General features: G+C 35.4%; 2 protein-coding genes and 1 non-coding gene across 7 annotated transcripts; all 3 read right to left on the reverse strand.

The window, feature by feature from the left end:
* Nucleotides 1-14,323: 14,323 nt before the first annotated feature.
* On the reverse strand, nt 14,324-872,995 carry RALYL (RALY RNA binding protein like). 5 transcript variants are annotated; one of them, XM_036829779.1, is made up of 10 exons: nt 872,805-872,891; nt 871,958-872,055; nt 546,601-546,879; nt 217,290-217,365; nt 186,599-186,631; nt 146,460-146,507; nt 135,631-135,794; nt 97,104-97,217; nt 83,521-83,693; nt 14,324-15,438 (listed from the first exon to the last, which is right to left on the reverse strand). In XM_036829779.1, exons 3-10 carry the CDS (start codon nt 546,854-546,856, stop codon nt 15,421-15,423), a joined length of 882 nt encoding a protein of 293 aa, XP_036685674.1. In that variant the 5' UTR covers nt 546,857-546,879; nt 871,958-872,055; nt 872,805-872,891; the 3' UTR covers nt 14,324-15,420. The 5 variants fall into 5 exon arrangements, with proteins under 5 accessions (XP_036685674.1, XP_036685675.1, XP_036685677.1 ...); XM_036829780.1 differs by lacking the exon at nt 83,521-83,693; XM_036829783.1 differs by lacking the exon at nt 871,958-872,055 and having other exon boundaries at nt 14,471-15,438; nt 872,805-872,995.
* Nucleotides 692,311-692,565, reverse strand: LOC118883222 (40S ribosomal protein S27-like). Its single transcript, XM_036829784.1, has one exon. The coding sequence runs from the start codon at nt 692,563-692,565 to the stop codon at nt 692,311-692,313; it is 255 nt and encodes an 84-aa protein (XP_036685679.1).
* Nucleotides 872,996-1,032,492: 159,497 nt separating the features above from the next.
* Nucleotides 1,032,493-1,032,599, reverse strand: LOC118883882. The gene has a single exon (XR_005017117.1). It is a non-coding gene; the product is annotated as a U6 spliceosomal RNA (small nuclear RNA).
* Between the last annotated feature and the right edge of the window lie 120,834 nt (nt 1,032,600-1,153,433).

A 1,153,433-nucleotide genomic window follows, 5' to 3' on the forward strand; every position in this document is an offset into this window, starting at 1 on the left:
ACCTTAAATGTAAATGGATTAAATGCTCCCACCAAAAGACACAGGCTGGCTGAATGGATACAAAAACAAGACCCATATATATGCTGTCTACAAGAGACCCACTTCAGACCTAGAGACACATACAGACTGAAAGTGAGGGGATGGAAAAAGATATTCCATGCAAATGGAAATCAAAAGAAAGCTGGAGTAGCAATTCTCATATCAGACAAAATAGACTTTAAAATAAAGACTATTACAAGAGACAAAGAAGGACACTATATAATGATCAAGGGATCGATCCAAGAGGAAGGTATAACAATTGTAAATATTTATGCACCCAACATAGGAGCACCTCAATACATAAGGCAAGTACTAAGAGCCATAAAAGGGGAAATCGACAGCAACACAATCATAGTAGCGGACTTTAACACCCCACTTTCACCAATGGACAGATCATCCAAAATGAAAATAAATAAGGAAACACAAGCTTTAAATGATACATTAAACAAGATGGACTTAATTGATATTTATAGGACATTCCACCCAAAAACAACAGAATACACATTTTTCTCAAGTGCTCATGGAACATTCTCCAAGATAGATCATATCTTGGGTCACAAATCAAGCCTTGGTAAATTTAAGAAAATTGAAATCGTATCAAGTATCTTTTCCGACCACAACGCTATGAGACTAGATATCAATTACAGGAAAAGATCTGTAAAAAATACAAACACATGGAGGCTACACAATACATTACTTAATAATGAAGTGATTACTGAAGAAATCAAAGGGGAAATCAAAAAATACCTAGAAATAAATGACAATGGAGATACGACGACCCAAAACCTATGGGACGCAGCAAAAGCAGTGCTAAGAGGGAAGTTTATAGCAATACAAGCCTACCTCAAGAAACAGGAAACATCTCGAATAAACAACCTAACCTTGCACCTAAAGCAATTAGAGAAAGAAGAACAAAAAAACCCCAAAGCCAGCAGAAGGAAAGAAATTATAAAGATCAGGTCAGAAATAAATGAAAAAGAAATGAAGGAAACAATAGCAAAAATCAATGAAACTAAAAGCTGGTTCTTTGAGAAGATAAACAAAATTGATAAACCATTAGCCAGACTCATCAAGAGAAAAAGGGAGAAGACTCAGATCAATAGAATTAGAAATGAAAAAGGAGAAATAACCACTGACACTGCAGAAATACAAAAGATCATGAGAGATTACTACAAGCAACTCTATGCCAATAAAATGGACAACCTGGAAGAAATGGACAGATTCTTAGAAATGCACAACCTTCCAAGACTGAACCAGGAAGAAATAGAAAATATGAACAGACCAATCACAAGCACTGAAATTGAAACTGTGATTAAAAACCTTCCAACAAACAAAAGCCCAGGACCAGATGGCTTCACAGGTGAATTCTATCAAACATTTAGAGAAGAGCTAACACCTATCCTTCTCAAACTCTTCCAAAATATTGCAGAGGGAGGAACACTCCCAAACTCATTCTACGAGGCCACCATCACCCTGATACCAAAACCAGACAAAGATGTCACAAAGAAAGAAAACTACAGGCCAATATCACTGATGAATATATAGATGCAAAAATCCTCAACAAAATACTCGCAAACAGAATCCAACAGCACATTAAAAGGATCATACACCATGATCAAGTGGGGTTTATTCCAGGAATGCAAGGATTCTTCAATATACGCAAATCAATCAATGTGATACACCATATTAACAAATTGAAGGAGAAAAACCATATGATCATCTCAATAGATGCAGAGAAAGCTTTCGACAAAATTCAACACCCATTTATGATAAAAGCCCTGCAGAAAGTAGGCATAGAGGGAACTTTCCTCAACATAATAAAGGCCATATATGACAAACCCACAGCCAACATTGTCCTCAATGGTGAAAAACTGAAACCATTTCCACTAAGATCAGGAACAAGACAAGGTTGCCCACTCTCACCACTATTATTCAACATAGTTTTGGAAGTGTTAGCCACAGCAATCAGAGAAGACAAAGAAATAAAAGGAATCCAAATCGGAAAAGAAGAAGTAAAGCTGTCACTATTTGCAGATGACATGATACTATACATAGAGAATCCTAAAGATGCTACCAGAAAACTCCTAGAGCTAATCAATGAATTTGGTAAAGTAGCAGGATACAAAATGAATGCACAGAAATCGCTTGCATTTCTATACACTAATGACGAAAAATCTGAAAGTGAAATTAAGAAAACACTCCCATTTACCATTGCAACAAAAAGAATAAGATATCTAGGAATAAACCTACCTAAGGAGACAAAAGAACTGTATGCAGAAAATTATAAGACACTGATGAAAGAAATTAAAGATGATACAAATAGATGGAGAGATATACCATGTTCCTGGATTGGAAGAATCAACATTGTGAAAATGACTCTACTACCCAAAGCAATCTACAGATTCAATGCCATCCCTATCAAACTACCACTGGCATTTTTCACAGAACTAGAACAAAAAATTTCACAATTTGTATGGAAACACAAAAGACCCCGAATAGCCAAAGCAATCTTGAGAACGAAAAATGGAGCTGGGGGAATCAGGCTCCCTGACTTCAGACTATACTACAAAGCTTCAGTAATCAAGACAGTTTGGTACTGGCACAAAAACAGAAATATAGATCAATGGAACAGGATAGAAAGCCCAGAGATAAACCCACACACATATGGTCACCTTATCTTTGATAAAGGAGGCAAGCATATACAGTGGAGAAAAGACAGCCTCTTCCATAAGTGGTGCTGGGAAAATTGGACAGGTACATGTAAAAGTATGAAATTAGAACACTCCCTGACACCATGCACAAAAATAAACTCCAAATGGATTAAAGACCTAAGTGTAAGGCCAGACACTATCAAACTCTTAGAGGAAAACATAGGCAGAACACTCTATGACATACATCACAGCAAGATTCTTTTTGACCCAGCTCCCAGAGAAATGGAAATAAGAACACAAATAAACAAATGGGACCTAATGAAACTTAAAAGCTTTTGCACAGCAAAGGAAACCATAAACAAGACCAAAAGACAACCATCAGAATGGGAGAAAATATTTGCTAATGAAGCAACTGACAAAGGATTAATCTCCAAGATTTACAAGCAGCTCATGCAGCTCAATAACAAAAAAACGAACAACCCAATCCAAAAATGGGCAGAAGACCTAAATAGACATTTCTCCAAAGAAGATATACAGATGGCCTACAGACACATGAAAGAATGCTCAACATCATTAATCATTAGAGAAATGCAAATCAAAACTACAATGAGATATCATCTCACACCGGTCAGAATGGCCATCATCAAAAAATCTAGAAACAATAAATGCTGGAGAGGGTGTGGAGGAAAGGGAACACTCTTGCACTGTTGGTGGGAATGTAAATTGATACAGCCACTATGGAGAACAGTATGGAGGTTCCTTAAAAAACTACAAATAGAACTACCATACGACCCAGCAATCCCACTACTGGGCATATACCCTGAGAAAACCATAGGTCAAAAAGTGTCATGTACCACAATGTTCATTGCAGCTCTATTTACAATAGCCAGGACCTGGAAGCAACCTAAATGTCCATCGACAGATGAATGGATAAAGAAGGTGTGGCACATATATACAATGGAATATTACTCAGCCATAAAAAGAAATTAAATGGAGGTATTTGTAATGAGGTGGATGGAGTTAGAGTCTGTCATACAGAGTGAAGTAAGTCAGAAAGAGAAAAACAAATACAGTATGCTAACACATATATACGGAATCTAAGGAAAAAAAAAAAAAAAGGCCATGAAGAACCTAGTGGCAAGACGGGAATAAAGACACAGACCTACTAGAGAATGGACTTGAGGATATGGGGAGGGGGTGGGGTGAGATGTGACAGGGTAAGAGAGTGTCATGGACATATATACACTACCAAATGTAAAATAGATAGCTAGTGGGAAGCAGCCGCATAGCACAGGGAGATCAGCTCGGTGCTTTGTGACCACCTAGAGGGGTGGGATGGGGAGGGTGGGAGGGAGGGAGATACAAGAGGGAAGAGAAATGGGAACATATTGTATATGTATAACTGATTCACTTTGTTATAAAGCAGAAGCTAACACACTATTGTAAGGCAATTATACTTCAATAAAGATGTTTAAAAAAAAAATACTCCCACTAGCATTTTATGGGAGTGCTTAAATATAAGAATTTAAGAGTTTGACCCCCACTGTCTCCTAACCACACTGAATATTATACTATGCTGTAATATTTGCCATTTTTATAGTTGTTAAACAGAATCTCAATGTTACTCTAATTTGTAATCTTATATTTATTGCTATTTAGTCATTGAAGAATTTCAATTGTGTATGGATTAGTCAGAAGAAATGGCACAAACATATTACTATAAAGTCCCAGTCTGGAAAAAGTTGCAGAATTTATGAGAAAAGGGATGGCTACACAGAGCAGAGGCAGATGTAATGTATATCCATACAATTTTTCTTATTATCCTCATCCCTGTGGGGCTGATGACTTTTCCAAAGGTGAGAAAGAAACAGAATTATCACTTCACCAGTTTCTGTTATACTCAATATTATATCACCACTGCTAAAGAATAATCCTAACAAGTCTCCTATAAGGTTATGTAGAAAAATAAGTGATCCCAGTTCCTGTGCCAAACACATCACTAGCAAGACCATATCCACTTCCAGAAGGAGTCAGCGCTCAGATGATATCCCTGTCACCGGCTAGCTGGTGTTCAAGGAAAGACTGATTGTCAGGTTTTCCAAATTGTCTGTTTGTACCATTTGCCCAGATATCTAGTGATGTGGTTGAAGTTTCTTATAATTTTGATATTTTCCTAAAATAGATATTAATCTTAAATGTTCAAAACTTCTTGTAGTTCATTTGTTTGATAATGTTGACTTACAAACATTCCATCTTTTTGGTAACAAAATCTTTTCCTTGCTGAGTTCCTACTGTTTTTAGGCATAGAAAGTTCTTCTGTATCCAGAGAAGGGACAGTGTTTTTGAAATTTTAAAGTGTTTTTAAAAATATTAACTCTAAATGTAAATCTTTAATTTATTGTGATAAGTAATGTAAGGATTGGTATTAAATTTTATATATTTTAAGTGCTTAAATAATTGCCCCAGATATATTTATTAATTATTGTACCATTTTTATTGATATAAGAAATACTTTTATTAAATATTAAGTTCTTACATATAAGGGGGTCTTTCCAGGGAGATCTAGTTTACACCCATAATTTCATTAAATGTATTATTGACTCTCTAATCTCGCTATTCTCCTTCTGAAGGAAAGCAATAAAGGAAGGAGAACTTGGCAACACATTACAATAACAATTAAACTAGACTGTTAAGAAATCAAAGAAAAAAAAATAGGAAAAGAAAGACCTGCTGCCATTTTTTTCTTTCTTTTCCTTCTCCTTCCTTTATTGCTTTCCTTCAGAATTCTTTTATTATTAATTTTTTTTGTTATTTATTGGTCCAGAGGGAATTAAAAATAAACAAGATTTCCATTAAAATACAAATTTCATTGATATTATCATTGGTTTTCTGCTATTGCAAGGCACTGATCTAGATACTGGATGTTAGATAAAACAGACAAAAAGCCATTCTTCTCAAGATCGATAATTTAGTCAGGAAGACAGGCAGTAAAAATATAAACAAGTATGTAATTTACAAATGAGTAAATACCACAGAACAATCAAGGTGTTTTGATAAAGAATAATGGATTTAGGGCAAAGGATGGGACTACCATCCTGAAGGATCTACCCATCCTTCAGACTACCTCAGAATGGTATAAACCCTTAGCTGGTAACTGGTGAACAAGTGCATGCTGGCTTTACAAGGAGATGGAAGGCAAGCATTCTATACATGGAACTAGCAAAGGCAAAGGCCTGAAGTGTAAAAGATCCCAGTTTGTTGAAGAAACAGAAGAGGTAAGAAAGTCCAGGAGGGGTTGGCCCTTTGGAGCCTCATGGGGAATGCCAAGGGCTTTGGATTTACATTAATGACTTTGAGACACTATTTAAGCTTTGAAATAAAGGTGTAACAATTTACATAGACATTTTTAAAAGGTAACTTTTAGATTGGAGCTATAGGTAGTGTAGAAACAAGGAGATAATTTGGGGGTGATTTCTGGAATATTATACAGAATTGAGAAAAGTAAAGGGATCCCGGGTATATTTGGGGGTAGAAGCAACAAAATGCAGTGGTAGATTGGAGACAGGAGGTGAGAGAGAACAAGGCTAAGATGACTCCAAGGTTTCTGGTTTAGTAATGAATAGATAAAAGTGCCATTTATAGAGATGGGTTCTCTAGAAATAGGATCCATTTTAGGTGGAAAATCAAGAGTTAAGTTTGAGATGTTTGTGAAACATCTAAGTGAAACTGTCCAATGAGAAGTTGGTTATAGAAAATGAGAGGTCAGGATGATAAGTATAATTCTGAGACTCATCAGCATATCAAATGGCATGAAAAGCCAAAGGAGTGGACAAGATCTTTGAGGCTTAGGGAAAATTTTATATTGAATTAACGTACCAAGGATTGGTTTATTTATAAGTTTAAACCTACCATCTAGGAGCATCTTATATCTATTCATATAGTCATATCTTCTATTCTATGAATAAAATTTTGTGGTATGTACTATGTAGTTTTGTGCATTTCTTATTGGGTTTATTCCTAAGTATTTTAACTAGGTATTATAACATTATAAAAAGGAATATTATTCACTACACTTTCTACAGTTATTATTTGTATAATACAAAGTTATATAAGTTTTTACTTTTATTAAATATTAAAAATTTTAACTCATAATTAAGCCTAATAGTGTTTCTTCTTATTTTCTTGGCCCTTGACGTTGATAATCACATCCTAACCCAATCAAAAAATGTTCTCTTCTTTCTAATTGTCAAATTATAAATTTCTGTTTCTTGCCTTACTGCACTAGCTTCCTCATCTAGAATAAGTTAGAAATATTCATTTAAGTAGAGGGTATTCTTGCTTTAATGTACATTCAACTGTGACATCTGTTATAGTATGAAGTGTAATGCTGTTTTAAGATGCATGTAGGTGTGTGTGCGTGTTTTCATGGGTACACATGCACAAGCATGTACCTGTGTGTGAAGAGTGTATGTGAATTTTTGTCAAGAAATCCTAGTTGGTCATAGGGGATCTTTTATATTTTGTTGAATTTTTGCTTGTATTTTGATTTATTTCAGGTTTTTACTTCTATATTAGTGAGTTATCTATATTTGACTTTTGGGTGTTACTTTTTTGTCAAGTTTTTATGTGAGGGTCATAGTACTTTCATAAAATGAATTGGGTAGACTAGGTCTTTTTACACATCTTGAAATGGATTTCATGGCAAGGAAATGAACTATCCTTTGAATATTTAACAGGTAACATTTGTAAAACCTCTGAACTTGAAGCCTTTTTGAAGATTTATTTCTTCATTTTTAACTTTTTAGTATTATTTTTCTTATGACTCTTCTAAGCAGCACATCACAGATACTACTAACCCAATATTGGTTGTTTTTGCCACTCAATGGGGTGATTAACATATTTCATTTATTATTTTAAATGGTATATTCTCATTCTATATTTAGGCATCAAAAATAATACTTTGCTTCACACTCAGTTGCTTGCCCGACTGCCTGATGCCTGATTTCCTTTTTTTCCTCAACCCTCCCTCCCTCCCTCTTTCCCTCTCTCCCCTCTTCCTTCCTTCCTTCTTTCTTTCTTCTTTCTTTCTTTCTTTCCCTCCCTCCCTCTCTCCCTCCCTCCCTTCCTTCCTTCCCTTCCTTCTTTCTTTCCCTCTTTCCTTCTTTCTTTCTTTCTTTCCTTCCTTCTTTCTTCTTCTTTCTCTTTTGGGGGTACAGACCATGTCATGCTTGATTTTGTCATCTTTGAGAATTTGTAAGGTATGTACTCTGTTTCTAATTCTGTTAGTGGTTACCTTTATATAAAATATAGATTTGACACACTCAATTTTAAACTTTGCCAAGGTGAGGGGTTCATCCTTTTTGTTGACTGATGTATCCTAAGAACCTAGAAGAGAGTCTGATACTCTCAGTGCTCAATCATTTGTTAAATGAATGAAGCTATATAAGATGAGGCATTAACATATGGCCTTCTCTTGTCCTCTCCTAATCAACTGTTTTAACTCAATCTGGAATTATAAAAGCAGGCTGTTGTTTAGCAGCAATTATATTTACATATAAATCATGTTTTTAAGAATGTTTTTGTTTGCTGTTTTTATATTCCATTTTATAAATATCATCATAACAATTATGTATATGCAGTTCTATATGATTTATTGAATTGAGTGATTACCATTAGGTATTTGTATGATAAATGTGTCTTGCATTTTTGTCTTTAGTTTTTTGAAGTCATATGGTATAATGCTTGCCAGTAAATTTTTCAGTCATTTTTTTAGGAATTCAATGTGAATAGTATATGTTCTGAGTTTATAGATATGAAATATTTCACTGGTGCCTTAACATATTAAATGTAGGTTTGTAGGTGTAGCACTTTGAACATAAAAGTTTTCTTTTCAGAACTTCAGTTTTCCCTATTTTGGAAAGACCGATTGAGAACTTTCTAGGTTTTGTTATTTGCTTATTTTTAGATTTTATGTTTTTCTGTAAGTAATGGTGGATTTTCTTTTAAAATTGATATTCTGATAATATGATAAGCCTTTTTTGAACGTTGTAAATTTTCTTCAATTGTGTCTGATTATCACAACATTTTGATTCGTTCTCTTTTCTTCTGAGCATCACCTGTGATGCTTACGTTGGATCTTCTTTCTCTGCCCTCTATGCTTAATGTCATCTTTTTTACATGTTCACTTCTTTACTTTTACTCTATGTTCTGTTGAAGTCTCTTAAATTTGCCCTCCAAAACAATTATTTGGTTTTTTGAAACAAAAAGTTTGCTTTTGGTTATTTTGTTTTGGGGATTCTTGTTTTATTTTCTTTTTTTCATTAAAAAATTACTGTATATCAGCTCTTTAAAAAATGTCTCTGCGGTCAAATTTTATTATGTTTTCATTATATTATACCTTTCCTTTTAAAACACAGAGCAACTATTTAAAAAATATTCTCCTTTTTTTATGAAAAAGATATATATTTTAGAGATCTGATCATTTTCTTAATTTTGGCTGAAATATTCCTTCTTCCTTATAATGCAGTTTGTTTTTGATATATTCCATGTTGATTTCTCCCTTTGCTCATACACTTATCTATAAACACAGAGAGTTATGTCTCCTATTTGCAGTCAGAAAGGGAGGTGGGATATCTTGATTGGCTCTCACTGTTTGCATGCTGGTTGCTTCCTCATCCAAGATTCAGGCTTCTATGGAAGTTAATTGCCACAGTTTCTTGTACAATTTGCAGTATGCAGAAAGACGTTTTCTAGTTTGGTTGTGCTGGGATTAATGGATGTATTTCTCCTGCTTTAACTGTTTTGCTCTTTGCCAGAAAACAGCATTTGAAAAAGAGTCTGAAGCTCTTTGTTGATGAATATTATTTTTTAAAAAAACCAAAAAACTATCTCCTCCAACGCATATTACTTCTAATTAGCTTCTTTTTTTTTTAGGTAATTACAAAAATTATTTGGGATATTTTTTCAGCCGTGTTTAACAGGAAATACAATTCTAAGTTATTTGAAATAAGAAGCATATTTATTAACTCACATAATAAGAAGTCTAGTGGCAGAGTGGCTCCAGAGCTTATTCATTTTGTGGCTTAAAGACATTATAAGCTCCCGGGTATTTTCCAACTTTTTTCTCTGTTGTCTTCAATTTGTTGGCTACATTCCTCATCACTGGAAGATGGCTGTAGGAATTCCAGCCCTCACATCATCACACAGCTTAGTCCACAGACAGGAAAGAACCTAAATCTCAATTCTGTCTCCTGAGGAGCAGGCATAACTTCTGAGGGGAGCCCCAGCAGGTATCCTCTCATATCTTGCTGGAAAGAATTGCATTACATGCTCCTTCCTAAATAACCACTTGTAAGAGGAATAAATTCTATAATTGGCTTAGGTCAGTGGCTCTCAACCCTGACTGCACATAAATCACCTGGGCAACTTAGAAAAATCAATAAACCAATTAAATCCAAGTATCTGAAGGTGGCATATGATTATCTATATTTTTTAAAGCCCCCAGTTATTGTGTAGACAGATGTAGAGAATCATTTGGCTTAGAGTACCAAAATTCAAAACTGAGGCCCTGAGGCTAAGAGGGGGGACACAGCCATCTCAGGCTGATACCTGAACAAAACCAGGATCTTGGTCAAGAGCAGGGCTGGCTGATGGGTCATCATTTTTGTTCTGTCCAACTGTCTGCCACTTTGTGTGCTGAGTATTGAAGTGTCTCTTTGGCTGTAGAAAGGAAGGAGCTGATGAGTATGCAGATGTGTGTCACTACTGTGACTGACTTGGAAGAGAATTCCCTTGTACTTGGGGAATAGCTTTTTTTCCTTCAATGTCTGTGGGATCAGGGTAAAGAGTTGTGGTGAATCCAAGCTTTGCCCTTTATACTTTGAGGCACCTATGCTTCTCTGTTTCATCTGGTTGAACAAAGGTAATTTAAAAAATGCTTCTCAATCTACTTCCATCAGAGCTGTAAGGAACACGATTTTGCCATAAGTGTTCTTTTTGATTTGCAATATTGTTTTTGAACATTTTTATTCTACCTTTATTCAGCTATTTTTCAATATTATTCACTAGACTAGGTACCTTGAGCAAAGGGACTGTGTCTGTTTTACCACTGCATGCCCACTGTCAAGTACATATATGGAATAGAGTAAGGGCTCAACACAGATTTGATGAATAAATGAACAGGCTTCTCTGCTCTGATCAGACCAGTCTAGCTACAGGCCAAACTCACAGAGCTGTTTATCAACCTAGAATGCAGGGATTTCTGGATTCGTTTCTTCTCTGTATTCTATTCCGGACTTAGGAGCCCAAATGATTCTTTTAACCTTTAAGTTAGATCATATAATTCCTGTGCTCAAAACCTTTCTCTGTTTTCCCATCTAATCTAGCATTAAACCAATGAACTCAATCACTTCTTAGCTCTGTGATGTGAAATCTTGGCTTTTCTTTGGCCTCATCTACTTTTACTTTTCTTTCCCTCATTTATTCCAAACCAGCTACACTGCCTTCCTCACCTTTCCTGAACACACCAAGTACATTCCTGCTTCAGGGGATTTACTTCCTGTCCCTCCTGCTTAGGACGTTTTTCCCATAAATCGCCTCAAGTCTCACCCCTTCACCTACTCCACATTTTTGCCCAAATGCCACCTTACCAAGGAGACTTCCTGATCAGCCTATTTAAACACCCCTGTAAAACCTCACCAGTTCTTCTTTCCTTCCTGGATTTGTTTTCTACTCGATGTTTATCATCATTATCATCTGCAATGCTATACATTTACTTGTTAATTGGCCTATTGCGTGTCATTCCCCCCCTCCCCCCCCCGAACTGTATAAGCTTTTCAAGGACAGGACTTTCAGTTTTCATTATTTACAGCTGGACTCCTATTGCCAGGAATAGTGCTTAGCATAGATTTCGTATTCAGTAAAGAACTGACTAAATAAATGATCTGCCTTCTTTACTTGTAAACTGGAGCTAACTATACCTATCCTGCAGCTTTCCTGTGTGCATTAGTGATAGTGCGTATAAAGTTATTAGTACAGTGCTGAGAACATAGTAGCAGCTTAACAAATTATACCTCAAAACATTTTTTTTAATTTTAAGGTGAAAACCCAGAACACAGCGTGTTTCGTTTAATTCCCCAAATATTTATGGAGAAATAACCTGTATGTACAAGGTACCATTTGTACAGGATATAAAGATAGAGAAGGCATAGTCCTTATATTACAGATGCAACACATAAACATGAGGGTTATTTTGCATGCTCAGGCACCCCAAATTCTTGCATGAACCATATTTAAATTCCTAAAATGGTTCTATGTATCTCAAGGGCTGATAGAAAGACTTTTCATTAACAAATAGGAAATACACTTGTAAATCCCTCCTCTGCAAAAATAGCTTAGAACATTAGAATAAGGCATCTCTCTTTCTCTAAGTTATATTCTTTTCTAGGAATCTGAACATCTCTAGAAAAGGTAGATCACAAACTTACAGACTTCTGACAGATTCAAAGATCCAAATTTCTACATCTTTATATGCTATTTATACCACCCACATCTCTGTATCTTCAATATGCACATCTCTATCTACCTATGCACAAACATTGTGAAATAAATCACATACTTTTATCATTCTGAAGTATTTTTAGCCTACAAAAAACGTAGAGAAGATAAAATAAACACCAGTGTAACCTATACTTAGTTGGAGATGTATTTGATTTAAAACATTTGATTCAAATATTTTCCTAATAAATTAAATATTACAGCTGCTATTGAATACTCTTATTCTATTCTCCCTTCTTTGCTCACCAGAGATAACACTGAATTTGTTGTTTCTCATTATTTTCAGCTTTTTCTTTAAGTTTTACAACTATTAAATCCTGGATATAAATCACAGATATGGTTTCATTCATCTTCATATTCATATTAAAACAAAACAAAATAGGATATCTCATTTAAAACTCTGGATGCCTACCTTCTCTTGAAAAATCAGGAAACCTTGCCAATCCAGGTCTGCATTTCTTAATTAGGCAGCCAGCTGTATCTCCTCATCAGCATAGTTGCATTGAATGTCTGCTAACTTACTTCAGGCCTGATTAGTGCATTTATATATCTTATCAGGCCTCTGCAGGCATTTGCATTTGTAATTCCTGTTCTCTGAACTTTAATCTATTTAAAGTAGTTTCCACTTATCTTGTTTCATTTCTATCATTTGTGTGTGTGTGTTATTTCTGCTTTGAAAACTATTCTTTTATTGAAGAAGATGGATGCAAAATTGGTATTTTCCCCTTCCCACTATCACCAGCGCCCGGTTTACTTAACTTCCCAAGCAGTGGGCCTATTGTCCCATATTTTTTTTGAATCGAATGCAGCAACAAATGCTCCTTTTCTTTCCTTTATGAGACTGATGCTATTTGGAGTTAGAAGAAGTATACACTCCCCTCTTCATCTCTTAAAAATCTTCCTTTTCATTTATTAAACTAAACCTTCAGGGATTATAATCCCCAATAATCTATATTTTGTTGATCTGGTGTATATTTTATTCCATCCTTGTCATCAAAAGAAATTCTTAAGCCAGGAATGGGTAATGAATAAAGAGAAAGACCCATGGTTTCATATTTCAAGGCCTGTGTGGAGAAAATCAAACTCCAATAACAAAGAATTATTTTGGACATCTGAATTATTCATTTTATTTTGAGAATAGTTAATGAATACCTGAGAAAGTATAATTCTCTTAATTTATAATAGTGCCAGGTTATAAATGCTACACTGTTTATTGACTACTATGAGGACAAATGGCAAGTTTGGAAAAATATCCACATGCATATTTTCTTAATACACAGTACCTGCAACACTTCCTTTCTGGAGTATCAGTTTATCCCAGGCCTCTATTGACAGCAAACCAAGGAATCACTCTGTTGATTTTATTCCCTTGTAGAACCACATACAGGTTCTTTGCAGCTTCAGAATTCAATCACAGCAGTTACAAATTCTCCAATACCCATTATGGCCAAAACCAGTGTACTACATTGTGTTTTTCACATTCCCTTAAAAAGGAAGCACATTCCTGATCTAGACCCCTAGGTTCTAGTGGGAAAATTGTTAAAGACTTTAAATAGGCAAATGCGATATATTTCTTTTCTTTAATAACAGAGTTCTAGTTCTTTTTTTTCTTCAGAATTTTTTTTTGATATTCCTTGTTATATGAAATTGTATAAGATTTCATTAGCTTATATTTGAAAGTCATAGAGAAAGAAGATAAATCACCTTAAAGGAATTAAACTAGAAAAATAAGAGAAAACATACAAAGCTGATTCTAGACCCTTGATTTCTTTGAAAAAAGGTGGCTTTAAATCCACAAAGTGCTCTTGGTGATGCTAAATGTTTTCTCTCTGTTCTTTAATGAGGAGCTGGCAGTCATTTAGTGCAGAGTTTTAGCTGCACAGAGCATAAATACCTATGTTCAGGTAGTTTTGCTTTCTATCTTGAAATATTTTCTTAAAATTCTATATTTGGAGTAAAAAAATATGCCTTCTAGAAATATAAACCATAGTGTGCCTTCTTTCATGGATTGAGGGCCATCTGACTTCCAATTACATGACAAATTAATATGTTCCAGAATACAAGTCATTCCATGAAAAGTGAAGGCATAAATAACATATAATATGCATATTAATAAAGTTATGCTACTTTCATTGTTGCATTGATTTTGTGGCATTACAAGTTACTTAAAAATTCAAACCAAGTATTAAAACTAAGTGCACCCCAAAAGAAAGATACACACCAACTTTGTTTTAAAAGAAACAGTATTTATTAAGAAATTATACGCTGAATTCTCCTACAGTCTGTGAAGATGGTTTCTTCCATTTCCACAGCACAAGACAATGGCTAAGGGCATCTGGAAAACACTTGCAATACCAGGGAATGGAGAGTTCCTAGTAATAGGAGATGAACTGAAGTGATGTATGTACTAATTTGAACTTTTGGATCCAAAGACAAGGCAATCATCCCTGCGAGTCTAGTTCTCACCTGTATTGGCATTAAAACCTGTCCATGGGATCTCCTACCCAGACTGAAATATTGGGTAATAATTGGGTCATTTCAGTTCAGTCGAGCAGAGAATGCTCAATTTAATCACAGGTCAAACCAACAGTCCTTTAGCTATTGAATTACATCTGAAATATTTGCAGTATTTATTAACAAAAATGGTGCTTATTGAGGGTAGAAATAAAACTTTTCAAGTATTTTATCCTTATGATCTGAAGTACTTTAAACTATAACTTAAAAATAAATTATAAAAACTAGCATACAATGCATCTTTTCTTACATGACATTGTTGGAAATAAGTTTTAAGTGTATAATTGCAATATCACCTGACTTTTATATATGATCAACAGTAAAACATGCTAATCATAAAAATAGCTTTTACAAATATACATTTGTATACAGTGTCTCCCTTACCATTCATAAATGTCCTCCACATTTTAAGACTTAAAAAAAAAAAATAATTAGCAAAGGGAAAAAACACATTTACAATCTAAACCATAAAACCTGACAATTATACAGCTTAGAACATAGAAGAAATGGAATTTCTAAAATTGAACAATACTGTCCATTTTATTTGGGTTTTTATAAATTGAACCAAAGATACTGTTATGCAGTAAGAAGCCTCCTTTCACATTTCTGGGTGTTGTCACAGTTTCTTTTCTGCTTTCATGGCATCATTCATTACTTCAAATCACTTTATCTGTAGAAACTGAGAAAAGAAAAAAGTATTTTAAAATATAGAGATTTATGTTTCATTGCTGACAGCATGCATAAATAAATAAGTTGGAAATTAAGGCTTAATTAGGAGAAGAATAAAACAAGTCTTAAGTCTTTAGGGCAAATACTTTTGAGAAGCTTAAGTTCTCAGATCCTTTGTTGTACACAACACTAAAATTATTTATATTTATAGCATGATAGATTTTTTAAAATCCAGCTAATTTACTGACTGAGATCAACAATTATTTTTCAACCTGAGTTCTTGTCCAGGTCAGAAGAGAACCACTTGAAGTTCTAGGCTAGGGAAAGAGATTTGGGCTGCTCATGAATCTTTGCTGCCCCTAAAGAGTGAACATAGGATATGGATATTAGGAAAAATAGGATGTTTTTCCCCTGGAAAAGGCTTTGAACAGTGCACTCCTAAGCCTTACGTACCCGGGATAAGAGAAAAAGCCAGTACAGGGCTCTGATCTGAGTTACACAACCTTGGTTGCAAAAGAAGAAAGCTAGAAGCAGGAAGGACAGTGGAAGACTCATGGTGCAACCATGAGCCAGAAAACACCATATAAGAGTCAAAATTCAATTGGTTGAAGAACTGAATTGAGAAATTGAATATGAATATGAAGATAAAATAATGCAAGTTTATTTAGATTAGTGGAAAAAGGCATTTATTTATCCTAGAATCCTATTAAGTTCAAGGTCTTTCTATTTAGGTAAAAAATATAATTACACCTATTATCCATCAACTTCAAAGGTTTTTTGCAGTTAGATGGGAAACCTATGTGTATGTCTTATGAACCAAAGACAAGCAAATCAATTTGGATGGGAGTTGCTGCTGAGAAGAACATAGTGCATCAGTTATCAATATTGGGGGAGCAGAATACCTTGCAGTGCTCCTGGTTATCAATCCCAGGGGAGAACTACAAACATTTTTGTCTTTGTATTTTGGTATCAAAGTTGTCAAGGAAAACCTAACACAGTCAAGCGCTGGATGGAACGACACTTTACAGCTCTAATAGCGTGTGCTGGTCCCTATAGATATCGAGTCTCCCTGGCAGCAGATGGAGGACAATTGGTCTATGACTACCCCTGTTGCTACTGTAGAAGGACCTGGAACCCACTCTCATGGAGTTTGAAATACTAAAAGATGGAGGTGTGTCTGAGGACCACTGACGTACACATTTAAGCAAGACAAAGGAACACTTATTTAGCTTAAAACAGGGAAAGTATTTCCATACAAGGCTGTAAGACTGACTGCGTGGGCTCTTTATTTCTCAGTAAGAAAGTATTCCAGATCCAAGGCCCATTCTTATGTGGCTGAGTGAGGGCTGACAGATCATAGGTACAGGCTACCCTTTCCAATAGTTGCTGACTCCTATGAGTAGCCAGAGAATTAGGTAACTTGACGCTTTATTAAAGTTTTGAGGCCTGTGATATAGAGCTTATGAAAAAGACTGGTATGGCAGTTGAGGTGGTGAGAGTTGCTCTGGATGTCTGCAGCTTCACGTCACATGTCCTACCAAGATCACAGTTGAAAGGAACTCAGTGAACCTGGATGGTATTTTCTCTTCCTTCATGGGTGTGCAAGTTTCACACTCAAGAATAGTTGTGCACCTCAATAATTTTAGTTAACTGGATGTCATCTTCCTTAGTGAGTACATATCTTTTAATTCTAGGAAGATTTAGAGTTGAACATAAAATGTTTACAAGAACAGAAATCATAGTACTAATATTTTTGTGTTAAGAAATCTGTGAACATTTGGTACTGTAAACACATGTTATTTCAGATAATTTAATCTATTAATGTGACAATCTTATGATTTCAGCTTAGAATATGCAACTAAAAATTGAGAAATAAGATTGCAGTTTTGTGATCTGAAATCTTACATCCACATCTTATGTTCATGTGTGATATTAGAAAGTGTAAGAAAACTTTAGGCCATCATATTGATACATTTAACTTACTAGATTTTAAGAATTATCTCCTTCTCAGAAAAATTTTATTTGTTAAACCAGACAAATGAAGTACTTAAAAACATGATATATAATATGTAAAAATTTACAAATGTCATTTACAACATTTAATTAACTAATCAGGGACAATCATTTTTCAAAGGACTCTTAGAAGTACTTTTGTAAAACTTGTTCTACTTATAAATATAATCCTACTAATAAATGCCTAACAATTTTGATTAAAAGCTTTCATAAGTCAAACAACTAAAAATAACAAAATATATACCCTTAATAGTCTTTTCTCCAGTCAAATCATTAAAAAACTTATATCCCCAGGAAAGAAAATTTCATGGGTGAGACCTAAGTACATTTTGATATTTTGATATTCTTTCTTTCTTTCACTTTTTGCTTCTCTCCCTCAGTCCCTCTTTCTTTTTCTTCTTCCTCTCTTCTTCCTCATGCAATCTATATTATATCCTTACTGATCAAACATATATGTATTTTTTAAAATGAAAACGTTATTATTTGTGTTCTTTATGTAGTTCCAGGCTGTGTGCATGTACGTGGGAAGAGTAAATTAATCTTTAAAGCACAAAGTCTTGAACTTAATGGTTCAAAGTCAGTGTGCTACTTTTTGCATGGCGTAAAGGAGATTTTGTACATTTCCTGTATGCGCATACCAAAAATCATCCCTTATCAATGCGAAATGAATACCTTAATAAAGAGAATTAAACTTAGCCTATAGAATGATACTGACATGCAGACACAAGGAATTGTGGTTTGGGGGTTTTGATGGATAACACCTGTGTGCAGGAAGGAACTGAGGCTCTTTATATGCTCGCATTGCACTCTTTCCTCCAAGGCCTCCATTGATCACTTTCTTATTACATATGGAAGATGCTTAAAATGCTGCAGCAGTTGTGTATGTAAAGTTTACTAATCATTGTGTTTCTTCAGGTTAAGTGATGGCAGATGACATTAATTTAGTATATTCTTACACCATCCTGCTGGTCTCAAAAAACGTAATGAATGGTTGTTTAGCAACAATCCATTTTGTTAAGCCTTCTGCAGCCTGCAGATTTTTTGTGCATATTCCATTACCCCAGCATGATTTCTCCTCAACCCTTCCTTTATTCCTTGATGGTAAATGATTACATAAAAATAATTATCCTGGAAAGAAGAAAGGTAGGTTTGGAAATAATTTATTGAAGTCTTACTTCCTTGTCATAAAACTTCAAAGCATTTGCCTGTCACTAGTACAAGACAAAAGCTTCATTAACTTTGCACTGTAAAATATGGATACAAGTCATGAATATAATTCTCCTTATCTAAAAACAACAAAATATATTCACCCTGGGACTTCCCTGGTGGCACAGTGGTTAAGAATCCACCTGCCAATGCAGGGGATACAGGTTCAATTCCTGGTCTGGGAAGATCCAACATGCAGCGGAGCACTAAGCCCGTGTGCCACAACTACTGAGCCCACGTGCCACAGCTACTGAAGCCCACGTGCCTAGAGCCCGTGCTCCGGAACAAGAGAAGCCACCTCAATGAGAAGTACGTGCACCACAAAGAAAAGTAGCCCCCGCTTGTTGCAACTAGAGAAAGCCCACGCACAGCAACGAAGACCCACGCAGCCAAAAATAAATAAATAAATAAATTTATTTAAAAAAAAAATATATATATATTCACCCTGCTTTCCATAGAATTTGTAGTCTGAGAAAAGACTAGCTGTTTGCTTCTAAAGGCATGGGAGGAAGGAACAACTATGACATTCTTGCTGCTTTTTCTCAAAAAAGACAGCTGCTTAAGGAGCTGATTGGTTTAGTATAATGTGAAATTAATTGTGCTTTCCTTCTCTTGACTAGTGGGTAATTTATCTGCTGGCTGTATAGGAGCTTGGATGTTTTTAAAATAAATTCTCCTGATGATGAATTATTTTTCAACTCTCAATCTCTCCTATTTCTGCAAAACAACAAAGAAGAGCCATTCAAATGGGCTTAGTTTATATTGAACCAAGCAATTTACTTCTACTTGACAAAGATGAAAAGGATAGTATTAATCTACAGGGAAAGCACATTTAATTTTAAACCTCATGCAGTAATATATTTGAAATAAAATAAGTACAGAAATATATTGAATAAATACACCTTATTTAGAGTTTTACCAAAAAAAAAAAGGATAATACTTTTAAAGAAATATTATTTCTTTCATGTCAGAAATGCTTCTGGTTATCTTTTTTCTATTTGAGATTTATAACTAATAAATAGATATAGTAATCTATATTTCTAAATAGCATCTACAGAGCAAAAAAAGTAAATGAAAATATGTGGGTAATACAAGCTATATAACATTTTATGGAAAAGCAAGTCTCATGAATGAGAATAATCTATATTTGTTGTCACCACTAATTATGTTTATTGAGTAATTATTCAGCCATTTACTTTTTATAGACAATGTGAATATATTTGGTTTTTACAAATCCCTTATTACAAATGAGATCCAATTCAATTCAATTCAAATTTCTAAATAACATAAATAGATTCCCAGGAGTGACTGTTCATTATAAATTAAAACTTACCTTCTATTAATAAGCTCTTGGGGCCAAAATTGCATTATACTGTAAGGCGAAATAATCACATCAGAAAATCCATAATGGAATGAAAACCAAGAGGGAAGTAACTCTCTGGAATGGTACAAATGAAGGCAGCTGCTCTACTATGTGATTCTTGGAGGCTGATAGTCTCCAATTCTGGTGATAGGGGTAGAGTAGGATAACTAAATAGTCAGTTTAGAAACCCCACTAGGGAATTCAAGATAGAAAGGGAATTTTAAGGGAGTTTGGGAGACTGTTATAAGCTAATGCCCACTCAAGGAAAGAATCCAGTAACCTAGCAACAATCTACACTACCTTGAAGGAAGACCAGGTCCATCCAAGCACCGGACACACTCAAGCCACAAACCCTGATAGTTAAAACACAAGACAATAGATATGGAGTCTTAATCTTGTTACATGAAGTCAGACAGTTAATAGTTCTTGAAGAGTAGCACTTCTGCATGTAGTCAAGACAGAAATATAGGTGAAAGGGGACATTATACCAAAACCTGAGATGAATTACCATATTTTATTAATAGTATATGTTACCATCCTTTTGCTAATAATATACATATGATTTAAATAGTGCCACGATAGTCCCAGTTAAACCACATAGGGTCAAAGGAGGAACTAATGATGTAAGCATAGACGCCTGCCTAAGAATGTGGAAGAAGGTGATCTTCTCCCCCTCCCCACTTTTGTTTATGAAAATAAAGTCCTCTCAGTCCTTGAGGCAGAGCCTCTACCACCTGCCCACTTGTATTTCTCACAAGCATCCTATGTTAATAAGTTCACTCTTTGCCTGCAACTTTGCTTCTCACTGAATTCTTTCTGCACCGACACAAAATAACCTGAGCTTCAGTAAATCCTGACACCAGATGAGCAGTTTCAATGAAAAGACAGTGGGTTTGAGTCCCCTCCTAAGTCAGGGATCGTGGGTTCAAGTCCCAGTCTGAGTTTTGGCTGGTTCGAGTCCCACCTGAGAAGAACTGCAGCTTTACTAGGGTGATGACCATTTAGGGAAGCAGGGTGCGGAAAACAGAGGAGAAAACAAAAGTGTAGTAACCAGCCAGAAATTTGGAAATAAGATGATCAAATTGTCTTCTGAGACTATAACTTGAAGATCAAAACTGAAGTGATCAGGGCAGAGAATATGCAATGTCACTTAAGACAGGCTGAAGATTTTAGGGTCTTTGAGACTTGATTAGAACATAACTGAAGATTATTAAATCAGCCAAAGGAAAAAAATGTGTTGATCTGAGAGAGACTTGTTTGGCACTGCAAGCACAGAAAAACAGGAAAATCTCAGAGGACAGTTTGGCTGTGCCATTCAGGGGCTGTCCACAGGAGAAGGTGGCCAGACCCTGGAAATGTACTTGGCCCGTAATGACAGGTATATTCCTATTACAGACACGGACACATCAGACAGACTAAGAACATTCGATCAACAATCTGTTCTAAATCCATGTTTTCCAAGTAGAACTTCTGATTACAATTCTGAGCAGCTTGCTTTACTGGAAGAGAATGCTCAGGCCAGAGAACATTGGGCTAGCCTCTCTTTCACTTAGTCTCCCTATAAATGCATAAACGGATCTTCTGGGTTGATTGGCCAGCCTATTCCAGATTGGTTAACATTTGTCTGAGGTACTGTTCCTGTCCCAGCCTGCTGACAAAGAAGTTCTGGGAGCCTGGGAGGCTAGCCCCAGGCTATGGACTGTGGAGGATGGTAATGAGACCTTGGGGAGCTGCTTTGCCAGCTGATCTCTCCTGGTTTTACCAATGCTTGCCATGTGCATTTCAAGGTCAGGCAATATTGATAAAGCTACATGACAAGGAATAGAGGACTTCAACAAATATGAGCAATAAGGAATAATTCAAAAAGACACATGCACCCCAATGTTCATTGCAGCACTATTTACAATAACCAGGTCATGGAAGCAACCTAAGTTCCCACTGACAGACGAATGGATAAAGAAGATGTGGTACATATATACAATGGAATGTTAGCCATAAAACAGAAAGGAATCGGGTCATTTGTAGAGATGTGGATGGACCTAGAGACTGTCATACAGAGTGAAGTAAGTCACAAAGAGAAAAACAAATGTCGTATATTAACGCATATATGTGGAATCTAGAAAAATGGTACAGATGAACTGGTTTACAAGGCAGAAATAGAGACACAGATGTAGAGAACAAACATATGGACACCAAGGGGGAAAGGGGGTGTGGGATGAATTGGGAGATTGGGATTGACATATATACACTAATATGTATAAAATAGATAACTAATAAGAACCTGCTTTATAGCACAGGGAACTCCACTGTACAGTAGGAACTAATACAACATTGTAAAACAACTATACCTCAGTTAAAAAAAAAAAATTATCTCTTCCTGCTATAGGTGAAGATACTAAGGCACAGACAAGCTGAGTAACATGTTCAGGTAGTTGGTCGAAGCCTTGACTAGTTCTGGGATCCTGACTGCTATCAAGAATTCTTTTCATTACACTGTTGGTTCTCAAACTTTAGTGGGTCTCAGAATTACTGAGTGTATTTGTTAAACTCAGATTGCTGAATTTCTGTTTTTCTAGTCTTGCGGGCTGAATGTTGTGTCTTCTCCAAATTTGTATGTTGAAATTCTAATGCCCAGTGTGATCATATTAGGAGGTAGGGCTTTGGGGAAATTATTTGATCGTGAGATAGAATCCTCAAAAATTGGATTAGTGTCCTTAGAAAAGAGGAAGCTTTTCCTCCCAGAGCTTCATCACCCCTTCTGCAATGTGAGGACACAGTGAAAAGACATCAGTCTATGAACTAAGAAGTGGGCTCTCACCAGACACCAAACCTGTCGATGCTGTGATCTTGGACTTCCCAGCCTCCAGAACTGTGAGAAATAAATGTTTGTTGTTGATAAGCCACCCAGTCTGTGGTCTATTGTTATAGTAGCCTGAATGGTCTAAGACAACTAGGTCTGAAATGAGGCCCAAGAAATTGCATTTCTTTTAAGGCTGTGAGTGATGCTAATCTGGGCATCCTGCTCTTTGAGAACCACTTTGTTTCACTGTTGAGAGGCATTCCTTGTGGGCCGCTCACATTCCTACATGTCTTGCTGAGTGTGCTAACATCACAAAACTGACTATTCTTTCTCAAAGCCCACTTCTCAGGATTATTTATTTGGCTGGCAATCCTGAGAACTGAGGACTGTACTCAGGAATGTATCACATAGTTCTGCAATAAATCTTGTTTCCCTCTGGACAAAGAACAGGTTTGATTACTACTTGTTAGGAAATTGGATCTCCTAAACTCAAGGTCTCTCTCCTGCGGTGCATGCAAACTCTACCTGGCCTTCCATCTCTGACGTGGGTCTTGGGTCAAAGAAATCAGTGCAGCTATCCTGATACTTGTACTCTCTTGAGGTGAGTAGCTGAGTCTTTTTTTTCAGGAGTCTCCTGTCTTTTATCAGCATCCGTGGAACTAGGGATGTTTAATTTACTAGCTTATATAGTTATTTTGGTGGGAGTTCTCTGGCTTCAGTTGTCCTAAATACCATCAAACTTATTTAAGTTGGGTGCAACTTATGACCCAATCTGTAGTGCACATTAACTATAGTGATTTTTGGCAAGTTATGACTCCACTGGCCAACTGTCTTCTGGACGTGCTACCTGGTCACTCTTACTGCTTCTTTCCTATCTCCATCCCATTTTCTCTCTCCTTACTTATTTTTCTCTCTGATTCCTAACAGTTCAGTTTTATAATCCACACCCATTATTCTGCCCATTATTCCCATGTCTTTATCTTATTTTCCATCTGTGTCTCATGACCAAGAGACAAAACCCTAGCTATTTATACTATATTGGATCACAAATATCCAAATCATTAGGCTTTTTTATTCCATAACCAAATGGAAAGATGTAAAGACTGGGAAAATCAGTCATTTTCTATAGCATCATTGGATTTACTACATAAATAATGTTCAGATGTTTGATGTCCTCTCATAAAATGAAGGAAAATACAAAACAATATTATAAAACCATCATAAAAGTAAAAGGAAAAAGAAAACAAAATTAATGTTAATTTAACTTTATTTACCAAATTCAAATAAATTGTGTTCCTACAAATATTATAAAGTGACTGCTAAACTTTTGACATTCACGTTTTAGTTTATGACATTGATGATACCAGATACAAAATAAAGAGTTTTCGATATTGAACTGAAAATAGCGTGGTAATGTAAAATTACAATTAGAAATGCCATATTCTTTATGGATATTTGGTTTGGGACATGGCTTACTATATGTGATTAAAAAAATTATTTTCAGAGTTAATTACACCATTTTTGTATCTAATTACTAATATCTCTAACAAATACATTAGTGCAGTAATAGTCTTTACATCTAAACACACAGATCATTTGTGTTTCTGGAGTACATTTCATTTAACTGAAATCACAAATAATATTCAAATAAGAGGGGAATAGTATCTTCTCTTTTGGATTCATCATAGGAACAATTTGTTTAGTGTGGCAAAGAACAACAATGTCAGAAGGCATACATTGTCCTCTCTATTGTCATTCCAGAAGCATTAGCAAATCAGAGCAACAGAGGAGTTAAGCAGGTTACCTAGGATTATAGAATGATCTTGTCTAAGCTCCCAACCAAAGCAGCAGGGCTTTCCATTGCTGGTGGGTACATAGCTTTGTCCTGACTAGCTTAGGGGGATACAGAACTCTTTACCTCAAAAGGAATCTTGCTCCATTTGTAGATAATAGTGGTTAGAAGAGAATTTGCTTCGTTGAGTCTAAATCTGCTAATTGGCTGAACAATATATTGAGACAAAACCTAGAGTGTGGTAACAAATCAGACAGTCAGACAGAATTTGAGAGGTATAGAAGTACCAGGAGATTCCCGTCTATGGGACATGGATTCAGGTCATTTCTCCAAAGACAGTAAGAGAGAGGAAGGCAGAGACCAACTCCAGGGGGAGGTGAACTGGTATTAGACAGAACATTAGAGCAGGAATCTGAAGAATAAGATTTTCTTGTTTTGATTCACTTATTCATTTATATTTTGGGACCCCATTTGTTCCCAGGAATAAGGAAGGATACAGTTGTTAGAATAAACCTAGAGAAACTAATAAGTTTACAGTAAGAGAGACAACAAGAATGTCTTACAGTCTGAAGCATCTTAATTACTTAGCTAAGACTCCCTTAATTTGCCCCAAGTAGAGACTGGGTTTGGACTATTCTTAGAATCTGGGACTGGGTTAACACTGTGGGTATGGGCCACAAGCATCAATAATAACTTTTATTTGTATACTGTGTGAAAGTTTATAAAATACTTTATATATATATTCCCATTTGATTTTTATGAGAAACCATTGAGGTAGGTTCTTGGGCAAGAATCATCCTCATATCACTCACAAATCCTTGGATAAGACAGTGATTGTCTTGACTAAATCAAACCCAGGCTGCTTTATTTAAGACCAGTGTTTTCTCTAATATTCTGTTCTGCCCAGTTGTAAGAAGGACAGTAAGCAGGCAGACTGGGCACATCATTAATTTTAGCATAGGTGATCTCAACTGGGATGTGAAAATACACTGGTGCGCCTATGATGAGTGGGACAAAAGAGATGGAATTACTGGGAAAGTACTAGGATTTGCATATAACCTCCCACCTGCCTTTCTCTGGATTTATTTTTTAAAGTTCTGTCTTGAATTAATTCAAAATCATTTAAATTAAAAACTTGCTTTAGGTACCTGTCTAAAGGAGAGCACCGAATCCTAACCACTAGACCACCAGGGAACTTAGGCCTCTGTCTAAAGGAGACATTTTATGTTGTAAAAATACATTTGATTAAGAAAAAAGAACATTTAACTTCAGAGTAAAATTATCTAATGTGGGTTACAAGTTTTAGTATTTAAAAAGTCTGTGTAAAAATTTAATTAATTTACTACTGAAAAATAATTGCTAAATTATATGATTTACCAGAGCTTGAATGTTCTGTTATACAAAGTATTAAAACCTTTCTTTTAATTTTTCCCAGACTGTTCCCTGATACTTTCTGAAGTTAATTATAATTGTGTTTTGAGTGTTTTGGGCTCACTGACAATCATATTTGAGTAGCTGAATTGATAAATTACAGTAATTTTATTTGGCACATAACTTGTATTTGATCATACATCGATTTCTGATTTCTCATGCTAATTATACAGTGTCTAACAACCATTAGCTACTCCCAGGGCTGGTAAAGATAATGATAATTTCAAGATAATACTCCAAATTGTTTAAGTTAATTCCAGTGCTAGAAGCCAAATGCTGATTAATGCCGAGATTATTATGAACTTTGAAATTTTACACATTTTACTGCTTTCTACAGTTCTTTGGGTAATTAGTTTTGGCACCACAAGAAGAAATATTTTAAATTACTTTATATATAATTGAAAATGTGATTTAGAATTGATTGGTTTAGAGGCTGAATTTTAAAAGCCACTAGAAATTGTATAGTTAATTCATGACTATTCAGAATAGCTGGCGGAAGGTTTTCATGGTTATTTAACAATTCTCATTTAATTTAATTAAATTTACTGTATACACCTGTCAAAGAATTAGAAAATAAAATAGCTTCAATTTCAAAATTGAGCAAAATTAATCTGAGAGAGCAAGTGAAATAGTGAAGTGAAAGAAATAATTATGCTATTATTGTATTAATAAAACCTTGTTTTTATCAGTATATTTGAGAAATACAGTTAATTTAAAAATCTTAAGCTTTGGAATATTATCAAAATACTCTTAGCACTCAAATTATGCTGGATGTAATAAAATCCTGAATGACTCAGAGAGATTTCAGAGTCATAGTGCCTTGGATTATTATGACTGTAAAAAAAAATCCCAGAATTGTAACATGTAGAAGGAATTGGAAATTGGACTTTGTCATATCCACTGCTAGTTACTTTTTGAAATAGGCTTAGGATACCAGCTCACTTACCTCTGTTTTCCTTTTTATATTATAAGAAAATGTAGAATTTAGAAATAGTATCAGTTATATGATCGTTCTGATATGGATAAAGATAAATAAGAGCTGGGAGCATTTTAATTCAATAAATTAATGAAATAATTTAACATAAGCTGAGTTCTCTCCTAGAAAATTTCTGTGAACAAATCTTTCCCCAAATCAGAAAACAAACTTTTATTTGAAAAGATTTTTCCTTTATAATTAGATTCCTCTAGGAAGTAACATTTTATGGACCTGAACAGAATGCTGTATCATCACCTGTTCATCGGATTTGACTTTGCAAATCCACAGAAGGCTCATGATTGATCACTAAACTGTGTCGTGTGCTAAAGAGAAAGGGCACTGTGTCTGCCTGGCTTTTTGCTGTTATCACCTACCCCTGGAGTTTTTTGCTGCATAAGCACTATGTGGTATTACTTGGACCATAAATATAATATCTCCTACGTTTGCAATGTACATCTGAAATGATAAATGAGTTCTGAAGTATTTTACAAACACTCATCTTAATGAAGAGAAGTCTGAGGCACAAGGAAAGATAGTCACCTGCCCAGGGTCTAATTGGAAGTGGTAAAAAAAATCCAGTCCAGAATCGCATTAAGTTGCCCTTACTTGAAGGCCAAATTAAAATAAATACTTGATTTGAAATAACCATCACAGAATAGATGCCCCATGTCTGAATGTAGGCAATGACATGCTCTCCACAAAAACCTTCCTCTAAAAAATGTGCGTCCTTGGTGGGAGGTGCTGGGGAAATAACGGTGCAGGTGAAGTTTTAGACAGAATGTCCCCAAGGATTTTGTTGGTTTGTTCGGGCCTCAGGAGCTACATTTTGTCTAATGGAGTTTTGGTAGATGAGTGCTGGGAAGCTGATAGGGAAGGCACTTATGACACGATTTTGCAGATTCTCTATTTTGCTGCTAAAAATATAGGCAAATAAAAGAGCACAGGAGACTGGCTTCTGAGTCACAAAGAATAATTACAAATATTTACTTGCTTATCTGCACATAGCCTTACTATACTTTAAATAAATTTTATTTTAGGGGGTGATGGACAATGTTATTTTGTAACTGGACTTCTATCTCATTTTTTTCTTCTTATAACACTGTCAATGCTTACATACCTATAAAGCAATAATAATAGCTAACAGTTATTGAATATTTTAGTGTAATCATCTCATTGGCTGAACCATTTGAACTACAAAAAGGAATAAACAATTTTACCAGAAGAAAATATACCATAAGAAAATACCATACCTCACATAGGGAAAAAATCAATTATATGGGTGAATTTTTTCAACCTAATTTACTTCCAGATATAGTTACTCGATTTATGTTTACAGAGATAGTTCAAAGAAAAATGTCCTTTGCTTGTAGCATCAGTATTTATGGAGATCAAATGTGGCCCCAAAGATTAGAAAATGAAATGTATCTTAAATTTTAAAACCATTTAAAATTCTGGGTAAAATTTGAGAATAACTGGTTTCACAGTTATTACTTTTCATATACATACTATGATATTTCAAACTCTTTCGATACATATGAACGTTTTTCTTGTAGTAAAGGTTAAGAAAACTTTTTTTAAAGAGATGATATTGAATATTTTTTACAGGAACAAAAATCGTTTATTTTTAGCACACAGATAAAATCCAGAAGAATGAGGTGCACTCAAGTTATTTTAATGGAGAAGCTATGCACATGATTAAAAAGACATATCAAATTGTATAAAATTTGACATACTTTTCTAATGTGAGCTAACAATTCATTTGCATACAAAATTTCTGCCAATTTCAAGTAGAAAACTGTGCAAGGCAGATGACTGCAGGAGGGTGATGGCCAATCAGAATGTCATTCAGTCATCATCGCATCAAGTGTGAAGTGCAGGGCAGCACAACTGAGCTCCACGTTTGCAGAGTGGTAAACAAACTGCTGAAGGTGCCCAAGACATTGTTAGGTGGGAAGATGCATGAAAAACATTGAATCATCAATTGTCCCTCTCAGTGTTCTTCCAGTTCTGATTGCATTAAAGAGAAAATTTCTGCTCATGCTTGTCCTGACATTTCTCTATTATAGTCTATGATATTTTTTAATGAGAGAGAGAGAGAGAAGAAGGAACACAAGATTTTTCAACATATGAAAAAAACCAAGCTAAATTAAAAAAAAAAGTTTTGTCTTTTCATTACATTTATTTAAAATATATTTCTTACTTATGAAAAAGGATAACATGGTTTTTCATTTACTGGAATGGACTAAAGTTTAGTTTTAAAGATACATTTATTTTAAATTAAAAAAGATAAGACAATTTAATTTAAAAAATTAAGTTAAAATACTACCAATGGTTTATAGATATGGCAAAAATCATAAGAGTACAGCACAGATTAAAATCAATAAAATCTGTGAACAGTAATCCGTGAAATATCTAAGGTCACTGGAATCTTACAGACCGTGGTTGAATCTTGATTCTGCCTTTATTATCATGATGACCTTTGGGAGGTTACTTAACGTCTTTAAAACTAGTTACTTATAAAATACCTACTCCCCAAAGTTGTTTTAGGCAATAGATGAAATGATGTATATAAAAAACTCATTATTATTCCTGGAAGAAAGTGAAAATGGAAGAAGTATTGTTTCCTTTTCCTCCTTTTATTTTTTGACTTGGAATGAAATAAAAATCTGTGTGTGTGTGTGTGTGTATGTGTGTGTGTATGTGTATGATATATTATATCACACTTTTTCAGCTTTCTGCCTTTTTAAAGATAAGCTATTTTTCCACGTTTTTGAGACAACTAAGCCCCAAAGATTTCACACCTTGTCCAATTCACACAGTTTGAAATGACAGCTATAGATGTTACTTCCAGTAGACCACAGGCTAGCAAAGTTTGCTTTTAGGAAATGTTACTGAACATTATTAAAATGTATTCCTAAAAATGTGGCAAGATAGAAAATATCAAAAATGCATGAGGTATCCAGAATACTTATCAGGTTCCAGTTGATTAGAATTCTTTTCAGACTTCAAAGGCCTGAACGTTCATTTTATGCCAGGCTACCCTGGAGCTTGTGATTTTTCTATATTCAGAGCCATCCTAGAGACAGTGAAGGTTTGTGAGGGAAGATTCTGAGGTAGAATAGGACTGATAGTGTGGGCTGGTTTGCATCTGTGAGAGTTTTATGCAGGGGGAACAGCCAGACATAGCCCCCTACTGCTTTGGTGATGAAGACACACGGTGTGGAAGTGGGTGGTGGGGTGGGGGAGGGGGGATGGGGGGTGGGAGGGTGTGAACTGAAGATGCCCCTTTGCAATTCAAATGCTGCCTGGATAAAAAATTCATACCATTGCAGGAAAATAGATTCAGGGATTAAGTTCCAGAATACGGGGCAACGATTATAAAAGGTTGGCACTATTTAGACAATTAATTTCTTTTCCATTGGGATCCTATCTGTTGAACTATGAATAAAATTGAAACAAGCCATGTTTTTCCTTTCTTTCAACTTCTGATGTAATGAAAAGCTTTCATAACTTTTCCCATTTCTTCTGTCACAGATTATTAGATTCAGTGTAGCTTGAACAGGTATAACATTGGTTCCATCAGAAATACTGCTGTAATGACTTTCTTAGCTTGCTCAAGTACAAGTTTCTTGCATTGATATTTATTAAATGATCACAGTCATTTAACTACTTTTAAAATATTTATTCTGAGGTTTTGAAGTACATCACACTCAATGTTTTAAAAACTAGCAGTACAAAATCAGTAAAGTCCTATGCATTTAACACTTGGTAATGGATCAATTATATTTGGAACATTAAAAAAATTCAAGAGAGGAGATTCAAGACGGTGGAAGAGTAAGATGTGGAGATCACCTTCCTCCCCACAAATACATCAGAAATACATGTACATGTGGAACAACTCTTACAGAACACCTACTGAATGCTGGAAGAAGACCTCAGACTTCCCAAAAGTCAAGAAACTCCCCACATACCTGGGTAGGGCAAAAGAAAAAAGAAAAAACAGAGACAAAAGAATAGGGATGGAACCTACACCACTGGGAGGGACCTGTGAAGGAGGAAAGGTTTCCACACACTAGGAAGCCCCTTCGCGGGTGGAGACGGCGGGTGGCGGACGGGGGGAGCTTCAGAGCCATGGAGGAGAACACAGCAACAGGGGTGCGGAGGGCAAAGCGGAGAGATTCCCACACAGAGAAATTCACCAGCCCAAGAGGCTTGTCTGCTGGGGGCTGGGAGCTGGGGCTCAGGCTTCGGAGGTCAAATCCCAGGAAGAGGACTGGGGTTGGCTGCGTGAACACAGCCTGAAGAGGGCTAGTGCACCACAGCTAGCCAGGAGGGAGTCCGGGAAAAAGTCTGGAGCTGCTGAAGAGACAAGAGACTTTTTCTTGCCTCTTTGTTTCCTGGTGTGCGAGGAAAGGGGATTAAGAGCGCCGCTTAAAGGAGCTCCAGAGATGGGCGGGCCACGGCTATCAGCGTGGACCCCAGAGACGGGCATGAGACGCTAAGGCTGCTGCTACAGCCACCAAGAAGCCTGTGTGCAAGCACAGGTCACTCTCCACACCTCACCTCCCAGGAGCCTGTGCAGCCCGCCACTGCCAGGGTCCAGTGATACAGGGAAAACTTCCCCAGGAGAACACATGATACATCTCAGGCTGGTGCAACGTCACTCTGGCCTCTGCCGCTGCAGGCTTGCCCTGCATTCCGTATCCCTCCCTCCCCCCAGCCTGAGTGAGCCAGAGCCCCCAAAGCAGCTGCTCCTTTAACCCCGTCCTGTCTGAAAGAAGAACAGAGGCCCTCAGGTGACCTAAACACAGAGGCAGAGCCAAATCCAAAGCTGAACCGTAGGAGCTGTGTGAACAAAGAAGAGAAAGGGAAATTTCTCCCAGCAGCCTCAATAGCAGCAGATTAAATCTCCACAGTCAACTTGATGTACCCTGCATCTGTGGAATACCTGAATAGACAAAGAATCATACCAAATTGAGGAGGTGGATTTTGGGAGCAACGATATATATATTTTTTTCTTTTTCACTTTTTGTGAGTGTGTATGTGTATGCTTCTCTGTGTGATTTTGTCTGTATAGCTTTGCTTTTACCATTTGTCCTATGGTTCTGTCCGTCTGTATTTTTCTGTTTTTCTTTGTTTTTAGTATAGTTTTCAGTGCTTGCTATAATTGGTGGATTTGTTTTTTGGTTTGGTTGCTCTCTTCTTTCTTTCTTTTTTTTTATTACTTTAAAAAATTTTTTAATAACTATTTTTTACTTTAATAATATTTTATTTTATTTTATTTTATCTTCTTCTTTCTTTCTTTTTTCTTCTCCCTTTATTCTGAGTGGTGTGGATGACAGGCTCTTGGTGCTCCAGCCAGGCCTCAGGGCTGCATCTCTGAGGTGGGAGAGCCAAGTTCAGGACATTGGTCCACAAGAGACCTCCCAGCTCCACATAATATCAAATAGCAAAAATATCCCAGAGATCTCCACCTCAATGTCAAGACCCAGCCCCACTCAACAACCAGCAAGCTACAGTGCTGGACACCGTTTGCCAAACAACTAGCAAGACAGGAACACAACCACACCCATGAGCAGAAAGGCTGCCTAAATCATAATGAGACCACAGACACCCCAAAACACACCACCAGATGTGGTCCTGCTCACCAGAAAGACAAGATCCAGCCTCAACCACCAGAACACAGGCAGTAGTCCCCTGCACCAGGAAGCCTAAACAACCCACTGAAACAATCTTAACCACCGGGGGCAGACAGTAAAAACAATGGGAACTACAAATCTGCAGCCTGCGAAAAGCAGACTCCAAACACAGTAAGTTAAGCAAAATGAGAAGACAGAGAAACACACAGCAGATGAACGAGCAAGGTAAAAACCCACCAGACCTAACAATTGAAGAGGAAATAGGCAGTCTACCTGAAAAAGAATTCAGAATAATGATAGTAAAGATATCCAAAATCTTGGAAATACAATGGAGAAAATACAAGAATCATTTAACAAGGACCTAGAAGAACTAAAGACCAAACAAACAGTGATGAACAACACAATAAATGAAATTAAAAATTCTCTAGAAGGGATTAATAGCAGAATAGCTGAGACAGAAAACGGATAACTGACCTAGAAGATAAAATACTGGAAATAACCACTGCAAAGCAAAATTTAAAAAAAAAAGAATGGAAAGAATTGAGGACATTCTCAGAGACCTCTGGGAAAACATTAAACACACCAATATTCAAATAATAGGGGTCCCAGAAGAAGAAGAGAAAAAGAAAGGGACTGAGAAAATATTTGAAGAGATTATAGTTGAAAACTTCCCTAATATGGGAAAGGAAATAGTTAATCAAGTCCAGGAAACACAGAGTCCCATACAGGATAAATCCAAGGAGAAACAGGCTAAGACACATATTAATCAAACTATCAAAAATTAAATACAAAGAAAAAATATTAAAGTAGCAAGGGAAAAACAACAAGTAACACACAAGGGAATCCCCATAAGGTTAACAACTTAGCTTTCAGCAGAAACTCTGCAAGCCAGAAGAGAGTGGCAGGACATATATAAAGTGATGAAGGGAAAAATCTACAACAAAGATTACTGTACCCAGCAAAGATCTCATTCAGATTTGATGGAGAAATTCAAAACTTTACAGACAAGCAAAAGCTAAGAGAATTCAGCACCACAAAACCAGCTTTACAACAAGTGCTAAAGGAACTTCTCTAGGCAGGAAACACAAGAGAAGGAAAAGACCTACAATAACAAACTGAGAAAAAGTAAGAAAATGGTAATAGGAACATACATATTGATAATTACCTTAAATGTAAATGGATTAAATGCTCCAACCAAAAGACATAGACTGGCTGAATGGATACAAAAGCAAGACCTGTATATATGCTGTCTACAAGCGACCCATTTCAGACATAGGGACACTTAGAGACTGAAAGTGAGGGGATGGAAGAAGTTATTCCAGGGCTTCCCTGATGGCGCAGTGGTTGAGAATCTGCCTGCTAATGCAGGGGACACAGGTTCAAGCCCTGGTTTGGGAAGATCCCACATGCCGCAGAGCAACTGGGCCCGTGAGCCACAAAACTATTGAGCCTGCACGTCTGGAGCCTGTGGTCTGCAACAAGAGAGGCCGCAACAGTGAGAGGCCCGCGCATCGTGATGAAGAGTGGCCCCCACTTGCCGCAACTGGAGAAAGCCCTTGCGCAGAAACGAAGACCCAACACAGCCAAAAATTAATTAATTAATTAATTAATTTTTAAAAAATGCATTAAAACAGAATCCAGAGCTTTCCAGTTACTAAAAAAATAAAATAAAATAAAATAAACATTGCTACTTCAACTTCAAAAAAAAAAAAAGTTTTTCCATGCAAATGGAAATCAAAAGAAAGCTGGAGTAGCAAGTCTCATGTCAGACAAAATAGACTTTAAAACAAGAGTATTACAAGAGACAAAGAAGGACAATACATAATGATCAAGGGATCAATCCAAGAAGAAGATATAAGAATTGTAAATATTTAGGCACCCAACATAGGAGTACCTCAATACATAAGGCAAGCACTAACATCCATAAGGGGAAATCGACAGTAACACAGTCATAGTAGGGGACTTTAACACCCTACTTTTATCAATGGATAGATCACCCAAAATGAAAATAAATAAGGAAACACAAGTTTTAAATGATAAATTAAACAAGATGGACTTAATTGATATTTATAGGACATTTCATCCTAAAACAACAGAATAAACTTTCTTCTCAAGTTCTCATGGAACATTCTCCAGGATACATCATATCTTGGGTCACAAATCAACCCTTGGTAAATGTAAGAAAATTGAAATCGTATCAAGTATCTTTTCTGACCACAACACTATGAGAGTAGATATCAATTACAGGAAAAAATCTGTAAAAAATACAGACACATGGAGGCTAACAATATACTACTAATAACAAAGGGATCACTGAAGAAATCAAACAGGAAATCAAAAATACCTAGAAGCAAATAACAATGAAAACGCGACGACCCAAAACCTATGGGAGGCAGCAAAAGCAGTTCTCAGAGGGAAGTTTATAGCAATACAATACTACCTTAAGAAACAAGAAACATTTCAAATAAAAAACCTAACCTTACACCTAAAACAATTAGAGAAAGGAGAACACACACAAAAAACCGCAAAGTTAGCTGACGGAAAGAAATCATAAAGGTTAGATCAAAAATAAATGAAAAAGAAATGAAGGAAACAATAGCAAAGATCAATAAAACTGTAAGCTGACTGACTCTTTAATAAGATAAACAAAATTGATAAACCATTAGCCAGACTCATCAACAAAAACAGGGAGAAGTCTCAAATCAACAGAATTAGAAATGAAAAAGGAGAAGTAACAACTGACACTCCAGAAACACTAAGGATAATGAGAGATTACTACAAGCAACTTTACGTCAATAAAGTGGACAACCTGGAAGAAATGGACAAATTCTTAGAAATGCACAACCTTCTGAGACTGAACCAAGAAGAAATAGCAAATATGAACAGACCAATCAAAAGCACTGAAATTGAAACTGTGATTAAAAATCTTCCAACAAACAAAAGCCCAGGGCCAGATGGCTTCACAGGCGAATTCAATCAAACATTTAGAGACGAGTTAACACATATCCTTCTCAAACTCTTCCAAAATACAGCAGAGAGAGGAACACTCCCAAACTCATTCTACGAGGCCACCACCACCCTGATACCAAAACCAGACAAAGATGTCACAAAGAAAGGAAACTACAGGCCAATATCACTGATGAACATAGACGCAAAAATCCTCAACAAAATACTATCAAACAGAGTCCAACAGCACATTAAAAGGATAATTCACCGTGATCAAGTGGGGTTTATCCCAGGAAGGCAAGGATTCTACAATATACGCAAATCAATCAATATGATACACATTATTAACAAATTGAAGGAGAAAAACCATATGATCATCTCAATAGATGCAGAGAAAGCTTTCAACAAAATTCAACACCCATTTATGATAAAAACCACCCAGAAAGTAGGCATAGAGCGAACTTACCTCAACATAATAAAGGCCATATATGACAAACCCACAGCCAACATCATCCTCAGTTGTGAAAAACTGAAACCATTTCCACTACGATCAGGAACAAGACAAGGTTGCCCACTGTTACCACTATTATTCAACATAGTTTTGGAAGTTTTAGCCACAGCAATCAGAGAAGAAAAAGAAATGAAAGGAATCCAAATTGGAAAAGAAGAAGTAAAGCTGTCACTGTTTGCAGATGATATGATACTATACATAGAGAATCCTAAAGATACTACCAGAAAACTACTAGAGCTAATCAATGAATTTGGTAAAGTAGCAGGATACAAAATTAGTGCACAGAAATCTCTTGCATTCCTTTACACTAATGATGAAAAATCTGAAAGTGAAATTAATAAAACTTTCCCATTTACCATTGCAACAAAAAGAACAAAATATCTAGGAATACACCTACCTAAGTAGACAAAAGAACTGTTTGCAGAAATCTATAAGATACTGATGTAAGAAATTAAAGATGATACAAAAACAGATGGAGAGATGTACCATGTTCTTGGATTGGAAGAATCAACATTGTGAAAATGACTCTACTACCCAAAGCAATCTACAGATTCAATGCAATCCCTATGAAACTACCAATGGCATTTTTCACAGAACTAGAACAAAACATTTCACAATTTGTATGGAAACACAAAAGACCCCGAATAGCCAAAGCAATCTTGAGAAAGAGAAACAAAGCTGGAAGAATCAGGCTCCCTGATTTCAGACTATACTACAAATCTACAGTAATCAAAACAGTATGGTAGTGGCACAAAAACAGAAATATAGATCAATGGAAGAGGATAGAAAGCCCAGAGATAAACCCACCCACTTATGGTAACCTTATCTTTGGTAAAGGAAGCAAGAATATACAGTGGAGAAAAGTCAGCCTCTTCAATAAGTGGTGCTGGGAAAACTGGACAACTACATGTAAAGGAATGATATTAGAACACTCCCTAACACCATACACAAAAATAAACTCAAAATGGATTGAAGACCAAAATGTAAGGCCAGACACTATAAAACCCTTAGAGGAAAACAAGCAGAACACTCTATGACATAAATCACAGCAAGATACTTTTTGACCAAGCTCCTAGAGAAATGGAAATAAAAACAAAAATAAACAAATGGGAACTAATGAATCTTAAAATCTTTTGAACAGCAAAGGAAACCAGAAAGATAAAAAGACAACACTCAAAATGGGAGAAAATATTTGCAAATGAAGTTACTGACAAATGATTAATTTCCAAAATTTACAAGCAGCTTATGCAGCTCAATAACAAAAAAACAAACAACCCAATCCAAAAATGGGCAGAAGACCTAAACAGACATTTCTCCAAAGAAGATATACAGATTCCCAACAAACACATGAAAGAATGCTCAACATCATTAATCATTAGAGAATTGCAAATCAAAACTACAATGAGATATCATCTCTCACCGGTCAGAATGGCCATCATCCAAAAATCTACAAACAATAAATTCTGGAGAGGGTGTGGAGAAAAGGGGACTGTCTTGCACTGTTGGTGGGAATGTAAATTGATAAAGCCACTATGGAGAAAAGTATGGAATTTCCTTAAAAAACTAAAAAAAGAACTACCATACGACCCAGCAATCCCACTATTGGGCATATACACAGAGAAAACCGTAAATCAAAAAGAGTCATGTACCTAAATGTTCATTTCAGCTCTATTTACAATAGCCAGGACATGGACGCAACCTAAGTGTTCATCAATACATGAACGGATAAAGAAGATGTGGCACATATATACAATGGAATATTACTCAGCCATAAAAGGAAACGAATTTGAGTTATTTGTAGTGAGGTGGATGGGACTAGAGTCTGTTATACAGAGTGAAGTAAGTCAGAAAGAGAAAAACAAATACCTTATGTTAACACATATATATGGAATCTTAAAAAAAAAAAAATGGTTCTGAAGAACCTAGGGGCAAGACGGGAATAAAGACACAGACCTGCTAGAAAATTGACTTGAGGATACAGGGAGGGGGAAGGTAAGCTGCAACAAATTGAGAGAGTGGCATGGACATATATACACTACCAAATGTAAAATAGATAGCTAGTGGGAAGCAGCCACATAGCACAGGGAGATCAGCTTCGTGCTTTGTGACCACGTAGAGGGGTGGGATAGGGAGGGTGGGAGGGAGGGAGATGCAAAAGGGAAGAGATATGGGGATATATGTATATGTATAATTGATTCACTTTGTTATAAAGCAGAAACTAACACACCATTGTAAAACAATTATACTCCAACAAAGATGTTAAAAAAAAATTCAAAGCTTGAAAAGAATGCTAGTCATTTGGTGGATAAAATTCTTAGGCCAATAATTTCAATCACCTCTGGATAAGACAAAGGGAGTTCAGTATGTATAATTAACTAACTCTTTCTGGAAATGTTTATTAATCTATCCAATAAATAAATGTTTGAAAATTGTCATGTGTAATTTGAATATACTTTAACACTTCAGATGAATGAATTGTGAGATATTTTTAAGAAATAGTTTAGATATTTCCAGATAGAATATTACTTGTGAATAACATTTTAGATTTAGAATAAAGAAATGATAACTAAAGTTTCCAGTATTTTATAGATTTGATATTATAGAACAGGGGTCCCCAACAATCTTTGACGAGAAAACACTGGAATTCACCAAAAAAGATACCTCACATTCAAAGACAAAGGAGAAGCCACAATGAAATGGTAGGAGGGGAGTAATCACAGTAAAATCAAATCCCATGACTGCTGGGTGGGTGACTCACAAACTGGAGAAAACTTATACCACAGAAGTCCACCCACTGGAGTGAAGGTTCTGAGCCCCTACATAAGGATTTCCAACCTGTAGGTCCTGCAATGGGAGGAGGAATTCCTAGAGAATGAGACTTTGAAGGCTAGTGGGATTTGATTAGAGGACTTGGACAGGACAGGGGGAAACAGAGACTCCACTCTTTGAGGGCACACACAAAGTAGTGTGCACATCAGGACCCAGGGGAAGGAGCAGTGAGCCCTTAGGAGACTGAACCAGACCTACCTGCTAGTGTTGCAGGGTCTCCTGCAGAGGCAGAGAGTGGCTGTGTCTCACCGTGAGAACAAGGACACAGGCAACAGAAGTTCTAGGAAGTACTCCTTGGCGTGAACCATCCCAGAATCCGGCATTAGCCCCACCAAAGAGCCCTGGTAGGCTCCAGTGTTGGATCACCTCAGGCCAAACAACCAACAGGGAGAGAACCCAGCTCCACGCATCAGCAGACAAGCAGATTAACCTTTTAATGAGCTCTGCCCACCACCAGTCCCTCTCATCAGGAAACCTGTACAAGCCTCTTAGATAGCCTCATCCACCATAGGGCAGACAGCAGAAACAAGAAGAACTACAATCCTGCAGCCTGTGAAACAAAAAACACATTCACAGAAAGATAGACAAGATGAAAAGGCAGAGGGCTATGTACCAGATGAAGAAACAAGATAAAACCCCAGAAAAACAACTAAATGAAGTGGAGACAGGCAAACTTCCAGAAAAAGAATTCAGAAAAATGATAGTGAAGATGATCCAGGACCTTGGGAAAAAAATGGAGGCAAAGATCAAGGAGATGCAAGTAATATTTAACAAACACCTAGAAGAATTAAAGAACAAACAAACAGAGATGAACAATACAATAACTAAAATGAAAAATACACTAGAAGGAATCAATAGCAGAATAACTGAGGCAGAAGAACGGATAAGTGACCTGAAGACAAAATGGTGGAATTCACTGCTGTGGAACAGAATAAAGAAAAAGTAATGAAAAGAAATGAAGACAGTCTAAGAGACCTCCGGGACAACATTAAATGCAAAAAGATTCACATTATAGGGGTCCCAGAAGGAGAAGAGATAGAGAAAGGACCCAAGAAAATATTTGAAGAGATTATAGTCGAAAACTTCTGTAACATGGGAAAAGAAATAGCCACCCAAGTCCAGGAAGTGCAGCAAGTCCCATACAGCAAAAAACCAAGGAGAGAGATGCCGAGACACATAGTAATCAAATTGGCAAAAATTAAAGACAAAGAAAAATTACAGAAAGCAGCAAGGGAAAAACAATAACATACAAAGGAACTCCCATAAGGTTATCAGCTGATTTCTCAGCAGAAACTCTACAAGCCAGAAGGGAGTCACATGACATATTTAATGTGACAAAAGAGAAGAACCTACAACCAAGATTATTCTACCAGGCAAGGATCTCATTCAGATTCAATGGAGAAATAAAAACCTTTACAGAAAAGCAAAAGCTAAGAGAATTCAGCACCAACAAATCAGCTCTACAACAAATGCTAAAGGAACTTCTCTAAGTGGTAAACACAAGAGCAGAAAAGGAAAAACCCAAAACAATTAAGAAACTGGTAATAGGAACATACATATCGATAATTATCTGAAACGTGAATGGATTAAATGCTCCAACCCAAAGACACAGGCTTGCTGAATGGATACAAAAACAAGACCTATATATATGCTGTCTACAAGAGACCCACTTCAGACCTAGGGACACATACAGACTGAAAGTGAGGGGATGGAAAAAGAAGGAAATCAATAGAAAGCTGGAGTAGTAATACTCATATCAAGTAAAATAGACTTTAAAATAAAGATTGTTACAAGAGACAAGGAAGGACACTACATAATGATCAAGGGATCAATCCAAGAAGAAGATATAACAATTATAAATATATATGCACCCAACATAGGAGCACCTCAATACATAAGGCAACTGCTAACAGCTACAAAAGGGGAAATTGACAGGAACACAATACTAGTGGGGGACTTTAACACCTCACTTACACTGATGGAGAGATCATCGAAACAGAAAATTAATAAGGAAACACAAGCTTTAAATGACACAATAGACCAGATAGATTTAATTGATATTTATAGGACATTCCACCCAAAAACAGCAGATTACACTTTCTTCTCAAGTGCACATGGATCATTATCCAAGATAGATCACATCCTGGGTCACAAATCAAGCCTCAGTAAATTTAACAAAACTGAAATCATATCAAGCATTTTTTCTGACCACAACACTAAGAGATTAGAAATCAATTACAGGGAAAAAAACTTAAAAAACACAAACACATGGAGCTAAACAATACGTTACTAAATAACCAAGAGATCACTGAAGAAATCTCATAGGAAATCAAAAAATACCTAGAGACAAATGACAATGAAAATGCAATGATCCAAAACCTATGGGATGCACCAAAAGCACTTCTAAGTGGGAAGTTTGTAGCAATACAATCCTACCTCAAGAAACAACAAACATCTCAAAGAAACTAACCTTACACCTAAAAGAACTAGAGGAAGAAGAACAAACAAAACCCAAAGTTAGTAGAAGGAAAGAAATAAAGATCAGAGCAGAAATAAATGAAATAGAAACAAAGAAAACAATAGCAAAGATCAATAAAACTAAAAGCTGGTTCTTTGAGAACATGAACAAAATTGATAAACCATTAGCCAGACTCATCAAGAAAAAGAGGGAGAGGACTCAAATCAATAAAATTAGAAATGAAAAAGGAGAAGTTACAACAGACACTGCAGAAAAACAAAGCATCCTAAGAGACTACTACAAGCAACTCTACACCTATGAAATGGACAACCTGGAAGAAATAGACAAATTCTTAATAAGGTATAACCTTCCAAGACTGAACCAGGAAGAAAGAGAAAATATGAACAGACCAATCACAAGTAATGAAATGAAACTGTGATTAAAAATCTTCCAACAAACAAAAGTCCAGGACCAGATGGCTTCACAGGTGAATTCTATCAAACATTCAGAGAAGAATTAACACCCATCCTTCCCAAACTCTTCAAAAAATTGCAGAGGAAGGAACACTCCCAAACTCTTTCTATGAGGCCACCATCACCCTGATACCAAAACCAAACAAAGATACTACAAAAAAAGAAAATTACATACCAAAATCACTGATGAATATAGATGGAAAAATCCTCAACAAAATATTAGTGAACAGAGTCCAACAACACATTAAAAGGATCATACAACATGAAAAAGTTGGGTTTATATCAGGAATGCAAGGATTCTTCAATATACACAAATCAATCAATGTGATACACCATATTAACAAACTGAAGAAAAAAAATATGATCATCTCAATAGATTTAGAAAAATATTTTGACTAAATTCAACACCCATTTATGACAAAAACTCTTCAGAAAGTGGGCATAGAGGGAACCTACCTCAACATAATAAAGGCCATATAAGACAAGCCCACATCATTCTCAATGGTGAAAAACCAAAAGAATTTCCAGTAAGATCAGGAAAAAGACAAGGATGTCCACTCTCACCACTATTATTCACCAAGGTTTTGGAAGTCCTAGCCATGGCAATCAGAGCAGAAAAATAAATAAAAATAATCCAAATTGGAAAAGAAGAATTAAAGCTGTCACTCTTTGCAGATGACATGATACTATACATAGAGAATCCTAAAGATGCCTCCAGAAAACTACTACAGCTAATCAATGAGTTTGGTAAGGTTGCAGGATACAAAATTAATGCACAGAAATCTCTTGCATTCCTGTACGCTAATGATGAAAAACCTGAAAGAGAAATTAGGACGCACTGCCATTGACCATTGCAACAAAAAGAATAAAATACCTTGGAATAAACCTACCTTGGGAGACAAAAGACCTGTATGCAGAAAACTATATGACACTGATGAAAGAAATTAAAAATGATACAAACAGATGGAGAGATTTACCATGTCCTTGGACTGGAAGAATCAACCTTGTGAAAATGACTGTACTACCCAAAGCAATCTACAGATTCAATGAAATCCCTAACAAATTACCAATGGCAATTTTTACAGAACCTGAACAAAAAATGTTAAAATTTGTGTGGAGACACAAAAGACCCCAAATAGCCAAAGCGGTCGTGAGGGAAAAAAACGGAGCTGGAGGAATCAGGCTCCCAGACTTCAGGCTATACTACAAAGCTAAAGTAATTGAAACTATAGGGTACTGACCCAAAGACTGAAATATAGATCAATGGAACAGGATAGAAAGCCCAGAGATAAACCCACGCACGTATGGTCAACTAATCTATGACAAAGGTGTCAAAGATATACAATGGAGAAAGGACAGTCTCTTCAATAAGTGGTGCTGGGAAAACTGGACAGCTACATGTAAAAGAATGAAATTAGAACACTCCCTAACACCATACAGAAAAATAAACTCAAAATGGATTACAGACCTAAATGTAAGCCCAGAAACTATAAAACTCCTAGAGGAAAATATAGGAAGAATACTCTTTGACATAAATCACAGCAAGATCTTTTTTGATCCACCTCCTAGAGTAATGGAAATAAAAACAAAAATAAACAAATGGGACCTTATGAACCTTAAAAGTTTTTCCACAGCAAAGGAAACTACAAACAAGATGAAAAGACAACCCTCAGAATGGGAGAAAATATTAGCAAATGATTCAGCAGACAAAGGATTAATCTCCAAAATATATAAACAGCTCATGCAGCTCAATATCAAGAAAACAAACAACCCAATCCAAAAATGGGCAGAAGACCTAAATAGACATTTCTCCAAAGAAGATATACACATTGCCAACAGACACATGAAAGAATGCTCAACATCATTAATCATTAGAGAAATGCAAATCAAAACTACAATGAGATATCATCTCACACCGGTCAGAATGGCCATCATTAAAAAATCTAGAAACAATAAATGCTGGAGAGGGTGTGGAGGAAAGGGAACACTCTTGCACTGTTGGTGGGAATGTAAATTGATACAGCCACTATGGAGAACAGTATGGAGGTTCCTTTAAAAACTACAAATAGAACTACCATACGACCCAGCAATCCCACTACTAGGCATATACCCTGAGAAAACCATAGTTCAAAAAGAGTCATGTACCACAATGTTCATTGCAGCTCTATTTACAATAGCCAGGACATGGAAGCAACCTAAGTGTCCATCGACAGATGAATGGATAAAGAAGATGTGGCACATATATACAATGGAATATTACTCAGCCATAAAAAGAAATGAAATGGAGGTATTTGTAATGAGGTGGATGGAGTTAGAGTCTGTCATACAGAGTGAAGTAAGTCAGAAAGAGAAAAACAAATACAGTATGCTAACACATATATATGGAATCTAAGGAAAAAAAAAAAAAGGCCATGAAGAACCTAGTGGCAAGACGGGAATAAAGACACAGACCTACTAGAGAATGGACTTGAGGATATGGGGAGGGGGAGGGGTGAGATGTGACAGGGTGAGAGAGTGTCATGGACATATATACACTACCAAATGTAAAATAGATAGCTAGTGGGAAGAAGCCACATAGCACAGGGAGATCAGCTCAGTGCTTTGTGACCACCTAGAGGGGTGGGATGGGGAGGGTGGGAGGGAGGGAGATGCAAGAGGGAAGAGATATGGGAACATATGTATATGTATAACTGATTCACTTTGTTATAAAGCAGAAACTAACACACCATTGTAAAGCAATTATACTTCAATAAAGATGTTTAAAAAAAACAGATGAATGGATAAAGAAGATGTGGTACATATATACAATGGAATATTACTCAGCCATAAAAAGGAATGAAATTGGGTCATTTGTAGAGACGTGGATGGATCTAGAGACTGTCATACAGAGTGAAGTAAGTCAGAAAGAGAAAAACAAATATTGTATATTAACGCATATCTGTGGAATGCAGAAAAATGGTACAGATGTACCAGGTTTACAGTGCAGAAAATGAGACACAGAGGCAGAGAACAAATGTATGGACACCAAGGGGGGAAAGTGGCAGGGGGGCAGTGGCAATGTGATGAACTGGGAGATTGGGATTAACATATATACACTGATGTGTATAAAATGGGTGACTAATAAAAACCTGCTGTATAAAAAAATAAATAAAATATAATTCAAAAAAAAAGGAATTAACGCCCTTAAAAAAAAAAGAATGATATGTCATATGCCTTTGATTTTCATTTTGCATTATATTTACATGGTTTTTTTTTAAGTAATAAAAATCTGATAATTAAGAAAAATAAAGAACTTGTTTCCCCAATCCCTGGGCCATGGACTGGTACCATTCTGTGGTGTGTTAAGAACCGAGCCACACAGCAGGAGGTGAGCAGCGAGTGAGACAGCAAATCTTCATCTGTATTTACAGCCACTCCTCATTGCTCACAGTACCGCCTGAGTTCTGCCTCCTGTCAGATCAGCGGTGGCATTAGATTCTCACAGGAATGCGAATCCTGCTCTGAACTGCGTGTATGAGGGATCTAGGTTGCACATTCCTTATGAGAATCTAATGCCTGATGATCTGAGGTGGAGCTGAGGCAGTGATGCTAGCACTGGGGAGTGGCTGCAAATACAGATTATCCTTAGCAGTGAGATTTGACTACACAGAGACCATAATAAATCAATTGTTTGCAGACTCATATCAAAACCCTATCAGTGAGTGGCAAGTGAAAACAAGCTCAGGGCTCCCACTGTTTCTGCATTATGGTGAGTTGTATAATTAATTCATTATATATTATAATGTAATAATAATAGAAATAAAGTGCACAATAAATGTAATGCACTTGAATCATCCCTAAACCAACCACCCCGCCCTGGTCTGTGGACAAACTATCTTCCACGAAACTGGTCCCTAGTGCCAGAAAGATTGGGGACCACTTTTATAGAATATAGGAAGTATTACTAACATACAGATTTGGAAGCATAAAGTGATGATTTTTTTAAAATTTTAATATTCATTTAATATTAGTGCCAGAAAATTCAAGGAATGTATTAGTATTGTGTCAGGGATCCAACATTCATTATTTAATAGGATGAAATGAATTACTTCTATGTTCATTCTTTGTATATAAAGATAGGTAGGTAAAGCTTAAGACACTTATTTTCACCTGGTTGTTAAACAAATGCAGTGAACACGCTCACATGAACTTCAGTGTCTGGAATCTTCACTGGCACACAATTGTCCACTTAAAAACAGTAAACAGTGAAAAAGCACCAGAGATTTAATGGAATACATGCAGATATGCCATGGTGCACATAGGCAGTCTTAGAAACCAGGAAGTGAATATAGACAAAGTCTGGTTAAAATGTTATGACTCTAAATGATATATCCATGGTTACAGTGTCTTTTAAAAAAATTCCCCTTTACAAAAATGCAATTTATAGTCTTTATGTTTCCCCTAAACTGGAGGTAATTCTAGTTAAAATGATCCTTTAAAAGTCAAATGAAGCAAATCTACACCTACTAGGCAATCAGTGAATTATTTATTTCTCATGAGTGGCTGACAGAAAAATGGAAACATTTTAACAAATATATAATAAGTTTTACTGAGCATATTCATAAGCACATGTGTTTACATATTTTGGAATTATTTTCTTATAGAGATGAAATTGTTTCTTTTGGTTCTCTTATGCTTTATGTCATTTCCTCAAATTATTTTTATTTCTTAAATATACTGTGTAATTTTTTTCATCAGTGTCTTATAGTTTTTAGAGTAAAGGTCTTTTGCCTCCTTAGGTAGGTTTAAAATATTGATGAAAGAAATTGAAGACAACAAAAACAGATGGAAAGATATATCAGGTTCTTGGATTGGAAGAATTAATATTGTTAAAATGACCATAATCCTCAAGGCAATCTACAGATTAAATGCAATTCTCATCAAAATACCAATGGAATTTTTCACAGAACTAGAACAAATAATTTTAAAATTTATGTGAATATACAAAGGACTCCAAATAGCCAAAATAATCTTGAGAAAGAACAGAGCTGAAGGAATCACGTTCCTTGATTTCAGACTATACTATAAAGCTACAGTAATAAAAACAGTATGGCACTGGCACAAAAACAGACACCTAGATCAATGGAACAGAATAGAGAGCCTGGAAATAAACCCATGCACTTACAGTCAATTTATCTATGACAAGGGAGGCAATATACAATGGAGAAAAGACAGTCCCTTCAATAAGTGGTGCTGAGAAAACTGGACAGTTACATGTAACAGAATGAAATTAGAACATTCTCTGACACCATATACAAAAATAAACTCAAAATGAATTAAAGACCTAAATGTAAGACTGGATACTATAAAACTCCTAGAGGAAAACATAGGCACAATTCTCTTTGACATAAATTGCAGCAATATGTTTTTTGATCTGTCTCCTAAAATAAAGGAAATAAAAGCAAAAATAAACAAATGAAACCTAATTAAACATAAAATCTTTTGTAAAGCAAAGAAAACCATTGACAGAACAAAAAGACAACCTACTGAATGGGAGAAAATATTTGCAAATGATATGACCAATAGGGATTAATATTCAACATATATAAACAGCTCATACAACTCAACATCAAAAACCAAATAACCCAATTAAAAAATGGTCAGAAGAACTGAACATTTTTCTAAAGAGGAAATGCAGATGGCCAACAGGCACACAAAAAGATGTTCAACATCACTAATCATCAGGGAAATGCAAATCAAAACCACAATGAGATATCACTTCACACCTGTCAGAATGGCTATCATCAAAAAGAACTTAAATAATAAATTTTGGTGAGGATGTGGAGAAAAGGAAACCCTTGTACAGTGTTGGTGGAAATGTAAATTGGTGCAGTCACTATAGAAAACAGTATGGAGGTTTCTCAAAAAAACTAAAAATAGAACTACCATATGACCCAGCTATTCCCTCCTGGTTGTATATCTGAAAAAAAAAAACCAAAAAACAAAAAACACTAATTCAAAAAGATACATGCACCCCAATGTCCATAGAAGCATTATTTACAATTGCCATGATATGGAAGCAATCGAAGTGCCCATCAACAGAGGAATGGATAAAGAAGATGTGATATATATATATATATATATATATATATGTATGTATATATACACACACACACACACATATATAGGAATACTACTCAGCCATAATAAAGAACAAAATTTTGCCATCTGAGGCAACATGGATGGATTTGGATGGTGTCATGCTAAGTGAATTAAGTTAGACAGAGAAAGAAAAATACTGTATGTACCAGTTGGGGGGAGGGCCATAAAGGGATGGAAGGGAGACACAAACAATTGGGTATAAGATAGTCTCAAAGATGTATTGTACAACATGAGAAATATAGCCAATATTTTATAATAACTGTAAATGGAAAGTAACTTAAAACAATTGTATATAAATTTAAAAACTTTTTTAATTTGCAAATTTTAGTAGTTTTAAATATCACTTATAGCACTCACCAGCCCGAGAGTCTTGTCTGCTCACCCACTGGGGCAGGCGGGGACTGGGAGCTGAGGCTCGGACTTAGCTGTGGTGCACTAACCACTTCAGGCTGTGTTCACGCCGCCAACCTCAGTCCTCTCCCTGCGGTTGGATCGCAGGGAGAGGACTGAGGTTGGCGGCGTGAACACAGCCTGAAGTGGTTAGTGCACCACAGCTAGCCGGGAGGGAGTCCGGGAAAATGTCTGGAGCTGCCGAACAGGCAAGAGACTTTTTCTTGCCTCTTTGTTTCCTGGTGCTCAAGGAGAGGGGATTCAGAGCGCCGCCTAAACGAGCTCCAGAGACCGGCGCGAGCCGTGGCTATCAGCGCGGACCCCAGAGATGGGCATGAGACGCTAAGGCTGCTGCTGCCACCACCAAGAAGCCTGTGTGCAAGCACAGGTCACTATCCACACCGCCTGTCCCAGGAGAATGTGCAGCCCGCCACTGCCAGGACCCATGATCCAGGGACAACATCCCCGGGAGAATGCACGGTGTGCCTCAGGCTGGTGCAACTTCACGCCAGCCTCTGCTGCTGCAGGCTCACCCCGCATCCGTAGCCCCCCCCTCCCCGGCCTGAGTGAGCCAGAGCCCCCAAGGCAGCTGCTCCTTTAACCCCGTCCTGTGTGAGCGAAGAACAGATGCCCTCAGGTGACCTACACGCAGAGGCGGGTCCAAATCCAAAGCTGAACCCCGGAAGCTGTGCAAACAAAGAAGAGAAACGGAAATTTCTCCCAACAGCTTCAGAAGCAGCGGATTAAAGCTCCACAATCAACTTGATGTACCCTGCATCTGTGGAATACCTGAATAGACAACGAATCATCCCAAATTGAGGAGGTGGACTTTGGGAGCAAGATATATTATTTTTTCCCCCTTTCCTCTTTTTTGTGAGTGTGTATCTGTATGCTTGTGTGTGAGATTTTGTCTGTATAGCTTGGCTTTCACCATTTGTCCTAAGGTTCTGTCTGTCTGTTTTTGTTGTTGTTGTTTTTTTTTTTTGTACTTAAAAAATTTTTTTCCTTAATAATTATTTTTTATTTTAATAACTTTATTTTATCTTTATTTTATTTTATCCTCTTTCTTTCTTTCTTTCTATTTTTTCTCACTTTTATTCTGAGCTGTGTGGATGAAAGAATCTTGGTGCTCCAGCCAGGCATCAGGGCTGTGCCTCTGAGGTGGGAGAGCCAACTTCAGGACACTGGTCCACAAGAGTCCTCCCAGCTCCACATAATACCAAATGGCAAAAATCACCCAGAGATCTCCATCTCAACACCAAGACCCAGCTTCACTCAACAACCAGCAAGTTACAGTGCTGGACACCCTATGCCAAACAACTAGCAAGACAGGAACACAGCATGATCCATTAGCAGAGAGGCTGCCTAAAATCATAGTAAGGCCACAGACACCCCAAAACACAGCAACAGACGTGGACTTGCCCACCAGAAAGACAAGATCCAGCCTCATCCACCAGAACACAGGCACTAGTCCCCTCCACCAGGAAGCCTACACAACCCACTGAACCAACCTTAGCCACTGGAGACAGACACCAAAAACAACGGGAACTACAAACATGCAGCCTGCGAAAAGGAGACCCCAAACACAATAATATAAGCAAAATGAGAAGACAGAAAAACACACAGCAGATGAAGGAGCAAGGTAAAACCCCACCAGACCTAACAAATGAAGAGGAAATAGGCAGTCTACCTGAAAAAGAATTCAGAATAATGATAGTAAAGATGATCCAAAATCTTGGAAATAGAATAGACAAAATGCAAGAAACATTTAACAAGGACGTAGAAGAACTAAAGAGGAACCAAGCAATGATGAACAACACAATAAATGAAATTAAAAATACTCTAGAAGGGATCAATAGCAGAATAGCTGAGGCAGAAGAATGGATAAGTGACCTGGAAGATAAAATAGTGGAAATAACTACTGCAGAGCAGAATAAAGAAAAAAGAATGAAAAGAACTGAGGACAATCTCAGAGACCTCTGGGACAATATTAAATGCACAAACATTCGAATTATAGGGGTCCCAGAAGAAGAAGAGAAAAAGAAAGGGAGTGAGAAAATATTTGAAGAGATTATAGTTGAAAACTTCCCTAATATGGGAAAGGAAATAGTTAATCAAGTCCTGGAAGCACAGAGAGTCCCATACAGGAAAAATCCAAGGAGAAATATGCCAAGACACATATTAATCAAACTATCAAAAATTAAATATAAAGAAAACATATAAAAAGCAGCAAGGGAAAAACAACAAATAACACACAAGGGAATCCCCATAAAGTTAACAGCTGATCTTTCAGCAGAAACTCTGCAAGCCAGAAGGGAGGAGCAGGATATACTTAAAGTCATGAAGGAGAAAAACGTACAACCAAGATTACTCTACCCAGCAAGGATCTCATTCAGATTTGATGGAGAACTTAAAACCTTTACAGACAAGCAAAAGCTGAGAGAATTCAGCACCATGAAACCAGCTTTACAACAAATGCTAAAGGAACTTCTCTAGGCAAGAAACACAAGAGAAGGAAAACACCTACAATAACAAACCCAAAACATTTAAGAAAATGGGAATAGGAACATACATATCAATAATTACCTTAAATGTAAATGGATTACATGCTCCCACCAAAAGACACAGACTGGCTGAATGGATACAAAAACAAGACCCATATATATGCTGTCTACAAGAGACCCACTTCAGACCTAGAGACACATACAGACTGCAAGTGAGGGGATGGAAAAAGATATTCCATGCAAATGAAAATCAAAAGAAAGCTGGAGTAGCAATTCTCATATCAGACAAAATAGACTTTAAATTAAAGACTATTACAAGAGACAAAGAAGGACACTATATAATGATCAAGGGATCTATCCAAGAAGAAGATATAATAATGTAAATATTTATGCACCCAGCATAGAAGCACCTCAATACATAAGGCAAATAATAACAGCGATAAAAGGGGAAATCAACAGTAACACAATCATAGTAGGGGACTTTAACACTCCACTTTGACCATTGGACAGATCATCCAAAATGAAAATCAATAAGGAAACACAAGCTTTAAATGATACATTAAACAAGATGGACTTAATTGATATTTATAGATCATTCCACACAAAAACAACAGAATACACATTTTTCTCAAGTGCTCATGGAACATTCTCCAGGATAGATCATATATTGGATCACAAGTCAAGCCTTGGTAAATTTAAGAAAACTGAAATCGTATCAAGTATCTTTTCCAACCACAACACTATGAGACTAGATATCAGTTACAGGAAAAGATTTGTAAAAAATACAGACACAAGGAGGCTAAATGATACACTACTTAATAACGAAGTGATCACTGAAGAAATCAAAGGGGAAATCAAAAAATACCTAGAAACAAATGGCAATGGAGACACGATGACCCAAAACGTAGGGGATGCAGCAAAAGCAGTTCTAAGAGGGAAGTTTATAGCAATACAATCCTACATTAAGAAACAGGAAAGATCTCAAATAAAAAAACCTAACTTTGCACCTAAAGCAATTAGAGAAAGAAGAACAAAAAAACACCAAAGTTAGCAGAAGGAAAGAATTCATAAAGATCAGAGCAGAAATAAATGAAAAAGAAATGAAGGAAATGATAGCAAAGATCAATAAAACTAAAACCTTGTTCTTTGAGAAGATAAACAAAATTGATAAACCATTAGCCAGACACATCACAAAAAAAAGGGAGAAGACACAAATCAATAGAATCAGAAATGAAAAAGGAGAAGTAACAACTGACATTACAGAAATACAAACAATCATGAGAGATTACTACAAGCAACTCTATGCCAATAAATTGGACAACCTGGAAGAAATGGACAAATTCTTAGAAATGCACAACCTGCGAAGACTGAACTAGGAAGAAATAGAAAATATGAACAGACCAATCACAAGCACTGAAGTTGAAACTGTGATTAGAAATCTTCCAACAAACAAAAGCCCAGGACCAGATGGCTTCACAGGCGAATTCTATCAGACATTTAGAGAAGAGCTCACACCTGTCCTTCTCAAACTCTTCCAAAATATTGCAGAGGGAGGAACACTCCCCAACTCATTCTACGAGGCCACCATCACCCTGATACCAAATCCAGACAAAGATGTCACAAAGAAAGAAAACTACAGGCCAATATCACTGATGAACATAGATGCAAAAATCCTCAACAAAATACTAGCAAACAGAATATAACAGCACATTAAAAGGATCATACACCATGATCAAGTGGAGTTTATTCCAGGAATGCAAGGATTCTTCAATATACACAAATCAATCAACATGATACACCATATTAACAAATTGAAGGAGAAAAACCATATGATCATCTCAAAAGATGAAGAGAAAGCTTTTGACAAAATTCAACACCCATTTAGGATAAAAGCCCTGCAGAAAGTAGGCATAGAGGGAACTTTCCTCAACATAATAAAGGCCATATATGACAAACCCACAGCCAACATCATTCTCAATGGTGAAAAACTGAAACCATTTCCACTAAGATCAGGAACAAGACAAGGTTGCCCACTCTCACCACTACTATTCAACATAGTTTTGGAAGTTTTAGCCACGGCAATCAGAGAAGAAAAAGAAATAAAAGTAATCCAAATCAGAAAGGAAGAAGTAAAGCTGTCACTATTTGCAGATGACATGATACATAGAGAATCCTAAAGATGCTACCAGAAAACTCCTAGAGCTAATCAATGAATTTGGTAAAGTAGCAGGATACAAAATTAATGCACAGAAATCTCTTGCATTCCTATACACTAACGATGAAAAATCTGAAAGTGAATTTAAGAAAACACTCCCATTTACCATTGCAACAAAAAGAATAAAATATCTAGGAATAAACCTACCTAAGGAGACAAAAGAACTGTATGCAGAAAATTATAAGACACTGATGAAAGAAATTAAAGATGATACAAATAGATGGAGAGATATACCATGTTCTTGGATTGGAAGAATCAACATTGTGAAAATGAGTCTACTACCCAAAGCAATCTACAGATTCAATGCAATCTCTATCAAACTACCACTGGCATTTTTCACAGAACTAGAACAAAAAATTTCACAATTTGTATGGAAACACAAAAGACCCCGAATAGCCAAAGCAATCTTGAGAACAAAAAATGGAGCTGGAGGAAACAGACTCCCTGATTTCAGACTATGCTACAAAGCTACAATAATCAAGACAGTATGGTACTGGCACAAAAACAGAAATATAGATCAATGGAACAGGATAGAAAGCCAAGAGATAAAGCTATGCACATATGGTCACCTTATCTTTGATAAAGGAGGCAAGCATATACAGTGGAGAAAAGACAGCCTCTTCAATAAGTGGTGCTGGGAAAACTGGACAGGTACATGTAAAAGTATGAAATTATAACACTCCCTAACACCATACTCAAAAATAAACTCAAAATGGATTAAAGACCTAAATATAAGGCCAGACACTATCAAACTCTTAGAGGAAAACTTAAGCAAAACACTCTATGACATAAATCACAGCAAGATCTTTTTGACCCAGCTCCTAGAGAAATGGAAATAAAAAAAAAAATAAACAAATGGGTCCTAATGCAACTTAAGAGCTTTTGCACAGCAAAGGAAACCATAAACAAGACCAAAGGACAATGCTCAGAATGGGGGAAAATATTTGCAAATGAAGCAACTGACAAAGGATTAATCTCCAAAATTTACAAGCAGCTCCTGCAGCTCAATAACAAAAAACAAACAGCTCAATCCAAAATTGGGCAGAAAACCTAAATAGACATTTCTCCAAAAAAGATATACACATTGCAAACAAACACATGAAATAATGCTCAACATCATTAATCATTAGAGAAATGCAAATCAAAGCTACAATGAGATATCATCTCACACCGGTCAGAATGGCCATCATCAAAAAATCTAGAAACAATAAATACTGGAGAGGGTGTGAAGGAAAGGGAACACTCTTGCACTGTTGGTGGGAATGTAAATTGATACAGCCACTATGCAGAACAGTATGGAGGTTCCTTAAAAAACTACAAATAGAACTACCATACGACCCAGCAATCCCACTACTGGGCATATACCCTGAGAAAACCATAGTTCAAAAAGAGTCATGTACCAAAATGTTCATTGCAGCTCTATTTACAATAGCCAGGACATGGAAGCAACCTAAATGTCCATCGACATATGAATGGATAAAGAAGATGTGGCACATATATACAATGGAATATTACTCAGCCATAAAAAGAAATGAAATGGAGGTATTTGTAATGAGGTGGATGGAGTTAGAGTCTGTCATGTGGAGTGAAGTAAGTCAGAAAGAGAAAAACAAATTCCGTATGCTAACACAGATATATGGAATCTAAGGAAAAAAAAAACAAAAAGGTCATGAAGAACCTAGTGGCAAGACGGGAATAAAGACACAGACCTACTAGAGAATGGACTTGAGGATATGGGGAGGGGAAAGGGTAAGCTGGGACAAAGTGAGAGAGTGGCATGGACATATATACACTACCAAATGGAAAATAGATAGCTAGTGGGAAGCAACCGCATAACACAGGGAGATCAGCTCTGCGCTTTGTGACCACCTAGAAAGTTGGGATTGGGAGGGTGGGAGGGAAGGAGATGCAAGAGCAAAGAGATATGGGAACATATGTATATGTATAACTGATTCACTTTGTTATAAAGCAGAAACTAACACACCATTGTAAAGCAATTATACTCCAATAAAGATGTTAAAAAATATATATCACTTATTTTTCAATACTATTTTCCTTATAGGTAGAAATTAGATAGCACTGGTCAATTACTGGTGGTTAACAAAATTCATCTTGTATTTATATTCCTATCCACCCTTAACAGACCCTCTATTTAAAGTATCTATCATATTTATTTTCTTCAGTGAATTCCAAATAGATCTTTTAATTTGAAAGTCAAATTTAAATAATGATGAAGTAGTGCTTAACAATGAACAATCAAGTAACCATGAATTTAATACTCTAGTACTTATATGATTTTATGGAATAGATTTAGATTGAAGAATATGTTTTAGAATGTAAGTCTTTAAGTAGAATGTAAGCTTCCACTGAAGAATGAAGCACCCTCTACCCCACTAAGGAGGCTTTTTCTTTCGTAGTAACTGTCTTTTACCAGTGCCTAAAATGGTGCCTGTGCATAATAATAATCTAATAGGTATTTGCTGGCTGCTTGAATTAAAATGGCATGAATGGAAAAACACATATCTAGGCTAAACTGTTTCTGTTGCATAAAATTCAGTGTCACTTTGGATTCTCTTTCCAACAGGTTTTGCCCTTGGGGATTTGGGAATAATTTACAGCAAGGGAAAGACTTTTTTTTGCCTCTTTGAATCTTAGAAGAATTTATTGACTTAATGTTTGGCTAGAAAATGTGAGAACTATAGTATGGGTTTGTATGGTAGTAGTATATGGTTTGTAGTATATGGTTTGTCCCATAAAAATAGGCATTCGGACCAAACCACATGTGTGGGCTCTTTTAAGAACCCTATGTTACAAACATGGTATTTAAAATCTTACTCATTCTTAATGGAACAATAGCTACCTCCTAGGCAGCCAGAATATGACACTTCTATTCCATATATAGAAATCCTCGTGTGAGTGTGTGTGTGTGTGTGTGTGTGTGTGTGTGTGTGTTCTTCATCATTTGGATGGGAGTCTCTGCATTCAGATCAGTGTGAGGAGACCAAGGTTCCAATGGTGAGGATTAGGTGGTAGGTGGTGGGGATGGAGTCAGATCCAATGACTAAAACATAAAAATCTAGAATTTGTCAAGTGTGATTATGTATGGCTACATACATGATAGACAAATCCTTCTTCCTAAATAGGATAATTATGTACCTTCTTATTTCTTGACCACTTTTTAGTATCTATCCTCATAGAAATGAAAATAACTTTCTCCAAATTTGAAATCACTGAAACTTTTTTCAGAGATTTCAAGTGGTTCTATGTTAGTTTACAAACCACTATTCCTGAGTTCAACAGAGATGATCTCAAAAGAATGTCTTGATATATGACATAAGATTTTAATAAAATATGCTGAAATTTTAAGATAAAGTTACAAGGGAACATGTACAAACACTGTAATCAAATCATTTACATTTTTTCAAGTTATTAAAATTTCCTACAACTGGAAATTTTGGTACTTGAGGGGGGAGATTGTTTGCATACATATATACTCATAGCAGGAAGTTTTATAAACATGATCTTATTTATTCCTCTCAATAACTTGCAAAAACTTCCTTTAAAATATGTGAGAATGAGCCACAGAGAGTCAATGACTTGCCTAAGGTCCTACAGCTATTAAAAGCTTGTTCAACTAAATCTAAACCCCCAATAACCCTTCTTTGAACTGAATTGCTTAACTTATATCTGCACTTTGTCAGGGTAAATGAAAATGTTTTTCTCTATTTAAAAAGGACAAAGAGACCAAATTCCCCTTACCTCTTTTCTTAGAGTGTTTGTTTGGAGGTCTAGTGAATCTGGGTCCTTCTTCTAACTTCTGACATAGAAATAAGTCTCATCAGGGATTAATCCCACCCTTTAATGTTTACAGTGTAGAGATATCTCCAAAATCAAGGGCCAAACAACCTCTAGATACATGATAATGTTGAATTTTACTTGAGCCCTGTGATCCTAAAAAACAGTGAAAGTTAAGACCCCCCCACCCCCTATCCCACCCTTTGTGTTTTGGGAAAGGCTTACTGCAAAGAAACATCCTTCCACTATGACTCAGATAAGATCACTGATGCCTCCTTGTTTACCTATGACACAGACCAGCCAAATTCCTCTTCTTGGACCCATAAATGATTAGCTAAACTGTTGTATCCCTGTTGATCAATGAGAATAAAATTCTTGTTAACCAAACTTTGGATAAACTTCTCTCCTTCCAAGACTCTGAACTTTGGCCCACAGTCAGACTGAGCCAATATAAAGCACCTCTAGAAAGATCCCTCCTGGAAAATAGGTTGCCCCCAGGATAAAACATTACCCAGTCTACTATTCATCCCGTTTCCCAACATCCAGTTTGTTCTAGTCTTGTTTACTACTCTCTATAAAAAGAAAAACCCTTTTAGCCTAACTCTTGAGATGCTTGCAGATTTTATGGTCAAGGTTCTCTACTGCAATAGTTCCATCTTCCCTTGCAATAATTCTTTCAAATAAAGCATCTCCTAACCTTAACCCTAACCCTAACTTAGTAAAGTCCATATTTGTTTTTAATTTGACATATGTAAAGGGGTAGCTCTGGAATTAGCTCTGAGATCTCTTAGAAGCTGTACAGGAGACTGTCATGAGGTTCAACTTTTTGTCTCTTGGGGAGATAATTGTTGTATGAAATGTGTGAGATTTTGTCCTGATGAGCAAGACAGCCTTAAGTTCCCCTCAGTTTGACTAAACTTTAGACAGGTTTCTTCCTGACTACAGGTTCATGACCTCCATTTTCTTAGAGCATTTACTTTAGAGAACTTGTATTTGTAAATTCTTTCTCTGCCCCTTTGAGGTGTAAATCTTCTCCTAGCCTCTTTCCAGTTTCACAATTTAGGTATTTCTTTCTCAAGGACCTGGAAGCCGTCCCTTTGAAATGTAATCATCAGGGAAGATAAGGGCCCCCTATCTCCCAGTGACAATTAGCAAACACAGGTGGCTTAATCACCTTGACCAATCTCCTCTCTAATGTCTTCTAGTACTTTTCCACCAGCTCATCCCAATACTTAAAAACTTTGCTCCCTTTTGTTTCAATAGAGTTGAGTTCAAGCTTTTTCCTCCATTGTAATAGTCTTGACCCCTACTGCCACATCCTTGAAAAAAGTCTTCCTTTACTGTTTAAATCCATGCAGTACAATTTTTCTTTGACATTAACATAGCGGTCACTTTGGTGCTAGCTTACATGCATGTAAATGTGTGAATGTTTCCTCAAAAAATTGTACTTTCTGTTCTATGTTGGTAGCCTAGGGTCTTTTTGTTGCAGGACTGTTTTGTTTCTCCAACAACTTTCATAACTAGCCTTTTGAAATCTGACAGCATTAATACTTCAGATTGCTCTATTTTCCTAGCACATTATAGCATTACTAGAAAAGCAGTTTTTTCCCTCTCTTTTTATATACTTAAGACATTTTTGGACTGCCTCTCATTTCTAAATGACTTCAGAACCCTTCTATCCTCTTCCTCTTTTGTTTCTCTCTGTATAGAAACTCTGGGATTGTGAAAATATTTTATTTTGTTTGAGTCTATACGCCAGATTTATTATTCTACTTCTTAACATTAGTAGAGGCAGTTTGCAAATTGCTTGTCCACCACAATACTCTTTTTTTTTTATTAATTTTTATTTATTTATTTTTGGCTGTGTTGGATCTTCGTTTCTGTGTGAGGGCTTTCTCTAGTTGCAGCAAGGGGTGGCCACTCTTCATCGCGGTGCGTGGGCCTCTCACTATCGTGGCCTCTCTTGTTGCGGAGCACAGGCTCCAGACGCGCAGGCTCAGTAGTTGTGGCTCACGGGCCTAGTTTCTCCGCAGCATGTGGGATCTTCCCAGACCAGGGCTCGAACCCATGTCCCCTGCATTAGCAGGCAGATTCTCAACCACTGCGCCACCAGGGAAGCCCACCACCATGATACTTTTAACATCTAAAAATCCCGTAGCCCTAAAGCCCATTTTCTAAAGACCATATTGACCTCATGTTGTAGTTGGAATCATAACATCTAGTGTACTTATTGAGGCATACTTTAGTTTTGAATTCTCTGAGGTTTATTTTCTTATGAACTTGTGATTTTCACCTTTTTTGTACTTTTGTATGTGTATGCTTCTGTGTGTGATTTTTTTTGGGCTTAAAAATTGCAGATGGGGAGGCTTATTTTCTGGTTTGTTTCATAGCTCAGTGTTCTAGCTTTGCTAACTAAATTCAGGTTACTTAAAATTTGCATTTTTATCCCTCATCGGAGGTAATAATACAAAATCACCGAAAACCAACACAGCAGAGTCAATACTGCTGTGTTGACTTTGATGTGCTGGTTTTAAGCCTCCTTCTGCTGTTCCTCCTCAGTGACTTTAAGATGCAGGCTGCTGCCTGAATGACCCAGTGAATAACTTATAATGAAAACTGTTTGCTCCTCTGCTTTATATGATAATGCTCTAAATCACAGAGGGCATGCATACACAAGTAATATTTAGAACAGAATCTGATTGCAATACACAATAAAGTGTACTTAAAATGATAAAAGTGCTCCTAGTTTGAGGTAATATGAGGATATTTTTCTCTCTTTCTTTAACCAATATGCATTAGCATTAACATGTGCTAAGCCCCACACTAAGGAAAAATACCAAATAAAATGAGCCCTGAGAAAGTCACAAATCAGTGAGCCAGAAAGAAGGGAAATCACTAATTACAATATACCAAGTTAAGTATAATGAGACTCGTACAGTGTGGTCTGAGAAAGGAACAAATCCAATTGTGTCCAGGACAGGTTGGGGGCCTTGTTCAGGGATTATTCATGACATGTGACATTGGTCTTGAAGAAATGGCATGTGTTGACCAGTCAGATGAAATAAAGAGTGGGGAAGGATATTCAAAGGAGGAACAGAATGTACAGAGACATGATATAATGTGTCAAATATTGTCAAGTAATCCAGCATCCCTTATTCCACCTATCTAACCCATCCCCATATGGCCTACTGGAGGCTGAAGACTGGGCTATGCATGAGGAATCCAAAACCAAAAGAGACCATACAGCCTGCAAGGGGTTTTTAGGCTAGTGCAGATAGACCTTTAAAAAAAGTTGTAGCAGCAATGAAGTGAGCGTCCTAATAGAGGTCTGTGTAGGTTATAGAGGACACACTTAACTCTAGGAATATCAGGAATGTTTCTATAGGGTGTGGTATTAGATAGAGCTGAATATTGAAATAAAAATGGATGTTCACAAAGACAAGGAAGAGAATGACATTCCAGGAAAATCACTCCCTGCCCCTAACTCTGACCGTTCAGGAAACTTCTGTTTATTTAAATGCAATCACACAATATTGTACTCTTTTTTACAAGGCCTCTTTCATTCAGCATAATGTTTCTAAAATTTGTCCACATTGTTGCATGTATCAATAGTTTGTTTCCTTTTATTACTGACTAGTATCCGTTTTATGAATAAACCCCACTTTATATATCCATTTTCCAATTGATGGATTGTTTCTAGTTTTGGGATACTATAAGTAGAACTGCTAAAACTTTCTTATACAAGTACTTCCTGGACACATATTTTCATTTCTCTTGAATGCTTAGGAATTGAATTGCTGATTCTTTATGTCTAGTTATATAAGAAATTGCCAGACATTCTCAATGGTTGTTGCAATTTATTTGCCTACCAACCACGTTTGAGAGTTTCAGCACTCCACATCTTTGCCAACATTTGACCCTATCAGTCAATTTTGGCTATTCTGGGGGTGGGTGGGGGCAGTGTTCAGTGTAATTTTATTGTTGTTTTAATTTTTGTTTTCCTGAATACTAATGGTTTCAAGTGAATTTTTATGTGTGTATTTCTTCTTTGATGAAGTACTTATTCGCCCTTCCTCTTTCATGTACGATGTGCTCTATCTCAAGTGTTCTCAAGCCTGACCACACACTAAGACATCTTTGGACTTTTGCTTGGGCCCCACCCCCAAGTTTGATCTGATTTAATTGTTAAAGCTTGAGGTCCCTGTCCTTGAGATTTATAAAAGAGCACCCTTGGTGATTCTATGCACACCCAGATTTGAAAACCCTGTTGCTATAGTCCAGTGATTTTCAAACTGTAGGTATCAGAATCACTTGGAGGGCTTGTTAATACACAGATTGCTGAGATTCACTCCCAGAGTTTCTGATTCAGTGAGTCTGAGTTAGACCCTGAGAAATTGCTTTACTGAAAATTTGCCTTTCTAACAAGTTTCCACATCCTATAATGCTGCGGGTCCTGGGGCCACCCACTGAGAACCAATGTTTTAGCCAAACGAATCAACCAACTTCTCAATAGACACCAGTCTTTCAAGCCTTTCCTCTTGGTATTTTCCATTTTCTGTTGGTAATGCGATCTAAGCCTTTGTTTTCCTTACACAGGCTTTTTCATTAAGAACCAAACCCCGATGTCACAACCTTTGTGAAGTCTGTTCAGATTCATTTGCTCTGTCATTTCACTTCCCATATGTCGTGATGAATGTGATACTTGCACTTATCACACTGTTTTGTTAATATCTGTTTCTTTGTTCTGGCTGCAGCACGTCCCTCTCCTACCCAGTGAGAGCTCCAGAGAATTAGAAGCCACTGCCTTGTTCTTTGAATCTTTAGCAACTAAAATTACATAACACATTACTGAGTTTCCATGATTTTATTTAAAAAATTCTTGGTTCTTTTAATGAATAGCTGGGTGACCATAGAAAATGTGATATATTAAGTCTTGTCACATTCTCAGATTCTTCAAAACCACAATTGACCATCTGTGATTAAACTGGTAGCCAGGAGGGAGAACTTCAAGATGGCAGAGTGAGATGTGGAGATCGCCTTCCTCCTCACAAATACATCAGAAATACATGTACATGTGGAACAACTCTTACAGAACACCTACTGAATGCTGGAAGAAGACCTCAGACTTCCCAAAAGGCAAGAAACTCCCCACATACCTGGGTAGGGCAAAAGAAAAAAGGAAAAACAGAGACAAAAGAATAAGGATGGGACCCACCACTGTGAGGGAGCTGTGAAGGAGGAAAAGTTTCCACACAATAGGAACCCCTTCCCTGGAGGAGATGGGGGGGGTGTGGGGGCTGGCGGGGGGAAGCTTCAGAGCCATGGAGAAGAGTGCAGCAACAAGGGTGCAGAGGGCAAGGTGGAGAGATTCCTGCACAGAGGATCAGTGCCGACCAGCACTCACCAGCCCAAGAGACTTGTCTGCTCACCCGCTGGGGTGGGAGGGGGCTGGGAGCTGACCTCCAGCTTCAGAGGTCAGTGAAGGAAGAAGACTGGAGTTGGTTGCATGAGCACAGCCTGAAGGGGGCTAGTGTGCCACAGCTAGCCGGGAGGGAGGCCAGGAAAAAGTCTGGACCTGCCTAAGAGGCAAGAGACCATTGTTTTGGGGTGTGTGAGGAGAGGGGATTCAGAGCACCACCTAAACGAGCTCCAGAGACAGGTGAGAGCTGTGGCTATCAGCGTGGACACCAGAGACGGGCAGGAAACATTAAGGCTGCTGCTGCCGCCACCAAGAAGCCTGTGTGCAAGCCCAGGTAACTATCCACACCTCCCGTCCTGGGAGCCTGTGCAGCCCGCCACTGCCAGGGTCCTGTGATCCAGGGACAACTTGCTCAGGAGAACACACAGTGCTCCGCAGGCTGTTGCAACGTCATGCTGGCGTCTGCCGCCGCAGGCTAGCCCCTCATTCCATACCCCTCCCTTCCCCAGGCCTGAGTGAGCCAGAGCCCCCTAATCAGGTTCTACTTTAACCCCGTCCTGCCTGAGGGAAGAACAGACAGCCTCAAGGGACCTGTACACAGAGACGGGGCCAAATACAAAGCTGAACCCCAGGATCTGTGTGAACAAAGAAGAGAAAGGGAAATCTCTCCCAGCAGCCTCAGGAGCAGTGGATTAAATCCCCACAATTAACTTGATGTATGCTGCATCTGTGGAATACGTGAATAGACAACAAATCATCCCAAAATTGAGGTGGTGGACTTTGGGAGCAACGATATATATATTTTTTTCTTTTTCTCTTTTTGCGAGTGTGTATGTGTATGCTTCTGTGTGTGATTTTGTCGGTATACATTTGCTTTTACCATGTGTCCTACGGTTCTCTCTGTTTGTTTGTTTTCTTGTTTTGTTTTTTTTTTAAATATAGTTTATAGCGCTTGTTATCATTGGTGGATTTGTTTTTCTGTTTTTTTATGTTAATTAATTAATTTATTTATTTTTGGCAGTGTTGGGTCTTCATTTCTGTGCGAGGGCTTTCTCCAGCTGTGGTGAGCGGGGGCCACTGTTCATTGCGGTGTGCGGGCCTCTCACTGTCATGGCCTCTCCCGCTGTGGAGCACAGGCTCCAGACGCGCAGGCTCAGTAGTTGTGGCTCACGGGTTTAGTTGCTCCGCAGCATGTGGGATCTTCCCCGACCAGGGCTCGAACCCATGTCCCCTGCATTGGCAGGCAGATTCTTAACCACTGCACCACCAGGGAAGCCCTGGATTTGTTTTTTAGTTTGGTTTCTCTCCTCTCTCTTTTTTTTTTTCTTTTTCTCATTACTTAAATTTTTTTTAATTTTTAATAATTATTTTTTATTTTAATAACTTTCTTTTCTTTTTCTTTCTTTCTTTCTTTCTTTCTTTCTTTCTTTCTTTCTTTCTTTCTCTCTCTCTTTCTTTCTTTCTTTCTCTCTCTCTCTCTCTCTCTCTCTCTCTCTCTCTCTCTCTCTTTCTTTCTTTCTTTCTTTCTTTCTCCCTTTTCTTCTGAGCCATGTGGCTGACAGGGACCTTGTGCTCCAGCTGGGTGTCAGGCCTTTGCCTCTGAGGTGGGTGACCCGAATTCAGGACATTGGCACACCAGAGACCTTCCGGCCTCACGTAATATCAAACGGCAAAAGCTCTCTCAGAGATCTCCATCTAACTGCTAACACTCAGCTCCACTCAACCATGAGCAACCTACAATGCTGGACACCCTATGCCAAACAACTAGCAAGACAGGAACACAACCCTTCTCATTAGCAGAGAGGCTGCCTAAAATAATAATAAAGCCACAGACACCCCAAAACACACCACCAGACGTGGTCCTGCCAACCAGAAAGACAAGATCCAGTCTCATCCTCCAGAACACAGGCACTAGTCCCCTCCACCAGGAAGCATACACAACCTACTGAACCAACCTTAGCCACTGGGGCAGACACCAAAAACAACAGGAACTATGAACCTGCAGCCTGTGAAACGGAGACTCCAAACACAGTAAGTTAAGCAAAATGAGAAGACATAAACACACAGCAGATGAAGGAGCAAGGTAAAAACCCACCAGACCAAACAAATGAAGAGGAAACAGGCAGTCTACCTGAAAAATAATTCAGAGTAATAATAGTAAAGATGATCAAAAATCTTGGAAATAAATTGTAGAAAAAAAGAAATGTTTAAAAGGATCTAGAAGAACTAAAGAGCAAACAAACAATGATGAACAGAACAATAAATGAAATTGAAAAATCTCTAGAAGGAATCAATAGCAGAATAACTGAGGCAGAAGAACAGATAAGTGACCAGGAAGATAAAATAGTGGAAGTAACTACTGCACAGTAGAATAAAGAAAAAAGAATGAAACGAATTGAGGACAGTCTCAGAGACTTCTGGGACAACATTAAATGCACCAACATTGGCATTATAGGGGTCCCAGAAGAAGAAGAGAAAAAGAAAGGGACTGAGAAAATAGTGGAAGAGATTATAGTTGAAAACTTCCCTAATATGGGGAAGGAAATAGTTAGTCAGGTCCAGGAAGCACAGAGAGTCCCATAGAGGATAAATCCAAGGAGAAACAGGCTATGACACATATTAATCAAACTATCAAAAATTAAATACAAAGAAAAAATATTAAAGCAGCAAGGGAAAAACAACAAATAACACACAAGGTAACTCCCATAAGGTTAATATCTGATCTTTCAGCAGAAACTCTTCAAGCCAGAAAGGAGTGGCAGGACATATTTAAAGTGATGAAGGGCAAAAACCTAAACCAAGATTACTCTACCCAGCTAGGATCTCATTCAAATTTGACAGAGAAATTAAAACTTTACAGACAAGCAAATGTTAAGAGAATTCAGCACCACCAAACCAGCTTTACAACAAATGCTAAAGGAAATTCTCTAGGCAGGGAACACAAAAGAAGGAAAAGACCTATAATAACAAACACAAAACAATTAAGAAAATGGTAATAAGAACATACATATCTATAATTACCTTAAATGTAAATAGATTAAATGTTCCAACCAAAAGACATAGACCGGCTGAATGGATACAAAAAGAAGACCCATATATATGTTGTCTACAATAGACCCGCTTCAGACCTAAGGACACATACAGACTGAAAGTAGGTGATGGAAAAAGATATTCCATGCAAATGGAAATCAAAAGAAAGCTGGAGTAGCAATTCTCATATCAGATAAAATAGACTTTAAAATAAAGATTATTACAAGAGACAAAGAAGGACACTACATAATGATCAAGGGATCAATCCAAGAGGAAGATATAACAATTGTAAATATTTATGTACCCAACATAGGAGCACCTCAATACATAAGGCAAATACTAACAGCCATGAACGAGGAAATAGACAGTAACACAATCATAGTAGGGGAATTTAACACCCAGCTTTCACCAATGGGCTGATCATCCAAAATGAAAATAAATTAGGAAACACAAACTTTAAATGACACATTAAACAAGATGGACTTAATTGATATTTATAGGACATTCCATCCAAAAACAACAGAACACACTTTCTTCTCTAGTGCTCATGGAACATTCTCCAGGATAGAGCATATCTTGCATCAAACTGAAGCCTTGGTAAATATAAAAAAATTGAAATCATATCAAGTATCTTTTCCGACCACAACACTATGAGACTACATGTCAACTACAGGAAAAAATCTGTAAAATATACAAATACACAGAGGCTAAACAATCCACTATTAATAACCCAGAGATCACTGAAGAAGTCCAAGAGGAAATCAAAAAATTCCTAGAAAGAAATGAAAACATGACGACTCAAAACCCATGGATGCAGCAAAAGCAGTTCTAAGAGGGAAGTTTATAGCAATACAGTCCTACTTCAAGAAACAAGAAAAATCTGAAACAAACAACCTAACTTTACACCTAAAGCAATTAGAGAAAGAAGAATAGAAAACCCCCAAAGTTAGCAGAGGGGAAGAAATCATAAAGATCAGATCAGAAATAAATGAAAAAGAAATGAAAGAAACAATAGCAAAGATCAATAAAACTAAAAGCTGGTTCTTTGAGAAGATAAACAAAAATGATAAACCATTAGCCAGCCTAATAAAGAAAATAAGGGAGAAGACTCAAATCAATAGAATTAGAAATGAAAAAGGAAAAAAAAAAAACCAACTGACACTACAGAAATACAGAGAATCATGAGAGATTACTACAAGCAACTAGATGCAAATAAAATGGACAATCTGGATAAATGGACACATTCTTAGAAAAGCACAACTTTCCTAGACTGAACCAGGAAGAAATAGAATATATAAAAAAATAATCACAAGCACTGAAATTGAGACTGTGATTAAAAATCATCCAACAAACAAAAGCCCAGGACCAGATGGCTTCACAGGCGAATTCTATCAAACATTTAGAGAAGAGTTAACACCTATCCTTCTCATACACTTCCAAAATATAGCAGAGGGAGGAATACTCCCAAACTCACTCTACGAGGCCACCATCACCCTGATATCAAAACCAGACAAAGATGTCACAAAGAAAGGAAACTACAGACCAATATTACTGATGAACATAGATGCAAAAATCCTCAAAAAATAACAAACAGAATCCAACAGCACATTAAAAGGATCATACACCATGATCAAGTGGGGTTTATCTCTGGAATGCAAGGATTCTTCAATATACGCAAATCAATCAGCGTGCTACACCATATTAACAAATTGAAGGAGAAAAACCATGTGATCATCTCAATAGATTCAGAAAAAACTTTTGACAAAATTCAACTCCGAGTTATGATAAAAACCCTCCAGAAAGTAGGCATAGAAGGAACTTACCTTAATATAATAAAGGCCATATATGACAAACCCACAGCCAACATCATTCTCAATGGTGAAAAACTGAAACCATTTCCACTAATATCAAGAAGAAGACAAGCTTGCCCACTCTCACCATTACTTTCAACATAGTTTTGGAAGTTTTAGCCAGAGCAATCAGAAAAGAAAAAGAAATAAAAGGGATCCAAATTGGAAAAGAAGAAGTAAAGCTGTCACTGTTTACAGATGACACGATACTTGACATAGAGAATCCTAAAGATGCTACCAGAAAACTACTACAGCTAATCAATGAATTTGGTAAAGTAGCAGGATAAAAAATTAATGCACAGAAATCTCTTGCATTTCTGTACACTAATGATGAAAAATCTGAAAGAGAATTTAAGGAAACACTCCCATTTACCATTGCAACAAAAGGAATAAAATACCTAGGAATAAACCTACCTAAGGAGACAAAAAACCTGTATGCAGAAAACTATAAGACACTGACTGATGAAAGAAACTAAAAATGACACAAACAGATGGAGAGATATACCATGTTCTTGGATTGGAAGAATCAACATTGTGAAAATGACTCTACTACCCAAAGCAATCTACAGATTCAATGCAATCCCTATGAAACTACCAATGGCATTTTTCACAGAACTAGAACAAAACATTTCACAATTTGTATGGAAACACAAAAGACCCCGAATAGCCAAAGCAATCTTGAGAAAGAGAAACAAAGCTGGAGGAATCAGGCTCCCTGACTTCAGACTATACTACAAAGCTACAGTAATCAAAACAGTACGGTACTGGTGCAAAAACAGAAATATACATCAATGGAACAGGATAGAAAGCCCAGAGATAAAGCCAAGCACATAAGCTCACCTTATTTTTGATAAAGAAGGCAAGAATATAAAATGGAGAAAAGACAGCCTCTTCAATAAGTGGTGCTGGGATAACTGGACAGCTACATGTAAAAGAATGAAATTAGAATACTCCCTAACACCATACACAGAAATAAACTCAGAATGGATTAAAGACCTAAATGTAAGGCCAGACACCATCAAACTCTTAGAGGAAAACATAGGCAGAACACTCTATGACATAAGTCACAGCAAGATCTTTTTTGACCCACCTCCTAGAGAAATGGAAATAAGAACAAAAATAAACAAATGGAACCTAATGAAACTTAAAAGCTTTTGAACAGCAAAGGAAACTATAAACAAGATCAAAAGACAACCCTCAGAATGGGAGAAAATATTTGCAAATGAAGCAACTGACAAATGATTAATCTGCAAAATGTACAAGCAGCTCATGCAGCTCAATATCAAAAAAACGAACAACCCAATCCAAAATTGGGCAGAAGAACTAAAGAGCCATTTCTCCAAAGAAGATATACATATAGCCAACAAACACATGAAAGAAAGCTCAACATCACTAATCATTAGAGAAATGCAAATCAAAACTATAATGAGGTATTACTTCACACCAGTCAGGATGGCCATCATCAAAAAATCTAGAAACAATAAATGCTGGAGAGGGTGTGGAGAAAAGGGAACCCTCCTGCATTGTTGGTGGGAATGTATATTGGTACAGCCACTATGAAGAACAGTATGGAGGTTTCTTAAAAGACTAAAAATAGAACTACCATATGACCCAGCAATCCCACTTCTGGTCATATACCCTGAGAAAACCATAAATCAAAGAGTCATGTACCAAAATGTTCATTTTAACTCTATTTACAATAGCCAGGAAATGGAAGCAACCTAAGTGTCCATCGACAGTTGAACGGATAAAGAAGATGTGGCATATATATACAATGGAATATTACTCAGCCATAAAAGGAAATGAAATTGAGTTATTTGTAGTGAGTTGGATGGACCTAGTGTCTGTCATACAGAGTGAAGTAAGTCAGAAAGAGAAAAACAAATACTGTATGCTAACACATATATATGGAATCTAAAAAAAAAAAAAAAAAGATTATGAAGAACCTAGGGGCAGGACAGGAATAAAGAAGGAGATGTAGAGATTGGACTTGAGGACATGGGGAGGGTGAAAGGTAAGCTGGGACGAAGTGAGAGAGTGGCAGGGACTAATATACACTACCAAGTGTAAAATAGAAAGCTAGTGGGAAGCAGCCGCATAGCACAGGGAGATCAGCTCGGTGCTTTGTGACCACCTAGAGAGGTGGGTTAGGGAGGGTGGGAGGGAGATGCAAGTGGGAGGAGATATGGGGATATATGTATAGGTATAGCTGATTCAGTTTGCTATAATGCAGAAACTAACACACCATTGTAAAGCAGTTATACTCTAATAAAGATGTTAAAAAAAACCAAAACAGAACACTGGGAGCCAGATCACTTGTGCTGCAGAGGAAATCTATAGCAAAAACTAAAATAAAAGCCATATATCACCGCAGGCTACTGTTAGCATTATCTTTTTTTAAAAAGTCATAAAAGGACTTGAAAAGGAATCCTTTTGAATTGAATAAGCCAGCAAGTATAAAATCAAAGAAAAATTTAACAAGATGAAAGTAAAGTATGATTCTTCTCAGAATATTACATTTGTTTCCTGAAGGCTTTCTTGTCAAGTAAGAAGTGCTTTTAAACAAATGTGGCTCTCTAGAGACTTTAAAGACAAAGTTCCATATGAAAGATTATGCTGCTAGAAATTTTGAAATGTTTTATTGAAAGCTTCACTTGCAAAATGAGATGGTAATGATAATATCAATAATGATAACAATAGTTGCAATTTGCTTCTTAAATTGTGTTAGAGTCTTTGTTAAGGGCAGTTCATGAATTATCTCATTTAATTCTTACTAGAGCCCTGTGAGGGGGTGTTATTATTCCAGTTTCATGGATAACAATACAGAGGCTGAAAGAAGTTAAATAATGTGTTGAAGGCCAGTAGTCAAAACTATTTCTATGGAGTGTTGCCAGGTAAATGACAGGATGTTCAGCTAATTTGAATTTCAGATAAATGATAAATATATATATTTTTTGTTACTAGTATGTCCCATGGAATATTGGGGAGATGATTATATTAGAAATTTATTCATTTTTTATCTGAAAATCAAATTTAACTGGTGTCTTGTGTTTTTATTTGCCAGATCTGGAAACTCTACTTCTATCTCACTCCAGAAAAATTTGCATCAGACCACTAGGTTACACTGTATCCTAATCCTCTGTTATGTACAGGCAATTCCTGATTTACTTACTTGAAATTTATGGGATAAATTTCAAACATCTAGTACAGCATGAAGACCCTTTATGATTTGGACTCCACTTTCCTGATCTCCACATTCCGGGCTGCATCAAATGACAAGATTCTGAGGCAGGAGCTGAATGGTGTGTGTCTGAAGGCCAGTGTAGCTGTCGTGGGCTGAGTGGGAGAGAACTCAGAGCCACATCAGAGAGGGGACAGGGACCAGATAACACAGGCCTTTGGAGATCACTGTAAGGACATATGTTTCTACTTTGAGTGAGGTGGGCAGCTATTGGTGAATTTAAAACGGAATGACCTGGCTTAAGTTTTAACAGGACCAAATTGGCTGCCGCTTGGAGAGCAATGTGAGAGGGACAAGGGTGGAAGCAGGGAGGGACTGCAAATATCAGGCAACAGCTCAAGAGCCTGCTTTTCTTGAGCTGTTGGGCTTCAAGGATTTTGTGGGTTCAGGCTGCAAGCTCTGGGTGAAAACTTCTAACTTAGAGCTAGAGAGAGGGGAATCATTCTTCCAGTTTTAGTGTGGAACCTGGTGTGGCTTCACATTGAGACATGAAAGGAACCTGTTCCAGGTGAACCTTGTGGATGTTGCATCTTTAGGTGCAGAAGAGGCAGCCCTACTGGCGGAGAGCAATGTTCTGTCACAAAAGGCAGCAGCAAAGGCTGTGGCAAAACTGTATCCTCAAGGGGAGAGCAGGTGGTGGGCAGGCAGCTGGAGCACATAATCAGACATGATCATGCACACAGCTGAGACACTTCCTGGACCCCTCAGAAACAACTGGGAAAGACAGGGAGTGGCCAGGTACTGCAACTATGCAAGAGTTCATATGACACTGTTAGACTTTAATTTTTAATTTAACTATGACCTAATTTATACCTGCATAGGCATGGAAGCATTAGGGTTAGCAAAGTTAAACGAATGAATTTAAAGAACAAACCACAAACACTTAGCAATTTTAACTGAATGTCTACTTTGTGCTAGGCATGTGCTTTTTAGATATTACCTCATTTACTTTTCACAACAATCCCAGATCAGGCATATATTATTATCAATCCCTTTTTACTGATGAAAGACATAGATAACTAGCTTGCACAAAGTCATGGAGATTTGAACTGTTTCCATCAGAAATTCAAATTTAACTGGCTGCAGACAGAGTTCATGTTTTTAACAACTAAGCCATTTAGCCTCCTGAGGAAAATAAAGTTCACCCTAATGAGCTAAGCAGAGTTCTTTAGCAAAAATAAAAATGATTGAAATCAAGGGAGATGCCAAAAGAAATAGTCTGAAATTCACTCTGACAAACATTTGTTATAGAAGGATCAGAGCTCCCAAAGAGGCTGGATTCCAAGGTGGGAAGCCAGAGCAGCTATGTCAGCCTATCACACCCTTGGCCTCAGATCAAAGTCTTAGCCATATCCTATTTCTGTTGAGAAGAGCTGGCCACTTAGCTGTCATGGCCTTGGCCATTTTTGCCTCAAAAGCATGTCACCCAGGTCAGGTCACTTGCAGGACACATGCACCATGATTGTTCATCCTATCCCTAACTCCATTTAAATTATGAATGGAGGCTTTCTTTATGTCCTTAATATCTGTTGTCAGTAGGATAGGGAAGATAGCTTATGATGGATTGACAGAGTTCAAGATGAAGGTTTTGAATACAGACCCAAATCAAACAGGTTAAGTAAACACTTTCTTGCTCCCTTGTGATATATACCTCTAACCAATTCAGTTGGCACTACCATTGGGAATGTGTCTCCCAAGTTCTTTTTTGTCCTCTAGCTAGTTTAGTCCATATGGTGATATTAAAAGGAGATCAAAGCACAGTTGATATGGGGGAGCATCCAGGTGAAGGATTTCATTAGGAAAGAAACAAAAAGCTTCAAAAAGAAGGAAACATTTTCAGTCTAGTTCATGAAGGCCAAGAATATTGATCAGAATGCTTTACACATTCCAGATTTTCAGTGGTGTATCAGAAAGCCTGCTTTGAGTTCTCTTCAACTATAGCATTGGATTTGTGGTTCAGACCTTCCCCAATGTGCATAGCAATTCAAGAGTTTGTTAAGCCCAGGTGACTCACTGCTTAGTTGAATGTTTTGTTAAACACTGAAAGATGTATTACAATGTAGTACTCAGCTTGCATGCCTAAGTATTACACAATACAGCTAGGTAATTCCACTGTGGATTCGTACTAGATTTGCCTGATTTGATTGCATGTAGTCAGCAAAAGTAATTACAAGTAGAATTCAAAACAGCTCAAATTCTCTAATGAATTTAAATGCTTGGTCTGTCTATAGTTTCCTTTGGGAATTGATGTAGCTCTATAGTTTCAAACCTCAGCCTGGTAAAACTATAAATTCCTGAACTCTTCCCCAGATAATCAATATCAGCATTTTTAGCAAGCACCTTAGGTCTTTGGATGTGAGTGGACCAAAAACTTTGCTTTGGAAACCACTGACTAGCCTCTCAAAGGCTCCTGAATGTAGCTGACAGCTCATGATGTCCTCAGGTGTACAGAGTCACCTTTCTCATTCATCTTTCCCCATACACCTGGGGAGAGTTCATTCACCCTTTTGAATTAGCAGAGCACTAAACAATCACTTTTCTATAGAATTTCCATTTTGGCACAGACTACTTCTTTGTAGATTACATTATTTTATATAAAAGCGGATTACAATTTTGGTGGATATGGAAAAAGTAAAAGAGCTTGAAATGTAAATGTCTTGTGAAGTTTTTAGTAGTTTTATCAAAAAATCTATTTACCTATCTGCCTATCTGTCTATTGATCCATCGACCCACCCACCCACCACCTACCTAATAAGAAATATCTAATGTATTTTGGATATTAAATATACTTTATGTGATTCCCCACTTGTAATCTACATCTTTTATATTGGTCTTATCATAATACAGGGCTTTGTATGTTTTGTCTGTAGCTTTTATCCTCAGGTAATTGATAGCCTTCTTTTTTTATTTTATTTTATTTTTTTTGCTCTTTTTCCTTTTTATTTACTTTTTAAAATAATTAATTATTTAATTATTTTTATACAGCAGGTTCTTATTAATCATCCATTTTATACACATTAGTGTATACATGTCAATCCCAAACTCCCAATTCATCCCACCACCACCAACCCCTGCCACTTTCTCCCCGTGGTGTCCATAAGTTTGTTCTCTACATGTGTGTCTCAATTTGTGCCCTGCAAACTGGTTCATCTGTAACATTTTTCTAGGTTCCACATATATGCGTTAATATACGATATTTGTTTTTCTCTTTCTGACTTATTTCATTCTGTATGACAATGTCTAGATCCATCCACGTCTCTAAAAATGACCCAATTTCGTTCCTTTTTATGGCTGTGTAATATTCCAGTGTATATATGTACCACTTCTTCTTTATCCATTCGTCCGTCGATGGGCATTTAGGTTGCATCCATGACCTGGTTATTGTAAATAGTGCTGCAATGAACATTGGGGTGCATGTGTCTTTTTGAATTATGGTTTTCTCTGGGTTTATGCCCAGTAGTGGGATTGTTGGGTCATATGGTAATTTTATTTTTAGTTTTTTAAGGAACCTCTATACTGTTCTCCATAGTGGCTGTATCAGTTTACATTCCCACCAACAGTGGAAGAGGGTTCCCTTTTCTCCACACCCTCATCAGCATTTGTTGTTTTTAGATATTCTGATGATGCCCATTCTAACTGGTGTGAGGTGACACCTCATTGTACTTTTGATTTGCATTTCTCTAATAATTAGTGATGTTGAGCAGCTTTTCATGTGCTTCTTGGCCATCTGTATGTCTTCTTTGGAGAAATGTCTATTTAAGTCTGCTGCCCATTTTTGGATTGGGTTGTTTGTTTTTTTAATATTGAGCTGCATGAGCTATTTATATATTTTGGAGCTTAATCCTTTGTCTCTTGAATCATTTGCAAATATTTTCTCTCATTCTGAGGGTTGTCTTTCATCTTGTTTGTAGTTTCCTTTGCTTTGCAAAAGCTTTTTAAGTTTCATTAGGTCCCATTTGTTTATTTTTGTTTTTATTTCCATTACCTTAGGAGGTAAAAAAATCTCTTGCTGTGATTTATGTCAAAGAGTGTTTGTCCTATGTTTTCCTCTAAGAGTTTTATAGTGTCTGGTCTTACATTTAAGTCTCTAATCCATTTTGAGTTTATTTTTGTGTATGGTGTTATGGAGTGCTCTAATTTCATTCTTTTACATGTAGTTGTCCATTTTTCCCAGTACCACTTATTGAAGAGACTGCCTTTTCTCCATTGTATATCCTTGCCTCTTATGTCATAGATTAGTTGACCATAGGTGCATGGGTTTATCTCTGGGCTTTTTATCTTGTTCCACTGATCTATATTTCTGTTTTTTTGCCAGTACCATATTGTCCTGATTAGTGTAGCTTTGTAGTATAGTCTGAAGTCAGGGAGTCTGATTCCTCCAGCTCCACTTTTTTTTCCCTCAAGATTGCTTTGGCTATTCAGGGTCTTTTTTGTCTCCATACAAACTTTAAGATTTTTTGTTCTAGTTCTGTAAAAAGTGCCATTGATAATTTGAAAGGCATTGCACTGAATCTGTAGATTGCTTTGGGTAGTACAGTCATTTTCACAATATTGATTTTTCCAATCCAAGGACATGGTATATCTCTCCATCTGTTGGTATCATCTTTAATTTCTTTCATCAGTGTCTTATAGTTTTCTGCATAGAGTTCTTTTGTCTCCCTAGGTAGGTTTATTCTGAGGTATTTTATTCTTTTGGTTGCAATGGTAAATGGCAGTGTTTCCTTAATTTCTCTTTCAGATTTTTCATCATTAGTGTATATGAATGCACGAGATTTCTGTGCATTAATTTTGTATCCTGCTACTTTACCAAATTCATTGATTAGCTCTAGTAGTTTTCTGGTGGCATCTTTAGGATTCTGTATGTATAGTATCATGTCATCTGCAAACAGTGACAGTTTTACTTCTTCTTTTCCAATTTGTATTCTTTTTATTTCTTTTCCTTCTCTGATTACTGCAGCTGGAATTCCAAAACTATGTTGAATAATAGCTGTGAGAGTGGACATCCTTGTTTCCTGATCTTCGAGGAAATGTTTTCAGTTTTTCACCATTGAGAATGATGTTTGCTGTGGGTTTGTCATATATGGCCTTTATTATGTTGAGGTAGGTTCCCTCTATGCCCACTTTCTGGAGAATATTTATCATAAATGGGTGTTGAATTGTGTCAAAAGTTTTTCTGCATCTACTGAGGTTATCATATGGTTTTTATCCTTCAATTTGTTAATATGGTGTATCACATTGATTGATTTGCATATATTGAAGAATCCTTGCATCCCTGGGATAAATCACATTTGATCATAATGTATGATCCTTTTAATGTGTTGTTGGTTTCTGATTGCTAGTATTTTGTTGAGGATTTTTGCATCTATATTCATCAGTGATATTGGTCTGTAATTTTCTTTTTTTGTAGATCTTTGTCTGGTTTTGGTATCAGGGTGATGGTGACCTCATAGAATGAGTTTGTGAGTGTTCCTTCCTTTGAAATTTTTTGGAAGAATTTGAGAAGGATGGGTGTTAGCTGTTCTCTAAATGTTTGATAGAATTCACCTGTGAAGCCATCTCATCCTAGGCTTTTGTTTGTTGGAAGATTTTTAATCATAGTTTCAATTTCATTACTTGTGAGTGGTCTGTTCATATTTTCTAATTCTTCCTGGTTCAGTCTTGGAAGTATATACCTTTCTAAGAATTTGTCCATTTCTTCGAAGTTGTCCATTTTATTGGCATAGAGTTGCTTGTAATAGTCTCTTAGGATGCTTTGTATTTCTGTGGTGTCTGTTGTAACTTCTCCTTTCTCATTTCTAATTTTATTGATTTGAGTCCTCTCCCTCTTTTTCTTGATAAGTCTGGCTAATGGTTTATCAGTTTTGTTTATCTTCTCAAGGAACCAGCTTTTAGTTCTATTGATCTTTGCTCTTGTTTTCTTTGTTTCTATTTCATTTAACTCTGCTCTGATCTTTATGATTTCTTTCCTTCTGCTAACTTTGGGTTTTGTTTGTTCTTCTTTCTCTAGTTCCTATAGGTGTAAGCTTAGATTGTTTATTTGAGATTTTTCTTGTTTCTTGAGGTAGGATTGTATAGCTATAAACTTCCCTCTTAAAACTGCTTTTGCTGCATCCTATAGGTTTTTGATTGTTGTGTTTTTTTGTCATTTGTCTCTAGGTATTTTTTATTTCCTCTTTGATTTCTTCAGTGATGTCTTGGTTATTTAGTAACGTATTGTTTAACTTCCATTTGTTTGTGTTTTTTACGTTTTTTTCCCTGTAATTGATTTCTTATCTCATAGCGTTGTGGTCAGAAAAGATGCTTGATATGATTTTAATTTTCTTAAATTTACTGATGCTTGATTTGTGACCCAAGATGTGATCTATCTTGGAGAATGATCCATGCACACTTGAGAAGAAAGTGTAATCTGCTGTTTTTGGATGGAATGGCCTATAAATATCAATTAAATCTATTTGGTCTATTGTGTCATTTAAAGCTTGTGTTTTCTTATTAATTTTCTTTTTGGATGATGTATCCATCAGTGTAAGTGAGGTGTTAAAGTTCCCCACTATTATTGTGTTACAGTCGATTTCCTCTTTTATAGCCGTTAGCAGTTGCCTTATATATTGAGGTGCTCCTATGTTGGGTGCATATATATTTATAATTGTTTTATGTTCTTCTTGGATTGATCCGTTGATCATTATGTAGTGTCCTTCCTTGTCTCATGTAACATTCTTTATTTTATAGTCTATTTTATCTGATATGAGTATTGCTACTCCAGCTTTCTATTGATTTCCATCTTTTTCCATCCCCTCACTTTCAGTCTGTATGTGTCCCTAGGTCTGAAGCGGGTCTATTGCAGACAGCATATATATGGGTCTTGTTTTCGTATCCATTCAGCAAGCCTGTGTCTTTTGGTTTGGGCATATAATCCATTCACTTTTAAGGTAATTATCGATATGTATGTTCCTATGACCATTTTCTTAATTGTTCTGTGTTTCTTTTTGTAGGTCCTTTTCTCCTCTTGTGTTTCCCACTTAGAGAAGTCCCTTTAGCATTTGTTGTAAAGCTGGTTTGGTGGTGCTGAATTCTCTTAGCTTTTGCTTGTCTGTAAATTTTTTGATTACTCCATCGAATCTGAATGAGATCCTTGCTGGGTAGAGTAATCTTGGTTATAAGTTCCTCCCTTTCATCACTTTAAGTATATCATGCCACTCCCTTCTGCCTTGTAGAGTTTCTGCTGAGAAATCAGCTGTTAATCTTATGGGAGTTCCCTTGTTTTTTATTTGTCATTTTTCCCATGTTGGTTTCAATAATTTTTCTTTGTCTTTAATTTTTGGCCAGTTTGATTACTATGTGTCTCAGCGTGCTTCTCCTTGGGTTTTTCCTGTATGAGACTCTGTGCTTCCTGGACTTGGTTGGCTATTTCTTTTCCCATGTTAAGGAAGTTTTCGACTGTAATCTCTTCAAATATTTTCTCTGGTCCTTTCTCTCTCTCTTCTTTTTCTGGGACCCCTATAATGTGAATGTTGTTGTGTTTAATGTTGTTCCAGAGGTCTCTTAGGCTGTCTTTATTTCTTTTCATTCTTTTTTCTTTATTCTGTTCCACAGCAGTGAATTCCACCATTTTGTCTTCCAGGTCACTTATCCATTCTTCTGCCTCAGTTATTCTGCTATTGATTCCTTTTAGTGTATTTTTCATTTCAGTTATTGTATTGTTCATCTCTGTTTGTTTGTTCTTTAATTTTTCTAGATCTTTGTTAAACATTTCTTGCATCTTCTCAATCTTTTCTTCCATTCTTTTTCCGAGGTCATGGATCATCTTCATTACCATTATTCTGAATTCTTTTTCTGGAAGTTTCCCTATCTCACTTCATTTAGTTGTTTTTCTGAGGTTTTATCTTGTTCTTTCATCTGGTACATAGCCCTCTGCCTTTTCATCTTGTCTATCTTTCTGCGAATGTGGTTTTTGTTTCACAGGCTGCAGGATTGTAGTTCATCTTGCTTCTGCTGTTTGCCCTCTGGTGGATGAAGCTAAGAGCTTGTGCAAGTTTCCTGATGGGAGGGATTGGTGGTGGGTACAGCTGGCTGTTGCTCTGTTTGGCAAAGCTCAGTAAAAGTTTAATCCTCTTGTCTGCTGATGGGTGGGGCTGGGTTTCCTCCCTCTTGGTTGTTTGGCCCGAGGCAGTCCAACACCAGAGCCTACCCGGGCTCTTTGATGCGGCTAATGGTGGGCTCTGGGCAGGCTCACCCCAAAGGTACTTCCCAGAACTTCTGCTGCCAGTGTCCTTGTCCTCACGGTGAGACAGAGTCACCCCCCAGCTCTGCAGGAGACCCACCAAACCTAGCAAGTAGGTCTGCTTCAGTTTCCTATGGGGTCACTGCTCTTTCCCCTGGGTCCCAATCACATACTACTTTGTGTGTGCCCTCCACGAGTGGAGTCTCTGTTTCCCTCAGTCCTGTTGAAGTCCTGTAATCAAATCCCATTAACCTTCAAAGTCTGATTCTCTAGGAATTCCTCCTCCTGTTGCCAGACACCCATGTTCAGAAACCTGACGTGGGGCTCAGAACCTTCACTCCAGTGGGTGGACTTCTGTGGTACAAGTGTTCTCCAGTTTGTGAGTCACCCACCCAGCAGTTATGGGATTGGATTTTATTGTGATTGCGCCCCTGCTACCATCTCATTGTGGCTTGTCCTTTGCCTTTGGATGTGGGGTATCTTTTTTGTTGAGTTGCAGTGTCTTCCTGTCAATGATTCTTCAGCAGTTAGTTGTGATTCTGGTGTTCTCACAAGAGGGAGTGAGAGCACGTCCTTCTACTCTGCCATCTTGAACCAATTCGAGTTCTTGATAGCCTTCTTGATGGAAAAAATATGATTTCCTTCTTTATTCCCATAGCAAAAATCTGATTAGTGGTCAATCAATAAATATTTGCTAATGGATTTATTCGGAAATGAGTATGGTAACAGTTTGATAGTGTATGTATAATGTGTCAATATAGAGTTCAATTTTAAATATATTCAAGTCTTAATTTATAGGCACTAATGAAATACATAGGCATAGATTATTATAGAATCACAGATTTTTAGCCCTGGCTCACTTCTTATAAATTATGAAGTACAAGTATATTATTTTTTACATGAGGAAATCAGTCTTCTCTAAGGCAATAAGCTACTTGAGAAAAAGAACCATTTACTTAAACATTTCATTTTGCACATAAAGCAATAGTTTTAGTTATCTGTACAATTTCTGTAGCACCTGATTCACACACAGTAGACACCTGAACATCAGTTGAATAGATTGCTTAATGGAAATCGATTTCACTAACTGGATATTTAGATCTAGGCAATGTATGGAGCAGCTTCCCACATACTCCACAAGGGGTGCCACCACTTATGGCTGTCCCACTATCACATTTTGCTGGATCTCCTTTGCTTCAGATACAAGTCTTGTTTCCCATTCATTTCAGATTTTCTTTGAGCAGCTGACTGAGCACGTGGATGCCAGTTCTTCTTTTTGGTTCCTACTGTATGTGCTAAAGACCTAATTATACTGTATCCTTGCTGAATCTGTAATCATACCCACTCTTCAAAAAGAAAAGATTTGTGTTTTTACTTTCCTTTTCAGGAACCAAGTATGATTTGGTTCATGTGGTCTGGAAAAGAGAAAATAGTAGACACCAGAACAGGGAATTTTCTCTTGGCCAATCACTGGGGGGGACTCCCCAGTCTCCATTTAGACTGCAGGGACTGAGGGCTACACTCACCCTCACTCATTGTTTTCCAAGTTTTAGAAATGAAATGAGATACTAGAGATAGTATCCTTACCTCTCATTAGCTAAACCCCCAATTATAATGCAGGAGTTGAGGGAGAAAACCTGAGAACCTCCAGGCAGCAATAGTTCTAATCAGTTACTTTCTGTGTGTTTAGAACATAAACCAAACACCATGGTTTGGCTTTGTTCCCCTGGCTGCATGCTCAACCCTTGCTCTTTCAGACATGGTGTTCCTGGAACACAGACTCACTCAGAGGAAAGATCAAACAAAATGGATTTTAGAAATTTCTGACCTAACCTTACTATTTTGCAGATAAGAAAGTTGAGACTCAGAGGTTATGTTTAAGGTGAATCGATTGGATTGGATAGTGACAGATCTGGGACTAAAATGGGCCTTGCTATCTCTTTCATGACAACTGACTTTTCATAGCTGTCTTACTCTTGTACTTCTATCTGATATTTGGAGTGATTTCATGCACATGTAGATGAGCCATCTTGCATCTGAGCCTCTCAGTTCATTGAATTCTTCATATGCAGTGACTTTTCTTCTGATCCCACTTCCATCACCCCCTCCCATGGATTTTCTCATCACCTAATTGTCACTCCTCTGAAATATCTCAGTCTCTGAGTACAACCATTGCTTTTATCTTATTCATTTCCTTTCCTTTCCTCTGGTCCTTAACGGTATAGGGACTTCTATTCCCTTTGTGCCTCTGTTTTCTCCTTCTCAGCCCCCTCCTATGTTCCCCTCCTTCCCTGCTCAACAGTGGTTCTCAAAGAGAACCCCAGACTGGCAGCATCAACATGACTTGGGAACCCATTAGAAATGTGAATTCCCAGACACACTCAGCATACTGAATCAGAAACTCTTGGAATGGGACACAGCAATATGTGTTTTAGCCATCTGGAATGGGAATTAACATACTCCAGGTTATTCTGATACACCTTAAAGCTTGCAAACTACTACTCTTTAATTCTTGGTCTCTAGCCTCAACTGGCTATGGACACTAACCATCAATCTTTATATGTTTTCCAAATTAGTGATCTTCTATGTTTTCCATACTCGCTTCTTCAAATCTTCTCCTTTCTCTTTAAATCTGTGACAATGCCCATCTCTCCTCACTCTCCAGAGATTATCACCCTCTGACTTACAGTTCGTGCTTGAATTCCCTCAACACCTGCCACCAAATCCTCAGACTTACTACAGTTTGTTGCAATGAAAGAGTCCCTCTTCATGTCAAAGGCAAGCCTATACATACGCCTGTGTCCTAAATTCCTTTCCTGTCAGCACTGGGGACTTTCTTTCTCCTCAGCAAGTTCTCTCTCTCTCTCCTGGCATCTTCCATCCAATTTTAATTTAAATTCACGCACTTAGGGATTTTGATTCTAAGTGTGATAAAAGCACTGTAGGGTTTTAAGCAAGGGAGTAGCATTACCTGGTATACAGTTTAAAAAGATTTTTATCCTCCTTGTGTGGAGAATGGATTGCATGGGCTGAAGCAAAAAAGTCAGTTTAGCTGTAGTGGAGATGTAACTAGCTTTGGGCTATGATTTGGAGGTAGAATGAATTGGGGAAGGTGGAGCGAATCAAAAGTAATCGTCGTCTTTTTGGTTTTTAACAACTGTGTGGATAATGATGTTGTTTACCAGAAAGAGGAAGGCTGGAAAGTAATAAGATGGCTGGAAAAAATCAAGAATGTTTCTGGCATGTTAAGTTTCAATTTTTTATTGAACATCTTTGAGGAGAGAGGCATCTACTTGAGTCTAGAGTTCCAGGAAGAGATGAAAAGTAGAAATATAGATTTAGGAATCTTTGACCTATAAATAATACTCAAAGCTCTGGTGTCTGATGAAGTTACCTTGTGAAAGTGTGTAGAAAGAGAAGGTGGCCCATAACAAAGCCCTGGGCTATTCCATTATTTAGTGGGAATATGGAGGGACTGTTTCTAGCACGGGTGAATGAGAATGAACAACTAGTATTCTGAGAAATCCTCCTAACCAGTTTCAGCCAAATTCTGCTGATAGGTTAATTAAAATAAGAACGGAGAGGCAACTATAGGTAATGGCAACATGGACGCTTTCAGAGACCTCAACAAAAGCAGTCACAATGAGATGGTGACAACAAAAATCTGATTAGAATGGCTTGAGGAACTTATGCTGTTGGATTAAAGTCCTGCCTAAGGAGAAGTTGAGAAACTTGTTAGTCTTTCATTCTAGTCCCTGATCAACAGACTCTAGAAAGCAAAACAGTTCTAAAAATAGGTACTCAAGTCCTTCAAACTGAGGCAGACTTTTGTAAAAATAAGGGTGGTTGTTAAAGGCTCATATCTGAAAAGTTTAAATAAAGGTACCATCAATTTAAACAGAACTGGAATGTTAAAAATCAATATAGAATTCCATAAATGAAACTAGGGATAGGGTAGTTACCATGCCAAAACAACAACCACGACAAAATCAGTTAAATAACAGTAGGTATTAAAACAAATTGGAATCTGATATTACCTAGGATAAGTCAAGTTTAATGCAATCAGTCCATAGATACTTGAGAGCTGGCAACACACACACACACTACACACACATTTGCCTTATTCTTATTAGTCAGTCCCTTTAAGATAGTATATTTAATTTCATGACTGATAAAATATGAGGAGTAGCATTCTCATCAGCATATATTTACCAAGGCCCTGGTGTGTTTATACAGGAAAGAACATCTGGAAATGAGCAGTATAATGATTACAACATTGGGAAAACAAAACATGTAAAGAATCAAGTCTCAGTCAAATCCGCAACTCATAAAAGCTGGTTATCAAGCAGCACAGGCACTGAAGATGATAAACTGGTTATACACCGAAGGATCATCTTAGCAGATTGTACAAAGGGCTGTTGGCCATATAACTAATATAATTATCATCAGTGAGTGACACTACTAAATAAGAGGGGAGCCATGTATCATCCAATAAATGGTTGTTTTATTACCAGGATATTATACCCATGTACAGTTCATGTGTAGCTGCACAAACACAAGATTCCTTTCATGATGAAGCATTTGAGAAAAAGAATCTTTCATATGAGGCTGTAAATATACCTAATCTCATATATAATATTCCTGTTCATTCATTTATTCCCTCATATTTTAAATTAGCAAAAATATATTGAGCACTTATTATGTGCAAAGCACTGTCTGAGGTTGCCTTAAATATACATATGTAAGAAAGAAATAAGCCCCCAATAATTAATCTATATTTTAGAATGAATGAGTCACTGACATGCTGGTACTATTACCAAAGGTGTGTGGACACCAAATGTTTAGTTCCTACCAGCTCATGACCCCCATCTTCATCGAAGTCCTCCTCTATCCCATCAGTCATCTCTTCTCCATCGGCATCTGGCCCTCCTTCAGCAGGCTCCTCTGTAGAGTGGTCTGCATTCTCTGACACACATTCATCTTGGATCAGCTCTATACTCTCTTCCAATTGCTTCTTCTGAGCTTCTGGTGGGGGGGGAAAAAGCAAATGACTACTACTTTGGGTTGCTCATGAGCCATTTGGATAAACCATGAAAAAACAGCCTATGAATGGGTAAACTCTGTACTATTAAGTGTGTGAGGAAGATAAAGTAATATTACATTGAGGTTGAATTTATTCAGTCATGTAAATTATGTTCATATATCTGTGTATTTACATGTAAGCATATTATTTTTTAACAGAATTAGCAAAAAATTGGGGAATGCAGATGGTACTTGTATATAAAGGAACAAAGATTTACATAAACAGATTGATCTTTCTGGTTATATATAGTCCTTTCTGATAAGGATGTTCTCTCTAAGGAGAAAATACAGCAAAAAAAAAAAAAAAAAAAAAAGAAAAGAAAATCAGCTAAAACATAGAATTTGTTCACTCAAGGAAGGAAGATGAAGAAATCTCTCACTGACAAGTTCAAACCTAAGTGAAGAAGACAAAAACTCACTGAGGAAAAAAGTACAAAAGCAGATATGTTGGCTGTCAACAACATGTCCATGTGAACAATCCTTTGATATTTTACTCTAAATTCTGTTGGTAGATGTGGTTAACCACAAAGGTTAAAAATAAAATTCTGGTGTAAGAGAGCCTGCGTTCAATGTCGAGCTTCATCATTTACAAGCTTTGCGATGCTGAAATGATAAACCCTCCTTGTGCCTCAGTTTTCTCATCCACACAATTAGGATAGATAGATTTTAACTTTCAGGGCCTAGAGTAGTAAATCAAAGTGTTTAGTTTAGTGATTTGCAAATAGTAAGTGCTCAACAAATGAAGCTACATTCTACATTAACAGAATTCCCTCTAATGCCAGGGTGTGTGCATTTCGTTCACAGAAATTTGCCCAAATGGGAATTATGCTGACAACATAATAATTATTTCCCCTAGTGGTTGGTTTTCTTCTCTTGTGAAAATACCAAGAAGCACTGGGTATTGAATAAATGAGATTATCTTATGTACCTCCTTCTCTTATTCCCATGTGTACATGACTATGTCAAAAGCTATGTGCTTTTCACACTCATTTTGATTATTATTATTTTATCAGATGATTATCCCATTATTCGAGTTTTAAAAGATGTTGCACTTCGAGTTTATTTATTTATATTTTACAGCAATAAGGATAGTTTATAGAGCCAAAATATTTTGGGGTATTCATTCTTGGTCTTTTTCGTAATGTGAGTTAAAAGGAAAATAAGCATTGTTATATACATTTTGACTCAGCACAAATCTTTTCAAACATAACTAATATGTAAATCAATAAATGGATAAACATTATGTATAAGTAAACAGATATTCTCTCCTATAAATTGTTTAAAATTGTAATAATAGTTACTTATATAAATACAGGCATAACTCCAAGGAGATATTGCGGGTTCAGGGTTCAGTTCGAGACCACTTTTTTTCTGTTCTTTGCTGTACACCTGAAACTAACACAATATTGTAAATCAACTATATTTTAATTTAAAAAAAAGCTGTGATGGGCAGACTAGTGAGAGCACTGAAAAGTTTGGAATCCTTTGATATTAATCATGGCTTATGCTCCACCCTGTTGCCTCTGTATCACTGATCCTGGAAGACACATGGATTTGGCTACTCTAGTTTGATCTTCCACTCTTTCTCCTAAAAGAGGTTTTTGTACTTATCACCGGACCCCCTCACTTCTAGCCACTCTGGGTCACTACGTTGGTGATTCAAATGCTCCCAAGTCCTGGTGTTGGTATTTTAAGAAAGAAAAAGGAATGAAGGTCTGGGATTGGATAATTATTATTCTATTAAAAAAGTCCCTAATATTACAACTTCTCCTAAAGTCAAACTTTCTCAATTTTAAGTCATTGTGTTTATTCTTTTGTTATAACACACAAATGGGCTTCTGGTTAAAATTCACATTGTATTGGAAATTCATTTGGTCTGGCATATCTATTTCTTCTCTAATGACTTCAGAAATATATGTTCTCTAAGAACCGTCACTTTTTGATGTTGAAAGTTATATTGTTTCTTTTTTTTTTTTTCTCTAGAAAATCTCTGGTCCTAAAAGTGTAATGGATTTTCAGAGAATGTATGTAGGACCAGATCTCGGAGTTGTGTAGTCCTCATTTGGCTTTGTGTAACAATTTGCTTCAGTTATCTTTGGAATCAAAGTTGACTTTCCTGATCTTCTTAGTTGAATACAACCCCTCCTCCTTTGATCAACCAAAACGTGGATCAGATAGTTCTGTTGTTGTCTTCTCCTTTTCTCATTAGTGTTTAAGCTTTCTTGAAACTTGAGCTATTGCCTCAAAAGGTCATTATCACACTCTAAGGGGATAATGAAGATATCAATCTTTGATAAAGTGAAAAGTGCAATACTAGTCAGTTATCAAGAAATATTTTGATGTTCTCTGTACCCCTCATTGAATGCCTTATACAGAGAAGAGATAAGGTATTAGAGAGAATATAGGATTTGAGATCCACACTTTTGTTAATTACTAGTTCTATTAACCGTAATTTTCTTTTCTAAAAAATGAGCATAAAGATGACATCTTTCAGAAGGCTACAGTATGCTCAAATGAGGAAAAAGAGGTGAATGCGTTTTTTAAACTATAAAGGGCACACAAACATGTTCTCTTAAGAGGTTCAAAATAGTTCTTGAGTTGAATCTATATTGATTACTTGATTGCTACAGATAAGTTGTCCATATCAAAATAATTCATCACTACTGATCATTAAGAATCATATATTACAAAGACAATTTTGGCTTTGACCTGGTCCCTTAATTTCTGTTTAGACAGACATAGTGTTTTAAGTTACTCTGTTTTGTGTATTAATATACAACATACCTGTAATTCCTCTGATGACCTATTTCAAAGGCAGTTGTGTATTAATATAGTTCATTGCAAAAACATCCTATAACATCCTCATTCATCCATTCATTAATTTGAAAGCTAGATGCATGGAAGACATTATCTGGGTTGAGAAAAAAAGCTTAATTATAATGGCAATTGATTCATAGGAGTTTAACAGAAATACAATCAGTCTGTGCTTTAGTAATGTGGCCACCATAGATTTTTGTCATTATCTCAATGGGAAATGTTATAATCAATAAGCAGTTATAGGGTTCATGAAAAAAATCACACATGAAAGCATATCTTGTTTATAAAACTGTTGGTTCACAGTTTACCAAGCAGTTTTGATCCAGTTATTATCTTGTTGAAATAGAAAGAAACAAAGCAACTTGTTCTATTTTTATGAATAATTATCTAATTCTACTTCTATTAGAAATGAGTAGTTTATTAGTAGTTGTTAGTTTTTTAGTTTATTCTTAACTTCATAACAGTCTCCTTATCTGCATAATTCTTTTTCTACTTCTCACTTTTACTTTTTATTGTGAGTGTGTGTGTGCATGTGTGCGCACACACGCGTGCATGCATTTATGTCTCTACTACTGAAGCTTTTTTGGGGCAGAAACCTTTTTATACGTTTTTGTATCCCTGGTGGCTCAGAGGATTACATGTAAATTAAATATTTGTTGAATATATTCATGAATTTTTGTGGAACTAAAAAGTGAAAATAAATGTCTGGGTATCAAATCTTTATATAGAGTCACAGTGATTTTTGAATTTGGCACCATGGTAGCAAAAATACAAATTCAAAGAACCTAAAAGAAACCTCCTTGAAACATTCTACACAAGAGCCCCACACCACTAAGGCAAAATCAATCGTGGGGTATGAGAATTTCTGAGAGGAAAATTGCTCATGTTTATAACTGACAAGTCTCCAGGAGAAAAGTAAACTATGAAGTCTTCAAGTGCTTGCGGGAGGAGGGCTGCCTTTGAACACTGGCATTTTTTTGAGTCTTTGTTGACTTTTTAAGTCAGAGTGAAGGACAACCACAACATTTCTTTGTGAGAAAAGTGAGTTAGTTTTAGATTTTTAAAAGAATATATCAGGAACCAAAAAGTTAGCAGTTTGTGCCTAAAAGATATCTCTAATATTATATAAATTATGAATTTCAACAGAAAAAAGTTTATTTTGGCTGCAAATTAGTAAGTGTTTACAAAGTGCTGACTATGGGACATTCATTACCTTTAGGCCTTGAAATATCCTGAAGGGCAGGCTTATTTATCATTTTTCCAGAAGGAAAAATTGAGGCATACATATATTCAGTAAGGTGCCCACAGTTACTATATACAAGAGTTGAAATTACCACCTAAGGTTATCTAACTCCATAGCCTGGGCTGCTTTCTAATATATCTCTAGAAAAAAAAGCCTAATTTCACATACCAAGGGAGTGTTTTGAATCTCTTCAGGAGCCAGATAATTTTTTTTTTTTTTGAGGTTTTAATTTTTTTAAATTAAAAATTATTTTTACTGAAGTATAGTTGGTTTACAATGTTGTGCTAATTACTTCTGTGCAGCAAAAATATTCAATTATATATACATTCTATTTGTAACTATTCTTTTCCGTTATGGTTTATCATAGGTTATTGAGCATAGTTCTCTGTGTTATACAGTAGGACCTTGTGGTTTATCCATCCTATATATAAAAACCTACATCTGGTAACTCCAGCCTCCCACTCCATCCCTCCCCCAAACCCCGCTCCCTTGGCAACCACCAGGCTGTTCTCTATGTCCATGATTCTGTTTCCATTTCCTAGACAGGTTCATTTGTGTCATATTTTAGATTCCATGTATAAATGATATCATATGGTATTTATCTTTCTCTTTGACTTACTTCACTTAGTATGAGAATCTCTAGTTGCACCCATGTTGCTGCAAATGGCATTATTTCATTCCTTTTAATGGCTGAGTAGTATTCCATTGTATATATGTACCACATCTTCTTTATCCATTCATCTGTTGATGGACATTTATGTTGTTTCCATGTCTTGGCTATTGCAAATAGTGCTGCTATGAACATAGGGGTGCATATATATTTTTGAATTATAGTTTTGTCTGATGTATGCAAAGGAGTGGGATTGCTGGATAATATGCTAATTCTATTTTTAGTTTTCTGAAGAACTTCCATACTGTTTTACACAGTGGCTGCACCAACTTACATTCCCATCAACATGTAGGAGGGAAGAACCAGACAATTTTAAATTCAAGAATGAAGAAATCTTCTTAGTTAGAAGCACATGTTCAAACTAAACAATGACTATCAAAGGAAACGAAGTGCAAGTGACAGGTGAATACTTCTGTTTAAGGGAAAATGCCTCAGGCTTTAAAAAGCCCTGAAAGGAAAGAATTTGATATAAAATTTTAATCCTCATATTCAAATTTTTTTTCCCTGTACTTCTCATTTCTATTTCAACATGTATATATGATTTAGAAGGCAAGTTAGAATTGTTGGGATTTATGTTCAAAGCATTTTTATTAAATTCAGTTTGCTGTAGAGCTATTATCATTAATATAACTTTGAAAATTGGTTGAGTTGGCAATTAAGTTTTTTGACATGCTGGCTTAATTGCTAGCTAATTGCTAGCTGTATTGTACTTAGCAGATGGTTGGAAAGAATGTTGATATAAAAACAGTCACATTATTCATCAGAGCCAGCTAGTAGCCTCAAACTATTGTTTTCACATTGCAGTACAAACTGTATTTTTAAAAAAATTCTACAATACCTGTGTATAATATGAATTTAACTCAATGATTCCAGTAAATGCCATTTAGAAAGATGCACTTATTATGGCTGGTGTCACTAACAATGACATAAATGAGCATTAGGAAAGGTATGCAGGAGGAATGCTTTTAGATTAAAATACCAGTTACATAAGTACATTCCTGGTGAAAATGACCTCAAAGTTGTTCACAAGAAGTATTCTCGATAGTTGAGGTGACCATAGATTCAATATAAATCACTTAAAAAAATTACTGAGATATTGTGTTTATTTAAATCTTACAATAATTTTAAGGAATAGATATTATTTTACCCATTTTATAAATTTTATAATGACCTTTCCAAATTTTATGCAGGTAGTAAGTTCTGGGACTAGGTCTCTAGTAGGATGTGAACCTAGTTCTGTTTGATTCCCAAGTCTGGGGCCTTGGATATTTTAGTAGTGTAAATCTATTTGCACCAAGGAAGATGAATTAGGGAGGAACTAGAAGTGTAGATAACAGCTAAAAGTTCTTAAAAAAAAAAAAAAGGTGACTGCAAGAGAGCAAGTGAGCGGGCTTGGGTATCAGCAGTACCATTGAGAAAATAGAAGGGATGGAGTAAAAAGATGCCAAAAGCCAGATTTTGCAATACTGGCTATAATAGTAATAGAAGATGATATCGAGGTTGGCAATGTGATTGACAGGATTTATGTAATGGTGATGTGACAGAGGCAGGGTGCAGAGAGAAGAGTATATTTAGAGGAGAAAGAGTTTAATTTTTAAAGACTATGATTGAGTTGTTATTAAGAAAGCTTTAACATTCCCCTCAGCTTGATTGCACTTTTGACAGACTCCATTCTGATTATGGGCCCTGACCTCCTTTTTCTTACATCATTTACTTTAGAAATCTTGCACTTGTAAATTCTTTCTATGCCCCTTTGAGTTGTACATCTTTTATAACCCAGGCATGTCTTTTCAAGACCTGGAGGCTCTCCCTTTGAAATGTAATCATCAGAGAAAGATAGGACTCCTGGCTCCCAGTCTCTGTGGGCCAGTAGGAGCCTAACTTCCATGGAGTCAATCAGCAAACATGGATGGCCTCATCATATTGATCAACCTCCCTACTAACATCCTCTAATACTTTTCAGTCAGCTCACTCTTGCATTTAAAAACCCTCCTACCTTTTGTTTTGGTAGAGCTGAGTTCAATTTCCATCCCCTATTGCAATAGTTTTGACCCCTATTACAATAGTCTTGAATGAAGTCTTCCTTGCCATTTTTAACAAGTGTCCAGTGACACTTACCTGAGGGATGGCCACTGGAGCTCTCTAGGAAGCAGCTGGAAAAGTTTTGATCCATTTGCTAGAGGCAACTCAATCTCTTTTTTTCCCCCGTAAATTGAGCTTCTTTAAAACATTTAATTTTTGTAGTTAAATATTTCTACAAGACTTGTTAATGAAAACAGTAGTCTTCTCTTCCCATTTGCTTACCATTTCCAGCTCTTTAAGAGCTTTATACTCACTTAGCTGATTCTTTTAAATATGTGTCCTCATATTTCTAAATAGCATGTTTATATTGCTACTTCTTGATTAGTTTTATATGCTATCTATTAACATCACCCTTGGAAAGCTGAGGATTCAGCTTACTTCCCATCCCCACTTACTTCCCATCTCCCTCAAGAGTTATATTGTAAATTGTATTAGATCAGTTTTCAGTTTTTACATAAATTAAAAAATGTAAATGCATTGGGCAGCTAAGTTGTTTGTATATAATGAATAATTTGTTCTTTTCCAAACAATATTTGACTTTCTTTGGAATTAAAAATTGTCTTAGGTTGTTTGTTTTAAACTTGGTACTTGTACTAAGTACATGTACTCCTTTCTATATGCTTAAACAAACTTACCTGTCCCTCAACCAGATGTGTAAATCTCATCTCAACCAATTCACTTCCCCAACTATTAGCCACTGAATACATTTCATCTTCTTGAAAAAGTCTCTCCCAGAACCTTTGAACAGGTCTGATCTGTACTCATTACTTTCCAGGTCTCTTTCACAGCTCATATGCTAGAATCTTCATTATCATTATCCTGAGGATTCCCTTTGCCCTTGGATTCCCTGCTTTGGGAAAGTCATGTTATTCTGTTTCTTGGTTTAACTCCTTGTTTTGGTGAAGTATATCTTCAGTAATTGTCAGAGAAACGGTGAATTGGAGGTAAGTTTTTTAAGCCTTGTACATCTGAAAATATCTTCAATCTACCCTCACTTTTTAATAGTTTGGGAATTAGGTATAGAATTGTAGGTTGCAAGAGGATGTTTTCATTGCTTTCTAGCTTTTAGTGTGGCTGTTGAAAGGCCCATTGGCATTCTCATTTGTTTCCTTATATAAAAACTGTTCTCTCTCTTTTCCTCTCTTTCTCTCTGGAAGCTTGTAGGATCTTCTCTTTGCCCCCATGCTATGAAATATCACAGTTTTATGCTTTGAAGCACATCTGTTTTCATGCCCTGTTTCAGGTACTCCGTGGATCCTTTCAATCTGGTTAACTATGTTCTTCAGTTTTGGTTATTTCTTCCCCCCCAAAAATTGTTTTTGGATGCTCCTTCTCTTTCTTTCTGAAACCCTGTTTTTCAGATAGTCATCCAGTAACTTTCATATCCTTCCCTTCCGATTTTCCACCTGAATTTTCTTCTGTATTGTCTGGGAGAGTTTCCCCAATTTTGTCTTTCAATCCTGTTTATTTGTGCTATCGTATGTTAATTTCTAAAAGCTCTTTTATCTGCCCTTTAAATACTGAGTTTTAGTCTTGTGTTCTTATTTCATGAATGAAATACCTTCTCTTTCTCTCTGAGGGTATTAATCAGTGATTTTTTTTTTTTTTTGAAGTTTTATTCTTCCTGCACAATCTGTTTCCTCCAATTTTTAATTATTTTTCTCTTCTTTTTTTGGTATTTGCTTTTTACATTAAATGTTTTCTGCCATCTGGTGAACCTTGTCTCTTTGTATTAAGAGTGGGGTATTAAAATATGGATGGGAAGCTTTGTAAGCATAAGGGGGATATCGTTTCTGCAGGGTGATCTTGCTGACTATTTCTTTGGGTGGCATCCATGCCAACATCTTTAAATCCTTTCTCTTCAGCTGCTCATATTCCCAACTGAAACCTCTCCTAGTGTCCTGCCAGTAGTCTGGCAGCTGAAGGGGAGGAGAATGCTTGGAATTTCTGTAGTAATTGTGTAAACTTCTGCTTTTCTCCCTGTTTTTAACTGCTCTCAAATTTGTTTGTTTTCTATTAGCCCTGAGATATGCTGTTTTAGCTTTTTTAGAGGAAACTTCTCAAGACTTCTAGTGGGCCAGTGACAGTTGGGAATGGTAACACAGGAATCTGTTTCTTTAACAGACTTTCAGCCATTTATACCCTCTTTTCCAGAGGACTATAATGGCTTTGATTCTGAGCCTTTTGGGAGTTCTGTGGTTAAAACTGGACTTATTTCTAGAATGCGATAAGTCAGGTACACTTCTCCATCTGCTGTTTAGCTTCTAAAATTTTGTTCCCATTTTCTTTATGCCTAGGGATTTTCATTTTTTAAACCTGTCATTATTTTAATGCAGATTCAGGAGGGAGTAGAGCTCAATTCACGTGTTCAGTCCAACATCTGTAACCAGACACATCACCAATCTAATCCAAAGTGTAAGATAGCAGTTAGGTATTCAGGACAGAACTAGTAGCCACGTTATAGGTGGCAGCAGTCAGATCATATCTGGAGCAACGTCTTCCATTCTGAGTACCACACTCTGTAGTTGACAAACTATACAGTGACTAGAGAAGAGAGATGACAATGGTTCAAGATGCAAAACTAAATGACATGAGAAGCAGCTGAAGAAATTACTGATATTTATCTAGAGAAAAGAAGGCGTCAAAGATGCTTTGACCAAGATTTGAATGAAGCTAAGTTGAGCATCTATGGGCCAATTATATTGACTCTATTCAAAAGCTTTGGAAGGGTGAGAATACTACAGCTCTTTTATATATTTAATTGGCTGTTACATCCACAAGGGATTAGATATTAAGCTTCATTTCAGGGGACATAAAAAGAGTAACTGAACCAAGTGAAAGCAAAGTCCATTTTGGCTCCGTATAAGGAGAACTTACTTACCATAGGAGTCTTAGACACAAATATGATCAAGGACCAAGCAAGTAACATAAATGTGTAAATTGGCTGGATAAAGGTATTAGCAAACTGAAAAGTGCATGCCATGTATAATATGGCAGCAGTATTGAAAGATTCCAACTTTTCAAAAGAAGTTATATATCTTGACATTTATCTGTAATATTCTAATTCTTGAACATTAATTTATTAAAAAAATTCTGTATCTTTTACCAAACATATGGGCAGGATGAATTTATCCTGATGGGACTGATGTGTGACCTCTCTAGTGGTTAGGTCTAATGGATAGGGTAGGTTGGCTATTCTCATTGGAATTGTCCAAGTGAGTTTGGCTGGTCATATAGGAAGCACATCACTGAGAATAAAGTTGAATTAAAGAATGCCTAATTGCCTTTTCATATCAGAGAGTCTTTGCCTGAAATTTGATTTTTTAAAAGATGTCATTGCTCATTGTATGATACTCAGTCTTTAGTTTTTCTTCTCACTCCTTTCACCCTTTATGTTCATTTTACATCACTGTGTAAACCACATATAAATTGTGGTCTTCATATATGGCAATTTATGATTCTCTTTTAAAAGAATTATCTAAGAATGAGGCAAAATTGTAGGCTAAATTGATATGTGTTATTTGTTGTTTTCAATAATCTATAGTCACCATATCCCAAAGTAATGCTATTTGAATTATCCAAATAGGAAAAAGTAACATATGCAGGGTGGATTCATACTAATCATAATTTAGAAGCTGGAATATATGTTTGAGGCCATAGTCGCTTCATACTAATCATAATTTAGAAGCTGGAATATATGTTTGAGACCATAGTCCCTTCATACTAATCATAATTTAAAAGCTGGAATATATGCTTGAGGCCATAGTCCCTTCCTCTAGTTTACATTTGAGGGGCTTGAGACGTAGAAAAGTTAAATGACCTGCTAAATCGTGTCCAGTGCATAGTACATAGTGTTGGAAAAGTCAGAAAAGTTAGAGAAAAACATGACCTTGTTCTGAGGAAGTTTACAACATCAAAGGAAGAGATAGGATACCATGCAAACATCTATTAGCAGTAATTTAAGGTACAGAGAATCCAAAATGATGTCATTATACCTCGTTACAATTATTCCTGATAGCTTAGGAATTCACTTCAAACGAAAAAGAAAAAAAGTGATCCTATGAAACTTGAACTCAGGACAATCTCCATGCTGTGTGGCTTTATCCTGTTTGTAACCCTCCATCTCCTTCCTGCCACTATTCTATGCTGGAAACTTTCATCATCAAATGACTAAGAGTAAACTAAGAATGAGAGATGTATAAAAGAGCAATAGTGAAGAATAAATATTAACTACCATATAATTGGCTTGCAACCAAATAAAAATTAAAATGGGTGTCTCCTTAAAGTTAATAAGGAAATATTGAGCACTTAAAAAGAATTTTAATGTATTTCTCTCAACTTTCCATAATGTAGTATTGACTCCATACAGCCTTGCTTTCTTTTAATAAAGAAAATATAGAAAATGATCATCTTATCTCCATAAATATGAATACTGTTCAGGAGACAATTACTACGAAACTGAAATTACAAATTAAATAATTCCATTTTCTTCCTGACATGTTCAAGTAAGAAAGACATAAATATCAAAGACCTAAGCCTATCATTTTAAAAATAACTGTCTCATGACTGAGAAAGTTTAAACACGTACAAAAATAAGGTGACAGCCTTTCATGAAAAGAAAATGCAAGCTTTGAATTTTAGTGTCACGTTTATAGATGATCTTCTAAGAAGATATGTGGAAGGTATTATTCATTGCAGGAAACTGGAAATTATAATATGATAGAATAAGGATCACATTTTTCTCGTTGAGGTGATTTATATTTAAATGAGTTCTCCATAATCCTTTAAACTGAAGTGCAAATTGGTTATCAAAGTCCTTTGCTGTAAGGGTTGTTTTACATAATAATGAATTTCACAGAAGTTCCTCAAAGGGAAATATTGATTTAAGCAACATCACAGGGTATTTCAATTCCAGCAACACTTTAGATTAGTGCCATAGACAGCATATAAAAAACTTTCTAAAATCTAAATTTCTCTATTAAGAAGTGTAGGCAGCATATTTTTTCTCAATAGAAAATATAACAGAAATTTTTAATAAAAATGAGCCTATTTTATCTGTTATTTATCTACCACTTCTAATCCACATTAACTTACCAAAAGTTAGTGAGAATCTACCATGTGTTAGGTATATGGCTTATTGTTTTAGAAATAGGCTGCATGATAGTAGTAGGAAGTATTTGTTTGCCTATATATGTTTATGTTACTAACAAGACCAAATAGCACCAATTATTGAGCCTTTACTCTGTGTTAGTTACTGTACTATACAACTTACATGCTCTACTTTACTCATTTCTCACGTTGCCAGGTAGCCATTACTGTCCTCATTTTATAAATGAGAAAACTGAGGCTAAGAAGTTGTGAGGATTTGAACCACAGTATATTTCTTTCACCCATTATGCTGTAACACTACCTCACTGCTGGCTTCTTTTCAGTCTTGAACCCTGCATGCCTCATTACCAGAAGGTAAGCTCTAGTCGTCTCCCCAGTGATCCAGTCAACAAAGAGGCAGGTTCCTCTTTGTTGTAACTCAGTGGCCCTAGATCCCAAGTGGTTCTCATCAGTTAGTTGTTACCCAGGTAGCCTCACTTCAGGGAAATCCTGGGACCAGCCCCTGGGTGGAACCTGAGATTGTTCCAATGTTCCTATAACATTGGAATGGGCAGTGCTTTAACTCACAAGACCTGGGTTTGAGACCTAGGTCTATCACAAACTATTTATGTGGCTATGGAAAAATCAGTTTACCTCCTTGAACCTTCGTTTTCTCATCTGCAAAATGCAGAGGCTGGATTTGATCAATGGTTTTCAAAACTGTATTGTTTATTTTTGAAAAAGTGAAGCCCTTTTAGCAAATGAAGTCTTATGTTGAATCTCAACATATAAAACAGATACAGGTAGAGCTACATTGTTTGCAGCCAAGGCTGGGTCATATAAAAGGGTATTAGAATTTTATTAGCATGGAACGAGGGTCAGGGCAGATAATTCAAAGGAGAGAGGACATTCAGTTAAAGAATTAAGTCAGGTGATGTGGCCTTGGGTGGCCAGGCATACCATTGATACTGAGATGCTGAAAACGGGTTCTGAAGTTTTGCAGAGTTGCAGCAATGCAAGAGTGGGACTTTATAATCATGGTTTTTGAAATCTGTTAAATTTTGCTGCAGTTAATTTAATGAAATATCAATATAATTTTAGCCCAATAGAACATTTCATTAATTGATTTAATTTTCTTAAAGGTTACTTGATATTGAGATGTAAACGTTTAATTATGATCCAACTGTTACTTATTATTAGCATCAAAACACTTTTCCTTTCTTCTCTTCTTTTTAAAAATATGAATTTTAGGCAAATTGGCTCACCTTCTCTAAAAAGTTAAAAATCAGATTCCATCATTGCAAGTCTAAGCTTAAAGACTGTATTCATGTAACTGTACTAAACTCTATTAAACTTAGCCAATATCCCCCTGGGCCTGCGCTGTCTCCGTGATTGACACTGTTTCAATGGTTTAATTCTGACATGTCTGTGGCCACAGATCTTTTTCACTTACCTGTCTCCGCCTTCTGCTGCTTCTCAATCTTCTCCAGGCGCCCTAGCAAGGAGTCAATTTTAGTTTTGATCTGGGTTAATTCTTTCTTGATTGTCTGTAATTCATCTGATTTCACTGGAAAGGGGAAAAGGGATAGAATGCAACAGAACGTCAATTGCACCACGACCCACTTAGAGCACAACTCACAGACACCCCATGTTTTCTCAGGACTGTGTCACATCACATAGGATACTTTTCAATCTTATCTGTTTCTTATTGCTTCCAGTGATGTTGCAATACTGGATGACTTTGCCAATTACAAGCAGTGATTCTCAGCGATGTGAACATTTGATACTAAATCTTTTCACTGAAAGTTATGCAATGGGATAGAGGAATCTAGAAATGTTTTATACACTAACTAAAGATACTAAATTCAGTGCAAATGGTAGAGTAAATCTGTACTGTAAGATGGATTCAGATTGAGGAATGATTAAATCATGACAGGTATGCTTTGAGAACTATGATACTGCTTTGAGGACTATGTTGTAATGTATATTTTAGTGATATTTTTAATCCAGGTCCTTAGTGATTGATTGAAACCAAGACATAACATTTGTCCTCTAAAGAAGTGTCTTAAATGCTAGAGAACTCTCTCCAACTTGCTGTACTTTTGCTACTTTCTTTATTAAAAAATGCAGCAATGGGTTGTGTGTGCCTCTTTTTAAGCCCTGGGACTGGAAGGAAAGGAAATTGACTGAAGTCTCCACTGATATTTTCTACAGTTGTGGTTCCTTTTCCAGATTTTGAGTGTTTAATGGGACTATCTAAAAATGGGACTAACACAAGATTGACTACTTTTAATTTGGCAAATAAGGATGTTAAACACAACAAACATCCTACTATCAATGATAAGAAAAGGTCAGTTTCCTATTTTAAGGACAATCCTTTCAATGAAGTATGTTTATGTTTATGAAAATTGCACTGCACTGTTCTTATTTTCCCATTTCTTTGAGAATTACTGGAAACTTTGTCATGAACCCTCAATAATGAGATCAAAGATTTTTAAAGCTATAAATCTAGAAGAGCTAAACCTGTCTATGAGCTTTCATTAGGTGAGTTTTTGGGTATCCATGCCTCAGCAGAGAGCTATGCTTCAATATCTGGGGTAAAGATCTTGATTTCAGTCTATTATTCTTTTCTGTCACTTTTCCTTTCAAGTTTATAATAAACTTGGCTTGGATATTCCTGAAGAAATTGAGTGTTTAGTTTGATTGATTCTTTAGTCTTGAGAAATTTTTTATAAGTAGTTAAAAACTAAAGGCAATATATGTTTGCTTGAAATAGAGCTTGTTGTCAACTAAGACATATGATATAATCTATATGATAAATTATGTATCAATATACACTAATTGCTCAAAGGAAGAATAGATTTTTTTCCAATATAAACATGAAAAAACATTTTCTATTATAAAATCAGAAATTTTTCATAACAAGCAGCTTTTATTTATGATACAAAATAGTTTGCAAAATAAAAACTACAAGAATAAGCGATCCCGTAGAGAGTTCCTATTATGAAGAACCAGACTGAAAGTGGAACACAGTTTAAAATAGAAAATTGCTCCTATGGCAATTATTTCTAAGACATCAAAGTGTCATTGTTGAATCACAGCTAAATTTGAAACATCATCTGTCACAATTGCAAATTGATTCAGCTTTGAAGAATGATTTTCATTTCCTTTGATGGAAGCATGTCATGTAGTTTTACTTAAACCTATCAAATTTAATAGAAAATATTTTATCTTAAAACATTAGATTTCAGTGCAGGAGAAATGGGACTGCGGGTGGAAACAAATAGGATATATTTTTTAGTAAATGAAGTCACTCCTCAGCCCAGAAATGAGGTTGACTAATTATCTCCTTAAAAAACGTAACTAAACAAATCACTAATACCCTATTTAGTAGAAACTATATTAAGACTCATGTCTAACACTGTAGAAATGTCTTTTAAGATCAGAGCGATATCATTATAAAATTTGGGGCTACTTAGTTAATGCGATTCAAGCTTAGATACAGCTAAGGATGTAATCCAGACATCCTATCTGCTCTTTCCTGGTCCCTCCTAGGGAATGTTGAATCAATCTCCAGCCCTGTGCAAACTGCCCAGCTCCAATCTTGGAATGGCTAGCAGCAAATACTCATCATGGTCCTGCAAAACAAGGCTTAGAAATAGTCTTGCTTTTTGAGCAATTGTGAAAGTTGTTTCTTTACTGCATTCAGTGCTCTCCTTGGAAGAAGGGTGCCCGCTCACCTGGCCTAGTTGGTTATAGCCCTGTTGCTCCCTCCTTCAGTTGTATTCATTATCTATAGATGGAATATGGTTTTGTGCTGTTGTGTCTGGTTTCCAGATGATATTGCTGGGATGAGCCACCTCTGTGTCTGATATACTTCTCTTTCCAATCTTTTCTGACTTTTTCTACTTTTGGGGGGCTCCTGTTAACAATTTTTCCACTGCACCATGGATTAAGCTCCTATCTGTTTTTACTTACTCTATCAAAATAGATGTATATTTTACAACTATAGATCTCCAAACCTAGAATTTTAAAAATCTTTGCAACTTGGATTCCTGATATTTTTTTGAAAATTAAAGTCAGTTCAGAGTTAAGGAGAGTCTTAGGTGTAAAACATCCCTGTCCATTTTCTTTTCTTTTCTTTTTACATCTTTCTTTTCCTATCCATTTCCACTGCACTCTGAATCGGGCTTCTGCTTTTAGTTCACCCGGCCTCTTACATAGTGAACTCAGAGTAATATATATAAAAGTCGTAAATCCTCCCTACTGAAAACTTCCAGAATGTCCCCATTTCTATAGGAAAAAGACCAAAAGCACACATGCACCAACTCTTTAAACTGGTATTTAGGGTCTGCTCCAAAGTATATTTCCAGGTGTATATTCTATTTCTTATTAAAGCAAACTCTTCACTTGAACAGAACAGCTTAATGCTTAATCTAATAGTATATGGAACAAGATAGACTGTAGTTTTCATCTATGTCCATTGGAGAGTCACTTGTAATCACTAAGATTCAGGTTCCTTACCTTTAACTTCCATCCTTTACCCTAAAGGTTTGTTATAAGAATTTAATGAGATAATGAACATAAAGCACTTTAGCACCATGATCAGAATATCACCAGGCAAAATACACGGTAGAAGCAGAAGCTATTATTATTATTATTTACATGCCTATTCCAGCAAAGACTCTTTCTCTCCCCAAATATGTCTACCTGCCTTTTGGAGCTTAGTTTTAGTCTTGCCTCACCTATTAATCCTTCTTCGTTTAACCCACTGGAGGGTGTATCTCTTATCTGTAATCTATTTAACAGCATCTCACATTTACTGCTAGACACATATTGCTAGTTGATTTTTCCTTTATATATCTACTTTTCATATTAACTTGCAAACTTCTTGAGAGTGAAGACCTAATTAGGCATTGAAGAATTTTAGGAGTCACGCTTTTCTGTGTTTTAATAAGCTCCTTCTCCTCTTGTTGATTGATGAGGCTCCTGATGCTTACCATGAAGTCCTAGGCTGTGAAGTCTGTCCTCCTTAATTAAAAAAATGATATTAACAGGTTTAAGAAGAGATCCTATATCAAATTGGTACCTAATGAAAACTTTTTGTCTTCTCATCATATACCAGATTCACGAAAAATTATTCAGATTCCTGGGTAAATTATTCAGATTTCTGATGATACAACTTTTTAAAAAGAAGGAATATTGGATGGTTGTCTAAAGCAAGACCTATTAATGGATTTATCCCATCATAGGCTCTCTACAACCAAATTTTTTGAATGAAGAGAGGGCATCCAATTACTTCTTTCCACTTTCTCTCCCTCCCTCCCTCTTTCCCTCCCTCTCCTTCCTTCCTTCCTTAATAGAACTTGCATTCTTAACAGAACTTAGTTCAGTGTATTAAACACAGTAAGAATTACCAAATACCAGAAAATTTGTAGGTATGTGTATGTAGATATGGTTACACTGCACACCAACTTCAAACAGACCAACAAATTTTATTAAAAGCTTTGTGTATGTGCTGGGCACTACTTTTGAGTTGCCTGTCTAATGGGGAGATAGATAAGCAAAGAGGAAGTGCAAAAAGAAAATTAGCATGGAAATATGCCTTTTCTCCAGAAGCACTATGAGAAAAGAATACGAAAGTAACCCATGCCTGTGGTAACAACCCTTTTCCCAATTCCACCTAGTACTCTAAATCCATAATCTTCATTTTTTAAGACACATTGGCAGAGGATATAATACCATTATTTGTATTTATGTAGAGTATTAGTGCGAGTCAGGAGTATTTCTTTTTCTAAGAATAATAACGAATACTTTAAATCAACTTGTTGTTATGCAATTTTCCCCTAATATAGACAAGCTAGAAGCTTGGGAAAATGAAATCTAATTACTGAAGATTATGAATCCTGCAATTTAAAAGTTATGAATTTTAGAATTTGAGAAAATTGCTTTATTTCCTAGCCAGCTCCCACTTACCATCTCTTGCCTCATCTTCTTCTTGCTTTTCTAATTATCTTAGTCTCTACCTAGTCACACCTGTTCAGTGTCTCTTGAATATGTCTTGTGTTTTCAGACATCCATACCTTTGTTTCTGTTGTTTTTATTGACCTGTCTTACACTCTCATCTTCCTCACCTAGTAAGTGCCATTTAATACTTAAATATTCAGCTCAAATGCTACCTACATTGTAAAGTCATCCTCAACTTTCGATCATCTTCTTCAACAATCTCATCCTCTTCCCAGCCATACTTCTTTCATATGATTCTTTGCATGATCATTTCTTTAAATGTCTCTCTCCATGACAAGAGCAGGAACTACTCTCATTTTTTTTTTTTAAACTGCTCTCATTTTTTAACTCAAATGTCTAACATATTCACTCAACAATATTTATGGAGACCCAGTATTTTCAGGCTCCTTGCCAGGAGCTGGGGATGTATTAGTTAGCAAGAGGGATAAAAGTCCCTGAAATTGTGGAACTCCCGCCTAGGTGTGGAAGAAGATGATAAACAATCATCTATATATCTATATCTATATCTATATCTATATCTATATCTATATCTATATCTGGGAGAGAGAGAAAGAGGCTTGCAGCAATTTTCTTTACAAGTATACATTTAACATAATGAAAAAAACACAGATATAGCTAAGTCTAGTTAATAGTAGTGTAACAATATGTATCATTTGATAATTATATTATCTTAAACTACAAACTACACTGTTTCAAACTACAGTGAAATATACACCTCCAGATGGGGAAAAAAAATAATGAAGAAAAGAAGTTAGGGAATGCTTGGCTAGGGAATGGGTTTTGTTATTTTATACAGGGCGGTCAGGGAAAGCTCCACTAATAAGGTGACATTGGGGGAAAAGTTTCAGTAAGGGGAGAAAGCAAGTCATTGGAATGTCTAGGGATGTTGGGATGGGGGAAATATGAGGCAGAGGAACGATAAACGCAAAGGCCAGAGACAAGTGTGTACTTGAGGTGTGTAAGGGACAGCAAAGTGGCCAACGTGGCTGGAGTGGAAAGAGCAAGTGGGAGAAGAGTATGAACAGTCAGGAGGTAAGGCGGGGACTTGAGAAGGGGAAAAACACATGGAGAATATTGTACAGAGTCTTTTTGGCCAGAGTAACACTGTGGCTTTTACTCTGAGTCATGTAGGTGTCACTGATTTACCTGACGAGCATCATTCTGACTTCGTGTTGTGAAAAGACTGCAGAAGGGCAAGGGTGGAATCAGTGAGATCACTAAGAAGCCTGTGGATTATAGTTCAAGGGAGAGATGGCAGGATATTGCATCAGACCAAGGTATTAGCAGTCAGGTTGTGAGAAGTAAATGAATTCTGCATATATTCTAAAGGTGGAGGGGAAATAATCTGCGGATGGTTAGAAGTAAAGTATAGGTGAAAGAGGGGAGTCAAAGAGAACTCCATAATTTGGGGTCTGAGTAACTGGAAGGGTAGACTTGCCATTTGCTGGGATAAGGAAGACTTGTAGAAATTCAGGTTGAGGGGGAAGATCAGAGGGCCAGTTTAGACTTGATTGTGAGATGCCTATTTGAGTCCAAAGACAAGTGATAAGTAAGCAGTTGGGTATATAAGCCTGGAGTTTATGGGAGTAATCAAAGGTACAAAAATAAATTTGGCAGTAACCAGTTAGAGAGATGGTATTTCAAGTTAATATAGAGGAAGAGTTTGCCCTCGTAGTTGAGTATACACACATATTGGTGTTTTAGAAGACATTAGTAATATTACCTTCAAAAGAAAATGTCTTTTACTCTTTCCTCTAGATAAGTTCAACAAAAGAAAAATTGCAAAAAATTATAGACAAAATAAACCATACTGTCATAAAAATCTTTAGTTGTCCGGTTGAGTACAATAGTTTATTTTTGTATGGATGATTACCAGACTTGAATTTAGAATTATTCTTCAAGATCAGCAAAATGATAAATTGAAAAACAACTAACAAAGTTCCTAGGATAGATTCCTTTAGCTTGTTTTTAGACTCTAGAGAAACTAGGAGCCAGGTTATATCATACAGATAATCAAATATTTTTCTTAAACTATCACTGTAGTTTTTAGTTAGAAAAAAAAAAAAGCCACCTTAAATCATTTCAGACCTGCTCTGTCTAAATAATTCATTGATTTGGTGATAAATGTTACTGTGTTTTGATAACAGTCAACAAAATGATGTCTGTGCCTTTTGCTGTCACATGAGATACAATCCAAAAAGGAAATTAGGCACACAGAATGACACCATTTGCCTATATCAAAAAATGTGTGCTTCTCTGATTTATGTGGTGAAAAATATTTCAATTTATTTTAATCACCTGTGGGGTAAGTCTATCGAGGGACAAATGAAGACTCTTAAGCTAACTGTCTAGATCAGTGGTTCTTAACAAAGGGTAATATTGCCCTGCAGGGGACATTTTACAATGTCTGGATACATTTTTGATTGCCACGACTTGGAGAGGGTGGTGTTACTGGCAACTAGTGGGCATCTGGTCTGCTAAATTGTCCTACAGTGTACAGGTTAGCCCCCAACACCACACCAAAGAATTATATGATCAAACAAATACAAAGCCTTGGAAGCCCTGGTCTAAATAATTATATACCCTCCCTCACCAACACTGTGTTTCCTATGAAGTATTAAGAAAACTTTAAAATGTTTGTAATCATGTGACCTTTAACAATAATTCACGTTAATTTATGTTACTCTTTTAATTTCCCCCCAGCCTTTGATAAATTATATAAATATCAAAAAATATAATTTGCATAGAACTTAAATTTATTAATCACTTTTATATACACTATTTCATCAATAAGAAACCTGAGAATCTGACAATTTACATGACATTCTCAAAGCCCTATAATTTATGATTTTGTGTAATGTAGTAATCAGAACAGGTGGAGTTCAGGTTCAAGCTTAGGTCTTCCGACTATAAACTAATATGCAGAAGAAGCTAATTTGCCAGCCTAGTAAATATTTTTCAGAAGTCAGACTTTGGAGGGGGGGTGGGAGGAACTGGGAGATTGGGATTGACATATACACACTATTGATACTATGTATAAAATAGACAACTAATGAGAACATATTGTATAGCACAGGGAACTCTACTTAATGCACTATGGTGACCTAAATAGAAAGGAAATCCAAAAAAGAGGGGATATATGTATATATGATTCATTTTGCTGTACAGTAGAAACTAACACAACATTGTAAAGCAACTATACTCCAATATCAATTAATTAAAAAAACAAAAGTCAGACTTTAAAGAATTTTGCTAAAAAAGTGAAGCAATTGAAGTAATTCTCAATTTATATATGTAAATATAATTCGGCAGTTACCACCCCTATGGATGGAATTTTCTAGAAAAAGCAATTACATATATGTGCATGTGTATGCATTCATAGTACCTATGCCTATGTACATTTTTACAATTATTTATGTACATTTTTTGAAAGTGAAAATGAAATGGGGAATGAATGTATTATTTTATTCAATAACTATTCATTAAACATCTACTGTATTCATCCATGCATCTAACATTTCACTAGCAGCTGCACATATACCATATCATTTAACCCTTAAGATAAACATACAAAGTATATAATATTAAATTTGTTCTATGGATTAGAAGAGTGAATGTTAGAGAAGTTAAGTAATGTGTTTAAGGTAGCCTAGCAAAGACGCAACAGAATCAAGTTTAGAGTGGGCTGCTTGATTCCAAAGCTGTGGTTTATGCTTGTTTGTTTGATTGATTTTTTTTGCCCCAAGCCTGCCTCCTTGTTCTCATGGAGTTTACAATTAGTGGAGCCAAAAAAAATAGGTAAACAACTTATTATAATACATAAGAACATAAAATATGTAAAATCATGGAGGAATAAGTTAAATGTGTCTATTGCTTGATGTTGAAGTTACTTTTTGGTCTTCCCTACCAGACTGTAAGATCTTGAAAATGAAAGATCCTGTCTATTTTGTCTACAGAATATTTGTTTCTTAGGGGTCACATCTATTTCATCTATGGAACATCAGTTTGGCAGTAATTAAAATTATGTTACCTATGTGAGTAAAAACAGAAGCAAAATTAATTTCCATATGGTATTTCCAAAGTATTCATGAAAAAATGGGGACTTGAACTAAGACTGGAAGGATACTTTGGATTTCAGCAAGGAAACAAGATCTTCTAAGTAAAGGAAGGAGCAAATCTTAAAGAGCTTGGAAATGTGCATCAACATCCTGGCTTCTTTTAGACCCTGGAGTGTAGGTCAGAATTTGTCCCCTTGTTTCACTAACTCAAGATATTCTATAACTAAGTAGCATTTCTAAAGAAGTAGTTCATAGTCAACTGTGAAATGTATAAAAAACAAAAAAGAAAATGCAAAAAGCCAAAATAATATTGGTGACACACATTCCATAAATAAATAAGAATATACTTTGTGCAATGCAAAAGTGACTTGATGGATACATTTGTAATCTAAAATGGAGAGATTAGATGTCCATAAAAATAGCTATAAAATTAAGCAGAAGGGCTTAAGTCTCCTAATAAGAAGATGAACAATTGGTTTGGCTTTAGAGGACAGACAATACCTTTGTAGCACAGAAGGGTTCAAACTTGTTTCATAAGAATGACATTAAAATCATTAATAACGCTTATTTGTATGTAAGAAGATAATGCGTTGATAACACATTTCTTGAGATAAAGGAAAGGGCTTTCAGATGGATGTACATGAACATGAGTTTCGAAACATTTAAATAAGTGTTCCATTAAGCTAGGAGAAGAGTAAGGGGAAAACTGGGAATGGAAGTACCAGATCAGATATACCTGGATGACTACACTGAAGATTTTGGATTCTTACTTAGTAAATGGTAGTAATTTTGAATCCTGAGTGAGGAATTGACAAAGCATTTGGTTTAGAATAATCCTGCAGTTGGGCATGTAATTAACAAGATTAAGGGAGAGCACAGAGTCAAGAAAACTAGTTTTAAGAGACTATTAGAGTAGTCAAGGACTACTTATTAGGACCAGACCTAGGAAAAGAGCAGAAGAGGAAGAAGCAGAAGTAAGAAATGTTAAGGTTTATTGATTGGGCCTAATGCTCACAAACTTTTATAATCTCACAGTGGAATGATCAGCACTTTTCTGGAACTGTTAGTGGAGTACAAAGAAAAGCATAAGCTCTACAGTAAAACTGAGAAAACCATCTCAAATGTTCAAAAGCTATGTTGATATAAAGATTCTGTTGAAGCTTTTATTTGCCTTCTTTTCTGTCTGTATTTTTAAATCTGGTTATGTTAACGAGCCGCATTAAACCCTAGTGAACAAGCCAAGCACAGATGCTCACAAATGTATTTATTTATTATAAACACATTGTAATTGTTTTGGTTGGGCTGCTGTGTATCTAAATATTAGGTTGTGATTTTAGCAGGGACTTATTACTCTTTTTATACAAAGTGCTCATCAACATCCAGACACTGAAGCCATGTGTTTCTGAGAAATTCAGTGTGTTTACCAGGATGAGCTAAATGGGCCTGAATCTCATTCTCAGCTAATTACTTAACTAAAAAATATCCAAGAACTTGGTTATTAAAATGAAAAGAGCTGAAGGATATGCCAAGATCTCCACATTTTGTTTAGGCTTTATATGCACATAATTTTTTGTTGTGGGCTGAATTCTGTACCTCCCTCAAATTTTATATATGAAGGTTCTAGCCCCACTAGCTTCCAAACTGTCACTGTATTTAGACATAGGGCAGTTAAAGAGGTAATCAAGTTAAAAGGAGGTCAGTAGATCCAGTAAGCCCTAATCCAATATGACTAGTGTCCTTATAAGAAGAGGAAATTTGGAAACATAAACACAGAGGGCAGATGATGTGAAGACTCAGGGAGAAGATGACCATCTACAAGCCAAGGAGAGGGGGCTGACACAGACCCTTCCCTCAAGGCCCTCTGAAGGAACCAATATGACCCACACCTTGATCTCCAACTTCTAACTTCTAGAACCGTGAGGAAATAGATTTCTGTTCTTTAAGCCATCCAGATTGTGGTACTTTGTTATGGCAGACTTAGCACATGAATACAACCACCATTTAAATTTCTTAAACTATCATTTTGATCAGGTAGCACTTTGCTGAGAGTCTTTTCCCTCAGCCCTGGATGAAATTCCAACCCTTTAATATTCTCCACAGCTTTTCACTGTCCTGTTATCCATCTTTATCTTTCATTTTGCTTAATCATAATATTCTCAGTTTCTTAACTGACATTATTAGTGATAAATCTTTGCTTCAGATAAAAATAATAACTGTTATTATTATTATTATATCTTATTATTAAGACTTTCATAACTTTCATAACACTGTTCTAAGAGCTTTACATGTATTAACTCATTTAATCCCTACAAAAACTTTATGGAGAAGATGGTAAGATTATCATTCCCATTTTATAGATGAGGAAACTAAGTCACAACAAACAATGTATGTTGTCCCAAAATACACAGCTAATAAATGGCCGAGACACTACTGGATTCCAGTTATAGCAGTTTCATATCCCATACTCTTAACTGCTATTCTCTGCTGTACCACTCCTACAACTAATAGTAATAATAAACTTCACTGACATTGACTATTTGACAAAACTTGCCTAAGCTATGCATAAGTAATTTAATTCCCATGAAAAACTATTTGATATACAGTACTATTATTTCCATTTTACAGATAGAAAATAGAGGCATATAGGGATTGCAGGATTTCCTCAAGACCACAGTGCTAGTATGTTGTGGAACACGAATTCCATACCAGGCAATCTGAAAGCAAAGCCTCTGCTCTTCTCCACCCAGAAAAGTAGGAGACTCTCTTATTCTCTTTTCAAATCCACATATCCTTCTACACTCAATTCAGTATTCTCTATTGAGCCTTCTCTAACCCCTCTGGCCAAAAACCTAAAAGCAGAATATGTAATTAGGCCAAAATAACAGATGAAATGGGATGTTTAATGATATTTGGCTGGATATTAACATTGTTTCTCTGATTGATGCTTCATCTCTATATTAAAATCATGAGGAGGGGTGCTTCAAGATGGTGGAGTAGTAAGACATGGAGATCAACTTTCTCCCCACAAATACATCAGAAATACATCTACATGTGGAACAACTCCTCCAGAACAACTACTGAACGCTGGCAGAAGACCTCAGACTTCCCAAGAGGCAAGTAACGCCCCACGTACCTGGGTAAGACAAAAGAAAAAAAAAAAAAAAAAACAGAGACAAAAGAATAGGGATGGGACCTGCTCTTCTGGGAGGGAGCTGTGAGGGAGGAAAAGTTTCCACACACTAGGAAGCCCCTTCACTGGCAGAGACTGGAGGTGGCGGTGGGGAAGCTTCAGAGCCACGGAGGAGAGCACAGCAATAGGGGTGCAGAGAGCAAAGCAGAGAGATTCCCATACAGAGGATCTGTGCCGACCAGCACACACCAGCCTGAGAGGCTTGTCTGCTCGGACTTCGGAGGTCGGATCCCAAGGAGAGGACTAGGGTTGGCGCGTGAAAACAGCCTGAAGGGGTTAGCACCACAGCGAAACGGAAGGGAGTCCGGGAAAGAGTCTGGAACTGCTTAAGAGGCAAGAGACCATTGTTTTGGGGTGAGAAAGGAGAGGAGGTTCAGATCACCGCCTAAACGAGCTCAAGAGACAGGCACAAGCCACGGCTGTCACCACGGACACCAGAGACGGGTATGAAACGCTAACGTAGCTGCTGCAGCCACCAAGAATCCTGTGTGCAAGCACAGGTCACTATCCACACCTCCCCCCAACCGGCGGCCTGTGTAGCACGCCACTTCCAGGGTCCCGTGATCCAGGGACAACTTCCCCAGGAGAACATAAAGCGTGCCTCAGGCTGTTGCAACATCATGCTGGCCTCTGCCGCTGCAGGCTCTTCCCGCATTCTGTACCCCTCCCTCCTCCCAGCCTGAGTGAGCTAGAGCCCCCGAATCAGCCCCTATTTTAACCCCCTCCTGTCTGGGTGGGGAACAGACGCCCTCAGGTGACCTACATGCAGAGGTGGGGCCAAAACCAAAGCTGAACACCAGGAGCTGTGTGAACAAAGAAGAAAAAGGGAAATTTCTCTGAGCAGCCTCAGGAACAGTTGGTTAAATCCCCACAATAAACTTGATGTACCCGGCATCTGTGGAATACTTGAATAGACAATGAATCATCTCAAAATTGAGGTGGTGGACTTTGGGAGGAAGTGTAGACTTGGGGTTTGTTGTATGCGACTGATGTTTCAGATTTTTATGTTTATCTTAGAATAGTTTTAGTGCTTGATATCACTGGTGGATTTGTTTATTGGTTTGGTTGCTCTCTTTTATTTTTTTATTACATTATAAATTTTTTTTTACTTTAATAATATTTTTATTTTAATTATTTTATTTTATTTTTAAAATTTATTTATGTTTTCTTTCTTTTTTTCTCCCTCTTCTTCTGAGCCAGGTGGCTGACAGGGTCTTTGTGCTCTGGCCTGGTGTCAGGGCTGAGCCTCTGAGGTGGGATAGCCGAATTCAGGACATTGGACCATGAGAGACCTCACAGCCCCATGTAATATCAACTGGCAAGAGTTCTCCCAGACATGTCCGTCTCAATGCTAAAACCCAGCTCCACTCAATGGCCAGAAACCTCCAGTGCTGGACAGCCCATGCCAAACAACTAGCAAGACAGGAACACAACCCCACCCATTAGCAGAGAGGCTGCCTAAAATCATACTAAGTTCACACACACCCCAAAACACACCACCAGACATGGCCTTGCCCACCAGAAAGACAAGATCCAGCCCCATTCACCAGAACACAGGCACCAGTCCCCTCTACCAGGAAGCCTACACAAGCCCCTGAATCAACATTACCCACTGGGGGAAGACACCAAAAACAACAGGAACTATGAACCTATAGCCTGCAAAAAGGAGACCCCAAACACTAAGTTAAGCAAAATGAGAAGAAAGAGAAATATGCAGCAGATGAAGGAGCAAGGTAAAAACCCAGCAGACCAAACATATGAAGAGGAAATAGGCAGTCTACCTGAAAAAGAACTCAAGGTAATGATAGTAAAGATGATCAAAAATCTTGGAAAAAGAATGGAGAAAATAAAAGAAACGTTTAACAAGGACCTAGAAGAACTAAAGAGCAAACAAACAATGATGAACAACTCAATAAATGAAATTAAAAATTCTCTAGAAGGAATCAATAGCAGAATAAATGAGGCAGAAGAATGGTTAAGTGACCTGGAAGATAAAATAGGGGAAATAACTACTGCAGAGCATAATAAAAAAAAAAAGAATGAAAAGAATTGAGGACAGTCTCAGACCTCTGGGACAATATTAAACATGCTAACATTCAAATTATAAGTGTTCCAGAAGAAGAAGAGAAAAAGAAAGGGTTTAAGAAAATATTTGAAGAGTTTATACTTGAAAACTTCCTTAATATGGGAAAGGAAAGAGTCAATCAAGCCCAGGAAGTGCAGAGAGTCCCATACAGGATGAATCCAAGGAGAAAAATGTCAAGACATATATTAACAAAATTATCAAAAATTAAATACAAAGAAAAAATATTAAAAGCAGCAAGGGAAACACAATGAATAACATACAAGGGAAACCCCATAAAGTTAACAGCTGATCTTTCAGCAGAAACTCTACAAGCCACAACAGAGTGGCAGGACATATTTAAAGTGATGAAAGAGAAAAACCTACAACCAAGATTACTCTATCCAGCCAGCATCTCATTCAGATTTGACAGAGAAATTAAAACCTTTACACACAAGCAAAAGCTAAGAGAATTCAGCATCACAAAACCAGCATTACAACAAATGCTAAAGGAACTTCTCTAGGCAGGAAACACAAGAGAAGGAAAAGACCTACAGAAACTAGCCCAAAACAATTAAGAAAATGGTAATAGGAACATACATATTGATAATTACTTTAAATGTAAATGGATTAAATGCTCCAACCAAAAGACATAGACTGACGGAATGGATACAAACATAAGACTCATATATATGTAGTCTACAGGAGACCCACTGCAGGCTTAGGGACACATACAGATTGAAAGTGAGGGGATGGAAAAAAATATTCCATGCAAATGGAAATCAAAAGAAACCTGGAGTAGCAATTCTCATATCAGACAAAATAGACTTTAAAATAAAGACTATTACAAGACACAAAGAAGGACACTACATAATAATGAAGGGACCAATCCAAGAAGAAGATATAACAATTGTAAATATTTATGCACCCAACATAGGAGCCCCTCAATACATAAGGCAAATGCTAACAGCCATAAAAGGGAAAATCGACAGTAACACATCATAGTAGGGGATTTTAACACCCCACTTCACCAATGGACAGATCATCCAAAATGGAAATAAATAAGGAAACACAAGCTTTAAATGACACATTAAAAAAGATGGACTTAATTGATATTTATAGGACATTCCATCCAAAAAAAACAGAAAACACTTTATTCTCAACAGCTCATGGAACATTCTCCAGGATAGAGCATATCTTGGGTCACAAATCAAGCCTTGGTAATTTTAAGATTATTGAAATCATATCAAGTATCTTTTCCAACCACAATGGTATGAGACTAGATATCAAATACAGGAAAAAAACTGTAAGCAATACAAACACATGGAGGCTAAACAATACACTACTAATTAACTAAGACATCACAGAAGAAATCAAAGAGGAAATAAAAAAATACCTAGAAGCAAATGACAATGAAACATGACGACTGAAAACCTCTGGGATGCAGCAAAGGCAGTTCTAAGAGGGAAGTTTATAGCAATACAACCCTACCTCAATTAACAAGAAAAATCTCAAATAAACAACCTAACCTTACACCTCATGAAATTAGAGAAAGAAAAACAAAAAACCCTGAAGATAGCAGAAGTAAAGAAGTCACAAAGATCAGATCAGAAATAAATGAAAAAGAAATGAAGGAAACGATAGCAAAGATCAATAAAATTAAAAGCTGGTTCTTTGAGAGGATAAAAAATATTGATAAACCATTACAGACTCATCAAGAAAAAAAGGGAGAAGACTCAAATCAATAGAATTAGAAATGAAAAAGAAGAAGTCACAACTGACACTACAGAAATACAAAGGATCATGAGAGATTACTACAAGCAACTATATGCCAATAAAATGGACAACCTGGAAGAAATGGACAAATTTTTAAAAAAGCACAACCTTCTTACACTGAACCAGAAAGAAATAGAAAATATAAACAGACCATTCACAAGCACTGAAATTGAAACTGTGATTAAAAATCTTCCAACAAATAATAGCCCAGGACCAGATGGCTTCACAGGCGAATTCTATCAAACATTTAGAGAAGAGCTAACATCTATCCTTCTCAAACTCTTCCAAATTATAGCAGAGGGAGGAACACTCCCAAGCTCATTCTATGAGGCCACGATCACCCTGATAGCAAAACCAGACAAATACGTAACAAGAAAAGAAAACTACAGGCCAATATCACTGATGAACATAGATGCAAAAATCCTCAACAAAATACTAGCAAACGGAATCCAACAGCACATTAAAGGGATCATACACCATGATCAAGTGTGGTTTATCCCAGGAATGCATACACAAATCAATCACTGTGATACACCACATTAACAATCAAGTATGCACAAATCAATCAATGTGATACACCACATTAGCAAATTGAAGGATAAAAATCATATGATCATCTCAATAGATGCAGAAAAAGCTTTTGACAAAATTCAACACCCATTTATGATAAAAGCCCTCCAGAAAGTAGGCATAGAGGGAACTTTCCTCAACATAATAAAGGCCATATATGACAAACCCACAGCCAACATCATTCTCAATGGTGAAACACTGAAACCATTTCCACTAAGATCAGGAACAAGACAAGGTTGCCCACTCTCAGCACTATTATTCAACATAGTTTTGGAAGTTTTAGCCACAGCAATCAGAGAAGAAAAAAATATAAAAGGAATTAAAATTGGAAAAGAAGAAGTAAAACTGTCACTGTTTGCAGATGACATGATACTATATGTAGAGAATCCTATAGATGCTACCACAAAATTACTGGAGCTAATCAATGAATTTGGCAAAGTAGCTGAATATGAAATTAATGCACAGAAATCTCTTGCATTCCTATACAATAATGATGAAAAATCTGAAAGAGAATTTAAAGAAACACTCCCATTTACCATTGCAACAAAAAGAATAAAATACCTAGGAAAAAACCTACCTAAGGAGACAAAAGACCTGTATGCAGAGAACTGTAAGACACTGATGAAAGAAATTAAAGATGATACAAACAGATGGAGAGATTTACCATGTTCTTGGATTGGAAGATTCAACATTGTGAAAATGACTATACTACCCAAAGCAATCTACAGATTCAATGCAATCCCTATCAAACTACCAATGGCATTTTTCACAGAAGTAGAACAAAAAAAATTCACAATTTGTATGGAAGCACAAAGGACTCCGTATAGCCAAAACTATCTTTTGAAAGAAAAACAGAGCTGGAGGAACCAGGCTTCGTGACTTCAGACTATAGTACAAAGCTACAGTAATAAAGACAGTATAGTACTGGCACAAAAACAGAAATATAGATCAATGAAACAGGATAGAAAGCCCAGAGATAAACCCATGCACATACGGTCACCATACCTTTGATATAGGAGGCAAGAATATACAGTGGAGAAAAGATAACCTCTTCAATAAGTGGTGCTGGGAAAACTGGACAGCTACATGTAAAAGAATTAAATTAAAATACTCCCTAACACCATACACAAAAAAAAGCTCAAAATGGATTAAAGACCTAAATGTAAGGCCAGACACTCTAAAACTCATAGAGGAAAGCATGGGCAGAACACCCTATGACATAATTCACAGCAAGATCCTTTTTGACCCACCTCCTAGAGAAATGGAAATAAAAACAATGATAAACAAATGGGACTGAATGAAACTTAAAAGGTTTTGCACAGCAAAGGAAACCATAAACAAGACAAAAAGACACCCTTCTGAATGGGAGAACATATTTGCAAACAAAGCAACTGACAAAAGATTAATCTCCGAAATATACAAGCAGCTCTTTCAGCTCAGTATCAAAAAAACAAACAACCCATATCAGAAATGGGCAGAAGACCTAAATAGACACTTCTCCAAAGAAGATATAAAGATTGCATACAGACACATGAAAGGATGCTCAACATCACTAATCGTCAGAGAAATGCAGATGTAAACTACAATGAGGTATCACCTCACACTGGTAAGAATGGTCATCATCAAAAAATCTACAAACAATAAATGCTCGAGAGGTTGTGGAGAAAAGGGAACACTCTTGCACTGTTGGTGGGAATGTAAATTGATACAGCCACTATGGAGAACAGTACGGAGTTTCCTTAAAAATCTAAGAATAGAACTACCATATGACCCAGCCATCCCACGACTGGGCATATAACCTGAGAAAACCAGCATTCAAAAAGAGACATGTAGCACAATGTTTATTGCAGCACTATTTACAGTAGCCAGGTCATAGTAGCAACCTAAGTGTCCATAGACAGATGAATGGATAAAGAAGATGTAGCACATATATATAATGGAATATTATTCAACCATAAAAGGAAATGAAATTGAGTTATTAGTAGTGAGGTGGATGGACCTAGAGACTGTCATACAGACTGAAGTAAGTCAGAAAGTGGAAAACCAATACTGTGCATACATTATATATGCACACATATATATATGGAATTAAAAACAATGGTTTTGCAGAAGCTAGGGGCAGGACAGGAATAAATATGCAGACGGAGAGAATAGACTTCAGGAGACAGGGAGGGGGAAGGGTAAGCTTGGACGAAGTGAGACAGCGGCATGGAGATATATATACTCCCAAATGTAACATAGATAGCTAGTGGGAAGCAGCCGCACGGCACTGGGAGATTAGCTCAGTGCTTTGTGTACGCCTAGAGGTGTAGGATAGGGAGGGTGGGAGGGAGACAAAATAGGGAGGAGAAATGTCAATATATGTATATGTATAGCTGACTCATTTTGTTATACAGTAGAAACTAACACACCATTGTAAAGCAATTATACTCCAATAAAGATGTTAAAAAAAAGTATATTACTGGCACAAAAACAGAAATATAGACCAATGGAAGAGGATAGAAAGCCCAGAGATAAACTCACGTATATAGGGTCACCATATCTTTGATAAAGGGGGCAAGAATATACAATGGAGAAAAGACAGCCTCTTCAATAAGTGGTACTGGGAAAATTGGACAGCCACATGTGAAAGAATGAAATTAGAACACTTCTTAACACCATACACAAAAATAAGCTCAAAATGGATTGAAGACCTAAATGTTGGCCAGACATTATAAAACTCTTAGAGGAATACATAGGCAGAATACTCTATAACATAATTCACAGCAAGGTTCTTTTTAACCCACCTCCTAGAGAAATGGAAATAAAAACAAACATAAACAAATGGGACCTAATGAAACTTAAAAACTTTTGCACAGCAAAGGAAACCATAAACAAGACAAAAAGACAACCCTCAAATAGGAGAAAATATTTGCAAATGAAGCAACTGGCAAAGGATTAATCTCCAAAATATACAAGCATCTCATGCAGCTCAGTATCAAAAACACAGACAACCCAATCCAAAAATGGGCAGATCACCTAAATAGACATTTCTCCAAAGAAGGTATACAGATTGCCAACAAACACTTGAAAGGATGCTCAACATCACTAATCGTCAGAGAAATGCCAATTGAAACTACAATGAGGTATCACCTCACACCAGTCAGAATGTCCATCATCAAAAAATTGACAAACAGTAAATGCTGGAGAGGGTGTGGAGAAAAGGGAACCCTCTTGCACTGTTGGTGGGAATGTAAATTGATACAGCCACTATGGAGAACAGTATGGAGGTTCCTTAGAAAACTAATAATAGAACTACCATATGACCCAGCATTCCCACTACTGGCCTATACCCTGAGAAAACCATAATTCAAAAAGAGACATGTAGCACAATATTTATGGCAGCACTATTTACAATAGCCAGGACATGGAAGCAACCTAAGTGTCCATCAACAGATGAATGGCTAAGGAAGATGTTGCACATATATACAATGGAATATTACTCTGCCATAAAAGGAAATGAAATTGAGTTATTTGTAAGTGAGGTGGATGGACCTAGAGTCTGTCATACAGAGTGAAGTAAGTCAGAAAGAGAAAAACAAATACTGTATGCTAACACATATATATGGAATCTAAAAAAAAAAAAAGAAAAAGAAAGTTTCTGAAGAACTTAGGGGCAGGACAGGAATAAAGATATAGACGTATAAAATGGACTTAAGGACACGGGGAGGGGGAAGGTTAATCTGGGACAAAGTGAGAGAGTGTCATGTACATATATACACTACCATATATAACATAGATAGCTAGTGGGAAGCAGCCACATGGCACAGGGAGATCAGCTCAGTGCTTTGTGTCCACCTAGAGGGGTGGGATAAGGAGGGTGGGATGGTGATGCAAGAGGGAGGGTATATGGGAATATATGTATACGTATAGCTGATTCACTTTGTTATACAGCAGAAAGTAACACAACCTTGTAAAGCAAATGTGCATTTGGGGTGAAAAAACCAACACAACACTTCCTTAGTGTTAAGATATGTTCTCAACTACTACTTCTTTTTTTTTTTTTGAAATCTTTATTGAATTTGATACAATATTTCTTCTATTTTTTTTTTTTTTTTTTTTTTTTGCCACGAGGCATGTGGGATCTTTTTTTTTTTTAAACATTTTTAAAATTTATTTATTTATTTATTTATTTATTTATTTATTTATTTATTTATTTATTTATTTATTTATGGCTGTGTTGGGTCTTCGTTTCTCTGCGAGGGCTTTCTCTAGTTGTGGCAAATGGGAGCCACTCTTCATCGCGGTGCACGGGCCTCTCACTATCGCGACCTCTCTTATTGTGGCACACAGGCTCCAGACGCACAGGTTCAGTAGTTGTGGCTCACGGGCCCAGTTGCTCCGTGGCATGTGGGATCTTCCCAGACCAGGGCTCGAACCCGTGTCGCCTGCATTGGCAGGCAGATTCTCAACCACTGCGCCACCAGGGAAGCCCGGCATGTGGGATCTTAGCTCCCTGAGCAGGGATCAAACCTGCACTCCCTGCATTGGAAGGCAAAGTCTAAACCCCTGAATCGCCAGGGAAGTCCCACAACTACTACTTCTTAAGTTTAATTGAACTGCCTTTATTTGTCTGTTAGGCGCTTCAGGGATTTTACATTCGTCTGTCACCTGTCCTGTCACTGAAAGTGCATTGACAGGACCCCAAAGGGATCAGAACTTACTAGAATTTCTCTTGATAGACATTAGAATTTAAATTAATTATTTAAAGAAAGTGATTTAATATTGTATTTTTTTCAGAAGACACTGGTTTTTCAACTAAAAACTCAGCTAAAGGTCATAGGTGTTCGTGTCTTCTTTTTTGTAGAGTGTTTATTAGCAATATCACATCTTTATCTTATGATTCCATGATGTGGGACAGGACAAGTTGATTATAGTATTAGTTCAAGTTGATTTGAAAAGGGACAGAAATACCTAGTGGTAATCTAATTTTATTTTAAAAGAGCAATCCATTTTAAACACTTATCGGTATTCAACTTTGGCAAATTATAGCATTAATATATTTTTTCTTTATATGGTTTTTCTCCTCAGTTGAATTTAGTACTATTAAAAACTCTGAAATAAGAAAGACAAACTGTCCAAGCTATAACATTAATTTCTTCCCCTAAACTTGCCAAGTCATTAAGTACTGGGAAACAACTATTAATAAAAGACCAAACTATATACCTCAGTAAATATTCATTCACTTAAGCCAATATTAACACAGTATATTTCACACTTCACTCAAATTTTTTATGTGTGATTTGAATTTGAAAATTATTGTTATTCTTACATACCAGGTTAATTACAGAAGTACTATCAAATAATGAATACTTATATACACACAAATATACACACATACTTATATGTGTGTGTGTATAAATAATAATGTCTGCCAATATGCTTTTAGAGAGAAGGTGCAATTGTGATTCTAGTTATGCTTGCCAGTGAATTATATACAAATCTTGTTTAGATTTATATTTCACTAAAATAACACTAAAGTTAATTTTTGTGAATTGAGCCTTTAAATATATAGAATTATATGAAGCATACACAGAATTGATCAGTCTGTTGCCTTTCTGTGCTAATAATTTTATTTAAATTAACATAATTTGAGAATTAATACATCCATAATGTATTTCAAATAATTATTTTATTAGATGGTCCTTACAAAAGGGTAGTTTTCATTATGTCTGCAAGTAGCTGACTTTGGCAATTTGGTTTTTATAAACATCCTTTCATTACTGATTTATTCCAATGTAAGAAAAAATGTTATTAGATTTTTCAGTATTTGGGGGATTTCTGAGGGATAGAAACATGAATACAGTCTATGTTTTGGTGCCTCAACACCCAAAACAATATTAACTTAAATTATAAAGTAAGATAAATTATGGCTGACATGGAAACTGGAAGAGCATCCATATATACCTAAGACCCATGTCCTCTGAAAGAAGGTGGAGGCATGGAATTGGAGTATTTGAACATACAGTGGCAAGGAAAGAAGCTAAGTATACAGAGGTTCAAAAAAGGGCTGTTTGCCTCTCCCAGAAGGCTGGAATGTTATTGTTCCCTGGGTAGGTGGGGGAAGAGGAGAGAGATTCTGTAGAGTGATGAAAGGGACTATACCTAGCACCTTGCAATGTATAGTCCTTGGACAGTCTGAGAGTCCCGTTGACACCAGAGGCATTCCCTGAGGGGAGATGCATTGTTGAGTGGACATCTATCTCAGTTTATACCTGAGAACAAGGAAGTTCTCACATGTCAAAAGAGAGGTCCAAGATAGCTACTAGTCAATTTGGTAAGAAATCACATTGGCTTTTAGTCCCTCACTTACGGAGAGAAAAAAATAGCTCGAGGTGCACAGATGTTGAGGAATTCTCCAAGAAAGAAAGTGATTTACAGAGTAGCTTTTTGTAGGAGGGAGACGAGGCAAATAACTGGACTAGGTGGATACTGAGGATGTAAAACCAATGTTATAAAATGTTAATAAAAATGTCATGGCCTTAACACTTAAACAGAAGCAATTTCAAACAAGGATTTCTAGAAATAAAAACTTGATTTCTGAATAAAAAAGTGTTAGTAGTAAAATTGCTAAAAAGCAAATTTGGGAGAGCAAAAGTTGAAAGAAACTATCTCACAATAAAGAGGAAAAATAGAAAAAAAAAGAAAAAAGAATGGTAAGAAACAAAGAGGACAGAATTTGGAGTCCAAATATGTCAAAAGGAAAAGAGACATGGAAAAATTTTCCATTGATTACACATAAGAAAGACTAATTGTTTGTAGAATAACAAATAGAACAAGCAATCTTAACATTTGTATGGAACCACAAATTGGCCCTGAATAAATCAATTTTAAGAAAGAAGAACAAGGCTGAAGATATCATGCTCCCTGATTTCAAACTATATTCCAAACCTAAAATAATCAAAACAAAATAGTATTGGCATGACAACAGACATGTAGATCAATGAATAGAATAGACAGCCCAGAAATAAACCAATGCATATATGGTCAATTAATTTATGACAAAAGAGCAAAGAATGTACAATGGGAAAAGAACAGTCTCTTCAAAAAATTGTGTTGGGAAAATTGGACAACCACATGCAAAAGAATGAAACTGGACCACAATCTTATACCACACACAAAAATTAACTCTAAATGGATTAAAGACTTGAATGTAATGTAATGTAATCAAGACTTAAAACCATAAAGATTAAAGATTAATGTAATGTAATCAAGACTTAAAACCATAAAGCTCCTAGAAGAAAATGTAGGCAGTAACCTCCTTGACATAGGTCTTGGCAATGATTTTTTGAATATGACACCAAAAGCAAAAGCAACAACAACAAAAATAAACAAATGGGACTACATCAAATTTAAAAGCTTCTGTACAGCAAAGGAAACCACCAACAAAATGAAAAGGCTAAATGGGAGAAAACAATTGTAAATTGTATCTGATAAGGGGCCGATATGCAAAATATACAAAGAACTCATACAACTCAATAGCAAAAAAATAATCTGATTAAAAAGTAGGCAGAGGATCTGAACAGACATTTTTCCAAAAAAGACATACAGATGGCCAACAGGTAGATGAAAAGATGCTCAACATCATTAATCATCAGGGAAATGCAAATCAAAACCACAGTGAAATATCACTTTATATCTGTTAGGATGGTTATTCGAAAAGACAAGAGATAAATGTTGAGGAGCATGTGGAGAAAAGGCAGCCGTCGTGCGCTGCTAGTGGGAATTAAATTGGTGCAGCCACTATGGAAAATAGTATAGAGGCTCCTGAAAAAAAAATCAAAGTGCAAAAAAATTGTACCTTAGCCCAAAGACATTCAATTTATAGTGATTAATGAAGTCACAGAAGATATAGCAGTATCCTTATCTCTGATGATCCCAGCTCTCTTAGTCAGTCAGACTCACTTATAGTGAGCTCTCCCAGACCTGCTCTAATGCCTTCTGTCTCAAGTCTTGGTACCTGTCCCTATCATTTTTTATCTACTAGTTCTATAGCAGATTTCATATTTTCTCTTTTCTGTAGTAGGTCTGAAATTACTTTACTTCTATGGATTTACTAACATTTTATCCATAAACTCAGATATGAGCTGAGTATCCTCATATCCATTTGGAAGATGAGAAAATGTAGTTTTACAGAGTGTAAATTCCAGCCATCATTCCACAGTACTACTTGACTAAAACGCTAGTTTGTCCAAGTTCCAGACCACAATCTTATTGGAAATAGTTTGCTACTGAGTAATTCTGATTACTCTGTTTTTGAAGCTGAATGAATCATTTTGGGAAAGCTTTCTGTCTTTCATTTAATTTTATGGATTGATCTTATTATATTTCACTGAGTATCGGGCAGGCAATCTCTCCCTGAGTCTGTGAGGAATCGATACTGATGTTAAGTTTATGTTTATATCTTACGCTTGCCCCTCACGACAAAGATCTCTTTTAAAAAAGGCCAGAGGAGCTTCAAGATGGTGGAAGAGTAAGACAGGAGATCACGTTCCTCCCCACAAATACATAACAAATACATCTACATGTGGAACAACTCCTACAGAACACCTACTGAACGCTGGAAGACCTCAGACTCCCCAAAAGGCAATAAACTCTCCACATACCTGGGTAGGGCAAAAGAAAAAAGAAAAAACAGAGACAAAGAATAGGGACGGGACCTGCACCAATGGGAGGGAGCTGTGAAGGAGGAAAGGTTTCCACACACTAGGAAGCCCCTTCGCGGGTGGAGACGGCAGGTGGCGGAGGGGGGGAGCTTCAGAGCCATGGAGGAGAACACAGCAACAGGGGTGCGGAGGGCAAAGCGGAGTGATTCCTGCACAGAGGATCAGTGCCGACCAGCACTCACCAGCCCTAGATGCTTGTCTGCTCACCCGCCGGGGCGGGTGGGGGTTGGGAGCTGAGGCTCCGGCTTCGGTCAGATCGCAGGGAGAGGACTGGGGTTGGCTGCATGAACACAGCCTGAAGGGGTTAGCTCACCACAGCTAGCTGGGAGGGAGTCCAGGAAAAAGTCTGCAGCTGCGGAAGAGGCAAGGAACTTTTTCTTGCCTCTTTCTTTCCTGGTGTGTGAGGAGAGGGGATTAAGAGCGTCACTTAAAGGAGTTCCAGAGACGGGAGTGACATTCAGCTATCAGCACAGACCACAGAGACAGGCATGAGACGCTAAAGCTGCTGCTGCAGCCACTGAGAAGCCTGTGTGCAAGCACAGGTCACCTCCCCTCCCAGGAGCCTGTGCAGCCCGCCACTGTCAGGGTCCCGCGATCCAGGGACAACTTCCCCGGGAGAACGCACGGCGTGCCTCAGGCTGCTGCAATGTCACGCTGGCCTCTGCCGCTGCAGGCTCACTCGGCATCCATACCCCTCCCTTCCCCCGGCCTGAGTGAGCTAGAGCCCCCGAATCAGCTGCTCCTTTAACCCTGTCCTGTCTGAGCAAAGAACAGACATCCTCAGGCGACCTACACGCAGAGGCAGGTCCAAATCCAAAGCTGAACCCCGGGAGCTGTGTGAACAAAGAAGAGAAAGGGAAATTTCTCCCAGCAGCCTCAGGAGCAGCAGATTAAATCTCCACAGTCAACTTAATGTACCCTGCATCTGTGGAATACCTGAATAGACAACGAATCATCCCAAATTGAGAAGGTGGACTTTGGGAGCAATGATATATATACTATTTCCCCTTTTTCTCTTTTTGTGAGTGTGTATGTGTATGCTTTTGTGTGTGATATTGTCTGTATAGCTTTGCTTTTACCATTTGTCCTAGGGTTCTCTCTGTCCATTTTTTTTTAATTACTGAAAATTTTTTTTCTTAATAATTATTTTATATTCTTTATTTTAATAACTTTATTTTATTTTATCTTCTTCTTTCTTTCTTTTTTTTCTCCCTTTTATTCTGAGCCATGTGGAGGACAGGCTCTTGGAGCTCCAGCCAGGCGTCAGGGCTGTGCCACTGAGGTGGGTGAGCCAAGTTCAGGACACTGGTCCACAAGACACCTCAGAGTTCCACATAATATCAAATGGCAAATATCTCCCAGAGATCTCCACCTCAATGCCAAGACCCAGCTCCACTCAACAAACAGCAAGCCACAGTGTAGGACACCCTATGACAAACAACAAGCAAGACAGGAACACAACCTCATCCATTAGCACAGAGGCTGCCTAAAATCATAATAAGGCCACAGACACCCCAAAATACACCACCAGACATGGACCTGCCCACTAGAAAGACAAGATCCAGCCTCATCCACCAGAACACAGGCACTAGTCCCCTGCACCAGGAAGCCTACACAACCCACTGAACCAACCTTAGCCACTGGGGACAGACACCAAAAACAACAGAAACTATGAATGAGCAGCCTGTGAAAAGGAGACCCCAAACACAATAAGTTAAGCAAAATGAGAAGACAGAGAAACACACAACAGATGACAGAGCAAGGTAAAAATACACCAGACCTAATAATTGAAGAGGAAATAGTCAGTCTACCTAAAAAATAATTCAGAATAATGATAGTAAAGATATCCAAAACCTTGGAAATAGAATGGAGAAAATACAAGGGGCGTTTAACAAGGACCTAGAAGAAATAAAGAGCAAACAAACAGTGATGAAGAACAAAATAAATGAAATTAAAAATTATCTAAAATGGATCAATAGCAGAATAACTGAGGCAGAAGAATGGATAAGTGACCTGGAAGATAAAATAGTGGAAATAACTACAGCAAAGCAGAATAAATAAAAAAGAATTAAAAGAATGGAGGACAGTTTCAGAGACCTCTGGGAAGACATTAAATGTGCCAACATTCGAATCATAGGGGTCCCAGAAGAAGAAGAGAAAAAGAAAGGGACTGAGAAAATATTTGAAGAGATTTTAGTTGAAAACTTCCCTAATATGGGAAAGGAAATAGTTAATCAAGTCTAGGAAGCAGAGAGAGTCCCATACAGGACAAATCCAAGGAGAAACACGCCAAGACACATATTAATCAAACTATCAAAAATTAAACACAAAGAACAAATATTAAAAGGAGTAAGGGGAAAACAGCAAGTAACACATAAGGGTATACCTGTAAGGTTAACAGCTGATCTTTCAGCAGAAACTCTGCAAGCCAGAAGGGAGTGGCAGGACGTATTTAAAGTGATGAAACAGAAAAACCTACAACCAAGATTACTCTACCCAGCAAGGATCTCATTCAGATTTGACAGAGAAATTGAAAGCTTTACAGACAAGCAAAAGCTAAGAGAATTCAGCACCACGAAACTAGCTTTACAACAGATGCTAAAGGAACTTCTCTAGGCAGGAAACACAAGAGAAGGAAAATACCTACAATAATAAACAAAAAACAATTAAGAAAATGGTAATAGGAATGCACATATCGATAATTACCTTAAATGTAAATGGATTAAATGCTCCAATCAAAGGACATAGACTGGCTGAATGGATACAAAAACAAGACCTATATATATGCTGTCTACAAGAGACCCACTTCAGACCTAGGGACACATACAGACTGAAAGCAAGGGGATGGAAAAAGATATTCTGTGCAAATGGAAATCAGAAGAAAGCTGGAGTAGCAATGCTCATACCAGATAAAATAGGCTTTAAAACAAAGACTATTACATGAGACAAAGAAGGACACTACATAATGATCAGGGATCAATCCACAAGAAGATATAACAATTGTACATATTTATGCATGCAACATAGGAGCACCTTAATACATAAGGCAAATTCTAACAGCCATAAAAGGGGAAATCGACAGTAGCACAATCATAGTAGGGGACTTTAACACCCCGCTTTCACCAATGGACAGATCATCCAAAATGAAAATAAAGAAGGAAACACAAGCTTTAAATGATAAATTAAACAAGATGAACTTAATTGATATTTATAGGACATTCCATCCAAAAACAACAGAATACACTTTCTTCTCAAGTGATCATGGAATATTCTCCAGGATAGATCATATCTTGGGTCACAAATCAAGCCTTGGTAAATTTAAGAAAATTGAAATCGTATCAAATATCTTTTCTGACCACAATGCTATGAGAGTAAATATCAATTACACAAAAAAATCAGTAAGAAATACAAACACACGGAGGCTAAACAAGACACTACTTAATAACTAAGAGATCACTGAAGAAATCAAAGGGGAAATCAAAAAATACCTAGAAACAAATGACAATGAAAACACAACGACCCAAAAGCTATGGGATGCAGCAAAAGCAGTTCTAAGAGTGAAGTTTATAGCTATACAAGCCTACCTTACGAAACAAGAAACATCTCAAATAAACAACCTAACCTTACACCTAAAGCAATTAGAGAACGAAGAACAAAAAAAACCCAAAGTTAGCAGAAGGAAAGAAATGATAAAGATCAGATCTGAAATAAATGAAAACAAAATGAAGGAAACAACAACAAAGATCAATAAAACTAAAAGCTGCTTCTTTGAGAAGATAAACAAAATTGATAAACCATTAGCCAGATTTATCAAGAAAAAAAGGGAGAAGACTTAAATCAATAGAACTATAAATGAAAAAGAAGAAGTAACAACTGACACTGCAGAAATACAAAGGATCATGAGAGATTACTACAAGCAACTGTGTGCCAATAAAATGGACAACCTGGAAAAAATGGACAAATTCTTAGAAATGCACAACCTTCCGAGACTGAACCAGGAAGAAATAGAAAATGTGAACAGACGAATCACAAGCACTGAAATTGAAACTGTGATTAAAAATCTTCTAACAAACAAAAGCCCAGGACCAGATGGCTTCACAGGCGAATTCTATCAAACATTTAGAGAAGAGCTAACACCTATCCTTCTCAAACTCTTTCAAAATATAGCAGAGAGAGGAAAACTCCCAAACTCATTCTACAAGGCCACCATCACCCTGATACCAAAACCAGACAAAGATGTCACAAAGAAAGGAAACTACAGGCCAAAATCACTGATGAATATAGATGTAAAAATCCTCAACAAAATACTAGCAAACAGACGCTAACAGAACATTAAAAGGATCATACACCATGATCAAGTGGGGTTTATCCCAGGAATTCAAGTCTTCTTCAATATACGCAAATCAATCAATGTGATACACCATATTAACAAATTGAAGGAGAAAATTCATATGATCATCTCAATAGATGCAGAGAAAGATGTAGACAAAATTCAACAGCCATTTATGATAAAAACCCTCCAGAAAGTAGGCATAGAGTGAACGTACCTCAACATAATAAAGGCCATATATGACAAACCCACAGCCAACACCATCCTCAGTCGTGAAAAACTGAAACCATTTCCACTACGATCAGGAACAAGACAAGGTTGCCCACTCTCACCACTGCTATTCAACATAGTTTTGGAAGTTTTAGCCACAGCAATCAGAGAAGAAAAAGAAATACAAGGAATCCAAATTTGGAAAAGAAGAAATAAAGCAGTCACTGTTTGCAGATGACATGATGCTATACATAGAGAATCCTAAAGATGCTACCAGAAAACTACTAGAGCTAATCAATGAATTTGGTAAAGTAGAAGGATACAAAATTAATGCACAGAAATCTCTTGCATTCCTATACACTAAAGAAGAAAAATCTGAAAGTGAAATTAAGAAAACACTCCCGGGCTTCCCTGGTGGCGCAGTGGTTGAGAATCTGCCTGCCAATGCAGGCGACACGGGTTCGAGCCCTGGTCTGGGAAGATCCCACGTGCCGCGGAGCAACTGGGTCCGTGAGCCACAACTACTGAGCCTGCACGTCTGGAGCCTGTGCTCCGCAACAAGAGAGGCCGCGATGGTGAGAGGCCCGTGCACCGCGATGAAGAGTGGTCCCCACTTGCCACAATTAGAGAAAGCCCTCGCAGAGAAACGAAGACCCAACACAGTCATAAACAAATAAATAAATAAATAAAAAGAACGTGAATTTCTTTAAAAAAAAAAAAAGAAAAGAAACCCTGCGAGAGGGTTTCTAAAAGCCCTTTATAAAAATAAAAAAAAAAAAAAAACACTCCCGTTTACCATTGCAACAAAAAGAATAAAATATCTAGGAATAAACCTACCTAAGGAGACAAAAGACCTGTATGCAGAAAATTATAAGACACTGATGAAAGAAATTAAAGATGATACAAATAGATGGAGAGATATACCATGTTCTTGGATTGGAAGAATCAACATTGTGAAAATGATGCTACTACCCAAAGCAATCTACCGATTCAATGCAATCTCTATCAAACTGCCACTGGCATTTTTCACAGAACTAGAACAAAAAATTTCACAATTTGTATGGAAACACAAAAGACCCCGAATAGCCAAAGCAATCTTGAGAATGAAAAATGGAGCTGGAGGAATCAGGCTGCCTGACTTCAGACTATACTACAAAGCTACAGTAATCAAGACAGTTTGGTACTGGCACAAAAACAGAAGCATAGATCAATGGAACAGGATAGAAACCCCAGAGCTAAACCCATGCACATATGGTCAACTTATCTTTGATAAAGGAAGGAAGCATATACAGTGGAGAAAAGACAGCCTCTTCAATAAGTGGTGCTGGGAAAACTAGACAGTTACATGTAAAAGTATGAAATTAGAACACTCCCTAACACCATGCACAAAAATAAACTCAAAATGGATTGAAGACCTAAGTGTAAAGACAGACACTATCAAACTCTTAGAGGAAAACATAGGCAGAACACTCTATGACATAAATCACAGCAAGATCCTTTTTGACCCACCTCCTCGAGAAATGGAAATAAAAACAAAAATAAACAAATGTAACCTAATGAAACTTAAAAGCTTTTGCACAGCAGAGGAAACCATAATCAAGGCGAAAAGACAACCCTCAGAATGGGAGAAAATATTTGCAAATGAAGCAACTGACAAAGGATTAATCTCCAAGATTTACAAGCATCTCATGCAGCTCAATATCAAAAAAACAAACAACCCAATCCAAAAATGGGCAGAAGACCTAAATAAACATTTCTCCAAAGAAGATATACAGATCGCCAACAAACACATGAAAGAATGCTCAACATCATTAATCATTAGAGAAATGCAAATCAAAACTACAATGAGATATCATCTCACACCAGTCAGAATGACCATCATAAAAAAATCTACAAACAGTTAATGCTGGAGAGGGTGTGGAGAAAAGGGAACCCTCTTGCACTGTTGGTGGAAATGTAAATTGATACAGCACTATGGAGAACAGTATGGAGGTTCCTTAAAAAACTAAAAATAAAACTACCATACGTCCCAGCAATCCCACTACTGGGCATATACCCTGAGAAAACCATAATTCAAAAAAAGTCATGTACCAAAAGGTTCATTGCAGCTCTATTTACAATAGCCAGAACATGGAAGCAACCTAAGTTTCCATCAAGATTTGAATGGATAAAGAAGATGTGGCACATATATACAATGGAATATTACTCAGCCATAAAAAGAAACTAAATGGAGGTATTTGTACTGAGGTGGATGGACCTAGAGACTGTCATACAGAGTGAAGTAAGTCAGGAAGAGAAAAACAAATACCATATGCTAACACATATATATGGAATCTAAAAAAAAAAAAAGAAAGACAATGTTCAGAAGAGCCTAGGTTCAAGATGGGAATAAAGATGCAGACCTACTAGAGAGTGGACTGGAGCATACAGGGAGGGGGAAGGGTAAGCTGGGACAAAGTGAGAGAGTGCCATGTACATATATACACTACCAAACGTAAAATAGATAGCTAGTGGGAAGCAGCCGCATAGCACAGGGGGATCACCTCAGTGCTTTGTGATCACCTAGAGGGGTGGGATAGGGAGGGTGCGAGGGAGGGAGATGCAAGAGGGAAGAGATATGGGGACATATGTATATGTATAACTGATTCACTTTGTGATAAGGCAGAAACTGACACACCATTGTAAATCAATTATAGTCTAAAAATGATGTTAACAAAAAAGAAAAAGAAATGATAATTATGTGACATGATAGAGGTGTTAGCTAGAACTCTGATGGTAGTCATATTGCAATGTATAAATGTATCAGATCAACGCATTGTACACCTTAAACTTACACAATGTTATATGTCAATCGTGTCTCAATATAAATAGATAAATAAATAAATAAGAAAAGCTAATTAAAAAAAAAAAGGCCTGCTAGTTAAACCTAATACTCAATCCTGTTTTTCTTTGTTCTCCATTTCTAAATTTTTTTCACATTTCTGCTCTCCATTCAATAAGTTAAATATACTTCATCTCCATTAAATTCACACATTATATATATGTGCTTTGGTTGGTTTCACTTAATATAAGAACCACACGTATGTTTGTTTTAACCAATTATTTCTTTATACTCTAATTGTGAAATATAACATTAATATGGGGAATTGTTTAATATATATTTAGAATTTAACAAATATTACTAAAAGCAATGCCTCTGACTCTCCACTGAGGGAAATACAAAGAATGCTGGCAGTGCCCTGCCATTTTGAGTGCTCTGTCCCAGATACCACACATTATGCCGCCTCCAAGTAGATCCCTCTCCCCTCCAAAAAAGATTAGAACCTTCATTTTCAAAAGGTTCATGAAGTCCAAAGGAAAATTGATAAAAGATATACTTCTAGATACTTCTTGCTGAGATTTATGAGCTGAGAGAAAGAAAATACTAACAAAGGATAGAGAATGATACAAACAACAGTATTTAAGTGGAATACTAGAAGTGGTTAAGATGTTGGGATATTGTACATGGGATATTAAGAGAAAAAGAAATATAATTAAATAATTTAGACCAAGTCAAAATATGCATATGTGGGGGAAAATAAAGACTTCTCTAGGCATGCATAGATTCAGAAATTATGTTATCAGTTTACCCGAAGAAATTATTTTAGAAGTAACCTAAAACCTAAGAATTAAAGAAGAATGGATATAACTAAAAAAATTTTAAATTAAGTCCTAATGGGTAGTAATGATAACAGATACTTGGAGTGGTCAAAGAAGCACTAAGTACAGAGTATATGAGAAAGAAAAGATATAAAATACATAAATATTTAACAGAAGCTGGAAGCTAAAAGTCTAATGTTTATGTATAAAACTTGAGCTTCTATGGCAGAGAAGGGTGGTGGAGGAGAAGGTAAGGTGGTTTGGGAGTGATGAAATAGAAGCTTTCTAAAGTTCATGTCCTGGCAAAGGAGACCAGAATATACAATGGAGCAAAGACAGCCTCTTAAATAAGTGATGCCTGGAAAACTGGACAGCTACATGTAAAAGAATGAAATGAAATTAGAACACTCCCTAACACCATACACAAAAATAAACTTAAAATAGATTAAAGACCTAACTGTAAGGCCAGACTCTATAAAACTCTTAGAGGAAAACATGGGCAGAACAGTCTTTGACATAAATCACAGGAAGATCTTTTTGACCCACCACCTAGAGTAATGGGAATAAAAACAAAAATAAACAAATGGGACCTAATTAAACTTAAAAGCCTTTGCACAGCAAAGGAAACCATAAACAAGACGAAAAGACAACCCTCAGAATGGGAGAAAATATTTGCAAATAAAGCAACTAACAAAGTATTAATCTCCAAAATATACAAGCAACTCATGCAGCTCAATATCAAAAAAACAAAAAACCCAATCAAAAAATGGGCCAAAGACCTACATAGACATTTCTCCAAAGAAGACGTACAGATGGCCAACAAACACATGAAAAGATGCTCAACGTCACTAATTATTAGAGAAATGCAAATCAAAACTACAATGAGATATCACCTCACACTGGTCAGAATGGCCCTGATCACAAAATCTACCTTCAATGAATGCTGGAGAGGATGTAGAGAAAAGGGAACCCTCTTGCACTGTTGGTGGGAATGTAAATTGATGTAGCCACTATGGAGAACAGTATGGAGGTTCCTTAAAAAACTAAAATTAGAACTACCATGTGACCCAGCAATCCCACTACCTGGCATATACCCTGAGAAAACCATAATTCAAAAAGACGCATGCACCCCAATGTTCATAGCAGCACTATTTACAATAGCCAGGACATGGAAGCAACCTAAATGTCCATCAACAGAGGAATGGATAAAGTAATGGTACATATATACAATGGAATATTACTCAGCCATAAAAAGGAAGGAAATTAGGTCATTTGTAGAGATGTGGATGGACCTAGAGACTGTCATACAGAGTGAAGTGAGTCAGAAAGAGAAAAACAAATGTTGTATATTAATGCATATATATGGAATATGAAAAAATTGGTATAGACGATCTTATTTACAAAGCAGATACAGAGACACACGTAGAGAACAAACGTACAGATACCAAGGGGGAATGGGGAGATGAATTGGGAGATTCGGATTGACATATATACACTATTGATACTATGTATAAAATAGGTAACTAATGAGACCTACTGTATAGCACAGGGAACTCTACTCAGTGCTCTCTGGTGACCTAAATCAGAAGGAAATCCAAAAAAGAAGGGATATATATACACGTATAGCTGATTCACCTTGCTGTACAGTAGAAACTAACACAACATTTTAAAGCAACTATACTCCAATAAAAATTTTTTTAAACAGGTAAAAAAAGTAAAGTTCATGTTGGATGGGAGTTAGCATAGCTATTGTTTGATTTTAAGAGAGAAATAGGTTTTATCTATAAATGTTTAATATATTATAGCCACTAATGAAATAGAGAGGCCTAGTAGAATATACAAATTAGGGCAGTTGAGAGGGAATAGATAGGAAATAAAAGAAAATTCATTAAGCAAGCATAAGGAAAGGAAGAAAAGAGGAAACAATAAGTTAAATACTTGGAATTAGTATGGAAGAAATATAATCCAATAGATTAGTTAATAAAATAAATGTAAAAGTATTAAATTTCCCTGCAAAAAACAAAGACTTTCATGTTGCTTTCAAAAACAAGATCCAGATATATGTTGTTTTAGGAAATATGCAAAAATAAAGTGATAGTGTTATGTGTTAAAATATTCTACCAAAAGATATGTTGAAGTCCTCATCTCCAGTGCCTGTAAATGTGACCTTAGTTGGAAATACATCTTTGCAGATGTAATCACAATGAGGTCATTAAGGTGAGTCTTAATCTAGTATAACTAGTGTCTTCATAAGAGAAGGAAAAGAGACACAGACACAAAGACATGGGAGAAGACCATGTGATCATGGAAGCAGAGATTGGAGTGGTGTGTCAGTAAACCAAGCAGTGCCAAAGATTGCCAGCATACCAGAAGCTGAGAGAAAGGCACAGAACAAACTGTCCGCTAGAACTTCCAGAGACAGAGCACAGCTCTGCTGACACCTTGATTTCAGACATTCAGCCTCCAAGCATCTGTTGTTAAATGATTCAGTTGGTAATAACTTATTACACCTGCCCCAGGAAACTAACAACAAAGAAAGGTGGAGAATAAATGGATATATTAGGGAAACGCAAACCAAAAGAGAGCCTTATCAGTAAAGGATCAAGCAAAGTATCGAACAGAGTAAAATTCTAGGCTAAAGATCGTAAATGAGATATTATATAAATGTAAAAGTTACGATTCTCTAGAAAGTTATAGAGAGGCAGTATTGAAAAGGGCACAGACTAAAGAGCCTATACTCTAGACACAGATGCTCTAGAAACAGGCTGTAGTTCCTGGCTCTGTTATTAAATAGGTCTGTGACTTTAGGGATATTCCTTAACTTTTCTATGCCTCATTTTCTACACCTATAAAATGGGAATAATAATAATACTTCACTTATAGGCAGTTATGAGAAACAAATGAATTAATATATGTAAAATTAATATATTTAAATGAATTTATATGTACTAATATATAAAAATATATGTTTAAAACAATAGTTATCATAGAACAAACACCAACAAAAGTTAGCTATTATTTTTCTCCTCTTATTATTATAAAACATCATATAAAAACCATCCAAGCAATGTGGGATATAAAATAAAACCTGAAGAAAAGCAGAACTTTATAAAGTCACTGTCTGGTAGAGGATTTTTAAACAATCACTTTCAGAATTTGACATATCAATTTGCCACAAAAGAACAAATTCTACAGAGGATTGGATGATACAATCAACAAGGTAAAACAAACACATAGTATTATACTAAAAGCAGAAAATATATCCTATTTTCCACTTACAAAATCTCATTATTATGAAACCAAGAGAAATTCTTAATAAGATCCTTAAAAAAGATTTTATAATTCCCATTCTCTCTCCATGACCCAAGAAAACTAGAAATCAAAAATAAAATGGCCAAATGCAGCTTAAGCATTTGAATATTAAGATATTTACATCAAAATAACCATTGTAAAATACCACTCTTCTCTGCATCACTGTGTTTTATGGCAATCAAGTGGCTGAGTTATACGAAATTGCTCTTGCCCAAGAATGGCCACCATCCATTGGTTCTAAACCAGGGTGATACCATCTCCTTAAGGAAGATTTAGAAATGTATAAGGGTACGCATGGTTGTTACAAAGACTGAGGAGTGCTGTTGGCCTTTCAGGTTTGGAGATCAGGGATGCTAAATGTTCTGCAAAGCTCGGAATACTCTTACACAATGTAGAATTGCCATGGCCAAAATATCAATAATGTTCCCATTGGTAAACATTGTTTTAAAAGTGACTACAGGGCAAAGAATCCACAGATGCTTAAGATATTTCTATTTGAAATTAAGTTAACACTACTAGGGTAAAAAAGTCTTCTATAAACCTAGCAGGCAATTCAATGTTCAATTTTCCGCAGCAAGAACCAAATTCGAGAAACTTCTTTGCTTTTGACAATACTCAGAGAGCATATAAGATTGTTTAGAGATTGTTGCAGAAACTCATTTTCTTTTATTACTAAGACTCAAAAAGGGAATTCACATTTTTATTGATAGAGTAATTAGATAAATGGATAAGTCAGTACATAGGGAACTGTAAATCTATGTAATTTGTTATTTAGGTTATATTAGCTAAGTCAAATTCTGAGTGCACAAAACTTAGTTACCGGAAACATTAGTGCTTCCGATAACTACTTCTTGCACATTCTCATGTAAAAACAAAGTATTTCAAGAGCGTTCTCTCTTAGTATTTCTGATGGCACTAAGACAAAAGGCAATGTTCTAGAGTAGATAGTATATAGGGATGAAAATGAAAAAACATGGGTTCTAGTGTTGGCCCTACCATTTACTAACTATGTGAACTTCTCTGTGCTTACTCATCAGTGACATTGGAATAACGGTATTTCCCTTATTTGTCTTGAAAGATTGAGATGCAGAGTAACTATAAAATCCCTACAATGGCCTGACAAGCTTCCCTGGAACTCGCCCTCCCTCTACCTTATTTCCTGCATAATTTCCTCTTTCTCCCTCTGCTGCACTGGTTTCTTGTTCCAATGTAAGATCTCTGCACTGACCATTCACTCTACCCAGACACTCTACCCTTGATAGCTTCAAGCCCACCCTCTCACTCCCGTACTTCCATGAGGTCTCTGCTGAAATGCCACCTCATCAGAGAGGCAGTCATATACCATCCCATGAAATACAGTGCTCCCAACTTTATTCTACTTTATTCTTTGACATAGTGATGATCTACTGTGTAACACCTCAGATTTTACTTTGCTTGCTCTTGTCTGTCTCTTCTCTGTAGAATGTAATCTCAAGAAATGCAAGAAATTTTGCTATCCTTTCCTTAGGAATAATATTCTACTAATAAATTAGAGTTTTCTGAATCTGTCCATATAAAAATTTAGCAATGTGTTTAGTTGGGAAGTTTGTATCTCTACTTTTTACTAATTAATGTGAAATTATATAAATATTATTTTTTATGACATTACATGTTTTCAGACACATAATTCTCATGATTTAGAATAGTACGGAAAGTTACCCTTTTAACCTATCTACTATGCCTATCTTAATTATCCCAGTGCTCAAATTTTCGAAACATGCATTGAATTTGCATGCTGTTTCCCTGAAAAGATACTATATGCACTCTATTTTGAAATGAATTTTTTTCTTCATTAAAAGCAACATGTTATATTTCAAGACTTCAATATGTCACAAGCTAGGTGGGCCAAGAGCATGTTATTTGCTCTAATAAAACAGTTTTCTACTGCAGTGTAGTGTAGTGGAAAGCAGAGACCATTTCTTATCCATTTTACATTCCTCTCATACATTGTACACAGCAAATGCTCCATAATCATTGATTAATTTATTGAGTATAGACATTCATGCAGTGATAAGTATCCCCACCCTTCTATAAAGAGAAATAAAATAAAGAAGATACTTACATTTAGAGCCTGATGAAGAAGATCCACTGACAGTAGATCTTGATCCCCCTTTCATGGAAAAGACTCCTTTCCCCCTGCGAGTTGTTGTTACAGCCACTCTGGGACGCTTCAGTGGAATTACTGCGCGGGGAGGTGGAGGCACACGCCCATGGTAATCAAATAACCTTCACAAAATACAAACGTGGCTGAGAATTGGTTTATGCCTAAGTGTTCTATCAAATGTGTGAGAGGATTAAGAGAATGGCCTTGTAAAAAATGTCAGTAAATGCTTTTGTTATCATTGTTGTCCTCAAGAAGATTCATTTTTCACTAAAGAAATAGGATGCTAATATAGTCTATGCTTTCTGGGCATTAGAATCTGACCCTTAATATGAACTCATTTTTAAGGTATGAGAGAACAAGGAGCTTTTCAATATGTTGAAATTATGTCGACCTTCATTCCCAAGTATATTTCTTTGCTTGATTTAACAGATTTATCCATTTTAGGAACAGAAATCTTCCTTTAACACATCAGATACTTATTAGCACATAAGTGTGAATGGAGGAATAGACCATGCAGAATCAGGGACAAAGAAAAGAAAATTACTGTATGATCAGAAAACAGCTCAGAAGGAAAAAAAAAATAGGAGTATATCTAGTTTAAAGAGGGCAGCTATAAGAGACAAATCAATATTGTTCCTTACCTCTCTGTAAGGACTTCCTTAAGTAATGAAAGGCTCAGCTGACTACAGAAAAAAAGGAGGCTGAGTTTGAATGAATGCTGGTAGCATGAGGACAAACCTTTGTTGACTAAAGAACTGGTGGGAAATATTTATCAGGATAACTTTTTACTATTCTGACCATTTGATAGACATGCAAATTGAGACTAGAGATATTTGTAGTTAGCTATTAAAAATTCTCTAAAAAAAAGAATACCAGTAAAATTCTTTGAAGCTTCTGCTAAAAAGTGAGAAATTGTATTCACTACAACCAAGGCATTTCCATTAAACAATGAAAGGAATCAAAAGTATAAGAATATTTACTCATTTATATAAATATATAATTAATAGATTCAAAGTTTCATATTATTTATACTGCATACACATAACAAATTTTTGTGTGACTTAGCACATTTGAGCAGAATAAAAGGGTCAGAGAAAAAATATATATATATTCTATTTGCCAGTGAACCAGAGGTATTATTACTTTGTCCACTATAAAGAAAATCGTGTTATTGACTTAGAATGATGATTATTATGTAGTTTACTGTGACACCATTATATGGATTACATTCTCATAACTGCTTTAAAACAGTCAATAAAAATAATGGGAAAGACATAAATGAGAAAACTAGAACAGTTTTAAATTTTAAAATACCTAAAACCTTTTATAATAGGTTATTTCATAAAATTACATCTCATTTACACATACAGATGGAAATGTGATCACCTCTTTTTGGAAAATAGTATATGAAATATAATAACAAGATAGGCTGCTTTCCAAATATTCATTCATAAACATTGAAAACTATGACACTATGGAGAAGAAAAGTTGTATATAAAACACCTTTAAAGCAGAACTTAGTACTAGGAATGTCTTCTACATTAGAGAGCTAAACTGTCCAAAAATGATTTGGAAACATGCTAGGGAAATACTAAGAGATGTCTGGAAAGGAAAATAAATGAAATGAGACAGAATTCAAGAGAGGTGTCATCCTCTGCGCATAAGCAAAGTCCATTAAAGCCAAAGAACTGCCAGCAAAGAGCAGGTCATTGATGTCAACACATTATAGTTTACTTCAAAAGATACAGACAGGATGAGGCTGAAAAGGGTTGTAAATCTCATTCATACCACTAAGGGCTGGAAAATCAAAAGGGTCAACTAAGCCTGCCCCTCATTTCAATCACAAAACAAAGTCTACATTACTTATTTATAAGTTGAAATCACAGAGCAGCTTAAGTCAGTGAACCAAGATACTAAGGCACTTTTCATGAGCTACAACACCCAAAGCTATTGAGCGAAAAGAAATATGACAATTGACTGATCTCTCCCAGGGTAGAAGTTGCTGCTTGAGATGAACGGCAAGCGCTTTTGGAGGAACAATTTCCCCAGGACTTGAAAATGCAATTTAGCAGGTTCATTAAATAAACTAATCTATACACTGGGTTAAGAAAATTTCTAAAGCACAACTAAAATATATAATGATGTAAGAATACTATACTGGAAATGCAGGCCAAGTAAAGTCACCATATTCACTGCTACTTCAATTACAATAAAATTCAATAATATTTTAACTGCAATGTTTATCAATATTTCTATTGCTTCCCCCCAAACAGGGATTACAAAGCTTCCAGTGTTGGCCAGGCCTGCTCTCCTGTGGAGAAAAGAGAGATGCATTTGTTCACTGTACTTGTGACATACTTTTAGTATAGGATGTACATTTTAGTAAAATGCTCAGTGTGTGTTGTGTTCTTTGTTGTAAATTCCTATAGCCCTTGTTCTCTGAATATTTTGATGTGTTGCTTCAAAGAAACATGACTCCTTTATCACCGTGGAATCAGGTTTTACCAATTCATTCTGTCACTGTGTTGGGAAGATATGCGGCATCAGAACTTAATTTTTAAAAAGTGATATTGTAATATACAAACAAAGCTAAATGGGCATTTCATGTGAGAACATAATTTTAGATTTTAATGGAGTTGGGGTGTTTGTTAATTTTCACTGGGCAAAGTTGAGTTTACCAGAAATAAAAAGAAGGAAGACTGGGTATTGTCCTAAAGGATAAAAACATAACAAGATAAGGATGGGAAGGGGTCAGGTTTCTGGCATTGCAAGATGAGATGTAGGGGTTCTTCTAAATACAGAAGGAAGTAGGTGAAAGGCAGCCTGTGAAGGAGACACAAGCATTGGCTTTCTCATCAGAATCCTGTCTATAGCAAATCAAAGAAAATAGTCCAACAAAAATTGCCATACAATAGAATTAAATGGAATCCAAATCTCCAAGGTCAGTTAAAAGCTTAAAATTTCTTCCTTCCTCTTGGTTTTTTGTTCTTCCACTCCCAGAATTATGTTCCCTTTCCTTTTCTGTAATGGTCCTTCATTTCCCCTAATATTGTTAGAATACTGTTTTTCCCATAATGTTTACAGATCAAATAGATAATGATTTATAATGAAGTCAAACACATAATTCTCCCTTCCCTAAGGTCTATTTTAAAATAAAAACTTTAAAAGACTTACTTTCAATCAGTAAATAACATAAATGTAGTCAGATTTTAATAAAAACAACCAATTGAGGAAGTTTGAGGGTCTATTTTATTGAATAAACATTTCTACTTTTCATGTCCCCATTTCTTGTTTGGAATTTTTTTTCTTTAATAATATCATTATCATTATTTCATGTATAATTTCATTATCAAGCAAAAGCTAAAAACTGGTAAACAATTTTAATATTGATTTACTTGATAAAAATAGACATACCTTGTCTCTAGAAAGAATAAGGATATTAGTTATTTTAATAAGTTGCTTTTTGGACAAAGACAATTTAATGGCATATTGACATATAAAATGAATATAATTTTGAATTCTTGTTTTTACTAAAAGTTTATTATTATTAAACTTCAACAATAATAAAGCAACATTTACATGTATTTTCAGAAAAAAATACATGGGAAAAAAACAACTTCCAATCTCTCACCCTAAAACAACTACTGTCATTCTCTAATATTTTTTTCCACAAGCATCCATATTTTTCACATAATTGAAAACATAATATATATACAGTCATGTATCCTGGCTAATTCTCTTTGGTTTATATTAAAAACGTTTCTCAAGTTTGCTAAATGGTCTTCCTAATGTTTATTTTAATTGCTGTGGTGCATTTTCTCCAGTAGATACACCACAGTCTAATAAATCATTATTTGATTGATGGACTTTTGACTTGATGCTTATTTTTCACTGTCAACCAATGTGATTTTAAAATTCGTGGAAAAAATTTGAAAATGTAATATTTGCATATTACACTGAACACTAAAATTTCATTTAGATAAATAGTAATTTAAGAAGCAATAATTACCTGTTTTCTTCTAAATGCCCCTCATAAAAAAGAGTTTTTCATTTTCCTTATTTATGAACCCAAACTTACAGTCCCTATGTGGTTAAATGCTAACCAAACAATGTAGTCTGGACTTAGGGTTAAATAACAGGCCTGCCCAGAGCCAAAATCTGACAACAAATTCAGGGCCGTGTTCTCACTGGGGTCTTTTAGCAGATAAATGAAGATCATTAACTCTAGAACCAAAGAAGATTTCCACCTCTGTCTTGATTCAACCTTGCACCCTTCTGTCTTCAGCATGCTTAAATTCTGATAAACATAGTCTATAAAACCAAATTAAGGTGCCTATTCATTTTTAAGAAAGGATATATTTGAAATCCACATGAATGATTCTAGCCTATTAGGATATCTGTTTTCTACACTGTTTGAACTACTCAGAATTCTGTTTATAATTTCTACCTTGACTTCAAATAAGCTTTTGGTTACAACTGAATCCAAAAATACTTTTTAAAGGCACACTTCACTTGAGACCAGTCAATGAGTAATTCTCATTTCTTTTTTTTCTCACTAAACTTTTCCAAGATTTTCAGTGAAGCCACCCCTGCCAACAACCCACCCCACATCGGGCTCCATCCCCAATCTTGTCCAAATGCTCCTTGAACATGATTTTAACGGGCTTACTGACATTGTCAATGATCTTTTTTTGGCAATATTTTGATCTTAACTTAATCTTTATATTTTGTACAATTTTGCTGTCTTCTATATCTTGTATACAGCTTTGGGTAGTTAAAAAGTGTATGCAATTAAATAGCAATGGTGAGGTTATAAATCAATAAAATTATTCTCCTATTTAATTCTTACAATTCTGTAATGTGTGTATTGCTAAGTCATTTTGCCCATGAAGGAAACCTGTGAAAAAGGGATGAGATGACTCCCCCCAAGTTTAACCAGTCAACACACGCACACTGAGGACTGAAACTTGCTTCTAACTCCAAATCACACCCTTTGTCAACTGGGCCATGCTATTGTTTCCAAATGTTTTAGGTGGAATCCCATTCTACCAGATGGTAATTTAAATTTGCACAATGAAACAGAAGTTGCTTCTTGCTAATATGTTTTTCCAGTATTCATGAATATATACTGTGCTCTATAATCAATGATCTGAGACAAGTGCAACTTGACAGAGTTTTTTTCATTAACTTCAACTCTGGTAGCTTCTCTTATGTTAATTTACACAAGGTCAAAATGGATCCAGGTCTGAACAATACAGATTTTGAATCACTGATATATATATATATATATATATATATATATTTTTTTTATATGGTAAATCAGCTCTGGCATTTCTTTTTCTCTGTCAATACATGTTTACTCATTACTGGAGGTTATAAATGACTCAGTGCCTTTCCTGATACTATTGAAAAAAGGTTGGATTAAAACTGCTAATATCTCAGAAATTGAAAACATTCCTTGGGGGTGTTCAACATAATTTTAGGTATACTTCTCCTTAAACTTTACTTGGAAGAGTATATATATTTATGTTTCATTTTAATAACATGTGATGTTCTTCATGTAGAGTCACACTTGACCTTTTAAAAGACAATGCCACTGAATACTGTAAATTATTGGGTAATTCTTTGTGCAATATAAAAAATGAAAGTTTAGAATAACCACTCAATTCTATTATTTAGTGATACTCTTCATGATCCCTGAAACCATGGATAGACACTAAATTAGTTTTTGGAAAAGTTACTGCTGGATAAATGTACCAAAACAATCACATTAAGATGGAACTTTGTGTAGAGAAGTTTTCTAAGCTGAAAGAGTTTAAGGGTTGAAAATCCCCAATTACATTAGAATTCCCAAACCTGGCAGAAGTAGTCTAACAATAGGATGTAAATCAATGTTATTTATTAAGATATTGTCTCTCAGCTTATGTGAGACATTTAGTCACATCTCGGGTTGGGAGTCTGCAAACCACATTTCTGTGGGAGCCAGCTGGCTCCTTGCTAGGCTCAGCCAATTAAGGACCTGAGAAGGAGACTGGAAGAGGAAGAGAGGACTCGACCCTTCCTGTTTAGCTTCCTGTTTTTGTTTTGGGTCCCTGTTCTTGTCAGCGTTACTCTAGACTTGTTTCTTTACCCTGGCAGCAAAAATTCATTCCAGTAGTAGCAACTGAACCCAGTTTGAGTAATTTTGCAACATTTGCAGAACAGTCTTCACACTTCCTCAGAGACCCTGGCACCAGTTGGTACTGCCTCCTTAGAGGTCTGGGTTCCAGCCCCACGGGTTCCCCCTCTGCACTCAGATACAGCAGAAGCAGCTAAGCAGAACCTCCTACTCACATTGTGAGTTGTGCAAATCCCCTTTTCTACAGTGATATTTGATAATCCCATCTTTTCCTCTGTTTCCCCAACCCTAGAGGTGGTAGCTGCTTCCTGTAGTTTGCTAACTCCATCATACCATTGTGGATTTTATTGTTGTTGTTTATTTGTTTTTGCCTTTTCAGTTCCTTAATACATAGTTAGAAAGTTTTTACAAACAATTCTCCTTGTTCAACATAACTATATGATTTCCGTTTTCCTGACAGAAAACCAAGCAGCATGGAGTTAATGGAAATAACTGAATGGTCTCTCTCTGCAGATAAGAGTGTTCAGCTCCAACTAGAATGTTCTGGGGGGTAAGAGGAGGGAAAACAATGCAAACAGAACGATCCAGAGGTGTCACAATGGACAATTATGGAAGGACAACTGAGCAACCAGTGTATTGCTCAGTTATAGGGACACTGCTACATGAATAACAGTATAAGAAACATATTCTCCATCACTGTTAATGGTTACTGTTAACAGTTACTAGTAGCTAACATGGATTAAGCACAAAAAACATACCAGGCATAATGCAGGTCATAAAAATATGCTACTTCATTTAATCCTCAGAACAATCTTATGGGGTAGGCATTAATTTCATGCTCACTTCATAGATGAGACAATAGTTTTTGTGGTATTAAATAAGTTGCCCAAGTTTGCACCACTAGTAAAAAGAGAAAAAAAAATTAACCATAACTACAAGCAGAGAGTAACTAAGGCTGAATTAGTGTGGATAAAACTATTAGCACTGACTTGGTAAGTTATTTCTCTTCTCCAGCCTCTCCACTCTGTTTTCCTTTCCTGGGGAATCTATGTTCACAGGGAACTCCTGACTACCTCTACTAGTGACAGATGCTTCTGTCTTTCTTAGCCAAGTGAAAAAATGAAAAATAAACTAATGAGGGCACAGACTGCTCAGAGAGTCTGTCAGCAATACACCCATACTGATCTTTGCACAATTATAAACCAAACAGATTTTATATAAGACAAATAAATGATTTTGGAAATTGTTCAGAGTTAGCTTTTTTGTGTAGTGGAGTGTCATCTGAAAGCTTCAGGCTCTGTAATTATTTGCTGATTAAGGCTCTTGCTCTTTTGCACGTAAAATCTGCCTATGTATCTGCCTATCTATCTATCTATTTATCTATCATCTATCTATCTATCTATCTATCTATCTATCTATCTATCTATCTATCTATCATCTGTCTATATCTATCTAATGCGTTTTATTGATAAAATGCAAATACAAATTTTGGCTTCATTTTAAAAATGAGAAAACTGAAAACCTGCCTAGTTGCCCAAAGTTACAGGTTAATTACCAGAACTTGGGTCTCCTACCATCTACTCCATTATAGGTAGAAATTCTTTCAATGTGGAAGGAAATCACATGAGAGAAAATACTTTAGAGACTACAATGCAAAAACATTTTCATATTAACAGATGAAAAGACAATGTATATTAATTGAAAACTTTATTCATAACACTGAAGACAGTGTTCTGCATCCTGAAACATAAAAGCATATCAGAAAATGTTTTTACAATTGTCAAAAACTAAAATTTTTAAATAAAGAATATCTAAATGTCATCTTTCTTTCATAGTAACTGGGATTATTTTAATGCTGCCAGATCTTCACATCGTTAGGACAAGTTATTATGAGCTATTTAATATTTAAAATAAAATATTATATTTGATAGAAATTATAAAAATTATTTGAGAAAACCATCCTTAAAAAGTCATGTTTGGTCATAAAGGGTTGACTAGAGAAATCATTTGCTTAACTCAGTAGTTTGAACATAGCGGTGATAAAGGTATGGTTGTGGATCTAACTTCCGTGCAGATAAGGCTATTTCGTGTTATGTAAAACCATAGACTGATATTGCTCCTCTTCTGTTTTGCGTATCTACACAGTTGGTTGTTGAGTATAAATGGAGACCTAGTTTATGATTGTAGTTCTGCCACTAATTAACTATGTGACCTTGGAGAAAACAAAATGTCTCTAAACCTAAGGAGATGAATTAATCACAAAAATTGAGTATCCACTATGTGTGAGACTTGATGATAGCGCCTGAGGATACAATAAGCAAAACTGAGCATCTTCCCTGCCCTTTTGGAAGAAGGAAGGACATAAACGAAATACTGTTGTTGCAGAGAGAAATATAGCAATAAAAACCAGGAACAGTGCTGTGAAGGAATAGTAATGGGTGCTGAGAGGGGAACAGAGGAACCTCATTTAGTCTGAGAGAGGTGTTCATGCTGAGATCTGAAGGATGAAGTCAAGTTAACTAGATGGTGGAGTGAGGTATGAGGAGAAGGAGCAATCAGAAGAAGGTCCCCAGGCAGGAAGGAACACCATGTTCTTGTGGAACTTAAAAAGGACCCTCATGGCTGGAGCAGAGAGAACAAGACCCTTACAAGGGATTATGAAGTTTCTTCCCTATTTAAAATGTCTATTCTGTTTTTCTAAGTTTGCATTTTTATGCCTTGGGATTTTTGTTTGTTTGTTTGAATGAATTTATTTACAATTAAAGGCTTAAACAATATTTACCTCATTTTGTGTGTGTGTGTGTGTGTGTGTGTGTGTGTGTGTGTGGTCCAATGATCTATCTACACACAGTCAGTCCTTGTTTTGCATATCTCTAATATCTCAATTACCAATGCTTATTTAAATAACACCAGTCCCCCAACAGCACAAAACAAATTTCAGTTACCACATATATTAACTGTGAGTAATTTCGTAAAATCCAAGCTTTGCTGCTAGCTTTTCAGTCCACAAATCACTAAGTAAATGACAGATGTGCATGATGATCAGTGGCCAATCACATCACCTCTTTCAAAGTCTGTCAGTGATTTGTCCCTGTGCATCTGTTTGTTCACACATGGATAGCAAATGTGTAGTTGTATTGTTTCCTTGTCTGCTGGTGATAAATCCATGTGGCATTTTATAAAAGTGGATAATCAAAAGAAGGGATTGGTGCAACAAAGAATTGAAAAGTAACACTGGAAATAAAATTAAAATTAAATGTAAATGGAATTAGAGGAGAAATAGCTGACTATATGGATGTGGACACTTCTATTCAAGATACTCTAGAGATGGAGGCAGAGGAACTTAGTAAAATAAAACATATATTTTTTATCCCAAATATATATATTACATCCTATATGTTTATATGAATTTTAAGTAGTATGCTCCCCAGAAAACACTAAGGATTGCTTTGCATAGCCTAAAAATGGCCCTGAATGCCAAAAAAGTTCCTTCAAAATCCACAAAGCTATTTGATATACAGTTCACCTGAAAAAAAAATTCCCACAAGGTATCATAAATTGACTTCCTTAAGCACAATGCCCACAGATGAAGCAAAATAGTGGTTTAAGCCAGAGATAAATGCATTCCTTTACATAAAATTACATCTAAAAGGAAAATATTGGAAATTAAAGATGTTATATTAAAATATGCAATTGTAAGTTGAAATTAAAACATACTGACATAAATGAGGAAAGTGGTGGTGATGTGCTGGAAAGGGACGAAGATGTCCCAGAGGAAGTGACACTTGGCAAAAGAACCACACACTGAGGGAAGTCTCAGAGGTAGTTCACAACATTAATAAAATGTCAAAACTGATCCAGTGTTAGGAGTATGACAATTCACCAAGGGATAAAAGAGGTGCTTTCTCCATATCATAATAAAAGAAGAAGGCAAGTGCTGTTCAAATTACTTTCAATAAGTCTTTTTTTACAAAGAAATGAAGCACACTAATTCTCAGTATTTTTACATTACAGTGTTAAAATTTTAAATTAGTGTACTAAATAGCTATTAGTTTCACTGTATTTTCCTATACGTATGAATAGGGAATTTACATATATGTATACATGTGTAAATATGTATATTTATAACATAAGAGAGTTTTTAATGTTCTGACAAAAAATTGTTAAATGTCATGGAAAAATCCTATTTCCCCCCATTGATTATTAACATCACTCTGCATGGTTTTCTTTTATGGTCACACACTGCTATGCAAAGCAAGAATTGTCCTCAATTTTTACAGAATCTATGTGTTGTATGAAAGCAGATGTATTTTAGAAGGTTGTACTCATTTTCTGAATTTATAAATCTCTCAGTCTTGAAGAATTCCAAGTCAACTACAGATCTGGAAAATAATATGGGTTAATTAAATCTTTAGAATATCATCCAAACATTAGAAACCAAATATTAGGCTTAAGCACCTCTGAATTCTGAAAGTCCAAGATCTACTATATTTCAGTAAGTACAATCAAAATAGAAAAATCTGACTATCTTATATTTTATTGGGACTTTTTTTTTTTACTATAAAATATTATTTAAGTGTGTTAATCAATAATACCTGTAAATGAAATGTACGGAACACTTAAAATATAATTTAAATCAAAGGGAAAGAAGGATGAGAAATTTACATACCTATTGTAGAAATCATCTCTGTAGTAATCATAGTCAAAGACATAACCACTAAGGAGGGAAACAAAAAATTATTTGTTGACAACAGCAATTTTGGTATTAATTTATAATGTAATAGCAATACATTTGTTACTTTTAAATATTTATTTTTCAATGTAATTATGTATCCAAAGGGTTTTACAAGATAATGTCTAATTGGATATAATGCTGTATCAAACTCATTATATGTTTGACAATGTAAAGACTGATAATGGATTGAGTGGTTTGGAATGGAAGATGAGAGCAGAAAGCAAAGTTAATTTTTTAATACTTGTACTCCTTGTAGGACCATTTTTTTCCCCCAGACAAGATATAATATAGCTATCCTTTTTTCCTAAGGTATGTATACTGAGGCTAAATGAACAATAAACAAATGGTATAGAAATAATATAAATGGAAAGGTTTAATGACCCATTCATTGTTAGAAAAGTAAATAGAAATGTAGTTTCCTCAGAAATCCATCATTTCCTTTTTATTCTGAAAACTTATGAATCAATAATTTATATAGAGAAAAATTTAAAAAAAAACCACTTTGAGTCTTATCAACAATAACAATAATTTAGGGCATTTAAATAGGAATTAATAGGTACATTTTAGTGATAAGATTATTACCAAGCTCCTTAAAGGAATGTAAAATAAAAATTTCCCCCATCCACTTGTACAATTGTTGTTTACAAAGCACTTTATATGAATTATTTCCTTTTAATTTTAAGTCCTCACAACAACTCTGTTGGATACTGTAACTGGAAAAAACTAATGTGCAAGGGACCTAAGGGGCTAGCTCAAATTTTAATCACTAGTAAGAGACAGAGCTGAAGCTTCAGAGAAAGACTTCTGAATCCATGTCTGGAGCTATTTTTTATGACACCATGCAACCCTCCCCAGCTTGGAAGAAATTTAATCTCGTGATGAATGGAGTATCTCTACTGCAGGGGAGTAATCATTTTAAATGTTTATTCATTTATTTTATTGTTGTAATATATATATATATATATATATATATATATATATATATATATATATATATATATATATAGCATAAAATTTACCTTTCTAAGCTTTCTGTAGTCAATTTTTAATGCCAAAATTCAGTGGCATTAAGTACATTCACAATGTTGTGCAAACATCACCATTAACCATTTCCAAAAATTTTTATCATACCAAACTGAAACTCTGTACCCATTAAACAATACTTCTCCATTCCCTCCTTCCCCTGCCCCCACCCACCAAGCCCCAGTGACTGCTTTTCTACTTCCTGTTGCTACGAATTTCCCTATTCTAGGTACCTCATATACATGGAATCATACAATATTTGTCCTTTTTTGTTTGGCTTATCTTACTTAGCGTAATGTTTTCAAGGTTTATCTATGTTGTAACATATCAGAATTCCATTTTTTTTATGACTAAGTAATACTTTATTGCATTTATATACTACTTTTTGTTTACCTATTCATCCATTGATAGACAGCTGGGTTGTTTCCACCTCTTGGCTGTTGTGAATAGTGCTACTATGAATTTTGGTGCGCAAGCATTTGTTAGAGTTCCTGCTTTGATCCCCTTTGGGTATATGCCTAAAAGGAGTATTGCTGGGTCATATGGTAATTCTATGTTTAACCATTGTACAACAGGCAAGTCATTTTATATTCCCCAGATGGTCAACTTAATGGTCCTTTACTTTATAACTATTCTTATGTTAGGAAAATTGAAAGAACATATTGAGGAGGGCTTGTTATTCCTGGTTTTCCGGATAAAAGTATGTATTTGTCCTGACACTCGTTACATATGGCAAGGTGGAGAAAACCTGCTATAGCATACATAGCCCATCAGAGAGGGTTTGTTTTGCCTCCAACCAGTCTAATGGAACACAATGAGTTTGAACTCAAGTTCTGAAATGCAAAGTGGAGACCTAGTCCATGTGAGTGTCTAATGGAAGACCGAGCATTGTCTAGCCAGAGCAGTGCTGCTGTATATCTACCCCTGCAAACAAAGGAAGACAGTGAGACCACTGCTGAAACAGTAAGAGCAAAAGTAACCATTTTTGCCCCACAGTCACAGATTGTTTAAGTCATAATGTTTAATGCTTTAGTTGATATTGCTGGTGTTAGACTCAACTATGATGTTAAGTTGAGGGATTTTAAAGAAAACCTACTGGCTAGCACCAAATCCAAGTTATAAATTTCACCTCAAAACTTTCCTGAAATAGCAGTACATATAATTTTCATTGTGATTTGGTTTCTTCTGCAGATAAGGGATATGATGACACCTTATCCAAACTTTTGTTTGGAAGTCTCAAGTTAAAAGTTATGCTACTTTCATACACATTTGTCATGAGTCATCATTGTTGTACCTTATGGCTGATTATTTTTAAGAACATGTTGGTAGATCTCCACAGCTTATTTATCTTACAACTGAAAGTTCGTACGCTTTGACCAGCCCCATTTCTTTCAACTCCAGCCCCAGCCAACTACCATTTTACTGTTTCTATGGGTTTGGCTTTTTCAGATTCCACATATAAGTGATACCATGCAGGATTTGTCTTTCTCTGACTTACTTCACTTAGCATAATGCCCTCAAGGTCTATCATGTTTTCACAAATGGCAAGATTTCCTTCTTTCTCATGGCTGAATAATATTTCATTGAATATACATACCACATCTTCTTTATCCATTCATTTGATGATGGACATGTTAACTAACTCTATGGTGGTAATCATTTTGCAATATATAAGTGTGTCAAATTAACATCTTTTATACCTTAAGCTTGCACAATATGTCAATTATACCTCAATAAAGCTGGGGGGGAAAAGAATATGTTTGTTGAATACAAATGTATGTATAATAATATTCATGTTTGGATAACACAAATGAAGTTCCCAACAGCCAAGGCAAAGAAAAAAAAGATAATCAAAACAATATATCATTTTAAGAATTTTGTTGAGACTTTGTTTATGAAACATGATGCCTGGGGAAGGAAACATTCTAGTTATTGAAACACTATTCTTGGTGCTTTTCCATGCATAATCTGATTTAACCTTAACAATAGTCTATAAGATGTAGAGTGTTATCCCAATTTTACAGGACACTGAGGTCTAGATATATTAAATATCCTAAATAACACAGATAAGTATTCTAGTACAGCATAGTCATTCATATGCTCATTTGCCAAAACTTGAGTTAGGACCTATGTGTCAGGAACTGTAAGAGGCACTTGCATTTAGAAGCGAAATAGTTTTGGTTTTGCTCAGGAATCTCACAGTCTAGTGGTGATCAAGATGGCCTTAATATCCTGCCCAGCTTGCTTAAACTATAGAGAGATTTCTTCCTGAATATAGTCCTCTGACCTCTCTTTTCTTAGAGCATTTATTCAGAAAACTTGTAATTGTATTGATAAATTCTCTGTCACTTTGACATGTAAATATTCTCCCAGCCTCTTGCCTTGTCTTTCTTAAGGACCTGGGAACTATCTTTGAAATTAAATAATAACAGTCAAAATAATGACAATAATTAAATAATGTTGAGAAGTTACTGATTCTAATACATTAATTTGATATTAACCTAAGCATCAGACATAGTGATAGACATTTTAGATGCATTAAATAGCTATTGCTTGATAGGACAGTAATTTCCACACAGTGCTAATTCTCAGTATTTTCCGATGTGACCAAATAGAGAGAGAATAGTGGCTAAAGTGTTTTACCTTTTTTTCTGAAACTCTTTTAAAATACATTATAACTTCAGACAGTGGAGTTTAATAGCAAGAAGAAAATATGAACTATTATTAATGTGGATGAGAGTGATGATTCTACTCATGTCTTATACCTTTAAGAAATACTTCAATAATTTACCAGCCTTCTGGAAATTGAAAAGTGCATGAGAAAAAAATTGTATTTTTATTTTTCTCAGTCTATGCTTAACTTATCTTGTCCAATCTGCTTATTTTTTGTTCAATCCTGACTGCTAAGGCATATTTACAAGAACAAGTTATAGCTAAGCATCCTAAATTGTTTGATCTCCAAGTCTCACTTTCTGCCATCATAAACTCAATTTTACTTGTCAAGTTAAAAATGAAATAAAATGCACAAACAAAATCTGTATGATCTTGGCAAGGCTGCTTTTGTCTTAATGGTTTGGATTTTAGCAGAAATGCCATGGCTGTAGTTGGCTCAGGTCATAAGCTGTAAAATCAAGCTGGATTTCCAAGGAAGAGGAAGAGATTCAAGGAGATGAATCACCACGGGGCAAGTCTGATTCATGCCTGCTGTGCTTTCCTCAGTATCCCTCCCGCCCTCAATTCTTTTTTTTTTTTTTTTTTTGTCTTTTTTTTTTCTTCCTGCAGATTCTCTCTCTCTCATAAAAATCCCTTCTTTTTTCTTTCTGTGTCAATCTCTATTTGAAATTAGATGTCAAAAATGGCATTTCCAGGAGTCATATTCAGCATTACAAGGTATTTTATGTATCCTAGAATTGTATTCGTAGGAAAAACTTGTCTTTCACATTGAAAAAGATCCCCATTCCCCGCTATAAGCCAAGAGTGGTGCTGTTATGCTCATGAGTTAATATATTTTCGCTGTTAAAGGAGGAACCTTTGCAACTTTCACTCTGGTACTTTTCTGTGACAATCTGGTTCTTAGGCCACTGAAATAAAAATGATAATAAATTAGATGTTTAAGGCAATGTCCAGGAGGAAGCTAATTCCTGTAAATGTCGTTTTTGTCATTTGGGGGCATGGTCAGTGGCAAAGGGCAAATAATCGACTTTTTTTTTTTTAAAGTTCTTATTTTTTTCACAATTTATTTATTTATTATTTTATGGCTGTGTTGGGTCTTCGTTTCTGTGCGAGGGCTTTCTCTAATTGCGGCAAGTGGGGGCCACTCTTCATCGCGGTGCGCGGGCCTCTCACTATCGCGGCCTCTCTTGTTGCGGAGCACAGGCTCCAGACGCGCAGGCTCAGTAATTGTGGCTCACGGGCCTAATTGCTCTGTGGCATGTGGGATCTTCCCAGACCAGGGCTTGAACCCGTGTCCCCTGCATTGGCAGGCAGACTCTCAACCACTGCGCCACCAGGGAAGCCCAGTAATTGACTTTTTAGAAAACTGAAACAGCAGTTTTGAATATTTAACACAAAGAGTTTATATTTGAAATTTTAAATCTTGAACACATTTACAACTTTTATTCTACTTTACAATGTATCTATATTCTATTTCCTCAGATTCCCTCAAACGTTAATGGGAAATAGGAAGTGGTAAAGTGATTGTTTAGAGCTGCACACTCACACTCTTTTTTTTTTTTTAACATCTTTATTGGAGTATAATTGCTTTACATTGTTGTGTTAGTTTCTGCTGTATAACAAAGTGAATCAGCTATACATATCCATATATCCCCATATCCCCTCCCTCTTGCGTCTCCCTCCACCCCCCCCCACCCATCCCACCGAGCTGGTGTCCCTGTGCTATGCAGCTGCTTCCCACTAGCTATCTATTTTACATTTGGTAATGTATATATGTCCATGCCACCCTCTCACTTTGTCCCAGCTTACCCTTCCCCCTCTCTCTGTCCTCAAGTCCATTCTCTACATCTGTGTCTTTACTCCTGTCTTGCCCCTAGGTTCTTCGGAACCATTTTTTTTTTTTTTTTGGTAGATTCCATACATATGTGTTAGCATACGGTATTTGTTTTTCTCTTTCTGACTTACTTTACTCTGTATGACAGACTCTAGGTCCATCCACCTCACTACAAATAACTCAATTTCATTTCTTTTTATGGGTGAGTAACATTTCATTGTATATATGTGCCACATCTTATTTATCCATACATCTGTTGATGGACACATAAGTTGCTTCTATGTCCTGGCTATTGTGAATAGTGCTGCAAAGAACATTGTGGTACATGACTCTTTTTGAATTATGGTTTTCTCAGGGTATATGCCCAGTAGTGGGATTGCTGGGTCACATGGTAGTTCTATTTTTAGTTTTTAAGGAACATCCATACTGTTGTCCACAGTGGCTTTATCAATTTACATTCCCACTAACATTGCAAGTGGGTTCCCTTTTCTCCACACCTTCTCCAGCATTTATTGCTTGTAGATTTTTCGATGATGGCCACTCTTACTGGTGTGAGGTGATACCTCATTTTAGTGTTCATTTGCATTTCTCTAACAATTAGTGATGCTAAACATCCTTTCATGTGTTTGTAGGCAATATGTATATCTTCTTTGGAGAAATGTCTCTTTAGGTCTTCTGCCCATTTTTGGATTGGGTTTTTTGTTTTTTGATATTGAGCTGCATAAGCTGTTTGTATATTTTGGAGTCTAATCCATTGTCAGTTGCTTCGTTGGCAAATATATTCTCCCAGTCTGAGAGTTGTCTTTTCATCTTGTTTATGGTTTCCTTTGCTGTGCAAAAGCTTTTAAGTTTCATTAGGTTACATTTGTTAATTTTTGTTTTTATTTCCATTTCTCTAGGAGGTGGGTCAAAAAGGATCTTGCTGTGATATATGTCATAGAGTGTTCTGCCTATGTTTTCCTCTAAGAGTTTTATAGTGTCTGGCCTTACATTTAGGTGTTTAATCCATTTTGAGCTTATTTTTGTGTATGGTGTTAGGGAGTGTTCTAATTTCATTCTTTTCCTTGTAGCTGTCCAGTTTTCCCAGAACCACTTATTGAAGAGGCTGTCTTTTCTCCATTGTATACTCTTGCCTCCTTTGACAAAAATAAGGTGGCCATATGTGCATGGGTTTATCTCTGGGTTTTCTATCTGGGTCAATTGATCTATATTTCTGTTTTTGTGCCAGTCCCATACTGTCTTGATTACTGTAGCTTTGTAGTGTAGTCTGAAGTCAGGGAGTCTGATTCCTCCAGCTCCATTTTTCTTTCTCAAGATTGCTTTGGCTATTCAGAGTCTTTTGTGTTTCCACTAATTGTGAAATTTTTTGTTCTAGTTCTTTGAAAAATGCCATTGGTAGTTTGATAAGGATTGCATTGAATCTGTTGATTGCTTTGGGTAGTTTACTCATTTTCACAATGTTGATTCTTCCAATCCAAGAACATGGTATATCTCTCCATCTGTTGGTATCATCTTTAATTTCCTTCATCAGTGTCTTAGAGTTTTCTGCCTACAGGTCTTTTATCTCCCTAGGTAGGTCTTTTATCTCCCTAGGTAGGTTTATTCCTAGGTATTTTATTATTTTTGTTGCAGTGGTAAATGGGAGTGTTTCCTTAATTTCTTTTTCAGATTTTTCATCATTAGTGTATAGGAATGCAAGAGATTTCTGTGCATTAATTTTGTATCCTGCTACTTTAACAAATTCATTGATTAGCTCTAGTAGTTTTCTGGTAGCACTTTAGGATTCTCTATGTATAGTATCTTGTCATCTGCGAACAGTGACAGTTTTACTTCTTCTTTTCCAGTTTGGATTCCTTTTATTTCTTTTTCTTTTCTGATTGCTGTGGCTAAAACTTTGAAAACTATGTTGAATAATAGTGGTGAGAGTGGGCAACCTTGTCTTGTTCCTGACCTTAGTGGAAATGGTTTCAGTTTTTCAACATTGAGAACGATGTTGGCTGTGGTTTGTCATATATGGCCTTTGTTATGTTGAGGTAAGTTCCTTCTCTGCCTTCTTTCTGGATGGTTTTTATCATAAATGGGTGTTGAATTTTGTCGAAAGCTTTCTCTGCATCTATTGAGATGATCATATGGTTTTTCTCCTTCAATTTGTTAATATGGTGTATCACATTGAATGATTTGCGTGTATTGAAGAAGCCTTGCATTCCTGGGATAAACCCCACTTGATCATGTTGTATGATCCTTTTAATGTGCTGTTGGATTCTGTTTGCTAGCATTTTGTTGAGTATTTTTGCATCTATGTTCATCAGTGATATTGTCCTGTAGTTTTCTTTTTTGTGTGACATCTTTGTCTGGTTTTGGTATCAGGGTGATGATGGCCTCATAGTATGAGTTTGGGAGTGTTCCAAAATATGGGGGTGCTATATTTTGGAAGAGTTTGAGAAGGATAGGTGTTACCTTTTTTCTAAATGTTTGATGGAATACACCTGTGAATCCATCTGCTCCTGGACTTTGAGTTCTTGGAAGCTTTTTAATCACAGTTTCCATTTCAGTGCTTGTGACTGGTCTGTTTATATTTTCTATTTCTTCCTGGTTCAGTCTCAGAAGGTTGTGCTTTTCTAAGAATTTGTCCATTTCTTCCAGGTTGTCCATTTTATTGGCACATAGTTGCTTGTAGTAATCTCTGATGATCCTTAGTATTTCTGCAGTGTCAGTTGTTACTTGTCCTTTTTCATTTCTAAGTCTGTTGATTTGAGTCTTCTTCCTTTTTTTTTTTTTGAGGAGTCTGGCTAATGCTTTATCAATTTTTTTTATCTTCTCAAAGAGCAGCTTTTACTTTTATTGATCTTTGCTATCGCTTCCTTCACTTCCTTTTCATCTATTTCTGATCTGATCTTTATGATTTCTTTCTTTCTACTGACTTTGGGGTTTGTTTTACTTTCTCTAATTTTTTTAGGTGTAAGATTAGGTTGTTTATTTGAGATTTTTCCTGTTAATTGAGGTAGGATTGTATTGCTATAAACTTCTCTCTTAGAACTGCTTTTGCTGCGTCCCATAGTTTTGGGTTGTTGTGTTTTCATTGTCATTTGTTTCTAGGTATTTTTTACTTCCTCTGATTTCTTCAGTGACCTCTTGGTTTTTTAGTAGTGTGTTGTTTAGCCTCCATGTGTTTCTATGTTTTTTACAGTTTTTTTTTCCTGTAATTGATATGTATTCTTATAGCATTGTTGTCAGAAAAGATACTTGATATGATTTCAACTTTCTTATATTTACCAAGGCTTCATTTTGACCCAAGATATGATCTATCCTGGAGAATGTTCCATGAGCACTTGAGAAGAAAGTGTATTCTGTTGTTTTTGGATGGAATGTCCCATAAATATCAATTAAGTACATTTTTTTTAATGCATCATTTAAAGCTTGTGTTTCCTTATTTATTTTCATTTCAGATAATATATCCATTGGTGAAAATGGGGTTTTAACGTCTCCTACTATTATTGTGTTACTGTTGATTTCTCCTCTTATGGCTGTTAGCATTTTCCTAATGTATTGAGGTGCTCCTATGTTGGGTGCAAAAATATTTACAATTGTTATATCTTCTTCATGGATTGATGCCTTGATCATTATGCAGTGTCCTTCTTTTCTCTTGTTTTTATTTTAAAGTCTATTTTGTCTGTATGATAATTGCTACTCCAGCTTTCTTTTGATTTCCATTTGCATGGAATATCTTTTTCTATCCCCTCACTTTCAGTCTGTATGTTTCCCTATGTCTGAAGTGGGTCTCCTGTAGACAGCATATATATGGGTCTTGTTTTTGTATCCACAGCCTGTCTATGTCTTTTGGTTAGAGCATTTAATCCATTTATGTTTAAGTTAATTATCAATATGTATGTTCCTGTTATCACTTTCTTGTTTTGTGTTTGCTATTGTAGTTCTTTTCTGTCTCTTGTGTTTCCTGCCTAGAGAAGTTCCCTAGCATTTGTTGTAAAGCTGGTTTGGTGGTGCTGAATTCTCTTAGCTTTTGCTTGTCTGTAAAGGTTTTGATTTCTCCATCAAATCTGAATGAGATCCTTGCTGGGTAGAGAAATCTTGGTTGTAGGATTTTCTCCTTCATCACTTTAAGTATATCCTGCCACTCCCTTCTGGCTTGGAGTTTCTACAGAAAGATCAGCTGTTAACCTTATGGGGATTCCCTTGTGTGTTATTTGTTGTTTTTCCCTTGCTGCTTTTAATATGTTTTCTTTATATTTAATTTTTGATAGTTTGATTAATATGTGTCTTGGCGTGTTTCTCCTTGGATGTATCCTGTATGGGACTCTCTGTGCTTCCTGGACTTGACTGACTATTTCATTTCCCATGTTAGGGAAGTTTTCAATTGTAATCTCTTCAAATATTTTCTCAGTCCCTTTTATTTTCTCTTCTTCTTCTGGGACCCCGATAATTTGAATGTTTGTGTGTTTAATGTTGTCCCAGAGGTCTCTGAGACTCTCCTCAATTCTTTTCATTCTTTTTTCTTTATTCTTCTCTGCAATAATTATTTCCCCTATTTTATCTTCCAAGTCACTTATCCATTCTTCTACCTCAGTTATTCTGCTATTGATTCCTTGTAGAAAACTTTTAATTTCATTTATTTTGTTGTTCATAATTGTTTGTTTGCTCTTTAGGTCTTCTAGGTCCTTGTTAAACATTTCTTGTATTTTCTCCATTCTATTTCCAAGAGTTTGGATCATCTTTGCTATCATTACTCTGAATTCTTTTTCAGGAAGACTGCTTATTTCCTCTTCATGTGTTTGGTCTGGTGGGTTTTTACCTTGCTCCTCCATCTGCTGTGTGTTTCTGTTTTCTCATTTTGTTTAACTTATTGTGTTTGGGGTCTCCTTTTCACAGGCTTCAGTTTCATAATTCCCATTGTTTTTGGTGTCTGCCCCCAGTGGGTAAGGTTGTTTCAGTGGGTTGTGTTGGCTTCCTTGTGGAGGGGACTGGTTTCTCTGTTCTGATGAATGAGTCTGGATCTTGTCTTTCTGGTGGGTAGGACACCATCAGCTGGTGTGTTTTAGGGTGTCTGTGAACTTACTATGACTTTAGGCAGCCTCTCTGCTAATGTGTGAGGTTGTGTTCCTGTCTTGTTATTTGTTTGGCATGGGGTGCCCAGCACTGGAATTTGTTGATTGTTGAGTGGAGCTGGGTCGTAGCCTTGAGATGGAGATCTCTGGGAGAGCTCTCGTCAATTGATATTATGTGGGGCCAGGAGGTCTATGGTGGTCTAATGTCCTGAACTCGGCTCTTCCACTTCAGAGGCTCAAGCCTGACACCTGGCCAGAGCACCAAGATGCTGTCAGCCACATGGCTCAGAAGAAAAGGGAGAAAAAAAAGAAAGAAAGAAAGAAAGAACGAAAGAATGAAAGAAAGAAAGAAAGAAAGAAAGAAAGAAAGAAGGCAAAGAAAGTAAAGTTATCAAAATAAAAAAAATTAATATTATTAATATAAGAAAATTTAAAAAGTAATTAAAAGAAAGAGAAGAGAGCAACAAAACCTATAAAGAAATTCACCAATGATAACAAGTGCTAAATACTAAACTAAGGTAAAAATAAAAATCAGAAACTAGTCAGTCGCATACAGCAAACCCCCGGTCTATAGTTGCTCCCAAAGTCTACTGCCTCAATTTTGGGATGATTCATTGTCTATTCATGTATTCCACAGGTGCAGGGTACATCAAGTTGATTGTGGAGATTTAATCCACTGCTCCTGAGGCTGCTGGGAGAAATTTCCCTTTCTCTTCTTTGTTTGCACAGCTCCCGGGTTTCAGCTTTGGATTTGGCTCCACCTCTACATGTAGGTCGCCCTCTGGAGTCTGTTCTTAACCCAGACAGGAGGGGGTTAAAGGAGCAGCTAATTAGGGGGCTCTGGCTCATTCAGGCTGGGGGAGGGAGGGGTACAGAATGCAGGGCGAGCCTGTGGCAGAAGAGGCCAGCATGACATTGCAACATCCTGGGACGTGCTATGTGTTCTCCCCAGGAAGTTGTCCCTGGATCACGGGACACTGGCAGTGGTGTGCTGCACAGGCTCCTGTTGTGGGGGAGGTGTGGATTGTGACCTGTGCTTGCACATGGGATTCTTTGTGGCTGCAGCAGCAGAGTTAGCATTTCATGCCTGCCTCTGGTGTCCGCAGTGGTAGCCACAGCTCGTGCCCATCTCTGAAGCTCATTTAGGCGGTGCTCTGAATCTCCTCTCCTCGTGCACCCTGATACAATGGTCTCTTGCCTCTTAGGAAGTTCCAGAATTTTTCCTGGACTCCCTCCTGGTTAGCTGTTGTGCACTAGCCCCCTTCAGGCTGTGTTCACATAGCCAACCCAGTCCTCTCCCTGGAATCTGATCTCCAAATCCGGAGCCTCAGCTCCCAGCCCCCACCTGCTCTGGCAGTTGAGCAGACAAGCCTCTCAGGCTGGTGAGTGCTGGTCGGCACCAATCCTCTGTGCTGGAATCTCTCTGCTTTGCCCTCTGCACCCCTGTTGCTGCACTCTACTCTGTGGCTCTGAAGCTTCCCCTGCCTTGCCCACCCTCCCGTTTCCACCAGTGAAGGGGCTTCCTAGTGTGTGGAAACTTTTCCTCCTTCACAGCTCCCTCCCTGTGGTGTCGGTCCCATCCCTATTCTTTTGTCTCTGTTTTTTCTTTTTTGTTTTGCCCTACCCAGCTACATCACACTGTTTTTCATTACTGGAGATTAAATGAGACCTAGTAACTTTCCTGGGATTTCATTTAAACTTTTTAAATAAGAAGAAGAAATCACAACTCATTGGGTTTTGCAGTATATATGGTCCATTTTATATAATCCCTTTTGAATTCATAAAACCAGCTTTATTTGAGTAAACTAATACACAGAAGTATTTCTTTTAATTTTTTATCACAGAACATCATTAAAATATAATCTGAAGAATATTAATAAATTTCCTAGCACAAGGAGGGAGCATTTTAATGGTTTCTTAACAGACATCCTACCAATAATGATTGGAGCGTTCTCAATTACTATATCTTGATCCCTAAATTAAATTGAATAATCAATTATTGAATACTTATTGTAAGGAAAATACTGGGAGTTGTGAATAATAATATCATATGAGTAGAATGTGGCTTCTAACCTCAAGCTTTAAGGGATTAAGCAAGTACAATCTAGTTTAAGGGACTAGACAAATACACATATGAACATAATTCAAAGCCAATTTGATAAATGCCAAAATACAAATATAAACTACTATGAGAGCTTATAGGCAGAAGAAATAGGATGTTGTTGGGACAAGGAATCAAACAAGGTTTCTTGAAAGAGATGACATTTTTGTCTTTGAAACAGGTTGTAGGGATTTGATAAGTGAACGTTCAAAAGTAGTCCTTCTAGATGGTCAAGATTTAGTGGTAGAAAAGTGTGGGACACATATGGAGAACAGTGCTTTATGAAGTTTATTCTCTCTCTTTAGCACAGCTATTCTTCAGAATACCTATGGAAGTTGTGAATGCAGAAATTATAATGTAAGATAACTGAATTTCCAGAGCATACTTCTCTACAGTTGAGGTTCCCAGTGAATCAAATTTTCCTCAGAGATACCTACAGGATTCTACTTCTAACTTGTCATAAAATTTGATGTGTGTTTCCAAGAGTATATACAGAGTATATACAGTTGAACAGATTTATGAACTTTACTAACTTTGCTAAGCTGTATATGGACAAAAAAATTGTCCATTTTCATTTTGGGGAATACAAATAAATCTGTATATTTACTTTGGATAGTGTGTGTGTGTGTGTGTGTGTGTGTGTAGTGGATACACATACACACATGGATTCAAAATGTAAAAACAATGGAATAAGCTATTAAGTCTTAATAGCATTGACAAAATACTCAATTGACTACCAAGGATTTTGGAATGGAGGAGGAACCCAAGGATTATGGCACATTTATAAAATTCCTGGCTAACTGTGAACCAGGACCTAACAGCTTAGAAAGATGGAGTGACTAAGAAGTTCAAAGATTAAAACAATCCACCCAGTACATTTAAGAGTTCTGGTCTGTTAGTTGTTGTGAGTCAAGCTTACTGTCTCACACATTTAAAGGATGATTTATTTAATTGAAGCATGTATGAAGACTGAATTCTGGGGACAAGAAAGAGGAGGGAAAAAAAAGAGAAATATTTTTCTCTCTTCTGGCTAACACAGGGATTCTGATTTTGGAAGTGTCACCTTGAATGGGGTATGCTTGTTACTCTTCTCTGTGCTGTGTTCCCTAGGAAGGATAGTCACACATATAATTCCAAAATTGTGTTTACACAATTCTTTTTACAGAATATAAAAAATAAACAAATAAGAACAACAACAAAACCTCCAATGACTCCCCATGTTCTCCGAGGTAATGTTCAGACTCTTCGACATTCAGCACTCTCCACATGCTGCTCCTTCTTCTGACATTCTTTAACAATTCCTTCAATTACTCTTTTAATCACTCAGACTTTCCCAGCACCTATTCTCTGAGGTGGCACAGAATAGCTCCTTTCTCTCAGACACAAATATTTTTGTATCTCTACACAATCTTCTGCATTAACCCAACTGGCTGCTCAACAGAAATTTCCGGTTGTGGGGCTTAGCTCAAGCTCTCCATCTGTCAACACATGTATCTTCTTTCTGTTGAATATGAATCCATTCTTAGGGCATAACTCAAGCCCTACATCTTCCCCAATTAAAAGTTTGTGTAGTTAGACTAAATTCCACTTACTGTGCTATTCCTTGATTATAGTTTTTTGTATTTACATCTGACTCATGCTTGTCAGCTCTCTGCTTTTCCTGTCACATAGCTAATCTATATAGATTTATTTCTGTTAGCCTTTCCTTTCACAAACCAATCTCTCTGTTCCATTCATCATTCCTGTCTTCCTTCTTTGAACTTACTCTAATTTGTCTGAATTTTTTGACCCTGAAGTTTTCAGAATATTCTAGGAAGACTCATGTCAATATCCTGTAGCATATTACACATCTTTTTGTTTTAGCTGAATTTATTCACAAATGTGCAGGTTTCATTCTTAGAGCTTCTTATTCATACTTCCATCTGAACATATTTATATTGTTATTGACAATTCATGAGTCTATCTGATTAGACTGTGAGCTCTGAAAAAACAGGGAGTTTGTAGTCACCCAGTAGATATTTTTTGAATTGAATATCAGACTTCTGTGGAACTTTTCACTACAGTATTTATCGTTATTACTTTTTGTAAGGAAACAAAATGTCTATATTAGAATTTTTCAACACCTGAAGATTAATATTAGAACGTGTAAACAATTATAATCAGGTTAGATCATGTTGGGTTAGAGCTTTCTACCAATAAATATCAATTTATAGCCTCTTACTCTAAATCCACCTTCTTTTTACTCTTGCTTTGTGAGCTGGATCTTGTAAACATTGTTCCTTTGGCAGCTGGCACCATGTTAGGGTTTGTCAGTAGAGAGTGCTTGAAGGAAAACTGAAAGTCAATGAAGAGAAAAGGGCTTCTTTTTCCTGGTTTCCATGTGTTTTTCTCCTTGCTTCTCTGGCACAGCTGTCAGCACCATACAGGACACCCACTGAAGCTCACTGGCACTCCAGCAGGAGGATGCCTACTCATTATCCCCGGTCCACCAACACCCCAACAAACTCCTGTGACATCCAGTGGGCTGCAGCCAGCCTCTCTCCAAATGAGATGTGAATCTCAGCCAAGGAGAAAGAGGCTTTTCTAGTTTGTTCCTTCTTTGGATACTCTCCTTCAGCCATAGTGATAGTAGTTGTTCCCTACATTTTCTATTCTCATATCCTTTTGCAGTCGCTTTTACCTTTTTTAAGTAGGCAACCATATTTTCCTAGTTCATAATTATTCATATTACATTTTCCCTGTTAAAATTACTGGTGTGGTTTCTGTCTCTTGTCTCCTGGTTGGACCTTAACCAAGACAATCCAGTTTAGGCATTCTTAGATTCTACATGTTTAAGAATGACCAAATGTAATTGATAAACTTTTAGCCAGACTTATCAAGAAAAAAAGGGAGAGGTCTCAAATCAATACAATTAAAAATGAAAAAGGAGAAGTTACAACTGACACTGCAGAAATACAAAAGATCATAAGGGACTACTACAAACAACTATGTGCCAATAAAATAGACAACCTAGAAGAAATGGACAAATTCTTAGAATGGTACAACCTTGCAAGTCTGAACCAGGAAAAATAGAAAATATGAACAGACCAATCACAAGTATTGAAATTGAAACAGTGATTAAAAAACTTCCAACAAAGTCCAGGACCAGACATTTTCACAGGTGAATTCTGTCAAACATTTAGAGAAGAGTTAACACCTATCCTTCTGAAACTCTTTCAAAAAATTGCAGAGGAAGGAACTATCCTAAGCTCATTCTATGAGGTCACCACCACCCTGATAACAAAACCAGACAAAGATACCACAAAAAAAGAATATTACAGGGCAATATCACTGATGAACAGAGATGCAGAAATCCTCAACAAAATACTAGCAAACTGAATCCAACAACACATTAAAAGGATCATGTGGGATGATCAAGTGAGATTTATCCTCAGGGTGCAAGGATTCTTCAATATATGCAAATCAATCAATGTGATACACCACATTAACAAACTGAAGAATAAAAACCATATGATCATCTCAATAGATGCAGAAAAAGCTTTTGAAAAAAATCAACATCCATTTATGATAAAAACTCTTCAAAAAGTGGGCATAGAGGTAATCAACCTCTAGATAATAGGGGCCATATATGACAAACCCACAGCAAACATCATTCTCAATGGTGAAAAACTGAAGGCCTCCTCTAAGATCAGGAACAAGACAAGGATGTCCACCCTCACCACTGTTACTCAACATAGTTTTGGAAGTACTAGCCATGCTATCAGAGAAGACAAAGAAATAAAAAGAATCCAAATTGTAAAAGAAGAAATTACATTGTCACTGTTTGCAGATGACATGATACTCTACATAGACAATCCTAAAGATGTTACCAGAAAACTGCTAGAGCTCACCAATGAATTTGGTAAAGTTGCAGGATAAAAAATTAATACACAGAAATTGCTTGCATTCCTATACACTAACAATGAAAAATCAGAAAACAGAATTAAGGAAACAATCCTATTCACCACTGCATCAAAAAATAATAAAATACCTAGAAATAAACCTACCTAGGGAGGCAAAAAACCTTTATTCAGAAAACTATAAGACACTGATGAAAGAAATTGAAGATGACACAAACAGATGGAAAGATATACCATGTTCTTGGATTTGAAGTATCAATAATGTCAAAATGACTATACTACCTAAGGCAATCTACAGAGTCTATGTAATCCCTATCAAATTACCGATGGCATTTTCCACAAAACTAGAAAAAAAAAATTAAAATTTGTATGAAAACACGAAAGACCCTGAATAGCCAAAGCAATCCTGAGAAAGAAAAATGGAACTGGAAGAATCAGCCTCCCTGACTTCAGACTGTACTACAAAGCTACAGTCATCAAAACAGTATGGTACTGGCACAAAAACAGCAATATAGATCAATGGAACAGGATAGAAAGTCCAGAGATAAACCCATGCACCCATGGTCATCTAAGACAAATGAGGCAAGAATATACAATGGAAAAAAGACACTCTTTTCATAAGTAGTGCTGGGAAAAATGGACATCTACACATAAAAGAATGAAATTGGAACATTCTCTAACACCATACACAAAAATAAACTCAAAATGGATCAAAGACCCAAATGTAAGGCTAGACACTATAAAACTCCTAAAGGAAAACATAGGCAGAACACTCCTTGACATAAATTGCAGCAAGATCTTTTTTGATCCACCTCCTAGAGCAATGAAAATAAAAACAAAACAAAAAAACTGGGACCTAATTAAACTGAAAAGTTTTTCACAGCAAAGGAAACCATAAACAAAATGAAAAGACAGCCCTCAGAATGGGAGAAAATATTTGCAAATGGAGCAACTGACAAGGGATTAAGTTCCAAAATGTACAAACAGCTCATGCAGCTCTGTATCAAAATAACAAACAACCCAATCAAAAAAACAAACAACCCAATCAAAAAATGGGAAGAAGATCTAAATAGACATTTCTCCAAAGAAGACATACAGATGGCCAAAAAGCACATGAAAAGATGCTCAACATCACTATCAGAGAAATTCAAATCAAAACTACAATGAGGTATCACCTCACACTGGTCAGAATGGCCATCATCAAAAAGTCTACAAACAATAAATGCTGGAGAGGGTGTGGGGAAAATGGAACCCTCCTACTTTGTTGGTAGGAATGTAAATTGGTACGACCACTATAGAGAATATTATGGAGGTTTCTTTAAAAATAAAAATAGAACTACCATGTGATCCAGCAATCCCACTCCTGGGCATATATCCAGAGAGAACCATAATTTGAAAAGATACATGTACCCCAATGTTCATTGCAACACTACTTATAATATCCGGGGCATGGAAGCAACCTAAATGTCCATTGACAGAGGAATGGATAAAGAAGATGTGGTAAATATATATAATGGAATATTATTCAGCCATAAAAAAGAATGAAATAATGCCGTTTGCAGCAACATGGATGGACCTAGAGATTATCATACTAAGTGAAGTAAGTCAGACAGAGAAAGACAAATGCCATATGATAGCACTTATATGTGGAATCCTATTAAAAAATGATACAAATGAACTTATTTACAAAACAGAAACAGACTCACAGATTTTGAAAACAAACCTATGATTACCAAAGAGGAAACGTGGTGGGGGAGGGATAAATTAGGAGTTTGGGATTAACATACACACACTACTGTATATAAAATAAATAACTAACAAGGACCTACTGTAAGCACAGGGAACTCTAAACAATATTCTGTAATAACCTATATGGGTAAAAAATCTGAAAAAATAAGAATATATGTGTATGTATAATTGAATCACTTTGCTGTACACCTGAAACTAACACAGCATTGTGAATCAACTAATCTCCAATAAAATTAAAAAAAAAAAGAATGCCCACATGTGATACATAGTGAAAGGTTAGAGGTTGTCTATTTGTAAGTGAATCTTTTTTCATAACTTGTACAGTTGATATTTTTATTATTACTATTATTTAACTTATTGGATTATAATGTTTTTTCTAAACCGTTTTACTTCAAGGGTAAATATATCAACTGCATATGTTCCCCATTGTAGAAACTAACTTATAAAAATATTTGAGAGTAATGTCAACTGGGATAAGAGTAATAATAATATCACCAATGATAACGTTAACATTTACTGAAAGTTTAGCATTCATTGGTCACTGTTCTAAGTGCTTTATATATATGAAATCATTTAATTGTCTTAAAAATACTTAGAGTTAGTATTAATATTATCCTGGTTTCATAAATGACAGAAGCAAGGTATCAATACAACCAATTAAAGTCCAGAGCATAAATCACCTTGTCTATGGCTTACCAGATATTGTTGTAAGAAATATTTAGATACTTTCTTCAACTGCAAGTTCAGTATAAGCCAGGAGAACGATACCACTACCATAAAGCTAATGGAATATTAGAAAGCATTAAATGAACTGTAGTTTCTATTAAAAAAGGAGGTAACAATTCCATTGCACTTTCACTTTTGAGACATCCCTCCCTGTAAATATTTAGTTCAGTGTATTTCAGTGAAGTTTCAGAAGGATTTCAACCAACTGGAACACATGCAGATGAAAGAAATTAGGATGGCAGTAAGTTTCAAAACAATGCCCCTGTATAAAAATGGTTGAATTAAATAAGACTGTTTGGTCTAGAGAAAAAAGCCTTTGGGAAGGAAGGAAGCTAATTATTCAAACATTTGAAAGGCTGTCTAGTGGAAGAGGTACTGAATTTATTCACTGTGGCTCCAGAAGAGAGGACAATTATTGAAGAGTAGTAATTACAAGGAAGAATGTTACTGCTAAGTATAACAAAGAAATAGAATAATGAGTTCCAAATATCTTGAGCTTCTAGTAGTTTGGGAAAGAAAACAGAATCATTAAAAGGAAAATACTGTGGGGAAACATTATATGATCTAGCATAACACAGTGTAACAAACACATATGTCTCAAAAAGAGCCCAAAAAACCATTTGTTAGGGATTTTATAGAGAAGAGAATTAATGCATTATGTATTTCTGGGATATCTTCCAAGCTGAAATTTCATGATTTTATTAAAATTAAATTACATTGTTAAAATGTAACATTTAGCTATTCACATACAGGTTTTAGGAAGGTGATGACCTGAATCTGACTCCCTTTCCTTTAGGCACCAGTTCTAGATTCCCTGACTCTCTTCAATCAAATTGGTTTAGAATTAAAGAAGAAATAAAAATTGAACTTTTATATTATCTAGAAAGAAATAAAAAGAATGCTTCTTCCAAAACCTATGGGTCACAGTAAGAACCTGACCAAAAAAAAAAAAAAAAAAAAAATTACAGTTTTAGAGGTTTCATTGTTAAAGACAAAATATGAAAAAGAAAGGAATTCAGCCTTAATCTCATTAGATAAAAGAGCAACATGGTAAGTCAATGTAAACTAGTTTGAAGCCTGGAAATCTATAAACAATCTGGCACAAAAAGAAATTAAAGGAGGAAAAATATGATTTTCATTAGTAGATGATAGACAGGCATTAGGTAAAATTTATGAGACATTCCTTATAATATATCATAAGTAAAATAGTAAGAAGAAAACTACTTAAATACAATAGATATGTATCTGAAACAAGAAGGAATTAATGTAAAATAGTAAAACTATTTAAATTAGAATTGGGATGTCAGCTTTTATCACTATTTTTTTCAAAAATATCCTGAAAGTTTTAGCAAATCTTTATACACTAAACTTTTTCTTCCATTATGCACATTTACTTGGTTTTTTAAATTGCCCATTTTCACAAAATACCTAACTATTAAGAGATAACCTCTATGTTCTTTTTATTACAAACTCATATTGCACTAAACACCTATTACTTAAGATGAGTGTTTCCTATAAATTTTATAGAAGAAAAAGGAGCATATTGAATCATTCGTCCCCTCCTCATTGACTTGGTTTGCACTCTTTGTCAATTATCACTTTCTTGTATAAACATGGCTTATTGTGGTTTTTATTTTATCCCCACTGATAATAAGGCAATTCTTATCCCTAAATTTCATGTTTGTAGAAGAGATAGTCTCCCTCATAATTACCACCCTTCAAAATTTTCTTTTATATTCTCATCTCTAGATGAACTTTAGAAATGTCAAATTTTTCCCACAATCATTCTCAAGCAATCATTTAGCCTGCTTCATGAATTTCCCAGTTAAAGAACATGACTAAATAATTGTTATAATTAAGTTGATCTTTATGATGTTGGTGTCCAGGTGAAACAGGCTGGGACCTGGGACCCTTTGCTGCAGTGCTACAATGTTTGCACCTGGACAAATGTCTCAAGCAATAAAATACAAAGAAACTATAAAGGACTGCAAATAACTGCGTGCATGTGCAGTTGGGGCAAATTATGGACGACAAGATACAAAAAGACCAAAAACCCAACTGCTACTTCTGAAGAGCCAGGAGCAAAAGCAGGGGGTCAGGAGTAAATGCAGGTACTGGGCATGTCCCCTGCACACAACACCACCAAAGGGATGGGCAAACCCCCTAAGCCACCCCTCCAGCCCAACCCCTGGACACACCCCTACCCTCACTCCATATAAGGAACCAGCTCACCCTCCCACCCAGGGAGCAAGCAAGGGAACATGTTACTTGCTCTCACTCCCCGCTACTGCAGCAGCGGCCCCATTAAAGCCTTGCCTGAATTTCTTGTCTGGCCTCTTATCAATTTCTGTTGCTTAAGGAAGACAAGAACCCAGTCGGTAACACAGGGTGGACAAAATCAGACAAGCAGCTACATTTATAGAATTCTGTCTGCGTTTGGTACACGGTATAACATATTTTCTGTTGACATCTTTCTATTACCTTCATAAATGAAAAATGACATAGCTGAACACAGAATTGTTGTGTTACAATCCTTTCTCTCAAAACTACGTCCATCATTCTCTTCACATCACCAAGAAAACTGAGTCCAACATTATTTTTTCTCTTAAAGTTTTAATTTTTCTCTTAGATTTCTCTTTTGGTATGGATACCTATATGTTTCTTTACATTTCAAATATTAAAAATCTCATTAAAATCAATGAATTATATTTTACCTTTCATTACTGACTCTTTCACGTTCTCTTTGGGAACACATATTATTACAGATAAAACCCAATGGTCTTTCATCCATTTTTTTCTTTGTTCTCATTTTTCCACTTCCCTTTCCTCTATTTTACTCAGGGAATATTTATCAAATTTTTCTCTGGGTATATACCACTTACTGGATTTTTCCCCCTGTAGTATCAAATCTGCCATTTATTGCTTCAAATGAAGCATTGCACTTAATCAGGAGTTTTGTTGATACTGAAATTTTCTAGATTAATATCTTATCATAACCTACTAACGTTTCTCAAAGATACTTTCATTCTGAGCATTACTGAGCTAAATTAACAGACATTTTCTATAATATTCTTGTTTCTAGAAATAAATCTTTTTTTAAAAATTGAGCAAAATTGACATAACATTGTATTAGTTTCAAATGTACACATAATGATTTGATATATGTATATATTGTAAAATGATTACCAGAATAATTTGAGTTAACATCCATCACCACACATAATTACATTTTTTCTCATGATAAGAACTTTTAAGATCTCCTCTTTTAGCAACTTTCAAAACATATAATATAGTATTAACTATAACCACCATACTGTAATTACATCCCTAGTACTTATTTACCTTATAAATGGAAGTTTGTACCTTTTGACCACCTATTCATTCTGAATAGAATTAAATTTTATTCAAATAAATGAGTTCTTTTTGAGCCTCAGAATACTGCTCTGTTTGCTTGTACTGAAGAATTTTTTCCAATGTTTTTTCGAAGCTTCCATGGTTTCTTTCTCATTAATTCTCTTCTGCTTTGATTAAGTCAATTTTCAGTGTTTTCACTGTTATGACCAAGTAAATATTGTTTACAGTTGGGTAATATACTGTGCAATAATTACATTTCCTTCTTAAAAACTGTTGTTGACTTGGTATTTATACTGGCCTTATTTTTTCATTCTTCCTGGAGTTCTCCATTCCCCAGACTGGTCCTCTCTAGGTCTGCTACAGAGTTACCATCCTGGGACTCCTCTTCACCAGCCACCAGGAGACTTGGTTCTCTTTTGTGTTAGACCCTCTTTTTTTTTTTTTTTTTTTTTTAATTCAATGATTTTGGTGAAACAAGGTTCAGGAGATTTCTTAGAAAAGGTTTGTTAATCCTTAGATTTCTAAAAAATACAGTTGATTCTCATTATTCATGGATTCTGTATTTGTGAATTTGCAAAGTTTACTTGTAACTCCCAATTCAGTATTGCAATGCTTTCATGGTCATTCAGAGACATGCACAGAGCAGCAGAATATTTCAGTCGCTGAGGCAGCATTCCAGTTGAGATTGAATAAGACGATACCCTGCCTTCTTGTTTTACCTCTCACACTGTAAACAAGTGTTATTTTTCGTGGTCTGTTTAGTGCTACTTTTTTTGTACTTTTGTGTTTTGTTGGTGATTTTGCTATTTGAAATGGCCCTCAAACAAAGTGCTGAAGTGCTGTCTAGTGTTCCTAAGCACAAGAAGTCTGTGGTGTGCCTTCGGAAGAAAATGCCTGTGTTAGATAAGTTTCCTTCAAGCAAGAAGTATGGTGCTGTTGGCTATGAGTTCAATGCTAATGAACCAGCAGCATACAGGAAATAAGCTGTCTTTAAAGAGAAACACACATAAAGCAAGGTTATGTATTGACTGGTTAGCAAAAATGTGATCAGAGGCTCACAGGAACTTAATCCTACACTTCCCCTGGGAGCAATGACTGCGTGTTTGCTAATGCAGTGGTTGAAGTGAATTTATGGAAGATAACTACCACAGATAACAAGAGTCCACTGTATCTTTTCCAGTCTTCATGCTTGATTGATGGTGTGTGTGGTGGGATTGACAGTCTGGATCTTCAGGTTGAATATATTTTTCTCTCAGAATTTAAAAAGCATTATTCCATTGTCTGTAAGTTTTCCTAATATTGAGAAATTTGATGTCGTTCTGATTCAGAATCTTTGTGTCTCTTATTCCTCTGTTTGAAGGTTTAAGGTCTTCTTATCTATAGTAATTAATCTGCCATAGTTTGAGTCATCTTTCATTCATTGTGCTGAGTGTCTTTCTATTTGAAAACACATATCTTTCAGTTTTAGGACATTTATTGCATTACTTATTTGATAATGTCCTCTGTTTTCTCTTTGTGAAATAACTTTTACTAGATATTGAACTCCTGGAGTAACTCTCTAATTATTTTAGAGCCTTTACTGTTTTTCATCGCTTTGTCTTTTTGGTCTTTTAAGTTCATATTCCAAACTTTTATTGAATTCTTCATTTCTCTTATAATGTTTTTAGTTTAATTCCTTTTTTAAAAATTTTATTTATTTTTGGCTGTGTTGTGTCTTTGTTACTGTGCCAGCTTTCTCTAGTTGCGGCTAGCAGGGGCTACTCTTCATTGCAGTGCATGGGCTTCTCATTGCGGTGGCTTCTCTTGCTGTGGAGCACAGGCTCTAGGCGCATAGGCTTTAGTAGTTGCAGCACACGGGATCAATAGTTGTGGCATGTGGACTCAGTAGCTGTGGTGCGCATGCTCAGGAGTTGTGGCACATAGGCTTAGTTGCTCCACTGCATGTGGGATCTTCTCATACCAGGGCATGAACCTGTGTCCCCTGCATTGGCAGGTAGATTCTTAACAACTGCACCACCAGGGAAGTCCCTTAATTTAATTTCTAAGAAAATTTTCTTGTTCTCCATATATTCCTTTTTAACTATTCCTTTGCACATAAACATGACATATTTTCCTATATCTAGGGATAGTAGTTATACATTTTTAGAGTTTTTTGTTGGTTTGTTTAGTTTACTTTTACACTCTCTCTATTTCCTCTATTTCTGTAGAGTTCTGATTTTCTCTGGGGTGTCTTTCTTTCATGTTAGAGTAGTTTTTCAAATATCTGGTGGTCCTTTGCTGGTTGGCCATAATTCAGAGCAAGGCACCAAAAACCTGACAAGTAGCTCTGTGTGTGTGTGTGTGTGTGTGTGTGTGTGTGTACATGTGCACGTCTTGCTGACTGTTGGTCTCATTGGAGTGTGATTGGGCAGGGTCTTAGGAGTTTATTGAGATTGTAAAATGTCAGCATATCCAGGTCTTCTGGGATAGTCAGTTTCCTCAGAGAGGATAAACTGCTAAGTCTTAAATAAAAAGAAGTCTTATCCTAGTCTAATGTTGAAAAATTATGGTATTTTGGGTTTACCTTAATTTTTTCATAGGCCATTAAGATAGTGGCAGAATTTTTTTCTCAATTGTGAAACTAGAGCATCGGTTGGAGTGTTAGCAGTTAATGTCATTTCTGGCACCCAGCAAACATTTCACGTATACCATCGTTCCTTCTAATGGTGAAATCTATTGCAAAGCAAAGGGGATAGTTGAGGACTAGACAAGAAGACATAAGCTCCTTTTGGGGGCATATATTTTTAAAAATGAGGAATATGAAAGAATAAGCAGAAAGGAAAAGGGAGAGGGAGATAAAGCAAAGGGGTAGGAGTAGAAAACATGGGGGAATGGGAGGAGAGAGAGGAAGAATGAAGGCAAAGAAGAGAAGAGAGAGGAGGCACGAGAGGGAAGGGAGGGAGGAGTTGATGAAAGATTGAAACACAGTCAGGGATTTACAGTCTTTCTGATGTGGTCATTGTTTAATTTTTCAGTTAAAAATTCAGTGTCTCTTCTAAGATACCCTTTGGTGTAGCCAAATGATACTACTAGCTATCTCCAAAACAGAAACCAAACCTGCCTGACTGGGTCCCATATCAACAGTCTGACGACTTTTTGTTTATAACCACCTGTCTTTCAAGGATAATCAAGTAATGGCTTACATTACAGATATTTGCCTATTTTTATTTTATCTTCTTTAGGTTAGAGTTACCAAGCAATGTCTTGTATTATAGATACCAACTCATTTGTTTTTATCCTCATCATTAGATGATAATGTCCTTGAAACAAAGACTTAGTTTTAACCAAGGCTTCTCAGCTTATTGTAGTGAGGGACCAGGTTTTTAATTTTAAAATTACCAATCCATCACAGACTAATAATTTCATAAAATACAATATCATACACTTAGATGTCACAGCAGTATCAAAATGCAATAAAGGTTTCTAAATGCTTATTTGTCTTTTTTGTACTTTAATTAGTCATAAACTGGTAAAAAACAATTCATGGATTGGCAATGTTTTACTGAGTCCCTGAGAAACACTGGTCTAATCCACCTTTATAATTTGCTTTGCACCTAGCAAGATTACTTGAACAGAATTTTGCACTGTGTAAATTTCACCTAAATATAACTGAATTGATATTCAGAACTAAGGATAAAGATCCTGGAAATGAAGTCTTGATTAGAATGAAATGGCATCATAACATTCACTTCTTGTTTTTAACTTGTACTTTGAAAGTTTAAATATTAAGCCATTAACAGTGTTCTCAAAAATATTGTGAATTGCAGAATAGTTTCAACATATTAGTTATTTAAGTCTAAATAATTTAGCATCACCCTCCATCTGTCATTGTCAAAAATAAATGTCTAAATATTTTACTAAATTCTCCAGCAATGATAATTTGGTGTGTGATCTTTGTAATATGGAAGGAAAGCTCAGTATTCAATCATGCAATAGGAAACTATTCTTGTGTAGTTGGTTAGTTTAGAACAGCAGCTGATGTTGTTCTCACATAATATTTTGCACACACACACAGTGCCCTTCAAATAATGAATTGATGCACTTATTGGAATTGAACAGCTGTTCATTGTGCAAAAGGCAGAGATGCTATCAAATTTTTTCTCAAGAGCTTCAGATGAAAACCTGATGACTGAAGAAAATTAGGACTGAGTGCTTTGATTTATCAGGCAGTGCCTTAATCTGTGACTTGGTTGTTTTATAAGGGAACTTGGAGTATTTAGCCTGCCATGGGCCTACTGAGATTAATGTGGATAATCAAGGGCCCATGATTAAGGAACACATTTTAAAAATAAATTCTTTAGAAAGCCTCACTTTTTAAAACAGTTTTCAAGATTTTTAGTATCCAGTTGGGCTATAAAATATACTTCATTGAAATACCTCCTGCATGATATGATAATTTAGCCAATATCTGAGAGAAATGTCTCATCAGGTGCTCCATCTTTCATATGCTTTTCATTGAAGCTAAGGGGAAGCTATAGTCAAGGGTAGCTTACCATTGAGTCAAACCACAGGCACCATTATATCATTTTGAAGTTGAACATGGCCTGCAGGTTCTAAATGTTGAGTTTTGAGTGTGATCTAACAAAAAGTTCACAGAAGAAATAGTAAGGTTTCTAAAAACATAAAACATTTGGGGGTTGGCTTTTCATTTTAATATAAACCTTAGTTACCATGCAGAAATATAGCAGCTCAATGTATTTTTTTCGCTGATAAGCTCTTAAAGCACAAGCGATGCCTTCCGTTTGCTAATATTTGGCCACTATTGATTATGCTGTGATAACTGATTTGTTCTGCAGCATTAAGTAGGAAATCTTTTGAATCAAAAAATATTCTGTATTTTGAAAATGTCATTAAAAGTGTTGAAAAGGTCACATTTTGAGGTTGATGAAATATAGATTAGTCATTCTTGGCTGGATGAACAGAATTTAATTGAAAAGTGAGGCTTCAAAAGTTTTGCCAGCACTTTTATAATGCAAATCTGGCATTCACAATGACTCTAAAAGCAATAAATAACTTTTTATGTACATAATTATTTTCATGAATAATTAAAGCTATTATTTAGGCATTCATGATGATTCAAATGAATATGAAACTCAGAAGAGAGCATAAAATGTTAGTATGCATGAAATTGGCAGCTGTTTAAGCAAAAGGCCTAGGCTGGACTCCATTCCAAAATGGTTACTAATGTGCTATGTGTCTTTATGGAGATTACATCACCTCTCTATGTCTCAGTTTTCCAGTTTTAAAAGAGTTATAATATCTATTTTATCTATGTGAGAATCAGTAATGATTCAGTGAGCAACAAAAAATAAAGGCTAGTTAATAACTTGAACCCTCTAAGAAGAGTGCTTGCTTCCAGGAAATTATTTAGATAATCAGGTATGATTCAATTGGAAAGCCAGCTTTAGGTATATTTTATGGAGTTAAAATAGGAGCAAGAATTTATTCTCTTCAAATAAGCTTAACTAATTTTCTTTCCTTTGAGTTGGGTTGATTTCAGATTAATGAAAGCAAAGCACTTTATTTATTTTTCATACTTATTTCCAGTGAGCGATTGTTTTCAGAACAGATTTTAAAAGTACAGGAGACTAAGATTTCATTTCAAATTGAATCAATAGCACTCTCTTCATGCAGTATTTCTACACATGGCATCTAAATTATCTGAGCCACCATTTCTATTTTATTCATATATACATTCAATAAATATATCTTTCATCAATCAGATTATATGCATACCCTTTCCAATATGGCTTGACACTTTAGAAACTTGTTCATCAACAACAGTGCTGGTGGCAATAAGGAAACAGTGGTATTTGTTTAAGTTATCATACCTGTCAAAGCCTTTATTGCTTTAGATTTGATTCCATAATATCACTCAAGATTAGTTCTTCACATGGTGGGATTTTATGTATGCCAAGTTTAGTTATTTATTTTCTTATGTATAGGTATTTGATGTCTATAAATTACTTTGGCTAAGTTAGAATTGTGTAATAATGAAGTGATTTGAAATCCTCCACATATTTTAAATCTCATTAGACTTGCCTTTTAAAAATAATTAAATGGTGAAAATTTTAATGGCTAAGAGTTTAAATGGTACAGTTAGATTATTTAGTCAATATTATTTAAGCTACAATTTTAACAACATTTTGTCTTATACAGACATATAACCTGTATGAGATCAAATTTGTTATTGGGTTGAATGGATTTAATGACTGAACAGGTGCTTTTTATTTCTACATATATTTATATCAAATGATAGATTAATTTTAAATGCTTTAATTTATTATGATCAAAGATCTCATCCAAACTTGGCGGGGGAGGCTGCCTATGATATATAATGTTACCAATTCTCAAAGGAAAATTGATATGAACTGTGACATTTGGCTTAATGTGACATTTTATTATACGAATGAATTAGATAGTAGTGAAAGTGCTGATAACACTCTTTTGAAATATCATCAGCTATAAAGTCCTGCACCACTGCTTTCTTTATAAGCAGAACTTAAATAAATATACTTGATCATCCTATGTATTTTCTTCCCTCCAGGTAACACTATATTCCTCCCTGCTATAATCTGAAATTACTTCCTTTTACCTGAGGAGAACATTTCACTGAAGAAACAAAAGATGTTTCAGTCACAATCAGCCCCTCTGTTTCCTAAGACATTTTTAAATTGTAAGAATTGAGGAAGACTCTTTGATGACTTTACTGTATTTTATTATTGAAGTGTAATGAATTCTTGCTTCTTAAAACTATGTCCTGGAACCCATGCATTCAAGACACCAGTGTCAAAATATATATAAACACGATTGATTACCCAATTTATTTGTGATATTGTATATGCTATCGTAGCGCAGTTTAAATGATTTTGACAAGTACAGAAGACTGTCATTGACAAGTGCAGAAATAAACGATGGGTTTAAGTGTTCCAATGTTTTTACAGCATTTTACTGAGTGGCAGGATGATAAATTAAAATTACAGTTGTATTATCAGGCCTGAAAGCACAACTGCTTTAGATTACAAAAATAGCACTGTGGAAATTTTGTGTACTCTCCAGAGAAGTAGCCTGGAGGACCTTGGAAAAAAATGAAACGTGCAGTTGCTAAAGGAATCATTAATTTTGTGGTAGCCTGAGTCTAAAAAAATTTTAAAAATAGATTTTTAGAAGAAGAAAATTGGCTTTATCCCTTTATCCCTTTTTCCCTGGAGACCTAGAGAAAATTGGAACCACACTATCAAAAGATAGGCATTGAATTGGCCATTAGTGATTCCATGATGTCTGATGGACATATTTAAAGCTTATGGACAGTTTCTTGCTAACTTTCCCTTAGTTTCAACACTACACCTGGATTTTTGCTTGTCATTCTGTCACCACGATCCACCAAATTCAGTTGAGAATCCTTGAAGACATCATTCAATCACACTGATTCTGATACAATTAAAGAAAATAACATTTCATCAGGCATTTCTTTTCCATTCTTTTTTAGATATGTTTTTGACAAATGAAAATTGTATACATTTAAGGTACACAACGTGATGTTTTGATATACATATACATTATGCAATGGATTATCACAGTCAAGCTAATTAACATATCCATCACGTCGCATAGTTACTTTTTTTGTGGTGAGAACACTTAAGATCTACCTTTTTAGCAAATTTCAGGTACACAATACAGTATTATTAACTATAGTTACCATGCTGTAACTATAAGTTCCCCAGAACTTAATCATCCTGCACAACTGAAAATTTGTCTCCCCATTTCCCCCACCTCCCTGGCAACTACCATTCTAGTCTCTGTTTCTGAGTTTGGTTATTTCAGCTTCCACATATAAGTGAGATCATGCAGTATTGTCTTTCTGTGTCTGGCTTATTTCACTGAGCATAATGTCCTCCAGGTTCATCCATGATGTCACAAATGGCAGGATTTCCTTCTTTTTAAAGGTTGAATAATATTCCAGTGTGTGTGTGTGTGTATACATACATATATTACATTATCACATTTTCTATATCCATTCATCTGTCAGTGGACATTTAGGTTGTTTCCATATCTTAGCTATTGTGAATAATGCTGCAGTGACCATGGGAGTGCAGGTACCTCTTCCAGATACTGATTTAAAAATATTTCCTTTGTATATATACCCAGAAGTGGGCTTGCTGGATCATATAAGTAGTTTTATTTTTAATTTTTTGAGGAACTTCTATACCATTATCCATATTAGCTGCACCAGTTTACATTCCCACCAACAGTGTACAAGGGTTCCCTTTTTTCCACATCCACACCAACACTTGTTATCTTTTGCCTTTTGGATGACAGCCATTCTAACATGTGGGAGGTGATTTCATTCTGCTCAAGTTCTGAGTCTTTTCAAGTCATGCCTAAATTATTGCAACAGCTTTCTAAGTGACTCTACTATGACCTCACTTTGGAGAACATTCTTCAGTTAAAAGCAAAACAGACAAACAAATACACATACAACCATCCAATGACTCTATTGAATTCTTAGAATGTAAAGGAAGTTCCTTGCATTATTATAATTTCTCAGGATATAGCCACTACTTTAATTTACCAATTTTAATCTCTCTCCTGTCTTTTCACGAACCTTCAAGTTTGTTAGACTGGGATGTCTGACATGCTTGGTGCAGTCTCTTCTTCCTGCTGCCAATTTTTTCTTCCAATTCTTTCTTCCAGATATGCTACTCTTAAAACCTCTCTGTTGAATTCTTACTTCACCTTGAAGATAAACTCAAGTCCTACTTTTTGTCTTGAAAATTTTCCTAACAATCTGGCCAATTTCTTCAACTTCTCAAATCCTAGATTGAGACCATCTTTTAATTCCTAAATGATAGGTAAAAACCAATCATTTTACAGCAGTCGTATAACTCTCTTTTTACTTTTTGATGCTCTTTTGCAACTATCCCTAAATTGGCATTGCTTTCCTATCTTCATGCTCCTATTATTAAAATTTTAAATATTGTACTTGTTATTTTATATAAATCTGAGCACATTCCAAAACTCTCTTCCTGTCTTTGTGCTTTTATTTCTTTCTTGTCTATCTTCCTCAAAGATCTCCCAAGTAAAGTATTTCTTCACTACTGTGCTTGATTTCACTCTTCTGAACTTCTTTTCCAAGAATTTAATCCATTACCACTCTTCTAGAATATTCAGACCTTTGGATTTAATTAGTTGGAATTTCTGTAATTCAGAGGAACTCACTCCTTTAGGAAAGATTTATAATATAACTTAGATGTTGCACAGAATGTTGATAACAATTGATATCTATCCCTGTTTACTATGTGTAAGATACTGTTCTAAGCACTTTGCAATATTATCTTATTCAGAACAGCCCTAAGAGTTAGCTATTACCTCAGGGGACAATAAGAAGGCAGAGAGGAGTTAAAGAAATTGCCCAAGGCACCTAGCTAGGAAAAGACAGAATGGGATTCAAACCAAGAAAACCAAATTACAGAACTTAGTTTCCTAAAATAGGTAGCTAATGGTATAATAATGTACAGCATCTGTCAGTAAATACAAAGTCTCAAACAAAACCTGGATAAAAGTAAACTAGTACAAATCTTTGACCTAATAAGAATGTCGAGGTTTAATAATGTCTTTATAACAATAGCAGAAGTACACTGAAGCTCCGAATTCAGTTCCAAGACTGGAAAGAAAAGGGGGAAATCTTCTCCAAGGAAAATTATTTAACAAAATAAAGCTGTTAGCATGGGACTTCCCTGGTGGTCCAGTGGTTAAGGCTCCATTCTTCCACTGCAGGGGGCATGGGTTCGATCCCTGGTTGGGGAAGTTTCACATGCCATGCAGTGTGGTGCATATATATATATATATATATATATATATATATATATATATATATGTTAGCAATTACTTAAGAATACTTTTAGTTGTAGGGTGAGCTTTGCTGCCCTGGCAGTGTTAGCCCCCTCTTGGTTGGACTTAGTAGAATAGGTCAGGTACCTCTCAGGGGATGCAGGAACTCCATTGGCTGGGCCATGATTAGCTCACTCATACAGCCAATGTTTTAACTGAGATAAATATAATAATTTTGATATTTTTATCCTTGATGTGTTTTTTAATGTCTCTTAGCCAAGCCTGAGAAACAATATATTCTGAACTATTCCAATAAAAATTTCAAATTCTTCTGAGTTATTTAAATTATTCTAATACAATGAAAAAATCTGAAAAAATATTTACCCATGCAGTAAATAATCATCCTCATAATAAAGCTAATCATACAAAAATTCAACTGTAAAATCATTGGTATGATTCAAAGGTTCAATTTCAAAATACAACTCACTCATAGTAAAAGTCTTTGAAAAAGTTAACTTCATGCTAAAGAGGTAAGAGGAAATAATTCACATGGAAAATTTTATTAGTGCCTTGAATATACTTTTAAGTGGCTCAGTGTCTGCAAAGTGTTGACAGCCACTTGCTCTTGAAGGGAATTCATGCATTTTCTTGACATGTTCTTTTACACTATGAATCTGAATGTCAAATGAACAGGAGCTTCCTTTCCCCTCATCTCTTTTTTTCGTTAAAAAGCTGTAAAAAGATTTTTCATGGCAAGACTGGTTTCAAACTAAGTTTTATAACTTAGACTCTTAATTGAGACCATCGCTTGGTTCTTACTCACTTTTCTGAATGCAAATTGATGTCTGTTCTCTTCCAGCTTATTTCCAAAATCAGAATCTGTCTGATGCCTCATACATGAAAACATTTGCCAGAAGAGTTTTCTAAATTGCTCTAAAATGTAATGTTTTGAGGATGAGTAGAATATCAAACATCTAGTACTCATTTAGCACTCAAGTCTAAGCTCCTCTCTAAAAAACTGAGTCGATTGATTTTTTTTTTTTTACTTTTAGGTGAGTTAAATAGGAAAGAACTTGAATTTTTAAATCTATTATTTAAATTTATTATATTTATAATAAAATGTATTTTATGATATATTTTAATGAATTTACATATGTAATACATATGTTACATAAAATTTATTTATATTAAATATATTTATAATAATTTTAATATAAAACATTTTATTTTCATGTAATAGAATATTTATTAAATATTAAGCTATAGTATTTAAAAATTTAATCCCAACCTTAGGTCTAGGAAAACATTAGAATGAACACAGGCAGTGTGTTCCCTAGGCACCATGGTGACCTCCATGGCACACCTTTTCATCTGTTTACATCTATCCTGGTCTCTGATGGATGAACTCCAAGACAGTTCTCGATCAATGTGTCCACTTCCGCCATATATATCCAAAACAGAGAGAGACCATGGGAAGTTGTATTTCAAAGATTTTCGGAAGAGATTCCAGAGACCATAAATGTCTGCAAGAACAATCTGTGTATGCTTGTAAGGAAAGGATGAGGGAAGCTGCATACATAATGTAGACAGTGATTCCAGCCCTGGTTGGTATCAGAATTGCCTAGATAGCCTTGGAAAACACTGCATCTATTGACCTACCTGAATTAACAGAATCAGACTCTGGGATGAGCCTTAATGCCTCACTCCAGGATAAAGGTTAGTTTTTAATTTTTCTTAATTACATTATTTTACTAATAATTTACTGGTGCATAGGAAAGAAAGTTCCTCTTATATCACCACATAGTTGAAGGTCTAAGATCTGAAATTTCACTTAATTTCGTTTCACAATCCCCTAACCTTTTCCAATAAGCAAATACTTCCTTGTGTTATAACTTTCTCTGACAAATTTTTCTGCTGGCATATTTAATTTGAATTTATGTTTGTGACACTTAAATATTTTATTTCATAATTACTGTAACACATTTATCAAAGGAAGAATTTTGCTCCCTAATTTACATTAAGAAGAGATGCACATTAAAATTTTATCAATATTTCTTCCCATTAAAATTTTATTTTATTTTATTTTTTTTAACATCTTTATTAGAGTAGAATTGCTTTACAATGGTTTGTTAGTTTCTGCTTTATAACAAAGTGAATCAGTTGTACATATACATATGTCCCCATATCTCTTCCCTCTTACATGTCCCTCCCTCCCATCCTCCCTATCCCACCCCTCTAGGTGGTCACAAAGCACCGAGCTGATCTCCCTGTGTTATGCAGCTGCTTCCCACTAGCTATCTATTTTCCGTTTGGAAGTGTATATATGTCCATGTCACTCTCTCACTTTGTCCCAGCTTACTTTTCCCCCTCCCCGTATACTCAAGTCCATTCTCTAGTAGGTCTGCATCTTTATTCCAGTCTTGCCCCTAGGTTCTTCTGATCATTTATTTTCTTTTTTTAGTTTCCATATATATGTGTTTGCATACAGTATTTGTTTTTCTCTTTCTGACTTACTTCACTCCATATGACAGTCTCTAGGTCCAGCCACCTCACTACAACTAACTCAGTTTCATTCTTTTTAATGGCTGAGTAATATTCCATTGTATATATGTGCCACATCTTCTTTATCCATTCATCTGTTGATGGACACTTAGGTTGCTTCCATGTCCTGGCTATTGTAAATAGAGCTGCAATGAACATTTTGGTACATGACTCTTTTTGAATTGTAGTTTTCTCAGGGTATATGCCCAGTAGTGGGATTGCTGGGTCGTATGATAGTTCTATTTTTAGTATTTAAGGAATGTCCATACTGCTCTCCATAGTGTCTGTATCAATTTACATTCCCACCAACAGTGCAAGAGGGTTGTCTTTTCTGCACACCCTCTGCAGTATTGGTTGTTTGTAGAGATTTTCATGATGGCCATTCTGACTGGTGTGAGATGATATCTCACTGTAGTTTTGATTTGCATTTCTCTAATGATTAATGATGTTGAGCATTCTTTCATGTGTTTGTTGGGAATCTGTATATCTTTTTTGGAGAAATGTCTATTTAGGTCTTCTGCCCATTTTTGGATTGGGTTGTTTGTTTTTTTGATAGTGAGCTGCATGAGTTGCTTGTATGTTTTGGAGATTAATTCTTTGTCAGTTGCTTCATTTGCAAATATTTTCTCCCATTTGAGGGTTGTCTTTTTGTCCTGTTTATGGTTTCCTTTGCTGTGCAAAAGCTTTTAAATTTCATTAGATCCCATTTGATTATTTTTGTTTTTATTTCCATTTCTCTAGGAGGTGGGTCAAAAAGGATCTTGCTGTGATTTATGTCATAGAGTGTTCTGCCTATGTTTTCCTCTAAGAGTTTTATAGTGTCTGGCCTTACATTTAGGTCTTTAATCCATTTTGAGTTTATTTTTGTGTATGGTGTTAGGGAGTGTTCTAATTTCATTCTTTCACATGTAGCTGTCCAGTTTTCCCAGCACCACTTATTGAAGAAGCTGTCTTTTCTCCACTGTATATTCTTGCCTCCTTTATCAAAGATAAAGTGACCATAGGTGTGTGGGTTTATCTCTGGGCTTTCTATCCTGTTCCATTGATCTATATTTCTGTTTTTGTGCCAGTCCAATACTGTCTTGATTACTGTAGCTTTGTAGGATAGTCTGAAGTCAGGGAACCTGATTCCTCCACCTCCGGTTTTCATTCTCAAGATTGCTTTTGGTATTCGGGGTTTTCTGTGTTTCCATACAAACTGTGAAATATTTTCTTCTAGTTCTGTGAAAAATGCCACTGGTAGTTTGATAGGGATTGCACTGAATCTGTAGATTGCTTGGTGTAGTAGAGTCATTTTCACAATGTTGATTCTTCCAATCCAAGAACATGGTATATCTCTCCATCTATTTGTATCATCTTTAATTTCTTTCACCAGTGTCATAATTTTCTTCATACAGGTCTTCTGTCCCCTTAGGTAGGTTTATTCCTAGATATTTTATTCTTTTTGTTGCAATGGTAAATGGGAGTGTTTTTTTAATTTCACTTTCAGATTTTTCATCATTAGTGTATAGGAATGCAAGAGATTTCTGTGCATTAATTTTGTATCTTGCTACTTGACCAAATTCATTGATTAGCTCTAGTACTTTTCTGGTAGCATCTTTAGGATTCTCTATGTATAGCATCATGTCATCTGCAAACAGTGACAGTTTTACTTCCTCTTTTCCAATTTGGATTCCTTTTATTTATTTTTCTTCTGTGATTGCTGTTGCTGAAACTTCCAAAACTATGTTGAATAATAGTGGTGAGAGTGAGCAACCTTGTCTTATTCCTGATCGTAGTGGAAATCGTTTCAGTTTTTCACCATTGAGGATGATGTTGGCTGTGGGTTTGTCATATATGGTCTTTATTATGTTGAGGAAAGCTCCCTCTATGCCTACTTTCTGGTGGGTTTTTATCATAAATGGGTGTTGAATTTTGTTGAAAGCTTTCTCTGCATCTATTGAGATGATCATATGGTTTTTCTCCTTCAATTTGTTAATATGGTGTATCACGTTGATTGATTTGTATATATTGAAGAATCCTTTCATTCCTGGGATAAACCCCACTTGATCATAGTGTATGATCCTTTTAATGTGCTGTTGGATTCTGTTTACTAGTATTTTGCTGAGGATTTTTGCTTCTATGTTCATCAGTGATATTGGCCTGTAGTTTTCTTTCTTTGTGACACCTTTGTCTGGTTTTGGTATCAGGGTGATGGTGGCCTCGTAGAATGAGTTTGGGAGTGTTCCTCCCTCTACTATATTTTGGAAGAGTTTGAGAAGGATAGGTGTTAGCTCTTCTCTAAATGTTTGATAGACTTCGTCTGTGAAGCCATCTGGCCCTGGGCTTTTGTTTGTTGGAAGATTTTTAATCAATCACAGTTTCAATTTCAGTGCTTGTGATTGGTCTGTTCATATTTTCTATTTCTTCCTGGTTCAGTCTGGGAAGGTTGTGCATTTCTAAGAATTTGTTCATTTATTCCAGGTTGTCCATTTTATTGGCATATAGTTGCTTGTAGTAATCTCTCATGATCATTTGTATTTCTGCAGTGTCAGTTGTTACTTCTCCTTTTTCATTTCTAATTATATTGATTTGAGTTTTCTCCGTTTATTTCTTGATAAGTCTGGCTAATGGTTTGTCAATTTTGTTTATCTTCTCAAAGAACCAGCTTTTCGTTTTATAGATCTTTGCTATCGTTTCCTTCATTTCTTTTTCATTTATTTCTGATCTGATCTTTTGATTTCTTTCCTTCTGCTAACTTTAGGGTTTTTTTGTTCTTCTTTCTCTAATTGCTTTAGGTGTAAGGTTAGGTTGTTTTTTTGAGATGTTTCTTGTTTCTTCAGGTCCAATTAAAATTTTAAATAACAATTTTTAGTATTCATCATTAAAATATGAAGCCGAATATTGGTACTCATGTTTATTCCATTCACAATTTTCATTTTTTTCTTCCCATTATAAAAACTTCTTTTATTTTCCCCATGCAACTCAAAACACAGCCTACAGAAGTGGAGTTTTATTCTCTAAACTATTTCAGACCTCTGTGATTGAGTTTTTAGAACATTATATATGAATATACCCTCCATAACTGTAATAATAGCTGACATTTATGAACAATTACTATGTGCCAAGAACGGTGCTAAATCCTTGATTTAAATTTTATTTTTTGATCTCCATTTCACAGATTAGGGACCTGAGGTTTGGGAGTTTAAGTAACTGACCAAATTAATAAAACTAGCTTGTAAGTGTCAGAGTCTCTGATGGGGAAACAACTTCTAGAAGTACATATATATTAATAAGTGATTTCAGACACTGTCAGGCAATGGACTGAAGTATGCAATATTTAGTACTGATTTATTCATTAACATAATTTTATTGAACATAGAATTAAAATTAATGTAAGAAGATATGCAGGGCTCTAGAAAAACTCAACCTTAAATACTTACATGTCAACTGATACCATAGATAGTATATCATGCATATTTATTCCCTTTGGCAAGTGACGAAATTAAAGACACAAATTTGAATCATGGTTCTTATAGTAGATTACCTGTTGCCTAGTAGGCTCATATGTGTCCATTATGTTCATTATCACCCTTTCCTCTTACTGAACAGGGTCAGGATAGAGATTCATACATACTTTTGGACAATCTTATTCAAAATCATTTTCTTACAGGAGAATGGAGACATTTAGCTATAAATTAAAGTATCCAGTCAGCAGAACTATTTGGGTTGCTTGTTTCCCCCACTTATTTTAAGACAAATCTAAGGAAATCAATATCTTCTTACTGCCATGCCAGTTTTCCCATTTTGAGTAGTATTTGTTAAGTGATAGATCATTCTTTTGAAGAAACTTTTTCTCAGTGCTCTAATACTGAGTTCTAAACTCCTGATAAGTTTAAAACAAAGACTACTGAGCATCTGCCCTCATAAAACAGAGGTTTGCAATAAAAACTGGATTCCACCTCAAAGTAGTCGACAGAACAGGAAATGCTGCAGAACAACTGCACTGAGGCATAACGAGAAGCTATTCCAGCCTCCGGACTTGAGGACAGGACACATATGCATTCAAAACAAAAGATTACTTCAGGCTTAAAAGTTTCTAAAAATAGGATCTGATGATCAATGAAAGAAGCATGTGCCAATGATTTTTTTGAGCCAGATCAACTTGACCTTTCATTTTTCATGAAGTCATCCAATAAATGCATTTACTGTTTTTCTCTCCCAGAACCCCTAACAATTATTTTGATTCCTGTGATTCAAATGGTCTTCTGAAAAGCTTTTATGAGGAGTAGAAGGGCAGAGGGAACCATGTTGTTCAATGAGTGACAGAAATATTCATCAGCTGCAAGCAAAGTAATAAAAGAAAACTGATGTCATCATTTAAAAATCTAACCCCATCCTATGTTTCTGGTCATGACTGCCTATGTGTGTGTGTGGTTTTTTTTCTTATCAAATACAGCATGATTTCTTCTAAACTAGATGTCACATCTTCCAATGTTTTTTGATACTTTATAACATCAACCATAATGAGGCAGAAGTCCCTTAATAAAACATTTTAATATGTTAGTCAAAGGATTATGTAATAGATCAGTAAAAACATCTTTGCTGAGTCTTAATTAGCTAAATGGCTAAAAATAGTACATGCATATTCTTGTCAGCAGTATATTATTATTAGAACATGTACTGCGACTCCGAACGATACTATCAGAGAGGGCAAGCATTAGTCTTACTTAATCTGCTTCAGGGTTTTTCAGCTTTGTGTTCAGAGAAGCAGTAAGTGTGAGCAGCGGAGAAATAAAAGGGAAATGAAAGAAAGGGGAAAAAGAAAAAAGATTTTGGATACAGATTTTGAGTAAAAGGGGGAAGAGATACTGAATAGAGTAAATTTAAAGGAAACAGTACAAAAATTAATAGACAGACTAGGAATACTGAAGCTGTGGTTTAGAGGAACTTTTAAAACCAATCAGAGCACACTTTTATGTGATGAGATAATCACTGTGTACCTTTTTAGATTTACATAGGATACAGGATTTCATATACATTCATTAGTTAAATTTCTGAGATCAGAAAACAGCCCAGAGAGCATTTTAGTTGTCTTTTAAAGGTAGATAGCCTTATTGCTAAGGAAATGATGAATCAATGGTAGATTATGACTTTGAATATGGGCTTAAAAGGACTGAAAGTACTGTCTCGGAAGACCTTGTTAATTTGAATTAAAAATCAATTAGAGAATTGAGATTTTAAAAATTTAAACATATACTCACCCAACAGACAGGAAAGGCTCCTTTGACTCAAGTCTATGAAAAAAGATATGAAAAATTTATTTTAATATAACAATTTGCTGTACACTTAAAATTGCTTTTATATGAATCTGACAGAATTATTATACCTGTTTGGATGAAAATGCACAATTTGGCTCTAGTAAAAAGCTACAAATAATATATTAAGACCTAATCTGGACTAATTCAATTTCTGCCTGGATTAATGCAGAGGCTAAATAAAATGAGAGAGACATGGAATGGAAACATAGTATTTAATTAAGATAATAATATTGCTAGTCTAATTCTGATTTGAACTCTCTATATTTACTTATTTTCTTTTTTACAACAATTTGTAGAATTTTTAATACATCTATTTATAGTTGTAGTAGTGAAACAATTTATAATATATTTGGTTAAATATTGACTAAATAATTTGTTTACAGTAAATATTTTGTAATGAAGAAAGAAGCAGCATACCATTCATGGTCATTTATTGGCAGCAACACAACTTAGGCCAGGGGAAGCTAGGTCACCGATTAGGGTTCTCCTGCCTCCTTTGTGTCTCCAAAGAACCAGGTATTCTTTGTACCTCCTAATATATTAAAGGAAAATTGTAATCCTGAAGACTCTGGCTAGTTGTGACATCTTGAGAAAACCATTAAAAACTTTCTGGGTCTTACTTTCTCCACTAAAAAATAGGCTAGGATTGCTTCCAGCTAATTTTCTGATTTCATAAATTAACTATATCTTTGCAAAAGGTAAATAAATCAGGAAATTATCTACTTCTAAACATTTCCTAATTAATAATTAAGGAGATCAGTTGGTAGGTGTAAGTTTTTAAACTTATGATTAAGGGTTAAATGTAGGCAAATGCTGAGGACATTTTAATCTAAACCTTGGTGTTTAAACTTTTTAAGAAGCATTCATGTTTTAAACTATTTTATTAATATATAAGTAGTTGTAGGAAAATGGCAAGAAATTTAATTTGGCAGAAAACATTTACTGAGCACCAGCTGATTATGCTTTGACATGGAAAACTAATGAGACTACCTTAGAATTAAGTCAAAAGACTTTACTTTTATATGAATCTAAACAATGGATACAATAACCCCTTTTTTGTCTTATTTCATTCAGTGTATATAAAAAATGGCTTAGGATAGCCTCATCTACAAGAGGGCAGACAGCAGAAACAAGAAGAACTACAATACTGCAGCCTGTGGAACAAAAAACACATTCACAGAAAGAGAGACAAGATGAAAAAGCAGAGGGCTATGTAGCAGATGAAGGAACAAGATAAAACCCCAGAAAAACAAATAAATGAAGTGGAGAGAGGCAACCGTCCAGAAAAAAATTCAGAATAATGACAGTGAAGATGATACAGGACCTCAGAAAAAGAATGGAGGCAAAGAATGAGAATATGCAAGAAATGTTTAACAAAGATCTAGAAGAATTAAAGAACAAACAAACAGATATTAACAACACAATAACTAAAATGAAAATTACACTAGAAGGAATCAATAGCAGAATAACTGAGGCAGAAGAACGGATAAGTGACCTGGAAGACAGAATGGTAGAATTCACTGCTTTGGAACACAACAAAGAAAAAGAATGAAAAGAAATGAAGACAGCCTAAGAGACCTCTGGGACAACATTAAACACACCAACATTCGCGTTATAGGGGTCCCAGAAGGAGAAGAGAGAGAGAAAGCACCCGAGAAAATATTTGAAGAGATTATAGTTGAAAACTTCCCTAACATGGGAAAGGAAATAGCCACTGAAGTCCAGGAAGCGCAGAGAGTCCCATACAGAATAAACCCAAGGAGAAACATGCTGAGACACAAAGTAATCAAATTGGCAAAACCAAAGATGAAGAAAAATTATTGAAAGCAGCTAGGGAAAAATAAAAAAATAACATACAAGGGAACTCCCATAAGGATAACAGCTGATTACTCAGCAAAAACACTATAAGCCAGAAGGGAGTGGCATGGTATACTTAAAGTGATGAAAGGGAAGAACCTACAACCAAGATGAATCAACCCAGCAAGGATCTCATTCAGATTCAATGGAGAAATCAAAAGCTTTACAGACAAGCAAAAGCTAAGAGAATTCAGCACCACCAAACCAGCTCTACAACAAATGCTAAAGGAACTTCTCTAAGTGGGAAACACAAGAGAAGAAAAGAGCCTACAAAAACAAACCCATAACAACTAAGAAAATGGTAATAGGAACATACATATAGATAATTACCTTAAATGTGAATGGATTAAGTGCTTCAACCAAAACACACAAGCTTGCTGAATGGATACAAAAACAAGACCCATATATATGCTGTCTACAAGAGATCCACTTCAAACCTAGGGACACATTCAGACTGAAAGTGAGGGATGGAAAAAGAAATTCCATGCAAATGGAAATCAAAGGAAAGCTGGAGTAACAATACTCATATCAGATAAAATAGATTTTAAAAGAAAGAATGTTACAAGAGACAAGGAAGGACACTACATAATGATCAAGGGATCAATCCAAGAAGAAGATATAACAATTATAAATATATATGCACTCAACATAGAAGCACATCAATACATAAGGCAACTGCTAACAGCTATAAAAGAGGAAATAGACAGTAACACAATAAGAGTGGGAGACTTTAACACCTAACTTAAAACAATGGGCAGATCAGCCAAACAGAAAATTAATAAGGAAACACAAGCTTTAAATGACACAATAGACCAGATAGATTTAATTGATATTTATAGGACATTCCGTCCAAAAACAGCAGATTACAGTTTCTTCTCAAGTGCGCATGGATCATTCTCCAGGATAGATCACATCTTGGGTCACAAATCAAGCCTCAGTAAATTTAAGAAAATTGAAATCATATCAAGCATCTTTTCTTACCACAACTCTATGGGACTAGAAATCAATTACAGGGAAAAAAAATGTAAAAAACACAAACACATGGAGGCTAAACAATAGGTTACTAAATAACCAAGAGATCACTGAAGAAATCAAAGAGGAAATAAAAAAATACCTAGAGACAAATGACAATGAAAATACAATGATCAAAAACCTATGAGATGCAGCAAAAGCAGTTCTAAGAGGGAAGTTTATAACAATACAATCCTACCTCAAGAAACAAGAAAAATCTCAAATAAACAAACTAACCTTACACCTAAAGGAACTAGAGAAAGAAGAAACAAAACCCACAGTTAGCAGAATGAAAGAAATCATAAAGATCAGAGCAGAAATAAATGAAATAGAAACAAAGAAAACAATAGCAACGATCAATAAAACTAAAAGCTGGTTCTTTGAGAACATGAACAAAATTGATAAACCATTAACCAGACTCATCAAGGAAAAGATGGAGAGGACTCAAATCAATAAAGTTAGAAATGAGAAAGGAGAATTTACAACAGACACCACAGAAATACAAAGCATCCTAAGAGACTACTACAAGAAACCCTTTGCCAATAAAATAGACAACTTGGAAGAAATGCATAAATTCTTAGAAAGGTATAACCTTCCTAGACTGAACCAGGAAGAAATAGAAAATATGAACAGACCAATCGCAAGCACTAAAATTGAGACTGTGATTAAAAATCATCCAACAAACAAAAGTCCAGGACCAGGTGGTTTCACGGGTGAATTCTATCAAACATTTAGAGAAGAGCTAACACCCATCCTTCTCAAACTCTTCCAAAAAATTGCAGAGGAAGGAACACTCCCAAACTCATTCTATGAGGCCACCATCACCCTGATACCAAAACCAGACAAAGATACTACAAAAAAAGAAAAGTACAGACAAATATCACTGATGAATATAGATGCAAAAATCCTCAACAAAATACTAACAAACTGAATCCAACAATATGTTAAAAAGATCATACACCATGATCAAGTGGAATTTATCCCAAGAATGCAAGGATTCTTCAATATACGCAAATTAATCAATGGGATACATCATATTAACAAATTGAAGGATAAAAACCATATGATAACCTCAATAGATGCAGAAAAAGATTTAGACAAATTTCAACACACATTTATGATAAAAACTCTCCAGAAAGTGGGCATAGAGGGAACCTACCTCAACATAATAAAGGCCATACATGACAAACCCACGGCAAACATCATTCTCAATGGTGAAAAACTGAAAGCATTTCCACTATGATCAGGAAGAAGACAAGGATGTCCACTCTCACGAATATGATTTAACATAGTTTTGGAAGTCCTAGCCACGGCAATCAGAGAAGAAAAAGAAATAAAAGGAATCCAAATTGGAAAAGAAGAAGTAAAACTGTCACTGTTTGCAGATGACATGATACTATACATAGAGAATCCTAAAGATGCCACCAGAAAACTACTAGAGCTAATCAATGAATTTGGTAAAGTTGCAGGATACAAAATTAATGCACTGAAATCTCTTGTATTCCTATACACTAATGATGAAAAATCTGAAAGAGAAATTAAGGAAACACTCCCATTTACCATTGCAACAAAAAGAATAAAATACATAGGAATAAACCTACATAGAGAGACAAAAGGTCTATAGACAGGAAAGTATATGACACTGTTGAAAGAAATTAAATATGATACCAAAAGATGGAGAGATACAACATGTTCTTGGATTGGAAGAATCAATATTGTGAAAATGACTATACTACCCAATGCAATCTACAGATTCAATGCAATCCCTATCAAATTACCAATGGCATTTTTTACAAAACTAGAACAAAAAATCTTAAAAGTTGTATGGAGACACAAAAGACCTCGAATAGCCAAAACAGGCTTGAGTGAAAAAGACGGAGTTGGAGGAATGAGACTCCCTGACTTCAGACTATACTACAAAGCTACAGTAATCAAGTCAATATGGTACTGGCACAAAAACAGAAATATAGTTCAACGGAACAGGATAGAAAGCCCAGAGATAAACCCACACACCTATGGTCAACTAATGTATGACAAAGGAGGCAAGGATATACCATGGAGAAAAGACAGTCTCTTCAATAAGTGGTGCTGGGCAAACTGGACAGCTACATGTAAAAGTATGAAATTAGAACACTCCCTAACACCATGCACAAAAGTAAACTCAAAATGGATTAAAGGCCTAAATGTAAGACCAGACACAATAAAACTCATAGAGGAAAACATGGGCAGAATACTCTATGACATAATTCACAGCAAGATCCTTTTTGACCACCTCCTAGAGAGATGGATATAAAAACAAAAATAAACAAATGGGACCTAATGAAACTTAAAAGCTTTTGCAAACAAAGGAAACTACAAACAAGACAAAAAGACAGCCCTCAAAATGGGAGAAAATATTTGCAAACGAATCAATAAAGTATTAATCTCCAAAATATATAAACAGCTCATGCAGCTCAATATTAAAAAAACAAACAACCCAATCCAAAAATGGGCAGAAGACCTAAATAGACATTTCTCCAAAGAAGACATACAGATGGCCAAGAAGCACATGAAAAACTGCTCAATATCACTAATTATTAGAGAAATGCAAAACAAAACTACAGTGAGGTATCACCTCATACCAGTTAGAATGGGCATATCAGAATATCTACAAACAACAAATTCTGGAGAGGGTATGGAAAAAAGGGAACTCTCTTGCACTGTTGGTGTGAATGTAAATTGATACAGCCACTATGGAAAACAGTATGGATGTTCCTTAAAAAACTAAAAATAGAATTACCATATGACCCAGCAATCCAACTTCTGGGCATTTACCCAGAGAAAACCATAATTCAAAAAGACACATGCACCCCAATATTCATTGCAGCACTGTTTACAATAGCCAGGTCATGGAACCAACCTATATGCCCATCGACAGACAAATGGATAAAGAAGAAGTGGTACATATATACAATGGAATATTACTCATCCATAAAAAGGAATGAAACTAAGTTATTTGTAGTGAGGTGGATGGACATAGAGACTATCATACAGAGTGAAGTAAGTCAGAAAGAGAAAAACAAATACCGTATGCTAATACATATATATGTAATCTAAAAAAAAAGAAAAAAGAAAAAAAAGATGATCAGAAGAACCTAGGGGCAATACAGGAATAAAGACACAGACCTACTAGAGAATGGACTTGAGGATACGGGGAGGGGGAAGGGTAAGCTGGGACAAAGTGAGAGAGTGGCATGGACATATATACACTACCAAACGGAAAATAGATAGCTAGTGGGAAGCAGCCACATAGCACAGGGAGATCAGCTCCATGTTTTGTGACCACCTAGAGGGGTGGAATAAGGAGAGTGGGAGGGAGGGAGATGCAAGAGGGAAGAGATATGCGGACATATTTATATGTATAACTGATTCACTTTGTTATAAAGCAGAAACTGACACACCATTTTAAACCAATTATACTCCAATAAAGATGTTAAAAAAAAAAAAAAAGAAGAGGTGATACATATATACAATGGAATATTACTCAGCCATAAAAAAGGAACAAAATTCGGTCATTTGTGGAAACATGGATGAATCTAGAGACTGTCATACAGAGTGAAGTAAGTCAGAAAGAGAAAAACAAATATCACATATTAACACATATATGTGGAACCTAGAAAAATGGTATAGATGAAGTGGTTTGCAGGGCAGAAATTTAGACACAGATGTAGAGAACAAACATAAGGACACCAAGGGTGGAAAGCCACGGGGGGTGGGGTGGTGGTGTGTTGAATTGGGAGATTGGGATTGACATGTATACACTGATGTGTATAAAATGGCTGACTGATAACCTGCTGTTTAAAAAACTGAATAAATTAAAATTCAAAAATGGCTTATTAGAAATATCCCTTGGTCCACTTACAGGCTGAGCCGATATGGTTCTCTGCCCAATGTCCTGCTGCTTTGGGTGAACAATTATAGCAGGGAGAGACTCTTTTAGGGAGCAGCCGCCCTAGCAAACCCTCTAAACAGCAGCATATAAGGAAGAAGCAGAGAAAACCAATAGTTGGTGTTAAGAGTTGGAGGCATATATTTATGTAACCTTTTCCTCTCCTGAATTCCAATATTATTCCCGCCTCCATGTAAATTATTGGCCATATTGTGTGCTTGTTTTTCCCATACATTTATGATATGGATAGGTAAACAGATCTAAGAGAAAAATACTGAAGATAAATAGTGAAAAATGTTTGGATATGCTTGTTTTATAAGACACGATTAGTGCTAAATGGTGAAAAGAAATTACCTTGAAGAAATGAGGGGGATTCTATATAACGTGATGCAGAAGATGGTTAACTTATTTGGAACATCAACATGATGATGATATCACTTCTCCCTTATTTTTCCATCTAATAACACTTGAGAAATAGCTAACATGAGGGCATGAATAGAATACCCTCTCCCCGTGTTTGCCAATAATTCAGCCTAACATCAGTCAGACTTTAGTGCACATGTGTGATTTGCTTGTGTAAGGTGCTAGCTTCCAGTCGCCTAGTTCTCCATTTCCCATGGCCTACACTGGCCCCCTTGCCTCTCACTGCTGCATGCTTCTTAGTGGCATTGAATAATATACTAAACAAATTTTAAAACATTTAATGTATGACTCCCCTTTCATTCTGCACGTCTTAATTACCAATGTCCGGTCAATTTTTCCTTTATGTTCCTCTTATCTCTCTCTTCACTCGGTTTCCAGGCTAGTTCTCATCACCTATCCCAGACTAGCTGGTCTCTCCAAATGTCAATTCTTTGTTCAGAGTTGCTCCAACTTGATACACTGGACTCACACTAAGCTTCCTTCCATGCTGCCACCCACACTACTTGTTTAGAAACTGCATTTGTGCTGCTCTCCTTATGGGCATCATAATCAACATGAATAGAGGCAAGACCCACCACTTGCCTTTCCCTGTGCAATTACTAGAATGCTGAGTTCAGAATGTGTTTGAAGTAATATTTATTGATTGATTTTCCCTTTTCTTCTGAAGTAAGTAGCTGTTGGATTGGAGCATATAGGTACATATGTTGCCCCACTGACCCCAGTGATTTATGTGGTTAGTCTTACTATCTACTTAGTTGTCTCCTTCAACTTTTTTTTTTCTCTTAAAAAGTGGGTATCTTTATTTTAAGAACATAACTATAATGCAATTATCACACACAAAAATACCCTCTCTTGAATATTTCCTTAATATCCTCAAATATCCAGACAGTTTTTATGAACTGAGATCCAAAAAAGAATTGGTTGTTATATCTCTTAAGTTTCTCTCTATTAAAAAAAACAAACAAACAAAAAACCTTTGTGTTACGGAAATTTCCAAACATATACAAAGTAAGCAGTATAATATACATACTCAACACCCAGCTTCAACAATGATCAACAGCCTGTCATTCTTGTATCATCTATACATCCACCTACTCTCCAATTTCCATTCAATTATTTTTTTACAGTCTTTTGAGGTAAAATGTGCATGTATTTAAATATACAAATCCTAGTTGTACAATTTTGACAAATGGATATATGAATGTAACCCAAACCTCTGTCATCACACAGGACATTTCCCTCTCCCTAGATGGTTCCCCTGCGCCTCTTACCTCCTCACTGGCAACCACAATTTTGATTGTTTTAAGCCTTAGATTAGTGCCTGTTCTAGAACTTTATACTATTTTATGTTCAGCTTCTTCTCTGTATAATGCCTGTGAAATTCATCCTTGTTGTTGGATCAATCTGTTTCTTATAATTGCTATCACTATTACATATGTTTATCTTTTCTCCTGTTGATGACATTTGGTTAATGCAAGGTTTTGGCTAATGAGAATAAAGCTGCTATCTCCTTCAACTTTTACCACTTGACTCACCATTTCAACCATCTCCTTTCAAGTGCTCAATATAAGATCTCAGAAGAGAATCCAAAGTTTTCAAAATGATGTTGAATAGAGTTCTGACTGATGTTCTATAAACCAGGGGTTTGCAAACTCCAGTCTATAGACCAAATCCTGCTCACCACCCGATTTTACACAACCTGTAAGCTAAGAGTGTTTTTTACATTTTTTAATGTTTGGAAAATATCAAAAGAAGAATAATATTTTGTGAGTTATGAAAATTATATGCAATTCAAATTTCAGTGTCCATAAATAAAGTTCACTGGGACACAGTCATGCTCATTCATTTATATATTGTTTAAGACTGTTTTTGTGCTACAGTAGTAAGTTGAGTCATTGTAACAGGGACTGAACGTCCACAATCTTAAAATATTTACTATATGATCTTTACAGAAAAAAAGTGTGCCATCACTTGAAATATGATTATATTGTGGGAAGGAATTGGAAACGATTTCTCAAAAGTGGCACTCTTTATTTTGCTACCTATCAAGATATTCTCCCAGACTTCAAAGTTCAGAATAATTTGAATTCCTTCTCTACACCACCAATTCAGTCTCTGACCCTACTGACAGATTAATTCCCCTAAGTGCTGTTTTCATGTCACCACCTTTCTTGATGATTTCAAAAACTACAGAATGATGCCCAAACTTTTCCACTTGTCATTTGAAAGCTCTTCACAAACATGCCTCACACCAACTTTCTATGTTATTCTTTATCACTTCTATTACTAACTACTTTATTCCAGGAAATTTGTCTATATATAGCCCAAACAAATCTGGTTTAGCTTTGCTTTGGTGTCTTTAAATTTTGTTTCTATACTGGAATATTGTTTTATTCCTTCTTTTCGCTCTCAAACTCTATTTATCTTTTGAGTTTATCTAACTTAAAAAGCCATTCCTGACACCTTCATCTTATAGGGACAATCTTGTCTCTAAACTTCTATTACTTATTATCTCCATCACTATGCTATAGTCTCAAGACAATAGTCCTTGTTAAAAAGCTAACTTAGAGTTTATTAAGATTGGTAAGAATGTTAAACTTGCCTCTCTGCTTGGATAAGAAGCTCCTGACAGTTCTTTGTTAAGCTTTCCAATGGGCCCAGGAGGGAGATGTCTGCTGATGCTCTATGAGCCGAGCAGAAAGGCAAGGTTATTGTGCATTAGTCACTGTAAGTCATAAAGACAAGAATTTTCAGTGGTGACATGGAGCAGGAAATCTTGGTCCCCACAGAGGGGACCTTGATGGTCATGACTATGCCAAAGATAGGTAGTTAACTCTAAGGGCTGAAACTGCTTGAATCTACAAAAAGCTCATTTTTGTAATTTTCATTCTGAAAAGTGAAAAAAATGTAAAAGAAGAAAACTACTAGAAGGAACATCCTTTTGGAGAAAATTGTTTATCAATTTGATCCTTAGAAACAAGTGATTACATTGTGATATGCCCAGATAGAACTTTTCTGAGATTTTTAATAAGGTAATTGCCCTGCGAAGAAAAGGATTGATTTTATCTTTCCTGGGATTTTCTTTTAACATGAAATAGGTAGTGAATTTAATAATTCTTCATTCAGGACCCGCTAGAATTAAGAGTAGAATAAGGTCAACTAATCACAACCTTTAGAAAAATAAGACACAGTAGAGAAATAAAATAAAATAAGAAATGAAGATCAATATTTGTGGCTAAAGGATTTATTATATTTTGTATTTAACAAGAAGAAAAAACTAACCAAAATTTACTAAGGGCCAGACATTACTCAAAATGCTTTACAAACATTGACTTATTTAAACATCATGATACCTCTGAGGTAGATCTCATTTTGCAGAGGAGGAAACTGATACCCAAAGATACTATCTTGCACAAGGTCACACAGCTGAAGAGTGGTTAAAGTAGGATCTGAATTTAGGCAATCTGGCTCCAAAGTTCTTGCAGTCATGTCTTGCATGGTGTGCTGCCTCACATCTGTTTATTTCTTTTGTTTGTTTTATTTTGTTTGCATGTGACTTATGGCATTTCCTCTTGTTATACATTCTGTGTTCTACTGAGAAATTGTATTTGATTTCAAATGTCTTCAAATGATGGATATTCACAAACTTAAGTCTGCAGCATCACACAATTTGTTTATGCATGGCTATATCCACTCACCATACAACTCTAATTGTAGGTGCCTTTAACTTAACATGCCCCAAATGAAATTAATCATCTTCTTCTCTCATTCTGCTCCTCTTTATCCTTAACTGAATGGCATAATCAGCCATCCAGATAATCAAACTAGAACGATGAGAATCTTTCTCATTAACTCCTTTCTAGTAACACTCACTTTCAGTAGATTCTCCTAGTTCTGTTTTTTCTATTGCCAAAAGTCCTTTTCATTCTGTTCTTCCCTCTCTATTATTATGACAGTTCAAGTGGTCAACTTTTATGTGGGCTATTAGAATAATCTCCTCTGTGACCTTCCTTCTTCAGTATTCCTTTGGAATAGCCATATCTACTAGCAGAACTATCTTTCTACAATACAAATGTGATCATGTAATTCCCTTCATTACAAATATCTGAGTGCTTCTAGGAAACATTCCCTGATAAGGCACCATAGGTTGGTTAGGAGTGCTTCATAACTGTTCCCATAATAGGCCTCTGTAACACTCAATCATGATGTATTAAAAATTGCAAGCATATTTTCCAGGCTCCCCATTAAGACTGTATACTCCTTGAAGGTAAGAACTCACTGCATTTCAAATACTTAGAATCATGTCTACTTCATAAGAGGCTCTTGGTAATGACTTTGTCAGATTAACTTTCCCTGCCTTGCTCCCCCACCCCTACTTCCATTATTTGCCTACAGAATAAACCCTTTAATATAACTAAAAGCTCGTTCAAAATCTGGTTCTAGGGTACCTTATCAGCCTTTTGTTTGCTACCACTTCGGCTTACAGATTCTATGCTCCAACCAAGCTGAGCCAACTGCTCACCGTCAAGCGACATCTTGCTTCCTCACATCCCTGTGCCTTGGCATATACTGGGTTTTTGCAGAAATGACTTCAAGTACCTTGTTTTTGCAAAACTAGTGTTTTTTATGAATCCAAAGTGACTTATAACTATGATCCCCTACTATATTTATAGGATTTTGTAGTTAAAATTATGGAGCAACAATACTACCATCTGATCTATTCTCTTTAACAATGGTAGCCCACACGTGACCTACATTTAAGATGGGTGTACCAAAGGGCTAAGAATGCAGCTTTCAGAATCAAACTGCCAGGTTCTGGTCCTGACACTACCACCTTCTGGCTGCACAGCCTTGGAAAAGTAAGCCACTTTTCTTTGTGCCTCAATGACCTCTCTACAAAATGGAGGTAATAATAGACCTAACTCTTAGGGGTGTGGAGAGAATTAGATAAATAACTAAATACATCAGATACAGGGAGTCCAGGTTGGGGAATAAGTTGTTGTAGCAGTTATATATTAATGAGTCATGTTGGGATATGTTGGGGAAGATATGCTGGAGGCAGAGGTGGAAATGTAGGCCTGGAACTCAGGGGGGACATCTGGGGAAATACAGGTTTAGGAGTCATGTCATCAACCCATAGTTAGTATGTGACATCATAGGAGAGAATGAGGGCCCCAGAAAGAGTGTGTAGAACGGGAAGAAAATGGTTTTAGAGAGAATATCTGGGGTCACTAACAGGCTTCCAGGCATAGATTCAAAGTTCAGAAAGCGGCAGGAGAACTGTTTAGCCATTGGTACTAATCTGTAACTGGCATGGCACCCAGCACATAGCTGATGTCCACCAGTATGGGCTGAGTGAGCAAATCTGTGCCTGGATCTGTCACCAGCCTTTAATCCGTTCTGTGGGATAGGAGTAAATAAAAAAAGAAAAGATTTCTCTCTGGAAGTAGCTCATGTGTGCTTAACCTAAGCTAGAAAGGAGGAGAAATGGAGGAGGATTACATTCTTAGATATACATCAGAGTCTAGTTTGAAATCTAGTGATGTTTGAAATATAGTTTGTCAACCCATGAATGAATGAATTAACCCATTAAAGGGATGGAAAATCTTTTATCATTACGTACATTTTTTTTCTCAAAAATAATTGATCTTCATCTGCATTTCAAGTAATATTTTAAATACAAACATGATTGCAGGCATTTTATGTAAAGAACAGTATGGCTGACTCCTATCTGTCCCATCACTCTCTCCAGGAACCCTGGGAGACTAATGATGATCACCATAGCCAGAGCTTACTATGTGCTAGAAACTATGCCAGGCCCTGTATACATGTAATTTTGACAATAGCAGATGAGAAAATAAGTTCAGAAAGACGAAGTAATTTGCTCAAAGTCATACAGCAAAATTATGGAGTCTGAATTCAATCACAGACCTGACTCCAAAGTCTATACTCTTAACCTCTGCTCTATCCTCTAAGAAATGGGAAAGAACAATAAATGCTACACACTGGCTGGGCCTCTGGTCTATCTGGCCCCACACAGGGCAGGGTGTGGTCCAGGTCATTGTGAGTTAACACTTGCTAACCAATTGCTCTTTATTTATGGAGTAACTTGATATGCTATTTTACAAATAGTTTAATAACCTTCTTAAGGATTATAGGAATGTTATTTTGATATTTAAAATTTAGCCTAAATTTCATCATTAGCCATTTGTAATCTAAACACATCCACATGACATTTTCATCATTCCAAGGTCCTCTAATTTAAACTGGCTTTTTTTCAAAGTAAGTGGTTAAATATGAGCAAAAAATTATGATTTTGATCAAAGATAAGTACTTGTAAGGTGATTCTTAGATGCTGTCCTTTACTGAACATTAAAAAATAAAACAATTCTCTCAGTATTCTTAAAAATTCATTTATCACCAAAAGGTAAAAAAAAATGAAACAAAACAAAACAAAACAAACACATAAGAGTTTTCTTTATGTAACAGGAACCGGATATTCATAGGTGAGTTCTTTGACATTCAGTGAACGTCGGAATCTGTCTATGGTACTTATTCTTTTGGCTCTTCTCTCCTCACCTAACCAGAAAAAAATAAAAGCAAAGGCAGCCCAGTCTTCTGTGCCGACTTACCAGGGCCCGGATGCCTAGGAGCCCTTGCTGTGGGGAGCAATACAAGAGGCTTGTTAAGAAGGACAACCTCCTTGGTGCCCAGCTTCGGAAGGAGCACTGGGCTGCACAGGCACCAACCTCCCCATCTCCATCTGCCCAAAGTCTGAGTTCACATCATCAGTCAGTGTCTTTGGTGGAACAAGAGTTCAAGACGCTGTTGTCTACTGATCATAAGCAGCACTCAGAACGTTCTCGTGCCAACCATGGTGTTTTTCCAGGGGTGGCTACCTACAATGGTGTAATGTTAGAATAGAGGCTCAAGGATTATCCCATGTGTAGCCTTTTGCTGTGTCCTGTCAACCACACTGAGAAATTTGTGGCAAAGCAGAGCTCCGGGATGAGACTGCAATGGGATACTCTGGGGTGGCTAAGAATGGGAACTATCATTTCCTTAAAAGCTTGTATGCCCTAAATCTGAGAGGTCAAATAAGCTTTAATTTTCATGTCAATGTGGACTAATTGATGGTGGCTGCTGGGAACAACATGTTGACAAGAATTCTAAAACATATTTAGGTCTCAGGGTGTAAGAGTGCTGTAATTAACCTATGTCTGTGATAGAAATAGGAAGAGAAAGGAGAAGAATGGTGTCCAAATATGTATTTACCAACTTTGCACTAATAGAAGGCACAGAAATTTGCTCAAACTTACAAAAGGAATAAAGAGGTATAAAGTCTGCAGTGAAACCTAGATTTCTAGACATATACCAATGTATACAAATAATAATGTATACCTAATGTCACATATGTAATAATAGCCAATATTCTGAATCTGACACACTATTTCAGCATTTTAATACATTTAATCCTCATAACCTCCCTGTGAAGTTGGTACCATTATCATATATTTTATACATAGGAAACAGAGTCGGAGAGGGATCGAGTAATTTCCCCAAGATCTATTAACCTAGAAAGTCATAGAGCAGGATGATAAATCAGGCAGTCTGATTAAGACTTTCAGTTCTTCATATGATAGTGTATCTTTACCATTTTCCTATATGTTATTTTTTGGTCATTAGAGGACATAAAATTCACCTCAAAGCTGTAGAGAGCCAGCTCCTGTGGTGGAATTTGCTACAATGGATTCCATTACTCTGGAGTAAAAAAAAAAAAAGCTTTTCCCTTTATTTCCTGTGATACCTTTTTCAAGGGCTTTCATGCTCAATTGAAATCTCTGCTTAGGGCTCTCATCAGGCCCCTTGGTACATTCTATTTGCGGTTACCACCATCTGCGCTGCTGACTCCAGGAACAAGTTAATGGATGGCTGTGGTATCAACGAAGAATCTCAGTGGCAGTTTTGACACTCACAGTTATGACTTTTGCCCCCTTGGAAATTGAGGCTGCAGGGCTCATCTCCCTTGGACAGTCGTAATGTTCTTTCATAACTTTACCGGGAGGCTTGATCCATGGCAAGAGGAATGAAGGTGAAGAATAAAGAGGAATCTCCTGGTAAGAAAGATTATTAACCATTGGCAGATTCCCCTGGGAGCCTTGAAACTCTTTCTCCAACTGGGAGTGGAGCTAGGGGTAGGGATGGTAGCTTTTTGGCCAAGGCAGAGTAGAGTGTCTCAGCCCTGCTCTGTTATGATTCCACAGTCAACCTCATCATACCTCACATTGCAGGGGAATGCACACAACTCTGGATGTTTCTATTAAAATAAGAAAAATGATTTTCTGAAAAGAGATACTTTCAAACACAATTATTTTCACGTTGGAAGATTTGCTCATCTCAGTTCCAACCCTATGTAGTGAAGGACCGTAAATTTAAGAAAAACTAGCAAGTGGCTGCTCAGCTGTCTCTTTCAATTGTCTTCTTTAGTTACTTGCTAATAGCTGTTAAATCTTACAGAGAAACTGTGCATCTGCCAAGAGCACAGTCGAGGGAGGCCGGTAATCAGTCACAGAGTTATCCAGCTTCCCATCTCAATCCTCAGCCCTGCTCTCTGCAGAATTCTAATGTCATTTATCTTTTTTCCTCCATTTTAAATGAAACTATCAGAGCCAATACATTTCTGGGCGGTCTTTTGATTGCCAGTCACAATAAGTTGTTCAGAGTGTGAATGGTGCTAAATGACATAACACATATATTTGTGGGGCTGCCCCAGTAGCTTGAGATGAGCAGTCGACTTTTGTCCTCACCTGCCTCCCCTGCCCACCACCCGGCCTCCCTCCAGTCCACACTGCTCACCTGTGCCCCACATTCTCACACCCGCTTTGGTCCCAGGTGCAACCTCACCTCTCTCCTCTGCCCTGTCTTAGTCAAACACTTGAAGTTCATTTAGCTTAAGTTGTAGCTAATGTCTGATACCGGCTTGGAAACAATAACTCATGTTTGCATGTGTTGCTTAACTGTGTTTCTTCTCTTCCCAGTGACAAACTTGTCTGGCAGATAATCTCCTGCCTGAGTTCCTGTCTTTGTAACCTCGGGCCCTCTCAGACACAGCTCTCCATCCTTCTGGTTTAGAAAAAATTCTGGCTCTTAATGTCAGAATTTAATGACGCCCACGGCCACATGCTGACAAAATTGTGTGATGCAAATTGTCTGCCTGGGCTACTCAACATTATGTCCTCCTGGATTGTGTTGAAAGTTCCACCTGACTGGCTAGGCTGTGTTTTAGGGCAGGGATTCATGATAGTGTCCCTCTAACTCTACAGCTATGGCTGTCTTACAAGAGCATGGTTTTATAATTCCAGGTCCCAGACTCTCCTGGGCAGCTCCCTGAGTTAACTGTGCAGGATCTAGCCATGACCCCAAACCTGATGGATACAGTTTTGTTAAAGAGTGCAATGGTTTCCACAATGCTGAGTCCACTGGTGAATTATTAGTTTAACATGGCCTTTGAATGGCTGACCCAGTTGATTTTTTCTTCCCGAAAATATTTTCTCCTCTGGGTTTCATATCACTTAGTGTAACAATCTCATTAGTTGTTTCTTTTGAGTCTCCTTTGCTAGTTCCTGACTTCAAATTTTAGTGTGTTCCAGAGCCCACTTCTTGGAATTCTTGTCTTTTCGATCTTTAGTTATTCCTTTGGTGTTTGCTCTCATCCAGTCTCTTGGCTCTGAGTACCATCTACATACTGATGACTCACAGATGTGGACACCCAGTCCAGACCTCCCACTGAACTCCCGATTGGGTATTCATCTGTCTACTTTACATCTTCACTTGGATGCCTAATAGATATATCAACTTTAGTATGTCCAAAAGCTACACTTCTAATCTCTACCACCTACCTTGGCTTACTGTAACCTCTGCTGTGAGTATTCCTTGGCTCACTTCATTGCAACTTCATATGTCCAGATGCTCAGTCCAAAATCCTTGGAAACATCTATGGTAGACAATCTGGCCATCATCAGTTCCTTCTCTCCACCCATCAAGAGGTGAAGTCTATGCTCCTCATCTTACATATGGACTGGCCTTGTGACTTGCTTTGATGAATAGAATATGTGACAGATGTGACATTGTACAATTTCCAACCCAGATTTTACAAAGATAGGCAACATCTTCTTCCTTCTTGAACTAAGTCATTATGTGAAATTCTGACTAATCTGAGCCCACTGTGCTGTGATAAAGTCTAAGCTTACTGCAGGGCAAAACCATGTGTAGAAAGATGCTCAGCCACCACAGCTGTTCTAGCTAGCCCCAGCTGAGGTACCAGATATGTAAGTGTAGAAGCCATCTTGGACCCCACATAGAACAGAACCACTAAACTGAACTCAGCTCAGATTGCTGGATATGACAAATAATACATTTTTTAAGCCAGTAAATTTTACGTAGCAGTGGAAAATAATATCCTTGACTCTGTACTTTCTCTTACAGTCCACATTCAATCTGTCAGTAAGTCTGTTGGCTCTCTTTCAAAATATATCCATAACATAACCATTGTTTTCATCTCAGATGCTACCACTTCATCTGAGTCACCAAAATCTCCTGCTTGTTTTCCCATGTTCCTCCCTCATTCTTTTATAACCTGTTCTCAACATAAAGCTAAAGTGACCCTTTAAAATTTAGGTCCTGTCATGGTACTCCTTTGCTTAAAACCTTCCAAAGACCCTCCTTTTCACTCAGAGTAAAAGCCAAAGAACTGCAATGGTCTATAAGGCTTTACATGACTTGATGCCCCCCATTAAATCTCTACCATTTGCTTGGGGAAAATTGGCCTCCTTGCTTTTTCTTAACCACATGGGTATGTTTTTGCTTTAGGGCCTTCGTGCTGCTAGTTGCTCTGCACAGGACAGTTTTCTCCCAGGTAAAACCTTACCTGCTTATCACCTCCTTCAAATCTTTGCTCAAATGTTACCTTCTCAGCTAGGTCTTCATGGACCACCCTATTGCAAATTGCAACACTTATCCCCTTCCCACTCCTTTATACCTCTTTCCTTGCTTTACATTTTCTTTAACACCTACCTTCTAACTTATGGTTAATTTCATTATTTATTTTTGTTTATTATCACCTACCCCACACTTTAAGACCAGGTCAGGGATTCTTACACATTTGGTTAGCTGATATATTCTCAGTTCCCAGAACAAACTCCAGTAGGTGTTTTGTTAATTACTTGATGAATGATTGTATCAGTGAATCTGTGTTTTCTTCTCCTCCATTAAACCCACTAAGTGTCTCCAATATAGGCTGAATTTGGTCAATCCCTGAACCAGCTCTGTTTATAGAGGCTTAGAGATAAGTCATTCTTCGAGGCTTGAGATTTTGTGGTCCATTCAAAATTGCTGGGATCAGAAATTCTTCTCCAAGTCTCCATCATTCTACCATATACTCTTAGGGCTGACCCCATGTGAAATTCTTATTTTGTCTTTCATCTCTCTCTGACTCTCTCTCTCTCTCTGTCTCTGTCTCTATCATTTTGAGTTGTGGCTAACATTTGCTTTCTCTCTTGGCTCCTAATAAATTCTAGTGGTGCTATCTCAAGATCCATCATGGAGACCAGCTGACTGGGTTGTGCAGTTGCCTTCCCAGACTTTTTCAGTCAATATTCCAGGACTGGAGCTTTGTTCTGGATCTGGGTCTATGCCCAATACTCATAACTTGGCCACTGGATGACAACTCTCTCTGGCCAGACTGAGTATACAATATCTCTCTGATAACTGTCTTCCCACATTATTCTCATCTATACACAGAGCTATTTTTTCTTGCTTTTTATTTCTTCAGCATTATATTACAAAAATCTATGTTTGATTTTTCAGTTAAAATGGATGCCTGGTATTACTTATTTCTTTCACAGTATCTTTATGGGTTTTTTTCATGCCACATATTTCAACATTTTTACACTCAATTTAGTTTGTATTTTCAAATACTAATCATATAATATTTCTTTTCTCAACCTTCTAAACATGGGATGTGCTATATTGAGTGTACACAATAAAGAGTAAAAAAAATGAGAAAAACAAAGTCTTCAGCAAATCAAGCAATTAGAAGTTACAGTTCTACTTAAGTTCTTCTAGAATTGTCACAATATCATAATAATGCCTTCACCCTGATGTTGTGGATAATGTTAGTAAGAATAGCACTTAAGGTGCCTGTAACAGTTGCTAGGCAATCCAACTCAAAATGCTATTTCACAAATGATTATCTGTATTTTGTGGGTCATCCTCTGCTTCCTTTTCAAACTTAGCTATTGGTTGGTGTATCATTTTCTTAAAAGTACATCCTGATACATTTACTGTACCCAGACTCATTATGACTAGCTGTCCTGCAATGATAGATTCTCTCTGTTAAGAGTCAGGAACACAAAACCTCTGCCTTCTCTTTCTGTCATATACTACACACTGCACACTGAGGCTATAACCTGCGCTTTATTCAAAACTATTCTGTTACTATTTGTAGCTCACTACACTATGCCCTTTTAAAGCAGCAGCAGCAAAGTGGCTGAAGTATAGCTTTAAGTACAAGGGGACAGTTATTGTCAGGCAAGCACCATTGTCTTACTACTGGCTCACTAATCTGTAGTCAGAAGAACTGCCATTCCCATGCATTCATGATTAGTTATTTTATTGCACCACTTTAAGGGCTCATAAAGTTTGACTTTTTTGTTTTTGAAGATCAGATGACTTCAGCTGCTCTCCTCCCTGCACCCTGCTTCTTCCACTCCTCTCTGCACTGTGCACTCCTAATCCTGCAGTTAGCCCTGGCAGGGACCACTTCTCCATGTAGGGCTGTTGGCCTGAGTTGAACTGTAAGACAAATGTTAATGAAGTTGCCCTTTTAGAAAATTAACATTTTAATAACCATGATGACTAAGAGTCTAGTTCTAAAGATGAAGGGCTGTATCTGTTTAACTGGTTTTACACAACACTGAACACAAAATTCCTCATTCTTGCCTGCGTGAGTGCTTTTGTGTTTATCATCTACCACTGGTAAAATCTGCTTTTAAAATCTGTTTCTCTCTCTTTTTGGTTAGAAAATTCTCATTAAAGAAAATTTGCATTAGGTACTAAAGTTGCAATAAAAATATTATCCATATCCTCACTGTCCAAAGACAATTACAGCTAATATATTGACCTCTATTTTTTTCTCTGCATATATTTGTTTCATTTGTACGTAGTTTTGTTTTTCTGTTTCTATAATACATACTGTTTATGTAATTAGATGCTATTATATATGCTGTGTATATAATTTTGCTTTATTTTTCTACTCATATCTTAAATCTTTTCTTTTGTAACTTGAGTATCTTGTGAACATTCCATCTACTGGATGTGTCATATCCATTACTGCATAATATTTTGGTCGAATCAGATTACTCAGTATTATAAATAAAACTGCAAAGAACATCTGGGAATAATTTCTTTTTTTTTTACATTTTTAAATATTTGGGATTATTTACTTAGACATACTTCCAGAAATCGAATTACTTAGTCAAAAGATATGAATATTTTAAGATACTGGATAGCGTTTGAAGGAATAAAGACATAAACTTTATAATGAAGCGCCTATGCCTTACTTTACTCTCTGGATTAGAAAGTAAATAGCAAGATCCGAGAATGTTAGAAATGGGAATAAAGTAAGAAATGATTTAACGATTCCTTCATGTTATTATGAGAAAACTGGGCTTAAAAGAGGTTAGATTGCTTATAATTACATAGGTGGCATGGGCAGGTAGTAGCAGACACAGGACGTGGTTGCAAGTTTCCAAACTTCCAATTCAGTGCACCTTCTCATGACCACTAATATCTTTTCAGACTGAGTAATTGTGAAACATAAGTGGAGATTTTGCTGGAGAGAAGATATTTCAAACAAATACTAAAGTGCAAACTATACAGCAACTCAGTTTCATTTGCAATGTAATGTTCTTAACTCAGAACAAGCTCCTTGTCCTTTGATTCCAGCACAGAATAAACATACATGAAATACATTTCGATACTTCAATTTGGAAGGATATCCCCCAGTGCTCTATTCTGATATTTAACAATACCAATAGGATGAATTATCAGTCATGTCATCATTACACTAGAAAGGAATTTTGAAAGTTTAATAGAGTCAATTAATTTCCAAAAAGATGAATTTTTGTTCAAAGAATTTATCATACACAGTTGACTTATAATCTGGTGAGACTATGTTGCATTTTTTGCCCTCATCTGTCTAGATATCAAAAAAGGAAGCATTTGTTTTTTAGTACTTAACTCAGTCAGGAGAATTATTCTTGCAAAGGCATCAAAAGTTTTATGTAATTTTTACAAGAAAATTGTGGACTATTTTCTAATTAATATATTTAAAGCCAACCAAAGTTTATAACAAACTTATAAACTTCACTTTTTTATTGTGCAGAACCTGCTTATAATTAAAACTTCAGAATAAATCTTTCTATAAATCAACATTTTCTATTACCTTACAATTTGTGATATTTTCAAACTTTAATTGACCAGGGGAAAATACTTTTTTATAAAGTATTTTTTTATAAGATACTTTTTTATAAAGATGGTAAAATTAGTTAATTTTATAAAATAGCCATATGTGGTTTAAAAAAACAATGACATTGCAAAGGTGAGACAATATGATAGAGGAAAAAGAGCTATTTAATTTCTCACTAATCCAATCACATCCATCTATATTATACATATTCATTTTATCCTCTCCTCTCCTCATTTTGTATGGGCTCAGACATTCCTCTACATCATGGCACTTTTCTTCTTACTTTTTTTCCAGTTGTTAGAAAATAAGCAGTCAGACTGGTCATAAAGCATCCTCCTATGTGTGATGGGAATGTTACAGAAGCCCTGGTGCTTCAGAGGAACAGTCAGTGGGGCAGTACAAAGGTTAACCTCTGGGGCAGGAGTGTAATAAAAGGAGCTTTCCATCAGTCTAACACAAGCCAGTCCTTAACTATCACTCAATTGTACTTTAAAAAATTGAGACAAAAACCTAAGAACTTAAAACTTAATACTTCCTCTTGAAAATAAGGGAAAAGATTTCCCTCCCCTCCTTTTGAGCATTTACTTTAGAAAACTTGTCATTGTAAGGACTTTCTTCTTTCTTTGAAATGTATATAAATTATTTTGAAGATTAGATAGGGCTTTATGACCTAGACGTGTCTATTCTCTAGGACCCAGGAGCCATCTCTTTGAAATTTAAGTATCAAGGGAGATAGCATGCCTATCTCCCCATTTCTGTGGGAAGGTAGGAGCCTAATTTAGGTGTTCCAAGGTGTGAAACTACTACCTGTCACAAAGATATGAGAAGGTTAATTTTCCTCCGGATAAGTCCAACTACCAATCGGTTAACACAGATGGTCACCCTAATTACCTGGTGGAATTACAATGAACTATGCATGATGAATGGTGCTATCAGGCCTCTTACTTGAGAAATAGTTATGGTATATCCTGAGAACATGTATGAAATGGGTTATAGCTGTTTCAGGATATAAAAGAGTGAGATTTCTTTCTGTTTTTGTAATCTCTTAGTGGATTACCTGTGATGTGTATGGCATTCTGGATTAATGCTTATTCAATAATAAGTGCTTTCTTTCTCTACTAATTTTGTGCAGAGGATTTCTGGGTTTGGAGAAGATTTTGTTTTTAATTATATTAAAAGCAGTGTAAAGAGAGGGTACCACTCCCACAGTAAAAATTTTTTAGGCTTTAATTTGATTTGTTTAAAAAATAGGACTTTAGACACATTTCAATTTTTTTTCATGCTCCCTTCCATGTAATCTTGTGGAATGGGCAACATATCCTGGAATTTTTAATTTATGTATAGATTGAGAAGATGGAAATGATATGAGCCCTTTTGGGCAAAAGAGGAATAAACTAACTCTTCAAAAATAAACACAAACAACTTAGATTAGAAGCTCAGGACCTTAAATTCTCTACCAAGGGCTATCCTAAAATAACAGGTTACTGTAATGATCAAAAAAATAAAAGAATGAAAACATATGAAATCAGCACTGATAGTGAAGACACTCCATCTTGTGACCAAGCAAGATGTCTTTTGGAAGGTAAAATCCAGAAAGCACCTTCCTCCCAGGCAGGGAGCACTTCCCCAGTGACCCAGCCATGAGAGATTCTCACCATCCTCCTATGCTCTGGTGGGGACCAGCAGTGTTACTGTCAGTGCTCTAACACCCCATCATGAAAGCATGAAAAACACAGAATGAGACACAGGGAATATATAACACAAAGACAATAACACCTGAGTCCTCTTGATGAGGAGGCTTTGATTCAACAGAAAACCCCATTTTCACAAATGAAAGAAAGCAACTATTTCATGACAGGCAGGAGCTTCTAAAGTACAGTAAAACTACCAGCTAGCAGAAAAGAGCTGTGTGTTTTAATCTACACCTGCCAACTGTGAGGATTAGGTGAAATTTCAGCGCTTTCTCTCCCATGCTAGGTTTATCATTCCTTTTCCATTTCTCCCAATTACAGAGGAAGACTATTAAGTAACAGGTCAAGAGACCCCTGTGTGAAAGGTCATAAACATCTAAGCATGGTCTTTTTTCTTCCAGTCTCTGGGGCTGGGTAGACAAGAAAACCAAGGGCTCAGCCCTCTCCTCCCAGCATGCAGCTATGTGGGTGATTTGAGCCGAGGCTGCTCTACAGATCTAGCCATCTTGGAACATCATTCTTTCTGAGTTTCATGCAGTTTGTCCCAGGATGGTAAATTGCTTTGGGAGAAGCAGAAAGAAAGACTGTGTGGCTTGTTCTACTGCAGTTTATCCTTGGCTTTTGCTGAGAGACTTCATAATAAAACTCCCATTAGTTTAAAAATATTGTGTGTGTGTGTGTGTGTGTGTGTGTGCATGTGTGTGTATTGTATAACTGCTACTGAGGGTGGTATCTACTATGCTGTTTAGATGATTACATATGCGATTAATAATTCTCTCAGAAGAGAAAATTAGGGAAAAAATAGTTTCTCATCACAGATGGGAGTACTCTCTTTTAATAGATGATTACGTAAATTATCATGTACCCTCTTTTTGCACTGACTGCTAGGAATCTCATGGATAAGTTTGATGCCCAATTTTAATACCTTATTATTACATATATTTTCTAAGTATAATTTGCCTGATCCTACCCGCCTACCCCACTCCTAACTCATATCTTGTTCTTGGCTCTTACCTCTTCTTAAAATTTGTTGTATTGTTTTGCTTCCTTTGATTTTATCGTAAATTGCCTCAAATCAAACAAATAGAACTGTAATGTTTCAAAAAGCCTTAAAGATGAATTCTCTGCATCAAGGACTGTACCATCCAGTCTCCTTATACCAGTACCATATTCTTTCTATATGCAAGAAAATATTCATGGATATTTATGCATTAAAAACATAACAGAAGACTGCAAATAGGTCATCCTTTAACCTAGCAGAGAATTGCCTGCAGCAGAACTATTTTAATGGGTATTGTGTCAGCATTTCTTTTACACATTTCACATTAAAAGGTTTATAAATTACATTCACTTAGTATTGAAATACGAGGTATATACTATAAGTAAGTGTAATCTTTTTTTTTTTTTTTAAGTCTCCTCTTTAGGCAGTTATAAGAAACATTAACCTGTTTAGTTAACTGTGCAAATTTTAGCAACATTATCATAGCTCACAGCTCATTTTAAGTAACTTCTTAGAATACTTTATTATAGACCTTTTCTTTGAATCATCATAATAATGAGAATAACTAAAACATGGAAAACATCTGTAACAGTTCCAGGCTCCTTAAACACATATCATCTTTCAGGAAATTTTTCTTCTTCCTTTATGCAGCTGGAAAAGCTAAGGAATAAGAGATCCAATTCGAACCACTGGTGAAGCTTTGCCAGTTTTAGGATCCAGGCCACTTAACCCTCTCTTCATCAAGCATATGCACAATATTGAAGCATCCACAAAGTGAATGTTTGGAACCTTTTCTGCTTCAGCAGCATTTTATGTTTGCTTGGGAAGTGTGAATTAAAGAGAAGACATCCTTAGTTACCCAGATATATGGATGTTCAGCTTTGAGTTTTAGAAGTAAACACTGTTTTGTGTGTATTTTCTCTTGTGGATATTGGCAACTACACTTTTCATGACAGTAAGTTCGTTGCCCAGGAAAGATTGGATAAGGAGCAAAAAAGAGATCGCAGTTGCTACGCAGATCCAGCAACAACTGAATTTTAAGTTGAACCTTGTAGGCATGTCAGTGCTGGGCTTGTATACATTTCAGGACAGGATGCATTAATGCAGGGGGTAGGAGTACATTTCCCTGTCCTCCTCACAGTCCATTTAAAAACCACAGAGACCATTCCTAGATGGCTTCCTGCATGAGCTCGCCTGACTAGGCAGATGAAATGGATGCCTTTACCGGTGCAAAGGGAGGCACTGACACTGGAAGGATTAAACTTCTGAAAGTGAAGGTGTATTATCCTTGACATTATAAAAGAAGATGTAAATAAAATAATAATAATCAATAGCTAATTGGTAAACTTTCTCAGCAAACAGAGCAAGTTAATGCAGTGGAGATGTCCCGGACAATTTTCCTCCATAATGATATTTGGTATTTAGCATTAGCTGAAATTAGCTTCTATTGCTTTCATTTCTATTGTCAAGGTTCTATGAGACACTGTGGGTCACCTGAGGGTCCCCCTTTCCCATGATGTGCCAGAGTTACCATGAAGGATGAAAATAGAACTCATGTAGGTCAAGTGGTAAACAAATTACCAGAGATATTTTGCTGTAGAGTCACCTTACTCGGCTCACACTCTGCAAGTTTTTTGGTCATTGACATTCCTATAATGTAGCCCGCATTCATGGCTATCACCTCTAATTGTGGTGATCTTAAAATGGTAATACTATAGGTTACCTTGTGACAATCTTAAGGAGTCTTAAAGATACTTGCATTGGCAATCCTGATTCCCATGGTCATCTCTGTGAGGTGAGAAGGTTGCTATGAAAAACAACTGTATACAGCAATAAAACCATGTTTGGGAATAACATCTAGTAATATCCATGAAATGAGTGGGATGAAACTTGATGTTTTATGTGTCTTACTGAGCTGTGCTCCCTGTGACCCAGAGGGCTTCCTCTTGGTGTTAAAACCTGTGCTGTTCAGCTCTGATAAATAATATCTGTGTGCTCTGGTTGTCAGCTTTATTCACATCAGAGAGGAAAGGTCTGTCTCCTTTGCAAGCAGAAGCAAAACCATCATACAGTTATTCTGATTTAACAATTGTTTAGCATTAATTGGAACTTGGCATGCTGGGAAACTCACTTTATTTCACAGCACCATAGACACTGTGTAATGTACATAGCACATTTGAAGCAGCAATTTATGAAAAGTTACAATATTCTTTCTAGAGAATGGATTTGCTATTCACCATTAGGACTAGGTCCAATATTTATGGAATGTTCACAAATGATTAATTATGTGTCATTTACAAATAGCCTCTAATAGGAGACATTTTTATTATAAGTGCTATTTTAATGAATTGTCTGTCTCTATGGATTCATGTGCAAGACTGCAATAATTTCTTTTTACTTCCTTCCGCCAACCCCAAGCCTGACCCTGCTGCTGCTCATCATGCCTTTCCTATTTATTTGGCAGAATCATGTGAGCATTCCCCTAGAAACCTTGGACATATCTGTGACTCTCACTTATACCCCATTTCCAGTCACTCGTCATATCCAAATGGATTCTTGTTGCCTGCAGAATAAAAGCCAAATGTCCTTAGTCTGATAAGCAGCCAGATAAGGATGCTGACAGCCTGAGCCACCATAACATGGTAGTCCAAGTGCTCTATCCTAGCTCTCACCATGAGATGCTCATCTTCATCTCTGTGTCTGTGTCCCTGCAAATGTTCTCTGGATGGCATGCCCTTCTTCCCCTTTGTCTGCAGAGTGAATGCCTGCTTGTTCAGAAGTTGGCTCTAGAGGCATCCAGACTTTTCACTCCCTGTCCACCAGGCAGAATCTATAACTCTCTCATTTATTTCCTTATAGAAATGTATGCATACTTCATTTATGTTCCTTATTTATATGTATATCTAACTTATGTATAAGATATTAATATATTGAAGCTTTACTCAGTTTTTAAAAAATTGTGTCTATGTGTATGTATGTTTGGGATGTTATTCCCAAACATGGTTTTATTGCTGTGTAAAAAAATCTTCTATGTGTACCATGTTAACTTAGCACATGACAAAATCTTAGGGAAGGTTGTTTGGCTAAACTGAAAATCCTGTTAAAAGAAGTAACAAATCAAAGCAATGCCTCAGTGAATATTCTATGTAAATACTACTTTGTGATTGATGATGCAGGTAAAATAGACATAAATGAAGAAGAAAGTCTGATAGCAGATCACTGATATCCCTAATAGAGTAAATAGATATAGAGACATAGTAGTTTAGGGCACAAGGTAGATCAGAGGTTACCTATAACCATAAAAATAGTTTACTTTTATTTTATTATGCTCTCTCCTTGCCCTTCAGCCTTGGCATTTTCTGTGCCATTTATCTAGAAGAACAGCCACCTTAGTGTTTAGACCACAGTAGACTCACAATGAATATGTCTTGTATGAAAGAATGAATGAATGAACAAATGAAATTGTTCCAGCTCTTTCATTTTACAGATAAGGAAACAGACCCAAAGATGTAAAAAATAGGAAAGCAGAAACCACCTTTTCAAGCTGCTACTATATTCCCCACAATGAGCTAAGTGCTTTCATCTCAATTATTCCATTTTACAGTATCAAGAAAAAGTATACAACTATTATGTTAGATAAAGAACTTGAAGCTCAAAACCTGTGCCCTATGATCACACAGATTGGTGGTAACTCTTGTTCTTATACTATGTACAGTGTGCAGGCTTTCTTTTGCCACCGGCTGGCATGATAATCCTGGACAGAAACATAATTGATTATTGGTTTTGGTGGGCAGGATCTCTGCTTTTTAGAATCTGCATTGTTTAGATGGTAGCAGTAAATATGGGGAGTTGTGATCAAGTGGCAAGATCTTTAGAGTTGAAAGCTGAAAACCAGTGTTCAGTTCCTAAGCTTGTTACCTTTCTTTGGGCAAATCCTTTATTGTCTTGGAAACTTAGTTTTCTCATCTATAAAGCAAGGCACATAATACCAACCTTGTGGAGTTCTGTGGTGAACAGATGAATAATGACTATGAAAACACATTTTGTCTACATAAAAATAAAGTATTATTATTATTAAGCTTATGTAAGAATGAGAGCATGTGTATGAAAGGGCTTTCTAGGCTGCACGTTCACACTCTTTTGTTCCCTCTGTTATCGTTTTGCAATTTCATAACATCCCAGCCTTCTTTTGTGTAAACAGATGAAAATAGGATAAATAAATATTTCCCCACTAATGTGATTTGTATACAATAGATCAGATTTAAATAAACTTCTGCTTCTAATTCTTCTGAATTCACAATTCAGCAAAACTTAGTAATAGAGAAATAACAGTTAAAAAGACATTTGTTTCTTGTCATAAGCTTCTATTCTTGTAAGTAAATCAAAACACTCCAAGAACAGGGAAAATACAAAAATTAACATCATCACACAGACAGTGGTAGCTCTTTGATGAGAATAAAAGCCACTGACAGCTTCTTCTGGTAATCATTGAAATTATGACTTTTCAAACATTCTGCATTAGCTGCAGCTCTATGCATACATTTTAAAATCAATCTGATCAAAAATTATCTTCATTTCTCAGCTTTTTAAACATTGTCTTTTTTACCTCCAACAAGTTACAGAAAGCATCATTTGCCTTTTGTTGATGACTTCATCTCTGACCTTTAACATCAATACTGCCTTATGACCAATTATCAACAATTGTTATGTTCTGTAGCTTTCCCTTTTTATATAAAAATTTTTATTAAAATTAAATAAATGTACACAGCCAAAGTGAAAACAGCAATTAAGATATATTTCCAATGTATTTTTTAAGATCGCTGATGGTCATACATTAGAGAATCCTGGGACATTAGGCTTGAAAAGGACCTTAGAACTCATCTAGTTCTGACCCTTTTATTTTATAGACCGAGAAATGAAGCTGTGAGTGGCTGAAAAGGAGATTTTCTAATTTTCTGAGAACAAAGACAAGGAAACAGATCCAAACTATCTTTTGAGCACTCTTCTTGCTATACTATATCAGAATATAATCAATTTTGATATGTATAACTCAATTCTCCTTTATCCAAGTGACATCAGGAAAAAGGGGGCCTTGCTCAGCACTTACATTAGCTTTTTGGATGTGGACGCTGACAGAATGAAGATTACGTATCTGGGACAGGACCAAATAAATTGGATGATAGGAGATCTCAATAGCCTGGAACAATTGGCTAAGTCTAACAAAAGGGAATTTAACAGAGAGAGATGCAAATTCAGCACTTAGATTACAAAAACCAATGGCAAAACTACATGAAGTGGGACATATGGCTTAGCGGCAGAGCACTGTTTTTTTTTTAAGTGGCCATTTTTAAAGGAACCAAAATTTCTATGAGTTTAATATTAACGTTTTCTCCAAATCAACTGAATTTTCCGTAACCTAATAGAAGTATATACAGAACAATAAACATGCTAAGTATAGTCTACTCCGTCTACCTGGAATTGAGATTATAGGCATACACACTGATAAACTGGGGCATGTAGAGGAGAAAGACCAGAGTGTTAAGTTGACTCATATTCAAATATATGAGGAAAGTTTAAAGGAATTGTTAATGTCTCTCTAGAAAAGAGAAGGATTGTATTTGTTTTTTGGTGAAATGGAGGTGAAATGAACATGTCCTTTGTAACAAAGAGGCTGAATGATCTGTTGGAAAGAATTCAGGGCATGGCATCAGAAAGCATGAGTTTGAGTATTGGCACAATCATTTACCAGTGGTGTGACCTAGGAAAGATCTCTAAGAAACTGCATATCAGCTTCTTGATCTATAAGATGAGAGTAACAATATCTACATTGCAGGATTGCTGTGAAAATTAAATTAAATTAAATAACATATGTAAAATATATGTAGTACATGGCATGCAGAAGTTAACAAATATTAATCTTTGCACCACTTGTTAGGTAGAGTCATGAGAGATTTTTATTAGATTTTATTAGAGGAATATCTTGTAGAAGGGTTGTTTAAGCAAAGATGAAAAGGTTAGGCAAGATCGCTGCCAATGCTGCTTGATATATTTATATGTTGGCCACCAGCATTTTGTTGTACTTTATGCCAGTTAGAAGTGCTCTTCAAAATATTTGATTCCTTATAGGTTATATTGCCTTTTAAAGTTGCAAGAATTTTTCACTACTACATATCATAAAATAGTGTTTGCTTACTTACCTATAAAGTGCAGAAAGGGGCCTCTTATTTCCAGGTTTTGGTCTGTATGGTTTGGGTTCTCCTGCCATGTTGATATCTGAAAGCATAAAATAAAATAGCACTGATTAAGAAAATATTAAAACTTTTGAGAAAAGTAAATCATGAAGTTGTATTTTTATTTTTGTCATTTGTCTATGCAAATGTTATATGCCATTCATTCATTCACAAGTATTTATTGAGCAGCTCCTCTAGGTCAGGCACTGTTTGAGATACATCATGCACCAAACAGGTTAGATCCATGCCCTCGTGGGACTTATCTTCTATGGGGAGGGGGCTTGAGAGATAGTTATTAAAACACAATCATAACAAATAAGAAAGCTATATAACATATCTGAAGGTGAAAAGTACTACAGAAAAAAATGTTGAACAATGTAGGGGGTCAGGAATTCTTACTAAAAATAGAAAGAGTGAGAGACAGAGAGAGAGAATGAGATATCCTACTGATTTGGAGTTTTGCCAGGAACATCTCAGTTTGTATAGACATTTTTGTGGAATAAAGCTTTGTTCCTAAGAGGAATTGTTATATTTTCTTTGATGATATCTTCTCCGAGTGTTAGAAGAGTGGAACTGTAAAGCATACCAGGTTTACTGAGGAAAAAACAAAATGCTCTCAGCAACTGGAATGTGTAGTTACAGAGTTCTGGGGTGATCAGAAGGAATAAAGAGCACATCTCTTGTCTTCATGAACTAAAACTATAATAAAGCCTCTAAGATGAGACAAGAAGATGCTTAAGTACATGACAAAAGAGTAGTTGCAAATAATTGACCAATCTTAATCTTAAAAAAAAAATGTGTAAAACTGTTATGAGGTTGGGCGGTAAAGGTTTGGGAAATGACATAAACAATTTGATTTAATAAGGTTAAAATTTTAAGAGGATGATAAAAATGAAAATCTAAAGGAGATGAACTTCTAGAAAACTTTGAAAGAAGTGAGAGACATTATTCTGACAGAAAAGAAAGGCAAAGTTCTATTTCTTGTACAGGGGACTAAATATGCTGTTTGGGGATGGATGAGCCACCCATCAGTAAAAACAACCAAAATGTCTAGATGAAATACAATGTCATCTCTTTTTAATTTAATTTTTATTGGTGTATAGTTGATTAACAATGTTATGTTAGTTTCTGCTGTACAGTAAAGTGAATCAATTATACATATATACATATCCACTCTTTTTGGATTCTATTCCCATATAGGTCATTATAGAGTATTGAGTAGAGTTCCCTGTGCTATACAGTAGGTTCTTGTTAGTCATCTTTTATAAATAATAGTGTGTATATGTCAATCCCAATCTGCCAATTTATCTCTCCCCCCCTTCCCCCTTGGTAACCATAAGTTTGTTTTCTATGTCTGTGACTCTATTTATGTTTTGTAAATAGGTTCATTTGTACCATATTTTTTAGATTCTGCATATAAGCAATATCATATATTTGTCTTTGTCTGACTTACTTTACTCAGTATGACAGTCTCTAAGTCCAGCCATGTTGCTGCAAATGGCATAATACATCTCTTTTAAAAAACACATTGGGCTAACAGGAAAGTAAGGCATTCACGGAAGCCTACATCTGAGTGGACATAGCAAGTCAGATGGAAATGGAACACTGAACCTGGCTTGGTCTTTGAAGACATTTGTAGAAGCCAGAACTTGAGCTTTAGTTTTCATTTCCTTGTGGATCAGAGGGGACAAGAGACAGTGCCCACACTAAAGGATAGGAAACACATGCTCATCTAATTCAACATCCATATGTGGGAAAATCCTTAACTAAGAAGAGAAGGAAACTTCTTTCACCTCCCAAAGAGTATCTATATAAAATCCATAGTAAATAGCATACTTAATAGTGAGACACGGGGTACATTTCCTTTAAGATCAAGGGATTTAAAAGCCACATAGCACAGGGAGATCAGCCAGGTGCTTTATGTCCACCTAGAGGGGTGGGATAGTGAGGGTGGGAGGGAGACACAAGAGGGAGGAGATATGGGGATATATGTACACGTATAGCTGATTCACTTTGTTATACAGCAGAAACTAACACACCATTGTAAAGCAATTATACTCCAATAAAGATGTTAAAAAAAAAAAGGCATTCACTATCACCAACTCTATATAACATTGTACTGGATATTGTAGTCAGTGAAGTAAGACAGGAAAACAACATCAGAAATGGGAAAGAAGAAATGAAACTGTCATAATTGCTGATAATATGTGGGTCCACATAAAAACTCCAAAGCATCCACAAATTACTACAGTTAATAAGAGAGTTTAGTAAGTTTGTTGGAGTTAAAGCCAATATACAAAATTTAATTGCATATCTCTACATAGCAATATGTATTTAAGTATATAATTTAAAAAGATGCCATTTATATAGCATAAAAGTAAAGTACCTAGGGATAAATACATTATAAAATTTGAAAGATGTTTATGGAGAAAATTATAAAACTGTTTATGGAGATTTTACAGTTACCTTACATACAAAGAGAAATTGGAATACTTGATATAATAAATATTTCATTTCTCCTCAAGTTGATTTATTGATTCTGTGTACTTTCAATAAAATCCCCAAATACTCTTTTTGTGTCTGTGTGGAGTTTAACAAGTTGATTCTAAAATTTACATTATAGAGCAAAACATCAAAATAGCCATGATATACATGAGGAAAAAAAAATTGGCAAACTTGCCTTATCAAGATTTATTTTTAGCTGTAGTAATTAAGACTACAGTTTTGGTACAAAGAAAATGAACCAATGGAACTGAGTACAGAACCCCCCAACTGATATACACATATATGGATACTTGAATTATGATAAAGCTGGCAGAGCAGATCAATGGGTAAAAGCTAGATTGCAATGACACATATGAAATTGGACCTCTAACTTACATCACACAGAAAAATAAATTACTTATTAGATTAAAAACCTAAATGTGAGAGGCAAAAATATAAAACTTTTAGGAGGAAATATAGTAGAATATATTTATGAGATCAGAGTATGGAAGGATAATCTTACACAAGACATAAAAAGCACTAGCCTTAGAATATAAGAATGATAAATTCTATTACATTAAAATTAAGAATTTCTGCCCATCCAAAGTCACATAAAAAAAATGAAAAGAAAAGGCACAAATTGGATGAAGGAATCCTTGACAAAGGATTTTTTTTTTTTGGAATATATATTCATTCATCTAATAGGAAACAGAGACAAACAACCAAATAGGAAATTGGGCAAAAACTAGTAAAGGCACTTTACAGAAGGCGAAATATGAATGCTGAATAAACACATGAAAAGATTCTCAATCTCAGTAGTAATGGTAAGTGCAAATGAAAACACTATGATGTACAACTGATACCCATTGGATTTACAACAATTTACAAAGTCTGACAATATCATGAGTTGGTGAGGTTTTGGTGAGCAACTCTTAACATTGAACTTTTTGGTCAGCTACAGAGAGACCTCCTGAGACTTTCTTCCCTGATTGTCCTGGCACTGTGCAAGTCACCCACAGGCAAGACAAGAGGAAGAATGACCAAGGTTGAATTTTCTGTCACTCTCACAAGATAGGGACTTTGGAGTAAAATGTTGAGATACAAAAAGTAAAGTGTTATTTCCTAAATTCCTGAGTTTGCATACAGATTCATACTAAATACTAATATTTAGAAATCTTATACTATCCTCAAGAAAGGATGTAAGTTTAATCATTCTTAGCAAATTCTTTTGAGATGGGCCAAAAAAATCCTAGTTAAATTCCTACTTGTTATGCAGAAATACCTATAGATGTACCTATATACCAAGCTGGTGGACTCTATTATTTGAGTATTAGAATCATATTCTCATAGAGGGGGTTGGTAAAACTAGATGAGCACCATTAGAAAGAAGTCTCTTGAAGAGTTTCTGTTTGGGTTTGAGACAGGCTGGGAGCTGGGACACTTTGCTGCAGTGCTGCAATATTTGCACCTGGACAAACGTCTCCTCAAGCAACAAAATACAAAGAAACTATAAGAGACTAAAAATAACTGCACGCAAGTGCAATTAGGGCAAACTCTGGACAACAAGACACAAAGAGACCTAAAAGACCAAAAAGACCAACTGCCACTTCTGGAGAGCCGGAAGCAAAAGCAGGGCATCAGGAGCAAAAACAGGGTACTGCACGTGCCCTTGAACACGACATAAAGAAAGGAGTGGGCAAACCCCCTAAGCCACCCCTGTGGCCTGAACCCTGGACACACCCCTACCTTCACCCCATATAAGTAACCAGCTCACCCCACCCCACTCCCTCCCCAACCCACCCCTACCCCAGGCAAGCGAGCAAGCAAGGGAACCTGTTTGTTCTTTCTCCTCCCCTGCTGCAGCAGGAGGCCCAATAAAGCTTTGCCTGAATTTCTTGTCTGGCCTCTGATCAAATTCTATTGATTAAAGAGGTCAAGAACCCTGTTTGGTAACAGGTTCACTAGACATCACCCCTGTGTAGAGGAACTCCCCCAACTCTGTCCAGGCATAGGAATACAGCAGAAGGGACCTAAAGCTTTACCCATGACTAGGAGATGACTGGAGACAGCAGACCTCCACATGGAGGGAGATGAGGTATTCGCATTTTCTCATATGACATTATGAGCTTCTGTAAGAACCAACCATGAGACTTATAGGACAGACCCTGTATCTATTTTGAAGTTTCAATATTTCAAGTGAGCATGAAAAAGTATGAGGGAAAAATGAAAATGTACTCAAATTTTCCTTCTAATATTAAATTTCAGATTCAAATAATTGAAAAATATCCTGTTGGGCTACTATCTTTTCACAGTAAATTACTTAAAGTATATTAAATGCACTAACCTTTAATCAATTTTCTTTTCTTCTTTATTTTTAAACTAAATAAGTGAAGTCAATACCATGATAGAAATAACTATAAAGTCACAGAACTGAAAAAAAGTCAATGAGCTGAACCTATTCTGATTTGAGGTAAATGAGATGAGGCAAGTGGAGACAGGTACTGTTCCAAAGCATCACCCTTGCAAAGGATACCCAACACATGCAAATATATTTATCTGACCAATTCTTGTTAGGGTACTACTAAAGATGATAGTAAAAGCATTCAATTATTTTGTGCTTTTGACTCTTGGGAAGATACCGCCAATTCTACACCTAAACAGACATGACTCTCCCTCTTTGCACTCGCATTTTACTTCACTACATCATTCCCACAGCAATGACTACTGAGTGTTGTTCCCTTTGACTCTGGACTTCTAAAAGGCAGTCATAACTTCACGCAACGTCTTATGCCTTTTAGTTCGCATCCTGCACAGGGCTGTTTATACAGTGGGTGCTCAAGGGATCCATCGGTTAACTAAATTCATACAACCCAGAAGGTGTGTCCTTGCATGGGTTGTAGTGTGTCCAGCCAAACACACTTTGTCAGAACATTTCCTAAAGTGGTATTTATCTAAACAATGTTTTAGAAGGTGTTAATAAGAATGTTGCCAAATAAATAAGTCACGGTAAAATAAATTTGGTAAAAATGCAATAATGTACCCCTTTCTCAGGTATTTGTAATGCATATTAAAAGAAAAGATTCTGGAAGCAGAAACATTCAGTTATGTTTAACTCAAATGCTTATATATATATATATATATATATGAAAGAGAGAGAAAGTGAGTATTTTTTGGATAGCACACCTGTTAACATCCAGCAAAACAGAGTGCCCCCAGAACACTGGTTTATGAGATAACCTGAAATGTTTAGAAAAATATTTCACATTTATTTCTTTGCCATGTATTCAATTTGGAATATCCTCTTTTGAAAAGTTAATTTAATGTTTTAAATTACACATCATTTATACTGCTACAATAAACAAATACTTGCTACTTAGCTTTACCACTAATGATCCCTGCTGGCATCTGTTATTTCTAGAGAAATTTAGCCTTGATATTGAAGTGACGTCTAACTTACAGTATAATAAGGTGTCCACATTACCAGTGTTATTTTTTAGATGGAGAAAAAAAAGGAAAAGAAATATTTTTCTAAAGAAATTAATTAAAAATAATATCTTTATTCTTGGGATTTTTTTGTTTTGTTTCCTTCCCCAGGTTTAAATAAAAGTTTAAATAATTCAACTATGGCATATAGACTGCCAGGAAAAGTTATTCATTCTTTTATCCTTCACATTTGGACGATTTAGGGATTCATTACTGTTCCATTGAATAAAAATTCAGGAAATAAAGAAAATAGTCTGTTATGCTTGACAAGTGAATGCATAAAACCACACATTATCCTAGTATAAGCACCATACCACTAAAAAGTGCTTTTGCAGTTATTATTAGTTTAGATCCTCAGAACAATCCTGTGAAATAAGTAGAACAGGGATCATTATTCCCATGTCACGTATATAGATGTTTGTGATACTGAGAAATTAAATGGCTTTCATAATAATATCATCAGCTCATTTCACTACAGCGGTCTTTATTACTGAGCACAGCCCATGTGCCAGGCACTGAACTAGTAGGATAGGAGATACCCTGCCCCTGCCCTGCAAGAGATGATTGAGAGTTGGACTGGAGCTGTACCAGACTCATGTTCTAGAACTTTCCCTACTATCTCATTGCTTTTAACCAGACTTTGGATGCCACATTTTTTATGACACTTAAATCTGGTTTGGCTGTGGAAAGCAGCCTGTAAAGTAATATATTCTGAGTCCCCAGCAGTTTTGGCATCATGGGGGAAGATGTATGATTAAAGAAATGCTGTAGGGAGATTTGTCTGGCAGCAGTGGGGGAAACACATTTGACTTTCAACTGAGCTCCTTGAGATTTCTTGGCCATGTAGGTTCACAACCCTGTGGTTTGATAGAGCTGCCCAGAAGTGCTTTTACTCTAAGAGAAAAATGCACTTGGAGAGGCAAGTATATGTTCTAAAATATGACCATTTGAAGCATTTTAAGCCTAAATCTGAGAGTGGAACCAATTTTGCACAAAAGTAAATAGCTTTCTAATCTTGTTGTTTTTCCCTTCACAGAATCAAAGCTAGTTTTAACACTTGAAATATGTCCTTGATAGTATGTTAAAATATTCTCTGTTATGGGAATGAAACTGTAGTCTAATTTCACTGGGCAGTCACTGAATTGTGACCATTTTAATGAGCCTTTGGATGTAGTTTCATAAATTAGTTCTGACACAGCACTATGGCAGACTGGCCTCTGGTTATTAGAATGCTAATGCAAATATCACTTGTTGGCCAGATTCCCATTTGTTACCAGAAAATACTGTAATGCTCCCAGGCTTGGTCTGCAAGGACGAATAAAAATGGAAACTTGAACTTATTACTAATTAAATGGTAAGTCTGATCATTGTATGTGACTTATTTAGATCCAAACTGATTTTTTTCCCAATAGAAACTGAAGTAAAAAAATTGGACATGTATACTTGAATGCCCATTTTTATTTATGTCTATTACATAATGGTTATATTACGAAGAAAATAGAGATGATACAAATCATTCACTTTCATTGATCAAATAATTACTGAACATACAGAATGTGCCAGGTACTGTGCTAAGTATTGGGTAAATAGACATAAATGCTGTTTCTGTTCCCAGGATATCGCAGAGAAAGGTAAACCTGCAGCTAACCATAGTAAATGTGGTGAATGCCACAATAAAGATGTAGACTTTGTACTTCGTGAATGTGCTGCCCTGTCTTCTATTGCTGAGAATGCCCTTAAATGTCCATTGTTGGTAAATGAAGTGGTTTTCTACCAAAACACCAGTTATAATGTTAGCAGTTTCATAAACCCACATCTATCAGCAAACTCTGCAATAAACCTCAGCTTGTTTCTGTTCTTTTTTTTTGTTTGTTTAACTGTGTTGTTCCCATTGAAACTTCCATTAGCTAATTGTCAAAATACTTTTGATTTGCCTTGAAGCATAAGTAGCCATGAAACTAGATGAAACTTTGTGGCTTTGGTGCGTGTTTAATAAATGTAGTTTAAAGTAATTTAGCAGAGAACACAAACATATTTTCAAACAGGTGTAAAGCAAAAACCAAATGGTAACAATCATCAAACTGGAATTTACTTAATTCTTAAAACTTTCAACTTGGATGATTTTTTTCTATTATTTTATCTCATATAATCTTGGATAAATTTTTTGAAGAATGCATTTTTATATTCCATGACCATCTCTACAAATCTCCACAAAGGTAAAAATGAACAACAACATGTTTTATTAAGAGATAAAACCTCTAGAAACCAAATGAATAAAATACAAAATTTGGATAAATGTTCCAGCAGCATCATGAATATATTTAGAACCTCGATTAATAATTTTATAAATACATCTAATGATCTATTGACATCAATAGTGGAGACAACTGTTATGATAATTAATATAAAAATACCTAGTGAAAAATAATCTTAGCCATATGTTCATTATAAATGCATAGACTTAACAATATTAATTTCTTTGCATCCCAAGAGTTTATTTAGTTTCATACTTGGGGAAAACTATTCTGTAAGGAAACTAAAATTCAATGAACAGAGAGTCTAGATTATCAATTTCTTTAGGAGCTCAGATCTCAATCAGTGAAGTAAAGTAGACCCCAAGATTTGAGTATTGCTTCTTTTTGTTTTCTTCCTTTTCTAATGTCTCTCTTTCCATATGTGTATATATGAACTTATTTTCTCAGGTCTTTTTTGTGGTGGCTTTGTATTCAGTGTTTAAAACACCAACGCTACAATGGTATGCATTTTATAATTCATAAATATGAGGAAATGCCAAAGTTAATGTTAGGTAGTTAAAAGCATTTTATGTGGAGAGTAGTATACAACTCTGATACTCAAAGTTTGGTTGGCAGACAAGCAGCATCTGTATCATGTAGGAAGCTGTTAGAATGCAGAATCCAGGTTTCATCCCAGATCTGATGAATCAGAATCTGCATTTTAACAAGACACCCGGGTGATTGCTATGCACATTGAAGTTTGAGACACATGGCTATATAATACATTTAGCTTAAATCCCTTCCTTCAATTATCTTTTAAGAACTTTATTTTTTAGCTGTTTTGAAAAGAGCGTAATAAGAATTCTGAGCATAAAAACAGTGCCTTTAAGGAAGAAACTTGAAAAATGCTTGTCTAAAGGCTTAAAATGTAATAATGCTACTCTAACCTCATCTTTTTTTTTTTTTTTTTTTTTTTTTTTTTTTTTAAATTTTATTTTATTTATTTATTTATGGCTGTGTTGGGTCTTCGTTTCTGTGCGAGGGCTTTCTCCAGTTGTGGCAAGTGGGGGCCACTCTTCATCGCGGTGCGCGGGCCTCTCACTATCGCGGCCTCTCTTGTTGCGAAGCACAGGCTCCAGACGCACAGGCTCAGTAGTTGTGGCTCACGGGCCCAGCTGCTCCGCGGCATGTGGGATCTTCCCAGACCAGGGCTCGAACCCATGTCCCCTGCATTGGCAGGCAGATTCCCAACCACTGCGCCACCAGGGAAGCCCTAACCTCATCTTTGATGATGATAGTAGTTGCTAGTATTTGTATATCATTTAACAGTTGATCACATTTTCACACACATTAAAAAATAATCATCACAATAATCTTGGGCCATGGGTCCTATTGTCAATTCCCACTTATACAAATTGAAGTTGAGAAAGTATGAGATTTTGCACAAAGTAACTTAGCTAATAAGTAGTGGTGCCAAGACTCTGAGCTCAGGAGTTCTCACTCCAAACATCTTGTTATATGGATAAAGTTTGACTTTTCAATTAAAAATAAATCTACTGCTTCTGACAAGACATATAATTTATTGGCAAACCACAAAAATATTTCATAATTTCATTTTTTAAAATAAAAAGATGAATCGTTCATAAAGTCTCCATGAGCATGTATAAAGTAGAAATCCATTAAATTAAATCCTACTGTTAAAATTCCATGAGAAAACAAAATTTCAAAGAACTCTTTGATTGAGAATGCAAATATGAAAGACAGAGCAAGAAATCAAGGTAATACAAAGAATCTAAGATCCTTCATCAAAAATGAGAAAGATATGGTTTATCTGATATTGAATAATAAAGCCAAGCTAAGATAAAGAAAAGAACACATGAGATTTAATCAGATAAAAAAAATCTTGATATTATTAAGAAAAAATATTTAGAGGATAAAATTATTCCACCTGGAATGAAATCAGTATCATCCCAAGGAGATTCTTGGAAAATACATACCCTTTTGCAGACCTGAAATTCCTCATATCAGATGCCCTTTACTAAATGCTTTGTGATGTGTTGCCCTCATCAGACAATGAAACTGCAAAAATAATTTTATGGATCATATTATAGTATAAACATCAGTGTTCTGCATTATTTATTTCTTCAAATGTTCTACCACCAGCAGGAAGGTTTTGTAAAAAGATACTTGGTGACATTATGGCATCCTTACCAACTCTGTATGCTTCTGATTCAGATTGTTGCCTATACATCACTGACCTCAAGTGTGAGAACAGATAGTGAATACAATTCTAAATGAAAGGAAATTTTGGAAAGGATTAAAAGACTTTTAAGGGTCATATAGTAGCAGAAGTGAAGTTGGAATTCAGAGCTTCTGATCAGAAGCTGAGCAAATTTTCATAATACTAAAATGACTGTGTCACTCCTCACGAGAGTAAACAACCAAAACAAAACAGCCACACCAGCACAATAAATTATAGTTTTTTTTAAAAAGAGGTAAGCATGTCCTTTTATTATAAAAAAGTTTAGGCATGAAGGATAGAGTGGTTTACCCAGACCATACGACCATTTGATAGCACAGCTTGGAAAGGACTCTCTTTTCTAACTCTAAGTCTAGTTCTCAATCATTATTTCTGTCACTGGCTTAAAAGTCATTGATAAAATATTTACTTTCCTTCAGTCATTTTATATATCCTCAGTTCACAGGTATTTAAACATACAACCTGCCTTCAAATTTTTTCCCCCACCAAGAATATTTCCATTTTCGTTACTGGAAGTTGAGTACATTTACTGAGCCATTATACGATGGTTTTCTTCTATGTATATTGATATCATTTTCTTCAGTTTTCAGAAAGTTCACATTGAAGCATAAATCTTTTTTGCTGTATGTATCAAAAATATATTTTTAATTTGTTGTATTGTCATGATTTATTTTTGAAGGCAATTTAGATTAAAATATCCTCTGATGCCTGTACTTCCATCAGTTTCTCTAAAACTTGTTATAGCTTAGTCAAGTTTGAGCATTTTTTAAATCATGTAATTCTAGGAGTAACTCATAAACAATACTTTTCTAGACACCAAAAATGGGAGCTCACTCATTTATAGGGTAAATCACTATGGTAAGCCTAGTTTACATAGATGCTGACAAGAGAAAAAAGTACCCTCTTCATGGTGTTTATACTTTTGCAAAGAAGACAATAAAAAGAAAACAAATAAAAAGTGATTTTTCAAAAAAAGAATATTCTACCTGTATCTTACTCTCTCTCTATCCAGCCTCATTCCCTCTCTTGCCCTCCACACCTCATATTTCACTACACTCCCCAGGATTCTCTTCTCCAACTATACTGGTCTCCTTGTTGTTTTTCAAGCAGGTCAGATACATCCCTGCCCTTTGCTTTAGCTGATTCCTCTATCCCAGCTTCCTCTCCCCGTAGATAATCCCATGGTGAACTCCCCCAATGCCTTCAAATCTTTGCTTAAATGTCACCTTTCTCACCTGTTTAATGTGGTGACATTTCATTTCCCTACACTTCTCACATTCAGAATCCCCATTACCCTGCTTTCATTTTTGTTTTCCAAAGTATTTATCAACTGCAAATATGTGATACAATTTATTTACTTATTATATCTATTGTTTGTTGCTAGATGAACCACCCCCCACCTCCATGCTAAAATGTTAGCTCCATGAGTCAGGGATCTTTGTCTGTTTTGTTCACAAATATATTCAAAGAACTTAGAATATTTGGCTAATAGATGGGGCTTAATAAGTGTTTGTCGAATGCATGAATGACAACGCAATGAATTAGTGAATGTATTATCTGAAATTCCAGGACTCAAAATGGCTGTTGAAGGTAAAAAGTAGTCATGAAAGTTTATAGTTAGAGTGACCATACAATTTAGTATCTAAATTGGTCATTTTTTGAGTGTGAATAGGGAAATAAAATTATTAAAATTGTAAGATTTTGAAAATTTAATTGATCAACAAGTTGGCTTATTATATCACTGGTTTAAAAAAAGACTAGCAATCAAAAATGATTTTAAAAAATTCTCTTAATAAATATGTTTAGAATAAAGCAAAACTAACACAAATTTAGGTTTATTATCTGAAATAAAAATAACATAACTGAGTAATTTCCCATGTTGCTTTGATCATTTTATTTGGATTAACCTCTCTTATATTTTGTCACTTACATTTTTCTGTAAAATTTATTTTTCAATTATTCTATTTTAAAATTTTCATAGAATTTCTCAGATCTTCAAAATTGCATTTTACCTTTAATAGTTTTGAAATTAATGACACTTTCAAATGATTCTGCTTTGCAAATATAATATTTTAATTGAGAATATATTTTTATAGGTGCTGAGGAAAATAAGATCAGATAATTATAAGTGGAAAATATTCTCAATTCTATATTTACATTGATATGTGTAAATATATTAGCCCAAATATTTTCATAGGTACTGTCTTTTTACTTCTATTCAACAGAGTACTTTTCCTGACATATTTTTATAAGGTAAAACTTGTCCAAAATGTCTTAACATCCTTTTGACTGTCTCAGTAAATGTAGATGCCATACAACCACAGGGATCCTCAATTTCACTTCATTCTGGTACAAAATACAACTATTTAATTATAAATAGAAGCTCCATCAGACGGCTTTTCCCTACAGTTGAGTTATTTCAAAGCATTATCATAGAAAAATCAAAATTAAATCTTATATACCTTTATAACTTACATTGTTTAATTTATTTATTCTAGTCCTTGCTTCTGTAAGAATTTTTCTTTTCATTTGTGAGATTTGCTTTTAATAATTGAAAATCTTTAAAAACTTCAAAATTTGAACTTTGTTGAACACTTTTATTAGAGATTTCCAGCTAATTTTGAATAAAATGTAAGCAAAATTTAGAGGATTTGCAAAGTAGTTCTTCAAAAGCTCAAACATTTCTAAAATTCAATTGATGATAGGTAGCAAAGAGAGATTATGTGATAACATACTTATGTTGTCTTTTTAGTTCAAAATAAAATTCATCACCAAAATTTTTTAGTGTTGTTTTCTGACTGTGTAAACCTAAAAATATTTATAAAATGTGATACTTACAGCTCAGTTTGTATAAATTAGTAGAATATCACAGCTTGATTGATGCAATTATGAATTATGTATATAATATAACCAACTCCAGGTACATTTCTGCTCCATATGTATCCTAATTTACTAAGAACATTATTTTTACCACCATGCTGTGTTCCACCCAAAGTTGTATTCATATTATTATGACAAAACTCACATAATTTTATTTTCAATGTTGAATTTTTATACTAAATTTAAAATACCATTCACATATAATGTCATCAGTTTAACAGTTATCATTTAGTAGTCAAAAATAAGGGTTTTAATTTTAAAATAAACATCTAAATGCACATAAGCAAATTAGCTTATGGCCTATTAAAAGTTATGAGTAAAATAATTATTATTATTAAAAAGCCTTCAGAATAATTATTATGGCTAGAAATTGCCCATAAAATGGGAAGCCAGGAAAACATGTGATTCCTCAAAAGAAATTGTTTTTCCCACCAGACCTGGTGGACAGGCTTGCCCCAGACTGGTTCCCATTCACAGTAGCCCCTGCCTCACCAGACCTAGGGGGTGGGCTCACCCAGGCCCAGAACTGTTTTGCTGCAGCCCCTATGCCACCAGATCCAGAAGGTGTGCACACCCCACACAAAGGATGCCCTTGAATTCCTGGCATTTCTGAGCCTCAAGAGACTGAAACAATCACAGAGACAGGTCTTGGCAGGTGCCCATCACCAAGGCACTGCACAGACAGACCAAAACACACCCCCAGTCTTCCAGTGACTGTTCCTTCAAGACTGGGAGAGACAGCAGTTTCATCTTATACACAGAAACAAACACAGAGAATCAGGCAAAATGAGGAGACAGAGGAATATATTTTGAACAAAAGAACAAGACAAAATTTCAGAAAGAGATATTAATAAAATGGAGATAAGCAATTGACCTGATTAAAGACTTTAAAGTAATGGTCATAAAGATGTTCACAGAATTAAAATAAAGAATGAAAAGCATGGTGAGATTTTCAACAAAGATATAGAAAATTTAAGAAAGTTCCAAACAGAAGTTACAGAACTGAAGCATATGATAGCTAAACTTAAAAGTACACTAGAGGGATTCAACAGCAGACTCAATGAAGCAGAAGATTGTGTCATTGTGCTTGAAGACAAAGCAATGGAAATCACTCAGACAGAGAAACAAAAAGAGAAAAATAATTTTAAAAAGTTAAAATTCTTGAAGGGATTTTGGGATAACATCAAGTGGAATAACATTCTCAGTATAAGGGTCCCAGAAAGAGAAGAGGGAGAGAAAGGGCCAGCAATCTTATTTGAAGAAACAATGACTGAAAATTTCCCTAATCTGAGGAAGGATACAGATACTCAGGTGCAGGAAGCTCAAAAATTTCCAAATAGAATGAACCCAAAGAGATCCACACCAAGATGCATTACACTTAAAATGGGAAAAATTAAATATAAAGAGAAGATCTTGAAAGCAGCAAGAGAAAAACAACTTCTTACATACAAGGTAAGGCTATTAGATTTTTCAACAGAAACTTTGCAGGCCAGAAGAGAGTGGCATGACATATTCCATATCATGAAAGGAAAAAACTTCCAAGAATTCTCTACCTGGCAAGGTTATCATTCAGAATCGAAGAAAAGATCAAGAGTGTTCCCCAGATCATAAAAAACTGAAGAAGTATTGGCTTGGCCAAAGAGTTCATTTGGATTTTTCCACAACACCTTATGGAAAAACCCAAAATAACTTTTTGGTCAACCAATACATCCCCACTAAATTGGCCCTACAAGAAATGTTAAAGGGACTTCTTTGGGCTGAAAAGAAATGACATAATTAATAACAAGAAAACATACAAGAGGAAAAAATCTCACTGGAGATTATAGTGAAGATGGTGTATCAATCAATGATAAAGTAGGTATGAAGGTTAAAAGACAAAAATAGTAAAATTAACTAAAACTACAATAATTAGCTAACAGTGCATAAAATAAAAAGACATAAAATGAGACACCAAAAATATAAAACATGAGGGGGGAGTGAAAATGTAAACTTTTGGAATATGCTTAAATTTAAATTGCTATCAATTTAAAACAGACTATTATATACATAGGATGTTATATGTATACAAAGCAAAGCTCAGAGTAAATACACAAAAGAAAATGAGAAAGGAATCTAAACAGAACAATGAAGAAAGCCATCAAACCACAAGAGAAGAGAGAGAGAAGAAAGAAACAGGAGGAGCTATAAAAACAGACAGCAAACATAAACAAAATGTCAGTAATTATTTTAAATGTAAATGGACTAAACTCTCCAGTAAAAAAGATATAGAATGTCTGATAAAAAAGAAAAAGAAAAAGACAAAAGCAAGAACCATCTATATGCTGCTGACAAGAGACTCACTTCAGAAGTAAGGACATACAGACTGAACATGCAGGGATGCAGAAAGCTATTCCACTTAAATGGAAACAAAAAGAAGGCTGTTGTAGCTATACTCATATTAGACAAATAGACTTTAAAACAAACACAGTAATAAAGGACAAGAAAAGTATTACATTAATGATGATGGAGTAATCCAGCAAATAAAATATAACATTTATAAATATATAAATATATATGCACTCACCACAGGGGCACTCAAATATACAAAGCAAATATTGATGGACCTAAAGGGAGAAATTAACAGCAATACAATAATAGCAGGGGTCTTTAACATCCCACTTACAACAATGGATAAATCAACCAGACAGAAAATAATAAGGAAACACAGACCTTGGATGACACCTTAAAACATATTGACTTAATAGGTATAATCAGAACATTCTATCCCAAAGCAGCAGAGTATACATTCTCCTCAAGTGCACATGGAACATTCTCCAGGATACATCACATGTTAGGCCACAAAAAAAGTCTCAATAAATTTAAGAAGATTCAAATTCTATCAAGCATCTTCTCCAACTACAATAGTATGTAAAACTACAAATCAACTATAAAAAGAAAACTGGAAAAGGTGCAAATATGTGGAGATTAAACAACTTGCTACTGAACAATCAATGGGTTATCAAAGAAATCAAAGAAGAAATTTTAAAAAATACATAGAGACAAATGAAAACATACAATATCCAAAATCTATGACATTCAGAATAAGTCGTTCTAAGAAGGAAGCTCATTGCAATTAATGCCTACCTCAAGAAACAAGAAAAATCTGAAATAAACAATCTAACTTTATACCTAAACAAACTAGGGAAAAAAAGAACAAAGCCTAAAGTCTGTAGAGAGAAGGAAATAATAAAGATTAGAGTGAACAAGATGGTTTCATTGATGAATTCTACCAAAAATTGAAAAAAATTAATACCTATTCTTTTCAAACTCTTCCAAAGGACTGAAGAGAGGGGAATACTTCCAAACTCATTTTATGAAGCCAGCATTACCCTGATGCCAAAACTGGACAAGGGCACCACAATAAAAATGTCTTTAATGAACATAGATGCAGAAATCTTCAACAAAATATTAGCAAACTGAATTCAATAACACATTAAAAGGCTCATAAACCATAATCAAGTGGGATTTATTCCAGGGATACAAAGATAGTTCAACATCCCCAAATCAGTCAATGTGATACACCATATTAACAAGACAAAAGATAAAACTCTTATGATCATCTTAATAGATGCAGGAAAAGTATTCAACAAAATTCAATACCCATTCATGATAAAAAAGTCTCAACAAAGTGGGTATAAAGGGAATGTATCCCCATATAATGGAGATTATATATAATAAACCCACAGCTAACATACTCAATGGTGAAAAGCTGAAAACTTCTCCTCTAGGATCAGGAACAAGACAGGGATGCCCACACTTGCTACATTTATTCAACATTTTATTGGAAGTCCTAGCCACAGCATTTATGCAAGAAAAATAAATGAAAGGCATCCAAATCAAAAAGAAGGAAAACTATCACTACCTGCAGATAACATGATGCTTTATATAGAAAACCCTAAAGACTCCATCAAAAAACTGCTAGAACCCTAAAGACTCCACCAAAAAAAAAAAAAAAAAAACCTGTTAGAACGAATAAATGAATTCAGTAAAGTTGTAGAATACAAAATCAATCTACAAAAATCAGTGGCATTTCTATACACTAATAACAAACTATCAGAAAGTGAAATTGAGAAAACAGTACCATTTACAATTGCATCAGAAAGAATAAAATAGCTAGGAATTAAATTAACCAAGAAGGTGAAAGACCTATGCTCTGAAAACTATAAGTCACTGATGAAGAAAACTGAAGAAGGCACAAATAAATGGAAAGATATTCTGTGCTCATGGATAGGAAGAATTAATATTGTTAAAATGTCCATACAACTCAAAGCAATCTACATATTCAGTGCAATCCTTTTCAAAATTCCAATGGCATTTTTCACAGAACTAGAACAAATGATCCTAAAACATGTATAGAACCACAAAAGATCCTGAATAGCCAAAACAATCTTGAGAAAGAAGAAAAAATCTGGAGGTATCATGCTCCCTGATTTCAAACTACACTACAAATCTATAGTAATCAAAACAGTAAGGTATTGTCATAAAAACAGACACATAGGTCAATAGATCAGAATTGAGATCCAAGAAACAAACTCACAAGATACAGACAATCAACTTAGGACAAAGGATCAAGAACATGCATACAATGGAGAAAGGACAGACTCTTCAAAAAAATGGTGTTGGGAAAACTAGACAGCCACATGCAAAAGAATAAAACTGGGCCACTATCTTACACCACACAAAAATATCAACTGTAAATGAATTAAAGACTTGAATGTAAGACCTGAAACCATAAAAGTCCTAGAAGAAAACATATGGGGTAACCCCATGACATCAATGTTAGCAATGTTTTTGTGGATCAGATTCCAAAGGCAAGGGTAAGAAAAGCAAAAATAAACAAATGGGTCTACATCACATGAAAAGCTTCTGAACAGTAAGGGAAATCATCAACAAAATGAAAAGGCAACCTACTGAATGGGAGAAGATATTTGCTAATCACATATCTGACAAGAGGTTAATATCCAAAATATATAAAGAACTCATACAACTTAACAGATTTAAAAATGGGCAGAGGGTCTGAATAGATGTTTTTCAAAAGAACTTATATAGATGGTCAACAGACACATGAAAAGATGTCCAGCATTACTAATTACTAGGGAAATACAAATCAAAACCACAAGGAGATACCACCTCACACCTGTTAGAATGGCTATCTTCAAAAGCCAGGAAATAACAAGTGTTGGAGAGGATGTGGAGAAAGGTGAACTGTAGGACAATGTTGGTGGAAATGTAAATCAGTGCAGCCACTATGGAAAACTGTATGGAGATTCCTCCAGAAGTTAAGAATAGAACCACCATATGGTCCAGCTATTCCACTTCTGGGTATTTATCTGAAGAATACAAAAACTCTAATTTGAAAAGATATATGCACCCCAATATTCATAGCAGCTTTATTTATAATAGCCAAGATATGAAAACAGCCTAAGTGTCCATTGATGTATGAACGGATAAAGAATATGTGGTGTATATACACAATGGAATACTTCTTAGCCATAAGAAAGAATAAAATGTTGCCATTTCTGACAACATGGGTGGACATTGATGGTATCACATTAAGTGAAATAAATAAGGTGAAAGACTAAAACCATATGATTTCACTCATATATGGAGTCTGAAAAAAATTGAATAAAAAAAATACAAAAAACAAACTCATAGACACAGAGGACAGATAAGTGGTTACTGGAGGGAGAAGTGGACCAGGGGGTAAGCAGAATGGTTGAAAGGAGTCCAGTGTATGAAGATGGTTGGTAACTAGACTTTGGGTGATGATCACTCTATAATGAACACACATGTCTAATCACAATGTTGTATACCTGAAATTTATATAGTGTTATATACCAATTTTACCTTAAAAATAGAATGAATTAAAATTATTTTTAATTGATATATAACTCACATATAACAATATATTAGTTTCAAGTGTACAGTATAATGATTTGATATATGCATATATTGCAACAGGATCATCACGATAAGTTTAATTAATGTCTATCACCACAAATACTTACAAATTGCTTTTTCTTATGATGAAAACTTTTAAGATCTTCTCTCTTAGCAACTTTCAAGTATACAATACAGTATTATTAACTATAGCCACCATGCTGTGCATTACATCCCCATGAATTATTTATTTTATAATTGGAAGTTTGTACCTTTTGACCACCATCGTCTACTTCACATACCCTTCACTCCCCTCACCTCTGACAACCAGCAATCTGTTATCTGTATCTATGAGCTTGGTTTTGTTTTTGTTTGTTTTTCATTTATTTGCTTTTTTAGTTTCCACATATCATATGCTACTTATCTTTCTCTGTCTGACATATTTCACTGAGCATAATGCCCTCAAAATCCATCTGTGTTGTCACAAATGGCAGAATTTCCTTCTTTTTATGGTTGAATAATCTTCCATTGTATGTATATATATATATATATATATATATATATATCCCATTTTCTTTATCCATTCATCCACTGATGGACACTAAGGTTGTTTCACATCTTGGCAACTATAAAAATGCTGCAATGAAATAGGGGTACAGATATCTTTCCGAGTTAGCATTTTTATTTCTTTTGGATAACTACCCAGAAGTGGAATTGCTGGATTGTATGATAGTTCCTAATTTCAATTTTTTCCTCAAAAGGAATTCTTGATGTGTGAGTTAGGTATTGTACCTGTCTCAGGGGCTCAGAATTACAAATAATTGGTGGAAAGTCTAGAATATGGCTTTAAAGAAATATTATTTATTAGTGACTTATGGGCACTAGAAAAATTTAATATCACAGATACGTAGTGGGGTTAATAGTAGCCATTTTATTAAAATATACTAGATTTTGGACAATGGAGAAGACTAAATAACTAATAAATTTCTGAATTATAAGCTAACCTGCACAATATCTATGCAATATTCAATATTGTTTTCACCATTTTATAAGTAGTTAAACCTTAGGCAAGAGAGACAAATAACTTGCATAAGGCTACACAGCTAGTATTCTGGCAGAACCCACATTTAAACTAGATTCTTTCTGAATCCAGAGGTACATTCCTGAAACTATACCCAATTACCTGTTCCTGCTTTAAGTGTAGAAATTTTATCCTATTGCTCTTGGCAACAACAAACACTTGAGAAAAAGAAAAGTAAGGAAGTTTATCTCCATTGGATATTGAATGACTAGTGCAGGCAGCTTGCTACATGGGTTAGTGCTTATTAGCTTCTGATGAATATTTTTAAGGGAGAGGATACTTAGTGCATGTATTTGGGGAGGAGACAGATTCTAGGGACATTATCTGATAGTGATTGATTACTGTAGTAGCTTAAAAAACATGTCCACAAATTCTTTCAAACATGTAGTAAGCTGAATAGTCCCCTGAAGGCATGCCTGTCCTAAGTCCCAGAAACTGTGAGTGTGTTACATTACATAGCAAAGGAGAATTAAGATGACTTTAAAATAGAAAGATTATCCTATATTATCTGGGCATGCCCAGTGTAATCACAATGATCCTTAAATATGGAAGAAGTAGGAAGAAAGGAAGGTCAGAGTGATACAGGGTGAGAAGGACTCAACCCACTATTGTTGGCTTTGGAGATGGAAGAATGGGACCATGAGAAAAGGGATGTGGGAAGCCTTAAGAAGCTAGAAAAGACAAGGAGACAGATTCTCTCCACAAGTCTCCAGAAAGGAATACCACCCAGCTGACACCTTTACTTTTGTCCAGTGAAACCTGTGCTGGATTTCTGACCTACAGAACTCCAAGATAATAAATTTGTATTGTTTTAATTCTCTAAGTTTATTGTACAGGCATGCTTTGGAGATAATGTGGGTTCAGTTCCAGACTACCACAATAAAGCAGATTATCACAATAAAGTGAGTCACATGAATTTTTGGGTTTCCAAGTGTATATAAAATTTAGGTTTACACTATACTATAGTTTATTAAGTGTGTAATAGCATTATGGCTAAAAAATGTACATTCCTTAATTAAAAATACTTTATTGGTAAAAAATGTTAGCCATCATTTGAGCCTTCAGTGAGTAGTAATCTTTTTACTTGGCTTGATATTGATGGCTGCTGACTGACCAGGGTGGTGGTTGCTGAAGTGTGGGGTGGCTGTGGGAATTTCTGAAAATAAGATGACAGTGAAGTTTGCTGCATTGATTGACTCTTCCTGTAACATGTAATGCTGTTTGCTAGCATTTTACCCATTGTAGAACTGCTTTCAAAATTGGAGTCAGTCCTCTCAAAACTAGTTGCTGCTTCATCAAGTTTAAGTAATATTCTAAATTGTTTATTGTCATTTCAACAGTCTTCACAACATCTTTACCAGGAACAGATTCCATTTCAAGAAACCACTTTCTTTGCTCATCCATAAGAAGCAATACTTCATCCATTAAAGCTTTATCATGAGATTACAGCAATTCAGATACATCTTCAGGATCTACTTCTAATTCTAGCTCTCTTGCTATTTCTACCACATCTACAGTTACTTCCTCCAATTAAGTCTTGAAGCCCTCCAAATCATACTTGAAATTTGGAATCAACTCCTGTTAGTGTTGATATTTTTACCTCTTCCCATGAATCAGCAATGTTCTTAATGGCATCCAGAATCTTTTCCAGAAGGTTTTCAATTTATTTTGCCCAGATCCACCAGAGGAAGCACTATCTATGGCAGCTATAACCTTACAAAATATATTTCTTAAATAATAAGACTTGAAAGTTGAAATTACTCCTTGATCCATGGGCTACAGAATGGATGTTGTGTTAGCAGACATGAAAACATTAATCCCACTGTACACCTCCATCAGACATCAGAACTCTTGGGTGACTGGGTACATTGTCAATGAGCAGTAATATTTTCAAAAGAATCTTTTTTTTTTTTTTTTTTTTTCCTGAGCAGTAAGTCTCAATAGTGGGCTTAAAATATTCAGTAAATCATGTTGTAAACATATGTGATGTCATCCAGGCTTTGTTGTTTCATTTACAGAGCACAGGAAGAGTACATTTAGCATAATTCTTAAGGGCCCCAGATTTTTGGAATAGTACACGAGCATCAGCTTCAACTTAAAGTCACCAGCTACACTAGCCCCTAGTAAGAGATTCAGCCTATACTTTGAAGCTTTGAAGCCAGACCCTGACGTCTCTTCTCCTACTATAAAAGTCCTAAAAGGCATCTTCTTCCAATAGAAGGCTGTTTTATCTATATTGAAAATCTGTTGTTTTGTGTAGCCACCTTCATTAAGTATCTTAGCTGGATCTTCTGGATAACTTGCTGCAACCTCTACATCAGCACTTGCTGCTTCACCTTGTACTTTTATGTTATGGAGATGGCTTCTTTCCTTAAACTTCATGAACCAATCTCTGCTAGCTTCAAACTTTTTTTTTTTCTGCAGCTTCCTCACCTCTCTCAACCTTCATAAAATTGAAGAAAGTTAGGGCCTAGCTCTAGACTCTGCTTTGACCTAAGGAAATAGTGTGGCTGATTGATCTTCTATCCAGACAACTACGACTTTCTCCATATCAGCAATAATGCTATTTTGCTTTCTTATCATTTGTGTGTTCACTGGAGTAGCACTTTTAATTTCCTTCAAGAACTTTCCCTTTGCATTCACAATTTGGCTAACTGTTTAGTGTAAGGGGCCTAAATTTCAGCCTATCTCAGCTTTCAACATGCCTTGCTCACTAAGCTTAATAATTTCTAGCTTTTGATTTAAAGTGAAAGACGTGTGACTCTCCCTTTCACTTGAACACTTAGAGGCCATTGTAGGGTTATTCACTGGCCTAATTTCAATATTGTTATGTCTCAGGCAATAGGGAGGCCTGAGAAGGAGAGAGATGGGTAAAGAGCTCTTGGGTAAAGCAGTTACAACACACACAACATTTACTGATTAAATTTGTCATCTTATATGGGCACAGTTCCTGGGCCCCAAAACAATTACAATACTGACATCAAAGATCACTTATCACAGATAACCATAACAAATATAATAATGATGAAAAGGTTTGAAATATTGTGAGAATCCCAAAATGTGACACAGAGACACAAAGTGAGCAAATGCTGTTGGAAAAGTGGCACTGATAGATTTGCTCAATGTAGGGTTGCCACAAACCTTCAATTTGTAAAAAATGCAGTATCTGTAAAGTGCAATAAAGTGCAATAAAAAGAGGTATGCCTATAATTTGTTATAACAGCAATAGAAAAGTAATATAATACTCTTTCCTTCAAGAAGGAGAAGGTAATTCACCTCTGTGTGAGTGTGGGCTGAACTTACATCTAATGAATAGAATGTGTGACTCAATTCTAATGAATAGAATATAGCAAAAAATTGGATATCACTTCTTAGATTAGGTTATACAAAGACTGTGTCTCCCATCTTGGGTACACTCTCACTCTCTCTTGGATTTCTTCTTCATTCTGAAATAGATGGCTGCCATGTCTTCAGTCTCCTTGTGGAGAGGCCACATGGTGCAGAACCAAGCCCTAGCAGCAACCATTTGGATGAACTTGAAAGACTGTCTTCCCCCAGTCAAACCTTTAGATGGCTGTAGCCCTAGTTGACACCTTGATGGTAGCCTTGTGAGAAACTTTAAACCAGAACCACCCAGGTGAGCTGCTCTCATATTCCCAATGCACAGAAATGGTGAAATAGTCAATGTTTGTTATTTTAGGTTATGAGGCTTTGAGATATCTTGTTATGTAGTGATAGATAACTGATACAATTACTCTAATGTTCTTATTTACCTACCAAAAGAGAAAACAGGTAGAGAAGAAAAAAAAATGTTACTTAGGTGGGTATTCCTCCTTTTCTACAAATAAACTGATGTGAATGTGCATATTTCATTGGAAAGTTATGACAAGAACATGCAGTAGTTTTCTTTGTATTTTTGTTTTTTTTATACGCAGATGTTCACAGTAGCTTTATTTTGTATTAGTCAAATACTTGAAACAAACAGAAGTCCACCAACAGTGGAAAGGACTAACAAACTGTGGTATATTCATACAATAAAATATGACCAAGAATAAAAGTTAATGATCTACTTATACTTATAACAAGATGAATAAATATCAAAATTATCATTCAGTACAAAAAGCCAGACCTTCACCTCCTCCCAAAATAGTATCTCCTCATTCCCTGATTTCATTTGTTTAAAAGTTTAGAAAATTCAAACTAATCTCTAGTGATAGAAACCAGATCAGTAGTAGCCTGAGGATGGAATAACATGATGGAGAAGTAGAAAAGAGGAATTACAAGGAAGAACAAGGAAATTGTTGGAATTGATGGATATGTTCATTTTATATATATATATATTTTTTTTTTTTTTTTTCCTGCTTCTCCTGGATTCCACAGATCACCCATTGCCTGTGTATTTACATACGTCCTAAGAATAAAAGTTATTTAAGACAAAATATAGAAGCTTAATGCTATCAGGATTTGGGGAAAGTGTTCTGAAAAGATTTTAGTTATTTCTCACTAGTATATCAATATTATTTTAATAAATTGGAGTTTTGGGCAGAGGCCTGGTTAGAAAGTTAAGCCCATTTTTATGACTTTGAGATTGTGGTGCTTGTGTAGCACCAGAAGGTCATTTTTAAAAAATTTTATTGAAGTATAGTTGATTTACAATGTTGTGTTTAATTTCTACTGTACAGCAATGTGACTGAGTTATACACATATATATTCTTTATCATATTCTTTTCCATTATGGCTTATCATAAGATATTGAATATAGTTCCCTGTGATATACAGTTGGACCTTGATTTTTTTTTTTTTTTGAAGTTTTGAATTTTATTTTACTTATTTTTTATACAGCAGGTTCTTATTAGTCATCCATTTTATACACATCAGTGTATACATGTCAATCCCAATCGCCCAATTCATCACACCACCACCCCCACTGCCCTCCGCTTTCCCCCCTTGGTGTCCATACGTTTGTTCTCTACATCTGTGTCTAATTTCTGTCCTGCAAACCGCTTCACCTGTACCATTTTTCTAGATCCCACATATATGTGTTACTATGTGATATTTGTTTTTTTCTTTCTGACTTACTTCACTCTGTATGACAGTCTCTAGATTCATCCACGTCTCTACAAATAACCCAATGTCGTTCTTTTCTATGGCTGAGTAATATTCCATTGTATATATGTACCACTTCTTCTTTATCCATTCCTCTGTCGATGGGCATTTAGGTTGCTTCCATGACCTGGCTATTGTAAATAGTGCTGCTATGAACATTGGGGTGCATGTGTCTTTTTGAATTATGGTTTTCTCTGGGTAAATGTCCAGGAGTGGGATTGATGAGTCATACAGTAATTTTATTTTTAGTTTTTTAAGGAACCTCCATACTGTCCTCCATAGTGGCTGTATCAATTTACATTCCCAGCAACAGTGCAAGAGGGTTCCCTTTTCTCCAAACCCTCTCCAGCATTTGTTGTTTGTAGCTTTTCTGATGATGCCCATTCTAACTGGTGTGAGGTGATACCTCATTGAAGTTTTGATTTGCATTTCTCTATTGAATAGTGATGTTGAGCAGCTTTTCATGTGCTTCTTGGCCATCTGTATGTCTTCTTTGGAGAAATGTCTATTTAGGTCGTCTGCCCATTTTTGGATTGGTTTGTTTGTCTTTTTAATATTGAGCTGCATGAGCTGTTTATATATTTTGGAGATTAATCCTTTGTCTGTTGATTCATTTGCAAATATTTTCTCCCATTTTGAGAGCTGTATTTTCGTCTTCTTTATGGTTTCCTTTGCTGTGCAAAAGATTTTAAGTTTCATTAGGTCCTGTTAGTTTATTTTTGTTTTTATTTCCATTACTCTAGGATGTGGATCAAAAAAGATCTTGTTGTGATTTATGTCAAAGTGTGTTCTTCCTATGTTTTCCTCTATGAGTTTTATAGTGTCTGGGCTTGCATTTAGGTCTCTAATCCATTTGGAGTTTATTTTTGTGTATGGTGTTAAGGAGTGTTCTAATTTCATTCTTTTACATGTAGCTGTCCAGTTTTCCCAGCACCACTTATTGAAGAGACTGTCTTTTCTCCATTGTATGTCCTTGCCTCCTTTGTCATAAATTAGTTGAGCATAGGTGTGTGGGTTTATCTCTGGGCTTTCTATCCTGTTCCATTTATATATATTTCTGTTTTTGTGGCAATACCATATTGTCTTAATTACTGTAGCTTTGTAGTGTAGTCTGATGTCAGAGAGTCTGATTCCTCCAGCTCCGTTTTTTTTTTTTTTTTTCCTTCAAGACTGCTTTGGCTATTCAGGGTCTTTTGCGTCTCCATACAAATTTTAAGATTTTTTGTTCTACTTCCGTAAAAAATGCCATTGGTAATTTGATAGGGATTGCATTAAATCTGAGGAATGCATTGGGTAGTATAGTCATTTTCACAATGTTGATTCTTCCAATCCAAGAACACGGTATATCTCTCCATCTGTTGGTATCATCTTTAATTTCTTTCATCAGTGTCTTATAGTTTTTTTCATACAGGTCTTTTGTCTCCCTAGGTAGGTTTATCCCTAGGTATTTTATTCTTTTTGTTGCAATGGTAAATGGGAGTGCTTCCTTAATTTCTCTTTCAGATTTTCATCATTAGTGTATAGGAATGCAAGCGATTTCTGTGCATTGATTTTCTATCCTTCTACTTTACCAAATTCATTGATTACATCTAGTAGTTTTCTGGTGGAATCTTTAGGATTACTTATATACAGTATCATGTCATCTGAAAACAGAGACAGTTTTACTGCTTCTTTACCAATTTGTATTCCTTTTATTTCTTTTTCGTCTCTGATTGTCGTGGCTAGGACTTCCAAAACTATGTTGAATAATAGTTGTGATAGTGGACATCCTTGTCTTTTTCCCTATCTTAGAGGAAATGTTTTCAGTTTTTCACCATCGAGAATAGTGTTTGCTGTGGGTTTGTCATATATGGCCATTATTATGTTGAGGTAAGTTCCCTCTATGCCCACTTGCTGGAGAGTTTTTATCATAAAAGGCTGTTGAATTTTGTCAAAAGCTTTTTCTGAATCTATTGACATGATCATATGGTTTTTCTTCTTCAATTTGTCATATGGTGTATCACATTGATTGATTTGCATATATTGAAGAATCCTTGCATCCCTGAGATAAATCCCATGTGATCATGGCATATGATCCTTTTAATGTGTTGTTGGATTTTGTCTGCTAGTATTTTGTTGAGAATTTTTGCATCTATATTCATCAGTGATATTGGTCTGTAATTTTCTTTTTTTGTAGTATCTTTGTCTGGTTTTGGTATCAGGGTGATGGTGGCCACAAAGAATGAGTTTTGGAGCGCACCTTCCTCTGCAATTTTTTGGAAGAGTTTGAGAAGGATGGGTGTTGGCTCTTCTCTATATGTTTGATAGAATTCACCCATGAAACCATCTGGTCCTGGACTTTTGTTTGTTGGAAGATTTTTAATCACAGTTTCAATTTCATTACTTGTGATTGGTCTGTTCATATTTTTCATTTCTTCTTGATTCAGTCTTAGAAGTTTATACCTTTCTAAGAATTTGTCCATTTCTTCCTGGTTGTCCATTTTATTGGCATAGAGTTGTTTCTAATAGTGTCTTCAGATGCTTTGTATTTCTGCGGTGTCTGTTGTAACTTCTCCTTTTTCACTTCTAATTTTATTGATTTGAGTCCTCTCCCTCTTTTTCTTGATGAGTCTGGTTAATGGTTTATCAATTTTTTTTATCTTCTCTTCTTCACCTTTTAGTTTTATTGATCTTTGCTGTTGTTTTCTTTGTTTCTATTTCATTTATTTCTGCTCTGATCTTTATGATTTCTTTCCTTTTGCTAACTTTGGGTTTTGTTTGTTCTTCTTTCTCTAGTTCCTTTATTTGTAAAGGAACTGTTTAGATTGTTTATTTGAGATTTTTCTTGTTTCTTAAGGTAGGCTTTTATAGCTATAAACTTCCCTCTTAGAACTGATTTTGCTGTATCCCATAGGTATTGGATCATCGTGTTTTCACTGACATTTGTGTCTAGGTATTTTTTTATTTCCTCTGATTTCTTCAGTGATCTCTTGGTTATTTAGTAATGTATTGTTTAGCCTCCATGTGTTTGTGTTTTTTACTTTTTTTCCCTGTAATTGATTTCTACTCTCATAGTGTTGTGGTCAGAAAAGATGGTTGATGTGATTTCAGTTTTCTTACATTTACTGAGGATTGATTTGTGACCCAAGATGTGATTTATCCTGGAGAATGTTCCATGCACACTTGAGAAGAAAGTGTAATCTGCTCTTTCTGGATGGAATGTCCTATAAATATCAATTAAATCTATCTGGTCTATTGTGTCATTTAAAGTTTGTGTTTCCTTATTAATTTTCTGTTTGGATGATCTGTCCATTGCTGTAAGTGTGGTGTTACAGTCTCCCACTATTATTGTGCTACTGTCAATTTCCTCTTTTATAGCTGTTAGCAGTTGCCTTATGTATTGAGGTGCTCCTATGTTGGGTGCATATATATTTGTAATTGTTATATCTTCTTCTTGGTTAGATCCCTTGATCATTATGTAGTGTCCTTCCTTGTCTCTTGTAACATTCTTTATTTTAAAGTCTATTTTATCTTATATTATTATTGCTACTCCAGCCTTCTTTTGATTTCCATTTGCATGGAATATCTTTTTTCATCCCCTCACTTTCAGTCTGTATGTGTCCCTGGGTCTGAAGTGGGTCTCTTGTAGACAGCCTATATATGGGTCTTGTTTTTGTATCCATTCTGCAAGCTTGTGTCTTTTGGTTGGAGCATTTAATCCCTTCACGTTTAATGTAATTACTGATATGTATGTTCCTATGACCATTTTCTTAATTGGTTTGAGTTTGTTTTTGTAGGTCCTTTTCTTCTCTTGTGTTTCCCACTTAGAGAAGTCGCTTTAGCATTTGTTGTAGAGCTGGTTTGGTGGTGCTGAATTCTTTCAGCTTTTGCTTGTCTGTAAATATTTTGATTTCTCCATCGAATCTGAATGAGATCCTTGCTGGGTAGAATAATCTTGGTTGTAGGTTTCTCCCTTTCATGACTTTAAGTATATATGTCACTCCCTTCTGGCTTGTAGAGTTTCTGCTGAGAAATCAGCTGATAACTTTATGGGAGTTCCGTTGTAAATTATTTGTCATTTTTCCATTGCTGCTTTCAATAAGTTTTGTTTTTAATTTTTGCCAGTTTTGATTACTATGTGTCTCAGCATGTTTCTCCTTGGGTTTATTCTGAATGGGACTCTCTGCGCTTCCTGGACTTGTGTAGCTATTTCCTTTCCCATGTTAAGAAAGTTTTCAACTATAATCTCTTCAAATATTTTCTTGAGTCCTTTCTGTCTCTCTTCTCTTTCTGGGACCCCTATAATGCAAATGTTGTTGCCTTTACAGTTGTCCCAGAAGTCTCTTAGGCTGTCTTCATTTCTTTTAATTCTTATTTCTTTATTCTGTTCCACAGCAGTGAATTCCACCATTCTGTCTTCCAGGTCACTTATCCTTTCTTCTGCCTCAGTTATTCTGCTATTGATTCCTTCTAGTGTAGTTTTCATTTCAGTTATTGTATTGTTCATCTCTGCTTGTTTGTTCTTTAATTTTTCTAGGTCTTTGTTAAACATTTCTTGCATCTTCTCGATCTTTGCCTCCATTCTTTTTCTGAGGTCCTGGATCATCTTCACTATCATTATTCTGAATTATTTTTCTCAAAGGTTGCCTATTTCCACTTCATTTAGTTGTTTTTCTGGGGTTTTATCTTGTTCCTTCATCTGGTACATAGCCCTCTGCCTTTTCTTCTTGTATACCTTTCTGTGAATGTGGTTTTTGTTCCACAGGCTGCAGGATTGTAGTTCTTCTTGCTTCTGCTGTCTGCCCTCTGGTGGATGAGACTATCTAAGAGGCTTGTGCAAGTTTCCTGATGGGAAACCCTGATGGGGTTTCATGAGGGACTGGTGGTGTGTAGACCTGGCTATTGCTCTGGTGGGCAGTTCAGTAAAACTTTAATCCACTTGTCTGCTGATGGGTTGGGCTGGTTCCTCTCCCTGTTGTTTGTTTGGCCTGAGGCGACCCAACACTGGAGCTTACCTGGGCTCTTTGGTGGTGCTAATGGCGGACTCTTGGAGGCCTCACGTCAAGGAGTAGTTCTCAGTACGTCTGCTGCCAGTGTCCTTGTATCATGGTGAGAAAGAGCACTCCCCTCAACTCTGCAGGAGACCCTCCAACACTAGCAGGTAGTTCTGGTTCAGTCTCCCCTGGGGTCACTGCTCCTTTCTCTGGGTCCCAATGCACACAGTACTTTGTGTGTGCCCTCCAAGAGTGGAGTCTCTGTTACCCTCAGTCCCGTCAAAGTCCTGCAATCAAATCCCACTAGCCTTCAAGGTCTGATTCTCTAGGAATTCCTCCTCTCGTTGCCGGAACCCCAGGTTTGGAAGCCTGACGTGGGGCTCAGAACCTTCACTCCAATGGGTGGACTTCTGTAGTATAAGTGTTCTCCAGTTTGTGAGTCACCCACCCAGCAGTTATGGGATTTGATTTTATTGTGATTGCACCCTCCTACTGTCTCATTGTGGCTTCTCCTTTGTATTTGGATGTGGGGTATCTTTTTTGGTGACTTCCAGTATCTTGCTGTTGATGACTGTTCAGCAGTTGTGATTCTGCTGTTCTCACAAGAGGGAGTGAGAGCACGTCCTTCTATTCCGCCAACTTGAACCAATCTGATCCATGCAGTATTTGTATTTCAACAATGTACACATACACAAATTTACATTTCTATAAATATAATTTAATCAACTTTATTCAAATTATAAATGGAATTAAAACCTCAATACATAGAATAAAATTTCTCAACACATCATTTTTTGAGAATACAATAATCCATTTTTGCACATATTTTAATGAATCAGAGTTGTCAAAACTACTGTGAGATCAACTAAGGCAATTAACCTCTAATTTTTTCCTCTGTTCTTTCTTCCCTTGAATTTTGCTTTTCCATTGAAGTCTATACATAATGGAACAAAGCATGTCATAAATTGAAATTAATTAGTGGGTTTTCTACTTTGCTGTCTAGAAATATTCTCCAACCTGTAATTTATGAAGGATAACAATTTCCAACCTAAAAATATATACCTATATATGTATATGTATATCCATTAACTAAAGAAAATAGTCATTAGCTTCATGATACTCAAGTTGATTTTCCAATTGAATGTTTATTGAAATAGAGCATCTTTTTTTCCAATTATGAGTGTAATTTGTCTCATGTAAGGAAATATATGTACTAGCCACATTATAATTACCATGTGAAAAGTAGCCAAGTTCTCTCCCCATCCTGTTTTTTAATTTTACTAACATACAGACCACAAATTCAGTATTCATAATTTTTTTTTAACATCTTTATTGGAGTATAATTGCTTTATAATGGTGTGTTAGTTTCTGCTGTATAACAAAGTGAATCAGCTATACATATACATATATCCCCATATCCCTTCCCTCTTGCGTCTCCCACCCACCCTCCCTATCCCACCCCTCTAGGTGGTCACAAAGCACGAAGCTGATCTCCCTGTGCTATGCGGCTGCTTCCCACTAGCTATCTATTTTACGTTTGGTAGTGTATATATGTCCATGTCACTCTTTCACTTTGTCCCAGCTTACCCTTCCTCCTTCCCATGTCCTCAAGTCCACTCTCTACATCTGTGTCTTTATTCCTTTCCTGCCCTTAGGTTCTTTTTTTTTTTTTTTTTTTTAAGATTCCATATATAGTTTTAGCATACGATATTTGTTTTTCTCTTTCTGACTTGCTTCACTCTGTATGACAGACTCTAGGTCCATCCAGCTCACTACAAATAACTCAATTTCGTTTCTTTTTATGACAGAGTAATATTCCATTGTATATATATGTCACATCTTCTTTATCCATTCACCTGTCGATAGATACTTAGGTTGCTTCCAAGTCCTTGTTATTGTAAATAGTGCTGCAATGAACATTGTGATACATAACACTTTTTGAATTATGGTTTTCTCAGGGTATATGCCCAGTAGTGGGATTGCTGGGTCATATGGTAGTTCAATGTTTAGATTTTTAAGGAACCTCCATACTGTTCTCCATAGTGGCTTTATCAATTTACATTCCCACCAACAGTGAAAGAGGGTTCCCTTTTCTCCACACCTTCTCCAGCATTTATTGTTTGTAGAATTTTTGATGATGGCCATTCTGACTGGTGTGAGGTGATATCTCATTGTAGTTTTGATTTGCATTTCTCTAGTGATTAGTGATGTTGAGCATCCTTTCATGTGTTTGTTGGCAATCTGTATATCTTCTTTGGAGAAATGTCTATTTAGGTCTTCTGCCCATTTTTGGATTGGGTTGTTTGGTTTTGTTTTGATATTGAGCTCCATGTGCTGCTTGTAAATTTTGGAGATTAATCCTTTGCCAGTTGCTTCGTTTGCAAATATTTTCTCCCATTCTAAGCGTTGTGTTTTCATCTTGTATATGGTTTCCTTTGCTGTGCAAGACGTTTTAAGTTTCATTAGGTCTCATTTGTTTATTTTTGTTTTTATTTCCCTATCTCTAGGAGGTGGGTCAAAAAGGATCTTGCTGTGATTTATGTCCTAGAGTGTTCTGCCTATGTTTTCTTCTAAGAGTTTTATAGGGTCTGGCCTTACACTTCTCACCTTTATTATTCAACATAATTTTGGAAGTTTTAGCCACAGCAATCAGAGAAGAAAAAGAAATAAAAGGCATCCAAATCGGAAAAGAAGAAGTAAAACTGTCACTATTTGCAGATGCAATGATACTATACATAGAAAATCCTAAAGATGCTACCAGAAAACTACTAGAGCTAATCAATGAACTTGGTAAAGTAGTCAGATACAAAATTAATGCACAGAAATCTCTTGCATTCCTATACACTAATGATGAAAAACCTGGAAGAGATATTAAGGAAACTCTCCCATTTACCATTGCAACAGAAAGAATAAAATACCTAGGAATAAACCTACCTAAGAGACATAAGACCTGTATGCAGAAAACTATAAGACTCTGATGAAAGAAATTAAAGATGAAACAAACAGATGGAGAGATATACCATGTCCTTCAATTGGAAGAATCAACATTGTGAAAATGACTATACTACCCAAAGCAGTCTACAGATTCAACGCAATCCCTATCAAACTACCAATGGCATTTTTCACAGAACTAGAACAAAACATTTCACAATTTGTATGGAAACACAAAAGGCCCCAAATAGCCAAAGCAAACTTGGAAAGAAAAACGGAGCTGGAGGAATCAGGCTCCCTGACCTCAGACTATACTACAAATTTACAGTAATCAAAACAGTATGGTGCTGGCACAGAAACAGAAATACAGATCAATGGAACAGGATAGAAAGCCCAGATATAAACCCTCACACCTATGGTCACCTAATCTATGAGAAAGGAGGCAAGAATATACAATGGAGAAAAAACAGTCTCTTCAATAACTGGTGCTGGGAAAACTGGACAGCTAAATGTAAAAGAATGAAATTAGAACACTCCCTAACACCATACGCAAAAATAAACCCCAAATGGATTACAGACCTAAATGTAAGGCCAGACATCATAACTTCTTTTAAATGGAAGTGTTATTTAATCCATTCCATTGCCCTGCATTGTTAAAATATAATTCTCCAAGTCCAGTTTAAATATTGACTCATATATTAATCATCTCTATGTACAACTCTAAAGGAGATACACAAACTGCACACTGGGGATTTTGTTTCCATGAGGTTGAAAGAATTTCCATAATTAAATGTTGCAGTAGGGACAATTGTCCTTCTGTATAAATCAGTATCCATTATTATTTTCTCTGTGAAATCAGTACTAGTTTTACCTTTTGAAACTAACTCCTAAGGAAATTTCTAGTGGATAGAGATTATATACTTTTAATTTGTAATGTCGTCTACTGCTACAGTAATATTTGACATTACTTCTGATCTGAGTTTAATTTATAGCATATAGTCAAATATTCATATTATCAAAAATATTTCTAAATTCTACTCATATTCAGCAACAACAAATTAACTCCATATCTCTACATAGAAGATATGGAATTCTATTTCTCAGAAGCACTTTCCCTCCTTAATTTAAACTTTTCTTGTTAGTGAATCAACATATATGTCATCACTGTTAAATTTAAGAGGGGAACAAGATACAGTACCACAGGAAATTTCAAATAAGAATGGTTGAGTTCACATTTTTTTCCCTAAATTAAGTAAGAAATTGCTAGGGAAGAATAATAATTTTTGTATATTTTTAAAAGGGAGGAGTAATCGTGATTTTATTCACAGTGTAATCAAAATATGCTCCCATTGAGTAAAGGAAAATATGCTCATCTACAAATCAATTAGTTCTGCTAATGAAAAAAAGAACAGCTTTTTAAAATGTATCTTTTATTATGTCTTTGCCCTGCATATAAAGCTTAGATAATAAATCATGACAAGAAAATGTCATCAGCAATATGAATATTAAAATATGAATATAATTAATTATGCACAACTACATTCCTCCTCAGATTGGGGCTCCAGTATCAGCAGATGATGCTGTATAAATTATTATGTTAATAGTGGAATTGTTGGGAAGAGAGTCATGTGTTACCTGTGGGTTCCTAAAATATGTACATAAATAAAATGACATTAAGCCATCAATATTTTTCTTAGAAATGTGACAACTCAATGCTGGCAAAGCAAGCATTTTTCAATTGTCGGTGTGGTTTGTGACTAGGATGTAACTGTCATTAGAATGTATTAGCATGTTTGAACTGTTATTTGTAGGAAAGAATAGGAAACCGTCACTGAGAGGCTGTTATGTACTATCCATGATCTTAGGGAAGTTATTCAGGTAGTTTTGTGTGCTGATCACGTAATCTTTTTCTTTCCTTCTAAGGGCTGCCTATAAATAAATTTGTATTGCTCTATTTCTTATTTACCTCTCTTATTTGCTTTACTTTGTTTCTTTTCTTGTTTACTTAGAATTTAGGCATCTGAGAACATGTCTGAAACATTTTATCACCTCATATTTCAGTATTCCTACTGTTTTTTTGGGGGGTTTGTGGGTGCCATATGTAATAAAATCCATGGAATATTGGTGTAGGTAATGTATGTCCCTTATACTTTATGGGCATATTACTAATATCAAATATTCAAAAAATGTGGGTTGCCTTTATTTGTTCATGGCAATAAATTATAACAACTTTCTGTAAACCTTTTTGGAAATGCTCAGCTTAATCACAGCTCACATGGTTTAAAACTCTGATTTCAATACTTTTAGCTTAATGGCATTCTCAAGTGTCAAGGCCACTCAGTAAGAGGTTGATTTCTTTTTTACAATATGCCGTGTTTTACCTTTTTTATAACAGCTGTCAAGTCACAAAACATTTGCAGTAAAGAATGATTAAATTAAGTGGATTAAAAATTTAGTCACAATATTATATAACTAGAATCTTCTTGGATTTCTACTGGGGCCATATAATTTTATTATTACATTTTTATTAATATGTAAAATATGTGCAGTTCAATAATATAAAACAACGTAAGATAGATAATTTATTGTTTCTTAAAGAGGCAGTTTTATACAAACACAACACTCATACACGCAAATTCAACCATGTTGAAAAATCTAATTCAGTAAAAACAACAATTTGCTGGTTCTATCTAGAAAACATTTAAACATTTCAATTTGACATTGCAAGACTGAAATGAAGTCCAGTTTATTCATGGTTACAGCATTTGTTAGACATGTGGACACACTGATACAGTAAATATAAAAGAAGGGGACTATTGAGATTTAAAGTACCTGCTGTACCTCAGTGTCCTTGATGCCTTAAGAAGGTGCTTCTGTTGACAGCATGTTATTCATGTGTGCAGCTGTGACAGAAAAGACTGATAGGGTGTCAAAATTGATTTTTAATGTCACTGCAAAAAGACCGTTACTTGGTTTGGGGGACATAGCACCTGTCTGTAGGAGATAGGACTGCTTCTTTGGCCACACCAGCATTTTATTCTGATCCACCACTTTCTGCTAGCTTTATAGCATACATATGCCATTTTGCCATGTTTCAACAGCTCCTTCAAATTTTACATCTTCACTCTCCCTGTTATCTCAACAGTTGAGCCTCAATATCCCATGGTGCTTAAGCATCAATATATTCATAGCTGGTCATAGCACCAGGCTCAGGAGAAAGACTGCCTGGGATAAAATTCTAGCTCCAATACTCACTAGACTGGAAATGGGAAAATTACCTAACCTGATCCATCAAAAAATATTGTACTACCTCATAGTGTTTTGGGGAGTAATTAAGTGAATGAGTATACGCAAAACTCTTAGAGAGAGCTTGGCGTATAATGCACTCAATGGTTAGCTGTTGTGGTGGTTATTATTATTTTAATTCTTCTTCTTCTTATTATTATTATCATCCACCTCCCCATGACTATTGGGTGGTGCCATCTATCACTCCTCTTTCCTCCTTATCTCTCTGTCCTTCATTCAATAAAAGAGGAGGTGTTGGGATGGGGAGAGTTGTCTTGTGGGAGTGTGCAGCACTTATGAACTATTGTCTCCTTTCCTCTTCACATTGAGAAAAGATAGAGTGGTATCCAACTTTAGTACATCTCTGAAGCCAAGAGCAGAGATTTCAAGAAAATCACTCAGAAAATGTAATGATTTTAACATGAAAAGACTACTGATAGCTTTGTCACTGGATGTCTACTTAATCACTCAGCCTGTCTGATCTTCATTGTGCTACCTGCAAAGGAGAAAGGGAACTTGGGAGAAAGTAAGGTAGGACGGTCAATTAGAGGGGGGCAAGAATCACCTCTTTGATTTCATAATTCAAATCCAGATTCTGTTTGGGCCACAGACAACAAGTATGAGTTATCCATAGAGGGTAGTTGGGATTTGCAGCCATAGGCTTGCCTGAAATTACATCAACATGGGGATAAAAAGGTACACACGTCAGAACACTTTGGAATGATCCCACCAACTGGGTATCAGACCGAAGACCTGATCTCACCAGAGACCAAACTCCTTGTCAAAGGAGCCTGTTCAGGCCATCACTCATATTTATCATGATCACATAAAATGCGCTAAAAGCAAAATGACGTGGCCACAAAAGGACTAACACGTTTCTAAGGTCAGGTAAGTAAGAAGATGATGTCTAGGGTCTCTTGTCTCCTCTTGTCCACATATGAGCAAAGTGAGTGCAGGGAAGAAAGATGGGGCATGAAAGCAAGTGGAGCAGCTGGCTGGAACTGTTGGTTGACCATCTTCAACCAAGAGCAGAAGGGCAACACTGCAGGAATAAAATCATAACAAGATAGCATGTGCCCATGTCCCATCACAAGCTACCATATCAGTCACAGAGAGCTTGTGTTCAGACTTCAATGTGTGAAAGTGATTTCTATCTTGTTAAAGGCACTGCATTTTGTTATAGTTGCCTAATATCTGTCTAGTTAATATAGTATTAATATATCATTTCTTAAATGATTCTTTTAACTATTTTACCAACAACTAGACTTGATTATGTTGGATAAAAAGGTTTTATGTACTATATTGTAGATGCCCAAAGATGCTATGTCCTTTCTCTTACCAACCTATGCCCTGTGAATTTTTGCCTAACTGGTTTAAAATTCAGTTTAGCTATCACTTCTTGAGGGCAATTTTTCCTGACTCCTTAGTAAAGTTCCTTTTTCTGTGCTGTCCAGGTTTACCTCTTTCATAGTGTACAGAATATGATATTTATTGATGACTCCCCCTAAGAGACAGTGCATAACAGTTTCTCAGCACATTGTAAGTGCTCAAAAATGGTTTTTAAAATAAATGAATACAAGGCTCAAAAGAAGGATAATTCGAAATTGTGCTTAAGGCAGAGTGATATGACCACAAGTCTGTAGGAAAGTGTTAGAAGCAAATGCATCAGACAGTGAGATCAGTTAAGACACTATTAAAATGATGTGGATGAAAATGAAAAGGCTATAAACAATGGGGTAAGAAACAATGCAAAAAGGTAATAATAATATTTATTTTTTTACAACTCCCATTATCTGTTACAGAAGGATTCTTATATCTAGATTTTAATCTACATTTCTTTGAACATTTGACATATAATTTTCTTTTAACTTCATGGCCTCACTTAACTAGTTATTAGACAATGGGGAGGTTAACTTACTGAGCTGTTCAATTCTCAGAGCAATGCTGCTGCCATTACAGAGAATTCTCTTTAAAGAAAGTATCAAAAACAAAAATGATCAAGTTAATTGCAGAGAGCAGATGTTAGGGTGACTGAAGATTACCAAGGAAAGGAGAAAGGAGACAAAGGACATAAAGGATGTAAGAAAAAATGGGGGAAAATGCCTGCACATTGATACTTTGTACTGGATCAAAACTTACATCAAAATATAATCAATAGGTTGAATAGTAATGTCTTAATAATAGTATTTGGGAATTTTTGATTATGGTTACATATTTCTATATTATTAAACAAATATTAAACATTTGCATTCAACCAGCCAGCAGATTCCAGATTCTGATCAAAGAACTAAATATTGTATAGATTGAAGTCAGGATGCAAAGTCAATGTATCAATATTTGAAGTGATCCATTCATGTAGAATGTTAACACGAGAAAGAGATGCTTTACTGTAAGCTATATTTTTTGCTATAGTAGCTACTGGTTTCAAAAACTTTCCAGACAATATACCACTTCCTTTGTTTGGTAAGTAACTCAGAGAATTTCAGATATAGGAACATGGGGCAGGATTATAATAGATCATCTTTTCCTTAGAGATTTTCCAAAGATTAAATATGAGAGCCAGGTTAGAACTAGATCTTCTCATTTTTCATCTGAGCTGCTTCTCTCCTATCTTACTCATCTTCCATCCGTATTATCCACATACTCTTCAAGCTCATACTATGATGACTGAAAGCTGCACATTTTATTTGACGATTAGGTAAACTATGCATAGCATTCAACTCCAGACCTACAATTTCTACCTGCAAAGACATGCTTGTGCTAATAAACTCTCTGTTGAATTACAGCCAAGAGTTAGAGGAAAAAAATATGAACAAAATGCAGAATCCTCTCAGGTAGTGAGAAGATTAGATGAATTCATTCAAGTAGTGTTGGAAGTTACCTGCAACCTTAGTAGGGTTACAGAATTATACTTCCCCACCCAATGAGCTAAAAACAGTTTAAACAGATCATGATAAAATGGAAAAGGAGAACAAGTGATTCACTAAGTTGCAAAACAAATTCTCAGCTGTAATATGTGGACTTGTCTTTTATTTTTGAACAAGCATATGGAAATTAACGCTAAGAAAATTTTTAAGGTGTTTACCTGTACCTTGGTTAGAACCTGAGAGAACAGAGGGTCCAATGTTTTCCTTTGGGCTCAAATATGTGACTAAGCGATAAATATGTATATCATGACCCTGGATTTTGTCTGACTACAATGGAAACTCTAGTCTCCTTACCTAAGTATCTTTAAACCCTGAAAAGATGAAAAAATAAGTAGAGAAATGACAAATTATATCAAGTCATTATTATTATTTTTCTGTTCACTTTTAAAATATTTAATGTAATCTTAAACTTTGTTATGTAAGGTATTTGAAATGATAGTTATAGCTTAATAATATTTATAGGATCTACTTAGAAAAAATGTGCATGCTATATTTATGTCTTCCATTGTAGGCATGTAAAATATTGAGAGGACCAGATGTACTAAAGTTATCTATTTAATGTCATAAATGTTTAAGACATTATAATTATTTGTAAAAAGGATTAACTTTACAGAGAAATTCAATTTCTTAAAAAAGAATTAATTTGAACATTAATCAAAGAATGCATTAAGAACAAGCCATTATTATTATTTTAATACAATTACCAAATGTATAAATTGGATTTAAAAGTATGTAAGATGAATGAACATAAATCTTAAGAAAAGTAAGACTTAAATGTGTAAAGATAAATTGAAAGTTAATTTAAATAAAAATTAACTTACTTAAATATCTATATACAAAACTAACATTAGACATTAAGTACCTTAAATTTGGTTTTTAAGTCAATCTTACTAATTATTTTGAAGAACCGTATTGTTGTTGAGTGTGAGATTAGGTGTATTGGCAGATTTCTCTATATTCCTTCGATTTTATACATGGAGCTAGTTTCTTATTGAGCTATCTTGGGGAGCACTAGGCCATTTAAATGCAATTTCTTATCAGGGAATAAATAGAATTTATTTTTCTACTTACTTTTCTCTTTCTAAAGTATGAGAAAGAATGCCTTCCAAGAGTTTGTGTTTGGTGGTATAGCTCAATAAAATTAAAAGGTCACAGGACTCCTTTTTATGGCCATGACTAATCCCTTGATTTTCTTTTCATCATATACTGTGCTTGAGAATGAAGAAACTGCTGTGCCCTTTCTGGAGTAGGAAGTTACTCTTAGCCAAATTGTCTGATTTGAATCTGAGAATTTTAAAAAGTAAGATTTTCCTCAATGTACTCAATGCATCACTAAAGTTTCAGAGTTTTATATGTTTTAAACATTTGTGTTTTTTTCTTTCTGACATAAAATACTATGCCTATGTCAACCAAACAGAATAATATATATTTGTGATATATTATATATTTGTGATAGAACTAGTATTTGTTTAAAAAATTTATTAGTAGTATTATTGTTATTTCACATTTTCTTTTGGTTGATTTCCCCCTCCTATGGGAGGTGTCTACTGACTTGGATTCAAATTGTTATCAGAGAATGCAAAGAGAAAAAAAAATTAAATGTTGATGTCCAGAGTGGGATTTTTTGATTCTGAAGCTAGAAAACAAACTTGAAAGCCAGGCTTTGTTGAGAGATAAAAGAAACTCCTCCATTCCTTTACTCTTTCTTAGCAAATATCAAGAAACACCCTGTAGACCCAATCTTAGGTTATTCCATAGCCTGGAGAAGCTACTGCTTCAACTAATCTGTCTGAACCATGAGGCTACTTGCCTCTGGAAGAGGCATAATATGTAAGAGAAGTCCAAGCCAAAAACTATAGAAATGGAAATCATGCACTTTTAACCCCAAGGGGTATAGGAAGAAGGAGCCAGGAGTAGAAGTAGGAGGTAGGCAATGAGATATACAAGTCAAAAATCCAATGACTGGGTTGAATGAAAAGACAAAATTACAGGGGTTTTGGCTAGTTTCTCTGTGGGATTCTGGAAGGAGAGATTCCAGACTGGCATTCCTTGCATAAATAAGAGATACCTCATGAGAGTAAAAATTCTATATGCTACCTAGCAAGTGGGAGCCTCATGAAGAAACTTGGATAGTTGCAGAAAAATAAAGAAGACATATTTTCTTTGCATTACTGAACAGTGGAAAGTAAACCTTGCAACCCCAACTTACCCAAGAGAGTCACTTCTATTATAACTTGTGTACCTAAAAACACTATACTACATCAAATTGCACAATAAAAACCACAGAGTTTATGGGAAAATTGTGGGTTGTTGCACAGCACTCAAACACTTCATCAGTGATACATTAAAAAAAGGAGGGGCTTCCCTGGTGGCACAGTGGTTAAGAATCTGCCTGCCAATGCAGGGGACGCGGGTTTGAGTCCTGGTCCAGGAAGATCCCACATGCTGCGGAGCAACTAAACCTGTGAGCCACAACTACTGAGCCTGCGCTCTAGAGCACACGAGCCACAACTACTGAAGCCCGTGCACCTAGAGTCTGTGCTCTGCAACAAGAGAAGCCACTGCAATGAGAAGGCTGCACACCGCAATGAAGAGTAGCCCCCGCTCACCACAACTAGAGAAGCCCACGTGCAGCAATGAAGACTCAATGCAGTCAGAAATAAATAAATAAAATAAATAAATTTATATTAAAAAAAAGGATCCTAATAAAAACAGTAGCATAGTTTTACACATGCTAAACCATTAAGAAACACATAAACATTGCAATAAATATGGCACTTTATCTTGAGAAAAGACGATTGTGGAAGAGTTGTAGTTTGTGAGTCAATGCGAAGTGGTGGAAGGGAGTAATCTGAAATTGTGGGGAAGGTTGTAGCACCAGGTATGGATGGACTAAGGTGATTGGTGCATTTAGCTGGTAGATGTTTAAGGGGTGTGTGTGTGTGTGTGTGTATGTGTGTGTTTGGGGTGGGGGTTATGCGTTCCTCTTTGGCTAGGTTCAACTGGGTGAATGTCTTATGTTCACCTACTGTTTCTCCTAGATGAACTTATACATACACAAAAAGATAATTCCTGTTATGCTGAAATATGCTTTAGTATATTAATTACTTTGGAACAGATTCACAGTTTCAAACAACCGCCTGCAATTCGAGGTTTAATATCATCAGTGTTTATCATCCCTAGTGCAGATGAAAAGGTCTAAATCCGAAGCACCATTCAGGTACCAATCCCAGATCTCTGCTTCTCTAAATAAAATGATTCGCTCCAATTTCAGTACCAGCAAAACAGAAGGCAATTCTGGGACTTCTATTAGTGATCCTCCTTTAAGAAACCTTGAATGACCTTGACTTTTTGCGAGTAATTTAGATTGGCGATTTTCAAAGTGTGGTTCACAAATAATACTTGACTGACAAACATGCTGAAGTGTGTTTTGTTTTATTTATTTTATTTTTTCACTTTTTAAATTCATTTGTTGGTTGCACTGCGTGGCATGTGGGATTTTAGTTCCCCGACCAGGTATCGAAACTGCGCCCCCTGCAGTGGAAGTGTGTTCTAACCACAGGACTGCCAGGGAAGTCCCCTGAGGTGTGTTTTAAATGGGACTGCACAATTCAATGGAATCTAGTTTCTTCCCCACAAAGGTCAAGCAGTTGGTGCTCTGAACTTGCTGGGGTAGGTTCACATTTCTTTGTCTCTTTAAAGAGTGTGGCTTCCTGCTGTGCTTAGTTGGGACCTAAAGAGAGAGAGGCAATGGCAAGAGAATGTCTGGCTCAGTCCAGCAGAATTTTTAGGCAAACTGAGCAACACCAGATTTGTGTCTGGGCCTCACACAGTGGGGCTCCGACGGCCACCCTGCACCTCTCCGGCCGGAGTGGGGCAGGATCTGTGGGGTCAGGGGTGTTTCAGGGAGCTATGAGCTTCGAATTATGGATCATGCAGAGGGAGCAGTAACTAATGAAATGTCTGCTCTTATTCCATCCCTCTCATAATTCCCCAATATCTCTCTCTTCCTTATTTCCTTTTATTTTTTAAGTTGTGATAAAATATATATAATAAAATTGACCATTTTAACCATTTTTAGGTGCACAGTTCAGTGGCATTCAGTACATTCACACTGATATGCAATGATCACCACAGTCCATCTCTAGAACTTTTTCATCTTTCCTAAATGAGACTCCATCACCATTAAAAAATAACTCCCCGCTCCCCCGCAGCCCCAACCCCTGACAGCCACCATTCTGTTTTCTCTTACTATGAGATTGACAACTCTAGCTACCTTATATAAGTAGAATTGTACAATATTTGTCTGGTTTGTTTCACTTAGCGTAATGTCTTCAAGTTTCATCTGTGTAGTAGCATGTGTCAAAATTTATTTCCTTTTAAGACTGAATAAACTTCCTCTCTCAATTTTCTTTTGATGTTGAGCAAAAAAGTACTATTTACTTCTAGACAGTCTATGTCTTGGCCTTTTTTGTTGCAACACTTAGGATAAAGTGTGGCCAGATGTTCTTAGTTGATATAAGCTTGAAAATATTCAGTTACTCCTCAGGCTTTTCTTTAGACTAAATAGTTTCAGTTTTAAAAACACTTAGTTTTAAAAGTAACTCTCCAGCTATGAATAAAATTGGTGACTGAAATGTTGAAACCATTTTCTTAGACCAATATGTCTTCAAATATTGAGCACAAATTGACAGTGTTTCCACAAGAGGTACTTTTAGCTTGGTGAAGGGAAGACAATCAACCAGAATGCTAGGTGACATTTCCTGTGGCAGTATCTTTTATTTTCTGATACTCACTGTGGCCAAACTGTTTCAAATGAAGGAGTGAGGAGTAGATTCAAATGCAAAGTGACCTCTGAAGCAGAGGAAAGAACACAGAGTAGAAAACTTCTCCATTTAGCTTTATCCCATGTCAGGGAATCACTATCTTATTTTCGAATGCTGTCATTTTAAAGCTTTGAAATGCTTTCTATAGAAATGATTACATTAATCCTGCAGTCAATTTGTGTGAAGTTAGCAAGTGTTACAGTTATCAAAAGTGCTACAAAAATAATTGAATAGATTTTTAAAACTAGTAGATAATGTGACTGTAATTTATTTTCTTGGGATTGCCAGGAAAGAGCAGAAGAGAAATAACTCTATCAGGCACCAGAAAAGAGATAAATTGAATAATGTCAAGCTTAATGTTATTCAGTGATCTCACTTGGTCAATAAGTACCATTAACTTCTGTTTTCAATTATTCTTCCCCTTAGGAGCATACAGAATTTAGGACAACTCTTTCTTGGTTTAAACTATATGTGTAGAAGTCAGCCTGATGGATAACCTAATCTGACTGCTGAAGGACAGCCTGATTCTCTGTCACACTTCACCAGGACCAATGTGTAACGTACTACCCTAGGAAACACATTATTTTCCCTTTGGGGATGTTCCATTATACCTACCTTTCCTTGCTTTAAATGCTTGGTGCACATCAAAATCATTGACCTGTAGGAGTTGAGGTCTACCTCTCCCAATTTTCTCTAGATCTTTCTTACTTCCTGGAGTCACTGTTATGACACGTAAGGCAGAGAGCTGATAAAACTTGAAACAGGAGGTAACAGTTATGTGGATGTATCCCTCTTTCTTCTTTTGAATATAGTTAACTTCTTAGGATTAATCATTTTTAACAAATATTTTTGTTCCAATTAACTTCCTGGACTCGACTAATATTTATAATTTTGTTTTCATTTATTGATCATTTATTCCATGCTTGTAATTGTATACTGTTTGCTGAGGAAATTTCTTCAGAAAAAATAAAATTGCATGATAGTTTGAAATATCTCAAATCTTTTTTAAAGTACTGTATTATCTGAACACAGACTCCTTTTGTTGGCAGAAACTTTTCCTGTTATATATAAAAATGCTCACCAATTGTCCAGGAAGGTATTTGATGTTATACTGGATATTTATCCATTAAATTCACAAGGCTATAGCTCAATGCCTGTCTAGAGTCTTGCCAGTGTTTTTCTATCTAAACTTGTAATAGACAAGGTTATCAAGGACATTTGAGCTCTTTACAAAATTAATCCTTACGTGACTATCAACTTCTCATTTATATCTTTTCATCTCTTCTTTGTCTTTTCTCACCTTCAGCTCTCCACCCCATACCCCACCCCACCTCAGGCTCAAGGGAGAACCTAAATTTAAAAAAAAAAAAATGGCCTTGGAAATAAATGGCCAGTGTAATTTCCAAACCTTGGATAATATTGGTCCACATTTTTAGTCAGCTAGCAACTTAAAGAATATGCAGTACAGAAGACTGTGAAAATTAAATCTCTTTAAACTAAGTATTTCCTTCTGACAGCGAGGTTCTCAAGGGAAGGGTTGTATGCAGTGTATGTAGGTATGTAGGTATGTATGCCATGGCACAAATTCTTTCCTTCAAGGTGGCATTTTCTTCTGTAAATTACAAAGACATTCTGGATAACATCACTGTTCAGGAGCAGACAGTGGGCATGGAGTAATGGATAGTGAACCTGGAGGAGACTACAACAAGCAGCGCTCCTAGGGCTAACAGTGCTGTCATCGTCATCTTTTCCACCTTCCGTGTGAGACTTGGTGTCTTTTCTTTCCCAGGTTTTTTCTGAGTCTCATCTAGGGTATGATACTGAAGCGGTACATACATAGGCGGGGAGTCAGATCCCTTTAGAATAACCATTCCTCCAAGTCCATTTGGGGGACTACGGCTTGATAAACCATAACTCCTTTTCTGGTGGCCTCCTAATTAAAAAAAAAGCACCCTCCTTCCTTCCTTTCTTCCCTCTCATCTTCCTTTATTTTTCTTGCAAGACTCTCAGGCCTCAGAAGACATAACATATTAATGTACCATTATAATATTAACCCAAATAGGTGTCATCTGGCACCTTGGTTATGTTAGGAACATAATCCTCTTATTATCTTTGCATTTCCAGGTGCTTGTCATCACTGAACCCCCCAGCTAAGACTGCTAGGATAACTTTCAATTACTAAAAGCTTTCTCCAGAATAATACAGAAAATTCTCAGCCATTTGTGCAGAGCCATCAACCTTATGCCCTATACAATTCAATTTTTGTGATTCATTTTTTAAACTCCTGGAGTTTTAATGCAAGTTCCAAAATGTATTAATGTGTTTTGAGCATCTCAATGAAACCTTTAAAAGTTTCCTTTGAACTACAGACTTTCTTTTTAGAAGAAATTATACTCTGTTGTATAACTTCTTCTCTCTCACTGGTTGCTTTTACTCTGCAACCAGTGAGAGAGAGAGAACTCTGTTCCTCCTTTCTTCTCCTGACTTTTAACAATGACCCTCAGGACTTAGTCTTTTGTCCTTTTTTCTCAGCACTTCATCCTACAGAGAGAAACTAACTCTCCATGTTTCAAAACTATCTTCCCAGGAATGACTCTAGATCTTTCAAAATCTTTCACTTCATTTTTGAAGTCTTCTGTTTCCAGAGGGACGTGATACATACCTAACGTATAACAAAAAACCTAAAAGCTGGCTATCTTCCTTTCCTAAAGAAACCTTTTCCAACTGCTCTTTTCTAAGCACAAACACTACTGTCTTCCTCCAATTTTTTCACACCACTAGACCACGATACTTAGACTTATTCTTTAGCTCTGTTTATTCTCCACATTTACCATGGAACTAAGTCCTCATGATATGATTCTTTTCTATTGCTCTAGCCACCCCTCTCAAACAAACCCATCAAAACACACATGCTTAGGTTAATACTTGGATTTCTTGTTCTGTTCATCTTACATATGTTTATTTCAATTCTTTTTTATATCATTTCACTCTTTTTATTAAGGCATCCAGTTACTTTTGACTCGTTTATATTGAGGTTTAACTTTAAAGATTCCCATTAAATCATACTCAACTAATAGTTCTCAGCTGCATTTTTCCAAAGTGATCTTTCACTGTTATTAAAAATGGTTCATCTGCTTCCTTCAAGTGAACCACTTTAATCCGTCCTCTAGATGTATTGCTAATTGTTTCCTTCATGATTTTGCTCAATTGATTTCTTCTACCTGAAAAATATCTTCACTCTTTCCTGCTCAATAATTTCCATTATTTTTTTCAAGACATAGAACATAATACTTCTTTTTGAAAAATTCTCTCTAACTCATATTTCTTTGTGTCTATACTCTTCATTTACTTGGCTTTTATCTAGTTGTTAATGGTAGGGGAGATCATCAAGAAGATGTTACTGCCAGTTTGACCAGTGAGCTGGACCCTGATAATTGGAGGCTTCCTTTCCCCTACCCAGTCCTTGGAATGTACATCCCCCTTGCCTTCCCCATTCCCAAAAGCTGTCCCAAGGACACAGCCTTTAGATGATGTGATAATGAGGCAATCTGGACAAGTACAGGTGACTGAACCTGAGGCAGGAGACAGATGGGCCCTCAGGGCAAACAGTTTGAGTTCATTCCCTGTGGACCGATACTCCAAGACAGGAATAACAGGACAATTGAGAGAGGAGGCTGGGCCCTGCCTGTATAGAAGATAAGAGACCACATATTTCTCACTCTTGAAGTCGGGAGACCTCCCTGACTACACATGTGCAGAAAGGCTCCTTGGAGGTCAAAAGGAAAGTGAGGCCAGCTAATGCTCACTACCCATAGGCCTCTTCGGTAGAATCCATCTTGGCTAAGAGATGCACACACACACGGGAAAATCCTGAGCTATACCAAATACAGACTTTGAACCAGGCAAAGCAAAATGATTGGCCAAAGGAAACCCAGAAGAAATGCCCCATAAAAGTGATTTAAACTGCCATGAGGGCACGACTCTCTCTCTGAGCCTGCCTGTGTGTCTATCCACACGTACTTACTCTTTTTTTCCTCCTAATAAATACTTTACTTGTTCCACTACTTTCCATATTTGTGGGAATTCTTTTTCTGCAAAGCCATAGGGCCAGGGCCTTGTCACTGACCACTGGTCTAGTGGCTAGGATTCGATGCTCTCACCACCGCGACCCAACATCAATCACTGGCTGGGAACTGAAACCCTGCTTCAAGCCACTGCAGGCCGAGGCCACCTGGAATCAAACCCAGTTAAGGCTTCTATATAAACTTTTAAGATTCTGGTTAGCAGGTGCAGAAATCTACTTGTCTTGTGGCCACCCAAGACATGTCTCTTAAGTAAGTTCCCGTGCTTATTAAAGCTGCCACCTGCCAATCCCACTCCTGGGCATATAACCAGAGAAAACCATAATTCAAAAAGATACATGCACCCCAATGTTCATTGCAGCACTATTTATAATAGCCAAGACATGGAAGCAACCTAAATGTCCATCAACAGATGAATGGATAAAGAAGATGTGGGATGTGTGTGTGTGTGTGTGTGTGTGTGTGTGTGTGTGTATAAAATGGAATATTACTCAGCCATAAAAAGAATGAAATAATGCCATTTGCAGCAACATGGATGGACCTAGATTATCATACTAAGTGAAGTAAGCCAGACAGAGAAAGACAATCATATGATATCTCTTATATGTGGAATCTAAAAAAAAAAATTTACAAATGAACTTATATATAAAACAGAAACAGACCCACAGACATAGAAAACAAACTTATCGTTCCCAAAGGGGAAAGGGGAGGAGGGATAAATTAGGAGTTTGGAATTAACATATACACATTAACATATACATACAACAGGAGTTGGAATTAACATATCGTTCCCAAAGGGGAAAGGGGAGGAGGGATAAATTAGGAGTTTGGAATTAACATATACACACTACCGTATGTAAAATAGATAACCAACAAGGACCTACTGTATAGCACAGGGAACTATACCGAATATTCTGTAATAACCTATAAGGGAAAAAAATCTGGAAAAGATATATTTGTATATATAACTGAATCACTTTTCTGTACACTTGAAACTAACACAACATTGTAAATCAACTGTATTTCAATTAAAAAAAAAAAAAGCACAACAAAAAACCTGCCACCTGCCACACTGGAGCAGTCTGCCTTTTTCTCTGCTCTCCTTGCCCTCCTTGTATGGAGAGGGGTGGGGAGTTGGTTTAAGATTATACCAGGAGGGTCCTGAGGTTGTGAACTGATAGTTAATTTACATTATTTTATTTTACATGTTTCTATCTGATCTTAATTTTTCTTAGTTTCTTTTGTACTAAACTGTAAGCTCTTTAATTCAACTGGTTAATATCTGAGACAGTACTCTTTCCAGTGATAATACAATATGAAGCATTTGTTTATGAACCAATAAAAGCATTTGAGAATTGTTTATGACCTTACAAAAGAAAACCACAGCATTAGACCTGAATATTTTTAGCCAAATTTAATCATCCCAATGAGGTTAATTCTCAGTGAGAACTATGGAAGAAGCAACATACAAATTTAAACATTCAGAGTAAAAACTGTATCTTAAAAATGGACACATTAATTAATTTTAAAATTTCCATTATTTAATTTTATGTTTTTGCTGGCAATTCAAATGTCATCTTTAAAAAGAGATATGTATTCATGTATTAACAAAATGGTTCCTATTTAATAAGCCATTTACCTCTTAATCAGCTTCACACTGAATGGTTAGTTTAGTAATAAATGTTTAATTTTACAATTAAGCTCCATCAGTTAAGAAAATAATTAATTTTAAGTCTCTCAAAAATTGCAAAGTTTAAAAACTTATTAATAGGTTTGGGCAGTTTGTGTTAGACCACTCCATTAAACTTCACTACATTTATTATAGCATTACAGTCATTTCGAAAACCTTATGCGTACAAATGTCAAGACATTCAGAGTTGTGGTTCATAGTATACTAAAGTATTTTCAGTTACTACAGAGTAATATTTTATTGTCTTATGATGCTCACATTAATAACAATATATATCTGTACTGTGTACAAGATGTAGCTGCAAAGGTGATATTTGTTCATATTTTCCCAAATGATTTTGCCATTTAGGGAGAAGTTTAAAAAATACAAAATAACAAAGGGTATGAAAAATATCTGTAAGAGTTTTGCTGACAATGATGCAAATCCAAGTTTTAAGAGTGTCTATAAGATCCAAGTTTTACGAGTGTCTATAAGATCTAACCCCATTTGCTGCTAACAGTCCTGCAATGACTTCTCATAGATTACAGGAGAGCACTTAAATCTTTAGTTTGGCATGTGAATGAATCATAGCCTGACTCTAGCCTTGTCTTAATCACATCTCTTAAGAACTTTGTACTTCTTGATGCTCTTCCTTTGTTTTCTACATCAGGAATGTTCACCTCTTCTTTTGAATTCCTACTCTTCAAAACTCAACTCAAGTAGCACCTTCTCCAGCCTTCCCTAATTACACCATCTGATTTGAATGGTGCTCCTCTGGCTCCCATGGCAATCTGTGCTTCCCTTTATCACAGCATTTAGTACAATCATTGATTTATTTATCTGAATATTTGGCTGCAAGTTCATCAAGGGAAGGAATCATACCTAATTTGATCACATGTCAACACCTAGCACAATGTCTGACATAGAGTAAGTAACCAATGTATTTTTTAATGAAAACATGGATTGATTTGCATAAACTTCACCTGAAAATTAGTCTAATTATCCTGGAATTATACATACACATTTCATACGGTCATCTTCTTTACTAGATATGTGTGCCTTCCAGTGACACTAGTCTATGTACATTAAAGTCTGAAATAATCTTTAGTTCTATAGGGAAATCTGCTAGATGTAGATTATTCAGATGGAAAGAGGAAAAAGGTCATAAAATATCTCCCTTAAAAGTTGGACTGTTAATGGTACATAGGCTAAAATTGAGCAATGTTGTATAAAGGTCAATATAATGTCAATATAATACTTATATCTGTTAACATACTTTATGAATTAAAATGAAATTAAGCATTTTTTACCTTTAAGTTTATTGGAACAAAAAGTTAAATATAACTGCTAATAATAGCAACTAATAGTTTTTCAGTAATTCTGTGTTTTAAAAGTATTTTTGCCTAAAAATGTGGTGATTTAACCATGGTGTTTGGAACCAGACAGAAATTTCATGGCTTGGTTTTCTCACTATTACCTCCTTGAGATACTTAACCTCTTTATGCCATAGTTTTCTCATCTGTAAAATATGAATTGCCTAGTACAGAACCTGGCAAGAAAGAACTCCATTAATGTAGCATTATTTTGGTACTAATATTAGGATCTCTTTTGTCTTTCAAAATTTGTATAAGAGCTAAATAGAATTTAAGGGAAAAAAAAAACATGAACTATTTCTTTTAAAAATGTTTTCATATTAGGGGTTGGTGGAGGGATAATTGTACTAAATATTAGGTAAAAGAGCTTTAGCTAGAGCATAGCAAGCAACTCTGGTTACTCAAAACAGGATAAGAAATGGTTGAATATTTTCTTAGAGAACACACAATTCAGAATCAACAATCAAATTCAACTGTGTATCACCTGAGAATGGACCTCTAATCATGTTGTTTGGAAATGGAAGTGTTTACCTAATAACATCATAGGGTAGACAATATGAATATGCTGGGACTTCACATATCTGATATTTCCAGTGCCTAAGCTATTCTTACATACTCTGCATGTGTAGTTCATATTTCATCTGTTTCATGAAACTTTTTCAATCCCTCAATTTCTATAACACAGAAATATTACTAAAGTTTCAATGACATGTATCCTAAACTGTTCTTTACTTGTTTTCAGTGATTCCCCAAATTATTTTTGGAAGAGAAGATGAGATTTTATGTTATCTTTTTATCATAAAAGATACAGTAGTTTGACTGATGTCTCAAACACCTAGCTCAGGACTGTTTATAGAGATGCTTAATACAAGCTTTTTGTGCTGATATAGAATTCAGGTATCTTTGGAAACATTAACTTTTCCCAGTATATGAGTATATTTATTGCACTGAGAAAAAACATTAAATTAAAATAGTTTGCTCAATATTGTAATTATTTGTTCCCTATGAAATATAATTAACTATGCTCGAATCTGCCTCCTATGTCTCTCACATTGCTAGGAAAGTCTGGCTATAGTTAGTGTTTGAGTTTTGCATTTTGGGAAGAACATTTTAGGAAAAAAATGTGTCATTATTGCATGTGTTTGACTTTGTAGCATTTGGGGACTGACTGAAAGGCTAGCTTCCAAAGAACATGGTCAGAAATAAAGACTGCAGTGTTTGAGAAGATATCCTGAATGATGTCTCTGAACCTGTATTTTCTTTCTAAGTGTTTGGATCTTAAGGAAAGGAGCATGCTTTTTACTCATAGTTTGATGGTAGCATCCTCCTTTTAGGAAGGTTGATTCATGTTCAACCAGAAGCTAATCCATGGCTGAAGAGAACCTCATGTTTGATGGTCCCAATAAAAAGTGTAGATTATCAGTGTTCCAGTCAAGTGGAATGGGTTTCAAGCTAGCATACCAGCCTAAAAAAGAAAATGGAACATTCACGTACAACTAGGTTAGAGATTCAGTCATTTACACTGAGTCCACGCAGGTGGGAAGAGGCTCAGTTGGCAGTTGGCACATGGGAAACTCTACTGCTGGACTAAAAGGTGACTGATACATAGTTAAACTTGGTTCTCTTCAGTTTCAGGAGCCATGCATGATAGAGTTTGCAGAATACACTGAGAGGAAAATTTTTAAATTCTTTGTCTATAAATTGCATTGTTTTATTACTTTTTAAAATTGAAGTATAGTTATTTTACAATGTTGTGTCAGTCTCTGCTGTACAAGAAAGTGACTCAGTTTACACATATATACACTCAATAATCTTTTCCATTATGGTTTATTCCAGGAGATTGGATATAGTTCCCTGTGCTATACAGTAGAACCTTGTTGTTTATATGTTCTAAATGTAATAGCTTGCATCTACCAACCCCATATTCCCAATCCATCCCTCTACCTCTTCCCCTCCCCCTTGGCAACCACAAGTCTGATCTCTATGTCTGTGAGTCTGTTTCTGTTTTGTAGATAGGTTCATTTGTCTCATATTTCACATTCCACATATAAGTGATATCATATGATATTTTTCTTTTTCTTTCTGACTTACTTCACTTAGTATGATAATCTTTAGTTGCATCCATGTTGCTTCAAATGACATTATTTCATTCTTTTTTATGGCTGAGTAGTATTCCATTAATACACCAAAAATGCATCTATTGTTTCTGGTATTCTGTTCTTGTCACTCACTAAAGACGTGGATTACTCTTATAAGAATGGTCTGATCTAAGGGGAGGGGAGGGATGGATTGGGAGTTTGGGGCTAGAAGATGTAAACAACAAGGTCCTATTGTATAGCAGAGTGAATGATATTCAATTATTCATTGTTGTAGTGATAAACCATAATGTAAAAGAATATAAAAAAGAATGTATATACATGTATAATTTAATCACTTTGCTGTACAGCAGAAATTAACACACTGTAAATCAGCTATACTTCAATAAAATAAATTTTTAAAAAGAAAAAAAATATATATATATATAAACTCCTTTGCTTTTACAGCTTGATCTTTCCATCCACAATACCCAAAATAAAACTTTGTTATATTATGCAATTTTAACAATAAAGAAATAGCAAATGAAAGATTTTTACAAGGTTATACCTTAAAAATGAAAGAAAAATTTACCTTTGGCATATTCTCTTAAGGTAAAAATAATAAACACAGATGTTATAGCAAAATTCATTGTTTTAGCCAATTATAATATTTTTAAAAGATGAGTAAAGACTTTTATTTGTTTTGCTCTAAAAATGATTTCAATTAGTAAATTAGTTTGTCAGAGATTTAAATTAAGTTGTGATATGCACAACAGGAATAGAAAATGGAATTAACAACAAAAGATATTCAAACATAAGCAGAGATAAATCTGACTGCCAACTTGTTGATTCAAATAGACTGTGCAGAATTTGTATATTGCTATCTGTGTGCATAAATCATGCAGTTCATATACAAAGAGCAAGACTTATTTGCAGCAGTATCCCCAAATAAAACGATTGTGTATATTTTCAAACAAAAAGACTACTTTGTATGTAGGTCAGAACTCACATTTATTTTGCAGCAATAGCAAGCATTGTTCTGCCTTTCTAATATTTTTGTTAGCCTCCTTTGAACATTTAATCCAGAGGTAGGTGACACATTTTGTGCAGCAAATCTTCCCATCTCTGGACTTGACTGATTGTGACAGGTCAGATGTTTCAGTGCTGACTACCATTCATCAAGTGCTCGTTGTGGTCCGTGCACAGGGCTAAGGGTTTTGAAGATAATTTCCTATTTAATAAAACATCCATATGATGTAAATCCTGCTATCATTCCTGATATTTAGGTGAGCAAACAGGCTGGTGGGGCTTGGAAGTGTTCTAACTTTGGCCCACTTGATTCCAAGATGAGCGCTTTATTTATTCATTCATTCATTCATTCATTCATTGAAGTATAGTTGATTTACAATGTTGTGCTAGTTTCAGGTGTACAGCACAGTGATTCGGTTACGTGTGTGTGTGTGTGTTTGTATGTATTCTTTTCAGATTTGTTTCCCTTATAGGTTATTATAAATTATTCAGTATAGTTCTCTGTACTATACAGTAGGTCCTTGTTGGTTACCTATTTTATATATAGAAGAGTGTATATGTTAATCCCATCCTCCTAATTTATCCCTCCCCTCCTTCTCTTTGGTAACCATAAGTTTGTTTTCTATAAAGCTTAGACTAAAATTGAGTTTTTCTCTTATAAATGCCACTGTATTATTTTCCTGCTTTCTCCATCTTTAGGACTAGCTTCATCATTCTGTTTCCAGTACTAACGCTAACATTATATATTTTTTTCATTATGTGTCCTCACATAAAGCATTGTATTAATAAACCCACAATGATAGGTAGATCAGGAATAAAACCATGGAGTGAATGAAAAGGAATCTTACAGTTTTAGGTTAGTTTAATTTTTTAATTTGGTAATATGAGGAAATTTTTATATAGTATAAGTGAATGAGACAGTATACCCTAGGGGTCTGAAACAAATGACATATGAATGACAGATGACAGACTGATTATAACACTAGGTTTATTACCCTATACCTGCTTCCTAAAGTGTAAGCTAGTTACTCATTTAAACATTCTTCATAATCTCCATTTACCTTATGGCAGTAAGTATTAGCATACCAAAAAGATAATAGTATGGTGGGTCACCGTTTCTATTTTTATTGGTCATTCTGACTTTCCCCAAAACTAATAACTGACTCTGGGACCCAAAAGGATTAGGATAAAAGCATAATAATTTTCAAAATAAGCATTTAAAATCATGATTATATAAATAGTCTTGTCAAAGAGACTCACAGACATAGAGAACAGACTTGTGGTTACCAAGGGGGAGAAGGGTGGGGGAGGGATTCACTGGGAGTCTAGGATTAGCAGAGGCAAACATACATAGGACAGATAAAAAACAAGGTCCTACTGTGTAGCACAGGGAACTATATTTAATATCCTGTAACAAACCATAGTAGAAAAGAACTTGAAAAGGAATATATATGCATATATATATGTATACATATATATATATAACTGAGTCACTATGTTATACAGAAGAAATTAACACAACATTGTATATCAACTATACTTCAATAAATTAAAAAACTTTTTTTTAATAGTTTTTTCAAGTAAGTTATAAGTACATCCTTTTTAGGCACTGCCAAAAAATTAAAAAGTATTTTATTTTCATTGAATTTCTACAAAAAGACATTTCCCCTTCTATAAATGTTAGTTTTGTTCTTTGGGATCTCTGATGTCTGATATTTTGATAGTATAATAATAGGGTTTTTTTTAGTACTTTATATATGTTAAGAGTTTTGTGTGAATAATCTTACTCATTGGATTGTGACTATCCCTTTTCCTCTGATGGGGAAAGAAAAGCTTGTGGAGTTTGAGAAAATTACCCAAGGCCATGCATTTAGTAAATGGAGAGGCTAGTGTATAAACACAGACAAGGTTATTAATCATTCATGGTTCAATTTAACAAAGATTTACTTAACACCTACTCTATCTTGGTGCAGGTTCTAGGTATAAAACAACGAGCACAATATGTGATTTTTTTCTCCTGGTGCTTCTAGACAAATGCAAGGAGCAGATATTAAACAAAGAACACATTTGTGAATATATATTTACCAACAGAGGTGAGGGTTACATACAAAAACTTAGAAAGCTTGAGAGCCTGTAGAAAAGGGAAACCTCTATGGGGGATAAAGGAAGATTCCTGAGGAACTTACATTTGACCTGAGGTCTCAAGGACAAGGAATGTGTGTTAAACAAAGAAAGTGTGGGGAATGGGAGTGAGGATTTAAGAGTGTTTTATGAAAGAGAACACCATGAATGGAATCCTAGCTTGTTGAAGGATGGAAAATGATGACAGTGTGGCTGAGGTGGGAGAGCTACGTGGAATATAGGCTGAAGGTACAGAGGTGGTTCAAGGACTTTGGTCTTTTTCTAAGGGCAATAGAAAACCATTAAAGGTGTTTTGTATCACTATTTTATTTTTATTTTGGGGAGCTAAATGTGAAAACTAGATTTGGGTTTTTACGACATCACTCTGGCTAGAGTATAAAAAACAAACTGCTGCATGGAAATAACAGATGGAGGAGACACCATTTAGAAGGTTATTGCAGTAGCCCAGATACAAGATATTTAATGCTTGCAATAGCTAGGTAGGTGTGAAGGTGGAGTGAAGTGGATGGATTACAGGACAGTTTAAGAGATACAATCAGTGATGTTTGGTGATGGATTAAAGATGGAGGATGAAGGAGAAAGAGGCTTCAAAGATGATTACCAGATAAATTGCTTGCATAATCATTATGTATGCTGCTTCTCTGTACTCCAAAATAGAGGGAGATTTTTAAAGCAGAAAATCTTACTCCATGCTCTCAGGTAAAATCCTTATCTGAGCTTTATCCTTGAAAGAGGGTTAACAATCCCACACTGCTCACCACACAGAGTTACTGGAAGGTCAAGTGATCACCTCCCACCTGTGAGTGCAGATCTCAGCTTCATAACTTACAGGCTGTATGGCCCCAGGCAAATGAGGTTTTCCAAGTCTTCATTTCCCCTTGTAAAATTAGAGATAATAATATCTGACATATAGGGTCGTCATAAAAAGTAAATATTCCATGTAGCCTATTTGCTTAGTTTACTTTTTGTCAAATGGGATTTTTCAGCAAATAAATGCTCCTGTTCCTCCTTTTCATTTTTTCTTCTTCTCTATCCCTATTTCTTCTGTACCTTCTCCTCCTATACCATTTCCATTTTCTTCTCTTCCTCCTCCACCCACCCACCATCATCAGCATCCTTCTCTTTCTCCTCTTCCCACTTCTTTTTACTCATTAACATACTCATTCATTAATCTCAAAATAATTTTTTCATTCCCTCTTTGTATTAGCCCTTTTATTTTGATTCCCATACCACCACCAACTATTGGACTTTATTATTTTATTCCTCTACTAAGATGAACTGTGTCATTGCTTCTGGTCTTGCCATCTCCAAATCATATGACACACCCCTGTCAGATTAGTGTTCCTAAGCTACTATTTGTATCATGTCTCATTGTCCTGCTCAGAACTTTTTGTAGCTTCTCATTGATGGTATGTAAAATGGAAATACAGTGAGGATTTATTTAGATCTTTGGAGTCAGAAAGGGTTGTTTTGTTTTGTCTGTTTTTTGGCTCATGTATTCACCAATTTAGGGGGAACTATTGCATGTCTCTAAGGCTTGGCATCCTCTTCTGTAAAATGGAGACAATAACTACGTATAAGCTTGTTATGAAGATCGCTGAGATAATGTATTCAGATGCTTAGAATCATGCCTCATACATCTCAGGAGTCATTCAATAGTTGATGTTATTATCATCATAGAATGAATGTCATACTTCTAAAGTAAACCACTGAAGATCTTCCAATCTGATGTCTATTCATATTTACATAACCCCGTTTCCAGCAGAACTATTCAAGAGGAGTTCTAACTTGGGAATAAACTTAACCCTTCTTTATTCTCTAAACCACCTGGTCTCTTCCAAGTCTCCATTTCTCTTTCATTATATACCTTCCTCCCTACTTCTAATCACCAATAGTCTACGTGTCCTTCAAATTTTAAATGCCATGGCAGGAATAATCTCATTTTTCTCAAGATGACAAGGGAATTTTGTGCACAGCTTGTGTTGTATTTGTGTAAAACTCTTTAGGATGTAGACCACTGTATGTATATTTACAGCCCCTAGTATAGTTTATTTATCATTAAATGTTTGCTAAATGTATAAATGAATTTAATGCTTTTATCACTTAAAATATCCATACATATTTTACAGATATTTTATATGATATATAATATTTTGTTTCCAACATTAATTTAAGGCAATTTATGTTTTATAAATATTGTTGTTAAAGATGGCATAGTGCTGTTTTCTCTCCTTTAAAAGTCTAAATAGAGTTTAAGTCATATTAGGTTAATGATTGTCCTTTAGTTATAGTGCACATAAACCAAGTAAACTGCTAGGTGGTAACTAAAACATTTCTTTTGGACTTTCCCTAATTTTTCAACCATTATCTGTAAGAAAGACATTACCTAGGACTACACCCCCAGAAAGAAAGTTATATAAATGTAATCTGGATGAATTATGCTACCACTGAACAGGTTTGTCTATTATGCAGTTATTCAAAATGATAGTTATTTAAGGATTTCTTGATTTTATATATTCAAGTTGCTTTAAGTCCATTTAAAATATCTGAATTTACTTTTATAGTAAAGAAATGCTTTTGTTCTCTTAAAGTTTTGTGAAGTGGTAATAGTTTATTGTTTTATAGCCAATGAAAATACAAACATACTTGCTTGTAAAGAGTAATTATTTTCATAATCTTCATTTCAAATTTAAAGGAAACTGATGATTTCAAACTAGATTGCTCAATGTTTAAATGTGTTTGCTACTCCAGTATGCATCCAGGAAAAAAAAAAAAACATAAAATGTATTTATGCAGGTTGTTCACAACTAGATTAAGATTTTCATCATTTCTAATGTTTATGAGCAGGGTATACAGAAATCTGTATCATTCATTATGAGATTCACTTATCTGGGTTCTGGCAGTTCTATTATCTCTCATGGTAACTCATATTTCTAAATTGAAGAACTCACAGACATATATTACATAATGTTCACACTCAACTAGAACATGGTGAGTGTAAAAAGTATTGTTATTAAAGGAACTGAAAATTAAGTCTTTTAATGAAACATCATTTTTTTTATTAATTAATTTATTTATTTTTGGCTGCGACAACAGATGTATTTTCTACTAAAGGACACAACACTTTTTGATTAAAGCATGCATCAAACTAATTAATCTATTTTAGTAGTCCATTCTAATGTTACCAAAGTTCTTCTTTATTACTATCCTTTTTCCTTGGTAAACTGACTAGATTGATCAGATTCATTGTTTAAAATAATTAACTACCATTATCACAAGTCAAATTTCTACAGTAATGGGGAAAGAAACCAGTGTGACCTATATCCATTCTTGGTTTTTTTTTGTCATGACAATGTATCTTCATATATTACTTAATGACCTTGGCAATTATGTTATATCTAGAAAGAAAAAAAAACAAAAAACAAACTATGCTTAAGCCACTTCCCAAAAGATGAAAATAACGTTTTTCATACAATGTATTTGAATAACATTAGTGCTCAGATGATTAAAAAATAATACTGGTTTAGGCGAATCTTAAGCAGTGGGAAATTTATAGAATATTCATTAAATACATACAATTGAAGTATATACAACAACCTTACCTGCCATTAAATTCAGACCGTGATAAACAGCGGGTTGATTGCACATCAAGGAAAAGAATGAATGAAGCTATGCTTCAAAATTAATAGGTGATTGCAAAAATAGAATATTCCTAGAGCTCATAATACTATTCCCATTATGAAAATAACATTGATGTGTTCCATTGGGGAAGATTAATTAGGTATTGTGAAATATACAGAGTACTTCTGCTGAGAGTTTAATTATGGACTATTGATATGATAGTTATCTGGTGAACTTCCAAGCACAAATTTCAGGGAAATGAGGGGTTTGCCTATAAAATCTTAAATAGTGTAATGTGCATAGTGTGGGGGGAAATGATGAAATAAGATCCAGAGGAATAACTGAGCATTTTGGTAATTACATTGATAAAAATATAGAGGATTTTTAAAAATTGGTTTTATAATGATTTGGCAAGTAACAGTGTAGAGGCCAAAACAAGTTGCTTTAGAAGTCCTCGATCAAAGCCTGTGTCTCTGGGCCAGAAGAGATAGAAAAGATGGATTCTAAATGAATGTCAAAGATGGTACTTTTTAAGTTTGCCAGGAATTGGAGCAGTAGGTCAAGAACCTTGAACATTGTTTTTATAACAAAGATAAATTGACGGCTAACTGAATATCTTTAACAAAGGTACCTAGCACTCTAAAGGAGTGAAAAAATGATGAAAGATCTCTAATTCAGATATGAAACCTGTCTTTTATATTTTTACTAAAAGATAGACAATGTAAAGTTTTCAAATTATGAATTTGGAATATTTATTATATTGCCAACCATGAAGAGGAGTTGAGGTTTAAACCTTTGTAGCCATGCACATTTTAAAAAACTGCCAAGAATATTATGGCTCCCTCAGGGACAATTTCATTAGAAGGTAAATATATGTGTTAATTTACCTATGTTACTGAATGTAAGCAGTGTAAGTTAAAAATATAATAAAAATAGAATATAAAAACTAAAGCCAAAGTCTCAACCATATTAGTGAATTCATTCATTTATTCATTCATCAAATAATCATTGAGCTCCTACCATGAGCAGGGTACAGAGCCAGGTAAGGTACAAGATACAAAGATTAAAAATAAATCTAGTCTTATCGTAGTTTACTAGAGAGAGCTATGAGAAGAAATAAATAGAATTTGCAGCATGGTAAGCATTTCAACAGAGATAATAAAGAATGATGGGAAAGCATATAGGAAACAGTTATGTAGCAAATGGTGAGTTTAGTAAAGGTGGCTATAAATAAGAAGATAGAATATTGTAATAATAAAAAGAACTACTTGAAAATTGATGTTAATTATTTAAATATAAGAAAATATTATCATAAGTATTTCTATTACACATTAACTTTACTGCCTAACAATATTATTTTTTAATGAAATAACTAGTGCTGAATAAATCCCTAATCTCCCAAGGAAGGAAGGTGGGCAAGCACATTTATTGGTCACCATTGCTGATGGGTAATAAAACAAATCCTTTCCTCCTCTATGAAATGCAGGCATTAGCCAAGATAACTCTGCAGTCTTTTTTGCTTGCTTCTTTGTCATTGTAACATTTATAAATAACGGAGCACAGAATCAAATGAAAGTCCTGACAATTCTGTCCAACCATATCCAAGTCTATGGGACACTGTGATTGAGTATGATGAACATGATAACTTTAGGTTCAGACTGGAAGTAAATCAGTAGTTTGTGGTTTGCACTGTTAATGGAGGTATAAAATATGTGGTTATTAAAAAGATACCATGCTATACTGTCATTCTAACTAGATAAAGTTGGAAATTTTCCTACTAATTTTACTCAAAGCAGGACCTGAACCCATCTTAAGTCTTCCTCAATGAACAAATCTTATATTCTTAGATCCTTTCATGGTAAGCAAAGTAAAGTTCCTTAGAGAAATTTAGTCACACTCATTCTGATGCCTTGAAGGAAAAGATAATAGCATACTTTATTAGTGTAGTGTCCTTTAAATTGCCTAAAATTTAACCTTTGCCGGCTAAAATGAAAAAGCTATAATGAAAAATATTAATTGAAACTAACTTCACATCCCTCTGTGAAGAAAGCCTTTTCTGAAATTGTAGATATTTATATTCTGTGAAATTCCACATGTACAAACTTGACACTTGATCAAAGGAAAGTTAAGGTGATTGAATTTTACTGCCTTCATAAGGTAAAATTAAAACAAATAATTGTTTATTCAAACATAGGTGTACTGCATTTTGTATATGAAGGTGTCACAAGAAATATGGCACAAATATTATATATGTAAAAGTAGCTATATATATAGTTAGAGACATTGTAGTTCTGATGGCTGTGTATTGGCCCTAGTCTGGTCTGTCTTCCCTCTTTCATCAATGTTATCTTGGAAGTAGGTCCTTCTTTGAAGGATGGCTGGGCAGGGTGACCACATTGGCCCCTGATCCAGAAAGAGGGTTAAACTATCCAGGCCACAGAAAACTCAAATCTATGACCTTGGACCTTTTAGCTCAGTGCTCTAACTCAGGTAAGATGCTTGAAATAAATTTAGCAAGCACATAATATTTTGCTTTCAATTCTTTATTGAATTCCTTATTGCTCCTCTAAACAATTTTATCTTTTTTTTTTTTCAGTTACCAAGTCCAGAAGGTAAAATGACTTGTCGGTAAAAATTTTTGGAAATCTCAATTATACTTAAAAAAGAAAAAATGTGTAGCATGGAGATCCTTTCAGAGTCTCTTCATTATTCTAATAGCTTCTTTTCAACTGTTCCATTCTAAGCTTTTATGTCAGAAATTTGCCAATGCTGAGAAAAACGTTTGTGCTCTAACTAACTATTCAGGTCCATTTAATGTGAAGTATTCATTATTGACACAGATTGTACACATATTTGAAACATTGAAAGCCCTTGAGAGAGCTTTTACCTGCAATAACTTTAAATGCTTTGGAAATGAGGTCACTTTTAGTTACAATTCAAGAATTTCTAGTTGGTATCACTACTGAGTAGTGAGAATAATGGAAAGGACATTGAAAGAAAAGAATAAGAAAGTAGGCAATGAAATTACTTTATATGACCATTCTAAATATATCCCAAAGTTAAAAGTTACATCACAACTTAGTAACACAGATGTATTATGTATGACATGAAGTCTTATCTTTCACAGACTCAGCCAGTAGGTCTTGGACTTGATTCAAGATACTCCTTCTAATCTATGTCTCTGTGACTTTGAGGTCTGAAAAAAATCAACCACTGAGTTACTGCTGAGATTAATAGCTACAAATCTGTGGAGAAACAAACAATTTGTTCCTCTAACTGATGCAAAATTGATTTAACAAATAATGAAACCTAGAAAGAGAGCCAACCCTGGCTAGGGGGAAAATAATTGAGAATGTAGAGAAACAAGTTTTAATGCTGAATGTGTTACCAGCTTAAGTCTTCAGTTCTTAAAACATAATGATACAAAAATCTGGAAACTTTAAATTAACTAGAAACTAGCTCAATGATTAGTGCAACAGAAGTCCTTGGGATAAAGCCATTTTTCCATGTCACTTCCAAAGTATGCCTTAAATTTGGGGTAAACATGATTAAATTACCCAAGACATAATGTAAGTGGTTTTAGATTCCTTTTAATACCTCTTATGAAATAAGTATATTAGAGTTGTTAATAGAAAAAAATAACTCTAAAATCTAAGACCAGAAATGGTTAGCACATTGAACATCATCCATGGATATTTTTGAATATAAAAAGGAAAAGATATTTCATCAATAGACTGAATCATAGTGATTTGGGCGGGAGGCGGGGGGGATAACTGCAGTTTCTAATTGCTGAAAGAGGTGCATAAGTAAAGAAATATATTCCTTTAATCCTTCAACAACTATTGATTGAGGGCTTTCTAATGCCAGACCATGCAGGGGATGTAGCAGTGAAGAAAGATATCTAGTCTCTGTCCTCAGGGGGTATAGCCAAATGACTAGATACATTATAATTTACACACGAAGCACACATAGGGTACAAAGGAATACATATAAAGATCAACTCTGCTAACCATACAGAGCTTAGAGAAATTAATCTGTAGGAGGTGATTGCCTAAACTGGCTCCTGATGGATGAGTAGGAATTAACTAAGATAGGGGAGTAGGGTGTTCTAAACAGAAGACGCTACATAAGGAGTTAATGATGGAAAGAATTCCTCAGAGGACAGAAAGAAAATTCAGCATCATACGCTAAACCGAAATATTCAAAATGGGATGGCAAGAAATGAATCCATACACGAAGGATTATCTTACTTAATAGTAAGATAATCAAGAAATGCCTTGTAAGTTTTTTAAAGTCATAAAATTAGACAATGCTTTCTTAACATATATTTTAATGCAATGATTGAAAAATTGGTTCACTGTAACACCTGAGCAACAAAGTTTAGATGGATAAATAATATGAAGGCTTTCAGTTAATACTGATATAAACACTGACCCAGGATAACTGAAAGGAGAAACCAGAGTTATCAACTAGTGTTAGTTGATAACACAGAGTGATGATGCTTGCTTGTCAACGGAAATAACCTCTAGACTTACTTGGGTTTTCAGTAAATTTGGCAGTTAAAATTTATTTTAATTAGAACAATTAATGTAGATATATATTGCTGTCCAATAAATACAACAAAATCTTAACAATTTCATAATAACCTACTTGGAGATCTCTGCTATTTTACTTTTCTAGATGGAAGATAATAAAATATCTAAGACATACATGTTATTCTATAGCAAAATAATTCTGTAACTGTTAGTCATGATGAATAAACATAGGGGAGAAGTTTATAATTTTTCTTAAGTCATTTCACTTTATAATAATCATAAAAACAATAATGACCAAAAGTCATAATTTCATAGAGTATCCTAACCAGCTTTATTGCCACATAAATATGGCAATGCTAAGTATGTGCTATGAAGTTATATTGTTATTAAACACACAAAAACGTATAGCAAAATGTAAAAAATGTCCACTATATCAGAAAGTCTCCAAGGACAAAGAATTATTTGACAGTCATATTTTTAAGTATCAGTCTATACCAGTGATTGGAATCTTAGTCAAAAAAATGGTACAAATGAACATATTTACACAACAGAAATAGAGTCACAGATGTAAAAAAAAAAAAATTTATGGTTACCAGGGGGGAAGTTTGGGGAGGGATAACCTGGGAGATTGGGACTGACATATACACACTACTATATATAAAGTAGATAACTAATAAGGACCTACTGTATAGCCCAGGGAACTCTACTCAAAACTCTGTAATGATCCTGTATGGGAAAAGAATCTGAAAAAGAGCATATATATGTGTATGTATAACTGATTCAATTTGCTGTACAGCAGAAACTAACACAACATTGTAAATCAACTATACTCCAATAAAAATTAAAAAAAAAAATACAAAGATTAGTGTGATATAATCATCATTGCAGCATACCTTATACATTTCCTTATACATTTAATGACTCTGGTCCCAAAATAAAGTTATATTGCTACAACTGATGTGATTGCATTGGATAACAATATTTAGAACATGCTTTTAGGGAAAAAGTATTACAACAGATATTTCTTAAACCTTACAACCTATTCTTAAGTTAACATTGATAAAATTTAATAACGTGGGCAACTTAGAATTTTGGGCTAGTTGATCCTTTAACATACAAATAGACAACACAAGATTTACTTAACTGGGCTTGAAAATGCAATGATTGAAAAATCTGTTCACTGTAACACCTAAATAAAAAAGTTTAGGTGGATAAATAATATGAAGGCTTTCAGTTAATACTGATGTGAAATGGAAAATTACTACAACTGTTGATTTAATTACTGCCAGTATTAATCTAGGAGAAATAGTATTACTAAAGATTAGTAGCTTCCTCAACTAAGTACATTAGATAACTGTTTCCATAGGACAAAAACAACTTGTAAGCATCTTTAACCTGATAGATTACTGTATTATTATAAGAGAACTGGTTTACTTAGCATGGTTCCAACTTCCAAAGCCACATTTCCATAGGTTCAAAAGAGAATTTCAGCAACAAACATATCTATCATGTTCATGACATAATTTCTTATATCTTGTTCCTGTGCTTGCTTATCAACTGCTCCCTTAAATATTCAAGTAACAAAGAAGGATTTTAAAGAATTTTAAATTATTTGTTTTTCTTTCAATTTCAAATAAATTTTCATGTCCATTCAAACAGCATCCTCTCTCAAAATCTAGCTTGGGTTCTGGAGAACTGACATGATGAACAATCTGAAAATTTTTTCTGTCTAAATTGTGAATAAACAAGTAAATTCTAGATACGTTCATGGAGTATCCATGCTACAGTCTCTTTGGGAGACTCTGTACCCATTAATCACTTGAGTGTATCATCTTTGTTAGAAATGATCATTAGAAAAAGGCTACTTTCATATAAATAGTTCTGGGAGGACAAATTCAGAAAAATTTTATGACCACTTTTAAAATTCAAGTGACCATTTTCCCCGTGCTATCTCAGCAAAGCTGAAGTAAAAGAGTAAATGAATTTTTCCTCTCACTCCAATTAAAAATAACTGTTTTCTGAATTTGTGTAAGTGTATTTTTATTTAATTGTGAACCAACCTTTCATTAATTACTGACACTATAAATTAGATAGAATTAAATAGTCCAGGGAGTCTGTATACATTTACAGGTATAGTATATTTTTGATATTGTATTTTATGTTACATTTGATTATCATATAAAATACCAAAAAAAATTAAAATCTGAAAGTACAGGTAAAAGTTAAGTTATGACTATATGCTGTACATTTAAAAACAAACTTGAGTTGAAAGACACTGTTCAATTATGGAAGGAAAAAGGTATAAAGCAGTCAGACATCTACATGAACCCAGCAGAGGTGACTTCAAAGTCAAAATTCCCATTGCCTGTGGAGCCTATTAAGAAGACAGATACTAGCAATTTGAAGAACAATGTGTGTTTATTTAAGGAAATACATCCAGCTGTTCCTCTAAGGCATTTTCAAGTTCACTGAGTATCAAAAGGATCATGTAATATAAAATATACTTATAATACTTTCCAATGATAAGCAGCCTAAGGCATGAAACATTACAAAAATATACGCCACAGTCTCTATAAGGAGCTTAAGGAAATAAATGTGGATTTTATCTTTATTTTAGAATAAAAATGAAGCTCTAGAGATAATATATGTGAATGATAGGAGACCATTAAGACCTTGAGTCAACATTAACACATATATAATGTTGCCCTGTATAACTAAAGGTGTCAGAAATTCCACAATCAGAATTAGAGTGCAATTCAGTAAATAATGCCAAGAAAACCAATAATTACAAAAAAGGAAAATGAATCAAAAGGTTATGCCAAACAATTTAGGTGTTCTAGAACAAGAAGAATGTAATGACTCACAATGAATTTCTAAATCACTGCAAAGCATTTTGCTTTTCTAAGTTCTGGAAACTTTTAATCCTTTTGCAGAAAAAATAGCACACAAAGTAAATATATTCATATGTGAACATTTCACTGCATGTTTATATATGTAAAACTTTTCCTCAGGATATTTTTTTCTGTTTTTATATGATTCAAAGGATAGGGGTATTGATCAAACAATATCTTTTGCCTTTTAAAGTTAATTTATTAGTTTCCTCATGGGATATATAAGCTTATTCTTTCACTCTAGTCAATATGTGTTTGATTGGTGCAAGATGGCGGAGTAGAAGGACATGTGCTCACTCCCTCTTGCAAGAGCAGCAGAATCACAACTAACTGCTGAAAAATCATTGAGAGGAAGACACTGGAACTCACCAAAAAAGATACCCCACATCCAAAGACAAAGGAGAAGCCACAGTGAGATGGTAGGAGGGGTGCAATCACAATAAAATCACATCCCATAACCACTGGGTGGATGACTCACAAACTGGAGAACACTTATACCACAGAAGTCCACCCACTGGAGTGAAGGCTCAGAGCACCACATCAGGCTTCCTAACCTGGGGATCTGGCAACAGGAGGAGGAATTCCCACCAAATCAGACTTTGAAGGCTAGCGGGATTTGATGGCAGGACTCCGACAGGACTGGGGAAAACGGAGACTTAACTCTTTGAGGGCATACACAAAGTAGTGTGCACATCAGGACCCAGGGGGAAGGAACAGTAACCCCATAGGAGACTGAACCAGACCTATCTGCTAGTGTTGGAGGGTCTCTTGCAGAGGTGGGGGGGGGTGGTTGTGGCTCACCATGGGGACAAGGACACTGGCAGCAGAAGTTCTGGGAAGTATTCATTGGTGTGAGCCCTCCTGGAATCTGCCATTAGCCCCATCGAAGAGCCTGTAAGCTCCAGTGTTGGGTTGCCTCAGGCCAAACAAGCAACAGGGAGGGAACTCAGCCTCACCCATCAGCAGACAAGCGGATTAAAGTTTTACTGAGCTCTGTCCACCAGAGCAACACTCAGCTCTAACGACCACCAGTGCCTCCCATCAGGAAGCTTGCGCAAGCCTCTTAGATAGCCTCATCCACCTGATGGCAGACAGCAGAAGCAAGAAGAACCATAATCCTGCAGCATGTGGAACATAAACCACATTCACAGAAAGATAGACAAAATGAAAAAGCAGAGGACCATGTACCAGATGAAGGAACAAGATAAAACCCCAGAAAAACAACTAAATGAAGAAGAGATAGGCAACCTTCCAGAAAAAAGAATTCAGAATAATGATAGTGAAGATGATCATTCAGGACCTCAGAAAAAGAATGGAGGCAAAGATCAAGAAGATGCAAGAAATGTTTCAAAAAGATCTAGAAGAATTAAAGAACAAACACCAAGAAGAATTAAAAAACAAACAAACACAGGTGAACAATACAATAACTGAAATGAAAAATACACTAGAAGGAATCAATAGCAGAATAACTGAGGCAGAAGAACAGACAAGTGACCTGGAAGACAGAATGGTGGAATTTACTGCCATGGAAGAGAATAAAGAAAAAAAGAATGAAAAGAAATGAAGACAGCCTAAGAGACTTCTGGGACGACATTAAACACACCAACATTCACATTATAGGGGTCCAAGAAGGAGAAGAAAGAGAGAAAGGACACGAGAAAATATTTGAAGAGATTGTAGTCGAAAACTTCCCTAACATGTGAAAGGAAATAGCCACCCAAGTCCAGGAAGTGCAGAGAGTCCCAGGCAAGATAAACACAACGAGAAACACACCAAGACACATAGTAATCAAATTGGCAAGAATTAAAGACAAAGAAAAATTATTAAAAGCAACAGGGAAAAACAACAAATAACATACAAGGGAACTCCCATAAGGTTAACAGCTGATTTATCAGCTGAAACTCTACAAGCCAGAAGAGAGTGGCACGATATATTTAAAGTGATGAAAAGGAAGAACCTACAACCAAGATTACTCGACCTGGCAAGAATCTCATTCAGATTCAATGGAGAAATCAAAAGCTTTACAGACAAGCAAAAGCTAAGAGAATTCAGCACCAAGAAACCAGCCTTATAACAAATGATAAAGGAACTTCTCTAAGTGGGAAACACAAGAGAAGAAAAGGACTTACAAAAACAAACCCATAATTAAGAAAATGGTAATAGGAACATACATATCGATAATTACCTTAAATGTAAATGGATTAAATGCTTCAACCAAAAGACACAAGCTTGCAGAATGGATACAAAAACAAGACCCATATATATGCTGTCTACAAGAGACCCACTTCAGACCTAGGCACACATACACACTGAAAGTGGGGGATGGAAAAAGATATTCCATGCAAATGGAAATCAAAAGAAAGCTGGAGTAGCAATACTCATATCAGATAAAATAGATTTTAAAATAAAGAATGTTACAAGAAACAAGGAAGGACACTACAAAATGATCAAGGGATCAATCCAGGAAGAAGATATAACAATTATAATATATATGCACCCAACATAGGAGCACCTCAATACATAAGTCAAATGCTAACAGCTATAAAAGAGGAAATCGACAGTAACACAATAATAGTGGGGGACATTAACACCTCACTTACACCAATGGACAGATCATCCAGACAGAAAATTAATAAGGAAACACAAGCTTTAAATGACACAATAGACCAGATAAGTTTAATTGATATTTATAGAACATCCCATCCAAAAACAGCAGATTACACTTTCTTCTCAAGTACACATGGAACTCTCTCCAGGATAGATCACATCTTGGGTCACAAATCAAGTCTCAGTAAATTTAAGAAAACTGAAATCATATCAAGCATCTTTTCCAACAACTGAGATTAGAAATAAATTACAGAGAAAAAATTGTAAAAAGCACAAACAATGGAGGCTAAACAATACGTTACTAATTAACAAAGAGATCACTGAAGAAATCAAAGAGGAAATCAAAAAATACCTAGGGACAAATTACAATGAAAAAATGATGATCCAAAACCTATGAGATATAGCAAAAGCACTTCTAAGAGGGAAGTTTATAGCAGTACAATCCTACCTCAAGAAACAAGAAAAATCACAAATAAATGATCTAACCTTACACCTAAAGGAACTAGAGAAAGAAGAACAAACAAAACCCAAGGTTAGTAGAAGGAAAGAAATCATAAATCTCAGAGCAGAAATAAATGCAATAGAAAGAAAGAAAACAATAGCAAAAATCAATAAAACTAAAAGCTGGTTCTTTGAGAAGGTAAACAAGATTGATAAACCTTTAGCCAGAGTTATCAAGAATAAGAGGGAGAGGATACAAATCAATAAAATTAGAAATGAAAAAGGAGAACTTACAACAGACACCGCAGAAATACAAAGCATCATAAGAGTACTACAAGCAACTCTATGTTAATAAAATGGACAACCTGGAAGAAATGGACAAATTCCTAGAAAGGTATAACCTTCCAAGACTGACCCAGGAAGAAACAGAAAACATGAACAGAACAATCACAAGTAATGAAATTGAAATTGTGATTAAAAATCTTCCAACAAACAAAAGTCTAGGACCAGATGGCTTCACAGGTGAATTCTATCAAACATTTAGGGAAGAGCTAACACCCATGATTCTCAAACTCTTCCAAAAATTGCAGAGGAAGGAACACTCCCAAATTCATTCTAGGAGGCCACCATCACCCTGATACAAAAACCAGGCAAAGATACTACAAAAAAAGAAAATTACAGACCAATATCACTGACGAATATAGATGCAAAAATCCTCAACAAAATACTAACAAACAGAATCCGACAACACATCATAAGGATCATACACCATGAAGAAGTGGGATTTATCCCAGGGATGCAAAGACTCTTCAATATACACAAATCAATCACTGTGATATACCATATAAACTAATTGAAGAATAAAAATGATATGATCATCACAATAGATGCAGAAAAAGCTTTGGACAAATTTCAACACCCATTTATGGTAAAAATTCTCCAGAAAGTTGGCACAGAAGCAACCTACCTCAACATAATAAAGGCCATATATGACAAACCCTCAGCAAACATCATTCTCAATGGTGAAAAACTGAAAGCATTTCCTCTAATTTCAGGAACAAGAAAATGATGTCCACTCTCATCACTATTATTCAACATAATTTTGGAATTCCTAGTCATGGCAATCAGAGAAGAAAAAGAAATAAAATGAATACAATTGGAAAAGAAGAAGCTAAATTGTCACTGTTTTCAGATGATATGATACTATATATAGATAATCCTAAAGATGCCACCAGAAAACTACTAGAGCTAATCAATAATTTGCTATAGTTGCAAGATACAAAATTAATGCACAGAAATCTCTTGCATTCCTATACACTAACAACGAAAAATCAGAGAGAGAAATTAAGGAAACAACCTCATTCACCATTGCAACAAAAAGAATAAAATACTTTGGTATAAACCTACTTAAGGAGGTAAAAGACCTGTATTCAGAAAACTATAAGACACTGATGAAAGAAATCAAGGATGGCACAAACAGATGGAGAGTTATACCATGTTCTTGGATTGGAAGAATCAATATTGTGAAAAAGACTATACTACACAAAGCAATCTACAGATTCAGTGCAAACCCTATCAAATTACTAATGGCATTTTTTACCGAACTACAACAAAAAATCTTAAAATTTCTATAGAGACACAAAAGACTCTGAATTGTTCAAAGCAATATTGAGGGAAAAAAACAGAGCTGGAGGATTCACAGTCGCCGACTTCAGACTATATTACAAAGCTACAATAATCATGACAATATGGTATTGACACAAAAACAGAAATATAGATCAATGGAACAAGATAGAAAGCCCAGAGATAAACCCACACACCTATGGTCAACTAATCTATGACAAAGGAGGCAAGGATATACAATGGAGAAAAGACAGTTTCTTCAATAAGTGGTGCTGGGAAAACTGACAGCTACATGTAAAAGAATGAAATTAGAACACTCCCTAACACCATACACAAAAATAACCTCAAAATGGATTAAACACCTAAATGTAAGACTGGACACTATAAAACTCTTAGAGGAAAACATAGGAAGGACACGCTTTGACATAAATCACAGCAAGATCTTTTTTGACCCACTTCCTAGCATAATGGATATAAAAACAAAAATAAACAAATGGGACTTAATGAAACCTAAACTTTTGTACAGCAAAAGAAACTGTAAACAAGACAAAAAGACAGCCCTCAGAATGGGAGAAAATATTTGCAAATGAATCAGCTGACAAAGGATTAAACTGCAAAATATATAAACAACTCATGCAGCACAATATTAAAAAAACAATCAAGCCTACCAAAAAATGGGCAGAAAACCTAAATAGACATTTATCCAAAGAAGACATGAAGATGGCCAAGAGGCACATGAAAAGCTGCTCAACATCACTAATTATTAGAGAAATGCAAATCAAAACTACAGTGAAGTACCAAATCACACCAGTTAGAATGGGCATCATCAGAAAATCTACAAACAATAAATTCTGGAGAGGGTGTGGAGAAAAGGGAACCCTCTTGCACTGTTGGTGGGAATGTAAATTGTTACAGCCATTATAGAGAACAGTATGAAGGTTCCTTAAAAAACTAAAAATAGAACTACCATATGACCCAGCAATCCCACTACTGGGCATATACCCTGAGAAAACCATAATTCAAAAAGACACATGCACCCCAATGTTCATAGCAGCACTATTTACAGAAGCCAGGTCATAGAAGCAACCTAAGTGCCCTTCGACAGACGAATGGATAAAGAAGATGTGGTACATATATACAATGGAATATTACTCAGCCATAAGAAGGAACGTAATTGGGTCATTTGTAGAGATGTGGATGGACCTAGAGACTGTCATATAGAGTGAAGTAAGTCAGAAATAGAAAAACAAGTATCGTATGTTAACGCATATACGCTGAATCTGGAAAAATGGTACAGATGAACCTGTTTGCAGGGCAGAAATAGACACAGATGTAGAGAACAAATATATGGACACCAAGGTGGCGAGAGGGTGGTGGGAAGGGATGGTGGTGGTGGTGGGATGAATTGGGAGATAGGGATTGACATATATACACTAATATGTATAAAATGGAAAACTAATAAGAACCTGCTTTATAAAATAAATAAATAAATAAATAAAATTAAAAATAAATAAACAACATGGACTAATTATAGCACAGGGAATTTTACATTCAATACCTCATAATAACCTATAGTGGAAAAGAATATGAAAAAAATATATATATATGTTTGTGTGTGTATATATATGCATAACTCAACTACTTTGCTCATACCTGAAACATTGAAAGTCAACTATACTTCAAAACATATTTTTTTTAAAATAGTGTGGTCTGTCAAGAGGTCATTCCTGTCCACCCAAGTTCTGAAGATGATATTAAAAGGTAGATTTGGCAGGAATATTAATTAAGAAATCCATGTGAAGTTCACACATTGTTAGGCCAGCTGGCTCCTGGTCACCAAATTAAAGGCTTATGAAAGGTCAGTAAAAGTTGGGAAAAAGTTTTAAAAAAATGTATTTTAATTTAACTTCGTGTGTTCAGTTTCCTAAAGATTAGATATCAAAATTATTAATAACATTTTGAAAGTGCAATGGAAATCAGAAGTGCTATGGATTACTATATTTTTGCTTTTACATGTTAGATTATTGCTCTATTACATAAATTACATTAGTCAGAGATAACAAAATGTGTAAAACAGTACTTGGAATATGGTAAGGATTCAATAAATGTCAAATGTTATTTTTATCATTTCTGGTATTATTATTAATTCATTTACAGCCGTCCCATTTTCCATTTGGATGAAAGCAAAGGTCTAATGATAAAATCATGTAAAATTAGACAGCAAATTTTTATAAGAAACATTTTAAATCTGGTGGAAGATAGGCAATTTCTAAAGTTTCAATAATCTTCGAAGCCCAGTTGGATGTGTCACTTGCCAAGAAAATGCCATCTTAATTAATCTGTGTTGACAAGGCTGAATACACTTTCTTTCTTTTTGGAAAGTTTAACCTTACATATTATAAGGAACAACAATGAATACATTATTTTACTTAAGTCTATTCTTTTAGTATATCAAATACTCATCGTTAGCTTAGCTATAAATGTCCTTGATTTAATGTCAACTTGTGCTTGTGTGATGACTTTTTAGCTACCTGCCCCCCACCTTTTTTTGACCAACTTCTGTCATAGCTGGTATTTACATTTAATGATGTGAAACTGCCATTTTTGACTTACAAAAATGACAATTTAATATGGCTCAACCAAATACATAGACTGTCCAAAAGACATAATTACACTAGATTATGTTTTTTAAGAAGTTGTTTCTAAGTAGATCAAAGACTACTTCCTATACTTTCCCACTATCCATAAATGCTTTTGAATGGTCATGTTTTCTTACAGTCATGTAAAAATCCCTGCATTCATGACAATATCTTAAAAGGATGTATTGACATCTACTTTAATACCAACCTTCTTTTGCTAAGAGCCTAGTTGCCACACGTGTTATCTTTTATGCTCAGTAAATACAAATCCACAGCATAATTTCCAACTGTAACATTCTTTGAGAGTTAAATGCCATTTTGTAGAGAACATTTACCTGAACAACTGGCAGAGTAAATGTCATGGTTTTTATGCAGGTCTAGATACAAATACAGCACAGATTCTTAGACAAGAGAAACTAAGAGAGCAGGTGATGTACGATAGCCACATTGTTTTCTGAATGTAGACAGGTTGAAGGAAAATGTACAAATGCTCACAAAAGTGATATTTGCCTTTTTGGAGCATTGTTATGTAGAAAAACACACTGAGGAGAGAGAGAGAGAGAGAGATAAATGAATAAGTATTCCCGCAGGCAGAACCAGTTGCAGGCTGGAGTCTGTAAAAGCAAAGTAAATGATTAAGGATGCTGGGCTGACCAATATGTATTTCCATATAAGGTCAATTTGTATCAATGGTGTTATTGGTCAGCCTGTACACCTCTGATCCCAAACTGACAACTATGGTCCCATTAAGCATGCTCAATCAGACCATCCTGATTCTATCCATGAAGACATGATTCCATGGAGGAATGTATAAAGTAACAAATTATCAATCCATACCTGTTATAGAATTCATATAAAGAACTTGAGAGAAAAAATGACTGGAGAAATTTCAGATGTCAGAGCAGAATTCCCAATAAGCATCAATAACAGAGAAATCAAGGATTGAATTTAAGAGGGTACTCCAGGGAGGACAGCAGTCTGTGTCTTTCTGTCCATGCCTTAAGAAGTCTTATAACAATTCTATCAAACTATAAATTTATTTTTTTCTCATCGCAAGAGTTTTAAAGAAAGAGAGAGTTTTAACATATCAAGAATACAAGGATATTTATAAGATGATAAATCAGAAAATATTCTTATTCAAATAATATATTTCTGACCTCTGGGTGACCGCTGTTTGATTGTCTTGCAGTTAATGATTGAATGCCTTGCCTACTATAAAGTGTAATGAATTTTATACATTCTTACAATTGTCATTTTAATAAAAATATTACATGAGTCACTTAAAAGTGTGGATAGTGCTTCTTAAAAGTTAATAAATACATTTTATATCTCAATTTATTTATACATAAAATATACCATTCCACTTAATTCTATTGGATTGGCCAAAAAGTTCGTTCGGGTTTTTCCATAACATTTTATGGAAAAACCTGAAAGAACTTTTTGGCCAACCCAATACGTTTTACTCTACCCATCCAATGCTCCTGATGCTTTTTCTTTCCAATTCTTTTTTTTTTTAATTAAAGTATAGTTGATTTACAATGGTATGTTAGTTTCAGGTATACAGCAAAGTGATTCAGTTATACATATATACACATCTATTCTTTTTCAGATTATTTTCCATTATAGGTTATTAAAAGATATTGAATATAGTTCCCTGTGCTATACAGTAGGGCCTTGTTGTTTATCTATTTTATATATAGTATTGTGTATCTGTTAATACCAATCTCACATCTTTTCATTAATTCAACATTGCCTCCTTTGTGGTCCTCCATATCCCAAGTACCCCAGGGACTCTGCACATGCTGTTTCTGCCTGAACTATCCAGGAAGCAGAGCTTGCTCCTTCATTCCCTTTGGGTGTCTGATCAACTGTCACCTTAATCACCTTGGCTTTTCCTGACTGACTACCCTATAGAAAATAACAATTTTCTACCTCACCTTCCAAAAGTCCCTTTCCCTTTTTTGCTCTATTTTGTTCCATAGTACTTAGCATCACATGGAGTAATATATATTTACTTGTGTGTCATCTTCCCTTCTCCAATAGAATTTTGTTTTGTTCATTGCTACAGCCATAGCACTAGAGCAGTGTCTGAAGGTAATATAACAGGTGATCAATAAATATTTATTTAATGATTAAACATTATTAGACAGTGATGGATTGTTATGGGTGAAGCATTTTTTCATGCTCTGAGAATGCTTCAAGAAAGAATAAAAGGTACCTCACATAAAAAAAAAATTCTTAGATTAGAGGAATAAACAAATAATTTTCAATGTATATGACAGAATATAGAAAATGTAAATAAAATTACAATTTACCATCTGAAAAAAGAAGAACAAAAAGATAAGTTTGACTTGGAAACTGGGGGAACCTTTAAGAAGGAGATGACATTTGAGTGACACCTCTACCAGAGATGATTTCTATACATGAAGATGCAAGTGAAGGCCACCCATCAACAGGAAGATGTATGGGCAAAGACATGGAGATGAGAGAGTATGAACGTTGGGGTAATGAAGTAGCCCAATAAAGCCTTGAACATAGTATCAAGAAGGAAGTATGCAGTGAGTGACAATGATATAAATGTCTGTGTTATAAGGTCATGGTTGTATTTCATTTTCTAGTTCAGCAATTCCCAATATTTGAGAATATGAGAACACGTCTTTTAAACATTGAAACACAATGAGATCCCTGTGTGATATAGTTGTTAAAAATAAAATATAAAACATATGGCATTAAAAGCTATTAAAATTTACTATGACCTTTTAAATATATTAGTTTTCATTAGAACCAAAAAATAGTATATGGGTATATAGGTATGTGTACATGATATACATATGGGGGGATATACATATTTTTTCATCATTGTACAGGCAGTGATTAATATTCATATGGATTCTAGGACCTCTTACAGTAAATCCATGGTCACTTGGATCTGAAGCACATGAGCCCAGAGCCACAGTCTAGGCAATGAGAACTTGTCACACGTCTTCGAGTAGGAATCTTACTTGATGAGGCCTATGTTGTGAAAGCACTGAGGGTTAGAGATGGAAGACACCTTAGAAAACATCTTCTCTGCACCGTCTGCTGAAGTTATAGAAGAAGAAATTGCAGCCCACAGAGATAACAGACCTTGGCTGAGATTACAAGCAGAGAACTGTGACTAGTATTCAGATTTCTGAAGTGATCTCATCACATATTTCCATAATAAGATGGATAACATCACCCAAACATATCATTAGCAATCAAAAATGAATATCTGTTCCTAGTTAGTAATAAGATAAAATGTTACACACCTAAAATTAGATATACTCAGTTTTCTCTGCTGTGGTACAAGGATTGTAGTATTTTTCAAATTCTCTCTCTAATATCACATGGATCCTACTCTAGTTTTTCTCTTAAGCCTGTATTTCAAAACATATTCATCTTTAAGAATTTATCTCCACCTCTCTTTTAAAAACCAAAAATTGTTTTCTCAAGGTCATCTGGAATTTCAGCAAAGGAGATTACAGGTGTACCTTGTTTTATACATAATAAGGATTTTTGAAAATTAAACATAAGCTGCACACTTCAATAAATAGATTGATTCAATATGTATAAAAATTCAGTATTTAAATGCTAACAGAAAAATTTATACTGGTGATGATTTCCACCCCAAACTAATTTGTAAAAATAGGCTTACATATATTAGAGTTCCTTAAAGTGGTTTCTACCTGCTTGGCTCTGGTGAAATCAACATCTGACACATGGAAACATTTTTTATTACCACTCGACCAATTCTGTATCTAACTGAAAGTCCTTACGCAGTTAGGCATAGGTAAGATCTGCTATATGAATGAACACTGAAGCGGTTTCCTTTTCGATAACAATTGCTCCATCAAAAGCAAGGAAAAGGGGACTCTTCCCTTTCTCTCCTCCTCCTCTGCAGGGAATTATACATAACTAATCTAAACATGAGTGAGGAATGGATTTCAAAGTCTCCCAGGAATTTCCAAAGTCTTAGTGCCATTTACACTTTAAAAAAAGACAGATACCTGTCTTTTACAGGTATCTTTGCTCTCCTGCTTCTTTTCAAACCCCTGGCATAATCATATGCACCTTTCCTATTCCTCCTTTTGGAGCCTCTAAAAGAAAGTTGCATTATTTTTACTAAAGGACATTATATTAAATTGTTAGGGAATGAGAACATTCGAAAGTTTATTTACGTATTTTTCCAGTTTAAAAAAAAATCATAAGAATATTTTCCTTCTTTCCCACTTTGAAATTTGTTAAGTGTGCAATTATTGCTTTAATTGGATTACAATTGCCTCTACATTAGTTTATGCTTTTTACATGATCAAAAACACATAAAAGATATGACTGAAAATGGAAATGCACTGTATTTTGGTGATGGATAATTCAGATATTTTTATATACCCATTAGATAGCAAACAATTGTTTACATTCTGCTTTTGCAAATATTGTTAGTATAAGAAGGAAATTCATTTAAGGATTCTATTTGCTTTTATTGCTAAGTTTTCTATATACCTTAACTTATTATATTCTTGCTGTCCAATATTTTATATGATTGGAATATACAAAGAGTTAATGCAATGTATTACAGCTAACTGATACAATTAAACATAAGTAACACATTAGTTTTTTTAAACTAAGTCATTCAGTACACCCTACTGTGTTCATCCTGTATAATTATACATCTTCTGACTTGTCTCATGTAATTCACAATTTCTTCCTGCTGCTTAATCGCAGACTTCAGCAAGCACATTTTAGGGGAAGAGACTCGGTAAAATTTTTATGAGAATCTTTTATTTGTCATATGCATTAAGGCAATGATAACTCCCATGGAAAAAAATGAGGGGGTGTACAAAAGATACAGGAGTAAAAGTGCAAGATGGTTTTCAAGTACATGCATAATTTAGATTCATTCTTGTGGGAGGAAATCATAAGGGAATTAATCAGCAATATATTTGTAGATTTTGCACCAATCATTTTTATAAGAAAAAAGTAGCAATTATTATATGTTGTTTCTCAATCACAAGAAAGAAATAGCATCAAAAGGCAATCAGGCAAAGAAAATCAAACTGGCAGTCCTGTCCCTCAGAGCTTTCTGTGATGCACAAAACTTCTTTGAACAAGAGAAATGTTAGTGTTCAGGTCTTCAGTGAAAAATGGACCAAAATGAGATCATTCTCAAAAAAAAAATCACGTCTATCATATTTTGGCCTTTTGATGGAGTAATTGTTGCTGATAGTCTTGCTATGTTTTAAAATATTTGATAATATCTAAAGACATCATAGGAATAATGAAAAAGTGCAGACTTTGACTATAGAACAAGTTGTAGTTACCTGTCTAAGATGGCAAATAGAGTCAGTGACAGGACACACTGGGCTAAATATGGTAATAATTACTTTAGGCAATGGAAAAGATAAAGTGATAAAGAGTTGGGCTTACTGGAGAAAGATGTGATTGGAAAGCTTTCCATGACAGGCGTATTGCTTTACCATAAAACACAGTTTTATTATAAGCCTCTTTGATTTTTAGCTAAATCCTAATGGCTTTCAGTTCCATAATCATCTTTGTTCTAGACTTTAGGCCAGGGTGATTGTGCTGCTCCTTTTCAGTCAGAATCAGTCCCTTTAGGTTAGATTACAGATGACTCCTTTTAACCCTTTGAAATGATGCCTGTAGTGAATTATGTTACAAATATGCTCTGCTCCAAGAAGTTTGGCAATGAATATCTTGTTAAATATTCAGCTTGTCATTCACAATTAACTCTCTCCCTGCCATTCAGAACTGTTTTATTTCCCCTGAGAGTTATGATTGAAATTGGATGAATAAATAGAAGTTTAAAAAAAAAAAAGAGAGAGAGAGGGAGAGAGAGAGAACTATCCAGTTATCATGCCTGTATGAAGGATGCTGAGCTAGACTGAAATTGCATTTGATCTGTTTCTCTGTTGATTTTGTAAACCTTTCCAAAGGTTTCCATAGTAACAAGTGAATTAGCCCCTTTCCCTCCAACATCTTTCAAGCATGTAACAGGGATAAAGGTTAGGGTGAAAAAAGCTACAATATCTTTTCTACTCCCAGGATATATCTGAAGTCATGATTAGTCTTTTAAGAAATCAAGTATGTTTCTCCCACCACAGTCATATGAAAAAGTTGGGTCAGAATTTACTTACATCTCTGATGTCTGCGTTTGCTCCTGTACATGGTCATTCTGAAAAAATCCGACTTTCTAAGAAGTAATTGCTTTGACCACGGAGACAAAGAGAGGGTTGTGCTCCTGCTTTGCAGTAAGGCTGTTGCTCACTGACAGAAGGTAACCAGCAATCACACAGTGAAAGCCAGGGTAATACCATTCTCATAAAATTACAGGGGAGATGTTACAGCCTGTAACTACTCTAATGCAAATCTTCTAGAGCAAATTGTATTTCCTTCACCCGCCCCCAACTGATATCAGTTAAGTTTTCTAATAAAATCTCTACTATTAAAGTGCTGTGCTCAAAATAATGTTGAATTAAGAATAGATTCATATATTTAGCAAGAATAGTAAAACTGAAAATCTAAATATGAAATATAAGAACCCCTGTTATTTATTTACATAAATTAAAAACTATCCTTTGGATTCTCATGTCTTTTAGCCACTCTAGAATGTTTAGATTTGTATTTTATTTTGAAACTACTGAATTCTTTCCTTCTTTGAGCTCCCAATGCACTTCGTAGTTTCAATTATTAAAGCAATTATCACTTTTAGGTTTGTCTAATTCTCTAAACAGACTGCTTCTCAGGAAAAGCAGGAACTGCATGTTTTCACATTATATCCCCAGACCTAGTACAGAGGAACACACAACAGGGTCTCAGGTTTAGTGAGTACCTACTCTGTGCTACACATTCTTCCCCCTCCCTCCAGAAGGAAGACTTTCATGAAGCTTTCTCCCACCTTCACCCTGCCACCTCATCTCGTTTTAGTCCTCAGACCTCTATTTTCACAGTATTTTGGGCGTATCCTTATCTGAACATTGTCATCTCAACTGGACACAGAAAAAGCTTTGTCTTTGTATGTCTTGTACTCTCTGCTCTGAAAGCAATGCCTGGCACGCAGCAGAAACTCAGGAATACTACCTCTCTCAAACCCTCCACAAGAGTACGTGCTTTCAAACCTCCTTTATGTGCTCATTAGGGTGTCTGAAATGCAGTTTTTATTTAAAATACAGAAGGATTTATACACTAGTGAAGAATTTCTATGTGATATGACTTGATTATGCATAAACCTTCATCTTCCAGCCAAAACCAGAAAACGTCTTCAACTGTCAAAATTATCTTTTAGTGTTAGCAAACTCAGGCTACTTACTAATAGGAGGAGATATTTCCACAGCTCTTCTTAATAGAAGGATTATTTCAGTGTCATGAATACTTTTACACTTAAGTAATTACTACAGTTCATGATCACAGATGCCAAGAACAGCATTTTAACGAGTTTTTGGCAGTATTCCTCTCTAGTTTCCTTGACTTTGGACTAACAAACTGCACTGTTCAATAAGATGATCCATCAAAGACCACTATGGGTATTTCTTACTGTAAGTCATAGTTAGTATCTGTATTTATCTACATACAATATGAAACACTGGGAGGATTTTCCTTGTGTTTTCTACAATAGTGAGATGAAAATATTTCAAAAAGAAATTAGGCCTTTTCTGAATGACATATAATACACCTTATGTTCCACAACCTTACTTGCTTAATTTTTCTCCATAGCACATTATGATCACCTAACATAATCTGTATTCACTTGTTTGTTTTCCTCCTGTCTGTCTCTGCCTATTAGAACATAAGCCTCCAGAGGACAGGGCTTCATTTTCCTCAGAGATGTATGTCCAGAGAGTAGATCAGTTCCAGGTACAAAGTAGGGTCTCAGGAAATATTTGCTGAATAAATTACTTTTATGAACAAATTTAAATGATAAAAACAATATGATCACAGATTATTTTTCAATGAATTAGTACAATAACAAAATTCATGCTTATTGACTAAAATTACTTTCTTACTTAATGCAAATACTTATCATTTCACACCTCTCTTTTGGCCCCAAGATGAGTCTGAATGAGTTCACTGATTTAGATGAAATTGCTTATATTCAGAGATGTGAAGATATATTTTAAAATTTGCTGGAACAAAAAGTCACAACGAACAAGCAAGTCCTCTTTTATAAAAATTACTCATTCCATAAGACCAACAAACATAAAACCTATTACAATCAAACAAATTAAAACAAAGTTTGTCTGACATATGTGTTATATATAATTTTGATATGAATAACCATGTAATTAATGATTATTAGGTAGAAATAGCCTAATTACATAATGACACAAATGCTATTAATTTTAACAATATTACATGGTACAATCAAATTTGTAGTTTTTCTCTTTTACACTGTTAGTTCTTCATTATCTATAATTAACATCAATCTGAACATTCTTTGCAAAGACCATGTAACAATTTAATTTCATCCACATATGCAACAACCTCTCACCCAGCCTCATTCATCATCACACATACACAGATGCATGTTAAAACAAATATCCTGACTCATAGTCATCAATGTTTGGCACACCTTGTACCAAAGCCGACTTTCTTAGGCTCTATATAGGGGTTTTTATCTCATCAACTCCTTCCTACGTTACTTTTCTCACCTCAGGGTATAGAGAGCATCCACTCTTGAATCTTATATCTTGGGTCAAGTGGCTTAAATCCTGTTTTAAACCATCAAAATTGGGGACCCCAAATAGACCTAATGAATTAAGGCCAAATTCATGAATACCATGTTGCAGTACAGGTAGGAAGGTGAGAGAGAGGCAGGGGCAGTGGCTGAGGGAGAGGAGAGGCTTTAGTAAAAGCAGAACCTGGGCAACTTTCAGCCAGCCCAAGAATGAGGAGGAAGAATGTAGACATAATAAGGGACAAAATGTCAGTGAAAAGAAGACAGGTGCCAGCATATCATTCTTTTCATCCAACTGTCTTAAAAAATACAGACTGAATAGAGGTGTTTTGTCTTCAAAATCAGATTTATGCCTGTAATGTCAGAGATCAAAAGAAGCATCACTTGCTTTATAAAATATCTCCATATCTACTCCCGCACAATACGATTTCCTTTAATGGAAGGAAGGAAGGAAGGAAGGAAGGAAGGAAGAGGGAAAGAGAGAAAGGAAAAGAGGAAGAAGCAAGCCTCTGTGTGTGTGTGTGTGTGTGTGTGCGCATGTGTGTGAATGAGAGAGAGACAGAGAGAACTACTCTGTGCTATGTGTCAAGCACTGGGCTAGTTATATACTGTATCACTAATCTTCATAATCTTCACAACAATCCTGTTACTTAGCTATCTTTACCTCCAATTTAGAAATGAGTAAACTTTAGCCAAATGAGGACAAGTACAGGTAACATTCAGGGACACTGCATGACTTACATAGCTGTGTTGACAACATTTAATTGGGAACTAGACCAAAATGATTTTAGAAACAAATTAGGTGGCAATGCACTTGGCAGCTGCTGGAGAAGACTTAAATAAAAGGGTCACTATAATGTCACTAGTAATGTACTGAAATCAACAAAATGACATTTGCCCAAACTCGTCACAGGGAGTGAACACTGTGTGGTTTAATAAGAGCTAACATTCATTTAGGGAGTTCGCATTAGGTGCCAGACTCTCTTCTAAGAATTTTATATGCATTACTCATTGGATACTGAAAACAGTTCTATGATGGATTTATTATTATTATTATTATCATTTTTGTTATTATTATTATTATTACTATCATCATCATCATCCTCATTTTATGTTTCAGTAAAGTGAGGCTGAGAACAAAGTGTTCTGACTAAAGTCTCACAGAGTGCAAGAGGTTGTGCCCTGCTTTGAACTGGCTGGCCTTTCTCCAGAGCCTGTGCACTATAACATGCCATGTAAGGTCGAAGGGATACTTTCAGCAGCTATTTAGGCAGCAGGGGATGAGGACCCACAAGGGACATGTTTCCATAACAACGAGTGGTGTTAAACTAACTTCTAAGCGGGGTGGATGCAATTAACTGCAGAGTTTTGGCTGCTGGCAGGGACAGTCAAGTTCAGAAGCACAGCAGACTGCTTGGGACAAGAGAGGTCTGCTCACGTCTGCAACAGTGGTGACTTCCCTTTCCCAGACATGTCACCTCCCCTGCCTCTCCTCCCCATGCCCAGCCCTCATCTTTTCCTCCAAATAAAACACCAAAAGAACATTTAGAGAATACCAAAAGTATCAAATTATTAGCCCATCCAGAGTTCTAACATCCTTATCTGGTTTAAAAATTACAATATGTGTTGATTTGGATAAAACTTCTAAGAATTTCATCAAGGCATAGTATGTAGACCATATAGAAGTATTTAACTTGAACTGTATGATATCTATATTTCAGAAAATTACTAGACTAATAAAATGTTAAAACTTTTCAGGGTAATAAAATTATTTTTTCTGTGTAACAAAATTATGCTGCCAAAATTCCTCATTTACAGATGTCTACTCCACAACAGACAGCTCTTACAAGTTTGTTGGATGGAAAACTGAAGGGAACTGCGGGGCATGACCTCAAGGGCCTTGACCCCCATACTTCCAGCAGGAGCCTGAGTCCAGATTCCCTAGGAGTTAGCTCACAGCTTTTTCCTCTGAACACACTAGCTCTGAAATTATAACCTTAAGTGATTTAAGTGATATCTCTACACTCCTTCGGTCAATTTTTCTCCAGTTTGGACAGAAAGTTAACCTTTCTCTTATGTCATTCTTCTCACTCAACAGCACGAGGTACAGATGTGGACCTTCTTTATCCTTCCTTCGCTACCATGGCAGCTGTCCCCATGGAAACGCTGCCCCTTCTCCTCTCAGATATGAACTCTGCTTTCTTTTTTTTTTTTAATTTACTTTATTGGAGTATAGTTGGTTTACAATGATTGGTTAGTTTCTGGTGTACAGCAAAATGATTCAACTATACATATGAACACATATATATGTATTCTTTTTCATATTCTTTTATATTATGGTTTATTACAGGATATTGAAGATAGTTCCCAGTGCTGTACAGTAGGACCTTGCTGTTTATTCATTTTATACATAATAGTTTGCATCTGCTAATCCCAAACTCCCAATCCATCCCTCCCCCACCACCCCTTTGGCAACCAGAAGTCTGTTCTCTATGTCTGTGTTTCTGTTTCATGGATAAGTTCATTTATGTACTATTTTAGATTCCATGAACTCTGCTCTTTTTATTGAAACATCTCCTTGCTAGTGTAGTCCCTATAAACTCTTGACAGAAGTTCTTTCCTCAGGATCTTTCAGGGATAACATCCAAATAATTTTCAGCCCCAGCAGAATCACCGATCCATCTTTTCAACAATTTAAGCAAGTATATCTATATCTTCTGTACATGTCTATATTAAGTGGTTTGCTCTCTTGCCTAATGTCTCTGAAACTGAACCCTTGCCTATTTGTCCAAAGTCAAGTGCTCTCCTGTTAGTGGATAATCTAAAAATAGTTATTAATTAAAATATTGAGTGGCTATCATATAAAAATCTTATCATTTTACCTAGTACCTCATATTAATAATATATTCACCATTGTTCTTTTTAAATCAAAGGAAACAAAACTTCTTAATGTTCAGTTCAAGTTTTCATTCAAAATATTGGTTCAAATGAGGAAAAAAAAATCCTGAATGATGCTTCTTTATACTTGACTGCTGTTGAAAGTGAAGCAATAAACAAACAAGTCAATTCTGTGTTCTTCGGTTTGGTTCATTAAATTTTTTTATGTATCTGGAAAAGACTTTTCTAAGATTTTTTGTAAACTATAATTGGATTTTATTACTGTCTTCATTCATTTCTTTGGACTTTCTCCAATTCCTTATGCTCTAATATCAAATAAATCTTTGAAATCATTAATTTTTTGAAATATGTAATGCCAAGTATTAAATACAGTTAACATATTTCTCCTTTATAACTCACTCTAATGTGACTTTATTTTCACCAAATCTCCTTAGTAGTAATTGTTTTTGAGCATTCTCACTTTTGCTTGCTACTCTTTTTTGTATGGTTCCCATTCCATTTTATCTCAGTTTCATCTTTCCTTTAGCCTAAATTTGATTATTCAGACTTAGTTTTATCTTCTTAATCGTCTTACTTGCCCATTTATATTTGGATAAATTTGCATTGTCTCAAGTTGAATAGATTGAATACTATCTTTTTTAATCATATCCTTTGGATAGGTCCAAATACCTAATGGTTACTAAAAAAAAGTTTTTTAAAAGAAGACTAAAACATATACAATTAAATCAACCTTGAATTTCCTAGAATATGAAGTGAGTTATTTATACCTGTGTAAATAGTTTACCTCACTTCAACATATTTTAATAAATGTTGTTAACAAATTATACACGAAAGATGTAGTAATCCTAGACCTAAAGAAACACAGTCTCTTTGAGATCATAGCCACATAAAAGGTACTAAAACTATAACGAAATACCTTGCAGACATAGGAACACAATAATATAGTTTATTGGATGTGAACATGATGTAGGGGAATTGCTGTACCATGTTCCCTGGAGGTGTTTTATTTATGAAAAACATGTGTTCAGTAGTTCACAACTCTGTCTCAGAAACACCATCTCCACTGCGTCCTGAGATGGAGAGACACTATGAGTTTACAAGGCATAATGATGAGAAAGTAAAACATCCTTAAAGTCATAAGAGTTTCCATAATTATGAAAAGTATGTATAGAATTTCACTATAACAAAATTTACAAAATAGGAAATGCACTCTTATCTATCTATCATCTATCTATCTATCTATCTATCTATCTATCTATCTATCTATCTATCTATCATCTATTTATCTATCTATCTATGTATCTATCCATCTATCTATTCTTTCTATCTCTCTATCCACATACCCACCTACCTATCTTAAAAACCAGAGAGTTGTGAGTTGTAAAGCTACCTAGCAAAATAGTGTCTGGGGGTGCTTAGAGGATGTCATACTCTAGAGGCCAGAATGTAGCTGAAGAAGATGCTTAAAAAAGCAGAGAAAATGCAGTCAATGGTGGTGCCAACCAAGTGGCACCTGAAGCAGAGGAAGGCAAAATGTAGCAATGCTCCATGGAGAAATATAGTGTTAAAAGTCCTGTTGCACCACCTGTGGATTTCTTAGGACGCTGCCTTTCTCTTTTTTCTGGCTGATTCTATCTCAGTCAGCTCCTTCCAGCAAACTTGTCCAACTCTCTTCTCTTTAGTTTCTGAATTCAAGCATCTGGTCTTGTCTTTCTAGTCTATTGTTTTTCCTTCTTGCTGTCTTTTGTCTATATAAAACTATACTTTATTGTATACATGTATAGTGGAGTATAAGTAAGGGGTTAGTTACCTCAAATTCTTATTGGTATTAGGCAAGGAATAAAAACATGATGCCAAAAAAGCCTGAACCAGGGGATTTATCACTTTATGATGCCTTGCATTTTCTGCTTTAATGAGTATACATTATTAAGGTTAGGTCCAAATATTACAATTTCAATCACTACCCATAGAGTCCACCAATATTAGTTTCATAATGTAAGCGAAGTAAGTACATGAGATACTTCAATTAAAAACTGTTCACTAATTATAAAAATTGAATGGAATCATATAAACGATTATTAAGTGCTTACTTTGTGCCAAAACACTATTTAGGATTTTACTTCAGTTTGAATTGCTGGGCTTATTGTTCTTCTTTTAAAAAATATACTTCTGTTACTTTATTTAATCTTAAAACAGCTATGTGAGGAAGGAGTTGTTATCTCATTTTACAGATAAGGGAACTGAAGTTCAGGTGTCAAGTTCATAAAGCTGGCAAGAAGTAGAGCCAGAATTTGAATCCAAGTTTGAACTGTAAAAAGCCATGTCCAATCCATGATACCACTATTTATATATTGAACAAATAAATGTCAGACAATAAAAGCAAATTCAGAAAACAGTAGAGAACAGAAAACACTACCTAGGATTTTACTTCAGTTTGAATTGCTGGGGTTACTGCCACTATTTTGGAAAATATACCTGATTTTAATGTGTAAGACAATGGGAGAATAAAGTTGATATACAGAATTTCAATATAGAATGCATGCTGATAGTCACCCATCTTAGTACTCCAAATAAAGGATTCTAGAGATGCATATACAAGGATTCTAAAGATATTTATGTAATGGTAGAATAGGAGCCTAATCAATGCATATGATATATTTGTATTAACCTAAGGTCTAATGTGGACTTGGAGTATGTTCTTCATGGAAGTGAATCAGGTAATTTAGAATGGCCCAGGGAAAGTTTTCAATTAAAAATAGATAAAATTAGGTCAAAAAGTTAACTACACATACACACACACACAAAATTTTTAAAATATTGGGCTAGATGTTACAATGTTTTTTTCATTGTTTAAACTATAATATTTTAAATGGGCAAAGACCAATACTAGATGTGTGAATCTTTATGGAGTTTTAAAACACACTAGCTAAAAATAAATTTCTATTTATGGATCATATTCAGCATATTTTGGTTTCTAATGACACTATCAAAATTGTTACTCCAAAATGTCTAATCATTTCCAATGTAAAATGTGCATAAAGTATCTTAAGTATATATTAATAGAATTCATTTCAGCCTGTCTACAAAGTAGTATACACAGCAGTCCTGATATCTTAATTCCTTTCCTGTTCATATTTAGTTACAATTATCACATTGATGAGCGACTTCAGCCTGCTGAGTTGAATAGATTGAATTTTCAGGTATAATTTAGCATTACATAGCCGAACGGTAATTCAGGAATCCAGCTCCAATCCTCATTTTGTGTGGATTTGTGTCTGCTAAGGGGCTCGGAACCACCTGGATAGTCTTTGACCTCACATATGTGTTCAAAGACAACTATTTGAATAAAGTCTGCATCTGCCATTACCAGCACAGCAGTATGAGAACAGTAAATATGTAAATGAAATTCACAGTTCTCTTACTGTCATAAAAACTATTTTTAGATGTTTTCTTAAATGGCTTTAGATATAGAAACAGGAGCTATAGGTGGGGAAAAAAAGAGTCTCAACTTTTATTTTCCAAACTGTCTCCTTCAGTTTGGCGAACACTAAATCTCATGTTATCTTTAAATTATGCCTTGGAAAGCTTTAGAAATCCTGCCAGGATTGCGTAAAACTTAAATAATTCATTAAGGGATGGGTCACAAAACATGAACACAAATACAGCATATGAAAATGTGATTATTCGATTTTAAAAACCTTTGGTTCCTAACTTCTAAGACTACCTAGAGAAATGATTGTAAGAAAAGAGTATAACAGAGAAAGAAGGGGGATTTCAGCTTGTAACTATCTGATCTTGATTCAGTGAGAAAAAAATCTGTGTTTTGCTTTTTCTATTTTCTGGGGGAGTTGATGGTACAAGTTTCCAATAGCATAACTACCCATGTTCCCACCCGGATCAGATTAACCTGATTCTTTATTATTATAAAATTTAGGACTCCAGCTATTATCCTTCATTGAAATTAAATTAATTTAACCTTTTTTCTTTCATACACCTAATACATATACTTTGTGCACTCAAACTGTGCCCTTCGGAGCTCTGAGCAAAAACAGATTGATTGTTCATGCAGCTTTTATTTTAGTGGGGAATACAGACATTAATTGAATGATAATATGAAAGAATATATTCTATAGGTTCAAAAATAGGTGCTCTGAAAGTAGATGTGTGGTCTGTCCTCTGAAAGTAGATGTGTGGTCTGTCCTATGAGAATGTATAAAAAACCAGTCCTTGACAGTAATTAGGTCCACTCTTCTCTGAGGCCATATGGATGAGTGCCATGGTAGGAGTGAAAGAACAGTCACAGGTGATCATAAAGTATTAGTGAGAAAATTACTGAGATGAGTAGAAAGCTTATAAGAAGTACATATGCTGATATATGAAGTGAATGATAGTATACAATTGTTATTCAACAAATAATGTTGATAAAAGTTATTATGTTAAGTTTGTTTCCAATTTGCAATCATATTTCAAACAATTGTTCATTACTCAAATTAAGACAATAGTAGTTAATAGAATTCTATGCCTCATCACTCCCTCCTACAAAAACTGGTTAAGTGTATACTAGATATAGAGGGTAGAGGAAGATAAATAGCCATGATCTTAATCTTGAAATTGTATTTACTAATAGATATTATGTGAATATAAAGGTTTTTAAAATGAATGTTTTAATGAAAATACCAGTGAAAATACGTGTCTATATCAAAGAGGATAAATGTATCCAGAACCCTGACACTCTAAATGCTGCTTTTCGTTTTGCAAAAGTGGCAGTGAGTGGTGATGGAAAGTTGTGTAATAAGTCGAGAAGTATCTGACAAGAGTTCATTCAATGCAGGTCATTGGACAAGATATCTTGGGAAATTTCAGTGGAAGCAGAAGAAATAATATCTGTCCTAGAGGACATCATAGAAACATAAACCAAGATATATGTATGTGAGTTGGTGACCATGACATGAATGGTTTAGTGACAGCTGCCCAAATACACTAAAACAGATGAAACAAATAAACTGCTGAAAATTATGTGCAAAGACCTGACACATTACTGAGAAACAGTGATGAATAAACATGACTTCAGAAAACGGTAATAAGAAAATATTTATAAAATGAATACCAAATCAAGGCATTTCTGGTTAATCCTCATTCTACTTGATATTAATCAATATCTGACAATGTTAATTATTAGCTTATTTCTTGGTTTATATGCCATTGTTGTTTCTTGTTTTCCTTACTAGTATGAAATTTATATTTATTGATCCAACTATGCAAAACTAGAGATTCAAATTCTATATCTGCTAAACATGTTTTAAAACTCAAGATTCTGAGCCAGACTGGCTTGGTTTATTTGAATACCAGTTCTGCCACTCACCAGCTTTGTGATCTTGGGCAAGTTGCTTTGTATATACATACCACAGTTTCCTCATCTGTAAAAGTTTCCTCATCTATAGCATCCTTACATTATTATTTATAATTAATATAATTATTATAAGAATTAAATGAGTTGATATATAAAAAATGTTCAGAACAGTGACCAGAATAATAGGTATTATTACTAAACATATTCATGTAGATTTTCAAAAGTCATATCAAATTCAACATGGTGCAAAAAAACATGCTTCTCTTCCGTTGTTTTAGGCCAGATTACAACATACCATAAAACCACAAAACTGTAATCTACTATGTCTGCTCATTTGCTACTATGTCCCTAGCAGCCCACCCAATGTCTGAGATATACAACTTGCTCAACTAATATTTATTTATAAAATTAATTAGTATATTGATTTTCTATTTTTTTTGTAAAAATTACCACAAATTTAGTGACTTTAAAATAGCACAATTTTTTTTCTCATAATTTGGGAAGTCAGAAGTTGAAAATAAGGTATTAGCTGGGTTACGTTCTTTCTGAAGAATTCAGAGGAGAATCTGTTTGCTTTTTCCAACTTCTAAAGGTTGATTGTCTTCCTTGGCTCATGGTCCCTTCTTCCACCTTAAAAGTGCATCATTCCAACCACTGGTTCCATCACCGTATCTCCTTCTTCTTACTTTGACCCTCCTCCCTTTCTCTTATAAGGATTCTTGTGTTTACATTGGCCCACCCAGATAAGCCCAATCAATATTTTAAGATCCTTAATTTAATCATATCTGCCAAATCCTTTTTTATCACATAAAGTAACATAAACACAAGTTCTGGGGACTGGGATGATGTGGACATATTAGGAAAGTTGTTATTCTTTCCTCTACAGTCTGCCTCTAGCTCCCAAAGGGTTATGTCTATCCCACTCCATTATGTTTCAGGCCTGGGAATAATCCTATGTGGTTCTTGGTTCCTACCTCCAGGGCCATAGCTTTGTCCTCTGGGCCCTTGGTTCTATCCTCTGGAGCTGAAGCTCCACCCTCAGAGACATCCTTATTTTTTCTTGAGGGTAGTACATGTTTGTAGTAGTGAAGTTTTATCATACTGTTTTCTTTCTGTAGAATTTTGGGAGTCAAGTAGGCTTTGTTTATTTTGTCCTTTCTTTGTCCCTTCAGTTCAAGCATTTCCACTTGTATAACTTCCTCAAGAACCTTGTGGATCTCCCATGTATGGCATGGGACATGACTCCATTGGACAAGAAGATCATCCACAATTCTCTTGTGGATAATCGGATTTCTATTTCTAGATTCTGCTGAGATAACTGAGAGGATCCATGAGACACATGCTTATTATCTCTTCAAAGAGCTCTCTGTGTGACTGAACACACAGTCTATCCTTATACTTTCAAAGCATTAGCAAAAGGTTGTCCAGCCACACACTTTGCAATATCTCCAGAGAATGCTTTCCTGACTGTGAATTTTATTATTATTTATTTTAGCATCTTTTGCAGTCTGGATAGTCTGGGAATTTCCCTTTTGGCTTAACAATTCTTTCCTGAACTTATCTCTTTCTTCTTGCATTTTACTATAAACAGCAAGAGGAAATCAGGTCATACCTTCAACCTATTGCTTGGAAATTTCCTCAGCTAAATATCTAAGTTCATCACTTAACCATATGATTATATTATATGTACACATAACAGTTCATCTGCTTTCCACAAAACTGTAGAACACAATTCAGCTAAGCTTTATACCATTATATAACAAGGATCCACTTTCCTCTAGTTTTCAATAACATACTCCTCATTTTGTTTTGAATCCTCACCAGCATTCCTCAACTCAGATTTAATGTCCTTATTTCTACGAACATTCTGCTTATTATGAGTTAAGTGTTTTCTGAGACAATATAGATTTTCTCTATCATGCTACTCGCTTCCTTTTGAGTCCTGCCTAGCAGCAACTTTAACATCCATATCTCTACCAACAATTTGTTAAAAGCAATCTAGGATTTTTATCATGCTCAAAATTCCTCCAGCCTGTAGCCATTATATTACCTAATTTTAAAGCCACTTCCAGGTTTTTAGATATTTGTTACAGCTACATCCCACTTCTAGGTACCAAAATCTTTATTAGTTTCACTTTGCTGCTGTAGCATATTATCATAATAATAGTGGCTTAAAAAACAAAAATTTGTTCTCTTAAGTCTGGAGATCAAAAAACTAAAATTAAATTGTAGGCAGTGTTGCAGTCCATCTAGATGCTTCAGAGTAGAATCTGGAGGATTCATTTCCTTGCCATTTCCAGTTTCTAGAGGCTGTTGGCATTTCTTGATTTATGGTCTCTTCCTCTATCTTCAAAGTGAATTACTTCAATAGCTGGTCCATTGTCATATCTCATTTTTCTCACTTTGATCCTGCTGTGGGTCTTATGAGGGCCCTTGTGATTACATGGCCAATCGAGATAATCCAGGATAATCTCTTCCCATCTCAAGATCTTTAATTTAACAGCATCTGCCAAGTCTTATTTGCCATGTAAGTTAATATATTCACAGGTTCTGGGGATTAGGACATGGACATCTTAAGAAGAATATTATTCTGTCTACCACATTGAGTGAGTGATACATCATACTCAAGCTTTTTTTGACTAGTCATATTCTAGGGCTCCTTCTCTCATAACTAATCCTGTTATTACTAATTTACCAACATATCCCTCTTATGTAGGTTTCTTTTCTCCATTCCTACTATCACCACCTTTTTCTGCTCAAATCTCTCCACTAGTAATGTAGAGGTCTCTTAGCTCCAATATTTCGACTGGCCAATCCAGTTTTCATATTGCTATCAGAATGTTCTTTCTAATCCTCTCAGATTTTGATACCTCGTTTAAGTAGCTTTCAAATAACTAGAGAAAAACATCTAATATTCTTGGCATGACATTTATGATCTTCCATAATCAGGCCTTAACTTTTCCTCTTTCATATTCTTAGCTTCACCCACCTTTCATAATATGGGCAAAGCACTTAGATTCAGGTTGTTCCATAAACCTAACTGTCCATTGATAATATTTTCACTATGCTTATTTTTTGAAAAGCCTTCCCTTCTACCTTAGTTAATTCAAAGAAAACATCTGTTTTGAAACTTTCTCCAAATACCATCATTTGGGTTTTTGCTTTTCCTTCTTTTATGCCAACATAATTATTTATTTACAATATTGACCACTATAACAGACTATAGTGGGATTTTTTTATAATTAAGTGTAAATATTTCTGTCTGCTTCTCCCAAATGCCCATACTAATACTTCTGTATGTAATATTCATGTGAATAAAATTTATATTGAAAAATAACCTACACACAGAGAAGTGAAAAGAGAATGCATGTGGAGTTTAGTACATTTTACAAAGGGAAAACACTGTGTAATCAGCATCCAGATCAAGAAATTGTCCCTGTTCTGTCTCTTCCCAGTGACCTCTTCCCAAAGTTAACCACCATACCAACTAATAACACCATAGTTATTTGTATGTGTTTTTAAGCTTTATATAAATAAAATCATGCCCTGTAGAGACTTGTATTTGGCTTCTTGTGCCCAAAATTATGTTTGGGATATTTAAACATGTTGGTGGGTGCCATGTAATCTGTTCATTTTCATCTTTATTGTAGTATTTTATTGTATCAATATGCTACATTTTTTTTGTCCATTCTACTGTTGATGAACTTTTGGGTGGTTTCAGTTTGGGGCTTTTAGAATTAACACTATTATGAATATATTTGAACAAGTCTTTTGGTAAACATATATATTTGATTTTAACATATATATTTGATATTTATATTTCAGAGTAGAATTACTAGTTCACAAGGTAACGTATGATCAGATGTAATAGATATGCCCAGGACCTTGCTTTAATTATTGTAGATTTATAATGTTTTCCAAAGTGCTTATATCAATTTACATTCCCATCAGCAATGCATGGCAGTTCTAGATGTTCCACATCCTTGGCAACATTTATCAGTATATTTATTTGAATCAGTTTGGTAGCTGTGCACTGGGAGATCACAGTTTTAATTTGCATTTTTCTGGCGATTAATGAGTTGAAAACCATTGTGTTTTGTTCATTTGTATATCCTCTTTTCTAAAGTGTAATTTCAACTTTATCTCCATTTCTCTGTTGAATTTTCAGTGTTTTTTTCCTTTAAATTCATTTGTAGGAATTCTTTACAAATTCTGGATAGGAGGCCTTTGTCATGTATATATACGGAGAGAGAGAGAGGGAGATAGAACATGCAAAAGAAGCGATGCTCAAATCAATGAAGTGGGAAAATATAGTCTGAGTTTTCTCATGTTCATGGATGCAAAAATCTAAATCAGAGCAAAGTATTAGCAAATTATATGTGGTGATCCACAGAAAGGATAACATATCATGATCATATTGGGTTTATTCTAGAAATGAAGGTCGGATATAATATTTAATAAATGAGAAAAAGTCATATGCATCAGTAGTAAAAATATATATCTCTCAAATACCTTCTTCTACACTGTGGCTTTCTTTTCACTCTCCAGATGATGTAGTTAATAAACATGAGTTCTTACTTTTAATAAAATCCAAATTTTCAAATTTTCCTGCTGTAGTTATTATTTTCTGTTACCTTTAAGAAAGCTTTGTGCTCTCCAAGATAATGAAAATATGCTCTTATGATTACTTCTAGAAGTTTGATTATTTTCACCTTTTGATCTCCAATATAATTGAAATTTATTTCTGTATGGTGTGAGGTAAGGGGTCAAGATTAGAGCTCTTTTTTTTTTTTTTTTTTAATGGAGATCCAATTTATGGCACATAATTTAAACAGACTATTATTTTCCTACTGAACTGTAGTGTCACTTTTGTTATGAACCAATTGACCACATATATATAAATCAATTTCTGGATTCCATATTCTGTTCCTTCAGTCTGTTGATTTATCCTTGCACCACACACATTGTCTTAATTATTGTAACTTTATAATGAGCCTTGATATCTAGTGGTGTACACCTACCAATTTTTTGTTTGTTTCAAGAGTGTTTGTATATTCTTAGTCCTTCTTATTTCCATATTGAATTTTAAAATAAGATTGTCAGTTTTTATTTAAAAAAATATTGGGGTTTTGATTAGGATTGCATTTAATCTATAGATTAATTTGGACAGAAATTGTATCTTAATAGTAGGTATTCAAATTCATGAACAGGTTTTGTAGGTTTTAGTGTAGAGATTTTCCACATCTTCAATTAGATTTATTCTGAAATATTGGAAGTTTTAAAAACAATTTTAAATAATGTGCCTTTAAAATTTCACTTTCTATATGTTTGTTGCCTTTGATGGTATAGAGAAAAAAATTTGACTTTGTATATTTGACTTTCTGGAATTGCTAAACTAATTCTAATTGATTAAAACAGTATACAGTTATATTGTTTTATATTTTCTATAGCTCAATCAAGTTATCTCTAAATAAGGACAGTTTTTATTCCTTCCTGTAATGGCTATGATGTCCAGTGTAATGCTAAATATGAGTAGTTAGAGTGGGCATTCTTTTGTCACTCCTGATTTCAGGGCAAAGAGTTTCAATAATTTACCACCAAGTACGATTTTGCTTTTTTGCATATTTTATTTTCAGAAACTGTTTATCCCATTAAAGACATTCCCTTTTATTTCCAAGAGTTTTTTAAAATCACTATTAGATGTTGAATTTGGTCAAATCTTTTTCTGCATCTACTGATGCATATGATTTTTTCTCATTTATTTTGAAATATTTTGATTGATTTGAAAATGTTATACCAGACTTGTATTTCTAGAATAAAGCCAAAGTGATCATGATATGTTATCTTTTCTATGGATTACTGCATTCGATTTACTAATATTTTGCTCTTGTTTAGATTTTTGCATCTATGCATATGAGAAAATTCAGACTATATTTTCCCACTCTACTGAGTCTAGCATCACTTCTTTTGCGTGTACTTTGTTTCTGTGAGGATATGCCATCTCTGCCATTCTCCCAGGAGAGATAGAGCCACTGTTTTCTGTGGTTCACATAGCACCTGGAGCATCCTTCTGTTATAGGCCTCACCATTGCCACACTAGACTATGCGGGGGAAATAGAATGCCAGTACTTGTAGCTTAGGAGGTGTACCATTAATCTTTCTTAAATGCAATGGTGATTAATTCCTTAGAGATACAATCGGATAATAACTTGGAGGTTTTACTCTTCATTTTCGTATCTTATTGTACCTCTTCTCAATTCACTCTCACTTCAACAACTTAGTGATGAAAATAAACTGTTCTTATAAAATGCACAATTTAATTTGTCTCCAGCAAAGAGATTCAGAAAGCTAAAACATAATCTATACTTTCAACTAGCCACAGATGGCTAGAATGTCCCAGATTCTATCTCAAGAGAGATGTGTAGAGAAAGATAACCCTCCTTGTAATCCGGAATGCCATAGTTTATATATGACAGAAACCAAAGTTCCTTTGACTTTCCTTCAGTAGCAGTTCATCACAAGCACATTTATCATTTCTAGATATTTTACAAAATTATACTGACAAACAGACAAACAATACAAAATGTTGGTACTGCAATAAAACTGAAGAAATTAATTTTAACTTTTAGGTTTAATAAATACCAGCTACATGGTAATTCTTCAAACAGTGCTTTAACTTGCCTGTAAAAATGTTATAACTGTAAAATGCTTACAGAGTCTAGATTTCTTTTCCTTTTAACCTCAGAAATCACTTTTACAAGGAAAAAAATTTGGCAATCACACTATTCTAAAGTGGTTATGTCATTTTTTTCCTGTAGATTCACATTTGTCTGACTTAATTTCACAGATAAATTTATAGAAATATATGAAATAACAGATGCTATGTCCAAAAACTGGGTGATCACAATCCAGCTCTTTAGACTTCATCATCCATTTCCCTTCACTTTCCTGTTTTAATTATTTAATATTTGACTGTAGAAGTGAAAGACTGATTCTCTCTTTTATATTATTTGTATATGATAATGAAAGATAATTTTTTAAGCTGTAAGTATCCTTAATCTTTTACATTAGTAATTTCTTTTTTTATTTGAATTTTATTTTATTTATTTTTTTATGCAGTACATTCTTATTAGTAATCTATTTTATACATATTAGTGTATATATGTCAATCACAATCTCCCAGCTCATCCCACTATCATCTTCCCCCGCTTCCCCTCCCACCTTTGGGGTCCATACATTTGTTGTCTACATCTGTGTCTCTATTCTGCCTTGCAAACCGGTTCACCTGTACCATTTTCTAGATTCCACATATATGCGCTAATATACAATATTTGTTTTTCTCTTTCTGACTTACTTCACTCTGTAAGACAGATTCTAGGCCCATCCACGTCTCTACAAATGATCAAATTTTGTTCCTTTTTATGGCTGAGTAATATTCCATTGTATGTATGTGCCACATCTTCTTTATCCATTCATCTGTCGATGGGCATTTAGGTTGCTTCCATGTCCTGGTTATTGTAAATAGTGTTGCTATGAACATTGGGGTGCATGTGTCTTTTCGAATTATGGTTTTCTCTGGGTATATGCCCAGTAGTGGGATTGCTGGGTCATATGATAGTTCTACTTTTAGTTTCATAAGGAAACTCAACACTATTCTCCATAGTGGCTGCATCAGTTTATATTCCCACCAACAGTGCAAAAGGGTTCCCTTTTCTCCACACCCTCTCCAGCATTTGTTGTTTGTAGATTTTCTGGTGTAGTTTTGATTTCCATTTCTCTAATAATTAGTGATGTTGAACATATTTTCATGTGCTTCTTGGTCATCTGTATGTCTTCTTTGGAGAAATGTCTATTTAGGCCTTCTGCCCATTTTTTGATTGGGTTGTTTGTTTTTTTTAATATTGAGCTGCATGAGTTGTTTACATATTTTGGAGTTTAATCCTTTGTCCATTGATTTGTTTGCAAATATTTTCTCCCATTCTGAGAGTTGTCTTTTTGTATTGTTTATAGTTTCCTTTGCTGTACAAAAGCTTTTAAGTTTCATTAGGTCCCATTTGTTTATTTTTGTTTTTATTTCCATTACTCTAGGAGGTGGGTTAAAAAAGATCTTGCTGTGATTTATGTCAAAGAGTGTTCTTCCTATGTTTTCCTCTAAGAGTTTTATAGTGTCCAGTCTTACATTTAGATCTTTAATACATTTTGAGGTTATTTTTGTGTATGGTATTAGGGAGTGTTCTAATTTCATTCTTTTACATGTAGCTGTCCAGCTTTCCCAGCACCACTTATTGAAGGGACTGCCTTCTTTCCATTGTATATCCTTGCTTCCTTTGTCATAGATTAGTTGACCATAGGTGTGTGGGTTTATCTCTGGGCTTTCTATCGTGTTCCAATGATCTATATTTCTGTTTTTGTTCAGTACGATATTGTCTTGATTACTGTAGCTTTGTAGTATAGTCTGAAGTCAGGGAGTCTGATTACTCCAGATCCACTTTTTTTCCCTCAAGATTGCTTTGGCTATTCAGGGTCTTTTGTGTCTCCATACAAATTTTAAGATTTTTTGTTGTAGTTCTGTAAAAAATGCCATTGGTAATTTGATAGGGATTGCATTGAATCTGTAGATTGCTTTGGGTAGTATAGTCTTTTTCACATATTGATTCTTCCAATCCAAGAACATGGTATATCTCTCCATCTATTTGTGTCATCTTTGATTTCTTTCATCAGTCTCTTATAGTTTTCTGAATACAGGTCTTTTACCTCCTTAGGTTGGTTTATTCCTAGGTATTTTGTTCTTTTTGCAATGGTGAATGGGATTGTAGCCTTAATTTCTCTTTCTGATGTTTTATTGTTAGTGTATAGAAATGCAAGAGATTTCTGTGCATTAATTTTGTATACTGCAACTTTACCAAATTATTGATTAGCTCTAGTAGTTTTCTAGTGGCATCTGTAGGATTCTCTATGTATAGTATCATGTCATCTGCAAACAGTGACAGTTTTACTTCTTCTCTTCCAATTTGTATTCCATTTATTTCTTTTTCTTCTCTGATTGCCATGGCTAAAACTTCCAAAACTATGTTGAATAATAGCGGTGAGAGTGGACATCCTTGTCTTGTTCTTGATCTTAGAGGAAATTCTTTCAGGTTTTCACCTTTGAGAAAGATGTTTGCTGAGGGTTTGTTGTATATTGCCTTTATTATGTTGAATTAGGTTGCTTCTGTGCCAACTTCCCTGAGAATTTTTATCATAAATGGGTGTTGAATTTTGTCCAAAAATTTTTCTGTATCTATTGAGATGATCATATGGTTTTTATTCTTCAATTTGTTAATATGGTGTATCACATTGATTCATTTGTATATATTGAAGAATCTATGCATCCCTGGGATAAATCCCACTTGACCATGGTCTATTATCTTTTTACTGTGTTGTTGGATTCTGTTTGCTAGTATTTTGTTGAGGATTTTTGCATCTATATTGATCAGTGATATTGGTCTGTAATTTCCTTTTTTTGTAGTATCTTTTTCTGGTTTTGGTATCAGGGCGATGTTGGTCTCGTAGAAAAATTTTGGGAGTAATACTCCTTCTTCAATTTTTTGGAATTGTTCGAGAAGGATGGTTGTTAGCTCTTCTGTAAATATTTGATAGAATTCCTCTGTGAAGCCATCTGGTCCTGGACTTTCATTTGTTGGAAGATTTTTAATCACAGTTTCAATTTCATTATTTGTGATTGCTGTATTCATATTTTCTATTTCTTCCTGGTTCAGTCTTGGAAGGTTATACCTTCTGAGAATTGATCCATTTCTTCCAGGTGGTCCATTTTATTGGCTTAGAGTTGATTGTAGTTGTCTCTTAGGATGCTTTGTATTTCTGTGGTGTCCGTTGTAACTTATCCTTTTTCATTTCTAATTTTATTGATTTGAGTCCTCTCCCTCTTTTTCTTGATGAGTATGGCTAAAGGTTTATCAGTCTTGTTTATCCTCTTAAAGAACCAGCTTTAGTTTTATTGATCTTTGCTATTGTTTTCTTTGTTTCTTTTTCATTTATTGCTGCTCTGATCTTTATGATTTCTTTCCGTCGGCTAACTTTGGGTTTGTTTGTTCTTCTTTTCCTAGTTGCTTTAGGTAAGGTTAGATTGTTTATTTGAGATTTTTCTTGTTTCTTGAAGTAGGATTTTATTGCTATAAACTTCCCTCTTAGAACTGCTTTTGCTGCATCCCATTGGCTTTGGATCGTCGTGTTTTCATTGACATTTGTCTTTAGGTATTTTTTGATTTCTTCAGTGATCTCTTGGTTATTTAGTAATGTATTGTTTAGCCTCCATGTGTTTGTGTTTTTTACGTTTTTTTCCCTGTAATTGATTTCTAATCTCATAGTGTTGTGGTCAGAAAAGATGGTTGATGTGACTTCAATTTTCTTAAATTTACTGAGGCTTGATTTGTGACCCAAGGTGTGATCTATCCTGGAGAATGTTCCGTGTGCACTTGAGAAGAAAGTGTAATCTGCCATTTTTAGATGGAATGTCCTATAAATATCAACTAAATCTATCTGGTCTATTGTGTCATTTAAAGCTTGTGTTTCCTTATTAATTTTCTGTTTGGATGATCTGTCCATTGGTGTAAGTGGGGTGTTAAAGTCTCCCTCTGATATTGTGTTACTGTTGTGTTACTGTTCCTCTTTTATAGCTGTTAGCATTTGACTTATGTATTGAGGTGCTCCTATTTTGTGTGCATATAGATTTATAATTGTTATATCTTCTTCTTGGATTGATCCCTTGATCATTATGTAGTGTCCTTCCTTGTCTCTTGTAACATTCTTTATTTTAAAATCTATTGTATCTGATATGAGTATTGCTACTCCAGCTTTCTTTTGATTTCCATATGCATGGAATATCTTTTTCCATCCCCCCACTTTCAGTCTGTGTGTCCCTAGGTCTGTAGTGAGTCTCTGTAGACAGCATATATACGGGTCTTCTTTTTGTATCCCTTCAGCCAGTCTATGTCTTTTGGTTGGAGCATTTCATCCATTCACATTTAAGGTAATTATTGATATGTATGTTCCTATTACCATTTGCTTAATTTTTTGGGTTTGTTTTTGTAGGTCCTTTTCTTCTCTTGTGTTTCACACTTAGAGAAGTTCCTTTCGCATTTGTTGTAGGTCTGGTTTCATGGTGCTGAATTCTCTTAAGTTTTGCTTGTCTGTAAAGCTTTTGATTTCTCTGTCAAATCTGAATGAGATCCTTGCCGGGTCGACTAATCTTTATTGTAGGTTCTTTCCTTTCATCACAGTAATATATCATGCCACTCCCTTCTGGCTTGTAGAGTTTCTGCTGAGAAATCATCCGTTGACCTTATGGGAGTTCCCTTGTATGTTATTGTTGTTTTTCCCTTTTTGCTTTTAATAATTTTTCTTTGTCTTTAATTTTTGTCCATTCGATTACTATGTGTGTCGGCGTATTTCTCCTTGGTTTTATCCTGCCTGGGACTCTCTGCACTTCCTGGACTTGGGTGACTATTTCCTCTCCCATGTTAGGGAAGTATTTGAGTATAATCTATTCAAATATTTTCTTGGGTCCTTTCTCTCTCTCTCCTCCTTCTGGGACCTGATAATGCAAATGTTGGTGTGTTTAATGTTGTCCCAGAGGTCTCTTAGGCTGTCTTCATTTCTTTTCATTTTTTTTTTCTTTATTCTGTTCCACAGCAGTGATTTCCACCATTCTTTCTTCCAGGTCACTTATCATTTTTCTGTCTCAGTTATTCTGCTATCAATTCCTTCTAGTGTATTTTTCATTTCAGTTATTGTATTGTTAATATTTGTTTGTTTGTTCTTTAAATCTTATAGGAGTTTGTTCTTTCATTCTCCTAGGTCTTCGTTAAACATTTTTACATCTTCTCAACCTCTGTCTCCATTGTTTATCTGAGGTCCTGGATCACTATCATTATTCTGAATTCTTTTTCTGGAAGGTTGCCTTTTTCCACTTCATTTAGTTGTTTTTCTGGCGTTTTATCTTGTTCCTTCATCTGGTACATAGTCTTCTGTCTTCTGATTTTGCCTATCTTTCTGTGAATGTGGTTTTTGCTCCACAGGCTGCATGATTGTAGCTCTTCTTCCTTCTCACAAATTCCTTTTGAAGGCAAATTTCTCTGGCACTAAATTCTTGAAAAGTCATCACAGACAGTTGAGATGTAGGTTGGCCTCCTCAGTTCTTTGTGGCTGGCCAATTAGCTGTGCCTTCCCTGTTCTCAGTTTGTCAAGTCAGAGAGTCCAGGTATGATGGTAAATGTACAAAATATGAAGCACTGCTAAACCCACAGGAAATGCTGGGCAGACCTCTACATTAGTAATTTCTAATTTACTATATTTGCATATTATCATTGGACACATCTTTGACTGTATTTGTACATTGTCATTTTGTCACCTACCATTCTTAGATGATAGGATTCCAAGTTTTCAACCAAATAAATTTTACACAGATGAACATAGCATGTTATTTATATCATAAAGTGATGTTTTATCTAGACTTGTTTTATATTACAAATATTCATTCCAAAGTTAAAGAAAAAGAGAGAAAAAAACCAATGAAGAATAGAGAAGTAGCCCAGTTAATCAATGGCATTTGGAGAGAAAAGCTGAATAAATCAAATACTTAAAGTTCTTGTTAATCCATTTTAATTCTTTTTCTTTGATTTATCACAATAATGAGTGGTAGAATTAACTGACATAAATTTATTATCTTTCCCATACTTTTCCTAACCATAAAGTACCAAAATAAGCAAAGTGAGCAACGTGAAATGAGCAAAAGTTCAGGAGGGGGAATAGGAATAGAAAAGAATCAAAGGATCTACATAACAGTCCTTAGATAATAAGAGTCACTACAGTAACTATCTCAGAGATTTCAGTAAAATAATTGTCTTCAAAATGTGGTGGGAGAGTTAATGAATACTTAGAGCACAAAAGTACTAAAGAATTTTTGTGGAAAATAAAAGAAGTTTTTAGAACTTTTCTGTAGAACAATGCATAGCACCCTGAAGGAGACAACATACTACACAGTTTGAATAGGTTCAATGATTTTGCTGTATGATACTCTGTTTCTCAAGTGACTGTTCCAACTAATAAAGGTATTTTCCAATATGAAGTAGTAAGCTATGGAGAAACTTAGATTGCAGTGTCCTCAAATGATTAGGCTCTAAAATAAATTTGATCCTCCATGTGGAAAAACAAGGCCCATGTCTATCAGGAAATCAATTAACACAATCATTTGAGTGAATTAAATAGTATTGTTGTTTTTCACTGTAGTATTTCTTCCCATTCAGTGTACTTCCTTCAGAAGTGTGAAAACATATCCATGATACTCAGCACAGGAGGGAGCACTGGAAGTTATGATGTATGAATTGAAATGAAATTGAATCATAGACGAAAAACCATATTACACAAAACGCATCTTCTGTTTTATTAACTCGTAATAGACTAATTTAAATTAAACCCCTAGAAGCAATATTCTCTGGCTGAAGTAAAAATACTAAATAACTTTAATTTTAGCCTTCGAGTTTGTAATATTTCAGAGTGCAGATAAAATGAAAACATGATTATCCCTGGATTAGAACTCATAAAGTTGCAATTTTAGTCATTTCAAGTATGAAAATGATGTTTCCTTAATTTGGGATCTAGAAGGACTATTTGTAATATTTAACATCAAGGCAAATCCAATTCAGCTGTTAAAATGAAGGCAATTGAAATGCATATGATGTTTGTCATGTTATCTGGTGAATTACACAAAAATAAAAACACATATAAAATGAAGATTTTAGATATCAAATGAAGGCAAATCACCTTCCCCAAAATTATAAGCAATAATAAATCAAGTGTTGGAAAAGGAGGCAAATTAGAACAGTTACTATGAGGAAAATAATTTTCAAAAAAGAAAAAATATATGTATAATGGATTAATATAGGAAAATCACACATTGGGAAATTTGCCAAAGATGACGATCTTTTTCACACCAGGCGCCCTGTATGCATGCTGTTCTTTTTGCCTAGTTCCCTTCCCTCTTTTCTGATGGTACACACTTCTTCATGTTTCAAGACTCAGTTCTCCTGTCACCGCCTTTAGGGTGATTTTCCCATCTGCTCCAGGCACAATTACACTCAGTTCTGCTATAATGCTTGTTTTGAATTTCTTCCAGAACAATTGATAAAAGGGAATAGTTTGAGGTTGCTTATGTGTGATTTCCCCAATGAAAAACAGGAAATGAATGCAAAAAATGGCATCAGTTGAACTTAAGCTTAGTAGAAATACACAAAATTCACCCATACACACCTCAGCCATGCTACCTCAGTTCACTGCACGTGTTATGAGCCACATATGCTACAACCTTCCCTCTGATTTCAGCTCTCCGTCCCTTCTGTACCTCACAATAATGCACAACTGCAACTTTTCCAATGGCAAACACAAACTTCAGATTTTAAGGTAAAAATACCCTATATATTGTATTATTTATGTACTTGTTAACTATTAATATATATAAAAAGTGCTACATTTGTATTAGGCTCTTAAGAATTTAAAAAAATATGTCACTAATGAAATGTTTTAGTGTTGTACTCCAAATCCCAACTTTCTCATTAGTCCTATTTTTTTTGTTTTTAGTTTCACAGTTTTGAATAGTGTGGTGATTTTTAGAAAAGCGTATATTGTGTTATAGCAGAATTGGCTGTACCTCCATTAGTGGCTTCCTCTTCTGTGATCCAGTAGTACTTAGCATACTGAGTTGCATTTATTTGTATACTTATCTATTTCTTCCACCAGAATGTGCAAATCCCCTGAAGTGGGAAAGAATCAGGGACTTGAATGAAGCTGCTCAGAGTCACTGTGGCTGAAGGGTGCCTAGGAGGGTGGTGGGGTGAGGGGCTGCAGTGTAGAAAATGGGTGGGAGTTGGGCGATGTGCAGGGAAAAAACCAGGGTAAAGCCTAGTGCAGTAGCCTCACCTGGTGGCTTGGGGTTGATGGGTGACAGTGGAGATAGAAAAAATTGGATTGCTTTTTGTCCCACAGCTCCAATCAATCAATCACCAAAACCCATTGATTTCACCTCATAACTGCTCTGATTCCTTCTTTCCAGCTTATTGCCTCTACTTCAAGGCTCATTATTCTGCCCCTTTATTATTACAACAGCCTTTTTCTCTCCTGTTATAAACTGAATGTTTGTGTCCTCCCTAAATTCCTCTGTTGAAATCTTAACCCCCAATGTGATATTATTTGTAGATGGGGCCTTTAGGAGGTAATTACAGTTAGATGAGGTCATGAAGTAGCTTCCTCATGATGGGATTAGTGTCCTTATAAGAGATACCATAAAGCTTGCTCTCTCTCTCTCTTTCTCTCTCTTTCTCTCTCTCTCTCTCTCTCTCTCTCTCTCTCTCTTTCTCTATCTCACCATGTTCAAGCACAAAGAAGAGGTCCTGTGAGCACACAGCGACATAGTGGCTACATAAAAGCCAAGGGCAGAGGCCTCAGAATGGAACTTACCTTACCAGCAACTTGATCTTGGACTTAACCAGCTTCCAAAAATGTGAAAAAATAAATTTCTATTGTTTAAGCCACCCAGTCTATGGTAATTTTTTTCTGCAGCCCTAGGTAACACATCCGCATAAATATAAACTCTACTTTGGCACGTATGTAACATATGTATATAAGCTATGCAGAATTTTTGAAACTCTTGATTGGCTTCTCAAAGCTATAGGATAAAGTTTAAATATCTTAACATATCTCACAAGTTATTTCATGATTTTAAGTCTACATAACTTCCCCCAAGCCTTAACGTTTGCCAGTCCCAACCTCCTCAATGTCAAAATCTCAATAGCTCCCTAAACACATATAGTTTTCCCATCAGTACTTTTGTTCACACAACTTCTCTGTTTAGACTGTCATTTGGCTTGACCTTTATGTGAAAGTCTTCTAATTATCCTTTAATATTTTTCTCAATCTTCAACTCCTCCAGAAAACAAAAACTTTACCAAAGGCTAATCTGTTTTTTCATAATTCCCATAACATATCTTTATCATTGCTTTAAACACATCTCTTTCAATATATTTTTTTTAAGTTCCTTGAAGGCAGTGGTCACTTTCCTTTTTCTAATCCCTTCTGTACTACCAGTTATATACTGGGTACTCCATAAATATTTACAGACTGAACAAACAGATGTGTCTAGCACATAGACTCGGCAGAGTATCATGTATTCAACAAATGGCAGCTGTTACCATTATTTATTTTATGCACTAATGCTAAATCAGCATTAGCTTTCTTCAGGAAATGTGAAAATAAGAAAGAGACTCAAGAAATAACTTCATGTTGAAGTAGAGTCAAATAATTTTTCTGACCTTTTGCAGCCTCCTTTTAAATTCTTTATCACACACCTGTTGTTGGTTGTATTAAAAAATGTTACACATCTTGCTGGGCAGAGGAGGTTCTTTGTATAGCAGGTAATCCATAAAGCTGACAATTCAGCCCTAGTGATCAGTTGTTGTCCATTCTCATATAGACAATGACAAAAAAAGTGAGAAAAGCAAGGTGCTCTTGTATAACTTACAATATAGGTGGAATTCGAAATTTTGAACTAATGATTTTTGTTTTCAGTTGGCTGGTAATTTGAGAGAAAAGTATACCACTTGACCTCACTCTGAAACAAACATTCTGAAAAATCTATAGATCCAGCAATCCAAAGAAGTTCATCCTCCTATAAATAGCAAAATAGAAAGTGGTATTATTTTCCACTTGTGCTATATGTGTTTATTTCTTTAAAGAAAATGCTATCTGAAGTGGGTAAAAGAAAAGTAGTTCAGGCTAATAATTTAGACTAGGAGTACATGCACTGAAGGTACATTGAAAATGTCATAAAAAAGTCATCTCATGTGGGAGCCAGTTTAGCCATTCCTCTAAGAAGTTTTCCTTAAAAACTGCTTTAACTGAGAAAGTAGCTGAAGTAATTGCATCTTTTATTTTCTTTTATTGCACAAAATATCAATAAATACTTCTGGTTTTAATCATTTTCCATTCAGAAGCAATCTTTATTCTTTTTTATTTCCAGGTTTATCACCAGTTTAAATTGTTAGATAGAATATGTTGTAGGTACACTTTTCTGATTCAGAAAGTCTCTGAAAAACACGTTTTGTTATGATTATTAAGAAATAGACAAATTAATTATTCTTGATATAATAACATACCATTTTTAATAGGTAATCTATTCTTATTCCCATTTACCATACTTTCCTTTAATTCTTTTTAAGGTTATAAGAATAACCTTGACCATGTTTTAACTGTTTATATCATCTCTAATCTGTACCTAGTACTGTCTGAAAATAGCTGAACCATGTTATTTATAATGCATTTTACTAATGCAACAATTTTAACTATTTATTATCTTATTTAACAAGGGCAAACCAAGATCAAATTTTATTTCATCCAGGACATTGACAGCTGGAAAAAAACAAGTTAAGCCTTTAAGGTTTAACTCAAATGGCCCCACCTTGATGAAACTTTTTTGCTTCTTCTTTCCTTTAATTCCTCATTTATTCCTCCAAAGTGCAATAGTACATCAAACTTATCCACGTGTATGTAATCAACTTCAAGCAACTGAAAACATTTTGAGAGGATTACAATATCTTCATTCTTTCTTCTGTTTCCCATAAATGTTGAGCACAGAAGGTCCTCAATAATCATTTGGTTGGGCATAACTATGGCATAATTAGCTGAGTGGAATCCATAACGCTGTTCTAGGATTGGGTGGGGATCTTAAGTGGTCATCTGCTCTTAAGCATAACACACTGAATCCATGGAGACAGATTCAGATATCTCATGTGCTCACTGTAAGATCTGTTTGCTGACCTGACTAAATGCTATTAGGCACACGGGATTTGGAGGCACACTGTGAACATTAGGACATGGTTTTGATTGCAATATCTTCCTAAAAAATCCATAAGTAAAAGTGTTATGTCTGTGATCAAGCTTTGTGCATTTACATGCAAACCACAAACTAAGACCTATTTCTGCCAAAATTGCACAGATTTTTTGAAGAAAGGAATAAACTGCACTTTTAATATAATCATTGTACAAGAAATCCAAATTTAACATCCATATTTCTAAATCAGTGATTCCTTTACTTTGGGATTTCATGAGTCAGAAAATCTCCAAGGGGGAAAATATTCTTTCAAGTAAGGACGTTAAAAAACACTATCTCCCATCACTACCATTTCATAAAGAAAAGATCATCCAGTGTCTATAAATTATGATGAAAAGACATACAGTGTAGTATCTATGGAAAATGGAGGGCTAGAAAAGACAGACTTTTTATAAGTGTGCACAGTCATGAAATATTAAGGGATTTGACAAAGAAGTCAAAGATGGCCTTTTAGAAGAAAAGATGTGTTTGAATTTGAGAATATTTGTATTTGAGGCATGAATACCATCAAATGGTTTTTCCCTCAATTAAATATCAACTTCTAAAATTTTAATTAGTAATTTAGTTTTGAAAATATTCCCTAGGTTTTGGGTGGTAATTTTTGTACTTTTAAAGTCAATTTTAAAATATTATTTGAGGAATCAGGCAATTACCTTTAGTTCCCCTATATCCGGTATTTAAGGGGTATTTTGTAACACTTTATTTAAGATAAATTAGTTTAAAACATTGGTGGAAAAACAATTGAACTGGTAAATTGATTATATTTAAATACATTTTTTAAGAAAGAAATTCCTCAAACTGATCTCTGAAACCACTTAAATTATCCAAAGGTATATTATAATTAAAAATTAAAAACATTTAATAAGCATATCTAAGAAGGTTCATGGAAAAATGCAGGTTAATTTTCAATTGCTATATTTATTTGTTAAACTTTCAGAATAACATAGTTCTCAAACAGTTTGGAACTGGCAGTACAAATATCTTGTTGTTTATGGGTTTTATGCTTTAAAATCCTTCATTTTAATTATTTAACTAAGCATGTTTATGTTTTAAGAACTCTGTTATTTAAAAGTTGGTGACACTGAGTTTTGTCTTCCTTTTCTTTTTTTCACTAACAACATTGGCATATGCCCTCTTATAGTCAAATTTTAGGTAAAAATAAGTAAGACTAAATCTAAGGACCCATTTAAGTCAAACTGTGTTTCCTTTGAAGAAATTATTCTAAAATATTCTGTAAGATTGGATTCCTTGCATTACTTAGTAAGCAAGAACAGGCCAACTAACAGGCAGGCAGGAGTTTTTTTATTTAATGAATTTTTATTGAGGGCACAGTACATGCGAAAAAAAAAAAAATGCTAGGGATAAGAGATAAATTGTCCTGCCCACCAGGATTATTCAGTCTTGAAAAGATAAGAACTACCTTTTTAGTACTTATAAAGTCCTGTGTAATCATCCTGACTATACAATTGGGCTTGAAGAAATAGGAAGAGGCCAGAGAGAACCTGGAGAGGAAGTGACATTTGGACTGATAATGAAGAATGTAATGAATAGAGAGAGCAGCAAGCAGGGAGCAGGAAGTCCAGGCCTAACCCAGCCCTCCTGAAGCCTGCAGAATCTAGCAGTGCCCACATTTCTGTGGGCCTCAGTGCAATCACCTGAAAAATGAGAGGTTGGAGCTGTCAAACCTCTACCATCTCTTCAAATTCTAAAAATTCATTAACTCTTTTTTTTTTAAACCACAGTCAAGTTGGTAAAGCAAAGTCCTTGCAAATTTGTCCAACACAATTAGATGAGCACATTTCTAGAAACCAGAACTTCTTGGTGAGAATACTTTATTAAAATTCTCACATTTTTGTGCAATCATCTCTTTAAGAAAGATGAGATACCTGATGTTTCCTTCCTGAAGCCCCTTCTAAAGGGACAGTACAGTGAGAAACTGTTAATTGGTTTATAAGCATTGTGTTCAAAATGAGTTGAATGCCTGGCAGAAAGAGTTATGAATAATTCCTTATATAGGAAAAGTATAAAAGCAAAACAGAAGATCTTTGAAGTCCTTTAGGTGTCTTCTCAGGGGAAAAAAGTTAGAACTGATCCTGAGCAGAAAGTTTATAAATAGGATCCCAACAGCAGTCGGAAATCAGTGCAAAAGACGAAAGAAGATGGGTTTCTCTTTTTTGTCAGTGGGAAATAGAGAAGATATCTTAAAGTAAAAAAATTAAACCCTGTTGTGGAGGAACAAGCTCTCAAGAATTTTGATGTCAAATAAGCAAGAGTCAGCTTCAACCATCTGGGGGCATTTTGAGACTAAATTAAGGGAGATGAATACAAAAAAAAAGAGTGAAAGGACTAAGAATCCGTTTCAATGCAGACTTAATTTGTGAATTGCTCTATTTACAGAGATGCATTAAGAAGTAAAATATTTAAAGTTAGTGTTTGATGGAAATGAACGAATTTATGCTTATTTAATAAACACTTAATTTTTAAAGAATTTGTCATTTACTAATCTAATACATAGAACCAGGGTAAAAGTTAGATACATCTACTCCACTAGTGATAGAAGCACGCCTTTTACTTAAGGCCTGACCTGTAAGAGGTGAACAGTCATACTGTACTGAAGAGGGATTTTGAATCCTTAACATTTGCTTTGGACAGAGTTGATCATAAATATGCTCAGAATCATAAACACTCTCACATGAGTGTTCTGAAGTGATAACTCCCAAGCACAGAGACTATTAACGATCAATTATAATGTCAACATGTAGCAAAAGTGGGCAAATACCATGTTATCTTTGGTATAAAATATGGAGTCAAAGAGTGAGAGGTGTTGTGACAAAACCAACACTAGATTGGGAGTTCTGGCTTCTTATCCCAGCTTTCTATCACCTGCTAACTGTAATTTACCACTATATTGTAACAGCTCCAAGGGCAGGACCAAGCTTTATTTTTCTGTTTCTTGCACATGGCAAGGTACCATGAACATTACAGTGATTTCAAAATTGAAAGTGTAGTTGATCTGTGTGTTTGCAGTATGAAGTACCTGGGTGGATGTTTGAATACAATGCTGAGAAGATGATCCTGGGCAGAAAGAATGTGATAATTCATTCATATAAATGAATAAATGAATAGATGAATGAGGTGTTGAGTAAGTCAATTAACCTCAATTCTGCTAAACAACTCATTATTAGTGAAGCTTTTTGATGCTTGTCTACTTGATTTCCTTATGGTGCTTGATTTTGTAAGTTCTTTCATATTTTTATCCTACTGGGTCATTTTTGAGTTTTAACTACCCTGGAATGGTCTAAGTCCATTATCAACCAAGTAATATCAGTCATCATAAGCAAAATTATTTTGTCATCTGTAAATCTTTAAATCCTCCCTCACATTCACTCACCAAGATGGCTGCTTTATCTCTACAGTGTCTCAGCAAACTGTTTCTCCATTTATTTCTTACTGTAATTACCTAAGTTTAGATAATATCTTTGTAAGTGGTCTCCCTGCCTTAACAAACTGACCCACGTGTCTTCTCAGCATCATATTCAGACTTCCAGTGAGGCACTTTATACAGCAACCACATGGATCAGCCACCCTTTTGAAATTCCTAGGTCTTACTACTGCTGTTCTAGTTGTTTTAAATAATATCTTACATCCTCTTCTCCATCCCCAGCCCCTCCACGCCAAAGTTTTACTCCTGTCCAGACCTTTACTCAAAAACTTCTTCCTCCTCCGCGAATGCTCTCTCTTTCACTTGGCAGAATGTTTCACTTCTTTCTATGAGCTCCCACAGTAGCATTTAGCACTATTTAAATGAGCTGAAGGACAAGGTGAAGTAAAGTCTTAGTCACGTTTGAATCCCCTATACCTAACACAGTGACTATTCAATAAACATTTTCTGATCATCATTATATCAATACCTTGACAGATACAGCATTCCATGACAGGTAGTGGTAGTACTTTATAAAATAATTGCCTGCTAGTATCACATGGCTTTTCTTCACCATCCAAGGAGATACACCATGGGAGAAAGGTGACATAGTCTACAGATATTTGCCTAAAAGTTTTAATGAGAAAGCTTAGGGGAAAATCCTTTTCTCTAAGGCACCATTTCCTCACAGAGCACCATATACTCCATAGCTATGTGGAAGCGCCCATTCCTCTCATTCATTCCCAGAAAAGCACAGCCATCTTCTCCATTTTATATGAATACAGGCAAAAGACTGCACAACAGGTCCCCATACACCATTTCCTACTGACATAATTAAAAAGACTGGCTCATTCCGGGTGTGGGTCAGGAACAGTACAAGATAAGTTGGATACATTTTATCATACCAGAAACAAAGAAGCTATCAGAGATGACTCTGGTCATGTCTTCAATTTCTTTGGAGGCAACCTGAAGTGGTTCTCACTGACTAAAGTTGGAAAGATTTGAGGAAAAAAAAAAAAAAAAAAGAGAGAATAGCTGTAATGGATTGAAAACATGAAGTATTTAAAACCATGAGTTCATAATGATAGTAAGATAAATGCTTCATCCGTCACCTTTAAATGATATTAACCAATTCATTATTTTGAAAACTGATAAATAAAGAATCAAGCATTTATCTTGATTTTCCTACATGCACTGTACTGCAGCATGACTAAAAGAGCTGATCAGAAGAAACGTCTTTTCACAGAAATATTACAGCAAATAAATTAAGAAAGAATAATAGAAAATCACCATTTTGGAGTCCTTGATGGAATACCAGATTTAGACAATGATCATAAATGGGCACTAAAATCCAAAAAGAGGGACAAACAGATAGCTTTGGTCTCTTGATGGAAGTACTCAAAACTATCTATGAAGTATTCCTGCCAAAACTTGAACCAGAAGCTGATCAAGTCTTTAGATGTAACTTGAAGCTTACAGGAAGTACAGGGGCAGTGGAAATAAATAGTTTAAAATTATAAGATTAAAATAAAAATATCATAGGACAAATTACCCATTTTTCTTCCACAAATGAGTTTAACGGAAAGAGAGAAAAGAGAAAGGGAGAATTCTTTCCTCTGTTTGAATAAAGCCACTCTACTTCCTCACTTTTACCTGGCTATCTAAAATTAATCTTCACAACTCAGCACTTAGTGTTAGGGGTCGTGATCAGATTATTTACCTGTCTCTCCCAATAGACAGAGCAGGAACAATGTATTATTAATTTTGTATTACTCAGCAACTACCAGAATGCCCAGCACATGGCACATAACATGTGCTCAATAAATGTTTGCAGAATAAATAAGTGAATAAATTCCAAGCACCATCAAACTGCCATTTCTCTTATCTTTGCAACTCCTTTTTTCATCTTACCAGCTTTGGGAGTAGAGGAAGCAATGGAAGGCAAGGTGACAAAGAAAAGCTTTTCATCTGACCACAGGAGAAGGCTTGCAAAACTTGCCATTTATCAGTGTCCTGAATACTTGCTACATGTTAGTATCACCTGGGGAAATTTTAAAAATACTTATAGTTGGTCCCATCTCCAGAAATTCTGATTCATTTGATTTTGGGTGGAACCCAGGTACATAATTTTTTTAAGCTTCTTGAGGAGATACAAATGTGGGGCCAGGATGAAGAACTGTTCTGTACTTGTTTTTAATGTCTCTCTATTCCACCCAGCCTCCCAAACTCTAACATCCTGTAAGTACAGGGTTCATTGTTATATCCTCAGAATCTAGTCCAAAGCCTAGTTTATAGTGTTAACTATATATCTGTGTGTGTATGTGTGTACATATGCACAGTCATTTCATATGCATACTTTGTTCATGTGAATGAATATGAAAGCGTTTTGTCAAGAGAACATCTTCACTTTGGTGCTCCTCAGAAGTAAATGGCACAGGCCATGAAGTCAACAGAAAGAAAAATGAGTTTTTCATAACAATGCAAAGTATGTTATGGTGGTTCGATATATGTGATAAAGCTAGTTCCTAATGCAAGAGCAGAGTCAACCATGGTTGGCAGAATAAAAGTTCTGTTATCTTTGTTTTACTAAGAAAACACATACAGATCCAGAAGTCTATCAATGCACGTGCCATCAAAGTGGTTGCCGGTTCTCAGTGTGCCAAAACCAAACACGTCTGTATTCCAGAAAATACAAGAGTAAGCAAAAACTGGCCCAGTATTGCTTTCATTCCTTGTTGCCAGATAGATAGTTCCTATTTGATAGTAAAAAAAGATCTGAAAAATACCTTAAATCAGATGGATTAGTCAAGACCTATGATTTTCTTTATTTCTTATTATGGAAAGTTTCAAACATATACGGAAGTCAAGAGATTAGTGTAATGAATACCATGCACACATCAACCAACTTAAGCAATCATCAGCTCAAAACAAATTTGTTTTATCTATTGTCCCATTCCAGATTATTCTGAACCAAATCCAGACATATCATCTTTTCCATTAAGTATCTCAGCATAACTAAAGGATAGGATTTCTTTATTTAAACAAAACCATAATACTATCATCACATCTACAAACCTTAAGAATAATTTCTTAATATCATCAAAAATCCAGTTAGTAGTCATATTTTTCAAAAATATATTTCTTTATATACTGTTCAAATATAGATCCAAATAAGATTCATGAGTTAATCATGGAGCTAAAATGTATATTAGTGTGACTGTAGCATAGAATACAAGAAGTTTTCAGAGGCAAGGTAAGAAATGAAAGCACATTCCTATCAGGAAAGGCATGATAAGCTGTGTGAAGGAGTTTGGGCATTATCCTGAAAGCAATGAGAAGCCTTTGAAATATTTTAAGGATTGAGAGGCATGAGTATATTTAAGAGGAGAAGAAAGTGAGCGATGTTAAGGGAGCTGGAGAAGAAGTCACATGTTGAATCATGGGTTTCTGAGTTTGCAAACTTCTGGGTTTTTAAAATTTTCTTTGAGAACTGGACTTGGAGGTCTTGTAAGGTCATGAGGAAAGCAACTTTCAAATTTGGATAACTATCATTAGTGTGGGTCCATGAGGAGAGAACAAAACAGAAACTTTAATATTACTAAATAGACCTGCTTCAGCTCAAAGGAAAGAGAAAAAAGCATTTTGCACAACTCGCCTTCTATGCTGGCAGGGTGAGTTTATCTGGGAAGAAAAGGAGCAAAATCAAGGAGTAAATGAGCATATAATTAGGTGAAGTTCCCTTTTTTGTTTTCTCAAAACATATACGTAATAAAAGATAAATATGTCAAAAAAATTATTGCTATAAAAGAAAGCCATGCATATAACAAAATAACTCGGAGAGTCTAGAAATTAAATCTGGTACATTTAAACAAGAAGAATAGGGAGATTTTTATAATAGTAAAAGTCATGTTTGATTCGAAGGCCAAATCAGTAAACAAGACAAGACTACATATATAATTCACAATAAAGATTTGTCACCCAACAAATAAATCAAAAATAGAAGAGAAACACTTGAAGAATAAAGTAGACTTATCAGAAAAGTGGGTGACTTTTATTTACATTTTTTAATCTACGGCTCATCAAGTAAGCCCAAAATGGTAAGAATTTATAGGTTCGGTTACATGTATAAAATATAATTCATATGGTAAGGCATTTTAGATATATACGAATGTACTAAACTCTACACCCTGAAAATAGCATATATACTATCTTTTCAAATTCTTCTGGATATAGATTCAAAATTTGCTCTATAGTAAGCTCCAATTATAACTTTAGTGAATTCCTCAATTTACAATTAATATATACCTTGTTTTCTGATGACAACATCAAATAAAAAATAAGATCTCCCTCAAAAACGTCTTCAAATAAAAACCTGGAATCTAAGGAAAAGCAAAAACAAAAATGTAGAATGTCTAAAATATAATGATTAAAAAACAATAAAAAAACAAAATCTATGATGTAGGTCAAAGTTGTCACTACAGGAAAATTTATAGTCTTAAGTACACATCAAAATAAGAAAATATAAATTAAATGAATTGTGAACTAAAAAAACTAAAAATAAAATAAGTGAAATAAATCTAATTAAACAGATGGGAAAAACTAATAAAGACAGAAATTAATGACATTTAGAAGGTACAAATACAGTCTAATTAATATATAAATCCAGCATATGGCTCTTTAAAAGAAATGTTAAAATAGATAAACTACTTAATAAACTAGTTAAGAAGCAAAAGGAGAAATCATAAAGTTAGAAATATTAATAGGAGAAATAAAGAGAAAATTAAAATAATTCTCAATTTTCAACTCTATGTTCATAAATTTGAAAATTTAGGACAATTTTCTTTAAAAGGAACATTAAACACAAACAGCTCAACTGTAGTAGAGGGAATTGAGAAAGTTGTAAAATGTCATGCTTATATGATTTCAAAGGTACTACCAACCAAACTTCTGTGGAATAAATGTTTCTACTATTATTTAAACTGATCCAGAACTTATGAAGATTAGACAAAACTTTAAAACTCCAAGCTTTTTAAAAATATTCAACATATCGTTGAAATGAAATCTGATAAAGATATAACCGCAAAACAAACAAATAAAACCTAGGGGCCAATCCTGCTTATGACTATTGATGCAAAAATTCTATACTATAACCCCAAATGAATAAAAGGCCCCAATACTTTATTCTTGGATAGGCAAAGTCAACATTGCAAAATGGCAATTCTCCCATATTCATTTCTAAGTCCAACATAAGACTCTTCCCCTCCAAAAGCAAACAAACAATAAAACTTCAAACATTATTTTCAGACACTTGAAAGGTGATCTAGAGAAAGAATAAACATGTAAGAACAGATAGGATTTGAGGTGAATGTGTATAGGGGGATAGAAATACGAATATTAAATGGGAAAACCCCATCAGATGTTAAAACATATAAACACATTATAAAGCTGTGATATAAAAACTAGTTGGTGCTGGTGTTTATATGGAGATTATATATATATATAATATACATATCACATATATATAAATAAGAAAATAGCTAATAACTCAAACATATATCAAGGACATATGAATATACATGCATATCACAGGAAAAACTTATGAATATATGAATATGAGCTAATTTCATTCATAAAGAAACGCACATAAATCACTAAGAATATTTATTTTATCACTATATTAATAAAGGTAAAAATTTTTATAATACACATTTTTAACACAGGGCAGAAGATGAAACAGGCACTTTTATCAACCATTTGTGGGAATGGATATGGATTCAACAGCTTAAGGTGCAGAACAACAAGACTGATTGTATGTATTTCAAAAGTATACTTTTATGGCCATAGAAAATTTCTAGAAACATATAACAAGAAGCTTTTAAAATTTAAAAATATTTTGCATATATAAATGTTTAGGAATACAAATAGTGTGAAAGCTTGTAAGTAAAAGTAGTCATTCTCTGCCTCACTCCTTGCTTTTGGTATTGATCCTTAAGGTCAACTACTTCTTAACAGCTTTAAAAAAAAGTCCTCCATGTAGCTTCCTTACATTTCTTTAAATAATATGATTCTATGGTTTCTCTTGATTTATCTAGTTTTTACCATATCATTTGATTTCCTGCTCTCATATTATAAGGTAGGTCATTTATACCATCATTACTTTTCATTCACTCTTCCTTTCAATATAGTCATGTCGCTATTTTCATTTCTCTTTGGTAACCATGTAAAATTGAATAATTTACTTAAACCTCCATTTCTTGTGCCATTAATAGAGATGGTATTTGCTTTCCCACTTTATCTTATAACCTTACTCTGTCTCCACTTTCTCCTCCCAAACATCAGTTATCTATAATTTTATGTTTTGATTATTAATGTGAAGAACAAATGCATTTTGTTTTATAACCATTCATCTTCTGAATTTCAGCAGTTGCATATAAAAGGCAAAAAGAATAAATAATGTTGATATTATTATACCTATATAAAGCCAAATGGTTATTATATTTCCTTCCTGACAAAATTTACCTTGACCATCCACCTCCTCTTAGCCCACTGTCATAGATTTTATAGGCCTTCTTTTTTTTTTTTTTCTTCTTTCCATTGCTGCCTCTGTCATTGTCAAGCTCTTCTGATGTCTCAAGCATACTGTGACACCACTTAGATCTCCTTTAAGGGATCACCTGCCTCAGCAGCTGGAAAAGTTTTCAGCAAGCTGCCTTTCCTCAGGTCACAGCCCTTGTCAGATTGCCTCATATGCAGAGAGCTGCATTGACCAAGGAAGCACGCTTCAGGGGTGACTCTCATTAGATAACTTATCCAAGCAGTGGGATAAACGCTCCCCCCTTTTGGGTCCAATGGATCCAATGGAGAGACATTTTGGGTCCAATGGAGAACAACTCAGACAGACAGTATCAACTTCAGAGCTTCCCTGGGAAGGGCTGAGGCTACTGAATCTGTATCACAGCTCCACTTCTCCATCCTCCCAATCCTGTTTCCTCTCACCTTTTCATAAAGATGTTGATCCATATTGTAGTCCCTCATACTAATTTCAATCTGCAGAGTCTGCTTCCTGGAGAACCCAACTTGCAACAATGCTGTTCTAGTCTGACTAGTACCTTGGCCAGTAACCTGGAGATAAGCCAATAAACAGAATGCTGATAGAGCCTAAAACCACTAATACTGAAGAAAAATTCACCAGGTGTCTTTTCTCTGTCCTTCCATTTGTAGTAAACTTCCTCCCTGGGAGTAAGTCAGAGTCCATCTAGCAAGACCTCTTTTCACTCTTTTTCTACTGGAGCGCCTTTATCTCTTGAGGGAACCCATATCCAGCTGCTAACTGAGACATAAGGCCAGAAGGAGAATCTGGCTTAATACAAAGCCAAGATGCAGTCTTCTCTATCTCTCTTTTTTTCCTCCAACTCTTCTCCCAATGTCTCCCCTTTTCACTACTCTGTCTGAAGAAGCCTAGACACAGAATTTCCATCATCTTCAGTTTTCTATTTGTCTTAGTGAGTTTGAGCTGCCATGTATATATATATATAAATACCATACACTGGGTGCCTTATAAACAACAGAAATTTATCAATATTTCTTACAGATCTGGAGGCTGGAAGTCTGAGATCAGCTTGCCAACATGGTTGTATTCTGGTGAGAACCCTCTTCTCGTTTGCAGATTTCTGACTTCTTATTGTATCCTCACATGGTGGAAAGAGGGTGAAAGAGGTCCCAGGGGTCCCTTTTTTAAGAGCATGAATCTCATTCATCAGTATGGAGCCCTCATGATCTAATTATTTCCCAAAGGCCCCACTTTCTAATACCCATTGTGGTTAGGATTCAGCATATAAATTTTGAGGAGAAACAAACCTCCAGTTCATAACACTACTTCATTTTTCCTTATTTGTGTCTTTTAATAGCTATTAAGGTCAAACAGAAAAGCTTCATCTCCCAGCAGACAGGACATCAGCTCTGGGTGGTTAGTTCTCCTCCTGGGCTGTTGCCTAATTCCTCATCTTGTAACAAACTGTCGGAACCTCTTCCTATGTGATCATTAGCACTGATGACTCTGTCTTTGGCATACTTCCTGCTGTTTCTGAAACCATACAGCTTATCCACAATTTCCTGTGTATACATTTTCATAATAACCAAGTGTGAGAAGGGGAAAGAGTGAAAGAGAAATATGTGCTTTCACAGAGAAATGCTATGCATACTTTAAAAATAGGTATATACTTAATAAAGAAAACAGCACTCTATGTTAAATGAAGGACTCCCTTTCTTTCTGAGATATTCTCTTAGAATCCTCCTCCTCCAGTTTTTCCTCCACTTGGTGGGGCCAAGTTCAACCAAGACTGACCACTCTTTAGTCCTGTTGCACAGCTTTGTTTGGAATTGGATCCACAGTTTCCTGAATTTCCTTTCTTCTTTATTGGCTTGTTCCCCCATTTTTTGGAAAGGCATCCTCTTTCTCTGTTCTATTTCCTCATTCAATTTTCTTCCATTCAAATTTGTCTCCTTGAAATTGTTGAAGGTGTTCATTTGCAGATGAAAACCCTTCTGGTCTTTTAAAACTTGGTAATGTACACTCTTTTAAACCATTTTATTAATGTAGTATCGTGAAGGAAAACATATCTGCATGAAAGCTCTCTGCCAACTTGATATCTTCCAGGAAACTTGGATGAGTTTCATCTGGCAATAGGACTGGGATTCTAGGAAAGGAGGGAGGCTCCTTTTTGACTGCAGTTCTTTTGAGCTGTTGGAAATTTTTACTGTGAAAGCATATTCTTTTGTTTTTCAATAAAATAAAATTTTTTTGACAAATGGACAAACATTTAATAAGCAACAGCTATGTACCAGACACTGCTCTAGACAGTTTTTGAGGGTACAAGAGATTGAGGAAAATCAAACATCAATTATACAATTCAAAAAAGAAATTACCATTGAAACAGCACATCAATTTCTGGATTTGTCATTATAATCTAGGTCTGTTGAAGCATACAGATTTTCAGTATGCTTTATAAAAATACAGTGAAAGCAATCTTTACAGTGTCAGGAGCTGATATTCCTTTCACTCTCATAATGTGGTCTCTGAAACAATTTTTAGCATTACGTAAAATCTGAATCAGCAGCTTAAAGTGAGCTCTTTTTTGCCATGTAAAAGATTTTTCCATTGTCTTATGTGTTTGAGAATGACTTCAGCTATAAAATTATAATCAGAGTCAAGCAAAATGAAAGAGAAAACCTTCCAAGCTACTTTAGATATGGAATGGAAGAATACTCAATTGATCTATCACATATGGCTCCTTAAACCTAATGCATTTTAAGACATAAAGAGTTTTACTCATTTTATATGCATTTAAATGACATTTAAAAATACATAGATAATGCTTTTATAAATTTTTGCAATTTCTCTAATTTATAGGAAATCCATACTCAATTTTGGATAAGTTTATATATTTACATTCATTTTTCAAATACAAGGGAGCTCTAGGGTGGTGAGGGAAATAAAGGCACTAACACTTTTTGAACGCTTACTTGTTACCAAGCGTTGTGAAGCTAGTATTTATAACTCTGGTTTTCTAACTACAGTATCAGAATATTAATATTTCATCTTGACCTCTGGGATAATATTAAATGCAACATTTGTATTATAGGGGTTCCGGAGGAGAAGAGAAAGGAAAGGGCTTGAGAAAATATTTGAGGAATTAAAGCCAAAATCTTCCCTAACATGAGAAAGGAAATACTCACTCAAGTACAGGAAGTGCAGAGAATTCCATGCAGGATGAACCCAAGGAGGAACACCCTGAGACACATATTAATCAAACTGACAAAAATTAAAGACAAAGAAAAAAACTATTAAAAGCAACAAGGGAAAAGCAACAGATAACATACAAGGGAATCTCCATAAGGTTATCAACTGATTTTTCAGCAGACACTCTGCAGGACAGAAGGGAGTCACATGATATATCAATATTTCAAGTGATGAAAGGGAAAAACCTACAACAAAGAATAGTGTACCCAGCAAGGCTCTCATTCAGATTTGATGGAGAAATCAAAAGCTTTACAGACAAACAAAAGCTAAGGGAATTCAGCGCCACCAAACCAGCTTTACAACAAATGCTAAAGGAACTTATCTAGGCAGGAAAGAGAACAGCAACTTAAAACAACCTTGTACATATATAAACTGCTAAACCAAAACTTCATGAGAACAGCAAACCCAAAAACTACAATAGATACACATATAAAAAAGAAAAAGCAACCCAAACAAAACATTAACAATGGTCATCAAACCATAAGAGAAGAGAACAAAAGACTAGGGGAAGAAAAAAAACCCTACAAAAACAAACCCAAAACAATTAAGAAAATGGCAATAAGAACATACATACTGATAAATACCTTAAATGTAAATGGATTAAATGCTACAACCAAAAGACACAGATTGGCTGAATGCATACAAAAATAAGACCCGTATATATGCTGTCTACAAGAGACCAACTTCAGACCTAGAGTCACATACAGACTGAAAGTGAAGGGCATGGAAAAATATATTCCATGAAAATGGAAATCAAAAGAAAGCTGGAGTAGCAATACTCATATCAGACAAAATAGACTTTAAAATAAAGACTGTTACAAGAGACAAGAAAGGACACTACATAATGATCAAGGGATCAATCCAGGAAGAAGATATAAAAATTATAAATATATATGCACCCAACACAGGAGCACCTTAATATATAAGGCAAATGCTAACAACCATAAAAGGGTAAATTGACAGCAACACTATAATAGTGGGGGATTTTAACACCTCACTTACACCAATGGACAGATCATCCAGACAGAAAATTAATAAGGAAACACAAGCCTTGAATGAAACATTAGACCAGATAGATTTAATTGATATTTATAGGACATTCCATCTGAAAGCATCAGAATACACTTTCTTTTCAAGTGCAAATGGAATATTCTCCAGGATAGATCACATCTTGGGCCACAAATCGAGCCTTGGTAAATTTAAGAACATTGAAATCATATCAAGCATCTTTCCCAAACACAATGCTATGAGATTAGAAATCAATTACAGGAAAAAAAACTGCAAAAAACACAAACACATGGATAGTAAACAATATGTTAATGCACAACCAATGGATCACTGAAGAAATCAAAGAGGAAATCAAAAATACCCAGAAACAAATGACAATCAAAACACGACAATCCAAAACCTATAGGACACAGCAAAAGCAGTTCTGAAAGGGAAGTTTATAGCAATACAATCTTACCTCAGGAAAAAAGAAAAAATCTCAAATGAACAACTTAGCCTTACACCTAAAGCAACTAGAGAAAGAAGAACAAACAAAAGCTAAAGTTAGTAGAAGGAAAGAAATCATAAAGATCAGTACAGAAATAAATAAAATAGAGATGAAGAAAACAATAGCAAAGACAAATGAAATTAAAAGCTGGTTCTTTAAGAAGATTAACAAAATTGATAAACCTTCAGCCAGACTCATCAAGAAAAGAAGGGAGAGGACTCAAATCAATAAAATTAGAAGTGAAAAAGAAGTTACAACTGACACCACAGAAATACAAAGGATCATAAGAGACTACTAAAAGCAACTATATGCCGAAAAAATGAACAACCTAGAAGAAGTGGACAAATTCTTAGAAAGGTACAACTTTCTAAGACTGAACAGGAAGATACAGAAAATATGAACAGATCAATCAGAAATACTGGAATTGAAACTGTGATTTAAAAACTTCCAACAAACAAAAGTCCAGGACCAGAAGGCTTCACAGGTGAATTCTATCAAACATTTAGAGAAGAGTTAACACCTATCCTTCTGAAACTATTCCAAAAAATTGCAGAGAAAGGAACACTCCCAAGCTCATCCTAAGAGGCCACCACCACTGATACCAAAATCAGACAAAGATATCACAAAAAAAGAAAATTACTGGCCAACATCACTGATAAACATAGATGCAAAAATCTGCAACAAAATACTAGCAAACCAAATCCAACAGCACATTAAAAGGATCATACACCATGATCAAGTGAGATTTATCCCAGGGATGCAAGGATTCCTCAACATACATAAATCAATCAATGTGATACACCACATCAACAAAGTGAAGAATAAAAACCATATGATCATCTCAATAGATGGAGAAAAAGTTTTGGACAAAATTCAACACCAATTTATGATAAAACACTCTCCAGAAAATGGGCATAGAGGAAAATTACCTCAACATAATAATGACCATATATGACAAAACCACAGAAAACATCATTCTCAATGGTTAAAAACTGAAAGCATTTCCTCTAAGATCAGAAACAAGACAAGGATGTCCACTCTTACCACTATTATTCAACATAGTTTTGGAGTCCTAAACACAGCAATCAGAGAAGAAAAAAAAAAAATAAAGGAATCCAAATTGAAAAAGAAGTAAAGCTGTCACTGTTTGCAGATGACATAATACACTACATAGGAAATCCTACAGATGCTACCAGAAAACTATTAGATCTCATCAATGAATTTGGTAAAGTTGCAGGATACAAAATTAATACACAAAAGTCTCTTGCATTCCTATACACCAACAACAAAATATCTGAAAGAGAAATTAAGGAAACAGTCCCATTTACCATCACATCAAAAAAATAAAATACCTAGGAATAGACCTACTTACGGAGGCAAAAGACCTGTACTCAGAAAACTATAAGATGCTGATGAAAGAAATCAAAGATGATGTAAATTGATGGAGAGATATACCATGTTCTTGGATTGGAAGAATCAATATTGTCAAAGTGACTATACTACACAAAGTAATTTACAGATTCAATGCAATTCCTATCAAATTACTAATAACATTTTTCATGGAATTAGAACCAAAATTTTTATAATTTGTATGGAGACACAAAGACCCTGAAGAGCCAAGGCAATTCTGAGAAAAGAAAAGAAAAGAAACGTAGCTTGAGGAATCAGGCTACCTAACTTCAGAATATACTACAGAGCTACAGTCATCAAAAGAGTATGGTACTGGCACAAAAACTGAAATTTAGATCAATAGAACAGGGTAGAAGGCCCAGAGATAAACCCACGCACATATGATCATCTAATCTATGACAAAGGAGGCAAGAATATACAATGGAGAAAAGACACTCTCTTCAATAAGTGGTGCTGTGGAAACTGGGCAGCTATATGTAAAAGAAGAAAATTAGAACATTTTCTAACACCAAACACAAAAATGGATTATAGACATAAATGTAAGACTGAATACTATAAAATTCTTAGAGGAAATCATAAGCAGAACACTCTCTGACATAAATTGCAGCAAGATCTTTTATGATCCACCTCTGAGAGTGATGAAAATGAAAACAAAAAATAAACAAATGGGACCTAATGAAACTTAAAAGCTTTTGCACAGCAGAGGAAGCCATAAACAAAATGAAAAGACCCCCCACAGAATGGGAGAAAATATGTGCAAATGAAGGAAACGGCAAGGTATTAATCTCCAAAATAGGGGAGGAGCTTCAAGATGGAGGATGAGTAAGACACGGAGATCACCTTCCTCCCCACAAATACATCAGAAATACATCTACACGTGGAACAGCTCCTATAGAACACCTACTGAATGTTGGCAGAAGACCTCAGACCTCCCAAAAGGCAAGAAACTCCCCACGTACCAGGGTAGGGCAAAAGAAAAAAGAAAAAAACAGACAAAAGAATAGGGACGAGACCTGCACCACTGGGAGGGAGCTGTGAAGGAGGAAAGGTTTCCACACACTAGGAAGCCCCATGGCGGGTGGAGACTGTGGATGGTTGAGGGGGGGGGGAGCTTCAGAGCCACGGAGGAGAGCACAGCAACAGGGGTGTGGAGGGCAAAGCAGAGAGATTCCCACACAGAGGAATGGTGCAAACCAGCACTCACCAACTTGAGAGGCTTGTCTGCTCACCCGCCAGGACGGGTGGGAGCTGGGAGCTGAGGCTTGGGTTTTGGTCGAATCCCAGGTAGAAGACTGGGGTTGGCTGTGTGAACACAGCCTGAAGGGTCTAGTGCAACACAGCTAGCGGGGAGGGAGTCCGGGAAAAAGTCTGGACCTGCAGAAGAGTCAGGAGACTTTTTCTTGCCTCTTTGTTTCACGGTGTGCAAGGAGAGGGGATAAAGAACACCGCTTAAAGGAGCTCCAGAGATGGGCGCGAGCCATGGCTATCAGCGTGTACCCCAGAAAAGGGCATGGGATGCTAAGGCTGCTGCTGCCACCATCAAGAAGTCTCTGTGTGAGCACAGGTCACTCTCCACACTTCCCCTCCTGGGAGCCTGTGCAGCCTGCCACTGCCAGGGTCCCATGATCCAGGGACAACTTCCCCGGGAGAACACAAGGCGCACCTCAGGCTGGTGCAAAGTCACCCCAACCTCTGCTGCCGCAGGCTCGCCCCGCATACGTACCCCTCCCTCCCCCTGGCCTGAGTGAGCCAGAGCCCCCGAATCAGCTGGTCCTTTAACCACGTCCTGTCTGAGTGAAGAACAAACGCCCTCAGGAAACCTACACGCATAGGCGGGTCCAAATCCAAAGCTGAACCCCGGGAGCTGTGCGAACAAACAAGAGAAAGGGAAATTTCTCCCAGCAGCCTGAGGGGCAGTGGATTAAATCTCCACAATCAACTCAATGTACCCTGCATCTGTGGAATACCTGAATAGACAATGAATCATCCCAAATTAAGGAGGTGGACGTTGGGAGAAAAGATATATATATATATTTTTTTCCTTTTTCTCTTTTTGTGAGTGTGTATGTGTATGCTTCTGTGTGTGATTTTGAATGTATAGCTTTCCTTTTACCATTTGTCCTAGGGTTCTGTGTGTCCGTTTTATTTTATTTTTTTTACTTTTTAAAATATTTTTCTTAATAATTATTTTTTTATTTTTATTTTAATAACTATTTTATTTTATTTTATTTTATTTTATCTTATCTTCTTTCTTTCTTTCTTCCTTTCTATTTTTTCTCACTTTTATTCTGAGCTGTGTGGAGGAAAGGCTCTTGGTGCTCTAGTCAGGCATCATGGCTGTGCCTCTGAGGTGAGAGAGCCAACTTCAGGACACTGGTCCACAAGACACCTCACAGCTCCACATAATATCAAACAGGGAAAATCTCTCAGAGATCTCCATCTCAAAGCCAAGACCCAGCTTCACTCAACGACCAGCAAGCTACAGTGCTGAACACCCTACGCCAAACAACTAGCAAGCCAGGAACATAATGCCATCTATCTGCAGAAAGGCTGCCTAAAATCATAAAAAGGCCACAGACACCCCAAAACACACCACCAGAGGTGCACCTGCCCACCAGAAGACAAGATCCAGCCTCATCCACCAGAGCACAGGCACTAGTCCCTTCCACCAGGAAGCCTACACAATGCACTGAACCAACCTTAGCCACTGGGGACAGACATCAAAAACATCAGGAACTACGAACCTGCAGCCTGCAAAAAGGAGACCCCAAACACAGTAAATTAAGCAAAATGAGAATACAGAAAAACAAACAGCAGATGAAGGAGTAAGGTAAAAACCCACTAGACCTAACAAATGAAGAGGAAATAGGCAGTCTACCTGAAAAAGAACTCAGAATAATGATAGTAAAGATGATCCAAAACTTGGAAATAGAATAGAGAATATACAACAAACGTTTAACAAGGACCTAGAAGAACTAAAGAGCAAAATAACAATGATGAACAACACAATAAATGAAATTAAAAATACTCTAGAAGGGATCAATAGCAGAATAACTGAGGTAGAAGAATGGATAAGTGACCTGGAAGATAAAATAGTGGAAATAACTACTGCAGAGCAGAATAAAGAAAAAAGAATGAAAAGAAATGAGGACAGTCTCAGAGAACTCTGGGACAACATTAAACACACCAACATTTGAACTATAGGGTTCCCAGAAGAAGAAGAGAAAAAGAAAGGGATGAAAAAATATTTGAAGAGATTATAGTTGAAAACTTCCCTAATATGGGAAAGGAAATAGTTAATAAAGTCCTGGAAGCACAGGGAGTCCCATACACGATAAATCCAAGGAGAAACACGCCAAGACACATATTAATCAAACTATCAAAAATTAAATGCAAAGAAAAAATATTAAAAGCAGCAAGGGAAAAACAAAAAATAACACAAAAGGGAATCCCCATAAGGTTAACAGCTGATCTCTTAGCAGAAACTCTGTAAGCCAGAAGGGAGTGGCAGGACAGATTTAAAGTGATGAAGGAGAAAAACCTATAAACAAGATTAACCTACCCAGCAAAGATCTCATTCAGATTTGATGGAGAAATTAAAGCCTTTACAGACAAGCAAAAGCTAAGAGAATTCAACATCACCAAACCTGCTTTACAACAAATGTTACAGGAACTTCTCTAGGCAGGAAACACAAGAGAAGGAAAAGACCTACAATAACAAACCCAAAACAATTAAGAAAATGGGAATAGGAACATACATATCAATAATTACCTTAAATGTAAATAGATTAAATGCTCCAACCAAAAGATATAGACTGGCTGAATGGATACAAAAACAAGACCCATATATATGCTATCTACAAGAGACTCACCTCAGACCTAGGGACACATATAGACTGAAAGTGAGGGGATTGAGAAAGATATTCCATGCAAATGAAAATCAAAAGAAAGATGGAGCAGCAATTCTCATATCAGACAAAATAGACTTTAAAACAAAGACTATTACAAGAGACAAAGAAGGACACTACATAATGATCAAGGGATTGATCCAAGAAGAAGATATAACAATTGTAAATATTTATGCAGCCAACATAGGAACACCTCAATACGTAAGGCAAATACTAACAGCCATAAAAGGGGAAATCGATAGTAACACAGTCATAGTAGGGGACTTTTAACACCCCACTCTCACCAATGGACAGATCATCCAAAATGAAAATAAATAAGGAAACATAAGCTTTAAATGATACATTAAAAAAGATGGACTTAATTGAGATTTATAGGACATTCCATCCAAAAACAACAGAATACACATTCCTCTCAAGTGCTCATGGAACATTCTCCAGGATAGATCATATCTTGAGTCATAAATCAAGCCTTGGTAAATTTAAAAAATTAAAATCATATCAAGTATCTTATCCGACCACAATGTTATGAGACTAGATGTCAATTACAGGAAAAAATCTGTAAAAAATACAAGCACAGGGAGGCTAAACAAGACACTACTTAATAACCAAGAGATCACTGAAGAAATCAAAGAGGAAATCAAAAACTACCTAGAAACAAATGACAATGAAAACACTATGACCCAAAGCCTATGGGATGTAGCAAAAGCAGTTCTAAGACATAAGTTTATAGCAATAGAATCTTACCTTAAGAAACAAGAAACATCTCAAATAAACAACCTATCCTTACACCTAAAGCAATTACAGAAACAATAACAAAATGCCCCAAAGTTAGCAGAAGGAAAGAAATCATAAAGATCAGATCAGAGATAAATGAAAAAGAAATGAAGGAAACAAAAGCAAAGATCAATAAAACTAAAAGCTGGTTCTTTGAGAAGATAAACAAAATTGATAAACCATTAGCCAGACTCATCAAGAAAAAAAGGGAGAAGACTCAAATCAATAGAATTAGAAATGAAAAAGGAGAAGTAACCACTGACACTGCAGAAATACAAAGGATCATGAGAGATTACTACAAGAAACTCTATGCCAATAAAATGAACAACCTGGAAGAAATGGACAAATTCTTAGAAATGCACAACCATCCGAGACTGAAGCAGGAAGAAATAGAAAATATGAACAGACCAATCACAGGCACTGAAATAGAAAATGTGATTAAAAATCTTCCAACAAACAAAAGCCCAGGACCAGATGGCTTCACAGGAGAATTCTATCAAACATTTAGAGAAAAGCTAACACCTATCCTTCTCAAACTCTTCCAAAATATAGCAGAGGGAGGAACACTTCCAAATGCATTCTATGAGGCCACCATCACCCTGATACCAAAACCAGAAAAAGATATCACAAAGAAAGAAAACTACAGGCCAATATCAGTGATGAACATAGATGCAAAAATCCTTAACAAAATACTAGCAAACAGAATCCAACAGCACATTAAAAGGATCATACACTATGATCAAGTGGGGTTTATTCCAGGAATGTAAGGCTTCTTCAATATACGCAAATCAATCAACTTGATACACCATATTAATAAATTGAAGGAGAAAAACCATATGATCATCTCAATAGAGGCAGAGAAAGCTTTTGACAAAATTCAACACCCATTTACGATAAAAAAACCCTCCAGAAAGTAGGCATAGAGGGAACTTTCCTCAGCATAATAAAGGCCATATATGACAAACCCACAGCCAACATCATCCTCAATGGTGAAAAACTGAAACCGTTTCCACTAAGATCAGGAAAAAGAAAAGGTTGCCCACTCCCACCACTATTATTCAACATAATGTTGGAAGTTTTAGCCACAGCAATCAGAGAAGAAAAAGAAATAAAAGGAATCCAAATACGAAAAGAAGAAGTAAAGCTGTCACTGTTTGCAGATGACATGATACTATACATAGAGAATCCTAAAGATGCTACCAGAAAACTACTAGAGCTAATCAATGAATTTGGTAAAGTAGCAGGACACAAAATGAATGCACAGAACTCTCTAGCATTCCTATACACTAATGAAGAAAAATCTGAAAGTGAAATTAATGAAACATTCCCATTTACCATTGCAACAAAAAGAATAAAATATCTAAGAATAAACCTACCTAAGTAGACAAAAGACCTGTATGCAGAAAATTATAAGACACTGATGAAAGAAATTAAAGATGATACAAATAGATGGAGTGATATACCATTTTCTTGGATTGGAAGAATCAACATTGTGAAAATGACTCTACTACCCAAAGCAAGCTACAGATTCAATGCAATCCCTATCCAACTACCACTGGCATTTTTCACAGAACTAGAACAAAACATTTCAGAATTTGTATGGAAACACAAAAGACCCTGTATAGCAAAAGCAATCTTGAGAAAGAAAAACGGAGCTGGAGGAATCAGGCTCCCTGACTTCAGATGATACTACAAAGCTACAGTTATCAAGACAGTATGGTACTGGCACAAAACAGAAATATAGATCAATGGAACAGGATAGAAAGCCCAAAGGTAAACCCACACACATATGGTCACCTTATCTTTGATAAAGGAGGCAAGCATATACAGTGGAAAAAAGAAGCGTCTTCAATTAGTGGTGCTGGGAATACTGGACAGCTACAAGGAAAAGAATGAAATTAGAACACTCCCTAACATCATACACAAAAATAAACTCAAAATGGATTAAAGACCTAAATGTAAGCCCAGACACTATCAAACTCTTAGAGGAAAGCGTAGGCAGAACACTCTATGACATAAATCACAGCAAGATCCTTTTTGACCCAACTCCTAGAGAAATGGAAATGAAAACAAAAATAAACAAGCGACCTAAGGAAACTTAAAAGCTTTTGCACAACAAAGGAAACCATAAAGAAGACCAAAAGACAACCCTCAGAATGGGAGAAAATATTTGCAAATGAAGCAACTGAGAAAGGATTAATCTCCAAAATTTACAAGTAGCTCATGCAGCTCAATATCAAAAAAACAAAGGAACCAATCCAAAAATGGGCAGAAGACCTAAATAGACATTTCTCCAAAGAAGATATACAGATTGCCAACAAACACATGAAAGAATGCTCAACATTATTAATCATTAGAAAAATGCTAATCAAAACTACAATGAGATATCAACTCACACCAGTCAGAATGGCCATCATCAAAAAATCTACAAACAATAAATTCTGGAGAGGGTGTGGAGAAAAGGGAACCCTCTTGCACTGTTGGTGGGAATGTAAATTGATACAGCTAATATGGAGAAGAGTATGGAGGTTCCTTAAAAAACTAAAAATAGAACTATCATACGACCCAGCAACCCCACTACTGGGTATATACCCTGAGAAAACCATAGTTCAAAAAGAGTCATGTACCAAAATGTTCATTGCAGCTCTATTTACAATAGCTAGGACATGGAAGCAACTGAAGTGTCCATCAACAGATGAATGGATTAAGAAGATGTGGCACATATATACAATGGAATATTACTCAGACTTACAAAGAAACAAAACTGAGTTATTTGTAGTTAGGTGGATGGACCTAGTGTTTGTCATACAGAGTGAAGTAAGTCAGAAAGAGTAAAAGAAATACCGTATGTTAACACATATATATGGAATATAGGAAAAAAAAAAAAAAAGGTCATGAAGAACCTGAAGAACCTAGGGGCAAGATGGGAATAAAGACACAGACCTACTAGAGAATGGACTTGAGGATATGGGGAGGGGGAAGGGTAAGCTCTGACAAAGTGAGAGAGTGTCTTGTACATATATACACTAACAAACATAAAATAGATAGCTAGTGAGAAGCAGTCGCATAGCACAGGGAGATCAGCTTGGTGCTTTGTGACCACCTAGAGGGGTGGGATAGGGAGGGTGGGAGGGAGGGAGACACAAGAGGGTAGAGATATAGGAACATATGTATATGTATAACTGATTCACTTTGTTATAAAGCAGAAACTAACACACCATTGTAAAGCAATTATACTCCAATAAAGGTGTTTTAAAAAAAAAAATCTCCAAAATATGCAAACAACTCATGCAGCTCAATAGCAAAAGAACAAACAACCCAATCAAAAAGTGGGTGGAAGATCTAAATAGACATTTCTCCAAAAAAGACATACAGATGGCCAACAAACACATGAAAAAATGTTCAACATCACTAATTATTAAAGAAATGCAAATCAAAACTGTAATTGCGCATCACCCCATACTGGTTTGAATGGCCCTCATCAAAAAATCTACAAACAATAAATGCTGGAGAGCATTTACACTTTGATGGGAATGTAAATTTGTATAGCCACTATGGAGAACAGTATGGGATTCCTTAATAAACTAAAAATAGAACTACCATATGATCCAGGAATCCCAGTCCTGGGTGTATACCAGGAGAAAACCATAATTTGAAAGGATACATGCATCCCAATGTTCATTGCAGCACTATTTACAATAGCCAGCACACGGTAGCAACCTAAATGTCCACTGATGGAGGAATGGATAAAAGAAGATGTGGTACAATGGAATATTACTCAGTCATAAAAAAGAACAAAATAATGCCATTTGCAGTGACATGGATGAACATACAGACTGTCATGCTGAGTGAACTAAGTCATACAGAGAAAGACAAATATATGATATCACTTACATTTGGAATCTAAAAAAAAATGGTACAAATGAACCTATTTACAGAACAGAAATAGAGTCATAAACGTAGAAAACAAACTTATGGTTACCAAGGGGGAAGGAGGGTGGGGAGCTAAATTGGGAGATTGGGATTGACATATATACACTACTATATATAAAATAAATAACTAATAAAAACCTACTGTATAACACAGGAAACTCTACTCAATACTCTGTAATGACCTATATGGGAATAGAGCCTATAAAAGAGTGGATATATGTATATGTATAACTCACTCACTTTGCTGTACAGCAGAAACTAACAACATTGTAAATCAACTATACTCCAATAAAAACTTAGTTAAAAAGTATGTTTCATCTTGTTCGTTTCGAACGATGACTGGGTATGCCTAGCACATTGTCAGTAATCAGTCAGTGATAACATTTTCACTTATTGTCCCATTTTCATGGGTTAATCTAAATGAGACTGGTCATGTTACTATGAACAGAAAAAGCTATTTCAAGGGAACAACTGTTTTTCAAGTCTGCCCATAGAATCACTGATTAATATTTGCCTATCAAATGAGAACCTCAATAATATCAGAAAGAAAGCTGTCTTGGGCCCCTGGGAAGCAGATCTTCAAACAAACATGGTGTATATAAAAGGAAATGAGGCTGGATCCACAATCCAGGAGTGAACATCAGTCTTACACTTTGTGCTCAGTCATATTGCAAATATGTCCCATTGCAACAGGACAAACAAAACAAACAAACACACAACAACTGACTGGTCATAAACTGAACCCTCTATCCTTTGATAACTATAGGAAAGAGTCATATTATTTAATTTCATATCCATCTTGTAGCATTATTGTGAGCTTTTGTACTATGTATGCACATAAGGTGCTAACCATTGCTGGTTCTCAGAGATGGCTAATATCTAAGAGTAATCAAAAAAGGCTGCTGTTCCAGTGGGTCATCATGCTAATCTCTGAAACATACTTCCAACAAGAGTGTCAAAGCATCATCTCAAAGCTGAAATTCAGCATATTCAGAATCTATTTCTTCATTCTTTTTGTCAACAAATATTTATTGAAGACCTACAATATGCCAGACATTGTGTTATACATCACAAGAATACCAGTGAAAGAAATAAACCTAAAAAACAAAACAAAGCAAAATAAAAACCCTACTCTCAATGGGCTTACATTTTAGAAGGGCAGATAAAGAATAAGAAAAATGTAAACTACACAGTATGTTAGAAAGCACAAGTTCTGTTGAGAAGAGTAAAGCAGGGAAAAAAATAAGGTGTGTGGAGAATGGGGGACTACTGCTTTAATTCAACTAAAACGGGCTCCATTTGAAGATGACATTTGAGCAAAGACCTGAAGGAGTGGAAGCAAGTGATGGGGATCTCAGAAAGAACAGTATTCCAAAGTACAGGGAACAGCAATTGCAAAGCCTCCATAGGCCATTTAAGGACTTTGGCCTCATGCTCAGCTGGTCTATATTTATGTATAGATAATTATTTTGATGATAATATTCTTAGAACTTCCTTGGCTGAAAAAATAACCTATTTTGTTGTATGTCAGTTAAAAAAAAATAGTGGCAGGGAATTAAAAGCACTTGAAGAGTATCCTTTATTAATATTTTACTCAGGGACAAATTCCTTCTAAAGTAATCATGTTTGCAGCATGCAAAAATTTCTAATATTTATCTCTGATAGCCACCTCCAAGTTTCATACCATGTTTGTTTTTAGTGTTAGACTAACTGTTGTACACAATGATATTTATGCAAATGTCTGGTAGACACTAACTTGACTAGATGTTCAGATTCTCTTTTTAATTTTTTTTAAAGCTCTTAAGTAGAAACCACATTTCTAGCTTTCCAGTGAATTGATGCAGTATCTGAATCCTGATTAAATAATCCTTGTTTCTTAGTGTGATCTAGAGTGACCATATAATTTATCATCTAAAGTAGGGCACTTTGGTGGAGGACAAATGTTAAACTAGAAGGGCATAAATCAGAACTGTCCCAGACACCAGACCGTATGGGCCCCAGAGATAGACTGAACAAGAATTTTGGGGTTAAGCAGGTTTAGAATTGAAAAACAGCCTTATCTGTTAAGGAAGCTTATCCAGGCTGTTTTAGACCCATAATATGGAGTTGTGAAACCTAACATCGTTGCTTAGGAGAATTTATTCAGATGAAAACACATACATGTCCAGGAGAGAGCAATTTTAAGGAGTTAAATCTCAGCAAAAAATGGGAAAGTATTAAAGACTTATGTTCAATTATTGTAGAAGTTATTGAAAGGGGATTATTATAAAGCTTTCCTGGGCTAAGTTACTCTAAGGCCATTGTAGGGTAGAACTATAGTTACTCAGTGAGTAACAAAGTAAGCAGTAGTGGTTATGAGTATACTCTGGCATGAATAATAGTGCAATCCTATTTCTGTAACTAAAATCATAATAAAATGGAAGTAATGGAATCATGAAATATAGTATCCATAATCTTGTTATTAGAACAATGAACCTCATAATAAATAATTTTTAAGTTTTTAGGTATCATATTGATTTATTCAAAATTGTAAATTTTGCTAACAAAAGTTTCTTTGGTAGAAGAGATTTAAAATTTTCACCTCCTCTTAAAATTATAGTCCAATGTCATATCTACTTGTAGAAACACATTTGACACCAAATTGCCTTATATTGGAATCCTTATGGGACAATCTAGTCTCTTGAGATTTAATAACATGATCAATTGTCATGTCAAATACAAATCTGAGTACACTAGCAAAAGATTCTAAGATGCTTTCTATAAAAAGACATTGAAATATTATCATTTTCTGAAATTCAAGATATTCAGACCTTTCTCTACTCTTTTAAATTACCTTAATCCAATTAACCGACTTTTCTTTCCCAGGCTTTATGCACAGAATTTGACGTTCTGCTCCATCTCAACTACAGTTGGCATAATACATTATCTACTTTGCTCCCCAAATCTACTTCAGTAATTGTCTTTATTTCCTCACCTCTACTAAAATGTCTATTTCTATTTTAAACAATTTTTCATATAATATGTAAAGTTTTATGAAATTGTTATAATTTTCAATAGTTAACTTTTGTCAATTTACATAGTCTGTAGTATATTTTAAATGACAAAATTACAGATTCTGCTGCTTATTTTTGACACCTCAAACGTTTTCAGATGAAATAACTTCAAACACTATATTTATTACACAGAAAACATTTGCTTCTATATGTAAACTTAACTCTGCCAAAACCTGGAGTTTGAAGTACATCTCTGTGATTCATTAAATTTTCCTATTTGTCTTAATGTAATACATATTTTTATCATTCTTTGTGCTTTGAAATAAGCAATCTAATATTGTGGTTCTATGCATATTATTTAATAGTACTACAACCATGAACTATATCAATGATACTATATTAATAATATTAATAACATTTATATTATGTTCTCCATGTTGCCTGGCACTATTCTAAGTGAATTTAATGGTTTTAAAAATTCATATACTCCTGGGGCTTCCCTGGTGGCACACTGGTTAAGAATCCACCTGCCAATGCAGGGGACACGGGTTCGAGCCCTGGTCTGGGAAGATCCCACATGCTGCGGAGCAACTAAGCCCGTGTCCACAACTACTGAAGCCCGTGTTCCTAGAGCCTGTGCTCCACAACAGGAGAAGCCACTGCAATGAGAAGCCCACACACCGCAACAAAGAGCAGCCCCCACTCGTCGCAACTAGAGAAAGCCCACGCACAGCAACGAAGACCCAAAGCAGCCAAAATAAATAAATAAAATAAATTTACTAAAAAATTCATATACTCTATGTTGTAACAAAGTTTTGGATAAAACATGGGTAATCAGTATGCATATAAAAGATTGAATATTATTAATTACTAAACTGTTTTATTAAAATAATACAAAAGGTGGGAGGTCTTGAAAACGATATCACTGTGTGATATTTTAATTCAAACAATATTTCCTGAATGAATGAAACTATGAAATGTCATTTTGATCAAAAGGCTGATGGGTGAAGAGACATGGTGCCTTCCATCCTGAAGAAGACACTCCAATGAGGAATGATTTGCTGGGAAAACCTCCTCAAATAGGTAGATAGCACCACCATGTATTCCCTGCATAATTTGTGTTAAGCTGTTCCAATATTATTAAAATGTGTGTATGGGACTTCCCTGGTGGCACAATGGTTAAGAATCTGCCTGCGAATGCAGGGGACACGGGTTCGAACCCTGGTCTGGGAAGATCCCACATGCCGTGGAGCAACTAAGCCCATGCGCCTTAACTATTGAACCTGCGTGCCACAACTACTGAAGCCCACGCACCTAGAGCCCGTGTTCCACAACAAGAGAAGCCATCGCAATGAGAAGCCCGCGCACCACAATGAAGAGTAGCCCCCGCTCGCCGCAACTAGAGAAAGCCCGCGCACTGCAATGAAGACCCAACGCAGCCAAAAATAAATAAATTAATTAATTAATTAAAAAAAAAATGTGTGTGTATACACACACACATATGTATTCATAATTCAATTCAGTACATTGGATACATGTTCAAATAATGTATGCAATATTTTTACTAAATTGTTGAAGATGTCTAATTGTGATGTACAATAATGTGAATAACATAAAGTTTTAGATTTTTCTTATGTTAACAATTCATCAAATATGAGAATGTTTAACATGGTCTGAGAAAATGTCAGAATCCTTGCACACACTAATTTTGACCTTGCAATGAGAACCAACTCTCTGGCACCATCTATTGATTGCATCGCTTTACTTCTGCATCAAGATACATGCAAATTAGTACTGAATGAATAAAACATAATCTCTTCTTTCTCATTTTTCGTTGATGATCAGTAGCTGGAGCCATCAACACTGACAGTAGTTAATGCCGTCAGATATATCCATAAATTTAAGCTGCACCCTTGAAATCCAATGTAGCCTTCTAATCATGAATGAAAACTTGCCTTAATTTGTCTGCTGGGGTCTACCTCCACAGGTGATATTCATGCTGAAATGTATAATCAGAGGCCAAAATAATATTTATCATGATTAACTGGCTCTGTTGTAATGTCTTTTTTCCTTTAAAACATTTCAACTCTGCTGGAGAACCTCTGACAATCCTCTGTGGTGCTGACTTTGAACCTGGGTGTCAAAAGGACAACTATGTAAAAAGCATCAATTAGGTGCCATTACTTAGCTAGTTACTTTGACATAGACCATTCAATTTAATCCTTCCCCAGATTACAGATGAGGAAACTAAGTGCAGAGAGATTAAACATCTTGCACTAAGCCCTTCATATCTTTCAGGTATTTAATTCAAATAGCACTTTTTTTCCAGTAAGTACTTCACTAGCTATTGTGCCTGAAATTTTGAACACCACACCCCTCACATTTCTTGTTCCCTTTTATCACTATACCACATATTTCACTTATGTATCTTGCTTCTTGTCTGTATCCCTCCATGGGATGTAAGCTGCATGATACTAGGAATTTTACCTCTTTTTGTTCATGACTGCCATCTCAACACCAAAACAGTGCCTGGCACAGATTAGATGCTCAGTAAACATTTGTTAACAAATGAATGGGGAAATTAATGAATGTCTAGTCAATGGCAAAGCTAGGATTTGAATCCATGATTCTTCACATGCTCTTTCTACTGTCACAGGCTATGATACTTTCATCCTGTGCACAACAAAAATGTCTCCAATGTTTCATGTTAACTTAAGTCATTCAAGAGATTTACTTTTCAAGTCTCCTGAATTAACCAGAAAAAGGATGCATCTAAAGTGACCACTCATTTTTCCAGTATATAATACATTTCTGCTGAGTGTGTTGTATGTACTAGGCACACATACAGGAAATGCTCTTTCTCTCATTTGTGCCTGCAGTATATATGTGTATGAGTCACTGTGTAAATACTTGTATGTTTGACAGTTCCCTACAAAGCCTTCTTGCAGGATGTATGTTTGACAGTTCTCTGCAAAGTCTTCTTGCAGGATGCAAGGAAAAGGATCCACAGATCAACATTCCACTAATAGAATATGGGGAGAGGGAGGATTAGGACACACTGGTTTATCTTGTTTGACTTAAAGAACGTTGGTCTCCTCTGTGCTCTTCTCTGTCTATTTACAGTACACATTGTCCTATGCTTTAATGATCAGCTTATAATTTTACTTATCCTTGTAACCTAATGCATTCATTCATTTATTTGAGTTTGCTTCCTGGCCCTTAGAAGTGACTCAGTTACTTGAATATATAATGTTTAATGGTGAGAGCTTAAATGGAGTAGACTTATTTAAAAGGTTCCTTCACTCCTATTTTTCAGATGCTCCCAGGTGCTCCTGATGAGAAAGTATGTATCAAATGAATTGCAAGACAACACAAAAGAGAGATCAAACTTGTCTATCTTTTTCAATAAACTCAGTGACTAACTAGACACAAAGGTATTAGAAAGAAATTTAAAACACAGAAGAGAGGTCTTATAATCGCCACTAGGTTATTTATTTATTTTTTAATGTTCACTCCCTTTTTTTTTTTTTTTTTGCCATGCTGCACGGCCTGTGGGATTTTAGTTCCCCAACCAGGATCCAACCCATGACCTCTGCATTGGAAACATGGAGTCTTAACCACTGGACCACGAGGGAAGTCCCATCCACTAGGTTATTTTAAAGAAATACACACACTTACCCCCAGTGTGTTTACAGTAAGAATGCTATGGAATTTATTTCTTTGTGGATAAAAGGGAAGAACACATCAATTTGCTAAGGAAGTGGAGTCATATGAGAAAGTAGATCCCAACCTAGTGTCAATTATCAGGGAATGCAAGCAAGAGGGAAATAATCAGATGTGAAAAGGCAGCTAGAAGAAAGAACTTAATCTCCCTCTAACAGTCCAATAGGTTTTTGTGGAGATAATATATCTAAACTTGTGCAGAGCGATGATTCTATAAACAAGATCAGCTAAATTTCGTGGGCAGCCTCAGGGAAGATGTTTAACTGTGCCTCAATTTCTTCACCTTTAAAATAGAATTGAGAGGATACTTAGTTCTTAGGGTTGTTGAGGAATTAATGATTTAACATATAGAAAGCAATTATAATGGTTCCTAGCACATAATAAGCACTACATAATGTCAGTATTATAAGTTTTATTATTAGGAGTTGTAGTTTTTTCACTGTTTCACTTTTGTTTCTAATAAATCTTTGGTTTATTGTTTCAGTAGTTATATTTACTATATATATTTTTTAGAGATTTAAAGGGTATAAAGTAAAGGATTGTCTATTTGTTTTGAATTGCATGTTAAAATGGTTCAGTTCTTCCCTAGAAATGTGTACTGGGGTGTCAGTGGAAATGTATAACAGGCTCAAGGGAAGGGCGAACACCAGAGATAAATTGGGTCCATATTTCCACACTGCAAGATTATTTTACTAATCCAAAATTGGAGATTCTGGGTTATAGTTTTAATTAAGATGAATTTCATAAAACTTTTTATGAACGTTAACATTATATTGTGCAAAGAACACAGCTGGAGACAAATTTAGATCTGAATATCACCTCCACCAACTGTAATCCTCAGACAAGTTAACTCAGCCTTTACAATGCTCCCCATCCCCTCACTTCTCTGACCTCTCACACTGCTCTTTTCCTCACACCACCTACATCCACATCCATAGGCTACGCCAGCCCCCTCATTTATTTCCTCAAACATGTCAGACATGTTTACACCTTAGACCTTCTCTGTTTCCTCTGCCTGAATATTTCTGTCCCCAAATCCCTATGGCTAACTTCGTAATCTCCTACAGGTCTTTGTTTGATGTAACTATCTCATTAAAATCTCCTCTGTTGGGCTTCCTTGGTGGCGCAGTGGTTGAGAATCTGCCTGCTAATGCAGGGGACATGGATTCTAGCCCTGGTCTGGGAAGATCCCACATGCCACGGAGCAACTAGGCCCGTGAGCCACAACTACTGAGCCTGCACATCTGGAGCCTGTGCTCCGCAACAAGAGAGGCCGCGATAGTGAGAGGCCTGCACACTGCGATGAAGAGTGGCCCCTGCTTGCTGCAACTAGAGAAAGCCCTCGCACAGAAGTGAAGACCCAACACAGCCAAAAATAAATAAATAAATAATTTAAAAAAAATCTCCTCTGTTGACCTTATTTCAGATCTTGAAGATCGATGAGATTAGAAGCCAATGGTGGCTGCCTGAGTTTAATTCTCCTTACTCACCCTCCCCTCAAAACCTACAAAACCAGCAATAAGAGATGATCCACAGGTAAAACCACAGCTGATCCACACCTTTAGCAACAGTAGGAAACAGAAAATGTAGTAATCTTCAGATCACCTGTAAATAGTAGGAAAAAATTCCAATAGCAGTTCCAATGCCTGCCCTGTAAGCCTGTGGGTGTCAAGAGGGAGAGCGAGAGGAGGCTTAGGAGGCTCAGTTGAAAAGAATAGATGAATGAAGATGCCTTAGATAAAACACAAATGAAATCATAACTAAAGAGAGAAAGTTCAATACTAAATGCCAAAATACTGAGCACAGGTCAGGACTTGGTGGTTCATAGCACTGTGTTAGGGGATAGTGAGTGGCATTGGAAGTGGCAACTGCTAGGAGTCTTTGCTTCCAGGGAGAGGGGAGGAGTCAGATGAAGATGAGGAGGTACAACTCGGACATATGGCCATGAAGGACAAGGATGAAACAAGAGGGGAAGGCTAAAGAAACCAAAGACACAAAAAGGAAAATCATACCAATCTCTCCACTCGCCACACTGCTCTCAAAACGCCATTTATAAAAGAAGTTGCACAGATTAGGGCAGAACTAAAACAAGTGGACACTCTCGAACTATGAAGCATAGAGGAACAGAAAAGAGCAGACTACATCCATAAAAAACTATCATGAAAAAATCAAGAAAAGTTAATTAAAGAATTTCAGCTTATGAAAATTTTCTCAACAAACTAACCAAAAAGCTGATGAAAACTATAACACAATATGCCAAACCGAATTCAATATCCTCAAACAAGCATTAAGAAATACTTTTAAAATACTTTGAATTGGAAATTAAACATTCAGTGCATAAATAGATAAAAGAGAAAGAAATAAAATGAGAATTAATTGAACCCAGGAAAGAAACAGAAGAAACAATTAAATATTGCAAATGAAGACTAAGGTACAAGACAATCAAGTGAGAACAGATTCGAATGAAAAGGGCCTTGATGAAAGAAAAAAGCCACCAGAAGAATGACAATGACATAAAAAAGGAAAACAGAATGGGTCAGATTGAAAGTGATGGACATGGAAGGTGAGCAAAGGATGTCCAGCATTTGTATATCTGGACTCCTTGACTAAGCAAATTAAAACCATGGAACAGAACTAATATTTCCAACTATAATCCAAGAAAACTCTCCATAAAATAAGACTTGAATCTGCACATTGAAGGGGCCAAATGGATATCAGAAAAAATTGAACTAGAACAAGCAACTCCAAAATATATCTAAGTAAAACTTTTAGACTTTAGAGAAAATTAAAACATCCTCAGGGCCTCCAAAGATGATGAAGACCAAAGTCATGAGAAGTAGACAGGCAACCAGACTTCTCAAAAATGAAATATAAAACAAGGCAACGTGAACCAGCATTTTCAAGAAATAAAAGAAATCCTGACACCAGCTGAGTTCTTCAAGTGTCAAAGTAATAGAAAATCAGGTTTTTTTTTTTTCTTTTTACAAATTTATTTATTTTTTATTGGAATATACTTGATTTACAATATTGTGTTAATTTCTGCTGTACAGCAAAGTGATTCAGTTGTACATTATATATACATTCTTTTTTATATTGTCTTCCATTATGGTTTAGTACAGGATATTGAATATATTCCCCTGTGCTATACAGTAGGACCTTGTTATTTATCCATTCTGAATATACTAGTTTGCATCTGTTAACCCCAACTCCCAATCCACCCCTCCCCCCCACTCCATGGCAAACACATGTCTGTTCTCTATACCTGTGGGTCTGTTTCTGTTTCGCAGATAAGTTCATTTGTGTCATATTTTAGATTCCACTTATAAATAACGTCATATGGTAGAAACTCAGTTTTGAATGTGCAAAAATTCAAAGAACACATGTGCGTTTCTAAAGGAATCTATTAGAGGATGAACCTCTAGTTGAAAGCTGACTGGAGAAACTCTGGCAAAAGGATTGATGGTGAGTATTTCACATTTTTAATTATAGAATTAAGAAGTATAGAAGAAGAGTATGTAAATACGATATGTTCTGACAAATAAAACAATGAAACTTAAAGAAAAAATGAGGAGAGAAGAAGTAAGATTAGTTCATTGACTACCGCATCTGTATTAAGTAGGAGTCTAATTAAAAACTGACAGAAGAGATATAAACATTTAAAAGAGAGACTAAAAGAAAAGAATTAAGATCATGGTGAAAGTATTAAAACAAAGGTAACTACCAGAACAAAAAGAGAAACCTTTATAAGTACCAAAATATAGTAGAAAAATGAAAAGAAACAGACAATATGAAAAACAAAGAGGACATACAAAAAACAGAGGAAAAACACTGTAAAAATAAGATAACATAATACACATGGTAATTACAACATGATACTATGACAGAACTGAGACCCAACATATTAGTCATTTAATAAATGTCATTAGGGTATACTCATTTAATGAAAAAATAGATTTTCAATTTGGCTTATAAAACAAAATCAAACGCTATGCTATATACAAGAGATAAACCTGAAATACAGTGATTCAAAGGCTAAAAACCAAAGAAATAGGCAAAGTTTACTAGACAAGATGAAACCTAAGAATGCAGAGATTATAATCCTGATGTCAAATAAAGTAGAATTTAAGCCAAAAACTTTAACTGAGGAAAGAATGACACTTTATAATCCAGAACTCCCCTGCTATCACTCCAGCAATCCAGATCTTCCTTACATTGCTCTACTCTTTCTTTTTTCTAAAGAATGTATCCACTTCTAATATATATTTTACTTCATTTATTATGTCTAATAGTAAGTGAGTGAATTTATTATTAGAATGTCAGCCAATGACAGGAAATATTTCAGCTGTTTTTTTAATTGGTGTATACCAAATTTCTAGAATTTCAGGGTGGGTTGTTTTTAGAGATTACTCCCCGGTTTTCCCCTCCTGTCTCCTGACCTTTTCTGGCCCTTGGCTGTTGGTGGTTCACAGTGGGCGGGAAGGGGGAGGCCGGGGATGCCCTGTAGGGGCCCGGAGCCCACAGCTGTTTCCCTTCCTGCTGCCCCCACCACCCCCACCCCGTTGTCCAGGAGGGACCCTCCGGGCTGGCTGAGCTCAAGGCCGAGGTGGCTGGGAGGGAGGGTATGCGCAGAGGCATGGCCATCGCCAGAAGGAGACATCACTAGCTCACCTTCCCTGTTTGGAGGTAATAAAAAGAATTCCCTGGGGTCAGAAAAAAAGCTCGATAAATAATTGGTTAAGTGAATGAATAAATAAATTTAATCTGTTTTTCTTACCTGTGATAAGAAAACAGGAGAAAAATGCATAAAAATCTTTTTCAAAGACCCACCTGACCCCTGGATGCATTTAGTAATAACAATAACAATAGTAATATTTTCAAATCTAACTCCTTGTGTCCTTAGATATCTGGCAATATTGTTTTGACAGACCCAAACTATCCTAGAGGAGACAAAAACTGGATTGATGGAATCTTATCTAATTGTTGCTATTTAGATGAAATGTCTGCAAGTGGTGCTCCAGCTTTCTCTATCCCATTCCTTCTTCACTGACAGAAACATTGTTCAACTGAGTAGTAGTAAAATTTAAGGAAGGAATAAACACATTTTTACTCAATAGAATTTTAATTACCATGGTACACATCATACTTCAATACCTGCCTTCAATTTCCACCCACCATAAATTCACTGAATGAATTAACATGCAAGAAAACACAAGTGGTAAGCAACCATAAAATATATGAGTGGCCAATATTAAGACATATGGTTCTCTTTTAGCCTCTATTTTCTTCCATTTCCCCATTTTCATTGTGTTTAAGTCTACGGAAAAATAAATATTGAAAAACATTTCAGGGTGTTTAGGTGTACATTTAGAACTCTTTGCAATGTGAACTAGCCATAACTATAATAATATCAAATGAAATAATAATTTGTGAGTCTCACAAGCATTTAGAATCATAAACTCACAGAATTTTGGAACATGAAGTATAGAAAACTTTAATACCATAATTAAATAGAGCTCTATGTATACATAGCTCTATGTATATTTTCTGAAAAGTAAAGTAGTTTGACTATATTCTTTTTAATTTTCAGATATGACAACAAACTCAAGCTTCACATAGATAAAGACAAGCAACAGCACAGTAGTTAGAAAGTCAGATAAAGAGCCCTTCCGTTTGGGTGAAATGGAGAGAAATAAGCTGTGAAGGTGTTTTTTTCTGCAAGGAACACAAGACATTACCTTAACTTTGAATAGATTTGAAGATGTACTTTAATACTGTTATATATTTTTTCTTCTCCTCACATTCTAAAACAATGCATGTCACTGTGTGTGATAGATTTTTTATGGCCATGGAAGGATTTTCTTTGTGAAAAAGAAAATAGTCTAAAAAATAAGTGTGGAATAGCCCTGTTTGTCAACAAGAATAACACTAGTAAAAGAATCAGTGGGTGGAAAAAAGGAGAGAAACATTTGGGTGTCAATGAAAGGGAAAAAAGTGAAGTGTTATTCTTGTGGGAATGTATTCCACATAGGCTGGCCAGCTAGACACAGGATATGGTGATCTGTCTGTCCTGCAGGTCATCCAACTGACAGAATCAAGATGTCACAAGGGGAGACATCTTTGAGGTTTCTTCTGGATACCTTTACTCTTATAAATGAAATGTGTATATCTCTTAACTTGTCCTACTTACAAGTGTCACAAGAAGGGTTCTTCCCTGATAATAAAGGAAGTTGCTTCAGCTTAACAAACTACAGAGAGAAACATTTGTTTCCAATTTTGAATTTGTATCATCTAGAAAGGAATCACTGATAAGGATCATAATTCCAAATTTTAGGAGAGTAAATTGTAGAAATTTTAGAGCAAATATAAGAAGAATAACTTTAAAGAGTGATGTTAAAAAGGAAGGTGGCTTTTTCTGAATGTGTGTAAAATTAAATTCTGGTAATACAATTAGATAATCCTAATAAGTATGAAAAAATCAGAGGCTCTAAAGAAGGTGTGTAGTGTTACTAGACTCTCAAATGGATTTTGTTGGAAAAGTACACTTTACATTATAGAAAGAGATCAAATAAACAGAGTGAATTGGGGTGGAAGGACTGAAAAAATGGTGTCTCAGCATCTTAAGCCAGGAATAGGCAGAGGTTCATAAGCCAAAGGTAGTCTTTATTATGCTCAGAGTGAGAATACCAAAGATGCCGTAAATCCAGAGATTGGGTTATAGGGCATAAAGTTAATTGTTGAGAGTGAGAAAGCTGAATTATTCAATTTCCTCATCTCTAGAACAGAAAACGGATAGTAACAGGTGCTAAAATTTATTGAATATGCGTATTCCAGGTATCATATTAAGAGCCTTATGTGGAATAATGTTCCTCCCAGATCTGTATTTTCAGTGCCATTTTATGTCTTAGATCTAAAGAAACAATGACCCCCAAATTATTTGTATCCAAGGACAAGGTGACATAATTTCACTTTATATGAAAAGAAAGACAGGTTTTTATGACTTTTGTTTAAATCCCTCAACACTGTATATAATCGCTGAAAAGCTGACTGTAAAGTAATGTCAGGAGATTTGGAGTTTCCACAATAAAAGAGGTGATTATTACACTGTGTTTGAAAGACTATATCCAAAAATGCTTTAGAAGAGGTCATTGTGCACATTTAGAATATCCTGATAAATGTATCCAGGAAAACAAAAGGCCTAAAAATTTTGTCATAAAAGGAATAGCTCTTCTGCAAAAGATAGTACTTAGAGAGAACGACAGTTGTTATAAAAATTGGAAGGGATGTAAACTAGAAGATAATTGGACTTATTTTATCTTCTCCCAACATAGCATAGCAATTAAAAATTCTTTCATTTTTTGGGGGCTTCCCTGCTGGCGCAGTGGTTGACAATCCACCTGCCAATGCAGGGGACATGGGTTCAAGCCCTGGTCCAGGAAGATCCCACATGACACAGAGCAACTGAGCCTGTGCACCACAATTGCTGAGCCTGTGCTCTGGAGCCCGTAAGCCACAACTACTGAGCCCGCATGCAACAACTGCTGAAGCCCACGTGCCTGGAGCCCGTGCTCCACAACAGGAGAGGCCACCGCAATGAGAAGCCCACTCACTGCAACGAAGAGTAGACCCCGCTCACCGCAACTAGAGAAAAGCCTGTGCGCAGCAACAAAGACCCAACACAGCCAAAAATAAGGTAAATAAATTAAAAAAAAATTCTTTTACTTTTTGATTTTGTCTTCATTAAGTATGGATTATAATCTAACATACCTCCTTGTAGAATTGTTGTGAGAATCAAATAAGAAGACAACTAGAGAGTACTTAACATATTAATTAACCTAATGTAAATGTTCAACAAACACCATCCTTAGTAAATAGGATGTACACTTCATAATGGCAGCAATCAGGAATCATGACTATCTTTGTATTATCCTTATACCACCATAATCTGGCAAACAGAAGGTTATCCCTAACCACATGATGAATATATAGATGTGGACTTTCCAGAGTCACAAACAAAATTGGGAGTGTGACTTACAGGGTGAAAGGCTTCAACTCAATAAATGCAGTGGAACCAACCTAGAGGAGCATAGTGGTTTACCACTTTTCCACCATTTGCACATCAATAAAATGAGTTCATGAAAATTGGAGTGGTTGTCAACTTAACATGTTGACCTCCCCCAACTTCTAGGTGTTCTCTCTCTGTGACACACTGCACAGTGGTTTCCCTCCTACCTCTTTGACCATTCCTTCTGTTTTTTATTGAACTTTCCCTATTGTTTAAACTTTAATCCTAGAAGATTCCCTGCCTTCACACTCTATTCACTCTACCTGGTGATGTTTGTATCTAATTCTATGGTTTCAACTATAATTTATATGCTGATGACTCCAAAAACCGAATCACAAGTTTATTCCTAGATGGTGAGCTCAACTGTCGATTCAGCTGTCAATTAAATAGATCTACTGCAATTTTAGTTTGACCACTGTTAATCTAAAGCTAATATCCTCTAAATACTGTTAAACACTTCCAGGAATCCAGACATATGATAATCCTCTTCCATTTTATGTCATAATACCAACTCCAAGTTCAACAAGGAATACAATCTCAAATTAGACAAGATATTTTGGAATAATTATGCCTTAGAATTGCTATTTTCATGTTGTTCATGTTGAATGCATAGCTGAGTTAATCTATTATTAATTCAATTGATGTTTCAATCAAAATGGGTCTTGACTAGCTGGATTTCTTCAATATATGGAATATGTCTTTTAATTATCTATAAAATAATATTCAGTAAAGTTTTATCCACTAACGGAAAAATCCTAAGTAGTTACAGAATTCTTATTTTGGTAAAGATAGCTTACAAACATTTTAGAGTGTTTCCAACTTGGATGCACTGCTATGATCACCAGTTCCTTTGTAAGACCTGTGGTTCACTGTTAAAGTTTGTGGCCTCTTTTGGTTTCTACAGCTGTTTGTTATGATGAGTGCATTCAGCTTAGCTGATGCTGAATTATTTAATAGCTACAAAGGACTGTTTCTTGAAGGCATGCTTATCCTTGGTGATGTTTACTTTATTTCTACTCAACTGGAACCCATCAGAGTCTATTGACATGGGTGGAGTTGGTTGCTCTCCCACTAAAAAGCCCGACTTGCCATTCTTTCTTTTTTTTTTTTTAACATCTTTATTGGAGTATTATTGCTTTACAATGTTGTATTAGTTTCTGCTGTATAACAAAGTGAATCAACTATATATATACATATATCCCCATATCCCCTCCCTCTTGCATCTCCCTCCCACCCTCCATATCCCACCCCTCTAGGTGGTCACAAAGCACTGAGCTGATCTCCCTGTGCTATGCAACTGCTTCCCAATAGCTAGCTATATTACATTTGGTAGTGTATATATGTCAATGCTACTCTCTCACTTTGTCCCAGCTTAACCTTCCCTCTCCCCATGCCCTCAAGTCCATTCTCTATGTCTGCATCTTTATTCCTTCACTCTGTATGACAGACTCTAGGTCCATCCACATCTCTACAAATGACCAAATTTCATTCTTTTTTATGGCTGAGTAATATTCCATTGTATATATGTGCCACATCTTTTTCCATTCATCTGTCGATGTGCATTTAGGTTGCTTCCATGTCCTGGCTATTGTAAATAATGCTGCTATGAACATTGGGGTGCATATGTCTTTTTGAATTATGGTTTTCTCAGGGTATATGCCCAGTAGTGGGATTGCTGGGTCATATGGTAGTTCTATTTTTAGTTTTTTAAGGAACCTCCATACTGTTCTCCATAGTGGCTGTATCAATTTACATTCCCACCAACAGTGCAAGAGGGTTCCCTTTTCTCCTCACCCTCTCCAGCATTTGTTTTTTTAGACTTTTTAATGATGGCCATTCTGACCAGTATGAGGTGGTATCTCATTGTAGTTTTGATCTTCATTTCTCTAATAATTAGTGATGTTGAGAATCTTTTCATGTGCCTCTTGGCCATCTGTATATCTTCTTTGGAAAAATGTCTATTTAGGTCTTCCATCCATTTTTGGATTGGGTTGTTTGTTTTTTTGATATTGAGCTGTATGAGCTGCTTGTGTATTTTGGAGATTAATCCCTTGTCAGTTGCTTCATTTGTAAATATTTTCTCCCATGCTGAGTGTTGTCTTTTCACCTTATTTATGGTTTTCTTTGCTGTGCAAAAGCTTTCAAGTTTAATTAGGTCCCATTTGTTTATTTTTGTTTTTTCTTTTCATTACCCTAGGAGTGGGTCAAAAAAGATCTTGCTGTGATTTATGTCAAAGTGTGTTCTTCCTATTTTTTCCTCTAAGAGTTTTATAGTGTTGGGTCTTATATTTAGGTCATTAACCCATTTTGAATTTGTTTTTGTGTATGTTGTTAGGGAGCATTCTAATTTCATTCTTTTACATATAGCTGCCTGTCCAGTTTTCCCAGCTCCAAATTTTGAAGAGACTGTTTTTTCTCCATTGTATATTTTTACCTCCTTTGTCATAGATTAAGTGACAATAGATGTGTGGGTCTATTTCTTGGTTTTCTATCCTGTTCCATTGATCTATATTTCTGTTTTTGTACCAGTACCACACTGTCTTGATTACTGTAGCTTTGTAGTATAGTCTAAAGTCAGGGAGCCTGATTCCTCCAGCTCCGTTTTTCTTTCCCAAGATTGCTTTGCCTATTCAGGATCCTTTGTGTTTCCATACAAATTTTAAAATTTTTTTTCTAATTATGTGACAAAGGCCATTGGTAATTTGATAGAGATTGCATTGAATCTGTAGATTGCTTTGGCTAGTACAGTAATTTTGACAATATTGATTCTTTCAATCCAAGAACATGTTATATCTCTCCATCTGTTTGTGCCATTTTTGATTTCTTTCATCAGTGTCTTATAATTGTCTGAGTACAGGTCTCTTTCCTCCTTAGGTAGGTTTATTCCTAGGTATTTTATTCTTTTTGTTGCAACGGTAAATGGGAGTGCTTCATAATTTTTCTTTCTGATATTTTGTTGTTAGTGTATAGGAATTCAAGAAATTTTTGTGCATTAATTTTGTATCCTGCCATTTTACCAAATTCATTGATTAACTCTAGTAGTGTTCTGGTGGCATCTTTAGGATTCTCTCTGTATAGTATCATGTCATCTGCAAACAGTGACAATTTTACTTCTTCTTTTCCAATTTGGACTCCGTTTTTTCCTTTTTCTCCTCTGATTGCCATGGCTAGGATTTCCAAAACTATGTGGAATAATAGTGGAGAGAGTGGACATCCTGTCTTATTACTTAGAGGAAATGCTTTCAGTTTTTCACCATTGAGAATGATGTTTGCTGTGGGTTTGTCCTATATGGCCTATATTATGTTGAGGTATGTTCCCTCTATGCCAATTTTCTGGAGAGTATTTATCATAAATCAGTGTTGAATTTTGTCCAAAACTTTTTCTGCCTCTATTGAGATGATCATATGGTTTTTATTCTTTAATTTGTTAATATGCTGTATCACATCAATTGATTTGCATATATTGAAGAATCTTTGCATCCCTGGGATAAATCTCACTTGATCATGGTGTATGATACTTTTAATGTGTTGTAGGATTGTGTTTGCTAGTATTTTGTTGAGGAGTTTTGCATCTATGTTCATCAGTGATGTTGGTCTGTAATATTATTTTGTTGTGATATCTTTGTCTGGTTTTGGTATCAAGATGATGGTGGCTTCATAGAACGAACTTAGGAGTGTTCCTTTCTCTGCAATTTTTGAATTAATGTTTTAGTTTCCTTCAGACTAATATCCAAGAGTTAAATTGCTGGATTAAATTGTGGTTTTATTTTTAATTTTTTGAGGAACCTCCATACTGTTTTCCATAGTGGCTGCACCAGTTTACATTCCCACCATCAGTGTACAAGTGTTCCCTTTTCTGCACTTCCTCGCCAACACTTGTTATTTCTTGTCATTTTGACAGTATCTGTTCTGACAGGTATTTTTCCAAAGAAAGCTTACAGATGGCCAACAGGCACAAGAAAAGATGCTCAACATCACTAATTATCAGGGAAGTGTAAACCAAAACTACAATGAGTTATCACCTCACACCTTTAGGAATGGCTGTTATAAAAATTTTGAAAGCTCATTGGCCTCCCTGGCAATATACATATATCTGACCTGTGTCACAAACCTCCTTTCACATAAGTCCAGTCCCATTTATAATAAGAATTCATTGCATAAGTTTGATCTCTAAGTCTGTGAGTCTGTTTCTGTTTTGTAATTAAGTTCATTTGTATCACCTTTTTAGATTTTGCATGTGATATCATTTGTCTTTCTCTGTCTGACTTCCTTCAATTAGTATGATAATCTCCAGAATTTATGGTTACCAGAGGGGAAGGGTGGGGGAAGGGAGAGATTGGGAGTTTGGGACTGACATACACATGTTGCTATATTTAAAATAGATAGCCAACAAGACATACTGTATAACACATGGAACTCTGCTCAATATTTTGTAATAACTGAAATGGAAAAGAACCTGAAAAAGAAGAGATACATGTATATGTATAACTGAATCACTTTGCTGTACCCCTGAAACTAACACAACATTGTTAATCAACTATACTCCAATATAAAATAAATTTAAAAAAAGGGATTCATTGCAGAGCACACTGGGTAGCCAAGCTGTGTTTAGGATGACTCCCATGTTCCTAACCGGTAGAAACTTTGTGATGTCAGATTTTCAGTTTCCAGAGTCTTCTACCCATTCTGAATTATTTTCAATTTAGATCCTCCCTCCCTCCCTTCCTTCTTTTCTTCCTTCCTTCCTTCCTTTCTTTCTTTTTTGTAATTTTCTGTGCTAATCTTAGCTGGAACAAATTCTAAACGGCGTTGTCTGATTCTCCTAAATTTTCCTTCACTTAAATCATATTCTCTTTTGGTGATTAGAATTATGCTTGGAGTCCTTATTTCTTCTTCCATGTTCTCAGAGATAATGCTCTTACAAAGGAAAGCTAAGATGCTGTATGACTTTTAACAGGACATTTAACCTTCCTGGACTTCAGCATAATCATTTATAAAATTTCTGGGTTAAAGGTTCTTTTTAAAAAGTATACAACCTATTATTTTATTGACTCCCAAATTCATATCCATTGTAGAACAATTAGAAAAGACATACAAGGAGGAAATTATCACATATAATTCCACTTGATAAAAACTTTCAAAATTGTAGATAACCCTTCAAGCTTTAGTCCATGAAGTTCTGTGTGCATACACACACACATGCACAAACACACAGATATATGCTCACATTATGTACTATAATATTGTATAATATTATATGTATTATACACACTACTCTGTCATTTGAGCTTAGTTTTCTCTGAGAAATACATGCAAAATATTTTTATAAACTAATGACATCATTTTTATTGTTTGCTTAGGTTTGCATTCATGGATGATCCAGAATTTATTTAATGAATCTGCTATTATTATGGAGTATTAGGTCTCATTGATTATTATTATTATAAAAAAGTTGCAATGCACATCTTTGTATAAATATATTTGCATACTCACTTATTTTCCTAGGATGGATGCCCATAAGTAGTTTCTAAGCCTAAGAATATGCACATTTTGAGGTAATTTTCCCAAATCTCTCAATTATTTTCCCTTAAATATTTTCCAACATGGAAGGTAAAATAATGTAGTTCACTTTTATTTCTATCCATTGAATAAAAGTTTATTGAGCACTTACCTACTATCTAGGTGCAGGAGATATAGAGGTAAACAAAACAGACAAAAATTCCTGCCTTCAAAGTGCATACACACTAATCAAGCAAGACAGACAATAGTTAAAAAAACAATTAATTCCATAGTATATTAGAAGGTGACATGTGCTACAGAGAAATCCAGGGAAGGGGTTGAGAGGATTCAATTTCAATAACAGGCTAGATTCTTTCTGTGGTCACCTTCAGTGTATTGTAATTCTGAGTCAAGGTCGTAGACATGATCAAATGCTCTGCTTTTTGCTCATCCATTCAGGAATCCAGATAACTGAAATGTCTATAATTTTAATTATAGTATATACAAATGCCAGTTATGTGGTCTGTTTGGGAAAATTACCTTTCCTATTTCTCTTACCTATTGGAACATTGAGATGGGATCGTTCAGCATTAATATTTTTGTTTTTCTCCCTATTTTTACCAAAATATTAATGCTGAAAGTTCTCATGTCATTTCCCTTCATTGATATTTCAATCTGAGACTGTGAATTCTCTTGTAAAATGCTTCTATCTTTTCTGTTAGGTCTCCCTATCTACCCCTATTTTCACTTGTGTTTTTTTTTTGAAACACTCTACCTCAATGATCCTCCCCATAAGCATTCTATCCCAACACATTCATCAATAAAGTTTCATGATCCTGCTTGTCACTTTTCATGGTGATTTCTTCAGAATTTAACTGCCATGTGGGCTGATATAAAAATAGATTCATTAACTCTTTTAGTGAATATTAACAAACCACCTACTATTTAGGATTTACTTTTTTATTTTTAAAAATTTTGTTTTTGTAGTGAGCAAAAACAAGTTGGTCTATCTTCAAAGGTGCTTATATTATAACAAAGGATGAAGATAAACAAATGTATAGAAATAAGGAAGTACCATAAAGAAAATAGACAGTGTCTAGTGGAGATCATAATGGGACAGGGTAGTCTGGAAGGTTTTCTCAAGAGGCATTACTAATTTGTAGCCTGAAAGATAAGAAAACACACGAGAAATGCATCCTAATGCATCTTGTGCCTCAAGGAAATACCCAATGAGCTTAGAAGCTGCATAAAGGCTGGTGGCTGTAGAATAATGAGAAGAGGGGAAAGTGACTCTAGGTACAGGAGTAGAGGCAAGTACCAGTCCAACCATATCAAGTAGGTTAACAGTAAGAATTATATTCTATATTCAATAATAAATTGAAAGGTTTTACACAGTGAGTAACATCATGTTTATTTATATTCTTATAAGATTACTTTGATTAAGGTTCCAGAAAATGGATTGAAAGAGGGGCAAGAGAGAAAGATATCACACCAATTAGAAGGCTAATACAGTAGACTGAGTGGGAAATCATGGCCTGGATCAGCTGATGGCAATAGAGATAGAAAGAATTTAATTTGGGAGGGGGTACATAATTTGAAAAAACTTTTGTAAAGACTGTATTGGAATTGGGGGTTTTAAAGGAGAAAGGGGAATCAGGGATGGGCATCAGGTTTCTGGCTTAAACAAGTGAGAGAATGGATGATTGTACCATTTGTTACAATGGGAAGGTGGAAAACATCAAGAATTCAATGTTAGCTACAAGGTATGAACTTAGAGAAGAGGTCTGAGCTAGAGAAATAAATCTGGAATTTATCAGAATATAGATTCATAAGTGAAGAAAATAGGGAAAAAGAAACTGAGAAAGACTGGATAGAAATGTAGCATGAAACCTAGAAGAATGCTGTTGCAGGAAGAAAGATATGTTGTGTGTATCAGTGAGAGACCCTAAGAGATAAATATCAATACTAGAAATTATCCATTGACTTATAAACCTAGCTACTGTCGGTGAGCTCTGTAAGACTCTTTCTCTGGAGAGCAGTGGGAAGGATTTTAGGTGAAAATTAGGTTAAGAATGAATGTATTGGGCTTCCCTGATGGTGCAGTGGCTAAGAATCTGCCTTCTAATGCAGAAGACACAGGTTCGAGCGCATGTCCGGGAAAATCCCACATGCCATGGAGCAACTAAGCCAGTGTGCCACAACTACTGAGCCTGCGCTCTAGAGCCCACGAGCCACAACTACTGAGCCCGTGTGCTACAACTACTGAAGCCCGCGCACCTAGAGCCCCTGCTCCGCAACAAGAGAAGCCACTGCAATGAGAAGCCCACGCACCACAGGAAGAGTAACCCCCGTTCACTGCAACTAGAGAAAAGCCTGGGCGCAGCAACAAAGACCTAACACAGTCAAAAAAATAAAAAAATAAAAAAAAATAAAAAAGAATGAATGTACTACCACTTAGGCTTCCTCCAAACAATGCTTTAACACAAAGATGTCACCCTTGGACAGGAATTTCAGGGACCCAGATGCTGAACAGAGAAATGGAAAAGTATCACGGTTTAAAAGGGAATCATTCCAAAAGAATTGTGCCACCTAATAAGAAAAATGGGATTCTGAACTGGGGAGAGGAATGCTAAGTTTTAATATTTTACAACATTTTTTAGCTCGTTCAATCCAGCCCAGAAATGACAAGAACCATGTCCTTCTATGGCTGCAATTTAATTTAAAAACACTGCAACTACTTAGGATATCTAATTAAAGATACATTCAAGAACAAGGCTATGTCAAGGGTAGAATAAATATGTAAAATGGAGGGAGGTAATGGTATCAATTTTACTTTGTCCAAATCTGTCAGGCCTTTAAATTTTCTCTGGAATAGGGATTAGATTGGTCCTTCAGCATCACATGAAATAAAGCCTGTGAACACACAGCAAACTGTAAGGTTCTCCAACCTTTTTATTACTTATTATTAATAATAAACCTTATTATTACTCATTATTACTCTATTCTAAAACGTTATTATTCAAAGGTCAAAGACCGATAACCTTTGGTAATATGTATTAAATTTGACAGAAATATGCATACAATGGAATGTAATTTGATAATATGTTGTGTACAATCACTTAACTATTTTTAATAAATTTAAAACTTGATTCAGACTGACAGTTTGTATTAAATCAATCACTATGAAACAGCATTCTTTTCTCAAGCAGTTATATATTTATGTTTTTTCAGTGTCTCTTCTAAGAATCATTAAAATCGATGTTCCTTAATTAACTAATATTTTTCAGCAATCTCAAGTTACATCTGAAATAATCTCTGGCTTGTTGTAAATACTCATTGAATTAATTTTCCTTTCAAATGGAGCCTCAATTTTTTCAGAGGAATATTCTGGTAGTTTAAATGTCTTTTATTACATCTAGTATTTACCTGGATGGATTTTCTTAAAAGAAAAATCAGTATGAGGAAAAGTGAAGAAAGATCTCCATCGTGTGGTCAAAAACTAATAATACAACAACTGTAGAGAATGGGAGTCGATTTTCTATGTTCTTTATTTAGATATTCAGAATTTTACTGACAAATCATTTAGAGGGTAAAGCCAGGCAGAATTAACACAGTGCAGGCACATGAAGGCAACTGCCTGCTGGCACAGCCTGGAATCCCCACCTGCAGCTCGATGTCAATATGCTCATATTACCTTATTTTCTGCCCTCAAGTACCCTCTAACTTAGTGAACGACAAAAAGCCTCTCAAAGCACTGTTTGTAATCCTCGATTCCGTGTTCCCACAGTGCACTTTCTCCTAAATGTACCCAATTGAAAATTTCCTCCCCATACTTCTCCAAGAGAACTTTTATCAAGGTCAGTGATAATCTCAATATTAAGAGAATATAAATTGAATTCTGTTGCTGTTGGTGACTTACCACTGGAAAAAGTAAGACTTAAGGGGTAAAGTGTTTTTCAAGATACTAATTAGGAGATTTATTAATTTCACAAACACATCTATCCTAACCACTGTATTTCCTATTCATAACAAGGAATGCTTTTTTAAAACAGAATATGGGTAATAATAATTATTTCATGTGGTGAACTAGATCAAAATAACGTTTCATGCTTTTAGACTAATATTGTAACTTGACTCACTAATTCTTTACCTAATAGAAAACCTGTTCCTATTGAAGGTTTAAGTAATAAAATAAAAGAACAAATCCAACAGCATGTCATAACCAAGGAATGGAACTGACCTAATATTTAAAAGTGAAATAAAACTAAGAGCTAGTTCTTCATTTAGGGTGACATTTAAGTTTCTATTAGGCTTATCATCATTATTATCATTTGTTTTGTGAGAACTGTACATATTATAATCATATTTAACTTTTAGTTAGCCATACATATCTTGAATTTTTGAGCATGTGATGTGTACAATGCCTTCAAGAGATATCCACTTAAAATTTTATCTAATAAAGGTATAGGGTCTATCTAATTCTTACTTTTTACAAGACTACAGATCTTTCACTAATAAATCAATCTTGTAATAGTTTTTTTTTTTTTTTTCTTTCCATACAGGTACCACCTTGGGATATGTACTCCAAATCTTATACGTTGAAACACGGATATGTCTATTTTTCAAACTAAAAAGTATTTTTGTTCCTTTATTTCCCATTATATACTATGTGAGCTTTCCATGATCCACAGGACTTTATGTTGGCAGGGTTTATACACCACATAGGTGCTTGAATCCTTCTCATTAGACAGTAAGGAAATTAGACAGGAATTTGTTTTATGACCTTTAAAGGGACTTCTCTAAAAAAGTTATACTAATGCCCATGAGTCTCTGTTGATCACATGACCTGACCCCTTGGCCACACTAGCCCTGAGGGAATTCTTCTACATTTATGGTTGCCATTTTTCTAGGAAATTTCAGGCAACTCTGTAAAAACCTGCTCAGAGTTTAATGACCCCAATTAGATTCTAAAAATTTTCCATGCCTGCAACATAGTCTGGCCCAATAAAAAATGAATGTTCATGTCTGAGACTGAATTCTGAGCTGGAAGAAAATCGCTCTTGGGATTTATTTGACATTATCAATAAAGTATACCCTTCTATATTCTTCCTAGAGTAAACTTTGAACAAGCCCTTCATGCTGAAATACAACTTGGGACAAGCTTTTCCCTTGTTTCTCTCTAGGTTACTACCATCCACTGCTCTCCCTGCTTTGGGGCATAAAACACATCTTCCTTCCCATTTTTATAGCAGCATAGCTCCAATTTTCACTCACTACTACTTTTGCCTTGAATTGTTCCCTCCACAGTTCTATTATAATATAACTATTATATTATCCTATTATGTGCAAAAGCCCAAACTAAGCACTAAGACACTGTCTGGTTTACCCTTTTTCTTTTTCATAATTTTTAACATGATAGCAGAAAAAGGAGGGGTAGCTGTTTAAAGCTGATACAGTTGGGAATCAAGATCTAATAGGAGAGAAAGATTCCATAACAGTTCTCTGTTAGTTAAATTAGGCAAACTAAACTCAGTTTAATAAAAAAGAGTACAGCAAAAAAGTGGTAATCCATTTTAGAAAAATTTCCATAAAATATTACAAAGTATCTAAAAGTGGAACTTTATGAGATGGATCTAATTAAAAGGCAATGTGCTTATGATTGCTTATTAAGTATTTTCGAAATACCTATTAGCCATTAGGCATTGTAAAAATGACGGAAAATATGATAGCACACAAGGAAATACAATAAGTGGCTTCTGCCTATATAGCCTGATTTTACAGTTAGTTATGCTATCATTCCTCAAGGACAGGTACCAGGGTGATGTTTTCCTGAGGTCAGGAAATGCCATGTGCAACATATACACTAATCCTCCTTATCATCCAAAATATGTACATGTTTTCAAAAGAAGAAAGTGAAAAAAAGAAAGAAGGGAAGAAAAATTTGACTGTGGTCCCAGCTCTTTTATTAGCAAGCACACTGTTTGTACGGCCCTCTGCAGAAACAAGGAGTTGAATTCAATGACATCCAAGGTCCCTTCCAGCCTTAAACATCTAAGAATCTGTAAGCTATTCCACAGGTAAGTTAAGCAACCTATTCTTGAGCAAGTTCGAAGAGCTAGGGCCAGAGTCTACTTGGAGAGATGGGGAAGATGTAAACTGATCATATTCTTATAATTTCAGCACAGAATCTCAGAGTAGAGAGAATAATTTTTCTTCTGTTCTTGTAAGATCAGTTCTGACACCAACATTGAAACCTACACTGAGCATAATACTAATACTAATATTAATAACAACAGCAACAATGAAGACTTACTTAGTCTTTACTGTGCGCCAGGCACAGCAATAGTGCTTTATATTTATTGATATTTGAAAATTAATCTTAACAAACAATAATGTTTATATCAATTCTATGTGGTAGGTACTATTAATGGGTTTCATTTTACAGATGAGGACACCAAGGCTTAATAGCTTAATTAGCTTGCTAGAGCTTATAAATTGAAGAGCTGTAACTTGAAAGGGAAGATGCCTTGCCTCAAAATACTATACTATGTAGCCCAAGGAAAGAAGGTGGCTTGTAGGCCTCAAATTCTGTAGCCATTGAAGTGGAATGGCAAAGTTTCTATACGGAATTTCTCAAGCATTATGAAGCAAATTATTCTGAGTAAAAGCTGCAGAGAGAATTCTGACTTTAAGGAATAATTCAGTGTAAATTAGGAAAATATTTGAGAGACTGCAAAACCTAATAATATTATCCTTTAATTGTGTAAGGCTATGTAATTTTTCAAAAGCCTCTCTTTCCTGAACATTATTGTACAGAATCCATAGAATTCTGTAAGTGGTTAAGAATGAATGGTATGAATATGTTAAAATGAAGAAAATGGTGCTCAGAAAAGTTAGAAAACTTCTGAAGCTCTCAAAAGAAAGAAGAATCTAAATTAGATCAATCGACTTCTATGTGCCATGCACAGTAGGTGCATCAACTTGAGAAATTCTCACGTGAGGAGAAGCATGGAAATCAGTTCTTTATAATGTACACTTAAACAAGGAAAATTTATTATCAGAGATATTTACTAATATCCCACTACCTCCCAGCACTTACAAAAAGCACTAGTTCTATGTGGACAAGACAGACTTTAGTGCATGGTGATTTCCACAGTCTTCATGGTATTCAGGGATGGTTCCATGGGCCTGCGACCTGGACAGCAGCACAGGGCCCTGCTAAGAAGCACCTGAACTTGACTTAATGCTCTGCAGGTCAGAAATGATTAACCAGGGGACCCACATTTTCGTTTTGCATTGAACCCTACCAATTATGTAGTCAGCTCTGACCAGAAGCATTGGCATCACCCGAGAGGTTTTTAGAAATGTGACCTCTTAGGCTCTACTCAGAACTTTTGAATCAGAAACTGCACTGTAACAAGATTCCGAGGTGGCAGATATGCACACTAGCTTTGACAAGCACTAATGTGGATTATGAGCTCAGAGGCAGACTGGAACTGGCTCTGCATCTTTGTTTTGCCCACTACTTTGGGGGTTTGGGGAGATCACATAACTTCTCTAAGTCTCAGAATCTTCACTTGCAAGATGGAGAAAATAACAGTTGCTAAATTAAATAGTACAACATAACACTTAGCACAGTGACATGCACATGGGAAGAGTTGGTCAATGTTAGCTTATTATTACCATTATTATTACATTATGGCCTCACGACTTCTGCTTTGCTGCTTCTGCAATTCCTGGCAAAGTTATTCATGGCTTAAAGCCTTGCCTAATTTGCTCTCAAATGCATGGCCACTTTATTTTAATGGATATTGTTTACCTAATACCAGTCTTATCTACACATGAGTTTCTTCTTGCCATTTTTAGTAAGATAGATCCATCTTTCATTTGGAGAGATAGCGTAAGCACTTTCCCTGTGTTTCTCAACCAGACACTCGTTCTCTCTGCTAGCAGGCACCTGGAAGCCACACGTGCCCAGTCCAGCCTGCAACAAACCCATGTGAGAGTGCAGACAACTGTCCCCAGCTCAGGCCAACTCACCCAGAATCTCAAGGGGTGCAGCACTGGAAACCTAATTTTAATAGTATTTTCACATCCAGCAATTCTTTTATATAATGTAGTTAAGGAACAATTTCTCTAGGAAGCATCTCTAGTCATTAAATTGCAAGTTTCAATGATTTAGAAATAACAATAACTGACAAGCTAGGAAGACACTTTTATAACTTTATTTTTTAATTAATTTTTCTTCCTTAAAGTTTTGTTTAATTTTGAATTTATTTTATTATCTATATATGCACAGGATTTAAGTGCTCAGTCCAATGAAATTTGACAAAAGTATATTTTATAACTTTCTTTAAATTGCCCCAGTCAATGGCTTGGTTATATTTCTTTCTTTTTTATTCTTTTCCCAGCCTTTTAAAAATATAGCTGCAGTTTAGTTTATTGGGACAAATTACCAATAATCTATATTGAACTGCTTTCTACTCACTCCAATTACTGTGTGACCTCAGACATCTAAACTTCCTGTGTCTAAATTTCTTCATATGGGGGGAACTTCAAGATGTCAGAGGAGTAAGACATGGAGATCACTTCCCTCCCCACAAATACATCAAAAATACATCTACATATGGAACAACTCCTACAGAACACCTACTGAATGCTGGCAAAAGAGCCCAGACTTCCCAAAAGGCGAGAAACTCCCCACGTACTTGGGTAGGGCAAAAGAAAAAAGAAAAAACAGAGACAAAAGAATAGGGACAGGACCTGCAACTCTGGGAGGGAGCTGTGAAGGAGGAAAAGTTTCCGCACACTAAGAAGCCCCTTCACTGGCAGAGACAGGGGGTGGGCAGGTGGGAAGCTTCGGAGCCACAGAGGAGAGCACAGCAACAGGGGTGCAGAGGGCAAAGCAGAGAGATTCCCACACAGAAGACTGGTGTCAATCAGCAACCACCAACCTGAGACGCTTATCTGCTCACCTGCCGGGGTGGGTGGGGGCTGGAAGCTGTGGCTTGGGCTTCAGAGGTCAGATCCTAGGGAGAGGACTGGGGTTGGCTGTGTGAACACAGCCTGAAAGGGGCTAGTCCGCTAGCTGGGAGGGAGTCTGGGAAAATGTCTGGACCTGCCTAAGAGGCAAGAGACCATTGTTTCGGGGTGCACGAAGAGAGGGGATACCTTCCCTGTCTGACCACAGAGGGCAGAGCACTGCCTGAAGGAGCTCCAGAGTTGGGTGCGAGCCGCAGCTATCAGCTCAGACTGCAGAGACAGACATGAAATGCTAACATTGTTGCTGCAGCCACCACGAATCCTGTGTGCAAGCACAGGGCACTATCCACACCATCCTGGAAGCCTGTGCTGCATGCCATTGACAGGGTCCCATGATCCATGGACAAGTTCCCTGGGAGAACACACAGTGTGCCTCAGGCTGTTGCAACATCACACCAGACTCTGCCACTGCAGGCTCGCCCCACATTCCAGTTATAACTACTGTACCCCTCCCTCTCCCTGGGGTGAGTGAGCAAGAGCCCCCTAATCAGTCACTGCTTTAACCCCAAAATGTCTGGACAGAGAACAGATGCCTGAGGGTGACCTACACACAGAGGTGGAGAAAAAACCAAAGCTGAACCCCAGGAGCTGTGCAAACAAAGAAGAGGAAGTGAAATTTTTCTGTGCAGCCTCAGGAGCAGTGGATTAAATCCCCACAATCAACTTGATGTACCCTACACCTGTGGAATACCTGAATAGACAACTAATCATTCCAAAATTGAGGTGGTGACCTTTGGGAGCAATTGTAGACTTGGGGTTTGCTGTCTGCGACTGACTTGTTTCTGATGTTTATATTTATCTTAGTATAGTTTTTAGTGCTTGTTATCATTGGTGGATTTGTTTATTGGTTTGGTTGCTCTCTTCTTTTATTTCTTTTATTTTTATTACTTTAAAATTTTTTATATTTTAATAATTTTTTATTTTAATAATTTTATTTTATTCTTTATTTTTTAATTCATTATATTTTTTCATTCTTTTTTTCTCCCTTTTCTTCTGAGCCATTTGCCTGACAGGGTCTTTGTGCTCCAGCCTGAGCCTCTGAGGTAGGAGAGCTGAGTTCAGGACATTGGACCACCAGAGACATCCCAGCCCCACATAATATTAATTGGCGAGAGCTCTCCCAGAGATCTCCGTCTCAACACTAAGAGCCAGCTCCACTCAACGATCAGCAAGCTCCAGTGTTGGACACCCCATGCCAAACAACTGACAAGACAGGAACACAACCCGACCCATTAGCAGAGAGGCTGACAAAGTCATATTAAGTTCACAGACACCCCAAAACACACCACTGGATGCGGCCCTCCCCATGAGAAAGACAAAATACAGCCCCACCCACCAGAAAAGAGGCACCAGTCCCCTCCACCAGGAAGCCTACACAAAACACTGAACCAACCCTGCCAACAGGGGGCAGACACCAAAAACAACAGGAATTATGAACCTGCAGCCTGAGAAAAGGAGACCCCAAACACAGTAAGTTAAGCCAAATGAGAAGACAGAGAAATATGCATCAGATGAGGGAGCAAGGTGAAAACCCACCAGAACAAACAAATGGAGAGGAAATAGGCAGTTTACCAGAAAAATAATTCAGAATAATGATAGTAAAGATGATCCCAAGTCTTGGAAATAGAAGGGAGAAAACACAAGAAATGCTTAATGAGAACCTAGAAGAACTAAAGGGCAAACAAACAATGAAGAACAACAAAATAAATGAAATTAAAAATTCTCTAGAGGGAACCAATAGCAGAATAACTGAGGCACAAGAACAGACCTGGAAGATAAAAATAGTGGAAATAACTACCACAGAGCAGAAAAAAGAAAAAGAATGAAAAGAATTGAGGACAGTCTCAGAGACCTCTGGGGCAACTTTAAATACACCAACATTTGAATTACAGGGTTCCCAGAAGAAGAAGAGAAAGAGAAAGGGTCTGAGAAAATATTTGAAGAGATTACAGTAGAAAACTTCCCTAACATGGGAGAGGGAATAGTCAGTCAAGTCCAGGAAGAGCAGAGAGTCCCATACAGGATAAATCCAAAGAGAAACACACCAAGACACATATTAAGCAAACTATCAAAAACTAAATACAAAGAAAATATATTAAAAGCAGCAAGGGGAAAGCAACAAATAACATTCAAGGGAATCCCCATACGGTTAACCGCTGATCATTCAGCAGAAACTCTGCAAGCCAGAAGGGAGTGGAAGGACATATTTAAAGTGATGAAAGGGAAAATCCAACAACCAAGATTACTCTACCCAGCAAGGACCTCATTCAGATTAAACGGAGAAGTTAAAACCTTTACAGAGAAGCAAAAGTTAAGAGAATTCAGCACCACCAAACCAGCTTTACAACAAATGCTAAAGGGACTTCTCTAGGCAGGAAACACAAGAGAAGAAAAAGACCTGCAAAAACAAACCCAAAACAATTAAGAAAATGGTAACAGGAACATACATATTGATAATTACCTTAAACGTAAATGGATTAAATGCTCCAACCAAAAGACATAGACTGGCTGAATGGATACAAAAACAAGACCTGTATCAAGAGACCCACTGTCTACAAGAGACCCACTTCAGACACAGGGACACATACAGACTGAAAGTGAGGGGATGGAAAAAGATATTCCATGCAAATGGAAATCAAAAGAAAGCTGGAGTAGCAATTCTCATATCAGATAAAATAGACTCTAAAATAGAGACTATTACAAGAGACAAATAAGGATACTATATAATGATCAAGGAATCAATCCAAGAAGAAGATATAAAAATTGTAAATATTTATGTGCCCAACATAGGAGCACCTCAATCCATTAGGCAAATGCTAACAGCCATAAAAGAGGAAATCGACAGTAATACAAAAATAGTGGGGGATTTTAACACCCCACTTTCACCAATGGATAGATTATCCAAAATGAAAATTAGTAATGAAACACAAGCTTTAAATGATACATTAAACAAGATGGACTTAACTGATATTTATAGGACATTCTATACAAAAACAACAGAATACACTTTCTTCTCAAGTGCTCATGGAACATTCTCCAGGATAGATCATATCTTGGGTCACAATCAAGCCTTGGAATATTTAAGAAAATTGAAATCCTATCAAGTGTCTTTTCCTATGAGACTAGATATCAATTACAGGAAAAAATCTGTAAAAAATAAAAACACATGGAGGTTAAAGAATACACTACTAAATAAACAAGAGATTAGTGAATAAATCAAAGGGGAAATAACAGAATACCCAGAAACAAATGACAATGAAAACACGAAGATCCAAAACCTATGGGATGTAGCTGAAGCAGTTCTAAAAGGGAAGTTTATAGCAATCCAATCCTACCTCAAGAAACAAGAAACATCTCAAATAAACAACCTAACCTTACACCTAAAGCAGTTAGAGAAACAAGAAGAAAACAACACCAAAGCTAGCAGAAGGGAAGAAATCATAAAGATAATATCAGAAATAAATTAAAAAGAAAGGAAGGAAACAAGAGCAAGCATCAATAAAACTAAAAGCTGGTTCTTTGAGAAGATCAACAAAATTGATAAACCACTAGCCAGACTCATCAAGAAAAAAAGGGACAAGACTCAAATCAACAGAATTAGAAATGAAAATGGAGAACAACTGACATTGCAGAAATACAAATGATCATGAGAGATTACTACAAGCAACTCTATGCTAATAAAAAGGACAACCTGGAAGAAATGGACAAATATTTACAAAAGCACAACCTTCTGAGACTGAACCAGGAAGAAACAGAAAGTACAAAAGACCAATCACAAGCACTGAAATTGAAACTGTGATTAGAAATCTTCCAACAAACAAAAGCCCAAGACCAGATGGCTTCACAGGCAAATTCTGTCAAACATTTAGATAAGAGCTAACACTTATCCTTCTCTTCCAATATATAGCAGAGGGAGGAATACTCTCAAACTCATTCAATGAAGTCACCATCACCCTGATACCAAAACCAGACAAAGGTGTTATAAAAAAGACAACTACAAGCCAATATCACTGATGAACATAGATGCAAAGATACTCAATAAAATAGTAGCAAACAGAATCCAACAGCAAATTAAAAGGGTTATACACCATGATCATTGGGGTATATTGCAGGAATGCAAGGATTCTTCAATGTATGCTAATCAATCAATATATACACCATATTAACAAACTGAAGGATAAAAACCATATGATAATCTCAATAGATGCAGAAAAAAACTTTTGAGAAAATTCATCACCCATTTATAATAAAAATTCTCCAGAAAGTAGGCATAGAGTGAACGTACCTCAACATAATAAAGGCCATATATGACAAACCCACAGCCAACATCGTTCTGAATGGTGAAAAACTGAAACCATTTTCCTTTAAGAATAGGAACAAGACACGGTTGCCCACTCTCACCACTATTGTTCAACATAATGTTGGAAGTTTTAGCCACAGCAATCAGAGAAGAAAAAGAAATAAAAGGAATCCAAATCAGAAAAGAAGAAGTAAAACTGTCACTGTTTGCAAATGACATGATACTATATATAGAGAATCCTAAAGATGCTACTAGAAAACTACTAGAGCTAATCAACGAATTTGGTAAAGTAGCAGGATAAAAAATTAATGCACAGAAATCTCTTGCATTCCTATACACTAATGATGAAAAATCAGAAAGAGAAATTAAAGAAACACTCCCATTTACCACTGCAACAAAAAGAATAATATACCTAGGAATAAACCTACCTAAGGTGGTAAAAGACTTGCACTCAGAAAACTGTAAGACACTGATGAAAGAAATTAAAGACGATACCAACAGATGGAGAGATATACCATGTTCTTGGATTGGAAGAATCAACATTGTGAAAATGTAGTATTAGCAAAGCAATGCACAGATTCAATACAATCCCTATCAAACTACCAATGGCAATTTTTACAGAACTAGAACAAAAAATTTCACTATTTGTATAGAAACACAAAACACCCTGAATAGCCAAAGCAATCCTGAGAAAGAAAAACGGAGCTGGAGGAATCAGTCTCCCTGACTTCAGATATTACTACAAAGCTACAGTAATCAAAACAGTATGGTACTGGCACAAAAACAGAAATATAGATCAATGGAACAAGATAGAAAGCCCAGAGATAAACCAATGCACGCCACATATGGTCACATTATCCTTGATAAAGGAGGCAAGAATATACAATGGAGAAAAGACAGCCTCTTCAATAAGTGGTGCTGGGAAAACTGGACAGCTATATGTAAAAGCATGAAAATAGAACAATTCCTAACACCATACACAAAAATAAACTCAAAATGGATTAAAGACCTAAATGTAAGGCCAGACACTATAAAACTCTCAGAGGAAAACATAGGCACAACACTCTATGACATAAATCACAGCAAGATCATTTTCGACCCACCTCCTAGAGAAATGGAAATAAAAACAAAAATAAACAAATGGGACCTATGAAACTTAAAAGCTTCAGCACAGCAAAGGAAACCATAAAGAAGATGAAAAGACAACCCTCAGAATGGGAGAAAATATTTACAAATGAAGCAACTGACAAAGGATTAATCTCCAAAATATACAAGCAGCTCATGCAGCTCAATATCAAAAAAACAGAGACACAGTCAACAATGGGCAGAAGACCTAAACAGTCATTTCTCCAAAGAAGTTATAAAGATTGCCAATAAACACATGAAAGGATGCTCAACGTCACTAATTAATATAGAAATGCAAGTCAAATCTACACTGAGGTACCACCTCACACCAGTAAGAATGGCCATCATCAAAAAATCTACAAACAGTAAATGCTGGAGAGGATGTGGAGAAAAGGGAACCCTCTTACACTGTTGGTGGGAAAGTAAATTGATACAGCCACTATGGAGAACAGTTTGGAGGTTCCTTAAAAACCTAAAAATAGAACTACCATATGACCCAGCAATCCCACTGCTGGGCATATACCCTGAGAAAACTATAACCCAAAAAGAGTCATGTACCACAATTTTCATTGCACCACTATTTACAATATCCAGGACAGGGAAGCAACCTAAGTGTCCATAGACAGATGAATGGATAAAGAAACTGTGGCAGGGCTTCCCTGGTGGCGCAGTGGTTGAGAATCTGCCTGCCAATGCAGGGGACACGGGTTCGAGCCCTGGTCTGGGAGGATCCCACATGCCGCAGAGCGACTGGGCCCGTGAGCCACAACTCCTGAGCCTGCGCGTCTGGAGCCTGTGCTCCGTAACAAGAGAGGCCGCGATACTGAGAGGCCCGCGCACTGCGATGAAGAGTGGCCCCCGCTTGCTGCAACTACAGAAGGCCCTAGCACAGGAACGAAGACCCAACATAGCAACCAATCAATCAATTAAATAAATAAATCTTTAAAAAAAAAATAAAATAAAGAAGCTGTGGCACATATATACAATAGAATATTACTCAGCTATAAAAAGAAACAAAATTGAGTTGCTGTAGTGAGGTGGATGGACCTAGAGTCTGTTATACAGAGTGATTTAATCAGAAAGAGAAAAACAAATGCTGTATGCTAACACATACATATGGAATCTAAAAAAAAAAAAAATGGTTCTGAAGAAGCTAGGGGCAGGACAGGAATAAAGGTGCAGACGTAGAAAATGGACTTGGACACAGGGAGGCAGAAGGGTAAGCTGGGACGAAGTGAGAGAGTAGCATTGACATATATACACTACCATATGTAAAATAGATAGCTAGTGGGAAGCAGCCACATAGCATAGGGAGATCAGCTCGGTGCTTTGTGTCCATCTAGAGGGGTGGGATAGGGAGGGCAGGAGGGAGACACAAGAGGGAGAGAAAATGGGGATATTTGTATACATATAGCTGATTCACTTTGTTATACAGCAGAAACTAACACAACATTGTAAAGTAATTATACTCCAATAAAGGTTTAAAAAAAAAAAAGACAAACCAATAAATAAATAAATAAATAGATAGATAAATAAATTTCCTCATCTAAAATAGGGTTAATAATAGAATCTCCATCATACAACTGCTATGAGGGTTCAATTAGTTACTATATATAAGATACTTAAGAGTCAGTGTCTTGCAATTGGCAAGTATTCAGTAGATTCTAATTATTGTTATCACGATTAGTATAATATTAAAAGACAGGAAAATATCACATGAGCTTTCTGCCAAAATTTTGTAATTATATTTAGAAACAATTATTTCTTGAAAGGATCAATACACAGCAAAAAATTTCAGAGATGTATGTTTAAGGATGTAAACATACCTTTTATGTTTCTACTGTTTCCATCTAAGAGTTTACTGTGCTAAAATTTATTGTGCTTAAAGGATTAATTTTTAGGTGTTATGAAAACAAAGGCTTTAGGGTTTCTGACAGTAATTCTATAAGACAAGCATAACTCTTTCCATTTTAAATCGTTTATATTGAAATTCTGTTTACTTATATATTTTATATTTCCCACCATTTAAGTTCTTTACCCACAGTAATTCATAAGACCCTAATCTTTTCTTTTCTTTCTTTTTTTTTTTTTTTTGCCCCTAATCTTCTCAAGAGCTTCTGCACTCCCTGAACTTGGATCACAAGTAAACACACTTTGCAACCACCTCCAAAAGAAAGATTGAACATAATCCATTCTGCACTGTATATTTTACTACCATAACTAAATTGTATTTACTGGAAAATACAAGCAATTTACATGCAGTGACAATCTTTTTCTTTGTCACTGTGTCACTATGGATTCATAAGAGTGTATTTTAAACTTACATTAGCTATGCTGTTCCAAGTATATTGAACGAAAGTTGTCTTACTCTTTTTATCCCTTGTTTATTCAGAGTACATTTAAATGATTTTTGCAGTTTTCCCTTTTACACCAAACCACACAAAGCAGTACCCCCAAGTAATACAGAGATGTACATCTTCCGAAAGTTTTTTACACTGTTCTAATAAAAATAAAAGAAAATGTGATGCCTCAAATAAAAGAATCAAATTCTCTCAAAAAAGGAATATTGAAGCTTATTAATTTTTATTTTATCTTTTCCCCTCTGGAGTACAGTAATAGGCTGGATCTATTTTCTTTCTCATAGTTACTTCCCAAAGCAGGTAGTGGCTGCTTATTGGCTTTATAAAATGCATTAGTGGTCTTGTTCTGGCTCAGAGATAAGCAGCTTATGGACTGCTAACAAAGCCTACAAATACAAGATTTTGTCACAGGGACTATGTTTTTCTGCTGTGCTTTTGCGACATCTGCCATGCTGGTAACTGATATGGCCAGGTACTTACGATTTGGGTTGCACACAGACAGCCATATGAGCCACTTTTGATGCTGTTTTTGTAATAAATAACATTTTTTTTAGGTCACAATGACACAAGAGTCAGAAATCATAAGAAATAATAAATATATTTGACCACTAGAGACAAACAAAAATTCCCCAAATTGAAATCTTCTACATGGCAAGCAGACAAACCACAATCTGAGAGAAAAAGTTCAGTCTATATTAGAAAACAGGCTAGTAGCATTACTATGAAAGAACTCTTATTAGTAAGACAAATATACAAATAAAAGTTTACAAAAAAGGAATAATGAATTCATAAAAAACAGCAAAGAGAGACAAATTATCAAAAACATAGGGAAAAAAATCAAGCTCACAGAAAGAAACCCTATATTTTATCCATCAGGAAGATAATGTTTTGTCTTCTTGGGGATGTACACCCACTACAGATGTGGCTGTAACAGTAAAATTTCTAAACTATTCTTAACATCACAACATACCTACAGTATAGAGAAAATATGGATGAATGAACTATGATAAAGAGAAAGTAGATGGAAAATATTTCTAAAAACAGAAATGTAATATGCAAATATTTAACAAGAGGTTTGGCCACATAATTATTGCATTAATCAAACATGTTATGGATTCATATAATGAATCATTCATTTAACTTACAAATATTTATTGAGTGCCTACTGTGAGCCAGGCAGTAAGCAAGGGAATATGTGATAAAAATATTCAGATAAAATCCCAAATTTCATATGTGTTTCTGTGTGTGTCACATACACACATATAAATACACATACCTATGTATCTCTGCCTGAGTCTCTCTATGCCTAACACCTAATTGCAATGGCTATAAGAGCTCTGGTTAGGGTGGACATCTAGCCAATGCTTGCTAGGACTTTCCCAGTTTTAAAAATCAAAGTACCGCATTCTGGGAACTCCCTCAGTCCCAGGAAAACTGGGATGTTGTCACCCTTGGAAGAAAAAATGTTGGCAAATGGAAAATATGTGTATATCACTGTTAATTTTTAAAAAATAGATTAATCTCGAAAATATACAAACAGCTCATGCAGCTCAATATCAAAAAACAAACACCCTAATCAAAAAATGACCAGAAGACCTAAATAGACATTTCTCCAAAGAAGATATACAGATGGCCAAGAGGCACATGAAAAGATGCTTAACATCACTCATTATTAGAGAAATGCAAATCAAAACTACCATGAGGTATCACCTCACACCGGTTAGAATGGGCATCATCAGAAAATCTACAAACAATAAACGCTGGAGAGGGTGTGGAGAAAAGGGAACCCTCTTGCACTGTTGGTGGGAATGTAAATTGATACAACCACTATGGAGAACAGTATGGAAGTTCCTTAAAAAACTAAAAATAGAATTACCATATGACCCAGCAATCCCACTACTTGGCATATACCCTGAGAAAACCATAATTCAAAAAGACGCACGCACCCCAATGTTCATTGCAGCACTATTTACAATAGCCAGGTCATGGAAGCAACCTAAATGTCCATTGACAGATGACTGGCTAAAGATGTGGTACATATATACAATGGAATATTACTCAGCCATAAAAAGGAACGAAATTGGGTCTTTTATAGAGACGTAGATGGACCTAGAGACTGTCATAGAGACTGAAGTAAGTCAGAAAGAGAAAAACAAATATCGTATATTAACACATATATGCAGAATCTAGAAAAATGGTACAGATGAATTGGTTTGCAAGGAAGAAATAGAGACACAGATGTAGAGAACAAACATATGGACACCAAGGGGGGAAGGGGGGTGGTGGGATGAATTGGAAGATTGGGATTGACATATATACACTAATATGTATAAAATAGATAACTAATGAGAACCTGCTGTATAGCACAGGGAACTCTACTTCACTTTGCTGTACAGTAGAAACTAACACAATATTGTAAAACAACTATACCCCAATTTAAAAAAAAATTACCTTACCTCTCTCATGTATATAATAACTTATAGGAAGTTAATGACACTTTCTACACATCAAACCACGTGTCACTTACTTGAAAACCCTATGTGAGTGAACTATTTACAAAAGGCACTCAATAGCTTCTTCATAGAATACTACTTTCAGATTTTTGCAAGATAGGATAAACCATGATAAAATAACACCATGAATGTGGTCATTAAGATCTAAATGCCTCAAAGAAATGGCACACCAGGAGCAACAAGATACCTAGTGTCGTGATCTTAGTTTCTAATGTCATTCTCCACTGAATAAAAAACATGAGTTCCCTGGAGAAATGGCTGATTCTGGGAGTGGGACAGGAAATAGACAATACGTGCCTGGAACATCTTGAAGCATCAGAGAGTAAGGAAGTGCTACAACACACACACACACACACACACACACACACACACACACACACTGATGGGGCTATATCAAAGAGCACAGGGCCGAACTGAAAGAGCTCCTGATGGCCAAAGCTGGAACAATGTAAGCAACAAAGAAAATGAAGCCGTATTGGATTATAACTCCAAATATATATATGTGTGTGTATGTATACATATATCCATGGCTCCATACTGATATAAATAGTTGAGTAAATTTATAAATACATGAGAAGAATTCCAAATAGATATGTAATACTCCATCCTAAGGGAGGGGAGGCATAATTCTCCACTCCTTAAGTGTGGGTTGAACGAAATGACTTCTTTCCAAAGAGCACCGTACAGAAAGGGGAGCAAGGGAAGGAAACTGACAGTGGAGAAACCTAACAAACATTACTACAGCCAGGTGATCAAGGTCAGTGTCAGCTGTTGTAAATATGTTGAGAGTATGTACCCGTAATATGATGTGATGAAAATGACACTATACCTCTGTGGTTTTCCTTCCAAAAATCTATAATCCCTGTCTAATCATGACAAAAGCATTGCACAAAATCCAACTGAAGGGCATTTTACAATATACCCGACCAGTATTTCTCAAAACTATCAAGGTCATTAGAAACAAGGAAAGTCTAAGAAAATGTCATAGCCAAGAGAATCCTAAGGAGACTTGACAATTAAATGGAACCTGGTATCTTGGATGAGATCCTGGAACAGAGAAAAAGACATTAGGTGAAAACTAAGGAAATATGAAAAAGCTATGACCTTTGGTTAATAATTATGTGTCAATATTGGTTCATTAATTGGAGCAAACATATCGGATGTTAGTAATAGGGGAAACTGTGTGTGTGTGTGGGGGGCTGGGATTTATATGTCCTCTTCAGTATCTGTTCAGTTTTTTTCTATGAATCTAAATCTATTCCCTCAAAATAGTATATTGATAAAAAATCCGGTATTGAACTAGGCACAGTTATAATGAATTTGCACCTTCTACTTAGTATTTTTAACATGTACAATTACATCTAATAGGCCCCAGTGTTTGGATTTCAAAAAAATGTACTAGAAAGGGAAAGGAATTCTCATTTACTGAGTTCATAATATAACACAGCACTGGGGATAGGTACTTACATGTATATCATTATCTTTAATTTTCATAGGAACCCTATGAAGTAGACAAGATTCCCATTCATGGATAGGAACTGAGGTTCAGGGTTGAAGTTGATCAAGGAGAAACTGTAAATTAAGATGCTCAGTTTAGATCTGAGTTATCTGACTTCCAGCCCCTGACTCCTTCCACTATTCCATGCCTCCTACAAATTGGAAGGGACTTAACAGACCTAGTAGAAACTCCTGCTTACACAAATCATCTGGATGTATACAGTATGCAGCAAAGACTGACATAATTCAGAAATTTCTGCTAGCTTGGTTCTCAGACATGTGAGGAAGAATGATAAGCAGAAAGGTCACTGGACTCTGAGCCAAAGGCCTGCTGTGAGGCTCCTCCATTGGCCCATGCAATGGCTGGGAGATTTTGGGTAACTGCCTAAGCTCTGGACTTCTGATTCTATGTCTGCTTAAAAAAGGCCAATGAGACTGTGCACTCCTTGAGTGGTTGGGCTTGGGTTTCTGCAGCCTGATTCTCCCAGCACCCAGTGCAGTGCCTGACCCCTAGCAGGTGTGCACCACATTTCTGCTGAATTAAATTGAACCACGGAATCCTGGCAGAGGTGGGGCCAGGACCAGCGTCCTCAATAGAATTTTCAGAGGCAGCTTGGCAAAGAGGTATTGTTAAAGCAGCCAGAATTCAAAAATCAGTGACATTCCTAAAAGAATATATCTTGGGAATCTATGAATTTAGCATATGCACATTTTATTTCCCTTTAAGAACCTGCTAATTGTTTATAAGTTCATTCACAAAAGAAAAAGGAACAAGAATAACCCCAGATGGGAATATAAAACAACTGCATGGAAAATGAAGGTCAGCAGAAGGGCCACACAGGAGTCAGGCAGGAACTGCAGGATTGGACCAGAAGTTCCAAGGAGATTGGGCTCAAGGGACAGAAGGGCTGGGCAGCAGTAAGACCCTCAGAGGCACAGAAGCACTGACAAAACAGCAATGCTACCCCAGTCCAAATCCAACATTTTCAGGAAGGAGGGCAAAAGAGTAAAGGAAGGCACTGCTGAGGGCCTGGGCCCCTCTCTTCTCATCCCAGACCTGGTCCTGCATCGGGGGCTCATGTCCTCACTTGAGGACACCTAGGCCCACGCGCTCAAGCTCCAGCCACAATCCTACAACCTCCGCCAAGCCAACAGTTGTCCCTGGGCCACGCTCAGGCCTAGGGGTTCCTTACCACCTTTGGGAGAAAAAACCTGGAAGAGAGGCTCCAGGCCCTTGGAGGTGGTATGGAGCCTTTGGATAGGGAATTTGGGGGTCTTTAGTATTGAGACTGCAGTTTAGAACAATGCTACTCAATGTGTGTTCACAGACAGCCTGCTGTCTATAAACTCTTAGTTCCAGTAACAAATTGTATGAGATATTCAACACTTTGTTATAAAATAGGCTTTGTGTTAGATGGCTAATGTAAGTGTTCTGAGCATATTTCAAGTAGGCTAGACTAAGCTATGATGTTTGGTAGGTTAGGTGTATTAAATGCATTTCCGATTTATGATATTTTCAATGAATGATGGTTTTGTCAGGATGGTGCCCCACTGTAAGTCGTGGAAGATCTGTACAACGTTGTGTCTCTTAAAAAGTTCTGCTAGATCATTTCAGAACAATTTGGAGTTTCTTATTCTGGCTATTTTTGGCTTTCAAATTTTGGAGTCTTAATGCCATATTTAACTGTCTGCCAATTTAATATTCTTCAATTTTGATTTGGAAATTATGTAATAAATACTTTTTTTCATCCTTATATTTATGTCTATGTGTATACATGCATATAAAATTATATTTCCTTAAAACTGGTCTATCACCAATGTTTCAATCTTGCAGCATAAATTTCTTTTATGGTTTTTACGAGGTGATTACTTAGTCAAATAGTCATTAACTAGGTATGTACTTAAACTAAATCAGGAGTTAAACAGTCTTAGGAGGGCTGTTTCTCTTTGATGTAAAATAGGTTTTGTTAAAAAAAACAAAACAAACCTGAAAACAGGCATATTTTCATAATCTCTGGTAAATGAAATTTTAGGAGCAGGGACTGCTGGAGCCAAGGATAAATTTATCTGTGTTAATTATAAAATAGCATCACATGAAGGTCTCAAAGTTACATGTGTTAGGGAAAAAAGAAAGAAAATAATTATATATATTGAGAAAATGATTATAATATATTGAGAAAAAAACATATTCTAAATTGTACCCTTCTCCACACTTCCGTAAATAATCATATTGTTACAGCACTTCATAGTTTCTAAAGATCTGTGTTTGTCTCATTTTATTCTCACAAAACCTGTATCAGATAGGCAGAGCAAAAAGCTGATATCCCTGTTTTATGTATTTCAGAAACATGAGAGAAATGGTCAGGCAGCTACCTGCCCAGCCAGTGACTTACCCAGCACCACGCCCAGGCCTGCTGATCTGGCCCGTGTCCTTTCTCCACTACTAGATCATCATTTGCTAAATTAATATTTTGTTAATTTTCTCTAACCTGGAATATGAGATGTACTTCTGAAATTTAAAATAAGTTTGAGGGCTTGAATTCATATTTAATTACTCTCCAACCAAAATTACTTTTACAAATGTTCCTGAATTTAGTATTGAATTACTACAAATTCTATCTATACTCTGGCCAGAGAGAGTCAAAGGAAATTAAGCAGTTGACTTGTAAAAATCTAATACATATTGCTTCTTTTTCACATTCTACTGCTTTTTTAGGAAAAAGGAGAGGTAAGAAAAGAGAAGCAAGGGAGAAGAAGAAAGAAGAAAAATTGGGAGAGACAGGAAGGAGAAAAAAGAGAGAGAGAGAAATGCTGTTTTAGTTTTACTGAGTTGAGTGAAAACATTTTTAAAAAGATCAGGCAAAAACTAGAATATAGCAGTCACATGTGGAACAATTTAGATCTATCATTTTTAATCACACCGTACTCACACACACATACACACACACAAACACACCACTTCCAGTAGAAGAGCATTATTTTCTCAATTTACATAAAACGTTTGCACTGAAATGAAATGCTGATAAGTCATTAATACAGGAGCACAATTAGGACCCAATGCTGTGACTATACCACACTGAGATGTTTTCCCCCATATACTCACCTTAAACATACATATTTATAGTATATCACTCTTCACTCTTTAATGACTAGACTTTTTAAAATTCTTCTTGTAAGAAAAATATCTATTATCACAAGACAACATCTATTAACTGTGCAAGACCTCAGGGCCGTGTATAAGGGTCCCTAGAACATCAACATCAGGTTGGATAAACATTTGGAAGCTTACACCAGCCATATTTGAATTATGTGCATGCAGTAGAAAGACCCTCCACTTCTTTATAGAAACACTTAAAATATACTGATACCTTCAAGGGAGAATTAAAGTAAATAATATTCAAGGAAATTATTCAGGACTTCATGTTATTTTCTGTATACACAGAATGATATCAGGTTCTAAGGCTATATTCTTGTGTTTTTAATTAAAACAACATAAAAAATGTCCTCAGTCTTTCTCGATCCCAAGATTTCAGATGCAAATGTAACCTAAACTTAGGGGTTATTCTCAAGATCAAGGTCACTAGTGCTTAATGACATGTTCCTGCTCAAATAATTGAAGGACAAATAGTTTGCTGACAATGATATATTCTATTTGATGATTGAAGAAACTGGCAAACTCTCCCCCTCAGGTCAATTTACTAGAGGAAACTTCTTGAAAGATGAAGGATGTCAGCAGTGTTTTTAAAGAAGGGAAGATGTTTGATGTGTGTATGAGGGTGAAGGAGCGTCATGGGAATAGGGAAGCACACAGGGAAGTGGGGATATCAGGCAGCAGAGAGCAACGCAGACGAGCTCGGCCGTTTTGGGTGGAAAACGTACTGTGATCTTAATAACATGCTGAGGAGCAGCTGGGCGGGGATCAGGGGCTAGTGGAACAAACTCCACTGTGAGGCTGGCTTGTACAGGCTTGTACCTGCAGACAAACGAACTCCGCTTGGCTCCGGTAGGTTTGACCTGCTAGCGGGGGCATTTCAATAGAAAGACTGCTATCAATTGGCCACAGGCATCATAGTTCAATCACTTAAAGAAGGTCAGAATGCAGGGTTGTGCTCTTCCCCAGTGAGGAAGTGGTGCGCTAGGTTATTGTGGCAGGAGTTCACACTGGTTGGGCCAACAGCGTAGGGAGAAAGAATGACTGCCAGTGGACCTGAGTATCTACAGGGCTTGTCCCCAGCACAGTACAGTCTAGGACTAGTAATGGATCCAGTGCAGAGCCTGTAGACTGGGAACACTCGAAAGTGAGAGACTCTGCAGAAGTTAGAGGCTGATAGCAATGAGCAGTAGGTTTACCATGGCCATGAGCAGCGAAGAAGGGGCTCTGCTATGGAAGCCGGTGCAGGAATGGAAACTGCAGATGATGATGATGATGGTTGTGGTGACGGTAATTACTGCAAAACGTTGTCAAGAAGATTAAATGTTAGTTTTTGTGGATTGCTTACAATAGTGTCTGGGTCCTAGTAAGCCATATTAACGTTGGAAATAAAAAGAGTCAGAGGGATGATGCGCTTTTGATTAGAACACAAATATACACCTGCCTGAGGTTGTGTACTAGATGGAAACCCAAATGAGAGATATTGTTCAAAGATAATGTTCTTTTTTTTGGAATTCCTTAAATGAAGTTTGTAAGTTAAGACTTTCCCCTATTTCACATTTAAAGAAAAAAATAGAAAGAAAGCACTTTGGCTGAAAAGTTAAATGTTCTCCAAATCAATTTCAGCCAGTTCGTTGATTTACTTTTTTAATAAAAAATCACCTTTTCAAGGATAATGGGGCAGCTGGATTTTAGGAAGATACTGTGTATGCAAGTAGACTGAGAACCCAATGTCCCAAAATAGTTTCAAAAATACCAAATATTTACCACAAGGTGGCACCAAAGGGCTTTTCAAAGATCTACCTTCCTGCCTTTATATATTTGTTGCGTTCGCTATTTTCCTTCATCTATCACATATAATAAGTAAAAACTACAGAGCGTGCTTCATCCTCTAAAAGGGAAAAGGAAACCTGACAGTTAAGTTTCTCTTGGTAGCAAATCCTGAATGTGACACATCGATGGATTGCAAACTGATGAGGTTAAGGTTAAGGAATAAGAATAGATGAAAAACAACCCTATTACAATGTGCTACAATTTCAGAAACAATAACCTCTTAAAGAGTGTGTGTCAGATCTCTGTATTTTCAACATATTTGTAGAACTATTCTAAACCGTTTGCAGAAATTTGAATTAGGAGTATGTAGGAATTCCTGCAAGAAACATGGTACACCCTGCAGGCACAAGCAAGAAAACAGGACTATATTTTTGGCACTCGGAGTACAGACAGCCTTCATTGTATTTCTCATCAATCTCACATTTGCGTGGAGGGCACTCAGATCCACCTTATTGCATGTGTTAACATCTGCCCTTTATGTAGGCAGCAAAGGTTTAAGAAAAAAGTGGTTGAGATCAACAAAAAGGCAACCAAAATGGAGATCCTGTACTGACAGACAATAAGCCCCATGTTATTTAGAATATTTTCCCAACTTTCACAGCTTACAAGCAACTCAAAATAAAATATTTTGAGTGAGTAGGGCATGGAAATTCATTATTTATCATTAAAGGTTCAAATAGATTAGTCTAAAGACATGCTGTTAGGTGAAGGGCACTGATTTTATAAGAGGAAAAAAATATCCGTCTTATATTTCTCATTGCTCAGGGAAAACTTTGTGAAGAAGGAAAAACTATGTATTAGCTTTCTCACTCAAGTCATTGGCTCCATAAAGGTTCTCCTCTCATAAAACGTAGGCAAATGAATAGAAAATGCCAGGTAGGGACAAGTGTTATTTAAAAAATAAGAAAGAAAGAAAAAAACTGAGAAGGAAGGTCTAGAACAAGGATGGTGAGATTTTTCTTAACATCGACTCTGGGAAAGCATATTTCAAGAAGTGATATTATAGCAGAGACTTGAATGAAGTGACTGACAGTGAGCTATACAGATATTAGGTTTAATCAAATCATAACCACAAGGACATGTCTGTAGCCTATAGTGCAAATGTCCACGTATGTCAGAGAAAGTGTTACTTATTATTTAAGCCTAGTTTTCAAAGTAAGGGCAGCGCTTACTTTTCAGCCGCCAAGTTAGGGGTCTCATCCTAGCTCTTTCACTTACTCAGGTGCCAATTTGGGTGAGTTACTTGAACTCTCTCACCGTTGTTTTCTTTTGCCCTAGAGTGAATAGAATGATAGCCCTCTCCTCGCCTTGAACTGTGAAGTCTGGTGAAATTACATACCTACGTCAGAGTCCTTTCTTCCCCTCCCCTTTTCTCCCTGATTGTTTTCATATTTTCTCAGCTATCACACAGTAGCAGTAGTACAATGGCACAATTCTTTACTCATGCATCCATTTATCCGATAAGCATTTATCAGGTTCTAATTACATATCAATACTATGTTCTCTGCTAGATACTGTTGATTTAAACATGAATAAATCCCAGCATAAGCCTATAAAGAATTTAGTCTAAAGGGAGAAACAAGCATGTAATTACACTGGAATGTGATCATTACTATCAGAGTTATTCACAGTATTGGATGAGAAGTTAGGAAGGGGTACCTAAGTCCTGTTCCCCAAAGGAATTTGAAAAAAAGACCAGTTATAATTATAATAATAGTAATAATAATAATAATAATTATTATTATTATTATTATTATAAGCACACATAAAGAAGAGGCAATAGAGAGTGTGTCACTTTTTGGGGAGAATTACAAGTACTTCATGTTAACATCTCTCCCACTACTTAGTCTCCCTCACAGGCCTTCTGACAATTTCTAGAACGTTCCAGACTCTACCTCTTTGAGACATTTATAATTTCTGATCCTTATGCTTAGGATATCCTTACCCTCAACACTTCATGTGGTTGAGTCCTTCTCATCCTTTAAGTCTCAACTTCAAGACTATCTTTTCAGTGAGACCTTGTCGGATCATACAATACAAACTACTCTCCCCCATCATTGTTCTCGATGAAAGAAATCTATTTTATTTTACTCATCACAAGTTGATCTCATTTTGATGACTTTTTAAATTGTCTGTCTCCCTTACTCCATTTTAAGCACAATGAAGGTCAGGAAACGTCTGTAACCCCAGCAGTTAGCCTGGTTCTCACACATATCATGTGCTCAGTATCTGTTTCTTTAGTGGATAAATGAACATGAGCACAAGGGGTAGGACAGCTAGAGAATGGATTAGAAAACTACACAGAGGTCAGGAAATGCCATGCTGTAAGTTTGCACTAAATCCTAAAAGTGCTGGAAAATCCTGGAAGGATCTCAGTGGACAAACGGAACCAATGCATTTTTAGTATAGAAAATCACTCTGGTGAAAATGTAGGGGAATCACTTGGAATCAGGGCAGGCTTGAATTAGGGAGATCCATCAAGGCCCTGCTGCAGTAATTCAGATGAGAAAATGCTGCAAAAGGGTAGGCTAAGTGAGCGGCTCTAAGGATGGAATAAACAGATTCATGCGTTATCACAAATGGACAGATTTTGGTGTATGACTAGAAATAAAGGGAGAATGCAGAGCAGTCTAAAAGGACTTCTTAGATTTCTGACTTGGGTGACTGAGTAGATAAGAAAACAAAATTTGTATGTAAAGCTGAGAAGCAGGTATTGAGTGTTCTGAACTTAAAGTGATTGTTGGGTATATTTTGGTCTGGAGCTCAGGGGAAAGGTCTAGGATGCAGACTGGGGAGTCAAATGACTATGATGTCACGATTAAGGTACTTTTATGGCAACAATATATGGCTATTTGACAGCAAAGTGTGGATGAGCTCACTTAGGGCGAGTGCATGCAGTGAGAAAATTAGAAGAGAAGAATGGAAATGGCAGGGACATCAGCATCCTGACTGAGTCAAACATCTCTTGTTTTGGTCCCCACCTCAACAACGACATTTTGGCATCCATCCACATTCAAAAGTGCCCATGTGGGAGCTGTGAGATACAGCAACAAATGCCAGCAGACACAGGATGAGTCTTGCCAACCCATGTCTCAGGCACTAGCCTTATAACCCTCAGTGTTGGCTGTGGACCCTGCAGTGGCCTATGAACAGGTTCCAGCCACTCCTGGCTGCAGTCTGGGAGGCTCAATGTCTTAGACAATCACTCATGGCCAAGAGAGGCTTTGTGGAAGCCCCAATTCCCAGAGAAATTCCAGCACACCACTGGACCCACAGCAAGGAGTTTAGATGCATTGAATAGGGTGAGGAGAACAGCTTGACTTTATCCACATCACACCACCCCCTACCCCTGACCCTGCTCAGGTGGCACAGCTTAAGGCCAAGAGAGATAATCTCAGGTTTGATTTCTCCCAAGGTGGAAAGTGAGAGCATGTGAGCAAGCACCCAGCTTCCTCAGCTGTGTGAGATGCTGCCAAAGAGGCTCATTTCTCTCCCACCTCATCCAGAATACTAAATCATGAGCTGCATGACTGGGGGCAGGGAGAGGCTGGGAGAGTGGCAGATAGGACTCTCAGAGGGCATTAAAGGGATGTGGAGCCAACTAACTGTGTCACAGACTCCGTCAAGAAGCCCGCCCATGTGCCACTGGGAATACCTAGACTGCAGATCCCCACAGCCGTCCCATGGGCACCCCCAGTGCTCCTTGCATCTCACCCACACAACCCCCAACCCTGTGGCTAGCTCGCGGTGCACACTTCCCACAGTGGTGGCAAGAGAGAGCTTTGGCAGGTGGCTAGTGAGCACACACAAAAAGCCGGCTCAAATCTGTGAACCAGAGAGAGAACACAAACTTGAGCTTTAGTGCCACCTTTCAGAAAAACAAAAGGAAGGCTGTCATCACCCAGCCTGGTGCATTGAAGGATGGAGAAAAGACACACAAGCTTAAGAATTCTGCCACAAGAGGGAGCAAGAGGCCTAGAGCAGGTGTATCCATAGATGGTCAAAAAAGCCTCAGAAGCCCTAGTCAGAGGGCTATGAGAAGGCATTTTTCTACAACAGGCTGGTGGTAAAGACCTCATATGCAAAGACAGCAGCGAAAAATTTCAAAGAACAAGAAAAAATCGAGAAAACATGACACCAGCAAAAAATCACTATAATCTTTCAGTAACCCATCCTGAATACATGGAGATCCCTGGGGCAAATTCCAAGCCATGCAAAGCAGCTGTTGAGGGTGCTGTCTTCCCCATGTGGGGAGAATCTAAGTAAAGAGGTGGAAGGGGGGAACCCCACCACAAGGAGATGTGGACATGAGATTCTACCAGTCTTATATATTCTTTTCTGGTTATTACAGTGTGTTGAGTCAAGTTCTATGTGCCATACAGTAAGTTCTTGCCGATTACCTATTTTGTCTATTGAAGGACCAGCCTGGAAGAACCTAGAAGGGTAGAGGGCAAATCTTCTTACCAAACAGCTGGGATGAGAATGGGATGCAACTTTAATGCCTGGACACTGCTTGTCACAAAGTTGTTGCAGTAAGAGATGTTGAGACACCTGACAGAAGCCAGCAGAAGATGAGAATTCCTACCACATCAGTCAGTCTCCTGGATCTCTGCTTGCAGGGTCTGTTGGAAACAAGAGTGCTGTATGGCTGACAGGGTCTTGGTGCTCCAGCTAGCTGTCAGGCCTAAGCCTCCAAGGTGGGAGAACAAAGTTCAGGACACTGGACCACCAGAGACCTCCCAGCCCCAGGTAATATCAATTGGCGATAGCTCTCCCAGAGATCTCCGTCTCAACACTAAGACCCAGCTCCACCCAATGACCAGCAATTCCAGTGCTGAATGCCCTATGCCAAACAACTAGCAAGACAGGAACACAACCCCATCCATTAGCAGAGAGGATGCATAAAATCATAGTAAGTTCACAGACACCCCAAAACACACCACCAGATGTGGCCCTGCCCACCAGAAACAAAAGATCCAGCCTCACTCACCGGAACCCAGGCACCAGTCCCCACCACCAGGAAGCCTACAGAAGCCACTGAACCAACCTCACCCACTGCGGGCAGACACCAAAAACAATGGGAACTACAAACCTGCAGCCTGTGAAAAGGAGACCCCAAACACAGTAAGTTAAACAAAATGAGAAGACAGATAAATATGCAGCAGATGAAGGAGCAAGGTAAAAACCCACCAGACCAAACAAATGAAGAGGAAATAGGTAGTCTACCTGAAAAAGAATTCAGAATAATGATAGTAAAGAAGATCCAAAATCTTGGAAATAGAATGGAGAAAATACAAGAAATGTTTAACAAGGACCAAGAAGAATTAAAAAGCAAACAAACAATGAAGAACAACACAATAAATGAAATTAAAAATTCTCTAGAAGGAATCAATAGCAGAATAACTAAGGGAGAAGAACAGAGATGTAACCTGGAAGAGAAAATAGTGGAAATAAATACCACAGAGCAGAATAAAGAAAAAAGAATGAAGAGAATTGAGGACGGTCACAGACACCTCTGAGACAACATTAAACACACCAACATTCGAATTACAGGTGTCCCAGAAGAAGAGGAGAAATAGAAAGGGACAGAGAAAATACTTGAAGAGATTATAGTTGAAAACTTCCCTAACATGGGAAAGGAAATAGTCAGTGAGGTGCAGGAAGTACAGAGAATCCCATACAGGATAAATCCAAGGAGAAACATGCCAAGACACATATTAATCAAACTATCAAAAGTTAAATACAAAGAAAAGAATATTAAAAGCAGCAAGGGAAAAGCCACAAATAACATACAACATATAAGGTTAAAAGATGATCTTTCAGCAGAAACTCTGCAAGCCAGAGGGAGTGGCAGGAAATATTTAAAGTGATGAAATGGAAAAACCTACAAGCAAGATTACTCTAATCAGCAAGGATCTCACTCAGATTCGATGGAGAAACTAAAACCTTTAAAGACAAGCAGAGATTAAGAAATTCAGCACCACCTAACCAGTTTTAAAACAAATGCTAAAGGAACTTCTCTAGGCAGGACACAAGAGAAAGAAAAGACCTACAAAAACAAAACAAACCCAAAACAGTTAAGAAAATGGTAATAGGGGCATACATATTGAATTACCTTAAATGTAAATGGATTAAATGCTCCAACAAAAAGACACAGACTGGTTGAATGGATACAAAAACAAGACCCATATATATGCTGTCTACAAGAGACCCACTTCAGACCTAGGGACACATAAAGACTGAAAGTGAGGGGATGGAAAAAGATATTCCATGCAAATGAGATCAAAAGAAAGCTGCAGTAGCAATTCTCATATCAGACAAAATAGACTTAAAGTCTATTACAAGAGACAAAGACGGACACTACATAATGATCAAGGGATCAATACAAGAAGATATAACAATTCTAAATGTTTATGCACCCAACATAGGAGCACCTCAATACCTAAGGCAAATGCTAACAACCATAAAAGGGGAAATCAACAGTAACACAATCATAGTAGGGGACTTTAACACCCCACTTTCACCAATGGACAGATCATCCAAAATGAAAATAAATAAGGAAACACAAGCTTTAAATGATACATTAAACAAGATGGACTTAACTGATATTTATAGGACATTCCATCCATAAACAACAGAATATACTTTCTTCTCAAGCACTCATGGAACATTCTCCAGGAGAGATCATATCTTGGGTCACAAATCAAGCCTTGGTAAATTTAAGAAAATTGAAATCATATCAAGAAAATTGAAATCGTATCTTTTCCAACCACAAAGCTATCAGACTAGTTATCAATTACAGGAAAAAAAAAACTGTAAAAAATACAAACACATGGAGGCTAAACAATACTTTACTAAATACCCAAGAGATCACTGAAGAAATCAAAGGGGAAATCAAAAAATACCTAGAAACAAATGACAATGAAAACACGACTACCCAAAACCTATGGGATGCAGTAAAAGCAGTTATAAGAGGGAAGTTTATAGCAGTACAGTCCTACCTCAGGAAACAAGAAACATCTCAAATAAACACTCTAAACTTACACCTAAAGCAATTAGAGAAAGAATAACAAAAAAAAAAACCCAAAGTTAGCAGAAGGATAGAAATCATAATGATCAGATCAGAAATAAATGAAAAAGAAATGAAGGAAACAATAGCAAAGATCAATAAAACTAAAAGCTGGGTTTTTGAGAAAATAAACAAAATTGATAAACCACTTGCCAGACTCATCAAGAAAAAAAGGGAGAAGAATCAAATCAACAGAATTAGAAATGAAAAAGGAGAAGTAACAACTGACATTGCAGAAATACAAAGGATCATGAGAGATTACTACAAGCAACTATATGCCAATGAAATGGACAACCTGGAAGAAATGGACAAGTTCTTAGAAAAGCACAACCTTCTGAGACTGAACCAGGAAGAAACAGAAACTATAAACAGACCTAACACAAGCACTGAAATTGAGACTGTGATTAAAAATCTTCCAACAAACAAAAGCCCTGGACGAGATGGCTTCAGAGGTGAATTCTATCAAACATTTAGAGAAGAGCTAACACCTATCCTTCTCAAACTTCCAAAATATAGCAGAGGGAGGAACACTCTCAAACTCATTCTAAGAGGCCACCATCACCCTGATACCAAAACCATACAAACATGTCACAAAAAAAGAAAACTAAAAGCCAATATCACTGATGAACATAGATGCAAAAATCCTCAACAAAATACTAGCAAATAGAATCCAACAGTACATTAAAAGGATCATACACCATGATCAAGTGGGATTTATTTCAGGGATGCAAGGATTCTTCTACGTATGTGAATCAATCAATGTGATACACTATATTAACAAATCAAAGGCTAAAAACCATATGAACATCTCAATAGATGCAGAAAAAGCTTTTCACAAAATTCAACACACATCTATGATAAACTCTCCAGAAAGTGGGCATAGAGGGAACCTACTTCAACATAATAAAGGCCATATATGACAAACCCACAGCTAACATCGTTCTCAGTGGTGAAAACTGAAACCATTTCCTCTAATATCAGGGACAAGACAAGGTTGCCCACTCTCACCACTATTATTCAACCTAGTTTTGGAAGTTTTAGCTATGGCAATCAGAGAAGAAAAAGAAATAAAAGGAATCTAAATTGGAAAAGAAGAATAAAACTGTCACTCTTTGCACATGACATGCTACTATACATAGAGAATCCTAAAGATGCTACCAGAAAATGACTAGAGCTAATCAATGAATTTGGTAAAGTAGCAGGATACAAAATTAATGCACAGACATCTCTTGCATTCCTATACACTAAAACGAAGATCTGAAAGAGAAATTATGGAAACACTCCCATGTACCACTGCAACACAAAGAATAAAATACCCAGAAATAAACCTACCTAAGGTGGTAAAATACTTGTACACAGAAAACAATAAGACACTGATGAAAGAAATTAAAGATGATACAAACAGATGGAGAGATATACCATGTTCTTGGATTGGAAGAATCAACATTGTGAAAATGAATATACTACCAAAGCAATGTACAGATTCAATGAAATCCCTATCAAACTACCAATGGCATTTTTTACAGAACTAGAACAAAACATTTCACAATTTGTATGGAAACACAAAAGACCCTGAATAGCCAAAGCAATCTTGAGAAGGAAAAACGGAGCTGGAGGAATCAGGCTCCTGTACTTCAGACTATACTAGAAAGCTGCAATAATCAAGACAGTATGGTGCTGGCACAAAAACAGAAATATAGATCAATGGAACAGGATAGAAACCCCAGAGATAAACCCATGCACATATGGTCACCTTATCTTTGATAAAGGAGGTAAAAATATACAACGGACAAAGAGAGCCTCTCCAATAAGTAGTACTGGGAAAATTGGACAGCTACATGTAAAAGAATGAAATTAGAACACTCCCTAACACCACACAAAAAAGATAAACTCAAAATGGATTAAAGACCTAAATATAAGGCCAGACACTATAAAACTCTTAGAGGAAAACATAGGAAGAACACTCTGACATAAACCACAGCAAGATCTTTTATGAACCATCACTAGAGTAACAGAAATAAAAGCAAAAATAAACAAATGGGACTTAAACTTAAAAGCTTTTGCACAGCAAAAGAAACCATAAACAAGACAAAAAGACAACCCTCAGAATGAGATAAAATATTTGCAAATGAAACAACAGACAAAGGATTAATCTCCAAAATATATAAACAGCTCATGCAGCTCAATATCAAAAAAAAAAAAACAACTCAATCCAAGAATGGCCAGAAGACCTCAATAGACATTTCTCCAAAGAAAGTATACAGATTACCAACAAACACTCAACATCTCTAATCATTAGAGAAGTGCAAATCAAAACCATAATGAGGTATCTCCTCACACTGGTCAGAATGGCCATCATCAAAAAAATCTACAAACAATAAATGCTGGAGAGGGTGTGGAGAAAAGGGAACCCTCTTGCACTGTTGGTAAGAATGTGAATTAATACAGCCACTATGGAGAACCGTATGGAGGTTCCTTAAAAAACTGAAAAAAACCTACCATATGACCCAGCAATACCACTACTGGGTCTATACCCTGAGAAAACCATAATTTAAAAAGAAATGTGTACTATAATATTCATTGCAGCACTATTTATAATAGCCAGGACATGGAAGCAACCTAAGTGTCCATCGACAAATGAATGGATAAAGAAGATGTGGCAGATATTTACAATGGAATATTACTCAGCCTTAAAAAGGAATGAAACTGAGTTATTTGTAGTGAGGTGGATGGACCTAGAGTCTGTCATACAGAGTTAAGTAAGTCAGAAAGAGAAAAACAAATACTGTATGCTAACACATATACATGGAATTTAAAAAAAAAAAAGAAAGGTTCTGAAGAAGCTAGAGGCAGGACAGGAATAAAGACACAGATGTAGAGGATGGACTTGAGGACACAGGGAGGGGGAAGTGTAAGAGGGGACGAAGTGAGAGAGTATCATATGACATATATACACTACCAAATGTAAAATAGCTAGCCATTGGGAAGCAGCTGCATAGCACAGGGAGGTCAGCTCAGTGCTTTGTGACTACCTAGAGGGGTGGGATATGGAGGGTTGGAGGGAGGCTTAAGTGGGAGTGCATATGGGGAGGTACGTATACATATAGCTGATTCACTTTGTTATACAGCAGAAACTAACACAACATTGTTTAGCAATTATACTCCAGTAAATTTGTTAAAGAAAAAAGACATGGAGACTTATGATGCACTTCATAAAGAATTCAAAATATTTGTTTTAAGGAAACACATTGAGCTACAAGACAACACTAAAAGGCAATTTAATGAAATTAGAAAAACAATACGTGAACAAAATGAGAATATTAACAAAGAGATAGGAACTATAAAAAGGAATCAAACAGAAATTGTGGAGCTGAAGAATACAATGAATGAAATAAAAAAAGAAATAGAGAGCATCAACATATGAAAAGGTCAATCAGAAGAAAAAAATCTGTGAATTAGAAGACATGGCCCTTTTAAATTATAGAGAGGAGAAAAAAGAAAAGAATGAAAAAGTTTAAAGAAAGCTTATGTGATCTATGGTATGCCTTCTAAAGAACCAGTTTGCAAATTATTGGAGTTTCCAGAAGGAGAACAGTAGTAGATGTAGGCAGAAAGTTTATTTAGAGAAATAATGGCTTAATATTTCCCAAACATGTGGGAAAATTTGGAAATCCCTTTAATAAATGGTGTTCAGAACACTGGATAATCATATGCAGAAGAATAAATTTGGACCCCTTTCTTACACCACTCACAAAATTAACTCAAAATGTATTAAAGTCTTAAACATTAGACTTGAAACTATAAAACTCTTAGAAGAAAACATAGGGAAAAAACACCTTAACATTGGTCTTGGGAATGATTTTTTTGGTTATGACATCAAAAGCACAAGAACAAAACAACCAAAGCAAAATTTCATAAGTGGGACTGCGTCAAACTAAAACGCTTCTGCACAACAACAAAAAAATCAACAAAATGAAAAAGCAACCTACAGAATGGGAGAAGATATCTGCAAATCATATACCTGATAAGGAATTTATATCCAAAATATATAAAGAACTCACATAACTCAATAGCAAAAACACAATCAACCCAATTAATACTAGGCAGAGGAACTAAATAGACATTTTTTTTCCAAAGAAGACATAGAAAAGGCCAACAAGTACATGAAAAGATGCTCATCATTTAATCATCAGAGAAATGCAAATGAAAACCACAATGAGATATCACCTCACACCTGTCAGAATGCTTATTATCAAAAAGACAAGAGACAGCAAGTGTTGGTGAGAATGTGGAGAAAGGAACCTTTGTGTACTGTTGGTGGGAATGTAAGCTGGTACAACCATTATGGAAAAAGCATGGAGGTTCCCCTGAATATTAAAAAATAGAAGTAACATACGATCCAGCAATCCCACTTCTGGTTATATATCCAGAAGAAATGAAATCACTACCTTGAAGAGATATTTGCTATTCCATGTTTATTGCAGCATCAGACACAATAGTCAAGATATGGAAAACAACCTCAGTGTCCACCAATGGTTAAACGGATAAAGGAAATGTGGCATACACACACACACACACACACACACACACACACACACACAGTGGAATATTATTCATCCATGAAAAATAAGGGACTCCTCAATTTGTAATGGCAGGGATGGATCTCAAGGACGTTATGCTACATGAAATAAGTCAGACAGAGAAAGACAAATACTGTATGATATAACTTATATATAGGCTCTTAAAAAGCAAAACTCATAGAAACAGAGAGTAGACTGGTTGTTGTTGCCAGTGACTGAGGGAAATGGGGCCATGTTGGTCAAAGGGTACAAACTTTCACTTACGAGATGAATAAGTTCTTGAGATCTAATGGATAGTGTGATGAATATAGTTAACAATACTGTATTATATACTTTCAAGTTGCTAAGACAGTCAATCTTAAATGTTCTCACCACAAAAAAGAAATGATAATTATGTGAGGTCATGTAATCATTTTGCAATATATAAATGTATAAAATTTTACACCTTAAACTTAAACAATGTTATATGCCATTTATATCTTAATAAGCTGGAAAAAAGAAAAAGAATGTGACCTTGGGGAATAAGGGGAATAACATTGAGACAGGAAGTGAAAGAGTCTACAGAAGAAATGTAGTATGGCTAACCAGACAGTTGTCCCAAAACCAAGAATAAATAGAGCCATGAAAATCAATGAAAGCAAAAATGTCCAAAAGGAGGAAGATGCTACTATCATCACAGCATGACTAGCTTAGGTTAAAGGTGGATTTTGTTATTTAAGTTACTGTTCAGCTTCAAATATCAGAAAACCTGCTTTACACTGACTTAAACCAGCAGAGCATTATTTTTCTCAATATACAGTAAGTGTAGAGGAGGACAGCTGCTAGGGATGGTCATAAACTCCTCTGAGCCAGGTCTGTAGAATTCTCTTGCATTTTTTCTTATGTTACAAGATGGTGGCAACAGCTTTGGCCACTGCATCTGTGTTTAAGGCAGGAAGATAGGGTAGGGTGAAGCCAAGCAGAGTCAGCCTCATCTGACTTACTTAAAATCTCATCAGTAGACTTTTGGGCAGAATCTGTCCCAATGTCATTATTTCAGGAAGGCTGGTAAAAATGAGTATTTCATTTTTATATCATCTCCAATAGAGGTATTCATCTACCACAGCATTGAACACATTTTTGGTTTCCTCTTCTCTGTCTTTGCTTTCTCTAGGCATTGTTACTTAGTGGTAAATATCATAGGTTAAGAAATAAGACAGACACGCTCCACTCCTGACTTCCTATGGGACATGAGACCACAACTTCTCTGTGGCCCCAGTTTCCGCCCCTGTAAAATGGGGATTACTTGTTATAAGATTAAATTATTAAATTAAATAATTTATAACATACTTTAGTGAAGTAATAATATATAATATTAAGATATGTGTTATCAATAGTAATAGTATCCTATTTGTATATATCAAATGTATTTATAGCATTCTCTGACTACATCTTAGCTTTGCCATTTTGGAACCTTCTTGAAGGAAGGAACAATATCTTAGATACCTTCACACATCTAAGATTTTCTATAACCTTGTTTTATGCATTATAGAAGCTCACTAAATATTTCCTAAACCTCTTGTTGAATCTAATTAATTCCTGATGGTAACTAACAGCACAATGATGCAAACTGTTATGTAGAAATACATGAAACATTAAATCTGATGCCTTTCCCAATATAAATGGACATTTCAGCAAGCTCCCTTTGATGTTTATTTCTAATATCGTGTAGTCAGTTTGTTCAGGGTGGCAGAATCATGTTCATTCCAACAATGGGGCTTTGCATTAAAAGAAAAACAAATCTTCATAAAAGTAATTTTTTTTTCAAATTCCCTCCTCATTCCCCTCAGTCATATCAAAATCATCTTAGCATAGAGCTGCTTCACCAGATGGGCTGTGCATGGAGCCCCAAGGCCTGCAAATTCAGACTGGGAGATCTGCAAAGAAAGCAAATGTCAGTGATGAACATCCTCCTAGGAATACATTTTGCCTCAAATACCAACCTCTCTTTATCTATTTTCTTAAAGAGCAGACCTTTCTAGGCAGTGTGTAAAAGTGAGAGTGTGCACTCAGCAGGCAAATAACAGAGTGGATGGTCACAAGGTTAAATAAATCAAGCTGAGAGAAGGAGTCTAACGTAAACCAACAATGTAGGGAAATAGCTCACAATCAGTCCATGATTTGTCGGTACAAAAAAGAACCAAATGCCTCAGCTCATCCCCTGGATTGGTGTTATTATTTTACATGGTTAAAAAAAAGGATTAGGTAGGGAGTTTGGGATTGACATGTACACACTGCTATATTTAAAATGGATAACCAACAAAGACCTACTGTATAGAACAGGGAACTCTGCTCAACATTATGTAACAACCTAAATTGGAAAAAATTTGAAAAAGAATAGATACATGTATATGCATAACTGAATCACTTTGTTGTACACCTGAAACTAACATAACATTGTTAATCAACTATACTCCAATACAAAATAAAAAGTTAAAAAAAAATGAATTACATTTGGTGAAATAAGGATGAGTCCCACTTAGGGGACAGAGTGTAATTAAAGATTACACCAGCTATTTTGCTTTCAGGGAAAAAAAGCAAATAATAAAACCAATATTAAGGCAAAAAGTAACAGCAGGTTTTTAAATTAAAAGTTTCAGGAATGAATAAGTCAAATAGTGATTGAAAAACCACCATTATATGTGCTTAGGATATTACCCATCAATTTGGCAAAGAGTGGCAATGTAAAAATTATATTCAAAACAGAAAATGATCCTATTGTCAAATTAGATCAGGCCAAGAGAATGAATAGGTTGATCACAAAAGAAAGAATATATGTATATACCCTCTTAAACCCTGGACCGATTTCTCACATCACTCTATAACAAAAAAAGCAGAGTCTCGTTTTTAGGAACAATTAGTTTGAAGCAAAGTACCTTTTTTTTTTTTCATATAGGAAGCAAAGCTTCCCTTGTTTGAAACACACACACATACATTTAAGGGATGGCCAAAAAGTTCGTTTGGGTTTTTCCATACGATGTTATGGAAAGACCCGAAAGAACTTTTTGGCCAACCCAATACATACAATTGAATCATTCCACATGCTTTTTTGGAGAGAATTGATAAAAGAAATGAATGGTAAAACACTTAAAACACTAGATTTTCTTCCTTAGAGATATCAAAGGAAGTAATTCATTTTTATATCTCAATAATCAAGAGTAAATTTTAATCATAGTAAGTTCAATAGATATAGACTATCTTAAATTTTTAAAAATAACATTTCACTAATATTTAAATAATGATATATTTAATGTGGTTATTTTATTAGCTCCTATGGGAGGAAGCAGCTTATTTTGTTATATAGTTTGTTGACTCACAAAATATATACAAAGTATCATCTAGAAATTTAATGTCACCATACTAAATCTTTTCTTCTAGCCTAGAGAATGCATATAAAATATTTCAGCTACATGAGGTTTTAATTTTCTCCATTTATAATCATAATACATTTATGAAATTTTTACTGGTCAGTGATACATGTTAATAAGGGATAATGGCAAGCTTAGTTGTTTAAGTATTTATTAAATGTGTTATCCAGCCCTATGATAGTAATTTATTTTTCCATGTAAAAAACTAACTTAAGTTTATACACTTATTTCTGCAATATTCCCAAACTGAAAATCACATATTTTTTTCTAATGATTTATAAAAATTAAATGCTTGGAAATAATTTTATGTTACATTTTTGTTATAGAATGATATTTTTTTTTTTTTTTAAGAAAGCTGCGTTTTATAGCTACTTTATTTATTTATTTATTTATTGTTGGCTGTGTTGGGTCTTCGGTTCGTGCGAGGGCTTTCTCCAGTTGCGGCAAGTGGGGGCCCCTCTTCATCGCGGTGCAGGGACCGCTCTTCATCGCGGTGCGCGGGCCTTTCACTATCGCGGCCCCTCCCGTTGCGGGGCACAGGCTCCAGACGCGCAGGCTCAGTAGTTGTGGCTCACGGGCCCAGCCACTCCGTGGCATGTGGGATCTTCCCAGACCAGGGCTCGAACCCGTGTCCCCTGCATTAGCAGGCAGATTCTCAACCACTGCGCCACCAGGGAAGCCCCTAGAATGATATTTTTTATAATTATATACAAAGTCCTCTTTTAAACCTAAGCTATTTCTTTTTTTTTTTTTTTTTTTGGCTGTGTTGAGTCTTCATTTTTGTGCGAGGGCTTTCTCTAGTTGTGGCAAGTGGGGGCCACTCTTCATCACGGTGCGCGGGCCTCTCACTATCGCGGCCTCTCTTGTTGCGGAGCACAGGCTCCAGACGCGCAGGCTCAGTAGTTGTGGCTCACGGGCCTAGTTGCTCCGCAGCATGTGGGATCTTCCCAGACCAGGGCTCGAACCCATGTCCCCTGAATTAGTAGGCAGATTCTCAACCACTGTGCTACCAGGGAAGCCCCTAAGCTATTTTTAATTAACTCATATGTCAGGTTTTTTAAATTATTCAACAAACACTACTTGAGGCAATATTAAGTGAAAGACACTGTGATATTCACCGGGGGTAGAAAAGTAAACAAGACTCTTTTCCAGCTAATAGGCTTAAAATCCAGAGCTTGATATTTATACACATGCATACATCAATGTCCATAAAATATGTCATAAGTGGGACAAGAGAAGTCAGGAAGGACACATCATTGCGGGGGGAGGTCTAGGGAAATCCCTGGAGGAGATGGCCTCCATACTCCTAAAGGGAGGAGAAACATTTAGCTTGACAAAACGGAGGAAGGAGGCATTCTAGGGAGAAACACATAGGAACCCAGGCAAGGTACTACCACATAGCAGAAGGTAATACAAAGAGCCTGAGGCTGAACAGACATAGGGCCCAGATAACAGAGGTCTGTATGTCATGCTCAGGAGACTGGTTTATCTTGTAGGTGATGAAGCATCAGCAAAAGACTTTGAGCAGACAAATGATAGGGTCATCTTTATGTTTTAGAGCAGGGCTGGGCAAACGTCATCTACAAAGGGCCAGATAGTAAATATTTCAGATTTCATGGAGCCTATGGTCCCTATTGCAACTACTCAAGTCTACTGTTAAAGTGCAAAAACACCCAGAGACAATAAGTTAAAGAAGTGTGGCCGTGTTCCAATAAAACTTTATTTATGGATACTGAAATTTGAACTTCATATAATTTTCGTGTGTCACAAAATATTACTTTTCTTTGTTTTTTTCAAAGCCATTTAAACCATAAAAATCATTTTTTGTTTGCGGTTTGTACAAAAGTAGACAGCAGGTCAGATTTGGCTCACAAGCTGTAGTTTGCTCATCCTTGTTTAGATGTATGACTATGGCCAAATCTATGGTGCATGGGCTGGAATGAGACAAGACTGGAGTCATAGGGACCTATTAAGAGGCTATTTCATTCACTCAGTATAAGAATTATGTGAGCCTGAACAAGGATATTGGAGTATAAGAATTATGTGAGCCTGAACAAGGATATTGGTAGTAGAGATTGAAAGGAAGGAGAAAAATCTGGAATATTTGGGCAATAAATCAGCAGAATTAGGTAATTAAGAGATTAACCTAAGGGAGAAATCACAAAATACGTACAGGTTTCTGGAGTGAATAACTAGGTGGATGGCGGTATCACCAAATATGATAGAGAAGTTAAGGGAACAGGGTGCAGTTTAGGGCAAACAATGATAGATTCAGAGAATTCTGAGAAATTAAATTCCACAGTGACCAAGGGCTTATTCCACCGGACTAACTAAAGCTATGTTTCATTACTTTAGAAAGACTTTTGCCTGTTCTTTCTGCTTTTATATTTATGAACATACTTCACTGCCCTGGACACCTTGCATTATTTGAAATTTTCTTATTTCAGAGAAGCTAGTTTTTAAAATGGTTCATTTTCCTATTGAAGCTTATACTCAGTTTATTGAACCTCCTGTTTTTTTTTTTTCTGTTATTTATTTTATAGTACCTTAAGCTTGCACCCTGCTTCTTTAAGTAGCAGGGAGACCCTACCAATCTCTCCCTTTCTGCTCCATTAATTGGTATGAGTTCCTCTAGTTGCTAGACACAAATCACTGGATTTTCAGTAGAATCACTGAGGCTGCCTTAGCAGAAACTTTAAGCAAGTTCTTGGCCCATAGAGAAGGTTAGTGTTAGAAAACATACTTGTCCTGTCATGAAACAAAATTACACCTGTGATGGAATAGTTTGGTAATTGGAAAATAGATTTATAAAAAAAACTGTGATCAGGAAACTTGCACAAGCCTCTTAGATAGCTTCATGCACCAGAGGGCAGACAGCAGAAGCAAGAAGAACTACAATCCTGCAGCCTGTGGAACAAAAACCACATTCACAGAAAGATAGACAAGATGAAAAGGCAGAGGACTATGTACCAGATGAAGGAACAAGATAAAACCCCAGAAAGCCACCTAAATGAAGTGGAGATCGGCAACATTCCAGAAAAATAATTCAGAATAATGATAGTGAAGATGATCCAGGACCTCATAAAAAGAATAGAGGCAAAGATCAAGAAGATGCAAGAAATGTTTAACAAAGACTAGAAGAATTAAAGAACAAACAAATAGACATGAACAATATAATAACTGAAATGAAAACTCACTAGAAGGAATAAATAGCAGAATAACTGAGACAGAAGAATGGATGAGTAACCTGGAAGACAGAATGGTGGATTTCACTACTGTGGAACAGAATAAAGAAAAAATAATGAAAAGAAATGAAGACAGCCTAAGAGACCTCTGGGACAACATTAAATGCAACAACATTTGCATTATAGGGGTCCCAGAAGGAGAAGAGAGAGAGAAAGGACCCAAGAAAATATTTGAAGAGATTAGAGTCAAAAACTTCCCTAACATGGGAAAAGAAATAGCCACCCAAGTCCAGGAAGCACAGAGTGTCCCATACAGGATAAACACAAGGAGAAACACACCGAGACACACAGTAATCAAATTGGCAAAAGTTAAAGACAAGAAAAATTATTGAAAGAAACAAGGGAAAAACAACAAATAACATAAAAGGGAACTCCCATAAGGTTAACAGCTGATTTCTCAGCAGAAATTCTACAAGACAAAAGGGAGTGGCATGATATACTTAAAGTGATGAAAGGTAAGAACCTACAACCAAGATTAGTCTAACCAGCAAGGATCTCATTCAGATTCGATGGAGAAATCAAAAGCTTTACAGACAAGCAAAAGCTAAGAGAATTCAGCACCACCAAGCCAGCTCTACAACCAATGCTAAAGGAACTTCTCTAAGTGGGAAACACAAGAGAAGAAAAGGACCTACAAAAACAAACCCAAACCAATTAAGAAAATGGTCATAGGAACACACATATCAATAATTACATTAAACGTGAAGGGATTAAATGCTCCAACTAAAAGACACAGGCTTACTGAATGGATACAAAAACAAGACCCATATATATGCTGTCTAAAAGAGACCCACTTCAGACCAAGGGACAGATACAGACTTAAAGTGAGGGGATGAAAAAAGATATTCCATGCAAATGGAAATCAAAAGAAGGCTGGAGTAGCAATAATCATATAAGATAAAATAGACTTTAAAATAAAGAATGTGACAAGAGACAAGGAAGGACACTACATAATGATCAAGAGATCAATCCAAGAAGAAGATATAACAGTTATAAATATATATGCACCCAACATAGGAGCACCTCAATACATAAGGCAACTGCTAACAGCTATAAAAGAGGAAATTGACAGTAGCACAGTAATAGTGGGGGAATTTAACACCTCACTAACACCAATGGACAGATCATCCAAACAGAACATTAATAAGGAAACACAAGCTTTAAATGACACAATAGACCAGATAGATTTAATTGATATTTATAGGACATTCCAACCAAAAAGAGCAGATTACAGTTTCTTCTCAAGTGCACATGGAACATTCTCCAGGATAAGTCACATCTTGGGTCACAAATCAATCCTCAGTAAATTTAAGAAAACTGAAATCACATCAACCATCTTTTCTGAACACAACATTATGAGAGTAGAAATCAATTACAGGGAAAAAAACGTAAAAAAATACAAACACATGGAGGCTAAACAATATCTTACTAAAAAACCAAGAGATCACTGAAGAAATCAAAGTGGAAATCAAAAAATACCTAGAGACAAATGTGAATGAAAACACGATGATCCAAAACCGATGGGATGCAGCAAAAACAGTTCTAAGAGAGAAGTTTATAGCAATACAAGCCTACCTCAAGAAACAAGAAAATTCTCAAATAAATAATCTAACCTTACAAATAAAGGAACTAGAGAAAGAAGAACAAACAAAACCCAAAGTTAGCAAAAGGAAAGAAATCATAAAGATCAGAGCAGAAATAAATGAAATAGAAACAAAGAAAACAATAGCAAAGATCAATAAAACTAAAAGCTGGTTCTTTGAAGAGATAAACAAAATTCAAAAACCATTAGCCAGACTCATCAAGAAAAAGAAGGAGAGGACTCAAATCAAGAAAATTAGAAATGAAAATGGAGACGTTACAACAGACAGCACAGAAATACAAAGCATCCTAAGAGACTACTACAAGCAACTCTATGCCAATAAAATGGACAATATGGAAGAAATGTACAAATTCCTAGAAAGGTATAACCTTCCAAGACTGAACCAGGAAGAAATAGAAAATATGAACAGACCAATCACAAGTAATGAAATTGAAACTGTGATTAAAAATCTTCCAACAGGGCTTCCCTGGTGGCACAGTGGGTGAGAATCTGCCTGCCAATGCAGGGGACATGGGTTCGAGCCCTGGTCTGGGAAGATCCCACATGCCGTGGGGCAACTGGGCCCGTGAGCCACAATTACTAAGCTTGTGTGTCTGGAGCCTGTGCTCCACAAGAGAGGCCGTGATAGTGAGAGGCACGTGCACCGTGATAAAGAGTGGCCCCTGTTGCCACAACTAGAGAAGGCCCTCACACAGAAATGAAGACCCAAAACAGCCATAAATAAATACATAAATAAATAAAAATAAAATGACTAAAAAAAAAAAATCTTCCAACAAACAAAACTCCAGGACCACATGGCTTCACAGGTGAATTCTATCAAACATTTAGAGAAGTGCCAACACCCATCCTTCTCAAGATCTTCCAAAAAACTGCAGAGGAAGGAACACTCCCAAACTCATTCTATGAGGCCACCATCACCCTGATATCAAAACCAGACAAAGACTACAAAAAAAGAAAATTACAGACCAATATCACTGATAAATATAGATGTAAAAATCCTTAACAAAATAGTAGCAAACAATCCAACAGCACATTAAAAGAATCATACACCATGATAAAGTGGGATATATCCCAGAGATGCAAGGATTCTTCAATATATGCAAATCAATCAATGTGATACACAGTATTAACAAATTGAAGAAGAAAACCCATACGATCATCTCAATAGATGCAGAAAAAGCTTTTGACAAAATTCAATACCGATTTATGATAAAAACTCTCCAGAAAGTGGGCATAGAGGAAACCTACCTCAACATAATAATGGCCATATATGGCAAACCCACAGCAAAAATCATTCTCAACGGTGAAAAACTGAAAGCATTTCCTCTATGATCAGGAACAAGACAAGGATGTCCTCTCTCACAACTACTATTCAACATAGTTCTGGAAGTCTTAGCCACAGCAATCAGAGAAGAAAAAGAAATAAAAGGAATACAAATTGGAAAAGAAGAAGTAAAACTGTCACTGTTTGCAAATGACATGATACTATACTTAGAGAATCCTAAAGATGCCACCAGAAAACTACTAGAGCTAATCAATGAATTTGGTAAAGTTGCAGGATACAAAATTAATGCACATAAATCTCTTGCATTCCTGTACACTAATGATGAAAAATCTGAAAGAGAAATTAAGGAAACACTCCCATTTACCATTGCAAGAAACAGATAAAATACCTAGGAATAAACCTACCTAGGGAGACAAAAGACCTGTATGCAGAAAACTATAAGACACTGATGAAATAAATTAAAGATGATACAAACAGATGGAGAGATATATCATGTTCTTGGACTGGAAGAATCAATATTGTGAAAATGACTATACTAACCAAAGCAATCTACATATTCAATGCAACACCTATCAAATTACCAACGGCATTTTTCACAGAACTAGAAAAAAAAATCTTAAAATTTGTATGGAGACACAAAAGACCCCGAATAGCCAAAGCAGTCTTGAGAGGAAAAAAATGGAGCTGGAGGAATCAGAGTCCCTGACTTCAGACAATACTACAAAGCTACAGTAATCAAGACAATATGGTACTGGCACAAACACAGAAATATAGATCAGTGGAACAAGATAGAAAGCACAGAGGTAAACCCACTAAAATATGGTCAACTAATCTATGACAAAGGGGGCAAGGATATACAATGGAGAAAAGATGGTCTCTTCAATAAGTGGTGCTGGGAAACTGGACAGCTACATGTAAAGAATGAAATTAGAACACTCCCTAACACCATACACAAAATTAACTCAAAATGGATTAGAGACCTAAATGTAAGACTGGACACTATAAAACTCTTAGAGGAAAACATAGGAAGAACACTCTTTGACAAAAATCACAGCAAGATATTTTTTGATCCACCACCTAGAGTAATGGAAATAAAAATAAAAATAAACAATTTAACCTAATGAAACTTCAAAGCTTTTGCAAAGCAAAGGAAACCATAAACAAGACGAAAAGACAAGCCTCAGAATGGGAGAAAATATTTGCAAACGAGTCAACGGACAAAGGATTAATCTCCAAAATAAATAAACAGATCATACAGCTCAATATTAAAAAAACAAACAACTCAATCAAAAAATGGGCAGAAGACCTAAATAGACATTTCTCCAAAGAAGACATAAAGATGGCCAAGAAGCACATGAAAAGCTGCTCAACATCACTAATTATTAGAGAAATGCAAATCAAAACTACAATGAGGTATCACCTCACACCAGTTAGAATGGGCATCATCCGAAAATCTACAAACAACAAATGCTGGAGAGGGTGTGGAGAAAAGGGAACCCTCTTGCACTGTTGGTGGTAATGTAAATTGATGCAACCACTATGGAGAACAGTATGGAGGTTCCTTAAAAAACTAAAAATAGAATTACCATGTGACCCAGCAATCCCACTACTGGACATATACCCGAGAAAACCATAATTCAAAAAGACATATGCACCCCAATGTTCATTGCAGCACTATTTACAATAGCCAGGCCATGGAAGCAACCTAAATGTCCATCAACAGATGAGTGGATAAAGAAGAAGTGGTACATATATACAATGGAATATTACTCAGCCATAAAAAGGAATCAAACTGGGTCATTTGTAGAGACGTGGATGGACCTAGTTACTGTCATACAGAGTGAAGTAAGTCAGAAAGAGAAAAACAAATATCGTATATTAATGCATATATGTGGAACCTAGAAAAATGGTACAGATAAACTCATTTGCAGGGCAGAAATTGAGACACAGATGTAGAGAACAAACTTATGGTGACCAAGGGGGGAAAGCGGCAGTGGGTGGGGTGGTGGTGTTATGAATTGGGCGATTGCGATTGACATGTATACACTGATGTGTATAAAATTGATGACTAAATAGATAAATAAATTAATAAATAAATAAAGATAAATAAATAAACAATAGATAAATAAATAAATAAAGTGATCACTTTTATTAAAACAAGGTGCAAGTCTTCTTTACTGACTTGCCTGGAGATCAATGCATGAAAACTATAAAAAATATAAAATAAAATAACTGTAAGTGATTTTTATGGTCAGTTATACACTATCATCTGAACATTGATAACTAAAAACTTACAAAATGTTCTTATCTGAACACAGTGTTTTAACTGGAAATAAAGAAAAATACATGAATGGTAACCAACTATTTTTTTAAACTCCCAATTGGGATTTCTGTTGCTGGAGAACAAAAGTAACTCGAACATTGCAAAAGGTCTCATACATTGATGTGTGTCTACACTGTATCAGCTACTGAACCCTCCGAACTTCCCAGGAGAGCCCTACTGAGCACTCTGGTCCCCGCTGAAGAGTTGGATGAAGGAAGCTAGGGCAACAGCAAATCAAAGAATACCAATGAAAGAAAGAAAATGCTTGCAAACCCAGGGATTCCTTTCTTCTCTATACCCTCAACTGGGTAATTAAGAATTATTCAGGGGAGTTGCGACCTGGAAGAATTTGTCTGTAGGTATCAAAAAGCTGCTTGGACAGAAACTGTAGACTTGAAAAAAGTGAACTCACTTTTGTTTCTGTACTGGGTTGGGTTGGCTTCATCATAACTTGTTCCCACCAGACTGTCTGCTACAGGAAGAATGACAATCAAGCAGTTAAGGCCAATGACTTTAATGTTACAGTCAGCCCACAGGGTCTACATCTTCAGATTAAACTAATATAGAAAATATCCAGATAGAAAATATTTGAAAAAAAAAATTCAGAGAGTTACAAAAAGCGAAACTTGAATTTGCTGCATGCTGGGAACTATTTTATAGCATTTACTGTATTAAGTATTATAAGTAATCTATAGATTATTTAAAGTATACTGGAGGATGTGCATAGGTTGTATGCAAATACTATGCCATTTTATATAAGGAACTTGAGTATCCATGGATTTTGGTATCTGTGGGGATCCTGGAACTAATCCCGTGTGGAAACCTAAGAATGGCATTACATAAATTGTCAAGAGGCATAGCTTAACAAAAGTATATGAGGAAAGAAGGTGTTCTTTGCTGAGTAAGATTGTTTCTTCTAACCCTGGAAAACTGATGGTGCTGGCCAAAATTCTCACGTTCCCTCTAAGGAACATGTATGTCACTTGAAATGTGGTAACCAGATGGAAAGAATGGGAGGTTTGGGAAGCAGGTGTCTGAGTTTCTCTAACCCTGTTCCCTGGAAGGGTTAACCTCACTGAAGATCATGCCTGCTCAGTTTTCATGATATATATATTTTTTCTATTTTGGAGATGCATGTCTTAAACATCAGGCTCATAGTACAAATCCTTCTTGCTCTGATTTCTTGGACACCAAAAACACTTTTCTGATTTTAATTTCACTCTCTGTGATTTTCTACAGAGGGAAAAATGCTGTTGCCAGAAGATGGGATTTTCTATGGCCTTTGGCAGTTATGTTTCATATTTTATTGCCACCATTATTAAAGCGGCTCCTTTTTAGGAATCACAACTACAAATACTTTGTCTAACATTCAAATCTATGAAAGTACATGTTATCCAAATTTTAAAGGGCTAAGGAAAATTAAGAAACTTACCCAAACACTCATAACTTCAAGCACTGCTGCCAGGATTTGAATCTAGTAGTATTAGACTCCAAACCTGCATTCTAGCTACTCCATCAAATGGTCTCCTTCTAAATCAGTTTTCCAGTAAGTATTCTAGTACTTTGTGAACTGCTTAGATTGAGTCACCTTGTGTCCAGTTAATTCTGGGCATCAAATCATATCCCAACAATGCCTTTCTCTTAATGAGTCAAGAGGCATTTTCAACAGTTCATAAATATGATTCAGTAATTTATTAACTTATTGTCATAATTTGGTGCATAAAACTTATCACTGGGGAATTATTATTTTTACTGGAGTTTTTTTTTTCTTTTTTAGAATTACCAGTGTGCATTGTGTCCTAGCAGCTATTCAACAGTACTTCCTACTTACTGCTCTACACATTATCTAGCTTACATATTTAAATATATGTATTATTCGTTTAACTTGTGTGGGGAGAGGTTATTATAAACAATGTTACCTCTAATGTCCATTTTATATCTGACTCTAACTTGTCAATGATGTAAAATGTTACTAGAGATAATTTCTCGCTTGCTCTCTCTCTCTCTTTAAAAGCAACCATGCTCTAAAAATTCAAGGTTAATAAAAGTGTGACTGGACTATCAATTTTCTAAATGGAGATGGTTCATTCAAGCTGAAACCCCAACTTGATAGACTTCTCTGTTTTAAACATTCCACTAATGAAATGAATCAGTTTTATTTGAAAATTTGGATTCAGGATCAGGATCAATAGGTTGGAATCATTTAGGTTAAAAAAAAAAAAAAAAAACACCTCAGGGCTGTCAACATGAAAATGTCTCCTCTCCTATGTTAGCCAAAAGCATATTGGTTTTAACTGAAGTAATGATTGCGGAGATAGGAGAAATAATGATTTGTGCTATAATAATAAAATATATTCTCTATTAAAAGAGACAGGTTGATTGTTGTTTGCACATTTTTTTAAGTTAAAGTATAATGCGTCAATTATTTGTTACCTCAATGCTATTGATAACAATATAAATATTCTGAATATTGATTTTGTTTGTAACAAATTACAGTCATTTTTACATATATATGTAGAATATAATTTGATAATAAAATAAACCCTTAAAACGTTTCCACTTAGGACCAAAAAAGGAGAAACTTTTTTGTCTTATGGTGAATAATTTAATAATTCAGAAGATTTTTTAGTATATCACTAAATGCTAGGCAACATTTTTATATTGCTCAAAGTATCCTATTTTGTCTAATTCATTGTAGATTGTACTATGACTCTTTCCATATCTAACAAAAAAGTTAAGTTATTAAATAAGAATAAATATTTCAGAGATGTTAATGTTTTTTAGGTATTGGGGTTGATTGATAGATGATACTGAATTTGGGCTGGGAAATTAGAAGCCAGATATAGGAACTGAATGAAGATTAGGGTGGAGATATGAATGTAAATGAAGCTAAGTAGAAAATGTTGAGATCTGTAAGAAAACATGGTGGAAACTGATGTAGAAAGGTACAAGACCTTTAAAATGGGCACAAATGCTACCATGAATGAGACAGTGAGGAAAAGAATAGTGGGTCATGAGGTATAGTCACATGGAAGATAAATTTACACAAACAGATGGGGAGGTTCTAAGAAAGACTGGTGCATCTATGGGTGTGTTCAATCTAGGAAAAGGTAGAGAGACTAGACCTGAACTTAGGCAGCTATGAAGAAAGATGTTCACTTTGCCAAGGAAAAGCTATATCTCAAACCAAAGAAATATATGCAATATTCCCCTAGGCCTAAGATGAAAAATGTGTAAGCTATTCTGGCCTCTGCTTTAAATGAACCAGCTTGCAGACAAAAAAATACAATCCATGAAATTACAAACGGTCTGTATGTACAGAGATTTACACTGGATACATAAAACCAAAAATGCCTGTGTACCTAAAGCTTACCTTCTAACATGTCCATCACTTCTGCTCTGTTTGAAGGCATATGGCTACATATTATTTAATATACTAAGTGTCCACATTCTGTTTCATATAGTCCCCTATTTAAGGGTAGATGCTAAAAAGTGTGTGCATATACTGGATAAAAGCCAGGTGATAAGCTGCTAGGAAAAGCTGCTTTGGAAAACCTCAGCCCAAGTTAAGATCCTGGAGTCTAGGGTCAGCCAGATTTTCTTTTTCAGGAGATTGGAGATACATGGAGAAAGTTTATCAGTTGATAGAAAAGAAGCCAAGAGTCTTTAAGTTAGAGCATAGACAATGTGAAACAGCTGAAAGCTTGAGTTGCAGAAACTATGAGTAATCAGAAGTTATGAGTGAGCAGAATTCATGAGGTAGAGAAGATCAGATATACAGGGGAGAGTTTGAATCAGGTTGTAGGTAAAGTAAGAACTACAGAAGCAGAAAAAAAAGAATTTGAACCCTTATCTGATACCATATACAAAAATTAACTCAAATGGAGCAAAAGCCTAAATGTAAGAGCTAAAATTATAAAACTCTTAGAAGAAAACATAGATGTAAATCTTCATGATCTTGGATTAGTCAACGTTTTCTTAGATATGACACCTAAAGTACAAGCAACCAAAGAAAAAATATATAAATTGGACTTCATCAAAATTAAAAAAAAACGTTGTACTTCGAAGGACACAGTCAAGAAAGTGAAAACAAAACCCCACAGAATAAGGGGAAGTTTTTGCAAATCATGTATCTGATAAACCTAAGCATTTCTCCAAAGAAGATATGCAAATGGCCACTAAGTGCATTAAAAGATGTTCAACATCATTAGCTAGCTATCAGGAAAATGTAAATTAAAATAATAATGAGATACCACTTCACATCCACAGGGATGGCTATAATCACAGGTAGACACTAGTGTTGGCAGGGGAGTGGAGAATTGAAACACTTATACAATGCTGGTGGGAATGTAAAACGGTGACACTTTGGAAAACAGTCTCGCATTTCCTCCAAAGGTTAAACATAAAGCTACCAAATGACTCAGCAATTCCATTCCTAAGTGTGTACCCAAGAGAAAAGAAAACCAATGTACACACAAAAACATGTACACAAATGCTCATAGCAACATTATTCATAATAGTCAAAGAGTAGAAAAATCCGAGGAGACTCGGAGAAGATGGCGGAAGAGTAAGACGTGGAGATCACCTTCCTTCCCACAGATACAGTAGAAATACATCTACACGTGGAACTGCTCCTACAGAACACCCACTGAACGCTGGCAGAAAACGTCAGACCTCCCAAAAGGCAAAAAACTCCCCCCGTACTTGGGTAGTGCAAAAGAAAAAAGAAATAACAGAGACAAAAGAATAGGGACGGCACCTGCACCAGTGGGAGGGAGCTGTGAAGGAGGAAAGATTTCCACGCACTAGGAAGCCCCTTTGCAGGCAGAGACTGCGGGTGGCAGAGAGGGGAAGCTTCGGAGCCACGGAGGAGAGCGCAGCCACAGGGGTGTGGAGGGCAAAACGGAGAGATTCCCGCACTTCCCGCATGGAGGCTCGGCGCTGACCAGCACTCACCAGCCCGAGAGGCTTGTCTGCTCAGCCGCGGGGCGGGCGGGGCTGGGAGCTGAGGCTCAGGCTTCGGTCGGATCGCAGGGAGAGGACTGGGGTTGGCGGCGAAAACACAGCCTGAAGGGGTTAGCGCACCACAGCTGGCTGGGAGGGAGACCGGGAAAAAGTCTGCAGCTGCCGAAGAGGCAAGAGACTTTTTCTTGCCTCTTTGTTTCGCGGCGCGCAAGGAGAGGGGATTCAGAGCGCTGCCTAAACGAACTCCAGAGACTGGCGCGAGCCGCGGCTATCAACGCGGACCCCAGAGACGGGCGTGAGACTCTGGGGCTGCTGCTGCCGCCTCCAAAAAGCCTGTGTGTGAGCACAGGTCACTCTCCACACCGCCCCTCCCGGGAGGGAGCCCATGCAGCCCGCCACTGCCAGCGTCCCGTGATCCAGGGACAACTTCCCCGGGAGAACGCACTGGGCACCTCAGGCTGCTGCAACGTCACGCCAGCCTCTGAAGCCGCAGGCTCGCCCCGCCTCCTCCGTACCCCTCCCTCCCCGTGGCCTGGGTGAGCCAGAGCCCCCGAAGCAGCTGCACCTTTAACCCCGTCCTGTCTGGGCGGGGAACAGATGCCCTCAGGCGACCTACACGCAGAGGCGGGTCCAAATCCAAAGCTGATCCCCAGGAGCTGTGCGAACAGAGAGGAGGAGGGGAAATCTCTCCCAGCAGCCTCAGAAGCAGCGGATTAAAATTCCACAAACAACTTGATGTGCCTGCATCTGTTGAATACTTGAATAGACAACGAATCATCCCAAATTCAGGAGGTGGACTTTGGGAGCAGGATATATTAATTTTTCCCCTTTTCCTTTTTTTTTTTTGTGAGTGTATATGTATATGCTTCTGGGGGAGATTTTGTCTGTATAGCTTTGCTTTATAATAGATTTATTTTACTTCACTATATTATAGCCTCTTTCTTTCTTTCTTTCTATTTTTTCTCCCTTTTACTCTGAGCTGTGTGGACGAAAGGCTCTTGGTGCTTCAGCCAGGCATCAGGGCTGTACCTCGGAAGTGGGAGAGCCAACTTCAGGACACTGGTCCACAAGAGACCTCCCAGCTCCATGTAATACCAAACGGCAAAAATCTCTCAGAGATCTCCATCTCAACATCAAGACCCAGCATCACTCAGTGACCAGCAAGCTACAGTGCTGAACACCCTATGCCAAACAACTAGCAAGACAGGAACACAGCCCCATCCATTAGCAGAGAGGCTGCCTAAAATAATAAGACCACAGAAACCCCAAAATACACCACCAGACGTGGACGTGCCCACCAGAAAGACAAGATCCAGCCTCATCCACCAGAGCTCAGGCACTAGTTCCCTCCACCAGGAAGCCTACACAACCCACTGAACCAACCTTAGCCACTGGGGACAGATACCAAAAACAACGGGAACTACGAACCTGCAACCTGTGATAAGGAGACCCCAAACACAGTAAGATAAGCAAAATGAGATGACAGAAAAACACACAGCAGATGAAGGAGCAGGGTCAAAACACACTAGACTTAACAAATGAAGAGGAAATAGGTAGTCTACCTGAAAAAGAATTCAGAATAATGATAGTAAGGATGATCCAAAATCTTGGAAATAGAATAGACAAAATGCAAGAAACATTTAACAAGGACGTAGAAGAACTAAAGAGGAACCAAGCAACGATGAAAAACACAATAAATGAAATTAAAAATACTCTAGATGGGATCAATAGCAGAATAACTGAGGCAGAAGAAAGGATAAGTGACCTGGAAGATAAAATGGTGGAAATAACTACTGCAGAGCAGGATAAAGAAAAAAGAATGAAAAGAACTGAGGACAGTCTCAGAGACCTCTGGGACAACATTAAATGCACCAACATTCGAATTATAGGGGTCCCAGAAGAAGAAGAGAAAAAGAAAGGGACTGAGAAAATATTTGAAGAGATTATAGTTGAAAACTTCCCTAATTTGGGAAAGGAAATAGTTAATCAAGTACTGGAAGCACAGAGAGTCCCATACAGGATAAACCCAAGGAGAAACACGCCAAGACACATATTAATCAAACTGTCAAAAATTAAATATAAGGAAAACATATTAAAAGCAGCAAGGGAAAAACAAAAAATAACACACAAGGGAATCCCCATAAGGTTAACATCTGATCTTTCAGCAGAAACTCTGCAAGCCAGAAGGGAGTGGCAGGATATACTTAAAGTGATGAAGGAGAAAAACCTACAACCAAGATTACTCTACCCAGCAAGGATCTCATTCAGATGTGATGGAGAAATTAAAACCTTTACAGACAAGCAAAAGCTGAGAGAGTTCAGCACCACCAAACCAGCTTTACAACAAATGCTAAAGGAACTTCTCTAGGCAAGAAACACAAGAGAAGGAAAACACCTACAATAACAAACCTAAAACGTTTAAGAAAATGGGAATAGGAACATACATATCGATAATTACCTTGAATGTAAATGGATTAAATGCCCCCACCAAAAGACACAGGATGGCTGAATGGATAAAAAACAAGACCCATATATATGCTGTCTACAAGAGACCACTTCAGACCTAGAGACACATACAGACTGAAAGTGAGGGGATGGAAAAAGATATTCCATGCAAATGGAAATCAAAAGAAAGCTGCAGTAGCAATTCTCATATCAGACAAAATAGACTTTAAAATAAAGACTATTACAAGAGACAAAGAAGGACACTATATAATGATCAAGGGATCGATCCAAGAGGAAGGTATAACAATTGTAAATATTTATGCACCCAACATAGGAGCACCTCAATACATAAGGCAAATGCTAACAGCCATAAAAAGGGAAATCGACAGCAACACAATCATAGTAGGGGACTTTAACACCCCACTTTCACCAATGGACAGATCATCCAAAATGAAAATAAATAAGGAAACACAAGCTTTAAATGATACATTAAACAAGATGGACTTAATTGATATTTATAGGACATTCCACCCAAAAACAACAGAATACACATTTTTCTCATGTGCTCATGGAACATTCTCCAGGATAGATCATATCTTGGGTCACAAATCAAGCCTTGGTAAATTTAAGAAAATTGAAATAGTATCAAGTATCTTTTCCGACCACAATGCTATGAGACTAGGTATCAATTACAGGAAAAGATCTGTAAAAAATACAAACACATGGAGGCTTCACAATACACTATTTAATAACGAAGTGATCACTGAAGAAATCAAAGGGGAAATCAAAAAATACCTAGAAACAAATGACAATGGAGATACGACGACCCAAAACCTATGGGACGCAGCAAAAGCAGTTCTAAGGGGAAGTTTATAGCAATACAAGCCTACCTCAAGAAACAGGAAACATCTCGAATAAACAACCTAACCTTGAACCTAAAGCAATTAGAGAAAGAAAAACAAAAAAACCCCAAAGCTAGCAGAAGGAAAGAAATTATAAAGATCAGGTCAGAAATAAATGAAAAAGAAATGAAGGAAACAATAGCAAAAATCAATGAAACTAAAAGCTGGTTCTTTGAGAAGATAAACAAAATTGATAAACCATTAGCCAGACTCATCAAGAGAAAAAGGGAGAAGACTCAAATCAATAGAATTAGAAATGAAAAAGGAGAAGTAACCACTGACACTGCAGAAATACAAAAGATAATGAGAGATTACTACAGCAACTCTATGCCAATAAAATGGACAACCTGGAAGAAATGGACAGATTCTTAGAAATGCACAAACTGCCGAGACTGAACCAGGAAGAAATAGAAAATATGAACAGACCAATCACAAGCACTGAAATTGAAACTGTGATTAAAAACCTTCCAACAAACAAAAGCCCAGGACCAGATGGCTTCACAGGTGAATTCTATCAAACGTTTAGAGAAGAGCTAACACCTATCCTTCTCAAACTCTTCCAAAATATTGCAGAGGGAGGAACACTCCCAAACTCATTCTACGAGGCCACCATCACCCTGATACCAAAACCAGACAAAGATGTCACAAAGGCCAATATCACTGATGAACATAGGTGCAAAAATCCTCAACAAAATACTAGCAAACAGAATCCAACAGCACATTAAACGGATCATACACCATGATCAAGTGGGGTTTATCCCAGGAATGCAAGGATTCTTCAATATACGCAAATCAATCAATGTGATACACCATATTAACAAATTGAAGGAGAAAAACCATATGATCATCTCAATAGATGCAGAGAAAGCTTTTGACAAAATTCAACACCCATTTATGATAAAAGCCCTGCAGAAAGTAGGCATAGAGGGAACTTTCCTCCACATAATAAAGGCCCTATATGACAAACCCACAGCCAACATTGTCCTCAATGGTGAAAAACTGAAACCATTTCCACTAAGATCAGGAACAAGACAAGGTTGCCCACTCTCACCACTATTATTCAACATAGTTTTGGAAGTGTTAGCCACAGCAATCAGAGAAGACAAAGAAATAAAAGGAATCCAAATCGGAAAAGAAGAAGTAAAGCTGTCACTATTTGCAGATGACATGATACTATACATAGAGAATCCTAAAGATGCTACCAGAAAACTCCTAGAGCTAATCAATGAATTTGGTAAAGTAGCAGGATACAAAATGAATGCACAGAAATCTCTTGCATTTCTATACACTAATGACGAAAAATCTGAAAGTGAAATTAAGAAAACACTCCCGTTTACCATTGCAACAAAAAGAATAAAATATCTAGGAATAAACCTACCTAAGGAGACAAAAGACCTGTATGCAGAAAATTATAAGACACTGATGAAAGAAATTAAAGATGATACAAATAGATGGAGAGATATACCATGTTCCTGGATTGGAAGAATCAACATTGTGAAAATGACTCTACTACCCAAAGCAATCTACAGATTCAATGCAATCCCTATCAAACTACCACTGGCATTTTTCACAGAACTAGAACAAAAAATTTCACAATTTGTATGGAAACACAAAAGACCCCGAATAGCCAAAGCAATCTTGAGAACGAAAAATGGAGCTGGAGGAATCAGGCTCCCTGACTTCAGACTATATTACAAAGCTTCAGTAATCAAGACAGTTTGGTACTGGCACAAAAACAGAAATATAGATCAATGGAACAGGATAGAAAGCCCAGAGATAAACCCACACACATATGGTCACCTTATCTTTGATAAAGGAGGCAAGCATATACAGTGGAGAAAAGACAGCCTCTTCAATAAGTGGTGCTGGGAAAACTGGACAGGTACATGTAAAAGTATGAAATTAGAACACTCCCTGACACCATGCACAAAAATAAACTCAAAATGGATTAAAGACCTAAGTGTAAGGGCAGACACTATCAAACTCTTAGAGGAAAACATAGGCAGAACACTCTATGACATACATCATAGCAAGATTCTTTTTGACCCAGCTCCCAGAGAAATGGAAATAAGAACACAAATAAACAAATGGGACCTAATGAAACTTAAAAGCTTTTGCACAGCAAAGGAAACCATAAACAAGACCAAAAGACAACCATCAGAATGGGAGAAAATATTTGCAAATGAAGCAACTGACAAAGGATTAATCTCCAAGATTTACAAGCAGCTCATGCAGCTCAATAACAAAAAAACGAACAACCCAATCCAAAAATGGGTAGAAGACCTAAATAGACATTTCTCCAAAGAAGATATACAGATGGCCTACAGACACATGAAAGAATGCTCAACATCATTAATCATTAGAGAAATGCAAATCAAAACTACAATGAGATATCATCTCACACCGGTCAGAATGGCCATCATCAAAAAATCTAGAAACAATAAATGCTGGAGAGGGTGTGGAGGAAAGGGAACACTCTTGCACTGTTGGTGGGAATGTAAATTGATACAGCCACTATGGAGAACAGTATGGAGGTTCCTTAAAAACCTGCAAATAGAACTACCATACGACCCAGCAATCCCACTACTGGGCATATACCCTGAGAAAACCATAGGTCAAAAAGAGTCATGTACCAAAATGTTCATTGCAGCTCTATTTACAATAGCCAGGACATGGAAGCAACCTAAATGTCCATCGACAGATGAATGGATAAAGAAGATGTGGCACATATATACAATGGAATATTACTCAGCCATAAAAAGAAATGAAATGGAGGTATTTGTAATGAGGTGGATGGAATTAGAGTCTGTTATACAGAGTGAAGTAAGTCAGAAAGAGAAAAACAAATGCAGTATGCTAACACATATATACGGAATCTAAGGAAAAAAAAAAAAAGGCCATGAAGAACCTAGTGGCAAGACGGGAATAAAGACACAGACCTACTAGAGAATGGACTTGAGGATATGGGGAGGGGGTGGGGTGAGATGTGACAGGGTAAGAGAGTGTCATGGACATACATACACTACCAAATGTAAAATAGATAGCTAGTGGGAAGCAGCCGCATAGCACAGGGAGATCAGCTCGGTGCTTTGTGACCACCTAGAGGGGTGGGATGGGGAGGGTGGGAGGGAGGGAGATGCAAGAGGGAAGAGAAATGGGAACATATTGTATATGTATAACTGATTCACTTTGTTATAAAGCAGAAGCTAACACACCATTGTAAGGCAATTATACTTCAATAAAGATGTTTTAAAAAAAAAAAAAAAAAGAGTAGAAAAATCCAAATTTATATCAACTGATAAATGGATAAATAAAATGTGGTATATCCACATGCTACATCATGGATGAACCTTGAAAATATGTTAAGGGAAAGAATCCAGTCACAAAAGACCACTTTTTGGTATGATTTCATTTATATGAAATGTCCAGAATAGGTAGATACTTAGAGACTGAAAGTAGTTTAGTCATTGGCTAGAACTGGGGGTGGATGGAAAATGGGGAGGGGGTGCTGTCAAAGGGCATGGGGTCTCTTTTTTGGGTGATGATAATGTTCTAAAATTGATTATGGTAATAGTTGTACAGTCCTGTGAATATACTAAAAATCATTGAATTGTATATTTTAAAGTGGTACACTATATGTGAATTATATCTCCAAAAGCTGTTCTCAAAAAAAATGGATTCTATCAGTTTGTTAATAACTTTTCAGGGTCCATAGATTATAGTGATATATCTTTTCTTATTCCCTTGAATTTTGGCTGTGTGCCACAGATACCTATCTGCCCCATTTCCACATTTTCCATTACAAGAATCACCCTTGTTACTACATAACATAATACAAGTTTGTCTCTATTATATGAATTCAGAAGATGCTACCAGAAGATTTTACATGAAGATGTTTGCAATTCCATGATCTACACTGTCTTAAGTGTGTGCTATGAAGCTATGGAATTATGCAGATAGATCTTTAATAAGAATTAAAGGGAAAATCCCCAAATCTAATGAGCAGAAACCATTCTTTCCTTGGGTGTTTAGCAATGGATTTCCTGTAGAAAACTCCCATCTGTTTATCTGGGGGATGACTTGGTTCAAGTGGAGATTTTCTTATTCTTAGGCAATTTTAAAATTTTACCTGTGAAGAAAAATCAATGTTTCAATATGTATTATAGGCATCTTCCTGGACTTCTTTCTTCACAAATTAAACTTTGAAAATTCATGAAAGAGATTAAGAGACTAGCCTAGGTTTCAACATTCATACTATCAACAGCCTCTTGTACTGTAAAATCATGTCTAGATCACATGTTCAATGATCTTCCTATTAAAACCCATTAATTCATTTAAAACAGTTTTTTGTGTTTATAATGTGCACTACGCCCAATTGTTTTCCTGGTATAGAACTGATATACTAATGCACACAGACATAAGACCCCAAAACACCCAATAGTGCTTGTTAGCATAGGTAAAGCTGAGAATTTCAAACAGTGTCTGTCTTTGTTTTTCTAGTGCTGGAATTACAAACCCTGACTCAACTGTGCCTGCCAGATGCTAAATTGAATACATATATTTTAAGTGAATAGTGTGTGTTTGATATAATGAAAACATATGTGTTTGATATGAATAGGTATGTTGAAGTCCTAACCCCCAGTACTTGTGAATGTGACCATTTTTGGAAAGAGGGTCTTTGCAGATGTAATCAGTTTAAAATGAGGTCATTAGGGTGAGCCCTAATCCAAAAAAAACTGATGAAATTATAAGAAGAAGAGGCAGAGACACACAAGGAGAATGCCAATGATAAAGAGACAGTGGCTGGAGGATGCATCTACACGCCCAGGAATGCCAAGGATTGCTGGTCGTCACCAGAAGCTCAGAAGGAACCAACCCTGTCGATACCTTAATTTCAGACTTCTAACCTCCAAAACTGTGAGAAAATAAATTTCGTTTGTTTGAAGCCACCCAGTTTGGTACTTTGTTACTGCAGCCCTAGGAAACTAATACAGTGCCCAAAGGTGACACGTCTGACATATAAAGTAAATCCACTGTGACCTCCACTTTCTTTCAAGAGACGCTATTCATCTCAGGAACACTGAGATTTATAGGATCACAGTTTTTTAAACTATGGTACTAAATATATCACAGGAAAAAGTCTTTTTATTGTATAACTGCAACTTATGTCAACATTTTGAAAGTAACAAAGTAACAAAATAACAAATGTTTGTTCAGTGTATGTTTTCTCTGTCCTTAGTATAAAAATCATCTAAAATGAAGAGGTAAATTTTATTTATGTGTCATGTTAAAGGATAAGTATTTTTAGAAGGTGATATATTCTACAACCTCATAGTGGTAACAATCAGCTAATTCTGAGAAGAGCAAAAATATTTCTTTCCCTTGAGAATAATACAGGGAATGTTAACACAGGAGCTGGTTCATTGGAAATAACATTTTGTAGATCATACTTTTTAAAGTATTCTGTTCAGTTCATTCTCATTTGGGCTGGATGCAAGCGAGCATGAGAGAACTTGTATTCTGTTCATGCCATGTATTTGAAATAATATGCTCAATGTATGGGACTCAAGGAGGGCACCCTCATGATGACATAACCAAGAGATGTTGGTTGTTGGCTTAATGAGGTAATTCACAGTTTAACAAAGGAGATAAAGACAAAGATAACACACTACAATACAAAGTGATGACTGTTATAGTAAGAGTGTTTACAACGCATTGCTAGCTTATAGAGGACATTTCAACTAAACATGTTTAGGGGATTTCAGGAGAACCTCATAGAGGAAGGAACATTCTGTAAGGTTCTTGAAGGAGGAAGTGTATTCCCCACATCATAGAAGTAGAGAGGTGGGCTAGCTTATTTCTCATATAACACTCAACTGATGAGATAAAAGATACTCTCAGAATTCTGAGTGTAGCCAAGAAGAAAAGCCCTGATGCTGTTCAAATGAACCGCATACATTTCAACTTGGAAGACCACTGAAGACCCTTTAGAAAAGCCAAACCAGCATTTCTATGGGAAAAAATATATAAGATTTACAGAAATATTTTGAGACACTAAACTATTCCTTCAAGATATATTAGAATGACTTTTGAATTATTTTTACTCTTTTTAAAATTGAAATATAGTTGATTTACAGTGTTGTGTTAGTTCCAGGTGTGTAGTAAATTGATTCGTTTATACATATGCATATATAAAAATATATATATTCTTTTTTTACACTCTCTTCTATTATAGGTTATTATAAGATATTGAGTATAGTTCTCTGTGCTATACAGTAGGTCCTTGTTGGTTGTCTATCTTATATATAATAGTGTGTACATTTTAATCCCCAAATCCTAATCTATCCCTCTTCCCCCTCCTCCCCTTTGATAACCATACATTTGTTTTCTATGTCTGTGAAATTTTTAGACCAAAAGAGAAAAATTAAGTGTTCAACTTCACATTGTTTCAGCATATATTTCCTCAGTGACACGGATGGTAGCGTTTTCTGTGTCTTAATGTTATATCAATGACTAAGACATGGTCCTTTAGCTATTTACAATCCAGGGAAACAAGAGGGCTATATCAGATATACCAACAATGATCTAATACAAGTCCTAAATCTGTAAGTACATTCGTGGGCAAGGGAAAACCTATCTGGACTTCTGCATAGGACAGTGGCCATGAGGTCTTTAATTAATTATTTATATGTATGTGTATGATTGCCTCCTCTAAAAACTAAAACATCTACAGTTACAACTTCAAAGAAAATGAGTAATTTTTTAGTGAAAGTAGGTAATTATTGAGTCATATGCCTCCCATATACATTATAAATTACCTATCTGCTAATTCTCATTAAAGATATTAGAGACACCGCTTACTGCTATTTTTCATGCTGAAAAATCTTCTAAACTACTTTAAGTATCTAATGTAGTACCAGATACTATCTAGAATTTAAGAGACAATTGAGTTTACTGTGTAACAACATTTGGTCAATTGGCCTTTACAAATATAGGGCTCATTTCTGCATGTCAAGAGCCGTTCTCAGTGAAAACAGGCTCCGAATCCAGAACTCTAATTCTGTAGAATGCTTATGATTTCTGTCATACCCTATCCCTTGTTCTTTTTGATCAACATCTAGGTAGCACTCAGTTTGTGGAATCTATGGGATGCTCATCCTCCCCCCCCCCCACCCTTCCTCCCTCAGTTCCTTTTCCCCTCTCTCTCTGTCTCTCTGCCTCTCTCTCTGGTCCTCATCAGTGATTTTGTTATCAAAGGTGAACTAGAGCCAGGAGAGTAGCAAGACCATGTATCAAAAATCCTCACTTGCCCTGTCTGACTATTAGATATCTGTCACGATTGTGTGGAATACATTTATGATCATACATTTGTACTCTAGTCTCTAGATCCTACATACACAGTGGATAAAAAACAACAAACAAGCAAACAAACAAAAAACTTTACCCAAGAAAGATAACAAAAGTAAGGAGAACCATAGGCAACAGTAAATGAGGAACCCCAGGTAAAATTCCAATAAATTTAGACTTGGAAATGCCTTAGAGATCATATAGTCTAATCTTATTTTTAGAGTTAAAGAAATTAAGACCCAGAGAAGCTGAAATCATATAGTTGAATATGTGCAAAGGATTATGCTTAGTCTTTTGTATATATTGTCTCATGTGATATGCATGACCCTAATCTGGTAGGAATTGTCACCATTAAACAAGAGGAAACTGAGGATTAAGTTGGTGTGATTAAGGAACGTGTTGTATGTAGCACAAAGAGTTAGGGGTAGAGTTAGGATTCCATCCAGCTCTCTTTTCTGCCTGTGCTCAGAACCACCTTGTCACATTGAAAGGATAAGGGCCTCTGGAACGTCAGTGTAACCCTTAGAGACACCATCTTTTCTTCTGAAACCAATAAGATAGTCATTGCATTATTCTTATGTTAAAGTAAAAGAATAAGATCCAAACAAGTACATTTTAAAATGTACTGTAAGTAGATGAGGTGTAAAAGCACATGTGTAATGTTGATGCTCTTAATGTAGTTTTGGAATCTACCAATGCAGTATATTCATCCAAGAAGCATGTCTCAGTGGTTCTCAGGGAGCCTGCAGGCTAAAAATGTATGTATTAGATGAGACAATGCTAACCTATTAGTGGATGATATCCTTAACCTTGTATGGAAATCAGAGAGTGATGAAGGCAGAAATGAAAAATTTAATAATGAAAATGATATTCAGTTCTTTTCATAATTATTGAAACCTTTGATGAAAATTATGATTTTTATTCTTTGTCCTCATAAACCCAGTCTGCTCAGTTCAACTATAAGTTATGGGATATTTCCTCTGTTTCAGTTACTATTGTGGGATAATATATCATTATAATCATCTACTTGATTTTGTATGCATTAATTATCATTGTTCAATAGTATTCAAAGGCCCACATTCAATTAAGTACTTCAAAAATAGAATCTGATGTTAATGATGAGAACACATTCCATGAAATTAAAATTAGTAATTATTTATAGAATAAAGTTACACAGAATTTAAAGAAATTTAAACCATACATTCTGTGTATCCTAAATAGACAGATCTGTATAATTTACAAACCTTGCCTATCTACAGAGGAAATAAAAAGAAAGCAAAGAGAATGAGGGCCTTGGTTATTTCTGAATAGAGTGAATACTGTTATTTTGGAAAAGGAACTTGCTCTCTCTGAAACTTTTAAAGTAAAACAGGATCTTGTCCCTGTATATTTTCATGATAATATCTACTATCATCTTCCTATGCCTTTAAATAGAATTGCTGGTCTCTAAGGTATGAAAACCAACCAAGTTACAGAAATGTTTATAGAAGACCTGGCTTTTTGGAAGTTGTGTTTTATAGGTCATTTTTTTTTAAGTCTCCCATCCTGGTTAGGAACACCATCCCTTCAAAATGACAGGTTAGCTGTTCACACGTGTGGCCAGTAAAATAAGAACTAAAGTACAGATTAACAAAGGTACAAAAGTAACATCTGAACAACAAAGAAGAAATAAACTATTGTGAAGATAGAATCAGAGTTGTTCTAACAATGAAAAAGCCACCAGTATCATGAGAGGCCATAGGTAGCCACTGCTATTTGCACCCTGTACAAATTATTTATCTAAAGGTAATTCATAGTCTTGAGGTCACTTCTAATACAATGTATTTATGAATTTCATGTTCCATGTTCTTTCTTTTCTCCCATCATTTTCACACAGTGCTATATCAAAGTGTGGCTCAAACTCTGCACCCTTTGTTCACAATGCAGAAGCATTTTATGAGTGGGAGACAATTCTTCATGGGTCTCTTGTGTTTTTGCATGTCTTGTGAGAGGCACCAACTAAACTTTCTTTGAACTATTTTTTCATCCAAAGATATTCGTATAACAAACAGCCTAGGAAGATATATTTTCCCCTCTGGAGCAGAGGAAAAACGTGGTTACTCTCCATTATAAAAGATTTGGGGTTCCAAGTTCAAGTTTGTCTTCTGTAATGCAACCCATTGGCTATATGCATGCACCATCTTGGCCCATATGTATTACCACCCGCTGCCCATACCTGGTGGTAAGGGGAACTGACTCACTTATGCTAATGCTCATAGTCTTCACTGTATTGTGAGTAATAAATCCTGTGTCTCTAACCCAGGCATCCTGGGTCCTCTGTTAACATTCTCTGACCCAAGAATCTTGAGTGTTCAGTCAGCATACATAAAACTGAGGTAGGGTTAACCTCTTAACATGCAAGCTGGGTAAAACCTCAGACTTCTCACAGTTCTTGAGAGCCCTCTCTCATGAAAGTGTTATATGTTTAAGAAAGTACTATTACATATTAATTTTATAATATTCCCAAATATTTATGGTGTGCTTTTATGTTCAAGGCTTCTAGACCTCCTATAGGAGGTAAGACTATAAATAAAATGCAGTTACTAATCTTATGGAATTCACTGTATAAGAAAATAATCTAGCAAGAAACTAGACATGTACATAAACAGCTGTGATTAGCAAGATAGAATATAAACGCCAAAGAGAGAGCTGATGGGTTACATAAGTGAAAAAAAATACAATCCAGGAATCTCAAAATCAGAAGGGACCTTAGTGACATAATCATTTCTTCCAGATTTGATTGCAGAAATGTTTTTATATAATCAGCCTTCCTGTCATAGTTATATAGTCATTGCTTGGAATTATCCAAGGACACTAGGGAGAAAGCATTCACTATCTTGCAAAGTAGTCATTTTCATATTTGATAGTTCTGGTTGCTAACATGTTATTTCTTGAATTTAAAACCATCTAAAAATAAATTCCATAGTTTCACTTGCCTACAGTTCTAATCCTCCTTCCACAAGAGTGTCCTTCAACTGTTGTGCAATGTTCTCACTCTTAACTGGGCTCTTATTCAGTAGTTCATTTATCAACATATGTTTCCATATGCTACATTTGCACAAATGACCGTTAATGCCCAAACACACAAGTTTTCATTTCTCCTGTTAAATTTCATCTTATTGATTTCGACCTTGAATTCCAGACTGTTGAAATAATTTTGAGTCTTGATTCTGTTTTATATCTGTAACAAGGTGGCAACATAATTTGATGATCACATATGCTACAGAAATTACTGAATGAGTTTAACAACTATATTCTGAACCAATGATTATACATAAACTTAATGTTTGTTACCTATGGAGGTTTAACAAGGACCAAAAAAGAAATTGATGTGCAAAACTTCTGATCATTATTGCTTGAATTTCATGTGATATTTTCCCTTGCTATTTTTAGGAGAATGATTAATTATCTGATTGCTCTCTAAAGAAATGAATTAGGAAGATTCTGTGCTCCAAAATGTACAGCATAGAGGAATTAAACCACACAGTGTTCAGTGTTATTAATGATAATATATGGCCATTGGGGCTAAAGACCTCTCATATGTCCTCTTCATTTCTCTAAGTAATTAGGTCCTCTCATTGGAACACAATTCATCATGTTCGAGGTACAGGTAATATGATGACTGATGTCTCTGCCACAAGCTACATGATATAGAAATATTATATATGACTTTTTAAATAATTTTACAAAACAGAATGTCTGAGTTTATTTCATACTCATATGCTTCTTTTCCCCTTTTGGCATTCTTATTGCTCTTCTCCTAAAATGTGACACAGATGTTAATTTAAGTTGCCATTAGACCTCTTGTTCTGACAGTGCTAGATATGATCAGCTGAATATGATTAATAATTGGGCTTTAAGCTATGAATTAGGATAACAAAATACAATATTAGCTGTTTAAAAGTATTTTCCTGATACATAATCTGATGTTCTAAAATATGTATTTCCACAATTATGTTCATTAATATTTCATAAGCTATTATATATAAATTATGCACCTGTATATGAAATATATGCTACTTCCAAGATTGTGACATCATTAACCTCATCTGAAGTTAGTAAATTTGTATTATTTTAATAATGAATACTTGATAATTCAACATAAAATTAATTTCAAGGAAATTAAGCGTAATGCCTGTAACTGGCATATCGGACAGGCAGAATCTAATAGGATACAATGAAGAAAAAAAGCTTGGGATTTCCCTGGTGGTCCAGCAGTTAAGACTTTGTGTTTCCAATATAGGGGGCCTGGGTTTGATCCCAGGTTGGGGAACTGAGATCCCACATACCGCAACTAAGCCTGTGCACCACAACTCTTGAGCCCACGCACCACAACTAGAGAAGACTGCACACTGCGACGAAGACCCAGCATGGCCTAAATAAATAAATAAATAATAAATAAAAATAAATTTTAAAAAGAAGCTTTATTTTTCTCAAGACCATGTGTTCAATATGTTCTTCGGGGAATCCTTTTCAGATCCCTAGAATACATCTCCATGAGATGTTATAGCTTTACAGTCACTATCATTGATTAGAACAAGTCCTGTATCAGGGGATTGGGGAAAGAACAAAAACAAAACAACTCTTATTTATTAATAACTCCAGTCCTAAATAAATCTAAAATTCACATTTACAACTAGTTAAATGCTCTTCTTTTCCCTTCATTTTGGTCTGAACTGTGGTTCTGGGTCTCCCAGTGGGGAAAGAGTGTGACTTAGTCATCAGCTCTCCTGCCACCTCTATCTCCTGTATTTTCCAGGGTCAGTGCAAGGGAGGAGGAATTTCAGGCAGACACGCAAAAATCTTAGTTCCTTAGTAGTTCTTATCTGGCTAATACTGGCTGACCATCATGCTCTCCGCTATGGCCCATCTACAAATATTGGCTATATTGTGAGGCACATATGTGATTTCTTCAAAGACATCCTCGAGACACTGCTCTATACCATACTCCCTATGCAGAGTTCTGCATAGTTCCCTAAAGTGGGTCAGGTGGCTCTAACACTCCTCCCACCTCCGGCAGCCATTCCCAACGGCACACCTTACAGCTTCTTTCTGCCTTCTCAGGTGGCTGCTGTGCAAAAGCCATCTTGATGATTGATTGAGCCACTTAGTCCACTTTAAACCCATACATTCAACATACTCTGGACATGAAGAAACAGAAACCTCTTTCCTCATTCTGCCTGTTTTTTTAAACCGTAACTGTCCACAGCTTGAAAAAGCTTAGGCATGAGAATCCGGTACTAGTCTCTATGTTCATGTACATTCCTTAATTTAGTGACCTAAATCAAGCTCTCTCAAGAATCATCTTGCTAAACATCCTTCAAATGCACATGTGAGTTCCACCCGTTTCTTCAGCTCAGCATTTCACCAACTGAGGAGAGCAATGCCACCCTGGACATTCCAGAAAACCACAAAGCTGTGAAGTGGTTCCCTTGGCTTAGAGAGGTAGTAGCAGTCCCCCGCACTCCTCTGTGTGTGTGTGTGTGTGTGTGTGTGTGTGTGTGTAGGGGTGGTACAGGCTCAGAATAGAAGTGGGCATATGAAATGACGTTTTAGTGTCTAGTGAGGCTGACAACTCTATTTCCACGGCTTTATGCCATCATCCTGTTGAATTTCTGGCATTCTCTTATATGGGTTGAAGGAGACTTAAAAACTGCTGAGCACACCTGTTTTTACTCACTTATGAATGTGTTTAGCCATTCTAAGTAGGTTGTGGACTAGCATCAGCTGTTGTTCTCAGTTTTGGAGTTTCAGCAATAACTTGAGACATCTAGAAAGCCCTTAAGTTTTATATAGATATATAAATTATATAAGTTTTATATATTATGTAAGTTTTATATATATATAATTTAAAATTTCAGCTAATGAAAACAGCGTATTATAACTATTGTGGTATTTTGCCTGGAAAATCCTTAATTTTAGTTTCTAAAAAACTAACATAAACATAAAAAAATTTCTTAGTCAAATAAGTTTGGAAACCCTGCATTCTGTAACTCTTTTCTGGCAGATGAAAAGTTCTAAAAAGTGTTACAGAAAAAACATACTTATTTAATTTTGTTTACACAACACAACACTTTTTCTACATAAACTCAATACTATTATATCTTATGGAATAAATGTCTCTGAAACACAATTTGTGGACTTAAAAATAAAATTTAAAAACTAACATACAGCCTTCTGAAATTCAATGTGATTGCTCTGAAGTGGGAATGGACTGTAGGTTAAAGTCAATTATCAATGCCTTAAGAAGTGAGTAATTCTCTAGGACTTAGTCTCTTGCGATTCCATCTCAAGGAACTTGTAACCTCAAGTAAACTTAAAAATTAATAGAAAATATAATTTGATACTATAACATTTAGCCAAAAATACTGTATCTCAATGTTCCCATCATAATGAGTGAAGAAAATGTCCACTTTTAATTTATGTTTATTCCATAACCTTATGTTCTATGAATAGATAAATGACCACATCAATAAAACAAATTTGCTTTTGACTGGGCTATATCTGTACTTTTTGCTCCTCAAGGGTGAGTACTGCTTGCTACTTGAAGCTTATGCTGACTTCACTGACTACTGTATTTAATAATACATGCTGTAGCCATCCATTTTTCAGGCCTGGACATGAATGTTGCTTTTTAACTCAGACAAAGTGAATGAAAATGAGTCATACAATTTTTGTACAGTGACGTTGGCATCACAAAAATACCTTATATGGTACTCTTACATTACTGAGTCAAAGCAAAAGAAAAGAATATGCATCTCCAGTAAGTTCAGAGTATTATCAGGTCATAAGACATATTTTTAAATATTAAGAAGAATATTAGATTTACCTTTAGCCCTAGGAGCATATAGAAACCTGCAATGTAGTTTTTTTAAAATAAAATATTACTAGTATTATTTTCCAGCTTAATTTTACAATATTAGCTTGAGACTAAGCATTTAAATATTAGTTACAGTGGGAAGCAGCCACATAGCACAGGGAGATCAGCTCGGTGTTTTGTGACCATCTAGAGGGGTGGGATAGGGAGGGTGAGAGGGAGACGCAAGAGGGAGGAGATATGAGGATATATGTATATGTATAGCTGATTCACTTCGTTATAAAGCAGAAACTAACACACCATTGTAAAGCAATTATACTTCAATGAAGATGTTTAAAAAATAAATAAATAAATATTAGTTACTATTCTTCTATGGATAATAACTCTTAATAAGTCAAATCATAGGTTTATTATACATCCATTAATAGATCAAATGAAGGAAGGCTTCCTAATTTTCTAAGTGCTTGGATCTGAGGGCTTGATTTAGGGAGTCATTAAGTAGAAAGAGTTCTGGACTCGGGTATGGCAAGCCTGAATTCAAATCTCTGCTCTGTGACCTTGGACAAGTCAATCACAAATAACGCTAAGTTGAAGTTTTCTCACGTGGAAATGGAAATCAAATACCTCCTTTGGTTTTTTGAAGCTTAACTTGGGCTAGTACATGGTAGTGCTCAATAAGGCCCTCTCCTGGAATCAAGAAAGAATCCTAAAAAGCACATTTCCTAAGGGAATCTTAGATAAGCTTTGCACACCTGACCCTGTCTCAGCATTCAGCACCCAGGACTGCAAGTGTCTGCTTACTCATATGTACCTTACATGATGGGCAGCTTGAAAACAGGGACCATTTCTTGTTTCTCCTTTGTCTCCAATATGTAGCAGAGTATTTTGCACATTTGACAAATATGTTAATGTATAAATAAAAGGTATTTTCTGAATTAATTAAAATGCCAATGCAAACATTTAGATGTATGCTTCCTATTTCCTTTGTCATTTTAGATTAAAGTATATTTAAATGAAGCATAAAGCAGTCATCCAAGAAACATTTTCTGTTAAAATGTGGATGTGAAAAACAATCATTGTTAAATATACATACACACACACATATATATAATTGTGTATGTGTGTGTATACCCAAAAAAATACATATAGATGTATATGTATACACACGCAACTGTATTTACCTCATTAAGAAAAGTTAGGTCTAGTTACCTCCTTCCAGTAATAATCAATGCATATTATTATCACTACTATGAATCAATAATATCCACTAACAATGTTGACAATTATATTCATTAATAAACGTTTACTGAGCTCATGCAATGACTTTAGAATGTACACAGCACCAAATTAGGCTTTTCCCAGACAGCCTTAATTCCAAATTAGACAGGCAGACCAGACACAAACACAGAGAATGAAGGTTAATGCATTCAGGGAAAGAATGAGTGACATCATGGCACATACATCAATACCTGATGCTTAAGAGGAAAGTGAGAGATTCTAAATTGCTTAATACAATTCAACACCATTAACAAAAATACCCATAACAACCACAAAGACTCAAGCACACATTCTGGGTGAAGGTTGACTTAAATGTCTCAAGTCAAGGAAGGACCCTGAATATATTACTCATTGAACAACCAGTGAGGCAGAAAAAAAGGGTTGTATTTCCCTAGATGCTGAGTAACATGGTAGAGAACAGTCACTCTAGGAAATGCCATTTACAAAAAGCTTTTAGTGGAAGTGAAAAATCATCTGTCTAGCATTTTCTTCATCATCCTAAGAAGATATTAGGAGATGGAAAAGAGATGTGTTTTAGTGGATCCGTTACCTCTGTGTGATAGTTACTTTATTTTTTTCTCAACTCACAATCTCAGCTCTTTAACACAATATCAGTCGAATTTCTTTTGCTTCTGCATATCTCAGGCGATTACAAAATAATATTACTGCATGGAAAAAGAAACTTGAAAGAAACTACACTCAAATATTAATAACTTTTTTAAGAAAATAAGAAAAAATAATCAAAATGATTAAATCCTTATTAAGTTTAATCTATATTATCTCTAAAGGTATTTATTAAAGAGTAAATCTTTAAAGGTATTTAAGAAAGATAAGAAGTTATGTGAATGTGGTGTATTTGTTTCCATAAGTTTTCTGTATATATTCTGCATATAATATGTTCTGATATCTTCTGATTTTTTTCCAATTAAAAATATCATCAAATGTGTGGGTATCCTAAACTTTGTGATCATGGGTTATACGCAGGCTCTAAACTTTCCCAGCTGAATAAATGTGGCTAATAATTTCACTATTTCTAAGCCTCTGTTTTCTTGACTTTTCAATAACAACTTACATCCTTGTTGCAAGGATTTAATGATGTAAGATATTTTAGCTACTAAGCAAAGCTTGGCATATACTATGTCATCAAAGACGTTGGGTTTTTTTTTTTTTTTGGACTAAGCTTTATAATTATGCAGGGATGTTTCCTTCACTCTTCCAGAAATATAAAACAATCTAAAGATCATTGTATGGTCTGAAAGTAGATAGGAAGAAAGTTTACCATATACAGACGTAGCTTTCATCAATTAACTTTATTACTCATATCCTGGAATTCAACAATTAATTTAGAAAACCTGCCAACTCAAAAATCTGGAAGCATTCTTACCCTAGCTAGCCACAAGCTGATTTCAGTAAGTTCACATGTGAACTAAAGATTGAAAAGTCTATAAGGCTATTTCATTTCATGGAAAGAGCACTGTTGTTTATCAGAAGATCAAGAAAATATTGGGTCAGTTTTTACCAGAAAAATAAAACACAGGGAACAAGGATATCAAAGACCAAATAACTGTCATTGATTTCTGTCACTAAGGCAAGCTCAATGTCATTTAGTATGCAGATACATGGGAGTCAGGAAGGATGTCATTGTTAAGAATGCCATTGATTACTTAGGAATAAAGGAAATTTAAATTAGTGTTTCATAACATCCCAAACTATATACAGCTTTTAGTCTATAAAAGTTGTATATTTAATATTGATCATTACAATGAGACACAAATCTATGCATAGTTTATGAAATCAACGAACATTTGTAGTTAAAGGCCCTTATAGTTTCTAGACCATACCAACCATTATATACCAAACCTGCCTGGAGGGGTTAGGGGCATGCTCAAAAATCACTTACTTGGGGGATACCCTGGTGGCGCAGCGGTTGGGAATCCGCCTGCCAATGCAGAGGACACGGGTTCGTGCCCCGGTCCGGGAGGATCCCACATGCCGCGGAGCGGCTAGGCCCGTGAGCCACAACTACTGAGCCTGCGCGTCTGGAGCCTGTGCTCCGCAACAAGAGAGGCCGCGATAATGAGAGGCCTGCGCACCGCGATGAAGAGTGGCTCCCGATTGCCACAATTAGAGAAAGCCCTTGCAGAGAAACGAAGACCCAACACAGCCAAAAATAAATAAATAAATTTATTAAAAAAAAAATCACTTACTTTGTTAACAGTTGAGCAGGACTGCAACCCAGCTCTCCTAACTCTCCTCTCAGTGCTGTTTTTACTAAACAGCTTCATCTACATTTTAAAATAGTTTTCTTACCATCAAAAGTGAACTATAAATAGGAGGATAACAGCAATGTTCAAGAAAATATTACATATTTGTAGCAATACCAATCAAATGGGTCATGTGGAAAAATGACAGATCTTTTAACATGCTAAGTGGGATGCCTGGAACATTTTTTCAGTTACATTGTGAAGTGGGTAAGAGCTGAAGCTAACTCACCAGTCTGATATACTATTTCCAAGAAAGTGTGATTCTTTATGCATTTATGTCTTTTTACTGTTCAGGAAATAAAAGTAAAATTTGAACAAAAAATCCAAGTTACATTTTCTATAACAGTAGTTATCAATGCAGTTCAAAAAGTCTTCAATGTTTATTGGTAAAATTAACCAGAGTTTTAAACTCTGATAGTCTTGACTGGAGTATGTAATTATGGTTAAACATATATGAAGATAAATTCTTAGCCACTTAGGAAGTATTGGATGTACTAAAATATATAGAAAGGAATAGCAGAATGAAACATTGTGTGAACTCTTTTTTTCTTAACCTTCTACACTAGGGTAAGAATCAGACATGTAAGAAGACACCTAATTATCCTAATTTTTTAAATTAATTATAAATGTTTTCAATGCTCAGTCATTTTTAATATCAATCTGGAAATTTGATTTGATTAGTCTTAGACTATTTCAAGAACACAAATGATATTATGTAATAAAATATATCATCATTAAACTGCCCCAGGTTTGTCCCTCTCTACTGATTAGAATAAGTAACTACCTCTTCCTCTGCATTGTTGATTAAAAGCCCTTCCTCCACGGAATAGTCTATAGATAAATTTGTTGGAATTAAAACTTCTGGACAAACTTTCATAAAATATTTTGCTTACTATGTACCAGACACTATAATAATCATTTATATGGATTATTCCTAATATCTTATAAAATTGACTATTATTATCTTCCTTTTACAAAGGAGAAACAGAGACTTAGAGAATGGAAATAACTTAATGAAGGTAAAACATGTCAAAGGCAGTAGAACTGGAACTTAAAGATTATCATTATGGTAATAGCTCTGTAGGACACTTAAAGCTAACAGTTATGGAGTATATAAAGTGTGCCAAGCCTCTCCAGAATACTTACCATGTTATCAGTTAATGTAATCCTCACAAGTCCATAAATTATGTGTGCAGTAAGGTGGCATTATGTCAGACTCTGGGCATGCAGAAATGAGATCTCTGATGAATCTCTGAATACAGTGATTATCTGGAGTTACAATAGATAAAGACTGAGGAAAGTTCATAGAGCACACATAACTGTAGACATGGGGGAGCAAAGTTTTCAGAAAGCAAAATTATGTGATGATTGTAAAATATGTTCTCAAATTCTTTGACACTCAAATGGAGAGGTGAGTCACCTCTTTTTGAATTTGGACTGAACTTTAATGACTAGCACATAACCAATAGAAAGGAGTGGAAATGACACTGTGGGAATTTTAAGCCAATGCAACGTGGGTCTTATTTGCTGAATCACTTACACTTGGAGCCCTGAGCCCCTCGGGAAAAGCCCAACCACCCTGATGCTCCATGCTGTAAGGAGGCCAGGCCACAGGGGGAGGCCAGACTACAGGGACACCCCAGATGGAGGTGCTGTGGTTGGCAGTTCTTGTCTCCCAGTTCTCCCAGATGAGCCACCAGATAAGGGAGTGAACAAAGATTCCAGATGATTCCAGCTCCCAGACATTGCAACATTCTTCAGACTTCCTGAATCACATTCAAGGCTCCGGAACTTGGGTATCATAGACATGACACTCCTGCTCTGCCCTTTTAAATACTGACCACAGAATCTGTGAGCATGATAAAATGGTTGTCTTATCCTGATAAAATGTGGGGTAGCTTGTTATGCAGCAATAGCGACTGGAACAATGTTTTTAATAATTTAAGAGTATTTGTAATGATAAGATACGCCTGAGAAAAACCTCTAACGGTGGATATTCTTTAGCTAAAAACAAAATATTACCAAAAAGAACATGAAAATACAGTTTAGTATGTAATTTAGAAAATAAAATATGTCTGGCATCAATTACCATCTCACTTATGGATTTCGAGCACATAATGAATGAATGAATGAGTGAATGAATGAAATGAAGGTAAAGTATCTAAATAGTGTGGTTGGTTGTGGTAGATAGCCACTGGCCACATGTGGCTATTGATCAAATTGAGAAGTATTGTAAGTGTAAAATACACACCAGGGTTTGAAAACTTAGTATGAAAAATGATGTAAAAATATCATTAATAATTTTATATTGGTTAACCACTTAATATTTTAGACATTATCACAATAGTTTCTACATTGATTATATGTTGAAACAATATTTTAAATAGTAGGTTAAATAAAATATATTACAAATTAATTTCCCCTGTTTCTTTTTTTGATTTGTATAAAATTTTAAATTTAACTGTGTTTCACATGGTATGTCTATTGGACAGAACTGGATAACCATAATTCTTTCTTGAAAACTTATTAGATACTTAACTAATGAAAAAAAATAGGACAGAATCTAGTTAATAATTCTCATCTTCTCACAGTTTTCTCCAATTCTGAAGAGGAAGAAGACTGCTTTTAATTTATTCAATGACTTCTATAATCCAGGTCACGAATACATGAATTTAATTGCCTCTCATTTCACAATAAGGGGGAAAAAAGAGTTAGTGTTGGAAACAAACAGAGTAAAGCTAATGGTGTCACATTAGATGCTGGGTTTTATTAAAGATGCTTTATTTACTATTTTGTTGTACTATTTAAAATATTTACTTTATTTTTACACTGAAACACCATGAATCAAAACTTTTCACATATTTTATTTTCTCATTAACTTTGAATTTATTTTATCTACCCTCTGCCATCTTATCAATGTAATATATTTATTATTTTCCTAGATTTTCACACCTCTTACAGCAGAGACCAGCATGATAAAAATGTAATAAATATACAAAATGATTTTTAAGCAGAATCTCAATATCTTGGGATCATTTGAAAAAGGAGGAATTTATATTAACATCTCAAAAGTAAAGAGATTTAAAGCTTTATCTTAGTAAAATCATGGACGTTTCTCTTTTGAATGTTGAAATAATTGTGCAAACATAAATCAGTATACATTCTAGCCTTTCTACCCCTAATCAAAACCCATACATACTCTAACCACGGACTGACTCTTCTTTTCCAGCTAACACAGTCTTCTCTTCACCACTGGCCATTCCTCTGTCACTCTTAATTCTAGACTTTCACTCTACCTGCCAGGCTGCTAGAGAGCTGCCACCAGTTCCATCTTAAAAGCCTGACATTTAGCCTTCCCTCCTCAGCTTCAGTCAATCAACTATTTGAACTTTGTGAATGTACCTTGCAAAATAGGTGGATAGTGTCAGCCTGACTAAAAACTGTGAGATTGACTGTTTCCTTCCTCGAAGAAGCATGTAATTATGCCAAATGTAACTGTTGGCCTGCTTGTCTGATGGCCTTTCTGTCATGTGCTCTCCTCAGAAGGACCTGAAAACTGTCAGATAACAGCTGTGTGAAGCAGTTGGTGTCACCTCTGGGAAAACACCTGTCAGCTTCTATGTACAGTCAAAAGTTCAGTGAACAGGAAGACAGTCAAGGTGGTGGAACTACAAAAATAGCAATAGATTCTGTAGACTGGAAAGCAGATAGGCCAGGGTTCTGCCAATAACCATGTCATTCTGTTCTGGAACAGTGTAAACTAACGTTTAGAGCTTCTGTTACAAATTTAAATGTCTTCTGGATCCAAGCAGGTAAAATATTTGTGGAAAGACCAGATATTATTATTACTGCTACTAGTGCTTTCACAATTGTTGCTGGCTTATTATATGCCAGATATCGTTTCAAGAAATATTTATATACATTTATTTAACTTTTACAAAAGTGTTATAAGGTACTGTGATTCTCTTCATTTCTCAGATATGTAAACTAAGACCTGGAGTAATGTGGCCAAGGTCATGCCATAAGCAAATGTAGGATTCAATTTCAAGCTTTCTACCTCTGGAGACTGCAGTCTTAACCTCAAGCTATACTGCTACAGGGAGTGATGGCAACTGTGTCAACTGGAAGAGCAAATGTATTGCCTGAAGTCATTCACTTTTGGTTGCAAAAAAACCAATGCATCTGCCATTCAATTCAGCTACTGATTTGTCTACTGTCACAGGCAAAACAAAAGTTGGCACAATTTTTCTAAATTCCAGCCATGTGTTCTCATGCAATCTGAAATTAAATATAAATATCTAACTGTTAAACAATTTTATTTATAGTAATCAAAACACATGCTTTAAAAAGCCTTTTCTATACTTGTATTCCTTAATACTTAAGTTCACTGCTTGTTTTATTTATATTTCTAGGGTAAAGAAGAAACTAACATAAAAATCTCACAGTGTAAATAAATGAAAGTCTAAAATATAGAGTTTTAATGAGTCTTTTTTTTTCAAACTAACAAGTAAGTGATTGAAGAAAATATACACTGATTGTGCCTTATGGTAGATAATAACTATTGGATAAACTATTATAAGTTTTTTTTTTGTTTTGCAATTAAGGAAGGATGTGATAGAATAATCAACTGTTTCATATCCAGTATTCCCATTTCTAAAGACTGTAGGGTAATCAAAGCCTGGGCTGTCTTTAATCACTTGCTGTCTCAAAAGTAATCAGATTTAGGTGGTTGAAATCACTTCTTTTAATTTTCAAATATAGACTCTTGGATATGCAGGGAGAGGATTCTCTCCCATTACCTTGACCTGATTAATAAAATGGAAGGAATGTGCAAATCTCTATTCATTATGGCACACAGGTACTTATTAATGGACCTGTGCTTTAAGAATGCACTTTTGGAGGAACTTCAAGATGGCGGAAGAGTAAGACGCGGGGATCACCTTCCACTCCACAAATACATCAGAAACACATTTACATGTTGAACAACTCCTACAGAACACCTACTGAACCCTGGCAGAAGACCTCAGACCACCCAAAAGGCAAGAAACTCCCCATGTACCTGGGTAGGGCAAAAGAAAAAAGAAAAAACAGAGACAAAGAATAGGGACGGGAGCTGCACCAGTGGGAGGGAGCTGTGAAGGAGGAAAGGTTTCCACACACTAGGAAGCCCCTTTGAGGGCGGAGACTGTGGGTGGCAGAGGGGGGAAGCTTCGGAGCCACAGAGGAGAGCGCAGGCACAGGGGTGCAGAGGGCAAAGCGGAGAGATTCCTGCACAGAGGATCGGTGCCGACCAGCACTCACCAGCCCGAGAAGCTTGCCTGCTCACCCGCCGGGGCGGGCGGGGGCTGGGAGATGAGGCTCAGGTTTCGGTCAGATTGCAGGGAGAGGACTGTGGTTGGCTGCGTGAACACAGCCTGAAGGGGGCTAGTGCACCACCGCTAGCCGGAAGGGAGTCCAGGAAAAATTCTGGAGCTGCCGAAGAGGCAAGAGACTTTTTCTTGCCTCTTTGTTTCCTGGTGTGCAAGGAGAGGGGATTAAGAGCACCTCTTAAAGGAGCTCCAGAGATGGGCGCAAGCCGCGGCTATCAGCGCAGGCCCCATAGACGGGCATGGGTTGCTAAGGCTGCTGCTGCAGCCACCAAGAAGCCTGTGTGCGAGCACAGGTCACTATCCACACCTGCCCTCCCGGGAGCCTGTGCAGCCCGCCACTGCCAGGGTCCCGTGATCCAGGGACAACTTCTCCAGGAGAACACACGGTGCGCCTCAGGCTGGTGCAACATCACGCTGGCCTCTGCCACCGCAGCCTCACCACGCCTCCTCCGTACCCCTCCCTCCTCCCCCGCCTGAGTGAGCCAGAGCCCTCGAATCAGCTGCTCCTTTAACCCTGTCCTGTCTGAGCGAAGAACAGACGCCCTCAGGCGACCCACACGTAGAGGCGGGTCCAAATCCAAAGCTGAACCCCGGGAGCTGTGCGAACAAAGAACAGAAAGGGAAATCTCTCCCAGCACCCTCAGGAGCAGCAGATGAAATCTCCACAGTCAACTTGATGTACCTTGCATTTGTGGAATACCTGAACAGAAAACAAATCATCCCAAATTTAGGAGGTGGACTTTGGGAGAAAAAAATATATATATATATTTTCCCCTTTTTCTCTTTTTGTGAGTGTGTATGTGTATGCTGCTGTGTGTGATTCTGTCTGTATAGCTTTGCTTTTACCATTTGTCCTAGGGTTCTATCTGTCCATTTTTTTTTTTTTTAATACTTAAAAAAATTTTTTTCTTAATAATTATTTTTTAGTTTTTATTTTAATAACTTTATCTTATTTTATTTTATCTTCTTCTTTCTTTCTTTCTTTCTTTTCTCCCTTTTATTCTGAGCTGTGTGGAGGACAGGCTTTTGGTGCTCCAGCCACGGGTCAGGGCTGTGCCACTGAAGTGGGAAAGCCAAGTTCAGGACACTGGTCCATAAGAGACCTCCGAGCTCCATGTAATATCAAATGGCGAAAATCTCCCAGAGATCACGAGCTCAATGCCAAGACCCAGCTCCCCTCAACGACGAGCAAGCTACAGTGCAGGATACCCTATGCCAAACAATTAGCAAGACAGGAACACAGGCCCATCCATTAGCAGAGAGGCTGCCTAAAATCATAATAAGGCCACAGACACCCCAAAACACACCACCAGACGTGGACCTGCCCACCAGGAAGACAAGATCCAGCCTCATCCGCCAGAACACAAGCACTAGTCCCCTGAAGCAGGAAGCCTACACAACCCACTGAACCAACCTTAGCCACTGGGGACAGACACCAAAGACAACAGAAACTACAAGCCTGCAGCCTGTGAAAAGGAGACCCCAAACACAGTAAGTTAAGCAAAATGAGAAGACAGAAACACACAGCAGATGAAGGAGAAAGGCAAAAACCCACCACACCTAAAAAATGAAGAGGAAGTTGGCAGTCTACCTGAAAAAGAATTCAGAATAATATTAGTAAAGATGATCCAGAATCTTGGAAATAGAATGGAAAAAATACAAGAAACGTTTAACAAGGACCTAGAAGAAGTAAAGAGCAAACAAACAGAGACGAACAACACAATAAATGAAATCAAAAATTCTCTAGAGGGATCAATAACAGAATAATTGAGGGAGAAGAATGGAGAAGTGAGCTGGAAGAGAAAATTGTGGAAATAACTACTGCAGAGCAGACTAAAGAAAAAAGAATGAAAATAATTGAGGATAGTCTCAGAGATCTCCGGGGCAACATTAAACGCACCAACATTCAAATTATAGGGGTTCCAGAGGAAGAAGAGAAAACGAAAGGGACTGAGAAAATATTTGAAAATATTATAGTTGAAAACTTCCCTAATATGGGAAAGGAAATAGTTAATCAAGTCCAGGAAGCACAGAGAGACCCATACAGGATAAATCCAAGGAGAAACATGCCAAGACACATATTAATCAAACTAACAAAAATTAATACAAAGAACAAATATTAAAAGCAGCAAGGGAAAAACAACAAGTAACACATAAGGGAATCCCCGTAAGGTTGACAGCTGATTTTTCAGAAGAAACTCTGCAAGCCAGAAGGGAGTAGAAGGACATATTTAAAGTGATGAAAGAGAAAAATCTACAGCCAAGATTACTGTACACAGCCAGGATCTCATTCAGATTTCACGGAGAAATTAAAAGCTTCATAGACAAGCAAAAGCTAAGAGAATTCAGCACCACCAAACCAGCTTTACAACAAATGCTAAAGGAACTTATCTAGGCAGGAAACACAAGAGAAGGAAAAGACCTACAATAATAAACCCAAAGCAACTAAGAAAATGTTAAGAGGGACATACATATCGATAATTACCTTAAATGTAAATGGATTAAATGCTCCAACCGAAAGACATAGACTGGCTGAATGGATATAAAAACAAGACCTGTATATATGCTGTCTACAAGAGACCCACTTCAGACCTAGGGACACATACAGACTGAAAGTGAGGGGATAGAAAAAGATATTCCATGCAAATGGAAATCAAAAGAAAGCTGGAGTAGGAATTCTCATATCAGACAAAATAGACTTTAATACAAAGACTATTACAACAGACAAAGAAGGACACTACATAATGATCAAGGGATCAATCCAAGAAAAAGATATAACAATTGTAAATATTTCTGCACTGAACATAGGAGTATCTCAATACATAAGGCAAATACTAACAGCCATCAAATGGGAAATCAACAGTAACACAATCATAGTAGGGGACTTTAACACCCCACTTTTACCAATGGACAGATCATCCAAAATGAAAATAAATAAGGAAACACAAGCTTTAAATGACACATTAAACAAAATGGAATTAATTGAAATTTATAGGACATTCCATCCAAAAACAACAGATTACACATTCTTCTCAAGTGCTCATGGAACATTCTCCAAGATAGATCATATCTTGGGTCACACATCAAGCCTTGGTACATTTAAGAAAATTGAAATATTATCAAGTATCTTTTCCGAAAACAATGCTTTGAGACTAGATAGCAATTACAGGAAAAAATCTGTAAGAAATACAAACACATGGAGGCTAAACAACACACTACTTAATAACGAAGAGATCACTGAAGAAATCAAAAAATACCTAGAAATAAATGACAATGAAAACACAACGAACCAAAACCTATGGGATGCATCAAAAGCAGTTCTAATAGGGAAGTTTATAGCTATACAAGCCTACCTTAAGAAACAAAAAAACATCTCAAGTAAACAACCTAACCTTACACCTAAATCAATTAGAGAAAGAAGAACAAAAAAACCCCAAAGTTAGCAGAATGAAAGAAATCATAAAGATCAGATCAGAAACAAATGAAAAAGAAAGGAAGGAGACAATAGCGAAGATCAATAAAACTAAAAGCTGGTTCTTTGAGAAGATAAACAAAATTAATAAACCATTAGCCAGACTCATCAAGAGAAAAAGGGAGAAGACTCCAATCAATAGAATTAGAAATGAAAAAGGAGAAGTAACAACTGACACTGCAGAAATACAAAGGATCATGAGAGATTACTACAAGCAACTCTATGCCAATAAAATGGACAACCTGGAAGAAATAGACAGATTCTTAGAAATGCACAACCTTCCGAGAGTGAACCAGGAAGAAATAGAAAATATGAACAGACCAATCACAAGCACTGAAATTAAAACTGCGATTAAAAGTCTTCCAACAAACAAAAGTCCATGACCAGATGGCTTCACAGGAGAATTCTATCAAACATTTAGAGAAAAGCTAACACCTATCCTTCTCAAACTCTTCCAAAATATAGCAGAATGAGGAGCACACCCAAACTCATTCTACGAGGCCACCATCACCCTGATACCAAAACCAAAGATGCCACAAAGAAAGAAAACTAAAGGCCAATATCACTGATGAATATAGATGCAAAAATCCTCAACAAAATACTAGCAAACAGAATACAACAGCACATTAAAAGGATCATACATTATGATCAAGTGGGGTTCATTCCAGGAATGCAAGGATTCTTCAATATATGCCAATCAATCAATGTGATACACCATATTAACAAATTGAAGGAGAAAAACTATATGATCATCTCAATAAATGAGGAGAAAACTTTCGAAAAAATTCAACACCCATTTATGATAAAAACCCTCCAGAAAGTAGGCATAGAGGGAAACTTCCTCAACATAATAAAGGCCATATATGACAAACCCACAGCCAACATCATCCTCAATGGTGAAAAACTGAAACCATTTCCACTAAGATCCGGAACAAGACAAGGTTGACCACTCTCACCACTGTTATTCAACATTGTTTTGGAAGTTTTAGCCACAGCAATCAGAGAAGAAAAAGAAATAAAACGAATCCAAATTGGAAAAGAAGAAGTAAAGCTGTCACTGTTTGCAGATGACATGACACTATACATAGAGAATCCTAAAGATGCTACCAGAAAACTACTAGAGCTAATCAATGAATTTGGTAAAGTAGCAGGATACAAAATTAATGCACAGAAATCTCTTGCATTCCTATACACTAATGATGAAAAATCTGAAAGTGAAATTAAGAAAACACTCTCATTTAACATTGTAACAAAAAGAATAAAATATCTAGGAATAAACCTACCTAAGGAGACAAAAGACCTGTATGCAGAAAATTATAGGACACTGATGAAAGAAATTAAAGATGATACAAATAGATGGAGAGATATACCATGTTCTTGGATTGGAAGAATCAACCTTGTGAAAATGACTCTACTACCCAAAGCAATCTACAGATTCAATGCAATCCCTATCAAACTACCACTGGCAGTTTTCACAGAACTGGAACAAAAATTTTCACAATTTGTATGGAAACACAAAAGACCCCAAATAGCCAAAGAAATCTTGAGAAAGAAAAACGGAGCTGGAAGAATCAGGCTCCCTGACTTCAGACTATAATACAAAGCTACAGTGATCAAGACAGTATGGTACTGGCACAAAAACAGTAATATAGATCAATGGAACAGGATAGAAAGCCCAGAGATAAACACACGCACATATGGCCACCTTATCTTTTATAAAGGAGGTAAGATTATACAGTGGAGAAAAGGCAGCCTCTTCAATAAGTGGTGCTGGTTAAACTGGGCAGCTACATGTAAAAGAATGAAATTAGAACACTCCCTAACACCATACACAGAAATAAACTCAGAATGGATTAAAGACCTAAATGTAAGTCCAGAGACCATCAAACTCTTAGAGGAAAACATAGGCAGAAAACTCTATGACATAAATCACAGTAAGATCCTTTTTGATCCATCTCCTAGAGAAATGGAAATAAAAACAAAATTAAACAAATGGGACCTAATGAAACTTAAAAGCTTTTGCACAGCAAAGGAAACCATAAACAAGACAAAAAGACACCCCTCAAAATGGGAGAAAATATTTACAAACGAAGCAACTGACAAAGGATTAATCTCCAAAATATAGAAGCAGCTCATGCAGCTCAATAACAAAAAAACAAACAACCCAATCCAAAAATAGGCAGAGACCTAAACAGACATTTCTCCAAAGAAGATATACAGATTGCCAACAAACACATGAAAGAATGCTCAACATCATTAATCATTAGAGAAATTCAAATCAAGACTACAATGAGATATCATCTCACAGCAGTCAGAATGGCCAACATCAAAATATCTACAAACAATAAAAGCTGGAGAGGGTGTGGAGAAAAGGGAGCCCTCTTTCAATGTTGGTTGGAATGTAAATTGCTATAGCCACCATGGAGAACAGTATGGCAGTTCATTAAAGAACTAAAAGTAGAACTACCATATGACCCAGCAATCTCACTACTGGGCATATACCCTGAGTAAACCATAATTCAAAAAGAATCATGTACCAAAATGTTCATTGCAGCTCTGTTTACAATAGCCAGGACATGGAAACAACCGAAGTGTCCATCTACAGATGAATGGATAAAGAAGATGTGGCACATATATACAATGAAATATTACTCAGCCATAAAAAAAGAATGAAACTGAGTTATTTGTAGTGAGGTGGATGGACCTAGAGACTGTCATACAGAGTGAAGTAAGTCAGAAAGAGAAAAACAAATACCGTATGCTAACACATATGTATGGAATCTAAAAAAAAGAAAAAAGAAAATGGTCAGAAGAACCTAGGGGCAAGACAGGAATAAAGATGCAGACCTACTAGAGAATGGACTTGAGGATATGGGGAGGGGGAAGGTTAAGCTGGGATAAAGTGAGAGAGTGACATGGACATATATACACTACCAAACGTAAAATAGATAGCTAGTGGGAAGCAGCCACATAGCACAGGGAGATCAGCTCTGTGCTTTGTGACCACCTAGAGGGGTGGGATAGGGAAGGTGGGAGGGAGGGAGATGCAAGAGGGAAGAGATATGGGGACATATGTATATGTATAACTGATTCACTTTGTTATAAAGCAGAAACGGACACACCATTGTAAAGCAATTATACTCTAATAACAGTGTTAAAAAAAAAAAGAATGAGCTTTTGCTGTGCCAGCAAGATACACCCCACAAGAATGATCCTTTATTGACTGAGCTGTCCTTCTCAATCTTGTGAGGGAGAACACTTTCCATGCCGCACTAGACAATTATTGACCAGCACTAATGCCTAAAAATGTAAAACAAGTTGTTTCATGGAAAAAATTGTTCTTATACTAAACTAACACAAACAATTGCTCCCCTTCTAGGATTCTATGGAAGGAAGCAAGTCTTTCAAACTATCTTTAGTTAATTTAGTTTTCAGAAAATGAACTTTATTTTATATAAAGGTATATATTTTAAATACAATATTTTGTGTTTATATTTGATTATAAGCAAACAATAAACACACATATTTAGTTCTGACTTATAGACCAGCAACAGACATGCATGAGATTTTAATGGGAGACTAAATGGGAGATTCAGTAGCACTGAAATAAATAGAAAAAACTTTTAATTTCTACTGCAGAATAAAAATGTAATATTATTATAAATCATAGTCAATGTTTTTCCATTTTATTTTACAAATCTGAGGTTGAAGATTTCTGCATCATCACAGAAGTAAAATGAAAACAAAACCTTATTGTGATTATTGCAACACTTGGTGAAAACTAGCCAGAATTTTCTGCATTCCAGGGACTTTTACCTTATATGTCACATAAACAAATATTGCCCAATTACAGACACGAAAGAAAAAATATGATAAGAATTCTTAATCAAGTTTTAGTCTGATGACAGAAGAACGGAGACATACCCAAATATTTAGCTTTATTGCTGGATTAAAAATGCAAAGTAAAGTATTATTTACGCCCACTTTCAACCATGACAGAATTACTAAAATCATCTTGCCCTATTGCCATAAACAACTAAAAACATGAAAAATATATGTGAAACAAACATGCTCAGATACTGAACAGCAGACAGCACTGGACTGAGAAAACAGAGAAAAAGGAAACGTATGAAGTGAGTCCTATGATAACCATCTCAGCTTTCTACCAGGAGGCTGTTTCCAGATCACTGTGCTGGAAAGGTGGAAAGAGGGTGCAGATAAGTAGAAACAGTAGGCTTTCTGAGTTGAAGAGGCAGAGATATACGTTTGGTAAAACTGAAGCAGCTGGAATATCTAGGGTAAAGTCCTAAAGAAAATGGAGCTATGAGAAAATGGAGAAAGAGATTCAGAAATCTGCATAAGGGTTTGCCTGAGACTTACTGACATTCTAACAGGTGTGTAGCAGTATCTAACAGCTATTTTAATTTAAATTTTCCTGATGATGGTTTATGATGTGGAGCATCTTTTCATATCCTTATTTGCCATCTGTGTATCTTCTTTGCTGAAGTATCTGTTAAGGTCTTCAGCCTTTTTAAAATCAGGTTTTTTTTTTTTTTCAGCATGGACTTTGAAAGAGATATTATAAATAGGCTCAAGATTGAAGGAAAACATGAATACAATGAAGAGAAAATGAAAGGTATATAAAAGAGCCAAATTGAACTTCTATGAATTAAAAACACAATATCCAAAGTGAAGAAAAAAATAGATGGGATTAATAGCTGATTTGATACTTATTCTAAAAAGATCAGTGAAGACATATCAATACCAAATATCCAAACTGAAGCACAGAGAAAAATAAATGAAAAAAAAATAGTAATTCAGTGACATGTTTAAAAATATTAAGATGCTTAAAATACATGAATTGGAATTCAAGAAGGAAGGGAAAGCAGAAACTATATTTGAAAAATACTCCAAATTTAATAAAACCAATAAACATTCAGTTACAAGACCTGTCAGAACTCTAAGCTGGATAAACCAAAAGACAACCATATCCAAGTATATCTTAATCAAATTGTTGAAAACCAGTGGGAAAAAAAATTGTAAAAGCAGAGGAAAAAAAGACATATTTTGTGCTTAGCAGCAAAGATTACCAGTCTTCTTATCAGAAATTATCTAAATCAGAAATCAATGGAATGGCATTTTGAAAGAATAGACAGAAAAAACTGTCAAGTTAAAATTCTATATCCAGAGAAATTTTCCTTCAAGACTGAAGGCCAAGAATTCAGCCCATCAGAAGCTAACAAAGTTTGTTGCCAGTAGATCTGCGTGATGTTTTTCAGATAGAAGGAAAAGGACCCCAGAAGGAAAACTGGGTCTACATTCAAGGAAAAAGAACACTGGAAATGGTAAGTATGGATAAACATAAAATATTTTCCCATTTTTTAGTTTCTTTAAAAGATAATTGAGAGTTAAAAGCAAAAATAATAACAATGCATTAGGTGTTAGCAATATATATAAAATATAATATGAATAAATGGTCAGAAAAGGACCATAGAAGTTTATGGAAGTATACTGTTGTAATGTTATTTTATATATGAAGTTATATTATAACAGGATTTGAAGGTAGACTGTGATAATATAAACTTGCAAATTGTAAACTCTAGACCAACCTCTGAAAAGTAAAAGGCAAAAGGTATAGCTAATAATCCAATAGTAAGAGATAAGATGGGATTCTAAAAATAAATCAATTAATCTAAAAAAAGATAAGAAAAGAGGAAAAGAACAAAGAGAAGGTGGGATGAATGAAACAGATTAACAAGATGGTAGATTTTAATGTAACCATGTTAATAATTACATTAAATATAAATTGGTTAAACACTCCAATTAAAATGCAGATGTTTTAAGACTAAATTGTTTCCTTATATGTCATTGTAAAATTTTCTACTTATGTTATGTAGATGTATATGTGTGTGTGTGTGTGTGTGTGTGTGTGTGTAATTTTAAGGAACTGGCTCACACAATTGTGGGAGCTGGCACATCCGAAATCAACAGGGTAGTACATCAGGCTGCAAACTCAGACAAAAGTTGACATTTGAGTCTTGAGTCCACAATTTGTAGGTCAAGCTGAAGATTCAGGAAGGATCTGTATGTTATAATTTTCAAGCAGAATTCCTTCTTCTCTGGGAAAGCTCACTTTATGCTCTTAAAGCCTTCAAATGACTGGATGAGGCCCATCTGTATGATCAAGGTTAATATCCTTTACATAAAAGGCAGCTAAATCTCCAAGATTTACAAGCAGCTCATGCAGCTCAATAACAAAAAAACAAACAACCCAATCCAAAAATGGGCAGAAGACCTAAATAGACATTTCTCCAAAGAAGATATACAGATGGCCAACAGACACATGAAAGAATGCTCAACATCATTAATCATTAGAGAAATGCAAATCAAAACTACAATGAGATATCATCTCACACTGGTCAGAATGGCCATCATCAAAAAATCTATAAACAATAAATGCTGGAGAGGGTGTGGAGAAAAGGGAACACTCTTGCACTGTTGGTGGGAATGTAAATTGATACAGCCACTATGGAGAACAGTCTGGAGGTTCCTTAAAAAACTAAAAATAGAACTACCATATGACCCAGCAATCCCACTACTGGGCATATACCCTGAGAAAACCATAGTTCAAAAAGAGTCATGTACCAAAATGTTCATTGCAGCTCTATTTACAACAGCTAGGACATGGAAGCAACCTAAGTGTCCATCATCGGATGAATGGATAAAGAAGATGTGGCACATATATACAATGGAATATTACTCAGCCATAAAAAGAAATGAAATGGAGGTATTTGTAATGAGGTGGATGGAGTTAGAGTCTGTCATACAGAGTGAAGTAAGTCAGAAAGAGAAAAACAAATACAGTATGCTAACATATATATATGGAATCTAAGGGGAAAAAAAAAAGAAAAGTCATGAAGAACCTAGTGGCAAGATGGGAATAAAGACAGACCTACTAGAGAATGGACTTGAGGATATGGGGAGGGGGAGGGGTGAGATGTGACAGGGTGAGAGAGTGGCATGGACATATATACACTACCAAATGTAAAGTAGATAGCTAGTGGGAAGCAGCCGCATAGCACAGGGAGATCAGCTCGGTGCTTTGTGACCACCTAGAGTGGTGGGATGGGGAGGGTGGGAGGGAGGGAGATGCAAGAGGGAAGAGATATGGGAACATATGTATATGCATAACTGATTCACTTTGTTATAAAGCAGAAACTAACACACCATTGTAAAGCAATTATACTCCAATAAAGATGTTTAAAAAAAAAAAAGGCAGCTAAGTGTAAATGTTAATCACATCTACACACATCTTCACAGCAACATCTAAACTAGTGTTTGATCATATGACTAGACACAAAATTTAACCATCACAATTAGCAAACCTTAGATCCCACCTATGAGTCTGATTACAATCATTTTTACTATGTTTCTTTTTGAACCATCCTTCCCCTCTTATTTAATCCAAAACCCATCTCATTCTCTTTAAGTGTTTGCTAAAACATCCCTTCTCACAAGTAAATCCATTCAATATGGATTTTTCCTTAGATGCCTTCTTTATACAGTATGCGTTTAATGTTGGTTTCCTTCTGCTTATGATCTATTTTTGCTCATGTGTATGAACTGAGTTTCATTCATTTGATTGTAAACTGAGCAGGGGAAAATGCATATAATCAATCTTTTTAAATCTCCCTGTAAAGCCTTATTTACTAAAAAATAAATCTCCACGTCTGTTCCCATAATATGTTAAATTGTTGATTTAATGGAAGGAAGGAAAGACAAGCCAGGTTGTGACTTGCTATTCATATTCTGTTTTCAGAAACCTTTATTATCCTCAAAACAATTTATCTTTGTATCATGTAGACAAATAATATGAGTTTTGAAAGGGGGAGGTTTAAGGAAAATATTACAGTGTGAAACAGCATGTAAACTGATTCAAAAAGATGTTACTTCCTTTTTACACAAGAGGAAAAAAGTTTCTCAATTCTCTTTAAAAAGTTTTAAGTATTGGTTCTAGTTTGCCCCAGAAGTCCTATCTTTTGTACTGACATAATTATTAAAGAGAGCCCTCTTTCAAATGAATCCCTGTTTAGAGAATTGATTATATGATCACTCTAGTTCAGTAAGAGGATGTGCCAATATTCAGGACATAAATACTGGTTATGGCAATGGGTAAATTTTGATGCATTAGAATCCTATTAAAAACAAAGCTGTCTACCCTTCCCCAACTTCCTTTACCCCACCCCAATAAATCTGGGGCAGGATTCAGACCTTTAAGAATTTAACATATTTGAAACAATCCAAATTTTGAGAAACACTAACCTCTAGATTGCAATACACTTTCAATTATTACACTTAAAGCAAACATCAATTTACACTTCTTTGTGCAGACAATAACACACTTTACTACTGCAGGTCTTTTGAGGGATCTTTATGGCTTATGTTGGGTTTTTTTTCCTTATACACTCTGTATTCCAGAAAGACCTCAGAAGGCCTTTGAATCTAAACCATTAATAGCCCTCTTAGTCCTCTGGAAGTCATGAGGAAAAATGAGGGCAAGTAATGATGTAGTCATTCCTTAGGCATAATTTGAATAACTCTAAGATGTGATTCTGTCCACATTCAATGAAAATGATGAATAGGAAGAAGTTGTTCCATGATATAGGATAGGTATAAAAAGAAATTGTTAATGAGGAAAATTATATTCAAATATATGAACACAGTCAGTCTGAAAAACCTAATATAATCACAGACTCAAGAGTATACTGGTTCTACAAAACAGTGTAACCTGACAAACTGAGGCCTAATGCACTTCAGTAATTTAAATAGCTTACCCCAAAATAATAACTGGTTTTAGAAAAACTGTATGTCGCCTGCCTCATTTCAGCTTTTTAAAAATACCACATTACCCAGTAAAGTTTGGATTATGTACTCTCAGGATTAGCTGTCTGACTCTATTCGTTCATTAACTTAGATAATTGAACCATAATGTCTGCAACCATCTGAAAAAATCATGGGTGTGATGTCTCATTTAGTTATATTATTTCTGAACAGACATTCAGAAGGTCAATATGCATTTGTAGTACATGAATAAAATAAAAATAAAATAACAAAAGTAAAAGTGCCCGCAGTTTTATAATAAGTGTAATATGAATCAAACAGAAAAATAAGTGGCTGTAGCATATGTAAAGAAGGAAAAAGAAATCCCTTGTTTTGTCATAGCTCTCTAAAACCTTCAGTCATTCAGTATATAATTGTTTCTAATTCAGGAACATATCCCCACTGTTTTGATTATTTTTTTTTTTCATAGTCCCCAACCCTGCCCCACAAATTTTTTCATGAAAACTCATGAATTTATTTGGGTATTTGTAAATTTTATTCCAATATAGCACAATATCACCAGGATATAGTTTTTAAACTCTCTTGTTGCAGAAGGACTTTCTCTTAAAAAGGCAAAGGGTAAATGGTATAGCATGAGAAAGCACAAAATGTTCTAAGCAATTCAAGATCATCATTCTTTCTGCTAAAGACATTCAAATGGCCTACAGTCTAATGGCCCCTATGAAAAAACACACACCATAATACTTCCATTATGGATGGATACTACTAGCCAAATGACTGAACTTCTGCCTGACCTAATTCAAATGAATTGGTTTTGTGTTCAATGTACTAAGGAACAAGGCAATTAATCATTTTCATTTTTAGTTACTGGAGGGAGGCATGGGATGAAGAAATGAAGGAAACTAACAATTTTGTGCTGTTCTATCTACTGTATAATTTTTTTTTGTTTACTTTTTTATTGCGATATAATTGAAATATCATTAAATTCATTTCAGGTGTACAACTTAATGATTCAATATTTGTATATATTGCAAAATGATCACCACAATACGCCCATGTTAACTGGGCTTATTCCATTGTATAGATGAAGAAATTGAGGCAGCTCAGAAAAGTTATGTACATTGTCCAAGATTCACAGTGTGAGTAAATAGCAAACTTAAAATTTGAACCCCCAAAAATCTGACTCTAAATACCCCTCACTGCATCAAACCAAAAATACAGGCACACCCAATAGGAGCTTTAGGAAAATTCAGTAGTTAATTTGTCCTTAGAAAGAGTTGTGCTTCAAATAGTCTTTAAAATACCTGGTTAGTTATAATCACTATATGATTCATGTCAAAGGAGCCGAAGATACTTATTCATGCAAATTAATTTACCTCCCACAACTTTCTGAATCCTTGCTCAAACTTGATCTTTTTTATACCATTTGTATAGCTGATCTCAGCCCTCTGGCTAACTGGGTCAGACAACACTCACATTGGGGCGCTCAGGCCGCATGGACATCTGGTGTCCCATGGTAGATATTCTGTCTCTACCAAGGCCCCACAGCAAACCAGAAGCTGTTTCTCTAAAGGAGGGTAATTATCTGCAGAGGAAGACATATATGTGGTCCAAAACCTAGAGGTCTGCTTGCCAGAGGCTCTATATAGAAATTCTCTTTGCCAAGGACACTTGAAGTATCATTATTGGATCTGCTAGATCATGAGGCCTGTGTGGTAAGAAAGCTTACACTGCAGCCTGAACTTGGTGCAGAGCCTTCTCATTTTCTGATCCTTACCCAAAACTAGCAGCCTGATGGGTCACTTTTTAAACGGGTTAACATTGCACATTCAAACATGGTAAATGGTCCACATCCATTTGGGGAAGAATTAGAGGGAGATTTAAGGTGTGTAGTTTTACCAATGGTGCAGGGTACTTCTTCAAGAAGACTTGGCCTTCCCCTAAATCAAGAGACTCTGGATATGTGAATTGACATAGATCTGGAAAGGGAGTGAGGAGCCATGGCTCCTCATTGTGGAGACTCAGATCAGGTCTATGGCCACCAGACCTAGAACAATTCCAGTTACACAATCAAGTGATACTCTAGTAGTCTGCTCACATATTTTGTTCCTAGAGAAAGCGTGATTGCTTACCTCCAAATATATCTATAGGGCCAAGGCAATCTGATTACCTGTATGTCCCTGCTACCTTTAGAACACATGTTCCTATCTGTCTTCGGCAATTAAATATTGGCATTGGCTTTTGCTACTCTGGGATCCTATAATCCCCATTGAAATCAGGGAACCCATTTAATGATAGTGTGGTAGGCTGAACAATACCCTTCCTTCCTCTTTGTAAAGATGTCCACATCCTAATATCAGAAATCTGTGAATATATTACATTACATGGTAAAATGGACTTTGCAGATGTGGTTAAGTTAAGGATCTTGAGATGGAGACATTGTTCTTGATTATCTGAGTGAGTTCAATATAATTGCAAGGGTCCTTTTAAGAGAGAGAGAGAGACAGGCAGGTGGTCAGAGGAAAGATATCATACACTGGCTTTGAATATTGAAACGGGACCATGAGCTGTTTCTAGAAGCTGAAAGAGACAAATACAAATTTTCTGCTGGAGTCTCCAGAAGGAAGAGGCACTGCGGACACCTTGTTTTAGCCCTGTAAGACTTATTTCAGAATTCTGACTTCCAGAAATGTAGGAGAATAAATCTTTGTTGTTTTAAACCACTAAAATTTCTGGCAATTTGTTACAATATCAATAGGCAACTAATATGGACTTCACTCCATAGAAAAGTGGTTCTCAACCCGGATTAATTTTGTTTCCCTCAGGGCATGTTGGCAATATCTGGAGATATTTTTGATGGTCATGACTCAGGGGAGGGTAATTCTGGCATCTAGAGGGTTAAGACCAGGAATACTCTTAAACATCCTGCAATGCCCAGGACAGTCCCTCACACAAAGAATAATTCCATCCAAAATGTCAATAGTGCCTACAGTAAAAAATTCTGCCCTACCTGGCCATGAAAGGAGTGTAACCACAAAGCTTTTCAAGAATGCAGGTATTCTCTCACTAAAGTGTTTTCTCAGTGCCTTACTGAGGGCAATGTTTTCTGGGCCTTCTCATGGAACATAGTTATACATGATAAATCCAGTCCAACATTTCTAACTCCCTAAGTCCTTGGATTCCCTGTTCCACATCATGCTAGAGGAGCAGTAGGGTGTCAACCTCATTAACTGTAGGCTACTACCATGGGGTCCAACAACGTTCAGTCGATGAACCAAGTAATCTTTCAGCGCCATCTCCAGCTGCACAGCTAATTCATAAAAACAGAATCTCCAGCAGCTCCACCCATATCAATGAACTCAGCCAGATTTCAGTTTCTATTCCATTCTCCTTTGGTCTAACATCCTTAGAATCCATTCCCATTCATTCCTCAGATTTCTGTTGACATATATTTACAAAGACTTGCAATTCTTTTGGTGTGTAAGCTGTTTTCTCCTAGGTAATAATATATAACTGTTGCTCTTGGAATATGATGACATTTTATCCTAATTATGGGTATAGTAGCAAGGGGAAGTAGTAGGTCTTGCGAATTGGCATCCTTTTCCAGATGTTCATCCTAAATGAGGTTATCACAGGGTTTTCAAGAGAAAGAAAGCTAGCGTTCTCAGATACTGGAGGAAAAGTTATTTCCACTGGAATGGGAGTCTCAAAGTGTTCTGGGGCCCAAGATTGTCAGTTTCATCTGTGTTGAACAACAGAAGTACCCTTTCCAAGATTTAGGGTCCCATTCTCTATCAGTTAATGCTCTAATTGATTCATATGAGACATTTACTGAGACCGTGAATTAAACTGGAATTGTAATATAACAACACACACAATTACATTTTGTGTTTCATTTTCAGCTATATCAACCCTGCAGCTACCAGAAAAAAGAGCTTTGTTTAGGGCTACTATGGAAGCTCTCTGATTCTCAGGTAGTTATTTAAACACTTTAGAAACTAGCTTGAGTTTAGTAAAACTAAATGATACTCAAATAAATATTTTCTCATTGACTACTAGAAATAGTACATAAATTAAAAGCTATAGAAATTGAAAATCTTGATTTTGGCAAGATATTTCATAAATTTTCCTGTGCTAGCCAAATAGGCAATATTACAGAAATATGGTTATATAAATATATAGTTTAAACTAAAAATAGAATTACCATATGACACAGCAATCCAGCTACTGGGCATACACCCAGAGAAAACCATAATTCAAAAAGACACATGCACCTCAATGTTCATTGCAGTACCATTTACAATAGCCAGGTCATGGAAGCAACCTAAATGCCCGTCGACAGATGAATGGATAAAGAAGATGTGGTATAAACATTCAATGGAATATTACTCAGCCATAAAAAAGAATGAAATTGGGTCATTTGTAGAGACGTGGATGGATCTAGAGACTGTCATACAGAGTGAAGTAAGCCAGAAATAGAAAAACAAATATTGTATATTAACACATATATGTGGAACCTAGAAAAATGGTACAGATGAACTGATATGCAGGGCAGAAATAGAGACACAGATGCTTAGAACAAACGTATGGACACCAAGGGGGGAAAGTGGTGGGGGCGTTGGGGGTGGTGGGATGAATTGGGAGATTGGGATTGACATGTATACACTGATGTGTATAAAATGGATAACTAACAAGAGCCTGCTGTATAAAAAATAAATAAAATAAAATTCAAAAATTCAAAAAAAAAAAAGCCCATATACTTTGGTAGCTTTATGTCTTTGAAATTCTGCACTCAAATAGTATTAGATAATTATCTTATTTAGCCTCATCTACATGTGTCACTTATATAGTTCTGAAGAGAGGTTTTCTAGGATATAATTTTATACTGTCCCATTCATTAGTCACCAGAAGATAAAAAATTTAAAATAATTTCCTGAAGGGAAATTATGAAACAAAATTAACAAAATGAATGTTAGCAATGGTAAATATAATGCCTTGGTTTTACATTCAGATAAGTAAATTGCATGAACACAGCATGAAAAGGCACTTGCCTAAATAGTATTTTATATAAACAAGATTTTAATATTTTTTGACTGAAAAATCGTTACAATGTAAAATAAAGCATTGCTAACTCATCCATTAAATTTGGGTAACATTGGAGCTTCCCTGGTGGCGCAGTGGTTAAGAATCTGCCTGCCAATGCAGGGCACACGGGTTCGAGCCCTGGCTGGGAAGATCCCACATGCCACAGAGCAGCTAAGCCCGTGAGCCACAACTACTGAGCCTGCGCGTCTGGAGCCTGTGCTCCGCAACGGGAGAGGCCGCGACAGTGAGAGGCCCGCGCACCGCGATGAAGAGCGGCCCCCGCTCGCCGCAACTGGAGAAAGCCCTCGCACAGAAACGAAGACCCAACACAGCCAAAAATAAATTAATTAATTAATTAATTAATTTTTTTAAAAATTTTGGTAACATTAACATAAATATGGTAAAGTATAACTTAAGAGATTCAGACGCAGGAAAACCTTCCTTTCCAGTGTTCAGGCAATAATTGAAAAAGTCTTTATATATTTAAAATCCCCACTGTTCACAAAAGTTACCAACAATTTCAGTAGAAACCAGGCAAGGACAAGCAGGAAAACAAAAGGTCTAGAGACCATTCATGGGAAGAATATTGAAGGGATTTAGGCTGTTTAACACAAGGAAAATATAAGACTTTCATAGGACAATGATGGCAGTCTTTAAATATCTGAATGGCTATTATATGGATAAAGTGTTAAGCTTCTCTAAAGATGCAGATGGAGAGCTTGGGACAACGGTAAACATTAGAAAAATACAGATTTAGGTTTAATACAAGAATATATTTTGCAATAATAGTAATAATTCTTGAAAGCATTCAAGAGAAGCCAAATTATCATTTGTAACAGATATTATACAGAGGCATTTCTACACTGAGTATGAGATTGGGCTAGGTATATCTAGTGTCCTCTTGCTTCCTAAGATTCATTATTCCGAGTACATACGAGCACTTACTAAAAGGAGAGATGATAGAGAAGGCAGGGCTATTTAACGCATATTTTTGGACCAATTTTTTTCATCAGTTATATTGATCTTAAGGCTGGAATCGACAGAACAAACATGGTTAGAAGAATTACATGTGAGAGAGGTAAGAAAACTATAAGATAATACCTAGTCACCTGAGTGTAGTTTATGTAAATACATTTTTTTGTATAGACATATCCTCATTTCTTCCAGGGAAATTATCAAATATGCTTTCACATAAATGTAAAAATCTAGGAACTTCTGAATTAATACTGAAACTTTTAAACTGTTAAAATTATGGTCCTCAAGTGTAAAGATAAAAAAAAAAAAACAACAGCAATTAAACGTAACATTTGGTAAAATCTATAATAAAGTATATCTACCAAATATATATAGAATCTTGTTATTATAATAAGCAACAGATTCATAGTATCATAAACTTTAAAAGTTAACAAAGAGACATCCCTTTAAGACCTTAACCACAATTTAAGGAAAAGAAGGTGTTTTTCTAGTGAAGCAATTTCCTGCACATAAAAACAACACAGAAAAGATTTAAGTTCACTGTAACATATTGACTGCTGGGAATTAGCAAAAAATAAATAAATAAAATTTTAAAAAGTTCCCCAATTTAATCGCTCAGCTTTTGCTTACAGTAAAGGCTCTAAATCTGTCCCAAACTACTGGTGTTTCTAAGATAAAGCACAGAGTTTTCCCTGAGGTTCCCTTGGTACACGAAACTACATCTCTGCATAAAATTATTCCAAGAGAGTCACACTAAATATAGAAAGAGAACACCTATCCATATGCTTAAAAACTATTTAAAAGATATGAAATCAAAGAACGCAAAATTATAATATATATAACCATTTTCTGTATCTAATATCAGTTTCAATGAGATTAGAACTGTATTTTATATTTTTAGGGACTTGAGTTTGTTAGTAATTGTGTGGGCTTGCAAAATGAAATTACTATGATAATTATGGTAACTGTGGAATAAGGATAAGATTTTCATTTTTTTTGTCAACCATACCCCATCCTTGTCCTCAGCCCCAGTGCTGTGGTTGTGTGATTTGAGGTAAGTTTGTGGATAAATGGATGCATTCATCATTCTTAGGTTTTCTCCAACAGAGGCATCTCCTCTTGTTCCTCTTTTTGAAGATATACATCTCCTGGACTGGGCTAGAGCCAGGATTTAATACATGACATGACCCTGACACAGTCCTGCTGAAGAAATTGCCTATCCTGGCCTCTGGGGATGTGAAGTGGGGAAGCTGGAGGTGGCAAAGGGACTCGGAAGTGAGGATGCAGATTGACTCAGATTGCCCAGGGCTGTTCACAGTTAAAACATTATTCCCGTTTTACAGATGATGAAATTGAGGCTTAGATAAAGAAATTGTGATCATATATAGTTATATCATATTGGCATGCTCAATCTTTATTTCCTGAAACATATTTATTAGATTGTACTTGAGTTAAATATAATATCTTGACTAGCCAAGTTAAACTTCAAAAGGTTTACCTTTAGAAGATTAACAATCACATAGAATAACAGGTAACCATTTGAAAATTTGAACAAGTGCATGAAAAGTTTGGGATCATTTCAGATATGTTCAAAGTGAACTTTCAGATGTGTGTTCAAAGATTCCAACTATAAATGTGAATAATTATCTCTTGCAGATAAGTCATCTGATAACTTTCACTTCTAAAAAAGGCTACTTTTGATTTTTTTTCACATTAATGATGACTGATGAAAATATTTGCTCCTACTCCAGAATCCAAACAATAAGAAAGTTCAAATTACCAGACATTGCTGGAAAAATACTATAAAAACTGTGTCCATCATGAGTTCACAGTTTCATAATTCTAAAGATATAAAGTGATTATTAGATTTTAAATATTAAATGTCATTGACAGTAACATTGATGTTAAACATTAGCCACCACTGTTAACTTAGGAGAAATTTAAGTAGCTCTAATAATGCTCTGACTCTTAGCAGTAAATCTTTCTGTATTCTACTCCATTCCTCCTCAGGATAACTGAATTTTTACCTGTTGGCCATATCAGAGGGGCTAGTCTGATGACTGATAACTATCTCATACCCTGTTTCCTTTTCCATTCCAGGAGAGGTTTGCTGTCTACTTCCACGATCATAATCGGACACATATTTCTCTATTTTATGAAAATAAAATATAAGCTATATCCATCTTCCCTCACCTACTAAGCAAAACTACCACCTCCTCCTTCTCTTCTCTTCCAGGTTGATGAGACTTTAAATTGCCTTCACTCTGCACTGCTTCCCACCCCCTTTCCCACAGTAGAATGCTTTCCCTCTACTGACTCTGTCTTCCTCTACCACCTTGGCTCTACTGAGATTGTATAAAAATCTTAATTCCAAGCAACTACTAGGTTTTTCTTTAAGTACATTTCCTCTATTACGAAAATCTTTATTTAGCCATTTTATTACAAATTCCCAGTCATTCCAATATTATTCACATAGATTCATGCACACATATTCACACATGTACACAAACGGAGTGTGCAAGTTTCACTGCTTATTACTGTTTCCTTAACACATCTTCTACTCCCTTCTTTAGGTCTCTGTTCTGATTCATTAAGAGTACTTTTAACAAAGTAATTTTAAACGTATTTTTGACAAATAAGGTACACAATATGGATATAGTCTCTGAGTCCTTGTCTCCTTGAAAGTTTTTCACTTTTTTCCTGACAGATGAATGGTGCTTTGGCTAAGTATATATTTCTTCACTTGCAAACGTCTTCCTTCAGTAGTAGTTTGTAGATGTTATTCTATTGTCTTCTAGCTTCGTGTTGCAAATGAGAAGTCTGATGACAGACTATTCTTTTTTTAAGTTATTTTTATTTTTGTATGAAAGCTTGAATTTTTTTTCCTTTTTAGGCATGGATTTTGAGAATTTTAGAAAGATATGTCCAAATAATTTCTTTTGTATTCAAGCTTTCCTGTGGCCCTTTCAACATGCATACTCAGGGAAATGTTTCTCTAGTATGTTTTACTTATTGATTTTCCTCCATCTCTAACTTTTTTCTTTGTATCTTCTATAAAGCACTGCCTTGAAATGCCTTGTCTCATTTCAACCTTTTCCTTCATGGTTTCATTTCTTTGCATTTTGGTTCTGTGTTTTTAAATATTTCTTATTCTAGATGTTCTAGGCTAATAATCAAATTCTCAGCAGTAACCATCCCCGTCTTTAATTAATTTATTGAATTTCTAAATTCAAATGTTTCTGTCATTCCAGTGTAAATATTTATGCAGTAGATTCCTTTGGTTGCTTTTGTTATTATTTTTGTTTGGTGAAAGTAACAGTCTGCCTCCTTCAATTTGTGCTTCCTCCCTAGCAGATGTCCATGGTGATTACTTTCTTTGATCTTCTGTTTAATTTCTCAGTGCACTCAGGGACATTTTGTTGTTGTTGTTTGTTTTGGTTTTTTCTCATGAGTTTATTTTCTTATGAGAATCAGAGCAAGATGGTATAGAATCTTATGTAGAAACAACCTGCACTTTCTGTTCTGTGGACCTGTTATATACCAGCTGGCAAGCCACCTGTCCTCCACTGAAGGTATCATAAAGTTTCTCTGCTGCCAGGTTTCCTTGCTATCAAGGTCAGTACTGTGTAGTTCACCTGTTACAAAGGAAGGCAGCTATACTCACCACTATACCACCAACGCTTCTCATCTGTTACAAAGGAATCATCAGGTAAGTACTCCTAGGATTGCCCATGTACCAGTTACTGCAATTCATTTCCAAAAGCTACACTTCACCGTAGACAAAGCTAGCTCCAGGTATTCTGACCATCATATCCCAAGGACTCTATGCCATAAAACCACAAGCTCCTATACTGTACCTATGGTGATTAAGTCCTGTGCTCAAGACCTCTCTGCATGGCCTCTGATCAGTCTCTGAGAACCTCAGGAGATTAACATGATGCTGCCTTAACGTTAATGTGCACAAAAAATATCTAGATATTTTAATAAAATACAAGTTCTGAGTCAGTAGGTCTCCATTTGAGCTCATGTGTCTCCCAGGTGAGGTAGATGCTTCTCATCTGCAAAACATACTTTGTATAACAAGGGAGTAGTTAATGTAGTCAGTAATGATTTGTAAAGAGAAAAGTAGCAAGAAAGTCTATTCATATTTCCATATTCCTAAACTTCCTTCTCCAACTCTTTAAGTGCCCTGCCTGCTTGTGCCCTCCATGTGGAGTAGAGAAGCCCCAGGGTCACAAGTCTGGCTCGTTGATGAATGATGCTCAATGCTAAAGCCAAATGTCCATTTGTTTCATTTTTGAGAATGTTTCCCCATGAATTTCTTGTTACATTCATTTACCCACTTGCTGGAACTTCTATTTACAACTGGCTGGAATTCACTGTTTTCATAACATGTTGATATTATTCTTGGCTTCTTTGACTTCATTCTCCACTCTAGTTCTAGGTCCTGACATTTAACTAATTTGCACAATCTGGTCTGATTGTTTGGGGCATGGCCTAATACAAAACAGTAAGTAGACATAGTAGAGTAATGATGCTGTGGACACTTCAAGTAAGACAATTTGCATAGATGCCTCAAATGTTTATTTACTTATTTGCTTGTTTGTTTAAATAAGAAGCACTAAAAAGGACTTCCCTGATGGCACAGTGGTTAAGAATTTGCCTGCCAGTGTAGGGAATAAGGGTTAGAGGCCTGGTCAAGGAAGACCCCACATGCTGTGGAACAACTAAGCCAATGTGCCACAACTACTGAGCCTGCACTCCAGAGCCCATGAGCCACAATTACTGAACCTGCATGCCACAACTACTGAAGCCCATACACCTAGAGCCATGCTCTGCAACAAGAGAAGCCACTGCAGTGAGAAGCCCGTGCACAGCAATGAAGACCCAACACAGGCAAAAATAAATAAATAAATAAATAAATAAATAAATAAATAAATAAATAAATAAATACATACATAAGTTTATTTAAAAAAAAGAAGTGCTATAAAATTAAATAATTAGCTGATGAAGTAATCAATATCTATGTCTAAATATTTCTGTATACCAAAGCCTGTAGGCATCCTCATATTCTAGAACAAATAGTTGTTTGATTCATTCATCCAACAAACATATATTGAAAATCTATCATGTGCCAAGCACCCTGCAAAGTGATTGTGATTTAACAGTAAACAAAGCAGGCATTGCTAGTTATCCTTAAATGTTATCACTGATTAGAGAGATTCGGAAATGTACTTTACCAAGTTAAGGGACATCATTAGACTATACAATCTGCATATAAACTGAATTTGGTTAAAGAGCATGTAAAGAAATAATCTTGAGAGCACCAGAATCACAACTAACTGCTGAACAATCATCGACAGGAAGACGCTGGAACTCACCAGAAAAGATATCCCACATTCAAAGACAAAGGAGAAGCTGCAATGAGATGGTAGGAAGGGTGCAATCACAAAAAAATCAAATCCCATAACCAATGGGTGGGTGACTCACAAACTGGAGAGTAATTATACCACAGAAGTCCACCCATTGGAGTGAAGGTTCTGAGCCACACATCAGGCTTCTCAACCTGGGGGTCAGGCAATGAGAGGAGGAATTCCCAGAGAATCAGACTTTGAAGGCTAGTGGGATTTGATTGCAGGACTTCGATAGGACTGGAGAAAAAAGAGACTCCACTCTTGGAGGGCACACACAAAGTAGTGTGTGCATCAGAACCCAGGGGGAAAGAGCAGTGACTCCATAGGAGACTGAACCAGACCTACCTGCTAGTGTTGGAGGGTCTCCTGCAGAGGTGGGGGGTGGCTGTGGCTCACCGTGGGGACAAGGAAACTGGCAGCAGAAGTCCTGGGAAGTACTCCTTGGTGTGAGCCCTCACAGAGTCCACAATTAGTCCCATAAAAGAGCCTATAGGCTCCAGTGTTGGACTGCCTCAGGCCAAACAACCAACAGGGAGGGAACTCAGCATCATCCATCAGCAGAAAAGTGCATTAAAGTTTTACTGAGCTCTGCCCATCAAGCAACACCCAGCTCTACCCACCACCAGTCCCTCCCATCAGGAAGCTTGCACAAGCCTCTTAGATAGCCTCATTCACCAGAGGGCAGAGAGCAGAAGAAAGAAGAACTAAAATCCTGCTGCCTGTGGAACAAAAAACACATTCAGAGAAAGATAGACAAAATGAAAATGCAGAGGACTATGTACCAGATGAAGGAACAAGATAAAACCCCCAGAAAAACAATTAAATTAAGTGAAGATAGGCAATCTTCCAGAAAAAGACTTCAGAATAATGATAGTAAAGATGATCTAGGAACTTGGAAAAAGAATGGAGGCAAAGATTGAGAAGATGAAAGAAATGTTTAACAAAGACCTAGAAGAATTAAAGAAGAAAAACCAAAAAGGATTAAAGAACAAACAAACAGAGTTGAAAACTACAATAACTGAAATCAAAAATACACTAGAAGTAATCAATAGCAGAATAACTGAGGCAGAAGAATGTATAAGTGACCTGGCAGACAGAATGGTGGAATTCACTGCCACAGAACAGAATAAAGGAAGAAGAAGGAAAAGAAATGAAGATAGCCTAAGAGACCTTGGGGACAGCATTAAACACAACAACATTTGCATTATAGGGGTCCCAGAAGGAGGAGAGAGAGAGAAAGGACCCGAGAAAATATTTGAATAGATTATAGTTGAAAACCTCCCTAACAAGGGGACAGACATAGCCACCCACGTCCAGGAAGCACAGAGAGTCTCAGGCAGGATAAACCCAAGGAGAAACACGCCAACACACATAGTAATCAAATTGACAAAAATTAAAGACAAAGAAAAATTATTAAAAGCAAGAAGGGAAAAATGACAAATAACATACAAGGGAGCTCTCAGAAGGTAAACAGCTGATTTCTCAGCAGAAACTCTACAAGCTGGAAGAGAGTGGTACGATATATTTAAAGTGATGAAAGGGAGCAACCTACAACCAAGATTACTCTACCCAGCAAGGATCTCAATCAGATTTGAGGGAGAAATTAAAAGCTTTACAGAAAAGCAAAAGCTAAAAGAATTCAGCATCACTAAACCAGCTCTACAACAAATGCTAAAGGAACTTCTCTAAGTGGGAAACACAAGAGAAGAAAAGAACCTACAAAAACAAACCTAAAACTATTAAGAAAATGGTAATAGGAACATACATATCAATAATTACCTAAATGTGAATGGATTAAATGTTCCAACCAAAAGACACAGGCTCAATGAATGGATACAAAAACAAGACACATATATATATGCTGTCTACAGAGACATACTTCAGACCCAGGGACACACAGACTGAAAGTGGGGGGATGGAAAAAGATATTCTATGCAAATGGAAATCAAAAGAAATCTAGAGTAGCAATACTCATATCAGATAAAATAGACTTTAAAGTAAAGAATGTTGCAAGAGACAAGGAAGGACACTACATAATGATCAAGGGATCAATCCAAGAAGAAGATATAACAATTATAAAACTATATGCACCCAACATAGGAGTACCTCAATACATAAGGCAAATGTTAACAGATATAAAAGAGGAAATTGATAGTAACACAATAATAGTGGGGGACTTTAACACCTCACTTACACCAATGGACAGGTCATCCAGACAGAAAATTAATAAGGAAACACAAGCTTTAAATGACAAAATAGACCAGGTAGATTTAATTGATATTTATAAGACATTCTATCCAAAAAACAGCAGATTACACTTTCTTCTCAAGTACACACAGAATATTCTGCAGGATAGATCACATCTTGAGTCGCAAATCCAGCCTCAGTAAATTTAAGAAAATTGAAATCATATCAAGCATATTTTCCAACCACAACACTATGAGATTAGAAATAAAGGACAGGGAAAGAAAGGTAAAAAACACAAACACATGGAGGCTAAACAATACTTTATTAAGTAACCAAGAGATCACTGAAGAAATCAAAGAGGAAATCAAAAAATGCCTAGAGACAACTGACAATGAAAACACGATCGTCCAAAACCTATGGGATGCAGCAAAAGCATTTCTAAGAGGGAAGTTTATAGCAATACAATCCTACCTCAGGAAACAAGAAAAATCTCAAATAATAAATAAATAAATCTCAAATAAATAAATAAACAATCTAACCTTACACCTAAAGGAACTAGAGAAAGAAGAACAAACAAAATCCCAAGTTAGTAGAAGGAAAGAAATCATAACGATCAGAGCAAGAATAAATGAAATAGAAACAAAGAAAACAATAGCAAAGAACAATAAAATTAAAGCTGGTTCTTTGAGAAGATAAACAAAATTGATAAACCTTTAGCCAGACTCATCAAGAAAAAGAGGGAGAGAACTCAAATCAATAAAATTAGAAACAAAAAAGGAGAAGTTACAACAGACACTGCAGAAATACAAAGCATCACAAGAGAGTACTACAAGCAACTCTATGCAAATAAAATGTACAACCTAGAAAAAATGGACAAATTCTTAGAAAGGTATAACCTTCTAAGACTGAACCAGGAAGAAATAGAAAATATGAACAGACCAATCACAAGTAATGAAATAGAAACTAAGATTAAAAATCTTCCAACAAACAAAAGTCCAAGACCAGATAGCTTCACAGGTGAATTCTATCAAACATTTAGAGAAGAGCTAACACCCATCCTCCTCAAACTCTTCCAAAAATTGTAGAGGAAGGAACACTCCCAAACTCATTCTATGAGACCACCATCACCCTGATACCAAAACCAGACAAAGATACTACAAAAACAGAAAATTACAGACCAATATTACTGATGAATATAGATGCAAAACTCCTTAACAAAATACTAGCAAACAGAATCCAACAACACATTAAAAGGATCATACACCATGATCAAGTGGGATTTATCCCAGGGATGCAAGGAGTCTTCAATATACACAAATCAATCAATGTGATACACCATATTAACAAATTGAAGAAGAAAAACCATATGAACATCTCAATAGATGCAGAAAAAGCTTTTGACAAAATTCAACACCCATTTATGATAAAAACTCTCCAGAATGTGGGCATAAAGGGAACGTAACTCAACATAATAAAGGCCATATATGACAAACCCACAGCAACCATCATTCTTAATGGTGAAAAACTGAAAGCATTTCCTCTAAGATCAGGAACAAAACAAGGATGTCCACTCTTGCCACCATTATTCAACAGATTTTTGGAAGTCCTCACTATGTCAATCAGAGAAGAAAAAGAAATAAAATGAATCCAAATTGGAAAAGAAGTAACTGTCTCTGTTTGCAGATGATATGATATTATACATAGATAATCCTAAAGATGCTGCCAGAATACTCCTAGACCTAATCAATGAATTTGGTAAAGTTGCAGGATACAAAATTAATGCACAGAAATCTCTTGCATTCCTATATTCTAACAATGAAAAAGCAGAAAGAGAAATTAAGGAAAGAATGTCATTCACCATTGCAACAAAAAGAATAAAATACCTAGGAATAAACCTACCTAAGTAGACAACAGAACTGTACTCAGAAAACTATAAGACAATGATGAAAGAAATCAAAGATGACACAAACAGATGGAGAGATATATCATGTTCTTAGATTGGAAGAATCAATATTGTGAAAAAGACTATACTATCCAAAGCAGTCTACAGATTCAGTGCAATCCCTATCAAATTACCAATGACATTTTTTATAGAACTAGAGCAAAAAAATCTTAAAATTTGTATGGAGACACAAAAGACCCTGAAGAGCCAAAGCAATCATGAGGGAAAAAAACGGAGCTGGAAGCATCAGACTCCCTGACTTCAGACTGTATTACAAAGCTACACTAAACAAGACAATATGGTACTGGCACAAAAACAGAAATATAGATCAATGGAACAGGACAGAAAGCCCAGAGATAAACCCACGTACCTATGGTCAACTAATCTATGACAAAGGAGGCAAGGATATACAATGGAGAAAAGACAGTCTCTTCAATAAGTGGTGTTGGGAAAACTGGACAGCTACATGTAAAAGAATGAAATTAGAACACTCTCTAACACCATACACAAAAATAAACTCAAAATGGATTAAAGACCTAAATATAAGACCGGACACTGTAAAACTCTTAGAGGAAAACACAGGAAGAACACTCTTTGGCATAAATCCTAACATGACCTTTTTTGAGTCACCTCCTAGAGTAATGGAAATAAAAAAAAAAAAAGAAACAAATGGGACCTAATGAAAATAAAAAGTTTTGCATAGCAAAGGAAACTATAAACAAGAGGAAAAGAAAACCCTCAGAATGGGAGAAAATATTTGCAAACGAATCAACATACAAAGGATTAATCTCCAAAATATATAAACAATTCATGCAGCTCAATATTAAAAAAAAAAACAACCCAATCAAAAAATGGGCAGAAGACCTAAATAGATATTTCTCCAATGAAGACATACAGATGGCCAAGAGGCACATGAAAAGCTGCTCAACATCACTAATTATTAGAGAAATGCAAATCAAAACTACAATGAGGTGTCACCTCACACCAGTTAGAATGGGCATCATCAGAAAATCTACAAACAACAAATGCTGGAGAGGGTGTGGAGAAAAGGGAACCCTCTTGCACTGTTGGTGGGAATGTAAATTGATACAGCCACTATGGAGAACAGTATGGAGGTTCCTTAAAAAACTAAAAATAGAGTTTCCATATGCCCCAACAATCCCACTACTGGGCACATACCCAGAGAAAACCATAATTCAAAAAGACACATGCACCCCAATGTTCATTGCAACACTATTTACAATAGCCAGGTCATGGAAGCAACCTAAATGCCCATTGATAGACGAATGGGTAACGAAGATGTGGTACATATATAAAATGGAATATTACTCAGCCATAAAAAGGAATGAAATTGGGTCATTTGTAGAGACGTGGATGGACCTAGACACTGTCATACAGAGTGAATAAGTCAGAAAGAGAAAAACAAATACCATATATTAACACACATATGTGGAATCTAGAAAAATGGTATAGATGAACTGTTTTGCAAGGCAGAAATAGAGACAAAGATGTAGAGAACAATGTATGGACACCAAGGGGGGAAAGCACAGGGTGGGAGTAGGTGGTGGTGGTGTGATGAATTGAGAGATTGGGATTGACATTTATACACTAATATACACTAATATGTATAAAATAGATAATTAATAAGAACCTGCTGTATAAAAAATAAAATAAAATTCAAAAAATAAGAAATAATCTCATAATTTTGCTTGCTTTGAAATGACTTGTAGATTATATCGATATAAATGTATTTGTATTAAAGTGGTGAATCTTTAGTATATGCGTTGTTCCCAATCATATATGAAGACATGGATAAGTTTTGTTCTAGATTTTTGATACCATTAAAAATGGAGGACATCAATGTCATGGCAGAAGTTAACCACAAGGAGGCAGAAAGGACTGTGCTGGCTTTAACCATGATGGACGGCTTACAGTTCACTCTCCATAGGCAAATCATATTGTAATGAGTAAAACCCTATGCCAGTAAAATAATATCAATCAGGGATGGGCTTACATTCTAGCTGGTAAGCTCTCTTCTGGTGGAAGGAATTGGGCAAACGTGGAGGATCTGACAAGAGTCCTAGGGGAAGGGTTTAGAGGGTAAACAGAAGGTGCTGCAGAGGACTTGGGAGCTGCAGAGCATCCTGGCATGTGCCTGGGATGCCTCTGTAGGAGAGGCTGTGAAGACATAAACCAAGTATGTCAGAATGGCCTCCCTTTTCTGACTTTCTTCACTGCTGCATTGTTGAACTCCGCTGCTAGGAAATGGTGCAGCTCATTCCTTCAGTAGATTTTCTGAGTTGGTGTGATTATGGACTATTGTGCCAGGATGCAATTTTTTATTGCTCTCCCTAGCCTTTGTCATTGAGGGTCAAGCCCATTTGTGGTTGGGCCCTAATATGTAAGTTAAAGAATACTTAGTATATGCCATTGTTGAGCTTACAGTCTATATTATAAACACTTGAGTCATTCCTAGCTCTAAAGGATAGCAAGAATACATATAAACCTGTGCCAGGAAAACTATATGCAAAGCCAACATACTTTAGGAATTATGGGGAATGTTGTTCTTTTATACTGTATAATATGATTCTTGATAATCAAACAATAGGAGACAATTAAAAAGTAGGACTATTAGGTCAAAATATAAACAAAACTAAGGAAATGACTGTAACCAATCTTCTAGAGGGCTTCTGTTGAACATTAAATAACAAAATACATCAGTTTTCTATAATTGCCCAATTGATCAAAACCAAAACAATGGTCACTCAAATGGAACTCTTCCAGAATGACTCTCTAAGAAGGGAAGCCAAGTGAATTGAACAATGACATAGGAACAGCTAATACCTTTTGAATGCTTATTATGCACCAGTACCTGGTTAACTGTTTTAGATGTGCATGGCAGGTATTTTTTAGATTCACCATTTTGCAGATATATGGAAACAGAGGCATATATTTCACAAAGTCACACAACTAGCAAGTGGTGTGGTCAGGATTTAAATCCAATAGTGTTTGGCTATTGAGTTTGGACATTTAATCACTAATATAAGCAGAGAAGATGAGCAAACACTTGGAAGTTAAACTGAACTACAGTTTGAAGCTTGGCATGGCTGTGGATGAAATGACAGTAGACCAAACCACCCTACATTCTGAAATCAGAGAATTTGACTGTTGGGGAAAATCTGAAAGGCTGCATTGAAAACGGTTCATAGATGCAGGCTTCAATCATACTTCAAAGTACGTGGATGACCTAAACCAAGGTAATTCTTTTAATCATCAGTTTTGCAAAGAGAAACACAGAATGAAGCACAATTTGCACGTTCATCAATTTTGTTTTCTTTCCTCTTCCAGAGCCATTACCTAGATATTATTCTTTAGATATTCTTTACGTATTCATATATACTTAGTTCCAATTTAAAAATTAGATTAACTGACATGCTTTAACTTTGGTATCTTTGATGAGAGTTTTTCATAGTCTCTTCAGGGAGGAAAAGCATTGCTACAACTAGTAATCACAATTATGAAACTGAAATAGTGATCATGATGGATTATTTAATAAAAATATCATTATATCTTATGCTATGGTGTCTCCACTGTTGTTGTGTTGGTCCTTCAGAAGTTGTTAGGTATCTATAGAATTACTTATGGCATTAGAGAATTTCTACCTTTTTTTGCTATTATTATTATTAATTTCTGTTGTTTAGTATCCATTTCACCTTCTTTGGGTAATTTCTTCTTCTGAGAAATTGTCTCCTCTTCTATTGTTTGTAGCCCAGAGAGAGCCTTAATCAAGTTGTGTTGCCCTTCTCTAGCCAAGAGGTAGCTCGGGTAACCTGAGCTTAGCATTTGGACTCTCTCCTTATAATCTGAATCATGCATAAGAATGAAAACTGAAAACGTGCCCCCATGAGCCTAGGAAGCAGTCATACTTTTTAGACCCTAGAGTTACTTGGGATTTATTGTTTTCCATGTCTGTTTCTCTAATCTCCTGGATGCTGTAAGCTCTCACACAGCCTTTCAATCAATTCTGTTTTTGCTTAGGTTAGCTTAGTATCTATTTCTGGGAACTTAAAAAACTTAAAAGAAAAATAGGATACATTGATTTGACGTGATTGGGATTTGGCATGCTCTCAATATGCCTCCACAGTTCCCTTGGAACTTATTACCTAACCCTCAATATCTCTGAGCAGCCTACTTTTCCTCCCATCTCTGGCCCCTTCATAGCTGACCTGTTAGTTCTCTGCTCTGACCTGATTTTATCTACTTTGAAAACTTGACCACAGATTGGTCACATCCTGAGATGTCCACCTTTTCCCCACCTGAGCCCCTTATATTCTGAAATAAGTTCTCACTATCATTAACAGTATTTTTTATCAGCCAGATCTTTGCCTTGTTACTATTTATTTAGTAATCATATACTAATTTTTCCCATTCTACTATACCACTTCCAATGCTCCCATGATTATTCAAAATAGTAGTCCAATATAATAAGCTAAAATCATGATCTTTTACATGAAAAATGAATCAGCATGAAATATAAATTTAATTCCATCAAAGATAAATAATTTTCAAACTGCCCAATGGGTTATAGCAAAGGCTGTGTTAATGGCTTCAAAATTAAAACAAAAACAAAAACAAAAACAAATAAAGAACAAAAGGAGTCTCATTTCTGCTTCTTGAGAGTGTCCTTAGATGTATTTTGTGGTTCCAGAGGAGGTTAAACAAAATTCTTGTTTGCTTCTAAGAAAATTCCACTCTTACATCCATAAGCACAATTATTTCTGTATGTCTTCACACTGTGCATTTTTATGATTACAAAATAAGTCTTATATTAAATACTTATAAACTTGCTACAAAAACACTTCACTAATCAAACTACTAATATAAGGATAAAAAAACATTTTATCACTTTTTTCCCAAATAAATAGCAAATATCACTCAGTAACTGAAAGAAAAATATTAGAGAAAGAACCATATGAATGAATGGAAAGTACTATTTTGAGATTCAGTTAACAAACATTCAATTATTTTTCAGAAAAAAATATGATAATTACATGAAAATGTGATTAATGTTTAATGTGCTATTACGGTATTATTTATAGCTTAATGTTATTGTTGGTTGCCATTGTGTTCTCTCACAGTCTTAGGTCAGTTGTAGTTGCATAGGGCAAAGGCTAGTGACATTCTTCAGAGGAAAGAGAATGATGTGTTTCAGGTACCACTGAACTCAAAGCATGGTGCCAAGGACAAAATTAGAAAGTGCTAAAAGCAATTACAGAGGACAATCCTCACTGAAATTTATAGCACATTTGAAAAACTACATCCATACTGCCTAATTATCTCTGTAGGAGAACTTTCATCTCCAGCGACCAGAAATTTTAAATTCAAATTTTAGTAATATAGGTCAACATAAACGCAGAAAGAAAAAAAAGAAAACTGATAATTGCAAAACTGGGAAATAAATCCAGAGAAGTGATTTCAGCTAACAGAAATAGTACAGAAGTGAGTTCCGCTAACAGAAATAGCAACTATCATTTCAAAACAAATTTTTAAAAAGTATTCCTAAATATAATACAAGAAATGCTCCAATCTTCTACAACTAAAAGTCTATAAATGACAGTTCACAAATAGTGACTTCTCACCTCTTAATGATCAGCTTTGCAGAGTCATATCTTTTCACAAGGAAACTACAGCCTCAAATGAATCATAAAGGTCAGTTGAAAAGAAGAGAAAAAGGGTTTAATGAATTTTTTTCAATGGAAAAAGTTTTTATCACTTGGAATCACAGGGAATTTGGCCAGCAACACAGGTGCATTGGCTGGATCAGTTTCAAGGAAGAAATTTCTCTGCATGAAATTTATGGGTCTAATATTATTTTGAAGAACAGTTTAAAATGATCACAACAATAAACTGGGGGGCTTTACTCACAAGATACTCAGATATTCCAATGAACAACCTACACTATTCCAGGAAGAGGAGGATGTTTCAAGGAACTTTCATGCACGGAGTTCTCCAGGGTGTTGGGTTATAGCTCAGAGAACCACAGGGCAACTAATAGGTACCTAGTTGTGTAGGAGAACATCTGAAAAGCCAATCTGGGTCAAAGGGTGCAACAGCTGGATGCATGACAAGCCAAGGAAGTCATCAGTTAATGATGGATGGGAACTTAGGGAACATAATTCTTTCTTCAGCAATGTAAGCACCTTGAATGCAAGTCAATATTCTCAAAACCTGGCATAAAGATGTTAGTGTCTGTGAACAAAGCCTTTTACTGCTGTTGTTACATCAAACAATGATTGCCTTTAAAGGATTCTAACTTTCATCAGTAGAGATTACTGGATTTAAACAAAAAATACTCTTTCATATCTCATTAGGTTAGCTTCAAATATAGATATCATAATTCACATAAAATTAAAATAGGGCTCTGTCAAGAGTAGGCTTTATCACAACTGCTTCCCAAACTTCCTTAAGGTAGGGTAGACTATGAACTCAGTATTTCCAGTCTCATTCTCTCTAAATATTCATTTATCCAACACAGATTTTCTAACCCATGCCCTGCTTAGAGTAGGAAAATTTTATAAGTAAAATCACTTGAGAATCTCAACTGGAAACTTCAGAGTTTGCTCTCTTTGTAAGTTTAAGGTTGGAGATACATTATATATATATATATATATTACATATATAAATTAATATACAAATTAATATATATATGCATACTTTGAGAATAGGATTTCTTTAATGAGTAGAACTCTATAAAGAAAAAGCAAAATTCTTGCAAACCTCAGTGTTGAGTTAGATTATATTTTTATACTACTTAAAATATATATAAACATGAAACTAGGTATAAACTATTTATATATAAATTAGGTATAGAATTAACACATAACCTATACATATAAAATTAAACTGACATAAATGAAAAACAAAACCACAATATCAATAAATTCAAATTATCAACATAAATGTAATGTGACAGATAAAGTTGTATCATAAACTAAATAGCAGCTTACAGAATGAACACATAACTTAGCTGCGTGGTGCAGATTCTTTACACTTCTGCATTGTGTTAAACCCCAGGGCTATGCCCCTAATGACAACATTTTATGGCTTTTCTTGTTAAACTATTGCAAAATCTTCCTTTGGGCAGTGTGACTTGAAGTCTTGTAACTTTTATCTTCACTCAAATGAATCAATGGCCTATTATATCAGCATTTGTTCTTTTCCCATTAGCCCAGGAAATTATAGTTGTGATATTCGGGGCAAACTCTATTGTAAATACAAACTTTTGTAAATTTCTAGCACTGAAATTGTGCAATATACACATTTAAAAGATGGTCATTCATACAATTCAGATTATGGTGTATCATTCTCATTCACATACCATAATACATATATCAAAATGTTTAAAGAGAATGTTTATTCCAGCTTGTTTTATAAAGTGATCACAGTGATATAAAGGAAGTCACAATAGTCCTTTCATTCCTCAGCCTGTGCCTCTTTTCCCTCTGTTTTTAGACTTCTATCCTTTCCTTTCCATCCACTGATTGCTCTGTGCCCATGCCAGACCTGTCCAATCATGGAGAAAATTACTTTGATGAACACATGCACAGTAAAGCATTGCTTTCATAATGAGTTACCACTCCCAGGATTATTTATAAAAACTACCTAGGTAGAGAAAGCACTGCTTATACAAAATGAATTAATTTCTATCACCTACCATAGTAAGGATATATATTTTCATAGCAGCCCTTTCTTGGTGTCAGATAAACCAAACTATGCTGAAAAATAGTATTCTGTCTATGTTGACAGAATTAAATTTAATTAACCAATGCTATCTATATAGGATGAATATATTTTTCTAGAACAACTTTCTGCTTTCCATACATACTAAAAAAGAACTGTAACAAGTTAGGTTTTCTATTGTAAATTGCTACCAATTATCAATTTATATCTAAGACTATTTCCTAGATGCTTGCTAAATGAATTATTCATATTTCTCTAAGTTAGGCTGAGGATCAACTAAGTCCAAAATATCAGTGGCTTTAATACTTATTTCCCGTTCAAATTATAGTGGTTATGCCTTTGTATTGGGCTGTGGTCAGTGTGGTCAGTGTTCAGATCTGCAGTATTGTCTTCTCAGAGACTCAGGCTGAAGAAGCAGCCCTGCCTGAGACATGTTGTTACATTAACAATGGTTGTAAACAGAAGCGGGAAAATTAAACAATATGAGCACATTTAAAGCTGCTTCTTAGAAGTAGCATATTTCATGTCCTCTCATGTTCTGTTAGTCAAAATGAGTGTCATGAGCAACGCTGACAGCTGAGTAGAGAAAAACTCAGCCTATAAGGACTCGTTGCAAGAGTGTGGAAGAAGTCAAAAACTGAGCCCAATGTTACAAAAATTACCACTGTAAATAATGTGCTAGGGATGTGATTAAACAATATAGCTGATTTTCTCATCTTTTACAAATCCCTCATGGTGGCCAGGAGCTCAGGCTTTGGAGTCAGGCAGCCATGATGAGACTCAAACTTTGACACTCACTAGCTGTTTGATCTGGAGCAAACCCTCTCTGTCTCAGTTTTCTCAACTGAAAAAAAAATTAATAATATCGGTCTCACAGCTTTATTGTAAGTATTAAATGAGGTACTTAATGTAAAAATCTTGAATATCCTCTTAGAATTTTGTACATTAATATGCTTTCCATCTCTCCCTCATCCATCATCTCTACACCTCATACCACTTTAATTCTGAAAAGTTCAAGCAATGTGCAATTTAAATAGTCATTTTCAGTACTATTTTGCATGAATCACTCTTGTCCTTAATCAAATAAAATGACCTTATTTTGTTTTTATCATTTGTCACATTGTTCCTGCAAACGTATATGATATGAAAGCAATTAATCTGGGAAGGGAGTAGAAAAATTTCACAATAAAACATTGTGTAGAAGTAAGCTCAAGTGAGCAGGTCATTTTACGTTCTGACATTCTTTCTAATGTTCATGACTTTTCACGAAAGCAAGTTATCCAAAACAGTGAAAATTTTATACACTCCCCCTGTTCTTTCTAGTACGAGTAACTACATGTTATTATATTTATTTCACACTAAACTGTTAGCCAGTAGCTTTATTGTTATGTATTTCTAAATGAAGAAAATGTTATATAGGCTACAATGATCCTCACATACTTAAGAGATGATCTACATGTTGAGCATGGGGTAGTTTCCAGAAGAGGCCACTTCTCAGAAGCTAAATCTATTTCCAAAAAAAAAAAAAAAAATCGTAAAAGAAAAGTTGGAACATATTAAATGAAAATTTCTAACCAAAACCTTAGCATTACTTTTGTTCATTCAAGTGTTCATTGGTTAGGAAAATGGTTCTTAGGATGGAGTTATACCACTTAGGGAAACAGAAGGAAGTGATTTCCTCCAGTAAGTCTGTTGCATGCAACAGCCTAATGAGGTTCAACAGGGCCCTTCAAAAGCCCAGTGAATGACCATGTATGTCAACGTGCTATTTCTCAGCCATTAAGAACACGCTTGTGTATAAAAGAGATTTGCCCCTACAGTCATGGAAATTGCTGTTTAGATGAGGAAGGAAGTGTTAAACAAGTAATTACAGGGGAGTAAACATGTTACACAAAGTTAGGAACCAGAGACAGCACATAAAGACAAAAAATAATAATGACTCAAAATTAGCCCTGAAAAATCCCTTAAATAGACCAAAAATATATGACTCACATTATAAAGGTTGATACTTCGCCATATTCTTTATTTTTTGGAAGAAATAATTTATAAAAAAATTGTATATTGGGCCTAAAAATGCTTTAGACATTTACCTTTTATTCAATTGGATTTATCTAGGATTATTTAACTTAGGGGATGAGATGCTGTTGTATACGAGGACATTGTAAAGAAGGTAGTGAAATGAGGGTAAAAATGATTGAGATTTGGTTTGTGATAAAAGGAAATGGAATTTGTTCTGGGTAAAAAGATTTTTCTGAGGCAGAGAACAACACTCCCAAGAACTAACAGTTGCTGGAGAAAACGATAGGTCAGAGCGGTGTAAGTATTACTGGAACTATGTGTCTAGAATCTCTTTGGCATTTGTTGAGTGCCACCAACAGTGAATGGAATATAATTTGGTAAGTTTTATATTTTTGCTTCTTTCAACTGTGTTTATTTGTAAATATCCCTTGCAAAGACAGAGAAACCTGTTAACTGGATTTTTAATATTTATACTTATGTATAATAGAAACACTGGACAAGTAATAGTCATTTTGATATTTTCTCTTCAAAAGATACACACTCACATTTAACTGAACTCATCCTGATTGCAAAGCAAAGCACAATGAATTCCCAGAAATTGCAAAAAATTGTTATGTCTGTTACATTTTCAGTTTCTTAAATGTGTGATAGTCTAACTTAAAGTGAAAAATACTGAGATGATTTCAGCTAATAATAAAACATTGTTGCCTACACAAACATGAATGTCTTTCAGCTGTGATAGCTTAATTTTGCAAGGAATTTTGTTATTATAAAACTACTATTACATCACGATAACCAAGTTTCTAAAAGAAACTGATTAAGTTTCAATTCTGTAAGATAATTAAAGGAATATGAGAAAATAAAACTATATTAAGAATGTGATTATGTCACACTAACTCTATCTTAAAGGCTTTTTTAGAGGTTAATTTAGTATTCTAAATATTTAAAAATAGTTATGTGTATGGAAAGATGATTCGCCTCACAGCAAATGTTTGTACAACAGTTACTTTGTCCGCATACACCACTTCATATCAGTAGGCTAATAGTATATAAATATCTGCTAACATAGATATACATATTAAAAAGGAAATGGGCAGCAAAAGCCAAGAACATTAATTTTCTTAAAGGTCCACTGTCACCTATAGCTTGATTTTACTTGGGTTTATGACCAGATTTTCATTCAATTCTCATTCATATTTTTTTCCGGGCACAGAGGCCCAGGAAAAATTAGAAGCTACTAATTTTCATGGTGTTCTAAATACCTCAAGAAAAGGTTACTCTAGTTCTTTTTAGAGGTTACTAAATAGTTTATTAGACACTCTTATAGGAGCACTTCTAAAGTTCAGTGTTACCATTTTTGCCTTGAAACAGTTTGAGGTACATAGCTCACTCCTGAAAACATGCCTCGCTTGAGGGGTGATGTAAGGTTCATAGGTGAGATCTGCAAGAAACAACTTGCTCAGACCCAGAATATGTCATTGGCCTATCCTCCATGCTTGGAAACAAGGAGTAGTGTTTTTTCCTTAGCAAATTACATAAGATTTGATTGATTTTACTGTATGTGAATTTGAAATTGTTTAAAATTTGAATGTCTTGACATTTAATTTTTTTGAATAATAGCATATGTTTTCTTTCTTCCTCATCGAGCTCATTTATGTATGTGTCTGTGTGTGTGTGTCTGGGTGTGGACTTTCTCTCTCATGCCTTTTGACTCCCACCCCAGCATCTTAAACTACTTAATTGAATAGTCACATTTCTGTTATCACTCTGTCTTACATTGAAGACTCTTTAAATATAATAACTTTCTTATTTCAAAAGTTACTTCTTATATATAATGAGTTGATGGAAATATTTTAAACATGAGGCTGGTAAATTGGATAGAATTAATATGACCACTCCACTATATGAAGCTATAAAAAATGTCAGCAGTTGGAATATGAAGAAAAAAGTGGGTCTAATTAGGAAGCCAAAGTCAAAACAAAGATCCAAAATCAGAGTACCAGGTTTGAATAATAGCAAGATTATAAAATCAAGTAACATCAAGAAAGGACCCACAGATATCTGAACAGGATTGTTTGCTTTAGCTTGTAAGTGGGACCCTTCTCATCTGTAAAACTGGGCTGATTTCCTTTACCTTATAAAAACAAGATGTGTGTATGGATGAGGCCATATTGGGAGACAGGTTCACCAACAATGACCCCACTTTGACACAGCTACCTTGCTGAATTTCCATTTCCCAGATGAATACACATCTCACTGTAGTTCACATGACAGATAAAACAAAAAAAATATGTTCTAAATTTAATTGGAAGTATAGCCATCTTGGTTTTTTTTCCAGAACTTTTCTGAAACCACATTGCTCCCAGTTCAGCTCAACTTTGGAGTGATTTTCAAACTCATTTTCTCTCAACTTTTTTTTTTTTCCATTTTCGATATCCAATAACCAAGTCATAAAACTTCCTCTCCTAAAAGTTTCTGACAGAGTTACTCCTACTTTATTCATCACTCTCCTTTTGAACTTACCAAAATGTACTGAAATTATGTATATTCCTGTCACTCTATAGCCTCCAGAAAAATGTGAAGATCTGTAGAACCAGGGCAATATTTTATTCCCTTTGTGGTAGGCATTCAAAGCAGAGTTGAGGATAAATGAATGATTTAATGAATCCTTTTCATTTACAGTTACTATTTTGGTCCAACCATGGAAGAAATGACATGGATTTATTCCAACAAATATTTATTCAGCACCACTCACTAGCCTAGGACAAGGGCATACAACCCTGAGCAACTTAGATGTGGGCCTCTGTCCCCAACATATCCCCACTATTTTTTTGTAATTACCTTTCCTTGCTCTCCAGTGTAATCAATCACTGCCATTAGGTACCTGTATGTATCATCCACCTAAGAATATTCTTTCCTTACAGCTCTTTCTTGCTTAAACTATTCCTCTTAACTGCAATGTGCTTACCTATAACTCTACCAACTCATTAATGATAACTTTTTAACTCAAAAGTCACTTTTTAAGGAAGAAAACTTTACCTAATTAATCCCATCTCAACTTCCTCTCTTTTTTATACCACGTTCACCTAGCAAGTATGTATAAAATAGTCTAGTAATCCTATGAACTATAGGTAGATTTAGATTTAAATGATCCTGAGGTCCAAATTGTGCCTTATATTATTCCCATTTTTCAAACCAGCAACAACTATGCTCATCCACAAATCTTTTTTTTTTTTTTTTTTTTGTAAAAGCTTGTTAACTGAAACAATAAAAAGTTATATTGTCAAAAATATAACTTTGGATGTTTCTGTTATAATTATTTCAAAAAGGTTAATTTCATGTGCCATTTGCATTCTTCTCTAGAGTTTATCTAGAAAAGATCTAAATTTCAGTAGGAAAACAAATAAAACAGGAAGTTTTAATAAATATAGTAAATTTAACTTTAAAACTGGGAAAAAATTGACATATTCTCTTGTTAATGTCTCCTTGGTTTGCATCTAAATGTCTGTAGCTTTGAAAATTCTTGTTGTACCTCATTTTCCTTGTTTTTCTTTTAAATATTAGGTTATATTTCTACCATGAGTGATAGTTATAGAACTAAGATTCAACTGCAATGGTGTAATTATTTTCTTACCTTGAAAAATAATTTGTTTATATGTTTCTTATGATATTTTAATAGCTAGTAAACAAAAAAAGGTTAAAACTCACTAAGAAATTTGGAGTCTTTATTTTTTATTGTAAATCTTTATTTTCATTGTTGGAGAAAACTTTCAGAATGATAGCATTTGTAGAAGTTCTGTTTATAACTTTTATATTCTGAAATAGTGAGAGAGTCTTATGAGTTTCTAAAGGACTACAATATTTCTGTTATAATATAAACCCCCTTTTACTTTTGCAAAGTAAGGTAGAAAGCTGTATAATAAAAAAGTATATTTTTTAGAACTGGATAAACATTATGTTAACTAAATCTACATAGGCAGGTTTTTCAGTTCACTTTTAGTGATTAAGTGGTTAAGCAAGGAATGCTATAATACTATTTGAAATCTAGAACCTATTAATATTTTCAATATCATGGAGGAAACATGAAGCAAATAATTTTGTTCATGTATTTTGATTAAACTTTAATTGCTGTGTTAGCAAGACTGTTCAATTATTAGAAAATATCTATATTATATCCCCTAGTACTTCTCTGGAATCTTTAAAGAGCTGAAGCAAAATGACTGCCAACTTAGTTTTTATAACTGGTGAAAAGAACCTTCAAAAGTGAAACCAGACAAGAAGGTAGGGGGAGAGAGAGTGACTGCCAGATAAATAAAAATTGAGAGAAAGTTTTACAATCAGACTGATATTAATGAAATGCTAAAAGGATTCTTCACAGAGAAACAAGGAAAAAAAGGGAAGGAATGAGGAGTAGTAGTAAGGGTAAATATTTGGTAAATATTAATGGTTATTGGCTGTACAGAACAATAAACATATAATCTCACACTGCTTAAAATACATGTAGTGAATATTATGGGTAGGTGGTGGTGGCAGCATGGATTCTAACAGAGAGAGCAACTCAGATGGTGAAAGTACAAATCCAAATACAACATATGCAACAAATATCAGTAAGGAGATTGAGGAGTTCATCTCCCAGCCAGAAATCCTATGGATTTGTTCAGGTCTGACCATACGTAATTACAAAGGCTTTACCTGAAGGGCCTCGTGGGGGAAAACTGTCTCCCTACACCAGATATGGTGCACAGCCAATGCACTGCAGTCTGTGAATGGCGTTGCAGACTTGCAGTCAAGGACTCAGGGTCCCCTGGCCAGCCATGCTCTTCTGAGTATCTGCATTCCTATCCCAGGCATCTCTCTTCAAAACTTTCTTTGTGTGGTGTCTTTCCAAGATATCTTCCTCAGAGTCTCTGCCAAAACCTACTAGCTGGGGGAGGCAGGAAACCTTGAAGATACTCTTCTGCACTCTGACTCAATACTCAGTACTTTTCCAAACTGAACCCTTCTCCTTTGCTCTTCCCTTAGCTTCAGGTTCATAAAAAAGCAGGAACCTTTTCTTCATGGCCCCTTAAGCAATGAGAAGACGATGATGACCCCCACATCTCTGCTAATTCACCTGACCCTCAACCAGTATGCCAGCCCTTGGGGAAAAATGGAACAGGGAGGAGTTGGCCCTTTCCTCAGTTTAAGCTCTTGCCTATACCATCAAGATAAGTGACGAAAAGCTTGACCATTACTGTCATTTTGGCTTCTTGTTTTAATCAGCTATTCTGATATCTGGCAGCTCAGCTCTCTCCAGCTCAGCTGAGCCTCTGACAAAATATGCCCATGGACCTCTGAGCATGAGTAAGTACATGGAACAAAATCATCACCTGCTAAAATACCTATACAGCATGACTGCATCTGTGTGGGATGAAGAGGAGTAACAATAACTGGTCAGCATTACAAGCAGTGACTCCCTGCAAATGTAATAGACCCATATGGAAATAGCAGCCGAAAACTTAAGATGGCTGTTATTATCCAATTTGTTGGAAAGAGGGGTCTGAATTTTCAGGAAACCATTTTCGTTCCAGAGAAGTTTTGACCTTTTAAGCTCTTAACTAACAACCAGCAATGCTATTCCAAGCAAAATCCCACAAAAAATTGCAAAGAAAAAAATCTAAATTTAACAGAACAAAACAATAAGGGCAAAAGAAAGAAAAGTAAAGGAAAGAAAAGAATGGTTCAGCTTAAATTGAAAAGTGAGCACAGGAAAGAGATCTCAGATTGTAAGATGACATGTTTTAAAATAATTTGTGAAAACAATATAAGAATTTTAAAGTTGTGAATGAGAAAACCTTTTTTTCCCTACTGTCTCTCTTCTAAAAACATTAGATAATGAATTTAATTCTAGAATGAGAAACAAAAATAGATGCCACACAAGTCCCAAAATAGGTTTTAAGAGAAAATAAAATATAATAAGGAAGATGAAAACATTCATATAGGCAATAAAAGCGTACCAGAAATACATGGCCACAAACACAACAAAATTATACCTTACAATTTCTAAATTAGTTAACTATTTTAATGAAATTATAGAAGTTTATGAAATAACTACACAGATCAAAATAAGAAACTCTCTGAAATTAGGTGAGTGGAAAAGATATCTGTAAATATGTGACAGAACTCAGGAAACTTTGGAATTAATAGAAAAAATAATTTCTTAAAGAAAATCTAAGCTTTGAGGAACACATGAACAAGTAAACACATCAGATAACGTCTTAGGAGAAGCAGGAGATGGAAAGGAGGTAAATTTTAAAAATCAAAAATAAGTGAAGACAAATAATAAATGAATTTGAGAAAAAGTGATAGACATAGAAGATAGCAAAGAAACTTCAAACAATGTAAATTAACAAATATAAATTATAATTAAAGAATACTTTCCTGAAAGAAAAGATGACTTGAAAATATATAATAAAAGAAAACATTGCATACCTGAGAAAATTGACCCCAAGCAGCCAACACCAACAGATAGTGTCTTTTAAAACATAGTTTAAAAATCCTTTTGACATTCGGTCAAAAACACTGAGTCACTTATAATGGAAAGAAAGTCAGTTAGCCATCAGAATCCTACAGCTAATCCTTATAGCAGAAGACCATGCAGAAATGTAATTAAAAATCAAGGAAAGCAACAGATACACACAACCATATATAAAACAGATAAAAAACAAGTATTTACTGTATAACACAGGGAACTATATTCAATATCTTGTAATAACCTATAATCAAAAAAAGAATATATATATACATATATATACACACACACATACAGACACACACACACACACACACACACACACACAAATTGCTTTGCTATACACCTGAAACTATTGTAAATCAACTATACTTCAGTTAAAAAAAAGAAAGAATCCAGGAAAGCAAAATAAGAGGTGGATATCATATCAATTCAAACTGAATTTCAACAATAAGTCCACAGCTTTGAGGAAAAATGCAAAAATTCAGGGAATATTATTCCCATAAACCTTTCTGAGTAATCTGCTTAAGTCAAGCTTAAGACAAGGAAAACCACTGGAGACATAGATAAGTACTTATGGTGAGCATTTAAAATATAGTAAGAGTATAGAAAACCTAAACAACACGATCAGTAAGATAGACATTATTGCACTTTATTAAATTAAAAAATAATAATACTGGAGACTTCACTTCTTGAAGTTAACATGGAAAATATCAATGTTCATTAAAATGTGGCCACAAATTAGGCTACAAAGAAAACTTCAGTAAGACAAAAAACTAATAACAGGGGTTTCCCTGGTGGTGCAGTGGTTAAAAGTCTGTCTGCCGATGCAGGGGACACGAGTTCGAGCCCTGGTCTGGGAAGATCCCACATGACGCGGAGCAACTAAGCGCTTGAGCCACAACTACTGAGCCTGCGCGTCTGGAGCCTGTGCTCTGCAACGGGAGAGGCCGTGACAGTGAGAGGCCCACGCACCGTGATGAAGAGTGGTCCCTGCTAGCCGCAACTGGAGAAAGCCCTCACACAGAAACAAAGTCCCAACACAGTCAAAAATAAATAAATTAATTAATTAATTTTTAAAAAAACGGTATTCCTAAAGATAAAAGAGAAAAAATTATTAGTAACTTGGATCAAAGGGTAGATAAAAATAAAATTACAGAATTAAAAAGAGAATAAAAGCATAAGATATCAAATGCTACAAATAGCAATAAAAATCTATATAATTTTAAACTCAAAATTAAAAATAAAAAGTAGGACACACTCAAAAATTGGGAAAAGAAAAAAATATTAAAAATATTGAAGGTAAAAATAGAACTAATAAATAAAAATAATAAATTCAAGAGCTTTCCTTTGAAAAGTTCAACAAAATAGACCACTATCATAATAAAAATTAAATGGTTGGGGAGAGGTAAGATATCACAATTATTATTGAGGATATAAACAAAGTAATTTGAGTGTTCCAAACACCCCCATGCACCTAAGCACAGATTATCCAGGTGAATCCTGCCAAATCTTTAAGCAATCAGATAATCTCAAACCTACTTAGCCTACACCAAGCATAGAGAAAGAACTACTCCCAAACTAACTCATATAATGAATACGGTATAATATTATTGTCAAATTCTGACTAAGATTTCTCAAAAAAAGTAAACAACCAATCAAATTCACTCATAAAAATCAAGGTAAAATCCTAAATTCTAAAATTTATCCAACAGAATCCAGCAACACAATAACAAACATATTGTGATCAAGTGGGATTTATTCTAGTAATGCAAGGATGGTTCAATATTTAAGATATTCATTAATTTCTATGAATATATCACATTAATGGAGCTGTGATAAAAGTCATATGATCTCAATAGATGCTAAAATGATGTTTGATAAAATTCAGTACAAATTTACATTAAAATTCCTCTCTCTCTCTCTCTCTCTCACACACACACACAGACACACAGACACACACACACACACACACACACACACAAACATAACCTCGGTCCCCCAAAATCAAAAACCTAATGTGGGAACACAGGATACTTTCCTACAAAATCAGGAGCAACAGAAAAACACCCACTACTTCCACTAATATTTGTTTCATTTGGAGCTCAATATAATTTGACAAGAAAAAGCAGTGATAATTATAAAAGGAGCCATAAAATATGTTTATTTGCAGATAGGAATATATCCTAGTACAACCAGAAAATATCAATATGACCACTTAATAGACAGTTTAAGTAGTTAATGATCTTAGTAGATCATTAGTGTACTACCAAAAATAGTATCTATATATAAAAAATGGGTTATAAGATACAATGTAAGAAAAGACTCCATTTACACTAACAAAATTAAAGTAATATACTAAAGTGGAAATTGAAAAAGAAATATATATGGATAACATATGAAATAAACCATAAAACATTGCTGAAAGATACTAAAGTAGATCTGGGCAAATAGAAATACATACCATGTTCTTGGTTACAGTCTCTATCACAAAGATGTCAATCTTCCATGTTAATTTATAAATTTAAAGCAAACCCAATAAAAACAATATTTTTTTCTGTATCTAGAAAATTTGAATAAAAAATGATTTGAAAGAGTAAACTGGTAGTAGATTCAGGACATTTTTGAAAAAAGGAAAGCATTGTGGAGGGATATACCCTACCAAATGTCAAGACATACCCTTCTTTAATGAAAATAGTTTAGTATTGATCGGTTTTAAGTGAGACATACAAATGGAACAGGAAAGAAAATTCAAAAACAGAACAAATTGCTTATGGAAATTTAGTATACCATAAAGGCAGGATTCAAAATCATAAAGGAAAATATGGATTTTAAAATAAGTGATGATGTTATAATGAGATAGCCATATGGGCTATAGTAAAATTAGAAAATTCCTTATTCGCATAACAGGATAAATTCCAAATGAATCAGAGCAATGAATATTAAAAAATTCATGAGGAACAGAATTTAAAAAATGGGTGAGTTCTTATAGAACCTAGGAATAGAAAAACATTTTTATAAATATGATTCAAGGGACTTCCTTGGTGGTCCAGTGGTAAAGAATCTGCCTTCCAATGCAGGGGATGTGGGTTCGATCCCTGGTTGGGGAACTAAGATCCCACATGCCAAGCGGCAACTAAGCCCGTCTGCCACAACTATTGAGCTTGCGTGCCTCGATGGAGAGCCCACATGCTGCAAACTAGAGACTCCACGCACCCTGGAGCCTGCACACCACAACTAGAGAGAGAAAACCCACATGCCACAACTAGAGAGAAGCCTGAGTGCCGCAGCTAGAGAGAAACCCGGGTGCTGCAATGAAGAGTTCTCGTATGCCTCAAGAAAGATCTCATGTGCCGCAACTAAGACCCAACAGAGCCAAAAATAAAAGGAAAATAAATAAATATAAATATAATTCAAGAGCAACAGTGAAAAGGTTAAGGAGTTTAATTAAATAATTATTTTTAAAATTTTCACAAGCAGAGGAAAACTAACATACATGAAAAATATTAACTCACATCACTCATAATTAGGGAAATGCAAACTCAAGCTATATAAGATTCCATGTATCATACATCAGGTGGGAAAAACATTCAGAATTCTTTCAACATACATTTTTAGGGAGTTTGTGGGGAAAAGTCACGGCCATACATTGCTAGACAGAATGTAAAATCGAATAACACCTACAAATGAGATATTTGGAAATATGTGGCCAAATGTAAGATGTTATTACTATTTGACCCAGCACTCTCACTTCTTGAAATCCATTCCAGAGAACCTTGAGCAAAATATGAAAAAAAAATTCAAAAAGCTATTTATAGCAGCATTATTTGTAATAGAAAAATATTGGGAAAACTCAAAAATCCATCTCAGAGGTCTGGTGGAAAAGGTACGGTACAAGGAACATCTACACAAAAGAGTACTATGCAGCTGAAAAGAAGAATGAAAATATCTCAGAGATATGGAATTGTTACCAAAAGAGACTACACACACAAAAAAAGGAAATATGGATAAAGTATTTTTAGTATGTCATTATTTATCTAAAATGGAGGGTGTATAGATAAATAGATTAGATCTTAGATAATAGACAAGTAAAGAGATAGACAGGCCAACCAAAGACAGCTAATTTTAAAAATTATAAATAAGGGTGAGAGCATACTTTAGAGGAGCTAGGGATAACAGCTAACCTGTCTTTGAATATATCTTATTTTCACTTTGATTTTGGAATCATGTAAGTATTGCACATAGCTGTAAAACAAAATAAGTTTAAGAAAAGCAAATGGAAAATTTCCTTCTTTTTCAAGACTGAATAATATTCCATTGTATGTATATAACACATTTTCTTTATCCATTTGTCTTTTGATGAACACTGGGTTATCTTGACTATTGTAAATAACACTGCAGTGAACATGGGAGTGCAGATATCTCTTTGAGATCCTGATGTAAATTATTTTAGATAAATATCCAGGAGTGGGAATTCTGGACTGAATGGTAGGTCTGTTTTTAATTTTATAAGGAATCTCCATACTTTTTATCTACAGCACCCTTTCACATTTCCAACAATAGTATATACAAGGTGGCTAATGTTTCCACATGCTCTCTAACATTTGTTATCTTTTTTTTTTTTTTTTTGATAATAGCCATCTTAACAGGTGTGAAGTGACATCTCATTGTGGTTTTTATCTGAATTTACCAGATGATTAGTGATGTTGAATACTTTTTCATATACCTGGGGGTCATTTGTTTATTTTCTTTCAGAAATGTATATTCAAGTCCATTTTAATTAGGTTATTTTTATTTTTTTAATTTTTTGCTAATGAGTTGTAGGAGATTCTTATATGTTTTGGATATTAACCCCTTACTAGATAAATGGTTTGCAAATATTTTCTCCAATTTCATAGATTGCCTTTTCACCTCTGTTGATTGCTTCTCTCCTTCTGTAGAAGCTTTTTAGTTTGATGTAGATGAACCTTGAAGCTATTATTCTAAGTGAAATAGCCAGTCACAGAAGGTCAAACATTGCATGATTCCACTTATATGAGGTATCTCAGACTCATAGAAGCAAAGAATAGAATGGTAGTTTCCAGGAGCTGGTGTGTGGAAAATGTTCTAGAGATATGCTATACAAAATAGCACCAATCGTTAGCAATATGGTATTGTGCACCTCAAAATATGTTAAGAAGATAGATCTCATGTTAAGTTTTCTTACCACACACAAAAAAAATCCACAAAAGAACAGAAAATTTGTGGAGGTGATGGATATTTAGCCTCTTGATTGTGGAGTTGCTATCATGAATGTATGTGTATGTCCAAACTCAGCAAGATCTATGCATTAAATATGTGTAAATCTTTTACATCAATTATACCTCAAAAAAGTTAAAACAAAATAAAAGCAATTCCTAATAATCCAGCATTTTAATTGGGTATCTACTTAATGACATAATCTCACAGAAAGGAACTACCTCAAGGGACTTTAAAAGTTTATAGTTTTGTTGTTATTACCTAGTAGAATATTCTTTATGAAAAAACACACCAAAACCAAGAAAATATTAAACTGTTTAAGAAATCATAATGATATTGGTGATGATGATACTTATTTTGTGACACATTTAAATGTATGCTATGGAAAAATCAAATGAGTAATTATAAAGTGATGTTGAGAAGTGAGATTTCTAGTAATGCTGAAAGGAGATATAGATGTAAGATTGATGAGGTTAACTAAAATTCCTGTAGAGGGAGGTCTGCAGCTGCCGAAGAGGCAAGAGACTTTTTCTTGCCTCTTTGTTTCGCGGCGCGCAAAGAGAGGGGATTCAGAGCGCCGCCTAGACGAACTCCAGAGACGGGTGCGAGCCGCGGCTATCAGCACGGACCACAGAGGCGGGCGCAGGCCGCGGTGGTCAGCGCGGACCCCAGAGATGGGTGGGGGACGCTGGGGCTGCTGCTGCCGCCACCAAGAGGCCTGTGTGCGAGCGCAGGTCGCTCTCCACGCCGCCCCTCCCGGGAGCTGGTGCGGCCTGCCGCTGCCAGGCTCCCGTGATCCGGGGGCAACTTCCCCGGGAGAACGCAAGGCGTGCCTCAGGCTGCTGCAACGTCACGCTGGCCTCTGCCGCCGCAGGTTCACCTCGCATCCGTACCCCTCCCTCCCACCATCCTGAGTGAGCCAGAGCCCCCAAAGCAGCTGCTCCTTTAACCCCGTTCTGTCTGGGCGGAGAACAGACGCCCTCAGGGGACCTACATGCAGAGGCGGGTCCAAATCCAAAGCTGAACCCTGGGAGCTGTATGAACAAAGAAGAGAAAGGGAAATCTCTCCCAGCAGCCTCAGAAGCAGCGGATTAAAGCTCCACAAACAACTTGATGTGCCTGCATCTGTTGAACACCTGAATAGACAACGAATCATCCCAGATTCAGGAGGTGGACTTTGGGAGCAGGATATATTAATTTTTCCCCTTTTCCTTTTTTTGTGAGTGTATATGTGTATGCTTCTGGGTGAGATTTTGTCTGTATAGCTTTGCTTTCACCATAGTCCTAGGGTTAGGTCCGTCCATTTTTTGTTTTGTGTTTTTTCTTTTTTTACTTAAACAATTTTTTTTCCTAATAAATGTTTTCTTAATAATTTTTTCCTTATTTCCTATATTTAGAAATTAAAAAAAAATTTTTATAAGTTTTTTTCATATTTTTTATTTTTAAAAATTAAAAATTTTTTTCTTAATAATTTTTTTCTTAATTTTTTCTTATTTTTTATTATAAAAAATTAATAAATCTATTTTTAAACATTAAATTTTTTTTCTTAATAAATGTATTCTTAATTTTTTTTCTTATTTTTTATTATACTAGTTTTATTTTATTTTATTTTATCCTCTTTCTTTCTTTCTTTCTATTTTTTTCTCCCTTTTATTCTGAGCCATGTGGATGAAAGGCTCTTGGTGCTCCAGCCAGGCAACAGGGCTGTGCCTCTGAGGTGGGAGAGCCAACTTCAGAACACGGGTCCACAAGAGACCTTCCAGCTCCACGTAATACCAAACAGTGAAAATCTCTCAGAGATCTCCATCTCAACATCAAGACCCAGCGTCATTCAACGACCAGCAAGCTACAGTGCTGGACACCCTGTGCCAAACAACTAGCAAGACAGGAACACAGCCCCATCCATTAGCAGAGAGGCTGCTTAAAATCATAATAAGGCCACAGACACCCCAAAACACACCACCAGATGTGGATATGCCCACCAGAAAGACAAGATCCAACCTCACCCACCAGAACACAGGCACTAGTCCCCTCCACCAGGAAGCCTACACAACACACTAAATGAACCTTAGCCACTGGGGACAGATACCAAAAACAACGGGAACTACGAACCTGCAGCCTGTCAAAAGGAGACCCCAAACAAAGTAAGATAAGCAAAATGAGAAGACAGAAAAACACACAGCAGATGAAGGAGCAGGGTCAAAACACACCAGACCTAACAAATGAAGAGGAAATAGGCAGTCTACCTGAAAAAGAATTCAGAATAATGATAGTAAAGATGATCCAAAATCTTGGAAATAGAATAGACAAAATGCAAGAAACATTTAACAAGGATGTAGAAGAACTAAAGAGGAACCAAGCAATGATGAAAAACACAATAAATGAAATTAAAAATACTCTAGACGGGATCAATAGCAGAATAACTGAGGCAGAAGAACGGATAAGTGACCTGGAAGATAAAATAGTGGAAATAACTACTGCAGAGTAGAATAAAGAAAAAAGAATGAAAAGAACTGAGGACAGTCTCAGAGACCTCTGGGACAACATTAAATGCAACAACATTCGAAATGTAGGGGTCCCAGAAGAAGAAGAGAAAAAGAAAGGGACTGAGAAAATATTTGAAGAGATTATAGTTGAAAACTTCCCTAATATGGGAAAGGAAATAGTTAATCAAGTCCTGGAAGCACAGAGAGTCCCATACAGGAAAAATCCAAGGAGAAACACGCCAAGACACATATTAATCAAACTATCAAAAATTAAATATAAAGAAAACATATTAAAAGCAGCAAGGGAAAAACAACAAATAACACACAAGGGAATCCCTATAAGGTTAACAGCTGATCTTTCAGCAGAAACTCTGCAAGCCAGAAGGGAGTGGCAGGATATACTTAAAGTCATGAAGGAGAAAAACCTACAACCAAGGTTACTCTACCCAGCAAGGATTTCATTCAGATTTGATGGAGAAATTAAAACCTTTCCAGACAAGCAAAAGCTGAGAGAGTTCAGCACCACCAAACCAGCTTTACTACAAATGCTAAAGGAACTTCTCTAGGCAAGAAACACAAGAGAAGGAAAATGCCTACAATAACAAACCCAAAATATTTAAGAAAATGGGAATAGGAACATACTTATCGATAATTACCTTAAATGTAAATGGATTAAATGCTCCCACCAAAAGACACAGACTGGCTGAATGGATACAAAAACAAGACCCATATATATCCTGTCTACAAGAGACCCACTTCAGACCTAGAGACACATACAGACTGAAAGTGAGGGGATGGAAAAAGATATTCCATGCAAATGGAAATCAAAAGAAAGCTGGAGTAGCAATTCTCATATCAGACAAAATAGACTTTAAAATAAAGACTATTACAAGAGACAAAGAAGGACACTATATAATGCTCAAGGGATCGATCCAAGAGGAAGGTATAACAATTGTAAATATTTATGCACCCAACATAGGAGCACCTCAATACATAAGGCAAATACTAACAGCCATAAAAGGGGAAATCGACAGCAACACAATCATAGTAGGGGACTTTAAAACCCCACTTTCACCAATGGACAGATCATCCAAAATGAAAATAAATAAGGAAACACAAGCTTTAAATGATACATTAAACAAGATGGACTTAATTGATATTTATAGGACATTCCACCCAAAAAAAACAGAATACACATTTTTCTCAAGTGCTCATGGAACATTCTCCAGGATAGATCATATCCTGGGTCACAAATCAAGCCTTGGTAAATTTAAGAAAATTGAAATCGTATCAAGTATTTTTCTGACCACAACACTATGAGACTAGATATCAATTACAGGAAAAGATGTGTAAAAAATACAAACACATGGAGGCTACACAATACACTACTTAATAATGAAGTAAGCACTGAAGAAATCAAAGGGGAAATTCTAGAAAAAAAAATACCTAGAAACAAATGACAATGGAGACACGACGACCCAAAACCTATGGGATGCAGCAAAAGCATTTCTAAGAGGGAAGTTTATAGCAATACAAGCCTACATCAAGAAACAGGAAACATCTCGAATAAACAACCTAACCTTGCACCTAAAGGAATTAGAGAAAGAAGAGCAAAAAAACCCCAAAGCTAGCAGAAGGAAAGAAATCATAAAGATCAGATCAGAAATAAATGAAAAAGAAATGAAGGAAACAATAGCAAAAATCAATGAAACTAAAAGCTGGTTCTTCGAGAAGATAAAGAAAATTGATAAACCATTAGCCAGACACATCAAGAGAAAAAGGGAGAAGACTCACATCGATAGAATTAGAAATGAAAAAGGAGAAGTAACCACTGACACTGCAGAAATACAAACGATCATGAGAGATTACTACAAGCAACTCTATGCCAATAAAATGGACAACCTGGACGAAATGGACATATTCTTAGAAATGCACAACCTGCCGAGACTGAACCAGGAAGAAATAGAAAATATGAACAGACCAATCACAAGCACTGAAATTGAAACTGTGATTAAAAATCTTCCAACAAACAAAAGCCCAGGATCAGATGGCTTCACAGGCGAATTCTATCAAACATTTAGAGAAGAGCTAACACCTATCCTTCTCAAACTCTTCCAAAATATTGCAGAGGGAGGAACACTCCCAAACTCATTCTACGAGGCCACCATTACCCTGATACCAAAACCAGACAAAGATGTCACAAAGAAAGAAAACTACAGGCCAATATCACTGATGAACATAGATGCAAAATTCCTCAACAAAATACTAGCAAACAGAATCCAACAGCACATTAAAAGGATTATACACCATGATCAAGTGGGGTTTATTCCAGGAATGCAAGGATTCTTCAATATATGCAAATCAATCAATGTGATACATCATATTAACAAACTGAAGGAGAAAAACCATATGATCATCTCAATAGATGCAGAGAAAGCTTTCGACAAAATTCAACACCCATTTATGATAAAAGCCCTGCAGAAAGTAGGCATAGAGGGAACTTTCCTCCACATAATAAAGGCCCTATATGACAAACCCACAGCCAACATTGTCCTCAATGGTGAAAAACTGAAACCATTTCCACTAAGATCAGGAACAAGACAAGGTTGCCCACTCTCACCACTATTATTCAACATAGTTTTGGAAGTGTTAGTCACAGCAATCAGAGAAGAAAAAGAAATAAAAGGAATCCAAATCGGAAAAGAAGTAAAGCTGTCACTGTTTGCAGATGACCTGATACTATACATAGAGAATCCTAAAGATGCTACCAGAAAACTACTAGAGCTAATCAATGAAATTGGTAAAGTAGCAGGATACAAAATTAATGCACAGAAATCTCTTGCATTCCTATACACTAATGATGAAAAATCTGAAAGTGAAATTAAGAAAACATGCCCGTTCACCATTGCAACAAAAAGAATAAAATATCTAGGAATAAACCTACCTAAGGAGACAAAAGACCTGTATGCAGAAAATTATAGGACACTGATGAAAGAAATTAAAGATGATACAAATAGATGGAGAGATATACCATGTTCTTGGATTGGAAGAATCAACATTGTGAAAATGACTCTACTACCCAAAGCAACCTACAGATTCAATGCAATCCCTATCAAACTACCACAGGCATTTTTCACAGAACTAGAACAAAAAATTTCACAATTTGTATGGAGACACAAAAGACCCCAAATAGCCAAAGCAATCTTGAGAATGAAAAATGGAGCTGGAGGAATCAGGCTCCCTGACTTCAGACTATATTACAAAGCTACAGTAATCAAGACAGTTTGGTACTGGCACAAAAACAGAAATATAGATCAATGGAACAGGATAGAAAGCCCAGAGATAAACCCATGCACATATGGTCACCTTATCTTTGATAAAGGAGGCAAGCATATACAGTGGAGAAAAGACAGCCTCTTCAATAAGTGGTGCTGGGAAAATTGGACAGGTACATGTAAAAGTATGAAATTAGAATACTCCCTGACACCATACACAAAAATAAACTCAAAATGGATTAAAGACCTAAGTGTAAGGCCAGACACTATCAAACTCTTAGAGGAAAACATAGGCAGAACACTATGACATAAATCACAGCAAGATCCTTTTTGACCCAGCCCCTAGAGAAATGGAAATAAAAACACAAATAAACAAATGGGACCTAATGAAACTTAAAAGCTTTTGCACAGCAAAGGAAACCATAAACAAGACCAAAAGACAACCCTCAGAATGGGAGAAAATATTTGCAAATGAAGCAACTGACAAACGATTAATCTCCAAGATTTACAAGCAGCTCATGCAGCTCAATATCAAAAAAACAAACAACCCAATCCAAAAATGGGCAGAAGACCTAAATAGACATTTCTCCAAAGAAGATATACAGATGGCCAACAGACACATGAAAGAATGCTCAACATCATTAATCATTAGAGAAATGCAAATCAAAACTACAATGAGGTATCATCTCACACCTCTCAGAATGGCCATCATCAAAAAATCTAGAAACAATAAATGCTGGAGAGGGTGTGGAGAAAAGGGAACCCTCTTGCACTGTTGGTGGGAATGTAAATTGATACAGCCACTATGGAGAACAGTATGGAGGTTCCTTAAAAAACTAAAAATAGAACTATCATATGACCCAGCAATCCCACTACTGGGCATATACCCTGAGAACACCATAATTCAAAAAGAGTCATGTACCAAAATGTTCATTGCAGCTCTATTTACAATAGCCAGGACATGGAAGCAACCTAAGTGTCCATCATCGGATGAATGGATAAAGAAGATGTGGCACATATATACAATGGAATATTACTCAGCCATAAAAAGAAATGAAATGGAGGTATTTGTACTGAGGTGGATGGACCTAGAGACTGTCATACAGGGTGAAGTAAGTCAGGAAGAGAAAAACAAATACAGTATGCTAACACATATATATGGAATCTAAGGGAAAAAAAAAAAAAAAGGTCATGAAGAACCTAGTGGCAAGACGGGAATAAAGGTACAGACCTACTAGAGAATGGACTTGAGGGTATGGGGAGGGGGTGGGGTGAGATGTGACAGGGTGAGAGAGTGTCATGGACATATATACACTACTAAATGTAAAATAGATAGCTAGTGGGAAGCAGCTGCATAGCACAGGGAGATCAGCTCTGTGCTTTGTGACCACCTAGAGGGGTGGGATAGGGAGGGTGGGAGGGAGGGAGATGCAAGAGGGAAGAGATATGGGAACATATGTATATGTATAACTGATTCACTTTGTTATAAAGCAGAAACTAACACACCATTGTAAAGCAATTATACTCCAATAAAGATGTTTAAAAAAAAAATCCTGTAGTCCTTATTTTTAACAGGAGGTATACATATATAAACAGAAATGATTACTTTATCTTTAATGTGTGTGTGGGGGGGTGTATGGTTGTGCGGGTGTGTGTGTGTAGCCTAGCTCTGACTACTGAAGCAACTGAGAACCAGGAAACAGTTCAGTAGCAATGAGCCTCCTTAGCACTCAGAAGAATGTTGGATCTAAATATCATTTTCCATTAAATGGTATCAAAGCTCAAAGCTCTTTGGAGAACTGACTGATTCCCAGTATGAAGCAGGAAATTATGGTCTTGGAACATTTTGTCATATCAAAAATAAAGTTAGATATCAAAAACACTAGAGTTATATCAAAATGAGCCAGGAAACAATGTGAATATGGTACCACAAGAAAAAGGATAATTTGATCATTAATTGAGATCACAACTGCAAAACATACCAAATATTCTTTAGGGACTAAAACATAACAAATATGTTTAATTCTTGAACTCGTAAAATTATTAACAATTTCTTAAAATTCACTTTAATCTTTAGAGGATGCTAAGGAATCACTTTACTATACTGAATAATAGTATAAAGGGAAAAAAGTTATCCTTTTTTTCCCCTAAATAACAGTAACTCAGGGTAACCAAATACATGATGAAATAATTTTTCTTTTTAAAATAATTCCAGCTAATAAGCAAATAAAAATGATAGAAATAGAGTACTATATTCAGTAGCTGTTAGCATCACAACAGAAAAGAAAAAAAAAACACATGTATCTTTTGATACAAGTGCACGTAATCTCCTATGAAGAAATCTTTAAAAATTTCCACCTGAATTTGACCAAGCCTCTAGATATATTTAAAAAATTGCAGGAAATACAACCAAGAGAGAAGCATGTTTAATGGTACCACAGGAATGCAATCACCAAATTGCAGAATTTGTGAAACTTTATAGGACAGATGTCCCAGTTCTTTCAGATAAAGTGCAAAGGGAGCTGGGGAAACTGTTGGTTCACAACCTCTTTGGGAGCTTCCAGGTTGTAATCTGAAACTGACTCCTATACCAGGAGGCCACGGAGACTGAAGAAAGCAGCAGACCACTCCAGGTTGGTAGGTGACAAGTTTAATAAGCTAGGGAAATTACAAGGCTTGTCTCGAGTGGCCCTTAGAGGACTAATTTTCCACACCCATCTGCTAAGTTTATATACAGGCTTCAATTGGGTTCAGTCACATATACCATCCAGATAGTCTCAACACCACATATTGTCTCAAGGCTATATCCTTGTGGCAGTTTCTGGGAATGGGAAAGGCAAGCAGAATGCACATTCCAAGAATGGGGGTGGGCAGTGGGGAGTAAGGAGGCTCCAATTGCCTGGGTCCAGTTCACGTGGCAAGTGGTGGTCACATCTTCTCTATGACCTCCTCCAACAGTAATATATTAGGAGAATGTATAAATTAAGAGACTGAAGGGGACATATCAATGAATCTTGATCTTTGTATCTTATTTGGATTTCAATTAAATAATTTAATAAAAATATATAAGACAGGAAGTTATAAAAACAGGAAATTATTACTAGATTGATATTAAGGAATTGTAACAACTTTATTTGGTGAGATCATGCTTTTGTTTTCTTTAAAAATCATTATATATATTATATATACACATATATATGTATAATTGCAGATTAAATGATGACTGGGATTTGATTCAAAACAATCTAGAGACTAGGAAGGAAATGGTTGAAGTATAGAAAAAATAATATGGTTGTGTACTGATAATTTTAAGATAGGGTCATGTGTACATCTAGTTCATTAAACTGGTCTCTTGACTCTTAAAATATACTTGAAAATCACCAAAATAAAAAGTTAAGAAATAAAGCAAAATATATGCAAAATTTAAGTTCATGACAATTATAACACAAAAGGTGGGAAGAGGAAGAATGAACTTAAAGTATTCTATGAACCTAGGATGATTTGGGAAGTAATAAATAAATTACATTACATTAAATTAATAAATAGAGGATATCTGTTGCAATCTCTAGGGTAATTATATAGAAGTGTATATAATTTACATACTAATAGAATTGAAAATATAAAATAATAAAAGAAAGATTAATCTAAAAGGAAAAGAAAAAAATTAACACGAAACACATGAACAAAAAAAAGCACACTTGTAGATATAAATTCAAATATATCAGTAATTAAATGTGAATAGATTATTACAATTAAAAGACAAGGCTTCAAGACAATTTTTGAACAGATTATATTTTGCTTATAAGCATACATTAAATATTAAGACAGAATCACTGAAATTAAAATGGATGAAAAATGATATACCATGAAAACATTAATCAAAAGAAGTGATTTCAGCTATATTGAGATTAGACGTTTTTCTTTAAGACAAAAATAATTGCTAAAGATAGAGATACATCATACAATAAAAGGATGAATCCATTGGAAAGATATAATAATTTCAAGTTTTATTTACCAAATATTATTGCTTCAAATATATAAAGCAAGAATTAAAATAACTCAAAAGGTAAACACATGAATCAATAATCATAATTCATCTCTCTTAATAATTGATAGAAAAAGACAAAAATCAATAATGATACAGCAAATCAGAGAGATTCAGTTAGTGATTTTTGCTTTTTTGACACATAAAGAAGGCTGCACAGAACAACAGCAGAATACATGTGAACACTTATGAAAGAACACTTATGAAAACTGATGATACGTAGAGCTATGAAAAAGGTCTCCTTGAATTCTAATTTATTCTCTGGTTACAGTGAAATTGAGCTAAAAACAATTTTAAAAAATTTAAATTCAATAACAAATTTTCTAAATAATCCAGTAGATCAAAGAAGAAATCTCAATGTGAATTACAAAATATTTATCAACTATTGATTCTGAAATTATGATGTATTAGAACTTGTGGGATAAAGCTAAAGCTCTGCTCAGAGAGAATTATAAGATGAAATGCATTTTTTAAAAACATGAGAAGCTGAAAGTGAATTATCTAGGTCTTCATTCATGAAATATAAAAAGAGTAGCAAACTAAACCAAACAGAATGGAAGAAAACAAATAATAGGATTACAGAATAACGAAACAAAAACAAATGTGCAATAGAGAACATACAGTAAGCCATAATTTGGTTATTGGAATGAATGATTAAAGTGATTTAAAAAAGAAAGTTAAGGAAAAACTTACCAATATTAGGTTTAGAAAATAGAAAGACATCACTTGAAGATCCTAATGACTATAAAATATGAGAATACCATGAAGAGATTTATGCCAATACATTTGAAAATGTATATCAAATTAGCACATCCCTTGGAAAAAAATCTCTCTCCAAAACTGGCATAAGAAAAATTTTAAAAATCTGAATAGTCTTATGCTTATTAAAGTAATTTAATCTGCATTAAAAATGCTTCCACAAAATATTCCCACCCCAAAACACATAATTGGTAAACTCTCCAAATATATATAAAGAAATAATACCAATCATGTACAAACTCTTCCAGAGAACAGGACTAAAAGGAGCACATTTTAGTTCATTTTATGAAGACAGAATCTCCTCAACAGCAAAACTAGTAAGGACATAACAGGAAAAAAAAAAAATGCAGGCCAATCTCTAAATCTCTATCATGAACATAAAGGTTTAAAAAGAAAGATACTATTTTATTATCATGTTACATTGATTCCACGAGTGTGAAATTGATTCAACATCCAAATATCAATTGTAGCTCTTCATATCAACAGAATAAAGGAGAAAAATCAAGAATTTATTTCTATATAGGAAAACATTGAATACAATTTAATGAAAACTAATAGCCAAATAGAAATATAAGGAGAACTTTCTTAATTGATAAGGAATTTCTACAAAAATAAAATTCTATGGTAAATCATAATTGCAAAATATTGACAGCTTTCTCATGTAATAAGAAAAACATTTGCTACAACTACTACCCTTGAATATTTTTCTGGAGATAATAACCAATATAATAATGCAAGGAAAGAAATAAACATTGGGAGATAAGAAATAAAACTATTGAGAAGTTGGGATCAAGATGGTGGAGTAGGAAGTTCCTGAGTTCACCTCCTCTCATGGGTACCACAAAATTACAACTACTTACACAGCAACTATTACTGAGAATAACCTGAAGACTAGCAGAAACGATTTTGCACAACTAAAAATATAAAGGAGGAGCCACAATGAGACAGCTAACAGAAGTTTTGATGTAGTATAATTAGGACCCACATCCCTGGCACAGCAACCAATAAGCAGGAAGCACATCACAACATAGAAGGTCCTCCCTGAGATGCAAGGGGTTTGAGCCTCATATTCAGCTCCCCAGCTGGGGGTCCTGCACTGGGAAGACAAGCTCCCAAAACATCAAGCATTGAAAACCATCAAGGCTTACATTTAGGAAAACCAGAGAGCTGTAGGAATCCACCTCCACTCTTTATTTATTTATTTTTTAAATTTTGACTGGAGTAGAGTTGATTTACAATATTGTGTTAGTTTCAGGTGTACAGCAAAGTGAATCAGTTATACGTATACATATATCCACATTTTTTGTTTGTTTGTTTAGATTCTGTTCCCATATAGGTCATTATAGAGTACTGAGTAGAGTTCCCTGTGCTATACAGCAGATTCTTATTAGTTATCTATTTTATAAATAGTAGTGTGCATATGTCAATCCCAATCTCCCAATTTATCCCTCCCCTATCCCCTGTTAACCATAAGTTTGTTTTCTACATCCATAACTCTACTTCTGTTTTGTAAATAAGTTCATTTGTACCCTATTTTTTTAGATTCCACATATAAGCAATATCATATGTATTTCTCTTTCTGTGTCTGACTTACTTCACTCATTATGACAATCTCTAGGTCCATCCATGTGGCCGCAAAGGGCATTATTTTGTTCTTTTTTATGGCTGAGTAATATTCCATTTTATATATGTACCACATCTTTATCCATTCGTCTGTCGATGGACATTTAGGTTGCTTCTATGTCCTGACTATTGTAAATAGTGCTGCAATGAACATTGGGGTGCATGTATCTTTTCAAATTATGGTTTTCTCCAGGTATATGCCCAGGAGTGGGATTGCTTTGTCCTACTGTAGTTCTATTTTTAGTTTTATAAGGAACCTCCATACTGTTCTCCATAGTGGCTGTATCAATTTACATTCCCAACAGTGTAGGAAGGTTCCCTTTGGTATCACCTCACACCAGTCAGAATGGCCATCATCAAAAAATCTAAAAACAATAAATGCTGCAAACTCCACTCTTGAGAGGCATGCACAAAAGTTCACATGCTCAGAGTCCCAGCACAGATGCACTTAGTTTCAAAAAAACCTGGGTCAGATCCAGTTACTGATCTTAGAAAACCTCCCAGAGAGACAGGAAGCAGTTAGTATTCTCTTCAGGAGCAGAGGCTCTGGTGCCAGCCATTTTAGCTATCTTGTTGTACAGTCCTGACACCAGTGTGGCAGGAGACATTTTGGAATTCTCTCTCTAGCCTATTAGCTCTGGGGGACGGCCCTGCCAACCAGTGCCTGCAGCATTCACACAACACCAGGCTTTGTAGTCAGTCGCACAGGGGTAACACACCTACACCAGTGGACCTACAGCAGTTGCATGCAGCTGGGCTTCTTAGCCAGCCATACTGAGGTCCCAAGAGGCCTGACCCACCCACCAGTATGCCCACAAATACCATATAAGGCAGGGCTTCAAAGCCAACTGGGCCAGAGACCTCACTTTCCTACCAGCATTCCAGCAACATTTGACTACATCACAACAGAAGGCAGCATGCACCCCACGCAGGGGACACCTCTGGAGCATCTGGGCCTGGTGATCAAAGCAGAGCATGCTGCTGGGCCCAATAGGACATCTCCTACATAAGGCCACTTCTCCAAGATGGGGCAATATAATGGGCCTACCTAATATATAGAAAGAATTAGGCAAAATGAGAAGACAAAGGTGTATATTACAAATAAAAGAACAAGAAAAAAACTCAGAAAAACAACTACATAAAAGAGATAAGAAACCTCCTGAAAAAAAGTTCAAAGTAATGATCGTAAATATGCTCAAAGAACTAGAAGAAGAATGGATGGACACAGTGGGAACATCAGTAGGAAGTTAAGAAAATATAACAAAGAACAGATTAGAGCTAAAGAATACAGTAACTGAAATGAAAAATATACTAGAGGGAACCAGTGGTGGATTAGATGATACAGAAGAACAGACCAGTGATCTGGAAGACAGACTAGTGGAAATCATACAAGCCCGGGCTGGAGGTAGGGGTGGGGGAGAAGAATTAAAGAAAGTGAAGATAGTTTAAGGAACCTCTGGGACAACATCAAGCATACTAGCATTCATATTATAGGGGTACCAAAAGAAGAAGCGAGAGGGAAAGAGGCATAGAATTTATATGAAGAAATAATAGCTGAAAATTTCCCTAACCTGAGGAAGGAAACAGAAATACAGGTCCAGGAAGGACAGAGAGTCCCAAACAAGATGAACCCCAAGAGGTTCACACCAAGACACATTATAATTAAAATGGCAAAAAGTAAAGGCAGAGAATCTTAAAAGCAGCAAGAGAAAAGCAACTAGTTATATAAAACAGAACTCCCATAAGGCTATTAGCAGAATTTTAAGCAGAAACTTCGCAGGCAAGAAGGGAGTTATATGATATATTAAAAGTGCTGAAAGAAAAAAAAAGAAAAACAAGAATAATTTACATGGCAAAATTATTATTCAGAATTGAAGGAGAAAAAAAAAAAGAACTGAAGGAGAGATAGAGAACTTTACAGACAAGCAAAAGCTAAACGAGTTTGTCACGTCTAAACTGGCCTTACAAGGAATATTAAAGTGACTCCTTTAAGCAGAAAAGAAAAGGCCACAACTAGAAATAAAAATGGATGAAAGAAAAAAATCTCACTGGTAAAGGCAAACATATAATGAAGTTAGTGGGTCTACAATATATAAAGCTAGTAATAAGGTTAAAAGACAAAAGTAGTAAAATTGTCTACATCTAAAATGAATAGTTAAGGGATACACAAAATAAAAAGATGTAAAATATAAAACATTAGGGGAAATGTAAAAATTTAGGGCTTTTATATGCATTTAACCTTAAGACATCATCAACTTAAAATAGACAGCTGCATATGGAAATCATTATATATGAACCTCAAAGTAACCATGACTAAAAACATATAATAGATACACAAAAAATACAGAGAAAGAAATCCAAGCATAACACTAAAGATAGTAATTAAATCATAAAGGAAGGGAGCAAAAGAAGAAGAAAGGAACAGAGAAGAACTACAAAAACAACAGAACAATTAACAAAATGGCAATAAGTATATACCTATCAAAAATTACTTTAAATGTAACTAGAAAAGAGGCTCAAATCAAAAGACATAGGGTGGCAGCTTGAATACAAAAAAGCAAGGCCCAGGAATAAGCTGCATACAAGTGACTCAGTTCAGCTCTAAAGACACTCACAGACTGAAAGCGAAGTGATGGAAAAAGATATTCCATGCAAATGGAAACAAAAAGAAAGCTGAAGTAGCAATACTTGTATCAGACAAATTAGACTTTAAAATAAAGACTGTAACAAGAGATAAAGAAGAAAATTACATAATGATTAAGGGATCAATCCAATAAGAAAACACAAAACGAGGTAGCCTCATCCACCAGAGGGCAGACAGCAGAAACAAGAAGAAATACAATCCTGCAGCGTGTGGAACAAAAAACACATTCAGAGAAAGATAGACAACATGAAAAGGCAGAGGGCTATGTACCAGATGAAGGAACAAAATAAAACCCCAGAAAAACAACTAAATGAAGTGGAGATAGGCAACCTTCCAGAAAAAGAATTCAGAATAATGATAGTGAAGATGATACAGGACTTTGGAAAAAGAATGGAGGCAAAGATAGAGAAGATGCAAGAGATGTTTAACAAAGACCTAGAAGAATTAAAGAACAAACAAGCAGAGATGAACAATACAATAACTGAAATGAAAACTACACTAGAAGGAATCAATAGCAGAATAACTGAGGCAGAAGAATGGATAAGTGACCTGGAAGACAGAATGGTGGAATTCACTGCTGAGGAACAGACTAAAGAAAAAAGAAGGAAAAGAAATGACGACAGCCTAAGAGACCTCTGGAACAACATTCAAAACAACAACATTTGCATTATAGGGGTCACAGAGGGAGAAGAGAGAGAGAAAGGACCCGAGAAAATATTTGAAGAGATTATAGTCAAAAACTTCCCTAACATGGGAAAGGAAATAGCCACCTAAGTCCAGGAAGTGCAGAGAGTCCCATACAGGATAAACCCAAGGAGAAACACACCAAGACACATAGTAATCAAATTGGCAAAGATTAAAGACAAAGAAAAATTATTGAATGAAGCAAGGGAAAAGCGACAAATAACATACAAGGGAACTCCCATAAGGTTAACAGCTGATTTCTCAGCAGAAACTCTACAAGCCAGAAGGGAGTGGCATGATATACTTAAAGTGATGAAAGGGAAGAACCTACAACCAAGATTACTCTAGCTGGCAAGGATCTCATTCACATTCAATGGAGAAATCAAAAGCTTTACAGACAAGCAAAAGCTAAGAGAAATCAGCACAACCAAACCAGCGCTACAAAAAATGTTAAAGGAATTTCTCTAAGTGGGAAACACAAGAGAAGAAAAGAACTACAAAAACAAACCCAAAACAATTAAGAAAATGGTCATAGGAACATACAAAATCGATAATTACCTTACCGTGAAGGGACTAAATGCTCCAAACAAAAGACACAGGCTCGCTGAATAGATACAAAAACAAGACCCATCTATATGCTGTCTACAAGAGACCCACTTCAGATCTAGGGACACATACAGACTGAAAGTGAGGGGATGGAAAAAGATATTCCATGCAAATGGAAATCAAAAGAAAGCTGGAGTAGAAATACTCATATCACATAAAATAGACTTTAAAATAAAGAATGTTACAAGAGACAAGGAAGGACACTACATAATGATCAAGGGAACAATCCAAGAAGAAGATATAAAAATTATAAATATATATGCACCCAACATAGGAGCACCTCAGTACATAAGGCAACTGCTAACAACTATAAAAGAGGAAATCAACAGTAACAAAATAATAGTGGGGGACTTTAACACCTCACTGACACCAATGGACAGATCATCCAAAATGAAAATAAATAAGGAAACAGAAGCTTTAAATGACACAATAGACCAGATAGATTTAATTGATATTTATAGGACATTCCATCCAATAAGAGCAGATTACACTTTCTTCTCAAGTGTGCACGGAACATTCTCCAGGATAGATCACATCTTGGGTCACAAATCAAGCCACAGTAAATTTAAGAAAATTGAAATCATATCAAGCATATTTTCTGACCACTAAGCTATGAGATTAGAAATGAATTACAGGGAAAAAAACGTAAAAAAACACAAACACATGGAGGTTAAACAATACTTTATTAAATAACCGAGAGGTCAATGAAGAAATCAAAGAGGAAATCAAAAAACACCTGGAGACAAATGACAATGAAAACACGATGATCCAAAACCTATGGGACTCAGCAAAAGCAGTTCTAAGAGGGAAGTTTATAGCTATACAAGCCTACTTCAAGACACAAGAAAAATCTCAAATAAACAATCTAACCTTACTCCTAAAGGAACTACTGAAAGAAGAAAAAACAAAATCCAAAGTTAGCAGAAGGAAAGAAATCATAAAGTTCAGAGTAGAAATAAATGAAATAGAAACAAAGAAAACAATAGCAAAGATCAATAAAACTAAAAGCTGGTTCTTTGAGAAGATAAACAACAAATGATAATCCATTAGCCAGAGTCATCAAGAAAAGAGGGAGAGGACTCAAATCAATAAAATTAGAAATGAAAAAGGAGAAGTTAAAACAGACACCACAGAAATACAAAGCATCCTAAAAGACTGCAAGAAACAACTCTATGCCAATAAAACGGACAACCTGGAAGAAATGGACAAATTCTTAGAAAGGTATAATCTTCCAAGACTGAACCAGGAAGAAATAGAAAATATGAACAGACCAATCACAAGTAATGAAATTGAAACTGTTATTAAAACTCTACCAACCAACAAAAGTCCAGGACCAGATGGCTTCACATGTGACTTCTGTCAAACATTTAGAGAAGAGTTAACACCCATTCTTTTCAAACTTTTCCAAAAAATTACAGAGGAAGGAACACTCCCAAACTCATTCTATGAGTCCACCATCACCCTGATACCAAAACCAGACAAAGATACTACAAAAAAAAGAAACTTAAAAACCAATATCACTGATGAATATAGATGCAAAAATCCTCAACAAGATACTAGCAAACAGAATCCAACAACACATTAGAAGGATCATACACCATGATCAAATGGGATTTATCCCAGGGATGCAAGGATTTTTCACTATATGTAAATCAATCAATGTGATAAACCATATTAAGAAATTGAAGAATAAAAACCATATGATCATCTCAATAGATGCAGAAAAAGCTTTTGACAAAATTCAACACCCACTTATAATAAAAACTCTCCAGAAAGTGGGCATAGAGGGAACCTACCTCAACATAATAAAGACCATATATGACAAACACACAGCAAACATCATTCTCAGTGGTGAAAAACTGAAACCATTTCCTATAATATCAGGAACAGGACAAGGATGTCCACTCTCATCACTATTAATCAACATAGTTTTGTAAGTCCTAGCCACGGCATTCAGAGAAGAAAAAAGAAATAAAAGAATACGAATTGGAAAAGAAGTAAAACTGTCAGTTTGCAGATGACATGATACTATACAAAGAGAATCCTAAAGATGCCAACAGGAAACTACTAGAGCTAATCAATGAATTTGGTAAAGTTGCAGGGTACAAAATTAATACACAGAAATCTCTCACATTCCTATACACTAATGACGAATAATCTGAAAGAGAAATTAAGGAAACACTCCCATTTACCACTGCAACAAAAAGAATAAAATACCTAGGAATAAACCTACCTAGGGAGACAAAAGACCTATATGCAGAAAACTATAAGACACTGATGAAAAAAATTAAAGGTGATACCAACAGATGGGGAGATATACCATGTTCTTGGATTGTTAGAATCAATATTGTGACAATGACTATACTACCCAAAGCAATCTACCGATTCAATGCAATCCCTATCAAATTACCAATGGCATTTTTTATGGAACTAAAACAAAAAATCTTAAAATTTGTATGGAGACACAAAAGACCCCAAATAGCCAAAGCAATCATGAGGGAAAAAAACGGAGCTGGAGGCATCAGACTCCCTGACTTCAGACTGTATTACAAAGCTACAGTAAACAAGACAATATAGTACTGGCACAAAAACAGAAATATAGATCAATGGAACAGGATAGAAAGCCCAGAGATAAACCCACGTACCTATGGTCAACTAATCTATGACAAAGGAGGCAAGGATATACAATGGAGAAAAGACAGTCTCTTCAATAAGTGGTGTTGGGAAAACTGGACAGCTACATGTAAAAGAATGAAATTAGAACACTCCCTAACACCATACACAAAAATAAACTCAAAATGGATTAGAGACCTAAATATAAGACCGGACACTATCAAACTCTTAGAGTAAAACATAGGCAGAACACTCTTTGACATAAATCACAGCAAGATCTTTTTTGACCTACCTCCTAGAGTAATGGAAATAAAAATAAAAATAAACAAATGGGACCTAATGAAACTTAAAAGCTTTTGCACAGCAAAGGAAACCATAAACAAGACGAAAAAACAGCCCTCAGAATGGGGGAAAATATATGCAAATGAACCAACGGACTAAGGATTAATCTCCAAAATATATAAACAGCTCATGCAGCTCAATATTAAAAAAACAAACAACCCAATCCAAAAATGGGCAGAAGACCTAAATAGACATTTCTCCAAAGAAGACATACAGATGCCGAAGAAGCACATGAAAAGCTGCTCAACATCACTAATTAATAGAGAAATGCAAATGAAAACTACAATGAGGTATCACCTCACACCAGTTAGAATGAGCATCATCAGAAAATCCAAACAACAAATGCTGGAGAGGGTGTAGAGAAAAGGGAACCCTCTTGCACTGTTGGTGGGAATGTAAATTGATACAGCCACTATGGAGAATAGTATGGAAGTTCCTTAAAAACTAAAAATAGAATTATCATATGATCCAGCAATAAAAAAAAAAAAAAAGAAAACACAACACTTGCAAATATATATGCACCCAACATGGGAATACCTAATACATAAAGCCAATATTAACAAACATAAAGGAGAAATTAAAAGAATTACAATAATAGTAGGGGATTTTAACATCCTGATTACATCAATTGATAGATCATCCAGATAGAAAATCAATATGGAAACATTGGCCTTAAACAAAACATTAGATCAGATGAACTTAATAGATATATACAGAACATTCTATCCAAAAAGAGCAGAATAAATATTCTATTCAAATTCATATGGAACATTCTCCAAGAAAGATCACATGCTAGGTTACAAAATAAGTCTCAATAAATTTGACAAGACTAAAATCATATTAAGTATCTTTTATGACCACAAGGTAATAAGTGAATTCAGAAGATATGTGAGTATATCAATAAATATGCCAGTAATGAACAATTAGGAAATGAAATGTCCAAAATGATGCCATTTACAGTAGTATCAGTACCATTTACAGTATAATATCCATAGCACAAATTTAACTATATACACAAATTGATACTAAATAAAATTCTATGTCTAATTGCATACAAAATATATTCTATATTATATATAAATATTTACATATTTGTTCTATGTCCAAAAGTGACATTTCAGGGCAGTGAGGAAAGAATAGATCCTTCAAAAATGGAATTAATTGGATATTCATATGAGGATAAGTGAATTTGTTCACTAACAGGTAATAAAAAAAAATTCAATTCCAGATGTATTAAAATATAAATGTAAATAATAAAATTCAAAAATGCCCTTAGAAGGAAACCTGGAGGATGTATCCATGACAATTGAGTAAGCAGTTATTCAACAGGACAAAAAGTGCACAAACCATAATGGACATGAGGACTTCTTGGGGACTTACAGCCCATGCTCTGCTCACGTATGAGGAAACCAGAGCCCAGACAGGATACCTTCTTGAATAGGCTCAACACCTCCAGGAAGCTCAAAATCAAAGACCAGGACTCCAGTTTTCTGAATTAAGTTTTAGAAGGTTTTGAGAACCATTAAACAATAGGACTTAATAAGATGCCTAGTCTTTACTTTCCTTTGCTTTTTATAGCACTTTATATGTCCCAGGTGGTGTTTTAAGCATTTTGCATATATTGAAGCATTTAATCTTCAAAACAACTCAGTAAGGTGGGTTCTCTTATGATTATCTCTATTTTACAGACAACACCAAGGGAACAACACCAAGATCTTTAGTAACTTGCCGCAAATTACCCAACTGGTATGTGGAAAGCTAGGATTCTAACATAGGAAGCCTGAGTCCAGAGCCTGTACTCTTAACCACCATCTTTCACAAACACTCAAAGGTATAATTTCAATTTCTGTGTTTTAGTTTCAATTCATTTAAGTTCAGAACTGCAGTATCTATAATTTTTTTCAAGGATTAATATTCTAATTTTTGCCACCTACTGTTTCTGAGCTATTTAAATTCAAATCTACATTTCCCAAAAGATCTTCTCCAGTCTTACAATACTACATCCCTTTAAAAAAAATTCCTGTAACACTTAATGTTGGCATGACAATATGTTTTATCTTACATTTTCCACCTTCTATTGTATGTGATTTAATATCAGTGTATGTCACTCCACAATTGCCCCAATAAACTTACAATACTTTTCCTTTTGTGGTACTTGATCTACATTATTTCATGCTTTATTTTATATTTGCTGTCTTCAGTTGCATATTATTTTATGTATACATATTTTACTACATGACTAAAATATTTCCTAAGGGCAGTCCTCTATTTTATTGTATTATTTTACATTATAATTTACTCGATGTTATTTTAATTTTATTTTATTTTGGTGTGGCATTGTGTTTCTACTCCCTTCTAGAGCTTAATATGTGTTGTCAAGCATCTAACACAATTATACAAATACTGTTGAAAGAATAAATGTTCTTATCAGTAAGGCATTTTGAAATTAATTCACCTGTGATTTTCAGACATTTTACTAACAAGACTAAAGGATAACTTGAGACATTGTATTTTATCTATCATTGTGTCCAGCTTTGTTCTAGGGAAGAAGTTAGAACAAGTTAGAGCTAATAAGGTCCTTCTCACTGTTGCTCAGGAGTTTCCAGTGATTGTCTTGTGAAAAATTGCTCGTAAACAGTATCTACGACTGCTTTCACTAATTTAGGTTCAGTGATTGAGTCAAACAAGCAATTTTAGAGACAGAAAGAAAATACCTCAGGCTTTCTATCATATATGGGGGCATGTATCTCCCTGGCTGACGAACGTTAGTTCTTTAATTCACCATATCTTGGAATTTTGCTAATTAGCATTTGTTTAAAGCACATAAAGTAGCCCTGTTTAATTACTGAAAACCTGAAAAGTGTTTTGTGCTCTGCAGTCCAGAGTGTTGTTTTCAATACTTATTATCTGAGAACAGTGGATTATGAGGATGAAGATGGAAGGAGGAAGAAGAGGACAAAGACTTCTCAAGCAATTACCAAATATGTATAGTTTGGACAGTAGAGTGAAGGATAATCTACAGTAATTTTGAAAAATATTAAAAGGAAGTTTCAAGGCTTTTGTTTTCATGAAAACATGCTCTCTATAACATTTAGCACAGTATAAGATTTCCTTATTTGTAAAATGGGGTTAATGAAATTAATTATCTAGCATCCATGAAGGATGTTGAAAAGTTATTTTTTTAAATGTAACGAAGTGAATCTTGAACTTCTTTGAGAAGTTTGATGAGTGAAAATAACATATAGCTGAAAATGTTCTTACTAAAATCTACTATGAATGGTAGAATGGTAACATATTTCTCTCAACTACAGAAAAGATGAAATAAAAATGACTTATACTGAATACCACCCAATAAGTAATTCTTTATGCCTTCACTCATGTATACCGTTCAAGAGCCTTCACAGCCTTGTGAATAGATTTTTGAAAACAAATATAATGGCCATGTAAATATAACATTTTGCAACTGGTAACCACTTTGTATATCTGGATAATATAAAATTTGCTGGAAAATTGGTTGTTTCAACTATAGGGATGTGTTGGACATTTCTTTAGTGGACAAAAAAGCTGAAATGGCAAATAGTTCCAAAGGAAAAAAAAATCAAAGATTTACTAATTCAATTTTCATATTCTCACTGCAGCTAATGTTTAAATTAACTGAAGGATTAACTTATGAGTCATATCCTGGGAATTGAAAACTTTGTCAAACTATCAAGTTGAGAAAGTATGATGATAATATGTTCTTTAGACACTGAGGCAGGCAAAAGCCACTTTTTTTTTATCAATACAAATTGTAATCATTTTATATAATGATGCCTTGCTAAAAATATTCTCTATTACTGGCAGCATTCTTTGGAAATTTTCTACAAGATTTTCATGACTTAGAAGCCCCTACAAGGGTTGTGTACTTCTCAAGGGGTTCTGCACTTCGCAAGGGGTTCTGCAATAGACTACAATATCCGAAATGATCAACTGTACTCATCATTTCAGCCCAGGCTCTCTGTCAGTCTGTCCTTACTGCATGTTCAGACATTGCATCTAACTTGTACGTGAAGGCATATGCAGGATAATAACTCTTACCAAAATGGAGTAGGACAGACACAATGGGAGAACTAATGTATTTGCTAGAGAAAACATCAACTAGGGATGCTGCAATTCTTAATTTCTTTATTTTAACAAGCTTTTACTGGTACTGTTGAATAAAATATACTTGAACATCACTAAAGCATCTGAGTAGTCTCAGAACTCAGTATTGTTCACTGAACATTTTTATAAGGCTTGTTCTTCATAATTTCTAGTGGTGATCTGAAATGTTTGAATGGAAGGATTTAATGAAAAAAAATCACATCTCTTAAAGGAATTATATTAAAGATGTGTAGAGAAAAAGAACTTTAAAAACTGTTTAAATAGGTAAACGTATAAACATGTCAACTGTATAGATGTTTAATTTGTTTCTGGTGTTTGTGTTTTTAAGGATTAAAAAACAACTGGTGATACAAGAGGTAAGCTATGACCATAAACACATTATAATAATTGTTCTGAAATGCACATACCAAGTTTTGTTTTCTGGACAACTGGAAAAGATCTATCCATATTATAAATTATGAGTTACTGTCAAAATAATGCAAGGCATTGTTTTCATATAGTTTATCTTGTTTAAAACTATTGTAAGATTTCTAAATTAATGGAGTTTGTTTTGTTATGATTACTCTAAAATAGTGCTTCTTAACCAGTGGTGGTTTTACCCCTCAGAGGACTTTTGGTAATATCTGGACACATTTTCAGTTGTCACTACTAGGAGTGGGTGCCACTGGTGTCTAGTAGGTAGAAGTCAGGGTTGCTGCTAAACATCCCACAATGCATAGAACAAGCCCTCAAAACAAACACCCAAAATTTAAACACTGCCAAGGTTAGGAAACACCGCTCTAAGGAGAGGAAGTGCTATATACAGTCCACCAGAAATTGCAAAATACAGGCACCATGTTACTTAATGACAGATAATTAAATTAGGAGAACAAAGAATAAAAAATAAAATATTCAGTAAATAGCTTGTAACAATTGCACTAAATCTGAGTGTAATTTTCATTTCCAGTGGACCTCACCCTAGTTGATGTCCTGGCTGGAATAGAACATTAATAATTCTTTTACACATGAGTGAAGAAGTGAATGAATATTTCAACATTACAAGGGAATCAATATGCATATTAAATAATATATTATACAACTAAAGCATAACAGCAACTTAAATGATAGTTAACAAATATAAGATATTCTTTTGAAGCCAAATTCATTAGACTGAATACAATCTCATAAGTATTTCTACTCACTTAGATTCATCAGTATATCATGCAAGACCCTGCACAGCCTGGTGTCAATCTTATCTCTCTCCACTCTTCTCTATGAGACCATTCTTCATCCACAGGGCTTTATTCACTTCTGCCTGAATTAGGACTCCAAGTATAATGCTTCATCCACCTAGAATGACCTTTCCATATCCGCCCATCCTTATAACACTAATTTGAAATCTCTCCTCTTCTAGAGTTATCTCCCATCACACTTGTAATCACCTGAATTAATTTCTTATTCTCAGCAATCACTGACTCTACTATTATGGACTGCCTATACCATCTATTCAAAATCTGCTCAGAATTGTGCAACCAAAAAAAAAAAAAAAAATACAGAGGATTTCTCATAGTACTAGAATGATTTCAGAGGCTAAAATCACCGTGTGTAAATTTTTATCACAAGGTTTGGACCATATAAAAGCAATGTTCTAAGCACTTCATAAACATATGAGTTCTGCATTGTACACTGAACTAAACACTACTATTTCCATTTTACAGGTTAGGAAATGGATTCTGAGTGAATAACTTCTTCAAGTTACTTTACCACTGTGGCAAAGAATCATCTGCCCACTAAAGATATACTGGTTACGGGTGGGAATGGCTACCTAGTCCCATTTGCATCTAGGTGTGGTCAATGAAATGTAAGCATTAAGATGAGGACTACTTCCAGGCTTGAAATGCAAAACTTCCAGAGCACAATCCTCCCTCTTTTTTCACCAGTCTGCTGGTTTGACTTCTTTCTGGGTTCCATGGTAGTGTTGGGGCTCAGGAGAGGCCACCCCAAAATATGCCACTTTGGCATATTGATTCTTTTGAATCACAGTTATTAATACCTGAGAAACAGCCAATGCAGGAAGGGCACACTAACCCTCTTTTGTCCCCCTGAAAGCAAGAAACAAATCTCCTATGGGAAAGGTACCCTTCCTGTTCCAGGAGTTAGAGAGACATCCTTATCACCAGAAATAGGGAATTTGAGGCCTAGAAGCCTGTATAAACAAACTTTGTTACTTCTTTACTAATTTACTACCCCAAGGACAAACCCCTTTGTCTTGTCAATTCTTTACAAATTTATTGTTTCCTTGTCTATAAGATATAAAAGCTGCCTGCTTTGGTCACATTTTTTAGCTTCATATTTCTATAAGGTCCTGTATGTACAAATTAAATTTTTCTCCTGTTAATCTGTCTTATGTTAATTTAATAATTATATCAGCCAAAGAACCTTGAAGAGAAGAAAGGAAATGTTCACCTCCCCTATAGTAGCCACTCACTGAAAGATGTCAGAACATCCCACAGCCTGGCCCCCGGATGAAAGAGGGGCAGAGCTTCCATCCTTACCCATCTCCTCCCTAGGACACTGATTGTATTTTATGTGAGAAAGAAATAAATTTCCATTATGTTAACTATTGAAATGTCAGGGTTTATCTGATACTGAGGCTGGTATACTTTAAGTTAAATATTATACAATAGTTATCTTATGAGAAAGATCAAGTAATTTGACAATTCTACTTTAAGTAAAAATGCAATAGATAATAAAGACCATGCATTCAAGTTGTCTGGTTTAAGCCTGACATCACAGAATAATCATTAATAGCATCCCTTCTCACTCTCAGAAGTATCCTGGTTTGGATGATAAGATGTACAGTCACGTTACTAATATACTGATATGAAAAAAAAATTGCTGGTGAGAATAAATATTGAAAATAATTAGGATGAGATTACGTGAGCTTGATATCCTGCACAAGCATCTGTCTGCTATAAGGCAGGTTTATTTCTCAGAGCTTCAGTTCTTACCCAGCAGAATAGGCATCAAAAAAGATAATCTGTGCTTGAAAAGCTTAGACAATGATGAAGTACTGTGCAAATATCTAGCCATTAATAAGAGGAAACTATGAATGGGTGCCATTTTAAGGAATGTAAAGGAAGCATTCAATGAATAAAACCTTTCTTTAAACCCATATATCATTTACTATAATCTTTGAATAAAATATGTATATGTTAACATTTGATACTTATTAAAGACAGGATTATATTTAGAAAAATTAAATCAGGCCTATTTTTTTTAACATTTTTATTGGAGTATAATTGTTTTACAATGTTGTGTTAGTTTCTGCTGTATAACAAAATGAATCAGCTATATGTATACATATATCCCCATATCTCCTCCCTCTTTCCTCTCCCTCCCACCCTCCCTATCCCACCCCTGTAGATGGTCACAAAGCACCGAGCTGATCTCCCTGTGCTATGCAGCTGCTTCCCACTAGCTATCTATTTTACATTTGGCAGTATATTTAAGTCCATGCCACTCTCTCACTTCGTCCCAGCTTACCCTTCCCTTGTCCTGTGTCCTCAAGTCCATTCTCTACGTCTGCATCTTTATTCCTGTCCTGCCCCTAGGTTCATCAGAGCCAATCTTTCTTTTTTTTTTTTTTTTCAGATTCCATATATATGTGTTAGCATATGGTATTTGTTTTTCCCTTTCTGACTTACTTCACTCTGTATGATAGACTCTAGGTCCATCCACCTCACTACAAATAACTCAATTTCGTTTCTTTTTATGGCTGAGTAATATTCCATTGTATATATGTGCCACATCTTCTTTATCCATTCATCTGTTGATGGACACTTAGGTTGCTTCCATGTCCTGGCTATTGTAAATAGAGCTGCAATGAACATTGTGGTATATGACTCTTTTTGAATTATGGTTTTCTCAGTGTTTATGCCCAGTAGTGGGATTGCTGGGTCATATGGCAGTTCTATTTTTAGTTTTTTAAGGAACCTCCAGACTGTTCTCCATAGTGACTGTATCAATTTACATTCCCACCAACAGTGCAAGAGGGTTCCCTTTTCTCCACACCCTCTCCAGCATTTATTGTTTGTAGATTTTTTGATGATGGCCATTCTGACCAGTGTGAGGTGATACCTCATCAAGACAGTATGGTACTGGCACAAAAAGGGAAATATAGATCAATGGAACAGGATAGAAAGCCCAGAGATAAACCCATGCACATATGGTCATCTTATCTTTGATAAAGGAGGCAAGAATATACAATTGAGAAAAGACAGCCTCTTCAATAAGTGGTGGTGGGAAAACTAGACAGCTACATGTAAAAGAATGAAATTAGAACACTCCCTAACATCATACACAAAAATAAACTCAAAATGGATTAAAGACTGAAATGTAAGGCCAGACACAATAAAACACTTAGAGGAAAACATAGGCACAACATTCTATAACATAAATCACAGCAAGATCCTTTTTGACCCAGCTCCTAGAGAAATGGAAATAAAAACAAAACAAAAAAAACAAATGGGACCTAATGAAACTTAAAAGCTTTTGCACAGCAAAGGAAACCATAAACAAGACAAAAAGACACCCCTCAAAATGGGAGAAAATATTTACAAATGAAGCAACTGACAAAGGATTAATCTCCAAAATATATAAGCAGCTCATGCAGCTCAATATCAAAAAAACAAACAACCCAATCCAAAAATAGGCAGAAGACCTAAACAGACATTTCTCCAAAGAAGATATACACATTGCCAACAAACACATGAAGGGATGCTCATCATTGCTAATCATTAGAGAAATCAGGCCTATTAAATAACTACTTCTCAGGTTTCTGACTTTTGAGAGACTGAATCCCCTTGCAAGGAGACCACACTAACTTCCCTTTACAGCAACCCCATTGGAATTACTTGCTTCCCAGGGAACTTGCAACCACGTCTTCTTCTTCTTTCTCCTCCTTCTCTTCCTCCTGTTTCTCCTTTTTTCTTTCTCTCTTCATCTTCTTGTGTTACATTTTTAAATGGGGATAAAAGGCCCTTTAGTGAAATCCATCCATTCCTCTAAATATCCAACCATGCACCCAGCACATACTTACTGAGCATTTGCCATGGAAGTGTCAGCACACTTCAAGGTGCCAAGAAGATTAATATAAACATATATAGTCAATGTTCTTCAGGAACTTATCCTATGGGGAGAACGAAAAGATACCTATCACAAAACAGTAAATATAAAAATATAATTGAAAAGAAGGTATGTGCTAGAAAGGGATACCAGTAGGTTTGAGGTATCAAAGTAGGTTTCCTTAAAGTAATGACATTTGACCTGAGATCTGAAGGATGAACAGTCAACTGAAGGGAGTTAAGAAGTGAGGAAGTGAGGTGAGATGGTGGGAAGCTTGGCAAGGATATTCCACTCACTCACACAGCCTGTGCAAAGGTCCTGATGAGGGAAAGATGACTTGTTCAAAGAACTGATATAAGTCAATTTAGATGGAGCACCAAGAAAGGCTCAGAGAATGGTGCTGTAAGTCTGCAAATGAGCAGAAAACAAATCACATAGAAAGTTGAAGGCCACAGCAAGGGTTTCAGTCTCTTTTTTGAGAACAATGAAAAAACGATGCATAGCTTTTATCAAAGGGTGATATGGTTAAATTTGTATTTTGAAAAGATCACTCTGGATGCAAAATGGTAGCTGAGAATAAAAACACTTTTGAAATCCATTACTCCTAGGACACGCTTGATAGATCGTTACCAGCATTTGTTTGTTGTCTTCTTCTTTGTCCACACCCAGGATTGCTCTCCAATATATTCTTTCTTATCAATGCATTTTCCATTACTTCCCTCATGATCAGAATTAAGAATATTCACCAGATTTACTTTAAAGTTAGCAATCCCTATTCATGTTCTTTCTTTGAATTCCTTAAGCATTTACAAGACCTTTATAATGTAATAAAATTAATTTAATTCTCTATTTTATGTATTCTTTTTTTAAGCTAGACTTTGGTCCTCAACAAAAGGAACCTGTATACAGGCTTTAGAGAAAAAATGATTTCTACAGATAAATGATTTTTTAGTGTTGGATTCTTCCTATTATTTATAACTGACTTCCTAAGTTCATAAATTGTGCTTTTGCAACCAACTTAAGAGTGAAAGAATCTAAAAATAAAGACCTTACAAATGTCTATTTATAGCCTGTGTGTAATCAAACCAAGTGTAATGAGTAGAAATTGGCACTGATTGAGACTTAGTCTCCAACCTCTGCATGGTATTTTGGTACAAAAGAACACTTTATGTGTGACCTCTCATATAAAGATTGTCAGTACTAAACATTTAAGATGTTTATTTCACCTTTCACATAATGTGTTTGAGAAAAAACAGTTCCAATGGCTAAATTTGGATTAAAAATATAATAAATATTTCTAATATTAACAAAATTTAGAATCCAATTTCAATGAATTATTAAGAAGAGGATTCTCTTTTAAATTTTTAAATTTAAATTATTTTAAATAACCAAATTGAAATACATTTTTATAGTGAGCTTTACATTATAGAAATTGTGTTTTTTACAAAAATTATTCAGAATAATTTCACAGTTAGATTTTGATTTTTTAAGAATCCCCAAGTACTGTGGATGAAAATGCAATCAATTGTTCTTTTCCACAGTTTAGCAATCCTTCATTACATATCAAAGGCAGGAAGCCAGGGTTAAAAAAGGGATATCCCCTTTTCTACTGTGGTGCAAAAGATGCGCTGAAGAACTGAAAACGTATAATACAACAAAATTAAGTTGTGACCAAGTTTCCTTTTCTTTATAATACCCACAGTGTATGCTGTGATGGATACCCGGAAGGCAGCAATACCAAAAATCCATGTCTTCACCCAGTTTATTTATTTAAAATCCTTTAATGTGTTCAGTTATCATATCTCAAAACACATGACAAAGGGTAAATTTCCTCAGAGTGCCAACCTTGACCTGGGAATAAGAAGAGGAGATATCACTGGGGAAATGAAGAGAGAATGATTTTGAAACACGTATCACAGACTGGGGTCACAGCTGGCATGAGGTCACATGCCACACAAGTTTGAATGAGTTAACTTTGAACTGAAAAACAAAAGGCATAAACTTTAAAGAATAGTACAGAAAAGGGGACAGGGCACCCAAAATAAATATGTCAAAGTCACAATCAAGTTTGGGACATGCCTTGATCGTAGATTAAAAAAAAGAACTGCGGGCATTCATTGCAGTTTGGGGAAATAAGTACTTTTCTTTGTTTTTGTTTAATTGCTCTGGAGTAATAAATATATAGGAGTCTTACCCCAGGGGAAAAATATCACCTTAATTATTAGTTTATATGTTATATGCCTTTAAGGGAAATAACCTCAGGAAAAAAACCATGTATTCAATAAAACATTCCTTGTGTTCATTATCATGTTGGTAAAATGGACAGACCATGGAACTATTTCAAGTTGCCTTTTCATGTGTTATGGTATAAAATTTAGGAATCTTTGTCAATATAGTATAAATAAAAAATCCAAGGGAGAAAAGTTAATCAAAACATTAGACTGTGACCTATTTTCAAAATCCATATTAGAGTTCCAAAATTTTGAGCTCTCATTTCTGATCTCCTTTAGTTTCTCTATGCACTATAATTTTTAGGTAGAATCCAGCAATTTTTAAGATAATTTCTCATTTTATGTGAATTTGAAAAGAATGTAAAATATATACTTACTTAAAACTTCAAATCAGAATTTGATGATAATTTCATGGTTAAGATGTTTTCTCCAGAAAGATACAGAATATTTTATAATACAGGTATATGGAGTTCTTGTTCTTAAATGTTCAGGTATACTAATGTAGTCAAGTGAGTAAAATCATCTTGACTGGGTCTGCAATGGTTGACTTGCAATTCGTCTGAAGATATTTATGCCAATGGTTTTATTACAGGCAGACGCTGAAATTTGGCAAGGTGGATAAAGTTTTCTCTGCTACTCAGCTGGGCAGATGGCTTTGGGTATAGAAGACACTGATATGGAAAGAAACTTAGGCTTTAAAGGTCCTATGATTAAGCTCTCCTAAATGAGTTTTTTAAATATTAGAATCAAAAAGAACACTTGCACATATGGCCTTGGAAGTTTGGAAATCATTAGTAGCTTAAAGGAACTGATACAAGAATCAATAACTAAGAAAGTAGTCATCCAGTACAGGAAGTTTAGGAAGGACCTGGTAACTACAGCTTAGAATTGGGAGATCAAAGAGCTGTGCATAAAGTAGTTCAGATTTAGATTTCCAGAAGGCTTATCAGAAAGCCTTTTCTAGTTATTTGGACCCAAAGATTTCTCCACAGATCTATCTTCAGCCAATATTCTTCTCACTCTATATACTTTCCCAGAGTGAGCTTATCCATCTCCATAGTTTTAACACTATCTGTGTTGATGACTCACAAATTTTTTACTCTTAGTCCAAATCTCTCCTCTTAGTTTGGACCTGCATATTCAACATTCTACTAGACACAGGTACCTGGATATCTTGAGGCATGTACATCAATCTTAATACATCTATTCAATCCTGAACTCATTGTCTTACAAAAAAATCTTTTTCCCTTTGGAAATCATTCTCCATCATCCTAGTGATCTGCAAATCAATCCAACAGAGAACTCAACCCAGAAATATGGGAATCATTCTTGATTCTTCTCTCTCTCTGCCTCACCCAGTGTGCCAACTAGTTATTAAGTCCTATTGATCCTACCTCATTTTCCTAATTTTTCCTTCTTCATTTCCATAATTAGATACCTGGACTCCTTCAGTAGGCTCCCAACACATTTCCTTGTCTCTAGTTTTATATCACACTAATCCATCCATCAATCTGCTAATGGATTATTCTTTCAATAAAAAAATTTCAACATATTACTCCCCAACTTAAAACATTTCAGTGTTTCCCCTTACTTGTAGACACAAAATGGTTATTAATATTTTCCATTTAATAAATGCTAGGTTTCATCACATGCATAACTGATTCTTAGTTTAAGGATAAATCTATAATTCCATAGTACTATAAGAACTCACATTAGGATGCTTAATTTTTTCTGGAACTATTGATGTTTAACTCTAATTTCTAAATTGTACAGGAAAATTTTAAATACATTGTGATATGAAGATTGTTTCTATTTAGAAGAAGTTACTTGAATATGCATTGAGATCAAATAAGATAATATAGGTAAAGTACTAGCCCAATGCATGGCTTAATATTAATTTTCTTCCCGGGGCCTGGGCTAGATGGCAGAAGACTAAGACGTGGAGATCACCTTCCTTCCCACAGATACATTAGAAATACATCTACACGTGGAACTGCTCCTACAGAACACCCACTGCACGCTGGCAGAAGACGTCAGACCTCCCAAAAGGCAAGAAATTCCCCACGTACTTGGGTAGGGCAAAAGAAAAAAGAAATAACAGAGACAAAAGAATAGGGATGGGACCTGCACCAGTGGAAGGGGGCTGTGAGGAGGAAAGGTTTCCACACACTAGGAAGCCCTTTCGTGGGTGGAGACTGCGGGTGGCAGAGCGGGAAAGCTTCGGAGCCACGGAGGAGAGTGCACCACAGGGGTGCAGAGGGCAAAGCGGAGAGATTCCCGCATGGAGGATCGGTGCTGAGCAGCACTCACCAGCACGAGAGGCTTGTCTGCTCACCCGCCGGGGCGGGCGGGGACTGGGAGCTGAGGCTCGGGCTTCGGTCGGATTGCAGGGAAAGGACTGGGGTTGGCAGCGTGAACAAGGCCTGAAGGGGTTAGCGCACCACAGATAGCCAGGAGGGAGTCCAGGATAAACTCTGCAGCTGCTGAAGAGGCAAGAGACTTTTTCTTGCCTCTTTGTTTCGCGGTGCACAGGGAGAAGGGATTCAGAGCGCCGCTTAAACGAGCTCGAGACGGGCGCATGCCGTGGCTATCAGCATGGACCCCAGAGACGGGCATGCGATGCTAAGGCTGCTGCTGCCGCCACCAGGAAGCCTGTGTGCGAGCACAGGTTACTCTCCACACCACCCCTCCCGGGAGCCAGTGCAGCCCGCCACGGCAGGGCTCCCGTGATCCAGGGACAACTTCCCCGGAAGAACGCACAGTGCGCCTCGGGATGGTGCAACGTCACGCTGGCCTCTGCTGCCGCAGGCTCGCCCCGCATCCATACCCTTCCCTCCCCACCCCCACCTGAGTGAAACAGAGCCCCCGAAGCAGCTGCTCCTTTAACCCTGTTTTGTCTGGGCGGGGAACAGACACCCTCAGGCGACCTACACGCAGAGGCAGGTCCAAATCCAAAGCTGAACACTGGGAGCTGTGCGAACAAAGAAGAGAAAAGGAAATCTCTCCCAGCAGCCTCAGAAGAAGCAAATTAAAGCTCCACAAACAACTTGATGTACCTGCATCTGTTGAATACCTGAATAGACAACGAATCATCCCAAATTCAGGAGATGGACTTTGGAAGCAGGATATATTAATTTTCCCCCTTTTCCTTTTTATGTGAATGTATATGTGTATGCTTCTGGGTGAGATTTTGTCTGTATAGCTTTGCTTTCACCATTTGTCCAAGGGTTCGGTCCGTCCGTTTTTTATTTTTATTTTTTTACTTAAAAAATTTTTTTTTTCTTAATAAGTGTTTTCTTAACAATTTTTTCCTTATTTTCTATTTTTAAAATTTCAAAAATTTTTTCTTTCTTAATAAGTTTTTTATATTTTTATTTTAAAAAAATTAAAATTTTTTTCTTAATTTTTTTCTTAATAATTTTTTTCTTATTTTTTATTATAAAAATTAATAAATTTATTTTTAAAAAATTAAAACAAAATTTTTTCCTTAATCAATTTTTTTCTTAATAATTTCTTTCTTATTTTTTATTATAATACATTTATTTGATTTGATTTGATTTGATTTGATCCTCTTTTTTTCTTTCTTTCTATTTTTTCTCCCTTTTATTCCAAGCTGTGTGGATTAAAGGCACTTGGTGCTCCAGCCAGGCATCAGGGCTGTGCCTCTGAGGTGGGAGAGCCAACTTCAGGACACTGGTCCACAAGAGAACTCCCAGCTCCACATAATACCAAACGGCAAAAATCTCTCAGAGATCTCCATCTCAACATCAAGACCCAGCTTCATTCAACGACCAGCAAGCTACAGTGCTGGACACCCTATGCCAAACAACTAGCAAGACTGGAAAACAGCCCCATCCATTAGCAGAGAGGCTGCCTAAAATCATAATAAGGACACAGACACCCCAAAACACACCACCAGACATGCACGTGCCTACCAGAAAGACAAGATCCAGCCTCATCCACCAGAACACAGGCACTAGTCCCCTCCACAAGGAAGCGTACACAACCCACTGAACCAACCTTAGCCACTGGGGACAGATACCAAAAACAACGGGAACTATGAACCTGCAGCCTGTGAAAAGGAGACCCCAAACACAGTAAGATAAGCAAACTGAGAAAACAGAAAAACACACAGCAGATGAAGGAGCAGGGTCAAAACACACCAGACCTAACAAATGAAGAGGAAATAGGCAGTCTACCTAAAAAAGAATTCAGAATAATGATAGTAAGGATGATGCCAAAATCTTGGAAATAGAATAGACAAAATGCAAGAAACATTTAACAAGTATGTAGAAGAACTAAAGAGGAACCAAGCAATGATGAAAAACACAAAAAATGAAATGAAAAATATTCTAGACGGGATCAATAGCAGAATAACTGAGGCAGAAGAACGGATAAGTGACCTGGAAGATAAAATAGTGGAAATAACTACTGCAGAGCAGAATAAAGAAAAAAGAATGAAAAGAACTGAGGACAGTCTCAGAGACCTCTGGGACAACATTAAACGCAACAACATTCGAATTATAGGGGTCCCAGAAGAAGAAGAGAAAAAGAAAGGGACTGAGAAAATATTTGAAGAGATTATAGTTGAAAACTTCCCTAGTAAGGGAAAATAAATAGTTAATCAAGTCCTGGAAGCACAGAGAGTCCCATACAGGATAAATCCAAGGAGAAACACGCCAAAACACATATTAATCAAACTATCAAAAATTAAATATAAAGAAAACATATTAAAAGCAGCAATGGCAAAACAACAAATAACACACAAGGGAATCCGCATAAGGTTAACAGCTGATCTTTCAGCAGAAACTCTGCAAGCCAGAAGGGAGTGGCAGGATATACTTGAAGTGATGAAGGAGAAAAACCTACAACCAAGATTACTCTACCCAGCAAGGATCTCATTCAGATTTGATGGAGAAATTAAAACCTTCACAAACAAGCAAAAGCTGAGCAAAGTCAGCACCACCAAACCAGCTTTACAACAAATGTTAAAGGAACTTCTCTAGGCAAGAAACACAAGAGAAGGAAAATGCCTACAATAACAAACCCAAAACATTTAAGAAAATGGGAATAGGAACATACATAAGGATAATTACCTTAAATGTAAATGGATTAAATGCTACCACCAAAAGACGCAGACTGGCTGAATGGATACAAAAACAAGACCCATATATATCCTGTCTACAAGAGACCCACTTCAGACCTAGAGACACATACAGACTGAAAGTGAGGGGATGGAAAAAGATATTCCATGCAAATGGAAATCAAAAGAAAGCTGGAGTAGCAATTCTCATATCAGACAAAATAGACTTTAAAATAAAGACTATTACAAGAGACAAAGAAGGACACTATATAATGCTCAAGGGATCGATCCAAGAGGAAGGTATAACAATTGTAAATATTTATGCACCCAACATAGGAGCACCTCAATACATAAGGCAAATACTAACAGCCAAAAAAGGAGAAATCGACAGCAACACACTCATAGTAGGGGATTTTAACACCCCACTTTCACCAATGGACAGATCATCCAAAATGAAAATAAGTAAGGAAAAACAAGCTTTAAATGTTACATTAAACAAGATGGACTTAATTGATACTTATAGGACATTCCGCATAAAAACAACAGAATACACATTTTTCTCAAGTGCTCATGGAACATTCTCCAGGATAGGTCATATCTTGGGTCACACATCAAGCCTTGGTAAATTTAAGAAAACTGAAATCATATCAAGTTTATTTTCCGACCACAACGCTATGAGACTAGATAGCAATTACAGGAAAAAATCTGTAAGAATTACAAACACATGGAGGCTAAACAACACACTACTTAATAAAGAAGAGATCACTGAAGAAATAAAAAAAATACTTAGAAACAAATGACAATGAAAACACAATGAACCAAAACCTATGGGATGCAGCAAAAGCAGTGCTAAGAGGTAAGTTTATAGCAATACAAGCCTACCTCAAGAAACAGGAAACATCTCGAATAAACAACCTAACCTTGCACCTAAAGCAATTAGAGAAAGAAGAACAAAAAACCCCAAAGCTAGCAGAAGGAAAGAAATCATAAAGATCAGATCAGAAATAAATGAAAAAGAAATGAAGGAGACAATAGCAAGGATCAACAAAACTAAAAGCTGGTTCTTTGAGAAGATAAACAAAATTGATAAACCATTAGCCAGACTCATCAAGAGAAAAAGGGAGAAGACTCAAATCGATAGAATTAGAAATGAAAAAGGAGAAGTAACCACTGACACTGCAGAAATACAAATGATCATGAGAGATTACTACAAGCAACTCTATGCCAATAGAATGGACAACCTGGAAGAAAGGGACAGATTTTTAGAAATGCACAACCTGCCGAGACAGAACCAGAAGAAATAGAAAATATGAACAGACCAATCACAGGCACTGAAATTGAAACTGTGATTAAAAACCTTCCAACAAACAGAAGCTCAGGACCAGAAGGCTTCACAGGCGAATTCTATCAAACATTTAGAGAAGAGCTAACACCGATCCTTCTCAAACTCTTCCAAAATATAGCAGAGGGAGGAACACTCCCCAACTCATTCTATGAGGCCACCATCACCCTGATACCAAAACCAGACAAAGATGTCACAAAGAAAGAAAACTACAGGCCAATATCACTGATGAACATAGATGCAAAACAAAATACTAGCAAACAGAATCCAACAGCACATTAAAAGGATCATACACCATGATCAAGTGGGGTTTATTCCAGGAATGCAAGGATTCTTCAATATATGCAAATCAATCAACGTGATATGACATATTAACAAATTGAAGGAGAAAAACCATATGATCATCTCAATAGATGCAGAGAAAGCTTTTGACAAAATTCAACACCAATTTATGATAAAAGCCCTGCAGAAAGTAGGCATAGAGGGAAATTTCCTCAACATAGTAAAGGCCATATATGACAAACCCACAGCCAACATTGTCCTCAATGGTGAAAAATTGAAACCATTTCCACTAAGATCAGGAACAAGACAAGGTTGCCCACTCTCACCACTATTATTAAACATAGTTTTGGAAGTGTTAGCCACAGCAATCAGAGAAGAAAAAGAAATAAAAGGAATCCAAATCGGAAAAGAAGAAGTAAAGCTGTCACTGTTTGCAGGTGACATGAGACTATACATAGAAAAACCTAAAGATGCTACCAGAAAACTCCTAGAGCTAATCAATGAATTTGGTAAAGTAGCAGGATACAAAATTAATGCACAGAAATCTCTTGCATTCCTATACACCAAAGATGAAAAATCTGAAAGTGAAATTAAGAAAACACTCCCGTTTACCATTGCAACAAAAAGAATAAAATATCTAGGAATAAACCTACCTAAGGAGACAAAAGACCTGTATGCAGAAAATTATAAGACACTGATGAAAGAAATGAAAGATGATACAAATAGATGGAGAGATATACCGTGTTCTTGGATTGGAAGAATCAACCTTGTGAAAATGACTCTACTACACAAAGCAATCTACAGATTCAATGCAATCCCTATCAAACTACCACTGGCATTTTTCACAGAACTAGAACAAAAAATTTCACAATTTGTATGGAAACACAAAAGACCCCGAATAGCCAAAGCAATCTTGAGAACGAAAAAGGGAGCTGGAGGAATCAGACTGCCTGACTTCAGACTATATTACAAAGCTTCAGTAATCAAGACGGTTTGGTACTGGCACAAAACCAGAAACATAGATCAATGGAACAGGATAGAAAGCCCAGAGATAAACCCATGCACATATGGTCACCTTATCTTTGATAAAGGAGGCAAGCATATACAGTGGAGAAAAGACAGCCTCTTCAATAACTGGTGCTGGGAAAACTGGACAGGTAAATGTAAAAGTATGAAATTAGAACACTCCCTGACACCACACATAAAAATAAACTCAAAATGGATTAAAGACCTAAGTGTAAGGCCAGACACTATCAAATTCTTAGAGGAAAACATTGGCAGAATATTCTATGACATAAATCACAGCAAGATCCTTTTTGACCCACCTCCTAGAGAAATGGAAATAAAAACAAAAATAAACAAATGGGACCTAATGAAAATTAAAAGCTTTTGCACAGCAAAGGAAACCATAAACAAAACCAAAAGACAACCCTCAGAATGGGAGAAAATATTTGCAAATGAAGCAACTGACAAACGATTAATCTCCAAGATTTACAAGCAGCTCATGCAGCTCAATAACAAAAAAACAAACAACCCAATCCAAAAATGGGCAGAAGACCTAAATAGACATTTCTCCAAAGAAGATATACAGATGGCCAACAGACACATGAAAGAATGCTCAACATCATTAATCATTAGAGAAATGCAAATCAAAGCTACAATAAGATATCATCTCATACCAGTCAGAATGGCCATCATCAAAAAATCTACAAACAATAAAAGATGGAGAGGGTGTGGAGAAAAGGGAACACTCTTGGACTGTTGGTGGGAATGTAAATTGATACAGCCACTATGGAGAACAGTCTGGAGGTTCCTTAAAAAACTAAAAATAGAACTACCATACGACCCAGCAATCCCACTACTGGGCATATACCCTGAGAAAACCATAATTCAAAAAGAGTCATGTACCAAAATGTTCATTGCAGCTCTATTTACAATAGCCAGGACATGGAAGCAACCTAAGTGTCCATCATCGGATGAATGGATAAAGAAGATGTGGCACATATATACAATGGAATATTACTCAGCCATAAAAAGAAATGAAATGGAGGTATTTGTAGTGAGGTGGATGGAGTTAGTCTGTCATACAGAGTGAAGTAAGTCAGAAAGAGAAAAACAAATACAGTATGCTAACACATATACATGGAATCTAAGGAAAAAAAATAAAGTCATGAAGAACCTAGTGGCAAGATGGGAATAAAGACACAGACCTACTAGAGAATGGACTTGAGGATATGGGGAGGGGGAGGGGTGAGATGTGACAGGGTGAGAGAGTGGCATGGACATATATACACTACCAAATGTAAAATAGATAGCTAGTGGGAAGCAGCCGCATAGCACAGGGAGATCAGCTCGGTGCTTTGTGACCACCTATAGGGGTGGGATAGGGAGGGTGGGAGGGAGATGCAAGAGGGAGGGGATATGGGAACATATGTATATGCATAACTGATTCACTTTGTTATAAAGCAGAAACTAACACACCATTGTAAAGCAATTATACTCCAATAAAGATGTTTAAAAAAAGAAAAAAGAAAAAAAATTTTCTTCCCACTCTAAAGAGAAAGAACAATGCTTAAATAGGTTGTGGTACATGAAGTTAATATCTATTTCATATGTCAGTGGTCTATTATTTGATCCATAATCAATCCACTTCAAATCAAGGGCTTGTAGGGTTTAGTGGGATTTGCAAATCATAAAAGGTTTATTTGAGAGTCAAAAATTTCAAGAAGCAAGTGATTTTACCTAAACCTAAGTTTCCCTTGTCACTAAAAGCAAAATACTTAAAGCCAGTAATGAATATACATCCTGGGAAACTAAGTGTTTTCTTCAGGAACCAGCTTCCTATAAGGAACATCTGGAAGACAAGATGTTCCTGAGTCTCTAGCAATATGGTTTAAGAAAAAGTGAGTATGTTGAAACACTTGCCCTGAAAAGCAAAGTTATTAAGTTATAAAGCATTTGCTTTGTATGAAAAGACATTCAACTTAGACACAAGGAGTGAGAGACTAGATTTCAACTAAAAGAATAAAGTCTTTGACTTGGATTCAGGCAGAAAGGGTGGTTATGGCTGATTAACTAGGTGCTCCAGAGACTAACTGGAGGACACAACCGAGAGAGGATCCCAGAATGACTGGGAATGAAAAATGGTGTCTTATTAGAAGCACAATTTAATTTTGTGGCTCTCAAAGCATAGTGATTTGGTGTCATCATTTTTTTCCTTGGGTATTTCTAAGTAAGGCACTAAATTTTTAGTGTGGGTATTGCTCCTTCCCCATTGCATTCTTCTCAAAAGGACAGTGAATAAGTGAGCACCCTAACAGCTGTTAGGGCCCAGGGTAGGCTGCCCCAAAATATGCCTCATTGACATATTGATTATTTTGAATTAAAGTTACTTAAGAAGGAGCTGATGCAAGAGGGACACTAACCCTCCTCTCTGTCTCTCTAAAGTCAGGAAATAAATCTCTCTCATGTGAAAGGTGCCCTCCCTACAACAGGAGGTAGAAGGACACCCTTATTGCCAGAGATAGGGAATTTGGGCAGCGAAACCTGTATAAGCAAACCTTACTTCTTTACTAATGTGCTACTCAAGCCCATACTTTGCTTAATCTCCTTACTAATTAAGTCCCCAAACCTAAGTTTCTTCGTCCTGTCAATTCCTCTCAAATTTATTGTTTCTTTTGAATGGATAAAAAGATGTGGCACATATATACAGTGGAATATTACTCAGCCATAAAAAGAAACGAAATTGAGTTATCTGTAGTGAGGTGGATGGACCTAGAGTCTGTCATACAGAGTGAAGTAAGTCAGAAAGAGAAAAACAAATACCGTATGCTCACAGATACATATGGAATCTAAAAAAAAAAAATGATTCTGAAGAACCTAGGGACAGGACAGGAATAAATACGCAGATGTAGAGAATGGACTTGAGGACATGGGGAAGGGGAAGGGGAAGCTGGGATGAAGTGAGAGAGTGGCACTGACATATATACACTACCAAATGTAAAATAGCTAGTGGGAAGCAGCTGCACAGCACAGGGAGATCAGCTCGGTGCTTTGCGTCCACCTACAGGGGTGGGATAGGGAGGGTAGGAGGGAGACACAAGAGGGAGGGGATATGGGGATATAAGTATACATATAGCTGATTCACTTTGTTATACAGCAGAAACTAACACAACAATATAAAGCAATTTTACTCCAGTAAAGATGTTAAAAACAAAATTTATTATTTCTTTGTCTCAAAAGTATAAAAGCTGCCTGCTCTGGCTACTTCTCAGGCCCCATTTCTATGAGACCTCCATGTGCACAAATTACAATTTGTTCCCTTTTCTCCTGTTAATCTATGTTTTGTCAATTTTATTACTAGCCCACCCACAAGTACTCAAGAGGGGTAGAGGGGGAAATTTCCCCCTCCGTGACATAGGAAAAGGGACTCTGGAAAATTAGCTATAGTTCTTTAACACGTGAACTGGACTTTACATTTGTCATTAATTTTTAAAAATTAATTGTTAAATGCATCTCTACTAGTATGTACTAATCTCATAACAATCAGGATAGAGGCAATAAATGGGTATTTCTCTGATTTTGGCTCAGATGTGGCCCTAAGTAGAGATTTCAACTTAGAAGTTAAAGCAAAATTGGTCAGAAAATTCCAATATCAAGGTAAACAAGTAGAATGGGGATGTTGAAAAAAAAAAGACATATGTAAAACTTACCAATGTCTTTTGGACGGCATTACTTTTTCTTTAAAATATAGAAAAGTGAATTGGAGAAATATAAATAAAACTATATTCTTATATGGTAACGATTATTTGTGGTTTTATTGCAAGCACTTATGTAAAACATCTTTTTTTCCTCAAGACTATTACCTCAGACTTCACTCTCACTTTATCGAATTCCATACCTTCCCCCCAATTTTTCATAATTACATTATATAACTTGGTAATACAACATTCTTAACACTCTTCTAACTTGATTTGTTTATGCTTTTATATCTTGTTTATTTTATATGCTCCTTCATCTTTGTTATGTCTGTGGACATGATAGAAGTAACATCATAAATTAAAATATGTAATTCCAGGGAGTTCTCTGGTGGCCTAGTGGTTAGGATTCTGGCCTTTCCTCACTATGGCCTGGGTTCAATCCTTGGTTGGGGAACTGAGATCCTGCAAGCCACGTGGTGTGGCCAAAAAATTTTTTATAAAAATATGTAATTCCAGATACTGATGAGGGCTATGAAAAAAATACAAAGTACAATAATAGAATAGACAGTGCAGGCAAGAGGGTAGAAGACTATTTTATTTTAGATAAGTTGGTCAGAAAAGCCTCTTTGGGAAAGTAAAATTTGAGCACAGCATACAGTAAAGCAGGGAAAGAATGATTAGCAAGGACCTGTCTTCTGAGCAGAGGGAATAGCAAGTCCAAAGCCTCTGAGGTAGAACAATCTTGGAATGTTTGAGGCATATCAAGACGGCCAGCAACACTGAAGTGGTACAAGAAGGCAGAGAGAAGGAGATGGAGTTGAAGATGTGGTAATGTGGTGAATCATCGCCATGGTATAGAATAAAACCTTATTCTGGGTGCAATGAAAGGCATTACAGACTTAAGAGCAAATTAATGGCATAATCTCATTTATGTTTTTAAAGGGACACTGGCAGGAGTGGAAAGAGGCAGACCAGTTAGGGGGTTATTTCAGTAGTTCACCTGAGATAACGGTGGCCTGTATAAGACGGCTATTGGTATAGATTTAAAAGTTGATTGGGTTTGGGATATATTGATGAAACATGATGATGGATTACATTTGGAGTGCGGGGGGAAGAGAAGAATCAAGGTTGATACCTAGGATTTTGTTTGAAAAACTGGATAAATGAAGGTTCCATTTATTGTGATGGAGAAGTATGCAGGTGAAGGAAGCTGCAATGTGGATATCCAAAAGAAGACCTGGTATAATCAGTTTAATATAAGAATCTGTATAACTGATTCACTTTTTTATAAAGCAGAAACTAAAGCATTGTAAAGCAATTATACTCCAATAAAGATGTTTAAAAAAAAAAAAAGAATCTGAACCTCACAAAAGATATAAATTAGGGAATCACTGATGTCTTAATTATACTTTTTCCTTATGTAGAAAAAAGTGTCTAATTTTTATTTTTATCTGCATACTTACTACAAAGTATTTTCTCCTAAGAATTTTCCTTTTACTTCAGACTATATTCTCATTTCTTTGAAAAAAAAAACTATATTATTCCCTGGACATCAGACATAAATCTGATTATTGCACATGACTGAACAGGCATGACATACAAGATTCCTGCCTAGATAAGGAAGAATAGTTTATATTCCTTTTCCAGTTATTAAGATTTACTTCCCTTTGCTATTTTCTATCCCTTCTCCCCCCAAAATAAAAACAGTAAATGAGGAAAATACATTAGCCCCTCAGAGCAAGTGCTATAAGTATAAAAAGTAATTATTTTATTTTATTTTTTGCTCCACAGAGTGTTTCCTAGAAGATAAGACATCATTGCAAGTCAAATAAAGTTAAACATGATGCATATCTTTTATTTGCCTGGACCTGTTAAGACTGGTGGAGGCAAGAAGTATTACAAAGCAGACGATCTCACGCTTATAAATTCGTAGAGAAAATAAGGCACTTATGAGTAAACCAATATGAGAACAAGAAAATAATATAAATTATAAATATATAAGTACTATAATTGGTTAAGAGATAAATATTATAGTAGTGCTTGTCCAGATATGCTCAGAGACTAGAACACTAATGTGAAACCCATACCGGAGTGGGACTTACCAAGCGGTTGGCCTGCGATGATCCTGGCGTTTTCTCCAGCCACTGCAGCTCTTGCGTGCCGCTCACTCATGTACTGTACAAATGCATAACCTTTGTGAACTGAGCAGCCAACTATTTTTCCATACTTTGAGAAAATGGCTTCAATGTCAACTTTCTTGACAATGGCTGTATTTAGATTGCCAATGAAAACACGCGAGTTGATGGACTTGGGGTCATTCTTATTGGTGACATTGCTGGTCTGTGTTTTGCCAGTCATGGTTGGCTCACCTTGTTTTAATCCTTAAACAAAACAAAACAAAAAAAATCAAAAGGAAAATAATTAGATTGAATGGATACCATTGGCTTTTAACAATTTTTCAATAGTGTACCAGGTAAACTCAAATCCCCAAGTACTACTGATTTTCTTGAGAAGAAAATTTAGTAATATAGTAATAAAAGGTGAATATTGCATTGCAAAATGAAGTAGAAAAATAATTATAATTATTTAGCATACAGTTATAAATAAATTCCTGATTAATTTATCTAAAATTCAGGCCTGCACAGTGATTAAATGTTTTGTAGTTTTTATTTTTAAGTCTATCAATATTTCAGAAGCAAGTATGAGAAATAAGCCACCTTAATCTATCAGTGAAAAAGAAAATCCAGAATGGCTAAGGTCTGATGGTGGAATATAGTACTGTAACCTCCATTTATAGTGGAGAACATGCATTTTTATTTCTACATTTTCTATAATACGTAGATATGTTAGCTATTTCATTATCAAAACCCTTCTATCAGAAACTAACAATTCATTTCGTTAAATGCTGTGGAAGAGAAAAAAAGGAATTAAAAATTAAAAATTTTTTTGGAAAATTTAACATAAGAAAAACATATTTTGAAATAAAGGATTTAACCAGAATTAATTCTGTACATTCTCTATAACCAATACCAAATATCAGTTTAAAAAAGAAAGAAAGAAAAAACAGCATGTGTAGCTAGTTTTCATCAATGATCAGCAGCTTAGTAGACTGGGCATCTGTATTGAAATTTTCATTCTCAACCGCAGTTTTAATTCATTTAACTAATGGCTCCTATGTTGCCTAAGGACTGCTAGTATTTCTAAAAACTGTTTTGTGAGTTTGGCAGAGTATTTAATTGTGCTTAATTAAACTCAATGAAACTTTTATTTCCAAGTACTCCAGAACTTGCAGATTTATTTTTTAAGCCTTTAAAAATTCATTCATTCATTCAACAATATTTATTAAGCACAATCTTTTTTTTTTTTTTTTTTTTTTTTTCTTGCCAGACATCATCTTCTAAAGTGCCTACCAGTTTAAAGAAACTAGTATGGTGAAACTAAAATTTCAACAAGGATACAATCTCTAATATTGATGATAATTGTTGAACACTAGCTAATTGATACATTTTATCAGTGACATTATATTTTTATGCAAATAATCTCTTAAAATCTTATAGCTATATAAATAATTAATAAGTGTATATTGTTTTTAAACACAATTTAAAATGACATTTCTAAATTGAGCACTAAAGAGGTGGAAATTTTAAAGATATGTAAATTAGATATACTTGAAAATTTACTCATTATTCATTTAAAGTAGCTACTTCTAAAATCAAAAGCAACCACATAACACAAAAATGTTTCAAATTAGGCTGTTAATGATTACTTCTTGGATTATTAAAATTTTACTAAATATTGGACACAACATTATACATATCTCCTTATAATGAAGGTTGACTTCATAAACAGTTATTCACATAAAAATTGAGTATGGCATCATTGAAAACAGGGATTATATTGCTGCCTTGTTTGTTTTGGCTTAGCTACATTTAAGGGCTTCCTTTAAGAATTATTCAAGGTTAGGGTTGAAGGAAACGAAAGTTGATTCTTTTTTTTTAAATTTCGCAATTTGAGCTATTGCATACCTTAAGCTAATGCTGTGAGAATCAATTCAAATAAGAAAAATTAAGGTGTACATATGTATTTTAAACAAACATTTAGCTTCCTCCTATAATCTAGTGTATTTTAACCACACTGAGGAGGAAAAATAAACTAAATATCCCTTTTTGGCTCCAGAATGTATTAAGGGCTACCTTTCTTACAAGTCTAGTCCAACATCAGTAATGCAATCCATAGAAATAATATTATTTTCTTTTTGTTCTTATGTGGTAGATATTTTTAGAAATATCATAAAGTTACTTTTAAGAATGAATGATTCTTATGGTTGACATTTTCTTTCCTGGACAGGAATAAATTGGTTAAAATGGAAACACAAGAATTGTTAGAAGAGGTCATAAACATGGTTTACAGAGCCCAGTGGTCTTTCTTTGACAGTGACCCTGAGTCAAATTTAAAATGAGGGCACAGCTACAGGCTGAATTCTTACTGTAAGTGTCTACATGCTTTCTGTGACTCCATCCTTTTACTCTATGTAGATGACTCTCATAACTGTAAGTCCAAACTGTCATTTGTGTAATTCTACTTAATGACTTTTGATCATCTTAAAATCTCTGTGTATCTAACTGCTCACATAAAGACTTACTTGCCAGTTTCTAACAGGTTTTAATAATGAAAGAGTTTTGTCACTGTGTTGTACACTATCAATATTCCCTGAAAAATTAAGCCTTAACTCATAATGTAATATTTAGGTTGTGCTTCTCTGTTACATGACTCTTCATCATGGAAGAGTGGAAGAAAGACTTCCACTTTCTGGCATGATGGAATAACAAGAGTTAAATTACCTCTCTGACTCAAACAACTAGAAAATCAGGCTAATATACATGGAACAAATGTTTTTCTGACATTAAGCCACAGGCAGTGTGGATCTATGACAGCTGAGCCAAAAAAAAAACAAAGTAAGGTCTAGGATTGCTCCAGCTTTCTGTCTGGGAAGCATATTTCATGTCATAGAGTTGGTGAGTGTGTGTGTGTCTGTGTGTGTGTGTGTGTGTGTGTGTGTGTGCAGTGTGTGTGTATCACTGAAAGCAGAGACAGGGACCTTATTGAATTTATGTGATAGATCAGAGTTTAAGGCGTCTAAAGAGGCAGGGATTTGTGAAGCAGATTTCTAGAGAGAAGAGAGCTATACAGAGAAGTAATTCCAGAAATCATCTTAGGGGTCCCTTGAATCTATGCTGATTCCTAGGATATGCATGCAATGGATGAACTTCTATGAGGCTGGTAAAAAAGTTATTGGAAAACTGTGAGCTGAATGCTTCCCAGACCCACAAAATGCTATGTATCATTGAATTCCTACCAGCAGCAGTAGAAAGTCCAAATTGGATCCCTCAATCATTAAATTTAGACATCAGAAGGACCAGATCTTAGTAATGGGCATAAATAATCCCCAGAGTAAAAAGTACTCAAGGACCACCCTAACAAAACTTAAAAACAATTCTCAGAATGATCAAACTAAACCAAAAAACAACTTAACTGTCTATGAGAGCAAAGCGTAATACTTCTTTATGAAAAGTAGAGCTCAGACACTAAACAACATAAAATACAAAATCTTTAGAATCCAGTTAAAACCTCCTAGAGATCCCAAGATCAAAAAATATGACCCATAATCAGGAGAGAAATTAAAGATACAAAAAAGAATCAAGTGGAACATCTAAAGATGAAAACTGTAATATCTAAAATGAAAAATTGATTTTTTCTCACTAGGAGCTCCACCTGAAGTGCTGGGTGAAAGGCTTACGAGTGCAGCATCCTACGAGTAAAGTGAAAGAATAAGCACAAAGGGAAAGGAAAAAAAAAGAAGTGTAAAGACTTAAAATGCAGCAAAGACCCAAGCAGTTTGAGTTTGCTCCTGCCCTTTCTGCAAGGGGCAATCACGGGTTCGAGCCCTGGTCTGGGAGGATCCCACGTGCCGCTGAGCAACTGAGCCCATGTGCCACAACTGCTGAGCCTGCGCGTCTGGAGCCTGTGTTCTGCAGCAAGAGAGGCCACGATAGTGAGAGGCCCGCACACCACGATGAAGAGTGGCCCCCGCTTGCTGCAACTAGAGAAAACGCTCGCACAGAAACGAAGACACAACACAGCCAAAAATAAATAAATAAATAAATAAATAAATAAATAAATAAATAAATAAATAAAAAAACGAAAAAAAAAACTCTACTGCAGAGAGGAGGAGCTTCAAGATGGTGGAAGCATAAGACGCGGAGATCACCTTCCTCTCCACAAATACATCAGAAATACACCTACATGTGGAACAGCTCCCACAGAACACCCACTGAACGCTGGCAGAAGACCTCAGACCTCCAAAAAGGCAAGAAACTCCCCATGTACCTGGGTAGGGCTAAAGAAAAAAGAAAAAACAGAGACGAAAGAATAGGGATAGGACCTGCACCAGTGGGAGGGAGCTGTAAAGGAGGAAAGGTTTCTACACACTAGGAAGCACTTCGCGGGCGGAGATTGTGGGTGGCAGAGGGGGGAAGCTTCAGAGCCATGGAGGAGAGTGCAGCCACAGGGGTGCGGAGGGCAAAGCGGAGAGATTCCTGCACAGAGGATCGGTGCCGACCAGCACTCACAAGCCTGAGAGGCTTGTCTACTCACCCGCTGGGATGGGCGGGGGCTGGGAGTTGAGGCTCGGGCTTCAGTCAGATTGCAGGGAGAGGACTGGGGTTGGCAGCGTGAACACAGCCTGAAGGGGGCTACTGCAACATGGCTAACAAGGAGGGAGTCCGGGAAAAAGTCTGGAGCAGCCGAAGAGGCAAGAGACTTTTTCTTGCCTCTTTGTTTCCTGGTGCACGAGGACAGATTAACAGTGCAGCTTAAAGGAGCTCCAGAGACGGGCGCGAGCAGTGGCTATCAGCACGGACCCCAGAGACGGGTATGGGACGCTAAGGCTGCTGCTGCCGCCACCAAGAAGCCTGTGTGCAAGCACAGGTCACTCTCCACACCTGTCCTCCCGGGAGCCTGTGCAGCCTGCCACTGCCAGGGTCCCGTGATCCAGGGACAACTTCCCAGGGAGAACGCACAGCGCGCCTCAGGCTGCTGCAACGTCACGAAGGCCTCTGCAGCCACAGGCTCGCCCCGCATCCGTACCCCTCCCCCTCCCCAGCCTGAGTGAGCCAGAGCCACTGAATCAGCTCCTCCTTTAACACCTTTGTGTCTGAGCAAAGAACAGATGCCCTCAGACGACCTACACGCAGAGGCCAGTCCAAATCCAAAGCTGAACCCTGGGAGCAGTGTGAAAAAAGAAGAGAAAGGGAAATTTCTCCCAGCAGCCTCAGGAACACAGGATTAAATCTCCACAATCAACTTGATGTACGCTGCATCTGTGGAATACCTGAATACAAAACGAATCATCCCAAATTGAGAAGGTGGACTTTGGGAGCAATGATATATATATATATTTTTTCCCTTTTTTTCTTTTTGTGAGTGTGTATGCATATGCTTCTATACGTGATTTTGTCTGTATAGCTTTGCTTTTACCATTTGTCCTAGGGTTCAGTCTGTCCGTTTCTTTTTGTTTTTTTTACTTAAGAATTATTTTTCTTAATAATTATTGTTTAATTTTTAATTTTAATAACTTTATTTTAGTTTATTTTATTTTACTTTATTTTATCTTCTTTCTTTCTATTTTTTTCTTCCTTTTATTCTGAGCCGTGTGGATGAAAGGCTCATCGTCCTCCAGTCAGGCGTCAGGGCTGTGCCTCTGATGTGGGAGAGCAAAGTTCAGGACACTGGCCCACAAGAGAGCTCCGAGCTCCACGTAATATCAAATGGTGAAAATCTCCCAGAGATCTCCATCTCAACACCAAGACCCAGCTTCACTCAACGACCAGCAAGCTACAGTGCTGGACACCCTATGCCAAACAACTAGCAAGACAGGAACACAACCCCATCCATTAGCAGAGAGGCTGCCTAAAATCATAATAAGGCCACAGACACCCCAAAACACACCACCAGACATGGACCTGCCCAACAGAAAGACAAGATCCAGCCTCATCCACCAGAACACAGGCACTAGTCCCCTCCACCAGGAAGCTTCCACAACCCACTGAACCAACCTTAGCCACTGGGGACAGAAACCAAAAACAATGGGAACTATGAACCTGCAGCCTGCGAAAAGGAGACCCCAAACACAGTAAGTTAAGCAAACTGAGAAGACAGAAAAACACACAACAGATGAAGGAGCAGGGTCAAAACACACCAGACCTAACAAATGAAGAGGAAATAGGCAGTCTACCTGAAAAAGAATTCAGAATAATGATAGTAAAGATGATCCAAAATCTTGGAAATAGAATAGAGAAAATACAAGAAACGTTTCACAAGGACCTAGAAGAACTAAAGAGCAAACAAACAGTGACGAACAACAGAATAAATGAAATTTAAAATACTCTAGAAGGGATCAATAGCAGAATAACTGAGGTAGAAGAACGGATAAGTGACCTGGAAGATAAAATAGTAGAAAAAATACTGCAGAACAGAATAAAGAAAAAAGAATGAAAATAATTGAGGACAGTCTCAGAGACCTCTGGGACAACAATAAATGCATCAACATTCGAATTATAGTGGTCCCAGAAGAAGAAGAGGAAAAGAAAGGGACTGAAACAATATTTGAAGGGTTTGCAGTTGAAAATTTCCTTAATATGGGAAAGGAAATAGTTAATAAAGTCCAGGAAGCACAGAGAGTCCCATACAGGATAAATCCAAGCAGAAACATGCCAAGACACATATTAATCAAACTATCAAAAACTAAATACAAAGAAAAATATTAAAAGCAGCAAGGGAAAAACAACAAATAACACACAAGGGAATCCCCATAAGGTTAACAGCTGATCTTTCAGCAGAAACTCTGAAAGCCAGAAGGGAGTGGCAGGACATATTTAAAGTGATGAAGGAGAAAAACCTACAACCAAGATTACTCTACCCAGCAAAGATGTCATTCAGATTTGATGGAGAAATTCAAAGCTTTACAGAGAAGCAAAAGCTGAGAGAATTCAGCACCACCAAACCAGCTTTACAACAAATGCTAAAGGAACTCCTCTAGGCAGGAAACACAAGAGAAGGAAAAGACCTACAATAACAAACCCAAAACAATTAAGAAAATGGTAATAGGGACATACATTTTGATAATTACCTTAAATGTAAATGGATTAAATGCTCCAACCAAAAGACATAGATAGACTGGCTGAATGGATAAAAAAATAAGACCCATATATATGCTGTCTACAAGAGACCCACTTCAGACCTAGGGACACATACAGACTGAAAGTGAGGGGATGGAAAAAGATATTCCATTCAAATGGAGATCAAAAGAAAGCTGGAGTAGCAATTCTCATATCAGACAAAATAGACTTTAAAACAAAGACTATTACAACAGACAAAGAAGGACACTACGTAATGATCAAGGGATCGATCCAAGAAGAAGATATAACAATTGTACATATTTATGCACCCAACATAGGAGCACCTCAATTCAGAAGGCAAATACTAACAGCCATAAAAGGGGAAATTGACAGTAACACAATCATAGTAGGGGACTTTAACACCCCACTTTCACCAATGGACAGATCATCCAAAATGAAAATATATAAGGAAACACAAGCTTTAAATGATACATTAAACAAGATGGACTTAATTGATATTTATAGTACATTCCATCCAAAAACAAGAGAATACACATTTTTCTCAAGGGCTCATGGAACATTCTCCAGGATAGATCATATCTTGGGTCACAAATCAAGCCTTGATAAGTTTAAGAAAATTGAAATTGTATCAAGTATCTTTTCCGACCACAATGCTCTGAGACTAGATATCAATTACAGGAAAAGATCTGTAAAAAATACAAACACATGGAGGCTACACAATACACTACTTAATAACAAAGAGATCACTGAACAAATCAAAGAGGAAATCAAAAATACCTAGAAACAAATGACAATCAAAACACGACGACCTAAAACCTATGGGATACAGCAAAAGCAGTTCAACGAGGGAAGTTTATAGCAATACAATCCTACCTTAAGAAACAAGACACATCTCAAATAAACATCCAAAACTTACACCTAAAGCAATTAGAGAAAGAAAAACAAAAAAATCCCAAAGTTAGCAGAAGGAAAGAAATCATAAAGATCAGATCAGAAATAAATGAAAAAGAAATGAAGGAAACAATAGCAAAGATCAGTAAAACTAAAAGCTGGTTCTTTGAGAAGATAAACAAAATTGATAAACCACTAGCCAGACACATCAAGAAAACAAGGGAGAAGACTCAAATCAATAGAATTAGAAATTAAAAAGGAGAAGTAACAACTGGCACTTCAGAAATACAAAGGATCATGAGAGATTACTACAAGCAACTATATGCCAATAAAATGGACAACCTGGAAGAAATGGACCAATTCTTAGAAATGCACAACCTGCCGAGACTGAACCAGGAAGAAATAGAAAATATGAACAGACCAATCACAAGCACTGAAATTGAAACTGTGATTAAAAATCTTCAAACAAACAAATGCCCAGGACCAGATGGCTTCACAGGCGAATTCTACCAAACATTTAGAGAAGAGCTAACACCTATCCTTCTCAAACTCTTCCAAAATATAGCAGAGGGAGGAAGACTCTCAAACTCATTCTATGAGGCCACCATCACCCTGATACCAAAACCAGACAAAGATGTCACAAAGAAAGAAAACTACAGGCCAATATCACTGATGAAAATAGATGCAGAAATACTCAACAAAATACTAGTAAACAGAATCCAACAGCACATTAAAAGGATCATACACCATGAACAAGTGGGGTTTATCCCAGGAATGCAAGGATTCTTCAATATATGCAAATCAACCAATGTGATACACCATATTAACAAACTGAAGGAGAAAAACCATATGATCATCTCAATAGATGCAGAGAAAGCTTTTGACAACATTCAACACCTATTTATGATAAAAGCCCTGCAGAAAGTAGGCATAGAGGGAATTTTCCTCAATATAATAAAGGTCATATATGACAAACCCACAGCCAACATCGTCCTCAATGGTGAAAAATTGAAACCATTTCCACTAAGATCAGGAAAAAGACAAGGGTGCCCATTCTCAACACTACTATTCAACATAATTTTGGAATTTGTAGCCACAGGAATTAGAGAAGACAAAGAAATAAAACGAATCCAAATCGGAAAAGAAGAAGTAAAGTTTTCACTGTTTGAAGATGACATGACACTATCCATAGAGAATCCTAAAGATGCTACCAGAATACTACTAGAGCTAATCAATGACTTTGGTAAAGTGACAAGATACAAAATATATGCACAGAAATCTCTAGCATTCGTATATACTAATGATGAAAAATCTGAAAGTGGAATTAAGAAAACACTCCCGTTTACCATTGCAACAAAAAGAATAAAATATCCAGGAATAAACCTACCTAAGGAGACAAAAGACCTGTATGCAGAAAATTATAAGACACTGATGAAAGAAATTAAAGATGATACAAATAGATGGAGAGATATACCATGTTCTTGGATTGGAAGAATCAACCTTGTGAAAATGACTTTATTACCCAAAGCAATCTACAGATTCAATACAATCCCTATCAAACTACCACTGGTATTTTTCACAGAACTAGAACAAAAATTTTACAGTTTGTATGGAAACACAAAAGACCCCGAATAGCCAAAGCAATCTTGAGAAAGAAAAGTGGAGCTGGAGCAATCAGGCTCCCTGACTTCAGACTATACTACAAAGCTACAGTAATCAAGACAGTATGGTACTGGCACAAAAACAGACATATAGATCAATGGAACAGGACAAAAAGCCCAGAGATAAACCCATGCACATATGGTCACCTTATCTTTGATAAAGGAGGCAAGAATATACAGTGGAGAAATGACAGCCTCTTCAATAAGTGGTGCCGGGAAAGCTGGACAGCTACATGTAACAGAATGAAATTAGAACACTACCTAACACCATACACAAAAATAAACTCAAAATGGGTGAAAGACCTAAATGTAAGGCCAGACACTATCAAACTCTTAGAGGAACACATAGGCAGAACACTCTATGGCATAAATCACAGCAAGGTCCTTTTTGACCCACATCCTAGAGAAATGGAAATAAAAACAAAAATAAACAAATGGGACCTAATGAAAGTTAAAAGCTTTTGCACAGCAAAGGAAACCATAAAGAAGACGAAAAGACAACCCTCAGAATGGGAGAAAATATTTGCAAATGAAGCAACTGACAAAGGATTAATCTCCAAAACATACAAGCAACTCATGCAGCTCAATATCAAAAAAACAAACAACCCAATCCAAAAATAGGCAGAAGACCTAAATAGACATTTCTCAAAAGAAAATATACAGATTGCCATCAAACACATGAAAGAATGCTCAACCTCATTAATCATTAGAGAAATGCAAATGAAAACTACAATGAGATATCATCTCACACCGGTCAGAATGGCCATCATAAAAAAATCTAAAAACAATAAATGCTGGAGAGGGTGTGGAGAAAAGGGAACCCTGTTACACTGTTGGTGGGAATGTAAATTGATATAGCCACTATGGAAAACGGTATAGAGTTTCCTTAAAAAACTAAAAATAGAACTACCATACGACCCAGCAATCCCACTACTGGGCATATACCCTGAGAAAACCATAATTCAAAAAGAATCATGTACCAAAATATTAATTGCAGCTCTACTTACAATAGCCAAGATATGGAAGCAACCAAAGTGTCCATCAACAGATGAATGGATAAAGAAGATGTGGCACATATATACAATGGAATATTACTCAGCCATAAAAAGAAACAAACAACAAAATAAGAATAACAATGAGAAATACCCAGGATTCAAAAAAGTCAAACAACAATATTAACACATACTGTATTCAAGAACCTGGGAAGAGATTAAAGTGATCCAAAAATGAATTTAAAAAGCGAACTCATACCCTAAAATTCATCACATGCTGAAATCTAAAGCTAGTACTCAAAAAAATCCTATAAAATAAGGTAAAGCCTGCCAAATGCTGCAAGATATACAAACTAAAGTTGTAATTTCAGAAAAAAAAAGAGATCATATCCAGTTGAGAAGAAGACCAAAGAAAACTTTTTGAAGCAGATGATATATGAATTAATCATTAAAGGATATGATTAAGAATTCACTGGGCATACAGTTAATTTCTCAGCATTCACAAAAAGATAGTTGTTTTTTAAATACTTTAACTCATATACACATACTTGAATAATTTTTTCATTAAACGAATTGGTATAAAATTGCTTTGACTTATAATTAGAAAAAAGAAAAAAAAACTGAACTGAAATAAACTAATGTATTTAAGCAACTCTTCTGGACAAAATAAACCAAAAGAAAAGTCTGAATTTATTCTTGAGAAAACCATCCCCAATTCAGAAAGATATAACATATCCATCAGGGCAGTGACAATTCTTCAACAGATCTTAAGCATCATAAACACTATTTTGTGAAAAATCTTTTGATTTTTTTTTTTTTTTTTTTTTTTTTTTTGCCATGGGTCAATCACCAAGCATATTTGGTGATACCTCTACCATTCATAAAAACAAATATCACAATTACAATTAAGATTAAATTCTTAAGCCTCAAACTACTCCCTGAAATAAGTCAAATGTAGTTTTTCAAAATTAAAGACTTTTAGGGAATGTGTGCAATGAAGGAAAAAATATAACCGCAACCTCAAAAAATACTCATTGTTACAATTTTGATGTATTTTCTTTATCATTTCTTTCTAGTACTTAGAAAAAAATTGTAAATTAGAAAAAAAATAAAGTCATCATAATTTACATCCAAGTGCCGTTACTTATTACTGCAATACCCATGTTATCAAGTTGTTAAATTATCTTACTGGATATAACAAATAGTTACATAGTAATAAAGCTATACCATAATCTTCATTCTCTTAATGAATATTAAGTTTGTTTCCAATTTTTTTAGATCACAAAAAAATCTCAGATTAATACTTTGACAAATTCCGGGTAGTATAAGATGGAAAAAAATATTTTTTAAAGTTATTTAATTATCAGTACTCAGCTACTTTCCAGAAACGTTGAGTACCTCTCCTCTCCCACCAGCAGTGGCTGTTTTAGGATACTCAAAGTAGTTTTGATGCCTGCCAGCTCTTCCCTAAGTATTCAAAGTATTTTCTGACTCAATACGTTGAAAAGGAGGAATGGGCAGATCATACGTTAAATAAGAGAAAGATAATCTGATCTCTGCAATGAAGTAAGTGAAGTTTGTTTAAGAGCTTAGCTAGGCAGGCAAATAATAGAAACAGCATAATTCCCTTGTACTCAGGGAAAATGAATTAATGTTTGGAGCTTCCAGGCATATCATCAAAGTCATTATTATTTAAAAATGTAGTAAAAGTTATTCTGATTTCATTTGTTAAATGCACACTTTATTAAATCCACATATTATATTTTAAAATATTGGTGAATAGCATGTGTTCAATGTTTATTAAAAATTTAATGGTTGATAATATAGAAATTAAAAACACTATATATTAAAACATTTGATAAGATAGATAGCCCTTCTATCTTAGTATTGCAATTGAGTTGCTACAATTATGATGATATTCAGAAAAAAAAGTGAAATTTCCTAGTTACACAGTTTTTGAAAACATATTAATTATATTCACATGAAATTATTTTTTATACCTTTTTAAAACTATGTGCCTCAGAAACCGAGTATAATATTGTGGCAGTAGCACCATATAAGAAACTAGAAACCCATTTTTCATTTTCCTTTTTAACTACAAATCTATGTGTAAAAAATTTAAAAATATAAAATAGTTTTCTTTTAATAAGGACTCACTAATAATAAAGGTGATATGATAAATTTCATAGAAATTGCTTAATATGAGATATTTTTGTAAGAAACATGTTTTAAAATGACAATATGATGTAGAAAGGTTTAAAAAATGAGGCAAATTCATTCAATAGCTCAAGGCAGAACATAAAAATTTAATAAAATTGTGTAAGCAATTGAAAAAATTACTATATAAATAAGAATGGCATTAATTTTGTAAAGCAAACTATGTTAGCTAAAATATCTTCATAGCAGTGAGTAGATTTGAAAAGAATCGTTAGCTACAGAGAAATAAGTATTTTTCATCTAGAGATTGAGATCAAGTAGTTGACTGGCGAGCAAAAAAATAAATATGTTAAGTATAGATAATGTAATAATTACAGTTATAAAAAGTTAATGATTTTTTATTGGTTATTGTAACTATAAAATTGGAAAGCAATGAATATTGGTAAGGCAACATTTCAAACGTAGTTAAGAATTTGGGATATTAATCAACTTTTGTGTTAAACTGAGTTAAAATTATTTTGGAAAATGCAAATTAGTAAATTTTGTAAACAGAGTAATGATAAGTGTTAAACCACCTATTGGGAAACATTTAATGAGTTGCTGCAGATCCAACCATTCATTATTAGGCAGAGGGTTACAGTCTTTAAGAGACCATCACCTAGGTTTGTGAGGCATCAGACACATCCTGTGGAAATCATGGCCAATATGATAGAACATGGCTGGGCAGGGCCAAGCATCAAGAGTAAATTAGGGAATATATCAGTGTAACTCCTTTCTTTGCTCATGCATTAGTCATCTGCACTGCTGTAACAAATTATCATAGGCTGGGTGGCTGAAACAGCAGACATTTGTTTCTCACAGTTCTGAAGGCTGGGAGTCCAAGATCAATGTGCCAACCGATTCATTTCCTGGTAACATCTCTCTTCCTGCCTTTCAGACATCACCTTCTCACTGTGTCCTCACATGGTGGAGAGAGCACTCTGGCCTCTCTTCCTCTTCTTATAAGACACTGATCCCACCATGGGAGCCCTACCCTCACAACCTCATCTAAACCTAATTACTTCCCAAAGGCCCTTCTTCCAAATAACATCACACTGGAGGTTAAGGCTTCAGTGTATGAATTTTGCGGGGACATAATTTAGTCCATAAAAGCTCACATCACCCAAGGTTAAAAACCCACTTGTGTTTGGAGTTTTCAGCAATTGGAACAAGCTTCCTCTGAGCCACTAGAAATGTTGTGACTGATGTTGTATCTATTCTATCAGGGATCATGTAAACATTGTCTATTTATCCAATAACTACATTCAGTGTGAAAGATTCCAGTGAAATTTTTACAAATAAGAAAAATTAACTAACATCTTTAAATTGAAACCAAAAGATTCAAAGAGATAAAACTATATGATGGTATAACTCAAAAGTATGCACTTATAAGTCCTTAGGTACACTTATATTCTCTAGAATATGAACAAATTGATATAATTCTAGGAAATTTACTGCATATGACATTCTATGTGAAATAGAGCCTTTAGTCACACAAATTGTCCAAGATAATGACTGTAATTATGCTTCCAGGATAACTTTCTACTGGTCAACATGACCTAGGCAGAAGATTGTTTTGAGTTATATAGGGAGGTCAAATCAATGATAATTAGACTCTTTCTACTTGACTGGGGGAAATGGGTCAAGCAGGGTTAGTACCCACTTGTGATATAAGGGTGTTGGGAAGTGGAACAATTAAGAAACAAGCTCCCTCTGAACCACTGGAGATGTTGTGATCGGTGCTACATCTCTATTATCAGGGATCATACAACAAGGACAGACACAGCCCTATGACACTGACTGCTATTTGAACCATTAGTTGGCAGAGAACCATGGACCATGAGGCACCAGTACTTTGGTTTGTGACTAGTCAACCACATCCAAGTAGAGACAAAGACCTATTTGAAAAGATCCCTCTGTGGGCTGGGACCATGCAGTCAAAATAAAGTATGGAACAAGTATTCAGTGTCATTTCATTATTTGTCACATAACCCGTCTTCTTTTTTAATGCATGTTATAAACATTTCTAAACAGGTTCCATTTAGGAGATTTTTAATTTTAAAACATGGTCCATAAATTATTAAAACTATCTCAAAAGTAGTTCTACAACACTTACTTTATATTTACCAAGCACAGGGCACTTATTATATACCTGCTGTTGGTTTAAGTGCTTATTAAAATGTTCATTCACATACAGTAGTAAGGAGAGGGTTCTACCTTTTCCTCTAATTTCCTCTGGGATCTGGAGTATTTCCAGAAAAGAGTTCCAAGTTACTTAAAGAAGGCACCCATCACTATAGTGCCCAAGGGTTCTATAATGAGAAGCCTCTTCACCACCAAAACAATTCACATTATACTGAAGCAGGAATAACCACAAACTGCTAAGACTTAGTCTGTGATTTATATTAAAAATTATATTAAGAATGACAGGTAGGTAACACAGTATCTTGAGAATGCCCAGAGATTATTCTGATAATTTTTTTCTCAGAATTTATAAGATCCATCTATTTACTAACTCCAACTAGATTTTTCCTGAAATAATATAAAAGAATAGAAAACATACAATTTTGTATTTGCCTTCTTCTGTGACTCCCAAAATAGTAAATTGTATGGTGTAGTTCACTTAATCAAGTATAATAAAGAAAATATGGAGATTAAAAGTAAAAGCCTCATAATATTCATTTCTAATTGATGTGCAATATGAGGCCAGCAATGGAAAAATAGTAAGAGGATTATTCTTGTGTATTCACTAAAATAAAACTCTGCTCTATCCCCTGTATGCCTCCACTGAACGAAGCATCCTTCTCCATTTTAAAACTCTTAAGTCACTTAAAGCTAAATTGCAGGAGGTAAACATTGTCATGCCCATAGGAGAAATTCACTCACTCCTACTTAACAGGTCCATTCCACTCTTGTCCTCTTTGTTCAAACTGTCAATCATGACTGTTCCCTCAGGAGTTAAATTCAGACCACTAAGTGATTTCATGTAGGCTACTAAACTGCCCTCAGAGATGAACAATTTTCAATCATTATCGATGTGGCTTTGGAAGACTGGCCCTAGAGTGAAAGGTCTTAAACCACACAACCAATTCCCTGAAATTTCTGTACTCTCCTAAAATATAAATAAATTCCCTACAATAAGTGCAACAGTGAATTTCCCTTCACAAACTTTAATGTTTGGGATTGTATTAAGTAGCAATAAAAATGATACAGTGAAAATGCCTACTGTATGTCTAGATCAGATAAAATTCTTGTTCACAAATTCCTTCAACTCAACAGCTATGAAGGCAGATGCAGTGTTATTCATGATAGCATCTAGCAACCCACGTATTGCAAAAAACTAATTCAGAACATAATTTCTCCTTGGTGGAATAAATCCCAGCCTTGTTGATATAATTTTCTATGATGACAGTCAAGACTTCCCAATTCTCCCCTCCCCTTAGCTATCTAAGGCAGAATCTCCACAAAACATTAGAAAATCCCAGGTGATGTAGAAATTAAAAATTATGGATTCCCTTTTCTGAATGAAAGCTATAGGATTATTATTAATGATCACCCACTCATAAGCTTAGTAAAAGTTAACATTTGTTAAGACCTTACTCCTGAAATAATAGGTAAGAAGAAGGTTGACTCTAGGTAAGAGATAACTATGCCACTTAAGTGTCTTAATTCTCTAGATGTTTGCAGTCTCCACATGCAATAAGGAAGAACAAATACGACTCCATATTAGATCTGTTTCTTTTACTTTAACCTTTGTATTCTATTGCTTTTGCTACAAGTTAATCACTAAATTGCTGTTACCTATAACTTAAAGCATATATACTGGCCCATCTCTGGGAACCCCGCCTTCCATGCCTGGACTTTAAGCTAAAATACATTCGTTCAGTTCACAAAAAACATTCCGACCAGACCCACCTATGAAAGGCTGCAGGAAAGAAGAAATTAACATCCTTTAAGCCTGGCTGAAACCAGGAAATATTTGCAGCAACTATCGCCTTTATTACTTTACCGCCTCACTTCCCCAATCTTTGTTCTATAAAAGAAACTAGCATCCAAACCTGGGTAAGATGGTTTTTTGGGACACTAGTCCGCCATCTTCTCAGTCTGCTGGCTTTCTGAATAAAGTCGCTATTACTCCCCAACAACTTGTCTCTCGATTTATTGACCTGTCATGCAGCAAGCAGTACAAGCTTGGAATTGGTAACACACATAGAGTAGGTTTTAATATTAGCATAACTAGTATAACTTGTCAGACTTGAGGAGGAAACCTACCTTTTAAAAAATGCTGTCACTAGAGTTACACACACAACGATTCCAGTCTCAGGTCTGCCTCCTTTTAGGTGAGTAACTTTGAGCAGTTATTTAACCTCTGATACTCATTTCTTATCCAAAATTTAGGAATAACAATAGCGACTATTGATACGACTCTTAAGAGACTTAAATGAGATGCAGTAAAGCACTAGATACAGTATTTGGCACATAGGAATTCATTAAAAGATGTTAGCTGAGTTATTATTCAGAATACATGGATAGGTTTAGAAAGTCATTCCCTAGATTATTTTTCTTCAGTGAAAATTACATTTATCCATTTTCAGATACATAGAGTTGACCCAAGGATAATTTACATCTCCCCTTTGACTGCTTCGAGATTCTCAGGCAATGTTCTGGTAATCTGATAACTTCTCTGAGGCTGGATTTGGACTCTGATTTCTAGTGCTTTACACCAGGTGTTTCCCAAAGTGCTTTTACAGTGCACTCTAGAGACACAGAGTGACACAGATTCAAATAATATTATATCTGAGATCATTGCAACTTTAAAGTCAGCACGTTGTTCTCAAAAGGGGTTCTTGTGAATCAACATACTGGAGAGGTTTTAATTAACAAATGATGTATCACAGCCTTGGTTGAGGCTGTGTATTCATGAGCAGTTGTGATTCTACAGGTATCTTGCCTTTGGCAATATGACCTAGCCCTTGAGTATCATTGGCACATACATAAAGACCTGATGCTATAGAAGTTCTAGTGTTTTTGGTCTGTTCATATAATTTCAAAAATAACCTTCATGTTTTATGCATCTTCTCTTTGACTGCTTGATTTTGCAAGCAAAGTCTGCAATAGCCTACAGAGGGACCACAAGAATTATGTGGATGTGAGCTTCATCTGGAGTGTACATTTCATGTACTCAGGTAATAGTGTTGGTCAGGGCTCTTTTTGCACATTTATATTAGAAATTTCTTCTATAAATTTGAGATGCTCCTACAAATAATGCTATAATTTCTGCTAGAAATAATGAGATAGTCTGTGGGGGGTAAAATTCTGGGAAAGTCAGATTTCAGAGATTGGCCAATCGTATTCAAACTACTGTAGGTATTCAGAAATATGCTGTATTGGGCTTCTATTAGCTTCCAAAGTGATGAAACAGATAGAAATTAATATTCATATGGTAAGTTGCACACACACACACATGCACACTGATAGAAATGGTTTATAATTTACAAATGTCTGTACTAAGCCAACACGACAAGCTGCAGGCAGAACAGCTCTGTGTCTCTCACACATATGAAACCTGGATCGCAGCTAAAGGGAACTCCACCCTGGATAGGGAAGCAATGTGCAGTGAGATATCCTCCTGGGGACTGGACACCCAGGGAGGCTTATACCTGAGAAGTGGAGAATGGTGTAGGGTCTCCTGCTTTATACAGTCTTTGTCCTGCAGTTAAGGTATTCTAGCTTTTCTTGACATTAAAGAGACTCTTACTTAACCTTGGGTTGACATGAAAGTTTGGTTCAATAGAGTTGTCACCGAAGGGTTTCAAAACAAACTTCATATATAAATTTTTCTCAGAACATATTATTATTTAAAATATTTCAAACTATAATCCTAGAAGAATTCATGCAGGTCCAAATGTAAGCAACAAAATACCTTCTTCAGGTTATGGTTTCAATTAAGATATTTAATTCTCTGGTCAATGAATTATATAAAATTTTGCAAATAGGCATAAAATGGTTGTACATTTGACCTTACAGACAACTTAGGGGAAAATGTGTAGGATCAAAGTGAATTACTTATGGCCTATAGCTATCCTTTCATGCATCTCTTATTTTCTTACTAAGTTAAATGCAGGAATGAAATATATTATCCATTACATGTGTATATACATATATAGATACACATATATATAATATACATTTTAACTCTGTGATATAATTTAGCTCAGGGTTTTGAATACCACAGATGCCTAACGCTAACTGAGTTCATTTAAATTTGTAAATGAAAAATTTTAAAAAAAGAATGAATGATTGCAAAAATGTCTAAAATTCTTTTTAGTTCTTATTGATGTTGTTAGTTTGAATTAAATATATACTTCTACATCAACACTACCACTCCAACTCCCCGACCAGACAAATAGCAATTAGATTATTATTTTTAAATTTTGAGATAATTTTATAAGACAATATTCATTGGTAAATTCACTGTCTTCTATGATTGTATGATGAACTGTGTTAAGAATCAAAATTCCTGACAGAAGCAGTAAGACATTCCATTGGAGGAGAAAAATCCTTCTGACAGGTTAACATTTGTAAAAGTTTCTGTCGTATCTCATGGGCAAGAGCTATGTTTTTTTCCCAGTTGTGTCAACTGAAAGTTTTCCATGTATATGTGTGTGTGTGTGTGTGTGTGTGTGTGTATACACACACACACACACACACACATACATACTATATATTCCATATATATAATTTTCAACTGAAAATTTATTCCATATATACATATCCTATACATGCAAATAATGATTACTGTCCTTCTTGGCATGAGCAAACCATCTAAATCAAAAAGAAGAGTCTATGTAAATTAAATACATATGTAAACTAAATAGATTGAAATACAAAATCCTTCAGGGATTATCATATTTCTGGAGGAAAAAAGCACAATTTTGAGAATCAGAGATATGTAAGAAATACTTTTGACTACTATTGTTAATGGTATGCTTTTAAACATCTTCACAATTTTTGTGAACAGCATTGAAAGGAATATGTACTCAGTACTGAATTAAGGGACATGCAATTCCATACTGGAAATGGATCTCATTATTTTAAAATGGTGTAAAAACACATTCCTCACTATGAAAACATTTTAACACCCACAATACACAATAGATTCAAACAGGAAAGAAGAGCTATTAAGAAAATTGGATGGGGAGTGGTTCCCTCCATTGTATTAAAAAAAAAGCCTGTATTTTACTAAAGTATATTTAGAAATGATAGCTATCCTTTTGTAGCTATTGTTTAGTTGATAGCTGTGTAGTTTATTTGGTAAAATAAACTTGAAAGTCACTTAGGGTCATAAACACAGTCAGTAAGGTCCTCAACTTTTCAAAGATTTATACAGAAAAACATAGATATTGTAATATATAAGTAGGTTTTATAGTCTTGAGAGTCCAGAAGCCAAAATGATTTTTAAAAGAGTGTTGATACTTTCTTACCTATTGCATATTCAGTGGGCATTATCTGTAGTGTTATCTGATTATCTCTGAGTTTCCATAAAACACTTTACATATAACAGCCACTTCTAGAGGACCACCTGCTAGAACTCTGAGGGCTCTCCAGAGGACTTCCTCATCTGTAATAACGCTAGCATCTGCGAAACCCTTTGTCTTTTCTGGGGTAGCCCACGTTGTGTGCAATCCACACACAACACAAAGACTGCTTAGAATTTGGGTGAAGGCTCATAATGTCTATTCTTAGAGTAAGATAAAACTGATGTCCATTGTTAAACTTTAAAAACACTTGGAGATCAAACAAAATATGACATTAAGAAGATCTTACCACATTATTAGCTCTTATGACTCTTCAGTGATAGTAAATTCCCAAGTATGCTATTATTTTTAGAAGCATCACCGTACTTCCTTACTTTGTAAAGGTAAAGTAGGTCAGGACACCTAGGTGGGTGTCACACATTGGTGTTTCTTATCTTCAGAGAAGGAGTTTATATTAGATACATTTTCATTAATATTAATTTCCTTCCATATTTTATATTTTATGAGGTAATTGATTTATATCTATTATACTTTTTATCAACAAGAAAGTTAATTTAGAATATATGCATCATTTTAAAAAACTAAACCATTGAAACTTTATCTAAATGTAACAAAATATTACATTTCCTGATATCAAACCTCAAAGAAGGATGTTCAAGAAATGGCTCAAGATCATGAGTTTGTGCACTGTGGAGAGCAAACCTCATTGAGAATCAGCAGCCACAACCCCCAGGGACACCCATCATTTCTTAAATACTGTCTTCTGGCTGGTAAGTTTCTTCACTAAGGCATTAATGTAAGGACTTACAGTCAATGGACAACTAATCCTTATTACCTGTTAATACAGTTAAAAAAGTAATACTTCAACAATATCCAGACTTACATATGTTTCACTTTTGTACACACAGACAGTATACAGAGAAGAGGCACAATCTAAGTTGGGCGTGTAAGTCGTAAGTTATAACCTCTAAGCAAGGAAATGAGACAAACCAACAAAAAACCAACAACAACAACAAAAACCCAGAAGAATAGCTTTTCGTTGTCTGAAAATTAAGAAGAGGAAAAGAAAAGAAAGAGCAACCAAGGGGAAAAACAAAACAAACAAACAAAACCAGGAGAACTATCAAGGTTTTAGCTAGACTTCATCCTGTCAGTTCTGTGTTGGGTTATTAACAGCTGCCCTTCAGTGGGCTCCAACATTTGTCAGAGACTGTCCTAGATAGTTCATAAGTTGTCATTAAATTAAAACAAAACAAATCAAAACAGCAAGCAAGCAGTGTTACTCACATTCCACAGATCAAACAAATGATGCACACAGAGGATAACTTGTCTGAAGTGACACAACTACAAAATAGTGGAGTTCGGATTCAGACCAAAGTGGGCCTCATTCCAGTCCATCATGCTATTATACCTCATTCAGTACCACAACTCATTTCAAAATTTCAATATTGGAGGATTTGACAAAGAAGCAGAGCAACTCAAAAACATGCAATTCCTTCTCATTCTGAGAAGATCCTCTCCTTTGAAGAACCCTATTGAAGTACTAGCATCAACCCTAGTGAACCATAGTGGACACATCAACCCTAGATGTGTCCATCCAGACAGATAACCCCCCAATTCTTTAAACTGTAGCATATAATGCATTGTGTTGTTTTAGAAATGTCTCTTTCTCCAACCAGATACCTTTTATAATGTAATATATATATATAATCAACACGCTATGTATATATTTTTTCTAAAGGTATTTTGGCAAGCAAATGTGTAAGTAGAACAATATTTTGGGAATTCAAAATTTATTTATTTATTTACAAACTATAGTCACATTCATGTTCATCTAACATGTTTATGTATATTTATCCTTATAATTCTTAAATTTTATAAAATATGTCTGAGTTTAAAAGATTTGTTTGAACTCCTTTATTATTAGAATTTTTACAATGCATCATCAGCCTGGTGCAATAGAGGTAGCGGTAGTTTAAGAATCATAATCTAAGGCAGTGGTCCCCAACCTTTTTGGCACCAGGGTTTTGTGGAAGACAATTTTTCCAAGGACAGGGGTGGGGATGGTTTTGGGATGATTCAAGCACATTGGTTTATTATGGTCTCTGTGCAGTCAAACCTCTCTGCTAATGATAATCTGTACTTGCAGCCACTCCCCAGTGCTAGCATCACCGCTTCAGCTCCACCTAAGATCATCCAGCATTAGATTCCCATAAAGAGAGCGCAACCTAGATCCCTTGCATGCACAGTTCACAGTAGGGTTCACGCTCCTATGAGAATCTAATGCCGCCGCTGATCTGACAGGAGGCAGAGCTCAGGTGGTAATGAGAGCGACGAGGAGTGGCTGTAAATACAGATGAATTTTTGCTTGCTTCCCCGCCGCTCACCTCCTGCTGTGAGGTTTGGTTCCTAACAGGCCACAGACTGGTACCGGTCCGTGGTCTGGGGGTTGGGCACCCCTGATCTAAGGCAAAATGCTTAACTTCTTCGCATTCTTGATTTCCTCTGAGTAAAATGGGTTATACATTTTATAAGATAAAACTCAATCACAAGGCAAACTTTGAAAAATTCAGTTTAAAAAAAATATTACAGATAATTTGTGCAGTACTTAGCAAATAGTACTCGCTTAATAAATGTTAATGATCAGCATATCTGTCACACTACAGTTCCTTTCGAGATTTTTATTTAGCCTATGTTTATATTTATATAGTAATTTGAAGCTCACGAAATGCTTAATTACTATTATCTCATTGATTTTTATAACCTTTTGAAGTAGATGGGACTTGTATCACTGGTGCTGTTTACACAGAAACCAACTAAGGCTCAAATATCCAGTGATATTGATCATACAGCTACAGAGCTGAGTACTGGGGATCAGTTAACACCTAATTTAGCAGCATTTATATTATACAACACTTTCTGTTTGTGATGCATTTTAGTATAAACCACTGGATTAACTCATTCATTGTAACTTTAGTGACGGTCTAAAGTAATACTTGGAAAAGTGTTTACCTTGTTCACAAATTAGAGGATCTTACTTTCTTTTCAAGGTGTACAAACCTGAACATTACATTGTACGAGAATTCTATTCTGAAGGATAATAATCTTTAAAAAAAATAGTGTTTCTGAAGTACTGTAAGACCTTTTCCATGTGCCTAACATGCCTTCCTTTAATTTTTTCTCTGAATCATTTCCCTTTACAATGATAGAGACAAGAGCACATTGACTCTAATGCATCAAGTTAAGTATTTATTTACATTCTTCAACACAGTCTTGGAAATGTCAGTCATTAATCTACTGCCAAGTATCAACTAGTGAAATATGTCCTTGATTTCCCTCCTTCAGAAAGGGTTAGCTTTGTATACAAGGCCTTCCAGAGCAAAAACTTAAAATTCTCTTTTAGCTAATTGTGAAATATACTGTTATCAGGACCTAATAATTACTGTGTGAAATATAAACCCAAGCAAATAGCTTGTAATTGTCTATGCCAATGTCCAAAGTCATTGGCTAGAGCTCACCTCTGTGAATACAGGGTAAGACCTCTGTGCCAAACATGTGCCCTGCCATTGGAGGGAAAAATAAACCTTTGTTAGCTGTAAAGTCACTCGGGCTTATCTCCTGTGTCACAGAGCAGCAAAGGAGCAAACAAAAACCCTATGTGCTTAATGAGACTTGACAATCCATCCTTGATGGCAAATTAATATACTTTGTACTTAAGTGGACCTTTTTATTTCCTCCTAATTGCAAGATACTAACCAGATGCCATAGCCTGCATTTCAGTCTGGAAAACTCTTAGTTTATCCCACCCAGCCACAATCTCTGCATATTGCTTTACTAAGAATGACACATTTGAAGAATTCATAATTAGATTTCAGTATCTGATAATTAAATAATTAATTAAAATAAAATGGGTCACATATGGACCAATAATGCCTGTGTCTCGTTAACCAAGAATTACTAATTTAATTCTGTGCACCTGAAGTTAATAAGAATCAATCAAAACAGAATCTCTAACTCAAACAATTATGTTTCTAGATCTGATGGATAAACAGGCTTTGGGGATAGTATCCTAGTGATTTTAGAACATTTTTGTTTTTCTTTAAGAAAAGGAGATGTGGCAGGGAAAGTGCAGAGTAGAAATAGTGGAGGACAATACAAACTCCACTATCATTAATATACCGTGTCAATGGGAAAAAAGAAAAACCAGTTCTATCATATGTTCTAGACACTTTTGTCAAAGTATAGTGCTTTCTAGATAAATACCAACTAGATGACAGCTTTTCTCTGATTACATAAGTCTATACAGTTTTTGGTTAAACTGATCTCTGCCTTATGACAGGTTTCAGATGTGGAAACTTATATTGCCTTTGTTACCTTCAGAAGAGAGCAAAATATCAGGTATCATGAAAGTTTAAAGAACAGATTGATTTAGGCTGAAAGGATTCAATCTAAAAATGATATTTCAACCAGGTAAATTTTTACTTGTATTCCAGCTCAACTAAGCTATTTAAAGGTCACAAATAGTATGTGTATCTTATGAATGTAGATTTATTTTTTTATCTGCTGAGTAATTTAAACCGTATTTTTGGACAAAATGCAAAGTAATTGGAAGTTAGTCTACTGCGACCTAATCTATTATTTGACTAAAATTTCAAAACCATTTTTAATCCTAATGGGATTTAGAAAAACTACTTAACTTCCTTGTCATAAGAAAAATCACTGTTTCATTTAGCATAAATATATTTTCAAATCTGAAAAAATCTAATAACCTAATACTTCATAAAATATTTTGAGTACCAGTGTTTTAGAAAATGATAATTTGAATTATAAAGTTTGTAATAATTACTGACAAAGATAAAACTTAGAAAAATCCAATTTTCTATGAATTAAATTACAGACCTGGAGGCAATAATAGAATACTAAAATCATAGAATCTGGAATCAGATGACCTTGGTTCAAATGGCAGCACAATTTCCCAGCAGTTGCATGTCTTTGAGAAAGATATGTAACTTCCTTCACCTTTGTTTACCCTATTTGTAAATTTAGGATAATGATGTCACTTTTCTCAGGAACCCGGAAAGGAGATAAAGGCAATTATTACAATGCCTGGGTACATAGTAAACACTTAAAATATTACTGACAGCATGGTGATCTAGTTGGAACAGAGTTGGTCATAAAGGGAAAAAAACAATAATGCATAGAAACAAATCAGCAGTTGCAGAGAATAGTATCATTCTAATGTCATGGTCAATTTAATCAATGTTAACTTTGTCACTGCTACCATTTAAATAGTAATTATGAAGTTCTATACCACAATATGCTAAAAAATATAAAGAAGATACACAAAATAGAAAAACAAGCTTAAACACATAATGATAATTACACGAGTAAAAATGAGAAAATAAAAATAGTCACCATATATTCAGTGATTCTATGTACAATATACTATTGCCAACATTTTTATGAACCTTATCTTTTTAACCTTACCACCTAAAAACTATTACTAAAATTTTAATAAATGTCCCTTACGGCTATTTATTTATTCTATTTTGGGATTACCTTTTAAAAAATATTTCTAATCTCATGAAATTTTAGATTTTTTTCATTTAATATTAAATCATCCAAAAATCTCCACATTATTCTACATATTTTTTTATTTTAGTTATTTCTTTTCATGAAATGGTTTTTAACTGATAAAAATCATATAATTTATTGTTAGTATATAACAAGTAAAACAACACAGGAAAAAAATTACAGATAAAAATTAATCTTTTCTTTCAATATTAACACATCTCTCCTCTCCCTCCATTAAAATGTGAATTGTTGGGGCTTCCCTGGTGGCGCAGTGGTTGAGAATCTGCCTGCCAATGCAGGGGACACGGGTTCGAGCCCTGGTCTGGGAAGATCCCACATGCTGCGGAGCACCTGGGCCCGTGAGCCACAATTACTGAGCCTGCACGTCTGGAGCCTGTGCTCCACAACAAGAGAGGCCGCAATAGTGAGAGGCCCGCGCAGCGCGATGAAGAGTGGCCCCCGCTCGCCGCAACTAGAGAAAGCCCTCGCACAGAAATGAAGACCCAACACAGCCAAAAAATAAATAAAGTCAATTTAAAAAAAACAAAATGTGAATTGTTTAGTGTGTATTTGCCCATCTTGTTTGAAGCATATATAAACATAGACAAAAAAATGTATATAGGAATATATCAAATTTTTAGGCACAAAAGCATTATGAAAGAGGGAAATGTTTCTGGAATTGCGGAGCCCGGATGAAACTCTATTTTAGAACCAAGAAGATTAAAAGGTATTGAATCAGAATCTAGTGCAGGCTGGTGGTAAATGGGAATCCCAGGATGCTGAAAAGATGGAGGCAGATGTACTGTCATGGATAGGCAGCATCTGACTCTCCTTTCTTCCCTCAGATGGGAATGAAGTGCTCTTGATACTGAATTTGACTCCAAAGACAGGTGAGTCAATATACAGCATGACAGAGATTGACAATTTAAAATTTTTCCCAATTGGTTATTTATACGTTCAGTATAAAAAAGTAGGAGTGCGGGTGTAGCAATAATTGAACCTCTCCAATCTTCCAGCTCATGACCTTGGGGCCAAGGGAATAAGTGTTAAAGTACACTGGTTCACTCCTTCTCTGTATTGATTGCCTTTGACTAATTAAATCTGAAACAGTATAGCTTTACTTGGTGTGTATACATGTGTGCATGTGTCTGTTTGTCTCTGTATATGCTATAACTTAACCTAACACACTTGAGTATCATATCATACACGTTATTTGCAACTTGCTTATGTTACTTAACAATACAATATGGACATCCTTTCAAGTCAGTACATATAAAGTTACTTATTCTTTTTAAATCTTGCATAATATTTTCTACAACAGATTAAATATATTTTGTTTAACCAGTCCCTTACACCATTACCATGCAAACACTTCTTTATTTTTGTCATTGCAATAAATAATGTAAAAATATTCGATGCATGTATGTTTAATATATTGGCATTTTTGTTTATGTAGAAAAATTTTCAAACGTGATTACTGGGTTAAATTATATACTTTTTTAATTTTAATTTTAATTTTTATTAGATATTGTGATCTTAACTACCAAAATTATTATTCATAGCAACTCACAGTTCCACCGGAAACATGTAAGGGTACCAATTTTTACATTGCCACAAAAGCATTAAATATTATTAAAAGTTTAGTTTTTGCCAATCTGATGGGTGAAATGGATAGCTCATTGTTATTTCCCTTTACATTTCTCTATTAATGATTTTTAACATTTCTTATAGTTATTATCCATATGCTTTTCCTCCCTTTGAATTTCCTGTTAACATCATTTGTCTATTTTTTTAAACTACATTAGTTGTATTTTTCTTATCAATTTTTAGGTGCTTTTTGCACAAGAACCATAGTAATTATTTATTTTACTTAAGTATCTCCCAGTATTCTCTGTGAATCTTGATTCTATGGTGACTTTCATCAGCAAGGCATTTTTATTCTTATGAAATCAGGTGTATTAATATTTTCCTTTAAATCATTTGCATTTCATGTCTTGATTAATACACTTTCTTATATCTGTTTAATACTTGAATAATTAATATTCACATTTGAATAATTAATATTCACTTTTGAATCTTTACAATCTTCTGAATATTTTTGGTTTGTTTTCATTATTTTTTATAGGTTTAAAGGTAGAATTGATTCTTTTTATAGATTGATGACCCAATATATCAATGTTATTTATCAACTATACTACCATTTCTTCCATTGGAAACAAATGAGACCCCTTAATACATTAAATCCTCGCAATAATCAAATATATCTCTGGAATTTCTTTCTAGTTAATAATATTTTCTCTATTGCTATGCCAACATTCTGATATCAAAATGGATGGGTCAAAAAATTCTTTAATGTTCTTCCTTTTCAAATTTTTCTCTCAAATTCATTTGTCACAATATACTGTAAATTATTTCTCCAGCTTTTTAAAAGAGTAGGTTTTTTATATACTTGTATCAAATCATCATACTGTACATCTTAAAAGGACTTACACAAGGTTATATGTCAATTAAATCTCGATAAAGCTGAGAAAAAAATCAACACTAGACATCTGTTTTTAAAAATATATTTATTTATTTATTTTTGGCTGTGTTGGGTCTTCATTGCTGTGTGAGGGCTTTCTCTAGTTATGGTGAGCGGGGGCTACTCTTTGTTTTGGTGCGCCGTCTTCTCACTGCAGTGGCTTCTCTTGTTGCGGAGCATGGGCTCTAGGCACACGGGCTTCAGTAGTTGTGGCGCTCGGGCTCAGTAGTCGGTGGCTCGCGGGCTCTAGAGCGCAGGCTTCAGTAGTTGTGGTGCACGGGCTTAGCTGCTCCGCAGCATGTGGGATCTTCCCAGACCAGGGCTCGAACCCGTGTCCCCTGCATTGGCAGGCGGATTCTTAACCACTGTGCCACCAGGGAAGTCCTAGACATCATTTTTAAAGGTGAGAGCTTGAAGTTTTTCCCTCAATGATTGGGAAAAATCCAAGTATGTTCCCTTGACTACTTCTATTCAGCATGGCACTGGAGGTACCAACCGATTAAATTAAAAAAATGGGTCTTTGATGGAATCTGAATTAAATATACAGATTAAATTTTTAGAAAGGGCATTTTAATGTTAAGTCTTCCCATACAGCAAAATTTTCAGCCATTTTTTATGTAATTTTATGATATTCAGTGAAATTTAAAAGTTTTAGTGAATAAAAACTCCCATATATAGTATTCAATATAAATTTTTTTAACTCATGATAAGTTCATGTTTGTTTAAAAGCACATGGGAACTAAGAAAACTAAAAACACACAAGAATAAAAATAATCCCCCAAAGAATATAATTAATTCTGTCATATTTCTTTCCAATTTATTTCTTATTTCAGTTTTTTAAAAATAAAATTTTGGTATTCTACTTTTATACTTTTCTGTCATGGGAATTTAATAATTACTGGACTTTTAGAGTTGCTTATTTTTCCCTATTACTAATTGTAATTAAGTCTACATCTTTGTGCACTTTAATTTTTAACTTTGTTATGGATTCCTAGAATAAAAATAACTTGATCAAAGGATGTACCTGATTTTTCTGTATCTTCATCTGATTTTCCCCCCTAAGAACAGCCAATTATTCTGACACCATTCACTGAACAATAATTTGGTTAGCCAATGGTTGCAATACATTTCTTATACACATGAGGATTATGCTAATTATTGTATGTACAAATGTGTATTGTATGAATATATAAAGTGCTCTTACTACGTTTCTTTTAAATAGTATATAGAAATGTAACTATCTACTTTTAGATAAGAACTTTGGAATAATTTGTCACTTCCCAAATTGTTTAAGAAATTGGTATTTGATTGGATTGCTATACAAACTATAAATTAATTTGAAAAAATCTGTATCTTTACAATAGTCAATCTTGCCTCCTAGAAACATGGTTGGTATATTTTAATTTACTTAAGGCTTCTTTTAAAATCCTTGAGTAAAGTTCTAATTTTTAAATTACAGATCAATAGTTCCCAGTCCTGGAAGTACAAAAGAACCACATAAGGAGTTTCTAAAAAGATGACAGCTGGAATCCATCCCCAAAGATCTTGATTTTATGAGACTGAGAGAGAAAGACAGAAATGCAGACTTAAAAATAGACATAGATCAATAGATTAATATAATCTAACTTTCTTGAACACATGTTTATTATTATGATTTTTTTGGTTTATATAATTGGTTTTCATTTTGTCTGTGGGAAATCATCATTCTGAAATATATTATTATGTTTATGTCTTATTGCATTGACCATGGACTTAACAGAATAATATTAAATAGGAAGTATTTTGATGACTTTAATTGGAATATCACAAAGTTTCACAGTTTTATAAAGAATTACATTGGCAAATCAATTGTGTGTGAATGTGTATATAAGACATGATTCATTATTTCTAACGTTCTAAAAAGTCTATGAAGAAAGTTAAATTGGATGTGTAAATGACATTTGAAGGGTAACAGTATGTATTTTTTAAATGTTATCTGATTTTGAAGAGCAAAAGAAACACAATTTATAAAACTGCATCATTTTAAGGAGTTTTAGAAAATAGTATATAAAATTGGAATGTTGGCTTAGAACTTATCTCCTTGTGAACTGCAGTGTTTTCTAAAAACAGTAACATTTCCTACACACACACAGTAAATTCGATGAGTACAATGAATATTCCATATGTAAACGGCACTACAGATGATGACTTATATGTTACATTCAAGGTTATTAACATGAACCTCAGTATTAAAAGAAACGATCCGATCAAGTTTGACAGCCAGAATTGAAGATTATTGTTTAATATCATCTTGTCATTCCAAATAATTATAATATATGTGAGGGAGGTTGCATATTCTTAACTTAGTCCTGTCAACAACATTAATTATTTGACAGAACTAATTATTTTGAGAATAAAAATCTGCTCAACAGGAATAGAAATTGCACTTTTACACGCAAACCTAGCTCCCAGGCTATGCTGACAGAACACCCAGATCACATTTAATTTCCATTAGTAAGGCCAGTCATTATTTTAATATTATTGCACAGTGTTGTAAAATGTCCTTTTTTTATGAAAAGCAATTACTTTTCATTTAGTAACATTTTGGTTGCCAAGTATTTAGAAGTGACTCCTCAGAATGCAGTTTTCCTACAAATACCTGTATTAACCCCAAAATCAATATTAGAATGGAGACAAGGACAAGCAGAATAAAACATAAAAACCTGGATTTTAATTGCCATCATTAATACCACATTAATTTTGAACACTCCCATTCATGCCAGGACATCAGTAACAAAAAGAACTTTTCTAGTTCTAGAGCTACAGGATAAGATGTTAAATAGCAGCACTTAAAAATAGTTCATTAAAAAAAAAACTATATATATATAGGAATGAAATAAGCATGTGTAATGTTTTTTCATCATATTTGATTGCATTCTGATTGTAGATGTTATAAGTTATTCAGCCTTGATTATCAGTAAAGTGTACCAGATGTCATGAAGTAAAAGGCCAGAACAAGGTTGCAAAATAAACACTGCAGCTCTAAAAGACACAGAAAAGCAACCATTTTCAACATTTTGAAGATTAGGTTTTTTTAAATCATCGTATTTCAGTTTTATAGTTCGTACTACATACATGATGTTAAATTACACTTCAGATTATCCTGGTTGTAGAAGAAAATAAATTATTTACAAATCATCTTATCTATAAACTCTCAAAAAAGAGAATAGGTTTTTGCTCAAGAAATGTCAATGAGTTTAATGATCCCTCAATTAAGTGCAAGGTTAGACCTTTTCCCTAGAAATGTGAGGAAGCACCATGATTTTTTCTTGATTGGCTTTGCCTTGTCTGGGAGTTCCCTAAATCACACTGTAGGAGCATAAGACACAACAGGTCTCCACTGTCTGTTCAATGCTTAAAAAACGCCACTGCTTAACTGGTTAAAAGGTCGTAATATGGGTTAACAAACTTTAAATAAAAATAATTGCCCATTGATAGATGAATGGATAAAGAAGATGTGGTATATATATATATACCCAGTGGGATATTACTCAACCATAAAAAAGAATGAAATAATACCATTTGCAGCAACATTGATAGACTTAGAGATTATCATACTAAGTGACGTAAGTCAGACAAAGAAAGACAAATATCGCTTATATGTGGAATCTAAAAAAAGGATACAAATAAACTTATTTACAAAACAGAAATAGACTCTGACAGAAAACAAACTTATGGTTACCCAATGGGAGGGAGGAGAGAGATAAATTAGGAGTTTGAGATTAACAGATACACACTGCTATACGTAAAATAGATAACCAACAAGGACTTACTGTATAGCACAGGGAACTCTACTCAATATCTTGTAATAACCTATAATAGAAGAGAATGTAAAAAAAGAATATATATATATATATATATATATATATATATATCTGAATCACTTTACACCTGAAACACAACATTCTAAATCAACTATATTTTAATAAAAATTTAAAAAAATAATTGTCAGATCTTATTAATGATTTTCAGTGTCTCTCATTTTGAGTCTTTTTTTTTCAGCTTGTAAAATGGACAAATAAAAATTGTATATATTTAACGTGTGCAACCTTTTGCTTTAATATATGCATATATTGTGAAATGATCTTACTTATGTATGGAATCTTAAATAGTCAAACTTACAAAAGCAGAGAGTAGAAGGGTGGTTGTCAGCACTGGAGGGAGGCGGAAATGGGGAGATGTTAGTCAAATAGTACAAAGTTTCATCTCTGCAAGATGAGTAAGTCTAGAGATCCAAAGAACAGGAGGTGCCATAGTTAACAACACAGTGTGTATACTTGAAATTTGCTAAGGGGGTAGGTAAGCATCCTTATGAGGGTGGGATATTGGTGGTGGCGAATGTTAACTCTGTGAGGTGATGGATATGTCAAGCTAATGCTTGACTGTGGTGATCATTTGTTTCTTTAAGATTTGCCAAGAAGCCTCACAATTCACTAATTTAATATTTACACCTATTTTCCCCAAACCGGTATTTTATTGACAACAAGGAAGAACTTCAGCTTGAAAAAGCAATTTAAAGAATGCATTATAAGCTCCTCTACCACAATGTAAGCTACTGAAGAAAGCTGGTTGCATATTCTCAATATTGTATTTCTTCCTTTTACTCACAAGGCTGTTCCCATAGTAAATACTTAATAACGTTTGCCTAATGAAACATGCATTAAGGCAGCATAGAAAGAGAAAACTATCAGCAAAAAATCTTTTATACTCTGAATAAACAGGAGTTCATCAATCATCGCTAGGTGAAAGGAAAAAAAATCTATGAATATAATTTTAATGCTGGATATTATTTGGACTTGTTCTTATGGAATTATAGAAAGTCATTACTATCGTCTTAGGAAATATAACATTTCAACTTAGCATGTTGAAAAGTATGTAAGCATTACCCTGTTCCTCCTAAAGGAATATATTACAAAAAAGCAGTTTCATTTAGATGTGAATAAGAACAAAATATATAGAGTTCTACGGAAGCTTGGATGATTAAACTTAAATACATATCAATTCCAGCATCTCCTACTTCCCTCACTAGAGGTTAAGAGTACTATTAATGGGCACCTTCAATACTAGGAAGGTTAGAAGTACATCTTGCTACCAGACATTGAGTACTTTATTCGAGGTGTCATGTTAACAAGCCCTAAAAGGGATCCATTAGTCGTTGCAATGAGGCTTTTTAGTAAAAATAAGTAATTAATGGAATTATGAATAATGGTTATTATTCAATTCAATCACAGAAAATGACATTGAATATAAAAAGAAGGATTTGATACTGTTCAATAACGTAGTTAGAATTTTGGAGAGCTAATCATATAATGGAAATAATATCCTAGGGTGATGATACTCAGTCTACAACATGCAAACTCAAGAGAGCTTATTCATTTGGAACATGAAACTCTTTTATGAATTTCTAATTTTTAAACCTGGGTATTATACTAGCTTCTACAGGACACATGATAAGAATGTGGCTCTCAGTGATTAATAATTACAACAAAGTTATGTTGGCTTCTAGCAAATAGGAATGGGATGATTTCTTTACTACTCAAAAATAAAAGCAAACTTAAAAATCATTCATTTCTTCTTCTGAAATTCATTTCTTCTTTCTTCTTATGATATAGATGAAAGAAAATATTGTTAATAATCTACATAATGCTATCCCTATATATACAATCTTAAGAGTTTAGTATATTATGAAAGCGTAGAAAGTTAACTTTCTTACCCAAAGCTCATTCTTTCCATTCTACACATATGTGCAAATCAGGAAGCAGCAGTTAAATAGGTGAATTGATTTTGAGTCATCTAAAAAACTACAGTTACTAGCAGGTGTAGTCACCATGTTATGAAAGGTATAAACCCATATTTTGCTCCCTGTTTTGTAGACCTGAGTCAGTAGATTGATTCAGGCCTTACACGAGGCCCTATAGGTTCCCTCTCTCTTGTTCTGTCTCCATGTAGACATTTGAGTGGTGATCACAGAGACATGTTTCTATACCTTGTTGCAGTACTTACTGGTTCTCTATCTACTACCAGATGGTAGTAGGATCCCAAGATCTGGGTGGAGGTTTTAATGGGTAGTAAGAGGTCCCTTACTAGATCGTGAGACTAAGTGGTGTCATGACCCAGTCTTTCCAGAGTTTGAATTAGAATGTTAAGTGCCCCAGCAGCTATTAAGGTACATTTTGGTTCTTATCAGTTATTCTTCATGTATTTAGCCTCATTGGGAATTCCAGTAAGAATGAGAGGAAGATTTCTGGTTTTTTTCTTTTTTTCTTTTTTGGATTTGGGGGCCATAATACCATGGAAAAAATATCAAAACTGCCCTAACATCATACTGATTACTTATAATAAACACTAAAACATGGGAGAAGGTTGAAGATAAAACTGCAATTACATTACTTTGAATCTGATTGACTGTGGTTTGACGTGTTCTTGGAAAGTTAAAAATCAGGGCTGGAAATACACACACACACACACACACACACATACACTTAGATACATATGTAGATATATTTAGATATATATTCCCAGATTATTTATATATAAGAATATAATTGCATATTTTTCATGGATATAGATAAGCTAAAGTTTGCTTCACTAAAAGGGTTCATTCTGAGAATGATAGTTATGTCTCAAAATGATTTGAGTATATACTCAGTAGTTTAATTCGCTTAGTTACTAAAGGCACGGTTACGAGTTGATTGTTACCACAGAAGGAAACATCTAAACAACACTGGAAAGGACAATGTCATGTCAACCCTGTCAAACTTCCCTTTGAGGGAATCTACAGCATTCCAAACATACTCATCTAATCCAAAACTGAACACTTGGTGATAGTACTAACTAGCTTGCAAACTTTGGACCGTGACTATCTTTGATATTCCATGTATAACCAGTCCTTTCACTACCTTGCTTGTTCACATGGAAAAGAGACTGGGGTCTAAATGGCCCATTACACCATGACTAAACCTAAATTAACAAAATAAAAAGAATAATAAATTCAATATAGTTTTTATTTCTGCTGCTATTAATAGTCTCATTAACTGAAATCCTTTATTGCACCATAAAGAGCAACTTTTCTAGTAGATGGTATTCAATAAATATGTACCTACATGTGTCAGGCACAGTGCTTCCACTTATTATACTTAAATGTCACCAAGCTATATTAAATATTTTATAAATAAGCAGATGGAAACTCAGAGAAGTTCATAATTATTCAAAAGCATACAGCTAGAGAGTGTTGAATCAGTCTGTCTATCCTCAAAAAATCGATTATCTTTCCACTAAAAAATAGTAAATAGTAACCAGTAACTGGTAATTCAATAGTTTCCTCATTTCTTCTCCTTCTGAAGAGATGCCTTATACATTTACTTCTATTCATACTGTGAAAAAGAGAAAAAAGTCACAGATAGAAGAGAAAACATAAAACTGTTTAATTTTAAGGTTGTAAAAAGTAAGAAAAGTGAGTACCTAAAGTTTTCAGAATGAAGATAAGTGCAAATGAAAGATCAATAAGATAGTCAAAACAATTTCCAAATACCATACACCTTATATAAATAAATTAGTTACCTGTTCCTAAAAGCTTCCATATGCCAGGTAAATATGTAAAACTATGAAACTGCATGCTTTTATATCAAGTTATCTTTCTTTAAAATATCATCTATTGATGGATATTTTTAAAACATCAAAGAATAATGTGTACTAAAAACAGAAAATAAAAAATTTAAATAAACAGAGCTTTAAATAAGCCATCACAAACTCAAAATGACACTTTTAAATTGATGTCTCAAAATATTTTACATCTCTCTGACACTGTTCCAGTTATCCTGGAAAGAGGGAGAATCCATGTACCACTTTAGGCACATCTAAAGGCATATAAAGTATGCACCATTTGCTTATTTGCAGGTCACTTTTTTTTAATAGAAATTTGTTTCCCAAGGAAGAGCTAAAGTGAAGATCTTAGTCTTTACTGTGTATATCAAAGATGAATGTATGTTGTGTCTGTTCTAAGTAGGTCCTCTGGTGTGGAAAATATATAATAATGGGACCCCTCTCAGAGTTTATAATCTATTAAGGGGCAAATACAACCATAAATACAAATATAACTATAACACAAGAAACTGTTATGTGTAATGCCTTATTAAAGATGTATTCATTCATTTGTATAATGTGTACCCATTTGTATTATGGGTAATCATAGTAGGGAAAAACACAATCTTCTATGGTATCCAGTACACTTAATGAAGCTTGAGGCATTTGAATGGTTAGTTAAAGAGAAAGGTTTCCAACAGATTAAAAAATCATGAACAGCTTCATAGAATATTCAATTTGATGAGTGTACTACATACATATAAAGAAGCAGTTTGGAGATCTGCTGAAAAGGCAAATTAAGGTCAGATTGTGGAGATTTTGAATGCTAAGCAAAGGAGTTTGAATGTAATTTAGAGAGCAAGGAGGATTTACTGAAGTATTTGTTAGCTTTTGGAGCAGAGATATAATACAGTATCTAAATATTTGCAAAAATATTTTGTAAGCAAATCTCTTTTAAAAGCTCTGCTTGGGCTTCCCTGGTGGCACAGTGATTGGGAATCTGCATGACAATGCAGGGGACACAGGTTCAAGCCCTAGTCTGGGAAGATACCACATGCCGCGGAGCAACTGAGCCCGTTTGCCACAACTACTGAGCCTATGCACCTAGAGCCCGTGCTCTGCAACAAGAGAAGCCACCGCAATGAGAGGCCCGCATACTGCAATGAAGAGTATCCCCAGCTCGCTGCAACTAGAGAAAGCCTGCGCGCAGCAATGAAGACCCAACACACCCAACGAAGACCTATTTTTCCAAACCCATAGAATGTAAAACATCAAGAGTGAACAAAACTGTGGATTTGGGTACTTCTAATGCAAAAATATAGGTTCATCAATTGTAACAAGTGTGCCACTCTGGTGGAGGACGTTGATATTGGAGAAGGTTATTCATGTTTGGGGGCAGAGGGTATATGGAGAATTTCTCTACCTTCCTCTCAATTCTACCGTGAATCTAAAACTTCTCTAAAAATTGTCATTAAAAAGTCTGTAAGACTAGTTTTGATCATAGGTTAACTACTATTTTATAAGACATCCAACTTCATTTTTAAAAAAATCCCTAGATAGTAGAAAGCTTTGTCCTGGAGCTTTCATCTTTAATTCTTGTTAAAGCATAAAAAAATGCTGAAAAAATGTAGGGCCACTTTCCAGAGCCCCCAACCCCCAACCCACACATTGTGTCTAACAAACTCTCCTGTGAGACTTAGTACAACACTAACAGATGGGCTGGCTCTGTCCGTGTGTGGAGGATTTGCACTCTGCCATGCACAGGGAGAGTGAATTTCTTGTCCCGTGGATCACACAGGAACACTGAGGATGGTAGCAGCATGGTGGTAAGGTGAAGATTCAACTCTCCCTGGTCCACAGGACAGGGCTGCAGCATTACAGATGCCATTGTTATGATAATCTGTGGGCATGATAGCCCCTGAAGTGGAGCCATGAATGCCCTGCATGGCCATACCTTGCAGCCCACCCCTGAAAGGAGCACCTACTGAGTATCCCTAGCTTAGTAAGAACTGCTTTAAAAGTCAACCCAAGTAGGTTGACTTCTGTCCTATCCCTCAGCTGAGATTTGCTGAAGTCTTGAGACCATAAAGACCTGGGAGCTTAGAGGCTGCTCAATGGAGGACAGAGAGTTTAAGAACTGGTACAAAACCAGCCAGCAGAAGACACTGCTGCTCCTCCATCTGCTGGTTTGTTTCCTCTTGAGACTTCCCACTAGCTTGACCTGCTCCAAGCATCACCAAAGACACGAGAAGATAAAACAGAATAACAAAGCACCTCAGACCAGAACTAGGGAAAGGGGGAAAAACAGTACTAGAATAGGTGGCTTCCAGAAAAGTAACACTGCTAGAGGAGAAAGACAGCAATTTTCCCAAATAGGGAAATGAAGGAAAGGAAGAAGGGAGGAAGGAAGGGAGAAAAAGAGGAAAGAAAGAAGGAAGGACAAACCATCTCCATAATTTTGCCATTCCAGAATATCATATGGTTGGGATCATACAGTGTGTAGCCTTCTCAGATTGGCTTCTTTAACTTAGTATCATGCATTTAAGCTTCCTCCCTGTCTTTTCATGGAAGAAAGAAAGGACAAAAGGAGAAAAAGAAGGAAAGAAAAAAGAGCTCCCTAATGAGAAATCCAGCTTAAAGACTTAAGGACTTCAGGAACTAAAAGACAAAATGTCATTCACTCCTGAAAAGCAAAATGTATTTCGAAGCATAGAGAAAACATGTAAAAAGATAAAAATAATCAGGGAAATATAGTAATGCGGAGATTATGACAAAACCAGGAGACAGAAAATGCAAACACAAGTCATACTAGAAGGAAACACATTAACTCATGGAGAAGGGGCAGAAATTCAAAAGATAATAATACAGAATTTCCCTACTTTAAGGAAAGATTTAATTCTGCATCACAAAAAGGCTAGTTCCAAACAGGAATTTTTTTTAAGTACACATAGGTATATCCAGGTAAAGTGTCAGAGAAAATTTTATGACCTCTAGACAAAAAACAATAGTAATAATAAGAACTTACAGGGAAATAGTCAGATAGTATAAGATTTCCTCACTTATATCCTAGGAAACTAGAAATATGACAGAGAAAATACTATAAAGGATTCTAAGGTATAGATTAATACACAATATCACTAATTATGGTTATCTGAGTTGGACACAGGTAAGGTTAGAGAGTATAAGGAAAAGGGGAAAAAGAAAAGAGAGCCATATTTTTAGGGCTATTTTAAAAAATTACCCCTGATGAAAATACCATGTATCATATAATCTCATTTACCTCAACTGTATATGTAGGGGTATTTATAGAGAAAGTAGTATGAAATATAGTTAGCAAAAAGACTTTTTGTAATGGAGCTTCAGATTTTTTTTGGTTTTCTTACCTATACTTGTCTTCATTTTTAAAAATTATTAGCATGCATTACTTATATAATCAGGGGAAACAATAAATCTATTCTTATTTTGGGAAAAAGAGTTCTTCCAAGTTTTGACTCCTCATAACTCCTCCCAGAGGTCTTCATATCTGTTTGCAAAATACCACAAAATAAATGGAATCCTTTCTCTATATGAAGGATCTCTAAAAATATGAATGAATATTTGAAATATATACAAATATAAATTTAAATAATTTTGAATGATCCCTCCAGGATTCTTCTACTTGTACTCTAGAAATCCTTGCTTCCTTCACAGAAATCTTCTACCACCAATTGCCATTCTTAAAATTGAAATTTTCCATCTCTAATTTACTCTAAGCCTAAATTGCACTCAAATCTTTTTCTTCCTGAAACGTATTCTTGGAGACATCCATTTCCTTCACATAATAAATATGTGTTCTCTTCTCAAATTCTTTTCTAGACCCTGCCTTCCATTTCTCCTTCCTCCTACAGTCAAATGTCTCAACAGATTTGTCAATTCTCATTGACTCGTGTTCTTACTTGACAGTTCCAGCCTTCAGTGTCTAGAGGAAGCATTAAAACACCAATAACTAAAAGCTGCTTGGCTCCAGGAATTTTTCCAGGCAACACTGTAAGGCAGATGTTAAACATTATTTTAGAAACAGAAAGCTATATATAGTCCATTTATTTCCAAGGTGGGCCCAGTATTACCCTGGAAATGATCTTCTCTATAGTAGTCTACTAACTGACCTCTTAGCTATGCAAATGCATGGTGAGTAATCATCCTTCAGAGAACAGGGAGCAGGGGATAATTTCACCTCCAATGGTCTGACTAACACTGCCCCAGCCAATGTCTTTTGGTAATAAGAAATGAAGGTAAAGGAGGAAATAGATCAGTTAAAAGAGTTCAAGGAGCCTCCTGGGAAGAAAATGAGCAAGGCACAGAGGTTCAGCCCAGGGCCCAGAGAAGACGGAAATTTTATATTCAGGAGCAATTTATAGCAATGAAACAGGGGCAACAATAAAAACCAGGGACGTTTGAAAATGGGAATCTCTTGGGTATTGGGCTCCAAACTACTCACCTGTGTGTTTTTCAGACTAAGAAACCTCCAAACCCATTGCTATTCTGGATTGACGAGGCCTCTAAAAGTTAATATTAAGCTCTTTGCTAAACCTTGTAAGTGATAACTCATGCAATTAATTGGACAAGTACAGTATTCAATCATATTTGTACAACCAAACTTGTGAAGCAGGCCATTCAACTTAAGCTGAAGGGGAAAAAAAATCACATTTGTTACAATCTTTTCCAGATATAAAGTATGTGTACCATGAAAATAACTGTCTATATAAAGTGAAGTTATAAATTATCTCATGATAAATTCTTTCCTGTTATTCTACCTTGCACGGATGCTAACACTTCAATCATTCTTTCTCTATAATGCTATTTTGGTTCCAATATTAATGCAAACACAGAGCTAATGTTTCATAATCTCACTCAATGGAAACAAACATCTTTCTTCTGTTGAATTCACAGTCCTGGTACAAACATTTGCCTCAATAATATTTTTCTCTGATAGTAAATCCTTACTGCATACATCTTTGCCAAACTAGATCAATTTTATTTACTTTTCTGTTTCTCATTAACAGAGTTCAATAAATAAATTCATTATAAAGTAAATTTTAACACCCAATTTGTACACAAATATAATAGAAAAGGTATTTGCAGACTTCTTATAAAGGGGCAGAGAGTATAAATTTTAGGCTTTGCAGGCCATTTGATATCTATTTCAACTACTCAATTCTGCCATTGTAGCTTAAAACACCATAGACAATATGTAAATGAATGAGCATGGCTATATTCCAATAAAACTTTATTTACAAAATCTGGTGGTAGACTAGATTTGACCTCTGGGCAATAGTTTATTGACCCTTGCTCTATATTAAAAACCTGGTAATAATTTCACACACTAAAAGTCTTTTTCTATTAACCAACCACCAGTTCCAGAGTGTACTTATTGTATATCAAAGATTCAGCCAAAGTGAAGCAGAACTTGACTTCTGCAAATGTATCCAAAGAATTCTTTTAAAGTATATTTATCTTAGTTTTCTTATTATTATCCCATAATCCAGTAACCTACAAAGGGTGGGGCAGTGGGAGCAGTATGCCAGGGTGCAGGTGATTCTAACCAGTGTCAGTGAAAAATCCTTTCCAGGAAAATTAATTGTTGATTGGTCTAAATTCTAAACAATTGCTTTGGCTATTTTTGAATTTTAATGCTTTATTTGTAAGTTTCAAATTGTCCTGTTTTTATTATTTATCCTTAAAAATAAATAAAAAGACATTCTACATGAACATTAATTCTGACAACTTTGTTATACAGTCAGTCTCTGAGACATCCATGAGTATTTTAAGGGTGAAGTTTTTGTGAAGTTTTGGATCATTTGAACCCACTTTAGGCACAGTTCAGTCTCCAAACCCTGTGCTACTACATATCCCTATCCCTGCACTTAAACAGTAGGCTAGATATAAACAGGAATGATACTGTGATTATACACAGGAGGAAATTGAATGTGAGTTACTTTACCTCCATCATTTGATGTAATTACTTGTTGTTTTTATGTATTTATAAATTTTCTGGAGTTTATTGTGAAGTGGAATTTTTATGCATCCCTTTCTAATTTAGTCTTATATTAAGAATGTTTTTCTATGTTTGTGTATATCTCTTGTTCCCAGATATGAGCATAGATAGACCAACAAATCTATTTATACTGTCTATTGAACATGAATATACAAAGAAGATTAATTTGGACAAAGTCATTGAAAATTTGCAGAAGTTAAAGCTGGAAAACAAAATGTTAGTATTTATTTTTGCAATCAACTAAAACATAGGTATGCTTTTCCTTTTTTTCCAAAAATGTATTAATAAAATTTGTAAGTATTAAACACCATTACTGGACACTTGTTTTATTTTTTAATTCTTTACTTATTTATGTTTATTGGCATATATATACAAGTTCAATAAAAGAAAAAATTCACTGCTTGGAATCCTTTTCTGGCTACTATGATTACTTGTTTCATTTCATGATTATTACTAAATATATTTTATTGTATAGAGGAAGGGAGTCTTAAGCAAGAGTCCCCAACGAGTGTCAAGTATAGTAGGCACACTGCTGCCACACTCCATAACATGGAGAGTTAGGGGGTAGATTACATGGGCCCTAGAAGCCATTGTCAGAATTTTGACTTTTAGAAAAAATAATAAGTTCCAGGTCCATCCACATTGCTGCAAAAGGCGGTATTTCATTCTTGTTAAAGGCTGATTAATATTCCATTGTATATATGTACCACATCTTCTTTATCCATTCATCTGTCGATGGACCTGGAGATTATTATACTAAGTAAAGTAAGTCAGACAGAGAAAGACAAATATGATATGATATTGCTTATATGGGGAATCTAAAAAAATAATTGATACAAATGAACTTATTTATAAAACAGAAACAGACTCACAGACTTAGAGAAAGAATTTATGGTTACCAGGAGGGAAGGGTTGGGGGGAGGGATTGGGATTTACATGTGTACACTACTATATTTAAAATAGATAACCAACAAGACCTACTGTATAACATAGGGAACTCTGCTCAATATTCTGTAATAACTTAAATGGGAAAAGAATTTGAAAAAGAATTGGTACATGTATATGTATAACTGAATCACTCTGTTGTACACCTGAAACTAACACAACATTGTTAATAAACTATGCTCCAAAATAAAATAAAATTTAAATTTAAAAAAAGAAAAGAAGTCTTTTTTTTAATTAAAAGAGTGGCATAATATAACTTACATGGTAAAATAACCACACTAGAACAAAACAAAACAAAAAGGAACGAAATTGGGTCATCTGAAGAGACGTGGATGGACCTACAGTGTGTCATACAGAGTGAAGTAAGTCAGAAAGAGAAAAACAAATACTATATATTAATTCATATATGTGGAATCTAGAAAAATGGTATAGATCAGTGGTCCCCAACCTTTTTGGCACCAGAGACCGTTTTCATGGAAGACAAGTTTTCCACGGACAGGGGTGGGGATGGTTCAGGCAGTACTGCGAGCGATGGGGAGTGATGGGGAGTGGCAGATGAAGCTTGCCTGCAGCTCAGCTCCTGCTGTGCCACCTGGTTCCTAACAGCACAGCTGTTATACCAGGGGGTTGGGGATCCCTGGTATAGATGAGCTTATTTGCCAAGCAGAAATAGAGACACAGATGGAGAGAACAAATGTATGGATACCAAGGGAGAAAGGAGTGGGCTGGGAGCAATTGGGAGATTGGGATTGACACATATACACTATTGATACTATGTATAAAATAGACAACTGATGGGAACATACTGTCGAGCACAGGGGACTCTACTTAATGCACTGTGGTGTCCTCAATGGGAGGGAAATCCAAAAGAGAAGGAATATATGTATATGTATGTCTGATTCACTTTGCTGTGCAGTAGAAGCTAACACAACATTGTAAAACAACTATACTCCAGTAAAAATTAATTTAAGAAAAAGAACACATTACAATAGATTATAGGAGAGTTAAGCATAGAAGAAAGGAGACTGATTAGGAGCTATTTCAAAAATACGGATGACATAATAGATAATAGTGGTAACAGTGAAGGCTGTGAGAGCAGGCTTCATTCTGGATATATTTTGAAAGTTAAACCCATTTAGTTTCCTGGAGAACTTTGAACATGAGTTGAGAGAAAAAACATAAGTCAAGAAGACCTCCAAGGTTTTTTTTTTTTTTTTTTATACAGTCCTACATCTTTTTTTTTTTATTAATTTATTAATTTATTTTTGGCTGTGTTGGGTCTTCGTTTCTGTTCAAGGGCTTTCTCTAGTTGCGGCAAGCGGGGGCCACTCTTCATCGCGGTGCAGGGGCCTCTCACTATCGCGGCCTCTCTTGTTGCAGAGCACAGGCTCCAGACACGTAGGCTCAGTAGTTGTGGCTCACGGGCCTAGTTGCTCCGTGGCATGTGAGATCTTCCCAGACCAGGGCTCGAACCCATGTCCCCTGCATTGGCAGGCAGATTCTCAACCACTGCGCCACCAGGGAAGCCCACCTCCAAGGTTTTTTGTGCTGAATAATTGTAAGAATAGAATTGTCATCAACTGAGATGATGATGGCTGTAAAAGGAACAGGTTTGGTGAGAAGATCAGGAATTCAAATTTGGATGTGTTGAGTATGAAATGTCTATTTGCCACCCAAGTGGTGATGTCAAGTAGGTAGTTTAATATATGAGTTTGTAGTATGGGCAAGGAGTCTGGGTTGGATATAGAAATGTGATTGTTGCTAGGATATAGAGGGATATGAAATCCATGGCACTAAATGAGATTACCAAAGAACAGAGTACATAGAACCAAAGATGGAATCCTTAAGCACTCCAACATTAGAAGTTTAGAAGAAGAGGTTAAATCAGCAAAGATGTCTGAGAGGGGTAACCAGAGAGGAAGCACACATCTATATGGTGTACATGAAGCCACTTGAAAAAGTCTTTGCAAGAATAAGATATTGCCTGAAAAAATGTTAGTACAGTTTTTGGCATATAATATGCACTCAATAAAACTAACCATTGTTAGTCATAAGTATAATAAGTATATTTTGTGATATACTTAAATTGATTGGTCTATATCTAATTCACAGATCAGTGAAAAAAACTAGTTAAAAAACTAGTTCATTGCTTAGTTGAAGCTCACCGTGCTCCAAAATAAAACTCACATATCACTTTAAATTAACGTTGATAATTATATTTAAATTGGTTTTGCGATTTTGTTCATATTTAATGAATAAATACATTTTTGGACTTTTATCGTTGTAGAATGAAATAAATATTACATATTTAAAATAACATAATAAAAATAACTTGAGTCAACACTACAGATTGGCAAGATATTTCTTTCCTTTTAAAGTGCTCTGTTCGTTATACATGTTTGAGAGAAACTGCCCTATACTACAGTTCTTCTAGACTACTCAACATTCCTTGCACACACCCTGACATTTCACACCTCCCTGCCTTTGCTTATGTTCCTTCCCCTGCTTGGTATCCTACCACTTGATGAGTTCTTTCTCCTCTGAATAGCATGTCTAGAATTATTAACTCCCTCTTTGGTTATCCTATGGCATTTTAAATATATCTGCATTACACTGCAGTGGTAATTTACTAGATTGTATTCTATCTAGTTGTTTATATATTTATTTTACCTTCTAAAACTCTAAGAAAATTGAAATCTCGTCTGTCCTTGCTGCAGTTTTCTCAGTATCTAGCCTTATTCCCGGAAGTGCAGGTGCTCAATATTTGTTAAATGAATGAGTTTATTGAATGACCATTTTTTCTTGGCTTCTAAGGTGCTATCTATGTCAAGAAAACCTGTAGACTTAATAAACGTTTTTCCAGAAAGGAAAGCTGCATTAAACATATGCCCGTTTAAAAACGCAACTTAATTTCAGAAATATTAAAATGGAAAAGTTACTTACATCTCTGAATTGATGTAATTCAGTAATGTCTATCTAAAAGGAGATCTGAACATTATAACAGGAACAGAATATATGTAAAGTGGATAAATGAAAGAAGATGTGAAATATTTTGCAGTAAAACTATATTCTCTCTTAGAAAATGACATTGCATAAAAAAATGGCAGGCTTTTTTTTTTTTCTTTCAAAATTGGCTTTCAGTTCCAATCCATTCTGTTTTTTCTCTTAACAGCTTTGCAAAAATATGATAATTCTGTCTCTCTGTTCTTTCTTGATGATAACTGCCCTCCCAGTTAATCATCTCATCCTTTCATCAATTATTACATTTACCACCGTTGAATTGACGATGTGCTTGCTTGGCTGCGCATAGGTGGAATTAAGCTTAAGGACAAAGGCATATTATTTAAGTGATTTATAATCATTGTGTTATTATTAAACAGAGAGCAGAGGACTACTAATGTGTTAAAATTTTCAGAGTATTAGCATCCTAAGAAAGTTATTAATTAGTCACAACATTGTGACCTGATTGACCCCAAGCACTCAGAGGTCCTCAGTGACTTCACAGTTGCTACGTTATAGCAGCAATTAATACTCTCCATTTCAATGAGAAGACGAAGAGGAAAAAGTGATGTACCAATGTTAATATTTGCAAATAAGATGTCTAATCTCCAGAGGAAAAATTTTAAGCGCCGCCTTTTTAAAGTATTAGCAAAGCACCATATCATGTTACATAGGTATGTGAATTAGGGGAAAATAACATCACATTTAGACATAAAACTGAAATCTGCAATTAGAAATTGGAGTAAATAATTTTATCTTTATTTTAAATGCTAAATCTCCATGAATACTGTATTTCATGTTGATTTTATTCTAATTCTCTCTTTTGTGTATTGTCAAGATCCTTTAGAAGTATACTGTACAGCAAAGAATCTCAAAAGTATATCTTTTCCATAAGGAGGTTAATTGAGACACAATATAGAAAAATAATATCAAATATAGTTCTTATATACAGTGCCTTACCAATCTAGGGATAAAATCAAAAGTGCTATTTTCACTGTGTGTCTGCTTAGGACTTTCATTTATCAATAGTGAATCAGTGACCTACAAGGGTGTCATTATTTCTGATGAAAGTGCAAATACCATTACACTTTATGCCATCACACACCAAATTATTTGGTTATAATGTAATTCTTTTAATGATGGGTGCATTAGTGGAGATCATCTTATATCTATAAGAGCAGGAAATGAAACATATGCACAGCTCCCTATAGCAATTGTTAAAATAAAAGCAAGTGCTACTGGAACCACTGTTAAAAAACATATACCCTGACACACACAGATCTTTGTAGTGCATGTCTATGTTCTGTTGGTCTTTGTTCATGAGCATTTTCAGCAACTTGAGTGTAGGCAATTACAGACTGATGGAGATTTTTGAGGTTGCTAAATGTTGAATGGAATTTAAGACTGGCTAAATTTTTGCAGAAGAATACAGATAAATAGTTCAATCATTTAATAGAAAAACACAAAATTATTCTTTGAGCATAAAAGAGCACACAAGAAAGTCAAAAACAAAATAAAATTAGTGTGCTAAATATTCATTCTCACCAGACCAGCAAAGTACTTTTATTACAGACCATAGGATTAAAAATGGAAATAACTTTGTTATACAGGATATTTTTTCAAAAATGCTATCTAATATGGGATACTATCTTTATCCATATTTGGAAAATTAAAAAAGGAAAAAATAAGATATTATTCCTCTGTTCTCAATAATGTGTTTCTACTAATCGATTTATTCTTTTTTAATTTTCTGGTTTTGTTAAGTACTACAGTAAAGCATAAGCATATATTAATTGAAGAAAACACACTATTGAAAAAAACTTATCCATTTTCCTTATCTAGTTTTGAATATATTTCTAGACAATATTAGAACACAGTTCCTTTTTAAATTTTCAGTTTCATTTTTTTTTTTCTTTTTAAAATTAGGTATTATTCATATACATTAAAAATGAGCACTTAAATACAATATTCAACTTTATGAAGGCTAACAACAGTACACATTTACACAATACTGCCCAAGCAAACTATAGCACATTTCTATCACTCCATGATATTCTCTTGTTCTTTTCTTTTTTAAATGGAAACCACCAAGGGGCTGGTTTGTAACCAATATCTGGGTTTTTCGTAGAGAAGTGTGTGCTTCTTCCAGGGTGTGTCTTAAAACAACCAAGAAAAACTAGATTCTGGTCTCTTACTTTTGTTGTGATAAGTCTATATTTCCAGCCAGTATTACATGTTTGTCTACTCTGAATAGGGAATAACAAAGCAGTCATTGCCGTTTTGAATCAAAAGAACAATTTTATTTAATGGATCCATTTTGTTGAAAACATACTTGAAGCAAAGATTTTAAGTCCTAGATTCAAACTTCATCATGGTGGCTAATACTGAGGAATTAGTATAAATTCTAAAAATGTAAACTAGAAATTATCTAAGGATATATAATTGTATTAGTTTAAATTTTAAACATTAATAAATTGAACTAAAAACGTAATGCCAAATTCAGGTTCTTAAAATTCTTCTTTAAAACATTTTAGCATACTTACAATTAGAACCGGAAATTTTAAGAATATACTAACTCTGACAGTTAGGACCTAACTTGAGAATCACTGGAAATTTGGGTCAATCAAGCTAGGAAGGAGACGCCAAGATGGCAGAGTAGAAAGATCCTGAGCTCACCTCCCTAGGGCATACCAAAATTACAACTATTTACAGAGCAACTACTGATAAGAAAGACTGGAAGACTGGTAGAAAAGATCTTCTACAACCAAAGATAGAAAGAAGGAACCAAAATGAGATGGGTAAAAGGGGCAGAGACGCAGTATAGTTAAGACTCATACCCCAGGAAGGCCAACTTGCAGAGTTTCTCCCTTAGGAGTGAGGAGTCTGAGCACCCAAGCCTGGGGGTCCTAGCCTGGGAAAATGAGCCCCCAGAACTTTTGGCTTTGAAGGTCAGCAGGACTTACTTAAGGGAAAGCCAGAAGGCTTTGGGAAATAGGCTCTACTCTTAAAGGGCACACACAAAATCTCACATGCTCTGGGAACCAGGGTAGAATCAGTAATTTAAAAGGATCCTGGGTAGGATCCATGCACTGATCTTTGAAAATCTCTTCTAGAGGTGGGAACCAACTGGAGCTCACCCTGGGGACATAGACACTGGCATTAGCAGATTTTGTGAGCTTGTTTACCATGAGGTCACTGGTGTTGTTAAGCACCATTTTGGAATCCTCCTTCTAGCTTATTAACCCTGGGACCTAGCCATGCCCAACAGCCAGCACTGGGTCACATCAGGCCAAGCAACTAGCCAGGAGGGGACACAGCCCAGTGCACCAGCAAGCCAGCTGCCAAAAGACCCCCTGACCACACAGCTGCCCTAGAAACTGACCCTACCTACCAGAGGTCTTAGGACTCAGCCTTGCACACCAGTGTGCCAACTAGTAGCCCCCAAGACTCCCAGAGCCCTGGAGCCAGAGACCCCAGGACCAGGCTGTGCCTACAAGTGGACTGGCAATAGCCCCAGGACCATCCTCACCCACCTGGGCCCTGGCCCCACCCACCAACAGGCAGACACCAGCCCCAGGATCACCATAGTTCAGCAGTCTGCCATGTCAAGACCCAGCCTCACCCACCAGCAGGATGGCACCAGCCCCAGGAACCCATGGGCTCAGGTCCTGCCCAAGAGCAAGCCAACACCTACTTTGGGACACCCTGGATCCCACAAAAACTATGTCAGAAACCAATGTCACCCACAAACAGGCAAACACCAGTTCTAGGACTCCCAGTGTCCTTCACCCAGAGTCCCTGGGACCAGATTCTGCATAACACTGAGCTGGAACTAGTCCTGGGAGCCCTGGGCCCTGTCTCTGACCATCAGCAGGCCAACACCACCTTTAAGACAACTTGAACCCCTCATCCAGCTTCCCTAGGATCCAGTCCCACTTGCCAACAGGCCAACATCAGCTTTAGGACACCTCAGATCCTGCCTCCAGCAATGTCAGGAACTGGCCCCACCTACCAGCAGGCCAACAATAGATCTAGGTCCCATAGCACCACAGACCCATAGTCACCCACCCCAGATCCCAGCTCCACCAACCAGTGGGCTAAGTGCCCCACCCCCCCACCAAACACTCTGCAGAAAGTTGCCTTGTGACCTGACCTTGCCTACCAGCCACGAGCAGCCTTCATACAAGACAGGACTTGGCAATGAACTGGGCCAGGGGCCAGCCATGCCTAACAGACTGCTCACAGTCATTAGCTTGCCAAAACAGAAGGACACATGCAACCCACATATGGAGCACCCCTAGAGCATAGAGTTCTGGTGACCAGAGGGGAGTGCACTGCTGAGACACATAAAACATTTCTTACAAAAGGCCACTTCCCCAAAGTTCGGCAACAAAACCAACCTACCAAGTACACAGAAGAAAAAACAGCAAATTAGAGAAAATGAGGCAACAAAGTAATATGTTCCAAACAACGGAACACTATAAAATCACAAAAGAAGAACTAAGTGAAGTATAGATAAACAGTCTACCTGATAAAGAGTTCAAGGTAATGATCATAAAGATGTTCAAAGAACTCAAGATAAATTGGATGAATAGAGTTGAGAAGTTAAAAGTTTTTAACAAAGAGTTAACCAACAAATTAGACCAAATGGACCAGATAGATAGATAGATAGATAGGTAGATAGATAGATAGGGAAAACATTCCACCCAAAAGTAGCCGAATATACATTCTTTTCAAGTGCACACAGAACATTCTCCAGAATAGATCACACTCTAGGCTACAAAAAAGTCCCAGTAAATTTAAGAAGTTTGAAATCATATCAAGCTTATTTTCCAACCACAAGGCTATGAGTCTAGAAATCAACTACAATAAACAAACAAACAAAAAAAAACTGCAAAATAAACACACACACAAGAATCACATGGAAGCTAAACAATGTGCTACTACACTATCAATAGATTACTGATAAAATAAAAAAATACCTGGAGACAAATAAAAATAAAAACACAGCAATGCAAAATCTATGGGATGCATAGATTTCTTCTTTTTATTTCTTTTGCTTGTATGATTTTTTGTGGTTATTGAACCATCCATGCATCCTGGAATAAATCCTACTTGATCATGATGAATTGTCCTTTTAATATATAGTTGAAGAAGACAACTTGGAAAGGAAGAAGTAAAACTGTCACTCTTTGCAGATGACATGATACTAAACAGAAAATTCTAAAGACACCATCAAAAACTAATAGAATTCATAAATAAATTCGGTAAAGTTGCAGGATTCAAAATTTATATACAGAAATCTATTGCATTTCTCTACACTAACAACCACAATTAGAAAGGGAAATTAGGAAAAACAATCCCATTTACAAACGGCATCAAAAAGACTTAAATGCATAGGAATAAATCTATGGAGGGAAAAGACCTTTACTTGGAAAACTATAAGACACTGATGAAAGAAATTGAGATTAACAAACAGATGGAAAGTTACGCCTTGCTCTTGGATGGGAGATTTAATACATAAAATGACCATACTACCCAAGGAATTTTACAGATTCAATGAAATCCATATCAAAATACCAATGGCATTTTTCACAGAACTAGAACAAATAATTCTAAAGTTTGTATGAACACACAAAAGTTCCCAAATACCCCAAACAATCTTGAGAAAGAAGAACAAAGCATCACACTTCCTGATTTCAATCTATACTACAAAGCTACAGTAATCAAAGCAGTATGGTACTGTCACAAAAACATATATAGATCAATGAAACAGAATATAGAGCCCAGAAATAAACCCATACTTACATGGCAATTAATCTAAGACAAAGGAGGCAAGAATATACAATGGGTAAAATATAGCCTCTTCAATAAATGGTGTTGGGCAAACAGGACAGCTATATGCAAAAGAATCAAACTGGCGTACTTTCTCATTCCATGAACAAAAATAAATTCAAAATGGATAAAAGACTTACATGTAAGGCCTGCAATCATAAAACTTCTAGAAGAAAACATAGTCAGTACACTGTTTGACATAAGACTTAGTAATATTTTGGGGGGAACTGTGTCCTCAGGCAAGGGAAACATAACCAAAAATTATGAGACTACATCAAACTAAAAAGCTTTTGCTCAGGAAAGGAAACTATCAAAAAACCAAAATGAACATCTACTGAATGAGAGAGGATTTTTGCAAACAATATACCCAATAAGGGGTTAATATCCAAAATATACAAAGAACTCATACAGCTCAATATGAAGAAAAGAAACACCTTGATTTAAAAATAGCAGCTCTGAATAGACATTTTTCCAAAGAAAATATATAGATGGCTAACAGGCACATGAAAAGATGCTCAGCATCACTAATCATCAGGGAAATGCAAATCAAAACCACAATGAGATATCACCTCACACCTACCAGAATGGCTATTATCAGAAAGAAAAACAAATAACAAGTGCTGATGAAGATGTGGAGAAAAATTAACCCTCATTGGCTCTTGGTGAGAATGTAATTTGGTGCAGAGATTATGAAAAAAAGAGAGGAGATTCATCAAAAAAATTATAAATAGAAACTGATCAATCAATTCCACTCCTGGGTGATTAACTGAGGAAGACAAAGACATTAATTAGAAAAGATTAATGCATCCCTATGTTCATTGCAGCATCATTTATTTACAATAGACAAGATATGGAAGAAATTTAAGTGCCTATCAATAGGTGAATGGATAAAGAAGATGTGGTGTGTGTATATATATACATATATATATATATATGTATATATATATACACATAATGGAATATTGTATGTGTGTATATATATATATATAGTATGTATGTATGTGTGTGTGTGTATATATATATATATATATATATATATATATATATATAAATGGAATATTAGCCATGAAAAGAATGAAATCTTGTTATTTGCAACAACTCAGGTGGACCCAGAGGGTATTATGCTAAGGGAAATAAGTCAGATAGAGAAGGAGAGATTCTGTATGATTCCACTTATATGTGGAACCTAAAACAGAGTTAGATGCACAGAACATGTAGGTGGTTGCCAGAGAGAAGAGGGGTCAGACAGGAAAAAAATAGGTGAGGGAGACTAAGAGGTCCAAACTTCCAGTGGCAACATAAATGAGTCACAAGTATGAAATGTACAGTGTGAGGAATATAGTCAATACCTAAGTAACATATTTCTATCATTTCAAAATATATAGAGATATAGAATCACTATGTTGTGTAACAGGAACTAACATAGTTGTGTCTGTCAGTTATACTTCAGAAACAAACAAACAAACAAACAAGTAAACTTATAGAAAAAAAGATCAGATTTGCTGTTACCAGAGGAGGAGTGTGGGCAAGGGGGCAATTGGATATAGATGGTCAAAAGATACAAAATTTCAGTTATAAGATAAACAAGTACTAGGGATATAATATACAACATGATAAATATAATTAACACTGCTGTATGTTATATATAAAACTTGTTGGGAGAGTAAATCCTAAGAGTTCTTATTACAAGAAAACATTTTTTTTTTTTTCTTTAATTTTGTATTTATACGAAATGATGGATATTCACTAAACTGAGTGTAATAATCATTTCATGATATCTGTATGTCAAATCAGTATGCTGTACACCTTAAACTTACACAGTGCTGTATGTCAATTATATCTCAGAAAAATGGAAGAAAAAAAAAGTTCTGCTCAGGTATGCTCTTATTTATTTATTTATTAAAAAAATTTTTTTTAATTTAAATTTAATTTTTTGGAGGTCACTGACTTTAGTTTTTTATTATTTAATTTATTTAAACTAAAAACAAATCAAAACAAAATAGTTCACCAGTATCTTGTCAATTTCTAGTCAAACCACAATATCCAGCCTCAGGCAATCATCTTTTTAACTTCTAATTCCATAAATTAGTTTTACTTTTCTATGTTATCATACATGGAATGCAATATGAGCTATTTTCTGTCTAGCTGCTTATGTTTTGCATAATGTCTGTAAGATTTGTCCATGTGGGTCTGTGTGTTAGTAGTTCCTTTCCTTCTTATTGCTGAGTATGAATATTTTAAAAATCTATTCAAGTATTTCACTCATTCTCTTGTAGATGAATATTTGGATTGTTTCCAGGTTTGCCTATTATAAACAGGTTTTCTGTGAGCACTAATGAAAATAACTTTTTGATAAAATTCAAGATAGGATGAGAAGGGAAATTGCTCAGCCTGAAAAAGGGCATCTACGAAAGTTCTACAGCTAATATCATACATAATCATGAAATATCAATCTTTGTTCCCCTAAGGGAATTAACCAGGAAAAGATGTTTCCTATTACCATTTTATTTCAACACTGGAATATCTAGCCAGTGCAATACTCTAAGAAAAAGAAATAAGAGGCATAAAAATTGGAAAGGAAGAAGTATAATGGGCATTATTCTTAAACAACATCATTGTTTATGGAAAATATCCTTATGAATGTTACAAGAAAATGTAGAAGATCAACACCTCAATTTTGTAACACTGTAGGATGCAAGGTCAACATACAAAAAAGTAATTTTATTTCTATATAATCTAGTGAACAGTTGGAAAATGAGATTTAGAAAAATACAATTTATAATAACCATAAATCTTTTTTAAACATCTTCATTGAGATAGACAAAAAGCTGTACATATTTAATGTATATAACTTAATAAGTTTGGAGATAAGAATAATAAATAAGGAGGGTAGGAGAAAACTTTGAGGTGATGAATGTTTATGGTACAAATAATCTCTTAAAAATAGACTGTTCTCAAATTCTAGGTGTCGTTTATATCCTGCCCTGGCCAAGACTTCTACACATTCTTCTGCTGGCACACTGAACCCCATTTCTGCTCTTTATAATAATTGTCAATCATGGAAGCAACCTAAGTGTCCATCAACAGATGAATGGATAAAGAAGATGTGGCACATATATAAAATGGAATATTACTCAGCCATAAAAAGAAATGAGATTGAGTTATTTGTAGTAAGGTGGATGGACCTAGAGACTGTCATACAGAGTGAAGTAAGTCAGAGAAAGAAAAACAAATACCGTATGCTAACACATATATATGGAATTTAAAAAAGAAAATGGTTCTGAAGAACCTAGGGGCAGGACAGAAATAAAGAGGCAGACATAGAGAATGGACTTGAGGACATGGGGAGGGGTAAGGGTAAGCTGGAACAAAGTGAGAGAGTGGCGTGGACATATGTACACTACCAAATGTAAAATAGCTAGTGGGAAGCAGCTGCATAGCACAGGGAGATCAGCTCAGTGCTTTGTGACCACCTAAAGGGGTGGGATAGGGAGGGTGGGAGGGAGACGCAAGAGGGAGGGGATGTGGGGATATATGTATACATATAGCTTACTTACTTTGTTATACAGCAGAAACTAACACACCATTGTAAAGCAATTACACTCCAATAAAGATGTTAAATAATAATAATAATTGTCTATGATAACAAAGCATGTATTGGGTAGTTAATATACTCAGTGATCTGTAAATTCAGATGATACTAAGCATTATATTAATATAAAACATTAAAGGAATATTAAAATATTTAATTTATTTTAAACCTTTTTCATGGAGTACTTTTATTTTACTAGCTCTTTACTTTAGAAGACCATCCCTCAGTTGCAGTGGAAACTAATTACAACCAAGATTATTAAATCTACTTTTGGCACACATTGATAGCTGTGCTTTATTGCTCAGAATCAGCAATCTGCAGGGATATAAAAGTCATTTCTCCACTATTACTGGTCCTTCTACCTTCTACCAGGAACTCTAGAAAATGGCTTCTCTTTTCAGCCCAATAGGAACTACAACACTCTATTTTGAACCCTAGCCTATCACTACATTTTTTGACTTTCTTCTCCCCATCTCCTCTTTGACTTACTTGCCTACCTCCTCCAAAATTCTCTGTATACCTTTCTGAAGAGTAGTTTCTCCCACCAAGCTTTTAAGCTATCTGTTTTTCTTACTCTATCCAATTTAGGATGTGCACAGATGTCCTTAATTAGAAAGCCAAAGGCATTCATTAAGGTGCCTTGCTAAACAAAGACAGTTGTCTTCCTAAGGGAATCCTGTAGACAGCTCTTAAAGTAAGCATTTTTTCCCTCACTGAGGCAAGATCATTACAAGCACCAATGTACACTCAAACTCAAGATCATTAAACCCATTTTAGTTTCTTTTGATAATGATGATGAGTCATAGTCATGAATTACAATTAAAGTGCACCTTTCTATTTTATATTTTCCAGTTATTCTTCATAATGTTCCAAATTTGGAATATATATTAGATGAATATCTCTTGAAGAGTTCAGAATAATATTTTGCTTATATTCAGCTTTAAACATCATTAATTAATAACCAAAGCCTATTTATTTGACAACAATAAGAGCAAGGGCCCCACTTGTCTACTGGTTTACAGGTGTTAGCGGATTAAATTAAATAAAAACAATTGTTAACTATTTCAAGCAGGACACAGCCTAAGCTCTCAGTAAATATCTGGGAATTAGCTGATATCAATTCCTTTGGAAACAAAACCATGTCCCAGTATTATCTCTCTCTCTCTTTTCAGTAAGATTAGTCTATGATGCTACTGTGGATCAGAATCCATTTGCCCAAATCGGCTTGGAATACCAAATCTCAGGATGTAAATTCCAACTTCAGTCAAAGCAGTTTACAACAACTGCTGGACATTAAAAGATGTTCTGATTATCTGAAGTGGTTAATGTTTCCAAATTCTCAGCAGACTAAGTAATCTACACTGGGAAGACTGGCTCAAACGGAAAGCAGCTGGATTTTAATTAAGAGAATATTTTGTAGTAACACGGATGGACTCGGAGGGTATTATGCTAAGCGAAATAAGTCAGACAGATAAAAATACTGTGTGATATCACTTATATGTGGAATCTAAAAATACAACAAACTAGTGAATATAACAAAAAAAGAAGCAGACTCACAGATATAGAGAACAAACTAGCAGTTACTAGTGGGGAAAGGGAAGGGGGGGCAATATAGGGGTAGGGAAGTAAGAGGTACAAAATATTAGGTATAAAATAAGTTACAAGGATATATTGCACAACATGGGGAATGAATATAGCCAATACTTTATAATAACTATAATTGGAGTATAACATTTTAAAATTGTGAATCACAATATTGTACACCTGTAACTTATATTGTACAGCAACTATACTTCAACTTTAAGAAAGAGGATACTTGAGAATTACAATTCATGTTGTATTTAATATCTAGAAACCAGACTCGGGAGGAGGAGGCAACAGCTTAAGTAGTAGCGAAGTAATCTGTAAAGTGCACTTCCTGCTACACTACAATTTTCCTCTCCTATAAGAATAATCATTAATTATACCAACAATATACTAGAGTTTCAAGAATAAAGCCCTCCAAACTGTCAACTGATTGACTATTTTAAAGATATGAATTAAAATAATTTGCAAATAACTATTCATTGCTTTCCAAGGTGAAATCGATCCTTAGTTTTGGAACATCAGGCACTATTTGAATCTTAAACACAGGTTCCAGTAATTTGGGGGAAAAATCTTGTGCCATTTTTTGTGGTTAATAAAATGGTTGGCCCAAAAGTTCCTTTGTGTTTATCCTATGCTGCCCATCTTCGATTACAATGTTTATGGAAGGAAGCAGAAAAGATCGATTTCTGCATTCAAAACAGGAGCTTTATTTTAAGCATCCAATTGTCATGTAGTATTTGTGTATAATGATGATGAACAGCCATGATCTTCAGGAAAAGAAAGCACATTTAATTTGGGGTATTTTGGAGACTTTAATAAAGGAATTGTTTACAAAACTGTGTGAGATTAAGGGGAAAGCACAAGAGACATGCAGAAACCCTGTTCGTAGCATATGAGTGGATAAAAGGGAGGTGGGTGATGACACAGCCTGAAGAAACTATGTGACGAAGACACTTCTGGGCAGAAACAGTGAGAGAGACAGAGATAGAGAGAATGACTGCTGGCAAATTAGTACATGGAAGCCAAGACTGTCCTGGGCAAACAAGATGTATGATTATCTTATTTTGAGAGGTCATTAAAATAATATCTAGAGCTTTTTAAATTACAGAGAAACAGTTTCCATCCCCAGATATTCTGATTCAATTTATTTAGAGTAGGGCCAGGCATCTGTAATTTGTAAGGCCAAAATAGATGATTTCGACATATAGACAATATTGATAGACTGCTCAGTATTTTTCCTTGTGCAAAAAGTGATTATCATAGAAATCTGGACGTTGTAGTTATTTTTATTTAGACATTAGGTCAGATTTCCTTTTCTCCCTTCCCATCTTCAGAACACATGTTATACTGCTTGTTATTTATTTATTTATTGTTTGTTTATTGTTTATTTATTTATTTATTTATCTATCTTTTTGTCTTTCCTCCATTTGGTGATAAATTCTCACCATAGGGGGCAATCTTTTCACCTCTTTAACCAGGATGCATTTATGGCCTTAGTAGTGATAAATCAGTAATATTCTGAACAGAGGTAGGAATGGACTTCTTTAAGGAATAAATAAATAAACAAATAATAAATAAATCACAGATAAGTGACACCTGTATCAACATACATAAAACTCTTGGATTTTAAAACTATAAGTAATCCACATTAATACATATTTTGTATCACAGAGACTTTTACTGATAATTTCGGACTGAGAATTCATGCTTGAAAGAAATAGGGAGTTTTAAAGTAAAAAAAAAAAAATGTTATTTGAGCTGTGAAATATAAAAAAAAAAAAAAAAAACTGTTTCATTTATTCCACAAGTATTTAGTTGGAGACATTACAAAAATCAATGAAAAACTATTCCCTCACCTATGGAATAAAAGGAGTTTCTATTCTGATACTCTTACACTTTACTCGTTTGGTCTGATGCAATTATTGTTTAAGCCTATTTGAAAGGTATCATGTCTTCCTCTGAATCCTGAAGGGAGTTAAAGATATGACTGGTAGTCATTTCTGAGAAATAATGCTAGAAATATTATTGTCTCTGCTCTGAGAATCAAGATGAAATGCTAAAAATCACTTTCTGTGAAGCTGTAATCCAATTCTTTTGTCTGAAATGCAACTTTCAAAAAACTGCTTATAGTTAGTTTACCTTTGCATAAAGGTGATTATGAAAAAGGAACCAGGAGTCACAATGAATTTCGACAAATAGAGAGAATGCTCGTGGTGAGAAAGACCAGGGTTGGATTCTAAAGGAGAAACTTAACAACCAATACTTACAATCTGCCTACAAAAATTAGATGTAGATGCATGAATGATGTAAAGAAGTACAAAGCCTTCTGTGAGCTAGGTCAAAAAGACCAATACAGCCATTGTGGGGATAATAAGAACAGAAGATCTGAGATTTCATCTAGAAAATAAAGTATGGGTAAGATTTGTATCATACTTTACAAAAGGATAAGTGAATCAAACAGAAGCAAAGAAAATGGTATATTATGATCCCAAATCTTCTATCACAATGTTTTTACCCTGTGTGAGGAGCACAGAGGTCTTCCTTGTGTTTCTTTTACGCTATATTATATCACTGAATCACCTCACCTTCCAAAACTGTGCCTTAATTACCACATAAAACTCTAATGCTACAAAATCTGTTTTGCTACAGGGGTATTTACAACTGAGCTCCAGGTGTAGTTACTGCAGTTACTTACAGGGCCTCTTCAAAATGAAAATGTTCAAAACTGAATTAAAACTTCTTTCTAAGGTTGCACCCCTTCTGCATTTTCTGCATCATTTTATAGCTCCAACATTTTCCCCCAATTAGTAAGACATCACAAGCCTGGGAGAGCATGAGAAATGTGTTTGCTCTGGTTCCATGGATATCTTTATAAATAGAGTAAATGTATTTGAGAAATGTGGCAATGAAGGAATAAAGATACTATTCTGATGGATATGGGTTGGAAGACATAGTAAGTGTGAGTCAAGAACCTTCAGGTATCAAGAGGAATACGACAAATCTTTAGAGACTATCAGCAAGTAAACCTCTGTTAACTTCAAGGGAATAATGATAAGAGTTGAAGGAATAGCATTTTGATGCGATTTAAAAAAAAGATTAAGGATACTTCAACTTTCTTGATTTTGATCCTTTTAGAAAGCAAGGCAGATTTTCCAGAGTCAAGGCATTGGGTATATAAGTAGAAGCTTGAGACATGTTTTGATATTTATTAGGTTGTTTGTGGAATATAAAAGTTTTATACAGAGGTGATTCCATGCTAACTTTCCTTTGATATAAATAATCAATTGGATATATGAAATAGGATTGCATTCATCTCACATTTTAATGAGCATAGCATCTGACCTCCCGAACTAGTCAAAAAGCTCCACCACAGACACGTTCCTCTTCTTAATGGTGATTTTCCATATGGACCCTACAACCACCTCTATCTCAAACTGTAAGATACAGAAAGTCAGGAGCTGTATCCATTTTCAGTCACCATTTTATCCCTGACACAAGGTAATAATAACTCAAATATTTATTGCATGAATGTCTGTTATTAGTATAATCCTTCCGACCTCTTAAACTGATTCATATTTCACCTCGTATCATTTAGTAACCTTAAAGCCAAATTGAAAAATCTTCTCTACTGTCCTTCCTTTGACTAAATACTTAATACTTTTATGTATCATGCATTCAAACAAAATATGCCAACCTAATATGTTTTCTTGAAAGTGTTCATTAATACAACAGACTTGATCCACTCCAAAGTGAGGAGACAGTAGCAACTGCAGTAGGTTAAAAAAAAAAAAAAAAATCCTAGAGACCATACCTCCAATAATTTCTTTAGCCACTAGGTACCAAAAACATCTTCTCTACTAGAAACTTCTTTTAACATTATTGTCTAACGTACCAGCTAACAATTTATCACAATTCACAATCCTCATAAAAGAAACTATAGTCTCCTCTCTTTAGTATACATCTAAACACATTTTTCTATCTTTCTGGCCCTTCACTAAGCCCTTGGAAATTTTATAGTAGAAACTTTTCCAATCTGTCCAAACTTGTTTTATACATTTTAAAAATCTTTAAAAAGCAGTTGCCTTTATATCCATGATTTTTCTGTTTCTTTTTAAAAAAATAAATTTATTTATTTTATTTTTGACTGCGTTGGGTCTTCGTTGTTGCGTGTGAGCTTTCTCTAGTTGTGGGGGGCTACTCTTTGTTGAGGTGTGCAGGCTTATCATTGTGGTGGCTTCTCTTGTTGTGAAGCACGGGCTCTAGGCATTCGGGCTTCAGCAGTTGTGGCACGCGGGCTCAGTAGTTGTGGGGTACGGGCTTAGTTGCTCCGCAGCGTGTGGGATCTTCCTGGATCAGAGCTCAAACCCGTGTCCCCTGCATTGGCAGGCAAATTCTTAACCACTGCGCCACCAGGGAAGCCCTGTTTCTTTATTTCGAAGAAATAGAGAGCGGAGTACAGAGTACACTCACCACACAAAACTTAGTCTAAGATACTTCTAAAAATCGAAGTTTCCTCAGCCAAAGCACTTGCAGGAAATACATTTGCAGGGATGACTGTTTACAATGCAATGGAGCTGGACTTTTCACCTTCAGTACAAAGTCAAGATAAAGTCTGAGAGATTATTGCATACTATAATTGCAAATATATTTCGTAAGTAATAACCTACAGAGCTGAAACTCCATTGGAGGAACTTATTCCACATGTACATGCTTTAAAGAGCTAGAAAATGTATTATAGCTCCATGCAATTCCCTCATAAAGTTGCACTTATCCCATTTCCTGGTTATAACAATAGTTTATAATTAATTAACACACATTTCTAGTAGGGAAAATAATTAGAAATTTACTTTTCCATAACAGTTTCTTACTACTTTTACTAAAAAGATTTTTTTAAAACTCAAACAACTCCAAAGATTTCCAAAATTTTGGGCAAATAACAATAAGACCTTTTACAGGCACAAGCATGAAACTGTTGAAGTGGAAATTATGTGCCATTAAAATTTTGTATTCAGCTAATTTAACCTTTCTGCTTTGAAATAATCTTCAGTCAACACTTCATTTCACTATTAAGTCTCCGTTTCTTTCCCATTTTAAATTTTGTAGCAAAGCTTGTGCCAATAGTGGTGAAGCTGAAAATAAATCAGTTATTGAAACAGCAGATAAACCCAACTTTTATTTCATCCTATACCTCATAAGGACAAGAATCTCATAGTTAGGGTACTTAATGCATCAGAAACATTAACTCCCTGAATTAGAAGGCACTTTAATATAAACAAGAATTTCATATTGATAAACCAAATTCCATTTTATTCTTTGAGGCAGAGATTTTTAAAAATTAATCTTATTATGCATACCAGTGATAATATTATAGTATTTATAATAACAATACCAATAACACAGAATACTTTATATAGAAGGAATTTATTTGCATATTATGCAGGTTTCATATGTCAGACCAGGGTAATAAATGTAACATAAGTAATACAGCTTGGCACCTATAAATGTATGGAAGTTTCATTTCTTGAATTAATACTGCCTTCATCTAACAGGTTGAAACGTTAAGATTTTCCCAACTTAAAATTATTTCTAGTAACTAATGGAAACTCAAAGCACATTGTTAAATTATGAAATGTACACAAAATGAACACATACAAAAGCATGAGATATATAGGATGTTGTATATTGTATTAAAAATACTTTATCATATGAGGATTATTTTTTCAAAGCAAAAAGATCAAATAAAGAGGAAGATTTCATTCTTTAAAACATCCAAAGTTTGAAAATAATTTAAAAAAGGAGATCTATTAGTAAAGTAATAAGTAAATTTGAGTATTTTATACTAAATGTTAATTGCATAAACTCACTTTTAATTTTTCATTTATCTCTTGGTAAAAGTATTTTAAAGATTATTAAACATTTTAAAGATGATGATGATGATAATAAGAACCTAACATATCCCATCTAAGCAGAGTCAAGAGTATTCTAACATTATTTACCTAACTGGATTATCTGCTCAATGTAAAACTTTTCTTTGACATTCCTTTGTTTTTAAATGTATAATTTAAATTAGAGACTTCTTAAGAATTTGTAGCACAAATATTAGATTACATATGAGAGTTTAATTCTTAAAAAATCTGAATAAGTCAGTTGAAAAGACTAAAGTGGAGCGAAAATAAACCATTTATTAGTATATGGATCATTCTAAAGGAACCACCCATTCTCCCCACAGATTTGTACAGGAATGTAAAGGACTACTACAAGAAATTCATTTAAAGCTTCCTAATTTGTTCCTTTTTTTTTTTTTTTTTTTTTGCTGACAGTATTCTAAAGTTGTGAGCCACCAGAGTCAAGGATTTTGGTCTCCCAGCTGCCATAAAAAGAGTTTTGTGGCAGAGTTTCAAAGACAATTCCATTAAAATAAATCCTTATAAGGGAGTAAACTAGTAGGTGATCCACATAGAACAGTTTTTGGAAGAAAATAATAATCTTGGAGCTGTTATAATGAAGGAGAGATTTCAGAAAAGTAAAACTAATTAAGTCAGAAGATATTTTTCATCCTTATTCGAGATCTAAGTAGTATCCAGCTTGATTTCATTAAAAGATGTGAACTCATCTACTCTTTTCCAGGTATGAATGCACACTCTTTGCCCATTGAAAAAAGCACAAAGTCCTCATTTGCATTCAAAGCCCTCTATGATCTGGTCCAACTATATTTCCAATCTTATTCCCCCAGCCCATCTTTATGTACTTGATGTGTTCCAGTTAAATGGACTAGGTCCCCAACACGAAGATACTTTGCTTGACCCCCTGGTTCTATAGTTCTCTTTGCCTAGAATTCTCTCTTTGCATGTCCCAAACTGACTATTTCTTCAGCTCATTTTAAAGCCTTTCCCAATCTCTCAGAGAGAATTAATAGCTCCTCTCTTCTGAACTCCCTTGGGACTTTTATCTTCATCTTTCTTCTGCCACCAAACAACTTTTTGTAATAAGGAAGAACAAATCTGACTCCATATTAGATCTATTCCTTTTCCTGTGCTTAGTCATGCTGGCTCTGCACTTTTTGTAAAAGAATGTTACTTATAGCCTGAAATATACAGGATAGCCTATTCTCAGGGCTCGGACATTTAAGAGTCCATTCATATAGAGATTAAAATTTGCAGAACAGAGAATAACATTTGTCTTGTTGGAGGTTTACAGGAGCATAGTGACCTGACCTACGTGGACAGTTACAAAAAAAAAAAAGGATTCTGACACCAAGAAGTTTGCAACAACTAACCACGCCCCTCCCTCACCTTGCCTTTAAAAGTGCTTTGCTGAAACCCTTCAAGGAGTTTGGGGTTTGGGGGGAACGAGCCACCCATCTCCTTGCATGGCCCTGCAATAAACCTTTCTCTGCTCCAAACCCTGACATTTTGGTTTCTTTGTTGTGCATCGGACACACGAACTTGCGTTCAGTAACATTTTATCCCCATGTATTATAAAAATTCATATATTTATCTCCCTTGAAAGGAGAGGCAGAACACCTTATACAGATATGTATAGCCAAGGACACAGTAGATTCTGAATGAATAAATAAATGATGAATAAATGAACGGTGAAATGAAAGAATGAATTGACAAAAGATATTTTTACCAAGTTGTACATCAATGCATGGCTACCAGATTAGCAGCAGATGAGAAATTAGCTAATCCAGGGTAAATTTTTAGAATATTTTGTATAAAAGGATAAAGATTAAAGTACCAATCATGAATAAAGTCATAAAAGTGTTTTTACTGAGAAGTTAGTCATGTAGTACACAAACACTGAGCCCCTAATTTCTCTATGTGTAAGTCATTGTCCAAAGTATTGTAGTTCAATATACTGCCAAGATTACCAGATTTATTTCTTTTATATAACAAACACTCCACAGTGTTTTTTGTGGGCCAAGTAAATGTCCCAAGAACTTTATCAATATAATTCATTTTTTCCTCATAAAATCCTGTGAGAAAGGTTAGTATCCCCATTTCATAGACGCAGAACTGATGCTCACAAGGTTAAGAGATTTACCCAAGGTCACAGTGAGGATACATGGTCTATGCTGCATCTTTCAAGTGAGGTTTGCTCTACAAAATGGTTATTTGTTTATTTTTGTAGAATGTTGGCTGTAAAATAATCCTATATGTCCTAATTTATGGTAATGTGACATTTGGGAAACTGGGAAACTTCTAATCCTTGTTGTTTTCTGTCTTACTTTAAAAAGCCTCAAATCAAAAACGTTATTTTAAAAATCCATATTTCTGTTTACAGCAATAACTTTGAAATACAATAGTCAATATATTCCCCACCAGGTGTGGTGTAATTTGATTTTCTATGTAAAAAACAATTAGAAAATCATCACAATTTTTAGGAGAAATCATACTTCTGACACCATGTCTGTGTATTGATTCCAGTTTCACCAAACAATGTTAAAGCCAAGAGGCAATGTCCAATGTTACACAAAAGTGACATGGTGAACACGACACAAAAATGGTCCTTCTGATACATCAACAGGGTCTGATTTGAGGAACTCTAAATGATAGTAACATGGCATCTGCATTTCGGGGAGAGTGAGCTCCTGCTTAAATAACTGCGATTAACAACTAAGGCTTTATGTACTAACAAGCCAAATTTGATTGTAATTCGTTTGTGTAATCATCCCTCTAACATATAATTATACACAATGACCAGTGAATTAGGAACAAACAAAAAAAAAGGAAATGGAATAACTTTCAGATTTAAAGAAGCAGGCTCTGGAACACAAGCTGGCTTCAGCCGGCACACTGCTGCTATATCATAAGAGCTACTCCGCAAGATCATTCAGAAAATCATTGGGAATAATAACAGCATTCACATGTGATGTACCTCGCAACAGGCCAGCAGGCCACAATGTCTGTAAAACAGCAAACTGCCAGCAAGATTTCATGTTGCTACTAAAATCTGAAGTGTGCAATTACTTTAATTTTATACCTCTCTTGTTCAGCTCAAAAAGACATTTTTTGGCAACAGGAAAAAAAAATCCTACACAATCAGTCATACCTTGGCTTTTCAATCCCTGTTTCAAGAAAGCCACCTCCTGTTTTTAATTTCATCTCTAACTATACTACAAACATTATAAAGTTATAGTTTCTGAAAACTATGCCCTTGGGAATTCAGTTTTTATCTGAAAGAAATAGATAAATATTTCCAAAATGATGGTACAGGGCTTAAGAGAACTATTAAAATGCCATTGTCTATATTTTATGGTAATAGATGTATTACGTATCTTTATTCAATCAAGTAATTTCATAATAATTTTATAAAAGAAATATTTTTTTATCTTTTTCTCAAAATATATTAATTGGATTTCAATACAATTATATAAAACTACCTTTTCTTCATATATCAACAAAAAGGAACAAACTACTGATAAATATAATAGCATGGATAAGTATCAAAGAATATTATGAAAAGTGAAGGAAGCCACATCCAGTATGATTCCATTTATATAACATTCTGGAAAAGGCAAAACTATAAAGACACATAGTATATTAGTGGTTACTAAGGGTGGACTACAGAGAGGCTAGTGGGAATATGATGGGTGGTAGAATCATTCTATACCATGATTACAGTGGTATGTACATAACTGTATGATCTGTTAAAACTGATAGAACTGTGCACTAAAAAGGATGATTTTTACTGTATGTAAATTATTCCTCAGTGAACCTTACTTAGAAATTATTTTCATATATGTTTCCATATTAATTTTCCAAAACTCACTAGAAGATAGATGGGGCAAGTATTGCTATCTTCGTTATTTCACAGAGGAGGACTTGATGCTCAAAGAAGTTAAATAACTTACTTGTGGACAACAGCTAATATGTATCAGATACAAGCTAAATTTGAGTCTTCCAATGCCATATCCAGCATTTTTCTTATTATAGTACTTTGGATACTTTAGCATAATGTTCAGTTCAATTAAAATTAGTCCCCTACTCCTACATTCACTCAAGGCATCTCATAGTGACATTTTCCATATTTAAGAAACAATATTGAATATGACCACCAGGCAAATGTTAACTTCATAATGAATTTAATATAATGGTGTATTATGCCATTTTGGCAGCAAAAACACCAAAGATTTAAGGCTTACTTAATAATTCATTCTGATTAAGGTGATCAATATCACATTAGGAATGTTTGAAAGAACAGAAAAGTGTTAAGATGAAAGAAGGAGTGAGAGGTACTCTAACATCTAACAAAGTCAATAGAAGAGGAAATTGCTGTTTGTATATTGCTCAAGAGAATTGCACCAAGATCTTCTAATTTTAGGCTCAGTGTAAATTCTTAGTCCAATATCTGACATATAGCGAGTGTGCAATATATTTTGAGTGAATGAATGAATTATAACTGGGTTATCCAACCAAGGTATGAGTTGCTTTATGAAGTCATCACCTGCCATTTAATAAGGATTTGATGATAAGCTGCAGGAAGGCTATGAAAGAGATTTCTCCTTTAGACAAGGGGTTGGGGAAAACATGGAAGATTTCTTCTAAAAGCATAGTATTCTGGGGAGAAAACTTGCAGTACAGAGTAGAAATGAGTTTGAATACCTGCAATTTGGGAGTGGAAATAGAAAGGCAATAGATAAAATAGAAAAAATATATTTTTAATGAAAGCTTTTCAACAAATGATGTTGGAACAACTGGGCATCCACATAAAAAGAAAATGAATCTAGACACAGACCTTATGTTTTTCACAAAAATTACTCAGAATGGATTATAGACCTAAACGTAAAATGCAAAACTATAAAACACCTATAAGATAACATAGTCGAAAATCTCAGTGACATTAGGTCACTAGAATTTCTAGCTTCTGCCTGAAACCAAAATTTTGCAGAGATTGTACTTACAAGATATGCTCATCTGAATGTTTAACATAAGTTACTTCTTTATTGTCAGTTATGCTGAAGATGTAAAACAAAATGGTCATTCATTTTAGTTGTGAGTTATGTGTGCCTTCTAACAATCTATATTATTCTTCATTAAATTTTTCTTGGAGACAAATTCTTGCAATATTCTCTTAATTTATATAAGTGAATATATTTTATTTATGATAACAGATAAAAGTTCTTGGTAGGGACATCTGTCACAAGACTGGGCTTTTATTCAAATGCAAGATACTATAGAAGAATCCATATTTATCTCCATTAAATTTTCTTGCAAACTATCCAAAACATGGTTTCCACATTAGAAAGAATGAAGTTTTAGGAATTATTGAAAAGTATTTTTTAAAAATACTTTTCAACTTACCCAAATATAAATAATGCATATTCACTGAGATATATTCACAACGTTCTTTAACAAAAAGAAGAGAATAAAAATTGCTTGCAATGCAATCCTATCACCTGTTATATCCACAGATATTTTGGGGTGTACGTTCTTATCATCTTACAGTGCCTGCATTATATACCCTTATCTTTTGAATTTTCTCTCCCCTGTCCCCAGACTCATTATTTTGAACATTTTTCCAAGTCACTAAAATAAAATTTTACAATAACTTTTATATTTAGATTTGTTTTATCAATAGTATGAGTTTTTAACATTTCCAAATAGTTATACAATCTTATGATTCAAAATTCATGAAGAATGAAAAGATGTACAATAAAATAGTTATGAAAGTTCTTTCTCCATTTCTGTCCTCCTAACCTTCCAAATTCTCTTCTCACCAATGACTAATGCTATTATTTTCTCATAAATTTATCTGAAAATAATTTGTACATATATACTAAATATGTGCAATGAACTTCCCCTTTTAATATAAGATGGCATTATACCACACTCTCTGTTCTGAACGTTGTTGTTTTACTTTTCAAAATAACAATGTATCTTAGAGAACATTTCACATCAGTAAAGAGTTTTCACATTAAGTTTTTATAGCTTCATAATATCCTGTTTAATGGATGTACCATAATGTGCCAGGCAGTTCTCTACTGATGGGCATTTTACTCTTACAAACTACGCAGCTACAAACTACCTTGTTCATTTTGCATGTGTATAAATATATTTGTAGGGTAAGTTTGTAGAATTGGAATTCCTGATTGAATGACATTTGCATTTAAAATTGATGGACAAGGCCAAATTGCTTCCATAAAGGTTCTACCAATTTATTCTTCCATAAGTATTTTGATTTACCATAACTCGTTTAAACCCTCCTCTGTTATTGTACTTCTAAGTTTTTGCAATCATTTGCTATTATTTACAAGGCTCTGATGAACATCCTAAGTTGTTAACAATATTTGTGCCACCCTAAATTATTTCCTGGTGAATAATCATAGGAGTAAAAATAATAAGATTCTTTGAGACAATTGATTTTGTAATTACATTTTCACTTCACTCTCTTATAAAACTACATCATTGTTTCTTTTTTTGATACTTTTTAAAATATTTATTTATTTGGATGCACTGGGTCTTAGTTGTGGCATGCAGGATCTAGTTCCCTGACCAGGGAAAGAACCTGGGCCCCCTTCATTGGGAGTAAGGAATCTTGACCATTGGACCACCAGGGAAGTCCCTACATCATTGTTTCTAAAAGTCTTTTAGGTGAATCTTGAACTTTCCCAAAATGCCTCCACCTTTAAAACTGTAAACTCCAGTATTCTACACTTTCAACATCTCCTTCTATCCTTTCAAGATTCTCATACCCTCATGTTTTCTCCACATATTCTAGACTACTAGGCTTCAATATATAATCTGTCTGCTCCAACCTGTCTTCACCCCCTTCTGTATCTAGTCAAGATTCCACAGCTCATCACTTTGGCTGCTTTCCAACACCCTTAACTCTGTTCCTGTTTCCTATATTTGATAAAGTCTAAATTTCACATCAACCTAAACTGAGATGTCTGTGCTTTAGGGACTTAGCTGCAATGTTTTCTGGCCTTTCTTATAGACTTCCAAGCAAGGAGAAAAAAGACGTGAACCAGTACCATGACAAACTGAAAAGGAAGTTTGACAGTGTACAGCAATCACTTCTCATAACTTCCCCGGTCAGTTCTCTGCTCCATTTCCCCACAGATGCTACTATAAGTCTTCATCATGTTCCATAAACACACTACTCCACTCTCCTCTTCCTCACCCACAAGGGACGATTTCAGCAATTTACTTATAGAGAAAATAGAAGCTATCAAAGGGGAAATTCTCTGCCTTCTCTCCAGCTCCCTCTCCCCTTTAACTACCAATATCTTTGCCTCCAGTGAAAAGGATGTTAAGCCCTTCTGCTTAACCTCTCAGTAATTCCCCAATGCCTTTAGGATAAACTCCTTAACATGACCTGCACTGTCTTTAAGGATTTGAACCCTTGCTGCCCACTCATTTCTATGTCTCTTCACTTCCATGTACAGATTATACTCCCGCACAATTCCCTGATCTGCCATGTTTGCCCTAATCTCTTACCTGTTAGAAATGCATTTCATTTTACTTACTATTCACCTAATTATGCCTCCTACTGTTTCAAGACTCAACCCAAATGCAACACTTTCTAGAAAAGTTTTCTAGACCTCTCATCTTGGTCAGATGTCATTTCTACGTGGTTTCATGAACACTTTTGTAGACTTTAACCATAGCATTTATCACATCATATACAATAACTGTTAGGTAGACATTGATTCCATTAGATTTACATACAGAGTAGAAGCTAAATAAATATGTTATAAAAATATTTATAAATAAATTGGGATGGACTTGTTATTTAACTTATTATCTTTTTTTTTTTATGTTTCACTACTATGTCTCAAGAGTTTCTAATACCAGATGTTTTGATTTGAAAATAAAATCAAATTAATTGATAATTATGATTTTGCTCCCATGAGAATTCTTCATTCTTGTGCTTTCTCACTTCATTTTAAGGAAAAAATAAGTATATACTTTATTTGGGGTGGAGAGTGATCAAATAAAAATTATTCACTTATGATATTTTTATAAATATCCATTTATCAACACATACTTTCTGATTTTATATTTTAAGCCCATAATAAATATAATAAAATCTTTTTTGAAATTTTTTTCAAGCTAACCTAAATTCTCCTTATGTGTTACATCATTCTTCTTATCAGTTATAAACTTAAGGTAGCATTATAAATACTAGTAGTTTCCAGCCTTGACGTACCTTTTCTTTTTATATGATTGTGAAATATATTTTGTAAGTTTGAATTTTTTTTTTTCTCAAATGCTTCAATGTACTTTTTTAATTAAGAAGAGAGGAAAGATAATGGAGTAGCTCTATACTAGGGGAGAAAGCATATAATAGTGTCATATGAAACAAAATCTGGAAAAGAAATGACTTTCTGTCCCAAGACTCAAGACTTGATATAACCAACATTAAACATAACAACAATTTTAGATACGGTATTGAACCTTAACAACATCTTTTAAAATGAGTGGTGGAAAGATTTAATTTTGAGTCATGTTTGGAAATACAGAATTGTACTTTTGTGACCTCATGGTTTTACCTATATGGAAATTTCTACAACTATGTACACTGGACCAGTATATGAAGATGCAAGACTACACACTAATCATATTTGACATTTGTCATATCATCTAAATAGCAAAGAATCAACTGTCACATGCAAGGAACTATTAGAGAAAAGTACAGTTGAAGTTGATTATTTCATACAATTTCAACGGTATTTCCTGACAAATTAAAGAATTAAGTTGTAGTTAAACAAGACATTGATTTATTTGGGTGTAAAAATTAATTGTTGAGCAGATGCCTAAGGTCTTTTATACTATAAACTATTCAGCAGTTTAAAAAACACTTACTGAGGATCTACTCTGTGCCAGACAGTATTCTTGGCACTGGGGCTAAAAGCATAAATAAGATAAAGTTTGATATCTTGGGGATGTCATCGTATAATTCAGAAGACACACTGTTACCTAAACGAGTTCACTATAAGGTGGTAATTGGAAATAATATAAGAAAGCAAAAATAGCTGTAGATACACCAAGGAAAGGAAATCTAACTTTTTCTGACCTAAAATTCATTTCAGAAGGGTGAGTAATTCAAGTTCATTTGTTCAAGATCAATGGAGAGGAGAAAAGCATATGCAAACAATTAGGCTTAAAAAGAGTACAAATTTAGGTAAACAAGCATTGTAATTCAACCATGATCCATGATATATATGTATTTAAAAAAGACAAATTAAACTAGAATTACTTTTGCTACTATTTATTGTTTCCTAAATGCGGGCACCGTTATGCAAACCTTACCTAACTTAATGATATTACTCATCCCATCAGGAAGGTGAGATCCATAAATAGATAGATATCTCAGAAGCTTGAAAGAGTTAATTTCTAAGGAACAGCACAAATATACCCATCAATCATATTTGCACCAGTAAAAATTTGAACAAAGCATTAAATCTTGCCTTGCTAGTTATCACCCATAATTTCAAAATATAATCATTTGGTCATCATTAATAATTATTTCCATCAATATTTTAAAAGAATATCCTGATACACTCAATGCTCTCATTTAGAGGATTTACTTTAAAAATATTTTGTTCTTAACAGATTTCATAATTAGTAAATTATTGAAGAATTATAATTTCACTTTAGCATAAAACTGTTATCAATACAAAAATAAAAGAACGGAATTAATGTTGAGATAAAAAGACACTAGGAATAAGCAACAGCTGATTGATTCCCATAACTAGGGTAATGAAATAGACAAGGCAAAGAATATAACAGAATGCATTAAATACACACAAGTCACAAAGTCTTCTAAATCTACAATGATGTCATACAACAGCACAATTATAAAATGATTCTATTCCTTTCAAGAAATGTTTCTAAATATGGAAATGTTATTATGTCCCTTTTCTGTAATACTGCAAAACAACATGCTATATGTAGTTAGAATGCCTCAAGACATTTGGTAAAGAGTGAAATGGTCTACTAGACTACGGTTAAATCAAGAAAGGAAAACACTATCAATAAAAACAAAAATGAAAGCCACTCCTGCCAGCAAAAAGCATTTACAATTTTTAAAGTATACTCAAATTTTTATATTATCCATTGCCAGGTTTAGAAAAGTGCTTGTGAAAATTATATCTTGTAATATCCCTTATCTGCTCTGTGAGTCATTGCTACATAATTTAGGGATGGGGGGAAACAGCTTTTACTGCTTTTTATTCATGAAAAGCAAATATCCAAACCCTATATTCCATTTATTCTTCAGAATGACAACTGGAAAGGAAACTAAGATTCTAGAAGTGTTAAAGTTCGGCTTGGCTATGAACAGGGAATAAAATAAAAATTTTTAGATAAGCTTTTCATTGTCAGTACAAAAATAAAATAGAGATTCTTAATTTTAGATTAGTCTTTTATTTTCTGATAGTTTCATAAACTCTATGCATTGCAGAGAAATGTATGGATGCAAAAGCAACTCCTAGAATTGAGCATCTATGGAGAGCAATTATGATAATTCATTACAAAATGTACTTTAATACCTTTGTCAGAGTCAAATGTCTACAAGGTAGAGAATAAAATTTTTAAAACTTCTCTGACTAATGTCATTGTTTTTACTCTAAAATGAAGTAATGTAGACTGAAAGTTCCTATGACACATTAACAAAATACCGAATGTTAATAATACATTTTGCCCTTATGAGTCTCAGTCACCTGTAGTCATTGTATATTTATTCATTTGTATATTCCCAGTGCCTGCCTCATAGTAGGGATGCAATAAATATTTATTGAATTAATGACTAGACAGAGGTTAATAAGTACTTTGAGCATGCATATGAGCAATAAATCATTCATTTTTCTCTTTGGAACAAGGTCAATCATCCAGTACTTTCAAATATAGGTCAGGGAATGGAGCACAATCCAGGAAGAGTGTGTGCTCTGCAGCAGATGTCTAGGGTCACTATAGCGATTATCATATTATAGTAAGTACTGCACCACTTACTAGTTGCCTGACCTGGGGAAAGTAAAGTAACCTCTCTAAACCTTAGTACCCTCTGCCTTCTTCTTTGGTATAAGAGGGATACCAAGTTCAGATGGATGTTGTATTAAATGAGTTAATACATGTAAAGTGCTTAGAATAGCTGTAAGATTGGAGCTTGAAAGGTCATCCATTAATGTACTGGAAAACGTTTGAGAACTTGCCATGGTCCAACATCTGTGCTGGGCACTAGAGAGTAACCCTTCACACAGTTTCTGTCTCAAAAAGCCAAAGTGGGGCAGAGACAAGGGTATTTTAGAGTTGTGTACATTTTGCTCAAATAACAAAATGAGTCAGCTGAAATACACTGAAAAGGTTGAGCTGAGTTTTAAAGGATAAATAAGGCCTAGAGAGTTATCAGATAAAACTGAGGTTGGAGTTAGGGTTCTAGGTAGAGAAAATAACAAGGATGAAGACAGGCTGGAACTGAGATGCTACTAGAAAGATTTAGGAAATCAGACTAGACAAAATGACCATGGGTAAGGTCTCATGTAAATTGTCTGGGGAAAAATATATTTCTAAGATCTCAAGTACAATGATAAAACAGATGTGAAAATTTATATGGAAACTGACTTAACAATGATTTCAGTCCAGTTAACTTAGAGTTCCTAAAAGCAAGAGATTGAATAACTGAAATAATTTCCTAATGTTTATGAAAATAAGTAAATAAAGAAGCTCTTGATATTTGATTATCATAGTTTTTGTGATTGATTTTGGTTCTATCAGGTTTAGGTTAAATCTGTTTTTTGATATTTAAGTGCTGAATGACATAATTCTTTGAAACAAAGAAAATGGTCCAGAGTCCTATAAAATACTATATTTTCTCTACAAATACAAACATCTGAGTAATTTGGGGTACTTATTTGAGCAAAAGCCAGTACTTTTGGAAGACGGCTAAATCACAGGTTTATTATATTTGAACTTGTTTTCCCTACTCTAATTAAAAAGCCTCTTTTCTCATAATAAACTTTTTTTTTTTCCCTGTTGGAAGAAAATAATCCCACTTTTCTGTTTTGTATTCCACAGTGAATGCCTTATCTTTTATACCAGACTCAAGGTATCCCTTATCCAGTCCTGAAGCCTTGAGGAATTTCAATAAGAAAAAAAGAGTTAACATGAAGAAAGCACAGGCTATTTTGAAGTGACATTAGCTGAACAATCAGGGGAGACCGATTAACAGCCAGAGATTTGCTCACATAATAGGTCTCTACATCAAAATTGTTCCCCAGTCATTGTTCCCAAATCCTGTGCTATGCTTGGCTCATTTTTGTTCCCCTTTGCATGGAAGTGCATTTTATATTATACTGCATATATTTATCCCAATTCAATCCATATAAAATAACTTGTTGCAGATTACGTGAATCTTTTATGCATTGATTTAGTCTTTCTGAAGCTCTGAAGAGTATCCTAGTTTCTAGCACAGAGCAAAACCTGCTGTACACAATATAGTAGTTGGCTTTTATTCATTCATAAAATAAAGATTTCCTGAGTTCCTCTTACGTGCCTGGCACTGTGCTGGGAACAGAGATTCAGAAATGAATGACACCGTCCGTTCTCCCAAAAAGCTGTGACTTTATTATGGCAGATAATTATGAGACTAAAAAAAAGGTACTGAGCAATGAATGTTAAACAACAGCTTCCTGAAGGATTAAATGTATGAATTAATTCTTAAACTAGATGAGAAAGAATACACCAAATGAGAGAGAGCACAAAGAGTTGACAACAAAGATTTCGCCAGTGCACGTGGCCAGATCAGCCGAATGACCTCCAGCCCCCAGACCTCCAGCTCATGGTTTTAACTGCAGTGTCCAGGATAAGGATGTGATCTTGAACACCAGTCAGGCTGATCTGAGATGTAAGGTTCTTTATCAGCTGAAGGAAAACACCCTCCTTCCATTATCCCTGCCTCTATTTAACCACTGGTCCTTAACTTGGTAAAGGTTTCAGTTAGTCTATGAAGTCCTTGAGATTATATAACAGCAGTTTGTATGTATGTGTGCAATTTTCCAGGAAGAGTTCAAAAGCTCACATCAGATTTTCAAAAAAGGTTTGCCCCACTGCCCCAAACAAACACAGAACTTGTAGATGTCTAATTGTCCATCTACGTGATGCTGGCTACCCCTGCCCCCATCTTGCATCTCTAGAATGACTCTGGTCTGGATAGGTATTCTGTCCATAATGTCTGCCTTACCTGGAAGAGGCCCTACCTCCTTCTCACTGGTACTCACCTGCAGGACCCTCACATTACAGTATACTCATTTTGTTCTTTGTGGAAGCATCCAGTCTGCCTTGAGACCAGAGTTGTGTTACTTCTGACACTGGAATTCTGGAAGTGCATGAAGTCCTCTATTATATCTAATCTTAAGCATGCTTTTATGCCAGAATCATAACTTCTGCTGGCCTTTTATGTTTGAGACTGAGTTAGCCTACACCTGGGTTTGGCAAACAACATACATATATACATACATACATACAAACATAAAATGGTACAAAAGTTTGCAAACAGAAAGGCAGTCAAAGTTTCATTTCCATTTAAGGATCTAAAATGCTGTTTTTGTCTGCTTATATCTATATGCTCCCAAAGTATACAAAATTTTTTTAAAACCAATGAAACTTGTTTGAGATAATGTTGAAACTATCAGGCACATTTAATTCATTTCTGAATAAGAAATGCTCATGTCATTAATACTATGACCCTGAACGAGGACAATATCAGCATCAGTCTGAGACAATTGTTCAAGACTAAATTAATTGTCCTTTCCTTTCTCTGGGTCAGATGAGCACTTTGAGTCTATTTCTCTGATTGCAGTCTCTGACTGTTTATAAATTATGTGTGTTCATTTATCTCTCTTGTTAGATTTTAAACTCTTTGTGGGCATGGAGTCTGGCTTGCTCCTATTTATATTCCTATTTATATTCTTGGCATATAGCTCAATAAGCTTAACAAAACAAATAAATAACTTGTATGCTAAAATGTTACTTCTTCACCAATCATGATGTCCATACTCACTCTTCCCTCATTCCCTTGTTTTCAGAGATATCATGTCAATACAAGAGTCTCTAGAGATTGTTAAGCACCTCTGGATGTTGAACTTGTAAACAGCCAAGAACTCCAATTGTATATTGTATGTATATGTACACACATACATCCACACATGTATATGTGAGGGTGTGAGTATAAAAAATTACATATTTATACAAAGTTATATGATGCAATATTAATATCATATATCAAGGAATTATGACTAAAATTCTTAACACTTAGAACTATCAAATTCTATGTCAGTCTAATTAATTCTTTAAAAGCACTGATGAGACACAGTAGAAATTACTGTACTGACCACTATTTAAGCAGTGTACTCAAATAAGATAAAGGTGATCAATGTAAATCAAATTTATAAGATCACGAAATGGGCTAACTTTTCCTCTGAGGAAAAATGTCCAAAAATATTCTTAACTATAGGTAATATACATATACAGAAATGCAAAGAACATTTTTCCCTTTCTTTTAGATATTTTTATCTAATAATCTATTACATTTTATGTTTAGAAAATTAAAGGTCAAGAAAAGAAGTGTAGAAAAATACATGAAAATTTCAATACCAAATACAATAATGTTCTGTGTACAATGCAATTCTGAAAGCCATGACAACATTTCTTTAACTCTTGAAAAAAGTTGAGCTGGCTGAGACTTACAACACAAGATTTATAGTATTTTCCTTCTAAAGAGTTCTATAAACAATTAATTCAGTTAACACATACCATATCAATTTTGATAAGCAATGTTTTCTTCAGTTTTTTTACTAGTGGGAGGAGAACCAAAATAATTTATAATATAGACTAAAAGGTAATATGTTATTGGGCTTTATAATATTGCAAAAATCTATCTACATGTAAATTTTGTGTCTAACTTATTACTGATACATTTATACACTTTATAACAGCTGCATTCTATTTTAGGTTATCAACAATTAGAACTGAAATAAGTAAAGAGGAATGAACTACACATCTGAAGATAGCTGACTGGACTCAGACTCTGGCAGCACACAATTCTGTTAGCTCTCTAGTTAGCAACTTAGGAAAAAAAGAATCATCAACAACCAGCCAACTGTCACCCTGAACAAAGTTGGAAAGGTCAATATGATGCTTTGATGGTTAGACAGACTGCCTTATGTGTAAGAAATTTTTTTTTTAAAGCATCTAGAGAAAAAAGGAAGTGTTGCACACTGCCCTATCTGTGGGGAACCATTTATTAAATGGGTCAAGGAACACATATTTCAAGTAAGACTGTTGGCAATAAAGGGCATAGATTCAGTCTGTAATAAACACCAGCCTGATGTTCACTGAAATAACACAGTCAGGGCTGCCCTTTAGAACATTGATCCCTCACTGGTAAATATCAGGTACAAGAACAATATAGCAAGTACAAACCATGGGCATTTTGAATCGTATTACAGCAAAAAACAAAAAAACAAAAAATACCAAGTAGAAAGCAAAGGGGAGCTGCAAGTAATGCCAAATATTCTTAATTTTGAGATGCTAGATAAAAACTCTGGGCCATAAGGCAAAGATGTCTGTGGTATTGTCAACTAATATTCAAAGCACTCATTTTAATATATTAGGGATGGCAAAACCAAATGCTTAATGAGATTTAAAAAATTTGTTATTCTAAGCATTATGTTGCTCCCTCTCATTGTGAAAATTATCTAGTCTTAATTACATTGATTTTAAGTCACAATTTTTCTAACAGCTACTCAGAATTCAAGCCCTCGTAATCCAAAATCTAAATAAGGCATATTTTAAGTCAGATCCTAATTCATAATATTACTCAACAGTTAGGCAAATGTGTCCACTATTTACACAAATAAAGAAAATAAATATATAATTAATTTGATATTGTCATGTGAATTTAATTGATCAATGTTGACTTTGGGCCGAAGACCTGAAATTATATTGGAATCATCAGAATTTTTTAGCATACCATAGTATCAACTTCTCACTCTCTCTTTCTCTCTCTCAGATTTAGTTTTTTTTCTTTTTTGGCCACCCCACATGGCTTGCAGGATCTCCACCGATTCCTCACCACTAGGCCACCAGGGAACTTCGTCAGATTTAGTTTCTTAACACTATCTGAATTTGGGAAACAACCTAAAAGTTGATGGGAATGTTGAACTAAAAATAAGTGTTTATGAACGATGACAAAATATTTTAAGACAATGACCATTACCTCACTACAAAACCCATCAAGGTAGCTGCAGTATTGGCGGACTGCAGGTGGATTCAAGAAGTAGATGATCCAAGACCAAAATGTACCCATGGTGACTCAATTCTACTTTCTTTGGCTAGAATTAATCACATTACTCAAATAGGAATAGAGGATAATATTAGAACCCTCCTACAATCTACTTCTTTACCTGTTTGTGTACCACACCAAACTTGGGTAGGAGTGGGGAACAGCTGTCCTCCACTGGCTACTCCTAGGTGTTGAGAAACAATATCCAGGCAAAAACAGAACCCACATCTGAAGTAGAAATTTATAAAATAGGAAGGTGAATTATCAGAAGTTCAATGTCTTTCTGGAACATGACATTTGGCAGCTTGTTAAATTGAGTCACTTGATAGAATCTTCTAAAAATTTTCACCCCTTTTGCTTACAAAATTGAAAAAATTAAGCGCAATAAAAAGGACTTAATAAGATGTTATTTTCCTGCAGTTTAAAGTTAAATAAAATTCCAAAAATGCCTAACTTTTGCATGAAATAATGTGGAAAAAATTCAAGGATTTTTGCTCTTTTATAGGCCTTCAAAAAAGCAATTTAGAATTGAATAAAAAAGAAAGATATTATCTGAACTGTAGGTATTGTGAAAACTGTGCTTCGAAAATTAAAATACTAGTTTGTGCAGCAGGCATAAATTACTAAACTAATTATCTAGTAGCGGGCATAACTGAATCATTCAAAGGGGTAATTAGCAATCAGACATAATGAGCACTGCTACTATTTCTTGTCATACTGTATTTAGCTTCCATGCAGGCTGGAGAAACTGAATTATTTCCTATCCTTCTCAGAGAGCATTACTGCTACATTGAGTGCATCAGCCCATATTATTACTCCCAGTACTTCAATTCTTCACTGGACTGCACATTTCTGATTTCCCCTGTCAAATGTTTCCCAGTTCTCCCAGGCCCTTTAAAAGCAGTCATCTTCTTAGTAATCATTCCTTAATGTGTATGTAAACTGCATCAGAACCAAATTATATATTTTCTTTATTAGTTTTACTGAATTCTGACCCAGTCGCTTAGGTGGTATCATTTTAAACCATATTTTTGGAGTAATAGCTAAAGTTTTAATGTAAACTTAAATTAAAATACTTCTAGAACTTTTCACGCATCTTTTAAACAAAAATCTGAACAGTGCTATAACTCATCCATTCATTCATTTTTTTTACTGAACACCTTCTACAAGTTCAGACATGAGTTTGTGTCCTGGGACATGAAAATGAGGAAGATATGGTCCCTCCATCAAGGATCACAAAGTCTACTCTAGGGAGACAGGTACTTAAATTTTTGCACTAGAATGTGGTAAAAGTAATAATGAGGCAGTTACGTGAGCAAATGGATGTATCAACACACTACCATACACCCCTTCCCCTTACTGCCTCCTCATATTAGGAGCAAATTAGAAAGATTGGATGGAAGAATAAAATTAATAATGCAAATCAATTAGGAGAGAGAGTATAGTTTTGAGAAAAAATAAAAATTTAATTAAGTCCATTGTTTTATTCAGTTGAGATGTATTAAACACCCATGATATGAAAATGCCTTGCTTCTGAACCTTAGCTTCAAAAGACTAATGTTCTGAGTTATGATTCAGAAACTCTCTTGGGGAGCCAGGGTTAGGAAGCACTGCACGGAGGCACTGAACAGTTAAAAGAAGCAAATCCCTTACTCAGCCACTAGGTTTAGCCAAAGAACGTGTGAGGACATTTATGGTGGAAGAGAGAATACAGCTATAAAGGAAAGGGTTTTTAGTAATGGGAAAGAGCTTTGCAAGCAGCACTCAAACAGGATCATAAGACATTTTTTCTCTTCCGAATCCATCAAGGAACATAACGTCCCTTCTCTCCTTGCTGTGAAGGTGCTAAGTGCTTCAAAGCCCGCCACTTTTGCATTTGGGATGAGGATGCACCTTCTGCAGTCCTGCTCTGTCCTGAATGAAAACAGCAATTTAAAAAGACAAAAGATCAATATAAATATAGACATATTTTAGGAGAGGCAAAATTCTGTTCTTTAAGGATTTATTTTTTTTTAATCTCCTGAGAGAGGATCATTCTGCAATTAGCATAGAAACAGTGAAATCAGGAAGAAAATCAGACAGTTCACAAACCTTTAATATTTTGGTTCCATTATCTGGAAGGGACTGGATCTCATGTTTGCTGGATATTTGCATATTATCATTACATGTGAGGATAAATAGAGTCTATTATAGCAGTTCATATTCTGAATTTCTTTTGGAAGAATGCAAAGCAGAGAGAAAGAGAAAGGAACTATCATGACCCCAGCATCCACTCTGCACCAAGCATGGCACTAAGAGTTTTAAACGTGGAGAGTGAGTAGACATGCGTGAAGCTCGTATATCATAAGACTTTCATCTGTTATGAGATTCCCAATCCCTGTTTGGACCACAAGTCACCCAGGAGCTCTACTGCTCACTGATGGATTAGACAGAATATTCTGGCTATGAGAGGTGAGTTCCAAGCATTAACTAAGAGTACAAATCCCCAGGATTCAGGAAAGGCATGATAGCTGCTCTCTTTATCTTCATTTTGGGCTCTTTACCTACCTAGGGTCAATGATTCCCCAATTCAGAGTCACAGAGGTGATACTCCGAAGTTACTGATATTTCCCTATAGCAGAAAAAAAGAAACAGTCTCTACCAGTGCTTTGTTATGGTAGCACAAATTCTAGAGTGTGAATAATCCTGTATGAAAATTGCACATCATCTCTCTTCATAAATTATTTGTGCACTATGTAGGGAGCCAGAAACTGAATTGAGACAAAAAAAAAAAAAAAAAAAAAAACTTTTCAGAATTAACATTATTTATAACAAGTCATCAAATGGAAATTGTTCATCAATTTAAACATATCAACAACCAAACCAAAAAACCTCTAAACTCTCTGCCTACCCCGTTCCTCCCCCCCGCACACACACACACACACTCTCACAAACATGCACAGGAACACAAGCCATATAAGGTTTAAGATAAAAAAAACTAGGTTTGTATGTATCATAGGGTGGTTGGGCTGGAGAGTAGTTGCTACTAAATGGAAGTTTCCTCCTCTCACCTATGTAGCCCCTTCCTAGTAATTTATCTATTTTAATAACTGCAACAAAAATGACATTGACTCTGGTTACTTATATATAATCTCATTTATATATTAAGCCATACAAAAATCTTTCTCTCAGCATGAAAGCTACCATGCACAATAAGGGCTCCTGTGGTTGCTTATATACAAAATGTTGTATGTTCTACCACCACCCACAATATAATGTGCATTACAATGTATTCCCTTCCTTCATGTCTGTCTTTCTCAGTGGAATCTTAAAACAGTATTAGAAGGCAAACAATAGATTTCCTTGAATAAACAAAAACACACATTCATTTGTAGTTCTGGCTGTCCACACCAAGATACCCATGTCCATCTTATTTTTTCATATCTCTCTGAAGGATCAGAAACAGTTCTCTGTCCTGAGCTTCCCACAAATGGTTTCATCTGGTACCAAATTTCTTAATGCAAAAGGGATCTAATTACTACATTGTACTCATCCAGTAAATGTTTTTAGCCTAAACTAGCAGTGGATGAATGACAGTGTTAAATATCCCACTAGCCATTGCTGTGGCTCATTTTAACTTGACTGATCTCAGATGAATCAGCACTTGGACAAGGTACAGAGTAAAAGGAAAGATTGGTCTGTGGGCCACGGACTGTGGACCAGCGTATGATCTGAGAAATGGAGCCCAGGAATCAAAGGAAACTCAAAGACAAGGTAAGTAGTCCACACAGGTGCCACTCCAAAAGGAGAGAAGCCCAGGAATATGACACTAAGAAGAGTGTAGAGATCCAGACAAGATGATTCAGAAGTGGGGTGCATTCCTGAGCAGGTGAAGAACCTGGTGGCTGATCCCTAGAGAAGCTTGTCGTTCAACCTGAGGAGATGCTAGTGACATAGAAGTTCTCTGGGCAAAATGTAACACTAGTGACACAGGTAATGGACACCAATTCCTGATATGTCATTTCAGGCCACAAACTCAACGGCCTCCTGGAGTCTCAGGAGTAACATAAATGACTGAAGTAGGCTGTGCAAAAACATAGCAGACTGACAGCACTTGGAGTGGAAAGAAAGCTCATGCCCTGCGTTTAAGTTTTTGAAATTGGTGGGCAATATACAACCTATAGTTTATGACTCCAGCAAAATGCTGGACCACTTATCAATTACAGAAATAAAAAAAGAATAACACGGGTAAGAGAGTAAAATCCCAGTCCTGGTTCTCATACTACCTACCAATATGGCAATGCCAAAATGGTTTAGCCTTATAGAATATAAAATATATAACTGTGAATCTAGCTTGTTTACAATTAACCAGTGGGGAATGGCCCTTACATGGCACCCCTGTCAGCTCCAGAACATATGTTTGCCTTGGGCTGTGTTTTACAGCCCTCACTCCTGATATCTTCATTCACAGGCTGCCAAAGTCCCTATTCTATCACCCCACAGACATTGTCTCAATAATTAATACTCAAGTGAGTCATAGAAATATGTTATTTCCCACAGATGTGTTTACACAGAAAATAAGTTGAAAAGCACTGATGTGGGTGAATTACATTATACAGGTGAGAAAATAGACATTCCAAGAAGGAAAATGACTTGCCCAAGGATATGTAGGTAGTTCATAACAGGGCCAAGATTAAATCCAGTTCTTTTATTTCATAGCCTGGTACTGAGATGACCTTAAAAGACCCTTTCAGAGCTGGGTCCCTGAATTTAACTATTAAGTGATTTCCCCCCCCCCCCACTACACTCTTTCATGCACACACATGCAAACATAGCATATAACCTTTCCTCTAAAAAATAGCTGAAATTTTAATTTTTTCTTGTTAGACTTTCTCATTGTGGGCATTCCTAATAGTTCAGTGTGAGTGCTGCTTCCTTGGGGAATGTAGAAACAATACACATGGATAGATTGCAGAGCAAAACAGAGAGAAATACCACACATTTTGAGAAACACAAGCACATCTATCAAACATGGGGAACATTCAGAATATAAAAAAAATTGTATGCATAGCTTGGAGTGCCAGTCAGTTAAAATATTACAAGGACTAATTTCTCCAAAGAGTTTTCAGAAACATATAGTAATACATATAAAATGCAAAAGAAGAGAAGACAAATCTGTTCTTTCCTCTTCTCCTTGGTATTTTCAACATAACTATAAAATTTAATATTTTAAAATATATACACATTTTTAATGCAAATTAGAATCAAATATTGGTCTCTTTTTAAAAAAACTGAAAGAATTAATTATCAAAGAAAATAATACTATAAATGATTAAATAATTTTATATATAATATTATTTGACAACAAAAGGGCATAGATGAGTGATTTAGTTTGGCACAGAAATGCATTTAAAAATCATTGATTTTGTCACAAGAGGGAGCCCATGTTTTTTCAATTAATTCAAACACATTGCAAATAAATAAAATGAAGGTAATTTGATCCTGACTAAATATGAAGCTCTAAATTTTATAGCATAATTTATTATTGATAACAAAATATAAATTAATATTAAATATCAGCAGACCTCTCCCCTTCATTTCATGAAGAGATGAGAGAAAACATTTTTTAATGTTTTATTTCCCAAAGAAAACTAGAACATGATATGTTCTTCCCGATATGCAAGAAGCAAATGAAACATGTAATACAGTTTTAATATAAAAATTTAAAACTCAAATATATCGCTCTGATAGTGTGCTATAAAGAAGAAAGTACAGACTCGTTTTCTCCTGGTTCATGATTATGTACTAACTATTCTTCTAAATTATCTTAAATCTTTCTAGAACGGTTATTGGGTGGATAACAAACAGAAGGACAAATATTGATTATAGAGTCACGTAACTTCCTGAAAGATATGTAACTTCTATGAAACTAAATTTCCCACATCTATAAAAGAAGGATGTTCAGCAAGCTTTCGGCAGAGTTATGAGAATTAATGAGATAATCTAAACACATTTGGAACTGGCATTTGGTAATTGTTAATAAACAGTAGTTTCTTTCCACCTTTTGGGTAAGCATTATAGAAATTTCCCTGATAATAAAGATTTTTAAGTCTTTTTCATAAAAATAAACTTTTTCCCAATAGCTAATTCCCCTTCTACTGACTTTCAACACCTATTCTTTCCTTCCTAATCTAAACTTCTCAAAAGAGTAGCATACACTGGCCACTACCATTTTTCATCTACCAAAATTCCTCCTATTAATCTCCCAGTAAATTCAAAGGACTTTGTCTTTATTTCCCTGGATCCTTCTGAAGCATATGATGTGTCCTTCTTATAAACTTATTTCTCCTCTCTGATTATTCCTTCTGTTTCTTCTATATGCCTGTCTCTCATTATTGGTTATGCCTAGGGTTCAACCAGGAGTCTTTGATTGTCCCACTTTTTCCATTTCTCTGGAAATTTTATCTTCTTTCATGGTTTCACTACAACCTCTAGGATAATGACACAGTAGACAAATGGGTCTGCTAGAATGATCTGTCTAGCATGCAGATCTAACCATTTCTGTTTTCTGCTGAGCAGTCTCCTGATATTCTCCTTACCCAGAAAGAGGCAGCTGACTGGGAGGTTACACAATGTGCCTGTTTTGGCTGGCTCTCATACTGTTGGCCCACACGGTGTATTGTTTTGTATGTTTTATTTTAATTACGTATCCACAAAAAGAAAAATAAGATAAAACATAAGATTCCACTACTCTAGCTTCCACTGAAAAACTGAAAAAAATGAAAATACTGGGGCCTCATCCATCAGCAGTGAGGCAGAACTACAAGGTACGTTTGCTTAGGTATGGCATGTTTTCCCCAATTCATCAGCATCCACGCCATAATTTACCACTTCACTGGCATTGGAGGTCACTATTCATCGTCAAATTTGTGTTATTTTATTTATTAGGATAGAATTAAGAGGATAGTGAAGTACTTTTTCTATCCAAGTCAATATCAAAAATGGGAAAATTAAAGCTAAACAAAGGGGCTGTGCACTTCAAGAAAAATTCAAAGAAAGATGTTCTGCATCCAAAGAATTAACTTAAGAAACCATTATGGAATTAAACCTGCTGCTTTCCTCAGTGTCTGCCTGGTTCCCAGAGGCACTGAGATTGTGATCACACGGCATGCCCCAAGTACCCACTCTGTACCAGCGGGAACTAAGGGTTTTACAGGAAGAGACTGAGTGAACATGCATGAAACTCATATATTCCAAGCTCTTCCTGTGGGATAAGATTCCCAGTCTACATTCTCACCACAAGGCAACCAACCAGCTCTACTGTTCACGGGTGGATAAGACAGAAGTTTCAGGCTGTGAGAGGTGAGTTCCCAAACATTAACTGAAAATAAAAATATCCAGGACACACTAGTTATTCTCCTTGTCTTCATTTTGGGCTTTTTACCTAACTAGTGTCAATGATTCCCCAATTCATAGAGTCATAGAGGCAAAACTCCCTGAAGTTATTTTCTAATTGCAGAAAAAACCTCCAATGGTGCTTTGTTAGGTGGTGCCATTCACTACCTATGTGATGTTAGGCTTGCCAGTTAACCTCCCTGAGCATGAATTTCTCTTCTGTAAAGTAGGTTATTAACATCCATCTCATAAAAATTGTGGAGAGAGTTAACCAACCAATGTAGTAATGTAATAATGGTACTTGGCATACTAAGTACTTAACAATGTGGCTATGACCTTCTCATCTTCACAGGCATTTATATAATTAACCCTTGTAAGATATGTGTTTATGTCCACCTCCATTCACAGGTGAGGAGGTACACAGCAGAGGAGTGTCAGAACCCATGTTGGAAGCCAGGCTTTTTGACTCCACAAACCAGAGTATTATCCACTACTTGACCAATATAGTATGCTGACTCCCTCTCTGTAAGTGGCAGATAAACAGATATATCTGTAGTGTGATACGTAAGTTCTTTAATGACCAAACCCTAGTTGTTTTCTGTTATTCCTTGTCTTGATCCTTACAATACTAAAACCTGCATAGAACATCTGCTTCTCCAAGCCTGCATCCAAACATGCAGCTCAACACTTCCTCCTCTCCTTAAATGCTGTCTTCTGTGATAGGAAAGTCTTTCTATTCATCCTTGATTGCAGCCCAGACATTACTGAGTCAACGTATGTCTTCTCCTTCCATAGGGGCTCCTATGGAAAATTTATCCCACATTTGAGTTAAGCACCTTGGGGTTAGGAAGGAGATATTATTCAGTTTTGTGCCTCAAAGCTTTTTGTAGTTCTTGATATGTAGAAGGTAAGCAAAAATGGTCATTGTCTGAGGGCTAAGGGAATGAACAAATAATAAGAGCCCTATACAGGTTTTGATACTGAGGAAAATAGATTCTATATGCAGCATTTAAATTTGAAGCATTTAATTAGAATCAAATTGCAAGTGCTAAAATAAGCTGATCCTAATTTAAAAACGGAGCATACATAATATATTTTGTTACCACTTAAATTTCACTGTGTCATCACAGTGATGTATATTTATAGTCTTTTCTCATATTTATACAAAAATGTGTGTGCCAAGAAAATTTAAATTTCAGAAGAGTTTGTAAAGTAAAACCACATAAGAGGGTAACAAACATCTCAAATGCATTTCCATAGCTTTTCTTGCTTTTCTCTCTTTTTGCCTTTTTTGCTGTTGTCTAATATTCAAATGTTCAGTGATATTCCCTTTTGTTTAAAATAGCATTTGTTTACAAAACATTTCTTTTTTTTTTTCATATTTCTACTTAATGTTTGTGTTCAGTTCATTCTTAAATGGTGGTCAGAGGAACGTATACCTGTATCTGTGAGAAAAACATTTGAGTACACTTTGACCCAGAGAAGAATTTTCAAAGCCAATGGAAGTTTCTGTTTATGCTTTAATCAAGAACTCACACAAATGACTGCAGTGCAATTCTAAGCACAGAGTCAACAGTTGAAGGACTACAGCCACAAGTGAAAGCCCATTTGTCCCCAAAAAACCCTGATGCTTATCATGGGATATGAATTGTGATGGGCATGAGGTGGGGAGCTGACCTGGAAGGTTTTAAAACAACAGAAAGACCTTAGTTTTTGAGGTCAGAGCAATGACTAAAATTTTTATTAATATTACTGATACTTCAGTAAATCATAATATGAAAGAATTTGCTGATTTAAGATGGCACAGACATAAGGTTTTACTCAGAACACCTCCCTTTTTTTACCTCCCTTTTTCTCTTTCCTCGGTTCTTCTATCTCCTGCAGCTCACCATTCTACCTGCTCCATTATTTTGAATACATTACCATCCACATTTAAGAGTTCTAAAGCAAACTGAAAAAGATTAAATTTTATTATAGTTAGATCAAAAATGAAGGTAATTTTAAATGTCCAAATCTGATCATTCAAATCTCTCTTATGCCCTACGGTCATAAACAGCACAACCACTTTCTAAATCCATACTGGCCGATCAACAAAATTCACACATTTAACTGCTGGGCTGAACTGTGATCTCTCTCCTAAATAGTCCTAGGCTTCTATTCAGGGCTCCAAACTCCAATAAATTATGAGCGATCTGAAGACAGGGATCATTTTTATAAAATTTTGAATTTTCAGAGATCTCACAGTGCCTTATAAAATTCATAGAAAAAAGTGAAATTCAACAAAGCTTCTCCTCCTGAAAAGTCTGAAGTAAAGGAGGAAATGTGAAATTCTCTTAGAAGAAAATGTACAAATTTGTAATCACCAGGTAGTTTGTAGACTGTTTTATGCTTTCATATGCTTGATGAAAATGTACTTTTCTTATTTAAATAAATACATCACCACTACATAACTATTAGACAAAATCCTGATAACACTAAATGATGGCAAAAATGTCAAGCAATTAAAACTCTCCTTTATTTCTGGTGAGAATGCGAAAACCTCAGTCGGTGATGGATAAACAAACTGTGACATATCCACACAATGGAATACTACTCAGCATAAAAAGAAACTGATTATTGATACGTGGAACAAAGTAGATGAATGTCAAATGTTAACTGAAAAAAGAAGCAAGACTTTAAAAAGACTACATACAGTATATTTACGTTCATATGACATTCTTGCAAAGGTAAAACTATAGGGACAGAAAACTGCTTTGTCTTCACCAGGGACAGGAGAATACAGCAGATTAATTTTAAGAGTAGCTGCATTCCTGCGTGCTTGCCATGTACCATTATCTTATTCAATCCCTCCAAAATAATCCTATGTGAAGTAGAAATTATTTTTATACTTTCTTCTCAGAAGACACTGATTTTTTTAAAAAAAACAGAATTTGAACTCATGTTTTTATTTTTTTTAATCACTTTTCTATTCTTTTTCTCTCAGATTTAGGGCCATGTCAAAATTTTAGATGTCAGGGACTTCCCTGGTGGCACAGTTGTTAAGAATCCACCTGTCAATGCAGGGGACACAGGTTCGAGCCCTGGTCCGGGAAGATCCCACATGCCGGCAGAACAACTAAGCCCGTACGCCACGACTACTGAGCCTGCGCTCTAGAGCCTGTGAGCCACAACTACTGAAGCCCCCGCGCCTAAAACTCGTGCTCCTCAGCGATGAGAAGCCACCGCGATGAGAAGCCTGTGCACCACAACGAAGAGTGGCCCCCACTTGCCGCAACTAGAGAAAGCCCGCGCAGAGCAACAAAGACCCAACGCAGCCAAAAATCATAAATAAATAAATTTATAAAAAAAAAACATTTCAGATGTCATAAAAGAGATAATTTTTACCATTAACAAATACATACCTTTTTCAGTGCTTGAAGAATGTATGCGTTCCAAGTCCTGAAAATAAATATCACTACTGTTGGTCAATAAATTCTCCAAGTGATTACCTACCTAAAACTCTAAAATGTAAAGTCACTTGTATATGAAATGCTGTAAGCTTTTTCTCGCTCATAAAATTTCATAGTAAATTCCTACCTTCTGCATTAATTATAATGAGTTAAAAATGTAAAATAACATAATTGGAGATATTATGAGTTAATATTCATTCTATCATATACTGTACTGATTTAAAATTTTTTTCTTAAAGTAACTATGACTGCATATATCATTATGCATTGTTACTTTAAAAAGTTTGAAATTGAGGCTAAACAGTGAAGATTATTGGTATGCATGAGTGAAGGATTAGCAAATATAAATCCGGCATAGCCAATCAGCTGATTTTTTTTTAATTAATTAATTAATTTATTTATTTATTTATTGGCTGCATTGGGTCTTTATTGCTGCGTGCGGGCTTTCTCTACTTGCAGCGAGAGGGGGCTAATCTTCGTTGCGGTGCGCGGACTTCTCATCGCAGTGGCTTCTCTTCGCTGCGGAGCACGGGCTTTAGGCGTGTGGGCTTTGGTAGTTGTGGCTCGCAGGCTCTAGAGCACAGGCTCAGTGGCTGTGGCGCACGGCCTTAGTTGCTCCGCGGCATATGGGATCTTCCCGGACCAGAGATCGAACCCGTGTCCCCCGAACTGGCAGGGGGATTCTTAACCACTGCGCCACCAGGGAAGTCCCTGCTTATTTTTTTAATTGCAATTAAGTATTAACACATTTTCAAAAACATTTGTCCTTACTGTAACCATAAGAATCTGACACGTTATTAATTTTGGCTGAAGAAAATACTTGTATAGTCATCTGTGTTTTAATTATTAAAATTAGGAACATAAATCAAATGAAAACTATGATCAGAATAAAATCACATATGTATAAAAAACAACAAAATGTCAATCACAATTAATCTAGTCTCCATGATGCAGAAAGAAAAATCCTGAAAACAGAAGTACGGATGATGTAAGTAGCTTATAGGAACAAGAGCCCCTCAAAATAAAATGATACAAAAAAACAAACTAAAACAATGCTTACATCAAAGTGCACATGAGAAACTCTGTCACTGCTTGTATTATGTATACCTAGGCTTGAAATTAACATTTAATTGAGTTGGCAACCTCTAGACAAGTACCATATGTCATATAAAACAGGGGTGTCTCTACAAGGACAGTGGGGAGAACACATTAGAGAAAAGGGAGAAAGCTGGACTAAAAATGACTCCTATGACTGCTGGAAGGAGATTATTAATCCAGCACAGCAATGATTCCAGAGAAGGAAGCATCCTCCATCCAATCCTGCATCTCCATTAGAAGGACAGCTCTAAGGGAGTGAGTCTGGGGGATACTGTGCTAAGAAAGAGTAGGGAAGAGTGGCTCCTGACCTTAAAACACAGTGTGATGCCTAGTTTGAGGAGTGAAAGAAAAGGCCAGTTCTAGAAGTAAGTAGGGGCTACCAGGCTTCATGGAAGACAGGCTGGCCTCAGTCTCTGTGGTGAGTATGGTAGTGATTGCTCTGAATATCTGATTCCTAGAGAACAAGGAAATTATAGGGTCTATAACATGTTGAGATTAAAAAATGACAAAATCTAAGGAAAGCCCTCACATGACCCAATCTTGTTATATTGCAGGTAGTATAAAGCAATTATAGCACATGCCTAATTTAGTTATATTATGTATATTATGTATTTAGTATGTGTGTAATGTATCTGGAGTCAATTTAAAAGTCCCCTCTTAGTAAGGGATTTTCTCTTATTTTCTGTAAATATTCTGAAAACTACAAATTATTACTTAATATTCTTCTTTGCAGGTAATGCCTGATGTGAGTCAATATACTCAGCACCATAAATCTCCACTTTGAGAAGAAATTTTCATCCAAGATTTGCATCATCTCCACCAATAACAGAGTGATAATGTCATGTCTACACTAGATGTTTTTTAGGAAAGAGAATCATATCCTTTCTCACATACAGAAATAAATTTGAGTTACATAAAGCTATGAATTCTAATATCCATGTAGGCTACTAAGCTCTGGTACAGAGAGAAATAATCACAGATTCCTAGAATCACATAATCCTACACATCAAAGAATGTAAAGGCTTTCTTTTTTTCCACATTAGCTGTTTTTCTTACACTTCCAAGTTTCTCAAACTGAGACAGTGCATCCTTTAAGAGACTAATGCATTTTTCTTAATTCTATTTCATTTAATTATTTTTATTTTTGGCTGCATTGGGTCTTCGTGGCTGCATTGGGTCTTCGTTCCTGCGGGCAGGCTTTAGTTGCAGTGAGCAGGGGCTACTCTTCGTTGTGGTGTGCGGGCTTCTCATTATGGTGGCTTCTCTTTGCTGTGGAGCATGGGCTCTAGGCATGCAGGCTTCAGTAGTTGTGGCACACAGGCTCTGTAGTTGTGGCTTGTGGGCTCTAGAGTTCAGGCTCAGTAGTTATGGCGCACAGGCTTAGCTGCTCCGCAGCATGTGGGATCCTCCCTGACCAGGGTTTGAACCCGTGTCCCCTGCATTGGCAGGTGGATTCTTAACTACTGCGCCACGAGGGAAGTCCCGAGACTAATGCATTTTTAGTCCATCTAAAATCCAATGAGGGCAACAGAAGAGGTCATGTCATATTTTTTAGAATAGTCATATTAGTATCTTCAGAATATTAGTTTATCCTTCCCATTCATTACTTTTTAGAGATATTATTACTTGAAATAATAGACACGTATTGGGCTGGCCAAAAAGTTCGTTCGGTGAGTGAATACATTGTTCAATAAAATTCTTGGTGAATATGAAAATGTGTCTTTTATTTTTACTTAAAACTGAACGAACTTTTTGGCCAACCCAATACTATCGTGAAATCAAAACATATATTGCCAGTTTGATCAGGTATTTCAACAAAATAAATATCAACAAAAATGAAATCTCAAATCTCAAATCTCTCAACTTAAATATACATATTTTTCTTACCTAAAAAAAAAAAATTACCAGTTTGAGAAGCAATTCTATTACTAATATACATTGACTTTTGTTGAAATGGTACTAAATCTGCTTTTAAAGAAACATCTTAGCTACCCATATCAATTGTACTTTCAAATATTTCTTAGGGCTTTCAAAAGCTAGGTAGGTCCTCAGCTAAAAATCCATACAGACACAAGCTATTTCATGCCTTCTGTTTTGGGCTGATTGTGTCCCTCCAAAATTCATATGTTAAAGTCTTAACCCCCAGGACTTCAAAGTGTGACTGTATTTGGATATCAGGTCTTAAAAGAGGTAATGAAGTTAAAATGAGGTCATTAAGGTGGTGTCCCTAGTAGTAAGAAGACAAAATTAGGACACAGGCATGTACAGAGGACGAGCACATGGAAACACAGGAGAAGATGGTCAATCTATAAGCCAAGGAGAGAGACCTCAGAAGAAACCAACCCTGCCAACATGTTGATCTCAGAGTACCCTCCTCAACTGTAAGGAAATAAATTTCTGCAGTTTTAAGCAACACAGTCTGTGGTACTTTGTTATGGCAGCCCTAACACACTAATATACCTTCGTGCAATGTTCTCCTTGAGAACAAAAGATACCATTGAGCTGAACAATGGTGGTTCCCACTTACAAACATCCAATGTGAACATCACTGATTCAAAGAATAGTTCTTGTCATGGTCCAAAATTTGAAAAAAAAAAAAAAAAAAACCCATGTATAAACATCATTCTGTTTCAGGTGTTATGTATTTTACAAAAGTACAAAATATAATCCCTCCTCTCTAAGAATTTACAATCTAAATACAGAAAAAAAATAACATATATGGAATAAAAATAAATACGGCACAGCCATATAGAGGCCCACCTGGGTGCCATAAATCATAAGTGCAAGTTCTGGGTATATTTGCTACTAGGCTGAAGGGAAAAGAAACACCTGTGTCCACAGAGATATATATCTGTCTCCTGATGGAGTATACAAGAATTCCAAGGTTTTATAGATTTTTAACTTTAGAAAATGATATATAGGAAGAGGTTTTTCTTATAAGATTGCCATAAGCACAGATTCCCATACCACTAACTTATAAAAAGATAGTAATAAACATTTATGGAGTGATTATTATACCTGACACATTGCTTACAATCACATATATAATATTATATAAATATTATGTAACTATTATATATTAGTTTCCTAGAAGTCCTATAAGGAAGACCACAAACTAACAATCTAGGTGGCTTAACACAACAGAGATTTATTGTCTCACAGTTCTGGAGACTGGAGGTCCAAAATCAATATGTCAGCAGAGCCATCTTCCCTCTGACAGTCTGGGTAGTCTTCTTTTGCCTCTTTCTGGCTTCTGGGGGTGGCCCACAATCCTTGCTGTTCCTTTGTTTGGAGCTGCATGCCTCTGTCTCTGCCTCCATCTTCACATGGCATTTTCCTTTGTGTGTTCACATCATCTTCTTATAAGGACACAAGTCATGTTGCATTAGGGGCCCACTCTACTCCACTAAGACCTCATCTAAACCAATTACATCTGCAATGACCCAGTTCCCAAGCAAGGTCACATTCTGAGGTACTGGGAGTTAGGATTGTAACATATCATTTTGGGGGACACAACTCAACACATAACTAGATAGATAGATAGATACATAGATAGGGATACTTTTTAGAGAAATTTAGTGTGTTGTAGGTGGTGTGAGTCAGCATACTAAATTGATCAAGTACATAGTACTTTGATTTATGGAGTCAAAGCATCTGGCTTCCAACACTGATTCTGACACTACTCTGCTGTGTAACCTCACCCTCTGCCCATCAGTGTCCTCATACGTAAAGGGAGGTGGACTGTACAGACATACTTTACAAGGTTGTTCTCAGGGTAAATATACTAACGCCTGTAAAGACGAGGAGATTTTGGACACAGTGCTAAGTACTTAGTATGCCAACTACCATCACTGTACTACTACATTGGTAGGTTAATTCCCCCTGCAATTTTTATGAGACAGACATTAATGCCCTACTTTACAGAAGAGAAGCTCATGCTCAGGGAGGTTAACTGACAAGCCTCATATCACGCAGAAAGTAAATGTGACATCATGAAACCCAGTTACATGCTATTTCGATGCTGTGGCAGGCACTGTCCCATCTCAGGGCACAGTGAGAAACACATGAATCTAACCCCAGTTATAAAAGAAACATGCTAGGGCTTCCCTGGTGGCGCAGTAGTTCGGAATCCGCCTGCCAATGCAGGGGACATGGGTTGGAGCCCTGGTCCGGGAAGATCCCACATGCCGTGGAGCAACTATGCCCATGCGCCACAACTACTGAGCCTGCACTCTAGAGCTTGTGTTCCACAACAAGAGAAGCCACCACAATGAGAAGCCCATGCACCACAATGAAGAGTGGCCCCTGCTCACTGCAACTAGAGAAAGGCGGCGTGCAGCAACGAAGACCCAACGCAGCCAAAAATAAAAAATAAATAAAATAAATAAATTAAAAGAAACATGCTAGAGGAACATTTCCTTGATCACTATAATCTGCTTTGAAAGTAAGTAATTTATATATGTTTTATTTACATAGTCTGAATCTATCCAGTAAGGAAATGTTATAATAAATAATGCTTACAATATTAAAAAATTCAAAACTGTTATTCATAATTTTATTTTAAAAAGTACATTTGTGTCTTATGCTGTATGATTTAATAAAATAGTTTTTTACATAATTAGATAATTTTACATAATTTTTACAAAGTTATCTTGATTTTACACCCTGAGAATATTTTTTGATAAATAAAAAAGCACAAACATACTACTTAGGAACAAGAGAAAAGTGTATTTCAATGTTTGTTTCAAATGGGTAACTCTCTAATGCTGGTTATTTATGCACTTAAACCCTGATCTGAACTGATCGTTCACAGATAAAACATGAAACTCCTAATTTCTAAAATTTCCTCCCTGAAAATCCTTTCATGAAATAATTTCAAACTTTACACTAGAGGAAGCCACTGACGCTCACTTGTTTTCTCACAGTGGTTCTTACTGTCTCTATAAAGCTGGGTCTCAGGTGGAGAATAAGAACGTTTTTCTAGTCTCTGCACATTACCACTTTGTCAGTGACTTTCTTTCCTCACTTTGAACAAAAAAGAAGAGTACATCTGCACTTGAACTTCACAACAGAGTATAGAAATAAAAAGGATCTCCAGAAAGCAGTGAATATTCCCCAAAGACAAAACTGTTTTCAAATATAACTAATGCTTAAAATATATGACAGCATGATAGGGGAAAGAGGGCTTTTGAGGCAGGTAAAAGTGGATTGAAATCTAAGCTATGGCATCCCTGAGAAAGTTTCGTCACTATCTGGGTTTTCCATTCTCTCACTGCAAAAGAAGGAAAAGGTTGTTGGGAAGAGCACACTAAATACAGAACTGAGGTAACTAGCAGACCATCTAGCACAGTGTACACTCAACAAATGTCCCTACTATGACAAATCTAACAAGGTGAAGTGAAAATCTGCACTGTACAATCTCCATGAAAATGGCACAACAGACTCTCTGTAGAAATCTGTGCTTTGCCTTTTGTCATTTCCTCCTGCTTCTTCTGCAGCAAAATGCTAAAATGTGGGGTGGGAGCCATACATTTAAGTTTTCTGAAGGTAAGGGTTTTGCCCATGTCCATGCTATCCATACAAGGATAGTGAGTATTGTTGAAAAGGGGGCTAGGGGACATGTCTTAAACTCGATTTGCCTAGTAAATGCCATGTTTTACTTAAAATTGCTGATGGGAAATTTAATTGGAGATTTTAAGAGGCTGTTACCTAGATTTTCCTCCACCTCCATCATCTAAGCCCCACCCCACCCCTGACACACATCAAAATAAATGGGAAATGCTTCCTCTGTGCCAGCCACTCTATTAACATGAAAGTTTGGGGACCTAGGAATCTCCTAACATTTTAAGAAAAGCAATTAAACTGTCTCAGCGGTAAACATGTGAAACAAACTAAACATAGAGATGTATACTTGTCCACATCTATTTTTCATGTGGAAGTAGAAGGTAGCCTTTGGAGGAAAAATGTTGTTTCTTTCTTTAAAAACATTTAAAAGGTCTCATTTATTTCACTTCTCATTTAAGATATTGGTCCAAAATACATTGGAACTTTATTCAACAATTGAATAAAGATCAAAACTACAGCTACAATATCAGGTTTTTAAAGATGTCAAATCTCAACAGCACTAAACCAGTTCTTCATTGTTCCTTATGTTATTCTCATTTTGTAAGTACTCAAACAGTCTGTGAAATTCTTCACTGCTTTTTTTCTGCAATGATTTCCTTTTCAATGATTTAAGCAGTCTATTCTCAAAAGCAATGCTCAGAAATCCAATTACCATTCCAACACCATACTTTTGTAAGCCCAGAGCATTAAACCATAGAATATGATTCTTCTTGCCCCTTCCTTACACCTCTCACTCAGGCACTCTGCGTTTCTTATCAAAAGGGGTTTTGGTTTTGTTTCGCTTTTCTTGGATTTCTTTGGATAAGAAAAAGTGGCCATAAATTTTGTTACAATGAACAGAAAAGAAACCCCCATAAATCTTTCATGTGAAAATAAACACAAGAAAATATATAAGAGAAGAAAAATTGATCAATAGGAGATTTCTCCCTTAAAATAGTGTTTGTTCTATCTTAAAAGTGGTTTATGAATTATAAATTGTAACGTTTTAGTAGACATAACCAACACTTAATTTCCTTCATATTTAACTTCTAGTTTTTCAGATAAGTTAAGAGATTTAAAGTGGAAGGTCCTATGGTAATGATAGCAGGTAACTTCCCACTTATATATTTTATCTTTCTGAATTCATCTCATGAATACATTGTGTGTGTTTCTATGCATGTCTGTGCACAAGTGAGCATGTATTGTGAGCAAATAAAAAAAGGATCGAATTGATAGAGATATTATAGCAAAATTTCTAACTTAATTTCTGGAAGCAATAAGCAAAGACATTGACAAAGGGTCAAAGAAAGAGAGAAATCTTTAATTGGATTAAGGCTGACTAAATCCATTTAGAACAAGAGCTCTGTGTTTAAGATTTTGTTTAACCATGAGCCATTTCTGACTAACTGTATTCTACATAAGACAAAAGGAAGTAAATCATTTAAACTTTAAATCTGAATTGAAACCAATTTTTCACAGCCCATGTTAGAATGAAGCCAAAATACATGCGGGACTCCTTAGAAGTGATGGAAATTTTACAAATGTGGAATCAAAAGCTTTTATGATCAATGACCATCTGGCCGCCTGAATGTCTTTTTAGTCTAATATTAGCTTTGAGAAGTAATAATATGTTTTTTAAAGGAAGGTATAAATAATAATTTAAGAGTTTATATGTTCTTCAGAAATCTTCATTTTTAAAATAATTTCAATATAAGCGAAGTATATTGAATGATTTTCTACATATATACATATATGTATATATACACATATGTATATGTACATACAGAGTGGAGAGAGAACATGAGAAGACAAGTAATACATAAGCACAAAATACTTAAGAGTAGAGAGCAGAAAATGAAAATAAAGAATGGACTTCGAAAGGTCTTTTGTTTCATGTAAATTTGTTTGGACATCATTATGTAGGTCAATGTTTTCCTCAAAATGTGATTTTTGGAGCAGTAGCAATAGAGAAACAGGATGTTTAATTAAAACGTTAGACTACTGGGCAAGCTCAGAATCTAAATCTATAGGATGCAGTCCAGAAATCATCATTTTACCAGTTCCCCAGGTGCTTCTATGAAGTCTAAATTTGAGAACCACTCCTAAATAAAGTACAATAAGAACACCACACTATCAGCTTCTTTATACAAAAAAAACTCTGGAGAGAGTGAGGAGAAAGGACTGGAGGGCTGAGGCAAAGTCTGGACTTCTGGTTGACAGCCTATTCTAACTGCTGAGGCAAACAGTGGTACATACCATCCTGATAACATGCTTTTAACACTCAGTCTTCTCCCACATACACAGTTGCTCTTTTCCATTTTGAATAACCAAGGTGAAATTCCTCTTTGTTTTTTATCTTAGTAAATGGGCCTTCAAAATTAGTAAAATGGCCCTGGATCTCAGTTCAGGAAGATATTTGGAGAGATTTTCAGCCAAAGATAAGTAAAAAGATGTACTGTTATCCTGAATTTCTTTATACTTTGAAAGATAGATAGATAGATAGATAGATAGATAGATAGATAGATATGCTTTATTTCCCAGTTTCATTGCCCCAAGTGAGACTGCACACATGCTGCAATGGTAGTAACCAAACCCAGATTTACCTCTCACCTCAAGTTGTCAATTGCTGATGTTACTCTCCAAGCACCCTCCCTCCCCCACCAACACACACACACAAATCTTGCTTCCTAACAACTGATCCTGCAATTGGATCCCACCGTTGGGCTGATCAAGTTTCCACTGGAGTCAGGATAGGACATTGAGTTTGATAATTAGCTGAAGGGAAAAGTTTTGAATTGCTGTTTTGTAAAATCAAACAAGAAGCTGTTGAAGAACATGTAAAAGTTAAGATCATAATTTGAATTATCAATTTTGATAGGCATCTCTGTATAGGACTAGACAAGTAAGTCTATTAGATTAAGGAAGGTAGGAAGGATGGTGCTACAGGTGCAGAACTGGATAAAGGAGTTGAAAAGGCTGGAGAGACAGTGAGTTCCAGGCAGAACAATGGAAGCAAAACCAGAAGTGATGACAGAGAGTGAGTTTGCTACAGCAGAATGGAGTTCATGGTTGAAAAGAGAGAATTGGAGAGTTGAGCAAGATACATATCAACATGAAGTGTGTTTCTGGGCTGGGCCTATTGTCTTGCCCGTTTCCTTTCCCCTGAGCTATCATGATACATGTGTGGGGAATCTAGCATAGAGGGAACCCATTCCCCCTTCCCACCTTGGTATCTGAAGGTAGCAATCTCATACCATGCAGTGAGAGTAAGAAAGAAAGATGGCTATGGTCCCAGCAATGAGGACCATGACAAATTCAATTCACCTAGGAAAGCATGCCACAGAAGAAAAAGGACACAAAATGCTTCTGATTTTGTGATACTATTTCTACCCCTTGAATTTTGTTGCAACCCAAAAGAAAAGCAGTGTCACTATAAAAAGAAAATAGTCCAGGCTTTACAAGAGGTTGTTCCCAGCATTCTTCTTCCTTCTACTGAATACTGTGTATTCTAATTTGGACTTGCTAATTTCTACCCTACCTCGTCAAAATGGTTCTTGGAGCTTTGGGCATAAAGAATCTGGAAGAATAGAATTTTTCAGTTCATATTTTTGGAACACCAAGAAATGGACACTACTCTCCAGGAATGTTTCTAAAAATATTCTTTTTCCTTTCTTAACTGGTGCACATATTACAGCTGTTCCTATGCTGTCTCAAAAGCCTCCTCAAATTCATTTTGTTTCCTCTTCCTCTTTCACTGCTATGTACTCATTGCCTAGCATTTGGCCAGGCACAGTGTAGACATTCTATAAATATTCAAATATTTCTTTGAAAGAAGAAAAGGAAGAAAGGGAAGGAAAAATATTAAACACTGATTGGTTGGTTGGTGGCTTATTGCTCTATAGCAAGAAATTACATAAAACATCTAAGAAAGCAGTGTTTTCCTAGGGTATGCATTCACAAGAATTCATTTTTCTGTAACTTGGTCCAAGAATAAACAATATTGGGGGCTTCCCTGGTGGCGCAGTGGTTAAGAATCCACCTGCCAATGCAGGGGACATGGGTTCGATCCCTGTCTGGGGAAGATCCCACATGCTAGGGAGCAACTAAGCCTGTGCGCCACATGCCACAACTACTGAGCCTGCGCTCTAGAGCCAGCGAGCCACAACTACTGAAGCCTGTGCACTTAAAGCCCGTGTTCCACAACAAAAGAAGTCACCACAATGAGAAGCTGGTGCACCACAAAGAAGAGTAGCTCCCGCTCGCTGCAGCTAGAGAAAGCCGTGCACAGCAACGAAGACCCAACACAACCAAAAATAAAAACAAATATATAAATAAACTTATTTTAAAAAAAGAAACAATTTTGGCTTTCATTTTAGATAGACTGATCATAAAATGTATCATCCGAGCTATAACACATTTGAGAGTAAAAGGTCACTATTAGTAATTAAGTTTGGAAAAGTGCACCCTAGTACTGTTACAATAGGGCAAATAAGGAAAACAGTCACCCTAGTTTTTGATGACCTTCTGCAAAACTGAACTCACCAATTCGATATGTTGCCTAAACAAAAGTAAGAGTGATTTTGTAATAAAACCTACAAAAAATGGTTCAAATTAATACCTGTAAAAATCCCACTTTCCATTTATTTCTTCCATATCCTTGAAAGTACCAAATCTTTGAATTTACTCTTCTCTCTTCATACGAGAGACAGTTTCCACACTCTTTGCTTGTTTAATTCCTCCTTATCATCTGAAGATTACTTAAGTGCCACCATCCCAGGGAAGCCTTACCTTCCTTGGATCCTTCATCCAGCCCAATTCCTACCACAGACTAGCTTAGCTCCTTGGGCTACTGCACTTATCACAGGTTGAATTCTACATTTATTTGTTATATTTAATGTCTGTCTTAACCAGTAGCTCTTATGTATACATAAGAGGACCAGAATGAGGTATAATTCTGCTCATCTTGTATTCCCAGCTCCTATGTTGTATTTGGTACATAATGAATGCTCAATAAATATTGAGTGAATAAAAAGTTAGTGGATATATGAAGAACAGAATCTCTTTCATTGCCAAAGGGTGATTACTATGTAAGAAATCTCAAAGTGCCAAATAAGCAGTACATTTGTATGATACAAAGATATCTATAACCTTTAATTCATCTTTAAATGACCCTTAATCATTCATCTTTAAATGACCCTTAAGTTTTGTTGGCATTGAAAAAGTCTGATGACTGACGTTGGTATCCAAGAGTAACAGATGTGTTAAAGGTTTAATACTTTGTGAGTGAATGAATAAATGAATGACTGAGAAAGAAGTGTGTTGATAACAGAGGATCAGTGCATTTCCTATAAAAATTACACATAAAAATTCTATATTCACACACAAAGATACACATAATTAAATGATTAAGTAATATTGTCATGGCAACTCAGTAACTTATTTTTGTTAACTATACAAGAATATCAGTTTTTCATTTCTAGATATGGTCTGCACATAAGGACACAATGCCTCTAGGACACAGAGGAGTTTAACAATTCAGTTAGAATTGCAGAGCGGGATGGTGGATCCAGGCAAGGAAACTGTTTACCAAGTTTGTGGTTAAACTGAAAATGTGTCTTCGAATAGAAGACATCCATTCTTTAAAAACAGATACAGTATTTTATAGTGAAGGTAGTATCAAGTAGCCTAATTCTAATTTCAATTCTGCTAGTAAGAAATCACTTGAGTCCTATATTCTTTCTGGAAAATTAAATGCATTAAATAAATGTTTTCAGTCTTACAGTCCATAACAATCACCTATAGCTTTAAAAATTAGGAATACCTAGGACCTACTCTGAATCTTGGATTTCAGTGTTTCTAGGGTATAGGTCTAATCTTGTTTAAAGAGCTCCAGATGATTACCATATACATCCAGAGATGAGAACCAGTATAGTACTGGGATGGAAACCAGAACACAGAAGCACTACAATCACCTCTCTTATTCCAGATTTCCTAGGCCACATAATTGAGTTTCAGTATGGACCTCTAAGGTCTCTCCCAGAACAACATTTTTTTATTATTTTGAGGGAAAATAAAGTATAAACACCAGCAAGCCATAAAAAATTCAAACAAACAAAGAAACAAAGTTACTTCTTTTCAGATATTCAGACACTTCACTTGTAGTGATAAAATGGCACCTGAACTTTATTACATTTTTAATGATAATGTAAATGTTGGTAGTTGAATATTAAAAAGTCTGTACATCAACTATACTCAATATCATTTACCTTGGATGCTATAAAATCATAGTGAGAAGTACAAAAACATAGGAATAATATACTGATACAAGATCTAACTATGTTTTGCATCAGTTTGTTACATTTGGTCTACCTCTTCATTTGCTTCCCTTCTCCTGCCATTATAGAAACCAAGAACATTTAGCCATTTGAAACACAGACGTAAGTAGACTTTCTAAGCCACAGTCATATAGGCTATTTTCAGCAAACTTTCTCCTGGGAAATTCACATTAATGTATTACGAATAAAATAGAAGGAAGACCATCAGGAATAGACCAAAAGTGAATAAAAACAGCAAAAATAGTGTTAATGTTTCTTTACTACAAAGAATAACCATTGATGTAGAATTTATATCAACAGAGTTGAATATAATTTTCAAGACAATTTACAAAGTGGTAAAATGTTATTATGAGATTATGAGAAAATAAATCTCATAGGGGACCAAAAGGGAGGAACATGGTGAAACCATATTTTTAACACACCAGAAGCTATGTTTAATTACATTCTTTTATAAATTCATATTAAGATTTCTTTACTTAAAAGGATTTGAGACTACATTAAATATAATAAAAAGTCTAGCATACCAAAATGAGATTTTCAATAGGTAGAAAACCCCACTGACATATAAGACATACAAAGAAAAATAACATTAGAAATAATAATACATTCCAATCAGGAAACTCTAAGCTACGTACTTGATGCAAGATTTGGATCATGACTTAAAACAGAGAACAAGAAACTGATCTTCTTGATTACATTAGTAACTCCCTATAATAACACTCATTCTATATGCAAATCATTCGTAAAATGAAGACTATCTATTCAATTCATATAAAACCTTATGCATTTCTCCTTCATTTTGAGTAAAACATAAGATAGACATTACAACAATTTTCACTTTTATGCATGTTCTAATTGAAGATCAGCTGTGTTTGACAACTTTAAGTATAAGGCTTTCTACAAGGAATACATTCCAGAGAATCATGAAAAAATGAGACAAAGTGAGACAAATTCTCCTTTTTCATATGCAAAACTTACAGTGAAAGATGTTGGAATGTCCAATAAATTAAGCTGCTCATCCAAAAACATTTCTAAACATATATTATTTGGGTATCAATATAGGTGTGTCTGATAAGAAGAGGGAATTTTTTTCCTTCTTCTGCAAACATATAGTGTCCAGTTAGAATAATACCTACTTTCCCCCAAAAAACTGTAATATTTCTAAATAAATAACCATGATATTCATTTATAATCTTTAAATTAATGAAAATGTTACACAAGGTATAACAATAACTGAGAAATGGATAACTTAAAAAATATTGAAAGTACCTGAAAATATTTAAAATACCTAAATGTTTTTAAATTCCCAGGACTTGCTCTTGGTCTTAACATGACAGTTTTGTTGGAGACTTCTAATTTTGATAATGGATTTTGAAGAACTAGAAAAATTTCAGTACATAATTACTTATTTATTATTTATATAATTAGTAATATATATAATTAGTATTATAAAATAGCAGTGAGAAAGGAATTATAGTAAATATTTCTTTAGCAAGACCTTTGTTAACCCTTTTGCTTCTTCTCTGTTTCATTCTTTTTTTTTGATTCCTCTCCCTGCCTTTCCTTTTAGTGAACTTGCCACCTAATCCTCCAAAGTCTGTGGGGTTTTGCTTTCATAACCTCTTGGTAAGTTCACCAATTATGAACGCAACTTGGAATTTTGGATCAAAATGTTTTTACCTTATAATATATGCCACTACTTGAGTCCAATTCCTTGTACTATTAGAGGACTGCAGTTACCTGGGCCTTTAATGACAAAGTTTTTCCTGCATGTCTAGTCTATTTTCTCTCTAAGGAGCCAAGAAGATATCTACTTAATTGCTTTTAGCCTAAAAGTTATTTCAGAGAGATTACAGATTACTTTTATCATTAAAATAAAGGCTGAAATTAAAGGAAAATAAATCTATAATTAGAAGGTTATTAAAAGAGTAAAACTAGGACCTTAGTATCCCAACTACTAATATCATCTTACAATGTAAAAGCCTTTGGGATCTGCAATTCACATGTGATATAAACAAAACCCACAGTAAAATCTATCTAGACCAAAAATGTCCTGCTTTCCTTAATAAAGGACAATCTAGGATCCATGTGAGAAGACTCTAAGTGAACATTCAGGTAAACAACATAGATAATGCTTTGGATTTTATTATATTCAGGAAATAAAACATTACCTCTATCAAAACAAAGTAAAATGAAATAAAATTCAAATAGAGCATCTACTCATCCTTAGGATCTCACACTTGCTCCATTTTCCAGTCAATCAGATTCCCTCAGTCCACTGGATGTTTTCCTTCCTAGCTCTTAATATAGTTTGTAGTTTTATTTGTATTTTTGTATTTAGTTAATATTTGTTCCTCCTTAGAAGGAATATATTTTTAATTGCCTTGTGTTCTAAAATCAATCATAGTGATTAAAGATTCAATATATTTGCTGAAATAATGTTGAATACCATGAAACTAGTCATAGCTAACATTTTTGAGTGTTTAGCATGTGCAGATACTTATAAGCACTTTACATATATTAATGTTCTTCCTCCTCTTTATTACACTGGCTATAGACTCTCTTATAACCCATCTCAACCAGTGAGGAAACAAACAGGCAAATTTAAGTATCTGGATATTCGTCCCATAATTTGTGACAAAGGGGGGATTTGAGCCCAGGGACTCTGGCTCTTGTCCCCTTGCTCCTAACCACTATTTTATGCAGTTATTTTTGGATATTAGATGACATATGGCAATTTCCAACAGTTGGGAAAATACCTTGTTTTCAAAGGCAAGTATTTCAACTGAAGGAAAAGTTTTTAAACAAATAATCCATGGCTGAATCTTTGTCCACTATTTACTAGGGTAAAAGAGAAATAATAGCTATCATTATTATGTGTCTGGCATTATGCTAAGTGCTTTACATGGATCATCTCATTTAATCCTCATAATGGTGAGGACTGTGCTTGCCACAGTAACTTGCAGACAGACGGTGGAAACTGTTGAACTGAACTGCTTGTTCTAAAGAACAAAACCAGGAAAAAAGTGAAGAGAGTTCAACGATCCCCATTTAAGTTAAGGAGCTTGAGATCACCCGGTTTAGATGGAGAGGGAATAGAAAGAGTGTGGTGAAACTGACGGGAATAGTGAAATATTGGAAAAGCCACTGAAAGGACAACAAAATTAAGTTTTTGAAAATGAAAAAAGGAAAGAACGAAAGAAAGAAAAGAGACTGTGAAATACCAGCTGAGAGTTAATCTGAAGCTTCGTACGTAGTGGACCCCATCAGAAAGCTCTTCTATTTTTTTTCTAATAATGTTCTGCAGTTCAGGAATGGCAGTGGAAAGCACAGATGCTGGAGTAAGTATCCTCAATGACAGGAGCATGGGGAAAAGTCAAGCATAAAATATTTGACTTGCTCATTCTGAAAACAAGATACATTTAAAAAAAAAATCTGTTCTGGTTATTGCCAAATTCCCATCCATATGGCGTTTATTTCATTTTCAAGAAATTTTTGAAAAATAATATTATCTTAGTTTCTAAACCTAGAATAAGAGCATTTATTGATCCTGGGTGTTGTTTTCAAAAAAAAAAATCTCCCACTTTCAGTAAAAAAGCTATAACTTACTGTAATAAGATTCATCCTAGAGTTTATTTCCTTTCTCATTTTGTATGTATATCATAAGCTGGGAATTCAAGCAGAAAATAACTGTATTCTCCTGCTCTGTTCTAATATACACTTTAAAATTCCAACTTAAATACTTGGGTGATATTTTCTTTAAGCATTAAGAAGAGGACAATGATAAAACAAACACACTTCAATCAAACATAGGCAATGGCTCTTATTAAATCAATTTTTTTTTTGCTTAATCTATAAAGTGCTCAAAAAGTTAACATAATATCACTGCAGTAGGTTAACAGGGTCAGAAATTGAAACCAGGTAGTCTTGTTCTAGGGTGCAGATTCTTAACATCACTTACTACTGTCTTTCCCTTTACATTATTGTAGACAAAGGAGAAAGCTTAAATATGTGTTAATCGGGGGGGTAAATTTTCAGAGAGTATTTTTTTGTTTACCAATTAATAACTTGTGTTTGGCATATGGTAGACACTCAAAGAATAATATAGTAATTTCAAGTGAAAATAATATTTAGCTATCTCTAGAAACACCAAAGATGTGTTCTGCCCTTATGTTTACCAGAGACCGTATTAATGGAGCTTCTGCGGCTTGGCCATTTCTTGGTTCAGCTCTATGGTCTGTCAAAGAGAGACATGCCATTTGTTCTACAACATAGAGTCATTAGGATATAAAAAATATAGTCTGGACTATAAGATGAAAATATATTTATATAAAATAAACTTCACGTAACACATACTTAATAGGTTTAGAAGAAGTGAATTTGTGTTCTAAAGGAATTAATACAGATATCTGTTATTAATGTGCAAGATTTAATTCTGGCCTTTAGAGTCTTAGCTGATGTTAATATTGTTTTAGAATATAATGACCCTATGTCCCATATACAAGTGCAGTGAATGATGGCAAAATTGTCATATTAATCGCTCATTTAAAAATGCCATCTACTTGAATGAGAATCATTAATCTATAGAAAATATTGTTTTTTTCTCTGGCCCTCAGATTTCTCACTCTAATATAACATTACAGTAAATGAAATCTGTGATCACTTTCCTCCTCTAAGATTCTATGATCCCAAATCTTAAAAAAAGCTGGCCCAACAAAGTGACTATTTGTCCCAGTTACTCAGGACTGTCCAATTTTCACCTGTTGTCCTGGAATAATTATTAAGGACATCCCTTTACTTCTCAATAGTGTCCAGTTTGGATAATAAATTATTCACATTGTAAAGAATCAGAGATAATGTTAATTTTCACTTATATATCCTAGAGTACCTAGTGTAATATTCAAATAATTTTTAATATATAATGAATAAAATAATGCATATCACACATGAGTAAAGGGAACTCAATAACAATATAAAAATATGCCCTAATATACATTTAATGTTAAATATTAAGATATGTCATATTAAAGTTAGTTTATGCAACATTATGGATGATCTAGTGATGAGTGCACCTGGCTTCTAACCCTAGTCATCTCCTTCAGGGAAGTTAAGCACACATTTTTCCCCCATAATATAATCAAGACAGATTTATCCCACTACTTTCCCCATGTGAGGATGTCTATAGTTAATTACACCACAGTGCTAAGTATTCAATGGTAATGTTATTCTAAACATTAATAGGAAAGTGTAATGCAAGATCAACAGTTTCTCTATTTCTCTTAAATTATAATCCTGTATGTAGAGTTGCTAGAATTAGCAAATGAAAATATAAGACATCCAGTTAGATTTAAATTTCAGGTAAACACTAAATACGTTTTTAGTACAAACATGTCCCCAATACAGCATGAGTGTCCAATATTTTATCTAACAACCCTACCTATATGACATTCTTATTCCTAGATGGCTACAAGTGCTTTGAAAAGCACCGTGGTAGTCAGAAGCACATCCATATCTTGGTCCTGCCACATCCTATCTTTGTGCCTTTACGTAAGATATATAAGCTAAGACTCAAAATCCACCTCTATAAGGAAACAATATTGGTCATCTAACTCATAGAGCTATCGTGAAGATTAAATGAGATGATCAGCCTAGTACACAGTAAGCAATTGATCAGTATGAACTATACTTTTATTATTATTCTGAATAAAAATATACAAAATATTTTAGTCATTTTTTGGAATCATTTTTAAAAAACTGATAGCACTCACTAAAATCCATATTCTCCTCTTCTTTCTGAGTCTGTAGCTAGATTATATTTCCCAGGGTTCTCTTGCAGTTAGGTGTGGCTGAGTTCCAGACATGAAATGTGGAAGAAGTATCGTGCACCGTTTCCAAGTCAGTCCCATAAAATTCTGTCTTAAGTGCTCCTGTGGGCTTTTTGCCTATTACGCTAGCTGCATTGGAGAATCCCTCCTACACTCACCAGGTCAACACTGTGAACCTTGGACTGTCAAGTCAGACTCACAAAAAACACAGATCTTATCCAATATCAAGCTTTAGTAATAATTTTCACAATACCAGAAAACAAGGCAAAACGGAGCAAAGTTTAGCACCACTTTAGGACTCATTCTTGCCCAGATTTAACATGAATGTCCAAGAGATAAATACATTAATCTCTGATACAAAAGAGATTTTCTTCATGAAACATTTCCATTTGATACTTTATTTTTATGTACTTTATATGACATTTTCAGGGATTTATGCTTCATAAATTCATAGATTTGCATGTAATCCTAGTGGGACCAGGAACATTCCAATAGATGAAAATATAAAAACAAAAAAACCTCTCCCGATGGTAAATATCACCAGTGTAGTGATTTACAGGAGGCCTGTCATTAATCAGCTTGCCTACAAAAGATTTGACTTGTTCACCTTTCTTTCTTTAGGGGGGGAATCCCCCAAGTGAGGCGGATCATGCATTACAAACCTATTGAAAACTCTTTCCTTTCAAAAAGCCAGGTGTTAGATGCAAGATCCTCAACCTGCCTGGGTTCTAAGTAACTGAATGGAGTAGGGTTGCCATGGATCCTTGTTCACCTACCTCATGCTAACAGAATGAACAAAGAAAGAACTTTCTGTCACTTTGTGCCATTACATATATTTGGATCTATTACTGCAGCAGCTGGCCCAGCCTATATATATATATATATATATATATATATATATATATATATATACATATATATATATATATATATATAGTTTTTAGATTTATATCATTGCAGGTATAATTAAATTGATAAATACATAAAAAACTTTATTTTTAAATAAAGTAATATTTCATAGCCTTCCTATTCCTAGATTATTAGGCTAAAGATCGTAAAATGTTTTGAGATACGTTATAGTGCTTAGAAGTAATTTCTGGAGACAGCCCTGTATTTATGTTCTAGTCTTGTCACTTGCCTTGGACAATTTATAACTAGGAATAAGCCTCAATTTCTTCATCTATATAATAATAATTATAGTAGTCTTTAATAGAGTTGCTGTGAGAATTGAGATGATGTTGAGCCTGGTTCATAGTATGTGATCAATATTTATAGGTAATATTATTATTGTTATTATGATGATGAAAGATCTATCAACATGTTTTATTAAGAGAATCAGCTTTTCAAAGTGAAACAATTTAAAAAACTTATCATTTAAAATTTCATTTTCCAGTAAAAATTGACTCTGCATTCAGAAAGTTTGTTTTCTCCCACTTTCTGTCCAAAGACAGAACAATATCAGCAAACACATTTCTTTGCAATAGAGATACAGGGAATTTTATTACAACAAGAGGTACATAAAAAATACATGGGAAACTAAACCTGTTCAGTCTTGAGTCAGGATATTTTCATTTGTCTGCAAATTATTTATTCTAACACTGTTTGCCACTGTTGATCATTGTTGAATCTGGGTGATAGGTATATAGGGTTACTTCAATCATTATCTCTAATTTTGCATGCTTGAAATTTACCATAATCAAAATTTAAAAAACAAAAACAAAATTCTGTTCTTGTCTTTTGTATTCTTTTGAAACTCTGGAACTATTAGCCATGATGAGGAAGGCAGCAATCTGTGCAGGGGTGTGTCTTCCCCCCACCAGCTATGCACAACAACAAGAACAGAAACCACTAAAAGATTTACCACTCACTGAAAAAGTACACAAAGATGTATAAATACACCACAGAGATCAAGTTGTAAAAACAATCTGATGCTCATGTCTGAAAGAATAACATTATTATAATTGTAATAACCAGCAATTATTAGTACTTATCATTTGTCATTGTTTTGTGTGCCATTAAGTGCCTGATTTCACCCTCAAATCAAACCTATGATTATGTGCTATTATTATCCCCATTTCACAGAACAGGAAAAGGGGAGATAGAGAGGTGACATAGCTCATCCAAGGCCAGAGTTTGTACTCTGATTCTAGAAATAGAGCTTATACCCTTAGCTATAACAACAGCTAAATACTATATTAATCCATGTAGTGGTTTTATTTAGGAATGTGTTGGAAATATATTTTTAATATATCAGAACTTAATAATAAACAGATAAATAACCTAATTTAAAAATGATCAAAGGGAACCCTTGTGCACTGTTGGTGGGATTTGAAAATGGTACAACTGCTTTAGAAAGCAGTGTGTTGGTCCTCAAAAATTAAAAATAGAATTACCATATGACCGGAAATCCCAATTCTGTGTATATATCCAAAAGAATTGAAAACAGGGTCTCAAATAGACATTTGAACACTTATATTCACAGCAGCATTATTCACAATAACCGAGAAATGGAAGTAACCCAGATGGTCATCAGCAGATGAATGGATAAACAAAATGTGGTAAAAGCATACAGTGGACTGATATAGGCTACAACATGGATGAACTTTAAAATTTTTATGCTAAGTGAAAGAAGCCAGTCACAAAGGACAACATATTGTATGATTCCATTTGCATGAAAAGTCCAGAAAAGGCAACTCTATAAAGACAGATTATAGATCTGTGGTTGCCTGGGGCAAAAAAGTATAGGAGGGTGGGAATGGTTTGGGGATGAAGACTAAGGAGTGCAGGATTTCTTTTTGGGGTAATGAAAATGTCCTAAATTTGACTGTAGTGATAAATGTACAACTCTGTGAAATACTCAACAAAACACTGAATTGTACATTTTAAATAAGTGAATTGAATGATACGTGATTATGTCCCGAGAAAGTTGTTTAAAAAAAAAAATGTGTTGGAGGAAGCCTACAGGATTTGAAATAGAGAATAAAATAAAGTTTGAAATGTATCTTAATATTATTTAAGAAAAAAAATGTTACCAATATTGTTGTGTAAGAGGACAATTCTCTATTTTCTATTCAAACATTGAAGCATCATGTGTATATCTCCTAGAGAGAGACAGAAGAAAGCAAAAAATACTCACAAAATTCCTGTGTTACTATGTAAGTTTTCTTCCCTGCTTCCAGATGTTTCAAAGTCTGTTAAAATTATTCTGTGTCTGCACCAGCACTCCTTTGAAGATTATATTTGAGAACTAGAAGCTTTGACGGTATAATCACCCGTAATCTCCTTTCCATGCCAAAAAGGACAAATTCCAGCAAATACTGAATGCATGAGGTTTTTAATGCTTTTAGAGAGCACTGGTATTTTATTTATTTCAACATGTCTTAGACTCTTAGGCCCATGGTAGTTGAAATGTTTTCCTGATTATATAAACTTAAGTGTTCAGTTTTGGTGTTCCTGGGTAAGAGGTAATATGCACATGTTTGTGCAAAAGATTTATTTTAAATGGCAATATTATATCAAAAGAAAATGGCCAGAAGTGCCACCTCTTACTTTCCACTTACCTAGCACTTCCTAATCCAGAATATATTTGAATATATTTACCTAATATTATATTCCCAAATGTTATTTAGTAAAATAAGCAAAAGGTAAGGGAGGTTTTTTCCCCATTATTTTCACCACCGACCCACCTTCATCACTACCCCCACGTGACTTCATATTGCCAAACTGATTTTCAGAGTGAGTGTACAACCCAGGGTCTCAAGAAGAAATATAACTAGATTTCCTAAATCCTGGAAATGCACACTCTAACTGAAAAAAGGAATAATAAGCACCTAGATGTACATAAATACATAACACTTACTAATACACTCAGAATTCCAGAAGTGTTAATTCAGCTATTCAACTATTTGTGTAGCCACTTAAAAATGTGAAAAAATCAATGCCATGAAAATGCCTTAAGAAAGGTAAACATATATACAACAGTCTCTTACTTAAAACACTGTGACCCAAATTTGGAATAAAAGAGGTGGTGGTATAGTTAACTGAACTTTTTTTCTCTTTTTTTCTTTTCTTTTAGGTCCTAAATGGAAGAGAATCATTTTGCTTCCTTCATATCAAGCAAAAGTCTATAATTCATTTGCACTGTTTTTCTAGTTTATGACCATTATTAATTAAGAATGAAAACATGTACAACTAATCATCAGGGAGATGCAAATCAAAACCACAATGAGATGTCACCTCAAACCTGTTAGAATGGCTATTATGAAAAAGACTAGAAATAATAAGTGTTGGTGAGGATGTGAAGAAAAAGAAACCCTCGTTCACTGTTGGGAGGAGTTTAAATTGGTGCAGCCACTATGGAAAACAGTATGGAGGTTCCTCAAAAAATTACAGACAGAACTACTATATGATCCAGCAATTCAATTTCTGAGTATTTACTTGATTGAAGAAAACAAAAACATTAATTCTAAAATATATATGCACTCCTATGTTCATTGCAGCACTATTTACAATAGCTAAGATATGGAAGCAACCTAAGTGTCCATCTATGGATAAATGGATAAATAAAATGCAGTACACACACACACACACACACACACATGTGCACACATGCATATGTACACACACAATTTATGTAGTTATAAAAAAGAAGGAAATCTTGCCATTTGAGACAACATAGATGGACCTTAAGGGCATTATCCTAAGTGAAATAAGTCAGACAGAGAAAGACAAATACTCTATGATCTCACTTATATGTGGTATCTAAAAAAACAAAAACAAAACAAAAAAACAAACAAAAACCAAGCTCATGGATACAGAGAACAGATTGGTGGTTTCCCGGGGTGAGCAAAATAGGTGAAAGGGGTTAAAAAGTACAAACTTCCTTGTATAAAATAAATAACTTATGAAGTATGTAATGTACAGTATTATGACTATAATTAATAATACCATATTTTATATTTGAAAGATGCTAAGAGAGCAGCTCTAAAGATTCTCATCACAAGAAAAAAATTTGGTAACTATGTATGGTGATGGATGTTAACTAGACTTACTGTGCTGGTCATCTCCTAATATACACAAATATCAAAACATTAGGATATATGCCTGAAACTAACATAATGTTATATGCCAATTTTATCTCAATAAAGAAGTAATAAGAACACATGTAGATTATTAAACTAAAAATTTAGAATGAAGAGTCTCATCATTAGTTATGGTTTGAATAATATCCTTCAAAATAGATTAGTATATTCAAAGAAACAACTCTATTCTCTTATTAAAACTTTAATGTCAGAGTCGTCTTTCAAACTACAAACTCAAAGGATAGTTAATCTTTTTGAAATGAGTTGAAAATCTGAAAGAGCACGTAGTTTCCAGACATAAGTCCTGGAAACGATGTTAACAGTAGCTACTTTCACTATCAACATGTGGCAGGAAACAGCATGTCTTGCTTGTTAAAGTCAAGATCATCAGGCTGAAGGATAGTGTTGATTCCTTTATTGAGTTCATTGGGCCAATGCACTTGATCCTGTTTTAGTCAACTGGTAGTTAGTAGATTATATACTTTTTTATTTTTTTAAGGGAAGTTGTGAAAGCTACCTTTATTTCTGGAAAAAAAATCATTATTACTATTATGTAGTCTATATATTGAAATTTAAGTCATGTATTCAAGACACAACCAACAGCAAAGGTATTAAAAAAAAAGATTTCATTTAATTTAATTCCTGCAATAAATTAATACAAATGAACAACATAAGGTGAGCTCTCAAGCTCTTCATCTTAGGTAACATGTTTAACACAGTGATGCTTTGTTGGTGAAAATGGCATTATCATTTCATTATTTATTGTCTAATTCTCTATAGGAGCATCAATATAAATAAAACAAAACAAAACAAAAGCCAGAACTCTTGACCATTTATAAGGCTCTTTGCTAAACCTGATGTGGAAAGCAGAAGTGGGTAAGGGAGTGACATTTTTCTCAAGTTGCCTATGCCTTTGGAGGTTATTCAAACTTGCGTTCAAGAGAGAGATTACGCAAGGGCCATCAAAAAGTAGAAAGATTTCTGAGCATAAATTGAGAGGTTTACAAGTGACTTCATAAAAAAGATGAGATCTGAGCTGAGCCTTAAAAAAACAAACAGGTTTTGGACAGTGTAACCAAGAGAAGTGCTCAGAGGCAGAGAGAGCATGAGCAAACCAAGAAAGTCTTAATCAGAAAAGGAACTGCAGTTCTACTGCAGTGATCTTGAAACTTCAAGGACATGACCCATTACAATATTTCTCATAAAAGTGATAATGACCTTTTACATGAGAGTATTTTCCCACCTACTGTAGGATGTTTAAAAGCATCCCTGACCTCTGGCTACTAAACAGGTCCCCTCTATTCCTTTAGTTATGGAGAAAACAGAAAATTCCCTCATATGTTTTCAAGTGCCCCCTAATGGTAAGTAAGACGTTCCCACAACCAACCACTGAGTCAAGAATTAAATGAAATTTATTTTTTAAAAGAGTGAAATAGAATAGGGGAAAAAGTGCATTAAGTGCATTATAGTAGAAAGGGTTACCAAGTAACGAAGGGTCTTGTCATAACTGACTATTGACCCGTTGAATTTTAGAGCTGACAGGGATCTGATCAAGCACAGTCTCAGTGATTTTCAAGTTTCATATTTTATTAGCATATCCAGTGAAAAAAGCTTATAAGTCATATACGCAGCTTCATGGAAATTAAAGACCAGAGAACTAAAATAACTTATCAAATTAAGGATGTCTGCTATAACTAAAATGAGGAGTTATTAGAGATATTTGAGAGGGGACAATTTAATTAAATTTATCCAGAAAAACTGTTTTAAGTCAGAAAAATATATTTCCTCCTTAAATAATCAAACAAATAGCAAATGTTTTCCTACCTTTCTTTGTTAGTTGAAAACTGGGCAATGAAAATCCCTGAAGTGGACTTCCACACCTAAAGAAACTAATGTTACCTAGAGAGTTTTTTCACAGCTTTTTCTTAGATAATTTGAATAGTTTGTCTATCTTTAAATCTTTATGTGCAAAATTTACGTACAGTTCATCCCTCATCCCTCAAAAAATGGCCCATGTCTGCCCTACACCATGGCTGGGTAAATCACCTACAGGGCTGGTTTAGAAGTATTACCTCAGCTGCCTTTACTAGCTGCTATCAGTCTCATATCTGTGGCCATAAGACAATTAATGCTATAGGCTAGATCTTAATATGTTCTTCTAGTCCCTTCAGTATATGTGCCTTCCTCAGAACTCAACTTTTGCCTTGGCTTTTGAATCTGAACATCCCTCTGATTTCAGTATCTGCCCCAGTCTCAGATAAGAAGCTCCCTCTTCTGTCCTGAGACCAGATAGGCCACATGATTAGGCATAAGCACAGGTCTTTGTCATGAAAGGGTAATTGGACAACATAGTTCTGTTCATACTCTATTCACAGGAATTTTTACATTCCCTGATAAAACTTGAATAAAACTGAAATTAATAAAGGAATAATTATGCATATAAGTAGATGCTTTTGAAAGCAACATGGCTTTGTGTAGAGCTTAAACAGGGGCCAAAAGCTGAATACAATCCACAAATATGCATTGGTTGCCCAGTGTGTAGTTTAAATGTAAATGCATTTAAATTGTAATCAATTTGCTACAGTCTCCATCATCCCATATTACATTATACTGGGCAACTTCATAAATCTATATTATTATACATGTTTGAATTTGCAATTACTGGCAGAGTATTTAAGAGCATAGACTTTGATGTCAGAGAGGTTGATTCAAGACTATTGCTCTGCAAGCAACTTTCTAGCTATAAGGTGGGATACTAGCCAAAACTATACCATACAGTCAGTGTGAGCATTAACCTGGATAAGGCATGTAAAGTACTTAGCATATGCTCTAGCATATAGTAATTAATAAATGCTAGTTCTCATTATTCTTTAGGAAATGAAACCCCTGCTGCTAATGACATCATGTGAGAGCAGAGAACATGAGTAAAATGTTTTGCCTAAAAGCAGTACCACCTGGGCATAATTTCACAAACATAATTTTATGTAGACTGCTTTAATGGAAACTGACATTAGGGAAGTGAACTTTAGTAAATGATAGAACTATAATAAGATTTCCTTGGATTGGTTTTTAAATGTGCTACATTGCACCGAAACAATTCTGCCCATTAGTTCCAAAGCAAATGTAGTTTTCAGCCATGTGTTTCATACATCACTTTTTCAGGTATGTAACTCTATGAGCTAAGTGTTTAAAAATTAAAATTAAGACACAGAATCCAAGGAGGAGATGATTACTATGAAGGAAAACTCAGGCTTACCTTGAGTTTTATAAAAGTGAAATGTCTCCTAGGTCCTCTTAGCTTTCACATTATTTGTTGAAAGAAAAAGTCAAAACTTATAACCTCATTTTATCCACAAGAAAACACGTAGGCTAAAAATGTTTTGTTGTTTGGTATAGAATACCTGAAAACTAATAGAGATTAATAATGCATTGGCAAGGTTAAATAAAAAAGGGAAATTTTACCTTGTAAAAATCAAAAAACGTTCTGTTAACTGAGAGGTGGATTAGAATGTTCAAAGTGCTTGGGGACCAAGCACTCTGTAAAGTCTGATTTATACTGCAGGCATCATAATGCTTACCTACTTCAGAATGACAAACAGTACCAAGCTGAAATCTCAACAGCAGCCCCTGAGCGTTAACGGCAAATGTCTTCCATCTTAATAGCTGCGTCTGTGCCATTCTGTACACTTAAAATTCTGAGCATTTAACACTCCTTATTGCATCTAAATCCAGATACAAAAACCTTCAAATCAAACTATTTACCTCAACTGAAATCTACCTTGAATAAGTCATAAGAAGGGAGAAAGATGGCAGTGAAGAAAGCCAGAGAGAGTTTTAATGAACTCTAGAATTTCAAAAATAATGGCACAGAAGCTATTACAGTTTTTCCCCTCACCTTGTAAAAAAGAGTATCGGTCTCTCTGACACTGAATAATCCCAGAAAACAGGAGGAGCAGTACAGGGTTCAGTGCTCTGCTTGTCTGCGATTGATATACAAACAGCACCACTCAGATTATTTACCAGGAAAGGCTCTTTTTTGAATGTGTAACAGTTGAGGAGGCATCTAAAGTATTCACATTCAAATGTTTTATTCTTATGCTGTTCCCTAAAATTCCAGTGGTATCTGAAGACTCAGTTAAAAAGAAACTATGACAATCAATAAATGCGATGGCTCTGGCCTAGGTTCCACCAGCACCTGCTTTTGTGCTGCTTTGTTCCCTGTGAAGACTTAGTTAGCGTGATGGGTAGAGTTAGCAGCTACCTACCTATGTTTCCCTGGAAGTAATAAAAAGGTTTCATATTCTGCTCTACTAGATAAGCGTCTCTGCCATGATTCCTCTGGTGAATGAATTTAGGATTCTAATTAAATTACCAAAATAGAGGCCTTTTGACAGTGTTTTTACTGTGTAAATTTGTATTTGTTTCCCATTGCTGCTGTAACAAATTACCACAAGCTTAGTGACTTAAACAATGCAAATTTATTCTCTACAGTTCTGGAGGTCGGAAGTCCAAAATCAGACTTATGGGGGTAAAATTAAGATATACGCGGTGCTGCATTCCGTCTGGAAGCTCCCAAGAATTCATTTGCTTGCCTTTTCCTGCCCTGAAGGCTGCCCACATTCCTTGGCTGGAGCCCCTTCCTCTGTTTTCAAAGCATATCACTCCAACCTCTATTTCATCATCCCATCTTCTTCTGCCCTTGATCTTTTTGCTTCCCTCTTATAAAGACCCTATGATTACATCAAGCCCCAACTAGATAATCCAGGATTATCCTTCTATCTCAATATCCTTAATTTAATCTCATCAGCAAAGTCTCTTTGCCATGTAAGGTAAGCTATTCACAGGTGTTGGGGATTAGGAAGTGGACATCTTTGGGGGGCCATTATTCTGTCTACAGCAAGGTTGTACTAAGTTAATTGTTTAATGGAAATGTATTTACACATTAGATATTAGGCCCCATGTGTATTGATTATAAACAAAACCAGAAGAAAATCTCAATAATTGTAATGTGACCATTTTTTTCAAAGTAATATTTTCTAAAACCATATTTCACAAACCTTTATAAAGATTACTGACAAACTTTTAAATATATAAATTTCTGAGTTGCTACTCTCTGTTAATTAAGAATAACTGAACATTTCAAATATAGATAAGATTTAAATATCTATGTCAAAGCAATTTTCATTAATTCTTTTTATTTCTTTTTTTTTTTTTTTTTTTTTTTTTAATGTGTCTGTCATTTCCCCTTCTGGTCTGCAAGTGCTTAGATGCCTAGAACTTAAAACACAAGTAAATGGTTTTGTTAATGTTTATTAAAATGAATGAGTGAGTGAAGGAAGCTATTTCAGATGGCTATATGTTAAAACACAAAACTCTACTTTTATCTTTCCACATTTTAAAGCAAAGTAACATTGCTGTTTGAAATATTAAATGCAAACCTGATGTTCAGTCAACTTGTGAGAACTATAAAAATGCTTTTTTAGACAAGCCTTATTCCAAATACATGTTAGTACTTTTTAAAGAAGTCCTTAATAAGTCAATCTTACAATAGAAACATTTTCAAATAAAAATGATCCATAAATATTACTCTTATTTCAAGTTAATTTAAAAGCTTCCTGATCTAGGACTTACTCTAGATGCACATGACAAGTTCAAACACATTTCTAACAACGTGCTGAATTTGTGAACAGTTTTATACTTTTTTCAAAAATTACTATCAAAGCACAAGAGCAATATTTAATTGATAAATAATTAACCTATGTGCAACAAAACAAAAAGTTAAATAAAATGAATATAGTTAAGACTTTAAAAAAATACATTTCCTTTAAAATTGTTTAATAAATCAACTTCCAAATTAATATATGATCATATCAAGAATTACACCCTTATCTAAAAGCAAGAACACTTTAACAAATGATCTATAAATTAAAATTAGTTTACTTAAACTTATATCCCTGGGAAAAGATATATGAAGTAGCTTCCTCACAGGTATATTAAATTTCTAAATATTTCACCCTTCATATTTCTCATTCTAGAAAATTTTACCAAAGACATGGTTTTTATTTCACTGTCAGTCTCAAAAAGGAAAGAGAACTCATTTAAATAGAATAATTAATCCTCATACAAATATTCTCCACTACCTCAGGATCCCATGTGCACATCAAATTTTGTTGATGTTTTTAAAAATATTAGTGATGATATGAATATTTATAATGTGTTAAATGTTATTCAATAGAAAAATAATAAATGTCATTTATTTGAATTTCTATTGTAATTTGAAGGAAAATGCAAATGCTGATGGTAAATTACTTCATTTACAGATAACATTGAAGATTTTTGAAACTAATTGTATTGGCACTTCTTCTTACAAAGAAAATAAACATAAATTTCTGATCACAAGAAATCCTCAAATATTTTCGACCCAAAATTCCAAGTTACTGAAAATAAGCTCACTGAATAATTCATTAATAAAATACATAGAAAATTATATTTTAAAATATTTTATTCTATTTTTATTGGAAATAGGGAAGTGGGAATTGGGTGTTGGGGCAGTAGGTGCAGTGGAAATAGAATGTCTTTGCAGTGGAAAAGAACATGCAATGGAAATAGAACATGACAACAAAGATAGAAACAAAGAACACATAAAGCGTAAATCTCTACTACGTGCATGAATATGTTTACATAAATGAAAGACATTTTAAAAACCATTAAATAAAATATGAATATCCCAATAAAAAGTGGGCTTATGATAAATGTCTAAAAGAATACGCATTAAATGTGGACAGTGTTTCTATGGGTTATGATGATTTTTTATTTTCTTCTTTATATCTTGGGTGTCTCCAAATGTTTTGCCAGGAACATGTATTACTTTAACAAGCAAAACTGAACAATGTTGAACTTTCTGTTAAAAATATATTTCGTGTTTAATCTGTGAGCCAAAATAAAGATGATCTTAGTTTCATTATACTTTCTAAGGAGAAAAAATAGAAAACACTATGCCTGACTTTTTTTAAAATAGCACTTTCTATTTGTATGTGAACTTGTAAGAATTGTTCACTTAGGAAAAAATATTTAAAGCTACTTTTATCTTTTTTTGGAAATCCTTTGCACAAAATTGTGGATTATCAAGAAAGTATATTTTTACTGAGTCATGAAAATCCATAGTCAAACACATTTATAACATCACATTTATATTCAGTTAAGATTTCATCATAGCATATTGATAAACATTGTATATTTATAACCCTAAGAAAAAAACCTGATCAAGCTGTTAAATGATTATTTTAATAGGTGACATATTTTATTTAAAAGAAGAAATGCCACTTTCTATGTATAAGGGAATAAATTACAATTCAACCTCAGGAATTGCTTTTAGGTTTGTATTAATATTGAGCAATGACAGAAATAGGATTTTTACTCTAAGTATCCTGATTATATTATTGCTAAATCATCTACTCATAATAAATGAAATATATAAAAGAAGAACCATGAGGTATCAAATTGTATAGCTGCACTTCACTTTCAGTTTGTTTCATGCCTATTTTCATGAATCTCTATTAAAGTAAGGGGTTAAATAATATTATAGCCACCATTAGATCATTTGTAAACTACTATCATTTTCAAGAAGAATATTCATGGATATCATTGTACTAGTCAAAATCTAATTACTTGAGGGGAGCTTCAAAATGGTGGAAGAGTAAGAACAGAGATCACCTTCCTCCCCACAAATACATCAGAAATACACCTACATGTGGAACAACTCCTACAGAACACCTACTGAACGCTGGCAGGAGACCTCAGACTTCCCAAAAAGCAAGAAACTCCACACGTACCTGGGTGGGGCAAAAGAAAAATGAAAAAACAGAGACAAAAGAATAGGGATGGGACCTGCACCAGTGGGAGGGAGCAGTGAAGGAGGAAAGGTTTTCCACACACTAGGAAGCCCCTTGGCAGGAGGAGACTGTGGGTGGCGGAGGAGGTAAGCTTTGGAGCCACGGAGGAGAGCGCAGCAACAGGGGTGTGGAGGGCAAAGCGGAGAGATTCGCACACAGAGGATCAGTGCAGGCCGGCACTCACCAGCCCCAGAGGTTTATCTGCTCCCCCGCCGCCAGGTCGGGCAGGGGCTGGGAGCTGAGGCTTAGGCTTTGGCTTCAGTCGGATCCCAGGGAGAGGACTGGGATTGGCTGCATGAACATAGCCTGAAGGGGCTAGTGCACTACAGCTAGCCGGGAGGGAGTCGGGGAAAATGACTGGAGCTGCCGAAGAGGCAAGAGACTTTTTCTTGCCTCTTTGTTTCCTGGTGTGCGAGGAGAGGAGATTAACAGTGCCTCTTAAAGGAGCTCCAGAGACAGGCACGAGCCGCGGCTATCAGCGAGGACCTCAGAGACGGGCATGAGACGCTAAGGCTGCTGCTGCAGCCACCAAGAAGCCTGTGTGCGAGCACAGGTCACTATCCACACCTCCACTCCCGGAGACTGTGCAGCCCGCCACTGCCAGGGTCCCGTGATCCAGGACAACTTCCCTGGGAGAATGCACGGCGCGCCTCAGGCTGCTGCAATGTCATGCTGGCCTCTGCCACCACAGGCTCGCCCTGTACTCCTTACCCCTCCCCCTCCCCGGCCTAAGTGAGCCAGAGCCCCCGAAGCAGCTGCTCTTTTAACCCCGTCCTGTCTGAGCAAAGAACAGACGCCCTGAGGCGATCTACATGCAGACACACGGCCAAATCCAAAGCTGAGTCCCAGGAGCTGTGAGAACAAAGAAGAGAAAGGGAAGTCTCTCCCAGCAGCCTCAGGAGCAGCGGATTAAATCTCCACAGTCAATCTGATGTACCCTGCATCTGTGGAATACCTGAATAGACAACGAATCATCCAAAATTCACGAGGTGGACTTTGGGAACAACGATATATATATATATTTTTCTCTTTTTCTCTTTTTGTGAGTGTGTATGCATATGCTTCTGTGTGTGATTTTGTCTGTATAGCTTTGCTTTTACCATTTGTCCTAGGGTTCTGTCTGCTCAGTTTTTTGTTTGTTTGTTTGTTTATTTTTTAGTATAGTTTTCAGCATTTGTTATCCTTGGTGGATTTGGTTTTTGGTTTGGTTGTTCTTTCTTTCATGTTTTTTAAATACTTAAAAAAAATTTTTAATAATTATTTTTTGTTTTTTATTTTAATAACTTTTAATTTAATTTAATTTAATTTATTTTGTCTCTTTCTTTCTTTCTTTCTTTTTTTCACCTTTTTATTCTGAGCCATGTGGATGACAGGCTCTTGGTGCTCCAGCCAGCGAGTGCCTCTAAAGTGGGAGAGCCAAGTTCAGGACATTGGTCCACCAGACACCTCCCAGCTCCACATAATATCAAAAGGCAAAAACCTCACAGATATTTCCATATCAACACCAACACCCAGCTCCACTCAAAGACCAGCAAGCTCCAGTGCTGGACACCCTATGCCAAACAACTAGCAAGACAGGAACACAACCTCACCCATTAGTACAGAGGCTGCCTAAAATCATAATAAGGTTACAGACACCCGAAAACACACCACCAGATGTGGACCTGCCCACCAGAAAGAAAAGATCCAGCCTCATCCACCAGAACACAGACACTAGTCCCCTCCACCAAGAAGCCTACACAACCCACTGAACCAACCTTAGCCACAGGGGGCAGACACGAAAAACAATGGGAACTACGAACCTGCAGCCTGCGAAAAAGAGACCCCAAACACAGTAAGTTAAGCAAAATGAAAAGACAAAGAAACACACAGCAGATGAAGGAGCAAGGTAAAAACCGACCAGACCTAACAAATGAAGAGGAAATAGTCAGTCTACCTGAAAAAGAATTCAGAATAATGTTAGTAAAGATGATTCAAAACCTTGGAAATACAATGGAGAAAAGACAAGAAACGTTTAACAAGGACCTGGAAAAACTAAAGAACAAGCAAACAATGATGAACAACAATAAATGAAATTAAAATTCTCTATTAGGGATCAATAGCAGAATAACTGAGGCAGAAGAACGGATAAGTGACCTGGAATATAAAATAGTGGAAATAACTACTGAAGAGCAGAATAAAGAAAAAAGAATGAAATGAATTGAGGACAGTCTCAGAGACCTCTGGGACAATATTAAATGCACCAATATTCGAATTATAGGGGTCCCAGAAGAAGAAGAGAAAAAGAAAGGGACTGAGAAAATATTCAAAGAGATTATAATTGAAAACTTCCTTAATATGGGAAAGGGAATAGTTAATAAAGTCCAGGAAGCACAGAGAGTCCCATACAGGATAAATCTAAGGAGAAACACACCAAGACACATATTAATCAAACTCTCAAAAATTAAATACAAAGAACAAATATTAAAAGCAGCAAGGGAAAAAAACAACAAATAATGTACAAGGAAATACCCATAAGGTTAACAGCTGATCTTTCAGCAGAAACTCTGCAAGCCAGAAGAGAGTGGCAGGACACATTTAAAGTGATGAAAGGGAAAAACCTACAACCAGGATTACTCTACCTAGCAGGGATCTTATTCAGATTTGATGGAGAAATTAAAAACTTTACAAACAAGCAAAAGCTAAGAGAATTCAGCACCACCAAACCAGCTTTACAACAAATGCTAAAGGAACTTCTCTAGTCAGGAAACACAAGAGAAGGAAAAGACCTACAAAAACAAACCCAAAACAATTAAGAAAATGGTAATAGGAACATACATATCGATAATGACCTAAAATGTAAATGGATTAAATGCTCCAAACAAAGACATAGACTGGCTGAATGGATACAAAAACAAGACCCGTATATACGCTGTCTACAAGAGACCCACTTCAGACCTAGGGACACATACAGACTGAAAGTGAGGGGATGGAAAAAGATATTCCATACAAATGGAAATCAAAAGAAAGCTGGAGTAGCAATTCTCATATCAGAAAAATAGAATTTAAACAAAGACATTACAAGAGACAAAGAAGGACACTTCATAATGATCAAGGGATCAACCCAAGAAGAAGATATAACAATTGTAAATATTTCTGCATCCAACATAGGAACACCTCAGTACATAAGGTAAATACTAACAGAAGTAAAATGGGAAATCTACAGTAACACAATCATAGTAGGGGAATTTAGCACCCCACTTTCACCAATGGACAGATCTTCCAAAATGAAAATAAATAAGAAAACACAAGTTTTAAATGATACATTAAACAAGATGGACATCTTAATTGATTTTTATAGGACATTCCCTCCAAAAAACAAAAGAATACACTTTCTTCTCAAGTGCTCAGGGAACATTCTCCAAGATAGATCATATCGTGGGTCACAAATCAAGCCTTGGTAAATTTAAGAAATTTGAAATCGTATCAAGTATCTTTTCCAACCCACACCGTTATAAGACTAGATATCAATTACAGGAAAAAATCTGTAAAAAATACAAATACGTGGAGACTAAACAACACACTACTTAATAACCAAGAGATCACTGAATAAATCAAAGAGGAAATCAAAAATACCTAGAAACAAATGACAATGAAAACATGACAACCCAAAACCTATGGGATGCAGCAAAAGCAGTTCTAAGAGGGAAGTTTATAGCAATACAATCGTACCTTAAGAAACAGGAAACATCTCAAATAAACAACCTAACCTTACACCTAAAGCAATTAGAGAAAGAAGAACAAAAATCTCCAAAGTTACAGAAGGAAATAAATCATAAAGATCAGATCAGAATAAATGAAAAAGAAATGAAGGAAACGATAGCAAAAATCAATAAAAACTAAAAGCTGGTTCTTTGAGAAGATAAACAAAATTGATAAACCATTAGCCAGACTCATCAAGAAAAAAAGGGAGAAGATTCAAATCAATAGAATTAGAAATGAAAAAGAAGTAACAACTGACACTGCAGAAATACAAAGGATCATGAGAGGTTACTACAAGAAACTCTATGCCAATAAAATGGACAACCTGGAAGAAATGGACAAATTCTTAGAAATGTACAACCTTCCAAGACTGAACCAGGAAGAAATAGAAAATATGAACAGACAAATCACAAGCACTGAAATTGAAACTGTGATTAAAAATCTTCCAACAAACAAAAGCCCAGGACCAGATGGCTTCACAGGCGAATTCTATCAAACATTTAGAGAAGAGCTAACACTTATCCTTCTCAAATTCTTCCAAAATAAAGCAGAAAGAGGAACACTACCAAACTCATTCTATGAGGCCACCATCACCCTGATACCAAAACCAGACAAAGATGTCACAAAAAAAGAAAACTACAGACCAATATCATTGATGAACATAGATGCAAAATTCCTCAACAAAATACTAGCAAACAGAATCCAACAGCACATTAAAAGGATCATACACCATGATCAAGTGGGGTTTATTCCAGGAATACAAAGATTCTTCAGTATACACAAATCAATCAAAGTGATACACCATATTAACAAATTAAAGGAGAAAAACCATATGATCATCTCAATAGATGCAGAGAAAGCTTTCAACAAAGTTCAACACCCATTTATGATAAAAGCCCTGTAGAAAGTAGGCATAGAGGGAACTTCCCTCAACATATTAAAGGCCATATATGACAAACCCCACAGCCAACATCGTCCTCAATGGTGAAAAACTGAAAGCATTTCCACTAAGATCAGGAACAAGACAAGGTTGCCCACTCTCACCACTATTATTCAACATAGTTTTGGAAGTGTTAGCCACAGCAATCAGAGAAGGACAAAGAAATAAAAGGAATCCAAATCGGAAAAGAAGAAGTAAAGCTGTCACTATTTGCAGATGACATGATACTATACATAGAGAATCCTAAAGATGCTACCAGAAAACTCCTAGAGCTAATCAATGAATTTGGTAAAGTAGCAGGGTACAAAATTAATTCACAGAAATCTCTTGCATTTCTATACACTAATGATGAAAAATCTGAATGTGAATTTAAGAAAACACTCCCATTTACCTTTGCAACAAAGAGAATAAAATACCTAGGAATAAACATACCTAAGTAGACAAGAGAACTGTATGCAGAAAATTATAAGACACTGATGAAAGAAATGAAAGATGATACAAATAGATGGAGAGATATAGCATGTTCTTGGATTGGAAGAATCAACATTGTGAAAATGACTATACTACCCAACACAATCTACAGATTCAATGCAATCCCTCTCTAACTACCATGGGCATTTTTCACAGAACTAGAACAAAAAATTTCACAATTTGTATGGAAACACAAGAGACTCCGAATAGTCAAAGCAATCTGAGGAAGAAAAATGGAGCTGGAGGAATCAGGCTCCCTGGCTTCATACGATACTACCAGGCTACAGTAATCAATAGAGTATGGTACTGGCACAAAAACAAGAAATATAGATCAATGGAACAGGATAGAATGCCCAGAGATAAGCCCACGCACTTATGGTCACCTTATCTTTGGTAAAGTAGGCAAGAATATACAATGGAGAAAAGACAGCCTCTTCAATAAGTGGTGCTGGGAAATGTAAAAGCAGGAATTAGAACATTCCCTAACACCATACACAAAAATAAACTCAAAATTGATTAAAGACCTAAATGTAAGGCCAGACAGTATCAAACTCTTAGAGGAAAACATAGGCAGAACACTGTATGACATAAATCACAGCAAAATCCTTTTTGACCCAGCTCCTAGAGAATGGAAATAAAAACAAAAATAAACAAATGGGACCTAATGAAACTTAAAAGCTTTTGCACAGCAATGGAAACCATAAACAAGATGAAAGATAACCCTTAGAATGGGAGAAAATATTGCAAATGAAGCAACTGACAAAGGATTAATCTCCAAGATTTACAAGCAGCTCATGCAGCTCAATATCAAAAAAAACAAACAACCCAATCCAAAATGGGCAGAAGACCTAAATAGGCATTTCTCCAAAGAAGATATACAGATTGCCAACAAACACATGAAAGAATGCTCAACATCATTACTCATTAGAGAAATGCAAATCAAAACTACAATGCGATATTATCTCACACCAGTCAGAATGGCCATCATCAAAATATCTACAAACGATAAATGCTGGAGAGGGTGTGGAGAAAAGGGAACCCTCATACACTGTTGGTGGGAATGTAAATTGATACAGCCACTATGGAGAACAGTATGGAGGTTCCTTAAAAAACTAAAAATAGAACTACCATACGACCCAGCAATCCCACTACTGGGCATATACCCTGAGGAAACCATAATTCAAAAAGAGTCATGTACCACAATGTTCATTGCAGCTCTATTTACAATAGCCAGGACATGGAAGCTACCTAAGTGTCCATCATCGGATGAATGGATAAAGAAGATGTGGCACATATATACAATGGAATATTACTCAGCCATAAAAGGAAACGAAATTGAGTTATTTGTAGTGAGGTGGATGGACCTAGAGTCTGTCATACAGAGTGAAGTAAGTCAGAAAGAGAAAAACAAATACCGTATGCTAGCACATATATATGGATTCTAAAAAAAAAAAAAAAAAAAAGGTCATGAAGAACCTAGGGGCAAGACGGGAATAAAGACGCAGACCTACTAGAGAATGGACTTGAGGACACGGGGAGGGGGAAGGGTAAGCTGGGACAAGTGAAAGAGTGGTAGTGTATATATGGACATTATACACTACCAAATGTAAAATAGATAGCTAGTGGGGAGCAGTCGCATAGCACAGGGAGATCAGCTCGGTGCTTTGTGACCAGGTAGAAGGTTGGGATAAGGAGGGTGGGAGGGAGGGAGAGGCAAGAGGGAAGAGATATGGGGATATATGTATATGTATAACTGATTCACTTTGTTTTAAAGCAGAAACTAACACACCATTGTAAAGCAATTATATTCCAATAAAAATGTTCAAAAAACTAATTACTTATAATTATTCTATAATTATAGGCTATCCATGTCATTAGTAATAATCCTTCCTTTTTTCCTCCTGTTCTCCTCTTTCTTTCATAAATAATTATTTGTTTTGCATGAATTAAATATATCTGAAGGGACTTCCCTGGTGTCGCAGTGGTTTAGAATCCACCTGCCAATGCAGGGGACACGGGTTCGAGCCCTGGTCCAGGAAGATCCCACATGCCATGGAGCAACTAAGCCCGTGCACCACAACTACTGAAGGCTGCGCGCCTAGAGCCCATGCTCTGCAACAAAAGAAGCCACCGCAATGAGAAGCCTGCGCACTGCAATGAAGAGTAGCCCCCACTCGCCACAACTAGAGAAGCTTGTGCTCAGCAACGAAGAGCCAACGCAGCCAAAAATTAAATAAGTAAATAAATAATAATATACCTGAAATTTTTTTCAGTTTTGTGTAACAACTTACAGATCTACTATAATCTAACAGGAATGTTAAGAAGAGAGTGACTTGCAGGCTTGAAATCATGCTATACCAGGATCATTTGTAGAAACAGAGAGGCCTGGAATGTGCAGGGGAGGGGAAAAAAATGGAGGCAACACATGTACTGTCTTCTGATGTAAATTAAAGGCAGGGCTAGCATTTGATACTGAATCTGACTTGATTAGTAAGTCCCAAATTTTTCAACTTAGTCCAACAGGAAGAAGTTTCAGAGAGCTAGATTTCAGGTCAGGAATAAGATTTGTACACAGATAAAACTAAAAAATAATTAATATTCATTGAACGCTTACTATTTGCCGAGTACCATGCTCAAAGCTTTACGTACATTATTGTGTTTAATTGTCAAGGCAATTTTGTCAGGTATTAGGGAACTGATGCTTAAAGCGTCTAATAAATTCCCAGACGTATGGCTAGTAAGTGGTAGAACTAGAAGTTAAACAAAAAGAGTCTGATTATAAAGCCCCCACTCTTACGCACTATTCTTAATATGAAAAGAATTAAAGCACTTGTCAAATGGCTTCTTCAGGGATTAAGCCTGGGTAGTTAGCTGAATCAGGTAGGCTTCCTGTGGTAAGCAGCTTTTAAGATGACTTGCAAAGATCCCTGCTTCCTGGCATTGATATCTTTGTTAATGCCTTTCTCTTGAGTATTATTTCTAACCAAGATTATATAGCAGTGTTGAGGGGATGTCATTCTGTGATTGGGTTATAAAAACTTGTGACTTCATTTTCCTAGCTGATTCTCTCTATTGCCTTCTCTGTCTGTGCTCTTTAATGAAGGGGTCATATTGGACTAAGTCACTACCAAGTAACTGAGAGCAGCTTCCAGTCAGCAGCCAGCAAGGAACTGAGGCCCTGGGTGCAACGGCACTCAAGGTACTGAACTCTGCCAACATATACATTAGTGAGTTTAAAAGCAGATCCTTTACACAGTTGAGCTTTCAGATGAGAGGTCCCAGGCCTGGCTGGCATCTTGACTGCAGCCTTGTAAGTCAGCCTGAAATAGAAATCTCTCTCAGGTAAGCAGGGCCTAGATTTCTGATTCACAGAAACTGTGAGATGATAAATGTGTGTTGTTTAAAGCCACTAAATATTGGGGGTTAATCTGTTTACACAGCAGTAGATAACTAATACACGTTCCTGAGGCAGGGGACTATACCTTATTAGATTTCATGTATCCAGCAACTAACACAGTTCCCTAAAACACAGAAGCATCCATGGATACCAACTAAGTGGAAAGCTAATGAAAGAAGAAAGGATTAAACTAATGATCTTTAAGATAATTTGAAACTTGAGATTCTATTATTATTTCATGTAAAACATAATTAAAATAAACTCTTCTCTATGGTCCTATCCACTTTATCAGAATAAAAGACATTACAAGTAAAATAGCCTAAACTCAATAACAAAGATTTTTTTTCTCCTCCACTCCCCCAGGTTTATTGAATATAATGTAGATACAAAAGATTCACCCATTATAAGTATGCCATTTGATAAATTTTCAAAGCTAGAAATATTCATGTAACTACCACCACAACCAAGATACAAAGCGTTTCCAAGTAATGTGCCCTTTTGCAATCAAGCCTCTTTCCTGACCTCCTTCAGGCAACTATTTACTGATCAACTTTCTCTCATTATAGTTTTACATTTTCTAGCATATCATACACAGAGATGTTTTTAAATGCTTGATGTATATTTCAGATGCACTAGGTGTAAAGATACGAGACCATATAAGTCAGCTGTAGCTGAATTTAATATTTTTGTTTTTCATTCATAATTTTATATGTAAATCTCTTCAATAGATTCTCTTTTACAAATAAATAATATATCTATAAGAAAAAGACTAAATATTTCCAATGGAATTTTTACTAACTGATCTTAATAAATTGATCTGACCAAGAGGACAGTTTCTAAAATTCCTCAAAGATCCCCGGAATTTATCCAGAATTTTTCCCTCTGAACATTGAGAGAAAAACTGAGAATACCTGTTGTACTGTATTAAGCTATTCTGCAGTGGCCATTTATAAGCATTTTTTAATTTAACAGCTAAAAGAAGGTTGAGGCTATAGTAAAGCAGGAAAGGATTTTACATTTACAGTTAGAATCTCTGGATTTTGTGCAACTTGGCTCTGTGAAATTTGTTCTTGCTGATTAAATTTCCAACACTGACACAATCAGGCTGCTTTTGAATGCCTGGTCTTTCTCCAGGTTGCAAGTAAAGAGACATGCAGTCATCTAAAAAAATGCTAAAGACATTCCTTGAATGTAAGCGTTGATGGATGGATAAACAACAGTGAGACCTGCATAATGTAAGCAGTCACAAAACTCTACAGTATAGGAGTAATATTTACTGAATTCTCACAATGAGCAGGGTGCCACATTTGCTATATCAAATGTTTCTTCACTTACTGGGGAAAATGACTAATAGTACTAGCACAAATGCAGAAGTCAATTAAGTTGGAAAAGGCTTGATATGCCTACAGCATCAAAGCTCCATTTTACGTGGTAAGTATCTAAATAAATCCCAAGGAGTGCCACTAATGTCTGTCTCAACTTGTAGATGCCCTTTGGTAACCACTTACAATTGAACGATCGCATTCAGAGGTAAAGAGTACAGTGAACTGAACCGTCTGTTTGGGATCACACTAACCTAGATGCAATTGAGTTTGACTTCACTAAATAAGTTTAGTGGCCATAGGAAAAATAACGTAACTCCTAGAGACAGTTCTTCAGATGTAATGAGTGCTTATATATGACAAGATGTGAAGCAGGGTTTTTCCTGTTACTTCAAACATTTCAGCTAAAGCCTCAATTGAGAACGATAAGAGAAAGGACTGTAAAGAGTAGCTGCTAGGCATCTCTCCTAGGTTTCCTAACAGGCAGCAAAACTGGCTACAAACCTAGCCCTTCATCTGGATCATCAAATGCAGAATTTGGAGTGCATCGTGAGAGAAAGTTGTCAAGGAATGATATGTTATCCAAAGGAGCGGTTTCAGCTTATCTCCTGCCCTGCACACACACTCCACACACTTATCCTAGGGGGCCAGCTCCCAAGGGATCTAAAAGTAGTGGGTGGGGCAGATCAGACCAGTGTCTCAATTCGGACCACAGGCTTTCTGAGCAGAAGTGTGCAGGCAAATTCTGCATGACCACTGTGATGAGAAGATTTTGGAACAGCTGCTTGTGGCCCCCTGGAGTTTGGGGAAGCAGTTGAGCATCGAATGACTGACCCTTTCCCTCCTAGATAATTCAGAAAGCAGAATGCTGGCTGGAAGACAGCAGACAAGCAGACCTACATCATTACTTGTCAGGACAAGAATGCCTGCATCTCCTATAGGCTCAGTGCATCCCACAGAAAAGTATTTTGCTATCCTTATAGGATCCTACAGAAAAGTATTTCCTGCCAAAGTAAGAGAAGGAGGTTATTGTATTGGTTACCGTGTGCTGGAGCTGAGTGATAGGTAAATGCAAATGTTCATGTCAGAGAGCTGAGGTCAAAATAGTGGTGGTATGGGGGAGATAGCAGGGTTCTAAAGAGCCTACCAGTATACCCACAAAGCAGACAGCTCCTGTCATAATGGAGATATCTATTACTGAGAGAGACTAGAAAAATCCCAGTCAATTCACAATTATTCTAAAATGCAGGGCTAGAGCTAGTGGCAGGCCTGAACTGAGGGGATGGGAGACATATTGAATTTTATCTGAATTTAGGACAGATTGAAAATTTTAATAACTGAAAATAAATTTCAGTTGTTGAAATTAAATTGTGTTTTATAATCGATGGTCTGCAAATTATGGCCTCTGCCTTACCTGTATCAAATCACAGGGTCAAAGGTGTGATAACACAGTTGAAGACAAAAGTAAAAGTGCTTTCTGCTTATATTGGCTTTGAGTTCAGACCATTGAATAAAATCATTACATAAGGATTATAGATAATACATGTTAAATGCCTTCCATAGTACCTGACACACAGAAAATGAGTTTAATAAATATGAGTTACTGTTAGTTTTATTACCATGTCTCTGGCACTGTTAGTTACTTTACTTACTCTAATCCTCCCAATAAATCTACAAGGTAGCTATTGTTATATTTATTTTATAGATGAAAAGAAAGCAGAAACAAAAGTGAAAGAGGCAGTCGTTACCCTGAGAAGATAAATCTAAGGGAAGCAGAGTAGTACATTAACGGTGCTAATGGCTCAAATAGAGATTGTACAAGGTGGCATCAGAGGCCAACTCAGACCACACTTAGGCTTTCCCAAAGGATCTGGTGCCCAAAATAGGAGTCAGTTATCCAGGTTAAAAAGGGACAAAATTTCCAAACGATGGGCTCTACAAGAGGTCCAGGATGACCAAGGTACAGGAAGGGACGTAGCAAGAGGAGAACAGAGCTGCAGGATGGAGTGATATAATGAAATACCTGTAACCCCCCTTGGTCATTTACCCTGAAGACAGTGTGGAACTAAGGGATGAATTTAAGTAAGGTAGTGGTCACTGCCATGTAGGGATCTCTACACAGAACCCAGAAGTATGGTATTGCAATCTGAGAGCCCCTAGTTGCTGAATCAGGCCAATCTGTGAGTTCTCTGACCTCTTAGTATCCCTCATCTGTAAAGCCCGTTAATGTATTTGTCTTTAAATGGAGTAAAGATAACACTTACTTCATGGGACTATACTGAAATGCTGAATTACAAAGTGCTACATAAGTCTTATATTATGAGCTCAAACACTGAAAATACCAGTCAACTCTCCCCAATTTTTCTTAAAATTAACAGTTAATTATATTATCAGTAATTAAATTTCTCCTCTGCATGTTGATACGTGTTAGGCATCAAACAAATTTTTAAAAATTCATTATTTGTACTAGTCTAAAAACATTCAGCTGGATTCTTTAAATTTCTGCTTCTACTATACATTCTAACAAAGGCAAACATAGAAAAATATGGCAGGAAAGTCAGGACAGCTAAGGGCAAAAGCTAACTATGGAGGCTTCACTCGAAGTTCCCAGAGTGGCAATAGTAATTACAGGTTTGGAGCTTGTGGCAATTAGAGCAGATTCTCAAGTGCAGTACTTCTCTTTCCTCCATAAATCTGCAGTGACTTGGTGACCTAATCCAAGTATCAAAAAAGACCCAACTCTGACAGGATGCCCTCTTCCCTAAGTGGATGTTTGCATTTCTTTGTATAAGTGCCACGAAAAGAGAGAGAGAGGGAGAGACAGTTAAAGTTATCAGGGTGAAATATAATGAGGGCATCTTATGAGGCAGCAGAACGATATAGTGGGAAGAATATGGCATCTTTTCCTAGAATCAGCTCCTCACTACAGCCTCCTAGAAGCGTGGTGAAACTGGCTAACAGACTTAGATCAGAAGGGTGAATGGTCAAGCTCAGGGTCATTCACAGACCAGCTTACCGGGTACAGTGTGTGGGATGTCTGAGATTGATCTAACACCACCAAAGGCTGGCCCTGACACCTCTGGCACCTTTCCTAGGTGCAGCTGGGAAAGCCACAGTGCAGAGGCCAAGGGGCTTCATAAACCTAGGAACAGTTGCATCAGGTTCTGATACAAAGAGAGTCAGCCTTGAGAAGAGGGCATGTAAAAGATTCTAGGGAAGAGGTGTCAAGGAATAAAAATACAAGTTATGCAATGATCCAGAACAATGGGGCTATTCCTCCCAGGGACCTAGGAAGAAGCCCTTCAGAACTGAGGACTGAGAGTAGAATGGATGGGGAATCAGTCCCCGTCCTTTTCATTCTAAAATGATCTTTAGATGAAGTAAGAATAATACCGAAGGTTCATTTTTATTGTAACTTTTCTCACATGATTAGATGGGTTTTCAAGGATTTCTTTAAAAATAACAGTACATATCTGAAATTTGGCTTATCCAAAAATCCATTTATATGCCTCTTAGAAGTTGATTAAATTTAACTTCTTGCATTTAGTATTCCAATCAGCAATGTTTTTTATCTTTTAAGAGGCTTGGAACATAAAATTAGCCCAGTATTGTAACAATCAAATTACTCAATTTTTTCCAAAAAAGGCAATTTTAACATATGTAAATGGAGCATTTGATTACTCATATGCATGTGAAATGCTCTAATATATACTGTACATCTAGAGAATTTGAACTATTTGCTTTACTTTCCTGGATTTGGGGGGCAGAAAGAGATGGTAATCATAAAACCTGTGTTTACCCAAGGGATATGCCACTCTTGCTGTCATCATTATGTCAATGGCCAAAACAAACACTATAAGCATTGTCTCAGTACTAATTTGATGAAGGGTTGGAGGAGAGTTAAGAAAAATAGAACTTTCTTTGACACCACAGCTTTTGGGTCTGGTTGTTACCAAGCCCCAGTTCCAAGCTGCTCTAAATGATGAGGCTGATGGTGCCATGTTCTTACAAGACCTCCAATGTCTGGTTTGATTCCTAGGACAGACTGGTACAGCGGGTAGAGCCCATGGGTAGTGCTTATCCTAGAATTAAAACTCACAGAGTGGGAAAAGATGAAGTTATAAAATGAAAGAGATAGGAAGAAACTCTCAGAAGTATATTGGTCCTTGAAATGTGTATTAGTCTTCATCCAGAGTTCAAAGAAATATCTATTATAGAAACAATATTATGCTTCATGAAAATGCATTTGTCGTTGATTAAAATAGAGTCCTATGATAAAAATCTGTGGGACATACTCTACAGGAATTAGAAGAGTGACATGATAGATGAAAATTGAAAATTGTTTCAGGTTCATATAGAGGGCACTGTATAATCATAATGATGAGATCTTGCATTTGTAAAGGATTTTAGTTTTCAAAGTGCTTTCATACCCATCATCTCTGCTGATCTTTACAACAACCCTGTGAGCTTAGGTAGGGCAAGAATTATCATCTCCATTTAAAGGAAGGGAAACTTTATATCTTTCTCAAATAAGTAATTTTGTATTTAGAATGATTGTACAACATTTCACTCATCTTGATAACTGCACTAGCCTACTGAAAGCAACTTACCATTTATAAAATAAATTTTAAAAATGATAGTGAAAAACTAAATAAAATTTATAAGATGGAAATGTCCTGGAAGAAACAGACAAAAATTAAAGAGAATAAAATAGTGTGAATATGTATGCAGGTAGGTGGGCCTGGGGAATTATTTTGTATAATATAGTTTTAAGTAGTTTCCTTATTTGGGGGACATTTCCATGTAACTATCTGGCTACCATCTCAAATTTCACGTGTCAAAACTTCACCTTCATCTCTCAATTTTCCTATGTCTAACTACAGAAGCCAGTTCATGTCTTTACCCAAATTAGACAGCTTGGTTCACCTCTTTTTCATTTAACTATCTGAAGTCAATCACCCCATCTTTTCTCTTCTTTCAATTCCTGCTGTCTCTACCTAAATCCCAGGTCTTCACTCACTGAATTTCACACTGTACTTCAGTTTATCTGATTTATGATTTTACCTTAGGTACTGCAATATACCATCAGCTTATTCTTTTCCTCACAATATTCATTAGATCCCTATATTTTTTTCTCTCTAAGGTAAAAAAGTACTTTACCTGCCTTTCAGAATCCTTTATTATCAAGATACAAATACTACCCGATTTCCAAACACTCTCTTTTCTTTTTTTAATGAGACCTGGGTCCTCTTGCCTCTCCAATGCTTTATGATTTTTCCTTCCTCAAGCCTTCAATGTCTTGCTCCATTCATGCAGAAACCAAAGTTCCCTGTTTCTTGCACATATTTCTTCTCTATGCTTCATTCTGCTATCACTTCCATGATCTGGTTCTCTGTAGGAAGGCCCTCATTAATGAATACCTACATCATTTATACTTTGTGAAATTCAAGTAGGATCTTAATTATATAATGTCTTATACTGATCCATATTCTATAAACTGTATCTCCAGTTACACTGAAGGCCTTTGACAGGAGGCAACATGTTTTAATATTCTTCTGACGCCCTAAGGACCAAGCAGTGATAAAGACATAGGGGTGGCTCATTTTTAATTAATAACTATATTCAAAAGCATAGAAACAAAAGTTTGAAAATAAATGCATTCATTCATGCTAACCATGCGTTATGTTAAGTGCTGAGAATATAATGGCAAATAAGAAAGACCTGCTGCCACCCTCACTGAGCTTGTGGTCTCCTGCCATGGAAGAAACCCAATAAACACCCTCCATGGTGAGTGCTAACTGCCTTACATCATGTAAAGTTCACAAAGAAAAATAAGAGAGGAGAGTTGATCAGTATTTATTACAAAAGAAGCTCACAAATGAAATAACACCTTTTGGCTTTATGAAGCTTAAATGGTTGACGAGTATTGCTATTTTCCATATAACAGCACAGGGACCATAAATGGTTCTACATTATGTGAAATATGAAGATCAGTGAAATGCTTGGCATTTCAAGTTGGAAGCTAGAGGGAAAATGATTTATAATTCAATAGTACATATTTTTATATTCATCAAACACTGTATGCTTAACATCATTTAATTTTAAATAAAAATGAATAATTAAAACTACCCTAATAAGCATATAAAATAGCTTGAAGAACTTTAAAATTTTGGTTATTCATTAACAGAACAGATATAATTATGTTAATCTCCACTAATTCTTTAAATTTTTACAGTAATATTGAATTTAACTTGCAAATGTTTGATAATCTAAGCCATCATAGAACAATCTGGTAAGCTGATGCATTTTCTTTATGCATCAGTATGTATTATGTACAGATTTTTGTAGACTTAATTAGCAATGTTAAAACCATGGGAAAAAAATTAAAGACAACCTTAAGAATAACTATTTCAAACGAGATATGTTAGTCATATTTCGATTAAAAAAAAAAATTGACTGCAGTAATTTTTTATCCTAGAGCTGGTTTAATGTTGATAAAGAACATATATTTAATTCCCATCCCAAATGTAAGTATTTTAACCAGCAGATGTCCACTTTTTGACATTCTCATGTACGATATGCCCAATCATTACAGAGACAAAAGAGAGAAAATACCTCTAATGCAAAAAAAATAAATTTTTGATGATATTAATTTGATCATATAATTTATTTATAATTTAGAGACATTCAAAAACCACATTAGACAGAATTTCCAATCATCAGTGAAACTTATGTAATCAACAGACCTTTAATGTTTCAAAAGATGCTTTTAGTTTTTTTCCTATGTACAAATTCATTAATATTTAGAGGGGAGACAGCAAGGAAAAAAGCTACAGCAATAATCATCAGGTATATAGAAAGAAAATCAAAGAAAAACAGTGTCACAGAAACTAATGAAGACAACTATATCAAGAAGACAGCAGGCCATGTTAGACGCATCAAGAAGATTCAATTGAATGAAGGATGAAAACAGGTTAATTGACTTAGTAATTAGGTCACATAAACTTAGTGCAGTTTGAGAACAGTGGGGGGTGCGGGAGCTGAGGTCCTGAGCACCAAACCTTTTCTATCCCTCCAATATATCTGATGTCAGGGAATTCTCCGGCAGTCCAGCAGTTGGGACTCCGCACTTTCACTGCCGAGGGCCCAGGTTCGATCCCTGATGAGGGAACTAAGATCCCACAAGCCACACACTGGGGCAAAACAAAAAAACAAACAAACAAAAAATTCTGATGTCAAATAAAGAAAAGGGTGGATCACCTCGGGTGTAATGCAGATCGAAGGAAATTGCAAGGAACAGGAGCATAAGCACATTTGGAAGCAGAGAATATGGAAGTAGTAGAAAAGAAGAAACTGTACATCAGAAATGAAATAGATAAGTAATTGAAGAAGACGGAAAGATGGTGAAACAGAGAGAATGGGAAAGAGTGAGTGTTAAGGACAACCTTTTACTTTAAGATAAGAAGGAGTGTTGAGAGAAGGAAGAGATGCACATATAAATTTCAAGTGGGGAAGGGGTTGAGGACAAGGTCAAACACTGAGAAATGGGGGACCTGAAACAAGGTAAAAAATCATACCAACAACTACAGAGAAAAATCATATCAACAATTACAGAGAAATGGGGGGACCTGAAACAAGGTTAAAAAAAAAAACCAATCATACCAACAAATACATTGGTAATTGTTGAAATGGGAATGTAAAAAGAGGATAAAGTAATATTGTCACCAGAGTATGATTCAACACAAGAATATCTACTAAAGTAACATTTAATTTAATAGGTTAAAAAAGGAAAAACCATGTACCAATCTCAGTAAAAGGAAAAAAACACTGAAAAAAAAATGTCTATTAAATAAAAATATGCTTAGAAAAAAAGTTAAACCCTTAACTTGATAAAGAATAGCTATCAAAAATGAAAAGTAAACACAATACTTAATGGAAGCATTTAAAATATTCACATAAAATTAGGAATATAATAAAGAACCATCTGTATAAACTTCTATTAATATTAAAACTGGTAAGGAAAAGATAAAATTGTGTTTGTAAAGTTTGAGGACTAAGGAAACTGCTGCAAAGATGCTGGGTGTTAAAGCAGTCTACAAAATCAATAACATGCCTTTATACCAGAAATAACTGATTTGAAAGAATAAGTGGGGAGATAAACACCCTTTTACAATAGCAACAAAATAATAAGGTACCCAGAAATGTCCAACAAAAGAGGTGTGAGCTGTCCTTTGGACATTCACAAAATATTGTTGAGAGACTTTAGCAGACCAGAAAAAAAAAAAGCATGAGATTGTTTGTTGTTGGATGGAGGACACTCATTGCAAATATGCCCTTTGTCTCTGAATTTAACTATAAATTTACATCAATTTCAATCAAAATCTAGCAAAGTTTCTCACAGAATTAGAGAAACTGACCCTAAAAATTTATAAAAAACTGCCAAGAAGCAACATTTTTCAATTTTGAAGAAAGAACAAAGTTAAGGCTCATTCCCTACCAGATACCAAGATTAATTTTAAAACTGTGGCAATAAATAAATAAACATGGTGTATTGAGTTATATAGGGATGGACAAATAGAACACTGGAATAGATTGTAATCCATAGATAGATAGATAGATAGATAGATAGATAGATAGATAGATAGATAGATAGATAGATAGATAGATGATAAGATAGATAAATAGATATTTAGAGAGAGAAATACTGTTTGAAAGTGGTGGCATTACAATTCAATGTGGAGAGAAACACTTTTTTAATAAATGGCTCCTTAACAAGAAGTTATCTCCATGGAAAATGGTAAAGTTAGATCCTGACTACACCTCCTATGGGTACACCTCCTATGGGTATACATATGTAACAAATCATTGTGGATTAAAGACTTAGGAATAAATAGTAAAGCTTTAAAATTTTGTAAGATATTATGACTTTAGTGAAGAAGGATGCTTAAACACTCTCATTGAGAGTAGAGGGGGCATGCTCATGGCTGTACATTGGGTTTTCTCTTTCTTTTTGGTGATTACCCTGTACCACCTGATTGCTGGGAGTTTTCCTGGCTTCTCTGTTCCTGATATGACTGTTAGAATCGGGAGGGGGGGGGTGCATTTTTGTTTGTTTTTGCTGATTTGGCCTAACCTTCACTTGGTGGCATTGGTGGACCTTCTAAGATCAACCACGTCCTCCAACAGCTCCTTCCAAAGCTGCCCAGCCCTCAGCTTCTGTAGGGGGACACCTCATGCAAAGTCATGGGCGACTTGATACAATACACTGCTGATGAATGCATATATCATGCCATATACCGCAAAGCAGGTAGAAACTTCTTCATCCTGCCAGGCAAATGTGGGGTGGCTACTTTTGACCCTCTCTTCTCTTAAGCATTTTGTGATACCACTTTCCTACTTTGCTTGGGTTCCCACCATTGACGCTGGTCTACCCCAGGCAACTGCAGTCTTCTCCCAAGTTTATGATGGGAGACCAAAGCACCTGCTGCCTTTCCCTCTCCACTTCTAGGATTTTTAAACAGGAAATACATGTAACTTGGCAGCTTGCTTCTCTTTACTTGCACTCTAAAGCAGCAAAAGGAACAAGCTTTCCTATTTTTCTTCCCATGTGATCTAAATATATCTTACATCATCTGGTCCTCATTCTTAGTGGTAGGAAGCCCTCACGGTCCTGTGAACTCAGGTGTAAAGATTATCTTCTCCATAACATGAAAATAACTCTCCAGTGAAGGTCCACCAGGGGTGGTTCTTGATGTAAACCTATGGGTAACAAGGGACTAGAGATTACCAAGGAAGAAAATACATTGGTTTATATCTCAGAAATATTATGTTTCTTAAGTATATTTTACAGAAAGAAGTTACAGGGCTCAAAACGGATTGGATGTGAGGAGGGAGGAAGTTTATGAAATAGACATCATTTGTCCCATTTTGCAGATAAATAAACCAAACCTTTAGAGGAATTAAGTAACCTGCGTGACATCAAATGAAGCAAAACCAGAATTCTAACCTAAGTGCATATTATTTCTACAGTAATAAATTATCTGGGACTTCCCTGGCAGTCCAGTGGTTAAGACTGTGCTCCTAATGAAGGGGACTTAGTTCCTGGTCAGGGAACTAAGATCCCCCATGCTGCAAGGTGTGGCCAAAAAAAACCCCAAAAACAAAAATAAACAAATACATATATACATACATAAACGTCTTCCTATTAAAAAGAGAAAATAAATCATCTAATCTTTCAAGAAACATAGAGACTACCAGCACTAAAATTTCATATCATATGATGGAGTAATGAATAAAACACAATTCACTAAACATGCTGTGAAATCAGGTCATTCATGACAATTCTCAATGTAAACCTTCTAGTGTTAATCAACCAGTATTAAAGCAAATTAAAGGCATATTTTCATATATCTTGAAGGAGAGTACACTGTAGATGAAAATCTCTTAATTAATAAGCTGGCACCTGTGAAGTTTTTATATTGTCATTAAATTATTTCAAGTTGTATTCATTACTAAAGCTGATATCAGGAATATTTATAAATACACTGTCAGAGTAGTATGAATGCTAGGAGGTATTACTCTTTTATTGACAAGCACTTGAATGTACGCACTAACAACTCTTGACCTCCCTGTATGTGAATGAATGTTGTACAATCAGTCAAAGTGACATAAAGCACTGTTTTTAAACCAGTGAAAACACTTTAATCTAGTCCTAATTTGATCACCTCTCTCACCACTGTTATTATCGATAATTATTACAATTAACTCATCATTAACTAATCCATCAGAGGATTACAAAAATTGTTAAGTATCTTCCCAATGCCTCCTTCAGTGAGATTTCCCAGGGAGGCAATTAGAATTTTGTTTCTTTTATAATGTACTGTTCAAATGTAAATTTCCATATTCCAGACTGAAGCCTGATCTAAATGAGAAAGTGATTTGGGACATATCCACAGAACATGGAGCTAAGTCTGAGAAAACAGGCAGCAATCGATAGCAGAATAGGTACTGAGAGAACAGGCAGCTTCCAAGGGCAAAACTGGATTTGAAATGCAAGTTCACAGACCACCAGCAGTTCAATGTATAGGAGCAAACAATAGAAATCCAGAACTAGTACATCTGATCTCCCATGTGGTGAGCACTCAATAAATAGTTTCCTATTTTCATGCTATGAGTTTACCTGAAGCAATAAACTATGATGTCAAATTATCACATGTCGTATTACAGCAAACTCAAAGCTGGGTAAGGAGCTTTATTTTCTTCTAGAGAGCAGTGAAAAGAGCCAAATGAACTGTCTCAAGGACAGAAGTTACCATCTCAACATGGCATATCAGTTAGATCTTGTGGGAAACACACGATAATCATAATTCTAGACTCTGCTCTGTATTCTAAAAAGCTATCATTTATGATTAATGCATTTTGCCCATTTTATAAATAAATAACTCAGCCACAACCATAGTGAGATTTTATGAAGGCCAGTTCTCCAGTCTCCCAAACTCATCTATTGTTCTTAGAAGGATGCTGGTGTCTATGCAATTGAATTTTTAATATACATATATTATATCTTCTTAGATGTCTACAAAGACATGAAATATCATTCCCTTGGAGGTAAAACTATTATGTGAAAATCTATTTTTAACTATACTTGTTTCAGGATAATTAAGAACACACAGTTTATCTCTCCAAGCAAGAAATTCTCAAAGTAATGTGTTCTAAAAGAGACTACTGTATTAAACATTATTTTAAAAGCACCACATGGGCAGCGTCATTCAGTTAATAATCTTATTGCTTTATTAAATTCTTTAAATAAATCATGGAAAAATATGCACTCACCATTCTCACATTTTATTATTTTATCTTCAAAGGGTGTACACTGACAACTTGTTTTAGTCCACCAGGTTGCAAGATTAGAAAATGAAAATCACTAGTCTTTTTGAAGCCTTGATGGATGGCAGTCACATTGCTTAATCAGCCAGGATTCTGGTACATTGACCATTACAAAGTAGTGGATATGTTTTGACCAAAGACTTCACAGTTCACTCTTACACATGTTCAGTCTTTTGTTGAATGACATTATCTTTATAAATTATTTATACCTACTTCAGCAAATTAAGTTGAATGTTCTTTAACGTTTATTACAAAGAGTGGCATTGACATATATACACTACCAAATGTAAAATAGATAGCTAGTGGGAAGCAGCCGCATAGCACAGGGAGATCAGCTCGGTGCTTTGTGACCACCTAGAGGGGTGGGATAGGGAGGGTGGGAGGGAGATGCAAGAGGGAGGGGATATGGGGATATATGTTTACATATAGCTGATTCACTTTGTTATACAGCAGCAACTAACACAACAATGTAAAACAATTATACTCCAATAAAGATGTTAAAAAACAATCATTAGAATTGAGTTTTTAGTAAAGCATGTGGCATATATTTGCATACCACCATTGCACCATTAACACCCCTGCCTGTGCTCAATTTTCACAAAAATGTGATCAAGTAATTCTCTCTATAGCTTCCTGTTACCGGCTTTAGTGTATTCTATAAAATAGCTTTAGGTCTTTGAATCTGTGAGGCTCAAACTTCCACTGAATTATGCATAAAATGCCTACTTCCCTCTTTCATACAAGAGGTATTTGTTAAATATCACTATGTGCTCTCTTCCAGACTGCAAACAGTAAATTTATGGTATAAACTTTAAGAATCTCACAATGATAAAGAATCATATGGTTCAGATCTGGCTCACAGTGGAAGCTTGGACAATTTGTATCCACTGTGGTATCTGGCTATTGTACGTGGGCTGCAGTCAAGATTCTGGATGAAAAAAATAGAAAATGACCCTGTATATCCTGAGACAAAAATAACCTTAATGGATAGATGATGGGTGGCTCAGAGAATCAATGGGCATGAGGGTGATTTGGGCTTGAAAATGTTCAGAAATCAAAGGAAGCCTGGTGGTTAGAACCACACTCAAGATGACCTCACAAAGACTGTGTTTTTAAACTGCTCTTGGCTCCTTGGCTCCCACGCCCACTATCCTATTGGAGCCAAGGAGCCAAGAGGGTGCTGTTGCTGCTGCCACTTGCAGAATAGATTTTAAACTATCCTTTTTTTTTAAATGATATATCCAGACTAAATACACACCAGGAGGATGCTTATGATTGGCTGAGTGTAGCCCAATGTCTGCCATTCATCTGCCAGAGTTCTCAGAAGGCAAATACCTCGTCTTCCTTTTTCCCTAGTGGTAGATAACAGTCAGAAATGTTCACAAAAATGTGCCCAGGGACGGTTTTTGTTGTTGTGGATACGGACGTCCTCCATTAGCAGCCAGGAGGTACCATGTCTCCACTGTTATCTCTCTTCCTCTATATCTTGAAATCTCTAGCATGGTTTACATACAAATTACTTCAGTTGCTGCCAAGCACTTTAAATACTTTTTGGGTTTTATTTTCTTTTTGGTTTTTATGTTTTTAAAATTCATGTAGAAGACTTAATGCTCTGGCCAGGCTATTCTACTGCTAATCAGAGCTGTTAAGTGTCTTATAAGCTGGCTGCATGCAGTGTCATTATCACCTCCCACAACACTGAATTCTCACTGTGCTTCCTGAGTTCATTAGAATTAAAATTTACCAACTTTACTTTTTTTCAAGAACATTGTGCATTAAGGCAGACATCTTCAAAGGGTTTACCTTTATGAACAGTTCTCCAAATTGCTGAAGAATCTAAAGTTTTTTCTCATCTTTAATGATGTTTTTGTATTCAAAATGTGTTTATGGGATGGTTTCCCATTCATCTTGATTCAGGGTACTTTTAATGCTGCTTCTGTCTTGTAATGCTGCATCCTCCTGTAAGCCTTGCTTTTCCTCTTGCAGGCTGGCAGAGGACAGTAGAGCAGCCAACACACAAAACTGCTGTTCGTGCATGGCTAAAGACAGTCGTGATTTTATAGCATCTTGGGCATTTCACATTTATGAAGTAGGAACTGGGGCTCTGCACCAGGCACTTCTTCTTGTGTATCCTCTTCTGTCTTGGAGAGGGATGAAGGAGATCCTTTGCAAGAGGCATCTTCTCATGGGGAAGTCATCATCCCAGAAAGTCTAATAATTTTTTAATGTTATGAGTCAGTGTTTCAGAATGTAGCCTCCTAAGGACTTTGGATTTTAGTGTCCAGTAAGTTCACTTAAATAAGATGTCAAAAGCTTCCCCTATATACATATGAATGATTACTATAAATTTGTTTTCCATTTTCCTGAATTTGAGCTCCAGAGGTCTTACATTTCTCTCTTTTATGATTATGACAGTTGCAGTTATAATCACAAAAAATGTAATATAGAAATTTAATAAGGAAGTAATAGTTTTGAACAGTTTTGTTGTTTTTTGTTTGTTGAAAAGAAAGAGTGAAGGGTATTAAATGCCACTAAATATTTCCACGAAAAATCTCTAAACATCTCCCTCCTAGGATATTGCCCACAGATATGTTTCATGGTGAAGAAAAAAATAGTGTCAATGCCTGTTATCACAAATTTTTTTTACCAGATAATATTAAATACATTAATGTGTTTAGCCCAGCTCCTGGCATGTAATAAACTGAATAAATGGGAATTGAAGAGGCTTCCTTTAACAGGGGAATAGAAGACAGTAGAAATAGAGATTCTGGGAGACTTTTAAGAAGCTAAACATAATGCAAAATCAGTGGGCTTCTGTGAGGAGGCATGAGAGAAACGGATTATGAGGAAAGGGAGTAGCACTCTATTCTATTCAATCTCTATTCTCAACATCACAGACCAGGGTGTGTTTGCCTAATAATTTAATTTTTCAGTAGTAGCACTCTTTGAGGATTTTTTACCCAGAAATAATAATAATAATCTTATTAGTAAGACTCTTTTTCTCTCCTTTCTCTGAAACAAGGTATTTCTGCAACCTCTGATAATCTGAGGCTTTGTTTTATAAACTCTGATAATCTGATAACCTACTGACCACAAGAGCAACCCTAACCTCCTAATTCCCACGAAGTGAATAAAAGGTACTGCCCTCATCCTGCTGCCAGGCTTCTGCCAGTTTGTTCCTTCACAGTGTTGAAAATATCTGACCACTTACTCAACTGTAGTTTGTGTAATTATTCAAGTCCTAATACATGGAGCTAACCACCACCATCTAGCAGTACTGAAGGGTCTTTACTGATAATCACTTGTAGCACACCTACTGTTTCGAAGCTGGGAACTTTCATTGGTTTCCTTTGTTCCTACTTCTGTCCCTTACCACTCTAAAATACTAATTTTACTGAACAAATCATACGGCTTGCCATTTACACAATTCATGGACAATATACACTGAAACACAAAACATCACTTTATGCATGTATGGATGGGTGTGGTGGGCGGCGGTGTGTGTGTATAACTTCCTGTGTTAGTTCTAACTACTCTGAAAACACCTTTAATTTACATGAAAATAATAACTTCTTATTCTTGAAAATCTAACTATTTCAGCAGATGATTCAGAAGGTTAGGTAATTCATCTTAGTCTTCTCAAAAGGTAATTAGGTAATTCTCTTAGTCTTACCCAAATTTTTACACGTAACCAAGTTAAATCAGATTATTTCAGCTATACACAGTGAAACTGAATACACATTGTCTTTTAAAACTTAATTCTTCAATGCCCACTGGGAGAAATACTGAGTCATTCCTCAGCAAAAGAATATAAACACATACACTTGGAAATAAAATGATGACAAAGACCAATATTATTCAAAACTTGCAGGGTTTTGTAAAGCATCACTGTTGGAATTTTTTGTGTCCCATTGCTCTTAATGAAATTTGAAATTGATGGAATTAGAATGAAGAAAGGCCAAATAAGACTCCCTGCTGAAATCATAGCTTGTGCTGAATGTTCAGTATCTGAATGTCTCTAATTCCTTCTGTTTTGAAATTGTGCTACCAAAATCATGTTCTATTTTAATCCATTATATTAACTGATCGAATGCTTAAATAGTTTTCTTTGGGAAGAAAAGGATTCATTAGAATTTTTAATGGTTTGCTATAGGCTAATGTATTTTAATAGGAGAGAACTTTCCTATAACTATTTAAACTAAAGCATGTGAGAGATTAATGTTTTCTATTCACTAGTGTCATTTGTTTACCTTGTTCTTTTAGAATATGAAACTCAGCTAGCTGATTTGCAGTGTTAAAAGGTTCAAAATAAATATACTCCTGATTTAAGAACATCTAAATTAACATGCTTGAGTGAAAGTAAAACTAGTGATTAAAGGAGAAACAAATTCTCCTGGAAATGTTTCTATAACCTACTCTCCCGCTGTCTTTCCCCAGTTCCCTTCATCTATCATTGAAATCTTGATCAGAAGATCTGTAGGAAATGACTGAACTGGACAGAAATGTGTCTTCACAGTCAGAGAAGAGAAACAACATGCAGAACCCAGAACTCCAATCAGAAGCCCTTACTGACAGAAAGTTGGCACACAGTCCCCTACAGAGGCTGCTCTCAGACAATCTCTTTTCCTTTGGCCTCCATCGATTAATTATTTTCCAAGAAAAAAATTTTGTCCATCACAACTGTTAAGTTTGATACCCCTTAAACTTAAGTCTAGATTTTATTGGATTCCAAGATGACAGTGTGGCTGCGGTTCACGGAATAACCCGTGCTCTCCGCTCTCCATTTCTCAGCACCAGGAACCCTCCTGTGCGTCAGTAGTCACTGACTCTTTCTGGACAAAAGGCTGTGCACAGAAGTGGTGTGTGTCACTCCTGACACAAGCATTTCAGAGAATGTGCTTGATCCCTCAGTCTTCTCCTCCTCTTCACAGTGACCAGGAGGCCACCTTCCCCAGATGGTGCAAGTAAAAGATGGTGGAACCTCTGTCAGCCTGGCCCATGGGTGACCACATGAGGCAGAGTTCTCTGCAAACGGACTTAGAGGTGCAGTAAACATGAAACAAACTTCTGTTGTGTTAAGCAAAGGAGATTTCTGGGTTAAGCTGCTGCCACAGCATTACCTCTGATTAAACAGGCTTGCCCTTTAGAGATGGAGGTATTAATGGGCACCTGGGTTACCCTGCAGGACTCAAGACAAATGGAAAGGCTCAAATATCAAAATGAACATCTGCAGCTCAACAAAGATATTTCCATTCTTGGTTAGGGGTCTTTCAGATGAAAATAATTAAAACCCAGCTCAAACTACTAAAGGTAAATGAACGTACACTGGTTTGTTAAAGCCATGGGAACTACAAAACTGTTGGAAAGGAGAAGGTTGCAAATGGGATGCTTCAGGAACAAGAATCAGAGACTGCAAGGTTGACACGACACTCTCCAATTCTCACCCTTGTATCTCCATATAGGCTCCCTTCATTTTCTCTCTGCGCGGCCAAACTTTTCCCGTAAGCCAAGAAACACGGCTCCTGATGGTTCTCAAAACCTCTGCCACCAGAGAGAAAGTGACAGATGAACTCATGTCTTTTTGCTGTAATTTAAAAGTCCCAAGGAAAAATATGATAGTCATAGCTGGAGGTAAGTGTCCCCAGGTGGGCTAAGCAACTGTGTCCAGCAAGGGATGTGGTCTGTAGACGCCATTAAGATTCAATGCAGAACATCTAGTTGGAACAGAAGCAAACCCAAAAACTGTTTCTAAAAAGAGGGCCTTTCTGGTCAGACAAAGCATTCATAAACATGTTCAAAATCCATTATGCACAAAAATAAAATCCAAAAATCTCTTAAAACTAAAGGTTTTGTTTTCTAATTCATTTGATGGCAAAACTTGACCTGATCTGAACTAATTTGGCAAACTAGGCATGAACTTGACGTGAAGCTGTTGAAATGTTTTTTTTTCTTTTTTTAAACATCAAGGTTTTATTTTCTGAACACATTATTCTGCTTTTCTTTTTTTTAATAGTATTTTGATTTTATTTAAGTATAATACATGCACATGGTAAAAATTCAACTGCAATGTTTATTTGTGAATAGTAAATACATTTCAACATAGAAATATTTGAATGTAGAAATATTTGTAGAATATTTGAGTATGGGTTGCTGTCCAAATCCTTCTGGGTGTGTTATATAAAACATGGTATATGCATTATATTACTTTTCAGATTATAAATTCCAAAACATGCCTCTAAGGTTTTTAGATAAGAGACTTACATCAGGAATTATAATAGTACAAATATAAATATCCATAGAATAAATTATGTTATCATAATTTAAGAACACACATGTAATAGACACAGAGATCTATCTACCTATATCTATAATTCTTTTTGAGAGAGAGAGTGAGAGAGCACATATCCAAATAGATGCATGGACATCTGTGTTTCTTACACATTTAACTTTCCATTTTCAGCTACAAATTCTTAACAGGAGAGTTAAATATGTCAAGAAACATCAACTCAATACTACTTATGCACACAGTGCGAGTTTGTAACTTGCTGAAGTAAGGAGTGGTATGATGGAATCACATAGATTCAGAGATGAAAGTAATCTTAGAAATCATTCAGGACGCTCCCTCATTGTCATATGAGAACATTGAAAAAGGGAGAGAAAAAGTGACTTCCTAAGCACAAAGAGTTGGTGATAGTGCGGTTCTACAATCTTTTTTTTTAAATTTTAATCAATGAAACACAGCTTTTTAAAAATTCTAGTCCACTGAGGTTTAAGCCCTTTCAATATTACATATTTGCTTAGATACCTTAACTAAATTATGAGCAAAAGGATAGGGAAAAATTATAGTGATACTGAAGTGGTCTTAGATAAAAGGTGCTATAAAAGTGTTATTTATTATCAAAAGAAGTATGGGAGAGCCTGTTATGTCTCAAGGCAAAATTTGCTAAAATAAAAATATTCTGAAAAATACTTGAGTACTTCTATGATGATTCTAACCTTTGGATTTGTTAAGGTATCTGAAAAGTAGTAATTTTTTTCTTACAGATGTAAACTATATTGAAAGATATGAAAAATTATGAAACATATAAAGGTATATTATATGAGGTATATTTCTCTCCAATCACTATGTAGCTGGCTTTGTTTTCAAGAGAATTTCTGTAGAGTGTTTTTCCCCAAACTCCACAATGTAGTTTACCCCACTTTCTGTTGTAAATAACCTGAAAGATTGCTATGTTTTGTCACAGACTCTATTTCCTGCTCCTCCCCAAATCTCTCGTTCTTTTCACCACTCTTGTGAAAATTTGCCTTAAAAGTAATAACATCTAGCTGTCATTATGGTGTTCGTGGAAGTGGTGAATTGTATACATCATGCAGGTAAAGAGCTGACTAGCCCCCAAGTTATTCATCTCTGATATCACTAGTTATCAAATAGTGTAAACATTTTCTTTACCAGTACTCTATCATTTCACCCCCAGTGGTCCAGATTCTCACTGACTGTTGTTGTTGTTTGCACAGTGTGCTTGCATTATCTTTCTAAGTGAACTTAAAACCTATGTTGCTTTAAGGTAGACATTATGGATATCCCGTCTTTATTTTGCAGGTTCGAAAATTATATCCAAGGACTTCCCTGGTGGACCAGTGGTTAAGAATCCACCTTCCAATGCAGGGGATGTGGGTTCGATCCCTGGTCAGGGAATTAAGATCCCACGTGCCACGGGGTAACTAAGCCCATGCACCGCAACTACTGAGACTGTGCACTCTGGAGCCCATGCGCCACAACTAGAGACAAGCAAGCGTGCCACAACTAGAGAAGCCCGCACGCCACAATGAAAGATCCCGCAGGCCGCAACTAAGACCCAATGCAGCCAAATAAATTAATTGATTAATTTAAAAAAAAAAGAAAAGTATATCCAGAGAAGTTGAATCATGTGCCCTCTTAGATCACACAGCTTTTTAATGGTTTTAGTGCTTATTAGTCATTTTGATACATACAAATTTCACTTTAACATACATACAATTCATGCTTCCAGTTTTGGAGACTCTGTCTACCTATTATCTTTTGGTTAGAGGTAGGGTCTTCCCTCCCACAGCAGAACCAGAACATTCTAGTTACTTGCTTGCTCTCTCTGGTTCCAGGCCTCAGAGCATCAATATGTGACTCAGGAAGACATCATCTGGGACTGTGAATCTAGAGCAAGTGACCCAAAGAATTAAGGGCAGTTAAAAACCAACTATAACCACAGCCACAGTGCAGCACCCACGTGTGTTGTCAGTGTCAATAGTGTCAGTGTGGTCAGTGTGGGGTCCAGTATCAGCAACAGAATGATGCTAGCCACTATTCCAATGGCATGATTTTGCCAAGTAGCTGTCTTAGGTTCCCAACCATTTCGAAATCTGTGGTTTCCAGCATTCCATTTAACTCTATGAGCTAACCACTTCCTTTCATGGTTAAAACCCATATTTGCTCTCTGTTGTTTACAACCAAAAACTCTGATTAATATAATGTCAGTACTGAGTTAGCACACAGGCTCACCGACCTGTAAAGCTTTATACTTTTTCCATCATATGTATCTCACTGTTTTCATAAAATAAATTTACTTTAATTTTCTAAGCCCTATCAGTGGTACCTTCTGCTGCCAATAATTTCTTTTTAACTGTTAAATTTTTTATCCCTTTATTTATGATATAAATTGAGTTATAATGACTAACATCAATTTTTTACATAAATAGCTTATAGAGTGTAGTCAAGGTATTGACTTTTGTGGCCAACATTAGTTTTACAACACTGTAAATCTGTTTCATCCTACAGCTGAAGAGTGATTTATAAGTAATTAATAAACTCTGGAAAAGAAAAACAAGTAGTGTCTAGATGTAAATGAGAAAAATATTGGATGAATATATGAGAGACATATTTGTGCCTTCAATATGTAAGAAAGGACAGGTGGAACATTATGTAAAGTGTAAAATGTATCAGACAGGTATATCTCAAAACTCCCAAACAACTATGTATTTTAACAACTGACTGGAGGATAGTTTACCATTAAAAGGAAGACTAGTTAATAATCAAAGCGTAGAAATCATTCATTTATTTACTTACTCATTCAGTTATTTGTTCATCAGCGAACAGTTCCAAATGCACCAAGCATTTCCCAGTTGTCATCTCTGGTTTATTACCTATGAAAGTTTAATAGTGCCTCTCACTGCCAGTGGAGGTTTGTGCCCTGAAATGCATGGGGGGGGGGAGGGGTACATGCATTGCATAGAAAGTTAAAAAAAAATTGAAAATTGGAGCTGAAAATAAGATTTTCTCTAAATTTCTTAACCCCACATATGGTAGACTTTTCTAAATTATATGTTAATTTATCTTAAAATGTGTCAATTAATTTTCCAATGTAATATTTTAGCAACATTTTAAAACCTTAAACTGAACAACTAGAAAAAATTATGAACTGAAGAACTGGTGTGGAATGTACTTTCCTAATAAGTATTGTTTGTAAAATTTTTAAAATGCAAAGCCATGTTTTATAAGTTAGCATTTATGAAACTTAAGATTTATCACCACATAGACTTTTTACTAACGTAAATATTATTTATTTATTTATTTATTTATTTTTTATTTTATTTTTTTTTTAATATTATTTATTTTTGTAAATTCAGGATCATTTACTCTTTTAGTAACTTAATTTAATTATAACAGCAAATGACATTTTATTTAATACCAAATCACATTCACAGTTTTAATGTTATTAAATTCCTAATATTTTACTAATTGGGGGAACAAATAAGCCAATGTGATATATTAATACACTTCTTAGTTTCCTCCAGCTATGTCAATAAGTTGCAATAAAGGGCTTTTTAAGTAGGTCATATGCTACTTCATTGAAATATTAAAATATTTTTATTTTAGTTTCCATTAGAGGGTTATTATCAAAGCTGTTAGAGATCTGTATTGCTTGTGAACATCATTTGCTGGTCACAGTATAATCCATAATACTTGATTCCTTAATGTAAGTCACATTGGATGAACCTTAGGCTCCTAGTAATAAAAGTAAACTTTATATATTAAAATGGCAACCTCCACCATTTTGTCAGAAGTGATGGCAGGTGGTGTGTAGATGTCCCCAGGGAGTGGGGCAGGTGGTAATGGTATATGCATTTTATTTGGTCTCTTCCCCTATCAATCACTCTCACTCCTCTCTCTCCCTCCCCTGCCTCCCACTTGCCCCATCCCATGTGAATAGCTTTAGGTTAGGTACTGTTACTCTGGTTCTAGCACTCAGCCCCCACCATCCTCTTTGCTCTCACATTTGTGTTGTGTATTTGGCCCTTGAGGGCACCTGAGTTTGAGAGTTGAGAGTTACTGCATAACAATACTAAACATAAATTGGAACAGAGTGTGAAAGACAGAAGAAAGACTCTCCTCTTGCCTTTAAGGAGCTGAGAATTCAGCAGTAAAAACAAACAAATACTACTATAGAATACAAAACAGCGGTCCTCATCTATATTCCACACAGACATATCCAATGGAAGGGGCACATTTCCACCAGTATCGGTAATTGCTGTGCTGTGATTTTTTCAGCAGTAGCAGAGTAAGTTCTCTTGCTCTAAATCAAAATACGTAATTAAAATCTCAGGTCGTTGGGAGGTGAAGAAACAGAAGCAGAGGTGAGCAGTTAGAAAATGCTCCTGAAGTGATTCTTGGATGCCTCCCCTTATTCACCTAGCTCTACCCTTCTCAACTCCTCCTCCACCTCTTTTTGAGAATCACAGATGCAGACAGGGTTAAATGGAATCACACTGCAGGGAGCTTGTCTATAAGGATAATGATACCAAAAGGCTTCCCTCTCTCAGGGGTGGTTTTGCACTGTGCCAACCTAGAAAGGCTGAAAACTGAATCTCCCAGAATTCCCTTTCCTTTGTGGTATTGGGTTAGGTTGGCCATACAGGAATACACACGATGTTTGGAAGGTGGCGATAAAGCATCACTCATTATCCTCAAGAGATCTGTGCAGGGCCCCACGAGCCGCTGCATCTCACTCACTCTGTGGCTAATTTGATGGCACAATATTGCACAGGAAAGCAGCCAAACTAGCAGTTCATTCAAACTCACCCTTCTCCCCATCCTCTTCCAGTTCCTTGGTGTCCTGAGTGAGGTGCATGTGCAGGTCCCTGATGAAGGCCCTCAGTTTCTTCAGCAAATAGCCAACAACACTGAGTTTAGGTGTAGTGACAGATGGACGTGGCTTCTGGTTTGTCCTTGTGGGTTCCAGAGTGTCCTCATGGCTCCCAGCTTGTCCTTGCTTTATCTCTGCTTTACGTCCAGCTGCCCAGTTGACTTACAAGGACGTCATGCTTGTCATCACATGCATAGGTAGCAGCTTTCCACAGACATTCCACAGAACTTCTTCACCATTAATTAGTTTTTTTTCGGATCCCTCAATCACCCCTTTTCAGATCTTTATTTTCCCGGTGTTTCTTACAATTGTGAAATGTTTAATCCCAATTAAAAAAAAAAATCCCTTAGTCTAAACCACTCATGGTGGTTCTGCTTTCTTACTCAAACTCTAATATAATTTATATTATATATATGTATATACACACACATTTCATATATATATATGAAAGCCTTTAGTAGTGCCTCAACTCCTGTGAGACTGGCTAAAGTGCTATTACCCAGAGAGGAAGAAATCCCTCTAGAGAGAATAATTAGGGATACATGAAATGTTGAGATGTCTGAAACCATTATGATCTCAATAAGAACAAATACCCAACTCATGCAATTCCTCTCCGTATTTTACTTAAATCTTGGTGCCTTCCTCTCTGTAGCAAGTACTATGCTGATACTTTGCTACCAGTGATCTATATTCTAAGGAAAGTGTAACTATCTCCTGATTGTATCCTCTGCCTCCAGCACTCTCTGGCATTTTGTGTCTATTCAAGAATTACTTACTGAATGAATGAAGGAAGGAATGATGCAGTGAATGAATGAATGCTAAAGGCATTTTCCATCCACTGAAACTTCAACATAATAATGTTCACTGATTCTCTACTACATTATCAGGCACAGTACTTGTTCGATTTTAAATAGAATAACCTGGAAGATAAGAATTATTATTGGAATTTTACAGATGAAGAAACAGAGATTAAGTAAGTATCTTGCTCAGAATCACACAGCTAGTGTATGAAAATAAACTTGTGTTTGTCTCACCCCAAAGCAGGGGCTTGTTCTGCTACATCAGGCTGCCTATCAAAAGAACCTTCTCTCTGGAGAAGCCTCACACAGACAATTTTATCTTGACTTCCTCACCCACCCATCTCCCAGGAGCATGTTCTCCTTCCAGGGTCAGTTTTTATTTTTCATTGTTTATTTGGTCAGCTATTCTCAAACACAGTTTTCTGCAGATTTAAAATGCCATCTGGTCCAGCCTTTGATTCCTGCTTCTCCCAAATTCTGCCTTGTGAGTATGACTCAGCCTGACCTGCTTCTGCTTTCCATTTTAAACCCGGCTGAGAATGACATCAATGGATAAAAAAAAATTAGTCATTGGCTTTTCGGGCGAGCTGTGGCTTTGGATTTCTTCTTTGATGTACAGGATATGTGACGAGATTCACTGCAGCTCTGAAGCAGCCATGCCATCAACTATGGCAGCAAGCCTAGCCCTCCTGTCCCAGTTTCCTAGCTGTCCAGTTTCTTCCAATGCCTCCCTAGTGGGTGTACTCAGGCCACTTGCCAACTTCCTGGTTCTCTGTGGCTCTGACCTGGGTGCCCACTGCCTCATTTCCAGCACAGCCGCAGGCTTGAATATTGGAGTGCTAGAACCCAATCCAGGTAGCTGGAACATCAAACCTGTGTAAGTCTGATGGAATATTTTCACACAAAGTGAGGAGTGGGGCTTATCACGTCACTCAGATTAAAGGCACAAATCATTATTTCATATGTATTCTGAAATCACAGTAAATACAACATTAGCCCATTCACTGCAGAACAGCCATGTCAGCAGTTCAGATTTGGTCTTTGTTGTAGTTGTTGAAATAAGTTCTTAATGTGAAATGCTCAGTAGCATCTGAGTAATGCATTACAGTAGACATGAACCAAGTTTCGATATTTCCTCTTTGGAACGAATTATGCTTATTTACAAGTTAAGAGTAGGTAGTTCTAATTACTTACCCTATTGTGAGTTTTAATGACTGACTTTAAGCTACAGAGGGTTTTCCAGCTATTATTTCCTTTAGAGTTTCTAAAAGCAACAACTCTTATTAATGTTTGTAAAAGATAATGTTGGAAAAAAGGTAATGTTAAAATCAAGGCGCTCTATAGATATATTTAAGGACAGGAAAATGTATTACCATTGAAAAAACTGTACATATTTTCAAGCACAACACAAATATTGTAGCAGTATTTAATTGAACTATTTTAAAATAGTGGCAATTATACTTCCTTACATACTTTTCTAATTTTTAAACCTCAAAATTACAATTTGAATATACAGTCTGACATAATTAGAACTATGCACAGCTTCTAAAGCGTGCATAGGAAAGGAAACGCTAATCCACTTCAAGAAACACTGTTTCTTAAAATGACAAAACACTAGCATTTTGTAGTTTTCAGGTTTTTTAATTTCCTGTTTTTGAGAAGTTGTTGAATGTAGGATAATATTTTGGCCCTGATTCACTGTTAGGACAAGCAGTCTGGAGACCTGACTTCCTGCAGAGCACAGTGAGAATTATCCAATGTCATTGTCCTCTACAGATTCATAGAACTGTTGCTGTGAAAAAACCATGGCAATGAATCTAATTCATCCTCGCACTCAATGCCTGCTGGCATATCACATACCTCTCTAGAGAGATCGAAATGTATTCTATTTTTAAAGATTTCCAGAAATCCCATAACCTCACTCAATAAATCCTTCCAATGTGCAATTACTTTCCACACCAGGAAACATTTCCTTATATCTAACTAAAATCTCTTATTCTATAGTATCTTTGTGCCCTCTGCTTCCTCTTGTCCTATTTGCAGTCAAGATTAGGAATGGATGCTTTCTTAAAAATATATATATATGAATCACTTTGCTGTATACCTGAAACTAACACAATATTGTAAATCAACTGTACTTAAATTTTAAAAAATGGATGCTTTCTGTATTGTCTTATTTATTGGCCTTTAATCTTCACTGGAATGAATAACTCATTAAAACTTTCTTGAACATTTCAGTGTCTCTTTCACTAGAAAGTTCCTGAATATTTCAATGTCTTTTACAAGTAAGTAGTTTTTATGTTAATACAATGTCTTACAAACTTCACAACAATTATTGGATTAATACAAAATGTTCACGTTTATCATCTAGCACAAGTGCTTACCTGGGAGGGTCTCAGAAAATATTTCTTAATAGTTTACAGAAGTATGGGGTTTCCAAACTCTAGCATTAACTGAAACAAGTAAACCCTAAAAAGATCAGAGAGTATTCAAATAACACCCCTGTGCTCCACAGCAAGAGATGAACACACTATTTTTAATTGTATTTCATTTTCATTAATTTAAGGTTAATAAGCCATACGTAGCTAATGACTACTGGATTGCACAAGGCATGTCTAGTAAATACAATTATAAAATTGTATATTAGAAATTTTATTTAGAAATTATTAAATTTTAGAAAAGTGAGTTTATGTTTTTTCATCTCAGAGCATATCCTGTTACTGCAGGAGTGAATTCAGATTCTAAAAGTATCCGTTTTGTATATACAAACTGGGAAAGTCTGTTCTTTATTTTATTATATAGTTATTTTATGAAATTAGTATTTTCAAAGTGATTAGACAAAATATGAAAATGTACAGGTAGGAATACTAGCTATCATTAAAAATGCTTCTATTTTAAACTAAAATAAAAGAAACGATTCCTGAAGATAATTAAGAACATTAAATATTTAAATATTAAACTCATATATAAAATAAGTATATTGTAAGCAGAATAAATGTTTTCTTACTTTACTACAATAAATTTATCTTTGAATCTACAAGTGATTCATTACTAATCCAGCAGCTGATTCAATCCTTCATTCTATTCACTTCACAAGGCTATATGGTTTATTTAACAAATGTGGTTTATGCTGATTCAGTAGAAACCTACAAGATAATAGCATTAAATTTTGGAAATTTTTGTCTGGGTTTGTTGGCACTTTCAAACCCTGTCTCAAAATAATTTAAGGATTGTTACCTTATAATTCAGTCTCTCACCCCCACCTCCATTCCCTAGGAAATAAAATTACAGTTTTATACTGTGAAATAATAAGGAAAATTAATATTTCCTTTCATTCATGTTTAATAAAATTGATTAAATTGGTTAGATAGCATATGTATGTATATATATATGTATATATATATATATATATATATATATATATATGCATATATCTACCTATAGACAGATATATAGATAGATACACACACAAACATATCTTTTCATTTTTTCATTACCAGGTTCTATTTCTAGCATCTGTAATTTTTTTCCTAGCAGTTTAATCACCTAGTCCTTGTTCACCTCATAATTGAACTACTTCAACAATTTTATAACCGTTCTGGATCCCTCTAACCTTGCCCTTATCCAATAAGATACCATAAATCTATTTCACATATTACTCGTGTAACACCACCCTCTTACCTAAAGCAATTCTGGAAGATTTTGACATTTTGTCATCTGAATCTATGACATTACATCAACCACCTCCTCATTCTCTCAACATTAATATTTCTAAGCATTTTTCAATTCCTCATTAACACAGCTTTATCAGTGCAGCCAAGCCATTCTTCCTCCATGACCAATTCAAGATGGCTTTATTTTCTCCATATTTTCTTAGCCCTCAATGTCATATCAGTATTCTCACTGTCACATATTCATCATTTCCTTCAAGGCCCTGCTAAAAACCATGCCCATCATTTGCTAATCTATCATTCACTAATCTCTTCTCTAATCTTTTGCTAATCTGTCCTGCTTTATAGTTTCCTGATCTCAAACCTCATAGCAATAAGCTACAAAATTTCACATACTCATAGAGGTAACAGTCTTTATTATTTTACAGAACACACATGCACACTCACACACACACACAATTTTGTTTTCCTGCCTAAACGCTGTGATTCTGGGATGTTCTCCAAATTCCACTGTAAAGTTCTATTCCCCAAATATTTCATTTTGGGTTGATAAATTAATAAAATGACTATTTCTTACCTAAACTAAATATTTTAAATGGGATTGAGAAATTTTAAGACCAACGACTTCATTAAAATATCCCAAATGAAAAACAATAAAATATTCATATTTAAATTCATTCCTCGACATCTCTTTCTATTTGCTACTTGAAATTGTTTGGTGAAATAATTCTAATTTAACTTAAATGCAAAATATAATTTTAATGGCTCTAGAAATACTAATGTGTTTTTCAAATTATTTTTTATTTCAAAATTATTTTCTTATTAGGCTGTCCATGCAGATGGAGAACCAGATTTCAAAGAAAAATTCTTATTTCCTTCATGTAGCAGAAGAAAAAAAGCCAAGCATTTGAAACTTTATTATACTAATTAAATTCCTTTTTGTTTCTCAGTTAATCATTTTCAAGATTGACTGCTTTTAACTTTTGATTTCTAACGGGCCATCAGCAAAAATGTTTGGCAAGTTAGACTATAGTAAATAATAAGAAAGAAAAAGTTGAAGTCTAGCTAGTTCAGTATAGGATGATAAACTACACTAGCCAATAATTTAAAAGAAAACATCCTAAAATGATGAAAATTTTTTTCTAGAGATCCAAAAATATAAGTTAGGTATTTCACTGAAAGTCCTGAGAACATGGATTAAAAGGTGTTTTCACTAGATACATTTCCCCAGTGCCCAAGGTACTGAGCAAGATTTCGCAAGGAAACCTTGACCTTCAATTATTGTTATGCTGGACAGAATTAATCAGACTCCTTAGGGCTAGACACATAACGAGAATTAGTGCAGGGTAAGTTTTAATTTAACTTTATGGTGAATGTCTGTAATAGTTGTAGACAGTACGTGGGAATTTATGAGATGCCACTCAAAATCAGGGAAATCAATCTTTCTTCGCCTTCAGCTGCTCTTACATTTCTTCTCTGATCTACAGTGTGTCAATCACACTTTATTCTTCCTGGAAATTTGCTTGTCACAATGATCAGAGACAGTACTGGCATAGGTTGGTGGGGTCCCGGGTATGTGTCCCTGTAATATGAGGGACAAAAGTGCATATCGTAGAACTATTCTGCATTTCCCATGCTCTTGAATGTGCCTCCAGGACTGGAACTAGCATGTTGTTATAGTTTGTTTTATTCACTGTGTTACCAAGACTTGTTCAACATTTTAGAAAAGGTTGATAGCAACACCACTCATGCTGTTTGTGACACCAATACAGCACATATGTGTCAGTCTGATCACCACTGCTATGTTGTGGTGATTCTACATATTGCTGCAAACATCATGTACCCCACTGCACTATATATACAGTTGCAAACATCCAATTACCTCATTTTGAACGTTGCCTAAACATTTACATATCGTTTCATTTTTCTATTTTATGACAAATAGATCATTAAATATATTTTTCGTATGAGGTATATAGGTAAATTATATTGTCTATGAATTTCACTTCAGATTACTAAAAGGGGTTTTGGTGTCTAACAGGGTTGAGAACCACTGTTCTAAGCCAACTGTGATGATCCTTTTCTCTTTTACCAAGCACTCATCATTCTTTGCAGCAAGGGGAGGTCAAGGACAGGGAAAACTATAAATAAGTCCTCTGGTGGTCTTAGAGGAAAACATTTGCTTACTGCTTATTCTAAAAGGGGAAAGAATACGAGGAGATCTTGTCAAGTCTTTACTCTTCCATCCTCGTGCCTTCAATGAGAACACAATTGCATTGTAACAATGAAGCAACAAACTTGGAACAAAAGGGCAAATGCCACTGAACCAATGGATCACCTTGAAACTACTCTCTCAGTCTTCTTGATATATCAGGGTAGAGGGGTTTACATGGTTTAAATGACTGTTATTTGGATTTTACACAGCCTAAATCAGTTGCACCTGGTACACAACTGAATTTATTGAATAATACCTTACCTTCAAACCTGGTTATTCCCCATTGTTCTATGCCACCATTTACCCAGCTGTTAATGCCAATAACCTTAGAGTCACTTTTATCACTATCCATCTCCCACATTTAATCAGTCTTAAATACTATGGATCTGACCTCATAAATATGTGGAAGTCATTTACATTTTCATTTTCCCCTTTCAACATCTTAAGCCAAATGACCATCACATTCTAACTGCATTTTCTGCTATAGCCTTCTAATTGGCCTCACTGGATCTCCCTCACCCCCTACCATATTCTCTACCCATAACAGATTTAACTTTTTAACATACAAATTTAATCGTATTAGTCCTCTCAGGAAAAGAAGTCTCCTCTTGCTGCAGAACAAATTCCCAAAGCCTTAACTAGGTACATAACATCAGTTCCACAATCTACACATTAGCCAGTCTATTCCCCTTGCCTGAAAAACCCTTCTTCCCACTGTCTCCATCACCTCACCACTCCACACACAAACTCTCTTTTCATTGCTAACTCATAGTCACTTTCAGGTGAAGTCAGCTTAAAACATCACTTCCTTGGAAAAGCCTTTTCTAACCATATATTCAGTCAGCCAGGTGTTACTCACTCTCATGAACACTAAGCAACATGAGAGCAGTTGATATGACATACTTATCATTGTAGTCCTGCTTCCCTGCAGAGCCCTTGTCCTAGACTAAGTGATCAAATGATACTGGTAGAATGAATGGAAGAATGAACTATTTAATCTCCCCAATCTGATTCTAGATATAACAAACAATTTTCCTAGGATAAAATTTGGCTCTCTCCCTAGGTCGTCCTCAGGGAGGAATGAACTAGGCATGTCAAACAGAGACTTGTCCTCTTAAAAATTGCATTTGCCAATATAAATTAATCATTCTGATTTTACACATGGGTCTCATATGATTGTGATTAGTGTGAGACAGAAGTGCTCTTGGATGATCATAAAAATCAGATTCATTACAAAGCTGAGGGGTCTTCCCTGGAAGGTGGTAAATTAATCCAAGTAAAGCCAACTTGTGAGGCCCTATTGGTGTGGCTTTCCCAAAGGACTATTACCCAGAAGTAAACTGAAATCTTAAATTCTCACTGTGATAGGACAAAAATACCAAAGTATAAATAGACACAAGCTTTCTGCTATCTGCACCTTCTAAGAAGGACTCTTCCATTGCTCTGCTGGCTCCAAAAACTCTTGTGCTGATTTAGGAATTCAATGTAGAGAAAAATTAGAAGACTTTTTGAGAGGCTAAACTGATTTATACAAGAATGAATTACATGCCACAGAAAATGTAAAGTTAAGAGGGAGAAGAGAGTCAAACTGGAATGAGAAAGGCCTGGAGCTAGAGCTGGAATTCTGAAAAAGAAACTGAGAAGTGAGCTGTGGAGAGCTGTCTGGGTGAATCTGACCCTGTGAGAAGGAGAAGGAAGAAAACGATTTCTTAGGAAGTTTGCTTCATGAAGTATGGTGTATAATCCCGACCCTACTGTGCACTAAAAACATTGAGTAAAACTTCTAAGTAGAACTGTCCAGAGTTTGTTTTATATTTTATTTTAAGGGAGATCATGCCTTAGGGCAGGAATGTAGGATTACAAGGCTTGTCAAATACATTGAGTAAATTGCCTTCTAAAAACTTGAAAACTCTAACAAACTGTCTTCAGTCAGCTTGGCTTTCACCAAGATGGGTCAAAAGAAAAGTCATTACTATATATATAAAATTATAATCCTTAACACAGCTTCTAATAATTTATTCATGTAACCACAAGGAAGTGTCTTTTAAAGGGCCATGTGAAATAACAAAGATCAGAGCAGAAATAAATGAAATAGAGACCAAAAGGGCAAGAGAAAAGATTAATGAAACTAAGAGTTTTTTTTTTTTTTTAAGGTAAACAACAGACCTTTAGCTAAACCTACCAAGAAAAAAAAAAAAAAAAAAAAAACAGGGAGAATGCAAAGAAATAAAACTATAAATGAAAGAGGAGGCATTACAACTGATACCACACAAATACAAAGAATCATAAGAGACTACTGTGAACAAGTATCTGCCAAAAAACTGAACAAGTATCTGCCAAAAAACTGAAAACCTAGAAGAAATGGATACATTCCTTGAAGCATACAACCTCACAAGGCTGAATCAACAATAAATAGAAAATATAAATAGATCAATTACTAATAAAGACATTGAATCTATAATCAAAAATCTCCCAACAACAAAAATTCCATAATTAGATGGTTTCACTGGTGAATTCTCCCAAACATTTAAAGAGGAATTAATACCAATCCTTCTCAACCTCTTCCAAAAATCAGAAGAGAAAGGAATACTTCCAAATTCATTTTATGAGACCAAAATTATCCTGATACCAAGGCTAGATAGGGACACTACAAGGAAAATAAAAGTATAGGCCAATATCCCTGATGAACATAGACACAAATTCCTCAATGAAATATTGTCAAACCAAATGCAACAATATATTAGAAGGATCATACACCATGATTAAGTGGGATGTATTTCAGGGATGCAAAGAAAGTTCAACATCCACAAATCAATTAATGTGATACACCACATTAACAAAATGAAGGCAAAAAATCATACAGTCATCTCAATAGATGTAAAAAAAAAGCATTTTACAAAATTCAACACCAATTCATGATAAACACTTTCAACAAAGTGATTATAGGGGGAACATACTTCAACATAACAAAGACCATGTATGACAAGGCCACAGCTAACATCATACTCAATGATGAGAAGCTGAAAACTTTTCTTCTAAAATCAGGAACAAGACAATGATACCTGCTCTTGCCACTTTTACTCTCCTTTACTTCCAATTGATGCCTTTTATTTCTTTTTCTTGTCCAACTAGGACTTCCAGTACTGGGTCACTGCTTGCACATGACATGATCTTAAATACAGAAAACACTAAAGACTCCATCAAAAAACTGTTAGAACTAACAAGTGATTTAAGTCAATTTGCAGGGTACAAAATCAACAAAAATCAGTTGTGCTCCTATACACAAACAAGTAACTATCAGAAAGAGAAATTAAGAAAATAATCCCACTTACAATAACATCAAAATAAATAAAACACTTAGGAATAAATTTAACCAAGGAGAAGGATCTGTACCCTGAAAACTATAAGACATTAATGAACTAAATAGAAGATGACACAAATAAATGGAAAGATATCCCATGTTCATGGATGGGAGGAATTAATACTGTTAAAATGTTCATATAACCCAAAGCAATCTACAGATTCAAGGCAATCTTCATCAAATTCCAACATCATTTTCACAGAAATAGGAAAAGCAATCCTAAAATTTGTATGGAACCACCACCAACAACAACAACAAATCCTGAAAGCTAAAGTAATCTTGAGAAAAAACAACAAAGTTGGAGGCATCAAACTTGCTGATTTCAAACTATATTACAATGCCATAGTAATCAAAACACTGTGGTACTGGCATAAAAACAAACATAGATCAATGGAACAGAATATAGAGCCCAGAACTAAACTCATACATATATGGTCAATTAATTTATGACAAAGGATCCAAGAATACACAATGGGGAAGGACTGTCTCTTCAATAAATGATGATGGGAAAACTAGATAGTCGGATGAAAAAGAGTGGAAATGGGCATCATCTTATACCATACACAAAAATCAACTTAAAGTGGTTTAAAGACTTGAACGTAAGACCTGAAATAATAAAACTCCTAAAAGAAAACATAGAGGGTAAGCTCCTTGACACTGGTCTTGGCAATGATTTTTTGGATTTGATACCAGAAGCAAAAGCAGCAAAAAACAAAAATAAACAAGTGGGACTACATCAAACTAAAAAGCTTCTATGCAGCAAAAGAAACCTTTGACAAATGAAAAGACAACTAGTGGGATGGGAGGAAATATTTGTAAATCACATATCCATTAAGTGGTTAATATCCAAAATTTACAAGGAACTCATAAATCTCAGTAATAAAAAACAAACAAACAACAACAAAAAAAACAAATAACCCAATTTGGTTAGACCCAATAGGATCTAAATAGACATTTTTCTAAAAAAGACAAACAAGTGACCAACATGCACATGACAAGGTGCTCAACATCACTAATCATAAAGGAATTACAAATCAAAACCACAATGAGATAGCACCTCACATCTGTTAGGACATCTATTATCAAAAAGACAAGATTAATGCTAGCGAGAACATGGAGAAAGGGGAAACCTTGTATATTGCTGGTGGGAACATAAATGCATACAGTCACTATAGAAAACAGTATGGAGGTTCCTTAAGAAATGAAAAATAACACTGCCATATGATCCAACAATCTCACTTCTTGGTATATATCTAAAGGAAATGAAATCATTACCTGGAAGAGATATACATACTCCCATGTTCACAGCAGCATTATTCACAATATCCAAGGCATGGAAACAACCTAAGTGTCACTTGACAGATAAATAGATAAAGAAAATATAAGATACAGGTAGGTAGGTAGGTAAGTAGGTAGGCAAGTAAATAGATATAGATATAGACACATAGATATTCAGCCTTAAAAAAGAAGGAAATCCTATCATTTGCAACAATATGGATGAATCTAAAAGGCATTATGCTAAGTGAAAAAATAAGCCAAAATGAAAAAGAAAAACACTGTGTGATGTCACTTACATTTGGGATATTAAAGAAATGCTGAACTCATAGAAACATTAAGAAACTGTAGAAAAGTGGTTGCCAGAGGATGGAGGTGAAGGAAATAGGAGACAGTGGCAAAAGGGTACAAACTTTCACTTATAAGATGAATAAGATCTGAGGATCTAATGTATCAATATAACATGATGACTATAGTTGATAACACTGTATTGTATAAATGAAATTTGCTAAGATAGTAGAACTTGAATATTCTCACCAAATAAAAGGAAAAAAACGTGAGGTGATGGATATCTTAATTAACTCAATGGGGGTGGGGGGGAATCCTTTCACAATGTAGACATATATCAAATCATCACATTGTACACTTTAAATATCACACAATTTTGCCAATTATACCTCAATAAAGCTTGAACAAAATCCTGATAAAAAGGGGCCATATGAAAAAATGTTTTAATGGTAATTGCCTCAGGCATGGAAACAAAGACCTACAAAAAAAGCAGTTTTCCATGGTTAGTAATTGGCAATAACTTCAGACTCTCAAAAACTATCCTAGAATATTTAATAACAAATATATCTGTGTTTGAAAACTGAAAACCTCTTACATAAAGTAATTATTTTGTAATATAATAGGTTTCAAAGAGGAACAAAGATATTTTATGGCACTATCAAATATGAATGAAAATATTTATATTTCATTTTAGAAGACTTTATTAAAAAATTTACTCAGCACTTTTAACATCACTCAGAGAACAACTCCCAGTCCTGTAACAAATTCTCACAAATCTCTTTTTAGGTGGTTGAAATGTTTTTCATAAGTTAGAAATTCAGTCAATGTTCAGTCTCATACCTTATAACAAACCTCTGTATGCCCTATGACCAAAGAGTGAATCTTACTTTCTGAGTGATTCATTGATTAATTGCAAATTTGCATTTCTAAAAGTAGAAATTTGATGAAAGTTCAAGCTACAGGGAAATTATCAACATTGCTACAGCTGGAATCTATTTAAGTGGAGGGATAGATTTCATGAAACTGTAAGTTTATATGTTTATGATTGAAAAAAATGTAAAAGAAGGGGTGCATTGGGAATACTGCTGCAGTATGTGTCTGTGTGAGATACAAAAATTACGAAAACACAAGTCCTGTCCCATAGGGGCATAAAATCTAGATGGAACATGTACACATATAATCAAGACAGTATGTTAAACGACTCATTGGAGTAGTGATGACAGGAAAAATATCTCTATGAAGGCCCAGAATTTGGTATTTATATTCAAATAAAGTTATTTTCTGGCTTTAAACGAGTTTGCAATTCTTTTGGAGAGTAGAAAAGTCATAGGTTTTGCAGTCAGAGCTCAATGGTCAAATTCTAGCTGCCCAAATGGGCAGTGTAGGAAAACGGCTTAATCCCTCCAAGCTTGTGTTTCATTGTCTTCAGAATGGAGATGATAAAATCTAATCCATATTGTTGTAATGAGAAATAATTGAGCATCAAATGACAGCAGATTACTTGTCATATAGTTTACATTCAATGGGTATTAGTTCCCTTTCCATTTCACTAGCAGGTTTTAAGCGCAGCCTATTTCCATATTTAATCCAATTGTCTAGTCTCAATCACCTGCTAGTCCTGCGGCTGTGGGGAAAGTATTTAAACTGTCTGATCCTCAGTTTCCTCTTTTATAAAATGGGAATCAAAGCGGTACCTACCCACAGGTATCACAAAAACATATCAACTGGCCTTTCAAATGTCCTAATTTTATTTGAACTCTGTCTATTGGGATTTTTAAAGATTTATTTCTTCTCGGTGTTTATAATTTCTGTATCTCCTATTGATTAGCTTTCCTTTTTCATTTATTATTCCTCATTAATTCTGGTTCACTTTATATAAATCAGGGGGATATAATAAAATTTAAAAACCCAGCAACTAAAAACAAAAAAAAAAACAAAACAAAAAAACCCAGCAACTTGTTGAAGGTGTCTCAGTTTTTCAAAGGTTCTGAATTCCTGAAGAGTATAACCAAAGAAAGAAACAGGTAAAGCAAAAACAAGGGTGATCTTCTCCTCTGGACTTAGTACAGGGGGATTTGTATTACTAGCACTGGAATAGCAAATTAAAAGAAAAGGAAAACTTTCTAATATCTCCACTAACAAAGCAAGAATTAAATTAAAGAGATATTGGTGGAAAAAATTTCTTAAATGAGGAGCATTCTTAATCAGCTTGCCTTAAAGTCTCTGCAGCTCCCTCTCCATGGCAGGGTAAAAGTCAGGCTTACAGGTATATATCTCCATGGAAAAATTAACAATTATTGTATGCTGTGAAATTAACTTCTCTATGTCACTTTGCAAACTCTCACTCCCATCCCATTCAGTCTCTATAAACTTAAATTCTTTTTTTTTTCTTAAGTAAATTGAAAATATAACCAATGTGTTAAAATGCCAAAAGATTTATTATTACAAATATATAAGCACAATGTGCATTTCAAGATCTACTGCATAAGAAGCACTTTATATACCCTCCAATAAAGTTGCAGAGCAACCATATTATGCCACAGATAAAGAGCAAAAACAGAAACAAAAATTACTAATCTTAAGAGAACTAACTAGGACAAATGAGAAGACACTGCCAAGAGAAAAATTACAGATTAATAACAGGACAGTTCGTCAGAGAGCACAGTCCAAAGATGGGCTATATTCAAGAACAGCGAGGTGGCCACTTTCTAGGGATATTGTAGATGCAAGTCAATTACCCACTGGCCAGCAAAGCAGTAGAAAGAAATTCAAGTCATCCCTGAGAGGTGGAAAAGTCCCTCTGTTCATGGGATTCTGTAATGCTAAGTACAAATAATAGAGTTAATCACAAAATGGATACCCAAATACAAAATATACATTCAAAAGAAACCACAGTAAGAAATAGCCTGAGGAATAAACCATGTGAATATAAGTATGCAATATCGTGATCACTTTCGGAAAAGGAATATGGGAAAATGAATTCAGAGTTTAAGTTTCCTCTTAGTTATTGATCAGTTTAGAACATTCTAAACAAAATATCTAGGTAATCAGATCCAAAGTGACAGTAAATTATTATTCAGTATTGAACTGGTTTTAATTGGGTACCATAAACAAGCATTTCACTTAAAGTAATATTGTATGATTTCTAATGTTCAAAGGAAGAGTAACCCAGAACAAACAGAAGGGAATAAATTATTTATCACTATTGTTTTTGATAACTTGTTTTGCTATTAACAACATGATTGCAAAAATCCATGCTATAACACAACCTCCCAGCCCCATCAGGCCCCCTCCCCATCCCAAGGTGGTCCCAGGTCCTTAAAAGCCCAGGGTCATTTTCTACTCCAAAATAACTCCATTTTACCACTGAACAAAGATAGCTGAAAAAGCTCTTGTGAGCAGAGAAAATAACTCTTCTATCGATCCCTCTCCATCAAATAGTGCTCCAATCCTCCCTTCTAATTATAGCATTTCAGTCACCACAAAACTCCTTGCCCCTAATTATTTGTAGCCATTTTCCTCTAGGGAGTTTTATTTGTGTTTTGTTATTTGGCAGTATTGTCGCAGTGATAATGAGGAGGGGCCACTTGTCATTGTAAATGGTGCAGCACTCTGATTAATGTCCCTTTGTGAAGTGTACTATAGCGCCCTGATCCTGGAGCAATGTACCCATGACTTGTTTTTACTTACTTATTTGATTGCTTACTGACTTACTTATTTCATCTTGGGGACCCCAGGCAGACCAGTATAGTACTGGGTAAACCAGGGACAATATAGATTTCAGAATATTATAAACCCAAGAAAATAAATGTAAAACTTGAAATCATGGGCAAATACTAGGAAACAATTTCTTCATTTTAGAAAAAGCTTTGCAAATAGCACTCAATTACAACTGCTTTTTCATAGTTCTACTTCTGTACAGCAAATGTTATTAAATGTTATTACAGTTGGCATTTGGGGCCTGTGAATTGGTCGACTGAAGGAGGTATTTGGCAATGGAGAGTATACAGGGGTAATTAAGTTATAGGGCTAACCAACTGTGGTGGGCATTGGCCATACACAGGGCTGCACACTGTCTTTTGAAAAGCCCTTTGGTGCTTGAACAAATTTTCAAAATATGAGTTTCTCCATTCTCATTCAAAGGTCAAATTGATATTCCCAAATTCCCTTAAATTGAGATGGAGGTGTGTGATTGAGTTTCCAGAAATCAATTGCAGAAATTGAGACACTTGCATTTGGATGGGAATAATGTGAGGAAGAAGCTCCTAATTCTGTTGGAGGTTTGGGGGTTTTGCAGTGGCCTATGACTATTCCTGGTAACAGCATCAGGGACAATAATGACCCAAATGATACAAGGTCAATTCTTGGCCCAGACTTAACCTCATTGGGATGGTAGGCATTCCTCCATCTTACTGCACAAGTAGCTACGGGGCTAATGCTCTTGTGACATGCTTGTAAGCTTATCTCCTGAAGACTTAGCCTCAAGCCTGGTTCTCCAGGATGCCCACCAATTCTCTGAGCTATCAAATACCTTATAATTAATACTTTGGCTATTTAAAGTCTGTATCCATTGATTGCAATTAAGAGCAATGACCAATACTGATTGGATGCAAGATTGCGCGGTGGGGAGAAAAAATATGAAGGCAGACTCAAGAATCTAAAGCTCAGATAACTACACATGATTGACCTGCTGAGGAAAGGTGTCCAATCTGCTCCAAAGGATGCAGCAACAGAAGTTCTAGGGGGCTTATGGTACCCCAAGTTAAGTCAGAGACTGATGTGGGTTTGGATCTCAGCTCTTCTACTTTTTCAATTTTTTAAACTGTAATACATAATATTATTGTAAGAATTGGATATAATCTATGTAAAGTGCTTAGCACAGTTGTCAGTATAGGCTGTTGTTATACAGACGAGAAAGGGACAATAGCTGAGTATTCTGGGTGAATCACCTAATCTGTGGACATAGCCCCAGATAGAGGCAGGTGTAAATGCTAAATTGGGTACCTGGGATCTTAACCAAATAAAATGGGTTTTAGGCCCTGGTTCTAGGTGTGGTCTGAAAATATGACAAAACTTAGGTAAGAAGGCAAACCCTGGAGAAGTCAGCAAATATGGTGTCTGAATGGTTGCTTCCTGGACCTGGGGGTGCCAAGACACTAATCTCAGAGACAGTGATCTCAAGGCGTAGAGCAGCAAATCTAAACTAGTGGTGTTTGGCTGCTCTTCCCTGTCCAGTCTGTGTAAGGGTTGCCTGAAGAACAGGGCCGAACTCAGCCTGCAGGTGAGGGCTACTTTAACTGTAGGTGAGTGGACCACAAATGTCAGAACTCTCCACTTCTCTCATGTTAATTTACATACACACACACACACACATAAACACACACACATACACACACACCACAAACCTTCTATCATTGACCTGGAACCTGTAAGAAAGTTGGTTCTCAATAAATATTTGTAGGATTGGATTAAACATATAAATTGAACGCTTTTGAGAAGCTGCTGGAACATAGTTTTCTTGTTATTCTGAACTCCAGAAAAAATGTTCAAGGTCGATAAAGCAGTAACAGTTCCTGGTGGTTTAATTGTCTGGCATTATGCAATGATTTGCTCAGTTCTATCCAGACACTTCTGTACATTAAATGGACAACTGACTGGGTAAAATAACCAGCTTTATAAAGTGATGTTCATGGCAATCTAGTTGCAAAACAGCCTGAGAGGAATGGATGTCAGTGGGACATTCAATGAGTTCTTGCAAGGTGAACTGAAATGAAGCAATGGTAAACAGAGGATGAAGGAAAAAATGTATGCAAGACAATTTCAAGCTCAGTCATAGCTTCAAACAACAAACCTGATCTCAGGAAAAGTCACAGCATTTCACAAGATGGCCTGGCACAAAGGTACCAAATTGTAAGATCTTTACTCAAAGGGGGTGGGATGAATTGGGAGATTGGGATTGACATATATACACTACTGATACTATGTATAAAATAGATAACTAATTAGAAACTATTGTATAGCACAGGGAACTCTACTCAATGCTCTGTGGTGACCTAAATGGGAAGGAAATCCAAAAATGAGGGGATACATGTATACGTATAGTTGATTCACTTTGTTGTACAGTAGAAACTAACACAACATTGTAAAGTAACTATACTCCAATAAATTTTTTTTTAAAAAGTGATTTTGTCAGCAGAGCCTAAGAGGCAAAGCTGCAGACACTAACGCTCTGCAGAGAAGCTAGAGTTGCCAATTCCAATCAAAGCTAAGCAACACAAATGAATAGAAGACTAAAATATTCAGATGCAGTTTATGCATACTTTATTTTTTCTGCTCAGAAAATAGACAATAGGAGCCTAGGCCATTGCCTGGATTAGAACCAAGATGAACCTATAGGTAAAAAGTAGTTTTAGAGAAAATATGAAGGATGGGTTAGATTAAAAATAAATAGGACAGATGAATGGATAAAGATGTGGCACAGATATACAATGGAATATTACTCAGCCATAAAAATAAACGAAATTGAGTTATTTGTGGTGAGGTGGATGGACCTAGAGACTGTCATACAGAGTGAAGTAAATCAGAAAGAGAAAAATAAATACCGTATGCTAACACATATATGTGGAATCTACAAAAAAAAAAAAAATGGTTCTGAAGAACCTAGGGGCAGGACAGGAATAAAGACGCACATGTAGAGAATGGACTTGAGGACACAGGGAGGGGGAAGGATAAGCTGGGACGGAGTGAGAGAGTGTCATGGACATATATACACTACCCAATGTAAAATAGATAGCTAGTGGGAAGCAGCCGCATAGCACAGGGAGATCAGCTCGTTGCTTTGTGACCACCTAGAGGGGTGGGATAGGGAGGGTGGGAGGGAGATGTGAGAGGGAGGGGATATGGGGATATATGTATACGTATAGCTGATTCACTTTGTTATACAGCAGAAACTAACACAACAATGTAAAGCAATTACACTCCAATAAAGATGTTAAAAAAAAAAAAAACTAAATAGGAAGAGATTCTAACTAATCAACAAGGGACAGGGTTAGAGAGGATAGATTGGGCAGGCTCCTCTGAAGCCTGGAATCACAGATGGAGCAGTAGCAGATAGAAAACAAGGTCATCAGTGGTTAAGGGATGAAGGAGAGACCTTAGCACAGTAAGGGTTAGAGATACCAGAGATTTGATATGGATGGGGTGGCACCGAAGGGCCAAGAACAGTATCTGCACAAGAAAGATGTAAAAATGGAAAAGAAATGGGAAGGACAGCAAAGCAAAGAGGTAAAGACCTTAGAGTTCTGAATAATAACAAGATGGAGGGGCTAAAAATACTACAATAGTAAACATGCTTATTATAAATATTTCATAAATATCAACTCTGTATTATCAGAATTTCTATTTGTGTATACTCGTGTATACTCATGTTTTCTGACATGTTTACTTTCGAGCTTTAGACTGTATTAATTTTCAAGTCTCCAATAAAATCAATATTTTGGCATAAAAATTCCAGGCCTGAAAGAAACATTAGAAACTTTCATTTATCAATTTCCTCTACAATTAGAATAATTATTCATTCATTCATGCAATATATATTTATTAACTCTCTATTATAAATATAAATACACTCTCATGATAAACAGTAACCATTTATAATACAAAAATCAACATGTAGAAATAAAATTATGTTTAAAGAAAAGTTAGCTTGTCAGTCAGTCATTAACATCAGTAATAGAAGCACCTGAGGTTTACAGTCATCTGAATTTGGCAAATCTAGTCAGATACTGGATGTCAACTTGCTTAAATACTAATTTATATAATTTAAAAAATTAAGCAATGCAGTATTTTTTCCTCATTATTACTGGTATTGCAGTATTTTATTCCTTATTATTATTGCAATATTTTATTTATTATTATTACTCACTGAATAAGTACCACAGAGGAAGATAAAATCAAGCACTTGTCCTTAACGAATTTCAGTTCAGGGTGGAAACATCCAAGCAGGCAAACCACTGCATTCAGAGTAATTATGGATAAGTCAAATAATAGAAATTCATAGAAGGTACAACCGTGGTCCCAAATAAGGAGAAATTAATGCAGGTTGGAGGGTTGAAAGAAGGCTTCATAGAGGGGAAGAACAGGTAGAGGTATAAAGTAGTAACAGGCAATCTGGAAAACCGCCATCCAGTGCATGGTACCTGAGCTGTCCCATAGCATGCCTTGGAGTTATAGTTATTAGGTAATATCCCCATTAGCCTCTGTGAAGATCCCCAAGAGTAGGATGGGGTCTTTCTGGTTCACTGATATTTAACACATGCATCTAGCACAGGGCCTGGCTTATTGTCAGTGCTCAATTTCCATTACTGGATAAGTGAAGGAATGTGTTTCCATATTCTGGAATATGGAAGCAGAAAGAAGAACAGGGCTGAAACAAGTAGGGCTGGAGAGGGACAGACTGGAGAGTGTTTTAAAAGACAGTATTGGTCATATTGAAAAAGAGTAGACTTTACTTCAAAGGTGATATTTCAACCAATTAAATTCATTAATTACTTACAGAAGACATGAAAAGACCCATGGATCCAAAAGATACTATTGGGGTAAATATAAAGTGTTATGGATTGAACGGGAAGAGACTTTTTACTAAATACAACAGAATTTTGTTTAACTTCTATGATGATGTTTTTCCAAACTGCCTTTTTGAGAAGAGGCTAATATTTCCTAATGCAAAGCACACGAGTACCATTGATCTAACAGGCTCTGGGAGCATCTTCCTAAGTAACATTAAACAGGAAGCTCCAGTTGGTAGCTGTACCTAGCCCAGTACACAGCAAGACTATATACTCTTTGCCTCCCAAATAATTTTAATAGTAGATATAACAAGGCAAGTGTTATGCTGGTCAAACTACAATCTGGTTGGTGCCATAATCTTACACATTCCCCACTTTAGTCATTTATTCACTTAGGTCACTGCCCGGCCCCTGAAAGTATTTAAGTGTGTTATCCTAATTTACATACAATACTCTTTTTTTAAAACAAGATAGAAAGAGAAAATTGTAGAATTTAAAAGTATGGTAACAGAGTATTTCTTTTGAAAAACAATATAGTTTTCTTTTATGTAATAAGACACGTTTTTTCTTGATTAACTGGCAGAATTACAAGCATTTCTTAATAGGTTAATTTGTATTACACTTAATCATATGCTGCTCTGTGAGATCATGCGTTGCAATTGCTATGAAATATAAACCAAAGAAGAAGTAAGTTCCTTTTCAAATTTCCCTCACACTGTGGCATATGCCTTTATTATAAAAACGAAATTCTTGTTACACAAGATCACATTATTAATGATAGATAAACATTTTAAGAAGTACTAGTTGTTTTAATGTGAAATTAGACACATTGGGGATTTTTCTAAGCATGATCAGTAAACCAATTGCTGTACCTCAGGGCCATACCTTAAAATTTTTATATAAGTTGTTTCTGTCTTATTTTTAATTGTGAAAACATATCCAATTGTGGTTAGTCATCTGTTCGTATGCAGCTTTTTTAGAGAGGGAGAATTAAGAAAAGAAAAAGAATTACTTTAAATCAGAGTAGAATTACTTAACTCATTTCTTCCTTTCAATTATAAAATATAAGACTGCTTATTCTGTTTGGCCTTCCAGTTTTTCAATTTTGTATTATTTACATGATTCTTTGCTGAGCTAGGTAGAAAGGGATCAATGTTAGGATTGATAAATGTATGTACTTTGCTTGCTTTTCAAAGTGCAAGGAGGATGTATCAGATATTCCGAGTGAGCAGAGCAATGCTTATCTGCATTGCTGAAGGTCTGCAAAAGTCCCATAAATTGTAAGAAACTGACAGAACTAATATTTCATACCACTGTGAATATAACTTGCTAACAGTATAAAGCTATCAACAGTAAATATTCTTTGTACTTTTCTGTGAGAGGATTTTCCCATGAATTTTCATTAAGAGGTAACCTACAGAACTAAATCTTTAAAATACACCCCTTTGATAGAAATTATTCTTTAATGCCAGTACACACAGCTGTCAATTTCTGATCCACTTTGAATGTAGAATTATTTATTTAATTCTTTACTTCTATGATGTCTACCAAATGATCAATGGTTAAGCATTTTATATCACTTTTTAGATTTTCTTTGCATTTGAGAGATTTGCATACTTCCATTGTGACTCTTGTTTCAAATTCGGAACAGTAGAAAAAGCTGGAGGCCTTGCTGGGATTCTGCTTATCTGATATACATTATATATAGTGATTACAGCTAGGACAAAACACCAGCTTCAACAGACTTTCCCATCCAGATCATATCTTTTTTCTGTAATATACTGATATAACAAAGGAAGCCAAAGCAAAGCACAACTTGACTAAACAAAATACTACTCAGGCATGCAGAAGTGACATGAGATGAATCTGCATTACCTTGGCTAGCTGGGTCCCACTGTAGCACATCAAGGATTAATGGGCATATGAAGCTTAGGTCAAATGTTTATTTATTCAGTAAGCAATTATGGAAACCCTTGACTTATCCATCACCATTTGGAAATAAACACCTACTTCACTGATTTCTTTAGATAATGGAAACTCACACCTTAAACACCAAAGCTTTTGGTTTAATTTTCATCTTCTGTGAAATGTATTAGATATTTCTCTGTTATCTCTGTGCTGATGCCTTCACAGCGATTAACGTGTGTAGGCCTGGTTGCTCTCATTCTAAATGACCTGGAATGACTATGCTTTTGGAGTTTTATAAATATGTATTTTTAAACTGTTCTGTACCTTCACTTACTGTCAAGGTATTGTTAACAATTTTTGCTACTGTGAATTTAACTGACTTTATAATGGGTTTTTTTTCTTTTAAAATTTTTCTAAGCAATGGTTTCCTGAGTAACAGTTCGGTTCTCCTCTAAAGTAAAGTAGATCAATTTTAGTGTAAGTGTGTGTGTGTGTGTGTGTGTGTGTGTGTGTCTGCATGCACACATTTATATTGCATTTAAATTATCAGTGCAGTTTGATTAAAATACTTTTTCTTATCTCTATAATGATAATGATAATAATAGCATTTACTCTTTACCATGTGCCATGCTCTGTGTTAATCACTTTACATATGTAACCTAATTAAATCCTCATTACAATTCTGTAAGTTATGACCTCTTATTGCCTACTATAGTCTACACATGGGAAAACTGAGGAAAAAGATGTTAAGTGAATTTTCCAGGTTCCCACTGAAGGTAGTGTTAAGAGATGGAGCTCAATAACCCAAGGCTGTCTGATTCCAAACACTCTACCTTCTACAACGTCCAAGTGATTGATATTTATTATTACTGAATAGTGAATTGAGTAGTCACTTCAGGATGAGTGAAGCATATCTAAACAATGGTTTTCCTTACTACTGGTCCACACTGACATAACATGATTATAGGTATATAAATGCAAAACTGATTTTTATTATAGACAAGCAGCATTTTTTTAACTGTTTATCTTAGATTGGAGTATAGTTGATTAACAACGTTGTATTAGTTTCAGGTGTACAACAAAGTGATGCAGTTTACGAAACAAGCAGCAGTTTAAAAAAGGAAATATTAAGCACTAACTATGTGCCAGGTGTTAAGGAACTGCATATCTACTAACCTCATTTATATCTCAAGCAACAATTATCTCAAATTTAGAGTCAAGGAAACTGCATTCAAAGAGCTAGAATTTGAACTCAGAATTTCTACATGCTAACTTGCATGTTTAACCAAATTAAGAGGAAGGTTAACATGATTATGTAATAATGAAGATCATGCCACATAAATATACTTGAAAAAATGGTAATGTTTAGTCCAGAAAAGGCAAGGCTTAACAGAGACAGGATACCTGTCTCATAAAGTGAAGGCGTGATTTCACGGAGAAGCATCAGATTTGCATTAGGTCTTCCTGCTAGCAGGACTACGAAAAGCCAAAAGTAAATTTCAGCTAAGTGAATGTTTCATTGTCATTGCCCTGTGCTGACGGAGGATCTGTTTTCTAGTCCATTTAGTTTACCGTCTTTCAGTGGTTCTCATGTATGGAGTAGAGCAAGTTGCAATTTTGTTCACATGGGCAAATGGGAAATCACAAGCCTTGGTACCGAGACTGACCCCAGGTTCCCCCTCAGCCCTGGGTTAACCCCACCTTCAGTTCATGTCTGACCCAGTCTGAGTTTTGGTGCTCTTTTGGTATGTGGCACTCTTTGGCTCTTATGGTCTTTGAGGATATCTCTTAATTATTTGTGAGCTCATCTATGCCTGCATAAAATATATTTTATTTAGAATGCCTAGGCTCTTATTTTGTGATTTCAGGTTAATAATTTTGACATATTTCCAGAAGCATCAGAATGACATTCCTTGGAAAACGGTAATGTTCTATAAGAGCACTAAGTATCATCATTATTTATATTAGTGGGATTCTAAATTATTATCACTGGAAGTTTACCTGAAGACATAGATGACTAGCAGTGAGACAATATGTTAGTTAGCACTGGACTTCTTTTTTCAGGGCAATATTGTACAGAATCCCGGAGTATAAAACAGATCAGAGAGGGCTGGCTGATTTGAAAGTCTGGCAGCAGCTGCACAGTAAGCTTCATCTCCACTCAAAGTTTACATTAATGTGCTTGTTTTAGTAGAAATCTTATATGTTTCCCCAGAGAATTAGCTGGGTTAATATTGCTAATAACACTCAATCAGTTCCAAGATGTTTTATTCATTAAAGCACCACAGCTAATTTCAGCCTTTTAGATTTATTAAAATATACCTCCTGATTAATTGATCTTAACATTTTTAGTTCTTTTTGGATAATTCCTATTCTACATGCTTCCATGTTCCTAGTACAGTTAGATGCATTTCTTTCTATCACTTAGGAAATCAGTACTATATACTAAAGCACAAGTGTCAGCACTGTGGTCCCACTCTGTGACTAACACTAACCTCTACGTAACTTCCCTCACCTCTAAAATGGGATAGTGCATAAACTTCCCATTTTACAGAATTATTAAGAATATGAGTGTTGTAAAAATATTCTATAAAGTTTTATAAAAGTTGGAGGAATGTAAGGTATCTTTTATTCTCTAAAAAGAATGTATATTAAAAACAACAACAAAGACAAATATTTCATATCAAAACACTTCAAGCTATCTCTAATTTCTTGGTGCACTCATTTACTACTTTGGGTAATGCATAGTTTCACTTTTTCCTTTGAGTTGATTTGAGCTGTAAAAATTGTCCAATGGATAGAATATGCTATGGCACACAGCATGATGCTGGAAATTATCAAGCACCTAGTGAATGTGAGCCCCTCTTTATATTATCTTCCCTTAGAGAAAAAGTTGATGGTTAAACAGAGAGAGAGAGAGAAAGAGAGAGAAAAGAAAAAAACTCTACTTGCTTAAAAGGTGAGTTGAGTATCTTTTACCAGCTTTTACAAGGTGTATTGCATGCCTATTTACAAAAGTAAGGAAACTGTCAATTTGATGAAGTACAGCTCACAACTCATTAGTGTGGAACACAGAAGAAGTATTCCACATCAAAAATGACTGCTGAAATATTCACAATTACCAGCTGCTCAGAAACCATTTTATATGGATAAAAAACATGTCACATTTAATTTATCAGATGCTTTCTACTGGCATACTTTTCTTTCGTTCAATGTACTGAAAAGTTATAAAAACAACTTTAGTCTCGCTGTAGCCATGCATAGACATTAAGAATAACACAAATCCATTATCTACCACGATATAATTGTATCTACATGGGTGAATAATCTTCTACAGCTTCTTTGCACTCAATTCTGAATTAAGTATTCCTTTAAAGATATTTGAATACACAACACTCAGTATCTCTATTAGAAAACTACCATTTCAATATAAAGAAAAAAAAAAACACATTCATTCCTGAAGCTATATTCCTTGAATGAGCTGAAATGATTAGCTCCATTTCTATAGTGACTAAAATGGGAAACATCATAAGAAAAACAATGCTGTATTAATTTTCTAACAATATTGAAACGAATCAAATATGCACTCAAACACTTGTGAAAATAAAACAGTAATAGTCTAGCTTTCCACTGTGTGTAATTCTGTGATGTAGGCTTCACGTAAAAATGTAATAATCAAATTAACCCTTTGCAAAGATCATCAGACACAGCCAACTGCTATGTCCTACTAACTCTACCTTGAAAAGCCCAAGAATAAGCAGACTAAAACAACCGTATATACACTTACTCACACACACACACACACACACACACACACACAGTATAATTATCCCCAAATAAAAACAAATGAACAAGATAACAATAATCCATGTGTAGGTTTCAGTCTTGCATTTAATCCAATGTAAATGGTGTAGTGTTCAGACTAGTGTCTGCGGAGGGCCTTGCTCTCCTAGGCTCTCAGTGAACATCATTTCTGCTCCACAGCACTGCATGTCATCGGCTCAGTCATGTTATGGACTCTGAATGGGTGGCCCTCACTTTCTGCTTTCAGTATCAGCTGAAGCTATGGTTATGGCTCTATTTAAACTGTCATCAGAAGCTGTTTAAAACCATGAAAAAGAAATAAGGCCTGTTTCTTTAGAGTTTGTCTCTAAAGAAATTTGAAAATTCCCTAATAATTACAGATTTGTCTTATTTTTAAATAATTCCCCAACCACTCTAAAAGTATCTATTAGAACACTTAGCTCTTTATATACTTTAAAAATATCCTATCCTGTCCCTAAAGTATATAGAAAGTTATAATGAAGCTCTTCCCTGATATGAAATAAAATATTACTATCTATCCTTCCTATAAATTTATTCATACTTTACTTGTTGCAAAAAGGATTTTTCTAATGCCAGGCTATAATTGAAGAAAAAAGTGAGAAAATTCACTGAAAGAAAAAAAGAAGGGAAGGAAAATAGAGCCTGGGTTGTATCTATAGACAAAATATATGGACCTTGGAGTTTTTGCACATTTTCTAGACGTGAACAACCATACTAGCTCCAGTGGATATAGCAGTCATCATAAGTGAAAAACATTCAACTGTAGTGTCCAAAACATTAAAAAAAAAAAATAGCTACTGAGGAGAAGTACAGCTGTTCCTAGAACTGAAGACTGAGGGAAAATTCTCCTGTAATCCATGTAGAGAAGTCGCTAATAATAGAGTAGTATAACCAAACAACCTCTAAACACTACAGAAGGTTTCCCAGGATGGTCTTACACTGTCACTTAGATGAATACAGTATAGTTTTTTCATGTTTAAATAAGTTCCATATTGAGAAACATCCTTCGAATGTTGATCACTATTCTGGAATAGCACATCTGAATGCCATTCATTCTAGTCTTTAATATTCATTAATTTATTTATTGAGCAAATGTTCAAGGAGAACCCACTACTTGACCAATTGTTCCTGGCTTGGAGAAACACCAGTAAAGAAGATAAACAAGATCTCAGTTTTCCAGTGGTTTATATTCTAGTTGAGAGGGGCAAAAAGAGAGGTGGCAGAAGTGTACATAGAGAGGAAATAGATAATAAAAGAGTAAAGGAATAATTGAACCTGATAGTTCTAGATCTGTGCTATAGAATAAGATAGCCACTAACTACAGCTGGCCCTTGAACACTTAAAATATGGCTAGTATGACTGAGAAACTGAACTTTTAATTTCCTTTGGTTTTAACAAATTTAAATTTAAAAAGTTGTATGTGGCTAGTGGTTACCACACTACCAGCACAGTTCTAGACAGTGCCAAGTGTTATGAAAAAAGAAAACATGGTGAAGGGGGATATATGGCAAGGAGATTATATTTGAGCCTAATTCTGAATAAAATGAAGAAGCAGCTATTCAAACACCTGGGACATAATGATCCAGAAAAAGGAAAGAATAAATACAAAGGCCATGAAGCACAGTGCATGATTAAAGAGACAAATGAGTATGAGAGTTTGAAACAAGGCCCATGTGACCAAAAGCTTAACATCAAAGGCAAAGGCAGGAGGATGAGGCTAAAAAGGACAAGTCACCTTTACATATTTGTAGTATCGGATTTTGCAGTAAAACTAAGAGGTTCACTCTAAGAAAACATGAATAATCTGAGTTCTATACTGATTTCGTACTCCTTAGCCGATAACATATTCCTGGTCCAAAGAAACAGAACCAAGTAAAATTTGGAATGCATCATAAATAATGTTGTTCTTTTTGGCTTTCTCAACAAGTGAAATAAATTTGATTAGAGATAGAAAAATCATGTTTTGAGCCTATCTTCTTATAAGAAATAATATCTTTTCTATGTTCTTAAGCTCAGTCTATAATTTTGAGGGCAAGAACTATTGACTCCTTTTTAAAAGTGAAAAAAAATCAATCTGAATCTAACCAAAGAGGACCACACTAGAAAAGTTAAAAAAGTTAAACACTGGGAAGGACAGGAATTTACATGATTGAGTGGCACTTGGAGTGCTCTAGAGACAGGACATTTTCATAGGATGCTTTATTTAGCATCATCATCAACTGTGCTATATGGAGGGGCAATCAGATGCCAGCCTGTAGTCTACAGACTTCAAGGCAGTTGACTTTGGAATGTAAACTAGAGGAAACCATTTTTCCTTAGTCAACCAGAATCTGAGAATCCATAGCCCCACTCACTAAATACATACCTCAGGTGATTATGGCAGAACCTCATTACCAAAACTATGGGTTCACCTCTACCTTCCCAAAATGATGTATTATGTCTCAATGTATCAAGACAATGCCATGTTTATGGTAAACTTTTCTTTTAATATGACTCCACTTCTGAATGTAACCACTTCTGATTTTTATTTTAGACGTGATTTTTCTAACCTGGCCAAGACTTATTTTATGCCATTTGTTCCTGACTCAATATATTTAACAAATCAAAAACTAGAGGGCTTAAGTCTACATTTTCTGGACATAGATAAAACATTTTGCTTTTGTTTTGTTTTTAACAATTCATTGAAAAGAGGCAAGAGTGGATCTTCTTCAAGACAAGTGAGTTTGATTTGTTTGTTTTTTTATTAAGTTTCTTGGATAGACAAAGTTGAACTCTCTCATTCCAGTCACACCAAGTTAAAATGATAGTGAAAGGACAGTTCCACCAAGTTAAAATGATAGTGAAAAATACATCTTTTACCTGGACAATGGTATCACTGGAAGGACTATAGAAAGTACAGAAGAGATCATTAAAATGTATTCTATGATGCTGGCATCCAGGTTGAAAAGACTGTAAAAGTTTCTTCTACATTTATCCCACATGTTACCATTAATCCATGTCAGATTACTTAAATATAAATCTAAAAAGAAATTTTCTGTGATTAATGCCTTTAACTCTAGAAGAATAACCTAAAAAATAATTCTCTTGCCTCAAAATCCCAATGTCCCCATTGTACTCAAAGTCAATGCAGAGCTAATTAATTCTGCAAGAGTGTGGATAGAATAAGTCAAAGATTACCCATATACACCCAAATGTCCATGCAAATAGTATGGAATTTAAAAAGCAGAATGTAGGTGTCAAAATGAAAGCATATTCAGCTTGACAGGAACCAAATGCAATCAGGAAATGAGGTTTCCCCCATATGAATACCAGGGACCTCATTAGTAGTTCCATTGAGGTAGACAAAAATGAAGCCGAAGAATTCAACTTTCTACCTGCCAATATTGTTTTTGATGATCAAATATGTAAATGACTTTAAATATTGACTATGGTGAGCTAAATGTGCTAAAATCTATTTTTTTAAAAAGTATAAAACATGGTCTCCTTAGAGCTAGCCTCTCTGGTCAAATTCTAAAAAAAAGATTTACTATTGAGGTGAATACTCTAAGGGATTATCTGCATTAGAAAGTATGCAACCACTGACTTTTCCAAAGATAGCTATCACAATTCCAATTCCCACATAAGCCATTTGACTCAATTCTAGAAAGCCAAGCTCATCTGACCTAAACTGGAACACGGCAGAACTTTTTCTGAAAATGAAGGAGTCTGCAAGCTTTCTAGACCAATCCACCTGTATTAAGGAGGAGATCATTGCTGACTCAGCCAGATAAGGAAGATAAGGAAAATCTCCATGGATTACTATTAGGGAAATGGGGGTAGACAATGAGTGGTCATCTCAAAGTCAAAAGTTAGAAGACTTCATGGTTCTTCTAATGGTTCTTAACATTTTTTTATTTTAGTTACTATTAAGACATATGTATGATTTTCCCTATTAGCCTGAGAACTTTCTAAGGATAGACTCTGCTTTCAGTTCATGTTAATAGTTTCCACTGTGCCTCACACAGGGTATTTCATTTATAAGAAGACCGTTAACATTAAAGGACACCTCTGGCTCTTTACTGGGCACTTTTATATGTCATCTCACTGATATTCATGAAAGACTGATCAAACAACTAAAACAATGCATTTAGGTGTCCAATGTTAGCATACAAAGGTAAGGCCATGAGTTGGTTATTTAAAAGTGTAAATTCAGAGGGAAGGGAAAATGGGGAGTTATTAACTGCTGGGCAAAAAGTTTCAGTAAGGTAAGATAAATAAGCTCAGAGATCTGCTGTAAAACATTATACCTATAGTCAACAATAATGTATTTTCCACTTAAACTCTGTTGAAATGATAGATCTCATATTAAGTGTTCTTACCACAATTTTTAAAAAGATGTTAATTTAGAGTTAGCCTTCAGATCATTCTCCTGGTAGGGGAAAGAAATCAAAAACAAAAACATAAGTAATACATAATTAACCATAGGTAAATGGAGTCTAAAGAAGCTATGATTACTCTTCTGTAAAATATTTAAGAGTATTTCTGTCTTCCTCTGCCCTTCTGGAAAATTTGTTCCTTAGTTCAGGAAGGTAGTAGAGTACAGTCTGCTCTTATGTCTAAGTGGTGTGAAATAAAAGGACCACTGATGTATTTTTAGGGAAAGCACCTAGGGACCTTCAATAAGATTTAACTGTCTGGGTTCACATCTGGATCTTAGATTAGTTTCCAGGTCACCCCTCCTCCCTTCTGGCTCTTCTCTGAATCCAAAGAATGGCCTCTGGGGATGCATCTTTGCTGCCATTATACAGGCATACTTCCATTAGAGTCCTTCTCAGCTTCTGAGAGTCACTAGGAAGAGAGACACTAGCAGCCAGCAATAATAGGTTGGAGTTTAAAGTAATAAACTCGGAGACATTCAAAAGGGGAAAATCCTTAAAAACCTGAATATTATTATCAAGGTTCTTCATGAAATGTGAATAGTTAAGATGGCTCTTTATTAACCTGTTCCTTCATTGATCATGTGGTTACTTGTTTTTTGTTATTTTGATTTTTTTTTTAATGGGATCAAATCTTGTATAATCCTTCTATTTGCATTTCTCATGCTCCTGAGTGACTTCTCCTTTCCCTTTGCCTTCTGTTTTTTCCTTTGAATCAGACTATCAACAAATAATGGGCACTGGATCAAACCTTGTGTAATGTTTTCATTTCCTTTCCTCAAGCTGTGGACCCTTCCGGTTCCCAGGTGCCTTCTGTATTTTCTTGAGAATCTGACCCTGAAAGTACTAAAAGAAAAGTATGTGATAGGTAACCAGACCCATAAGGCTCAAAAAAACAAAAATAAGTGAGATGACACTTCAAACTGACATTTTAACAAAATGTCCTTCTGTTTTACACACAAAAGTTATTGTCTTTTCCTTATAAGGAAAGATGTTATTTGAGAAAGTCACATTGCCTACGGCACCAAGAGAAAGTTACAATCCAGTAAGACATGGAAGAAAACCTATAAAAAGTAGATTCAAGAACTCAAAAATGTTGGAGGAGGGGTTATTAAATGTACAGTTAAATAGCATTGATTATTTTAAGAACTTCATAACGCAAACGTAATTTCACATGATTCAAATATAGCCTATACCTGTTTACTATAATGTATTGTACAAATTTAAGGAATCATTAGGATTTGCAAGACTATAATTGTAGGGACTTCTCTGGTGGTGCACTAGTTAAGACTCCACACTCCCAATACAGGGGGCCAGGGTTCGATTCCTGGTCTGGGAACTAGATCCCACATGCATGCCACAACTAAGAGTTCACATGCCACAACCAAGGAGCCAGTGAGCCGCAACTAAAGAGCCAGTGAGCCACAATTAAGGAGCTGGCGAGCCACAACTAAGGAGCCCGCCTGCTGCAACTAAGACCCGACACAACCAAATAAATATACAAATAAATAAATATTTTAAAAAGACTATAATTGTAACTGAATCATTCAGAAAAGATGGAAGCTATGTGTTTGATTACAGAATATTATGCTTAACAAGTCAAGGCATGTGTAATATTATTTGAACATTGTCACTGATATGAGAAAATAAGACAATGATAAACTGACTTTCTTATTTTAATTAATTAATTTATTATTTATTTTTGGCTTCATTGGGTCTTCTTTGCTGTGCATGGGTTTTCTCTAGTTGCAGCGAGAAGGGGTTACTCTTCGTTGTGGTGCGCATGCTTCTCACTGCGGCAGCTTCTCTTGTTGCGGAGCACGGGCTCTAGGCGCGCAGGCTTCAGTAGTTGTGGCTCGCAGGTTCTAGAGCGCAGACTCAGTAGTTGTGGCACACTGGGCTTAGTTATTCCACGACATGTGGGATCTTCCCGGACCAGGGCTCGAACCCGTGTCCCCTGCATTGGCAGATGGATTCTTATCCACTGCGCCACCAGGTAAGTCCCTGATTGACTTTATTTCTGCATAACTTAGTAATAGCTAGATTTACTTCGGTGACAAACATTTCGGGGAAAAAATTAATTTGCATAGGCTTTTCAGGTAAGTTTTTCTTATTCAGAAAGCCTTTCTCATAGACTCTGAGTGTGACCATAGTTACTGACTCAGGATGCATAATGAAGAACGAGCTTTCAGGACTTCCCTGGTGGCGCAGTGGTTAAGAATCCACCCGCCAATGCAGGGGATACAGGTTCGACCCCTGGTCCGGGAAGATTCCTACATGCCGCGAAGCAACTAAGACTGTGCGCCACAACTACTGAAGCCCACGTGCTTAGAGCCCATGCTCCACCACAAGAGAAGCCACCGCAATGAGAAGCCCGTGCACCACAACAAAGAGTATCCCCCGCTCGCTGCAACTAGAGAAAGCCCCTACGCAGCAACAAAGACCCAACGCAGCCAAAAAAATATAATTAATTAATTAATTAATTTAAAAAAAAAAAAAAAGAAGCGAGCTTCCTGGGGATTTCTGAGGATGGCTTGAAGAAACCTGTGGAGTCCAAGTTCACAGAGTCTATAACCTATCCAAAATAGCAGCTCTTTTAAAAGGTAAATTTGGGTTTTACTACATCCAAATGATAGGAGGATGATTATAAGAATTTGATGCTGTGGCTCCAGAGTTACACATACTGTAACTGTATAGGATAAGATGAACACTCTTCTTTCTGTGATTCAGACACACATACTCTGGGATACTGCTTTAATAGTAAAGATCACAAACAGTTGTTATAAATGAAACAACCCTGAAATTACAATGATGAATATTATGGTGACTAGCTGCTTGAATAGTTCTTAAAATATTATTGATACAAGCTCAGTCTCTGCGGAGATGTTCTGATTAGTGGGGATAGCATCCTAAGCATTAGGATGATACAATGCACATTTTCAGTAAATGGAATAAATATTCACTATTCTTCCTGTTTATAGAGAAAGTAAGTATATTAAATTCCTCAATAAAATCCAGCTTAAAATATCAGTGTCTCTTTATCATTTTCAAGATAAAATACTGTCCATTTTGCATAGCATGCAATGGCCTTTCTCACCAGGCTCAACTTTTAAATCTTGTCCAAATGAACATAATGGTTTAGTTTTATAGAAATTCTTGAAATTCCTCAAACATACCACCATGTCTGTACCTTTGCATATGCTATTTTCCTTGCAATAAGTGTTTAAAATGTTGGTTATTACCCAACTGTAACCAATAATACCCACTGTATTGATTTCATGACTCATGACTTGGTCACCAATGACACTTTGAAAAAATATGACTGAGGGAAACAGTATGAGAAAGGAAATGAGTCTTAGGTAGAACTTTGTGGAATCCAAAATTTAACTGCTAGTTTAGGGAGGATGAGCCTTCAAAGAGAGGGGAAACCCAGATACTTAGAGACAAATACAGGTATGCTGTGAAGGAAGCAAAGGGAAGAGTATTTGGAAAAGAAAGAAACTATTATTTTTACTCATCACTTACAATATAGTAGCTGAATAACAGCCATTTGATGAATGCACCATATGGTATTCCGCCAGCTCACAGTGGATAATAACTTTGGTTATTTCTATCAATAGTTCTCAGGATCAACAATGCTATCACATGAGCTGTCTTATGAATGCATCTTTATGCCCTTGTTCTACTATTTCCTTAGCATAAATTCCTATAAAATTATCAGAACGATGCTGTAAATAGCATAACACTTAAAATGTAGTATATATAGCCAAACTGTCTTCCAGAAAGACTGAAAACCATACTCTTGTCAACAGAAGATTAGAGTGTTTATGTTTTTATGGACCCAAGCTACTGGAGCTAATACTTTTCATTCACCTTTATAATCAGATAAGTAGAAATATTAGTATTTCATTATGTTTTTAATTGGCATTTCTTTTATTTCACTGAGGTTATGCATCTCTTCACATATTTATTAGCCATTTCTATTGACATTGTGAACTTAATGTCCACATTTTTCTAATTTCTGTTGAGATATGAGCTTAGTTGCTCCGTGGCATGTGGGATCTTCCCGGACCTGGGATCGAACCCATGTCCCCTGCATTGACAGGCAGATTCTTAACCACTGTGACACCAGGGAAGTCTCTATTTATGATCTTTAAGTTCTTTACATATTCATGATAATACAGTTTTTTTCTGATTTACCAGTTTGTTTTTCATGCTTTAAACATGAAATAGTGCTTTTAAAATGTCTTGAAGGGATTTATCTGTTTTCCAGTCAGGCAGAGACTCGGAAAAAACAAAGACTCATGGCTGCATCTAAAGGCATCAGATTGCTCTACATCCTCACTATGCAAAACAAAAGGTAGCTCGATAGCACAGTTGTCATTTACAATTCAAGAAATTGATGGTAAATTAAATTATGAGGAATAAAGGAGTTCTAACAGAATCTGCTTATTTAATAACAAGTCAAAGTGATTTATATTGCATTAGTAAAAAAAATACTTTTATTTACAACAATAGAACAGAAAAAATTACACAAGGAAACACTAAACCTTAAAACCTTATAAAAATATGGTAATATATGAAGTGAACAAAAGTGCAAAAGTTCGTGGCTTAAGGCATTACCTTTCAAGTACACATTTGCCAAGGCAAGACTTTTTTGTGTGTATATACAAATATCACACTCCAAAGTGATTGTTGTTGACAGGTGAAATTTAAGCTCACAAAGGACAAAGGTAATGCAGTAGGCAGTAATTATTTGAAGTATAATGTCTATCAGATTAATGTAGACTTAATGAATGATGCTCATTGTGCATTAATACCATATGACAACTTCATGAAGAGCTCTTTAAAAGTTTCGAGTTTGGGCTTCCCTGGTGGCACAGTGGTTGAGAATCTGCCTGCTAATGCAGGGGACACGGGTTCGAGCCCTGGTCTGGGAAGATCCCACATGCCGCGGAGCAACTAGGCCCGTGAGCCACAACTACCGAGCCTGCGCGTCTGGAGCCTGTGCTCCGCAACAAGAGAGGCCGCGATAGTGAGAGGCCCGCGCACCGCGATGAAGAATGGCCCCCGCTTGCCGCAGCTAGAGAAAGCCCTCGCACAGAAACGAAGACCCAACACAGCCAAAAAAAAAATTAATATATATTAAAAAAAAGATTACTATAAAAAAAAAAAAAGCTTCGAGTTTAAGAAAACTTGGGATAACTTGGTTTTGAAAGAAGTCACTCGGAAAACTGACAGATTTCTAGGTCTAGAGATTTCTACTGTATTAAAACTTCCAAAGAGCAATCCTTGTCTACATCTGGAAGGTTGACAGTCTTTTTCTGTGAAGGGACAGATGGAAATATTTTAGGCTGTGTGGGCCTTACTGCATCTGTCACAACTATTCAACTCTCCTATTGTAGCAGCAAAGCACCCATAGATACTTGAGGTACACAAGTGGGTGTGACTGTGTGCCAATAAAACTTTATTTACAAAAACTTGCAAACTGGATTTGGCCCATGGGCACTAGTTTGTGGATCCTTGGTCTACATGATAAAATTCAAACACACAGAGCCCTTCACATCACATCACAAGATACCTCCATGGGCTCATCTACTACTTTCCCTCTACAAACTCTCTACATACTGCCATACTGAACTTATTCCTGTTCTCTACATTGTGCCATTTCATGACACAGCTTGTTTTCACAGCCTAACTCACTACTGTGTAGGAAGAAAAGTAAATTGTGCCATTTCATGACACAGCTTGTTTTCACAGCCTATCTATCTCACTACTGTGCAGGAAGAAAAGTAAATTTCCCTCTATACTTCTGAGTTCTTGGCTCAGACTCCTGTAATAAAAGACATTAACAAGAGGAAAAACAAACAGAAGTTTATTAACATGTATACCTCATGTATGCATGGTGGGTACTCAAGAAAAAATGAGTTTCCCTGAAGTGGCTTAGAATTCAGGATTAAATACCATCTTAACAGGGGGAGTGGGGATGCAGGCCTCTTAGAAGTCAGTTGATTTTTAGGAAAAATGAATGAGCCCTTAGAAGAAGAGATAGGAGGTATCACTGCTTGTTACAGTGTGTCTGGGTGTGGTGTGGACTTCCAGTCTCCTCTCCTGTGATAAAAGTCAGTATTGGTTGACGAAAATCCCAGGGATGGGACCAGACTGTTGACAGCTGAGTTCCTTTTGAAGGATAAGTCTTTAGGCAGATAAGCAGAGTTCAGAGAAAGCCTCTATCTGCATCTGCTGTTTTTCAAGTGTCTTCAGATCAAAATAATCAATATACCAAAGTGGCATATTTTGAAGTGACATGTTCTGATACATTTCACTACCTAGAATGTCTTAGCCCATTCTTCCCCTGGAAAATACATTGCATCATACTCCTATCCTCCACCCCTGCTTATCACAAGGACTAACTTATAATCTCCAGGGTAAAGATTATATTCCATTCATTTTTAAATCAACTGGATCTGGCTTATGGTGAGAGCTCAAAAAAGGTTCTTTCTGAAATAAGACCAGAGAAGTCATTAATATAGGAGGTAGAGACTGCTAGTTGCCTCCCAATAGCCATTAACATCCTTAGTAGTAGAGTTTGTATTTTAAGTCAAACACATGGCTGCCTTAAAAAATGACATTTTTTTTTTCATGGAAAGGCATTTTACTTTAAATATAGCAGTGTGTACATGTCAATCCCAAACTCCCAATCTATCCCTCTCTCCCACCCTTACCCCCCGTAACCATAAATTTGTCCTCTGAGTCTGTTTCTGTTTCGTAAATAAGTTCATTTGTATCATTGTTTTTTTTAGATTTCCCATATGAGTGATATCATATGATATTTGAAAATGACTATATTTAAAGCCTCCCTGGCAAAAAAGTTCTGTCCAATGGGATCAGCACAGAAGTAATGTACACAAATTCTGGGTCATGCCCTTAAATGGAAAGGACATAGATTTTTATGTGAGAAAAAAATTATGTTTTTAGGGGCTTCCCTGGTGGCACAGTGGTTGAGAATCTGCCTGCTAATGCAGGGGACACGGGTTCGAGCCCTGATTTGGGAAAATCCCACATGCTGCGGAGCAACTGGGCCCGTGAGCCACAATTACTGAGGCTGCACATCTGGAGCCTGTTCTCCGCAACAAGAGAGGCCGCGATAGTGAGAGGCCCGCGCACCACGATGAAGAGTGGCCCCCGCTTGCCGCAACTAGAGAAAGCCCTCGCACAGAAACGAAGACCCAACACAGTCATAAATAAATAAATAAATAAAATTTTAAAAAAAAAATTATGTTTTAAAATTACTCTCATTGCAGTGTCTATCATACATGATTACATTGTCACGTTAATTATACTAAAAACTTAATATAATTATAATTAATATACTTAATGTTAGTATTCTGATCTTAAAATGTATTGCTACAGAATATGAAAATATTTATTTATTAGGTGGGTATATAATTTTTTAAAATACTCCTTGCTATTATAACTGTATTTTAAAATAAAAATAGCTTAATGTTTAAGGCATAAACTAAAGAATTAAAATTTTCAACCGTCTACCTGTTGTAGCAATTATTTCAATTGGGAAAAGTTAAGCAATTAGCTAAGTGCAAAGAGAAAACACTCTAATTTTATCTCCTAGAAAAGGAATGAACAGTCCAATTAGGACAGTGAGTGGTCATTAGCAGAGAAATTATCAGAAAGGTTAGAATCTGATACAGTTTAAAATGCACCATGAGAGTATCTTAAACAACATACTAAGGATTAGAGTTATAAATAGAGTTTTCCTTGAAATCCAGGTGCCATAATTTATACAATCATATATGGCACTATAATGTAAGCAATCATATATGTATATTAAATTGTTAATATGAAATTAACCTAGTAGTTTGTAATGCGTTAACTACTTATTATTTTTAAATAACCAAATGACACAAATGTTTTTATTCTTTGGATTTTTCCCCAAGAGACACAGACCAAAAGTTACCTGCTATCCATACAGAATGGTCAGCAAAGTGCAACTTTTGCAGGCCAAGAAGCAGGCCATCTTGAGACACTAACTGGGCAACATTAAAACAAATTATGCATCTCCAGCTTGGGAATAGAGGTGGATAAATGAAGAAGAATATACAAGAGGGTTAAATTCAGGTTCAGATTTGTCAATTGTCGGTTCAGATTTGTCAATTGTCAGTTAAGACTTTGTTAGTTTTCAACTTGAAGGTGAATTACTTCTGAATGATGACACTTTTCAAGCCTTGGCTTTACCACTGGTGGCTGAAATGAAGGCATGTCAAATGCCAGAAAAGCTGAGGCAATCAGGGAACTATGAGTTTAGTATATTTCATCAGTTATGAAGAGTGATTTTGTAGTCATGGCAGAGGCTGTCACAGGACAGTATAATTACAAGAATTTATCCAGGAAAGGGGAAATCTAAAATTCAGTGAATGAAATTGACTAGGACATCAAGAATGTAATGTAAGAGAATCACTTGGTCATTAAAAATATATGTAGTTTGATGATAATGAAATAATGAAGGTAGTATTCGAGAGTGAGTGGTGAGGTGTTCTGTCCCCATAACAGTGAATCTATAAAAGTGGACTTGGTGACCTCCACTGAACATTCCACAGAAATGTGGGTGTTTTATATATTATATAGGAAATATAAAGGGAAATCACTCTCCTTTCCCACCAGCACAACAATCCTTATGCTACAATGGGAAAGGTTATTGGAAATCTGGGCATGGATAAAGCATGTATACAGTTTGATCCAGGCTTCCTAGAATTAAGAGTACCAGAGGAAGTAACAGTGCAGGAGGTAAAGAGCAGAAAGAGCCTGCATGATATATTTAGGACCATTTCCTAACGAAACCATGGTGTTATGGGTTATGTGGGAGGCACATGTCAGTGACAGAATTATGAATTTAACACCTTCAGAATCCCAGGTAGGAGGTAGAAGGCTACAACCAGTTTCCCCAAGTGAGAAATTGTGTGGAAATTGGCATTCATGCATTTGTGAAGTAGGAAGAAAGCAGGCTGCAGAGAAGCATGAATAGTTCTATAATAGTAATACTAAATAGTGTAAAAACAAGAGCATCACACCAGTCACCAAAACTTAATTTTAAGTAAAGTGTTTACTGAAAAGCATAATAATGAAAAAAACATAAACAGGGACTTGAAAAATTCCAAAAGGAATACAATCCTTGCAATGAAATTCCACTGAATGGGTTCTTAATATGTTGAGAATTTTAATATGTTTCAGGCACTCTTCAAAAGAACTTGATGAGGTTAACTTTAAATGAGGAAACTGAGTCACGCAATGGTTAAGAAAGGTCACTAGTAAATGGCTCTAAACTATACTACCAGTAAAAGTTCATCTTGTTTGAAGTACAAACTATGAATAATGTTACCCACAGTCATAGGAAGGAAGGAAGGCAGGAAGGAAGGAAGGGAGGGAGGAAGGGGGGAACAAAGGGAGGAAGGGAGGGAAAGAAGAAAATTAGCCACGTATCAATTAAAAAACTTGATTGATTCAACAGTAAAACAACCAAGATATTCAATAGTCAAATAACCAGTAGACTTAGTTGAATAGTGCAAATCACCAATATACTAATCTTAAACCAATTAGTGAAATAGAGACCCTTTAATTCATCAAAATACATGTTTAGTAGATAAAGTATCATCACTCACAACCCACACATTATCACAAACACACACAAAATTCACTGGAGCCCAGTTCTATGGTTTTAAATATGCTATTAACTAACTATATTACATGATTCAACTATATAACACAAGAGACTCACAAAATATTTAAAAAGATGATTACATAAGTGCTGTAGTGACATTCCAATCTCTTTTAACACATTCTAGTATTCCAACCCTGTGATTACCAGAATAATTGCTGCACTGAGTCATGCTGTAGCACTGTCATCTGTTGTAAGATGGCATGTTTAAAATTTTAACAGACAACACACTTGTTTGATGATGAATGATGGAAATCAGAATACAAGAGAAATTTCCTTTCATGGTAAATCCCTGGAATTTACAATGTGTGGTCATGTAGGCAGTCCATGATTTTCCTAATTCTGTTTATTTGAAGATATTTAATTTAGAACTACATTTCAAGTGCCTTTACCTACTATTGTACTGGTCTACCAACTGAACATTGTGCATTGAATTGCAAAGAGGAAAAGAGACTTCCTTTTTAAAGAGCTCAGCCCTAGGACAAGAAGTGGAATGACTTTTTGTTTGTTAAGGGACATATATGGAGGTAAAAGGAAAGCATTATTCAAAGTTCCAAGGACAGCCTTTTTCAGAAACCTAGGTCATCTAAAACCTTCTATCAAATGATTTTAAATTTAAAGGAACAAGAAAATGAGTGTTTTTTATAGCTAGCTTGTTAGATTTAGGCAAAATTTATGATACAATCGAGTTATTTATGTGTTATATGAATGCCACACTGCATACCTTTGTAGAAAATAGATTTAATTTTGTATGCAATATATTTATCATATATTTATGAGCTTTTCCTAAAACTTGAGGCATGTTTTACTATTTTAAATGATCATGAGGGATTGTAACTCATCTAACATTTATTGAAACAACTTCTATTTACGAATCCCAAGTTGGAGGAAACAGAGATGAGTAAGTTATGGTCCTTGCCCTTAAGAATCATGCGAAGTACTGCAGCCCATCTTTGCTTGGAGGAATATTATATCACAATTTAGAAGGAAAAAAAAAAGACGGCTTCCTTATTTTAAGCATCTCCTCTATTTAGCTTCTACCCCAATCCTGGTCCCATAACCCAAAAATAGTTGATACTCCCAAATTCTATTTGCAGACAAAGTCACTAACTTTACTATAATAATAGCCTTTTCACTAACTTAAATCATATGAAATGATGGATGTGGGGTACTTGATGAAAGCATCCCTGCATTCTAAATTGATCTGCAGAGGAAAACAAGGTTTACAGCAAAGGGGGAGGAAGGTCTGTGATCCAAGAGGGTTGGCTGGTGTCAGAGAGACTGGAGACTGATTAGGGAAAGGACATGGGAAAAACAGGAGCTGGTCACCTCATACATGGTCACTGATGAATGAAGCCATTCTAGATTTGAGGTATCCAGCTCAGCTTCATAAAAGGTAACCTTAACCCCATATTAATAGAATAAACAAAATCAAGTCTTGGTTAAGGTGGGGTCTCTAGTTTTGAATCTTGACTGTCACTGACAAGCTACTGAAATTCTTTGTACTCTCTTTTCCCCTGATGATTTTCCTTGTTCTGATATCTGCTGTCTCTGAAATTAAAAGAGGCATGTCAGCTTTCTTTTGAGCGTGATATATTTTTCTCCATCCCTTCAGCTCTAAGTCTGTATCTTGAAACCCTTTCAGCTATAATCTCTCTATACCTATACTGCAGCCCTGTTAGCATGGTGGTAGCGTACAGAGAAGAGGGAGAGTTCCATGATCTTATGACTAAGTCTCGGTCTTTTAGTGGCCCCATGTTCTAAGATTGTGACCTACACAAATAAGGGTTTCTTAGCTTCCCCTGAAACCACCAGGTGACAAAAGAAGACAAGAGATACTGTAGTGGCAGAAATCCCCCCTACCACCTTAAGATCTTTTTCCCTGAAGAGCAGGTCTTTGTGATGGAGAACACCCTGAACATATTTCACAATGATTACTCTTCTTTTCTCTTTTCCAGAACCAAGAGAGGATCTTAGTTCCTCAGGAGGTAAAACCCATGAAAGTATGGGTGTATTCCCTAAGACTGTACTACTCGGAATTTTTCGCAATCACACTAGTCCATAGCCTCTAGCAATTAATGAAAATTATCATTTAAAGATTCCTTGACCAGTGTACTACTACAGGGCTTCTGCTCCAGATCTTGGATGTGCCTCTGGATTAGCCTCTCTCTAAATTTCAGCATGGCAGTTTGCCACGAGACCTCATTTATCTGATGCTTCCAAGAAAAGCCATTGACCTTCAGTTTGTTCAACTTTTTCTTGTTGTAAGGACAGGATTGATGACTTCCAAGATCATTACATGTTGAAGCTAAAATCACCAGTCCTGCTTTTAAACCTCTTCCTTTCCTCTTTACTTTCCCGACAATCGACTTTCTTTCCCTCTTCTTTCTAGTATTAGACCAAGAAAAAGCTTTTTACCACCATACAAATGATAATCTTCCTTAACCAATGACATTTCATTAGGAAATTTAGATATTTTGAGACATCTTAAAAAATGAAAACAAGTTGAAGAATGGTGCCATGATAAGTCACAAAGTCTAAGTAAGAATTACTTTCATGGAAAATTCCAAGGCATGGAATTCTTTTACTCCTAGAAACTCAAAAGTTAGGCAATAAACAGAGGCATTGCCAAAAGAGATAAAAACTTCCTAACAATCTTAGCTGGAACCATGAAGAATCTAGAATCATATTTTAATTTTCTGCTCTAGTTCATTTGAGTCAAACAAACAAACAAAAAAAATGGAGTACACAGAAAGGCACTGGGAGAAAAGAAGCCTTTATACCTACACATAGAAACAAGGTTATTGTGTTCCCGTACATAGCAGGTATTAAGTAACCGTTTGCTGAATGAATGAATAAACGACTCCATTTCACTTTAACTTTAAAGCCAACTGCAAATATAAATTAAGTTCTGTATGTTTTGTATTTGTATTTAATTGTGTTATGCAGCCAACACACAGGACATATACATATATAAAGGTGACCCTTGAACAACAACTGTTTGAACTGCATGGGTCCACTTATACCTGAATTGTTTTCAATAAATATGTATTACAGTACAACACAATCCACAGTTGGTTGAATCCAGCCAATTCAGAGGGATGACTATAAAATTATAGGAGGATTTTCTACTGCAGGAGGCAAGGTTGATGCTCCTAAGCCCCACATTGTTCAAGGGTCAACTGTAATTACATGTGGAATGCAACTTTATTACAGTGAAATAAACTGGGAGTGGGACACAGGTTTGTTTGTTTTGCCTGTGTGTATGTGTGTATATATATACATGTATGTGTGTATATATACATATATACACACACATCACACATATATATACATATACATATAGACCATATATATATATTCATGTGTAGGTATATATGGTACACATACCTACATAGAGAGAGAGAGAGAGGAATGGAAAGGGGATTGGCAACCTGAATAGATAGGGAAAATTTCAAGCTTAGAATGCCCACCATGTACCTACCTATAGTTCATATCACTCTAGATTAGATAACACACATTATTTGTTGGTATTATGCCCTTCATGAAAAACCTAAGCAAATATAGTGAATCTGAATCTGATATCATTATTCTGACTTTGACAGATGTGTTTTCTTTCCTATAAAATCAATTCTACTACAGAAATTCAGAATTTCAACTATAAAGGTTGGAATTTGAATATGGAGAAAGTGTTTACCCAGCTTACATTTTTAAATGAAAACATTTTACTTAAGGATTTATGTACAGCTGACACCATTCATGTATTTTAAGTATATTGCAGGAATCTTACATATATATTTTAAAATAATTTGGAGAACAAGAAACAGAATAAAACTGGTTACATGTTTGAATTCCACTTTCACAAAATTCGTTAGAGAATGTGTACATTTTGAAAAACAATTCTTGTATGACTAACACCATTCAAAAGATACATTTCCTTTGGAAGTTTAACAGGAACACATTCTAATATATTTATGTGGTGAAAGGATGAAAAATGTGTGCTTCTTCACCTCAAATATAGCTTCATCTTTCCTAAGTTTTTTCTATGCACAAATGACTCAGAAACTGTTAGTAATAAAAGTTTTACTTACCTTTGGAAAATATCAAAACTTCCTAAGAGACCTGTCTCCTAGCTGTGATTAAAGGAATAGGGAGTTAAAAAGACAACCAGCAAAGCACTCTGAGCATGTCACTTGGTGTCTGCAGCAACCTTAAGAAGAACTTAAGGAAGCCCTCCCTCTGTCTTGCTATCACAGACAATGAGAAGGAATTTTGGTCCCTCTCCTCAGGAGAGAAAGTTATGCATTTGGTCAGCTATTCACAACATAAATGCAGTTCTTTCTATTACGAGTATTAAAACTACTTCAGACCAAGGGCAAAATCTGACCCCTTGGAGAGGTCAAACCTTTCTTAGAAAAACTTTACCATCTATATTCACCATGAAGACAGAGTACTGTGAAGAAATATTGAGAAATTATGTCCAGCTGACTTAAAACAGTCTTAGCATCATGAATAAATACAACAACTTCTCTATTTTAAATGTAAGTAAAACAAATCTACTGATTCTATGAATGTACAACAGAAGGGAGACAAACCTTCTTCAAGATGTCCACTTGAACACTGTGTTCCAGCTCCTGATGCAATTGTATAATTGGCTGAAATTCAGCCACATAGGGAAGCATGTGTATATCTCAAATTCACTTAAGAAAATGCTCTTGGTTGAGAATCAATGCAAAGAGTGTGTTAAGCACTTCAATTCACTTAATGGTCATTCCTAAGCAAACCAGTCTTACCCATATCAAAACCAACCCATATTCTGCACAAATAAAACCTGTAAGAATTATATAAGGAGGAAAAAGATAAATTATCTTTCATTGATTTAATTTAAAATATTAAAATATCAATATTTAATATTATTTTTAAATATTTAATATTTTAATATTAATATTTTAAATATTTAAAAATTTTACAGATAATGAAACAAATGCATTAGCTTCATAGAATCTCACTACCAGTTTGTCTATATTATAACCATTATTGTAGCAGAAACCATATCTGTCCTATTCTCCACTCTATCCTCATCACCCCCATTCTGCCATTGAATTGCTGAGTATTTATTGAGACACTTCTTTCTGTATGCCTGACACTGTGCTAGGCAGTAAGATTTTAAACAACAAGTAAAGACATTTGATCTTCCTGACCAAATGGCGAGGAAGACAGTTTTTTAAAAAAAGTATGCAAAACAAGAATAAATTTATTTATAAATGTAACATCTATAAATGTTACAATTGCTACAAAAAAGCAGTGCCACATGATAAAAGTTTGCCACAATTACAAAGTCAGTGGAGGTTTTAAGAGGATGTGATGAATGATATGATTTGAAAGATAAACAGGACAGGAGGGGCAGGCAGAAAATATAACATATGCAAGTGTCCAGTGGCTTGGTATAAGAGGGGCAGTGAAAGAAAACTACTATGGCTGGAGACCAGAGAGTTAAGAGCAGGGACTAGTGTGTTGTAGATGCAGATGGAGAATTAGGATGGTAACATTTAGCTCATATTAAGGATGTAGGTCCTCATCCTGAGAACAATAGAAAAGATCTCTTTGGGGATAGGATGGAGGACAAACTGTAAAACAGGGCCCAGGTTCACAGGAATGTAGTCTGTGCAGATGCCACAGGGTCACGTGCTTAGTTTAATGTTCTGCTGTTGCCATATTAAAGTTTTAATACATTTTGAAAATAAAGCCTTGCATCTTCATTTTGCACTAGGCCTCACAAATGATGTAGCCAATCTAATTGAAGGGGGTCAACAATGGATTAAGATAGGTTTTATGTCTATTTTAGTTGCCTATAAAAGAAATAATTGTAAGACTAAGGTGAAGATGAAAGGAAATGATATTTAACAGGAAAAAAAGTAAGGGTGATAGATGTAAATATTTAGTAAGTGAAATAATTAATTAAAATGATAAAGAAGAGGAAAGAAAGAGAAGGAAGGAAAGAAGAAAAAGAGAAGCATAAAATAGCCAGTTTCCATGAAACCTAGGATGTGCTTTTCCGACTGTGCCAAATTACATTTCACTTGCCAAGATAAAAAGCACAGCTTTGATCATGACAATTTGCTCCTCAAAAAATTTTAATAATACAGCAGGTATTAACAGTTACTTAAATAAAATCTATCCCTTTTCCCTTTCCTCCTTGCTACCAGAGGCCTGACTGTGTTCAGTTGAAACCCTTCTTTACAAGGCCATGTGCTTCAGTAAGCCAGTCAGGGCAAACCCATTCCCTTTGGTGGTTATTAGTTTAGAAACTGGGTGTGGCACAATTCTGTCCAATGTGATGTGATGGGAAATCTGCTTGAGAGTTTCTGAACATACTTTCTCATTGCTAAAGAAACACATCTATTTCCTCCTCCCCTCTTCCACTTGACCTTGCCACATAACCCAGAATCAGTGCAGCCATCTTGACATGATGAGGAAAGAGACTACAAACTCAGAATAACAGGGCAGCAAGACTCTAAAAACCCATGCTCAGCTGCTGAATTACAGAGCCTCTAAGCATCTACTTCAGAAATTCTAATGTGCAATCATAAAATTCCTTTTGTTTAATCCTCTACTAGATTTAATATCCTTGAGGTCAGACGCTGTTTTATTCATCTTTGCTTTGCCCCAAGCATCAAACACAGTGTTTTCAATCTCATAACTATATCTTACGTTATGAAAGGTGAGTTAATTTAGGAGCCAAGGATTACATGTAGCTAAAGTATCACAAAATAATATTTGGTACTGATTTACATGTACTTCATCCCTGCTCTTCTCATTATATTCCATTTAACTTAGAATCATTATATTGCATAAGAAGTGGGTATTTTTGCTTCTATGAATCGTAAAATCGAGTTTTGGAGTGCTTTTGAGAATACGTAACCTAGTTAAATGAAGTGTTATTAAATTTTAATTAACATGTGCTATTCAAAATTAATCAGATCCGTAACTAAAATTGTGCTCAGCAAATGATCACACACACACACACAAAATGAAGCTCTCTAGTAATTTCAAATTATGTTGTGTTTCATAAAGGGTTTAGTATGTTATTTCCTCTGCTGAAATAGGGAACCCCCTATTTTTTTTTTATTGTTTCACTTTATTGCACTTCACAGATACTGTATTTATTTTTACAAATTGAAGGTTTGTGGCAACCCTGCATGGAGCTAGTCTATTGGTGCCATTTATCAAACAGCATTTGCTTACTTAGTGTCTGTGTCACATTCTTTTTTTTTAATTTTTGAATTTTATTTTATTTATTTTTTTATACAGCAGGTTCTTATTAGTCAACAATTTTATACACATCAGTGTATATATGTCAATCCCAATTGCCCAATTCATCACACCACCTCCCCCACCCCCTGCCGCTTTTCCCCGTTGGTGTCCATACGTTTGTTCTCTATATCTGTGTCTCAATTTCTGCTCTGCAAACTGGTTCATCTGTACCATTTTTCTAGTTCCACACATATGCGTTAATATACGGTATTTGTTTTTCTCTTTCTGACTTACTTCACTCTGTATGACAGTCTCTAGATCCATCCACGTCTCAACAAATGACCCAGTTTCATTCCTTTTTATGGCTGAGTAATATTCTATTGTATATATGTACCACATCTTCTTTATCCATTCGTCTGTTGATGGGCATTTAGGTTGCTTCCATGACCTGGCTATTGTAAATAGTGCTGCAATGAACATTGGGGTGCATGTGTCTTTTTGAATTATGGTTTTCTCTGGGTATATGCCCAGTAGTGGGGTTGCTGGGTCATATGGTAATTCTATTTTTAGTTTTTTGAGGGACCTCCATACTGTTCTCCATAGTGGCTGTATCAAGTTACATTCCCATATATGACAAACCCACAGCAAACATCATTCTCAATGGTGAAAAACTGAAAGCATTTCCTCTAAGATCAGGAACAAGACAAGGATGTCCACTCTCGCAACTATTATTCAACATAGTTTTGGAAGTCCTAGCCACAGCAATCAGGGAAGAAAAAGAAATAAAAAGAATACAAAGGGGAAAGGAGAAGTAAAACTGTCACTGTTTGCAGATGACATGATACTATACATAGAGAATCCTCAAGATGCCACCATAAAACTAATAGAGCTAATCAATGAATTTGGTAAAGTTGCAGGATACAAAATTAATGCACAGAAATCTCTTGCATTCCTATACACTAATGATGAAAAATCTGAAAGAGAAATTAAGGAAACACTCCCATTTACCATTGCAAGAAAAAGATAAAATACCTAGGAATAAACCTACCTAGGGAGACAAAAGAACTGTATGCAGAAAACTATAAGATATTGATGAAAGAAACTAAAGATGATACCAACAGATGGAGAGATATACCATGTTCTCAGATTGGAAGAATCAATATTGTGAAAATGACTATACTACCCAAAGCAATCTACAGATTCAATGCAATCCCTATCAAATTACCAATGGTATTTTTTACATAACTAGAACAAAAAATCTTAAAATTTGTATGGAGACACAAAAGACCCCGAATAGCCAAAGCAGTCTTGAGGGAAAAAAATGGAGCTGGAGGAATCAGACTCCCTGACTTCAGACTATACTATAAAGCTACAGTAATCATGACAATATGGTACTGGCACAAAACCAGAAATATAGATCAAAGAAACAAGATAGAAAGCCCAGAGATAAACCCACGCACCTATGGTCAACTAATCTATGACAAAGGAAGCAAGGATATACAATGGAGAAAAGACAGCCACTTCAATAAGTGGTGCTGGGAAAACTCGACAGCTACATGTAAAAGAATGAAATTAGAACACTCCCTAACACCATATAAAAAATAAACTCAAAATGTATTAGAGACTTAAATGTAAGACCGGACACTATAAAACTCTTAGAGGAAAACATAGGAAGAACACTCTTTGACATAAATCACAGCAAGATCTTTTTTGGTCCACCTCCTAGAGTAATGGAAATAAAAACATCAATAAACAAATGGGACCTAATGAAACTTCAAAGCTTTTGCACAGCAAAGGAAACCATAAACAAGACAAAAAGACAACCCTCAGAATGGGAGAAAATATTTGCAAATGAATCAACAGACAAAGGATTAATCTCCAAAATATATATACAGCTCATGTAGCTTAATATTAAAAAAACAAACAACCCAATCCAAAAATGGGCAGAAGACCTAAATAGACATTTCTCCAAAGAAGACATACAGATGGCCAAGAAGCACATGAAAAGCTGCTCAACATTACTAATTATTAGAGAAATGAAAATCAAAACTACAATGAGGTATCACCTCACACCAGTTAGAATGGGCATCATCAGAAAATCTGCAAACAACAAATGGGCTTATTTTTAATGTGGTCAGAATAGAGACTGATAAAAATTCCACATGTAAAGAAGGGTAGGTAGTCTCTTAAGTTTCAAATTCTTGAGAGATGCTGAGTTTAAGTCATTGAATTTATCGGTATAGAATGAGAATAAACATTTGAACAATGTAACATATTTTATGCTGATATAAAAAATAAAGAGATCCACCAGGGAAACAACTACAATTAAATTTAACAATTTTTAAGCAAACGGTAGAAAGGATATTAGACAAAATAATAAATAACTTAAGATTTAGCTTTTACTCAAACCATACTTACCAGAATGCACATGTAATGGATAAAAACCACCTTTCCTAATTTTCTACCTAATTTTCTATATCAACTAATAAAACATGTTAACACAAGTATTAATAATAACTTGAAAAAACTTATGGAAGTTAATTTATCTTTCTCATCTTTCTCAATTTTGAGCATGATATTACACAAATACTTTCTGAGAAAAGAATAATGAATGATTTAGAGTACATGAAATATGGTCATAGAATGGAACACCACCAGTAATTTTCCATATCTTTCTTAGCCAGAATTTCTGTAAATTGCAAATGTAAATTGCAAACCAGGCATTTAGACAGACTTAGGACAGAGATGAAGAGTAAATTGATTAACAAGAGAAGTTCTAGTAATTCCTAGGAAATCAAAGTAAAGATTGACTTTGGTAAAATTTTGATAGAAACATGAATTTAAAGAACTTTCTAAATGTCTGATTATCTGGGTCTTAAAAGTTAGCCAAGTGGAAGACACAGATTTTACATACAACAGTAATCACATGCATGTGCAATTCCCTAAATTGAAAATAATAATTTTTACAAAGTATTAGAGTCTTTGCTTTCTAGTCAAGTAATTTTACTAAACATGATCAGTTATGCTAAAAGCTAAATCTTACTCCAATTTTTAATGAACTACTATCAAAGCAACCTATAATTTTCATTAAATTTAAAAATACAAGGAAATATTATATACAATTTTAATACTGGTGTACCTGATTCAGAAAAAAAAAAAAAAAAAAAAAATTGGCCAGGCAGTGGAATAGCAGAATTTGGCAATTTCTCATTCAGATTAAATATTCAGAATTGGCTATAAACTGTGCAGCTAGTGACTATCTTAGACTCAGGTTATATTCCATAAAAAGGTTACAAGAATCCTCATTGTATGCAAAGTCTATTTAACTAGGCTTAGATTAACAAGAAATTGGGCAGCTAATTTAACCAACTTTGATCAATGTGTAGATTCCTCTGAAATTAATAATCTTCATTATTTTGCCTAAGGTAAGGCAAAATTATATGGTTCAAAACTCAGGAGGTGCAAAAAAGGCAGTCATTGAAAGTCTCCTAACGTGCAATTCTCCCTCAGGCCTGCAAGTCCTCCTCCCACAAGTTGCAAATTGTATCAGTGTCTTATATATGAATTTAGGTATACATTTTTGTATATTCAACAAATACATATAAATATTCTTTGTCTCTCTTTTATACAAATAGTTTTATAAAGATGATATAAAATTAGTAAGCACACTGTTGGCATATCATTTAATATGACTGGGAGATGATCACACATCAGTTCATAAAGGCTTCCTCAATACTTTTTAAAGGTGGCTATTATTCTATAGTGTAGACTATAAATCATTTAATCACTATTTTCTTATACATATGGAAATATAGGTATAGAAAAATTCTTAGATGGATTGTGTGTATAAAATGTAATTTATTTTCTTACTGAAGGACGTTAATTTTGTTTCCAGTGTTTTGTTATCACAAATAATATTAAGTGAATAAATTTTAGTCTATATCCTCTTATACACATGGGAATGTACCTACAGGGAAATTCTTAGATATGCATGGTAATTTCAATAGCAACTGCCAATTTGCTTTCCAGCTATGCATGAGAGCAACTGCCTCTCTAAAGCCACACACCAGAGAGTGATTTTGAAGGAATTCCATATGTTTAAGAGCTATTTATTTTTGTGAACTGTTAGCTCATATCTTTAGCCTATTTTTCTATTGAATTTTTCAACTTTTTCTTACAAACTAATATTAGCTCTTTATATGTATCTTAGGAAAATATATATCACAGTCTGTCACTTTTGTCATTGTATTTTGCTTATGGTAATGTGTCTGCAGAATTTTTTTAAAGCGCTTATGTATTACTTTTTAATTAGGTTTGAGTTTTTTATCATATTTACAAAAGTCTTGTACACATACGTTATGTATACACACACTTATATACACATGTATATGTATTCGTAATTATTTTTCTTCCAATATTTTCCTGTTTTTTTTCTTTTAATTATACATGTATTTTTTGCTCAATTTGGAATGTTGTGGGTTTAAGGTAGTACATATGGTCCCAAATTTACTTTTTTCCAGGTGGATACAAGATTGTCCAGCATCATTTATTATATAATCCACCCAATTTGAATGTCACTTTTATTTTATATTAAATTCCTGTATGTATGTTCTCTATTTCTGTTTTTATTTTGTTTCTGCTTTATTGTTCTAGCAGTCTCTCTAAGTTTATATACAGAATCACATCTGTCAAATGATCGCAGCTTTATAATAAATCTCAGTATCTAGTAAGGCTAGTTTCCTGTCATTACTCTTCACTTCCTGATTTTTTTCTTTTAACTATTTATTCTGATTTTATTACTTAGATATAATGCCATCAGTTACTAAAACAAAATCCCCAAGATATTTTACTGGGATTTTGGGAATTTCAGAGATTTTTAGATGATCAGTCCTCTTTTGTAGATTCAATCTTCCAAGCACATAGAATAATCTTCATATAAGTCTTGTACATTTCTACAAGGTTATTTGTAGTATTTTTGCTTTGCTAGTAGAGTTAAAAAGAGTTTTTAAAAAATCATTCTATGTTTAAACTGTGTTGTTTATGAATAGAAAAAGTGATTTATTTTCCATGCTAAATTATTTTATTGTTTATAACAGCTTTTCTGTATATTTTCTTGATGTATTTTTCATTAACTGATCATTATTTGCAAAGATAATTACTGTCTACCTGGAAAACATTATTATATACATATTTAAACAAATAAATATATATACTATGTAATAATATTTGTATGTATTAACATTTTCATCTTTGTGTAAGATTATTTCCCTCTTGCTATTTATTTATTTTTGGTCATAGTGCATTCTTCCATTTTTCTTAATTAGGTTAGTCAATTTTTTCTCTTTCAAAAAGTAGCTCTGAGATTTCTCTTTTTAAGAAGTTTTATTGTTCTTTTTATTTTTTCAATCCATTATTTTCCCATTTTACCTCTATTAATGTTTCCTACTTTTCTTAAGTCCATTGTTTTCATAACTTAGATGCTTAAGATATTTAATTTCTTTTTTGTTTTTTCCTAATATAAATGTTTAGGTGTGTGAATATATCTCTGAGCTTCCTGCCTCCATTCCAACTACTCAGATATTAACCATTTCTATTTTATAAATTTTCTAGAATTTCTACAATGTTTTATTTTAGGATTACTTTTTCAAATAGAAGGTTTTTATCAACTATATTTTCTTATTTTTAATACCACAGTGGTCAGACTCTTTAACTTTTTAATGTTGTTATTAATTTCTTGTTTTCTTTTTTTTAATTTTTATTGGAGTATAGTTGCTTTACAATGTTGTGTTAGTTTCTATTGTACAGCAAAGTGAAACAGCTATACATATACATATGTCCCCTCTTTTTTGGATTTCCTTCCCATTTAGGTCACCATAGAGCACTGAGTAGAGTTCCCTGTGCTCTACAGTAGCTTCTCATTAGTTATCTATTTTTTTTAATTTATTTATTTATTCATTTATTTTTGGCTGTGTTGGGTCTTCGTCTCTGTGCGAGGGCTTTCTCCAGTTGCGGCAAGCGGGGCCCACTCTTCATCGCGGTGCGTGGGCCTCTCACTATCGCGGCCTCTCTTGTTGCGGAGCACAAGCTCCAGACGCGCAGGCTCAGCAGTTGTGGCTCACAGGCCTAGCTGCTCCGTGGCATGTGGGATCCTCCCAGACCAGGGCTCGAACCCGTGTCCCCTGCATTGGCAGGCAGATTCTCAACCACTGCGCCACCAGTGAAGTCCCCAGTTATCTATTTTATACATAGTGTCAATAGTTTATATATGTCAATCCCAATCTCCCAGTTCATCCCACCCCCGCCTCCCCCTTGGTATCTATACGTTTGTTCTCTACGTCTGTGTCTCTATTTCTCCTTTGTAAATAAGATCGTCTATACCAATTTTTTCAGATTCCACATATATGCATTAATATATGACATTTGGTTTTCTCTTTCTGACTTACTTCACTCTGCATGGGATGTGTTTTATTACAGAATGCTTTCTGCACTACTTCTACTTTGACTAATTGATTGAAACTATCTTTACAACCTAAGATGTTATCAATTTCTATTAATTTTCCATTGATGCTAAGAATGTATATTTGATCTTTTTAGGTTATAGTAGTATAGAAAGATTAATTTAATGTACCTAATTACATTATTTAAATCTCCCTTATTTTTGTTTAATTTATCACTGACTGAGATAGTTAAATTAAGGTTTGCTGATAATGTGATTCTGTTCTATTTAATTCTATCTCATATGGTTTTTGCTTTTATGGATGTTTTTGCTTTTATGGATGTTTTTGCTTTTATGGATGTTTTTGCTTTTATGGATTGCTTTTATAGGTTTAAGCTATATTGTTTGTATACAAAATAATTGTAATTGCTATACTTTCATTGTATTATGTATACTTTAACATTATAATTGTGTATAAATTAGCAGTTGGCCTTAATTCAACATTCTGCAAATTAACAGTCACAATCTTTGATAGCTATTTATTGGCATTTTTTTGTTTATCATTGCCCATGTTTTTATTATCATGCTTATATTAGCAATCATTAAGAATCACCTTATTATAGAAGTATCTGTTGTTTAAAGGACAAAATTGAGCTTTGATTCGTGATCAAATATAACATTCTTTTTGCTTTAATAGTTATACTTAACCCATATTTATTTATTTATATCACAAATATTTGCCTTGTTTCTGACAGTTCATTTTAATATATTCCATCAATTTTAATATGCACTTTTTTTCACATTTTCACATCTCTGAAATTGGGATGGATTATTAAAATCCATGAAGTAATACACTCTTCAGCCTCTTGCAGTTGCTTTTGGGTAGGGGTTGTTACAGCTTCACTGGCATGTACAAACTATCTGAAAAGTACACTGCTTTCTTCCTCATTCTAGGTGGCATGATTGGACACCTGCAGTCAACAAACCATTTAAGGACCATTTGACCATTGTCTGAAACCTTCTGTTGACCACTTTAGAAAGAGACCTAGAAAGTGCCAGGATGCACCAAATCAAAGGCATGAAAAAACCTGGGACAGAGGGAAGACTGTTTTAGATTTTTCAAAGACTTAACATATAATAATAAGTTTCTTGTCTTTCCATGTATTCCATGAGCTCTTATTTCTCTATGTTTGGTACTTGGTCATAGATGCATAAGATTTTTAAATTTGGGGCAAAATGGTTAAAATTTTTCTCTGCTATGTGGCTACAGATTTTTTGTAAGTATTTTTTGTTTTCTGTCTTTTATGTTCATTTCCTTTTTTCTTTTTTTTTTTTACAGAATCTTTGTAGAGACATTTTATTGGTTCCTTTTTGATTACTCATCCTTTAAGTCACTGAATTTTTCCTTGTTGATCTATTTACATATGATTTGTGTTTAGGAGGGATTATAGCTATTTCTTAAGATGAGTGGGGGGCTTCCCTGGTGGCACAGTTGTTGAGATTCTGCCTGCCAATGCAGGGGACACGGGTTCGAGCCCTGGTCTGGGAAGATCCCACATGCCGCGGAGCAACTGGGCCCGTGAGCCACAACTACTGAGCCTGCGCGTCTGGAGCCTGTGCTCCGCAACAAGAGAGGCCGCGATAGTGAGAGGCCCGCGCACTGTGATGAAGAGTGGCCCCCACTTGTCGCAACTAGAGAAAGCCCTCACACAGAAACGAAGACCCAACACAGCCAAAAATAAATTTTAAAATATATATATATATTAAAAAAAAAAAGATGGGTGGGATTTTCTTTTTCTTAAATAGAGTTTTGGGTTGAGGTTCAATAAGCCTTTATTTATTAACAGCTAGTGGAAGTATGCAACTATTATTTCTTTTTACAAGTCAAGGACTTCCTTATTTCCCCTGCTATGGAGACAGATGTCTTCCTAAAAGTACAGCTTAGGTGAATATTCTTCACTTATCACCATCCTCTGTTTGTGGGAAACCAACTATATTCTGGGAAGTTCCTGACTCAAGCCAATGCACCCCATTCTAACTACTTCAAATAGAGAACCTGGTCTTGTGTCTCAGAATGTGCCCTGCACCTTTGAAAAGTGAACTTGACTAGCTTTCTGAGATGTGCACTGTGGGCATCTCCACTCCTCTTTCTTCTTTATTCTCTTCTCCCTCTCCACGGGTTTGGCAGCCCTTCTAATTTACTGTCTCCACAAATATAATTAGAAGTTTGTTTTCTATTCTCTTTCTGGCCTTGAGTAATTTTCAGAAGGAGAAAGAGGAAATGGTTGTTCTGAATGTCATTTTTAATTAGTGTTACTTTAATCAATGAAAAAATTTACTTTAAAAATATATATGGCTATGCACTTTTAAAAATTTGTCTGTGAAAACATATAAACTGGAATTTAGAAGGAAAGATGATATACTTTCTACCTTCTTTTTACTTTTCTAATCAAAGACCCATTGTTTGTATTTTCTTAGGTTTTAAGGCAAAGACCCATGTCCAGGTGGATTTAGAGACTGATTTATCACATTATAGGCCAGGGTGAAGTATACCCATAATCGGCTGAATCAAAAGGGAAGGAAGAAAGGCAAGTCTACTCTACAAATGCACAGAGAAATTCCAGAAAAGCGGTTTCTATGTTCTTCCTAATTAACAGAAAGGTTACTGTTCCTCCCTCTGTAATGAATGCAAATCACCACGACAGCTGCCAACATGAGTCCTCCATTCACCGGTGGCCTCAAGCTTCAGTTGGCTGCTTCAGGAGTTAGGTAAGTTGGCTATACTCACGTAGATACTGTAACAGAACTTGTCACTCTTCCCCCATCCACTCAAGATAGAAGGACCTCGAAGGCTTTCAAATTGTCTAACTCTTTCTATGCCCTATGATGTACACGCTAAGACTGGGAAAAGTTCCCTCAGGGTAACTGCCGGTGTCTCTCCCCAGTTTTCTTGATCCTGATCTGAAACACCAGAATACAGACCTCTGGTAATTCGATTTACTCCCATGAGGATAAGGATTCTGCTTTTGTAGAACAAGTCTCCTAGAGTTACGGGAAGGCTTTGTGCTTCATCTTGGTCCAAGACCGTTAATCCTCAAATCCTCTGTCCACTTCCAATGTTCTTCACTTTCAAGCTATGGTAGCTCCCTCAGCTGAACTGAGGCAAGGGGGCCCAGCCCTGAATCAGCTGGTCAGTGACCTTAGGCTGTCCCCTGAGAGGAGGTTTAACCTTGGACCAGGCAGTTTCCTAAAGTTGAAGAGAGGTACCACTGGTACTTGAGGCAACTCAGGATAGGCGCATTGGCCCTGATGAGAGATCAAGGAGGAGCACCATTGAACCCACAGCAAAACTGAAGCTTGACCAAAGCTTGTTAGGATGATAGTCTGAAAACACTTAGCCTGGTAGACAGGGTTCCAGCATCAACTTACCTCGCAGACCCACCCAAAATCTAGCTTTGGAAACAATATTTTTCTGTTTATTTATCATTTATAAAATGTCCTAAAAACTCATCACAGCCAAAATATTTGCTTAAGAAATCTTATTTGGGCATAGTCATAGACATCTAAGTTTTATTTTGAATGCTGTTGGAATAATTTTTGCCATTGATAAAGGTTACTAGTTTCCGAAAATCTCTTTGCCTTAAGACACTGGAGCTACATGTTCTTCTCTTGTTTTCTTCCCCTACAGATTGTAGAATACCTTCCTTCATTTCACATTAATATTCTACTTTACCTTCGGTTTTCCAATCCAAATATTCCTACTGGTGTTGAACTATTCAGTAACGGAGGCTATGCCACCTCCTGGGATGAATGATCCCTATTACACTCAATTACCAACCAGTGTGGTTTCCTTACCATAAATGGAGGAAGAGTAAGAATGGGACTAGAAGGTGGAATATAAGCTTTTTAATAAGCTAATATGACAAATGACATTTTATGAATCCAATTTATACTCCTAAATTATCTATAAATAACAGAAAATAAACAAATACAATTCAAGGAAGTTGAAAAACATGTACATTCTTTTCATTCGCTTCTTTGTCATGCAATTTCTGTTCCCTTTCCTCACATTTCACACAATTAAAACTATACAGATTTTTTTCGAATTGCCCCATATATATTCCACTAAATTAAAGCTTACTCATATTTTCTAAATAACTATGTGCTTTTAATATCCCCTACTTCCTGAACATATTGTTTTTTATTTTATGTGAATGAGCATATGTTGCTGAATAAACATCAGCTGAATGACTAGATGCATTATTAAAGGAAAGATCAGTGACAGCTAGAGTTATACCCAAGTCTTTTATTACTCCATATGAAGAACTTTTAAATGGAAACAATTTACCCTGAAAGAAAAAGCTCTCTTGATTCAATTTTCACATGAGCAAATATTATATGCTTAATAAATGTTAGTTATATGCTTGGATGAAAGAATGAATAAATGAGTGGGTTTTTTTACTCAATAGTTCATATATCTCTTAGGTTTTAAGCTTAAAACAGAAAAACTAAAGCTATCTTCTAGTTTTATCACCTCAATTTCTCATTCTGTTAGGTTCAAACACTTTTCACAAATCAGCTCTGTATAATTTGTTCCCCAAAAGTCATATGAAAAATAGTTTTAATTAAAAAAAAAAAGTAACTTGACAATAAAAGCCTTCATCACTAGTACACAAAAATTCCAAGAATAGAAACTGTTTAATGAGTTTACCATAAGTCAAGTCAGCATCTAGAATTCTCTAGAATCAATGTTCTTATCTCAAGGTACATAGTTCAGACCTCAAGCTAATCACACACCATTAACATTCTGCTTTCACTGTTGCACGATCCCATCTATTCTGATTCACTGTGATAAACTTTAATATTATGAAAAATAAGGCACCAAAACATCTAACAAAATGTACAATTGTGTTGAAGAAACAAAATAATCGTATAACTTTTCTTTAAAAACTTGTGTGATTGTGAGAAAAGTAGAAAATTAGAAGTCACTCCTTTTTAAAAGATAGTGTAAATATTTGTAGGAATTCATTTCACATAGAACATTGAAGAATATGATTTTAAAGTGCTAGTGGTTTTGAACTGATTAGAAAAAGAGAACTCATTTTCAAAAGAAGTAAATGAAGTTAAAGAATTGCTAGGTAAAAGATTTCACTAATATCACATTATATTAGTTAACAGGTGACCAGAAATACAAAATTGATACAGATTTAAAAATACAACTTTAAAACATGAAAAAGATATGATGAATTTTATATTTTATCATATATTTCTAAAAAAAAGAGAAAGTGTCAGAACAGAAATGTGTTTCATATATAGGCCATAGAAATGTGCATTTACTTCTGCTAACCTTTGATTCAGATGGAAATTGTAATATCCATATAACCACAGAAGTGTACATGTGATACCTTTTCCCATCCAGTGGACCAAAAAGAAAATATTATTATTCTGAAGAAGAAAATAGAAATACGTAACTATTTTACTTATGATTGAGTATTACATTATACCCGTGGTCCTCAGGAGTTTTGCAATTACTAAGCTTTAGTTTCAGGTCACACATTTCTGTTTTAAATTTCTTAGCATGGTTTAATGAAAGACTCCTAAATACCTACATCTTGCCCTGATTAGCTATCTTGGAAAACTAATTAAATAATCAATAAACAGAACAAGTATAAGTCAATAGGACCTTTGATAAGCATGCGTGATCTTCAACCTACAACAACAGAGTTGTTAGCAATTATAGGGGAAGTTATACATTAAAGTTCATTAAAACACACTTGCAAAGCTATTAAATGTTATCTAAAAATAGTTTCTGTACTGTTTATAATGTGGTTCTTCATTACTAAATTTTATCTCAGTCTATTTTTAAACACAGTAAATAATAGACAACACATTTTACCCAACTTAAATAAGGTAATTTGAATAACAACTACATACCGTTTCTATAATTCATTCATTTATATATTCATTGAGCTAACATTTATTCATTATGTTCTTAATATGTGCCAGGTGCTGTGTTATTACAAAGACAGAAACACCAATATGTCATTCTATTGACCATCAGTCAGATTGCAGTTTAGCGGAAGAGACAGACACATATAGAGAATAATTTAATTTATTATTATAAGTGAAAATGTACCCTGAATGTTCTCTAACCTCAACAGAATATTGGTAAAAATGAAATCATATTAGTAGTAATATTCAATTTCTCTGGTTATAGACTCCCACCTACATAGCTGTAGGACTTAAGATGCTCCATCTCAAAATCTCCCAAATTATTTCTGGGAGTGCCTCAGGTGTCCAATATAAATTCCTGACCAGTCGTTTCCCATTACTCTGCTCCAGCATCCTTGTGAGTGCTCATTGCCTCAAAGGAATTTGGAGGACTCCCTTCAGCAGTGTGTCTCCCACCAGTGCTCTTTATAGAACAGTGTCCCTTCCCTCTGGTGTTGTCCCTTGTTTTCCAAAAGCTGTTCACCCTTAAGCAGCCAAACAGGCTGACTTCACTTCTCATTGTGCCAGAGCCAGATTTTATTTTGTACAGGGATGGTGAGAATATTGCTAACCCAAACTCAGGCCACACATTGTCACCTGTGTACTGAAGCACTGATACTTGTGTTATCCAGTTCCTCATGTAAAAACACATTTTACTTTTATTTACAGCCCTCCTTTTTTTCCTAAGCCTCCGAACTGGTCACTAGAGTGGAAACCGATACCATGGCTCTCCATCATCCCTGACGCTCCCCAGGAGAATCTGGACAAAAAATATTCTACTTCTGGAATTCCCAAACCCACTCCACTCATGTAAAACTCAGTTCATGAATATTAATTCCCTGGGAGTCCTCCAGACCCTATAATCATTTTGCTATACAAACCTGCTGAGTTTCCTGCCTCAATGCACAGCATATCCACATACTCCACTGTTTAAGCCTTACATGTTGCATTAATTAATTCTTCTTCCTTCTCTCCTATCTCCACCATTTGATTCATATTTAAACTCCCTCTAAACCCACTCCCCAACATCATTTCATTTTCTAAAATTCTGCACAGATATCTTTATAACAATGTGAAGCTGCCTATTGCATTTCTCTGCTACATATAATTCTTAAATGGCTTTCCACTGACCTTATGTAACCAAGCAGGACCCTCTAGGGCCTTCCTAGGACAGACTCTCCCCCCCACCCACCATGTCCTCTGCCTGCCTCCAGCTGGAGTCTCCCAGGCCTCCCCTGAGTCACAAAAGCCTGGCTCAAAAATTAATGATAGAAAGGATGTCAACATGTAGTGACAAAAATTGCAGTTGGGTCAGGAGAACTAATAACAATAAACTTTAAATCAGCCATGTGACTGTCACAGAATCTTTAGTCCCTCCCTGAAGAATCTAGATAACAGTATCTAAAGCACACTTCCTGAATTGTTTTACAGATGCTAAAACCCTCACCAAATAGAAAAAAATTAACTATGTGATGACCATGAGCACATGGCCCCAAGCCTACTGGACCTGAGGATTGATAATGTTAACCCCTGTGATACCACCCTGTTACTTCACCATCAACCAAGCAGAGAATTGCTCACCAGCTGATCACATATCATGCAATTCCCCTCTCTCAATTTGCCTTTAAAAATGCTTCCCTGAAACCCACCTAGGAGTTTGGGGTTTTTGAGCATCAGCTGCCCACATTCCTTTTTTAGCACCTACAATAAACACTGCACTTTCCTTCACCACAACCTAGTATCAATAGATTAGCTTTACTTTGTGCGGGCCAGGGGACCCAGGTTTGCTTCAGTAACACAAGATATTTCAGGTTCCTTACAGGATACTCCAGCTTTCATTAAAGAAACTTTCAGATATATTTTACGGTATGGCAAGTGCAATGGATAAAATATTGGACTCTGACCCACTCTTAGAAAGGAATATGGCAATTTGCCAGGAAAAAGAAAAGATGTTCACTCAGTATCGTAAGCTATATGATGAGAAGATGCAGACAAGTACTATTCAAATTATAATTAATAAGTTATTTAAAAGAAATAAAACATTTTAATTCTCATTGTTTCTAATTTTAATACTATAATTTTTACTATAACTAACATTATAATTTAAATTACAGTGTACTAAATAAATATTAGTTTTATAATTTTTTACTTCCTTATACATTTACACTTTCAAGTAAGAGAGCTTTTGATGTGCTGACAAAAATGGAAAGGTCACAGAGCAATCATAACTTCCCACATGGATTATCAAAATTACTTTGCATAGTTTCAGCTTGCACAGTCATTTTTACGGTCTCACACTCCCACACAAAGTAAGAAATACCTGTACTCTCTTAATTCTAATCTTACAACACATCAATCCACAGTCATCCAATTTCTTCCATGACCAATTCAACTGTTGCCTATTTAGCCCTCTCATTACATGTATATCTACTCCATAAAAGCAACAATGCCAACATTTCTAAGTCTCTTTAAGCAACAGATTAAAGGATAACAAACAGCTGATCAACATTACATATCCGTTTAGTTATGCAGTAGTGTGTGGGTGTCCCTCCCAGACCCTCATTATCCTCCTCTGATTGATTTTTTTAAGCAAGAGAAACTACTAATTACTTTAGATTTACGAAGAACCAAGTAAGCTTGGAGCAGATTTAATTTTTCCTACCTTTTTTTGAGTGGTATACCTCTCGGTCAAATAAAAGCAAGAGCTGAATGTCTCCTTCCCTAAGGAAAGGGTAAAACAGGACATTTTTTTGACTCAGTGTGCCACATTTTTGCACGCAGAGCTCTGGAAACTGGATGGAATAATTAACATAAGGAGCCTGGGGCCTTTTCAAGGGAAGGGGAAGATGAATACAGTGAACAGGATAAAATGAATGCAGCAGCCCCAGGAAAGATGTATCCTGGGATATATGTGTGGGATTAGAAGCATTGTTCACTAAGATAATACTCTGGTTGCTTGGGAATTTTTTGGCTTTGAACTCTCTGATCTGAGTTTATTATTAGGAAAATTTCCATGCCTTGAATAATTAGTACCTCTGTAGGAAACCTCCATTCAGCCAGTAGTAGATGCTACATTATAGTTTTGAGAATAATATACCTTCAAGTTACTTGAAAGACACATACAGTAAGAAAAAAAAGAAGAAAAGGGGGGCATGCTTGTCATGCAAACAGAACTGCACAAAAAAGTCTACTTCATAGACATTCTGGAGTCACACACTTCCCCCTCCTGAGGACAATACCTACATTGCAACTACTCACCAAGAGCTAACACTGCTTACCCACCTCAGTAGCTTCTCCCAATCAGCTCTGAGCCTCCTGGTACCAGCAGAAGAAAGTATAGTTTGTGTTACCATGTTTCAGACACACAAACTTCATTAACTGATTTTGTTCAGAGAAAGTCTCCCTTCTATCATCAGCAGGACCAAACAAGATCAAGTGCCAAATGACACAAGGATTCTTAGACCCATACGGGAGACCTCTGGGTGGAACAGACAGCCTTTGCAGAGATTACCACTCTACAGTGGAATGTAGGGCACAATTTTGAAAAACTGTTTTGTGGAAACAGGATATGAAATTAACATAACTATTTCATCTATTATGCAACCTTCAACACAGGACAATGGCATCTAAGGGAGGCAAAGAGAAGATGGTCCAATTGAAAAGAGAGAACAAGGGTTATCTACTCCCACACTCATCCTGCACATTGAGAACCAAAACCACACGTTGGTGTATTTTTTAACAAAATTCTCAACAGATTCTGCCTTTAACTCCCCCATGCCAAAGCACTGTCAAAGCTTTGTGAGGTAGCATTCTCCCTGACCTAGACAAGCAATAAACTCAGCCTTGTCTTATCTGCAGGTTCTGGTTAGTAATATCTGGGGAATGACAGACCATATGTGACAAAAGAACTCCAACCCACAACCTCTTCAGCAAGCAGCTCGGAAAGGGCAGGACTTGGGTCAATGACTGCCAGATTTCCCTTATTTTTGCCCCCACTTCAAACTCAGGACTAGCCAGAAAGGGTCAAATATTCTCTCCAACCAATCACAAAAGATGCCCCACATTCTGGACAGCCCACCTCCAGCTTCCCATGTCAACAACCTCCAATCAGAGAAAAATGAACACTTTCCCAGGTTTTTTTTACTCTGAGCTTTCCCACTCCCATCTGCCTTTGAGTCTCTGCCAAATACAGGTGATGGTGGCTGACTTCACTGTTACAACAAGCTCCAAGTTAATGGCTTCTATTTTTCCCATTTCAGTGGTCCTCCTTGCTTTCCACAGGAGTTGGTTTTTGACAACAGAATTTCAAAACTACAAAAGAAGCTTTTAGAGAATGAATTGGCAGCATATTCTTCAGAACTACTAATTTTTCAGTCAAGCTTTTAAGAAAAATTAGCAAATTCCCTGCCCATCCAAGAGTTTAAAAGTTACTTTAGCTCTGGATACTACTGATTTTCTCATATGAAATTCAGGATAACAAAAGCAAGCATTCCTGAATAACATAATCTAGTTCACATACAAAATTCACCATCAAATCCTGCCACTTAAAAAACTATCTTCTACATTTCTCATTTTTCATTCTTTAGTTCCATACCTGGTTAACTAATCACAATTCACTTTTATTTCCTTCAGCACCACTTATGATAATGCTAAATTGTCAATTTATTATCTTTAAATCCTTCTTAAATGCCAATGGCATTTTCTAAGTACTTATTTTCTCAAAAGGAACTAAAATAAATTAAAAAGAAGACTATAGAGGACTTTATTATTTTTTTCTTATAGAGAGTGGAGAAGGAAAACATATCCTGCAATTTCATATGCAGGAGGAAAGAAAACATACAATGTGCCTTCGGAGAGAGACACGTAATTTTTCTCCAGCGCAGATGACTACTCAGAAAAATAGTATTACAGGTTGTTTTTCGGATAGTCAGAGCTTTCTGCAACAGGAAAAATAGAGAACTAAATTTCATACGTAATAAAATGTGGAGAAACAAAGAAGAAGAAGGAAAATAGTGAGGAAGGTTTCAGTTCTCCAAGAGTGGGGATCATGAATCTCAGCAAGATCACAAACAGTGAGGAGATGAGGGCATCGATGTCCGATGACAGATGACAGCCTGTGAGAAGTTACGAGAGTGGGAATAACTATGAGACTGTTAATAATATTCTAAGCATCAATTTGTTACTGTTTTCTATACTGTACAACCGAAATTGGTTTTAAAAAATTGTGCTAAATTCAAGAGTTCTGTGATCATGATTGATTTGAAGAACCAAAGAAAAAAGATGCCTAACCTGGAATGTACAAAGATGTCAGAAGACTGAGAATTCAGGGGAAATGTGAAATCAGGTCAAGAGGTGACTGGGAGAAATGTAGATCCCAAGTATCCTTGCAGATAGTGTGGGGGAGTTGCTGACTTTTCTGTAATAATTGGGATGGAAACTTAGCTAAATTTCACTTACATATTAAAAGAAGAATAAAGGCCAGAGGATTTGGGAACCCCCAGGCAACTGACATTTAGGTGACATACAATTCTGTAACGATAGCCATATAAGTGTTAATTAATAGAGACACAATTAGGGCTGGTTCTTTCTTTGTTTCTCTCTCTTTCTCCTTATTTCTTTAAAAATTTCCCTTATTGGTGAGTTTGTTGGTATTTATAATGAATTATCTGGTTTGCATTTCAAATCTAGAAGTAGTTCTTTGTCCTCTTTCTACTTTTCCCATTATCATATTAAGCAAAAATGTAACATAGAAGTAATTTTAAAAAAGAATTTATTAGCATTACAAATATTCAAAGCATACAAATGTGATGTGGAAGGGGAGGACTGAATGAGGAGCTATTTCCCTGGGGTTCGAGGCCAGGTTTTTAAACTGAGTTTTCTCAGTTAACAATCCCATGTTAGTAAGAAAAATCAGTGAGACTCAAATTTCAAATCAATACTATGTGGAGAATAGAAGAGTATCCATTTGTAACTTTGTAACTTGGGGTTCTAGGGTAGATAGAATTGTAAATTATGTGCGTATATATACATGCATTTAACATAAATATGTTCACATATACATTTCACATATATACATATTCTATATGTATATTTTCCACATATATATTCCATATATACAGCTAATATATATTCTTAATATATGTATTATAGAATATACATAATCCCTATATATGTAGATTATATATATAATTATACCTTTATTTTAATTACTTTCTTGGAATTGAACCACAAGGGGTTTGAGATAATATCCTCCCTCATCTAACCAACAGCTCCTTAGAGAAAGTATAATTGATTATTATGCAGCTTCACTGAGATTCTACAAAAATATGTCATTTTATTGATTATCAATTGAGATAAAATTTGCCATTTTTATAAAGGCAAGCCCTCCCCATTCAAATGATAAGCCCTCCTGAAACTGGATGCCAATTATATTTACAGTAAGTACATTTTTGTAGTTAATATACACCGCATAATATTTTACTCGTTTTAACTAGTATTCTCAATCAGCAATAAGGTCATGTTATTAACAGGTCAATAAAATGTCAACTTTAATTCTTAGGCAATGCTTTAAAATCAAGTTTTTATAATTAGTATTTATTAGAGACAGAAATAACTGATATTTTTGATATCCATAATATTTATGAAAATTTATATACTATATTAAATTTTTTTAATGCTTCTCATTTATTCCACATAGCCTTTAAGACCAGTTTAAATGTCTCTTATTTCCCAAACTTATTTAATGTCTACTATGTGTCAGATCCATGGTAAACTCTGAGAAAACTAAGTATAAACAGTGTTCCTCACAGATCGTTCAGTCAATCATGTCCCTTATTTAAGTAAGACTGGACCTTTCTCAGTGCTTGGCAGTTAGAAGACATTTAGTGAACTTATGTTACCCTCCCTCTCCTTCCCTCATTTCACACTTTCTAACATTGTTGAAGCCTACAGTTAAACACACAGCATTGAAATTATATGCTTGTATGACTGTTTCCTCTAGAATGAGCTTGCAGGGTTTCATTTCACTATTTCAAGCCTGAAGAATACACAGTGTCTATGTCCGAAAGGCAATCAATTCATTAATTATTTGAAAGGTGACAGGAGGGTAAAATTAATAGACAAAGAAAAGAGATCTGGAAGATATCAAAAGCAGAATTACATTTCAATGTACTACTTTTCTCCGATGATTTATGGCTCCTTCTGAGAAAAATTGAAGCTTTCAGAATTTAATGACATTTAAAGATGGGGACTCTTAAAAAGGCCAAAGTATGTAAACAAGAGGTGACAGTGGATGTGTTACAACCAAGAATATTTAATATAACAAGCTGAAACATTCAAGATACACATCCGGGTTTGCTGAGGTGAGGGGGAGGGTGGCTGTTTCTGGGGAAGAGGGTGGGCAGCCAGAGAGAGGAAAGATTGTTTGATTGTCATTTAATGTTTCTTGTAAAATATTTATCCTCTCCTTTTCTCCCTCCAACAAGCAGTGATTGTCTTCTATGAAACAGAAATGTCAGTGTCTAACATTTCGCTAAAGCTAAGACATAGCAATTCCTTCTGCCTGAAGCCAAAATGAACACCCTCAAGCTCGACATATTCTCTTACTGCAGCTGTTCTTATAAAAAACTAAGGAATTCAGTCAATACTGAGGTTTGAAATTTACAGGGAAAAAACAAATACCTAGATTTGTAGTTAACTCGGTTCATTTTACTGATTTTTCTCCCATTTATGAACTGTTAATCAGGGTTAACACTGCAGTTTTCTTTTGAAAGCAACATAAACACTATAAAAGAAAAAAAAAAAAAAAAACTTCATGAAACGGCAATTGCCGACAGAGGAATTGCAAATGGACGATACCTATATATATTTTTTTTTAAATAAATTTATTTATTTATTTATTTATTTATTTTTAGCTGTGTTGGGTCTTCGTTTCTGTGCGAGGGCTTTCCCTAGTTGCGGCAAGCGGGGGCCACTCTTCATTGCGGTGCGCGGACCTCTCACTATCGCGGCCTCTCTTGTTGCGGAGCACAGGCTCCAGACGTGCAGGCTCAGTAGTTGTGGCTCACGGGCCCAGTTGCTCCGCGGCATGTGGGATCTTCCCAGACCAGGGCTCGAACCCGTGTCCCCTGCATTGGCAGGCAGATTCTCAACCACTGCACCACCAGGGAAGCCCCGATACATATATTTTTAAAGTTCAATCTCAGTGGTAATTAAATGTATGATATTCCATTCTTCACTTACAAATTGGTTAAAATACAAATACCATATGACATCACTTATATGTGGAATCTAGAATATGACCCGAGTGAACTTATCTATGAAACAGAAACAGACTCACTGACATAGAGAACAGACTTGTGGTTGCCAAGGGGGAGGAGGGGTGGGAGAGGGATGGACTGGGAGTTTGGGATTAACAAATGCAAACTATTATATATATGTATAACTGAATCAGTTTGCTGTACACCAGAAGCTAACACAATATTGTAAATCAACTATACTTCAATAAAGTGAATTTTAAGAAAACATATTGGTCAAAATAAAAATAAAAACTGAGAATAGTCTCTTTTACCAAATCCATGTTGGCACACATATAGGAAAATGGATTCCCTTATATCCTACTAGTGACAATACAAATTAAAAAAAAAAAAGTCTGACAGCGATTTTCCACTATGAATCAAATGTTTTAAAAGCATTCTTGCACTCACCTAGCAATTCACAACTCTTCCTTAAGAATTAATATGAGGTGTGCATTGATGAATACGCCTTGACTAAATTTTAGACAGACATTGTTCTGACTCTAGGTCCTAATTTCCCTTTTCTTGGAGTGTTTACTTTAGAAAAGTTGAAATTATAAATTCTCTCTCTGCCCTGTGAGATAGAAATCTGTTTTAAAAGCCTCTTGCTAGCTTTACAACCCAGGAAGGTCTTTCTCAAGGACCTGGGAGCCATCCTTTAGAAATGTAACTATCAGAGGAGACAGCTCCCCTATCTCCCAGTTTCTGAGAGAGGTGAGAGCCTACCTTCTGCCTGTGCCTTGCTCCAAATAATAAAACTATCTCCTGACACAAAGGTAAGAGAAAATTTACTTTTCCTTTGAGTAAAACTAATTAGCAAGCACAGATGGCCTCTGGTCTTCCTCTCACCCCAGCATTTAAAAGTTCTCTTGCCCTTCATTTCTTAGAGTTGAATTCAGTTCTTGTCTCTCTCCACTACTGTGATAGCTTTAAATAAAGTCTACCTTTTCTGTTTAACCTTATCCAGTGCAATTTTTGGTTTGGAAGCATAAAAAGGTATGCATTACTATAGTAATGTGTGATTTATGATAGCAAAAAGAAAAATATTAAATGGTCAATGATACTAATTGCTTAAATTATAACTATTGTGAAGCAAATAAAATACATCAGAGAAAAACTTTTCCTTTTACAAATTTTCACACACAGATTTTTAAGTAGGGAAGCAAGTTGTAAAATGAAACTATCATGCATCTATTCCCATTCTTTGGGTCAGTATCTTTGTTGGCTAATTATGGTTTCAAACAGGGCATTAAAATGCAATAGAACAATAATGCACAACTAAAATGCAAAAGGAGCACAAGGTGACATTAGAAATCTTCCTTATATGCAGAATTCCATGTAATTGATGAATGCCACATTCTGCAACTATTTATGTAGCAATTTAAGCCATTGAAAAATGAGATCCTGTCAGAGTTTGCACAGATGACAACTGAAGAAGAGAAAATCAGCAATGATGACATGACAGATGCCTCCAATGATTTGAATATCGTAGGATTAAGAGATACTGCAGCACCATGGTCCTCAAACGTGGCTGCCCATTGGAGTCAGCTTGGGGAATATTAAAAAATACTGATTCTGGGGGGCTGACCTGGGTGTTGCGATTTTTTTTTAAAATCCCAGATGTTTCTAATGTGCAGAAATATTACAGAATCACCACTGTAACCAATAGGCTTGGTGCCCTGCATATGTCCCTCAATATCACTTCACTGTATCCACATGTACACTGGCCTGACTTCCAACCTGAGACTCAGCCTGTGGGCTTTCTATGTCCAATGGAGCTGGATTAATTCCTTTATTCCTTTTATTTTAGAATACCAGCAGTCCTCACTTTGCACAGTTCTATGGTAACTGAGATTTGATGGTAACTTGATTTGATCTCAGTAATCACAGAACTGGCCCAAGTGAGGATTGCCTGCATGTCTGTCATCACAAGAAGCCCAGGATCCAAGGTCATGTTTCAAACCCAACAAAAATCTTTTACAGCTTTCTACATCCCCCTGATTGATACCATCACCCACCACTCTCCAATCCTGAAATCATTAGATCTTCCAGAAGTCATGTTCAATTATCAGCAAAATTCTTTACCCACACACATCCTTCTCTGACTATTCCAATCATCCTCTTACTCTAATTAAATCCTGTCTGTCTCTCCAGGATAATGCTTCTCCTACATCCCTTCAAATTAAGGTGGCTGTTTTTCTCTCCCACAGTCCTTGAAACAATAGATTTTCCTCTTTGCCACTATCAGTTCATTTCCCTCCATTTTTCCTAAAGTCTCCTAACTGTCACAAAATCAGATACCACCCATGACCCTTCATCATTTTATTAATCTACCAACCACCTTGTTAATTTCCCTCCTTCTTGGAGGATATCAGCTCCTGGTTTCTGTCACTCTCTCCAGCTCTAACTCAAATTTGTTGGTGATTTCAATGATCTTCCCAATAAACTGGCCTCATAATTTCTTGATCTCTTCTTTTCCATGATGTAATCTCTACTCTGTCTCATCCACTCCTACCCCCATCACATCTTTGCCTTTTTATTTATCCAGATTAGATTGTTTGACCCATCATAAAGTGGTAACTTTCTGTATATACATCCAACTCCTTAACATCTCTCTTGCCTCACTGTACTCACACAGCAGAAGGTCAAACTTGGATACATCTAACTCTCACCATACTTTGTTTCTGCTGGCACATAATCAACCATGGACAGAGAAAAAGACAAAGCTGTGTCATCTAATGGTGCATCCACCTTTTCAGTTACACACATCAAAAATACTTAACTCATCCTTGACTTCACTCTTTCTCTCATACCATAAATTCAATTATCAGCAAATCCTGCCAGTTAAACCTTCAGAGTATATCTGATATCCAATCGTTTGCCACCACCTCAATTCTACCTCTGTGGTCTAAACCACCATCATTTCTCACTTTTATTATTGTGATAGCCTCCTCAGTGGTCCCCCTGCTTCCATCAACTCAGCATGCATAGGTATCCTTTTAAAATTGTGTTACTCTTCTTCTCAAAACTCTCCAATAACTTCTACTCTCACTCAGTAAAAAGAAGGTCCTCAACATTGCATACAATTACCTCTATTATTCTGTCTGACCCCATTTCCTATGACTGTTCTCTCTCATGTACACCTCATCAGTCACACGGACCTCCCTGCCATTCCTCTAACATGTTAGACATGCTCTCACCCCAGGGCCTTTGCACTTGCTGTTCCCTGTTCCTCTTCTTTAGATATCCATATAACTCTTTCTCTCACCTCCTTCAGGGCTTTATCAAATGTCATCTTCTCAGTCACTACCTTATTTCTAATGGTAACCTCACCATCCCAGCACACCTGATCCCCCTTCCAGGCTCCACAGCATTTGTAACTGTCTATCACACTATATGATTTATTTTTGTTTATTCATTTACCTGTCTCCCACTAGTAGGCTTGTCCTTAGGTTTAGTCCCCACATCTTAAAAACATGGGGTGAAGTGTAGATATTAGTAACAATTTTTGTCATCTAACAATTAGCCCTCTATGCATTATTAATGATAATTCTTAAATCACAAGACGTATTATCTATTCCCTGGAATAGATACACTTAAATGACTTTTTAAATCTTGGGACTCATGTAAGAATATTTTTTAACTGTAGCTTTGAAACATATTACTGTAGTTTCATAGGCATGATAGGTTTGATCAAAGTTCCCAGCTCCTCAGAGGTATAAGACAGAGCAATATCTGGAATTCAAATAATATCCAAAATCTCATTAAGGCTAAATTAATGTGCTAAAATGAAAAAAAAAACAAATGAATTTATTAAGTTTTTGCTTTTCAACATCATATACAATTATATTTTTCTCTCCTCATTTCTCCTTCCCTGTCCCCTCTTTAACTCTCTACTCCTTTGTACTTCACTTTTTTTTTTCCAGGAAGGGAATTCACTTGAATTTTTCAGCTTAAATACAGACACCCAAGCAGGCCTTGTGTTGAATATACTCCTAGCATTAGAAATGACACTAATTTTAGGTCTCCAAATTATTATATCTTTCACTGCAATTAATATAATTCAAAGTGGATATTTTAAAACAATGGGAAAAAATCTCTAGTTAGAAAGAAAGAACTTGGCCCTAATCATCTTTTGCCATTACTGGGTATGAAGAGCCTCTCCCAAATGAGTTTTAACCCATGCCTCTTTCATCTAATGACCTCATAGGCTCCTTTAATCCAAAAATCTCTAGGAAATGCCCAGCCTGACTGTGGTAAGGTTAAATACTGTTAATCATCTATGAAACTTTTGCATCGAAAATCTCTTTATACTTCTACAGAGCTCTCCTTGAACAATCCTGTTTTAAAATAGTAAAAATATCTAAACAAGAAAAAATAGAAAGCTACATAACTGGGCCTTAAATATTCCTGAGTGATATACACTTAAGAATCTTAACATTTCATTATTTTACTGGAAATGCCCTGGCTTGTTTAACAAAACACCAATGTCACTGTTATAAGAGAATAAAAATGAATTTTATATAGCCAAACATTATACATTTCTCTAATGCTGAACCACAGATGGCTTAAGAAGCTAAAAAACAATCATTCAAACAGCAATTTTCTGCGTTACTGCCTGACTTTCTGAGAATAACTAACCTTTTACATGATGGAAAATTGGAAGAAAATAGTATTATTAAATAAGATATTTTCACACCTGGTGATCTGGGGAAGGAAAGACTTTATGCCTATCATTGAATAAGATTGCTTCTCAATGCGATATTTTTTTTAGCCACATTTTATTATAATACAGGAACAATTCTCTAAAGCCTACTTTGGCAACTATTTCCATCTATTTGTTATTCTATCTTTTCTTTGCCTTTGAAACAAAATTACAGTGGGTTTTACAAATGATATCCTATTTTAATTGATTTCTTTAATTTGCTGTGCTGAAATTTCTTTTTAATTTTTTACCTGGTCTAGAAAAAATTAAATATCTTTTTAATTTTTAAATTTTATTTAGTAAATGCTCCATTTAATAAATACAACCAATAACTTTTATTACTCCACTAGAATATGTATTCACTTCTGAGTTTCAGTCATTTAATTAACCATGAGAATTATGTGACATCATATATGCTCCAAGTTCCCACCTCTGAGGAAATTTCTAATCCTTTAGATATGCTACCCTCCTCCCCCTTGTCTTAGGTAAGCCCAGAAAGCCTTAGTGATAATAAGAACAACAAGTCTAAAAGGGATGCTTTTGGCTACAAATAATAGCAAATCCAACTAACTGAGGCCCAAATCATAAGAATATTATCAATAATTGTTCACTAAAATGATCCAAGTTTCATTCAGTGATTATACAAGGACCTAGGTTCTTTTAATCAGTTGTAACATCATGTTGGAATTTCTTCCTCTGTTTAATTACATGATGGTCATCACAAGATAAATGCTACCTTTCCAGGAACATGTCCCCATACTGTAATCCCACAAACAAAGAGGGAGTGGGAAAAATGGAATGACTTTTTTCTAGCCAGTGCTGCTGACAAGCAAAGTAGGAGCATAACATGGATGTCAAAACATGATTTTTGCCTACAACAACTTGACTAAAGTCAAAAGAAAAAACAACAGGTCAGCAAAGTCCAAGGAAAATACCCAACAGCAGGCTCAGGTTAACTCTTCATTCTTAACTCAAAATTTACACATCATCCTAATTTGGTTGCACAAATTCTTTCCAAATCCCTTCTCCAAACTTTCTTAAGAAGCTAGTTATATTTGGATACACTTCTAATTACTAGAAATTTATGACATTTCTATGTAGATTATTTTATTAAATACCACTAAAAAACAAGGAGGAGAGGTATCTAACTTCTACGCCTACCAGGAGTGAAGCACGTAATTCACTTAGTTGAATGCTTTGCTCCATTTTTTCAAGTTCAAATGGTTTTCTTGGCTCTCCTCACTTTTCAAAACTTAAAAAAATAAAAGCATTCTGTAATTTCCCATTCTGTGTTTGGTCTAGCCCATAAAGTCTGGGTGACATATACACAGCCACTTGATTTTGGTGACCTCACATATTTTATTTGAATCTCTTGCTTAGATGTCTGCTCCTCAGCCATTAAAACAGCATTGTCCTTTGATCAATACCAATGCCTCAATAAGAATGGCAAAACAAATATATAAACAGGACCTTGCAAACTGTGCTTGAGTCTTTGTGCAGTTGAAGGATGAACCTTTGAGTTAGGAGCCATTCCCACCTCCCACCCACTGCTGCCTTTCTGTTCCCAGCAGGCCAAAAAGTTCACAGTTTGAAAAGGATGAAAATATAGGGTAACAAGAGAGAAAAAAATCAATACTGTTTCATTCAAATATGCTTTTGCAATTACTATGTGTGCCAGCTATACTACTAAGCACTGGGTATATACAGAACAAAGTGATAGGGTCCCTGACTTTGTGGAACTTTCAATCTACTGAGAAACAGGGTCTATAATCAACTTAACAAATACAAAGACCCATAATTAACATTTTTTCAGTGCTATATAGTGTGTATATGCTATATAGTACATGTAGTAATAAAGGATAACAGAGGGGAGCAACTTAGATAAAATTCCTAGGAGAGGAAGGTCTCTCCAAGAAGGTACTTCCTAAGACAAGGACTGAAGGACAAGAGTAGGACAGACACATAAAGCATGGGGGGAAGAAATTTCCAAGGAGAAGAAACATCGTAAGACAGCAAAGAACTTGGCATGCTCAGAGAAGTGAAAGGATACCTCCAAGGCTGAAGCACAGGGTACAGAGAAAAGAGTGGAATTAAGACAAAATGGAAAAGGTTTGCAGGGGATACATCATGAGAGAATTCAGAATTTGGGTTTTGTTCATGTAAAATGGGAAGTCACTGGAGGCTTTCAAATGGTGGGAGGACAGGGTAAAATTATTATATAAAAATAAGTGTATATTATTATTATATATAATTGCATAATATATAATACATAATATTGTCATATGTATTTTATATATATATGAAATTTCTCATATTACTTTCTATTATTTTCAGGTGGATAGATTAAAGAAAGAAAGTTTAGGGTAGAGCTTTAGGACAAACTAGTTCCTGCCGAGCTTTCTAAAAACTCTTTGATAGTTCATATACTAGACTTTGAAGAAGGTAATACTGAAAAAAAGAATATAGCATACTCCAGGGGGTTGAAGTTAAATAGTGGTACATACTCAAGAGAGAACACTCTGGGTAGAGTTATATTTGGCTTACAGCATTTAATTTTTTCATTCATCTGTAAAAGCCTACATTTTTTAGCCATTTTTGAGAAAAAACATATACTCAAGTGTGGAGATATGAAATATCCCACCCCACTTTTCTCTCCAAGAGAAGACAAAATTTAAGAGAGACAGAGCAAAATTGATATGATTAATCCATACTGGAAAAAAATTAAATAACCTTGTGTTGTTCATGTATCTAGAAATTATCCAGGGGTATTTAGGACATTCCAGTGTCCTGACTGATTTTAAGAAACTGCTCCACTTAGACCTCCCATCACAATTTGGGTCTTCAATCCAGAATAACACTTAGAAAGCAAGTCATAATTTGAAAAGATACATGCACCACAATGTTCACTGCAGCACTATTTACAATAGCCAGGACATAGAAGCAACCTAAATGTCCATCAGCAGAGAAATGAATAAAGAAGATGTGGTATATATATGTAATGGAATATTACTCAGCCTAAAAAAGAATGAAATAATGCCATTTGCAGCAACATGGATGGACCTAGAGATTGTCATACTGAATGAAGTAAGTCAGACACAGAAAGACATATATCATGATATTGCTTATATGTGAAACCCAAAAAAAAAAAAAAAGGTACAATTAACTTATATACAAAACAGAAATAGAGTTACAGATGTAGAAAATAAACTTATGGCTACCATGGGGTAAAAGGTGGGGTAGGGATAAACTGGAAGATTGGGATTGACATATACACACTACTATACACAAAATAGATAACTAATAAGGACCTACTGTATAGCACAGGGAACTCTACTCAGTACTCTGTAATGGCCTATATGGGAAAAGAATCTAAAGAAGAGTTGATATATGTATATGTATAACTGATTCACTTTGCTGTGCACCTGAAACTAACACAATATTGTAAATCAACTATACCCCAATAAAAATTTTAAAAAATAAAGATAAATAAAAAACCAAATAAAATAAATAAATACATAAATACATAAATAAAAAGAAAGCAAGCCAGGACTCAGGCCTAAGAAACGTCTCCTTATGAGCATGTTAACACCGTTTTTGGTGTTAATGAAAGAGCTGCATAGCTATCGGTGCAGATTCTCATTCACTCCAGGCAGGGAAGTGTGAAAACACAGGCTCACAGCAGCCTAGAGCTTTAAAGCTGGAAAATAAACTCAAGTGAAGAAAGCAGTCTGACTACTCTCCATGTTTGTATGCCATGGGATCACAACAAATATGTTATCTCCTCCCAAAAGAGATTTGTTTTCATGTAGATTAACCACTTATGAGAGGGAACACACCATTCCTCTCCTACTTAAAAAAAAAAAAAAATTTGATATATATATATATATATATATATATATATATATAAAATCTCAATTCAAATTGTCCCTCAAGAAATTGTATGAATCAGCTAGTATGACCTAGTATGCACAAGTACAATTCTGGGTACTATGAATTCAAAGCTGAGATATGACATACTCAAGGAAACATGATCAGTGAAAAGCTGAAGTCAGTATCTTTGAAACCTCATGGACCTTTATTTAATGTGTATGGTGTTAAATCCAGAAATGAAAGATATTACTGAGTTTCTTATGATACTTCCCTTTGAAAATTTCCAAATCCTTAGATTAGGACATATTGTATTAGGTAAACTTGGGAAATGACAAACAAAATTGGTACGGCATTGTATATTTTGGTTTTTCAGGAAAGAAAGTGAATATACTACATCCCGTCTTTCAGCGATTTTTTAAAATATCTCTAAATTAATATTTTGTATGTGGAAAGTTGGGCATATTGTTCTTTGCCTATGAGCAATTCTTATCTAGTGACTTCAGAGATATCATTAGTCATTGAGATTTAATGCAAATACTTTGCTGTTGAAAGCTTTGAAAGGCAAATGCAAGAGTATTACTGTATACTCATGATTGAGACACAAATTTAATGTTGGAGTTACGAAGAATCAGTAGACTCTATCCTCTCCTATGTGCTAATAATTCTTTTCAGAGAAAACCACCAAAGTGCAAGTTCTTAAACTTACATAACTGACCACTTCACCAGCACAGCTATTAGGACTCAAGATTTGTCTCTATCTCCAACTCCTCAGGACTCTCAACACTGGTTCCTGGTGATGAGGTAACTGCTATATATATATGTGTATATATATATATATATATATATATATATATTTTTTAATCTTTCTTGATTCTACTGAGAAAATGGTGGCTAAGTGGAAGGAACATATTTTTTCACATTAAGAGTACTTTACCACACAGAAGCTTTATATGTATATTCTTTCAGCATTTTTATCTCAGCTCAACTGTTACCCCTCAGACAAATCACCTGTGATTACACTATATGAAGGTGCCCAGTCCATTCTAGATCATTCTCTTATTTAACTTCACCCAATAGGCTGAAAAAAGACCCTTACCCAAGAGGTCCATGATCCAGTCCCATGACCCTGGAATATGTTATTTTATATGGCAAAGAGGATTTTGCAAATGAGATTAAGTTAGGATTGTGAAATAGGAGATTATCTTGGATTATCCAGGTGGGCCCCAAATATAATAATCACAAGGGTCTCTTAAGAGGGAAGCAAGAGGACTTTCCTGGTGGCACAGTGGTTAAGAATCCGCCTGCCAATGCAGGGGACACAGGTTCAAGCCCTGGTCCGGGAAGATCCCACATGCTGCAGAGAAACTAAGCCTGTGTGCCACAACTACTGAGCCTGTGTTCTAGAGCCCACAAGCACTGCAACTACTGAAGCCCACGCACCCTAGAGCCTGTGCTCCACAACAAGAGAAGACACGGCAATGAGAAGCCTACGCACTGCAACAAAGAGTAGCCCCTGCTTGCTGCAACTAGAGGAAGCCCGCACGCGGCAACAAAGACCCAACACAGCCAAAAATTTAAAAAGTAAAGAAAAATTTAAAAGAGGGAAGCGAGAGGTTCAAAATCAGTGGTAGAAGATATCAGAATGGAAACAAGACAGAGAAGTGATGCCAGAAGGTGCTATGAGCCAGGGAACGCAGGGAACCTCTAGAAGAAGAAGGCAAGGAGAACAGATACTCCCCCGAGGACTACAGAAATAACACAGTTCTACCGACACCCTGACTTCAGACTTCTGACCTCCAGAACTGTAAGAGAATAAATGTGTCTTGCTTTAAGTCACTAATAGCAAAAGGAAATTAATACACTTAATTTTCATTTTCTTCATAGCACTTGCCTCTACCTAAAATCGCCTTGTTTCTAAATTGTATTTTTTTTTACTAAATTTCTTTCCATATTTGAATATAAACTTTCTAATGTAGGCACAGAACTTGTCTATCTTGTTGGCTGCGGAAACCCCAGCACTAGAAAGAACGTCCCAAACATAGTAAGTGCTACCTAAGTACTGAAGAAGTAAGTAGAATAGGTGATAGAAATACAAAAGATATGGACGTGAACATTAAACTTTGTTCTCACAACTGTGTGCTTTCTTCACTGTTATGTCAGGAATGCCTTTATCTCTTAGGGGGGAAAAATGGTGAGGACAGATTGGTGAGGGTAGATGTGTTTTAGAATAAAATTCTAATGTAGTAAGTGTAACTGCTTTATCGAAAAGTCCAAACTTCACTGGGGTACAAGTATTAAATCATTTTATTTTATTCTCTAATTCCTATACTACTCTTCCCTGTCCCTGAAGGATATGTAGAGCACGTTTAAATTTAGCTCAATTTAAACTTTAAATATCATACCTAACTTAACACTCATGTCTTCCTCATCCTCCGTGATTTATCCTTAAATTCCTCTCCATCCCACTGTTGTCTGCTTATTAGGACACAGGACCAGGTTTACCATTATTTTAAAAGGAATTATTATACAAATCTTGTTTTGAAATGCTAACTATCCATCCTAAGGGAGACCTGTTCCTTACTTAAGGACTTGTTTATTTCCTCTGGGACTGTATTTTTGTTTCTAAAACTTATTAGCAAAACTTATTTTTCAGAAATCCTCACTGTGAATGTCAAAGTATGTTCTTAAGTATTTTATACTGAATTGTAAACTTTTTGTTGGAGTCTTGTTTTATATTTGTTAATCTGAACATAATTTTTGGATAATGTTTAAACATTACTTTTCATACTTGAAATAAACACTTATTTTTAATTAAAAAAGTTAAAAAAAAATAAAAAAAAGGATAGCTTACAGCAGGCCTGGATCAGATGCCTTTTAATAACTTTCAAAAAGTATGCTTAAATCCCACTACTGGGCATATACCCTGAGAAAACCATAATTCAAAAAGAGTCATGTACCAAAATGTTCATTGCAGCTCTATTTACAATAGCCAGGACATGGAAGCAACCTAAGTGTCCATCATCGGATGAATGGATAAAGAAGATGTGGCACATATATACAATGGAATATTACTCAGCCATAAAAAGAAATGAAATGGAGGTATTTGTAATGAGGTGGATGGAGTTAGAGTCTGTCATACAGAGTGAAGTAAGTCAGAAAGAGAAAAACAAATACAGTATGCTAACACATATATATGGAATCTAAGGAAAAAAAAAAAAAAAGTCATGAAGAACCTAGTGGCAAGATGGGAATAAAGACACAGACCTACTAAAGAATGGACTTGAGGATATGGGGAGGGGGAGGGGTGAGATGTGACAGGGAGAGAGTGTCATGGACATATATACACTACCAAATGTAAAATAGATAGCTAGTGGGAAGCAGCCACATAGCACAGGGAGATCAGCTCCGTGCTTTGTGACCGCCTGGGGGGGTGGGATAGGGAGGGTGGGAGGGAGGGAGATGCGGGAGGGAGGAGATATGGGAACGTGTGTATATGTGTAGCTGATTCACTTTGTTATAAAGCAGAAACTAACACACCATTGTGAAGCAATTATACTTCAATAAAGTTGTTTAAAAAAAATAAAAAAGTAAAAAATAAAAATAAAAAAAAATTAAAAAATTAAAAAAAAAAGTATGCTTAATGTCTACTACTTTCAACTTTGTTTCTCAGGTTGCTTAACTGAAAAATGGAGATAATAACTTTCTTCCCATAAAAAGAAGTTGTCAAGATTCAAAAAGCACAAATTACAAGAAAGAGCTTTGTAAACTGAAGAATGATAAATAAAGAGTTGGGGAAGCAAGTACCTGTTAAGAGAGGGAAAGGTAATCACTTTGCTGAGCCATGTTATGGTCCACAAAGACACCTGACACACTCCATAGCATTTAACCTTCCCAAGTGCAACTGAGTATAGGACAATTTGGGACACAAAGACAGTGGGAATCATGTCCATATTCACATTGGCTAATAAGTGGCAGAGCTGGGATTCAAAGTTAGTCTCCAGAGCTCATCTTCTTTCCAAAACATTACACATTATTAATAAAGAAACAAAAAAACAAAGCAGCTTATTATCAATGGGCTCTTTTCACTTCAAAGATTATGCTCCATGTATAAGTCATATATATATAAATGTCACAGTTAAGTTGTTATGTTTTAAGAGCAAATGCAACATGATTTCTTACATGCCACTGAGTGTAGGCTAGTGAGCTCGGAGTTGAATGATACCATATTTTTTTAAAGATTTTTTTTTGATGGGGACCATTTTTAAAGTCTTTAGTGAATTGTTTACAATATTGCTTCTGTTTTATGTTTTGGTTTTTTGGCCACAAGGCATGTGGGATCTTAGCTCCCCAACCAGATATCAGACCCACACCTCCTGCATTAGAAGGCGAAGTCTTAACCAACCACTGGGACTTCCAGGGAAGTCCCCAGATACCATACTTTTAAAAATGAGTTTGTAGAAGTAAACTTAATTTTTTCCTTAAAGAACCAAAATACAAAGATTGTCTCAAGACCACTGACTCCTAGTTAACTCATGTCAGGCGTGACATCCATAAAGAACTCCCTAAGAAATTTAAAAAATGGATCAGATGGACTCTTTTATCTTTCTAGAGGATGTCTTTAAGAAAGAAATGGGGCTTTCCTGGTGGCGCAGTGGTTGAGAATCTGCCTGCCAATGCAGGGGACACGGGTTCGAGCCCTGGTTTGGGAAGATCCCACATGCCGCGGAGCAACTGGGCCCGTGAGCCACAATTACTGAGCCTGAGCGTCTGGAGCCTCTGCTCCGCAACAAGAGAGGCCACGATAGTGAGAGGCCCACGCACCGCGATGAAGAGTGGCCCCCACTCACCGCAACTGGAGAAAGCCCTCACACAGAAAGGAAGACCCAACACAGCCAAAAATAAAACATAAAAAAAAAAAAAAAAAAAAAGAAAGAAAGAAATGAATGTTCAGTTGAGAAAAAGTAGTACTGATTTTGGAAATTTAAGTTGCTTGTATAAGAACTCCAAATTTAATACTGGTATCCAACTCATGTATATCTGCCCCTTCCCAATACAGTTATAAGATAGCATATTAGCAAGGTGAAGGGGATTGAATATATTTGCACAACATACTCAACAAATAGGCTAAGTTTTCAAAAACATGAGAGGTTGAGAGATGGCAATGCCCTTTTTTAAAACTTTCCTAGCTTTCTTCTCTTCCTTTGAAAACTGTTCCTTCTTCTACTCTATCTTGTTTTCCAGTATAAGCATGGAGCACGGAGACAGTGTTTCTTAATACTTTTACTAGAACTCTATAAAAATGTCTGAAAATATACAAAATATATTAGGCCTAAAGGTCAAAAGGAGTGGATTTATAACTTACATAATGTTTGTTTATCACGCCACCTGCTGGGTTGCAGCTGATCAGTACAAGAGAAACATCAGACCCAAGTAGTGTCAATTACAGGATCTTGATCCCCTGGACACAGGTGACTGACCCCAGAGTGACCTAAGCCTGGGCTATCAGAGAATATCTCTGGGATTTTTCACTCTGGTGGTCAAGATCTCAGCTATGAACCTTTGAAAACTGTCTCTCTCATATGCCATATGGTGAAAACCTACCATGAGAAGAGATGGGACAGAGCCTGGGCAGAGTTCTAGACTTTCATGCAGCTTTGTTTTTTTAACCCTCTCTTCAGTAATATAGGAATCTTTCAATAAAATCTCAGTTTTTCCTGGGCTCATATGAATTGGATTTCCGTGACCTATAGACATAAAATTTCTGAATTATACAAAAACATCAAGACCAAAGGAATAGTGTCTCATGGGTGTCAGCAAGTTTTATGAATGTCAGTGGTGAGATTAAAAACAAAAAGTTTTCAATTTGCTTTAATGTTCAAAAAAGAAATCTTAGATACAAAAAGCTGTGCTTTTAGTTTTACTTTGGAAGATGAAAATCCTGTTCTTTCTTCTGAGCTACTTAGTTAAATATTACCTAAGAGAGAGTAAACTTAGTTTCACGATACTGTGTACAGATTATGCAGAGTACTAAATACAGGATATACAGGTAGGACTCTGAATTTAACTGAGAAATCATTAGTGTATCTTCTCTCTCAATTATTAGATTTCAATAATACTCAGATAGCACAGCAAAATAATAATAGTTAATAAAATATCATTAAAAACAAATTATTATGGAGAGAAAAGGAAAGGGCTTTTACTCAGATTTGTAACGTTTATTAACAGTTTACTAAACTAAAGCACACAGGTGCACCATCACCACCACCACCAGTATGATCACATTTAAGTATTAAGATTTTTTTAAATGTCATATTTATATTTAAGCAAAATGTCATTCTTGGAATTTGATTATGACCTTGGATTTTGGAGACCTCAGAGCAGCTTGATAGGGGAAAAATGTGTTTCTTGCCAATTAACTAATCAAAAAGCAAGTGTAGGTTTTAGAATGAGAAAGGAGACAGGGATACAGAGGCAGTGGACTAGGGAAACACAAAAGATGTCTCTTCCATGCTTACATGTTCCTAGTTTTCTAAATAAAAAAATAAATAGTAGCAAATTTACATGGAAGCATGATGCTTACTGTATTTAAGTAATCCTGTATCTCTCAATCCCCCACCAGAAAAAATATATCTCCTCTCTCCTTTCTTATTATTATATTGTCTGATTTTTTTGCTCTCCAGTTCAGTCTTTCTTTGCAAGAGATATATTTTCATCCTTGATGACATCTCGAACAATGCTGGCAGCTAAAGTGAGGTTTCTCCTAAAATCTACAAACAAAAATGTGGTTGGCACCCTCTACAATGACCCCCAACATCCCCATCTCCTAGTTTTTAGTCTCTTGTGTAATCTTATCCCCTTGAGTAGATATTTAATGATTTGTTTCTATTGGATACAATGTGGCAGAGGTGATGATAGGATTTACTTGAGATTAGTAACAAAACAACTATGGCTTCTACTTGGATGCTCTCCTGCTTACTTGCTCTGAGGGAAGCCAGTTGCCATACCATGAGCTGCCCTTCAGAGGGTCCCACATGCCAAGTATGTGGCCAACAGCCAGAGAGGACCTGAGGCCTGCCAAGGGCCACACATGACTAAGCCTGGAAGTGGATGCTTCCTCAGAAGGGCCTTGAGATGATTTGACTGCAGCCTTGCATGTGGCCCTGAGTCAGAGGCACCCAGATCCTGGATTCCTGATCTACAGAGACTGAGATAATAAATGTGTGATGTTTTAAGGTGCTAACTTTGACTAGGTAGTAATAGATAACTAATACAAAAAACAATAAATTTGCCCTCAAACTATAAAACATTATGATCAACAAATTCATTTTCAGTGCTAAAAAATACAAATCTACCTAGGCAAGCTGAATAATTGCTAGACTGAAAGGCATCAACCTAGCAAATGTATATAACTATTTCTATATCTCTATATCCATATCTGTATCTATATTTATATTTATGTCATCTATCTGAGGGGGCTGATTGGCCAAAGAAAAGGCTGCAAAACAGAATGAACACGCTATTGTATCCTGATACCAGTGAATATCAACTTGATCTAATTAACTGCCCTAATTCTGACTCTGTGTTTATCAAGCAATTTTCTGATTATGATGTAGCTTATGAGCCATTCATACAGGCTGAAATCCTTGCCTCTGCTATTCTCCAAAATATTCCAATGTGTTTTCATAATGATTTATAAATGAAATTTCATTTCACTGCCATAAAGTTCTGTCTACAGTAGTAAATAAACTAGTTATATGGACACTAGTATTCTGGCCCATGTGACAATGGTATTTCTCATTTTGCTGATAAAATCAGGTTTCTCAGCCAGATGTTCCATCACAGTAAATTTACTGAGTTAATGAAAGCCACTCTGAAATCTCACAGGTAGTGGCCTCCTAGTCTTCTCCCCAGATGGATGCTTTTACCTTCAATGTCTTTCTTTTAATTAAATATATATATATATACTTTTTCTACTAATAATAGAAAATAATCTTAAAATCTTATTTTGAGGGTAGCCTAATAATTTTTAACAGCACCACTGAGTTAATTTAGCACCATAAAATTCACTTATTTTAATTCTCCAGTTCAGTTTTAGCACATTTATACAGTTGTGCAACAATCACCACAATACATTTTAAATGCTTTAAATCAACCCCCAATTGCTTTGTGCTCATTTACAGTCAATCCCCACTCCCACTCAGTCTCAGGCAGCCACAGATCTGCTTTCTGTCTCTACAGCTTTGCCTTTCCTAGAACTTCAATATAAGTGAAGTAATACAACAAGTAGTCTCTTGTGGCTGGCTTCTTTCACTTAGCAAAATATTTTTGAGATTCATTTGTGTTTTCACATGTATTGGTAGTCCATTCTATTTATTGCTGGATAGTATGCCATTTACCCAAAAAAGTTGAAAAAAAAATTTTTTTTGAACAGAGGACGTTTAATATTTCTGTGCTGGTCAAACAGAACACAGGTGGGGAGTACATAGGGGAGGGGGCGGAGGGCCCCCTGCCTCTTGGGAGGGGTGGCTTGTGAAGGGGTGTATGTGGGGGTTTCTTGGGAAATAATCCAAGGAGTCTTCTCAGCAAAGGGGCCTGGCCTGGGGTGTCAGAAGCATCAAACACACCCAGTCCTTGGTCTTAAGTTGGGGTCCCCCATAGGGGACCTCACAAAAACCTGCACAGGAATGTCTACAGTAGCTTTATTTATGATCGTCAAAACTCAGAGGCAACTTATATGTCCTTCAGGAGGTGAATACACTGTGGTTCATCCAGACAATGGAATATTTTTCAGCCCTAAAAAGAAATGAGCTCTCAAGCCATGAAAAGACATGGAGGAACCTTAAATGCATATCACTAAGTGAAAGAAGCCAATCTGAAAATGTTACATACTGTATGATTCTGACTATATGACATTCTGGAAAAAGCAAAACTATGGAGACAATTAAAATATCAATTTTTGACAAGGGACAGAGAGATGAACAGGCAGAGCACAGAAGTTTTGTAGGGCAGTGACATAATCTATGTGATATTATAATGGTGGATATATGTCATTATATACTTGTCCAAACCCACTGGATGTACAACTCTAAGAGTGAACCCTACATTAAACTATGGACTTTGGGTGATTATGATGTGTTAATATAAGTTCATCCTTAATAAAAATATACCATTTTGGTGAGTGATGTTGATAATGGAAGAGGCTATGCAAGTGTGGGCCAGGAAGTATATGGGAAATCTCTGCACCTTCCTCTCAATTTTATTGTAAGCCTAAAACTGTTCTAAAAGATAAGTCTTTTTTAAAAAAGTTCTTTTCATGTATTTTGGAATACAAGTCCTTTATCAGATAACTGTTTTGCAAATATTTTCTTCCACTCACTAGATTGTCTTCTTATTTTCTCATGTCGCCTTTTGAAGAGCAAACATTATTAATTTTGATAAAGTTCAATTTATCATTTTTTGGTTCTTATACTTGTCACACTAAAAAATCTTTGCCTAATCCCTAGATTACAAGGATTCACTCTTATTTTTTCTTTTATAAGTTTTTACATTTATATCTTTTAGATGCTATCATGAATGGGATTCTTACCGATTTTTTATGTTATTTCTCGATTGTTTCTAGTTTCACTTGTGTGTGTGTGTGTGTACTCCATGACCTAGTTGATATAAAATTTTTGAATAGAAAGATACAACTGTTTCAACACAAATACAAGCATACCAAAAAAAATATTAAAGTCATTTAACTTTAATCATGTGCGGTCGAGAGCAAAAATGGATTTCTTATAACGTTACAAAAAATATGTAATGCTTTAAAAATTGAGTATGGAAAGCTGTAATGAAGAAAGAAGAGCTAATATCCCCAATCACATTGTGAATTTATGGCAGAGTTTGAAAATTCAGTTCCACATGATTGTACTCACACTGGCATCCCATGAGATCTACCTCTAAGTTAATTTATTCACTGTGATTTGTTGTCAGACTCAGCCAATAAAAATTACTTTTAAATTTTAAACATGTTTAATTTGCTATTTTCAAAACTTTAAGAAACGTGGAAGGAATTTCTTCTATTTCTCCATTTTAAATAATAATTAAGAATAAAAGATACGGAATGTGACATTCTATATAAACATTGTAGTGTTACAGTGTCATCCTTAGGCCAGTACACTGCATAATAATTTTTATAAAAAGATATGTGAAAATGATACACACACACAGGGACATATAAACTTTATCAAGTAGTCAGTTGAAAACTCAAGCCAAAAGACTCCTGGTGTTGCACTCCCTCGAGCAACCAAAATCCTTTTACATTTCTTCAATGTCAGCATCCTCCCTTTCCTTCTCTAAACAATTATTTTGAAGACTTATGTTTTCAAATGTTAATCTCTGCTTTCAAATTTTCAAATCATAACCTCTATTCAAATCTATATTTGCTTTTGTCTTTCATGAATCATCAAACTTTCCATATAGCATCTTTGAAATCTGTTATTTTATAATGAGTTCCAACATCACCATTCCTACTGACCATTAATGTGCCACTTCTTCCTTCTCAGAGAGTACCCAGTTCTCTACTCTCCTGTACTTGGTTACAAGTCAAATCTGAGAAGAGTTCTTGGTATCTGCAGATATAAAAGACCTTTTGCTCTTTTGACTTGTTAGGAATTCTGCTGTCATGGTTCAGTCCTTTACTGGTGAGTGCTCAACCCTGTCTTCAAGTAATGCGACTCACATACATGGCAATGTCTGAGTCTGTGGTCTTCTTTCCACAACAGTATTATTATGAATAATAATGAGCTGTGTTTTCTATGACTGAGGCGTTCTCACATTAAAATTATATAGTTAAAAACTAATTTATTTGCATTCTTACCATTAAAAACTTCAGGAAATGATCAAGATAAACATTTGTACTATAATTTTAAAATACCAATGATCAAAAAAGTACTTCAATTAATGTTTATATTATAATTTTCTTTAATTTTCCAATGATATATTTGGATAGTTATTTCTACGATTTGACAAGTATTAACGACCATTTCTGCCAATAAGTGTTTATAAAAATAGGAAAAGATATTGACCGTAAATATAGCATTGAATCACAAACACTCAGAATTGATCTTTCTTAAAATAATAATTAGAATTGTTGGCACACATTAAGTACTCTATTATAGAAATCATTTTGATATTACTCAGCCATTGTTAGTCTTAACTATTAATTAAATTTAATGGACTACATTTTCCTGTCATAGGAACATGTGGTTTCTAATTCCTAAAGAACTTAAATTAGATATTGGAATTGAAACTAAAAGAACAGAAAGCCAAATAAGTAGTCTTAATTCAGGGAACAATTAAATAATATATTTTACAAGATAAAATCATTAAATAATGACTAAGGAAAAAAGCTACTGCTGGCTCCATCTGTATTCATGACAGGAGACCTACATCCCCACATTTGTCAATCACTCCCACTAAGAATTCTGTTGAATAATGCAGTTGCTTACTAAAGCATTCAATGTGTCATGGCATAAGTGGCCACCAGTCCATAAATTTCAAATTAATTAGTTTTTAATTTATCTGTATTCACCAATACACTTCTACTCTGACTATGCAGTAGAGTCATTTTTTCCCATATTAATTATGTAATCCCTACAGTGTAAAATAAGAGATCTTGCTCTTGAAAGCACTAAAACCTTTAGAGAAAGAATGAATTATAAACTCACAGTGATCACCTGAAAAGCAGCAACACCAGCAGTTTATTTCATGCGTAAATGCTTTGCGATTGCACCGTTTACACTCAGTGCTAATTACTTAGTACTTTTTCATCTTCTGGATTTATTATATGCAGTAGGGAGGGTGTTAGAATGACTTTTTAAAATGTCTTTAATTTGACTGTATATACTAACAGATTACTGTATAACATGCGAGCCTTTCCCCATCCCCCCCCGCCCCAGCACCTCCCTGTTAAACAGTATGCTTGCCTTGCCTTAGAAGAACTTAGATGCCAAAGAAAGCAGGGAATGGTTCATTAAGATGTGAGATGGCAAAGGGCCCATCCAGTCTTCCCTCTTACTGGAGAATGCTACAGCACATGACAGCCAGCAATACTTTGTTATAGAAATTGCTTGGATGGAATGGACTGAACAAAACAACCATATTAGAAGAAAGGAATAGTGCTATGATAGCCTCTGTTCTACATTTTCACTCCCAATTAACACTGAAAATTGTGGCTATACTATAATAATTATAGTTTTTCTTAATTTGTAAAGTGGATATATCTATGGTTTACTGAAACAAATATAGAAAGGAAATAAACTACAAAGTAATATAATGAACTACAGAAAATGCATTTATTATTACTGTTTCCCTTATTCATAGTTTTATTTTACTGGATTTTATTTTACTTTAGGCGAAGTTTACCCCCAATAATTCCCTGATAAACACTAGTTTTTGAACCTATACATTATACACTGGGTTGCAGATTGCTTTTTTTTTTCTTTTTTTGCAACTCAACATAACAGAGTTGTGTCTAAATTTAAGATATTTTCATCATCCACCCGCAAAAAGAATCCGTATATTTTAGCAGTCAGTCTCCCTTCCCCTTTACACCCAGCCTCCAGAGACCACTTATCTACTTTCTCTATGGATTTGCCTATTCTGGACATTTCACATAAGTGGGATCATACCATGTGTGGTTTTGTAACTGGCTTTTTTCACTTAGCTTAATGATTTCAAGGTTCATCCATGTTGCAGCATGTATCAGTTCTTTACTCCTTTTTTATCTTAAATGCTATTCCATTGTATAGCTTTACCACATTTTATTTATCCATTCATCAGCTGATGGATATTTGAGTTGAGTTGTACCATCTTTAGCTATTATGAATAATACTGCTATGAACATTCATGTACACGTTTTTGTGTGAACATATGTTTTCAATTCCTATATGTACATACCTAGGGGTGGAAATGCAGGTCACATGGTTAACTCAGCATGTTTAACATTTTGAGGAACTGCCAAACAGTCTTCCAAAATGGTTGCATCATTTTACATTCCCACCTGCAAAATAGATATGAGGGATCTATTTTCTCCACATCTTCACCAACACTTACTGTTTTCAATCTTTGATTATATCCATCCTAGTGGGTATGAAGTGGTATTTCACTGTGATTTTGGCTTGCGTTTCTCTAATGGCTAATGATGTTGAACAACTTTTCACATGACTATTGTCCATTTGTCTATCTTCTTTGGAGAAATGTCTATTCTGATCCTTTACTCATTTTTAAATTGGGTTCTTTGTCGTTTTACTTGGAGTTGTAAGAAATTCTTTCTGGGTACAATTTCCTTTGCACCAGAGTACAATCTAGTGGCTCCTTCAGCCAAAATCTTTTGGATGGTAGACTCTTTCTATTTTTGAAAATGTCATTTTTTTCACATTTATCTTTTCTCTATCTTCTGGTGACAATCTGCTACTGTGGGCTGTGGAAACATCCCTGTAGGGAGGTTTCGTGTTTGCTTCTGCTGGTCCCAGAGGTTTCAGGTGTTTCACTTTGGGATCTTCGCATCCTGCACGGTGTTAAATCACACTCCACATTCACGAACGGCCAAGCTGGGGATTGAATTCTCCCGCAGAATCCCATTTTTCTTCTCACAGCCTGAAGAAGTGACCTTCAGAACTTCCTTGGTCAAAGTTTTTTAATCTTCTTTTCACTGGGGGAGGAGGGGGTCCCAGCTTTTTGAAGGAGTCTAAGTTTTAGTTCCCTACCTCACGTGAGCCCAGGCTACATCTCTTATCCTCCTCCAGGCATTGGACTGATGCCCCCTGGGAAAAAGTATCACCCTTTCTTACTGTTCCACCTGTGGGTTTCCACATCACTTCTTCCACCTTGAGATTTCCTATTATTTCTTTGGAGCTTAGTTTTGTATTATGTATTTCTACAGTATGTGTTGGATTTCAGATTTCTCTTAAGAGTGATGCCTCTCAGGGAGGTGATTATGGCTTGTAAGTGAATGGGTATGGCTGAAAAAGGCAGAAGACTAACGGCCGTCTAAATAGCCTCTACAAAATAAATGAAATGTTGTCATCAGTTCATGACTGCAGCTATTTGAAGAACCCCTCACTATATCAGACTGTCTCTTAGAGTCCTGATCTCCTGAAGCATTTGCTAAATAAAGATGTACGCTACTTCTGATAGCTTCATGTCATCTAGGATTAGCCCTACTGTTCACAGCTACCACACATTGTTTAAGATATTCTCAGGGATCCTCACAGAAGTTTGCCCTCCAGTCCTCACTTGAACCCATTCTGCTTATTATCCAATTTTTTAATGACCTGACAAATGGAGGAAGTTTGACACTGGTAAACATTGATAGTCCTGGCAACAAGCCTTTGGGAAAATAAAATCAGCAACAGAGTAGCCTACCACCTGATACTGAATCTTGTATAGTCAAAAGTTCCTGGATTTCTCTCTACTCTGATTTCAATTGCAGTGATGGAGTTTATGCAAACCCTGGTGAAAAATAGCTCTCAGTTATTGAGCCTAAACTCTGAATTATTTTGGTCCAATCAGATATATTATAAGGTATTCTGTATCCAGTGCAAAAACATCAGTGAACTTTCAAGGAACAAGCAAATTGTGTTTTTGGATGCAGATTTCTGAGTCTGCTTTCCTGCTAACAGATATTTTTAAGTGACATTCTAGAGATGAGAAAAAGAACGTCACATAGTCAAGATGTGGGTATCCATAATAGTGCTTGACTCATAGTAAACACTCAGTAAATAATATTTGAATGAAAGCTCTGGGGGCACCTTTGGAGGCACAATAAATAAGGAGCAGTGGCTTCCTTCTAGGACCTGATAATTTGGCTATGGAGGTGTGACAAAAACAGAGTGAAAGGCAGTGCATAAGAGGCATCAGCCACTCTGGTATTAATCATCAATGTATGCTTTAGGTACTGTAGGGGTGCAGAATTTAGGACATTTTAGGCAATATAGCTAAAAGGGCTTAGAATTAGAACTGGGTATTTTGAGGGATCCTCAGGAAAATAATCAAATGAGTCCTAAAACTCATAGATTACCACAAAACAATCTTTCTTTCTTATGTGAAAGATGCAAAGAATAGATTATGATCATTTTCCTTTATCAAGGCTGCCAAGCAAGATCACTCTGCCCTTTCCTGTAAGATTCCTGCAGATCTGCTCTCAGAGTGAATAATGAGCACATCTGCTGCTTAAGTCCCCGTGTTTATACTCTTTCTCAGTATAAGTCCCTGAATACTGATGAGGGAGAGAGGTATCCCTTTTTTTCTCACACCAATTGAAAGGATTGGCATTTACCTACTGAGGTAGTAATTTGATTTCACCAGGGGCTCTCAATCTCTGTCCCAGGGAAAGTAATGAAAAAACAAAGGGTCAAAACACCCCTTGCCAGAGGGCTAGCCTGATCTGCCAGACCCAGCTTTGAAGTCTAGGATAGTTTCATATTTGCAGATTCCCACCTTCAGAACTAAAGATAAAAGTAATATTGGAAAAACCCTACTATCATCTGAGACTGCATTTGATAGGAAAGAAAGGAAATATAATATCATTGGTCTAGTTTTCTTGGAGCTCTGAAGTTTCCTTCTTGGAGCTCTGAAGTTTCCTTGTTATTAAAAGAATAGGACCACAATCTATTCCAGAGACAAAGCATTTCCTAGTTGGAAAGACACAAAACAAAAGAGGACTAGGGTTTGAAAAGGTAGTGTGCCAGGGAGTACACTGAAGGTGAGAGGAATGAAATGGAAAAAAATCGTAATGGCAAAAAACCAAGAGGTATATTTAGGGGATTTAGAGTGAGCCAACTTGGCTAGTGAAGATGATTTCTGTAGAAATATAATGGGATATGAGGCATGATAAATGGGAGTTGAAACTAATCTGCCGAGTAGTTTGAAAGCTATACTACAGAGGAGCCTATAAATGTCAGGGAACCATTTAAAGGTTTTGACTCAGGCAGCAACATGATCAAAAGGAGTTTTAAAAGATTATTGTGGGGCTATATTTAGGTGAGCCTAGATGGAAAGGGTGAGAGAAAAGAGGCTTATGTAGTTGGCAAGTCAAGATATGATCAGGTCAGGATGAGGAACGTGGGAAAAAGAAAGGGGAAAAGGGAATGAATATGAGAACTAAAACTACTCAAAGACTGTAATATCTGATCTTGATAAAAAATAATACATTAGTGGGGAGAAGGCTGTAAGTGGCACATTTCAAGACTGGTTAACTAGGAAAAAGGTGGCACTTATTAAAACCAATCACAGAGTTATTAGCAGCTCCCTGAACCATGCTGCCTGAACTGACCAATATATCACTGAGGTCCTCAAACCTAAGACACTGTGGAACAGAAAGGAGAGAGAACTACTCCTCTTCATGCATTCTTTCTCTCTGGATAGCCCAGAATTACTTCCCAATCCCAAGGGCCGTACCCTTAATCATATCTACAAAGTCCTTTTATCTATAGGGTAACAACATTCATAGGTTCGGAAGATAAGCATGTAGACAACTTTTAGGTGTCATCATTCTGCATACCACAACCACCTAGATATGGAAGCCTAAGGAGAAAGCTGTTTTCCTTTGGAAAGAGAAAAGAGGTAGGAAAGAGCAGGCTTTACAAACACTTCTAGTTCATGATAGTAGTTTTGTTCATACAACCTCTCCCATCTAGAACCCATCCCTTTCTACCCTTTAAAGTTCAGCTGTAGTCCGATCTCCTTTAAAATCCTTTTCAAAGCAACTTGAGCTCATATTATTTCATGCTTTTCCATGAGCATGTTAAACTCATAAATTCATGAGCAATACCTCGGTTTTTCCTACATTATTTAAATTAATTCATTCAATCATCCATTCATTCAACAATACTTACTAAGTTTTGTTAAAGGAAATCTTGAAGGTGTAGCCACCATAAGTATAACTATACATCATTACTGACTTCAAGGAGCTCATGTATTTTAGGATCCTATTTTGTCTCTTCAACTAAAACACTAGCTTCATGAAGGAAGATTCACACATTTGGTGCTTTAGCAGAATGCTAAGCCAAGGCACAAACATTAAATATATGAATGACCAAGTACTAAAAATAAAAAAATCAGTCTTCAATACTAAAGTAATATATTAATCTTTGATCAACAACTACAGACATTTAAGCATAAACTAGTGATTTAAGTTGTATTTAGAATGGTAGAAATTGTCATTATTTACTATCCATCATCTCATTTTTTAAAATTAATTTATTTATTTATATTTTATTTTTGGCTCTGTTGGGTCTTCTTTGCTGCGCGTGGGCTTGCTCTAGTTGCGGTGAGTGGGGGCTACTCTTCGCTGTGGTGCACAGCCTTGTCATTGCAGTGGCTTCTCTTGTTGTGGAGCATGGGCTCTAGGCATGTGGGCTTCAGTAGTTGCGGCACATGGGCTCAGTAGTTGTGGCTTGCAGGTTCCAGAGTGCAGACTCAGTAGTTGTGGCACACGGGCTTAGTTGCTCCGTGGTATGTGGGATCTTCCTGGACCAGGGCTCGAACCCATGTCCCCTGCATTGGCAGGCGGATTCTTAACCACTGCGCTACCAGGAAAGTCCCATCATCTCATTTTGAAAGTATCTTGTCAGGTCATAATTACATAAGATTAATAGAACCATATATTCCTTAATATTACAGCTCTTTCTGTCCTGTAAATAAACAGATTTAATCCTATCAATAGAAAGTTTCCTGTCAAAATACTTCAAGAATGACTGACAACTATACTACAGTTATGAAGAATAAATTGAAAACTTTGAGATAAATCAATAGATTTGAGTCACACGCATTTTATTATTAAAAATAAGCATTTAATACAGGAGACCAATATTTAATTAAAATGTGGAAGACCAAAATTTCACACTTTTTCTGACTAATAACAGCTCACCTTTAAAGTAATCTGTGTTTCATCAAAATACAGTTGGAGACACCAAACTTAGTTCAATGGTGAGGTGTAAAGTTGTTATTGAAGAATTATATAAAGTTGCATATAGCTTTAAAATTGATTTGACCATTACTCTCAGCTAGAGGCCTATTTTACACTGTGACCAACTACATAAAAATGTATAAAACTCAAACAAAGCTTACATAAAACATCTACTCTTTACTACATGCCTATGTACTCTGCTATTTTCTATTCTAATCTAGTTTACTCAATTCTATTCCACTCTTTTAAAAATTCTAAATTTAACCTAAAATTGATTTCATCAGCCACTAATAGATCACCAATAGGTTGGAAAACTATTGTTCCAGAACATTCTACACAATTCATCTAAGAACTTAGAAACGTTTTTTCTCTTTATCAATTCACAATCTATAGAAAAGAACTCATGGTAGTTATTTTACAGAACGGGATAAGACACACAATTTGCTAAATTACACTTAAATGCTGTATCTTTCATTATAAAAAGAGTTATAGAAGCCAATAGATCATAGTTTGTTTACTTTTTGTTTACAGAAATGCTCAAGAAACAGACTCGGAATTTGTTCCATATTTATTATTTGATACCACCAGAAAAAGAAACTATAAACATTTTGATAAACACATTGAAAGATGGTCTGTTTTCGGTTTAGATCTGTAAATACTCTTAGCTCATAAGTAAACTGGAAATGTTATTTTGAATCTCCAGTGTGAATCAAAACAAATATTCTTATGCATATACAAGCTGCAATCAAAAAGTACACTATATTTTTCCAGTAGTGAAAGAACACAGTTGCCAGAATGAAATGTTAAATCAGAAGATTAGGCTTGAAACACTGAAATTAATAACATCTACAAACAGAAAACCTTACCCAAAACTTCTGATCTGGAACCATGACTCCTACAGTCACTGGTATCACGCAAATTTCTATCAACAGAGAAGAGCTGACTTTATTGCCATGAAAATATTCTATGTATGTTACTGATGAAAAAACTATTTTTAAAAATATAGCTTTGAGTTGAGTAAATGATGAGACGAAATTTCCTCTGTCAAGTGTTGTATTATGTTAAGTCTATTCCCAGGCAATTCATTTATAAACATAAATGGATTTTATTTTTAAACTTACAAAAATCTGAATTGATGCAATGAACTTAAAAAAAAAGCAGTCTATACCTCTTAAAATCACTAAGATGGCTAATTTAATGCTGGGTCATAAAGCAATAAACATATGTTGAAAATGAAATTTTCAAACACCAATGCCTAGAAAATGAATAAATTTAGATAGAATTAATGAAGACATGCCCAAACAGTTTGGACTAATATTGTAGAGCCATATTTTCTGATCTCAAAATAGTATATAGACAGAACTTTTATTATATATTGATCAATAAGTGGTAAATAAAAGCAAATGTGACAGGATTTTGCTGAGATAACATAAATCAGATATGTATTAAAGAATTTGATTTTAAAATTATTTAAAAATTAATTCAATTCTACCTGAGTAAAATTCAAAAACTAAGTAATACATAATAATAATACTAATAACAATAGTAATAAATGAATCTTTGGAAACAATTTATTATAGTTACACAAAAGTTGGTGGTACTAATCATATTTAACCATAATTAAGGCAGCACAAACAGTTAAATAATCAATATATGGATGACAGAAATTTGCAAGCCCAAAATTATCATCTGCTATATTTCAGAAAGTGTTTATCTCACCTCAAAATTACAAAAAAATAACTAAACAGACAGGAAAAGCATAATCATAACAACAGAATTAATGGCAAATTGATTTACTCTAAGAAAGGCAGGATTGTTAGGGCTTTTAATCAATATGGAGAGAAACATCATTCATATAATTTTTAGGTGATTATTTCTATGATCTTGACAAAGGAGCAATGTGATTCCAGAGTTCACATCTTCCTTTTCTGCATGTTACTATTTTCCAGGTTGGCCAATGTAATAAGGTACATACACCTATGGCCACCAACAATGGCCACTAAGAACCTGCCTTACCCCTTTTACTCATTAAGTGGTGTTCCTACCATTAAGAGGTGCAGTCAGTTTCTCCTGCCCTTTTATCTGAGCTGGCCTTGTGAGTTGCTCTAATCAACACAATGTGGCTGATAATAAATGTGAGGTGACATCCCTGGACTTTAGAGTCAGGCCTGAATAGGACTGGCAGTTTCCACTTCTCTCTTAGAACCCTCAGACCACCACTCCATGAGATACCAAGCTAGCCATCTGGGCAGGCCACGTGGAGGAGAACTAAGCTGGGGATCTGGCTGAAATCCCAGTCCTACCACCAGCTGAATGTAGCTTCGTGACTGATGACATCTAAGACCAGCAGAGGAACAGTCAATACACAGAATCATGAGGAAGAAAAGAATTATTGTATTAAGCCACTAAGTTCTTTTTTATATATAAATTTATTTTATTTATTTATTTTTTTGTTTGTTTATTTATTTATTTTTGGCTGCTTTGGGTCTTCGTTGTTGTGTGCGGGCTTCCTCTAGTTACAGCGAGTGGGGCTACTCTTCACTGCAGTGTGTGGGCTTCTCATTGTGGTGGCTTCTCTCTTTGCAGAGCACAGGCTCTAGGCACCCAGGCTTCAGCAGTTGTGGCACGTGGGCTCAGTAGTTGTGGCTTGTGGGCTCTAGAGCGCAGGCTCAGTAGTTGTGGTGCACGGGCTTAGTTGCTCTGCGGCATGTGGGATCTTCCTGGACTAGGGTTCGAACCCGTGTCCCCTGCATTGGCAGGTGGATTCTTAACCACTGTGCCACCATGGAAGCCCCAAGCCACTAAATTCTAGTGTGGTTTGTTACACAGGGATAGGTAACTGAAATGATTGGTTTACTTCCTCATATGACCTTAACCTTACTGCAGGAAATATCTAACTTTAAGTGCAATCCTTCCTGTACAGCCCTCGGAGTAGGAACACAGGTAGAACATAATAAAATAAAATCCATAATAGGTGTTTAATGCAATCCAGAATGACTCCTCTCTATTTCTAGCCTTTCCAGGGAATGTGCTGAAGCCAGATATCGCTGTCAAATCTGGCCACTCACCTGCAATAGCCCGGGCTCCACTCTTGGGGGTCCTGACGTGGAATGCAGGGGGTATGCTCACATAGTGAGACTTTCACGCAGCCAGACTTTTGAAATATGTGGTATGTTATCACCGTTTCCTCTTAGGTACTGTTTTATATATATGCTTTTCTGTTGTCCTTGCTATTCAGAACAATAAAAAAAAATACAATAATTAAAAGTAGCATGAAAAAAACAGGCAGTGGTTTGATCACTTAAAAAATTAACCATGCATAAAAGCATAAATAGGAAAAAAAAACATATTTCTTAATGAATATCTAAATGAGCATGTACCCCAAATGTCCAAATCAGACCATTTCAGATATTTTTATCTATAAAAGAATGCTAAACTACCATGAGGAACAGGATATTCTGGTCTCAAATTTCATGCTGATGGAGTATCCCTGTTCAAGTTGCTTAATTTCTTTATGCCTCATTTTACTGAACAATTAGAATGATAATCCCTATCCCTACATACATCACAGGAAATTTGTTCAAATAAATGAGATAATATATATGAAAGTACTTTTTAAGGCTACCCAAGAAGGTAGTTACTGACACATGAGAAAAATGTAAGGTATGGGATATAGGAGTTGGAAGGGAATTTAGAAGTCAGGCTAAGCAACATCTCTTACGCATTATCATTCACCTTGTGCTTAACCTACATTGTAAAGGCAGGTCATTTCATTTTCAGACAGCTTTAATTGTTAGTAATGAATTTAACTAATCTGCATCCTTGTCACTTCTGCCCTTTGACCCTATTTCTTTCCTCCAGAGCAAAGAAGAACATTTCTATTCTACCACCGGTTCAATTCAGTACAAAAGCATACTATCAAAAATTGAACTAGGACTTGGGCTACAGATATGAATAACACACAATACTAAGATGAGGTCTGTGCTCTCACGTCCATTGCAGGCTAGTGGAGAGAGGCACATGTGTCAATAAATTAATGTGCTTCAATGTGGTAAGTGCTGAAACAAAAAGGATGGGGCAGGGACACAGAGAACACAAAAGAGGGAATGATCCATCCACCTGGGACCATCAGGCAGGTTATCACAGAGAAGGTGTCTCTAGAATTGAGTCTTGAAAGGTAATTATGAGAATAGTTAGTGGGGAAATATAAAAAAAAGAATTTGTGAAAAAGCATAAATAGTAACAACCATTCAGTCATTTGCAGGTAGTTAATATGCTCCCTATATCACCTGGCTAAAAATTTCTTAAACAGTATTTACATTAACTTCTTGGTACGTAATTTATAGATCTACTCATCACCCAGTCAAACTGGCATCATCTTCTGAATGTGTTACAGATCTGAAGAAGTATAAGGAAGAGAAGGAAAAGAAACAATATACCAAGTTCTAGACACAAATTTTGAAATAGAGAATGTCTTTTATTGATACCATCCAAGACAGCAATTAATTTGTTTGGGTAGGAAAAGGAAGGGAGGGGAGGGACTTCTCTGGTGGCACAGTGGCTAAGAATCCGCCTGCCAATGCAGGGGACACGGGTTCGAGGCCTGGTCTGGGAAGATCCCACATGCCACGGAGCAACTAAGCCCGTGCGCCACAACTACTGAGCCCGCGTGCCACAACTACTGAAGCCCGGGTGCCTAGAGCCCATGCTCCGCAACAAAGAGAAGCCACCACAATGAGAAGCCCACACACCACAACGAAGAGTAGCCCCCGCTAGCCACTCTCTGCAACTAGAGAAAGCCGGCGCACAGCAACAAAGACCCAACGCAGCCAAAAATAAATTAAATAAATAAATTAAAATTTAAAAAAAAAAGGAGGGGGGGAGGAGAGGTACAAAGAAACTATCACTTGTGTACAAAAAATATCTAGTCCATCTTCAAACTAAGCCTTTTAAAGCCTGGCTTTGCTATCCTGTCTGTAGAGCTGTATTTAATATTTCAACCTAAATGTAACATTTCATATTTATTCCTCTAAATTATCATTTTGTTTTCAGACACTGATTCCAGTTAAATGAAAATAGCTGAATCTGACTCAATGCAGCAGGCACTCATGTCATTCAGTTCATATCTGAAATCCTGAAAAGCCCACCCACTTTCTATGTGCTAATCTAAATAACTGATTAAAAAAATAAATAGCAGAAGAGAGTAATAAGCAAATCCCACTGCCATGATCCTCCACTTTACTGAAAATCTGATAAACCACACTCTGTGTGTGTGACTACCTCAGCTCTCATTCTTCCAGTACCAAATAAGCTAATGATTCTCCAATTGATGTCTAAAGTTACTATTTCTCCTCTAAGTTCCAGTACTGTATGTCTAGTTATCTTCCAGAATTTTCACACAGATACCCCACAAGGACTCTAAACCCAGTGTTCCAAAACGTCTAGTTATTCCCATGTGTCCTCTAAACCTGCTTTTCCCCTGTTACTATCCAACTTGCTTAAAGACAGCTTTATCCTAATGGTCTCATCGGAAACCATGACTCATTAATTTTTTTTTTTCACGAAAGAGCTTGGTCCTTAAAATATAAATTAGTTTAAAATACTCACAAACCCATATGATTAACCAACATTTCATCCCACTTAAAATATTTACCGAGAAAATCAAGTCAATGCAATTTCAGAAAATGTACTTATCCAGTTAGGAAGGCTTATAGAATCAGAGAAAACATGCTTTTGGTATGATGTGAGTCTATTGCCTACTGCCCTGGAGTCACTCCCAGTCAGCCAACAATTGACCACAAACCAAGCATGATATAATTTCTGACCTGGTATTAGAAGGCATATGTTAGTATCACCATGATGATGCTGATGCAAATTTATAATACCAAAAGATTTGTCTGCTATGAATTTTAGCATTTTATGGCTGTACTTGGCATTTTGCAGTCCCATTAAATAATTAAGTGGGTCTTCATTTCTTCTAAGTGTCACTGTTCTAAGTATGACCCTTCAACTCCAGGCATAGCCTTTGGTAATTGGAATTTAAGTAGGCAAAAACAATGAAATCCTGCATAAATTTTCCACTATAATTCGAAGATTCAATAATCTGTGACCTAATGCTCCATAAAGTAATTCAGGCTGAAAGTGGGGCTCTACCAACCACCTGAATGTGTTCCAATTACCTTTACTGACCACATTGTTCACAAATATTTTTCCCAGCAAGTTTCTTTATTTTATCAAGAATAAAAATTTTTGTCAAAAAATTAAACTTTTGGGGCTTCCCTGGTGGCGCAGTGGTTGAGAATCTGCCTGCCAGTGCAGGGGACACGGGTTCGAGCCCTGGTCTGGGAAGATCCCACATGCCGCGGAGCAACTAGGCCCGTGAGTCACAACTACTGAGCCTGCGCGTCTGGAGCCTGTGCTCCGCAACAAGAGAGGCCACGATTGTGAGAGGCCTGCGCACCGCGATGAAGAGTGGCCCCCACTTGCCACAACTAGAGAAAGCCCTCGCTCAGAAATGAAGACCCAACACAGCCATAAAATAAAAATAAATAAATAAATAAGCAACTATGGTTAAGAAAAATATATTAAAAAAAAAAAAAAAGGAAAGAAACCCTGTAGTGAAAGATAGAAAAGGAAGACTGCATTTCTTTCCTTTAAAAAAAAAAAAATTAAACTTTTTAGGGGACTTCTCCGGTGGTCCAGTGGGTAAGATTCCATGCTCCTAATGCTGGGGGCCAGGGTTTGATCCCTGGTCGGGGAAATAGTTCCCGCATGCATGCTACAACTAAGAGTCCACATGCCGCAACTAAAGATCCCGCCTGCTGCAACTAAGACCCGGCACGCCCAAAATTAATTAATTAATTTAATTAAACTTTTTAAAATCTCTACTTCTCAAAAGTTTATATTCAGAATCAAAAACCATTTAATAAACACCTGCTGTGTTCAGACATTTACACCTCATAAGATTCTTATAAAGTAGATAGTATTTGATAGGTACAGAAGAAAATGGGTAAGGTTATGACTCAGGGGACAGAAGCCTGGTTCATTTCCTAGGCTTACATGTTATCTGCTTCAATAAATTACTTGTAGTTGAATTTCCTGTTATGGTATCTACTCCCTAGAGTTGTCTGAGAATTAAGACATTCATGTAAAGCCCTTAGAATAAGAAAAGTAAACTGGGACACACAAAAAGAGGTTAAATCACTTGTTGAAAGTTATATAGTCAAGAAGTAGCACTTCCCTGATTCCGATAACTTTCTGTTACCTGATTCCAGTTCACTTTCTCTACCATGGCTGCATGAAGATTCCATTTTTTTTTTAAGATGTAGACAAGATGGGGACATCAATTAGGGCCAAGATTACTCTAAAGGTTCTCAGAACAGCAAGCACAGCCTTTAGAAGTTGTTTTATGTCAGAGAATATCTTTTAATGTAAGTCACTCCCACTTATTCCACAGGAAACATTTTGCCTGCTGTTTGATTTAAGAAAACACCCTGACTTAGTGAAAACTGATGTGTAAAAATACAAGTTTCTGCTGGCAAATAAAAAACGCTTTTCAGAAATGGGAAATGTTCTTCTTTGTGGAAGAACATATGTTCAGAGAAAAAAAACCAGCATATACTTTTGTATGTAACTCCACTCAGCTTACACATTTGAGGATATCGTATTAAGGCTGAAAACTAGAACAGAGATGTGGCACCCTGCAACAGCTGACAGATGTCGGCAAACAAGCCAATGCATAGAAACCTTCTCCACCTCAGAGATAATTACACCCTTCACCAGTATTCAGACATACCCTTTGCAGCTCTGGGCTTTGGTGGACCTGTTAATTGTGGCAAATTGCTTCTTTTGCCATGACACTGGGTATTTCATGATATTCAATCCATGTCTTTCAACGTATTTTTAATTGAAACCTTACTCATAATGATAATAATTTTGTTAAGTGGTATCCTTACTTATGTTCCTGTTTACTAATGGGGAAAAATATTTTAATTTAGTCTACAGTGATATTATATGCAAATCTCATTCATTCATCTATTTCCATAAAATTGGTTTTGAAAAATTTAAACAAACTTCCAGAAAGAAAAAAAAAAAACTCTACATGAGTGAATTTAAGCACATACAGAGTCATTTTGGATGTGCAGTTACAATTTTTATGACTCATTTTACACAAATATTTTATTGAGTGTCTACTGTTAGGCAACATTTTATGGATAGAAACACAAATAAGGAAAATTTTCTCTATAAAAAAGTTAAACTCTTAAGTCTGGACCTCAAAGCCTTCCACACAACAGCCCTAACAGAACTCTCCAGAATAACTGGTACTAACCTCCATCAGTGACCTGGAGCATCAGTTATACCCAGCTTCTTTTGAATTTTCAAATACACCCTGAACTTACATACTCCACATATTTTTTTCTAAAACATATTTTTTCATATGCTTCTTCCAATGCCGTCTAAATTTAACATACTTTTAACCTTATCTCAAATAATCCTTCCATGATCTCCACCAACCAGAAATAGTCCTTTTCCAGCACTTTTACATCTCTTTTACATGACGTCTCAGACTTTGTAGTCTAGTAATCTAGGTTTGGCAACTCTTTAGTACTATAAGGGAAATTCTGGAAGGCAGAGTCTGCATCTAAAGCTGTATGTCCTATACATTCTGGTATATTACCTTACACATAAAAGCTATTCATTCAGTACTTTTTGAATTAAGTTTTTAAAATAATTATGATTTTCAGTGTAAGCATGCATCATTTTGTGATACAAAACTGACATACCTTTACTTTTTCATTTCATTTAACATACACGCACTTTAGAATTCCCATAGTACTGATATTCTGGAACTCAGAATATGTTTTCAAAAGCTAAAGGCAATTGGAGTCCTCAGGAAGAATACTTAGGCTAGACACAGTTAAAGGAGAAATTACCCATCCCTCCCACCAAGGCAATTGACTTCCCTGATCACAGGGCCTGAAGACCCTACAGACTTTTCTAGATCAGCCAGTTATGGGGACTGTGTTAGTCAGGGTTCTCCAAAGCAATATATATAATGTTACTATAGGAATTGGCTCACATAATTATGAAGGCCGAGAAATCCCACAATCTGCCACCTGTAAGCTGGAGACCCAAGAAAGCTAGTGGTATAATTCAGTCTGAATCCAAAGGCCTGAGAACCAGTGGAGTTGATGGTATAAGTCCCATTTTGAGTTTGAAGATCTAAGAACCAGGAAGCACTGATATCCCAGGGCAGAAGGAGATGCATGTCTGGCTCAAACTGAGAGTGAATTGGCCCTTCCTCTGCCTTTTTGTTCTATTTGTGCCCTCAACAGGTTAAACGACGCCCACCCACACTGGGGAGAGCTGTCTGCTTTACCAGTTCAAATGCTAATCTGGAAACACTCTCACAGACACACCCAGAAACAATGTTTACCAGGTATCTGGGCATCTCTTAGTCCAGTCAAGCTGACAAAAAATTAACCATCAGAGGGACCAAATTTCACCTTTCCATTCCTTCCATTTGCACTATGCTGTCTGAATCATTTGAGGTCAGGCTAGGCAAGCCTCAGAATTACCTGAGTTGTAAAGATACCCATAATTTGAAGAAGTATATTCAATATTATTAATTAATCTTATATCTCTAAAACAAGACATAATGTATTGCTTTCAAAATATAAACAACAGAAGATAAAATCACCTTGACTACTGTTGATACTAAAACGATAAATAATTTTCAATGGGGGTAAAAGGAACATGGTCCAATGGAAGTAGCAGAACCTCTGGAAAGTTTGGAATTTTATGTTTATTAAAAGATGGCATCAGTTGCAGATAAAGCTACCAACCATTACAGTTTACCCAGAACCATGAAAGTCCTCAGGACATGTGACTTGCAGTGCTAAAACCAGTAAAGTCCTGTGCCAATAGGGATACTTTGGTCACTTTCTTACAAAGGGATTAACAATAATATTTTCATCCATTTAGGGATATTAATTCCGCAAAACTCAACGTGGACTGGGCAATGGTGTGCTGCATCTTGGAATAGGGAGATGGCAGTAGGAAGGGACAGAACCATGAAAAACTGTGAGAGAACTGCTTTTCTGTATCAGTGATGTCAGAGGAAGAAATATTGCTTTAAATGAACTAAGAATAAGTTCTATTTTACCCTAGCCAGAAAATGGGTGAGAGATTACCTAATTCAAAAAACCCATAAAAAACACACAAAAATATGGCTAGGACATTTATACATGAACAACTTTTCTAATTTAAGATGCAAGGGCACCGTAACAGCACCCAAGGGGTCTCAATGACAGGACACTCAGAATCTACCTCACCCAGTCAATTACTTTGCAAATGCCAGGCAAGGTAACACCTCTTTTCATTCAATGGTAAATAAAGTAACATGGGGATATGCACACATGTTTTTAAGGACAGTGATACTGGTGGTGAGGTAAGTATACATCAAATAAGAGGCACAGACGATTAGGAAAGAAGTTTTATTAAGTGTAGGTAAAATGGCAAAACTGAAATCAGAATTTGAAGCAGAACAACAGGGGCTTATGCAGAAAGCTAAATCTATAATATAAGTGACAAACTTGAGAGGACTTTCCAACACTGTAAGGGAAATAAAGACATATGGAAGGAAGTAAAAAATGAGACACAGATATTTTTAAAGAAAAGACCAGAACACATGGCAAAGAAATAACATTCAAAAATAAAATACTTTAATTTGAAACCTGTTTGAAAACTGAAAGGGATTACTAATTATATTTCAACTTAATTTTTAAAAATTGCTTTATTATTGCAAAGATATTTTTTTCTCTTTATTTCTAGGGATAAGGGAGAAAAGTCCAGATTAAAACAAAACAAAAAACAGGTCATGGGGCTTCCCTGGTGGCGCAGTGGTTGAGAATCTGCCTGCCAATGCAGGGGACACGGGTTCGAGCCCTGGTCTGGGAAGATCCCACATGCCGCGGAGCAACTGGGCCCGTGAGCCACAATTACTGAGCCTGCGCGTCTGGAGCCTGTGCTCCGCAACGAGAGAGGCCGCGATAGTGAGAGGCCCGCGCACCGCGATGAAGAGTGGCCCCCGCTTTCCACAGCTGGAGAAAGCCCTGGCACAGAAACAAAGACCCAACACAGCCATAAATAAAATAAATAAATAAAAAAAATTAAAAAAAAAAAAAAAACAGGTCATGTACATCAGGAGTCATGTTTGCCTCAGACTTCTCCTCTTCACCACTAAATTGTAAAAATCACTCAAGCAGTGTCTACAGAAACAGTAGCTATCCATGAGTCAGATGTGGCTTATAGTCATTTTTTCCTTCCCTGCTTAAAAACAAACTGAATATGAATGCCTTCAAAATAGGTCTGCACCTCTCCCTTTTGCCATAGACTTTATCTAAATATCTTATATCTGATACACTTCATGATTTAACTTCCAGCTTGGACCCTGTATACATTTGTGAGCTTACTTTAACCTGTAGTCTACAGAGAATTTTTAAACTAATTAATATTGGAATTCATGTCTGAGGCAAAAGAACTTGTCTTCTGATATTCATGGCACTCTTAAAACTTATATCCCCAAATAAGCACCAGTTGTCTAGAAATAAAATAGATAAGAAGAATAGGCAAGACATGGTTTACTAACAGTGTCAACAGAGTATTAAAGGTTTCTCTCAATGTTTGTCTTACACTACAAAATATAATTGTGAATATCTGTGTCTTAAAGATAAAAACATGACAGTTAACTTTATCTAATATTATATCAACAAAACTGTGAAATAGGTGAGTGGGGGCATAGGAGCAGTAAAGAGTGCTAATTCCTTCATTCTGCCCTCTAATAGTTGATATAATTTCCCCATTGACATTAACTTAGGTTTAAGTAAAGTAAAAGTTTTTAAAGTAAAATGGAACTAATAGGTGAATCTGTAACAGAAGGTAAATCTTCTCTCCAAATCGTTAGAGAAAAAAAATAACAGGAATGAAAATAAATTTCACACATCAAAAGAAGGAGGCAAATCATAAACAAACAAACAAACAAATCAGAAAACAGTAAATTTTAGAGTCTAACAGCACTAGCTGTTATTAGCAACAGTAAATGAATTAATGCCCTTATTAAAAGACAAAGATTTGAAGACTGAAAATAAAAATCAACCATATGTACTTTCATAAAAAACTATTTAAAAGAAAATGTCATATAAGGGTAAGACTAAATATACACACATGATTATTAATTTCAGTCAAAGTGGAATTTTTTTTTAAAGACTGTGTTTTTTAGTATCAGTCCCCCTAACTAAATTCTAGACTCCAAAAAAGGAGAGAAGTTTATTTATTTTTTAAATCACAATTTAATACTCTGACCTAAATCACAGTGGGAACTCATTAAATATTGAACAGATGGGGGAATGGATGAATGAAGGGCAGGGTGAGCAAATGAATGAAACATGGCCCAAACGCCCTGCCTGGCTCCAGTGGTAAGGAATTCTTCCTTCATCTGTTACACTTCCCACACTCTGCTTCCATAGGACCTTTTGCAGACCTTTCCCATAACATTTTCACCAACTGCAGTTATCAGCTTGTTTTTTCTCTTTCCCACTAGTCTGTAAGCTCCTTGAAAGCAGTGACTACATATTATATACCAGTATTTCTAGCCCTCATGTTTATTAAATGAACTTCCTTGTATCTGGGTGCAGCTTCCTACAACAGGGAGGTTCTACAGCCTACAAAAATGCAAAATAGCAATAAATGTAATATAAAATATGACGAATGTTACCAGAAATGAATGACTAAGTCACATAACACAATATGCCAAGTGCTGTGCAGAGTGCTTATGCACGTATTAATTCATTTGTTATTCCAATATCTCCAGGTTGAAGGTCCCACTTATCATTCCCATTTTACAGAAGAGGCAGTTAAGACATAGAGGGATAAAATAACGTGGTCCATGTCACACAACTAATAAATGGCAGAGCCTAGATGCCAACTCAGGGATTCTTGGAGTCACAGCTCTTAGTAACCGCAGTGCACTGCTATAAGATGACTATAATTCAAAAGTCGTGTCAAGTAAATAATTTTTCTATTGTAAGAGTTATAATTTGTACCAGGAGACTTTTTTACTATTAGACAATGAAAGTAAATTGCTACCAAAATTCAATATAAATATACAAGCATCTTAAATTTCTGTATCTTGATACAATATCCTCACAAAAACAGTCAGGTTATTTGATCTGACCAGCAGAGCTTCTGAGATCTAGTCTGAGGTCTGCTTTCCAGAACCTGATGATGCAAACCCATCATATTTTGTGGTTGATGTTTATTTTTCCTCAGCTTTATTTAGATATAATTAACATATAACACTGTGTAAGTTTAAGGTATACAACGTGATGATTTGATACATGTATTTATGCATAGATGGGGTAATGACTATCACAGTAAGGCTAATGAACGTCAATCACCTCACCTTCCTGTGTGTGTGAGTGTGTGTGTGTGTGTGTGTGTGTGTGTGTGTGTGGTAAGAACATTAAGATCTCTATTAGCAACTTTTCAAGTATATCATACAGTGCTGTTAACTGTAGTCACTCCACTGTACATTAAATCCTTAGAATCTATTCATCTTATAACTGGAAGTTTGTACCCTTTGACCAATATTTACCCATTTCCCCTACTCCCAGCCCTTGGCAATGACCAGTCTACTCTCTCTGTCTGTTTCTATGAGTTATTCTTTTTTAGATTCCACATGTAAATGAGCTCATACTGTATTTGTCCTTCTCTGTCTGGCTTAAAATTTCACTTAGCACAATGCCCTCAAGGTCCACCCATGTTGTTACCAATGTCAGGATTTCCTTCTTTTTCATGGCTGAATAACATTTCATTGCATATATATACCACATTTTGTTTATCCATTCATCTGTAGACAGACACGGGTTATTTCCATATCTTGGCTATTGTGAATAATGCTGCAATGAACATAGGGTTGCATATATCTCTTCCAGATCATGATTTGGCTTTGCTTGTATATATACACAGAAGTGGGATTGCTGGAGGCATCAAATGGCACTTCTATTTTTAATTTTTTGAGGAACCTCCATACTGTTTTCCATAGTGGCTGCACCGATTTACATTCCCACTAACAGTGTATAAGGACAAACCCATCATTTAAATGTTACCTGCTTCAGTTTCAACAATTCTATAAAGAGAATAATATCTTCCTCATCTACGTTTTTACAAGAATATGGTGAAATAAAGAAGGCACACTAAGTAAAAATGACTTGTAAACATCACTTAGAGCTTCTTTATCTGTCATATTGCATACAGGGAACACTCTTTCAACATTACTTTTTAGAATTTTAAGAAAATGTTTAATATCGGTGAATTAGGAGCAATTAGCTTTGCAAAGAAGGTATAAAAATCATCTGACATGCCTGAGTAGAGGTAGACAAGGGAGATACTGTTCTAAAGTATGACTTTAGAATGGTTGCTTTCTAATATACTAAGGTTGGAAACAGAAATTGGGCTACCTGGCACTCTATTTTCTATTCATTACACCCTATTTTGCCTTTAACTTGCTAAGAAATCTGTAGTAAAAGTCTCTAAGAAAGTACATGGCAGACTCTGTTTTAAAAAAAAATCACCTTTCATACTAAGGAAAATCAGTATCGACTATAATATTAAATTTTGTGTATGATTTTTTCAAGCAATTAAGCAGTATGTTTATACTATTTGTTTCCATTTTTTTAAACAAAATCCACATAGTTCCGTATTTCTATCTTGCAATTTCTTATAATGTACTAAGCAAAGTTTTGTACATAACAATATCAAAAATGGCCATTATTTCATGGGCTAATAGAAAAAAAAACATTTAAAACTGGAACACAACATCACCACACTAAATTCAAATATAAATTAAGTAGATTATGTATGAAACATGAAGCTAGGACACATCTGAAGTTCTGCTTTCTACCAACCAACTGCTCAGATGCTTATGTGGATTTGATTTCAAGGAGAAAATTTTTTAAAAATCCAGAACAAGATGTTAACTGCTATTTGACTGTCATGATATCAATTGTTGATTGTTAGAAAGCCTGTTTCCCTAAAATTAAAAAGTATATGTATGTAAGTAGATTTTCAGTTTCCTTTCTATATTATCTTAGCTGTTTAATGAACTAAGACATTGGACTTCGTGATAAACTAATTTAAAATAAAACTAAAACCAGAAATTCTGTACCAATATTTTTATAAATTTTGGACTTGTTTTCCAAACATTTTCCTTATTGTAAGAAATTTAGCTTTTTATATTTTTCCTGTTATTGTGTTATTGGTAGCTCACTTATTTGTGTATAAAGAAAAAGAAAAACCATTGCACTGAAAATAATAACAAATTAATCAGGTATTATTTTTCCTATTTTCTCTCTGGGAATTTTTTTCAAGACTTAGAATCTTCTCTAAATGTAGTATAGTATAATGAAGAAGACATTCTCTAAGACATCAAGAAACCTGAGTTTGGTCCTGGACTTGAAACAATCTCACAGCATTCTTTGATTTTCTAGAACTCAGCTTAGTTTACTATAAAATGCAAAGTGAATCCTCAACTCTTTTTCAATTTTAAGACTATAGGATTCCACATTCATCTTTTATCACTTCCTCAAGTCTTTGCATTAAAAAAAAAAGAATTGTAAAAATCAAGTTAAAAGTTTCAGTTACTATCTCAGAAATGTGTTGGTAAAGTTATAAATTTTAATAGCTTATTGATAAAATTTAAGTTGCTGGAGAATCTTAAAGAGGAAATTTTAAATGACAGTTGTACTGTGGTTACTCTTCATTGATGTGGATCTCAGATAGATGAGGAATAACTGTTTATGTGATCTCTTCCACTGCATCTGTTTAATTGAAAAATTTAGAGAAATCCTAATAAGTGTCAAGTAACTGTATCTGGCCAACTATAGTAAATTCTACTGGGACAAAGGAAGAACATAGTAACTTTATAATTTAATTAGTCAAATTCCAGGTACTCTTAATTTCTTACCTCAATTTGGTAATACCAGTTTTTTAAAAAGTATCTCCTTTCTTCTATTTTTATATTCATCTGTTTCAATATTGTCTGCACAGACCATTGACGTTCATGATGTTGTCCTTTTCATCACAATGAATAACTACTTTTGTTCAAGAAATAGTTCCTCCATGACTATGAAATAAATAAATATATAAGAAGAGAGGCATGAATACAAAGTGATGTTTCTTTCTTTCTCTCTCTTTTTCCCGTCTCCTCTCTTTATTGATTCTCAACTCAAAATCTCCAATAACATCATAAGAGATAACGAGAGAGGGTTGAGAGGAAGAATTTTTTCCCCATCTGCAGCTTCACAATGTAAATCTACAACCAGGAGAGAAAGTTTTGGAGATGAACACAGGATGACTAAGGACTATGCAGAGGCAGACTGTACTCACAGCAAGAGAGGAGGGGATCAAATTACTGCTGCTATTTTGGGGAAACAATATTAGAATAATCATTAATGATGTCTGAATTCTGACAACCTGGAGCTCCTAAGTGTATTAAGAGGGACGGATCAGGTGTTATCCCCTGGGAAAGGCATGGCATTGTTTGCCTATCAGCAGATTATTTGGCCCAGGTTTGATACAGTCGCTGAGTAGGACCATTACTGACTTAATCTTTACTTTTTATTACTCCCATGAGCCCCTGAATCATCCTCAAGCTGTAAGACTAGACCTGGTAAATTTCTTTATGAATATTCTGAAGAGATGTCTTGTGACAGCCTGATGTACCCAACCAAACTTGATCCAGTCAGATATTTTACTACCTAGCATATTAATTAGTGATCCTATTTTTTTCCTCTTAGGTACGTAAAGGAATCCCTTAAGAAAATTAAGGAAGGAATAAAGCCACACGAACCTTATTGTTGATTATTATTGTTATTATTAATATGGCTGTAATTTATTAGTTCAGTAATATTAAGCATAAAAATTGTTAATATTTTGAAACTTTTCACTTAACAAAGAGCTTTTATAAAATATATTCACCTGACATAATAATACATAGAGGGATTTTTTCCATTTGGCTGTTTTTTTAAGAGTTATAAATTAATGCAAAGCAAGGATAGTCTGGGTCTCGCCGTTTACTATATTTGCATAACTGAAACTCTGGCAGACCCTTTTTACTGTTATCCCTGCCTAAACAGCAGAACTGTGAGCAGATGTTGAGCTGGTTCACTTAGTTTAGACATGTCTGGATTATTACACTTGAAGGGATACTTTATTACAGGTTCTTGGAAAATAATAAAAGAAAGTATTTTTAGAAAAGAACTTTATAATAGAATTTAGAATAACTAAAACTAAACTACAGATTTACTTAACAATTCACTAATAACTAACACCTGCATTCTATCATGTACTACAATCTTCTAGGTTCGGGCCAAGATTTTTATACAATTACATCATTAAATCATTGCACAAAGTTGCAGGAATAAACTTCAAACAGACCTAAATCTTTGACTTGCTAAAAGACACAGGTGTTCTAACCTTGAGGAAAATGCAGTAAGATGTTGGGAGTGTTAGTATTAGTTACATGCATCTAATGAGCAATTCATAAATATAGCAACAAGCCAAAAGGGGCTAAGGCGTCACATAAGAATGGCAAGGTAAACACCAAGAAAGACCAGCCACATGGGTGGCCTTCCGGTCAGGGGAATGCTGGAACACCTCTGATGTACTTGAAGGTCTGGGACATTTGCTCCTCTAACGGGGATAAGGTGGAAAGCCTCCTGCTTTGCACAACCCCCGCCACCCAGTTAGTTTCTTGTAAACTTCCTTAAGTTAAACAAATTTGTATATTTGGCCTGTGCTGTCTTTCCACAAATTATCATCACCATTTTGACAATCTCACAGATGCTATAAAAAGATATTTCTAAGCAACTTATTTTACAGTTAAGGGATCTAAAGGCCACACTGCCTAAGTTCATGAAGTTAGGAAGTGGTAGAACTAAGATTTGGACACAGCTAGTCTCACTCCAGAGCCTGTGTTGTCAACCTTCATGCTTTCAAAGGGCCATATACAACTGACGACACTTAGAAAATAATACTGGTAGATGACAAAGTCTTTTTTTCTAGAATTGGTGAATTCTTCTACTCAGTGATGTTGAAAAGCATCCATCCATGTCTTTCCTCCAAAGCGAGCTCTTTAGTCCATGCCACCAACACATCTCACCCGGACTATGGTCACAGCCTCCTGCAGGTCTATCCTCATGTATATCTCCTCACCACCAAACAGGTCTCCAAGCAGAAGCCAAGTTCAGCTTTTGGACCCTGCCCAGTTCTCCAACCTCACCTCAGACCACTTCCCCACATCAACATTGCTCTAGCCACATTGGCAGCCTTCTGTCAGTTTCTAAACGTGCTACGGTCTTTCCCATCATGTCTTCTATGACAGTTCCCTCTTTCTTTACCTGGCAATCTCTTATTTCATGCATACCCCTGAGTCTGCCTTTCTCCAGGCTAAATATTTACTCTAATTGTAATAAATGTTCTTATGAAACTACGTCATCCAAAACTACTGAAGCATATTAGATGTGGTAAGTCATATGCATATGCTCAAACAGCTAATGACAATAATAACAATAAGACAACAATAGAAGATTTCCTCAGTATCTAATTTACTTCCTTTGTGCGTTTTCTATCTGAAGCCTTCTCTGAATCAGAACCCCCAAGCAGAATTTGCCAGATTGCTTTTAGACCACCAAATAAGAAGTCTAAATTCCCTTATACTTATTACACTTTGGTAAAATTATTTGTTGATAACTCAGTTTGTTCTAATAAACAGTGTGTCAGAAGCTGCTAATTATTTTTCAATATCCATTCTCTTCTTCCTTTCACTGAGACAATCTTCTCAATGGGTCTTTTGTTTCTGCACATCTTACTAGCAGAGAAACTTACTGTCCTTTGTTCCAGATTCTCTTTCCAAAATTGTTTGTATACCAAACAAACTGGTGAGTTAGACAGAGTGTCTCCCTCTGGAACAAGGGTAAATTCTTTGATGGCAAGTATGAGAATAAAGATCATGCTGCCTTCCAGTACAAAGTTGGAGCAAGTTTGCTTGCAACTCCTTGAAAAGACTGAGGTTTCCTAAGCCTCCTCAGCTGTCATGTACACCTACATGTGCAGCACCCACCTAAGTTACTCCACCCCTCCCCCCTGCCCTCCATGGGTCTTAAGGAGAAGAGTAACAATGTGAACTTGAAAATCATGCTGCCTGCCGTGCCCTGAGTAACAGTCTTTTGCCTCTAACCTGGGAGTCTTGTATCTTCTGCCAGCATCTGAGATGCTGAGAACATGTTAAGAACAACCTCAGACCCTTCACAATTCTTCACGGATTCCAAGTAATGGCCAGCATCCATCTTTAGTTGTGAGTGTAGGAGACTTCTGATGATTCTGGCTCCCAACTTCTGATTCTTCCAGCCAATCCCCAGATACTAGCAGAGACTAGCCACAGCTACTGTGCTGTCTGCATTCATGACCCACAAAAGTGAGAGATTATGAATGATCATTTGTGTTTTAAGCCAATATGCTGTGTGGGAACTGGGTTAGCAGCAAAGACAACTAAGACCTGGGAGTGAGGTGCTGCCCTAACAAAAATCTAAAAATGTTTCAGCGGACTTGGACCTATATGGTGGGGAGAAGATGGGAGGGTTTTGAAAAAACTCTGTTAGAGGAAGCCTGATGGCCTTCAGGATAACTTAAAGGAAAGTAAAACCATGATACTGAAAACTGGAAGAAAGAAGACCTTTGCTCTGTGGGACAACTCTGGCTACTTAACGCTGTTAAGAAAAATCTGCCTGTGTACTTGGATAAATATAAAAAGGGAAAATAATGCAATGGTGCACAACTTCATATATACAGTTTGCTTGGCCAATAAAATTATTTGAAGCATAGAATATAAAGGGAATATTAAACAGTTGTCCTTAATGTTAAAAAGTTTGCAATCCTCTCTTGTTGTGATCCTTTATTCTTCCTGAGAACCAGTGGGAAAAGTATAAGCTTTTGAAACAAGCCTCATTTAACCTTAGTTGAATCTCGATGTCTTTATATGTTAAATGGGATAACTTCACAGGCTTACTGGGAAGTTTATTTTAAAAACAGCAATAATAATATAGTTGCTTCTATTTCATTGTGGCAGAATGAACCCCAATAAGGACACCCTCAGGCTACTACACCATGACTACACAATCGGGCAAAGGGAGTATCTCCTAAGAAACAAAATCTGAGAGACCCTGGAGGGGAGGACCTTCGGCATAGCAAAGCGAAGAATAAGGCAAATTAAGTCATGAAGCAAATTTGTGGGGGGGAGTTATAATTGAGTCTATATATTTAACTATGGGACCCTTAGCTCTTTTCTCCCACTGAGCTTCCAGAACTTGGATAGAGAGGTACACACCTCCCAGATAGAAAACTAAAGTATTCCACTCTGGAAAATCTGATGAACTTCAAAGAAAAATTCTGTGGATACTGATGCTTGGAAGAGCTCATCGATAGACAGTTCAGTCCAGATCACTGGTCGCTCTCTAGGAAACCCAGCAGCTGTCCCGCCCACCATGTGCCCACTTAATTGTCCAACCCCACCCCAAGCACACAGAGCTTTAGTGCCTTACTGTTACATATCAACATAACTAGGGACCATGAGACATTTGAGGATGCTCCCAACACACACAAAAATGGGAGACCAACGAAAACAAGCAGAAAAATAAAACCAGGTGGAAACAGAGACCATGAAAGGAAAGAAAAAATTACAAATAAGAGCAATCATACTGCCAATGCACCTTAACTTACTAAAAGTTGTGGGGAAATATGAGGAGGGGAAGTATCTCGGTGTGTGTGCTCATGCACGTGTGCATAATTGGGTATGTATGTGCATGTTTGTTTTAGAGAAAAGGTATATGTAATAGAAAATCAATGTCCGTATTATTTTAATATATGCAGGCAAATATTAAAAGAAATATTTAAGAGAACTAAAAGTGCTTTTCCCTTTTAATACAGGGAGGTAGAGGGTGGGGTTTTTCTTTACAAGCCTATTACTACTATTATATTTTTAAGCTATGTGCATCTATTGCTTTAACTTAAAAATACATGTTTTTAAAATGCACAGTGTTGCTCCTAGGATATAATTGGTTCTCAGATTTGATCCTCTTTAGTTTACCCTTTCCATTTTTTCGGGTTAAACTGAAAAGTCTATAGCTTAGCTGGAAAGAGTTTAAAAGTTACTGACTCAAGGTTCCCACAAATGGCTAATGCACACCAGTCTTGCCTTGAGAACATAGTTAACCATGAGGGTGAAGCAGAGTTCGAAGCACTCTCTCTTCTCTCAGAAACACAATAGCACTTGCTGTCTATTTTATTCATGTGGCAATGAGTCATGCTATCATTTATGACATTTCTTCTATCATCTTGAAGCATTAAATTTCCCTACAACAATGCATGTTCTTTGAAGATATTTATTTCTTTGTAACAGTGTTGCACTTAGTAGGCACTCAATACATATCTGTTGATTGGAATTGATTATAGGAAAGAGGCCAAGACTTTCAATATTCTAGATCTCAGGAAGTCAGGAGGTCAAAATCAGCAATACCTCAAATGACACTAATTAGAATTTTGGAAGACAGTCTAACACACGAGATCAGAGCTGAAGAGAATTCTAGATAGAATAATTTTCTGGAAAACTCCAAATTTTTACATTATTTAACTTCTAAATAAAGATAACTAATCAAGAATATAATTGTTATTTAATTTTATACTTTTATAAATCAGGTAAATTCACAGGCTAGGGGAAATTTTTTTGTTATTCATTTGTCTCAATTCTGGTTTAGGAAATATATATAATTTTTTTTTTAATTTATTTATTTTTGGCTGTCTTGGGTCTTCGTTTCTGTGCGAGGGCTTTCTCTAGTTGCGACAAGCGGGGGCCACTCTTCATCGCGGTGCGCGGGCCTCTCACTATCGTGGCCTCTCTTGTTGCGGAGCACAGGCTCCAGACGCGCAGGCTCAGTAGTTGTGGCTCACGGGCCTAGTTGCTCTAGGGATCTTCCCAGACCAGGGCTCGAACTCGTGTCCCCTGCATTAGCAGGCAGATTCTCAACCACTGCGCCACCAGGGAAGCCCCAGGAAATACATATAATTTTTACGGCCTACAATAATATTGACAAACACTGGTAAATAATTTTAGAAAATAGTCATTTCTGCTAGTGATTCTTCAACAATGAATTAAAATACTGGCTTTCTATTTTTCATCTATCATCACTTTTTCACTGTGAAATCCATTTTGAGGAAAAAGCACCAAATATGATTCAGTATTTTGGCACATACACCAGAGACAGTGCCTTAGTGTGAATCTTGGCAGCTACTAGCTGAGTGATCTTGAGTAAGTTATTACCCTCACTGTACCTCACTTTCCTATTAACCTCACTGCACCTCGCTTTCCTCACCTGTAAAATGGGCATAATAATTACTATGTCACACTGCCATGAGGACTCAATGAGCTGACACACCTCAGGGCTTTGAGCAGTGCCAGGAACATTATAAACACAATGTAGCTATTTTAAAAAAGTTTTCTGCAGATAAGCATATTCTAATTTACGACGTATTTACTGTTCTGATGGAATTAGAAAATGCCCCAGTGGTTCAATGCATGACAGGGATCAATTACAGTTATCAAAATATCAGAATATTTTTATTTGAGTTGATCATGAATGAATGATCAGCTATATAAACGTTCAGTTGGTGAGAATTTGTTCAGCCCCCTATCATGAAACATCTTAATTTTTAAAAAGACATTTCCTATTAACTCTGGAAGTGTCAAACCAAAAATGGGGGAAAACCAACAATGTGATTGGGTAGCTTCATGCTGTTTTTATATGTTGATTCCCAGTACTTATAAGAGAGGAAGCTGCTACATATTACAGGGCCGTCTGGTGTCTGATATAAGATGCCTTCATCTCTTTGACAGCTGAGGTAAAGTCCATGGTTCACAGTATAGCTTCTAATTCTGACCAGGAAACAGGATGCATGGTATAGATTGTCATAAATCTAGACCATGTGGAATTCATTGTATTTTTTATTAGAAAGCCAGAATTAACACACTGAGAGGCAGCAGCTGCCACTGTGCCTTCTGCTTTCAGGTTACTGTTACCCTGTGTCCACTCTGAACGTGTTATCCCCCACTAAGCCCTGAGGGAGAAGCTCTCAGGTTCCCCTCTCTCCTCCTCACACCCTGTCACTGCAGCCTCCAAGGCTTTACCACTCTCCCATCTTCTCCACTGCCTCCCAGTTAAGCTCAGTCAACACACCTCTCTGATCTGATTCACTGGACTCATATGAATTTCAAGACAATATAAAAAGGAAAGTTATCCTCTACTAAAAATGTGAGTCTTTCTGCTATAAGGTAAGCAACAGCTGGCTGACATGTGCTCTAGTTCACAGAGCAAACATTAACTGTGCACCTAGGATGAACAAAGCATCATGAAAAGTTCTGGAAATAGAAACAGAAATGAGGAAGGACAAAGTCTGCCTTCAAGAAACTGGTAGCCATTGAAGAAAAAAATAGATATAGATGATATAGATAGATATAGATATAGATAGGTATAGATATAGATATGTATGATGCAGTGAAAATATCTGCAACAAAATAATTTCTCCGGTGATATGCATACGATCAACTTCTGGGAATCACTACGGAGATATTTTATAAATATTTCCCAATTTTCATTCACTAATGAATGTCAGACTGTCTGAAAAAAATATGTACCCCCACTTTTGATAATAGATAATTATAGTTTTTTGAAGGAGAAAGGGTGGATCATACTTCAAAATATTTTAATTTTGCTAAATGCTATACAAGCAATTTTAGATTAATTTTATGACTGAAATTAATGTCTTCTTACAAGTTCATATTTTAACAACTATTTTCCAAATACTTTTATTTTTAGAAGGAACATTAATTTTTTTTGTAGATGATGTTTCTTTTTCTTATATTTCCTGGTTTTATCAACTCTTGTTTCATATCCTCCAGTTTTTTTGTCCATTCATATTCTGAGTCTTAGAATTTCCAATTTTGCAATGTTCTTTCACATATGCAAATATTGGTTTAATGATATTTATTTCATGTTACATTTTCTTCTACTCTGTGGATGATATTTGGGAAGTATAATCATCTGATAAAAATATTAGTTCTTACTTTTTGTTTTCTTCTTACAGTAATGTACTTTGGATATTGCTTCATGTTTTCTATTCATTTTAAATGATCTTGGGATTTTGTGTATCAACAAGAAAATGGTTCTATCCAGGAGTGAAGGATTTGAATGTTTTTAGCGTTATTGTTGAAGAGTACCTTCTTCTTTGGTATAATAAGTGTATTTCATTATACTAAAATATAATACATTTTATTATATTGTGTTTTTAATTAACTATTTAATTTAAAAGTGTTTTTTAATTAACTATTAAGCAGAAAGAGGATGATGCATCATATGACTGCATGATACTCTTTCCCCTCTTTAATACCCATGATTTCTACCAACTGCTTCTCTCCTTTCCTTCACCCCTCAGCCCCTAAGGGCTCCTCCTCTTTTCATCTCTCCCTTAGGCAATGCCTTCCTAGGCTGCTGCCACCTTCCTTATATTCCCCAGTAGCCAGGGTTGTGATCCACCAGGTGCCTGACCTCTTCTCAGTACTTCTCCCTCCTTCTTGGGAATCATCTTATCTGTGTTTACACCAGCAAGATCCTCATGAACTCACCTGTCTACTACTCAGTCTCCACCTGATTCTCCATTCCATCATGGGCTTTGGAACTGGATGTGTGGATGTCATATAATTTATTTCCCATTTAGAAGTACATTGAAGTCTGCTGTATTCTTTGTTTCTTAGTTACTCTGTAGGCATGGGTTATAAGCAGTCTTACTTGCTCTCCTCATTGATTTCTTTCTTTTTTCTTTTTTATTTTTTGGCAGGATGTTTGGAGAGACTAAATTTAGAGAGCCATCATTATCCTGTAGGAATCTAGATGATTTACCATTTAAGAAACACAAAGGTTTATTTACTAATTAGGAACTAGTTAAATACATTACATTATATCATACTCTTTCCTTCAGTTTAATAAAATTTTGGTAAAGTACATGTCATCTCCCATTATTTTGTTATTTTCTACCCTTGTCTTAAGCCTGGAACCATTTTCCTTTTGTTTCCAACTTTTTCTTTTGCATTTTTATTATGTCTGTCTTAGTTTTTTGATATGGTAAAAATGTCATCACTGCGGTACTGTATGAAGATACTGTTTGGAAAAGTATACTGAGTGATCAGAAGGCAGGGTCCTTGCAACATCTGTACCTGGCATACACAGGGCAGTCTTTTGTGGAAAAGTTCTTCAGTGGGCCCTCCCTAGAACTCTTTTCCTTTCAGCACAGACCTGTACCTTACATTGAAGTGGCAAGTTGATCACCTGAATTAGGCCAGATTCACAGTACTGTAGAACAGATATCCATTATGAGCAGGCCCCAACTCTACCCAAACACTCACCCCTGAATGGCAACAAACCAACCACAAATGACCTACAGGGAGAGTAATTCAGCAAAGACAAATCAGAAACTCTTGGTAGCTTCATTTGACAGGAAAAAAAAAAATCATTCTCACTCAATTCCTTGCATATGCTTAGCATAAACTTTGATTACTATCAACTTTGAGTACTATAAGTAATTTGTTTGCATTGTTTCTTTTTCATCCTGAGTAACTTTATATTATTGGACGGATGCAAAATCAAAAACTTGTTCATAAATATGTGACTAAAAATGAATTGCAGTTCACATCCTCCCAAATATGCCATATATACATTGTGTATGTGTGTGTATACACATTGCAAAATGTATTACTCAGGTAGATTATATTGGATGCATGTAGTACAATTAAACTATCTGGATAAACAGTGAAACACAGCCATATAAACAGGTTTAAATAACTGGAATCATGTTGGTTATATATGAGAAATTCATCAGATAATATTTAGCATTTCATATCCATCTAGCTTCAACTGATTTGAACTGCTAATACAGTACTTACTAAAAGCACTATGAACTATGAGCTGCTGTGTTGAGATAACAGCACCATTGCTGAGGTAAGCTGTTAAATTTGGAGATTGCATTCCTGGAGTTCTCCTTCTATGATTTATATATCTTTTATATCAACATCTTGCTGGACATTCTGAGATTACTTTCTGGCCACCCCAACTTCCAGCTGTCTTCAAATTATGCCAACAAAAATTAGTTTAATACAAATTTGGGACAGACTAAAATTGAGAACTGAAGTTGCCTGACTACCTTTCCAGGAGACACAACTGGCAACTGTTAATCAGCTACAATTAAGGCAGGTAAAGTGTTTCAGAGATCTTCCCCACCAGATGGCTCCCAAACAACTGAATGTATGCATTGACCACAGGCGAAGAGGATAAGTAAATGCATTATTGAGGGAACCTGATATCTATACAAAGTTTCTAGGCTCTATTTCTGGCATAGGAAATCCATAAGAAACTAAGGAATGGTAAACAAGTCAGAAGATTAAACTGTTTTGCTTAAATTGTTTAGCCTTCATAAGTGAATTTAATGGACCCTTTATTTGTTAAATAAAGAAATTACTATGATATTTGTCATTCTCTGACTTACTTCACTCAGTATGACAATCTCTAGGTGCATCCATGCTGCTGCAAATGGCATTATTTCATTCTATTTTATGGCTAAGTAATATTCCATTGCATATATGTACCACATCTTCTTTATCCATTCATCTATCGATGGACATTTAGGTTACTTCCATGTCCTGGCTATTGTAAATAGTGCTGCAATGAACAATGGGGTGCATGTATCTTTTTGAATTATGGTTTTCTCCAGATATATGCCCAGGAGTGGGATTGCTGGATCATATGGTAGCTCTTTATTTAGTTTCTTAAGGAACCTCCATATTATTCTCCATAGTGTCTGTACCAATTTACATTCCCACCAACAGTGTTGGAGGGTTTCCTTTTCTCTATGCCCTCTCTAGCATTTACTGTTTATACATCATATGATATGGAACAAATGAACTTATTTACAAAACAGAAATAGAGTAACAGATGTAGAAAACAAACTTATGTTTACCAAGGGGGAAGGGGGGGAGGGATAAATTGGGAGATTGGGATTGGCATATACACACTACCATATATAAAACAGATAACTAATAAAAACCTACTGTAGAGCACAGGGAACTCTACTCAATACTCTGTAATGACCTATTGGTAACTTGATTATTAAATATGGGAATAGAATAGAATAGAATCTAAAAATGAGAATGGGAATAGAATCTAAAAAAAGTGGATATATGTATATGTATAACTGATTTACTTTGTTGTACAGCAGAAACTAAAACAACATTGTAAATCAACTATACTCCAAGAAAAATTAATTAAATTTTTTTTTAAATAAATAAAAATTTAAAAAAGAAATTTCTGACATCTGAAACATAACTTCTGGGGAGAGGGATAAATTGGAAGATTGGGATTGACGTATACACACTACTATATATAAAATAGATAACTAATAAGGACTACTGTATAGCACAGAGAGCTCTACTCAATACTCTATAATGGTCTATATGGGAAAAGAAGCTATAAAAGAGTAGATATATGTATATGTATAACTGATTCACTTTGCTGTACACTTGAAACTAACACAACATGGTAAATCAACTATACTCCAATAAAAATTTTTAAAAAAGAACCAGTGATCTAATGTAAAACATGATGACTATAATTAACAACGTGGTGTGATATATATAAAAGTCATTAAAAGATTAAATCCTGAGTTTTCCCCACAAAAATAAAATAAAATGTAACTTCCCATAATTTACATCATTTTTGTAGTTTCTTTTAAATCAAATGTTTAATTTCAAAGCATTAGCCTTTTTATTTATAATCATATAAATAAGTGGATTTAGAATTATACAATGATCTCCAATGCAAGATCTCTAACCCCCCATGCAGAAATACTCCTTTATCAATTTTCATGAAATTATTTTTTTAAAATGAGAACAGTAAATACTACTTATTGTTAAGCCTGTCTGTTTTGCACGGGGTCCGAAGGTAAATAAGCCCCTCAAAAACAAGGACACTTTTTATTCATTTCCATGATCTCAAGCTAAAGCAGGTGTATGGCAAGGTAGATAATTAACTTGAAAAATTATAAGAATTTTCAAAAACCTATTTTCTCACATTTCATATATTTTACATAAATATATTACTTTTCTCTCACATATCTTTTGTCTTTCATTCCCAGAATTCTGTTTCAGTAGTCATGCAACTCACTTCCTTATGGAGATGGAAAGGTTACTCAGTAATTATCAGGCTGCCAGGACCAGGAGACACCTCTGCAGTTAAATCAGCCTAGAAAGGTAATAGTAGTTTTGGAGTTTTCACTCTATGATTTACAGGCCTAATGTATCAAAATCTTTCAAAACATTCTGAAGTTATCTTCTGACCATCACAATTTCAAGTGGTCCTTAAATTATGGTAACACAAATAGTTTAATACAAACCCAAGAGGACAGTCCAAAATTCAGAACTAGAGTTGTCTATGACTGTTGTTCAGGAGACATAAATGTCAATCTGAGGTATACCTGTAAACCAGCTAAGGTCATGAAAACTATGTTTAGCCAATCCCTTAGAAGGTACGTAAAATAAGGATCATGAAAAGAGAATCAAAAGGACAAAATGATACCTCTTATGTGAATTAGGTCCATGAACTAGGTAACTAAGAAGCTCTTCCAGACTTGCGAGGGCACTTCAGTAAATAATAGTGAAATATATTGTAAGTATGCTTGGGAAAATAGAACATTCTAGAAAGAATAATGATTGAATAAGTTTATAACACTAAAAGTATGGTAACATTAAAGTATAAACACCAAAACTATAAATATCAAAGTTATTATTTTGTGATGTTCTAATTATATCTGTTAGCTTTAGAGAAGAGAAAAACAGTTCAACGAATAAGATTTAAAAGGCAGCGGAAGGATGAGGACAGGGAGTAGGGAGGGAGGAGGGAAGAAAAAGGATAATTTTTCAACCTTAGTCCTGGCATACAAAGTAAAAAGGGCGGATTCCAAAGTTATATACTGTAGGAGCAGGGTGACAGATAATAGAATATTCCCCTAACCAGTTTGCTTAACTGACTTCTTCACCTGTATTTCAAACTCTTCTGAATATTTTGTATTAAAAAATGTCTTAGGGTGGGAGGAATTGGGAGATTGGGATTGACACATATACACTATTGATACTATGTGTAAAATAGACAACAGATGGGAACAAACTGTATTGCACAGGGAACTCTACTTAATGCACTGTGGTACCCTAAATGAGAGGGAAATCCAAAAGGGAGGGGATACATGTGTATGCATGGCTGATTCATTTTGTTGTGCAGTAGAAGCTAAGGCAACATTGTAAAGCAACTATACTCCAATAAAAATTAATTAATAAAAAAAAATTAATGTCTTAAACTGAAAATGATATTGCATTAAAGTTAACCAAAAGTAAAATTTCTGTTATAATTAAATGAAAATAAATATTGAAGAAGAATGCAAACAGTGAATGAAATTTTCCTAAAATGTTCAAAATAGACAAATGGAAAGGGCCACTTAGAACAAAACAAAACATTTCTAATGTTTCTAAAATGTTTCAAATTCAGTAAATACTTTAACAAAATTAGGTCAAATATCCTCCCAGAAAATTGATTTTAAGATGTTGCAAGTTTTATTAAACCAACAACAGAATGAAAACGCAACCTATAGAATGGGAGAAAATATCTGCAAATTGTGTATCTGATAAGGAATTAATATCCAAAATATATAAAGAACTCACACAACAGAAAAAAAAATCTAATTAAAAACATGAGCAGAAGAACTAAATAGGTGTTTTTCCAAAGATAACATAGAAACAACCAACAAGTACATAAAGAAAGTGCTCTCCCTCACTACTCATCAGGGAAATGCAAATCAAAACCACAAGGAGATATCACCTCACACCTGTCAGAATGGCTATCATCAAAAAGACAAGAGCTAAGTATTGGAGATGATTTGAACAAAAGGGAACCCTTCTGCACTGCTGGTGAGAATGTACATTGGGGCAGCCATTATGGAAAAGAGTATGAAGGTTCCTCAAAAAAATTAAAAATATGATACAGGAATCCCATTTCTGGGTACATATCCAAAGGAAATAAAAACAGAATCTCAAAGAGATATCTGCATTCCCATGTTCATTGCAGCATTATTCACAACAGCCAAAATGGATGAATGGATAAATAAGATGTGGTATATATATATATATATATATATATAATGGAATAGTATAGCCACCAAAAAGAAGAACATCCTGGCATTTATGACAACATGGATAACCCTTGAGGGCATTATGCCAAATGAAATAAGTCAGACAGAGAAAGACAAATATGGTATGATGTCACTTATATGTGGAATCTAAAAGAGCCAAACTCATAGAAACAGGCTGGAATGGTAGTTACCAGGAACTGTTGGGGGTTGGGGGGGTGAGTATAAAGGGAGATATGTTGGTCAAAGTATACAAACTTCCAGTTATAAGATGAATAAGTTCTTATATGTATCGCAGAGTGATTATAATTAATAATACTGTATTATATAATTGAAAGTTGCTTAAAGAGATCGTAAAATTCTCACCACAAAAAAAAAAAAAAAAGATAATTGTGATGTGATACAGGTGTTAGCCAATGCTATGGTTGTAAACATTTTGCAATATGTCAGTGTATCAAAGCAACATAAACTTACCCAATGTTATATTTCAATTATATCTCAATAAAGCTGGAAAAAATAAATAAAAAGACATCTTACAAATCAATAATAAAGGGGGATGAATGCTTTAATGGGGGTGAATGGGCCAGGGCACAAAAAAAAAATTACAAACTGAAAAAAAAATATGTTGCAAATTTAAAAAAAGTTGACAGAAAGGAAAAGACATTCCAATGAAGGCAAATCACTCGAAAGTGGTAGCTCTTTCCAGATAAGAAAAGGAAGGCTTAAGGAGGTTAAATAACTTGCCCAAAGTCATCCATCTGGATCAGTTATAAGAGATATTTATATCTGTTAAATATGTTAAACCAATCTCTCTCTCTTATCATTACAGATCAAATATTTACTCTCCATGCCATATTGTATCTTGGTCATCAGGTATAAAAGCCTAGGAATCAGGTGATTTCTGTTGGAGATATGAGACAGAAACATGTCACTTTATCATACCGAACAAAAAAAAAGGATAAAAGTTATATGTGATAGTGCTCTTAAAAGCAAGAATCTTTTTTTTTTTTTCAGATGAATCAAAAGACAAATGGACAAATCTAAGAAATGCCAAAGCTAAGAAATGGCCAAGCAAAAAGGACTAATTAGCAATGACTAGACTCTGCAGAGGATAGGAGCACTTTAACCGTGGAATTTTTCCAAAAATCCCTAATGCACTGAAAATTAGGGGAGTTACCTAGCTTTCCTTTGTATTTCTGTTTGTAATTTGTACCAGAGAGAGGTACAAAAAAATAAATAGGTAAAAGAGCTGCCAAAAAACAAATTGGAAAAAAGGCAAGGTAATCAAATTGCAGCAGGATATTCTAGACAAATGAGACAGGAAAGCCAAGTGTACATCAATGGCACAATGGCTACCTAACTGAAAGTTTCACAGTCAACATCAAAAGCACAAAAAGAAAGGAAGCCACTCTCAAGTAGGTGATGAGAATTGACTTAAAGAGTCTGAGCTGTATAATGACATTTCCAACACCATTTTAGCAGTGGTGTTAGAATAGACTAAAGACAAGGAGAGAGAGAAACAAGACCAATTAGAAAGCTAGTGCATCATCAACACACTGAAGAGCCCAGAATATGATGACGGTCCAAGTGGAATAAAAAAGAATGGATGGGAGAATGAATGGGACTTGGTACGCAGTGAGGGTGACCACAACAAAAAGAGGGAAATAGCACAGAAAATTTCAGTGTTTGAAATGGAGGGACTGGAAGAATGGAGGTGGCATAATGGCAACATGGAAGCAGTGCCAGTCCTTCCTTTCTGCCTCAAAATTGCAAAACTAAAATATTAATTCTAACTCTACTCAGTTCCTAAACTATAGAAGACAAAAGCTGGAGTGAGTTAGGCACTTTGAGCCCCTTAGCTGCTAGGTTTGGAATTAGTCTGTGACAGCGTCGTAGACATACCCAGACCCAGGACCTGCCACAGTAATAAACATGTCTCCACCAAATCCATCAGTTTTTTTCCTATAAAATGGAAGCCTTTATTGCTCTCTATTAAAATATGTCATAAATAAAAATCCAAATATGAGAAAGAAAGAAATTACCCATAACCTAATTGCCAAAAGATATCAACAATATGTCAACGGATTTTCCATATCCACAAATATTAATCTACTTTACCACTTTCGATGGCTATATTTTTATAATACGTAGCTTTTAACTAGTTCCTTTCAGATAGGAATTAAAGTTGTTTCAAGTGTTCTAATCTTACACATAAATTGATAACTGTATAAAATGCCTTTGCTGAACATCATTTTTATTAACTTGTATGACTATCTCTTTAAGGTACATTCCTTGATGTGTATATATTATATGACTAAATATATACATTTTTAAAACATTTTCATACATATTAACAAAATACAATCCAGAAGGAGTACACCATTTTATATGCCCGCAAAGAGTATATTCAAATGCGCATTTCCAAGCACTCAGAAAAATACTGAATATTGTTAACTTAAAAAAATAGTTTTCAAATGGATAGGCTAAAATTACATCTCATTATCATTTTGCATTTACTAGATTATTAGAAAATCTGAATATATCTGCATATTTTATTGGTCACTCATATCTCACATGTTGAAAACAATTTTCACATTTTTCTTTCAAGTTGTACATGTTATTTTTATAGTAGAAAAATTTTATGTCCTATGTAGCCAAATGTTATCTTTTCTCTTAGAATCTTTGCCCTTGGTATCACTTACTAAAAACCCCTTTACATTCCAAGTCACCCAAATTTTGAGTACTTTTATTGTTTCAATGTTTATAATTAAATCTCTCATGCATTTGGAATTCATATTGGAATAAGGAGTGAAGGACTGACCAGACTTTTTTTCCCAAATGACTACGTTTTATCAAGGCCTCTTTTGGAGTATCTGCCTTTTCTATGATTGTCTGAAATGTCAACCTTTCAGATGCTAGGGATGCCAAGATACATGAGAAGCTCTTCCAGGCTTCTCCAGGAAGAGAGGGTATTTAAAAAAAAACAATTGCAATGGAATCTTACAGATGCTGTGGGAGAAAACATAAAGACATCAGAATGTAGTGAGGACATCAAATAAGGCATATTATTCCCTTGAAGGTCAAAAAGGGAGGGGTGTCACCTCATAGTAAGTGCTTTTCTCCCACAGCATCTGTAAGATTCCATTGCTTCTGAAAGAGTGCTACTATATGAGGCTCGCTAAATATATGTGGACTGAATAAAGGCAGTTTAACATGGAAGTTAAGAGCAAGGCTTTGGAATCAGAGAGGCTTGGACTTACGTATAACCTCTGCTATTTAATGGTTGTTTGACTCTGAGTAATTTACTTTTCCTCATAAGATTCTGTGTAAAGGACTTAGTACAGTGTTAGGCATAAAATATTGATATGTGCACAATAATGGTAGCTATTTGTAGTGAATAGTAATAAGTAATATTAAGTTGTGTCCATGGTAATGACCATACTAGTAAGAAAATTGAAAAAAAAAAAAGCTCCATTTCTACAGGATTTGTAAAAATCTCTCTTAAGGCGAATAACTAGAGAATAATTTACTATACAACTAATTTATATTTAAACTTATGTAAATACATACGTTTTAAAATACTACAATTTGCTTTTGTCACATTATTCATAAGAAAATTTATGAAATTCACAAATATAATTAAATTTAAAGAAACACAAGTTCTGTTTATGCATGTTATTACTATTTTCCTCATCCAAATTAACTAAATGGATTTGTGTCATTTTCACAAACTGTTCTGTAATATTTAATAATGTTACGGGGTTGGTAATAACTCTCCATGTGTAAATTATCTCATGAATTTTATGAATTTAATTATCTTATTGAACAAAATGCAAATTTCCTTAATTAAATTGGCTACCATAGAAAATTTTATGAATTGTTACAAATATTTTTTAAATAGAAATTTGAAAAAATTTCTATATCATTATGTAGTCTGTTAGCACTAATAGAGATTAACAATGAACCCTGTATCTGTGGACTCTATTAGGTTAAATTTTACTTAGTCAAATATACATTATTTCTTTGATTTGTCATTTATGTCCTATCTACTTCTCAAACTAATTAGGGATGGCATACAACAGAAGGTATATGTAAATTATTTTAGTAGTTGTCCATTTTTTTATATCACACTCAAGTTCTCCTATTGTAATTCTGCAAACAGTTTTATTACCCTGTATTATATAATCAGATTTTCTTAACATGGGAAGAAAGTCATTGCAGGTCAGGAACCATGGGTTCTAGTTCCGGTTCTGCCACTGCAAGAGTACTTGACCTCAGGTGTCACATAACTTACATTTTCATCTATAACATGAGAAAGTTGGACAGGAACTACCTCAGGGTTTATTCTATCTATAATTTCTCTTTCTTCTAAAAGATTCATTCTCTTTTCTGACTCTGAAGTCCCTAATTATTTTCCAGTTACTCAGATTTTAAACCTGAGTCATCTTAACATGAAGTGAGAGATACGAGCATCTACATAAATGATTATGATAGGAGTGAAAAAAGGTGTTTGGGTTAGCGTGGCCTGTTCTTGGACTGACTGAGTCTCAGTAATGAGGCAAGAGATAGATGGGCCCCAGACTGAAGAGCCAGAGTTCGCCCCAGACAGATGCTCCACAATAGCAGGAGCGAGAGAAGAGCTGAGCCCTGCCCAGATCAGAGATAAAAGACCACATATTCCTCATTCTCGAAGTCAAGGAGACCTTCCCGACTGACTACACATATGCAGAAAGGCTCCTTGAAGGTCAAAAAGGTAGGGGGCGTCACCTCATAGTGAATTCATCTTGGCTAAGAGATGCGCAAGCACACATGGGAGGACCCTGAGATATACCAAATACGGACTCAGAGCCAGGCAAAGCAAGATGATTGGTCAAAGGAAACCTGGAAGAAATGCCCCATTGTATTGCCAAAAGCCCGTTTTCGGTTTTAAGGTTCGCTGGATTCGCTGGCAAAATAACCACTTGTTTCACACAAATAAACAGCTTTAATCAATTCTTTAATGAAAGGTGATTTAACTTAATTTTAATATACAATTGTTAGAATGAAAGGAATAAGAATATTCCAGAAACACAACAGGGTATATACATCACCGAATTGGGCCGACACCTACTTCCAGATCCAAACAGCAGCTGGGAAGTCCGAAGTGACAGCAATCTGGAGCCCCATTTGGGAAGGGTCCCAGGTGGTGCCTCCACCCCATGGATGAGACTTCAGATTGGAGTTCTGGGGGTTTCCGTTTATAATTCCAGGTTGCAAACTGACATCATCAGTTTACGTGCAAAAATGCAGCTCTGGATGCACTTTAACCATGCTGTTGGTTTCACCATGTAAGTCACAAGATTTTCCAGACCCCGGGGGACTGGCCAGGTGCCCAGGGCTCAAGAAATTCCAAGACTCACTCCTTTTCTTATTGTAAGCACCGCTTGACTTGCTAGCAGCAATTGTTAGGTGTGCAAGCAGGCGTGCAGTCCAGGCAGGGTCACAGGTCGGGCAGAGGTCTTTTTCTGCCTCTGAAACCTGAACAAGACTCCTTTACTAGTTTTCCCAACACCTATAAAAGTGATTCAAACTACCACTACCACAAGGGCGCAACTCTCTCTCTGAGTCTGCCCGTGTGTCTATCCACACGTACTCTTTTCCTCCCAATAAACACGTTACTTGTTTCAGTACTTTCCGTCTCTACGTGGAAATTCATTTCTACACAGCTGACAGGCCAGGGTCTTGTCACTGGCCACTGGTCTCTTGTGGTCTAGTGGCTAGGATTCAGCACTCTCACTGCCTCAGCCTGACTTCAGTCTCTGGCCAGGAACAGAAATCCTGCTTCAAGCCGCTGCAGGCCGAGGCCCCCTGAGATCAGTAAGACCCCAAATGAGATGCTAATATTATGGAATAAATAGTTCCATATTCCCTCCTAGTTGAAGCAATACAAGGGGAACTGGGTTATTACCCACTTAACGTGCTTTTCCCCTCTGTGCATTGAGGACTGCTGGTCCTCTACTGTGCATTCAACAGGCTCATTCTTCAAGGCTCAATTCCAATCCCACTACCTCTATGAGACCACCCTTGTTTTCCTGATGAAGACACAGAGCAATTCATACACACTTCCATTATGACTCTGAACACATCCTATTTCCTCTTCAAGGACAGAAAATTACATTTCAGATTATTTTGTGTACCAAAGAAACTGGAAGTATGCCTTGTTTTATAAATTCTGTCCAAAATATGGCTGAATGATCACATGACTGTCTGAATGTACACATGTATGTATGTATACAAATTGAATAAATGAATGAAGCATGAGATGAAACTGAAGATCTGCGACCTGAGTATTAAGGGCCATTTAAAGAAGAGACTGGGAGGATGTTTAAATCACAGCATGGAAATGAATGGCATATAAGTTCTTACATATATTGTGTGTGTGTGTGTGTGTGTGTGTGTGCGCTCACGAGCACCTACAAAATAAAACTTTGATGAGTCATTCACATTTAATACAGTGAATGATACGCAAATACAGGTGCTTCCTCTGTTTCAAAATTTTGAAGATTCTTTTCGAAATACTGATGTTCTTACCATTTCCAACTCTTCACAAAAGTTGCAGGATTTTGTCAGTTCATACTTTTTGTGCCCTGTGTTAGTCTTATTCTCAGAAGTCTAGCGTTAGGACTTCCCTGGTGGTGCAGTGGTTAAGAATCCGCCTGCCAGTGCAAGGGACACGGGTTCGAGCCCTGTTCAGGGAAGATCCCACATGCCGCGGAGCAGCTAAGCCCGTGTGCCACAACTACTGAAGCCCGTGTGCCACAACTACTGAAGCCCGCATGCCTAGGGCCCATGCTCTGCAACAAGAGAACCCACCGTGATGAGAAGCCCGCGCACCTCAACAAAGAGTAGTCCCCGCTCGCTGCAACTAGAGAAAGCCCACGCACAACAATGAAGACCCAACGCAGCCAAAAATAAATAAATTTATAAAAAAAAGAAAAAAGAGTCTAGTGTTAACCCAGCCATCTAATGGTCAAGTGTACTTGGATCAGCAGTGTTATCAAAATCCTTCTTTGCTGGTAATTTTGTACGTGCTTCCTCATACACTTGAAAACTTCCCCTACACCCAGGATGGAGTTTAAGTTCTTTAACTTGTCTTAGTCTTGTCACTCCATTTCATGGCCCTCCTCCACCTTCATTCCCCCATACTACGCTATTTTCTCTGACTAGAACATTAACTACCGCAATCACATTTTGGGGGCTAACATATTCATTCTTCATGTCTCAGATTAAATAACACTCACAAGACAAAAAATTTTCACTGAACACTCAAGAATGAGGGAGCATCTCTTCAATTCACTCCCTTACAGTTCTATACTGTGCCTACTGAAGCATTTCTCTCACTGTATAATGTTATCTGCTTACAAGTCTGTATTCTCTGCTTAAATACATGTTCCCTGTGGACCAGGAAGTTGTCTTTTAACTTGCAGTGACAGGCACAAAGTAGTTCCTTGATTAATATTTGATAAACAGATACACAATTGTGACATATGATAGTAATAATTTAAAAAGTCAAAGAAGAAAAATTGTTTTCTAAATCATGATTACAATACTGAAAATAATTTCTAAGACTTGATGCATGGTGCCTAATGACCCATAACTACTGTAATCATAAGTAATCCTTATCAGTTTTACATCATTCCTTAACAGTAATAGGGGAGTCAGGAGGGATAGCTGACTGGAGAAAATATTCTCACAGAGTGTGACTTTGATACTACAAAAGGACACTCAGATGAAAATACAAAAAAACAAAATTTTTAAATAAAATTATAAATTGTAATCGTGGAGAAGATTACATAAATTTTGCTTCATAAGTACTGATCAAATTGTCATTTTCTAGTTATACCTACAAATAAGTATTGAATTCCCTCTCAATGTAACTTTGCATAAGACTGAGTTAGCAAGAATTATACACAAAGTTTTTAAGAATGATAGCACCTAGAATAGCAGCTTTCAAATGTTTTTTTATCACAGTATTTTCAAGAAATACATTTTTTCTTGAGTTCCAATAAAGACAGATAACATAAGTATGTACAAACACATAACTGAATCAAGTTTCATGAAACAATACCTAACCTACTACAGGCAATGTAATCTATTTTCCAAAAAATCCCTGCAAACATGCATAGATTATCATACTTTCTTAACGGACTTCTGAAAAATAATTTCTCCCAAATTTAAAAATTTAAGAAGAGGGATTTTATGTTTCTTAGTTATATTCTTTGTAGCTTGACTGATGGGTTGAGTAATAGTTGCTTTATTTTTAATGAGTAATAAGAATACATTGAAATAATACAGATAAATGAAGGTGTGAATGATAAGTTTAGGTACTCAACAAACATCTAAATAAAATATTAAGTTTTAATCTAAATAAGTGTATGAAATTTGTGAAGATATATGAGATCTTACCTGAAGAAATGCAGCACCTCTTTGATCTAAATAAACAGGTAGTCATGCTTACCCCTCGATACATTATTATGTTTTTGATATGCTGTTACCTATAGTGATTGGCTCCTCTACTCCTGTTAAACTCACTAAAAAACCTACTTCTCATTAATTCTCAGTCATTCATTCTTTCCAAAGCATATTGGATCTGCACATTTGTCAGGCACAGGGCTGGGTGATAAAGATACAATGGAGAAAAAGAGAGATGTGGTGTCTGTCTTCATGGAGTATTCATTCTAAAGAAGCCAGTTGATAGCAGCCAAGTAAACAGCACACACAGTCTGGATTGTGCTACAAAGGACATATACAGGGTGCTGTGAGAGAGGAAAACCTGAGTGGGAGAAGCCATGCAAGGTTGAGGCCAAAGAGCCCCTCTTTGAGTAGGTGCAGTAAAACCTGAGACCTCAAAAATGAGAAGACATCAGTCCTGCAAAAAGCTAAGGGCAGAATTCCCATGCAGAGAAATGGCCAAGAATCTGGGCAGAACTAATGCTTCCTTGAGGAACTGAGAAAGACTCTATGGCTGAAACATAATCAGCAAGAAGGAATAAGACAAGATTGGAGAGATAAGCAGGAACCAAATCAGGCAGGGCCTTGTAAGTCATTGCAAGGAAGCTGGATTTTGTTCTAAGTATAATGAAGAGCTGCTGAAAGGGTAAGTCAACTCATGCCATGATCTGATTTACATTTTTGAAAAGGCACCTCTAACTGCTATGTAGAGAATGGATTAGAAAGTATAAACATGAAAGTCAGGTTAAGAGACTACTTCAGTAAATCTAGGCCAGAAATGATGTAACTTGGCCTAGGGCAATGGGAGATAGGATAAAAAGGTGGAAAAATTCAAGATCCATTTTGTAAGAGAACCTGTAAGACTTGCCCAGGATTAGAAAAGAGGGGCAAGGCAAAGAGAAGAATCAAGGCCAATCACACACCCTCAGCTCACAACCGAAGACTTGGTCTTTTTATAGCATTCTTTCCCCCATCCTTTTAGCCCTGTTGGTTACATCAGAAGCTACTTGGTTATCAGTGGCATATGAACCCTGAAGGACCTTTTGTGCATCAGGGACCAGATTACTATTGGCCAAAGTGATTTACTGTATCCTTCCAGTGAGGTTTTACAAGCCCATAAAATAATTTTATACATAAACTTCCATGGTACAGGTGAACTTGTGCTCTCCTTTCATCATTTCCCAAAGTGAGATAGAGGAAATTTTACACATTCTCCACACAGATTTAAGCATCACCATCTTAAGGAAACCCTCACAGGATCTTCTGATCAATAAAACAGACCTATGACTGGGCTTCCATGCCTCACTGTGTTTACTTCTATGATGGCACTCAACACACTGCACTTTGATTCAGGATCCAGGTTACATATTTGTTTCTGTAACTAGATAATACACAAGCATTGTTAAATATGCACTGTTGGAATAAATAAAGTTAATTAGTGTGTTAATACAGCACAGATTAACATACAGGACAGAACATGGTAAGTGTTCAATAAATAATCTGGACTTTTACTGATTTACATGGATGAATTTCAACTTATACTTGAAAGAGATTTTTTACTTATTACAAGCATAATAATTACTTACTTCTGCATGTCATTTATATTTTACAATGTACTATTTCAGAAAATAAATAATCTCAAATGTCCCTCAAAAAACTCCTGAGGGGACTGATATTAATGTACCCATTACACAGATGATTAAACAATGCTTATTTTACTTGCCTAATACACAGGCACAGTATCCATGTACCTCAAAATATTTAAAATAGTTATACTATATCTAAATACAAAAATGGATAGTTAAATCATAGTTATATAAAAAAAATACTTAAGGTCATGAATAAAACACAGCAATTTTCTGCTTTGTGTTAAAAAAAAAAGAAGAAGAAGATTGGTAGGCTCTAGGAAGATGGGCTGCATGAGAAGCCGAAGAGTATAGACATTTCCCCTCCAGATGCACTCCAGTTAACCTACATCCAAGTATATCAAGTATATGGATACTGAAACATAAGAAATATTATGTTTTTCTCGCTTTAATTTTAGATTTCCTTTTGTGTCATGATAGGATTGGGAAAAACACATTTCTATTACTTGGACTTGTGATATCTAATAAAAACAGGTAAGATTTATTTAGCATTACTTTGAACATTTTATAACACTTTGTTTCATACAAGGTACTTGTTTACAGTACCTTGTTTAATTCTTTAAATACTCTCTTTTGCTCACTATCATTATTCCATTATATGTGGATGAAGCCCAGGTTTAGAGAAAAAAAGTAACTTGCATAAGATCTCACTGCTAGGAATCAATACAGCAAATATCTAAACCCAAGCTTTCCCTGGTTCACACACTTACCCACCATGCTATATTGACTTCTCTCCATCAAATGTTATTCCTTGTTACCTCCATTCCTGTAAAGAATTCCTGAGTTATAACTACTTGTCCCTCTACAAATGTGAAAATAATTACTTGCAGTTCTGTTTCTCTTTGTGCATATTGTGTATATATTCTACTCTCTATTTTCCTATAAGATTAGTTTATTTTTAAATGTTGTTTATGGTGCTACCAAAACCTCCCAATGTAATTAATTAATGAATATTCTCTATTCATTGTAATATGCAAAGTAATAAATGCCTTCTCAGATTAATGGCTGAGACAAAACTAAGATGGTTAATGAATCTCAAAGCTTATTTACCCCTAGGCAATAGTGATTATTGTTCTTTTACAGTCAACCATATCATTAGGAGGAAATACAAGAGAAATATATTTTATCTCACCTTAAAGTATTGAAGATGATGGCTGTGTAAAGGGTTCAGCACAATACAAGCTAATATCATGATATAAATATTTAATAGAATATTTTAAATGATTTAGAGTTTATTGGGGTTTACTAAGACAGTACAGCTTAGATTAATAAATGCATTAGAGATAAATTTTATGAAGTATAGGAAATTTAAAAAATCATATTAATAACGTACTTCTAATCACTTACGTACAAATTCTATTTAATTTTTCCAGACTGTGGTTTACAGAAATTGTTCTTCTTGTTTGGTTTAATTGCATGAAACTTACTGCAAAAGAAACTCAAAATGAGTGGCTAGTTTCATCACCTGTGGGAAATAAAATATTGGCTAATATGGAAATTGTTTCAAATAGCTATTATGTGTGCATAAAAATTATGCTCTTATGTAAAAATCAGGAAGACATTTGGAAGTGGGTTGTTTTTCTTCTTTTTGTTATCATTTACCATAATCTTCCAGAAACACATTATGAAACATGGAGCTCTCTATCAATCATTTCTGGGATAAACATTTCCCAAAAGGTAATGTTACAAGAATATCTGCTTTCCAGTTGTCGATTTATCAGGGACAAAAATGTACCATATTTCTCCATATACAGAAATACCGTCTTTTGGCTCACAGTGAAACCATACATATTATATCAAGCCAAATCATTCCAAAATGTATTATACTTATATAAATGACAAATTGAATGACTGAATATAGAAACATGGAACAAACAGGTTTCTGCAGTCTTAAAATACTTATGATGGCCTAACTGTTTATAATAGTAGCAGCATTAATCTCAAAGTAGTAATACAATATTTTAAAGAGATGAGTAATAGATTATCTAGTCACACTTATCTACCTTGTTAGGAAAACCTGGATGACCATATCAAAATATGCACCTGAGAGTATCCAAACTTTCCAGAGTACCCTAGTCAAACATTAATTTTGATGACTAGGTTAGGAATATCAATGTAACTAAAAAATCGAATCGTTATTGTTGTCATAGCCAGAAAAATAAAGGACCCCATTTTCTTTAGTTTCACATCATCCAGTCACAGTAAGAATGTTTGACCAATCTCAAGATTCCTCTTTGCCCGTCTACATGTCTTCTATTATCATTACTTTTTTAGGAGGATGGAGATAGCAGTGATCTTCTGGTGCCAGTGTCCTTATTTCCTTACCTTGTATAGCTTACTATCTGTGTTATACCCAGTTAAAGTTACTATTACTTAATAATTTTCAATATTAGAATTTCTTTTTATTTCCTTTTGTTCACATACTCTATGCTTCATCATGCACCCTCATCCACTTCCCTTGAGGAAAATATGCTTACTTTCCCTACTTTGTTAAGAAAAAAACACAGAGGTGTCCTATTCATTTTAAGTTACATTTAATACAAAGTGTGAGTAAAAAATAGCAAGCTGATCATTACATTAAAAAAAAAAAAACATAAAATCTACAAAGTACACAGTCTCAGCTTTTCTTGCCTATAGTTTTTAATTTATATTCACTGTAACTAACTCCAGGCCTCAGTTTGACATCACATGATCTAAGCGTATGCACTAAATTTTCCAGGTTCCAGGATAACTTGAAAATGTCACTGAATTGTGATTCAGATGTGGGAAAATCATACTGTGAGCCTGTTGGAAGAGTTTAAAAAGAACACTTTCACTTGGCATTGTGGCTACTACATCATCAACACCCCTTGTGTTTAATGTTCATCCATTTATTCATTCATGAAAGAGTCATTAACACAAACTGGGCCCATGCACTGGGCCTAAAGCAACAAATTTGCATTAAGTTTATCATATGCCCTGGATGATCAGAAATCATGTGGTAGGCACAGAAGAGCAATAAATTGATTGTTGGGATAAGCTTCCACAGAGCTGTGCACAGGTGCTGGGGGAGCCAAGAGGAGGGGCACCTAAATCAAATTTGTACTGGGCACATTCTCTGCAGGGAGTGAAATGTCTTTGGAATTCTAACCTGTGGGGCATGAAGGTCTACCCTGATGTCAATCTGTCAATCCACAGTATTTCAAAAAACTATTGCACCAGAAATAGTCATCTGAGGATTCTTTGTCATAAAATTATTGCCCTATTTTATAACATTTTAGGTGCATATTCTTCACTTTTTAACATCTCTGAAAGAAAGCCATATTATACAATTGAGAGCATGGCATAGTTCAGTTGACAGCCCTTTCTCCCTTATCAGTGCATACAATAATGATGCTTCTGACCATCACAGGCATCTTAGAGTTGATGATATACAGGAAGCTATGATTCTGCAAAACGCTGCTTGGGCAATATTTCTCTTGGGATAGCATAACTAGCCCGATTAGCTTCTCTCCAGTTATAAAGGGTTACATGTCCCACTGACTCTCCACAAAGACTTAAACACTATCATCATCACTGCTATCAACTTGGAAAGAGGCTTGAATAAATTGTCGATGACAAGACTATCCACTTATGAGAAATGGCTTCAGCTTGCCCATACTTTTCATAAATGGTGAAATAAAATGTTCCAAAATCTCTCTCCTAAAGAGTCTAATTTTTTCCAGAAAACATGTTAATACAATGCTTAACCTACAGGATCAGTAAAGAGAACCAGCTTATAACATATCCCACTAGTTTTATCCTCAACCATTATTTTACAGCCTGATTTTGCAGGGCATATCAAAACAGGCATGTTTATGAAACATCAAATAGTAAGAGAACTATTTCCAAGGATGATCTACTATAAAATTTTTCCAAGCATTCTGCTTTTCAAGTGGATCTGAGAATTTCTATTATACATGGACCAAGTTGTACAAGCCTGAAAAAACATCTATATGATCAAGATATATGAGGGATTTAAAACACTTATATTCTCATCTTTAACTCATAATTATTTCCTTCTCGGTGTATTGCTGATCTAGGCTTAAGTGTCAGCCTCCAGTTCTTTAATATTACATAATTTGTCATCCTCTTTTGATAATTATTTTTATTTAATATTGTACATGTACAACTTAAAAAATAATTTATTTCAAATATATTTAATATTTAGTGTATTTTAAATACCTTAAGATGTTTTCAAAATTGGTTTTAACATGCATTTCCTAAACCACTTTTATTTTGGAAATTATAATAGTCTTTTTTGTAACAGAAAACACTGACCTTAAATATCATGGTAGATTTTAAAAACTAAACTCATGCAGCAAATTAAAATTCAAAATGTGCTTGTCTGGAACAATTATTCACAGAGAAACAAGGACACACTAAGTGGAAAGAGATTACCTACTGAAGGTAAGATTTACATATTAATGACAGAAAGTTTGCACAAACTCAGAGGCTAAGCTGTGTTTGGTGACCAGCAGGCTTCTATTTATAAAGGACTCTAACCCACCACAACCTTTTGTGTTATTATTACAGACATTAATCTACTAGCAGCATAAATATGTAAGCTAGGTCCAATTTTATTTCAGGACAAGAACATAGAATACTGATTATGAGACCCATCTGATCTGATGCACCATCTCTATCTGGAGAGTGAATTAGCTCATATGGATTAATGAATAGAAGAATGATACTAGTACAATGTGAAAATCAGTTGGCTTTACCTGCAATGTCCTATTTGGTAGCCACCAGTCACTTGTAGTAATTGAATGTACATAAGTTAAAATTAAATTAAAAATTCAGTTTCTCAATCCCAGTAATGACATCTTAAGCGTTCGTTAGCCATGCGTAGCCTACTGAACAGTGCAGATATATAACACTTCCCTCATCACAGAAAGTTCTACTGGATAGTGTGGAATTAATTAAAGAAACCTCAGCTAAAATTAGAGTTGGGATAGGCCTAAAGAGGGAGCTCTCACGACACATCATACATCCTCCCATTACTCCAAACAGGAAAAGACAGTAGGCCGACATCTCCCACAGGAAGGTGTTGCCTACTTTACTAACCAGCAGGAAGAACAAATTTTTATCTGCCAATGACAGCCCAGTGAACCAGGGACTGTAGTAACCCAACCAATGAGAAGCCTCCATACTTCCTCCAATGGACTCTTTCGGTATTAGAGCCCCTCCCAAATACCCCCTATTCCCTTATAGCAAGCTCCTCTTCCTGTTCTCTGGATTTGCCTATGGTGCACCACAGTTCGAATATCCTCAGTTGCAATTCCTCTGGCTATTCCTGAATAAACTCACTCTGCTGGGTGAGATAACTAGCTGTTTTATTATTCAAGTTGACAATAGCACTGGTTTATACTTACTATTGCCCAAAAAGTTAAGGATCTATGCCACCAAGTAGAAGCAGGTGAACACAAAGTTCATTAGCAGAGCTGCAAGCAACAAGAATTCCTTAATGTAGTATGCCTCCGTTATCCTCTTGACTCAGATACTCAGTCCTAAAAGTACTTATTACATGCTTCTTCCTGATCTTTGTGCATTTCACTCATCTCGATAACATCACAGTGTTATTCCCTCCTTATGCCTCCTTCCACCTGCCACCTCCACCATTTTTTAAGGTTAATTCTTACATCTGTTCTGTTACTTCTTTTTTTATTAGGAATTTTACATTTCTTTTTAACACTGCTGAGACTTCTATTAAAATAGTGTGATTTTTCTTCATGATATGGTTACACAGACTTACAGTGATAAAAGCCTAGGTCCATTTTCCCCATAAGCCTTATAAATTTTACTGCATAATTTAGCAAATTGTTTGATTTTTCAGAAATGAATATACTGTATCATAGCCAAAATGTCTGTACAGTCTCTAAGAACAAACTAGGATCAAATTCAGGATCTGGCATCCCTGCAAACTACTCAACATGTAAGGCCCACTTTCATGTGTACCACAGGGATAATTACACCTGGGGTCATAGCATAATGAGGATGTTTGTTATGTGCCTTATGAACAGTAAGTGCAAATGTGTGGCGTTATTTACAGATGCAATCATTTACTTTCAAATGTTTCACTGAGACTGTAAATTCTGACTTCATAAAGAATTTCTTGTGAGTATATCTTTATATGGGAGAACACTTACATTTTCTCATACAAGTGGCTGGTACAGTTTATTCCAGGAAGTGTGTACAGTGATGAGAAGGGAGACCTAAATTTCAGTTTATAACTTTCTATACCATTTATTTTTGTGTGTGTGCCACGTGCATACATTAGTTACTCAAATGAATCATTTTTAAAATGTTCTTTAAAGATCCTTTGTCCGTGTTCTTCTCTTCGACCTTGGGGATGGGTGAGGTAGCGTGGGTTGGATGATCAGAAATCACAAAAGTCACCCAAACATCCTCAGAACTAGAGAATAAAGTATTGGTTGGCTTATGGATTAAAGATAAATAGGCCACTGTCTAAAAGACTGAGAAAACCTACCTAAGTAGCAGGGAAAAGTTACAGAGAAAAATGAAGATGCAAGTGGCAGAATAGATAAGTTAAGAAATATGATCCAGAATTTTTTTTATAAATAATTAAAATTTTAATGTATCTGTACTTAATATAGTATCCCCCTTAAATGAGTAGTATTTTTAATGTAAGATCACTTACATTATACAGAATCAATAAATAATAAGGTATAAATATTCTCTTTATAAACAGAAAGGATATATTTTAGTACTGCTGACCATTTTGATGAAAAGTTGTTTATTAGTCAAATGGTAATGCCAGTTTTTGCATTTTATGTCAAAAAAATCATTAAGGACATGACATTTATTCAAGTAGTACAGATTTTACTGTAACGCCAATAATATTAAACTTTAAATCTTATTTTTGTTGTACTTTGAACTGCTGGAATCATGAATCAGATAAATCAGTGCTTTTGAAACCTTGTAATGCAGGACCAGTCTTCCCTTCTCCCCACCCTTAATCTGCTGTGGACTGATAAAATAAAAATTAATTACTAGGAAAATGAAATAAAACCTACATACAAAAAGACAAGCCAAAATGTTTATCAGACTCAATAGGTAAAAATTACTCTGTCATTTTGCTATAAAGCTTCTTAAATGTTAACTCTCAGTTTCTGTCTCCTGGCAGACCCAAAACACACACTGGTGAAGTAACTGTGGTCCCACAGACCACCTTCTGAGTAGCCCTGAGTTAATCACACCACATTTTTTTTCTGGAAAGAGGGCTAACATACAATTCAATAAAAATGTTTCAAATGATTCTTGCCTCAAATAATACTTCTCTCAAATATATATATATATATACACACACCACTTATATGTTATTGTAGCTATTATAGTAAATATGTTAAATTACTTCTTTCACAATATTTGAAAATGTTAGCAGAATGCTGAAAAAAATAAATTTTATTGCATATTTTAGAAATATTCAGTTCAATAGCCTTTTTTTGGTAAATATGTGATCGCATTCATGCATATGAAGATGTATACAAATACAGGATCTCCTCTACTTAGTTTATATAAATTTGATAAAGCACAAACACACATTCCATCTCAATCTATATAAATGCCCCAAATAAAAATAAAGTTTGGGGACTTCCCTGGTGGCACAGTGGTTGGTAGTCCACCTGCCAGTGCAGGGGACACAGGTTCAATACCTGGCCCGGGAGGATCCCACATGCAACAGAGCAACTAAGCCCCTGCGCCACACCTACTGAGCCTGTGCTCTAGAGCCCACAAGCCACAGCTACCGAGCCCAGGTGCTCCAAGTACTGAAACCTAGAGGCCATGCTCCACAACAAGAGAAGTCACCGCAATGAGAAGCCCACAATGAAGAGTAGCCCCCGCTTGCCGCAACTAGAGAGAAAAGCCCACGCAGAGCAACGAAGACCCAACGCAGCCAAAAAACATGAAAGTTTGAACATAAAAACATACCAAAAATTTACTTCCATTTTATGTATATGAAATAATACAAATTTCTTATGTGCAATTTATCAATTTTCATTATTCAAAGCTGATTTACATGCTGCCTGATTACCTTGCCTTATCTTTTCCACCCAAGGGTAACAACTGTAATATGGTCTAATTTAGGGCTTCCCTGGTGGTTCAGTGGTTAAGAATCCGCCTGCCAATGCAGGAGGCACGGGTTCGAGACCTGGTCCGGGAAGATCTCACATGCCACAGAGCAACCAAGCCCGTGCACCACAACTACTGAGCCTGTGCTCTAGAGCCCGCAAGCCACAACTACTGAGCCCGCGTGCCACAACTACTGAAGCCTGCGTACCCAGAGCCCATGCTCCGCAACAAGAGAAGCCACCACAATGAGAAGCCCGTGCACTGCAAAGAAAAGTAGCCCCTGCTCACCACAACTAGAGAAAGCCTGCGCGCGGCAACAAAGACCCAGCACAGCCAAAAATAAATTACTTAATTAATTTTTTTAAAATGGCCTAATTTAGCATATTCTGTACATGATAGGCCTAAAGTATTAGGTACAGATTGTGACAATTGATAATAATAATGGACCACAGCCATAGAAAATTAAATTACCTAAAGACAAAGAAAATTGAGGTAGTGTTAATAATTTAGGGGAAAAAAGGAAATTTTAACAATAACAAATTTTTTTATTAAACTCTGTTGAACATTTTTTTCATTCAACTTCCAATAATATCAGTGAAAGAGCCATAATTTTATTTATAAAGAAATCCTTTTTACACTAACAAGATATACTGAGGACATTCATGGTACCTACATCGACAGTTGTTGTACACATAACTCCATAGCGTATGTATGTTAACTGTGAATATTCAGATACATACTCTGAGAATAGAATCTAAATACAAATATGCAATTATTATATTCCTTAAAGTATAATAATGGGAAACATGAAAATCATGTCATGGATATATTTTGAAAATTACAAGTATGGATTTATGAAAGCTGATTTTTAATTTGCATTTTGTGTCAGTGTTATAAGTGATTACTTTTATCTTGAACCAGAAATACACACACACACACACACACACACATATATAAATTCCTTTTGAGGCAAACATAACCTACATATTCCAAATAAAATAAATTTAAGAAAAATGGGAATCGCTTAAGTAAAATTTGATGCATTGTTTCAAAATAATAGTCATTTTAAATATAACTTTTCATTATATGCAGAAATCTATTTTCACACAATAAGACAGTTACCAATTATATCTGTATTTTGAGAATAACCCAGAAAGTAAGGAAAAGGAAACACAGATGATTCTTGAAGCATGTTATAGAGAACAATGTCTAGAGGTTAAAAGAAATCTACTTTGGTAGACTGAAGTAAATGGAGAACTTTTTATTACTTAATTACTACTGAAATGTCATTTCTGTTACATACCTAAATCTTCTTATGAAACTCTTCATGATAAAAATTGCCAAAAAATGTGTTTCGAAAGATGAAAAGGCAATTGAAAAAAAAGCATGTTTAAGAGAATAATGATTTTCTTAAGTACATACTCATATATTCACAGAGTATATTTTTAGTGAGATACTGAAATCATTTCTTGTTTTTCACAGGGAACATTTCTAGTTGTATAGTTCTCACATCTCCTTTACCTCAATTATGCTACCTGTACTCCACCTATAGCTCCACATATTGCTACTAAAACATTGTTTCTTGAAGCCTGAAGCTATTTCATCAAAATTTGGATGATGCAATAGCCTTTGCTTCTTCAGAGATCAAATGTGTGTTCTCATTCTAAGCCTCAGATTCATTTTGCTGGTGATTTTGTGCTACTCATTACACAGCTCTGTGATTAATTTCTTTATTAATAGATTTAGAAAACACCACCTGCCCCCAGACACAAAGGAGTTTTGAGGATCACATCAATTTACTCATTGGAAATGGGTTTCAAAAAATAAAACATAAAGAAACAAAAGATGGCATTGTCATTACAGCAAGACAGAAGGCTATGATAGCATTTTTCATGTTAAAAAAATAAAATGTGAAATATATGAAACTTCCATTTTTTGTCAGGAAACAACACTATGTAATTCACAAAAAATATTTTTACTCAAAATTTATATTCAGAATTATTCATCTCTGTGCTAGAAATCCTCATGTAAATCTGCATTTTTTTATTCAGAACTACATTTACATCCACATGAGGTTTTCTGAAAGACAGAATTCACAATGGTTAAGAACACAGAATCTTAGGGTGATGGATATGTTAATTAGCTTGAGTGTGGTGATCATTTCACAGTGTGTATGTATATCAAAACATCAAGTTATATATACCTTAAATATACACGATTTTTATATGTCAATGATATCTCCATAAAACTGTTAAAAAACAAAGACAGAATCTGTCTTTAATAAAACTGCCTGAGTTGCAATCCTGGCTTTGCCACTCTGTGACCTGGGCTTACCTTCCCTATACTTCGATTTCCTCAATGCTTTTGTGATAACTAAAGATATTAATGCATGCAATGTGCTTAGAATATTGCTTGGCAAATAGACAAATAGACAAGTAGTGAATAAGTTTTTGAGAATGTTAATATTATTATTATTATTATTATTATTATTATTATTATTATATTGTCTCCATAGATTTCCTTACTGATGGTTCTCCAGCTCCATGAATTCACTCTTCTATATTCTAAATATATTTTCCTGGGTTCTGATTGAGTGTAAACATTTATACACAGCCATATCAAATCATAACACATCTTGATGTCAGCCAACAGAACAGTTTCCTGAATTTCATGGAATTCATCACCATTCATCAGTATATCATTTTGGATTAAGGTACAGGCAGTTAGTGGATTAACCCAGCAGCCAACTTGAAACATAGAATACAGAGTTTCTTATTGCTTAGAGTCGGGAAACTATGCATGCTAATCACTGACATTGTAATCTAATCACCAAATGATAAAAACATCATGGGAGGAAGCAAAATCTAAGTGCTGGATCTAATTACATTACTATTCAGTGGCTTGATGGAGAAGCTGGGCAAGTTGCTGCAGTCATTTATACAACCAAACATTCAATAGACCATTTTAGGCCCCAGTCCAAGCTGTGACTAGGAAGCTAGTAGCTGTACATTTCGAATTAAGATGAGTTGTTAGAGAATAACTAAGGGGCTCTGCGAACTCCAATTCTTATGATCTTTGGGTAACAGAAAACCGGAAGTGGAGGTTATGATAATAAAACAGTATCGTTTACAAGAAAGAGGTCAGGTATAGAGTCACACAGACATGTTTGCCAATCTTGATACCGAGCAGGACCCTGTGGGGCTCCTGCGCACAAAAGCCTTCCTGTGTCCCCCATCTCTTTGATTAAAGGAAATAGGTTTCATTCAGCCTCCAAGACCTTCCCTGTGTTCCAACCGGCAGGTTCAAACAATTGTTAAGTAGGGAAGGGAGGGGATGCAAGACAAGGGAGGAAACAAACAGTAAAGAGAAGCAATAGTGCAGCCTTGGGGCAAGATCCTGGTTCCCCATCAAAGGATAAATACAACAATATCTTTGAGCTATTTTGCAGATACTGAAACCCCCACCAGGTGGGAGAAGTTAACAGTTAAAGAGGACGTAGACCCCAGACCGCTTGGAACCAGAAGGTTGATGATGCCGACTCCCACTTACCTCACCACCAACCAATCAGAAGAATGACCACGAGCTGATCACACCCTCTTTGAACCATTACTATAAAACTCCTCACTAGCCCCTCCAGGTTGGGACACACAGTTCTGAGGGCGTTAGCCCACTGTGGCCCACTTTGCCTGGCAAAGCAATAAAGCTGTTCTTCTGTACTTCACCCAAAACTCTGTCTCCGAGATTTACTTCGGTGTCGGGGTACAGAAGCTGGATTCAGCTTCGATCTCTGCTCTGCTGCTTGCTGACTGACATGGGGCAAGTGACCTAAATTTTCAGTGCCATCATCTATAAAATGGGGATAATAAAACACCTACCTTTCAGGGATCGTGTCAATACTAGAGACAATGACTACAGAATATCTGGCACATGGTTGTGTTCAGGTAGTAGTGCTGATTTTTACTTCTCATCATGAAATTACAAAATACATTACGGAAGAAACCAACATTTAACATCATACACAGCTCTATTATCACTCACTAGAATTACATGAACAACATGGAGATTACACTAGTTGTATATCAGTGCCAAGCACACCTTAGGCAGGAAAAGTTGGTTATGATGCTGCTGATGATGATGCAATTTATGGAAACAGAGTGAAGTGAATAATCTATGTATATGTGTCTCTCATATAAGCATGATCAGTACAGAGTCTCATTTTAAAGAACTAAGATTGTGAAAATAAAATGTAATAAAAAATGTTGAGCCAACTACAAAATAAACTTTCAGTGGCCCGTGACCTTACAACTTGGATTCTGCCAATGAGTAAAACAAAACACAGTACTATATTATGAGCATTTCTCCATTTTCTGCTCTGGTAGAGGGAATGACTCGAAGAACAGATGATGTACACTTCATTTCTATTTGCATTCTTCAATCGGTACTTGTATATATTTTGTTTACATCATAGTAGCCTTGCGTTTTTTGGAGGCTAATGGAATAATGTTTCTTATGGACGATGCATTAATTGAGAAAGAGAAGTAGTTCGTGCTGCCACTAGCTCTATAGAGGCCTATAGTATGGTATAGTAAAATAAGAAGTTTGCTAAAAAATATCCACTGTGAGAAATCTATAATGTATTGAATACCAGTTATCAAAATGTTATCAAGACTTAAAGGCTTATCAGCTGTCAATATAGAGACTCTGCAAAAGTAATTTTAAATTTTTGAAAAATAAGAAGACATATATATACACACATATGTATATTTATGACTAAGCTTGTACAGTTCTGAGGCTATAAAACTAGAGAAGAAACTATAAAGAAGAAACTATAAAACTATAAAGAAGTGAGATTCATTTTTAAAATATATCAGAATATCTACCCTGATGTCTGTATTGTCAATCCAAAGTTATCAGCTTCACAGATATACACTTATTCCAGTGATGTTGTCATACTCCTCTTTAATAACTGCCTTTGTGTAGGTATTGCCATAGGAGAAAAGTAGCTGCATTAATTCATAATCACACTACCTAAGTTGTCAACCAAAAGCAAATGAGATGAGAGTACAGAGAAGCAGCATATTGTACAAATAATGATAGTTGCCTATTCAGAAATAGTCATTTTATTGGAACATATACACGTGCATATATACACACACACAAGCACGTGCATGCACGTGTGCACACACACACACACACACACACACACAGGTGGGGTTGGAAAGGTAAAGGAACACTACACCAGAATGCTAAATCTACTTTGTAATGTGTTTTATTTACCTGATGGGATTATAACACTGGTTGCCATCCCAATAGCACCTTAAAATAAAACCAGGGAAATTTTAATATGCAGAATTCCAAGCTCCACCTTAAATCCCCAGAAATCTGAGTCTCAAAGCTGTAGTCAGAGCACAGAGGATTTTTTTCTGCTCTCAGATGCTTCTAAACTCGATATAAGGCCACTGAGTTAAAAGACAGAAGCCATTATTTATAAAAAACATTGCCATGTGGTGGTTCAGTTTATGAAAGGTTATGCTCACAGCAGCCATTAGAGTTAGATATTATCATCCCCATTTTCCAGATGACAAAAGGAAGCTTTCAGAGATTAGGATGCAAAGCCAATCGGTATCTGAGTCCAGATCTGTCTGATTCGAAAGTTGTGCTTTTCACAATACACCAGACTTAAACCAAAACGCTTTCATGGAGTTTATAACTGGGGCCACAAAGTGACCAGTGAAAGGAAACTCACAAAGAGCCAGCGGTGTATTGTGTTCAGTAAGCAGCGGTGTTTTGAAAACTGCATGTGAATCTGTTGGATGTCAGCAAATATCCAAAAGACAATACCTCCTGAAAAAATAGTCTCCTTGTAATATCTGACATGAAGAGCTTTTTGAGGGGAGGGACTATATTTGCAATATTTGTTAGTTAACTCTTTTTTAACGTTTTTATTTATTACTATGATTGTGCGTGTGTGTGTATGCAACAAGCTTCTCTAATTCAAAATTAAAGCAGAGCATCGGACTTCCCTGGTAGTACAGCGGGAACTAAGATCCCAAATACCGTGGGGCAACTAAGCCTGCACGCCGCAACTAGAGAGCCGAGAGCCCACGGACTCTGGAACCCGCGCTCCACAACTAGAGAGAAGCCTGCGCGCCCCAACGAAGAGCCTGTGCACAGCAATGAAAGACCCCGCACCCGACGCAGCCATAAATAAATAAATAAATACATATTAAAGCAGAGCACTGCATAACTCCCAAAGGGATGGTAACATCACGTAGCCAATACGATCTTCCATCTCCTTCTTATTTATCTCTTTCCCCCCAGATTGCTAGATACAAAATGTTAGAAACAAAAGACTTCATATTTAGACAGGGCTGCTACTCTCAGGTAGCCATGTTCGAGAACCCTTTTATGTCAAAAAGGAGCATTCAGCCTTGTTTGTGACCCCTGATTTAAAACTTCCTTATTTTTTTTTGAAATTACACATTTAAATAAATAATATATTTGAATAACACTATTTAAGTGCTCATTTTTGTCCATCATCCCAATAATCAGACAGGGTAAAGGAATTTAATGCCACTTTCTACAGATGAGGAAACTGAGGCTCAAAGAAAGTGCGATTGAGCACAAAGGCCAGGGCAGGAATTACACACAGGTCCTTGTGCCTGCACTTGTAAGGCCCTTCCAAGGTTCTCCCTTCCTGAGGAGCTGAGAACCCTCCTTCTGGAAAGCCCATGCTCCTCCTGAAGGTATTAAGAACAATCACAAGTACAACAGTGCTAAGAACTGACTAGTTAAAAAATTTACCAGTCACAGTTAAGCTCTTTCAGCTCAGAGAGTTAAGTCTGAAAAGGTTGATGTACTAATTACATTTTGAGGAGAAAAAAATAACTCATGATAACTTTTCTAAATTTGTTAGTATATTCTGATTTACTTAGATATAAAGATAGAAAATTCTGACTTTTTTTAAACTACTATTTTGTAAAAACAACAAAAAAAATAACTTTAAAAGATTTTGGTTCCTGTAGTAATGACAACTTTCTAATGCAAATACTCTCATTACTGATTAAATTTTTTTTAAATTTAATACTTTACAGAAAAGAACTTTGTGTGGCCAATCAACTTCAGTGTTCCTTAGACAGAGTCATGGGATGTGTTTGCCACCATACATAAGGGAAACTCAAATTGTTGACTGAAAAATGGTGAATTTGATCTATACTTGACAGTTGCTAACAGGATTTTGCAGCTAAAATCTTCGCTCCTAATAATACTTTAACAAATTAAATGTATTAATAACCTTTTTAAACAGCAAATTGTGAACTCTACTTTGATAGACTCTATTTTGATAGACCTATTTTCCTTAATAATTTCTCCCTCAGCTTCCACAGAATTACACAATCTTTCCAACTTCCTCACTGGTTTGCCTTGCTTTCACCCACTAACATTGGATATAAATGCTCTACAAGAAGTTCTTTCCTGCCTACTATTCCTTATTCTCAGATTCATGCATTTGAATTTCAGCTACTACATATCACCTCCACAGAGACAATTCCAAACTTGTGCTCTCTATTCCTAAAGCACCAGTTATTCTATTAAATGATAACTTCAACTACTCACTTGACAACCTAAATTCATATTGTCCTCTAATTTGAATGTTTATAACATTGAATCAACCCTAATCATATGCCCCCACTGAACTGTTTTTCCAGTGTCGCATGTAGTCTTGATGAAATAATTACATTTTCTAATAAGAAAAGTGCCCCTTAAAATGAGTAGTTTTTGAGTGACTGAGTAAAGAACACTTCTCCAGCTACTCAAATGAGGGCTCCTAATTTTAGGTACCATCAGAAAGGCTGGAATTACCTCCAGATCGCCCACACACTAATGTCATGGATGCAAACTCCTTGAAATCCAGAACTGTGATCTAGTTTCCTAGTATTTCCCACAGTGCTTAGAATACTTGAAACTTGTTAAGGACTGAATCATGTCTCCCTAAAATTTGCATGTTAAGGTTTTAACCCCCAGTACCTGGGCATGTGACTGTATATAAAGATGGGGCCTTTGAGAGGTAATTAAGGTAGTATGAGATCATATGGGTCGGACCTAACCAAGTATTACTGGAGATCGAGACACCAAGGATGTGAGCATATAGAGGAAGAGTCATGTGAGGACACAGCAAGAAGGCTGCAAGTCAAGGACAGAGGTCCCAAAACAACCAAACCTGCTGACGCCTTGATCTTGGACTTCTAGCTTCTGGAATTGTGAGAAAATAAATTTCTGCTGTTTAAGCCCCCAGTCTGCAGTATTTTGTTATGGCAGCCCTAGCAAACTAACATAATATTCATCATTTATTTGTTGGATTGATTAAAACTTGTAATTTGCTATTTTTCTCCTTCTCAGACCACACTTTTTAAGGCAGATGCACAAAGATAAATGCCTTGAAATTATGGATTTCTCTTTGTTCTTTTTATTGCTAACTTAGTGTTTTAGAAAAGCCCTGCTATTTCTAGTCCCCACATCCCCCACCAAAGATACATTGAATTTAGGTTGCTTGTTCCTTCAAATAATGTGCTGTAGTGGAATCAAGGCATATTGAAAAGATAAAGCATCCAGGTAAAAGAGCGGCAGGGGTTTCTCTTCCAAACACCCTGCATATGTGTTGGAGGGGGATTGTGCAATATTTTCAGGTTACAATATTTTTAGAATCCTCTCCAATTCAAACTTAAACAGATCAGTCCTTAATTCCTGAACAGGAAAGGGCTTCATGCAGTTGACTTCCAGCCATATGGCCTTCCTCATCCTGATCTGTTTATCTTACCCTGAGACACTAGAGACAAGAGCTATAAGGGAGAGATGGGAGTAAAACTTATAAACTGCTGTTACTTTAGCTGGCTTGAACCAAGGTAGCAACTGTTCAATAACTGTATATTGAGAACATTATCTGAGGTCAATGGCTTTGAAGACATGCTAAGGGGTCAACACACGTTTTGTTAGCCAAAAAAAAAAAAAATCAACATCAGATGAAGGAGTGTTATGGACTGAATGTTTATGTCCCCTCAAAATTCGTATGTTGAAACCCTAACCCCCAATATGAGAGTATTAAGATGAGAGGCCTTTGGAAAGTGATTATGTCACAGGGTGGAGACCTTATAAATGACATCAGTGCCAATATAAAAGGGACCCCAGAGAGCTCCTCCCTCACCTCTTCTGTCAAGTGAGGATGAAACATGAAAACAGCCATCTATGAACCAGAAAGACTCATCAGACACTGAATCTGCCAGTATCTTGATCTTGGACTTCCCAGCCTGTAGCACTGTGAGAAAAAGTTTCTGTTCTTTGTAAGTCACCTGGTCTATGGTATAATTATAGCAACCCAAACAGACTAAGACAAAGGGTCATATTTGTAAATAATCAAATCCTAGGTAACACAGCATATATTATGAGATGACAGTAACCTAGTGGGTTAGAATTCAGAGTTTCTCATCAGACTGACCTGGGCTGAAGTTTTGGCTCTGCTACTTACTAGCCCTGTCACCTTGGGCAAGTAACTTAATCTCATTGATTTCCCATTCCCCAGTCTATTATCTATAAAATAGGAACAGAAATAAGGAACCTCAGAGACCTAGGTATGTTTTTTTTGCCTAGTCCATAGTAAGAATTTAAATAGCAATTATATATTATTTTTTAAACCTAATAATAGTGAATACTCTTTTTGCTTTCTAAAATTATGTTTTCAGAGTAAATTATTTTTGGAAATGATTTTGGAAATACCCACATAATCTTTCTTTGTGAAGAAATTTGTGACAGTAGTTGAACATATGGCATGCACAAAAAAGATACATTAAAGAATTCACCAAATATTATAAAAAAGCAAAATGTCACAGTGGTACTTTGGGGAACATAGTATGGTGAGATGACATTTTTGTAAAGATGACATTTTTGTAAAAGTAAATAACAAATAGATGAAGACAGAGCAGAGTAACTTGATTTAGGTAAAATTGATATTGATCAGGGATATGTAAAAATATACAGGTAGAACCTGTAGGCAGTAATAACACACAGAGTTATAATGAAAGTTTATATGCATTCAACATGAACCAACTGCTTCAAAGTATAATCTTTGTAAATAAGAAAAAATATCTTATTCCATTCTTTAAGACAATCATATAATATTATTTACAGATTTTAATTTATCAATATTCTTCCAGATATTTTAATCTGAAGACAAAAACAATATCTTTGTGCTCCTCTTTCCTTTATTTTTCTGAGCTGGGATGCATCTATCAATAGATGATTCTGATATTTTCTCAGATCTTTTGGGGGAATTCCTGAGAATCAGTCTCTACATGATATTTTTTCTGTTTTATTCAAAATTATTAAATTATAAGAATAATTCAAAATGATTTGCCTGTAATGATTACTTATGAAATGTTAGTCAATTCACATATAATGTTATAAGTTTAAAAAACCAAAAACATTGTAAGTGGATATACACACAAATATATATTCACTTAAATCATACAGTTAATTCTAGGAATGTTTATTGAATCTATAAAGACTGGGGCAGCTACTCTCATAGAGAGAGTAGTTGGAGATTTTGAAGCCATGGAGAATAGGACAAAGTTTTATTTATATTAGTATTATATTCTGTGTATTAGTAACTAGCACTGGGTCAACTGATAAGTGTTTATGAATGAATGAATGAATGTGAATTAGTGAATGACTGAATTATAGTCCTATTTTTAAGAAGCATATAATCTAGAAAGGACTAAAAATGCATAAGTACAATGTGCTATGTTTTATACCAGTGCTTCTCAAGCAATTTGTGGTGAATGACCATTTTTTTATTTCCAACCAATCAAAAAGCAGTATTTTATAAAATACAATAAAAATAAATGACTAGAAAAATAAGGAAAAACAAAAAGACATACAATGAGACATAAAATTATTCAGTAAAATTGCTAGGAAGTTTCAATTTCCTGTCTCCAGCTAGCAACCAACAGGCTACAGAATATATTTTGAGTAGCTCCATTTTTTACTATTGCCATCAACAATGTGATAGAAAAAAACCCTAGTTAACGCATAAGTAAATGAAAGAAAAGCAGTTGAAAACGTCCATTAAAATTAGTTTAGGATAATCTGCTGGGAAAATGATCATTTTCTTCCTGTACTTTCCAGAATTCTATTGTGAGTCACACAACAGACAAAAAAAGCAGGACACCAAATGGTCCTGGTTTTTTCAGCAAACTCGACTCATGTTGGCAACTCTGCAGGATTCAAAAGGAGGATATGCACGTATAGCTTCTCTCCTCTAGAAAAAAATTCACAGCACCAAGCGCTCCCCTTATGGCAGGTAAAAAAACCAATTTACGTGAGTGATAAATGGTAAATGCCATAAGCATCCTTCCCATTTCCATTTGTTTCCTTTTGAAAATAACTAACATTCCTTTGTTATGTTGTTGGAAATAGTTAATTTACAACTGCAAAAAGTACTGATGTCTCTACACCTTTCCCATGTAATACTGTTTTTATGTTAATATGTTTCAAGTACTTTTCACCTATGAATACTACTTAAAAAGTGTTATTATTTGTGCTTAGTAAGCCACCACAGTATTCAAAAGTTAATACATACACCTATATGTGTTGAAAATATTAAGAAGTCAGTATAAAATTTTAAACTTAAACTTTTAAATGTTTGGCAATTTTTTTAAATGTTCAAAATGTCTTTGCCTATGCAAAAAAAAAAAATATATATATATATACAAAATTCAATTAAATAGCCTATTTCCTGGTGGTTACGTTCTAAAACTATCATGAAAGGTTTGTAAAAATTGCTCCTGAAAATACCTTTGATAGATCATATACTACTCATACATGAATTTATGTTTTTTATCTCATCTATAAGTAAGTCTAACCCAGTCAGTTTTTCTACCAAAGGTGGATAAGGAGACAAATTCCTTGGATGAACACCGGATGAAGTACTAGGCTTGTGCTTTCACCAAAAATATAACCAAAAGTATATGAATTCATGTAAATCAAAAGTATACAGTGCTACAACACTGGAATAAAACAAACACAAAAAGATGGAAGTATGGGAATACACATTATTTAAAATAACAATCAAAAGAAAAAGCAAAAAGAATCAACTAAAATATTCACAGTGGAGCATGTCAAAGTACATCACTACAATGACATACTATATAACCATTAAACTTATGCTGCAAATAATAGTTAATGACAGTGTGTTTAAAGTATATTGCTAAGTGGAGAAATGTTTTGACTATAAATAATTTTATGTGTTATACATAATAAACAATTATGTGATTATTATGTATAAACCACATAGATTATATAATGTATTACATAATTACGAGTGTATATTATAAATTATATCATTAGTTATTTAAACAAAAACTGAAAAGATATATCCCAAATAATATAGAGTGGGGAATGTAATTTTTAAACTTCTCCCTAGTACATGATTAAAATTTCAGTATTAACACTATTATAATAACAGTGCTTCCCTTTAAGATTTTTTGAGCATTTTTAATTTTCATTTCAGTTTTAAAAGATATGCACTTAGAACATGCACATCAATTTAGTTATTTGGAGGGAAATCATGTAGTAGAGTATAAAATTAAAAATTTCAATTTTGAGAATGAATAATATTCTATATCAAACTTCTTGCTCCTAATATTAAAGGAACTTATAAGGCCAAACAGCTTATTTTCTTGTAACAAATCGAAAACTATCTTTTCTCTCAGGTATGTTATAAACTTAACCTGAGATTATGGAATTTCAGTACCTGCCAGATATATTAAACTGCTTCTCCTTTACCAAAGTGCAAAAGGAACTAAGGAATACTCTCCTAATTGAAGATCTCACAGATAGACCAATAATGATCACTAGATAAGTAAAGATACTAAGTTTCACAATAGTATTTTTGACATAAAGGGAAAAATAGTATCACTGATTCATTAATATTTTGAAATTAATTAATTTTGTAGTTATATATCTGAATCAAAGCCATGGCACATTCAATCAAAAACTCAGAACCCAAAATCTGGCATTAACATGCTTTGAGTATTTCCAATTCCTTTTATGATTATCAAAAACAGGAAACCTATCTCATAGTAAAATTTATATAAATTTAATAATGTCAGGCATCTTTTAGAGATAAAGAGACATGGTATCCAATAAATAGGCAAAAAATAATGAGAACTACTCCCCTAATTTGATTCCACATGGCAACTATACACCTAATGCCATTTTGTAAAGATGTTAATAATCATCAAATAATCTCTTCCCCACCCTCTCACACACATTCACACAGTCATATCCCCCCTCACTCACACAAGGACACACCTTGAAAGACCTGTAATATGGATATATGCTTCACTCTGAAACAAGCAAATAATGAGAGACAATAAACCAAAATCCAATGCTCATATTTCCCCACCAACCTCGTGGTGATTTTAACCCAAAATACTAAATCACTTTAAATCTTGGAGACTACACAAATTGCTTAACAGTCTATAAACTTGAGGTGTTTCAATTAATGAGTCATTCTACATAGAGTCAACAAAAACTGGTTTGACTTTATTCACTGTATTATGAGTTCTATTTTGTAAGTGGAATTACATATGGAAATTAATCCTCTCATTTAATATAAAATAAGACACCGTTTTAACCCTGATCTTTATTTTTACCCTTATGGAATTTGTCACCATTTACCCCTTCTAAACTGAAAGCTCCATTCTCCTACATGATGTCATACCTCATGACACACAAAATAATGAAAAAGCAATTTTTCAAGAAATACTTACTGGATAAATATTAATATTCTTTGCCGACTGACCATATTTTGGGATCACTTTTTAGCAAAAATGAACCTGAATGAATTTCAGTTCAGATTCTTAATAAAATGTGAAAACTAAAATTGAGACAATCAGAGAGTATTTTAAAATATATCTTGACTAATCTCTGGTAAGGAGCAAGATGCCAAAAAAAATTTAAATACATGACATAGTCCTGAGATCTTCTGACATCTCTACATCTGCGTTATCCTATGGGGTAGCGCCTCACACGTGTGGCCCTTCCACACTTTAACCTTGGCTAGTTCTGTGCTGTAAGTGTAAAACACAAACTGGATTTCAAAAACTTAGTACAAAGAAAGGTAGACTACTTAAAAAATAATTGTATATTGACTACATGTTGAAATGATAATTTTTGATCAGCTGAGTTACATAAAATATATTATGAAAATTAGTTTCATCGGTACATTTTAATTTTCTTAATGTCTTTTAAAAAATGTAAAATTATGTACGGTGGCCTGCTTTCATGGCTTGCATTGTATTTTCCCTGGACAGTGTTGATCTGGAGAATGTCTTGCCACCGCTTTTAGCTGGCCTCTTCCTCTATCTCCCCTCCTCCCTCTTCTACTGTTTCATTTTTCTTCTTCATTTTTCCTTTCTAGAACTGCAACAATGTCAGGAGAGAGGTCTGGAACAGGGAAGGAAGATCTAGTGATTCTGAAATAAAAAGACTGCAAACATGATGGTATGGGTTCAGAAATTAAATGAAACAAAATATTCTCATATTTTATTGGTTCACTAATCTAAATTATTAATAAAACTATATTGTCCATCTGGAAGAGCAAAGATCATAGATATTTCTGAGCTCATTTTATAGTTTTTATAATATTTAAGTTTCCGATATTTTTTTTGAAATATTAAATAATCTCAAGATATTCCAAAACAAAATTCATTTTGCCAAACACTGGACTCTATTTTAGGGCATAAAATGTGCATGAATACAAAGTCACACACATATTAATTTTCTGCTGGCCTCTTTTTCTCCTCAAAAATCTATCATTCCTGTCATCTCCCAATTTTCTTTCCAGATAGCCCTCTCTAAATCTTTTTGTTGCTTTTGTCCTCTTCCTTGGCCCTTTTATAACACTTTTCCTGCTACACATTTCCCCTGTACGCTCCCATATGTTCCTGACTTTGGATAACAATGTCAAGAGAGTACTGTCAAATCTCCCAACCTGAGGACCTTGCCAAGTCATTGGAGAAGAGGGAGAAGCATTGCATTCCAAAATTTTCAAGTGTCTTAATGACCTAAATAACCATAAGTAATCACTGCTACTTTGTTTAATTCTGATAACTTCATGCATTGCCACTTTTCACATATACCATTTCCTTCCCCAAGTGATGGTCAGTTCATGAGGGTAGGCCCAATGTCTGGTCTTGTTTTTAAACTTTTTTAAATCTCCTAAAACACAGTGACTTAGATTTGGTAGATTCCCAACATATATTGGCTGAATGAACAAACAAGTGTTCAAAATCTCACCAGTTATGCCCAGAGCAGAAACACTACGGAAGACTCTGAGAAAACAAGAACTGGAACATATATAGCAGCACAGTTCCAACTGAAAGCATTGTGTGTTTTTAAATCTTCTGTACTTAGGGAGCTGTTGTAAGTGTGTCTATTTTGTTACACAAATGTCACTGACCTACTGATGTACACATCAAAGTATCCCTTTTTCTCCACCTTTTAAACAAGGCACGGTGGTGTAACTCAAGTTGTGGAGCCAAAAAGTCTTGGATTCAAGTCTTTACTCAGCCATTTGACAGCAGTGGGACATTTGACAAGTCACTTGTTTGATCCTCAATTTCCTCCTGATATTACTATCTAGGATAATAATAAATTCCTTCAGGGTGTTACAAAGATGAGGTACAACATGACTAAGCATTTAGCAATCAGTCTGAGCCAGGAGGGATGATCTATAAATGGAATGAAGCAGTAGCAGTTGCAGCAACAGAACTGGCAGTAGCAAGAGCTACTGTCTATCTAGCTGCCAACTGGACATCTGATTTAAAAAAGGAGTTTGGACTGAACTCCAAAATATATAGCAGATACTCTACAATGTTCTTTTAAATATGAGTCATTTACTGCTCTATTTAGAAAGTACTGAACTGCAGTATCCTTTATTTTTGGTTTTGATCAGTTATGTCCTTATAACACTCAACTTTGGGTTGCAGTATCATTGCAGAATTTATTTCTGTATTACCTAATAATTCTAATCAAACACAAACAAGATAAACACACACACACACACACACACACACACTATATATCTACAGCTCTCATAATGTTCCGATAGAAAGGACTAAAATCCCAGCAGTCACAAAAGAAAAAAAAAATTCCTTTATGGCATCAGTTGATCATAAACTTCCAAGAATGTCATTGACACTTTTAGCACGTTTCAAAGTTTTCCTTTTCACTTTTTTCCCTGTCATCCCCTTATGAATTTTTAAAAGGTGTTAAAAATGACCCCTTCAACACTCAGCTTCTCCTCACAACACTTTCAACTTCTCGACATCAACAGCAACTGCCTCAGTTAGCTGCATGCCTTCCCATACTCTGAAATGTGTCATCATTTGACTGTGCTCCACTTTCAAAATCTGGAAATACAATATTCTTCTCTGATCAAAACCATCCATCCTTGCACCTCTCTCATCCTATTAGAAACAGTGAACCTACTATTACTTTTCATTTTGACCTTCAGGCTCCCAAATCTTCTCTGTTCTTAGTCTATTCATCTTCTGTAGCTGCCCTTGCCTCCTTCCCCGGCCCAGATTTATGGTCAGTCTGCAATAAAATACCTACTACATCTAGAAAGCCCAGCTCTTTGTTTTACATTATGTGTGCCTTGCTAATCTCCTAATCAAGGAAAACTCAATTGTTTGTTGACCCATTCAAATTACATGTTGCATTGCTAGAGAGAGTGATGCAATTGTGTCAACTAATGAAAACAAATGGTTAATTTTACCAACTTCCTCCTTATGGCTGTAGACTCTGTATAGACCTCTTGCATATTCTCTGCTAAATTCCTATCCCTATGCTAGTTGATCTCAACCTACCACCTTGAGTTTACCTGAGAAAACTAATCATTAGATGGCAAACTCCCCACAGGCAGTGTCCTTAACTAGTCTTACTTACCACTGAGTCCCCATCCTCCAGTACAGGGCTGAATAAATAATGAATTTAGTTAACTAACGAACTGATACAATTCCCTTCCTCTTCTAAGATGTGACCAGCCTCTTCTTGTGCTACTACTGATCATACCAACCTTCTTAGAACATTCTGAAACTTGCTCCTGAAAATTACTTTCCTTCCACGATACCTCTATCTCTTCTTGCTAAGGGGGTTCCATCCTGAAAAAAGTAAATACACATCCATATTTCCTTTATTATGGCTTAAAAATACATCCCTCCTCCAATAATATTACTCCCTTGAATAATATTTCATTTCTACAATTAACACTTAACTGAACGTACTTCTTGTCTTCATATCTTCAAAGAGCCCATGTGACCTTAAACATGGACAACTGGATTTCTGCTTGTATTTAACCCTAATATGCACATTTTTTCTCAATGACAAGTAACAGACTTTTCAACACTTTTACTGAAAATATTCAAACAAACAGATAATTTGAAAGAATAATACAATAAAATCTGAACAATCATTCCCTGGATTCAAAAATTATTAACAAATGATTTGATTTACACACACACACTTTACCATGACTTATATGAAATTAGGTTGCAAACATCATGGCATTTATCCCTAATTCAGCATGCATCTCTTAATATCACTTATAAGCTAGCCCATGTGCAAATTTTCCCAATTCTACCAAAATGTGATCTTTTATAGCCTTTTTCAAAAAAACTAAGAGCTCCAAACACTGCATTTGGTTGGCTTTAGTCTCTTTTAATCTAGAAAAGTCTCCCCACAGTGATAATGTCTTTTGAAGAGACTAGGCCACATGTCTGGTATCTTCATGAAAAATACTAAACCCTGTGAATTTGTATGATTATTTCCTCATGGTTCAGTTTAACAGCTTCCACTTTCCCTGTATTTTTCTGTAAATTAGAAGTTAAGCCTAAATAGGTTTTAGATCCAGCTTAAAACATTCTGGCAACAATATTTCACAAATGGCACTGGAGACTTCATACTGCATCCATCAAGAGGCTCATGGCCTCAGGCTATTAGTGACACGGGGTTTGATCACTCAGCTATTTAAGGTAAATGCCAGATGCAATTAAGAAGTAATCCTTGAGCACAAGGAGAACACATTATTCCCCCAAATATTTGTAACTAATGGTTTTAGCACCTGTTGATGATTCTTGCTTGAATCATTTATTTCTTTCAGGTTTTTTTTCTTTTTTTTTTAAGATAGTAGTCATCTTTTCTTTTTTAAATTTATTTATTTATCTATTTATTTTTGGCTCTGTTGGGTCTTCGTTTCTGTGCGAGGGCTTCCCCTAGTTGCGGCAAGCGGGGGCCACTCTTCATCGCAGTGCACGGCCCTCTCACTGTCGCGGCCTCTCATGTTGCGGAGCACAGGTTCCAGACGCGCAGGCTCAGTAGTTGTGTCTCACGGGCCTAGTTGCTCCGCGGCTTGTGGGATCTTCCCAGACCAGGGCTCGAACCCGTGTCCCCCGCATTAGCAGGCGGATTCTCAACCACTGCGCCACCAGGGAAGCCCCTGAATCATTTATTTCAATGCGAATTACAAACAGTTAATTCTAGCATTTCTTACACTTACTTACATATTTTGTAAAGAAGAGCTGTCCTTCATCAACTAAACAAGAGTTCCTCCTAATAAGCAGGCCAACCATTTATTTCAATTTATATTATTTTCAGAATCGATTTCTTTTATTAATATTTTTTTTATTTAGAGGATCAGGATGGACTCATGGGCTTTATTCAATGTTTTACAGTCTGTTACAGTCACTCTTGTTGGAGGAGATCACTGAGAGGATGTGACCACTGGTTGACCCTAGAGTAGGACCCGAACAATCAGAGGCTTCCTATCCTCACCCCTGTCCTTGTATTAGGCAGGAAGTTAACCCTGAGCAACAGGAGGCGGCGCGGTCGGCTGAACGTCCAATAGCTGCCTAATCCCGCCAAACCATCTGCCAACCCGGCCCCAAACATGCCCTCATCAGTACTCCAAAACAGTCAGGGGTCCGGAAAAATCCCCCACTGGCCGACTGGAGGGACCTTCCGCACTCTGGCCCATGCTCACACCTCACGCTATCATGTCCATTGATAAACTTTGGCGGCCATTAGGCTCATTAAATGTTCATAAATATTCTACGAATACATACATCTGATTATAACAGACTGAATTATGGGAAGGACATGTGCAGCAGAGCCTCTTGTTATATAACCTGCAGCTGTCAATCAAGACTGTCAATCAACAACCTTGCCTTAAAAACTCTGTACCCCCAGCCCTCCCGGGCCACTGCCTTCCTTGGCCTGGCCCGCCTCTCTCTTGAGGTGTTCTCTGTTCTCCCCGTATCTTCAATAAACCCTCTTGCAACAGTTAAGACCTCAAATTCTTCTCTGCGTCCTTACCAACAACCGAGGCCCACGGGAGGAGGGGTCTCCAGACCCTCTTCCACTAACACTTGGAATGTATATTTAGGCACTTCCAGGACTCAGTCTTGAGAAAGCAATGTGTTGTTGAGAACATCTGGACTGGATACGTGACTGAACCCCATCAAGGCTTCTATACAGGGATCTCCCACTTCACTTTTACTAAAGACCTGCATTAGTACCCATTTTCACTAACTGAAAGAAATCCAAAGAGGATTTTCATTTTACGAATAATATCAAGAAGCGAAAATAGCATTCATGATTTTGCATCGAGCTTCATAGAGGCAGCACACACCAGAGCATTGAGAGTGGCACCGCCAAGTTCCCTCCCCAGGAATTACACTCAGCATCTCAGCAGCAAGCCCCCATACCTTTAATTGCGTTTGTGAGCATCTGTGCTTTCTCTTGATTTATTTTGTGCATCTGTTAGCAAGATGTGTCCTAGGGTAATTGCTTCTTCTCTTTACACCATTTCGGCTTACAAAAGGTTTCACGGCAACGCTCCACTTTCAGAGAGTGGGGGAAATCTGAATAAACTTTTAAGATCCTGGTGGGTGGATGCAGAAATCGATTTGCCTTGCAGCTGCCTAAGATAAGCCTTGTACATAAGTTGTCCTGATTATTAAAACTGCCACCTACCAAGTTGGAGTAGTCTGTCTCTTTCTACAGTCTCTCTTTGCCCTCCCTGTACAGGGGCCAGTTTCTAATTTCACCTGACATTGGGAACCAACAACCACTGATATTCAAATTTATCTAAATTTGGCAACTGGGAGGCCCTTCAAGCTAGTCCCTATTTACAGTTACAGTTTACAAATAAGGCTTATACAACCTTATTTGTCTGGGGTCGTTTCCTCACTTCCTGGCACAATGAGAGATCCCAGGCTCATCTTATACTTTTTCTGCCTGGACTTAGAATCAGCAAATTCTCCAGAAAGTTTGGTCCCCTTGAGTGGGAAATGGTACTTAGAAACCATGATTTGTGCACTAGATGTGCTCATTGCTGCTGAAGAAACATTGCTTGGAAGTAAGGAGACAGAGCTAGTAAATCTCTTTTTAAAATAGGTACAGTATATTTTAATATCTGATAGCTTAGACCCCTTTGCCCTTCTTTTTCTGAGTTACCCTAGCTATTCTTCCTTTTTTTAATTTCTTCTATATTTAATTTAAAATCAATATACCTAGTTCCAGAAAAACTTCTTACTGTTCTTCATATTTAGTCATGTTACATGCTCAAATGCATGTACACACACACACACACACACACACAAACACACACACAAGAATGTGACACATACAATCTTGAGAAATGATCTCTTTATGATGCTGTCACACCATATCCAGAATCATGGAATGTTTTTTCACTTAGTTAAGTCTAATATGTCTCATTCATTTAGTTTCTTCTTAAAATTAATAGATTTTAATCACAGATTCAAGGACCTTTTTCTCAGGTCTCACCTTCCTTCAAGCCTATACAGCATCAGCCTTGCTGAACAACACTCCTCTCTCTCTCTACACACACACACACACACACACACACACACACTCCCCCTAAGCTTCAGTGGCTGTCTTCCTTTTTCTCTTTCTCTGCCTTTAACCAGATCCCTTTACATCCACTCAGAAAAATGCAGGTGTTTCCCAAATGTCTGCCTCCTAAAGTTTTAATGTAGGTAATTTTGTAACATCTTTCTCTAGTTTTCAGTGTGCTTTCCAGCTCTAGATCTGAATTTCAATTGCATATCGGTCATTTTACCCAGGTTAATATTAGAACTTCATGTTAGTGATATGTCCAAAACTGAACCATTCTCCCACCCCCAACCAAACCAGGCCCTCTTCTAGATATTTTTATCTTCTCCTGTTTTGTTTTATACTCCTGGTTTTCAAGATATCCAGATTCCAAAACTCAAAAGCATCATTTGATAGTCCCTCCACCTTGGCCTCCAAATTCACTAATTTTATGGACTTGTATATTGACCATCGTCTTTGAAATCCATTGCATCACATTCATTCACACTGCCTCTACTATAGTTTGTTTCCCATTCTTTACTGAAAAATATTATTTTCAAGTTCCAAGGAAACTATTTAATAATAAAATCCTTTTTCACACATCTGAAGAGGCAATTAAAAACAGCATCCTAAAATAACATCTTGCAGTTATATGTGTTTTATGTTTTTAACAAACAGATAAAATGAGCTTGAAAAATGTCACATACAAATATGTGTAACAGTGAAATTCTGAGGTGGAGATGATGTTGATAGTGAGATGTTGGTAGACAGAAGAGACACCCATATTTATAGATTTACTGTGCTATGAAAGAATTGGCTGTTCAGTTTTCCTTTACAAAAGAATAACTTTCCACGTCACACTGCAAAAGCTTCAAGAGTAGAGACTGCATTTTGTACTAAATATTTGTGCAGTGCTTTTCCCACAACCTCGTCAAAGCCACTGTAGACACAGAACCATCTATTCTGTCCTGACCACAGAGCATGAGTGGCTTCTCACAAATGTCCACGTATTGGGTCTGTTCAGAAAATCCTACAGTCCTGGAGAGCTGTGTGATGGCATGGTCACTTGAAGGCCCTTTCAGCACCAGTAAAGAGTCTCTGTGTAAATGGTGCCATTTTCTGTTATTTCTGGCTGCAGCATTCAGTAGTAAAAACTTACCAAAATACAGTCATTTTAAATAATGTACCAAGAATACATATATAGCAGTTGTTTTATGCTAGGTAAAAGGAAACAAACAACATTTCATCTCTACAAATGGAGCATCCCTGTACAGAAGGAGAGACACATGGTGTCAATTCAGACATTCCTATCATTTGTCCCTCTACTACCTATGGAGCCTTGAGCAAATTACATATCTCTCCAAGTTTCAGTTTCCCCAAAAATATAAAAATGATGGTATCACTCATGGAGGGGAAGGACACATCGAAGTGCATTCATCTGACACATCAGTAAATGTAGTCCTACTTTTCTTTCCCTCTCTTCTTGATTTAATGAAAAAGTAGCCTTTCCCTACTCCAGCCTGTTAACAGTTTCCAAACTGACTCAAAAATATGTTGCTCCTGTTATGATTTAGCATATGGCTACCAAAATGTGTATAAATATTTTCTCTAAATACATGGATTAGGTACAAATGCAATTAATTTCCACTGCTGAAGTTTAAACAAAATATTCAACTACATTATTCTAAGCAAGAAAAAAAAAATATAGATAGATGGATGAGTCATATGTAATTTTATGAAACATATTGATGCAAGTAAAATCTCTAGTTTTTCTTTAGTATGAAGGTGCATATTGAGGCATTCCATTGCATCTTTCAGAAAAGCAGGATAACGTTCCCATGATCTCCGCTATAATTCTCCTCTCCATTTAGATTTATACACGGCCCAAGAAATAAATCTTGCAGTCCTGACCCCAGCTGCGGAGTCTCCAAGGACAGTCCAGAAGACATTTATCCTAAACACTAACTGAAGTTCTCCCACTGCCCTCTCTATGCCTAGGAATGGAAAGAAAAAGGAAATCAACACCTCTATATTTTCCAGAATGCAGTCCCAGAACAACTGCATCATACATAAATTAAAAACCTTTAATTTTATGGGAGATTTAGAAAAGCACAAAATCAATTTTCCACTATGTAAGTTTGCTATTTAACAAGAGTCTAACAAAACAACAGAAAAATTCCCCAATATTTTCTTGAAAATCTAAAAAAGCTACAGGAAAAAGCAAAACTACTAAAAGTTGGCAATAGCTGGGTTATATATATGTATTCTACATGTCAAAACTTAAAAGGAAGAGTGATGACAGACATTTATGTAAGACTTGCTAAATATGTAACTAGTTTTTGGTACATTCAGAAATCAAACTATTACTTAAATTTTATTTAATAATTATTGTTCTCAAAATCATGATGTAGTAAAACTAATTGCTCTCATTATCACTAATGTGAAAGTTTGTTGCCACTGTCAATTACCGAAATTTATTAAAAAGTCATACCGAATTATGAAAATAGGATTTTAAAGGTATTTATGCATGTCACTAGAAGCAGCAGATGATAATAATAATGAAACAATTAGAAAATAATAACAACAACTTCAGACCAGTAAGGAATTTTTTAAATTAGTTTTTAATTTCTTTCCGGAGCTCCATAAACAACTTGAAGAATACATTTCAACATTACCTCAGTTTTTCATACACAAAATAGAACTTTCTTAATGGCAATGTGATAAAAGAAGTGAAGAAAATAGCTGTATTTTTTAAAGTCACAGCTAATCATCATTTAAAAATAAAATTTTGAAAAGTCAGAGAGGAGAATAAATTAATTAAATTGTAAGTAAAATATTTTCAATTTCCTTTTTAGCATGCAAACAATTTTAAATACCCACTTCACTTCTCTTCTACTTCCAGTGTAGAGTTTTATTCGATTTGATGCACTGTATAATTAGTGCTTACAATATCTGTAAACAGTAAGCAAAGCATTTACTCTAGTCAAATGCTTTCAAGAATGTAACAGATATAGGAGCTTTTCCACACACTTCTTGCTAGCTGCTTTAAAAAAATGGCTGCTTTAGTTAAGAAACAATTATCCGTATAGCACGCAATTTTTCTAACTAGGAAAATATAATTTTTTTGTATATCAAATGTATGTGCATTCTTTTTCTATTCCATTATTTTCACATTCTGATAGCATCATTGGCTTGCACAAATTTGGTAGCTCTTTTAACCACTAGCCTTTCATAAAAATTAGAGAAAATAAACCGACTATCTGTTTTTAAAAAGGCAATATATCTTTTGTAATTAAGAGTGCCTTTATAAATATGTGTTTGAAACTTTTCCCCCTTATATCTAACACCACCACAGTGTGGCTGCTTGATGCACACTAAGAAAAAAATCAGTGTGCTACTTGCTTGCTTATAATCATGTAAGGATAAAAATAAGAAATAATTAAATGTTTACTTTTCATGATTAAAATTTCTTCATTTAAAAATTCTTGGACAGACCAAACACTCAAGACAGAACTCCAGGTAGGGTTTTTTTTTCTCTACAATGTTCAAGACTGGGACAGAAAATGTAAAGTTAATTCAGTAATACAGGATTTTTCAAAATGTCCAAATTTTGGTATCCCCTAGAAAAGTTCTAGCAAATTCAGCAGGTTGTTTAAAATCTGTGACTATTTCTTTGTTGCATGCAGATGATAAAATACTTAAGGTCAGTTAGTCATCCAGAAGCCAATTTAATCTTATATGTCTTCCTTCTCTCATCCTCTACCTTCACCCCAAACCCTCTCTCCCAGAGAAACAGTTTTTATTTCCTCTCAGTAAGCAGTAAAAAGTAATTTGCATGATTAAGTTCATCAGAATCAGGGTGGGTTGCTTACTGAATTTAAGAACAATATTATTTTTCCATGAGAAACCAGTAGGCGGTGCTAACTCTAGTATACCACATTCAAAGATTTAAACCAAAACACTCACAGACCAGGTGACCAGTTTTTTAACGAGTTGTGGAATTCCCAATATAATTCATGGAGGAGGAAATTTCAAAATTTCAATATAATAGAAATTTAACATACGTATGTAATATAATGGACAATCGATATTTAATGAAAACCTAATATGACTAAAGGTTCTTATCATGATCTTTATTTACAGAATATTTGCACAACTAAATATCTATTCCCACTTGAAATCCTATGAACATCTTCTTCCACCCCATTATGGTTTTAATCTCATTTGGAAACATCACACAGTACCGTCTACATTCTGCACCAATCTTAAGACACAACTACCTCCATCTTAGGGAAGCAAGTGCTCCTCTTAATGAAAATTCTGGTATTATTACTCAAGTTTTTCTTTCTCACTCACTGTCTCTCTCTTCTAAAAGAACTAAATGACTTACAGTGCATACACCCTGCAAAGAAATATTACACACATGCATTGTCTTGCATTTTTAAATAAATGAGCATATCTACTTACATACATTATTATGATAAAAATGATTTAAAAAACACAAAATGTTGCAAGGGGCTTTTTAAATGTTTTTGCTGGCTGTTTAAACCATATGAAAGACTGCATTTTAGTTGAGTGCTCACCACAGCAATAAAATCAAAATTTACAGCTATGTTACATAATATTTGTGTCAAATCTTTGAACTATGCCCTTCAGGATATCAAGTCTGGTGTATACATGCAACAGGAATTTCTAAACAGAGAAAAGCTACCCTGGGTACAAAAGTAACTCACACTGCTACTTCCAAAGACCTCTGAAATGAGAGAGTGCATTGTGAATTTAGAAATATATAGCTTTCTAAATATTGCAATAAATTTTAATCTTCTGCAGATAAATGATCACTTGCACTCCTCTTTCACCACAAAGAGTAAAGAAATACAGGCATAAAACTTCATTCCACCAACTGAGCTTGCAGACTTAAATATTTGCTTGAAAATCCATAGTGTATGTTATTAACATGTTTGTTATGGGCCCTTTTGTATATTGGATTTAGTTTTTATGCCTAGTTTTATAAACTAGAAGAAAACTTAACCTGAGAAGTAAACGTTATTTCACTTGCCTTATATTTATTTTAACAGAATCCAAATTATACAAAGCTTCAGAATCAAATCTTTTAAATAATGGCCTCTAGACAACACAAAATTTATTTGGCGATCAAGTTTTCCAGGAGATTCTGTCACTGTGTTAAATACAGAAAAGGCTTTTTATTACCAACTACTCCAAAAAGTAGTACCAGATTACACTGGAAACGTAACAGGACAATCAAAAAATATCATAAACTCCATAGAATACATTCAGCACTGAGTACTGTGCAATGCTATCAACACACCGAAATCTATTACCACCGTCACCAACACCTAGTCCTGTCCTGTGGCCGGTTCTCAGGGGAAAAAACCTTTGTAACCACCATGAAGTGGTTAAAAAGAGGGAAAACACATTGTCCCTTTAACACTCAACCTTATGGGTGTAGTCTCATTCATGCAAACTAACAGTTTCGTCCTCAACATTAAACCCGACTGACCATCACAGAAAGTAACTATTTCCCCCCACCCTGGAAGGCGCCAGGCACTTAAAACCAAAGCAACACAACAGGGAAAGAAAAAATCCAAAGACGGCACCGCTAAAAAGACAAACCCTTCGGAACCAGCAAAACAGGCTGGGAAAGACCTACTGCGTTGTTTACTCAATGCAAACAGGAGGAGCGGGAGTTGAGCTTGCGGGGGCTGCTGCCATCCTCAGGGATCTGGAAAGGTCTCGAGCTCCCGGGCTCCGTGGCTAGAAGCCAGCCCCTTCGGAAGATGCCGCCCCTGCCGCTTCTCTCCCCCAGTCTCCCGGGCGCACGTAGGGGCCGCCCCGGCCGGCCCGAGCCACATCCTCGACCCTCGACCCTGCTGCTCTGCAAGTGGCCCTCGGAGAACTTACAGGGCCCGCCGGCTGCCGCGTCCCCGGCCGGCGACGCCCGGGGCGCAAGACGCCGCCCGCTGCGGAGACGACCTGGGAGCAGCCGAGGGAGGGACGGTATTTTGCGCACATCCAAAAACCAGCCCAAGGCCGGGAACTGACTTTGGCTTCCCCTAGCTCCCGGCACGGCTTTCCCCACACCGGGCTCGGACACTGCCCGGAGCCGCGAGCGCCCACACACGCGCACAAGCACACAAAACACACACACGCACATACACACACAGAGATTTCTTTGCCAGGACCAGTGTTGCCATTACAAACCCGGGAAACGCCTCCAAGGGGACCAAGTACCTGCTCTCTGCGAGCTGCTCAGCTGTTCACTTCATCCTCCGTTGACAAGGAAACCAAACCGCACTTCATTTTTTTTTTTTTTCCAGAAAAACCTTCCACTGCCATCATTTGAAAATTGATTTACGGGGAGGGGAGGGGGAGGAAGAAAGGATAATATAGATATAGATATCAGGATATCTTTCATAAAATTATCTCGGTTTTTAAAAAAAGTCAGATGTGCAAAAGTCATAGTTAATTTAAAGGAGGAAAAAAGTATTCGCTTAAAAATTATCCCAGTAACCAGCTGCAAGAAAAGTTTCATGTTATCAATGGGTATCAAAAACAGGAGGGAAAAAAACGAATTTGTTCTCCCCGGCTTCCAAAAAGGGCACAAAAATAGAAAATTCATGTCTTTGCTCAGTGGTTTGTACCAGTATTGCAAAACCACAAACTTGTAAACACTGCCGTAAAATCCCACCTATACAAAAATCTTATCAGAAAAAGAGTATGCCAAAAAAAGAGAAACATGCTTTTTATTTTTACAAAGGAAAAAAAAATAGGCACCATACTTCACATCGCTTTTTCCTTCAAACCAGTTGCATATCTTGCTGGACTTGGGAGTCGCTCCCAGCGGGCACAGTCGCCGCGGACTCCCAGACACAGCGCCTTGTCTACAGAACCATCGCATGCTAGAAAAACTTGGATTCAGGAAAAGGCTCAAAACCATGCTCCTCCAGCTTTCCCAAATATAAACAGTAATCAAAGAAGTGGAAAAAAAAAAAGAAGAAGAAAAACAAAAAAACAAAAACAAAAAAGGGACAAAAAAAAAAAAAGAATAGGACAAGAATGCCACTGAGAAGGTACTCACCGAGAGGGAGTAAAATGTTGGAATAAAAATGAGATTTAGGATAAAATACAGTATGGCGGTGGAAGAAGGAATGAAGCGCGTTTTTTTCTCTCAGTCTCTGCCTCAGGCACTGACACGTGACTCGCAGCCAGGCTGACTTGCAGGCAGCCAGGAAGGACCGAGGCTGCGAGGGGGGAAGCCCCACGGAGCCCAACTCCAGCAGACGAGGCGGCGGCGGCGGCGGCGGGGAGCCCGGCGCCTGCGAGCGGCAGCACCAGGGGCGGCAGCAGCTGCAGCTCCCGGCGAGGCTGCCTCCGCTGTGAGCCCAGACGAGCAGGTGCCCCTCACGCTGAGGCTGAGCACACGCTCACGCACACGCAAGACAGGCAGGGCGCCGGCGAGAGGGGGAGCCGAGCGGGGCTGGGCTGGAGGCGCGCAGCTGCCGCTGGTACTGCTGCTGTTGCTGCTGCTACTGCTGAGGCTGCTGCCGCGGCCGCCGCCTCCGGTGGGGAGCGCGTGTTCTGGGGCAGCTCGGGGGATGCTGATCAAACGCCTGGGAGGAAGTGAACAACTTGCTGCTCACCTCAAACTTGTTGTTGCTTGCCACTTCCTTGTGTATTCATCTATTTTTCATCTCAGCGTAGTTACCTGGGGAGAGATCCCATCCCTTTCTCTCCCGAAGTTTCACTATTAAAGCCCAACTGAACTCAGTCTTTTTTTCCCCCCTGATTTCCCATTTCTCATCCCTGCTAAACTGCCTTGGCCTCTGCCATTCCCTCCCCCTAGATCTGCGCTTCCCCCTCGCGGTTCTCAGGGAACCTGGCTCAGCGCGCTACGGGGGGCGTTGTCACGGGCAAAGCCACCGTCAATCTTTATTGCCAACAGAACCCACAGCATCTCTTTTGCCGTCGTCAGACAGGAATGTTTGCAGTTTGTAAGACAAAACGAAATCTCTCATTTAGGCAACCTGGTCCGGGGTTTCTTTCTTCAGGTTGCAAAGCGATGGGCGGAGGCGGGGGTGTCGTTAATTTATTCATTCTTGGACCAGGCATTGTTTGTTTTGTCTGCGTGGGCACGCGTGCTTCCAAGCTCCTCTGGAAGGTCCCTGATCCATGGCAAGAGGCTCCTGCCAGACTCTTCCCCAAGTTGTGGGCTGGGGCTGGAAGTCAAAGGAGAGGTGCCAGGGAAACAAGTGAGTCCATTGTGTAAGTGCTCCCTGGGAGAGAGTGAGCACTTGGCGGTCGAGAGGGGGAGACGTGCACCGGGAGTGAGGCGACGGCGCAGCCCGCGAGAGCCCAGGTGGCTGAGCTGTGGATTGTGAAGGTGAGGGTGAGAGAGGGATTACTCCACCTAGCATCTGGTTAGGATGCCTATCGCTTGAACAAAGATTCCATCAGCCAATCGCTGGATGCAGTGGGATTCTTCTATTGCTTCCTGTTAAAGAATCAGTTTTCTGGGAGCTTGAACACATCTATTTTTCTTCATTTTTGTGCAATACTAATATCAGGACCGTTTCCCTGTGCTGCTTTGAATCTGGGTTGTGTGGAATTAATTGGCATCGCTATGTTTGAGAATGAGAAATTGACACAGTTCTGCAGTTCACAGGTTTCTGCCCTTGATCTTTATCTCAATGTTTCCAATGTTGACATTTAAGATAAAATGCCTCCACCAGACATGATCTAGCCTGGACAATTCTGAAAATTACGTACACATCCACTATAGAGATCTTCAACAGCAAAGATATTTCTCAAGCATTCTGGTTCAGCATTCATTGACCAAATAAAGTATTAATCCCAATTTAAATAAAAGAGATTTAAAATAACCATTAAAATATCATTAAATATTTATTTTGGTGAATTGCCAACTCTATACCCACTTATTATACTTACTTTAAAGTGAGATTTGCTGATTAGAAATACTGACTGAGAAAGATGAATGCATCAAAGTGGATCTGGTAATTCTGGAAGCCTTGTTGAGTTCCATTCAGAAATGACAGGATTTTAAGCTGGACAGTATAGATCAAATATTGTGCTTTTCACTTTTAAAATACATGGGACTTCTTTAAAAAAAAAAAAAAAAAAAAGATCTCTCCAAATGTGGTCTTTTTCTTCTCTGGGTCAGGAATTAATTCTTCCCTACCATAAAACCCTTAGTTTGCTAAATTTTCCAAAATTTTCCTCCCATGTCAAAAAATATCTGATTCTAATCATTTAATAAGAAAATATTGTTTAATGCATTTTTTTACAGCAGTATTGAGAAACTCCACTTTAAAAATGAGTTTTGAACCCTTCAACTAGCTTGGGCAATGCCTGGGTTTTAAAGAGTTATTCAAGAAAAACTTTGAAAAACAAGCTGTTTAGAATTACACTGCAGTAATGGCTGTCAGCCAATCACAGTGATTGCCAGGCTTTTATTATTCAATAAAATGACTCCCCTTTATGTTAAATGCAGTTCTGCTGAAGGAAAAACGAGACGTCAATATCCTCCCTGCCTTTTCCCATTACTTATGTAATGACAGTAAGGTGCTCAAAATATTCCATTTATTTTATTTCCAGTTTGCCATTTTTATCTTTTAAGTTGCATCACCATATTAAAACCAAGAGTAAACAAAATTAGACCAAGGGAACTAGTATTTACTGAGCATAGCCTCTCATTTAGTTCTTGTTACTGCTGTATGACATTGATTCTATTATACTCATTTTACAGATTAGGAAAATAAAGTCAGAGGATTTAAGTAATTTGTCAAGCATTCCATTGTTAGTATTAGAGGTGGAATTGAACTAAATTTTTATCCGGTTTTAGAGCTAGAATAAAGTATTTCCAAAAAATACATGAAAGATACTAAATATTTTCAAATACTGCTACTGATGCCAATTAATAAATGCATGATATTCTAATTAATTACGTAGATCTAAAATAAATTTTTGGGAATTGATTTGGCTATATTATTCCCAAGTTAGTAGCATACATATTTTCATACACTTTTTTGATTCCATAAAACACATGGAGAAGGAAATGAAATTTCCTCAAAAGCAGAGATTAAGGGGTTAATTTTTTCTTTAGCAAAGATCTGTACAAAAAATATGGTCATGAACTTCCTGGTCACATCCTCAGGAGTTAATGATAGAGACTTTTTAAAGCAAAGTTGCAGTTGTGAACTGTGCCCTTTTATATCCATTCTGAAGTAAGCTATGGAAGATTCATAATTGAAAAGTATACTAAAAATTATACTAAATTTACAATAAGACAGACAAATAATGATGATTAAGGAAAAATCTATTTTGAAATCTATGCTACATGATCTCAATGTTTTTCCATTAGAAAATATTGAAATATATGAATCATATATGCATACATATATTTTACATATGAATATACACTTAGAAATTATGTGCTACAATATCATGGATTCAATGCACACTTTTACATCCAATGCCCTCAAATCATTTTCTTCTGTTTTGCTTGATAATTTTTTCATAATTTACTGATTTTAATTTTTGATTAATTTTATTTTTTTTCCATTATATTTCCAATCCCTGCCTATGAACATACTTCACTTATGTGTCTCTTTCAAGTTTGAATGGTTTCCTTTACTTTTTCCAGTACTTCTGTTGGAGGAACTGCAAATACCAAAACTCATCAAATAATTTGTACATATTATCAAAGAAAGTGTTAGAAGATATGAAAATAAACAGTAGCAGTGTATATGGCATGAGTAAAATAAGGAAGAAAGAACTATCAAAATTTCTGTGTAATTTAATTTTTAATATATATTTTATTCTTCATATATTTTGTGGAATCCAAAAAAAACAGATGTGCAGAAAAATACATATCAAAATTTCTTATGATTTATTTACACTCATAACTATTTCCATATAAAATTAATAAAATACGCTAAGAAAATTAATTTAAAACAAATTAATGTGTCTATTAATTAATATTCTTACTTTGAATGTGTTTATTTTGCATTAAACAGATTGAGTGTAGTTCTGTGATAAAGTGACCTCCAGCAAAAGTGACAGTGTGTACACAAGAAAGCCCTGATGAGCTTCCTGATAAATACACTTTAGGCACAGAGAGGAAAAAGAGCAGCACATGACATGTTCAGTGTTCTGCACCATTTGTTATTATTCATTGATTACTGATGTGACAATCATGCATTCTAAAGAGGATATAAAATATATCAGTTTTTAAATTTAGAAGCTATGAATTTATCCATGATATCTCTTTAGATTTGAAGAGTTAAAGATGAAAATGTGGTAATCCTAGAGCCAGGAATGTGCCTCTGAAAAGGTACTAAAGATTTAAAATATTAAGTTAATTTTAAAACACTCTATTATGTATTAATATAATATAAGCATTCAGGGAGACTGAAGGGAACAAAAAAGAAGGGGAATTTATGCAAAACAAAACAAAATGCAAGTGAGAAACATCATAAAGGGTAAATATGTGCCATTTAATGACTGCTTACTATGTTTTAGTTGCTTGACATATATACTGTCTTAAAATCTTCATAATTGAAACTGAGATTCTAAATGACTCTGCTCAGGGACACTGGACTAAACAAATGGAACAGAAGAGCTTTCGTTACTTTTCTAGCAATGGGAAAAGTAACTTTAATGACAAAGTGCTATCACTACAGCTAAGAAACTGAGAAAGTGATAGTGCGTGGAGGGCAGGAGGGGAGGAGAATACAGAGGACAAAGAGGGATGTGGAGGGGGATGAATAGAAAGAAAGGAGGAGAGGAAGCAAGGACAGAGGAGAGAAGGAGGGAGGAAGGGAAATTGTGAGACCAAGAGCATTGGGTGGGGGGCCTGGAAAATCTCCCCCAAAATACATGAGAAATGTAAGACAAGTGCAAACACTGGACAGATTTGGGTCACACAGAAGAGTCCTAAAAGACATGTGACAAAAAGTACATTAGAAAAATATTGCAGACTTTACAGTATGTTTCTTTGGTGAAATTAAATGTTGCCTGAAAATTCCAGAAAACAGCCTTGCTGAGGTTAACAAAACTGTATACCGGAGGAAGTAAGATTTTTAAAAAGAGAGAGAGAGAAAACCAGAAAGAGCTATCTTCATCTGTGTTTAAAAATCAAGAGATTGATTTATCCTATGACCCAGACTGGCAACAGAAGACAGTATGGTTTCATTGGAAAAATAATTTTGCCTAAAGAGAAAAATCTTGAAGATGTATGAGAAAAAAATGGACATTTTATTGTCTGTCCACAAGATCTTAAATTCAGAGTTATGAAGTAGCTCCTTTATGTAGAGTGATATAGTTGTATAGCTATAGGTATGATTCTCCCGTTGATTTTTTAATCTTTGTTTACTTGTAATTTTTAAAACATGTGGCTTAGAGATGATCTGGATTTTAAGTATCAATATTAATTTAATTAAACTGTACTTTTTTTTTCTTTGAGGTAAAGGTTATTCACTTGTTGTTTGTTAAAGGATTATAGCATTCAAGAGATGAAAGCATGAGATTTGTTGGTTATTATTAACCAGCTCCTGTCAATAAGAGGCACTTTTAATTTCTATGAAATTTAGTAAGTTATTTATTTTTATTAACATAAAGTTTACATTTGAAAACAATATTTTTCTAGAAATGAGATGAAGAGTTTTCACAAGCCAGATAAGTATAATAAAATAATTTTATGCTGACAAATTATGTGACAACATACACTGTAAGCCTCTTACTCCAGAGTTGGACACCTAAATAATCAGTATTTGCTCATGAACATTTTTCGTACTAACAAATGTGTGAATAGACGTTTGGTTAAAAAATGATTATAGGAAATAATTAAATCTAATTTGTGGCATGTATAGATCTGTATTTTCCAGATTCTTTTTTTGGTCTCATTGAAACAATATGTTGTTTTTATATAATTTTTCTGTTTTATATTCTTAATTTCCTCTGATATTCTCTACTCCCTTTTTTTCTATCATCTCAGAACTTGGACCTCTTTTATCTTCCTATACATATTCAGAGTGTGTATGTGGGGAGGGGATAGAACATAGTAATACATTAATTCCTTGATTTTTACTTTATTTAATTAATGGAAATATTTGGTACTAGCTAATGTGCTAGTAGACATTTGGTAAAAAAAAATGATTTTAGGGAATAGTCAATTATGTATGTGATATCTATATGTATGTATTCCCCAGATTCCTTTTTTCCCTTATGGATATCTCCCTCCTCAGTGTAGAGAGAGGTCAAACATGTTAAGATCTGAAAAGATCACAGTCCTTGTCTGCTTGGCTTCTGGTAGTAAATTATTTGTTATTTTATTCATCTAAAACTCCAGAGAAAAGAATAACGAGGATCAAACACAGGCTTTCCAAATAAAAGTATAATGAACTACTAGTAGGCCACTGGGCAAATATGAATATTTCAAACTACAAACTTATAAATACACGAACATTCCAGTTAAGCTTCACATCACAGGAAAGTAGCTCACCATTCATTATAAGTACTCACATGTTCTTGCATGAGTGCCAATTTCAGATGCATTTATCTTTACAAATTACAGAAAATCAAACGTAGGGCTTTTCTCTATTGTCACATAACTATAAAAAGTTTTCATTAAAATTTGATACACATCATTTTTTGCTTGTTTTCAAGAAGAATTTGTAACTAATTTTTTTTAAATAAAAATAAACAGAATGTTCTATTAGTAGTCCCTAAATCAACTGTATTCAAAGCCCAGGAGATTTAAAAAAATGTATAAATTCCAGACAAAATGTAATATTTAAACTTGATACTTATTTTTCTTACAAACAATCTGTATTTTTTTGTTATTTGTACAAACAAAGATATAACATGATTTAAAGCTTATAAGAATAAATCAAAAAACATTCTTCAGACATTTACTGGAGGCACAATTAATTGAAAAGGCCATTATCAAAATATTATAGTACACTAAATGAAAGTTTGCAAAGAGAAAACAAAGATAGGAAATTTAAATTTAAATTTCCCATTAAGATTACATTCCTTTTTGCAGAGGAGGAGAGATTTGGTCGATATCATTTTGTCAAAAAGAAATGCATCTCCTAATTTTCTTCCAGCAACCTTCTCTGTTGTTTGATGAAATGTTCCTAGAACTGAGTATAGTTACCAATAAAGCTAAAATCTCTTCTATTCAGGATAAGGACATTAATTAGAGTCCTGAAGCATAATACCTCATAATTATATGCTAATTTAAATGTTATATATAATGTATTTTTATCATCATCAACCACAAAATCCAGCGGCTATGACAACGAATTGACAAGTGTAACATTTAAGTAGATAAACAGATTAGGGAGGTAGATAGACTATTAAAACCTATACAATTTCCTTACTCATATCCTACAAGCCATGTACAATTTAAATAATGATTATAAAGACATTCATTTGTTATTATGAAATAAATTTATTCTGTGTTAGAGAAATGCTCCTTTGGTACACTAAAGAATGTGACTATTTGCAGTTATCCAGCAATATGTAGAATTATTTTTCAACCTATTCAAGCAAGGTTGGGGATGCATAATGGGGAAAATCTGATGGAATAATCTCAGAGCTGAAACTTTGTTAACGTGACTGTGAAAATGTACAAAGAAACGCATGCTTCAGTTCTCTTCTCCAGGAAACACTTACAATATGGACCATAAAAGACATTCAAAAATTCAAGATGGAATCAAAGCATGTCATATGTAAAGATTCTCAAATCAGACTAAAATATTTAAATTCAATAAAATATTTGTTTATTGATCCTATTTCATTCTTTTTCAATTTTTTAAAAAGCATGATTTTGTTTGATAAAACAAAATATCTTCAAAAGTTGCAGAGAAACCAATGTACCAGGTACCTGGCATCAGTTTCTTTAACAAGGGATTACATTTCTCTCTGTACCTTTGTTCTCATTGACTGATCAAGGAAATACACAAATTCACCAGGAAGGATTAATTTTATTCTAATGCTGAGATCTCAAAGGATTTTATTCCATATATCTTTGTAATGATTCTCCTGTAAAAAATACTGAATCATCTTCAAATAAATATTTTATATTGTCCTTCTATAAAAATTAAGGACCTAACATTAATTTTTACCTTGGTGAAAGCATTTCTGCAGGATTCTGTTTTCTTTCTATGCTCTAACCATGCAGGGTTTGGTTTTTGAGAATGTAGAGTCATGGACAGTTCATGTGTTCCCTACACGTTCCTAAATATCAGATTTTCAAGCAAGCATTTCCCAAGTACTAGATCATAGTCAAATCATGGTTGAATTATTTGACAAGTGCCTAAAGTGCTGATAGAGGCTGTTGCTGAATAGATATCCATATGCTTTAGATACCAGGCGTTCAGGAAGCAGAAATGATATTCTCTGTTAGAATCCAGGGCCTGATATGTATATTTCACTGAGGTGGAGAACCAAGACACTTCTCCAAAGTGGTATGATGAAGAGCAGATTCCCATATATAGGTACAACTTTTTTGCTTTTAAAAAAGCACTGAATAATTTGGCTCCGCATTCTATGAAGATCCAGAATCCTGCCAAGGGGAAGAAACAAAAAAGATGAACAAGGGCCTGAACCTTTTTAGGGACAATTATTTCAATATGCAGCCCAAACAAAAGACAGCTCTGAGGTTGAACAGACCTGCATTCTTAGGGATCTGCCAGGATGTTGAGCTTAAAAGCATTCCCAGAAGTATCCAAGTCCATGTGCTTATTGAATGAGACTACTTATCATTATCCTTTTGACAGTGCAAGATGCTTGTTCCAAATAGCCATTCAATAATATTATGAAACTTTTATTTCTGATAGTAATTACCCAAGACTAGATTGCTTTTGTAGATGCTGCTGATTTGCGATCAGATGCTAATAAAATGCCAGGGAGCAAAAATTTTCAGAGGCATGGGTACCATCATTTATTTATTTATTCATTTATTTATTTGCTCATCCATGAGTTTCTTTCACTCATGGAAGTGAACATTATTTCAGACATGCAATGCTCTCTACACTGTGCTCGATGCTGGGAAGACAAAGATAGAAGAAGCAAGTTACTATACCCAGTGCACTCCTCTAGATGAAGGATCTCCAGTTGCTGCTGTACGGCCATTTACAGATTCTGCCTGTGCTTGATCTCTTTCTATCTCTCTTTCTGTCTTTGGTGCATCTTTCTTTACACCTTCACTGTTCTCTTCTCTTCCAGCACTTAATCTTATATCCTACATATGGTTACAGCCAAGTTAGAGCTTATAGGATAATCTGGAGTTTTAAAAGGTAGGATGAAGTATAGAGAAGGCAGGTGAGGACAGGTGAGGGAGAGGGAGAAGAGAATAAAGAGTGAAGGGAAGAAGATGTCTGTGAAAAATCCAAGTGAAAATCTCCATTGCATAATTGGAAATATTTATCTGGAGCTCAGGAGAGTGATCTAACCAGAGCTAATAAATATGGATAAAATCAGTTAAAGTTATAATGACCATATGGCATAGATACACAGAGAGGTGATATGATTTACCCATGGTTACACACCATTCTGCAGAGCCAGAATTCACACTCAGACAGTGTTACTTCCAGCTCTGAACAAGCTCCCAACATTTAAGAATGCAAAGGAACTGTCAGAATGCAATGGAAGCTAAGGGAGTTTCAAGAAGGCGAGAGTGGTCAAGAGAGGAAAATGTTGCTAAGTGTTCAAGGGAGAGAAGTGATTTTGTACTGAAGCAAATGATATGAAGAAAAGCACTGGAAAGATTCTAAAAATATCTCATTGGTGAGAACTGTGTAATCTGAACATCACAGCTGCAGAAGAGTTTGTTACTGCTCTCCATGCTTGAGAAAAAACCTCACCAGAGTTTTTGGAGGAGGTCTTCAAGAGTACGTGACCACCAGGTGACCCACAAGCTGGAGGCTTCTCACCCCCATGCCCCCTTTGTAATGTACGTTCCACCCACTGTTCACACATCAAAAGCCTTTTCAAGAAGGAAGCCTTGAGAGAACAATCTGTACTGTATACATGACTGAACTCCATTAAAGCCTCTATATAAACATTTAAGATTCTGGTGTGCAGGTGCAGACATCTACTAGTCTTGCAGCCGCCCCAAAACAAGCCTCGCATGTAAATTCCCGGCTTTCTTTGGACTCTACTTGCCCTTGGTGTTCTGGGGGTGGGAGTGGAGGAGTTTTGAATTTCATCCAGGAAGCTCCTGAGTTTGGGAACCAACAAGTGTGGTAAGAATGTCACTAGAGAGGTGTTTAGAAGTGAGTTGAGATTACTTTGCTACTTTTACAGAGCAAAGGCTCACTGCCAGACTCACATAGAAGCCAATATTATGGCTCCAGCTTTTGAGAAAAGAGTGAGCTTTTTTTTTTTTTTTTTTTTTGGCTGCGTTGGGTCTTCGTTGCTGTGTGTGGGCTTCTCTCTAGTTGCCTCGAGCGGGTGCTGCTCTTCCTTGCGGTGCGCGGGCTTCTCATTGCGGCGGCTTCTCTTGTTGCGGAGCACGGGCTCTAGGCACGCGGGCTTCAGTAGCTGTGGCACGCAGACTCTAGAGCGCAGGCTCCGTAGTTGTGGCGCACAGGCTTAGTTGCTCCGCGGCATGTGAGATCTTCCAGGACCAGGGCTCGAACCCGTGTCCGCTGAATTGGCAGGTGGATTCTCAACCACTGCGCCACCAGGGAAGCCCAAAGAGCGAGCTTTATTTCGAGGAGACAGGCAGCAAGGCTCTCAAATCTGTCTCCTGGATCCAGGGTTCAGGGCAAAATTTAAGGGGTTAGGGACAGAAGCTGATTGGTGACCTCAAATCAGTAATCAAGCTACTTCTGCTGCTGGAAGCCAGATTTTCCATACTGAAAGATCTCTTTGTAGGGGGGCTCTGGTGGCAACATTTCTAACTGAGTTCTATAGACTGAAGTTTCTTGGTTCCTGGGACATCCAGGTTTGGAAAATGAGCAGTGTGGTCTCCATAAAATAACTCAAGGCTTGATTAATCAACAACTTATTTAAGGAGGCAAAGCCAGTTTAAGTTGGTCAATCTTTTAAGTGCTGTTTCACTACCAGATTTTGGACAATTGAGAAGAAAAGAGAAAAGATAATCTGATGCCACCTATTTCCTGGAAGAACAGAGGTATCATGGTTTAAAAAAAAAAAAAAAAAGGCAGCGGGATAAGTTGGTGTTGGGACTAGTGTTGGAAAAATTTATTAAGTTAGTTTGGGGATATACTATGCTAGAAGTGACAGCAAGCTACACAAATGGAACTACTCACGGGGTAATAAGAAAAATGTGCTTTTTGTAATCTAAATTTCCCAGTTGTTTCTTCAGTCTTGAGAGTAATTGCCAAGGATTTTGAGAGCAGAAGCTCTTTGAATGGATGAGCCTCCAAAGGAAATACCTGGAGAGATCAGAGGGACTAAATTTTCAGAAGTCTAAGTTAAAGAGCAAAGTAAAAGAAGGGAGCAAAGGGGCTGGCATTGAGTGAACAGATAAGAAGAGTTACTGACTGGAGGAGGGAGAGGAGATGGGAGATGGTAGACCTGAAGGATCGTCAGCAATAGGAGATGGAGAGCAAGCTGCAATTTCACTCACGCCTTACTTTATTGGACATGCGAACACAAGTTCACAACTTTGAAAGTTCACAACTTGAAGGTTCATATGTAGGGGAACTTACTGTACTGTAAATGAGAGAGACTATTTGTTATCGTTCATGTTAACTCAGTTTATGTAAAGTGTGGGAGGACATAATATATTTAGGAATTTAAGATGCATTAATGATCCATTCAGGGCTCTAGTGGTGGTGTATGAGTACAGATGCTAAGTGTCAGAGGAACAGGCTTGTTTTTTTAATGCCCCAATTTCCTGCTATTACAAATATCTAGGAGCATTAAAAAGATGACATGTGGATATCTGCTACATATATTGTTAATACTGCCTATGTTTAGAGTGTGGACAAGTGACGAGGAATAATAATTAGAGTGAAGCAGTTTTAAACAGGTTCAGGGAGAATTAGCCATAAGGAAGATACTGCTGAGATGCTTATGAAAGCCATGGAGTTGTCTCTTGTGATGTGCTTTGTCAGGCAGAACTAATTATCTGTGGATGATAAGAGAAAATATGGTGAAAAACAGCAGCCATTTCCCATAGCGGGAGTATCCATTTAAAACCCAACAACTCCCTGAACCATGAGATAATTGAAACAGTACCAAAGCTGGCATGAATAACAAGGCCTGTACTATCTTTCTCGGAAAGTGGTGGAGGCAGGCAGTGAAAATATCTTCAAACACATTTTAGAGAAATTAAATTTCATTTAAATTTACCAACATTACCCAATTAGAATAAGAAGAGAGTTATTAAATACACCCAAACTAAGGCTTTCTTACCAGAAAATTAACTTAGCTTGCAGAACTTTGCAGGTGGCATAATCTGATATATCATACGTTTTGGTTTTAACACGAAAACAAACTTTAAAGATTTGTTTAGATTGCCTTTGACTATATATTCAGCAACCAAAATTGACACTAAGTGTCTTAATGAATGTTTGTGCCAAATTAAAAGAGATAACACCTGAGAAAACTTAATATTATACCTAACTTTCAGAATCTCTATCAATAAGGAAGTTATTTTTGTACCTGGATTCAGTTAATGACAGCAAGAATGATTTACAGGTGTGAATGCTGCCAATTCTCTCATACACTGTCCTTCTTTAACACCCCAGTTTTCCAGGGCTGGGACATCGTCTCAAGAAATCCTCAAGGACCCAATATCTTCTATGGGTCTTTTATACTATGCTGAGACTGTGGCTTTTTTTATCCTGGTACCAAAATGGCTGCTTCTACTCCAGGCATCATATCTGCCTTCTAGTCAGAAGGAAGGAGAGAAGGTCAAAAGGCAAAAAGGTAAGGAAAGCCAGGAAAGTGACTATGTTTAACTAGCACTTAAAGAAAATCAGAGTTTGTTAACAAAGAAGAGACTACGTATTATTAAGACAACCATAGTGTTCGCAAATATACAAATCTTTTACCAGATACTGAGAGAAATAAAAGAACAGGGATTCTGTGCCTTTTAGAATTTTAAACTATATTTATTGGTGTGTAGCACAGGAACTGCAATAGTAGCACTAATGTTTGTTTATTCAATAACCAAATGGTCTGAAAGTTGCAGAAAATTTGAGTAAAGAAATTTTTTAAAATTCAACAAAATTGTTAAAAACATTTTTTGGGGCTTCCCTGGTGGCGCAGTGGTTGAGAATCTGCCTGCCAATGCAGGGGACACGGGTTCGAGCCCTGGTCTGGGAAGATCCCACATGCCGCAGAGCAACGAGGCCCGTGAGCCACAACTACTGAGCCTGCGCGTCTGGAGCCTGTGCTCTGCAATAAGAGAGGCCGCGATAGTGAGAGGCCCGCGCACCGCGATGAAGAGTGGACCCCGCTTGCCACAACTAGAGAAAGCCCTTGCACAGAAACGAAGACCCAACACAGCCAAAAATAAATAAATAAATAAATAAATTTAAAAAAAAAACATTTTTTGAGTCAAACATGAAATAAGAAAGGTGAATAAAAATGGATATTTGAACTTTACCAATATATTTTCTCTCTGTTTTATATTAGTTTCCCATTACCAAGGATAATCACAAGTTAATTATAAATGAAAACTCTGGTAAGGTAGATTATTTATCAAAATTTAAAAAAATGATAGGAAACTTCTAATGTGACTAATTATTAGAAAAAATTAAGATTTTTTTCCTGTAAATTTAAAATAATGATGAGATACGTGTAAGGATTTTTGTGTCTTGTTTTAAATGTTCATTACTTTGTTCCTGCTGAATTCCCAAAGTGGGATATAAGTTATAGTGAACTGCATTGCTATTCATGTATTCCTTTCTTTACCACTGCCTATCTCTGCATCTCTTCAAATAGGCAGCATGTTCTTTGAGTTTATAATGATACCAATAGTCAGTGTAAATGTAAGCTGCAAGTAGCAGTATAAAACCAACTTAAAATCAGTAGGTTTCATGAATTGCTCTTAAATGAAATTTCTCTAAAAAAGAAGAATGTACATGCTAAGGAAAGACTGAACTTATTAGAATATTTGCAAACAGTAATAATATTGGCATGTTAAAGAACTATATTCGTTAGAGTATAAAATTATTGATGGTGACTAACATTGTAATTAGAATATAGCGGCTCACATAATTTTATAAAACAAGTAGATATATATACCGTTTTCAAATATGATGCTCATTTATCAAAATAGAAAAATATTTCCACCCCCTGTCAGCAGAAACTAATTGTCAACATATATAAGGTAAAATATGTGGATATAAAAGGATTATTATAAGCATTCCTGCTTTATGAAGAAATAATAAAATTGTCTTATGAAAAAAAATCTTTTTAGTCAGAAAAGTCACATTTTCAATCCAATCATTGAAAAATAACACAGGTTTTGTAATTCAACTGTTACACATTATAATGTCTATGTAGAAACTTTAAACAAAATTTCTATATTTTAGTAGGCTAATATTTATAATCTATCATACTTTCTATAGTATTTGCATTATGATGCTAAAAATTAGTCAGATATAAAAAGTTGGTAAAATCAAGGACATAAATTATGCGGACACCATTTTTTACATACCTTATTCTCAAATCGGAGCCATAAGGACATTACAAAACAATGAACACAAAAAAGTATTTTTTTGTGCTCGTCTAAATGAGAACTACTGTAAAGCTGTAATTCGGTTTTGGCTTTTAGGTATTTGTAATACATAGCAGCCAAAACTAATTTCATACACACACACGTAATTTTCATACACACACTTAAGAGGAACACCTTGGTAGAAGAATGTAGAATATTCTCCTTATATGCAAAGGAAGGCTCCCTAACTGATGTGAACTGAAAAATAAAACTGATTGAGTGGTTGCCCAGAAAGGGAACATAGCAAAAAAGGTTAGTTTCTGTGTAGTTAGGAAAGCCTCTAAAGTACGGAAAGAAAATTCCTTCCTGAGGGGAAGAAGAGTGACTAAAGGTTTTTAATTTTGTTTTGTTTGATTTGAAAAAAAAAAAAAAAAGTGTTGGAGAGATGGATCCAGTGTGATTTTGAAAAGGAATGGGTAACATGATCTTTCAGTGAAACTGAAGTTTGGTGAATTGTATATTTAGAAGTTATACTATGAAAAGGAACATATGCCCCTTTTTAAACAACAAAATTAACTGATAAGTAAATTTTAAGGAACTGCTTGATTGACCTTTGGGAATTTGGGAGGTGAAATGAACTGAAGTCTGGGATAAGCCATCACAAATGCATCAGCATAATAACTGAACAGAATAGTCTAGCTTGTAAGTCAACCCTTAAAACAGGTAATTTCCCAGTATCTCTTTCCTTGTCTTAAGAAGCTTTATTCCTTGTCTTTTTAATCCAAAATATAGATATTTTTAAAAGGTTCAAATTCAATTAAAATCATGTTCTAATTAGACAGTCCTCTTATCATATAAGCAAATAGCAATTTTTTCTTTTGCTGAATTCATTACACTTACAGTCTGGCTGACTTCCACAATATTGTTTGGAAATTCGTAACCCACAGTTATAAGTAAATCTGTTGATCTTTACTTTGGAATATGCTTCATAGAGTTCCCTATGTGCGATGCAGCTCAATAACAAGCCAATGCCTACGAAGTGAAACACCTGCCCTCATGACTTCTAATTCCTGTCTCACGTTTAAAAACAGTGTTCTCAGTCCAAATTGTCTCAACAGTACAGCAGGTCTGTTGCAGATAGCGTCCATCCACATGGGCCTCTTGGACTACATTTCAGCTACTCCACAGGCATTATTGCAATTTCTTTCAGTTGCCCCCAAGGCACTCCTAAGTGAATTCTATCAATGCCACGTAGCCTACACTTTAAGTCCCAAACATACTCTTGAAATTTGTTGAAAATCCACTCAGACATTTTCACACTATGCAAAAATAGTGAAAAAAAACAATTGTTTTCTGTGTACCACTCATTTTGGATATATACTGCATTGTTTTATTTACCTCCTTACTTAACAATATGTGTCCCTGTGTGATGGTATGTGTGTGTATATGAAAGAGAGGGAGAGAGAGAGAAACAGAGAGTCTTATCTTTCTAATCGGATTCTAAAGTCATTGAGAGCAGATGAGTACTATATACCCTAATTGTGTCACACACAATATTGGTGGATAGAATAAAAAATAAACCTATATACTAGTTGGCAGTAAGCTGAGTGATGATGTCTATGGGATATTGGAATTAATCTATGGCATTATTTCTGTATTCTTTAAACCTCTGGTGCGTGTGCTCACACACTTCATTAGTTATTTAAATACTTGCTAAGGCATAAATCATACTCACTAATGGAAAATACACTTGGGTTGTACATGAATGTCCACCTTTAAACAGAATGATATTGGAAGTGGCTGCCAGAATTGGAATTCTGTTAGTCACATGCTTTGCACAGAACTGGAATAAATGCTTGTTGAATAAATATTTGGGGTGAGTGAGTGATCCTTCAGGGACAGATATAAGGGATCCATCATGTGGAATTGGCCTGATGTTGTTGGTGAAAGCAGTTCAGCGTCTTAAAGACCTCAGCAGCAGCTCTGTTTTGCTGGTACATAGAATAGCAGTTCTTACCTCTTTGATTTTCTGTCAGAGCAGGGAGAGGGCTGTTCAAATGCTTGCAGCACTCCCCAGGGTTGCCAGGTTGCTAACTGCAGGCACAGCTTTAATCCTCTTCTCAAGAAAGTGCACTGCCGTAGACATGAGTCAAACAGACACTGTTTTATGGATATGTTAGAAAATTTAATTTATCAAACTTGTAAATCATTCACGTATTTCAGTTCCTTATTAGTAGTAGCAAATTGTCTGTAGCCTCAAAAAATGAGTGTATTACATCAAAACCTTGCTACCCAGCAGTTAAGGATAACTGCATAAAGAAACAGCATTGCATTTTGATCATTAGTTTTTCCTTAAAGTGCTATTATATTGATTCTTAGATCACTCTTCTGTCATGATAAGCATGATAACTTCCTTCTTGATGTGTATTTTTGGAATTCATTTTTCAGTCATTTCACTAGACCGTGAGAGACCTCTTCTCAAGTCTTTTGTTGCTCCGGCACCTGCCACAGTGCTAATAAAAACTTGGAGTATAGGTGTGGTCAGGATGTTTTATTTGTATGTGCTTTTATTTGGTGTCAGACTTGTGCCAAGTGCTCCAACAGTAACAATGACATAAACAGAAGACCCCCTTTTTTTACCTGCCTGATTGTATAAGTAATATATGATAAACAGAGGAATGATAGAGTCTGATTAGTATTTGTAACAAATCCTTGTGACCTCAGGTTGGAGGGTGGTTTTAAGGAGGCAAGACTGAAGACAGTGAGATGTCAGTAGTTCATGTGACAGTTGGTAAAGACTAGAACTAGACTGGAACTAAGGAAGCTGAAGCAATCAAAAAGAGGGAGAGGATTTGATAGTCTTTCATGAGGTAAGATGAACAGGACTTGATTGTTGAGTTGGAGGCAGAATGAGAGAAGAGACTAGGATAATTCTAGTGACCGGAGGCTGGCTGGGTAGACGGTGGTGGTATTAATGGAGATTATGAGAAGGATAACCCATTTGGTGAGGGAACGATGGTGAATTCAGTTTTGCGATGTCTGGCTTGAGGCACCTGTGGAATTCTTTTATTTATGCTCATCAGGCAGTTGGAGTCTTTAGTTGAGGGGAAAGGTCAGAGTTTGGGAGCCAGCAATATACAGGGTGTAGTGTAAGACATGAAAATAGATGAAATCACTCAAATAGCATGTAGAATGGGAACTGCAGGAATTGTGGATAAAAAATACCAGCATTTGAGGGGCAGGCACAGAATAATCTGAAATAATAGATAGGAACCGAAGTTCTCAGTCCCTGGTGAATGAAGGAAGTCTAGATTTTCAAAAGTGACTAGTCCACACAGCACGCAAATCTTGGTTCCTAATACCTTTCTCTAATAAAAGGAACCAAGACTCCTTGGAGAAATAGCTGAATTTAGGGCTAGGGCAGGGAATACACAAGTGATCCTGGGGCATCTTGTAGTGCCAGAAAGTAAGGAAGTGCTAACACGCACATACACACACAATCCACAACACATTGATGAAGTTAAGTCAAAGGGACAGAGAAGTCAACAGAAAAACTCCCAAAGATGGCCAAAGATGGAATAATTTGAGCAACAAGTAGTATCAGTATCGAATTATAATCCTGAGTATAAAATATCCACAAACCCATATGGAATTGAATCATTAAGTATACAGATAAATGAAGGCAAATGGACAAATCTCCCATATTAATTCCAAATAATTTATGTAGATACACTGTGCTCAAGGAAGGAGAATATAAATCTCCACTCCTTAAATGTAGGCTATATGTGCCATCTTCCCTCTAAAAAGTATAATATGGAAAGGGGCCAAATGGTAGTTTTGCAGTGGAGAAAACTTACAACCACTAACCTAGACCAGTGATCAAGGTGAACGTTAACAGTGATGTCATATTGAAAGAATGTACCATTTTTATGATGTGATGAGAATGACACCTTGCCTGTGCTCTTCTTCTCCATAATTCTTAACTACAGTCTAACCATGAGAAAAACTCCAATTGTGATACATCCTGTGACATATCTGACCAGTACTGCCCCAAACTGTTAAGGTCATCAAAAATAAGGAAAATCCTTAACAAGGAAAGGATGAACAGTGGTAATACATTTAATGCAATGTGAAGAGTACATAGCAACAAGCAAGTGCTCAAAAATCCGAACTTTTCTTCGCCTCTCCTCTTTTCCTCCCCTTTCTTCTTGTGAAACTTTAACAAATGGAAACCTTTTGTGTACATAGTATGTATATATTTGCTTATTTGAAAATTCAAGACTGAAGCCTTCCTAAGCATTTCTCTTGACTTCATATCTGTGTAACCCTCTCCTAGCATATCTTTATTTATTCTTGCTACATTTTATCTATAGATTAAATCAGGAAAACTGGAAAATGAAATCGCATCTGTAATAAATTTGAGATAGTCTCAAATAGAAAAATTTCTTATAACTTCCAAGGAGTAGAGATAAATCAAAGCAATTGAGAATGGTTACAGCCTTAGAACGATCCCACCCATGAGATGTGGTGTGTGGCAGAGATTAACTCCTAATCTTATAAAGAGTGATCCTTCCAGGATTTCCTGGACAAAATCTTTTTAGCTATAATCTCTCCCTTAAGATCACCCTCCCCTTTTAAGAAGTGATTATTCCAGGAGAATAAATACAGGGAGCTGAGGTCAGCTATATATCTTGTAAAATACTTGTCTGGAGCAAAGGTCTTGGTGTCTTGTGATATGGAAACCCTGGGAAGCAGGCAAAATGTGACTTGATCATCCCTTTACCTTCTTTATTTCAACTCTTAGTGATTTTGTATATCATTTGCTTTTTATGCTTGCCTATTTAGGCAATGAGAGCCTGTCATTGAATCTTAGCACTCAGATCTGCTTTTCCTCAGCTGGCTCCATATACTCTACCCACTTTCACTATCAACAGCAAATTTATCTTTCTTTGATCTCATTACTTCATACTTTCTATTTTGTTATTATGTTACTAGTCCTTCTGCCAGGCAACGGATTTAGTAGAAGTCTACAAATAGTGTCATAACTAAAAGGGAATTTGTAACCATTAGTCAGTAGATAAAAGTGGTAATTTCATGTATGTGTTGAAAATTTTCAGCTCCAGGTCAGAGCACAAAAGTGGCTTCTAGGTAGGTTTCTGGAAATGCCTATAATGGAAATGAGATGTCCATTATGAAAAATTGTACACATACAGTCGTCCCTCAATATCTGTGTGGGATTGGTTCCAGGACCCTGCAAAATCCATTTTGATTAAGTTCCATAGTTGGTGTTCCACATCCTCAGGTTCAACCAACCACAGATATTGTAGCACAGTACTGTAATGTTTACATTGAAAAAAATCGCTTATAAGTGGACCCGCACAGTTCAAACCTGCGTTGTTCAAGGGTCGACTGTATGTTCATATATATATACACACACACACATATGATCCTCTCTTCTGTATGTGGTATGTGTATTTTTGCTTATTTGAAGATTTAAGGCTGAAGCCTTCTAAAACATTTCTCATAACTTCATATCTATGTAATTATGTATATATGTAAGATATGTAAAATACATATAAAATTTTTTCTTGCTAAGCAGATTTCTTGAATGAATTCAGGATGATTATTTTTATTTTTTTAAAGATTTTTTTTAACGTGGACCATTTTCAAAGTCTTTACTGAATTTGTTACAATATTGCTTCTGTTTTATATTTTGTTTTTTTGGCCACAGGGCATGTGGGATCCTAGCTCCCCGACCAAGGATTGAACCCACACCCCTTGCATTGGAAAGTGAAGTCTTAACCACTGGACTGCCAGGGAAGTCCCCAGGACGATTCTTAAAAACCAAAAGCAATGCAATTCAAACCTTAACATTTTTAGAATCACACAGAGAAATACAGAATTTTTTTGTGAGATTTTCTGCAAACAATGTAGACCATTTGAACAATTTGTGGTGATAATTCTCTCCATTTGCAAGGTTTGCTCGCATTCCCCATATTCTAATTATAAATCAACAAAAATAGATGCAGCAGCATGTTGTGGACATAGCACTAAAATTGCAGGTAATTTAGTCAATGGAGAATGAGTGCTAAGCAGAAAGTACTCACCATATCCCATTAGAACTCCACAAGTTCAAAGTCAATGCTAGGTATCTAGGCCATCCAAGAACAAGATCACTTGTATTAATTAGAATAGTAAAGGGCAAGTGGCTATACCAAAAAGACTGAAAAAAATACAGTGGTTTAACTGGGATGGAAGTTTATTTCCCTTTCACCTAAGCATGTTTAGGTTGGTGGGTATGTCATCTTCACAAGATCATTGTTTTTTTCTCAGTTTGGTTTGCCCATTCAGCACCACTGTCCTAGTCTTCTGAGTCTATTGTGTATTTCTGACACTTCTGTGTTCCAGCTCAGAGGAAAGGAAAAAGACAGGAAGATGCAAGCAATTTCGTTTAAACAAGTGAGGCATGCTTTGTGCTCATGTCCCATTGGTGAGAACCTGATAACATGGCCACAGTGTAAATGCTGAACTTTGCTTAATAAGATTAATAGCTGGTTTGTGGCTTTCAGCTTAAGGAATTGAATACAGTGAAAATAACGATGTCTATCCCATATGTTTTTTGAGAAATACACAAAATAAAATCATGTCTCCTTATCAAGGCGTATAATAATCATTCACTAAATATCAGGCATCTTCCTTTCTCCAGATGATTCGGTTAGACCTAGTGATTTAGGATTTCTTTGGCGAATTCATGATCTGCAGTGTCTGCTGAAGATACAAAAACTCAAAGTCCCTATGGGCCTCAAGAGAACAATATGTATAAGTAAGTCAGGATTGATAAGCAAGGGCTTCACTGAACAATAAAATCATTTTCTGCTTTTTGGAAAATCATTCTACCCTATGTGGGATTAAGATTTAATCTCTAATTGAAGAGGAATATATTATTTCAGCTAATTATTTTGGATTAGACAATGTGGTTCCAGATTCCCAAAGCTCAGGATCCCTATATGGTAAAAAGTCCTAGAAAATGCTGCACATCACCTGACACCTGCCTGGCATGTTCCTCTAATGTTACTTAAGTGCTCATAGATTTACCACTCACAGTATTTAAAAGAAATGCTCTGTGATTTGGATTTTAGCCTTACCTCCTACATATTTCATGGTATTTCATTTGTCCTAATGTGACATACTGCAATAAGCTTGCCTGAATAAAATAGACAAGTTTTCCACTGTGATTCTGAAAAAGGTGAAAAAGCCCTCCTTTTCAACGTTTGTTTCATTGTTGAGTGCTTTGGAAGATGCCATGGTCATAACTATTACATAAATCCCTTGGGAGATCATGGTCAACACTGAAAGAGTTCAAATTCTAGAAATGTGATTATTTACTGTCTAAAGATTTCAAAAGAAAACATGGCTGGAAGACATGTTCTATGCTTAGTCTATAAAATTACAATAGTAAATTTAACATGATCAGAAAATGAAATGTTCTTCACATTTCTGCATTCTCTGGCTAAGATTTGCATTTTGGAGGACCTGAAGCATGGGAATAACCTATGAGTCAGTCATTGGAAGCCAATACACTCAGACATCATGATGGATAATCTAGAATCATGAGTAAAGATATAACCAGCATTAAGTGAATGGTATTAGGAAATTGTAGAGGCAAGAAGGCCTAAATTATTTCAGTATAAACAGGTTCCAAAAGCAATGACATTACAAGTAATAATAGCGTTGCTACTTTTTTCTCATGGTGGGAGATATGAAATTAGCTAGTAATGAAACATTTGACAATAAATAACAGGAAGAAATGCTTTCTAGACATAAACAAATGCCTGAACACAAGGAAGGATCCTCACATGCAGTGATTGAAGGACCAACAAATATGTAGTCCTATTTACTCTACCCACTAGTCTAAATATTTATTGATACATAGTTATATCTCATATAGACCCATGAGTTTTGTATTACGCATCTTAATTACATTAACTATACTGGCAGGAACCCACAAAAGTATTTTCCCAGGGTCCTGCACATACCTTGGGAGACACTGCCCTCTAAAATATTGAGAGATAGAGAAGAGATCTTAAGATATTTGTTTCTTGTGGTTTTTTTGTGGGTTTTTTAATATTATGAAAGGATTTTTCTTTTGGTATCCCTTGGAGACACTTCAGGCATGATTTAAATTGTTTTTCCTCATGTTAGGCCAGTATCTTTTTACAAGCAACACCTATTTCACAAATGAGAACATTCAGACAGAAAAAGTGATAATATAAGGATTACTAGTAACAAAGAGTGGAACTGAAGTTTGTGTCAAGGTGTGTCTGACTCCACCACACAGCACATCTTGTTGTTCCTATGATGAGGGGCTATTACAGGCTCTGCAGTTCTGGAGATAGTAGCACTTAGAATCATCACTCCTTTCGCTTTCCTGTGGTATCAAAGCAATCTCACATTCATTATATTCCTTAAATAAATATTCTTCACTAATACAGAATAAAATCACTAGGATCATTAAATCAAATCTTCTCAGCAGTTGTCTTACAATCAATAAGCATTTGCTTGCTGTAGGTTTGATTGAGTTCACATGATCTGTAGAGTCAGACCACTGCCACAAAATGACATAACTAAGTTCCTCTGCAAATATTCAGGACTAGAGGTTAGATACATTTCTCTCGCCTCAAGTTTCTGATTCCATAGGGAAGACTGACTATATAGGTATCTATTGACCTTTCTTTGTATCACCTTAACTTCAACATAGGCAGTACCTGCCAGAGTTTCTTGCCCATATATGATTCAATAAATACATATTGAATGAGTGAATGAATGAATGAACAAATGAAATAACTATCTGAATACTCTTAATACTCTGAATTGAGGTGACATGACACTTTATTGAGTAATTTTCATATCTTATTCTTATGTGCCAGATATTATCAAACAATTAAATATACATTTTAAAGTTAATATTCTGACAGAACTGCCAAGATTCAGTAGAAAATAATTAGTAAAAGTATGTTATTATGGCATATAAAATTATAAAATTGTTATTCACAAGAAAATATGTAGCTTAGATATATGGATCAAAATGTTTGAAGCATAAATAATCAAATTCCTCTGATATGACTATATCACTGCTCAAAGGTCAGATAAAAACTATGCTGAGGAGAAAATCAAGCCCAAGAAAATCTTGTAGATACTATATTGTTTATGTATAAAAATAATTGAATTAGTAATATATTCTTTTTTGTGGTAAGTGCTTAACAATTGATAAAGCAAAATCTAAAAACCATGCAATCTAATGTTAATTCTGCTAGAAAAGGAATAGTTTTTTTATCGAACTGGATTTATTCCAGAGAAACCAGCTTCTGGGGGTGTTGGGATGTGGCTTTCATATGTTAATGAATAGTTTTACTTTGCAAAGTTGTTGGTGGGTCGTCAGGGAGCAAGGAGAAAACCCTCGTTGATCCCTAACATAAACTGATCAATGGGAAAGCACAATGAGCTTGCAGCAGTGAGCACGTTGTTTCTATCAGTATTGATGATCTAATTTATAATAAAAAGAGAATGCCTTTGGTGTTATCAAAGGTTGTATTCCTCCTAGAATAAGTAGGGAGGAGGGAATAGAGGAAATCAGCTCTGTGCAAGAGGTTTGTGCTTAGAAGTTGGTCAAATAAAACACATGCTCGATTCAGTCTGTATATCTTTAGACCAGAGTTATTCCGAGCCACACTGGTAAGATTGAGAGGCATTGGCCACACTCAACAGTTAATATCCACAGGTCCTTTAGAAACATTCTATTTTATTTCAACGCCTCCTATACAGAGACCAGAGTAATGTTTATCATCCATTAGTCATTCAAATAAAATATTCAGTGAATGAATTGATTAATTGATGGATAAAGCATTTGGCAACTGGCACCATAAGGATAACTTTATTGATTTATTTATACTTTTCAACCTTTAGAATATTAATTATCTAGAATGCTTAGGTAGATGCCTAATTGAAATGATAAAAATGTTCATTTAGCTTTTTAATTACTTGAAATTATTTTGATATATTTCCTCTTTCTCTTTGTATATTTCTTCAGATTTTATAAAGGTCAAATATATAATCAAGAAATTGAAAATCATTCCTGGCTAATAACTAAAGAGTCTTCCTTCTGTACCAAACATTGGTAGTGAATGAATTATTTATATCACCTGATTTAAATGCCATCCTGATAACAGATACATATTTTCTCAGTTAACTAGTTCTGGAGGAATAAAATTAAAAACCAAATTTTCTCCCAACCCAGAAGAGTTCTTCATAAAAGTAGTAGAAAAAGAAAACAGCTTTATTATTAAACAAGCATTCAATCCAAAAATAATGCACATGAAAAATAATCTGCTAAGAGATTGCAAAGGCAGAAAGAAATCTCACTCTTTTATATAGCCAAGCAGATACAACCTGTTCCATGCAAGTTCTTCAAGATAAATAATACTAGTCCCCAGGTAAGAGGATTTGGCCACACCAATTGTCATACGTAGTTCTTCCTAGATTCACCTGGTAATTGTAGTGACTATTCTTATTAGCAACTGGCTTTATCCAAAGGAGTACAAACTTCTCACATCTTTACGAAAGGAATTTTGCTAGTTGAAGCAAGGTGCCTGCCAAAGTTAGCCTCCTACCCTCCCATAGAAAGTGGGAGATAGGGGTGCTGTCTTCTTTGACATTTACATTTCAAAGAGATGGCTAGCAAGGCCTTAAGAAAGACATTCTTGGCTCATAAAGTTGACAAAAGGCCTATATAGTTTCAAAAGGGATTATACACACTTAGAAGACAAGAAAAAGTACTTAGAAGTTTTTTTTTTTTTTTAATTAATTAATTAATTTATAGTTGGCTGTGTTGGGTCTTCGTTTCCGTGCAAGGGCTTTCTCCAGTTGCGGTGAGCGGGGGCCACTCTTCATCGCGGTGCGCGGGCCTCTCACTGTCGCGGCCTCTCCCGTTGCGGAGCACAGGCTCCAGACGCGCAGGCTCAGCAATCGTGGCTCACGGGCCCAGTTGCTCCGCGGCATGTGGGATCCTCCCAGACCAGGGCTCGAACCCGTGTGCCCTGCATTGGCAGGCAGACTCTCAACCACTGCGCCACCAGGGAAGCCCCTTAGAAGTTTTTTAAAGCAAATATTCTAAGAAAAAGGAGGGGAGGAAAATTTCTTCCTTTATTTTCAGCAGGGAGGATCAAGCTTCTTATTTTCAGTTTGTATTTGTTCTTCCATGGTCATACGTTTAATTCCAGAATTACCTTGCTGATGGCGATAAGTTCACACCCTAATGGCTGCCACCATTTCTCTCTCAGAATTTCCTCATTTCTCTTTGTATTTCCTACTTAATATCACTCTGGTATTACCGAATTAGAACGCTTGGTAGCTCAGTTTTTAATAAACTGTTGATTTCTGGGCAACGTGATTACTTTGTCTGAACCATAATTTTAAAATTTAGAATATACTATAGGTATATTTCTAATTCTCTGTGCATAATGAAGAAAGCTAATGCTAGGGGACCTCGATATCTGAAGGTCTCTGATTTGAGTTGTACTAATCTCCATGGTAAGCGTTTTCTTTATACCCAATCTCATTTTTTTAATTTATTTTTTTGAAGTGTTAATTACTGCTGTACAGCAAAGTGATTCAGTTGCACATATATATATATATATATATATATATATATATATATAGTACTATTTTCCATTATGGCTTATTATAGGATATTGAATACAGTTCTCTGTGCTATACCGTATGACCTTGTGGTTTATCCATCCTATATATAAAACCTTACATCTGCTAACCCCAGCCTCCCACTCCATCACTCCCCCAACCCCCTATCTCTTGGCAACCACCAGTCTGTTCTCTATGTCCCTGATTTTGTTTCTGTTTCATAGATAGGCTCATTTGTGTCATATTTTAGATTCCATGTATAAGTGATAACATATTTGTCCCACTCTCATTTTTGATAAATGGAATTATTTTAAAATTGGGCTTGGTAGTCCTGTAACCAAACCCAGATTTGACCACTCACTGCTCATAAGCCAATAATTCAAGAGGCAAGTGTTAGTAGAAAGGAAAGATGCTTTAATCAGAAAAGCTGGCAATCTGGAGAGAGGGTGGACTCGTGTCCAGAGAGCAACTCCAAAGATTCTGCTCAGCCATGACAGTTTTTAAAGGGGAAGAATGGGGAAGAATCTCAGTGAATCATCGAGGCAGGAGGTTGGGTTGTACATCATTCTCCATTGCGCTCAGAATGGCTGATTCTTTCTTCAGATGTTATCTTGCCTGTGTGATCTGCCTGCAGGATTGCTAAGGGAGCTGTTGGGGATAGAGAGCTGGTCATTTTTTAATTGCTTAATTCTTCACTCTTACTTCTTTTTATCTAGGAAAAGAGTCAACAGTTTAGGCAAGGCATGGTGTGCATTCAGGAGACCGTAAGTCAGGAGTTTGGCTAAATTGCCTAGTGGTCTCACTCCTATGATTATGTTCTTTTAAGGTTAGAGGGGAACAGAAATGGGCAAACAGGAGAGGGGCAAAAGAGTTGTTTTCACTAGGTCTCAATTTATTTACTCTTACAAAGAGAAATACAAATGGCTAATATGATTAGAGCAATTGCTTAGTGCTGGGCACTTATAAACATATAAAGTTCTATGCACTTTACATCTAGTAATACATTTAGCCTTTAAAACAGCTACATGGTAGATATTATTAATATTATTATTATTTTTTACAGAACAAAAACAGAAATACAGAGAGTTTTAGCCATTTTCCAAAGCTTGCATAGCTAACTAGCATCAACACTGGAAATTTGATCCAGTGCCCCCAAAGTGTAATAAGGACTATATTACATGGTGTTATGAAGAGGCAAATTAGATAATCCACTTAGTGCAATGCTCAGCACATAGAAAGCACTCAATGAATACTATCCACTATTGCTGTTTTATGATTGTTGCTGTTGTTGCCATTCTACAGCTGCATTCTTCAGGCTTCCAGGGTAATCTTTATTCTTTTCTCCATTAACTTCAAAAAGCTATTATTCTACCTGCTCTATAGGTAATATTAACACATAAAGGCAGAATTTTAGGTTGGGAAATTCTGAGTTTTTTGATATTGCAATTTATTTTTCTTTTAAAAAGTTAACAAAGATCAAATGTAAAACTTCGACATGTGGAGACTGAGTATAGTTTGGGATTTTCTGATCCTAATCATTCATTTGGTCATTCATTCATTGATTCAGTCAACAGCTATCTACTGAGTGCCTACTACATGCTAGGCTGTATGCTAGGTGAAGTCCATCTTTTAAAGATTTGAGAAGAGTCAAGGAGTATTAGAGGTTCAAACCCCAAAGATATTGAAACCTATTATTAGAGCTTAATCTTCAAACAAATTTGGCATGAACTACACAGAAGGCTCAGAACCTTTTGAATATGACCCTGTCATCTTTCACTAAGTGATTTATTCAGAAATCTGTTACTATTTCCTTGAGGCAAAATAGACTTGAATGACCCACGGTTTCCATTAGTGGTTTTCGATTTTTTTTTTTTCTCAGCTAATTGCTTTAGAATACCTCTCCATCTGCAATACCCTTATAGTTAATATTTTAAAACTCTCTGATAGAAACTTAGCTTCCCCTTAGGAAACCTGAAACTTGCAAAAGCAAAGTATTGAACTTATGAATGGTGGAAGTGAGAAGTCAGACATAGTAAAAAATGTTTAAATTTTGAAGAATTAGTCATAGAAATAATTATACCTTGGTGAAAACATACCTTGAAAGTGTCTCTTTGTGCTACTCACCTCAAGGTCAATTTTTGCCACAGTCATCGGTGGTGAGTAGAGGTGTGGGAAGGCTATTGTGTAAATGTCACAGGATTGGGTAGTTTGGTTTCAAATTCCCTCTCTGAGTCTTAGTCAACATGTGATTTGAGGGCATTTACTCAACAGCTTTACATCTCAGTTTCCATATCTGGAAAGTGGGTTGATATTGTAGGGGAGGAAAATTGATTTTCCCCTCTACCCTCTAGGTTCTTGGCTGAGATCCCTCTGTAATAAAAGACAGATGAACAGTAGAAAAACAAAAGCTTAATAACATGCATACCTCCTGCATACATGAGAAATACCCAGAAAAACTGAATAACTCCCAAAATGGCCCAAGTGATCACCTTGAATACCATCTCCAGCTAAAGACAAAAGATGTTGGGAGTGGAGGAACCAGTTATGGCAGGTTTTCAGGCAAAACACAATAAACAAGGGTATGGTTGATATGCAGATTTAGGCCATTGCCTTCTCTAGTCCTTACAGGGTCTGCATTATTTTTGCTCTCTGATTTCATTTCTTTCTAGACCACAAGAGCTCAGGACCTTCTTGTTCTTCTTTGAACAGGAGAGATACAATCCTGCCCCAAAGTTTAGGTAATTGATGTTGCCTCTCTTGGAACACTTTTTGACCTATGCACTGCACAGCTAGCTTCTCACTTTCTTCTCTTTACTCATATGTGACCTTCTCTTTTAGGCCTTCAGTAACCATCCTACTAAAAATGGTAGTTCCCCTCTGAACACTTCCTAGTCTTCTTTTAGGTTTTATTTTCCTCCATAACAACACTTATCACCATTTATTATATGCTATAATCTACTTACTTATGCTGTTTATTGTTTGTCTCCCCCATTAGAATACAAACACCTTGAGGGCAGGAATTTGTGTCTGCTTTGCCCAATGCTGTGAACCTACTTCCAAGAAAAGTCTAAGATTCAGATGACATTCAATAAGCATATGACAGTACAAATTGTCCAAGTAAAAAAAAGTAAACAATCATAATTATTAGAGTGTGAATAAAACAAATACTGTGGGTCAGAATATGTAGGATGGCATTGTGATGAGGGAGACTTGAATTGTATCCTGGGATGATCTGTATAATTTGAGACAATGGGAGAGAACTTGAAAGAGCTTAGGAAGAATACAGTTACCTTATATCATCATTGATTGTCTTAGTTGTTTACCATTTATATTAGGTAATCAATTCCTAGGTATTTAACCAGGAAACCAGATATTATAATTGGTCTTAGCCAGTTTGCTATATCATACTTATGATTGAGTACTTCACACTTTCTATCAACTGGAAATCCCATGATATGTAAATATAATAATCTAATAGTGCTCTCCATATCCCACGGGTTGGTTCAGCCTCAGACACCCTTCAAGAAAGACCCTATACATTTAGCATAACAAGTAAATTCTAATTTTGAATTAAGCAGAGGCTGCATGAATTGAGAATCCTATGAACTGTCTCTACCATGTCTATTAACATTAAATTAAATTAAATTTTTAATAAAGGATTTTCTTTGCATTTGTTAAGTGAAATATGAGTCTGTTTTGAGTAATGGAAGGGTAGCTTTATTTTTGTGATGCTCTGATTTATACAAAAAATGCTTGGGTATTGTTCAGTACTATATTCTATGAAATAAAGTTACCAATATGTGACATCCTTATCTTGCTTTCAGATGTGTTTATGTCCAAAGAAAATTATGACCCATAAAAATGATCTCTCCTAAACAAATACATGGTATAGAATAGAAAAAAAAAAATAAAAAATAACACTGTGGTTTTACTTGACTTACTTGTATGTGCTTGCTTACTTCTTAAGTATTGGATGCCTCAAATCAAATACTGTTATTGGTCTTAGACAGTTTCATTTTTATTAGCTATACTCTGCATATTATTCAGGGACTTACATTTTCTGTGACATTGCCAAATTGTCCTTACATTTGATAAAATGTATTAAATATTATGTTCTTATTGAATTTAAACTAATTGCATTTGTTTCAGTTACTGAGACCACATTCTGTAGCATTCTGCACATTTGTGTCTGTTTTTATTGTGGTATACTGAAGATTTTCTCTAAGTAAATTAGCGATAAGCCAAGAAATATTTATGAAGAGTTTATATCATTAAGTAGTTGAGGGAGGTTAACAAATTATTTTCAATGTTAATTCTTATCAATCTTTCATATTAATATGCAACCTGAACATTTTATAATTTAGTGAATTAATCAGATTTATTGAGTGCTTTATAAAATTGCTTAATCTTAATGTAAAATGCATTAAAGTCTTCTTCTCTTGTAGAATGAATCACACACTTTTGCCCTAGCCTGTAAAGACAGGCATTATATCTAACTTATTCTCCTATCACAGAGTGTTTGCACCAAGTCCATAAGAGCTGCTTAGCAAATATTTGTTAATTAAATAGTTAATAGTCACAGAACAAAAATTTTCTCTAATTTTTGCTATTTTGAAAGGGATTGCAGTATTAAAGCATAAAATCAAATATACTATTAACCTCAAGAAACTTACAGTCTGAAAATAGTTTCAATTTTTTTAACTTTTGATTTTCCCTGAGATATCCTAAAATATTTTTTCTCTTTTAATCTCCATGTGTTCTGATACTAAATCCAACTCAGCACAGGCAAATCAATATGTGGAGTAGATTGGTTGCAGAGAAGGCAAAGGTGGATTGAGAGGCACCTGGGTCCCTTTTGTGACTCATGCTACTTAGAGCTAGCTTGGATTCTGCATTGGTTTCCCTTGGCAAGTCCTAATAAGACCTGTTGTGCTGGTGTCCGTACATTTTTTTTTTTAAATTTTATTTATTTATGGCTGTGTTGGGTCTTCGTTTCTGTGCGAGGGCTTTCTCTAGTTGTGGCAAGCGGGGGCCACTCTTCATCACGGTGCGCGGGCCTCTCACTATCGCGGCCTCTCTTGTTGCGGAGCACAGGCTCCAGACGCACAGGCTCAGTAGTTGTGGCTCACGGGCCTAGTTGCTCCGTGGCATGTGGGATCTTCCCAGACCAGGGCTCGAACCCGTGTCCCCTGCATTGGCAGGCAGATTCTCAACCACTGCGCCACCAGGGAAGCCCCTGTCCATACATTTTAACATTTTTGCTCTAAAATGTGTTCCAACTGAGTTAATACATTGTATGGTCACTCTACGTATGACTTCCTCTTTCCATCATCACCAGTTTGTTATCTAGATTTTTCAAAGTTCCCACCCCGTGAGTACCTTAGAATGTGCAGGGACTTTTAGATAGCTGACCCTAGTTTGAGAAATTCTAAAATTGAGTATAAATAAACACAAAAGTCCTGCAAATTACCACTCCTTAGTTGGTTCAATAAGTATGCCACATAGCAGTGCCTGAGATCCAATTCATGTATTGTTAGAAAAAATTTAGAAGCTTCAGTCCAAATGTACCAGATGCTTCATGTCAAGCACCAGCGGCAGCATTGCTATTAGCATCATAATAAAGGACAAGATGACACATTAGATATCAAAAGAATGGCTTATATTTTTTCTCTTACTAAATTAGAGAAGTTGCCAAACATCTAAATTTGTATTGAAAACTTTGCTTTTTCTAGCTGAAGCTGGATATTGACCCTGCTCTATTTTTCCTTAATTTGCAAAATGTTCCCAGTACATAAATATCTGGGTACGTGTACAAGTTTTAAATATTATAATCACATTCTTAAAATAATTTGTATTTTTGTCTGTTACAATTTTGATTTATGCATGATATAAATGACTTTGTTTATGGCCTTTTGATACTTGAAACGTAATCTTGCCCAAGCAATCAGAATAACAAATACAATTATTCAAACCAACAGATCTCATTTTGGCAGAAAGGAAACCATAAGCTGTGAAATCTAACTGCCTAGTTTTCAATTTTCTATATATTCAGTCATCTTGAGGACATAAGGATCATTCAAGATTTGATGCATTTTTTTCAAATGTGTACCTTAATGGATGAAGGGTAAGTTTTAGATTCAAACAGATCTGGGCTTGAATCCCAAGTCAGTCAATAACTAGCTTTGTGAGTTGGGCAAGTTATTTGATCTTTTTCAGCTTCACTATCTTTATTTGTAAATGAAAATAACAATGCTCCCTTTCAGAAGGTTACAGGATTATGTGAGATAATGCACTTAATGTGTCCAGCACAGTGCCTGGAACATAATAAGGGCTTATTGTTTTTCTTTTTTTTTTTTCCAACAAAATTACCAGTGTGTTGAAGGAACGAACTGTACTTATTATTCTTTGTCATATCTCTTTCTTACTTGTCTATCTTCTTTTCTCAAAAGTGCCACCTACATGGTACTCAATAAAAAATATACTGCCTTCATTTAATAATTTCTAGAACTTGACTATAAACCTGACATTTCTTAAGCTCTGTCTGATAATACTGATCACTTTACCTGTGCTCTAAATCCTGTCTAATCTAGTCTAATCTGATAATCTCTACTCACAAATATTGCCTCCTCTCAACTTTACTTTCAACCCATCCATATACACTAACACTGTTCTTTTAGCATGTAAATATTATATTCTCAAACTAATCTTTCCAAGAAGAAGGAGGAGTAGGAGAGGGAGAAGAAAAAGAGAAAGACCCCCTTCGTCCTACATTCTAATCTAGCATTCCAATATTCTTCTCCCTAGAACCATGCTCTTTGCAATAACAGTTGGCATTCTTATCTTGGTTTTGTCACCCATCATTTTTTTCCTTAACCCTTAACAACCTGGTTCTGACTCACTTTTCAGTATTTTTGCTCTCTCCAAAAATACTAGTAGCCTACTCTTTGCCAAATCCAGAGACATTTGTCAGTCCTTATCCTGCCTTGCCTCTTTACTTGACCTCTCTACTGATCTGAGCTCCCTGTCTAATGCTTAAAATAACTAAAGTCAGAAGGAAAACCCAACTTTCCATTCATTAGTTAAGCCAACCACTCATAGAGGAAAAAAAAATCTGAATTTGTTTGATTATTGCACTTTCATCTGTTATAATTGTATATTTACTTAAATTAACATTGTCAATTAAACTATTTGCAACTCAAGCAGGGGGTTTTAGATGTTTTTCTATTGATATTGATTATTCACCATTAATAATCTCCCTTGATAAATATATAAAATTAGCATTTTAAAATACTTTTTGGAAAATAGGCATAAAATTTTTTGATGCTATCAGAAATTTACCATCCAGTTTTAGTATTATGGATTTCCTGCTATTTGTCTTGCTTCTGAAGTGATCATTTTTGTTTATTCAGCCAGATCTATCTAGCCAAAGAAAAAGATAAGGATTTTCCATAAATATATATCAAAGAAACATCTTAAGCATATCATTGTCACTATGATAGATATTTATTTGAAAAAATACCAAGCTTTGTTCTGTTAGGAGAATAGGAATTGACTGGAAAGAGAGAGCTAAAGGGGAAGGATGGGTGAGGGAGGCTGTGGCAGACACTCAGATTCAGAGGCAAGTGGGAGCATGGGGCTTTCTAGGAACTGAAAGAAGGCTAATGAACCAAGAGAAGGTAGATAGGGAAAAGATCTTGACAGCCCTTTGGAGCATTTAGAGATTTTAGTCTTTATCTTAAAAATAATGTAAATATTTAGTAATACTTTAAGCTTGATGAGGGAGAGATGAGGGAATAGATGAACTTTATAAAAATATCAGTTTGGCTACAGATTGGACAGTTTGGCTACAGATGGGACAGAAACCACAGTAAGTGCAAAAAGGCTGTTAGCATGCTACTGTAGTAGTCCAGGAAAGAGATTAGAGATTATGAGAATTTGGAGGACTAGAATTAGTGACAGATGTAAGACATGTTTGGAAAGTAAAACTAAAAGTGAAAGGAGTTGGTGAAAGTTTATATAAAGTGTTATGAAGGTAAGAGTTGTATAAAGCATTTCTTCAAAATATTTAATGTATCAGCTACAAGGTGAATAATTGAATAAGCAGTGTGGAGGAGACCAGGTTGTGATCAGAGAGAATACTAAAATCAGGACTTTTGGTGAGAGTAGAGATGGCAAAGATTGAGATGATAAGGAGGGTAGGAAGAGGAGCAGGAAACTGCAATCAACTAAGAGCAAAACATTGGAGGATTAGATGTTGGACTGGCCATGCATATCAACACTGGAGTCACCTCAGATACTAGAGATGAAGACTGAGAGTGAGATAAAAACATCTTCAAAAACTAAAACAAATGAGCTATTGGGAGAAACAATATTTAATAGATGGATAGAGAAGCTTGCAAATGAAGCTGATAAGAAGCACATAATTTGGTTTGTATGAGTAGGGGATAGTGAATGTGTAATTTAATTATCCCATCAGAGATAATATCGGCCTTCTTGGAGAAGCAGACTAAGTGCACATTGCTGAGTGCCATAAAGTTCAGTCTCATTTTCTTCAAGAGGGACCTTTTGTAGTATATGTGGAAAAGGAGGATGACTAACATCTGTCACAAATCTTCCAGGTGCATCTACTTCTTCACGTCATATGCTCCTCAATGTTTCCCTCAAATCCTTCTGAGCTTTGTTCTTTCATACTAGAATCGTTATACATTTGCTGTGATACTGCTATTTCCTGCCTAACTGTGTTGCAGGAGGTATTATATTCTTTAATTCCTATAGCAGTATTCTAAAATACTGAATGTGTGCAACAGACTTCAATGAAGCATTAGAGTGTGTGTGTGTGTGTGTGTGTGTATACACATACATATACAGCTATCCAGGGCCTCTGTGTTAAGGTTCATCCTTAACATTTCTCCATAAGAGATCATTCGTTGAACCACTCTTTCAGTAAATCTCCATATAGGAAGTGGTGCAATGAATTCAACATTATTTTAGTAAACAATCTTTATTCACCAGTGTGCTTTTCTTGTATGTTTAATATCAACAGTTGAAACCTGAAGTTTTAAAAAATTATGGAAAATTCTGAAATATTGACTTACAATTAATCACCCAAATAGTCAATCAATAAATCACAGATAGTATTTAGTATTACCTTATGTAAGGTATTACATTAGAAAGCACTGAATTGACACACACACACAAAAATCAGATTCATGCCTCTCAAGAAGACTTTAATCAAGTGCATAAAACAAAACATATATGCACCTAAGAGAGTCCATTTATTTAGCTATTACTTTTAAAAACATCTACTATTGGCAGGGAACTGTGATAGGTACTTCATATATGTCACTTTTAATCCTCTCAAGGGAGATATTTTTATTCTCATTTAATATATGAGAAAACTAAAGCTCAGAATTTTGGTGATAGAAAGTTCACTTTCAAGTTTAAGAAATTAATTCTTTCCTAGAATAACATGTTCATAACAGTAAATGGTGTTTTGAACCAAAGGTACTATAATTAAGTGCAGAAAGTTTCAAAAAATTAAGAACATACAGAACTTACTTTCTGACAAAAATAAAGTTAGAAATTTAAAAAAACATGAAAATTTTATATGCAATATAATTCTAAATAATCAATAGTCAAGTTAGAATCATACTAGACTTTAGAAAATACTTGGCACCAGTAATAATAAAAATTATTCAGAGCAAAACATGTGATATACAGTGAAAGTAAAACATAAGTATTCTCATTAGAAAAGAAGAAAGCCTAATAAATTATGACCTAAGTATCCAATTTATGAACCTACAAAAAGAATAATAAACAAATACATTTAGGTAAAGGAGAAAAAAAAATATAAGAGCAGAAATTAATTAAAAACATAAAACTGTGATGCAATAGAGAGAATTAAAAAAAGTTACATGTGTTTGTTTTAAACATCTATTCAGTTAACATATGGCAGGATGATAAGATTAAAAGAATATACATTAAAAAAACATACTAGAAGTAAAGCCCAGATAAATAGATGCAGCAGAGATCATCAAATTATGAGTCAATATTATGAACTTGATGACAATAATTTTTAAAACATAAATTATGTGAGCAAGGGAGATTGGTTCAAGATGGCAGAGTAGAAGGACATGCACTCACTCCCTCTTGCGAGAGGACCAGAATCACAACAAAATGCTGAACAATCATTGACAGGAAGACACTGGAACTCACCAAAAAAGATACCCCACATCCAAAGACAAAGGAGAAACCACAATTAGATGGTAGGAGAGGTGCAATCACAATAAAATCAAATCCCATAACCACCGGGTGGGTGACTCACAAACTGGAGAACAATTATACCACAGAAGTCCATCCACTGGAGTGAGGGTTCTGAGCCCCACGTCAGGCTTGCCAAGCTGGGGGTCTGACAATGGGAGGAGGAATTCCCAGAGAATCAGACTTTGAAGCCTACCAGGATTTGATTATAGAACTTCAACAGGAAGAGGGGAAACAGAGACTCCACTCTTGGAGGGCACACACAAAGTAATGTGTACACCAGGACCCATAGGGAAGGAGCAGTGACCCCATAGGAGACTGAAACAGACCTACCTGCTAGTGTTGGAGGGTTTTCTGCAGAAGCAGGGGTTGGCTATGGCTCACCACGGGGACAAGGACACTGGAAGCAGAAGTTCTGGGAAGTACTCCTTGGTGTGAGCTCTCCTGGAGGTGTCATTAGTCCCACCAAAGGGCCTGTGGGCTCCAATTCTGGGTTGCCTCATGCCAAACACCAACAGGGAAGGAACTCAGCTCCACCCATCAGCAGACAAGAAGATTAAAGTTTTACTGAGCTCTGCCCACCACCAGTCCCTCCCATCAGGAAGCTTGCACACTCCTCTTAGATAGCCTCATGCACCAGAGGGTAGACAGCAGAAGCAAGAAGAACTACAATCCTGTAGCTTGTGTAACAAAAACCGCATTCACAGAAAGATAGACAAAATGAAAAAGCAGAGGAGTATGTACCAGATGAAGGAACAATATGAAACCTCAGAAAAACAACTAAATGAAGTGGAGGTAGGCAATATTCCAGAAAAGGAATTCAGAATAATGATAGCGAAGATGATCCAGGACCTCGGAAAAAGAATGGAGGCAAAGATCGAGAAGATGTAAGAAATGTTTAACAAAGACGTAGAAGAATTAAAGAACAAACAAACAGAGATGAACAATACAATAACTGAAATGAAAAATACACTAAAAGGAATCAGTAGCAGAATAACTGAGGCAGAAGAACAGGTAAGTGACCTGGAATTCACTGCCACGGAACAGAATAAAGGAAGAAAAATGAAAAGAAATGAAGACAGCCTAAGAGACCTCTGGTGCAAGATTAAACACACAAACATTTGCATTAAAGGGGTCCCTGAAAGAGAAGAGAGAGAGAAAGGACCCCAGAAAATTTTTGAAGAGATTACAGATGAAAAATTCCCTAACATGGAAATGGAATTAGCCACCCAAGTCCAGGAAGTGCAGAGAGTCCCAGGCAGGATAAATCCAAGAGGAAACATGGCGAGACACTTGGTAATTAAATTGGCAAAAATTAAAGACAAAGAAAATTTATTAAAAGCAACAAGGGAAAAATGACAGCTAACATACAAGGGAATGCCCATAAGGTTATCAGCTGATTTCTCAGCAGAAACTCTACAAGCCAGAAGGGAGTGGCACGATATATTTAAAGTGATGAAAGGGACCAACCTACAACCAAGATTACTCTACCTGGCAAGGATCACATTCAGGTTCAATGGGGAAATCAAAAGCTTTACAGACCAGCAAAAGCTAAGAGAGTTCAGCACCACCAAACCAGCTCTACAGCAAATGCTAACGGAACTTCTCTAAGTGGGAAACACAAGAGATGAAAAGGACCTAAAAAAACAAACCCAAAACAATTAAGAAAATGGTAATAGGAATATACATATTGATAATTACCTTAAATGTGAATGGATTAAATGCTCCAACCAAAAGACACAGGCTCACTGAATGGATACAAAAACAAGACCCATATATATGCTGCTTACAAGAGACTCACTTCAGACCTAGGGACACATACAGACTGAAAGTGAGGGGATGGAAAAAGATATTCTATGCAAATGGAAATCAAAAGAAAGCTGGAGTAGCAATACTCATATCAGATAAAATAGACTTTAAAATAGAGAATGTTACAAGAGACAAGGAAGGATACTACATAATGATCAAGGGATTAATCCAAGAAGAAGATATAACAATTATAGACATATATGCACCCAACATAGGAGCACCTCAATACATAAAGCAAAATGTTAACAGCTGTAAATAGGAAATCAACAGTAACACAATAATAGTGGGAGACTTTATAACACCTCATTTACACCAATGGACAGATCATCCAGACAGAGAATTAATAAAGAAACAAAAGCTTTAAGTGACACAATAGACCAGGTAGATTTAATTGATATTTATAGGACATTCCATCCAAAACAGCAGATTACACTTTCTTCTGAAGTGCACATGGAACATTCTCCAGGATAGATCACATCTTGGGTCACAAACCAAGCCTTGATAAATTTAAGAAAATTGAAATACCTAGAGACAAATGACCAAAGATACTCCACCATCCAAAACCTATGGGATACAGCAAAAGCAGTTCTAAGAGGGAAGTTTATAGCAATACAATCCTACCTCAAGAAACAAGAAAAATCTCAAATAAACAATCTAACCTTACACCTAAAGGTACTAGAGAAAGAAGAACAAACAAAACACAGAGTTAGTAAAAGGAAAGAAATCATAGAGATCAGAGCAGAAATAAATGAAATAGAAACTAAGAAAACAATAGCAAAGATCAATAAAACTAAAAGTTGGTTGTTTGAGAAGATAAACCAGATTGATAAACCTTTAGTCAGATTCATCAAGAAAAAGAGGGAGAGGACTCAAATCAATAAAATTAGAAATGAGAAAGGAAAAGTTACAACAGACATTGCAGAAATACAAAGCATCACAAGAGACTATGACAAGAAACTCTATGCCAATAAAATGGACGACCTGGAAAAAATGGACAAATTCTTAGAAAGGTATAACCTTCCAAGACTGAACCAGGAAGGAATAGAAAATATGAAGAGACCAATCACAAGTAATGAAATTGAAACTGTGATTAAAAATCTTCCAGCAAACAAAAGTCCAGGACCAGATGGCTTCACAGGTGAATTCTATCAAACATTTAGAGAAGAGCTAACACTTATCCTCCTCAAACTCTTCCAAAAAAATTTCAGAGGAAGGAACACTCCCAAACTCATTCTACAAGGCCACTATCACCCTGATACCAAAACCTGACAAAGATACTACAAAAAAAGAAAATTACAGACCAATATTGCTGATGAATATAGATGCAAAATCCTCAACAAAATACTAGCAAACGGAATCCAACAACATATTAAAAGGATCATACACCATTATCAAGTGAGATATATCTCAGGGATGCGAAGATTCTTCAATATATGCAAATCAATCAGTGTGATACACCATATTAACAAACTGAAGAATAAAAACCATATGATCATCTCAATAGATGCAGAAAAAGCTTTTGACAAAATTCAATAGCCATTTATGATAAAAACTCTCCAGAAATTGGGCATAGAGGCAACCTACCTCAATATAATAAAGGCCATATATGAGAAACCCACACATCATCATTCTGAATGGTGAAAAACTGAAAGCATTTCCTCTAAGATCAGGAACAAGACAAGGATGTCCACTCGCGCCATTATAACTCAACATAGTTTTGAAGTCCTAGCCATGGCAATCAGGGAAGAAAAAGAAATAAAAGGAATACAAATTGGAAAAGAAGTAAAACTGTCACTGTTTGCAGATGACATGATAGTATACATAGATAATCCTAAAGATGTCACCAGAAAACTACTAGTGCTAATCAATAAATTTGGTAAAGTTTCAGGATGCAAAATTAATGCACAGTAATCTCTTGCATTACTATACACTAACAATGAAAGATCAGAAAGAGAAATTAAAGAAACAATCCCATTCACCATTGCAACAAAAAGAATAAAATACCTAGGAATAAACCTACCTGAGGAGGTAAAAGACCTGTATTCAGAAAACAATAATACACTGATGAAAGAAATGAAAGGTGACACAAAAGATGGAGAGATATACCATGTTCTTGGATTGGAAGAATCAATATTGTGAAAATGACTATACTACCAAAAGCAATGTACAGATTCAATGCAACCCCTATCAAATTACCAATGACATTTTTTTACAGAACTAGAACAAAATATCTTAAAATTTGTATGGAGACACAAAAGACTCCTAATAACCAAAGCAGTCTTGAGGAAAAAAAAACAGAGCTGGAGATATCAAACTCCCTTACTTCAGACTATACTACAAAGCTACAGTAATCAAGACAATATGGTACTAGCACAAAAACAGAAATATAGATCAATGTGACAGGATAGAAAGGTCAGAGATAAACCCATGCACCTATGGTCAACTAATCTATGACAAAGGAGGCAAGGATATACGACGGAGAAAAGACAGTCTCTTCAATAAGTGGTGCTGGGAAAAATGGACAGCTACATGCAAAAGAATGAAATTAGAACACTCCCTAACACCATACACAAAAATAAACTCAAAATGGATTAAAAACCTAAATGTAAGTCCAGACACTATAAAACTCTTAGAGGAAAACATAGAAAGAACACTCTTTGACATAAAGCACAGCAAGACCTTATTTGACCCACCTCCTAGAGTAATGGAAGTAAAAACAAAAATAAACAAATGGGACCTAATGAAACTTAAAGCTTTTGCACAACAAAGGAAGCTATAAACAAGATGAAAAGACAACCTTCAAAATGGGAGAAAATATTTGCAAACAAATCAATGGACAAAGGATTAATCTCCCAAATATTAAACAGCTCAATATTAAAAAAGCAAACAACTCAATCAAAAAATGGGCAGAAGACCTAAATAGACATTTCTCCAAAGAAGAGATACAGATGGCCAAGAGGCACATGAAAAGCTGCTCAACGTCACTAATTATTAGAGAAATGCAAATCAAAACTACAACGAGTTATCACCTCACGCCAGTTAGAATGGGCATCATCAGAAAATCTACAAACAACAAATGCTGGAGAGGGTGTGGAGAAAAGGGAACCCCCTTTCACTGTTGGTGGGAATATAAATTGATATAGCCACTATGGAGAACAGTATGGAAGTTCCTTAAAAAACTAAAAATAGAATTACCATATGACCCAGCAATCCCACTACTGCGATATACCCAGAGAAATCCATAATTCAAAAGGACACATGTACCCCAATATTCATTGCAGCACTATTTACAATAGTCAGGTCATGGAAGCAACCTAAATGCCCATCAACAGACAAATGGATAAAGAAGCTGTGGTGCATATATACAATGAAATATTACTCAGCCATAAAAAGGAACGAAATTGGGTCATTTGTAGAGACATGGATGGACATAGAGACTGTCATAGAGAGTGAAGTAAGTCGGAAAGAGAAAAACAAATATCGTATATTAACACATATATGTGGAATCTAGAAAAGTTGTACAGATATACCAGGTTGCAAGGCAGAAATAGAGACACAGATGTAGAGAACACATGTCTGGACACCAAGTGGGGGAAGCAGTGGGGCTGGTGGTGGTGGGATGAATTGTGAGATTGGGATTGACATGTATACACTAATATGTATAAAATAGATAAGTAATAAGAATCTGCTTATAACAATAAATAAATTAATTAAAATTTAAAAAGAATTAATCAATGAGAGACTATAGATAAAATGAAGTACAGCTGTGCTAACAGAGGCATTCTCAAAATTGAGTAGTAATCCACTAATTTGGAGATTTGCAGAGTAGAAAAGCCAACACTTTCCAAACTCCCAACATCAAAAATATGCATGTCACCCCAAGTCTTTTTCATGATCTTTTCATTAAATACATTTTTTCTGGGAAAAAATAATTGTGTGGGCAACCTTTTGGAAAAAATGTATCTTACCAAAATTAATTCAAGAAAAAATAGAAATTCAGCTAGAACCCCAAAGTTTCTTACCTAAAATTCTTGGAAAATTTTTTTGTTTGTTTTGAAATCAAAGTTTTTCAGATTTTAGAACATGATATGTTACATATATTTTATTTTATATGACATTGCCAGCAGGTAAATGCATAATAATTGGATTGCAAGACTTCAACTGTAGAGGGTTGGGCTATACAATCATTAAAGAATTTGAAAGAATATTCAAAAAATTACCTACAAAGAAAATATGAGGGCCAGTTTAAACACATAATTAAAGTGAAAAATAGTTGCTATCTTGCACATGTCTATGAGAGAATTTTTTTAAAACAAGGAACTTATCTTTACATTTTTTTAATGGCATGAGTTTAACCTTGCTGGCAATACAGAAAATAACCATATGAAAATGAAACATTACAGGTTAACCTCTTTTGTATGTATAATGGGAACATCTTAAAGATAATATTAGTTAACCAAATCTAGTGACATAACAGTACAACCAAGTTGGTGTATTAAAGAAATGCAAGGCTAATTCAACATTAGAAAATTTATTAATGTGATGTAATTTATTGCATTTACAAATTAACGACAAAAGTAGGATCATCCCAATAGATGCATAAAATAATCATGAAAATCTTTCAGGAATTACAACAAAAAATACTTTAGCAACATAGGAACAGAAGAGAACTTAAATGTGATAAAATCTAGAGAAGAAAATAACATTTAATAGTAAAATGTTAAAAGCAATTCTCTTTTAAAAAAGAATAAGACAAGGATACCCACTGTCTTGATTTCTATTCAATATTGTTCTAAAGGGATTAGCCAGAATAAGAGGAAAGGAAAAGACATACTGTTTTGAAAAAGAAACAAAGATATCAGCATTCATAGATGTATGATCTCCAACACAGAAGCCCCAAAAGACTCTACAGACAGAATTAATTAGAGATTAGAAAACAGTAGCCAAATATAAGATAAATTCTATGGCATTTCCCTACACCAGAAAATCAGAGAAACTTTTATTTTAAAATATATGTTATCTATGAGTATAACCAAAAGTACAAGGTACTAAAAATAAATCTCACAAGATATGTAAAAGATCTTTCTCAGAAAATCAGAATACTTTATTGAAAGACATTAATAACCTAAATAAATTGCATTATATGCAAGGATAGGAAGAACCAGTAATGTAATGGTGTAAACTCTCCAACAAAATAATGTAAAAATTCAACGCAATTCCAGTTAAAATTTACACAAATTATTGTCGTGGAACTTGACCAGCTGATTCTTAGATAGGTGTGAAAGATTAAAGAGCAAGAATAGACAGGACAATTTTTGAAAGATAAGTTGTTGCGTTTTATCTAACAAATATCAAGATTTGATAGGAATCTCCAGAAATGAAGGCAATGTGATATTGTCACAGGGAAGAAAATAATAATCAATGATGAAAATCCTAACATATAAGGCAACTTATTTATGAGAGACATTGGAAATTAAAAAAATAATTTTAATAATTGAGGTAGAAAACCTAATTAAGGCACATGAACAATCAAAAGAGAGAGGAAAATAATACAAAAATAAATGTTATATATTAAGTAGTGCTCAGGGGTATGAAGAATATTAAATCAGAGTAAAAGATGTTAAAAGGTGACAGCACGAAAACACTAGTTAGATAGTGTAGTCAGGGAATGTTTCTCTGAGTAGTGAACTGAAATGAGAGAACAAGTTATGTAAATATATCTGGAAACATCAATAGTGAAGGACCTGAGGGAAAAGTGTTTTTGACAAGTTCAAGCAACAACAGGAAAACAGTGACAGAATGAGACAGAGAGTAGGTAATAGATGATGAGGTCAGAGGAGAATGTTGAGTGGGGGAGGGGTGCAGATCATATAAGACATTGAAGGTTCTGGGAAGAATTTTGGACTTATTCTAAGAGAGGAGGAAATTTATTGGTGGGTTTGAAGGAAATATACCTTAAGATCTGATATTTTAAATTTTTTAAAATTGTGGTAAAATAAATATAACATTTACCCTCTTTTTTTTTTTTTTTTTTTTTTGGGTAAAAGGAAAAATATCTTTATTGAGGAAGCTGGCAATCCTTGGGAGAAGGTAGACTCAACTCCCAAAGAACCAACTCCCCATTGCCAGTCAGGGGGAAAGAGCTTTTAAAGGGGGATTTCAGGGGTGCACAGGTGGGTGGAGGGGGGATACATGCAGAATACCACAGTTAGCTCTGACAATCATCTTGAAATTAATTGGTCATGTGGTGGTCTGATCAGTGTCATCTTGATCGTTTTTTTGTTTCTATTTATTTATTTATTTACTCTGGATTTTATTTTATTTGTTTTTTTATACAGCAGGTTCTTATTAGTTATCAATTTTATACGTATTAGTGTATATATGTCAATCCCAATCTCCCAATTCATCACACCACCACCACCCCCCAACATTTACCCTCTTAACCATTTTTTTTAAGTCTACACTTCAGTAGTGCTAAGTATATTCATATTGTTGTATAACAAATCTCCAGAACTTTTTCATCTTGCAAAACTGAAACTCTCTTCCTATTAAACAATGATTCTCCATTTCCCCCTCTCCTTAACTCCTGGCAGCCACCATCTACTTTCTGTTTCTATGAGTCTGACTACTCTAGATGCCTCATAGAAGTGCAATCACACAGTATTTGTGTTTTTGTGACTGGCTTATTTCATTTAGACTAATGTGCTCAAGGTTCATCTGTGTTGTAGCATATGTCAGAATCCCCTTCCTTTTTAAGGTTGAATTATATTTCTTTGTCAGTATATACCATATTTTGTAAATCCATTCATCCATCAATGGATATTTGGACAATAAACTTCTACCTAGTGTCTACTGTGAATGATGCCGCTATGAACATGGGTATATGCGTATCTCTTTGAGATCCTACTTCCAACTCTTTTAGATATATAACCAGAAATAGAATTACTGGAGCTGATCTGACTTATTTTAAAAGGATCATTTTCTTGCTGTATGTAGAAAGACAAGGTGAAAGCAGGGGACCAGTATGACGGCTATCCCAAAATCCAACACAGTGATGATGTTGTTTTGGGCTAGAACTCTAATGGTGTAGGTGGTGGTAAAAATGGTCAGATTCTGGTAGAGTCAATTAAATGTGTCTCTGGATTAGAAGTGGGGTCTTAGAGAAAGAGAGGAGTCCTGATGACTCTAAGTGGTTGGCTTGAGCAATTACTGGAAAGAGGCAGAAAAGGGGAATATTAGGGGATGTTCACTCTAGAGTGTGGGAATGATCAAGAACATGGTTGGATATTAAAGTGGACATATCAAATAGTCAATTGTGTATTTCTCTTTAATTAACAGTAAAGTTAAGGGCCAAAGCTATAAATTTGGGTATTGTCCTCGGTGTGTAGGTGGTATTTTAAGGTGAAATCCCCTAGTGAGTGAGTACAATCCTCCTTAGGTATTTGTGGGGGTGTTGGCTCCAGGATCCACATGGATACAAAAATCCACAGATGCTCAAGACCCTTATATAAAATGGCATAGTATTTGCATATAACTTATGCACATCTTCCCATATACTTTAAAGCATCTCGTAATTACTTATAATACCTAATACAATGTAAATGCTATGCAAATAGTTGTCAGTATGTGGCAAATTCAAGTTTTGCTTATTGGAAGTTTCTGGAACTTATTTTTTGAATATTTTCCATCACAATTGGTTGAATCTGCAGATACGGAATCTGCGAATATGGAAAGCCTACTGTATAGATGGAGAAAAGAAGATGTTCAAAGACTGAGCACTTGAGCTAGCTGACATTTAGAGGTTGAGAAGAGGAGAATAATCTGGCATAAGAGTGAGAGAAGAAAGGGCAGTGAAGGATAAGAGAAGCAATGTGAGTGATGTGCCTTGGAAATCAAAAGAAGAAAACTATTATATCAAAGAGGTAATGATAAAACATTTTGAAAGCTGATGACATCAAAGTAGTTAGAAGAAATTAAAAATGGCCTTTACACACATGAAATAAGTTAATTGTACTTAATTAAAGGAAATGAAATTTCAAATTACATTGAGATACCACCTATTATCTATCAGGTTGGTAAGCATCGAAAATTTTGACAACATTCCCTGATGCAGAAGCTGTGAAGAAACAAATACTCATATATTGGTGGTGGGAATGAAAAATGTTCTAGCCCCTATAGAGAGAAATTGAGCAATAATTAGCAAAATAATATATGCATTTATACTTGACCCAGTCATATCTAGGAAACCATTCAAAAAATGCTCTGGGAAGAAATCATAAAATGTATGACCAGAGACTAATTTTCAACGCCATTTAAGAAAAAAAAACAACCTACCACCCAGTAGAGAACTGCTCTATTTAAAAGAGAAAAAAACAAAAAACTAAAAACCCTATCTGGATTCTACTTAGAATAAAGCAACAATACAAACACAATTTTTAGATAATTGGGGAAATTTGGTTGTAGACTGGATATTATTTTATTTTGTTCTTAATTTTGTTACTGTTTCTTCTGCTAGATGAGATCATGTATTTTGGGGTTTTGGCAGGAAAATGTTTATTTTTTTAGAGCTGCATATTGAATAGTGATAAATTTGGGAATTTGCTTTAACATATTTTGGCTTCACAAGCTATACATGTTTTAGCAAATGAAAAAAGAGAAATGTGACAAAATCTTGACAGTGGTTAAATTTGAGTGACAGGTGAAGGGCATTGTTTGAATATATAAGGGCTTAGCATTATGTGTTCGAGGTTCAGCCATGTTTGTGGCATATGGCAGGATTTCCTTCTTTTTAAAGACTGAATAATATTCCAATTTATATATACATCACATTTTCTTTATTCATCCATCCATCAGTGGACATTTACATTGTTTCCAGATCTTGGCTGTTGTGAATGAACATGAAAGTGTAGATACCTCTTTAAGATCCTGATTTACCCCCTTTGGATGTATACCCAGAATGAGATTGCTGGATCATATTGTAGTTCTATCTTTAATTTTTTTTGGAAACTTCATACTGTTTTCCATAGCAGCTGCATCATTTTACATTCCCTCCAAAAGTGTACAAGTAACAGAAGGACATATACTGCATGATTACACTTATAAGAGGTATCTGAAAAAATCATAGAAACGGGAGTAGAATGGTGGTCTTCACCATTCTCCAGATGGTGGTTTCCAGAGACTGAAGGGAGGGGGAAATGAAGAGCTGCTGTTTAACAGTAAAAAGATTCAGTTATGCAAAATGAATAAGTTCTAGAGATCTGATATACAACATTTTCCTGTAGTGAACAATATTGTATCATGCACTTAAAAATTTGTTAAGAGAATAGATCTCATGTTAAGTGTTCTTACTACAAAACAAATAAAAAAAAGAATGTGTGGGCTTCCCTGGTGGTGCAGTGGTTGAGAATCTGCCTGCCAATGCAGGGGACATGGGTTCGAGACCTGGTCTGGGAAGATCCCACATGCCGCGGAGCAACTAGGCCCGTGAGCCACAATTACTGAGCCTGCGCATCTGGAGTCTGTGCTCCGCAACAAGAGAGGCCGCGATAATGAGAGGCCTGCGCACCGCAATGAAGAGTGGCCTCCACTTGCCGCAACTGGAGAAAGCCCTCGCACAGAAACGAAGACACAACACAGCCATAAATAAATAAATAAAAATTTAAAAAAAAAAAAAAAAAAAGAAAAATATATGTAAAGGCTACATGGGGTTTCATTGTATTATTCTTTCTACTTTTGTGTATGTGTGAAAAATTAATAATAATTTTTAAATCTGCTGATACTAAGTAATAAGAGGACAAAATGACTCTTGGCATTGCCATTGCAGTGGTGACTTTCAAAGAAGCTCACAGTGGTTTATGTACAACCAAAAGAAATTAGGCCAAGAGGAATTATCAAGAGAGACAACAGGTGAGTCTTTGGAAGAACAATGTAGAGGGGAGTAAAGAAACGGAGAATGATATAGAGTGACATGTGAGATCAAATTCTGTTTTAAAATTTTTTTCAGTTGAATTATTTCAATATGATTTGATGGAGTCAGATTATTCTCTCCCCAGTAAGAAAGTGTAGTCAGAAGTTCTCTTCTAAAACATGTAATTAGGATGAGTAGAGTTAGAGAAATTGAAAAATATAAATTTTTGTGTTTATCTCAGATGGGAATGGTTTTACCAATAGGGCCAAAATACCTAAAACCCCTCAGGCAAAATACTTTCATCCCTGGACCCTTGGAAATGCCAATGCCTCTACTGTTATTCTTTCTCTAGTTTTCCTTAGGTTATCAATCGCTTTCTGTTTGTCACATTCTTTCTTTAAATACATGAATACTTTCAATTTTGTCCAGAATGTCTTTACTTCAGAGTACTGTTTCACTGGGAGACTTTGCATAACTCTTCTTTGTACCATTATGAGTTAATCTCAACTGTAACTCTCCAAGAGTGATATTAGTTTCTTTAAAAATAATAGCACAGTAATTACTTCTTAGTTCTTCAAGAAGGCTTTATTTAGTTATTTAAGAACACTTTATAGAACTGTATTAAGATTTACTATAGTGTAATGAGCAGTTTATATTTTGAGATCACATATTCACATTTATAAGACAAATATTTCAAAAAAAGTCTTATATATATGATCAAATCTCCAGGGACAATATCAGACCTAATTCTCACAACTCATATAGAAGTGAAGTTGATATACTCTTTAAAATGTGTTAGATGGCTCAAAAAATTGCCCTTATTTTGACAAAGCCTGCGGCATTAAAGTTGCTTTTGCAAAGATTGACTATAATTTTTTTGTCAAATGTAGTGGTAGAAAAAAATAAATATTTTAAAACAAATATTTCTGTATAATTTTAATAACAGTGAACAATTATGCAAAATTTAACATTTGATTTATTCCCTCATAACACATCAGTCTTCATTGTCCCAGGAATTTCCATCTCCATTTTTATAACTGATGAGGCCCAGGACCTTGGGATGATCTTTAATATTTCTCTTTCTTTCATACCCTACATTTAGCCATCACAAAACACACTGACTGTACATGCAAGAGATATCTGGAACCCTACCACTTCTCCTCACCACTTTCTCTCTCATGCTGGTCCACACCTCCACTAAATCTTGCCCAGGTTGCTGCAGTAGGCTCCCACTGGTCTCTCTGCTTTTGTTTTTACTCTTCCCCCAATAATGTAATGCGACACAGCAGCCAGAGTGATCCCTTTAAAACTAAACATCAGATAATGTTACTTCTCTGCTCAAAATAACTCTATGAACTATTTCTCTCAGAGAAAAACCAAATTGTTTAAAATGGTCTACAAAGTCATTCATGATCTAGCCCACCTCCAAACCATCCCCCTTCTCCTACCACACTTACCCTCACTTACTAAGCCACAGCCACAAGGATCTCCTAACTTTTTCTCAATACAGCAAACAATCCTACCGATGGACTTTGCACTTGCTGTTCCCTCTGTCTAGAATGCTCTTTCCCAGAAACCTGGCATATTCTCTCCCTCATCAATTATATCTCTGCTCTAATGTCTTGCTATCAGAATACTGTACATTTCCTGCCTCAGACCTGGAATCAGCCAGTTATCCAAGTAGCCCTGGTTCCTTTTAGTGGGAGATGGTATTTAGAGATCACAGTTTGAGAAAAGGGGTTTCACTCCTGATGGGTTGATCATGGTTTCAAGAATTTTCCAGTGAACAGAACTAGAAAATATATGAGTGTTCTATCTATCATTTATCTATCTATCTATCTATCTATCTATCTATCTATCTATCTATCTATCTATCTATCATCTATCTAATCTATCATCTATCTATAAGAACATATACACATATGTAGACAAAGCCATAGATATGTATATATTTTAAAAATAAAGCATCTTTTGATTTTACCTGAAATTCCTATTGATATTCAGTAAATCTTAACCTCTACCTTTTTACATACATACCTTCTCTCCCCCACATTGGATGTCTTGAATTGTAAGGATACTGGGGATGATAAAATTAGAATTGTTTATTTTATGGTACATTACATACAAAGTACATTTAGATAGTAATAGCAACATTAGCACCAATTTAGTTTATAAAAGTCATTTTTGCAAATGCTCTCCTCATTCTCTATGATTTATTCACAGTTTTATTGTACCCATCGTCAGAACATGCTGCTGATATACTTTATACTCTCACCTTTAAAGCCTACATTAATTTTGATTCTATAGGTAAATCACTATATCTATAATTCTTATCATCATTAACGTCAAAGTTTTTGCAGTCATTTTGGTTGTCTGAAGCTGATTCTTTAATAGATTTTAAGTGAAGGCTCATGGGGAAAACATTTCTTGAGATCTTGCATGCTGATGACAAATCTTCTGCAACCTTTATACTTGAAATTGTTGACTGAAAAAAATACACAACCTGAAAGTTGAGAATTATGTTTTATTTGGTGGACAAAACTGAGGACTTAAGCCCAGGGTGCAGGTCCTCAGATAGCTCTGAGAGACTGCTCCAAAGAGGTAATGGAGGGGACAGGATATATAGGAGTTTTTGCAACAAAGAACACCAAAACAAACAAACAAACAAAAATCAAAAGATTACTCTTAAAGAGAACAGATATCTCAAGATAAGAAATTAGCACTTTTCTAGGTGTGGGAAGATACAAAATTCTGGCCTTATTGAAATCATTCCTTTGATATGTACCTCAGCTATCTGTGGCCAGTATCCTGTGTTTTCCCATCCTAAGCCTCTTCAGGGTGCACCATTTGGGGGTGGCTGCAGTGGCTTATGGCTCAATGGCAGCATCCTGTTTCTATCCTGAGTTCCCTCAGGGCTCACCTATGGGACAGCTGTAATGTGATGGCTTGATGGCTGCAACGTCCTTTGTTTACTGATATGGCAGGCAACATTTTTCACTCACAAAAGTAATGTGAAGAGATAGATGGCATAGTTGGAGTACTTGGAACTCACTTCTCCCCATGAACACATCAAAAATACACATACGCATGGAGCATTCTCACTGAAAGCTAACTGGAAACTGACAGAAAGACTCCTGTACAACCAAGGCTGTAAGAAAGATCCACATGGAATTGGGAAGGAAGGGAAGAGAAGAAATCAGGTAAGGATTTGTGTGTCTGGGAGGGGTCTTAGAAGGAAAGGGAGATCACAGGGGTGTGTAACTGCCCTGGGGAGGGAGCAGGCTGAGCCACATGTGGGGTGCCCACAGCCATGGAGTCTGATGCAGGGAACATGAGGCCCCTTGTTTGATTGGTGGGCCAGTGGGACTAACAGGACATTTGTGGGAAGCTTGCACTCACTTGTGAGGAGCACATGCACACTGACTTGTTCCAGAGGTGGAGCAGAGATGGTGGATTGAAAATGCTTCAGTGGCTGCCCAGTTTCCTGCAACCACCGATCATACACCCTAGCCTAAGCTGAGCAAATGTTCCAGCCCTGTTTACTTCATGTCACAGGTCTACAATGGAGCAAGGGCTGCCAAGACTGAGGATAGAGTTTGGCCATGGGACACACTTAGACCCAAAGCAGTGTCTGAGTGGGGAAGGGGCAGCCATTACTGGTACTTGCATGGGCAGTGCATCAGAGGCAGCCTGAACCTCTGTCTGTGGCTAGACCACCACAGTCTTTACCCATCACAAGCCAAGAGCTCACACAGACCCCTCTTGTTCCAGCACTGCTCCCCTCTGGGGCAGGGGTGCTGGTGTTGGGAGAGGGGAAAGCACACATTTGAAGGGAACAGAGCCAACTTGGACCTGACACTAAGGTCTTCTGCTCCAGCAACTTGGGATCTGCCCCTGCTCCTGATAAGGTGGTGATGGCCACTGAGCAGAGGGAAACCCCACCTCACACATGGCTCTGGGCCCTAGTCCCTCCTCCAGCCCCACTTCCTACTAATGTGATAGCTGCCAGCACTCCCTGAGGAAAGACATAACTTGTGTTCACATGAAATCCCGATCTCCCACCAAAGCCTGAGAACACGCAGACTATATAGGTATGCTCCCACATAAGGACACTGCTTCAAGAATGGAATGGGTAACTCTTTCACCTAAAAAAGTTAAGCAAAATGAGAAAACAGGAACTGGTCTCAATTGAAAGAGCAAAAGAAAACCTCTGAAAAAGTAAATTACTAAACAAAATTAAATAATTTACCAGATAAAGAATTCAAAGCACTAGAAATAAAGATGCTGAGTCAGAGAAAAGAATATATGAATACAGTGAGAATTTTAACAAGGAACTAGAAAATATAAAAAAAGAACCAGTCATAACTGAAGAATACAATAAATGAAATGATAAAAACACTAGAAGGACAGCTGACTAAGTGATACAGAGGAACACATGAATGATCTGAAATATAGAATAATGGAAATCATCCATTCAGAAGAGCAAAAGGAAAAACAAATCAAAAGAATGAGAACAGTTTAAGAGATCTCTGGGATAACATCAAGTGTATCAACATTCACATTATAGGGGTCCCAGAAGGTTAAGATGGATAGAAGAGGTTGGAAAATGTATTTGATTAAATTATGGCTGAAAACATCCCAAACCTAAAAAGGAACAGATATCCAGGTATAGGAAGAACAGAGGTCCCAAATAAGATGAATCCAAATGGACCAACATCATAATTTTATCATAATTAAAATGGAGAGAGTTAAAGAGAGAATTCTAAAAGCAGTAAGAGAAAAACAAAGAGTCATATACAAGGTGACCCCCACAAGGTTATCAGTTGATTTTTCTACAGAAACTTTGCAGACCAGAAGAGAGTGGCATGATATATTCAAAATGCTGAAAGGGAAAACCTGCAACCTAGGATACTCTGCTCAGCAAGATTATCATTTAAAATTAAAGGGGATAAACATGAAGATGTAAAATAGGACATCAAAATACAAAGTGTGGGGAAGCAGAGCAAAAAATGTAGGTCTTTTAGATTGTGTTTGAATTTAAATGACTGCCACTTTAAAATAAGTAGATATAGTTATAGGTCAACATATATGGACCCCATGGTAACCACAAATCAAAAATGTACAATAGATACACAAAAACCAAAAAGAAAGGAACACAAGCATAACACCACAGAAAATCATCAAACAAACAAAAAGGGAAGAAACAAAAGAAGAACTGAGTAGAGAACTACAAAACAACTGGAAAACAAGTAATAATATGGCAATAAGTATATACCTATCAATAATTAATTTACATGTCAATGGACTAAATGCTCCGATCAAAAGGCATAAGGTGACTGATTGGATTAAAAAGAAGACCCATGTATATACTGCTATCATGAGACTCACTTCAGAGCTAAAGACACACACAGATGGAAAGAGATATTTCATGCAAACAGAAACAAAAAGAAAGCAGCAGTAGCAATACTCATATCAGACAAAATAGACTTTAAAACAAAGTTTTTAACAAAAGACAAATCAGGCATAATATAATGATAAAAGAATCAGTACGAGAAGAGGATATTACACTTGTTCACATATATGCACCAAATACAAGAGCACCTAAATATATAAAGCAAATACAAGCAGATATAAAGGGAGAAATGGAAATTTCTAGAAACGTATAGCCTGCCAAAACTGAGTAAAGAAGAAACAAACAATTTGAAGAGACTGTTCACAAGAAGTGAAATAGAATCTATAAAACAAAACAAAACAACACAAACACACACACACACACACACACACACACACACACAAAATCTCCCAGAGATCAACATTTCAGACCCAGATGGCTTCACTGGGGAATTTTACCAAACATATGAAGAAGAACTTAGACCTATCCTTCTCAAACTGTTCCCAAAAATTGAAGAGGAGAAAACACTCCAAAATTCATCCCACAAAGCAACCATTATCCTGATGCCAAAATCAGACAAAGACACCACAAAAAAGAAAAAAAAAATTATTAAGGGCCAATATCTTTGATGAATATAGATGTAAAAATCCTCAACAAAATATTAGCAAACTGAATTCAACTATATATTAAAAGGATCATATAATATGATCAAATAGGATTTATTCCAGGGATGCAAGGATGCTTCAATATTTGCAAATCAATCAATGTGATAAACCACATTTACAAAAGAAAGGATAAAAATCACACGACCATCTCAATAGACTCAAAAAAAGCATTTGACAAAATTCAACATCCATTCATATTAAAAACTCTCATGAAAGTTGGTGTAGAGGGAACATATTTCAACATAATAAAAGCCATTTATGTCAAAACCATAGCTAATATCATATTCAACATTGAAAGACTGAATGCCTTTCCTCTAAAATCAGGAACAAAACAAGTATGCCTAATCACACCACTTACATTTAACAAAGTAGTGGAAGTCCTAGCCTTAGCAATCAGACACCAAAAAGGAATAAAAAACATCCAAATTGGAAAGGATGAAGTAAATTTGTCACTATTTGCAGATGACATGACACTATATGTAGAAAATCCTAAAGTCGCAACCAAAGAAAATACTAAAACTAATAAATGAATTCAGTAAAATTGCAAGATACAAGATTAACATACAGAAATCTGTTGTTTTTCTATATGCTAATAATGAACTTGGAGAAAAAGAAAGTTAAAAAAATCCAGCTTAAAATTGCATCATAAAATATAAAATACCTAGGAATAAACTTAACCAAGGAGGTGAAGGGTTTATACTCTGAAAATTATAAAACTTTGAGTAAGGAAATTGAAGGTGATACAATGAAATGGAAAGATATCTTGTGTTCTTGGATTGGAATAATTAATATTGTTAAACTATACATAGTACCCAAAGCAATCTACAGATTTAACACAATCCATATCAAAATACCTGGGACATTTTTTTCAGAACTAGAACAAATGAACTTAAAATTTATAATGAAGTACAAAAACCCCTGAATTGCCAAAGCAATTCTTGAGAAAAAAGAACAAAGCTGTAGGTATCAACTCCCTGACTTCAGACTATAGTACTAAGCTACAGTAATCAAAACAGCATGGCACTGGTGCAAAAACAGAATTATAGATCAATAGAACAGACTAGAGAGCCTGGAAATAAACCCATGCACCTGTGTTCATTTAATCTAAATAAAGGAGGCAAGGATAAACAATGGAGAAAAAGACTCTTCTGTAAGTGGTGCTGGGGAAAATGGATAGCTACGTGTTAAAGAATGAGATTAGAACATTTCCTCATACCATATGCAAAAATAAACTCAAAATGGATTAAAGACTTAAATGAAAGACCTGAAAATCATAAAACGCCTAGAAGATAACATAGACAGAACACTCTTTGACAGAACTCATAGCAATATTCTCTTGGATCTGTCTCCTAAGGCAAAAAAAATAAAAGCAAAAATTTAAAAAATGAGACTTAATTATACTTAAAAGCTTTTACACAGCAAAGGAAATTATTAACAAAATTTAAAGATAGTCTACCAAATGGGAGAAAATATTTGCAAATGATATGACCAAAAAGAGTTAAGATCCAAAATATATAAAGAACTCAAACAACTCAATATCAAAAAAATAACCCAATTCAAAAATGGGCCAAAGACCTGAATAGACATTTTTCCAAGGAGGACATGCAGTTGGCCAACAGGCACATGAAAAGTTGTTCAACATCGCTAATCATCAGGGAAATGCACATCAAAACCACAATGAGATATCACCCCACACCTGTCAGATTGGGTATCATGAAAAAGTCTCCAAATAACAAATGCTGGTGAGGATGTGGAGAAAAGGAAACCCTTGTTCAGTGTTGGTGGGAATGTAAGTTGGTGCAGCAGCTGTGGAAAACAGTATGGAGGTTCCTAAAGAATCTAAAATAAAACTACCATATGATCCAGCAATTCCATTCCTGTGTATACATCTGAAAAAAAAAATAAAACACTAATTCAAAAAGATACTTGCACCCCAATGTTCATAACAGCATTATTATTATACAATAGCCATGATGTGGAAGCATTCCATGTGTCCATCAACAGATGAAGAGATAAAGAAAATGTGCATACACACGCGCACACACACACACACACACACACACACACACACACACAAACACACAGGAATATTACTCAGTCATAAAAAAGAATGAAATTCTGCCATTTGCAACAAAGTGGATGGATCTAAGGAATATTATGCTTGGTGAAAAAGTCAGAGAAAGACAAATACTGTATGTTGTCACTTGTATGTGGAATCTGAACAATAAAGCACACAAATGTATACAATAAAACAGAAACAGATTCACAGACATAAAAAACAAACTAGTGGATACCAGTGGGGATAGGGAAATGGGAGGGGCAAGATAGTAGTCTGGGATGAAGAGATACAAACTATTATGTATAAAATACATAAGCAATGGGCATATATTTTAAACACAGGGAAATATATCCCTTATTTTGTAATAACTTCAAATGGAGTATAATCTACAAAAATATTGAGTCCATATGTTGTACACCTGAAACTAATATAATATTGTAAAGCAACTATACTCACCAAGAAAAGAGGTATCCTTAAATTTATATAGCACAACAGAAAATCTAGATTATATCCATCGTATTAATCAACATGAAAGTAAAAGTTAAATGAAAAGATTGAAATAAATAGAATAACAGTTGTTATTATCTAGGATTGTTGATATTATAAAGTTACAAAGAACACATTACTTTAGAAAAAAAAAGTAAGGTAACGTTGTTCTTAAGTAGAGAGTACTCATGTTTCCTAACCAAGTCTATAACATGATTTCTGTAATTTAGGTTGATTTCCTTAAAGATTTACTTTTCAAAATTACCTAATTTCTGTGCAAATTCTCCTTCAAGCACTTAGTGTTACTGAGAGACACACAATTCGTGATGATTTTTAATATTTTAAGACATTTAAAACCATGCTGGATGAAAATTCTTTATGAAATCTGATGTGAAAACATATGGATTGTTTTCTTATTTTACCAACAGCCAAAATGTGCCAATATCATTATGGTAGTCAGCTTTGATACCTTATCATCTTTTATTAGAGTTTAGTAATTTGGATTATTCGATTTATTACAATATACTCCCTTATGAGTAACTCATTATCTCTTCCTCTTTCTTCCCTCCACCAAACCTGTATATCCTGCAGGATGTCTATAGTTATTGCTATGATGCCATACAACCAGTCAAGCATTGCAGAAACTTAGTGTCATTCTTAAGTCCTTTTCCTTTCGTACTGTTTTCAATTGACCAAGGAGTTTTGTGGATATTTATTTATTAAACATTTCTTTTTCCCCATTATTTTCTACCCCTATAGTCAATATATACAATTATGACATTATATTTTATCTAGATTATTGAAAGGAATGGCCATTATACTCATAGCTTTGTCTACTCCCTATTTTCAGTCCAATCTATCCTCCTCCCTTACTGTTGATATAATAATCTTTCTAAAATACAAATGATCATGTGAAATCTCTGATATAAAGCACTAGCAGATCCTCTTCACTAATAACATGAAGTTACATTTATTAACATGGCAAAAAAATACTCTTCAAAATCCAGTATTTATCTACAATTCCAGTCCCATTCACCACTTTTATCTCTCTCATATCCCGTATTCAGATGTGGATAACAATTTTTAGTTCCCTGAAAATACACTTATGCCTTTGTACATGTTATATATGACTAGACTTATTTTTATCTCCAGATTGACCTCGATTCTGTTCATCCTTTAATAACTATATTAATTCTTTCTCTTCTTTGAAGACTTATCCTGTCATCCTAGCCAACGTCAAATAGTTTATAGCATTTGACATATCCACTCACTTAATTTTTAAAATTTGATTTCTCCTGAGTTCTACCAGCTCATGGTTTAATTATTCCTGTTGACTTGCCATATTAACCCTGAATTTTTATATCTGTGCTTTGGTCTTTTATACATGAAATTTTTTGTTATTTCATATACATGAGCATTTCATTTCATTCATGAGCATTTCGTTTCATTTACAGTGTGAAGAAATTTTTCTGGCCAATGTTTTGTACTTGCCATTGGCCTTTCCTGTTCCTTTTTCCTTTTGTCATGGAGCATCTTATACTCCCTTTGGTTTCTTTGTGATTATTACTTACCTTTCTATGAGGTATATTCTTCTTAAACCAAGATGTTTATGTTGAGAAGGGAGTAAGCTTAGTTTCTGGCTAGTACAAATCCTCTGTGACACATATTTGTGTCTGTGTGTGTGTGTGTGTGTGAAGGCGGGGTGGATCTTTTAGGTGTCATACCTCTCCATGCAACAACGAACAGAGCTTGGAAGCCATAGATGTGCTGACAGCATTGTCTTCTTCACCACACCTCCTCTACAAACCTCTTTCTGCAAATTTGACTTGTCTGTTGGTTCAGGGAAGTTCTTACAGCAGGTACCTGTAATGATGTTCATTGTTCTAAACAAGGAGTTATTTGTTTTTAGGCGTGTGCCACTTTCCTCAGAGTAGGATTCTCTACTAGCAATGTCTGATGGACATCCTCTCTCAAAGTCTTATAATATTACTTTTTGACCTCGATTGCTATTGTAGTCCAGGAATATAGATAAATCTTAATTTCACAGAAGATGATATTTGGTCCTTGCTCTTCTAGTCAATTGTTAAGTTATTTCTGAGAAGGGAAGTAGGGATGCCATCTTTCCTCTGCTATACCAGAATAAAAATGAATTCTCTGTACTCAAATTATTAATTACAAATGGATTTGATATTATAGACTGAAGGCATCTTGAGGATAGGAAACTTTATATCATATATATATATGTTTGAATCCACATTGCATGGTCTCTAGATCTATTTGAAATGCTAATGCAGACTAACTGATGAACAAACTTAGATAAGTAGAGAGGATGGTGGTGGCACTACAAGTTGAAGCCATTACAGCCAGAGGGAAAACAAATTAAGATGTGTATGGCATCTGGGAATCAGTTTATTTTACAGGAATGAGTTTATATTACACTCAAGTGTAATTTTGTATTTTTTCAATTTCTCAACTTTAAGAATAACTATTTCTTTAAGTTTGAAGTTTTTTAAGTTTTTAAACCACTTAATCCTAGAACCAATTCTTCACAGTACATAGAAGATATGCTCAAAGTTGACTCTCTCTCTCTCTCTCTCTATATATATATATATACACACACATATATAGTCACCTTTGAGCATAACTTGAATATAATATAAAATATATGATATATAAAATATATATAATATATATTTTATATTGCATACTATATAAATGCATATTGTCTAAAATGTGTAATATTTTACATATTTCTGGAGATTACATATATTATAAGATAATAATATATATAATAAAATAATAATATATATAATATCCAAAAATCCAGGTAGATAAATAAGCATCTGGCAACTTTTAATTGGCATCTTTACAAAAGTTCTTTCTAACCAGGCACCCAGATATAGATAGAAATATCTGATCTGTTGTACTCTTTCCAGCCTATGTTTATGCTTGTCTCATTCAGCAAATATCTATGAATAGTACTCAAGGTATCCAGAGAATGTGCCAGCTTGATATAATTCATTAACTTCAAAAACTTCAGAAGAATAATATGGCCAAAACTTTAAAAAATACTTAACATTTTTGATGCACAAATTGTGTTCCAAAAGTTTGCCAGGAACAAATTACTGTTATTTTATGCCAATAGAAGTTGGAGTTGTTTACGGTTTGGGGCCATGGCAAAGAATACCTCTATGAACATTCTTTTCATTTTTTTTGTACCTATATTAACACATTTATGCTGGGTACATGCCAAGGAGTGGATTTGTTAGTCATAGGAATTGATTTTTATGTATGGTGTGGGGTAGGGATCAAGATTAATTATTTTCCTTGTGGATATAAAATTGATTCAAGGGTTAGTGAAGAGAACATGTTTTACCCAATATACTTCAGGATTACCTTGCCATAAATCAAGTGGCCGTAGGTGTGTGAGTCTGTTTACTGTTTTGTTTTTGTTATTTCTTATGCAAACATATTACTTCTCTGTTAGTTGCTTGGTCCTTAAGTTAGATATACTGATCGATTATTTTTTGTTGTTGTTTTCTTTGTTTTTGCTTTTTGGCTTTGATTTTGTTTTGTTTTTTTTTTTAATTGGAGTATAATTGTTTACAATGTTGTGTTAGTTTCTGCTGTATGATGAAATGAATCAGCTATAGGTATATATATATCTACTCCCTCTTTGACCTCCCTCCCACCCCCCCCATCCCACCCATCCAGTATATTACAGAGCACTGAGCTGAGTTTCCTGTGCTTTATAGCAGGTTCCCACTAGCTATCTATTTTATACATAGTAGTGTATATATATCAATCCTAATCTCCCAATTCAACCCACACTCCCTTTCCCTCCCTGTGTCCACATGTCTGTTATCTATGTCTGTGTCTCTATTCCTGCCCTGCAAATAGGTTCCTCTGTGCCATTTTTCTAGATTCCATATATATGCATTAATATATGATATTTCTTTTTCTCTTTCTGACTTACTTCACTCTGTATGACAGACTCTGTGTCCATCCACATCTCTAAAAATGACCCAATTTCATTCCTTTTTATAGCTGAGTAATATTCCATTGTATATATGTGCCACATCTTCTTTATCCTTTCATCTGTTGTTGGACATTTAGGTTGTTTCCATGTTGGGGAACATGTGTCCTTTTGAATTATGGTTTTCTCAGGTTATATGCCCAGTAGTGGGATTGCTGGGTCATACTGTAGTTCTATTTTTAGTTTCTTAAGGAACATCCATACTGTTCTCCAGAGTGGCTGTATCAATTTACATTCCCACCAACAGTACAGGAGGGTTCCCTTTTCTTCACACCCTCTCCAGCATTTAGTGTTTGTAGATTTTTTTATCATGGCCATTCTGACCAGTATGAGGTGATATCTCACTGTAATTTTGATTTGCATTTCTCTAATGATTAGTGATGTTGAACATCCTTTCTTATGTCCCTTGGCCATCTGAATGTACTCATGGAAAAATGTCTATTTATGTCTTCTGCCCATTTTTAGATTGGATTGTTGATTGTTTTAATATGAGCTGCATGAGCTGTTTGTATATTTTGGAGGTTAATCCTTTGTCCATTGCTTTGTTTGCAAATATCTTCTCCCATTCAGAGGGTTACCTTTTTGTCTTGTCTATGGTTTCCTTTGCTGTGCAAAAGCTTTTAAGTTTAATTAGGTCCCATTTTTCTATTTTTGTTTTTATTTCCATTGCTCTAGGAGGAGTGTCAAAAAAGATATTGCTGTGATTTATGTCAGAGTGTTCTTCCTATGTTTTCCTCTAAGAGTTTTATAGTGTCCAGTATTACATTTAGACCTTTAATCCATTTGGAGTTTATTTTTGTGTATGGTGTTATGTAATGTTCTAATTTCATTTTTTTACATGTAGCTGTCGAGTTTTCCCAGCACCACTTATTGAAGAGGCTGACTTCTTCATTGTATATTCTTGCCTATTTTGTCATAAATTAGGTGACCACAGGTGTGTGGGTTTAACTCTGGGCTTTCTATCCTATACCATTGATCTGTATTTCTGTTTTGGTGCCAGTACCATAATGTATTGATTACTGTAGCTTTGCAGTATAGTTTGAAGTCAGGAAACCTGATTCCTCCAGCTCCATTTTTCTTTCTCAAGAGTGCTTTGGTTATTCGTGGTCTTTTGTGTTTCCATACAAATTGTAAAATTTTTGTTCTAATTCTGTAAAGAATGCTGCTGGTAATTGGATAGAAATTGCATTGAATCTATAGATTGCTTTGGGTAGTATAGTCATTTTCACAATATTGATTCTTCCAATCCAATAACATGGTATATTTCTCCATCTCTTTGTGTCATCTTTGATTTCTTTCATCAGTGTTTAATAGTTTTCTGAGTACGGGTCTTTTGCTTCCTTAGGTAGGTTTATTCCTATGTATTGTATTCTTTTTGTTGCAATGGTAAATTGATTGTTTCCTTAATTTCTCTTTCTGATCTTTCATTGTTAGTGTATAGCAATGCAAGAGATTTCTGTGCATTAATTGTGTATCCTGTAACTTTGCCAAATTCATTGATGAGCTCTGGTAGTTTTCTGGTGGCATCTTTAGGATTTTTTATGTATAGTATCATGTCATCTGCAAACAGTGACAATTTTACTTTTTCTTTTCCAATTTGTATTCTTTTTATTTCTTTTTCTTCTCTGATTGTTGTGGCTAGGACTTCCAAAACTATGTTGAATAAGAGTGGTGAGAGTGGACATCCTTGTCTTCTTCCTGATCTTGGTGGAAATGCTTTCAGTTTTTCACCACTGAGAATGATGTTTCTGTGGGTTTGTCATATATAGCCTTTATTATGTTGAGGTAGCTTCCCTCTATGCCCATTTTCTGGAGAGTTTTTATCATAAATGGGTGTTGAATTTTGTCAAAAGCTTTCTCTGCATCTATTGAGATGATCATATCATTTTTATTCCTTAATTTTTAATATGGTGTATCACATTGTTTGATTTGCATATATTGAAGAATCCTTGCTTTCCTAGGACAAATCCCACTTGATCATGGTGTGCAATCCTTTTAATATGTTGTTGGAGTCTGTTTGCTAGTATTTTGTTGAGGACTTTTGCATCTATGTTTAACAGTGATATTGGTCTGTAATTTTCTTTTTTTGTGATTTCTTTATCTGGTTTTGGTATCAGGGTGATGGTGGCCTTGTAGAATGAATTTGAGGGTGTTCCTTCCTTTGTAATTTTTTGGAAGCATTTGAGAAGGATAAGTGTTAGCTCTTCTCTAAATGTTTGTTCGAAGCTGCCTGTGAAGCCATCTGGTCCTGGACATTTGTTTGTTGGAAGATTTTAAATTACAGTTTCAATTTCATTACTTGTGATAGGTCTGCTTATATTTTCTAATTCTTCCTGGTTCAGTCTTTGAAAATTTTACCTTCCCAAGAATTTTTACATATGGCAAAAAAAAAAAAGCGAATAATAATAAAGAGCAAAAAATAAAATATTAGAAAACTAACAGATATGTTAGAAAAAAAAAAATATAAATGAAACAACAACCAGAAGGTAAAACAGAACCCCAATAGCAAAAAAGAAAAAAAAAAATGGCCAGAAAAGGCCTTGGTTGTGGGGGGGGGAGATTGTGCTTAGGTGGAGGAGGTGCTTAGGTGGGGCGGGTCTTAGGTGGGGGCGGGGTCTAGGTCTAGAACACACGTGGCCGGAAAAGGCCCTGGGGGGCGGTGTGGGGCAGGGCTTAGGCTAAGTGCTGCAAGAGGGGCCCCAGAGTGCCTCTGGCTTCAGAGTGCAGATGATCAGGCCCAGACCCCAGCATGCTTCCCAGAGCCCGAGTGGTCAGGGGAAACACTAACCACCTCTCCCCCATCCTCCAAACCCCCCATGGTCCTTCCTGGCATGGGAACCCCTCATCTCCCCCAGCCACCCCTCAGGGGCACTGGTCCCATCTGGCCTCCATTTCTTCTGCCCCCTCAATCCCCCCCATGTCCTACCTGGTCGCTCAGGGGGTTCCTCCTAACCCCTTGGGTGTTGAGGTCCCCCATCAGCACCTCCTGGTAGGTGTTAATACATTTTCTCAGACAAACCTTTAAGAACACTGATAAATTGTATTTCAAACCTGTCAAATCATAAGCTAAAGACATTTTATAGGGAAAATGGAATAGCTAGATGATCATTATTAAACTGTATTCTCCTTAAAAACCACAATCTCTTTGTAAGTCTGGTTAGGCTCCTTCCCAAGAATGACTTACAAATAGACATGTTTTTCAGAATGACTCTGAAATAATTGGTGTCTCTACTAAGACATTTTAATAGGAATTCTAATTACTTCCCAGAGGGATAATAGATTCTACCCATTCACAAATTCTGTCAAAGGCCAGTTTTAGAACAATTTTCTTTCTTATAGATTTTTTTTCAGCAAACAGCTGTAAATGTTCAATTACAGACTCCTGGATAGAAATGTTCTTATAGATTTTGAAATTGAGTACAGAATATCCTCTTTTTTTTTTTCAGCTTATTCTAATTTTAGTCCTCAAACCAGTCATTTAAAATAGTATTAAACTTTAAAAAACATTTTATTTTCCTCCTCCTTTTCATAAAGAGTGGCGGCAAAGCTCATGATTCAAACCAGTTACAATGACACTGAAGGATTTTGGATTATCCATATGTTGAAAATGTTCTACTATTTCAGCAAAACTTGCATTTAACAACCTGTATCTGAATTTCCAAAAGCAAAAATAATTCATATGAGGAAAATAAAATAATTATCAATAGATAATATTTAATTCACTTTTATTTCAGATCTTGTCATTAAAAATATTATAACGTGGAATTAAGTCAAAAGAGTGGGAGAAAATGAGTCAGTGGATACACTTTTATCACTCCTACAACTTATTATTAAGAATACTACCATGACTAATGAGAATTTTTTAATTTGTGAAAGGATTGTTTTGAGGTGTTATTAGAAAACATCTTTTCATATATTCATTTATTGAAAAAAACCATTTTATGGGGTAGTGATTAGACTCTAAGTAGGTATTCTCTTTCTATCTCCTTCAAAAATAAAAGAACATAATATTAAACAAAGACATTAATTTTGCTTCAGAACTTCTTTAAATTTTCTGATGATAAGGTAAAGTCAAATTTAAATGTCTTTCAAAGTAACCAATATAGCACTGCATTTATTTCCATAATGCAGAATTCTTGATATGCATACTGTTAGCATGATTTTTACAATTGAACTGGTGCAAACAGAAAGTAAATCAGTCCTATAATCTCCAAACATGCTCCCTGGGCCTTGCATCTAAAACCATCTGGACACTATGACTACATTCTATTTATTGCATACAAAAGCCTGGATCCTGCCGATGCATAAACAGTAATTAAACACACAAGCCAACCATGCATGCCAGATTGGCGAGAACTATCCTTTGAGTATCTTACAGTTTCTATGCCAATGAGCTTACTGAGAAATTGGCTGGTGATTAAAGATTAATGATTTATGGTTGCAAGTGAGGTTCATTTGCTGCTTACTGAAATATGTTTGACAGCATCTTTATGATTTTTCTAGAGTCCATAGTCTTAGAAGTAATTATTCTTAAGAAAATATCTCAATTAATTTCCAAGATGAGTTTAAGATATCATCATATAAAATCTTAAGATCTTAACATATAATTATCATGCAGCATGCCTCTTTTCCAATACCTTCTTTGATAAGCAAGTTTACCTTTTATGCTTTTACATATAGTTCTTACACGTTACCCAGTGGAGAGAAGAGCTATTTAGGCTGTTTTTTCTAACTTTGCTTCTGTAATTCATATCTTCTTTGGCTGCTCACAGCCCCTGCTTAAAGCAAGAGGGCATGATGGATGAAAAAGAAAAATAATGGAGGCAGTTACAAAAAAGACTAGTTTTACCTTTGGTTAATCGGCATTTTACCTTTTAAAGATGTTTAGATTTTTCAAGAATTTGCTGGTTCCCATGAGAAAGCAAGTGTTGGGAAGAATTATTCACTTAAGTGTGAGAATAAACTTGTAGATGCTGCAGAGGGTAGAGGAACTCATAATTTATGTTTCAGAAAAGAGTATATTCTTGAGTGCTACACCCTTAGAGCTTTTGAAATCTGTTAATTCACCCATACCAACATAACATATAATTTTTTTTATAAATGCAGTAAAGTATAACTAAAAAAATGACTGACCCCTTCAAAACTTTAACGGTTCTATAAATACAGAAATAAAGTAATTTATAAAGGTGTTAAAATTAATTCTGCCATTAAAATAAACTCCACATTACATTACATTATTACTGTAGTAACCTAACTCTGAACTTCTCTGAGTCAGCAAAGTGAATCAATGGTGATGAATGATGATTACAGCTGAGCTGTGCATGGATTAAATGCTTGCCTAGTCAGGAAGGCATTTTCTTCCAGTACAAACAGGCTTGTCCTCACTGACTCTTTCTGGCCTCTGGACCTTCCCTTCTGTGAAGTTTTTTGGCTTGGGAGGCTAAGCCTTAGCAGGTACATATTTGGCAAAAGCTGCTTCTCCAATTAAATTCTTCTTAAAATTCTCAATATCAGCTTTTATTCGCGGTACTATTTTGTTCAGAACATTTGCGGAAATGTTTGTGCAGGTTCCCGGGTTTAACCTGGAATATATTTTCTTCAAGAGGTACGTGTTTGCTGTGAATACCCTCAAAACACAAGTTAGTAGTATTTAAAGTCTCTCGGGTATTACCTCTAAGTTGATGCAACATACTGTCAAGGCCCTTGCTGAGAAGTGGCACGTACTGCTCTGGTTTCTCTACTCAACATGAGATGAAAGTAAAAATAGCTTAGATAAGATCCACAACTTGGTTGTGGATCTTAATAAAGTCACTGCTTTATTTAACCAAGACTCTCTATTTTCTCAATGATATCCACAGCCTTTTAAAAACCCATTGTTTTGTCTAATATTTCTGCTCCAACTTTATAAGGTGAATTTTTTTTCAGGCTTTTTTTCTCACAGTAAATAAGAATTAGTGCTTTCCCTAGAGATAACAGAGATGCCAGTAAATAAGATGTGCAGAGAGATGCAGATGCATTAACTAAATGACTCACATTGCCACCATTCAAATTTCTGTTTGGCAAAATTTCAATAATTATGCAACCTAGACTTCAGTGGTCATTGCCCAATTGTTGAAAGCAGAAATGCTGAATCTCTGAATCACAGGGCCTACTGTGCAGCCTGAAATAGTAGTTTAAAGCTATTCTAGGAAAAAAAGAGAAAAATATATAAAGAAGGCAGTGAGAAATACTAAAAAGCATGGATGTTTTCCATAATGAAAGCATGTAAGCTGCCAGATCTAACTGATTCAGACAGTTTTATATTAAGAATCAATAAAATAAGAAGTGAGCAATTATTACCTATAGTGTAAGTCAGAACTGCCTAAATAAACCCTGCTATAAACTGTAAAATGAACTATGCCAGTCCAGGATCCAACTAATGATTTGGATAAATAAGATACAAGAAATAAAAGAGGTGAATACATTTTAGTAAGCAATAAAATCAAAATCAATAATCTACTCAGAGGGAATGTTGGTAAAATATATTAAAAGTCTTAAAAAATTCATGTTCTTTGACCCCAACATTTATTTTCTAGGAATTTTTCCTAAGAAATCATGGAAGTTATCAAATATTTGATTAAAAGGATGAATACATATGGAATTTTTGACTATAAAGGAAAATTGGAGAAACATAAATGGCAAATGACAGATGCCATTTAAATAATGTTGAAAATATTTAATAATATGGAGGAAATAACATAATTATAACTAGAAAAGGGGTTTACAAAAAATGCTGCATGAGTTTCTTTTTGTTGACTATAGGTGACAGGGACAAAACATTAAATCTTAAATATTAGTAATAATCCCAACTGCCTATTAAATGTGAGTCCCTAGAAAGGTCTTAAAATTTTTTTAAATTTTATTTTGCAAAATGTTTTAAAGGGATGCACATAGACATGCTGAGTGAATGAAAAGATGAGCCTCCTTAAAAAAGTGCATATATCAACAAGGACATGTTTGCTTGATAATTAAATAATCTTGGGCGTACCTGTTAATATGCTCCAATATGACCTTGAAAGGGCAGGCGACTTTTCCTAAAACTCAAATACCTAGAAGAGTGACTGTCATGTAGTTAGTATTCTATAGATCAATAAATATTTGTTGATTGCATAAGTGAATGTTCAGTAAGTTTGAGAAAATCTCTCCAATTATTTATGACAAGTTGACCTAAGGTTTGGACAATACACTGATATTTACAACTATAAAGGAAAAGTGTACTCACTCTGAAAGGCATTTTGAATAGAAAGATTTATAAGTACATATAGTTGATGCAAGGCGTTTACAATTTTATGCATTTACATCTTGGGCAATTTTAATTTTCTTTATATTTGCTTTATTTTCCATTGTTTTCTTTGACAAAGAATGGATATTAATGAATGGCACTCAAAACAATAAAAAATAAATGTTTATTATAAATATTAGGATAAATTATTTATGAGTATACTCAGGTCTTAAGATAATTGGTATACTGCCAAATTACTGTCAGATATTCGGTACTGTGCATTTATAAGTGCACTGTTTCCTTTAAGTGCTAAAAAATTTATATTTGAAATATTTACATTAATTTCTTGTGCATGTAGATACACAAACACATGTATACTGCATTAACCCCTGAGAAGGAAAAAATATTTGAATTGAAAGTCTACATGGAACAATATGAAAATCTACATGGAATTGCTGTTTTCCTCTCAAAATATGATGCAGCTAAACTTATAGATTTTGTGTCCAGTGGAAGAATCAGACTCAAAATTACTTTGTAATTAAAGACAATTATGCACTTTAAAATGTGTTTTGACTAGTTTCCTCATCATTGAGTGTTGACTGCACCAAATGACTACTTTTAAAGAAAAGAGTATGAAAAGAGGAAATTAAATTTACAGTGGGGAAACCTGGCAAACATTACCTTGGCCACGTGGTCAAGGTGACCTTTGTCAGGGATAAGTCATGTTGATAACCTGTACTCTTACTATGCTGTGAGAAGAACACTTCACTTCTATGATATTCTTCCTAAAAACCTCTAACCCTAGCCTTACCAGGAGAAAAACATCACACAAACAGAAATTGAGAGCTTTTATATATAATAACTTCCTGGTATTCAAAAACCTCTCAAGGTCATGAAAAGCAAGGAAAACTTGAAAAACTGTCATAGACCAGAGGCAAGTAGAGAGATGTGACTGCTAAATGTAATGTGGTGCCCTAGATCCTGGGACAGAAAAAGATTTGTGAAATCTAAGTTGAATTAATAGTAATGAGCCAGTGTTAGTTGTTTCAAATGTACCCTGGTAGAGTAAGCTGTTATAATAGAGCAAGCTGGGTGAGGAGGTAAGGGAAATTGTTTTCCAACTTGTCTGAGAATCTAAAACTATTCTAAAATTTTTTAAGATTATTTAAAAATGTGTTCTGACATCCCTGCATACTTACCAACTCACTAGAATACAAAGCAAAGGAGGTAGAGAAGGAGAAATAAACAATAGAGGAATTAATACCTGGAAGGAAAATTTTCAGAAAATTTTAAATGTTTTTTCCTATTATCAAGTGGTAAAGCCGGGTAAGATTGCCCTGCATCTTCAGATCCTGCCACCAGATTTGAGCTTTTTTAGCATATGCTCATTAGTGATTTTTCCTGGAGGAAGAGACCTGCCTTCTGTAACCATATGTTAAACAGAAAATTTAAAAAGCCTTGTTTCCTCAAAAAACAACATTTCATTCCCAGATAGTGGGGTATTGGTTTGAGATGACTCCTCTCTCCAGAAGCTTTTATACTAATAGCCTGTAATTGTTATTATCTGGATATTTCAGGGATTATTTCAGCAAATTAGGCATGAAATCTCAAGATAATTGTTTCAATTATCCACTTTACTTTTGTTTCTCTACATATATTGTGCTTGGATTTGTTTTACTGTGGTATCCTAAGTATCAGAGTCATTATGCAAACCATAAGAAACACTGAGAATCTTTATATGTTCATAACCATTTCCAAATCACAGAAAACAGCCATCAGTTTAATCAGCACAACATGTTTTTGAGTTTGTGTGTGTGTGTGCATGTGAGGTGTGTTGGTGAATAATAAAATTTGACTTCAGGGAGACAATTGCTTAATTAATTTAATTTTTGTCCTTCAAACTTTATTTTATTAGTTTATTAATTAAAATTAAGAGTACTGATAAAAGATGATTTATTGTTTTACCAGGATCATATATATAAATATAGCAATTCCTATATATTGTGAAGAGACTAGTCCAACTTATAGGTTTCTCTATCATTATAATCATGTTTTCATTTCAGATATGGTTTTCTGGCACCACTGTGGCAGTTGTATTTCATGTGCACAGGACGAAAATCATCTTTGCTCCATTAGTTAATATTATAGGATGTTAAAATGGCACTATTTTTGTCCTAGTTTTGGTTCAAGCTCCAAGGGCAAATACAAATCCATAGGTCATAAGTACTCCCACTTTCCAAATAACGTGGTGGGACTGCAAAGGAGCCATTGAAGACTGGTTTTATAGATACGCAAACAACTGACTTCCCTTCCCTTCCCCTCTGACACACCTTCCCGCCCACACCCCCCTCATCCCCCAACTTTTTAGTTCATTGAATGATGAGCCTGAGCATTGCTAAGAGCATTGCTTTTCAAAAAGGTGGACCTTAGGCCACTGGAAACGAACCTGCACCTGAGGGGCCTCTGACCCTTTTTCTTCCTCTACTGTGACCACCCAGCCTCTTTTGCAGACACTTTTAATTGTGTTCCTTACTGCTGCCACAATTAGCATGATTGTTAGAATTCAGTTAAATCATTTACATACCAAGAGTTATATTAAAGCAGAATGCACAAATGAACATGTCATTTTTGTTATAATAAATATAAAATTTACAAAAAAAAATACTTGAGGTATTAAAGGATTGAAGTTGAAGTGGCCTGAGGATTAGGGAGGGGATTTCTTTAGATAAGCTGTTTCAGTGCTGTGACAGGACCCACCTACCTCCCACTCCTGTGGGGATGAGCAGAGTTTGCTTGCTAATTACCCCAAGCCCTTAGGGAGAGGAGCCCCAAGAAGGACAGTTAACCTGAGAGTTAACCTCAGGTGAGAGTTAACCCCCTGTCCCTTGGATTTTGGGAAGCACAGTAGACAAATGTCTGAACTATGTCCATAACCAAATAGAACTAGAGGTAAGAGTGGCAGGAGGAGCCAGGGCAGCAGGGAACAGGCTCTATGGGGATTAATTTGCTAGCACTGATGGTGGGTTCAAGGTCTGAAACCGCTAGGTGGCGTTTCAGGGGACTCCTAGGAGCTCTGGTTCTTTATGTCTCAGTGCAGAAAGAATTCTGTGAGAAGCAAAGTGATAGCTAAGAAGTGATTTATTACTTTAATTATTGTGGTAGGCAGTCTCTACAATGATCCCCAATGATATCTGTGAACTGGATTCATATCCCTGTGTGTGGGCTAGACTTATTGGACTAACTTTTACAAAGTAGAATACCATAGAAATGATGGAATGCCTTTTCTGAAATCAGATTTAAAAAAAGATAAAAAAAAGACTGTGGCTTTCATCTTGGACACTCTCTCATTTATATGGAAAGCAAGAACAGAGAATGGGCAAGAGGTAATATTTAAAGACATAAATGGTGGATAATTTCCCAGATTTTAATACAGAGATGAGTCTTGGATAGCATTGAAAATATAGTCATATCTAGACACATTTTAATGAAATTGCAATCGTTGGGAAAAGAAACATAATTTTAAATTTGAAACAAAAAGAAAAATTGAAACAAAGGAAATTGTATCAAAAAAATCAAAGAAAGAGAACAAACAAACTTTGGTGAATGCAAAATTTAAATAAACAAAGATAATTGTAAGTAAAAAAAAAAGTGATTTATTAGAATAGAATGCTTGTGAGGCTTACAAACGGGCAGGTAAGAGGGTGCTGTGCCCTGAGAACTTAGTGGGCTACAGTTTTATAATCAAAGGAAAAGTGGGGAGGGGGAAAAGACCACCCTCTTCCAAATTCTTGAGTAGATGTCAAGTTTTCATCATCAGCTCCTCCTCCTCCAGGTTGGACAGGTAATATTTCTTGTCCCTACATGCTCCAGCAAGGACTGTCATGGCCCTATGGAAAAATTATTTTGGGTCTCAGTACAATGCAGGTCTTTCATTTTGAAATGTCACCTTTCCATAAATTATTGTTTTTTATGTGTGCAAAGAGTATATCCTAGGGGTCATTAACTTACTGAGCTCACTGGGCAGGATGTGGGTCTCATGCCACCATTGTTTTACTGTTTTGGGGTATGCTTCTGTTGCATGGTTTTGTTGCTAAGCAAAGCCTGCTTGGTTTTGTGGTTAAGCAAACCTGCTTTCTTGAATGATCATTAACTTACAGGGGTCTCCCTTACTTTTTCCTTTACTTACAATCCCCTAATGGGATTAACTATTTAATTACCTACTTTGTCCCTTTACTCTATCCTTATCAGTCAGATGTAGAAATAGTGTCCTGGTCAGATGAGGTGACAGATGCAGACCCTGAAGGGTGATTTTAAGCAGCAAGCCAAAGACAGGGTAGCCCCTTCCCATGGCAGCTGCAGTTAGTACGACCCAGAAAGGACAGATGCTAAGAGAAAAGAGTCTGCTTTAAACATATGATCAGGTCATAGGAAATGGAGATCAGATTAGATTGATACTGGTTAAGTGTGACTTTTTCTTTCCCTTACCTCTATCCATCCCTTCCCTCCTCCTCTTCAGCCTTGGGGAAGTCAGAGGCAGCCTGAAGAGCAGGGGTGGGGAACTGGCTACCAGGAAAGAGAAATGTTACTAAGGATCCTCAACTTTCAGCCTGCCAGCCTGAAGCAGGTTCAAGTCAGCAGGGAGCTTTATCTTTTCAATGAAGGTGGGAGACATTCCTTCCCTTCCCTTCTCTGTCTTCCTCTCCCTTCCTTTTCCTTAACTAACTTTCCTTTGCTTTTCTAAAACAAAGAGTGGAGATAACAGGGTCTTGAACCTAAACTGGAGATTTACCTTTAAATGAAAGTTGGAGTTTATTTATTTTTGTCATACAGGACTGAATATACCAATCATTGAATCTGGAGGTCTTTTTATTATCTGAGATAATAAACTTGCACTAGATCTCATCCAGAGTCAGGGGAATAACCTAACCCACAGGAAGCATTTGAATGGTCAAAGGGAGAATAATTAAGTTTTCTAAACCCTCTTGTCAATCCTATTCATTCAAGATACAATTAACTGTATGCAGCACATTCTACTTGGTTTATATTAGTTGGAAGTGGTTTTGTTCCTCTTCAATCCAGCATTCTATAGAAATGTCATGCTTAACTTTGATCTTGTGGTACAATTGCCTGTGCATATTTTTATATTGTGTATTATGTACATAATGCTGTTTCCAGTGAATAAGTGGATCTTTAAAGACGTAAACCTTATGTGGCTCTCCTTGTGCCTTGTGAACACCACATTTGTATTATACAATTGTGTATTCAAAATTGAAGTGTTTTTTTTTTTTTCCCTGTGAGGTAGTGATTATGAAAATGTGTTCTTTTTTGCTTTCTTGCAACACAGCATTGTTTGTCTTTTCATTAATTGCTGCCAGCATAAATCTCTACTCTTTAGCCAGGGTAAGCTTCTGGGCTCTGGATACTTTCTTTTGATTTTTTTTCTTTCTTTTCTGTCATTGTTCACAGACTCAGCTCAAGGATTTGGGATATTATAATACCCATGGAATTAAACAATACTTGTATATACTAGGGCCTGCTTGTTATTAATATTCTCAGTTCTAATTTTATTGCTCTTTTCTATACTCCAGAAAAGTGATTTTTAGACTGTGCCCCAGGGTCTCACAGAAGGGGCTGTTGCTGAGGGTCTCCCCATCTTTATTTCAACAACGGCAGCTCTCTTTTTGCCTGTTTTGTATCTTAGATCTCCAGGTATGATTTCTTTGAAGGAAGAGGTCTATGACTAAATAGATTTTGAAAATCATTACTTTAGAAGAGCAGCCTGAATACTTCATTGAGTCACTTTTGCCTTTCCATATTTGCTAATTGTAAAATCTTTTTATAGTTCCCCACAACTTCAAGATGTTTTAATCAAAACTTTTGCTATTCTCTGATATTTCTTCATACAGGTTTTAATGGCTAAATCAGCCCTTTCATTTAATAGAAGAAGAAATATTTTTTCTTCCTGTTAAAAATAGTGTACCAATGATTCCTTCAGCTCATTGAGTTATATTTAAAAGGAATAACTAAACTGAGTACATTATATTCCTTTAAAAAAGTAATTTTTGGACATCATTTACATTTTTTCTCATTATAAGAGTGATACATACTCACTATGGAAAAAGTGGAAAATGCAAAAAAAAAAAAAAAAGCCATTCACAATCTTATAACTTTGAGAAAAAAAACTATTAACATTTTAGTTTATACATACACTGAGCATTTTTATATATGCTTATATTTATATCTCTAACTCTTTTTGCCTTCATAGCAACATGGTCAGTTTCCAGTCACAGTTTAATAATACACTGCTATTGGTACAGACAGAATGGTATGCTCAGAGAAGAAATAGTAGGTAAAAAAATGTGTGGATGATTGGAAGCATAAATTGTGGTCTGAAGGTTGATACCGACAAAAATAGAGATAAAATACAAGGGTTTTGATTATATATCAATTATATCTTAATAAAAAATACAAGGGGTTTGCATGGCAATGTAAGCTCAGGTATAGTTTAAGAGGCAAGAACCAAGAAGAATCTGATCGGGGGGAAAACAATACTGGGAGATTTTAAATGAGTAGGTAGTGGAAGAGCCATTAAAAAGAGCCTGGTCACTATAGGAATTCTATCTGAAATAAGGAGAGTGAGAATAAAAGTGAAAATAAACCTCCATGAAATGTCATGAGCAAGAATGTTGGAAAAAATCAGGACCTGATGGCTGTTTTGGGCATTGAATTTAGATTCAACATATCACCATTGACCTGGTTGGATTGGAGGAGACACACACTATGTACCCAAGAGAACCAAGCACTTTGGGAACTTTATGGGACATAGCCTACTGCCTCAAGTTCATAAGATTGAAAAAGGTCAAGTGCAAGTTGTGGGCACCTTTGCACTCAAGCAAATGGAAAGACACAAGAAATTTTTAAATAAAATATTTTGCTGGGTGTTGACTCAGCAGCTTGATGGAGCCAGTATGTATAAAACCAGAAAATCCAGTCTCACCCTGTGTTCCATAGGTCCAACTCTACGTCTAACTCCATATTCAGTGGTATGGTGAAATTTTCCCCATGGTGGAAGTATTTACACCACAGAAATTAGCCAACGCTACAATCAGGTTATTTTTTCTTTCTTTTCTTCCCAGAGATCTGCTTTGTTACCACACCACTGTGCTGGCCTCTCATCTTTTATATATTTATTAATTTTTGGCCTTTTTCATTAGCTAGAACTACCAGTATGATGGTGAGAAGCAGTTATGAGAAGGAATGTCTTATCCTTGTTCCTGATCTTAGAGGGAAAGCTTTGAGTTTCTCACCATGATGTGTGGTGTTTAGCTGTAGACTTTTTGTAGATAGTCTTTGTCTAATTGAGAAAGTTCCCTTCTATTCCTAGTTTACTGAGAGTTTTTATCATGAATGGGTGTTGGATTTTGTTAAATGTTTTTCTGCATTTATTGATATGATCAAGTGATTTCTGTTTTAAACTGTCGATGTGATGGATTACATTATTTGATTTTCACATGCTGATCAAGCCTTGCATAACTGGGATAAAGCTCACTTGGTTGCAGTGTGGAATTCTCTTCAGACATTGTTAGATTCAATTTGCTAATTTTTTTGTTGAGGATTTTTGCATCTATGTTCATGAGAGATATTGGTCTGCAATTTTCTTTTCTTGTAATGTCTTTGTCTGGTTTTGGTATTAGAATAATGCTGGCCTCAGAATGAGTTAGGAAGTATTCCTTCTGCTTTTATCTTCTGGCAGAGATTGTAGAGAATTGGTATAATTTCTTCCTTAAAATGTTTGGTAGAATTCACTAGTGAATGCACCTGGGCCTGGTGCCTTCCATTTTCAAAGGTTATTAATTATTGATTCAATTTCTTCAATAGATATAGGCCTATTTAGATGGTCTATATCTTCTTGTATGAGTTTAGGCAGTTGTGTCTTTCAGGAAATTAGTTCATTTTATCTAGTTCATCAAATTTATGGGCATAGAGTTGTACACAGTATTCCTTAATATCATTTTAGTGTCTATAAGATGTCTAGGAATGCCTTCTTTTTAATTTCTGATATTGGTAATTTGTGTCTTCTCTCCTTTTTTCTTAGTTACCCTGGCAGGAGACTTACAGATTTTATTGATCTTTTCAAAGAATCATATGATTTCATTGATTTTCTCTATTGATTTCCTACTCTCATTTCATTGATTTCTCCTCTACTTCTTATTAATTCTTCTCTTTTGTTTATTTTGGATTTAATTTTCTCTTCTTTTCTAGTTTCCTAAGGTGTAAACTTTATATTATTGGTTTTAGACCTTTCTTCTTTTCTAATATATGCATTAATGCTATAAATTTTCTCCTAAGTACTGCTTTCACTGCTTGCTACCAATTTTTATAAGTTGTGTTTTCATTTTCATATAAGCTCAAAATACTTTTTAAATTTTCCTTGAGATATTTTTTCTTTGAACCATGTCTTGTTTAATCTCCATGAATTTGGGGGTTTTCCAGTTTGTCTTTTGGTTATTTACTTCTAGTAATATCATCATCATCATTAAATATCATTATCATCTGAGAGCAACCATTGTATGATTTCTATTCTGTTAAATTTGTTGTGGTATGCATTATGGCCCAGAATGTGGTCTATCATAGTTAATGTTCTATGAGAGATTGAAAATAATGAATTCTTGGATGTGTTTTGCTGTTTTTGAATGAAACAAGCCATAAATGTCCACTATATCCAGTCAAATAATGGTGTGGTTGAGTTCATCTTTGCCCTTATTGATCTTCTGCCTGCTGGATCTGTCCATCTCTGATACAGGATTTTTGAAGTATCCAACTATGATAGTGCATTCAGATATTTCTCTTTGCCATTCTATTAGTTTTTGGCTAACATAGTTTGATGCTCTGTTGTTAAGCACATACACATTAAGAATTGTTATGTAATGCCCTTCTTTATCCCTGATAACTTTCCTTGCTTTGAATTCTGCTCTGTCTGAAATTAATATAACTACTCTTGCTTTCTTTTGTTTAACATGGTATATTTTCCTCTATCCATTTACTTTTAATCTATATGTGTTTTCATATTTAAAGTAAGTTTCTTGGAGAAAACATATAGTTGAGTCTTATGTTTTGGTCCACCCTGACAATCTCCATTATCTATTTTAATGGATACATTTGGGTTGATGACATTCAAAGTGACTATTGATATTGGTAAACTAGTTATCTACTATATTTGTTACAGTTTTCTATTTGTTGCTCTTGTTCTTTGCTCCTAATTTTGTCTTCCAACTTTCCCTACCAATTGTGGTTTTATTTGAGCATTTTATATACAATTGACCCTTGAACAACACATGATTGAAAGACACAGGTTCACTTATACATGGAATTTTTTCCATAAATGTGTACTACAGTGCTACAGGATCTGTGATTGGTTGAATTCACTGATGAGGAATCTCGGACGTGGAGGGCTGACTAATATTATAGCCAAATTTTTTGACTTGCTGGGGTGTCAGTGCCCCTAACTCCCACATTGCTCAAGGTTCAACTGTAATTCCATTTTGCCTTCTTTCTCAGCATATTGTTTATACTTTTTTTACACTTTTCTATGTGGTCATATTTTAGTTTGCATTATAATTTACAGCTAATCCAAGTTTGCACAGAAGTAACATTGTACTACTTTACAGATAGTGTGATTAGTTTATGATAACAAAATAATTGTAATTCCTCTCTCCCAACACTTGCATCATTGTTGTCATTCATTTTACTTATCTATAAGGATACGTAAGCATATATATGGACATAAGATATATACATAAGCTTATATAATTGAATATGATATTCAGTATTATAATTCTAAAGAAACACTTATCGCTTAGGACAATCAAGAATAAGAAAAATAAAAGTTTATTTTACCATTACTTACTCTTTTTTTTTTTTTTTTTTAATATTTATTTTTGGCTGTGTTGGGTCTTCGTTTCTGTGCGAGGGCTTTCTCTAGTTGCGGCAAGCGGGGGCCACTCTTCATCGCGGTGCGCGGGCCTCTCACTATCGCGGCCTCTCTTGTTGCAGAGCACAGGCTCCAGACGCGCAGGCTCAGTAGTTGTGGCTCACGGACCCAGTTGCTCTGCGGCATGTGGGATCTTCCCAGACCAGGGCTCGAACCCGTGTCCCTTGCATTAGCAGGCAGATTCCCAACCACTGCGCCACCAGGGAAGCCCTACTTACTCTTTTTTTGATGTTCATGTTCTTTCTTTCCATATGTAGATTTGAGTTTCTGGCCTATATTGTTTGCCTTTTCTCTAAATAACTTCGTTTAACATTTCTTGCAAAATAGGTCTACTGGAAATAAATCCCCTCAATTTTTGTTTGTCTGAAAAGTCTTTATTTCTCCTTCACTTTTGAAAGATAATTTTTTTAGATACTGAATTCAACAGTTTAAATGTCATTCCACTCTCTTCTTGCTTGCATGGCTTCTGAAAAGCTGGGTGTAATTCTTATCTTTGCTCCTATATAAGTATTTCCTTCACCACCCCTTCCCTGGCTCCTTTCAGGATTTTTTTCTTTATCTTTGATTTTCTGTAGTTTGAAAATGATATGTCTAGATGTAGTTTTCTTGACATTTATTTTGCTTGGTGCTCTCTAAACTTCCTGGATCTGTAGTGTGTTGTCTTACATTAATTTGTAGAAATTCTTAGTCATTACTGTTTCAGGTATTTCTTCTGCTCCTATCTATCTCCTTTCTTCTCCTTCCAGTATTCTCATTATGCACATGTGTTAACCTTTTATAGTTGTCCCACAGTTCTTGAATACTCAGTTCTGTTTTCTTTTTTTTTTTCAGTCTTTGTTCTTATTACCTTTTAACTTTTGAAGATTCTATTGATGTATTTTCTAGCTCAAAGATCTTTCCCCAGCCATATCCAGTCTATTATAAACCTAACAAAGGTATTCTTTTCTGTTAGAGTCTTTTTGATCTCCAGTATTTATCTTTATTTCTTTCTTAAGATTTCCATCTTTCTGTTTACATTGCCCATTTGTTCAACATCTGTGCCATGTTTGGTTCTGATGCTTGTTGTTTTTCTTCAAATTGTGTTTTTTTTGCCTTTTGGTATGCCTAGTAATTTTTTCTTGATAGCCAAACATGATGTACTAGGTAAAAGAAACAGCTGTAAATAGGCCTTTGGTAATGTTGTAGTGAGGTGGTGGGGTGGTGGGGGAGGAAAGTGTTCTGTAGTCCTATGATTAGATCTCAGTCTTATAGTGTGCCTGTGCCTCTGAACTGAGAACTTTGCCAGTGTTTCTTAGATTTTTTTTTTTCTTCCCCCATAGGTGGGACAGGATGACTAGAGTGGACTGGAGTTGGGTATTTCCCTTCCTCTAGGCCAGTTAGGCTCTGATAACACTCTAACGGTTAGGCTCTTGTTAATTAGTTCCCCTGAGGGCAGGCCTTCTTAAGAAGAACAAAATGCTCTGGTGTATTTCAAAATAATTCTATTTCCCTTTCTCCTGATGGAATCGTGAGAGGATTTTTCTATCGCACTACTGTGGGAACTTGGTCAAGGACCTGGATGTAAATATCAATATTTTGTGAGCCTCTGTATGACTGGGTCCCCCTGAAGTTTTTAACTCTTAGACTTACCCATACTGAGCATCCAGCTATTCATCAATTACAACTCAGGTTTTCCTACCCTGGCACTGATTCCTAGGTGGTTCTACTCCTAAATCACTGCTCCCATAAGCTGTGACACCCAGGAATTGCCTGTATATCTCTAATCTTGGGGAACAATGCTTTACACCAAGTCTTCCTTTCTTTTAAGGATCCATGAAGAGTTGTTGGTTTTTCAGTCTGGTCAACTTTTTATTTGTTGTTAGGACACAGTGGTGATTTCCATGCTCCTGACATTCAGAACAGGAAACTGGAAGTGAATTACATAATAATTTTTATCATCATGTTGTCAATTTTTGCAGAAAAAAAAAAAAAGCCTCCTGGGATTTGATTGGGAATGCAATGAATCTGTAAATCAATTTAAGGAGCATTGCTATCTTATCTTGTGTTCTGAAATATGAACACAGTATAGATCTCTATGTATTTTACTCTTCTTCAATGTCTCTCAGCAACATTTTGTAATTTTCAATTTACTGGTCTTACACATATTTTGTCAAAATTACCTAATTGTGTCTATTTATGCTATTCTAAATGGTATCGTTTTCATATTTAAATTTCCACATACTCCTTGCTAAATATAAAAATGTATTACATTTTTGCATATTCACCTACTGTCCTGTGATATTGATAAAGTTGCTTATTAGCTCTAGTACTGTTTATTTGTATTTTCCTTAGAATTTTCTACATAGATGACCACGTCATCTATGAAACAAGATAGTTACATTAATTGTGTTCTAAATTTATTTTTCTTGCTACATTGCAAGAAAATTAAAGGTTCTGTAAATGATTATGACTCCCATTATTAATGTTAAGTAGAAATGGTAAGTCTGGACACCTTTGTTTTACTACATATTCAGTAAGAAAAGACTCAAGGTTTCATCATTAAATGTGATGTTAGCTATATATTTTTCTTAGATACCTTTTATCAGATTTTGGAAGTTCTGATCTATTGCTAGTTTGCTTGGCACTCAACATAATTTGACATTAAATTTTATCAAGGTTTTTTCTGCATCTTTTGAGATTTTTATAACATTTTCAATTTGTAGTGTCTTGATATGGTGACATGCATTGAAGACTTTCAAATTTGAATCAACTTTGTATCAGTGGAATAAGTAAATAAAATTTTACTTGGTCAAGATGTACTGTCATTTTTATACATCTTAGATTTTATTTATAATTTTTAATAATATAATGATTGTTTATTTTATAATATAATGTAATTTATTTAAGGATTTTTGTGTCATGAGGAAAAATAGTCTATAGATTTTGTTTTCTGTTTTTTGTTTTTTTTTTGGTAAGGTCTGTGTTTTGGGAACAAATGTATGGCTGGTCTCATGAAATGAGTTGGATACTTGTCCTTATTCTTCCATTCTTAGAAGGGATTATGTAAAACTGTATTATTTCTTACTTAAATGTTCAGTAGAATTTCCCAGTGAAGACTTTTTGGTCTGAAACTTTGTCTGAATAAATTTTTTACTATAATTTCCATTTATTCAATAAATATAGGGCTATGCAGGTTATTTATGTTTCCTTGAATAAACTTAGATAGTTTGCATCTTCCAAGAAATCTGATTATTTTCCTAAATTCTTGAATTGATTGTCATTCAGTTGTTCATAATTATCCCCATTATTTATTTAATTTCTGTAGAGTCTGTAATGATATTCCCTCAATCATTCCTAATATTGGTGACTTGCATATTCTGTAGTTTTTCTTGATCCATCTAATTTAGAATGTTTTCTCACTAAGTAAATTCTTCATTAACCATGGATTTTTTAGAAGTGTGTTGCTTAATTTCTAAACACTGTAGATTTATCTAGGTATTTTATGGAAAATTATTGTGTTTTTTAAAATGTATAGCTTAATGCCCTTATGTTCAGAGAACATGTTTAAAATGATTTTAACATTTAAATTTATTGAGATTTATTTCATGGCCCAGAATGTGGTCTATTTTGTGAATGTGGCAGATAATTTGGAAATAATTATTCTCCTTGTAATTTTTTTTTTTTTAATTTCTATGTTAATTAGGATAAGTTGATTGGTTGTGGTGGTGTTGTATATTCTATAATATATTCATTACCTGTATGCTTGTTTATATTGTCCATTGGCTCTTAAATACACTATTGTGTTGTTGTTGTTTTACTTCTTTTCCTCTTTTTTTTCAGTTTGGATAATTTCCATCGAAATAACCTTCAGTTCTCTAATTCTTCCCTCAACTCTATCAAGTGTCATGATAATTCCATCAAAGGGATTCTTAATTTCTGATATGGGGTTTTCTTTTCTAGAATTTCCTTTTGACTCTTTTCTAGACTAGGAAGTGTTTTTAATTTTTAATTTAATTTCTTAGGTTTATTTGTCTATCTATTTTTATTGAAGTATAGTTGATTTAAATACTGTTATGTTGCTTTCATACCTTGACAATTGTGAATAATGCTGCTATGAACATTGGATTGCATGTATCTTTTCGAATTAGTGTTTTTGTTTTTTTCTGGATAAATACTCAGGGATGGAATTGCTGGATCATATGGAAGTTATATTTTTTGTTTTTAAAGTAACATCCATACTGTTTCCAAAGAGGTTATACCAACTTACATTCTCAACAAAAGTGTAAAAGTGTTCCCTTTTCTCCACATCCTTTCCAGCATGTGTTATTGTAGACTTCTTGATAATAGCCATTCTGACAGGTGTGGGTGATAACTCACTGTGGCTTTGATTTTCATTTCTTTATTATTAGTGATATTGAGCCACTTTTCATTTGCCTGTTGTCCATTTGTATGTCGTCTTTGGAAAAATATCTATTTAAGTCTTCTGCCTATTTTTTTTTCTTTTGAATTTTTAAATTTTATTTTATTTATTTTTTTATACAGCAGGTTCTTATTAGTTATCCATTTTATACCTATTAGTGTATATATGTCAATCTCAATCTCCCAATTCATCACACCACCACCCCCATGCCACTTTCCCCCCCTTAGTGTCCATACGTTCATTCAATACATCTGTGTCTCTATTTCTGCCCTGCAAACCGGTTCATCTGTACCAGTTTTCTAGGTTCCACATATATGTGTTAATATACGATATTTGTTTTTCTGTTTCTGACTTACTTCACTCTATGTCAGTCTCTAGATCCATCCACATCTCTACAAATGACCCAATTTCATTCCTTTTTATGGCTGAGTAATATTCTATTGTATATATGTACCACAGCTTCATTATCCATTCGTCTGTTGATGGGAATTTAGGTTGCTTCAATGACTTGGTTATTGCAAATAGTGCTGCAATGAACATTGGGGTGCATGTGTCTTTTTGAATTATGGTTTTCTCTGGGAATATGCCCAGTAGTGGGATTGCTGGGTCATATGGTAATTCTATTTTTAGTTTTTTAAGGAAACTCCATACTGTTCTCCATAGTTACTGTATCAATTTACATTCCCACCAACAGTGCAAGAGAGTACCCTTGTATCCACACCCTCTCCAGCATTTGTTGTTTGTAGATTTTCTGATGATGCCCATTCTAACTGGTGTGAGGTGATACCTCATTGTAGTTTTGATTTGCATTTCTCTAATAATTAGTGATGTTGAGCAGCTTTTCATGTGCTTCTTGGCCATCTGTATGTCTTCTTTAGAGAAATGTCTATTTAGGTCTTCTACCCATTTTTTGATTGGGTTGTTTGTTTCTTTAATATTGAGCTGAATGAGCTGTTTAAATACTTTGGAGATTAATCCTTTGTCCGTTGATTCATTTGCAAATATTTTCTCCCATTGTGAGGGTTGTCTTTTCGTCTTGTTTGTAGTTCCTTTGCTGTGCAAAAGCTTTGAAGTTTCATTAGATCCTATTTGTTTATTTCCGTTTTTATTTCCATTACTCTAGGAGGTGGATCTAAAAAGATCTTGCTGTGATTTATGTCAAAGAGTGTTCTTCTTATGTTTTCCTCTAAGAGTTTTAGAGTGTCCAGTCTTACATTTAGGTCTCTAATCCATTTTGAGTTTATTTTTGTGTATGGTGTTAGGGAGTGTTCTAATTTCATTCTTTTACATGTAGCTGTCCAGTTTTCCCAGCACCACTTATTGAAGAGACTGTCTTCTCCATTGTATATCTCTGCCTCCTTTGTCATAGATTAGTTGACCATAGGTGTGTGGGTTTATCTGTGGGCTTTCTATCCTGTTCCACTGATCCATATTTCTGTTTTTGTGCCAGTACCATATTGTCTTGATTACTATAGCTTTTTAGTTTAGTCTGAAGTCAAGGAGTCTGATTCCTCCAGCTCCTCCAGCTTTTTTTTCCTCAAGACTGCTTTGGATATTCAGGGTCTTATTTGTCTCCATACAAACTTTAAGATTTTTGGTTCTAGTTCTGTAAAAAATGCCATTGGTAATTTGATAGGGATTGTGTTGAATCTGTAGATTGCTTTAGGTTGTATAGTCATTTCCACAATATTGATTCTTCCAATCCAAGAACATGGTATATCTCTCCATCTGTTTGTGTCATCTTTAATTTCTTTCATCAGTGTCTTATAGTTTTCTGCATACAGGTCTTTTGTCTCCCTAGGTAAGTTTATTCCTAGGTATTTTATTCTTTTTGTTTCAATGGTAAATGGGAGTCTTTCCATAATTTCTCTTTCAGATTTTTCATCATTAGTGTATAGGAATGCAAGAGATTTCTGTGCATTAATTTTGTATCCTGCTACTTTACCAAATTCATTGATTAGCTCTAGTAGTTTTCTGGTAGCATCTTTAGGATTCTTTATGTATAGTATCATTTCATCTGCAAACAGTGACAGTTTTACTTCTTTTCCAATTCGTATTCCTTTTATTTCTTTTTCTTCTCTGTTTGCCATGGTTAGGACTTCCAAAACTATGTTGAATAGTAGTTGTGCGAGTGGACATCCTTGTCTTGTTCCTGATCTTAGAGGAAATGCTTTCAGTTTTTCACCACTGAGAATGTTGCTGTGGGTTTGCTGTATATGACCTTTATTATATTGAAGTAGATTCCCTCTATGCCCACTTTCTGGAGAATTTTTATCATAAATCGGTGTTGAATTTTGTCAAAAGCTTTTTCTGCACCTATTGAGATGATCATATGCTTTTTGTTCTTCAGTTTGTTAAAATGGTGTAACACATTGATTGATTTGTATATATTGAAGAATCCTTCCATCCCTGGGATAAATCCCACTTGATCATGGTGTATGATCCTTTTAATGTGTTGTTGGATTCTGTTTGCTAGTATTTTGTTGAGGATTTTGCATCTCTGTTCATTGGCAATATTGGTCTGTAATTTTCTTTTTTTGTAGTATCTTCGTCTCGTTTTGGTATCAGGGTGATGGTGGCTTCATAGCATGAGTTTGGGCGTGTTCCTCCCTCTGCAATTTTTTTGGAAGAGTTTGAGAAGGATGGGTGTTAGCTATTCTCTATATGTTTGATAGAATTCACTTGTGAAGCCATCTGGTCCTGGACTTTTTTTGTTGGAAGATTTTTAATCACAGTTTCAATTTCATTACTTGTGATTGGTCTGTTCATATTTTCTATTCCTTCCTGGTTAGGTCTTGGAAGGTTATACCTTTCTAAGAATTTGTCCATTTTTTCCAGGTTGTCCATTTTATTATCATAGAGTTGCTTGTAGTAGTCTCTTGTGATGCTTTTTATTTCTGCGGTGTCCATTGTAACTTCTCCTTTTTCATTTGTAATTTTATTGATTTGAGTCCTCTCCCTCTTTTTCTTGATGAGTCTGGCTAAAGGTTTATCAATCTGGTTTATCTTCTGAAAAAACCAGCTTTTAGTTTTATTGATCTTTGCTATTGTTTTCTTTGTTTCTATTTCACTTATTTCTGCTCTGATTTTTATGACTTCTTTCCTTTTACTAACTTTGGGTTTTGTTTGTTCTTCTTTCTCTAGTTCCTTTAGGTATAAGATTAGATTGTCTATTTGAGATTTTTCTTGTTTCTTGAGGTAGGCTAGTATTGCTATAAACTTCCCTCTTAGAACTGCTTTTGCTGCATCCCATAGGTTTTGGTTCATCGAGTTTTTGTTTTAATTTGTTTCTAGGTATTTTTTGATTTCCTCTTTGATTTCTTCAGTGATCTCTTGGTTATTTAGTAATGTGTTGTTTAACTTCTATGTGTTTGTGTTTTTTAGATATGCACTTATTGCCATTTAATTCCTTGTTTTCAAGTTGTTTCTGCAGTTCTTTGTTTATTTCTTTTAGTTTTTCCTTTTGTGGTTTGATGATATTCTTTTGCAGTATGCTTGAATTCCTTTCTTTTTGGTTTTTATAAATCTATTAAGTTTTTGATTTGTGGTTACCATGGGACGATCCATAAATATATCTATTGGGGTGGCCACAAATTCATTCTAAGTAAAAATAAAAGACACATTGTTCATTTTCACTAAGAACTTTATTGAACAACATATTCATTAACCAAACAAACTTTTTGGCCAAGCCAATACTTGCTTTAAACTGATAATCATTCAAGCTCAAATACATTCTAAATATTGGCATTTTTATACTCCCCTCCCCTACATTTTGTGATTTTGATTTCCTATTTTACATCTTCATGCTTATCCTTTTACTGTTTATTGTTGTTGTAATCTCTTTTACAATTTTTTGTTTGCTTTTTAATCTACATACTGGCTTACTGAATTGAAGTTCATTCCTTATCATAGATTTGCTCTTCCTATTGTGATTTTTCCCTGTCCTATAGATTCTGGCTTATATTCTATTTAGAGAAGACCCTTCAGTATTTATTTCAGAGTAAGTGTAGTATTGCTGAATCCTTTAATTTTTGTTTGTCTGAGAAGTTCTTTATCATTCCTTTTACTCTAAATGATAATTTTGCCAGGTAGATTATCCTGGGTTGTACTTTTTCTCTTTCAGGACTTTGAATATATTATGCCACTCCCTGTGTCCTGAAAACTTTCTGCAGAGAAATCAGCTGATAGCCCTATGGGGGTTTGCTTGTACCTGACCCTTTGCTTTTTCTCTCTTTGCCTTTATAATTCTCTCTTCATCATTAACTCTTGCAATTTTAATTATGATATGTCTGTTGTGGGTCCATTTGTGTTCATCTTTTTGGGATCCTCTGAGCTTCTTCTACCTGGATATCTGTTTCTTTCTTCAGATTTGGGAATTTTTCAGAACTAATTTCCTCAAATACTTTTTCCTTTTTGATCCCCTTCTCTCTCTTTCTTCCTCGTGGAACCCACATTATGCGTAGGTAGACATGTTTTATATTATCTCACAGCTCTTGTATGTTGCTTTCTTTTTTTTTTTTTAATTTGTTTTTCTTTCTGCTGTTCTGATTGGGTGATTTCCATTATTCTATCTTCTTGATTACTTATTCATTCTTCTGTGTCATTTAGAAAGCTATTCATTGCTGTTTGATTGCTTTATATCTCAGAAATTGAATTATCTATTTTTGGTTGTTTCTGTTTTGTCTTTATAGTTTCTAGTTCCTTGTTGCAGTGATCAACAAGATTATCTATCAAGATAATCTTTTTTTAATCCAGGTAATTTTTTTTTTTTTTTTCTTTACCACCTTTTTGAACTGAGTATCTGGTATACTGATGAGCTCTTTTTCATTATGTGTTCTTTCATGGGATTTCTCTTGCTCTTTTAATTGGGAGTACTTCCTCTGCTTTTTCATTTTCCTTAACTTTCTCTGTCTCTGTGAATTTAGGAGAAACAGTTATTTATTTTGGTCTTGAAAGGGTGTCTTATGTGGGAGTGTCCCTGTGTAAGCTGTGTGTTCAGTGTTTTTAGTGCAAGGGTTGGTTTTGATATGGACTTCAGCCACATCTTTCCTCAGGGTGTACTGGCCACTATCACTATGATTGGGGTAGTGGCTGGTGTTGGAATATCTAAAGCTTGTGCAGAGTGTGAGGCGAGACTTCCTCTATGCTCTGTGGATGTTGCTGCCCTGTCAGGGTCCTGTTCTGCCCCCTAGATGTTGGAGTAGAAGTCCTGAGGGTTGGACTCAATCAGGCTTCATTCCCCTTGAGAGTGTGCTCTGTCCCAAAGGAGGGGTTTACTGCAGCAAGTGAGGCCAACATGCTAAAAGAGGAATGATGTGCCACCTGTGTAGGCGTCCACAGCTCTGCTCACATGCAACCCATCACATCCCTTCCCCTGTTGTGGTTGTCTCAGACCTAATGTAAACCTACAGCATGGAGTGGGTGGGGCCAGAGTATCTGCTAGGCTGGCACTGGGGCTAAAGGCATTATGGCTGCAGGAATTGAGGTGGCCATGCTGATGGCAGATATCTGGGCTGCTTCTATGGCAGTCTTCTCTCAGAACCTGTTTGCCCCAGATCCTGCACCAAGCTGTAGCGTGCAGTGGGTGGGGCTGGAGAATTCCCTTGGCTGGGTGATGTGGCCTGGAGTGTGGACCCAGGTATGGCCACCACCACCCAAACTGGACTACACCCCAGGCCCCTGGGCAGTCTGCATAGCTAGACCCAGATCCTATGCCAGCTGTGGTGTGGAGAGATCAGGGTTGAGGTGTTTGCCCCACTTGGTTTGGGGAGCACAGCGAGGCAGCAGCTACGAGTGCAGAGCTCTCTCTACTCTGATTGTTGGCAAGCCAGCACCTACACACTCTTTGTGAGAAGAATCTAAGCTTCCCTAGCCCTCCTGTCTATCTCTGCAGTTCTCCCAGCAGCTAAGCAAGCTTGTCTCTTCTGTGTAGGACCCCAGGACTGGAATGCCCAGTCTGTAGCTTGACCTGCTCACTCTCCAGGGCGAGGGTTCACCTGTGTAGAGCTTCTCTTTCTTTCACATCCATCCTAGGGTGGAGGTCCCAACCCTATGCCTTTTGTTCCACACTACCTGGTTATGTGAAAATCTTACTTGCAGTTTTGTGTGTATAGGAGTTCTTTTGCCAGTTTCCAGTTAGTTTTCCATGAGAATTGTCCCACATGTAGATGTATTTTTGATGTGCTTGTGGGGAGAGGTGAGCTTCATGTCCTCCTACCCTGCCATCTTCATTCAATCTCCTCCATTTGATTCTTTATTAAAGTTTCCATCTCTGTTCAAATTCCTCATCTGTCCATGCACATTTCTCACCTTGTACCCTAAATCCTTGCCATGGGTTATACTCTTGTACTGTGTTTGTGTGAATGTCTCATAATTTTTGATAGACTGCTAGATATTGTAAGTAAAAGAACAATAGAGGCTGAGGTAAATAATATTTACACCTGGAAATGTGCACACCTCTTTTTTTTTCTTGCCATTAGGAGAGGGTCAGTGTTGAAGTTGAGCTGAGTGTGGGTTTCTGGTTGTACTAGTTCTCTTCAGGGAACCAGAGGCTTCACATTTCTTTGGTTGTATGAAGCTAATGTCTTGTGCAGAATATGAGGCCTGAAGTATTGAGGAGTATTTCTTAGCATTTCTGTTACTCCCCAACAAGTCCTACATGCCTTTGCCATGGAAGAAGTCTCATTCTCTCTCTTCTTTTACCTCTTCCCCAGCAATAAACTCTTCTTCCTTTTTTACTCATTGCAGAGGAGTGTCTTAGTTCTCTTGCTCTCTCACTGGCAGACCTTTTCCACCAGTGCCTCACTGGTAGAGTGCCCTCAGCATTCTTGTTTTTCCCACAGTGGTAGCAAAGTTCTGCTTCATATCAGTGCAGGGTCCTAGATCTGAGCTGATTTTTCTCCTCCACCCCTCTCCTCTCATGCATTGCCTATGGTAGCAGAACTCCTCACAGTATATTTCACATTGATCAGAGTGGGCGGAGGTACAAGCGAGTTTCCTGCTCCTTCTTTAGTAGGTCATTGAATCACACTTGGGTAGATATAAATAAAACCATAACCTTTCTGAATTTTACCTGTGATAAACTTAGTGAGATAATGATTGCTGGATGATATGTTTAAAATAATTTGAGGCAAATTTCTAGTGCCTGGGCTCCTATATCACTTATCTTCAATTTTTAAAATGGTGTGCTAATTAAAGTACTTGATTCCTCAAAAAGCTTATGGAGTATAATTTTTATAAACAATTAGTGCAGTGAAGAGGAACAAAATCAGCCAACAATGCCATGTTTTCAAACAATAGTCTAATAAAAAATCTCAAATAATTTTATTGACAAAAATTCTGGAGGTATTAGAGCTTGCCTCAAAAACTGAAGTTAAATTTATAGTGCCAATGAATAAATGAAATTCCTGGTTGATAAGCAATTATCCTAAGGGGAAAAGCCGGGGTAATGAGTGCCAGTTGGCAAGTGGTACCCTTGTTGGCAGTCTCTGTCAATGATACAAACCGAATCAACATCCTCACTGAACTATCATCTCACCCACAGAGGTGTTCTGTATACAACATGGTTGACACATATTTTATAAGAGTACTGGAAAGCTCTTTTGCTACGCCTATTCTGTATCTATTCTGTGAACACACAATAAAAAAAAAATAAAGAGAATTTCACTTCATTAAAATATATTTTGTATCTAGAAACACTTGTGTGTCTACTTTAACAAATTTTATTGACATGTTCAATATGTTCTTTAAAATGTGAACATTATTACACAAATAGATTTAGCTCTTTTAAAAATTATATACTTTACTTACCCATAAATCCTAAGCTAAACTCATGCCAAAATTTTGGGAACAAATCTTTATTTTATTGAAGTTAAATACATTTGACTTGCTAAATTCTAGAGAACAGTCACCCTATAAAACAGTAACAGAGGGCTTCCCTGGTGGCGCAGTGGTTGAGAGTCTGCCTGCTAATGCAGGGGACACGGGTTCAAGCCCTGGTCTGGGAAGATCCCACATGCCGCGGAGCAACTAGGCCCGTGAGCCACAACTACTGAGCCTGCGTGTCTGGAGCCTGTGCTCTGCAACAAGAGAGGCCGCGATAGTGAGAGGCCCGTGCACCGTGATGAAGAGTGGCCCCCGCTTGCCGCAACTAGAGAAAGCCCGTGCACAGAAACGAAGACCCAACACAGCAATCAATCAATCAATCAATTAAAAAAAAAAAGACTCCTCATTTCCTCCTCTTCCCCTTTAAAAAAGAAAAAAAAATTGTATCAGAAACTTTGAAATATCTTTCTAAAAAAAAAAAAAAAAAAAAAAAAAAACAGTAACAGAAAAGCCTCCAGCAGGAGGAAGAGTTTAACAAGTTAAGTCTGACCCAAATGGATAAACTCTAAGCACAGAACAGCTGAGCTACATATTTGTAATATTGTGTGAGGCAGGTACTAGAGTAAAGGATGTCACAGAAGGAAGGATAAAATAACTTAACTCCTGGTAGGTAAACTGAACTCCAAACTGATTTGCTGAGCTCAAAAGAGACACTTCTACTGTGGTGAGTTGACATATTTACATTTTGATATAAAGACAGTAACAGAAGGAGAAAGATTTTTTTTAAAAAAATTATTTTCTTGAAGTATAGTTGATTTGCAATGTTGTGTTAATTTCTGATATACAGCAAAGTGAGTCAGTTATATGGAAATATATACATTCTTTTTCATATTATTTTCCATTATGGTTTATCACAGGATACTGAATACAGTTTCCTGTGCTATACAGTAGGACCTTGTTGTTTTTCCATTCTGTATATAGTAGTTTGCATCTGCTAATCCTAAACTCCTAATCAATCCCTCCCTCACCATCCCCCCCTTGGCAATCACAAATCTGTTCTTTATATCTGTGAGTTTGTTTCTGTTTCATAGATATGTTCATCTGTGTTGTATTTTAGATTCCACATATAAGTGATATCATATATGGTATTTGTCTTTCTCTTTCTGACTTACTTCACTTAGTATGATAATCTCTAGGTCCATCCATGTTGCTACAAATGACATTATTTCATACTTTTTTATGGCTGAGTAGTATTCCATTGTATATATGTACTACATCTTCTTTATCCATTCATCTGTCAATGGACATTTAGGTTGCTTCCATGTCTTGGCTATTTATTGTAAATACTGCTGCTATGAACATAAGGGTGTATGTATCTTTCTGAATTATAGTTTTGTTGGGATATATGCCCAAGAGTGGGATTGCTGGATCATATGGCAACTTTATTTTTAGTTTTCTGAAGAACCTCCATTCTGTTTTCCATAGTGGCAGCACTAATTTACATTCCATCAACAGTGTAGGAGGTTTCTCTTTTCTCCACACCATCTCCAGCATTTGTTATTTGTAGACTTTTCAATGATGGTCATTCTGACTGGTGTGTGTGTGTGTGTTTAATCTAGCATAAACATGCCATTGTTCCTTTCCAAGATGCATTTAACACCATCAGTGCTTCATCTGGATCAAAATTCTGTGGCCAATCCTCAATTCTGCCGTTTGTACCTGGAGGTAACTGGATTCATTGACATTGAGTAGGTTAGTCACAGAAGGAGCTTGAATCTCAGTGACATTATTTGTGTTGCTTCCTGCATCTGTGTATCCAAAATAATTATTAATATCAAGTATAACTTTTACTTAGAACACTTTTATTTACTATCTTTTAACTTTTATATAAATGGAAGATGGGTAGATAGATAGAAAAGTAAAGTACACATGTATACCAGAAAAATAGATAAAAAGAGTTAAATATGTAAAAAATATAGTATTATTAAAAAATCGTTTTCCTTGAAGTGGTTTCATTTGCCTTTCTTAATTTTTTTCTATGCATACAGAGTCATCTATTTTATGTAAAAACAACAAAAAAAATGTATAGTTCTTGCCATGATGATTAATTTTTTTCACTGAACAATTTGTTAAAAATATCTTTTTCATGACAATATTATCACAACTTCATTTTAATATATATATGTATTCATTAACAGATAGGATGGGATGGACATCTGTTTAGCTGAATTTTTGCATCCATCATTTCCTTAAGCTAATTTTAAGGTAGATGTAAAGTATAAGTTGAGACTTTGAGTCTACATTAAAAATTCATATATATATATATAGTTATATATATATATATATATAATTTCAAATGTGAATGTTTTAAGATCATGGACCATGTAACTTCATTTATCTCTAACACAGGACCTGGCACAGAGTACTCAAACATTAAATGAAGGCAATTATTTGTTTCAATATCACTGACAGTATGTGGAAATTAACTTACTTTGAATGTAAGAGAAACTTTATAAATTATTGTTAAGATTTTTTAAAAAATCAGACTCAGCTCTCTCATCCTGATTATGATCAATTATTTGAAGAATGTGAAGGAAAAGTAGGCTTTTACTCAAGAGCTTAAAAAGGAAACCAGGTAGGTTATGACCTTGGCCACTTAGCACCTTGAAAAAGAAGTTGTTCTAAACATGCAGATATCCCAAATATACAAACATCTTTATGATTTAACTAATTTCAGACAATTTGTCTTTTGAAATGTACAAGCAGTTTTTTTTTTTCTTATTAGTGTATATTGTCGTAGATAATACATATAGGTATATTGAAATGATAGCTAGAGATTGGCATATACTAACTCAAGTTAGTGAAGTTTTTTGAACATCCTATGTAGGATGTTAGTTGTTTTGGGATGTTACAGGATGAATAACCTGTATCTGTAAAAGTCATTGTAACATAGTAGAAAGGAAGGAGAAGCCACAAAACTATGATATAAGGTAGAATTTAATGAGTCACAAGAAAAGTGATTAGTTTAGTTAGAAAGGTTAGAATACATTTCAAGGAGGAAGAATACATTTTGTTAAAGAATGGCTAAGACTTTGAGAACAAATAGGACTGGAGATTGGGTTACCAGGTAAAATACAGGCCTCTCAGTTAAAGGAGCATTTCAGAGAAACAATGAATATTATTTTAGAATAAGTATGACATATGTAATATATGGGACAAACCTATTATTTTAAAAAAATCATTTATCTGAAATTGAAATTTAACTGGTGTTTTGTATTTTATTTGCTAAATGTGGAAATCCTAGTAAGAGAGGATTCCAAATAAAGTAAACTGTATTATAAAATACAGGAGTTTGGTGAAGAGCAGGGATTGTTTGGGGAAAAGCATTCAATTCAGTTCAACAGAGAAGCCATGCTGATAGATGGGTAGCATCAGAAGAGCTAAGTTCATGTCCTGGTTCTAACACTTGATTAACTGAATAATATTAGACAAGTTGAGTAACATCTTAGTTTTGTTTCAGTTCTGTTTCTCCTTAATGCAAATATTAGTTACTACCCTCCTTTTCTCATATCTTTGTGAACGTCATGAGATGTGATGCATGACCGTATTTGGTGAGTTTTGGAAGCTGTATGAATTTTAGTTACCATCAGGGCCATAGTACGGGGGCAAGAGTAGAATTTTATTTCTAAATGTAAAACAAGAGACCTTAAATAAAGTTTACACTTGGCATAGGCAGAAATGATATTTAAAATATTTGACAATTGGTATGACAAGGCACTGACCAATCTGAATACATACCATAAAGAATCTGATTCTTTTCTCCTTTTTCACACTGGCCTGTCTTGTTATATACCTGACTTTCTGTGTGGTGTTCAAGTGCCAGAGATTGATTGCAGAAAGGGGGAAGAAGAAAAAGGAGGTTTACAACTTAACATCAAGACTGACAGTGCTTTAATTTTATCACCCCCGCAAATTCTACTAGTAATTTTAAAGCAATATTTATGTTTTCTTTTCCTAAACAAAAATATCACATATTTGTAACAGAAAATTCAGAAATATGGAGAAGCAAAAAGGATATATTTGATGAGAAATAGAAATAATTTTTGATAAAATTAGCAATCACTTAAAACTTTGGGGGAGAATTGATATCCTAACAACAATAACAGTATATATATAGATATACATATATAAATATTATATTAAGTCTCTCACAAATAAATGGAATAATAAATTTAAATAATCAATTGAAAAATGGGCAAAGGATATGAAAAAATTCAAGGTAGAAGTAAAAATGGCCAATAAATATTTTAAAAGTTGTTGAACCTCATTAAACATATATATATATAAATGCAAATTTAAAAAACAACAGTTTATGTTAAATTCAGGAAATACTAAAGAAATAACAATATCTTTGCTGTTAAATATAAGTAAAAATGGGCAATTCCTTACCTTTGTGATAGTGCAACTTAATATATCATTTTTGGAGGATAACTTGAAGTAGCTACAAAAATTTTAAAAGTACAAAGTCAAATGATTGATAATATGTGATTCCATTTCACAGGGGGGAAAAATCTTGTATAGACACATTTATAAGGGTATTCTCTGTAATATTATTGGCAATAGTGGGAAAATTGGAGACAGCCTAAATGTCCATTATAGAGAAAAAACAAATTTAATTATAGAACATCCATATAATATCATGACATGAAGGTAATAAGGAGTGATGTAGATTTATATGTATTAATTGAATAAGTGATTATGAGCTATTTTACCTAAAAACAACTCTTTATTTATTAATACAGATGTATCAAGATATATACTGTATTATATATACATAATACGACATAAATATTATATGACAGATATATGTTGGCTTATTATTTTAAAAAACAAAACTTTTGTGTATGTATGTGTGTGTGTGCATTTATGTGAGATGAATGTGAGTGTTTATATATGTAAAGTGCCTTCTGGAGCTAGAAGATGAGGAAATAAGGCCTTAAAGTCATTAGGATAAAGACAAACAAATAGCTTTGAGAACAAATTAGAACACAATATTGAATATGCGACATCTTTTTGGATGGATGTGTGGATAGGGACAGAATGAGAAAGAGGATACGATCAAAGAAGACTGAAGATTCATGCTTTGGCTTTTATAGAAATAATATCTGAGGTTAAAGAGAAACTACTGAGTGTTGAAAAATAAATAGGTTTATATTAATGTGTGTGTGGCTCTAGAAAGAATAGTTGACACTAGAGCTTTGGACTGGAGATCTGTCTTTATAGAAAATGTAGTCTGGGAACTAAGAAGTTTGCAATAGAGAAGAAAAGAATATTAAATACAAAAGACCCAGGAATTTATGGGATTCTGGGATGCAAGAAAGTCGAAAGTCTGAAAACTAGAAAACTAATCTGATTTATCATCTCCTATGTTGCTTTCTCCTTACAGGTAAAAGTATGATCTTACTAATAGGGTTCCCCTTATTAGAGTGCAGAATCTCTTTGAAGCTTAACAGTATATGTGGACTACCCTATTGCCAAGCACTCAATATTGCTTATAAAACTTTGAAAACACCGATTTAAACTTGGACATCATATCTCTCATTATTTTACTTCAATTGGTACACTCTCTCATAGTTTATATATGTATGTATTGACTACTTCATAATGAGTCGGTCCTTCAACAATGAAAATATAATTCATATATCATACTTATCTTGCATGGCTCAGTCAAGGTTTCAAATGTCTATAATTAAACTAAAAAGAAGAAAACACTACCTGTGGCAACTTCTTCAAATTACCATCAGACTTTAAAGATATCCTCCAACTACTCAAATGGCACAACTAAGCCATCACATTCCACACTATATTTCAATATTGTATATTGCATTAAGCCATACAAGAATAATGGTGATCTGAACAAAGGAACTATTTGCAATAAGTATAGAGTGGAAAACACAGGCATTTAAGAAGTAGTTATTAAGCATTTTGAAATAATTTCAGGTTAAATTCCAAGTCTCCGTCATGGGTGCCTCATAGGGTCACTTATTAAAATAGGAAATATAAAAAAGGATAAGTTTCTGGGACATAGTTAGCTGGAGTTGCTTGCTGAAAAAACCAAAGAGAGATGTCCAGTAAACTGTTGGAGCTTGAGCATGCAGAGGACAATAAAATAAAATTCCAGATTTCAGAACTATCAGCTTCAGCCACCAGGGGAGGTGGTGGGATCAGAATGAGAGTGTGTAAAATAAGAATAGAATAAAACATAATGTATTGGCAGTAGAAAAAGCCCTACTCTAATGTCAGAGACTGTGATGGAATATTCAGAACAAACTACTCAAATATTGTACGTAATATCTAATATTATTTATTTTGTACTCCTCCTGCTCTTTGATATTAAAAAGCTTTATGTGTTATTTTACTCTATGATAACTGCTATTGTCCTGAGTCTAGCCCTGTTTGTGCCTAACCAGTTGTTTAATAATTTTCTTTTTATACTTAGTAGCAATGATTTGCTAGGACTTCCAGCAGAAATTATTATTTCATGCATATAAGTGTGGTATTTCTTACTTTAACAAGAAACATTAGCATTAAATTTCTATAATGTCAACTCTTTTTATTGTGTACACATTTAAAATAAAGAACAAAAATTGGAAATTTAAAATTTAACATAAAAGATACTTGCCTGTGGTATCTTTATGTGTTAATAACAAACTCAACCACCCCAAGTAAGCTGCTCTATCATACTGATTAAAAAACTCTTGCTGTTCAACAAAGATATTATCTATAAAAACTGCTCTTTTGTAAACAGAGTAGCTTCACCAGTCCATCAAAGGAGATAATGTGTGTAGCAGTGCCTATCATAGTACCTCCTGAATAGAGGGGATTAAATTATATTTACCACTGGCATATAACTGTAATTTCACAAAATTCCAAATTCTACAGATTTTATAAATACCCCACAGACATGCAAAAAAATAAATAAATTTTTTTCACAGCGCTTACAACCCAGTAATGAAAACTGGTACCAGGATTGTTCTGTCACTGTTCCATATAATTTAATAGTTTTCCTATGAAGAGTAAATTTATGACTAGAAAATATGATTTAATGTTTTTCACTTTCAACAGGACATGTCATTTTTAGTCAAATTGAGTGTATAGAAACTTCATATATCTTGAAGTGTTATTTTGAAAATAACCAAAATTAGCCTTGTTAGCCAAAACTCCAGGCTGCAAAGGACTTCTTCCATAGAGAACTCAGCTTTAAAAACAATTCTTTTCCATGGGGCAGATTCTAAGGACTTCTCTACTCATTTTGATCAAAGCTACCACTCTTCAACCATTTTAAAATTAGGAATGGCTGTTTATTTGTCTAAATTATCTGTATTATGAATTTATCAAATGAATGAAAAATACCCGTCCCCCCCTTAAAAAGTACCCAGCCTATTGCACACACAAGTGAGGAGAATCTCTGCAACTAACAACTGCACGATTTATCTGGGGCTTCTTAAATTAAAAAGCTGAATTTGTTGTTAGTGTTGTACAGATACCCTTGACTTCAGAAAAGTCTAATAATAATGATAATTATGCTAATAGTCTAACTGTCACTGAGTTGAGACCTGCGTAGCTTTGCCTATAACTCTACAATATCTTCAATGGTAGATCATATTAAGCTCATATTAAAGATGAACTAAGAATCAGACATGGAAGTGACTTAAACCAAAATCACACAGTAATGATAGAGAAGAGAAGGGGAAGCAAGATTTTCTTTTCTCAAACCCAAATCCAGGTCAAAATAGTACAGAGATGGAGATTTTTTTTTCCTGTGTGCTTCTTAGCAGATACGATTATTGAATCAGTGGAACAAGTGGCTAATAGCTAAAGTATCTGAAAATTCTGAGTGATGTCCACGTGGACCACCCCTTGATGACATGTAAACTAATGCTTTACAAGTCTCTCAGAGAAAAAGTAAAAATACAGATTATTGAATATTCTGAATTGCAGAGTCCTAAATTTTTACTTTTCTAGTCGTATATCAGGAGTTTTTGGCAAACTGCATACTTTGTGCAAGTATTCCTATTAGCATGATTGCCACTGTGCTTTGCAGTAAATTCAAGTAAAAGGATGGGAAATTTAAAGACTACAAAATGAATTTTTTTCCACCAGCTGCTTGTGGCCAACTAGGAAGATTACAATTAGGAAGCATTACACTCTAGCTGGCCCTGCAAGAATACGAGCTCATAAAATCAAGGACTACAGTGAATCAAACATTTGCATAATTTTAGGTGCCATACAAACAATTGAACTGCAGTGTCTTTGTTTGTGAATACAGAAGAGACACAGAATCCTGCCTAAAATGAGATGAGATGGTGGTGGGTTTATCAAAAGTGGAAGCTCTGACTCAAGGATTTGTATGTAACAAATCCTGAGGCTAGTGCTGCAAAATGTTGAACATCTATTTCAACTGAGTTTGCCTCCACCCTTTTAATAAAACATGAATACTGTGTGCCCTTTTCATTAATTTTTTCCAAAAATGTGAGATAATGCAAGAGGATTAAGTGAAATGTAAAACCACCCAAAGTTTAATTAAAATGCTTCAAAAGAAAAACTTTATTAATGTTTAACTTCCCTCTTCTAGTAAAGGTTCCTAGCACATCAAAAAAATTTCAACCAATGATGAGAGAACACATTATTCTAAAACTCATGATTATTATATACTTGAAATAGAGCATTTTGCCATTTCACATAGCAGATGATGGTTTGGATCATAAAAATTTACAATAAAACCATATGTATAAATATATTTGCAAAATAATTAGCTGTTTTTCCTCCAAGTACTGGGGATAAAGTAGGACATTGTAAACCAAAAAAGGGATGCAGAAATAGGCTTCAGAGAGAGCATATTTCTACCTTAGTGGATCAAGCATATGAAAAGCCCCAATTTTCTGCCTGTCACTGTATTCATGCTCTTTCCCATGTGACTTTTAGGGTCTTTCACTATGTTCCTCACTTTTACATCACTACCACCACCACTGTGAATCTTGATTAGCCTTGTTGCTATCTTGGATTAGCTTAGCTAAGTAGGATGTTATCAGATGTGATGCTAGCAGATGTGATGCAAAAAGACTCGGTAATGTATTTGTGTATTTCCACTTGCCTTTCTTTCCTTTGCCAGAGAATATGCCTGAGCTAGTTTGGTGGAGGATGAAAGATATGTGGAACAGAACCAAATTGTCCAAGTTTTCAGCCAAGGATTTCCTTTATAAACTCAGTTATGTGAATGAGACCAGACAAGGTCATTAGAGCTGCCTAGTTGACTCACCACTGATCACAGAAGCATTAGAGAGAGCAGCCAAGATCAGCCAAGCCCAGTCCAAATCAGTTGAACTTTGTAAGCTCAGGAGCCAAATACATGTTTATTATTTTATGTCACTGATGTTCTCTGTTACTCAACATTTTTGTGGCAATAGATAAATAATACACCTACCTAATGAATTAGAAGCAAAATATAACCCATCAGCAGGTATTTCCAAATGGAATCGCATACCATTATATGTGAGGAAGAGACAGCACTTGTAACAGATAAGAATTAACTGAACTTCTAATTGAATAAACTGTCCTCTTTGTCCTTTCCCACCAAATCCACTTCTCTTTGAAATTATTTATGTTTTTCTGTGGGGAAAAATAAAGAAACAAGGAATAGCTTTATCAGCACTTATACACTATACTAGAATGATTTATTACTACATTACTCCTTCTGATGTGGGAGTGTGTGTATGTAGTGCATGTATGTAGTGCAGGTATGCAGTCTGCTACCAGAAACACTCATACTTACTTCAAGTAAAACAGTTGCAGGAAAATGTCAAAAAAAAATTGCACCAGAGGAAAGGAAGGCTATATTCAAGACTATTTAAATAAGGGAGAGAGATTGAACTTAAATCTGCTAAAACAAAAAGCAGGGACGTTTTTAAGCACTGGGGTGAGCTAGTGGAGCAGTGCTGGAGGGCATTAGTGGGGGGGTTGGTCAGTGTGATTAGACCATCTATGTTAGCTAACTGACATTGATCTTGATCAAAGTTAGATGGCTATCTTTTCGGGGAGACTGAGAGATAAGGGTGCTATTTTTCTTGGTGATTATATTTGAAAGGGATGACTCCCAGGTCCTTGAGAAAGACATTCTTGGGTTGTAAAACTGGAAAGAGGCTGGGAGAAAATTTATACCTCAAAGGGCAGAGAAAGAATTTACACTTTACAGGTTTTCTAAAGTAAATGCTCCAAGACAAGAGAGGTCCAGAGTCAGGCAGAAACCTGTCTAAATTTTAGTGAGGCTAAATCTGTGTTAAGCAAAAATTCTGTGTATTCATTGTAAACAGTTCTAAATTGGTTTTGATCTGGCTTGATATTGTAATCAATCTGACCTAAAAAAGTATAGAGTTTGTCAAAGTCTGAGACAGACCTTATTCTTCATTGTTTGATTATATATAGCTTCTAGCCTAAGTTTAGTCTAGATGTCTGCCATCGCCAAAAATATTGCTGACCTAAAAATATATGGAAATTAGAGTACACATTAAATGAAGCACATTTATTCCTATTCTAAAATATAAGGGTCACATGATATAACTGAAAATGTTTCTCTGCTCCCAAATGGATTACCTTGAACAGCATTTTCACATATGTTACATTTTTGGTGCGGGGAGCAAAATTGCTGTAATGCATATAGAATTATCCACCGAATCATGTTTCTGATAGCAAAGAGGTAATAAAATTCAAAACAAAAAGAAAATCCTAAATGTTGCTGCTTCTTTGAGATTTAACACTTATATTTTAAATAAATGAAAAAAATTCAAAGCCAGAAACAAGAAATGATGATTCAAAAATATAATGCTTAACCCTAAAAGTAAGTAAATTAGCTTATTTGCAAGTGTAAAACCAAAGCTTTTAAAGGAAATTTCCTCTAAGCTGTAAGTTTGCTTTTAAAAATACAATTAAGGAAGCATTTTCAATGAGTCAAGGGTCAAACAGTGATTCTTTATGTGCATCCAAGCAGGAAGAATCACAAGGTACTTTGTCTGGTGTTTCTAGATCTATAGGTGGGACACACAAATGGACTGATTTGGGCATATAACAATGCCAGAACCTCTAAACAGACATTTAAAGAGATTTTGCACTTTCAAATAGAAGGGCCAGGAACTAAAGGTTAGGAAGTTATCAGGGATTGTTTCAACTTTGTCCCAAGTGTATTTCCAAATTATTTACAGAGGATATGAATTAACTGTAGATGTCTAGGTAGAATGGACTCAACGATTATGATTATGATTTGAAAAATATTAATATTAATTGTATTTGGATTATGACATCTTATCAGGAAGGAATACAGACACCCAAACACACACACACATATATATATGCATATATATGTATGAGGAAACAAAGTAATTTCCTTCAAAACAGTAGAAAACACACAGGAATAAGATATTTGACCTTGCAAATATCTATGTATTATGCAGATCAATAAAAAAAACTTTGAGATTTGGGCAATATTATTTTATGTGTACTTATTGTTTTTTTACCTGAATCATGATTTAACTGGAAGCCATTCTATGTATTATTATTATATACCTGGGGTCATACACCATGCAAGCTAAATATGGCCTGTCATCCATTTTGGAACAGAGAGATAAAACTGGTTTTTATATTTTTAGATATTATTTTGAAGATATTTTAGATGTTAATTTACAAAAATTAAGAATATTTTGGTAGGTAAAATTATATAAGATTCAAATTTTGGTGTCCATTAATAAAGTTGTATTAGAATACATCCACATTAATTCATCTATGTATACTGTAAGAGTGCTTTTGTGCTAAAATGACAGAAATGACATGGGACAAGTATTGTACAGCTCACAAAGTAGAAAATATTTACTAGCTGGCCCTTTACAGAAAAAGTGTGTTGACTCATGTTACACTTTATAATGCATGCAAATAATATAACAAAAACAAGCTTTTATTTTACTTCAAGTGATTATAAATGAATATTTGTGCTCTTCCACCTTGATCCTTTCAGAAACTATTATTATTATTCAGAAATAATGGGGGATGGGGAGCAAGCAGGTGGATAAAAAGTGGGTGGAAGTCAGTAGTGATTCAAATCCCTTTTCCTCTTTAAAAAGGCATGAGAAAAAAAAAAAAAAGACATGAGAGTTTTCTAGAATAATTCATCTAAAAGAAGGGAAGAAAGGAGGGAGAGAAAGAGAAAGGGAAATGTCATGTGAGAATTGAATATTTGACTTTTAATATCTTCAAGTAATACAGTTTAAGGTTCCTGTGATTATGTCACTTGATAGCAAAGAATTTTAATGAATTAATTTTGAAAGTAAGTAATGCCAGCCTCTTAAAAATGTGTAATGTATTTTACAATATGGATGATTGGTCAATTAACTTGGTGGAGATGAAATTTCATACATGCACCCTTAAAATTTTCATGTGTTAAATTTCAAGCTTTAAAACTACATAGCTATATGTAATAACTTCAAAGATAGTTTTCTCCTCCTGTGAAAATCCTAGTGGTGGCATGCCTATTTAGTAAGGACAAACCACTAAACCTGGAAAAGGAAAATAATGTGAATAATCAATTTGTCAAAAACATGTAAATAAAAATGTTATTTCACTTATCTCATAGACTCAGAGCATATTTATTCACAATTTCTCTGGGCTAGAAAACCAAAAATGTTCAGCTATAGCTGCAGGATTTTCTACCTTCAGTATAAAATCTCAGCTTTCACAGGTGTTAATGAAAGAGATGTAAGTGTATGGAAAAGAGAATAGGCACTGAATTATTTATAAAGGTGAATAATAAAGAAGTGTAAAGAACTGGGTGTCTTGGAAGATGGTGATAAAATATGGATCATTTTCGTTATCACTTCTGATCAGTGCTTTGATTAATAGGCATCTGTAATCATCATATTAAACCAGTTCCCTTACCAGAATGCATCTATAAATCTGTAGTCAGAATGACTAATTTGTTTTACTCCATAGAAATAGCTTTTATTACATTATATTTAAAATTTGGAAACAAGCATACATGGCAAATTAAAACATATATAGAATATCTCATAAGGCAAGAAGAAAAATATACATTGCTAAAATTGTCAACTTTTATATTATCTACAATCTTGTGAATACTTAAACATTCTCAACTCATCCTTATTTAACAAGGTAATGTGACAGATAAAAAGAAGCCACGGGTTAGGGATCCTCAGGCAACTGTAGATCAGTGCATATGGTACATCATTACCAGCCTGATTTTAAAGGAGTTTTAGAGCTTTAAATTCCAAATCACAGTTGTTGCCGATATGCATTTTACTGTTATTGCCTTCCCTTTACCAAATAAAGGTTATTGATGATTTTAGTGTATTTTGAAGTTTCAATGTAATGTCTGTGTTTAACTTTGACGTTCTCTCTTTGCATTATCTTCATTTATTCCCACGTCCAATTTGTGTGGGTCATTGTTAAACATTTAAATTGAACAATTCTTTTTTTTTTGAAATTCACGTTCTTTTATTTATTTATTTATGACTGTGTTGAGTCTTCGTTTCTGTGCGAGGGTTTTCTCTAGTTGCAGCAAGTGGGGACCACTCTTCATCGCGGTGCGCGGGCCTCTCACCATCGCGGCCTCTCTTGTTGCGGAGCACAGGCTCCAGACGCGCAGGCTCAGTAATTGTGGCGCACAGGCCCAGTTGCTCCGTGGCATGTGGGATCTTCCCAGACCAGGGCTCGAACCTGTGTCCCCTGCATTGGCAGGCAGATTCTCAACCACTGCGCCACCAGGGAAGCCAGAACAATTCTTAAAATCATTTTAATGTTTTATTCGCTTAGTCTCATGTTGCACTGTCCAACCTGCTGCCTTTTTTTGAAATTAGCCATATGATCCTTTCATGCAACCAAATATAAGAATTCTAAAATTTTATTACAATCTTTATTGCAGACTTTGTTTTAGTTCATGTGAAGTAATTTAAGGAATAAAAATATTGAAAGAACATGTTTTGATTCCCAAGTCTGCCAATTTTTACAAATCATAATAATTTCTACCTTTCTAAAACCCTTATGAAGTATACCTTTAGAATCATCTATTTAATACAAAATTAAAAACTATTATATATGTTTTCTAAATTACATACATCTATGAAGCTTCCACAATAACACTCCAATTTACTTAAGGACCAGGAGTATGTATCATAACACTTTTATTTTTCTCACAGCAAATGACACAATACTTATCACATAGTATTTTCCCAAGGTATTTCTACTATATATGGGAAATGATCAAAGGAAGGGGTAAAGCTCCACTCTGACCTTGCTATTTGAAATAGTGAGACCCCTGGAATGTAAGAAGAGCTGGTTCCTGAATAGCTCCTCACTAAGAAAAATGAAGGGTGGAGATGACGACCATTGTCTGAGTAAGGGTATCAATGAGAAAAATACCTCCCTTTGGATAATCTGCTTGACTCAACTTTGAAATAAGCATAACGTCGTCAATTAATGGGTTGCAGTGGGCTGTAGAGTGTGTGATTTTTGTGTTAGTGGGGAAAGAGGGAGTGCCACAAAGGAACCAGAATGACTTGAGATGAAATGTGGCTACTGTTGTCAACAACAAAGCTATATCTTCAGTACTGTGTATTTTCTGTCACCTCATTTTTGACAGCATATTTAAGGGATGAAGAAACTCTCCAAAGATTTGTGTTTATTTGTAAGGAATTTGACACAGTTAAGTTATAAAATCAATGTATAATTAGGACAGTATTAAACATGCTACAGAATGAATAATTGTGCATTCTGGAGCTAATTAAAACTTGTATATTATTGAAGACATTTCAACATCAGCAACATCAATATTAATAATACTTCATGAACTGTTATCTTGTGCAGGACATAATCATAGGTACTATGACTTCAAAGTGACATAAACATATATTTGCTATAGAAGATAGCATATCAGTTGTCTACCCTCCAGTCATTCCCTCTTCTTCCTTTTTGGTAGAAACCTGCCTTTTAAAGGTATCCCCCACTCCTTCCTTTCATCCCAACTCCCCTTTTGACCATGAACCCCACCCAGCCTTAGGGAAAGCTAACATCACTTTTGGACCCATGGGTTCAGTAATGAGTATGCAAACTTCTTCAGGCCAATAATATATGATAAATATATTGTGCACCTTTGGGAAAAAATTCTACACTCTAAAGAGAAAGACAAAGAAAACAATGTGTCTCTTCTTTTTTTTTTTTTTTTTTTTTTGCTGTTATGGTATGTGAATGTGACCATTGCAGTAGCAGAGACCTTTTTGCTATAGTTTTAAGATGAAGCTGTCTGGTGAAAGATGGAGCAGAGGAATTGAAAAAACTGAGGTTCTCATTGAGTACCTGCATCAACTGATCTTTAGACCACTTACCATTTACTACATACACATTTCTGGACTTCCTGTAATGTACAAAATACATTTTCTTATTAATTAAACCAGTCTGAATGAGGCATTTCAGTTATTTTGCAGCTGAAACACATTTTAACTGATGCCCCAGGAGCTTTAGTAGCCCTTGAGAATTTGTTAGAGATACAGGTCAAATAATAAAATAGTAATAATTGTCACTGAAGGCTTTCCATTTGCCAGGCCCACTTCCAAATATTTTAAGTGTGTTATCTCAATAATCCTCCCACCAACACACAAAATCTGAGGTAGGTGTTATTGTTGTTAGCCACATTTTATAAACAGAGAAACTAGGATTTATACTCCAAGATAGTGACAGAAACAGGATTTGAACTCAGGCATTTGACCCTCAGGGATTGAATTATGGTGGTTCTCTAGAAGGTTATGTATTCTAAGAAAAGACCCAAAGGCTCATTGAGGCCTATAAAATATTTCAGATATAGAATTTGCAAATCTAAAAATGGTAAAGAATTAAAGAGTAGGTAGAATTTGTGTTGAGTCACAAAGAGAACGGGAGGTCAAAACAACCAGTTTATAGAGAGAAAGGTATTGCTATTTCAGGCCCAGGTGAAGGTGTGAAAACAAAGGTGGAAGTGAGCTTGTCACTCTTTTTTGAGGAAGGGTGGGTTGTGGTGACCAGATTCTTGATAGGATTAGAGATAAAGAAGGTTGGAGGAAGGGTAGATACTATGATAGAGGTTAATGCCTTCCCTCCCCTTAAGATATCTACATGATAATCCCTGAAACCTGTGAATGTTACCTTACATGCAAATGGGACTTTACAGATGTTATTAAGATTAGAAATCTTGAAATCAGAGATTTATCCTGATTTCACATGAGCCCTTGAAATCAGAGAAATTTCTCCTGCTGGAAGAGAGGAGAGATGAGGCAGTAAAGAGGTCAAAGACTTGAAGTGTGAGAAAGACTCAATCTGCCATTGCTCCCTTTGAGGATGGAGAAAGAGCCAAGGAATGCCGATGGCCTCACTAAAGTGAGAAAGGCCCCCTTGCTGACAGGCAGAAAGGAAAAAGGACCTGAATTCTTTGAACTGAATTCTGCACATAACCTGAATGAGTTTAGAAAAGGATTCATCTCCAGAGCCTCCAGAAAGGAACACAGACAGGCCAACATCCTGAATTTGGCCTTGTGTAACCTAGAGCAGAGAATTGGCTGAGCCACATTTATTCCAGGACTCTGAACTACACCTCTAGGAGATAATAAATGGGTGTTGTGTTGTTCTTAGCCACTAAATTTGTGGTAATTTTTTACAGGCAACAATGGAAAACTATTCGAGGTACCAAATAAGTATAGGAGATGGAGACAAAGCAAAGATAACAGAAACATAAGCTAGTGTCTTCTGTGTGGTGTTCTACAGAAAACTAATTCTTTGAAGTAAAACGCTGGATTAAGCAAAGTTGAAGTATTTAATTATTTGACTTCTTACATTTTAAATTTGGAAATGAAATACCAAGGTGAACATCCAAGACAAAGAATATGTGGTGCTTCTCAAACTTACTTAGGTTTAAGTTACCTAAGATTCATCATAAGCAGCTGATATAATCCATCCTAATTCCAAATACATTCAATTAAATACTCATTTTAAATTAAACTATGTTTTGCCTTTTAATTCATTTTTATGATTTTTAAATTCATTTTTCAGGTTATCTGTTATTTCTTTTTCAGATCTGAGTTTTTCTTTGTTCTCATCTTTTATTTTCTCCTCTTTTCATTTTATTTATTATTTTATAAAATTCTTTTGTTATTACCATTTTTTAAAGAAGGTAAAATGTTTCTTGCCGTTTACAAACATGTAAAACACTGCAGTTATCACAGGGCAATATTCTGCAATTTTTAGGTGGATATGGATTAAGTATTTCAGGCTTACAAAATTGTATGGCAATAACACAGCCCTAGGGTGTGAGATTTAATAGGATTGCTCAAGAGTTCCTGGTGAAAAATAATTAGAGCTTTAGTCACACTGAAATAAGAGTGAGTACTTCCTTCTGGCTGAGCTTTCAGCATATATATATATATATATATATATATATATATATATATATATATATATATGCTAGGGAAAATTTCTAAATGAATTATTGGATAAGACTGAGGAAGAGTCTCAACAGAGAATTGCCAGAGAATGAATAAAATGATGTCATGTATGAATGGAGAGAGGAAGCAATACAAATTTATTGGGGCAGCATACCAAAGATCAATAGCAACATAATTTTTATCTGTCAATGTGAGAAATAATTTCAAGTATTAAAAGACTTCATAAGACATTAGGTTAATATTACCAATCAGAAAATTTTATGTATATAAGGTAAATAATCTTGAATTTATATATATTTTAAATTTCTAATTAAAACAATAGAAAAATAAATAAAAGAACTTTTAACACAATTTCCATGAAATACATATTCTAAAAGTGTGATCTGTTCTAAATCAACCATTTTTCTTATTTTATGTCCTGTATGTTTTATCACATTGATGTGATACACTAATTCATATGTTGAAAATTAAGAACCATTTTTCTTTGTTTCTTCTTTCTTCTCTGTTTAGTTTGTTTGTTTTTCCATAAGCTCCTTTATGTATGCTTAATATAAAATTTTTGCTGCTGATACGAATAAGAAACGTTAAGCAATGAAATTCAACATTGATGCTGAATATAGTCCAGATCATATAAGACTTGTAGTATGCCTTAATTTTGTCTTTACATTTTCAAAATGCTTACCTCTAGGTTTTATTATCAATATTTCTATAGTGTATTGACCAATAGATAAAACTTTTATAAACATGGCACCTCTTACATACAAAACACAAGTTGTATAATTAACATAATAGGTTAAATCATTTTGTTTTACATCATAGATATAAAATTCAGCTCAGATTAAAGTTAATTATTTAATATTAGCGTATATAAAATATAAATTTAGACATACTTTTTATACAGTTTTTTGCCAAGAATAATTTGAAGATTGCAAACTCATTACTTCTCTAGATATGAGTAGTGATAGTACTGATACACTTTGCAGTACTGACAGAGAAATATATAGTGTTAATATTCAGGTCTTTCCTCACAACAGACTATATCGATGCACTTTTATTTAACATGGTTTGGTTGTTGTAAGTGCCAAAGTCATTTGGTAAAATTTAAATACTAGATATTTGCAAATAGACATGATAGTCTACTTTGTTAGTCCATATTTAAATATCTTCAGTATTGTGATGTGCTCCCTTACTCTAGCCCTTTTTTTTTTTTTATAAAATGTGTCATTTACAATTATATCTTTTCTCTCTCTGTCTGTCCTAATTACCTTCCTTTTCATGAACCTAAACCCCACAATACATAATACACTCTGCCCTGCAACAAGGGACTTCAAAGATGCAGTTGTTTGTAACAAGGTCTCAAATTTAAGTGGAAATAGTGTTTCCTACCAGCCGATTCTCCCTCCATTGTGAGGAGAATCAAGGCTGCAAACTGATGGGATTTGGTGGATAATGAGACACAGAGAGGGTACAACATATGCTGAAGCTCTGTAAAAAAACTTGCTTATATACAATGGGTTAGGGATCATGGAAGTTTACAGTATCTTACACGTTTGGTAAAATAGAACCTTGATTAGGAAAGTCCCTTTTAACACCAAATTAGAAGCAAATTGATTTTACTTACTACTTCTTTACTGGCTATTCTGAGGTACAAAATAAGGAAAGATAGAAGTGTTCATGTAATAATGGGTGCTAAGTCAACAAAAATAACTGGTCCAGAAAGAGATGTCAACATTTGGAGAAGTAAGCAATTAGACTTAAATTGAATGACAACCAGTCTGGGATGTTTCAGAGATCAAAGCTAGCCTTGATAATTCAAAATAATGCAAAGAGAAAATCATTGTAAAAAAGTAAAATAGAATGAGTAGAAAAATAATCTAAAGTTTCTGCTTAAATTTTAATTATCCTCATATTTACTATATCATTTCTATGAATTATATTTTAAATATTCATATGTTTAAAAAACTGAGTTTTTCTGTTAAGAAAAAGCAAAATGGTCTCTATTAAATTGGATTATTGTTTTTTTTCTGCAGTCTCTAAAATGATGTCGAATTATAATGTTTTACAGTTTTGGAGTTAAAATTTGTGAGCTGTGGAGATACACCTGAGCTGCAGTCAGAATCCTGGATTCAGTAGGTTATTGGGTGGCTCTTCTCCATTTGCTCTCTAGGTGCATCGTGTGCCCTCTTCTACAGTGAGCTGTGCTTTGGGTACTTACCTCCTTGGATTGTAATATCTGAATATCTTTTGCCCTGTTTACAGTAACTCAGGTAAGAGGAGGCATAGCCAGGGAAAAGTATGTTGAGTCTTTTAACTTTGTTTTCATCTCTCTAATCTCTTTGGAATTCTAACCCAATGTGCCTTCTGTTTCCTTCTGGAAGTATGACTGACATAGATGAGGAAACTGCTGGCTGATAGGAATGTATCAAGTGAGATGGAAAGATATACCAAGTTCTTGGATTGGAAGTATCAATATTGTCAAAGTGACTATACTACCCAAGGGTAGCTACAGATTCAATGCAATCCCTATCAAATTACCAATGGCATTTTTGACAAAACTAGAACAAAAAGTTTTAAAATTTTTATAGAGACAAAAAAGACCCCGAATAGCCCCGAATAGAAAATAAATAGCCCCGAATAGAAAGAAAAACATAGCTGGAGGAATCAGGCTCCTGGACTTCAGATTATACTACAAAGCTACAGCCATCAAAACAGTATGGTAGTGGCACAAAAACAGAAATATAGATCAATGGAACAGGATAGAAAGTCCAGAGATAAATCCACCCACCTATGGTCACCTCATCTATGACAAAGAAGGCAAGAATATACAACAAAGAAAACACAGTCTCTTCAATAACTGGTGCTGGGAAAACTGGACAGCTACATGTTAACAAATAAAATTAGAACACTCCCTAACACCATACACAAAAATAAACTCAAAATGGATTAAAGACCTAAATGGAAGGCCAGATACTATAAAACTCTCAGAGGAAAATATAGGCAGAACACTCTTTGACATAAATCACAACAATATCTTTTTCAATCTGTCTCCTAGAGTAATGGAAATAAAGCCAAAAATAAGCAAATGGGACCTAATGAAACTTAAAAGCTTTTGCACAGCAAAGAAAACGATAAACAAAACAAAAAGATGACCCACAGAAAGGGTGAAAATACTTGCAAACGATACAACTGACAAGGGATTAGTCTCCAAAATTTACAAACAGCTCATGTGGCTCAATATCAAAAAAACAAAGAGCCCAATCAAAAAATGGGCAGAAGACCTACTTAGACATTTCTCCAAAGAAGACATACAGATGGCCAGCAAACACGTGAAAAGATGCTCAGCATTAGCTTTTAGAGAATTGCAAATCAAAACTACAATAAGACATCACCTCACACCAGTCAGAATGGCCATCATCAAAAAGTCTAGAAACACTAAATGCAAGAGAGGGTGTGGAGAAAAGGGAACCCTCCTACACTGTTGGTGGGAAGGTAAATTGGTATAGCTACTATGGAGAACAGTATGGAGGTTCATTAAGAAATGAAAAATAGAGCTACCATATGATCCAGCAATCCCACTCCTGGGCATATATCCAGAGAAAAACATGGTTTGAAAGCATACCTGCACCCCAATGTTCACTGCAGTGCTGTTTACAATAGCCAAGACATGGAAGCAACCTAAATGTCTATCAATGGATGAATGGATAATGAAGTTGTGGTACATATATACAAGGGAATATTACTCAGCTATGAAAAAGGATGAAATAATTCCATTTGTAGCATCATGGATAGACCTGGAGATTATCATACTAAGTGAAGTAAGTCAGACAGGGAAAGAAAAAATCATACGAGATCACTTATTTGTGAAATCTAAAAAAAAAAAATGATACAAATGAACTTATTTACAAAACAGAAACAGACTCAGAGGCTTAGAGAACAAACTTATAATTACCAGGGAGAAATGGTGGAGGGGGAGGGAAAGATTGGGAGTTTGGGATTGACATGTACACATTGCTCTATTTAAAATAGATAACCAACAAGGACCTACTGTATAGCACAGGGAATTCTGCTCAATATTCTGCAATAACCTAATGGAAAAAGAATTTGAAAAAGAATAGATACACATATATGTATAACTGGATCACTTTGCTGTACACCTGAAACTAGCACAATATTGTTAACCAACTATATTCCAATATAAAATTAAATTTTAAAAAATAAAAAAAAATAAAAATAAAATAGTAAATATAGTACAACATAAAATATATGATAGTAATCTATATCTATATCTATATCTATACACAAATATACATATATAGAGCTTTGTCTGATGGTTGTCAAATAGCCATTTCCCATATTGAATTATGTCCATTTTAAGATATCTATATGTACTATACTATGTATTGTATAGTATTTATACATATATCACTATGATATATAGTATATATTATAATGTGTACAGATGTTATTAATGTATATAATCATCTTTTAGTTATTAATAAAATATAGTTTGAGAAAAAAAAACCTAAAGTCCACACATTTTATTTAATTTTTATGTGCATATGTGCATAACTCTTTTTCATTCTAAAACAATGTTTCATCATTTTTCACTTTTTATTTTTTGCCCATTGAACTTTTACAGAAGAAGCCAGCTTATTTAGACTATAGCATATTCTACATACTGGGTTTGGTTGATTGTTCCTTGTATTATCCTTTAACTTGGTCCTTTATCATAGCTGATAGCTCCTATAAACAGAGAGAGACCCAGAGGCTTGTTAGATTTAGGCTGACTTCTTTAGACTGATTTCCTCTCTGCAGAGGATTGAACTTCAATCTTCTGCCCGGGTGGGTAGGTCCCATCGTCCACCTGCATGATGTGGGTGAGAAGATATTCAGGGTGACCTACCTGCTTCTAACAGACTTTCACCAGCCCTCTTAATGTTATTGCAGCTTTCATTCCCCTCCCCAGGAGCCCTATTGCCGCCTACTTCTAGGCTTGTTATAAGTTCTGCAGAATGAATTTATCTTCCACTTTCCCTTTATCAGTAGCTTTAGAAACAGGTTTTCTTTTTTTTGTGGATTTTATTTTATTTATTTTTTTGCTAAATTATTTCCCCCTTATTCTTCTGCTTTCAGATTCTAAACTTTTGTTCTATTGTCTCTTTATTGTTATATTTGACCTGATGGGTTTATGTCTTTAAGAAATACCTTTAAATCTGGGATTTGGAAAAAAGCATACTTAAATGTGTATTTTTGATCCATTATATTTAGCTGTTTTTAGAGTGGCTATTGTTCACTGTTTATGTATGCAAAAGTACAAAAATATTTTATTGCCCTAGAGACAGTGATACAATCTGTTGAAGTGTAAAGGGAAAACACTGCACAGGAAATCTGCCTCCAGGAAAAGAAAGTGGTCAGATTGTCAAGAAGCCTCATGTGTCATCTTACACTGTGGATAATTCACTTGGCCCTCACGTCTACAGGTTTACAATATTTATCTTATGATCACCATGCATGTGGATCTACCTCTTATTTATTCATTCATTAATGCAATGAATAGCTTTTAGTCCTTACCATGTATCAGAGTATGAATTCAAATTACACATCACAAAGAATGATATGTCGAATCAGATTGCCAATTGCTAATTTCCAAAAGGAAGTAGAGCTATCGTGTGAACATGCATATTTACAGAAACATGGCCAGCACAATAATCCTTTAAGCAGGTCTACACTGGAAGCCAAATTGTACGTAGAAGTTTGCTGAAGCAGGACAGGAAAGTCTTATGATCCAGATATTTATTGGCATCTGAGTGTGAGAGGACTAGACTTGCCAGAGGACCTGGTGTGATTGAGTCATGGGCAGGAAAGCCATCTTCTTTGGACAAGGCTTCAGCAGGCTCTGCCAAAACATGGCTCTCCAGTGCTTATTTTGTATGTATGTCTACTGCTAACACATCGCTCTGAAAGAAATACTTCATTTCAGAGGAACCCTGGATCTTTTCTATACTTTAATGTGACCATTTGTTTATTTCATGAGTGATGCGTTATGCATTTTTTATGCTTAAAATCTTAGATTCCGATTTTATATCCAACTGGTTAGCATAGCCCCTAGTGTACCCTTTATGCTTACCAGTATTTATTGTGAGTGATTAAATCATTAAGTTCCATACAGTATAATCTGATTGTATTTATCTACAAAAAAATTTAAAATTTACCCTCCAAACAAAGGTAAACAGGAAATTATATTGAAATATTTTGCATAATTAATTTATCATGCTTAATAACCATGATATAAATATACACACATGTAAGTATAAGTATGTGATTTAAGTCTATATTTCATTTTTAATAATGGAAAATGTGAAATGGATACATGTAAAATATATGTTATAATTTACTGTTGTATATTTTAAGCATCAAATTAATAAAATTTTAATAAATATCACAGCTTTTATTACAACCATAATCTCAAGAAATGGGAAAATAAGTATTATCAAGGGAAATCTTCATATCAATTAGCTTTTTGCTTTTAAAAACATAAGAAAAAATAACTTAATGATGCATGGAGTAGATCTAGAAGGATGAAAGTGAAACTTTGGCCTTGAGGCAATATTATTTAAACAAAAATGCTACTTGCTCAAATTAAGAAAAACAAACCTGATGATTGTAAGTTTCTGCTTCTTACAAGGTTTTAATTTAATACTTGTTATCATGTGGAAACAGAACACATATTAAAAAATCAATCCACAAATTTATAATATCATTAGCTTTATTAAACAACTTTATCTTGGTTTTTATAATGAAATTCATGTACAGATAATCAAGAGTCCACACACAGGTGCTGCTTCATATTCTCATATCTGAAAGGTATGGCCACATCAAGCCCATTTTAACTTAGGTCCAACCCATGTTAGCTTTGAAATTGAGAGGAGTGGAAGCTCAGTGGTTACTGCTGCTGCTTCAGTTTTGATTCACCAACTGAAGAGTTTAGAATTTGAAGGGGAACTATTAACCATTCTTTGTCATAAACAGAAGGGCTTCTCTGGGAACAAGAAATTAAAGAATACAATTAAAACTATGTTGTTTGAACATTTAAAAGATAGAGAATTCTAGTAAGAGTAAAATGAATACTGCAAATTATACCTGAAGCAAAGGACCAAAGAAGCTTTAATTATTAGAAAAGGACAAAATAGTGACAAAGGTGGGGAGGTGAGAGATAAAAGTGTACCATAGGAGGGCATTCATGTTAAAGAAGAGAACTTTATCTATCTAATTGCAAGAAAAAATATTTAGGATTCATAGGGAATCATTAGAACATGATATTAAAAAACTCACCATCCGGGATAGTTTGGAAATCAGTGTCCAAAATCAAAAAGAAATCTATCCATAAATGAGTCCAAGGTATATGGTCACATGAGCTTTGATAACATAGTTAATTTTAGCATTCTTTACGTTTTGTAAGGGAGAACAATCACGGGGAGATCAAAGGAAAGAACTGTTTTTTTTTTTTTTTTTTTTTTTTGTTAAGACACTGAAAGATTGTGAACTTCTGCACCAATGAGAGGTTTGCAAGAGAAATTCATTTTATTCTGAAAAATCCATTATGTATTGTTTTATAGATATCATTGTTCAAATGGAAAATTCGATCAACTCCAGTGTAGCAGATATTTAATGATTTTTAAGAAAGTGTCTAGCAAATTTTGATAGCATATGTTATTTTATTCTAGGTTGCCAGTTTTTCCCCACATGAGTGAGGTTTGTCAGACTGTTGACAATAAATGACCAGACCCAGGCGCTACTTAGTGAGGAGAATGCTGCCACTTTCTAGAATAAGCTTTCAGTAACTAGCTTCTTTTAGTACTGTTTTGAATAAGTAAGATGTCTATATTTCAGAGGTTAAATAAAATGGAAGAACGTTAAAAACAGAAGATGATAATTTTATGCAATACTTTATTTTCTAGAATAAAAGAAAAGAAAAAAGACAATGAGAAATGTTATTTCTATACTCGGGGTTTGAACATGCATGCTGACTTTTTAAAAAATATTTTATGATTTTCTTCCTTTTCTAGTATTGATTTTAGCCTTAGTCATCCACAAGGTCTCATCTGATTTATCTCATTTTCACTCAGTAATTAATTAATTGATTCAACAAATATGTATTTACACATCTATTTGGGTTTAATGGATACAACTATGAATACAAAGTCTCTATTATCAAGGAGGTTACTCAAAATCGTTTGCATTAGAGGTAGGTATTGAAGGGTTTGTGTGTGTGTGTGTGTGTGTGTGTGTGTGGTGTTGGTCCACAAGGTAGGGAATGGGGACAAAGTACTGCACCTGTGACTCTGACTTCAGTAAAAGGAGATGCTTAAAATTAGCTTGCTTACTCCAGCCATGATTCTGTTACATACACTGTATCTTTAGACGTTATCTAAAACATTAAATTTATTACAAACTTACCTTTTAAGTAGAAATGAAGAAAGCAGTAGAGACCATTTTTCATTCTAAGGAGAAATTCAATGGTTTTTAGCAATTTTAGACAAAAGGCTTAGAAACATCCCTTAATGCTCTTCTTTTGGTGACATTTCCCACTAGATCAGATCATTCCTCATATTTTCAATCTTTTGGGGAGAAAAATAATTTCTCAAATTATCTCAATGAGATAAATTGCCTTTTGTCCCACTCACGCTTTGTTTTCACATCTAAAATGAGTTTCTATTGAATTCTTGGTACATTTTCAAAGACCCCGACAGGAAATGGTCGGGGGAGCCTTCACCTCAGGAAAGAACTGGGAGGTCACTGAACCTTTTTGCACAGCTCCAGGGAGATACTTAAAATAGTTTATTGACTTCTTGTGCCTGAAAGAAAGTGAAATAAAAACTAGTGTAGAAATCAGAAACGAGCAATACAAGAGAATTGTTGCTGAAGGGATTGGCTTAAGAAAAATTGCAATAACTAAATATGTATAGTTTGTTGAAATAACTTGGGAGGCTATAAGAGCTGACAACAAACATTTGTATCCTTAGAGGAGATGATTCCTAGGAGCAGTTCACAGGCACTGTGATGTGGGGTGGGAGTGGACTTACAAGAAAGCAAATTTAAGTTCAATATTAGTATATATATTTAAAGTGAAGTGTATCAGTTTGAGGGAAAGAAAACTATTCCTTGGGGTAGAGGCTTGAGTTATTCCAAAAGCAGGAGGAACAAAACAGAATATGCTGTTGGCTGTTTTCAGTGAAAGCGTAATATGCGTACCAGTCCTGAGAGAATTGATTTCCTCTTTGGTTTGATTATTAGTAAATTTAAATGAGTCATTTTGCGACAACGTTTTAGCATTGAAAAGATAAAGGTAATATATAAATATTTGTAGACTATCAGAGTTTTTAAAAATTCATGACAAGAATGATGTGTGATAAGCAAAGTCCTTATATAAAGCAGAAACCTAATTATAATTCAATACAATCAAACCTTGATCATGTGTTGTAATGCATTTGAATATAGAAAGTGTTATGTCACTCATAGATGATTTTCAAACCTCATTTTAACAACTATATTCAAGCTCCATCAAACTGTCCCTATGCTGTTGAAAAGGAGTCAGTTAACTGATGGATATTTTATCTTTTTCATTTCTCTGTGCACCCATTGAGGTAGTTTTGGATGAGTAGTGAAATTGCCAAAATGGAAGAGATCTTAGGGAATGAGAAGAAACAATGGGTCAAATGCTCCACAAAGCAGACAATCACTTAATAACTTAGAGGTGGCTGTGGTTCATTAATACTCATAAGGGACATTTTCTAAGAAAAGAGAAGCTAGTGATATTTTTAAACTACAATAGAAAAAATCACACTGCTCTTTATAAGTCAAACTGTATAATACTACACTCTGTTATAAGTATTGTAATGTGTTAACATCCGAAAAAATTATTATTCCCAAAGAACAAATGAGGCTAGCAAATTTACTTTTGGTGAATTTTAATTTACTAGTTACTAATAATGTGGACTTATAATGTCAGAAAATGAAATGTAAATTGGACACATATTATTTTTCTACAAATCTTCAACTACCTCTTGGATATATTTTTATGGTTGTAGACACAGAAAATCATCTTTTTCCAGGAGAAACTTTAATGTCCTCTTATGTTGTTCTTGAATGGTGGTTCTAAAAGTGGGATTGTGGCATCATAGAAGCACAGGGTGAGAAATGGAGAGATGAGGCCATGCAATCCTTTCCCCCATCACAGCATGGCTTTGCCTAAGCTACCCCAGATAATGAGGCAGACAGTTTCTTAAAGATTTTCAATGTGTGAGATGTCATTTCTCCTTTGGTGATGTTACAAATGAGATATATTTCTTCTTGTTCTGTATTTTGTTAAAGTGAAAAACAGCTCCTAATTATTCTCTATGTAATAATTATTTGTATACTTGGGGTCAGTCTAGTCATCTAACATTTTCTTTTTTGACAGTGACAGCAGGATGCAACTTTGAGATAGGAAAGAATTTCCTATTGTACCTAATTGCTTTCATTTCAGTTAACAGTTAAGCTTGAAATGACATTTCTTGGTTTGGTTCTGTGTAGTCATTTTGACTAGGGATATCCAATGCCTTTGTCTCTTGGGAATGGTTATAGACTGAATACCAGGGCTGTCCAGAAATTCTACAACTCCCTAAGGGAGATGCTTGCGATTTAGACTGTACTACCCGAGAGGAGTAGTTTGAATACCAGAGATATCTAGATCTAATTTCTCTCACATGGGTTTTATCTGAGTATGTCTGGAAGAGAATTTAGCAAAAAATTTTAAGTTTCTCTTATAGATCTTTAACGATGTATTAAACACTGTCTCAAACTTTACATGCCTTATCTTATTTAATTCTCATTATAACACTTTGGTGTAGATATTCTTCTTCTCATTTTTATACAGGAAGAGACTTGGGTTTGGACAAGTTAAAAAAGTTGCCCATGTTTACACAGCTGGCTGTGTGTTAGATGCAGCTGTCAAAATTCTGACTTTAGTACAAAGTTGTCACGCTCTCCTGGCTCTACTAAGGAGGCAGAATTCAGCTTTTCTAATTCACAGAAATGGCTGAAGCAGAACTTATCCATTCATGGGTGAGTAAGGAAGCAGGCCTTTAGCTTGTTGTAAACTGTAGTGTGGGGAGCAACTCGTATAGCAATCAATTGATGAAATTCACTCATAGGAAAATTTCTTCAAGCTCTTGATTGGTGAGTGAGAATAAGAGCTTGATAAACACAAGACTACTCTTACCATGGGACAAGAATTAATAAAGGCAACCAGCAGAAGAAATAGACATATAAGGCAGATGCATTTCCCCAATTGAGTCTAGGGTTCATGTCCTAGCTGCAGCTATTGACCCTGCATTTTTGGTGAAATATACATATAAGCCTAAGTGTAGTTTCTATTTCAATGAACTTTTTTGATAATCCTATATGGTCAAAACTAAAATAATATTTCTAGATTGAATGAGGAATAGATGATAGAAACAAGGCTCAGGAGAATTGCATATGATAGTGTTTTTTGGAGGTGATGAATATGTTCATTACCCTTTTAAAAAATTTTATTGAAGTAGAGTTGGTTTACTGTGTTGTGTAATTTCTGCTGGACAGCAAAGTGACTCAGTTGCATATATATATATATTCTTTTTCATAGTCTTTTCCACTACGGTTTATCACAGGATATTGAACATAGTTCCCTGTGTTATACAGTAGGAACTTGTTGCTTATCCATCGCATATATAACAGTTTGCATCTGCTAATTCCAAACTCCCAGTACTTCCCTCCCCCTCCCCCTTGGTAACCACAAGTCTGTTCTTTATGCATATGACAATTTTTGTCAAGAGCTTGGTATCCAGAATGCACCAAACTACAGCCCTTATCTGATGCTACTATTAACATTTATTTGTTTAAGTGTTTTAGGTCCTCATCAAAACCAGGGTTTATTTTACTTTTCTAGGCCAGGCCTACTTAAGTAATTAGGCAACATTTCAGGATCATGGAAAGTTTTTAGCCTCCCACCCCAATGATCCCTTTATTTATTATCAAAAATGATGTTAAAAACATTATTTTAGGTCTTTTCTCAGATTTCACCTTCTTAGTAAGGACTGACTTGACCATTTTGTTTAAACTGTAATCTCACTCCCAGCCCTCCTAAACCCCTTTACCTCCTGATCCTCCTCTACTTTTAAACTTTGCTTTTCTATTTTTAACTGTATCATTTATTTCCTTCTAATATGTGTGTATATGTGTTCACTTCTACATGTGTAGATTATAATTTAAATATTGTATTGTCTGTCTCTTGCCACTAGAATACAAGTTCCATAGATCAGGGATACTTGTTTGCTTTGCTCACTCTTATATTCCCAGTGCTAGAATAATGCTCAGAGCATAGTAGGCACTCCATAAATATTTATGAATGAATAAGCAAATGGCCACTCATTATTGCTCTAACTTCAGCTCTCTGCTTGAAAGATTACTTTTTCAAAAGACTATAAATATATGGACTTTTTTGTTTTTTGTTTAATACAAAAAGGCAAATAAACTTATTGGTTTCTGCTTACCACAGGGCAACTGCTTTTAAAGGGATAAATATTCTAACTCCTTTTATTGATCTTATTTTACAAAAATTATGACTACAGATAATATACAGGAAGACTTGACTTTGAGATAGTCCAGTGGGCATTTCCTTCTCCATTCCATATTATATATATGAAAACATTGAAGAGGCAGAGTTTTTAGAAGAAGCAATTCCTCACAAAAATTTTTGCAACTTCAATTGTTCTAATTAAGTAATATAATCCTCATAGCTATCCTATGATGTCTGTTCAATTATACCAGAAGTTTAAATATCCTGTACAATATCACTCATTTAATAAACAAGTAAGCTAGCATTCTGACTGAAGCTCCCTGGCTTTAGAGTCTATTTTTTTCTACTATACTATGCAGGTTCATGTTTTAATTTACTCTTTTGCTGATGATGGAGAGCAAATTAATTGTATGGTGAGAGCTGAGGGAGAGGGCTGTCCCATCTTTTTTATGCCCATACAGCGAAATTTGACCAAGGTTCTTCCAGAGAACACTGAGCTATAACTCAAAGCTGGAGAAGACACATATTGGTCTGTGTAGAAATTCTGATGTCAGCTGTCAGGTCAATTCAAAGTACTCAGTGTTCCCAGCCTAAGAAAAATAAAAGTTTTATATCAGAACAGTTGAAGTTAATTGGTTTATGCCTATCTAAAGAGAAATATAGGTATATACCAATTACCAGGCAATAAAAAAAAGAGATTAGGGTTAATACCAGATGCTCCCCTAAGAAGACAAATACAAAACCAAATGTTGCTGTGTCAATGCTGAGGGTCATCTAGGAGCTGTATAAAGTGTCCAGGCCAGCAGGTAAAAACTTGTGTGTTACAAAGTCCCAGATCTTTAGATTCCTGCCTTTTAATGGTGAAAACTTTTAAATAAGTGTATTAGAGATGCTTTGTTACAGATTAACAAGGTCATAGGCAATCTACCAGGATGCTAAATATGTCTTTGAAAATTGACAGAGATTTTTAAGACAACATAAAATTGTAGACATTCGCTTGGATTTTGCTATTGATTAGTGAACTGGCTGTGCTGAAACATCAACATAGTAATTAGTATGTCCTCTAATTAGTTCAACCTCCCTCTGCCTCCTCTCTTCCTTTGATCATTCCTTGGCAATAAAAGAGGCTAAAAGTTTGTAAATGTAGCACCCCATATCATTTTGTTATCAATACGTATGTTTGATTCAATTACAGCTTGAAAAGGAATGGCGACTTTCTTAACTCTTTCCCTATAACTTTATGGCTTAATTATGTTTGTATATTTCAGGTCTAAAATGATAATCCATTGTTTATCTCATTAATTATGTGTAAATATATATTTTATCATGTGAGAAATAGTTTAAGGGTGACTGCTAGTAAAATGATATCTCCTTAGCCGTTTCTTTGTTTGCCTGAACCAACTATATAACATACTTATGAGGATAAAAACTTTTAACAGCATTGTCCATGAAGTTTTTTAAGAGTCAAAAGACTGGCAAAATGTGAAATGCTTTTCCACTAACTACAAAACTTCTGGTGATGAAATGACTTCTGAAGTTGATGATGAAGCTATGTTTTTCCATTTGTAATATAGCAAACCCAAATATACTGTCCTGAAAATAAGTAGAGTTAAGAAATGTCTATTCTGTGCTCTATTGGCACTGTTTCAAAGATTCTTCCAGCAAGTCAGGTCTAAATAGTCAAACAGCTATTGTGTTAGCATTGTTTGAAGGGGAACCCAAAGTATTGTTTTCCTGACCCAAATTATATTTGGCATCTCATTTTATGGCTTATGTGGATAACTAAAAAAAAAAAAAAAAGAACCTGAGTGGGGATACTGACAGAGAATCACTGCCTCTTACTTCAAATAGTGAAACTCTCCATGTGCAGGTTTTGGATGGCTGGGTGTGTGATGGAAGGCAAAGGAAGAGTGCTGGCCACAGTGCATAATTAGAGTCAGTGTCTTTTTGTTGTCCATTCATTCACCATATGGGAGATTCAGCCATGAAGGAAGTGGATGCTTTACTTACATTCAGCAGAGCTCTACTGAAGGCTATGCCTACACACACTGCAAAGTTGTTGTTTAAAACAACCTACCCTCCGTGTGCAGACTTCACAAGAACATTTTTACTCACATCTAAGTGAATCTAAAGTGGAATAAATAGAGTCATATTAGTGTTGATTAGTGAACCCCTATCTGGACAAATCTCTTCTAACTTGAGGAAGAAAAAACAAAATGCTATGGCCTATCACTAGAGGCTATAGAATGATATTAGAAGCTTATTTGGAGGATTTAGAGGAAGACCAAACCTTGTAAAATAGGTTACATCTTAGGAACCAAAGTTTAAAAAATATTTTGTGTTTTTATGGGTTAGAAGCATATTGCTTCTATGAAAAAGCAAAAAAAACAGAAGGTATATGGAAAATACAGTTGAACCTTGGACATTTTAGGGGTTGGAGTGAACTCCCGCACTGTAGAAAATCCACCTATAACTTTACAGTCCACCCTCTGTTATCCACAGGTTTAACCTACCTCAGATTGTGTAGTACTATAGTACGTATTTATTGAAAAAAATCCATGTGTAAATGGATCGACGCAGTTCAAGCCCATGTTGTTCAAGGGTCAACTGTATAAGCTAAAAAAATATATTGAAAAGGATGAATTTCAAAGTCAGTGTCTAAGATGAAAATAGAAGTGAAATAATTAAACTACAAGATTGAAAGAAAACAAGGTTAATAAAATAGGCAAAATCAATATTAGGGCGTTTATTGAGTAATAATGATCTTGTGGAAAAGAGATCACTAGTGAATTGACAACTTGAGGACATTTTCCAGATTTAGAAGGAAAGCATATAGAAATAAAAATAATGAGAGTGTCTCTTCTTATAAGGGTACTATTCCTATCATGATAGCCCTACCCTCATGATCACATCTAAACCTATTTTTCTCCCAAAGTCCCCTTCTCCAAATACCATTGCAATGGGGTTAGGGCTTCAACATATGAATTCTAAGGAGACACAAGTATTCAGTCCATAATATTATCCTACATTGATAATCAGTGTCTCTAGTTAGAAACACAAAATTGGACCTGAGGAAACAAGAAAAAGCATGCAGTAATAATCTCAACTAAATCTGGACATTAATGTATTTTGAGCACTAAATAAGGGAGAGAAAAAGTATAGAAGGTAGTGTAGTACATTTTTAAGCAACTGAAACTGTATGGACTTTTTATGTCTGGGTAATTACAATGATTGGGTCCATGCCATAGATATAAATAATAAAAGGTAAAATTGTTTTAATATGTATAGCTGATGTACAGACACCATGACTCAATTTGCCAAACCTTAGTCTCATAAACAAGATCTATTCTCAGATATAACTATAGCTTTCATACACTTCTTGTTATTTGAACTATAATTCTGTTTCCCAGGAAACTGGGCACTGGAGTTACCAAGTATTCTAATGTTATCAAAATAAGTTTCTAAATTACTGTTTTACTTTTGAAATTATTTTAGCTAATTCATTTTTTAAATTAATTAATTTATTTGTTTTTATTTTTGGCTGTGTTGGGTCTTCATTGCTGCGCTTGGGCTTTCTCTAGTTGAGGCAAGTGGAGGCTACTCTTCGTTGTGGTGCGTGGGCTTCTCATTGTCATGGTTTCACATGTTGCAGAGCATGGGTTCCAGAGTGCAGGCTCAGTAGTTGTGGCACAAGGGCTTATTTGCTCCCCGGCATGTGGGATCTTCCTGGGCCAGGGGTCGAACCCGTGTCTCCTGTATTGGCAGGCGGATTCTTAAACACTGCGTTACCAGGGAAGCCCAACTAATTCATTTTTAAAGGAATCTCTACAATTTTTTTCCAATAGATTTTTCAACTTAGAACTAGATTTTTAAAAATATACTATTTTGGCTATTCAAAATTATACATTTCAATTTAACGTTACTACCATTTTAAGTGCATATTTACACTATAAAATGTGGATTGAAAAATACCGAAAGGGCTCAGATGCATCTGATTCAGCACAATGAGAATTCTCTCTGACTGTTTACATTGGCAGTTCCCCATCTCCCTCAAAGTAATATTGGAATCTCATTTTTTTCCGGATGACAAATCATTGCAATATCGGAATGCTTATATAGCATGTGTTATTTCATTCTCGAGGTGCAAAGGGAAAAATGACAATATTTTTATTGCATCAGCATGGAGCATGGAATTAGTTGTCATGAAAGCTGATTGAAGAAATGCTCCTATCTCAAATCCATTTAAAGTGACTTTGAAAGGACTGAGTTATAAACATGAAATGACCAGAATACAATAAAGCCAATGTGACTGCTTTAGCCATCTTAGTAATTGATTCCAATGGCAGCTGCTGATGCAATCATCAGCATTTATCATTAGGACAGCCCACGTGATTGGATTGGCAATTCCCATCAGATTGTAGTGTGTGAGGGTGTATGTGTTTGCCTGTATGTATTCACACATTACATAGCTTATTTGCTATCATCAAATACGGAGGTCAGTGGGATAATCTGAGTTTTGCTAAGCAATAAGCTCATGTTGAATTATTATACCAATGGCAGAATTTGAGAAAGGGTCAGATTTTTCAAATGTAAAGGGAAGACACTCTAAATTTGAGATACAATTTTTTTTCTGCAGTTTTGATGATTATTTTAATATCCATTAATAAATATGCTGACTTACCAAATTAAAATAAAATCAGATAATACTATCTGGTACTATGGCAACAACTAAAAACATGTTCATATATCCTAAATAATTCAATTTGTAAATAAAAGGGGGAAAATCCAATATTTTATTTCTTTATAATGTTTCAAGCATGTCAAATGCAGTGAAGCCTCTGTGAAAAAAATACTAAGATTATTAATAGGACTGGAGTAGCTTATATTTTGAAAGATGTGGAAGTTAAAATGTCACAAACTACATAATTGTGATGATACATGTTTATTTGCAGTATCATTTTCCCGTGTAAGGTGGCAGAGCATATAGATGTTATGTTAGGTAGGAAAGTACTGAACACATTTTTACTGGATTTTATGCATTTGAGGACTTACTTTATATATTTTTATTTTCCAATCTGTGTTCCACAGAACATAGTGTTATGAGAAGTTCTGTACAAAAAAAGTAATCTATGTTCAAATAATATTGCAAAACACTGCATTCTTTGTCCTCACCTTGGAAGGTCATAAGAAACATCAACATATTAAAGGCTCTGAGAAGTTCAATACTGAAAACTTGTTAGTCCAATGACTGATTCTCAAACTTATTTAATTATTGCAACGTTTAAAATATAACATTACATAAACATAAATGTAGAACACACTTTGGAAAATACTGATATAAAGGATAATATTGTTTTTTAGGACATGAAAAGTATTACATACTAATACTTACAAGCATAGAAAATAATGACTGGCGGGGGTATTGAAAGTAAGAAATTATACATTAGGTTCTGGAATCTTTTCCTCAGCATTCTGTCAGATAATCTTCTGGCATATTCTTTGACGCTTCCTGTGAAGCACAACTCAATTTACTCTCTGATATCTGCCTTTTGCCATCCGTGGATAGCTCTGATTCTTAGTTCCCTGGTTTCCAATATTGAGTTGGTATATAATTCTCCACACCTGCTCATTGGTCCTAACTGTATTCTTTATTCAGAGGTGTTAGGGATCCCGGAGAGATATCATCCAAGATAATGAGTTGATTGTGATTCTCAGCTTTTGTGAGTGAGGGGGTTGGCTTGGAAAATATTATCTAAGATGAAGTAGTGAATGATATAAGAATCTTGTTTGGCCCATCCCTGTAGAAAAGGTGCTGACAGGAATTAGGACCATGTTTTCCAGTGGAAAAAGAAAGATGGCCTCTTCCAAATTAAAGTTGGCTGGGGGTGAGGAGATAGGGTTTCTTTAGCCAGGCAGGAGGCTCTTTAGCCTCAAATTTTAACATACCTGTTAATGACTTGGTGATTTTAGTAAAATGCAGATGCTAACTCACCAGTTTGGGGTTGGGTCCAAGATTCTGAGTTCTAAAACTCTTCTAGGTGATACCAGTGCTGTGGATTCTCTGACCTCACTTTGAGCAGCAAAGCTCTAGGATACTCGCAGTGCTTACTGATTCAGGAATGTGAGAATCTACTGAGTCAAGTTAGTTAATGCAGTTTCCCAAACTTTCTTTATCAAAAGAATCACCTGGAGGTTCTTCTCATAAACATGGATTCCCACATCTAATTTCTATATACGAAATAATATACTTTAGGGAAAAGGGCCAACATTTTATTTTTAGTAATTACCCAGGTGTGCCCTGTGGTTAACAAGTTTACACAACATGGAGATAATGCAGTGTTTTTCCGAGTTGATTTTCAGACCAAAACCAAGCAGCTTACATAAGGATCCGCTCTCCTGAATTCTTATTGAAAATGAGCATGGATGTCCTCATTAATGTTAGAATTCAAATCTCCCCAAGACCCTGATGCACATCAGGCTTGTGAATCACTGATTATGAGTGCTACTTTTTGATGTGAGTTAAGAGATATTCCCCAGACATTATAGAAGGTGTTTAATATTCTAGCCTGCCAGTATTCACCCAAGTAAGAGTGCTAGAAGCAGTGCCTCCCTGAGGTCACTGTGGTTACAACAGTGGTAATTAGAGAAAAGGCAGAGAGAAAGGGCTCCTTGCGGAGAGTTGGGCCTTTACCAACCTCCATTAATCTGAGAGGTTTGTGTATAAGAGTGTTTTAATGAGGCTGACAAGGTTTTTTATGCTGGCAATTCTAGCAAGATTGCTGAGTTTAGAGTAGAATTTTATTCTCCACAGTGAACTGCTGGGTTTGGTGGAGAGTTATATGGTAGAAAATGAAAGTTCTTAGTATACTTGAAAAAAAGAAACAACAGTCTTTTGAGTTGGATAGGTTTAGTGTTGGCTCTATTTATTTATCTTAATAGTAATACTAATAGTTATTCAGTGCTTACTATGAACCAGGCTCTGATCTAGGTGCCGAATATTTCTTTAAATTTCTAAGCAAGTGACTTAAGCCATCTACATTCTTTCAGTGTCCTATTTTGGTTTTCAAACCCTTATTTGATCTCCCTCATGCAAAAAAAAATTTTTTCTTCAAAAACCAACCCAAGTGACTTTATCTTCAATGTTGGCAGCCTCTGTGCCACTGTAGGTGCAGTTCTGTAGTCTCCTCGGTTTCAGTTGATTTTTGCCTTCATTTAAACTTACCCTACACCCCAGACTCACAGCTGTTTCATTTTAGCTATTTCTAAACACCTTCCTAAAGAACACATTGTTGGTCTAAAGTTCTGTACATTTACCTCAAATATGCCCTTGCTATATCTGTCCTTTCTCCTTATTCCTATGGTTTCATGATTCTTTTACTTTCTTCCAACCTATCTGGACACTTGCAGCTCTCTTCCTTAACAAACCTGGATCCTTGTTCACTTGCACTATGTCTCAGCAGACTCTTCTATTCTATCCTATTAGGTCTCACCATTCCTAGAAAATTCTACAATCTCTTCCTCCTCACTGCTTGGACATCTGAGTACTAATACAGAAACTCTATGACCAGGTAGAGTGGTGAGATTATTGAGGGGGCTTTAATTTCCATATGGCTGTGAGTACACACCCAACAATCCTTTCACTCTGTTATGGTCTGCTCCCTGGAACATTATTCACATGAATGATTCCAAAATTTTATTGTTATCCTTAAAGCTCTAACTAAGGATTCTTAAGTCTGTCTGTATTTTTGATTCACCCAAAGAGATTTATTTTCTCATGATCAAACTCATACCAGAGCAATTAAATAAAAATCTGAAGGTTGGGCCCAAGCAATTTTATTTAAAATTTCTTTGCAATTTTATTTAAAATTTCTTTGGGCCCAAGCAATTTTATTTAAAATTTCTTTCTTTAAATTTTATTTAAAATTTCTTTGCAAGTTAATTCTAACATGCAGCCATGTCTGAAACCACTGCTCTAATGACCACTGCCCAATGTCTCTTGTTTCAGCAGAGAGATTTCATCTCCTAATCTTTTCAAAGACATTGAGACTATCACACTTGAATTCACCCTGTTTCTTTCTTTCAACTCCTGTAAATTTGCATGCATCAACACTCATTCTAATCCATTTCCGTTCTCAAGGATGAGATCTTTGGTCCTGTCCATGGTCAATCCTTCACATTTGTCCTTGAAACCATTTATTTTTATTCTCTGTGTCAGTTTCTGTGTCTCTGTCTTTGTGTCTGTCTCATCTCTTTTTGCCTCCATCTCTCTGTTTCTGACTTTCTTTATGCATGGGGAGGATGTGTGTATGCCTCTCCCAATCTCCGTGTCTCCCTGTTCTTCATCTATGGCTTTGTGCCCAACTAGGTGGTGGGTTGAGTATGTGTTTTCTCAGTTTCTTTATGCCTCTCTATCTCTTTTTTTCTTTCTCCATTTTTCTATGTCTCTTCCTGAGTTTTTTTTTCTCTCTCTCTGTCTCTTTCTCTGTGTGTATGCACATCTCTCTCTCTCTCTGTGTCTTCTTCTCTGTCTCCACATTTCTCTCTCTCTGTCTCTTCCTCTTTTCCTTTCTCTCTCTCTCTCTCCAACTCCGGTACTATCACTGTTCCCTGTTTCTGTCTCTATGTCCTTGTCTATATCTGTCTTTCTCCAATCTTTATCTCTCTATTAGCTCTTATTCTTAAGCCTATAGATATACTCATATCTCTCCCATTAAAAAAGAGAACCATTACATGATTCTGAATCTCATGCTACATCCCTCTCACCTAAAACTCTAGAAAGTAAACTAACATGGCTATGTCCGTTTCTTGCTCCATCTACTTTTCAATAAACTTCAAACTGGCTTTTATCCCTACACTGCAACTAAAACTGTTCTCATTCTGTTCACCAAGGGCCTCTAATTACTAAATCTAACAGACACATTGAGTCATTAGGTCAAGTGGTACTTTAACTCTCTAGGAAATTTGACCCTCTTAACCAATCTTTTCTGTTTAATGTTCTTTCTTCTTTTGGCTTCCATGAAATAACTCTCTAATGATTCTTCTACACTCACTAATATTGTGCCTAATTTTTTTCAGCCTTTTCTTTCTAGTCTTATTCTTACATATTGGTGTTTCCCAAATGTGATAGATTGACCACAATATTTTGCAGCTCCTTACCAAAGATGGTGAAGTATATTTCCTCACCCAATCTGAGCTAGCCTTTTGTCTTGCTTACACCAAGAGAATGTGGTACAAGTGGCATTGTTGAGATCTGGAGCCGAGTCCTCAAGAGACTTTTCAGGGTCAGCCCTCACTCTCTTGGAATATTGAAAAGCAGTTTGTGATCAAAGACTGCTGCATAGAAATAGAGCCCAGTCTATCCAGTTGTCTCACCTGAGACCCACCTCCAGGTGATCTATAAGTTAAATGCAGCCACATGATTGAGACCAGGCAAGACTGCCAGAAGAAAAATTGTCAAAATTTCTATACTACCCAAGGCAGTCTACAGATTCAATGGAATCCTTATCAAATTACCAATGGCAGTTTTCACAGAACTAGAACAAAAAATCTTAAAATTTGTATGGAGACACAAAAGACCCCGAACAGCCAAAGCAATTTGAGAAAGAAAAATGGAGCTAGAGGAATCAGGCTCCCTGACTTCAGACTATACTACAAAGCTACACTCATCAAAACAGTGTGGTACTGGCACAAAAACAGAAATATAGATCAATGGAACAGGACAGAAAGCCCAGAAATAGACCACACACCTATGGTCAATTAATCTACGACAAAGGAGGCAAGAATACAAAATGGAGAAAAGACAGTTTCGTTAATAAATGCTGCTGGGAAAACTGGACAGCTACATATAAAAAATGAAATTAGAACATTCTTTAACATCATACACAAAAATAAACTCAAAATGGATTAAAGACGTAAATGGAAGGCCAGATACTATAAAACTCTTAGAGGAAAATATAGGCAGAATGTTCGCTGACTTAATTCTCAGCAGTGTCTCTTTTGATCTGTCTCTCAGAGTGATGGAAATAAAAATAAAAATAAACAAATGGGACCTAACTAAACTCAAAAGCTTTTGCACAGCAAAGGAAACCACAAGTAAGACAAAGAGACAACCGATAGAATGGGAGAAAATATTTGCAAATGATGCGATCAACAAGTAATTAGTCTCCGAAATTTACAAACAGCTCATGCAGCTCAATATTTAAAAAACAAACAACCCAATCAGAAAATGGACAGAAAAGTTAAATAGACATTTCTCCAAAGAAGACATACACATGGCCAAGAGGCACATGAAAAGATGCTCAACATTGCTAATTATTAGAGAATTGCAAATCAAAACTACAGTGAGATATCACCTCACACCAGTCAGAATGGCCATCATCAAAAAGTCTACAAATAATAAATTCTGGAGAGGGTGGGGAGAAAAGGGAACCCTCCTACACTGTTGGTGGGAATGTAAATTGGTACAGCCACTATGGAGAACAGTATGGAGGTTCATTAAGAATGAAAAATATAGCTACTGTATGATCCAGCAATCACACTCCTGGGCATATATCAAGAGAAAAATACGGTTCAAAAGGATACATGCACCCCAATGTTTATTGCAGCACTGCTTACAATAGCCACAACATGGAAGCAACCTAAATGTCCATTGACAGATGAATAGATATTGAAAATGTGGTACATATATACAATGGAATATTACTCAGCCATTACAAAGAACAAAATAATGTAATTTGCAGAATATGAATGACCCTGGAGATTATCATAGTAAGTGAAGTAAGTCAGACAGAGAAAGACAAATATGATGAGATATCCCTTATATGTGGAGTCTAAAAAAAAAAAAAAAAAAGAACTTATTTACAAAACAAAAATAGACGCACAGACTTAGAGAATGAATTTATGGTTAACAGGGGGGAAGTGTGGGTGGAGGGATAGACTGGGAGTTTGGGATTGACATATGCTCACTGCTATATTTAAAATGGATAACCAACAAGGATCTACTGTATAGCACAGGGAACTCTGTTTAATATTCTGTAATAATTTAAATGGGAAAAGAATTTGAAAAAGAATAAATACATGTATGTGTATAACTGGATCACTTTGCTGTACACCTGAAACTAGCACAAGACTGTTAAGCAACTCTACTCCAGTATTAAAAAAAGAAAAATTTAATTAACTCCATATGTATTTTATCATTTTTGTTTTAATCCATTAAGTTTTGGGGTGGTTTTACATGCAGCAATAAAAAGAGTGATATACCAGAATTCCTAATGTCACTAATTTCTCTTCACATTCTTAAACTGTCCTAGAATAACTTCTTAATGTTCTATTTTTAATGTTTTAACTGCCTTCTTTATATTTATGACTGACAGATTAATTTTTTTATCTCTAATATCTCTTGAGGATCCCAAAGCCATAAATTTAAATTTTAAGCAATATCAATGATTGAATGTCCCATAATTACTTCTAACTCAAAACATCTAAAAACTTAAAAACACTATGTGTTTTCTAATTCATTTATTGGCACCACTACCCACCAATTTCCTAACCCTAAAATCTGGCAGTCACTCTTTTTCTTTTTCTTTTCCTTTTTTTTTTTAAGGCTGTGCTATTCCGCTTGTGGGATCTTAGCTCCCTGTCCAGGTATCGAACCAGGGCCCACAGGAGTGAAAGCATTGAGTCTTAACCACTGGACTGCCAGAGAATTCCCTATGGATCACTCTTGAATCCTGCTGTTCCTCAAAATACTTATCTAATAAATCTTTTGGTATAAATCTGACCTATTAAATATCTCCTTCTGTTGCTGCTTGTTCTCATTACTCAAACATTGGCTAGTTCTTGCCTGGACTGGTTGACTGGTTTATCTGGCTTTAGTCTCAGGCCTCCTCAAATTTTTACTACATAGTAATGTAACTAAGTTAAAAATTTGACTGATTCATCCATAAAAAATTTAATCTGCTAGTATGACACACAGAACTTTTCAGTTTGAGCCTCACCAACTTATCCAGCTTTACCATCTCCATTTCCTGTCTCCATGTTCATCTACATGACATTTTCTATGTGAGAAATACTGGACTATATATAAATATACATATATAGGATGAAGTTTCAAAGATTGTGCTTCAAATAATGTCTTTTCTGTGGGGGAAGATGGGAGGATATTTTTGTTCATTTGCTTGGTTCAGTCCTATTCAGTCTTCAAGGTGAAACTCAGGAATTACCTAAGCAGATTGGGTTAAAACAGCATCTTCTGCTTTTTGCTGTAATATCATGTGCATATTTCTATCATAGCAGTGGTCCCACCATATTGGAATTACCTGACTTCCCATCTGTCTCCCTGTATCTCCTATTAACTCCTTGAGCCTATTAACACATTTTCCTCACAATTCCCAATATGATGCTCAAAGCCTGATACAGAGGTAACTCAATAAGTATGTGTTTAACTTTTATTTTGAACTCAGTTTTCTTAGCTATGTGATTAGTCATATCATTATTGTGAAGTAAAATGTACTAGTGTAAAGTAGATAGTGTAGAATGTAATTTGCAAAACTATTAGCTTTCTTTCTACTCCCCACTGAAGAAATAAAACTGGAGACTGGAGCAAAAAGGCTAGAACTAGGCACAGTCTGCCTAGATAAAATGAGTTAAACATTATAAAAAGAATATTAAGGATAAAATAGGAATATACCTTCTGGGATATTTGATGATTTTCTCCCTGAGAAACTAGGCAAATGGAAGCAGATTCTTCAGGTTCTTCATTAACTTTTGCAAAGGGTTCCTGATATGCTTACAGGCCTGGTTCATCAAGAGTCAATATTCTATATAAGTAAGATAAAGCTGGATTAGGAAGGGATCAACATAGGTTATACTAAGTCATGTATTTTTTGGTTATTAGAATCTTTTCTGTGTTTGTTTCATTTCTATGGAGTACATTTATATTTACGTTGTTAAATTTAACTCAGAACTCCTCTTTCTCAAGATGTTTTTAGATCCTGATTTGTAAAAGGCAAGGAACATGACCATTGTAGGGAGAGGAATATCTGGATCTGGAGAGAATAGAAAAGTTAGACTTCTTACAATTGCTTTTGTTTGTTTTCAGTTATTCTGGATTATGTACTTGGAATGTCAAATAACATTTAAAAATGAAGGAAATATTTGGGTTTACCAAGGAAGGTGTTATGGTCGAATCTTTGGGCCCCCCCCCTATCCATATGTTGAAATCCTAACTCTCAATGTGATTGTATTAGGAGGAAGGCCTTGGATAGTAATCAGACCATAAGGGTAGAGGCCCCATGAATGGGATTAGTGCCCTTTGAAAAGGGACCCCAGAGAGCTCTCTTGCTCTTTTCCTACCTTGTAAGGATACAGTAAGTCAGCTCTCTGCAATTTGGAAGAGGGTTCTGACCTGATCCTGACCATGCTGTCACCCTTAACTCAGACATCCAGGCTCCAGACTGTGAAAAATAAATTTCTGTTATTTATAAGACACTCAGTCTGTGGTATTCTGTTAGAGCAGCTCAAACTAAGATGGAAATTGGTACTGAGAAGACGAGGTGTTGCTATAACACATATCTAAAAATATGGCAGCATTTAGCATTCCCCCCAAATGGGTAGAGGCTGGAAGAGTTTTGAGGTTCATATTAGAAAAGCCCAGATTTCCATGAATGAACTTTTAAAAGTGATTCTGGTGAAAGCTAAGAAAGAAGAGAGCTGTAGAGAAAACATTAAATGTGGAGAATAAGTAAGTAACCATGAACAGAATGTTGGTATAACATGGGTGGTAAAGGTCATTCTTATGAGAAACACATTATTGGACAATGGAGGAAAGGCAATTCTTGTTATAAAGTGGCAAAGACCTTGGCTGAATTGTGTTTGTGACCCAGTGTTTTGGGTAAGGTAGAACTCACAAGTGATGAAATTGGATATCTAGATGAAGAGCTTTCTAAGCAAACTGTTGAAGAGGACTTGGTTCCTCCTGACTGCTTATAGAAAAATGTGAGAGGAGAAAATAAACTGAAGATGGAATTCTTAAGCAAAAAAGAACCAAAATGTAAATTTTGGACAATTCTCAGCCTGTCCATATTGTAAAAAATGAGAATGTTTGGAAGAGAATACTAAAGGCATGGCATACCAACCATTTGATAAGATTAGTTGTGGGTGTGAACCATGGATTTAATCAACCATCTTGAAAAAAGCTAGAAATAAAGATGGGATTATGCTAGCAGAAACACTGCCACTAGGACTAAAGGAAACAGAGAAAGTGGGAAAAATGAAGGAAGACATGGACTTCTTAGAACCTATAAGACCAAAGCATAAAACTGTTCAGCTGTGATCACAGACTATTCTTCAAGATAAGAGAAGAAGAATCCCAGAGGCAATTCAGAGATCATCAGGGCAGCCTCTTGCACCACAGTTTCAGCATGCAGGGGCCAGAGGACAGGGTTTCTTCCACTTCAATATCAAAGGGTGGGAGACCAGATGACTAGTGGAGCTATGGGGTTGGGGCCAACCAGCTGAGCCTTGGAAGCTCAGCCCTTGGAGCCTTGTCTCTGCCCAGACAGAGAAGGTTGATTTGGGTGGGGTCACTGCAGAGATTCACAGTGGAGGCAACACCTTGCTGAGCTGTTGGGGTGACACTGTCACCCCAATGGGTATGGAAGGGAGAACATCCAGCCAAAAAGGATTGTTCTTGAAATTTAGGATCTTATGGAGCATGCCTATTAGGTTTTGAACTTACTTGAGACCTGTCATCCATTTCTTCTTTCCTAATTCTCCCTTTTGGAATACTAATATTAATTCTATTCCTGTGCCACCATTGTACTTTGGAAGCACACAACTCGTTTGGTTTCACAGGTTCACAGCTGGAGAGGAAAGTTGCCTGAGGATAAATTGTACCTTGAGTCTCCCTCATATTTGATTTAGATAACATTTAGATTAGACTTTGGACTTTAGACTTTAGAGTTGATGCTGGAACTAGTTATGAATTTTGGAGCTGTTGAGTATACATGAGAGTATTTTGCATGTGAGAAGGACATAAAATTTGGGGGACTAGGGACAGAATGTTATGGATTGAATATCTGTGCACCGTCCCCATTCTTATGTTGAATCTTAACCTCCAGTGTGATGGTATTGTGAGGGGGTGCTTTGGGGAGGTAATTACACCAGGATGGTGGAGTCTTCATGAATGGGATTAATAGCCTTATAAAAAGGACCCCAGAGAGCTCCCATGCTCTTCTTCCACTATGTGAGGATACAGCTAGGAGTCATTTTTGCAACCCAGAACACCACCATGCTAATATTCTGATATTGGACTTCCCAGCCTCCAGAACTGTGAGGAATACATTTCTGCTGTTCATAAGCCATTCAGTCTGTGGTGTTCTGTTATAGCAACCCAAACTGACTAAACAGAAAGGTTGCTTAAAACAAGTTTAGAAACACTATTTTTAACATATGTTATACTAAGACCTAGAGGACCTTACATGGAGTTTTCATCCAGTTTTGGGAATCACATTCCAAGGGGCAGGGAGAGAAACTATAATATGTGTGAATAAAACTATCTAGAATAAGAAATGCAATTACTTTATTTATAGTTACACAAATATGCTTCCTTAAAAAATTGACTTTAAATTTTTTAGAGTGTTTTTATGTTCAAAGCAAAATTGACGGGAATGCACACAGATTTCCCATATATCCCTGGCCCCCACAAAAGAGTAGCCTCCTTCATCAGCAACATCTTCCACCAGCGTGATCCATTTACTACAACTGATGAACTTACACTGGCACATCCTCATCACTCAAAGTCCAAAGTTTACCTTTTAGTTCAATCTTAGTGTTGTACATTCTATGGGTTTTTAATTTTAATGAAGTCAAATTTATTAATTATTTCTTTCATGAATTGTGTCCTTGGTGTTGTATATAAGAAGACCTCACCATACTCAAGTTTATCTGGGTTTTCTCCTGTATTATCTACTCAGAGTTTTATAATATTGAACTTTATATTTAGGTCTATAATCCATTTAAAGTTAATTTTTGTGAAGGATATAAGGTCTGGGTCTAGATTCTTTTTTTCTTTTCCTTTTTTTTTTTTTTTTTTTTCAGTTGGATATCTGGTTGTTTCAGCATCATTTCTTGAAAAGACTCTCTTTACTGCAATGTATTGCTTTTGTGCCCTTGTCAAAGATCAGTTGACCATATTTATGTGGGTCCATCTCTGCATGTGTTCCGTTGATCTATTTGCCTATTCTTTCACCAATTCTACACTGCCTTAGTTATTGGAGCTTTATAATAAGTCTTGAAGTCAGGTAGTGTCAGTTCTCCAATTTTGTTCGTCTCTTTCAATGCAGTGTTGGCTATTTTGGGTCTTTTGATTCTCCACATAAACTTTAGAATCAGTTTTGTTGATATCTACAAAATAACTTGTTCCTGATCTTAGAGGGAAAAGTTTAGAGTTTTTACCTGCTTTTTGAGTGTTGAACCAGCCTTGCATGATTGAGATAAATCAACTAGGTCATGGTGTATACTTCTTTTTATACTTTTTTGGGGACTCAGTTTGCGAGTATTTTGTTGAGAATTTTTATATCTATGCTCATGAGAGATATTGGACTGAAGTTTTCTTGTATGTCTTTGTATGGTTTTGGTATTAGAGTATAATACTGACCTCACAGAATTAAAAAGGAAGTATTTCCCTTAGCTTCTATCCTCTGAAAGAGATTGTAGGGAATTGATATAATTTCTTCCTTAAATGTTTGATAGAATCCACCAGTAAACACATCTGTGTTTGGTGTTTGCTGTTTTGGAATGTTATTAGTAATTGATTAATTTTCTTTAAGAGGTATAACACTATTCAGATAATCTATTTCTTTTTGTATGAGTTTTCACACATTGTGTCTTTTAAGTAGTTGGTCCGTTTCATCTAGGTTAACAAATTGGTGGGCATAGAGTTGTTTATAGTGTTCCCTTATTATTACTTTAATTTCCATGAGATCTGTCAGGGTTTCCTCCCTTTCATATGTGATATGAGTAATTTGTGTTTTCTCTTCTTTACTTAGTTACCCTGGCTATAGAATTATTGATTTTAGTGATCTTTTCAAAGAACTAGCTTTTGGTTTCTTTGATTTTCTCTATTGATTTCCTATTTTCAATTTAATTGATTTCTGCTCTAATTCTATGACTTTTTTCTTCTGCTTACTTTGAATTTAATTTGCTCTTCTTTTTCTAGTTTTCTAAGGTAGAAATTTGGATGATTGATTTTAGATCTTTCTTTATTTCTAATATACACATTCAATGTTATAATGTTCTCTCTTAATACTCCTTTTGCTGCATTCCACAAACTTTGATAAGTTATATTTTCATTTTCCTTTAGTTTGAAATATTTTAAAATCTCACTTGAGATTTCTTTTTGACCCTTGTTTATTTAGAAGTGTGTTGCTTAATCTCCATGTATTTTGGGATATTCCAGTTATTGTTCTATTGTTGATTTCTAGTTTAATTCATTGTGGTCTGTGAGAAGATATTGTGTGATTTCTATTCTATTAAGTTTGAAATTTATGTGAGGTCTATGGCTCAGAATAGGGTCTATTTTGGTGAATGTTCTATGTGAGCTGGAGAAGAATGTGCATTTTGCTGTTGTTGGATGAAATCGTCTATAGATGTTGATTATGTCCTGCTTATTGATTATGTTGTTGGGTTCAACTGCATCCTTACTGATTTTCTGTCTCCTGGATCTGTCCATTTCTGATAGAGAGATGTTAAATTTTCTAACAAGATGGTGCATCTATTTCTCTTTGCAATTCTGTTCATTTTTGGCTATCATAGTTTGTTGCTCTGTTGTGAGGCACATATGGGGTTTTGGAGAATTATCCCCTTTATAAACATTATGTAATATCCTTCTTTATCCCTGATAACTTTCCCATGCTTTGAAGTCTGCCCTGTCTGAAATTACTATAACTACTCCTGCTTTCTTTTGATTAGTGTTTTCACTATGATGGATATTGGCAATAAAAAAAATTGGTGCTTGCCCTCAAATAATTTATATAATACTCAATTACATACAAAGCAGTGGTTTTTGGGGAAAACATTCTAAACTTAAAATAAACCAGTCAACTTTTAAATTTCATTAAAAATTGTGGCAAATCAGAGAATATGATTATTCCAATTAAATTTATGTAATTAAAAAATCTATGTGATAATAACCAAACTCAAATACTATTGCAGTGCATGTATTCACATACACACACACACACACCAAAAAAAATGAAAGAAAGGAGAGTGATTGTGATTGGTGGAGAATGATCAGTCAAACTGGTGTTGGGAAAGAGAAGGGCTGAGTAGAAACTCTTTCTTAGACTTATTTTGCTGATTACTGAGCAGTGACCATCATTTTTGTCATGTAAGAATTTGATTATAAACTATTAAAATAACAAAAGGAAATTAGCAGTGTGGTATAATGCATTCAGGTATTCACATGAAGTCAACATATCTGTATTTTTTTTGGTAAAGATGGTCAAATTCGTTTTTCGTTAGATATCTCGTCATCCATGAGTCCTCAAAGTTCATAATGAATGAGTTCTGATAGTGCTATTATATTATATTATATTATATTATATTATATTATATTATATCATATATTATATTATATTATATGATAATTATCTGTAACTGTAACATCTATTTAAAATTCTGGTTCATAGTTTTATAATCTTTCAGATTATTCTGTAGTCATGTTAAGAATAAGAAAAGAACAATCTTTTAATTAAATACATTTGATATTTTTCTAATGTTTTACATTTATACTTCTGTATATTTTATTATTCTTGCTCAAAAGCCCAGAGGTTTAAATTTGACATAAGACATTGTGAAATTAAAAAAAAAAAAAAAAAACAACTAGAGAAACTGAGAAACAAAATTGATGATACTAAAGAAAACCTTAACAATAATATCTACACACATGTAATTTTATAAAGAATGTATAAGAGGAAACCCAGCTATTCTGTGAAACATCATACAACACATGATGTGCTCAACATTTTATTTGATATTATTTAATAATTTATATACACTGTATAGAGTACACTAGAATCTCCTCTTCTAATTTCACTTTAAAGTTAGATTTTCATAACATTCTAACCTTTGAACAATTTATTATCAATTTTCTTTACTTCAGAAAATTACATTAGAAATTTTGGCAAGTCAACAAAAAATCTCAAGTTCAAGAATATTGGTGCTATCTAGCTAACTTAAGTACATCTAATTATCTTGCATTAAGTTTGAGTTCTAATTTGTTTCCTATTTCAAGCAATAAAACCTTTTCCTGTGTAATAACATTTAGGATTTATTTTTGTAAAAAATGTAAGTGTACCTTTTGTGCATCTTTCTCCCTAATGCTTCCCTAGTTACAAATGTTATCAAATCATTGCCCTTTAAGCAAAGATGGAAAAGTTGGCAACTGTACACCTAATTTTGAACATTTTCATTTTTTCCTAATAAAGCCAGAGGGTCATAGGCTCAAAGTATAAAGCAAAATGTGTTCTGCATCTGAAATATACTCCAGTGAGACATCTAAACATGGAGTCAGGGCAACCAAGAGTAGTTAGTGCACAAAAAAACTGCCACAAGCAGCAGAAACCAAAGTGGAAAAGAACAGCTTCTTCTTGGAAGGCAGAGCTCATTTTCAATTTGCTTTTTTTTTCCCCCTTAAGATATCTAGGATACAATAAATTTTAGAATGTTCTCTGGATTGCCATCTGATTGCTCCCTCCCTTTTAATTTGTAAATTGATTTAATCTGGGCTCTCAAGAGACAGAACGATTTTCTGAACCATCAGTGCAATTACCTATTAAAGTTTGAAATTGTTTGTAAAATGACATTGCTTAGAAGAGGTAATTCTTTCCAAAATTAAACAAGATCAGGATAACAATCATAACAATCATATAATGGTACAATGTAAGGTTCATTACTTGTACCTTCTAGGGCAAAATGACATCAGGTAGAGTAGGTACAGAATTCACCATTTTTGTCTAAAAATAGAAACATTTTCTAGAGGAATAAATTATTTTTTCCTTATAGTAATTGTTAGGTAATAAAAAAAAAAACCAAAATATGAGAATTATAATTGCTTTTAATACTTTTAAAAATCACAAGTTATTTAAAGGCTAGGAATAGTTACTATTGGTATTAATTATATGGCATAATGTCACTATCACATATGGATGTACATGCATTCTTTAGTTTCATCAGGAAACTTCATTTAATATTAGTGATCAGAGTGGGTGTGGTCGAGGTGCACACCCTGACGTCACCTCACCCTGATGCTCCACCCATGCCACCTGCTCCTGGCACTCGGTTAGCCCTGGCAGGCCAGGGTCCACCAGACCTGGACCAGCGTCCTGTACATTGACCGTCCCGGCCAGCCTGGATGTAGAAGTTAAGGAAGGGGACACAGAGACTCGGATGGCTACACATCTGACATATCAGCAAAGAATCATCTTTTCATTTGTGGCAGAAAACTAGGCAGAAGAAGTAAATCTAGCAGAAAACATTGTTATTTCCTAAGAATACTGCAAGGATTAAAATACAGCTAAAGCCAAGTTCCTGATAGAGACCTTCAAGATGGCAGAGGAATAAGACGTGGAGATCACCTTCCTCCTCACAAATACGTCAGAAATACATCTACATGTGGAACAACTCCTACAGAACACCTACTAAATGCTGGCAGAAGACCTCAGACCTCCCAAAAGGCAAGAAACTCCCCACATACCTGAATAGGGCAAAAGAAAAAAGAAAAAACAGAGACAAAAGAATAGGGACAGGACCTGAACCTCGGAGAGGGAGCTGTGAAGGAGGAAAAGTTCCCACACACTAGGAAGCCCCTTCACTGGCAGAGACAGGGGTGGGTGGGTAGGGGGGAAGCTTCACAGCCAAGGAGGAGAGCACAGCAATAGGGGGGCAGAGGGCAAAGTGGAGAGATTCCCGCACAGAGGATTGGTGCCAACCCGCACTCACCAGCCTGAGAGGCTTGTCTGCTCACCCGCTGGCCAGGATGGGTGGGGGCTGGGAGCTGAGGCTCCGGCTTTGGAGGTCAGAGCCCAGGGAGAGGAGTGGGGTTGGCTGAGTGAACACAGCCAGAAGGGGGCTAATGCACCACAGCTAACCAGGAGGGAGTCCGGGAAAAAGTCTGGAACTGCCTACGAGGCAAGAGACCATTGTTTTGGGGTGCACAAGGAGAGGAGATTCAGAACACCACCTAAACGAGCTCCAGAGATGGGGCACAAGCCGCGGCTAACAGCGTGGACACCAGAGACGGGCATGAAATGCTAAGGCTCCAACTGCAGCCACCAAGAAGCCTGTGTGCAAGCACAGGTCACTATCCACACCTCCCCTCCCCGGATCCTGTGCAGCCCGCCACTGCCAGGGTCCCGTGATCCAGGGACAACTTCCCCAGGAGAACACACGGCATGCCTCAGGCTGTTGCAACTTCACACCAGCCTCTGCAGGCTCGCTCCTCATTCCATACCCTTTGCACTCCCGGCCCTGACCGAGCCAAAGCCACCTAATCAGCTGCTACTTTAACCCTATCCTGTCTGAGTGAAGAACAGATGCCCTCAGGCAGCCTACACATAGAGGCGGGGCCAGATCCAAAGCTGAATCCCAGGAGCTGTGCGAACAAAGAGAAAGGGAAATTTCTCTCAGCAGCCTCAGGAGCAGCGGATTAAATCTCCACAATCAACTTGATGTGCCCTGCATCTGTGGAATACCTGAATAGACAACGAATCTTCCCAAAATTGACGCTTTGGACATTGGAGCAATGATATATATATATTTTTTTCCTTTTCCTCTTTTTGTGAGTGTGTATGTGTATGCTTCTTTGTGTGATTTTGTCTGTATAGTTTTGCTTTTACCATTTGTCCTAGGATTCTGTCAGTCCATTTTTTGTTTGTTTGTTTGTTTTTGTATTGTTTTTAGTTCTTGCTATCATTGATGGATTTGTTTTTTGGTTTGGTTGCTCTCTTCTTTCTTTCTTTCTTTTTTTTTATTAGTTTTTATTTTTTTTAATTTTTAATAATTATTTTTTATTTTAATAACTTTATTTTATTTTCTTCCTTTCTTTCTTTCTTTTTTTCTCCCTTTTGTTCAGAGCTGTGTGGCTGACAGGGTCTTGGTGCTTCAGGCGGGTGTCAGGCATGTGCCTCTGAGGTGGGAGAGCCAAGTTCAGGACGCTGGTCCACCAGAGACTTCTCGGCTCCATGTAATACCACACGGCGAAAGCTCTCCCAGAGATCTCCATCTCAATGCTAAGACCCAGTTCCACTAAAGCACCAACAAGCTACAGTGCTGAACACCCTATGCCAAACAACTAGCAAGACAGGAACACAACCCCATCCATTAGCAGAGAGGCTGCCTAAATTCATAATAAGGTCACAGACACACCAAAACACACCACTGGACGCAGACATGCCCACCAGAAAGCCAAAATCCATACTCATCTATCAGAACACAGGCGCTAGTCCCCTCCACAAGGAAGCCTACACAACCCACTGAACCAACCTTAGCCACTGGGGGCAGACACCATAAACAACAGGAACTATGAAACAGCAGCCTGCAAAAAGGACACCCCAAACACAGTAAGTTAAGCAAACTGAGAAGACAGAGGAACACACAGCAGATGAAGGAGCAAGATAAAAACCCACCAGACCAAACAAATGAAAGGAAATAGGCAGTCTACCTGGAAAAGAATTCAGAGTAATGATAGTAAAGATGATACAAAATCTTAGAAATAGAATGGAGAAAACACAAGAAACATTTATCAAGGACCTAGAAGAACCAAAGAGCAAAAAAACAATGATGAACAACACAATAAATGAAATTAAAAATTCTCTATAAGGAATCAATAGCAGAAAAACTGAGGCAGAAGAATAGATAAGTGACCTGGAAGATAAAATAGTGGAAATAACTACTGCAGAGCAGAATAAAGAAAAAAGACAGAAAAGAACTGAGGACAGTTTCAGAGACCTCTGGGACAACATTAATCACACCAATATTCAAATTATAGGGGTGTCAGAAGAAGAAAATAGAAAGGGACTGAGAAAATATTTGATGAGATTATAGTGGAAAACTTCCCTAATATGGGGAAGGAAATAGTTAATCAAGTCCAGAATTGCAGAGAGGCCCATACAGGATAAATCCAAGGAGAAACACGCCAAGACACATATTAATCAAACTATCAAAAATTAAATACAAAAAAAAATATTAAAAGCAGCAAGGGAAAAACAACAAATAACATACAAGGGAATCCCCATAAGGTTAAGAGCTGACCTTTCAGCAGAAACTCTGCAAGCCAGAAGGGAGTGGCAGGACATATTTAAAGCAATGAAAGGGAAGAACCTTCAACCAAGATTACTCTACCCAGCAATGATCTCATTCAGATTCGAGGGAGAAATTAAAAACATTACAGACAAGCAAAAGGTAAGAGAATTCAGCACCACCAAACCAGCTTTACAACAGATGTTAAAGGAACTACTCTAGGCAGGAAACACAAGAGAAGGAAAAGACCTACAAAAACAAACCCAAAGCTATTAAGAAAATGGTAATAGGAACATACATATCGATATTACCTTAAGTTTAAATGGACTAAATGCTCCCGCACAAGGACATAGACTGGCTAAATGGATACAAAAACAAGACCGTATATTGCTGTCTAAAAGAGACCCACTTCAGACCTAGGGACACATACAGACTGAAAGTGGGGATGGAAAAAGATACTCCATGCAAATGGAAATCAAAAGAAAGCTGGAGTAGCAATTCTCATATGAGACAAAATGGACTTTAAAATAAAGACTATTACAAGAGACAAAGAAGGACACTACATAATGATCAAAGGATCAATCCAAGAAGAAGATATAACAATTGTAAATATTCATGCACCCAACACAGGAGCACCTCAATACATAAGGCAAATGCTAACAGTGATAAAAGGGGAAATTGACAGTAACACAATCAAAGTAGGAGACTTTAACACCCCACTTTCACCAATGGACAGATCATCCAAAATGAATATAAATAAGGAAACACAAGCTTTAAATGACACATTAAAGAAGATGGACTCAATTGATATTTACAGGACATTCCATCCAAAAACAACAAAATAAACTTTCTTCTCAAGTGCTCATGGAACATTCTCCATGATAGATCATATCTTGGGTCACAAATCAAGCCTTGGTAAATTTAAGAAAATTGAAATCATATCAAGTATCTTTTCTGACCACAACGCTATGAGACTAGATATCAATTACAGGAAAATATCTGTAAAAATACAAACACATAGAGGCTAAATAATACACTACTTAATAGCCAAGAGATCACTGAAGAAACCAAAGAGGAAATCAAAAAATACCTAGAAACGAATGACAATGAAAACACGACGACCCAAAACCTATGGGATGCAGCAAAAGCAGTTCTAAGAGGGAAGTTTACAGCAATGCAATCCTATCTCAAGAAACAAGAAACATCTCAAATAAAAAACCTAACCTTACACCTAAAGCAATTAGAGAAAGAAGAACAAAAAAACTCCAAAGTTAACAGAAGGAAAGAAATCATAAAGATCAGATCAGAAATAAATGAAAAAAATATGAAAGAAACAATAGCCAAGATAAATAAAACTAAAAGCTGGTTCTTTGAGAAGATAAAAAAAAATTGATAAACGATTAGCCAGACTCATCAAGAAAAAAGAAGACTCAAATCAATAGAATTAGAAATGAAAAAGAAGTAACAACTGACTGCAGAAATACAAAGGATAATGAGAGATTACTACAAGCAAATATATGCCAATAAAAGGGAGAACCTGGAAGAAATGGACAAATTCTTAGAAAAGCACAACCTTCCGAGATTGAACCAGGAAGAAATAGAAAATATAAATAGACCAATCACAAGCACTGAAATTGAGACTGTGATTAAAAATCTTCCAACAAACAAAAGCCAAAGACCAGATGGCTTCACAGGCGAATTCTATCAAACATTTAGAGAAGAGCTAACACCTATCCTTCTCAAACTCTTCCAAAATATAGCAGAGGGAGGAACACTCCCAAACTCTTTCTATGAGGCCACCATCACCCTGATACCTAAACAAGATAAAGGTGTCACAAAAAAGAAATCTACAGGTCAATATCACTCATGAACATAGATGCAAAATTCTTCAACAAAATACTAGCAATCAGAATCCAACAGCACATTAAAAGGATCATACACCAGGATCAAGTGGGGTTTATACCAGGAATGCAAGGATTCTTCAATATACATAAATCAATCAAACTGATACACCATATTAACACACTGAAGGATAAAAACCATATGATCATCTCAATAGATGCAGAAAAAGCTTTTGACAAAATTCAACACCTACTTATGATAAAAACCCTCCAGAAAGTAGACATAGAGGGAACTTACCTCAACATAATAAAGGCCATATATGAGAAACCCACAGCCAGCACCATTCTCAATGGTGGAAAAATAAAACCATTTCCACTAATATTAGGAACAAGACAAGGTTGCCCACTCTCACCACTATTATTCAACATAGTTTTGGAAGTCTTAGCTACAGCAATCAAAGAAGAAAAAGAAATAAAAGGAATCCAAATTGGAAAAGAAGAAGTAAAGCTGTCACTGTTTGAAGATGACATGATATTATACATGGAGAATCCTAACGACACTACCAGAAAACTACTAGAGCTAATCAATGAATTTGGTAAAGTAGCAGGATACAAAATTAATGCACAGAAATCTCTTGCATTCCTATACATTAATGATGAAAAATCTGAAAGAGAAATTAAGGAAACACTCCCATTTACCATTGCAACAAAAAGAATAAAATACCTAGGAATAAACTTACCTAAGGAGACAAAAGACCTGTATGCAGTAAACTATAAGATACTGATGAATGAAATTAAAGATGATACAGACAGATGGAGAGATATACCATGTTCTTGGATTGGAAGAATCAACATTGTGAAAATGACTGTACTACCCAAAGCAATCTACAGATTCAGTGCAATCCCTATCAGACTACCAATGTCATTTTTCACAGAGCTAGAACAAAAAAATTCACAATTTGTATGGAAACACAAAAGACCCTGAATAGCCAAAGCAATCTTGAGAAAGAAAAACGGAGTTGGAGGAATCAGGCTCCCTGACTTCAACCTATGGTACTGGCACAAAAACAGAAATATAGATCAATGGAACAGGACAGAAAGCCCAGAGATAAACCCACACACATATGGTCATCTTAACTTCACAGAGGAGGCAAGAGTATACAATGGAGAAAAGACAACCTCTTCAATAAGTGGTGCTGGGAAAACTGGACAGCTACATGTAAAAGAATGAAATTAGAACACTCCCTAACACCCTACAAAAAAATAAACTCAAAATGTATTAAAGACCTAAATGTAAGGCCAAACACTATAAAACTCTTAGAGGAAAACATAGGTGAACACTCTATGACATAAATCACAGCAAGATCCTTTTTGACCCACCTCTAGAGAAATGGAAATAAAAACAAAAATAAACAAATGAGACCTAATGAAACTTAAAAGCTTTTGCACAGCAAAGGAAACCATAAACAAGATGAAAAGACAACCCTCAGAATGGGAGAAAATATTTGCAAATGAAGCAACTGACAAAGGATTAATCTCCAAAATATACAAGCAGCTCATGCAGCTCAATAACAGAAAAACAAACAACCCAATCCAAAAATGGGCAGAAGACCTTAATAGACATTTCTCCAAAGAAGATATACAGACTGCCAACAAACACATGAAAGAATGCTCAACATCACTAATCATTAGAGAAATGCAAATCAAAACTACAATGAGGTATCACCTCACACCAGTCGGAATGGCCATCATCAAAAAATCTACAAACACTAAATGCTGGAGACGGTGTGGAGAAAAGGGAACCCTCTTGCGCTGCTGGTGGGGATGTAAATTGATACAGCCACTATGGCGAACAGTATGGACGTTCCTTAAAAAACTAAACATAGAACTACCATATGACCCAGCAATCCCACTACTGGGCATATACCCTGAGAAAACCATAATTCAAAAAGAGTCATATACCACAATATTCATTGCAGCTCTACTTACAATATCCAGGACATGGAAGCAACCTAAGTGTCCATCAACAGATGAATGGATACAGAAGATGTGGCACATATATACAATGGAATATTAGTTAACCACAGAAAGAAACAAAATTGAGTTATTTGTAGTGAGGTGGATTGACCTCGAGTCTGTCATACAGAGTGAAGTAAGTCAGAAGGGAAAAATAAATACTGTATGCTAACACATATGTATGGAATCTAAAAAAAGAAAAAAATGGTTATGAAGAACACGGGGCAGGACAGGAATAATGGCACAGACGTAGAAAATGGACTTGAGGACATGGGGAGAGGAAAGGGTAAGCTGGGATGAAGTGAGAGAGTGCATGGACTTATATATACTACCAAATGTAAAATAAATAGCTAGTAGGAAGCAGCCGCATAGCATAGGGAGATCAGCTCGGTGCTTCGTGACCACCTAGAGGGGTGGGATAGGGAGGGTGGGAGGGAGACACAAGAGGGAGGAGATATGGGAATATATGTATATGTATAGCTGATTCACTTTGTTATAAAGCAGAAACTAACAGACCATTGTAAAGCAATTATACTCCAATAAATATGTTAAAAAAATAATAATATTAGTGATCAGATACTCTAGTGTTTTTCAAAATTAGAACTTTATTACTTAGTTATAAAACACTTGATCTTTAGGCAATCATCACAACATTTTTAAGCACTGCAATGAATAATATTTTTAAGTTTATGCAGAACCGGAATATTTTTGTATCATAATTTTATGATTTTTTATTAATTTTTTTTTTTTGCAGTCTCATTCAAGTTAACTTTTGCATTATTTAATTACATTTAGTCTGCTTTAAAAAGTTCATTGTCATTTTTCTGCAATAACGGAATGGAATTGTTTTTTCAATCTTTTTTTGCAAGATACTTTTTACTTTCTATACCCTAAACTTCCTCTTTTCTTTTAAATTTGTTCATGATTGACCTCAGTGAACCAAGCAGTCAAAGTAGTCTCAATATGCATTGAAGTCTTTATGTCACGTTAAACTCTAAATAATTCATCTAATGATGAACACTTGTGTTGCTTCCAGTTTTTGGCTATTTTGACTAATGCTTCAATGAACATGGGTATACAAATATGTGTTTGAGAGCTTGTTTTCAATTCTTTTGGGTATATACCCAGAAGTGGAATTGCTGGATCATATAGTTATTCTATGTGTAATATTTTGAGGATCAGCTCTACTGTTTTTCTCAGGGGCTGATTCACTTTACAATTCCACCAGCAATGAATGCACAAAGGCTCCAATTTCTCTATATCTTTGCTAACATTTGTTATTCTCTCTTTTTTTTTTTTTAACAGCTATCCTAATGCATGTGAAGTGGTATTGAATAATTTTGAATATGATTTTATTCATGCTGTTGTCAACAAATATAAAGATATAAAATCCAAAATAATTAAATATACATAAAATAATTTATGCAATTACAAGCAAAAATATAAATCAAGGAGTTTCACTTATCCCACTCTCAAATAGGTCTGGTGAAAAGGTTTTTTGTGCAATGAAACATGCAATTAGCATAAAATATTTAGGACTTAGTTGAAAGTTTTGTGTTGTTGCTGTGTAATATATCACTTTCAGGTTTTTATTTAAGAGTGAAAGAAAAATAGAAAAATGATCAGAGTACAACATTTAGAAGTAATTTAGATTGAAAATGATGTTGTGGTGGGTTATTTCCACATGTATGCCTGACCAGATCTCTCATGGCAACATGTCTTTTTGTCACGTGACTTCTATATTCGCTCATTCAAGAAGATGATGTCTTATGTCTGGCCCAGTATAGTTTCTCCAGCTGACCAGGGACTCTCCAAGTGGAATATGGCCTCACAGGAAAGGTCTCATTTATTGTCTATAAGCCTCTTTGCTAAGACCTCTGAAAAATTTGAGATGGTCCCCAGTAGGCTCTCTCAGCTAGACATTAAGTACTTCTGAGAATCTTGATAGCATTTTCCTACAGTATTCTCACACATGCAAAATAGAGATAATTCTACCTTGAAAAAAATGATAGATATTGCTTTGAGGGCATGAAGTATCCTAATGAAATTTATGGAAAAATCTACAAATTTTAAAAGCCTCGAACCAACAACACACCACCTGATTGGACTGAAGGGACAAAGATATTTCAAAATGCAAAAAGCTCCCAACTTCTAAAGATAAACAGACTTAGAGCTACTCAGCTGTAAATACCTGCTATTTCTTCTAGAAAAGTTTGGCTAACTCTGAGGCAAAGCCAAGATCTTTGAAAAACAATGGATTAGGAACCAGAACTACACTTCACTCAGACTTTTCCTTGTGTCTCAGAGAAAGGGAACTGGTAACATGTGTCCAGCTGGATTCAGAATTGCCATGGGTCAGTGATAAATAAATGCTTTCTGTTCTTCTTTTATTTATTTTATTTTTTTGCCTTTTTTTTTTTAGCATCTTTATTGGAGTATAGTTGCTTTACAATATTGTATTAGTTTCTGCTGTATAACAAAGTGAATCAGTTATATGTATATGTTCTTCTTTTAAAATGCAAGTGTCCATTGCAATTATTTTATCTGTGCTTTATCAGTGTATGCAGAAGGTAGATAATCTGTCATTTTATATCTCACGTCTCTAGATTAAGAGCAATTGAATGTGAGCAGCTGCATCCAGTAATCCTCAGGCATATATGGACATAATTTAGATAATGACATTCTGGATTTTGAGAAAATACCTTAAGGGTATGAGGCTTTTGGAGGAGGGAGGAATGTATTTTGCATGTGGGAGGCCTGTAAATTGCTGTGGCCAGAGGGTAGACAATGGTAGATTGTTTCCAAAGATGTGCACATAAATCCCTCTCTCTCATCCTGCATGTCTGTTTGCTATGTGAATTTTCCACTCCTCCATTAATAAGAGAACATACTTCTCTTCCCTTTGAATTTATGAAAGGTCCTGTTTCGATCAATGGAATGTAAAAATGACATTGTGTAATTTCTGGGTCTATTAACTAAGAAAACTTGCAGTTTCCATTTTAACCCTCATTTTCACACTTCCAGTTTCATCCAGCTACCATGTAAAGAAGCTTAAACTAGGCTAGTTAATGATGGTTATGGGAGAGTAGAAGAGATGAGAAGAGAAGGGGGGGAGGGAAGAGAGAGATTGAGATGGAGATTATGTTCAGGAGAACCTAGGCACCCAATACATCTCCTTAGAAAATAGAACTCATTAGGTGAATACAGCTAAATTTTGGAGTGGTTTTCTTATACAACAAGAGATAACTAGAAAAGGTTCATTTGTCTTAATCTTTGAAAGAGATAATAAGGTTGGGGAAACTTATGTTCCTTTTTATTTATGGCTTATATTTGTTCAAATTAGAAATATTTTCATTGCCAGGTGAGAGTAGAAAATTTATGGGCAGTATTACAGAAAAGAGCTAAAAGCACCCTTATACTATGGCATCATTAACTTTTCTTCTTTTTCTTTCTTTTTTTAAGAAACAAATTACCAATACTATTTTTGACTACCAAACTGATTATTTTGGTAACATTTTTGGAATAATATCCACATTCTTTTCCTTATTATTATACTGATGATTATCCCGTTTATATTGCTCAGTTTGTTTTTTTGATCCCAAACTAAGCACCAAGAAATGCAACTTCTTTGGAGCCAGGCCTAAATATTGTTATTTTTTCTGCTTTTAATTTTATATATAAAAATATGATTTAAAATAATGAATGAATATGACATCTTATCACAGTCCTAAACTGCAAATTTCCAGTAGCTGCTATTCTTAAAGTAATGCTTAAACAATCACAAGATTACAAACAGGAACTCAGTAAGATGGAGTAGCTTTTCCTAACCACGATAAACCCAGTTGTTTTATTGGAAATGCATCAAGCTGGTATTTTAGGATAAAAGAAAATTTAGTGAAATCAAAAAAGCAAATTGCAGAAAATTAATTACAGCTATACCCCATTTTCATCATAACACCTGTTTACTTAACCAAGATTGAATTCACATCAATATCCTTTCAAAATTTGATCACTTATTAACTTACTGGTTACGCTCAATAAGAGACATTAAATACACACTGACAATTTTACAGATTAAGACAAATCTCACTTTAGAAGATTCCTTTCTTTTAACCAATGTTCATTTAACATCATAAGTCAAAAATATTACTATTTTAGGTTGTTATATTTTAAGATTTATGTGATGTCTTTAGACATCTTTACAATCTCTTCTAAATAATAGCAATTATATGTCAAATTATAATCACAAGAAAAAATGAAGAATTTTGGATGTTTAAAATTCCCATAGATCTTTTGAAAATGAAAGGAGAATAGACTGTTAGTTTGGAGAAAATACCAAGAGAAGTTCTATTTTCTGAACTTTGCCTTCTAGTAAGTATTTGAATATTTTAAAAATGAAGCATTCATATCTAAAGTGATTTTCTACTATTTTTGAACTTCAAAAGTCTTCTCCATTTTTTTTTTATTTTTTTTTTATTTTTTATTTTTTATTTTTTATTTTTTATTTATTTTTTTTTCTTCTCCATTTTTATATGGTAGCAAAAAATTCTCTTAAACACATGACTTGGTGCTCACTAAATTGAATCTCTATAATTTGAATTTTAATTACTAAGTATGCCTAAATTATTTGAAACATTTTTGATTTTTCTACGTAGATTCAGGGTGAGTAGATTACACTGGACTGGAAAAGAAAGTCTTGCTTTTGGCTCATTTCTGAAAACTGGATCATCTCTCTTTTGCTTACTGATTTGTATGTGTTATTTATGTTTTGATGCAAGTCCTTTTTAGGTCATATGCATTTTCAATATCTTCTTCCACTGTTAGGCTTGCTTCTTCACTCTTTTAATGGTGTGGAAGACAACTCCCCATGGTGCTTCTGCATATCTGGAATCTGTTTCTCTTTCAGAGTATCTTTTCAAGAATTTATAGGAAATAGTTTTGGAAGATAGAGATAGTGCCTCCCTTTGGGGCAGAGGGAAGGTTTGTTTCCTGATCAGGATAATAATAAAGATAATGCCTTCTTCTGTAGCCTAGACACCTTCTAGGCTACATTTTCTAGTGGCCTTCTTATAAGACTATAGATTTCCTTAGCTTGGGTTTCACTCCTGTAGTGCATCTCATGGCTATAGAGGCATCATCTGATGAGTCACATTGTTCTTTAGGTATTGGGCTCAGGGAACTGGTATGAGTATTACTCTGTCTATTGCTCTTGCCGTGAGAAATAAACTGTCCTTTGTCTTTGACCTAGCAGCTTCATGACTACTACCAGTATCCTTATACCTCTAATTATTTTTGCTTTATATATTTTGAGACCATGTTAACTAGTATATTTTGAATTGAATAACTTCTAAGTTGGTTGGCTCCTTTATTGTTCTAAAATACCCTTTTTTGTCTCTTATAATGTCTATTGTCTTATTGTCCATTTTGTCTTATTAATGTCAACACATACAGTTGATTCTTATTTTTTAATCAATCATGATCTTTTTAAAATTGGAGTATTTATTTTGTTTATACTGAATATAATTATTGATAAATTTCTATTTAGATTTATCATCTACTTGGTTTTCTTTTATTTGTTTGAAATTCTTTTTTCTGATTTTTTACCTTCTTTTCAGTTTATCATGGTTTATTATGTCTTTAAGTTCAGTCTGACAATTTTTATTTTTTAATTGGTGTATTTAGTATATTTCCTCATCAGTTTGTATTTAAATGTACCATCTGGTTATTTGTACTGTTTTTGTCCCACGAGTTTTAAACATTCTTTTTTCTCCTTTTTTTCATTCTTTGTTTTAATTAAGCATTTTTAATATTTATCCTCTTGTCTGTCATATTTTAAAAATATTGTTTGAGTGGTTACATGAGAAATTACTTTATTATTTATTTATTGAAGTCTGACTTAACGTAATGTTTTTAATATTCCCCTGACAATGCAAAGACTTTAAAACACTTTAACTCTATTTTTCACTTTCTGATTTTTCTTTTGTTTGTCATTTACTTTAATTATTCATAATTTTTAAATCCCACAAGACAGCAATGTTTTTGTATGCAGTCAATATTCATTTAGATTTATTTATACATTCAATATTTTCAATCTTTATTCTTTTCTGAATTTCCAGGCTTCTATTAGATCATTTTCCCTCTGTCTTAAGTATTCCCTAAGTATTTTCATTAATATAGATCCAATAGTGATACATTTTCCTAATTTTTATATATCTGAAAAAGTATATATGAAAATATACCTTCTTTTCTTTTTTTAAGATTTATTTACTATTTATTTATTTATTTAACTTATTTTTGGCTGCATCAGGTCTTAATTGTGGTGCTTGGGATCTTCATTGAGGCATGCAGGATCTTTCATTGTGGTGCATGGGCTCTTCACTGTGGTGCATGGGCTTCTCTCTAGTTGTGGCATGTGGGTTTTCTATTCTCTAGTTGTAGCGTGCAGGCTCCAGGGCACATGGGCTCTGTAGTTTGCAGCATGCAGCCTCTAGTTGAAGTGCACGAGCTCAATAGTTGTGGCATGCGGGCTTAGTTGCCCCACGGCATGTGGGATCTTAGTTCCCTGGCTATGGATCGAACCCATGTCCCCTGCATTGTAAGGCAGATTCTTTACCACTGGACCACCAGGGTAGTCCCTACCTATATTTTTGAAGCACATTTTCTCTGTGAATAGATTTCTATGTTAGTGCATTTTTGTCACTTAAAAAAAAATTCAGCTGTAAAATCTTCTGCTTCCATAATTTTTATAGAAAAGTCAGCTGTCAGTTCTATTGTTTTTATTCTAGCTAATTGGTCAATTTTTTTTCTTCCTGCCTGCTTTTATGATCTTATTTGTTTGCCTTTGATTATTTATTTTGTTTCTATTTGTGTATTTGATCAGTTTGGAAAATTATCTGCTTTTTTCTTTCAAATATTGTTTATGTACTCTTTTCTTTGCCCTTTCCTTCTGAGACTCTTTACAGGTTATGTTAGGTATTTTTAATATATCCCCTTTGTCTCTTAAGTACTTTGGTGTATTTTCCATCCTTTTTCCTCCCATCTCTTTCTGTGCTTGGAATTGGATCAAAGAACTATCTTCCACCTCATTAATCTGATTTCTTTTTTGGAGAGAAGACACTGTGGCTAATCTGCCATTAAACTCATATATTGAATTCTTTATTTTAGTTTTTTATATTTTCAGATCTGAAATTTCTATTTATATTCCTTTTATATATTCCTTTTCTTTGCTGAAATTCTGTATCTTCTCAATTTACTTCATAATATGTTTTACTATTACTATAAAGGGTATATCTGATATTCCAATATCTGGATTCCCTGTGGGTTTCTATTATCCATTTCTGTTATAATTTGCTCTTTTTTGTCACTTTTCCTTTAATTCTCTGTTGAGACCTTTATTAGTTTCAACTGAAAAACTAGAGTATTTATAAGGCCTTCCTCTTTGGGAGTCTGAACTTCACTCTTTGTCTTTTAGACATGTGGGGTTGCCAAAAGTCTGTTGGTTTCTCATTCATAGCTAAAGCAAAGGTAAATATCCATATTAAACTCAAGAAGTGAGGTGTGTCAGTGACAGGTTTTATTTTTCTGTATGGGTGATCTATTTCTGGTTTGTCTTTACTCCTTTGGGAGACCCACCTTAAATCCAGGGCTCATTACCAGAGAGCCTCTACCTTGATGGATCCTGAACTCTAACTCTTGTTTCTCTAGTTTTGTGAGATGGTTGCAAGTGCTGCCCAGATTCTCAGATGCCTATCTTGCCATTGGTAGATTGCAAATGCCTTGAGAGAAAAGGTAGCAACAAATGTTGGTCTCACATAACTTACTTCCCTTCTCTTCAGGATATGGATGTTTTTGGACATGGCTACAGGCTACTTTGGTTCTCTCTGATGCCTTCAATCATATATAATTAACTGGCATTGCTTTATTTTTGGTGATGGGGTTGGTCAAATAAAGGCTAATCTACCTTCCTTAAAATGCTTTACATTCAGCACTCATAATCTTTTTTTTTTTTAACATCTTTATTGAAGTATAATTGCCTTACAATGGTGTGTTAGCTTCTGCTTTATAACAAAGTGAATCAGTTATACATATACAATATGTTCCCATATCTCTTCCCTCTTGCATCTCCCTCCTTCCCACCCTCCCCATCCCACTCCTCTAGGTGGTCACAAAGCACCGAGCTGATCTCCCTGTGCTATGCGGCTGCTTCCCACTAGCTATCTATTTTACATTTGGTAGTGTATATATGTCCATGACACTCTCTTACCCTGTCACATCTCACCCCACCCCCTCCCCATATCCTCAAGTCCATTCTCTAGTAGGTTTGTATCTTGATTCCCGTCTTGCCACTAGGTTCTTCATGGCCTTTTTTCTTTTTTTTTCCTTAGATTCCGTATATATGTGTTAGCATACTGTATTTGTTTTTCTCTTTCTGACTTACTTCACTCTGTATGACAGACTCTAACTCCATCCACCTCATTACAAATACCTCCATTTCATTTCTTTTTATGGCTGAGTAATATTCCATTGTATATATGTGCCACATCTTCTTTATCCATTCATCTGTCGATGGACATTTAGGTTGCTTCCATGTCCTGGCTATTGTAAATAGAGTTGCAATGAACATTTTGGTACATGACACTTTTTGAACTATGGTTTTCTCAGGGTATATGCCCAGTAGTGGGATTGCTGGGTCGTATGGTAGTTCTATTTTTAGTTTTTTAAGGAATCTCCATACTATTCTCCATAGTGGCTGTATCAATTTACATTCCCACCAACAGTGCAAGAGTATTCCCTTTCCTCCACACCCTCTCCAGCATTTATTGTTTCTAGATTTTTTGATGATGGCCATTCTGATCGGTGTGAGATGATATCTCATTGTAGTTTTGATTTGCATTTCTCTAATGATTAATGATGTTGAGCATTCTTTCCTGTGTCTGTTGGCAATCTGTATATCTTCTTTGGAGAAATGTCTATTTAGGTCTTCTGCCCATTTTTGGATTGGGTTGTTCGTGTTTTTCTTATTGAGCTGCATGAGCTGCTTGTAAATCTTGGAGATTAATCCTTTGCCAGGTACTTCATTTGCAAATATTTTCTCCCATTCTGATGGTTGTCTTTTGGTCTTGTTTATGGTTTCCTTTGCTGTGCAAAAGCTTTTAAGTTTCATTAGGTCCCATTTGTTTATTTGTGTTCTTATTTCCATTTCTCTGGGAGCTGGGTCAAAAAGAATCTTGCTGTGATGTATGTCATAGAGTGTTCTGCCTATGTTTTCCTCTAAGAGTTTGATAGTGTCTGCCCTTACACTTAGGTCTTTAATCCATTTTGAGTTTATTTTTGTGCATGGTGTCAGGGAGTGTTCTAATTTCATACTTTTACATGTATCTGTCCAATTTTCCCAGCACCACTTATTGAAGAGGCTGTCTTTTCTCCACTGTATATGCTTGCCTCCTTTATCAAAGATAAGGTGACTATATGTGTGTGGGTTTATCTCTGGGCTTTCTATACTGTTCCATTGATCTATATTTCTGTTTTTGTGCCAGTACCAAACTGTCTTGATTACTGTAACTTTGTAATATAGTCTGAAGTCAGGGAGCCTGATTCCCCCAGCTCCATTTTTCGTTCTCAAGATTTCTTTGGCTATTCGGAGTCTTTTGTGTTTCCATAAAAATTGTGAAATTTTTTGTTCTAGTTCTGTGAAAAATGCCAGTGGTAGTTTGATAGGGATTGCATTGAATCTGTAGATTGCTTTGGGTAGTAGAGTCATTTTCACAATGTTGATTCTTCCAATCCAGGAACATGGTATATCTCTCCATCTATTTGTATCATCTTTAATTTCTTTCATCAGTGTCTTATAATTTTCTGCATACAGGTCTTGTGTCTCCTTAGGTAGGTTTATCCCTAGGTATTTTATTCTTTTTGTTGCAATGGTAAATGGGAGTGTTTTCTTAATTTCACTTTCAGATTTTTCATCATTAGTATATAGGAATGCAAGAGATTTCTGTGCATTAATTTTGTATCCTGCTACTTTACCAAATTCATTGATTAGCTCTAGGAGTTTTCTGGTAGCATCATTAGGATTCTCTATGTATAGTATCATGTCATCTGCAAATAGTGACAGCTTTACTTCTTCTTTTCCGATTTGGATTCCTTTTATTTCTTTGTCTTCTCTGATTGCTGTGGCTAACACTTCCAAAACTATGTTGAATAATAGTGGTGAGAGTGGGTAACCTTGTCTTGTTCCTGATCTTAGTGGAAATGGTTTCAGTTTTTCACCATTGAGGACAATGTTGGCTGTGGGTTTGTCATATAGGGCCTTTATTATGTGGAGGAAAGTTCCCTCTATGCCTACTTTCTGCAGGGCTTTTATCATAAATGGGTGTTGAATTTTGTCGAAAGCTTTCTCTGCATCTATTGAGATGATCATATGGTTTTTCTCCTTCAATTTGTTAATATGGTGTATCACATTGATTGATTTGCATATATTGAAGAATCCTTGCATTCCTGGGATAAACCCCACTTGATCATGGTGTATGATCCTTTTAATGTGCTGTTGGATTCTGTTTGCTAGTATTTTGTTGAGGATTTTTGCATCTATGTTCATCAGTGATATTGGCCTGTAGTTTTCTTTCTTTGTGATGTCTTTGTCTGGTTTTGGTATCAGTGTAATGGTGGCCTCGTAGAATGAGTTTGGGAGTGTTCCTCCCTCTGCAATATTTTGGAAGAGTTTGAGAAGGATAGGTGTTAGCTCTTCTCTAAATGTTGGATAGAATTCACCTGTGAAGCCATCTGGTCCTGGGCTTTTGTTTGTTGGAAGGTTTTTAATCACAGTTTCAATTTCAGTGCTTGTGATTGGTCTGTTCATATTTTCTATTTCTTCCTGGTTCAGTCTCGGCAGTTTGTGCATTTCTAAGAATCTGTCCATTTCTTCCAGGTTGTCCATTTTATTGGCATAGAGTTGCTTGTAGTAATCTCTCATGATCTTTTGTATTTCTGCAGTGTCATTGGTTACTTCTCCTTTTTCATTTCTAATTCTATTGATTTGAGTCTTCTCTCTTTTTCTCTTGATGAGTGTGGCTAATGGTTTATCAATTTCGTTTATCTTCTCAAGGAACCAGCTTTTAGTTTCATTGATTTTTGCTATTGTTTCTTTCATTTCTTTTTCATTTATTTCTGACCTGATCTTTATAATTTCTTTCCTTCTGCTGGCTTTGGGTTTTTTTTGTTCTTCTTCCTCTAATTGCTTTAGGTACAAGGTTAGGTTGTTTATTTGAGATGTTTCCTGTTTCTTGAGGTAGGCTTGTATTGCTATAAACTTCCCTCTTAGCACTGCTTTAGCTGAGCACTCATAATCTTATGGAGGTAATATCTTAATTTCTTCCAGATGTTTGGCTTTTCTCACTTTTGTTTTAAAATTAAATCTGGAGTTTATGTTTTACATCATATGAGATAAAGTTATGTTTCAGTCTCTTTCCATATGGACCTCCAATTAAACAAGCACTATTTATTGAATAGTTCATCTTTTTTCCCAGTGATATATAATGCTTCTGCTCTCATACACAAACTTTTCATAGAGGGTGGATTTGCATCTGTTTTCCTTATTTAGTTTCATTGGTCTAATTATCTCTTACACAATTTTTGAAATGCTCTGTCTTTTGTCTTGAAGTAGAGACAATTTTTGTTCTTAAAAATGTCTTTATTGTTGGCTCTATGTCATGTATATTTTAGGCAGATTCTTTTCAAATTTTGTGAAAAACACTGCTTGAATTTTATTGGATTTCATTAAATTAATAGAATGATTTTGAGAGACCCGAATTTATTAAATATTTTCATCTATAAGCATTGTAGAAAATTCACCATTTGTTTAATTCAATAAATTTAAACAATATTGTCTATGAGCTTCATGCTTATTTTTTTTTTAACATCTTTATTGGAGTATAATTGCTTCACAATGGTGTGTTAGTTTCTGCTTTATAACAAAGTGAATCAGCTATATGTATACATATACATACATAACACATATCTCCCCATATCTTCTCCCTCTTGCAAAAAATATGGAATGCTTCACGAATTTGCATGTCATGCTTGCACAGGGGCCATACTAATCTTCTCTGTATCGTTCCAATTTTAGTATATGTGCTGCCGAAGTGAGCATTTTATGCTTATTTTTGGTTGGACTTATTATTTGGCAACTTTTTTTTCATTATAAATGAGATTTTTTTTAGTAGACTTTTTTTTTGAACTTTATAGATTTAGAGAAAAATTGAGATTTCATTGAGTACAGCATACCCAATTTCCAATATTATTAACATCTTACATTAGTATGGTCAATTTGTTTGCATCAATAAATCAATATTGATACATTTTTATTAAATAAGTCTGTATTCTCTTCAGATTCCTTACATCTTACCTAACAATTTTCTGTTCCAGGATTCCATCTGGACACCGCATTCCATTTAGTTGTCATGGCTCCTTAAGCACCTCTTGGCTGTAACAGTTTCTCAGAATTTCTATGTTTTTCATGACCTTGACAGTTTTGAGTACTGAACAGGCAGTTTGTACAATGTTCCTCAATTTGGGTTTATTGCATATTTTTGTCATGGTTAGGCTAAGGTTATAGGTTTTTAGTGAGAATACCGTAGAGGTGAAACACACTTCTTATAGTGTAACAGGTTACATATTGTCAAGATTACTTATCATTGATGATGTGTACTTTGGTCAGTTGGCAAAGACTGTATTTTCCAGGTTTTTCTAAAATAAATTTCCTTGTCTCTTTCTTTTTCCATACTTCACTCTTTTGAACTAATCATTAAGCACCAATTCTCCATTGTATACATACACCACATTTTGTTTATCCATTCATCAATCTATGAACATTTGTTCTGTTACCACTTTTGGACTATTATGAATAATGGCTGCTATGTACATTGGTACACAAATTTGTTTTTATTTCTCTTGGGTATATACCTAGGAGTGCAAAGACTTCTTTATACATTTTCTGTATGTTTGAATTTTGAGGAACTGGTAGTCACTTTTTCCAAAGTGGCTGCATCATTTTACATTCCTATGAGAAGTCTATGAGTTTTCCAATTTCTTCATATCCTTGCCAACTTTTGTATTATTTGTCTTTTTGATTTTATCAATCCCAGTGGATGTGAAGTGGTATCTCATAGTGGTTTTCATTTGCAAGTACCTAATAATTAATGCTGTTGAGCATTTTGTGTGCTTATTAGCCATTTGTATATCTTCTTTGGAGAAATATCCACTCAGATCCTTCATCTATTTTTAATTTGGATTATCTGTCTTCTTATTATTGACTTGGAAGAATCATTTATATTATAAATACAAGTTTCTTATGAGTTATTTATAAATATATTCTCCATTTTTCCAGGTTTCTTTTCACTTTGTTGATGGTATTCTTTGAAGCAGAAAAAAATTTAATTTTGATGAAGTCCAATTTGTCTGCTTTTTGTTTTGTCCCTTTTGCTTTTAATGTTAGCCAAGAAGACTTTGCCCAACCCACAAACTTGAAAATTAACTACTATATTTTCTTCTAAGACTTTTATAGTTTTAGCTTTTATAGTTTTAGCTTAGATCTATGATTCATTTTTAGCTCATTTTTTGTATGTCAGGAGGAAGGGTCCAACTTTATTTATTTGTATGTGAATAACCAATTGTCCCAGCACTGTTTGTTGAAAAGACCATTCTTTCTGATTGAATTGTCTTGGGACTCTTGTCAAAATTCAACTGACCATTAATATGAGTTTATTTCTGAACTCCCAGTTCTATTTGATCAATTTATCTATCTATCTATCTATTTATCTATCTATCTCTCCTTATCTCATTACCACACATTCTTGATTACTGTAGCTTTATTTTAAGTTTTCAAATTTAGAATTGTGAATACTTCAACTTCGTTCTTTTTCAGTATCCTTTATCTTTTTAAAGATTGTTTTGCATTTCTCTATGAATTTTAGATCAGCTTGGCAATTTCTGCAAAAAAAGCTTGCTAAGATTTTGATAGAAATTGAATTAACTTTATAGATCAGTTTGGGGCATATTGCTATCCTAATAATATTAAGTTTTGTAATCCATGGACCTGAGTTTTCTTTCCATTTATTTAAGTCTTCTGTAAGTTCTTTCAGCAATGCCTTAAAGTTTTCAGGTTATAACCTTTACATTTGTGTCAAATTTATTCCTAAGTATTTTATTTTTTGATGCCACTGTAACTTGAATTGTTTTGTGATTTCATTTTTTGATTGTTCATTGATAATGTATAGAAATGCAATAGATTTTTGTATATTGATATTGTATCCTGCATCCCTAATGAACTTGTTTATCAGTTTAAAAATTTTTTATGTGTGTCCTTCAGTTTATACATAAGATTATGTCACCTGTAAATAAAGATAGTTGTATTTAACTCCATTCTAGAAAGGCATTATTACTTCCACTATAAAGTAGTGAAAAATGAGAATTACAGGACTCATATGGGTACTAACAAGTGACAGAACTGAATTTGGATGCATCTATTTGAGATCAGAGTCGTCCATTTTTTTTTATAAATTTATTTATTTTTGGCTGCGTGGGGTCTTTGTTGCTGCATGTGGGCTTTCTCTAGTTGAGGTGACTGTGGGCTACTCTTCTTTGTGGTGCACAGGCTTCTGATTGCAGTGGCTTCTTTTGTTGTGGAGCACGGGCTCTAGGCACGTGGGCTTCAGTAGTTGTGGTTCATGGGCTTAGTTGCTCTGCAACATGTGGGATCTTCCCAGACTAGAGCTCAAACCCGTATCCCCTCCATTGGCAGGTGGATTCTTAACCACTGCACCACAAGGGAAGCCCCCAGAGTGGTTCTTCTTATAGATCTCTAACATAATACCAAGATAAAGAAACATTGTAATACTTTAAGATCCATGAAAAGAATCTTATCCTTGGGAATGAATGCATCAGTTTTCCACTGTATGCTCCTGCTTCAGTAATTCATAATTTGGTAAAGTTGTAACATCTTTATGGTGCTAATAGTGGAGAGTACACATCACTCATAACCATTTCTCCTACCACTATACCCATTAAACAAAAATTCTTCATTGGCCCCCTTGCCTAGGCCTCTGGCAGCCACCCTTCTACTTTCTGTCCCTATTAATTTCACTTCCCTAAATATCTCATATAAGTGGAATATAATATTTACCTTTTTGTGACTAGCTTATTTCACTTTGTATGTTTTTTAAGGTTCAGCCAAGTTGTAGTATGTATCAGAATCTTCTTTTTAATGCTGAATAATATTCCATTGTATATATATATATATATATATATATATATATATATATATATATATATATACCACATTATATACCACATTTTATTTACTCATTCATTCATCATTGGATGAATGCTTAAATTGCTTCTACATTTTGGCTATTATGAATAATATTCTATGGACATAGGTGTACAAATATCTCTTTGAGATCCAGCTTTAAATTATTTTGGGTTTATACACCCCAAAGTGGAACTGTTGGGTCATATGATAATTATATTTTTAATTTATTAAGGACCTCCCATACTGTTTTCCGTAGTGGTTGCACAATTTTACATTCTCACCAGCAGGTGACAAGTGTTCCAATTTCTCTACATCCTGGCCAAAACTTGTTCTTTTCTTTTCTTTTCTTTTCTTTTTTTTAATAGACTTTCAGTTTTGAAAGATGAAAAGAGTTCTGGAGATACTTTGCACAACAATGTGTGAATGTACTTAACACTACTGAACTGTAAACTTCAGAATGGTTATGGTGGTAAATTTTTAAGTTATGTGTATTTTACCACAATTTAAAAAAATTACAAAAGTGAAAAGAAACAATACTTTACTAAAAAATGTGAATGTGAAACAAATTTTTAAAACTACCGAATTTAGAAAAAGTCATAAAAATTATTGCCTTTAAATATATGGTAATATGTAATATTTTGAGACCCTAACTGTATTATATAATTACATTTCTTTTTTTTTTTCATGAAATCTTTTTTCTTCTGGAAATAAATATTCACTTTAAAAAGTTCTGGAATTTTCATCTTTTCTGATTTTAAACATGTCACAGTACTCCTTTTCAATTTTTGCAACATCATTCTTGATTTCTTATATTGCAAATTTTGTATGGATTTTTTAGTGTTGAAACAAATAGCTCATCAACACTATAACCATAAAGAACATTGGTGTACAGAGGTTGTAATTTTAAAATGTATTTTTAAATTTTTAAAATGTCTCTAGATTTGTACTGGAATATGAGCTTAAGTTTTTCACTGCTCATATAATTCATGCTGAATAGAACTCAGATTCAAGTTTATTTTATTCTGATATTTGACTTAGAAACAAAGAAAAAATCAGCTTCTGTATGTACTGGCTTCATATTAGCACAGCATGTACCCCAATCTTCAAAAACTTTAGGATGTAGAGCCACATTCTAGGAAAGATAGCAGTGTGTATTTAACTTCAAACTTGCATTACATTTCCTTCAGATTAAATTGCAGGATCAGTGAATCTTAGATTAGACATGGTTCTTTAATTATTATTTATTAATATTATTATTATCATACTTCCACTCTGCAAAGCCATTATTGCATGTGAAATGCTTTAAAACAATCTTATGGGTTGGAAACATTGGACAAAACTTGGAAAAGTTGATACATCTACCTCAACTCGTGTAATTTGTAAGAGGTTGAACCCTGCTTTTGAACTGGTTACCCGTTAAGGCTGTTAATACCTATCGTAGCTTAGTGCATTACCTAGGAGAGACTTAGCCGTTCAAATACATTATTTTTTTAAGTTCCAAAGCAAGAGCAGATTGTGGGGGTAGACATATATAATTATAAAGATAAAATTGATGACTACTAAATGTTAAAAAAATATATTTCCACTTTTAACCCAGAATATCATTTAAGCAAAGTATATTCTGGACAAATATGCCTTAAAATATATGATGAGAGACTTGACAGTAGTGATTTTTGTATCTTTCTACCCAAAGCATAGGAAAACTACATTAGATGCTCAATACATATTTGCTGAACTAATGAATTACAAATGGATATAGAACATTGAATGATAGCCACCAAAGTCTAAGACAACATTATTGCTGAAAGGAAAGCTAATAGATCTCACCACAACATAGTACTCTTCCTGGTGGCTGGCCATATCTTGGCCAATTTTTTTTTTTGGTCAGTGACAGTGTCAAATGTAACACCATAATCTTTTATGAAAATTTAGTATCCAGTGGTGAGCAAAAATGATATTATTCCCAATACTGCATAAAGTGAAATTATATTAAAGAACAATAAGACCTTTCATTGTATTAGTTAACAAAGATATTTGACATTATTGACCAAAACAAAAATACTAAAGAAATACTGGCATAATCTGAAGTACATCTTTAGGGAACATGGCAAGCTCAGACGCAGTGAGGAGAGTGAGCACCACACTCTAGTGACGGATTCTGTATCCAGAGTGGATACAGGCCAAACTAAAGCATACTTTTCTTTGACATTGGTTGTAGAGTGGCCTTATTATTCTCATACAATTTTACAAGGAAAGGCAAATCAATGACTTTGTTATCTTCATGAACACAGAAGTCTATATGCCATAGTTACAAAGATTTCAAAAGCTTTCTCTTCTGAAATCTCGAGTACTGTTTGAGGAAAACTGTTTTCTTTGGGCAGAGATTGTTTCTCTAATGGGTTCTGCTTACATATTTAGAAGTGTCTTGTAGTGGAAACCACACCACGAGTCTCTCTCAAGGCCTATGTTCTGACTCCAGCCCATCGACTAACTAGCGATATGATTTATAAAACTGAAAACAAAAAGTATATGATCTTTCCTGTAACTTCAAAATTTTAATTTTAAGATTATCTTTTTATTATGGACGCTAAATCTGTATTTGAATTGTCTTATTTTTACGATGTGCAGCATGGTTTTGTCTGTTTTGTGTGTGTATGTGTTACTTTTAGATTGAGCCATGACGACTATAGAACAGTTATGTTCATTGCACAAGTATAAACATGTTTCCCAAATGCAGTCTTTTTCACTGGGAGTTGATATTGATAGAAACCTATGTCCTTGCTCTCATTCTGCCTTTCAATTTTGACATCTATCAAATCTCCCTTTTTTTTTCTATCTCAAAGAGAATATTAAGGGCTGCTGATCAGAGAAAAGACATCAGAGAAGACCAAAAGAGCACAATGTCCTGGTGTTAGATATATAACAATGCTTCAATTATAGTTCCTTAAATTCTATAGATATTTAGGAAGGCTTTAAAAACATTATTTATATTACATAAAATGTGATACATTAAGAACAAATACCCATAAAAGTATTTAGATAGATTCACAACAGTGAAGAGCATGTTGTTAACATTGTGTGAAATATTATAAACTGTGAGGGAAAATAATAATTTACTAACAGGAAAAATCACAATATTGGGTACATTTAAATATTGAGAAATCAGAAGTAATAATAATAATAATAGAAGAGTAGAATATAAAGGAAACACCAAAACGCTTTCATCACACTTACGAATAAACTGCTTTCTTCTTCCCACATTCTCCTCTGGGCCTAAGGCATAGCTGTAAGCAGCATTATAATTGTGGTGGATATGGATGCTAACACATTTATTCTCTTTTTCTGTGGGAAATGGGAAGGAAGGGAAGACATCATTTTTAACATAATTTTTGAATAATCTTAAAACTTTAAAAATTATTTTCTAATTAAAAAAATCAACCTACATTTTAGCCTGTTAATACAATAAAAAGAGAATAGTAATGGAAAAATAAGATCACAATTGTTATTGATAATATCATCCCATTGATATTTATCTAATGCACAGGACCATTTGACTGCAGCTTGAGCTGTCACTAAACTTTGTAACTTCACAATTGGGATTGATTATGGAAAGACCAATTTAGCTACAGTGATTAGTACTGACTGCTAAAATAGCTGAAACACCGCTACAGGTCATGATTCTGGTTGATTTTAACTCTACGAAGGAATGAAAAAGATGAGCTCTTCAGTGATTTGAAATAATAGAAATCCAACCACAACTTTGTATTTTGGAATAACAATAAATGATATTTTAAAATACAATGTTAAGTCTAATTTTAGACATCAATTTCCACTTTATTCTGCTATTCTGCTTCACCTTTTTTTTTGGTCACAGCTTCCAATACACAAGGATATTGTGATTATCAGTCTAGTCTCTCATGAAGATGTTACCATGAGCTGAAATTCTAGCCTCCTTATTCAGAAAATGTTAATGTAAGAAGATGTTGGCATGCATATACTCCTTGGCATGTGCATTACTGGGGACTGCTGGCTCTTTCAGGAGTTACATGGAATAAGAAAAGCTCTTCTTCTATATGAAAATCTGTGGTGGTGGTGGTGATCTTAAAAGAGTCAAATCTTGGGCTTCCCTGGTGGCGCAGTGGTTGAGAATCTGCCTGCCAATGCAGGGGACACGGGTTCGAGCCCTGGTCTAGGAAGATCCCACATGCCGCGGAGCAACTAGGCCCGTGAGCCACAATTACTGAGCCTGCGCATCTGGAGCCTGTGCTCCGCAACGGGAGAGGCCACGATAGTGAGAGGCCCGCGCACTGCGATGAAGAGTGGCCCCCACTTGCCGCAACTAGAGAAAGCCCTCGCACAGAAACGAAGACCCAACACAGCCATAAATAAATAAATAAATAAATAAATAAATAAATAAATAAAATTAAAAAAAAAAAAAAAGAGTCAGATCTTGCCTAGGGACTTTAAAGATGCAGATCATTATTCTTCTGCCCTGTCTACCCCAGGAGGCTTTTCAGCTGGGATAGGACTCTTCAGGAAGTAGAGAGAGTAACAAACCATATTGTCCCAGAAGGATGATACAGAAAAGAATAGCAATTAAGCTGGAGGAATCTAAGACTGAAGATCCCATGGGCCTTTAAGATGCCATCTTATCAACATGATTAGAAATACTAGTCATCATTTTGATAAAATATTTATACAATTCTGAAATCTTAATAACTGTATATTTATTTCTCACTTCAGTTTCACAGCAGTATGTGACTTTAAAAACCTTTAGAAATACTAAATTGGTGTTTGAGATTAGCAGGGAATTATGTACAGTTTCACAGCTTTACTTGGGGGAAGAAGCAGCTTTTAGTTATAGATAAATACTAAAACTCTATAGCATAAGAGGTGAAGATGAGATTGATAAGACCATCAGCCCTCTTTGAGCAAAAATACACAAGTATAGGAAGAAAAGAGGAAGGAGACAACAGAATAAAAATTTTAAAACCCCAAAAAATTTATGGCAGTGAAACTGCAAAATGAGAAGGTAGCAAAACACAAACTCAAGGATATTTTGCAAGATACAAAATGCTCTAGATAAATTGATGAAAACACTAGGAGCTGATGAATGACTTCCTTTTCTGGGAAAGCATTACAGTTTTCCAGGAAGGAAATTAAAGAAATTTGGTATATTCTACCAACATTCCCTGTTTGGGAGGGATTACTGAAGGATGCATGGGTAGACCATAAAATAAATGGGATATGTCATATGTTTTGCTCCTTCCCTCACTATGGATAAATAGCATTTAAGGGTTCAAATGGAGTTCAAGGGTAAAGCTTGCTTTTTGCCATTTTTCTCTAAGCCAGTTTCTTAAAAGTAGCAGGGATGTACTCCAATTTGTGACAGTGCTGTCTAGTCTAGGAGAGTTAGGTCTGGAGGCAAGAGGACACCACTGAGAAGATGGTCCTTTTGGGCTATTTCCATAAGGAAGGTGCCAAAGCACAAAGAAATTACACTCTCCTCACCAAAAAATACTTAAGTCCATGGAACTTTTTTTTTTTTTAATTAGCATCATTATTTTCAGATGTCATGATCATGTGCATTAAAGAGGAGCATCAATGTAAAACTATTAAAGCAAATAAAATAGGTCAGGGTTGTGGTCAGTTGCAATGTGAATGTGTAAATATCAATATTTTAAAAATATATCACCAATAATTGCTTAGAAAATAAGATTGAAATAGCTGTCAGTAGCAGTAATGATAATTGTATAGCAGGGAATACATTTTTAAAATATGTACAGGATTTACATGAAAAGAAAACACACATACTATTCTATCAGGAAAGAAGAAAGAAGGGGTAAATATAGCAGCATGCCATGTAATTGACTGGTAAAAAAGGAATACTCTAAGAATATATAATTCCTAAATTAAAATTTGATATAATTTGCAAAATAATTCAACAAATTTTTTGAACTTGGAAAAATTATTCCAGACATCCTCTATAAAAAGAAACGTGAAAATACCTAGGAAGTTTAAGACAAAGATTAATAGAAGATGTTAAATTTTAAAACAATTAAACACTATATTATTTAACAAAAATCAGCAAGGTACAAAAATAGACTCATCAGTGGAACAAATTATGAATGTCTAGAAAAAGACATTGATATATTTGAAAACAGTGAGGTAAGGAGAAATTAGTCAATAAATGTTACATAGACAGGAGATTTGCCATTTGAAAAAAGTTACATTTCTGTTTCATATATCACATGAAATCTTTCCAGATTTATCAAAGAAATAAATTTTAAAAATTATAATTTTGGTTTTAAAAAGAGATTTCCTAAGATATAAAACTCAGAAACAAGAGAAAATCTTTGTTATCTTTCCATACTTAAACATCTCCATCCTCAACCTTATCACACAAAGAGAAAAACAATTTTTCTCTGGAAAATAAATAAAAACCACCAACATCTGAAAGAAACAGGTTCACATGTCTGATACGCAAATATTTCTTAAAATGTAAAAAAAAAAACCATGGGGGTATTGAACCTTAGTACAAAAAAAATAGTAAAACAAAATGTTATTTTATTATAGCAGATAGAAAACAGTTAAAAACATTGACTGAACTCTATTTCTGTCCAACAGAAGCTTTTGTGATGATGGAAATTTTCTATATCTTTAATATCAAATAGGCATTAGCCATATGTTGTTATTGAGCATTTGACATACGACTAGTGTGACTGAGGAAATGAATTTTAATTTTATTTGTCCAATTAATTAAATTTTAAATTGGAATAGTCTCTGATGGCTAGTTGCTGGACATTGCAGTTATAGAGTTTCAGCTGAAATATAGGCTTTTTCCCATATCATCAGTAAAGGAGTTAACATCACAATTTTTTGAGAAATCTGGCCATATGTACAAATTTTCTGGGTATTTTCTCTCTGACCTAAAAATTCCACATCTAACTTTTTACTGTAAGAAAATAGAATGATAAGTACAAAAAATGTGTATACAAGAATGTTTATTGAACTGGAAAAATGAAGACCGTATAAATGCCTAAAAATAGAGAAAAATTTAATTAGATTTGGTGCACTCACACCTCCACATAACATAACTTCCATGTTCCTTCTGTTTTGTGGTCACTATCCTCTGGACTTTCAGATACAATGGGACACAATAGTTAAGAAACAGTATGACCAGTGCCTGGAAAAGTTGCATTATCCCTTATCTTGTTTCTGAGACCACTCTTCTGTTAGTAACTCCTCAGCGAATTTTGATTCTGTATGAATGGCTCATCATACTTTTTTCTCATATGGATTTTACTAATTACTACAACTCTTAAGCCTTAAAGAGTTGGAATTTTGAATTTTACGTATGCCGTAATATTAAACTGAAATTTCGTTTCTTATCCTCCATTAAACTATAAACTCACCAAGAGGTGGGAATGTTTCCTAGTCAATAGTATTCCCCGATGTTATCATAACACATAGTATTACACAATAAATATATGTTGAACTAATTAAGTAAATGGCTTCGATTCCTTTAGAGACCTGCTCATTGCAATGGGGTAAAAATTTGTATAATAATAAATAATAAATTTGTATAAATTTGAATGATAAGTTCAAATTTCTAGATCAAGTTAATGCCCAATTCTGAATCTTGGTCTCTGCATCTATCATCAGCTCAGCTTGGCATTTTTTTTTATTAATGCAACAATGATAATAAGTACATAAATCATTCAAAAGTAAATAAATAAGGCAAGGATTATAAAGGCTTCATTAATTGCAAAGTTTGACAAGCTATCCTGATAATTTAGCAGTAATCACTTGTACATTTTTATTGGTGAAGCCATAAATCACTTTATCAAATTTTATTCTTTGATATTTAACCAATAGATTGCACATTATTAAAACAACTGATGTATCTCCTCCAAGGTTTTTCTTTTTATCTCTGGAAATATTTGTGGAAAACTAGTTTAATTTCAAATTAAAGAATGCTTTCCTTTGTTTTTTCATCTACTGACATTTTAATGACACTGACATCACATTTGTAACAACATAGAATTCATCAGAAAAATATGCCACCTTTCACAGGAAAAAATTGCGCATGAAACAAACCCAAATTAAAATGTAAGAATAATGAAAAGGAGACCAGTTGAATCCATTTGGAACAGCTGCCACAGACATAGAACAGAGAAATCTTCTTCAAAGGGAGATTTAGACCATTTATTTCATCTCCTCTTTTACTTTATATATTTTTCAACAACAGATGGATTAGGACTAGCTGTGTCCCCATGCATGAGTGTTTTATATAGGTATGTGATGCTCATTTTGGCTAAGCACAACTGAGTGCTTTCTCTTTCACCTGCCAAGGGTTCTTTAAAGTGACTTTTAAGATTGGTTTTTATGTTGTCCTGTTCTTGCCTGTCATTGGAATCTGAAGTTATGAAAGGAAAAAAATGTCACCCCTTTGAAATTGAGTCTTGCTCTTGAACTCACTGTCTGAAGACATGTGGTTACCAGAAAGTTAGAGGTTTGGAGGCCTTGCTTTTTCTAAAGTTTAAAATATTAACTCTTAAAAAATCAGTATCACCACTTCACATAAATGAGGCTGCTATGAGTGAATCATGTGATTTTTCCCTCTAATTGTACAATTTTGGAGGACACAAAGGCAATAAATATTTGATATTTTAAAATAAGACATTTTACAGTTAACTCTTTTACAAATAGCTTTTATAATCTTTAAAAAATCGTGGAAGATGATGCTGGTATTTTATGTTCTGTGACCAAGATGCATCATACATGTATTTTTTAAATTAAATCAACACATAATCTGTTCCAAATAAATATCCTAGGTCCTACTTTTGGAAATGTTTAGTTGTTCAAAAACCGTTTTTATTTTTGATTTTCAGAACTTAGAATGGTTGCTGAACTTAGACGGGACACACTTTAACTACAACTCAAAATTATCCTTTAAAAACATTACATGACAAATCTTTCCATTGATTTTTGTGAGGAAAATGCAACTGAATAAAAATATTATAAAGACAATTTTTCATAACTCAGAAAAGAAAAATAATATTTACTTTCTTCTTCTTTTCATCTCCTATTATACTTATGTCTTTTCTCTAATCACTTTATATTTTTTGTTTATAAAGTTTACTCTTTATGTTATTATATGTTTATTAATTTCTTTTTGGCAGATCATTTTCATTGTCTTAAAATCTTTTTGTTAACTTTGGTGTCATTTTTTAGAAATATATCCCTCTAGAGTGAACTGTCAATTGGTTGTGAGAATGTTAATGTTCTATAATTTTGCCACTTATTTGTATCATGATTTTGAGAAATTAAGAGATGACTTAGTATGACTGTGTTTATGTGACTTAATTAGGAAATTTCTTTTGCCTTTTTTTAGATATTTAAATAAAACTGCTAGGGACAAAGGACATTTTGAATTTTAGTAAGATTACTAAAATAAAGATTTTAGTCTGCTATTTAGATTATATTTTCTATGGTTTTAATTAACTAATTAATGCTATCTTTACCTCTTCATTTCACAACTTCTTGATTTCTTTTGGTAGTGGTAGTTGTCTACTAAGAGGTTTTTTGAGTTTTTTTGTTTGTTTGTTTTGTTTGAAACAGAATGGAAAAAAACACATTTGGATCTATAAACTGGGCTGAATTGACTGTCATTCCAATATTGACAATGTACACAGTAATTTTGGCTCGTAAGGGCTTTTGCTTTCTATATATGCACCATTACCATGGGATAATGAAGGATAAAATTCTGAGGGTCAGAAATCTGTATTGGCTTGGTGCACTAATGCAATTATTAGCAGTTTACACTAAAATACATATGTAAATGCACTTACACACATACACATATATTCACTCACTCCGAACAAAGCTGAAAAGTATGATGGAAAGATAACCTATTGCTAGACTTTGAGAAAATTCTCCTTTTATAAGGCAGAAGGAGCTGAGCTGAGAAATGTTTGCCCAGGTATACTTAGACTCTGCATAATGAAACAAAAACAATTGAAAGGTCATTTCATATTTTCCCCACTCTCTTTGACATAACTCAGTGTTTCATTATCTATACAAACATAAATACTTAAGCTGCATTCTATATTAAATGCTAACTTTAGCATATATTAAATTGTTTACACACACATAAACACACACAGAGTTCATTGCTGAACTCATTTTGTTTCACTGTTGTTATGCTGTTGCCTGGATTGTTTTAAATGTTGTTATACTTAGCAATATCAATTAATGTATACATTGTAGCAGACACACCCTAAAGTGATTCACAGTAAATTGTGTCCTTGTATAATTCTCTCCTCTTGAGTATGGGTGAAAGCTGTGACTTGCTTCTAATCAATAGAATATGGCAAAGGTAGTGGGATGCCAGTTTCTTGATTAGGTTACTTTATGGGGCAAAGGGTCTCACTATTTTAATTGTGTTATATTATATAAGACTTTGTTTTAGCCAACCAAAGAGACAGAAATTCTCCTGCTAATCTTGAAGAAGCAAATGAGATTGGAGGCAGATTCTTCCCCAGTCAAGCCTCCAGATGAAAATGCAGCCTGACACCTTGATTGCAACCTTGCAAGACCCTGAGAGGACTCAGCTATACCCTGCCCACTCTTGACCCATGACGTTTGGGGATGATATATTTTGATTGTATTAAGTTGCTAAATTTGTCATAATTTTTTATGCAGCAATAGAGAATTAACAAAGATATTTACACATCCTAATCATTTTGGGTACAAGTCTAGAAAGATTTTCCCAGAATACTTTGCGAATTACTTTGCTAGATTCCCACAAGTCTTTCACATTTTTGATTGTGATCATATTGAAACTATAAAGTATTTTTGAGTAAATATGCATTTTTGCGTAAACATTTAGTTTTTTTAATCCAAAATTATGTTCTCTTAATTCTTGTTATGTATTCTTTAAAAAAATTTGTGGTAAAATACACAACACACAAAATTTGCCATCTTAAACAGTTTTAAGCATACAGTTCAGTGGTATTAAATACATTCACTTGTGCAACCATCGCCACCATCCATTTCCATAACTCTTTTTAGCTGAAACTCTATACCCATTAAATATAACCCTCCCATTATCATACTCCTCCCTGCCCCCAGCTCCTGGCAACCACCATTCCTCCTTCTGTCTCTATGATTTTGACTACTCTATGTACCTGATACAGTATTTGTCTTTTTGTAACTGGCTTATTTCATTTATCATAATTCCTCTTATTGTTCATCTATGTTGTAGCCAGAGTCAGAATTTTCTTCTTTTTTAAGACCATATAATATTCCATTGAATATGTATACACCGTTTTTCTTATCCACTCATTAGTTGATGGATACTTGGGTTGTTTCCACATTTTAGCTATTGTGAATAGTGCTGCTATGAACGTGGGTGTACAAATATATGTTTGAATCCCTGCTTTCAATTTTTATTGTGTATACCCAGGATTGAAATTGTTGGGTCATGTGGTAATTCTATTTTTAATTTTTTGAGGAACTGCCATACTGTTTTCCAGAGTGGCTTTCCCATTTTACATTCCTACCAACAATGCACAAGTGTTCTAATTTTTCTATATCCTTGTTGACATTTGTTATCTTGTTTTTTGATAGTATCCATCCTTATGAGTTTGTCTAGAAGTATTTTTTGAGATAAAAAATGTATTTTGTCTTTGATCCAGATGATTAAGTTTCTACATTAATATATTGCTATTATTTATAAATTAAATTTGCTAATGTTAAACCAGCACTGTATTTGTACACAATGAGTCCAAAATGTTATGTTACCCATGCTATAACTCATGAAATATTGGGTTGACCAAAGAGTTCTTTTGGTTAAAGAATATGTTGTTCAATAAAGTTCTTGGTGAAAATGAAAAATGTGTCTTTTATTTTTACTTAAAACTGAATGAACTTTTTGGCCAACCCAATATAATATCAAAATCAATTTACTCATATATTAATTTATTATTTTTGCATTTATTTTGAAAGAAACATTGGTAAATGCTATTATTTTTGTACTTGGTCAGTTTTTGTATCTTCTGAATTCAATTTATTAACATCTTATCATTTCTTAATACTGAGAACCAGATTATGTATCATGAGAATTAACTTTGAAGAATTTGAAAAAATAATTACTTTTAAATCATCTGATCTCACTGATTTTCTTGGAGAAAATTTAACTTTTTCTATTTTTTTATTGTTGTTGGTTTACCTTCTTCTGAATAAATTTGATTAATTACTCTTCATAGAAAAATATTTACTTAATACAGAATGTCAACTATCTATTGAAATAGATATTTCAATACTTTATCTCATTTTAAATCTTCTCCATATCAGAGAATATATTGCCTTCCTCATTTCTAATTTATATATTTTGACCTTCTTTCTTTTTTCCTTTAAATAATTATCCTGGATCTCTCTCCTCTCTCTCTCTCTCTCTCTCTCTGTGAGATTAAGAATCAGAGTTTGAACTAATTTTTAACCCTTTCTCTTGCTTTCCTGTTTTCTAATTAATCTCTATTATTACACCAAGTCCCCTACATATGAACGAGTTCAGTTCCAAGAGCACGTTCATAAGTCCAATTTGTTTGTAAGTCCAACAATGTTAGCCCAGGTACCCAAATAACACAACCAGCTATATAGTACTGTACTGTAATAGGTTTAAATACTTTTCACAAAAATAATGCATAAAAAACAAACAAAAAATAAAAAAAGCATTTTTAATCTTACAGTACAGTACCTTGAAAAGTAGAGTAGTACAGTACAACAGCTGACATACAGGGGATGGCATTGAGTGAACAGGCAAGAAGAGTTACTGACTGGAGGAAGGAGAGGAGGTGGGAGATGGTAGAGCTGAAGGATCATCAGCAATAGGAGATGGAGGGCAAGCTGCAATTTCACTCATGCGTGACATTGATGGCATAGCTTCTGGTTCCTTGCTGCATTCAATTCTGTCTACCCTCTTGAAAAACGACCCAGTGATGTCTGGGTAGTAGCTCTTTTTCTGGTCATAGATGACACAGTAACACTGGATTGCATTCCAAACAGCTTCTGCAACCTTGGTGTACTGTTCTACGTTTGGGTCCTGTGCCTCAAAAAGTAACAGTGCCTCTTCAAATACAGAAAATCCTCTTGCCATTTTCTGCATCATGAATCTCTTTGGTTCTTCAGTTACTTCTTCCTCTTGTCTCTCTTCATCCTTTCTCTGGGCATGTTTGCATCTTTGAAAGTTTACAACTTGAAGGTTCGTGTGTAAGAGACTTACTGTAGTTTCTTGTTTACTTGTTTTACCATCATAGTCTTCCTGTAGTGAAAGCACAATTTCTTTTCATTGTTTCCTACTAGCAATGATAATGTCAAAGCAGGAAATTTTCCTTTGAATATATCTTTAATTATATACTATAAGCTACTACTGTATGTCACTGGGGGAGAGTTAATGACTAATTACATTTTCTATTTCTACTTAATGTTAGGAATGCTTATTACACTGAATTTTTTGAACTAAAGTATAGTTGATTTACAATGTTGTGTTAGTTTCTGGTGTACAACAAAGTGATTCAGCTATATATATATATATATATATATATATATATATACATATTCTTTTTCATTATGGTTTATTACAAGATATTGAATATAGTTCCCTTTGCTATACAGCAGGACCTGGTTGTTTATCTTCTTTACATATAGTAGTTTGTATTTGCTAATTCCAAACCCCTAATTTATCCCTTACCCACCCCCTTTCCCCTTTCATAACCATAAGTTTGTTTTCTATGTCTGTGAGTCTGCTTCTGTTTCATAAATTCATTTTGTCATATTTTAGATTCCACATATAAGTGATATTATATGGTATTTGTCTTTCTCTTTCTGACTTACATCACTTAGTATGATAATCTCTAGGTCTACTTATTACATTGATTGAAAGAAAGATACTGGCTTTAAGGTAACTTTCATTAATTTGAAGTTTTATTGCATTTTACTTTAAACATATAGCTTCATTTATTGTGACTTGCAAGCTGTAATTGACAATGCTAATATGTTTAACTATACATATATTTCCAGTAGCCTGATAGTACAGCGTATTTATAAAGTGTTTTTTGACTCGTCATTTTTTCATTCAAATGAATCTTCTTTAGTAATTCTGTTTTTGTGTTTTTGTAATTTTTGGTTGATTTCTTTGTGAATGACTACAAGTAGAACTTTATATAATAAATTGCATTTTTTGTTGATTTGATTTTTTTCTGCCATATTTCTTTTGATATTCTACACTACTGTTGCCATTGTATATTGATTACTTGAAAAGTCTCACTTCTCACAGTGGTAGACCAGCTAGTTCAGACAAAACCTTCTGCTGAAATTAAAGAAAATTATGTTAAAAAGTAAATATGATTGAAGACAAAAAAAGAGCTTCTAAGTCACTAAGGAAGTGAGTAATCGTAAGCACAGAGCTAAAAGAACAATCAATAATGGAGTAAGTATTTTCCGTGTAGTAATTTTCTAATTCCAAAAGGTATGACTAGCAGGTTTAAAAACTGAGTGGTGGTTTTGACTGACACATGGATTGGGTGTGGGAAGAATTTGGATCTAGGGTCAGCCAAGGAGGAAGAACCCTGGTAAAACAGCAAAGTTTTCCTTTGGTGGCATAAGGAACCAACCAAGTGAGAGTGAACCAACCAAGTGAGAGTGAACCAGAAATAGATCATCTCTCACAAGGACTGAAACAGCTTTTTATTATCTCAACCCTTGATTGAATTAATAGGTTCTTAGATTGCTAGAGCTCCCAGAAGTTAAATATTCTCTAGAATTTGACATTATCACCTATATTTGAACAGCAGATACACGATGATGCAGAATTCCAATTTAAATTAATGCCAACAATGAGAAAGAAAATGAAGAAGACTGTTCATAGCAGCGTTATTTGTAAAGGTCCAGAAAAAAAAACATGTCTCTGAAGAGTACAGTGGATTAATAAATTTGGTGTATTCATTCAATGGGACAGTATACAGAAAGGGAAACACATTAGGAAAAGATATTGATCAAAGGGAGCCAATCCAGGAAGGCATATTGTACAAATTCAGTTCCTATCAAGTTCAAATGCAGACTATAAATTACTGTGAGAAGCTGGGATGGCAGTTTTATTTGGGGAGTGATAGAATCATGAGTAGGAGTGGATAGCAGGGAGGTTTCTGAGATGCTGGAAATAGTCTGCTTCTTGAGTTGGGTGGTGGTTACATGGATGTTTGCTTTGTGATAATTTATTGAGTTACACATTCATATTTTGTGCCCTTACTATGTATATATTACGTGCCACAGTAAAAAAGTAATAGTAAAAATACCCAACAATATAGCACTTTTTATATATATAATTTTACTACTGGTTGAGATATTTTACCCATTCTATAAATGAGGAAGTTAGAATCCAGAAATATTAAATTATTTGTTTTAGTGGTCAATGTCAAATAGCTGATATTAAATTTAAATATGTTAATATCATCTAAAACTGAAGGTTGCTGCATAGTTTTCTACATTGACAAAAAAAACCCTGCTAATAATCACAACTAACTTCTAGTCCCTAACCTGAGCTATAAGTATAGGAATATCTAATATTTTCTGTAACCCACTTTCCTCTTTACATATATATATATGCAAATATATATTTTTTTACCTTAATATGGGCAATGCATCTTTTAACTGTAAAATCCTAGAGGGCATGGGCAGACCTTATAGAAATATTGTCCCATCTAACCATCAATTGAAAGACTCATTTGTACGTGTTCTTATTTAGTGGAATTTCTCTACATCTGGAGGAGGCTTATTCTATTTTTGGTAAAGTCTGTCTTTAGAACCATAATTCTCTTGTTTGACATTTAAGTGCAAGCCTTTCAGATACAAATCTATTGGGTTTAAATCGCAAATCAAATACCTGCTAGTAGTGTGACCTTGAGCATATTACATAACCTCACTGTGCTTCAGTTTCTTCATCTGCAAAATCAGGATAATAGTTACACCTACCTCATAAGGTTGTCATGAAATTTAAAGAAGTTATATATGTAATGTATTTAGAAGTATGTACCAAATTCTTTCTGTGTTAGCTAGCATTATCAACGCTAATAATAAATAATATTACTTATTAAACCTATCAGTATTTCAGATTATACTGTTTGTTCAGAAGTGATTCAACAGCCATTTATAGAACTCTCAGAATTCCTCATAACGCATAGTCTCCTTTGCAATCCTGTTAATGAATCGGTTGCTTCTCTTTTTTTCTGATTATGATTTAATAGTCAAAACTATGGATATCTCTTTCAACCATATTTTCTTCCTTTGCTTCCCATTTGGCATTTAATGTGGACAGGAGAGGGTCAATGGAAATGGAAGAGAAACATCCAGAAATTACATTTCATGTAAGTATTCTAAATTATAATGGAGTAAAATCTTTAACTAATTTATGGAATGGGATTAACTCCTCTTTAAAAATATTTTTCAGACTGTAGTCCATGAATCTCAGCATGGACTTGAGTTGGCCTCACACAGTACTAGTCTAGCTTCTTTTACTAGTATTTCTATAAATTATCCATCTAGTTATGGCAGTCTGCTTACGTGGTTTAATTGGGATGGTCTATGTTTGCACTTATTGGCCTGATGTGATTATTAATAGTGTCCCTTTTCACTCTCAAAAGTGTGTGAGCTTGGACCATATTTATTTGGTTGCTCTAGTAAAAGACAAATCTCTAGGTCATCAACTTCCCACTCAAACAAAACCTACTAAGAAGGACTGATAGTGTTTTATTATATTTCACCTTGCCAGTTGAATTTTTAAACATTTATTCACAATTTTCTTCCCCCAGAACATTTGAGCCAATGTCATTTTCCTATCTCACTGCAATGCTGTCTGACTACTTTGCAGAGATTTCTTCCTTATTAACCACCAGGAAACAACATCAACATTGCAAATTTAGTTTTACAGATATGTACATATTTTTGAATACACCCACATATATTGGCAATACTTGGCTCTGGTTTAGATACTGTTCAATTCTTGCAATAGTCTTAAAATAGTCTTGCAAATATTTTCCCTTGGAAAGTAATGATCTGGATTTGATGCTGTCATTTTTTAATTTTGATATTTTCACCATAGATGTATATCCAGGAATATTGAGTTAGAATATTTTCCTATTTTATATAAATAATAGATTTGAAAAATTATAATTATGATCTGAATCACATTTTAAGGTGAATTAGACTAATCATACTAGAGTAAATTTATTTTGTTTTCAGGACATTGTCATAGAAAATATTAGAAATAAGGCTTTTCTATCTGACAGACAGCAGAACTCAATAATTATTGAAATAGAAGACACCCCAGTGGTAGAATGAAATAGATTAAAAGTTTTGTTAATAAAGGATGTAAATTTTATAATAATTTACTTTCATATTTTAAAAAAACTAGGAAATAATGTTATAATAGAAGATTGATGATATATCCCTGGAAGAGATACAAAATTTTAACAATGCTGAAAAAAAACTTTTTATAAACCTAGTGCTAGCTAAGAAAAAAAAATAGGAGATAACATTTGACTTTCTAGCCAATAATTCTGTTGAACACTTGTAGAACTGGTTTCAAGGGAAAGATTAATTTTTCTTCCCACTTTGTAGTTTGAAATGACTTCATCATTTAGCCATATGATGATCATTCTTTCATAAGATGCTTTCAAAAATAGTAGCTTTTACAAAAATATCAGAACCAGTCATGGAGTGTCTAGTCCAAAACACAGCTGTCCCAGCTCTCATAGTGATATGGAGTGTCTGGATCCTACTTCCTAAACAATGACTGGTATGCATTTTATATTCAGGCACCAGCTGAAGCTAGTGTAACAAAGAGTGGGAAAATTGATCACTTAACATGTTGAAATAAAGTATATCAATGACTATGTTAGGTTAGTAACATTTCTAGGTATAGCATTAAACAAATATAGTATTCTCCACCCAGTTACTCATTCCAAATAGACAAGACTCAAAATGACAGAAGGAGGCAGAGTCTATATTTGAACCTAAAATATACAGCCCAGGAGAACATCCTGTCAAATATAAGATGACAGATAATTTCTCATCCACCAAGTGCATGTAGTAATGAGTATAAATCAGACTGAAATAGGACCATATCCCAAAATAGTTACAAAATCTGTAGCAGGAAATAAAGGCGGCAATAATATATGATACCTGCTATGTAAGGGAGAACTGGATCTACAATGTTATACTAATGAACTACTAAATTTCTCCCTAATTTTAAAGGAATATCTCTTGTAGGATATATATCATTTGCTTAATCAGACAGAGAATAATTTTAAAAAGAAATATCAAATAATAATCCAAAATATTATTTGCATGTATGTTAGGTATATCCTTTGCTATTTCTTCCTATTTGAAACTATTAAAATCTTTCGTATATCTACCAAGAAAGGGCACTCTCAATTTAGAAGGACCCTTTCAGTCACCATCTATAAGGGATGCACTTTAAATATACTATTCTCATATATTTAATAGAATCTTTTTCTTTCAATTTTTATTTATTTTTTAAACAAAAGTTTTATATATACATATATTATATATATATATATTTAAGGTGCACAATATGATCTTTTGATACACATATACACAGTGAAATGATTACTACAGTCAAGTACCTGAGATCTACTCTCTTAGCAAATTTCTAGTATATGATACAGTAATTAGTAACTATAGTCACCATGTTGTACATTGGATCTCTAGAACTTATTTAGTAGAAGCTTAATGACAATTGACATTTGTGCCAATCAGCGTCAGGTACGTGTTGTTAATAAACCTCTTGAAAGGGCCATTACATAAATCTCTATAAGAACAAAAAATATATATATTTGATAAGTAATGCATTCGTGTTATTGGATGAGTTACAATACAGTAAACATGAAGTCTTAACTATACAAATAATTCTAAGTGATTTTTGTTTGATACTAACCCAATTCTTTCCCACTGGATACTTGGTTGACCCTTATCCAGAAAGAACAGAAGGAATGTCTCTCTCCTTCTTCCATGTGGATCCTGTTCTTCCTTAATCATGCCAGTTCTGTCTTATCCTTGTCCTTTCCTATACGCCATGTTGACTTGTGTCCATTCATCTTGGAATGACCCTCTCTTTATTTTGGATTTGATAGATTATCTATGGAGTTCTGAGTGTCTCCAACTGTAATTGCTCAATACTTGGAAATTTGGGTTTAGAGTGTTCATCAGTTGTATTTATTTAACAATAGTTTATTATTTCTATTTGTGTTTAACAAAGAGAGCCATGAAAATGCTAGAGGTTAGGAAGATGCAGGCTGTCAACCAACATGTGCATTTTAATTATGTGCTGCAGCAGTTTGGGAATGTATTCATCTCTAGGCTTCACCATTGTGTAAGGGCTAAATAATTTGTCATGTGTTGTAGAGGAGACAATTTCTTACCTGAATGGTCATTATGAAGAATAAAACATACAAGGACAATAAAATCTAATCCACTCTATGTTTACTTCCTATGTCAGTTATAAATATCTCTTTAATGTAGCAATATGTGGCTTTAACATTTAAATGTCCCCTCTACTTGCATAAAATATAGTGTCTTTGTATTTATTTAATATATTTATATAATAAAGTCCTGGAAGCAAACTTGGTCATTAGAGAACAGAACAGAGTGAATCAGCTGCCACTTTTCTTTACACATATGTAATAATTACAACAACCATTAATTGGATACCTGATATATGATAAAACTTATGTATTTTGTCTAATCTTAATAACATTTTTGCAAGATTTCCATAATTCTTGTTTAATATATGAGGGAAGTGAGGGTCAGAGTGATTAAGTGACTAACTCGCTAATTCATTTAATAAATATTTATTAATTACCTACTACTGATTACCTAGTTTGTAGCAGGCATGTTGCTAGGCGCTGGGTATATGGTAGTGGGATGAACAAGCATGTTTTTTGCCCATGTGGCACTTTAACGGGTGACGTAGTGTTTGGCAGCATCGGGAAGACTGAGTCGCACTCCAGTCCTCCTATTTTCTAATTGAATGCCACTTGCTAGTTGTGTGCCACTTTCTGGTTGCGTGTAATTTACTAGGTGGCTGAATTTCTTAAGTTTGATAACCACTGATTTATCTCATCTGTAATATGAAGATTACAGTAATATTTGCATTACAGAGTTTTTATGAGGCTTTATTGAGTTAATTAGTGGTAACTGTTTAACAAGATGACAGGCATATTATACTGCTTAATAAAAAAGAAAATTATACAAATGTATTTTATAAAATCCTATACAGTGTCAGAGACTATGGAACCTATCTTATTGCTCGGTACTGCATGGATTTTATGCCTAAAGTCAAATTATGTTCCAAGATGGATGCTAAAGCTTCAACACTTCCATCTGCATTTCATCCAGCAGGAAGACTATAAGAAGCCCGTGGTCTCTAATTATAAAAACATGTCCTGACAGTCATAAAACACTTCTGCTCAAACCCCGTTAGTCAGAAGTTAGTCATGTGGCTATTACTTAACTGAAGGTGAAGCTGGGGAATGTAATCTTGATTCCACCCAAAATTGTAAAGTATCTGAGACTTGACCCTACTTGCAAGCCAATCACTTGGGCTGCCAAACTTTCATAGATGCTGGAAGAACACATGATTCTCTGGGGAAAAGGCAAAGGACTTTATTACTCACAGCAGAGCAGGCAGAATGAGCTATATGTGGGCATCAGTTTCCCTTGCTCCCCAGCACCCACTTGGGGCTCACAGATATGGATGCTGTGCACACAGTGGGTCAGTGTCACAGCTGAGGTACACTGTGCTCAGGAAACCTCAACCTTATAAGGGACTTCCAGAAAACCTGCCCAAACTTTGCCCCAGAGGAAGACATTGTTTTCTATTATCTGACTGGGAAACACATCTGTCCATTGGGACAGGCTTGTCTTCCAAGGCTATTTGCTACCTCAACGTCTTTGAAATGAGAGTCTGGAACAAAAGATGTGTAGAAACCTGAAAGACCCATGGACAATTTTCTCCTAACATATGCTGGGTAATTCTGTGCTCAGTTAAAAGCTAGAAAGGTCCTATTAATGCTAGGAAAGAATTGGAAAACAATTGGAGAAAGCTGAAGTCAAATGCTATAGCCCATATTAAGGATGTACAGTGAGGTTTAGATTATGCTCCTATCATGTTTCAAAGAAACCGATCTTGTAATCGTATGTATTCCTAGTCGTTACATGTATTCCTATTTCTGTATCAGTCTTGACTCCATTTTCTTAATTTGGAATCTCAGTCTAAGGAGCATGTACTGAACACTTGCAAAGTTCTTAGCATTAGGTTAGGTCTAGGAAAATCATAATGCATGAAACATAGGCTCATCTTTCTGTGGCAGTAGAACTTGGTCAACACAATTTCGCAGAGACACAGTTACAAATTATCTTACTTGTGGTCTGTGATTCTGGCTTATTCGTGTCTCTGCTTGATTTCGCTGTCATTTGACTACTGACCATTTTTACAGTCAAGATCTACACATCTCATTTCTAATTTTGTTCTCAAACTCCACTGGACATGCCACCTCCTGCTGAAATTCCTTCTTATCTCTGCTTGCTCCTGACCAAGTTTGGATAAACTTAGCCCTTTTACATGCAAAACTGACTCAGCTGCCTAAGTGGCATCATAGTAAGGAGGTTGTAGGCTCTATTTGGACAATACCTAAATATTGAATCTTGATTCTCCCATGTGTATTTTTGGTACTTTCTGTATATCTGATTTAATATTTAATTTATTGTCACAAATGTCTTTTTTCCCATCTACATTCTGATTCCTATGCCTTTTCTTAGGTCACATTTTATTGCTTTAACTTTTTCTGCTAGTGTTGCTTACTGCAACTGACTGTGGTTTCTTCTCCTGTTCTCTGCCACTGCAGTCACACAGTTTCTTTCCTGCTCTCCTGTCACCAACTCACAGCCTTTTGAAGTTTTGAAAAAGTAACCAACAAGGAGAACTAGTATAAAAGACTTTTACCTCTGCCTCTTGTTTCTCTTCTCAAATTTTATACTTTCCCAAAAATATAAGCAATATATGAATATTATATGACTATTTAGTACACAAAAAAATTGAAGTCAGATTTAATAACATTTTAGAGAGAAACACACAGTCTCTTAATATTTTTGACAGACTTGGAGTATGAAAAACATCCAAGAGTCTGGCTGTGGCCTCTATGGGGAGATGTGTTATTGGGAGTGAGTTCACCAGGCCTCAAAATGAGCATGTGACACATTCCCTGGCAGAGAAGTGGGGCTCCTCCCTCCATTCTCTTTATCACTGGCCTTGGAGTGAGACTAGGAGTTGTCTGTTTCATAAGAAGAAACAGAATGGAAGGCTTACATTACCGCAGTAGGAAAAGACATGTTTTAGTTTATTTTTCCTAAAGTTTCCGAAGTAATTTTGATGTAGCTCCCATGTATAAGTAAAATAAATTAGCCAATTTCGTCATTAAAGTGTTAAATTAAAAATAATGGAGTAGTGCTGGGATTTTCACGTTACTCACTGAAGGAAGATCAATGTTTTTTTTCAAAATAAGGCATATTGTCAAGAAGTTTATTATTAAGAATCTATAGGAATGAGACAACCTGTGACCAACAAGCTGGAAGAGAGTTTCACTTGGTTTAAGCAACAGGACATCGGGATTGCTCTGAAATTTTTATTGATAGGATATCATTTGTAGAAAGGTGGAAATAAGTCACAAAACATGACTTGCTTAGCCAATATTATGGACAGATTTTGTTTGTTAATAGTTTGTAGTTTTGTGGTTGTGTGATCCAACCAATTAGGTTAGGAGAAAACATTGGTAGGTGATGACTATATGCATTACTAGATCTATAATAAATGTTTGGATATGCACATTCTCAAAACCGATCCCAGATACCTTGTATTTTAAATATTAAAAAATAAATTTATTTAAGACTAGTATTTTTCTTGCTCCAGTTCACCTGATACTCTGTAATTTTTATCTGCTCCCTGCACCACCTCTCTCAAAATGAACATGTGTTCCCCTGGGTGGGACAAAAAGACACTGGGCAGTAGACTCAATGTTATGTGTCGCAGAGACACAGTTACAAATTTGTTCTCAAACAATGTTCCCAATGTTATGGCTCTGAGTATTTGAATCATTTTCCACCACACTAATATTTGTTTTTGTTTAATTTGGCTGAGAACAAGCTCCAATTAATTTTCCTTTAAAGTAAATACTTGCATTTGTAAGCCTTTGTCTGGTTGTTATTCTTTTAATTTTTGGATGTATAACTACATGTAAAAAGAAAGCATGTATATTAATACGTCTTATAAAAATCAAGTCTACTCAAATCTTTTTTCTTAGTAACTGTAGTGTGTTTTAAAACAAAAATACTAAGAGCATTGTTGAAATAGAAGTAATAATTTAATGACACAAATAAAAGGTATACCATTGAATGTACTTTTACTTTTACCTAATGATTATAGGACAATTATGACAATTTTGGATACTGAAAATTTGAGGGATCATCCAAATTAATAATTCCTAAGATAAATTTTAATTGAGATCTTATATTTGTTGCTATAATGTCTATACATTTAGGACCCATGTATATATATCCTACTTTGAATAACTCATGCCACGTTGGTTAATTTATGAATAGTTCAGAGTCTTTTACACATTTAATGTATATTACTTTAAATACTAAGCTTCAATATGGTTAAAATTGAACTTAATCTATAACTTATCCATGTTACCACATAACTTCATTAATGAGCTACTTATTTCATTTCTAGTGGCTGGTCAGGAGTAGATATATAAATTCTTAGCTGGAGGGTGGAAATTAGATTGTTCATTTTACTTACTTATTATTTCCACTTATTAAACAAGCCCCTTCTTTGAAATCCTTTGAGGGTACACATGCAAACAAATTCACTCTAAGTGACATTTACTCTACAAAATTAATTTCACATCCCTTCCCTCTAGTAGAGGACTGTGCCAAAGACAAAAAGCCAAAATTATTCTTTCATTGGCAGACAAGTGTTTTTCATGTGGATGGTGCATTGACTCAGGAAGCTTGAGACAGCGGAGCTACTTCTTTTAGTCTTCATTAGCAGTCCCCTTTAATCATTCCTAGCTAACCCATGAGTGGTGAACTTCTAATTTTTTGATTGATCAAAGCACCCCCAGCTAGACCCAGAGGAACCAGTTAGACACAGTTAAGCCAGACTCTTGCTTAAAATGTTTAAACCCACTGATGGCTCCAATGACTCTCCTAGAGCATACTTCTACTTGCTAAATACTAATCACACTGTTATATCTCTGAACTCCTCCATGAAAGAGAAGCTAACTTTATTCCCAAGGAGAAATATCTGTATAGTCATAAGCATTGTATTATTATACTTGCCCATTTGAGTAAGTGTAATTGACAAAAACAATGTACGATACTAGTATTTTTGGAGTAAATCTTCCTTCCTTCCTCCCTCCCTCCCTTCCTCTCTCCCTCCCTCTCTCCCTCCCTTCCTTCATTTTGCTTTGTCATCTAAACAAAAAAACCATTCATTCATTCATTCATTTGTTCATTCATTCAAGAATATTTATTGAACATTTACCATGTCCCATGCTAGGCACCAGAGATATACCAATGAATACAATATGGCACTTCCTGTGTACAGTGTAGTGGGGAAGAAAAACAAATTCAAAAATTATATTAGTTTCTACCATCTACCAAGTGACTAGATCATAAATTAGGCTCTTTGTAAGTGTTAATGTACTAGCTGGATATAAGGAAAAAAAAACTTTTTTTTTGCTCTTATGTTAATAGTAGACTCATAATTCAACAGGGACACTGAGGCAAAAGTGTTAAGTTTTAACAACTAAGTTTATTTAAAGATAGCATTGTTCCTGCATAATAGCAGATTCCCAGTAAATGGCAGTATGGCAGTAAATGGCAGCTATTTTGATTTTACCAGAGCTGTGTTCCACTCCACAGCAGTTTTCCACTGACTCTTCATACAATCTTCCCATTGCATATAAGACAGAACAGAAGCTTCACTTTCTAAAGCCCATTATTCAGACTTTTGCTCAGCTTGATAGCCAACTAGTATCAAAATAATCCTCAAAAACACCTCCAAAACTTTTCTACTACTGAACAATAACTGGTAAGTCTAATTAGAAGGTGTGACTAAAAAAAACAGGAGCACTATTTACATTTTAATTTTAATGGGATGTATATATTAAGTATAATAAGGCTAAAACAACACTGTATTTACCAGGTGTGGTGAGGTAGAGCAGGTGTCTGGACAATATAGATATTCATTCTTGTTGAAATGTTTTCTTTTTCCTTTAATGGAGGAGGACATTTTCTCCTTAAGTTAGGTAGATAAATTTCTTAACTTTCAATTTCACTTTGCCTACTTAGATATAGCTATGCTTTTAAAATTCTGACAGTTTTTGGAGGGCAAAATCATATCTTTCTTTTATTAATTTCTTTAACTTTTAGTATGACAGTTATTTCCACAAGGAGAATATTTAATAAAAATATATTATTATGAATCCAAAACCCATGAAGTCAAGTGTAGTGAAAGGTAAAAAGAGTCAGCTGTTCCAGACTCCTTACTAATTTGTGTGCTGTTACTTGCTTCCATTGCTACTTTAGGATTTCCACACTCACTATACTAACAAGGCAAAAAAATTACAGCATCTGGGCATTCAACCAAACCTCACATGCTGTCATTAAAACTGAACCACCTTGTGAAAGATTTGCTGAAATGATTTTTTTTTCCTCAGTGCAGGTGCTTAAATTTGTCAAGCTGTCTTTTTAGTTTGGTTGATTATTTCAGATCTTGCAAATTTATTTATAACAATATGTACAGTCATTAACAGTGTGAGGTGACATATTTATTGCTGTTTTTCCCAAGGTAGAAACCAAACTGCACTTACTGAGTGGGGTGATCTCGCTTTTCTATTGAATTGACCACTTTATTCAACTTATGTAAAAGTCTCATAATGATTGTTATTTCTTGATTTTCACGCTTAACCATGTAACTAATTTCCTTAAGGAAGAGAAAAAAAGAATCAGTAAAACTGTACATCTGCCAACTTTGTATGAGCTAAATTTCTTTTCCAATTAAAACAATGCCTCTTCTGCTTCTTCAGATGAGAAAGGTGTTACTAATCAGGTTGAATTAAAAATAAAATTGAGAACCTATGAATTAATTTTTGACCCCAAGAATCCTTACCTAGTATAAGAAACCAATAAAATGATGACATAGTATATTTTATATTGGGATAAATATTAACAAACTAATATTTTAGGTCTTCTTAGTGCAAAACATAAATTAATTTCAGAGAGAGAGAGAGAGAAAGACTCCTTAAAGAATTATAGGTGTTTCCCATGTACTACCTCTCTGAAGTTTTCAAAGACTTTTTTCTTAACTTTCCAGGTCACCGTCTCCTTACTTGGAAGAAATAATCAGTTGCATTGTAATATTACAAAAAAGTATTATGTTTGTTAAAAATCTTAATAAAACCTTACTTGCAGTTTGACAATTTTAGAAGAGGTTTCATTTTCAGATGAAATTCCTTAGACTGATTTGTATGTCATTTGAATTTCCTGTCTCTATTGTAGGCTGACACTACCTAGTTGGAGAATCATTCTCTTTTTTTAACATTTGATACATTTTCTTTTTTGTCTCTGCAGGAGTGACTGATTGACAATACTGTATTCTAATTGAGTGAAATTCCAAAGACAAGTCCATGGCCAGAACAGATGTTTGTTGCTTTAGTGCCTTATCCATTTTTAATAATCCTCTAGGCAGTATCTGTTTATTTTCTCTCTTTTCACTTTATCCTGCTCTCCCACTTTGTAAATCTTATTTAAGGAAATAGTTACACTTTCGGTTACAAAGAATGTTGCAATAAAATAATCTTTCAGTAGTGCTACTGTGCACTCATCCTCCTGTCTCATTCTCATAAATTATTGATTAATTCTTTAGGGCCTAATCAGCTTTTTCCTAATTTGTCTATTTGACTACCTGTGAAGAAACACTGCTACTTAGCTGCACTATCAAATTATATTTTTCATCATAATGCATATTTTCATATTCTTAAATGCAACAAGTAATGAGATTTATATTATTTTTATTCAGACAAAATTTCCATTATATTTTCCATTTTATACATAATTATCTCATTCTTGGTGTTCTTTTTTAACCACACAACATTTATGTCATTTATAATTTATTGAACAAGCTGCTCATTTGAGATTCACAAAGAATTAAAATGAATCAGTAAAATTTTAAATGTTAATTCTTTACAATTAGCAAATAGGTCACAAAGCAGATAAACTACAATCCTCTATTTAGTCCGTGAATCATCCTAGAATCTCATAAACAACTAATGCTTTTGAATCAAAAATAAAATAATTTTCAATATAAAAATACAGAGCTGTTTCTTCATTATCCTTTGTTGGCTGTAATATGTGATTCTTAATTTGAACTGGAAACACTTTCCTACTGTGTTCCTCTTATGATTTTCTTATTAAAAGAAAGAAGAAGCACAAGTAAGGGAAGAAAAATTATTTTGCCATTTTTGGGCCTATGGACATTACCCTATTATCCATAATAAAATGAAAGCCAGTAAAATGTCACAAAGAATGCAAACCAAATTCAGCTACAAACTTTATATTCAACAAAGTCTTATCTATGACCTCTGTGTGACAAAGGCTGCAAAATCAGATGTATCCCTATTTGTAGGGATTTGTGATTAGTTTGATGAGTGAATCTTCTATCACATGCTGTCATTTCAGGAAAACCAAGATGGCCAGCTTATTTTAAAGAAGCTCAAAAAATAGCTAGTCATTTTACCTAGGATAGCCACTGCTGTACATTTATGACAATGCTGTCTGAGAAATCAGGGTGAGAAAAGGACTAGGAGAATTAGTAAAACATGTAGTCAACAGTAAAGACACATTTCCAAACATTTAATAATTTTAACAGAATCTACAATGGAGTGCATCACATATGTATCTCTTGAATCACTAGCTTCTCAATGCTAGTAGATTTGGCTGAGTCAGAGAGCTTTTCTACAAGACTCCTGGAGAAGGCAGGTACTCCTAGCTCTGTAGTTTACCACCTGAGTGCTTTTGTTTTGTTGCTTAATATCTCTCCAATTCAAGTCTTCCTCTACTAAATAGTTATACTGAGAGCACCTACCTCATGGAATTTCTATGTGGGTTGAATAAGATAATACATGTATAGTTTCTAGTATATAGAAGGCATTGAAAGTATTCCTATTATTACTTAAGATATGTACTCTGTTCTTAAAGAGGGCACACAAAATCTCATATGTTCTGAGTCCCAGCATAGAAGATGTGGTTTGAAAGGAGACTTGGTCAGACCCACATACTGATCTTGGAGAGCCTCCTGAGGAGCCAGAAGGCAACTAGAAATTCCTCTGGTGATGGAGATACTGACTCTAGCCATTGGGGGAGCTCATTCCACCACAATAACACCTACGTTGGCAAGCGCCATTTTGGAATCCTCCCTCTAGACTAATAGCACTAGGGACTTGCCCCAACAACCAGTGGGGACACAGGAGCTATGTGAAGAGCTAGTACCACCCAGCAGCAGGCTTGCAGCTGCCACATGCTATCAGGCTGGATAGCTGGCCCACAAGGAGTCTACCCCACCCAACAGCAGGCCCACAGACACTGCACAAGGCAGGATCTCACAGCCAGCTGAGCCAGGGATGAGCCCTGCCTACCAGTGTGCCTACAGTAGATGGCCCTGCTGCAACAGAAGGGCACATGAAACCCACATAGGGAACACCCCTAGGTCATATAGCTCTGGTGCCCAGGAGGCAATCATGCTTCCAGGCCCCACAGGACATTTCCTACATAGGGCCAACTCTCTAAGTTCAGGATAGGTAACTGACCTACTTAATAGATAGAAATAAACTGAGAATCATAAACATGCATTTGAACATAAAAGATCATCAACTTACAATAGTCATTTATAAATACAAGTTGTTATATATGGACCTCCTGATAACCACAAACCAAAAACCTATAATAGATACACACACACAAAGAGAAAAAGGAATCCAAATATAACATTAAAGATAGTCATAAAATGAGAGAGCACAAGAAGAAAAAAGGAACAAAAAAGAATTACAGAAACAACCAGAAAACAATTAACAAAATGGCAACAACTACACAACTATCAAAATTACTTTAAATGTAAATGGACTAAGTGCTCCAAATAAAAGACAGAGAGTGGCCAAATGGATTAAAAAAACAAGTCCAATCTGTATACTGCCTATAAGAGACTCACTTCAGATCTGAAAACACACACAGATTGAAAAAGAAGGGATAGAAAAAGATATTCCTTGAAAATGGAAATTAAAAGAAAGCTGAGGTAGTAATACTTATATCAGAAGAACATAGTTTAGTACAAAGACTTTAACAAGAGACAAAGAAGGACAGTCCATAATGATAAGGGGATCAATACAAGAAGAGGATATAACAATTTAAAATATATATGTACCCAACATAGGAGAACCTAAATACATGAAGCAAATATTAACAAACATAAAGGGAGAAATTGACAGTAATACAATAATAGATGGGGACATTAACACCCCACTTACATCAATGGTGAGATCATAAAGACAAAAATTAATAAGGGAACTTTGGCCTTAAATGAAAAGTTAGATCAGATTGGGGAAAAAAAAAAAAAAAAAAAATATATATATATATATATATACACACACATATATATATCACTTCATTCTAATACAGCAGAATACACATTCTTTTCTGGTGCACACAGAACATTCTCCAGGATAGATCACATGCTAGGACACAAAACAAATCTCAGTAATTTTAAGAAGACTGAAATCAAATCAAGCATCTTTTCTGACCACAATGGTGTGACACTGGAAATTAATTACAGGAAGAATAAGAGAAAATTCAGATATGTGGAGGCTAAACAATATGCTATTAAACAACCAATGGGTCACTGAAAAAAAATCAAGGAGGAAATCAAAAAGTACCTGGAGACAAGTAAAAGTTGAAACAAAGATCCAAAATCTATGGGACAGAGTTAAAGCAGTTTTAAAAGGGAAGTTTTTTAGTGATACAGGCCTACCTCAGGAAACAAAAACAATCTCCAATAAACAATTTAAACTTATACCTAAAGGAACTAGAAAAAGAAGACAAACAAAACCCAAAGTTAGTACAAGGAAGGAAACAATAAGGATAAGTTAAGAAATAAATGAAATAGAGGCTGAAAAAAACAATAGAAAATATCAATGAAACTAAGAGCTTGTTCTTTGAAAAGATAAACAAAATTGGTAAACCTTTAACCATACTTGTCAAGAAAAAAAGAGAGAGGATCCACCTAAATAAAATCAGAAATGAAAGAGGTTACAACGGACACACAGAAATACAAATGATCATAAGAGGTTACTACAAATAATAATACATCAATAAATTGGACAACCCAGAAGAAATGGATATATTCCTAGAAATATACAATCTTATAAGACTGAATCAGGAAGATGTACAAAATATGAGCAGACCAAATAACAGTAATGAAATTGAATTGGTAATAAAAATCTCCCAGTAAACAAATCCAGGGCATGCAGCTTCACAGGTGAATTCTACCAAACATTTAAGGAAGAGTTAACATCTATCTTTCTCAACCTATTCCAAAAACCTGAAGAGAAAAGAATGCTTCTGAACTCATTCTGCGAGGTCAGCACCACTTTAATACCAAAACCAGACAAATAGAACACAAAATAAGAAAATTACCAGCCAATATTAGTGATAAACATAGGTGCAAATATCCTCAACGAAAATATTAGCAAACTGAATTCAACAATACATTAAAAGGATCATCCACCATAATCAAGAGGGATTTATTCCAGGGATGCAGTATGGTTCAAAATCCACAAAGCAATCAATATGATATATCAATTAGCAAGCTGAAGAATAAAAATCATATGATCTCAATAGAAGCAGAACAAGCTTTTCTTTTACGACAGAAAAGTTGAAAAACAGAAAACAGAAAAATTTCAACAAAATTCAGCATTCATTTATGATAAAAGCTCTCAACAAAGTGGGTATAGATGGAACATAACTTAATAAAGGTTATTTATTACAAACTCACAGCCAACATCGTACTAAATGGTGAAAAGGTAAAAGCATTTTCTCCAAGATCTAGAACAAGACAAGGATGCCCATTCTCACCATCTTTATTTAACATAGTTCTGGAAGTCCTAGACACAGCAATCAGACAAAATAAACAAGGAAAAGGAATCCAAATTGTAAAGGAAGAAGTAAAATTGTTACTGTTTGCAGATGACATGAAACTATATATAGAAAACCCTAAAGATGCCACCAAAAAACTATTAAAACTAATAAATAAATTCAGTACAATTGCAGTATACAAAATCAATATACAGAAATGTGTTTTTTTTTCTATACACCAATAATCAACTATCAGAAAGAGAACCAAATAAAACAATTTCACTAACAATTGGATCAAAAAGAATAAAATACCTAGGAATAAATCTAACCAAGGAGGTAAAAGACTTCTACTCTGAAAACTCTAAGAAATGGATCAAAAAATTACAGACAACACAAACAAATGGAAAGATATACCATGCTCAAAAAATGGAAGAATTGATATCATTTAAATGACCATACTACCCAAGGCAGTCTACAGATTCAATGCAATCCTTATCAAAATACCTATGGCATGTTTTACAGAACTAGAACAAATAATTCTAAAATTTGAATGGAACCACAAAAGACCCCGGATAGCTAAAGCAATACTGAGAAAGAAGAACAAAGCTGGAGGTATCACACTTCCTGATGTCAAACTATACTTCAAAGTTACAGTAATCAAAGCTGTGTGGTATTGGCATTAAAAACAGACCCATGGATCAATGGAACAGAATAGAGAGCCTAGAAATAAGCCCATGCTTATATTGTCAGTTAACCTACAACAGAAGTGGCAAGAATATACAATGGGGAAAAGACAGCCTCTTCAGTACGTGGTGTTGGGAAAACTGAACAACTACATGCAAAATAATTAAGCTGGATCACTTTCTCACACCAGGTACAAAAATAAACTCAAGAGGAATTAAAGACTTAAATGTAAAACCTGAAACTGTAAAACATCTAGAAGTAACCATAGCCAGTATGCTCCTGGACACTGGTCTTAGCAATATTTTTTTGAATTTGTCTTCTCAGGCAAGAGAAACAAAAGCAAAAAATAAACAAATGGGACTACATCAAACTAAAAAGCTTTTGCACAGCAAAGGAAACTATCCACCAAACATAAAGCCCACCTACCGAATGGGAGAAGATATATGTAAATGTCATTTCCAATAAGGGGTTAATATCTAACATATACAAAGAACTCGTACAACTCAATATCAAAAAGACAACCTGATTTAAAAATGTGCAGAGGACCTGAATAGATATTTTTCCAAAGAAGACGTATAGATGGCCAACAGGCACATGAAAAGATGCTCAACATCACTAATTATCAGAGAAATGCAAATCAAAACCACACTGAGATATCACCTCACACCCATCAGAATGGCTATCATCAAAAAGACAACAAATAGCAAGTGTTTGCTAGGATATGGAGAAAAGCGAACCCTAGTGTACTGTTGGTGGGAATGTAAACTGTTATAGCCACTATGGAAAAAAGTGTGGAGCTTTTTCAAAAAATTAGAAATAGAACTACCAAGCAACCCAGCAAGTTGACTCCCAAGTATTTATCTGAAGAAAATAAAAATGCTAATTCAAAAAAGATATATGCACCCCAATATTCATTGCAGCATTATTTACAATAGCTAAGATATGTGAGCAACCTAAGTATCCACTGACAGATGAATGGATAAAGACGTGATATATGTAAAATAGAATATTACTCCACCATAACAAAGAATGAAGTCTTGTAATTTTCAACAACATGAATGAAAACTGGAGGGTATTATTCTTAGTGAAATGTCAGACAGAGAAAGACAAATACTGGATGTTTTCACTATATGTGGAATCTAAAAAATAAAACAAAGAAATCAAGATGGAAACAGACTCATAGGTACCCAGAATAAATGGGTGGCTGCTTAAGGGAAGGGAGATGTGGGGTTGGGTGAAATAGGTGACTTTGGATTAGGCAAAGCCTTCTTAGATACAGCAGCAGATATCAAAACACAAACAACTAAAGAAAAAATAGATACATTTGTCTTCACAAAATTTAGAAGTTGTGTTCTTTTAGGGACACATCAAGAAAATATAAAGACAACCTAAAAAAATAGAGGAATTATTTGTAAATCATATGTCTTATAAGGGATTTTTAACAAGATTATATAAATAACTCACAAGTCAATGATAAACTACAAATAACCCAATTAAAAAATAGCAAAATAATTTACATAGACACATGTCCATAGAAGATTTACACATGGCCAATAAATATACAAAAGTACTCAATGTTATTAGTTATCAGGGAATGCAAATCAAAACCACAATGAGATAATACTTATTACTCACTGATGGCGCTAATAAAAACAAAAACAAAAACAATGGAATGCATAGAGAAGATGTGCCATATATATATATATATGCCATATACACACACACACACACACACACACATACACACTATGGAACACTACTCAGCCATAAAAAAGAATGACATTTTACCATTTGCAGCAACATGAATGGACTTGGAGGGTATTATGCTAAGTGAAATAAGTCAGGCAGAGAAAGAAAAATATTGTATGATATCACTTATATGTAAAATCTAAAAAATTCAACAAACTAGTGAATAAAACATAAAAGAAGCAGACTCACAGATATAGGGAACAAACTAGTGGTTAACAGGAGAGGTAAGGGAGGAGGGGCAATATAGGGGTAGGGGATTAAGAGGTACAAACTTATATGTATAAAATGAGCTATGAGGATATATTGTACAATGTGGGGAATATAGTCAATATTTTATAATAACTATAAATGGAGTATAACCCTTAAAAATTGGGAAGCAGTATATTGTACACCTATAACTTACATAATATTTACGTCAACTATACTTCAATAAAAAATAATTAAAAACAAAACAAACAAGCAAACAAAAAAAGCCCAGAAAAACAGAAAACTAAAACCAAAACGAAGCCAGTTAACTGTTGGCAAGAATGTAGCATGTAGGAATGTAAAATGGTAGAGCTACTTTGGAAAACAGCCTGTTAATTTATTGAAAAATTAAATATAGAGTTACCATTTGATTTAGCAATTCCAGCAAACTCAAGAGAAATGAGAACATAAGTGCACACAAAAGCTGGTACATGAGTATTCCTAGTAGCATTATTCATTACAGCCCCAAAATGGAAACAACCCAAATGTCCACCTGTTTATGTATTGTTCAACGGAATGCGGTATGTCTATACAATGGAATATTATTCAGCAATGAAAAGGAATAAAGTATGGATGCATGCTTCAACATGGATGAATCTTGAAAAAATTATACTAATTGAAAATGCCAGTCACAGAGGAGCACATATTGTATGATTCCACTGATACAAAATGTCCAGAATAGGCAAATCTACAGAGACAGAAAGTAGATTACCTTTGCCAAGGGCTAGTAGTGGAGGGTGGGGAATGGGGAGAGACTGCTAAGAGGTATGAAATTTCTTTCTGGTGAGACAAAAATATTTTAAACTTAGATTTTGATGATAATGGGACAACTCTGAATATACCAAAAACCACTGAATTGTAATCTTTAGGTGGGTCAATTGTATGGTATATGAGTTATACCTCAGCAGTGCTGTTAAAAATATAAATGATTATGTTTACAGAAAATTCTCTAATTTTGTTTACTGTGCAAAATCACTGAATATAATATGAAAATACCATGCTCTAATTTCACTGCTAAGTTTTCCCTCAGTGTAAGAACCACAGTACCCTGTATAGACGAAAATATAAACATTGCCAGATGCCTCACAAAGAGATTCTTCATGCTTTATTTTTCTATTCTCTAGTGAAAAAAATAATTTTGGAATCTCTGATATTACTTCATACTCCCACATAGAAATAGAGGTAAATTAACATAAAATGACAAGAGAAACTGGGAAAATTAGTGAAAGTATTTTCACTTTGAGGCTTGGTATTCAATATAAAGCTAGTTGTACAATTATGGAAATCAAGGATTTATCATTGGTCCTATTGTGTTTTGAGTCTTTAAGAGAAAAAGCTACCTGTTTTTTGTTCGGTGGATTCCTGAGGAGGAAGCAAGGACAAAGATGCCCCATCACTGGGTGGTAGTTATTCTAACCAGACCTGACAGCTTTCTGTGCCAGCTTTCACGTGGAGAGGTTACATTATGGGACCTAAAAATGCTCCACAAAAAAAGCTGTTACCTTGAGAAGTCAACCATGGGACTGTAGATTGTTTAGTGGTGAAGGAGTTGAATGCTTTCTCCCAAGAAACCCAAGGCCTGGGCATTGATGCATGGATCTGAACTGGTGAAAAACTAATGAACAGCTGTCTGCTTCCCCTTGAGCGGGACTAAGCTTCAACAGCGACACCATACTGCAGGAAAATGGCATCGGGTAGACTCAACAGACGTAAGGGCTCCCCCTGCTGCTTAGGAGGAATAGCTTCACTACCCTTCCTGGTGCTTAGGGCTGTCTCAGTAGAGCTTCAAAAGAGAAGCACTGTACTTGCTGATATTAAAGCGTGTGGAGCATCAGGTAAGTCATTGTAAAAATGAATGAACTATGTACTTTACCTGGAGTTTATGGAGGTACTCACACTGGTTATATGAACAAAACATGTACTTTAAATTTTGAATTCAAATATAATAGTAGGTGTAAAATAGGTTGCAAGGAGTGGGTAACTATTTTAGTAAGGGAGAGTTTAAAAGGCATTATTCTTTATTTGAAACAAAGCCTATTTGAAATTTCACTTCTACTATTAATCATGTTCTTTCTCATCTTCTTCACCTAATATAAAGACAATGACTTTCACCTTGGAGAATAATAATACAAAATTGGCTTTTGCTTGCAATGATTGTAGACTATATTTAGAGAGACTAAACCACCATTTCTTGTTCTCAGGAGATCTGTTGAACAAGAAAGAAGGCCAATATATTTTGACTTTTAACTTTCCTTTTAGAAACAGAATTCTTCTTTCTTACTTGTACAAGTGCTTCCTTATGCAATGAAATCTAATAAATAACATGGGTATTTGGGCAGTTCCAAAAGGATGCTTTAGAGATAACCCTGGAAAATCTTTCTACAGAAAATAGTGTAATAAAAATGAGGCAAAGGAATGTGGGCAAGATCTTGAAACCATGCAGGTATGTGGAAGCAAAGCAAGGATTTATAAAAGTTATCGACAGTTACAAACGAGTCTCTATAACTTAGGAACTAATTATTTTGTCTAGATTTTTCCATGTAGTTTAAATTTTTCCCTCTCCTATCATGCTTGAGCTCTTTAAATGTAATATTTTCATCTCAGGGAAGTTCAAATAGGAAGAGAAGAGAATGAGTAAGCCAATAATGATCCTTGATAAGAATCTCAGTAGTGACTTGGATATATTTTTACACTATGTGTAGCTTCTGATGTGACCCCTTACAAGGTAAATCTTGGGTATGCATGAAGTCACCCTACCATCATCTTCTGCCATGAGTGATGTTGATTTTAGCCTTTAGCTGTGCTCTCTTTGACTGTATCTTTACCTGGTATAACTGCTAAGGAACAACAGCAATCAGGGTCTAGTACTTTATCCCTTGTAAAGTAGAGCTTCCACCCTACATGTGGGAGCTGGGTAGAGGAGGGAAACCACAGACCACTTTGATATGCTTGCCTAGAATAGATCTGCTACATAGGCTTGGTGGGCATGAGAAATTCTGGTGCCCTGCCAGCCACAAAGAGAAACCAAAGTCCTAGACTAGGAGTTGGTGGCGAGGGAAGCCCATGTTCTTGGCCATACCTCATGGAGTAGATCATCTATTGCATTTATCAGGGGAGGGGGAAGGGAGCAGGCCATGCTTCAAATGCTGCAGGCTCTCACTCTTTTAATCATGATTTAATATATTTTTTTGAACTCATGTTTCTCTATTTGCTGTATACTCTTAGGATACTTTCCAGAGTTTTTAAATAGTTGTTTTTTTTTTTTTTTAATAATTATGATTTTTTTTCACTGGGTTCAGAACCCACAGAATTCCAATATGCTGCAGTTCTCCTCTGTGGTCATACTTCCATGCTGATCTTTTGTCTTCATGATCTTTTACATCTTCTAATCATTTTTAACTTAGTCTATTATATGTAAAACACAAAGAAAAAATTCAAAATTGATGAATCTTCCTCTACTTTTTGCCCCCTTTCACTCTTTATCTTTACAGAAAAGTTTTAGATAGGAGCCTATTTTCTTGATCTCAATTTTCTCAAATTTTATTTATTTTTTAATACATTAAAATATATCCTTCTCTTCCAATACTTTATTGAAACTATCCTTAAGAAGGGAAATATTATTCTCCCAATTGCAAAATTTTGTGATCCCTTCCTCCTCATATTTGCATAGAAAACTTATCTATATTTCTTTTTAATATTCTTTACTGTCTAAATTATTGAACAATCATGGGAAATGGAGTCTACCTTTTAAAACTATTTTCTAATACAGTATTTGATGTCAGATATAATGGAGCACATTTGACTAATTGCATGTTTGTCTGCTGTTTCCCAGAACATTCTTTATTTTCCACACCAAGGTCTAAACTTCAGCTACAGTTTCAATTTTAAAGGGTCTCCAAAATGTGGGTATTTTTCTTCAGAAAAGTACATCCTAAGTAAAATCATTTCTGCTGCGAACATATTATAAGTACATCCTAAGTAAAATCATTTCAGCTGCGAACTTATTATAAGTGAACGAATGTACTCTTTAGAGTGAATGACAAACATCATAGAAGACAAAATTTTGGACTAAAAATACTTGATTTAAACAAGATGCAAGCATTGTTGTCAAATTACACATATATACAATAGTTTTTCATAACTAATTTATTTTTCTAAAATTAATTTTTTTTTTTTTTTGGCTGTGTTGGGTCTTCGTTTCTGTGCGAGGGCTTTCTCTAGCTGCGGCGAGCGGGGGCCACTCTTCATCGTGGTGCGCGGGTCTCTCACTGTCGCGGCCTCTCTTGTTGCGGAGCACAGGCTCCAGATGCGCAGGCTCAGTAATTGTGGCTCACGGGCCTAGTTGCTCCGCGGCATGTGGTATCTTCCCGGACCAGGGCTCGAACCCGTGTCCCCTGCATTGGCAGGCAGATTCTTAACCACTGCGCCACCAGGGAAGCCCCTAAAATTAAAATTTTAATCTCATTAAGATTAATTCCTAAATTTTACTTTACATATGGATTCCAATGAAGAGATAATCTGTTTCATTATCATAAAATTATATTATTTCATAATCTAGAGAGTAATAAATTCAATTTTATATCTTAAGAGATCATAAGTCTATTTAGGTACTAACATTTACTTCTCTGTGACTTGGACTTTGCAGATATTTAAACTCTCATATTCCTTTCCTCTGATTATATAGAATGCATGGAGTATTAATGTATTATTTGCAATGTTAATTATATTTTGACATAGACTAAATACTACCGAAATGATAATGCTTCCTTTAAGAAAATAATGGAATGGTAAAATGTAAATTTTTTAGGAATCTTGCAAGAAAGAAAAATTCTCAAAATTTTAATATATTGAATATTGAATTTTCAATATTTTTATTTTATTTTTATTCGAGTTTTAATATCTAATAAAAATTTAAAGCCATGTACATGTGGAAAATAAATTGCAGATACTTTTTTTTTTTTGAGTCTGTTTAGACTAGTAATTAAGAGAGGAGGTTCTGAAATCTGATCATCTGCATTCAAATGACAGCTCTCTCAACTGTTGGCTATTTAACTTTGGCCAATTTACCTGATGACTCTCTTCTTGAGACTTTTAATTTTTAAAATAAGAAGACAAGCAACTGTCTTATAGAGTTGCTTTAAAAATTAAGCAATATAAATACTTTAACATGAGTATCTTCAGGGCAATTTAAAACTTAACATACACAAACCCACAACACACATACACATGTGCCTGTATATATAATTAAAAAAAAAAAAAATCCAACCATCTTTCAACTTTTCTCAAAAGCATTGGTAATTCTAGACAATAGACTGAGACTTTATGAAACTCTTCAATAGATTGTGTCCCCAGAAAACCTGAACTTGGAAAAAGTAGCCAGTGGATGATTTAAATAAGTATATGATCTAAAGCAAACTGTCTTATTTCTTTCAACATTTAATTTCCTTTTTGCTGTTTCTGAAAATAAAGCATTCAGGAGTCCTGCCATCCCATTTTCTGATCAACACATTTATATGCATGATGCATTTCATTTTTTAATCTTAAACTTGATGTTCCTCTTCCCTACTTGTATTCCCTTGAATTATTTTGCCTTCTTCTTTCCAGAGAGAGATAGATAGCTATTTTATCTTTACTTCTACACCTTATGACTTTCATGTATTCTATACTCACTTTTTTTTTAGCACATTCTTTTTTAACCCTATTGCTGTTAAGCTAAAAGCATACTCTTTCCTCAAAGGGTGATGAATAGCTGGAGGCTTTGAAGAAGAGAGAAAATTATTTAATGACATCTTTAACAAATGTAGACATTTACCCAAGGTTAAAAAAATAAAGTGTTATTTTGTGGAGGAAATATCCCTATAATTATTATGCAAACTATTAACTTTCTAACTTATTTGTATGTATTTTCAATCATAGAAATTAATATTTCAGACCTCCTATATATAGAAGCTTTAGATAAGTACAAATATAAAACACATACTGTAGTAAATGTAGTCCTTGTCTTCAGTGAACATTTAATTGAAATATAGGCCCTCTTGTGTTCACTTTGTTAGATGAATATCATTAAATTAGAATTACTACAGGTCAGCAGTACAGAACTTAATGGTATATAAAGATTGTATAGAACAATCTATCAGACAAAATCAGCAAGTGCATACTTATTTCTTGAATAACAGAAACGTTTATGGTAATGGCACCTCATCTGTTCTGAGATGGTTGCCTTTTAAATTATCTCAACAGAAAATTTTGAGACGGCTACTGACAGCAACAGCAAAAACAAAACATTTTCCTATTTATTTGAATTAGAATCTATTTCTGGATCTGCTTTCTGTATGAAGTAAAGCTATCAATCCATCAGTTTATCCATATGTATTTTCCCTCTCAACACCAGGGTCAGGCAATAGAATCCAAAGCTTTCTGCGAATGGTTTCTGTAGCAAAATCCTTGTCTACTTGCAGGACTAATCTCTAGCTTTAAATTCAGGATGAGATCTACTTTGGCATTTATTTCCTTCCACTTCTCTTCTGTCAATTTCTATTTTAACAATGTAATGGAAAAATATAACTAATCCCATTATGACAGCATGCTCTGATATCTACTTAGTTTCCATCAGCTTCTTTTAAATCTCATTTTAGAGCAGTCTTATTTAATTTCTGAAAACGGTCCAGTACCCTGACTAGTGAGCACCCAAAATACCAGAATGTAATACACAACCTAGCTCAATCAGCGTGCGTGTATGTGTGACTGGTTTTGTGTATAGCTAGTTATCCATAGAGAAATATGCACATATAAAGACAGGTATACTTCTGTTTCTTTTTTTCTTTTTGAGTGCCACTTTTTTTTTTAACACCTTTATTGAGTATAATTGCTTTACAATGGTGTGTTACTTTCTGCTTTATAACAAAGTGAATCAGCTTTACATACACATATATCCCCATATCTCCTCCCTCTTCCATTTCCCTCCCACATTCCCTACCCCACCCCTCTAGGTGGTCACAAAGCACCGAGCTGATCTCCCTGTGCTATGCGTCTGCTTCCCACTAGCTATCTATTTTACATTTGGTAGTGTATATAAGTCCTTGCCACTCTCTCACTTCGTCCCAGCTTACACTTCCCCCTCCCTGTGTCCTCAAGTCCATTCTCTACATCTGCATCTTTATTCCTGTCGTGCCCCTAGCTTCTTCAGAAACATTTTTTTTTTTTAGATTCCATATATATGTGTTAGCATATGGTATTTATTTTTCTCTTTCTGACTTACTTCACTCTGTATGACAGTCTCTAAGTCCATCCATTTCATTACAAATAACTCAATTTCATTTCTTTTTATGGCTGAGTAGTAGTCCACTGTATATATGTGCCACTTCTTGCTTATCCATTCATCTGTCAATGGACACTTAGGTTGCTGCTATGTCCTGCTTACTGTAAATAGAGCTGCAATGAACATTTTGGTACATGATGTTTTTTGAATTATGGTTTTCTCAGGGTATATGCCCAGTAGTGGGATTGCTGGGTCGTATGGTAGTTCTATTTTTAGTTTTTTAAGGAACCTCCATACTGTTCTCCATAGTGGCTGCATCAATTTATATTCCCACCAACAGTGCAAGAGGGTTCCCTTTTCTGCACACCCTCTCCAGCATTTATTGTTTGTAGACATTTTGATGGTGGCCATTCTGACCGATGTGAGGTGATAACCTCATTGTAGTTTTGATTTGCATTTCTCTAATGATTAGTGATACTGAGCATCTTTTCATGTGTTTTTTGGCAATCTCTATGACTTCTTTGGAGAAACGTCTATTTAGGTCTTCTGCCCATTTTTGGATTGGGTTGTTTTCATTTTTGCTATTGAGCTGCATGAGCTGCTTGTATATTTTGGAGATTAATCCTTTGTCATTTGCTTCATTTGCAAATAATTTCTCCCATTCTGAGGGTTGTCTTTTCGTCTTGTTTATAGTTTCCTTGGCTGTGCAAAAACTTTGAAGTTTCATTAGGTCCCATTTGTTTATTTATTTATTTTTTTAATTTCAATTTCTCTAGGAGGTCGGTCAAATAAGATCTTGCTGTGACTTATATCGTAGAGTGTTCTGCCTATGTTTTCCTCTAAGAGTTTTAAAGCGTCTGGCCTTGCATTTAGGTCTTTAATCCATTTTGAGTTTATTTTTGTGTATGGTGTTAGGGAGCATTCTAATTTCATTCTTTTTCATGTAGCTGTCCAGTTTTCCCAGCACCACTTATTGAAGAGACTGTCTTTTCTCCATTGTATATTCTTGCTTCCTTTATCAAAAATAAGGTGACCATATGTGCGTGGTCTTATTTCTGGGCTTTCTATCCTGTTCCAATGATCTATATTTCTGTTTTTGTGCCAGTACCATACTGCCTTGATTACTGTAGCTTTGTAGTATAGTCTGAAGTCAATGAGGCTGATTCCTCCAGCTCCATTGTTCTTTCTCAAGATTGCTTTGGCTATTCGGGGTCTTTTGTGTTTCCATACAAATTGTGAAATTTTTTGTTCTAGTTCTGTGAAAAATGTCATTGGTAATTTGATAGAGATTGCATTGAATCTAACACAAAGATGGCTTTGGGTAGTAAAGTCATTTTCACAATGTTGATTCTTCCAATCCAAGAACATGGTATATCTCTCCATCTTTTTGTATCATCTTTAATTTATTCATCAGTGTCTTATAGTTTTCTGCATACAGTTCTTTGTCTCCTTAGGTAGGTTTATTCCTAGGTATTTTATTCTTTTTGTTGCAATGATAATTGGGGGTGTTTCCTTAATTTCTCTTTAGATTTTTCATCATTAGTATATAGGAATGCAAGAGATTTCTGTGCATTAATTTTGTATCCTGCTACTTTACCAAATTCATTGATTAGCTCTAGTAGTTCTCTGGTAGCATCTTTAGGATTATCTATGGATAGTATTATATCATCTTCAAACAGTGACAGCTTTACTTCTTCTTTTCTGATTTGGATTCCTTCTATTTCCTTTCTTCTCTGATTGCTGTGGCTAAAATGTCCAAAACTATGTTGAATAATAGTGGTGAGAGTCGACAGCCTTGTCTTGTTCCTTATCTTAGAGGAAATGGTTTCAGTTTTTCACCATTGAGAATGATGTTGGCTGTGGGTTTGTCATGTATGGCCTTTATTAGTTGAGGTAAGTTCCCTCTATGCCTACTTGCTGGAGGCTTTTTATCATAAATGGGTGTTGAATGCTTTTTGCCCATCTATTGAGATAATCATATGGTTTAACTCCTTCAATTTGTTAATATGGTTTATCACATTGATTGATTAGTGTATATTGAAAAATCCTTGCATTCCTGGGAAAAACCCCATTTGATCATTGTGTATGATCCTTTTAATGTGCTATTGGATTCTGTTTGCTAGTATTTTGTTGAGGATTTTTGCATCTATGTTCATCAGTGATATGGCCTGTAGTTTTCTTTCTTTGTGACATCTTTTTCTGGTTTTGGTATCAGGGTGATGGTGGCCTCGTAGAATGAGTTTTGGAATGTTCATTCATCTGCTATATTTTGGAAGAGTTTGAGAATGATAGGTGTTAGCTCTTCTCTAAATGGTTGATAGAATTCACATGTGAAGCCATCTGGTCCTGGGCTTTTGTTTGTTGTAAGATTCTTAATTACAGTCCCCATTTCAGTGCTTGTGTTTGGTCTGTTTATAGTTTCTATTTCTTCCTGGTTCACTCTCAGAAGGTTGTGCTTTTCTAAGAATTTGTCCGTTTCTTCCAGGTTGTCTATTTTATTGGCATATAATTTCTTGTAGTAATCTCTCATGATCTTTTGTATTTATGCAGTGTCAGTTGTTACTTCTCCTTTTTCATTTCTAATTCTATTGATTTGAGTCTTCTCCCTTTTTTCTTGATGAGCCTGGCTAATGGTTTATCAATTTTGTTTATCTTCTCAAAGAACCAGCTTTTAGTTTTATTGATCTTTGCTATTGTTTTCTTCATTTCTTTTTCATTTATTTCCCATCTGATCTTTATGATTTATTTCCTTTCTCGAACTTTTGGGGTTTTTTTGTTCTTCTTTCTCTAATTGCTTTAGGTGTAAGGTTAGGTTTTTTATTTGAGATGTTTCTTGTGTCATGAGATAGGATTGTATTGCTATAAACTTCCCTCTTAGAACTGCTTTTGCTGCATCCCATAGGTTTTAGATCATCGTGTTTTCATTGTCATTTGTCTCTAGGTTTTTTTTTGATTTCCTCTTTAATTTCTTCAGTTATCTCTTGGTTATTTAGTATTGTATTATTTAGCCTCCATGTGTTTGTATTTTTTAAAGATTTTTTCCTGGAATTGATATCTAGTCTCATAGCATTGTTGCCAGAAAAGATACTTGACATGATTTCAATTTTCTTAAATGTAACAAGGCTTGTTCTGTGACCCAAGATATGATCTATCCTGGAGAATGTTCCATGAGCACTTGAGAAGAAAGTGTATTTTGATGTTTTTGGATAGACTGTCCTATAAATATCAATTAAGTCCATCTAGTCTAATGTGTCATTTAAAGCTTGTGTTTCCTTATTTATTTTCATTTTGGATGATCAGTCCATTAGAGAAACTGGGGTGTTAAAGTCTTCTACTATGATTGTGTTACTGTCAATTTCCTCTTTTATGGCTGTTAGTATTTTCCTTTGTATTGAGGTGGTCCTATGTTGGGTGCATAAATATTTACAATCGTTATATCTTCTTTTTGGATCAATACTTTGATCATTATGTAGTATCCTTCTTTGTCTCTTGTAATAATCTTTATTTTAAAGTCTATTTTGTCTGATATGAGAATTGCTACTCCAGGTTTCTTTTGATCTCCATTTGCATGGAATATCTTTTCAATCCCGTCACTTTCAGTCTGTATGTGTCTCTTCGTCTGAAGTGTGTCTCTTTTAGACAGCATATATACGGTTCTTGTTTTTGTATCCATTCAGCCAGTCTATGTCTTTTGGTTGGAACATTTAATCGATTTACATTTAAGGTAGTATCAATATGTATGTTCCTATTCCATTTTCTTAATTGTTTTGCGTTTGTCATTGTAGGTCTTTTCCTTTTCTTGTGTTTCCTGCCTACAGAAGTTCCTTTAGCATTTGTGGTAGGACTGCTTTTGTGGTGCTGAATTCTGTTAGCTTTTGCTTGTCTGTTAAAGTTTTAATTTCTCTGTCAAATCTCAATGAGAGAAAAAAAAAATTCTGTCTCAAGACTGAAGAATCAGCTCCTGTCTCAGAGTTTCCAGCCTGCCCGACTGCCCTAAAGTTTTCCAATTTGTGAGGCACCAACATTTTCATTGGAACCAACATGGCAGAGTAGAAGGACATGCTCTCACTCCCTCTTGCAAGAACACCAGAATCACAACTAGCTGCTAGACAATCATCGACAGGAAGACACTGGAACTCACCAAAAAAATACCCCACATCCAAAGACAAGGAGAAGCCACGATGAGATGGTAGGAAGGCTGCAATCACAGTAAATCAAATCCTGTAACTGTTGGGTGGGTGACTCACAGACTGGAAAACACTTATACCGCAGAAGTCCACCCACTGGAGTGAAGGTTCTGAACCCGATGTCAAGCTTCCCAACCTGAGGGTCTGGCAATGGGAGGAGGAATTCCTAGAGAATCAGACTTTGAAGATTACTGGGATTTGATTGCAGGACTTCAACAGAACTGGGGGAAACAAAGACCCTACTCTTGGAGGGAACACACAAAGTAGTGTGCATATGGGGATCCAGGGGAAGGAGCAGTTACCCCAGGAGAGACTGAACCAAACCACCTGCTAGTGCTGGAGGGTCTCCTGCAGAGGAGGGAGGTGGCTGTGGCTCACCATGGGGACAAGGACACTGGCAGCAGAAGTTCTGAGAAATACTCCTTGGTGTGAGCCCTCCCAGAGTATGCCATTAGCTCCACCAAAGAGCCCAGGTAAGCTCCAGTGTTGGGTTGCCTCAGGCCAAACAACCAACAGGGAGGGAACCCAGCCCCACCCATCAGCAGTCAAGTGGATTAAAGTTTTACTGAGCTCTGCCCACCAGAGTAACAGTCAGCTCTACCCACCACAAGTCCCTCCCATCAGGAAACTTGCAAAAGCCTCTTAGATAGCCTCATCCACCAGAGGACAGACAGCAGAAGCAAGAAGAACTACAGTCCTGTAGCCTGTGGAACAAAAACCACATTCACAGAAAGATAGACAAGATGAAAAGGCAGAGGGCTATGTACCAGATGAAGGAACAACATAAACCCCCAGAAAAACAACTAGATGAATAAGAGATAGGAAACCCTCCAGAAAAAGAATTCAGAATACTGATAGTGAAGATGATCCAGGACCTCAGAAAATGAATGGAGGCAAAGACTGACAAGATGCAAGAAATGTTTAACAAGGACCTAGAAGAATTAAAGAACAAACAAACAGAGATGACCAATACAATAACTGAAATGAAAACTACACTAGAAGGACTCAATAGCAGAATAACTGAGGCAAAAGAACGGATAAGTGACCTGGAAGACAGAATGGTGGAATTCACTGCTGCAGAACAGAATAAAGAAAAAGGAATGAAAAGAAATGAAGGCAGCCTAAGAGACCTCTGGGACAACATTAAACACAACAACATTCGCATTATAGGGATCCCAGAAGGAGAAGAGAGAGAGAAAAGATCAGAGAAAATATTTGAAGAGATTATAGTCAGAAATTCCCTAACGTGGGAAAGGAAATAGCCACCCTAGTCCTGGAAACACAGAGAGTCCCATACAGGATAAACCCAAGGAGAAACACGCCAAGATATATAGTAATCAAATTGGCAAAAATTAAAGACAGAGAAAAATTATTAAAAGCAGCAAGGGAAAAATGAAAAATATTATACAAGGGAATTCCCATAAGGTTAACAGCTGATTTCTCAGCAGAAACTCTACAAGCCAGAAGGGAGTGGCATGATATACTTAAAGTGATGAAAGGGAAGAACATACAACCAAGATTACTCTACACAGCAGGATCTCATTCAGATTCGATGGAGAAATCAAAGGCTTTACAGACAAGCAAAAGCTAAGAGAATTCAGCACCACCAAACCAGCTCTACAACAAATGCTAAAGGAACTTCTCTAAGTGGGAAACACAAGAGAAGAAAAGGATCTACAAAAACAAACCCAAAACAATTGAGAAAATGGTCATAGGAACATACATATCGATAATTACCTTAAACGTGAATAGATTAAATGTTCCAAGCAAAAGACACAAGGTTGCTGAATGGATACAAAAACAAGACCCATATATATGCTGTCTACCAGAGACCCACTTCAGACCTAGGGACACATTCAAACTGAAAGTGGAGGGATGGAAAAAGATACTCCCTGCAAATTGAAATCAAAAGAAAGCTAATGATTACGGGATCAATCCAAGAAGAAGATATAACAATTATAAATATATATGCACCCAACATAGGAGCACCTCAATACATAAGGCAAATGCTAACAGCTATAAAAGAGGAAATCGACAGTAACACAAGAGTGGGGCACATTAACACCTCACTTACACCGATAGACAGATCATCCAAAATGGAAATAAATAAGGAAGCAGAAGCTTTAAATGACACAATAGACCAGATAGATTTAATTGATATTTATAAGACATTCCATCCAAAAAGAGCAGATAACACTTCCCAAGTGTGTACGGAACATTCTCAGGATAGGTCACATGTTGGGTCACAAATCAAGCCTCAGTAAATTTAAGAAAACTGAAATCATATCAACCATCTTTTCAAACCACAACTCTCTGAGATTAGAAATGAATTACAGGAAAAAAACTTAAAAACCACAAACACATGGAGGCTAAACAATACATTACTAAATAACCAAGAGATCACTGAAGAAATCAAAGAGGAAATAAAAAAATACCTAGAGACAAATGACAATGAAAACACAATGATCCAAAACCTATGGGATGCAGCAAAAGCAGTTCTAAGAGGGAAGTTTATAGCTATAGAAGCCAACCTCAAGAAAGAAGAAAAATCTCAAATAAATAATCTAACCTTACACCTAAAGGAACTAGAGAAAGAAGAACAAACCAAACACAAAGTTAGCAGAAGAAAAGAAATCATAAAACCAGAGCAGAAATAAATGAAATAGAAACAAAGAAAACAATAGAAAAGATCAATAAAACTAAAAGCTGGTTCTTTAAGAAGATAAACAAAACTGAAAAACTATTAGCCAGACACATCAAGAAAAAGAAGGAGAAGACTCAAATCAATAAAATTAGAAATGAAAAAGGAGAAGTTACAGCAGACACCGCAGAAATACAGAGCATCCTAAGAGATTAGTACAAGCAACTCTATGCCAATAAAATGGACAACCTGGAAGAAATGGACATATTCTTAGAAAGGTATAACCTTCCAAGACTGAACCAGGAAGAAACAGAAAATATGAACAGACCAATCACAAGCACTGAAACTGAAACTGTGATTAAAAATCTTCCAACAAAAAAAAAGTCCAGGACCAGATGGTTTCACACGTGAATTCTGTAAAACATTTAAAGAAGAACTAACACCCATCCTTCTCAAACTCTTCCAAAAAACTTTTAGAGGAAGGAACACTCCAAAGCTCATTCTATGAGGTCACCATCACCCTGATACCAAAACCAGACAAAGATACTACAAAAAAAGAAAATTACAGACCAATATTACTGATGAATATAGATGCAAAAATCTTCAACAAAATACTAGCAATCAAAAACAACAACACATTAGAAGGATCATACACCATGATCAAGTCAGATTTATCCCAGGGATGCAAGGATTCTACAATATACACAAATCAATCAATGTGATACACCATATTAGCAAATTGAAGAATAAAGACCACATGATCATCTCAATAGATGCAGAAAAACTTTTGACAAAATTCAACAACCATTTATGATAAAAACTCTCCAGAAAGTGGGCATAGAGGGAACCTACCTCAACATAATAAAGGCCATATGCCACAAACCCACAGCAAACATCATTCTCAATGGTTAAAAACTGAAAGCATTTCCTCTAAGATCAGGAAGAAGACAATGATGTCCTCTCTAGCCACTATTATTCAACATAGTTTTGGAAGTCCTAGCCATAGCAAACAGAGAAGAAAAAGCAATAAAAGGAATACAAATTGGAAAAGAAGAAGTAAAACTGTCACTGTTTGCAGATGACATGATACTATACGTAGAGAATCCTAAAGATGCCATCAGAAAACTACTAGAGCTAATCAATGAATTTGGTAAAGTAGCAGGATACAAAATTAATGCACAGAAATCTCTTGCATTCCTATATACTAATGATGAAAAATCTAAAGAGAAATTAAGGAAACACCCCCATTTACCATTGCAACAAAAAGAATAAAACACCTAGGAATAAACCTACCTAGGGAGACAAAAGACCTGTATGCAGAAAACTATAAGACACTGATGAAAGAAATTAAAGATGATACTAGTAGATGGAGAGATATACCATGTTCTTGGATTGGAAGATTCAACATTGTGAAAATGGCTATACTACCCAATGCAATCTACAGATTCAATGCAATCCCTTTCAAATTACCAATGGCATTTTTTATGGAACCAGAACAAAAAATCTTAAAATTTGTATGGAGACACAAAAGACCCCGAATAGCCAAAGCAGTCTTGAGGGAAAAAAACGGAGCTGAAAGAATAAGATTCCCTGACTTCAGACTATACTATAAAGCTACAGTAATCAAGACAGTATGGTTCTGGCACAAAAACAGAAACATAGATCAATGGAGCAAGATAGAAAGTCCAGAGATAAACCCACGCACCTATGGTGAACTAATCTATGACAAAGGAGGCAAGGATATACAATGGAGAAAAGACAGTCTCTTCAATAAGTGGTGCTGGGAAAACTGGACACCTATAGGTAAAGGAATGAAATTAGAATACTCCCTAACACCATTCACAAAAATAAACTCAAAATGGATTAGAGACCTAAATATAATACCAGACACTCTAAAACTCTTAGAGGAAAACATAGGAAGAACACTCTTTGACATAAATCACAGCAAGATCTTTTTTGATCCACCTCCTAGAGTAATGGAAATAAAAACAAAAATAAACAAAAGGAACCTAATGAAACCTCAAAGCTTTTGCACAGCAAAGGAAAAAACAGGACGAAAAGACAACCCTTAGAATGGGAGAAAATATTTGCAAACAAATCAACAGACAAAGCATTAATCTCCAAAATATATAAACAGCTCATGCAGCTCAATATTAAATAAACACACAACCCAATCCAAAAGTGAGCAGAAGACCTAAATAGATATTTCTCCAAGGAAGACATATAGATGGCCAAGAAGCATATGAAAAGCTGCTCAACATCACTAATTATTAGATTAATTCAAATCAAAACTGAAGTGAGGTATCATCTCACACCAGTTAGAATGGGCATCATCAGAAAGTCTACAAACAAATGCTGGGGAGGGTGTGGAGAAAAGGGAACCCTCTTGCACTGTTGGTGGTTATGTAAATTGATACAGCCACTATGGAGAACAGTATGGAGGTTCCTTTAAAAATTAAGAATGTAGTTACCATATGATCCAGCAATCCCACTACTGGGCATATACCCAGAGAAAACCATAATTCAAAAAGACACATGCACCCCAATGTTCACTGCAGCACTATTTACAATAGCCAGGTCATGGAAACAACCTAAATGCCAATCAACAGATGAATGGATAAAGAAAATGTGGTACATATATACAGTGGAATATTGCTCAGCCATAAAAAGGAACGAAATTGGGACATTTGTAGAGATGTGGATGAATCTAGAGACTGTCATACAGAGTGAAGTAAGTCAGAAAGAGAAAAACAAATATTGTATGTTAACGCATATATGTGGAACCTAGAAAAATGGTACAGATGAACCAGTTTGCAGGGCAGAAATTGAGACACAGATGTAGAGAACAAACATATGGACACCAAGCAGGGAAAGCGGTGGGTTGGTGGGGTGGTGGTTTGATGAACTGGGCGATTAGGTTTGAGATGTATACACTGATGTGTATAAAATTGATGACTAATAAGAACCTGCTGTATAAAAAAATAAATAAAATTAAATTAAAAAAATTAAAAAAAAATCTCAATGAAATCCTTGCTGGGTAGAGTAATCTTGGTTGTAGGTTTTTCCCTTTCATCACTTTAAATGTATCCTGCCACTCCCTTCTGTCTTGCCGAGTTTCTCCTGCAAGGTCAGCTGTTAACCTTATGGGGATTCCCTTTTATATTATTTGTTGTTTTTCCCTCACTGCTTCTAATATTTTTTTCTTTGTATTTAATTTTTGATAGTTTGAATAATATTTGTCTTGGTGTGTTTCTCCTTGGATTTATCCTGTATGGAAGTCTCTGCACTTCCTGGACTTGATTGACTATTCCCTTTCCCATATTAGGGAAGTTTTCAACTATATTGTCTTCAAATATTTTCTCAGTCCCTTTCTTTTTCTCTTCTTCTTCTGGGACCCCTATAATTTGAATGTTGTTGCATTTAATGTTGTCCCAGTGGTCTCTTAGACTCTCCTCAATTCTTTTCATTCTTTTTTCTTTATTTTGCTCTGCGGTAGTTATTTCCACTATTTTATCTTCCAGGTCACCTATCCATTCTCTGCCACAGTTATTCTGCTATTGATTCCTTCTAGAGAATTTTTAATTTCATTTATTGTGATTTTCATCATTGTTTGTTTGCTCTTTAGTTCTTCTAGTTCTTTGTTAAACGTTTCTTGTATTTTCTCCATTCTATTTCCATGATTTTGGATCATCTTTACTATCATTACTCTGAATTCTTTTTCAGGTAGACTGCCTATTTCCCTTCATTTGTTTGGTTTTGTGGGTTTTTACCTTGCTCTTTCATCTGTGTTTCTCTTCTTATTTTGCTTAGCTTACTGTTTTGGGGGTCTCCTTCTTGCAGGCTGCAGGTTCATAGTTCCCATTGTTTTTGGTATCTGTCCCCAGTGGCTAAGTTTGGTTCAGTGGGTTGTGTAGGCTTCCTGGTGGAGGAGACTAGTGCCTGTGTTCTGGTGGATGAGGCTGGATCTTGTCTTTCTGGTGGGTAGGTCCACGTCTGGTGGTGTGTTTTGTGGTGTCTGTAACCTTATTATGATTTTAGGCAGCCTCTCTGCTAATGGGTGGGGTTGTGTTCCTGTCTTACTAGTTGTTTGGCATTGGGTGTCCAGCACTGTAGCTTGCTGGTCATTGAGTGGAGCTGGGTTTGGCGTTGAGATGGAGATCTCTGGGAGATTTTCGCTGTTTGATATTACGTGAAGCTCAGAGGTCTCTGGTGGACCAATGTCCTGAACTCTGCTCTCCCACCTCAGAGGCATAGGCCTGACACCCGTCCAGAGCACCAAGACCCTGTCAGCCACATGGCCAGGTATGTGGGTAGTTTCTTGCCTTTTTGGAAGTCTGAGGTCTCCTGCCAGCTTTCAGTAAGTGTTCTGTAGGTGTTGTTCCACATGTAGATGTATTTCTGATGTATTTTTTAGGGAGGAAGGTGATCTCCATGTCTTACTCCTCTGACATTTGAAGGTCTCCCCAGGTATATTTCTTTTAATGTAATGTTTTCTTCATGGATCAATTTATGTAGGTCATTACTAAATTATCTTTAGAAATATTTTCCAAATATGAAACTGAATTGCTTGGTAAAATATAGCTGTTTATTTTCAATGTTTTGAAATATTATGTTTAATGTATACTTTGAATCCATTTAATTTTGAATAATGAAATTTGATGTGCTGATACTGTGTTCTTTTAATATTGTAATCACTGTGTGTTAGGCACTGTATCAGTGATTGAAGTTTCAAAGACAAATAAAATATGTTGCTATTCCTGACGTCTAATAGTAGTAGTTTTCCACCCTGTGTACATTAAATCACTTGGGGAGCTTTGGAGTCTTATGGGCCCCATTCCAGGGGATGGTGATTGGCTTAATTTTTAAAGCTCTCCAGTTGATTTTAATATGAACCCACTGTGAGACCCATTGTCTTACATCTAAAAGGGGAGGCTGAAAGTCACATAAACGGATATTCACAACCATGTAGTAGGAACCTTGAATAGACATGCACAGGAGCTGTGAGAGATGGAGAAGGGTCAGAGAAAGCTACTGGAGTTTTTTTATGGGATGTCTGTTGCGGGTGGGGTAGGTGTGAGGAGTGGTACCATGCTGCCTGAGTTGAGTTTTGAACATAGAGCTTCTCAAGTAGTGGAAAGAAAAGTTGGTAGGAGTATGGAACTTCAAGGGAAGGAAATCCAGAGAGAGGAAACTATCTACAAAAGGATTTATATACCAGCCTGGTGTGTAAGAACTACTTGCCCTTTGGCATTTTAGAACTTTCAGGTGTGCATCTGGGAGTGGCACACATGGGACCAGAGTGGAGGAGATCATGGAGCATCATTAGACCTTACGCTATTTTATAATACATATTCAAATCCCCATCTAACAAAGAGAAAAATGGGGTAAAGTAATAAAGACAAGAAGGCTCTGAGCAAGCACTCAGTTTTGAGAGTTGCATATGGAAAGACTAGTTACATAATCCTAATCTATCCTAGTGGTCATTAAGGAAAAGAATGATGCTACAGTCTGAATATAGTCACATGTGGAAATATTGTTTTTGATATATCATAGGAGATATAATGCCTAAAACATGTGTAAAATGGAAAGAAACAACTTCCTTGCTAATTTGATCTCCTTATTCCAGACATTAAAAGAAGTATTAACTTCCTCAGCAAATAAAAAATATTTATTAAGGATGTGTAATATTGTAGGCACTCTAAATCAATTTTGGTCTGCAAAGCTTAGCCATATATTGTAGCCAAAATAACCTTCACCATTCCAATAAGGTCAGTTAAATCATCATTGGTTTTATGGCTACCCTTTAAATTTTTTTTTAATGGAAAATGTGCATTTCTGGATCTGAGAGAAAGAGCACACATTTTAAACTTTCTTTCCTTGTGAGATGCCATTAAGATGATATTAATGGAATAAAAATGGTTTAAATTTACAATGCTGAAGAAAAGGGGTGATGACAAGAAAAATAATTCAACATTCTTAAGACATACTAAAAGAGAGCTGAGGAATAGTTTCTGGTAAAGTCAAAGCTGCAGGCTAAGGTAAGTAAGTAGGAGGCTGTAGCCAAGGGTGTGACAGAAGTCCTCTGTGGACCTTAGGTTGGGGAAGTGGGTTGGTGTTTGACAAGCCAAATAAAGAATGAGAATGGAAAGACCGGGGGGGGGGGGGGATGTGGATTAATTACAAATCAATAGGTGAAATGATTGACTAGTCACCTCTTTTCATTCCAGACATTTAACACTACTCACTCATCACTAAAGAAACTGAATGAACTCTCTGAAGAAGAATTAACATAATTAGAATGGACATGAGAGCCTCAGAATATTCTTATTTTAGGGCCCCAAAGCATGAGGTCCCCATCTTCTTGAGAGTAATAATCAATAAGCAATGTAAACTACTTAGAAGCTACACTCTGCTCTTTATTGTCTCATTCTTAGGACTGAAGATCACCAGGTTTTACATCAAAATTTGTAATATATAAAAACCCAATGTCCTCAAGCATACAAAATGACTTTGGTGTAGCAGTGCTAATTTTGGGATCAAAAGGAAATTTTAAAATATCTAAAATTTAAATTTGTAGTATTAGAGACATTCAGGAAGATATTGTATCTCCACAAAAAGAAAAATACAGAACAGGAATGAGATGCAATAACAAAGGAATGATTAGAACACAAGAAAGAAACATTTAAATGTTTAGTGTGAGTGTAGAATTAAAATGGAATGGAATGGTTGGAAGATAAGGAAAAGGAAATATCCCAGAGATATATAAGACATAGGAAGTCAGGAAATATTATTTTTAAATTACAAATGTAGATAATTAAAGCAGGAGGTTAAATATCCAGCTAACTGGTATTTGAGAAAGAGAGAATAGAGGAGACATAAGAAGAAATTATCAAAGAAATAATGCAGAGAATTTCCCAGACTGAAGATCACAATACTATGCATTAAAAGACCTAGTTAGATTGAAATACCTATTCACTGTATTGGGAAAGTTGGCAACACCAAGGCTAAATAGAAGATTGTGAAATTCCAGAATGAAACAAGCAAAACAAGTCAGAAACAAAACAGATCACTTACAAAGAAAGGAGATTAAGCTGACTTACTTCACAATTTCGGCAGCAACAGTGGACTTGAGAGGACAGTGAAGAATGCCTCCCAGATTCTTTACTTTTCTACTGATAATTTTGATGCCCAGGGAAATTATCAATCAAGTGTGAAGACGGATTGAAAACCTTTTTTAGACATTTAAGAAATCATAAGACTTATTTATCATGCATCCTTCTTAGCATGTTATTTTAAGAGGTACTTCAGTAAAATGAGCGAATTAACAAAAATCAAAAAGTGGATTTAAACCTGTAAAGCAATGAAGGAAAATCCAGAATGAAACTTGTACACAGGTTTAAATGTTAAGATTGGGGTAAAAAGAAAGATTGCTCTGGGAAGATGATCTGCATAGATTTAGATAGCATAATGGTACAGTTTGAAAATGTAGAGTACCTAAGAAAAGCAAATGGATTATTTTTCTTAAAGGCAATTAGTAACTGCAAGAAACACAGTTAAAACCTTCTACTAATTGAACATTCATAGTAGAATTCTCAACATTACCATAGTCAATAATACTTACAATAACATGAAAATGCATTCATTTCACATTTTAAAATCAATGTAAAGTCAAAGAGCAGAGAACTTAATTTTACTGGCTTAATGGGATCAGTCTTGACAATATGAAAGTAAAAGTACACATGACACAATTGGATAGCAAAAGGAGAAAGAAGAAACACAATTAGAAAGTTATTGATATCCATGTCTTGATATTTTAATCTTTAGTGTCAATAATACCATACATATTCTGTGGAGTAAGAAATAAAAAATATAAGCAATATTTAAATGTACCCAAACTAAGCGATAGAGCATATAAACTTGGTGATGTAGTTATGCTCAGGGTTAAAAAATAAAGTGCGTTTGGTTGAATACATCATAACCAAAAAGGGCAAACATTTATTAAGTTGATACAAGAAAAAATACCAACATAAATGTTATTGAAAAATATGGGTGTAATCACCAAGGCGAAACAGTTACAAGAGGTGAATATGTGGAGGGAATGAGAAAAGATAATGTTATATTTGATTTTTAACTATCTTATCTTTTTTTTTTTTAAAGTTATACAGTTTTTATTTAGTTATTTATTTATTTATGGCTGTGTTGGGTCTTCGTTTCTGTGCGAGGGCTTTCTCTAGTTGCGGCAAGTGGGGGCCACTCTTCATCGCGGTGTGCGGGCCTTTCATTATTGCGGCCTCTCTTGTTGCGGAGCACAGGCTCCAGACGCGCAGGCTCAGCAATTGTGGCTCACGGGTCTAATTGCTCCGCGGCATGTGGGATCCTCCCAGACTAGAGCTCGAACCCGTGTCCCCTGCATTGGCAGGCAGATTCTCAACCACTGCGCCACGAGGGAAGCCCTTAACTATCTTATCTTTTACACAAATTCCTATATTACTTTAATAGATAGATACAAGTTAAAAATACAAATTTCGATGTATACTCTGTAGTTATGAAATTTATTAAGGTAGCTACACTCCACTCACCAGCAATTATTTTCTGATGATAACCAGTTGGCAGCCACCATAGTGAATAACTGACAGTCTAACAATTTTGCAATCCCTAAAATCTAATGAGCATCATACTCAGTTTACTTGATCCACTCATCATCCTGACTACACCTTACTCACTGTATTTATAGCTGTTACTCATTTTCTAAGTACATCATAACTTAACTGCCTTTTTTTTTTTTGTCTTCACCCTGCCTTCTATAAGATGTTAGGATGTGTTGACACTGTTGATGACTCACACTTGAAAATTGTGTGTTCCCTTATATTCTTGACAATATTTGCTCCTCATTCCTCTTATCCCTTTTCACAGTTTCTTTTCAGTCTCTTTAATGGAGTTCTCTTCTTATTCTTTATAATAAATCTCTAGCTCTCTCTCTTTTCATGCACTTCTCTGAGTGTTCACTTCTATAAAAATGACTATGTAATGACTCCCACATCTATATTTAAAGTCTGACTTCTTATCAAAAGTTATTCTTTAATATATACAATTAATTATACTGTACACCTCTATTTGAATAACTTACTAGCACTTTAAACTCAAACTCTCATGAACTCAAAACTATTCTTCCTCCATCTGTTGTATTCCACCAATCTATTGTTTCTCCTAAAATAGACCTGTCATCTATTTATTTTACCACTGTGTAGGAAAAACAACACTCTGTGTGTGAATACTGAGTGTACCTTCTTCACTGATTATTCTTTAGTCACCAAACCATGTTGATTCTTCCTTGGTAATAACTTCAAAAGAAAGGCTCCTCAGCCCTTTAATCTAATATGCATATTACTTTAGATTCCATCCCATTATGAAAACTTTCAGTGGCTCCTTATATTTCATTCTTCCCCTTCACAAATGATCTGTCTTAGCCAAAGGGGTCTTGAGATTCCCTAAAAATATGAAGATCATTTTATCTTCAAGGTTTTACTTTCAAAAAAACTTTTATCTCTATACTTCACTTGCTTGTATCCTACCCAAACTTCAAATAGACCTTGATCTCATTCCTTCCATAAAATCTTTACTCACTCTTTCTATACTTTTTTTTTCTACAGGTTATTATTATTATTTTTTAATGAAAAGCCATTTTATTTTAAATATAGCAGTGTGTACCTGTCAATCCCAAATTCCCAATCTATCCCTCCACCCCACCCTTCCCCGCTGGTAACCATAAGTTCATTCTTTAAGTTTGTATGTTTCTGTTTTGTAGGTAAGTTCATTTGTACCTTTTTTTTTAGATTCCACATATAAGTGATATCATATGATATTTATCTTTCTCTGTCTGACTTACTTCACTTAGTATGATATATCTGAAGAAAAACATGGTTCGAAAGGATACATGCACCCCAATATTCATTGCAGTGATGTTTACAATAGCCAAGACATGGAAGCAACCTAAGTGTCTATCGACAGGTGAATGGATAAAGAAGATGTGGTACATATATGCAATGGAATATTGCTCAGCCATTAAAAAGGATGAAATAATGTCATTTGCAGCAACATGGATGGATCTGGAGATTATCATAATAAGTGAAGTAAATTGCTCTTCCTATACGTGGATATCATTCACTCCTTTGAAACCTATAGAACTTTCTATTCATACCAATTACTTGGCATTAAACCTGTTCTATGTGTTAGGCTGTAACCTTTTTGTCTTACCCACAAAATGCTAAGGGTTTCTTAAGAGCAAAATGTATCTTATGCTGATTCAAATTCCCAGCATTTAACAGTGTATCCTACACATATTAGTTTCTCACAATATATTTTTTGATGACAGAAATAAAAAATACTTAGAGGATACATTTTCCCAAATCTTTTCACATCGCTTACACTTTTAGACAACTATATTAAAATACTAACATTTGTAGAAAAATAATTTTATCACAAATTCTATCATGATGTACTAGGATAAAAAATGTTAATATGTATGCATTACTGAGTATTAGAAGCTTAATAGGTGTTAGCTGATTAAAATGTCCTAAAACATTCCTTTAAGAATTATGACGGTGGTCATGTCTCAAAGGATTATATTTTTAGGTTAGGAAAACAGCACATATTATTCCAGGAGATATCTTTCTAATTTTCCACTGAAAAATGGCTATGCCTTATGAGACGCAAAGATCAGGTATTTAACCAAATTTTGCTCAGTATAAATGATGTTAGCTTGGGAACACGTGGATCAAGTTCAAATGAGGTTTTAAAAAGATGAAGCAGAAATAATTAAAAACATTGGGAAAATAAATGGAGGGAGATAGTTATCTGAATCTTTCTCATATCAAAATTGTCCATATATCCATTATCAGCTGATCATCAAAAATAAGAAAGATTAGAGTAAGCTGGAAAGACAAGTGATAGATACATCTTAATATTCTTTTTTTAAAAAAAATATTTATTTATTTTTGGCTGTGTTGGGTCTTCGTTGCTGCGTGCGGGCTTTCTCTAGTTGCAGCGAGCTGGGGTTACTCTTCGTTGAGGTGTGCAGGCTTCTCATTGTGGTGGCTTCTCTTGTTGTTGAGAACGGGCTCTAGACACAAGGGCTTCAGTAGTTGTGGCATGTGGGCTCAGTAGTTGTGGCTCACAGGCCTAGTTGCTCTGCGACATGTGGGATCCTCCCGGACCAAGGCTTGAACCCGTGTCCCCTGCATTGGCAGGCTGACCCTCAATGACTGCACCATCAGGGAGGCATGCATCTTAATATTCTTATCTGTGTTATTCCTGGGGCTGAGTCCTCATTTTCCACTTGGAAGGGGTAATTCCCACCCAGAATACTGAGTTTTGATTACTTCATGCATATATAATTCAGCCTAGTTTAAAATATCCTGCAATTAATAAATGACCCCAGAATCTTTATGTCTTACAACAACAAATATTTATTTTTCACTCGTGTTACATACTGTTTACATGCTACCTGTAGTACTGCTTCCCATGTCTTCACTCTAGGTTCTTAGCTGATGGAGCAGTCTCTAAATGGGATAGTGCTTTTATGGTGGCAGAAAGAAAGGAAAGTATGCTAGCACTACATGATGTATTATGAAGCTTCTATTTAGAAATGACATTTGCCACTTGTGCTCACTTCAATGACTAGAGCAAATTCATGATCTACTCTCCACTAAGAAAGAATGGCAAATAATTTGAAGAATAATATCTTCTTCCACAATTTATTCCCGTCATCACATATATTCTTTTACCTTCTTTCTGCATGTGACATACCCTCACTTCTTTCCCAAAAGAGATATCTTAAAAGTCATCCATCTCAGCACCAGGCTTAAAGTGCAGAGTCTCATGATGAGCTCTACATTGGTTCTGGATGTGGAATCTCCTGATTTTGAGACTTATGAACTAAAATAACAAGTCATATCACATACACACTTAATTTACAGTGTTGGAAAGGGACAAGATAACTGCAATAACTATTCATATTACAAAAGGGAAGAATGAGCAATGCCTTGCAGTCACCTGTTTGCTACATATCCATTGAGGTTCTGCTGTGGATCAGCTCCATCTGTTTTCACTCTGGGACTTGGGCAGATGGATTAGTCTCTATCTGGGCCATTGCTGAGCTCTGAGAAGGAAAAGTAAAGCGCAGGTAGGAACCTCAATGACTCTCAAAGCTCTTAGGAACACATTCATAACTGCCACTCATGTTTTATTGCCCAAGGAAAGTCACTGAGTCAAAACTGACTTCTAGAGCTCAGGAATAGGTAGAACATATTTTGAAAAGTAATACAATCTATCCCATTAAATTAGCCTAAGTTTATTACAACTTCAAGTGCATGAGGAGAGTTGTATGCACGCATCTGTATTAAATACACAGACTGCAAAAACAGTAAAAATATCTATCATTTCTAAATATAATATATGATATAGACTAGTTTACTTTAAGTGGGCAAAAAATATGCACAAATATATATGTATGTATATATCAATTTTCTCTAGTATATTCGTCGTGAATTTCCTGGCTTTTTTGGTATGTATGATGATGGCACGAATAATATCTTTGCCCAAGATGATGTACCTCCATTAATTGTAATTGCTCTATATTATCTAAATCAAAAATCAGCTTAATGAAGTCCAGCTTCATCTCTCATTTCCTACCTTCCTTTAGTGAGAGACTAGCATACAAAATACATAATGAAATGTACAAGAATAAAACATTGTTTACCAATATGAGTTATTTTTATTCTTTAAACAAACCCAAGTTGTTTTTGTTTTGTTTTTTTTTTAAACATCTTTATTGAAGTATAATTGCCTTACAATGGTGTGTTAGCTTCTGCTTTATAACAAAGTGAATCAGTTATACATATGCAATATGTTCCCATTTCTCTTCCCACTTGCATCTCCCTCCCTCCCACCCTCCCCATCCCACCCCTCTAGGTGGTCACAAAGCACCGAGCTGATCTCCCTGTGCTATGCGGCTGCTTATCATTAGTTATCTATTTTACAGTTGGTACAGTTGTATATATGTCCATGACACTCTCTTACCCTGTCACATCTCACCCCACCCCTTCCACATATCCTCAAGTCCATTCTCTAGTAGGTCTGTGTCTTTATTCCCATCTTGCCACTAGGTTCTTCATGGCGTTTTTTTTTTTTTTTCCTTAGATTCCGTATATATGTGTTAGCATACTGTATTTGTTTTTCTCTTTCTGACTTACTTCACTCTGTATGACAGACTCTAACTCCATCCACCTCATTACAAATACCTCCATTTCATTTCTTTTTATGGCTGAGTAATATTCCATTGTATATATGTGCCACATCTTCTTTATCCATTCATCTGTCGATGGACATTTAGGTTGCTTCCATGTCCTGGCTATTGTAAATAGAGCTGCAATGAACATTTTGGTACATGACTCTTTTTGACATATGGTTTTCTCAGGGTATATGCCCAGTAGTGGGATTGCTGGGTCGTATGGTAGTTCTATTTGTAGTTTTTTAAGGAACCTCCATACTGTTCTCCATAGTGGCTGTATCAATTTACATTCCCACCAACAGTGCAAGAGGGTTCCCTTTCCTCCACACCCTCTCCAGCATTTATTGTTTCTAGATTTTTTGATGATGGCCATTCTGACCGGTGTGAGATGATATCTCATTGTAGTTTTGATTTGCATTTCTCTAATGATTAATGATGTTGAGCATTCTTTCCTGTGTCTGTTGGCAATCTGTATATCTTCTTTGGAGAAATGTCTATTTAGGTCTTCTGCCCATTTTTGGATTGGGTTGTTCGTTTTTTTGTTATTGAGCTGCATGAGCTGCTTGTAAATCTTGGAGATTAATCCTTTGTCAGTTGCTTCATTTGCAAATATTTTCTCCCATTCTGATGGTTGTCTTTTGGTCTTGTTTATGGTTTCCTTTGCTGTGCAAAAGCTATTAAGTTTCATTAGGTCCCATTTGTTTATTTGTGTTCTTATTTCCATTTCTCTGGGAGCTGGGTCAAAAAGAATCTTGCTGTGATGTATGTCATAGAGTGTTCTGCCTATGTTTTCCTCTAAGAGTTTGATAGTGTCTTCCCTTACACTTAGGTCTTTAATCCATTTTGAGTTTATTTTTGTGCATGGTGTCAGGGAGTGTTCTAATTTCATACTTTTACATGTACCTGTGCAATTTTCCCAGCACCACTTATTGAAGAGGCTGTCTTTTCTCCACTGTATATGCTTGCCTCCTTTATCAAAGATAAGGTGACCATATGTGTGTGGGTTTATCTCTGGGCTTTCTATCCTGTTCCATTGATCTATATTTCTGTTTTTGTGCCAGTACCAAACTGTCTTGATTACTGAAGCTTTGTAATATAGTCTGAAGTCAGGGAGCCTGATTCCCCCAGCTCCATTTTTCGTTCTCAAGATTGCTTTGGCTATTCGGGGTGTTTTGTGTTTCCATACAAATTGTGAAATTTTTTGTTCTAATTCTGTGAAAAATGCCAGTGGTAGTTTGATAGGAATTGCATTGAATCTGTAGATTGCTTTGGGTAGTAGAGTCATTTTCACAATGTTGATTCTTCCAATCCAGGAACATGGTATATCTCTCCATCTATTTGTATCATCTTTAATTTCTTTCATCAGTGTCTTATAATTTTCTGCATACAGGTCTTTTGTCTCCTTAGGTAGGTTTATTCCTAGATATTTTATTCTTTTTGTTGCAATGGTAAATGGGAGTGTTTTCTTAATTTCACTTTCAGATTTTTCGTCATTAGTGTATAGAAATGCAAGAGATTTCTGTGCATTAATTTTGCATCCTGCTACTTTACCAAATTCATTGATTAGCTCTAGGAGTTTTCTGGTAGCATCTTTAGGATTCTCTATGTATAGTATCATGTCATCTGCAAATACTGACAGCTTTACTTCTTCTTTTCCGATTTGGATTCCTTTTATTTCTTTGTCTTCTCTGATTGCTGTGGCTAACACTTCCAAAACTATGTTGAATAATAGTGGTGAGAGTGGGCAACCTTGTCTTGTTCCTGATCTTAGTGGAAATGGTTTCAGTTTTTCACCATTGAGGACAATGTTGGCTGTGGGTTTGTCATATATGGCCTTTATTATGTGGAGGAAATTTCCCTCTATGCTTACTTTCTGCAGGGCTTTTATCATAAATGGGTGTTGAATTTTGTCGAAAGCTTTCTCTGCATCTATTGAGATGATCATATGGTTTTTCTCCTTCAGTTTGTTAATATGGTGTATCACATTGATTGATTTGCGTATATTGAAGAATCCTTGCATTCCTGGGATAAACCCCACTTGATCATGGTGTATGATCCTTTTAATGTGCTGTTGGATTCTGTTTGCTAGTATTTTGTTGAGGATTTTTGCATCTATGTTCATCAGTGATATTGGCCTGTAGTTTTCTTTCTTTGTGACATCTTTGTCTAGTTTTGGTATCAGGGTGATGGTGGCCTCGTAGAATGAGTTTGGGAGTGTTCCTCCCTCTGCAATATTTTGGAAGAGTTTGAGAAGGATAGGTGTTAGCTCTTCTCTAAATGTTTGATAGAATTCACCTGTGAAGCCATCTGGTCCTGGGCTTTTGTTTGTTGGAAGGTTTTTAATCACAGTTTCAATTTCAGTGCTTGTGATTGGTCTGTTCATATTTTCTATTTCTTCCTGGTTCAGTCTTGGAAGGTTGTGCATTTCTAAGAATCTGTCCATTTCTTCCAGGTTGTCCATTTTATTGGCATAGAGTTGCTTGTAGTAATCTCTCATGATCTTTTGTATTTCTGCAGTGTCAGTGGTTACTTCTCCTTTTTCATTTCTAATTCTATTGATTTGAGTCTTCTCCCTTTTTCTCTTGATGAGTCTGGCTAATGGTTTATCAATTTTGTTTATCTTCTCAAAGAACCAGCTTTTAGTTTCATTGATTTTTGCTATTGTTTCCTTCATTTCTTTTTCATTTATTTCTGACCTGATCTTTATAATTTCTTTCCTTCTGGTGGCTTTGGGGTTTTTTTGTTCTTCTTTCTCTAATTCCTTTAGGTGCAAGGTTAGGTTGTTTATTCGAGATGTTTCCTGTTTCTTGAGGTAGGCTTGTATTGCTATAAACTTCCCTCTTAGCACTGCTTTTGCTGTGTCCCATAGGTTTTGGGTCGTTGTATCTCCATTGTCATTTGTTTCTAGGTATTTTTTGATTTCCCCTTTGATTTCTTCAGTGATCACTTCGTTATTAAGTAGTGTATTGTGTACCCTCCATGTGTTTGTATTTTTTACAGATCTTTTCCTGTAATTGATATCTAGTCTCATAGCGTTGTGGTCGGAAAAGATACTTGATACGATTTCAATTTTCTTAAATTTACCAAGGCTTGATTTGTGACCCAAGATATGATCTATCCTGGAGAATGTTCCATGCGCACTTGAGAAATATGTGTATTCTGTTGTTTTTGGGTGGAATGTCCTATAAATATCAATTAAGTCCATCTTGTTTAATGTATCATTTAAAGCTTGTGTTTCCTTATTTATTTTCATTTTGGATGATCTGTCCATTGGTGAAAGTGGGGTGTTAAAGTCCCCTACTATGATTGTGTTGCTGTCGATTTCCCCTTTTATGGCTGTTAGTATTTGCCTTATGTATTGAGGTGCTCCTATGTTGGGTGCAGAAGTATTTACAATTGTTATACCTTCCTCTTGGATCGATCCCTTGATCATTATATAGTGTCCTTCTTTGTCTCTAGTAATAGTCTTTATTTTAAAGTCTATTTTGTCTGATATGAGAATTGCTACTCCAGCTTTCTTTTGATTTCCATTTGCATGGAATATCTTTTTCCATCCCCTCACTTTCAGTCTGTATGTGTCTCTAGGTGTGAAGTGGGTCTCTTGTAGACAGCATATATATGGGTCTTGTTTTTGTATCCATTCAGCCAGCCTGTGTCTTTTGGTGGGAGCATTTAATCCATTTACATTCAAGGTAATTATCGATATGTATGTTCCTATTCCCATTTTCTTAAATGCTTTGGATTTGTTATTGTAGGTGTTTTCCTTCTCTTGTGTTTCTTGCCTAGAGAAGTTCCTTTAGCATTTGTTGTAAAGCTGGTTTGGTAGTGCTGAACTCTCTCAGCTTTTTCTTGTCTGTAAAGCTTTTAATTTCTCCATCAAATCTGAATGAGATCCTTGCTGGTAGAGTAACCTTGGTTGTAGGTTTTTCTCCTTCATCACTTTAAGTATATCCTGCCACTCCCTTCTGGCTTGCAGAGTTTCTGCTGAAAGATCAGATGTTAACCTTATGGGGATTCCCTTGTGTGTTATTTTTTGTTTTTCCCTTGCTGCTTTTAATATGTTTTCTTTATATTTAATTTTTGATAGTTTGATTAATATGTGTCTTGGCGTGTTTCTCCTTGGATTTATCCTGTATGGGACTCTCTGCACTTTCAAGACTTGATTAACTATTTCCTTTGCCATATTAGGGAAGTTTTCAACTATAATCTCTTCAAATATTTTCTCAGTCCCTTTCTTTTTCTCTTCTTCTTCTGGGACCCCTATAATTCGAATGTTGGTGCATTTAATGTTGTCCCAGAGGTCTCTGAGGCTGTCCTCAGTTCTTTTCATTCTTTTTTCTTTATCCTGCTCTGCAGTAGTTATTTCCACCATTTTATCTTCCAGGTCACTTATCCTTTCTTCTGCCTCAGTTATTCTGCTATTGATCCAATCTAGAGTATTTTTAATTACATTTATTGTGTTTTTCATCATTGCTTGGTTCCTCTTTAGTTCTTCTACGTCCTTGTTAAATGTTTCTTGCATTTTGTCTATTCTATTTCCAAGATTTTGGATCATCCTTACTATCATTATTCTGAATTCTTTTTCAGGTAGACTACCTATTTCCTCTTCATTTGTTAAGTCTGGTGTGTTTTGACCCTGCTCCTTCATCTGCTGTGTGTTTTTCTGTCATCTCATTTTGCTTATCTTACTGTGTTTGGGGTCTCCTTTTCACAGGTTTCAGGTTCGTAGTTCCCGTTGTTTTTGATATCTGTTCCCAGTGGCTAAGGTTGGTTCAATGTGTTGTGTAGGCTTCCTGGTGGAGGGAACTAGTGCCTGAGCTCTGGTGGATGAGGCTGGATCTTGTCTTTCTGGTGGGCACGTCCACGTCTGGTGGTGTATTTTGGGGTGTCTGTGGCCTTGTTATGATTTTAGGCAGCCTCTCTGCTAATGGATGGGGCTGTGTTCCTGTCTTGCTAGTTGTTTGGCATAAGGTGCTCAGCACTGTAGCTTTCTGGTCATTGAGTGATGCTGGGTCTTGATGTTGAGATGGAGATCTCTGAGAGATTTTTGCCATTTGGTATTACGTGGAGCTGGGAAGTCTCTTGTGGACCAGTGTCCTGAAGTTGGCTCTCCCACCTCAGAGGTAGGGCCCTGATGACTGGCTGGAGCACCAAGAGCCTTTTGTCCACACGGCTCAGAGTAAAAGGGAGAAAAAATAGAAAGAAAGAAAGAAAGAGGCTATAATATAGTGAAGTAAAATAAAGCTATTATAAAGCAAAGCTATACAGAAAAAATCTCACCCAGAAGCATATACATATACACTCACAAAAAAAAGGAAAAGGGGAAAAATTAATATATCCTGCTCCCAAAGTCCACCTCCTGAATTTGGGATGATTCGTTGTCTATTCATGTATTCAACAGATGCAGGCACATCAAGTTGTTTGTGGAGTTTTAATCCACTGCTTCTGAGGCTGCTGGGAGAGATTTCCCCTTCTCTTCTCTGTTCGCACAGCTCCTGGGGATCAGCTTTGGATTTGGACCCGCCTCTGCGTTTAGGTCTCCTGAGGGCGTCTGTTCCCCGCCCAGACAGGACGGGGTTAAAGGAGCAGCTGCTTTTGGGGCTCTGGCTCACCCAGGCCGCGGGGAGGGAGGGGTACAGAGGAGGCGGGGCGAGCCTGCAGCGTCAGAGGCCGGCGTGACGTTTCACCAGCCTGAGGCGCGCAGTGCGTTCTCCCGGGAAAGTTGTCCCCGTTTCACGGGACCCTGGTAGTGGCGGGCTGCACAGGCTCCCGCGAGGGGCGGTGTGGAGAGTGACCTGTGCTCGCATACAGGATTTTTGGAGGTGGCAGCAGCAGCCCCAGCATCTCACGCCCGTCTCTGGGGTCCGCACTGATAGCCGCGGCTCGCGCCCATCTCTGGAGTTCGTTTAGGCGGCGCTCTGAATCCCCTCTCCTTGCGCGCCGTGAAACAAAGAGGCAAGAAAAAGTCTCTTGCCTCTTCAGCAGCTGCAGACTTTTTCCCGGTCTCCCTCCCAGCCAGCTGTGGTGTGCCAACTCCTTCAGGCTGTGTTCACGCCGCCAACCCCAGTCCTCTCCCTGCGATCCGACCTAAGCCCGAGCCTCAGCTCCCAGCCCCGCCCACCCCAGCGGGTGAACAGACAAGCCTCTGGGGCTGGTGAGGGCTGGTCGGCTCCGTGCGGGAATCTCTCCGCTTTGCCCTCTGCACCCCTGTGGCTGTGCTCTCCTCCGTGGCTCCGAAGCTTCCCCCCTCTGCCACCCGCAGTCTCTGCCTGCGAAGGGGCTTCCTAGTGCGTGGAAACCTTTCCTCCTTCACAGCTCCCTCCCACTGGTGCAGGTCCCGTCCCTATTCTTTTGTCTCTGTTATTTCTTTTTTCTTTTGCCCTACCCAAGTACAGGGGGAGTTTCTTGCCTTTTGGGAGGTCTGACGTTTTCTGCCAGCGTTCAGTGGGTGTTCTGTAGGAGCAGTTCCACGTGTAAATGTATTTCTACTGTATCTGTGGGAAGGAAGGTGATCTCCGTGTCTTACTCTTCCGCCATCTTCTCAGCTTTCTCCCAAGTTGTTTATTTTAATGCTGATTTCACTTCAAATGTTGGTGATCATGAAAGTAACAAGCTCGTATAGGAAAGGGAGTTTTAAGTGAATTTTTTTGAAATTGGATAAGTTCATATGCAGTTACAGAGTAATGCCCTGGATTCTTCTAAACATGCTTTTCTGTCACGCTCATCAACAATGTATCTGAAAAACAATATAAGAATAATTGTTATTTACTGAGTATCCAAGAGTTCAGATATCATAACGAACCACTATACTCACCAGTAACTGAAATGACAAGAATCATTCTATGACAGTTCTGCTATCTTATTTGTAGTTTCACATTTTGCCTCTAGTAAATTATCTACTCAAAGTTAAACTAATATGATTTGGCCTTAATATACAATATATTTCAAATATACAAAACAGTTTGGGTAACAAATGTTCTTAGAGTGCAAATGAATTTATAAAATATATTTGGTATAATTGCTACAAACGCTACATAGACCTGGCCTTGGACACTAGTTCTGTGTTTCAAGCAGAATGTTATGATAATTACAAATATAACAGAAATCAATATTCGCTAAAGACATTTGTCTGACAATGATAACATGTTTTGAGAACCATCTAATTTACCTTAAAGATATCAGCTATCATTTACCTTGATGTAGAGTTGCTATTTTGGACCAAAGTGAAGTATAAAAAACATTTTAAAAATACAGAGAGAAAACAGAAACAGACTCACAGACTTAGAGAAAGAACTTATGGTTACCAGGCAGGAAGGGTTGGGGGAGGGATAGATTGCGAGTTTGGGATTGACATATACACACTGCTATATTTAAAATAGATAACCAACAAGGACCTATTGTATAGCACAGGGACCTTTGCCCAATATTCTGTAATAACCTAAATGGGAAAATAATTTGAAAAAGAATAGATACAATTATATGTATAACTGGATCACTTTGCTGTACACCTAAAACTAAAACAGTATTGTTAATCAGCTATACTCCAATATAAAGTTAAAAAAATGAAAAATACAGAGAATAAAACTCAATAGAGAAATTATAATAGAATATGTCATGAAAGGCTCATGTTATATATTATGGAAATTTGTTGAATTATTGTCATGCCGCAGAGGAAGGTACTTTTTTATTTATCCATTATCATCACTTCCTGATTTTATTTATTAGGATTGTTTTTCTCTCCAAGTAACAAAGACCTTAAAAATAATGAATGATACAAGAAACAAATTAATTTATCTTTCTTTATGAACAAATTTGCTTCTATTTATAATAGCCATATAAAGAATAGTTCAGCTGAAAATTAGTGGGATTCTCATTTGTTTCAATCACACATGGAACTTTTCATTAAAATTCACCACATTCAAAATCATTAAGCTAGCTCAAAATTTTCTAATTTCCTGAACATAAAGTAATTTATATAGAAATCAACAATAAATGAACTACAAGAAAATACTTATATGCTCAGAAATAACAAAAATGAACAGTTCTAGATAACTCATGAGTTAAAAATATAGCTGGTGTTAGAAAATATTAAAGTAGACAATTGTTAAAATACCACATATTAAATATGGGTGATGCTTCTAAAGTGGTGTTTAGAGGCAAATGTATAATATTGAATATTCATATTAAATATAAAGTTGAGGGCTTCCCTGGTGGCCCAGTGGTTGAGAATCCACCTGCCAATGCAGGGGACACGGGTTCGAGCCCTGGTCTGGGAAGATCCCACATGCCGCGGAGCAACTGGGCCCGTGAGCCACAACTACTGAGCCTGCACGTCTGGAGCCTGTGCTCTGCAACAAGAGAGGCCGCGACAGCGAGAGGCCCACGCACCACGATGAAGAGTGGCCCCCACTCGCTGCAACTGGAGGAAGCCCTCGCACAGAAGCGAAGACCCAACACAGCCAAAAATAAATAAATAAATAATTAAATATTAAAAATAAAATAAAATTGAGAGTTAATGAGCTAAGTATTTAATTTAAAGGTTAAGAAAAAGAGCAATCGACAGAATTCAAGAGGATAAAATGAATGAAATAAACATAAACTTTAATGAGATTGAAAACAGGCATACTATAGAACGGATACATTAAACCAAAAGTTGGTTCTTTGAAACAACTAATAAAAGACACACCACTAGCTCAAATTAATCAAGGAAAATAATAAGCAATAGAGTAAAGATACATAAATTGTATAAGGCATAAAAGAGGGAATAACTATACAACTAAGCATATATATATATGAGTGTGAATAATTTTATGCCACTAAACTTGAAATTTTAGATGACATGTCTATTTCCCTAGAAAAAGTAAATTTCAAAAGCCACCGCAAGAAGAAATAGAAATAGTGAAAAGTTATATAGCAATTAAATAAATTAAATATGAAATTCAAAAGAGTCCCTCAGAGGAACTAAGTTCAGATAGCTTTGTAGATGAGTTTTTCTAAAAGTTTGTGTCACAGATATTTTTACTTTACCAATCTCTTCCATGGAATAGAAAAGAGAGAATACATGCCTCTTTATGTGATGCTGGATTTAACTAGATTTTAGATACTAAAATAAGACTTCAGGACAAAAAATGAAATTATAAACAAATCTCAGTGATAAACATACTTGCAAAATTCTGGAACAATATATTAGCAAAACCAAACAAAACCAGAATATGTAATAACGAAGATTTAGTTATCCCAGAAATTCATGTTTTGTTTAATATTAGAAGATATTTTAATGTAATATGCACATTAAAAGAGTAAAGTATAAAAGTTAAGCAAACGCATTAACATATACACAAAAAATAAAAAATAAAAAGTATCCATTTATAATGAAGAGACTTAGGAAGAGAAAATCATTTACTAAACATGAAGAAATATATCAGACAAAAAGCACCCTTCAAAGTGACATGGATTTCCTTTAAATCATGAAGATCATAATGTATTTACCTATACCATATTATTCAACATTGTAATATAAGTCTTAACCACTGCAGTTAGACAAACAAAAAGAAATAATAGCTATAAGAAATTCACCAGATGAAACAAACTGTCATTGTTTAGGACATATGATTGCTTACATACAAATCTCCCCCATCTCAATCTAAAGATGTTATTATAATCAGAAATAAAATTTTGTAAGACTGATGAATAAAAAAATACAGACGTGATAGAAAATAGATTTTATACACCAGCTTGAGATAGCTAGAAAATATATCAACAGATAAAAATGTGTGTGCCTTTCATGACAATAAAGCAATAAAACTTCACTAAATGAATAGAAATATCATCTTCCTGGATAAAGATGTACAGTATCTTTCAAAAGAAGAATTTCCTCAGTTGGTCTTTATATTTTACAAACATGTTTAATATATTTCAAAGTAAAGAAAAAAAAGGAGGATTTGTATGCCAGTTCACCCTGTCCCTGGCTGGGACTGATTGGTCCAGGGGTAAATATTGATAATGCTGAAACAAATAATTGTAAATACATTTTCCTTTGCAAGAAAGAGCAATAAACCCAATATACTAACAGAATAATATGCTACAACAAAATAATTTATTCACAGAATGGATGAAAAGTAATAAATATTAGTCCCATGGAAAGTAAGAATAAAATTCATGAAGGTAAAAACACAATAAATAATAAGTGTTAATAAAAATAAAATACTCATACTATTGATAAAACACTCTGATAAAACTTGTGCTCTATATTAAGCATTTTTCTACTTTTTTGTCTACATGAATTTTTTGTCTTATATAGATATTTTATCCAGTTTTCAGAAGAGAAACAATAAAAAATATTTGTATGACAAATAAGACCATTTATATGCTTATTGAAAATTGTTGAAATTGATTCGATAGAAACTAAAGCCCATTACTGTTTTAAACAGAAAGAGTCATTAAAGAATTAGGCATTATGCATTATGAACTTAACACAAAGATTATTTGTAGTAAACTCTCAGCTAACAGCTATAGTAAAGTTGGATAGCATAGCCTGTCCGAAGACAGATTGTCAATCACCCTACCCCCAAGTTCTACCATATACCAGCTGCATAAACCTTAGCAGGTCTTTGTGTTGCAGTATCTTCATCAGAAATATATACATGAAAATAGTATCTCCTCTCACAGCTTTTTGAGGATTAAGTAAGTTAATAAAAATAAATGCCTTTAGAACAGCCCTTTGCACATGGTAAGTTCTCAATAAATGTTAGCCTTTAGTATTATTGCAATTAAAGTTGAATTACTAGAATTATTAAAGTTAAAAACAAGAAAGGAAAAACGTTACTATAAATTCCATAATTATCATGTTGCTCACTCTAAGATAATATAAAATTTTATTAATACCTTCAGTTTAACGATAGTTTTGTTTTTTAAAACCACAATCACACTAAATGTAGATAACAAATATAAGATTCACCTACATTTTGGAAGTGTGAAAATGTGAAAAAAATGTATCTTAGAATCTAAAAATATGGTATTTAATATTGGCCTGAAAATTTAGCAAGTTACATGTGAAGCTGGATTGAGAGAAAAGAAGGATACATAATTATTATTCCAGATTGTATAATTTTATATCTAGATAACCCAAGAAGGCTAAAAAAACATGTGAATTAATGAGGGATCAGTGAAGCTGAAAATACATATTTGTAAATAAATATACATTTAAAATAATTAACTATTATGCAACTGATAAAACTAAATTGCATTTATTCAGTTAATATATACTTTACCAATATTGTTTATCAATATGTATTGTATGATATATATGCATTGTTTAGTATTCATGAAGAATTAGGTTTGATTCTATATAACTCATCAAAATCACCACAACTGTTTTGAATCTATAAAAGTTATATTGTTTGATCTTTATGTACTTGGTGGTGTCTTCCTTTTAAGAGCAATAAATATTTCCTTACTAATTATATTTAAAATTATTATATAAAATTATGATTGTAAAGTAACTTACCTGAATAGTAATAAAAACTGATTTTTTTACCATAACAATGTACTGTGCTTTATAATTAAAATACATTTTCAAAATGATGAAAAAATATTTGCAATTTAATGTGATCATAACAAAAAACAATTGTATATCAATGACTGGAAAAATAGACAAATTTTTAAAAAGTGTTTCTGAATTATAAATATGGCTCTATGCTGAACTCTTAATTTTGTAACTAATATTTTTAGATTTAAGTTTTAATTTCCTTTTCTTTGGTTCAGTAGTCACTGGAAATTTATGAAATGTAAAGAAGCTGACAGAATATCAAAAATAGGATGTTTCTTACAGATTTAAATAAAATCAGAAGTAGATAAAGATGAATTCCATATTCTTTTTCTGAAGTTACCTCATTCAGTGCAAACACAGCAAGAATAAGGGTGAGATGATTTAGTCAAGAGAAATAAATTCCTAAATAAAAATATAGGATTTTAAAGACTATTTCATCAAATATATGAACTTGGGAAATTCATCCTAATAACCAATAATTTTCATACGTAACATTAATATGAATTTTCTGGTCTTTCAATATGACAAAACTTTGGGCACAGATTCTATACAGTTCTGATTTCTTTTTGGCAGTAACATCACTGTGAATAAAATGTATTAATTTATTTTAACAACTGTAATGAGGGAAATCTAATTAGTTTGTCCTATTTTGGTGAATTATTTAGGAAGAAAATAAAAATCTATAAGATGTTTTAGACATTTAGTACGTAGTTATACTCAAGAATATTAATATAATAGCTGTATTATAAAATTATTTTAAACAAAATACCCTAAAATATTTATATAGTGTAAAATATTTTGAAAATATTTTATAAGAGACTTATTTGTTACCTATTAAGTGGATGATTTTTTTCCCTAATTTTTTTAGTGTCGGCATTTTGTGGGAGGTGTAATAGATATGATTTAATGGGAAGTAATTGCTAAATTATACTAAGTAAATGGTGTAATGTGGTAGATGACATAATTAGAAGGTAAAACTGTTAGTGTAGGATTCAGAAGTGTTAAAATTTATTTGCCTTTATTCTCACTCATTGCTTATTCATTCCTCCTCTAAAACATTTATGTGTTTGTATCACAGCTCTTCAGCCTTCATCCCTTCTTTTCCTGCTTAACATAACAAATTCTTTTATCTATGAGATATTTTCATTTACACGAAGGTGTGACTGATAAAAAGAAATCCTACATTAGAATAAGTGTTTTTTAATCAAATAACTTAGAGTTGGAGATATAGAGAAAATAAATATTTTGAGTATTAAAATTTGTGCCCTTAATTTTCAAAGCTGTTTCAATTCCATCCTGACTATTCATAGCGAATTATCAGTGGATAGAATCCTTGAAATTAGTTCTGGTTTTTAGAAGGTGTCTTCACTTCTTCATCTGCTGCACCCTCTCGCCAACCAAAAACATAAATAAATGAAGCATCATTGCACCTGTGGTTTGGCACAGTGAACATCCAGGCTTTTAAAGATAAATAATGCTTTAATGTAAAAGTACTTTGTATAATTTTAGGTTAAATTGCAGAGATTCCACACACAATCTATTTACAGCATAATGAGCAAATATCAATACGGAGTTGTCATTGAATTAATTTATATTTTGATTTAATTTGACATGTTGGGAACCAAGTCCAAACACATGTTACCTTGTAATACATTAAGCAGTGACAACGGATCTAAATGTAATTTTATAAAATTAGGAAAAACCTTGACTATGTATGGGAACTTAAACGTTGGCGCAATTATCCCATTTTAGGTTCAGTGACAAATTAAAGTTGACAAAGTAGAAACGAAATTAACATACTTTGAAATGGAAACATGTTCACTCTAATGGATTAATTTCTACATTCACCTGCCATCTTTCCGTTTCAGCAATAATAAGGGGGAAAAACTTAATGAAGTTAGATGAACCTGTAAACTTCAATACAATGTGAGTTCACTGATGTGATTATGGCTTCATCATTTCCTACATCAGAAGGCCTGATTTTCAAAGATATGTACATTTTTGCTGAGGATTCTTTTTAGATGAGAATCTCACCTAAAGTTTAGCAATGGTATAAAATGCATTACATTTATTTCCTCTTCATTTTCACCTAAAGAAATGTTTCCCCTGTGTACAGGACTAAAGTAATATAAACGTCTTGGGTTCTATTTATGTCTCAAGTTGAACCACTTTGTACATAAGGAAATATTTTAAATTAAGCAGGAGATATTATCTTGCTCTATGTTAAATTTTCATATTTAGAAAATAAATGACACTACCAATAATTTATGGGATTTATAAACCATTCAGTTTTCTATGAATGTTATTTATTATTCGGAACACCCTATTGTATTCCAAAAAAGGAAAATCCACATATCAAAATATTTTAAATTATTTTAATTTTTGAGTGAAACTGTTATTAAAATTGGGACTTAGTCCTTATTCTTCCTGTGGTTTCCAAATTATTACCATGACTCTCAAGGTGACAGTTTAAGAGATACTTTAATAATGCTTTTATTAGCTTATTTTCCTTCTAGAATCTTTAGTTTAAGTAATGGAAATACCTAAACACAGGGTATACATATCCTACAATTTCTCACTGATTTATACTTTAGCTATTTGTCCATTTACTTTATAAATTTGAATTTTATACTATGCCTACTCTAACGTACTTATTACAAGTCTAAAGCAAGACATTTGATTTCTATTTCCTCTTAATATCTAAGAACCAAGGCTCTAATTAATAATGGTGATGATTAGCTCTCTACCAAAATCCATCCTCTTCCTTTTCCATTTTAAGTATTTTATTCATTTATAGTATAGTAATGGATATATGGATAAACCGTTTCCCAGCCCCACTTGCAGTATATGTGGACCAAGTTCTCTCTTGTCTAATGTGAGTAAAACTACTGTGAGTTATTTCCAGGCCAGAGATTTTAAGAGAAACCCTGTGTCTTTGTACTTTCTTTCTCTTTTGTTTTCTGGATACAAATGACAGAGGGATCTTAAGGGATGGATAGAATGGAAATATAAAATGATCCAGGTTCTTGTATCAATACATGGAGAGGAGCTACCTTTTATATGAACAAGAAGTCAGCCTCTATTTTCTTCAATCTCTCATTGAAGCTCATAAGAATAGAGGCATACATCAGAGATATCTTGGATTCAGTTCCAGACCACTGCAATAAATCAAATATTGCAATAAAGTGAAGTACAGGATTTTTTTGGTTTCCCAGTGCATATAAAGGTTATGTTTACACTCTACTGTAGTCTATTAAGTGTGCAGTAGCATTATGTCTAAAGAAAGCAATGTATATACCATAATTTAAAAATACTTTATTTCTAAAAAGTGCTGAACATCATCTTAGTGAGTCATAATCCTTTTGCTGATGGAGTATCTTGCTTCAATATTGATGGCTGCTGACTGACCAGGGTGGTGGTTACTCAAGTTTGTGGTGGCTGTGACAGTTTCTTAAAATAAGATGGCAATGAAGCTTTTTGCAGCAATTGACTCTTCCTTTCACGTACAATTTCTCTGTATCATGTAATGCTGTTTGATAGCATTTTACCTACAGTAGAATTTCTTTAAAAAAGAAGCAACCTCATCTGTTACTTTTATCATGGATTGCAGCAATTCAGTCACATCTTCAGGCTCCACTTCTAATTCTATTTCTCTTGCTATTTCCACCATATCAGCAGTTACTTCCTCCACTGAAGTCTTGAATCCCTCAACGTTATCCTTGAGGGTTGGAATCAACTTCTCCAAACTCCTATTAATGTTGATGTTTTGACCTCTTCCCATGAATCCAAGATGTTATTAATGGCATCTGGAATGGTGAGTCTTTTCCAAAAGGTTTTCAATTTACTCTGCCCAGATCCATCAGAGGAATCACTATCTATGGCAGTTATATTCTTACAAAATTTATTTCTTAAAAAGTAAGACTTGAAAGTTGAAATTACTCCTTGATCCATGGGCTGCAGAATGGATGTTGTGTTAGCAGGCATGAAAAAATTAATCTTGTTGTACATCTCCATCTGAACTGTTGGGTGACCAGGTGCATTGTCAATGAGTAGTAATGATTTTAAAGGAATCTTTTTTTATGAGCAGTAGTTCTCAACAGTGGGTTTAAAATACTTGGTAAGTCATCTTTTAAACAGATGCACTGTTATCCAGGCTTTGTTGTTCAAGTTATAGAACACAGGCAGAGTTGATTCAGTCTAATTCTTAAGGGCCCTGGGATTTTTGGAATCATAATCAGCATCAGCTTCAACTTAAAGTCACCAGCTGCATTAACCCCTAATAGGAGATTCAGCCTGTCCTCTGAATTTTTTTTTTCTTTTTTTAATATATTTTATTTATTTATTTATTTATTTATTTATTTATTTATTTATTTATTTATTTATTTATTTATTTTTATGGCTGTGTTGGGTCTTCGCTTCTGTGCGAGGGCTTTCTCCAGTTGCAGCAAGGGGGGCCACTCTTCATCGCGGTGCGCGGGCCTCTCACCGTCACGGCCTCTCTTGCTGCGGAGCACAGGCTCCAGACGCGCAGGCTCAGCAATTGTGGCTCACGCGCCCAGCCGCTCCGCGGCATGTGGGATCCTCCCAGACCAGGGCCCGAACCCGTGTCCCCTGCATTGGCAGGCAGATTCCCAACCGCTGCACCACCAGGGAAGCCCTGTCCTCTGAAATTTTGAAACCAGGCATTGACTTTTCTCTGGCTATGAAAGTCCTAGATGGCATCTCCTTCCAATAGAAAGCTGTTTTGTCTACATTGAAAATTTGTTGTTTAGTGTAATGACCTTCATTAATTATCTTAGCTAGATATTCTGGATGACTTGCTGCTCCTTCTACATCAGCACTTGCTGCTTCACCTTGCACTTTGATTTTATGGAGTGGCTTCTTTCCTTAAACCTCATGAAACAACCTCTGCTAGCTTCAAACTTCTCTTCTGCAGCTTCCTCTCCTTTCTCAGCTTTCATAGAATTGAAGAGAGTTAGGGTCTTGCTCTGGATTAGGCTTTGGCTAAAGGGAATGTTATGGTTGGTTTGGTCTTTTATCTAGACCACCAAAACTCCCTCCATATCAGCAATGAGGCTGTTTTTCTTTCTTATCATTTGTGTGTTCACTGGAGTAGCATTCTTAATTTCTTCAAGAAATTTTCCTTTGCATTCACAACTTGGCTAACTGGTGCAAGAGGCTTAGCTTTCAGCCTGTATTGACTTTTGACATGCCTTCCTCATTAAGCTTAATAATTTCTAGCTTTTGACTTAATGTGAGAGATTCTTTCTCTTACAGAACACATAGAGGCCATTGTAAGGTTATTAACTGGTCTCATTTCAATATTGTTGTGTCTCAGGGAACAGAGAGGCCCAAGGAGAAGGAGAGAGACAGAGGATTGGCCAGTCAATGGAGCAGTCAGAACACACACAACATTTATGGGTTAAGTTTGCAGTCTTCTGTGAGTGTGGCTCATGGCACCCCAAAACAACTATATTAGTAAAATCAGAGATCATTGATCACAGGCCACCATAACAAATATAATAATAATTAAAACGTTTGAAATATTGTGAGAATTAGAGAAATGTGGCTCAGAGACATGAAGTGAGCAAATACTTTTGGAAAAATGATGCTGATAGAGTTGCTCAATGTAGGGTTGCCACAATCTTCCATTTGTAAAAAAGTACAGTATTTGTGAAACACAATAAAGCAAAGCACAATAAAACAAGGTATGCCTGTACAGAAATTTATATTAAGTTGGGGGGTGGGGTGTTGCCATAACAAAATTAAAAGTTGTGATCCTGGGTTAGTTGATAGTGCAAAAACTTTTTTTGAAGTTTAGAAAGCGAGAGAGTCCTGTCAAGCTGTGATAAACATTTGGTAAAACTATCATATGAGATAAATTAGAAGGTAGAACAAATATGTGTTGAGCTTTTAGATCTATGGGAAATGGTTGAAAAAACAAAAGGCCACTATCTGTTGACTACTACTTACATCTTTTGGCAAGATACTACAGGAGATGAGGTTAGGTGGGAATTGATAGATTTGTAAAGAGAAGGAAGAAAAGAGAGAATCCAAAAAATTGGGAGAGATTTGAAAAAATTTAAGCTCATTATTTCAGGTAGCTTCAAGGTATAGCTACTATTAAGTTTGGAGAGAGAACTGACAGCAAATCAAGGTTAAAAGAAATAAAAATACAGTGGGACTAATAATGATGTCTAACAAAGAAATTTGGTTGTGCCACCAGCACACAGAATATGCTGGAAACAAAGCATATCAAAGAACTACCAAGTTTTTTTTTTGACAGTAATCATCACAATTTATTTTTCTTGTCACATGTCCGAGAAAACTACCAAGTTTTTGAGGGAATTTTATTGACACATAAACTGTGAGCTTTGCCTAAAAAGTCTGTGACTGTTCAGACCTTAAAACTGTCCTCAGGCTACCAAACTTCCACCAGCAGAAGGGCATTGTGAAAGCAGTTGGACTTTCCAGTAGGACATATTTCCACATGGTCATTTCAGATATGGCCACAGGGTATCACGAACAAGGAAAAACCTTGAGAGGACAAAGTTGGGAGTCAAAGAGCATTAGCAAAAGATCAGAAAGATAAGATGGGTTAGGTCATATAGGGCCTTATATTCCATTGTAAATGACTTGACTGTTTTGGAAAAGTGTATATTTACAGGATTTTGAGCTGAGCAGTGAAAAGATCTCAATTAAAATGCTACTTTTTTTAGAGAGATTACTCTGGCTGGAGAGTTGAGAATAGGCTATAGGAGGTGACCTAGAAATAGTGAGATTGTTTAACAAGTTATTGAAATAAACTGGAAGAGACATGGACCAGGTTGAGGTGAGCAAAAGTGGTGAGAATTGCTGGGGTTCTGCATATTTTTCAGGTAGAATCAAGCAGACATTCTCTTGCATTGTATGTGAGTTGTGAAAATGAAATAAGTTAGGGATTCTTTTTTTCAGCCAGAGCAATTAGAAGGATGGAGTTGTCAACAGCTGAGTTGGGGAAGGCATTATAAAGAGCAGGTTTAAGGAGAGAGAACATCGGTTAAGTTTTGGACAAGTGAAGTTTGAGATATACATTACATATCCTCGTGAAGAGGTTGAGTGTGTAGTTAGATAAAAAATGGCTGGAATTCTTGAGAGAGGTCTGAGTTGGATGCTTTGGGGAGTAGACGGCATATATCACACATTAAACCACACACCTGGATGATATCTCCAAAGGACTGATGATTATAGATGAGGAAGATGATAGATTAAGAGGTTGAGTCCTGGATAATTCTAACATTAAGAGGTCAAAGAGAAGAGAACAGTTAAGGAGACTGAAAAAGAACAGGCAATGATATAAGAATACATTCAAGAGAGTATTGAATCCTAAAAGCCATGTGAAGAGAGGTCATTAGGGAGAAGGGATATGTCATTGATGCCAGGAGCTTCTGAAAGGCCAAGTAAAATAATGTCTAGGATAATTTTTTTCAGTAGATGCATCCATGTGGCTACATTCTTTCCAATAGAAGATGAGCAGAAATCATGTGAGTTATTTCCAGGCTTTTAAGAGAATACCCATGTTCCAACCACATCCTTCTTTTTCTCAAGTATGAGGCAAAAGATGAGAAGGTGCTAGGACAGTCTGATTCTCCCCAAATGGAATTCTGAAGCCTGGGTCACTGAATCAGTATATGGAAGAGAGGCACAAACAACCTACAATAACTGCCCTAAACTGTTATGTGAGCAAATAACAAAAAGTTATTGTTTTTAGTGATTATAGATTCAGAGTCTCTTTTTAGAGTTTTTGGCTAACCTTAACTAATGCAGTAAGTTAGCCTGACCCTCTGTCTCAATTTCTTCACCCATAAAGAGTAGTATGATCTTCACTATTCAGTAAGATGGTTATCTACTGATATGTTTATAAACATTTAAAATTTTTAAATAAGTAAATCAATGTATATTCTATTTTAGATCAGATTAAAACTCAGAGATCAATATACTACTTATTAGGAACACTAAGATTCTATTAAATGATACTACACTGCTTAATGATTAAAAAAATGGAGTAAATTCAACTTATGGGGGTGGTTTAACAAGACTATAATGATCTCAGCTCTGAGGGGCTTTCTTTTACTTTCTCCCTTATTTTGCTTCCAGTGTGCCTTTTCTCTACTTTTTATTTTATCTCGTTTCCTTTGCTTGTTTCCCATATCATCTCTTTCCTCTCTTTTATTTTTTCTCACTCTTTCCCTTCATTTATTTCCCCCCTTTTCCCCATTCCTTTTCTGTGTTCCCATCACTTCAATTTTTTTCCCTGCTATATTGTTCCCCTTTGTTTTGGTGCATAAGCAACCAAGAGAATCATCACAGGTTCATGACAGAAATTCAGGTAGAATATAAATTAGATTTTTTTTTTTTTTTTTTGGTATGGCCTAAGACAAAGAGAGTAGAGGCAATTAACCAAAGCAGCAGCTACCTATGCATGTTATTGTTAGAATTCCCATGGAATGAAGAGCTTCTGGTGCTTTAGAATACATTCCTTTCCTATTTTGTTTGAGTATTCATTCTGAAATCTGATAAATATATCTTACCAAAAGGTCGAATGCTTTCTCTTACAAACATGTAGAAAAATTGAGAAAAGAAAAATTATGTGTTGATGTAGATATTATTTGTTTTGCAATGTCTCCCAGGCTATCTGTATCCTGAAAAGAGTAAGATTATAAAAAATCACTCTCATATCCTGGAAGGAAAAATTAGCTGTCTTAGCTGTAATATTTCGACTATTTTGCCATGTGCCACTTCTGGTTTTTACTCCACCTGTGCATCTTTATTCCACACTCTTCTGCAGTAATGTTTCATCATCCAACAAAGAAATGCTTATTTGTTCACTTCAACCAGTACTTGTACAGAACTTACTATGGGCCACTTTGCCGAGTCTAGGAATACCACGTGAGAGTACTTGAATTCAGCTCAAAAGAAGTTGCAGATACATAAAGACATAATTAGAAAATATAGTAGGTACATAATTTGGGAATATAGAGAAGTTATTAAGGAAGGGGTTTTAAGCTTGAATACGATGGAGTTGATCTGTTGCTCTAATATTTTCACCCCTAATCACTCCCAAAGCACCTCTTGATGTTCTAGTGACTTGCTGACAACACTCCAAATCTCCAACGGTAAAATATTTTCTACAGCATCTCAATTCTGCACACCCTTAAATTCCTTCAGTCATTGGAGCTCACTTCTCCAAAGTAAGAAGTAGAAACTTGCTCTAAGAGAATTTTTGGTTTTCTGGCTCTCTTTGGAATTTGTTACACACTTTGTTAGTCATGTGACAAGATGATAAGCTTCTTGTTTCTCTTATTAGGATAAAGGTTCATATAGCTCTCTCTTTTCCTATTTCTTCCACGAACTTTTTTCATTGCCCAAATTATTTAGGCAAATATTAAACACCCAGTCCCCTCTACCACTCTAGTTTACTAATAGAAGCCATGACTGATTCAACTGTCTTATTAAAGGGAATAATGTGGTACAGACTTTGGTCTTATTCTTTGATTAATCAAAATGAATATGCTTAATTATCTCTCAAATTAATATTTAAAGTGATGTTTCTGTCCTTCGATCTCTTGGTTCTTGCTTTCTTTTGATATCTCCCTTCCTTCTCCTCTTCCCCTCCCCTCCCTCCCTCCCTCCCTCCCTCCCTTCCTTCCTTCCTTTCTTCCTTCCTTCCTTCCTTTCTTTCCTTCCCTCTCTTCATTTTATAATGGTAAGTGTGCAACATAAATGAAATGCAGAATTGAAAAAGTCAAAATAGTTTCTCTTGGGAAACTAACTGAAAAAGAGCCAAGATTCACAATTTCAATGTGAGAATCTAGGTGATAGAGGTGTAAAGAATATGCTGAGGGACCACAAGGAAGGAAGCTTATGATTTTGCATGGGGTATTCAGAAGGAGCTTTGTGTAAAAGAAGTGATTTTCTTTAGTTGGATATTCTAGAGTGAATATGAGCTTACCAGATACCAAATGGAAACATTGGGGAAGAGGTTAGCAACCCAAAAATGTTTATGAGAGAATAAAGACAAAAACACACTGTAAACTCAAGAAGTACAGGAACTCTCTTTTTGTGCAATCTTTTCATCCTCAACACTTAATAAAGTGAGACTTTTTTAATGGAGAAAAAACAAATTACCTATCCATCATCTATCTATCTATCATCTATCTAATCATCTTTCTACCTATCCAAAATCTATTAGTCTTATATCTGGGTGGAATTTCATCTTAAGTGATTAAAAATATAGCAATTCTATCTTCAACTATTAACAGAAGTTTCTTTCCTCTTGAGAACCACAGTATGCTGTACCTTTCCTCATGATTCTGACAGTTGCAATAGCTTTTCATCTACACTTCTCTCAAATGTAGTATGAATATGGCTCAGAACAAAAAGCCAGAGGAATTGCTAATTGGATTTCTAAAACTTATATTTGAGAATATAGATTTGAAACACAAAACAGTTTGATTAACAAAAGCTGGGCTTTTTGAGTGAGGATAGGATTCAGAGCCTAAAAACTCAGTATAAAGTTGATCCAAAAAAGAATAAAATAAAGGATAACACAAAAGGTAGTTTTTATGCTACACAAAGAGGAACTTAAAGCTCTTTTCGGTCCTAGGGGAAAAAAAAACAAAAAAAAAAAAACAAAAAATCTTGAAGATAAATGGAGAAGAAAGCTTATATATATGAGTGGGATTAGAGATGTTATCATAGTTGAGTGAGAAAAATTTAAAAAACCCTTAAAATGTTGTACCTTCTTCAAAGTCATAGCCCAGGAAGATGGCATGGTATGTAGAGCAGCCCTTATTGCATCATGGAGCTGGAACTGTAGGGTAGCCAAAGTGCAGAGAAAGAGGGGCTTGAATGCACTCAACATTCCTGGACTTTAAGCTGAGTATGTGGAGAGATGTCCCAAATTCTCAAGCTCCTGAGAGAGAAAATAAAGTGATTAGGAGTGGACCAGAAGGCCCTCAGGTGGACATCACAACATACATAAAGTGACCCTGTATACCTTCATGACTGAAACCCATGGGAGGTCATAGCAAGTGTATGCAGAGAGCCTACAAAAGTTTTGTTGGTTGTTTACAGCACAGTGTGGCCGGAAGATAATGCCTCTTCACCACTGCCAGGGAAAATCACAGTCCTCTTCCATTTACCCCACCCTGGGAAGTTAGATAAGTACAAGAGGTGAGGAAAAGGGAAAAGTGATTGAGATAAGTCTGACTTGACCAGTCACCCAGAAGAAATAGATTAAGTCAGAAAAATGTTGATATAATCAGTGGGAATTGAGACTTATGGGGTAAATTAATAGAGAAATAGTACATTTTCCTACATCCAAATTTCGTGGCTATGGTGATTTTTAACATTAGCAAAAACAGCAATTTAGTGAATGCTTATGACATGCCACAATGTTTTTTACAGCTTTATTGAAATATAATTGACATATAAAATTGTAAGATTTAAAGTATACAGTGTGATGATTTGATACATATATATATGTATATGTTATGGAAGGATTCCTACCATCGAGTTGATTAATACATCCATCAACTCACATATTTATCTTTTCTGTTTTTGGTGAGAAAACTTAAGTTCTACTCTCTTAGCAAATTTCAACTATGTAATTAAGTATTATCAACTATAGACACCATGTTATACATTAAATTCTAAACCTTATTCATTTTATAATAGAAAGTTTGCACCCTTTTACCTCTCCCTGTTTACCCCCACTAGCCCCTGACAAGCACCATTATACTGTCTGATCCACATATAAGCAATACCATGCAGTATTTATTTGTCTTTCTCTGTCTGAGATAGTTCACTGGATAGTTCATAATGCTCTCCATGTTCTTCTTGTTGCCACAAATGGAAGAATTTTCTTTCTTTTTGGCTCAGTAATATTACATTGTGTGAGTATATGTTTACATACATATATACATATGTATCACATTTTCTTTATCCATTCATCTGTCAACCTACACATAGGTTGTTTCTATACCTTGGCTACTGTGACTAATGCTGAAATGAACAGGGGAGTACATAACATTTCAAGATAGTGATTTTGGTTTTTTTGGCTATATACCTAGAACTGGGATTATTGGATCATATGATAGTTCTATATTTAATTTCTTGAGTAATCTCCATGTGTTTTCCATAGTAGCTGGGCCAGTTTACATTACCACCAGCAGTGTATAAAGGTTTCCTTTTCTCCACATTCTTGCCAAAACCTTCTATTTCTTGTCTTTTTGATAATAGACATCCTAACAGGTGAGAGGTAGTATCTCATTTCCCTGATGTAGTTGTGTTGAGCAAATTTTCACATACCTTTTGGCCATTTGTAAGTCTTCTTGCAAAAATGTATATTTGAGTCCTTTGGCCATTTAAAAGTTTGATTATTTGCTTTTTACTATTGCATTGTATGAGTTCCTTGTATATTTTGGATATTAACCCTTAGATACGTGGTTTGCAAATTTGTTCCCCATTCAATAGGTTGCCTCTTCATTTTGTTTATAGTTTGCTGTGCAGAAGCTTTTTAGTTTGATGTAGTCTCACTTGTTTATATTTGCTTTTTTTTTGCATTTGCATTTGGTGTCAAATTAAAAAAATCATTGCCAAGCTCTATTCACAATAGCCAGCACATGGAAGCAACCTAAGTGTCCATCGACAGATGAATGGATAAAGAAGATGTGGCACATATATACAATGGAATATTACTTAGCCATAAAAAGAAACAAAAGTGAGTTATTTGTAGTGAGGTGGATGGACCTAGAGTCTGTCATACAGAGGGAAGTAAATCAGAAAGAGAAAAACAAATACCATATGCTAACACATATATACGGAGTCTAAAAAAGCAAAAACAAAAAAAAAGTTTATGAAGAACCTAGGGGCAGGACAGGAATAAAGATGTAGGCATAGAGAATGGACTTGAGGACATGGGGAGGGGGAAGGGTAAGCTGGGACGAAGTGAGAGAGTGGCATGAACTTATATATACTACCAAATGTAAAATAGATAGCTAGTGGGAAGCAGACACATAGCACAGAGATATCAGCTCCGTGATTTGTGACTACCTAGAGGGGTGGGATAGGGAGGGTGGGAGGGAGACACAAGAGGGAAGAGATATAGGGTTATATGTATATGTATAGCTGCTTCACTTTGTTATAAAGCAGAAACTAACACACCATTGTAAAGCAATTATACTGCAATAAAGATGTTAAAAAAAATTATTGCCAAGACCTATGTCGATGAGTTTATTCTGTATTTTTTTAATTTTAAATTTTTATTTCAAAAATTTTTATTGAAGTATAGTTGATGTACAATAATATGTAAATAACAGGTGTATAATATAGTGATTCACAATTTTTAAAGATTATACTCAATTTAGAGTTATTATAATATACTGCCTATATTCCCCATGATGTACAATATATCCATATAGTTTATTTTATACATAATGGTTGGTACCACTTAATCCCTTAACCCTAGCTTGCCCTTCCCCCTTCCCTCTTCCCACTGCCAACCACTAGTTTAGTCTCTATACCTGTGTGTCTGTTTCTTTTTCATTATATTCACTGGTTTGTTGTATTCTTTATCATATTTACATGATATCATACAGTATTTGTCTTTCTCTGTCTGACTTATTTCACTTAGCATAATACCCTGCAAGTCCACCCATATTTTGCAAATTTGCAAATGGCGAATCTCATTGTTTTTATGGCTGTGAAGTATTACATTGTATATGTGTGTGTGTGTGTGTGTGTTTATATATAATATATATTATATATTACATGTATAATGTGTATTACATTAATATATTTACATAATATATTTATTCTATATTACATGTAATATATATATTATATCTTCTTTATCTATTCATCCATTGATGGACACTTAGCTTGCTTCCATATCTCGGCAGTTGTAAATAATGCTGCTATGAACATTGGGGTTCATGTTTCTTTTTGAATTAGTGTTTTTGTTTTTTTCAGATATACACTCAGGAGTGGAATTGCTTGGTCACATAGTAGTTCTAATTTTAGTTTTTTGAGAAACATCCATAGTTTTCCTCAGTGGCTGCATCAATTTACATTCCCACTAATAATGTGTGAGGGTTCCCTTTTCTCCACATCCTGGCCAACGTTCGTTATTTGTGTTCTTTTTGATGAAAGCTCTCTGACAGTGAGAGGTGATATACATTGTGGTTTTGATTTGCATTTTGCTGATGATCAGTGATATTGAGCATCATTTTTTTTTTAAATCACTTCTTTTTTAAAAAATGTGTTTTTTTTAACATCTTTATTGGAGTATAATTTCTTTACAATGTTGTGTTAGTTTCTGTTGTATAACAAAGTGAATTAGCTATATGTATACATATATCCCCATATCCCCTCCCTCTTGCGTCTCCCTCTCACCCTCCCTATCCCATCCCTCTATGTGGTCACAAAGCACCGAGCTGATCTCCCTGTGCTATTCGGCTGCTTCCCACTAGCAAAACACTAGGTGTTAGCTCTTCTCTAAATGTTTGATAGAATTCACCTGTGAAGCCATCTGGTCCTGGGTTTTTTTTGTTGGAAGATTTTTAATCACAGTTTCAATTTCAGTGCTTGTGATTGGTCTGTTCATATTTTCTATTTCTTCCTGGTTCAGTCTCAGAAGGTTGTACTTTTCTAAGAATTTGTCTATTTCTTCCAGGTTGTCCATTTTATTGGCATTTAGTGGCTTGTAGTAATCTCTCATGATCGTTTGTATTTCTGCAGTGTCAGTTGTTACTTCTCCTTTTTCATTTCTAATTCTGTTGATTTGAGTCTTCTCCCTTTTTTTCTTGATGAGTCTGGCTAATGGTTTATCAATTTTGTTTATCTTCTCAAAGAACCAGATTTTAGTTTTGTTGATCTTTGCTATTGTTTTCTTCATTGTTTTTTCATTTATTTCTCATCTGATCTTTATGATTTCTTTCCTTCTGTAACTTTGGGTTTTTTTTTTGTTGTTGTTGTTCTTCTTTCCCTAATTGATTTAGGTGTAAGGTTAGGTTGTTTATTTGAGATGTTTCTTGTTTCTTAAGGTAGGATTATATTGCTATAAACTTCCTTCGTAGAACTGCTTTGGCTGCATCCCATAGGTTTTGGGTCGTCATGTTTTCATTGTCATTTGTTTCTAGGTATTCTGTGATTTCCTCTTTGATTTCTTCAGTGATCTCTTAGTTATTTAGTAGCATATTGTTTAACCTCCATGTGTTTGTATTTTTTACCTTTTTTTTTTCTGTAATTGATAACTAGTCTCATAGTGTTGTGGTTGGAAAAGATAACTGATACTATTTTAATTTTCTTAAATTTACCAAGACTTGATTTGTGATCCAAGATATGATATATCCTGGAGAATGTTCCATGAGCACATGAGAAGAAAGTGTTTTCTGTTGTTTTTGGATGAAATATCTTATATATATCAATTAAGTCCATCTGGTCTAATATGTCATTTAAAGCTTACATTTCCTTATTTATTTTCATTTTGGATGATCTGTCCATTGGTGAAAGTGGGATGATAAAGCGACCTAGCGTGATAATGTTACTGTTGATTTCCCCTTTTATGGCTATTAGCATTTGTCTTATGCATTGAGGTGCTCCTATGTTGGGTGAATATATATTAACAATTGTTATATCTTCTTCTTGGATTGATCCTTTGATCATTATGTAGTGTCCTTCTTTGTCTCTTGTAATAGTCTTTATTTTAAAGTCTATTTTGTCTGATATGAGAATTGTTACTCCAGCTTTCTTTTGATTTCCATTTGCATGGAATATCTTTTCCCATCCCCTCACTTTCATTTTGTATGTGTCCCTAGGTCTGAAGTGGGTCTCTTGTAGACAGCATATATACGGGTCTTGTTTTTGTATACATTTAGCCAGTCGGTGTCTTGTTTGGGGCATTTAATCCATTTATATTTAAGGTAATTATCGATGTGTATGTTCCTATTACCATTTTCTTAATTGTTTTGGGTTTGTTTTTGTGGTGTTTTCCTTCTTTTGTGTTTCTTGTCTAGAGAAGTTCCTTTAGCATTTGTTGTAAAGCTGATTTGGTGGATGCTGAATTCTCTTAACTTTTGTTTGTCTGTCAAGGTTTTAATTTCTCCATTAAATCTGAATGAGATTCTTGCTGGGTAGAGTAATCTTGGTTGTAGGTTTTTCCCTTTCATCACTTCAAATATATCCTGTCACTGCCTTCTGGCTTGCAGAGTTTCTGCTGAAAGATGAGCTGTTAACCTTATGAGGATTCCCTTTTATATTATTTGTTGCTTTTCCCTTGTTGCTTTTAATATTTTTTCTTTGTAGTTAATTTTTTATAGTTTGATTAATATGTGTCTTGGTGTGTTTCTCCTTGGATTTATCCTCTATGGGACTCTGTGCACTTCCTGGACTTGATTGACTATTTCCTTTCCCATGTTAGGGAAGTTTTCAACTGTAATCTCTACACATATTTTCTCAGACCCTTTTTTTTCCTCTTCTTATTCTGGGACCCCTATTATTTGAATGTTGGTGTGTTCAATGTTGTCCCAGAGGTCTCTGAGACTATTCTCAATTCTTTTCACTCTTTTTTCTTTATTGTGCTCTGTGGTAGTTATTTCCACTATTTTATCTTCCAGGTCACTTATCCATTCTTGTGTCTCAGTTATTCTGCTATTGATTCCTTCTAGAGAATTTTTAATTTCGTTTATTGTGTTGTTCATCATTGTTTGTTTGCTATTTGGTTCTTCTAGGTCCTTGTTAAGCATTTCTTGTATTTTCTCCATTCTCTTTCCAAGATTTTGGATCATCTTTACTATCATTATTCTGAATTCTTTTTCAAGTAGACTGCCTATTTCCTCTTCATTTGTTTGGTCTGTTGGGTTTTTACCTTGCTCCTTCATCTGCTGCATATTTCTCTGTCTTCTCATTTTGTTTAACTTACTGTGTTTGGGGTCTCCTTTTCACAGGCAGCAGGTTCGTAGTTCCTGTTGTTTCTGGTGTCTGTCCCCAGTGGGTGAGGTTGGTTCAGTGGTTTGTGTTGGTTTCCTGGTGGAGGGGACTGGTGCCTGTAATGTGTTGGGTGGGGCTGGATCTATTCCTTCTGGTGGGCAGGGCTGCATCTGGTGGTGTGTTTTGGGGTGTCCTTGACCTTAATACGACTTTAGGCAGCCTCTCTGCTAATGGGTGGGGTTGTGTTCCTGTCTTGTTAGTTGTTTGTCATGGGGCGTCCAGCACTGGAGCTTGCTGGCTGTTGGGTGGAGCTGGGTCTTAGTGTTGAGATGGAAATCTCTGGGAGAACTCTTGCCGATTGATATTACATGGGGCTGGAAGGTCTCTGGTGGTCCAGTGTCCTGGACTCATCTCCCCCACTTCAGAGTCTGAGGCCTGCCACCCATCCGGAGCACCAAGACCCTGCCAGTCACTCAGCTCAGAAGAAAAAACAAAAACAGAAAAACCAAACTGAACAGATCGTACTCCAAACCAAAAGGTAAAAACATAACTACACAAACAAAATCACACAAAGAAACATACACATACACACTCACAAAAAGAGAAAAAAGGAAAAAAAAAATAAAAAATAAAAATTAAATATAAAAAATTATAAAATTAAAAATTAAAAATTAAAAAAGTAGAGGGACCAAACCAATAAACGAATTCACCAATGATAAAAAGCACTAAAAACTAAACTAAGATAAATATAAAACCCAGAAACAAATCAGAGGCAGAAAGCAAACCCTAAGTCTACATTTGCTCCCAAAGTCCACTTCCTCAATTTTGAGAACATTCGTTGTCTATGCAGGTATTCCACAAATTCAGGGTTCATCAAGTTGATTGTGGGGATTTAATCTGCTGCTCCTGGGGCTGCATGGAGAAATTTCCCTTTCTCTTCTTTGTTCACACAGCTCCTGCAGTTCAACTTTGATTTTGGCCCCACCTCTGTGTGTAGGCTCCCCTCAGGCATCTGTTCCTTACCCAGACAGGATGGTGTTAAAGCAGCGGCTGATTAATGCTGTCTTGCTCACTCAGGCCAGGGAGAAGGAGGGGTACAGTAGTCATAATTGGAATGCAGGGCGAGCCTGTGGCAGCAGAGGCTGGCCTGACATTGCAACAGCCTGAGGCGTGCTGTGTGTTCTCCCAGGGAAGTTGTCCCTGCATGTTGGGACGCTGGCAGTGGCATGCTGCACAGGCTCCCAGGGAGGTGTAGGTAGTGACCTGTGCTTGCCCACAGGATTCTTGGTGGCAGTGGGGAAACTTTAGCATTTCATGCCCGTCTCTCTTGTCCGATCTGATAACTGTGGCTCATGCCTGTCTCTGGAGTTTGCTTAGGTGGTGCTCTGCCTTCTGTGTGCACATGGGGAAGGAATCCCCTCTCCTCGCGCAACCTGAAACAATGGTCTCTTGCCTCTTTGGCAGGTCCAGACTTTTTCCCTGACTCCCTCCTGGCTAGCTGTGGTGCACTAGCCCCCTTCAGGCTGTCTTCGCACAGCCAACCCCAGTCCTCTCCGTGGGGTCTGACCTCCAAAGCCCAAGCCTCAGTTCCCAGCCCCCTCCTGCCCTGGTGGGTGAGCCGACAAGCGTCTCAGGTTGATGAGTGCTGGTTGGCACCAATCCTCTGTGTGGGAATCTCTCCTCTTTGTCCTCTGCACTCATGTTGCTGTGCTCTCCTTGGTGGCTCTGAAGCTTCCCCCTGCCCAATCCCCATCCCTGCCAGTGAAGGGGCTCCCTAGTGTGTGGAAACTTTTCCTCCTTCACAGCTTACTCCCAGAGGTGTAAGTCCCATCCCTATTCTTTTGTCTCTGTTTTTTCTTTTTTTTTTTTGCTATACCCAGGTATGTGGAGATTTTCTTGCCTTTTGGGAAGTCTGAGGTCTTCTGCCAGCATTCAGTAGGTGTTCTGTAGGAGTTATTCCACATGTAGGTGTATTTTTGATGTATTTGTGGGGAGGAAGGTGATCTCCATGTCTTACTCCTACACCTTCTTGAAGGTTTCCCCGATATTGAGCATCTTTTCATGTGCCTGTTGGCCATTTTGCATGTCCTGTTTGCAGAAATGTCTGTTCTGGACTTTTGCCATTTTTTAATAAGTTTTTTTTTTTTTTATGTTGAATTGTATGAGCTGTTTGTATATTTTGGATATTAACCCCTTTTTGATCATATCATTTGCAAAATTTTCTCCTATTCAGTAGGCTGTCTTTTCCTTTTGTCAATGGCTTCCTTTGTTGAGCAAAAGCTTTTAAGTTTAATTAGTTCCCATTTTTTTGTGTGTTTTTATTTCCTTTACTTTAGGAGATGTATCCAAAAAAGAATATTGCTCTACTTATGTCAGAGTTTTCTGCCTAAGTTTTTCTCTAGCAGTTTTATAGTTTCCAGTTTAGATTTAGGTCTTTAATCCAGTTTGAGTATATTTATGCATATGGTGTTATATAATGTTCTAATTTCATTCTTTTACATGTAACTGTCCAGTTTTCCCAGCACCACTTATTGAAGAGACTGTCTTTTCTCTACTGTATATTTTTGCCTCCTTTGTCACAGATTAATTGACTCTAAGTGTGTGGGTCTATCTCTGGGCACTGTATTCTGTTCTGTTGACCTATGTGTCTGTTTTAATTACAGTAGCTTTGTAGTATAGTCTGAAGTCAGGGAGCATGGTTCCTCCAGCTCTGTTTTACTTTCTCAAGATTGTTTTGGCTATATGGGGTCTTTTGTGTTTCCATATAAATTTTAAAATTACTTGATCTAGTTCTGTGAAAAATACCATCAGTATTTTGACAGAGATTGCATTGAATCTGTGGATTGTTTTGGGTAGTACTATCATTTTAACAATATTAAGTCTTCTAATCCAGAAACACAATATATCTTTCCATCTGTTTGTGTCATTTTCAATTACTTTCATAAGTGTTTTATAGGTTTCCAAGTAGAGGTCTTTTACCTCTTTAGTTAGATTTATTCTGAGGTATTTTATTTGTTTTTGATGCAATGGTAAATAGGATTGTTCCTTAAACTCCCTTTCTGATACTTTGTTATTCATGTATAGAAATGCAACAGATTTCTGTATATTAATTTTGTATCCTGCAACTTTACTGAATTCATTGATAAGCTCTAGTTTTTTTCTGATGGCATCATTAGGACTTTCTATGAATAATGTCATGTCATCTGCAAACAGTGGCAGTTTTACTTCTTCCTTTCCAATTTGGATTTTTAAAATTTATTTTCCTTGTCTGATTGCTGTGTCTAAGACTTCCAATATTATATTCATTAAAAGTGGCTAGAGTGGGCATCCTTGTTTTGTTCCTGATCTTAGAGGAAATGCTTTCAGCTTTTCACCACTGAGTATGATGTTAGCTGTGGGTTTGTCATATATCGCCTTATTATGTTGAGGTATATTTCCTCTACACCGACTTTCTAGAGCACTTTTATCATAAATGGATGTTGAATTTTTTCCAGAGTTTTTTCTGTGTCTATTGAGATGATCATGTGATTTTTATTTTTCAGTTTGTTAATGTTATGTATCACATTGACTGATTTGTGGATATTGAAAAATCTTTGCATTCCTGGGATAAATCCCACTTGGTCATACATATTCTTTTTTTTTTATAAGGAATTCTAACAGAAGATAAGGTTATATTTTACTATTTAATGAATTTACATGATTCAAGCTTTTCTTTGAAAGAATATGACAAAAATTAGATGGCTTTGCAAATACTTTGGAGTCATTTGTATTGTCTTGCTGTGGATGTGGTTCGCACACATCTTTTAAAGTACAAAATAATATAGTCTTGAGTAAATAATTCAGACCTCACTGATAAGTATTAGAATGGAAAGTAAGGAAGTTACTCTTGTCTCCTTTACCCATTAACTTAGTTCTACACCCAAGAGGTAACCATTTAACAGTTTGGTGTGTATCATTCCAAAGTTTTTCTGTATGCACTGGTAAATATAGATATAAATCAACATATAAAATATTATTATTGGCTAACATTTTAAGTGCTTATTTTCTGCACCTCTCTGTCATATATTCCTCCAAGTCTTATGTTTGTTTTTCACATTTTTATGACATCTTTTGCAATAAGGTTTTGTAAAGTTTTTAGGTAATAAATGATGTTACTTTTTACCTTTATGGCATCTGGTTTTATCTCGTCTTGTGTCGGTAACTCTCACTGCCATAGTTTCACTCTACTGGACTGTAATAACAGGGATGGTGTCTGCTTTGTTTAAAGCTAATTTAAAGTCACCTAGCAAAAGTGCTAGAACATAAGGACTCAAAAAACATTCTGGACTGACTAACTCTACATTTCTACTAAATGAGTTTCACCAGTTGAACTCACTTTAAATCCTACACCAAATCTCACTCTTTTAAATTCTATGGGGTCTTGAAATATTAAGAACACTTGAAATGATTAAGCAAAACATCTGTAATTAAGGTAAGTTTTATTATCCATCATTTTGAAAATTATATCTTAATCCATATCAGAACAAACATATCCTTCAGGCTTTGAAAACTTGATTCTGTTCATAGAGAGCTTATTAACAGAGTTCTTAAACTAGAGGCCAGATGCCTATACAAGACTATTTGCAGCACAACTCTCATGCTGTGAAATAAAATTATGGTGTAAGGCTGATTTCATTTTCTTGCATTTGCTAATTTGTTAAGGAAACCCATAATTTTTTTTTAAATATAAGAGGATTAATAGCAAATGCTATTATTGAAACATATTACAAAAACCAATGACTATTATTTAAACATAATAGCTAATGACTTATAGAGTTAATTTTAAGCTTTTTGAAACATGGCTGAATATCTTGATTCATTGCTATAATTGTCCATTCCTCTTGAAGTTAAATGTTACCTTCACTATTCGAGGGTACATAGGGAATAGGGTTTGGAGTTGTTTATGAAACATGGGAAAAACTTCTCTACTGACTAGAAAATTTTCCCACCCATAGTCATTATCCTGAAATTATTTTTTTTGTTTGTTTGTTTTTAGTTAGTTCAGTAAAGGATTCCCCATTCATAGCTATATTACTATTAAATGACTACCATGTGATGGCCACCACACTTGGCAGGCTCCATATGCCAGCTCATTAATCTTTACAACACACTTTAGTGAAAAGTTTTTCCATATCATTTGACATTTGAAGAAACTGATGTTTGAAGATATTAGGCAACTTGCCAAAAGTTACATAGTGAGGAAATGGCAGACCTAAAAGTTCAACTCAGCTCTGTTTCACTGTAAAATCCATGTTCTTTGCTTTATTGTCCTAGGAGTTTCAGTTCTCTCAGGAGAAGTGAACTTAGTTCTCTGCTGACCCAGAATCAAGACAGGGCCAGGGGTTCTGACATAGCTACTGGTATCACAGGTTTTGTAACGGCAACAGGGCTGAAGGCATAGCAGGAGGCCCAGTGATTGGCAGAATATTTTGTGGTGAATAATGTGAAGGGTCTCCACCTCAATGCCATAAACTTGTAATCAAACTAAGAGAACAAAAATCAGGACATATTTCCTGGGAATTAATTTCTATTGGGAGTGTTTGATTGATTGAGTTTTACAACAAGTTGTGGGCACATTTGAAAAAGACAAATAATCTAAGCATTTGAGCCAATGCAGAAGCAGAGATTGTGAATAAAGATATTGGAAAGTGCTAGACTCTCACATGTTTTGAAATTGTGGATTTGGAAAAAACTTCCCTAAATCATCAAGATCCCAGGAACCCTAATTTAGTTGTATCACTTTCAGCACCATATATTTGCCTCTGGAGAGAATGAAAAGCAATAGGATCATTCTGTAAGCAATGAGTATTGACTGACTCTCCACCTATTAGGTTCAGCCTTGTACTAAGCTCTGGAGATAGAGTGGTGATTGAGATGGGTATGCGTCTGGCACTCATGGGACTACTGAGGTAAGCAGGGATAAAAAAAAATGACGATAACTGTAATAGAGCAGCTGCAGAGTTCTCTCAAGACACACCATATTTCCTCAGTCGTAAGATGCCTTTAAAATCAAAGGGTCTGATGTACCTACCATTGATTTAATAACATTCAATATTTTGGAAAATAGAAAAACTACTACTTTGAGTATACATGTCATTTGGAAGAGTCTAGGTTTTAGAAATGTTTGAACATGTCTCAGAATTGAAGACATCAGGGAAGATTTTCATGAGAACAAATATTTAATTGGAGACCAGAAGGATGAGTAAAAGCTAAGGGGCCAAAGAATTGAAGGGGGAATGTGGCAGGCAGAAACAATAATTTAGGTAATGTTCCTGAGGTGAAAAGAGCAGAGTTCATTGGGACTGAAGGACAGACAACTCCTAGGACTGGTCATCAGCAGCAATTCCAGGTAGTGTTGACTAGCATGTGAGACCTCAGCAAGCTTGAAAATCATGACATGGATTTCAGACTCCATCCACCAAAAGTTTTAAGCAGAGGAATGACATGATTTAACATCTATTAAAATAGTTTGACTTCAGTGTGAAGGGAAAATTGGACTGGGACAAAAATCAGTGTGGAGAGATATCAATTAGGATAGTATTATAGCTATCCAGAGAGACATGAGCGTACACCAGGTGAGTTGTAGGGATACAGGAATTAGATATATCTAAAATACAGGAAGGATTTTGAATAAGTAATAAATCTCTGAGTGAAAGTTTTGTTAAACAATAAATTCACCTATAAGAATGTTTGAGAATCCCTCTCTAGCGAGTGCTTTACAAACCATGGCCTGTAGGTCACAGCTGGCCAGGCTAGTGTGCAGATCTCTGTAGATCTGTACATCTGTCAGTGAATATACACCCACACTTGTGAGTCAGCACTGTTTGAATTGGTAGGAAAATAAACAAAATGCAGAAAATAAAGTCCTTGCTCTATTTTGATGATTTCTATAATGTAAATGTTGAGAAAAATAAAAATCTAATCAATTTTGGACTAAAATGGTTGCAAGTTTACTAAGTAAGGGACTAAACAGGGCATGGAAAGAACAAATAGGATTTAAAGAGGTAATGCAGGTGGTGGAGGCATTCTCCGTGGGGAGAACACTCCGGGAAGATGAAGAAGAAGAGTGTATAAGAACATAGTTTGTGTGTGACATTAAGTTGACATGAGTGAAGTAAAAGTTACATAACTGGTTGTAGGTCTTGTTACCACATTATATGAGTGCTTTTACTCACATAATCACAAAAGCCTATCTGTTCTGCTTCCTGAATTGTTCTCTTGTCCACACTTTCTTCTGAAGTGCTTTTCCAAAGAGAGTATCTGCTAATAGTTTTCATGTGCTTAACATCCTTTAATGTTTCCTGCACTGACTGCAGACGAAGTCTATACTCCCTAATATGACTTATGAAACCCATGATCTGTTTCTTGCTTAACTCTCTGGCCTCATCTATTATTCCACCATGCCTCTTTTTTACTATGAATGCTTTAGATAGAAGGGATTTCTTTTCTCTTTTAGCAGCCATGCCAAATTCTCTCTCACCTGTCAATTGTTGCACTTGACTTTTATTTTTTCTCCCTGAATCCTACAGTCCTTTACTACTATAGGATAAGTCCCATCTTCATTTAGACATCACTTCCTCCAGAAACTTTCCTTCTCTGTCAACATGAAAACTGAATTTACAGCTTCTCTCCTTGTAACATCTTGTTTTTTATTCATACCTTAGCACTTTCACCCTGAATGACAAATACTTATATTCATATTTGAACCCTCTACTAAAGCACAACAACAACAACAACAAAACTCTATGTACTTCTGATTGTACATACTGCATTATATTTATGGTACCTACAAAGAAAACCTGTCATTAGTAGGTACTGAATACCTATCTGTTGAATGGATGATTGGCTGAATAGCTATCTTTGGTGAAAGGTGAGAGTTGGCTTGGGTATTTGGAGAGATTCTTATAAGTGGTTTTAACTATAAATTGAACAGGGTTCAAAAATTTTAAAATAACAGTCAACAGTCTTAGGCCAAATCTGGTATATGGCTGACTCTTACGTGGCCTGTGAGCTAAGAATGGATTTTACATGTTTAAAGATTTGAAAAAAAAAATGCAATGAGACTTTATGTGGTCCAAAAATCCTAAAATATTTACTATTTGCATTTACTATCTGGCCCTTTACAGAAATAGTTTACCAAACCCTATTCTAATGAGACAGGTAATATGCCATCTTTGTAAATGTTCTCTAGAAAAATGATAATATTGATGTGCTTTTGAAAATGTCTGGCAAGTCATATTCTGAGCCTTTATTGCTCTTGCTGTCAGTACTATGATCTAACTGCTGATTTTTAAAAATCCTATTACCTAAATTATTTCTAATTATTTATATTAGCATTTAAAAAAAAGGGAGATTAACTAGACAACTTATTTTATATCTTTTTGAGCTGATATTATTTTATAATAATATGACCAGGTATAAGCGATGAGGCTCTGCTGTAATAAAAATGTGGAAAAAAGGGAAATGGGAAATGATACTTAAACTTGCTTTTTGCATAAATTAACCTATTTAATTTTCTGAACCTACTTAATTTTCTGAACAATGCATGAACCAAGTAATAGTTTACTTGTTTGCCACTACTTTTCTAGTTCATCTGTTGCATCCATCCTCAAACATTATAGTTATCAAATAAACGATTGCTGAATGAATGAGTTAATGATCTAATGGAGTATTTTGGTTCAGAGCGGCTAAGAAACTTGGTCCTAGTCATATAACTAGTAAGTGATATAATTGGATGCTTTAACTTAGGGCTACTCTTAAGGCCCATAACACTTTCATGGTTTTTAAAAATGAATGTGTTTTATGCTAAGATTTCCTTAATAAACATGATAATTATGATATGTTCAATTATTCCTAATATTAATATTGAATATTTATTGAGCTGGACATGCTGTAAGAACTTTACATGAATATATTTAGTTAAACCTCTGAAAAATATTATGGAGTAAATAATATTATCACCTCAATTTTAGAGACTAGAAATGAAGGCAGAGAGGAACAGAACACTGCCAAAAATCAATTGTGAGCAAAGTCCTGGCATGAACCAGTTCCATTGCCAGAGCTCATATCCACAGTTGTATACAACTGAAGAGTTACTTTAGTGTATATGCTTACTGTTATGTGTCTAGGACTATGCTAAGTAATGTTTGCCTAATGATTATCCTTCCTTCATAACCATAGTGCAAGTCAGTATTGTTTTCCTCTTTTGGAAGTTATGCAATGAGTTTATTTGTAAATCAATACAAATTCTATGGAGGATGAAATTGAAACTTAGAGGTTAAGTCATGTATTTACAAAAGGATATTACTATGAGTAAAGTGGATTTATGGAGTCGTGATCTCTAGGTACCTTATTAAAGAAATATACTATATCATTTTTCTCATACTAATGTCATGCAGTTAGGCACCAAATTAGAGATACTGAGAATTGTGATTTTTCTGTTCACTGTTTTCAACTTAATGACAAAATATACATTTGATAATTAATAAAATATGCAATGTTTTGAAGAGTACACAGTTTCAAGTTGATGGCAGGTGAACAGCCAGCCACTTTGACTGAAGGTCATTTTAATTTCTGTATGAGTGATAAAACCAGTTTTGTAGCATAGAATAACTTTATTTTTGCACTGAGAATGTTATTTGATGATATCAGAGAGATACAAGCAATATTTGTGGAGATACTTAAAAAGAATTGGTTATATAATACTATTTTGTAGGCATATGTGCACATCCATTTTGTATAGTGTTTACATATATAGATTAGAACAATGTATAGTAAAATGTACCTGAGCTAGATTTCTGAGTAAATACTGTATGTAGAAAAAGTGCATTCATATTGCTTTCCCCCAAAACCACTAAAAGGGTGGTAAAGAGATTTTTAAGAGACATAAATCAATAAGGTCAAAATGAGAGAGGTATAAGAAAACAACAGTAAAACTATGGAAGCTAAACTTTGGTTAAAAAAGTGATCCTTGAATTACAAGAAGTAAGAAAGCAGTATCTTAAGGTGGCAAGTTGAAAGCTGAAAAGTGACATATTTCATTCCAAAGAATCTTTAGAAGGTTCAGGAATTGGTAGCACTATTTATTTTTGGCATTGGGATTATTTTCTGAATGTCTGAATACCAAACAGCTAGACATCAAAACAGCCTCTTTAACTTCTCAGTGCCAGGGAACTGCCTTTTATCTATTCTACATGAACAAATAAACAGAGTTTGGTATATCCAGATGCCGGGATATTACTTGACAATGAAGTAGAATGAAGTACTGTTACATGCTACAGCATGGATGAAACTTGAAAGCATTATGTTAAGTCAAAGAAACCAGTCACAAAAGACCACATATCGTATGATTCCATTGATATGGAATGCGCTGAATAGGCAAATCTATAGAGATAGAAAGTGGATTAGTATTTTCCATGGGCTAAGGGTGGGTAGTGGGGGCAATGGGAATTAATTACTAAAGAGTATAGGTTTTCTTTTGAGGGAGAAAAATATGTTCTAAATTTAGATTGTGATGATGGATGCACAATTCTGTGAACATGGTAAAAACATTGAATTGTAATTTGTAGGTGGGTGAATATAAAAGTATTTAAACTATATCTCACTAAGGCTGTTATTAACAAAACAAAACAAAAAACATGAGCATTTATTCTGTGGACAAGGTAAAGCAAAGGGTCTCTGAACTAAGAAAAATAAGATACAGTTGAGAGTAAGAAATCTTGTTGAAAATAAAGATTAGCTGAATATTCATATACTGAAGTCCAGTCATCTCCAGCCCTTTTCAGTCACTTAGCTCTAAAAACATTGGCTTCCAGCTGCGTGGTTTCCCAAGGTTGTCTGTCAGGAATCTGATCAGCCCCAAAGGAAATACCTACAGGTAGGAACATCAGGGATTTCCCAAATACTGATCCACCTGATCACCTTACAGTGGAGACTAAAGTGAACAAGTTCCATTCATCCCACACATTGAAAACTTCTCACTGGTTTTCAATTAACACACTCATAAATATGAGTTGACAACTATGTGCCCCAAAGAGCTGGAAAAAAGCCTTAAAAAAGGATGGGAAAAAAAAGTAAGCTAAACAAGAAATAGTTCATGCAAGGGTTAAAACAAACCAACAAAAATTACTATCACTGCTATCTTTGGAGAAATAAGAAAATATGTTGTGTTCATTAAATTCATACAGGAATTCAATTGAAAATAGTTTTCGGAAATCAAAAACATGAAATGAAATGAAAAAATCATGAATAGTAGTGAACAAAAAGTAGAGGAACTCTTCTAGAACTCTTCCAGAAATTAAAAGAAAAAAATACTCAGATAATATATAAAATTTAAGACACTTGGAAAACCCATCAAGAGGTTTCATATCTGAATCAAAGAAGCAGAGAAAATCATCACTGAAATAATTGAAGAAAGTATTCGAGACCTCAAGGGCAGTGAGGATAAATGTGTGTATACATGGCGTTACTTAAGTAAAAAAGATGAAGAATGAGTTAACGATAAGAAGATCAATGCTCAAAACTCATATTTCAGGTAAGTGATAACCGTGGGCAGTGGATTCAGTGCATAAGAGAGAATGCCACGAGTTTGTGTTGGATGATGGGAAAGCGAGGGTAGGGGGCGGGGGGATCGGGTCGACGGTTCTGAAGAAGCAATGGAAATAAGATCAATTTGTCTTGATGGAGCTGAACCCCTGTCCTTGAGGTAAGAGGAAATTTGGGAAAACAATGAAAAGCAAAACAAAACAAGAAGGAAGTCTTCATTTGAGAACATTGCAGGGGAGGCATTATCATAAAGAGACAGCCAGATTTTTATTCAAGACAAGGTGGTGAAGGGAACTCTTGGGGGCACCTTGGAAAGACTTGAGTAGAAGGAAAGGAAGTGGAGGACTGGGTGAGATTAAGATATAAGCTAAACATCACAGAAATATACGTTGAAATGGTAGTGGATGATTTGGAGAATCTAGAGCTTCTAGCAGTGATTTTGGTAAACTAAACTCTGAGCTATAATTTTGATGGTTTCTTAGAGAAGGGTGAGCAAACAGTTATTGTGGTGATATGGAATGTTTCATTCAGTTTTTTGTAGGGTACCTAATCACAGAAATGTTTGCATGATTCTGTGGCACTAATGGGCCAGCTATGCCCTAAGACTCTGTGTAATATTGACCATACTTAAGGAAGCATAAGTCTAATAATTCTGCCTTTTGTCACTTTCTTCTCAACTATCACCTCTGTTTCCTCCCTTAGGAACATTGTCTGTAGTGGGAATATTAATTCCAGCTGTCTATTTTCTTCCTATATTCCAAAGACCTCAGTATAATACCATGCCAGTGATAAGAATTCAAGACATTGCTTTTGAAGAAATGGCATGCATAGAGATAGTATTTGGCAAGATTTCAAAATTTTATATAGAATTACAGAATTGGGATTTTGTGGTGTTTTCTATTCTGAATTTTCAAATAAGGGCTCCCATAACCCTAAAGAACATCTAAATATTTGGTTGGCAAGGTGGAAATAATGACCTGGAAGAAGCATATGCCAGATAAAGGAAAACAAATGAGGAGATATAGATATATATATATCTATATAGATAGATCTATATAGATATATATATATATATATATCTATATAGATCTATCTATATATATATATATATAATACCCCAGTAAATAGTCAAAGATGACTCCATGGATTAATGATCATATTTTTATCATTTTGGGGGATGAAGCCAATAATGGGGATGAGATCAGAGAAAGGAGAAGAACTGTTTGGAGTGAGAACTTGAATTTTGATTACCAAAAGAATGTTAACTGAAATATTCTATAATATTAACCTGTTATTCAATAAGTGCAAATTTTTATTTGAAAAATCTTAAATTTTATTGAAAAAGTAGAGAACAGTAGTATGTTTATTTAATAATTATTTTGGACTTATTCTTATCTTAAATCATTAGGTATGAGTACCTTATTTACCAAGCAAATTGGAGTGTGTCCTAATTATTTTAGAGCTCCTTAAATTTAAGATATCTGAATGTATTTGCCAGCAATTTTGCTGCTCATTCATTCAATTGTTCATTCATTAAAGACATATTTATTGAACATCTGTGTTAGGCAGTGGGACTAGATGGAAAGATAGAGGCATCTTCTGTCCTCTTGAATCTTACATATGAAGCTAAAATATATATTGTTTGGGCTGATTTGGAGACCCAATTCCTATATATTTTATTTTGTCTTATTTTACCTTGATTTTTGATTACAGTAAAATTTGGTTAAATTTCATTGTCTGCTAATGGCTAAAATGTGATCATATTTTCATTTAAAGAACAGCATTTTGCCTTGGAACAAGCTGTTCATTTAATTCCTTATCATTGTGGAAATTCTAACCAAAACCAAGATACAATAAATCACAATACTGCTTAGACAAACTATTGCCATATTCGTAAAGTAGAAGGTAAAAGCAAGTTATATGTGTTTGAAACACTCATGACAAGACAAAATAAGTATGATGTTATTAGATTCTGATGATTTGAGGAAAAGGATTACAGATGTAAGGAACAAACTTAGTTGTAGATAAAATATATATACTAGATGAATTTTAGGATCTTGAAATATTATGTGGTATTTCTTTTGTTTATAGTGAAATTTATATTAGTCAATATGTAAAACTTGAAAAAATAGAGAATAGCATAAAAAAATCTGTAATTTTTCAAACCTATGAGTAACTGAATGCATTATCCTGTTTTCTTTGAGTATTTTTTTAGCAAATGTATATGTGAGTGTATGCATTTTATGTAAGTGTAAACTTGTTATATTTAGTTTTATATCCTGAAGTTTTCAATTTAGGATTATATACACTAAGTCTTTTTCAAATCATTAAGAATTTTTCTAAAGTATATTTTAAATGACTGCATAATATTCCATTTTGTAGTTATGCCATGCATCTACCATTCTAGGTGCATCTATCTAGTGTGGCCATTGCATACTCACGGTATTATGCAAAATTTGTTCTTAGCCTTTGGATTCAAAGATGACGTCATATGCTGTATTTGTGTGTGCATGTGTGTGTGTTTGTAACAGTTGGCCAAAAGTAGGTTATACATATGCCCTTGATCTTATCTGTGCAGTCTTTAATTACATAATCTAACACTGGCCATGTTTCTGAGAATGAATGTCAGCTGCACAGAGAATAAACATCTCTAATCATTCTTTGATCAACTTGTCAAGAGTTATAAATATATGCTCATCCAGTATTATTGTTTTAGCCAATGTTACTTCTGATGTATTTTATTAAATGACCATCTCATTCAGTTAGAGCATATTCCTAGCTTTGGAATTTGGAAAGGGTAGCTATCCACTTAATTCTCTCCAGGAACATCTAGGACCCTTAAGCCTGGCACAGTAAGAAGAAGAAAAAGTCAGAGCATATGGTTCCATGGATCATCTTGAGTTTAAATCTCTGCAGAGTCACTTATTACCTATTTGATCATGAGCAACTTTTTTAAATGTCTTAAAATCAGTTCCTTCCACTGTAAAATCCACATTTCTGCAGGTAGCTTTGTAGAAAGCACTGTAAACAATCATTGTAATTCTTTTATAACACTGGCTGACACATAAAAGGAATGCAAGAAGTGGTGATAATTATGATTAGTGTGATTAGGATCCATAGGGATTAGGCCTACTTTCTGGAACTCAACATTAGGTCAGCTACAGATGAGAGACCATAAGAGGACACTGTAAAAAGATAAATGGTTCCCTGTGAGGGCAGTAATGAGATCTGTGACTGTGTCATTTTATAGCAATATCACTCTTCTTTTAAATCTCACTCAACAGCAAATCAGTGAGACAGACAATTTTAATTATATGGGCCCCAAGGAAGGTAATAAATGGTTGTTCATAAACACTCCCAGTGATTTTCATGAGATAAAGATAAATCTGTGGAACTGGACTTCTTTTTTGGTTGGTGCCCACAGATGGGCATTTGATTACGATGCATCAGTCAGCAGAGGCTAATAGTCTCCAAGGAAGCTGTGAGAGCCTCCCTTAGAGGCTAATAAAACCCACTGGAGTGGTTCAGACTAACATGTTTCAGAAATATGTATCACCCTCACATATGATAAAACATATCTGTCTAGAATTTCTAAACATAAAGGAATATCTATTCACTACTGTCATTGTGGAGTTTTAAAAATTTACTCCAATTTTCTTTGAAAATTAAGGGGAAGAATAATAAAACTAACGTTTTCTATATTTTTACAAAAAAGTTGATAATTGATGAATTTATGTATCTAGCTTTTACTGGTGAGGCCACTTATAAAAACACACAATTAAAATAAAAATAAGAAGAAAGATTAAGTAAACATATATGTGAATATTTATATTTTTGTAACAATTCAGTAAAATTGGATATATACAAATATTTTAAAAACAAAACTTTTTTTTAAAAATCAAAGTTTTTAGCTTTACTTATTTAAAAGACCACTAATTTTTAGTTAATTAAAAGAGCATAACAAGCAAGTAATAGCTCAGATAATGGAAGACAAAATAAATAACATTCCTTCCTTTTATTTGTTGTGGTTTGTATATGATAAAGGTAGTGTCTATCTCTAATTCCAAACTAACACTGCTATTTCCAATAGCAAAAGGAAACTAAGAAAGCTAAATATTTCCTTCAAACTAACTGCTCTTTCAACCAAGCAATCCCTCGAGGTACTAGAGAAAGAAGTACAATTTATACAAACAACGAATGTTTTGCTATAGAGAGCAAGGTCATTTTTGTGTATATATGATGTATATGTGCATACACTTTGTGCATATATATCATAAAATAACAGTTTGCACATATAAGTGGAATTCTTTCATTTTGAGTTACTAAGGGCAAATTTATTATTATTTGCATGAAAGTTGCTGATATTGACCTTTGCACAATGTATGAAGATAGATTTTGCTCAAGTGCATTAAAGTTTCTAATGATATTGCAACAAAAACATTCAAATTTACTTTAAGGTATCAAATATTCCAAATCCCTAAAATATTATAAATTGTTTCCTTTATTATACAGACTTCATATTTTAGTTATAAGCCACTAATATTTTTCAATACAAATTTTTTCAAGGGACTTTATTAAAATTCAATTATTAGTTGGTTTGATGTTTAACTGAAATGCAGTAATTTGTAACTCATTAATTCATCTGTACATTAACTATGAGGGCAGCTTATTATGTGCCACTTTTATAAATGATAAAAAGTAAGATAGTGTCTGGCATATAGTAAAACTAGCCATCATTTATTTAGCATCTACTATTTTTAAATTATTAATCTATTGTTAATACATTAGTGACATTAGAGCAAAGGACTTAAGCACATGAGTTCTTAAACCAGACTAATGAGTTTTAATGCAGGTTTTCCCATTTTCCCCTTACTAGCTATGTAATCTTGTTTCTAGCCTCTCTGTAAATTACTTTTCTCAACTACACAATAGAGAAAAAAATACCACCTGCGTCCTCAGATTCTTGAGAATATTAAATGAGGTAATGCATGCACAAGATTTAAAAGAGTATCTGGGACATTTTAAGTATTTAATATATTCTGAATATTATTATTTTTACTGAATGGTAGGAATAGTAATCCTGAATCTTAAATGGTAGGAATAATTATTGCTCTGAGATCACTTTAAGTCAGGTTCAAGTGCCTTGTCACAAATCTCACAACCAGTAACTGTCAGAGCTGGGAACAAAATGCTGATCTGTCACCTTCCAAATCCCAAGCTCCATTCCCATTATATCAAATGTTCCCGAGTTTGCTACCTCTCAGGGTCACTATTTTTCTGTTTAAATGGAAATAGTCAAACTTCATTCCAGGTCTTTGGGAAATTCAGAAGGGTTCCTAAAACGTGAGTACCAAGGAAGAGGTGGGGAGTCTTATGTCCCTTTGGCCACTCTAAATTCTTACTGAAATTTATTTATTTATTTTTTCACTTTTAATTTCCACTCATCATTTCACAGTCTATTGGGTACTCCTTAACCTTTTTGTTATTCACACTTCTTATTCCCTTTGAAACACAATTTTCTAAGATTCTTAAAAAAAGATAAAGGTTGGGCTTGGGATGTTGGATTAACACTCCCAAGAAAAAAAAATAGGAAATGACTTAAAAATAAATAGTAGGCATAATTATTGTCTAGGTTTCTTGAACAATTTTTGTGAATCAGTGTAATAGGACCTGCCATTAAAAAAATTGTCTACTCCCCCTAAACTCATTTCTCATCTTTCATATGTTTTCTGTAACATACTCTATCACACTTTTTCCTAGTAGTCACAAAAAAGTATTCTGAAGAAACTCATAATACCTTTTTTTAAAAAAAGATATTTTATATGAAGTCAGAAATACAATCTAGGGGCACACTGGATTAGTTTTAGTGTGTTTGTGTGTGTATGTGTGTGTAATCATCCTAAATCTTACTTCCTATAGCTGACAAATATAAAGATTTGGAGAACAGGTAGCTTATGTCTTGTGACAGCTACACAATTTTCCAGTTTGCTACATAGAAACACCTAGGCTTCCCTGAAGGTATTAAGCATTCTGGATATTAAGACAATAATATTAGACTTCACAGCCCTTGATGACAAATTCTTTATAAATCTGCTTAGTGTCTTCAGTTAGACTGAATGATATGGTTTCACTGTGCTTGCAGTAATAAATGAGAAGGGGAAATCTTCTTATTTCTCTATCCTTTTATACCTCTAGAATAAGATATTTCAAATTTAAAAAGAAGAACATTTCTCAACAACTAAGCTTAATTAAACCACTACCTGGAAAAAAAATAGAAAGGAACTCATATGAATCTTGTATTGTTCTAAGCAAGAACAGAAAAATATATTAACCTATTTATTTTATGAAATAAAAACACACAGCTTTTTTCAAAGATTTCCAAAGTCTTGTAAACTTCTCTGTTTCTTAAAGAAATCCAACACATAGGAGAATGATTTATTCATGTTTTTTGTCTCACCTTCTTTCAAAAGCTGGAAGTTCAAGTATGGAGGTTCCTTAAAAAACTAAAAATAGAATTATCATATGACCCAGCAATCCCACTACTGGGCAGATATCCAGAGAAAACCATAATTCAAAATGACACTTGCACCCCCATGTTCATCGTAATACTATTTACAATAACTAGGTCATGGAAACAACCTAAACGTCCATCAACAGATGAATGGACAAAGAAGATGTGGTACATATATACAATGGAATATTACTCAGTCATAAAAAGGAACAAAATTGGGTCATTTGTAGAGATGTGGATGGACCTAGAGACTGTCATACAGAGTGAAGTAAGTCAGAAAGAGAAAAACAAATATCATATATTAACACATATATGTGGAATCTAGAAAAATAGTACTGGTTTGCAAGGCAGAAATAGAGACACAGATGTAGAGAACAAACGTATGGACACCAAGGGGGGAAAAGGGGGGTGGGATGAATTGGGATGTAGGGATTGACATATATACACTAATATGTATAAAATAAATAACTAATGAGAACCTGCTGTATAGCACAGGGAACTCCACTTCACTTCGCTGTACAGTAGAAACTAGCACCATATTGTAAAACAACTATACCTCAATTAAAAAAAAAAAAGCTAGAAGTTCAGGGAATAATGTTGTACTTCTTTTCAACTGCATATTGAAAGGGCATTTTATTAAAATATCACATGGACAGACATTTGAATTCAGCAATATGGATTATTGAGTTATATATTGATATTTTATAGGGATTTTCAGTCAACTGCTAAGGAGTTTATTTTCAAAATTGAATTTAATTGAGGAAAGTAACTATTTGCTTGATAATACAAAAATGCATTGATAATGTGATAACATGCATGCTACCAATTCAAGACATCTATATTGTCTCACTTTAGATAGCTATATTGTTGTAAAGGTGTGCATATGTGTGTGTGTGCAAGCACCCACAGGTTCACGTGTTTTTCTGAAAACAGTACAATATACAAAGCTCATGTAAGCTCATGGTGGAGGGTAGAAAAATGACTAAAACATTCTGCTTCAGGGGCTTAAAAGTTAATGAAGGAACTAAATATACATCTAGAGAACACTCACCTGAGGCAGTCCATGGGCAATGCTCACTTACACTGCAAGTTTATTTTATAGCAGAATAGAAGCAGTGAAGGATACTACTCGGATGGAATATCAGCTCTATTAGTCGCTAGCTGGATGAGATTTACTTAATCTCTTAAAGTATTAGTTTCCTTACCTGTAAAAATAAAATATCCATTCCTATACAACAAGGATTTTAACAATAATAATGATAACATTAATATTATTGTTAACATATGAATAGAATGGTTTTTATTGTCAAGCTCTCTGTTGAGAGCTTTTCAAGCACTATGTCTTTTTATTTTTATTTATTTATTTTTTGAGGGTAGATTTTAGCTTTTAAGTTATCTGAATTCACAAAGTAATTTATATTTGATTTTAATTTCCTTTATAATAAAGATCAATGGTATTTCTTTTTTTAGTTTACTTTTAATTTTTTATTTTTTACACAATTTTTAAAGGTTACACTCCATTTACAGTTTTTACAAAATATTAGCTATATTCCTCCTGTTGTACAATACATCCTTGTAGCCTATCTTACACCCAATAGTTTGTACCTCTCACTCTTTCATCCCTATCTTGACCCTCCCACACCCCACTGGTAACCACTAGTTTGTTCTCTACTCTATGAGTCTGCTTAAATATGTATGGAAACACAAAAGACCCCAAATAGCCAAAACAATCTTGAGAAAGAAAAACAGAGCTGGAGGAACCATGCTCCCTGACTTCAGACTACTACAAAGTTATAGTAATCAAAACAGTGTGATACTGGCACAAAAACAAAAACATAGATCAACAGAACAGAATAGAGAGAAATACATCTATGCACTTATAGTCACTTAATCTATGAAGTAGATTAAGAATATACGGTGGATAAAAGACAGCCTCTGCAATAAGTGGTGATGGGAAAACTGGACAGCTACATGTAAAATGATAAGATTCAAACATTTTCTAACACCATCTACAAAAATAAACTCAAAATGGATTAAAGACCTAAAGGTAAGACCAGATACTATAAAACTCCTACAGGAAAACTTAGGCAGAACACTCTTTGGCATAAATTGCAACAATAGTTTTTGGATCTGTCTCCTAAAGCAAAGTAAATAAACTCAAAAATAAACAAATGAGACCTAATTAGACTTAAAGCTTTTGCATAGCAAAGGAAACCATTGACAAAGCAAAAAGACAACCTACTGAATGGGAGAAAATATGACCCATAAGGGATCAATATACAATATATATAAAAAACTTATACAACCCAACATCAAGAAAACAAAAAAATCCAATTAAAAAATAGGCAGAAGAACTGAATAGACATTTTTTCCAAAGAGGAAATGCAGAAAGTCAACAGGCATATGAAACACTGCTAACCATCAAGGAAATGCAAATTAAAACCACAATGAGATATCACCTCACACCCGTCAGAATGGCTATCATCAAAAAGAACACAAATCACAAATTTTGACCAGGATGTGGAGAAAAGGGAACGCTCATACACTGTTGGTTGGAATGTAAACTGGTGCAACCACTGTGGAAAACATTAAAGAGGTTTCTCAAAAAACTAAAAATAGAACTACTATATGACCCAGCAATTCTACTCCTGTGTATAAATCTGAAAAAAAAAAATTAAAAAAGACACTAATTTGAAAAGATATATGCACCCCATGTTCATAGCAGCATTATTTACAATTGTCAATGTATGGAAGCAACCTAAGTGTCCATCAACAGATGAATGGATAAAGAAGATTATACACACACACACACACACACACACACACACACACACACATAATGGAATACTATTCAGCCATAAATAGAATGAAATTTTGCCATTTGCAGTAACATGGATAGACTTGGAAGGCATTATGCTAAGTAAAATAAGTCAGACAGAGGAAGACAAATACTGTATGATATCACTTACACGTGGAATCTAAAAAATACAACAATCTTGTGAATATGCACTATGTCTTTTAAAAAATGATGTATAATATACATATGGAAAAGTGCAAATTCTAATTGTTCAACTCTAGGACATTTTACAAATCGAAAACATCACTGTAATATGCACCCAGATCAAGAAACTGAATATTACCAAAGATCCAGAAGCTCTTATGTGACACTTTCCTGTCACCCTATCACTAACATACTTACACCTCACAAGGGTACCCGTTATCTTGACTTCCAACACTGTAAATTAGTATTTTCTGTTTTTACATTATGTATTTTAATTCTCTCAATAGCCCTTATATGTAAACAAAGTTAATTTTCTTTAAAACCCTCATGCATTGATAAAGTCAAAGGAGATTCATTCCCGTGGAAGGCTATGGGAATATTTCTTGGAAAATTGATTTACTTACTTCCAATTCACTGGATTGGAATTAAAAAACAAAACAATGAATTTATGGTTGAATGTGACCCTCTCTCCTGCCAACACTGGAATTCTGAGAAATTTATTTAATGTCTCTGATCCCTGATTTCCTCCTATCTTAACGGCACTGTTGTAAGGATTAAATAAGATGTGGAAGAATTAGTAAACTTTAAGTGCTATACAAATATAAGATGTCAGCAGCAGCAGAAGTAGTAATACAAGAAAAATGTGAGAAATAGCTTTGGGCAAAACTGGCAGGTACAGGGTGTATTCAGGGAATGGCAAGAACTATATGCAGATGAGGTTTCAGTTACAGTGCTGGGTACTCGGGAGAGAGATTATTTATCAGGAAATAGATTAAAAGATAGTTTAGGAACATATAGAGCCAATCTCTTTTCAATATTCAGCATGGCCTGAATTTTTTAAAAAAGGAACATACATTACTCTTACATACATTTTTGGCAGTGATTGAGATCTCTTTTTAGGAATTTGGGTGTGGTAAACATTTTTAGTAATTTGAAACCAGAACTGATGTAGTTTCTTCAGCCTCTGGAGTTTAGAATTTGAAGGGTAATATAATTTACATTAGTAGGACTGCTTTCTTCACTTTGAATACCCGGGAGTGAAGGAGAAGAGAAAGAAGGAAACCTTATTCTACCAGTTCTCCTGTGGCCAGTGAAAACCATAGCTTGGACTATGGGGCTAGAAATGAAATGTGCATAGGAGTCACTTGGGCAACTTGTTAAAATGCAGGTTCTGGGCCCCATATCTTCAGAGACTCTAGTTTATTATGTCTCTGAAGGGAACTAAGTGATTTTGATAAAGTTATTTCAGGAACTCAATATCCTGATTCTCATTTTAGGGAAAAAAGAACCAAAAAATATGCAACTTAGGCTAAAAGTTGGAGGGGGGCAGTGGACAAAAATGAAAGCATTGTAGAGCTTAGGAGGGAAAAGAAGGGAATGGATGTTCAAATGAACCAGGAAAGAAGAGCTTAGGCGAAAAGGTGCAGAGGCCCAGAACAGCAGCAAGATGCCTTGTGAGATCACACAAGAGACAGTGTGCAGCAGGGAGATGCTTCAGAAGAATAAAATCAAAGAAGTTTAGGAAAGAAAGCATTCAGGAGACTTATGGGGGTAAAGCTCTAGTATTGTAACAAATAGCACTTGAAAAATGTAAAAGAAATCTATAAACTCTGTGATTTATACACATGAAAAGACACCACATCAGCCATTCGTGTCTAGAGAATATGCACTAACACTGAAGTTGACCCAGGTTTTGTGGGCCTGGAATGCATTCAGTAATGAACATAAAAAAAAAAAAAAAAGCAAAATATGAATAAAAATTAAATATGCAAATGAATATTTACTTAGAATGAGAAAAAAAAAATTAGAAAGCTGAGAAGAGCAACATTTAGAACAGTAACATATAATAATAACTACACCATCTGTCTGGCCCATGTTAATAATGTTCTTCGTAATTTGTTTTGGATCTTTGGTCTCCATGTTGAATGACAATTCAATTAATATTGTTAATTAAAAGAATGGAAAGATAGTATGTTCTCTCTTCTACCATCATTTATTGAATTATTATCATTGCTGTTATTGTTATTACTATTGATGGTTTTGAAACATTTCTTCCAGCTTCACAGCTCCTTACTGGTGATGCTGCATTTGTACCTTCCTTCACAGTTCTTTGTCAGGGGAAGGTGAGTCTTTTGCCAGGGGGAAATTTCAGAGAATTACAGGGCTTAGGCTCTCCTGACACTTGGTGTTTCAGCAGCTCCATCTCTGCCAGATCTACTGTGCTGTTCAGTTCTCATGCTTTAGAGGGAGATTGTGTGCAAGGTGGGATGGTTGTGAAGCCAGGATCATACCCCATTCTCTATCAAAAGCAGGGACTAGAGTGAGGTCTTCAGCCATCTTCTCCTGGGATTCAAGCATCTTGATGCTTGATGAGGTCCATAAGGGACAGGTTGTCACTGACAGTAGGTGACACTGACCTGCAACCTGGAAACCACTACCAGGGCTGGCTAAGCCATAGGATGAGACAGCAGCTGTGTCATCCTCAGCTTCTTCTAGGACAACTCCCATACTGGGAAAAGGCTCATACAAGTGAAGTTCCTGAAGTTTAAGCTTCGTTGCCCTCACAGGAATCTCGCCTCTGACTTAAACCTAGGATAAGAAAAGACAGGAAGTCAAAGTTGACCAATTATAGCATGTCTGCTCATAGCTGTATCTAGTCAGTCGTTTAGTAAATTAAGATTCTGGGTTTTCCAAAGTTGAAGTTAGGTGTTAGCTAAAGAAAATATTGGTTTTAAGTGTTGGGTTGAACCCCTGAGGAAAGAATTAGTATGTCAAACATTCTCAAATCTCAGTAGTCCCCAGAGGTCACCACTCCCTGGACCCATGCCCAGACCTGGAAAGCATATCAATGATTGAGTTATTCTGCCATACTAAGTGCCTTTCAGAGAACAGTGTTCAAATCCTTCTCCTGGGCACAGAGGTTGAAAGAGACTATTCTGGTCCCAATAGAAGTGTAATTTGCATGATTGTTTCCAAGAATTGATTAGCATAGACTCATGGAATAAAAACCTACTTATCATTATCATTTCAAAACCTAAATATAAAGATATACTTGCCACCATCAAAGGTTACATAATTTACTTCAAATTAAAGCCAGGAATAACTAAACTGTTATTGTGAATGGTGTTTACCATATTCTACCCTCACACACACACACTTTGTATAGTTAGCTGACAAAATGACATATTTAAATGTCTTACAGTTGTATCACATTCTATTTTCTGAGAACTTTTAGAAAAAGTTCTTCAACTTTGTGTTCTAAATTGTGGGTTATCATAATCGCCATTAATGATTTGTATCATTGACTGAATCACTTAAAGGACTCTGCCAGTAAAATGATAAGCAGTTTTTAGGGGATAATCTATGGAATAATTGAAGTCTTTAGAAAAACTGACTGTGAGTAATATTTCTAATTGTATTTGACTGACAGAAGGAACACCTCATGATGAATTGGTTCAGGATCTAAAGCAACCCTTATTGTTATTCTGATTTTCCCATCTTTGCTAAAGTCAAAACAAATTTACATTGTTGAAGAATGGAGACTAGAAGAAAAAAAGTGTGGCTTTTGAAAGGCATACTACCATTAAAAACAAAATATAATATCCTGAAGTCTTGAACATTGTGGTCTTAGTATCTATGTCCCATGTGTTGACTGGGCTCTTGACCAGTGGTCTCACCAAAGAGTATTTGGTGTGTGTGTAGGTGGAAGGGTTGGGGGTAAGATACAGGGGAATTTGGAGAGTTCAACTGACATATGATCACAGTCTCCATCAGTATATCCTTCCCCAACCATCTAAAGCTACCTTTGGATAACCATATCTACTCAAAATAAACATACAGTTTAATTAGGATTCATGTACATGCAATGAAGATTTGGGATCAAGACAAGCCATCTAGCCCATGCCTTCCAACTGTATTCTCACCAAGTTCCCTCTACCAAGGGTCTCCTATATAGAAATTCTAGAGTTACTATTGCTCTTCACTTATTTTCAGGAAAAGAGAAGTTTGTCATATAATATCCTTTGAGTAGGAAGATAACAATTGAACTTGTCACTACTAATAACTAGAGGTTTATAGAGACAATTGTGTTGTACTATATCAAGATTGTTTACATGAGAGATTACACATTCTCGAAATTTGTCAAAAAACAATACCTTATTTATAAAACTCAACAGTACTATACTTCACATTTATCTTATTTTGGACTGCATAAAATCATAATGCATTAGATACACACATTTTCCATTTCATAGATGAGATGCTTACGGGTTAAGGAACACAGTTAGATAGTGGTCAAATTTGGAGTCTTAGAACTCCAAGTGGAGGGTTCTATGACCACACTGAGCTCCTAAGACTCAGTCTATTCTCTAATTTGACCATCCCACTTTCTTCCACTTAGGTTGGTTCTTATTATTTTTCCTTTTTGTTTCGATTTTTCTTACTTTTTTTTTTCTCCGTCATACCTATGATCTAGTTTGCATTTCAATTTTGAGGGAAACTTTTCAGAATCCAGGAAGATCAAGATAAATTGAAGTATGTAATTATGATTTCCAAGCATGTTGGTGATATTATATATGATATAAAAGAGTATATTTCTTTAGAATATTTGTTGCTCTGTCTTTATAACAGACATGTCAGCATATTGAAGTCATGCCTCTGAGTTGCCCTTGTCTCTTCCAATGAAGTTATCCTCTCTCCCAGGAGCCAAGTCCATTTTGCAAGCTGATTTAATGATGCTGGTAGGAACAGTGTTGAAAGTGACACTGTGCCATACTGTTGGTTGCAAAGCGGTCATCAAAAATATAGATGGCAAGGAGCAATCAATACATCTCTATTATACACAGATGGAAGGGAACTGTTTAAGACAGCAGTTCTATCATCCAAAGGTGCTTATATAAGGTGCTTATTCTCAAAGCAGCTGTCTTTAAAAGAATCAATTTTTAATGGGGTTAAGGCCTTATCACTTTAAAAGTGTTTGGCTGATCTATAACTTTTCCAAATACTCTTATGTCATTTCTCATTGTGAAGTTTTTTCTCAGCATAAGTGCCTAGAGTAACATCTGTAAAAAACAAAACAAAAACAAAACTAATTTTTCCTTTAAAAGAAGTTTATTATATAAAATTTCAAATTTTGTTCTACTTGGAATTAATAATTATCAATTAAATATTAGTTTTCAAAAATAGTAAGCACATTAATTAAAGAGCATACATTAAAAAATCTTTAAACTCAGTAGTAATAAAAATAAACTCTTCCTATAAGAGATTTAATAATTGGATAGGAGAGAGAAATGGGTTGGTGAGAATTGAGTTTGGGCTCTTTCATGCTGGATAATGACAACATTGATGTGAAACTAACTCAAGCTTTACACCAGAACTTGACACCCTGACATTAACAGCCTCAGGGCCTCAGTTGTTCTTGCTGAGACTTACTATAGTTATCTTCCATACCTGAATCTCCCTGGCATTCCCTGACACTTCTGTTTTAATATAGTAATGTTGATCCATTGACAGTAACTTTTAGCTCTGTGTTGAAAGACTTGCACCATCTGTTACATATCAAACTGACCTGCCTTAATTTGATCTGTACATACATGAAATTTCACAAATTATTTTTTCTTATCATTCTATTGGTATATAATTGACATATAATATACTTCACATACTTAAAGTGTAAAATTTGATGTGTTCACATAGGTAGACCTATGAAACCAACACCACAATCAAGATAATGGATGGATCTATCACCTCCCCAAATTCCTTATGCTCTTTTAAAATCCTCCCTCTCTTCCCATTTCTGTCACATCCCTTAGCAACCACTAATCTGCTTTCTGTCACTATACATTTGTTTGCCTGTTTAGAATTTTACAGAATCATAATCATAAAATATTTACTCTTTCTTGTCTAGGTTATTTCACTCAGAGGTTTTTTTTTGAGATTTGTTTGTGTTGATAAGTATAACGATAATACATTCCTTTATACTGCTGAGTAGAATTACTTCATATGAATTTATCACATTTTGTTTATCCATTAAGCTGTTGATGGACATCTGAACTGCTTCCATGTTTTTTGTTATTACATATACACCTGCTATGAACATTATATTCTAGTCTTTGTAAGGACATATACTTCCATTTCTCTTAGGTAAATATCTAGGAGTGGAATATCAAGATTATATGGTTGGTATATGTTTAACATTTTAAGAAACTGCCAAACTCAGGCAATTTTCCAAAGTGGTTGCACCATTTTACATTCCCACTAGTGTTCTATGAGGGTTTCATACAGTTTGTTCTGTAGTTTTACCAAGAGTTGGTATGTTTCGTTTTTTTGATCTTAGACATTCAAATAGTGTGTAGTAGTGTCTTATCGTTTTAATTTATATTTTCCTAATGACTAACGATGCTGAATAAGTTTCTCCCGTGATTATTTGCCATCCATATATCATTATCAATGAAGTATTTATTCAAATACTACTAACTTTTAAATTTGGGTTGTGTATTTTCTAATATTGAGCTTTAAGAATTCTTTACATATTCAAGATAAGGCATATTTATCAATTTGTAATTTGCAAATATCTTCATTCAATTTGTAGCTAGTTTTTTCATTCTCTTAATAGCAGTTTTCAAAAAGCAGAAGTTCTTAATTTTGTTAAAGTCCAGTTTTTCAATTTATTCTCTTTTGGATT

The sequence above is a fragment of the Balaenoptera musculus genome, chromosome 17 (assembly GCF_009873245.2).
Source record: "Balaenoptera musculus isolate JJ_BM4_2016_0621 chromosome 17, mBalMus1.pri.v3, whole genome shotgun sequence".
In the NCBI taxonomy this organism is placed as follows: Eukaryota; Metazoa; Chordata; class Mammalia; order Artiodactyla; family Balaenopteridae; genus Balaenoptera; species Balaenoptera musculus.

Coding starts and splice junctions, on each gene's coding strand:
- RALYL (XM_036829779.1), bottom strand. CDS start 546,856: ATGACTGGCAAAACACAGACCAGCAATGTCACCAATAAGAATGACCCC. Junction 186,632..217,289: donor CCCCTTTCTGCACTTTATAG/GTAAGTAAGCAA, acceptor CTTTTTTCATAG/ACTTGAGTCAAAGGAGCCTT. Junction 146,508..186,598: donor GAGCCTTTCCTGTCTGTTGG/GTGAGTATATGT, acceptor TTCCCTCCTTAG/TGGTTATGTCTTTGACTATG.
- LOC118883222 (XM_036829784.1), bottom strand. CDS start 692,565: ATGCCTCTTGCAAAGGATCTCCTTCATCCCTCTCCAAGACAGAAGAGG.